This window comes from Rhinolophus sinicus, linkage group LG05, assembly GCF_036562045.2.
Source record: "Rhinolophus sinicus isolate RSC01 linkage group LG05, ASM3656204v1, whole genome shotgun sequence".
Lineage (NCBI taxonomy): Eukaryota > Metazoa > Chordata > Mammalia > Chiroptera > Rhinolophidae > Rhinolophus > Rhinolophus sinicus.
Window position 1 is genome coordinate 43344197 of NC_133755.1, and position 1065804 is coordinate 44410000.

At 38.1% G+C, this 1065804-nt stretch overlaps 7 protein-coding genes, 7 long non-coding RNA genes, 1 other non-coding gene and 8 pseudogenes across 45 annotated transcripts in view; 12 read left to right on the forward strand and 11 right to left on the reverse strand.

Annotated features, from left to right (window-relative positions):
* Nucleotides 1-15743: 15743 nt before the first annotated feature.
* XPO1 (exportin 1) lies at nt 15744-59459 on the reverse strand. Of its 4 annotated transcripts, none has more exons than XM_074332035.1 (25): nt 59440-59459; nt 55143-55274; nt 50675-50776; nt 47180-47252; nt 31444-31505; nt 31187-31231; nt 29619-29800; nt 28696-28744; nt 28498-28617; nt 27164-27292; nt 26221-26379; nt 25169-25366; nt 24542-24680; nt 24160-24341; nt 23923-24079; nt 23657-23820; nt 23235-23369; nt 22674-22857; nt 22245-22351; nt 20270-20464; nt 18915-19083; nt 17759-17893; nt 17517-17676; nt 17342-17438; nt 15744-16789 (listed from the first exon to the last, which is right to left on the reverse strand). In XM_074332035.1, the coding sequence occupies exons 2-25, from the start codon at nt 55266-55268 to the stop codon at nt 16643-16645; spliced, it is 3216 nt and encodes a 1071-aa protein (XP_074188136.1). In that variant the 5' UTR covers nt 55269-55274; nt 59440-59459; the 3' UTR covers nt 15744-16642. The 4 variants fall into 4 exon arrangements, with proteins under 4 accessions (XP_074188136.1, XP_019573132.1, XP_019573139.1 ...); XM_019717573.2 differs by lacking the exon at nt 59440-59459 and adding an exon at nt 58596-59374; XM_019717580.2 differs by lacking the exon at nt 59440-59459 and adding an exon at nt 57766-57787.
* A 9767-nt stretch (nt 59460-69226) lies between these two features.
* Nucleotides 69227-217931, reverse strand: LOC141571551 (uncharacterized). 2 transcript variants are annotated; one of them, XR_012496374.1, is made up of 4 exons: nt 217778-217931; nt 184997-185068; nt 136649-136740; nt 69227-71285 (listed from the first exon to the last, which is right to left on the reverse strand). It is a non-coding gene; the product is annotated as an uncharacterized LOC141571551 (long non-coding RNA). The 2 variants fall into 2 exon arrangements; XR_012496373.1 differs by lacking the exon at nt 69227-71285 and adding an exon at nt 80744-80856 and having other exon boundaries at nt 217778-217930.
* On the forward strand, nt 195931-214652 carry LOC109438026 (uncharacterized). Its single transcript, XR_012496372.1, has 4 exons — nt 195931-199793; nt 200528-200614; nt 207258-207403; nt 214141-214652. It is a non-coding gene; the product is annotated as an uncharacterized LOC109438026 (long non-coding RNA).
* A 188-nt stretch (nt 217932-218119) lies between the features above and the next one.
* Nucleotides 218120-238718, forward strand: LOC109438030 (uncharacterized). The gene is made up of 4 exons (XR_002136331.2): nt 218120-219062; nt 219923-220096; nt 232951-233093; nt 238275-238718. It is a non-coding gene; the product is annotated as an uncharacterized LOC109438030 (long non-coding RNA).
* On the forward strand, nt 223893-225377 carry LOC141571550 (large ribosomal subunit protein uL6 pseudogene; annotated as a pseudogene).
* On the reverse strand, nt 229842-249154 carry LOC141571552 (uncharacterized). Its single transcript, XR_012496375.1, has 3 exons — nt 246215-249154; nt 245439-245534; nt 229842-231405 (listed from the first exon to the last, which is right to left on the reverse strand). It is a non-coding gene; the product is annotated as an uncharacterized LOC141571552 (long non-coding RNA).
* A 5373-nt stretch (nt 249155-254527) lies between these two features.
* Nucleotides 254528-276719, reverse strand: FAM161A (FAM161 centrosomal protein A). 5 transcript variants are annotated; one of them, XM_019717614.2, is made up of 7 exons: nt 276174-276709; nt 269293-269531; nt 266871-268037; nt 266345-266512; nt 264566-264665; nt 256737-256891; nt 254528-256286 (listed from the first exon to the last, which is right to left on the reverse strand). In XM_019717614.2, the coding sequence occupies exons 1-7, from the start codon at nt 276225-276227 to the stop codon at nt 256151-256153; spliced, it is 2019 nt and encodes a 672-aa protein (XP_019573173.2). In that variant the 5' UTR covers nt 276228-276709; the 3' UTR covers nt 254528-256150. The 5 variants fall into 5 exon arrangements, 3 of the variants coding, with proteins under 3 accessions (XP_019573173.2, XP_019573165.2, XP_019573179.2); XM_019717606.2 differs by having other exon boundaries at nt 276042-276709; XR_012496370.1 differs by having other exon boundaries at nt 256150-256286; nt 256737-256908; nt 276042-276714.
* A 6606-nt stretch (nt 276720-283325) lies between these two features.
* Nucleotides 283326-296314, reverse strand: CCT4 (chaperonin containing TCP1 subunit 4). The gene is made up of 14 exons (XM_019717633.2): nt 296040-296314; nt 292838-292890; nt 291663-291752; nt 290671-290779; nt 289902-290044; nt 288710-288831; nt 288207-288339; nt 287068-287207; nt 285982-286078; nt 285785-285895; nt 285555-285685; nt 285193-285427; nt 283774-283887; nt 283326-283531 (listed from the first exon to the last, which is right to left on the reverse strand). The coding sequence occupies exons 1-14, from the start codon at nt 296164-296166 to the stop codon at nt 283517-283519; spliced, it is 1620 nt and encodes a 539-aa protein (XP_019573192.1). The 5' UTR covers nt 296167-296314; the 3' UTR covers nt 283326-283516.
* A 6239-nt stretch (nt 296315-302553) lies between these two features.
* Nucleotides 302554-488564, forward strand: COMMD1 (copper metabolism domain containing 1). 3 transcript variants are annotated; one of them, XM_019717681.2, is made up of 4 exons: nt 302554-302766; nt 344574-344855; nt 415264-415397; nt 487465-488564. In XM_019717681.2, the coding sequence occupies exons 1-3, from the start codon at nt 302590-302592 to the stop codon at nt 415369-415371; spliced, it is 567 nt and encodes a 188-aa protein (XP_019573240.1). In that variant the 5' UTR covers nt 302554-302589; the 3' UTR covers nt 415372-415397; nt 487465-488564. The 3 variants fall into 3 exon arrangements, with proteins under 3 accessions (XP_019573240.1, XP_019573235.1, XP_019573245.1); XM_019717686.2 differs by lacking the exon at nt 487465-488564 and adding an exon at nt 310198-310294 and having other exon boundaries at nt 302631-302766; nt 415264-415482; XM_019717676.2 differs by lacking the exon at nt 487465-488564 and having other exon boundaries at nt 302555-302766; nt 415264-415482.
* LOC109437533 (proteasome subunit alpha type-1) lies at nt 323786-341069 on the forward strand (annotated as a pseudogene).
* On the forward strand, nt 439557-439953 carry LOC109437577 (phosphatidylinositol N-acetylglucosaminyltransferase subunit P; annotated as a pseudogene).
* On the reverse strand, nt 462968-465378 carry LOC141571553 (uncharacterized). Its single transcript, XR_012496376.1, has 2 exons — nt 465298-465378; nt 462968-464077 (listed from the first exon to the last, which is right to left on the reverse strand). It is a non-coding gene; the product is annotated as an uncharacterized LOC141571553 (long non-coding RNA).
* B3GNT2 (UDP-GlcNAc:betaGal beta-1,3-N-acetylglucosaminyltransferase 2) lies at nt 487474-489950 on the forward strand. The gene has a single exon (XM_019717663.2). It carries the CDS (start codon nt 487474-487476, stop codon nt 488665-488667), a length of 1194 nt encoding a protein of 397 aa, XP_019573222.1. The 3' UTR covers nt 488668-489950.
* A 311-nt stretch (nt 489951-490261) lies between these two features.
* LOC141571833 (uncharacterized) lies at nt 490262-642624 on the forward strand. 2 transcript variants are annotated; one of them, XR_012496890.1, is made up of 3 exons: nt 490262-490833; nt 585408-585522; nt 642516-642624. It is a non-coding gene; the product is annotated as an uncharacterized LOC141571833 (long non-coding RNA). The 2 variants fall into 2 exon arrangements; XR_012496891.1 differs by lacking the exon at nt 490262-490833 and adding an exon at nt 550003-550417.
* On the forward strand, nt 547214-547686 carry LOC109437713 (small ribosomal subunit protein uS13; annotated as a pseudogene).
* On the reverse strand, nt 568458-569225 carry LOC109437706 (ATP synthase peripheral stalk subunit b, mitochondrial; annotated as a pseudogene).
* LOC141571935 (U6 spliceosomal RNA) lies at nt 579647-579753 on the forward strand. Its single transcript, XR_012496977.1, has one exon. It is a non-coding gene; the product is annotated as a U6 spliceosomal RNA (small nuclear RNA).
* A 68139-nt stretch (nt 642625-710763) lies between the features above and the next one.
* Nucleotides 710764-717032, reverse strand: TMEM17 (transmembrane protein 17). Of its 4 annotated transcripts, XM_074332043.1 has the most exons (6): nt 716897-717032; nt 715326-715479; nt 715162-715206; nt 713562-713665; nt 713279-713392; nt 710764-712345 (listed from the first exon to the last, which is right to left on the reverse strand). In XM_074332043.1, the coding sequence occupies exons 4-6, from the start codon at nt 713655-713657 to the stop codon at nt 712067-712069; spliced, it is 489 nt and encodes a 162-aa protein (XP_074188144.1). In that variant the 5' UTR covers nt 713658-713665; nt 715162-715206; nt 715326-715479; nt 716897-717032; the 3' UTR covers nt 710764-712066. The 4 variants fall into 4 exon arrangements, with proteins under 4 accessions (XP_074188144.1, XP_019573264.1, XP_019573259.1 ...); XM_019717705.2 differs by lacking the exon at nt 715162-715206; XM_019717700.2 differs by lacking the exons at nt 715162-715206; nt 715326-715479 and having other exon boundaries at nt 716897-717029.
* On the forward strand, nt 714211-812918 carry LOC109438107 (uncharacterized). Of its 8 annotated transcripts, XR_002136337.2 has the most exons (7): nt 717011-717147; nt 723296-723407; nt 723519-723742; nt 750009-750149; nt 752180-752257; nt 771836-771908; nt 787804-789532. It is a non-coding gene; the product is annotated as an uncharacterized LOC109438107 (long non-coding RNA). The 8 variants fall into 8 exon arrangements; XR_012496378.1 differs by lacking the exons at nt 752180-752257; nt 787804-789532 and adding an exon at nt 812876-812918; XR_012496377.1 differs by lacking the exon at nt 752180-752257.
* LOC109437582 (large ribosomal subunit protein eL6) lies at nt 761881-762406 on the reverse strand (annotated as a pseudogene).
* A 28975-nt stretch (nt 812919-841893) lies between the features above and the next one.
* EHBP1 (EH domain binding protein 1) overlaps nt 841894-1065804 on the forward strand; it is a 297963-nt gene continuing 74052 nt past the window's right edge. For 3 of the 10 annotated variants that reach the window (XM_019717757.2, XM_019717772.2, XM_074332042.1), the window contains exons 1-14: nt 841908-842280; nt 843120-843523; nt 881509-881566; nt 889426-889521; nt 894691-894744; nt 945520-945701; nt 948187-948326; nt 962468-962590; nt 966305-966545; nt 978388-978577; nt 1039104-1039282; nt 1039893-1039941; nt 1046840-1047742; nt 1054985-1055128. In XM_019717757.2, coding sequence (XP_019573316.2) covers nt 843420-843523; nt 881509-881566; nt 889426-889521; nt 894691-894744; nt 945520-945701; nt 948187-948326; nt 962468-962590; nt 966305-966545; nt 978388-978577; nt 1039104-1039282; nt 1039893-1039941; nt 1046840-1047742; nt 1054985-1055128 — 2463 coding nt within the window. In that variant the 5' untranslated portion in view covers nt 841908-842280; nt 843120-843419. Of the gene's footprint in view, nt 842281-842592; nt 842986-843119; nt 843524-881508; nt 881567-889425; nt 889522-894690; nt 894745-945519; nt 945702-948186; nt 948327-961692; nt 961798-962467; nt 962591-966304; nt 966546-978387; nt 978578-1039103; nt 1039283-1039892; nt 1039942-1046839; nt 1047743-1054984; nt 1055129-1065804 lie in introns of those variants that run through there. The other 7 variants (XM_019717767.2, XM_019717751.2, XM_074332040.1 and 4 more) reach the window with 5 other exon arrangements.
* On the reverse strand, nt 853913-854492 carry LOC109437538 (large ribosomal subunit protein eL27; annotated as a pseudogene).
* Nucleotides 875942-879508, reverse strand: LOC141571755 (small ribosomal subunit protein eS25-like; annotated as a pseudogene).

Consider the following 1065804-nt stretch of genomic DNA (forward strand, 5'->3'; position numbering starts at 1 on the left):
GGCGTTTACTGTACTCTCTGTTTATTTGTATCAGGGACATGCTGGACTGCAGGTTAAAAAAATTCTTTTTCAATTAATAAGTGCTTAAACAAATAGGGCTTATTTTTCTTTTGTAATAGACAGTAGACAGTCCAGGGCTGGTACAGTGGCTCAAGGATACTGACCCAAGTTGTTTTTTCCACTCCACCCTCCACATAGCTTGTCACGTCCCAGTTGTAAGTTAGCCTTAAAGCACCAACTATCTGCTTTAAAGACAAGAAGAAGGAAAGGTGATGATTGCATGTCTTGGTTTAGATTCTCCCCAAAGCAGGTCGTGAAACAAGGACACATATGGAAATAGTTTATGTGATCCCAAGAAACACTGGTAGGATAGTGGAGAGGTGAGACAAGAAATGGGAGGGGGGTAGGTAGCCAATAAAATATTCATTATGAAGCCCTTTACTCGAGGGTAACTGGAACCTAATCCCATTAGGAAACTAGAAACCTATTAAACGTGCCTTAAAATCATCCTACCTAAGGGTCAAGGAATCTAGGCATTTACATCTATTCTTGAGTCATTGAGTATTGCTGGGGGAGGAGTTATGCGTAGCAAAGCAGGCTTCTCAAGCAGCCAGAGAAAACCCTCAGGCATAGGGAAAAAAGAACGGGTGCTAGCAGTTGGAAGACTGGCCACTGCACGGAAGTGATAACTAGGGGCAGAGCATTGACTTATCTGGTACACTGCCCTTCCCTCTTCTATCTGCCTTGGATACAGACGTGATATCTGGAAAAGCAGTAGCCTGTCCTAAAATGATAAGCCTATAAGCAAAAGCCAAGGTGTTGAAGAAGGGAGAGAGAAAGGCTTAAGTCCCTGGTGGCATTGTTGAGCAGCTGGATCAATGCTAGCGGCCTACTGGTTGCTATATTAGACGTTTGGTTATCTAACAAAAGTAAAACCCTAGTCACTATTGGAGTTTTTATAGCCCAATGCAGTTATTTAAAACAGTGTGGTAGGCAGAGGATTATACCTCCTACTCCCAAAGATGTCCATGTTCTAATCCACAGAATCTGAATATGGTTATCTTACATGGCAAAAGGGACTTCACCGGTAAGGACCTTCAAATGAAGAGATTTTAGATTATTCATGTGGGCTCAACTAATTAAATGCAGCTTTAAAATAGAGAACCTTTCCCAATTTTGTACAGAGGGAGCTATGACTACACAAGAATGATCAGAGAGGTACAACAATCCTCGCTTTGGAGCCAAGAGCCAAGAAATGTAGGTGGCCTCCAGAAGCTGTAAAAGATAAGGAAACAAATTCTCCCCTTCAACCTCCAGAAAGGCAGCACTGCTGACACCTTGATTTAAGCCAGTCAGACCCATATTAAACTACTGATTTACAGAACTGTAAAATAATGTTTAAATTTAGTTTTAAGCCACTAAATTTGTGGTAATTTGTTACAGCAGCAATAGAAAACTAAGTAGCATGCAGATATAAGGGACAGCATATACAAAACTCCTGAGAGATAAATCTGCTTGGTTATTTCTAGGAACAGAAGTCTAACTAGAATGTGGTTTTGGGAGAAGGCCCATCTCAAACTTTGCAGAGCACTGCAAATCTTGCTAAGGTTTTGGCCTAGATCCTAAAAGCAATTGAAATGTGGAAGCAACACAGATTTTAAGATAGTCTTAGCTAATCTGTAGAGAATGGATTGGAGATAGAGACAACTGACGGTTATTAATATTAATCAAGAGAGATGATGATAGCTTGGACTAGGGTAATAGGAAAGAAAGGGAGAAAAGAGTCCATTCTAAATATTTCAGAGGTGAAAAGACATTGATTGATGGATGTGTTTAGAAGAGAAAATGGCATCAGGACTGTCTCCAGATTTGATTTGTACGACTGGTCAAATAGTGGTACCATTCACCAACACAGGTATCACTTAAAGGAGGACTAGAGGGAGACGGGGTCAATAATGACATACTATTTTAGAAGGGCTCATCTTGAGGTTCCTGAGAGATAACCAGAGTTGTTGAGCTGGCAATTGTTTGAATCTAAAGCTCAGAAGTAAGTTCTGGACTGGAAATGTAAATAATGAAAATAATCCTTAGTATGCTAGTTCTTTGCTTTGTGGGAGGAAAGATAATTGTGTTCAGCATTACAACAAGTTCCACACATGAAGAAAGAACCAATTCCCTCAGCTGTCCTCAGAATAGGAAAAACTTCCAGAAAGCCCTACAGCTAACTACTTTTGGCCTCATTACCCAGAACTCGGTCACATGGCCACTTTTAAGCCTCAAGGAAAGCTTGGAAATCCAGTATTTTGCTGTATAGCCTCTATGGCAGTGGGTATTGAGTTTACTCAAAGTATCAGCCACAAACGGTAAATGAAGCTATGAGATTATACAGGGAGAGGGAATACTGTACAGTAAAAAGAACCAAAAACAGACTCTTGAGGGACTCAACATATAAAACTGGGGAGGTGGAAGAGAAGATGCCCTAAGTTTAAAGATAAGGTAGGAGAGTGGGGAAGGATTTTTGGTACCATTTAAGCCAAGGAAAAAGAAGTCAAAAATGGATGAAAATGACAATTGTTGATTGCTGAAAAGGCAACTAAAATGAGGTGTACAAATTATTAGATTTAGCACCTGGAGGTCATGGGATATTGAATTCTGAACACTAAAACCTGATTACAGTAAGCTGAAGACCACTTATAGTAGGGGCAAGTTAAAGTTATTCAATTTGTGTCAGTGTCTGAAAATGTAAACTGGGGAAAATAACAGAATTCATGTCTTAGAGGATTTGTGAGAATTAAGTGAGATATTACATGTAAAAAAACATTTAGCATATTGAAAGTGCTCAATAAACGGTAGCTCTTCCAAGTAATCTCATATCTAAATTTGGCATGTTGTTATATTAATATAAAGGATTGTATTAATGAAAAACAGCACAATTTGGCATATTTTTCAAACTTTATATAAATGGTATACTATACATATTTTGCAATTTTTTTTTTTACTCAACTTTTTTTTTTTAAAAGATTTTATTGGGGAAGGGGAACAGGACTTTATTGAGGAACAATGTGTACTTCCGAGACTTTTTCAAGTCAAGTTGTTGTCCCTTCAATCTTAGTTGTGGAGGACGCAGCTCAGCTCCAGGTCCAGTTGCCTTTTTTTTTTTTTTTTTTAGTTGCAGGGGGCGGAGCCCACCATCTCTTGCAGGAGTCAAGGAGTCCAACCGGCAACCTTGTGGTTGAGCCCACTGGCCCATGTGGGAATCGAACCAGCAGCCTTCCGTGTTAGAAGCACAGAGCTCCAACCGCCTGGGCCACCGGGTCGGCCCACTAAACATATTTTTAAAATATATCCTTATTGATTGATGTAATTTAGTCCATTCATTTTAATTAATGCATGGTATCCCCATATACTACTATATCACAATTTGTCCATTCTCCTGTTGGACATTTAGTTTATTTCCAGGTTTTCCCACTAGAAACAGTGGTGCAACAAACATTCTTGTACAGTCTTCTTGGATATGTGTGTAAAAGAATCTCAGGAATATACCCCTAGAATTGGGATTGCTGAATTGAGGATATAATACCTCTTCAACTTTATTCTAGATCTTGCTAAACTTCTCTCCAAGGTGGATACACTAGTTTATACTCTCAGCAGCAAGCACGAGATTTCCTGTTTCTTCCCTTGATCTTATCAGACCTTTTTAGTGTTTGTGTGAAATGCAAGCTCACTGTTTTAAATTGTACTGCTACGGTTGAAGAATAGATCATTCTTACAAGCTTAATGCCATTACTTTCAGACAGAATTTTCCCTCTGACATAAAAGCACTATTATAAGCCTGTATTTGTATTCCTGCTAGATGTTCACACATCCCAGTCCTCCTCCATTAAACTGTATTATGCCTACCTAACAATGGTGGAAAGTATGCGTGGGGCAAAAATGCCTGGATTTGCATCCTACCTGCTCTGTCACTCCTTAATTCTGTCACCACAGGCAAATGAAAACCGGACCTGCCCAGATTCCGTCATCTGTAAAACAGGGATGACAGCATTTGACAGGGTTCTTGAGGATTAAATGTTATATCAGGTTATTACTCATCATTGCAACTGCAGCAACTAACAGGACCCAATACACAACAAGCAGACTATAAGCATTTGTAGAATTGACAACATTCACCCACCAAGCATTTTCCTGAACTTCACCTCCTCAGGAATCTCAGGGGTTCCTAATACTATCATAGTGGTCTGCTACAACTACAAGACCACCAACCCACATGTTACATTTTACATTTTCGGACACTGACACAAATTGAATAACTTGAACTTGCCCCAACTCACACAGATGGTATGTGGTTGAGCTATATGGAATTCCTATGGTATGCACCTGATTTTCACAATATTGACACAAATTTAAAATATATGTGCTGTAAAATACCATTTTAGAGTATAGTAGAGGGGAATTTCTAATGAATGCTTGGAAATTATATTCCTTTGAAATATTATAAGGACAATGCTGTATAAATTACCCCCAAAGCGCCCATCTCCCTTAATGTGGGTTTCAGAGAATGACAGCAACTTGCAGTCCATTAGAGAAATTTAGGAAATAACATGACACTATGAGCTCACTTTTGATGTGTGTACACTATTAGATATCAATAGATTAAAAAGGTCCCACCCAAATTGAAATAATAGCAAAGAAGCATATGAAAGATGAAAACACACTATTTAAAAAATGCTTTATTTGCAGCAGAGTCAAATGGATAAAGCACTCAATGAAAGTAAGGTAATCTATATTCTTTATTAGACTCACTTCTGTCCTTGAAAAATTCTCAAATCATTCCAGGCAACAAAAAGCCAACACTTTTAAAAAGAGAAACAGGCATTCCCATAAATTGCTTGTAAAGAAAAAAAAAGGAAAAAGATACAATCTTTATGGAAGTCAGGAATTATACTCAAAATTAATAAATAAAATATATTCCTTTTTATTCCCTAAATAAACTAAAAAAATAAACATTATAAACATTACTGGGGCCAGTCCGGTGGCTCAGACGGTTGAAGCTCCGTGCTCCTAACACCGAAGGCTGCTGGTTCGATTCCCACATGGGCCAGTGGGCTCTCAACTACAAGGCTGCCAGTTGGACTCCTCAACTCCCGCAAGGGATGGTGAGCTGTGCCCCCTGCAACTAGCAACGGCAACTGGACCTGGAGCTGAGCTGCGCCCTCCACAACTAAGATTGAAAGGACAACAACTTGATTTGGAAAAAGTCCTGGAAATACACACTGTTCGCCAATAAAGTCCTGTTTCCCTTCTCCAATAAAATCTTTAAAAAAAAAAAACCTTCTTTTTGGCCATTGTGTGCAACTCGATTCAGTCCAGTTCAAAATGCTGACAAACTTCAGGGCTGGTGCTTGAAACAGAAATTATGGTTCTTAAAGAAGCTTTTCACATAGATAAGGTGTATTTGAACATATGATGACTGATATATACAAAGGAGTTTTTGCTTTCTTTGTCCCTTTCATGGTGGTAGGAATAAATTTTGAGAAGGGGTCAAATATCTGCAAGAACATGTATCTTCCCCATAGAGAATTTCCATAGAATTCAATTCTATTATTTAAAGTTTTTCTACCATCCAGCCCTTGCCTGCAGCTTGAAAGAGTAACTAAACCAGCTGTTCTACAACTATCTTAAAAGACAACTTTGTCAACAGTGCTTTAATTTACAAAGGTGATTTAAAATTTTTTAATTGGGGAATATTGGGGAACAGTGTGTTTTTCTGGGGCCCATCAACTCCAAGTTGCTGTCCTTCAATCTAGTCGTTGGAGGGCACAGCTCAGCTCCAAATCCAGTCACTGTTTTCAATCTTTAGTTGCAGGGGGTATAGCCTACCAGCCCATGTGGGAATTGAACGGGCAACCTTGTTGCTGAGAGCTCACACTCTAACCGACTGAGCCATCCAGCAGCCCCTCCGGAAGCTCAGCGGCAGCTTGTTGTGTTCAATCTAGTTGTGGAGGGAGCAGCTCACTGGCCCATGTAGGAGTTGAACCGGCAACCCTGTTGTTCAGAGCTCTAACCAACTGAGCCATCCAGCCTCCCAGAGGCACAAGGGAATTTTGAGAAACTGTTCTTCATCTTGATTATGGTGGTGATTGTGCATTGGTCGAATATGGAGTGAGTTTTACTAATTTACATTTACTGAATGTAAATTATACTTCAATAAACCTGACTTTAAAAACTTTTTAAAAAAGAAAAATTTCTAACCTTTAAAATAATGAAATTTGTATATGTTGCATACTTCTATCAATTAAGTCATAAAGTCATTATTTGGAATCCCATAGTTAATTACTTGGCACAATATTATTAATTTTTGTTTATCTTCATTACACAAAACATCATAATTATAATCTGGCCCAGATTTAGGATTTAATGTTGAAAGAACTTGAAAGTCCTTTGTATTTTTCATTTCACTTTAAAGATCAAACAACAACCATACGTTCATATAATTTCTTGGATAGTTTTTCTCTTAAAATTGAATCTGTTTTATGTTATATTGCATATTTCATTTTTATATTTTCCACTTACATTTCATTGTTTCCTTTCTTTAGTTTTATATATTTAATCATTTTTATCAATTATTGGATTAATCTGTCAGCTTTAATAACTTGTATAGCCAAAAATTTTGACATCTGTTAGAATACTGTTTATGACAGCCAAATCTTAAGCAAATTTTTTTTCAAAGGTTTACTCCAATTTTATCATTTCTATGAAACTAAATATACAAAGCTTGATTCAATTTCCAACTACTTTTTCAGCTCTTGCACCACAGGCTGCCCATAAGGTCCAAATATTTTCCCAATTTTTATTATTTTTTATTCCCTGCTTTACAACTATCAAGGGTACCAAAAAAATGTCTACAAGTGGAAACTTTGGTCAGTGTTGCTCAAGCAGTAATTCACCGTAATCAGAAGTGTCTGGACGTTAATGGTGACCACTTTGAGCACCTCTTGTAATTGCAGAAGTCAAACGTGACTTGTAGTCATCTTTTGTTATCGGTATGGTATATGTTTAGTATTACAATTTTAATACAGTTTTTTACTTTCTTAAAATGTGTATACATTTTTTGGCACCCTTTGTATATATATATGGTATATGTAAAGTCAGAAGAAAAAGGGAAAATGTTTATAAATCGTATCTGAGATTAAGAACTAATTTTTGTAAAGAGCTCCTACAAATCAGTAAGAAAAAGATCAACAGCTCAGTAAAAAAAAAAAATAGTGAAAGATATATTCAACAGAAAAGTAAACACAAATTGCTTTGAAACATTTAAAACCATTATCAACCTCACGCATACTAAGAAATCACACTAAGATACCATTTTTCACCTATCATATTGACAAAGCTATAAGTTTGAGAATACACCTTATCAGAGTGTAGGGAAATAAGCACTCTCACACTGGAGTGTAAACTGGTTCAACATTTATGGAAAGCAATGTCAATATCAAGATTACAAATGCATATATTCTTTGATCCAGCAATTCTACTCCTAGGGATTTATCCAACAGAATCATTCCAACATGTGTGAAGTGACATGTATACACATTTATTGTGGCACAGTGCATAAAAGCAAAAGACTGGAGACAACCTACATGGTCATCATTGAGAAACTAAATTAGGACACATTTACACAGTCGGAAACTATACAGCTATTACTTCCAAATAAACAGGAACTTCTATATACTAACATGAAAACATCTCCAAGATATATTGTTCAGTGAGTAAGTTGCAAAACAGTATGTACCATATACCACCATTTATCAAATAAAAGGCAAAGGAAAACATATCTACATGTTTGTTGATATGTGCATAGAGAATCTGTGGTAGTATTTACAAATAGTATCACTGGTTTTCTCCAACGACAGGCAATATAGTAGAGGGATTGAGGTAGAGAGGAAAATTCCTTTCCACTATATCCTATCTGCCTTCTAAATTTTGTATCATGAATGTATTATCTATTCAGCACAATACAATTGATTTTTTTTTAATGTCAAGAATCTATACACTAATAATTCTCTGCATTCCCTCTCTTCTACTCTACTTCTTCACCTTTCCCCACCAACCTTCCACATTCCTGTGGGATAATTCCATTCTTGGCTTTACTTACCACCATTAAGGGTTTTCACTAGCCATCAGGACATGCCACTCTTATACTTTATTCTAGAAAATAACTGGAGACCCCTGAGATCCTCCTGGTGCAGGGGTTCTTAATTGTTTTTATGCCATGAACCTCTTTGGCATCCGCTGAAGCCTTTGGACTCCTGAGAAAATAAAGTATGTAAGATTATAAAAAAAAAAATCAAACATATTGAAACAAAGTTATAAAAAGATTTTTAAGATATTTGTGATATAATAGTAATACATTGTTTATTAATGCATTAAATAAAATCTATCACTGGAAAAGTTAATAAGGTAATTTTGAAATAGTAATAAACATGATGTCAAAAGATCTATAGCTGTATGTAATATGATAAATGATCTAAGAAAGTCCCTCCTAGATTGAGACAGACTGCCCTCTATACCTTGGTACTCAGCTGGTCATTTGGGGATTTCCCTTCACCATCATCCTGCGGGGAATACCTTTGTGCCACTGTCTGGTGTTTTCTATACCCTGTATCTCATTTATTCCCTTGTTTTGGTGGAGTATACCCTCCAGTTGTTTTTGAGAAAGTATGGGAGAAAAATTAGTTAGATCTTGAATATCTGAGTATGTCAGTATTCTGTTATGCATATTGGATCGAATGTTGAGTCAAGAATTCTAGTGGAAATCATTTTCTTTCCAAATTTTGAAGACTTTCCAGTGTTAATTATTGAGAAGTCCATTCTGATTTTGGATCCTTTTATGTGACTTGTTTTTCTCCCTGGAAGTGCAGTTTACTGTTTTGTCCCAGGGTTCTGAAATTGTACAACATACATTGTTGGGGTCTATTTTCATAGAATGGGATGAGTATTTGGTGGGCCCTTTCAATTGGAAAACAGATGTCCTTCCACTCTAGGAAGTTTTCTTGAATCCTTTGATTTCTTTTCCCCTTCCCTCCATGTTCTTTTGATGCTATTTGGAATTCATAAAACTTTTTAAGTGTTCCTCTAATTTTTCTTGTTTCCTTCCTACTTTCCATCCTTTTGTCTTTTTACTCTATTTGGGGGAGATTTCTTCAACTTATCCTTCATCTCTTAAGTTATTTATTTCTGCTATTCTTTAATTTGCAAAAGTTCTTTTTGGTTCTCTAAATTTACCTTGAATATAGTATTCTCTTATTTCTTGGTTGCAATAGCTTCTGAACTTCTCTGAGAGTATTGGTGGTGTTTTCTTGCCTGTGCATGGTGTTTTCTTCAAGTTGCTTTCTGTTTCTTTCTGTTTTATCTTTCATTTTGAGGCTGTCCTCAGAAGCCTGGTAATCCTTAGTTGGCTATTCATATTTAAAGTGCGAGAATGAAAAAAATTGACTGGAAGGCTGTGCCCATGAGTGGGGTTTGTCTACTGTGATCTTCACAGTGGACAGTAGTGTGGTCTGACCAATTTAGTTGAAGAATTTCTGCCAGTACTTTTAGTAGTTCCTTCCTCTTGAGCTAGTCAGATTCCCAAAGATTTTTGCAGTCTTCTGCCAGAAGCCTGAAGATCTAGCTTCTAGTTCTCCTAGGAACTAAGAGGGGAAAGTCAGGAGAATGACAGCACCTATAGAATGCACAGGTATATTTAATTTTCCTATTTTCGGTAGAGTAACCCCAATCCCAAAGTAACACTGGGACTACAGGAAAACAAGTAAATACAAAATGGTGCCAGTCGGGGTGGATCCACGTTCTGTGCTATCCAAAGCACAATTAGGGGTGACCATTTTAAGAAAAAAGAATACAAAATAGCAAATATAAAATTATGTACAAAAGTGAATACTTACTTAGAATGAGAAATCATAACAATCACAAATTTTAAATATTGACAGATACCATACATACTACCGTGTTTTCCTGAAAATAAGACCTAGATGGGCAATCAGCTCTGATGCATCTTTTGGAACAAAAATTAATCTAAGACCTGGTCTTATTTTACTATATCACACATAGCCAAATCCCTGAAGGACCTTGGAAAGAGCTTCATGAGCGTCATGTTAAATTCTCTAAGTGCAAGACAAACTTGAAAAGATAATAGGTGTGGCCTTAATCATGATGGATGTTGAAGACCGACAGTCTTCACATTGGGCTACTTGCCCCTTGTGGGTACACAAACTTTACAGTTAGAACTTACATTGCTAAGAGTTAAAAATGAAGTCCCTGGTTAAAAAAAAAAAAGTTTTTAAGAGAGCCCTTTTTTATTTACCTTGGCTGTCAGGAAGCACAAAGATTAACTTTAGGAGACAAAGCAGAGCTCAGTCCAGCACACCGAATGTAACTAGTTAGCTAAGGTTCTATGGGGTGTGCTCGCTTCGGCAGCACATATACTAAGGTTCTATGGGGTACAAAAATGTGTAAATATTATGAAGGGCAATTTACTACACAGCACCCCAATGAACAGATTATTGACTAAAAATGAGTATCCTGGAGGAGCAATCTAGCTACTAAAATCTATCAGGTTGTTTTTTTTTTGTAGCTAAGCATGGATGAATCTTAGTTGTTGTATGGTCTCTTCTATCATTAATGTTGTAGCCTTTTGACAGCTCACTCATGGACTGGTTGCACTATCAGAAAATTTTCTTCCTATAGGCTAATAACTGGCTAATTATTTCTGCTCTGAGTCTTTTTTAAAAATACAATTTGTGATGCTTAAGGCAACCTAAAGGGCAGGTAGGCCATCTTCAAAGCTCACGATGTTGGTTTCACTTGTTCAAGTGTCCTTGATGGAAATGAAGACCCAGACTTCAGGTGAACTCAAGATCCAAAGGATTTCTTGTGGGCCATTATAACAGTCTTGAAAACAAGATGGGAAAGTACACTTCTGTGTCTAAGAGCTGGATGAATCACAAATAAGGTGAAACATATTTAAGAAGTTTACTCTGAACTGATTGTACATATTGAATAAGTCTGACCTCATTTTGTATGTCTGCTCTCTTAGTATATTGAGACCAAAGTATGGGAGGCCGAGAGTTTCTTTTCCTGTTGTTGGGAAAGGATCTGGGTCAGGGATTTCAGTTAGGGTAGCAAGTACAGAGAATTATGTTCAGGCTGGATCTCCTACGTCCTACTGGAGTACAAAAACAAACAAACAAAACAGTATATCCCTGCTTGCATAAAACTTTGGTCTTGTTCTAAAAGGGTAACAGAAGAGAAACTTAACTAAGTGCATGCTGACTCATTATTAGGCTCCAAAGAAATACTGAGTGAGAAGACAAAAAAATCTTGAAAGTAGAGCAAATACTACTGTTAGGAAAAGAAAAAGCCTACTTTAGTAGCCAACTTTGGGGAAAAAGTATTTCCTTGGATGTCCTAACAGAGGTGAGAGCAGTGGTACTATTTGGGCATTAGGTCAATTAGAAGTGTCAACTTAAGGACTCTGGAAATTTCGACAACCACATTTTCCCAAGAACCACATTTCCACAATGAAAATAACTCTTCCATGTCAACTTTCCCCTTAGACGTGGCCTTTTCCCCTTAACCTCTAATTTGTCCTCTATTTAGGTTTTAAAGTTTCATTAGTGAAGTCTGGGTATTAATTTCAGTATTTCATTTACTAATCTTGAAAATAAAAAAGACAGCAATTAGTAACACAAAAAGTAAATGGTTTTACCTGCCACCTTGTATAGATGGATTTTTTTTTCCCAATTGTGGACATTGAATGACAAAAGGCAATTCAGAACTTGAATGCTTAGGGGAGACTTTCTACTTTTTCCATATAATCAACTGCCTTAGTCCTTATTTTCATTTTTGTTGCACTTGTAGTTAAGACCTCTAGTTTCAATTCACTCCCTCTTCCTCTAGTAGAGTGTTAATTTTATTCAGAGCAGAAGTGCATCGAGCCTTCAGATTTTCTCGTTGGATGGAGCAATGGAAATGTACTTAGAAGTCTTCTGAGTTTCTGAGACTTTCAAGTCTTACAAAAGGAAGCCTTTTTCCACCCTTTCTAGAATGCAGATGTACAGCTTAAATTCCTACAGCCTTATTAGACCTTGGGGGTATAACCCAGGTGTTAGGAATAGAAAAAATTCCTAAATTGCCAGAACCCAAGTGATATAAAGCTGCCCTTCACAAGTCCTATATCCATTAATGGAAGGTACTCTGGACCTTCAATGACATTCACATGAAATAAACTATATGTCACTGTTACGTATTTTGTTACATGAAGCCAAAGAAAACTTTGAGACATTTGTTTATAAAAATGTTAAAATTTTAACTACTTTTCAAGCTAGTAAGGATTTATTTCCTAGGGCCCCCCAGAATGAAAAATGGTATGTGGAATCTGAAGCCAATGTTACCAGTGGGGGAGAGGGGCTTTTGTCAATCTGAGTAACTGATGGAATACAAACTGTACATAAATAAATGTGAAAAATGAAGACACTATTTTAAAAAACATTTGAAAAGTAACCAAATATAAATTTCAAAAAGTAAAAAAATTATCACTGAAATTAAAAACTCAATGACTACAAATGCATAAAGTATGACTCTACGTTGGATTCCCCCTTGGAAAAACGTAAGCCATGACTCATCTTTGGGAACTGTTGGGGAAACCTCCAACATGGACTAGATACATTACATGACTGTTTTCTAAATTTACTCAGAATGTATCAGAGATGGAAAGCACAAAATAGTAAGAAACTTTACCATAGTTCTTAATTACCTACTTACAAATAACTAAACATTTCTATATAACTTTATAGCCCAATTTTCCACCTATGAGCTTCTAATCACAGCACCAAAATCAGTTCACTGACATATGTGACCATTTTTTATGAACTTTTTTCAGATTTGTCTTCACATTGTTACAGAATTCTGCCAGTAACTTTTGGAGTAAAATCCCTACATACACGACTAAATCAGATCAATTAGTTCTTCTCAACAACCTAATATTGTAATTTTTAAAACCTCTATCCTTTCCTATCTCTGTTCGCATCAAACCATGAAATGCCTGCTTCATACATAAGCCTACCCAATTAGACTCAAATGGATTAAGGACAACCTGTGAAGACTGAAATCACTTGGTTTACTAACTGCTTTATTTCAAATCTAAGATGATACCACTTGCAAGATGTATACCATTGTTTTATGTACCATCAAGAATGAGAACGCTGGGCTGGCCCAGTGGCTCAGGAGGTTGGAGCGCCATGCTCCCAAACACCCAGTTCGCCGGTTCGATTCCCACATGGGCCAGTGAGCTGCACACTCTACAGCTAAGATTGTGAACAGCTCTCCCTGGAGCAAGGCTGCAGTGAGCAGACAGTCAGTGTGAGCTGCTAAGTGCTGTCATGAGTGGCCCCAGTGGCCAGCAGCCAGCGAGAGCTGCCAACCGACTGCCTGCCTCAGCCTGGCAGAGCGCTAGGCTCATAACACCAGCATGGGGCAGGGAGCTGTGTCCTATACAATTAGACTGAGAAACATGGCTTGAAGGGCGGGAGGTGGAAAGGTGGGAAAATTTAAAAAAAAAAAAGAGAATGCTGCCAATTATGACAGTGTATTTGATAGTCCTATAAACTGCATGACTTGGTTACCACAGTCGTTTTGAAGAAATTTATGTTCCCATTTATCAATCTTCATGAATAAATTGCATTTAGTAGTTAGTTCTTCGCACATTATACCTTATAGGCATCTCCCTTACTCGGTCCAAAGAAAAACTTGGTTGCCACTTTTCAAGAAAACAGAATTGTGGTTATCGTTCTTCCAACAATGAGTATTTCTTCCTAATATTAAGTTTATGTCCTGCTGCTTCTGTGTGCCTTTCTGCATATACAGTAACATTTTGATGCTGAACCATTCTTGCAAGACAATTTTAAATGGCAATTATATAACTATCAAAAACACAACAGCTGTAACTGAGTTCACATGGACAGGTAAGGGCAGACGTCTGCGGTATTGCCTGGCCACAAGAAATCTTAAGATGCCGAGTTTAACATGGACCCCAATTCCAGAGAAGCTAAAATGTGAAAAAATGCATCGCAGAATTGGAGATACGGTATCAGGCAGTTTGGCAAAGGTTTTTTATGTAAATTCTGATAACCACCTGAGACTTAGCTGTGATCATTTTCATTCAAACAAATTCAAATAACTTGCAAAAGATTCCCCATCTGAGTGCCTAGACCAAGATTCATACCCACTTACAATGAAAGACAACTTCAGTTCTCCCTCACAATTTTTAACAATTGAGACACTGCCTTATTGTTAGAGCACTATGCCAAAAAGCTGAAATGGCCAGTTATGAGTATGCTTGGCTGTCAAATACCTTGACGGTGTCTCAAATATGATTAACTTTCAATGAAGAAATTTCTCATCCTAAATTTAAATGGTGTGACTACTGTTTTTTGTAGTTTCAAATATATTTGTTCAACACACCCACAAAATAATCTTCATGCAAGGAATTAAACTATGGAACAGAATAACTCGGATGAGATCTACTTGAAATAAAAAAAAAAAACACTTAAATCTGATGTTTCTAGTTCACTTTATGAATTTTCCTTGAATGTGTCAAGTTTATACAGTTTAAAACTTCAAGAAATGATTCTTTTTGCTTGTAGCTAAAATTACCCTTATTAATTTAAAGATGTAAATTTACTTTTGGCAGTGATTGAATCCCCAGTTGCCAATCATTTCTAATTCAAAGTGGACTATCCTGGTTCCCAAGCCAAAGCTTGGTTTCTTGCAACATCCAGAACATATCAAGAGTCCAATGGGGCTGTAGGAAGGTAAGAAAATTATACATGACCATTCTTGGAAATGGTGCTATTATAAATTAACAATATGGACTTTATACATAGCTAATTATAATAGAGCAAACAATCTGGACCTAAACTCTTAGCTGATCCAAGAAAGCCTCCTAAAACAGATTTTAAGGCAAATACCAGTAACTAATAAGACTGAATCAAAGATTTTAACAAAGCTAAAGTTTTAAAACAAAATCTTCCAATGTTCCGCTTTGAATACACTTAAATTTTTACCATTTGCTACCCTAGAAAAGTTAATTTTATGTAAGATATCCTACTGAACTTATGGCAGTTTTGCCAGACCTATTACGTTACTACAGCAATTAAACAAAATTGCTGATTCCTCACAAACATGAGGCACTTCAAATGCTTCAGCTTTAAACTAGTTTACAGCAGGCTAGATTTATCCTCTGGAAACAGGTTCACCCAAGCTGGTTTCCTTTCGTATTCCCTTAGTTTCAATGTTTTATAGGCCTTCTACACATTTCTCCCCTTCTTCCCACTTTTAAGGGGTAAGACTACCAAGTTACATTTTACAAGAACACAGTATCTGCAATAGTTTCTTGAAACTGGATTCTCATTCTAAGGCTAATTTTTGTTACACTTAGCTCCTAACTGGAGACATAAAGATACTCTTTAATAAAAGTAAATTGAGTCAAACAACACAGCTGTTTCTTGGGAACAGAAAAGTATCTAAGTAGCACGTTCATTTTACACAATTACTGCCTTTACTCCCAATAATTTCAGAGACAATATTTGTTAAATCAACAAATGTCAAACGTCATTTTAAAATGTTAATACTGAAACAAATAACCACTTCATTAATACAGGAATAATTTTGAGCCAACAGAGGGAAAATAAATGTAAACCAAGTTTATTTTGCCTTTTAAGTAGTGTTCTTAAAGCACTACAGCTTGGTAAACAATGTAAATTAGTATAAGTCATCTCAAAAGCCAGTTTTGTTTTGTTTGTTTTTTAATGAGTTGTTAAAAAGATGCAGCCTATTCTAACAGGATAAATATTTTTAACCATTTCACTTCGAGTTAATGAAGGCTCACAAATGAGCAACACTCCTCATTGAGGAAAACAAAAAGCTGTTGTCGACAAGCGACAGCACACACACACAAAAACAAAAGAACTGTGTAAAAATAACTGTTCCCATATTTTTTGAAGTCTTACAATGGGATGATATGCACATGATCTTGCTGCAAACTTGCCATACAGACTCGTAATACATGTAGTCTAGACAACGATTCAGTCCAAGAGGTGCTAACTTCAGACAATGCAGCACTATAATCCTTTCAACAATGCAATTTGTTTTACTCATTATCTTTTCTTCTAGACTGAAATATAGGCTAGAAAGAAAATACTCCCTAATTAAAAATTGGTATTGTTTACAGGAAAAATTGTATAATTTTGTATTAGAATTTACAAGTATATGTTCAAATCGAATTTGCCTCTCCTCCCCCCTTCCCAGCCACAAAATGGGCATGAAGTAGAATTTTTAAAAATGCCTTAATTTTCAACTTCATGCAAACTAAATAAAGATGACCAAAACAAAACTTAAACAATGGAAGGTATTTCACAGAAAATTTCTTATACAAAAAACACATAAGAAAAAGGGCCACTAGGTGACATTTTAATTTACAAATTGGCATCATTTTGGTCGACAAATATCCAGATGCTGTTTTCTTCTGCTAACAAGAGTTGCAGAGAAAGAGAGAGAGAGAAAAAAAATAACAGCATGACTTCTGATTTTAATCACACATTTCTTCTGGAATTTCATGTGGATTAAGGATGCCAGGGACAGACATCTGAAGTTTATGTTTCTCTTCCTGAGCCTGCCGAAGGGCTGTTTCTCTTTCTTCCAAAAACAGATCAGATGTATCTTCACCTGCAAACTCCTGTGAAAAGACAGTTGAAAGATCAACATAATACACTTCGATTTTGGAAAATGACCGACTTTAGGGAAGTACAGGTAAGCACACCCCTTTACACAAGGGATGTAACTTTTTCCATCATTTGGTTGGGTTTATAGTATATAGATACAATCTATGAGCTGAATTCAAAACCAAAGGTGTTTGGGGGTGGGTGGGAACGAGGTTACAAAAGATGTATAGTATGATGCTATATATAAAATATACTACATAAGGTATCAAGAAAGCTGTTTCTAAGGTTAATGATCATATTTAACTATAATCATTGTCTTCAAAGCTGTATTTCAGACAATTTTCATTCACTTTTGCCTTCTCCCTCTACTTTATGAAATCATGTTTTTATATTCAGCTAATTTTTTAAAACTACTTGTATCTGACGGGGAAAAAAACCCTGAATATCTTGTGACCGAATTCTTAGTTACTGATAAAATAATCCATCAACTAGTTATGAATTTTATGACACTTTGCAACACTTAAATCATAGTCTTAATATCTTTCAACTGTAAATAAAATACATACCTTTATTTGGACAAGGAAATCCCTAAGGTGTTCCTTGAAAGCAGGAATATCCTGATTTAAGCTGAAAAGCCCTGTTACAAAGAGCTTTACTTGAGCACTGCAAATCAAAACATAGTAATTAGTTACCTGTTTTTAATTGAAAATTTTAAGTTTATTAAAAAGTATATATATTTACTCTTGTAGATGAGGGAATGCAGATTTAAGGAGATTAGCCACATATTCCTGAATAAACATTTGGTTGTTAACTGGATTCCCAGGATTTAACGGTGTACTTATTTTTCCTTCTTCAACCAAATTAAACATATATGCGAGTATTGATGCATGCATTGTCAAACCTGTTGATAAAAAGAACATTATTAACTCTTAAGATGTAATAACAATGGAACACTTAACATTTTTATGGCTTTAAATTCTTACCAGCAGTATGTGAGGTGTCTGTCACAACAGAAAAGATATGTTGAAGAATATCACAAAAATAAGTTTGATAAAAACTCTGAGCTGCAGCTTCTTCTTGTGCAACATTTTGTAATAGTGTAAAAAGTATCTGTAAGCCTAAAATATACAGAACACCGAAAAATTACAGACTGGCAACATTCATGATAGTATTTCAGCTACTCAACTCAAAGCCCATTCTCCCTCTTTTTTGATAATGATTAGATTACTTGCCTAAATTACCTTGAATCAGAAATGGAGTTCAACTAGAATTAATGCCTGCTTACTTACAGACTATAAACCAAATAACAACCATTACCTCCTTCCCATTATGTCTGAAGGATTGGTTGATTCTCTGCACATCCACTCCAAAAACAGCACAACTAAGCAGATCTTTCTATTACATGAACCAATTATTATTAAAAAACACAACAGATAATGGGGCGGCCGGATGGCTCGGTTTGTTAGAGCACGAAGCTATGAACAACAGGCTTGCCGGTATGATTCCCACATGGGCCACTGGGCTGTGCCCTCCACAACTAGATTGAAAACAACAGCTTGAACTTCGAGCTGAGCCACTGGTGGGCGGCAAGTTGGCTCAGTGGTTAGAGTGCAGTGTTCATAACACTAGGGTCATTGGTTCCGTTCGAGTTGCACATGGGCTAGTGAGCTGAGCCCTCCACAACTAGATTGAAAAACAATGACTTGACATCCTGGAAAAACACTGTTCCCCAATTAAAACAAACAAACAAACAAACAAACAAACAACAAATAAAAAATCCTCCTGCTAGAAATGTAAAGTATTATCCTCAGTAGACCCTTAGTGTCACAGAAAAAAAAAGCATATGGGAAAAGGAAACACTGGTGAAAATATGGGTAAGTGATGTTCTCCCTACCTTGAATTTTACGCCCATTTCCCCATAACTCAATCCTGCCTATGGACTATGTCTGAAACAGATGATTAAACTGCTTTTAGGACTTAATACTTACTCAGCTCTATATATGCAAATGATGCAAACAAAACTGAGAACAAGTGAAGTAACACCTACCTCTCCACAAGTATACGTCTATCTACTAATGTCTGTATAGTTTGTGGATTGCTATACAAATGAATAAAAAGATATCGTTTCTATGCATTTACCTGTATCAGCAACATTCCTCATGGTATGTTTGAAAGCCCAAATAATGGAATCCAAAACAAGTTTAAACTGTGCAGGTGGAATAGCCAGGAATGCTGGGAAACAATGAGAATTGACAGCCTGAAGTAGTAAGAAAAAGTTTGTTCTGTGTTCAGGATATTCTTCAAAGTCCTAAAAAAAAAAAAAAAAAAAGGTGGGAAGGGAACAAAATAAAATTTAACTACCTTAATTATATGTTAAATGGGAGTGGAAAAGCAAGCCCTAATTCAGTATATTCAGAGTTTTTAGTGGAACCCATGACATAGATGTGTGGCCCCGAGAGGCAAACCCAAAGACAACATAATTCACCTCTCATGGAAGATGAAATTACCATTTATTACTGTGTTTCCCTGAAAATAATACCTAGCCAGACAACCAGCTCTAGCGCTAATGTATCTTTTGTAGCAAAAGACCCAGCATCATATATCATATCATATCACATATCAGACCTGGTCTTATAATAAAATAAGACCGGGTCTTATATTAATTTTTGCTCCAAGATGCATCACAGCTGATTGTCTGGCTAGGTCTTATTTTTGGGGAAACACGGTAAACAAATGAACTACTAAAATGAGGGAACACAAGGTCACCTTATTATGAAGAAACTCATCAAAATGCACATAAGGAACTCATTTTCTAACTCTTGAGATCATTACTATCACTACTGTGACTGCGATCATAATACAGATTAGAAAAATTGTTAGCTACTGTGTAAATTTGTATACTTACATAGAAATTTCTTGTTTAGTATTATTTCCAATTTCTCATAAGCACATACTATACTTTTATAACTGAAAGTATAAACCTGCTTTCATTTAAACAAATACAACTGATTTTTTTTTTTTTTTTAGTTTCAGGTGTACAAAACAATAGACACTGACACCCCTGACAACATGGTAACTCCCCTCCCCGAATCTACTAGCCCCCTGACATCATACATAGCAGTTACAATTCCATTGACTCTATTCCCTATGCTGTACTCCACATCCCATGACTATGTATGTATATTTTACTACAGTTGACATTCAATAGTATTCAGCTTCAGCTCAGGTGTACAGCGCAGTGGTCAGACAACAACTGATTTTTTAATGCCTAAAATGCAGCAAGTTGCTATTTGAAAGTTACAATCTATCAAACTTATTTTTTTCTGCTAAGATATTTTTGTAGTAAATTAAAACAAGTAGTTCCCTGATCTAGAAGTTCATTTAACACCAGAACAAAGATTAAGCCACATTCGTAGACATCATTTACGGTTTCAAGCGAAATAAGGATATCCTGCATAATTTCCCATTTTATAACTGAGATATAAATCACATACCTTATTTATCATATTCAATGTGCATTCAAAAACAGCATCAAATATCTGAGGTATTTCAGCTGTTATATGTCCTCCTAACTTGTTGACAATAATAGCCATAGTACTAAGCACTTCTGGTTCTCTAGCAGCTGGGACATTTCTCTGATAATCAATGAGAACTGCATCCAACAGAGGAGGAACAAAATTTTCAGCTACCTGTTAAAAATAAAAAGTACTTATAAGTTTTAATATGGGCACTTGGTCACTATTATCAAAAGCTAGGTCACTGATGTCTCCAAGGTTTAGGTTGATCATCTACTGAAAACTGGGAAATCCTGTGCTTTGATTAGGTTTTGTACACTAAAACATTTTACCAAAAGAAACCAAGAAATCACAACAGAAAAAAACATACATATATATAATCTGATCCCTGAAATAACCAAATTAGAGAAACAGGCAAAAAGGATGATGATGCTACACTGAGAATCCAATGAAAACAAAGAAATCACAATAGGCTGAGAAGTGCCATGAACATATAGTATAGTTCAAATCTATAATTACAAAAGAAACTGAGGCCTAAAACTAAGTGCCTGGCTCAAAGTTACTGTGGAAAGACTAGGATTTTAGGGATATTGTCTATACAGGATGAGTAAACCTAAAAGGAAAGAAGTCTTCCTAACCAAGATTGTATCTGTTTCTTCAATGGGTAATATCTATGGGGTAATATCTATGAACACCAAGGTACTCATATTTAACCAAAAGTACACTTTAATAAACAGAAATAATCCTGTCACTTATTCTCATAAAAAGAATTGGAACTGCGCCAGAAAAACTGTGGGTTTCCATAATTCTCAAGAAACAGTCATATTAGGGTGCAATGTCTATGTTTTAATAGGTTCTCACTTAAGGTGTGTACGATAAATACAACAGTGTTTTAACTGAAGATTACTAGTGTTAATAGTGTCCTATACACAAAACAGGTCTAGTAAGAGTTGAAGGATGAGCACAAAATTATTTTTCCAATTACCCATTTGATGTTTCAAACTAGAAATGGTTCTCATTTCTACTCTCAACACTGACTGAAATAATTATTTCCTACCAAACTGGATCTGAAGTGTTTCTGAGTATCTTTGAATTCACTGCCCGAAACCTCAACGTAAGTCTTTGTTGTAAAATATGACGCCATTTGTTGCTGTCACCACCGATACTCCTGAAATTTGCTCAAGCCACTGTAAATTATGAACTTTACAATTCCTTCAATTCATCCTACTTTCCACTTTCCAACTTTAAATAGTTCTGATCTCGTAATATGTTCAAAACCTTTCAATATTTAAATCTGACACCTTGAGAATTCCACAATTGTTTTTCTGAACAAATTTCCAGAAAAATATTTATCAATACGAACAATAATGAATTGAATTTTCAAAATTATAGAAGTAACACATTTGGAAACCACACAGCAGTGTTAACAGGGCAGGACTTTTTGTAATGTTCCAAGGACCACAAGAATGAAAAGGTATGACAATAACTGAAAATAATTTACATTTTTCCAAGTTGAGGCATATTTTTCCTTTCTGGAAATGATTTATTAAGACTAAGAGGAATAAGAGTAAGAGACTTTCAAATCTTCAACTGGGAAAGCACTTTACTTTCTTTCACTGAAGAGGAAAACTAATGAGAGCTTTGTAAATTGCTCTGAAAGTCATGAGGTACACAAACATTTCATGTGAACTACCCATGGAAAAATAAAAATGACCTATCTTTTTCAGCTGTTTTGTTACATATCACCACCATCCCCAACAGCAATTTCTTTGGAAGATGGCTTATAACTATTTAAAAGGACTCAAGGACTCCAAGAAATAGAATGCTATAAAATAACCCCAAATGTACACATCTAAATTATCTTTAAATTAGCCAAATGCATACAGAGATAAAGCATTATTTCAGAGAATGCAGCATCAACTTAAAAAACAAAAACTACATCTCACTCACTTACCATCTGTGGATCATTGGACCGGCTCACCCAACCAGATATTAACTTTAAAGTTTCCCTTTTTACTGTTCGCATACTTCTAATCAATGGCTGCTTTGTAACCATCTCACCTAAAAGATACAATCAAGTGGAATCCAACTTGACAACTAAAATTCTACATTGGTAATTACATATGCTTCAGATACTATTAGTTTCCAATTACCATTAAAAAAATCTAAAGACAAAAACACCTAAAGATCAATTTACTGGGAAAGTAAGACTTATTTTATCAGGAAAGAGGCATGCAACTGGTTAAAAAAAATGGTCTAGGGTAACCTGCAATATGAGAGGGGGACTAATTTAAATCTCTAAGAAACACTGAATGCTTACACTAAGGCAGTGAATGTAGAACTGATGTTATACAACATTCTGTAAGAATTCAAAATCACTTACCATTAGCTTGGATAGCTGCAGAAATATTTTCACTGAGGCACTTGTATACATTAAGCATATCTAAATAAATTCTCCCAAGTTGAATTACAAAGGGGTGTCCAACAGCTTTGCAGGCTCTCACATTTGTTTTCAATATGCTACCTAGCTGCTTGACTGTTTCAGGATCTTTAAGTATATCCACATTCTATGAAGGACAAAAAATAAATAAATCCATTTATCACAAATAAATTATCCTTGTAATTACCAAAGCAAAAAACACACACCTTATACCAAATTTATAGTCACATCTATAATCCCAAAAGGTAAAACAAACACAGAAGTCTTTATTACCTATATCTACAACTAAGAATAGAATGAAATATTCCCATTTTACAAAAAAACAAACAAACAAACCAAAAAAACCACCAATAAAAATACACCGTTATTTCTTTTTAATGTGTAAAAGCACGGACAAAAGCACTTATGGATCAGGCACACATGTGAAAGGTACCAAATTCACTGCTTTTGTAAATAACAGTCTTAAATTTCACTAGAACTTTTACAAAAACTAATACAACTTACTTTGGTTGCCTGCTGGATTATGCTATCCCAAACTTGATTAGGGAGTAGCATGTATTTTTCTATCAAATGTTCTTGTACTGTTTGATCTGTTTGTGCACCAATCATGTACCCCACAGCTTCATAAAATGTATGGACCTATGTTAAAATGCAGACATTTTATTTTTATGCATCATAAATAAGGAAAACAACATATACACAATTCACATATGTACTGAAATGAATTTTGTTAAAGTGACAAAAATAACTCATATTAGATAGGAAAACAGCTTAAAAACTTCTGGCTAAATTTCTGCCTCGCTGTGAAAATGTTACCAGAGATATGTGAACTGAAACCAATAACAGCATTCTTTCTATCTCCCATTAATGAATTCTGATTAAAACAGGAGTCACTTTCTAAGAGAAATATGCTAAGGCTCCCATACCTGTTGAGGTTGAAGATCACAAATTATAGTGTTAATGTTGTTCAAAATCTCATCAATAAACGGCATTACTTCTCCAACTTGAACCTGAACAAAATGCCTGCGGCATTTTTGAGCTATTTTAATGAAAGTATCACAAGCCATGTCCTGGACTCCATCATGGGTCTCTAACAAAACAAAAACATTTATCAAAAGTTTCCAGAAAAATTCTGTTTTTTTTTTTTCAACAAAAATGACTCAATGAAATATATTAAGTAAAGAGAATTTACCGTGCATGAATTCAAACAGCTTGTTAACCACAGTCTTCAAAAATTTCCAGTGAGCTCTTAAAAATCTTGGATATTGACCTACTATGTACATGATATTTGATGCAATGATAGCTTTATTATCTTTGCCTCTTTTCTGTTCACATAATCCTAATAAATCCTGTACAATAAGAGATATTTCAGTAATTTATAATAATAGACTTATCTAATGGTTCCAGTTCATACATATCACTTGCATACCTTTATAACAGTAACAAGAAATCGTTTTTCATCCTCTTCATGCATTGCTCCACTAATGGAGCCTATTGCCCAACACAATGTATTTAAATTTTTCCATGACCACTCTGTACCATTCACTTGATTGTGAAGCTTTTCAGTCATTATTCTTTCTGTATCTACATAATCCAGATGAGTAAGATAAACTACAAAGGAAGGAAAAAGGTTCCAGATGTTTCAAATGAAAAACTGAGCAAAACCCCTTTCAACAAGGGAACAGCAGCACATTAACAAAGATGACTATTAACAGATTCAAAAACTAAGCACACCACATTTCCAAAAATAGTTCCACCCCAGAACAGAATTACAAAGATAAAAATCAAATTAATAATATTTATTAACTTACCTAATGTTTCTCTCATATTCTTATACAAATTTATGGAATCTGTATCCTTCATGAATTCTCTTACAACTTCTCCCTGATCATTTTCTACAACCAATACTTCCTCTGGTTTAGCCATACGACTAACCATCAATAAACGGACCTTTTCAACAATAAGCCAGAAAAATGTGTTAGATCTCCGAAATCAGCCACATCAAATATAGCAAGAAAAAATTAAGAAATATGCACTTAACACCAATATAACAAAATTATTCCAACATAAAAGAATAAACATTTACAATGTTTTTCTACAACAGTGGTTCTCAAATTTCATCACGAACAAAAACTGTTAAGTTTCCAGTGTTTCATCCACAGACTGATTCAGTAATTAGGGGGTGGTCTCTTAATTTGCATTTCTAATAAGCTCACAGATGGTATTGGTGCTGCTCGTAAAACGACTACACTTTTGAAAACCACAGCTCTTACACGAATCCTTTTCATGTTCTAGTTTTCAACACGCATGGAGAAGTTGAATTCTTTTGGTAGCTGATTTATTTAGATAGATAAAAATAAAAGCCAGTACATGTATTTAGTCCTCAAAAATCATAGGAAGTAACAGGAAGAGCCCTCAACCACCCACTTTACTGTTACCTTGGATAACACAGGCAGATACAGCTGTCTCCTGGGAGGAACATCAAAATGCTGACTTCCAGATAGTAACGGAGAGGCAGATGTAGAGAATGGGCTCTCTCTATACAGTTCAGCTGCCAAATGATTCCAGTATTCGAGACAAATCTTAAAGATTTCAGTTTCCTCCACTTCTGACACCAACAACATATAATGAAGGGCCTACAAAGAAGACCAACACTATTAAAATCCTTAGACATTATTAACCAAACTGCTTTCCACAAGTTACATTAATTAGAAATAAAAATTCATCTTTTTATTTTGCACAACTCAGGTTTCATTATTCATACAATACTGTAGAAATTCTCTAAGAACAGATTCTGCATTCTTCTGACATGTCTTAAAACACTTCAAAACCGTATGTTAATGGTTGGTACCAACAGCAAAACGGAGGCAACAATCCAAATGCCCATCAACTAATGAATGCACATACAAAATGGGATATATTCAGCCATGAAAAAAGGAAGTGCTAGTATATGCTATAACGTGGATGAACCTTGAAAATGGTAAATGAAAGAAGCCAATTACAAAATATCAGGTATTATAACTCCATCTATAGGAAAACTTCAAAATAGGTAATTCTAGAGTCAGAGCAAATTAGTGGCTGCTAGGGGCTGGGGGAAAGAATGGAGGAGTGCCTGTTCTAATGGATACATCATCTTATGAGTGATGAAAATGTTTTAAAACATACAGATGATGGTTGACAATATACTGAATTGTATACTTTAAAATGGATAGTTTTATGTTAGGTGGATTACATTTCAAGACTTTTCATCCTAAAAATGACATGTTTGAATATCCTTTAACAATTTAATTTTGATTACAAATTATTGATCTGGCATTATGCAGAACATAAAATCAGTTAATTCTGCTTAACTGCATTTCAGAACTGACAGCATTTAAAATGCAGACAAGTAATAGGTAAGAAGGTATGTTGAAAGGTACATACATTTTAGAACAAAGGCACACTTTTTGCATTAAGAAGAATTTCAGAAGCCAGACTCCACAAAGCCTACCTCCATGAGGGTTTCCCTGAGATTTAGTCTTTTTTCTATAAGTTGACCATGTTCCTTAAGAAATGTGCAGAGAAACAAACTGAGATTTTGAATAAAGTTCTGTTCATCATCTTTTCCATTTGAATACGCAAGTCGAATATTGGTATTTAAAGGAAGCATCTGCAAGATTAAATATAGACTGTTAGCCTGCACTTTAAAACGAACCACAAAACACTACACTTAAGGCATAAGATTCCTTCACCCTTTTACTAACATTAAAACAAACAGTTAAACGGCTTATTTTTCACAAGAACTCCTTGGTCTGTTATACCTGTTTTGTACCTTTTTGTCCTAACTTTTGATGAATTTTTTTCCTTTAATGTTGCGAATAGTTAAGATTTCCTCAAAGACTATCCTTTGATACTTTGCCCGTATCAAACTTTTCCCTCCACAGTGTTATTAAAAACATAATATTAAATTCATTCAGATCACATGTACCGTAATGCAGTATTATGATTAACCTTCTAGATAATTTCATATATAACTAATCAAATAGGACTGGACAATACTTCATTTCAGAGACATAAGGTCAGAGGCAAGGCCGATATTAAACCCCAGATTTCCAATCTTCTAAATTCTGTAGAAATAATACTTTATTTCAAAGACTTTAAAAAATGTTAATAAAAACTTCTGGTTTACTCTTAATTTTATGTAATAAATATGCAATCACATTATAGCTGATTATGGAAAGTTGTGCTGAAATGGTTCAACCCATAATTTTCTAAGGCACTAAAATCCAGTTTCTGTGTGTTTTTTTAAATTGGGAAATATTGGGGAACAGTGTGTTTCTCCAGGGCCCATCATCCCATGCAGGAATTGAACCGGTAACCCTGTTGTCAGAACTTACGCTCTAACCAACTGAGCCATCCGGCCACCCCTAAAATTCAGTTAAGTGTTGTATTACCTGTTTTAGCTGCATCATTGTCAGTGTAAATAGCGTTACAAATTGTTCCTCATATTGGCTTACACTCACACCAGCAATCTCAGTGAGGCACTTCAGAGAGACATTTCGAAACATTGGAACATTCAGGAACTATTTTAATTAAAAAAAGGAAGCATAAAATTAAATAGCCTGAACCACCTTACTTAAAATTAACAATTAAAAAATAAAGGATTTAACGTTAGAAACAGAGAGAAAAAAATCAAATAAATAGGTGATACGTTTTGTTTTGCACATATATTTTGAGGAAATGTTAGTATACATCCAATATACAGTAAATGTTTTAGGAGCAAAGTGTGCTTTCTTTTGATGTGTCTTCAAACATCTAAAAAACAAAGTTTAGTAACTTACCCACGACCTATTATGTGACTTTTAGACATGTTTTCTGTGTAGTCTAAGAAAGGCTCAAGGTTTATAAATACTTGCAATTTTAGAATATGGGCAATACACCTAAGATTAACAAAGGTGTGGGAAAACTAGATGTTTCATATTCTATTGTTGAGAAGTTATAAAAATGGCATACTATTTATTTGTGGATGGTAATTTGGTAAGCATCAGAAGCCTTAGAATTGGGCCTACTGACCTGATACTTACATGTATAAAATTTTATATAAAATAAATATTTGGACAAGTGCATAATGTCCTATGCATAAGAATGTTACCTGTAGTACTGTTAAGGATAGCAAACAATTTTATATAAATTGTCTATCAATAAAATGATGGCTGCAATGTTGTAAATTCATATATCAGAATACAACATTACCTATCAAGCCCGGAACAACAAAGCCCCAAATGTAAAGTGTAATTGTCTGCTTTTATAGTCATGATTAAACACATTAATTTATTCATAGTATCAGCCAAGAAAACATCTGGAAAGATAATACAACCGTTAACTGGTTACCTCTGGATCAATAATTATAAGACGTTATATAGGCATTACATATTACTTTTAAGTTATCAAGAAAAAATAAGAGTTTCCATTTTGTACATTCTTTAACTTACCTCATTGTGACATATATATTGAACTAAAATCAAATCAAACCCATTAACAGTTCTTTGTTCACATGGAATTGGTGAAACTACATGGCATAAGTTGATCATAAGATTATGACACTATTTCAAAGAATTATTATACTAGCTGAAACTATGGAAAAGGTCTTCTGAGAACGTTCTTCATCTTAGGAACAAGGCTGGTTATGGCTATGAATGCAGAATATTTTTTATATGAAAGAGCATTATAAATCAAGAGACTATATGCAACTATTCAGTGATAAACAACTGAAATGTATTCACTGTACCTTATAAATTAATGTGCTGATTAACTTGGTCTCAAAAATATATCCCAGTGGAATCCAGTTAAGAAATCTGAGCAACGTTTCCAAAGTTGCATGTACAAGTGGAGCATTTTGGGAATTTTCCTACAATAAAAACACATCTATAAATACCTATCTTTCTATAATTGTTATTTTAAAACAAATAAAATAAAAAGCACTTACCATCACAAACTGGCACAGCTGAAAGATTTGTGAGAACTCATTGCACATGCTAAAAAAAAAGATGATCAGTTTAGAAGACAAATAGAAATACATACTATTTACATACTAACAACAAATAGTAAACATTTCAGCAATCTGGTCATTAAAAACTGGAGTTACTTCTATTTAACCACAAATACCAACAACTTCATCAAAAGCTACAAAGTTATTAAAATTACAGTGCAATATGACTCACCTATAAAGAAGTTATGTTTACAGAGCACATACTTTGTTTCTTGGAGGTTGGTTTTTTGGTCATCATTACTCTATTTTAATAATATAAATCAATCTAGTCTAAAATAAGAATCAATGTTAAATATATCCCAAACCCTAAAATGTGCTCATATACCAAATCAGAGGAAAAAACTGTAAATTCTGAAGCTAATTTGACACATAAAGGTAGGTATACTGGGAATATACTGTTTTGCCCTAATTAAAAAAAAAAAAATTGTATTACTAAGTGGGAAAAAAAATCTGGTATGTAACAATAGGGAACCGATACAATGCAGGACAAGAATTCAGTTGACATTTGGACACAACTCATTTTCTTTGGAACCTATAATTAAGTACTCACCATATAAAACAGAACCCCAAGAGTTTTTAGGGAACTCATAACCTATATAACTTTCACATGTGATGCATGGTTTTATTTTGCTATGACAACAGAAGTTTAACACCTAATCTTTAACACCACGTCCTTTTGAAACCTCCAGATTTAGAATATTAGACCCATTGTAGGACTACTTAAATTTGTAGTCAAAAACAATTAAAAGTAATTTAACATATTAACATTCACAGTGCCTTCCAAATTTAGTCTATCTCCAAATTTCTTGAAATTATTTCTGAGAAATTACTTATAATTCCAAAACAAAATAATTACTTGCCTGTCTTTTAAATGCTTAGCTTTCACTTGGGTTATCTGTCCACTAGAGAAATCAAATACTTCTTCACTCAAGAGTTTAAGAATCACCATATTATTCTGACAGAGGCTTTCACTGGTCCTACTTGCTCCAACAATGTCACTGATAAAAGTTGGCCAGTGTTTTGGCCATTCTTGTTTCAGTATCTAAAATAAGACAGGAAACGTTAATTTTATTCTACTTGTCAGTGGAAAAAAAAAAAAATGTCAAAGAAATTGTACCATACTAAAAGCAGGAACAAGTATTAACCACTTCCATGTTCTTCTCCTTGATTAAATTAGGAGATGTGCCGCGCTCTATAGAATACACTGGGTAGAAAGTATAACACAAAGTCCTCTGCCTCAAATGCCCTATGACTCCTCTCAATTACCCAATTGATCTAATCTGGCATTTATGTATATGCATATCAGTATATGCCCGATAGATATATGCAAATTATCCTAGAAAACTCGGTGATCTAACTCTAACCAGTACAACGGTGATGGGCAGGGAAACACATTTTCTTTGGCTGAAATCTGGCCCTTAAAATACATAGCAGGGTTTGGAAATACCAATTTGGAAGAAAGGAGGCATTACAATTGGGGATGAAATCATCTTTGACCTAATGGCCTAATGGACTATATTAGATTTTTAAGTCTGTACTGTGTATTTTGTACATTAGGGAGTTCCCAGCCTGATATTCTGTAATAGCACCTGTTAGTAAGATGTAATTTCTTTGTACTCCTTCCACACCCCATTCAGATAGTCTATCAACAAAAAGTCTTTAGTACAAAAGCCAATATAACCAAGTGAAAACCCCAATGTTTTGGAAAACTAAGTTTCCAAACCTTATTAAATAGAAAACTATTTTTCTCTCACACACCAATTCTTCTCGGGAAAATTTTTTGAGAAATAAAAATAGGTAAATAAAAAATTTGTAAAGTTAAAATATATAACCTTTGAAAAATCAACTAAGTACAGAGATCACGCAAAGGAATGCTAAATACAAAGGCAAAGATTTATGAATTAAGATTGACACAGATGACATGGAAAGGAAACTTGCACAGCACCAAGCAAATTAGAAAATTTTAAACAAGTTCAATCCATACTGCAGCCATAGAAGTGATGAGTTTATAGTATTTAATGTTTCCTAGCACAGCAAATTTAACAATTTCAAATGTTAGACAGTAGGTTAACTATAGTGGTACCTCAGTTTTTTAACGTAATCCGTTCCGGAAGACCGAGATCTGAAATGTTTGAAAACAGCCAACAGCTAGGCCTCAGGAGCTTACACTCAGTGGAAACCACGTGACATGTGCAACTTCCGAGGTGTGTTCAAAAACTGAAACATTTTCTTCCGGGTTTAATGTTCATCAATGGACATGTTCGAAAACCGAGGTACTACTGTATTATAGTTACTGTAAATACTACTAGCACTACTCTGGAAGATGTTGGTCTAGTTATTCCATAAAGAAGGTTCAAATATTTTGTTCAAGTAATCAGCCTAACTGGAACATTTAATTCTTCTGAGGACAACAGTGAATCAAGCTTACCTGAACAAGAATCATATTCAATTTCCCGATATACACCTTCTCCTTCTATGAAAAGAAAAAAGTTCAGATTAAATGAGGAACTAAAACAGACCTAAGAATGCAAGCATAGGCAACGCCCTAGAGAAAAATTATTGTAGATCTATTGAAAATGATTATGAGTATGTGTTTGTAAGTCTATGATAGAAGCAGGTGTAAGTTGAAGATTAAGTTTTTAAATGATTTTACATTCTCACAATCATCTCCAAAAAAGCTCTTACCTCTACACAAGTTGGGTCAGATGATGTCTTGATAATGAGGCCAACAACATACTTTTTTATTCCTATGAAAAAAAATTTGAACATTTTTATAGCATGCTAATAAATCTTCAGTAAGAAAGATTGGGGGAGGAAGAGAGCAAAGCACAGTCAGGTAATATACGTCAATCTCATCACCAATGTTGGCATTTTTTGGAAAATACCATTTTAATGTACTACTCCATTAAACTCTAGGTTTTTTGGTTAACCTTTACAAAGTACAGATTTAACAATTACAAATTATTATCTTCTAAGATATTCTTTAATTCTATACTAGTCAAGTACACCAAATCTTGTGATTTTTAAACAAAAAGTACCACAACGGACTAATGTGCTATTCATTTAAATAAACACGCACATCAACTTATTTATTTTTGTGGGTTAAAACTGCAAAAACCCTGAAGGTGTAATTTTGTGGGCATTATAAAGACGTTTATATAAAATGCTTAAGTCAAGGTCAGGTATTATCCTTCTTTATTTTAACTATAACATTAAACTAATCCTGGAAATATAATTTTAACTTGTTCCAAAGCATTAAGGAGAAAGTTTTGTTTGTAATATTTTTTACTTAAGGCCCCCTTAATAGTACAACCTATTCTTTAAACAGTTAAGACTTCATGCCTTTGATTTTCATTTGCATCATTTAGAATTTACAGAGCATCTACTATATGTCCTCTTAAAGTAATGGGAACACCTATATTAACACACCCTAAGGGTCTGAAGCAGGATCCCTAATTAAACATTTCCCATTACATAAAATAAAAACCAACCTCACATCTGTTTAAGACTTTGCCGCCAAAAGATTTATGAAGATTTTAAATTTTCAGAGCTATCTGAACTTTGGAAATACAGATCAGTTTGCGAAATTGTGTGTTCCAAGCCTCATCTAACAAATAGGAACACTGAACTCAAATTTTCAACAAGGGATTTGCAGAGAAATTTATCTGTAAGAATTAGCAGGAAATACAGCCAACTTGAAGGCAACAAAATACTTATTTGAGTGTAAAACTACCTTAATAACCTTCATAAGCTAAAGTACTAAATTCACCTTTTTACCTACGGCTCCCCTTCACTGGTACTTAAAAATAAGTTTTTTTTACAATGTGGTGAAACTGGCCATTTCCTTTAATGTTCCAAATAAAAACATTTAAAAAAGCACTACTTAGGAAAATAACATTCCTAATTGTGGAAAAAATTTATTAGTACAATAAAGCCAAATATGATGAACTATATCAATGGAAAATGTTAAATATTCATCGTGTAATAGATGTTTAAAAACACTTGACAGCCATTTTAAAATTTCTTAACTGATTGTTAACACACAGCACATACAATCTAATGAAAACTATGTCACTTAACATTTTAAAAGTTGTTTCTACATTAAGCAAAGACACAATACTAACTACTGTGTACAAGACCCACCAATGAATGTTAAAACAAAATGGCAAACCTTCAGGACAAATGGAATATCCGCATAGTCTTAAATTATTTCCCTGAGATTACTTACCATTTCCAAATGAAAAATAGTTAATTTTGTAAATAGAAAGCCAACAGGCACCACCATAACCAAATGATAAAGGTTAATATGTGAACAACTAAACATACTGACATTATGTACCCGCTGGTTTGATGGACAGAGGACAAAATATCACCTGTGTGTATTCTTGCTAAAAAAATGTGGAGCCTCAAATTTAATGAGAAAATAACAGACAATCCTAAAATGGAAATACACGATACAAAATAACTGACCAGAATTCAAGTGTCAAAGGTATACCAAGAGGGAATTAAGAACTGCCACAGATTAAGAGAATAAAAAGACGCACTAAATGAATTGTAGAACGGGAAAGGGACATTAGAGAGAAAACTTGTGAAATCTGAATTAAGTCCACAGTTCAATTAATAGTACGGAACTAGTGTTAATCTTCTTGTTTTGATAATTTTATTATGGTTGCATAATTTGTTAGTATTAGGATAAACTAAAAGGTGTGAGTGCCTTCTGTACCTTTTTGGGCAACGTTTGTATCGTATAAAATTATTTCAAAATATTAAGAGGCTTTGTGAACACACAAAATAAATGGGTCGAGTTTTAATAAGGTGGTTATAAATAATGGAACAATTAGGGGAACCAAATTTATTTTAAAATGAGAGCTAAATTATACCATTTCATGTAACCCACAACAACCTCATGTGTTCTTAATATCCATTAGATCTAAAGGAAACATAATTCTGGTATCACTGACCTTTCTGTTCTTTACACATAAGTTACTATCATTAAGGCCCTAAAAAAATAAAGGACAATTCTAAAATAAATAAAAGGCATCCCTCTGAACCTCTTAATACAAGCAACACAAATTTTAAAACAAAAATAAAAATACAACCTATTCTGATTAAATGACTGACAGTACCATGTAGTAGAGATTCAGTAGTTTTCTTCTAAATCTGTCATAAGGAACAGACAATGTCCAGATGCCTCTCTTTGGAATATGTATGATTTGGAGGCTTTCCTCAGCCTCAGGGAATACAAAACAGGATCAAACAGATCCTTCAACTTTTCTGTTACCAATGGACTCATTAATTATCTTCACCCTCCTTTCAGAGGCTTCTAAAATTCACTGTAGATGGAGCAAAGGGTAAAAGACGAAAAGAGGATAAAAGTAAAATAGTAAAAAAACTGGAAGGTACCTGCAAACCGTCTCAATTTAATGTCACTCTACCAAGATCAGTACTTCTATCTCTTCAAAAGATTTGAACTATATATAAACACCTTTTTGATAAACTGCTGTCCTTTGAATGTTTGTCTAAAATCTCCTACCAGAGCTTATCTGATCAAATACCCTAACTCCTTCCCCAAATTCCTTCCTGTGGTTTACCCAAAACTTAAAAAAAGCAATTAAGAATAGCTTTACAATTGTGAACTATATCTTAAAAAGAAAACAATACAGTGGTACCTCGGTTTTCGAAAGTAATCTGTTCCGGAAGACTGTTCAAGTTCTGAAACATTCGAAACCGAGACACAGTTTCCCCCATAGAAAGTAATACAAAATGGATTAATCCGTTCCAGACCTTTAAAATCAACCCTTAAAACTGCAAATTTAGCATGAATTTTACTATCTAATGATACCATAGATCCATAAAATTTACGGCGTTCATAAATGGAACTGTTCGTCAAAGGAGACGTTTGAAAACCAAGGTACTACTATAAAAGCAATGGTATCATGCATATCAAGGTAGAGAAGTCATGTTTACAAGTAGCAGAAAAGGCTTGGCTTCTGAGATTTAAAACAGATCTTCTGAGATTTGACAGAAAATGACCTATTCCCAGTATCTTATTCTTTGTGCCCAAGAAATCAGTGTCCATCAGTTGCATACGTGACATTTATGTAAAAGAAATTTCTTAAGGTACTTCTTTAATGACCCTTTAGTCAGTAAAACTAGTATTAATCTAAAATTATCTGCTTCCAATTATGTGTATGTGAAATGTAAAGTGAAAGTGTATGTGAAGAATCTGGGATATTCATTCCTATAGCTTTCTAAACTCCTTGGGAAACAGGATAATCTGATGTTTATTAAATAAAAATAATCAAGAACATTTTACTAACGAATTCTCATTAGTTTTGTCTTTGTGACCAGTGCAGTTTTTTTAAAACTTTTATTTAAATGTGTTTTTCCAGGACCCATCAGCTCCAAGTCAAGTAGTTGTTTCAATCTAGTCATGGAGGGGACAGGTCACAGTGGCCCACGTGGGGATCAAATCGGTAACCTTATTGTTAAGAGCACCATGGCCTAACCAACTGAGCTAACCGGCTGCCCCCCTGCAATTATGTTTTTATATGGTTACTACATCATCAAGTTTTTCAAAGGATTCATAAAACAATTTAGCGTATTTATATCCATAGGCCATTCTATTCTCTCAATATAAACAAAAAATTCACCCCCAAAGTTTTGAAACTAAGCCCTCAAATTACTTAATGAAAAGTGTTAATTTTTAAGAAAAGAACAGCCATGTATTTCTACAAAACAAGATACACTAGTATAAAAACGCCTGACTAATCAGAAGTCATTTTATGACATGTAAATTTTTCCAAACCCAAGAGTTTATGCATGCATGTTTTATAATACAACCCTATTTTCTCAATGTCAAGAAAATGTCATTGAGTCTCACTTTTAAAAACAGAGCAATGTCTAACACTGTGTTTCCCCGAAAATAAGATTTAGCCAGACAATCAGCTCTAATATGTCCTTTGGAGCAAAAATATAAGACAAGGTCTTATTTTACTATAAGACCCAGTTTTATATAATGTTAAGACCGTGTCTTACACTAATTTTTGCTCCAAAATACACATTAGAGCTGATTGTCCAGGTAGGTCTGATTTTTAGGGAAACACGGTAGTCAATATAAACTTAACAGTGGACAGTAATCAATTTCAGCTAGCTAAAACAGTGAGATTTAAGTAAATCCTACCCTGACCTAGAAGTTAACACATCATGTTGCAAGTTATTTACACAGCAATACTAATAATCTCACCCCAGCAACATCTTTCAAATATTGGATATTTAATAAGGTAAGACATGCATTACTGACCCCAATTTTCATAAAGAGAATTCATGAAAACCCTTTAAAATGAGAACTTACTAAGACTGACAACATACTAATGGTGACATATTCCCATGGAAGCAAAAGTCCTACTTTCAAAATTTAAACCGTAATAGTTGTACATTATCATTGTACCTAGTAATAGATTGCCGTGCAGTTAAGTTTTCAACCACATATAGGAGTATTCCTATTAAAAGAAAACTGCACTCCTGGTCAAGAAGTAGGAGTAGGTAAACACTGTGCTTGTCTCCTTTCACGACCACATCAAAATTACCACTAAACTACAGAATAACTAACCGCCACTGAGAACTGCCTTTAGTCTAGGTGAACAGAAGTCCTATAACTAAAGATATAAAAAAGGCACATTGAGACTGGTAGGAGGAGCAGAGACACTAAAAGGGCTGGTCCAACACTCGTTAACAATCTCAGCTGTGGAGGATCCCTTCATGTGCTCTCCCGAAGAGCAAGGGGCCCCAACTCCACACCAGGCTCCCCAGCCCAGGATTCCAGTGCTGGAGAGAAAAGTCCCCTTAACTTCTGGCTGTGAAAACCAGCAGAGATTGTGGCTGAGTGAGACAGAGGGATGCTGGAGTCCTAGACACTCCTCTTAAAGGACCCCAGCGCAGACTTACTGACTGACTCTCTGAGCTCCAGCGCTGGGGCAGCAGCTCAAACGGCACCAGAGACATACAGGGAGGAACCGAGTTATCTGGCTTCAGGGTGAGGGCTGGAAGATGCCACTGTTCCTTTGTTCAGCCCTCCTCATTCCCAGTGTGCACAGGCAGGCGGCCTCCCTGAGTCTCCATCAACCTGGCTAATACAGATTGCCTGCCTGGCCCTGGTGATTCCGAGACCCCACTCTCCCACCCAACCTGTGGACCCACCCAAGCTGTGCTTCCTTCCAGTGGCTTTTCCATACAAATGGCCTCTCTTGGCTCATGCTGTGGGCTTTCCTAAAATCTCTCAAAGGTTCACAAATTCAAACAAGCAGCATATGGGTCTCAGTTCACAGCTTATCCTCTCCCAGGCATCTCCAACCCCAGTATAGGTGAAATGTATCTGTGGAACGCTTTGTGGCTTATGACAAGTGGCCCCAGGCAGGGCACAGGCTGTAGCTGAACCTGGCCTGGGCAGGGCCCCTCCCAAACGACATGCCCAAAGGGGAAACTGGGCAGGCACCAGAGCCCTGACTAAAACAAATCCTCCTCTATGGGGTCAGCCCCTGCAAAACAGCTCCTCCACTGTAGGCACAGCCAGTCCAGTCTGAAGTTCAATCCCTCCCATTGATATGCAAACACCAACCAAGCCTCAACTACTTCAGGTGGGCATATGTAACCCACTCAAGGGACACACCTGGAGCACTAGGCTCAGGTAACCAGGAACATTGTGCCACTGGGCCCACAGGACACCTACTACATAAGGCCACTCAACTTATAACCGGAGACATAGCAGCCCCACCTAATACACAGAAAGAAACACAGGGAGGCAGCCAACATGGGGAGACAAAGAAACATGTGCCAAATGAAAGAACAGAACAAAGCTCCAGAAAAAGAACTAAACAAAACGGAGACAAGCAATCTAACAAACGCAGAATTCAAAACACTAGTTAGAAGGATGCTCAATGATCTCTGGGAGAACTTTAACAAACAGCTAGGAAACATAAAAATGGAGATAGAAAACAAAGAAAAACCAGTAGAAACGAATACAATAACTGAAATAATAAATACTACATTAGAGGGAATCAAAAGATTAGATTAAGCAGAGGAAAAATCCGCTATTTGGAAGATAAGGTAACAGAATGCACCCAATCAGAATCCAAAAAAACAACAAGGATTGTTTAAGAAGTCTCTGGGATAACATCAAGCAAACCAACATTCACTGTGGTACCAGAAGGAGAAGAAAGCAAGGTATTAAAAACCTATCTGAAGAAATAATGACAGAAAACTTCCCTAACCTGACAAAGGAAATAGATATACAGCCCAGGAAGTACAGAGTCCCAAACAAGATGAACCCAAAGAGGCCCACACCAAGATACATAATTAAAATGCCCAAGTTTGTTAAAGACAGACTCTTAAAAGCAGCAAGAGAAAAGCAGTTAGTTACCTACCAGGGTTCTCCCATAGACTGCCAGCACATTTCTCAACAAAAACTTTGCAAGCCTGAAAGGACTGGCAGGAAATATTCAAAGTACAAAAAGTAAGGACCTCCAACGAAGATTACTCTACCCAGCAAAGCTATCCTTTAGAATGGAAGGACAGATAAAGAGCTTCCCAGACAAGAACAAGCTAAAGGAGTTCATCACCACCAAACCAGTACTACAAGAAATGTTAAAGGAACAAAGATTAAAAACATGAGTAATAAAATGTCAGTAACTACGTATCTATCAACAATTACTTTAAATATAACTGTAAATGATCCAATCCAAAGACACAGAATGGCTGAGTGGATTAAGAAAACAAGGCCCTTAAATATGTTGCCTACAGGAGACTCTTCAGATTGAAAGACACATACAGACTGAAAGTAAAGGGATGGAAAAAGATATTCCATGAAAATGGAAAACAACAAAAAAAGCTGGAGTAGCAATACTTATACCAGACAAATAAGACTTTAAAATGAAGGCTATAACAAGAGACAAAGAACCCACTAATCCCACCTCTAGGTCTTTACCCCAAGAAACCCAAAACACTACTTCAAACGGACATGTGCATCCATATGCTCTTTGCATCATTATTTACAATAGTCAAGATGTAAAGGCAACCTGGGTGTCCATCAGTGGATGAATAAAGACGTGGTACATATATTCAATAGAACATTACGCAGCCATAAAAAAGAATGAAATCTTGTCATCTGCAACATAATGAATAGACCAAGAGGGTACTGTGATGAGTTGAGTAAGCCAGACAGAGAAAGACAAATCCCATTTAATTTCACTTATATGTGGAATCTAAATAACAAAATAAACAAAACAGAAACAAACTCATAAATACAGAGAACATTTTGATCGTTGCCAGATGGGAGGGGGGTGTTGCGGGGATGGGTGGAAAAGGTGAAGGGATTATGAAGTACAAATGGGTAGTTACAAAATAGTCATGGGGATAAAGTATCGCATGAGGAATATATAATCAATAATATTATAACTATGCATGGTATCAGATGGGTACTTAATTTATCAGGCTGATCACTTCGTTAAGTCACATGCATGTCTAATCACTATGTTGTACACCTGAAATATAATACTGAATGTCAACTCAAACTGAAAAATAAGTTATTAAAGAGAAAACTGTACTCGTAAACAAATATGTGAGTAAAACAGTTGCATATTTAGATTACTCTCGTTCACAGTGGCTAATTTTCATACACCTGAAAATGGGAAGCCTTAATACATTATTACAAAAGTAAAACTACAAACAGGCAAATTGAGTTCAATCCAGTTTCAACTATTGTGCAATATTTAAAATAGTCAATCAATTTCACTTTATATATTTATTAGCTGTAAAAATGCAAATTCGATACATCCCTCCATCAAAGCCATGTATAAATGAAAGTTAAGGCTCTTTTCCTGTGTCATACATACATTTATTACAAACGTGTGTCTATTTAAACCACCAACACTGATCACCAGAAAGACAGTCACCAAAATATAGTGCTCTATAATACCTGTCCTCTTTCCCTTATTGGCCAAAGAAATCCAGAATATTGTTCCTACTTATCACTCAATGAAATACTTGTGAGAACAAACAGCAAATAGCTAACACCAATTCAAAAGCAGGAGTGAGTTCTTAACCTAGGGCTCCGACAGATGGGCTAGAATCAGATTTTAACTTATTGCTTATATGTTTAGCAATTTCATGAGGAATGGACTATAAGAACCTTCATCATTTTTAAAAGGTTTTATGGCCTCAAAAAGATACTGAATAAGAACTCTAAAACACATGTATAAAATAAAATGTTATGTTTATAACATCTTTATAATAGCCAAAAGGTGAAAACAGCCCTAATGTCCACCCATAAGTGAATGGAAAAATAAAATGTAGTGTGTATGTGTATACATATATATAAAACATACACACATACACACACACACATATATAAAATGGAATATGTATCTAGCTTTTAAAAGGAATACAATTCTGACATGACAATATGGATGAACCTTGGAAACATATACTAAGTAAAATAAACAAGACACAAAAACAAATACGGCATGACTGCTCGTGTGTTACCTAGAATAGGCAAATTCAGACACACAGAACGAGTAATAGTGGTTAACAAGAACTGGGCAGAATGCGTGACAGAGCTAATGTTAAGTGGGTAGTTCCAATTTGAGGTGATGAAAAATTCTGGAGATGCATAGTGATGATAGTTACACAATGTTGTGAATGTACTTAACACTAAATTATATACTTCAAATGGTAAATATTGTTATGTATATTTTATCACAATTTTACTTTATTAAAGGTTTAATATTTCCTGTAACAAAACAACAAAAATCAATTTTATTAAAATCCACCCTCCTTTAATAAAAGTCTGTCTTAAAGTGGTTCCTGTCTCCCATTGCTATGTGGATGCAAGCAAATATTAGGCACTGTTAGGTCTCAAGTAAAGACCTCTTATGAAAGGTCGACATAATTGGGGAACTTTGGAGGCACCAAAGTGTTACCTATACCAGAAGTGGTAGGAAATTACTTTCTGTCAATTATGTATGATACTGAAATAGAACATTTGAAAACACTGCCTTGTTTTGCAAGATATAAAATATGTATTTAATCAGTATTAACTATTTTCCTTTTATTATCCCTTCATGGTGCAAAACTGGGAAAAATATACAAATAGGAGCGCCCACCGGTCAAATCTGAGATTAGACTGATGTTTCATACAGTACATTCTATGGGAGAAAAAAGGGACTTTCTCGTGAATTTGCTTTAGACACAAGGGCTTGAGAACCCAAAACCTTAAATTTTCTTTTCAAAATCACCAAAAAAGGAAACTACTACCATCTATGTTCAATAGTGAGTAACATTATCAACTTACAATAATATACAAATAGCTGATGCGAAACAATGCTCAACATCATTAGTCATTAGAGAAATGCAAATTAAAACCATAAGAAGCCAGAAGTAAACACATTGACCATTCCAAGTTTCAGTGAGGATGTAAAGCATATTCACATACTGGTAGTGAAAAAATTATACAACCATTTGGAAAACAGTTGGAGAGCAGTTAAACATACAACTACCATATGATGCAGCCATTCTACTCCTAGCTAATCAAGTGGGTGACAGGAAGTGGGGGGGGACAGGTAGGGGAGGAGAGGGTACTCACATAAATGAAAATCCTGATTATAGTGGTGGGTATATGCAGAGTCAAAACTTATCAAATTGTGCACGTCAACATATGCAGTTTATTATGTATGGCAAATATACCTCAATAAAACTTAAAAAAAAAAGCAAATGCCATTTCTAAAAGCCAATATTGCTTAAAGGCAACATACTGAACATGTGATCTTCAATACAATGGGAGATTTTAAGCATGGGAGTGACCTGATTATTTCTGTTTCTAAAATATGCTAAATCCTTTGTAGTGACTATAATACAAGGAATGCACAACAGTTGGGCATTTAAGGAGCCCAGTTAGGAAGCTATTGCAGAACGTTTTTCAAGATAATTTGAGACTAGTATATGGTTATTTGGTGAAGCTGAGATATTTTCGTGGGAGAAAAAACTGCAAACATATACGCTGTTTACTCATACTGAGCACCCAGAAGTACAGAGGGCTTTAGATACATTACACAGCTTATATCATATCTCAACAACCTTGCAAGACAGTCAAGATTCAAAGAGGTAAAGTAACTTATGCAAGATCATGTAATAAATGCACCGTTTGCCTCATTCCAAAGGAAAGCACTGTATAAAACCTTATGGGTAAAATCAGCTTTGGTCTTTCAACTTCCTAAATTGTAACACAGAACTGCACAATTCAGAAACTTTAATTGTCCAACTACCTTTAAGCAACCAAATTCCAAAATGTCCAATTATGACTTGATCACTTTGGACTATTTTATTAATTCATCATTCCTATTTCCAATGTCAGCAAATTCATTATCTCATGAAATCATCTATAAGCCATTTTATGTCCTCATAGAGTAAAACATGATCCTTTGGTTTGAATGTAAAAAAGATACCCTTATACAGATAATCTTGTTTTTCAGGGAGGAAAAAAGGAGTCTTTCAGTGTGTCTTCCTTCCTCCTTCTTTACAGTTTGAACTCTCTAAATCACATACAAAAGTTATTTTTACAAAGGGAGGGGGAATACTTGGATAATGAAAGTTAATGTGCAGCCAAGGTGTCAATTCAACACCATTGACAGTCGTTGTGTACCTCTAATTAAAGTGATTAGCAAACACTCCCTATCTGGAAACTATTCTATTTCACATATTAAAATATCTCCATCTTTCTTAAGTCAAAAATATTTAGCCTTTGACCTATAACTCACCTATGCAAATATTCACTTCAAAACTTAACCTCGGATATCAATTACATATACATAATTTACGAATGCAATATTGGCAAAGTCATTAGGCCCTTAAAGTAATGAAGTAAATTGGGGAACACTAACTCAATAATAAGCAATTCATTAATAATAATATATACTGACAAATATATACCAAGCTATAAGGATGCAATAAAGATATTCTCTGATCCCTGACACCATTAAACTAACATTTTGGAGGACAGGACAGTGAGAAAAACAATGACAGCCAAGTGTGATAAATGTTATAGTGGGGAGTGGGAAAAACTCCAAATAGAAATATTTTTCTGGCCTAAAGCAAAAATGATAAAAACCAGAGCAACGTAGTAAATTTTGTGTTTTATTATGAAGTTATATCTCCCTTGATCTTTTTTTTTTTTTTAAAGATTTTATTGGGGAAGGGGAACAGGACTTTATTGGGGAGCAATGTGTACTCCCAGGACTTTTTCCCAAGTCAAGTTGTTGTCCTTTCAATCTTAGTTGTGGAGGGTGCCGTTCAGCTTCAAGTTGTTGCCCTTTCTGCCTTAGTTGTGGAGGGCGCAGCTCAGCTCCAGGTCCAGTTGCCATTGCTAGTTGCAGGGGGCGCTGCCCACCATCCCTTGCGGGACTCGAGGAATCCAACTGCCAACCTTGTGGTTGAGAGCCCACGCTCCAACCAACTGAGCCATCCGGAAGGCAGCTCAGCTCAAGGTGCCCTGTTCAATCTTAGTTGCAGGGGGCGGAGCCCACCATCCCTTGCAGGACTTTGAACCGGCAACCTGTGGTTGAGAGCCCACTGACCCATATGGGAATCGAACCGGCAGCCTTCGGAGTTAGGAGCACTGGAGCTCCAACCGCCTGAGCCACCAGGCCGGCCCATCCCTTGATCATTTTTTAATTAAAATCTTTTACTCAAATGTTTTGAAAAATGTTCTTACATGGTTAATTATTCTCTGTGTCTTCTGCTCATTGAAATTGTATTCGTCGGTGATTCACTGGTACAGGAGATACTATGGGAACACAAAGCAAGAAGCGTCTAACCCAGTCTAGAACTGTCTAGAGGTTTTCCTGACAAAGTGCTAAAGAAAAATGCTATTACCCTAAAAGGACATGTGAAAATTAACTTATACTTATAGACAAGAACCTGACATCAGGTAATAGAATTGTTATATTGGGGAAAAAAATGTAGAGAACATAGTTTGGCTTGCTGTTTGTGCAGCCAAACCTATATTCCTTTAAAAATACAACAAGCATTGCAATTTGTGTAAATGAGCTTATCTAAAGCACCCAAACTGATGATCACGCCTTTCTTTTAGCACATGCAGCGCTCATTACATATATACCCAATTTAATGCTCACATATTATTTTTACATACATGGTTTATCTTCCTACCCATAGCACTTTGATGTAAGGATATATTTATATAGTCTTAATACCTAACAGTGCTTTGTATGAAGCATACACAGAATATATGCTCCAGATAAATAAATATATATGCTAAGGAAGTTGGACAAATAATAACAAATAAGTGGCAATGACGGCTTTAAAAGTCACGACAATTAGAGGCACAATATTTTGGGGATTATACTAATTCATTTCTAATACTAAAGTTACTTAAACAGGTAGGAAAATTAATATTCAGAAATGTTAATTTCTTGAAATACAAAATCTTGATTGGAGACTCTTCCCAGTATTGACAATGTTAAAAAGAATAAGATTAATATAGTATTGAATTTATTTTCCAATGTTTTACAAATGAGATCAATTACCTTAAAAACAGGAGTCATTAAATCCATCATGCAAAGTTGCTGTTGCATATCTAAATCTAGGGTTCACTAATATTCTCTGCGAGCCATTGTGCATGCTTTTCCAACAAGCTTCTAAAAGAGCCTAGAAGTTACACCACACACTTTTTCCTCTGTGCAAAGTCTTCACTGACAATGGCGACCATATGCGGGGTGATAGAGTAATTTCAGGTACTTTTAGAAAATTTACAGCCCACTTAATCCGCGTTTTGATTTTTCAAGGAGGGCGCAGCTCATGTGGGGATTGAACCAGCCAGCCACCTTGGTGTTTTTAGCACCATGCTCCAACCAACTGAACTAACCGGCCACCCCCTAAACCCCACTTAATCTTTAACACTTATGTTGAAGGGAAATGCAGGGAGAAAGGTGATTGTAGTAGATGTGTTTTTTTTAAAAATAAATACTACTTGCAGAGAAACAATGAAGTTATCTCATCAACACAGAATAAGAACACACGAATTAAACAGAATTCTCTTACATCAGGCAAAATAATCACTGCCCTTTCCCCTTCACATTTTCAAACAAGATGACAGACTTTCAAAAGTAAACAGTGTTCGGCCTGGTGGCTCAGGCGGTTGGAGCTCCATGCTCCTAACTCCGAAGGCTGCCAGTTCGATTCCCACATGGGCCAGTGGGCTCTCAACCACAAGGTTTCCAGTTCAATTCCTCAGGTCCCGCAAGGGATGCCCCCTGCAACTAAGACTGAACACGGCACCTTGAGCTGAGCTGCCACTAAACTCCCAGATGCCTCAGTTGGCTAGAGCGTGTCCTCTCAACCACAAGGTTGCCAGTTCGATTCCCGCAAGGGATGGTGGGCTGCGCCCCCTGCAACTAGCAACAGCAACTGGACCTGGAGCTGAGCTGTGCCCTCCACAACTAAGACTGAAAGGACAACAACTTGAAGCTGAACGGCACCCTCCACAACTAAGATTGAAAGGACAACAACTTGACTTGGAAAAAAATCCTGGAAGTACACACTATTCCCCAATAAAGTCCTGTTTCCCTGCCCCAATAAAATCTTAAAAAAAAAAAAAATGTAAACAGTCTTACATCCCCTGGAATATTGTATATTGGATACTTACATATTGATATATGGGAGCTCTTGTAACTATGACAAAAACCAAAACACACCACTCCCATTCATGTAGAAAGCTAAAAATGTCAAATCTTAAGGGAAATCTTTAGCCTCTAATTTTTTTCAGTAACAAATACAACCATGACTTTGATAAACTAGCATAATTTTAAATCACTTAATTTTAAAGCTGGAAAAGGTCATTTAAGATCATCTAGTACAATCCCTGTGTTACAAAGCTGAGGTCTAGGTATTTAGAAATAAAAGGACTTAAATTATGCTACAGTAAAATGGTGCTGAAGTATAAAAGTAAACAGCTTTTTTTTGGTATGGTAAGCCATGGCCAAAGTTAAATTTGCCACTCAAACCACATGTATAAAACAACAGAAATGAAGGAACAAAGACTGCACTGAAGGTCTGAGAAATGAAGTAGTATGAAGAAGGATTTATTTGGGCCACAAAGCCAAAACTTTACTTTTTAGTTTCTGAGGTCGCAGAACATCATCTAAATGGTTTCAACCCAAAATAAAACATTTTAAAAAATAGGAACCTCTTTAGGATGCATTATTTCCTCCTGCACTATCATTCTTAATCTTTGGTTTATAGTATATTAAGAATATTGTTGGGGCGGCTGGTTAGCTCAGTTGGTTAGATCGCGGTGCTCACAACAAACACCAAGACTGCCGGTTTGATCCCCCATGTGGGCCACTGTGAGCTGCCCCCTCCACAACTAGATTGAAATAACTACTTAACTTGGTGGGTCCTGGAAAAACGCTTAAAATAAATTTAAAAAAAATAAAGAATATTGTCATTAAAACTTATCTTATTTACCTCTAAACATGCTAGAAAGATGTAAATCCAGGTCATTATCCACCATAAAAATAACATGAGACAGCAGGTGAAAGACAACATCGTGAAGATCAAGAATCAAAGAAAGGGGACATATTTTAATAGAAGAAAATGCCACATTGTGCTCGCTTCGGCAGCACATATACAAAAATTCCACCAAAAATAGAATACCCTCCATTATAAAGCCTAGACTTTTATTTATGTATTTTTCAGAGACAAACAAGTGATATAAAGTAGGTAATAAAGGCAGAATGTGAAGAATGATAACTGCAAATAATTCTAAGAGACTAACCTTGACCCAGATTTCTTAAACTATGATATGACTACTTTTACTGGAATACTACAAAGGGGAAAGTTAAATATTAATACCAGGCATCACCACATATTCATTTGCTGATCTTTCCTTATTTTAGATGTCAACCTCTTATAAGGCACACCCATAATGTCAAAAGGTAAAGTCCTGTGACGTTTAAAACTTGTTTTTTCCTTTCCTCTTTTAAATTTGTGTCATTATTCCATGTGTTACAATATTCATTACTTGTCAGTTACTGTCTGGTGAACTTAAAACAATGTGCAAGAGCACATAGTCAAATTTCATTTTACTTCAGACATTGTCCAGAATAACTATGAATTGATACACATTTTTCACCACGGTATTTATTATAAAAAATTTGACCCATCTGGTCTCCTCTTTCCCCCAAAAGATAACCTTATAAACAACCTCCCTTGCCACATGATTAAATCAGTAATCTCCATCGGAACAAAATAAACTACTAGATTCAATACATCCACCATGCAAATACTTAACTATAATAAAAATGCCAGGAATAATAAAATTCTGAATTTACAATTCGTTAAAACATTTTCCTACCTTCACACTGGTTCCTTGGAAGAATCTTCCACCTTGTTTTTATCACATTTTCCAAAATTTGTAGTCCATAATACTGAAAATTGGAGAATAGAAGCATGTGAATATATTGTTATTAAGACTGACAACTTTCAGGATTCACAAATGGACAGACATTCACACATTTACATCTAAAGTTTCAAAAACATTATGCTACCAAGTTTAATTACATATATTAAACAAGGATCTATTCACCCATATACTGAGTTTTCATGCATTTTCCTCATTTTATTGTTTATTACTCTATTTAATGTCCTGCTGTTTATACATGCTCACACCAGGAGGAAGAACCAAATAAAAAGCCCTTTAGCAGCCAAATGGGCTTATCTGAAGAAGGAAAACTAGCAGCCAGATATGAATTCACAGCATAAATGACTGCTCATAGGCTCACGTACTTTAACACGACCAGGCTCCTAAGAATTTAGCAGCTTGGATGCTCTTAAGCTTCCTACCATCCTCTAGGAGTTGTAAGCTCTTGGCCAAGCATTAAAGTATTGTCACAGATACTTTCTATAGAAAGTGTTTACAAACATCACTGGTGTGTTACTTAAGGAGCAGCAAGACACCCAATGGGTTTAATTTTAAATTTTAACCCCACCCTTATAGTTGCTATTTCTACTAATTTAAAGATAAACTTTTGTGCACAGTCAAAATAATACACAAATGCATGTTGCAATCTGTTATCTACCTTTCAGGTATTCCTTCCTGAATATAAAAGTTGTAACTAAAAATGTAAGAAAGTTAATAAATACAGATACCACTTTCACGGCATTTTGTCCCTCCTGCTGATTACTCACTCTAAATAGTCAACAGTGTTGAAAATAATTTATAATGTTACTGGAGTTGAAACAGAAAATTACTACCATGACCAATTAGTGTGGATAGACAGGAGGAAAAAAAGGGACAAAATTTGTGGTATGTTTCAACTGGGTTGAATTAGGGAAGAATAAGCTACAATACCCGAAAGGTAAACTCATTCACATATAGACATACAACCTCAGATTGCAAGTTTTGGCTGAGAATAAGAGTTCATCTTTAAAATGGTTAGTCATCACACAATAAAATAGGAGCATTAGTATTTCAACCAAAGGGATCATATGAATGCTCATTTTATCCATAGCACAATATAGACTGTCCCAAACTACATTGTGCTCAAACAATAAATGTTTTTGCTGTTTTCTTTCATTTTAATATTTCATACTTGTGAGGAAAATTTCGCCATTTCAACTCAAATCCTATATTTGGCAGAACATTCTTTAAAAAGACTTCCAAAATAAAAACAAAGCCAAAGCAAAATTCTGAAAATACAAATTTGATGCCATTCAAGGGTTTCATAACCAGCAGTAAATAGTGAAGCTTTCTATCCTATTCATGTACACCTCTCTAGATCTAGGTCTCAGAAAAATGTAAATAAAAGCAAAAAAGAAACTTTCTGATTGACTGAAATTCTAAATTAACTTTAAAAAAGATACCACCCTAAAAGCTTTAATTTTATAGGCATGAAATCAGACTGTCGAGAGTTTTAAGGAAGTCAAAACAATGTACCTTGGAATATACCCTCTTGCTCATTCTCAACTAATCAAAATCCACAATATACCAGTAAGAATAGTCTTACTGATAGCATTACCATATTTAGCCAATTTTTTCAGCTTACACTTACTAACTGAATATTCTCCTTCCTTTGTTGTTATTTATTTACTTCATGTTTAACACTTTGTTACCTAAATTACCTATTTACTAACCTCTAGTCCTTTCTCCAACTGTAAAAAGGTAGCGTTAAGTTTGCAGAAGACACAATTCACATTTGCCTCTTTCTGCAAAGGAGGCTGAAGCAGTAAGCCCAATAAAAGCTTTTCGCAAGTTAGGTTAAAGTAATACACAGATCACCATCATAATATCCTAAAATCCAATCTCTCCTATACATTAAGACTTTACACATGAAGAGAAATCACATTTCTTTTAAAAAGAGTATTTTGATTCAAAACTCTGAAGCGAAAGCCAAATCTGAACGCCAATCATAAATGACTACTTATAAATAATCCAAACATCATTCTAAAGAATTACATTTCTGCTTTACATCTCAGAAGTTAAGAAATCCACTGCTGAGTTATGAAGATGAGGGACAGATAACAGCAAAGACTAAATGAAAAAATAAATGCATGAAATGATCCCTATGGTAGAAATTTCTACTGAGCCCTTAGAAATACTTATTTTATGCATTGAATTCCCCTTTCCCCTCCCACCGCCCATGAAACAAAAACAATTGATGAACAGAATTCAGTTAAAGGGAATCAAAAGGGTAGACCTTGTGGAGGCCTGCCGTCAAAGCCTAGCTGTGTCAGTTGCACAGGAAGACACCCCTTTTCTTCCTATTACAAGCAATCAACATAATGGAACATTATGATTAATATCAGGTAGTGTTAACATCTTTAAAGAAAAAAAAATGATTGCATAAAAGCCAAATGTCATAGTGCATAAATTTAGCACCAAATCATTTGTAATTTATGTAAATGGAAGAATTCTTTACCTGTTGCTTTCTTTCTGTTCCTCTAATCATCTCATTTTTCACAAGACAAATTTGAGTTTTTAAAAATACTGTTGATAAATCAACTTAAACATTAGTAATGTCTGTCAGTATAAAAAGCAAAATTTACCAGGCAAGCAAACAGGCAAACACTGTTATGTTACTTAAGGTTAGCACTTTGAGGAAGTTCTGTATTTTTGCCCTAAAATTTACAAGATGTCAAAACTAATTAATATTTTAAAACTGTTAATTAACACAGTCTGATTTCAGAAACACGTGAACATGGCTATTTTCTGTTTTAACACAATATACACCAAGTGGAAACCTTGTATGTATTAAACAGAATGCCATGCATGATATTTTATTACTTCAAGGCAGTTTAAAGAGAAGTGTGAATCATCAAGCCTAAAACAGTCAAAACACATTTTGATCAACCCTTCTGTTCAAACTTAAGAAAAAAGGACCCAAATTATAACATTTTCAATTGCAAATAAAAACTGAGTGCCGTCCCATTAAAAGCATCGGTACCAGAGTAGGGTTTTACGCTGCCCATATAACTTGATGTTGGAGGTGCCTAGCCTGTATTATATTGATTACTTGCCCAAAATAATTCCTTAGATGTTGTTTCATCTCTGAATAACATTCAGAATTTATGCTACTTAGATCTGTATACATATTCTAAAAACAAAAAACAAAAACAAAACCAAAACAAAAAAAAGCCTTGCATACTAGTCCCGATTACAAAACTTCATTCATAATTCTTAGGACTATTTGCAAGAATTAATTCTATGTTTAAGGCTAAATTTTGAAATAAGTTAACAATATTAAATGATTTGAGATAACAAATGCTAATACTAAAAATGAGATACCTTCCTCAAAGTTTATGTCTGGAAGAAAGGAAGAAATAATGGATTTTAAAACCACCACTTGCTTACTTTCGTGTTCATATTCTGTGAAAATTCCAAAATTGTGTCGACTCTTGTCCACGCATCAGGATGCTCCTTTAAATGTGTCAGTACTTCTTGAGCCATTCTTTGCTAAAATATTATACAAGAAGAATTTTAAGCTCACTTGTTCTTTTTAATCATTAAAATGGTATTGAGCAAGGCACAAATCCTAAAAGGAAGGTGATTTCTAACTTTTAGAAATACTCAAGAAATTATTAGTCTTTATAGAAATAAAAATGTTGTTGCTATCGCTCTTAAACTTCAATTAAAACCAGAAATATGTATTCCTTTGAAAACAAAAGGTTTTTTTGGTATTCTCAAAACTGAACTCAAATTCAATCAATGCTAACAAAATAACAATGATCTACTCTGACATAAACGAGTTCTCAGCACTTACAATCAACCAAAACCAACACAGAAAAACGCATCTATTTAGAGATAAACTATGTAATGGTATACTGCTTTTCAAGAGTCACCAAGATATCTCCAGCAAAATTTATCTATAAAAATGTATTTTATGGGAAGACAAATATAAACTAGGTCTAAGTAAGACTCAAATACCTATATATAGAGAGAACATTAAGGCCTTTGACCTTTTTAAAATGGTCTCTTAACATTTTTCTGTTCTCTGAACGTCCTAATTTCATAAATTAAATCTTAGCTTATTTTCACAATTTTCCTTTTTTGCTTCTAAAAATGCAAATCCAGAAATAATATTACTTATGTAGCTATCACCTAGAATTAACACATTAACATTGTGTTGTACTGGTGTCTTTCTTTTAAATATAAAAGATTTAAAACTTAAGTCACCTTTTATCCCTTTCTCCAGTGCCATTTCTTTCCTTTCTTCCTTCTTTAGAGATAATCACTTTCATGAATTTGTTCTTTTCCTGTCCATATTTTCAGAGCATGTGTATGAATTTCATAAACAATACAGTTGTCTAGTCACTGAATTTTATATAAACAGTATACTATAGAAACCCTTCTGCCATTTGCTCTTTTCCTTTGACAGTTTTCGCCCTCACCTTTACTCAGGTATGATTGAAAATGGAGTTTTAAAGATCTAGCCTGTTGACATTTATCTAGTTTTTTTAACCATTGGTTTTTCATATGACATAAACATATTTTAACAAAGCCTGTTAATTCTCTTGATGCATTTTTCAAGCAACAGCTTGATCTTTTTTTCACCTTCAAAAGCTATTTGTTGCTCAACTGGATCCTCCCTAATTATCTTTTACCGTTTTCGATCATGTGTTGTAAGCAAAAAGTTTGGTTTTAAATTACCCTTCTATTAGACAATTTACTTGATCAAGGATTTAATCCTACGGTTATAAATAAGAAACATCAAAAAGGGGGAAGAGAAGCATTCTTATTTCAACCATCTCTGACACAGATACCTCATAATCTTTAATTGGGCTTTTATTCCACTTTACAAAAAAAAATCATATTCCTACTTTGGCTTTGTTGAGGATTTTCCTTCGGGTAGTAGTTATATCACATTCATGATTTTTCCCATTAATCAACCATCAATATATACTGCTTATTGTTTTAAAGACAACATTTGAGAAATACACACCCACTAAGTTAGGTAGTGGTTCTGTACCTTGACAACACCACCAGAACCACCATGGAACTTGACAGAAAAATCAGCTGCCTTGGTTTCCCCTGAGGGTCTGTGGTTAGAGCTAGAGTGTAAGCTCATAAAATACAATTTGTGAGTGAGTGAGTGAGTGTGTGTGTGTGTGTGTGTGCGCGTGTGTGTGCGCGCATGAGATTTCATTTCATTAAGGGATTGACAGCTTAAGGGGCGATAATCATGTTACATAATAACTGACAAAAGGCAGAATAGTGTTGCAAGTTATTTAGGACCAAACCACATTTTAGCAGTGTTTTGATTCTCTCCTTGAGAATATCTAACTAGATATTCATTTCTAACTAGACACAGACTTGCACATAAAATAGTAACAAGTATCAAGATAAGGTGTATCAAAAATCCATGCCTAATAAAATTATTAGGCAAGATATTACTCAGATCTTTTGAAGTGATGAGGATTCTACACATAAGTGAGTACTTCCCACACTATCACCATTTGTTTCAATCTCTGCATAAATCATGTTCTTTCCTTTTAGTCGCCCTTATAGTTGTAATTTTACTCTCTAAAAGATACTTCTAGTATTTGCATTCTAGTGTCTTGATTTCTCCCTAATCCCACTATCCTTACATAATATTCTTTTAACTTAAAACTCCAGGAGAGATTTAAAAGACACAAAAGGAAACGAAAGAGGGAGAAAAATCTGGCATCTCCCTGTGTTACTAACTGAATGGTGGAAGTATTCTAGTTGCTAAGCAATAGATTAAAAGAGTTAAAGACACTTAACACAATACTGGAGAAAACACCCAACTCTTCCATATCTTTTTTCCCTGGCTGCCTACTTGGCTGGCTAAAAATAGAAAAAATGCTTATTAACAGAAGATAGTCCTAAAGTTTTAGTGCTAAACATCTTACTTTTACCACCTAGGTAAAAGTTCTGCCTGTAGATTTTTAAAGCCACCATTTTAATCATTTCATCCCCTCTAAAATTATGTAGTCCTTTTTCAAAAGTTAATCTACATCTGAGTTTAAAAATTTAATTAGCGTAATTTCTCATTGCCATTTTTTGCACATGTTTTATAAGATTAGGGGAAAAAAACATGTTTTAAAAGTTTTATCACAAATGCTAATTCTTCTTCATTATACTTCCAAAAGTACTGATTAAACAGAATCCTTCTAAGTATCAGGTACCATAACAGGTGCTTTACAAAATCCTCCAATCTCTTCTTGCAAGATGAGTAACACTTTTTAGATGAGACTCTAGAACAATGACTAGAAAACTTATTGGAATAAAATTAAGCCATCTAACACTAAAAACGTGTTTTCCACTGCAACTTTCTACTTCTCATTCAAAGTAAGACCCCGAAAGAGGTGGTTATGAAAAATAGACCAAACTAGAAGTATAAAGCCATGACTTTTAGAAAAGGGGTTCTAACCTGACTTTAAGCTCTAAGCCTGTTTTCTTATCTATACTATAACAAGTATCAGTTTACTGATTATCTTTAAGCAATTAATTTGTCACAAGAGATCTAGAAATAAAATCCTTACTTTTTTGGGAATGTAAATTTTGCCTTTATACTTTTCCATATCTACTTCTACAAAAAGTCAAATTTAAAACAAATCATTAAATCTCAATACTGTGACACATTACTTAAAGCAGTATTACTACAACATATTTTTCATTGTAAAAATTACTGCTACTTCTCAGTTATAAACCTAAAACAACACTGGTCTCTTCATTTATTTATAATACTCATTGATGTTGTGAACCAGTTAAAAAAAAGCATGATTAAACAGCAGTAACTAAATGATGTGAAAAAATTAAATGCCCATCTTCCTAATTGGCTAGATTTGTGCTTCTAATATACTCAAAGTTAAGCCCAACTTTATACTTCATGCATTTCAACCGTTCATACTTTCTTGCAAAGCTGCTGCTTTCCATACATCCATGTTAGAGTGAAAATGAAGCTTAAAACTTCAATGCTGCATGCATAACACAAGGAAACTACATGATATGTGTAATAAATACAGATGGAGTAACTTTTTCAGGAATGCCTTTGGAGACAATATTGATCAACTGCCTTTAGGACTATAAAACTGGACTAACAAGCTTATAAACATCACCACAGAGTGATTTTCTCCACTCATACAACTTTCATGGTCCCTTTTCATTTAAAATTCTCTTCATTAAAAAAGCTTTTTTATCCAACAGAAAAGAAACTTTTACTCACTTAAAATTATGTGATTAACTCACATGGTGAAGATTCAAGATCGCCCAGTTTCTTCTTGTAATATACATTTTTTAAATTTACAAACATTCCTGTCTCATCTATCTTTTAATTGGGTGTTAAAAAACTCAAAACCTTACAATGATGAAACATGGATCATGTGTAAGACAATTCCCTACACTATCAGCACCACTTTTACAAAGTGAGAAAATTCAAATGTAAAGACCTTTGGTATTGTTAGATTTCTAAAACAAGTTTATATCTGTGATGTACTTTTGTAATTTATGTAATTTAAATGTTTCGAAGACATAGAATTATATTAACTCCAAACATATTAACTATATATATGGTACATACAACCTTTAATATCTACAAAACAATACAATGGGCTCTTTTATTAAATGGGGTAAACGTTTCTTAAGAAAACAAGTATATGAATAATATTCTGAAATATCCCACTCTATGTCAAAATATAATGAAATTTCTTTCTCCAGACCATTTGTCACTAGTTAATATATAATTCCAATTTAATACAAACTATGGAATACTTTTTTAAAAGGTGATAATTTAAAATTGTATTCAAAACCCAACAACTCTGTTACACTGTAATGTTATGGTTTTGATCAGCTACTTTACCTGTGCTCCTTCTCCATGGTATAAGCAATTCACCACATTGTCTAAAAGGTTGATATCCAGTTTTTGGCTGAAATCGAGCAGCTGACGAGCTGCATGGTCTGCTAACATTGTCATAATTGCTGGCATAGATTACTGAAAATGAAGAAAAAAAATTTAAGGTATCTATGAAGTTTTGATATTATCAGTCAAAAACATTATTTACTTTACTTCCACCATATTCACACAAATATTTTAAAGATTATTTTAGAGACTTTACCTAAACACTGGGATAGTAAAATAAAAGCTGAAGTTACTGAGCTACTCTACAACCACATTACGGTAGTTATTAGGGTCCATTCAACTTTTCTAGGTCCCATAAAAATCATACTGTTTTATTAACATTTATATAAAGTTACCCCTAACCTGTTTTTCAAATGAATCTATTAGAAATTTATGGCCCAAAAAATTGACACAGTTCAGTCTTGATCTCAAATTTTTCACCACAGATAAAGTTCCAGTGGACATGTTTTTTTTTTTCTTCATAAGTAGGGTCTTCTAGTTCAGTTAAAAAAACGTCACTTCCCCTCCTTTCGTGTTACCTTAATTTTTAATATATGCTAAAACGCAGGAAGATGCTAAAAATTAAATACAGTACACAAGTATTGCTATTGTATATATCAATGATTAGCAGGAATCACAAATCTTAAATTTGGTACCCTTAACGTCTACAGAACTTAAGTTTCTACACTCGATTTAATTAAACTACCAAAAGGTAAATTTGATTCTTTCAAATCTCAATTTGGGGATTAAAATTACAAGCGTACAAATTCCTTGAATACATGGTCTAGAAGATATATGCTAATACCTCACACAAGATTTTTATTTTTTAATTTCCAGATATTCATTGGCAAGGTAAAAACTGTAAAAGCTTGCCAACTATTTTTCCAAATAAAAAATTCTATCACAACAGAAAAATGAGCCTTTTCACTTCAAATAATGTACTGGCTAAAACCTACTAGTTCATATGCAATGTTAGCCTTTTAAGAGGATTCCACTCCAAGATGCTGGCACACGTTCTCTTTTTTGTTGCCTAGCATTATAAAAAATTTCTTTTTGTCTTTTTCTTCAAATCCAGTGTCACTGAAGTCTGGCTAAATCAGTACTCTTTAACCCTTTTTCTGGTCAAGATGTCTTTAACGACTCACAATTTTGTATACAACTACAAAAGACTCAGGACACTCTGAAAGCCATGCGTGAAACCTCACGTTAAGAACCCTTGGTTTACTGTATTTAGACCCAACAAGGTCAGATGGTCATCGCCCGGTCTCCCCCTCTTAACAACCTTCCAAGATCAGGAAGTCGGTGTCTGATTTGATTCCATTATGTTTGGACAAACTAGCTTGGTAGGAAGGCGTTATTTCTTAGCTATTTTATAGCAGTTTAAAAATGTGAATAATGGCAGCAATTTCAATTTTAACCCACATGTTTCATTTAACGATGTCAGTTACAACAAATTATTAGTTGAAAAAAAGAGTCAGTTAAGTTAGCCATAAGTTAGACAATGTAAAAACACGAGAAATTAAGAGTTGAAGGATTTTTATTCCTAAGTCTTTTGATCCATTGACAGTAAAACTGATGATTTCAAAAACTTTTATAGCAGTTATAAAACGTTTTAATACACAATATTAGCACACACAACAAAAATCTTTGATCTAAATACTAACCATATAAAAAAGGAAACATATTCCAAATAAATGTGTCCTCCCTTCAAGTGCCAATTTTAAAAGAGCAGAACAGTCTTAAAAGTTTAAGTTGAACAGCAATGTCCACAAAGCACCAAAATCTACATATCAAGTTTTTTTTTTTTTGGTTAAAAACTGGACAAACTTTTCTCCCATTTAACCCTACCTATCATAATTTAGTAGCCAAAACAAAAAGTAACGTGCTCTAAAAGTTTCATTTTCGAGTACACTGTCCTCGGAGTTCTTCCAGCTAAATTCTTGCAAAAGAATCAGATGTAGAACAGAAGCTTGTGTTAAATACAGAAGAGTTTGCCATCCTTAGAACTAGCGGCTATCTTCGAAATGACCTACCTATTCTTGAACTGTACGTAGTACAGAAATGGCGGCTTTCTGTTCAATGCCAACCAAGCACACTTAGTCCCCCAAATCAGCTTCCCAACTATTTTTTCCACTAACTTCAGTATCCCACACGCTTAAGATACACAATCAGGCAGATAGCAAACAGCCCTAGCGGGAGAGGGAAAAACCACAAACGCTTTTCATTCTTTGCGACATTCAATCTAAAATCCTCTCACTGGATAGTATACGTTATCCAGCAACGTGGTGACTCTACAAGTGACTACCAAAATACCTTCACTGCCACTTCAAACAGAATAGGCAGACAGCTACACACTGCCAGCTCACATCCAAAAACAATAAAATCATAACCGTTGCTTAATGATAACTACATAGTAAGTCAAAAAAACAAGTCGCTACAAGGACAGAGACTGCTACTTAGGTGTGTGGGCAATTGCTTGCTTCATTCAGTAGAAACACACCTCACTAAGGCCCGCCCTCCCCTCGCTCCCACCCGAAGCGATTTGCAGCACTTCTAACTATAGCATACCCGAGCACGCACTCACCCCGCCCATACTCGGAGGAGGCAAACACCAGGCGCACGAAGTTCACCGCCCCATTCTCTATGCAGCATGGCCTCTGCGTGATCAGAGGAGGTCCGGGCTGGACAAATCTTTAATGCTTCCTCTACTACACCACTTCCTCCCACCCACGCCAAACTCAGAGACATCGGAATGAAGGAGAATCAGGGCATCGTCCACTCTACAATACCAGCAGTAAATGATTCGATCACAACACACTCAAGCCCCCGAAAACAAACTGGGACACGGAACCCATTTGCAGATCCCTGAAAAATCAACTAACCTTTCCTATTTTAAGCCTACCCTGCAAAAAACCAGAAAGATTTCTGAGTTTCCTTGCAGGAGGAGCAGGGACTCGGCAGCCCCTCCCTCCCTCGATCCCAAGCTCTCCACCGAGCGGCCACGTGATGCAGGCGGACGTTTCAATGCTGCTGCACTAAATATTTCTGGAAACTTCCACTCCTAATAATTTACAGAGATGTTCCTGAAATCACCCCAACTTCTCCCTATCCCCTTGGGCTGGGGAAGCCCTTCCACCCCCGCGTGGGGGCCCTGCTTCACTATCACGCTCTTCGCCTTCCTCCACCGCCACCCTCACACACGAATGACCCAGCAAGCGCTCCCCTCCCGCGGCCGCCTCCCCGCCTCCATCCCCCAGTGGCAGAAGCGGCTCCATTCAATCGCAGGCTCCGCTGTGGGCCCGCCGCCGCCTCCTGGGCTCGCCTCCCGCGGCCGCCGCCGCGCCCCACGCCGGCCTCCTCCCGCCCCGCCGTGCCGCCGCCCGACCCTCGGCCCCGAAGACACAGTCGACTTACCCAGAGATTGAACCAACTGCTTCTTCCTTCCTTGTCGGGGGATTAGGGCGAGGGAAGGCGGGGAGAGGGGAGAGGGGAGGAAATCAAGGTGGGTTTCACAGTTTTCCCACCTTAAAAAAGGAAATTAAAACAAAAAAGGATAAGGGCAAAAAAAGCTCAACAATATTTACTATTTCAGGGACACCTCCCCCCGAAACACACCCACCCGCCCCCCCAAAAAAGAAGGCGAATTAATCTGGGGAATAAATGCTCCCGCCTGGCCAGGGAGTAAGGAAAGGGGGAGGGGAACGGGGTCAAGTCCCAAAGATTCAGCCCCAGGGAGACCCTCCAGCCACAGGCGGCAGCAGAAGCGGCAGGAGTAGGGGGTGTAGAGTCCACACGGTCGGGGGACGCTCTGCTGCCAGTTGCAGTTCGACTCCCCCTACCAAAATACGGCTCCCTCTCTCACGCGGCTCCGGCGCTGGCCCCCCCCCACCCCGGCTCGCCTAAACTTTCCCCCCTTCTCCTGCTCCTCAGCGACTGGTGGTTCCCCCCCTCCCCCTCTGGGTGGTTGCACGGACTGCAGCAGCAAAGACTGGAACAGGCACCGCCGCCGGGGCTGTAGCTACTGTTGCTCTTGCTGATGCTGTAGCTCCCGCTGCTCCTGCCGCGGCCGCTGCAGCCGCTTCTCCCCCTCCTCCTAGTGCCTCAAACTCGGAACCGGTTGAAACCGGTTCAGACTGGGAGATTCCATCTCGGTTGAGTTTTCAGCCCATGGCGCCGCGGAGCGTTTGGAACCTGGGCCTCCGCCCCCAGCCCGACCGCCCATTGGCTGGTTCCAGCCAAAGCCGCGCCATCAGCCTACCTCTTACTGGCCAGATCGCCCGTCAATCCCACCTCAAGTCTCCACACGAGCCCGCCGCTTCGGCCCCCGCCTCTTTCCAGCAGCGATTTGCCCGCAGAGTGGGGGAGGGGAAGTGGGGCGGGTCGAAGAGGAGCAAAGAGAGGGGTGGAGGAGGAGGAGGTGGGACGAAGAGCTGAGCCCAGCAGAGAAGCGAGCAAAAAGAAGATGCGCGGAAGATTGGCTGGGGTGAGCCGCCAATCAAATGCAACCCGCCTTCGACTTCCCGTCCCCCTCCCGCTGCTTCCTCTCCCACACCCGCTGGCCCAGCCTTTCCGGCCCGCTCATTGGCTGGGCGCCTTTGGTGACGGAGAGGGTGAGGCGCAGCTCGTGAGCTGGTGGTGGCGCGAGTTTGAGCGCGGCGCGCAGTATCTTCGCTCGGCTTTCCCGGACCCGTGCCGTCCCGCCCCTGTCGGCTCCCGCCAACTTGCGGGGCCTGAGCCCGCCGGGATGAGGACCCGCCCCTTCGGATGGGGGCTGCGCTACGAAAAGGGAGGGCACACCCAATGTTTCTAATCGGGGAGAGGGGTGGAAAGAAAACGAACACATCCGAGGCCAAATGTAGGCCCCAGACCTCTAATCTATTTTAAAGCCCTGAGTTTGGGGCCTGGGCGTTGAGGGCAGGAACAACCGTAAAAGAGGTTGAGGTGAGGTGTAGTAGAGACGTTACTGCTTGGCTTCTTATGATCTCAGAGACCTGCAAAAGATACTTGAATAGTTGTTGGGCAAGTCTCCTTCAAATTTAATTCGGTGTCTCCCCAGGCTGGAATTTGGCTGCTTCAACAACCAACCCTTCCTAAAAACTAATCCCTGTAGTGGTTTAACATTGCATATATTCGCTGGGTAAGCTTGCATGCCAGTTGCCTCCCACTAGGTGCCCTTGATCTGCCCGTACCATCGGTTTTTCTTTGCAGCATAGCTGCCCTTCTTATGCTTCATCGGCACCAAATAGTATTTTCTATGGTAGTCACGCGCACGTGGCCTTTCACATGGTTGCTTCTCGATTGTCCCCAAGTGCCCTCAGCTTTACTGATTGTTCTTTGCTTTACTGATTGTTCTTTGCTTAAGAAAAGGCAAGCAGCGCACCAAAATTTTCTGGGCCCATTGTGCCACCAAGAGGTTGATAAATGGTTTATTAAATCAATTTTTTTCAGCAAGTCTTCACTCAGTGGTCAATGGCTAACACACCAAAGCACCACTTAAAAATAACTCCCTCATCCAATATATTGTGATGGAAAGAGAACAGTCTGGGTGGTAAGCACACAATGTGATACATAGATGATGTATTACAGAATTGTACACCTGCAATCTATGTAACTTTACTAGCAATTGACACACCAGTAAACTTTAATTAAAAAAATAAAATAACTCCCTCATCTCCAATAAAGGAAAATCCAACAACTTATCACCTAAATTTACCAAAATGATAATTGGATGACTTTCAAACCTAAGGTTTTTATTCATTGCCTATCTGAATAATACAAAGCCGTAATATATATGTGATATAAACTGATCATTTGGAACACTTAACATTCTATTACCAGAAAAACTGAGACTGTCCTATTTTCTTTTTAAGTTTTTTCCTCTACATATTCAGCTTTGACCAGTCACTGAATTTTTAGACGGCAGAACAATAGGAATAAAAACGGAGTTAAGACCTGGTTTTGCTCAGACTGTGACCTTGGGTGAGTCACTTCATCTTTTTGGGCCTCAATTTTTTTTTTCTGACACTTAATGAAACTGATACCATCTATGCCTGTCTAATACATGTAAGGATCAAGTGGATGTGAATGAGTACTGTGACCCATAAAGCACTTTGTGGATTTTAAAGTTCAAACAGTCTCAGTTTGCTATCCCCTTCTTTGACTCTTTTCATCCCTTCTTTATATCATACCCCCAGGAGTTCATACTGTGTGACCATAATGAATAAGATGTAAATACCGGGAATACCAAAAAAATGGATACACATGATTTGTATACATCTTTTGTTATTGGTATATACTGAGTATTACAATTCTAATACAGTTTTTCTCCTTTCTTAACATGTGTACATTTTTTTGGCACCCTCTGTATTTAGCTCATCATTTTTTTGCCTAGAGTTAGCCAAAATGGAGTATTCAATATAAGCTTCTTATTAACAACTGCAAAAGGAAGTGACAGGGCAGATAATTATGTTTGATCACTGTATTTTCAGGATCAAATTCAGAACACAGGTCTGACGTGTGTCTAATACTTTCTTCATTACCTTCATTTGTTGGACTCACAAATTTCAAACCTTGGTGGATATGGGTAAGGAAATGCAAATACCGTGTTTCCCCGAAAGTTAGACCTAGCCGGACAATCAGCTCTAATGCATCTTTTGGAGCAAAAATTAATATAAGACCCGGTCTTCTAGTATAGTATAGTATAGTATAGTATAGTATAGTATAGTATAGTATAGTATAGTATAGTATAGTATAAAATAATAACACTGGGTCTTATATTAATTTTTGCTCCAAAAAACGCATTAGAGCTGATTGTCCGGATAGGTCTCATTTTCAGGAAAACACGGTAAACTGTATTGAGTGCCTGCCTGCTGTCTAGCAGACTGTTAGAGACCTTTTTTGTACAATATTTCACTGAATTCTTACAGCAACCCTGTAAGATAGTTATTATTTTGCAGATCTCACTCTTGTTCCACCCCCCCATTCATATGCACATACACATACACACAGGTACACACCACCCCACAGTAGTTGAGTCCATAATTAGAACCCATGTTTGTGTTCTTCCTACTAGTTCACATTGTCTCACAAAACAATAACATTCATCAGAAATAAGAGAAACAAAAACTCATAAATTCCTTTCTACCAATTGTCATGTATTTCTATTTTTTAAATTATTTTTAATTTAAAAAGTAATGCATGATCACTTAAAATTCAAACAATAGAGAAAGAATTATCTACACTAAAAAAGTAAAAGTCCTCTTCCTATGCCCCCCCATTTCTTTTTCCTGTCCAGAGATAATCATCATTAAGGGTGTGATGGTTTGAGATATTTTCTATCTATTCACAAATATATTTGCTTTGTGTTTTGTTCAACATATATGATATACTATACATATTGTTCAGTGACTTGAGTTTTTACTTAGCATGTCAGAATGTATAAATCCACCTCATCCTTATTAACAGTCTCATAGCTTTCCCCATCTTCTCAGTACCAGAAATAATTCAACAATTCCCCCCACTGAGGACAATTAGGCTATTTCCAATTTTTCCTCTTACAAATGCTGCTGCAGTAAATACCCCAGTACATTTATGTTTGGACACATTTGTAAATATATCTCTAAGTTAACATCCTAAAAGTGGAATTACTATGTCAAACACCAAGTATATTTGTTATTATGATAGGTACTGGCAAGACTGTGTCAATTTATATACCCACCACAATATGTGAACAGTACCTGTTTATTCCTTATCAAAGCTATAGATATTAAGGTCACACCAGAGTTAAATAAGCAATCTTTGCATTTTAATTTGAACTTTTGGTTCTGGAAGACAATCTTCCCTGACTGTGAGCTCTTCAAGGAATATACAAATGATAAGATTAAATGCCCATATAATGTAGTAAAAAAAAATTTTTAAGTAAGGATATGCAATAAATCTATATTTTTAATAACAAAATTGTTATTTCAATCATTTTGAGAAAATTGATACCACTTTGCGCTCAGAGGTATAGCAACAGTGACTTTCCAAAATGCACATCTTCCTACCAGTCATAAAAATCAGACACTTGGACTGAACATACCATGAGTCTGATTCACTGGGTATATTCATGTATCGAGAACAAAGTCATAATCCCCTGGGCTTATTCTTCTAATGAATCTCTAGGGCACATTTGTGACTTTGTAAAGCCTGAAAGGAAGCACTGGGAGATGAATTTCTTTGCGAATATTTTATACAAAATCTTTTTTCTATTTGCTTTTTAAAATACTCTGCAAAATGCTACATCACATCACATGCTTAGATTTCAAAAACATTAACAAAGTAACTTAGACAGCAGTAAAATTGTGTATGATGCTGAAGCATGAAGATGGGAGAGAAGGATACTCTTTGCGAGAAAAAATTGACCTAAGAACGCATAGTTCAGGTTCACATTTATTCCTATCAACCCCAATCTAATGTTGAGAATGTTTATGGAAAATTAAAATATTCTATCTGTGAACCTATTCCTATGTGTCCAAGACCTCAGTGAATAATCTGTATGGAGTCTGTGAAACCTCAAATCACTCAGGATGAACAATTGTCTGAAAGTGAGTTGCTGCCTTTTTGAGGACACAGTAAAAAAAAGCATCTGACAGGGCTTCTAAGTCTAGGAGTAATAGTTTAACTATCTGAGAAATTTATACAGTTCTACGAAGTGACGTACCACAATGGGTCTCTTACTCATGGAGAAGTGAAAAATGAAGTATCATTTAACTAAGATCATTCACAAGCAGGACAGGAGAAGCCACAGAATGTTTTTACTGAAGTATTCCTGAAGTTTACTGAAGTATAAAAATAATGAGCTGGGCTTGGGGTCTGCATATATAAGAAGTAAAAAAAATAGTTTAGGGAAAGTAAAATTGGTATCTGCAGGTTGTAAAGGCATGCCTTTTCTTTCACACATAAAAATACCATTATCTGTTAGGCAATGAGAATCAGGAAAGGAAACAAAATAAAAGAAATGAAGAGGTGACACTAATCGATTCATTCAACAAATATTATATTGACAATGCACTATTTGCTGGTCACAGTTCTAAGTGCTGAGGATTCGAGAGGGAACAAATCCTACAAAAATCGCTGCTGTCATTAAGCTTTGAGTTTAACAGAAGTAAACAACAAATAAATCAGAGAAATGGTGTTTTGTATGGTGATAAATACTAAGGTTAAAAATGAATCACGGTATTAGAACAGGGAGTTGGAGGTGGTGCAATTTTAGAGAGAGTGTCTGGGGAAGTCACCTAGAAGGTAACACTAGAAAAGACGTAAAGGAGATGAGGGAGGAAGTCCTTGCAAGCATTCAGAAGAAGAGCTTTCCAGGCAGATGGAAAAATAAAGGCTCTGAGGCAGGAGCATGTTTGGTTGCGTTATTGACAGTGGTGTGCTGGAACCAGCTTGACTGACTCCTGAGAGCCAACTGTTAAATTTTCAGGAATTTTGCAAGCTAGTTGTTAAACAGGCGTTATAAAAAATTAAATTATATAAATTATATTAAAAACAAAGGTAATAAATATTCAAAATTCATCGCTTCCTGATCATGTTATTGTACTTTATTAATTAGCCTCTAGATATTATTTATTACATCAGTGGTGTTGGCATGATAGAAATACTATATAATGATGTACTACTGAATATCTCTTCTCAACTCCACGATTTGTGACATGAAATTGGCCATGGTGGGAGTACTTATATCATGGAAGTAAGCTAAAATTTGGGGCTTTTTCACCTGAGAGCGTGTTGTTAGATTTTTACCAGCACACTACTGTGTGTTAGGGATCTTTAAGGAGGCCAGAGTTGTGATCAGAGGTGCCTGAGCAAGAGGTAGAGGAAGTCATAGCAATAAAGGGGCCAGGTGGGGAGTGGGCAGTTGATGGAGGGCCTCACTGTAGGCAATGGTAAATGCTTTAGCTTGTTTTCTCAGTGAGATTGGGGCCATTCAAGTGTTTGAACAGAGACATGATGACTTGACCTGACTTCAAATTGTAACAGGATCACTCCAGATGCTGTGATGAGCATAGCCTGGGGAACAAGGGTAGAAACAGGGAGACCTATTAGAATACTCTGTATTAATTCAGGGAATTATAGTGGCTTGGACAGAGTGGTAGTCATGGAAGTATTCAAATTCTGAGTATATTTTGAAAGTAGAGTCAAAAGGACTTCCTACAGGATTGGTTGGGATGTGTGAGAAAGAGGACGCAAGGATGACTCCATGGATTTCAGTCTCAGTGATTGGAAGGGTAAGGTTACCATTTTCTGAAATGTGCTGCAGGAAGAACAGGTTGGGGGGAATGGGGCAGAATTAGGATCTTAATTTACCATCACCAATAAATTCCTTAAAGGCAGGGGCTTTATGACAAGTTCTTAGTTGTGCTTAATAAATACAAGTCTTTGTTGATTCATGAATTAATATTTTTTGGATTTTGTATTCAAATGAAGTCCTGGGAATTAATGTTGATGAAAAGAGGTTATGAGATGTGCAATTCTGTGACTCTATAACTGAACAAAAGAAGACAAGCTACTACATGCCACTCCAAACTAGGCCCATTTTACTTCTTTCCATTCTCACCACTTAGTAGGTCTCTTTGCCCTTCATCTTTCTGCCTGCCTGGTACTCTAGTTGTCTGATCACAAGAAGAGATTCAAGTCTTACCACCATTAACGGAAAGCTTAAAAGCAGATAAGAATAGCAATATATTATCAAATTTTAACAATATTTTATGAAATTTATGTTTCAAAGCCTTACTCTTGTATAATAAACTAGATAAAATAGATTCTAACTACAATAATAAATGCTCTATCACATGCTCTGACTTTAGCAGAAATGAAGAATCTAGCAAAATTAGTGGATCTATTTCAGTGATCCTCAACAAGGACAATTTTGCCCCCAAGAAGACATTTAGCAATCAAACATTGTCTAAAAAAACAACATTGTTAGCCAATACCAGAATCAAACAGAGCACATTATAAGCTCAGATAGATCAGAACGGGAAGGTAATAATAAAAGCAAATATAATCATGACTATGCAAATATAATAATGACACTGTTGTTTGTCACCACTGGTGCTACTAACATCTAGTGGGTAGGTAGCAGCCAGGGATGCTGCTAAACATCCTGCAGTGCATAGGACAAACCCCCACAACAAAGAATTATTCAGCCCAAAATATCAATAGTGCAGAGTTTGAGGAACTCTGATCTATTTATAAAATATTTGAAATTATCCTGGCCCATTAAGAAATAAAGCTGAACTTCAACTAGATCAGTGTTTCTCAAACTTAACTATATATATGGATCACCTGGGAAGCCTATTGAAATACAGATTATGGTTCAGTGGGTCTGGATAGGGGCCTGAAGTTCTGCATTTTTTAACAAACTCCCAGGATACGCTGATGCTGATAGTCCGTAGACAACATTTTGAGTAACAGACACTAGATTATGTCACTGTGGTGTCTGTTGGAGTGGGATAGGTATAGGGATTCCTGAAGAATTTGTACTAAGGGGGTGCCAGATGGCTCAGTTGGTTAGAGCGTGAGCTCTCAACAAGGTTGCCGGTTCGATTCCCACATGGGCCAGTGAGCTGCGCCCTCCACGACTAGATTGAAGGACAATGACTTGGAACTGATAGTCCCTGGAGAAACACACTGTTCCCCAAAATTCCCCCCCCCAAAAAAAGAATTTTACTGAGAAAGCCAAAATAAATAAATAAATAAATAAATAAATAAATAAATAAATGTTTGGGGCATGGTATGTGCAAGCTTGTACTGGGCACACAAAAAATATGTTACTCTTGGGTGCTCTGCATTTTGCAATTTTTTCCTCCTGGGAAAAGTTTGCAAATATATTTCTAGAGCAGAAGACATTCCTCTCTGAAGAGATTGGATTAGCATCATAAATACATTAGCCAAAAATTCTCAGTACCTCACCCCACCTTCAGGTGCTACTATGTTTAAACCTTTTAAAACTTACTGAGATACTGAGAATGCCAGAATCAAACAACAGATAGACCATAAACCCAGATAGGTCAAAATGCAAAGATAATAATAAAATCAGCAAGTATAATAATGGCTAACATTTATTGAGCACTTACTACGGTCTGTGCCAGGAACTTTTCTAAGCACTTTATGGTATTTATTCATTTAATTTTCACAATAACCCAATGGATACGAACTATTACTAGTGCCATTTTAAGATGGGGAAATGAACACATTTGAAAATATAGTAAAAAGTATACAAATATATCCCGATTAAAAAATGAATGAATGAATGAATGAATGAACGAAGTATTAAGTTTCCTAGAAAGAATAAATTCTTTTGGTTCTTATTCCTTTCCATTTGGATGTAATTTCCAAAACATTGGGAGAAAGAAAACAAAGAGAAATGCTATCACCTGGAAGGACTGGAACATGTAGATGTCATGGGGTCTTTTAAAAAGAGATTTATTCTAGTTTGACTAAATAAAGTTCTCTTAAAATGTATTTTAGAGCTATGGTCAAAAATACAAAGAAAAAGAGTTAGTATGAATCCTAGAAGTTATTTATTTATTTATCTATTTATTTATTAATTATTTATTTAACCATTTATTTATCCTGAGAAATGTAAAAGCAAAAGATTTATTTTAATAACAGGTACATTTGCTCAGACATTTTGAAAGTTGCCACAATTCATGGAATATTTTCTTAAGAATGGTCTAGCATGATTTACCAGTACAACTTTATCTGTAATGTAACTAGAATCTGAAGATTTTCAAATGAATAATATGTAAACCACTTCTCTCATGAAAAACAAAGTGAAAAATATTACATAACTATATGGGCCATTATAATCATAATTTCAGTAATTCTAATCCTTTATAAATGAGGCTGTATGCCATTTATCTAAGAATGTGAAAAACAATCTATAGGTGTGCATAAGCATGAGATCATAATATCCTTCTCTACAAGTTTCTTTTTCTTTTTTTTTAAATAATTTCTTCCTTCTTTCCTTCTTTCCTTCCTTCTTTCCTTCCTTCCTTTTTTCCTTCCTTCCTTCCTTCCTTCCTTCCTTCCTTCCTTCGCCCTCCCCTCTCCCCCCACTCCGGTTCAAGCCATTGTTTCTCAGTCTAGTTGTGTAGGACACAGCTCCCTGGCCCATGCTGGTGTTATGAGCCTTGTGTAGTCGGTCGCCGGTGGGCCACTCACAGCAGCTCATGCTGACTGCCGGCCACTCCCTGCAGCACACCGTAGCCCATGGCAGCACACAGCAATCCATGTCAGCTCACGCCAACCTCCAGCTGCTCATGGCAGCCCAACTCCAGGGAGAACTATTGTTCACAATCTTGGCTGTAGAAGGCGCAGCTCACTGGCCCATGTGGGAATCGAACCGGCGACCTCGGCATTAGGAGCACAGTGCTCCAACCATCTGAGCCACCAGGCCGGCCCCACAAGATTCTTTTATAGTAGTTGTTCGATTGCACAGAAGTATAAAAGAATTTTGTTTATACGTACATACATGCATTCATTTCTTCTCTCTTCACACTTTCAGAAAATACAGGGGGCTGCTTGTGGCATTGAAGATACTCAATGAAAATTCTCTTCTCACTGACACTTTAAAAAACAAAAACAAAAAACCTCTCTAATACATTTGGAGGTTGCAAAGGGGATTCTTTACAAGGCTCTGAATCTTGGACACGTGCTGCTTTTTCTAGTTGGATAAAGGAATCTGCTAGAAATCAAATAATAGTTGTTTATAAGAAAATTGCCTTGTAAATTTACCCTTTGTCAGTATCTACTATTTGCCAGATGTTTTATATATGTAGACAGCCATAAATATGTCAGAAACAGGCCAAAGCAAATTCAAATTTCTAAATTTTTAACTTTTAATACAATAAAAAAATCAAGATTTAAAAAATACGTAAATACAGTGAAATTTGGGTTGTGTCATAACACCATGAACACGAAACTGTATGACAGTATAAATTCAAACTCAAGTGATTTTTTTCCTGATTTATCCAGATAATTATTTCACAACACTTTTCTTTGCCAGTAGAGATTCAGACTATTGTACATACTCTGTAAAAAGTATTTTAATGTGTTTTAATATTTTAAAAAGTTTAACCTATTCTGAGGTCCATGAAAGCTGAAGTATTTGAAAATACTTCCTCAGTCTTTCCTACATAAGTCAAATTATACCAAAGGACACATTGAAAGTAGTTTGCCTGATAATTCAACTACAGGTTTCGTGTAGAACCTAAATATAATGTCTGTGCTCATCACTAATGCACTACACTTTTTTTTCAAGATCATGTTTAGACCATAATAAGCAACACTTCTTTCTTTACTGGGTAAAAATAGGATTCCCTAACAAGGGTTTTGCAGTGAATTTGAGAATAGAAGGAAGGAGAGCACAGGGTGAGCAAATGAAATGGGTAAGGGTGGGTGAAGCTGAGGCAGAGTGACAACTCAGCGACTGGGCCACTGCAGTGGCTGGCAGGGTGGCTAGGGGTGTGCCGTCATAGGCTGGGAAGTGCTAGCTTAGCAGGAACCATATGCTATCCAGGAGGCTGAGTCAAAACAAGCCCACAGACTGAGAAATTAGAAAACAATGCCAGGTTGGCCTTTGGAGGCGGTAAAGTAGGAGACAGTGAACATCACAGACTTAATTACCCAGGTGGTAATTTGCACTCTTCCAGGCCGCATCATCTTTATGATAAACCAATAGACTCAGCCCAAGGAAGCTATGGAGAAGGAAGAAGGCATTCTTATGAATGACACGAGTGTACACAGTTCCAGTTTCTTCCTACCTCACCAGGATACAAATCGCTGTATTTTGTGCAACGGTTTTAGTTTTCGGAAACAAAGGGGGCCAGGAGACCAAGAAATCCGTGCTACACACAGATTAGTTAAAGGTTTTGGAAAGCCCCCAAGGAAGGCCCTACATCTATTAGTACAGCATTTTCAAAATCCAAAATGGTCCAAAAGGACCTTAGTTTTCTGAGGAATTCATGCTTCCACTGCAACAGCTAGAAAAGACTGGAGGCAAGTTGATGGAGTTCATCACTCGGTTGTGTCAGTGGACTTTGTCCATTCTTGTTTTATAGTAGTGTCAGTTCTGATGCTAGAGAAAGATACTAAAACACAAAACCTAGTTCTCGAAGTAAGTAAGCCTAAGAAGCAATGGAGCAGTTGGAAGTTCACACATCTCCTGATCATCTTTCCATCAGGAGTTAACACCTATCCCCCACACCTCATTGAGAATGTAGACTACAGCCTGTTTAGATCTCAGCTTTCTATTATTCCTGTTACAGAGCTCAGCAGGGCCACCTAGTCCCTCTGACTGAACCCCCAAAACAGGAAATGTGAGTGACCTTCCATTATCTGGGACTAAGAAGAGAAGAGGGCTTCCCTTCCCTCTCCATTGAGGCCTCTCCAGAGGAAACGCAAAGGACTGGAGGCAGCCCTGAGACCATGGGGCACTCCTAGAACTATCTTCTAGTCTCTGCCTTTAGAAATGCAGAACTGGGGTAGGGGCAGGTGTTATTTCTCCCTTCCAGTTTTTCTCACAAATGAATGGTGTGGGGTGGGGAGAGTGGTGTCAGGCATTTAAGCTTTAGTGGGATTCACAAATCTGCAAGTATATTCTTATAAGTTCAGGGTGGTTAAGGGAAGAAATGAGGACCATTAAAGGGACCTAAAGGGACAGAAAGGGGACCAGTGAGGAAAGACAGAATAAATGGAGCTTCAAAGATAAACTTTGCCTGTCCTGGAATCTAGAGAGGAAAGTAGAATCACACGCAGATCTGAGAAGGCATGTGGCAGAATGTCATAATGGTTCTTGGTAGGAGGGCATGAGAGAATTTGCTTTTGTTGGCCCCAGTGAACATGAAATCCCCAAGGTCTTGTGTACAACATAAACTTCATTGGTTGTTGAAGACTGCAGCCAACAACTTATACTGTGGAAATAACTGGCAGACAGAAAGACATATAATGTTTACTTGAGGGACAAAAACACCTTCATTTATGAATTCCACATCTATATTCCAAATTCTGCTCCTACTGAAGAATTTGTAGGAACTCTGTAGTGGCTCTGTAGCAACTCTGCAAGGGAAAGAGATACATTTAAGCTGTACAAAAAAAGAGAGTTTCACAGGATCAAACAATATTTTTATAAACGTTGCCACATTTTTTTTTTTTTTTTTTTTTTTTTTTTTTAAATTGGAGTTGCAAAATGGGACAGTGAAAAATGCCTGGAATCAGAAGATCTGAATTCTCCTAGTTCTTCCCTTAACAGACAGGCAGAGCTCTTCACCATCCATGAAGTGATTGAACTGTTAAAAGGTTCCTAAGATCCTTTCTGGCTTAATGGCAACCCTTAACTTCTGTGTGCTCCTTTCTTCTTGAAGATTAGAGCAGATAAATAGAAGTATAGAATTTGTTTTTATTAGGGATTTTGTGAATGTTTTTGCCTTAAGGAAGCATTCTCTATATTATTCAGGTATCCATTCATTTAACTAATATTTTGAGTCCTACCATGTGACATGTACTGTGCTGGGGCTGGGGATACAATGATGAGAAAAACTTTTACTTCCCTAAACAGAAAAAGACCAAATGATAAAAATGTTTTCTTCAAACGTGATTTTTCCTATAATTGGATCTACAATAGCTTCTAAGTAATCACACAGTTTCATAAATTTGAACATGTTATCATTAACAAGAAGAGGGCACTTCAGTTGCATTGTTGGCTTTTTTTTCATACCAAGGAGTTATTTTCATTGAACGATGATGGAAGAGGTATCTGAAGACATTTCAGAGCCAGGTGGTCAAAAATATTTATTGATAATCTACTTCACGCTAAATTCTGTTGTAGGTAGTCAGGACTTGGTACTGTAGGGAGTAAGCCAGGCAGAGGTCCTGCCCTCAAAGACTCATACTTTTGGGTCTATAAAAATATGAGAAATTTCAACTAGCATGCATTCATGCAATTGAAACTTCATTAGCATGCCAGTCAATGGCCTCAGCTTCATAAAAAGGCCCTGCAATTTTTCAGGTGATTTTTTTTTTTCAATTCAGGACCTGTTTGCTTATTTAAGCAATTTATGATAAACTGCCACTTTTTCTAGCAATGCTGCTAGAGTGTCAATTTTAAAAAACAAACATGATCATGCCACATTTCCTTTGCCTCTCCAGCTCCCTGTCCCTCCCTTCCCCTTTAAAAATATCCTTCAGTGGCTCCCCATTACCTCACAGGAAAAGAAACCCCAACTCCCTAGCACATCAAGCAAGGCCCTTGGTGACTCCTCCAGCCTTGCTCACGTTCTGAGGCTTGCATACTGCCCACCAGGTCACACTGATTGCCGTTTCCCAGGATAACCAGCTCTCAGCTCTGGGCCTTTACACACGCTGCTTCCTCAATACAGACTGCTCATCCCCTTCCTCCCTCCAGCGACTTCACTGATTCCCAGGACTTGGGTTATCCATGACCCCCACAGTTCCTGTTCCTACATCTATCCTGGGATATGCCTACTGCAATATAATGGCCCGCTTACACACACATCCATGTCCTAACTACAATGAGAAATTTCAGGATGGTGTGCAGGGCTAGGTATGTAGACATCCTTAACAAAAGATGATCTGAGTGAATAAATGAATTAATGAGCACACATCTACAGATGACATTCCAAGTAGGGAGAACAACACAGGGAAGACAAGCATGGTAAATTAGGGACTCTGAAAGGAATTCAAAATAGCTAAAAACATAGTTGAAAAAAGTAAATGGCTAAAGATAGGACAAAAGAGAGAAGGGAGGCCAGATCCAGCCACTATGACAATTTACACTTTATCCTGAGGACAATAGTGAGTCATTACAGGATTTTAGGAAAGGGAGTAATTAGATTAGCATTTTAGAAAGAACATTGTGAAGAATAGATTTGTAGCAAGCAAGACTGGAGTCGAGGAGAAATGTTGGAGAAAACCAAGGGAGAGCTGGTAATGGCCTGAACTAATGTAGCAGCTTTGAGGATGGCAGCAAGTGCAAAGACTCAAGAAATGTTAAAGGGTAGAATTGTCAGAACTTGGTAGTTCATTGGCTGTACATCTTCCTTTCCCAACCACGTGATAAACTTCTAAAGAGCAGTAACTGCAGCATATGTCTTTATATTCCATTAAGTTACTGATGGTGCCTACCTGTAGATTAGGTGTTCAATAAATATTGGTTGATATTTAATAGATCAACATTTAATAGATGAATGAATGAATACAACTTTAAAGCTATACTCAAGGTAGAGCTGATAAATCCTTACTCTTAAAAACAAAACAAACATCAAATTCACACAATTTAGACTCACAAAAGTCTCAAAGTAATATTTATTAAGGTTATGTTATTAATACTTTAGGCCTGAAAGAGGAAAGAAAAGGCTATCTTGGTGGGGTGCGCCTGTTGTCAAAAAAGGCAAATACAATCAACTTCTAAAATTTCCCATTTACTCCTTGGAAGGATACTCTTTTTGTACATATATATATATATATATATATATATATATATATATATATATATATATATACCCTTCCAAGGATACTCATATATATATGAATATGTATATATATATAATAAAATATATAAATATTTTATTAGTTTCAGGCATACAAAATAGTGACTAGACATTTATAGACCTCCCAAAGTGATAACCCCAATAAGTCTATTACCCATCTGACACTGTACATAGTTATTACAATATTATTGACTATATTCCCTAGGAGACTCTTATTTTAAATCAAATGCTTAAAAGGATTTCATTTTATACAACCTGTACAAAGATAAAAGTCTGTACAACCAGCCACATAGAATCATATCACATAGAGAACTCTTGTCCAAAGCAATGTAAAAGGATAGTGTATGCTATTACATGCTACATCTATTTGGAAAAATCTTGTCACTTAGAATGTCAGAAATGTCAGAAACAATGTTCTGTGCTTTCCATAGAGAAAAACCCTGTATACTTTTCAGATTCCCTATGGAAATCTTCTTGTAACACATAAAATATTGAACTATGATTCATGAAGTTACAGGGCAAACCAACCCACAAAAACATGTGTTGGAGCCAGTGGAGGAGGTCATTATAGTTAATCAATAGCCCAATACTGGATATCAGCAATAATCTTAACACTTAACATAATAAACACATTTAGCCTATATAATGAAAGTTTTAATTCATTCTTCAACATTTAATTATTTGCACAAAGAAGTGATGACAAAAGTTTAAATTTCAAAGTTCAATATCCTATCAAAAACATTTTCAAACAAGGTTATAATTAATCATACACACAAATAAGAAACAAAGTCACAAAGGTTAATTCATCTTTTCCATTTGCATAACTCTTTGTGATAAACTGAGATGCATAGATTATTTTTTAAATCCTGGAAACAATCGACCACACAGTATCAAATGAAAAAGCACATTATAAAGCCTGATTCACAGATATGAAACTAACAATCAGTTTTCCATAAAGGGAAAATATCACAATATCATATTTTACCCGCAAATTTGAACCGAAAAATGTATCATTCCAACTTTACTTGCTTGAAAATATTGAAAAGCATGAAAAGGACCAAAGATGGGAATAGTTTGAACTATCGTGTTCAAATTTTTATTTTAACTGAAAAATAAACGCTTCATCATATGAGATCTCAAATTATTAATTTTGTGGTCTTAAATTTTTGTCTACTAATTCTAAGGGTTTTTTTCCTTCAACTTTTAGTTGGTCAAGTTTTAAATGATAGATAAAATTTAAATGGTCTTTCTCAAATTTCTTACAATTTAATTATTTGGTAAAGAGACCTTACGGACTAATCCCTTCAATGTTGTTACCTTTGATAAATAAAATATCAACCATATTTCAGGTTAGTGGGCTCAAAGACAGTAGTTCTATGAAACATTTACCTTTACTGTGATGCACTCTGATATTTTCTGTTCCATTCCATTCAATTTATTTTTTAGAAGACCCATTAAAGTGATGGGCTATGGCCTGCTGCTTGAAAACCTCAGATTTAGTCAGCCCATATTTAAGATTCTAGGTGCAGATGTCTAATTTCGAATCCTAGGTCCACTACCTCCTAGCTCTGTGATTTTGTGCAAGTTCCCCATCCTCTGTGACCCAGCTTCAACATCTTTAAAAAGAGGACAACAGGACATACTTCCTAGGGTCATTGTGAGAACTGGTAGTAATACATGTAATATTTGTAAAGCTTGTATCTATCAAAATAAGCTCTCCATACGAGTACCTATTATTATCATCATTATTATTATTGATCACTCACCACATGTTTTCTGAATGCCTGTGTACAGTTCATGGTACGAGGCATTCTCAGGCATTCCAAAGACACACTGCTCTCATGACTCACCTTTTATTTGATTGATAAATTATAACCATGACAAATTGGCTTTTATATATTAGTGAGATATAATGGTTGTCACTTCATCAAAATAGTGTTTCCCTAGGTTTAAAAACAAACAAAAAAAGTATTCAACTTCTAAATAATTACTAAATAGCTACTACTCAGAGTCAAAGAATAATTTTGTTACAGAGGGTGGTTATCAACCTCATCAAGTCATTCTGAAAGGAGATTCCAGCATTTGAGATTTATTTTCAGATGTTTACAGTCTCTCCCTCAGGTGAGGAAATGTGTTTGAATGAGACATTTAAAATCTTGATCGTTGTCTTTACAATTTTTACTCATTCAGATTCACACAGCTTGAAGCACTTCATTTGATATCTACAGCACTAATTATATTATCAAACAATGACTTTTTCCTCTTTTTTTAGAATGTCTCAGGAAGACAAAAAAAAAGATACTTCCCCCTAAAGTCAAAACCTTCTGAACAGACATTCAGAATTTTATTACTTAGCGTCTATATCAGCAATAATGTCAAATTCTTTATAAGACGAACAGAATAAAAGTAATTCCAGAATTTTAAGTTGTGTAAGTTGTGCATTAGTGTTGTTATTTTTATTTTGGTAAGACAAACAGAATCTGTTGTTACATCATTTGAATTCTATTATCTTTGGCCAAATATACTAACTAGATAGCTATTATTACAATAGAAACTCCCTAATGACATTACAATTCCAAGAGTACCACTATCTGAACTATCTGATTTCTAGATGATTAATGCAGCCAAAGAATACTGTAAAAATCACAGAAATTAATATAGAAACTGATATTTCTCAGTTTCCATATTTGATTTTGACCCTCTGCCAAAATTACACACTTGCTTATTTTTCTTGTAAAGTTCTTTGAGGCTTCTCCTAAGTAGACTATGTCATGTGGTAGCAGGTAGTGAGTGGTATTGGGAAGTTGGGTCAGGTAGAATGAAGACTGTGTGGCCCACCATGTGTGGGCAGATGGAGAGGTCTCTCCAGAGTTTCAAGATTTGTTTACCCTCTACTGCAAGGTTGTATCAACAGGTAATAGGACCTATTTGTAGAGGGAACCACCATAAAAATGGTTAATAATCTGTAGCTTGAAGAGATCTGTGAAGATCTAAAGTAAATATCTGTGAAGATCTAAAGTAAAGAGGATATGCTCTCAGCGAAACATAACAGAATGTGCAAACCAAGTACATTTATATTAGAGTCTATTTGAATATAATTAGTGATGAATTGTTGTTTGGGGTTATCTATTCATTCATTTAACACTCAGTCACAGATTATCCTCAACAATTATAATATCCTCCTAACTTTCAAGAGCAGCCAGAAAGATTTTAAGAAATGCAAATCTAATCAATTCTATCCCCGGCCTAAAATCCTCCAATGGAGACCCATTATTGTTTTTTAAAATAATTTTTTGTTTTTGAATTACAGTGGATATACAATATTATATTAGTTTCAGGTATATAACAGTGATTAGACACATGTATAATTTACCAAGTGATAAACCCGATAACTCTAGCACCCATCTGACACCATACAGTTATTACAATATTATTGACTGTATTCCCTATGCGATACTACTTTACATACCCGTGACTATTTTTATAACTGGCAATTTGCACATCTTAATCCCTTCACCTTTTTCACCACCCCCCTCACAAGTATCAACTACACAAGTGTTGAGTTTCATCAAGTCCACCTGCAGGGCTGCTGCAGAGGTTTCTCTATTCCTCACTTCCTAAGAGTCTGCAGGTTGGGGTGGCTAGTTAGCTCAGTTGGTTAGAGCGCGGTATTTTTAGTAAGATTGCTGGTTCCATCCCCACATGGGCCACTATGAGCTGCACCCTCCACAACTAGATTGAAACAACTACTTGACTTGGAGCTGATGGGTCCTGGAAAAACAAAGTAAAAAAAAAAAAAAAAAAAAAAAAAGTCTGCAGGCCATTTGGCTCCCAAGGGCAAAAACCCTTTCTTTCTGGAAGGTTCCTACTAGCTGCAACACTTTCCCGTAATCTTGGTAAAAGTAATTCAATTGATCTTCAGTTCTCTATTTAAAAGTCAGTTCCTAAGGGAGACTCCCAGATTAGCCCCTCCCTGCAAGATCTCATTATACTTTAGATAACATTCCTTCTTCACACTCAAACCACTGCAATCAAGTATCTTTATATGTCTGTCTCTTCTGCTCGGCTGTCAACAGGACATGTCTCTTCAATGCTCAGCAGCAAGCAGAGTACCTGGCCAAACAGTAGATCTTTGTTGAATGAAGGAGTACACATTTATTGTGTACCCACTACAGCCTACTGTATGCCAAGCAATGTGTTGGGCACTGTGGGGACACAGCTGAGTAAGACAGGGTGTCTGCTTTCAAGGGATCAGACTTGCAAAAAAACTGCTACCACAGAGTCTAGGAGCTTTGAAGGGAGGTGGGTACCAGATGCCTTGGGAGGAGGGAGGAATAAGTACTAACTGTCAGAAAACATGAAAACAAGCATTTTCACTTGGCACATGGCAGGTTCTGAACTAAAACCGGTACAATATTATCTCCCTTATTCAATCCTCATGACAACCGATGTGGTGGTTAAGGATCTTGCCTAAGGCCACAGTCAGTATTGCAATCCAGTTTATCTACCATAGGTCTTCTGGCTCCAAAGGAGAAAGCTACGGATACACAACAGCGGACACAATGAATCCCTGTGAATATGTCCAGCCACTTCACCATGCCCTGTTAGCAACTTAAAAGGGGCCCAAAATGGCCAAATTAAAAATTAATTTAAAAATTTTAAATGTTGAGTATGTAACTCATTTACATGTTTCTTCCCGTGGTTGCTCCCCCATTAGAAAATGCATTCTCATCGTTCAAACATTTAAAAAAATAAGCAGGTTCAGTTAAATTTTCCCATTCTTATCTCCCTTTGGCTCACAGCCAGACTATTAAAAGCAATTCCTGTTATAAGTACTTTGTGCATATTTCCAGAATTTCTTTATGAGTATGCAAATAAAAATATATGTTCTTATTTTGCCCCCTTTTTCCCCCACAAAAGGTAGCAGCATACCCATACCATACTCACTGTTCTGCACCTTGTTTTTTTCAGTTAATGATTTTGAAGATCTTTCTGTATCATTAGCTCATTATTCTTTTTTGACAGCATAGTATTCCATTTTATGGATATACATATTACAATTTATTTAACCAGCTCCTTATTGATTGACATTTGGATTGTTTCCAATTTTTTGCTATTACAAACAATGCTGCAATGAATAATCTTGTACATAGGTCAATCAACACATGTGCAAGTATATCCTAGGAAAATTCCTAGGAGTGGTATTGCTGAGTCAAAGGCTATATGCATTTGTAATTTTGATAAATATTGCCAAATTGTCCTCTATAAGGATAAATAAATTTACATTCCCATCAGCAGTGAATGAGAGTACCTGTTTTCCCACAGCCTCTCAACATATAGTGTTAACAAACTTCCAGTGATTTGCCAATCTAAGGGGTGAAAAACAGCACCACAGCATTTTTGTGATTATAACTGAGGCTGAGCAATTTTTTTTAATGTTTAACACTTTGTATTTCCTTCTCTCTGAACTATTTATTCACATTTTCTGTCCATTTTTCTCCTGTAGGTCTTTTTCTCTGCATTTGGTAGGAGCTTTTTCTATATGAGGAAGATTCACTTCTGCTTATAAGTTGCAGCCACTTTCCTATAATATTGTTAGAAGTTCTAGGCAATGCAACAAAATATTTATTAGATATGATATTAGGTTGGTGCAAAAGTAATTGCAGCTTAAAAGGTTAAAAATAATTGCAAAAACCGCAATTACTTTTGCACCAGCCTAATATAAAAATATTCAAACAGAGAAGGCAAATTATCATTATTTGAACATGGTTATATAGCTAGATAACTTTAAAAACTGACTGAAATTAATAAAGTTAATTGAATATCTCCAGACAAAGGAAATGGAAAACAGTGCTGGATCCAAGAAGAAGAGATGAGATTATATACGCACATTAAGACCATTTCTATTTATTAGGAATAAGAAAATATGATGAAAGAGAGTCTTTGTTCATAATAACTACAAAAAATATAAAGTACCTAGAAGTAATTTTGACATGGAAAGAGTGTGACTTACATGAAGAAAAATATAAAACTTTACTGAAGTCCTCTAAAGTTTTATATTTTTCTTCATATAGGTCTTTTAATAAAAGAGGACTTGAATAAATGGAAACACAGACCAGGTTACTGGATGAGGAAATTACATATTTGAAATAGGTCACTTATCAAATTATTTTATTAGCTTAATGCCATTAAAACAAGACAAAATAATTTTAAATTTGAGAAAGTATTAAATTTATGTATAAAAATTAAAAATCATGGATATACACATATACATAATTTAATTCTAAAAAGGAGAGTCATGAGGATAGATTTCACTCTGATGTTAACATATATTTTAAAGCAACAATTATTTAAAAAGTGTGTATACACGAGAAACTAATAAAAATTGTTTAAAAGTGTAGTATAAGTGCAAAATTAAACAGATGAATCAATAGCCCCATAAATAAGAAGATGATATATTATAACAAGAGGGAGCCAACATAACAGGGAAAAGAAATTATAATTCTAATAAGAACTAATGCTTATGTAATATATACTCTCTGCCTGGCACTCTTCTAAATTCCTCATGTATGTCAATTTAATTAATCCTTGTTTCAATCGTATGAGATAGATACTACTTAACCGATGAGGAAACTGAGGCACAAGGAGAGTAAGTAACTTGTTCAAGGTCATACATACAACTAGGAAGTAGCAAAGCGGGACTTAAACCCAGGCAACCTGGCTGCAGAATCTGTGATCTTAACAATTTGTAATTAGGATAACTAATTGCCAACTTGTAAAAAGCAAAAAAAGAATACAGGCAAAAAATACTGTAATAATGCATATTTGAAACTCCACTATGGAATGTCAGAAAGCCTCTCTCATGTAATTCATTTGCTTTACTTTCTATGTTTCTGCATTGTTTGGAGTCTTTTACAATTATAAATCCTTTTCTAATTTAAAGAACAAAATAAATGGGATATTTTGAATTTTTAATCATCTGTGGTTATGCATAAAATTATTTCTTACCTTGTTTATTCAGTTGAAATAATATATTATCTACTCTTTCTTCTCATTCCTATTTCAGGCATTGATGATCTATCTTCCTTAAAAATGCATTTATTAATCTCCTACTGTTCACCCTGAGTAAAAATGGACACGATAAGTCCTATAAATTAGGATATTTGGGACAGTGTAGAAGTAGATTCTCAGGCATGTGAAAGTTATTAAAAACAGCAGGCAGTTCAACCAATAGAATTGAATAAAAGTTGTCAAGAAAAGAAAAATAGAATAAGCTAGTAAATTTAAACTATTATGTAAACTATATATAAACTATCCAAGTAAACTTAAAATCAATTTATCAGCAACATTCATTTATTTTTAATTTCTACACATATTCCTCACACACCCATGCCACTCCTCTCTTCCCATCAGAATATGCAGGAAGTCATTTACAAAACTGAAATAGTAGCTCCAACCCATCACTAATATACTCATAGTTTTGTTAAGTACCTCAGGTGTGGGTTTGGACATGAGTTAAAATCAAAAATGAAAAAGATATCTGAGTATATTTATTCAGTTGTGGGATGGAAATTTTAATAAATGGGGAAATATTTAGGAACATCAAATTCATATTTTTAAGCCTGTAAAAACAGTATCTGACTACTAAAACATTCAATAACTCAGTAAATGATAAGAGACCCATTGAAAAGTAATGTCTTAACCTCCATCACATCAGAGAAACAGAATTCTCCAGCTGCTGAATCTGTTAGGTTTTGATCACAGTCCCTTTGAATAAAGCCTCACGGTGACAGTTTCATCTCTTTTATTTTTACTCATATCAGAAAGCTTACAGGTTGATTCTTAACTGTGGAATTTTTTAAAGCAAACTTTTATGAGAAAAAAAAGAACAGAATACTAAATTGTTCATCAGATTTATGCCTACTTTGAATGTTGTAATTCCTTACATTAAGAGGAGGCCGGCAGAAGTAGCAGACAGAGCACTGGAGGTAGAATCAGAGAAAACGTGGCCTAACTGTGTCGTTGGTCAGTGTTATGTCTTTTAAGAGGTCATGTCTGCGCCTTTAAGCCCCAGATTTCTTATCTATGAATTAAGGCTGTCCTACATCCCATCGCTTAGAAGGACAACTGAGCTGGTGTACGTGAAAGTGACTTTAAAAAGATAAAGTGCTCTACATTTGCCTCATATTATGTTTAAGGCCTTCTTGTCAATATTGCTGTTAAGATATATGACTGAAAAAGTTTTGTGACCACCCTCTCTCCTGCCATTACCCTACCCAGATTCTGCTCTCTCTATCCTGAGCTACTCACTGCTCCCTGAGTAATATTCTGGGCTTTCTCTCTCCTTATATTTGGGCACAATAAATAACTTCTTTATCTTAAACCATTTACCCACTAGATTTCTAGAACATCATTCATGCCTGGTTTTCCTCCTATTTTAGTTTCCTTTTCTGGATGTTTCTCTTTTTCCAGACCTCTAAATATTGGTATTTCCCAGCTCACTTCCAAGGCTTCTTTTCTAATTCTACATTCATTTCCTTGGTGATCTTCAAAGTCACAGGCTGATGAATGATAGGCTCTACACGATCTCCCCCTGTATCTCTCTGATTTAATCTCCTGCTGCATTGCTGGCTCACGCTCTCATTTTTAGCTCCAAAGGCCACCTCAGGGCCTTTGCACTTGTTGCTCTTCCTTCCACAGTTCCTCCCTTACTTCACTCAGGTCTCTGCTCAAATGTCATCTCCTTTGTGAGTCCTTTCCCTGACCATCTTATCTAAAATGGCACACACCACCTCCGATCCTCTCTCATTCCTTATCCTTCTTGTCATTTATACATTTATTTCTTTACTTCTTTGTTATCTCTCCCTACAGGACAGCACAGCCTTTTCTGTCTTCTTGACTACGTAGTACATTTCCAGAGCCTATTGACTGGCACACAGTAAGCACTGTACATGTTGGACGGAATGTATAAATGAATGAACGCTGCTTCCTATGATTGGAATGCCATTCATCTGCTGAATTCCAATTCATCCTTATAAGGCAACCTGAGTATTACCTCCCTTGAGTAGACTTTCCTGATTGACCAAGCTGGTTTAGTTTCTCCACCTCTTAGTGTTCATAATACCTTTTAGTTATGTTAAATCCATCAGAGAATTTTAGCTGTTTATTTGTCTGCTCTCCCACCTTACTGCTGTGTTGTTTGTTGTTCTAATTCAGGGACATAGAAAATATCTTTCTGGCTGGCCCGGTGGCTCAGGCGGTTAGAGCTCCGTGCTCCTAACTCCGAAGGCTGCCGGTTCGATTCCCACATGGGCCAGTGGGCTCCCAACCACAAGGTTGCCAGTTCAATTCCTCGAGTCCCGCAAGGGATGGTGGGCTCTGCCCCCTGCAACTAAGATTGAACACAGCACCTTGAGCTGAGCTGCCTCCCGGATGGCTCAGTTGTTGGTTGGAGCGCGGGCTCTCAACCACAAGGTTGCCAGTTCAATTCCTCGAGTCCCGCAAGGGATGGTGGGCTCTGCCCCCTGCAACTAAGATTGAACACAGCACCTTGAGCTGAGCTGCCTCCCGGATGGCTCAGTTGTTGGTTGGAGCGCGGGCTCTCAACCACAAGGTTGCCAGTTCAATTCCTCGAGTCCCGCAAGGGATGGTGGGCAGCGCCCCCTGCAACTAAAATTGAACATGGCACCTTGAGCTGAGCTGCCGCTGAGCTCCCAGATGGCTCTGTTGGTTGGAGTATGTCCTCTCAACCACAAGGTTGCCGGTTCGACTCCCGCAAGAGATGGTGGGCTGTGCCCCCTGCAACTAGCAACGGCAACTGGACCTGGAGCTGAGCTGCACCCTCCACAACTAAGACTGAAAGAACAACAACTTGAAGCTGAACAGAACCCTCCACAACTAAGAAAGGACAACAACTTGACTTGGAGAAAAGTCCTGAAAGTGCACACTGTTCCCCAATAAAGTCCTGTTCCCCTTCCCCAATAAAATCTTTAAAAAAAAAAAAAAAAAAAAAAAGAAAATATCTTTCTTGGAATAGAATTGTGCTCAATAAACATTTTGAGAAGGATGATGGAATTGTGCTCAATAAATGTTTTGAGAAGAGTGAGGACTGAATAAATGATGAATGAACAAACTTAGAACATCAATTACTATTTTTGTAAAGCACCAATTATCATGTAGGAATTCATAGTTTTCACTTCAGAACACATTTCTAAGTGAAATTCTGTTCAGCTCAGCTGGAGACACCTGAGTTAGATGTTCAACTGAATGAAAAATAGAGGTTGATATAAGAGTGCAAATAATTTCATATTTATTCATTCATTCAATTCACTCACTCAAGAAATATTTAATAAGTGACTTCTAATGCTAGGCAGTGTTCTAGGCACTGGAGACATAGTTAGGGATAAGTCAAACTCCCTGCCCTCATAGGATTTTGTTGCCATTGCCAAAATGCAACTATGTGTCTTAATGGCTTGTTTCATTCACAGCTTGATTCAATTTTTAATTTTTTGTTTGATACTGACACACTTAGATTTCAAGTGTAGAATGTTTTTATTTAAACATTTTTGACTCGTTCACATAAAAATATTTATTATATATGTATATATATGTATATATATATATATATATATATATATATATATATATATACAGAGAGAGACAGAAAGAGAAAGTAAATATAATAAGATGTCGACAATTGGTGACTCTAGGTGAAAGGTATATGTTTGTTCATTGTACTATTCTTTTTTTTAAATATCTTTTTTTATTATTTTATTAAATTTATTGGGGTGACAATTGTTAGTAAAATTTCAGATTTCAGGTGTACAATTCTGTATTACATCATCTATAAATCCCATTGTGTGTTCATCACCCAGAGCATTGTACTATTCTTGCAATGTTTCTGTACATTTGAAAATTTTTTAAGTAAAAAATAAAAAGATAAAGTGCATGTTTATTTGTATTTTAATTATTTTTTAAAATTCTATAGATATTACTAGATTATTGTTCAAAAAGGCTGTAGTAACACACACACACACACACACACACACACACACACACACACTATAAATTTATTTCTACAGTTTTCTTTCCAGCACAGGATGCTGTTTGATAGTTACTTTAATTTTTATTTTCCTGGTTACTATTTTCGTGTATTTGTTGGCTACTCGAATTCCTCTTCTGTGGATTGCCCATTCATATTCTTTGCCCCCCTTGCTCTCTTGGTTTGCTTGTCTTTTTCTTATCAGTTTGTAATGATATTAACTCTTCGTGTTGCAGATATTTTTAGCAGTCTTGATTTTGATTATGGTTTTTGTGCCTTGTCATTGTTTGTCTTTTGTGTAGACGTATATAACCATATTTTCCTTTTGGGGCTTCTGACTTTCCCAAGTTGCTTAGGCCTTTCTGACTGTAAGTTTATATAAATTTTTTTCTTACATTTTCTTCTAATTATATGTTGTAACTTTTTATATCTAACTCTTTAATCTATATGGAACATATTTTAGCATTTGGAATATAGGAGATAGATATCTAGCCTTACTTTCTAACAAACATTAAATAAGCAAACAAGACAGATAGAAAACTTAAGTTAGCCCTAAAAATACAAAAAATTAGCTCTATCTGCTTCTTTCCCACAGCTAGGGAGACCTGTTCTTGGGATTTCTCAAGTGTTAGCTCCTTGGGTGGGTCTTGATGCATTATTGAACTGAATCCAGAATCAACTGCATTTCTGACTCCAGTTAAAATACATTATAAATGTAATACATGTCCACCATGAAAAATACGGGAAATATAGAAATGTGCTCTGGAGATGATATCATGACTTTGACAGTAAATATGTGACACAGTATCTTGTCAAACAAGGCCAGAATTGTGTTCATTTGATATAAAATTTTTTTCATTCTCAAAACTTGGATAGTGGTGATATTTAAACTGTGTTCTGAGGATCCCAAGGAGATAATGAAAGCACCCCAGGGGTTTCCATGGGGGGGGGGGCGTAAAACTGGCAGAGGGTAGATGAGGCTCTAGCTCATCCATTCTAGATCCAAGCAGGTAGGTCTGTATAAAATTTAATTCAAAATTTTTGAACTTTATTTATAATAAAATAAAACCAATGCCACAAATAAAACCAATGCCCAAAATTGCAGTACATTTAATTTTGTTTCAAGTTGATACTGTTTCTTACACTTAAAATGATCATTTGGACACCCATTGTCTGACCAAATTTTCCATCCCATCCTGCCCTTTCCTCAGTTGCTCCGCAGACCCAGGTTCTTTGACCTCTTCTCTTTCTTTCTCCCTTTGCACTGAGCTCCTTCAGCCTTCATTCCCTCCTTCTCCAGCTTGTAATTCAGTTCTTGGACCTTTACTTTGACCCCATATTCCCTTGCCTTCTGTGGTTCCACTTGCAAAGGGGTCCTCAGGGATGTCAGGCGAAAGTTAATATTTCCTAGTATCCACAACAGCCTTTTTAAACCTCCACAATTCTCTGACCCTCCCACCTCACCCTCCAAGAATGACCTCACCTCCTTCTTTTGGGAAAACAGAAGGCTTTAAAAGGAACTCCTCCGACTTCCTGCCTTCAAAATAACACCCCTCCTTTCCACCTATTAAGGCTATTTTTTCCCCCTAAGCTGTAGATCACACACACCACCCCCATTTTCTTGGGTTTTGCACTACTGATCATCCTCTCCCTCTGAATTTTGAATCTCACTGGCTCACTAGTCTTTAACACAATCAGTTATAACAACAATTTGATCGAATCTGCATGAAGTCTCCTGTCTGTGTATTTATAGGCACTTTTGTGATGCTCCTGTGCCCATGGACCCAAACGTTCTTCTCATCCTGGCTCCTTTTGGCAAGAGCTTAAGTTTACTGAAGAAGCAGTGACAAATAGCTAGAAGAAACCTCTATGCATATACAGTTGACCCTTGAACAACACTGGTTTGAACTGCAAGGGTCCATTTATATACTGATTTTTTCCTTTTTTTTTTCCTCTCTTTTTAAACTTTTATTTATTTTAAGTGTGTTTTTCCAGAACCCATCAGCTCCAAATCAAGTAGTTGTTTCAATCTAGTTGTGAAGAGCGCAGCTCACAGTGCCCATGTGGGGATGGAACCAGCAATCTTATTAAAAGTACTGCGCTCTAACCAACTGAGCTAACCCGCTGCCTCTGCTGATTTTTTTCAATAAATAAAGTAAATCTATTTTCTCTTCCTTATGATTTTCTTAATAACATTTTCTATTCTCTAGTTTACGTGATTGTAAGGATACAGTACATAATACATAAACATACAAAATATGTTGTTAATAGACTGCTTATATTATCGATATGGCTTCTGGTCAACAGTAGGGCTATTAGTAGTTAAGTTTTTGGTGAGTCAAAAGTTATATATGGATTTTTGATTGCATAGGGGTCACCCACATGGTCCAAGGGTCAGCTGTAGTCCTTTTCAAGCTTTTTTATCACCATGGAGTTGGTGCTTTGGGTCATATTTGTGGAATGGAATTAAGAGAATGTTATTTTGAGAGTTTTTCACCTGATGTTTTTGGTTAAACAGAGAAAGGTAGGGAGGGAAAAGGTGGAAAGACTTAACCAAGTTACTGAAAATAGTATTGGAATAACTGTCATGTATTATACTAGCATAACAATGAACACGATGGCCCAACTGCTGGATCTGTCGATGAGTCAGATACATCTCTCTTGAAGCTAGTAGTTAGTAAGTCAGGTTGGCAGGAATTAACAATTTCCAGAGACCCAAGGATCCAAATAATCTACTAAATGACTGGGCTCAAGAACTAAACTTTCTGTTATCTATATCTCATAGACAAAGAAGAGATGACACATAACCCACAATAAGAGACTTGATGTCCTTCATGTTTTTGACAAGGCATTCAGGCTAGAAGTCATAAAAACAGACAGCACGGGCAGGGTACCCGGTAAATTTTTTTTTCCCTCTATTCCCAACTCCTCATCTAAAATTTAAAAGACAAATGAAAATATTTGGGGCCGGCCCGGTGGCTCAGGTGGTTAGAGCTCCGTGCTCCTAACTCCAAAGGCTGCCAGTTCGATTCCCATATGGGCCAGTGGGCTCTCAATCACAAGGTTGCCAGTTCAACTCCTCGAGTCCCACAAGGGATGGTGGGCTCCGCCCCCTGCAACTAAGGTTGAACACGGCACCTTGAGCTGAGCTGCAGCTGAGCTCCCCGATGGCTCAGTTGGTTGGAGCACATCCTCTCAATCACAAGGAAAAAAATATATATATTTGAGGGTTTTTTGGCTTTTATATTCCCTAGTTTTCATTCCCCAGATGGGTTTTCATTCCCCAGCAAACCATTCATACTTATTTGTTCAGCCCCTTCCATTTATTTTAAATGCATTTTCAATTTCTTTTTGTAACTATTCCTTGACACCCTTGTATTAAGTAGTGTCAGAAAGCAAGATACCTTGCTGATATTGAAATAGTTTCCTGCCAAGGGCCTTTGCCAAATCAAGATTTAATCTTATCCCGTTAGCTTCTACAGAAAGGTGATTGTAAGAAATGTCCTTTCAAAGAAATATTTCCTGTATCGTTTGCAAAGTCAAATCAAAGACAGCCATTTATTCATTCACTTAACAAATATTTATTGAATTCTGATTACATGCCAGGATACAAACACGAATGAAACCTAGTCCCTGCCCTGCAAGAGAACACAACCTAGGGAGATACAGACACATAAATAAATGATAATATAGTGTTAGAGTGTCTGTAATTAGAGGATGAATAAAGTTCTGTGGGAGAAAAAGGAGAGGGAGGGGGTAATTCAGCCTCAGGGTGAAGGAGGGTTTCTCAGAGGCACGTGAATAGAAAGCTGGATATTGAAGATTGAGGAGAGCTACCCTGACCTAGAGGGGAAAAGAGAAAGGCATTCCAGAACCAAGAGCCTGAATAAAAATGGGGAAGTATGAACTAGCTCCATAAATCCAGAGAATAGTCATTAGGGTAGAAAAAAAGGCACTAGGAACTATCCAGAGATAATCCAGAAATGTAGGTTAGGGGCCACTTTTAAAGACTTGAAGTATGATGGATCACATTTATAGGCCCTGGAATCAGACTGCCCTGTATAACTAATTTACTATTGACTGACTAGCTACGAAAGCTTAGGTGACTTAACATGCTAAGTCTTGTTTCCCCAACTGTAAAAGAGAAATACATTCATTCGACAGCCATTTATTGATCACCCACTATGGGCCAAACACATTATAATAAAAATGCCAGCCTAATAGGGTTGTTGTGAGGACAATTAACAAATGTAAAGCATTTTGAATGGGGCCTGACCCACAATAAGTGTTGGCTAAATGCTTGTTAAAAATATTAATTATTATAATGTTAAAATACCTTCTTCTACAAAGGGTGTGCTTTTTATCCTGAAAACAATAGGAAGCTGTTTAAGATTTCTAGGGTAGGAACTTGGGATTTCATTTTAAAAAAATTATTGGAACTTGGATTTCATTTTAAGAAGATTATTGGCTGCAGAAGAGGATAGAGGGGAAGAATTAGAGATGGGAAGAAAAATTAGAAGGTAATTCCAATGGCCCAAGATTTAGGACTTAACATATGCAGGGGGTGCATACACATTTTCAGAAATGTTATCTTAAAATGTGTATACCTTTTTTTGGCACCCTCTGTATTTTGGCGATGGGATTGGAAATGAAAGCAGAGATCTGAGAAATGTTTAGATGAGAGAACTTGATAATTGATATGGTAGTTGAGGTGGAGATGAGGAATCAAAGATGACCTTCACATTTCTGGTGTGGATGACAGGATGAATGGTGTCTTTGGGTGAGACAGGTAACGTAAGAAACTGATCTGATGTGGGTAGAGGCTGGAGTGAAAAATGATGATGAAGTGTCCAGCCTGGGACAATAGGAAAGGGATGTAGATTGGTAAGTGAGGATAATAACTTTAATTTTGTACATGTTGTCATTGTCAGTACATTTGAAATTCTTCATGGTTCCCAACCTCAGTCACATCCCCCTCCTTACCCCAATATAATCATTACCCTGATTTTTGTATTTATCATTGCCTTATTTTCCTTCATTTTTATGACACACATATATATGTTCTTAATTCATGTTTTATTTTTTATTTTTAAAGCTTTTTATCAAAATATAGCTAACATACAATATTAGTTTCAGGTGTAAAATAACTCGGGGTTTCATTGTGTTTTTCATATTATGTGTATTCTTCTCTGCCCTTTCTTTCCCCCAACGTTAAGTTTTTGAGATTCATCCATGATATGTTACTATAGTTCCTTCATTTTCACTGTTATATAATATTCCATCACATGGATATAAAACTACTTATCCATTCTATTATGCATAAGCATTTGGGTTGTTTTTCATTTTTTATTCTTATGAACAGTGATACCATGAGCTTCCTTGTGCATGTCTACTGATACATAGAACAAGAGTTGCTCTAGGATTTGCAGCTATGATTTGAATTCCTAGACAGTTGGATATTTATATTCGTCAGCTTTCTTGAGTAATGCCTAATTATTTTCCAAAGTTACTGTGCCAACTGAAATTCCACAAGCAGTATATAACTTATCCTCACCAGCATGTGCTATTATATGATTATTTTGTACTTTTTGCCTATCTGAAGGTTATAAAGTGGTGTCTCGCTGTGGTTTGAATTTAAGTTCTCTGATTACTAATGGTTGTGCATCTTTTCAAATGCTTATTGACCATTCATGGTTTCCCTTCTATGAAATGCCACTTCCTATCTATTGCCTTACTTGATTATACATCTTTTGGTTAGGTATTTTGTAAGTACTAGGCGTGACGCGAAGGGTTTTCACATAGGTTATCTCATTAATCCTCACAAGCTACTGCCTTGAGTCTTTTATTTTGGAACAAGGAATTTATATATGTTAATAAGTCTTTGCTGCTGTATAAGATATCTATTTATAGATTTAAAGAAAAAGGAACATACTCGTAAGTTTCCTAACCTTTTAGCAGTGTTATACATCCAGATCCAATATATTTATTTTAGGAATGACCTTAATTCTGGCTTTATTTCACAACTATTATCTGAAAACAGTATTAGTTTTATCAGTTTAATAGTTATTTTTCATCAAAAATAGCATGCATTTGAGAAAGAGGATTATGAAAGACGGGCAAGGGGCTCCTAGTTTAGCCCCTTGCTAGTTCAAGTATAGAACACAGACAAGCAGCAACAGCATCACCTGGGAGCTTATTAGAAATGCAGGTTCAGGGGCCGGCTGGGTGGCTCAGGTGGTTGGAGTGCCCTGCTCCCAACACGGAGGTCATTAGTTGGATTCCCACATGGGCCAGGGGGCTGCGCCCTCTACAGTTAAGATTGTGAACAACAGCTCTCCCTGGAGCTGGGCTACCATGAGCAGCTGGAGGTTGGTGGGTGCTGCCATGAGCATCGGGTGGCCATCGTGAGCAGCTGGCAGCCTGCGAGAGCTGCTGTGAGCAGATGACTCCGCTGGAGGGTAGCGCAAGGCTCATAATACCAGCATGGGCCAGGGAGCTGTGTCCTACACAACCAGACTAAGAAACAACTCTTGAACCAGGGTGGGGGGTGGGGGAAGGCGGAAGAAGGGAAAAAAAAAAAAGAAATGCAGATTCATGTGCCTCACCCCAGCCCTGCTGAATCAGGATCTACATTTTTAAAGGTCCCCAGGTGACTCATAAAGTTTGAGAAGGGCTGGTTAGTTAAACGGTGGTAGACACTGTGTGTGAGATCTGGTTAGCACGAGATTGAAAGAATATTTTTGTTTTTCCAGCACATATAGAGCAAAACTATGCCTGGCATTTTTAGGTGTAAGCATTTGAATCTCTGAGGGGCCCACCTAGGTGAAATGGAGCTGAGAACAAACGAGTTGCATTGATCCATCAGGTAGGATTCTGGTCTCATAGTCCCAGAAAAATAAAACAGAACAAACAATTTGGCCTGAAATAGATCTAACTGATGTCCAATTTATTATTTTTTTCCCTTAATTATCCATACAATTGATCCAACTCTCCACTTCATTTTGAGTGTATGATTCAGTCTGACAGTCTTACAGTAACTAGCCAAGTTCAACTAATAGATTTTTGAGCCATAAGACAACAGAAATCATTTGCACTAACAGTCTCATTTTACAAATGAGACAAATGAAGCACTGAGCAATTAAGTGAGAGATTACACAGTGGTTAGTAAGGACTGGAGTCCCAGGCCCATGCTTTTCCCATTAAATCAGAGGCCCAGACTAGGAATTTCCCAGCTTTCTAGATATATCTTCTGGCCTCAATGAGCTAAAATTCAGTAATATTTTTCCTTTTAATGATCAGGAGAATAAATTATTTGGGGGAAAATAGCCTGTTAATCTAAAAACGACACAAAAAGCAATTTTCTTAATGAAAAATGCTATAACATCCATGTATTGTTAATCCCTATAACAATTGTAAAGCAGCAAAATAACTTAAGTGGCACCGTGTTCAGTGTCCCTTTGTAACCCCAGTTACTAAGGAAGCAACTGACAGATTTTCCCACTCTTCTCACCATCTCCTATCTCAGAATTCAAAGTAATGACTTAAAATTTTAACTGGTGACTTTCTAATCCCTAAATTACATTGATTAGGTCAACTGCACATTTACTGCAGTGGCCCCACCTCCAGAAGAGCAGAGGTGGAGTGACCCTATTGTTCCCAGCTTCCTTTCTTTGTCCACTTCCAGCCTCTGGCCAGTCACCCTAAGCCTTCCTTCTCCTGCTTTCAGAGATCTAAAAAAGGCCTGGGGTTTTCCCTGCTGCTGGGTTAGTTTATGACAAATATGCCACTTCCCTATTTTAAAACTTCCCTTTCCCCATAAGGAGTATTTCTGTGGTCACTGGGAACTTTTACAACTAATAATAAACACAGAGATTCAAGCAGCTCAAAGGGGTTTGCATATACTTTTAAAAATCATAAAAGAAGGATACAAATAAAATGCCAACAGAGGTTATTTCCTGGGAGGGTGATGGGACTGGGTGTAAGGAGCTCAAGAGCACTTCTGTATCTGAATTGTTAGACTATTTTACAAAGGAAACACGTCCATTTATTACTTAATTAAAGTAAGTAATCATGGAAAAACCAGAAGAACTACATGCTAACATTAAAATTTTAATCTATAGACTGAAGGACATAAAAGTTCCCCATTCCTGATTCCCATTCCCCAGAAGAAATCCGTTAGCAAACTTTTTTATGTCCTTCCTTTAATGTTCTGGGCATATTTAAACATATCCATGTCTCTATGTTTCTTTTTTTTTTCCTACACAAAATAGGATCACAGAGCATAGCTGAACTTTCTTTCACCTAACACTATACATAGCTTGAATAAGACGGCTCTTAGCAGTACGCCACACTCAATTTATTTTCTTAATTGATAAACTTTATTTCCTAGAGCAGTTTCAGGTTCAGGTTCAGGTTCACAACAAAATTGAGCAGAAAGTACAGAGAGTTCTCATGTAGCCCCTGTTCCCATACGCACACAGCCTCTCCCACTATTAACATCTCATACCAGGGTAGTACATTTGTTACAAACAGTGAACTTGTATTGACACATTATTATTGCCCCCAAGTCCACAGTTTACATTAGGGCTCACTCTTGATGTACATTCTATAGGTTTTGGCAAATGTACAACACAATGTTTTCACAATTATAGTATCATATAGAACAGTTTCACTGCCCTAAAAATCCTCTGTGCTCTGCCCATTCATCCTTCCTTTCCCCCAACACCTGGCAGCCACAGATTTTTTTTTTTTTAAACAAGAGTTTATTTGAGCCAAGCAGAGGATACTCCTAGAAACAACATCTCAACAAACTGAGAAAAATACTTCCCACAGATCTTTTTTACTGTCTCCAGTTTTGCCTTTTCCAGAATGTCAGATAGTTGGAATCATTCAGTATAGAGCCTTTTCAGATTGGCTTCTTTCATTTAGCAATGTACATTTAAGGTTCCTCCATGTCTTTTCATGGGCTGATAGCTTGTTTCTTTTTATCACTCAAGAATATTCCACTGTCTGGATGGACCACAGTTTATTTATCCATTCACCCACTGAAGGGCATCTTGGTTGCTTCCAAGTTTTGGCAATTATGAGTAAAGCTGCTATAAACATCCACGTGCCAGTTTTTGTGAGGACATAAGTTTTCAACTCATTTGGGTAAATACCAACCAGTATAATTGCTAAATCATATGGTAAGAGAATGTTTAGTTTTGTAAGAAACTGCCAAACTGTCTTCCAAAGTGCCTGTACCTTTTTGCATTCCCATGAGCAATGAATGAGAGTTCCTTTTGCTCCACATTCTTGACAGCATTTAGTATTGTCAGTGTTTTTTATTTTGGCCATTCTAATAGGTGTGTAGCGGTATCTCATTGCTGTGGTGTCTCATTGTAGTGGTATCTCATTGTAACAACATATGATGTTGCACATCTTTTCATATGCTTACTTGCCATTTGTATATCTTCTTTGATGAGGTATCTGTTTAGGTCTTCGGCCCATTTTTAAAATTAGGTTGTTCATCACAGGGTTGCCAGTTCAACTCCTGCAAGGATGGTGGGTTGTGCCCCCTGCAACTAACAACGGCAACTGGACCTGGAGCTGAGCTGCACTCTCCGCAACGAAGATTGAAAGGACAACAACTTGACTTGGAAAAGTCCCGGAAGTACACACTGTTCCCCAATGAAGTCCTGTTCCCCTTCCCCAACAAAAATTTGAAAAAAATAAAAATTAGATTGTTCATTTTCTTATTGTTGAATTTTAAGAATTCTTTGCATATTTTGGGTAACAATCCTTTATCGGATGTGCCTTTTGCATATATTTTCTCCTAGTCTGTGGCTTTTCTTCTAATTTTCTTGATGTCACACTCTTTTTAATGGGTGCACAGCATTTCACTGAGTACCTTAAATTATTTAACCAGTTCTCTCTCTCATTTTCTTTTTTTAAAATTTTTATTGGGGAATATTCGGGAACAGTGTGTTTCTCCAGGGCCCATCAGCTCCAAGTTGCTGTCAATCTAGTTGTGGAGGGCACAGCACAGCTCCAAATCCAGTTGTCATTTTCAATCTTTAGTTGCAGGGGGCACAGCCCACCATCCCATGCGGGAATTGAACCGGCAACCTTGTTGTTGAGAGGTCAGGCTCTAACCAACTGAGCCATATGGACGTCCCTAACCAGTTCTCTCTTAATGGATGTATAGGTTGTTTTCAGTTTTTGCTATTAACTGTTATAATGAACACCATCCAACAATGATATTTGAGTATCTGTGTAAATGTACATATGGAATAACTTTCTAGCAGAGGAATTCCAATATCATCGGGCATGTGCATTTCATACTGTCATAGATACAGCCAACTTGCTTTCCAAACTAAAGTAACACGTTCAAATATAATTGATAATTTATTTGTAGTTTCTTGAGCCTCTCTGTGACGCAGATAAATAACACATTCCAGTTAAAATTTTCAAGATTAACAGGAGCAGGCTAAGCATCATTATATATATTATTTTACTAGCATAATCATTTTCAAAGTTTTGTTTAAAAATTACCTGGGACCCATAGTAAATCAATCAACAAATATTATTAACTGGTCAGTTATGGACCCAGCTTCCAAAATTGTTTATAATTTATATTTGGTAAAAAGTGGGCTACAAACTCCATATAACTATAATGATCATACAATTTATTATTCAAACACCTGGAAAACTGCCATAATAGGGACTGTCCCAAACAAAGCAGGATTTATGGTTACCCTACATATTAGTTGCTGTAACAACTTTATAAAGATATATTTTTTCGATCAAATATATGGTGATGGAAGGAGAACTGACTCTGGGTGGTGAACACACAATGGGATTTATAGATGATGTAATACAGAATTGTACACCTGAAATCTATGTAATTTTACTAACAATTTCTCACCCCAATAAATTTAAAAAATAAATTAAAAAAAAAAAAGATATATTTTTTTCTAATATATCGTGATGGAAAGAGAACTGACTCTGGGTGGTAAACACACAATGTGAGATATAGATAATGTATTACAGAATTGTACCCCTGAAATCTATGTAACTTTACTACCAATTGTCACCCCAATAAACTTTAATTAAAAAAAAGATATATTTTTAAGTTTAAAAGAAAAGCAAGGGACAGAACTGTTTATGGAATGGCATATTCTATGTAAAAATAAGGGAAATTTCATTTATGTATGTATAAAGAAACTCTGGAAGCATACTACAGAGAAACGGATAAGGTAGGATGGGAAAGCGATTTTTATCTGTACATTTTCTATATTGCTCATGTATTTTATATTTTTAATGAATATATTATATCAAGTGAAAAAATTAACATAAAACTCTACAAATACGGGGTTGGTAAAGGGGAATTAGGAAGTGACTGCTTAATGGATATAAGGTTTCCATTTGGGGTAATGGAAAATTCTGGGATTAGATAGTGATTATGGTTGCATAGCATTGTACTTAATGTCACTGATTTGTGCACTTTAAAATTGTTAAAGCAGTAAATTTTATGTTATGTATATTTTACCACAATTTTAAAAACTATAAAAATAAAATAAATGTGCAACACATGTACACACACATGTACACAAATAAAGGTTGGTTATCTTCAGACAGAACAATGCATCCCAACTTTCTTGTATAAATATTTCACTAATAGATGAGGACGTGTCCCCAAATCTCTTAAGAGAGCTGCCAGGTTAAACTAGTTAACATAAGATAAAATGCATTATTAGATACGTTCACGGATAAATGACAAATGTAAACAGAAGTTTCAGGGCTTATAAAGATCCTAAGAAAAACACCATGGGAGCCGGCCCGGTGGTTCAGGTGGTTGGAGCCCTATGCTCCTAACCAAGGTCGCCAGTTCGATTCCCACATGGGCTAGTGAGCTGCACCCTCTACAGCTAAGATTGTGAACAATGGCTCTCCCTGGAGCTGGGCTGCCGTGAGCTCGGCATGAGCTGCTGTGAGCTGCCCACCTGCAACCAACTGCCTCTGCTGGGGGGGTGGGGCGCAAGGCTCATAACACCAGCATGGGCCAGGGAGCTGTGTTCTACACAACTAGACTGAGAAACAGTGGTTTGAACCAGAGTTGGGAGGTGGGGGGCAGGAAGAGGGGGAAAAAAACACATGAAAAAGACCATGAAAGTGTTAGAATTTGCCAGTGTCTCTGCAAAACTTTTATAAAGAAGTTGAAAGGAAAGAAGTGATCTAAATAGAAATAGATTCTAGTAGGAAAAGATGAAATAGTAGGCTATATTTACGCAAAAGGATTGTTTTTCAAGACGTTAATTTATTAATTGTAGCAATGTGTGTTGCTCACTGCAACATTTCTCAGCCTCCCTCCACACAGAGCCACCCCACCCCACTCTTCACAGGTCCTTTGTGTCTAAGTCTTGTAATTCCTTTCCTGGGTATTTTTGCAAGAGGGAAAGCTAAAAGCAGTTTAAAGCCAAATGCTCTTCAGGGTTTTGTTAAAAATGTAAGGTCACTGAGGTGGAGGGGAAGAAAGAGAGGTGCCTGCCAGCGAGCGGAAGTAATGGAGTTGGGGTGGGGAAGAGAGCAGATTCTCCCAGACAGGAGAGGGCCCTGGAGTACAAGGAACTTCATTACTAATTTGGGGGCATAGGGAGGGGTCAAGACCTCAGAGTGGATTGAGGTATCCAGGATGCCTGGACCCCAAGGCGTCCTGCTTGGGCAGAAATGCCCATACCCCATGGAGCAGAGTGTCATGTACATTAGGAGGCCCCATGGCCTGAGATCAAGATTTTTGTGGCGTTATGGGTACCACATAAGGCGTCCTTCACAATGATTGTTAGTTCCCACCACCTTAGTCTGATGAGAGCCAAAATTTGAGAATAAAAGTAATATTTCCTTATTTTACATGTGTTAAAATTCATACCTAATATATTAGTTCCAAAAAAGTATTTTTTCGGAAATTTGATTGTGGTGGGCAGAATAAGGGCATCCTTATCTAGGATTCATGTCCTAATCCCTAGATAAGCAGATATGTTAGTTTACATGGCAAAGAAACTTTGCAGATGTGAGTAAAAAAACCTCAAAACTGAGGAGATTATCCTGAATCAGTTGGGTTCACCCAACGTAATCACAAGGGTTTTTAAAAGTGGGAGAGGGAAGTGAAAGGGGAAATCAACAACCTGAACTTGCTGGATTTTAAGATGGAGGAAGGGGGCCACGAGCCAAGAAATGTGGCTACCTTGAGAAGCTAGGAAAGGCAAAGAAATTGATTCTCCCCTAGATTCTCCCAAAAGGAATTGAGCCCTGCCAACATCTTGATTTTAGTTCAGTGAGACCTGTGTCAGACTTCTAACCTACAGAACTATAAGATAGTAAATTTGTGTTGCTGTTAGCCACTGAATTTGTGGTAATTTGTTACAGCAGCAATAAAAAACTAATACATGGTTATAGAGCCAATTTCCCCAACCCCCTTTTTCCCTTGTCTCTGCTGACTAGAAATTTTCTCATCTATAATTTAATTTTCATCAGAAAAAAAACAGCCTACACAAATGCCACTCCCACTGCAAAATAAGAAGTTGATATTCTGGCTTATAAACCATCCCTGAGAGCTTTTGATTAGCATGATTCAGTCTCCTAGAGCCCTTATTTCTGGAAATTGTAAGATGCCATTTGGGTTATAGGAGTGTACATAATTGAGTTTCTCTACTTGCCCAATGGTCCATCAAACCACCTTGTGAAGTCCAGTTTGCTGTTCTGTTCCACCTTCCATGATGACATTGTCTATTTGGGAAGACCGAATGAACACATATAAAGGATATTAACAATACAAACCAGAAAAATGGTGAGAGCTGAAGAAAGATGTAAAGGGTACATACTATTCAGAGAAATTTGGAGGAGAGATCCAAAACTCACTTACGGTAGGGAAGACCTGAGGAGTTTACAAAGAAAGTATGGCTCGAATTAGGCATGAATACAAGACCACAGGCAAATTCAATTACAGCAGAACAGATAAGTGAAAGATAAGATTGGAAGGGCAGATTCCAATCAGCTGCTGTAGGAGTCTGTACAGTTGAGGAATTTGGATTAGGCAATCTGGAGCCACCAAGAGCTTTAGGGAAGGATCGTGATGAAAACATAGTCTTAGGAGAGAGTCAGATGCATCTGTGAGATTATAGCTCTTGAACTAGGCTAACACTTAAGTACAGCCTCTTTTTAAACATAAAATGCAAAGAGACAACAGGGATTATCTGGTGGAATGAAAACACATTCTTTTGGTCTTTACTGGTCAAACCAACCAGGTCATGGCTAGATGGTCCCTTCAATTGGTGTTGAATAGATGCTGTTTCTATTACATGGGACTATGGGTATCATGAGAGCAAACAGTGCCCTCTGGAAAGGAAAATCTTTTAATCTGAGCCAATTTTAATAGGAGCTCAAACCCTGAGACCTGCCGATTTATTTATCCTGGTGCTTCCAGAGCTGGGGACCCTCTGGGTTCTCAGCTGTAAGAAAATATTTATTTTGACATTGAGCAAATCTATAGAAAAATCCCTTACTGGGTAGTAGTTTCTAAACTATTGACAACTCCAAATTCTCTGCTAGGCTTGATTGTGATCTGTACATATATTGTAGCATCATTGTAATAGGAATACAAATGAGTTAATGTTCTACCTTCTGAATTCACTTGGTTTTACATACACATATGCTTCTTACTATAAGTAGCTAGATAGTATCCTATGTAACTGAGGTGTCACAGTTTGCTTCGTATTCCTTGTTGTAGGCCGTTTTGTTTGTTGGTTCGTTCCTTCATTTATGCTGAAACTATCCAGGCCTTGTACTCCTCAGGAATACAAGTATGTCCTTCTATAGACATAAAAGTTATAGTTCCTGCTTTCAAGGAATGTATAGTCTATGTGAAACAGATATGGAAAACAAGTGTAATACTGTTTGCTCTAATGTGCAGGGTAAACCCCATTTTTACAGGAATATCTTCCATGCCTCAGTTCTTGCCTGAGGGATTATACATTCCCCACCTCACTGAAATGGCTGCAAGTCAAGGACGAGGTGAGAGGACTTAGGAGAAAGAAGTGCTGAGTCAGGCAGAAGCTGCTTTTGACACGTCCAGAGGTTAACAAAGGGTGTAGGTGTTAGGTCTCCTATGACCATGGATTTCCTAGTGTATTGACACTGCCACAACTGGAGGAGGTACAGCTGGAATTTGGCTAGAATGGTGGGCAGGCTCTGAGTTCAGAAGCTGAGGTTGTAGTAAGGCTCCAGTCAGCTACAAAGGCCAGACCCTGACAGGTTCCAACAGGGCTGTCAAGGGCAACAGGAGATGTGCTTTTATTGTCACACAGTTTTCCTTGGGAGGAGTCATGGGACTGGTATGCATGACAGGCATCTTCTGGCTGGGTGATTGGTTGGTTGTTGGCCAGGGATAAGGAATTAAGATGGTTCTGGTGTGTTTTCTTAGGATGAAATATAGCTGAGAATCTTCTCTAAGTAACGTTGCCCGAAACAGGACATTTGAATTTCAGATAATGCATAATTTTTTGTTTAGTATAAGTATATCACAAATATTGCAATCATATGAGGTTTCTCCTTTTGAAAGATAAGTCAGGGAAGAATGCAGGAAGCTGAAGGGATTCTCCTTTTCTCTGAAACCTGGTCAGCTGCTAAGAGTGAGTGAGAAGGGAGGTAAGAAACACGGTTTTGAGGAGAGAGCTAGAACTTGCGACTGCTGTTGAAGGTGATAGATGACGTGACCAGGGCTGCCTGGATACAGAGACTGGTAGTGAGGCATCCACTAGTGGTGAGGACTCAGACTTTGGAACCCCACTGCCCTGACCTGTGCCTCTTCCTAACGTTGTACTCTTGGACAATTTACTTCTCCTCTCTGCTCTTCAGTTTCCTCATCTCTAAAATGGTCTCCCTAATAGGACCTTTATGGGGTTGTTGTACAGGTGAGGTAAGGTAATGCAGGCAAAGCACTGACAACAGTACCTAGCAAAGAGTAAGTGCTCGCTCTTATTAAATTGCAGTGGCAGACATCTTCATGGCTATTTGTTTTTTTTCAAGCCATTTTCTGAAGGAGAGAAAGTAGATATCTGAATTGCTTTATTTGTGCTTCTAGTTGGAAAATTAATTTGATTTTTAGAAATATCAGGCAGTTGAAGTTTAATTAACACAAAATTGAAATAAGTCTTCTTTTTACAAATGTAATATTTGTTCATTGTAGAAATTTTTGAAAATATAGGTCAGCACAAAGAAAATTAAAACCATCTGTAATTTCATCTTCTAAGAGTAAACACTGTTAATATGTTAGTCATTTTCATATATATGCTGTGCTTATTTAGAAAAATATTTATTTAATGGCATTGCACAGAACTCATTGTTTTTTTACTTCACAATATATTCTGAACATTCTCTCGGTCATTCACTGTACTTCTATAACATATCTTAATGACTGCATATTATATTGGTATACTGAATTAAAAAATCAATCTCCTTTATGGAATAAGTTGGTTGGAGTTTTAAGACACTAATTAATCAGACAATACTTTTTGGTAATCCACATTTACTAAAATCCCATATGTTTTTCTTTTTGTTTTAGTTTTTAAATACAGGATAAAATTATTTTCTTGCCCTAATACACTAATTTTAGTTCATCCTCTGTCGATATAGTTCTGTACGTGTGTATGTATATTTAGGTTAGTTCTAGTTGTTGATACAGTTGAACTGTGTTACCTGGATACCTCTTGGAGAACCTGAGGTCATCTTGGCCTGAGGCATTAATATTTAACAGACCTGAGATGATGGATTGATGATAGCAAAATTAATTCAATCCACCTAGGTTTCTATCTGTTGATAGAACAGCAAGCCTCTTCTACAAGCTCTCAGAAAGCAAGGGCTTCTGGCAGAAGCAACTGAAAGCATCACAACTGCTTTAGTTGTGATCTCTAGAATCTGGAGTTGGGAATGGGCTCCTCCATTGGTTTTCTTTCACCTTTGTTCTCAAACAAATGTCTCCTGATTGGCTGCTGTAGGGTCGCCTCTATCCCTCTTTTTTAACTAAAATCATGAGCTCTCAGTAAATAAATAGAAAGACTGCAGAGAAAAACCTGTTTTAACTAGGCAATACTGTAGTTTGGAAACTCTAGTCTTAGATAAGGTGTTCAGCCTGCGTTGCAGAGAATTGATCTATCAGATATTTACATTGACTAAATGTTCCGCTAAATCAACTAAATCAATCTGTGCCATTCCCCAGTTAAAGGAGGGTATTCTGGCAGCCATCTCTCTGCCACAGATGGATGGGTTTATAATCTGCAGCTATCTTTTAGATATGAAAAGCATCAACTCTGGGATATGGGCCAACACCTTAATCAGCTGCATAGTTTTTTTGTTTTTGTGAAGATGGTTCAGAACACAGACATCTCTCTAATCACAGGGAGTAAATCATTAAGAAAAAAAAATTCCACAATCTGAAAAATAGCTGTAAAGACTTACAGGCAATCAAACTTACTTCCATCTGCTCAAGCCATACTTTTTGGCAGGCACTGTTCATGTATGTTACATTATTTAAACCTCAGAGAATAAGGCATTGCCGTGTTTCCCTGAAAATAAGACCTAGCTGGACAATCAGCTCTAATGCATCTTTGGAACAAAAACTAATATAAGACCTGGTCTTACTTTACTATAAGACTGGTCTAATATAATACAATATAATATAATACTGGGTCTTATATTAATTTTGGCTCCAAAAGACGCCTTAGAGCTGATTGTCTGGCTAGGTCTTATTTTCGGGAAACATGGTGTTATAATTGTCAGAAATTAATTCACTCAGTCACAGATCACTGGCCAGCCCTGCATAACCTCTTCTCTGGATGAACCTCTCCGCTTTCTGAACTCCTCTGCTCTACTCTCCTTTTCACTCCCCTTCAACCACATTCACTTCTTGCTGTCCCTCATCAAGGCCACTTACCAACTCAGAGCCTTTGCACTTGCTGCTTCTTTTATCCCAGAAATCCATATAACTCACTCCCTCACATCCTTAGGGTCTTGACTCTATTATCACCATTGAAGTGTGGCCTTGTCAAGAAAGATGTTCTTGACTCTATTTAAAATTGTACGCCCCATCCCCGTACTCCCTATGCTTCTTTCCTTCTTTGTTTTTCTCTATAGCACTTATCACCATTTAAGATGACATATATGTTATTCATCTCATTTATTGGTGGTCTCTCCCCACTAGAACACTAATTCCATGAAAGTAGAAACTTTGTTTTGCTCACTACATTATACATAGTGCTTAGGACAGTGCCTGGCAGAGAGTAGGCTCAACAAATTTTTTTTTTTTTAAGGAGGGCACAGCTCACAGTGGCCCATGAGGGGATCAAACCGGCAACCTTGGTGTTATTAGCACCGCGCTCTAACCAACTGAACTAACTGGCCACCCCAACAAATATTTTTTGAATGAATAAATGAATGAATATATGAAAGGCCACTCAGCCAGTAAACGGTGGAGATAGATATTCAAAAGTTGGGTCTCCTGGTTTGAAACCTGGTTCTATTTTTCTCAATTCCATGCCTCTTCTGGAAAAGAAAAAGATTTTCTTTCAAAAGCTAGCATAGGAAACTGTTAATGGAAGGGAATGTGAAAACCTGGTCAATAATCCTTCCACAATATCTAATGAAATATCATAATGAAATATCATGAGTCAATTGAAAATCTGCATTTAAAGAAAGATTGAGAGCGCAGAAAAGCCAGAATGATTAAATAGGTGCTAAACTGGTATTTGAGACAAGATTAAGAGTTGGGGCCTTTGAATTGGTAAAAGGGAAGCTAAGGGGTCGAAAATTACTTCAAGCATTTAGAAAGTTAAAATGAGATGCCCTAACCAATTGTTGGTAATTTCTACCAAGGATGCGACAAGATGAAATTGGCCCTTGTTAGACATAGAAAAGATGTTATTGACTCTAAAAATGTCGGAAACTTGTGAGGGTGTAAAGCCTACTTTATGGTGAAGTATAAAATGAAGTAGTTAACACCAGCTATCTGTTAACTCATTCATTCATTCACTTAACACACATTCTTAGAATGTTTTACTGTGTACCATCAAGGGTTCCAGAACTGCTGTTTTTGGGTAAGCAGTGACAGCAGTGAATAAATAAGACACACAGAGTCTCTGTTGTCATAAGCCTAGCAAATGCTTAAAATGCTGTCTTGGGGCCCATCTAGTGCCAGATTTCTTGAGATCTCCACTAGATCTCAATGCTCTGAATATATCTAAAAAAACCAGAATTTTAAATTTTATTTCATTTTTGAGTTCACAAAACTTCAAAATCCAAAAGGTATAAACATCTCCACCCCCTGTCCCCAGCCTCAGAAGCACCCAATGTTAAAAGTTTTTTGTGTTTCTTTTTAGAGATAATCTATCAATATATAAGCAAATATGTATATATATTTTTCTTCCCCTTCCCTCTTAGTCCCTAACCTCCTACTACCTGTTTTTTTTAAACAATTGATACCCTTTTTCACTTTATAATACCAGGTTTGACAATTAAGTTTGCAAACTTGTTGCAATAATGGTGCTAACCTTTTTTGATATCAGCGGGATTATTCATTATGAATTTGTACCAACTGGACAAACAGTTAATCAAGCTTACTGTTTCGAAGAGCTGAAAAGGCTGCATGAAAAAGTTAGACGACCTGAACTTTTCGCCAACAATTCATGGCTCTTGCATCACGACAATGCACTACCTCACACGGCACTGTCTGTGAGGGAGTTTTTAGCCAGTAAACAAATAACTGTGTTGGAACACCCTCCCTATTCACCTGATCTGGGCCCCAATGACTTCTTTCTTTACCTGAAGATAAAGGAAATATTGAAAGGAAGACATTTTGATGACATTCAGGACATCAAGGGAATATGACGACAGCTCTGATGGCCATTCCAGAAAAAGAGTCCCAAAATTGCTTTGAGGGGTGGACTAGGTGCTGGCGTGGGTGCATAGCTTCCCAAGGGGAGTACTTTGAAGGTGACTGTAGTGATATTCAGCAATGAGGTATGTAGCACTTTTTCTAGGATGAGTTTGCGAACTTAATTGTAACACCTTGCATGTTATGGCAATCTTTCCTTAGCAGTATAAACACCTTCCTGTTCCTTTTCAAAGGCTGCATGATATTCCATTGAATAGTGGACCATAATTTATTTCACTAGTCTCCTTCTGATGGACACATTGCATCTAATGCAATGAATATTCTTAAAAACATATCATTTTCTACATATGTATATGTCAATAGGATACATTTCTAGTTATATTATTGGGTTAAAAGGTATGTACGTATGTCATTTTTTAAAACTTTTTTATTGTGGTGAAAACCACATCTAAAATTTACCATGTTAACTATTTTTAACTGTATAATTCAGTAGTGGTAAGTATATTAATATTGCTGTGAGTATAATTATGTCATTTTTATAAATACTGTCAAATTGCCATCCATGATGATTGCATCTATTTATACTTTCATCAGTATTGTATGAAAGAGGACTCTTCATGAAAAGGGTACTTAAAAGCAGAGTGTTGTGATTAACTAGGAGATGGTGTAACAGAGGAGAAAGGGCACAGGTTCTGGAATTTAATCTTGGATCTGATGCTTACCAGCTATGTGCTCTTGGGCATTACTTAATTCCTTTGGATTTTGTTTCCTCAGATCTAATAGTCATCTCATAGTGGGGTAAGGATTCAAAGGGCCTGAATAAGGGCCAGGCATATAGTAAGTAGGCACTTAATAAATGATAGCCATTAGCTATTTTTATGATCTTGGTCCTTCACCAATCAGTCTGCAAGAACAAGTTAAGACCTCTGAGAGCTGATCTTCTCATGTGTAAGATGAGGGGACTTAAATAATAGAGGAGACTGGTTACGCAAATTGTCACCTATTAACGCACTGGAATACTATTTAGCTACTAAAATGATCAAGGTATTTTGAGAGGCAGCGTGGAGTAGTGGTTAAGCATATGGACTCTAAAGCCAGATTGCCTGGGTCAATTCTTGGTGCTGCTATTTACCAGCTGTGTAACCTTGTGCCGGATCCTTGACATCTGTCTTAATCAGTTCAGGCTGCTATAACACTATACTATGGGCTGGGTGGCTTATAAACAACAAAAATATATTTCTGGAGTCTGGAAGTGCGAGATCAGGGTGCCTGTATGGTTGGGTTCTGGAGAAAGCCCTCTTCCAGGTTTCAGACTCTCGACTATCCTCACATCATGGAAAGAGATCTAGCTATCTATCTGGCCTGAAGGTACTAATACCATTCATGAGGGCTCCACCTTTATGACCTAACTCCTCCCAAAGGCCCCACCTCCTGATATTATCACATTGGGATTAGGATTTCAACATATGAATTTTGGGAAGACACAACATTCAGCCCATAGCAATATCTGTGTTTCAGTTTATTCATCTGTAAAATGGGGATAATAATTCCTATTTCAGATACTAATTGAAGACAAAATGATATCATGAACATAAAGCTTTTAGAATAATGTATTTCCCTGAAAATAAGACCTAGCTGGACCATCAGCTCTAATGCGTCTTTTGGAGCAAAAATTAATATAATATAATATAATATAATATAATATAATATAATATAATATAATATAATATAATACCGGGTCTTACATAATTTTATATTATTTTATATTATGTTATATTATAGTAAGATAAGACCGGGTCTTATATTAATTTTTGCTCCAAAAGACGAATTAGAGCTGATGGTCCTGCTAGGTCTTATTTTCAGGGAAATACAGTATGTATGGTGTCCGATGAGTAGTTGACTTGTTGGGGTTATCACTTTGTGAGGTGTGTAAGTATCTAATCATTACGTTGTTTTGTAAACCTGAAACAAAAAACAAACAAACAAACAAAACCTGCACCTTTTACTTTTGGTCTCAGAAGCTCACTCCTGAACCAAGCCACAATGTCAGGAAGCAGTCCAAGCAGCCTGTGGAGAGGTCCACATGGAGAAGAACTAAGCCAGCTCATAGCCCCAGCTGACAGCCAGAATTAACTTGGCAACCTGAAGTGGACCCTCCTGCCCCCAAGTTGAGCTGGCCTAGTTGATGCTACATGATGCAGAAATGACCTTCCATGCTGATCTTTGTCCAAATTGCAGAGTTGTGAGCAAAATAAATGATTGTTGTTAAATCATGGAATTTTGGGGGTAGTTTGTTACACAGCAGTAAGTAACTCATACAAAGGGGGAAGTGAATGGAGGGAGAAGATTTCTTTATGCAGCTGCCTGCTTCTCTTTTTGATGGGAGAGACTTGAGAAAGTTTATTGAAAAGAAACTGCTGCACTCAGAGGATCTTGCCCCAAGGCCTCTATTTTCTAAGTGAAGTGGGTGGTCCTTCCCTTGGGGTGATAGAGTTGGGAGCTTGAAGGAGGACTGTTGACAGGTTAAAATAGTCGTCATGGGGGACTAGGAGTTGCTAACTAGTTTTTGGTTGGCATGGAGGTGGGGGACAGGAATGTATGTATAGTAAACAAGTCATCAGAGGAAAGGTCCTAGAGAAGCTGGCCTTTGAGCTGGACCTTGGAGGCTGAGTAGGATTTTGGCAGCAAGGGGGCAGTAAGGGGAAGAAGAGGTTGAACAAAAACAAAAAGGAGTGGAAATGGATGACCTGTTTGGGAATCTATGCATTTACTCTTTTACCATTTATTTATTGAACCTCTATTATGTGCTAGGTACAGTGCTAGAGGCCAGGTGTTTGGAGCTGAGGATACAGTGGTGACCAAGACCAAAAAGCCCCTGTCCATGTAAAGCTCCCAGTCTAGGGCAGATACAAAGAACAAATTGAAAGACTAACAGATACAATAATTAAGAATTGTGATCCCTGTGATGAAGGAAACAAAGGGTTGTGATATAGAAGCAAGAGGGGGATATCTCTTTTAGACATGGTGGTCAGGGAGAGCTTCCCAAGTAAGTGACATTTAAACTGAGCCATGAATAATAAGGTTTGTGTGTGTGTGTGTGTGTGTGTGTGTGTGTGTGTGTGTGTGTGTTCTAGGCAGGGGAAGGCATGTGCAAAGGTCTGGCAAGAGCTGGCAGGTGAAATTGAAGAGGTAGGAAGGGGCCAGGTCTTCCTGCTGGCTTTGCAAGTCTGCTTAGGTATTGATTTTATTCCCAGTGCAAAGACAAGCCACTGAAGATTTTATGCACAGGAGTCAGATCATCCAATTTGTATTTTAGGAAGACTCCCGCCTCTAGGGATGATAGTGGAAACTTATTTTTTTAAAAAAGGAAGTTTTCATAGATTTTACTTTGTTTTTAAATGTAGAGTTTTATTGTTGTTGTTTTTAAACTTTTAGACTTTAATGCCAGATCCTAAACATATCCTTGTGTGTGTGTGTGTGGGAGGGGGGGGGGTCTAAAAAATTAAAATCAATTAAAACTTATTTACTTTGACAGTTTCATAAGTTGAGACATCCTGGAATGCTTTGTCATTGATGTCACCTAGCTTCAGAGATATAACAGTTCATTTGAAATCCGACTATTGACCCAGATGTACAACTGTCCTAAATAGTCAATATTTAAGGGGAAAGAACATTATTTAAAATTGAATAGTTACAGGAGTTCTTGCGGATGCAGTGAAGAATCAAAGGTCAGCAAGCTGATTAGTATGCAAGCAGGGTTTATTAGTGATATGTTCTCAGGGAAGAGGAGCCTAGCCGGGGTGAGGGAGGGAAAAGGCCTAGGTCCCTCGTCCTGAGGTGGGGGGGAAGTGGTGCTGCTCTTTCACAGAAGGGTGTGATCTCCTAAGATGGGTGGAGGTCTGTTGACTCAGATCCTTATCTTGCTCCAGACCACCTCTCCTCATCTGTTGCAGTAAAAACAGATAAGTGGCTGGGGGCAGGTAATCAAAGCTATTTAAGGCCTTTTTCTGTAGGCACTACGGATCCCTCCCACTCCTCCTCCTTCTACATTTTCTAACTTCTCCCTAAGAGAACCAAGAAAAAAAAAAGAATGATAAAATTCCTAGGAATAAACTGAACAAGAAACGTATAGTACCCATTTGAAACACTCTTGAGAGAATCAAAAGGCTTTAGAAATGGATAGGCCTGCCATGTTCTTCATGTAAAAACATTAATTCTCACTAAATTAATCTAAAATACCCCAGGGGAGGGTGGAGGAGGATGGGTGGGAAATGGGAAGGGGATTAAGAGGTAAAAACTTAGTTACAAAATAACTCATGAGGATGTAACGTACAGCATAGAGAATAGAGTCAATAATAATGTAATAACTACGTGCAGTGACAGATGGTTACTAGACTTAATGTGATGATCACTTTGTAAGGTACACAAATGTTGAATCACTATGTTGTTCACCTGGAACTAGTATAATACTGTATGTCAACTATAATTAAAAATAAATTTAAAATAAATAAATATTTACCACAACCCTAATAAAAATATCAAGAGAATTATTTTGGGGGGAACATGACAAGCTGATTCTAAAGTTCATATGGAAAAATAAGCAAGTAAGAATAGCCAGGAAAATTCTGAACAGGAAGAATATCAGGGGAGAACTGTCTTGCTAGATATTAATCCATATTTTTGGACTTCAGTAATTAAATCTATAGCACTGATGCCTGTAAAGACATACAGATCAAAGGACAAAAAGAAAGTAGAGAAATAGGATCAAATACATATAAACATTTAGTATATGATAAAGTAATATTTTTAAGTTGGGAAAAATATGGATTGTTCAATAATGGTTTTAGGACTACTGGGTAGCTAGCCAGAAAAAAGTGAAATTGGGACCAATTTTAATATTAAATTGGGACCAAATTGGGACCAATTTAATATTAAAATAAGTTCTACTTGGATCAAAGATTTAAATATAAAAAAGAAAACCATGGAAATAGCAGGGCAAAGTATGTGAGATATTCTTGTATAAGCTCCTTGGGGGAAAGGCCTTTTTAATGAAGACATAAAACTCAGAATATCTTAAGAAGTTAATACATTTGACGATACGGCAATACAAATATGCAGCATGGAAAAAAAAATCATAAGTAAAGTCAGTGACCAACAACAAATGGAAAAAAGTGTGCAACATAAGCATGAAGGCTAATTTCTCTTATACGTAAAATTTTTCACAAATCCATCATCAAAAGACCAACAACCTACCATAAAAATGGTCAAAGGATATAAAAACAGTGCTCACAGAAAAGGAAATACACATCATTCTCATTCTTCAGAGAAATGGAAATTAAAACTGAAATAAATTACCATACTTGATTTAGAAGGTTGATAAAGATAAAAAAGTTTGATAAAAACTTCTATTGGCCAGAGGATGGGAAAACAAGGTCTCATACATTGCTGATAGGAACGTAAATTGGTGTAATCCATATAGAGGTCAATTTGACAATATCAGTCAAAATTACAGACACAGATACATGTTGACCCATATTTCTCTTCTGGGAAACCTATAAATACTAGCACATGCAGTAAATTACACAAGTACGAGGTTACTTACTACAGCATTACATTAGTCCCCCCTTATCTATGGTTTACCTTTCTGGGATTTCAGTTACCCGCAGTCAACTGTGGTCCAAAAATATTAAATGGAAAATTCCAGAAATAATTCATAAGACTTTTGTGGGGTTTTTTTTGGGGGGTGGGTTATAGAATAAGCATTTATTATCAGAGTACCGGTGGTCTGAGAAAGCAGCAGGTTATCACCTCCAAAAACTGCTTCATTCATAAGTTTTAAATTGTGTGCTGTACTAAATAGAGCGTTGAAATCTCATAATGGCCTGCTCATTGGGCCCGGGACTTGAATCATCCCTTTGTCCAGCGTATCCATGCTGAATAGGTGGGGAATTGGATGGCTGGGACCCAGAGTGGTAGGGAAACATTTTCCTCTGTACCTTTTTATGCCGTTTAAAATTAGCATGTGCATCATCTACATAATAACATGGAATAATTTACTTAAAACTGAAGTGAACATTTATATAGCCTTTCTGGTATAAACAGACCCTCTATGACTGGCAGGTGGCAGAAGGTGGGTGTGCGTGGTGACTGACCTTAATGAGAGTGTGGGATTTTTAAAACGCTATACATTGATCTCTTTATCCCTAAAGTCCTTTCCAACACCAAAATTCTTAATTCTTAGCTTGAATGTAAACTCTGACAGCATCAGAATTATGCTTTTCAGTCCCTTGCCACTCTCTCAATGGTGTGGTGCATATCTTTCTGCCAAGTTTGGTGCCCTATAAATGTATGCTGCCTGCCTGGGACACAAAATCAGAGGCTGACTTTGACAGAAAGTTTAAGTTCTAGCTCCATATTCCAGACTACTTAATGCCAGCTCAATTGGCTCAATTGATCAACAGCATTTGGCCAGGGTAGACACTCAGAGAGTAAAAACTGGTTTCTTAGGGCCGGCCCGGTGGCTCAGGCGGTTAGAGCTCCATGCTCCTAACTCTGAAGGCTGCTGGTTCGATTCCCACATGGGCCAGTGGGCTCTCAACCACAAGGTTGCCAGTTTGATTCCTCGAGTCCCGCAAGGGATGGTGGGCAGCGCCCCCTGCAACTAGCAACGGCAACTGGACCTGGAGCTGAGCTGCGCCCTCCACAACTAAGGCTGAAAGGACAACAACTTGACTTGGAAAAAAGTCCTGGAAGTACACAGTTCCCCAATAAAGTCCTGTTCCCCTTCCCCAATAAAAAAAAAAAAAATCTTTAAAAAACAAAAACAAAATACTGGCTGCTTAATATAATCAGTGGCTGAGACAGCTGGCATGAAACTAATGGCAGCAATCTTAGAATTTTCTATCATGACCCATTTTGGGACTCTGTTCAATTCTGTGCTTAGCACAGCACTGAGTAATTAGAGTGATCAAAGAAATTCTCTAGGAATCTCCTTGATGTTTTATTAGGATCGTATGCAAATACCTGTTGAATAACAAATATCTAGAAAGCTGGGAGAAATGTGAAAGCAGTTTAGGCAGAAAGCTTCTGAAGCAGGTTTAAACAGTAATCCCTTCAACTGTCAAATCAGCTTTGACTGATACTATTTCACAGGTAGGGATCCTTTTCATTCTGAAAGAATTAGCAAATTAACAGGGTTGGCTAACATTATGGCTTCATTGTCCCCAAACCTGGATATATAATGCTTTATAGTTTCCTTAAGGCAAAACCAGGCAGTAGATTTTTTTTCTTTTTTTTTTTAACTAGATGCTATGTAGTGTCTGCATTTTCCCTTTTGTTTTGAAGTCCTTTTGTTTGGGAAAATTGAGGCTTGAAATTTTTATGATTAAATATTTCTTTCTCCTAAGGCATATACACCTAGTAAAACACCACCCAAATAGTTAACAGATTAATTACTCTGTTATTTATAATTTTAATATTTTATTGTGTGGCTATGTTTTAGACAACAAAAAGGAGCTGGTAATTACTCTCCAATTGCATGATGGCTGCCATGTGCTTCCTTGGTGCACCATTTCCATATAATTAGAGTTCTGTGTGCCCTGCAAAACAAAGTGATGCCCATAATATCCATTTGGAAGCATGAAATCAGGAGGGTAACAATCTCAGTTTTGAGAAATTGATTCCTTCAAGCATTTCTTTGGGAAATCCAGAATCTCTCTTCCAAGATGTACAAATAACTTAGGTTACTGTTTATAGTTCAGCATGAATGAAGACTGTTCTGTTAAACTTGGAAAGCAAAGTTTTCTTCCTGAGAACTGTGCTGGAGCTACAGTTCTGAGGGTATCTAGGACGGGCCCTGCCCTGGGAAGGGACAACTTCTGAAGAGGGCCTGGAATTAGAGGGGTTAAGGTCTTTCAAAGGCCCAGGCAGAAATGAGTGGTCCAGGGAAGTTTTTTGATCCCAACTGAATTTTCTTGTTTCTTTCAGTCCTTTAGAAGCCCCCATAAATAGGCACTACTTGAAGTTTGATTTTACTCAGATAAACCTTAAAAAAACCCAAAAACTTTCTATTATTTTTTTTTATGTATGATCTTTTGGTTAAGTGTATAAATAGTCTGCTAGCTTTAGAGCACTTAACTTCATTTCAGATTTTGGCAACACATAATTTGGGAAAATATGTTTAATTAAACTAAAGTTTAGAGGAGACAATTTGGCTAGTCAGTTTAACTCAGGGTTTGCACCAAGAGTAACCAAGAGAGTATTTTCACCTTTGGTTTCAATTTTAAAAGTCAAAATCTGAGTGCTCTTTTCCTAAATCAGGGAGCATCCCAGGATTCCTATGAGGACTGTATATGTATTTCTTGATTCTACCAATCCCTAAATTCTCAGAATTTCCTAAGTTATCCAAACCCTGCATCCCTTACATCCCTTTATGACACAGTCTGCTGGGCTGGGGACCTCAGATTCCCAGCGGCCCCTCCTGTGCCTCTTACGCCCCACCTAGGAGCATCAATAGCATCTCTATTTGGGAAAAGGCATGAGAACGAGGAGGGACATTACTGTTTCGGTAAAGTCTTACCACTCATAATCTTACCACCTGTAGATCACCAGAGGTAACACTTTGAAGCCAGAAGACCTCTCTTTTTCACTGGCTTCTACCATTCCAGATATGAAAACGTAAAAAGAAAATCACATTAGCAAATTAACTGTAGAGACTTCATTCCAGGAAGGGCTGCATAAATAAAGTGAAGTTGAGGATACAAATTCTCTTTTCGTTTCTGATGTTAGCTAAGTCTTTCTGATTCTTCTTCTCCCCCCAGCCCATCCAGAGATCTGGAGGGTCATTCTGCTCCCAGGACTCCGAGGGGTTTATTCTCCTCCCACAAGAAAGTAAAGCGCCACCTTGTTACTGATTTGCTTGCCTCTGGTAGGCGGTTTGCTTGTACGCAGACTGTAGTTTTCTGGAGAGATGGGACAAACTGTCATTTATTTTTGACTATCCAAATCTTAACACTGCGCCTTACGCATATCAGGTGCTCAAAACATTTTCAGAGGTTGAAGATGGTGATTTGTTCAGGGGGCAAGACAGAACCAAAGATGTCAAGAGAAGAGACATAACATTTATTGAGTACCTATTAGTCAACTATGTTACAATGCGTGTGAATTAATCAACACAAATTGTGACCATTGCCTAAAAAAACCCTGAAAACATACGTTTTACTGAGGGCACAAGAGAAGCAGCCTCTTCTTATGAACTGTTGCAATTTTCTAACTGGTCTCCAGCTTCCTGTCTTAGTCCTCAATCCACCTCCCATCCATTGCTCACATCAGCCAAATTAAGCTATGATACTTTAAAAATAGAAATCTATTATGTCGCTGCCTTGGTAAAAATCACCTCAGTGGGGAAGCCGATAAGATCCTGCATGACCTTGCCTTTGCCTACTTCTCCAGCTCTATTCTGACCTCTTCCAAGCTCTTTCCACCCTCAGGCTTCTGCACTTGCAGGTCCCTCTGCCCACAGCTCATTGCATGGCTGGCTCCTTCCCAGGCTCTAGGTCTCAGGGAGGCCTTCCCTGACCACTTTATCTTAAGAAACCTTTCTTATTGTTCACTTCCCCTGCTTATTTTCTTCAAAGCATTGTTAGCAATGTGAAATTACCTTATCTATTTATTTACTTGTTGATTGTCTATCTCCCTGAACCCCAATATAGGTGCCACGAAGGCAAGGATCCCATTTTGTCTATCTTGATTACTCTTGTATCCCCAATATCTGACTCACAGTAGGCACTTAATCAATATTTACTAAATGACTGAATAAATATACATAGAAAAAGGAGTACTGTCAGTTAAGGAGGTATAAAATACTATGGGCAGAATAGTGGTCACAGATTATAGAGTAGAACATTTCTAAAAAGCTTTTAGTCCTATACAATTGGACTGAGAAACAACGGCTTGAACCAGAGTGGGGAGGTGGAAGATGGGCGGGGGGGGGGGGGAGTCTTTATAATTAAAAAAAGCTTCATACATTAATAACAGTTCCCCAGAAGCTTAGACTGTTATTTTTCCATATTCATGTATTTTCTTTTAAAAATATTCTATGGGGTGGAGGTGGGGGACAAACACAATGATATTTACTTTGGAAACACAGACATAAAAACTACTTTTATTTTACATGCTGAGAATAGAAATATGACCCCTATGCAATGCAAAACTTGCAATATAGCTGAAAATGGACAAGATATTAGCATTCCCATCTATTATAACTGGACCAGAACTTCAATCACCAGCTGAAAAAATAAACATGGGGTCAGCAGGCATTTGCCCGCACCCTGAGTGCATTCCAAAGTGAAAGCCATGTGCAAATGACCTAAGGATCTAACGCCTCCTGATTCCAAATTCATGCAAAGCCACACAATATAGGGTAGAAAGAGCACAGCAGGATGTACTGGAAATCAATGCCCATTGTAGGAGAATGGCCCAGGAGAAGGGCAATCATATCTGAGCCAAAAGAAACCGTGCAAAATTTCTTTTATTTTCCAGTGATCAAACGAGGGTCACAAACACAGAGCGTGTTTTGTGGGTGGTGGGATGGAATAGCCCCAATCCCAGGGTTTACAGCAGTTGCTGGGCATTAGCAAGGACAGAACGGAGACACGTGTGGCGGGCCAGCTGAGATATCTGCTGCGTTGTTGCTCAGGGTAGGGAGAGAGCCACTGCTCTGTAAGGAAGCTTGATGTAACGCGTACCTGGGTAGGGCCAGAGGCCTCTGTTTTTATCTCTGCAATAAATGGGAAAAACTGAAAACGTGTAATGTGCTCTGCTTGGTTTAGGGGTTATACAGAGGTATAAGCCACATCTCCATAATTTTCCCAAGCACGCCTCTCTCAAATGCTCTTGCCTTTTTACGCTTTATCTGAGTTTTGATTGCTTAGGTAGAAAACAACAGAAAGAATTGTTCCGTTAAGTACCCAGTAGTAGCCTACCTTTATCTGCCATACCACTTGTTTTGGTTCTTTGAATGTGTCATGCTTCCTATTCTGGTTTCTATTGCCATATATCAAACTACCCCTAATTTAGTGGTGTAAAACATTAACCATCTTATTATGCTCACAAACTCTGTGGGTTAGGGATGTGGGAAGGGCACAGCAGAGATGTCTTGTCTCTGCTCCATGGAGACTGGGCTTTCAATTGGGAAGACTCAAATGCAGGGGGTGACTTGAATGGTTGGGGGCTGTGATAATCTGAAATCTCCACCACTCATATCTGGTACCTGGGCTGGTCTGATGGAACGGCTGGCCTCAGTGGGACTGCCGATTGGAGCATCTGGTAATGGCTTCTCCATGATGCTTGGATTTCTCTTAGCATGGCGGCTTGCTTCCAAAAGGGAGCAGCTTGAGAGCAAGCATTGCAAGAGAACTACATGAAAGCTTCATGGCCTTTTTCGCCCAGACTCAGAAGTCAGGCAGTGTCACTCCTGCCACATTTTATTGGTTACAACAGAGATACAGGCCATCCCAGATTCAAGGGGCGGGGAATTAGGTTGCACCTCTTGATGGAGTGGTGGGAGAGTTACACTGCAGAAGTTCTTTCTCTATCTTGGACCCCTGTGTGCCTGCTGAAGACAATCCCCATGTTATTATTAGAAGCTTTGCTTTTAGCAGGGAGGGTCTACGAGGCACACCTTTGTGATCCTTACCAGGCCTTTATCTAGCTGAAAGATTCTATGAGGCACCACCTTAGACATTTCTGAGGTTTTAATGAGGGATCTTACAGGCCCACCCTGGCTTTGATCTTTGTCCTGAAATAATTTTTTTAAATTTGAGAATTTTTTTGCCCTCTGGAACAACTGGGAACAAGAGTTTTATTTTTCAAACTCGGCAAGTTCTGGCTCCTTTATACCATGTTTCCCCGAAAGTAAGACCTAGCCAGACAATCAGCTGTAATGCGTCTTTTGGAGCAAAAATTAATATAAAACCCGGTATTATGTTATATTATATTATATTACATTATATTACATTATAATATTCTATTACATTACATTATAATATAATATAATGTAATGTAATGCAATAGAATATTATAATGTAATATAATATAATATATAATATAATATAATATAATATAATATAATATAACACCCGGTCTTATAGTAAAATAAGACCGGGTCTTATATTAATTTTTGCTCCAAAAGACGCATTACAGCTGATTGTCCGGCTAGGTCTTATTTTTGGGGAAACACGATAGTTCTTCCAAATCTTGTACTTTTTTGAAGCTCATTTCTCTCTAAATCTTATCACTAAAGCTAAAAGAAACCAGTTGGCACTTTCAACACTCTGCCCAGAAATCTCCTTAACTACATCACTGAGTTTATTAAGTACAGCTCTTATTTTCCATGTTATGGCAGGCAATAGTGCTGCTAAACTTTCCACCACTGTGTAAAAAAACCTCCTTTTTCTTCCAGCTTCCAATAATTTTCTCATTTCCCTGTAAACCCTCACTGACAGTCTTGTGGAGCCCAATATCATGCTTCTGCTAGCAATCTCAAGGGCTCTTCCAGCTTCTGCTTGCCACCTGGTCCCAAATGTTTTAGGCTTTTCTTACGGCAGCATCCATTTCCAGGTAACAAGATCCATTCTGATTATAACTGCTGCATCACAAACCACCTCAAACTTAGTGGTATAAAACAATAACTCTTTTACTTGACTTATTATATGGATAGGGTACAACAGGGAAGGTTTGTCTCTGCTCCATAATGTCTGGGTACTCAGTGAGAAAGATGTGAACAACCAGGAGTGACACATTTGGTGGGAGGGCTGAAATCACCTAGACCTCTTCATTCACATACTTGATACATGGACCAGAACGTCTCAAAGGCTGGGCATACTGTGACTAGAGTATCTATGTATGGTTTGGGCTTCTCACGGCAAGGCAGCTGGATTCTGGGGGTTGGGGTGGGGGGTCTCCTGAAAGTAAGCATTCCAAAAGAACCTGGCAGAAGCTGCATGGCCTTTTCTGACCTAGGCTCAGAAGTCATGCAGCAGCACTTCACATCAGTAAAGTTTATTGGAATGACAATAGTACTGGCTCACTTCAAGATTAATTTATAGCTTGAGGTTTGTAGGACTCCCCAGGAATGTAAATTTGGGCTGCAAATCTACACTAAGAATGTTCTAGTTGTGGTTATGACTTTTGGGGACAGTCTTCTCCTCCCCCATCTGCTCAGCATCAAGGCAACTTTGCTTGTTGACCACTAGGGCCAGGGGAGAGGGTGGGTTTATTTCCTCTGGTCCAAACTTTGTGAGGGCAGGGTCTCCTATCAGCCCTCCATCTTGAAGAGGTCCTAACCTATGTGCTTCATGAAAATTGAAGTTCAAGTTTACCAAGTTTAGTAATTTTCTTCAAAGGTAGCTTCAATGTTCCACTTTCCTCTTCTAGTTCATGCCTTCACTTGTGTTTTAGCATGATATTTTCCTTACTATATTACAAGTTGCTGTTAAGAAGATGGTTTTGATATTTTAGTTGTTTTAGTTGTTTACAACAAGAGGGTCAATCTGAATACATAATGTTATATTATTGAAAATGGAAGCCCCTATCTCAATAAATTGTACCTTTATCCACTTGGTTGTTTATTTCAGAAGTTTAGAAGTCTATTAAAAAACATATTTATTGAAATATAATTAATATATCATACAATTAACTCACTTAAGTGCACAATTAAATGGCTTTTAATATATTCACAGAGCTGTGTACAAATCAACACAATCAATTTTAGAACATTTCGTTATCCCTAAAAGAAACCCTGCACCCATTAGCCACCAACTGCCAATCTACCCATCATTTCCCCAGCCCTAGACAATCATTCTTCTACTTTCTGTCTCTATACATTTGTCTATTCTGGATATTTCATATAAATGGAATCATACAATATGTGATGCTTTGTGACTGGCTTCTTGGCGTAATGTTTTCAATATTCATCTATGTTCATGTTCATTCCTGATACCTCCACTTCCCTTACGAAGTTGGTATACTTCAGCCTGGCTGGATATGCCAAGCTTTTTTCCTTGCAAATATTCTCCCCTCCCTTATAGTAGGTACTGTGAATTGGCTCAGTCACTACCCATTGCAACTTCCTTCCAGTGTGTCTTGCTATAGTGCAAAAGCTGGAATACTAAAAACTACATTTCCGAGTCCCTTTCAACTAGACACTGAGTGTAATTTATGTTCTGCCAAGCAGATGCTCCTACATAAGACTTGAATTCAGAATTAAATAAAATCAGGAGGGAATCATTTGCATTTTTGGTGTAGATGTGGCAAAGGAGGAAATGTGTTCCATGGTCAGCTTCCTCTGGTGGCAGCAGCAGTTTCCCCCCCACAGAAGCAGCAGTATAATTCTTGGGGTTGGTGGGTGTTCCTAGAAGCTCCACCTAGAACCTGATCCCATGACTTTGTATGCCTACTAATACCTGATAACAAGTGGATTCTGCTGTCCTTGGAAGGACCCTTAAGAGCCTCTATGGTGTGTTCTCTTCCCTGCCTCCAGGAAAACGAAACTCTTAAGTCATTCAAGATATGTAATTGGTTAGTTGCCTCATTCTTAAAGCTCTCGTGAGACTGAAATCTTTAAAATTCCCTTTCCAAATTACCCAATCTCCCTCATAGTCAAGTAGTTTTATTTCACATCTAAGTAAACACTTTAGGGCAGCACTGTCCAACAGAAACATAGTCCAGGCCATCTGTATAATTTCAAATTTTCTAATAGCCATATTAAAAATGTAAAAAAAAAGATTAATTTTAGTGATACGTTTTATTTAACCCAATATATCAAAAAAATTAGTGTCAATATGTAATCACTAAAAATATTATTAATACTAAATCATTGAAATCCAGTGTGTATTTTACTCTTACAGCCCATCTCAATTTGAATCAGCCACATTTCAAGTGTTCAATCGCCATATGTGGCTGGTGGCAACCTATATTAGACAGTGTAGCACTGGAGCCATTTAACGTGCTCCTGCTTTTTCCCTATGGAACGCAACAGATTAGATTCCTTATAGTAAACTTTAAGATACAAGACAAGACTTGAGTAAATGCCTCATCCTGAACCACTGTTGGTCTTGCTCACTACATTACACATGGTCTTCTTTCAATTCCCTGACTATGTCCAGCTCCTTGCTGTCCCAGGGCTTTGGCACCTGCTGTGCCTTCCAGCCAGAATGCTCTTCTCCAATGTTCTGCTAGTTAACTCAGCTTATCTTTCAGTTTTGGCTGAGATGTTGCTTCTTCAGAGCCCTTCCTGACCACTGTCCCACTCCCCATCACAATTTGATTCTCTTGTTACTCTTGCCCACTATAGTGTATACTTCTTTTGCCCAGTTTTCAGCACAATTTGTATTAAGTAATTACTTGTGTGATTATTTGTTTAATGTCCACCCACCCCACCCCCGGGTTGCAGCCAATTTTAAGGACTCAGTGAGGATAGCTGGGAGCAGGGCAAGAGCTTCTACTTCCACTTCAGAATGCAACAATTACAGATAAGAAAGTCAAAATTATGAGTTGTTGTTTTTTAAAGATTTTATTGGGGAAGGGGAACAGGACGTTATTGGGGAACAGTGTGTACTTCCAGGCCTTTTTTACAAGTCAAGTTGTTGTCCTTTCAGTCTTAGTTGTGGAGGGCACAGCTCAGCTCCAGGTCCAGTTGCCGTTGCTTGTTGCGGGGGGGCACGGCCCACCATCCCTTGCGGGAGTCAAACCGGCAACCTTGTGGTTGAGAGGACACACTCCAACCAACTGAACCATCCAGGAGCTCAGTGGCAGCTCAGCTCAAGGTGCTGTGTTCAATCTTAGTTGCAGGGGGCGCTGCCCACCATCCCTTGTGGGACTTGAGGAATCGAACTGGCAACCTTGTGGTTGAGAGCCCACTGGCCCATGTGGGAATCACACCGGCAGCCTTTGGAGTTAGGAGCATGGAGCTCTAACCGCCTGAGTCACCGGGCCGGCCCCAAAATTATGAGTTTTAATACTGCTGTTAACACTCAGAATAAGTCAAGGCATATCCATTCAGTGTACATAATTTTTATGTTAATAATACTATTTTAAAGAACATGGGAAAGGCAAAGATCGCTGAATGGAGATGGGCAGAAGGGCCAGCCTTCTCAGGAATTGATGAGGTGATATGACTTATCAGTTGCTAGGAAGGCCCCCTCCCACCTTCTCTCCACCCCCTGCCTCCCTCCCTGGGCCCAAACTGGTGATTTTACACTTTACATTCCTAGAATTCTACTTGGTCACATAGCCTGAAATTTCATTAGGGCTATCATTTTTAAAGGTCATGATAACATAATTTGTGTACCAAGCACTTTGAAACAAAAGCAGGCCCGAGTGGGACTCTAGCATCAGGGTCTTAGGGCAACAATAATGCACCAGGCACCATATGTGCTTAAGTTATGTATGTGTAATGGCCTATGGAGAAATTTCTCCTCCTTTATTATTATTGAGGGCCAACCCTGAGCCCGTTATAGCCTGAAGTAGCACCCAGGTTTCTTAAACCAGATACCCAAATATATTAAAGAGGTTTTTGGGGCCCTCCACAATCCTCTTTGCTAGACAGCTATGATCTGTTCTCCGGGACCCTGCACCCTTTCCTTCTGGGCCACAGCTGATTCACCAGGGTGGGCTGTCAATCTTCAGGCTAGTTGCCCTGTTGCCCAGTGCAATAGGTTGTGCCAGTTTGGAGGAAGGCAGGTACAACAACACAGATGTGGATTCACAACATATTAACAGAGGAGCATCAGCAGGAAAGCCCACAGGGTCTTGTAGCGGAGGGCCCCTGAGCAGCTTTGAGCCCAGAACCACCCACCACTCTGGCCACAGGAAGCCTGGTAATAACTCCTTTTGGATTAATGCTCATTATCACTCCTTACAATAAATCCCTTCATTTTAGCTAACTTTAGTGAACCTCAATTCCTTATGATCAAATGAGTCTAAACTAAAATGGCCTAAAGGTCTAAAACACCAAATATAATAGATACCTCTTATGTTTCCAGTCCACAACCTTCCTTCTCTGAGAACTGTACCAACAGGCTGGTGCCCTTATAGTAAGTCCCCTTAAGTTACTTTCAACAGGAAGATCTTTGTCTAAGCCACCAATCCAGGCATCTCCTGAGTTACCAACACCCAACTTGTAAGTGCCTACAGGTATCAACAGCTGCTAGTACTGGGAGCAGAGATGGTGCCTCCCTGGGCAGGTAGAGAGTGAGACTGAGTCTCAGTCTATACATTCCTCTTACTAAGAAGCACTATCAATATTCATTCATTCATTCAACAAATACATACTGAGTGCCTACTTCATTTATTAATGTATACCAAAATTTGAATGGTTTCAACGATATTATGTGTGAATCCAACTTCTGAAGGGTGGCCTTGAACTCCAACCATTATTTATAACATGGTTTTAAAGAAAACTGCATTCTACATCCCTCCACCCCAATTGCCTTCCAATTAGTATTTGACCTTGCTAGGATGCAAGCTAAGGATTACTTGCAAGAAACAGAGAGCAGCATAGTAGGTATCTTACTTGAGAAAAAGCTACAGACTTTCAGTCTTTCTTCTTGGCTAACATGGAGAAGGAACCAAGACCCTGAGAGGCAATGCTTCAAAATGCAGTTGTGTGTAAGGTGTCCACAGGAAAGCAAAAGTGCAGTAATAGGGGAGTGTGTTTATTGAAACAGGTAGTGGAAACAACTGGAAAGTCTCTGAAACAAGTCATTCATGATTTACATAATTGAATCCATTATCTGATTTAGACATTCTAAGTTAGGTGGGTTTTGACAAGCTTATATATATTGAGTAATATTTAACACTCAAAAATCAAATTATTCAAATAAAGACTGTGGAAGAAAAAATAATTAGGTTTTCACCTAGGGAAAAATTCTCTAGAAGAGTGATTCGTTACTTTTCAAATATGAGAATGCCAGAAAACCTTTCTTTTCTTTATGATTTTAAAAGCAACATGCTCATTTCAAAAAATTTAAACATTACGGAAAAGTATTCATTCATTCAACAAGTATTTATTTAGCACCTATTATGTATAAGACCCTAGCCTAGGCAGTCAAAAATATAATAGTGAACATGAAATAGACAATCACCTATAAATGCACCTTTTAGAGAAAGCATTAGTAATAGTTTGTTTTAGAGTTTATACATCTTGCTTATAACCCTTGCTGATAAGTCTGTGATCCCTGGCCTCCTCCTGAGGGTCCCAGGTCAGGAAGCACTACTCTAGGTCTTAGGTGACATGTTGGCTTCACAGGGCTCTGTACTACATTCTACTGATAGTCAAGAACCTGCAGGACTACCCTTGACAAAAGTCTCCTCTACCAGTGAAATTCAAGGTCCATCCCACCACACAGTCGACTCTTTCTTTGGCACATAGTACCTCGCTGATGGGAGCTATTTTCATGGGAGCAGGTACAAAAGCAAGCGAAGACAAACATTTCCTGTTGACCATTTCATCAGATGTTGTTGAATGGAGAAAATATTCTATTTCAGATCCAAGGCAGCAAACAGGTATCTGATAGGTTGGTGTCTTGGAGCCTTATTAGTACCTTAGTAAAGACTGAATGTTGAGACTAATATTCCAGTTACATTTGAAGGGAGGAGAGGCTTCATGTTGCTCCTGCAGAGGAATTTAATGGGGAAGATACACACCCACATAGCTTTTGAAGACATTATTTTCTTAAGTCTCTGATGTCAGCACACACTTCCCACTTCAGAGGGGCTGAGTATCCAGAGTAGATGCTTTCATTACATGCTGCTTTCTGTGTTTCAGTTTGATGATAGGCCTGGGCACACAGTTTATAATCTAGCTTTGGGCAGATATCTATGAGAGCCATCTCTCCCACAATTTTAATTTTTGTATTTATAACTAAGTTAAGGCTTCTTTAGTGAGGCTTTAATTGGGAATTTTAGTTTAAATAGTCAAGAGATTATTTTTTTCCATGGGGAAAAGGTCAGGGAAGTTATCTTTTACAATATATATCTTGGCAGTTTTTATTAAATAAATTATTTATGCCACCTGCTGGTCTTTTTAGGATTCATTCTTTCATTATTAAAATTTTTTACATTTAAATATTATTTATGCTATACACAAATGTGTCCAAAATAATCGTTCAATAAAATCCATAAAAGTTTTATAAGGAATGCACTAAGTCATAGAACTTGATTCTGACCTATATCTCCTATTTTTAAAATTTCTCCTTGCCAAGGCTAATTTTAAAAGATACTTATATATTATTTAGGGGAGAGCTATTATTTCTAGTCTAGACTAATATTCCTAAACAGCATATATTTTAGACTTTAAAACCTTTGTGAATATCAAAAAAGCATATGGTCCTGGTGAGTTGTGAAGTTTGTCATCACTACAAAAGTGAAATAGCTCATTTAGCTAGAAAATCATTAAGTTTCTGATGGAAGGAAAACTTGTAACAAAGGTAACAAAGCCATTTAAACTGCTTTATCCCCCTCTTACCATCTGCCACCCCCTCTTCTCTTCCCTTCTCCTTACAGTACATAATCAAATTGGAAGAATTTTCTACATAAACAAGGATTATTGTTTCTCATTTATAATTCATATACAAGGCCTGAGTGCTATGAGAGACTAATGAGGAGCAAACTGAAGTGCTCATAGAACCCCCAAATTGACTTTGGGTGGGAATAACATTTTTTTAATTATCAGAGAAAACCGTGTTAATTGTAGTAACTTTGGAAAATTCAGGCAAGTACAAACAAGGAAATAAAAGTAACCTATAATAAGCCCAATCCCCTCAAAAAGCAGTATTAATATATTAGAGAATATCTTTTTCAGGTACGGTATACACTTTCTTAAAAAACCAAATTGGGATAGTCTAAGGTTAAAATAACATATTATTTTGTAACTTGCTTTTTTCATTTATCACCATAATGTTGTCATTTCCCCCACTTCATTATTCTTCTAACCGTTGAAATTCCATTATCTAGATGAACTGTACTAGATTTAACTAGTCCTATATTATGGCTCTTTAGTTTGTGGCCACGTTTTTGGAAAAGAGAAATAAGCCTCAGTGAGTATTCTGGTACACACATTTTGATGTGTATCTCGGATGCTTTCCTTAGGATAACGTGGGAAATTCATAGCAGCAGGATTTGCAGGGTCAAAAGCTAAGACCATCTTTCAGGTTCTCAGCCCTTATTCAATAATTCATCATTGACACCTTCCAGCAGGACAACTATGGCGGTTAAACCTCAGGCAGGTTTTAGTGTTGCACCTCTCCCAATCTCCCCTTGGAGTTCTTCTGAAAAAGCTGCCTACTCATTTCCACTCTAAAGGAAATTCCTGAAAAGAGTGGGAAATCTTTTAAAACGATAGTAAAATCTCATTTTAAATTAATGGCTGGTAACAGAGATGCAAATAACAATCCAGACAGCTATCTATGAAATCCTAAGATATTTTAACTGAGATGGTTTCAGAGAATAGCTGTTCTGTCCAAACTACAGAATAAAGAGTAAGTATATTTTCTTAAACTTTTTTTTTTGAGTACATAAAACATACACAACAGGACTGATAAACAGTGCCCAGGCCACACACAGCACAACTTCAGGGATGCCATTTACACAGATCAGAGTTTGAATAGCACAACCTTGGTTTGTGCAATCTAGCAGTTCTTTGAATACAGTACACAACTCAAAGGTTCTAACAGGAATACATAAGAAGTTACTTCCCTGCCACCTTGTCCCCTAGCTGTCCTATCTAGAGCAGCAACTCAGTCTTTGGGTATCCTTCCCAAGATATTCTAGACATACCGTGTTTCCCAGAAAATAAGACCTAGCCCGACAATCAGCTCTAATGCATCTTTTGGAGCAAACATTAATATAAGACCAGGTCTTATATTAATGTTTGCTCCAAAAGATGCATTAGAGCTGATTGTCCGGCTAGGTCTTATTTTCGGGGAAACACGGTATATATTTACATACGTATTAGTCTTTTTGTTTCCCTAACACAAATATTAGTATATTGTAGACACTGTACTGCTCCTTGCTTTCTTCACTTAGCAATAGATCTTGGTGATTGTTCCATGTCAGTGTATCTTGGGCTACTTCCTTATCCTTTTAACAGCTGAATGGTATTCCACTATGTGAAAGTTTAGGGCTCTTCTTCATAAGTAAGAGATTTGTGATATTAGAAATAAGGAACAAAGTTTAGGAAGTATTAGGATCAATTATGATGTGGACATGCTGAGTCTAAAAACTGGAAATATGAAACAGGAGCTGTTTGTGAAAGGCGTCAACTGTTAACAGAAATTGATTTTGGAGCCATCCACTGTGTTAGGACACAGGCTGAGATGTTGTAACAAATATACCTCTAATTCAATGGCTTAAACAATACAGAAGTTTATTTCTATGTCACGTAACAGCCAGAGATAGTCAGTCTAGGGTTGATAGGGTGGCTGTATCATTCTCTACCTATGGCTTCCATCTCTGACTCCAGCTTCTGCCATTACCTTTGCATCCCAGCCAGTTGGAAGGAGCAGAGACAAGTGGAGGGCATGCCTTTTACTTTAAAAGCATGAGCAGGAAGTTGCCCACATCACTTCTCACATTCAACTAGCCAAACTTAGTCACATGTGTCACATCCCAAGGCCAGCTGCAAGAATGCTTGCAGTCTCAGGCTGAGTTCCAATAGTAAGGCAGACAGAGAGGACGAATATTGGTGGAAGCTAACAATCTTTACCATATTCATGGAGGTTAGGTTAGGTTCCCTAGGAAAAAAGACTGATGGAAATTCATGTGCAGGAATTTTTTTTATTTATTTAAGATTTTATTTATTTATTTTTTCCTTTATTTATTTATTTATTAGTTTCAGGTGCACAAGACAAAGTAATACTTAGACGTTTATCATTTATATCCCTCACACTGTGTGAACCCCCCTTCCCCCATCCACTATCCCTCTGACATCACACAGAGCCATTACATTTCCACTGTCTCTATTCCTAATGCTGTACTAGGCTTCTTGTAAATATATATATATATATATATATATATATATATATATATATATATATAAAATTATAGTTGGCATTCATTATTGTTCAGCTTCAGGTGTACAGTGCAGTGATCAGGCATCTACATCATCCCTGAGGTGGTCTCCCAAATGGGACACGTGTCCATTGGATACCCTACAAAATCTTTACAACATTATTGATTACGTCCCCAAATTTTCAAAACCCTGTGGCCATCTTGTGGGTTACCGACTGTTTTCTAATCCCCTCACCTTCCCCCTTATCCCCGCCCCTCTAGCAACCCTCAGTTTTTCCTCTATGTCTCCAAAACTGTTTCTGATTAGTTCATTCACTTATTCTTTTCTTTAGATTCCACATATAAGTGAGATCATATGGTATTTGTCTTTCTCTGTCTGACTTATTTCACTTAACATAATGTTCTCTAGGTCCATCCATGTTGTTGCAAATGGTAAGATTTCTTTCTTCTTTATGGCTGCATAATACTCCATTGTATAAATGTACCACAGTTTCTTAATCCAGTCATCTACCGATGGGCATTTCGGTTGTTTCCATGTCTTGGCTATTGTGTATAGTGCTGCAATAAACATAGGAGTGCATAAAGATTTTTGAATTGGAGTTTTGGATTTCTCCAGATAGATACCTAGGAGTGGAATTGCTGGATCATAAGGTAGTTCCATTTTCAGATTTTTGAGATACCTCCATACTGTTTTCCATAGTGGCTGCACCAATCTGCAATCCCACCAACAGTGCACAAGCGTTCCCTTTTCTCCACATCCACGCCAGCACTTGTTGTTTGTTGATTTATTGATGATAGCCATTTTGACTGGGGTGAGGTGGTATCTCATTGTGGTTTTTATTTGCATTTCTCTGATGGTTAGTGAGGTTGAGCATTTCTTCATATGTCTGTTTGCCATCTGTATGTCCTTTTTAGAAAAATGTCTCTTCATGTCCTCTGCCCATTTTTTAATTGGGTTGTTTGTTTTTTTGGAGTTGAGTGAGTTTTTTATAAATTTGTGACATTAATCCCTTATCAGATATATCATTGGCAAATATCTTTTCCCATTCAGTAGGATCTCTTTTTGTTTTATTGATGGTTTCCTTTGCTGTGAAAAAACTTTTTAGTTTGATGTAATCCCACATGTTTATTTTTTCTCTTACTTCCCTCGCGCAAGGGGATATATCAGTAAAAATCTTAGTCTGGGTAATGTCTGTGAAGTTTCTTCCTATATTTTCTTCTAGGAATTTTATGGTTCCAGATCTTACATTTAAGTCTTTAAGCCATTTTGAATTTATTTTTGTATATGGTGTAAGGAGGTGGTCCAGCTTCATTTTTTTGCATGTGTCTGTCCAGGTTTCCCAGCACCATTTATTGAATAGACTGTCTTTACCCCACCGTACATTCTTGCTTCCATTGTCATAGATTAAATGGCCATATAGGCATGGATTTATTTCTGGACTCTCTATTCTGTTCCATTGATCTATGTGTCTGTTTTTATGCCAGTACCATGCTGTTTTGATTACTGTAGCCTTGTAGTATAATTTGATGTCAGGTATTGTTATACCTCCCACTTTGTTCTTATTTCTCAAGATTGCTGAGGCTATCCGGGGTCTTTTATGGTCCCATATAAATTTTAGGATTATATGTTCTATTTCTGTGAAAAACGTCGTTGGCAGTTTGATAGGAATTGTGTTGAATATATATATTGCTTTAGGCAGTATGGACATTTTAACTATATTAATTCTTCCTATGCATGAACATAGTATGTGTTTCCATCTATTTGTGTCTTCTTTCATTTCTTTCTTCAGTGTCTTATAATTTTCTGAGTACAGATCTTTTACTTCTTTGGTTAAATTTATTCCCAGGTATTTTATAGTCTTTTGAGCAATTGTAAATGGGATTGTTTTTTAAATTTCTCCTTCTGATGTTTTATTATTGGTATATACAAATGCAACTGATTTCTGAATATTAATTTTGTATCCTGCTAATTTACTAAATTCATCTATCAGCTCTAATAGTTTCTTGGTGGAGTCTTTAGGGTTCTCTCTATATAGTATCACGTCATCTGCATATAATGACAATTTTACTTTCTCCTTACCGATTTGGATGCCTTTTATTTCTTTTTCTTAACTGACTGCTGTGGCTAGAACTTCCAGCACTATGTTGAACAGAAGTGGAGAAAGTGGGCAACTTTGCCTTGTTCCTGATCTTAAGGGGAATGGTTTTAGCTTTTCCCCATTAAGTATGATGTTAGCTGTGGGTTTATCATATATGGCCTTTATTATGTTGAGATGTAATCCCTCTATTCCCACTTTCTTAAAGGTTTTTATCATAAATGGCTGCTGGATTTTATCAAATGGTTTTTCTGCATCTATTGATATGATCGTATGATTTTAATTTTTCATTTTGTTAATGTGGCGTACCACATTAATTGATTTGCGGATGTTGAACCACCCTTGCATACCAGGGATGAATCCCACTTGATCATGGTGTATGACCTTTTTAATGTATTGCTGAATTCTGTTCGCTAATATTTTGTTGAGGATTTTTGCATATATGTTCATTAGCGATATTGGCCTCTAGTTTTCTTTTTTTGTGGTGTCTTTGTCTGATTTTGGGATCAGGATGATAGTGGCTTCATAAAAAGTGTTTGGGAGCCTTCCCTCCTTCTGGATTTTTTGGAAGAGCTTGAGGAGAATAGGTGATAATTCTTTTTTGAACGTTTTGTAAAATTCACCTGTAAAGCCATCTGGTCCAGGGCTTTTGTTTGTTGGGAGATTGTTGATTACTGATTCAATTTCCCTGGTGGTAATCAGTCTATTCAGGTTTTCTGTTTCTTCTTGAGTTAGCCTTGGAAGGTTGTACACCTCTAGAAAATTGTCCATTTCTTCCAGATTGTCAAATTTGTTGGCATATAGGTTGCTCATAGTAATTTCTTAAAAATTTTTGTATTTCTGTGGTGTCTGTTGTCACTTCTCCTCTTTTATTTCTGATTTTATTAATTTGGGTCCTCTCGCTCTTTTTTTAATGAGTCTGGCTAAAGGTTTGTCAATTTTGTTTATCTTCTCTAAGAACCAACTCTTGGATTCATTGATCTTTTGTATTGTTTTTCTGGTTTCTATTTCATTTATTTCCACTCTGATCTTTATTATCTCCTTCCTTGTACTCCCTTTGGGCTTATTTTGCTGTTCTTTTTCCAGATCCCTTAAGTGTGAAGATAAACTGTTGATTAGTGATGTTTCTTGTTTCTTTAGGTAGGCCTGCAATGCTATGAATTTCCCTCTTAGGACTGCTTTCGTGGCATCCCATAGATTTTGGGTCGTTGTGTCTTCATTTTCCTTTGTCTCGAGATATCTTTTGATTTCTTCCTTGATCTCCTGCTTGACCCATTCATTATTTAGTAACATGTTATTCAGCCTCCATGAATTTGTGTGTCTTCCAGTTTTTTTCCTGCAGTTCATTTCTAATTTCATAGCACTGTGGTCAGAGAAGACAATTGGTATGATTTCAATTTTCTTAAATTTATAAAGACTTGTTTTGTGGCCTAACATATGGTCTATCTTGGGAAATGTTCCATGTGTGCTTGAGAAGAACATGTATTTTGCAGCAGTGGGGTGAAATGCTCTGAAAATATCGATTAAATCCAAGTGGGCCAATGTGTCATTTAAGGCTGTTGTTTCTATATTGATTTTCTGTCTGGAAGACCTGTCCCTTGTCGTCAGAGGTGTGTTGAAGTCCCCTACTATGATAGTGTTACTGTTGATCTCTGTCTTTATGTCAGTCAATATCTGTTTTATATATTTAGGTGCTCCTATGTTGGGTGCATAGATGTTTACTAGGGTTATGTCCTCTTGTTGGATTGATCCCTTTATTATTATATAGTGCCCATCTTTGTCTTTTAATATGTTCTTCATTTTAAAGTCTATTTTGTCAGATATAAGTATTGCAACTCCAGCTTTTTTCTCATTTCCATTTGCATGAAATATCTTACTCCAACCCTTCACTTTCAGCCTGTGTGTGTCTTTTGATCTGAGGTGAGTCTCTTGTATACAGCATATACAAGGGTCTTGCTTTCTTATCCACTCAGCCACCCTATGTCTCTTGATTGGAGCATTTAATCCATTTACATTTAAAGTGATTATTGATAGGTACATAGTTATTGCCATTTTTAAATTTGTAGTTAGATTGTTTTCATCTTTCTTCTATTTACAGAAGTCCTTTTAGTATTTCTTGCAATGCTGGCTTGGTGGTAATAAATTCCTTTAGCTTATTCTTTTCTGGGAAGCTCTTTATCTCTCCATCAACTTTAAATGATAGCCTTGCTGGATAAAGCAATCTAGGTTGTAGGCCTTTGTTTTCCATCACTTTGAGTATCTCCTGCCACTCCCTCCTGGCCTTCAATGTTTCTGTAGAAAAGTCATTTGATAGTCTTATGGGAGTTTCCTTGTATGTAACCCTCTGTCTTTCTCTTGCTGCTTTTAGGATTCTCTCTTTGTCTTTAACCTTTGCCATTTTAACTATAATGTGTCTTGGTGTGGACCTGTTTGGGTTTATCCTGGTTGGAACTCTCTGCACTTCCTGGGCTTGTATGTTGGTTTCCTTCATCAGGTTAGGGAAGTTTTTGGACATTATTACTTCAAATATGTTCTCAATCCCTTGCTTCCTCTCTTCACCTTCTGGTATTCCTATGATGCACATGTTGTTGTGCTTGATGTTATCCCAGAGGTCTCTTAAACCATTTTCATTGTTTTTTATTCTTTTTTCTTTCTGTTGTTCTGTTTGGGTGATCTCTGCTAACTTGTCTTCTAAGTCACTGATTCGATCTTCTGCTTCATCTAACCTGCTCTTAATTCCTTCAAGTGAGTTCTTCATTTCTTTAATTGTGTTCTTTAGTTCTAACTGGTTGTTCGTTATGATTTCTACATCCTTCTTTATGTCGTCTATAAGCTCCTTAAACATTCTTTTTTTTCTTTCCTTAAACATTCTTATCATCAGTGTTCTGAACTCTGTCTCTGATAGGTTGGTTATCTCTGTTTCATTTGGTTCCACTTCTGGAGGGTTCTTCTGTTCTTTTATTTGGGACATGTTTCTTTGTTTCCCCATTCTGGCTGACTCTCTGTTTGCTTCGATGTATTAGGTAGATCCCCTAGAGTTCTTAGTTCTTGCTGGGTTATCTTATGTAGTATGTGTCCTTTATATTTGACTTGCACTACTTTGTTCTTCTCCTCTGTGTGTGCTCCAAAGGTGACTCTTGTGTTGTGTATATTGTCCTGTTAAAGAAGATCTTTAATTGCTTTTCGCTTGTGATTAGGTGGGGTTAACTCCTAGGCTGACTAGTTGTGAGACTTGGCTCTGCCCACTGCAGGGTGTTCTGCTGCGTGAGGGTTGACCGCTTAAATGTGGTTTGGCCTCTATGGGCTCTTGTGCCTGTAGAGAATTCCCTCTGGGTGTGTCACTTGTAGGTTAAACCCGGTAGTACTCTGGTTTGGTCTGGAGTTGGCCTCTGGGTATGTTGAATCTTGTGCCTCTTACGCTGGGCCCTGGTAGGGCAATTTCAGAACAAAGCAAATCACCAAGCACAACAACAACAACAACAACAAAGAAAAAAATCAAATACATCCACATGTAAAAACAACCGACAGCCCCCACTCAACACAGGCAAAGATATCAAAGATATAAAGACAAAACAAAACAAAAAGCAGTGCCAGTCTTGGCTTAAGCCCACCAAGTAATCTCCAGATTGTCCTCTGCTGTACCAAAGAGTCCCCTGCGTATTGTGCAGGCAGAGCTGGTCACCTGGTGCCCAGAGTGATGTTGTGACTGCAGATTTAGATGCATGGGGCTGAGGGGTCTGGATGGTAGTTTTTACAAAATCAGTGCAGTTTCTGCTCTTGCCTGCACATATGCACACTGAGAGTAGCACCACCAGCCCTGTGTCCAGTTCTCCTGAGTCTTAGGGCATTTCTTCCGTGTGTGTGTGTGTGTGTGTGTGTGTGTGTGTGTGTCAGGCGGGAGATTTCTGAGCTGCTGAAACCTGGGAGCTGCATCTGCCCCTTACTGCTGATCCCTGGGAGTGCCTCCGCCAATGTAATTGCCCCGCCCTAGGCAGGCCAGAAAGGGTGGGGGCTGGGGATGGAGGGGTCTTCTCTCTCCCAGCCCATCCGTGTCACACTCTTCCCGCAGGCCAGAAAAGGTGGTGGCTGGGGGTGGAGGAGTCTCTTTTCTCCTAGCCCAGCAAAAATCACACTCTTCCCAGCCTCTTCCCTGGGTCAGAGCTGCACACCAATCTTCCCAGAGCCTGAGCACTAGGCTCCTCTGTAATCTGACACTACTCCTCAGTTCAGGGCCAGTTTAAGTCTCTGGAAGGGTGGGGGTAAGATTGGAAGGGGGGGAGGGGCCCACGTATGGAGTTTGTGTCCTTTGTCTGGCCTAGGGCCCAACTGGAGGTATCAGCTGAGGTTATTGCCTCAAATGCTGGATATGCTGCCCCTCGGCTGGAGAGATCAGCTGTGGGATGCAGGGAAAGAGCCCACCTCCTGGCTTTTGTGTTCTCTGTTCCACTCTGGGATCCCCTGTGTCTCTGCAGCAGCGGATGCCAGCCACGTTTCCATAGCCACAGGTGCAGACCGCATTTCCACCGCTGCAGATGAGGACCGCATTTCCACCGCCACAGATGCAGACCGTGTCCCCACAGCTGCAGATGAGGGCCGCGTCTCCACTCTGCTCCCCTCCCGCTTCCCCTGCTCACCCAATTTGCCCACCTGCAAGTATTCCTTGCATGAGTCTCTTAGGTGTTCTGCGTGATGAGCAGAGAGTCCTTTGATGGGTTATATGTCCCATTTGTGATAAGATCCGGAGGAGAACTCAAAAAGTGCGCCCTACTGCCGCCATTCCTATGACGTCACTCGATTTAATTTTTTTAATTGGGGAAGGGGTACAGGACTTTATTGGGGAACAGTGTGTACTTCCAGGACTTTTTTTTTTCCAAGTCAGGTTGTTGTCCTTTCAGTCTTGGTTGTGGAGGGTGACGTTCAGCTTCAAGTTGTTGTCCTTTCAATCTTAGTTGTGGAGGGCGCAGCTCAGCTCCAGGTCCAGTTGCCATTGCTAGTTGCAGGGGGTGCTGCCCACCATCCCTTGCAGGACTCGAGGAATCGAACTGGCAACCTTGTGGTTGAGAGCCTGCGCTCCAACCAACTGAGCCATCCGGGAGGCAGCTCAGCTCAAGGTGCCCTGTTCAATCTTAGTTGCAGGGGGCGGAGCCCACCATCCCTTGAACTGTGGTTGAGAGCCCACTGGCCCATGTGGGAATCGAACTGGCAGCCTTCGGAGTTAGGAGCACGGAGCTCTAACCGCCTGAGCCAGTGGGCCAGCCCCTCATGTGCAGGAATTTTTGTGTGTGTGTGTGGTAAAGTAATATAAATTTGCCACTTTAACTATTTTTAATTGTACAGTTAAATGGAATTATATGCATTTACATTATTGGGCAAAAATCCTTCTTTGATTTCTTGTCTAGATTGAAAGGCCTCTGCATTATTTACGAGCAAGTGGGAGTACAGTTCTTTAACAGGAGCAGTGGGCCATTAACGCTGGCCCAGAGGGTTTAGAGGGATCTGCAGTTTGAAGGTTTTTGAGTGTATTAATCCAAATGACCCCATCCCAACTCTCAGGATTTCACTTCTTCCTAGTCAGAGTCTGACCTTGGCACAGCAAACTGGAGCATTCAAATTTCTTGGGAGTTTTTCTCCTCTTATAACTAAGTACAGGGTCTCATCTTAAGCTTTTTTTGCCTTCTGGCTGCAAGAGATGAGAACCTCTGTGTGTGCTTCCTAGGAGGCCCTTTGTTTTTCACACTTGGTCTTCAATTGGTGATTAATTACTCTTAGTTTTTTGATGTCTTTCTCCAGTGCATCAATAACACTCAGAAAAAGCCATTGATTCCATTGTCCTTATGGTTAGTACTTTCCCCAATATCTCAAAAGCTGGTGCATTCCCTTCCACTATTATTCCATCCAAGTTCACCATTAGGGAATGCTTTAACAGTTTTCCTGCAGGACAGGAGCTTGCAGTGCTCCCCCCACCACCAGTGATGGGGTCCTCATTGTCAGCTGGCAGATGGGTGGTCCAGTTCCCAAAATATAATTTTGGGAAGAGGGGCAAATTTTTTAAAATTCAATTTATTGGAGTAATATTGGTTAATCAGATTATATAATTTTCTAGATGTCACATTATAAGATGTCACATTATAATTTGACATCTGTATACTCTATTGTGTGCTTAGAACCCAAAGTCTAGTTCCCTCCGTTACCGTATATATGACCCCCTTTATCCACTTCACCCTCTTCCTACCCCATTTCCCCTCTGGAAAACAGTATGGAGTTTCCTCAAAATATTAAGCTCAGAACTACCACATGATCCAGCAATTCCTCTTCTGGGCATTTATAGAAAACACTTCTTTGTACATGCACCCCTATGTTCATTGCAGCAGTATTTACAATAGCCAAGGTATGGAAACAACCTAAGTGTCCATCAATAGACGAATGGATAAAGAAAATGTCACACACGCACACACACACACACAATGGAATATTACTCAGCCATAAAAAGATGAAATATTGCCATTTACAAAATTCCACTTTAGAGTCTCCTTCCTTGAACCACTTCTGCCACCAACTATCTTAGGTTGGGTTCTCTAGTAAATCTGAGATGAAGATTTTTGTGCAGGTGGTTTATGGAGGAGTGCTCTTAGGATCAGCACCTAAAGAACTGGAGGAGGAGTGAATCACAATGCAGTCACAGCAAAAACCAGAAGAATTCCTTGAAAAACTTGGAAGGTTTATCCCACCTTGGGGCAAGGGGCTGGTCCTTCTCATTCCAGCACTGAACAAACATTGGATGCAGGTTTTCCCCGGGGAAGAGATGTGACCTTGGGTGATGTGGTTCTCTTTGCATGAGGGCAATTCCTAGAGAGGAGCTCAGCTGAGAGCTGCCATCCTCCAACCTTCCCAGCAGTGAGGGAAAGGAAAGTCTCTGTGCAGAAGGGAGGGATCGAGTGATATACCAGTATCCAGCACAGAGATTATAACTAAAAAGACAAGAGAGGATTAGAGAAAAAAGGGAGTCAAGGACAGTTCACTGGAGAGACTCCTACATTTATGGGACAATAGGAAGAGGAATTATAAAAGTTGACACTAGAGGTATAGGAGAACATGGAGAGCAAACCATGGAAAACAAGGAAGCAGATGGGAGGAGTCCACAGGAAGCTTGGAGTTTATTAACCCAATCTCCTAATTTGAAAAATGAGGAACTCCAGAGCAAAAACACTAAGTGATTTTAATTTCAATTTACTCAACAAGTTAGTGACAAAGCCAGGATCAGCATTCAGGGTTTCTTATTCCCTACCCAATGTTCTTAACTCTATGTTTCCTCCTTGCATCATGTGTAGGTGACCTTTCTTAATCACCCTAGGATGAGAGCAGGGAAAAGTTAAATTAGCGAAACTGTGGAGTATTCTGTTTGTAGGGGCTTGGTTCCTAACTTCATTACCTTTCACAAAACATTTTCTTAAATTTTATATACATAGCTCTTCTTGAATTATATATATAATTCTTCCTTTGACATTGGGTAATGTTCACAAAGTGACATTATTCAATGCAAAGTGTGCTACTAACAACTCTATAGATTATGTATTTTTTTTTTAAAAAGCTATTGAGGAACTTCAGGAAAAATTCTTCCCCAGAGTAGATTGGCTGCCTACCTTGTTGTAGGCTTGTGGTACAGGCAAGAGATGTTTCTTTTATTTCTCTGTTTTAAATATAAGGCCAAGCTTAGTAATACTCTCTTTTCCTCTTTTTCATAAAATTTATCATTGTGTGCCAAGAATGTTTAGTTGAAAAACACTCACCAGATGAGAGTTATCACTGAGATGTTATAAATTGGAACAGTTAATATAGTCTTGTGCATCCAGACTTGTGGTTATTTTAGAACAAAAGTTTCCTGAAAAACAAGAAAAAAAACAACAGATGAGTGATTCCTGAGACCTGGTACTGTGACACTTAGTTTTCTATATAGCTTTAGAGTTGGCCATTGAAAGATCCCATGCCTAGTATGGGCCATGGGTGCCCTAAATATGAACATTAAGAAGACATTGAGGATGGCCGGTTTGCTCAGTGGTCAGAGCACGGTGCTCAGAACACCAAGGTCACTGGTTCAATTCCCACATGGGCCAGTGAGAGACAACTGGCTTGAGCTTGGAGCTGAGCCGCAGGTGGGAGGCCAGTTTGCTCAATGGTTAGAGCGCAATGCTCATACACCAAGGTCGCCGGTTCAAGTTCCACATGGAACAGTGAGCTGCGCCCTCCACAACTAGGTTGGAAAAAAACCCAAAAACGGCGACTTGACCTGGAGCTGAGCTGTACCCTCCACAACGAGATTGAAAGCAACGACTTGACTTGGAGCTGATGGGTCCTGGAAAAACACACTGTTCCCCAATATTCCCCAATTAAAAAAAAGAAGAAGAGGAGGGAGGGGGAGGGGAGGGGGAGGGGGAGGGGGAGACATTGAAAATTAGGGCTTAAAATTCCCAGATAACTTTGTGGGAGAAAAGTTTTCACAATGGCCTAATGGCTTAAGCAGATCTTGTTGTCCCTGTACTGTCTTTACCACATGCCATGTCCACTCACAGAAGGACAGAGGGCTTGGGGCACACTAAAGCGATTCAATATTGGTTGTGGGAAGAGCACAGGAAGGATGGGCTTTTGTTCCTCCAGCTGCTCCCCTCTGCTTTGTGGGGGGAGCAGAAGGTCACTTTGTTCATTTTTGTTCTGTTTTGCTTTGCTCTTTGATACTTGTGACAACTTCTTTTAATAGACTAATAATTTTTATTCAGATATTGCAATTACGATCCCTAGTAACATGTTCAAAAATATCCTGAGTCAATAATGTATTTGCACACCATCTAATGGCTCTAAAAATATGTAATTTCAATATATTCATGAACAGAATTTTGGGGCTGATTCCAAGGAGGCTCAGATTCTACACATTTACTGGCCACTTAAACTGTTAAGTTCAGTGATATCAGGCAATAGGAACCACATCCCTCTCAAAATACATTTGTATATAAATACGGTAAATTAATATTTGAGTTAATTTTTAATTCTCAGATGAGAAACAAAGTAATCCAAGAAAGGACAACTGATTCAGAGAACTAAGATCTTCATTCATGTTCTAAAGCTAAAACAAATATATGAATACTAACGTATGGATACTTGAAAATACCTAGAAGGCTGAAATGTTCAGTTTTCAATTAAGATCTTTGACCTTGTGTGTACAGAACATTACGTAGCAGCTTGATCAAATATATGGTGATAGAAGGAGAACTGACTCTGGGTGGTGAACACACAATGGGATTTATAGATGATGTAATACAGAATTGTACACCTGAAATCTATGTAATTTCACTAATAATTGTCACCCCAATAAAAAAAAAAAAAAGTAGCAGCTTGTTCTCTCCAGAGGGAACTCACATTTACTGAGCTCATCAAACTGATGTATAAAATCCAAATTCCAATGTACTGATCTATGATAAAAAAATGTTGTTGTCAGACCTCAGTCCTTGTATTAGCATAATAATGACTGCATTTTCTCCCAGTAGGTGAACCATATTTCTAACCATCTTCTGGGCCATAAAACAAATTTCAATAAATTTAAAAGAAATCAAGTCATACAAAATGTTTTCTTGGTCCAAAATAGAATTAAACAACCCATAAATGACAGAAAGATCTCTGGAAAATCCCTGATTACTTAGAAACAAAATAACATACTGTGTATAATTTGTGAGTCAAGAAAAGAAAGCAAAAGGGAAATTATAAAGTATTTTGAACTGAATGAAAATGAAAACAACAACATATCAACACTGCTGAATGCAACTAAGGTAGTATATAAAGGGAAATTTGTAGCACTAAAAACTATATCAGAAAGAAGAAAGTTCTCAAATCAATGGCCTTAGCTTCTACCTTCGGAAACTAGAAGCAGAAGAAAAATTAAAACTAAAGTACACAGGAGAAGAGAAATAATAAAAATAAAAGCAGAGACCAATGAAATAGAAAACAGAAAAATAATAGAGAAAATCATGAAACCAAAAGTTGGGTTCTTTGAAAGGATCAGTGAAATTGACAAACCTCTAGCCAAATTCATCAGAGAAAAAAAAAAGAGCGAGAGAGAGCAAAGACACAAATTGCCAATATCAAGAAAGAAAAAGAAAACATCTTTGTTGATCCTACAGACATTAAAAGGATCATGAGGTAGTATTATAAACAACTTTTTGCCAATAAATTTGACAACTTGGATGAAAGGGACATGTTCCTTGAAAGACACAAAGTACCAAAGTTCACTCAAGAGAAAATATGTGACTTACGTAGCCTTGTATCTACTAAAAAAAAAAAAAAAAAAAAAAAAAATTCATTGTTAAAAATCTTCCCACAAAGAAAATGCTAGGCCCAGAGGGCTTTGAAACATCTATCATGTATGTAAAGAAGAAATAACACCATTCCACATAAAATTTTCCAGAAAACGAAGGAAGATAAATACTTTCCAACACATTCTACGAAGTCAGCATTTCCCTGATACCAAATCATAAAGAAAACTACAGACTAATAAGCTTCATGAACATAGATGTAAAATTATTAATGAAATATTAGCAAATTGAATCCAATAATATATAAAATGGATAATGCATTATGAGTAAGTGGGGTTTATATCAGGAATGTAAGGTTAAATATTCAAAAAATCAAGTATGTAATTCACCACATTGATAGAATAAAGGAGAAAAACCATATGATCATTCCAATAGATGAAAATAAAAGCATTTGACAAATTCAACATCCATTTGGCTTCATACTCTCAACAAACTAGGAATAGAAGGGAACACCTCCAATCTGATAAAGAGTATCTATGATAAACCTACAACTAACATCATGCTTAATAGTGTAAGATTGAATGCTTTCCCCCTAAGATCAATAATGAGGCAAGAATGCCCACTCTATCCCTGTCTATTGAACATTGTGCTGGAGGTCCTAGATGGTTCAGTAAGGCAAAAAAAAAAAAAAAAAAAGACAGTAAGAAATTTAATTTCTTTCATTTTCTCTTCCATAGAGTGAAAGAGAAGAGGTAAAACTCTTTTTATTCACAGAAGATATCATTATATACATAACATCTTAAAGAATCTACAAAAAGCTACTAGAACTAGTAAGTGAGTTTAGCAAGTTCATAGGATAAAAGGTCAATAAACAAAAAGCCATTATTTTTCTATGTACTAGCAACAAACAATCAAAAATTAAAATAAAAAAGTGTCATTTACAATAGCATCAAAAACAAACTATTTGGTGATAAATTTAATATATAATGTGCAAGACGTGTACACTGAAAACTATGAAATATTGCCAAGAGAAATTAAAGAAGATATACATAAATAGAAAGACATCCTGCGTTCATGGATAGGAAATATTAAGATGGCAATATTACCCAAAGAACTCTACAGATTCAATGCAATACCTATCAAAATCCCAATGGCTTTGTTTTGCAGAACTGGAAGAGCTAATTTTAAAATTCATACATAATTGCAAGGAATCCTGAATAGCCAAAACAACTTTGAAAAAGAACAAAATAGGAGGACTCACATTTCCCAATTTTAAAACTTACTACAAAGCTACAGTAATCAAGACAGTGTGGTACTAGCATAAGGGTAGACATATAGGTCAATGGAATAGAACTGAGAGTCCAGAAATAAACCCAGACATCAATTAATTTTCAACAAGAGTGTTAATACCATTCAACAAGCAAAGAATAGTCTCTTCAACAAATGGTGCTGGGACAACTGGATATTCAAATGCAAAAGAATGAAGTTGGACCCTTACCTCAAACCATAGATAAAAATTAACTCAAAATAGATTAATGACCTAAATATAGGAGCTAAACTATAAAACTCTTATAAGGAAACATAGGGCTAAATCTTCATGACCCTGGATTTGATAATGGTTTCTTAGATGTGACACTAAAAGCACAAGTAACAAAAATAAAAATAGATAAACTGGGCTTCATCAAAATGAAAAACTTCCTTGCATTAAAGGGCACTATCAAGAGAATGGAAAAAAGCAAATTATAGAATGAAAGAAACTATTTTCAAATCATATATCTGATAAAGGTCCAGTAGCTAGAGTATACAAAGAACTCTTATGACTCAACAACAAAAAGACAAACAACCCAATAAAAAAATGGGCAAAGGACTTCACTAGATATTTCTCCAGAAAAGATAATACAAATGTCTAACGGAGTATGAAAAGATGTTCAATATCATTAGTCATTTGGTAAATGCAAATCAAAACTCCATTGAGATACCACTTCATATCCACTGGTGTGACAACAATTTTTTAAAAATAAAAGGAAATTCACAAGAGTTGACAAGGATGTGGAGAAAATGGAATCTTTGTATACTGCTTGTGGGAATGTAAAATGGTGCTGCCACCATGGAAAATAGTTTGGCAGTTCCTCAAAAAGTTGAACATAGAATTACCATATGACCCAGCAATTCCTCTCCTGGGTATATACCCAAAAGAACTGAAAACAAGTGTCCAAACAAAAACTTAGTTGTATACGTGGATGTTCAAAGCAGCACTATTCACAATAGCCAAAAGGTGGAAACGATCCAAATATCCATCATCTGATGAATGGATAAACAAAATGTGGTATATAGTGGAATATTATTCAGCCATAAAAGGAATGAAGTGCTGATACATGCTACAACATGGATGAACTTTAAAAACACTATGATAAGTGAAAGAGGCCAGACACAAAAGGCCACGTATTTCCATTTATATAAAATATCCAGAAGAGGCAAATTCATAGAGACAGAAAGCAGATTACTGGTTGCCAGAGGCAGGAGGGGGGAGGGGATGGAGAGTGTCTCTTTAATGGGTATAGCTTTGTGATAATGACAATGTTATGGAATTAAGATAGTGGTGATAGTTGATAGTGATAAATTTAACATAAAATATGCATGGCATGTACACCAAAAACTACAAAATATTGCTAAGAGAAATTAATAAAGACCTAAGTAAGTAGAGAGAAATACCAAGTTTGTGGATCAAGATTCCATAACTTTAAGATGTCATTTCTCCTAAAAGTGATCTATATTTCACACAAATTTTCTTAGCAGCTGAACTATTGACATTTTGGGCCAAATAATTCTTTGCTGTGAGAGACTGTGCTGTGCATTATAGGATGTTTAGCAGCATCCCTGTCCTCTGCCTACTAGATGCCAGTAGCACCTCCCAGCTGAGACAACCAAAAATGTCTTCAGACATTGACTAATATTCCATCAGACATAAAATTGTTTTCAGTTAAAAACCACTGTTTTGTCTAAAATAAAAAATAAAATAAAATGAACCACTTTAAAATGAAGCTGAAGCTGCGATGCCAGAGGAACTGCCTTGCATGTCTTATGCCTCAAACCTTTGGAGTATTAAAACCAGGCAAAGTAACCTTTGGAATGGGACTAAAGCAAACTTGGTGCCCCAAAAACTGCTTGCAAAGATAACAAGAAAGCAGATATTATGATGACCAGACTGATGACTACTGGACTGATAATTTAAAACATTGTTTATAATGAACATCACTACGTTATGTTATCTGTACCAATAGAAATGTCTTCCTTCTATTGATGTAATTGTTCCCCTTCCCTTTCTCATAAATACCTATTGCCTCGTCTCCTAATGGAAACACTATTTGGGCTTCTGTCTGAATCAGTGCATCCCTAATAGCTTGTTTTATTGATCTCAAATAAATGTTTGTTGCTTCTCTCTTTGAAAAGTCTTTTTATTTTTAGGTTAATATACCCAATGCAATTCCAATCAAAATCCCAATCGTAGAAATTGGCAAGCTGATTCTAAAATTTAGATGGAAATTAAAGACCTAGAAAAGCCAAAACAATTTTGAGAAAGAACATAGTTGGAGGAGTTACTGTTTTCAAAACTTAGAAAGCTATAGAAATCATGACATTTTGATATTGGTAGAAAGATAATGGAGCAGAATAAAGACTCCAGAAAAAGGCCCACAGAATTATGACTAGTTCATTTTTGACCAAGTTTCCTAGGTAATTCACTGGGAATGGATAAATCTTTTTCAACAATTGATGCTGTAATAATTGGATATTGACATGCAAAAAAATTACCCCCAATTCTTATTTCACAGCATATAAATTATTAATATAAAATGGATTGTAGACCTAAATGTAAGAGTTGTAACTATAAAACTGCTAGAGGAAAAAAAAAGAGAGAGAAATAATCTTAGTGACCTATATAAGGCAAAAATTTCTTAAATAGAACACAAAAAGGGAGAACTATAAAAGAAAAAAGTTGATAAATTGAACTGTAGCAGTTTTAAAGGCTGCCATAACAAGTTACCCCAAACCATGTGGCTTAAAACAACAGAAGTGTGTTTTCTCACAGTTCTGGAGTCCAAAATCAGAGTGTGGGAGGGCCACACTCTCCTTCAAGCAAGGCTCCAGGGGAGAATCCTTCTTTGCTTCTTCTAGCTTCCGGTGGCTCCTGGTGTTCCTTGACTTGTGGCAGCATGTGATATTGTGATTTATAATGAGAAAGTCACACACACACACACACACACACACACACACACACACAGGGGGTGCCAAAAAAAATGTATACACATTTAAGAAAGGAAAAAACTGTTATAATTACACTAATGGTAACCACTTTGAGCACCTCTTGTAATTGCAGAAGTCAAACGTGACTTGTATTCATCTTTTGTTATTGGTATATATTGAGTATTACAATTTTAATACAGTTTTTTCCTTTCTGAAAATGTGTATACATTGTTTTGGCACCGTGTGTGTGTGTGTGTGTGTGTGTGTGTGTGTGTGTGTGTGTATGGTCTTCATCCTTTTTCTGCCACAGAGCTTCTAAAACTCTTGGAATATCCTAAGTGATGATAGGGACAAAGGTGTTTTTGTTATGTTAATGAGGTGACTTTAGGATCCCAGTCTAAGATGGGGGCTGGTTGCCAGGAGAACCAACCTATGATCAGAAGGTTGGAACTTTCAGTCCCATCCCATCCCCACCTCTCCTGAGGAGAGGGGCTGGAGGTCAATCAATTGCCAATGGCCAATGATTTAAGCAACCATACCTACTTAATGAAGCCTCTGTAAAAACCCAAAAGGACAGGTTCAGAGAGCTTCTAGGTTGGATAACCAGAATGCTTCCTTGTGCCCTTGTGCCTGCCCCAAGCTCCATGAGGACAGAAGCTCCTTTGTTCAGAACCTTACCCTGTATATCTCTTCATCTGGCTATTGATTCATATGCTTTAATACCCTTTGCTCTCATGAGTAAATGCATTTCCTGAGTTCTGTGAGCTAATCTAACAAATTAATTGAACCCAAGGAGGGGATCATGGGAACCTCCAATTTATAGCTAGTTGGTCAGAAAGGAAACAACATGGACTTGCAATTGACTTTTGAAGTGAAGGGCAGTCTTGTGGGACTGAGCTCTTAACCTGTGTAATCTGATGCTATCTCTGGATAGATAGTGTCAGAATTTAGTTGAATTGTAGGACACTCAACTTGGTGGTGTGGGGAAAACCTTCATGTACTACTAGAATTGGTACCAGAACCTATTTACAGCACAATTGCATACCTGTATCAAAACTCATCTAATTATACACTTAAAATTGGTATATTTTATAATATGTAAATTATACATCAATAAAGCAAGACCCATCATCCTGAAACTATGGGGCTTCCGCAGAGGAAAAACAGGTAACATCTACAGGCTTGGGAATCAGGATAGCATCTGACTATTCAAGAGTAATATAGTGGAATCTAGAAGACAACTGAGAAAGGCCATCACAATTCTGAATAATGTTATAGCCAGCTAAACTATTAACCAAGTTTAAGGGTAGAATATAACTAGATGAACAAAAGGCTCCAGAAGGATGTCTCCAAGAAAAAAACAAAACATTACCTAAAGTATTTGACTACATTGGAAACCATTTTACAATGCTAGAGTTTGAGAATTAATTAGTAATAGGTATCTGGAAAACTGAATAATAGAGAAGATGAGGCAATTATTAATTACTTCCAGGGAAAACAATAGTTAGTTGCCCAACTTAAATAATTGTATACTGCATGACTCGGTAAAAAAATTTATATAGTCATAATAATGTGGATATTACATATTAATTTAATTAAAAACAGCAATACAGGGTAGGAGTCTTAGTACCTTCACTAAAATAGTTCGATTTTTCATCTTGAGTATTGCTTTATTATATAGCTCTTTTGTTTCTTCCTTGCTATTCGGTTGTTGATTATCAATTTTCACTAGTGTCAAAATGTTTGTCCCTAGTAGATGCTGCTCCATACTTCCAGTTTTCTTCAAATCTGCTATAAGCTTGGAAACCAGATGATCAAGCTTATTTTATTACGTAAAGTTGGAATATATAAAACATAACTTACTTAAATTTTAATACATGGTTATGGTGATTTTTTTTGCTTTTGTGACTATGGGTAAATTACCTAACCTTTCAGTGGGGGAACTAATTAAGATTTATTTCAAGGGTTGTTGTAAGGCTTAAAAGTGGTCAACTTAATTTAAAGTAGATTTACATAATTCACTTATCTATTTTTTAAATTAGTTTTTAAATTTAGAAAAACAAAGTAATAAATCAATGTGCTATTCTTCATTAACTAATTTGTAATAACATAATGTCATATATAGCCAAAATATAAGCTATTGATAAAGCAAGGAATTTAATACAAGCCCTGATATTTCTTTGGTCAAATGTATTTATACGCCTGTATAGAAACTCTGAGGTTCTACTTTTGACAGTAAATAAGTCTCAGGTATAAAGATCAGAAATGGCACCATTTTATTAGGTATTATAATAAAACTTTTCCCATAGATTTAATGAAATGGAAAGATATTGACTGCAAAAATTAACTGATCTGGCATGTAACATATAATTACATTTTTGTTCATGAGAAATAGACAATATTAAATTAAATAAATAAGATGAAATAAAGATGAAGATTGTATAAAGTTGGAATAAATGTTTTATCATATGATTTGATAAAAATAATTTGTAAATATCTTATTGAATAATACACTGAATTTGAAAGAGATCATATAAAAGCTTGGTTTGTTTTTAGCTAGTGTGTCATGAAAAATTTGGTGACCGTAGAAAATATTTTAGTTACACCTAAAATAACAAATTGGGGTGCCCGGCTAGCTCAGTCGGTAGAGCATGAAACTCTTAAAATAACAAACTGCTTTGGCCGTTCCAACATATTTCTTTCCTGCTAATGACATGACTTTGGGATGAGTATTGAGAATAGGTGAAAGTAATTGCATTAAAGTTTAGCATTTTTTAAAAAGATGCTCTCTGTGCTTTGTTTCCTTAAGATAAATGCTTTCTTTGATAATTCTTATGGGATGGAAGAAGCCTTATTTTTGCCACTCCATTGTACTGTATATTTTAAGACCCTAAGAATACGAGCCAAAATACCCCATTTCTAAAAACCAACTTTCACTCTTCAAAGAAATATCTAAAAGATAGTGAAAGACTTGTTCCTTGTTAATCATTGATATTATTCACCTCGTGGTACCATAAAATTAGATTTGGGATGAATAATAGGGTGATTTTCTTTTTGAAAAGTTGGAGAAAGGGTTGTGGTGAACACAGGTACTTTCCCAAACAGGTTAATTTTGAGAAAGAGGACACATAAAAGTTGAGGACTGGAAAATTGATTTCCTCAAAGCTATCCATAATTGAGCATGTTCTGAAAGCATTCTATACTCCCAGTGGTATTAGAACCTCCAGTAGGAAGACCACAAGGGTGGACTCAAATATGGCCTGACGTGACTTAAGAAAACATTGCCACCTAGTGGCAACTACTTCAAGTCATAGATACAAAGACCTAAAGGTTCCCTTGACCCTTTGAAGGACACCTCTGACGCAGCCCAAAGTAGCAAAATATCTTGCATTGATATTGTATGTTATAATTTATATTGTGCTTTCTACATATTTGTTATTTAACATTCCAAGCAAGCCCCTGAGGTGGTGATATTCTCTCTACTGATGAAGTACTTGAGGCTCAGAGAAGGTAACTTACCAAGATCATACTTTCAATTATTCATTCAAAATTCATTTGTCAAGCATGATTACATGACTAGCATTATCCCTGGCTTGGAGTAGGAGGATGGGTTATGGGTGATTAAAAAAATGACTAATACACAATGTCCTTAAATCATTCACAATCTAGTGGGGACACAGAATTATGAATTCGAGTCAGGATTTGCATCCAGGACTAATGTGTATGCTTGTTCCTGCCACTATATCATGGCATAGTAAATGTAAATGTCATAAGGGTGTTGGTGGCCGGCCCGGTGGCTCAGGCGGTTAGAGCTTCATGCTCCTAACTCCGAAGACTGCCGGTTGGATTCCCACGTGGGCCAGTGGGCTCTCAACCACAAGGTTGCCAGTTTGATTCCTCGAGTCCCGCAAGGGATGGTGGGCAGCGCCCCCTGCAACTAGCAACGGCAACTGGACCTGGAGCTGAGCTGCGCCCTCCACAACTAAGGCTGAAAGGACAACAACTCGACTTGGAAAAAAGTCCTGGAAGTACACACTGTTCCCCAATAAAGTCCTGTTCCTCTTCCCCAATAAAATCTTTAAAAAAAACAACATTAAATGCTCAGGGATAGATTTAAAAAAAAAGGGGGGGGGTGTTGGGATGAATCCTGGAGTCCTTGCAGTATAGGATGAGGTTAGTCATGGAGAAAGGTGGTTTCCAAGCAAAATGACTCACTGAATTAAAATGTCAACTGAACAGAGGGCGTCCCCTCCATCCCCACCCAATTTGCTTCTTGTAATCTGCTCTGGGCTTGGAAACCAGATAAGGAAATTTATTAAAAAGGTATTTAACATGAAAGTAAATGACCTGAGTGAAAATCCCAGAAGCTCCTCCCTGAGGAGTGTTGTGTGTGAGTTTTAGAGCATAGACTTTATTAAGTCTGTTTGGGCCACTCTTGGGACTTTCTTAAGATGTCCTCTCTCTGAGCTCAGGCAGGCATCTGTGTAGCCAGCAAGTTCTGAGTGGGCAGTGTTACAGTAGAATAGATAACTGCGCCATAATGAGTACCCTGAGTCAGGAAAAACCCACATCCCTTATCAGGGCATGCCTGCCTCCCCAGCCTCGTGTCTAAGATCTCACCCCAGGTTAGGATCTCTCCCCTGCAGAAACTGACCTTCTTTCTGTTTTTGAACATTCTAAGTTCTTGCCTAACTCAGGCCTTTGTAACATTTCTCCCTCTTCCTCACACTTCACAAGGCTGGCTCCTCATCTTTCAGGATTCAGCTTAAATGTCACCTTCTCAGAAAGCTCTTCACTGACCACTCTACCTAACATCTAACATAATAATTAATATCCACCTTATCTAGGCTGTCTACCAAAACCCATCTGTGTCCTAAAAATGTCCTATAGACATTTTACTATGCTAACTGGAGCGTTAGCACTTGCCACTTTCTAATATACACATATTTTGTCCGTTGTCATTATTGTCTATCTCCCCCCACTGGAATGTCAGCTTTGTGAGGACAAGTGTTTTGCCTACTTGGCTCATTTCTATATGCCTACCACCTAGAACAGGACTTGGCACATGGTGGGTGCTCAGTAAATAACTGTGAATGAATTGAATGAAATCTCTTTTCCTTTTTGTCTCATATGGCTATTCTCAATAAACACAGCCAGACTGGCCTGGTTTTCTTAAATAGATTCTGACAGTTTTACTTGGCAGCTCATGAAGCAGGACTGCTGTGTGCCTTTGTTCCAGGAAATGGACTTCAAGTCACCTTCCCAGGGCCCAAGCTTCTCTGGAACAGGAAATCAGGCATTAGACATTAGTTAGGTATGTTAAATCGCATTTCGTAGGTCTACACTGCCACATCATTTGTTAACTCTCTTGGGCAGGATACTGGGTACTGAGTTCAGGGTCTTGCTCAAATATCCGGCTAGCTTTCCTCCATTCCTAACCTCAAACTCCACCCCGTGATAAGCCGGCTCTCTGGCCTGTATGCAGCAGATTTCACTGTGGGAGAGAGGGCCTGGAGAGAGTGAAGGTTCTCACACTCATCTCATTCCTGGATAAACAATGCCAAGTTCATCCCCTGCTGAGATTAAGTCCAGTGTGGGGATGTCTTGTGAAAAGAGCAGTACATAACTGTGGAGGGCTGAAAAAAAGTCACTAACTTCCAATGAGAGCCATGGGAACTCGGAAGGAGTAAGGTCCCTCTGCCCAGTGATCTCAGGAAGCATTCATGAAGGTCTAGTTTGTAGACAGCATTACCCTGAACGTAGCAATGAAGAATCCCTATGTTGCCCTTTTAGAAGGAGCCAGGGTGGGGCTGAGTACTTCCCTTGCTAAGGAAATAGCTAGCACCCTAGCCCCACTTCCTGAGCCGCCAGTCTTCCTGACAGAGTTGCTTGCACTGCCGGTCTCTATTGTCTTACTTTCTATTCACTGCTTCTGGACTCATTACCTTTCCAGCTTCTCCCTTTCGTCCTCACTTACACAGGCTACCTCATGCATGTCTTTCAGTCCTTGAATGTGACAAGTATTTCCCACTCCCAGACCTTGGCACATGCTGTCCTACTACCATAAAAAAGACACTCATTATCTACCTGTCCTTTGCTTTTCAGTCTCTCACTACCTCCCGGCTTCTGTTTTCACCTATTAAGTGACCCAAACTACTTTTGCCAATGTAATCAAATTTGTATCTGTTTCCAAATGTATAGATTAATGTAGAGAGAATTGATATTTTATAATTGAGTCTTCTGTCTTTCTAGCCAAGAACCTGATTGACCTTTCCATGTGTTCAAGTTTTCTTCTGTTCAAGATCCTAAGGAACATTTTAAAGTTGTCATCATATAGATATTGTACATTTCTTGGTAAGTTTATTCCTGGGAATTTATCTTTGTTGTTGTTGTTGTTGTAACTAGTGCCTTTTCCCCACTACCTGATTGCTATTTGTATACATAAAAAACTATTGGTTTATAACATTAATTTAATTCTTGTTTTGTTTGTCATGAATTTTCCATTTGATTCACTTGGGGTTTCCAGATATATAACATATCATTTATAAACAGTGATACTTTATAACTCCTCCTTTCGAGTTTTGACATCACTAATTCCTTCTTCATGTGCAACTGCACTGATTAATAAAATTAGAATATAAAATAACCACGGTGATGGTGGACATCTTGTCTTGTTCCTGAGTTTAGTGAGAATACTCCCATTGTTTCCCCATTAAGCACAGGGCTGGCTTTTGGTTGTCCATAAGTCTCTTGAATCTGTCCACTTCTATTTTCACTGCTGTCATCTTAGTTGGAGACACTATGATTTTTCACCTGTAATAAACCTCAATGTTCATTTTTATTCTCGTCCCTAACAATTCATTCTCCACACAACACCTAGAGTGGGCCCGTAAAAATGGAAATCTGGGAGGGGCAGTTAGCTCCATGGTGAGAGCGCGGTGCTCATAACACCGAGGTCGCCGGTTTGATTCCCACATGGACCAGTGAGCTGTACCCTCCACAACTAGATTGAAAACAATGACTTGACATGAAGCTGATGGGTCCTGGAAAAAGACACTGTTCCCCAACACTTCCCAATATAAATATTAAAAAAAATCAGATTAACGAGTAATAATAATAAAAAAAAGGAAATCTGATCATGTTGTTTGTGTCTTAAAACACTCCTGTGGCTTCCTATCCCTTTTAGGATGAAGTCTAAATCCTTAGATGCGACCCTCAAGGCCCTGCATCTGACCTCTGTATGCATTCCCAGCTTGATGGCAAACCTTTTTCTTCTCACCACAGGCCAGCTCATGCAGGCCTTTTACTTCCTTGAATATGATTAAGTATTTTCCACCTCTAGACTTTGCACATGCTGTTCAGCCTCTACCCTTTGCTTTGCTAACATCATTCTACTTACCTTTGGCATTCAGCTTCTCACAGACTTCCTCAGGAAAACCTTCCTGCACTGCAGGCCAGGTGTTGTATGTTCTCATTGCACCCTCTCTTTTAGTTTAATAGTCTTTTTCACCATGGCACACTTACATATAACTATTTATATAATTTTTTATTATTTGTCTTTCCTGCTGAATTTAGAATAGTACTAGTGCCTGATACATTGTCAATTCTCAGTGACTATTTGTAAAATAAATAAATGAAAATAAATTATTCAAAATGTATTGAAGATACAAAGGATGGCATCACTCTGTTTTTATATAAGAAACGTCTCTGGTTCTGAGACTGTACAATCAGTGACTGGTGTATTTACAGGAGAATATGGGATGATAGCAAAGCAAACAGATTAGACAATGGGTACATATTTTTATAACAGATAGTAAAGAAATTACCAAAGACAACTGAGGTCATATCAAAAGGACTCCAGAACCAATTTGAAGATGCTCCCAATAGCCAAAGATGGAACAATTTGTGTAAGAAAAACAACTACAATAGATTGAAACACATCAAATATATTTATCTCTTATAATCATATTAAGATAATAAAAACTCACAGTTACTCTTCTGGAGGATGAGAAAGGAATTGGCTCTTTTGAAAACTGGTAATAAAGAGAAGAAATCAAGCATTTATTCTGTCTTTCCCATGTTAACTTTACTTCTGGATAACTCTATAATTAATGAGAGGCAGTGTCTTTTTGTATGGATATATTCCAGCTAGTAAATGAAGGAAATGATAAGATCAGAATGTTACACTTTTGCAGCCTAAATTGAATTAGCAAGGACTGATCACATCGTATATATGTTTAAGAAGTCAAACCTGAATCTAATGAAGCTTCTAGGTCCAACTACCCATTTACAGATGAACATGTTAAATTATACCATGGGGATGCAATGAACAAAGTCAGGCTCTGGAAAACTTTGCAGGACAGAACACCTGATTTCCTCTCCAAAAAGTTATAAAGAATAAAAAGAGAGATGAAAGACTTCTTAAAGATTTAAAGACTTAAAAGATACATCAACCATTGGCATTGTATGGACCTTGTTTAGATGACTGGATATTTGAAGGTACTAAAGAATTATTAGGTCTTTTTTTAAGGCATAATAATGGCATTGTGGTTAACATTATTTTTTAAAAGCATTCCTATCTTTTAGAGATACATAGGGAAATATTTAAGGATGAAATGATAGGGTGCGTGGAATTTGCTTTAAGTTAATCCTGGGTGGGGAGAGTGGGTGGGTATGTAAATGAAACAAGATAGGTACTAATTTGGTAACTATTAAGACTGCTTGATGGGTATTCGGGAATTCATTAAATGAATCTGCTACTTTTGTATATTTCAAAGTTTGAATAATATAACAGGTCAAAAAAATTAAGAGAAAAGAGGGACAACATTTCTTCTGGGTTTCAATATATCAGACTCAGAGCTAATGCCTAGATTCTAGGAGGCATTTTAAAAAGAGCACAAATCTGGTTGTCAGATGTCTAAATCTTGACAGTTTGAAGCTTGAATTCGTGTCTCATGGCTGTGGGAGCAGGAATAGTGCACATTTCAGAAGCCCAGGCCTTTTGTCCTGGTTACCCAGATGATCCACATGGCAGGAACAGGATGAAATGACAGCAAATATTTATTCCGTTTTAGTATTATTCTGTCCTACTTGGATTTCCAAAAAGAAACTTGGATACAGGGAAATCCTTTTCGCCAAAGCCTTTTAAAGTTTTGGCTTCGGTTTCAGCCCTCTCACAGTAATGAGCAGCAGAATTCATGACAGTAAATTAGATTTTTACTGAATGGAGGTAAAACAACAATAACAAACAGCTATTCAATGTAGACCAGTGATGTTCAATAGAACTTTCTGCAATGATGGAAAAGTTTTTTATCTCTATCATTTAATGTGGTAGCCAATAGCCACATATGGTTACTGAGCACTTGAAACGTGTCTACTGCGATTGCAAAAATGAATTTTAAATTTTATTTAATTTTAATTAAATAGCCTCTTGTGGCTATCAGCTACTGTATTGGACAGCACAGTTTGATTCTATACAATATCTATAGCAACTGCTTCCTGAAAGCTTTCTACTATTAATTCAATAAAAAAAAAGAGGTTTTATTTTTTTCTAGCCAAACAGGCCAGTCAATATTAATTTTAGTAGACATTCTTCTCCTATTCCTATTCCTTGCCCAAGTTCATGGTCCCTCCTATAGTGATAGCCTACATCCAGTCTAATGGGCATCTAAAGTAGGCTCATTTGCTGACATTTGTGACAACTCTGAAAGAACATTTTAAGTCCAGAGCTTCCCATGGGATCAGCAGAGGCCTGCCTTTGTTGCAATCATATCACAGTTCAGTATTTTTCCTCTGCCTAACCCAAGCCCCCACAGTTGTTCCCAAATCTCCATTTCAGACAGACTTGGTTCCTGCCCTCATAGAGATGACACTATTCTGGCAGAGATGAAGAAACTGAAATCCAGAGAGGTTTAAGGATGTGGATGAAAAGGGGTGCTCTGTAATAAAACTGAAAAGTCCAATAATGGAAAGTGATCTGATCATAAATTCTTAGTTGGACAGGGCATGGTTGGTAGTAACAACAGAGGCGTATAACTTTTTTTAGTAAAATGTTTATCTTTGCTTTAAGACAGCCCTGTCCATTGTTCTTGTGCATCTAGGTTAACATATCTTTGAAATGTAATCCTCTTTTCCAGATTCCTCAAAGGCATAACCACCCTCAAGAGAGCACAGAATCTTGTCATCTATCCTGTAATCCAATCCCTGCTGTACTTTCTCCCATCTTCATGTAATCTTCCTTAAATTCCCTCCCTAATTCCAAATACATGAAAGAAAGTGCAAACTCATTCTCTGGAGCATTTGAGATCTTGCTTCCCAGCATATGTTGTCAGTTTGGTTCAAATAATGTCTTACAAAAATTTTCTACAGGTTTGGACATTTCTTATGTTGACAAGGAAGGGCTAGCCCAAGGACACACAGCTGATTTATGGTAGAGCCACAAGAATCCATTTTCTTGGCATTCACTGTAGTAATTGTTCCACTGTATCATGTGACCTTATAATGAAGCATGCTGCATCAGGAAATCACAGTCTGCTACTGGGAGTACCACTAGAAGAATAAGATATCTTTCTAACATGTTAAATTAAGAATTGGCAAATTAATTTCCACTGGGAGGAGTACTTCCCTTTTTTTAGGAAAATGCTTCCCTCTTCCTCTAGACACTGGATCTTAATGGAAGTTACTGTCTTAAATGACCCAGATTTTTCAACCACATGGTTGGTTGAGAGGTGGGCACCCACCATGGTAGCCTGGTCATTGTTGGCCTATGAACAAACACATGACTGAAGCCAGGCCAATCACAACCCTTCCCCAGAATTGTTCTTAAACTGGAGCTGAGCAAGCACTTTCATCCTAGTGAGAAGATATAAGATCTTCTAAACTCATCTTGGGAAGATGAAGATACCTTCATTTTGGAAAGAAGCTGGGTTGAGAGAAAAGAGACTTCCCTGCAAAGAAGTGAAGAAAGGGATATAAAGTCCTTGTGGCAATTTGTGTCTCTATTTTAAGATATTGCTAACGTCACTACCATGCCTGCTCTACCTAAGGCTTGATTATTTAAGCCAATGAATGTTTTCCTTTTTGCTTAAGCCAGTTCATAGTGGGCTTCCATTATGTTGTCTTATCACCCTAGAAATTGATTCCACTTATCTTGTCATCTGTGTTTTGCATACCCATTTTTATATAGCTTGTATTCCTTAGCATACAATTTTGTATACTGACTTTTCATTTGCCATTGCTGTATATTTTCCCACAGTTGACATAATGGCCATAAATTAATAATTCTAACAAGTTAATATACCAAAATCTAACAGTTTTCTCAAATGTAGAATACTTAGATTGTTTGCTTTTTTCCTCCTTGTTATACTTATCATCACAATGACCAACTTGGGGTATTTAGCTTTAGTTTTCTCTTTTTTTTTTTTTTTTTTTTAAGGAGGGCACAGCTCACAGTGGCCCACGCAGGGATCGAGTCAGCAACCTTGGTGTTATTAACATCACGCTCTAACCAACTGAGCTAACCGGTCACCCTGTTTAATTAATTCTTAAGTTAAATTCCTGGGAATAGGATTGCTAAATCAAAGGGTACGAACGATTGCACGGTTTTTGACACAAAAGTGAATATTGTTTACATTTCAAAAAAAGTTTGCTTTGATGTCAAGTTTAAAGGAAATGTCAATCTTTAATGGTGAGTGCCTTGAATCACTCCCTCCTGACTAAATTTCGTACTTGGCCCTGCTTTCAGAGCCAATTGATCTAGAACACCTCAGGGGTGGGAAGAATGTGCTGAGTTTTTGCTCCACCCAGGAATGGAGCTCCAGGGTGTGGTGCAGTGTTCTCCCAAAGAAAGGGAAGGTTGTGGAAGGGACTGGAAGCATCAGGAGGGACTTTCAAAATACCAAGTTCTCCCTACCCACAGCCAGATTCAGAATCTCATTAAGGTGAACAACCCTCCACAAGATCCTGGTAACAAGTCCAGAGTAAATCCTCTTACTACATCCTCCCATAGTCCGTTGGGTTTTTCCTTCAAACCATTTATTATTATTGCAAATTCTTAGTTATGCAATTCATTGTCCCATTTCTGGGAATTCAACTTAAGAATGAATGCTTTTTTCTTTTTTATTACATTTATTGAGGGTGACATTGGTTAATAAAATCATATAGGCTTCAAGTGTTCTATAAAACATCATCTATTTATTGCATTGTATGTTCACCACCCAGAGTCAAATCTCCTTCCATTACCATACATTTGACTCCTTTTACCCTCTTTTACCTCCCCCATCCCCATTTACCCGCTGATAACCTGTATTGTCTGTGTCTATGAGTTTTTGTTTGTTTGCCTTGTTTGTTTGTTGCTTTCAGTTTTATATCCCACATAGGAATGAAATGGTTCTCGACTTTTCCTGACTTATTTTGCTTAGCATGATAATCTCAACCATCCATGTTGTCGCAAATGGCAGTATTTCATCTTTTGTTATGGCTGAGTAATATTCCATTGTATATATGTACCACATTTTCTTTATCCAGTCATTTACCGAAGGACACTTCGCTTGTTTCCATGTCTTGGCCACTGTGAATAAAACTGCAATGAACCTGGGGGTACATATATCTTTACGGATGTTTTCAGATTTTGGGGGTACTTACCCAGAAGAGGGAGTGCTGGGTCATATGGTAATTCTAAAGAATGAATTCTTAAGAGGGTATTAACTTAAGAATTAATTCAACAGAAAGAAAAAGCTACATATATTGTCTATAAGTTCCATGAGAGCAGAGATGGGTCCTTTCTGTTCACCTCTGTGTCCTAAGCACCTAAAATAATGCCTGACACACAGTGGGCACTGAACAAATATTTGTTGATTGACTAATCAATTAGCATAATAAAATAAACTAGGTTTTCTATTTTTCTTAAATTAACTTGATCACGGAACCATTTTTTCAGTTGCAAGTTAACATTCTAGGGGACACATTTGAGAAATGTTAGTCCATGTTTAGGGGAAAGCATTAAGAGGAGAACTTGTGTGTTCCATAGGAATTCTGTATCCTTCAGAACTTGCCTATTGAATTGCTGCAACCACTTGGAACACAACAGGGAGGAACCCCACTACTCCCACTTGGGGACCTAAAGTGATTTGATTACTTGATGGGAATTGTATTGAAGCAAGTTGATCAATAGCATTTTGATAATCAGGTGGAAATTTAATAGTCCTAGTTAATGTTCGCTTGAAAATTCATAATTTGTGGATCACTGAGCATTTTTACAGGCCAGTCCCATCAAATTGTTTTAGAAGACATCTCTAAGATGCTTCTTAGAGAAGTTTATTTGTGAGCATTTTCCCGATGCTGACATATATTGAAGTTAAATGAGTCTTCTGAATCTTTTAAAATAAAAAGATCAATTAATTCACTGAGCCTTTCTGACTCTATAAGTGAGAAATTATTCTGGGGTTTAGTCAGTGCAAGTATAAAGAGCTCTAGATTATGAGTCTAGATTACTGGAGATACCTGGTTCTAATTCCAGCTCTGTTCCGAAAGAACCGGCTTCATCTTTAGGAGCCTTTCTGAGCCTCAGGGACTCCTTCTATAAAGTGACAGGATTGAATTAAAAAGATGAATTAAAAAGACTGTAATATTCCTTCCAGTTCTGATAGACAATGGTGCTTATCTGAAAGCACATTTAGTCTCTATGAATGGCGTAAGTAGCTGTGAACATGAAGAGCTGGATAATACATTCATTGCTGTGGCTTAGTACACTCTCTAGGACCATTACAGGGCAGTGGATGCTAAAATACAAAGTTCAAATTTCACAACTTAAATCATGATTGCTCTTTGTCTGAGCAATTCAAAAGACTCTCACAGAACAGGTTTGAGTAAGGCCCACTTATATTTAATGCTGGCTGAGAAGAAAAGTGAAATGTGATGAAAGATACACTGAAATGAACCCAAAGCAGACCCTTTGCTATTTGCGGGTCTATACTAGGACTACTTTACTTACCAGCTTTGTCCTGTGACCTTATAAGTGTCTCTTGAGCTCCCAGCACTCGATTTTCTCCTCAGATACATTTCCCCTGTACTGCTTATCTTGTAAAATTAACTACTGTGTTACAGATGTATGAGCCAAAGCTAATTTTATAAGAAACTTGAGTGAGAGGAAATCAATCTTTCAAGGTCCCTGAAATCCTGAGATCATAAAGAAAGGGCTAAAGAAATAGTTTCTGGCTTTTTGCTTGTGATTTTCTTCTTAGTTTTAGTTTTCATTTTTCTGAAACTCTCTCCCCAGAACTTCCATGGTATATATAGATGCTCATAAACAAAACAATGACGAATACTAGGCTGTTGGAAAGGTCACGGTCCACACAGCCAACAGATGCTACCAGGCTGGCTTGTTAGTGGAAATTTACAAATGATAATGGAGCTGTCGCTTTTGCTTTAAGAACTACTCCCACTTGGGGACCTAAAACTGTGTAGTCACCCAAACGGCAAGAAGTGGTTAATTCTTTGATTTACTGAAAGGAGTAAATTAAAGTTCATTTAAGGTTATTAGTTCAAGTTCAAGGTTATTAGTTTATTCTATACATTATCACAGGTTGGCAACCATACACATTTCAGCACTTACAATTTAATTATTGTAATTTAATTATTTTATTGTCAGATTTAATTATTGTTGAATTACAAAATCATGAGCTATGCCCACTACTGGGAGCCCAATATTAATGCATGTGCAAGCTTAAAATTCTAAGAATTATTTTCAGTTTCTCTCCTGGTTATGTGATTTTGTGTGTGTTTTGTTATGTAAAACTCAAGTCTAATTAATGACTGTTTTGAAAAAAAATCTAGGCAAAGGGTCATGACAACAATTCAGCTATTTAGTACAACTCTCTGTAAACAAATCACCAGAGAAAGGCTTAAAGTGAGGTAATAATTCCGGCTCATTGTGAGTGAATAAACACCAGGCATCTATAGACATGTTTAATTAATTCCTGCACTCTCTTCAAATACAAATTAACACAAAATAGCATTTAGTGACTTGAAGGTAATTGCCCACATGGCTGAGCTACGAATCTCTGAGAGCTGTATAATTTAAGTGTGGATTTATGCATGGAACATACAAGACTGAATACATATTTTGAAATGAACATTTATTTCACAGAAAAGGCAAATAGAATGGAGAATAAATGATAGTAAGGGAGACACCAGACACAAGTAACAACAGTACAAGCCAAACGGTTGTGCTAGAGGTATAAACAAACTATCCCCTGAGCACCAAGGAGGGGCAATTTAAACCCGATGAGAGGACAAGCTTCAGGAAGAAAGGGAATGACTTCTGAGTTGTTCTGGGAAGATTAGTAGAGTACAATTTTAATTAATAGAGGAAGTGGGGAAGGCATTCCAGTTAGAGGAAAATCAGAGGCAGAGAGGATTGAAAAGCACTACCTGGGGATAGTCCTGGGTGAGGAGATATGCACAGGAATGGTGGAAGGTGGAGCTGGATTTGGGCTAGGGACTCGTTTTGAATGTTGACCTAAAAGTGTGACTCCATCAAAGATAGATAATTTTTCCCCACTTTTTTGTGTCTCTGTTTTTTCAAATTAAAAAAAATATACATACGTTATAAAGATATAGAAAGTTAGTCTTTTATGATTCCACAATCCCAGAGATAACCACTGTTAGGGCAAATCGGTATTATTAAAATTTCAACAAGTATTGCTAAATTACCCTCCAAAATGTTTGTATCAGTACTTCCACCACTAGTGGACGAGGTTGCTTGTTTTCCCTCTTGTATGTCAACATTGGGTATTTTCATGTCCTTTAATCTTTGCCAATTTCATAGGAGAAAAATAACACTTCATTCTTGAGCATCTTTTCATTTTATTGTGGCCATTTGATTTCTTCATCTCTAATTTGAAATGTCCCCTTTATCATAACTCAGCAGTGCATCCCCAGCACTAACCTAGCACGTATGAGGCACTCAATAAATGAAGAAATATAATAGAAATTGACTATTGCTGCTCTTTGGAAGAGGAAAATGGTATAATCATATATGTGTTTTGAGACTATAGTTCTCATGGCAGTATGGAGAAAGGACTATGAGCAGAAAGTTACTAAATTCAGAGTCTAGTCAGAAAAATCATTAAAATATTCCAGGCAACAAAATGACAAATGCCTTACCGTAGAGTAGTGCCAGTGGGGATGAAAAACGGAATGACGTGGAGCATTACAGGGGTGGAACTGAGAAATGTGGTACCTATTTAAGCGGCAAGAAGATGAAAGACAAGGAGGTGTTAAAGAAGACTAGAGGTTCTAGCTTGGATGCTTAAGTGAATTTTCATGCCTTTAATAGGAAGGACTATGGAACCCATAATGAGGAATAATTTTTTTGCAGAGTTCTACACAAGTCCATTTTATTTAAGGGAGACCTGCCTCCTATTATTCTTCTATTTGTGACCTTGTTCTCATTTTCTCTTGCTTCAATTACGATAGTGTCCCATCAATTTTCCCTACGTTGCATATAATTTCCACTTTTCCACTGAAGTCCTCCATCTAAAAGCATGTTCAAGTTGCTCCTTTCCTCAACTACACTGTTATTCTAGTCTCTCCTTTATTACCCCCACTGCCTCTACTTTTTTTGTAATCCATGCATTAATTCATTCACATGTTTAATTAATATTTATGGAGAGCTTTCAATATACTAGGCATGGGTTCTACATGACGGGGAACATCAGTAAATAAAAGAGACAAAATTCCCTCCTTTCTTGGAGCTCACATACTTACTCTACTTACTCATTATTTCCTTCTTATCTGCTTCTACCATTGTCCTGGAATTGTTCTTCTGAAAATTGACACCAACTTCAAGATTGTTAAATCTAAGAGCCATTTCTTGGTCTTTTGACCTCTTTGCAGCACTTGTCATTGTTGGCAGCTCTCTATTCCCTTAGCTTAATTCTTTTATCTCCACTTCTGTTTTAATATTTCCTGGAATGCTTGCTTCATTTATGTTTCCTTCTCTGCCTTTTCTTCATTCTTTTCTCCAGTCCTTCCTACTCATCTTTTAAGGACTCACTCGTAGTTATGACATTCTAACTTGTACTGTAATTACTTGGGGGTATGTTTTAGCTGCACCACTGTATCCTGAGTTGTGTTCCATAGAACAGGAGTTCTTTGGGTTTTTAGCAGATGTTATGAAAAAGGAAGTTCTTTTGGATAAACACTGGGCTTCTTTATGGCAGAACTTCTTAGAGCAATTAACATGACAATGAGACACAGAAGGAATGGTATACAGTATTTCCCTAATATCTTTGATCAGAGAACCTTATTTTTGAGTTGCATCTTGTAGGGCTTCTGAAGAACACACTTCAGGAAATATTATACTAGACCATAGCTCTTTGAAAGCCAAGACCTTATCTTATTTATCTGTTCATGTATTCACTAGAGAACTCTGAAGAATGTTTTGGTCCCAGTAGGTATTAAATACATTTGAATAGGTAGAGATTAAGTTGAGGGCATTCCAAGAGCAAAAATGAAAGGACAGGAAAGCATGGGTCACATTCAGCAGTATTTAGTTCAGTTTAGCAATAAGTGATTAAGGAGAAATACTATGAACAATTGTATGCCCACAAATTAGATGACTTAGATGAAATAGACAAATTCCTAAAAAGACAAACTACCAAAACTAACTCAAAATAGACAATTTGAATAGATCTATAAAAAGTGAATAGATTGAATTAGTAATCAAAACAACTACCCACAAAGAAAAGCTTAGGCCCAGATGGCTTCACTACTGAATGTACCAAACATAGGTACAACAGGTACAATCAAACCTGATGTTGGTGGAGTTCATGCTTTACCCTATCAGTAATGAACTGCTAAAGGTTAGAAGAATTGGATAATATGATATGGGCAAGGTCAAATTTCTCTTTCCAAATAGAGATGCTGTTGAACCACCTGGGTCATATACATTCCTAAACTGGATAAAGCCAGGTTGGCTGTGGATCTAATGGGCACAGGTTCTATGACATTTCCTACTTGGTTGGATATTGAATATTAAGGTATGGGAAGTAGTCATAAATAACCTAAATCCAAGAATCACCAGCAACAGGGCCTTAATACCATCCACCTGTCTAGAAATTAGTCTGAAAGTAGGTTACACTGGTATGAAGTAGGTGGCTTACTGCTGCCTCAGGAAATTGCTGTCACTTTGGTTAAATCAGGTCAAACTTGCTTTCACAATCTTTTAGGAAGGAATAAAAGCTATTCAGAAAAATGTGACCAAAGTTCATGTCAAACCATGGCCATAATCATCACCTAAAATTGTCTTCCATATTATAGACCCCCAAATGAACATAACGTTATCCCTGAGGTGGAGCAGAATTTGCCACCGAAAAATACGCCTTTTTTTGTTATTTTTTTGCATATTGATTATTTTAAGCTGGTTACTTTTAAGAAAGAAAAGATTCAGGAAAAACCTTTGACCTACCTAAAACAATTTAGATAGATAGAGAACCCACTCCAGAAGGGGAGATATGGATGCAAAATCCTCAACAAAACACAAGCAAACCAAATTCAGCAACATATAGGAAGAAGTATACATTATCACCCAATGGAATTTATCCCAGAAATGCAATGTTGGTTCAACATCTGGAAATCAATCAATGTATCATTTCATTACAATAAAAAACAAAAATCACATGATCATTTTTGCTATGGACTGAATTAAGTCCCTCCTCTCCAAATTCATATGCTGAAGGTCTAACCCACAATGTCATAGTATTTGGAGACGGGGCCTTTAGGAGGTAATCTGGTTTAGATGAGGTCATGAGGAAGAGACTCTCATGATGTGATTAGTGCCCTTATAAGAAGAGACAAGAGAATTTTGTCATTCTCTCAATCCCCCATGTGAGGCTACAGTGAGAAAGCGGCCATCGGCAAGGCAGGAAGAAAGTTCTCACCAGAGCCTACCCATGCTGGCACCCTGATCTCAGACTTCAACCTCTAGAACTATGACAAAATAAATTACTGTTGTTAATGTCACTCAGTCTATGGTATTTTGTTATGGCAGCCCAAGCGACTAAGGCAATCTCCACTGACACAGAAAAAGCATTTGACAGAACCCAACACCCTTTAATGATAAAACATTCGACAAACTAGGAATAGAAAAGAACTTTCTCAACTTGATAAACGGCATCTAAAAATCCCACAGCTAATATACTTAATGGTAAAAGCATGTATGCTTTTCCTCTATGATTGGGAATATGACAAGGATGTCCACTCTTCACCACTTGTATTCAACATTGTACTAGAGATTCTGGCCAGCACAATTAGTCAAGAGAAAGAAATAAAAGGCAACCAGGTTGGAAAGGAAGAAATAAAACTATATTCACAGATGACATGATCTTTTATGCAGAAAATTAGAAGGAATCCATTAAAAAACTATTAGAAGGGGCCGGCCTGGTGGCTCAGGCAGTTAGAGCTCCATGCTCCTAATTCCGAAGGCTGCCGGTTCGATTCCCACATGGGCCAATGGGCTCTCAACCACAAGGTTGCCAGTTCAATTCCTCGAGTCCCACAAGGGATGGTGGGCTCCGCCCCCTGCAACTAAGATTGAACACGGCACCTTGAGCTGAGCTGCCGCTGAGCTCCCGGATGGCTCAGTTGGTTGGAGCGCATCCTCTCAACCACAAGGTTGCCAGTTCGATTCCTCGACTCCCGCAACTAGCAATGGCAACTGGACCTGGAGCTGAGTTGCGCCCTCCACAACTAAGACTGAAAGGACAACAATTTGAAGCTGAACGGCACCCTCCACAACTAAGATCGAAAAGACAACAACTTGACTTGGAAAAAAAAGAAAGTCCTGGAAGTACACACTGTTCCCCAATAAAGTCCTGTTCCCCTTCACCAATTAAAAACAAAAACAAAAAACTATTAGAACTAGAAAACAATTTCACAAGGTTATAGGACACAAGACTGATATACAAAAATCAATTGAGTTATATACACTTGAAATGAACAGTCCAAAAATGAAATTAAGGAAATAATTCCATTAATAATAGCATCAAAATGAATAAAATACTTAGGAATAAATTTAACAAAAGAAGATCAAAACTTCTACTCTGAAAGCTATCAAACATTGTTGAAAGAAATTAAAGGAGATCTAAGAAAATGGAAAAATCCATGTTGTTGGATAAGGAGACTTAACATTATTAGATGCAATACTCTCAAAACTTACCTATAGATTCAGCTCAATCCCTATAAGAATCCCCGTTGTCTTTTTTTAATAGAAATTTACAAACTGATTCTGAAATTTATATGTTATTGCAAGGGACCCAGAATAACTAAATTAATCCTGAAAAAGTAAAACAAAGTTGGAGGACTCACAGTTCCTGATTTCAAAACTTACTACAAAGCAACAGTAATCAAGACAGTGTGGTACTGGCATAAGGACAGACATATAGATCAATAGAATAGAACTGAGAGTCCAGAAATTAACTCCTACATCCATGGTCAACTGATTTTTGACAAGGGTGCCAACACCATTCAATGGGAAAGATATTCTTTTCAACAAATGCTGGGACAACTGGATAGCAACAGGCAAAAGAATGAAATTGGATACTTATCTTACACCATATAAAAAATTAGTTCAAAATAAATCAAAGACCTAAATGTAAGAGCTAAAACTATAAGGCTCTTATAAAAAACATAGGGGTAAATATTCATGATCTTGAATTTGGCAAAGGATTCTTAGAGATGAATGAACCAAAAGCATGAACAACAAAATAAAAAATAGAAAAATTGGACTTCACCAAAATTAAGAACTTTTGTGCTTCAAAGACTATATGATTTTAAACCTTCAGTTTTAGCTGGTTTCCTCTGACACTGCTCTAGCAGGAGAAGGGGTTGGGGAGTGGCCACCTCATTATTACTAGTAGGGGGTAGAAGACCAGTTAAGTACTGGACTCTTTCAGTCTCTACCCAGCCGCTGTTAGCACCTTTGCATCACTTACGGGTAGAGATGGGAGTTCCAATTCTTCACAGGCCTCCACTGATACCTGCCTGGTAGGGAGGGGAAGGAGGGCCTCAATTCTACTCCCCATGTGGACACCACTGACACCTCAGTGGTGGGGTGAATGGCCTCTGGTCTCTTTACTACCAGGAGGTTGGTGGTTGTGACAGTCCTGACTCTCCATGAGGCTTCCTCTGACACCACATTGGTGGTGGCAGAGATTAGGGAAAGGGTTGGGGCACTTCATTACAGCCTGGCAAAAGTGGAAGTCTGAGATTTCCATTTGTCCTGTACTTGTGTGTGGGGGGCTGGGGCTAGTTTTTTTTCTGTCATGTTTGGCTGGAGTCTAGCACCTATTGCCTAAAGGTTTTACTGTCTTGCTAAGCTGCCCTTTTCTAAGTCCTTTGGCTAAATAAAGTAGGTTTTATTTGTGCTAGTTGCCAGGTTCTTCAGCTCCAAGTCTAGGACATCTGAGGCAGAAAGACAACTAGAGGATTCACCCTTGGGTCCTGAGGACCCTAAGTAGTCTACCTTCTTTTCACCTTTTAGCATCTGCCTATGTTTGTTTTCAGATCATAGACTTTTAAAACCTGAAGAAATCTTAGAGAGAGATGATCCTTTAACCCCAAGGTTATAAGCTATTCAGCTGCAATGTTGGGAGTGGATGCCAGTGTTCAGAGTGCTTTTTAGTGCATCATATTGCCTGTCAGACGGTTTTGTTTCATTTTGTTAGATGTGTACTCAAATGAACTGACACTAAAAAAAAAAACTTCTAGATCCTTAAATTTAGGGAAAAAGCTTAGCACCATATATTTTGTCAGGTGAGTAACGAAACTTAGTTTGTAAATTAAACTTAGGAATCATTTTCTATTGCCTAAGTTTGAGTCAAAATAAATTTTATAAGACAATATTGAACATCTACTTTACATAAAATATTGTGCTAATATACTTTGTAAAATAAATCTTGTTACCAACCTACTGGTAATGTTCCATCTCAAAAGTATCTGACATGCAAAACCTCTGACATGCAAAAATGTCCCAGGTGTTTTTATTTAAAAACCAGTTATTAATTTGATGCAGTTCTTTTAGGAAACTTGTCTGCTTCCACGTGGGATTTTGTTTAATTTTCTATTGAAGTACCTCTCTTGTTTTAACTCTTTCATCAGTGTATACATCACCACTGATACAACTGCCAATGCAAGGTGTGTATATAATCTTTTTCAATAGCTGTTACACAACTTCTTCCAAGAGGATTTCCTAAATTGCTTCATAGGTAAGTTCAAAGGACTTACTTTTCCCCCTCAAGTATTAGGCAGATACCAAATATAAAGTTGTATTATTTAGTCTGTTAAAAACTCAAAACTGTGAATAATTGGTAATTTGTTTTCCTAATTGCAATTTAGGAAGGTCTTAAAGAGACTAATTCTGACAGCTCTGGGTAGCATCTTTTTGTTGTTGTTGTTTTGTTAAAATGATGTTAAAATGTCATTTCCTTTTTACGAAAGGCTATGTCTGCACATTATAGAACAATTTGAAAATATTGACAAAAATGTCCTGAAGACATTTATAATTCTATCAACTCAGAGACTTAATACCTTGATATCAAAGTATAGCCTTCCAGACCTTTTCCTAGGACATGTTTAAATATATATGAATACATGTATGAGTGTGTTAGTAGAAAAAACCCTCAGTTATGGAACTTGTATGGTATTTAGCACAGGGTCTGGGGCTCTTAGGCTTTTTGGAAAGAAGGAAACATGTCATTATACATAACATTTATTTAGGGGCTTGTGCTATTAATTTTTTTATTATGTTTGTAAGTATACATGTAAGCTTTTAGACTTAATTCATTTTATACTATCCTACTTTGGTAGAGCTAGGCTTTGAACCATAGGAAACATTTTAAACAACTAGTTGAGGATAAGAATGAAAGAATGGACGAAGAAGAGTGAGACTGGTTGATTTCTAAAGCACTAATTGTTTGGGGTTATTTCTGGGCTATTTACCATGCATACGCACTAATAACTCATTCTAATAATTACAAATCAAGAAATCAAGTGTTTATTAAGACTTCTAAGAATGTTTTCTTTCTAAAAAGTAGCATTTATTATTTTCCTGACTGTAAAAAAACAATGTCCATTATAGAAAATATGAAAAAAAGTAAAGTATAAGGAAAATTCAAATGGTCTATAAACCTACTATTCAGCAATATCCACAATTAGCATTTTTATGTAGTTGCTTGTGGTCTTTTTTTCTATGCATGTACATGTATTTTTATAAAGTTAGGGTGATAGTCTATATGACCAAATGAAGTTGAAACACATATTGAAATTTCCATAAATTTTAAATGACCACATTTTAAAACAATCATAAATTGATATATCATTTTATGTGAAGATTTTACTATTGTTGATTTAGATTAGCTTTTCCAATCTTTGTCATTATAAATGACACTGTAGTGAACATCTTTTAAATATAAATCTTTGTTTGAACTTCAATTTTCTTTGGATTTCTAAGAGGGCAATTATTGGATCACAGGTCATAAACTTTTTAAAGGTTCTTAGTGTGTAACACCAAAAAAGTATGTTAAGAATTTGAAATATACTTTTGAAATTGTATCTCAATTTTCATTATGCAAATAGAGGAATTCAAGGTGATATACTACTGTACAGGAAAAGGATGTGCATTTATTATGGATAACACATCCATGTATTAAAGTTTCACTCAAGATATGTCACTGACTTCATGATTGCCACTGAAGAAAATATCCTCTTGGAAAACTTAATTTTGTGGGCCGGCCCAGTGGATCAGGCGGTTGGAGCTCTGTACTCCTAACTCCGAAGGCTGCTGGTTCGATTCCCACATGGGCCAGTGGGCTCTCAACCACAAGGTTGCTGATTCAACTCCTTGAGTCCTGCAAGGGATGGTGGTCACCGCCCCCTGAAACTAAGATTGAACATGGCACCTTGAGCTGAGGGGCCTCCCAGATGGCTCAGTTGGTTGGAACACGGGCTCTCAACCACAAGGTTGCCAGTTCAATTCCTGGAGTCCCACAAGGGATGGTGGGCTGTGCCCCCTGCAACTAGAAAACGTCAACTGGACCTGGAGCTGAGCTGCGCCCTCCACAACTAAGATTGAAAGGACAACAACTTGACTTGGAAAAAAGTCCTGGAAGTACACACTGTTCCCCAATAAAATCCTGTTCCCCTTCCCCAATAAAATCTTTAAAAAAACAAACAAAACTTAATTTTGTGCAGAATTCCTAACAGTGAATTCTCATTGGTTATATCCTATTCTGAGGCTTTGTGGAGGTTGTTATTATTGGGGCTGTTAAAATGACCAATACAGACATGTCTGTATCAGAAGGGCACAGCAACTATCAGTTTAAACATCCCGAGAAAGCCAATTTTGGCACTTAATGCAAAGAACTGAACTTTTTAATGTTATTTCTACATATGTATGGGCAACTATGATTGTTCAGAATACACAATTCACAAAATATTTGCTTTATAAATTTTAATTAAAGCTTTAAATTCAAAATGTTCTGAAACTGGTGAAACTTCAAAAGGTAACATAAAATGAAAAAGGAGTCAATATATTCTCTTTAAAACAGCCAAACACATCCTTCAAACACAAAAGCATTAACAATTGGTGTCCTGCTTGTTCAAATAAATTTCAATTGAAAATAAAAACATGTAGTTCTGCTGCACGGCTTATAATCACAAAGCTTAGTGAAATACACACTATATTATACACACAAAATGTGACTTTAACGCATACCGCTAGCAAAAGTATCTAACTTTTTAATGCCCTGTACTTGGAACATATTTTTGTTAGGTCTGATGTTACATTTCAGGTGTCTTTTCCAATTTTATGTTCGCTTGGTTGATTTCCCTAACAAACTTGCATGGCCCTTACCTGTGGTAGCATACTGGTTGATATTTCTATACATCTGTAAGTGAAGTTTGGGAAAGTCACCTGAATAACACTTGACTGTGCTGTTAACAATCTTTCAGTGTGTATGTTAATAACATATTTATATCATCTCCATCCGTTTTCCCTCAGAAATTATCATGTGTCAAATCATCATACTGCTGTTTCTTTGATGAGTTTTATCATAAAAACATCACATTCTGCATGATTTTTTAAAAGTTAACTTTACTGGGATACAATTTAGATAAAATGCACCCATTTAAACAGTACATCGCGATGCACTTAAATTTATACACCTGCATTCTGCATGGTTTGTAATTTGGAAATGCGTGACCTGAATTTAATCTTAAATTGGTCACTCACTAACCATGTGACCTTGGGCAAGCTACCTACCTTGCCTCTCAAAGCCTAGATTCTTGTCTCTGTAAAATGAGGATGGTGATCTCTGAGTGTGTTCATTATTTCAGCGAAATAATGAACAGCAAGTGTCCAGCATACAGCCTGTTCTCAATTCATCTTTTATTACCAGGTGGGATGAAAAATAAACTTCACTTTTCTAAATTTCTGGGGCTTCTCAAATAGAAACCTATGAAGTCATCATTTCTTCCTTTGATGATTTCATACTTTGATGGTGAGATTCTAGCCATTTAAATGACAGTGAATTCGCCTCAAAGATTTTTAGCACTTTCACGTGCTTGCTCCCTGATTTTTCTTGGCTAGGCACTGCGTAATTCAGCTGCATTCTTCTCCTTCCAGCAGTCTATTTACCTACGTCCCTTCCTATCACTTCCACTTGGGTGGGGCTGGTGAGCCAGGAGGAAGAAATGCCCAAAAGGTCTTCAGGATGCAGCCTCCACGTCAGATTTTCACCACAGAGATGCGCCGGGAAGAAGGAGACTCAACCCCAAGGCCCCCGCCGCAGCCGGATTCCCAGGCCTGTACAGGGCCCTAAGTAGAAAGCACCCTGGGTTCGCCTGGGCCCAGTCTCTGCCAAGTTTCGGATTCAGTGACTCTCGGCAGCGCTGAGAAGGAACAAGAAGAGGGAGGGGGGAAGGGGAAGAGAAAGTGCCCTCCTTGAGGCTCCACCCTGCGCTGGCCGAACCTAGGGGATCCTGAAGGGCTCGGAGACCCCCCCCAAAAGTGTGGCCTTAGGGGCGGAAGCGGAAGGCGGGGCGGAGACGCAGGAACTGGGCGGGGCAGCAGGAGCTCCCCAAAGTGGGCGGAGGGACTGTACTAATCTGCGCGTGGTAGGAAAGGAGAACCCCCCATCCCAGAGGAGAAGGCGAAATTTTAAGAGGGTCACCAGTCCGCAAAATCGCGGTTCTTCCCATCCTCTTACAAAGCCTAAGTGACCAGTGCGAGTCGCCAGCCCGAGTGTGTAATCAGGGTAGCTTCTGTTTTCATTTTCACTTTCCTGCCCTGGCCGCAGACTTGGAGGGGTGCCAGCCCCAATGTCACCAACTCTGCGCCCAGGCCGGCCCCCTAACCGCGGCAGGCGAGGGCACAGGGGTTAGGTGGTCTGGAGGGCTGCACCATCCAAAGCACTCTACCCTACCCCGAGATTTCCACCGTTGAAAACAGTACAGCATAAAATGCAAATATACTGGGGTCATGCTAAGTAACTGGAGTATGCCCCCGCCCGAAACTATCTAAAACTATTCTTCTGATTACTGCCTTTTTATTTTTTAAGTAGAAAACTGGATCTTTAGAAATACATACAGATGTGGTGGCCAGGCTAGACAGAGACCGAACATGGAGCAAGACAATATTCTCCCCAACTCCCAATTGTTAATATGTGACATAGTTACACTCTGAACTCCTTGCAAATGATTAGTGTTTTCAGAGAACTCCGTTTTTCTAGTTTTCTGACAGCTTCTTAACTGAATTTCTCCACTTTCAGTTCAACCTAAGTCTCGAATATATCATCTATCCCAATGCTACACAAAGTTAAAGGGCCAAATGACAGCATTTTAAGGGAAAAAAAAGGAACTATTTAATTGCCTATGCAAAACATACTTCAGCTTCCATAACTGCAAAATGTTTGTTTTAACCAACCAAATTCTGTGCCAGACCCTGGGAAAAGACATATACAGTACAATAAGAGGGAAGACGGACAAATAGAAACCCAACTATAATTCAGTGTTATACATTTAATACCATGTTTCCCCAAAAATAAGACTTAGCTGGACCATCAGCTCTAATGCATCTTTTGGAGCAAAAATTAATATAAGACCTGGTCTTATTTTAATATAAGACCAGGTATAATGTATATAATATAATATAATATAATATAATATAATATAATATAATATAATATAATATAATACCGGGTATACTATAATATAATACCAGGTCTTATATTAATTTTTGCTCCGAAAGACACATTAGAGCTGATGGTCCAGCTAGGTCTTATTTTCGGGGAAACACGGTAATAAAAGCACGTGCTAGGTACAAAAGCATAACTGAAGGAGTAACTAATTCTATGGGGTATATGGCGATGTGGGCATTAAGAAAAGGTTTCACCCAGGAATGATACCCTTCTGAGAGGTATTTGAAGTATGAGCAGGAATGTGAAAAAATAAAAAGCTCATGAGGTAGAGATTAAGAAATGACTACAAAATGCTGACTGATAGCACAAAGAAAGTAAAATATCTTTATATTTTATATTATGCAGGATTCTATTTATTTTCAGTCGTCAGCAAAGAGATTAGTTGAAAAATGGGGTGAAGAGGTAGAGAATGCCTTTTACTCAAATATTACAGAAATAAAATAACAGACTTCCTTAATTTCCACTCCAGGAAAGACCAGTGTTGTTACAAGGTGTGATCAAACAATACGGTGAATGTTTAAATAAAAAAATTTATTACAGTAAAAGACACATTGCCATAATCCCCTCAAAATACTGCCCCTCACTTCAAACACATTTATTCCATTGTTCTTGCCACTTTCTGAAGCAGTTCTGGAAGTCCTCTTTTGTGAGTGTCTTTAGTTGGGCTGTCATGGCTGCCTCGATGTCCTGAATCATTTTGACTTTGGGGAAGAGCCACAAGTTGCCCGGTGCCAGATCCAGTGAATAAGGTGGATGAGGATACACCGTAATGTTTTAATTTGACAGAAATGCCATATACCAGAAGCAGTGTGTGACATGGAGCGTTGTCATGATGGATGATTTATGGCACACTTTGAACCACACCTTCTCTCAACCATAGATCACACCCGACTGACTGCACCAAACAAGTTGAAACTTGTCTCACACTGATACTAAGATTCCACATCCCACTTCATATATTGAAGATCCCTGCCTTTCCATTGGATGGCACTTGGCAGCAGCATTCACTTTCTATTTAGTATTTTGTGATCTAAATAGAAAGGCTCCATGTCACACATCTTTTTTTGTACTGCAATTCTGTCAAATAAAAACATTATGGTATGTCCTCATCTACCTTATTTACTGGATCTGGCACCATGAGACTTCTGGCTCTTCCCCAAAGTCAAAATGACCATGAAAGGTAAACATTTTGAATTGACTCAGGACATTGAGGCAGCCATGATAGCACAACTAAAGACACTCACGAAAGAGGACTTCCAGAACTGCTTCAGAAAGTGGCAAGAATGATGGGATAAGTGTGTTTGAAGCGAGGTGAAGTATTTTGAGGGGGATTAATGTCAATGTGTCTTTTACTGTAATATATTTTTTTAAATTTAAACATTCACCGTATTTTTTTTATCACTCCTCGTACATTGGTGTATGTTCCTCCAGGTTATGTATTCATAACTGACATTGTTTTCTATAGAAATGAATCTCCATATACTGGAGGCGGTATAGGAAAATGATTTAGTGAGCTGGCTTTGGCAGTCTGGTGTTGCGTGGGCTGGAATGGAGGAACCATCATTTCCTAGTTCTATCACCTTGGGAAGTTATTTCTCTTTACCTCAGTTTTCCCCTCTGCAAAAAAGGGCTATAGCTATCAATTGTTAGTTGAGATTTTACATGTCAGACGCAACTTTTTGTGCATGGGAAGGAACTCATCAAGCTGTTTGTGTTTTAATTGATACTTAATTAGGGTTGTAAAATTCAAGCCTAGTTGTTATTAAGTAAACACAAATCTTAAATTCATTTATAAATCTATCAGTTTTATGTTAAAAATAAAATACTTTTCATTTGTTCTTTAATGCTCAGTGAGCTTATTAATTCAACATATTAAACTTTCCATTTAAACACTATCTATAAATGTGATAGAATTCTCTTAAGCATTACATATTACATAGTCACAAAAGCATACAAATCTAACAAATCAAGTTCTCTTACATATATACACTCTGTTTATAAACTTCATTTATTAAATATCTTTAAATATGTTAAATTCACACATTGCTGTATCTGATTGTCAGGTACTTCTAGCCCCTAACAAGGCATATTTACACTCTGTGTATCATTTTGGCCCATTCTCTGCCCAGTCCCGAGCCCTTACAGAGTATTCCTGTAAGAATCTTTCTGAGCACTGAATGGGAATTGGTTAGAAGCATGGGCTCCCAGCCAGACTGCTCTGCTACTAACTGGCTGTGTGACCTTGGTGAAGTCATGTAATTTTTTGTGCCTCTGTTTAATCATCTGAAAGTGAGGGTAGCAATAGTACTCAACAAACAGAGTTGTGAGCCTGACTTGAGTTGGTGCATGCAAAGCACTTAAAGCAGTGCCTGGCAAGTAGTAGGCCCTCAACAAATCTTATGGTGTTAGTGTAAATTTGGTAGATTAAATTCTCTTAGGCATCTGTGCAGTATAGAAATCAAACCCACACATTAAATCAAATTCACTTAAGCATTTATTCACCACATTCTTAATTGGTCCAATCCGAAGTATTTCAATTAAAAATCAGTCTAATGTCAGATTTTTTCCCCAAACTGTGAGAGTCTCTAATAATTTAAAATACCTTAAATATGGAGCATACATATACAAGCAACACAGTGACTTAAAAGTTTGTTACTAGACAATATAAAGATAAGGTGGCATTAAAATATTAATTTCTCTAATTTTTTCCAAATAAAAGCTAATAAAGGTATCTATAAAAATGACATTAATTTCTTCATCATGTGTTTGTTATTTGAGGTTGCAGTCATTATCCAATAACATCCAATGGAGGGGAACAGATTTATTTTGGTTAATCTGATGCTATGTGTTCAGGGTTGTCAGTCAAAGACTTGAGATTGGGGTATGGTTTCAGGGTTATTGGTCAAAGATTCCAGATGAAGGTAGGGAGGATGCAGGAGGAAGGAGTACACCTTCTGGGGGTTCTACCTGGACTGACAGTTAATAGGCTACCTGGACTGACAGTAATAGGCTCAGCCCCTTGTAACAGCTGGGAGCTGTCTGCCATGTAGTGGAAACTCAAAGCATTTTAGATGGGATTTATTTTCACAACTTAGGGTATTGCCTATCCTTTAGGCATCTTACAAGTTTTACTCTGATTTTTATGGTAACTTTTTCAGCTTGATTTGAGAGGATGGAATTCTGCACTTTCCCACTGGAAAGTTCAGCTAATAATCTCTTTGCTTATTAAAGCTAATAAATTCTTCACATCCTTTATGTTTATTTTCTTACCATGTTTCCCCGAAAATAAGACCTAGCTGGACAATCAGCTCTAATGCATCTTTTGGAGCAAAAATTAATATAAGACCCGGTCTTATTATACTATAAGACCGGGTATAATATAATATAATATAATATAATATAATATAATAATCTCAGGTCTTACATTAATGTTTGCTCCAAAAGACACCTTAGAGCTGATTGTCTGGCTAGTTCTTATTTTGGGGGAAACACAGTATCTGTCTAATAAACAGATTAAGGCCATAGTCCTACATTATAGGATTGTTGTAAGCCTTAAATGTAATTTTCTAAATCACAATGTCTGGCATATGGTAGGTGCTCACTAAATGTTAACTTTTATTATTATTGTTATTATTATGTGGTTACTTTTTCAGTTTTTTTCTTTAAACTTTTCACATTCTTTAATATTTGATTAAAATGCAAAAGAACAGTTGTCCTTTAATCAAAACTCATACTTGCACTGCTTTAATTTCCTATTGCTGCTATAACAAATTACCACAAACCTAGTGACTTATAAAAACTACAAATTTATTATCTTACAGTTCTGGAGCTCAGAAATCTAAAATGGTCTCACTGAGATCAAGGTTTCAGCAGTGGGTTACATTCCTTTCTGGAGGCTCTCAGGAGAATCCGTTTCCTTGCCTTTTCCAGCTTCTAAATACCACCTGTATTCCTTGGCTCCTGGTCTCTTCCTTCAGTAATAGTATTACTCTGACGTCTGCTTCTGTCGACATATCTCATTCTCTGACTGAGCCTCCTGCATCCTCTTTCACTTTTAAGGATCCTAGTAATTATACTGGGCTCACTTGGATGATCCAGGATAATCTCCTCATCTCAAGAGCCTTAACTTAATCACATCTGCAAAGTCCCTTTTGCCATGTAAGATAAAATATTCACAGGTTTCAGGAATTAGGATGTGGACATCTTTGGGCAGCCATTATTCTGCCTGCCACAGATACTATTCCTAAAATTACTGATGATGAAACCAAAGTTGGCATTATACATCAGCAAAGGGATGGAAAGGTTTCTTATTTCACTGTCCTTTAAATAGATCTTGGCCAAATGCTGACAGCATTGACTATTTGTTTGACCCTTTGACTATTTGTTTCCTTGGAAATAGGCAAATTTTTAAATCTAAAGAGCTCTGAATACCTTCCAAGTATTCAACAATTTTATATATATATTACATATATATAATGGCAACATTATATATAGAACATGGCAACATGTTCCTAAACTGCTAAAGCTTAGGAAGTGCACGCGCGTGCACACACACAGACACACACACACGCTGTCCTGAGTAGCCAAAATAGCTGACAAAAAGGTATTAAGGCTCTTGTGTTTCACACATATGAAAACTTTAGATTCACACTTAGATCCTATCACTTAACATATAATTCTAATAAGCTTTGTTATCTAATTTCCAATCCTTGGCTGACTTGAAGTAGAAAGTTAGAAGGGCAAGACGGAAAGCTCTAGGCAGGTAAGTTGACAGAATTAAGAAAACTCGAGGAAACTTAGTCAGTAATGTGTCTTGTTTATATGATATAGTCAAATGAAATAAAATGATACTAAATCTGTGCATTCAAGTCAAGAAAGGAAGGTAGAAAATAAGAGGTGTTTTAAGTAGAATCTAATAATTTTCAAACCTTTGGGCCAATCACTACCTCTCTGGGCTTTCAATTCTTCATATAAAAAAACGAGACACTTAAGACTATTTGATGTCTTGACATCTATCTACTCTAGAATTCTATGATTTCAAGTGACACCAAGGAGACAATCAGAAGTGCTATATATTGTGGTATGCATCATTATTTTTTATTATATTTACTACTACAACAACTACTATTATGAACCTATCATTTTGCCAGCATTTAAATACTTCAATTGTCTGGAACAATTAAGAGTGAGGCAGGCAGCGCAATGTGCTCCAACAATGTCAAGGGCATCACTTTTTCATGGCCAGAACAGTAACTAATATTTATGATGCCTTAATCTAACCAGCAATTAATGAATAGCTACTATGCGCCAGGCACGAGTGTTAGGTGCTAAGTCACCATAAGAAATTAATTATTTTCATATGTTTCAGGAGACAGCTAGTGAGCAATAACTAAATCAAAACTTTAAAAATATATAAATGCTTTGATCCAGAAATTCTTCCCAGGAGCTGCCCAACAGAAATTTTCATGCAAGTGTTCAAAGATATCTGTTCAAAGATGCTTACTTATGCATTGTTTGTAATAGTAAAACACTGGAAATGACTTAAATGTCCACCAATAGAATGAGAGAGACCTATATATACACCGACAGGAAAAGATGTCCAAGATATAGTGATAGATGACAAAAGAAGATTATAAGTCAGTATTTTTTGTTGACATATATAGATATAAGTATATGCATAAAACTATCTCAAGGCTATACAGCAAAGTATTAATAAGTGACAAGACTATGGAGATTTTTTTCTGCATTTTAAAAATAATGTTCAGTTAAAAACAATAAACACATCACACAGGGAAAAACAACAAAGGTAAAGCAAATAGAATAACATAAAATAGAAGGAAATACATTAAATGTTTTAGCAATATTTTCATGTGGAAGTATCAAAACTTTATTTAAAACAACATGTTTTCCAAGAATTGGAATAGATAAGTTGTTTCACCTGCAGTTTTCTGAGTAGCTAGAGGCTGTGAACTTTCACTCAGTTACCCCTCTCTTCATCCTGGTTTTGAGCTTTCAATAAAGCTTTTCACCTGAGCTTGCCCTTTAAGAGACCTGGATTCAGAACATATAATAGCGAGCGAACACATGCCAATTTGTTTACCGCGAGTCTCTGAGAGGAAATCATGTGCATCTGTCTGTTTACTTTTCCTTGGAACCTAGAAGGTCACCTCTAAAAATAATCTTGCTCAGTGTCAGAGCTTCCGTGACACCAAGGTACATGCCTCACATGCTCTCTGCAGTTAGTGCCCTATGCCCAGGCTATCCAGTTCCCCAGAGGACTCAGATCAGAGAAGGAGGGGAAAGCAGCTGCCAGCTAAATTGTCCAGTTACTGATTCATTAATACTGGATACAAAGGAAGCCCCTTTAAAAAAACTGTGCACACCTTTTCTCATGGCTACCACTCTAGACTAGTGATGTTGGACTGTTAAATGTTTATTGGCTGTTTGTGTTTTTTCTTTTGTGAATTTCTAAAGGAAATATTAAGAGAATTTGACTTCGCAATAGACACCTTTGGAGTGCCTAATCAGCTTCTACCTCTTCTGGAAGGGCCCTGAAGCCGTTGTTGAATGAGAGGGCCTGAGGAACTATGCTTGTACCTGGGAAACACGCTCCATTTGCCCGTCCTCCACCCCATTCCAGCCTGCTTGAACCTTCCATTACCCCATGCTGGGCTGGGGCCACACTGTGAAAGGTCTTGAAAGCCAGACTATGGATTCTGAACAAGTTGGCTCTGCTTTAAGAAGATCAACCTGGCATCAGTGTGAGTGGGGAAAGTGAGGAGAAAGGGAGATCAATTAAAAGTCTATTGTCCACAGCAGAGATAACGAAAGCCATAGGCAGAAGAGAAAAGAATAGAAAGATGGTAACTGAAGAGGTGAAATCTACGTAATTTTATAACTGATTGGACCCAGGGTGCAAAGGGGTTCCACATGTTCCAGAAGTTTCTAAGACTTTTGCTGGGAACTTGGTGGCGCCACTAAGGAGGAGATGTCCCCAACTGGGCTCTGAGCTCATGCTTTTCTGCCTCTCCAGGGACCTCATGCCAGCAACTGTTTTGTCATTTATCTTCAATTATTTATTTTCATTGATTCCTTTCCATTTAAGCCTAATCAAGAATCTCCCACATTTAAAAACAAAACAAAAACAAACCTTCCCCTTGAAAGGTGGACTAACATCCTCATCTTATATGCAGGCAGTCAAGAGATGCTATCTATGATTAATGGAATGAAAAATGGAGCTTACATAGGTTTTGAAGGTGGCCAGTGGAGAAATTGAGAATAGTGATACAACCACTTTGGATGAGTGACAGGAAAGAGAGAGGTATAAGTAAACTAAATTCTCACTTTACATATCAGGAAGTTAATAATGTCTAAAGCGGATAAATCACAATATAGTCATATTAGAAGATTAATTAGTGGTCTGGAGGTTACCACAACACAGAAGCATTTCAAAATGGTTGTCGCTGGGCTGGGAATGGGTGGATTAGAGTACTGTTGCTTTTTTGAACCATTTGCAAGTATTTGATGAAGTTTTTCTTCTTTTTTTTCAGTATGGTAAGAAGAGAGGCCTTAAAAAATAATTCTCCCTCAACTCACATCTCCTTATGGCTACCACAGTATTTCTTCTTACTTAAAATATATTCCTTCCTATATAATAGCAGTAGCAGTAGTGGTCGTTAACCTTTATTGAATTATTGTTATGCGCCATGCAGTGTGCTAATCACTTTCACCATCTCATTTCATCTTCATAGTGAAGTTATTGCAACTAGACATCTTGTAGGAGTTGTCTATGCTCACATCCACATTTGCTTACAAACCAATCTCTCCTCAACCAACCCACTGCAGACTGTTTTTTGCCACCCAAATTCAACTTATACTGCTCTCAGTGAGGGAACCCATAATTTCCACATTGTTGAAACTGGTGATACTTTCCGCATCTTTAACTCTACTCCTCCCCTCCCTTTGCTTCCACTTTTTGGTTTATCTCCTGCTTCTCTGGCTTCTTCTTCTCAGTCTCCTTTAATGTCTTTCTTCTACTCACCTCCTAAAGTTGGTATGCCTCAGAGTTCCTTCTTAAGTCTGTTTTTCCTCTCTATATCCGTTTGGACTATTCATATACTCCTAATGCTTACCATTGATGAGACTCAAACCTCTGTCTCTATCCCAACACAACAGGTCTTTCTCCTGAGCTACAAATCCATAGATCACTGTCTATCTGATATCCTGATCTGGGTGTCCCACTGGCATCTCAACTCAAGAAATCCCAAGTGAAATACATCAATATTCCCAATACTTGCCCCTTCTGTGTCTCTCTCTTGGTGACAACCACCATTCACACAGTTGCCCACTTCCAAATGTGAACATTGTCCTTGATTCCTTGGCTGCCCTCCACATCTAATAACATATAATTAGCCACTGGTACACTCTCCATTCTGGATTTCTCTCTCCTCCTCCTCCTCATCTAGGGGGCTACTACCTTAATGTGCACCGTAGTCATCCCTTATCTGGATTATGACAGCCTCAAGACAATTGGTCTCCGGGCCCTCTTTGGGCCCATCTCGAGTCCATTCTCTGCATAGCAGCCAGAATGATTCCTTTTCATATGCATATCTGATCCTGCTTCTCCTCTGCTAAAAGCATTTAATGGTTTCCTGCACCCTCAACCTAGTAGCTTCTAGCTGGCCTCTGCTCACCTCTACCTCAGGCTCCTGCTCTGGCTCCTGCCACACAGAACTCCCTACAGGCTCCTAATTCTCTCTCCGTTTTCAGGCATTTGCACTCACTGTTCCCTCTGCCTGGGATATCCTTTCTATCCTATTCTCTTCCTTTCCAATTCCTACCAGTCTCTCTTGATTCAGTATACCATGCTTCCCCGAAAATAAGACTGAGTCTTATATTAAGGTTTACTCCAAAAGACGCATTAGGGCTTATGTTCAGGGGATGTCATCCTGAAAAATCATGCTAGGGCTTCTTTTCCGGTTAGGTCTTATTTTCGGGGAAACATGGTAGATGTTTTTCTCTACGGTTGCTTTTTGCCCCCAAAGGCTGAGTTAGGTGCCCCTTCTGTGCGTTCCCATAGGACCCCATCATAGCAGTTGCCACACCACTGTATTTACCTGTATCTTCTCTGTCTCTTTTACTAAACTGCAAAGGCCTAGTGGGTAGATGGCATATTAGTTATCCCAGCAGACAGTGTCAATCCATTGAGTGAATTATGAGAGGTGGTCCTAAGGATTGGAAAGAACATCAAGTCTGGATTCAGATAGACCTACATTTTGATTTCTTTCTCTTCTGAGTCTTGTTTTTTTCAGCTGTAAAATGCAGATCGCAGTTCCTTCCTCATAGAGTCATTTGTGAGGATTAAATGAGGTACTTAGCACAGCATGTGGCACACAGGAGCTTGGGGTGAGTGTGTGTTCCCTTCTCCCACTGACAACAACCAGAGACCCTGGGTTCCCTGGAACCTGGTTTGAGGGAAAAAGGATGAATTCAGAGGTGGGTCATGCAAGAGGACAGGCCAGCAGGGAGCAGTGAGTTGGGCCTGAAGTGGGAGCTGGAGATATAGGTTTGGAAGTCCTCAGTTTAGGGGCACCAAGCTGGGGCCTCGGAATAAATGAGACTGTACCTTGGGGAAGTCTCAGGCCTAGGTAGCAGTAAAGAGATTTGCTTTTGCAAAAGGAGGAGGAGGACTGGTCTGCAGGATGGTAGAGGAGAACCAGCATGAGGAAGGAGAAGCAACCAGGTCATACATTGCAGAGACTGAGGAGAACGTGCTTGTGGGTTTGGACTTAATGAGGTCATAGATGTCCTTGGAAAGAATGTTGATGGCTGTAGTTAATCATTTGTTCTAGTTCAGAGTAGAAAGAGGGGGATATGTGGGACTTGGAGTTCCAGAGCAAAAGCCATCTGAACTGATAAGCAGGGAAGGAAGGGCTGAAGATAACAGTAGTGGCAAAAACTATTCATAAATTAACCTTAGGGCGGAGTTGTGATCAAATGCCAGGGACCTTCCTCACTTCTCACCCCCCACCCCACTAACTCCTGCCCTGCTTAAGAATACCAAGGAATAACCAGGCACGGATGGCAGGAAGCTGTGGAAGCGTATACAAAAGCGTACACAGAGAGGATTTTTTTTTTACTAACTACTATTAATTCTTTTCTGTGTGGCAGGCACCGTGCTGAATGTTTGTGCATATTACATCACTTACTCTTCACAACAATCCTTTAAAATATTATCGTGAATTAACTATTGAGAAGACTAAGGCTTAGAGAAGTTAATTACCCTGTTGGAATTCAACTGGTAAGTGATGAGTTGAAATTAAAACCGGGCGTTCTGACTCCAGAGACTTTGCTCTTCACTGGCCCGCTAGGTGGGGTGGGCAGCATGGGAGAAGGGACCTGGAGAAGTCTTAGTCTGCGAGTCAAGGGAGGGACATCCCAAGGCTGCTGAAAGGATAAGAAGCCTGTTCTGTGTACATGTCCCCTTTTCCCTGACTCTGTGCAGCCAAGTAGTGAATGAAGTTTACTGGACACCAAAGACTAGAACCATCTAGAGCTGCATAGTCCCATAACACTTTCTGCACTGAGGGAATGTTCTCTATCTGTGTTGTCTAATACAGTAGCCACTTACTAGCCATACATGGCTACTGAGCACTTGAAATTTGGCTACTGTGACTGAGGAACTGAATTTTTTATTTAATTTAATTCTAATTAATTTAAATTTAAAAACTGACACTTGGTTCAGTTATAGGAAAATTTAAAAAAATATATATATATTTCTTTTTTTTAATTAAAAAAGTAAGTTTATTTTAGGCTGGGTTTTTAAGGTACACTTTTTGAAAGATGTGGATTTTAACTGGATGTTGAAAATAAGGTAGGATTTGAATTGGTTGAAGTAGGGGTAGATATTCAAGATATAGAATAAGATAATAAAAATCAAGGAGAAATTTTTGTGCAAATAAGTTTGGAGGGGCAATGAACAAATCAATTTGAGCAAAGCAGAAAAAGATTTATAATAGTTCAAAGCAAGTCTGGATAATAGGATTGAACTAGATTGTGGAAGATCTTTAACATCTGGATAAATATTTTGATTTTATAAGGTTAATAATATGTATATTTGAAATAATATATATTGTGTTGACACAATAAAGTAGTATTCTAAGAAGATTAATCTTGTAAACATGTTTGAAGGTAAAATGAACTCTTTCCTGGAAGTCCAAATAAGAAGGTCCAGAAATAGTTTCATGTGTGTTACTAAGATCAAGAATGTTAGGAAGAAAGTAGAAATGGCCATTCTAGCTATGGAGAGAACTCTCGTCTTTCAATGAGACAAATGTAAATCCCGAGGATTTTCTTTTGTTTTGTAAATAAAAATTAAAAGGCAGAAATAATCAATTTGAACTGCTCATCTGCATGACCAAGGATTTGCTTAATTATTATTTTTTTGATACTCAATATTATTTTATATTAGTTTCAGGTGTATAGCACAGTGGTTAGACATTTATGTAATTTACAAAGTGATCCCCACGATAAGTGTAGTACCCACCTGGCACCATACATAGTTATAACCATATTATTGACTATATTCCCTATGCTGTACTTTACATCCCTGTGACTATTTTGTAACTACCAGTTTGTAATTCTTAATCCCTTCACCTTTTCCACGCAGCCCCCAACACCCTTAAAGTATATTTTGAACAACTTAATATATGAAACTACTTTTTCAATTTAAATTTTTGTGAAATCTGAATATAGTTAGCATTTGAATTGATATTTGCTGTACTTATAATGTGCACTAGATTGCAAAGATTTATACGAAAGAAATGAATGCAAAATAGCTTATTAATTTTTAACTGGCTACATGTTGAAATAATACTTTTAATATGCTGGTTTAAATAAATATATTATTAATCCTTCTTATACCTCTCACCCTTGAGGTAGGGAAGGCATTAGGTACCTCTCCAGAGTATTTAATTTTAAAAGCTAGCAGGGGTCATGTGGTTGCTTTACATGAAGGAGCGACTTGTCATTGGATTTCAGGCCTCAGGGAGGTATTTGGTCTTCTAGAAGTCTCTATTGAGAGGTGCTGTGGCACCCTTCCAGGATTGTCCCAATTTACACATTCTGACCATGTAAGCACTCACATTTGGCAAACCTTGAATCCCAGTTTAAGGTCCCAAAATGTACTATATATGAAATTATCACTACGTCTATGTATTTTGCTACTCTACCTATTCCTAAAAATGGGCCTTTCGAGGAGTTTAAAGGACACCTGCAGTCACAAACCTGTCTTGCTCAAGCTACAAATCTGATCAGGTTTCACTATGTGAGAGACTCAAATGCTAAAGATTGTACATCTCCAAAGTCTGTTCTCTAGAGCCCCTATTAAAAGGACATGTGGTAGTAGCCTTGGTTTCTTTATATGTAAATTGGGGAAAACAATAGACAGATGGCATTTGGGTGGACTCATGAGGGCTGAGAGGACAAAATGAATTTATATGGTGACGGAAGGAGAACTGACTCTGGGTGATGAACACACAATGGGATTTATAGATGATGTAATACAGAATTGTACACCTGAAATCTATGTAATTTTACTAACAATTGTCACCCCAATAAATTTAATAAAATAAAAATTAAAAAAAGAAAAAAAGAAAAATGCTTAGACCAGTGTCTGTAATATAATAAAACTTTAACTCAATCAGTGTTAACTATTAATATAAAATAGGTGTAGGCTACTTCTAAGTGTGCCATAATTTATGTGGTCACATGTGATAGACATCTGAATTCCAATTAGCATATTTATTGGAAACATACTAGACTGTCTTACTGAATAGAAGGAAAAGGTTGGAACAATCAAACCCCAGGAGAGCTGGGTACAGCTGGACCTCAAGAGCTGGAATGCTGCAGGTAATTTCTATCTCTCGTCTCTCGGCCTCTGTGTTAACTTCATTCTCACTGACTGCAGAAGGGCTTCCTCACATGGCCAGAAACCAACAACTCCTAAGTCTACTTCTTGCAACTTCCTCCACTGGAGAGAGTCTCTTCTCAGTTATATTACAGTTTAAAAAAAAAAAAAAAAATCCAAGGGAAGGACCTAGCTTGGGTCAGGCACCCATTCTTAGACCAGTCAACCTTGGCCAAGGCAGCCAGGACATATAAGAGCATGATTGCTCGTGTTGGAACCCCATAGTTGGGGTTTGGGTAGAGAAGTTTCCAAATGTAAGTGAGGTTGTTGGGCAGAACCTTGCCAGGCTCAGTCATTGGCTGGGGACCGCTGTGGAAAGGCAAGACCTCAGTTCAAATACTGCAGCAGATCCCAACAGCGCTGCAACTTGAAGCTGTTAGCTAATGCTCCCTTCACAGCTGATCACTAAGTTCTTGAAGGGACATTTGAACAGCACACCTATCCATGGTTGCCATGGTCCACCCTTGTGCTGCACAGATCTACCTCTCCACACAGGCTCATGGAACAGTTCCTTCATGCTCCTCCATTCCGACGGGCCAGAGCTTTTGTTAACCATACCCTTCTCAGGTTGGGACGGCTGCACTTGTCCATTCAAGGTCACAGTTTAACAACAGAGTGCCAGAGGCACTCATGAGGGTCACCTGAGTTCCACACATATCACTCCCTGCCTCCATCATGTAGTAGGAGCCCTCCCTCAATTTCCTGATCAGGGACAATGACCTCTGTGCCAAGATGGTGACTCTTCTTCTTGCCTGCTGTGCCCAGGCAGCAGCCATAGTTTGTAGTTCACTTTGTCCACTGCAAGAGTGTACTCCCTAACCAGTCCTTCCAACCCTGGAGAGCCCAGAATTGGAGGGATGGGAAACAAAATCCTCCAGAAGGTCATTACGAGTGACAGACAGTAAATGGAGCCACTCCTGCTTCCACTTCTTGGTTCCTAGGCACATATTTTCTTCCTACTGGGGACAGAGCACCATATGGAGGCCCCTGATTCAGTGCCTATACTGCATCCTGGAGGAGTACCCAGTCCTTAGGAGTGTTACTTCCAAGATGAAATTTTATAATCAACAACCAGATTATAAGGTCCTTTAGGGTTGGGAATCAAAGCTTATTCATCTATGTAAATCTAGAATCTTTCAGGTCACCTGGAATATGATATCAAAGTTCCATAGGTATTAGTCAACCAAAGGAAGGAATAAATTAATGAATAATAAATTAATTTTAAAACTGAATGCTGGATGAGTACAAGGCATTTAGGACTAGGGAGTAGTACAGGATGGCTACAGAATTGGCAATGTCATTCATAATCATGTTTCAGATACAATTTATAAGGTGATGACTCCTGAATCCTCAATCCCTCCCTCCCCCCCTTACCTGTTTCATGAGTTTCAGATGAACAGCTACAACAGCAAACTTGATATTAATGCCTGGATGTTCCAAAAGCATCTGCAACAAAACATGTTCAGAATTGAACTCATCTTTCCACTAAGCCCGTTCCTCCTTCTCCTCTGCTAATGCCACCCTGACCAGAGTCTTAAAAGTCACCCTAGACTTCGTCCTCTTTCCTCAGTCTTCACATTCAATTTGTTACTAAAATCTTGTTATTTCTATTTCTTCAATAGCTTTGGAATTTGATTTTTCCTCCATTCTGGTTTCCTTCCCTCCAGCCACTCTTCCTTACTATCTATCTCCCTTGCCATTGTCAAACTGATTTTTCTAAAGTGAAAATTTAATCATGCTTCTTTCTTAAGATTGTCTAATAGCTCCTCACTGCTGTAGGAGAAAACCCATACTTCTTGGTTAGTCTAACTTAAAATGTCTTCTTCTCTTACCATCCTTTAAGGCTGGAAGCTTGTGGTGGTGGGGATTATATTTTCATCGTCATCTTCCCAGTGCCTAACACAGTTTTTGGAACCCAATACAGTTTTCTTAAATGAATGAATGAAGAGATTAAGACCTGAAATAGGCTTTGAAGATTGGCTGGGTAGATAAAATACAGATGGGAGATCTAATCCTTATCCTTCAAACAATTATTGGGCTACTAGGTTGAGTTTATTGATGAAAGAGATTCCTTGCTGTTCATTTTTTTGTATCTCCATGACCAGCCAAATGTTTGGCACAGAGTACGTATGTATTCAATAAATATTGGATTAATTAATAAATAAATTGATGAATGGTATTGTGTATTCAGCCAAGTGAGAATTTATTTATTTTGGGAACTGCAATGTCACTTAAATTATAGAGCAACTTATTTGGGGAAGAGATGAAAACTCCATTAATTCTTTGTGAAGAGGCTGCTATGCTGGCCACATACCTGAGCAAACAGACCAGGCCTCGAGACAATTTAATCAAGCACAGTTTTTATTGACCAGAATATGGACCTGCTGTTGGAGAGGACACCTGTCTTCCTGAGGTCAGTGCCTCCAGCCTTAGATTTATTAACTGTAACCAGACCTGGCTACAGATGCTGCCAAAACGAGGATATCCCAAAGTGTTGTTACTGGATGCTAATTTGGGATAAATACCTCCTAGAGGTTTTAAATCTTTCCAAATGAAGATTGTATGCACTAATAAATCATGAATATTGGATAAGTCATAAATATTATTGGAGTTTTCTTTCAGGTGAATAATTAAACTCATTTTTTTTGTAGTTGGGACACGTAATGGATATGCTGGCATTTTAATACTTATACTGAGTTTAGAAGTCAAATATTTTACAAGATCCCAGGAACTTGTTTTCAAAGTAGTGTGTTATGAAAAGTGACCCTGGTTGCAATATGATCACTCCCTTCGGAGAACTTACAAGTAAGCTTAGTTAAAGCTTCTGCCAGCATGATTCCAGCCCAAAGAATAATAAGAATATCTCCAGTTGCCAGTTGCTCTTCTCTACTGCGTCTCCTAATGCCTCATTTGGAGAAATTCCATTTTGCTGCAGGTTCAAGTCTTTGGATTATTTTACCACTGGACTGTTTTCCAACTGTTTGATTCTCTAGAGATTTCAGGGAAAATCAGTGGTCTATGATATAGTAGTATCTTTCATTCAAAATGCAAAAGGGTAAGCTGGTTAAAATATTATGGTCAAGACTTTGTAAAACCTTTTTTTTCTCTTGACAGGAAGGGTATTAATCAACCTATTTATTAAATGAGGAGATTAAAACTTAGTAACCTTGGCTAATTTTCCATCATTAACCTGGAATGTGGCTAAATGTTTTCTATTTTCATGCCAACATGAAATGGCTTTTCTTGCCTCCAGTTTAACTAGCTAGAAACTTCAACAAATAAAGCTTCAATCTTAAAATGAGGTGGTTTTCTTTTGACCCTCTGGGGCAGAGAATGGAGAAGTGAAAAGGAAGGAGGCCAACTTATTCATCTTGGTCACCAAGAGGCTTGAAGCTCTAGGGAAAAATTTCCCCAGAGATGATAGAATGTCATTTACAGTGCTCTAAAAAATTAATAAGGCAATTTGATTTTTAATGCTTCTGCAATCTTAGGGTAGTACCTTTTTATAGCACTGAGCTGTGTGTTTAAATGCACATCAAAATTTCAAAGGGGGCCTCTAGACATCACCCTTCTCGCTGTTTCCAAAATGGTTTCTTTCTTAATTATTTGCAGACTTACACCTTCACTTGAGAACCATTTGAAATGCCCCTAATTAGTTGTGAGCAAAGCTGGTCACCTGGTGCTTTCAAAGTTAGGAGAAAATGCAGCCTGGTTGGAATTGGTACCTAGGAATACTCATGGGGGGCAGCGTTGCCAAGTGATTAAGAGCACCAGCTCTGGAATCTGGTATGCTGGGTTTGAGTCCTGGGTCCACTGCTCACTATTTTTGAGACTTGTGCAAGTTACTTAAACTCTCATCGGTGAAAAGGAAACAATAATAGTACCCACTGAGCATACCACAGTGTCTGGCAGAATAACAAGTGATTGGTAAATCTTATTAGCAAAAAAGAAAATAAGCATCATCATGAGAAAAATATTATACCTGTAACAGGGTGAAATGCTTCTCTCCCTGACTCTATCTTAATTCCAGCCTGCATTTGTATAGATATGCTAATTGACTGAAGGAGTACTGCCTGAGACTTGAGTAACTTCTGGTGTGACCAACTGGGAACAAAGATTTGGAGATTTCCCCTCCTTCTGGGATCTCTCTCACTTCTTCCCCTGCCTTTTCTCCCTTCCCGTGTTTCCCCGAAAATAAGACCTAGCCAGACAATCAGCTCTAATGCATCTTTTGGAGCAAAAATTAATATAAGACCAGGTATTATATTATATTATATTATATTATATTATATTACATTATATTATAAAACCCAGTCTTATAGTAAAATAAGACCTGGTATTATACAATATTATATTATATTATAGACCTGGTCTTACACTATATTAAAATAAGACTGGGTCTTATATTAATTTTTGCTCCAAAAGACGCATTAGAGCTGATGGTCCAGCTAGGTCTTATTTTCGGGGCAATGCAGTACATAATAAGTCGATGTGGCATACTTCTGAGTGGGCGAGGAGTCAGGGAAGGTTTGTCAAGAGCAGTATCTAGATAAGCTGACCACAAGGCCAGGGGCATGCTCAGGGCTGCCACAATTGCAAAAATGACTCCTCTTGTCAATCTCATTGAGCATCTCAGGTACCTCAATGGCTAAGAATTCATGGAGTAAGGAGGTAGAGGGGCTCAAAAGGTCATTGGCTATTTTATTATTTTAACTGAAAGTTTTCAGTTCGGTCACTTGAAAGATTTGTTGCTAGCTTAGAAATACTTATATTCCTTAAGTAAATGAAATACTTTACCAAATGTAGTACAGAAATAATCCTCTGCCACAACAAAAATACAAAAATTACTTATGCATCCATCTGTGCTTAGCTTTCTTTGGAGATAGCATAACAGATATGATCCTTGGCCCTGAGATACAATCAAAACTCTGAACCACCCAAGTTTCTATACAGTTTAATAAATCATTCTTAAGGTGTGTGATCCATTTAGTCCAGGGGAAATATGATAACGAGTTTGGCTAGGGTAGTGGCAATGAAGAGGAGGAGAAGTATATAGATTCATCTTTATACACAGCCTATTTTAGATATGAAATATTGTTAAGGACAACAAGCTAGTAAGTAATATTTTCCAAAAGACTCTTCTCTAGAGACAATAAAGGAATTTGGTTCTCTATTATAACAGAAACTTTATCAAAAGATATTTTAAAAAATATCCCAAACATTGACATGCTAGGGGTAAAACTATTGGAATGTCTTTCTTGGAACACTACTCATTCATTTATTCTTCTATTCGTTTAAAAATTAATTAATTGTTTCCTACTTTATGCCATGAAGTATATATTAGATACTGCATATACATTAGTGAACAAAACAGATATGTTTCCTTCTCCCATGGAACTGGAGGAAGACAGACAATAAATGGGTAAGCAAATAAATCACTATATAATTACACATTCAGCCATTTACTTATTCAAGAACTAATATTGACCACATATTATGAGTTGGGGAATATTTTGGGTTCTGGAGATTCAATGATGAGCAAAAATAGACTAGTTTCTGTCTTCATGGAACCTACATTCTGAGGGGAGAGGCAACTTACTCCAAGAGTCACACTAAAAAGATAAAGTTGTAACTATGAGAGAGGTATCAAGGAATAGTCATAAGGAAATTTAACCTCATAAGGAGGTCAAGGAAGGCTTCCCTGAGGAAGTGAAGAATAGATGGAGAACTGAAAGACACTGAAGAGTTAACTGGCAAAAGGAGGGACAAGGGAGCACTCCAGACAGAGAGAAAAGCACATGGCTAAGTCCATGGTATGTCTTAGAGGCTGAAAGAAAGTAGCCAGAAGAGGAAGATGAACCCACAAAAGAGACAGAGAGGGAGCAGCTGGAGGTGAAGAAGCAAACCCAGAGAGTACTGGTCATGGAAGCCATGGGAAGAGAGTGTTTCAAAAAGGAGGCCTTGGACAACAGAGTCAAATGCTACTGAGACGTTTAGTAATACAAGACCTGAAACTGTCCCCTGGATTTCACAAAATCCAGGTCATTGGTGAGCCCCGTGGAAGGAATGATGGGCCAGAAGCAAGAATGGAGTGTTTGAGAGTGAGTGTAAGGCGCAGAAATATAGGAAACAAGAGTATAGATTAGGAGTTGCATTTGTTCACATGTAATGGAACCTGATGACAGCAGTTTAACTAAATAGGGTTGCTATTTTTCTCACATAACAAGAATGACAAAGGGTGACAGTTCACACTGGCGCAGTGGCTCCATGATGTAATCAATGTTCTAGAATCCTTTCTGTTCTGTCATTCTGTTTGTGGCTGTTTTTTGCATCATATGAATGCAAGATGGCTGCTCACTCTCAAGTCAGTGTTTCAGATAGGAACAAGAAGGAAAGATCAAGGGAAAAGGCCTGGTGCCTATCCCCGGAAAGCAGAAATTTTCTGTAACTCTCCAGCTGACTTCAGCTTACATGCACTGGCCAGAACTATGTCAGATGGCCACTCGTAGCTGCAAGGGAGCCTGGAAAATGTAGCTCTTCAGCTTGAGCCTTTGCTGCTCCTAACAGAATCAGATGGATACCATGTTTCCCCGAAAATAAGACCTAGCCAGACCATCAGCTCTAATGCATCTTTTGGAGCAAAAATTAATATAAGACCTGGTCTTATTTTAATATAAGACCGGGTATAATATATAATATAATATAATAAATATAATATAATATAATATAAAAGATAATACTGGGTATAATAGAATAGAATATTGGGTCTTATGTTAATTTTTGCTCCAAAACACGCATTAGAGCTGACTGTCTGGCTAGGTCTTATTTTCAGGGAAACACGGTATTGAGACCATAGCAGCTACACAGCACATACAAATCACACATTCAAAAAATGTGTTCATAAAGGGAAGAAGAGAAATAATAAGATGATAGTTGGAGGGCAATGTGGGATTGACTTTTTAAAAAATTGGGAATGATTTCAGTGTATTTGAAACTTGACAAAAAAGGTCTAATCATGAGAGAGAGATTGAGAGTTCAAATATACAAGAACAAAAAAAGATAATTAATATTTCTTAGAAAGAGGGAGGGAATGGAATCTAAATCAGGAGAAGAGAGATTAACATTAAAGAGAATAAGGATAGGCTCTCTACTGCAACAACAGGAAGAAGGAAAAGTAGGCTTATATGTTTTATATTGAGAAAATGAAGCTTGTGTTTCCTCTATAATGTAGGAGGTGAGGTTTGCTATTGCCAATGAGAGAGTAGAAGGGAGTGATCAGAGCTTTGAGAAGTTTGAGACATTGAAGTTTGAAACAGCTGTTGTAGAGCAAAACTGATCACGTATAAAGGGAACAAACAAACAGCTATCAGGGAATGTTGTTCTCATTGCTTTTCCTGAGGAAAACATTAGAGAATGAACTTCAGACAATCAAAATGACTAGAAAGACATTAACATAAGGCCTGGTGTTGAACATTAAATATACAATTACTTATAGAACTACCCACACCCATGTCCATTCCAGCTGAATATCCTGCCATCCTCATCATTAACACAAATATCATTTATTCAACGAATATTTAGTGAATATCCTCTACATGCTAGATACTTAATGCATGTCATGTGGCATGCTAGGATGGGTTGGAGGTGGGTGGGAAATAGAGCCTGGGAGAAGGATGCAGTGGGAAAGTAATTTTTAGAAACGGTAGACACTCTCTTAGCTGGGAGATGCATAGAATTCTTAACATTCAGGCCCAGGGAGAGTGGATAAACTCCACCCAGGCAATGGCATGCAAGGGCTGGTCTGATCTGAGTGGTAAGATAGGGGTGGTAGCATCCGACTTTGGGAGCTCTGGGCAATTGTCATGGCACCAGGGGCAGACCTGGAGTCAGATCAATCGGAAGTAAGGGCTCCTGGAAGAGCAGTCTAGCTGTGGAGATGTCAGTTGCAAAGTTAGAGGGCAGAACAGGTTTCAGCAGGCCTGCTTCCTACTTCACCGATTCCTCAAAATGCCAGCCTCCAGAGGCTGCAGGAGCCTAGATGTTAGATCCCCCAAAGTAAAGGAGGTTGATTGGCTAACTCAAAGAAATTGCATCTGAATAATGGTGCTCATGTCAAGAGCTAGGTTATCCTGCAAATGTGTCTTTATTTGGATGCCTAGTGCAATAGAAAAGATTTCTATATTCTATTTACCACTATGAATATTTTTATATTCTACTTACCACTATAAAGAGAATACATCATCCTCAATGGGGCAGACAGCAATAATAACTACCACCATTTACTGCACTTGCTACATGTCAGACAAATGTTCTAGATACTTAATGAGCTATACCTCATTTGATCCTTACAATCACCCTCTGCGTTAGCTATTATTGCTCCCATTTACAGAAGAGGAAACTGAGCCTCATCCAGTAAGTTTTGCCCATAGGCCAATAAACTTACTGGCCAAGCAAGGATTCTAGTGCATGTGTGACTCCACACCTACCATTATGCCATAACTGTTATATCACACTGTTCCAGTGCAGTGTTGAATCCTAATGCACATCACTGAAATAATAACTGGTGTGCTGCTTTGGTAAAACTGGGATCACAGCCCATATCTTAGGATTTGTTGCTAAAATGACAAGACCATACTGCCCTCTATCAGCTTCGGTGACACTGGCCACTGGTAATTTTCAGAATGAATAAGAATAGCTGACATTTATATTGTGATGTATACTTCCAAAAACATTTTACTCAAGCATACCACATATATCGTGAGCATTGAAGCCAACACATATACACACAAAAATCAATGCAAAATTTTTAATGAATATGAATTCCATTTGTGGTAAAGACTAGTTATAGTCATTGCAGTATTATTCAATTTTTCTATAACCCGCCATTTAAAACTTTACTTTTACTTTTAGAGAAGTAAAAGAAGTGATTTAGGTTTTTCCACACTTGTTTGCTTATCACTTTTTAAAAAATTAATATTTTTTACTGAGGTATATGCGTATCACTGTTCAAAGATACACAAAAGTAGAGAGACTAGAAGCTCTAAGTATCACTCGGCTTAAACAATGATCATTTGTCTAGTAAGTTTGATGGCATGATTTCTGATAGAGCTATCTCTTAAATCCTTTCTGATCTAATTACTACTTCATTCAGGTAATATCTTGGTGTTTCCACAATTACTGCCTTACATAATTAATCACTATTAAATGCTATTGTCGAAGTTAGTTCACTATACTCCACAATGTATCTGTTTTACCTGGGAACATGGGTTTCTTTTTTTTTTTTAGTTTTAAGTTTTGGTTTAGCTTCGGTTTGAAAATGTATTTGTTTGGTATCTGTTGGCCCCACTGAATTGGTCCACATTTACCACATTGACAATCCAATCTTAACCTTTTTTCTGTTAACACAGAAACAGAGAAGAAATTCATCTGCATAGATAATCTATTTGCAGTAGGTCCATTCAGAGAGCTATGTGATGCCCATAATCCTATAGGTTTGATGCCAGTGTAGGACAATTGATTTTCCTGGTTCTGATCCTCACTCAGCCTTCTTCAAGACATGACGAAGTGGATAGGAAAGAGAGCATGAATATTTCAATCAAAATCTATCCTGCTATTGGATAAAGCAAATAAAAACAACAACAAAAGTATACTTATCCATTCTTGAGAGTGGAGCATAATATTGCACTTCTCTATAAATATAATAACCATAGTTCAAGGTGTGTGTTTTTTTATTTTTAGGAATTTTCAGATCGAGATTTTTTTTCCCTCATAGCTAGAAGATAATACCTTGTTAAGATGTAGATTTCTTAGAGAACTTTTCTTACATAAAAATTTCAAGTTAAATTCTGACCCTTTTCCAAGGCCTCAAATGACGTTTTCTTTCTTTCTTTTTTTTTTTTTAAATTAAAGTTTATTGGGGTGACAATGGTTAGTAAAGTTACACAGGTTTCGGGTGTAACATTCTGTAATACATCATCTGTATATTACATTACGTGTTCACCACCCAGGGTCAGTTCTCCTTCCATCGCCATATATTTGATCCCTTTTACCCTCATCTACCACCCCTTCTCCCCTTACCCTCTGGTAATGACTTTTAAAATAGTTACATCACATATCTTTTTATCATTTTTCTCTCAGTTATAGTTGATGGATATCAAATCCCTAATAGTCTGGAATTGGTTTAATATGATTTGATAGTACTGTCTGCTCCCATTCCTCCTTTTTTTATGTGTGTGTAGTCATTCACTTTAAAGTAATTATAATTTTATAGATTCAGATTTACTGAGTTGTATTTCAAGCTACTTGGTGAATTACTTATTTTAAGCCATCTAGTTATATAATTAACATCTTTTTAGTATTTTCTTATAATTGCTTCTTTAAGATTTTTGAACTTTGACAATTATTCATCTTCCTAATCAAAACACCATTTAACATTTTGACATAATTTTAATTAAATAAAAATAACTATTTACAAAAGACACACTTAAAACAGCATATCAAAGAAACGTTAAAAATAAAGGAATGGAAAAAGAGTCACTAGGAAAATGTTAATGAAAATGTAGATATAGCACTTTTATATTTATTATTGTACTTGGATATTATTCAGTATAGCACTGCAGTATTGTAAATGTATAACTGTTTTATGGACTAAGCAGTCTGAAGAAAAACAGGTAATATGTAGCAATGACTTCCTAAACGCATTGTATCATCCTTACCTACCCCCAACCCATTGCCTGTAGAGTTCCCCCCAACCCAGTAGCTACCAGTTCCAGTTTCCCTAGGGTTTTTCTACTCACTGTCAATGGACTCTAGATGTATCCCCCTCAAAATCTAGCACTGAATAAAACCAACTACACTTGTAACTGGAGCTCAATGAACTTTAAAGTCAAAACCCTTGCTCTTCCCCCAAGCCCAGTGATATCTCTGCCCCAACTTGGCCCCATGGAAGCCTTCCACATCAGCTCCAGTTGGATTCCATCACAGGCCCAAGATCCGGCCGACTCTCCATCCTATCATAGGCTTCCCAGGGTCCTGAGTCTTCAACCTATTCTGTAGTGACCTTCAGGCCTCGACCTCCAGTTGTACCACATGGGCTCTGAGCTTTTCCTCCCCTGTGCCACATTTAAGAGCAGGCCCAACTGTGGTAGTCCTCCCTTCTTTTTCCTCAACCATAAACAATTACATGTATGCCCCCAGGCTAATTCTTCCTAAATACATATTATGTGCTTAATGTTATACTCTTATTCTCTTCTAGGCACTTGCTCGCCAACACTAGTTATTTTTCTTTTCTTCTTTTTTTTTAATTTGACCATGATCCACAGTAAAAAAAGACATTTTATATTGTGTCAAGGTACGTTTAAATAATACTTAGTCCTTTTCCACATGACAACACAATCTGATATTTTCCTTTTTAATTTACTTAAAACATTCAGCCACTAAATTGATTTCACTAACCACTAATGGGTCAAGACCTTCAGTTTGGAAGCCCTTGTTCTAAAGCCCTTGTCCCCAATACTCTTTTGGCATCTTGTTTATCAGAGCCAGGTTAGATAACACAATGGCATGTCTAAAACAATCACTGCCTTATTTCCTGGAGTTTCTAAGGAGGAATCATTGACGGTAAAAGGACAACAGTCCCTAATATATAAAAAAGGTACTTTGATATGTTGGAAATGGTGGAGATTTATTTAAAGTCTTCTAGAAAATATCCACAATCTGAAATTTTATTAAAAAGCATAGGATTGAAAGTCAGGCAACCAGAGTCCTTGCCTCACCCTGCCACTCACTGAGTGTTCGCAGGTTGATTACTCAGCCTCTCTGAACCAAGGGGTCTTGATCTAGAGAATGATATGTAAATCCATGATAATAAACCCTATTGATTCATTCACTCATTCATTTGCTCATTCATTCGACAAATGCTTCATTAAGTGTATGCCAGACAGGCCTCTCACTCCTCATCTGACAATTCAAGTTGGGAGGGCCAATGTTATACATCACATGTGATCATATGCCAGGGTTCTTTCTCATCAATTCATGTTCATCAGGCACCATAGGGGAATGAGCTGCTTCATGTAAGCATATTACCCAGAAAAATGATGCTCATTTATATAAACCACTTAATAAAAATTTCCCTAAAGTGTATTAGAGATTATACTGTACCTAATTTCATTAATGGTTTAGTTAACTGTAATAGTAAGGAGCTCAATTTTAAGATTTATGAATTCTTATACAATTTTAATTTAAAATGTCAAAAATGGAATTTTTGCTCTAATTCCTTCCAATTTATTTTTCCCATACCACTTTTTAACTTCCTATTTCTTTTTTTCTCTCTTTCTTTCTTTATTCTTTCTTTCTTTTCTCTCTCTCTCTCTCTCTCTCTCTCTCTCTCTCTCTCTCTCTCTCTTCTACTTTTTAACTCTGAGTTTGTCACACCAGGTGAATTGGCACAATCAGTGCTAAGAGTATTACTAAAAGCCATTCCTACACCAATTTAGATAGCAACTGCTTAACTCTACACTAAAGTGATTGTGAACTACATAAAATAGCACACAAAACCAAATTAAATGTATCCCCAAGTCCCCAGTTCTGCATAATCCCCAAAATGTCTGGAGCCATTCCAATGCCCAGCGATGTGAGGGAAAATGTGGAGGAGGAGGAGTTGAATTGAAGAGACAGCAGTCTTAACTGTATGTTAATTTTACAAAGACATGTGACCAAGTGAACACATTATTAGGGACCCGCATTCCTAAGGCTTTGGAAGGGACTTATACAAATGAAGGGACCTGAAACTTAAGGTTCATGGTAAATCCGCTTCTACAAATATCCATTATTGAATGAAGGAGTGAATATGGTGAGCCAGTTATGAGCATGACTACGAGGTCAAATGTATCTGTGTTTGATTTTTAAATTCACCATTTACTAGTTTGTGAATGAGCAAATTCACTTCTCTGTGCCCCTTTCTTTTCTTTCTTTTTAAAAAGTTATTTTTTTTTCAGTTACAGTTAACATTTAATATTATTTTATATTAGTTTCAAGTGTACAGCATAGTGGTTAGACATTTATATAATTTATGCAGTGATTTCCTTTGATTAGTCTAGTACCCAGCTGGCACTATACATAGTTGTTACAACATTATTGACGATATTCCCTGTGCTGTGTTTTACATCCTCATGACTATTTCGTAACTACCAATTTGTATTTCTTAATCCCTTCACCTTTTTCACCCAGCTCCACAACTCCCCTCCACTCTGGCAACCATCAGTTTGTTTTCTGTATCTATGAATCTGTTTCTGTTTGTGCCTCTGTTTTCTAACCTGTGAAAAGGGGATAATAATATCTAACACATAAATAGGGATGTTCTGAGTTATTGAAAGAGGTAATGTATAAAGCATGTAGTTTGGTGTCTGGAAGATGGTTAATGCTAATAAATAAGAGCAATACTTTTAACGTTATATCATGATGATGATGATGATGATGATGATGACAGAACTATATTGAATATGATAAGGTTGGCAGAGGATGTTGAGGGGTATAATGCTTTTTGTTCCTATAATAAATGTTCCCCAAACAACTGTGATTAAAAACATTTTTTCAATTTAAGTATATATAATTGGTACAACTGTGATTTTTAAAATTCCTTTGATTGACTTGGTTTTGGTTTTCAGTTTTTTAAGATTCTGCAATAAAATCTGGTGGGAAACGGCTTAAAGAATTTTCTAACTTGAGCAGAGAAATAGCTTGGAAAATGCTCTGTCATCCATGGTGATTGCTTTACCCTGGCCATATGGAGCCAGACCATACTATCCAGAATATATAAAGAACTCTCAAAACTCAATAATAAGTAAATAATACAAAATTTAAAAAAAAAAATAGGCTAAAGATTTGAAAAGACACTTCATAGAGAAGAAAGAGAGATGGCAAATAAGCACATGAAAAGATACTCTATATCCTTAGCTTAGGTAAATGTAAATTAAAATTACAGTGAGGGCCGGCCTGGTGGCTCAGGGGGTTAGAGCTCCATGCTCCTAATTCCAAAGGCTGCAGGTTCCATTCCCACATAGGCCAGTGGGCTCTCAACCACAAGGTTGCCAGTTCCATTCTTCGAGTCCCGCAAGGGATTGTGGGGAGTGCTCCCTGCAACTAAGATTAAACATGGCACCTTGAGCTGAGCTGCCGCTGAGCTCCCTGATGGCTCAGTTGGTTGGAGCGTGTCCTCTCAACCACAAGGTTGCTGGTTCAACTCCCGCAAGGGATGGTGGGCTGTGCCCCCTGCAACTAGAAACGGCAACTGGACCTGGAGCTGAGCTGCGCCCTCCACAACTAAGACTGAAAGGACAACAACTTGAAGCTGAACGGCACCCTCCACAACTAAGACTGAAAAGACAACAACTTGAAGCTGAACAACACCCTCCACAACTAAGATTGAAAGGACAACAATTTGACTTGGAAAAAAATCCTGGACGTACACACTGTTCCCCAATAAAGTCCTGTTCTCCTTCCCCAATAAAATCTTTAAAAAAAAATCACAGTGAGATTCTCATTAGAATGACTAAAACTAGAATGACCAATTAAAGGAGAAACACAGGGAGACCATACTAAGATTGATCATACTAAGCATTAGCAAGGATATGGATCAACTGGAACTTTCATACATTGCTAGTGGGAATACAAAATGATACATCTGACCCAGCCATCCTACTCCCAGGATTTATCCAAGAGAAACAAAAGCATATAAATCCACAAAGACTTATACACCAATGTTCATAGCACCTTTGTTTGTAATAGTCCCAAACTGAAAGCAATCCAAATCTCTCTCAACAGTTAACTAGACAAGGAAATTACAACACATCCATAAAATGGAAAACTATTTAGCAATAAAAAGGAATGAGTTATTGATATACAACAACATGGATGAATTCCAGAATAACTGTTTATTTAAAAAAGCCACACAAAAAGGAGTACATACTGTACGATTCCATTTATAGAAAATTATAGAAAATGTAAACAATACTGACAGAAAGCAGCTCAGTGGTTGCCTGGGGTTGGGGTGAAGGCCGGAGGGAGGAATTACAAAGAGGCATGAGGAAACCTTTGAGCGTGATAGGTCTTGAGTATCTTGATCTGGTGATGGTTTTTCAGTCTATAGACAAGTCAAAACTTATCAAATTGTATACTTTAAATATGTGCCCTTTATTATCAATAATATATGTCAAAAATACCTGATATTAAAGCTGCTAAAAATAGCATATTTCCAACTTAACTTCCTCTTTTAAAAAATTTTTGAGGTACAACATACGCAGTATTTACCTTCCTCTTAACTAGATCTTAAAAAGGGACCACAGCCACTCCAACACCACCTTCGAGAGGGATAGTGTAAAGAAGTGGGAATAGTAGTAGAAAGAGACAGAGGTCTTCAATGATTGCGATGAAAAATTTTACAAATACCGCTAGGGCTTCTCCCAGGGCCTTGGAGGAGGCCTGTGCACGTCAGGGAATGAGGGAGATGACAGGGAATTCCTAAGCACTCCTTGGATTTGGGGGAGGTGGGGAGGAGCGTGTGGATTCAGCAGAGGAACGGACTTTCAGCTCCATGGGCTCAGAGCTGTGGTTTAGATATTAAGCTACGTGGCCTTGTTCTGAGGTCACAAGCTAGTAAGGCCTGAGGACATATCAGTTACACAAGGAATGGGGCAAGTTTTGAAAGGTCAGTGGCACCATCCTCTGGAATTTATGCGTGATCACCCAGCAGAGACCTGCCTAATCACTCAGGAGGTATAGCATGCTGCAGCACTAGAGTGTAAGACAAGACGCGTGGATTCTGTTACTGTGCTGCTGCTGCGACTATTTGCTGATCTGGGACTGGAGGCAGGTCATGTATCTCGGGGTGTTGGTTTCGATATAGTAAAATAGAATGACAAGAATTACCTATTGGTGGTGTATACTGAAGTCTTCCCATGGAAATAATTTTATTCTATCTGAAATCTAGCTGATCTCTTCCATTATCTAAAGTTCCTTTTGCAGTTGGAAAAAAGAAAAATAGGGAAGTGAAAGAATTAGATCGCATAGGCAGGTGACTCCAGGTGAGGCAACCCTCCAGCCCTGGGCTGGGGCTGCTGACATCCTCCCCTAATGCCAAGAATACCTCACTGAGTCTTGGAAAGAGCCTGTGCAGGTAAGGGGTCCTGTAACTTACGCCTCATTTGCTTCAAGTTAAATCTACCTCTTTCTAGAAGCATTCCATTACTTTTTCCCCCAGTTTTTTAAAGTTACGATTTATTACCAGTTACTGGCACCTACTTTGTGCCAGCCACATATATACTTGTCAATTTTTCTCAACCTTGGCAATACATCAGAATCACCTGGGGAGCTTTTAAAATACACCAACCTGGAACTGACTGAAACCAAATCTCTAGGGTTGGGGCTCAAGTATCGTTATTAAAAGCCTCCTGGATTATTCTAATGTACAACTAGGATTGAAACCCTTGGCACACTATGCTACTTTACATATGTTAACTTCTTAAATCCTTACTCAAACCTGAGAGATAGGTCTTGTTATCCTTATATATGAATAAACTGAGAGGGTCAGACAGGTAAAATATCTTACTCAAGATCAAATCACAGAGACATAACTCAAATCCAGATTGGTCTTATTTCACAGAACACTTTGCTATACCAGTTCTCATCCTTAAATGCCTCTGTGGGAAAGAACCACCTTTTAATTCCAACTTTTGCAATTGGCAACATGCAGTGATGAATAAAATACCATGTAATTATTTTTGTAGCAAATGTGACCTCCTTAACTCTAATCCTGTAAGAAGCAGTAGGGGAAAGCCATATTCCAAAGTTTAGTTCTGAGTTGGAAGAGTCCTTTGTATCCAACAAAATTTCTGATTATCTTTACTGAAGAGAAGCTTGCTGGTGATGAAAATCCTAAGTACCATCTACGATTGGAATGGGTACTACTTGGTGTGGACTTGGAGGTCCTGATACAAGGTAATTGGTAGTAACCCTACCCAGTTTCTCCTTCACATTATTTCCTAAGTCCTACATTTTCCTTTCTCATGGATTCATTGTTCACTTTGCTGTAGAGTACATCCCCAAATCATTATTTCAGTAAAGATCTGAAGGGGGTAAAATTTCTGAATCTTTGGATATACAAAAGTAACTGTATTAGGTTGGTGCAAAAGTAATTGCAGTTTTTGCAAGTTTTTTTAACCTTTTAAACCTCAATTACTTTTGCACCAACCTAATATGTTGTTCTCTCATTTGAAAGCTAGTTTTTCTCATTATCATTTTCCCTAAGATCTTCTGTTGTCTTTAGCAATGTTACCAATGAGAAAACATGCCACACTGATTCTCATTCCTGTAAGCTTAACCTGTTTATCCTTATGGAAGCTTTTAGGATTTTATCTTTATCCCTAGTGTTCTAAAATTCCACCATGACATGTCTAGGTGTTAGTTCTATTTTGTTCATCTTGGTTTTTGATTTGAAGACCAGTGTCTTAAACTCTGAGAAATCTTTTATCATTATTTTCTCCTTTCAGATTTCTAGTGCCTCTATCACATGGATATTAAAACTTCTAGTCTATTTACTTTCTTTGTCTTTTGAAATGTACGAAGGGAGAATTCACTAGCCTTTATATTTTGCTCACTAATTTACTCTGTAGCTACTTCTCTTCTACTAAAAGAGCATCTATTGATTTTTTCAAAACTAAAAAATATAATTTCCAAGTTGGCTCTTTAATGTGATTGCGGTATCCTTTCACATCACGCTGAAAATATTAAATTTGCTTATTCACCCAAAGAACCCCTATGTTTGCTATATTAATTCTCTTTCCTTGACTGTTTAGTTCTGCTTGTTGAATTCAGTGCTTTTCTTACATGGGGGTTGGGTTTTCCACAAAATTTTTATGATTCTTGTGTTGTTCATCTCTGCATCTGTTAATTCTTAGTTTCTTGTTCAATAACTTCAGTGTATGTTACTACAGCTTGCCTTTTGTAACTAGAGAGAAGAGATATGCTGCTGGGGAGAATTTGTCAATGATTTCTTTTCTGAGGTGGGGTTTCCTGTCCCTCCTGGTGGTCAGAGCTAGCTGAGGCAGCAAAGCCCTCTCTCTCTGGCTTCAGTGTCCCATTTCCTACTTTAGTCTATGAACAAGCATTGCCGCTGCTTGCTATTAATATTTCGTAGAGTGGAAGGCAGGCTGGTGGTCAACCAACCTAGTTACTTCTTATATAGCCCCTCAATTAATCAACTTGATGAATGTCCAGGGCTTGTCCCTCTCACTTGTTTTATCCACCGATTCTGGAGTTGGTATGATACTGAATTCCTATCTTTCTAGCCCTCCTCTCCTGCAAGATTTTGGACTATACTTTAAGTTTAGTTTCTAGGTATATCTGATCCTGATATCTCTCAGGAATTTCTGAACATTTCTGATAAGGGTCTTCCTTGTTTTTCTAAGCTGTTATAAGTGTGTGTGCATGTGTGTGTGTAGCATGTAGAAATGTAAAACCAGGCAAATAGTAAGTATCCAATAAATACTGTATATTTTGAACTCATGAAAGAACAAACACATGTATGTGTTTTGTGTTACACACACACACCTTCCTGGATTTTGGGTGAGAGGTGATGCAGATGCATATTCTCAGCCCATCATCTGTTCTTGTGAATTACTTTTAGATTTGGGGAGTGTGGAAAAGAAGTAAGCTATGTTTTGTTTGTGTTTAAAAGAAGAGGTAGAATTTCCTATTCAGAAGATAATAATGCCTTAGTTTGCAAAGATAAATATTCTATTCCAATTAGAGTTATATTTTATTTATTAAACATTTGTTTCATAATTAACTTTTGAGTACTTATGAGTAAGACACGGAGTTGGTACTGTGGACAGATACAATTACATTTTTCTCAGTGTCTTTTTCTTCTCCTCTAGCCTACCTTGCCTCCTACATACATACTGGCCAGAATAAGGCCATTGCAGTCAGAAAGATCTGTATTAAAATCCTTTCTCTGTCACTTATTAGTTATTGGGCACCCTGAAGGACATTTGGTCCTGTCTAAAACACCCATGGAGACATTTGGTCCATGCCAAAGGTCCTTGATATTTTGTCCTGTCAAAAACGTTCATGCTTAGAAAACATCACTGGGTTCAAAGAGCCCATAATGTTTACACTTTTGGTTTACAGGATTAATACATTAAAAATACTATTATGTTTTATTGGTCTGATAATTGTGGACAGTCAACAATCTAGAAAGGTTTAGAGGCAACATAATCTAGTGGCAGAAATATAGACTCTTGAGCCAGACTGCTTGGATATGAATCCCAGCATTAGTAATTAGTAACTGTGTGACTTTGGGTAAGTTATTTAAACTTCTCATCTGTAAAAATGGAGATGTGATAGTAACTACCTGTTAAATGAAGATCATATGAGTTAATATTTATAAAGAAACCAAAACATAGTACTACCATGTTTCCCCGAAAAGAAGACCTAACCAGAAAATAAGACCTAGCACGATTTTTCAGGATGTCATTCCCTGAACATAAGCCCTAGTGCGTCTTTTGAGCAAAAATTAATATAAGACTTGGTCTTATTTTCGGGGAAACACAGTATGAAAGTACTTGAAAAGTAAAATAAATACTAAATGGAGATAAAGACCTAGAATTTAGTATCCACCTTAAACAGCAGCTTAAGTTATTTCAGGGAGACTGAACAGCTGTCTAATACACAAAGTTGTTTAGAACTTATTTCAATTACCTGCTTACATTTCTAATTGACTGGCTGGCTTCTAAGTTTCTAGAGGGCAGAGACATTATTCATCTTTAATGTCTGGGACTTTGTAAGCACAAAGAGACAAAAAGAGCCTTGTTCATGGAATCCAAAGATTTGTATCTGAAGCTTCACTCCGCTACCTACTATTTGTCTTGAAACGATTTATTTAACTTTCCAAACCCTCAGTTCCTGTAACAGTTAAATGAGGATAATACTTCTTTCAACTATTGTGAAGATTAAAGGATATAATAATTTAGGGAAATGTCTGGAATGTAATATGTGTTCAATCAACATGGTTTCCTTCCAATGCTAAACTTTATAGATATGTAAATATTTTCAATATTATTATTATTATTTTTAAAGATTTTATTGGGGAAGGGGAACAGGACTTTATTAGGGAACAGTGTGCACTTTCAGGGCTTTTTCTACAAGTCAAGTTGTTGCCCTTTCAATCTTAGTCGTGGAGGGTTCTGTTCAGCTTCAAGTTATTGTTCTTTCAGTCTTAGTTGTGGAGGGCGCAGCTCAGCTCCAGGTCCAGTTGCTAGTTGCAGGGGGCGCTGCCCACCATCCCTTGTGGGAGTCGAGGAATCGAACTGGCAACCTTGTGGTTGAGAGCCCACTGGCCCATATGGGAATGGAACCGGCAGCCTTCGGAGTTAGGAGCACGGAGCTCTAACCTCCTGAGCCACCAGGCCGGCCCTTCAATATTATTTAAATAAAAGAGAATCTATTAATCTAAGTATTCTACAACAATGTAGTTTTCAGAGTTTATAAGATCAATGAGCATATGTGACAGAAATTGTTTAAGAAAATGCATAGAAAATAAGTGTATGGGCTTATCAAAGGAAATGATTTCACTTGCTGGCTCCTTGGCCAGGACTTTTAACTTTGAGATAGAAACAGGTAAGATAAAAAAAAAAAAAAATACTGATTGATAGATGATTACAAACATCCCACACGGGACGTATGGCAATAAATTCAAATTCATTCATTTATACATTCAAAAACTATTTTGATTGAGCATTTATTATGAACTAGACACTTTGCTACAGATTAACTAGTCATTTTCTATGTAGAATTTGCACTAAACATAAATTACCTCTTATTTAGCTTTAGTTCTTAACAGAAGACAAGGTAAAATTTCTTCAGATCCTGATCATTCATTCATTCAATATCTATTGAGACCTATTATATCCCAGGCATGTGCTAGATACAGGAGATAAACAGCAAACAGATAAGGCTTTTTTTCTTTTTCTTTTTTTTTCCTGTTTCAACATTTATAAGGAGGACAGCCTAGTAAAGTCAACAGTGGTAATGGATATCAAATATAAATTACAGAGAAAGGAACAGATCTACTCTATGACAGTTGGTGGCAAGCAGGCGAGATGCAAACAGATTTTCACATACTCTTTGGACACATTACTTGCCAAATTATTTAAGCAGCCCTTATGGCATTGACCATAAGGAGAATGAGTTGGTAGTATAGGCTACTGGGATGCCGGGTGCTCTGCGGGGACAGAAGTGGCAATTCTACCTTGGAAGAGGGGTAGAACTAAACATGGTAATGTGAGCTTACATTTCAGTTGGGGGAGGGGACAGATAAACAAAGAAGTAACATAACTACAAACTGTGATAAGTACTGAAAAGGGACAAAAACAAGGATGGAAGGTGGACAGTAACAAGGGAGAGGGCAAGGAAGCTCTTCATCAGGGTGATTAGGGTAGATCTCTGAGGGCAGGGACCTTTGGTTCACTGCTCTGTCTTAAGCATCTAGAATATGCCTGGAATGCAGTAAAGCACTCATAAATGAATAGAAGATAGTACATAAACCGAAATCCAAAGGATGCTAACCATTCAAAGAGAAGGGCATTCCAGTCAGAGGAAACAGCATGAACAAAGGCTCTGAAGTGGGAAAGAACTTGAATTGTTTGAAGACCTGAAAGACACCAGTGTGGCTGGAGCAAAGTGATCAAGGAGGGGAAAATAGTGGGTAAGATGAATTTGAAAAAATAGTCAAGGACCAGCCAGATCATGCTGGGATTCAGAAACAGGGGTAACGAGTTTGTCGTTCATATGATTTTTTAAAAATTGAACAGGAATAACCCTAGAAATACTACAGTGAAGTACATCCACCAGGTAGGACACTCCGATAACTGAAGTTGACAAGAGAAAGAGATCATGAAGCTGTATTTAATGAAACCCCAGGCATGTTAGCAGAGCTCTTAGATTTTAAAATGGAAATAAAACTCAAGGCTTTATCTTGAAGCCTCTTTGTTAAATTGTACCAGCACTAGAAAAATAAACAATGTTCTGCACAGATTTAAACAACTTTCACAAATCAAAAAGGAAGATAAGGTCCTTAGGGTTTGGATTTTGGAAATAAAGTAATTGATTCTCTGTCTTTAGTTGCTTTTAGGGGCTCTGTGTAGAGCCACCCACTTGAATAACCTTCAGTGAATATGCTAAAATTGCATTCCCTACCTTGGCTTATGTATAAGCCCCTGAAGTAGGAAGAACTAACTGCACAGGTTGAGTACACATTATTTTCTTCTCTCCTATCTACCTTCTTTGTATTTCTTCCACTATCATAGGCAACAAGGGAATAAATTAAGGCTCTTACAGGACAGGTAAAACTATTATCCCAGAATGATTTGGGTCCATCAATGTGGGATAAAAGCAGGCTGAATCACTCAAAGACTGCAGGGTGACAAGCAACCTCATCCCACCCTTCATCTTTTTCCATCCTCCAACCTCCAACCTAAAACACTAACTACGATAAAACAGGAATGCAATTTGGAATTACTGTGATAATTGTTATGGGGTGAACATTATTATTAAAATTTTCCTATGTGTAACAATAGTTTAATAGGAGATAAAAGGAAACATTAGATGTGAACTAGTTAGTTCAAAAGGAATTAATAGTTTTTGTTTTTAAAAAATTCAAATCATATATACCTTTTGTCACCGCTCTGTAATAAATACTTAATATACATTACTTCATTTAATCCTCACAAAAACCTTTGATGTCAATTTTAATATTTCCATTTTATAGATTAGAGATGTTGTTACTTACCTAAAGTCGCACAGATAACATTATTAGGATAATAATGGCAAAGTCAGATTCAAACCCAAGTCTGACAATTTTTCATCACTTTGTCTATATGTGTATGTATGTATATATATATATATATGTGTGTGTGTATATGTGTGTGTGTGTGTGTGTATATATATATATATATATATAATATTTAGTAATTATTTTACATTGGCATTATTTGAAAATAGGTTAGCAAGGATACTAAATAGTTTGTTTAACAGCAACCATCTTGATTTGAAAACAACCCCTGTATATTTTTGTAGCATTTGTTATGAAGTGTTTTCATTGGATCTTTACCACATCCTTTAAGTAGGCAGGCAGATATTATAGAAAAGGAAACTGAGGCACTGCACGTGGTCTCCCTGTTGTGGCCCCTCCCTGGGGTCCTGGCTCTGTCCTCTGTGACCTGGAAGGCTAGCCCAGTGCCAGCAACCCTTAAAAATTTTAAACAGCTTTATTGAGGTATAAATGACTTACAATAAACTACGCATATTTAAGGTGCACAATTTGTTAAGTTTTGACATATGTATACATTTGTGAAACCAACACCACAATCAAGACATTAATCATACAGAACATACCCGTCACTCCCAAAAGTTTCCATGAATGTTTATGAATGAACAAAAACCAAATCTTCAGACTGCTAGGCTGGTGCTGCTTTTCTTACACTCAAAGAAAAGTCTGTGCGTTTGTATGTTATTTTAACCTGTTGTATGCTGTTGTAAATTTACGGAAAAGAACATAATTGAAGGTAAAACATCTTAATTGTAGAGACACAGACATATGCTGCATGAATCATGTATGGAGTCTGCCACTTGGGAATGAGAACATCCTGCCTGCTTTCTGATGAATCACCAATTCACAGTCCCTCAGAGACCTTGGCCTGGCCCTGATCTTGGATTCCCAAAGGCAACCAGGTTTATTGTGTCTTTATACTATGATTCCCCGAAAATAAGACCTAGCCGGACATTTAGCTCTAATGCGTCTTTTGGAGCAAAAATTAATATAAGACCCGGTCTTATTTTACTATAAGACTGGGTATAATATAATATAATTTAATATAATTATAATATAATTATAATGTAATGTAATATAATATCATATAATATAATACCGGGACTTACATTAATTTTTGCTCCAAAAGACGCATTAGAGCTAACTATCCGGCTAGGTCTTATTTTTGGGGAAACAGAGTTTGCTTTCTGCTTAAGCAACTTTCAGCAGTACTTTTGCCATCTGTTGTCTCAATTTCTTTCTGTTTATCTGCTGAGGGTGGTGGTGAAGCTCCTGGGCTTCTGAGCCAGACTACTGGGTTCAAATCCCAACTCTACCACTTACAAGCTGGAGGGATTTGGGCAGGTTGGCTCTCTGCACAGAGCCTGGTAGTTTGATAATAATTTTTGGTAAATGTTACACATAACTATTTTATCTGACAACTGGCTTGTATACTATTCAGCCCACGTGGCAGAAGTGTCCAAAACTCCTGCTTCACAGGATGTCTTCTCCCCCATCTCTAATTTTTATATTTGTACCTTTTAAGAGACTAGTCCATTAAAAAGCAGAATTCCAGCCAAGAATATAATGGTCTAACTTGGAAAACAATTACTAAAACTAGTTTCACTTCTGTATTTCTTTCTGGAACCAATTAATCTACATTAAAGGGTTTGTTTTGTTTTGTTTTGACATATATATGTATAGATATACAGACACACACATATATATGTATACATATAGGCACACACACAAAGGTATAGAACAAATCTATTACTTAAAGCAATCAAAATCTGATATCCAATATTCTTTAAATAGTGTGTTAGTCATTTTCAATGACATTGTTTCATAGCACATAAAATTAAGATGTTAGTTAACATAATCACTCTTTCTGACATATAATAGCTAATAAAGACACATTAATAAAGAAGTCATATCAAGTATTTTACACTGTCCTTGAAAGGGTAGCCACCAAGAGTTCTTCATTGATTTCCAATTGTTCTTAGGATAAAGCTATTGCCTCTTCTCTTTGCACCTCCTTCCCCGTGATCAAAATTCTTCCAAAGAATTATTTATACTTAAGTTTCCACTGACTGGCCTTTCTCTCTTGAGCCCACTCCACTCAGGTCTTCCTCCCACTGTTACCAAAACTACACTTACAAAAATCACCAATGACCTCCACACAGTCAAATCTAAAGGACAAATCTCAGTTTTTATCTTATTCCGCCTATCAGTATCAAATGACTTACTTGGTTGGTCTCTTCTTTCTGAAACACTTTCCATATTTGGTCTTCAAGACACCCGCCTCCCTGGTTCTCATCCTACATTAATGGCCATTCCATCTCTGCATTCTTTGTTGAGTTTGCCTTTATCTTCCCAACCACTAAAAACTGGAGTGCCCAGGTCTCATTCCAGAGACCTCTTCTCTTCCCTATCTACATACACTCACCCGGAGTTCTCATCCAGTCCGTGACTTTAAATATCATCTATATGCTATTGCATCCCAAATTCATGTATCTAACCCAGCTCCTACCCAAACTCCAGACATGGATACATATCCAACGGGCTATTTGATATCTCCCTGTGGATATCTACAGGCACTTCAACAAGCCCAAAACTAAACTGCTAATCTTCTGCCCTATGTTGCTCTTCTTTCATCATCTCTATTTCATAAAAGTAGTTAACATCATTCTTCCACTTGCTCAGGCCCAAATCTTGGAATCGTTCTTGACTCCTCTCCTCTCACAGCCCACAGCCAATCCATTAGAACATCCAATTAGTTGTACCTACAAAGCTTATTCATAATCACACTACTTCGCACTACCCCCTCCTCTGCCACCTTAGACCAAACCACCATCATCTCATGCCCACCTCACTCAGTCACTTTTTTACCCTATGAAGTAATAGTTTTTAAATGTAAGTTAAATTGTTACATTTCTGCTTAAAACTCTCCTATAGCTTCCCATTTTACTCAGAATGAAAAATCCTTAATCATAACCTGTAAGTCTCTATATGACCTCTCTACCACCACCATCTCCACCAACTCTCTCACTTCCTCTTGCTCTCCCTCTTGCTCACTCCACTCTATCCACAATGGTATCCTTACTATTCCTCAAACATACCAAGCACACTCTATCTCAGGGCCTTCGTATTTCTAATATTCTCCAGATATTCATATGTAATGCCCTAACTTCCTTTATCAACTCTAGTTATCCCATACAACATAAATCCCCTCTTCTTTCTTGATACCCTATCCTGATCTACTATTCATTGCACTAAAAAAAAAAACACACACAAAAACAAACAAACCTTTAAAAAAATAATTGTAGATTTATATGCAGTTGTAAGAAATAATATAGAGACCTGTATACCCTTTACTCAGTTTCCCCCAATGGTCACATTTTACACAATCTATAATATAGTATAACATCACTACTAGGATATTAACATTGATATTGATACAGTAAAGATACAGAATATTTCCACAGTTCCATCACCACAGGGATTCATGTTGCCCTTTATAGCCATGCCCACTTCCCTCCAACCTTCAACCCTTCCTTAACCCCTGGCAACCACTAATCTGTTCTCCATTTCTACAGTTTTATTATTTCAAGAATGTTATTTAAATGCAATCATACAGTGTTACCCTTGGGAATGGCTTTTTTTCAGTCAACATTAATTCCCTGTAGATTTATCCACGTTGTGTCATACATACCTTTTTTTAACACCTGACATATATTGGGGGTGCCAAAAAACGTATACAAGTGGACACTTTGGTAAACATTGCTCATGCAGTAGTTTGCTTTAATCAAAAGTGTCTGGACGCTGATGGTAACCACTTTGAGCACCTGTTGTAATTGCAGAAGTCAAATGTGATTTGTACTCATCTTTTGTATATATTTTATATATATTGTATATATGTATACTATATATGTATGTATATATTGTATATGTAGTATATATTATCTATATTTTGTATATATTGAGTATTACAATTCTAATAGTTTTTTTCCTTTCTTAAAATGTGTATACATTTTTTTGGCACCGTCTGTATATTTTCTTATTAGGCTAAGCTACATGAGAGCAGGAAATCTATTTTGTACATGGTACTTATAATGTAGACATGTAATATATATTTGTTGAGTAAATGAAGTTCAGACATGACTATAAGACCCTAAATGAAGCATGCTTACCTTTCCAACCTCATCTTTCACTTCCACGACATCCCCCCAACCCTGCTACCCAACTCCCATCCAAACACACTAAATAGTGAAGTGCCACTCAGATACATTAAAAATCTTGCCATTTATGGCTCTGATTTTTTTCACCATTGCTGTTCAGAACAGTGGTTCTCAAACTTTAGCATACACTGGAATCACCTGGATGGTGAATCTTATTAAAAGACAGATTGCTAGGCTCCCACCCAGAGTTGTTGATTCATTAAGTCTGGGGGATAGGGCTTAAGAATCTGCCTTTCTGACAAGTTCCCAGGTGATGTTGATGTTACTGGTCCATGAACCACACTTTGAAAAACACTTTTTATTTCCCTCCCCACTTCACCTGCCTAATTTCTTACTTAACCTTCAGTCCTTCCCTCACCTCCGAACATGGCGTTCTATGGTAACTGTAGTTACCCTAGCACATAACTTATCATATATTGTAATGTTCTATTTATGTGTGCTTTCTGCTTCTCTCCCACCAGACTATTATCCTCAGCACCTAGCACAATCTGATAAGCAGCACTATGTATGACTACATGATGACTGAACAGGTTCCTTAATTTTGATACTTGAAAAGACTACTGAGACAATATCTTTATAGTCACAGGATAATTAAAAGGAAGTGCTTCTTCTATGTGCTAGACATAAAAGATGAAAACATCAAGGATTCCTTTATTGATAGGTTTAAGAAAAATATGGCAATTTTTCAATGTTAAGGTTTTCTAGGAAGAGTTTATTACCAAATTCTTTTCAACCAAAACACCACACATTGAAATAATGACTGACAGCCAAGGTCAAGAATGCAAGTTAAGATACTTTACCCATTACTTTTTCAATAATTACTTCAAAGTCTGTATTTTGTTCTTCTAAAAGTGTACCCATTTCCATTCAGACTAAACACCCTAAACCAAAGACTGACATAGGGGCCGGCCCTGTGGCTCAGGCGGTTGAAGCTCCGTGCTCCTAACCCCAAAGGCTGCCGGTTCGATTCTCACATGGGCCAGTGGGCGCTCAACCATAAGGTTGCAGGTTCAACTCCTCGAGTCCCGCAAGGGATGGTGGGCAGTGCCCCCTGCAACTAGCAACGGCAACTAGCAACGGCAACTGGACCTGGAGCTGAGCTTGCGCCCTCCACAACTAAGATCGAAAGGACAACAACTTGACTTGGAAAAAAGGCCTGGAAGTACACACTGTTCCCCAATAAAGTCCTGTTCCCCTTCCCCAATAAAAAAATCTTTAAAAAAAAAAAAAAATTGAAAAAAAAAAAAAAAAAGACTAACATAGCCAGGCCTTCAATTAACTCTTCAACTGAACCCCAGAGCTGGCTAGATGTTGAAATCGGAACATATTTGCTTTCACAGGTCTATAAACCATTATCTAAAATTCCAAAATAAAAAATAAAGCTCTAGAAACAAAGTTTTTCAGAAATTTAAGGCAAACTTATTAGGCAGCAAAATTTGACATGAACAGATATGTGACTATTACATAGGTTATATAGCCTCTATTTATCCTAGTTAGGGTTAATATTAATGCATTTTTGTTGCATGAATATCAATAGTTTTGATTACAAGATGCTGCTCCAGACCTCACTAATGTGTTACAGAAAATATGGTATATGTATTATATTCCTGTGTAAAATCCCAACAATTCTGAATTCTGAAACACATCTGGCCCAAAGGGTTTAAATAAAGGATTATGTGCCGATATTAAGAGTGAGATATCAATTTCTGTTAATATCTATTTTTTGCCTACTGTATTGAAAATATTTATCCAAATAATGCTCTCTATTGCTTTGTATCTGAAAAATTGGTCTTATTGAAAATAGCTTTCCTCATTTCATGCTTTAATATTAGCTAAATATTGTTGGAAACTCAATGTTTCTATTCATATATGAGACTTTCTTTTTACATCAGGTTACAGGAAATTCTATACTTTGTGATCCTTGTGGCTCATTTCCATCAGATGAATCATTGTCATCCTCACATGAATCACCACCAGAACAACTGAAGTTTAGAACTAAAAAATATATGTAGTGGGAAACATATTATTTTGAAATGCATTTGAAAGACTGATGTCAATTACAGGCCATTGACATTTAGTAGTCTCAACAGATGTAAACAGACTTTTTGTAGATTAAGAAGATGTAAAGAGGACAATGTAAACAAATGTTATCATTGTAAAGAGCAAAAACACCTAAAATATATTTAGGAATGAACTGAACAAGAAATGTGCAGGATCGGGCCGGCCCGGTGGCTCAAGCGGTTAGAGCTCCATGCTCCTAACTCCGAAGGCTGCTGGTTCGATTCCCACATGGGCCAGTGGGCTCTCAACCACAAGGTTGCCAGTTCAACTCCTCGACTCCTGCAAGGGATGGTGGGCACCGCCCCCTGCAACTAAGATTGAACATAGCACCTTGAGCTGAGCTGCTGCTGAGCTCCTGGATGGCTCAGTTGGTTGGAATGCATCCTCTCAACCATAAGGTTGCTGGTTGGACTCCCGCAAGGGATGGTGGGCTGTGCCCCCTGCAACTAGAAAACGTCAACTGGACCTGGAGCTGAGCTGTGCCCTCCACAACTAAGATTGAAAGGACAACAACTTGACTTGGAAAAAAGGCCTGGACGTACACACTGTTCCCCAATAAAGTCCTGTTAAAAAAAAAAAAAGTTGATTGATAAGCTACGATATTTTCAAAAAAAAAAAAGAAAAGAAATGTACAGGATCTATGTGAAGAAAATGCAACTGAGAAACTAAAAGAAAACTTGGGTAAATAAAGGGCCACGTTTTTAGATGGCATATTTGGTTTCAATGAGAAGTCATTTAAGTGAGCTTAAACTAAAAGAGAAGTTTACTTGAAGGGAGATAACTTGTGTAGATCCCTGAAAGGAGAAAGGGCAGTAGGCCCTTCGTAAGGACAAAGCAGGACCTGGAAAACCTCAGAACCCCAGGTAGCTACCCCACCACCCTCTGCTGGGGCCACAGAGCTTCTTAGCTCTGCTTCTCCCTGTGTATCTTCCTCTCTTTGCAGGCCTGCTTTCTCTGCACTCTAACATATGAGTCAAACATCTCTCTCTCTGCTTTACATTTGTCACCATTTTTTAGGTAGAGACCAGGTAAGACTAATTGCAAATGTCTGGGGGAGATAATCTGATTGGACCAGATTGAATCAGTTTTCCATCTACCCCTAGTCCAATCAGCTATATCAGGGAGGGGAGAGTCAAGAAGGTATCTTCTCATTAACAAGGGATAAAGATACAGATTGAGACTTGTGGGAGTGGTACAGGCAAATTGAATAGCATATCCATTATAGATGAGCAGATTCCATATTGTGGAAAGGCAATATAATACAGATGTTAAGAGCAGAGTCTCTGGGGGCCAAACTGCCTGAATTTGACTTTTTTTTTGTTTTTTCCTTCTTCCGCCTGCCCCCCCTTTTCCTGGTTCAGGTGACCTCAGCGTTAGGAGCAGGGTGCTCCAACCACCTGAGCCATCGGGCCGGCCCGAGTTTGACTTTTGACTTTGCCACTTAGTTGCTTGACCTTCAACAAATTATTCAATCTCTTTATGGCTTCAGTTTCCTCATTTGTAAAATGAGGGTGATAATAAGAGTTGTTGTGGGGCCGGTGGCTCAGGCGGTTAGAGCTCCATGCTCCTAACTCCGAAGGCTGCTGGTTCGATTCCCACATGGGCCAGTGGGCTCTCAACCACAAGGCTGCCAGTTCGATTCCTCGACTCCCGCAAGGGATGGTGGGCTGTGCCCCCTGCAACTAGAAACGGCAACTGGACCTGGAGCTGAGCTGCGCCCTCCACAACTAAGGCTGAAAGGACAACAACTTGAAGCTGAACGGCACCCTCCACAACTAAGATTGAAAGGACAACAACTTGACTTGGAAAAAAGGCCTGGAAGTACACACTGTTCCCCAATAAAGTCCTGTTCCCCTTCCCCAATAAAATCTTAAAAAAGAAAAAAAAGAAAAAAGAGTTGTTGTGTGGATTAAATGAATTAACACAAACAAAAACTACATAAGTGTTTATTATTTTTATAAAGCTTCCCATTTTCCCTAAATTAATCTATAAAATTAATGCAATACCCATCAAAATCACAACACTTTTTTAACTTGACAAAATGAATTTAAAGTTACTACCATGTTTCCCTGAAAATAAGGCCTAGCCAGACAATCAGCTCTAATGTGTCTTTTGGAGCAAAAATTAATATAAGACCCGGTCTTATTTTACTATACTATAAGACCAGGTCATATAATATAATAATATAATAACGGGTCTTATATTAATTTTTGCTCCAAAAAACGCATTAGAGCTGATTGTTCGGCTAGGTCTTATTTTCGGGGAAACAGGGTAATACCAGCATAGGCCAGAGAGCTGTGTCCTACTCAACTAGACTGAGAAACAATGGCTTGAACCAGAGTGGCGGGGTGGGGGTGGGGGTAGAAGAAGGGGGAAAAAAAAAAAGACCTGGTCTTATTTTATTATAAGACCGGATTTTATATAAGACATGGTCTATAATATAATATAATATAATATAATATAATATAATATATATATATAATTAATGTAATATAAAATATAATAAAAATAATATAATGTAATATAATAATTACTAGGTCTTATATTAATTTTTGTTCCAAAAGATGCATTAGAGCTGATTGTCCAGCTAGGTCTTATTTTCGGGGAAACAGTATGGAAAAAATAATACATATATATATATGTATATAGACACATATGGAGAGGATGGCCGGGGTAGAATGGGACGAAAACATAGACTGATGCAAGTTATTGTAATGTTCTAAATCTTATGTTGGCATTTGTTTCATATTATGTTTTGAAACTTACATATATTATAAAACTTTATTTTGCATATGTCAAATATATTTTTAAAAGACAATTCTTAAAGAAATACTCTGAAAAAGATTATTACCCTGCAAAAAATTTTAAAATAATGAAAAAATATATTAAAACAATATTACTGTCCAGTAACAAAGAAATCAATGGAATAGAAAATAAAGTACATATGAAATTTACTACTGTATGAAAGTACCATTTTAAGTTTGTAGGTAAGATTGAATATTCAATTAATGGTATTTGGCAACCAGCAAGTCATTTAGGAAAAAAAAAAAAATCAAGCTAGATTTTTTCCTTCCTCCTCATAAATAAACTTCAGATACTTTAAATATAGAAATATTTCTTAAAAGATGTCTAAAAATATTAGGAGAAAATACACACAGGTAAGCATCACATTAAAGTTGGAAACATAAAGGAAAAACTATAGACATGCCTACATAATAATGAAATACTTCACAATGACAACCTCATCACCTTAAACGTCTCCTCATGTGCACTCATTTATGGGTTCTGACTCTGATTAATTCTATGTAAACAGAGTTTTTACATAGCACAAAATTGTACATATATAATTTTATGATATACATTTTCTATAACCTTATCATATACTTTTTCTTGTACTCCTTATTCTTTCTATTTAGCCTACACATCCTCAAGATAGTCCATTCTCCTACACTCTGCTTCCCTCTCCTCTTTCTAAATAACTTTCTTTGAAAGTTATGACCATTTACTCCTTCTCAAGTGAATTTTAGTATCATTTTTTTAGATCTATAAGTATCATTCTTTTTGTATTTTAATCGAATCATAATATACAAATAACAGAGGTGAATTGTATGTTTTCTATTTTAGTCCATCTCACATTATATGTTCTTCCTTTTTGCTAGACTTCCTTTTTTGTCCTCTAATAAAAGTTTTATTGAGTGGAAGCCATAAAAAAGAAAAGGAAAAAACTTCCTTCAGCAAATAAACACCACAGACCATATTAAAAGACAAATTTAAAAAACAGAAAAAATATTTCTAATTATATTTCAAAGGTTAATATTTGTAATATAGAAAAAGCATGTGCAATTTTTAAAATGTAAATATTTCAATTTTAAAATAGGCAGATACCATGACCTAGTAATTCACAAAAATAGTCAATATATGAAAGATGTTGTTTTACACGTAGTTAACAAAATGCAAATTGAAACATGGTAAAAGATTTTTAAAAGGTGATAAAGATCATGAAGATTGACAATACTCAAGATTAACAAGGAAAGGAAGACACAGCTGTCATTCATATAGTCTGTTGGTGGAAAAGTAGTCCTCCCTTATCCATGGGGAATACGTTCCAAGACCCCCCAAAGTATGCCTGAAACTATGGATATTAACAAACACTAAATATACTATGTTTTTCCCTAAACATACGTACATTCCTGTGATAAAGTTTAATTTATAAATTAGGCACAGTAAACAATTAACAGCAATAACTAATAATAAAATAGAACGACTATAACCACATACTATAGTAATAAAAATTATGTGAATGTGGTGTCTCCCTCAAAATGTCTTATTGTACTACATGCACAGCATGGATACGTTGGACAAGGCATGATGATTCACGGCAAGGGCAGGACACAGCCAGACATTGCACGATTTCATCACGCTACTCAGAACAACACACAATGTAAAAGTCATGAATTTCTGGAATTTTCCATTTAGTATTTTTGGGCCACAGAAGTAACTGAAACCAGAAAATAAAACTATGGATAGGGAGAGAACTGTAAATACGTTTCGAAAGGAGAGTGGTAACATTATCTAGAATCTTATAGATGTGCATTTCCCTTGATCCAGTAATTCTACTACGAATTTATTGTAAGGAAATAATCAGATATATGTATACATTTATATATAATAGCCATCTAATATTGTTTGTACAAGTGAAAAACAAGTAAATACCCTAAAAGGCCAACAATTTTGGTTTTGGTGAATTTTAACCCGCTATTAAATGCTATTACATCCATCCAGTCATTAAAAATGATTATGTAATCTCTTTTATCTGGAAAGATGTGAGACATTATTGGGAGAATATAACATGCTCACATTTTTCCATTAAAAAAACACACAAAACTTCACGTGTATATATAAGTCTCGAAGTTTATATAACACTATGTCAATACTGTTATTTCTGGATGGCGAGATTGTGGGTGTTTTACTTAGTTTTACATACATTTATGTACTTACTATTGTACAGTTTTGCAAGGAGCAGGCATTTTTTAAAAAGCAGTACTCTTCTTAAAATCAGAAAATACAAGGAAACTTAATTTGCGGAAGAAAACGGGTACCGGGTGAGGATGCTGACAGGACTGAGGTAAAGCAACGGTGCTCAACGACCGGAAACACGCCACCCGGCTCCTCGGGAATTCTGGGTAATGCGCGGATGCCGCATTACGTCACGAGGAAGAAACATAGCCTTCACTAGAAAAACTAATACCTGTTTCCTTTAACACATCTATTAACTTGAGAGCAGTGTAGGGATGTTTTCATCCTGAAGAGAGTGCGGGAGAAGTAGGGAGTGTGAAGGGTTTTTTCTTTGAAAATGAGCTCTTCGCTCCTCCGCCACCCTTCCCCTCACTCAGGCGGAGCTTCGAGTCCCCCACCCGCTCCGGGAAGGCCGTTTCTATGGGTGACAACTTGTGGGAACGCGAAGAGGGAACATAAGCGAGCTGGCTATTGTGTTCAGGGTCCAAATGCCACCCTGAAACAAGGACTCCAGTGCGGCGGAGCTGGGGTCATACAGGACAGGCACGCTCTGGTTGGCCTGAGGCTTCTCAGGCCCGGCGCTCGATGGTCAGGCGGGGCGGAGCCGCGCCCATGCGCAGAGGCGTCCCTGCGTCGCGGCCGGTCACCCCCACGCGCTAGTGGATGCTCCAGTTGCGGGACTGGGCACTGCGAGGGCCGTGGTTAATGCCTGTCCTTCGTGAAGAAAGCAGCGGGTTAAAAGTCCTCGCACTCGAAACTAGCAGGGCGCGGGACTCAAGCAAGGCTTTCCTCCAAGGCCGGGCCTACGGCGGGCGTGGGACTACACAGGAGGAGGAGGGAGAGGCGAGGCCCAAGCAGAAAGATTGGGTCAGCCGCTGGGGGCTGGGGACGCCTGTGCTGGAAAGCGGGAAAGGAGGGACCGACTACCCTTAACAACCCTAGCTGTGGACCTCAATGGACATCGAAACTGATACAATAATCTTTTAGGAGGTGAAGAGATGAACAGGCGCACACCCTCTTGTTACTCGCGAGGGTCACCGTCCTGGTTATTGGGAATGGATGGACCTAAGTTTGCTTAAGCTTGTGTTTGGAGTGGTGGTTGACAACCAATTTTTGAATGACATTCAAGATAAGTGGACATTGGGTTTGAGATATCCATTGGACATTTGGATGGAAATGTATACGTGAGGTTTTTTTAAGGCAATCTTTGTGAAGTACCTAGCATATGGGTCCCTGATTTGTTACTTTAGGGTATTAAAAACAATAGGTAAGCAGTGTTGTAAAATTAATTCTGTTGTTTGGCTAGTTATCTAACTTTATGATTAATTTGTAGCTTTGCTGGAAAAGTCTAACATTTTGGAGAATCACATGATGAATGATGTTCAAAGGAAAATTTAAGAGTATGCTCATCTATGAAACTTCAGACTTACGTATATCTTAAACACAAATTACATAATTAAGTGATGGAAACTTTATGGTAGATTATATTGACCCATTGCTATTACTAATTAAAATTCTCTTAATTTGTGGATATCTGAGAGCCTTCTATTTTATTCTTGGAATATTATTTTAAATGACATGAAAATTTTTTATTTTAAAAAATGCAAAAAGGAGAATTTGAATATACACATTTTAAAGAAGAGTCACTTAAAGTTTAACATTACAAGTTTTTTTAAAATGAAAAATGTGCAAAATATAAGTGATGTTTATTTAGGCACATTAGAAAAATACAGATAAAAAGAAGGGAGGAATATATTAATCCCACTATACAGAGTTAACTGCTGTTAAAATTTTAATGTTATTTTTCTGTTTTTTCCTATCATATATCTTATAAATATGGAATCACTAAACAGTGTATTCGATAGAGACCATCTAAGCCTTAGGACTATGAGAGACTTCCCCTTTGTTAGATATTTCTGTATCATTTGGATTAATATAATGAGCAAGTATACTTTTCTAATCATAAAAAAACAGATTGAAATTAATATATTATGAATATTTTGTTCATATACTTAAGTATTTTATAACTATGTTATTGATTTTAAAAGAATTCATAATTTTGAGAATAAATATTCTACAAAGTAACTTTTGATGTAATAAGAGAGAGTAAACGTGTTTATCTTATAGTTTTCCTATGAAACTCTACTGAAATGCAAAAATGTGAAAAACCCACAAGTACTAAGCGTGAGAAAGAAACGAGAGAATGAGAAATGTTGGCATGTTCTTACTGGAAGAAGGAAAGGGGATGAAGAAACTACTGGAGCTAAGAATGCTGACTTCAGAGGGGAATGCCAATTAGAGGTAAAGTAATTCATATTTCAGAACTCCAGAAAGGGTCTGTAAAGGAAAATTTGATTTTTCTTTTCTACTCTCAATACTCTGACACCAGATGTGTGAGGGTTTATCCCACACCAACCAATTCTCCAATTCTCAGCAGACACTGACTGGTATCCTACAAATTTAACTCAATTCTGACACTATCGACGTGGAGATAGCATCAGATACTTGAGGTTAAGGACTGTGATGGTTCATTTTATGTATCAACTTGACTGGGCTTAATGGATGCCCAGAGAATAGGTAAAACATTTCTGGATATGTCTGTGAGGGTGTTTCTGGAAGAGACTAGCATTTGATTCAGTAGATTGAGAAGAGATCTGCCCTCACTAAAGTAGCGGGCATCATCCAATCCCTTGCATTCCCCAAAAGGTGAAGGAAGGGCAAATTTTCTCTTTTGGAGCTGGGATGTCCTTCTACTCTTAGACATTGGTGCTCCTGGTTCTTCGACCTTTGGATTCCAGGAGTGACACCATCAGCTCCCCTGGTTCTCAGGCCTTCTGAATCAAACTGAATTATACCACTGACTTTCCTGTTTCTCCAGCTTGTAGACAGCATAGTGTGGGACTTCTTAGCCTCTATAACCGTGTCAGCCAAATCTTTCTACCTATCTACCTACCTATCTATCTATTATGTTTTCTATTGATTCTGTTTCTCTGGAGAATTCTGTCTCAGCCCTCAAGACTACTCCCACTTTAAATGCCAATTGCAAGTCCAGGTTGTCACCTGTACCTCTGACTGACCAGCTATAAATTGGGGTTCCCAAGACTCCCTTCTCAGCTCCAATAATTTGCTAGAATGGCTGACAACTCAGGGAAATATTTACTTATGTTTATTGATTTATTATAAAAGGATACAACTCAGTAACACCCACATGGAAGAGATTCACATGGCAAGGTAGGGGGCAGGGGCACAGAGCTTTCATGCCCTCTCTCTTTGTGCACCACCCTCCCAGTAGCTCCACACGTTCACCAACCCAGAAATTCACCAACTCTCCTTGTTCAAGAGTTTTTATAGAGTTTAATCTCTAGTCCCCCTCTCCCTTTGATGGAGTTCTGTGGGTGGGGCTGAAAGTTCCAACTGTCTAATTACTTGGTCTTTCTGGTGACCATCCCCATCCTGACACTTTCTAGGGACCCTCCCATAAATCACCTCATTAGCATAAACTTAGGTATGCCCAAAAGGTGCACATTCTGAATAACAAGTATTTGAAAATTAAATCCAGTAACATTAAAAAAGAAGAACACATCATGACCAAGTGGGGTTTAAGCAAGCCTGGTTCAATATTAGAAAATTTATGTCATCTACCAGCTTAACCACCTAAAGAAGAAAAACCACATGACTACCCTGTTTCCCCGAAAATAAGAACCTAGCCGGACAATCAGCCCTAATGCGTCTTTTGAAGCAAAAATTAATACAAAACCCGGTATTATATACTATATTATACCTGGTATAATAGCTCCAAAACCTGAAATACTTAAGTATAAATGTATCAAAACATCTCATTGCAATAAAGTTAATTAAGAAATTAAACTATTTTAATTTCTCTGGAGATCCCCTATGTAAATAGTTTTAGGGTCATTGAATATTTATGTTTTTATTTATATTGCATTTACATTTTTCATATTTTTTATATTGATAGAGTCATCATATTTATTATTTTAGGGGTTGCCCAATATTCTATCATATTGATATAATATAGACAACAGAATGTGAACTTTTTAAACAATTTAAACTCTAGTTCCCAAAAAACTGGCAGTGTGGCTAGAGGCCATTAACCTTACACAGCCTTAGTCATCAATAAAATACCAAATAATCAGGGTTGTTAGAGTTAAATAAAGTGATACAAGTAAAATAACTGGTGTATGGTAGGTGCCTAACAAAGTAGCTGTTATTAAAACCATAATTTTAACCTTTCTCTTCCTTTTGGACATTAAATACTGTTTCTTGTCAGTCTATATACTGTAGTCCTAGAATTGTTAGGTTCTTGATTTTAGGACCTAAAATTATTAACAATTTTAGAATCTTGATCTTGAGGCTTTTAAATTCTTATTTTGAAGTTCATCTACAGTGATTGAACCTTAGAGAAATGACTTACAAGGGCTGATGACTTATAAATCAAAATGACAATTATTTAATAAACTAAGCAATACTTGTATTGGTTGCTTAGAATGCATTGTCCTTAGTATTTTGCTGAAAGCACACTTACTGATTTTTGCTTTCTGTCTATTTTGAACACTATTGTTCATTACCCTTCAGTTTGCATTGATAATGAGTGATATGACCTTGGCCATGAAGTATTCCAGAACCCCACTGGCAGTAATCCATGTAGGAGGCATGGGAACTGGGGGATAAATTCATCCAACAGACATAGCCTCCAAGGAGGGACTAACGGTCTAAAAAAATTCCAGGAGAATTGGTGAATATAATTCCAATCTGAGGGACTAGGGGTAGTGTAACAGAAGGGATTTGGAGACAGTTTTTAGGTTCAAGAACAGGGCAAAGACAGTGACTAGAAGGTCCATTTTGGTGACATAGGAAGCAGCCAGTGACTGAAAGACAATGGAAAAAAAGCAAATCTGTAGAGAAAGTACTGGCAAGATTTACAAGGCTAGGGTTCAAGGTCAGGCTCCAGTCCCAGCGAGGAGCTGAATATGAACACCAATAACTAGGATTCAAGTTTACTCAGACAGACTAGCCACAACTTGAGGGAAAGCTACAGACAGACTCATTGTTCATAAATATGCCCAAGGTCTCAGTTCATTGCCAGAATGGAAGGAAGAACTGTTCTCAATCCCTCTGACTTGTACAGAGAGAGAAAGCAGCTTTCTTAAAGAATCGGCTCAGGGGCTTGGGGAGGTTTTAGTCATAAAATAGGCTGTGAACAAGGAAATGCCTCCATAATATGAATGTTATTTGTAGTCAAATTGCAGTGTAAAAATATGTTTCTGAGGTTTCTTGTTGAAAATCAATACTGTCTGTATCAGTCAGGATCCAGGAAACAGATGGCACCATTAAACTGGGTAATTAAGAATAGTTTAATAAAGGGGTTATTTATAAAGGCAAAGTTTAGAAAAAATAAGGAGGAATGTTGTAGTACCCTCATGGCTGCTAACAGTGGAGAGCTAGTTCCACCCTTACTCTAGAAAGGGCAAGGAATGGTGGCTGAACCCTTGAGGGAAAAATATGAGGGCCACCTGACAGGAGCAGTAATTTTAGCAGAGGGAAACAGCCAATCCATGGCTATGTGGCAGGGAGGGAGCAAGGGAAATAAACACCCCTTCCTCACTCTCTTACCAATTTTCTATCAGTACTAGACCCCCTCCACATTCTCTGAACCCAACTAGAGGACTCTGTCATCACATCTTGGATCTTAGGCTTAGGCTTACCTTTCTTTGGGGCATATGGCCCTCGGTCCACTAAACACACCCCCTGTGGAAGAGTCAAAGTGTAATCACTTCTGAGCCTCTGAGCTGCCATTTATTTATTTTCCCCCTTCTTCCGCCTTTCTCCCCACCCCCTGCCCCCAGGTTAAAGCCGTTGTTTCTCAGTCTAGTTGTGTAGGACACAGCTCCCTGGCCCATGCTGGTATTATGAGCCTTGCGCTCCCCCCCAGCTGACGCAGGCAGTTGTCGGTGGGCTGCTCACACTGGCTGCTGCCTACTCACACTGGCCACCGCTGCTCATGACTGCACATGGTGGTAGCCCAGGGTAGCCCACGGCAGCACACAGCATGCAGCCCAGCTCCAGGGAGAGCTGTTGTTCAGAGCTGATGTTCACAATCTTAGCTATAGAGGGCACAGCTCACTGGCCCATGTGGGAATCGAAGCGGTGACCTCGGCGGCGTTAGTAGCATGGCACTCCATCCACCTGAACCACCGGGCCAGCCCTCATGTTTATTTCAAAGCCACAGCTGCCCTCTCTCTTTGCTGTACTTACTGCGAGGATGAAGACCATTCTCAGCAATCAGACGGTGGACGTCCCAGAAAACGTGGACATCACTCTGAAGAGACGCACCGTTATTGGGAAGGGCCCCAGAGGCACCCTGCGGAGGGATTGCAATCACATCCATGTAGAACTCAGTCTCCTTGGAAAGAAAAGAAGAGGCTCCGGGTTGACCAATGGTGGGGAAATAGAAAGGAACTGGCTCCTGTTCGCACTCTCTGTCGTCCCGTACAGAACATGATCAAGGGTGTCACATTGGGCTTCCGTTACAAGATGAGGTCGGTGTGTGCTCACTTCCCCATCAATGTCATTATTCAGGAGAATGGTTCTCTTGTTGAAATCCGAAATTTCTTGGGTGAAAATACATCCGCGGGGTTTGGATGAAGTCAGGTGCGTCTTGTTCAGTATCTCAAGCCCAGAAAGGTGAGTTAATTCTTGAAGGAAATGACATTGAACTTGTATCAAATTTACCTGCTTTGATTCTATTATACAAGCCACAACAGTTAAAAACAGAAAAATTGGGATGGTATCTATGTTTCTGAAAAAGGAACAGTTCAGAAGGCTGATGAAGAAGATTTACGTAAGCTACAAAAATGGATGATTCCTCAGACTTCTTTGTGATAGTTTAAAGATGCAGTAAAAGCGGTGTATTGATTTTTTTTTTGGGGGGGGGGGAAAGCCAAAGCTGCTCCAGAAAAGGAAATTTGGTTTCTATAAGTGAGACAAAGCATGTAACTGGAGGTCCTACTCCTTTAATCATGGTTACAGTAATTTAATTGAAGTTACAGGCAGTCTTACAAAGGCCTGTGAGGAAACAGAATCATAGCTCTAGAAGGCAACTACACCAACTGAAGAAAGTCACTGAACATGTAGCAAACCTATCTGAGGGGGTGATTATCACTCAACCGTATTCTGCCAAAATAAGTAGAGGCTTCCTTCAAATTTCCACTGGAGCATAATTACCGGAGAATATTTAAAACCAGCCAAATGGAAGGGATACTCCTCATTGGCAGATTTCTGCTGCTTTTCTGACATTTACCTTTTTGCTTTCTTAGTTTTTTGCCCAGCAGAATAAAAGCTACGATCCTTTTTTGCAGGATAAATTTTGGTGTAGAGTTGGTATATAAAGAACAAGCTAAGTGTGTTACTGATAATTTAAATTGCCTCCTACCAATGCATTCTTTCATTAACATTAAAACCCAACAGTTGCTATGTTAGTGGAACAAGTGATATGTGATTTAATTGTATAGCAGATGTGAACATTTTCAGTGAATAGGATGTTCAGCTTTTGTAATTATTTTCCTTTTTTCTGTGTCATGTTTGTTCTGTTACTTTTGTTGAAATGTAAAAATCAAAATCAACAGTTGATGTTGAATTAGAATTTTAAGAAAATCCTGAGGTATATCTGATACCTCTGAATGTTGAGTTATTTGTATAGATTTCTAAGAATTTTGATGTATGAAGGTAGATATATATTCCAAAGACAGATTAGAAAAAGAAAATCTTCAAGATACATTATTTCCAGTGATTTTAAGTTCCCAAGTAGGTTTTCACAGTGCTTAAGAAAAGAATACATTTCTCAAATCATACAGGTTTACAGTACTAGTTAGTGAGTGAAAATATTTTCATATTTTAGTTTCTGTACATTTATTTTAAACAAACTGTCCCTATTTGATTAGTCATATTTGGAATCAAAATTGTTAGATAGCTCATTGCTAGAAAACAAATTTAGACTAGAATCTGAATGATACTCAGAAGAAATTATTTTATCGATAGACCAGAAACAGCAACGCCACTCTTCCCATGTTGAGCATTTAATTTTTTTCCTTTTGCTGATATTAATGTATGATTCAAGAAATAGTCAAACTTATTTTTATATTATTTCCACATCTTAATAAAAATCTTTAAAACTAATAGATACCATTTTTTAAAATCATTAAATACTATGTCTTTATTTAGGTGATGTTATATTTTTCCTGTGCACTCAAATATTTAGCACTAACAGCTCCATGGAGATGAGAAAATGCAGTTCAAACACAATTCAGTACCTTTCTTCTCCAGTATGTGTGATCTGTTTCCATGGAAATTTCATGTTGACCGGGGATTGTAAAAATACTATATGGAAACATATCTGAGAAGCAGACCTTTTTGAAGAATAATCATGATTTAATTTGTCACTCCATTAAAATTGTTCAAATAATGGAAAAGAAGACTGTATTCTTCTTTAGTAGATGCCATTCTGCAATTTCCCTTAGTTTAATATATTACCCTTAATAGAGTTACAGATTATAGGGGCTTTAATTTACCTTTTGATGAGTGTAAAATTAAATCTTAATGATTTAGGTAAATTTATTCATTCAAAAAAGATTAAGGACTTAATATGAGCAAGGTATTGTTGGAGTGATGAAAAGAATACACAGATGTGTTACCAATACAATAATGTAAAATGAAATGACTACAGTAAATTTGACAACGTGCTCTGGGAGTGTAGAGTAGGCAAGGGATGTTTCTGGTCAGGAAGATCAAAGAGATCTTGTTGGATGAAATGGCAATTGAACTGGGTCTTGAACAATGAGAAAGTGAGGAGAAGGTCTTCCTGGTAAGGGAAATCATCTGAGGAAAGGCACAGGGGTGGGAAGCAGAAGGTGTGTTTGGGAAATGATGAGAGAAGTCTGCCTGGCTGAGGTGTAAGGAAAAGGGGGAGATAAAACGATAAGGTCAGCAGTGGTTAGGTTTTGTAGCGCCTTGAATGCCATGCTAATTTAGATGTTATGCTCAACAGCAGTAGTGATCAGTTAGGCAGTAATCATCTGGACAGTTGACAGTTGAATATGGGTGATGAGTAAGTAAGGGAAGTGAATAGATCACTATTTAGAGAAGAGGATCACTGAAAGGAGTAAGAAAGCCACAACGTAGTTTGAAGAACTAGGAGGCTTGAAAACTAGTATATTTGAGAGATGTGGTGAGTTTAAAATAGAGCTACAGATTTTTGAAATTCTTTAAGAGGTGGAAACTAATTCTGCTCCTTTGAGTGTAGGCTAGATTTAGTGACTCACTTCTAGCGAAAAAAAAAATTAGGCAGAAGTGATGGTACTCCACTTCTGAGACTAGTTCATAGAAGACATTGAGACTTCCTTCTTTGTTTTCAGAAAAGACATTGGGCTTCCAGATCCCTTGCTCTGGGGGCGGGGGTGGGGGGGTGGAGCCTGCTGCCCCGTTGTGAGGAAACAACCTTGGAAGTGGATTCTGTAGTTGCAAGTCAAGGACTTGCGACATCTTGAGTGCAACCTCATGAGAAACCTAGAGCCAGAGGGACCACCAAATAAACTGATGTTATATTTCTGACCTACAGAAACTGTGAGGTAAGTGTGTGTTGTTTTAATCTGTTCAATTCTGAGGTAATTTGTTATGCAGTGCAGGATGTGTAGTGTGGGAATTGGACAATCATAAGCATGTTTTGGAATTGAGAAGGAGCCAACGGATACTGAGACAGTGCAGATCCCACAGGAGAGGGGAAATCATGGTTAGGTCAAATTGGAAGTTTGTAGGGGAGAAGATCATCAGGAAAGGGGAGAGAAGTTATTTTTGAAGAGAAAGAATGATGATCAGGAAAAATTTCTGATTGGAAGGATAGAAGGTGAACTCAAGCCTGATGCCCTTGATTCCTGCTGCAAAGGAGGTCAGGTCACTTGCTTTCTGGGATCAGGAGCTCCAAAGAGTAGGAAAAATTAGAAGAGCTGTGAGATATCACATAGAGAATCACGTAAAGCAAAGAACATAATTCTCTTCAACTATGCTTAGCACCCTGGAAAAGTAAGCTGAGAAAGCAGACCGCAGAGTTTACCCGGGACTGGGGATTGATAAGGCGGATAGGAAAGATCAAGTGGTCAAAGGATGCTGAGATGTTGAATTAATTAAAGTGGCTGGGCATGAAGTCTAGGCACACAAAACTAAAAGGGGTTTAATGAACTGAGAATATGAAAGGGTAGGTCTTCTATGGCAACTATTATCTGTACCACACATTTCACCTTTTGTTCTAAACAAGTTAGTAAGGTAATATTGTCACGTAATTTTCTGGTGTGTGTGCCTAGTTGCCCTAGTGAGATCATAAACTCAGGATAGTGACCATGATTTATGCCTTTTGTACTCCCTTAGCAACTAGCACATTGCTTGATAGGGGCTCGTGTATTTGTTCAATCAATGGATAAAATCTTTCTACTATTCTGTGTTTTCTACTGAGTATTTTCTTCCTTCACAATAAGCATCTGATTGAGGCTAAAGATCTGCTGCTTTTAAATAGTTGAATGTGTTCTATCCTTGTCTCTTAAGAGCCAGGATTTCTGGATGCTTTTAAGAAGCATTATATAATTATGAAAAGGGGGACTATACCTGGTCGGCTAAAAATAATAAGCTTAATTATGCCTATGTGAAACAACCTTAAAATAAATCTTGGATGATTTTTCTTTAACCTGACACAAATCAGAGTGAAAGTGAAAAGGTTTAGAGAAAAAAGAGACTAGCATTCTCCTGGAAAATCAGGGGGAGCAGAGGCCTCTATTGAGAGGAATCTCCCAGAAGCTTACATCTATCTGGAGTGAGAGCTCTGAGAGAAGTACCTATTTTTCCAAGATTACCAGTACAAATGACTCTCTAGCTTAAGCGGGCATTTATGTATTCTTTACCTATTGCTTTCTTCTTTCATTGTTTTCCTGAGAACAACAGGCTTGTTAAAGTCTGATAAAACTATTAAGGAAAAATTGAAAATAGGCTTTAAACCACTGAAGAGAGTCACTGATTGCAATGATGCATAGGTGGTTCTTCAAATTTTTACCACCTGCCCTTCTATGTATTTACAGTCACATCCCAACCCACTTTCCTTCAGTTCAGGTTTTTATATATCAGTTAATGAATTGATATTTGGAAATATTATATGGTGATACTGCCAAGAGTTTCAGTTCAGTTTTGTTAGTCAGTACCTTTATTGATGAGTTTGTTTATGTAATTATTTGAATATTTTATTACATTTAGCCCTTCTCATTAAAATGAAGGGAAACAAAAATGAAAGTGCTGATTTCAATGATAGCAAGTTTAGGTTTTGTACCCTTAGTACAATTAAGACAACTATAGAAGTCATTTGACCATTTAAAAGGAACAGAACTTAAGCCATAATCAGATGCTCATTGTAAAGGAAAGGAAACCAGAGAAAGAACCCATGTAAAGTGCTCGGACTAAATTACTGAAAATTGTGTCTGAAATTGAGGTATAATTAGGGATTTTATAATAAGTTTCAGGTCTTATGTTAGTTTCACTTTCAGCCAGTCAAACATATCTGAGGACACATTATGTTAAAAAGAGAGAAACTGCCTATATTGTGTTGTGCTCCAGGAGGCCACATGGAAGTGCCACAGAAGCTATGGTCAGGGCCCGTGGCTGGAGCTGCAGGCCTCCCACCTCTGTGTCAGCTTCCACCAAAACGAAGCTCCTTTTCTGCTTTACATTCTGGATTCTGCAAAAGGTTTCTTTCAAAGAAAGAGTTCCCATGTAACAAAAGGCTGAAAAATCATTGCCTTTCCCTGATAGTGTTTATGCAAGAGTATACAGCCTTTTGAGGGGATTATTTGCCAATATCTGTTAAAATATAAATATTTGTGCTGTTTGACTCAGCAATTTTACCTCTAGCAATTAATCTTATATAAATAATTATTCAAGGACACCAAGATATATGTATAGGATATTTATTGCATCATTGTTCATAAGAGTAGACGATTGAAAACAATGCAAATACTTACAAATATGGAATTGGTTAGCATAATGATATTCATGTATTGGGATACTATACAGTCTTTTAAAAGAATGAGATGGAAAGATGTCTAAGTATATTGTTAAGTGAAAAAGCAAGTTATAAAAAAGTATGATTCCATTTGTAGGTCAAATAATAAGTCAGTAAATTAAAGCAAACCATTGCCTTTGATGTATGCAAATAGATAACTGTTCTTAAAATTATTACTAAAAGTAATAGGGTTAATTGTTTTAGTTTATTAGATGGCATGATCTTTTTTTATTTAAAGTAGACTATTTTTATTCAACTTTGAACTATGTTGGGGTTTTTCATAATTGCTCTATCTGATAATCTAATTTATTGTTCTAAAAAGCAATCAATTCAACTTACAGTATGATGGGTTTTAGAAGGTGAAAAAAAAATTTGCAAAGATTTTGTGTAATTTTACACATTAAGATAATGAGCAGCAACTTAGACTTAAGGAATTTAGTCACAAGGTGTGACAAAAGAATGAGTTGCGCTGTCAAGCTCTCACAGCCACAGTATCTTTATCACATTTGAGAGAATAATCATTTCTGCATGTTGGTGCACTAGGAATTTTTGTAATTTAAACTTAGAGAGCTATTCTCTCTCCATTTTTCAGTTACTAGGTAGGCCAAAGACAAGATTTTGCTTATAACAAACATATCACAAGGAGCTGTGAAATCATGACACTTTCTTACTGTTGTATGATTGGTAAAGATTTTTAAACTTTGATTTTGAAGCATGAAAGACTAAAAGCAAATGTCACAGTGGAGGACTTCCTCTCCCCCAGTTGATCACAGCCTCAGTATCTCCATCAAATCTACAGGAAAAGGGGTGCTCAGCAATCTGAATATTTCTGTAGACAATGTGGGGCAGAAAATGTGAGTGTAAATTTTACAAGTCAATTTAACCGATAGTGCCAGAGATAAGAACAGAGAAATGAAAATTATAGATTTCTTAAATCTCATACCCAGTCCTAACAGTGATTTTTAAGCACTTTAAAGACATTCCACTAGAAAACACCATGGTTTTACTTGCCTTTTTCTAATTAGAAAGATTGCTGTCTCCCTCTATATATTGTTGATCCCCTAGAGAGATTACAATGGTGAGATCAGGCAAAGCACAAGGAGTGCTCATATGGAAAGCAGCTTAAAGCATATGTTGTCGTGCAGGAGAGCTCGGGCAAACTCACAATGTCACGGATGAAAGAACAGGCCTTATAAGCCAGGAGTCTGCAAGAGAAGGCACGGGATACACTAGGGCCAGCGTGCTCTGTGGGACATGTCATAAATGAACATTCCGGTGAAGGGACATCCTTTCCCCTTTTGCTCTCTCTTCTTCAAGACTGAAGTGAATATCCTTGTCAGTCGTGTCCATGTAGACTGCTTGGTATCAGGATATCTGGGTTTAGATGTCAACTGTTAGGAGTTATCTGAGAGATCCAGCTGCCTGTATCTGGACTCTTTGGTTGTCCATGCGAAGTTGCAGCCCCTCCTACTGGGAGAAAGCCACCAGTGCCATGGGAAGCCTAATTTGGAAGAAATAGGGAGGGTGTTGGTCATAGCTGGTTCATTGTCCAGGCAACCCCAGAGTAATAATCTGGGGTCGTCTGCAGACTGTCCTGTCTGTTTCACCACTGGCACCAGTCAGTAGCATCATCTTTTTCATATTAAAAAGCCATAACATTTAGGGTTCTGTGTTAATTAAACTTTTAAGATGCCTGCTTCTGACATAATTGCTTGCAATTCTTAGGATCTTTTGTAGGCCTTCCATTTTATGTCAATTTAAACAAAATTTAAATATTTTAAAAATTGGCTTTTTATTAAGAATTTTAAAAATCAGTGCCCTTCTGGGAATAGGTTTGGAGTTTCATCCTTTACTCATTGCCATCTGCTGGAGAAGAGAAGAAGTGCAGTTGAACAGTTTCTTTTCAAGTAGTAAGACATGTTACCTCTTCTCCTCAGCTGTGGAAATCATACCACCTCCTCAAAGGAGGTGTTCCTTATTGCCCCAGAGTCTTTAAGAAGCTTGGGAGCCACTCGGGGGCTGGCCATGCCTGTTCTTTTAAATCTTCCCTTGTCACTCTCAGTTCTTGCCATGTTAAACCACCTTCATGTCTAAAGCATAATCCTTTCTCTCACTTCTGGGACTACACACACACACACACACACACACACACACACACACACACACACACACTCTTCAGTCTCTAAGCAACTGACTTGACTTTTACCGGTTCTTCAGGCCTCAGCTTCCTTTCACAAGGGGTGCCTGTGTCCCAAAGGCTGGTGGGGCTCTGCTCCAACTTCATGCCCTCTGCCATCCCCAGCAGAGCGCCATCACACTATCTGTGAGAAGCCATGTCCTTGTCACCATACCCTTTACATGGCAGGCTTCCTGAAGGCAGGAACCGGGTCTTGTTTACTTTTGTATCCCCGCAGTGCCTAGTACTGTACCTGGCATATAATAGGTGTTCAATATGTGGCATTAATAAATTAAATAGCATATTCGAAGCATTTTTAATTTGCAAGAAAAAATTTGCTGTCTATTTTATGGACTAAATCAGAATCAAAGTCTCTCTTTCTTTAAAACTAGGTTTTCTGATAAAAGAGAAATTCACTATTTACTCTCACTGTCTTATTTTTAAAAATACTAATGCAAGAAATAAAATTAAAATGTTCCTCTGAATCTATTATAAATGAAGTAAGATTGATGAGAATCATTCACATCATTCTTTTCTTAGACCTGACTTTCTCAATAGAATATATTACTGAAAAATGAAATTTTTTTACAAGAATAGCATACTATTATAAAAATAAGTGTGATTTTACACACTTGATTAAATTTTACCATATTTAAATAAATCCCACTAAATAAATAAGAATATTCTTTTGTACTACAGAAGCTATGAAAATAACTAATTTGAATAAAATCATAGAATACTTTTTTCTTTTTAAGAGGGCAAAAAGCAGGGCAAGTTTAAATTCTGGGCCCCTAAGCCAAATTTCAGAAAGGTGTAATAGTGTTAAAATGACCTTACTGTTAACAATGTCTGTTCCTCCTTTTATTGTAGGGGCTCTGAAACATACCAAAGGCTGTAGAGCTCCAGCTCTACCTGTGAAGCTCCACACTACTCTGCTCATTGGCATTTGGCAAGGACCTGGAGATCACAGCCTAGTGTGGTGATTTGGAGATAATGATTCTAAGTGATGAATGGTAAGGATTTTATATTCTGTCTGCAAGTCATGATGGGAGCTCATGGTACAAGATACAAAACGATCTGTTCTTACATATTGCTTTGCCACCTCCACTGATCATTAACTTAATTTTGTGGGAGTTTCTTGATGGAAGACTATGAAATACTTTTATGAATGAGTCACAAATATTATTACACTGGTTCTTTGCAAATTTTAATTCTGTTGTTATATATGATAATAAAGAGTCATCAATCTTTCTTAGTTTTCCAGAAATAAGCATGTTTCCAAGGAAGGGAAAGGATAAAATCAGAAGAAACAAAAAAAAGATAACTGCTGATATCATCCTGGCAGAATTTCCCTCCAGCTACAAGACCATTAGTAGCTGAATGATGGTCCCCAAAGATATGGTCCAATCCCTGGAACCTGTAAATGTTTCCTTATTTGGAAAAAGCGTCTTTGCAGATGTGATTTTTTTTTCCAGATTTCTTTTAAAATGTAGAGATTATCCTGGATTATCCACTGGGCCCTACAGTGCCATCACATACATCTTTATAAGAGCGTGGCAGACAGAGATTTGATACAGACGTAGAAGTAGAAGGTGATGTGAAGACAGAGTCAGGGACTGAAGTCATGTCACCACAAACAAGGAATGCTAGCAGCCGCCAGTAGCTGGAAGAGACAAGGAATGGATTCTCCCCTAGAGCCTCCGAAGGGAGAAGGCCCTGCTGGTCCACTGGATTTGGGCCCAGTGATACTGATTTTGTGGTTCTGGCCTCCAGAACTGTGAAAGAATCAATTTTTACTGTTTTAAGCCATCCAGTTTGTGGTAATTTGTTGTACAGTCACAGGAAACTAATATAACTAGGGTTTTGTTAATATCCATTATAATGAGTTTATTGGGGCACAATGTTTATTTTAGTGGATTTTTATTATAATCCGAGATTCATTCAACAAATATTAATATTTATCAAACATGTCAGTAGAATATCAGCTCCATTGGGCAGAGATTTTTCTATTTTGTTCACAACTATATACTTGGCATCTAAGACAGTGCCTGGCACACAGCAGATACTCAGTAAATATTTTTGAATGATATGTGCTAGCTACTCTTCCAGACCCCAGAATAGGGCAGTGAACATAGTGACATCTGTGGAGCTTACATTCTTATGGAAGAGAGACAATAAGTAAATGTATTACATAATGCCTAGTAATGATAAATGCTATGTGGGAAAAGCAGAGTAAGGGGGTAGAGAGAGACTGGAAGTGCGAGGTAGTGCCATTTTAGATATGGGAGTTAGGAAAGGCTTCTCTAAGGAGGTGACATTGGAACTGAGGCCTGAATGAGATAAGAGAGCAAGTCTGGTGACTATTTGGGGAAAGAGTGTTTTAGGCAGATGGAACAGCATGTGCAGAGGCCCTGTACTGGAAAAGGGCTGGGTGTATTGGAGGCCCAGAAGGAATAGCGAAAAGGCCAGTGTAGCTTTGGAGTGGAATGTGAAACAGTGGATCTATGGGAAATTAGATCAGAGAGGTGGGCCGGGCAGGAACCAGATCATAAGGGACCCTTTTGATTAGGACTTGGCTGAAATAGGAGGGGAGAAACTTACATCTAGTTCTCTACAAAGAATTAATAAGTGATCAGAAATTTTCTGCACTTTATCTAGTTAAAAGAAAAAGGGAGGTTTCACATATCTGCCTTTCCCCTCACCCTTTTCTTCTTCTGGGCTCAAATTTTTTAGCGTGTTATTTGGTTGGATGGATGGATGGATGGATGGATGGATGGATGGATGGACGGACGGATGGACGGATGGTGAGTTTAGGTTGTCTCTTCTAGTGGGAGTGGAGATTGGACTTACAAAGGCTGTTACTAGTTGAGTTGTCTTTAAATGTGTAGTATCGTTCATCATGACTCATTGAAGATGAATGAGAGATTCTGCTCAGCCCACACTTGGTTGCTTTGTTTAGAGACTATTTAGGGAGACAAAAACTGTCTCTGTGGGGTAATTTGTTTCCAGAAATCATTGTAAATAGAACATGTGATTTCTTGCAAAGGTGCAAAAATGACCTCCTTTATATAGAATACACTACTACTATGCACAAGACTTTTCTCTGTGGCTAGGCCATTCATGTCATAGCATTATTTCCATTACACAGCACACTTTTTAAAAGTTCTGAGCAAAATTTTTTTAATCTACCCAGACTATTAATGACAAGGATTAGTATCTGTTTCTAAGAATGAAACACTTATGGGGCGGCCGGTTAGTTCAGTTGGTTAGATCACGACACTTGTACCACTGAGGTTGCTGGTTCGATCCCCACATGGGTCAGTGTGAGCTGCGCCCTCCACAACTAGATTGAAAAAGCTACTTGACTTGAAGCTGATGGGTCCAGGAAAAACAAACTTAAAATAAATTTTTTAAAAAGTTGAAAAAAAAAGTGAAACATTTTTGCCTTAGTGGATATATGCATTCCCTTTTTGAAAAATTGAATTTTATAAAATTGTGCTCTAAAATCAACTGGAGTTAGGGGGGAAATGGGCCTGATGCAAACTGCTTAAATTCTATGCAGTGTTACAACCAGAACACTAACAAAAACAATAATAATTCTGATAAAAATATTAGCACATTCAGTCTGCACTGCATCTTCACCCACCTTCATAGCCTGTCAGTTTTGCAGCACCAATCCCTACAGCTCATACAGCCTTCTTTGAGGTGTAGATACATGACAGAATTAGAGATTATCTTCATTGGAGGAAAAGAGTCTCCTGGAATTAAATGAATCATATGTATGCCCAGCTTCTTCAGCTGCTTTTCAGTCAACTTTTGCCAGATAGCTTAACATTGGGGAAAGATTGGTGGTTCCTGAAGCCACTAAATTGCTACTACTTGCACTGTTATGTGGGCTTCTTATTGGAGGTTTAAAGAATGCAAAAAATGGAAATGCTGAGTGTGTCCATCAGGCATTGCATCTGGATGTATGTAAACAGAAACTCAACTACAATGGCTTTATCGAAGAGGGATTTGTTTTTCACATAGGAAGAGTTAAAAGGTGGGCAGTCCACTCTGCTATAACTGCTGAAGGAAATCATCAAGGACCCAAGTTCTTCCTAGTTACCTGGTCCTCCCTCCTTAGGATGTTTCTTTTATCTTCATGGTGGCAAGATAGCTCCTGTATTGTCAAGCCTCATGTCCATGAGTCAGGCAGGAAGAAGAGGGGAAAGACAAAGGGCATATACCAAGAAATCCCAACAAGCCACTGTTTATAGAATTGAGAATTGGCCAGAACCATGTTAGATGGTACCTATAACCAACAGAGAGGCTGAGAATTCAATATTTTAACTGGGCACTCTGTGTCCAGAATAGAATTGGATTCTGTAACTAAAGACAATAGGGAAAATAGTTATTGGGCATACCACTTGCAGTGTCTGCCACACTGGCATTACATGTATCTTAAGGATGCTAATTATAAACTTGATATTTATTGAACTCTAGAATTTCTTAGGAGGACTTAGGATAGAAAGCTCCCTGGAAACATTAATTCTTCTCTGTGGCGAAATATTAAAGAACACTAATTCAAAAATTACTGGAATACATTCTGCAGACTCTTAAATAATGTTAATAAGACACTTAGAATACTACTAGAAGGACTCAGGGAGTGTAATACAACTTTACATTAAGAAACAAAACAACAAACAGAAACTTGTATAATTTGCATTCTCCCCACAGCTCTTTATTTGTGAACTGTATTAAACTGTATCAAAATACATAAGATGCATACATCTAATTTAAGTGTCAACCAGAATAAAACTGCTGATATATTCTCTGGGTAAAATTTGTTAATCCCTAAAAACTTGCCGTAAAATGAACTATTTATTACAGCACGTTCCCTTAAAACAAAAGCACTACATTTGATTTCAGGAGAGCTAGGTTTGAGTGCCAGTTCTTCCAGCTATTAGTTGGTGACTGGGAGACACAGTACCGACTCAGGATGCACTCCCACATTCCTTCTTCCCAGTAGCACATCAGTCCCGCGCAGGCACCCACATGCCCCATGCAGTCCCAGGACTTCAGGAGCAGCTGACTCCATCCCCAGCACCATGAGTAATCCCCTCCTCTTTCCCAGTCATTTGGTCAGGAATGGGCATTAGTCAGTATACTTAGGATTTACATTATTAGTGGCCCAAAATATTCTAACTAATAACACTAATGGTAGACAAATTACTCTCCCGCATCCCAGTGTTCTAATGTGTGAAATGGGGGTGATATTTTCTTCCTTATCTGTACAATACAATCACTGTAAAAGTGCTATTTTGTTTTGCAAAATGGGCTATATCCAGAAGGCGGTATTATGTCAAAAGAAATAAAATTAAGTTGAGTAGTTTGGGGCATTTCCCATAAACTATCAGATTAGCAATGCAAGAATACCAGTCTTTATTTTACTGCTAGGCTTTTATTGCTAAATCAATACTATTAGTTTGATCACCTATCTTATTGACTGGACTTGTTATCAAATTACTTTTGTCAGTTTTTTTAAAAAGTCAACCTGTTCTCAAAGAAGAAATATTTGGCACGATTGAGATAGTCAAAAGAATACACTCCAAGCACAGAAATCAATTTCAATCCAGAAGGATGGTTCTAAGTATGTGTTGATCCACGGTCGCTCAAAATATATTGAGAACCATTCTTTTGAAGGAGCCATCACTACCTAAATTGGTACATGTTGAAGTTCTATTTAAAAACACATTATTTTTCAGTCCTAGTTTAAGAATCTAGCATTCCTTTACAACAAACAGGCTTCAGATGTGACAGTGACTGCAGCTGTTCCCTATTATTCCATCACTGTCATTGTGAAATGTTCATTTTAAACACCTGGAGAACAGGAAAATTAGCCACGCCTTAAAATCAGATAAAAGACTAACGGTCTTGACATTTTAATACTAATTCTCAGATTTTTAGAAGTAAATCTAGGGAAAACAATTTATAAGAAATTGGTATGAAAAAGTTTAAATCACATGTATGTGTTTTTCACATGAAAGCATATTGCCTTCCACATGTTTTTATTTGAAAGAATTGAATTGCACATTTGTCAGATTAAATTGCTGCCTAAATTATCTAAGATGATTTTCACATTCTTTTGTGGAAGTGAAACTTGTAAAGTTGTAGATTTAATTTAGGACTGACAGTAGTGTTCTTTCTTCCAGGAGAGCTTGCTAATTGAAGTTGAAGCATTAACCATTCTCCTGAAAGCACTCAGCTAATGAGATAACAAAAGCCCAGAGGACAAAAATTAAGCAAAGCAAGTTAGTTCTTGAAATGAAACTCTTGAAACTCCAACTTCAGAAAATAAAGAAGTGGGGAAAAAATAGAAAAAGAGAAAAATGCCAGACTATGAGGTATTTATGAAAGTATTTTTTGTTTACATATTTAGCTTTTCAGTTACATGTGTTGCATAGATTGTACTGTGGTTTTGAAATTGTAAAATATGTCTGTTGTGTCTCTTCCCTCACAGCTTGAAAATGTAAAAAAGAATCAAGAACTCCCCTGGTCTGTAGTTTACATGTGCAGAATTGCAAACTCAGATGTATACTTAGCCAATCCCAGAGGGCTTGAAAGGGTCACCTGCCTTTGGACTCTACTGTTTGTTGCCAAGCTGTCGTGCGGGGAGGCCTGCAGGGTCTCTGTTCTCGCTCCCCACACAAGAACGCAGGATATGGTGAGGCCAAAAAGGAACACCCATGGAGCCATAGGTAGGGGAGTCATACCACTGTATTCTTTCTGGCGGCACTATACTCTCACTGGAGGCTGGATCCACACTGTCCGCAAACCGCCATCCACGCTTGCCAGCCCAGCCACCATCTTCTTGCTAGCCCCCATCCTTCTCTCTCTTAAACCGCCATCTTTCTTCTCTCTCCTCCTTCTCCTAGCATAGCCACAGCAGTTATATTAGTGGCCAATGGCTCACTGGTTACAGCTGACGGCCAACTAGCCACAGCTGATGGCCATGCAATCACAGTTGGCCATTTACTACCTGAGCCAGCACCTGTCTATGTGAGGCCGAGAGCCTGGAAACTACTCTCTGGGGCTCCGCCCCCACACAAGCGATGTATGGAGAAGCGCTGCTAGGACATTCCAGACATTGAGAAAAACACTGTCTTGGTTTGGACTCCCCCCAAAGCAGACCGTGAGACAAGGATTTGGGTGCAAGTGTTTATTTGAGAGGTGATTCCAGAGAGCTTGGTGAAGGAGTGGGGGTGAAGGAGTGGGGTGGCAATGCGTCTGCTGTGTCCGCTGCCATTTGGCAGCTATTGAAGGGAGGGAGAGGAGAAGTTGCCTTGTCTCTTCTTTTTTAAAATTTTTTAAAAAATATTTTATTTTTATTGGGGAATAGTGTGTTTCTCCAGGGCCCATCAGCTCCAAGATGTTGTCGTTCAATCTAGTTGTGGAGGTTGCAACTCAGCTCCAAGTCTAGTTGCCGTTTTCAATCTTTAGTTGCAGGGGGCACAGCCCACCATCCCATATGAATTGAACCGGCAGCCTTGCTGTTAAGAGCTTGCGCTCTAACCAACTGCCATCCGGCCGCCCCTCCGGAAGCTCAACAGCAGCTCGTTGTCTTCAATCCAGTTGTGGAGGGCGCAGCTCACTGGCCCATGTGGGAATTGAACTGGCAACCCTGTTGTTCAGAGCTTGCACTCTAACCACCTGAGCCATCTGGCCGCCCCTTGACTTGTCTTTTCAAAAGAAGTATTTTGAGATTTCGGTTATTAATAGTAAACTTATTTAATGCTTCTTAGTAATTGTTTACAGAGAATGGAAATTTTTTTCTAATTATATTCTGAACCTGGAATTTAAAGTAGGCTCTTTTTCTTTTAGGTGTAGAGTGTACTATTCAGGAAATTATAGTAGCATTATAGCATGTGGAATGCATGACAAGAATTAGTTCAGGAAAACTTGGAGGAGGGAAGATAAACTGTTACTCCTGGGAGAGAGGAGGGAACCAAACCATTCAAACGAGCTGCAAATAGATCAGCAGAGTAGATTTTGGGGTGGGGGGGCGTGGATAATACCTGATCATGAGCTAATTGTAAACAAACAATATAATGTTGACCTCCTTTTAAATATGAATTTTGAAATAGCTTGGTCGTCTAGTTCTTTTGTAAGGCCCATGGTAACTCCCGTATCCAGAACTAAACTGTATTAAAATTGTGAAAAGCTTCCCAGGGCTGCAGACTAGTTAAACTTGTTACTGTGCTGAACGTGTGGGCTATTGCCTTTCCTTGGCTTCCTTCTGAACTCCATGTTTACAGACCTTTTCCCGAAGGTAAATGTTCTACTTACCTCTGCCTTTGAGTTGTAAAATAATTCTAGAAGTGAATTAATGAGACTATAATGAAGATGGATATAAAATGCTGACACATAGGAAACAAAAACCAGAAGTCACTTTATCAGAGAGTATATGGAATGCTCTTCCCTATCACTGTTTATTACTCTTCTTGAAAACAATTTCCTTGGCTTCCAGGACACCACTGTCACTCCAGGACCTCACTGGCTGCTGCTTCTCGGTGTCTTTTGTTGGCCCCTTATCCTCTGCCTCTCAACACTGGAGTGCCCCACGACTCAGTCTTCTGACCTCTTCTCTCTACACACATTCCCATATGTCCATCAGTTTAAATACTGTGTTTCCCCGAAAATAAGACCTAGCCGGCCCATCAGCTCTAATGCGTCTTTTGGAACAAAAATTAATATAAGATCCGGTCTTATATTATATAAGACCTGGTATTATATTATATTACATTATAAAGACCCAGTATTGTATTATATTATATTATACCCGGCATTATATTATATTATACCCGGTCTTATATTAAAATAAGATCGGGTCTTATATTAATTTTTGCTCCAAAAGACGCATTAAAGCTGATGGTCCGGCTAGGTCTTAATTTCGGGGAATTGGTACTTATATATACATCAAAAACTCCCAAATTGAGTTATCTCTAGCCCAGACCTCTGTTCTGAATTCTAAATATAAATATTCAACTGCCAATTCCAAATCTCTCCTTGGATTTCTCCAATAATCATCTCAAACTTTACATGTCCAATTCCCACCCACCCCGATCTTAGTTTGGATTTCCCAAGAGCAAACTCTGAGTCGAGGACCTAGAGCAGTAGTTAACCTGGGGAGTGAGGAAGATGGATAGATTGTTTGCAAAGATGGCCTGAACTTTCTTCCCTTCCTATATGCCTGCTCCATTCAAAAGTGAGTTTGAGGGCCGGCCCAGTGGCTCAGGCGGTTGGAGCTCCATGTTCCTAACTCCAAAGGCTGCCGGTTCAAGTTGCCGGTTTGACTCCTGCAAGGGGCTGTGCCCCCTGCAACTAGCAACGGCAACGGCAACTGGACCTGGAGCTGAGCTGCGCCCTCCACAACTAAGACTGAAAGGACAACAACTTGACTTGGAAAAAAGTCCTGGAAATATATACCATTCCCCAATTAAAAAAAAAAAAAAGTGAGTTTGACATTCCTCCCATCAAGAAGTGGGATTTATCTCTTCACCCTTTGAATCTGTTCTGGCATTATGACTTGCTTTGATCAAAAGAATGCAGCAGAGGTGACACTGTGGGACTTATCTCCTGATACTTCGTGGCTGCCTTGAGACTGCCGTGTGAAAAGTCCCTGTCTAGCCTAGTGGAGGATGAGAGAGCATGGAGAGCATATGAGCCACCCCATCTGAAGCCTCTTAAGTCAACCAGCTGACAGCTGGTATTTACTATCATCAGCAGAGGTTATCTTGACTGGGGCATCCAGCCCCAGTCAAGCTGCAAGATGATTGTAGCCACTAAATGACCCCAGGCCAGGCCAGGCCAGCCGAAGAGTCACCCAGCTGAATCCAGGCCAAATTGCTGACCCCCAGAATCATGAGCAAAAATAATAGTTGTTTTAAGCCACTAAATTTTGGAGCAGTTTGTTATGCAGTAAAAACTAATGCAGGAGATTACCCCAAGAAGTACAAGAGAAGAAATAGGGGACATAAGAAAAAGAAGGGAGGAAATTTAATAAAGAGTGTTTTAAGAAGCAGGTTACAACTGTGGGCAATTGAAGCTCAATCCTGCGGTACCGGTACTCTGAGGAATCTTGTAGAAAGCATCTCAGAATTGTCCTACCAGGAAGAGAGAAGCTGGGTTATTTATCCAGTACCTCCCTCCTCATTCCTCACTGGCAATGGAGGCAGCCCCGAGGCCCAGAAGTAGAGGGATGAGGGTGGAACTGCCACCAAGCTGCAAATAAACTCAGAAAGAGGCCCGGGGAGATGGCACAGGGCATTCACAGCATTTGCTAACTCTTAGCCCTTATCTTCCCGAATCTTCCCCAATTCAGTAAGTGGCAACTCCATCCTGCTGTTGCTCAAGTTAGAAACTGCATCCTTGGATTCATCAATTTCTTTCACACTTCACACTAAAATCCTTTTAATGTTACTTTTAAAATATAGCCAGAATCTGAGTATTTCTCATTGTCTCCTTCACTACAACTGTGGTCCAACCGCCTTCTCCCTGGCTTCCTCTGTAACAGCCAGAGTGACCATATAAAATAGAAGTCCCTCTTCAGTTCTCAGCCCTCCCATTGAGAATAAAATACAAAGCCTTTGCTATGACCTAGAAGGCTCCATGGGATCTTGCCCTTGCTATTTGTTCGACTTCACACCTTACAACTCTCCCCGTCTCTCATTGCTCTGGCCTCACTTGTTTCCCTGTAGTTCTCCGAAATCCCAGGCTCACTCCCACCTCAGGACCGTTGTACTTGCTGTTCCTCTATCTGAGATGCCCTTCCCCGTTATCCACATGCCTACAGCCCTAATTTTCTCTACGTCTTTGCTCAAGTGTCCCCTTACCAGGAAGGCCTTCCCTGACCCTAACTAAGCAAACTCTCCCTAATCACCCTGTTACCTTGTTTTATTTTTTATTAATCAGCTGACATATAATTTTTATACTGCTCATCTCCCCCACTAGAATGTAAGTTCCATGAGAATAGGGACTCTTTTTGTTTGCTTATGTATGCTTAATACCTAGATAAAATTCTGATTAGTATGTATTGTGGGGCATTCTGATTATTTTGTATGGATTATTTATAGACTGGCTCTCTGGTTAAAATAAAAGTTAAACATTCCATCTTTAAAGAAAGATGTTTAAATTATAAAGTTGGCAGGGAATACTCTTGTGTTATGTTCATATAAAGATTAAAGTAACAACATTAGAAAAAAGTTATTCTTAGAGACATACTATTGAGATGTTTACTGAAACATACTGTGCTTGATTATTATAGAACTGTTCATTATTCAGTCACTAAAAAATACAGATTGAGCCCTTCCTGTGTGCTGGGCTCAGGGCCAGATCCGGGCGTAGAAAGTGGAAAGAAAAGTCCTGCCTTCAAAAATACAACATCCCAGTCAATTACAACAGAACAATGACAGGTTCTGAGTTGGTGGGTGTGTATGATGCTTGACAGTCAGGGCTGCCACCTATTAAAATAAGGTCAAAGGTTCCAGAAAGACCCCTGGAGAGAGTGACAGGAAGGAAGATGCACAGACCTCTGGACTCAGGCAGAGGGAGAAAGGGGAGCTCCAGACACAGAGACAAGGGGTGCAAAGTTTGCACAGGACATGCAGTAGCTCAAGACAGCTGGGGTGTCACCTGCCAGGGAGAAAATTATTGCTGTAGAAATGTGTTGAGATATGGACAACTGAATTGAAACTGTTGGGCTTAAGTCTAAACAAACAATTTTCTCTGAGTTTCTAGGTTCTTGACAGTTTACACTTAGAACTCTTTTGCCCCTTATCTCAGTTGTGTTAGATCTTGACTGCTTTCTGCTCACCCCTGAACTACAGAATACCTTGATCAAAGGGAGTATTTTACTTCCATATTCTTGTCTTCTTCCTTTCTGTTTTCTCCTCACTTACCATCTCTCACTCATCTTTGTAAGACTTGGATCCTCCTAGTCAGTTATGATATCCGTTCCAATTGGGCAGTTAAGACCATCTTCTATTTTAATGAATACTTTTTTGTGTGATTGAAATGTTTGCTGTAACATGAGTTGAAATGTCGTGGTCACAATACCGTAATACAATTATACTTGGACAATTGTTATCGCAGTTATAGGCTATACCTCTGCTGCTTTTCTCTTCCTCCATGTCCCACTTAGCATTAAGAACCTTACGAGAAATCTCGGCCATCTCATGCTCTTATGTTACCCAGCAGGTTCTTCCCTCTTCTAAATTTGCAAACTTGTCCCTTCGCCCACTCTGAGGAATATCAGCTCCCTGTTTGTCCAATCCGGTCACCATCTGTGAGTGTACAGCCATTCCTTGATGCTCAGGAGTCCACAAGCAAGATGTTGTGCCTGTCAGATGACTGCGAGGCAAGAGGGGCCATCCTGGATCAGTTCTCTCACATGGGCCTAAAGTCCCTATGCCTTCCATACAATCAACACTTCTCCTCCCTTTAGGGATACAAATGGGATTAGCACATTATGGCTATAAATGATTGTTCTCTAGTAAGTCACACCAGGATCTAGGAGGACCTTTTTCAGAGAGATTCTATACAATTACAAAATTATGTAGAAAACAACTGTCTAAAAACCATGCCAGCACGCTGCTTCATGATGCACCAGGAGAGCAGAAAGGAACCTGCCCATTGAATCAGCCTCAGTGAGGGGACAAGTTATGACTCATGTCCTGATGTCCAATTGTTCTGCTCCAGGAGAGCGTACACAAAGGGTCAGAAGGCTCTCCTCTCTGAAGGCAAGTGTTTGCCATGTCCACTCTCTGAAAGGTGTATATATATGAGGGTAAGGAGCTACATCTACTCAGACGTGTGAAGACAAAAAGATCTTATTACAGAGGGTGGAAACCAAATAGTAATATCTGAACATTATGTAATATGTTTAGTGTAAAGAAGGCAGAACAACTGAACCATCCTTTGGTCTCTAGGTCTTACGCTGTCCTGAAAATTCTACCATATTATTGAAAAAAAGAAAAATAACTAAAGTAGGCTTAATTGAGGAATTTTAGCAAGTGTCTATAGATTACCTCCTTACTGAAAACACACACACTCACACATAGACACACAGAGCCCTTGAAGAGATTTAAAAGTCTTTTTTTAGCAAAGGGGAGCAAAGAGTGGAAAATCCGACCCTAGGCCCTGCTCTCTTGGATACACAAAGGCAAGGATGTAAAAGTTGGTTCTCCTTCAACTCTTTTCTGTCTTATTTCCCAAAGTCCCCTCTGTAACCTCTCCCTATTTTCTGTCCCTCCGTCCCCACTACACCCCCTTTATCCAGGACAAACCAATCCTCCCAACAAAAATAATGAAACCCCTACCTGCTTCTTTCTTGTGTCTTGTCAATTTTGCGTCCTTGGGCTTCTACTGAAGATCAGCAGTCTTCTCCTGAGCTCTTAACCCCATTTCTGTTGACTCTGCAAGGAGGAAAGGTAAACTTGGGACTTGCTTATTTTTCCCACCCTGAACCTCTTGAGGAGAGGTAAGCTCTGGACCCCAGGATGCCTGTGAGACTTCCGTTCCACACTGGCTTTCTCCCGGACCATAAAATCAAATACCTCCACACCTAAAGATGTATGTTCTTCTGAAGCCCCACATCTGATCTACACAAAGTCTTATTCCTATTTACATATTTTCTCACCTTAGTATCTTATATTCACCCTCCCCCCTGCCTGGGTCACATTATAAAACACTCTGACCTTGACTGACAGCAAAGGCATCCCTTCATTTCTTGCCCAAATCTCCAAGTATCACCTGGACACGGGTGGACTGGACACAGGAGTGGGCCAGGGAGTTCTGGTTTACCCTGCCTGTACCCTGCCACACTGTAAACTCCGTTTATCAGCAAGTTTGATGATATGTATGCACTCATTCTCTACCCTCCTTGCCTCAGCAACCACATTCTTATACTTACTCTTCACTTTAGCCATACTGACAGCCTGAGCAAGAGAGGAAAGTGGGGCAGGGGCGGGGCCAGACCAGTCATTTCCGAAGTGGGATGCACTCACCAGGTGGGAGAGGTTCAAGATGTCCCATTTGGTGCAGAAACTAGAACTAGAAAATTTCTTTTTTTGTCTAAGAAAGAAATCAAGCTTACCAAAATTTAATGTGCATTGTCACTGGCTGCTCACATGGTCCAGTCCTCAGACAGCCGAGTGGTACCCTGGGACAGCACCACCTTTCCCTTCTGTTCGCGTGGAACTTGTTGCCTTGTGTCTCAGGTTGTGGGTGCCCTGTTAGGTAGCTTCACAGATTATATCAGCAGCTTTCTAAAGCCAGTCTTCACAAAATGGACAAGTGGCTTTAAAAGAAAATCCTGCAAAGAGACCTCTAACTGAGGATAATTACTCTTTTTTTAAAAGATTTTGTTTTTATTAAAATACAGCTAACATACAATATTATATTAGTTTCAGGGACTTATCCTGTTGAGGATAGTACTCTTAACTCCAGCACAAGGGGAACAAAATACCAGAGTGTGTCTCCTGCGCTTGGTACAAGCTTCTCATCAGCTGCATAAAGAGGGAAAAACAGTGGTGACCTAATCAGTCTTACTTGGAGTAAGCCCCCCAAATTCAAAATTATCAAAAAGACTATTGAAATAAGGGTTTATGTCAACTATAATTAACAACAGACCTCACCATAGGTGAATATTGGATACTGAACATTGAGCCTCCAGGGGAGTCTTTCTCAGCATGACAATCATTCAAGCCGCGCACTGGATACACTCAACTTAGAACCATCTTTCAAATTGCTTTATCACAAAGTGTCAAACCAACATTTCCAAAAATAAAGAACCGTATTCAATCACCTTCCTCTCATGAAACAAGTTTTTATATGATTATTACATTTAAAAAATTACTTTTAAGATAATGTTATAGTCTAATTTTATCCTTTTAAATATTTTTGTATATATTTTGTAATGTATATGTTAGCATAGTAGCATACATACATAATAAACATATAAAAAATAAATGCATAAAATGTACAAATACTTATAAAATATTAAATATTAAAATATAAACATAAAAATAAAAATATGATGGAGATATATCTCAAATTTCTCTTTCTCATAGCGTAGACACTTATAAAAGGCTGTATTCCATTGATGTAGGTGAGCAGTGACAGTGGTTTGGACTAGAGTGGGAGAGGTAGAAATGGAAAAAAGAGGTCTGATCTTAGATATACTATGGAGAGATTTCCAAACAGACTTGCCAAGGGCTTGGATATAGGAGGGGAGAGAGAATCAGGAACCAAGGATGAAAACTCCCAGTTTTCTGACTTGAGCAACTGGGAAGATGGCAGTGCTGTTTAATGGGAAACAGAAAAATCAAAGATTTGTTTTGGACATGTTGCATTTGAGATATAGTTGAGTCATTAAATGTAAAGCTTGGAGGAGGGGTCTGAAATTGAGATATTAATTTGAGAGTTTTCAACTGTAGACGCTATTGGGAAATGATGGCATCACCTATAGTAACAAAAGAAGGGGATCAGGAATGGAGCCCTGAGGAGCCCTAGAGGACAAATGAAATAGAAGCCACTGGCAAAGACAGCTAAATACCAGGAAATTACCCAGGAGAAGATAAAATATTACAAAAAGAATGCTCTAACAATTTGTTTCCTCCTGAAACATTACCAAAATGGTAATAAAGGAATCAAACAAGTATAAACCCACAAGAACAAAGAAAGCACGAGAAGAAACAAGAGTGAATGGCTCTAGAGCTTTACATCTTTAGAAAGATGTAAGCAAGAAAAGAGAAATAGCAACTAAGGTAGAAGTCAACAGCAGTTGTAGTCACAGAGTGTGGTGTTGGAAGGAATGTTTTGGGAGTATCTGGATGAGGTGGAAAAGGAGTCCCTGGGGATGAGGAAATCAAAGGTCTAAAGTCTAAGGTCTGGTAAAAGAGAGGTTGTCTGTGAAAAGGTGACACCTTTGAGAGTGAGGCAGGTGGTAGCAAGTATACATGAAATCTGTGATGCCATTCATGGGATATAGACATATAGATCCTGTGTGGTACAGAATTTACACACACATACACAGTTGAACTATTTAAGTTCGTGAACTTTCCACCATGTGTTTACAACTTAATTGTCCTACTTTCGTTTGTTCATGTGTGTATGTATAAAATAGAATATTTACACACATGTAACATTTCTAGAAAAATACACCCAAAACTGTTTTTAAAAATTTAGACACTTCTATATTATTAAGGGTGTTTACCATGAATGCAAGATACTTTTAAAATAAGAGAAGTTTTTCATTAATTCCTCCTGATAGTTTTCATATCAGACTGTAACATCTTTCTTAGTTACACCTTACATTATGTTTAAGTTTCTACGTAGATTCTGAAGCTTTTAAACACAAAAGTTCCTGTACACCTTGTGATCTATTCTAAGGATCAAAAACTGTTGCTTTCCTGGAACAAAACTATTGTTTTGCTTGTTTCTGAGTCATCTTAGAGCTTGAACTGATCCTGTCAACTGCTTTGAAGGTAACATTCTTTAGAGTGTGTGGGAGGCAGTTGAACAGCAGAGGATTGTGGTCCAGGTTTTGTCATTAACTAGTTGCATGATATTGCCTAGATTATTTAATGTCCTCCTCTGCAAAATGGAAAGGATACTCTACCTACCTCACAAGTTGGATGTGAGACTGCAATGATATGTGGAAATACTTTAAAAACTACAGTTATACAAACAAAAGATTCTTATTTATACTTGCTACTTTTAAACTCTCCTCCTTTCCTCTTTTCTTAAAATTCATACTTTTCTAATGGTTCCAGAAGAAGTGATGGTAGGCCCCACAGAGCCTTCTGAACTAGTCCAACTCTCCCAGTTAGTCTGAGGTCAGAAACTGCAGAGGTTGGAGAGCAGAACTAACAGCACAGGAAATATTGGTTCAGAGCCACCTTGTGAGAGAAGAAAAGCTGAGGCAAAATACAATCTCTCTACTCCCCTGAGAGTAAAACAAATTTACAAAAATCTCATTAAAACTATGGAAAAAAGAGTTCTGAAAATTTCTTGATGAGCAAGGAATAACAAAGAAAATTAATTGTACGGCACTCATTGTTAATTACGTATGTATTTTTCCGTAATGTCATTGCTATTACCTTTGTTTAGTGGGCTGTTTTATATTAGTAAACATTTAACAAAATGTTTACTTTGGTTTCCTCCTGCCCTGTTTTGGTTCTTCTGTCTCCTTGTTTCTCACCAAGTGTTTCAGTTCTTCAGCACACGTTCTCTTGGCACAGTTTTTCAGGAACATAACTTTTAAGTTTGGCACAAAAATACTGTAGCTTATCAATCCATCTGAGCATTATTATGGTGCCACTAGATAGCTTATTTTCATAATAAAATACACAATGCTTTTTATTCATAATGCAAGATTAACAGAAATATTGTTATTTGAGAAGGGCTCGATTGTTGGTTTTATTTAGAATGTTAATTTCTGGTTTTGCATTTCTTTTTTCATATATAAATGCAGGGAATATTTTTCTTCTTGGAAAAAGTGAGCATTCTTCAAAGACAAGTAAAAGATAGACCTCAGGGTACATGTTTAATATCACAGGCACATGTAGCTTGTGAAAATTCAGAAATGTCATTGCTTCCAAAGTATGTTAAATAATAGGTTGGATATATGTCTTGAATTAGGAACTGTGTTCTGCTACATTTAATAGAAAACCCAAATAGCAGATTTAAACAACGTAACACCTAGTCTAGAGGTTGGCAGTTGTTAATATTGATTCTGTGGCTAAAAGTTTCTCAGATTTCCCTTGGCCTTTCCCTCATAATTATAAGATGGCTGCTCTGGTTCTAACCATCACATTCAAGTTCCAGGAAGGAAGAAAAGAGGAAAGGCAAAGAGCAAAAGTCCAAGCCAGCCAAGTCTTCCCTTTATAAAGGCCTTTCCTTGAAAACCCCACTTACTTCTCTCTGGCCAGGATGGTATTACATGACCACCTAGCTGCAAGGAAGGTTGGAAAACATAGTTGTTATTTCAGTTGGGCATATTGCCACCTTCAGCAAAAATGCGGGGGGACTGATAATAAGGAAGAAAGGGAAAATAATTTTAGTCCAACAATTGGCAGTCTCTACCACATCGTTTTCTTAGAAAAATATCACTTTACTTCAAAATCATTTCTGCAACCCAATGGTTATTTTCTAGTTATAAGAACAAAGAAAAACCTTCACAAAACGGCCCCACCACTGCTTTCAGTCTAGTGGATTGAATTGTAAGTGCTGATTTGAATTTCTCAATGCTATTACTAAAGCAAGTCAGTTTCCCTTCTATTGGGGAGTAGTTTCTCATGGAAATATAAAAGAATTTCAAATATTATATGTCACGTCCAGCACGACAAGAGTTGTGGGGAGTGAGGAGGGCAGCACAGGGTTAAGAAATACAGAAACCAAGAAAAGTGTGCACGTGGGGCCAAGGGACTCCAGCCTCAAGGGCTGAGCCCCAAATCGGGCCAACACATAGCTTTTATTAGGTGTGAGGAAGTAAAGGAGATAAAGGCTTGTCAATCTCAAGATCTATGAATCGCATACATTATAATAGGAAACTGATTCAAACCAATCACCCTTGCCTGCAGGAAGCAGAACCATAAATCTCAGGATGTATGTATTTCCCCAAGGGACAAAACCTTTATGAATATGAATAGATGGAGGGCACATCATTGAGTCACTTCCCCTGCAGGTTTGTGGGAAGGAATGCAACCACAGAGGCAGAGGCTCTCCTTAGCCAGGGGAAGGTGGGGGGCTGTGCCCACCTCTATCGACCCCGCGAGTTCCCCAGATGGTCCCTATGCGGCTGTGTCTGGCTTGGGTTGTCCCCCTCTCCCCATAGGGAATCTTACCCGTCATTGACTAGCCAGACATTTTTCTGGGGCCAAACAGGGAGACATAAGGTGTAAGCACAAAGGTGAAGCAAAGTCCCTGAAAGGATCCGTTTCACAGACTCTCCTTTCTTTAGGGGCAGGTACAAGGAGACAAGACGGGCAGACTGCTGTGTGGTCACAATTATATACTCAGAACTGTAGTGAGTGGGTCTTAAGAGAATTTTGCTTTTTCTTTTAAAAGGATGTTTTCATGGCTTATTTGTAATATACCATGTTTCCCTGAAAATAAGACCTAACTAGAAAACAAGCCCTAGCATGATTTTTCAGGATGACATCCCTTGAACATAAGCCCTGATGCATCTTTTGGAGCAAAAATTAATATAAGACCTGGTCTTATTTTTGGGGAAACACAGTAGTAATTAGGAGGAAAAAAATAGCCATACATGAAAAGTATAATCACCCTTATGACCACTTTAGTACTTAAGGTATAGTTGAAAGAAAACTGGCTTTGAAATTAGGCACACCTGACTTGCAATATAGGCTATTTTAAAAGCCTCTTAATTGACCATCCTCCTTTTGCCATTGTCACTTACACGCCATTCTCACTCAGCCATGCCAAGCACATTCCCCCTCAGAGCTCAGCACTGGCTGTTCTCTGCTCAAAGCACTTTACCATCAGATATCCAAAGGGCCCACCAGGGCTTTGTTTGAAGGTTGAAGGTCACTATCTCTAACCACTTGATTTAAATTTGAAGCAGGAGCTCCCCATCATCTCCCTTTTCTGCTTAATTTTTTTCTATAGCACTTGCATTTATCACCACCATCTTTTCAGTTCATTTCAGGGGTAGAAGGGACCTAAATCTTTTACTCCTAGTCTAATATTTTCTTTTAATTATTTTTTCTAAGTAATACAGTAAAAAAATGTCCAGGGCCAGCCCAGTGGCTCAGGTAGTTGGAGCTCCGTGCTCCTAACGCTGAAGGCGACCAGTTCGATTCTCACATGGGCCAGTGGGCTCTCAACCACAGGTTGCTGGTTCGATTCCTTGGCCCCGCAAGGGATGGTGCGCTCCGTCCCCTGCAACTAAAATTGAACACGGCACCTTGAGTTGAGCTGCCACTGAGATTCCGGATGGCTCAGTTGGTTGGAGCACGTCCTCTTAACCACAAGGTTGCTGGTTTGACTCCCACAAGGGATGGTGGGCTGTGCCCCCTGCAACTAACAATGGCAACTGGACCTGGAGCTGAACGGCACCCTCCACAACTAAGATTGAAAGGACTTGGAAAAAGTCCTGGAAGTACACACTGTTCCCCAATAAAGTCATGTTCCCCTTCCCCAATAAAATCTTTAAGAAAAAAAAAAATCCAAACAGTTCAAAAAGTACACAGGAAGACTAAGTCTTGAGAGTTTTCTGGGAAGGTGGTAGTGATGACAGTCTAGTGTTTGAATCTTCCCGTACCCCCTCCCACCCCCATATAAAAGGACAATGCAAAATCAAAAACCCTCAGCTAACATCTACAATAAAATTAGGTGATAAGATAGAGCCACAGATTCCAAAAGGGAAAAACAAGACCCTCACAGTGTCAGGAAGAATGTGAAAGGAATTAGAGAAGTTGAAGAACAACTTTTTGGTTTGTAAGGTTTCTTGGCTATAAAAGCAGATATACTAATATTTAGAATATCTATTTACTCTAGTTGTTTTTGTTTTCTTTAGATTTTTTTTCAGTTTTGAGACAAAATTGACATACAGCACGGTATAAGTTTAAGAGGTATATCATATACTGACTTGACTTACATATATTGTGAAATGATTACCACAATAAGTTAACACCCATCATCTCATTTAAAAAATGTTTTGTTTTGTTTTCTTTGTGCTGGGAACTTTTAGGATCTACTCTCATCAGCTTCCAACTATGCCATTCAGCTGTGTTAACTATAGTCATGCTGTACATTACATCCTAGTACTTATAGCTGGAAGTTTGTACCTTTTGACCACCTTCATTCAATTCCCCATCCCCCGCTTTTTTCCTTTTTGTAACATCTAAGACTTTGTGGTCTTTGGTAAGTTCTAAAATGAGGGATGAAACATTGGCATGAGGAATTGTAGCAATGCTCATCACTGAATAACATCACAAAAGGAAAAATCATTACACACTGTGTTTTCCCAAAAATAAGACCTAGCCGGACAATCAGCTCTATTGCATCTTTTGGAGCAAAAATTAATATGTCTCGGTCTTGTTTTACTGTAAGATGGGTCTTTAATATAATATAAAATATAATATAACCGGGTGTTATATTAATTTTTGCTCCAAAAGACGCATTAGACCTGATTGTCCTGCTAAGTCCTATTTTCGGGGAAACATGTAATTCCCTGATGTAATCATGTAATTCCCTGATTGAAATACACACCATGAAGTATTCTTACCAAAAATATCAAATATGAATCTGGTCGAGCCTAGATCTAACTATTAATTTATAGAAAACATGAGAACATAGGAACACATTAAATGACAAAATTCTGAATGGGATACTCTATTGGACAAAAGACCAGGTCCCTTCAACAACAATATTGCAAGAAAAAGTGTGACGTATTAAAAAGAGACTTAAGAAACTTATTAACCAAGTGCAATGTTTGGATCTTGATTCAAATAAACTATAAAATGTATAAGTATTGTTTTGTTTTGTTTTTAAGTATCAAGAAAAGCTGTATTTTTCTCTTTTCTTGCTATCAGAATACTATAAATCAATGACTAGAAAGTAGCTCCCAATAAGCCTAAAGCCTCATTTATATTTTTCTTTAATATATATGTTGAAAGGGAAAAAATAAAACAAAAATCTAAGTCTTTCACTGCTTATTCCCAGGCTCTGTTCTAGAAGTAAATTCTATTATCATTTTTTTATTATCATTTTATCAGAGTTGGATATAAGCATGCCTATCATTCCTTGACTTTCGACAGTGATATACCAGATTTTTTTTTTCTTTCAATTTTTTAAAATCTCTTCTTATTTTATAACGTCACACACTAAAGAAATCTTTCAACTTTCAATTTGGTGGCTTTCTAAAAAAACAAAATAATGATTTTACATAGAATTATTTGAAACTACCAGTATCTTCTAAGTTTGGCTCTGTTTTTACCAGATCACTGTCTTTAAAAAAGTGGTTCACACATTATTTCTAACAAAATAATATTTAAATCACATATCTCATTTTAACAAAAGTGTTTAAAGTTAAAAATTTCTTCAGGAGTATTCTGTTCTCTGATAGTATCACTTGAATAGCCTAGTTTGCAAAGAGCTTTTCCATACATCATTTCATCTAATCCACTCTTCAGCCACCCAAGATTGGTACTATTCCCATGTTTAAAGAAAACTGAAGATTAGTCCTGAAACCAAGTCTTACACTCTCCTCATAAAACTGAGAAGGGACAGAATGAGGAGCAAATTGTTGAAAGCAAGTCACATTTAAAATATTACAATTTATGGATTGTGTTTCACAGGTTCTCAATAAATTGGAAGGGAAATATTTTAAATCATATGTGTACTTATTTTGAAGTAATTACAAATACAATTTAAAAACGTATTCATCTATTTACTCAACCAAGCCTTTATTAAGTACCTACCATATGTACAATCCTGTGCAAAATATTAAAGGAATACAAAGAAGAATTTTAAAATGGTGCCAACTCTCAAGGAGTTTACAATCTAATAATAGTGACAAATAATTTAACACAAATTGTAGGAAAGGAATTACAAGTAAACATTTGCCCCTGATGATGAAAAATCACCTGATTTCTTCATTTAAAGCATAAACTGCCAGTTGGGAAACACCACTCTTATATACACCTTCATTTGTTCATCCTCTTTAAAGGAGGTTGATTATTTTCAGAAAAGAAAATGGGGCTGGCCTGGTGGCTCAGGTGGTTGGAGCGCCATGTTCCTAACACCAAGGTCGCTGGTTTGATTCCCACATGGCCCAGTGAGCTGTGCCCTCTACAGCTAAAATTGTGAACAGTGGTTCTCCCTGGAGCTGGGCTGCTGAGAGCTGCTGTGAGCTGCCACAGGCTGCGATGGGCTGCTGTGCCGTGTGAGTGGCCATGGCAGCCATCATGATTTGAATTTTTAAAATCTCTCAAAGAGAAAAAAATGATAGATCCATAAAATCAAATTAACATCATGCACAGAAAGACAAAGTGTTTTCTAATATGTGAAAAGTTGGGCACAACTGGGTCTAGTATTAAAGAGTTAAATCTGAATTATTTTGGAGACTTGCCTTGGACAAGTTATTATGCACAAATTTCATCATGTATAAAATAGGGTTGATATTTATTAAGATTATAACTCAGATGCTATAATTATTTCCATCTGTCAATATGCAAGGTTAAAAAAGAGTATACAAACTTTTCTAATAGTTTATATATCAAAAATAATTTGGAATAAAACTAGAGATAAAAAGAAAAACTGATGATAATGTGGATAATTTAACAGTAAACTCTCAGTGCAGAAATGAATGTAAATTATTTTTTCTATATTTAATTACTTTTTTTAAATGGCTCAAATAAGAAACTTAAATTAACTAGAACAATTTGGAGGATTCATTTTGTGAGATATATTGCAGCGAAAAAGAATGGACAAATAGTATGGTTTTAAAATATGGTTTAAAAAATTCAGAAAATTTTTTTCAAACAAATCCCCGAAGGCCAATACTTCTCTCTGCTCTCAATGCTAAGCATTTTTCCCCACCAAAAACAATGAAGTAATGTATGCTTTTTATGACTAATCAGTTTGTGATGGTTGTGATTCTCAAACTTTTTTTTTTTTTTTTTTTTTTTTTTTTAAGGAGGGCACAGCTCACAGTGGCCCATGTGGGGATCAAACAGGCAACCTTGGTGCTATTAGCACCATGCTTTAACCAACTGAGCTAACTGGATACCCCCTCAAACACTTTTTAAAAATACAAATTAAGATCAAAGTTGCAAACAGACCATATGTAGCAATTAAAAATCCTGATAGGCAAAACCTTACTTTAACTGACCAAATGACCAATCAGCTGGATTCAGCCTTTTCAACTACAGATGACTTTGCTCAAGAGCCCTGCACACATCAAAGGGGTTTCCATCCATGTTCTTAACACAACAAGCACAGCTGCTAACACTAGATGCTGCAAACAGCGCAGGCACAGAGAGGAGGCCCTGCTGATTCTGTTTTATTCTTCCTCAGATTTCTCTTCTCCACTCTCTTTATCAGCTTCATCTTTTTCCTTGCAAGACTCTTGGCTGTTGGTATCAGTGAAACAATTTTCTTCCCCATTCTCTCTTTCTTCTATTTTTTCTTCATTAAAGCTAGAGGAAGAAATTTATCAGTCTTTCAAAGGAAAAATGATTTGGTTTAAAGGTAAACAAACCCTTTACAATGTATGTCATTATGTAGTCAGTCTTCCTCAAGTGAATGAGCTCCAATTTATCAAGAAAACTCTACGAAGTACCAATTGGGAAAATAAATATTATTTCAAAACTTGGTTGATTTTTTCAACTTCATTTGAAAGCATGTTATTATTTTCATTATTTATGCCAGTCAGAAATTTAAATTATTCTGCCTTTAAGACAAGACACTTCATCACCATGTTAATGTTTTGTATGTGTCAAACATGTTAAAATATCAATGTTTTACAATAGTTCACACGTATTCCACTAGGCAAAAGACCTTTTTAAAATATAGAACAGAATTTTATGCTTTCCTGCAGATAAGCATTTTTTCAGAGGTATATCATTCAGATATCTTATATACATTACCTTTCTTTATCTTCATTGAAACTTTTCATCTCTTGATTGCTGAAGGACTCAAATATTTTTCCACTTTGGCCTTTCTTTAAAACGAACTCATCAGATATTCCTAGTGCTTTTAGGGTGTTAGAATAATGCTTTTCTGCTGCCATTCTTGCATTTTTCTATAGGGAAGACAAACCTTTTTAGATGAGAACAAAATATTTTAAATTTTTATTAAGAATGTATGGGTTAAAAGCTCCAGTGAAAATTCAATTCAGTAATCACAGTTAGTTAAAAATATGCATACCCTCTGACCAGCAATTCCACTCCTAGGTATATACCCAGAGAAACTCCTACGTACCCTGTTTCCCCGAAAATAAGACTTAGGACAAGCAGCTCTAATGCGTCTTTTGGAGCAAAAATTAATATAAGACCCGGTATATTATATTATATTATATTATATTATATTATATTATATTATATTATATTATATTATATTATGTAAGACCCGGTCTTATTTTACTATATAAAATTTTTCTTATATAAATTTTTGCTCCAAAAGACGCATTAGAGTTGATTGTCTGGCTAGGTCTTATTTTCAGGGGAAACATGGTATGTGCCTCAGGAGACATGCATAAAAATGCTCAGGATAGTACTGTTTGTAACAACCCAAAACTGTAAACAACCACAAATATCTATCAATAGGATGGATAAATAAATTATGGTCTGTTCATACAACAGAGTAAAATAAAGCAATGAAAATGACTGAACTCTAGCTATACACCACAGCATGGAAGATCTCACAAACATAATACTGTGCAAAAGAAGCAAAAACACAATAGAGTACATATAATGATTCATTTACAAAAAGCTCCCAAACAGGCAAAACTATTGTTTAGGGATAGATACACAGGTGATAAAACTGCAAAGAAAAACAAAGAAATGCTTAAGCTAGAATGGTGGTTACCTCTGGGGGAGAGGAAGTGGCACACAGTTTCTGGGGTGATGGCAGTGCTCTGTTAACCTGGGTGGTAGCCACACAAGTTTTAATCTATAATTATTCCTTATGCTGTACCTGTTTTACACATTTTTATGACTGCTCAAGGATATCTGGAAAAATCAGTAAGAAAATTGTTCGTAGGATAGTTGTCAGAGGGTTTTTATTTTATGTACTGACTATAATTTTTACTTTTTAGAAGCCATTATCTCTATTTCATCAAAGATAATAAAATAACCAGTGTTATCTTTGTGGAGGAAACAATGGATACAGCAATAAAAACATGAATTCAGAATTAGGTTCAAATCTCCAGAATGTTACTTTCCGGCTTTGGGGCATATGGGCGTTGTGATGACCCTCTCACAAGTCAGAAGTCATCACAGTTACTGAGACCACAGGCTTTACAGAGCCACAAGATAACTGGGGTTCATACTAGTGCCTTGGCTTTAGTCCACTTTTAGCTCCTTTGAGTGGCTATGAACTAGTAGAGGGCCAAGAATTATCATCGACCTCTAACTAAAGCACGGTGACTATGAATGGCTCAGTTCCAATGCACCAGTGGCATACTATACTGGAAAGGGTGTGGGACAGCACCCAGGTGCCACCCCAAATTTAACAAACATGGAAACCAAGATTCTCCCTCTACCCCACCCCTATTTAAATGGTTTGCTTAAGGCCACAGGAATGGTAAGTGGTAGAAACAAGTCTCTTGACCCTTTCCTCCATCTTTTCCACTCCATCATGCTGCTTTCCGTAAGTGGTAGTGGTCATCCTGGAATTTGAAGGTAATCTGAAGCCTGACTTCAATGCAGTTGTCAGATAATTACCCAATGCAGGTACTCCAGCATAATAAGGGACCACGGAATCTAGCGTTCCATGGAAGAAATCAAAATAGCAGAGACTGATTACAATGGATAAAACTATCACCAGTGCATTTTCTGACTCTGGAAAACTGAAAAAGCAGCACTCAAACTGCTAAGATGCACCCACTGTGATAACAATTTTTGTCAAAGAAAGTAAACACGGTCCAGAGGCTATGAATACCAACAGACCAGCTTAGGGAAACTGAAAGGCATGGCAAAGTGAGAAGATGAGAACTATGCCCTAAAGACTGTAAATCAGAATAAAGAAACCCCAAACCTAAATCTGAATGCATTAAGAAAAATATATTCTTTTGGAACTACAAAAGACCCCGAATAGCCAAAGCAACCTTAAGGAAAAAGAACAATAACGGAGGTATCACACTTCCTGACTTTGGCTTGTACTACAGGGCTACAATAATCAAAACAGCATGGTATTGGCAGAAAAACAGACACATAGACCAATGGAATAGAATTGAGAACCCAGAAATAAAACCACATAAACTGGACAGATAATTTTCGACAAAGAAGCTAAAAACATACAATGGAGGAAAGACAGCCTCTTCAATAAATGGTGCTGGGAGAATTGGATAGCCACGTGCAAAAGAATGAAACTGGACTGCTATTTGTCACCATGTACCAAAGTTAATTCAAAATGGATCAAAGACTTAAGCATAAGATCTGACACAATAAACTGCATAGAAGAAAACATAGGTACTAAACTTATGGACCTTGGGTTCAAAGAGCATTTTATGAATTTGACTCCAAAGGCAATGGAAGTAAAAGCTAAAATAAACGAATGGGACTATATGAAACTTAAAAGCTTCTGCACAGCAAAAGAAACCATCGACAAAATAAAGAGGCCACCAACTGAATGGGAGAAGATTTTTGCAAATAGTGCCTCCGATAAGGGCTAATATCCAGAATATACAAGGAACTCATGCAACTCAACAACAAAAAAACAAACAACCCAATTGAAAAATGGGCAGAGGACTTGAAGAGACATTTCTCCAAAGAGGACATACAAATGGCAAATAGACATATGAAAAAATGCTCAACATCACTAATCATCAGAGAAATGCAAATCAAAACCACAATGAGGTATCACCTCACCCCAGTCAGAATGGCTATCATCACCAAGACAAATAGTAACAAGTGTTGGAGAGGCTGTGGAGAAAAAGGAACCCTCATACACTGTTGGTGGGAATGCAGACTGGTACAGCCGTTATGGAAGGCAGTGTGGAAGTTCCTCAAAAAATTACGAATAGAATTGCCATATGACCTAGCAATCCCTCTCCTGGGTATCTACCCAAAAAATCTGAAAACATTTATAAAGACACATGTGCTCCAATGTTCATTGCAGCTTTGTTTACGGTGGCCAAGACATGGAAACAACCAAAATGTCCTTCGATAGATGAATGGATAAAGAAGTTGTGGTATATATACACAATGGAATACTATTTGGCGGTAAGAAAAGATGATATAGGAACATTTGTGACAACATGGATGGATCTTGAGAGTGTAATGCTGAGCGAAATAAGTCAGACAGAAAAAGCAGAGAACCATGTGATTTCACTGATATGTGGTATATAAACCAAAAACAACAAGACAAACAAATGAGAAACAGAAACTCATAGACACAGACAATAGTTTAGTGGTTACCAGAGGGTAAGGGGGGTGGGCGGTGGGAGATGAGGGTAAGGGGGATCAAATATATGGTGATGGAAGGAGAACTGACTCTGGGTGGTGAACACACAATGGGATTTATAGATGATGCAATACAGAATTGTACACCTGAAATCTATGTAATTTTACTAACAATTGTCACCCCAATAAATTTAAAAAACAAATTAAAAAAAAATAAACTTATGTGTACTGAAAAAAAAGAAAAACATATTCTGATTGAAGCAAATATAAAAGACATTAAAATACTAATCAAAATTATTGCTCATAAGCCTTCATCTGAATTTGTTTTAAAGTTCAATTTAATATCTATTCAGTTAATAAACCCTGTAATTTCCAAGAAACAGGACAACATGGTCTGTTCTGTATTGGATCATAGGCTTACTCTGTTAGGGGATAACTCAACAGCAGCAAGACACCAATTAATAATTACAAATGAGTAATGCATACAGTTGTGAGTGAATTTATTACATAACAGCTGTCAATTAGCACTAATAGTCACAGCAAAATGGACTGCAAGAAAAAAATGTACTAATTTATGTTAAAACCAAAGCAATGGTGAGTCACTGCCAGTCACTCTATTTATAGAATTAATTACCTTTTAATATTTTATATCAAGGTGAATAGTATTTAATTGTTCCTAATTGAAACATTTCCCCCTTGCATTTCACCATGAAAAAGAATGATAGACTATGAGATAAAAGGAACAATTAAAATATCTGTATGGTTACTTATTTTACTATCAAACACTCTAAAATAAAAAAAGGGCTTCATTTCTTCAGGAAACCAAAATAACAAGTGATGAAACTTTGTCTATCAGCACCCTAGACTGAAGGGAAAAAATACTTATTTTTACAACTGTAAGTTTAGTTTATAGTAATCCTTTCATTTCTTTAATAATTTACTGCTTACTTATTTTGTGACAAGCCCTCATGGGAGATAGGGGTTATATATAGAGAGAAAAGTGTTTTGGGAAAAGGAAACAGCATGTGAGGGCCAAAAATAGAAGAAGAAATATCAGGTATGAAACTAACCTGTGTTTTCAACATTTAAAATTTCTTTGTAAGTTTAATTTCATACACACTGCTTATTTTGCCACATTTTCTCTGGTGCTTAGAAACAGTGGGAATTCACAGCATGGGAAAATGGTTTATTAATGCTGCGACTTTTCACTAATACATCAAGGTATAGTTCTCAGCATGGGCTAATACCAAAAAGAAAATGACAGACAGGTCATTTGATCATAATAGCTAAGTTTTGGTTCAACAGATGTTTATTTTATTAGCATCACCTCTGTGCCAGATTTTGTCCTATGTGTTAGGTGCTGGGAATACAAAGATTTGACTATCATCTTTAAAAGCAACTAGTTGGAAGGAAGAGAGATCAGTAGATGATTCCCACACAATATGTTAGAGGCAAAGAGAGAAGTATGCAAAGGAAAAGAACAGAGGAAAGGGCACCTAATCCAACCAGGGGAAACAATGCAAGAAGTGCTTTTACCGTAAGACATAGAAGGAAAGATAGGAAGAGGCTCTAAGGGTATTCAGAAACAGCTGGAGAGTAAAGGGTGTACATCATGGGGGTTGGGAGGAGTGCAGTGGTAGATGAATTAAAGAGGTTAACAGGGATCAGATCATAGAGGATTCTGTATACCATGCTAAGACTCATGGATTCATCTTCTGAGAGGAAGCAAGACAGCTTAGCGTTAAGTGTTTGGAAGCAGACTGCTTGGGTTCTGATCCTAGTTCCATTATTTAGTAACTATAAATCTTATGAATTACTTACCTTCTTTGAACTTCAGTTCCTTCCTCTATAATGTAGGAAGAACCACCTTGTGGCACTGTTTGGAGAAATCAGTGACAAGACCCCTTGATACCATTCATTGAAAATGAGAAGGAATGGAATCAGTGAACGCATAATTGCCACTGTTATCAGGGGTGATTAATTACCTACCCAGGGTTAACATTTTCACAAGGGAATGGGAATGGCAAAGCAAAGATATAATGGGTGGCTTTGCAAAGAACAAGGTAGGAAAGCCAGTCAAACCATTATATTAACTCAAATAGGAAATAATAGAGGTTTCACCTAGCATTTCACCATCAGGAACGGAGAAAGGCAGATCCAAAAATTACTTAGGAAGAAATCCTTTCAGTTCTCTCAGTGACCGTTGAATGGGGAGGAAAGGTGGTTCCCATTCATCTAAATAGTGGCCCAACCAGAATGGGAAATCAAAGAAGAGGATCTAGTTTGGGGCAAGATGAATGTAAGATGCCTGTGGGAAATCTGGGTCAACATATTCGTATGCACCAGACAAGGGGACATAAAAACCTGCAGTTGGGAGCTGGAGATAACTGCTTTGAGCCAAAGTCAATCACTTTATGCTGAGTAATGTCCAACAGCTTATGATGATTTTGCCCCTTAAGTTGAAACTGAGAGGACAAAAGAAACTCACCACTTAAAATGGCAAGCACTACATATGAGTAAAATTACATCCAAATCAATAAGTAAAGGGTTTCCATAACTTTGAGAGATGGTAATATGTAGATTTACCACAATACATGTCTCTAGTCCTCAATGAGTCATTGACAAGGACCGTCCTGTAATGACACTCATCTGTCCCAGGCATGTGCTGGCAGAAAGCTCCAAATGTAACAGCTTTAAATTCATAATACAACCCCTGTAACCTTCATGACTCTGTCTATTGTTAAGCCATGTCACCCTTAGGGACCTCTCCCTTATGGGTACTAAAGAGAAGATGATCTGAAGTTGACAAATCTCTCTTAAGAGAAAGATTGTAAAACTGAGTGTAAATTTAGTAAAATCAGGATTCACTGTCCAAATTATCTTTCCAATAAAAAGACAAGCCTTTACTCAGTTAAAAAAAACCTGATCAACAAAATGAAAAGTCAACCTACTGAATGGAGGGAATATCTGCAAACCATATATCTGATAAGGGGTTAATATCCAAAATATATAAAGAACTCATCCAAGTCAACAGCAAAAAAACAAATAATCCAATTTAAAAGTAGGCAAAGGACTAGACATTTTCCCAAAGATATTCAAATAGCCAACAGGTACATGAAAAGGTACTCAAAATCACTAATCATTAGTGAAATACAAATCAAAAGTAAATGAGATAAAACTTCACACTTGTTATAATGGCTATTATCAAAAAGACAAGAGAGAAATGCTGGTGAGGATGTGGAGAAAAGGGAACCCTTGTGCACTGTTAGTGGGAATGTAATTAGTGCAGCCACTATGGGAAATAGTATAGTTCCTCAAAAAATTAAAAATAGAACTATCACAAGATCCAGCAATTCCACTTCTGGGTATATATCTGAAGGAAACAAAATCACTATCTTGAAGAGCTAGCTGTATCCCATTCATCGAAGCATTATTTACAATTGCCACGACATGGAAACAAACTAAGAGTCCACTGAAAGATGAATAGATAAAGAAAATGTGGTTTAGTTGCACTGTCAAATAAAAATATTACAGTGGGTCCTCATCCACTTTATTCACCGGATCTGGCACCGTGTGACTTCTGGCTCTTCCCCAAAGTCAAAATGACTGTGAAAGGTAAATATTTTGAATTGATTCAGGACACAGAGGCAGCCACAACAGTGCAACTAAAGACACTCACGAAAGAGGATTTCCAGAACGGTGTCAGAAAGTGGCAAGAATGATGGGGTAAGTATGTTAGAAGCGTGGGGGAGTATTTTGAGGGGGATTAATGGCAATGTGTCTTTTACTGTAATAATTTTTTTAAATTTAAACATTCACCGTATTGTTTGATCACACCTCATATATGAAGTGATGGATGTTAACTAAACTTACTATGGTAATCATTTCATGCAATTTATGTACATCAAATCATCATGCTTAAACTTATACAGTGCTGTAGTCAGTTATATTTCAATTTAAAAAGCTAGCAGAAATAAATCTGATTCAATTATCCATTTTGTTTTTTAATTCTTCAGAAATCTCCAAATCATATCATAAAGCCTCACCTTAATATTCGGCCAAGTTGGTACTAAAAAAGACCACCCATTAAAAACAGCTTGTGAAACTATTATTTTGAAAACGACTGGATTAGCAGTATAATCTTTATCAAGTTTATGTGCCTCATCAACAAGATTAAATGCTCAGATTTAGGCAAAAGTACTTACTCGACTGACTTGATGAAGCTGTCACAGAAATAATATATGTCAATACATTATATAACACATAAGAAAAATGGGCTGTAAATTAATAGCTGGAAATGTTTAAAAAAAAAAAAAAGCTGACAATAACTCTTAAATTCCAACAAACACAACCTGAGTAACTCTTTCAAATAGTAGTGGCCTGTTCTTTAATTTTTCTTCTCTTTCTTCCAGTTCTTGTCGATACTCTCTCATCCTTTCCTTTTCACTCTTTCTAAAAATCAAATAAAAGGGATGGAATTTTATAAAGATGTAAGAACTTGCATATGTAACATTTAGCTTAGATGACAAATCAGAAATTAAATTATGAGCACAGTTTACAGTTTACCACCATTCCTTTTCTAGACTGGTAAATTTTTATGGAATACAGAATAAAAATCCTAGGTGCTGAAAACACACATTTTACATCCTGGGAGCAGGCTGGGTACTTTGAATGTTCTGAAATCTTCAAGATATAATATATTAAGGGGCTTCAAACTGGCCTGAAGAGATGAATATACTTATCTCATTTATAAGTATATAAAACCAAGAAAAATTGGTCCAAATCAGATATCGTTTCTTTAAGGAATTTCTTCTGAAAACAAGTCCTTGCTTTTCTTCATTTCCCTAAATGAGGACTCTTATAGGTTGGTGGCAAAGTTAATTAAAATTGGAACAGGTCAGGGGAGAAATGGGGAGTATGGGACTATAATATATAGAGGAACAGGAACCAAAATACATAAATTCACAGGAAGTGTACTTATCATTTGGGCAAGATCCTATAATGAATTAAACTATTCTATTTTCTCTACATAAAATATACCAACTCTACCAAGATAATAAGATTTCATGGATAAAAGAAACTAATACTATAAAATGATAATTATGCTTAATCATATACAAGTTGGTATGAAAAATCCAGTTTATTTTCTAAAGATGAATAGTGTATTTCTAAGAAAGTTTTTGCTTAAGTTCATCAGATTAAGGTCCCTCTATGTAAATTACATTGATATACATTATAAGGAAAATAAACATAATATACATTATAAAGGAATATTATTATTATATATAATGTACATTTAAAAAAGAAGTACTTAAAAGCAAGTATAGATTTTGGCAGTATTTATAGATCAGATTAAAATTGAATAAATCATATTACTTACCTGGCTTTAGGGATTATTTTTCTACTTAAACATGAACACTTTTATGTTTATGTGCAACATAAAAATGTTCCTCTGGAACACTGGTTTTCAAACTTGGAAGAATTCCAGTGTTCTATGAAGGGGTTCTGTGAATATTTTCCTTTATCTATATTAAAACTAACAAAATGCAACACATACCACTAAATATTAACACACATGTGTTAATCAAAATATTACATAATTGATGTTAATTAACACCAGTGTGTTAATTTGTGTCATCAGATTTCATGGAAACCTTAGAACAAAGCTCTTTGACATATCTGTTTATTGAAGAATATTCTGAGGTTACATGGCAAACTGTTAAAGAGCTTTATCTGTGTGAATCAAGATTTTTCTCAATATTATACTGTGCAATCAATAGTAATATAAAGAAAAAGATTAGATGCTGATATGAGATTATATTAACTATGGCCACAATATAAAACGTTTCTGTTCATCAACATGGCTTCATGGTCCTCACCATCAGAGGTATGAGTATACATGTTGGTCCTCACCGTGCGGTGAGTGAGTGAAGTGAATATGAGTGTGTGTGTGTGTGTGTGTGTGTGTGTGAGCATGTGTGTGTGTTGAGTATAAGTAACTGACAGTAACTTGAATCCAGAAACTAAAATACTAATAGTATTCTTCATCTTTTCATATATTGGTATCTACTGATTAAAAAAAGAAAGTTTGAAAACCAATGATCTGGAGGTTCAGGATTCTTTCATGATACCTGAGAGATTTTATTCTGGATTTAGACATTTGAGCTAAACTTTGATGGGAGTCATAAGCCTTAGACCGGGTTGTCAGGAGTTTCTGCAATCCTTTCATTCTTTGCTTCTGCTTAGTTAGGATCCGATTTCTCTCTTCTTCCAACATTTTCTTTTCCTCCAGTGATCTCCTGAGGGCAACAAACTAAGGCTTAATTCACTTTAAGCCAATAAGAATGTTGCTTAGCAAAAGTTTAACACAGGATAATTCAAAGGTTGAAAAGAGGCAACTTTTTTCAGAAGGATCTGACTTTGTGAAATTGGAAATCAATAGGCAGACTATAACCTTTTCTATCCCCAAAGGTTCATAAAATGGAAAACACATTTCTTAGAATACCCTCTGGCAAAATATTCTATATTATATAGTAAAATATATTACCAGCTATAATAAGTTTTTCATATTTCAAATTCACCAACATAAAATCAATCGTGCTGCATATACTATTATAGCAAACATAAGTCAGTCAGTACCATAAACTAGTTCTTTACCTTGTGGCTTGTTCTCTGCCTCTGGAAGACACTGTAGGCATCGGAGGGTTGCAGTTACAACGCACACGCTTTGCACTTGCTCTTCTTACGGGTGACTTGTGCCTTGGAGACAGATAAGGCCAATGTGTTTCTTTTAAATTTTCTTCAACTGCTTCAATGTCTGCCAAAATGTTGTCTCTTTTAGTGTCTGCATGTGAGGCTGCATGGAAATCAGGTGGTTTACAGACTGTGAGGAGTTTTGGACACTTCTGTTCAGAGGGGTGTTTCTGATATTTCCCAGGAAGGTCTCCAAAATCAGCAGTCTGGCACTTGGCCTTCTGTATATAGTCCAACTTTTCAGCCTGTTCAGGACACTTGGGCTTCCTTGCAGCACAACCTCTGGCAGTTGGTCTACAAGGCAGAGATGAATCTGTTAAAAGCTCCTGGGCTCTCAGCTGTGCCCCAGTGTTTCTACAGAGATCTTCTTCTTTTGACCTGTCACTGGTAGTTGAACCATAAGTAGATCGAGGTATAGGTCTGGCTTTAAATCGATTTGTTTTCTTTTTAGACTTAAAAAAGTCTCTCAGCTGCTTTTCTCGGATTGCTTGTTTCTGTTCCTCCCTTGCAATAAACTTAAATGGTTTTTGTGAGGCCAAAAGAGCTTCTTTGCTTTTCTCCTTCATAGTCCTCCTCCGTTCTTCATTTCGCTTGACTATGTCATAATAAAGAGGGAGAAAGACGAATGCTGGAACCGGATTGGCTCGGAATTTTTTCTTACACTCTGAATCTTCTTCTTGTTTTTTGAGTAGTTTGTGTACCATTTCAATATCTGATTTAGATTTCATGTTCTCTTCTTTTTTCTTCTGTTCTCTAATCATCATTTGGAAAGGCTCAGGTACTGTAATCTTTGGCACCCATTCTTTTGGTTTCTTCTTTGTTTTTTCAAACACTGGGAAGTCACCATCTTCACACTGAAGATAATCTCTAACAGAAAAATTTGTCCACATGTTGTTGATGAGCTCCTCAGCATAGGTCACCATTCTGTTTTTCTCAGGATATTCCTTTTCTAAGTTGGGCATCTCATCTTCAGAGGAACTCAGTATCAAGGAGGAAGAATGACCCAAATCAGGCTCTGAAAGCGATGTCATTAAGGAGACACGGTGACAGGAGTTCTTTTCTGATACAGACCTAAGTGAGAAGAATAATTAGGACACGCTCTCAGTTGTATGTGACCAAATATAAAAATTAAGAATTACACATTTTCTTAGATCAAGGTATAATCAGAAGATAGGAGCTGAATAGGGCTTGTAAAAATTACGTATTACTTTTATTTTGGAATAGAACTGGAAGATGCCTATAAATTATCTAATTCGACACCCTCAACTTTACAGGCGAGGAACCTGAGACAGCTGAGGTTCCTTGTGTCTCTAACCTCTATTGAATTCTCCACACGATTTCCAGAGTCATCATCTTAAAACATACATCTGATCACATCACTCCTCTTCTTGAAACTTTTCCATGATTTGTCATTGTTATGAAGTCAAGTATAGATTGTAAAGCACTTCAAGATTAGCCCCTGCCCACCTTTCCCGTTGCACCTCTCGCCTGTCCCTATTCCCTCGTCAACATTCTTAAGTCATATCCAATCACACACACCATGATTTCTCAAGCTGCCATGCCTTTGCACATGTGGTTGCTGCTGCCTAGAAGGCCACTCCTTGCTTCCTGCATCTGTTTCAGCCATTCCTCCTTCAAGACTGAACTCAGATATGACACTTCAGTAAAAAATTCCTGCTTGTATCCCTCCACTAACATCTTGACACGATCAACTGCTTCTTCCTCTGTCTCCATAGCACTGTTACATCATGTTTATTACCATTTTGGTTCTCAGCTAGTCTCTGAGTTCCTTGAGGGCATCTTGATTTTGACTCCTCAGCGTCCAGGCGAGGTCTGGCACACAGGAGGTGCTCAATCAGTGCTAACCAACTGGATGAGTTAAGGGACTTGCCTCAAGTTTCAAAATAAGCGACTTTATAGCAGAAATGGGTCTTGAAATTATAGACTATTTTGAAAACTTGAATCAGATTTATGTCTCAGTCCTTAACTCTTTGTACCATATCTTTAATGAGCCAGTGTTAATCCACATATTATAAAGGACTTTTAAAATTAAATTTTAATATTCATCATTTAAATGGCCCAGACTAAATATTCTGATAATGTCTACAGTTCTATGAATGCTAGGTCAGAGAGAAAAGACCAAATGGCCACCAAATGACCCTCAAAACAAGACGTCATTAAACATTTTAAATAAAATCCCACTTCCATATATCATTAAAAGTACAAAAGGATACTTGAGAGAAAATAGTTTGAAATAACTTTGTTCTGTACTTTTAAGTATACATTTTATCTTACAGTCCACAAATAACATTATGTACAAACTTACGTGGAAGAGACACTAGAAGTTTCTTCCCTGATGATCAGTGGTCGAACTTCCTTTAAATTTAATTTATTCTGGTACATTTTCTCTAACTTTGCCATAGTTTCCATGTGGGCAGCCTTCAGCTCCTCTAGTTTCCTGAAATATTCTTCATTAGAGTAATAAATATCAGAAAAGTCCATGAGGTCCTCACAGCTGATATGTGTTTGTTCCTCCACCCCAGAAACAATGGTGTTAAAATCAGCCTAATAGAAGGAAAAAACCTGTTATATGGTATCTGGAATTGAAAGACAAATGAAGTTAACACTGAACCCCAATGCTGCTTCTTACCTGTAGGCTGCATACATATACTAATGGATTATAAATTACTTGTGGGCTGAAGTACATTTTCCCCTAATGACATTGTATTAAAATGAGAGACAGAGAGACCAAGTTGCCAGAAAATAAATGCTATTTAATCCTTTTATGAAGGATGGTTAGATTCCCAAACCACAGTACATTGTAATAGGATAGAACCAAATCCTTTATAAAGAGCCTCTTTCTGAGTTGTAAGTTTTAACTGAGATGAAGAACACTGTTCCTCCTGCTACAAACCAAGCAACCACAATCCAACACCCTCCCCCAGCTGGGCTCCTGCAGTGTACACCAAGGGTGTGCCAGTGGAGAGAAGATAAGGGAATGGGGGAATGAGGGCAGGAGAATGGAGGGAACAAAGTTCTCAGTGGCTCATCAAGAAGCCAGAGAGAAAGCCCTCCTGGATGTCCAGGGGAGAGCTCAGGAGGGAGTACGACGGTGTGGAAGGAGGTGGGAGGGACTTTCAGAACAGCCATTCCTGTAACAAGAACAGCAGCTGCCCTGGGTGACAGGGCCTTTGATAGTGAAAAGAGAACAAGAGTAGTATAGTGTAGTTATAATGTGTAGTTATTCTATATAGAGATCAGGTCTGGAAGGGTCTGACCGATCTTTTTCCCTCACTCCTTTCATATTCCTTTCATAGTTCTTTTAATTGAAGCAACTATAGAGGTAAAATCCCATTCTCTCCATAAATATAGAAATTTTAATATTCTCTCAGCTGAGAGCCAGTTGAAGTTATTTATGGTACTATGCATATGATACTATGCGTGGCCAGGCTGCTGACCATGGTCTTAAATTTAGCCTACTGCCCAAAATAAACTCAAAATGAAAACAGCATATTTGCCATAGAAAATTAATAGACCCAATCTGATAAGACACTAGGAAATAAATCTGAGGAGCTTTTCCCAACAGGAAAACTCAGAAAAGTCAATTGTATATAATAGTTATAGAAATGGTGTTTTAAAAATGGGCTAAAAACAGTATACAAGAGGCCAGTGTTGTACCACTTGGGGTAACTTTGAGAAAACAAATGAAGGAAAACAAGTTTTCTTCAGTAGAACTGATGTGCAGAAACTATGACTCAGAGAATTGCTTTATTGTCATATAACTCAATTAAGAGAATTTTCTCTTAGAAATAGATATCTTCTATTTCTATATATGCTCCTCACCATTACCTGATCTGTGGGGATGAATACTTTGTTAACTTCCTCATTCATTAAATATTTAGGGACACCCAGCATTTAGCTAGCTGCTGAAAGATACAAATCAGATAAAAACTCCACCTTTGAGAAGTTTCCAACTAGTTTAGGAGAGGACGTGTACATAAATAATTGACAGAGCTCCTCATTCCATGAGCTGCTCCCCGCTGAGCAGGGAGACAAATGAGTAACCATGTATGTCGCAATGTCAGCCTCCATGAAAGCTCAGAAAAGGAATGCCTAATACTGATGGGGGAGACAGACTTTGCAGAGGTGAGGCAGACTGGAAATATAAAGTTGGATAATGACAAAGTTTGTAAGATTAGGGAAGCAATGAAAAACAAAGAAATCCAGGGCACAGTGCTAGAACATTCATCATATATTACCTCATGATGATGCAACTGGCATACTCTGTTCTGATGAGGAAACTGAGGCTCGGAAGATTTAGGTGACCTGCCTTCACTCACAGAGCTAATAAGTAGCAGAGCTGGGATTTAACCCAAATCCCAAGTGTAGGCTCTAAAGACACACAGCACTCCTCCGAAGGGCAGGAAGGGTTTTTAAGAAACAACAGTAGGACTAGGCATGACGTGCTCAGAGACGTAAAAAGTCTGAGTAGGGGTGGGAAATGGTGTATATGGAGCACAAATGTACAGCTAAAAAAAATACTAAGTTTCCAAGAGAAGAGGACAGGTATTTCCTCACAAAGGACTTAATCATTCAGAGAAATACTAGCTGTCCTAAAGAAGTATGTTCTAAGTATTAAGGAAAGGGCTTATTCTCCAAAAACTATAAAACAGGGAGGATATGCTTTTGTTTTTAGGCAAAAGCATCCATGTGCTCTCCATTCATTCTTTTAGAACATCCCTTAAAAGAAGGTCTTATAACAATCATTTTCACAAAAAGGATAAAATTTATTTGGACCTAGAAAACTGTTTGAAAAAGATATAGAAGGATGAGTAGTAGCTTCTGAAGAGATGTGGCAGGTCTGAGAAATTATACTTATGCACTGACTTCTGACAGTATCCATTCCGTTTCTGCTTAATACTGTTAACACTAGCCTGAACTGTTCAGATAAACTGATCCCACAGTGTTTTACCTAAAACAGATGACTGTTTTAGATGATAAGCGACTTCCAACTCTAATTGCATCTTTAATTGTCTCCACACAGAAGAAAACATTTTAGTAGATCAAATAACCTAGACCAAGCAGACTATTTTCCAAGAGCCTAAAATAGCACCCTTTCCCTTTAAAAGCCGTTTGGCTTTTTGTGGAATGTTTTACTTGCAGCCACTAGATTAGCGGATAATCTTCCCTAGATTGGCTTGACCCATTTAGATGATGACTCCTTCCAGCACATATGCTTCATTAGTGATCAGCAGTCATAATTATTTGTGGTGTAGGGTATCTAGTATCATCTACAATTCTGGAATTTTTATTAAAATTTTTTTTTCATTGAAAGGATTTGTAAGGAATGAGGCAGATCTACATGTGCTAACATGGGTAAGCCCTCAATAAATGATAAGAAAAAAAAGCGAGCTGCAAAACAATATGTATATATAAAATGCCACCATATGTTAAATTATTATGTACACAGGAGACAGGAAAAAGCCCAGAAGAATATATCAGTTTCAAAACAGTGGCTACCGATAGGGGGGAGGAGGGACCCAGACTTTCTTTTTTGGGGGGAGACGTGTTAAAAGGGCCTAAGCCTTATTTGTAACATTTGAAATTTTAAAAGGAGAATGTGTTCAGTATTACTTCCATAATTAAAATATATAACTTTAAAAAAAAGAAAAACACTGTTTTGTGAATATTAGTACTAAATTAAAACTGAACAATCTCTAATAACTATTTGGTCTGCCTTGCACCTCCAGTATTACTTCTGGAAGGTGGCTCTCACCCCGCAGCAATACTGCGGTACCTTTTCCTTGCTCTTCAACCTGCTCCTGCCCCACCCCCCAACTGCACACGATAACTCTTTTAAGAAAACAGAAACCATCAGAGAGGGAAGTTCCCTCATCTTCCCATCCATAAAACTGCCTGCTTTTGTGCCCCTTTTCTCCTTCCCTCCTGCTTCAGGGATGAAATGTCCCTTCTCTTAACAGCATTTGACCCTTTCTGTCATCATGAAAACCAATGAATGGGGGATTTCCGCACTCCTGTGATAATCCTTCCACTACTGTAGCTGGTCCTTAATCTCTCTTGTCTCCTTTTTCTCTACCTGACTGTTCATGTTGAGGTTTTTTAAAGAGTTCAATGCAAGGCCCCTTCTCTTCTTTCTCTGCACTCTCCCTAAGTGATTTATCCATTCTCATTGTTTCAAAAATGCTAAAACCTCCCAGATAGAAATCTCCAATTCAGACCCCACAGGACTACGGTTTCCCAACTACTACTTACACATTTCTACTTGGTAGTTTCATAGGCATCTCAAAGTTACCATGTTCAAAACTGAAAACCTTGATTCCCACTCAGCCTCCAACTCATTCCTCCCAAGTTATCCCCACTTCAGTAAATGGCCATTACCTTCCATACAGCTGGTCAAACCAGAAACCTGGGAATGAGCATTCTTCATTTTTTCGTCTTCCTTCGCTTTCACGTCCAATCTTTAACAGTAATTCCTATTCATTCTAGAGAAATCTGTCCACTTTTTGCCATCTTCCCTAGACTCTAGGTTCACGCCACTGTCTATAACACCTGAATTACTGCAACAGCCTCCTAACCATCTCCTTACTTCTGCTTTGTCAAACCCACCAATCATTCTCCACAAAGCCACAGACTCATATTTTAAAAATATAACTAGGAATATGTCAGATCTCTTAAAAGTCTTCCAGGACCACCCACCTACAATAAACACTCAACTCCTTACTTGGTCAATAAGGCCCTGGACGAGCAGGCCCTGCTTACCTCGCCAACCTACTCTTTCCCCTCTCCCTTTCTTCCCCTCACTCTTTCCCAGTCTTGTTGGTTTTCTTTCAGATCCTTAATCATACAAAGCTTTTCCTATCTCACGGCCTCTGCATATGCTGTTCCCTCTGCCTGGAATGCTTTTCCCACCCCTACTCTTCAAATGGCTACTTTTTTTTCATTTATCAGACATTGACCTAAATGTTAACTCATTTAAATAGGTTCCCTCCTACTTCTTTTAAAAATCATAGTAACCTGTTAACTTCTTTTCCAACATTTCCCATCTTATGTTTATTGTTCATTTTTTTATTATGTAGCCTCCCCACCAGACTGGAAGCTCTGCAATGATGTGAGCTATGTTTGCTTAATTCACCACTGAAGAGTCAGTGACTAGCTCAATATTTAATTTTAATAAATGCTCAATATTTGATTTTAAAAAAGAGAGAGAGAGATCCCATTAGGAAAGTCAGTGAAATTTTAACTGTGGAAATTTTAACTGCTATACCCGTGTCATCATCAACCATGTAACAAGACCTATGAACTGATATCTCCAACTGAGGCTAGGTTCAAGGAACATGCCTCAGTGCCCAGTATGGGCAGTCTTGCAAGGGGTAAGGGGGGCTTTGGCAAATGAAAGAGGCCTACTATGACAGTTGGTTCTCTAATCAATTTTGTGTGATGGCTACGGTATCTGAGTTTATTACATTTTATAGATGACAAAGTTGAGCCAAATTAACCTTTAAAAATCAAGGTGCAGACCCAAGCCAGCTTGGCTCCCGCACTTTCTTTCCTGCCTTTTCAGTGCTTTTTTCCCCACCCCAGTGTCCTCTGGTTATCAGGCAATAAGTAGCAGATTGTCCAGGTTTGCTTTTGGGTCCTTCAAGTGTAGTGGTCACAGACCAGTGTCAAATTGATAAGACTTAACTTCCTTTTTTGGGGGGAGGGAGGTGTATGATTCTGTCCCTTTGAAACTAATCTCTCCGAAAGTAATTAAGTTTCTAATACAAATTTGCAGTTTAAGGCATTATGGAAGTATACTGCAACTATAGAAATGACTGACTCCTCCACCACAGCAATCCAAAATAGAATTTAATCTTTGGGCAGGTTGTTCAAATGACAGTCTCACTGGCAGTAGTTATTATTATTACTAATTTATACAAACTGTTAATTTAGATACGACACACATTCTCTCATTTGGTTCTCATAATATCCCAGTCAGGCAAGAGAGACACAATTATTATAAAGATACAGAAACTGATACAGAAACTGAGATTGAAGGAAATTACATCTTAATATCATCTAGCAAATAGCAGAAAATGGGTCATAATCAGGACTCCAAATACTCCATTCAAATCTTTTTCCTCCATCACTTTGTCTCCTTTCTTGGCTACTAAACTTGTGTTGAGGGAAAGCTTTATCATGAATGAAACTGGCCCTTAGACTCACTCTGGTTCATGTTCAGGGTCTGAATCTCCCTTACTCTGGATAACCTCTAATGATTTACATCTGTTGGTGAAATGCTGACCATAAAAGGTGTTGCTACAGATTTTCTGATTAATAGTTTTAGTATAGTTTAAAGAGATTAGAATTCCCAAATATCTACTGGTTTCTATTAGCCCTGTAGACCATAATGTTTTGTATCTGAGAGGCTTGGGCAAATAGTATTAAGAATCTTTAACTGGAGCTTTATAGCTGCAGGTAGATAGTTAAAATTCAATGTTTCTATACTTTAAGGGAATAGCACAGATGGCAGTCTTGGCCCTCTACCTAGTGGACAGGTGTTCACAACACATATGACACTGAAAAGTGATCAGTGAAAAGGCTATCTCACCCCACCCTGAAGAGCCATTTAGGAAATATTGGGTCTTCAGTAATTTGCTTCTCTGGATGCTTAACTACTATATCTGTGTCTGAGCTATCCACTGAACACTTGATGGTTTTAAATATCGCCTCTTATGTATCGTGTTAAAGGGAATATCTACTTCTGACAGATGCTGGAGAATAAGGACTAAGGTTCTGTACTTTGCACTCTAGTCTAAATAGAGTGAAGTAAACGCTCTCCAAGAAATTTTTACAAGTCTCTTTGGTGAAAATTAGAAGACTTTTCAACGCCTCGCCGCGGTTTTAAGGGGTTTTCATGGGGCCAGAAAGAAGGTGCTGGGCCAGGATTTCCGGATAGGGAAGATCTGGGCAGGGCGCCGCGTTTCCCAGCACGTCGCTCAGCCCAGCGGGGAGGCCGACCGGCCTGCACCCAGCCAGCGCCCAACCCCAGCCCACGTCCCGCCCCTACATTACCAGCGCCCGCGCCGGCCGCACCGCCTCCTCCCGCTCTCCCTGTTTCTCCTCCTCCAAAGCCGCTGCCGCCAGAGCCTCTAAGGGGTCTTCGCGTTGGTACTGGGCGACCCGCGCCCAGGTGTTGGGATTTACCGGGGTTTGGAGACTGGAGGACTCCAGCTCCGCCGCGGGGTACGAGGCGGCCATCAGCTCGCCGCCGAGGCCTGAGCGCCCGCGCCGAGCCCGGGCTGGGAAGCTGGCGCGGTCTCAAGCTACCCGGCGACTCCCTGCTTGGAGTGGGCGGTTACTAGGGGCACAGTAACTAGGGACGCTACAAGGGCCGCGAGGGGCCAAAAGTTACTGAAAATCCCCGCACGCTGCAGGAGAATCAAGGCGGGCGCTTCCTGGATGATGGGAGTCAGAACTGAGTCTCTGCTGGTTTATTAGAGGGTTGGCAGGCAGAACAGGGCATCGCTTCCCCAGCTTCGCGCCTCACCGCCTAAACGCAGACTTCTCACATTATACTAATAAAACAACTCGTTTTGTGAATAAAGAAAACAGCGCCTTTTCATTCATCGAACACGTTAAAAGAAGACGGCAGCGTTAGAGGAAAGCAGGGGATATTATTGTGTGGTGGTCTCAGAACAGTGGCAAGGTTTGCATCCTGCTACCTAACATGGCTTCCCCCGGAGTCAAAGAATGGAAAGGAGTGCGGTATTTTACTTTGATTGACTTGAGAGCTACCAGAAATCGACCAATCCAGAAAAGGCTGCGAGGTACGCGATTTTTCTTAGTCTGACCAATAAAAGCCCAGAGTTGGGTGGGGCCTAGCCCACCCACCAGTGAGTGACAGTGCAGGTGTTTGCTGCTTGGTTTAAATAATTTTATAGTGGTGGTGTTGGAGGTCGCGAGCTCCCAACAGTAAGGAGAGACACACCTCATCTCCACCTCACCCCATCAACATTTCCCACTGGAGATTTGGGCGCTTCAAACGGCACCTCCCTTCTAAGCCACGTGGCTGTTAAGAGAGGCCTAGCCTGAAAATAGCAGACATGGTGCAGTCTCAGCCACCTGCTACCTAAGTCCCCACTTCCTGAGGCTGAGGCTGTTGTAACTTTCCCTCTCTGTCCTCCAGCCTCCTCCTGCCTGGAGCTGGAGCTCCACAACCGGCCATGGACCATCACCACCATAAAGTTAGTGTGCAGCATGTGCTGTCTAGAACCCAACTCTGAGATCTGAGCCCTTCTTACCAAGCCTTTCTTGTTCGCAGGTCTGGTGTGTCAGCACCTGCAAAATCCCCCCCACTCCCCCACCTCCTTAAGCTGCCCTTGGTTTGAGCTGAAATGTGCTTCTCACAATGAACAAATACTGGCTCAATTCGGAGCAGAAGCCAGAGTTGAAAGCCCATGAGGTATGGACGCCCCAAGTCACCACAGTGGGGACTTCCAGTCATTCACATGCAGCTGGTTCTGTGGCTGCATGTGCCTGTCTTGGGATTTGGGGTAAGCCCAACCCCAAAACAGCAAGACGTGTCTACATGTTGAAGCACTACGAAAGACTAGGCAAGGATAGGCAAGAATAGGATAAGATTGGAATGGAATGAAATGGAATGGAATGGAATGGGAATAGGAATAGGAATAGAACAGAACATGTTGTGTATGTATGTAGAAGAGCTGATAAGTTTCCATTCATCAGCAATATTCTAAATTTGTAGATACCTAATAACTTCAAAGCATATAAAGCAGAAGTGGACATGTCATGCAGGGTGGCATGTGGGGTCCCTGGTACTGCTCCCCACATAACGCAGGATATGGTGAGGCCAAAAAGGAACATCAACGGAGCCATAGATAGGGGAGTCATACCACTATTGTCTCGCTGGCGGCTGGGTTGGAGACACAGGAAACAGGATCCACACGATCTGCAACCTTCCATCCACTTCTCTGCTAACCAACTAACCCCACTTGCTAACTGCAATCAATGCTTGCTAGCTCACCCACCGTCTTCTTGCTATCCCCTATTTGCTGTTAGTGTAGTCACAGCAGTTATATTAGTGGCCAATGGCTCACTGGGTACAGCTGACGGCCAACTAGCCACAGCTAATGGCCATCCGATCACAGTTGATGGCCATTTACTACCTGAGCCAGCACCTTTCCACGTAAGGCCGAGAGCCTGGGAATTGCACTCCTAGTTCTGTCCCTACAGGACAGAACTACAAGAAGAAAATGACATCTTAAATCATAAGAATTGTTTTTGCAATTTTTTGTTTTCATTTTTATTGGGGAATATTGGGGAACAATGTGTTTTTCCAGGACTTATCAGCTGCAAGTCAAGTTGCTGTTTTCAATCTAGTTGTGGAGGGCGCAGCTCACTGGCCCATGTGGGAATTGAAGCCAACCTTGGTGTTATGAGCACTGTGCTCTAACCAACTTGTTTGCACTTTTGTATTGAGATGTAACACAGTGAAATGAATACGAGTAGACCTTAAATGTACAGTTGGATAAAATTTGACAAATGCATACACTCATGAAATCATACCCTTATTAAAATACAAACATTTCTATTATCCCAGAAAGATCCCTTGTGCCCTTTTGCCATCTATTCCCCATTCCATCCCCTTGACTGTTCTAGAACTTCATATAAATGGAACCATATAATATGTACTCTTTTTGCTCCCAGCTTCTTTTGCTCAGCATACTGTTTTTTTTTTAATAAGATTCATCCATGTTGAATATATCCATGAGTAGTCTGTTCCTTTTTAATTGCTGAGTAATATTCTTTGCTGAAAGAGAGAATAGTTTTCCAACACTGGAAAAATTTTCCTTTTTTTTTTTTTTTTTTTGGTGCTGCTCATAATGTGATAGTTACAGACAGGCATACTTGTAATATCCAGTATTTACATTGTTTTTATCATTTTCTTAAGTTTATCTATTCACCAGTTGATGGTCCTTTGGGTTGTTGAAGGAGAAGTGTAAGAGATTTATTGGGGGAAATTTCTGTGAAAGAAAAAGGGAGTAGGAAAGTCTTCAGGCCAAGATATAGTCAGATATGTTAGAAAGTGAAGAGGTGAGGGGAGAATAATCCAACTTAATAAGGAAAGAGAGAGAGAAAGAGGAAGTACAGACATACTCAAAGAAAGTAGAAGGAAATAAGCACAGAAATTAGATAAATGGAAGAAATTAAAGAAATGTGCAATAAAGATTTGAGTCCTTCTTCCCAAGCCTTTGTTTGCTCGTTTGGAGTGTGAACAGTGGGGAAGCATCTCCCCCACTCCTCCAATAGAGCAAAATTAAGCTAAAATTCATTCTTTGAAAAGACTAATATAAGCAGAAAAATCATAGAATTATCTCAATACAGAAAATGTATTTGATAAAAATTGACATACATTAAAGCAAAAACTTAACTAGGAATAAAAGGAAATTTCCTTAACCTGATAAAAGACACCTAACAATAAACAAAAATAAAATTTAAACAAAATAGCAAACATCATAATGGTAAAAAAAAAAAAAGGGCAAAACGAAGATGCCCACTATATTAGTTATCTACTGCTATGTAATGTACTACCCTAAAACAATACACATTGTTACTCCACATAGTTTCTGAGCGTCAGAAATTTAGGGGAGTTTAGTTGAATTGTTCAGGATCAGGGTATCTCACAAGATTGAGTCACGCCATTGGTTAGGGCTATGATCTTCTCAAGGCTCAACTGAGAATGGAGAATCCACTTCCAAGCTAATGAGCTTCGTTAGTCAACATGTGGTTGTTGACAGACCTCACTCAGTTCCTAGCTATTGGCCAAAGTCCTCTCCATAGATCTTCTCACACCATAGCAGCTTGTTCCTCTTAGAGCAAATGATTCAGGAGAAAGGGAAAGCCAAAGTGTCCAAGACAGAAGGCAGTGTTTTATAATTTAATCTTTAAAGTCACATACTGTCTCTTCTGCTTTATGCTATCGATCATATGCTGTCACCAAATCCTGGTACAATGTGGGACAGGGACTACACAAGAGTGTGATACAAGAAGGCAGGAATTATTAGGTGCTACCTGGGAGGCTGACCACCACACTCACTGATCATTTCTATTCTGCATTGTACTCTAGGTCAGAGCCAGAAAGAAAGGAAGGGCAGAGGGGAAGGTATAAGGATTGGAGAGGGAGAAAAGAACTCTCAATGTTTACAGATTGCTTGTGCAGATCTCCCCCAAAAATAGAGGGAAATTATTAGAGTAATCGAGTTTAACAATGTTGTTGGATACAAAATCAATCCCATTTCTTTTTGTGCTTTATTTTGGATAGTTTCTAAGGTCCTCTCTTCAAGTTTGCTGTCTTTTTCTTTGGTAATGTCTAATCTGATTTGAATCCTACTCAGAGTACTTTTCTAAAAGATAATGAAGTTTTCATTTTTAGATATTTCATTTGGGTCTTTTATATCTTCCACTTCTCTCATCATGTTCATATTTTCTTTTACATCGTTGAGCACTTATGGAAGATTTATAAAAGCTGTTTTAAGGTCTGATAATTCAGTTGTCATTTTTAGGTTTGTTTCTCTTGGTTTTCTCTATTATTGGTCATAGTTTCCAGCTTCTTTGCATGACCAATAACTTTTTTCTAATTTGTTTCTATTGTGATAAAGTACACATAAAATCTCTTAACCATTTTTAAACATACAGTTCAGTGGTATCAAATATTCATTGTTGTGCAACCACCACCACTATCCATCTCCAGAACTTCTCATCTTGTAAAACTGAAATTCCATACCCGTTAAACAATAACTCTCCATCCTCCCCTTCTTCCAGCCCGTGCAACCATCATTCTATTTCTATGACTTTTGACTTTCTCATGTAAGTGGAATCATACAGTATGTCTTTTTGTGACTGGCTTATTTCATTCAGCATAATGTCCTCAAGGTTCATCCGTGTTGTAGCATGTCAAAAACTCCTTCCTTTTTAAGGCTGAATATTCAAATGTATGTATATACATTTTGCTTATCCATTCATCCATCAGTGGACACTTTGGTTGCTTCCATGTTTTAGCTATTATAACCAGAGCTACTACAAACATGGGTGTACAGTATCTCTGAGACCCTGCTTTCAATTCTTTTGGGTATATACCCAGAAGTGGAATTACTGGATTTGGTCATTTTAATTTTTTGAGGAACTGCCATACTGTTTTCAACGGCAACTGTACCATTTTACATTCCCGACAGTCTACAAGGGTTCCAGTTTCTTTATATTCTTGACACTTTTTTTTTAATACAGTGGCCATCCTAATGGGTGAGGTGGCATTTCATTGTAGTTTTGGTTTGTGTTTCCCTTTTAGCGATGTCAAGCATCTTTTCATGTGCTTATTAGTCGTATTTCTGCTTTGGAGAAATGTCTATTCAAGTACTTTGCCCATTTTTGAATTGGGTTTTAGTCCTTTATATATTCTGGATTTTAACCTCTTATGAGATATGGGACTTGGAAATGTTTCCTCTTTCTGTGGGTTGCTTTTTACTGTTATCTTTTGATGCACAACACTTGAAACATCTCATGAAGTCCAATTTGTCTTATATTTCCTTTTGTTACTAGTGGCATATCCAAGAAATTACTGCCAAATTAAATGTTATTAAGATTTCAGGTGTTTTTCGTTTTTGTTTTTTTTTGTCTTACATTTAGGTTTCTAATTTTTGTAGTGTTAGGTAGGTTGTCCAACCTTATTCTTTTGCATGTGGATATCCAGTTTTCCCAGCACTACTTGAGAATTCCCAGGCCATTCCCCATTGACTAGTCATGGCTCCTTTGTCAAAAATCATTCAATCATATTACGTGAGGGTTTATTTCCAGACTCTCTTTTGTATTCCATCGGTATAAATGTCTGCCTTTATGCTGATACCAGTGATTGATTACTGTACCTTTCTAAAGTTTGTAAACCAGAAGTGTGAATCCTCTGGTTTTGTTCTTTTTCAAGATGTTTGGATATTCAGGTTCCCTTCAGATTCCATATGAATGAATTTAGAATAGGTTTTTCTATTTCTGCAAAAATGTCATTGGGATTTTGATAATGGATTGCACTGACTCTGTAGAATCGCTCTGGATAGTATTGTCTTCCAATCCATTAACATGATTGGAATCCATTTGTTTTAATTTTTCAGCAATGTTTTTAAATTTCATTGTGTAAGCCTTTCACCTCCTTGGTTACTATTTTTTTCTTTTTGATACTATTGCAAATGGAATTGTTTTTATAATTTCCTTTTCAAATTGTATAGAAATACAACTGATTTTTGTGTTGACTTTGCTCTACTAGTCCTGACAGCTTTTTTTGAAGAATCTTTAGGGCTTTCTATGTATAACAGAACTTTGTGCTGAATAACTGATAAAAGTTCCAATGTAAATAATTTGGATTACAGAAGTATTTTTAGGATGTACCTCATTAAGTTTTTTGACAGCTAGAAAAAGCTTCTTTTACAGTGAGCTCCTAATACCCATTAAAAGGGGGAGAGTAAACTGAATTAATAAATTGGCGACAATCCAGAAACAGATATCTGAACATATTAAGAGTTACCATTTATCAAATTAACTATCCAAGTTTTCAGATACAAAGAAGCTCCAGACTAGTTGGCTGATATTCTCCACAAATGCGATGAAGAACCCTAGCTGCTTTTAGAACACTCTTTGTGAAATACAATAGGAGTTATGGTCCACCTCAAAGGCCTGGCCTTCACCCAAAGGCAAATCAGAAGCCATGAGAACTTTCATAACATAGAGTGCTGGACAAGTTTTTCAAACTCACTAGCTACAGTGTGTGCAGAACTGAAGGACAGAGGCTAAAGTGAGGGCAGAGATGAGATCTTAACACTACTCATGGTGAGATGATGCTTCATCAGGGTAGAGGACATGAAGATGCTAAAAACCACTGAAACAAGACATATTAGTTAAGAATACCTTTTGTACAAGATTTGCTACATATATGCATATTTTATTTATGGAAGAAATCCCAATGAACACAAATATGGTTATTCTTGGAAAAAAGGATTAGGATTATAGGACAGTGGGAGCCTTTCATTTTTCACTTTGTATCCTTCTGTACTGTTAACTTTACAAATACATTACTTTGAGATTTTTATGTAAATGGGTATTTATCAGTGTGATGAGCACATTAGGCCATTTTTCATTCTTGTTTAAAAGAAAAAAGAAAATAGAAACACTTAAAAGTACCCAGGATTAATATCCTAAGGAAGTCAACAGATAAATGTGAATCCATTTTTCCCTTCTTATATAGGTTTTTTAAGAGTATCTGAATGTAGGGAAGGGGGAATAAAATAATCCAGCTTTTGAAACCAAATTTTTAATATTTTCATTAAATTGTGTCAATACAATTTCAAGCAAATGCCAACTGGAAGACCAGGCCCAGGAAGTCATAGAGGAAACAATTTTCCAAACAGGAACACCAGTGAGTGATCTTCCACTCCAGCCGCACTATTAATGGCCATAATGGTGCCAGTCAGCCAGTGTTATCCAGATTACCGAGTGTTTACCTAACAAGAGAAAAACTTGAGCTTCAAAACCTTATAATGATAGAATTTTAAGGGTGGAAGACACTTAAGGCAAAAATCCAAATCACCTCTATTTTTACAAGCAAGAAAAGACTGTAAGATCAGCCTTGTTATCGCCTCGATGAGTAGCTAACATTTACCACCCACTGCCCAAAAAAACCCTCCTAAAAAAAGAAAATCCCTTTCTGACCCTGTTGGAAAATTCTCAATCTACACATACTTACCACATCATCAATTTTCAGAATACTCCGGACAGTTTCAGTTGCTAGGGTCAGTGCACTAACTGAAACCAACAGAGGCTGGACAACCAATTCCTCCAAAATGTTGGAAATACCACCCTGCAAATTAGCACAAATTACTTTTAGTATTTGTAATTACACACATTACCAACTATACTATTACCAGTATGACTCAAGGACTTTTCAAATGAAGTTTTTCCCCTTAGTCTAGTCAAGAGTAAGATACTCTTTACTAAGTAAGCTTTTCTCTACATTGTAGGTTGAATTTCAACTAGAATTTGGAAAAAATGAATTAATGCTGGATTCCCCCAATCCTAACTCCAAAGTATCTCTAATTTAAAAATATCCTGGCAAAAATTAGGTAGAGGATCACAGTGATGAAAAATTATTAGATCTTTAATGCTCAAATCCTCTCTGAATCCTAATTCTGAATTTGGCTAAGTCTGGTCTGCTCTACCTTTACATCTCTCAAATCTCACTTTTAAATTCTTATTGCTAGTATTCTAGTCCCCCTTCTTCCAAGGATTACTGCTGATGGCCATAAGAAGCAATCCTATCTTCCTGTCTTCCCTCCTTGAAATACTTTTATCATTTTAGCATCTTGGTTAAAAAAACTCCAATGGCTCCCAACTACTGGAAAAAACCTGTTCCTGCCCCAATATTCAAGGGCCTCCAAAATTTAGCTTTGATCTGAACTTTCTAACCTAAAGTCCACTACGTCACCAACTTACAACTTCTGCTGTAGAAAAAATTAGTAACTTATTGGTCCTTCTCACCTGTAAACCATTTGCTTCCCCATCTGAATTTCCTCATCCCCTACTAACCAACGTTGCATCTTCATAAAGCTTTCACTAACCAGGTACTGCCCTCTTTTGGAGTTCTGTACCATTCAAAAAGTATCACCTTGGATTGTCAGATTTTCCCCATTAAGTATTATTTGTTTCCTCAATAAAAAAAGACATTAACAGAACTAACTCAAAAGGGGAAATTACTGTTCTATGTGGTTACCCGAGATGACTAATATAGGCTGGTAGTTATACCAGCAGCAATGATTGATATTTAGTGTTTACACTATGCCAGGCATCTTTGTATGAACTTTGTTAGTAATATATCTGACCTCACAATAAGCCTATGAGGGAACTATTAATTGTCTGTTTTTACAACTGAGACTAAAGTACAAACTATGTAACTTGCTGAAAATCACAGGGTCAGTAATTGGTAGTTATGAACAAATACTTTTCACTTAAGGCATCATCTTCTTTCTCACTCAATGAACCTGTAGGTCTCATATTTAAATCCAAGATTACTTTTAATTACAAAGCTTTTCATTCAATAGATAATTACGAAGCTTTAAAAATTTTAATAATCAACATTTTCCATAGTAATCCAAGATTAAATTATTACCTTTCGGACATTAATGCCTGTAGTTTTTTCTCCTTGGGCATGTCGGTTTCTTAGTTCTGTTACTGTAGAAATGGGATTCAGGCCAGCATTTTCAGCTAGTGTAGATGGAATGACTTCCATAGCATCTGCAAAAGCACGAACACAGTAGGATTCCATACCACTCAATGTTCGTGAATATTCAGTTAACCGTAGGGCCAACTCTATTTCTGGAGCACCACCTCCTGCAATAAGAGCTCTGAAATTCACAAACATATTTTTATCTTATTTTAGCCAAGAGAAAGCCACTTTAAATAATTTACTTTTAAGAGTAGTCAAAATGTCGAAGTTTAATGTTCTAAATGTTACTTAGTAATTTATATTACCTCTTCTTCACTAAACAGCGAATGACACATAGGGCATCATGAATGGAGCGCTCAGCTTCTTCAATCACCAGTTTGTTAGACCCACGAACGACAATTGTAACTGTTTTTCCAGGACTTGCACAGCCTGTAATCTTTAGTAAACAAATTCCAAATTAGGTATTTGGTGTGAGGATTAAAAAATTAAGAAACAAAAAACCCAGGCAAATAAAGCTTAATTCTAATACCGTTACCTTGAGCAGTTTCCCAGAACCACTTAAATTAACCTCCTCAGCTAACTCAGCTGATCCCAGCATGTCAGCAGTGAATTGGTCAATATGAGCAACTGGTTTGGTTCCAATTGTCTGGGAAAAATAGTCAAATCCACAAATTAAGATAACATTTGATTATTGGTCATTGTCACACATGCAAATATTAGGTGTATTTTTACCTTACAAATGAATTCAATGTCTTCTCTTTCAACATCCTTAACCACCATAATCTTCATTTTGTTCAGGAAATGTAATGCAAGATCACTAAGAGCATCTCTAAAATACAAAATCAGTGATTATGCCAGTGTTAGGATTAAAAAAAACACATTTTGCTGTTCAACGCTTTTTAAAAAAGATTTTCGTTATTTTACTGTTGTTTAAATGACCAATGACTTTGTGAAGGAGATGCTTTACATCTCAGCTTACCGGGTTTATGAGCTCAAAATTCTGAAATAAATTTCCAATGGATAATATTAAAACATACCCCAATAACACTTTTATAAAACACAATAATTGTCATTTTTCTTAATACTAAATGAGTATATCGCTGATAAAACTTTATTGGTATTTTCTGAATTTAGACTGAAGTATGATTAATTCAAGACCACAAATTTATACTTTCCCACACATTATCTGAAATGATCTTGACAACCCTGTAATACCAGAAGGGTGAATATTACTACCCTTGTTTTACATATAAGCTTTATGAATTTTGAGAACAATTTACTCAAGGTTAATAGCTGTTATATGACTTGGGAGAGAACCAGGTATTCTAACTCCAACAGGGTTTCTATATAAAACGAGCATAACATTAATAGAGTACATGGGACTGTGTTTACCTATTTAGAATAAAAAAAAAAAGGGATTAATCCAAACTTTGGATAATTGTTTCAATCCATGGGCTATCCACTATTTCCCCCAAAAGAGCTTCTATTTAAATTTCAAAGTAAACAACTGCATGAACCCTTCAATAAACGACTTTTAGCTAGTTTATTAATTTTAGACCAAACTTAGGTTTAAAAAAATACAAAGCATTCCATTTAATTGCTACTTAGGGTCTTGGTCTAGAAAGATTATATATCCTATACTTAAATTATTACAATGGGAAGATAAATCACTTTAGAGGATTTATCTAAATAAATGTCTCAAAATGTAGACATTAAATATCTAGTGGTTTACCCACCTTAAAAGTTCCTTTAAAAATTGCTAGAGGGGATCCAAAATCAATTATTACTAAGAGGCGAACAAAATAAATAGCCCCAGACCTTAGAATAGACTTCTGTATGAGAAGAACATTACATCCGGTTTTCTTAATTTGCTTCACCAAATTTAGAATATAGGCTCTCTCCTCTCGCAGCACTCGGTCCATCTGGACATAGTCAGAAACTACTATTTGATTATCCATCTGTTTAAAAAAATAATAATTTTCATTGTAGGAGTTTTAAAGTGAAAAAGACTTTTTAATGAAAATATTGTTGTATAAATTCAATCAAAATCATACCAAGTAAGAAATTATATACAGACATGCATACAAAAAGTCTGGAAAGATGAATATACACCAACCTTAACTTAGGGAGTTTACTATGATTTATACACCTTGCTGTGTGTATTTTTGCAAGTACGTTTTTGATAATCAAAAAATGGAAAATGATTATCCTATTTTCTGAACATGCCAATTCTCTTCATACAAATATATTACTGAAATAATTTCACTTGCATCCTTCTTACTCTATGGCTTGTTATGTAAATTGGTATGCTGAAAGAATGTACCAAGGACGTATCTGGCTTATATCAAAGACCTATAAAACAACATTAATTTTTGGATGGGCTAAACTTTTGGGAAACATTTAAAATGACTAAACAGGAAACCTGTATGCTAACACAATGTGAAATGAGAGCAAATCTGAGAGAGATAATAAGACCAACCACCCCCTTTAGGAAATGGCACGTAGGCCTGATAGATATGGGACTATCTTAAATAAAAACAATTTCTTCACAGCATGGATATTATACTGGCTTAAAGTTTCCTTTGTGCAAATGTAGGACAAAAGATCTGCCTGCTACTGTGGGATGGGTTAAGGTTTCTCAGAAAGCAAGAATCTAGAAATTCCACTTACACTGTAACTTTTCATAACCTGTTTTTATTATTTCATACATTTCCTTGTTTGTCTTCATCTATAAAGTAAATCAATGATCAATTTCAATGAATAGCTAATTGAGGCTGTAGATTTGTCATGTCTAGCATCCAACAATTTCTACCGTTGTCTCAATTTTATTAATTCCTTTGAGATACATGTTTTTTATCACTAGCATCAGTATATTCTATTTTTATAATAATGAGTAACTGAGGTATTAGAAGTTAAAACACATAAACAAGGAACCAATTTAATTAGGTTCTACTTACATCTGTTTTGGGAGCAGATAAGCAAAATTGAATAAGCCCAATCTTAGCCTTTTCAACTCTGGTTATGCCAGAATTTGCCACCTTTTGAGTGAGAACCAGCCCTTCCACCATTTCACAGTCATCAATTGTCCCACTAAAAAGAAAACAAGGAGGGAATAGTCAACGGGACAAGGAGGGAATAGTCAACGGGGTAGAAATCTGTGAGTTTAATAGACTGTTAACAGATTAAAAACCACCAGTCCAATAAAACGTTTCAGCCTCACTCACACTTGTGCCTCATTCCTGAACCTCTGTGATCACACTACTGCCTTGCCATCATAAGGAAATATAAATTCTTCAGAGTCCCACATTAATACAAGTTCTCATGAAAACAAAACCAAAAAGAAAGCTTTGTGACTTCATCTAGGTATCTTTCATTTAAGCTTTTTTTATTTTGGGCAATACCTTAAGTTTATTTCCAAAATTAATTTTTATTAATAGAAGTTACAATTAGAAATGCTTACCCAAGTTTCTTAACTATTTTAATATCTCTAAGATCTACGCTGGTAGCTGTGGCGGGGTCAATCACTCTCATCACTGCATTTACACTCATTGGAGAAAGCAGACTTGAATATTGAGAGACAACCTAGAATTAAAAAAAAAAGTCAGCTACACAATAGAAAATGTCCTACTTGTTTACTAACAAAGATATTCAAGAAGTAATCTTAATCACTTTTTTTGGTGGTAGGCAGTGTGAGGGAAGGTGAGAATGAAAAAATATTACATGCAAACTGTCTTTTCAACTCAGATTGCCAGTCACCAAGGGCACAAATAAAAATATGTATGCTTGCTTTCCTCTTTCATTAATATAGTAGATGGACTGTCAAGATTACTAACAATTCTACAGGAAATCCAAAAAAGCAAATTAATGTGTAGGTTTCCTAGCTAACATGAATTTGTGATCAGAAGCTATGTATGTGTACACCTAATACTGAGGAGCTGATAAAAATAGCTAACGTTTATTGAGCACTTATGTGCCAAGCAGTGGTCTTAGCACTTTACATTCATATATTCCTTCAACCTTCAGATGAAGAAATCGAAAGTCAAACAGTTTATAGTTAAATGATTGAACCCAAGCAGTCTAGAATCTATGACCAATGTTGTAACTTAATTATGCTATTCTGCATTAGTTCTGGGGATACCAATATTATCTAGCTCTCACATTTAACATCTGAAGAAAATGAATGTATGAATATAATACTGATGAAAAAGAAAAAGAATGGGTGTTTGTATGACATAGGATACGACAGAAAACAGGTGACATGAGTTCCCAAGAAATTTAAAAGAACACCACTGCTTTAAATTTCAGAACTACGCAGCAGCACAGATATTAGTCAAGAGATGGGACTATGGATGGGCAACCCTGTTCTGGTTTCAAACCTCAGCTCTACCCCTTATTAGTGGGTTTTGGATGAGTTATTTAACTTCACTGGACCTATTTTCCCATCTGTAAAATGGGGATACAATCTATCTGAAAGCCTTGAAAGAGTACATTATACTTGAATTCAGCTATACAAATGACCTTAGTTACCTAGTCACTCTTGAGATTTAACATTTATGAACTGTACAGCATCAAACAAAAATCACAGCCTAAGAGTTGCAGTTCTTAACGAAACAAACTGTAATTTTACAATGATCCCTTAGTGCTTGTCTCACCTTTGAGTTCAATGAAGTGGTTGCACTATTTAACAAAGTTTCTCTGTCACTCAGTTCCACAGGTCGAGACATGTCAGTTAAGATTTCAATACCCTTTTCCAAAGCCTTCTGGAATGACTCGGAAATGATGGTTGGATGAATCCCTATCATTTGTGAAAATCTAGTTATTTAATTATAACAGATATGCTACATATTTGACACACTTAAAAGTTTTCCATTCATTAAAATGTCAAAGCAGTCATAAATTTTAAATTATTACCTAGATTAATTTATGATTCAGTGATAAATAACAATGATTTGAATAACCTTAACTGTTAATCATGGCTAATAATTTATTTTCATTTAATTTGGAACAGACCAATTATATCACATGTGATATTTAAAACTGAAACCAAATTTTATACTTTTCAAAACATCACAAATCTAGTAAGTAGAATAAGTGAGTGGAGACTCACTACTATGATTAGGAACTATTTACTAGAGCAAGAACCCATGCTTTCTCTCTCAAATCACCATTCTCATCCATACCTAAGATTAGTAACACCACCACCACTTATTTTTCAAAAGCAAAATTCTATCATGCTCCATTTAAAATGAAGCTTGGCAAAAAAGAGAAAAGAAAAAACCTTCTAATTCATATAATAAAGTGCTAAATTTAATCTAAAAATTCCTAGCAAAAAGGTTATTCCAAATTAAAGCTGAAATCTCACATTACCTAGTAACTTTTGGCCTTTACTCAGTAATAAATCATGTTCTATGTTCTACCTACCTTTCTGAAGAAGCTTGGTACAGGAATCTAAGAGAGAGCCAGCAATGATGACCACTGATGTGGTGCCATCTCCTGCTTCTATATCTTGTGCCTTAGACAGCTCCACCAGCTAATTGAACAGAACACACTAAGTTATTCAATGAGAAATGTGAGAATCCAAATAACATCAAATTCAAATATGAAACAAATGGCCTTCACATCAGTGTCACAATTTGATCACCAACACTGTTAAGAGTCAATAGAATTCTTAACTTTTGATTTGTTGCCTACCTTGGGTTTCATTTTAAAATAACTGACATACTTGTAGCACACAAAATTCGTCTTATATACTCTTTATTATGATGTCTGGTTCAGACTGCGGGTTGTAAGTTTTTGCTTCCTGTTAGAAAGCATAAATGATGTTGTACCATGGGTACCTTGTAGACTTAGAAGCCATGAAGTGGGGCATTCCAGAGGAGAGCAGTGTCAGTTTGGAGTCCTCTCCCAAGTTTATCTGAACTGACCCCGTATGAACAATATTTGATTCACTTAAAAAGTCATCTTCACATAATTCAAAGGGATTTTTTAATAGGCAGGATTTTCTTTTTGTCTCACTTCGACACTGGAATCATATTGATATATGACTTTTAGCTGAATTGGTAATTGTTTTTTAATAAACATCACTGTAAGTACAGACACATGATTTTGCACACAAATTACTTTTCTCTCTTCCAGCTACCACCCACTGAACTAATAATTTGTACCATTTCATGTTTTTATCTCTTCCTTTCTCAACTGTATGGCACATTCCCGTGGGCAAGGACAGGGACCTTCCACTGAGGACCCCAATGCTAGACACACAGTGTATCCTAAAAACATGCCTGTTTAGCCTAACGAGAAAAAATTTCACAATCCATAAATGGTATCATGTAATCAAATAAAACAAATGTAACTGTTTACCAAATGTCAAACCATACACTTAAAAAACCCACCTCATCTAAAATTATACTTACCATTCTTGCTGCTGGATGTAACACTTGCATTTGTTTCAGAATGGTGGCACCATCATTTGTAATGGTCACATCGCCTTTTCCATCTTGAATCTGGAAAGTTTTTTTTTTTTTTTTAAAGTTGTGCTTTCAAAATGTTGTTTTCTCTACCCAGCATTAATGACACCCTAAAAGCTCTAATTTTACTACTTCTTGGTAGAGAAGTTAATCTGTTTGCATAGCTTACAACTGTGCTTAATTTCAAACTTTCTTCCCTTACATTAGTATGATTAAGAACATGCATAGTAGTCTAACTTTACAAGTGAAACTGCTGGCTTTGTTACAGCTATTTTTTCTTTGTGTAAAAGAGAAGGAATCTAGACACTAAAAAGGACAGGAAAAATACTATAAAGAATCACTATCATTCCTGGGTTCATATCAATAATAACAATACTATGGATCCTCAAAAAGAACACCATGAATGATGAACAAAATTCGTTTTTTTCCCTTGAATATTAGCTATCACTTTCTCAAATAAATTTTTATTTTTCAATTATCATCAACATGTGTTAGTTTCAGGTATACAACATAGTGATTAGACATTTATATAACTTACAAAGTAGTGAACACAATTCTCATACTCAATTATTTCTTAGTATCCTCAGTAAAAGGCAGAAAGCACTACTAGCAAGGACAAATGTTAAGATATCCAGAATGAATAATGATCTGTGTATTATCCAGAAAATGCTCTATCTTGTTTCCTTACCTCTCATTTCAGAAGTTAACTAGCACTGAATTTGAGGGTGTATTACTTAAAAAGCCATTGGAATGCATCTGTTTTATGCTGCCAGTCTACAAAACTAGAAATACAGAGTTGAAATCCCACAGACCTGTCAGGTCACAGAGTTACATCAATAAGGAGTACTGAACTTAAACCCTTATACCTACCTTTACTGTACTTTCTATCTAACTACACAACAGATAACTATTTTTGTGTACATACTTTCATTGTCTAAAAAGCATTAAACAAACAAAATAGGAATTATAGTTAAGTCCTGTTCACCCACCAGTAATCCATCACTCTTCTGAACTCTCAAAGTGCCTTCCCAACAATATTTTTTAAACAGCATATCTTAACCCTCTATCGAGATCCTGCAGTGTGGACAGTTGCATTTAATAAATAATGAATTAGTTTTTACCATTTTATCCATTCCTTTTGGTCCAAGGCTTGTTCTAATAGCATCAGCAACAGCTGCAAAAGAAAAGAAAAAGAAATCAAGATTCTTTAAAGCACAAAGTATTTCTCTTCTCAAATGATCATTTTGTCCTTACTAAGAGAGGGTGTAGAACCATTCACTGTGTACACTAAAGAAAATTCATTGTTTAATAACAATCTACTGGAAACAGAATAATTTACTCCTTTAATTGTATGACACATATTTCACGTTTTGGTTCAAGTCACAATACATAGTATTCATGCTCTGCCTCTGGCAGAATAAACTCTTGAAGATTTATCTAATTTTCCTTTAAATATCAAAATGATAGTCTAGCTTTGATTGTGGACTGTATTCTTTTCTCCATTCTTTAAAATAAGACAAGCAACAATAGGACAGGCTAGCCCTCTTACTCTATAATTAACTTGTTTACTCTGTCTCCCCTAACTAAAGAGTGTAATTTCTTAGGGCAGACTTTTGTTCACTAATGTGAAGCCGATATACAGATGGCCCACAGTAAGAAACAACCTTTGATCCTCACCTCCAAAAAATAAAAAACCCAAATGTTAACAAAAAAATCAAAACTAAAATCATAGCTTTCAGTCATGATCAGTATGTTATGAAACATCTCTGGATATAGTCTACCATTCCAAAGTTACTTATTATCTCACCATAAAAATGTTTCTACTTCATTTTCATTAGTCCATTGACTACTTTTTGTTAGCCCACTTACTACTAAATGTTTCATTAGTCCACTTACTACTTTTTAAGAGAAACTGGAATTGATGAACAATACTTGACCCCTTTTCTTTGACAAGTCCAGGACAAATAATTAAATCTTCCTCTTTCTCACATACCATCTCATTCCATATACACAGGGCTGAGATTGTGCCCTAATCGTTTTTGTGTGCTCCACAAACTAGCATAATGATTTTCCCCATCTTGTGTGGTCGATGATATATAATCTTACAGAGCTAAAGAGAAAATATTTGGTATAACTTAAAAATTGTTTCCTACTTATTTCATAGTTAGGGGCTGTTCCTAATTACCCAGTCAATATTATTACCCTTTCAGGCAATTTCAGTGGACCCCCATGGCCATGATTCTACAAGCACACTAATACACTTTAAAAACGCCCTTATATTCATCTACATGAAAACTCTCGATACACCATCCAAAACAAAAGATTTTAGACTGCTTACATCTCTGAAAGTGGCACATAGTACTGTCTCTTGAACGACTCATACTGAACAGTACTAGAACTACTACTATTTTGTGTGTGTGGTTTTTCACATTATCAATTAATGGTACTATTAACTTTTCTGGTAACATCAAAATAAAAAACTGGTTCCCCAAATTAAACTAACTATGCACATGGCAGCAGTTTTTCTCCATCAGTTTGTAGGGTTTTGTCTAACTGGGAAAGACTAGTTGTGTCCCTTTGCTCTATGAGCTCTGCTTACTTAAAAAGGTCAGGATTATAGGTAATTTAGGTGGCCTCTTCTTCCTACATGCATACCTCCCTTGTTCCAGTTTCAATTCTCTGTTCACTGCTGTTTCAAAGGTTACCAAAATAAACCTTCCATTCTGTACCTTCCTTGTTTGTTGAAAATCTACCATATTATATAGCTATTTTGGCCCTCCAGATGGCCCCAGAATTTATCTAACATTTTGTTTCTAACGTAATACATCTAAGCTTCCACTATGCTCCCTAGATAACCATCTACCAAATCTTTACTTCCGGGTATGTTCTCTCCTGAACTTGCAAATGACTCCTAAATCTACCCATCTGGTCATTCTGATCTCTCCAACTCATTAGGCCCAAATTAGAAACTATTCTCTTTTATTCCACCGTCATTTCTCCAGTGTACAGTAAGTCCTGACTTAATGTCATTGATAGGCTCCTGGAACTCTGGCCAAGAGACATAAAACCAATTTTAACACAGGCTAATTGAGAAAAACAAGTGTTAAGTTCCTAGGGCATCTTATCAACAATATAAAGAAACCACGTTGAACCAAGACATTATTTGAGGACCTGCTGTATATGTATTTCTTTGGCATCATCATACCCTCAGTCACTTGGGCTGATGATCTCAAACGTTTGTAAGTAAGGCTGTATTTTATATATGCAGCTTTTCATATGCTTTCTTATTTAATCATCACAGAAACCCTATAAATTAGCTAGTACCTCATTCTACTGAAGAATGATCTGTAGCTGTGAGAGTTATGCCAAATCCTTTCCTGGACACCAGACCCTACAAGATTGGACCCACCCTACCCTTCCAATCTCATCTGTCACTTCTTCATGCACCTTACTCTCTAACACAAGTGAAATACTCTCTGTTCTCAATACACATCAGAGACAAGATCTCGAAGCCTTTGTTCTCACTTTTCCTTCCAGACTCTAACTCAACTCGATTTATCTTAATCCTCACAACGCTTAAAAAAACCAAACAAACGTTTTCTTCCTCCATTTATATTACAGGTAAGGACACCTTGGCTAGAAGTTAATGGTCACAGACCAGTAAGCAATGGTATCAGAGAATGAAACTCGGGGTCTTGATTTCCACCAATGCCAAAGTGTTCTACAAAACAACCGAAACAGCAAATTGTCCATGTTTCTTGATTTGCTTGTGTTTGGTTGCACATGCAGAGGGCATAAAAGAACAATGTATTGTCCCACCATTACTCTTAAACAAGACGGGTCTGTTCCCCACAGCCTAATACAGAGGGATCCTCCCCAACTTAAGCATGAAGAGTACACCCAATTTGTTTCAATAGTTGTGCCGTGCTTAGCTTATTTAAGTGATATTTTTATAAGAACAAGAAAACAAAGTATCGTGCAAACGTTTTAACAGTGGAACCAGTAAGATAAGCGACAGCTCTAAACTATCAGAACCCAAGGGACCGCGGCATGCGGGCCTTGGCTGCTGAAGTGTGACGAGTGAGCCAGGATGAAAAATTCTGAGCGTCTAAGACCCGGAGTAAGTCCATAGGCCTCCATACTCGGGGCCAGGAATTATCGGCAGAAAACAATAAGGTTCCCTCCACAGAGATGCTTCTACTGAAGAGCAGACAAGAGACGATCATCTGACGGAATAAAACATGAGCCACGCCAACCCAGTAACAGGGTGAGAGCGCAGAGCTCGACCCCTCAGGGTCGCGGGTCAGACCCGGGGAGCGATACCTTTGGCGGCAGAGATGTTGCTGAAGCGGATCTGGGCCGGCTTGTCGCGGTCCTGATAGGCGCTTCTGCTGCGGCCGCCAGCAGCCCCGGTGGGCGCCCCGCCGCGAGGTGCCACGTTCTCGGGCATGGCAAGCTGGGCTGGGTCTGCGTGGGCTCCGGGACGACGGATGGATGCGGATTCCGCCTGGCTTCGGAGTAACGGTTCGGGACCAACGATTTCACGAACCTTCCAGAAAGCAGCGCCGGCTCCGAGCGGAGGAGGCGGAGAAGGGGTCCTGCCTCGCGGCGCGGTGCCGGAATGACGTAGCAGGCTGCCCGCCGCGCGCCGGGTAAGGGGACTGAGCCGGGGAACTCGGGGTTCGCAAGGGATTGTGGCTCCGGGCGCTCGGGGTCCAGCGTCGGCACCGGGGTGGGGCGGACTCTTCCGAGGCAGATCGGACAACCCGCTATTTTAAAGGCGGGTGTCGGGACACCCACATCTCCCACTTCCTGGTCCTCGGCTGTGAGGTCCCTTGCGTTAACTGGAACTAAACTTGATTGCGGGGTGTGGTTCGCTGCCTGTTCCTCCTGATCGCGTGGGGCTGAACCTCTGGCTGTTTCCCGGCCTCATGTACCTGTATCATACTCAGTTTTATTCATTTTGCAAGGGAGTCGGGAGAGAGATTTGGGATGGGTGGTTTCTTTGCCTTAAGTGTTGGAGTTGTTTCCTGTTCATTGATACCGAGTGGTAAAGATTTAAATACTAGAGAATTTTAAAAGGTTTAGAGCTATGATTGCCTGCCGAATCAGGACTGCCTCACTAGTTAGTACAATGCCCTCGCTTTAACACTATTTTATTCTAAATAACGTAGTCATTGGCTTTTAGAGAGCCTAAGCATTTTAATAATGATCATTCAGTTCAGCGCAGTGCTAAACCCTTGACACGTTTTAGCTCGTTTAATCCTCACAAAAATATGAAATAGGTGCCCTTACCTTTTTCATAGTAGAGAAGACAACTGAAGGTCTTTGATTCATTTTGTTCTTCCCTCATCCAAAGCCTTTTTTTAAAATTTATTGGGGTGATAATTGTTAGTAAAATTACATAGATTTCAGGTGTACAATTCAGTATTACATCATCTATAAATCCCATTGTGTGTTCACCACCCAGTCAGTTCTTCCATCACCATGTATTTGTCATCCAAAGCCTTCTAATTTTACCTCCTTTATATCAAGAATCTGTCTCATATTCTCTGTCCTTTAGATACCATAGCCTTAGATCAGACCCACGTCATTTGATTACTGTGACAGTCTAACTTTGGCCTCCCCTGCTCCTCCAGTTCCTTTGGCACACTGCTACCACAAAGGCATCTTAAAAACTCAAATCTGATGTTCTTACTCCCCTGCTTAAAATCCTTCAGTAACTCCTCAACGACCAAGTATGAAAATTTGCATTATGTGTAAACTCTCCCTCTCTGGTATGACCCAAGCCCTGTTAATCTTTTCAGGTTTATAACCCTAGGCTCCTATTTCCATTCTTGCTACTGCAGGGCAGGAAAATATCTTTTTCCTTTTATCCTTCTAGGTTCTTTGCTGGGGTTCTGTAACAAAAGACATTAAACAAGAAGAAAGCATACTGATTTGTTTAATAGAAGTTCTATGTGACATTTGAACCTTAATAAGGAAATGAACACCTGAAAAAGTGATTAAATTTGAATTTTTTTTTACTGTATTTGATGAAGAGTGGAAAGTTGTGGGAAAATGTGGACAAAAGGCTATGAGCTAAGGGTAATAAGCAGCAAGGCTTGTTCAGTTTAGATTCCTCTTGGCCTCCCACCGTCTTTGAAGATAGGAATGCTCTGGGTATAGGGAGGACACTTCACATGAGGGTCTTAAGACCTGCTTCAGGTGAAAAGGGGGGTGTCAGTGTTCTTGTACCTATGGTTTCTCAAGTTCTGTTTCTCATATTTCTTCAAATATTCAATATGTCACAGGGTAGTGTGTCCTGAACCCCGTCATTATACTATGGGTCTCACCACTTCTGTTTTATGCCTTTATATGTAGGGACATGCTGTTTCCCCTGCAACATGTCCGGCTGTTTGTTGGTTTGCAATCTGAGGAGCTTCCTGGGTGAAATCTGAAACCAGCACCACACCCCTCTTCCTACAATAAGAGCAGAGAGAGACTGAAGAAAGAGGCAAACCACTCCAGATAGGTAGGTGGCAGTTTTAGTAAGGAAGGAAACTTATTTTTGAGCTTGTCTTGGGTCGTCACAAGATGAGTAGATTTTTGCACCTGCCCACCAGAATCTTAAAGTTTATATAGAAGCCTTAACTGGGCTCAGTCATGTATATCACCCAGGTGTTCTCAACATCTTAATTTCATGGCTATGTCCTTGGATCTGCTCCTACTGTGGGAATGGTGGGCAGAACATACTTGCCAAGGACAGGGGAAGTGGGTGAGGAGCCTCTGATTGCCTGGGTCCAGCTTGCAGGGTAACCAGTGGTCATGTCCTCTCAAATTACCTCTTCCAACATGTCACCATTAGGCTTCTCCTTGACCTACTGAAGCTGAGTTAATGTTTTTCTTCCACCACCAAATCTGATACTAGTTATTTCTAAGTACTAAGTAGTAACAACCTTAGTTCATTGTATTTTAATCATTTGTTTATGTAGAGGAGGAAAAAAGAATTTTCCCTCTAACCTTTTGAGTTCTTGTCTGGGACCCCCCTATAATAAAAGACTGATTAATGAGAAAAACAAATTTATTAACATGTATACCCCATATATACATGTGAGATACCCAGGGAAAAAGGAGTAACTCAAAACACAGTGATTTAGAACTCCAATTTATGTACCATCTTCAGCCAAGGATGGAAGATAGGTGTCAGAAAGGCTAGTTATGGGGAGATAACCAGAAAAAGCAAGGTAAACAAGAGTAAGGTTTGTTATGCAGTTTTAAATTGGTATCTTTTTCATTAATAAGGGTTTAATGTTGTCTCCTGGGATTAACTTTTTTCCGTGGTAGACAGAGGGAGAGGGACACATTTTGAAAATTTATGTCCTGCTTTTAGGGCAAGCAGGGCCTTTCTTGTATTTGTTTCTTCTCAGTTGCCTTCAGCTCAAAATAATCCTTATGCCAAATTGGCACATTTTAGGGTGGCATATTCTGCTACCCTTCATTTGCATATAATTTTCCCTTACCAGAATGTAAGATTTTAGGGCACACTGTCATATTCATTTCTGTATCCCCTGGAGCCTAGCAGAATGGCCCAAAACTCCCAACTAATATCTGCTAAGGAGCTGCTTGAGTGGAGAGTGAATGGTACTTAAAGTAGAATTGGAAAAGGTGGAGTAGAGATAGGGAACAGGGAGAATTTATTGCAAAACTTTGGGGCTCCTGTGTTTGCAAATTATTTCGGTACACATTTTAAATTTTAATGTTTTCAGAGATGGGGAATCTTATAAAAATACCTATTGCTGGCCTGGGACCAAATAGCCTGTGAGCCATGAAAGGGTAGTTGAATCGGGGAAGGTACCAGTTGTTTAAAGGAACTTGAGAATGGAAACCTATTTAGCAAGAATGAAAAGGAAACCTGTTTACCGGGAGGGCTGCTGTTGGGTGCTTGTAGCTTGTCCTTGAGCCAAGGCTTCAGGATGTTTTCTTTGCTTAAGCAATCCTTTTAATAGGCCTAGGCCCAGGTTTGTTGTCTGTGAAACAGGTTGTGTTTTGAGATTTAATAAAGTAAAGCTTTGTGCTTTGAGCCTCTTGTTTCAAAGGCATTCTAAAAATGTGGCTGGTACCAACCTTGAACAGTTGCATTGGCAGTAGCAGCCCCTGGTGGCACAGGATGATTTTCTTTCATGGAACACCTCCGTGTTTTGGAACTTGCTATAGGTTCAGGCAGGCAGTGATATGTACATGTATTACATACATTGGAATAGGAGTCAAACAGTGGTAGTGATGTACAGATTGCTCTCCTGCTTTTAAAAGAGTAATCTATTTCTGTTGAGTATTAATTAGAGCTGCTCGAATGCTGAAAGGGAGTTCTTAGGCAAATGGAAAACTAGGAGGTTTATAGAAAGACTTCAGAAGGGTAAATTCATGCCTAGATATTGCAGAGTACATTTGGTGTATATTTGCGTTTTGAGGGGAAAGTAACTGAGGCTTCTATCAGATTCTGAAAACTTCTATCAGATTCTGAAAATGTTATCAAAACGTTTAGGAAACACTATGTAAGGTGCCTATCTTTTTTCAGTCATATAGAACACATATGTTCCTTTAAAGCTTTTCATTAAAAGAAGTTTGATTTTAGGATAACTATCTTATCTTTTTATTACCTAACTTTTTATTACAGTAGTATTACATGTACACTGTAGATATTTAGAAAAATCAGGTAAGCAGAAAGAAGAAAATATAAACCATCCTCAATTACTCAGAGACATACTCTATAACCGTGTTGGTGAATAACCTTTCAGACTTTTTCTATGCAGGTTAATAGATTCAACTATATAAACCCAAGGAAAATATTGCAATATAGGTGACAAACAATATTCCAAATGTATAAAGAGCTCTTAGAAATCACTGAAGTGACGGAAAGCCCTGTAGAAAATTGTCAAGAAAATAGGTAAGAAATACAAGCAGTCAATAAATATATATATATAAAAGGATTCACTCTTAAAATGTAAGAAATACAAATTAAAACAATAAGATAATGTTTCTCATGTATCAGATGGCAAAGATTATAAAGAATAATACTGGTCAGTGTTAGTAAGATTTCATGGAAATAAATGAATACAGCCTTTCTGGTGGGTAATTTGGAAGTCATGTGCTTAATAGTGCTGTTTCCACTTATAACCCTTTTATTTTTCCATTACATCGACCATTCTCTGCAACTACTATGGGCACACTGAACACAATGCATAGTTTATCTCAGATTCGCTTTTGGAGCCATAAAAGTATCTCTGAATTTGCCTTTTAGAAAATTAATTCCTTTAGGGAAAGAAGTGTGTTACATCTTTTCTATGATAAAGAATGCCTCTTGACTTCAGGCAAACACTGGATAAACATTAACTAAAGCAGTCTAGAGCACTGATTCTTTACAGTGCAACAAAGCGGCACTCCTTTGAAAGGGGTATTTCAGTTCTCACAATAATGGGGAAGAATGACCCAAGCTAGACAGGCCAGGGATTTAAGACATTCTGCCATGCAGGGGACATTCATGTAGGTGCAACATCTACCTGTTTGTTATTGTCTGAGCCTGAACTCTAACTCCATTGTACATATAAACACAGTGTATTTTTAGAATGACTTTAAAATACAAAGAACTTACTGGCTTGCAATTACTAGGAAAAATGAGGGAAAAATGTTTTTTGTTCTGAACTTTACCAACCATTGTTCACATTTCACAAGATCATGTTACCAATAGTTCTCTCTCTCTCTCTTTCTCTCCAGCAATACAGCACACCTGTATTTGTAGAAGTCACAGGTGGTTCTACATAAAGATGCAGGCATTGGGCTACTTAATGTCTCCTAGTCACAGCGTAGTTGTGTCCAAACATTTAAATACATATATTATAAGTGACATTCCTTTTATTTTTTATCCTAAGTTATAATTGGGTCATTATATTGATTTTTAAATTGAGATATAATTCACATATTGTGAAATTCATCCTTTAACGTGTACAGTTCAGTGGGTTATAGTATATTCACAAAGTTGTACAATCATAACCACTATCTAATTCTAAAACATTTTCATCACTTCCCCAAAAGAAATCTGGTACCCATTAACCCCATTCCCTCTTCCTCCAGCGTCTGGCAACCATTAATCTACTTTCTGTCTATAGATTTGCCTATTCTGTAAGTTTACATAAATGGCATCATATAATAGCTTACCTTTTGTGTCTGCCTTTTATTTAGCATGTTTTTAAGGTTCATTTATGATATAGCATGTGTAAGTACCTCATTCTTTTTTATGGGTGAATAATATATTGATTTTTTGAAATTACATGGGTACACAGTTTATTATCTATGCATTTAATTTCAGGATAGTAAAGAAGGTGTTGACAAAATATTTGTTATGGAAAGGAGCATTGGATCAGAGCCACTTGATCTAGCTAGAAAAATAAGTCACATGTATATAAAAAGGCAAGTAACAATCCGAGCAAACACATTGTGTTAGCAGGGCATAGTTAAATTTTCTTGGACGAAAGGTGGATTAGGCAGTGATTAGATCTGAGTGATAGATCCTTGGCAAGGCCTGGAATGAGATGCAGCCATCCAAAAGTTAAACTGTCACGTTTATAGGATGCTGCCCCATCTCAAGTGATCTCCAAGTGTTTTCCTTTGAGTGGACCCTGGAGTGATGAAGGAAATCAGCGGAAGCAAAGTGATCCTTTTGCAACTGAATGAAGAGCTCAGTGGTGGCAACTTAGGGGGACGGGTTTTGCAGCGCCAAACTGGGGGAACTTTGCTCCCGCTTTCCCCGCGCGCCTCTGCGCAGGCCATTTAGGCCCCATCCAGGCTTCCGTCGCGGCCTGCGCTCAGCTGTTGAGGGGCGGGGCCGCCGCTGACAATGGCGGGCGAGCTTGAGAGTTGCAAGTCTTTGAGCGGGCTGCTGAATGGCCTGGCCCAGGAAGCTTTCCACGGGCACCCAGGCATCACCGAGGAGCTGCTGCGGAGCCAGCTCTATCCGGAGGTGCCACCCGAGGAGTTTCGTCCCTTTCTGGCGAAGATGAAGGGGATTCTTAAGGTATCGCTCCTCGCTGCAGCCTCTGCCGCAGAGCCCAGCCCCTTACCCGCCTGGCTCAGACTCGTCCCGCTTCCTCCGACCTCTGTTTCTTGGGCTCCACATTATAGTCCTTCAGAATCCGGGCGCTAGCTCCGTCGTCCCTTCTCACTTTCTTAAGGGTCACCCTTTTCTGATCCAACCCCCAGCACCCCCAGCAGTGCGGACCGACACCCACAGGACAGGACTCGGGGTTTTTTCCCAAGATACTTCTCTGTTGTTGTTTAAGTAACAATTGCGAGTTGCCTCGGCGGATCTGTGCTCTCCGTACTTTTAAAAATTAAGAGCAATTAAGTCGTCAGTTTTCCCGTGTCGCGGAATTGGGCAGTGTTAAAATGAGCTGGGGTAAGGGGCGGATTGGCCGGATTGAACCCCTGTCAAGTATTTCACTGTGTGGTTAGGAGAGCATATTTACCAGCTTGTATAAGTCAGCCTGTCCAGTAGAACTATAATGAGAGTTAGAGATATAATTTAAAATTTTCTAGTAGCCACATTAAAAACGGAAAAAAAAGAAATAGGTGAAGTTAATTTTAATATATTTTATTTAACCCAAGATAAAGCATTATCTCTTTACATATAATCGATATACAATATTAAGATATTTTATATTCACTAAGTCTTCGAAACATGGTGTGTATTTTACACTTAAAACACATATCAGTTGGGGTTAGCCACACATTTGAAATGCTCAGTAATTGCTAAGTAATATGGCTAATGGCCACTGTACTGGACAACACTGGTTTAGACTGAGAACTAACTAGTCATAGGAATTAATCTAGTGCTAAAGTGTACCCTTCAAGAGAGACTGTAAAAATGTTTTTTGATTTTTGGTGGCTCTCCTATGTGTTAGGAACTGTACTAGATGTTTTACATTTGATTTAATTTATTTCTTGCAAAAACCTTATATGGTGGACACCCATATTAAAGATTAGGAAACAGGCTCAGCGAGTTTAAGCAGTTAGCCTAAAATCACACTTTGAGTCAAGTCAATGTGGCAATTTCATCTGCTACATTTTTGCACTTGCTATTTGTTTCAAAACTGCTTACACTTTTAAAAAGGCAGTTCTGTTTTTCTTTTTTCAACTGCTTTTGCTTATAAGGATTTGAATCCAGGAAAAAAAAGCGATTATTTCGCAGAAAATAAATGGGCAGTCTCATGGAATTGTGAGGGGTAATATCAGCTGTGAGCCTAGAAATTCTAATTAATTTTAGTTGATATCATAAATCACTGGTGAATGCTTTCTGTTTCTATCAAATCTTACTCTTTGGTCACAAAAGGTTTCCTAGAGAATTTGACATCTTGCTTGGGTGTTTGAGGCGTTTGGTAGGCCTCGGGGGAGGTGAGGATAAGGAACTGCATGCAGACCAAGAAGTAAGAATAGCGGGTGTAGGCGTTGACTTACGCTCCCCAAACATTGGGGGCTATTTCTCTCCAGGTGCACCATATTTTGATTCTTTTGTTTTTTTAGGAGATAAAAATTGCAGGATACCTAGAGAAGAGCTTGTGGGGAAACTCTCCCTTATTTACTTTTAAATACATTGCTGAGTAATATCCAGGTATTGCTCTCACTGCTTTCAGTCCTCTGCCTGAGGATTGAATATTTCAGTTTTCTGAGTGATTTGTGTTTGAAGAGCTGACATGGCTCTCGGTGCTGGGAGTAGAATAGAAGATTTTCCTGTGCTTGGCAGCACAGCCTTTGCTTATTGGTCTGAGGTACCAAGGGAGAAAGCCTTTGATTGTTTGATTTAGGGCTGAAACTATAGGCTCTAGATGACATCTAATTCCAATCCTCATTTACCCTATAAGCAACACTGAGAGGTAAGTGTCTCTCTAATTCTTACGGAAACTGAAAAAGCAAACATGATTTTTTAGCAAAAAGGTTTTGAACAGAGATAGAATGTCCATCTGCAATAAAAGAAAACATACACTAAAAAGTATGATTCAAGGATGCTGTAATATTTGGAAATAGAGGAAATCTGAGTAAGCTGTTGTGGACAAAGGAGAGGTATTAGTTCTTTTTGGCAGGTTTCTTGGAGATGCCATTTTTGCTGCTCTTGAAGAAAGTGTAGAATATTTTAAACTGAAATGAGAGGGAGCCATATAGGGCAGCGTAGGTTAGGAAAACAGCTTACTCAGATTTCCTCTATTTCCAAATATTACAGCATCCTATTAGGGCCGGAGAATGTAGAGCAGGTTCAGGAAATGGTGAACAGTCCAATTTGACCATAGCATGGTTGGGCCCAATATGGAGTATTGGTGGAGGTGGCAAGAAGTAAAATAACCTTTTATTCCCACTAACCTTTATTCCTGATCTTAAAGCAGGCTATATATTTTTTTTATTTTTCAATTTTTAAAAATTGTGGTAAAATACACATAACTTAAAATTCATCATAATCATTTTAAAGTGTACAGGTTAGTGGTATTCAATATGTTCATAATGTGCATCCATTACCACCATCCACATCTATAACTCTTTTTGTCTCACAAAACTGAAATTCTATATCCATTAAACAATAACTCTCATAACTACTCCCAACCATAGCCGCTGGCAACCACCATTCTACTTTCTGTCTCTATGATTTTTGACTACTCTAAATATCTCATATAAGTGGAATCATACAGCATTTATTTATTTATTTTTTGGTGACTGACTTTCACTCAGCATAATGTCTTCAAGGTTCATCCATGTTGTAGCATGTGTCAGAAATTCCTGTTAAAGGCTGAAAATATTCCATTGTATGGCTATACCACATTTTGCTTATCCATTAATCTTTCGTTGAACACTTGGGTTGCTCCCATGTTTTAGCTATTGTGAATAATGCTATGAACACAGGAGTGCAGATATCGCCTTAAGACCCTGCTTTCAATTCTTTTGGAAATATAGCCACATGTGGAATCGCTGGGTCATATGGTAATTCTATTTTTTAATTTTTTGAGGAACTGCCATACTATGTTCTACAATGGCTGTACCATTTTATATTCCACAAGGGTTCTAATTTCTTCACATCCTCCCCAACACTTGATATTTTTTGGACTTTTTTTTTTTAAATGGTAGCCATCCTAGTGAGTATGAGGTAGGCAGAGTATATTTTTACATATAGATGAAAGCAGAGGTCAAATCATCTTTTTCTTTTGTCGTGTGGAGTCTCAGTAATCCTGAATTCAACATGCAGGCTAGAAGAAAAGCAGTGAGGAAAATATTAAAGAAAAAATGCAGCAGTCTAAGCAAAGGGAAATGAACTGATGATAAAAAGGCAGTAATAGTACCTCAGTCGTCATTTAGTGGCTGGTCATACATTCAATCACCTATGGAAAATCAAGTTCTGTGAAGAAAGTGAAAACGACAGACAACCAGAGTAGGAGGAAAGGAAGGAAGGAATGTGTAACTCTCAGCAGGGAATATGCAGTGGATACCCATGTTAGCAGGCTCCCTATTGCCAGCTGCCTGCATTCATTCATAGGTATGTTCAGGTTCCGGTGCTCCCTGAGCTTCAGCCTTTCCCTCTGACCTTTCACATTATGTGACCAAGTGTGTGATGTGCTGGCATTTGTACTAGTCCCTGTTTTCCACTTGTAATGGAGTTCTCCTACCCCAGTGGGCTGGGACATTGACCCTCTCTAGCTTTGCCTATCAATCACAAAATGGCAAACTTTTCATCTTCTTACAGACGAATGAAGCTGGCCACTCACTTGGTCTAGTTTTATTTTTTGTTAGCGCCTTAAGAATGGTGTGTTTAGTTAGGGAGATAACATCCTATCTAAATCATCCTATATAAATACTCTGCCATTTGCATCTAATTTTTTTGGGCTCACATTTATAATTGAAACTTCTTGTAGATATGTGTTTGCATACTACCTATTTCTTGATGCTGTGTTAACCATGTGGGTGTGGGTATGCTCCTTAATTCCAGTTTACTAGAATTCTAGTAGTAGAGCAGTATCTTCTTAACTGTGAAGCTAGATCACCTTCTGTACACTCCAGTTCTGTATTCATTACTGCCATACTCTGTTGTTGATGATTTTGTTTCCTCACAGAAGTTTCATATTAAACAAAAATATTTAATGAAAGTTCTATTATATTTTGTTTTGTCTGTTGTTGATTTACTCCTAGACTCAGTTATGTCAATCAAAGTTAATTTGTCCATCACTCTTTTCCTCTATAATTTGAATTAAAAATATGTTTAGATCTTATTTTAGATATCTAGAAATACATGCAGCAACTTACGGATTGGTCTTCCTGTTCCACTGCTGCCCCTGCCCTCAGCACAGCTACCAGTGATCCTTTCCCGCCAGGTTTATTGAGATATAATTGACAAATAAACCAGTGATCCTTTCAAAACCTACATCATATCTCCTTACTCTCCTGCATTCAACCATTCCATATTCATCTCTTCACATGAAAGTTAAAATAAAATCTAGTCCTTTTACCATAGCCTACAAGGTGTTATACGATCTCCCCCCTTACCCAGTTCTCTGATCTCATTTTCTCATTTCCAGCCACACTAATCTTCTTGTCTTTATTTGAGCATCTTAAGTGCTTTCTTAATCTCTTCAGGGGCTTTGCAGTTGCTCTTCTATATGCTTGTAATGCTCTTCCCCCAGATATCATATGAATTGTTCATTTACTTCATTCGTTCTCTAAAGTGATTTCCTCTTGGGTCTTCCCTAACCTATCCAAAAAGCTTCGTCTTTCCTCCCCACTCTTTTTACTCTGCTTTACTTTTCTTCGTACTTAGCACTACCTGAAATTATATACTTATTAGCTTGTTTATTTGTTGACTTTCCTATTGGAATGTAAGCATCAAGAGGACAGAACTTTATTGTTTTTTTTTCTTCTTTATCCCTAACACCTAATTCTGGCATGAGGTAGGCAGTTAGTAAAAATCTGTAGAATAAGTGAATGAGTGAATAGTGCTGAAATGTGGAGATTGCCATTAAAAAAGTAATAAGCATGAGAGAAAACCTACACTACTTTTATATGGGCAGAGCTGGAAGGTATAATACTCTAAACCAGGTGTCAGCAAACTATGGCCCACAGAACCAATCTGGCCTGCTGCTCATTTTTATAAATAAAGCTTTATCAGAACATGGCCACACGCTTACTCATTTACATCTCTATAGCAGCTTCCACCACTGTAGTAACAGAGTTGAGTGGTTGTGACAGAGATCCTTTGGCCTCCAAAGCCTAAAATATTTACTACCTGAACCTTTATAGAAAAAAAAAAATTGCTGATATCTGCCTTAAACATCTGCTCTTAAACTCATAATATTTAATATTTGGAAACTATAATACATAAATTATGTTTAGAAGTTGGTTACTTGATAAAAATCCCAAAGCTGAAAGTAGGGATTATTTGCTGTTACGTCCGGATTTCATTAACTTGTTCTTTAGGCTCACGAGATCTGTGGTAAATAAAAAAATGAGCTTTAACATTTCTGTAGTACTAAGAGTGTGTTCTTAGTAAGAATGGATAAAATTTGACTTTGGAATTTTTTTCACTTTCAGAGGATATTAAATTTATATGTTAATTAATATAAAGTAATATAAAATTTAGTGTTGTTAACCTGAGAATCAAGTGAAAACTATCAACATATGAAAACTGGTTTAAACTTATATAAAAAAATAACTTATCAGTAACATAATATTAAGACTTAAAAATACTTGTATTTTACACACCTGGTTCTGTCTCTTCTCGTGAAGTCATGAAAATTTGTAATTTGTTTGAGAATTAGATTGACTAGAAAGGAAAGACCTGTGGCAATACAGTTTTTGTATATCTTGTAATTGGGGTATATCATCTGAAGGATGCTGGGTTTAATTAAAAATTTTGTTCTGCAAACATTCAGCTTCCTATATGCTTTCCTTTATTAATTTTTATTATAAACATTGTTTAACTTCATTAAAGAAAGTATAGAATTTTGAGACATGTAAAAACACACATAATACCGTCAGCTGACATAACCATTATTAATTTTTTTGTGCTTTTACTTATTCTACAAGTGTTTATTAAGCATCTTAATATATATTAAGCATCTTAATATATGCCATGCACTGCTTGGGATACAGCAGTAAACATCACAGCTATAGTTCTTGCCCTTATAGTTCCTGGAGAATATAGACATTATGCCAACTGTTACATGTATTTTGAAAAGGCAATTACAGAGTACTTTGGGCCAACTTGAGTAAATTATAGGCCGTTTAGAGTAGTTCCTAGCCCACTCTACAACATGAACAAAGAAAGAGGAAAAGGGGGGCAGGGGAGATGCCTACTTATTAGGTATAAGGAATGAAAAGGAAAACAGAAACAGCATTGTACTGATTTTCCTTTCCCTAGTTTTCTATCCCAGGTTTAAGGCAAGGGTTTCTCATAGATATGGTTGACTAAAGTCATGATAATATCTTTCCTGGTTGAGGATTTGGCTGCTCTGGGACTTCATTTTAAGTTTCTTGACTTGATCTTTGGGGCCAAATTGGCTGTTGAAGTATCACCTTAACAGACCAAGATGTGCATTGTGTAGTTCCATCTTCTCATTGGGGCTCTCCTCAGATCCTGAAGCATATTCTCAAGTAGCTCCTTAAGAAAGAGGTAATTATTTTCTTTTTAAGTCTTAAAATGTCTATTCTAGTCTCAAGCTAATTGCTAGTTTGGCTAAGAATATATTTCTAGATTGTGAAACAATTGACTCACAGTTTTGAAGACATTGTTTCATTTAATGTGATATCTTTTTTTCCTCTGGAAACTTTTAGGATTTTTTTCTTTGTCCTTTATTTTCATGAATATCCTTGATGTGTGGTTTTCTTTCATTTCATTATTTGGGCCACTCTGGACTTTTCAATCTTCAGACCCATGCATGACCTTTAGTTCTGGGAAAAGTTGTATTACTGCTTAGATTCTTTTCTTTCTTTTTTTTTTAAGGAGGGCGCAGCTCACAGTGGGCCATGTGGGGATGGCACCAGCAACTTTGGTGTTACTAGCACCACGCTCTAACCCACTGCGCTAACTGGCCACCCCTTAGATTATTTTCTTAATCTCTTTTTTCTCTATTCTCTTTCTCGCACGCTGATTTTTCAAATGTTAGGCCTAAGACTGAATCCTCAAATTTTATTTTTCCTATTTTCTGTTTCTTTGTATTTTCCCCCCTACTTTTTGATAGATTTCCTTAACATTCTCTCCTAGCCTTTTAATTGAATTTTTCACTTGATCATGTTTTAAATTTCCAAGAGTTTTCTTTTGACACAGACAGTATACTATGTTTATTTTAGTCACTGTTGTGGAAGAAGAGGTTTTTCCTTGACTCTCTTAGTGTCCCTGGCCAGGTCTGAAAATGAAACTGACAAAGACAAATAAACAGGAGAAAAGCACACTCATTTATTTAAGTTTTATGTGACACAGGAGCCTTCATAAAAGAAATGAAGCCTTGAGTGTTTTACACTACATTTGATGAAGAGTGGACAGTCCTGGAGGAATAGGAGCGGTTAAGGAGTATGAGGTAATTGTACTAAACTGGGGGAAACAGCGAGGCCTGTTTGTAGGGTGCGTCTTGGTGAGTCTGTCTTTGGAGGTAAGGCTGCTCCTTTCCTCTGCTTATTAGGAGGGGCACATCTCAGATGAGGATTTTATGACTTGTATCAGGAAAAGGGCTGGTGCGGGGGGTGTGTGTATTTATTTCAGAGTGACCTTCCTGCTCTGCCTTTTCTTAAATTCCTTAAGCTTAAAATATTTAATATGCCAAGGTGCTATATTTTGGGGTAGAATACCCTGAATCCCATCACCAACAGTTTCTTCTCTCTTTTTTGAAACAGCAGGGGGAGCACACAATACATAATTTTCTGTATCTGGCTTTTAAAAATTTTATCCATCCTGACTCTGATTTTATGTTATTCTTCAGTATTAGGAGTTTAGTACATTTGTACTAAGCACTGGTAAAAGCTTTTTTCAGAGGCTTTTGACAAACATATTGCTAAGATGTTTCTGGGTATGATGTAAATGTCTAAGAGGTTAAATCTCTCCTGTGAAGGGATACCCCACTTAATCTTTTTAATATTTCAATAGTTGAATGTTTTGTATAGTGTATATTTTTATTTTGTTATTGGTATATCTTATTTTAAAAGCACAATTTGATCCTAGTTTCCAAATAACCTGGAAATTTTTTTGGAAAGTTTTTAAAGTAAAATGGTGGAAAGTTTTTAGAGTAAAAGCAGAGGCTTAAAAGTGCATTTTTTAAAATCACGTTTACAAAGTGACAAGTTGATTGCCCATTAATGGCGATTTTTTTGATTAGTGAGTGGTATTAATCAAAGAATGGTTATTATCAGTTTCTATTTGGGGATTTATCGTGTGGAATGTATCTAGTACCTCATTGCGAAAAGGGCAGGTGTGAAAAAGCCAGAATGCTTTTTAATGTAGAGCTTTCTTGTCTTTGCACTAGTTTTTGCATGTATTATATAATGTAGAAAGATTTTACCGTGTAAGATACTTTTTAATCTATTATTGGTCTTTCGCTACAAATGAAGAACAATGTGTATAGCAGTCTTTTTGATATTGTCAGTTTAAGAATGAACTTCACCCTTATACATTTTGGATAGCAAATATTAAGTAACAAGAAACTAACTTGAGTATTAAAAATGGATGCAAAATATCTGGTTGTAAAATGTTTAGATTAGGAGACATGAATAGAAGAGACTGAAAACATTTGACCTAATTCTGTCATACTTTCAGAGTTCATTTGTCTTCTGTCTATACCATTCTTAACTATAAGCAGCAATTCTGTTTTTCTACTTTAGGTGGCAGTAGAATATCGGCTTGCTAATACACTGATAAAATATGCTGGAAGCAACATAATGTTTAAAATGTTCTTTCACTTGAATGTTCTAGTTCAGAAAACAAAGTTGGCTAGTCAGTGATAAGAATTTCTTACCCAAAAGAAGTCTAAATATTTGGCTTTATAATTTCAATTTGGAAATACCATTTTTTGGCTTTGTAAACACCATTTTTTGGCTTTGTAAACAGATTTCTTTGCTATAGTTCTCTAGTTTTGTTAATTTCATTGCTAATTTTGCTAATTTCATTGAACTAAATTTCACTGAAGTAAATTTTGCTAATTTCATCGAACATTTTCGAGAATTTATATAACTCATGAAATGCATTCCTACTTCTCTGAAGGATCGGCAAGCAACTGTTTGATAAGATGTTACTTTTTAATGTCATTGAACATCACATGATCAAGCATCAATTATAGAGTACCAGCTGGAGTTTGCAGAGTATTTTAATAGCCTCAAATGACCTGTAATGATGTGTCCTCTAAGGTGTTTTTTTTTTTCTTAGTTTAGGGCAAAACCCATATTAATTGAAGATCTATTTTTGGTTCTCCTTTTCTCAAAGCAGGTATTCTGGGTCTGGAAATTTGACTTGGGTTGAAGGAGTTCCTAGGTAGGAAGAATTTAAAGAAAATTTCTATCTTTGATTTATTTCTGAGCCTGTAATGTGCCATATACCAGGCTCTGTACACAAAGGTGGGTGTTATAGTCCCTGTCTTAAAGAATCCTATATCGTATGGTAAATACCATAAGAAACGTATAAATGATGCATTCTGGTGGAATGGATCCTTATTTTAAACTACAGAAATATGAAAAAAATCAAGTGTTTTTGTTTTGTTTTGTTTTGTTTTTGGGTCCTAATAAAACACTCACATTTTTTGGCATTGTCTTAACTTAGAATGTAATTTTTATAAATTTTGACTTTTATTATGGTTTATCTTTAATAAAATTTTATTTCAACTAATTACTTTTTTTAAAAAAATGATATGCTAAATTTATACATATTATGCTAGGTATGGGTTGTGTTTTGTGTGCTTTATATACTCTTATGATTTTTATGTCTAGCTCATATGGGATTGTTGTGGACATTATTCTTTGTCATGACATCTGATTGTGGAATAGCTCTCTTCCACAATTTTCTACAGACCTATTTCTAAACAAAGAAGCTACCATTTATGAAATTCTTACATTTCCATTATGTTTATTCTGAGCATGTGTTACTTAAGAAATAATCAAATCATTTACAAATCACTTATCATTACTTACAACGTGTTCATTTATTCAAATGAACATCTATTGAGTACCTGCTATGTGTCAGGTCGTCCTGGCACTGGAAACATCAATGGACCAAACAGATAATTTTCCTGCCTCCTGGACTTGACATTTAAGGAAGGCAGGGGTATCCTAACAGTAAATAAGAATATGTGCATACAGGAATGATGGCTGAATATGTATTCATTTTTTACATACTTCTCCTAATAATCGTTTTTGGTCCCTTAAAATCAATGACAGACATACTTAACTGGGATAATGAATCTTAAATTGTTAGGTTTCTTACAAGAAAATAGTAGATTTTAATTACAGTCAAGGTGATAAATGTTAAATAATTTTTTTTAAAATTAAATTTATTGGGGTGACAATTGTTAGTAAAATTACATAGATTTCAGGTGTACAATTCTGTATTACATCATCTATAAATCCCATTGTGTGTTCATCACCCGGAGTCAGTTCTCCATGTTAAATAATTTTATATAAATTTGATGTTTAGAACAGAATTTCCTGGCATATTATTTTATTATCCAGATTTGTTTAGTATGTGACAAATTCCTTGATACAGAGCTACAAAGCAAATTAATTTTTCTATTGAGAATTCTATCCTGAGGGTTCCACTCCTACACATGTACTGGTACATCTACTTTTCTTTAGGTTATATTTAATTACTTGTCCTTAAAGTCATTAAGTCTTTATCATTTCTGGTTTTTCAGCTATTCCTATAGAAAGGGAATTTTACTTTTATTTTTAAAAACTTGTTATTGGATGTAACATACACACAGAAAAGTATACAGATCACACATATGCAGCTTAATGAATTTTCACAAAGTGGAACATACCCATACAACCAGAACCCAGATCAAGAAACCAAACCCTACCAGCACCCCAGAGCCCTCTGTATTTCACATTTATTTTAATCAAATGGAAGTTTCAGTTAATCAAAATGAATAATCTCTAGAGATCTGCTATACAACATTGTACCTACACATTTATATACATACTCACCTCTCTTCCAGTCACAATCCCCTCCCCCACCAACTTGCCTAACTTCTAATACCATAGTGTCGTTTTTCCTGTTTGTGAACTTTATGTAAATGGAATCTTACAGTACATACTCTTTTGTGTCTGGCTTCTTTCACTCAACATTCTGTTTATGAGATTCAACATTATTGCGTATTGTTGTAGATCATTCATTCTTATTGCTGTAGAGCAGGGATCATCAGCACACTGACCCACAGGCTAACTCTGGCTCCTGTCTGTTTTTGTATGACCAGTGACCTAAGAATAGTTTGTACATTTTTAAATGGTTAAAAAAGATTTTTGTGACCCATGAAAATTACATGAAATTCAAATTCAAGTCCGTAATAAAGTACATGGTTGCATTTGCTCTATGAGGGCAGAGTTAAGTACGAAGTTGCAACACAGACTGGATGGCTGGCAAAGCCATTAACATATTCATTGTCTGGCTCTTGACAGAAAAAATTTGCCATTCCCTGCTGAGCCACACCAGTGTTTGAATGTATCACAATGTGCTTATCCATTCTACTGTTGATGGGGGATTTGAGAAATTCCCTGTTTTTTGCTTTATTATGAAGAGAATACTACTTTTTATCCTCAAATTTAGCTATTATTTTCTCATTAGGTCTCTTCCACTGAGTAGAGATATAAAGCAACTTAAGTTTTCTATTGAATTCTACACTGAGGATTCCACTCCCAAACATACATCTAATCTACTTTTCTTTAGATTATATATAATTACCTGTCGCTGTAGTCATTAGGTCTTTATATCCTTTCTGGTTTTTCATGTATTTCTATAGAAAGGAAAATTTACAAGCTTGTTATTGGATGTAGCATACACACGGAAAACTATGTAGATCACACGTGTGCAGCTTAATGAATTTTCAAAAAGTGCGCACACCCATGTGACCATCACCAAGATTTTTGTTTATCTCAAATTTTATTGTGGTAAGAAAACTTCACAGAATTTTAAGTATACAATATAGTATTGCTTACTATAGGTACAGTTATACAGCAGATCTCTAGAGCTTATTCATTTTGCTTAACTGAAACTTGAATCTGATAAAATAAACAAATGTGGAGTCATTCCAGAGATACTATTAATTATAATTACTTTAAAAGACCCTTTATAGACATCTGGCCAAAAATTGTATGTAATGTAGGAGAAGGTTAAGCTGGGAATAGTGATCTGTTTGGAGGTAAACAAATAAGATTCAAATTCATAGAATCACCATTGACTTTGCTTTGCACGATTTCTGGATTCGCATGTAAATTTGTTCTGAGTGACTAAAATTGTAGATCTCTTTGTTGAATAACAGTGTAATTTAATATAATCCTAATGTAATGTTCTATAATTAGACTTGGGTAATATGGAAAGCTGCAAATTACTTTCAAGATATCTAGCCTCAAGAGGTTTTGCTGAATCAGATACTAGGCAGTTCTTTCAGGCATTTAGAATATTAAGATTTGAAACCTGGGTTGATTAGTGGACTTAAAAACAGAAAACACCACTTTTTATAGACTATATGTCAAGATTTTTTCATTAATAAGTTCTAAACCCCTTTCGCACTCCATCATGTTAAGCATAGTCATTTTTCTTCTATCTAGGTAGGTAAACTAAATGATAATTGATACGGAATTGGAGTGTTTATTTTAATTAGGTAATGAAACAAATATGCAGTCTTTCATTCATTCCTATATTCGTTAAACTATGTGCAAAGTATTATGCTAAGCATTGGGGGGAATATAAAATGAGTACGACGTGTGACAATTAAGTTCGCAAACTTGTAACAGTTGCTAACCTTTTTTGATATCAGATGGATTATTCATTATGAATTTGTACCAACTGGACAAGCAGTTAACCACGTTTACTATTTGGAAGTACTGAAAAGGCTGCGTGAAAAAAGTTAGACGACCTGAACTTTTCACCAACAATTCATGGTTCTTGCATCACGAGAATGCACCAGCTCACACGGCACTGTCTGTGAGGGAGTTTTCAGTCAGTGAACAAATAACTGTATTGGAACACCCTCCCTACTCACCTGATCTGGCCCCCAATGACTTCTTTCTTTACCCGAAGATAAAGGAAATATTGAAAGGAAGACATTTTGATGACATTCAGGACATCAAGGGTAATATGACGACAGCTCTGATGTCCCTTCCAGAAAAAGAGTTCCAAAATTGCTTTGAAGGGTGGACAAGGTACTGGCATTAGTGCATAGCTTCCCAAGGGGAGTACTTCAAAGGTGACCATAGTGATATTCAGCAGTGAGGTATGTAGCACTATTTCTAGGATGAGTTGGAGACTTTAATTGTCAGACCTTGTAAGTCACTGTACTTCACAAGGAGCCTGTAGTTTACTGGGGTGGATGAACATGTATGTAAATGATTAGAATTGAAAACAAAATATAAAGCCTAATCAATGAGTTGTAATTCATTTAAGTTATTAGAATATAACAACATTTAAGTTGGGTCAAGAAGATAAGATTTTCACAAGTTGAATAAGGCAAATAGAGAACAGCATTAAGACATGTAAATATGGAAACGTGGATTGAGTTCAAGGACTGGCAGGGTCACTTTCAAACATGAGCTACAAGACGATAAAGGGGACCTGATTGTCCAGAATGCTCCACTAATACACTTGGACTTTATTCTCTAGATAGCAAAGGACCAGTGAATGGTCTTGATTGGACAAGTGACATAAAATCAGATTTATATTTAGAAAGAGAACTTCTTGAATAGTTTGAAGCATGAACTATTTCAGTGTAGTTATCAAACCATGTAGCTAATCTGCAGTGTTTTAGGTGGATTTACTTACTTGTGAGGAGACCACATGACCTACCCGCCCTTACGCATTATAATAAGATTAGATTGAATTCCTGATTTACTTAGCCAGTGATATAAATCTCTAAGAGGAAGCCGTCACTAGTGCAGGAGAAAGTACAAACATACGTCAGTGTCACCTCTTTTGGCCCCCACTGTTTCTCTGCCTACAAAACTTAATTTTTGCTGCACATCTGCCCTTTTAAAGTGACTCACAGCACCATTACAGATTTAAAAACGTTGAAAACACCTTACTTGAGTCGGATAAAGCTTCATTTTAATCATTAAGGTTGCTTAGATGGATCAAAATTGATCAGTTTGAATTTCACCACATCCTGTTGCTACTTACTCAACTCAGATTTTCAGTCAACAACAAAATGGTCACATGAGTAAGTACAGCAGAAGGAAGCAAAACAGCTGAAATGATCCACAAGATGGGAGATTGTTCCTGAATTATAAAATTGCTTTTTCCACAGTACAAAAGACTGGATTTTAATTATCATAGTATATTACCTTTTACTTTTGTTTCTTATCCATTGAAGAGCAAATTCACTTAAAAAAGTTAAGGGGTATAAATCTGGAAGTCATGGGCCTGATGAATTAATCGTTTGGATCAGGCTCTCATTAGAGCAAGCCAGTAGAATTGTTTTTAGTTTCCATTACATCTTAGTCTGGTTGGGCTGCCATTACAAAATGCAATTGGCTGGGAGGCTTAAACAACAGAAACTTATTTCTCACAGTTCTAGAGGCTGGGAAGTCTCAGATTAAGGTGCCAGCAAGGTAGGTTTCATTCTGAGTCTTCTTGTCTTGGCTTCCCGGCAACAGTCATCTCACTGTACTGACGTAACCTCTTCGTGCATGCATGTGGGGAGAGAAAGGACAAACTATGGCGTTTCTTCTTATAAAGGCACTAATACCATCATATTGGAGATTAGGGCTTTAACATGAATTTTGGGGGGGACACAAACATTCAATCCATAACACATTGCAAATTTTTTGCATTCATGATAATAAATTGTACTACCACATGTTTGAAGAGGAAGTTAATCTTTATGCTTACTGTTTAGTTTGTATATAAATTTCTTCTTAAGAAATGAATAGCCATCAGAATCTTTTAGATGATGAGTTTGACATTTTTCAGATCCACATAGTCAAAACCTGTGTAATGCTCTCATTCTGAAGTCTACCAAATTCAAATTGTTTTTTTGCAGAGAGCGCAAGCAATAAACAAAACAGGAACAGGCTGTGGCACTGGCTGTGGCACTGGCTGGTTCCTGTGTTTTGAAGTTCTGAAGAAGTAGGTAACAATGTCAGCTCCTGGAACACAACTCTCTTCTGTTCCCTTTAAAAAAATAAATGACTGAAAATTATCTTTTGACCATGTATGTCTTCTGACCTAAAAACATGCAGTTAATTTTCTTCATAGTAACTAAGATCATTAAAACATATTACAGTTACTTTTAAAAAATATAAATGGACTTAATTGTTTTGAGTAGTTTTAAGTTCACAGCAAAATTGAGCAGAAAAGTGCAGAATTCTTGTATACTCCCTGCTCCCACATTCGCCCAGCCTCCCCTACTTTCGACATCCTGGTCCTAGAGCGGTACATTTATTATAATAGATGAACCTTTATCAACACACATCATTATCACCCAGAGACCTTAGGTAATATTAGGGCTCACTCTTTGTGTTGTACAAACTATGGGTTTTGAAAAATGTATAATGACATGTATCCAGCATTATAGTATAATACAGAATGGTTTTACTCCCTAAAAATCCTCTGTGTTTCATCTATTCATCTCTTCCTCCCCCTTCTCCCTTGGCAACTACTGTTTTTTTATTATCTGTATGTTTTTCCTTTTCCAGAATGTTGTATAATTGGAACCATAGAATATGTAGCCTTTTCAGATCAGCTTCTTTCACTTAACAATATGCATTTAAGGTTCCTCCATGCCTTTTCATGGCTTGAGAGCTCATTTCTTTTTAGTGCTGAATAATATTCGTTGTCTGGATGGACCACAGTTTATCCATTCACCTACTGAAAGACTTCTTGGTTCCTTCCAGGTTCTGGCCATTATGAATAAAGCTGCTGTAAACATCTGTGTGCAGGTTTTTGTGTGGGCATAAGTTTTCAGCTCACTTGGGTAAATACCAAGGAGCGCATTTGCTGGATTGTATGGGAAGATTATGTTTAGTTTTGTAAGAAACTGTCAAACTGTCTTCCAAAGAGGCTGTGATATTTTGCATTCCTACCATCAATGAATGAGAGTTCATGTTGTTCCACATCCTTGGCAGATTTGGTGTCAGTGTTCTGAGTTTTGTCCATTCTAATAGGTGCATTGCTGTTACTTTTTGATTCAGTGATTTATTTCTGAAAGTCTTAGGGATGGCTTGATTATGTGAAAGTGTTATTAATATCTTTCATGACATAGACAATATATTTACCCAGAATAAAATCTAATTTCAATTGCCAAATAGTCTGGAGTTGTGTCTAAATTTAGTTTATATTGCTTTAGAGGATATCTATGCTGTGATTACAACTATGATTATATCACATGCCTATAGACTAGAGCTAGAAAGGAACTTAAATGATGTGTTAGCCTACCTTTTGTTTTCATCAGAGTTATGTTTGTGATCAAGGAAAGTTTAAATAGTTTACCTTTTAGGATGTGTTTTAAATATTTAATATTTGAGTTGATTTTAGTTATAATCCAGGCCATTTGTGAAGTCTTTGTGACATTTGTTTTTGTTAGATACACATTTACAAAATCTTAAACTTGGTCATTTTTTACTCTGTGTTCGATTACATTACAGAAATACGGCAACTTGAGAAAAAATAAAATGTGGGCTACCATGGATTTTAATGACTTTATATATTTAAGGTATTAATGATACCTAAAATAACATACCCATGGGTCTGTAATTCAGGTTGTTCTATGATTTATAAACTTTTAAATTCCATTCTTACATGTATTCTTTTAGGTTCCTTTGAAATTTAACAAATGTTCTCCTGGATTGTGTTTTTCCTCAAACAAAGCAAGAATAAGACCTGAAAACAAATTGTATCAGCAGTGTACTAAGTCATGTAAAAGAAAAAGACCACAGATTCAGAATTTAAAAATAAAGATTTTTTTTATTGTTAAGAACTGATTGCAGGAAGGAAGGAGGGGAGTGCTTACCAGTTAGAGGGTGAGGATTACCACCCCATTTCCTTATTTGTACATAAAAATTGTATTTTTCTTTTTTTTTATAGAAAACCTGTGTGTGTGTGTGTGTGTGTGTGTGTGTGTGTGTGTGTGAAGGGAAGTGGATTGACTTATTATCAGCAGGGAGGAGGGTTCTCATGACCATCAGGTAGGAAAGAGGAGACTTAAATCTTAGGAAGAGGGCATGAAGTCTCAAGATACTCAGCCTTGGAGGAGGGACAGAGATGGAGTCAGTAGCCTTATGTTAGCAAACTTCAAAAAGACTGATAGGCAGACCGATAACAGTTATCAGTTAAATTGCCATCTTGAGTAAAACCCTGTATTTTCTGTATAAGGACAAGATTTGTAATCTTTTTTTTCAGACTGGTTTTCTGCTTTTGCCAAGGATTCTTACCTCAGTTTTTGGATCGACTGCTTTGCTGGCTGAACTGATGTCTCCATAAACTAATGCTGTCTGAAAAATCTTGGTCTTAAAATAAAAGCAAACCAACAAAAAGAAACAGGAAGGAAAACGACATCCCAGTTGTCAACATTTTACAGAGTTTCTTTGACATTAAAAACCCCAAACTTCCTATTGTTTCTATTTTAGGGTTTTGAATTTATTGTTAAACCCATTCTCTCACAAACCCACATGACTATGGTCTTTTCTTCAGTTCTTATTAAGAGTTTTAAGTAAAGATTTCTAAACAATTATCTGCCCTTACAAAGAATATACAAAAAAGACAGTGCTCATGAAATAACCCTAAATGAGGGAAGAAAGAAAAAAAAAAAGTTTCTTGAATGTCTACCACGTGCTGGATATTATTGCATGCTTTCATACATTATCTCATTTAACTCTTGTCACTGTCATTTGAGATTAGTATTACTAATGCCATTTGAAAATGGAAAAATTATTAGAGTCTCAGGGGTTTTTGGTAACTCTTCTAGGATTTTGCATCTAGTAAGAAGGAGATCTTTCTAATCCTAAAACCTATGTACTCATTGTCGGATATTCTTAGTCTCAATCTTTCAAATTGAGATAAAATATTTCGTAATAATTAAAGAGGAAAACAAGCACAAAATGCACATCTAACCCTGTTGTCTGTATTGTGCTTCCAAGTGCTTTATTTGAAAAATTTGAACAAACAAATGCAGGCCAGTAGTTGCACCCTAAAGTAGTTTCCTTAGTAGATGCAGCTTTTCTGGCCACTTTGCATGTTAGTGTTGTTACTACAGTGAAACTAAGAGGACATGTAAAACCTAAACCTTTTCCCTCCCTCATGGCTTATGCTTGTATGAAACACTCATTTCTATTCTGATTTTTTTTTAGAAGGCTTTTGGAACAATGAAGGTACCTTGCTTTTTTTTTTCCACAGAAAAGTCACACAAATATGTGTGCATGCACACAGACACACACACAGACTAACAACTATTAAAAGATAAATTGAGACGTAGTAAACATTTTAAGAGTTTAATTGAACAAAAATAGATTCTAATCTGGTAATACTGAAGAAAGTAGTTAGGACTACTCCACTGAGAGGAGTAGACTTTTATAAAGAGATGGATGCAAAGGAAGGAAATTATTTGATTGACTATAGCTTAAGCAATTACCTTATTTGGGAAAGCCTGATGAGCTATTTGTGATTTGTTGTCCTTAGGTTTTCATTGCTTTACCTTCAGGCATTTCAGGCTTACATTTTGGTTTGTTTATGTGGACTTCTGAGGCAGTCATACAATCTCAGTCTCATACCTTCTTGTTTAATTTAAAAGTTCCTCCCTTTTGATCATATTTATACATGAGAGATTGACTAGGAATTTGGTATTAGTGCTAGTCTTGGTCACCATCAAGGTTAAGTTTTTCTAGTCATGAAAGTCATAGATTACAGTGTCAGATTGTGGGAAAATTATACTTGCTATTTGTCTCATGGTTCATCCTGTGCTTGTTTCTCCAAGTGCAGTGAAGACATACTTAAGACCCTTGAGAGAACGCAGTCCACCAGGGAGACTATACAACGATGGCTATCTGGAGGGTGATACCAGGAGACTGAAGTATGCTCCTCAGTCATGGCCCCATGAACGAAACCAGATGGTATCAAATACATGAAAGTATGTACCAAGTGAATTGTTTGTTAATTTCTTATATTTGCTACAGTATCAGAGGTGTTGATCCAGGTATAGCGGGAGGTAACTGCTATAGCACAGACTTCTTGTTCAGCCAGAAATCAAGCAATTTTGTTACCTAAAACCATGTTATCTGGAAAGCCTAAATAAGGACTTGTTGTGCAGCTATGGCCTTCATGGTAGATTCAGCAACAGTTGTCAGTTAAGGAGCATTATCTTCCCATGCATTAACTGAGATAAAGCAAGTAGCAAAAAGGCAAAAGGAATAAAGATTTCAGACTGGAGATGAAAATCTTGATCCATGATCTTGGAAGAGCTGTTTACTTTAAGGTGTTGTCTGCTGCTGGGGAGGAACCTCTCTAGTTGATTTTGATTTTAGATCTCCAGCTAGTATACAGTCCCAAGAATCTGGAGGAGCCCTTTTTGATTGGGAGATGTGGACCCAAGCAAGGTTCAAGGTCCTAAAGTTTGGCTGTTATCTGGGTAGTGACTTGGTGTGGCCCTTCACTAAAAGGTTCAAGGGCAATCTTTGTTCTTAGTGATTCTAAGTCGTAAGGGTAGGAGAAAATTGGAAATATTAGTTTGGAGAGTCGTAGCCAGATGCTACAGGAAACTAGAAGAACTCAGGATCCAGTCCAGTTTATAGGTAGATAATAAAACCTCAAAGACAATGAATAGGACTAGAATTTAGTTTTCCATTGAAACAATGTTTTTTCTCTACAGTTACTCTCTATCAGAGGTAATCAAAAGTAAGACTCATTTGTTTGCAAAATAAGTCGAGTCTCATTAAACTTGGTCTGATTGTTTACATAAGTGTAGCAAGAATAATAATTGGCCATACAGGCTATTTTAAAGTCAGCTTTGCTGTAACTTTTCATAAGGAATCTCATATTGGACTTTCAAAAGACCTCCCAAGGCTAGGAAGGCAAGCCAAGGATTCGTCTTCAGGTTTTGCCTGTAACACCTGTAGATTTGAGTGAGTTTCTCTCTTCCTGAGGTCCGTCCCCCCAAAATCCTGATGTTACTAGGGATGCCATGAAATGACCTTTCTCTCTAACCTTGCAGCCCAAGCCCTAAGGCTTGGAACCCTGCAAGGAAGATACCAGATGGTTTTTCCAGGAGCTTTGATTGGTTCCATAAGTCAACCTTAGTTCCTTAAAATTGTCTGGTCATATCTGATTTTATGCACATCATTCTCTAAGAGGACATTCCTGTCAAAGCCTTCATAAATAGCCAATGTTTTCAATTATGTCCTGGTTTAAGGAGAACAGATTTTTCTTGAATTCACGCACATAACTATATTTTAAATAAAATAAGAATACCCAATAAGTTTCTGAATTCTGGAGTGATAGGATAGGGTGGAAAAGTAAATGTTTCAGTTCTTTTTACAAAGGTATACTTTACCAAATTGTTGTAAGTTGTAGACAGCTGACAGATGGAACAGGAGTAAGTTAAGGTTATCTGCTCAGATGGCTTAAGTTTTTTACTAATATTTGTAGAGAAGGCTTTTACCATGATTTTTCCTTCACCTGGTTTCCAAACACCGTTTTATTGTCCTTTTGATAAGAATTATCTCCCTGAAGTTTACATTTCAAAGAGATGGCTCTTGATTCTTAGGGACAGGTAGAACATTTCCATCTCAAAAGCACAGAGAAAGGATGTAAGTTTTCACCAAGGAATTTTGCTTTCAATGTCTTGATCTTTCATAATATCCGCAAGCATTTTAAGATGAATATGATAACAAGGATGGGTGAGTTTTGAATTGCTTCTAGAGCCTCATTTCTGTTGTAAAGACTTGATTTATAAGGCAAGGACAGTTGTTTTTAATTCCTCAAAGAATTGGATGGTAACCTGAATGATTTCACGGGGCTGACCCACGCATCCAACTACATTATCTTCAATGTGCTTCTTTTCTTTAAATCAGGGAGATTTCCAACTAATATGGAAGTCAGAAGATTCCAGTGTTCATTTTATCTTAAGGGACAAGGCCTGAAAGGAAAGGTCCTATCTGGCTCTAAATATCAACTTCCACTTTGGCCAACTTCTGTCCGTAGACCTCATTAAAAAATTATTTCTAATATCTTATCAGGCCAGGACAAATAGTAAATATTCCTGGCAGTAATGAACACTTTTTTAAGTTATTATTTCCCCCCTTTTAAACCAAAAGCATACATACCTATCATGTGACTCAAAACGAAAACCAATAAGCCTTTTTATATGAATAGCTTAACCATGGACACGAGGCATCCCCCAAAAAGGTGCATAAGATGCAGCCCTCCCAATATTCAGAACCACTCTCAAAGATAACCAAAAGAAAGGCAGACAGACAATTCCCGTGAGAGCTGACAACAGGTGGTAGGATACTAGTCACAAATGGGTTGCAACCCACTTTTCCTTCTGGCCGTATTTTTTGGGGCCTCCAATCCTATGCTTGAACTGCCGGCACACACAAGAATTGACAACCTGTGTGCCCAGACAGGTGGAAATCTAAGCCACGTTCTCAGTACACAAAATGAGACAAACCACAAAGCGATAGTTGTCCCTGAGAGGAAAAGGATCGATAAATAAGAATACCCACAAACCAAATTCACAAGTCTTAACTTGGAAGAGAAAGGGACAAGGTGAAATCTTACCTTTTTCTCTTGACTAGATACTACAGATAGAGATATGGGAGAGCTGACTTGGGTAAGAATTCTCACTTTTCTCTGAGTTCTGCCAGTTTTCCCAGGATCTCAACTGTAGTTCCCAGAGTTAGTGGGGTGTCTCAATAGGTCCCATCCTAGTCATCATAACCTGTAGAGGAGGAAAAATAATTATCTCTCTACCCTGGCTGAGACCCGTTTTTCTCTAGGACACCTCATAAATGGGTAAATTTATCTAGGTTAAAAGTTTCCCATATATGGTGATGGAAAGAGAACTGACTCTGGGTGAACACACAATGTGATATATAGATAATGTATTATAGAATTGTATACCTGAAATCTATGTAACTTCACTAACAATTGTCACCCCAATAAACTTTAATTTAAAAAAAAAGTTTCCCACTGTGGCCGCTGTAATTCAAGATTATCTTTACTAAGGTTAACCCACTTGTTCAGAAAAACACAGGTTTGGGCTCAGAATTTTTATATATGTAGTTAGCTGGAGTCCCAGATGGAAGAATCCTAGGCTCTTTGGTCTCAGAGGAACCCATTTTCTCTCTCTTCCCTTTTTCTCCTTAAAACAAAATTTTATTTACCTGACTCTTCACACTGGACCCAGTCCAACTCTGGACCTACTCTGGATGAGGAAGTTCTTGTTTGTTCTTTAATGTTCCTTTTAAAAAAATGAGTGCTATGTGGACAATCTCTTATTTATTTCTGATAATGTTAATTATAGGTCATATTTTGAATTTTAAAAAATTTCCTCAATTTTCTATTCCTTTGAATTTCTTTTTTTGTCTGTTTATTTTGGTCTCTGTCTCTCATATTGGAGGCTTTGCTCAAATATTTGGTGCTTCTTTGCTGTCATTTACATTTAGGAGTGACACATTAAAAGGTTGATTGGAAGCCTTTTGAGTATGAGCAGGGTTTAAAGCCTACTGACCTTAGACTTCCAGGGTGATCACGTGTGTGCCCTGCAGTCAGTGTCCATAAGTCCATTCCCTTGGCGAGGTTGTTCCCCAGAGGGAAATCTTCTAACACTCCTGCCTGGAGGTCCATCTGCCATTGTTCTTGGAGCCTCTTGTGTAATGAAGTATTTGGTTGGTCTTTGCTCTCAGTCCTTGGGAGGGAGGCTGTAAATCCTTGAAGTTTCTGGAGTGATAGGAGTATCTTTGTTATTTACAGTAGGCCCCTCAGACCACACTTAATACGTAGTTTTTGCCAACAAGGTGATTCATGGTGAGTCCTTAGATAGTTTATGATAATGAGATGGCTTAAGATTGGGGCTTGAAACTTCAGAAAGACCAATTGTGTGATTAGAGGATTGGGGCTTTGAGTCACGTATTATCAGACCATCCTCCAGGGAGAAGAGAAGCTGGACATTTAATCAATCATGCCTATATAATGAAACCCCAGTAAAGACTGGACTTTTTATCCCTGGATGAGTTTTCCTGGTGAATAATACTGTGTGTGTATTGCTATGCGTCATTGTAGCAGGAGAGTGATGTTTCCCGACTCTATGGGGAGAGGACATTTGGGACCCTCGCACACCTTGCCCTGTGCATCTCTTAGTTTGGCCGGTCCTGATATGTGTTATTTTTTGCTATAACAAAACTGTGATTGTAAGTACAGTGTGTTTCTGAGTTCTGTGACTCGTTCTGTCAAATTATTGAACCTAAGGGGATAGTAGGAACCTCTGAATTTATAGACAGTTACTCAGAAGTACTGATGGCTTAAACACCCCTTACCCCCTCCCTCTAGCGCTGTGGCTGATGTCTGAAATGTGTTGTCCTCGTAAAGGATTGTGCCCTTAACCTGTGCAAGGTAGTTTGTGTCACAATTGCATTGCAGAATAGATGGGGGAGAGGGATCGGACACCCCATCATTCAGTATGTAGAATTACACTTCATCTCCCAGTTTTCAGAATGAGTCCCTTGCCCTGAGCTGTGCCTGGAGCCCTTGAGTCCAGAGCCCTCTGGTTCATCTCCTAGACTGGAAACACACTCTTCCACCTGGGGCATTGATGGGGTGGCAGCTGGGTTCAGTAAGCAGATTTTCAACCAGTTCTCCAGTTTCCAATTCCACTTTCACTCAGAAGTACCTACTGCTTCCCATTCCTTTGGCTCTCTGGAGTTCTACAGTCTAATTGCTTTCTTCTTAGCTATACCAGAGAAATTCTTCTACCCAGAACTCCTAATACTCCTTTCTTACCATTTTCTATTCTTTCTCCTATCTTCTTTGTTATATTTTTTCATTCTTATGTTTGTGATGATAAAGAATTGAGTAGTTTTACCCATTACCACCTGAGTTTTATGTTTTCAGGTAGTTGACTTTAGAGTGAGATCTAAATAAGTGTTCTGTTAATACTCAGAATAGCAGATGGCTAGGTGTATTGATTTTGCTTCATTTTGCTATAGATGACTGTAATGAAAACTTCTGAAATTACTGTGGTCATGTTTTTATTAATGTGGAAGCATAAACATGGAAATAAAATTTCATGTAAAAATGTTCTGAAATATTTTTTCTTTAATTTCTGTAGTTTCAAGCTGACAATATCTGACAAATTAAGTCTCTTTTTTAATGGAGATTATTTGGATTAGCATTGTGATTTGTGTACTAGAGTTGGCTACCAAGTGGAACTGTTTCAGAAACCAGAGCTGAAAGTACTTCAGCACAGAAAATCATAGATAATGATCTGTAGGCCTCCCACTAGACTGTATCTCAACATGGTGTTGAGGTTTCTTGACGCAGTCAATATTTGGTGATCAGTTGACCAGCTCTGACTAAAGTGTATGAAATCTTTTTTCCCCCAAATTTATTTGTTTGTTTGTTTGTTTGTTTTTTAATGGGAATATTGGGGAACAGTATGTTTTTCCAGGACCCATCAACTCCATATCAAGTCTGTCATTTTCAAGCTAGTCGTGGAGGGCACAGCTCACACTGGTCCATGTGGGGATTGAACTGGCAACCTTGTTGTTAAGAGCACCGCGCTCTAAACAACTGAGCTAACCGGTCACCCCCGCAAAAACTTTTTAGTTTGATGTAGTCCCATTCATTTACTTTTTCTTTTGTTTCCCTTACCCAAGGCGACATATTAGAAAAAAATTACTAAGAGCAAATCAGAGAGTTTACTGCCTATGTTTTCTTCTAGTAATTTTATGGTTTTGGGTCTTACATTTAAGTCTAATCCATTTTTAGTTTATTCTTGTATGTGGTATACGAAGGTGGTCCAGTTTCATTTTTGTGTGTGTGTATATCTGTTCAGTTTTCCCAACATAGTTTGTTGAATGTCTTTACCCCAGCGTATAGTCTTGCCTTCTTTGTCGTAAATTAATTGACCATATAGGCATGGGTTTGTTTCGGGGCTCTCCATTCTGTTCCATTCATCTATGTGTCTGTTTTTATGTAGTATCATGCTGTTTTGATTACTATAGCCTCGTAGTATAGTTTGGCATCAGGTATCATGATACCTCCAACTTTGTTCTTCTTTCTGAAGATTGCTGTAGCTATTCAGATTGTATTGTGGTTCCATATAAATTTTAGGATTATTTATTTTAGTTCTGTGAAAAATGCCATTGATATTTTGATAGGGATTGCATTGAATCAATAGATTGCTTTAGGTAGTATGGACATTTTAACAATGTTAATTCTTCCTCTCTGTGAGCATCTTATATGCTTCCATTTATTTGTATCATCTTTCATTTCTTTCTTCAATGTCTTATAATTTTCCTAGTACAGGTCTTTTACCTCTTTGGTTAAATTTATTTGTAGGTGTTTTTCTTTCTGTTCTTTTTTTTTTTTTGATGCAGCTGTAAATAGAATTGCATTCTTGATTTCTCTTTCTGATAGTTTGTTATTGTATAAAAATGCAACTGATTTCTGAGTATTAATTTTGTGTCTCGCAATTTACTGAATTTATCAGTTTTAATAGTTTTTTGGTAGAATCTTTAGGGTTCTCTCTATGCAGTATCATGTCATCTGTTAAAGTATATGAACTTTTGTATATGACCAAGAAACATGTTAAAAAGCCAAATGCATCTGACTTAGGGATAGACATTAAAAATCTACCAGGGTGCCGGCCCGGTGGCTTAGGTGGTTAGAGCTCCATGCTCCTAACTCCGAAGGCTGCCGGTTCGATTCCTACATGGGCAGTGGGCTCTCAACCACAAGGTTGCCAGTTCAATCCCTCAAGTCCCGCAAGGGATGGTGGGCTCTGCCCCCTGCAACTAAGATTGAACACGGCACCTTGAGCTGAGTTGCTGCTGAGCTCCCGGATGGCTCAGTTGGCTGGAGCTTGTCCTCTCAACCACAAGGTTGCCGGTTCGACTCCCACAAGGGATGGTGGGCTGTGCCCCCTGCAACTAGAAAACGGCAACTGGACCTGGAGCTGAGCTGTACCCTCCACAACTAAGACTGAAAGGACAACAACTTGAAGCTGAACGGCACCCCGCACAACTAAGATTGAAAGGACAACAACTTGACTTGGAAAAAAAGAGGCCTGGAAGTACACACTGTTCCCCAATAAAGTTATGTTCCCCTTCCCCAATAAAATCTTAAAAAAAAAAAAAAAAATCTACCAGAGTTGTTACTAAACATGCAAGAATGGCTGCTGCAAAGGGTTGAGTTTTTGGCTTTTTTCCCCCCTTCTTCCACTTACTCCTGCACTCTGGTTCAAGCTGTGTTTCTCAGTCTAGTTGTGTAGGACACAGCTTCCTGGCCTATGCTAGTGTTATGAGCCTTGCGCTACCCCCCTGCTGAGGCATTCGGCAGCTTACGCTGGCTGTGGGCCACTCACGGTAGCACACGGTAGCCTATGGTAGCCCATGGCAGCCCACGGCACAACACAGCAGACCACAGCAGCCCGTGCTGACCTCCCCAGTGCTCACGGCAGCCCAGCTCCAGGGAGAGCTGTTGTTCACAATCTTAGCTATAGATGGCGTAACTCACTGGCCCACGAACCAGTGACCTGGGTGTTAGGAGCACGGCATGGCGCTCCAACCACCTGAGCCACTGGCCAGCCCAGGCTGAGTTATTTTTAAGGGCAATGTAAATCTCAAGGGTAGGAGTTGGAGCCTTAAAGTTCAACTACCCTTCCTACATGGAGACTCCATTGCCTTTTTTCCCCTCAGTATTTTGTTAATTTTTTCCTTAAAATAACTTCACTAAGAATTTTCAGACATACGAAAAGGTAAATAAGTTATTGATGTTGAGGTATCAAGGTTTAATTTCATTAAGGAAACCAGTTCCCTAAGGCTGCCCTGAAAATGCTAGGAAGTTGGCAAAGTTTACTAACTAACTAAGCATACCTCCTAGAACATACAAATGATTAAAATTTGTATCTGAGCACAGTGACCAATTGCTGTGTATCAAAGACCTTCCCAATTGCTTGAGATAGTTTTGAAATTGTAGATGGTTAGTCTTCAGTTTTGTCACGGGTGTTCTATTACGTGCTATGGGTGTGTGTGTATGTGTACATATATATATATATATATATATATATATATATATATAAAACCATATTCCACACTTACTGTAATACAGCATATACTTCATTTTTTCTCATTCCCATCTAGCTCTCTGTCACCAGATTTGAGGCTTGGTTAATTGTTCAAGTGTCTGCCCTTCATTGGACATTAGAGCAGCCAGTAAACTGGAAATTTTCTTGCACCGTGACTGTTACATTGTAGTTGCACAAATCATTGAGCTTTGGAATGTATTACGAGGTGCTGTAGGTGAGTCTGTCATTGGCCAAATCTTTGTCTTATGAAACCAAATTAGGTTCTCTATTTTTAATATGTAGATTTGTTAAATTAACATGCAGAATATGGCAGTAATACCCAACAGAAGCACCAGCCAATTGTATATGAAATCTAGTAATGGGAAATATGAATTTGCCTTTGAAATATGATTTGATTTGACTTCTGTTTTTAGCTGTGCCAAAGGAAACAAGGTTGGATTTTGTGTACAAAGGTTCCAGTAATTTCGCAGAGCTCGGAGACATCAGATAAACAGAGACTTTATTATTTTATCACAGATGGCATGAAAGAGAACTATTATAATTACACAAATTTGTGAGGAATGGATTTGCCGTAGCTCTTCTTTATACTGCAGTTCCCTTTTCAATTTGTGAATTGTATAAGTTAAGAAATTCTAAATGATTATAGCTAAATTTTTTTCCTGTAGGCAAAGCCAAGCGTAGACAATAGTACTTTATAAAATTTGCTGTCAATTTGGAATATTTTCCTTTCTCTCCAATGAAGAGTAACGGCATTTCTCTTTTCTTAGTTTTAGTTTTGACTTTAATATTTCCAACTTGTCCATAGCTAGCACCTTATTTTCTTCTTGGTGTCCAGTTTCCCTTTCTTCAAGTGTAACCAGGATTTTTATTATAGTGAAAATGGGGCCAATTAGCTCTTAGTTGAGATAATAGAACCGTCCAATATATACGTCTACCCTCAGTAGCAGTGCTTCTTAAATGATACCTGTTGAGGACCTGTTTTATGGTGTGTGTGTGGGGGGAGGAGGGTGTTTTTTTTAAATTTTCAATTCATCATCAAAAATACATAAAAATATAAGCTCCAATTATTTTACTATTGAATTAATCACTATAAAAAACCATCACATTGCCACAAAAGTTTCCAAATGTTTCATCTCAGTTTCTGTATTCACCTTGAAGTGGAGGTACGGAAGTTTATGGACTGGCATTGGTCTGCAGATGGAAGTTTGTGGACTGGCACTGGTCTGCAGACTGCACTTGGAGTAGCACTGCTCCAGGTTTTCTGGCAGACAGGGAAAGCCAACGGTGCCATAGTGTGCTTTCAGTTACACACCAGATTGAATGCTCTTCAAAGGCAAGTTTGTATCTTACTCATTTTACTTGAGACCTTAGAACAGGGTCTGTAATAGACAGGTGATAAAAACTCAGTGATATGGATTATACAGTGATAACAAGTGGAGTCATAAAACTGAATGGGCTAGCACAAATTCTGCAAATATTCAAAACTGAATTGTGAAATAGTAGCTAAGGAGGTTTTCTGTATCAGATTATCATCTTTTTCTTCAGGGATAAAATGGGCCTTAAAAAATTTCTAATAAGGGGGCCGGCTTGGTGGCTCCGGTGGTTGGAACTCCGTGTTCCTAACCCCGAAGGCTGCCGGTTCGATTCCCACAAGGGATGGTGGGTTGCGCCCCCTGAAAGGACAACAACTTGACTTGGAAAAAAAGTCCTGGAAATGCACATTGTTCTCCAAGAAAGTCCTGTACCCCTTCCCCAATAAAATCTTTAAAAAAATTTTTTTTTCTAATGAAGTACATTCAATTTTGAATGGCAGTTGAGAGCCAGCTCTCATTCCTAGCTTTTAAACATTTTGCTCTACTTTAAGAATACAAAAGCTTAGTGATGCTGAAGATAGTTTATAGGAGGGAATAAAAATTTAGGAGATTTAGTAAGTTTGAACCTTTTGGAATTACCATTTTTTTAAAGTCAAAACCAGTTGAATACTGGCAATTTTATGAGGCTCAACCTGTAGCTATGACAACATGGAATATTAATACGTGGGGGAACATAAAGATAATTTAGCACATTCCCTTCATTTAATTTTAGGGAAACTGGAGCCCAGGCTAAGAAGTTTGAAAAAGCAAAACCGTTTTCTAACTATAAGTACAATAAATTAGATTCCACTAATTTACTGACAAAATAAATAAAAGACAAAAGTGAGTTGCCATTTTTTAGACTGTTGCTCCTTAAGTTTTGGACAATGTTATAGTTAAAATAATAGCACAAACAATTTTAAGGGAAGTATTTAGTTTTTTTAAAGAAAATTTTCAAGAGCTTTAGAAAATACTGATTTACCTAAACCATTGTTTTGGACAGTTTCACTTGCTTTATAGCTCATTATATAATTTTTATTCAAGAAGGCTACAGAAATGCAATTAAGTTCTTTTGGTCTTTAATTGTGTAAGTATATATTTCTGACAAATATTTCTGATGAAATAAATCAGGAGAAAAAAACATTTTCTTTAAGACTCTTGACTAACAAGCTGATATTAATAATTCGTAGAGGCAAGTTGCTTTTACTTTCTTAAGGTCTTCATTTCTTTGTGCTAACAAGTGGTAGCATTCTATAATTTATAGGCTTAACTAAAGGACATTTCTACACATTATGACACCAAATTCTTGGAACCTTGACAGAACTGTTGACAAGTAAAGGTTTGTTTTTGGTTACCATGAGTAGTTTCTATGGGGGTTGAACTATTGTTAGTTCTTGGCAGCCTTCGATGCTTATCGGTCTGTTTTCTTCAGAAGTGATGATGAATTTAAATCTGCATGATGTGTTCCAACTCACTTAATGGAAATCAGGGGCATGCATAACTTCCTGAAATTCTTAATTACTGTTTCCATTAAGTGGTTGGAGAAGCAAATATTTATATCTCGTGTATTATCTTGCTTAATTCCTCATCATTCATTCTTCCTTCTTGGACATAACTTAGTCACTAAATAACTGTCTATCATTCAAACAACTGCCTTGGCATATTCCAGTAATATTTTTGTCCTTGCAATATTAAAAACCCCATGTGTAATATAACAGGAAAAAGACTCAGTTCCAAGCAGAATGAAAATAATGATAAATATATTATTTATGGATAAGGATTTTTTGCTTGTTTTCTTTTAAAAAGTATATATATATGAGTTATTAGCAATACTGACCATGATAAAGAATGTTTCCTACAATTAAACTTTTTTTCTTTCTTGGAAAAATAGAATTAACCTAAATTCAAGATCATCTTATATTTGGACCAATAAGATACTTATCCTAGAATTTTTAAATCTTTGACAGTATTTTATCTCATTCATTAAAAAGAGCCACAAATTACTAAGTTGCATTGATTTAGTGCTTATGTTTGATGCACTTTTAAGAAATAGTGCCTTCGGGTCATTGAATTCGTGTCCCCAATATTTGTTGTTTTTGGTCATAAGAACTGAGATTTTTCACATTAATCTAGATTTATTATATTAGACTAGCAAGTTTGCTTTCCCCTTTTGATATGGAGTAAAACTGGAGGATTAACAGTTCTTAGATTGCAATGACTATAGGCATGGTTAAAATAAAACAAATCTCATCTAAGTAGAAAATGCTCATTAAAGAAAATTTGGGAAATGCAGAAAAATGAAAAACCCTATAATTTTGATAGTGATAACTATTTTGATCATTTCTTTCCCTGTGTGTATGTGAAAGGGGAGAGGCTTCTGATCTTTTTTGTGTATTTTAAAACATAGACACAGAAGAATTCCATATAATTTATGAAGATGCTTTGCCTCTAAGGAGGTGGAGCGTAACTTTCTTTTTCCTAAGTGTGGGCTACTCATAGTGACTTCCTTTCAAAGAGTAAAATATAGAAAGGGGGCAAAAGATTTGTTTTACAGTGGAGAAACCTGACAAATACTACCTCAGCCAGGTATCGGTAACAGTGATAAACTATGTTAATAGCATGTACCCTTGATATGGTGTGATGAGAATGGCAATTTACCTTTATGGTTTTTCTCCCAAAAAACCATAAATCCAGTCTAGCCATGAGAAAAACATCAGACAGATCCAAGGTGAGGGACATTTTATAAAATACCTGACCAATATTCCTCAAAACTGTCAAGGTTATCAAAAACAAAGTAAGTTTGAGAAACTGTTACAGCCAAAAGGAACTTAAGGAGACATGATGACTGAATGTAATGTAACTTGGATGGGATCCTGGAAAATAAAAAGGACATTAGGTAAAAACTAAGGAAATATGAATAAAGTGTAGACTGTAGTTAATAATAATATATCAATATTGGTTCATTAATAATCACCAGTATACCATATTAATGTACGATGTTAATAAACTGGGAAATTGAGTGTGTGTGTGGTATATTGAAACTCTGTACTATCTTTACAACTTTTCTGTAAATCTATTCTAAAATTAAAGTTCTATTTAAAATGTAAAAAAGAAAATTGAAGATACTACTAGAGTCCTCTACATGCCTCTCAGATTTCATTCTTCCTGTCCTCTTAAGGAACCAGTATTCTGCATTAAGTATTTATGAATCTCATGCATAATTTTACACTTTCACTAGTAATACACATATTTTAAATTTATAGTATTTTTCATCTTATGCAATTTCATATAACTAGTATCATTCTTTATGTATTTGTCTGCAGTTGCTTTTTAAAAATTATTCAACATTTGTTCTTTATCTATATTGATAGATATAATTCTAATTTGTTTACTGTATACTAGTTTGATGTCACTATACATTTTTTGTTCTGGACATTTGGGTTGAATCTTACTTGTTACTGTTGCTAACATTGTTGGAATAATCCATTTTGTACAGGCCTCCTAGTACCTAGATTCCTGTAAGGTTTTTACATTGCAGAGGAGTTGCTGAGTTCTAGAATAAGTAATTCTTAAATTTTGGTAGATAATTACTCTACAATTTTTATATTCCCAGTAACAGTATATGAAAGTTGGTGGTGAGGAAGTGAAGAAACAATATTTACTATTGTGAACATTTTACTTTTTGCCAGTATAATGGAAGAGAAATGGTATTAGTGTATATTTTTTTGATTTCTAGTTAGGTTGAAATCACATTTTCATTTATTGACTAAATATTTAGGTTTCTTTTTATATAAATTGTTCATATTTTTGGTCAGGTTTTCAGGTCTTTGATTTGACGGAATTCTTTATATAATATACATACTACTATTTTGTCAGTTATATGTTTTACAAAATCTCAGTATTTAGTTTGAATTTGTAACTTTAAAATATAGTATCTTTTTTATAAGAAGTTATTTTTTGCTTTTAAAAAATTGAGAGCTCCTTGATCTGCAGCTTTGTGGGAGGCTGCAGCCAGGCCTCCAGGAACCACGTTTCGCAACCGGTGTGACAATGATGTCACTGTTTGGAGCCCTTAGGGCAGGATTCATCAGATTGAATATGCAATGGAAGCTGTCAAACAAGGTTCAGTCACAATTGGTCTGAAATCATAACCCCATGCAGTGTTGGTTGCATTGAAGAGAGCACAGTCAGAACTTGGAGCTCCTCAGAAAAAAATTCTCCATTTTGACAACCACATTGTTATCTCAATTGCGGACTTCCTGCTGATGCTAGACTGTTATGTAACTTGATGCACCAGAAGTGTTTGGATTCCACATTTGTATTTGACAGACCTCTTCCTGTGTCTAGTCTTGTATCTCTAATTTGAAGCATGACCCAGAAACCAATGCAAAGATATGGATGAGACCATATGGTGTTGGGCAGCTTATTGCTGGTTATGATGATATGGGCCCTCATATTTTTCAAACCTGTCCATCTGCTAACTATTTTGACTGTAGAGCTATGTCCATTGGAGCCTGTTCTCAATCAGTACTTACTTGGAGAGACATATGAGGACTGACAATTAAGTTCAAGAACTCATCCTAGAAAAAGTGCTGCATACCTACCTCATTGCTGAATATCACTACGGTCACCTTCGAAGTACTCCCCTTGGGAAGCTATGCACCAATGCCATCACCTCACCCACCCTTCAAAGCAATTGGGATTGTTTTTCTGGAATGGCCATCAGAGCTGTCGTATTACCTTTGATGTCCTGAATGTCATCAAAATGTCTTCCTTTCAATATTTCCTTTATCTTCGGGTAAAGAAAGAAGTCATTGGGGGCCAGATCAGGTGATTAGGGAGGGTGTTCCAATACAGTTATTTGTTCACTGACTAAAAACTCCCTCAAAGACAGTGCTTTGTGAGCTGGTGCATTGTCGTGATGCAAGAGCCATGAATTGTTGGCGAAAAGTTCAGGTCGTCTAACTTTCACGCAGCCTTTTCAGCACTTCCAAATAGTAAACTTGGTTAACTGTTTGTCCAGTTGGTACAAATTCATAATGAATAATCTCTCTGATATCAAAAAAAGGTTAGCAAAAAAAAGTTTCTTTTGCTCTGCATCCTCATCAGCATTTGGTGGTGCTTTTTCTGTGTCTATTAATATGAACATGATTTTTCTTCTTTAGCCTGTTGAGGTGATTGATGGGCTATTATTAGTTAATTTTTGAATGTTGAACCAGCCTTGCATGTCTGAAATAAATCCCAGTTGGTTGTAGTGTATAAATCTTTTTATACATTATTGGATTTGATTTGCTAATATTTTGTTGAGGATTTTTACATTTATGTTCCTGGGACTTACTGGTTTGTAGTTTTTCTTTCTTGTAATGTCTTTCTGGTTTTGGTCTTAGAATAATGCCAGTCTCATAGAATGAGTTCGAAAATTCTCCTCCTGCTTCTGTTTTCTGGAAGAGATTGTAGAGAATTGGTGTAATTTCTTCCTTAAATATTTGGTAGAAATCACCAGTGAACCAATCTGGACCTGGTGCTTTCTGTCTTGGAAAGTTGTTAATTATTGATTCCATTTTTACTCAAGTGGATACAGGCCTATTCAAATTATATTGATTGTTTCTGTGTAAATTTTGATAGATTGTGAATTTCTAGGATGTGGTCCATTTCTTTTAGGTTATCAAATTTGTGGGCACACAATTGTTCATAATACTCCTTTATTCTTTTAATGTCCATGGGATCAGTAGTGATGGCCCCTCTTTCTTTTCTGAGAGTAGTAATTTGTTTTTTCTCTTTTTTTGTTAACCTGGCTAGAAGTTTATCAACTTATTTGATTTTTTTCGAGGAACCAGCTTTTGGCTTAATTGATTTTCTCAATTGATTTCCTATTATCAATTTCAGTGATTTCTGCTCTGATTTTTATTATTTCTTTCCTTCTGATTACTTTGGATTTAAATGCTCGTTCTTGAGCTTTCTAATGTGGAAGTTCAGATTATTGATTTTAGATCTTTCTTTTCTAATATATGTATTTAATGCTATATATTTCTCTGTAAGAAGTGCTTCTGCTGCATAACAAATTTAGATTAGATTGTATTTTCATTTTAATTTTGTTCAAAATATTTTTATGTTTGAGATTTCTTCTTTAACCTATGAGTTATTTAGAAGTGTGTTATTTAATTTCCAAGTAGTAGAGGGTTTTTCAGCTATTTTTCTGTCATTGATTTTATGTTTAATTCCATTGTGATCTGAGAGCAGACAGTGTATGATTTATATATTTTTTAAATGTGTTGATGTGTGTGTTATGGCTCAGAATGTAGTCTGTCTTGCTCAGGGTTCCATTTGAGCTCGAGAAGAATGTGTTGTTGGATGAAGTACTCTATATGTCAGTTAGATCCAGTTGACTGATAGTGGTGTTCATTTCCACTGTGTTCTTGCCTACTGGATATGACGATTATCAACACAGAGATGTTGAATTCTCCAATTATAATAATGGATTCATCTATTTTTCTTGGCACTTCTGTCAGTTTTTATACCTATAAAAAGTCAGAGGCTATTAGAATGGATCAAGAAAAACCCCAAGAGCCAACTATATATTGTCTATAAGAAACACATTTTAAATGTAATGACATTGATTAAAAGTAAAAATATGGGTAAAGATATACTATGCTAACACTAATCAAATGAAAACTGGAGTAGCTATATTAATTTCAGACAAAGCAGAGTTCAGAGCAAGGAAAATCATCAGGGATAAAGAGGAGCATTCTATAATGACAAAGGAGTCAGTTCTCCAAGAAGACATAACAGTCCTTAACATATTTGCACTTAACAACAGAGTGTCAAAATACATGAGGCAAAAGCTGATAGAACTGGAAGGAGAAATAGATAAATCTGCTATTGTTGTTGGAGACTTCAACATCCCTCTCTATCAGTAGTGGACAAATCCAGCTTGCAAAAAGTCATTGAGGACACAGCTAAACCAAACAGGCCAATCAATCAACTGGATCTAATTGACATTTAAAGAGTACTTTGGTGGGGGACGGAGGTAGAGATGTTGAGATGGAACACAAGGGACTTTTAGGGCAGTGAAATTATTCTGTGTGATACTATAATAGTGGATACATGTTGTTATACATTTGTCAAAACTTATAATGTTAAGAGTGAGCCCTAATGTAAATTACAGACTTTGGTTGATAATGTGTCAGTATTGGTTTATCCTTTGTAACAAATGTATCACACTGATGAGGATGTTGATGGTGGGGGAAACTGTGTGTGTAGAGGTGGACGTGGGTGGATGAGAGTATGTGGGAACTCTGCACTTTCCACTTAATTTTCCTGTGAACCTAAAACTGCCCTAAAAATTAAAATCTATTCATTAAAAACTTTAAAAATAAATGCATTTAGAACCCAGTGGTTTCCCAAGGTGTTCTGTACTTTTTATAGAGGTATTTTCATTTTTATTGGAAAACTAGTGGCAGAAGTATGTGTCATTGATGCATTCATACTGGGTGATAATATGTAATCTTTGCTCTGATATGTGAAGTTTACATTGTATGAAAGTATTTTCTCACTAAATGCCATTTATCCATATTTGTTTGTTTGAATCACTGAACCTTTGTTTTGAAATACCACTCTAATAAACTAGAAGCTTAATGGAAAAGCTTTATCTACCAAAGAGTAATAGGAACTGACTTTCTGTTATATATTTGTAGTGCCACCTTTAAATACTGTTGCTTTCAACAACAAACAAGCAAGAAGAAATTAATGATTATAAATATTAAATTATAGGAGACTGATTTAGGACTAAAATGCTGTGGGGTTGAGTAATATCAAAGATTCCCATTTTCAAATATTAGTCTCTCAGTTACTTAAATAACTAATTTACTTGATACTTAACGGGCAATTTACTAAAAAAGAGTTATCTTGAGTTCAGTTCTATTTATTTATTTATTATTTTAAAAGCATAACAATCATAGTTATTTTATTTAGCTCATGAATGTGAACTTTAGGCAGAGCTCAAAAGGAAAGGCTCTGTCCTTAGGGTGTCCCTCAATTGGAGGCAGGAGGATCCACTTTCAAAGTGCCTCATTAACTGGCCGTTTGGGGGCCTAGTTACAGCCTGAGGGCTGGAGTCCTTTGGAGGACCCCTCTCTATAAGCTGCTTACAGCGTGATGGATGGGTTCTAAGAGCATGCCTCTCAAGAGAGACCAAATGGAAGTTGCCGGTTTCCTAAAACCGAGCCAAAAAATTGGCACAGCATCACTCTGCCATGATCTTTCTTTTAATTCACTTAAAAAAACAACAACACTAGTTTTTAGAGGAGTTTTAGGTTCATAGTGAAATTGAGTGGAAAGTATAGAGTTCCTATATGCCCCCTGTCCCCACATACATACCCACAGTCTCCCCTACAATCATCTTGCATATTTATTGCAGTGGATGAACCAACATCACCCAAAGTCTGTAGTTTACATTAGTGTTCACTCTTGGTATTGTCCATTTTATAGATTTTAGCAAATGTATAATGATACAAGTATGTATCCATTGTTATACTATCATATGGAATAGTTTCACTGCCTTCAAAATCCTCTGTCTCCTTCCCCTCCCGCCCCCCCCCCAACTTTTTACTGTCTCCATAGTTTTGCCTTTTACAGAATGTCATATAGTTTGAATTGCCATGATTTTCTGGTCAAGCAATTATACAGCTCATATTCTACGCATGGGATATAGACTCTTAACTCTCAGTGGGAGAAGGGTCAAAGAATTTTGGAGTCAAGCTTTAAAATTGCCATGTTCCGTATTATGTCTCCGTACTATAAATTAAGAAATTGAGGTACAACAAGATTAAAAGACTTTCTCAAAGTTGAGTAGTCAGGACCAGGTTTATTGGATTCTGGATTCCATGCTCATCCAGCTATTCACTCATTCAACATGACATTTATTTATTGGTCACGTACTATGTGCCAGTCACTGTGCTAAGCCCCAAAGATTAAAGTTTAAACAAGGTGCAAGGTCTCTGCCCTGTTAAAGCATTTAAATTTTACAATGAGATATAGGCCTGGCAGTTAACCTACATTGTGATAAATATCACTAGTTTACTATGCAGCCTAGAAAGAGACCCCTGTTCCAGATTTTACACTGTGACTGGTTAAGGTGATTCTAAATTGGTGAATGGCCACCTCTGGTTCCACCGGTGTCTTTCTGGTGTCTTTTAAAGCCACAGCTACAACATAGCTTCCTGACCGACTTGTTCCTGAGTGAGAGTGAACAGTAGTGAGTCAGGGGCAGGAGACATGGACTGGAGTTCCCCTGCAGCTGCGACCTCGCCTTCCTCAAAGAGCCACCCCCTCTTCCTTAACTCCTGGCAACCACTAATCTGTTTCCCATTTTTATAATTTTGTCATTTCAAGAATGTCATGTAAATGGAGTAATGCAACGTATAACCTTTTCTGATTGGCTTTTTTCACTCAGCATAATTCTCTGGGAATTCATGCAGGTTGTAGTATCAATGGTCCAGCGCCTTTTGATTGTAGAGTAGTATTTCATGGTATGGATGTACTATGGTTTATTTAACCATTCACCCATTGAAGAACATCTGGTTTGTTTCTAATTTTTGGTTATTACAAGTAAATCTGCTAGAGACATTTGTGTATAAGTTTTTTTCTGTGGACGTAAGTCTTCCTTTCCTGGGATAAATGCCAAGGAATGCTATTGCGGGGTCACGTGGTAGTTGATGTTTTAGTTTTTTAATAAATTGCTAAACTGTTTTTATTGTGGATATACTATTTTTACGTTCCCGCCAGCAATGTATCAGTAATCCAGTTTCTCTGTATCCCTGGTAGCAGTTGATCTTAACAATTTTTTAATTTTAGACATTCTGATAAGTGTGTAGTGGCATCTCATTGTGGCTTTAATTTGCATTTTTCTAATGGCTGATGATGTTGAACATTTTTCATGTACTTTTTACCATCTGTATATCCACTCTGGTGAAATTTCTCTCATCTTTTGTCCAGTTTCTGTTGAGATTGTTTGTTTTTTAATGTTGAATTTTAAAAGTTCTTTATATATTCTAGATACTAGTTCTTTATTGTATATGTGATTTGAAATATTTTCCAGTTTGTGGCTTGTCTTTTCATCCTCTTTGTGGGATTTTTTGGCACAGGGCAAAGTTAATTTTGATAGGGTCCAATTTAACAGTTTTCCTTTTTATGGAAAAACTGATTTGGTGTCAAGTAAGAACTCTTTGCCTAGTCCTAGATCCCAAATATTTTCTTCTATTAAAAATATTACAGTTTTATATTATATCTAAGCCCGTTATCCATTTTGAGTTAATTTTTATATGAGTTATGAGACTTAGGTTGAGGTTCTTTTTTTTTTTTTTTAAGCTATTGATACCTACTTGCTCGAGCCCCTTTTGTTAAAAAGGCTATCTTTCCGCCACTGAGTTGCTTTTGCACCGTTGTGAAAAATCAGCTGTCCATATTTGTGTGGGTCTCTTTCTGTGTTATTTATTCTGTCCCATTCGTCTCTGTATCTGTCCCTCTGTAAATACCACAGAGTCATGATTATTGTAGATATATGTTAAGTCTTGTAATAGGGAAGACTGATCCCACCGACTTTGTTCTTCTTAAAAATGATTATAGCTATTCTACTTCCTTTGCCTTTCCATGTCAATTTTAGAATAACTGTTTTTATATACAAAAATTTTTGCTAGGATTTTGATAGAATTGCATTTGTATCAATCTGTTTCTTTTCTCTGAAGTAGCCAGGAACAATTTGGCATGCTTTTAATTCTCTTTTCTTCTACTACCTAACTTTTTGTGTTCATTTGAAATTTCAGTTTCGGACTGCTTAATTATTAATTTTTAACATTTAAAAATTATTGGAGCATCATATTTCAGTCAAGTATATCTTTAGTATAATGCTGATCTCTGTTGAGTAGAAGACTGGTGGTTTCTCCAAGCTGCCCACCATCAGCCATACCATATGTGTGTTGCTCTATGATTATATTCTAGCAGCAACAATGTTGTCAAATATATTATGATGGTTTACATTTTTATCTTAAACATTCAAATTCTTCCGTTCCCCCGATTTACTAGCCTAAATTTTCTTTGGCTCTGAGCTCCTTGCTAATTTGCAAGGCTATGATTAGGCCAATAGAAATCAGCACCCTGGATTCTTTTCTACCTTTGTATAGGAGTTTATGGTTTGTGATATACATGGGAGGATTTTGTGAAGCAAGAAGTTGGTAACGTTACATACCAGTAGATGGAGGTGGCATGCCTTGAACAGTGTCACTCCCATAGTAGCTATTCAAATATTTCTTGAATTAGATGAAAATTGATGACGTTGAACTCAAAGTGATTCCTCATTTAATTTTTTGATTATTCTAAATTTAGATAAATGGACCCCAGTTCAAAATATTGACTGGAACCCAACCAAAATAACTTCTGTCACAAGTGAAGTTATATCAAATGGGTATCTTGGTATGATTTGAGGAAAAGAATGATACAGATTACCTGAACTGTGATGAATTTTGTGAAGCAAAGTGCCAGTGAAAATAGTTTGACTTAATTATAGTATATTATATAAATTAATGTTTCTATTGAGTGGCAGAGCCAGAGATTTTGGGTCCTCATCTCATGATTAGAACCCACTCTCATCATGCTTGTCTTCATTCATTTTTATTGCAATCAGGCCTAACTAGGCAGGTATTCAGTAAATGTTTATTGAATTGCAATGTGAAATAACTTTAATCTACCAAATTTTATCACAAAATTTATGCATATTAATGGAGGAATAAAAGGTAGCATGTTTGTTTTTAAACCTTATTCCCACTTCCTCTACCTGTACTCTACCTGTACACTGTCTACCTTTACATTCCTCTGCTCTTAATGCTACTGCCCAAGTTTAGTCAAGACTCTTGGTCTTGACCAAATAATAGGAATACAGTTTATACCAACTTGAATAGTAAATGGAATTTTGGGGGTGCCAATAGGTGGAAAGGATGCTGAGATAACATACAGAATTGAAGGAAGTCTGTGGGAACCAGGGCCTTGGGGATTATAGAACAGGAATATCACTCCATTAGAACCCACTCTCATCATGCTTGTCTTCATTCGTTTTTATTGCAATCAGGCCTTTGTCAAAAGATCAAAATGGCTATCTACAACCCCAGTCTCATATTCTTCTGATACTGTGACCCAAGAGGCAAGATCATTTATCCTCCTATTCTAAATTGGGAGATTCATATGGATCAATCATTATGCCCAGAGAAAAGCGGGTACTATGATTTGTCTGGTTTGGAGCTCATGCCAATCCCAGTGGACAGGAGAGGATAAGAACATACCAAAGAAGATGCAGGGGAAAGCTTGTCCTAAGATCAAATCATTAACCATCCCTGTCCTTGCCAAGGCTCCATTGCCCCAGCCCTCTGATGACTTCCCACTTCAATTTAACTGCTTACTGTTCTCATAACAGCAATGGCAATTAAGGTTTGATGTAAAAGCATAAAGTAGTGTATAATTTCAGAGCAGTATTATTGTGAATGAGCTATTTGGCTGAAGTTAGACTACAAAGCTAAAATAATGCATTCATTTAACAGAATTTACTTAGTGCTTCTTATGGATAAGGTGTCATACAATTATAGTTTGTTAAACTAAGCATGGATATAAGGCACTGTGAAATTGTCAGATTTCATCAGAGAGCAAATTAATTTTATTCTCTTATAATTTTATTTTTAATTTGTATTATTTTATTTCCCTACCATAGTGCTAGATATTTAAAAATTAAATTATAGTTATTGGCATAAAATTTGAATGGCATGGAATTTTTAACAGTAGCTTTTCTGATATTTGATATTTACAAAGGGAAATATTTTTGTGTTTATGAAGAGCTTATTCTCATTACTGTCATTTGATGACCCTTTTTTGAAAACTTATTCGGTGATTATGAATCACTCAAAATACGGTCTATAGTTAAGAAGCTACCTTTTTCTAGTTATCTACCAAAATCAAATTTATTACTTTTTGTGTCATTATAGTCTATTGCATCTGCTGACATGGATTTCAACCAGCTGGAGGCATTCTTGACTGCTCAAACCAAAAAGCAAGGAGGGATCACATCTGATCAAGCTGCTGTCATTTCTAAATTCTGGAAGAGTCATAAGACGAAAATCCGAGAGAGTCTCATGAACCAGAGCCGCTGGGACAGCGGGCTTCGGGGCCTGAGCTGGAGAATTGACAGCAAATCACAATCAAGGCACTCAGCTCAAATACACACCCCTGTTGCCATCATGGAGCTGGAAATAGGGAAAAGTGGACAGGTGAGTTTAACTTCACTCAATTTCCCTCTGTAAACTATATTTTCCATTTCATATATACCATATATTCACATTGATTTTATGTACCGTGTTCCCCGAAAATAAGCCCCAGTTAAGATCATCAGCCAGACGGACGCATTTAGTACGTTATGACGATGTTACAGAAGAAGATGACATGACTGTATTTGAATAAATGTAGAGTGTTGTATATGAGAAAAATAAGACATCCCCTGAAAATACGCCCTAATGTGTCTTTTGTAGCAAAAATTAATATAAGACCCGGTCTTATTTTCGGGGAAATACAGTAACAGTCTTCTTTGCAGAGATAATAATAATAGGAAAAGACCTTGTTTCCTAGAATCCCTTTTTAGAGATGGAATCATCTGAAAATCTGGGGACTCCTAATTGTGCATAGAGCCTGGAAACTAGCCTCAGGGTCCTGCAGTTATCACAGAAGTACAAAATGGATCAATAGAATTGTACAGTAGTTGGCCACTACTCCACTTTGGTTAGATCTCAGAATTCTTGGTATTTCATCAGAATCTCCAAGGCAATGATAGAGATGCTAAATAAAGACCAGAAATTGAGATTAAAGAACACAGAATAAAACTATCTCACCCAGTCATCTTTATAGACAGTCAGGTATAGGAGGCATTAAGTACAGTAATATATTGTTCCTAAAGCTCCTAAGTGCTTCATCTCTGTCCTTGAGCCCACAAATGATTTTTAATTCGATCTTGATTATTTACAAAACATGGCTGCTTTCCCTTGCAGTTTCCACAATCACTATAGTAGATCATTTTAGCATCTACATGGTTTTTCTTGAAGTCATTTGGTTTGTGCTCCAGATGACTGCCAGATCAAGACGTTTAATGACTTGGTGTATGTCTTTTGGGGGAAAAAAGCAGCAACTTGTAATCAGGAAGAGAAAACCCAGATCACTGAATTAGCTAACCAGATTTTTTTTTCAGATAAATAATGAAATAAGTGCTTCTGTTACATCCTATAATAGGAATATATTATTTCCTTCTAATGAAGAGAGCCTGCTTAGGTGGCCAGTTTCCTCATGTATTTCCTTCTTAAGTTTCTTAGAATTTTTCAGTGTAATTTTTCAAATTTTTCATAATGACTTTAATTTCAATTTAAAAGATAATCCTTTAAAAAAATTCTTCAAAATACGTTTGGAGGATCTTTTGTTCAGTTATTGTAAAATAGTGTTAATGGCCTTTATTGTCTTTGGTTTGTTTGACCCGAAAGTCTATTCTCTTACCCATTGTGTTACACCACCTCCCTCCTATTGTTCCTGGACCAAAAATATGACAGAATAGCAAGATGTGATAAGTACACTTAGATATTTTACCAACAATTTATGTAGGCTATTCATTTTTTAATCTAGCAATAGTGATTATTTCATTTTGTTTTTAAGTATTCGTCATTTGGGCAGGAATATGAAAACATACATATCTACTTCAAGACCTTTCTAGAAAGCTATTTTAGTATTACCTAATTTTTTTTTTAACTGGGGTTTATAATAAAATGTGCCTAAGAAGGCAGGCTGATCTGGGAGTGCAAAATACAGGCAGAGGGAAGAGCAAAGGCAAGAAGTTGGCCTTGGGAAGAAATTTGGATTTTTATTCTAAGTATAATAGGAAACCATTGGAGGGTTTCAAATAGGAATGATGCAATGTGATTTATGTTCATATAGGATCATTTGATTCACGTGTGAAGGATGGATTATAATATAATCAAGAGAGAAGCCATGGTACTGAAATCCCAGGAAAAAAATCACTAAGATTGGAATTGTTTTTTTGCACATTAAGAGCAACTCTCTTTTATTTCTAAATCTCTGTGCGATGGTAGTTAAATAAAATGGATCTCAAGATTAAAAACAAAAAACTTCACCTTTCATTCTGTTAGCAAGGTTAGGTATCCAAAATGAGCAGAACCAAAATTAATACTCCACTTCAAAATGGGATTATGTTCAAAATGGGACTTTGGACAACCTCCATTCCACATTTCCACCTCTGTTCCACAATTATGAGAAGTCCCTCCTTTTAAAATTTTATTATAGCTTGTTTCAAAATCTGTTTGTCAAGCCTAGGTATAACTAATAAAACTCAGTATTGTGCCAAAAGAAGAAAAAGTAAAACCAGGAGAGCATTTAGAGGGAGCTATAGCTATTGTAGTGGTCCTGGGGAAACAATATGAGCAAGGAAGATGGAGATAATTTTAGTAGTCAAGTTGGACAGAAGTGAGCAGATTGAAGAAATGTGAATGGCACATGTTGATGAGTTGCTTTGAGATGAATTTGAAGAAATGTGCAAAATGAAAGAAAGGGAGGAATTTGATATATAACTTGGGGGTTTTTGCATATGAATATGATATTAGGTTGGTGCAAAAGTAATTGCGGTTTAAAAGGTTAAAAACTGCAGTTACTTTTGCACCAACCCAATAGTATAAATTGGTAATCCTAATCTTGACAGTTTTGTTGCTAAGTTGACCATCTACTATACAATTTGAGTTTTTTTGATAGCTATAGTTAGCCCTTCCACTTGGGGAAAAATAAAAGAAATTATTTGACATCTGGCAGGTAAGAAAATGCTGTTTGTGCTGAAATAATTTTATTTTTCAACTCCCAATTTATAAAGAGATGCATTTGAGATTATGGAGCTTAAATTTTTCCTAATTGGTTTTAAAAAAATCTTTCTTATGATGTGCCCTATTCTGTATGTGTATTATACTTCATAAAAAAGAGTTAAAGAGGGAGAGAAAGATATGAGTGTCTTGCAAACTTGTTGACCCTGAGAACAGGGCTTTGGCACTGCTATAGTCCTCAGCTTTTGACTAGTACTTGCCAACACACAGCTCCTGCTGTTGGACTTCTTTCAGATTGTTGCTGTTCTGGCTCTCTGGTTCTAGTCTTGTGGACAGATGGGGTGCTTGAGAGGCAGCCAGGAAACCAAGCCTTGAGAGGACTTGGAAACCATTTTTGGATGTAAGTCCTTTGTGTTAAACTCAGGGCAGCAGTGTATCCTGCCCAGCAATGTTGAAACTGCTTGTGTTTGTCTAGTATTTGTGTACTGGCCTGTTGACTGTGGGCTTCATTCCACGTTTGCCACAGCTCTACTGCCAAGATGAATGTGGAAGGCCTCTGGTCCAAGCCCATTCTTAGCATTTGTTTTGTGTGTGTGTGTGTGGAAAGTGTACATAACACAAAATTTACCATTTAACCATTTTTCAAATGTACGATTCACTTGTAGTAAGTACATTCATAATGTTGTGTAAGCATCACCACTCTCTATTTCTAGAACTTTCTCATCATACCAAACAGGAACCCTATACCCATTAAGCAGTAACTCCCCATTCCCACCTCTCTCTGGTGCCTGGTAACTTGTATCTACTTTCTGTGTCTGTGAATTGGCCTATTCTAGATACCTCATGTAAGTGGAATCATACAATATTTACCCTATTGTGTCTGGTTTATTTTGCTTAGCATAATGTCTTAAGGTTCATCCATGTAATAGCATGTATCAGAATTTCATTCATTTTTAAGGCTAATATTCCATTGTATATGTGTGTGTGTGTGTGTGTGTGTGTACACATACATATATATCACATTTTATGTATCCATTAATATGTTGATGGACATTTGAGTTGTTGGCACCTCTTGACTATTGTGAATAATGTTACTGTGCACAGTTATATACAATTATCTGTTTGAGTCCCTGCTTTTAATTCTTTTGCGTGTGTACTTAGGAGTGGAATTGCTGGATCATATGGTAATTGTATATTTAGCTTTTTGAGAAACTGCCAAACTTTTCCACAATGTCTATGCCATTTTACATTCTTTCTGACAGTGCACAAGGGTTCCAATTTCCGCCCATTCTCATCAACATTTGTTATTTTCTGGTGTGTGTGTGTGTGTGTGTGTGTGTGTGTGTGTGTGTAAGTAAATTGCCATCCTACCATGTTTCTCTGAAAATAAGACCTAGCAGGACAATCAGCTCTAATGCGTCTTTTGGAGCAAAAATTAATATAAGACGCGGTGTTGTGTTGTGTTGTGTTGTGTTATACCCGGTCTTATATTATCGTAGAATAAGACCAGGTCTTACATTAATTTTTACTCCAAAAGACGCATTGGAGCTGATTGTCTGGCTAGGTCTTATTTTTGGGGAAACATGGTAATGGGTGTGAAGTGGTTTTGAGTTCAGTTTCTAATGATTAGTGATGTTGAGCATCTTTTCATATGCTTAACGGCCTTTTGTAAACCTTCTTTGAAGAAATGTCTATTCAAGTCCTTTGCCCATTTAAAAAATCTGGTTGTTGTTTTTGTTGTTATTGTTGAGTTGTAGAAGTTCTTTATATATTCTGGGTATCAATCTTTTATGAGATATATGATTTGCAGATATTCTCTTGCATTCCGTAGATTTTCTTTTCACTCTCTAGATAATAATTTAATGCACAAAAATCTTAATTTTGATGTGGTCCAATTCCTCTATTTCATTTGTTTCCTGTGCCATTGGTGTCATATCCAAGATATCATTGCCAAATCCAATGTTATGAAACTTCCTCCCTATGTTTTCCTCTAAGCATTTTCTAGTTTTAGCTCTTACATTTAGGTCTTTGATCCACTTTAATTTTTGTATATTGTGTAAGGCCAGTCTCACTTTTGTATGAATTTTTAAAAATGATTTTTCAATTTGGGAAACAAAGTAGGACTATTGAACTTGGAAGCTAAGTTTCAGGTATGTCATGTTTCTGAACTTTCTAAATAGCTGTGTGTGTAATTAATTAAGTAGGGCTCAGCAGTATCACTCAAGATGCAGGTGTCAATAATGATGAGTGGTAAGCACTAGGAACTAGCTCAGATAACTGACAAATAAGCTCAATTTCCTTTGTATTGCCAGGGTTATTAACCTAAGTAGATTAGAGGAAGTCAATAGCAGGGGAAGTATATGTGAATTTTAACAACTCACCTGTGGCTTTAATAAGTCTTGTGGATATGTGGAGAAGCATGAACAAAATTATGATAAAGCTAGTAAGTACGTAGCTAATTTAATGGTGACATCCAAACAGTATTGATCACAAAATGAGTTTAGCCTGTCATCCCATGATAACTCCTCCTCACACACTCTCTTAATCTAGGGAAAATAGCCTAGTCTTCTTCGAATATAATTTAAGGCTTCTATGCTCTATCATCTATTTATATTGTACAGTCCAACCAAGTGGGACTGTATTTTTCATACATTAATATCCTTTCCTGTTGCTACTTGAAATGTTCTTTATCTATCCCCATTTTCACTTGGTAAAATCCTCTCTCTTCTTCAAAGTCCATATTACTCAATACCTCTGTCATGAACTTTTCCTGGGTTATCTCAACTGATAATCTGAATTCTCAGGATATTTTGAACTTTTCTGTAGCGTTTGATACAACTTAGATTTAAAATGAAAAACACTTGAAAACACAAACTACCACAGTTCACCCATTATGAAACATAATTTAAATAGTCCTGTAGCTATTAAGGAAATCAAATTTCATAATTTTAAAACTCCCAAAAAGGTATCTCCAGGTTTAGATGGTTGCACTAGAGAATTTTACCAAAAATTTAAAGAATAATCAGCACCAATTTTATATAATCACTTACAGAAAATAGGAGAGACTTCTCCCAGTTTATATGTAAAGCTGTACAACCCTGATTCCAAAACTAGACAGACAGAAGACACTTATGCACACACACACACACACACACACACACACACACCAAAGCAAAGCAAAAAACCCTTCAGATGAATATTTTTCATAAATATAACTGCAAAAATTCTTAAAGTATTAGCAAATAGAATTCAGCAATATGTAAAAATAGCTATACACCATGACCAAGTGAACTTGATTCCAGGTATACAAGGCTGATTCAACATTTGAAAATCAATCAGTATAATCCACCATATCAATAGGCTAAACAAGAAAATCATATGATTATGTCAATTGATACAGAAAAAATATTTGATAAAATTCAACACTCATTCATATAAAAAATCTCCAAAAAATAGAAATAGAGGGGAATTTTCTCAACTTGGAAAAAGGTACGAATAAACACCTACTGGTAACAATATACTTAAGGTGAAAGACTGAATGCTGTCTCCAGATTGGGGACCAAGGCAAGGATGTCCATTCTCACCACTCTTATTCAACATGATGTGGAAGCTGAAGCCAGTGTTTAGAAAATAAAAGGTATACATATAGAATTGGAAAGAAGAAATAAAACTGTCCCTATATGAAGATGACATAATTAATCTATGTGGAAAGTCCCAAGAACTAATAAGTGAATTCAGCAAGATTACAGGATGTAAGCTAAACATAAAAAATCAATTGCATTTCTATATCTCAATGAGCACATGGACATAGGCATCAACATTAAAAATACAATACTGTTTACAATCACTCAAAAAAATGAAATACTTAAGTGTAAATTAAACGTATACAGGACTTGTATAAAGAAAATTACACAATGGTGGATGAAAAATCAGAAGTTATAAGTAAATGGAGAAATATACTATGTTCATGGATTAAAGATTCAACAGTAAAGATATCAGTTCTCAAATTGATACACAGGTTTAATATAATTCTATCAAAATCTAATAAATTATTTTTTCGACATAGAGATCATTCTAAACTTTATATGGAAAGGCACTAGAATGTCTAAAACAATTCTAAAAATTAGGATAAAGCAGAAGGACTCAGTCTACCTTATTTCAAGATTTATTATAATTCTGTCGCAATCAAGACTATGGTGTCAGCAGAGGGATGGACACATAGATCAATGGAACAGAATATAGACACCAAGTGGTATTGGAGCAATTAGACATTCATGCAGGGGATGGGGGGCGGGCGAAGAATATCAACCTAAGTCTCACACTTTATACAAAAATTAATTCTAAACGATTCATGGAATAAATATAATTGTAAAATTCTGAAACTTTTAGAAAAGAAACATGGAAAATCCTCAAGATCTAATGCTAGGCAAAGAGTTCTTAGACTTGACATCAAAAGCACGATCCATAAAAAGACAACTTGATAAATTGGACTTCATCAAAAATAAAACTTTGCTCTGTAAAAGACCCTGGTAAGAGGATAAAAAGACAAGCTACAGAGTGAGAAAATATTTGCAAACCATACATCTGACAAAGAGTTATAATCTAGCATATGAGTATAGAGAGAACTCTCAAAATAGAAAAAGAAAGCAATTAGAACATGGGCAAAATTAGTGAAAAGACATTTTATGGAAGACGATATGCATTTGGTAAATAACTTAAAAAATGTTCAACATCATTAACCATTAGGTAAAATACAAATTAAAATCACAATGAGATGTTACTAGACACCTATCAGAATAACTAAAATAAAAAATAGTGACACTACTCAATGCTAGAAAGGATGTAAAGAAACTGGACCATTCTTAGATGGTAATTGTAAAAAATGGTATAGTCATTCTCTGAAAAATAGTTTGTCAGTTTCTTTTAAAAGTAAACATGCAAACACCACTTAGCAATTACACTCTTGGACATTTCCAGAGAAATTAAGGCTTAAATTGACACAAAAACCCTTGCATGAATGTTTGTAGCAGATTTATTCATAATTGCATAAAACTGGAAACAACCCAGACGTCCTTTCAAGAGGTGAAAGGACAGTTAAACAAATAGTTAAACTGTAGCGTATCCACACCAGAGAATACCATCCAACAATAAAAAGGAAGCAACTGTTGATACATACGACAACCTGGATGAATTCCAGAGAATTATACTGAGTGAGAAAAGCCAATCTCAAAAGGTTACATACTATATGATTCCATTTATATAGCATTCTTGACATGAAAAAGTTACATAAATGGAGAACAAATTAATGGTTGCCAGGGGTTAAGGAGGGAATAGGGGCACGAGGGAAGTAGGTGTGGCTATAAAAATGGATATGAGGGATTCTTGTGGTGATGGAAATGTTTATCTCTTGACTGTATCAATGTCAATATCCTGGTTGTGATCTTGTACTATCGTTTTGCAAGATGTTACCATTGAGGGAAACTGGGTAAAGGGTATATGAGGTTTCTGTATTTCTTAAAATTGCATGTAAATCTATAATCTTAAAATAGTTTAATTTTAAAAAAAATTTAAGAATTAAAAAAAAGCACTTGTATTAGTGTTTAACTTAATTAATCATAAAAGGAGATTAGTGGGTTATGTACGTAGGAAGCCCAAATGTGGTTCCTGGTGTCAGGTATCTCTTGGCTCTCTCTGGCTCTGTTCATGTCATGCTGTAAACAAGCGTACTCCCTGTGGAGGTAAGAAAATGGCTATCAGGTCCACACCAGTAGAAAGAGGTGCTCGTCTCTTCCCAATTCATGTATATTGATTAAAAACTGATTTTTATTTTCCCTGCTTAGGTCACATGGAAAAGTCATGGTTTACAGGAATTAGGATAATTTAAGCTTGTATTATTTATCCAGCCCTTTGACCAGGGGCAAGGTCAGGTGTAGTTTGACAGCTGATACCACAGGGAATAGGTGCGGAGTGATTGTTCAAAGGAATTAGGTATGTTGGACAAACAAAACCAATACGTGTCCACTACAGTGGCTTGTTGGTTTATGCGTTCAAGAAGCCTACAGTTTGTCATTAATACTTGTATCCCTTAAAGCCTCAAAATATTAAAGTAGGTGTTTGATAAATTTTGAATGACTTAATAAGGGAGAGAATCCATACGTTAGTTATCTACTGCTACATAACAAATTTCCCCTCCAAATTAGGGGTTTAAAACAACAAACACTTATTATCTCATGTAGGATTGGGATATGAATTTGGGAGCAGCTTAGTTAAGTGATTGTAGCTCAGGGTTCCCTCAAGTTGCACCAGATGTTGGCCAGGGCTGCAGCCATCCCGAGGCTGGACTGGAGCTGGAGGTCCTGTCTCCACGCTCACTCATGTGGCTGTTGGAAGAGGCCTCAGTTCCCTTCTGGTTGTTGGCCATAGAGTAACATAGCAACTGGTTACTTCCATAATGAGTGATCCAAGAGAGAAACAGCAAGCAGGAAGCCACCATGCAGTATGTGGCTTAGTCTCTGACTTGTACTCCATTACTTCTGCTTTAAAAAAATAAATATATATCAGTTTATTTTTGGTGAGAAATAATGAGGAATAGAGCAATATAACAAGTATGGAATTAATGAAGCTAGCTTTTGTTGGTTTGTCATATGTTTTAGTTTTTAATCCATTTAGTGAATATCAACTAGTGTTTAACATAAGAATAATTAATAGCTATTATTTATTTTATCCTTACCATGTTCCAGGCATTTTTCTAAATGTATTTTATGCATTGACTCATTCAGTCCTCTTATCAGCCCTCAGAAATAGGTATGATTTTTTTGGGGGGGTCTATAGATTAACTTTATTTTTGAGTAATTTTGGATTTATACAGAAGTTGCAAAGGTAGTACGAGTTCCCTTACACTCCTTATCCAGTTTTCCCTGTTAACATCTTACATTACTATGATATATTTGTAAAAATAAGTAGCTAACATTGGTATAGTGTTACTAACTAAACTACAGATTTTATTTGTATTTCACCAGTTTTTTTTCATTAATGTTCCCTTTCTGTTCCAGGATCCAATCCAGGATACCACTAAATTGCTAACTGAACTAACTAAATTACATTTAGTTATCTATCACCCCAATCTCATCTGGTCTGTGACAGTCTCTTGTCTTTCCTTATTTTTCATGACCATAAGTCTTGAGGAGTACTGGGCCGATATCCTGTACTTGAAGAGTACTGAGCCGATATGCCCCCCAATCTGGGCTTATGTTGCATTTCTCACGGTTAGGCTGGGGTTAGGGGTTTTGAGAAAGAATGCAATAGAGGTGACGTGCCTTTCTTGTCACACCATGTTACGGGATAGATACAATCCAAATGACAGACTGTTGATGTTACCTTTCATCACTTGTTAAAGTAGCATTTATCAGGTTTCTCTGTTGTAAAGTTACTGTTTTTCCCTTTGCCTATTCTAGTCTTTGGAAGTTACTCTTTTGTTATTGTTCAAAACAAGTCAATAAGTCCAGCCCACACATAAGGGGAGGGATATTAGGCTCTCCTCCTTGAAGGAAGTGTCAAAGAATTTGTGAACATATTTTAAATTGGTATAGTACACTGTCTAGCCAAAATTATTGACATTATTCTCATATGCAAAATATATTCTCCTTCTCCCAATATTCTGCAAAAGTCTCTCCTTTATAACATCAGCTTATAGCCTAGCATGTCATCATCTAAATTAAGTCTAGGTTTGGATGAGGCTCCTTAGGTGTAGTTTCTTAATTTCAGCTCCTTGAGTGCATTACTTCTTTATCTGAAGACCTGTGAAACTAAAGAGGCAATTTATCTGCTCCTCACACCCAGAACACAATGGTTGGGCAGGAATAAGATTACTACTATTGAACTCTTGTTCAGAGAGGGGGGAAATGTTGGCACAAAGGTGTCATTACTTCATACCACTTCTGAAATTCAACTGGGCGCACAGGTTTATAGTTCCTTGATTAGAATTCAAAGTCTGGGAATAATTCTCCATGACTCTTAGCTCTGTCTCCCGGGTGTTTGGTTTTATACTCTTGAGTTACCTTTCCTTTTCTATGAAAGGTAGTCTGTATTTGCAGTTATGTAGTTTCCTCTACCCACTTCCTGCCTGTAAATGTTTGAAAGTCCAAAGAACTCTTCATTTTGTACTGTTTCTGTTCCTTTCAGTCCAAATGGGCAGTGTTTCTGTCTATGTAATTCTCTTAAAAACTTTATGGATCTCCTATAAATCCTATTTGGGCTCAGTTCATTAGCTAAAAGCCACACTTAAAAGATCTCTGTGAGATAAGACATTTTCTGTCTTGGGATTCTGCTAAGGGACAATGGCTTTTAGCTTGTTAGACTGCTAGTGTTTGATTAAAAGATTCTCTAAGTCATACTTTTAAAATCTTTAGAAGGCCCTTTGTCTAACTAAATAGTACTCAGAGGCATCACCTTAGAGCTTTCTGAGGTTCTAACAAAGAATTTTACAGCTATGCTCTCAACCTTATCTTTTAGACCTTGTCTTCCTGGCCAGTGGCTTGGATTTGAACTTTGCTTAGAATTCATTTCCCACTTTAATATTTGCATCTGGAGAAACTGAGAATCTTCAAAACCAGTGAGTTCTGGCTCCTTTTTGTTGAATTGTTCTTGAGATGTTTATTAGGAATTTGGAAATTTGGGTCTGGGTTTCAGTGGTGTAAATTTGGCAAGAAGAGAAGTCTGAAAGTCATGAGCATTTGTTCAGTGGCCATTGAGTCAAGAGATTATTGAGGAGCAGAAGGAAGACCAAGAGTGGAAGTTTGAGAAATGTGGACTTTTAGTGGGCAAGTGAATAAAGACTCTGTGAGGGAGGCAAGGTTGGAGGGGGTCAGCAATGGATTAGAGAAATGAAGAGTATAGGATCAAAGAAGTACTGACAGTGGCACTGCCTCACTTACTTTACTTGCTGGGTTCAGTGGACAGTTTTCCAGTTTCCCTGTCATTTAAACTCTTTGAGTTGATATTAATACCTTTTATGTCATAAAACTTATGACATTAGGCTTTGTATTCAGCTGAAGGATGAAAACACTACAGAAGCAAAGTTGAAGAACATACCTATATAGCTTGCCCTCTGGCCATAAAGGGAAAGTGCAGAAATAATTCCTATAGTATATCTGAATTTTATATGCTTAATGTCATGCGTACTTTTTAAAAAAGTGGGTTGTCTTTTTTGTTCTTGAGTTTTAAGAGTTCTTTATGTATTCTTTGTAGTAAGCCCTTATCAGATATATGATTCACAATGTATTCTCCCATTCTATAGGATGTCTTTTTACTTTCTTGGTACTGTCCTTTGATATACAAAAGTCTTAAGTTTTTATGAAGCCCAGTTTATCTAGTTTTTTCTTTTGTTCCTCAATTTTTTATTTTATTTTATTTTATTGCTTTTATTATCAAATCTAAGACTCCACTGCCAAATTTGAGTCACAAAAAATTTACCCCTATGTAGTTCTTATATTTAGGTCATAGATTCACTTTGAGTTGATTTTTATATATGGGACGAGGTCGGGGTTGAATGAATTTTTCTACGTGATCTAACTTTCCTTTGTAGTCTTCTGATGCTTCACTTTGTATAACACAGTTTAACACTTAATTATATGTCCCTTTATAATTTGCAAGTTCTTCCACCATATAATTTTTTATTTCCCTGTCAAGTTTTTAAATTTTTGAGTATAGGAATTGTCTGGTATATATCTTACACTGAACACGTAGAAAATCCTCAGAATATGCTTGTGATTGATTGGCAGATAACTAAACACTGCCTAGAATGTGTGGATTTTGTGAATTTCTTCTTACGAAGAACTACTTCAAATTTGACTGTGCTAGAAACCATTGCTCATAGAAGTAAAAGTCATATATCCACCTTTCAAAGCCCTAAGTGTATTCTTTGAAATTGAGAATTGTTTGCTTTAGTGGAACCTAATATACTCCATAAACTTCCCTTGCTGCTCTTTTTCTATAGGTTTAGCCTCTTTAAAACAGGGCAGAAACAAAAGTATAATACTTAAATCTTACTTTTAAATTCCTGGGCCTTTTATGAGTTGTCTGTATTTAGTTAATTATTTTTCACTAACTTGAAGGAAAAAAGACATCAATATTACAGGACCTGAGTTACTTCCCTCTCTCTTTGGAAATAAGAATATCTGGTATAAGGAGTAATGTACTAGAGGTGAGTGAGAAAACCATAGTTCTTAGATGATTTCTGATGATAGGGTAGGCCTTAGTTATGCTTCTACTTACCTTTCTCCTCAGTTAATGAGCAAAGGTAAGTGTGGCATAGTTTTTGGAGTGAAAATGTTGAATTAGGAGAGCTTGGGAGAGGGAAGAACAGAAAAATATCTTCTTTAAAAGTTACTTCTTAAGAAGTGTTTTGCTTAGTAAGAATTCAAATATTTGCTTTTTTAAATTTTCCTGCTCTCAAGTTAATATATTCAGTTGCTAAATTTGAATTGTAAGTAGTCAGTTAGTAGATACAGTAGATATCACATAATAGGAAAGATACCCATAAAAGGTGTGAACACTCACCTCAGCAGTTTATGATGGAAACTGAAGTTAGAAAAATGTATCAAAAGAGATTATGAATTTAGAAGTTCAGCCTGTAGGGTTGGAAATATCATGTAGAAGATTGTGATTAAGTTTGGTCCCTTTGGTTTTCATTAATAGTCACACTCAAATTATGTCAAAGAATGGAGGATTTATTATAGGGGTGCGTGTGGACTGGCACAGAGCCTAGTTATCCCCAGGATTGCTCCAGGTCTCAGTCTCTCTTTGACCTTTTGTATCTCTCCTTTCCTCTGCTTTCTGCATCATCACTCTCAGACTCTGCCTGCACTGCACGCTCAGTCCATTCTCCTCTCTCTTTGGACTGGCTCTTCTTGCTTGCTCCATTATAGCTGCCAGATGTGTAATCCTCATGCCTTTTCTAGCCCTTTTCTCCATCACAACCTTTTAGTTTAACCTCTCACTGGTAACTGACAAACTCTCCTTCAATATTTAGTAAATATTTCCATATGTTCAGGGCTCAGCTCATCATTTTACATAATTGGGCCATATCTACCTCTACCAGAAAGTTGTTATAATATAAAACGCATAGCAGTTGCCATATAATGGCCATTCACCACATATTCATGTATGTTTCATGGATCACTGGTAAAGTTTCCTCAATGTATGTAACACCGGAAGTGTCTTTGCCTAAGGGGAAGCAGTAAAAACAAAAACAGTCTTATCATATGTTTTTGAATGCTAGACTGTTAGATTTTCCTTTTTTCTTAAATAAGAAAACCAAGTGATAGTCTATGTAGTTTGTACATGAGACCCACATCATATCCTTTATCATCATCACCTTTGTTCTCAAAACAGCCAAAAACTGTCATTGAGTGCCCGTTCTCTGTAAGGCATTATTTTACATGTTTCATTCTTTCAGTCTTTGCAGCAAGTAGGAAGCTTGGAACAAGATTTCAGCATTTGGTTTAGATTAAAATTTGTGTTAAGCTGCTTCCAGCTCCACGCCACACAGCACAACCCTCTGCAGCACAGGGACTTCCACGGAGTGCCATTCACTACATGTTTAAATGCATCCCATTGTTTCGTACACTAATGCATTTCCTTTAAAAAAGATGGCACCTCTCCCAAAGTTTCCACACTATATCTCCCCACTCTTATTTAAATACATGATTTATTATTAGAATTCAAAGCTCAACTGAAGCTCAGGCAATTGAAATAAGTTTTCTTTTCTTTCTTTTTTTTTGACAAGTGACCGCTAAAGATTCTCAGTTCTGTATCTGTGATGTTGAGAGAGAACCAGAGCTTGTGTAGAATCAGGCTATTAAGATAGGATTGTTTCTCAGCATAAAAGCATAGGGATTTTTCTTCTTGAGTCAATAGTGGAAAATTAATACATAATCTTTTCAAGTTTAGTTAACAAAAATAAATCTATTTGCTATACCTGGTTGTTAAAATGGGTATCTTTCACAGTGTACAAGTTACATGATGCTTAGTATTTTAGGTCGTGCTTTGATGTCTATTATTTTATCAGATAATTACAACAATATTGTGAGATATGTAGTGTAGCTATTAGAATCCCTTTTTAACACATGAGAAGGCCTGGAGACAAAAAATTATTTGCTTAGGTTACATGGGTAATTTGTATCAGAGGCAAGATGAAAACAAAGTTAGATTCCAGTTTGCTATTCTTTTTGGAAGACCACTAGTCTTCAAATTATTTTGTTTTACAACCTCAGGATATACTCGTATGTATTTTGGGGCATAACTGCTACCGTGTTTCCCCGAAAATAAGACCGGGTCTTATATTAGTTTTTGCTCCAAAAGACACATTAGGGCTTATTTTCAGGGGATGTCATCCTGAAAAATCATGCTAGGTCCTATTTTCGGGGATACACAGTAGTTTACTGGATGTAATGCATTTGATAGTGAGGAAAGGAGTGGAGCTGATAATGGCTTCTTTGGAGCTGATGCAAGGGTTGTTCTTCTTTTGTTTTGGTTTTTTCCTGACCTCATATGATTTAAACTTTAACGTCCGCTTTCTGTAGATGCATTCTCTTATTCTTTGGTGGTTTTCTATATAAACTATCAATCATTTCCACTTTGGTTTTCTTCCAAGTTTAAGGTTTATTTTCAAAGGTAAATTAAGTTTGAGGTTTGCTTTCTCTTTGGCACTTGGGATTAATAAACTTGACCTGCCAGTTGATTATTGCTCAAACCCTGGAAAGTTTGTGCTGCTATTTTAAAAAATAATACTTCATTGTTTTATGAGCCTTGTGTGTACCTATGGCAATAGTCCTTTGTCAGAAGCACATAGACTATTATAATGATTTACTCAGGTGGGTGTGAACAGGCAGTTTATGCTGTACTTTGCTCACGTACATTTATTTATGCCTGTAAATCAAGTGTTGTTGTCTCTGCTTCTGCTTCAGATGTCAGACCATCAAACAGCATAGGCTGTTCACCGTTTACATTTCAGAAACTGCTCAGAAACTTTGAAATAATCCTTTACTTTTGCTAGCTTTTCCTCTATTTTAGTGTTCCTAGAGCCTTTGGCTGCTTTGGAGAAGTTTGGCTGACTTTTCTCGGCATTGCTCCCCACCCCGCCCTATTTACCTAGAATAGCTCATAACACACGAGTAAGATACCATCCATATAAGATTTTATTTAAATTTTATTTGAAGAAAGGAATCTATATTTAACTTTGGAAACACGACATAGCTAGTATTTTTATGTCAGACATGTAAATGAAGTGATAGTACTGCCAAATAAATGAAATACTCCTTCCCCTTCCTACAGTATCACACAATGCATGGGAGTAATTCAGTAATTAGTAAACCCTTTGTGGCTAAGCCCTTTGGAATGGTACATATGGGGTGTAACTTTACTTCCATCGGTATGTATTTGTGCCTATTGAAGGGGTTCAGAACAGGCCTCTCCAAGATGTCACTTTGGCATATGAATTATTTTGAGCTGAAGGCAGTTGAGACCCTGTGGGCTCATGAGAAACTTTTACTTCTCCCTTAGCTAATTTAAATTAGGGTCCTTGTCCATAAGAGTTACCACCAGGAATAATGTTTTATGAACTATGTATAGGGTAGGGCAAACTTCTAATTACTGAATATTTGCTCTTATTGTCCTGAGAATGACCTTCCTTCCCTCTAAAGCCCCAGGATACCTCATCTCATCCTTATTTCAGAGTGTCAGTGTCATATGTTCCTCACTTTCTCTTTTTGAACCTCTCACATATGAGGCGTCTGAGACTCTCTCATGTATGTGGGGTTCCCCTATGTACTTATATAATTAAATTTTGTTATTTTCTCGTTTGCCTAATCTCATGTAGGTTTAATTATTAGCCTAGCCGAAAGAACCTAGTCGGGTAGGGGAAAGTTTCTTTCTCCCCCACACTATAAAAATCTAAGATGTGGTAGCTGTGAGAGATACTATTTTATTAGTTACTACTTTTACTCATATTTGGATTAAAATTTAACATTATGGTTTTCCCATAAGGAGATGACCTTTGCTGGTGGTGTTTTACACTGTGTTCTTTGGAGTCATGATAATCCCTAGAAGCGCCTCAAAGTTTATCCTGGGGGAGGAAAGACGGAGCTTAGGTATACAGGACTCGGGCTTCAATATCTGCTTCAGTCAGAGCAGCTTCTATGTTACCTATTGAATTAGTGGAGTCCACAAAAGATTTAGTTTGAAAGAGGATTATGGGGCTAACATTGAAACCACCAGATAGTAGAAAGACCTAGAAGTTCTGGCTATCCCATCAACTAGTGTTAGGCAAGTCACTTAACATATCTTTCTCAGTTTTTCATATATAAGGTAGAACTAATTCTGTCTACCTCGTAGAGTCGTTTTCAGATAGTGGTTTTAAGAAGTAATGAATCAAAAAGCATAATAAAGATACTGCTAATAATTGTAGCAATGCTAAATAACAGAAATTCAAAATGGTTTTGAATTTTGTTGTAGACTTTATTATAATAAAGTCTTTTCCAATTTTTTTGTGATTTAGGGCATTGTTATTTCTTCTTTGTTTTTTTAAAAGTAAGATTTGTTGTCAGACTTCCTTAAAACTTGATTTCTCATGGAAGAAAATGACTATAAACATACCCATATTTACACATATACATATACAAATATATGTATTTGCATGTGTACATATCTTAAAAAATTTATATTGATTTCTTTCACAGTTTCTAAGAACATAAGTAGATAAATGAAGCTTAGCTTGGAGCAAACTTTAACTTTCCTGTATTTCCAAGAGAAAAGGTCCAGGATGTTTGTATTTATTTTCAGCCTTTGAAAGGTCAGAAAATTATGCCTGAAATTGGGTTGGCACATTTCTGAATCTGATGTTGTTCAGTTACTCTGCTTAGTTGTGTTGATGCCATTTCATTTCTTCTTTCCTTCAAGCAGAGAATACTGTTTCATGCTTTCTTTAGGAAGCCATCCCTAGCCTGTAAATTTATTTAAATTCTATAGCTTGTGAAATCACAGGTATAAGCATAAAGAATAGATCTCATTCAGAAAAGCCTCAATAATTGTGTTCTAGCATTAAAGAGAAAAGGCCTGTGCTCTTCTCTTTTACCTGATCGAGTATTAAAATAGCCTGTCTTTAAATGAATTATTAGGTTGGTGCAAAAGTAATTGTGGTTTTTGCAATGGTTTTTAACCTTTTAAACTGCAGTTACTTTTGCACCAACCTAATAATTAGCCAATTTGATGAAGAGAGAGGAAATGAGAATAGCACTAGAGGGTTAGGTGGTGCTGGTTTGTTATCCAGCTTTTGCACAGCATGTGCATTTGAAATATTAGGGGAATTAAGGTGCTGCTTGTATCATACCACCAAAGTTGGTCTGCCCAAGGTACAATTTTGAGCATCGCCAGCCGGTTCTAATAGGTAATTGTGGACATACAGGAAAGCACAGTCCAGTCTGACAAATAATATACCTGCCTATGGAGTATTAAGTGTGAGATATGCCAGAAAGGTAGTATTTCCTATCTTCTGGAAGTTAACAAAATTAAATATCTAAAAAGAGATCTTCTTTTTCCTTATTTAAAACTATTTCTGCTATACAAAAAAGTCTTTAGAACCAGGAATTCCATAAGAATGAGGAACTTTTGACTGTTAGGTATTTTCTGGCACAGTAACATGTTTTATTGACCTAAAAGCCCTCTTGGGAAAAATTTTTAAATTCCACAGTAGTTATAATAACCATTTGTTGAGTACCTCTTATGTGCCAGTTCTTAAAATAATATTTTAAGGAACATAAATAAGGAAAAAGGTTCAGAGATGTTAAACAGTGTACTCAAGGTCGTACAACTCAAGTAGGAGGGTTAGAGGGTTGAGCACAATTTTCCCTGGCTGTAAAACTCATTCCCTCCCACCCCCAACCATGTTCTCTCAGTGAGGAATCATTAATGAAATATATCTCTTACTTTTCAGAGTATAATTTTCTTTTAAAACAACTTATGTCAAGTGGATCCTACTTTACTTTTATTTTTCATGTTGAAATTAGACATAATATACCTAAAAATTAAAATCCAAAAGACTAAATTAAAGTATTTCAGGAAGATAGTTAAGGTTGGAATCTTTGGAATTATATATCACTAGCACTGGTTTGCCTTGGGAAGGGTTTTAGTACACTCCTGTCAGCTTGGTTTTTGTTTGTTTTATGTTCTTTAGTACAGGATTTTTCCTTCACCATTGATCACCATTTTCCTCTTCACACTGCTGTACTCTCTACACCTAGGAGATTATGGGGAATCTTTTCGGTCCACCGCACCAGAAACTTTGTTCGTCCTCCAGCTATCCATGACTAATGTAGGGATGCAGTATTACATTTAGTCAGTAGGTGCCATCATCAAACATATGATGTGCTTCAACCTGAACCTTCTTTAATTCATGGCTTTATTTTATTTTTTATTATTTTTTAAGATTTTTATTTAAAAATATAGCTAACATACAACATTATCAGTTTCCGGTGTACAGCATAGTTGTTGAACATTTATGTACCTAAACAAGCGATCACCATAAGTCCAGCAAACAGCTGACACCAAATCACGCTATCACAGTATTATTGACAATATTCTTTGTACTGTACATTACATCCCCATGACTTATGTGTTTTGTACCTGGAAATTTGAACCTCTTATTACCCTTTACTGCTTTAATTTTATTTTAAATGAATCCATTTTTAATCTCAATAAAAAATTTAGGATCCCTGATTTGTTTATAATGAAAAATACTTCTAATTTTCTTTGATAAATTGCATTTGTAAAGTTAATTTGTGTTTTCTTCTGCCTGTTTTATTAATAAAAGAAGTTGGATAATAACTGAGCTGTTTTTATTTATTTTATGTGCTGGCGCTGTGTGGTGCCACTGGTACAAACAACCCTTTGATGAAGAGGAGCTATCAAGCCAGTTAATGTTTTTACCTGCCAAGGTATTTACGAGAAATTGAAATACCTCATCTTATTTTTAAGGCCAAACAATACTTCAAACCTATTTTTCTGTGAAGATTTAGACACTTGAGAAGATTATTAAGTATCCCCTAACTTTGCACTAAGGAACACTGAGTGTACAGTCTTTCACCCACTAAACACACATTGTTTCATTCAAAGAGGCTAAGCCCTGTCACCGTCTTGAGATTTGTGTGAGTCAGAGCCTTTGGAAATACCAGCTAAGCCAGTGACACCGGTATACCTTTAGGCAAAGGGAATAGCTTGTATCTTGGCCAATTGGAGATTAATACAGTTCACTGAAGACGCCTTTGCTTAATAACGGCTGGGTGGTCTAAGGGTGTCTCTTTAAATCCTTAGACTTGAGTTCACTGCCTTATTTCATATTTCTTTGTTAGCTGCCCTCTCTTCAGTTCTTTATATTTTTACTGTCTTAAAACCAAATCTCCTTGGAATTATTATTATTATTTTTTTTAAAGATTTTATTGGGGAAGGGGAACAGGACTTTACTGGGGAACAGTGTACACTTTCAGGACTTTTCTCCAAGTCAAGTTGTTGTCCTTTCAATCTTAGTTGTGGAGGGTTCTGTTCAGCTTCAAGTTGTTGTTCTGTCTTAGTTGTGGAGGGCACAGCTCAGCTCCAGGTCCAGTTGCTGTGGCTAGTTGCAGGGGGCACAGCCCACCATCCCTTGCGGGAGTCGAACCGGCAACCTTGTGGTTGAGAGGATGCACTCCAACCAACTGAGCCATCCGGGAGCTCAGCGGCATCCGGGAGGCAGCTCAGCTCAAGGTGCCATGTTCAATCTTACTTGCAGGTGGCGCTGTCCACCATCCCTTGCGGGACTCGAGGAATTGAACTGGCAACCTTGTGGTTGGGAGCCCACTGGCCCATGTGGGAATCGAACCTTCAGCCTTCAGAGTTAGGAGCACGGAGCTCTAACCACCTGAGCCACTGGGCTGGCCCCTGGAATTATTTTTTAATCTCACAAGAAAAAGTTTTTAGATATTTTTTGTTGTTTCTAGACAATTTTAGTAGTATCCCATATGCAGATATTATGTCCCTGTTTGCTCTGTCCTTACCTCTAAATTTGAGTTGACTTGAACTTCTGGGAGTTAGGTCCAACTCAGTCTACCTACCAATGATTGGAAACAGTGGCAGAATAGACTTTTCTGTAGTGTTCTCCATCCTGCGGAATACAAGCTGTTCAGGATATCCTAAGGTCTGAAATACAATGAACCTGAAACAAAGATGGCAAACTGATATAAGAGAGAATGTGAAGGAGTACTGTGTATTCTTCTTCTTATGAATAGCAAGGAGGAAGCTTAGGTACTTACCCTGAGAAACTTAACCCAACCAGTTCCTTTTCATCCTTTATGTCTCCAGTGTCCCTTGATTATGGAGATTTTTCCTTGACTTCCCTGTCAGGGTTAGTTCCCCCTATTATACTATCTTCCATATATACTCCTTCCTTTCCCATTTTATCATGCCTATCCCATTTATAGTTGTTTGTCTAGCTTGTCTCCTGTCTGTCTCACCAGACTTCATGGACCTCGAACAGTAGGAATTATGCTCTTCTTATTTGTTGCTGAATCACAGGTGCTTTTGACAGTGTCAGGTATAATGATGCCAAATGCAAACTTGTGTTCATGAGCAGATGAATGGTCAGATTAATGAGAGGCTAGTAATTTTGGGTGAGGACTTGCCTGACTTATTCTCCCCAAAATTTAATTCCCTAAATTAAGAACTCTCCCCTAAAATCTTTGAACTACTTTGTCTAAGTAGATATTGAGAGAAGAACATTAAAGATGAATATGGAATAAGCTGTTCTAAGGAAGGTCCTTTAAAATTGTACAAGGTGGGTGGTACCCTATTTTTTAATAACCCCAGGCAGGTTGAGCTGTTTGTTTCAAAATTTATTGTGCTGGGTTTTGGGAAGATGTGTATTTTATTTTTCTACTTTCTGGTTAGACGCTACATCATTTCTTTTTCTAATTTTTTATTGGAGAATATTGGGGAACAGTGTGTTCCTCCAGGACCCATCAGCTCCAAGTCAAGTCGCTGTTTTCAGTCTAGTTGTGGAGGGCGCAGCTCAGCTCCAAGTCCAGTTGTTGTTGTTTTCTTCAACCTAGTCATGGAGGGCGCAGCTCACTGGCCCATGTGGGAATTGAACCTGTGACTTTGCTGCCATGAGCACTGCGCTCCAACCAACTGAGCCAACTGGCCGCCCCTACATCATTTTTTTCTTGGATACTCATGTCAGCTTATGATTTTTGTCTGTGCATTCATTGGTTTGATCTATAAAAGGGATTACAGATTTACAGGTTTTCACCATAGTGGCTAGCAGTGTGTGTACCTTGGTGTGGGTAGAGACTGAAAGATGGGAAAGAAGATAATTATTTGAATGACCCTTTAAACCATGCCTTAAATAATAAGTGTTGTTGTTTATAATAGTCCTCTATCACTCAACTGTGGCATTTAGGAATATGTGCTATATCATTTGTAGAATATTTTTGTTTTTCTAGGGAGGAGGGGGCATCAAAACATTTCCACAGAAAAAGCATGCTCCTCAAATAGTCAAGTTTTGTTTTTTGCTGTTTTTATGGCCTTCCTGCTACTAACCTCTGGGTGTTCATTTTCCCTTTTGGCTTTCCTCTTGTTTGTATTAAGTATACCAATAATTAAATCCCACAACCTTTGCAAATTTTGGCAGCAAATGTATAATCCATTTGTTTATCCTTTTCCTTCATTGTGATTAACCAATGCTAGATTTTAATTTATAGACTTACTTAAATTTGTGGTTTGTGTAACAGACCTTTCATTTTGTCCAATTAGTCTTTGTTACATTAGGTAGAGGAGAGAGGTTATTTTAAAGGGAGCGGGCTTTATTGTATTTCTGATAGCCTTCTAATCTACTGCCTGGTTGATCTCTTCTTTTGCTTTTTGTTGATTTCAGTTTTCTGTTTTGATCCTTTTTACTGATTTCTATGTTGGCTTCACTTTTTAAAACTACCATTTAAATTGGATATTAGGCACAGAATTTAGAATTGTGAAAGTAACTCTTTAATATACGAGTAATATGTTGTTTGTATTAGTGCCTTTCCTCCAAAGTGCTTCCTGATTTTATAAGTGTCTTATTCGAGTTCTTGGCATCTTTGCAAAATAGATTTAAAAGGACTGAAATTACTGTTTCTTTTTTTTAATATTCTTTTTATCAAAGGTTAAACCAAGCATTGTAGACTAGCAGCCAGGTCAAAGAAAAGTAAAAAGAAGGACATAACAGGACTTCAGGAACCAGAGTTCCATTACTTTTCCTATCACCTACCAAAGAAACAGTTTGGTGAGTGGGCTTCTGTTCTTTTATATGTAGGATTTCCAAGGAACAAGCCCTTGGCCATGAAAAGAATGACCTATTTTTTTCTTGTATAAACTATTACAGGCCTTCTGTCACCATGTTCATATTAATTAAATCTGTGATACAGACATTGGGGAACTGGGATTATTAGTATTGTTTATAGAGAAGAAATTGAGTCCTGGGTAAGTCATACAGTTTCATTCTATTTCAGCTATCCTTTAGCTAGTGCTAGATGTTTTTAATTGTGTTCTACGTAGACATGCTACACAGAACTTGGTCTGGATAAGAAGACAAGACAGGCACTTATGTATGTGTGACAATTAAGTTCACGAACTCTTCCTAGAAGTAGTGCTACATACCTCATTGTTGAATATCACTATGGTCACCTTCGAAGTACTCCCGTTGGGAAGCTATGCACTGACGCCAGCGCCTAGTCCACCCTTCAAAGCAATTTTGGGACTTTTTCTGGAATGGCCATCAGAGCTATCATAGTATTACCTTGATGTCCTGAATGTCATCAAAATGTCTTCCTTTCAGTATTTCCGTTATCTTCAGGTAAAGAAAGAAGTCATTGGTGGCCGGATCAGGTGAGTAGGAAGGGTGTTCCAATACAGTTATTTATTTACTGGTTAAAAACTCCCTCACAGACAGTGCCATGTGAGCTGTGCTTTGTTGGGATGTGAGAGCCATGAATTGTTGGCAAAAAGTTCAGGTTGTCTAACTTTTTTCACGCAGCCTTTTCAGCACTTCCAAATAGTAAACTTGGTTAACTGCTTGTCCAGGTGGTACAAATTCATAATGAATAATCCCTCTGATATCAAAAAAGGTTAGCAACATTGTTTCAACAAGTTCACAAACTTAATTGTCAGACCTCATCTGCAGTGCATTCTGACCAATAAAGTTTATGATAATGTGACCTGAAGAACTGGCAAAATGCTAGAATGCTAGACAACTCAAAGCTAAGAGAATGAGGCTAGTGTAAAAAAAAAAAAAAAAGTTCATGAAATGGTGATTTGGGTTGGACTTAAAAAGAAGGTAGGATTTATCCAGAGCCCCTCAGCTTTTAACAGACTTGGGTTTGTTGTTCATGTGGTATTCATTATATGCTACCATTTTATACCTGAAAATTAAAATTAGTGTAGAACTCACCATGAAACATTCATTGAAGAAGTTAAGCAAATAGAAGAGCTTATGAATCCTTATGCCTATTATCTCTTGGCTTGATCCTCCAAACACACTTCATTTTCTTTGCATTGAATCTTGGCAACATGATTCAAAGAATTTAGCAAATGTCAGTTTTGAGGAAAGAAATTTGATAGATTTCTTTTTTTTCTCTCTCTCCAATTCATGATTTACAAAGCCTTCACATTGTTGAGATGTTCAGCTCTACAGTAGCTACAGTACTGGACTAGGTGAGTAGGTGAACTAATACATGGCTTATGAAGATGGGACTAGGCAAGTATAGTTCTTATGAAGCAAATAAAGTGTTTGGTTTCTCTGTGTTATCTTTGGATGAGCTTAGAGGTGGTTATTCCTACCACCACCCTCAACTGTGGAAATAAGCCAGAGTTCCTTGCTTGAGATAGACATTAAGAAACATTCATTTAGTTTTACTGGACACGAAAAAGTATTCAGCAGAGTTGGAATTTACAGTCCCTACTTCCATGTTGTCTATAATCTTGTTGAGGAGACAGAAATAAAGAACATAACTTAAGTCTGTGTACTGTTAGTACTTTACAGTTTATAAGTACTTTTTTCACATAGTCTATTTTATGAGATTCTCAGAATTACCATGCCAACTGCCCAGTTGACAGTCTAGAAGCTACTGATTTTTAAGTTGATTTGGATGAGGAACTAAATTTCACCACTTACTTGAATTGCTAAATTGTATGGTATGGAGAATACATATTAATGATCATGTAGGAATGAGAGAAACCATTGTCTCTTGATAGACTAGAAGGTGCACAGACTCTTTGAAATGATATGGTAAAGTTTATATGTAAATGCATTTTTCTAGGAAGAGGGTTCATAGTTTTCATCAGATTTTTTTTCCTTTTTTAAAAAATTGATGCCATTTATTTCATCAAATTTTGAAAATGAATCTATGGCTCCAAAAAAAGCTTAAAAACCGCTTGTCTAGAGTACTTGGAGAACACTTAGGGGATGAGTTCTGAACAAAAAGTCAAGAGAAGAGAGAGTAATGTGGACACAAGGTGATAGTACCTAAAATTTCTTCTATCTTCTCCAAACAGTAGTGCCCAGAGCTGTTAAATCTTCAGCACAGATTCCTGATGGGGGTTATTTTCTTTCTCATGTGAATTTTCCATGTCAGTGTTCCCACTTCCTTCACATTGTTATCCCTTGTGTTCTGAGAGTTATAATTGGCTTGGATATAGTGGATACTGGTTACATCATAGGTCTTAGTAATTAATTTTTAGATAGGATTTAACTAGTAGATTTTTTTCTAGTTAAAGTAGGTAAGAGAAATACATTTAAGAAATGACAACACACATAGTAGAAATCATAGTAGTTTTTAACCTGGAAAATTGAATGCTAAGGGTATAGTATTTATATAGGTTATATATAAGTTAGCTCATTTAACAAACATTGCCGAACACTTATCATGGACCAGAAACTGCTGAGAATACAATAGCCAGGAGAAAACAACAACAACCAGCACTAGCTCCTGCTCTCATGGAGCTTTCAAAACAAATTTCACAAATGTGTCTGTCTATAACTTACAACTCACTTATACTCTTAGATATTTCTTGTTGGGAACAGTTACACTCTTAGATGTTTCTTTTTGGGAAAATCCCAAATAAGATTATTGACTTACATTAACAGGACCCCTTTCTGATGGCTGTTCTCTTCCTAGATCAGTGGTTCTCATCAGGGCTTGCAGGGGATGGGTTGTCCCCAGAGGACATTTGGCAATGTCAGGAAACATTAGTGGTGTGTTTCAGCTGGGGAGATGCTACTGACATCTAGCAGGTAACGGCCAGGGATGCTGCTAAGCCTCCTGTGAGGCACAGGATAGACTATAACAAAGAAGTATCCAGCCCAAACTGTCAGTAGTGCCAAATTGAGACGCCCTGCCCTAGATGGACATCTGAGAGTAACTAAACAAAGTTGTTAAACAGGCCTTAAGATAGAGGTGGGGCTTACTCAAGCATTCCAGTAGTACAGTATTATACCACTTTATGGTTCTAGTATTTCCTCATTAGTGTGTTTCCAACTTTATTAAAAGAAAAGATGCTCTGGTGTACTCACGTCCTGCTTTTGATTCATTTTAATGGATGTGATTAATGTAATAGGGGATGGTGGCTTGGGTTTCAAGTTTGGAACTATTTTATAAATATTACCCAAAATGTAGTGGTATTATTAATATATTCTTATCATTATTACCTCTTATTGTCAGTATTTACTGAATTGCGTGAATACATCTAACAGATAAAGCCAAAAACATGATGATTATAGCCTAACATATAGGAAGGGCTGAGAAATAAATCAATATAGGTGTTTATTCCTAGATGAATACTGTAGAAGAGTGCTTCACTAGCTTAATGTGCGTGTGAAACACCTGGAAATACTGTTAAAATTTAGGCTCAGTACATCTGAGGTGAGGACTGAGTTGCCATCCAACTTCTGGTGGCAAGGCTAGGTGAAGTATTAGATAACACAAAATAAGTATGCTTTAAATATCACTATTCTCCAACCAAAGAGAAGATTAATTTTTAAAAGGCTTTTCCTGCTTTTTAATTTTGTAATTTAAATTTTTAGATATTAAAGTGATAAAAATTAATGTTGGAGAAAATTTGAAAAAATAGAAAAAGGGGAAATCTCTAGTACTAATCTCTAGCACCCCAATGAATTTGATAGTATTGTGTATATTTTCTTTCAGTTATTTTATCCTAAGTGCCTTTAAAAATATATCTATAAACAAGTTTTATGAAAAAAGGAAGAAAAAAATTCCCTTTAATTTTTTTCTCACTTTCATTGTCTTCTCTACTACTGTATTTTGTTGTTCAGCTTTGAATAATTCAGTTGGGGTGGGGCAGATTTATCACTTAGCAAGAGGCCTGAGGAGACGAATAAAGGATCACATGCCTTGCTGTAGAGACTTATGTCTGTGACGGTTAAAAATATATTTCTCATAACTGAGAAAACTGAAGCTGAGAAAAGTCTGTCCCTTAGATTTTTCTTTTTCCTTGGAGATACGTAACAGATATTCTGGAACTTGATCTCGTCAAGGAACATGCCATTGCTATTTGAAATTGAACTTCTTTTTCTTAAGGAAATAATCCTTCTTTTTTATCATTGGTAGCTCCGTGACAAATGTGAGATTAAAGTACAAATGCACCTTCATGTATTCAGTTACTGAAAAATTTGTGGATGAGTTGAATATTTCCAATAGTGAATCGTTTTTTGTTTTTTTTTCATTTTATTGGGGGAGGGGAACAGGACTTTATTGGGGAACAGTGTGTACTTCCAGGCCTTTTTTCCAAGTCAAGTTGTTGTCCTTTCAATCTTAGTTGTGGAGGGTGCTGTTCAGCTTCAAGTTGTTGTCCTTTCAGTCTTAGTTGTGGAGGGCACAGCTCAGCTCCAGGTCCAGTTACTGTTGCTAGTTGCAGGGGGCACAGCCCACCGTCCTTTGAGGGAGTTGAACCGGAGGACGCACTCCAACCAACTGAACCATCTGGGAGCTCAGCGGCAGCTCAGCTCAAGGTGCCATGTTCAATCTTAGTTGCAGGGGGCGGAGCCCACCATCCCTTGCGGGACTCAAGGAAACGAACTGGCAACTTTGTGGTTGAGAGCCCACTGGCCCATGTGGGAATCGAACCGGCAGCCTTCGGAGTTAGGAGCATGGAGCGCTAACCGCCTGAGCCACCGGGCCGGCCCTGTGATAGTGAATCTTATATGTACACTTCTTTGATCTCAACTCACAATTTGTAGAAAGCATCAATTTTTAAAAATTATAGAGTAATTTTTATAGAGTTTTAAGGAATTTTACTGCTATGCTTATTGTGTCTTAATTATCAGTATAAGTCAATCGTCTGTGACATTGAAATCTTTCAAGACTCGATACTTACTTTAAATTGACAAATTTCTGAGAGTGATTATATATAGTGTATCCCATTGGTTGTTTAGGCATTATGCTGTTGAGAGCGATTCTTTTACAAATTTCCTTAGGTGTGGCTCTTTAAGAAATGAATTTTTAAGTCTCCTATGTATCATGGTATCATAAAAGGTACCATTTGGGCCTTCTGGAATTGATTGAGAGCCACGTTGTAAGTAGTCCAAAGGTTTTTTAAAGCCATATGTACATAAAGCATATTAAATGTTCATAAGGCATATTAATGGTTTCGTAAGTTCATGTACTCTTTCAAGTCATCAATGTGAGTAGGCTTCATAGTAACTATCAGCATTCTATGAATATGCCCAAGACAGTTCATTCACTCAGTTGACTTCACTTCTTAATTATCTTATTTAAAAGACTCTTATTTATGCTATGCAAACAACCCTCAGACCTGCCTCATTTTATTGGAGGAATAGTAATTAAAAGTTCCTTATCTCTTTTGTTAGAGAATGTATCATCCTCTCTTTCAGTTTGTTTTGGTGGGATGACTCCACACTCACTCAAAAGGAATCTTTTTACCATCCTATTTTTCTTATTTTATTAGTTAGGATTAAGTTCAGCTGCCAGTCACAGAGATCCAAATTAGCAAAAGTTTTAAAAAGATCATTTATTTCTCTTTTATATGAAAGTCCAGACATAGGCTGTGTTCCTCACAGCCGTTGGAGTCCCAGACTTTTCCATCAGATTACTCCATTGTCCCTTGGATGTGAGCCTTGCCCTTATGGCCCAAGATGAGGCTATTATATCCACATCTCAGACAACAGGATGCAGGAAAGTGTCAAAGAAGCAAGGAGCAAAAGGTACATATCTCCTGTCCTTGAAGGAAGATTCTTTGAAGCTGCCACAGAGTTTTTTCACTTATTCCCCATTGGTTAGAACTTAGTTACTTGGCCATATTTAGCTGCAAGAGAGGGAGCAACATGTTTTTATTCTGGAACATGTTTTTATTCCTTTTATTCAGAATAAAAGGAAGAAGTGATGACGTATATTGAGGAATTGATGGCAATCTGTCACATCATGATTTCTGTTTCATCCACTGTCACTGAGTAGAATAAATTTCAACAGTTTTATCCCAATTTTATCATAGTGTCTTTGGGATATTATTGATAAGAACTTTGGTGAGGGTAGACTAAGATTGGGGAAAAAAAAACAACTGACAGGATCTATGGGTCAGTATATTCACATAGCACTCATGTGTTTTGAATTTCCATGTATCAGTTCAGAGTTTATTTTCTTACTAGTCACTGCAGTTTCTGTACCATTTGGGTCAATGGGACACCTAACTGTAGGTCATGTTTACAGAAGATCCTTCCAGTTTTCAAAGAGTCCACGGCATGAAACCTAGACTGATGGAAAAGTATCATTCTCAATATGTTTTATAAGTCTGATGCCTTCCTAACCACCTTAGAAAGGTGTGTGCTCCTGAAGGCGTCAGCATATTAAAATGAGTCACAAAATAAAGAGAGGAAGATGAATGTGGGAGCAGTTACAGGAAAAAAATGACACAAATGGTGTTAATAGAAAAGTTCCCCTAGTAATGCAGGGCATGTAAGGCAGGATACTATCCATAGAAACAGAACATAGAACCATGAGAAGTTGGGATCCCTGGAAAAGAAATGAACACTAAGACCATTTATGGATAACAATTTGAACACATATTTGAGCGGTAGCTACTTATCTTGATTTTATTTTTTTAAGATTTTATTGTGGAAGGGGAACAGGACTTTATTGGGGAACAGTGTGTACTTCTAGGACTTTTTCCAAGTCAAGTTGTTGTCTTTTCAATCTTAGTTGTGGAGGGTGCAGATGAGCTCCAGGTCCATTTGCTGTTGTTAGTTGCAGGGGGCGCAGCCCACCATCCCTTGAGGGAGTCAAAACGGCAACCTTTGTGCTTAAGAGGTCGTTCTCCAACCAACTGAGCCATCAGGGAGCTCAGTGGCAGCTCAGCTCAAGGTGTCGTGTTCAATCTTAGTTGCAGGGAGCGGAGCCCACCATCCCTTGTGGGAGTTGAGGAGTCAAACCGGCAACCTTGTGGTTGAGAGCCCACTGGCCCATGTGGGAATCGAACTGGCAGCCTTTGGCGTTAGGAGCATGGAACTCCAACCGCTTGAGCCACCAGGCTGGCCCTTGGTTGTTTTTTTTTTTTTTTAAGATTTTATTGGGGAAAGGGAACAGGACTTTATTGGGGAACAGTGTGCACTTTCAGGACTTTTCTCCAAGTCAAGTTGTTGTCCTTTCAGTCTTAGTTGTGGAGGGCGCAGATGAGCTCCAGGTCCATTTGCTGTTGTTAGTTGCAGGGGGCGCAGCCCATCATCCCTTGCGGGAGTCGAACAGGCAACCTTGTGGTTGAGAGGACATGCTCCAACCAACTGAGCCATCCGGGAGCTCAGCGGCAGCTCAGCTCAAGGTGCCATGTTCAATTTTAGTTGCAGGGGGCGCTGCCCACCATCCCTTGCAGGAGTCAAGGAATTGAACTGGCAACCTTGTGGTTGAGAGCCCGCGCTCCAACCAAGAACTGAGCCATCCAGGAGGCAGCTCAGCTCAAGGTGGCAGCTCAGCTCAAGGTGCCATGTTCAATCTTAGTTGCAGGGGGCAGAGCCCACCATCCCTTGCGGGACTCGAGGAATTGAACTGGCAACCTTGTGGTTGAGAGCCCACTGGCCCATGTGGGAATCGAACCTTCAGCCTTCAGAGTTAGGAGCACGGAGCTCTAACTGCCTGAGCCACCAGGCCGGCCCCCTTGGTTTGTTTTAAGTGTCAAATTTTTATTAATAGAATTTTGCACAATGAAAAGAAATGAGGTGATGCTTTCCCAGTGGGTGGAGAAACAATATTCTGAACTTTTAATGATCTGAATGCATTTTTGAGGCTAATGAACTGAGTCTAAAGTTGGGACTTTAAGAAAAATAGAATAAAGAGGGCCAGTTCCTTCTTTTCAGTTCTCCAAATGAGCTCAATGAGTTCCTGTGGGATAGATTGATCTCAGCATTTGAATTTCAGGGATGAATGAAATGGTTGGCTTGGCCATAATGCAGTCCAGCAGGACATCTGGAAACACATTTGACCCAATTTCAAGGAACAGTGGGCATGTCCATGGACATCACGTCACACCCTTTACCCTAGAGAAGAGGGCTTTTTGTGAATTAGGTACTACGTTTGGCATATTTTTTTAATGTACATAGAGTATATACTGCTGAATATTTCATTTCTGTTTTTGTCCACTTAAAATGAGGCCTGGAAAACCAAGAATTTAGTGTTCTCTATTGGATGTTTTAGAAATAATTCTTTATTTCAGATATTTTAGAAATTATTGCGGATGTTTAGAAATAATTCTAAAGCAAGCTGAAAGATGTATTTCCAACTCATGGAGCACTTTTCAAATACCTCACAGTAGTTTAAAAATAACTTGTGTGCAGAAGTTTAAAAGAATTTAAGTAACTTTCCCAAGAAAATGCAGAATTTTTTATACTGAAGAATAAATGAAAGAAAACATTATAAATCTAAAATACAAGAAATTAATGGACATGCTAGTCAAATTCTAAGAAATGTAACTCTATGTGTCACAGTGGGGTAAAAGAATGTAAACCTGTTTTTAGGTCTCCATACCACACAGTGTCTACTCTACGTGGCTACTCTAAGTGTCTGCTCTACTCTTGGCTGCCCATCTGCCTTGATTTTTTTTTAAGTAATTTCCCCATGATATTTTATTACAAAAAGTTTCAAACATAGAAAAGTTGGAAGAATTATACTGGCAACATTTGTATACCCACTATGTATATTCTGCGATTAACGTTTTGCTGTTTTTGCTTTATCACTATTTCTCCGTCCACCAGCCTATTTTTTAGAATATATTTCAAAAGAAAGTTTCAGGCATCAGCACACACCTCCCCTAAATTCTTCTACATGCATTTCATTAGCTAGATTTGTTTATGATTTTAGGTAAAATTTGCATACACTGAAGTGCTCAATATTAAGTGTTTCATGAGTTCTAAAAAATGAATACACTTGCGTAATCAAATCCTTGTCAAGATATAGAACATTTCATCACCCCAGAAAGTTCCTTCTGGCCTCTTCCTAGTCAGTCCCAGCCCCCAGAAGCAACCACTATTGTGATTTTTTTAAAAATTACAGATTAGTTTATCTAGTGTAATCTTAATTTAAATGGAATCACAGTATGCATTATGTGAAAGTTTCTCTCACTCAGCATTTTTGAGATTTATCCATATTGTTGCATATATCAATAGTTCATTCCTTTTTTTTTGTTCAGCAATATTCTGTTGTATAAATACACCATAGCTTATTTATCCATTCTTCTATTGATGGCCACCTAGATTATTTGCAGTTTTTGGCTATGAGACATATAATAGCAGCCACTATAATATAATATACATACACATGTATATGTACTATATGTGTGTGATCTTACAATGTTAAACTACATGGTATTCCTGGGATAAACCCATTAGCTCAAGATTTATTATATTTTTAATATATTATTGGGTTTGATTTTCTAATGTTCCATTAAATTTTTTGTGTTAATATTTATGAAGAATTTTGTTTAAAGCTATTAATTTCTCTTTGAGCCCTATTTTAAAATTTAACGTTTTGTATAAAATACTAGACTCTTTCAACCATAGAATTCTGTTTATGTCCCATCTTTTATGTAATTGTTGCCATAGCTTTATACCTTCATGTGCGAAAAACCCCATATTTCAATATTATAACAATTTAAATAATTGTATGTATTTCTAAGAAATTCATGAGAATATGTCACAGCTCTATATATTTAACCATATTTTACTACTTCTGCTTTTTGTTTAAAGATCTGTTTCTCCATCTGGTTTTGTTTATCAGTTTGAAGAATTTCCTTTAGCATTTCTTGTTGTGCAGGTATGTTGGCGTTGAGTTTGCTTATTTTTTGTTTATCTGAAAATATCTTTGTTTCATCTTTAATCTTGATGAATATTTTTGCTGAATATGAAATTCTGTGTTTTTCTTTCAGAACTTTACATATATTATTCTACTGTTTTTAGGTCTCCATTGTTTCCAATGTAATGTCAGTTGTCACGTACACTCTACTATAATGTGCCAATTTTCATTGGCTGTTTTCAAAATTTTCTGTTTGCCGTTCAGCAATTTGAATATGATATGTATAGGTATGGATTTCTTCGTATTTATCCTTTGGGATTTATTTGGGTTTTTTTGAATTTGTACATTAATATCTTCTACCAAATTTGAGAAACTTTTGGCTATTATTTTTTCAGGCACTTTTTCTGCCTCCTTTCCCTTCCAATCTGCTGTTTTGCCCGTTTATTGAACTTTTTATTGTTTTTTTTTTTCAGTTTTAGAATTTCAGTGTGGTAATTGTATAGTTTCTATTTCTCTGCTGAGATACCCCTATCTGTGCATTGTTTGAAACATTTTTTTCTTTACATCTTTAAACATATAGGTATCATTGTAGCTATATCTGCTAATTCCAGTAAGTGTGTCCTTTCAGGTTTAGTCTCTCTCCATTGTCCTTTCTTTTGAGTGTGTGTTACATTTTCCTGTTTCTTCATATGTCTAATAATTTTATATTGTGTAATGGACATTATGAATAATGCATTATAGATACTAAAGATTCTATTATGATCCTCTGAGGAATGTTGATTTTTGTTTTCAGGTAATTGTCTGAATCCAACACCAAACTCTCTCCTCTGCAGTGGGTAGCAGCTGAAACGTCTGTTCACATCTTTTAACCTTATCTTGGCTGCTTAGAATCTGTCCTGTGTGTGCGGAATTTACTCGTCAGTCAGAAATTTCAGTAGAGTTTTTATGCAGAATGTAGGTTTTCTTACTTGTCCTTTTTTTTTTTTAAATGGATTTTCCCCTCAATTTTTTAATGTTATGGTAGCCTCAAATTCTGTCCTTTTGGTTCTTCAATCCAGAAAATGCAGGTTTTGGATTTTAGCTGCCACCCAGCACTCACTGGAGCTTGCTCTCTGTAAAAAGCTGTTTCAAATTTTAAAAGAGGGCAGAGGGGTAGTGAACTCTCTTAGCCAGCACCATTCCTAGATGTTGACTTCCCAGCAATTTCTGTCTGCTACTGTTTTCATTGCTTTCAGAGAGTTTTTTTTTCATTTTGTTTTGTCCAGTTTTTTTTTTTTTTTAATTTATTGGGGTGACAATTGTTAGTAAAATTACATAGATTTCAGGTGTACAATTCTGTATTACATCATCTATAAATCCCATTGTGTGTTCACCACCCAGAGTCAGTTCTCCTTCCATCACCATATATTTGATCCCCCTTACCCTCATCTCCCACCCCTCACCCCCCTTACCCTCTGTTGTCCAGTTTTTATCATTCTCACCTATGGGATGATAGGTTAAATACAAGCTACTCCACCATTAGTGGAAGTAGAAAATTTTCGTTTGGTTTAAAGAAAAGTAAAAGCTACCTAAAGCTGTTTTTGGAAAAGAGCGTGGGCAAAGTGGCCTCCTAGCAGTGACTTTTAGGGTTCTTCTCCTTGGCCATTCTAGACACCAGGGACATAGTCTTAATTGATATTCTATATCCATTATTAAAAATTGGAAATAAGAAAACAGCATGACGGGAAAAACCTGAGTGTGAGTGAGGCGTCAAGAGACCTGAGCTATAGTAGTAGCTCTTGCATTTACCAGTTGTTTTTCTGATTCCATTTATGATTAATTTAATTTTTTATTTCCTTCAAGACTTGAGAAACAAATGTCTCTGTTCAATTATATTTTAAGTTTTATCAGTATCCTCATATGGCTTTACCTAGACCTCCTAGTATTATGGGATGTGTTTTTTAAATGTTATATGTAACATGTTAGTATTCGAAACATCTTTTTGAGTGTATATAATTTGAGTTGTGAGAATAGAAAAATAACATAGCTCAATGGAAAAAAAAAAGGTAGTACTCAATGGAAAATGGAGACTACTCCTTGAATAAGGAAGAAAGTAGAATAGTGCATGCTAGGTGCTTATAGTCTCAGCATTTCAGACGCACACTGGGACACTCTATTAATATTGGGAAAATATCTATATATATTTAACTCAATTTCTAGACTTAAACTACTTGATTCTCATTAAAGGTCAACAGAAAAAGTTATTGCAGTTCATTTTTCTGGCCCTGTGGAGCCTATTTATGAGACTTATTAAGGTCTTCAATTTTTATACTAAGAGGGCACTGCTGATAACACATCTGCTATTGTACTATTATGTTATCATCACCTAGTAGTAAAAGAATATATTGCCCACCTACTGTACTCAATTTACAAGTACAGAGCAACAAGCAACAAAGGCATACCTGTTCAACCAGCTATTGTTGAGTAAAGATAAATTTATTAAACACATCACACCTGGACCATCCCTGGATAATAAAGTTACTCTAATTGAGATCTGTACTTTGAGTTGTTTTTCCAATAGCAAGCATGTACTTATATAGATCTCTTCTACATCTTGCGTCTGGTGGCATGTGTTTGTGAGCAAAAATGCCTAGCTAATAAAATGTTTTAGAAACCTGACAGATTTCAAATTTACATGGTTCTTTATATTCTGCTTTTCATCGTGCTGGGTTTTTTTTTTCTTCTAATTTTAAAACTGAAATTCTCTGGACTCAAAAATTGTTTGAAATACTAACATTGGTTCCACCTAACATTATAAAAACATTTCTTTCAAAAGATTGAAGGAAGCAAGGGATGAGGAATTTAAATCCTAAATATTTTTTATTTGTGATGAAATAATAAGTGTGGGGTTGGCCCTACTCAAGAGTTCTGATAGGTTCATAATGTTGAGTTGGAAGGCCACTGAAGACCACTTTAGAGCAGAATACAGACATTTGAATAAATTGTTTACTGTGACAACATTGGGTTGCTATGGAGATAATGGTCTCTAAATAATGTGTCCCCATTTACTTAGAGTGCCGTGCTAACTAAAGGATAACGATGAATTGCTCTGGTTTTTGTCTTTCAAGAACGTGAAGAGTCTGAGATTTTACCCTACTTCCAAGCTAACAAATTAGTCTGCCACAGTTTTATGAATGCTGGCCGAATCCTGGGTCAGAGACAACGGGCTTTATTCCTCATGTTGTAGTAGTAGTATTCAGAGTATCAGCATTTGCACCATTCGCCCAAGCCCCAGTTCTATCAGAGGTCCAGGCGACGCCACCAAATGCACTGGGTACGTTAAAGGAGAAGAGCCCTGGACAGAGACATAATCCTTATTATACTAAACTGTGAACAAACCCGTCCTTTGCTCCGAATTGTGACAGTCTATCTTCCAAAGCTGCTTGCTATACTAACATTTTTTGAAAAAGATAGTCTGAAATAAAGGCAGTCAGTGCTTTGGCTCATAAAATATCTGGAAATGTGAGAGACCTATGGGAAATTGTCTCCTAATGTTTTCTTTTAAATTTTTTCTTTTAAGCAATATTAGATGGATCAACATATGCATCACAAATCCCATGAATAAGCATTTTTTCTTTACCTTTCAAAACATCATTCGACCAATGCCTTGTGTCTATATACCACATTTAAAGCCTATTCACATCTGTTTCTATGTTCTCTTCACAATCTCTCTATGAAGTTAGTAGAGCAAGTGAAGCCAGCCAGCATTTAACAGATGAGAAATTGAGCCCCAACTTATTAGCTGCAAAAATATCCTGACTGCTAATCATAGATTCTTTACTAAACCTAGTAATGAAAGTCTCCACAATCGTGGCATGTTTCTTGGTCATTTAGTCTATTTGAAGTTTGGCATAAAAATCAAATTTTTGTAGAAACAAACCAAATATCTCTCATTTTTATACTGAGAGATGTTAAATCCTCCTAGCACATAGGAGGTGCTCAATAAATATTTCTTAAATGATTGAATGAGCAAGACAGATTTTCTTATAGTGAAGTCAAATTATCAAGTTCTGGAGCACAGGACTTAAAGCAATGTTGCCACATTAGTTACTCAATTTTTTAGGGCCAAGAATTTCGTCTGCATGCTTGCTAGAATTTTCTACACACAAATCAAGAATCTCTTTTGTATAAATTTTGACATCAGTGTGGGCATTTTTAGCATTTTTCTTTGAAATTAGAACAGCCATTTGAATTTAGTGATTATATATTAATTCCTAGAAATTCTATTTTACTCTTTTTCAAACTTGTCTGGTCATTTAAAATAATATATTGTTCTTCATTCTGTTTCTTATGATTCCATTATGTGAAGTTCTTGAAGGTCTAAATTCTGCAGTTTGTTTCTGCTTACTCTCACTCATGGTAGCTGTATTAGGGTCCTCCAGAGAAACAGAACCAATAAGCTTATATATAGATTTATAGGTAAGAGGAAATTTATTGTAGGAATTCACTCTTGCACTTATGGAAGCCTATAAATCCTATGATCTGCCATCTGCAAGCTGGAGAACCAGGAAATCCGGTGTTAGAATTCAGTCCAAGTCAGAAGGCCCAAGAATCAGATGAGCCAATGGTATAATTTCCAATCCAGGGCCAAAGGCTTGAAGAGCCAGGAGCTCAAGTGCGGAAGATGGATGATCCAACTCAAGAAGAGAGAGAATTCACCCTTCCTCCTCCTCTTTGTACTATTTGGACCTCAGTGGATTGGATGATGCCTGCCCACACTGTTGAAAGCAAATCTTTACTTAGTCAACTGATCCAAATGCTAATCTTTCTGAAACACCTTCACAGACACACCCAGAAATAATGTTTTACCAGCTATCTGGGCATCCCTTAGCCCAGTCAAGTTGACACATAAAATTAACCATCACAGTGGCTTTTCCCCCGTGTTTTATAAATTCGGATTGAGATCTCTTGTGATCTCTTTGTTTCCTTTTCTTATGGAAAGTGGATTTTTGCCTTGTTTACCCTTTTGCTGAGGAGAAAGAGCTCTAAAGATTGCAGCTTTATTCAGGAATCTCGATTCCCTCCCTGCCTTGTATGGACCTAAGTATTGTGTGATCATTTAAATCCACTGATTTTCAGCTCTCTGTTTTTGGCCCCCTAGCTTTTTGTGAGCTTAGCTATTTATTTAAAAGTCTGTGTTTTATATTTGTCCAACATTTCTAAATGTCTGTTAAAGGAGATTTTAGGTCATTAAGGGACATTGTCCACTATGTTCTCAGAAACTCAAGTCTCCAGTTACTTTAACTCATATGGTATTATTAAAGTTATTCTCTACTGGATGGATGCAAATATATAATTCAAAGGAACACAATCAGCCGTATTATATCAGTATTTGTCATTGTTAAAATATATGCTGTTTTTACATGGCAAGTGAGTAATGAAGCTTGAAATACTATCAGTGGGATGCAGAGATTCAGAATATATTAATCAAAACTAATTACAACTCCAGGCCACCATGACCCAGAAAATTACAGTAGTGATATTTTGTATGCACTGACTTTAAAAACAACCTGAAATTTAATTGTTATTTTCATTTCAAGTGCTCTTTCAAGAATAGTATCATTCAGTTAATGAAGATGTGGTGCTTATTATACTTGTTAATTTGTTTTTAATAAAAGTCCTCTGAGTAAAACTTTTGATAGATTTTAGCTCAAGGCAAAAATTAACCTAGATGTTTCTGTATAATTCAGAAGAGGAGGAACCATTTAACTGGAAAAACACTGTGATGATTTGAATTTTGTATGCAGCTTAATTATTAAATTAGAATTAGAAGCGCTGTGAAAGAAAATTAAAGAAAAAGAGAGAAATAACAATGGGAAGTAGCTAGTCACCATGGAAGGAGTATGTGTCAGACCCTGTGGGTTCGTGTGGTGGTTGGGCCTTTTCCATTTACCACTTTAGAAGAACATTGAAATTAACAGTGATAGCACATGACCAATTTACTTCAACGGAGATACAAATGTCCTTCATGGAGAAAAGGTAGTTTTTTTCAAGCAATGGGAGCTAAGAAACATTTGGAACTGAAAGTGACTCCCAGAAGTTACTGCAAAGATACTGGTTACCTCTAAGGGGCAGATTAGAGAATGCATTTGGGAAGAGGGTTGCAGGGGCTTCATCAGCTGGGTGATTGGGCACTGAGTGTTTTATTATTCTTTAAGCCCTACATATATGTTGCATATATTCCTAAATATATGACTAAACTATTAAGAAATACAAATAAAAGTTAACTTCGAAAAGATACTAAATACTTTTTTTTTCTTTTTGAATATGCGAGTACCACTGTCAAAATGAGTCAGTCCAACTTTATTAAATTTTTTTTTGGCTAGAGCTATATATTTGGGATTTAAGAAAACTTGGCTTTGTGTAACAAAGGGCAGATATTTTATATTCTGGCTTTATTTTTTACTTGTTTGGTGTTGACATCAAGTTTTAACATGATATTAACCCTTTGTGTTTTAGGACTCTGCAGGAAAAGGACAGATGCAGATAATGGAGATTTAAAGGTTTTCATTGAGATTGCCAAAGTAATTTAACAATCTGATAGTAAGTGGTATGAGAAGAGAGCCCTCAATGATTAAGGCCAGGCAGTTTATTTGACTTGAAGAAATAATTAGAGGTCAGGTAGTGGCAGGAGTAGAAACTCAGGTGGGAGGCCTGCCATATAAAAGGGGAAGGGGATGCTAGGAGTTTTCGGAAGGGCAAAGACTTAAAATTGAATGAAAATAAGTAATAATACATGTTGTCGGTGCTTGAAGGACAAACCCTCACTGGTTGGATTTCTGGCAGACTTGTGACAAGAAGTTTTTAAGGGATAATAAATGTTAGTTTTCTGTTTTGCTTTAAGAAAGGGATAATTTCCAGTTTGACTTTGTCTTTTCAGTGTTACATTTCTCACCTCTTTTGCTAAGATTCTCACACTTGTGGCTGAAACACAAGCTGGTGAGTTCAGAATATAAGGATATATTGGCCCCTGATTACTCCTGAGATTAGAATTCTCTCTGGCACCAACAATAAGATTTATCAAAATGTGTTAATGGTGTTAAATCTTACACGTAAAGGATATGCTCTTGCAATACTGCAATATTTAATTCTGATGCTAACCACCAAGAGTTCTCACAGACCTCACAGTTAAAGGCTTAGTCCCCAACAGACTACCCTCACTTCAGATTCTGGTTGCAAGTTCTGGGGTCCCAGAACACTCACACTTCTGATCAACTGGATACAAATATGGGGGTTCTTAAAACCACCCCTCAGGTTTGATAATTAGCTAGAACAATTCACAGAACTCAGGAAAGCACTGTACTTATGATTACAGTTTAATTATAAAGGATACAAATCAGGACCAGCCAAATGAAAAAAACACATAGGTTGAAGTCTTAGGAGGGTTTCAAACACAGAGCTTCTCCCCGTGGAGTCAGGATGCATCACCCTTCTAGCACACTGATGTGTTCATTAAACAGGAAGCTCCACTGAGCTACTGTGTCCTGAGTTTTTATTGGGGTTGCATTACCTAACCATAATTGATTATATCATTGATCACATGATTAACTCAGTCTCCAGCTCTCCTTCCCTTGCCAGAGGTTGGGCTAATGTTAAGTGGCTCAAAGCCAACCCTCTGATCTCGTGGTCGGGCTTTCCTGCTTGCCCTGCCCCCATCCTGAATCATCTCTAGCATAAGCTATCTATGGGTCCACAATGAGTCACCCCATTAGCACAAACTATCAGGGTCCACCATGAAAAACAAAGACATTCCTATCACTGAGGAAATCCCAAAGATTTAGATGCTTTTTCCCTGGAACCAGATACTAAGACCAGTCAAATTCTGTATTATCCAACACTCTGGACCCAGAGAGTTAAACAGTATTCAAGGCCTTTGCTTTTTATGTCTGGCATTTTCTCTGAACAGCAGTATCTAACTTACCTTTCCTATTTTGTCCATTATAATTTTCTTAGCACAGGGAAATCTAAGAACCAACTGGTGAAACCACAAGCATTGCCTTCCGCTCACCAAGTCTTTGACGCTTCTAACTAGGGAATATGTTTATGTTTGCGCTTCTTCCTTCCCTCAAGCCATTAAGGCATAGATTGTAAATTGATGACTTACAGGTTTTAGTTGGCAGATGTTTTATTTGGTGCATACTTTTAAAAGAAATTTAAATTACATGCCAATGTTTTAAGAAACTGGAGAGTTTATGTTAATGTGAATTTTCTGGCTTGTCTTAAAATCAGAACATCACTGGGCCTGTGTTCCTATTTAGCAATACTTGGCTGAAGTAAAATAATGGCCATCCCCTTTAACAGGCAATTTATAAATCTCTACAGTTTTTCACAATCTTTACCACCCATCCTCCTATCCGCATCCCACAACTTGATCTTTAAGGACTCGCTTGAGTTAAAAAGAAAGAAAAAGCCCATTTATAATATATCAGCCTCTGGCTAGGCCCCTTTATTTATGCCATCTCAATTAATTCTGGATGTAATCAGGTAAGGTAAGCATTGTAACTTCATTTTGTAGTTGAACAAAATGAAACTGGCTAAATGAATTTCCCAAGGCTTCGTAATATATGGAAAAATAAGAATTCAGATTCCATTCTTTATTGGTTATAGTTCTGCTCACCTGGCCCCATACCTCTGCCTCCCAGCCCCTTCTTAAAGGCAGGTTACTCTTCTGTATATCCCCATACACATTAGCCCAATGCCTAGCAACCGTAGGTGGTCCACAAATGTTCATTGATTTCAATTGGATTAATTTGGGCAGGATTGAAATATTTGACAACTAAGTGGATATTAGCCACAAGGAAAACGAAGATGTTAAAGGGGGCCATGGGGTCTAAGGTTGGTGACTGGAAGGACTGTGATGCTCTTTGGAGAAATAGCGAACACAGGGGGAAGAGCAAATTTGAGAGAGAAGACAGCTAATGTATTTTCAGTAATTTCTGTGTGTCCAGCACTGTGCTCAGGTCTTTACATGCATTATTTTATTTAGGTTTCACAGTGATCCTTTGCTGAAAGAACTACTCTTCTCTGCATTTTATAGGCTCAGAGAATTTAAATAATTTAGCCATTGTCTCATAGCTAGTAAATGGTGGAACTCGCATTTCAACCCAAGATTATGTGACATCAGAGTTCATTTTGGGGGGACATACTAGGTTAAAGGTACTAGCCATATGGCTTTGTGGCGATGTCTAGCATATAGCTGGAAATACAGAAACTGTGCTCAGTAGATATGTCAGGGCAGAAATGATTAATCTGAAAGTAATCTGCAGAGAGTTGATTGTCAGAGTGATGAGTTGGTTCACATTTACTCAGGGAGGGAGTAAGAAACATAAGAGATTTAAAGCCAGAAAATTGAAGAACATTTGTTTATTGAGAGGAAGAAGTAAAGATTCTTTTTACCTTTGAAGAATAAAAATAATTTTGTGTGTTTTATTTGTTAATAATTCTTATGAGACAAGTTCATTTTTCTGTTGTTTAAACACTAGCTGGTGGTACATACTTAATTTGTTTAGGGTAGGGAAAAATACTACTCATTGTCCCAATTTTGTAATAAAATTACAAAATTAATTTGATTTTGTCAAGTATACTTGGTAGAGTTAATCTTATAAAAGGAACAAGTAATGAATTTTAAACAGAGAGATGACTTCAGGATTAACCAAATTAATCTCCTCTTTTTTATTTTGAGAAGTGATTGATAGAGGGTATAAACCTCAATTGAAGATACTTTTCTCTCAAATAGGGATTTTCTGATATTTTTATTGACAAACTGGTGTTGAACTACCAAACAGAGTTGACATGTCACGGGTAATTTGCATAGCCTCCTACACATATCCTTATTATTTTGCTTTACCTTTTGAATAGGATCTGTTTGTTTATGTGTCTGTGTCATCTAGGAGATTGCAAGTTTTTTATACTGGTGCTTTTGTTTTTATAAGAGAGTCCTAAAAGTAGAGATTCTGTTTCAAAGGATACGTGTATTTTAACTTTTAATAGCTATTGCTGGATCGCTTTTCAAAAGGTTATAGTAATTCACATTTCTGCCAGCAACACATAAGATTGCTCCTTTGCCATACATGCTTATCATACCTTAATGTTATCACTCTTTAATTTTTCTTAACTTGGATTTTAAAAAATTATACCCCGTTGTTGCTTTACTCTTCATTTCCTTGTCCACGAGTGAGGTTGAGTCTGTTATCAACGTGTCCATTAGCCATTTATCTGGATTTCCTCTTATTAACTGCCTATGCACAGCCTGTGCCTGTTTTTTCTATTGGGTTGCTTATGATTTCTTTATCAACTGATAAAAGCTTTTTATATTATAGGTATTTTAAATCTAGTATGTATTATAGTTTATTGCTGTTTTACTTTGTTAATGATGTTTTTTTTTCAGAAAGATTTTAAATTTCTGTATATTCAGGTTATGTCAGTCTCTTTATGCTTTTAGGTGTCCTGATTTTTATTAAATCTCCTTTAGAAATATTCTCCTGTTTCGGATTTTTCTGTTTATTGACATTATCATTAAATCTGTAATCCATTTGGTATCTTTTTATATATAGTGTAGGTTGGGGGTCTAATTTCCCTTTTCTCAAGTATCATTTAAATATTTTACACTTATCATTGGACCTCAAAATCATCCTTGTATCCAGTAGTTTAATACAATTTATCACTGCAGAGAAGATTAAGAATTGGATATAGGACTCCTTCCCCCTCCCCCGCAAAGTGACCAAATTCCAAAAATTTGTTCCATATATTTTTGATTTGTGATGCTGAATTTTTTATTTCTCTGTGATGCTAAACAACAGAACAAAGACTTTTTTTTCAGTTCTGAATGCACATATACTTTGCAATTGCCTGAACCAAGTTAAATGAATGTTCTCATATTGCATTGTTTTGTGTCCCTTTAATCTAGAGCAGGGCTGGCCATTTCTTTCTGTAAAGATCTGAAAGTAAACACTGTAGGCTTTGTGGACTATATGGTCTCTGTCACAACCACTCAGTTCTGCTGTGGTAGTATGAAAGCAGCCATAGACAACACGAAAAATAATGAGCCTGGCTCTTTTCCAATAAAACTTTAATTAGAAAAACAAGAACAAAAACAGGCAAGCCACATTTGGCCTATGGGCTGAAGTTTGCCAATTTCTCATCTAGAGCGGTGTATTACCGCCTTTCCTTTTGTCTTCTTTTCTTTTCTTTGAAGAATCTAAGCCAGTGTTCTTGTAGAATGTCTCACTTTCTGGATAGATAACTACTGTTTCATGTGTCATTTGACTTGCTCTTTTTGTTCCTGTAAAATCAAAGTTAAGTCTAGAGATTTGATTCGATCCAGATTAATCATTTTGGCAAGTTCATATGTGAATTTTTAAACAGAAGTTTTGCTCAAGAGGAGGAAGGAGAGACAATTTTAAGGATATGAGCTTTGTGGATGACACCCAGGCTCATAAGGGATCCAGCATCAGAGAAAGGTACGGCCAGAACAGAGAGTGGCAGAAAACACTCCCAGGAACTGGAAACACAGCGGCCTTTGGTTTTCATGAAGCCATTCCGATGTATCGACCATTTATTAATGGACACACCGCACTCAAAGTATTCAGTCTAACTGGATACTGAAATTATGGCTTTTAAAAAATTAAATACCTCTTTATTTTTTCCTAAATCAGTTAAACCTTTGAATGGTGTCTGGATTTATTTTGTTTTTTCTTTATAGAATCAGCTCTAAACACAACTCCTATGGTCACAAGTCAGGAGAGCACATGGCTTATTATTCAGTGACTTCCTAATTCATTATTAAAATATTCAATTTTATGACATCTCAAAAAGGCTTATTTGATCTTTTTTGTAATTAGATGAAAATATGCCACCATCGGTTGTTTTCTAAATGGTCTTCTGTTCTTTAGATGGCAACCATTCTTTTTATGCACATCTTATCAGTATTCTTTTAATGATCTATATAGGGTCTATGGCTGTTGTAACTGGCCTACATCTAGATTAGACAAGTGAACATTTTGATCTAAAGTATTTCTTTTACTTTGTAGACTCTTCTAAGCACAAACTTTAGGTAAACCTGAGGTAGGAAACCTGACATCAGAATAATTCCACTGATCATTGATAATTAAAGCCTTTCATCTTTGCAGTTCAGAGAGATACAGGAAAATTATTTCATAGTTCTCAAATGACTCTGAAGTGGGCAGGCAAACACTATTACCCTAATTTACAGATGTAGTTTGTGGTCTTTAAAAGGCAAGAGAGCTGCTTCACATAAGTTAAAAGCAAAAGTAGAGATGAATTTCAAAAACTGTTTCTTAATCTTTCTAGATCATCGTAAGTCCACAATTGCTCTTTTTAGAACTACATGGATTATTATAATGCAGTTTGAAATTCTTCTAGTCAAAAGATAAAAACATGAAACGAAAATTTCAATCTGTTTTGTTTAGTGAATTTTATGATCAACTAAACATTTCTATTGGGTGCTTAATTTATAGTTAATGATGATGACCCTTCTTATCCAAACGCTTTACTAGTTTACACAGAACAATGGATACAATATTGTTTATCACCTAAATGTCCTTGGTGTGAATAACAGTTTGTTCTTAAAGGTTCTCCAGGACTAGACAGTATACCTAGCGTTCAACACCAGTTTGAGGTACAGACTATTAATATTAACTTTTGGATAGAGACATTTCACACATGAATGCGTATTCTTCTTACTTAAAACATATTTGTTCCTCTCATTTCCTTCAGTTAATGGCATTTTATAAACCAGGCTGGAAATATCAGGATCTTCATTACTTTTCTCTCCCTCACCTCTGATCTATTTGGTTATCTACTGTGTATGTCTGCAGTATTTTGTGTACCCATCCATCTATCCATTCGTTCCCATGGCTATTGCCATAGATCAAGTCCTCTTTTCCTGGGCTCTGATCTTTTGCCTTTCTAGTCCTTCACACTGCTGCTTCCTGAAATAAATACTTGACCATTTAGCTCCTCTCAAATGGCTTCCATCACTTGAAGTCCTAATGCCTTGTTATGAAATCTCACCTTGACTGTGTTCCACCTTGACTCTCCTTCCATCAAACTAAAGTTTTAAATTTTATACAATCTTTGTACTATTTTTGTACTTTTGCTGTTACCTCTGCTCTGACATAGCCCTTCCTCTATTTCTTCCTGTAAAAAATCCTAGTACAGATGCCATTTCCTTCATGAAATTCTTTAATTCCTCCAGGCAGACTTACTATCCCCCATGTATATACATTCATAATACCTGGACTAAACCTTTTCTACTACACGTTTGACATTTTGTTTCAAATTGTAGCTTATTGTGTATATACATCTCATCTGTACTACCATGAGCTTTTTTCTGGGTGGAAACTATATAGAACACAGTCACACTGGAATAACTTTGCATATAGTAGTCTTTGCTTTCAACTTTTACATGAATTCGATAATTCATTGAGTAGATCAATTGAGCAATTTCAGTAATTGATTAATCTTCATACTACCCCTAAAAATTACTAGAAAGAATAATTTTGTTTCACAGATGGTAAAAGCTCAGGAAAAAGTTGCTATCTATGTACCTGTTTCCTGAAATCAGCAATATATAATACGAGTACATAGAAAGCTTTGTATCATCTATAGTAAACCATTCTAAACAATGAAAAGTTTAAAGTTGTACCTATTCTATTATACCTGTATTCTTTTCTCTGAAATTGTTTTAGGACATTAATACAGGCCAACAGGATTCTAAACATCCCTAGTTTGTTCTATTCTTATATCCTTCCCACCAGCCACTCATTCATCATTTAGAAGTACCTGCTATGTGCCAGGCACGATTCTAGGTGCTAGAGATACAACTGTAAACAATTAAAGTCTGTCTTCTAGGTGCAAGAAACAGCAATGTAAAGAAAGCAAATATATGCAGTATAGTACTAGATTAAGAATTGTACAAAGTGCTAACAAAACAAAATCTATTTCTATATAATTGTTAGGATCTGGGCTAAATTTCTTGCTTTGACTTTAAATTTCTATTTAAATCCTGGCTTGTCTATTACATTCCTTGCCTATTCTAATTTTGTTTCGGGGTTTGAATTTTGAGTTTCAGTTTACATAGTGATACATAAATATTAAATCTAAATAGAATTTATTCAACTTAAATATAATTTTTGAAGTGAATGTGTTATTCATGCTAAATAATATGTAAGTTCTTAGAAAAATCATATGAGCATCAAATTATTTTAAATTTTAATAACTTTCACATTAGGAGATTATGTTTTTAAAAACTAATGAAAAACTTTAGAAAACTTCAGAAAACAATCATTTTTCACTTGTGTGAAACTAAGCCTTTGTACATGGTAGTTTGCTTCCATCAAGGTGCACACATGTGCACTCATACTCACGCATCATTTTAGTCAAATGAACAATTTGTTTCCAGTTAATCTTACGTGTTTGCTTATCTTAAACAGCCATCAGGTCTAGACTTGGCTTTAAAAGTTCTCTGTGCTCTACCTAGGGTAGAAGAGCTTATTCTGCTCTTCCTGAGCTATAGCAAGAGGACATACAAATGGCCAACAGACATGAAAAGATGCTCAACATCAGTGTGGGGACAGAGCCCCAAAGAGCAATTTCCAGGCTCTCGGCCTCATATGGAGGGGTGCTGGCTCAGGTGGTAGATGGCCGTCAACTGTGGCTGGTTGGCCGTCCGCTGTAACCATTGAGCCATTGGCCACTAATATAACTGCTGCGGCTACGGAGGAGAGTTGAGGAGAGTAGAGGAGCAGAGTCGAGGAGAGTGGAGGAGAGTCGTCGGTCAGTTGGCAGAAAAGTGGACAGCAGGTCGCACGTCCTGTGAACCCAGCCTCCAGTGAGACCATAGTGGTATGACTTCCCTACCTATGGCTCCGTGGGTGTTCCTTTTGGGCCTGGCCACATCCTGCATTCTTATATGGGGAGTGGGACCAGAGACCCCGCAGGCCGCCCCGCACGACACCTGTGTTCTTGTGCAGGGAGCGGGAGCTGAGACCCCGTCTGTCACCCTGCACGACATCATCAGGGAAATGCAAATCAAAACCACAATCAAATATCACCTCACTCCTGTCAAAATGGCTGTCATGAGTAAATCGACAAATAGCAGGTGTTGGTGAGGATGTAGACAAAAGAGAACTCTTGTGCAGTGTTGGTGGGACTGTAAATTGGTGTGGTCACTGTGGAAAACAGTATGGAGGTGCCTCAAAAAATTAAAATTAGAACTACCATATAACTCAGCAATTTCACTTCTGGCATTTATCTGAAAAAATCCAAAAACACTGATTTGAAAAAATACATGTACCCCATGTTCATTGCAGCATTATTTACAATAGCTAAGATATGGAAGCAACCTAAGTGTCCAATAGGCAAATGGATAATGAAGTGGTGTATATGCAATGGAATATTACTCATCCATAAAAAAGAGGGAAATCTTACCGTTTGCAACAACATAGATGGACCTAGAGGTGCTAAATGAAATAAGTCAGACAGCAAAAGACAAATACCATATGATTTCGCTTATATGTGGAATCTAAAAAAACAAACGAACAAACAAAACAGAAGCAGACTCCTAGATACAGAAAATAAACTGATTGTTGTCAGATTGGAAGGGGTTGGGGAGGTAGGTGAAAAAGGTGAAAGATTTAAGTACAAATCGCCAGTTATAAAAATAGTCACGGGGATGTAAAGTACAACATAGGGAATATAAGTCAACAATATTGTAATAACTGTGTATGGTGTCAGATGGGTGCTAGACTTATCAGGGGGATCACTTCATAAGTTATATAAATGCCTAGTCACTATATTGTACACATGAAACTAATATAGTATGGTATGTCAATTGTAATTGAAAAATAAATTTAAAAAAGAGTCTGTCATTGCCTACCCTGCCCTGCCAATTGACCTAAGAGAAGCTATTTTCCCTACTGGTCTCAGCTAATTAGATCAAAGGGAAGCCCATCCATAGGCTAAACAGGTGTTTGTGACATGATTTGGTGTGACAGTCTCTGCTGAGACAGAGATAATTGTTTTGGGGTAAAATAGATTCTTCTCAGTATTTTCATTTCGTTGATGTAGGAAGGCAGCCAGTTGGTGATAAGCCCTGTGAGAGATCACATGGGGCTTGTGTTAGGGTAGTACTTATTGGCCGTCTGTTTACTGCAGAAGTTTTCTAGAAAGGAGAATAGAGCTGATAAGCAGAAGTAGAGACACTGTGGGATGTGTGCATGCATGTGCAAAACAGGTTGTACACGTGTAAGAAAGATACGTACTTGAGAGAATATTAACAATTCCTGATGGTTTCCTAGGCGCTGGGGAGCTCAGACTGGCTTCCTCACCATCCTACAGACCTACCATGGTCATCCCCAACTCATTTGCTTAAGTTGTTCTCCCTACTTTTGACCTTTCTCTCCTCTTCAGGTCATCCTGAATATTACTACCAGGTTAGTGTTCCTTAAAATCTGCTCTGATCATGTCATTTATCTGGCCAAAAATCATTAATGATTCCCTCACTGCCTTTGTAAAAAAGCTTAAGTTCTTTAGCAATGTGTGTATGGCCTTTTTCAACTCTACCTTGTAGGATATTTTCTCTAAAAGAACAAAAGTCCATTTAATTTGGTATTTTAGTATCATAGGTTGTGATGAAAGTCACTAGCTCTATTTTCTTGGCTGTGTGTTCCCAGGAATTTTACTGAGTATCAACTAGACTGGAAGCCCAGAATCATTTGTTGCAGAATAAAACAGAAATGGTTCTGAAAGTTGAAACATGAGCTGCTGGAGGCTTGTCTATACCTGGTGAACGTGGACTGGTGTGTGTTCTGGGGTCCAGCCTCCCTCCATCCAGTTTCTTGCCGGCTGACAGGCAGTCTGATGGTGAACCTGACAATGTGCCAAACTGTCCAGTAACCTTTTCTTTGGGTTTTAAATCCTAAATGTTTTTATTGATCAGAAAGAAACAGCCCTTTGGAGATCATTTAATTTTTGCTTTGAAAGCCTTGACCACCAGTGCCAACAGTTTTGACTCACAGTGTGGTTGGTTAAACTGACATCCATTTGGGAATTTTTCAGAACTTTAAGTTTCATGGGTCAGCATTGAGCCTTAGCCTCTATTTTGGAAAAAATGGGAAGAACCGCAACATATAATTCTTGTCAAGGTATGAAATACAATTATCTCCCTCATAATGACTCTCCATTGTCTATATACTATCTTTTAAAGGTTATAAAAATTGTAACCTTTACTGTAGAATTCAATGTTTTTCATACTTTTCTCCCATCTGTGTCCGATTCCTTTTCTAAAGGAATTCTCTTTTTCAGCCAAACTGGTCTATTCATTCTCCTCCCTCCCCATAACATGCCAGGCATATTTCTACCTCATTGTCTTCTCACATAATGTTTGCCCAGCCAGAAATGTCCTCTTTCCTATCTCTAGCTTGCAAGGCCCAGCTTAATATTTACTTCCCCATATTAGAATAATGATAAATTATATATTAGCATCAAGGAATACTTTTAAAATAAATGACTCACCTTTTCACTGGCAGAAGAAATCTGCACTATAAATTGATAGTAGCCCCAGGTAACTGCGGGCATTTTGCAAATAAAATAAAATTTCAGAGGTGTCATACAAAAAAATGTGGTTTCTGGACTCTTGAAATAATAAAGATCAGTCAAAACTGAGTCCACTTTTCTACAAACAATAGGCTGGAGCTGAGAAACGAATATTCCTCTGGAGGATTTGTGTACTTACTGCTTCTGTCCCACCACTCCTCACGTTCTCTCCAGGCTGCTTTGGCTCTCTATTGGGCCCTCCTGCTCCACGGGCATTTGAACTTAAGCTGGTGGCGATAGAGATAGCCACGGAAAGTGAAAGGACAGTCTTTCAAGGAGAAAAGAGAGATTATCACATCAAGGTCCTTGGTAATATATGTCTCAATAGCTAAGAAAGGGGACTTTATACTTACTTGTACCTCCTAATTGATAATAATCAGCGAGAATAACTTATAAAGAACATTTAATCATAGGTTAGGATTCCAAGAAATGAAATACCTTTCAGGAAGTAATTTTCTGACCTTGGCTCAGAGTGGGAGTAATCACTAAGATAGTCTGTTTTGAGTGTTGACATCACTTTTTAGGATCCACTTTTCTCCAAAGAGTGAGCCCTTTGGGACAATACAATGGAAGCAAAGGTTTCAAAACAGCTAATATACAGGAGCAGGGATTCATTTTGATCTTAAATATAGTTATTCCTGTTTCTTCCTACAAACATTTTGATTAGGCATTAATGGTTGGTATTTGTCCAATGTTGTAAATATTTTCAGGTTCCTTTATTATATTGCCTCATTTAAGGGTTTCCTAAAATAAAAAACACACTACAAAGTGGGATAGAATAGATGAAGAAAGTCAGGCTCTGGGAGTTTAAGTAAATTACCCAAATGCATGTGAATATTAAGTGATAGAATTGGAAGTGGATCCCAGATCTTCAGATTTCTGGTCTTGTGCTCTGTAATTTTATACTGTCTAGGTCTTTATTATCTTCCTGCAAATGATCTCATCCTGCTTTTGTATGTGTTACCAAAGGAGAGAGGCAATGACGCTAAGTCCATAGCAAGGACACAATAATGTGAGAATTGAATTTTGGAACTGGGTCAGCTTCTGTCTACAATTTATTCAGTCTTCTTCCCCTCTTTGAATAAACTCCTGGGAGGTGGCTAACAGTTTTCTCATGATGTCAAAATTTTGATCTACTGAAATTGCCTTTTAAATTGTTTTAATAAATTCTCTCTCTTTTTTCCCCCCATTAGAATGTGAGCTCCGTAAGGGCAGAGACTATCTTGTTTACAGCTTAATCCTCAGTGTCTAGAACTGTACCTGTCAGATATAAGATACTCCTAGGTCTTTGATGCCTAATTCACTGACTTAGTGTTTTATGGTCCTCACATTGAAAACAAGCTGCCCCAAAATCAAATGTTGGTTGCTTTTCTGACGTCCACTTTCTCCTTTAGATCTGACTGGGTGGTTAGCCCTGTAAAGGAGTGTTGACATTGACTCAGAGCTGCTTGGAGTTGAAACAATTATGTTTACGTGGTGCAAGTCTCTGAGTCAGATGGCAGCTAAGTGTGTCTTTGTTTACCTTTTTTCTCAATGCTGCTTGTAGTCATCAATATTTTCAAGTCTCTTTAGTTCAGAGGTGCCATATGTCAAGGTCTGTCTGTATCATGAAGTGGGAAAGGTCGTGAAGCATTGCTTTAGTAGCATGTAGTCAGAGTCTGAGATTCTGGACTTCACTAAGAAGTCTTCTACAGGATAAGAGTTCTGTGATAATGTAGGTGAGGGAAATACATAGACATGTTTGAACCAGTGTATCAGCAAGTCTATTATTTCCAAGAACAGAAAGCATAAAAATCCAGATGCTAAAAGATTAATGAAAGTTTATTGCTTAGTCCTGAGACATTTCCAGTTTCTTCACGATTGAACCTGGCCTTTTCTGATTCCTAATATTTGAATCCATTGTGCGGTCTTGTTGAAATAAAGACCTCTATTAAGAAGGGGAAAGAGGGCAAGTAGTGTGCCGGATCCTTGCAGGGAGAAAAAGACTGTTGAAAGAACACAAAGCTCTCAAGCTGTTAAGTAATACTATAAAAACATGCAGGAATTGATTTACTGTTTCGGGCTTGTCATAGCCTGAAGCAGCTGGTGCTGTTCCCCAATGTGAGAACTTTTTTGTTTCTCCTGGACAGTGTCAGTCTCCATGAGTCTTTCACATGACTATTTGTCACTTAGAAGAGCCAAGTGCCTGTATTGAAGAAAACATAACTGGTAGTTAAAGTGTTTAGCAGAGCTTCTTATGAAGTGTCATATGTAACAGGGTAGAAAGACTGACTAACATTTATTAAATCTGTTTTGCACTAGACATGGTGTAGGGTGCTTGGCATTATTTTTCCATTCTCTAGATTTAGAAACCAAGACTCATTGAATGACTTTCCCAAGGTCACACAGTTAATAATAGTGTAGCCAGATCTAAATCCAAATTGTCTAACTCTCAAAACAATGATTTTTTTCACTCCTGCTCTGGTTGCCACGGGAAGTGATGGATTGGGCTCACTTCTTGATCTTCCTATAAAGGGAAACTGACTATAAAATGGCAGAATTTGCATACCCCTTTCAAACCCTAACCTTCAAAATTGAACTTTTAAGCATAATACTGAGATTTTATAAGTGCTTCAGTGGAGTGAGCTGAGAAGTGTTTTTTCTCCCCATATTAAAGATGTTTGCAAAAGTATATGCAGTAATTCTTCCATATCCACATTTTGCTTTCCACAGTTTCAGTTACCCAAAGTCAACCGCAGTCCTAAAATATTAAATTTCCTCAACCATCGACATCATCTGCTCCTGACATCCAACTGTCGACATCGTCATAGCCCGAGCTTGATGATCCAAGGTCACCCGAAGCAGATGATTCTCCTTCTGACATATCATCAGAAGGTCAATAGTAGCTTAACACTAGGTCACAATGCCTACGTCATTCACCTCACTTCCTCTCATCACATAGGTATTTTATCACCTCTCATCGTCACAAAAAGAAGGGTGAGTACAGTACAGTAAGATATTTTGAGAGAGAGAGACCACAGTCACATTAACTTCCATTCAAGTGAAGAGGTTCAGAACAGGCCTCCCCAGATACGCTGCTTTGGCATGTGGATCATTTTGAGCTAAAGGCAATTGAGACCCTGTGGGCCCAAGAGAAACTTTTACTTCTCCTGTAAAGTATTTAAATTGGGGGCCTTGCCCATAATAAAAGTTATTGCCAGAAAAAACTTTTTATGACCTACGGGGCAGGCAAACTTCTAATTACTGAGCATCTGCTGTTATCATCCTGTAAATGACTTCCCCTCTGAAGCTCCAAGGTGCCTTTCCTAAACCTTAGCTCCGACTCTCATATAGACCTCATTTTCTCTTTCTGTCTCAAACCTTTCCTGTATGTGGAGTCTCTGACTCTCGTGTATGTAGTTAAATTTGTTTATTTTCTCTTGTTAATCTAATCTGTCTCATGTAGATTTAATTAGACTAGCCCGAAGAACCTAGAAGGGGTAGAGGAAAGTTTTGTTCCTACTCCACAACAGTATATTGTTACAATTGGTCTGTTTTATTATTAGTTATTGTTGTTAATCTCTTACTGTGCTTAATTTATAAATTAAACTTTATCGTAGGATGCTATGTGTAGAAAACATAATATATGTAGGGTTCGGTACTACCGGTATCTGCGGTTTTAGGCACCCACTGGGGGGTCTTGGACATATCCCCCACACAGATAAAGGAGGACTATTGTATGACTTTCTGGAAATTTCCAATTCAGCCATTATGTCCTAAGGAACAGAGGCAAATAGTGACCTTCAGGGTATAGCATCTTCATTGTCATCTATTTAGATTTAACCTCCAGTTGATAATTCCCATTTCTAAAACAGTTCATTTTAATCTAAGTATTTCTTGGAGGCAGACTCAGACATAGGGTCTTTACCCTGTAAATGACAAAATTAATGGATAGTCTGTCTTAATGTTCATGTTATAGTATTTTTACTCTTCATTGATGAAGATGAAATAAAGGCTTTGCATTAGAATTTTCTATTCAGACTACAGATGTGAACCTTCCTTTCAGCATAGTGATGAAAACATAATTATCCATTTACTTTGCTGGAGGCCCCTCCTCACAGTTTGAAATTCTGGACACAGGCATTTTCTTGGTTTTTTGTTTTTTACTTCTAGGGATTGTTTGACTTTCATTTGAAGTTCTAATTGACAATGGGGAAAACAGAAAAATAGTGGACTATTTGAGTTACTACCATAGGAAAACCCAAATTAAGTTAGATTCCAAATCTCAAAAATAGGTTTGTGCTTCTGTACTTAGAAGAATTGTTACAGCTACTATAATCCTTTTTTGTTTTGTTTTCATCTAACATAGAGGATTGATTTAACATAAACAGAATAATTTTATTGGTATTTTCTAAGAGAAGATAGGGAACATTAAAAAGCAAAATTCAGCCAAGTAAATTTGAAGATCTAATTGACTTTAATTAAGCAATTCATGAATCAGACAGCATCCCATCTACCAACTAGAAGAGCGCCCTGAGGATTGTACAAAACAGAAGACTTTTATAGGAAGAAGGGTGGGGTAAGAGAGTTGTTGACAAAAGGAAAGAAAGGATTATTTTCTGCCTGGACATCTTTTCTTTGGGGGAAGAGAATGGGAAGTATTTTTTTTATTATGCAGATTGTCTGTTCTTTCTATTGGTGGAGGGGTAGAGAGGGTCCATGTGACAGATTACCCCTTAGTGCTTGACCCAAAAATTCCATACTGGTTGATTAAGATTGTTTCTGGGAGAGGTTGAAGCTGCAATTAGATCAGGTATTAAATCTAGGTTTGATATCATGGGCTTTTAGCAGGAGTGACAACATTTTGGTCCTGTGGTTTTTTTTCTTTAACAGGAGGATAAGAGTATCATATTAGGGTGGCCAGGTGTCTCAGGTGGTTGGAGCACTGTGCTCATAACACCAAGGTTGCCGGTTCGATTCCCACATGGATCATGAGCTGTGTCCTCTAAAACTAGACTGAGAACAGCGGCTTGATTTGGAGTTGGGGTGGAGAGGGAGGAGAGGGGAAAAAACACACAAAAAAAGTATACTAAAACAATAGATTGGAAATGCTGTGCATACCAGCTCCTTTGCCCTCTTATGGGTAAGGCAATTATGCAAATGAAGTATGAACACAACTTAAACTATGGACTTCCTGATTTTTCAGTGTTGTTGAATATTTTATTTCTCAATTTGACTATAAGAAAATTTTCTGATTTGGGTATTTTCCTCTTCTTTCTTAGGATTGACAGTGATGGGTTGACAGTAAGGATAGAGTTTGCACCTGAGCCCCTGACTCTGCTTTCAGAGTACTGATTAGCAGTCCCCTAAACAGGTTCACAGTTTTGGCAGCTCTAGCCCGGAGTCTTCTTTGCGTTTGGTGCTTTTGGCATACTCTTCAAATCCACTGCACTGGCCAGTGTCACAGTGAGAGCTCAGCAGGAAAGAACAAGCTCACTGTAGCGCCTCTGGTATTTTTCTGCTAGCCAATATGTGTGTACTTCTTGGGCTAGTAAGGCAGCAGCAGGACATCTGGAGGCAGCCATTAGGAGACATCCAGGAAGTGAGATGCTGCTGCCAGTTTCAGGCTGGCAGTGATGTCACGTTTGCCAGACTAGATTGTTAGAGGCAGTGCGTGGTGTCAGAGTTAGGTACTTCTTTTTCCCTTTGGGAAAGTAAATAGAGATGCTGCTTAACCAACCACTATTATTTTAATGTTGCTGGGTATGAAATGCTGTGGTTAAATCAGAGGGGTGTAAAATACAATTTTAGCCACTCCCAAAAAACTGTGTTAAATTGCTTTAGATGCATTATCTCATTAAATCTTCACAGCAACTTTACCAGTTAAATCTTTTAAAATGACTACTCCACAGATTAGGAAACTGAAACCTAGCCAGCCACACAGCTAGGAAGTGGTGGGGTTTTGATTTAGATTTGAGTTTAAGTTTATATGACTTCAAAGCCCTTGTACACTAATTACCAGAGACAGTAACTTGTAAATAGATAGGCATGTGCACACACATAGAACCTAATCATGAGGAAACCTCAGATAAACCCACATTATCGTTCTATAAAATAACTAGCTTATATTCTTTAAAAATGTCGAAATCAAGAAACACAAGAAAGGCTGACAGAAATTATTCCAGATTAAAGGAGACGAAAGGTACTTTACATCTAAATGCAATCAGTGTGTGATTGTGGATTTGATTTGGGAGCAGGAAAAATTTTTTATAAAGAACATTATTGGGTCATTTGGTAAAATTTAAATGGAGAGACTGGATTAGACACTAATGTTTATCAATATTACATAACCATGACTATGTAAGATAATATCCTTGTCTTTAGAAAATGCACACTAAAGTTTTTAAGGATAAAAGGGAATGACATCCCCTATTTACTCTCAAGTGGTTGTTTAAGAGAGAAAGAGAATGACAAGGCAAATGTGGCAAAATGTAAACAACTGAACAACGTGAATGTGGGGAAAGAATATAGGAATCAGATTTTTGCCTTCATGTGTGTTTGTGTGTGTGTACTTGAAACTATGTAACAAAAAATTTTAAATGCCTTATATTCTACAAATGTGGCTAAAATTCTTCAAAAACCAGCAAAACCCAACTGAAGCACCTCAGCGGGCAGTTAAGGACCATATTCTATTCATGCTTCCTCCATTAGCAAAGAATTGGCCAAACCAAGTTGAGGAGATAAACATAGACTGCAGTTTCACAGAGGAAATATATGTCATTCTGTCAAGATGATTTTTTTATACCTCTAAGGGGACATACCTCACTTTTCTTCAAAATGGTTGTTTTCACTGATATTTTTGTCCTTTTTTTTTTAAGCCTCAGTTCACATTTCTGGTTTATTGACATAATCTTGGATAGAGTGATAAATGTGTTGTTTTTCAAAAAAGGATAAACTACGAAGTAGAGGAAGCTTTATTTTTACTAATTATTTGTTTGCTTGTTTTATTTATAACAGTGTACATGCTGCCTGCACTCTCTTTAGATTTTCAGTCAGGCCTTAATTATGTGTGACTGAACTATTCTATTTTGGGCACGAGTATCAAGAGCTCTCTTTCCCTTCACTCCATCTAGTCCTGTTTACCCAGGACTTGGCTAGAGAATGGATGTGGGCCAAATATAAAGGACATTACAGGTTTAAACCCACAGTTTAATATCTTTATCTTTTTATATTCCAAAGGTTCATATAAATTATAAATGCAGATGTGATTTTTCTCAAGTTGAACAATTTGATGTTCTTGGGTTAGACACCAAGGCAGCATTGGGAATTCCTTCTGATTATAGATGGCGAGAATCCCAGGTCTCAGCAAGTATTTTGGTTCTGCTGACTGGGATTTGGAGTAAAAGGAGGAGTCTCATTCAAGGAGCTCCACACATTAGTCCATAGAACAACAAAGGTAAACCTTGCCTCCAACTCTCCTGGTGATGGAGACAAGTAGCTTATACATATAAAAATGAATCTTCCCTGCTTCTCCCTCCCCACCCTACTCCCCAAATACACAGAAAGAGAGAGGGAATAAAAGGCCATTTTGCCTCAGAATAAGAACTTTATAATAACGTTTCTCTGCCTGGGTCACTTGCACATATTAACTTAGCTGTGCTGTTGCCTCATTACACTTAAAAGAAAGCTAGAAATCTTTCACGTGCCACCAGGATATATTCATTCCCTATCCAGATGTTGTTATGGCCCACTTTAGGTGGACTAGGTTATCATACTGTCAACACTCAGCTTTCCTTTGAGTCTTATGTTAACTGAATCATAGGATAACTTTCACCTGTAGGTACTTTGCAGCTATTACTGATGCTGTTGAAGTTACATATGAATGTGAGTCAGGATTGTGAAATGGTTGAATGCTCAGACTGCAGCCAGACAGACCTGGGTTTAAAACTGCCTCTGCGACTTATCCCATGTGGCCTTACACAAGCTGGTCATCATTCCTCACTTTCCTCACACGTAAAATGGGATAAAATTATCCTCACCAATGTAAATTGATGCATATAAAGCACTAGTGTACTGCCTGGCATTTTGTTTGTGTCAGTAAATGTTATCATTGCTATTGTCATTATTGTAATTTCTGTATCCCCTTGAATTTGCTTATGTCTTCAGTTTTGTCACACTTCTCCGACAATTTCTCCTACTCCTATCTTCCAGATTCACTTATTTTTAATTGTGGCATTTTATTTTTTGGCACTTCATTTTACCCCAGAGTCCAGAGATGATCCGTTCATCCCCCTCAAACTTTCATATTCCCTCCTCTGCATTCAAAGTCCACTGAAAGAGTGGTGACCAAATAAGAAAGCCTATTTCTTCTCCAGTTAGCACCTGACTACCTGCTCTGTCGCTTGCAAAGGAGTGAACTTTTAACTTCTCATTTCTAGATTTGTGGGCAATTATAAGTAAATGAGGCCTTCCTTTCTTTTCCTACATAAATTGGATTAGAAGTGTATCAAAACCCATACAATCCATTGCATTATCTGACAAAGTCTTCCTGCCAGATATAGCTGAAAAGATCTGTTTTGCATCAGATGAACAAGGTCTGTCACTTCTACAGAGTTCAAAGAAGCTTAACGCTGTCTTGGAACAGGACTGTTACTGAGTTTTCTGGAGATTTTGTGAGGACAACTGACAACAGGAATTAAGTGCTTTAAAAAAGTTAAAAAGCCTCCACTCCCACAAATTCTAATTATATTAAAAAATAAATTATGGGAAATGAAATTTTAATCAGTTAACTAGAAACTCAAGGGAGAAGAAAGACATTCGTTATCTAGGAAGTTTCAGACCTACCACGGATGATAAGTTACTGCTAAACAAAGCTAAGGCAACTAACTTCAACTTTACAAGTAGGACATACATGTTTTACATAAAGTGGCAAAAAGAAACAATTTTTCCCCCTTCTTCTGCCTCCCCACCCACCACTCTGGTTCAAGCCGTTGTTTCTCAGTCTAGTTGTGTAGGACACAGCTCCCTGGCCCATGCTGGTATTATGAGCCTTGCACTCCCCCCGGCTGAGGCAGTCAGTTGCCAGTTGGCTGCTCAGAACAGCTCATGGCAGCTCTCCCTGGCTGTCGGCCACTCAGAGCACATGGTAGCCCGCAGCAGCCCAGCTCCAGGGAGAGCTGTTGTTCACAAGCTGTAGAGGGCGCAGCTTACTGGCCCATGTGGGAATTAAACCAGCGATGTCGGTGCACAGCGCTCCAACCGCCTGAGCCACCGGGCCAGCCCAGAATTTTAAAATAAAATAACATCAGATCTTAATTATTCAGTGTCCTATTATCTGTGTTTCTGTTGCTTCACTTCCTGATCCTTTTTGGGTCCATCTTTTAAATAGTTCCACAAAATAGAAAAAGAAAGTGAAGTTTAAACTGGTTAATCTGACTAAATCATAGCAACTCTGCAAGAAGTTTTACAGAAAAGGAGATTTCTAGTTAGCAGGGCTGTTCCAAGGATCAGATGAGGTCATGCATGTGAAAGTGCTTTCTAAACTGTAAAGCACCACATTGATGTGAGGTATGGTTATTGCATATAAACAAAGGCCCAACACCTTAAATGATGTCAGAATTCAACCCTATATATAATAATAAAGATACAGTCTCCTCTCTTCTGCCACCTCCAGAAGTTTGCAACAAGTTATTTGAGCTAGAGAGACTGGTGGCTACAAATCCTTTCTCCTCCCGTCATCCCCTCCCCATATTCTCTGGTAGAATGGTGTGCCAGACCCTGAGTCAGTCACCCGAGCTAGACTTTGGGACATAGTTGGCAAGCAAAGTACTTAATAGGCTCTGATAGGCTCTGAGAGTGAGGATTAGGAGATTCCCCCCCCCCTCCCCCCCCCCGTTTCCAATCCCTTTCCTGGCAGCTGTTATCTGGCAGCCTCCATAGATTAAATGACATTTCAACATCAAGTTCAGTGAGGATAAGGCCAGCTATAGCTTCTGCCAAACTGGGCTGGCAGACCTGAGCAGTTACCAGATAGCTTTCATATATGTGTGTTTTTCTTGTTTCTGGACTATTAGAAATTCTTTTCTGTATGCTTCGAACAGCAAGCCTAGAATCATGTGTGAGATCATCATCAACCAACCGTAAACACTTATCAGATGCTTGATAAACACAGGACCCTCCAAGCATTGGGAATTGTATGCACTGAATTGTGTTCCTTGCAAATTCATATGTTAAAGTCCCAACCCATAGTACCTCAGAGTGTAGCTGTATTTGGAGTTTATTGGAAGCCCAATGCAATTAGTCCCTTTTCCTCATAACCTCAGCAAAAAGAAAAAAAAGTATTTAAAATTTTTTCTCCCCAAATTATCATTTTCTGAATTTGAAAGTCCTATCCTTGGTCATTTCCACCTTTGCCCTCTTTACATATTTGCTTCCTCAAGAGAAGGGCTAAGGGAAATGCTGCTTTGTCACTGTGCCTATTTCCGCTTAGCTGTGCTATCATTGACTTAAACCACGTTGAGAAAGCTGGGAATAGAGAGAGTGGTACTATTGGCAGATCAAGTTGGTGATCCCTCTAGTTGGAGAAAATCTGCAGTTCCAGAATTGGTTTGATTAGTAGTGCTTGTCTTCCTCCCCTGGCAAAGACTTTGTCTCATTGTGGAACTCCTTTTTACTGGATGTATTAAGATGTTTCCCAGAAACTCATAGACACAGACAAATAGTTTAGTGGTTACCAGAGGGTAAGGGGGGTGGGGGGTGGGAGATGAGGGTAAGGGGGATCAAATATATGGTGATGGAAGGAGAACTGACTCTGGGTGGTGAACACACAATGGGATTTATAGATGATATAATACAGAATTGTACACCTGAAATCTATGTAATTTTACTAACAATTGTCACCCCAATAAATTAAAAAAAAAAAAAAAAAGATGTTTCCCCCATCTTAATCTGTAGATTATCAAGAACCCTTAGAAAGTGAGTGCCATTGCATACTTTGTTCCTGCCTGACCAGTGGTCAGGATGAGATTTTTGTTTTTAATCTTCTCGGTTCCTGTCATGTAAATATATTGTAGTTTGTTTGTCAAAGTTGTTTGCAAATGAGTTTGCTCTGGAATGTACCTCATCAGGAATGACAGGAGCCCCAACTTGAACTTCAAACTAAAATTAGCAACACGCTCAAGTGCTAAAGAGTTTTATCATTTAGTTTCTCTAAGATTAAAGTGAAATTTCTCCCTCCTTCAATGTGATTTGCCTTTTCAGCTGTTCAGCAGTTGTCCCTCTGGTTCTTTGTCCATTTTCTCATGAGAACTACTTCTCTTAGCCAGAAGCTGGTATGATTTCCTATGGATCAAACCAGAACATCTAAAAATAGTTTTCTACCCAAATAATTTTTCAGCCAAAGTTTTTCAAAATACAGGAAATCTTAACAGCTAAAACTGAAATCCTGCTGAAAATGAGAAGTCGTAAAATGAACTGGAGCACAGTTTTGTACAACATAGAACTCAACCAGTGATCTAATTGTATTGAGCTTTTAATGTTTCTATAACTTGGCTCCATTTTATTTTCTTTTGTTAGGTGTTTCTAAAATAGCTTTGTAAATGTCCTGGTGTTTATGTAAATCAGTATAAAATCAGGTATTTTAAATTAGTTCCCATTCTACTCTGTTACATGTACTACATTAATTGGGTTTGAAAGTGTCCAAACTCAGAGTGAGATGTGTCAGCGGGCAATGGTTTGAATCAAAGAACTGGGAATTCTGGTCTTCACATAGCTGGTTCTAGTGTTATTTTTTTCTGGTGGTAAAATAAAAATTGATGGTACATCTACCCTTTGCTATCCACAGACTGGTAATTGGGAGCAGAATATATGTCAGGCTGCTTTGAAATCTCTGGGGGAGAAAGAATAGTGCTAGTCTTGGTTTAGCAGTACATCATTCAGCCAGTGGAAGAACCACTCACTCTTGCAAGGTCATAACTATTTCCTTCCTTTCAGAAACAAGTCAGGGTTGCCTGTGCCAAAATTCATGTTCCTTTGACTACACATTGGCCAGACAGGCATGTCTAGTTTTTTTCTACATGATGGCTCTAACTCTTTTTCTAGTTAAGAAATCTTAAACCAAAAGAATCTCAGGGTCTTGTTCTTGGCATTCTCCCACTTTCTCTTTTAGAAATTCAAACTTTGAATGGACAGTGTTCTTGGAATCTCGTTGCCTTGTTGGCTCACAGGCCCTGAGCCTGCAGATAAAAGTGAAAACACAGCAGCAGAAGGATATATGAGGTGTGATCAAAAACGAGAGTGAATGTTTAAATAAAAAAATTATTACAGTGAAAGGCACAATGCCATTAATCCCCCTCAAAATATTCCCCCTTGCTTCAAACACACTTATCCCATCATTCTTGCCACTTTCTGAAGCAGTTCTGGAAGTCCTCGTTCGTGAGTGTCTTTAGTTGCACTGTCATGGCTGCCTTGATGTCCTGAATCGATTCAAAATGTTTACCTTTCATGGTCATTTTGACTTTGGGGAAGAACCAGAAGTCACACAGTGCCAGATACAGTGAATAAAGTGGATGAGGACACACCGTAATGTATTTATTTGACAGAAATTGTCGTACCAAAAGCAATGTGTGACATGGAGCCTTTCCCCATTGAGATCACAAAATATGGTGAATGCCACTGCCGCGTGCCATCCAACAGAAAGTCGGATTTTCAATACAGGAAGTGGTGCATCGAACCTTAGTAACAGTGTGTGACAAGTTTCAACTTGTTTGGTGCAGTCAGTCAGGTGTGAGCTATGGTTGAGAGAAGGTGTGTTTTTAAGTGTGTTATAAATCATCCTCCATCATGACAACGTTCCATGTCACACATCACTTTTGGTATACAGCAATTTCTGTCAAATAAAAACATTACGGTGTGTCCTTATCCACCTTATTCACCCTATCTGACACCGTATGACTCCTGGCTCTTCCCCAAAGTCAAAATGATCCAGGACCTTGAGGCAGCCATGACAGCGCAACTAAAGACACTCACAAACGAGGACTTACAGAACTGCTTCAGAACGTGCAAGAACAATGGGATAAGTACGTTCCAAGCGAGGGGGAGTATTTTGAGGGAAATTAATGGCAATGTGTCTTTTATTGTAATACATTTTGTTTTTTAGTTAAACATTCACCATATGTATTGTTTGATCACACCTTGTATTGGTGTTTGTGTAAATTCAACCTTTGGTTTTCAGTGAGATTATCTTGCTAATGCTCCCTTAGTAAGATTATGTAGGTTTTCCTGGTGCCTAGCAACTTCAGTGATCCAGGTGATTAGAAAGGCATGGAGAGTATGGATCTGGGATCTGAGTAGCTTAAGGTCTTCACCTATGGATCTGTGCATCTGGTATGGATTATGGGTAAGGAGAAGGATTTGCCTTTGGTACTTTCCTAGTTCTTGTATAGTTTCTGTCCTATCTATACCTCATAGTGTAGTGGTAGATATCCTGTGTTTTAAGGCAGGTTTCTTGGGTTCATTCTTCCTGAAAGAAAATAAATCTCCTGATTCAAGTAATAAAAAGGTGTTGATGACTTTTTGTGTTACCTCTCCTGGGAGTATTTATCTTTTAAAAGATATCTAGGCTGAGAACAGTAGACCTGGTTACTAAAGGAAGGGAAATATTTGGAATAAGAAGATCTTTTTTATTTAAATTGCACCATATGGTATGACTTTCAAAAGTAGTTATGTGAAGTCACGATTAAAGTTTTTTCCCGATAGCTGTAATCTACTTTTCTGTAAAACTTCTTGCAGAGTTGCTATGATTTAGTCAGATTAACCAGTTTAAATTTCATTTTCTTTTTCCATTTTGTGGAACTGTTTAAAAGATGGACCCAAAAAGGAAGAGGAAATGAAGCAACAGAGACACAGATAATAGGACTCTGAATAATTAAGATCTGACGTTATTTTATTTTAAAATTTTGCCACTTTATGTAAAACATGTATGTGCTACTTGTAAAGTTGAAGTTAGTTGTCTTAGCTTTGTTTAGCAGTAACTTACCATCAGTGGTAGGTCTGAAGCTTCCTAGATAACCAATGTCTCTCTCCCCCCTTGAGTTTCTAGTTAACTGATTAAAAGTTAATTTCATCATATTTTTTAATATGATTAGAATTTGTGGGAGGCTTTTTAACGTTTTTAAAGCACTTAATTCCTGTTATCAGGTTGTCTTCACAAAATCTCCAGAAAACTCAGTAGTTGTTGTTCAGTAATGGTTAATGCTTTTATCCTGCACTGGTAGTGCCCTGTACTTTTCTAGGAGATTTTGGGAATATGGATAAACCCTTCCTCTAGAAGCTGCTCTGGCTCTGAAAGCAACTAGTATTTGCTGAGCCGTTGCTTTTTCATTTATTAGAGTGAATCCGTCTAGTTTTTGGAGACTCTGTCACAGTCCCACATAGCTCTTAGCACATAACGGAGACCAGTTCAATTTTGGGGTCATTTTAATTTACTTGTTTGGTCATTAAGTTGCAATCTTAGAGCTCCAAAAGCATCTGATTTCAGTCTTTTTCATCCTCATAGGATAATTTGCTTTGTGATTTACAGTATAATATTTTTTCCCTTTTAGAAAATTGGGTTAGCATGTTCTTTACACAGTAAATGCAGGACTTGTCGGCTATTATATTTGAAATGAGAATTTCCTCACAATAAAAAGGTGACGTGAGTATCATTGGTTGTAATATGTTGCTAAATTTTTTTGCTGAAAGATTTTGAAAAGATTATAAATCACAAGTTTTCTTTTTTAAAGTATTGTTTAAACTACAGCATAAGCTATCCATTGCTTTAGATATAGCACATAAGAACAGGTTACAGATAGAGATAAGGCCACGTTTCTGGAATCAAGACATTTGATGCAAATTCTTAATGAAATCTCATCTTCCACAGTTGTTACTACTGTTCTTTTTCTTCTTTAGTACAAAGTACTACTATACAAGATTTTGGTATCAAATGATAAAAGAAAAAAACAAATATTGTTTCTGGTTCATCCTGTTATTTACACTTGGGGGGCAGCCTTCTTGTCAACTTAAGCATGATGAAAATCCTTGCTCTGCTCATCTTTGGAGTTGGATTGGGTGATTATATACTTTGGCAGTCTGAAGAGACTCATCTTTATGTTTATACTGAAGTAGTAATTGAGGCCAGAGAGTAAAGTGAGAAATGAAGAAATAATACCCCCACATAGAAAATATTGGACATGGCAGAGGAGGAGTTGGGAGTTAGGGAATAAATATCTTGACCTCTCTCTCCTCTTTCCTGAACCCAACTGTAAGCCAGAAAACAATGGAGTGACACAATCTTAGAGAACATCTTCACAAGGTGTGGAACAAGCCAGAGAAGGTTAGAAAATAGATATGAAAGGACAAGTGGAAAATAATCAGCACAGTTTTCAGGGAACTATAAAATTTTAATTTGGGGTTAATGGTTCCTTAGGAAGCAACTTGGAAGATCCGTTGCCACAGAGAAGCTATTTTGAGGTCTCCTAAAGGAGTTCGGGAACATTATCAATGATAATTCTGAGAAACCCACAGGAAGTATGGGAATGAGTAGTGAACACAGGTTTACTTATGAAGATGTTTTGAACTTCCCCAGTGGGTAGGGTTCAAAGCTATTGGGTATCTTATTTATTATATAATCACTCTTCAAGAAGCCATTGCCAGTTTTGACCTTTGCCATGTGTTCTTGTTTTCTCTCCTGTTGTTAAATACAGAAGAATGGCAGAGCTGTAGGTCAGGGTTAATGTAAGTTTATGAAAGGACAGCCCAAACAGAGGGATAAGTATGGCTAAAGTTTTTGTTCAGTCAAGAGTACCTTTGTGTCAATAAATAAAACCAAATAAAAATTTGGGGAATAAGCCTTGTGAAATGTGGCCAGCTGTATATGACCTTCTTGAATCACTATCAATTAGTGGGATCGGATCCTAAGGCACCTTTTCCCACTCTTACTCTTCATTCCCCAACTTCAGCATTTTTTAAAGAAACCACAACATGTTAGAACTTGCCAAAGTTGTAACGCTCAATCTGTCCAATAAATTGAGGATAAAGCTTTGTGGAAATTTTGCATGGAAAATAATAATAATAATAATAATAATAATAATATAGGAAATAGGTTATGAGATTTCTTTTTTGTTTTATGTTGAATTTATTCTAAATGGTTCCACTTAGGTATTTAATAGGTCATAGTCCTTTTTTATATTCTGTTTTAAGCTTTTTGTCCCTGTGGTATTGTTACGCCAAAGAATTGTTCAGGGTATGCTTATGGGTGTAGATAAGGCAGTTATTTAAATGGGCATCCTATAGAAAGAGGTTACTTAGTATAAAGACAGAGAAAACTAAACACTTGTTTGATAACAGCCTTCAATTACTATATAAACTAATAATCAGTTATGCTCTCTGTACCTGCTAGGAAATGAGTTTAAACTAAAGCATTAAAGATTTAGGCTTGACAAGTTAAGAATTTCTTGAAGAATGTTTGAGTGGTTACCTGGGGAAAGGTCCTTAACAACCTGTGAGATGTTCTTCTCTGGAAGTCATTAAAGCTAGCGTGGTTTTTTGTTGTTGTTGGTTTGGAGAGGGTGGCCTCTCAAGGATCTCTTCTTAGGATTTTATGACTTTTTAGCTTTTGCACTTGGAGGGAATATTTGAATCTTTTGCCAGTGCTTTCTTTTCTAGTTTAAAATAGTTATTTAAATCCTTGAGCTTAAGACACTGCTGTACTCCCCATGATCACAAAGCACATACATACTCTCAGTGATGTGCTCGCTTATTCATCTGCTAACCACTTTCTGACTCTACCCTATGCTGTATCTACGCTCTACTGAAGAGAAGCAGGTTCTAATTCTTTTTTTTTTTTTAAAGATTTTATTGGGGAGAAGTATGTACTTCCAGGACTTTTTTCCAAGTCAAGTTGTTGTCCTTTCAGTCTTAGTTGTGGAGGGCGCAGCTCAGCTCCAGGTCCAGTTGCTGTTGCTAGTTGCAGGGGGCACAGCCCACCATCCCTTGCGGGAGTTGAACCGGCAACCTTGTGGTTGAGAGGGCATGCTCCAACCAACTGAGCCATCTGGGAGCTCAGCAGCAGCTCAACTCAAGGTGCCGTGCTCAATTTCAGTTGCAGGGGGCGCAGCCCACCATCCCTTGCGGGACTCGAGGAACTGAACTGGCAACCTTGTGGTTGAGAGGATGCGCTCCAACCAACTGAGCCATTGGGGAGGCAGCTCAGCTCAAGGTGCCATGTTCAATCTTAGTTGCAGGGGGCGCTGCCCACCATCCCTTGCTGGACTCAAGGAATCGAACTGGCAACCTTGTGGTTGAGAGCCCACTGGCCCATGTGGGAATCGAACCTTCAGCCTTCAGAGTTAGGAGCACGGAGCTCGAACCGCCTGAGCCACCAGGCTGGCCCAGGTTCTAATTCTTGACTTAGATACTTAAATACAGGAATTTGGTCTTATTGTCTCTCATTATTATGATCAGTTAGGCCCAGATCAAGGTGGATGACTTTGAAAAACAAAATGAGATGTTTCAGATTGTACTTTCTGTGCCTGGCTAAATAAGCATGACCTGCATTTCTAAAGATATTTTCAAGTGCATTAGATGCACTTTATAGGGTACTCCAACCAAATGTGAAATCTGAAAAAAAAAAAAAAAAAAGCCCCAGTGTAAAGACTCTTAAATTCCTGATAAAATATTGATCGCATAACTAGATGAAGCTAGGCATTGATAATACAGTTTCATGTAGACAGTTTTTTCAAGAGTTAGATGTGGTTATACTCATATGTGTCTTTCTAAGACTGTTAGTGTGCATTGTTTCAAGGGATGAGAGATGAAGGTTGGGAGTGGATAGAAAATATTTGTTTAACTTTTGACTCTCTTTATCTAGCCTGCAATTTCTCTTTAGTATTTGATTTCCTTTAAAAATAAACCGAGCTTCATTAATACTTACGAGGTCCAATCAAAGATAATGTGAGTACTAAAACCTACAACAAACTAACGACCCCTACTCAGAAAAGATCCTGGGTATTTATTAATAAACTCTGCTCAAGTATTCTTATTTCTATGAGCGTTGTGTTTGATAATCTCTTCCCATATACGTGCAAAACCAGGTGATTATCTTTGTAACAGACTTTCTTTCACTGAGGTGAGTGGTGGATTGCATCATCTTTTTCTTCCAGTTTCCTGAATATATATGTTAGACTCTGGTAATTACTAGTTTCTAGACCATTTATTCAAAGGCTGAATGTTGAAAAATGCTTTAAAGTTAAGCTAAAGAGCTCGATAAGACTGATTGAAGAATAAGAAGCTTTCAAATCTGAGACCTGTTCTTAATTTAGCCAACTGCACTGCCTAATTTGCCATAAATTTGCTCTTCTTTCTAAAAGGAGATAACCTCTCTTGTAGCTCAAACACAGGAAGCTTCTTTCTTGTTTTAAATTGGTTTTTGCTTTTGACTAAATGAAAACCTGGCAGTTTCTAAGCACACATGTAAGACTATACCCCTCATCTATCCAAATACATGTTCGAGGAGAAAGGTCCCTGTAGTCAGGGAAAGCTGCTTCCCTCCCTTTGGGAGACTCTCATCTGAGAGGCCCCTTCTTTCTCTCTGCACTTGTTTTTCCGGGGGGATAGTCGGTGCCATCCGGACAGACTCAGCACAGCAGCTTAGCAACAGCAAAGGTACCTTTTCAAAGTCACCTCCTGAAGGTTCTTCTAGCTGATGACAGAGTGACTCCCTCCCTCTGAAGAGGCTTGTGGTGGTCTTTTACCTGCCACTTTGCGGATGGGAGTGGGAAATGCCGTAGTATTTATAGAGAGGAAAATATAAAGAAAAAAAGCATTGATCTGGTGGCTCTGCCATCAACAGAGGGACAACAGGTATGTCATTTAACATGCCTGGTCCCTCCGTTTCTCTATCTAAAAAACAAGGCAGTTGGATTATATGATTTCTAATAATTCATACTGCTCTAAAAATGACATGATTGTGGTCCTTAAGGATCTTGAATATAGTCACTCTTGGATATATAATTTGCCCTTGTCTCTTAAGACAGTGTGCACCTAGGATTTGTTTAGTGCACATGAAATTTCGGTAGCCATTCTTGAAAAGCCTCCTTCTTAGCTCAATCAATCAATCCTAGATTGATTGATTGATCATCCTAACAATGATTGTAGGGAATATGTTTGAGGGAAATCTTGGGAGAGCTGGCTTGCAGCAAGTGGAAAGGCCCAAGAAATGTTTAAGGCTGTTTCAAGATCTGGTTATCTTTCAGTTATCTGGTTGTTGTTTCCTAAGTCACTTGGTCACAGCTTGTAACAATCTCTAGTATAACTGGTAAATCCAAGTTAGCCCAATTCCCAGGCTGACACAGAGCCAATCCAAACCCTCCTTCCATTGTCATCCTCCAGTGTGCTGTGGAGATAGTATGGACTTTGGAGTCAACCAGAGCTGGGAGTTCACAGTGTGACTGCCATTTTCTGATTTTGTATTACAGGTTAACCTCTCTGTTCCCCAGGGCCACCGTCTGTAAAACAACAATACTTAAGTATTTACCTTAAAGATTATTATGGGATCAAAGGTGTTGACAGACGAGATCCTCGAATACCTCTTTAACATTTATGAAACACCTCATAGAAGTTGTTTCATTTAGGCTATTGTGTTGGATTTGCTTTGCTAGGTCAACTATCATTTAGGTGTAGAGGCTTGAGTCAGGCCTGCTGGGTCTTTGGGGCTGGGTCACACCAGATCCAGAGCGTTGGCTATCTTGAGGGTCTCTTCTAAAACATCCTTTTATGTTTTCCAGGAATCTGAATTTCTGTGTTTGGAATTTGATGAGGCCCAGGTCAACCAAGTCCTGAAGAAGCTCTCGGAGGTAGAAGAAAGTATCAGTGCACTGATGCAGCCGACCTAACTGAAGATGGAGTTGTCGAAGCAAAGGTGTTCAGATCCCTCACCACTGACTTGTTTTTTCTTTTTTAAATATTATGAACCCATTAGTATTAAATCCTCAAATTCAAATCTTGCCTGCCTCTGCTTGCTGGGATTTATTTCTTCCTTTCACTCTTACAGTTGTTCTGCTGCAGAGGTTCTTATACTTCAGCAGGCAGAGGCACTTGTAAAAGCATTTTTTTAAAAGGAGGCTTCCAGGACCCTATCCCAAGAGACTTGGATTCAGTAGGACTGGGCCGGGGTTAACTTCAGAAACCCTTGCTGTGGTGGTTTGTTCCTGGGTGGGATTTTAGGAATTTATACATGATAAATTATGCAAGAATTAGAAAAGAGGGAAGAAAACATTTTGCTTGTGCAAATAAATACAAGGCTGACTAAATGTCTGCCTAAATAACATAGGAGAGATTTACTGATCCTACTTAGTCAATAAAACCAGAGATGCTTCTGGAACTGATTCAGGTATTTGGCTTAGTTCTGCCCAAAGGGGGAGGGGGGGTTGGGGAACGGGGCGGGGAGAATGGTGGTCTGATTTGATCTGAGCTACTGAGAAACATGGGCTTTTCTGGAACCTAGAACTAAACTGGCCTCATCATAAAGTGATTCTCTTTGCTTACCTCAGGTCAGGATTGTGGAAAGAGAAAAATGTCCACTGAAGTGATATGAGGTTTTTTACCTCAGAAAATTTTACTTGAGTCATCAAATAAAACCCTCTTCAAGAAAATTTCTTCAAAAAAACTAGTATAAAAACTAGATCCTAGTAGAGAAGTTATATAAAATGCCAAAATTATTCTTAGAGGAGGAAGCTGTCAACCAGTATATTGAGGCTATGGTCTTTGTCAAACAGGTTTTATTATCTGATATTGATAATATTTAGAAACCTCATTTGCCTTCGGGATGTAATATGTTCAAAAAATTGTAGTTCTTTTAGTCTGTGGTTACATCATATGTCAGTTCTAATGAGTTTATTCCAGGGCAGGAATAAGTCCTCTTCTGTTAAGCATTTTCTCCTAAAACAGTTTGGAGACATTTTAGGAGCTCCTCCAACACCCAAGCTGGCTCCTCCCTGATTAAATCCCTCCTAGCAGTTAGCAAACAATGACCAGAAGGTTTTAAATGGAGTCCCAGTGGACCCTTCAGAAAACATCTTGAAATAGTAGTACAGTAGTGTATTTTGGCCAGAGAACTATTAAAACTTGCATTCTGTTCCCAGGGCTACTGTCATATGATCCAAAGAATTTAGATAATGTCTCCTGCTGTAAAATGGAGGTAAAGAATATCTCATCAGATAGTGAGATTCCAGATGCATTGGAAGGAAGAACTGTAGCTACCACGTTAGGATTAACTCACATATCCAGTGAAAGTTTGTGGAAGCCTAAAGGAACAGTCCGTGGGCCCTCAGGGAGAGGAAATCATTGTCATGGTTTGAAGTTCTGTTTAGGTTATTCTATGAAAATAATGGCCACAAAAGTGGACATGGGCTTTTTTATTATATTCCCAAACTCGAGGTTGTTGGAAAAACTGTTAACATATACTGAGTTTTTTATCATCATTATCATCATCATAAAAGAAACTGGTTGCCAAAGGTTAACATTAAGCACTTTTAAATGCAAGTGGTTTTGGACAGGATTTGTTTGTGTGTGTTTTGTATTTACTGGTGATTTTTAAAATTTCTGATTACCAAAGGAGTATATGTTTATTGTATCTATTATGAAAATGCAGAACACACTAAGAACGGTTAAATGACCCATCAACCTAATATGTAGAGATAACAGAAAGAAGACTAGAACTGGAAGAAGAGTTGACTTTCCGTGAATAAATTCCTGGAAGTGGAGTACACTGTTTTTAAGACTTTCCTAAATGCTGCCAAATTGCCCTCCAGAAAGGTTATTGTCAGTGTATATTCCCTCTAAGAAAGTATGAGAATAAATCACTCCACTTCTTGCCTAATTGGATATTATCTGTTTTGTATTTACTGGGGACTAACTTTGTTTTGTAAATGTTTGCAAGAGACACTTACTTAAACCAGGACATCTCCCTGGGGAAAGGACCAGGGAAGAAGAAAACTGGCATAAGGGTTCCAGCAGACCCCACTAGGTTTCTTACCTCTGTAATCCTAGGTTAAAACCACTTTATTTTGGGGCAAAATAAAAATAATCCACAGCCTGAATTGGGCCTTATAGAAAGTGTACCTTCTTGAGCAATAAGCACTTGTCTATTTAGAAACAGCGCAGGCAAGCCAAAAGGTGCTTTCGGAATAAAGTCAGAAAGAAAACATCAGTAGTTTCGTGTTGATAAGGAGCAAAGGACTCGGCCTTTTCCTCAAGACTGGCTTTTCTTGGAAGCCCTGGTTCTTAGCAGCTTCATCAACGAAGGCTTCATTTCTACCATTACAGCCTCCCCTTTCCTTTATATAACCTCTCTTTCCCCCAGTCTTATTTTAATGATGATTCAAAAAGAATAACAGCATTTTAAAATGTAGTTTAACTTATTCTCCCCCAAGTGCAAGAAGGCAGTGAAAAGCAAAAGATGACAGGCACCTAGTATCTGAACTTTTAAATAGCTGACATTGTGTCAAGCTATTAGTTACTGGAATGCTTTTTTTAGAACTGAGTGAAAATTTGGAAAACAGAATATAAATAGAAATTAAAGGAAAATAAATGTTAAACAGAATGTTAGAAAATATTTTTTTTGAAGTACACAATAAATATCAAGGCTAGTGAATGGACAAGGATATAGAAGGAAGCCTTCTAGAGTCAGCTCAGAAATAAGTGGATTATTTTCCTAAAAGAACAGGATGTTGGAAGGGATGGGCCTTTATGGGACCATTGCCACCTTTTAATTATTAGCTATCCAATTTTCCAACCAATGTTTTGACATACTTTAAATGGTGATTTAGCCAGCAGAAGAAAAATCCCAAATAGAACATAATTAGTTTGAGCTTAGTTCTGGTTACAAAGTATATAGTTTTTAACCTCGAAATTTGAGAAATAGCAATTTTTATCTAAATGCAGTCAATTCTCCTTTATCTGGGGTTGGCCATAATTGTTTCTCATAGCATCACAACTGTATGCAGCACTGAGCTAGGCTTTGTTACAAAGGAATCTGCCTGTGCCTGCTTCCTGTCAGATAATGGTGCCAACTCACATAACTTGCAAGTTCACAACATATATTATCAGAGTAAAATACTAAACCTATACATGAGCAGCTAGCAAAATATGGCTATTTACATCACTTACTCACCAAGGACTGTAGTTAGATCTGCTCTTGGCTAGTTTTCTATTTCCTGCTGGTGTTAGGGTTTCAAGTTCTGTTGATTCTCAGGATGCAGAGGTGGGGGGAAATGGAAATGGGAATAATATGGATTTGATAGCACAAGTAAAGTAAGAGATTAATTAAACTATTAGTTTAAAAGAAATTTAGGCTGAAAGATGAAAGTAGTTAAAATCCTTAATGCTGTTGTTATACTGTTTTATATTAAAGAAATAAAGTTGGCGGTTTTATGTGATTCATATTCTGGCTGTTTTTAGAACCATGGCAGAGATTTGGCACCTGACCTCAGAATGACTGATTTGGAGGCTTTTGGTAGAAGCTATTTTATCATTTTGTCAAAACGGGGAACTAGCTGGCCAGACAGGGCAGAGGACTTGTCCATTGCCATGGTCAGAAAGAAACCTCAGGATACTGTCTTTCAGTTCTGTATTCTACTTGCCAGACCCTCCAGAAGAATAATATGTGCTTGTAAAAAAAAAAAAAATCTCTGTCCTTGCTCGTGTTTAGATGATGACAATTCCTATAGTGATGACTTTGTATGCAGATGTGACCTTGGAAGGCGTGGGGTCCATTTTCACTTGTAAGCTGCATCCACAGTAGACCTGTTTGCGGAGGCTGCTGATACTCTCTGAGCCCAGTGCTGCTTCTGAGGGCCTTGGTCTCACTCTCCACTCAGTGCCGCCTATCTCTGGGTACCAAGTGCAAGGTAAGTCTGCTGCCGCAGGGAGCTTCCTGGCTGTCCACAGGACCCAGGTAGGCAGCAGTTTATCGTTATCCTAGCTGGACAACCATGACCCAAGCTTGCTAAATACTGGCCACTGATTCATTGTTCACAATGCCTGTAGTAAACTCCGGAGCCGCTGCTTCCTCACTAGTATGGTTTTCTCAGCATGGTCTACCCACAGTGCTATAGAACAGAGATCAGATTGTTGTTGTTTTTTACATTTTAATTATGAAAGTAATACATGCTCATTGAAAATTATTAATAATTATTTAATTTTTAAATCATTACAGAATTATGTGGAGCAAAAATGAGTCTCCCATGCCTTCTGCTTTTAAAACTATCTCTCTTCAGAAGTAGTTGCTGTTAACAGTTTGGTGTGTTTCCTGCCTGACACTTTCTGTTACACAAAAATAAGGGTGTGTGTGTGTGTGTGTGTGTGTGTGTGTGTGTGTGTATTTATATAGTTACATATAGTTACAGATAGTTACATGTTCAGGTATACTTTCAAAACATCATTTTAGTGGTTTTTAAACTTTGGATGACACTTTTTGTCTTAAAGCATCCAGTAAAAGCTATGGATCCTCTTTCCCAGAAAAAAACAAAACAAACATATTCTCCCAGAAGGCAATCCGTGACCACCTCTACCCACTCCTTATGGAACCAGGAGCAACCTAGGAAATACCAACACTTTATAATGGATTTGGAGGGTATTATTGTTCATAGCAGAAACCTAATGAACCACAATACTCAGGGTACTCTTAGCTGAATTTTCTGGTCAGCAGAGTCTATCACAAAATCTTTTTTATCACAACATCTTGGATTAAAAACTTTATAGAAAATCTAAGTTCACTTCCTTATGTGACAATCCAAGGATCCCTGAAACTCCAACCTCATCTCTTTGTGCCTGTTGAACTTTCACAACTGCCATCGCAGCATTTTAGTACACCTCCATGTCTGCGCATCTATCTCCCCCAGGGCTGTGAACTTATTAAGCAGTAGGGATTTTATCTCAGCATCTTTGTATCCTTTCTCCTCCCCCTGCCTGCAAAGGTCAGGGCTGTAAAAGAGATGAGCATCAGGTATGATGATTGCGTTGAATATTAATTAAATCCAAGGTTTCCATTTAGTGAGAAAAAAGAAAACATTAGATCTATCTGGATTTGAATCACAACTGTCCCCAGGGTCTGACTATGTGACCTCAGGCATGTTTAACCTTCTCATCTGAAAATGGGGATGATAAATTTAATTCACAGGATTAGGTACTATGGCGTAAACAGGATTTAGCAGATAGTCTAAAAGGCATCTGTTAGAGACCCCAAGGGCTCTTCAACCTAGATCAAAGCCTAATTCTTACTAGTTTTGCAACCTTGGGCAATTTATTTAACATCTCTGTGCCTTAGTTTCTTCAGTTGTAAAAAGAAAAATAAGGTGATAATATATAGTACATACCTCACTAGGGATATTAGGGGAATAAAATGAGTTAACCTGTGAAAGTAGTATATGCACAGAGTCAGCCATGTAACAATTCTTGTCATTATCATCATTATTACTATTGTTAGAAACAGTCTCCTTAGGAAGCTGAAACCAGTAACCATGAAGCAGTTTGCAAGCAATACAAGTCAGTAACCAAACTGAGTGCTACATTGAATGGTGCAAACTGGAAATGCTGTGAAAGTTTCAACAAAGAGAAAGGGCAGAGCAGGCAGGAGTCATCAGGAAAGGTTTTAAGTCAAAGCTTTCTTTTTCTTTTCTTTCAGTTTTTTTTAAAATAATTTATTTTCCAATTACAGTTGATATGCAATATTGTATTAATTTGCACAACATACACTAGCACAACATAGTGATTAGACAATTATATACCTTACAAAGTGATCACCCCAATAAATAAGTCTAGTACCCATCTGACACCATACATAGTTGTTACAGTATTTTAAGCCAAAGCTTTTAAAATCAGATGAACTTGTGAAGGATAGAGGGTTATGTCTTTGGATCTGGACTGGAAAGGGAACACATTTCCAATAATGGCTGGGGTCACACCTCTTCATGGAAGGGCCCTCTCTTTTCTCTTTGCATATTTACAAACCCAGATCATATCCGGCTCATCCTCTGGGACTCAGGTCCTTGGTGATGAGTTGTTATAAATGGAGAGCTGAGAAAAGTTGTGTTCCCATGGAAGACAAACAAAGCTAAACATAGCCGGAGGAAGAGAACCTATGACTGCTGACAGACGTGGAACTGCGCAACTGAACAAACCCCAAGGCTCCCTCCCTCCCTGGGGAGTTGAGGCCAGAAGCAGTTCATGTAGCATCCCTGACAGAGCTGTGGGCTTGATTGGGAAGGAAGATATGGTTTACTGTTCTGTCAAGGATAGCTTATCTATCTCCTGGAGAGAAGAATCTCTAGGAGCTAGAGTATGGAAAGGAAAGGGACAGTGAGGAGAATATTTGAAACGAACTTTTGTCTTGTTAGCCCATGACACTCATGGTCACACCCTCCAAACAGTTTGCCGAAAGGAATAAGGACTCTTAAGGAAAACAAAAAAATCCCCTCCTATTTTTTTCCTCAAAGCAGAGTTCAGGTGTGGAAGACTTAAAGGGAATGAAGGTTGTTACTCTATGTACAACTAAACTTTGCCAAAGGGTTTCTATTTGCTATCAACCAATATCAGCCAAAGAATGGCACAAAAAGGCAGGCGGGCCATGAAACATTGAGTCTTCCCTGAAGCCCGAGTCTGACCTGGATTAGCTGGCCAGGGTGGGAGCTAGAAGTAAGGTGCCAAATCCTCTGGGCACAGAGGGACCACCTGGCTTTGGATCTCGTAGACCAAGGCGATGCCTTTCCTCAGATCCCCTCTGAGCTCAAAGAAAGCAACTCCCTTCATAAGTTACTGTATGATCCATTAAACCATAAGTTGTAGCCATTTGTTGAATAGTATACCACCATTTCAAATATGGCTTGTAGAAAATTTAGAGAATAATCTTTTTCCCCCGCTGTCAGGAAGTAAATTCAGTAAAAAATAATAAGTAAATAATAACTAGGTCAATCATTTGGGTCCAGGAGCATCTAGTGGGAGACTAACTTATCAAACCCACACCCATTTCCCTTGGTGAGACAGGTAGAAAAGCTGATCCTTCTCTTCATCAATGTGTATGCTTGTGATTTTAATTAATGGAGAATGCAAAAGTTTAACAAACAGTTCCCTTCCCTCTCCCTATACACAGTTATTAAAAAGTTAAGGGAGTTTGATTCTGAAGGTCCCCAAAGAGCTGGAGAAATCTCACTAGGGACCTGACCCTGAGAGAATCAGCGTGCAGCCCCTGTGGGCAAGCAGCCCGGGCACCATTGCTGAAGGGGCAAGACCCAGCAAGTCCCTGTTGCCTTGCATTAGCCCCCAGGAGACACGTGGTTGCTGAGTAACCACAGTGGAGCCCTTCTTTGTAGATCAAACGGCACACCTAGTTTTGCACCTGGAAGTTTAGCCAATTAACTATGTGCATGGTTTGCTAAGGAGCTGGTTTGGGGAGACAAGTAGTGATTAAATTCTTGTCCTTCTATTCTTTTATCTTCTCCTTGTTTTGGAGGACTGAGGATTGCTGATGATGTTCCATTTTGCATCCTTATATCGCCAGGTGCTAAATCACCCAGTTAGTCAGAATTAAGCACGTGCTTCCAGCTAAGCCCAAGCTTTTTGAGAGATTTAAAATTTTTCAAATATCAAAAGCATCACCATAGTCATAGGAAATTACCATATTGTTTTATGTATTTCTGTAACATACATGCAATCACGCTATATGTATTGTCCTGCAAATTGCTTTTTCCGTTAATATGTCTTAAGACTTTTCCAAATTAGTACGGCAGAGACCAACCACCCACCAAATTGGTACAGAGAATACTTCGAAGTGGGAACATCTGAGCTATAGAAGATACTGAAAGAAATCTCATCTGAACTTCCTTTATCTGATCATAAAAAGCTTTACTAGAGCCAGTGGCTAGCACTCTCCCCCCTCACTCCCTCATGTCTCAGTCAGGGAAGCACTGATCTTAGGCACTGGGACATTCCAAAAAAATTGTGGAAACAAGACTCACCAGAACCTTCCATCCTATGAATCCCCAAACTCCTCTCTCCCTTATTAACCTGGTATATAAACCTCTAGCTATTTCAGGAGCTTTCTAGGGTACTATAGGGAGTACTGTATAGGACGGTCCTGTGTGCATATTATTTTTTTCTCCTGTTAATCTGTGTATTGTCAGTTCCCCCTCCCCCTAGTCGGACCTAAGTTGGTAAAGAAGTTTTTCCTTCCAATAGTTTATAGAAAAAAAAGTACTTCATTTCAACTGCTGCATAGTATTCCATGGACACCTAATTTTGGTGTTTGTTTGTTTGTTTTAATTTCTATCAGTGGATTCTTAGGTTGTTTCCAATTGTTCCCCTTTGCTGACAATGCTGCAGTGAACATCCTTACACATGCCTCCCTGTAAAAATGTACAAATACATATTAGGAAACAGGAATTGCTCTATCATGGGTTACATGCTTTTTAGATTCTAGTCTCTGGCAGATAGACTGTGGAGTGCAATAAATGTTTAACAACCAGTCTTCCAAAATTGGGCGGGGGCTGATCTGTTGCATTTGCCCGTGTTCTTTGTGTGAGTTCTCCCACCGTGGCTGATTTCAAACTACTAATGTGACCTTGAATTTGGAGTTGAAGAGATACACACAACTGTCTCTTGCAAGCTGAGATGAACTAGCTCCAGCACAGTTCCTCGAATCCCTTTAACTCAGGACGCAAATAGATATTGGCAAATAGTCCTCTAAGATAGCCCAACCAACTTAAACTTTCACAAGCAGTGTATAAAAGGATCTATATGAAAGTATCTTGATACTATCAAACTTTTTGCCAATATAATGAGTCAAAAATGGTATCTCCTTTTGTCCTGCATTTTTCCAATCATCAGTGAGGTTGCACATGTTTTTGTTTTTATTTCCTCTTCTGTGAAATGGTCCGTAGCCTTTGCCTGTTTTTATTTTGAGTTGTTTGTCTTTTTTCTTATTGATCTTTAGAAGCCCTTGATGTAGTCTGGAAACATTGTCCACCAAGGAATTTTCAATGAGAATGACATTAGAGGACTAGTCCCAAATTTTACTGAGCACCTCCTATATGAACATACCCATTAAGGACTGGGTCTAAAAGAGAAAAGTATACCTGTGTACATCAAACTGTGTGTACTTATTAACATTGTGGTAGGGTCAGTTGAACACACACATGCATATCAGTAACATTAATAAAAAGTATTGTGGAAAAATAAATAAGTTGTATTTTGGCTCAGTCAGCCTATTTGTCTTTTTTTCCCCACAAGCATCTTACCATCTTCACTTCTGTTGGGGTCGCTTAGGGCACTGGACCTTCGTCTTTTTTTTTTTTTTTTTAAGGGAATACATACACCAGCACTTCCTGTTCTCACTGAAGCCACTTGTGAGTCTTTCTCTGAGCCTTATACCTCATCTACTTTTCACTTTTGGCCCTAATCTTTAGGAAGAGTGCTTTTCTCTCTAAAAACGACTGGCTGCTACCAGCTTGCTGTCCTCTGGATGAATTAGGAATTCACTGTTTTTCTCTGGGGTGGACTGTTCCTAGAATCCCTCAAATGCAGATGGCCTGTTCCTACAAAGGCAGGGCTGTGTACGAAGAAACATAATAGAGATGTCTTAGATGGGAGTGGTTATCTGCAAAATGCAATTTTAACTGCTTTTAATTTGCTGCTCAGATTTCATATCTGAACCAGACTGATTCTCTGGTGGACATACAATGTGATATATAGATGATGTATTACAGAATTGTACACTTGAAACCTATGTAATTGTATTAATCATTGTCACCCCAATAAATTTTAATTAAAAAAAAGAAAGAAAAAGATGCTGAAACAGCACCAGGTAGTAATACAGATGTTTGGGAGGGTAACTACTGAATCCCCCAGTTCCCTGGCATTCTTGCCTTTCCTCTTTACGCCCACTACCAGGCCTCAGTGAATTCTGAAAGAATATTTGGCTTTAGTGAATTCTGAAAGAATATCTTGATTTTCTGAATTACCTCAAGCTGAAAACAGTAGCTTCAGCAATGTGTTAGAGCAGCAAGTAGTTCTTAAACAGGGATGGATATCAGAGTGCTCTGGGAAGTGTCTCTTAAACATGACAAGCCTGCTGCATGTCTGGGAGGAGGGCAGGTGGTGTATTTCACAAAAGTTCCAGAATGATTCTGGTGTGCCCTCATGATGAGGCAGTACTACTCTAGTGCCATTCCATGACAAGATTGGTAGAGAAATGCAGAGTAAATGTTTAGAAACATTTACAGCAACTTCACAGAGTATGTCTGTTGAATGTAATAATAAGTTTGGCCTTGTATTGTGCGTCTTTTTATTTTGCATTTTACAAAATTATGTTTCTTACTGGGGTGGCCAGATGGCTCAGTTGGTTAGAGCACGAGCTCTTAACAATAAGGTTGCCGGTTCGATTCCCACATGGGATAGTGGTCTGCGCCCCCTGCAACTAAGATTGAAAATGGCTACCGGACTTGGAGCTGAGCTGCACTCTCCACAATTAGATTGAAGGACGAATTGACTTGGAGCTGATGGGCCCTGGAGAAACACACTGTTCCCCAATATTAACCCAATAAAAAGCTTAACAATTTATGTACCTTACAAAATTATCAGGCTGTGATGGATTGGAAATCTAAAAAATTAGTCCTTTGTCAGTTTTAGAAGCACTGTCCTAGGATAGGTTAGCTGTGTTCAAGTCAGACAGGCACAACTAAAAATTCTCTGGTTTGGTAGCTTTGTGATCATAGATAAGTCTCAAATGACCTCTCCAGCTGGGTCCTTAAGAGGATTAGAGATAATGTATCTAAGGCACCTAGCACAGTGCCTGATATTAATGTAAGCCCATCAGGAACTTTCTTCCAATTAGTTGTTGAATACATGGAACAGAATCATGGAACTTGGTGAGTGAATTTTTTTATTCAGGCTCATGCATGATATTCTAACCAACTGAGAGTGTACAACATGACAGATTTGAGTGGCTTCTATAAGCTGTTCCACCATGAGTAAGAGCACTTAGTGGCCGTGGCACTTCCAGGCCAGCCTCTGGTTAGCAGACCTCCCCTCAACCTCTGCTTCCTGCCTCCTCTTTCATATTCCCCTTCCCCAGAGAACAGTCCTATTCTCTGTTACTTCCCCCAGAGATCCCAACTGGCTTTTTATTTCTTAAAAGCAGTTATTTTCTGTTCCTGATGGAGGGTAAGAAGGGTGGGGGATGGAAATTTCTGTCCTGTGATCTGTCCTATTCAAGCATTAAAAATAACCAGACCATTCATACTGAGCCAATTAACTAACCTCCTGCTTGCATCACTTCTGTGTCTTTATTTGCGCTGAAGGAGTATCTGTCCCTTCCTTTGACTTACGTTACAAAAAGCCCCTTTCTCTTACCTACTTTGGTAAGTACCATCACCATTATTACTGGACGCAGTGCTGTGTGATAGGTAAATGCAGTTGCTTTGGACTGAATTATGGCTCTGCTACTTGTTAGTTGTGTGGCTTAGGGAAAATGTAACTTAAAAAAAATGATCATAATTACTATTAGAAGCAATATTAGCAGGGGTGTTTATTCTAGTGGATAATGGATTCAAGCTCTTTGGCCTGAATATTCAGAAAAGTGAAATGGAGTAAAAGGCTATATAACATGTCATCTTTTCTTCCAGGATCCACAGTTCTTTTGGATGACAAAACAGACCACTGGTTTGGTCTGACTATTCTGAACTTCTCTGGTTAGGGTTTTTAAATTTAAGACAATGTGATTTGAAATTCCTCTGTCCCCAATGTTTCCTGTAAATCAGAAGTTAGGTCTAGCATCTTGATTAATTAAGATTAAAATTTTTGGCGGGAACACTTCATAGTTTTCTTGAACCTAAATTCCTACACAGATTTAATTCTAGTAACTATCATGTTTCCCTGAAAATAAGACTCAGCAGGACAATCAGCTCTAGTACATCTTTTGGAGCAAAAATTAATATAAAACCTGGTCTTATTTTACTATAACATAAGACCAGGTTATTATATAATATAACATAATATAATATAATATAATATAACTAATATAATTAATAATAATATAATATAATGTAATATAATATATAAATACCAGGTCTTATAAATTTTTGCTCCAAAAAACACATTAGAGCTGATTGTCTGGCTAGGTCTTATTTTCGGGGACACACGGTAGTTAGCTGTTGGCGTCCCCAGCTTTCCTCTGTTTATCTCCACTGACTTGGTCTCCTTTTGGGCCTCAGCTTAGGCATCACTGCCGCTGACCCTCCACATCTAGCACGTGGGCCTTCTCAGAGCTTCACCAGAGGACTGAAACTACCTTTTTGTGTATCTGGAACCCCTACCAATCCGTAAGCTTCCTGTAGCCCACCTCTCCGTGCCCCATCTTCACCCCCTGACCCCGCCTTTCCCCTTCTTGATATCTGCCCGTCCTCCAGTCCTCAGCTCAAATGGTAGACCCTCTACATCAGCTTTCCCCATTATACAGACCCATATTCTCTGTATGTGCTTTTATTTCATAGCACATTTATCACAAGTTATTTCTGGATTTTCTTTTTCATGAATGTCTGTCTCATTTATTAGACTATAATCTCCTTGGAGGTAAGGACCACATTTGCATAATGCAGTATCCCCAACACATAGCGGGGGACTTGGCTCCTTGTAGCAGTTACTAAATATTTAATGGATGATAAAGGGTGCTATTTTAGTCATTCATCTCCTTTAGGACAGGAACTGTCCTCTTGATGTTTGTGGCCTCAGTACCTACCTGGTTCCAGGTCTTCCACAAGATTTTGTGCATAGGTAGGTACACAAGTCTTCCATGGTATGAGAGAGAAAGGCAGGAAAATAGGTCTGCAAGGAGGTCAACAAGATGGAAAAATAGGTCTCTATCACTTGTGAACTATTCTTGCCCAAACTGTTTAACTTGAACTTAAGCCCCTAGACCTACTTTCTAGTTCACAGGAAATAGAAGAATATTTCATAACACCATGAGGAAGCAATTAAAGACAGAAACTGCAAAACATTCTGTAGGATAACTGACCTAAACCAAAGGTCATGAGAAGAGAAAGAAGATTATTCAAGATTAAGAGATAGAAGAAACATAACATCCAAATGTGTGTATGATCCTTGATTAGATCCTGGTAGAAAAAATCAATTACCAAAGACATTTTGAGTATTATTGGAGAAGTTAGAATATGAACTATGTATTAGATGATACTTTGGAATTATTGTTACTTTTCTTAGATACGTAGAAAATGTCTTTATTCCTAGAAGATGTATAAAAAATTTAGGGATGAAGTATCATGATGTCTGCAACTTATTTTTGACTGATTTAACAAAAATAAAATACATAGATAAATTAAATATGGTCAAATATTAACAACCATTGAATCTGTACAAGGTGTACAGATGGTCTTATACAAGGTTTTTTGTTCATGGTTTTTGGATGGGGGGGCTCAGGTTTATTGAGATATAATTTACATAGAGTAAAATTCAAAGTTTTTAACACATAGTGTAATATATAATTAACCAACACATGCAGTTATGTTCCTCTCATCACAGTCAAGATCTAGAATGTTTCTATCACCCTCAAGATTCTTCCTTGTCTCTTTGTAGTCAGCCCCTCGTCCTACCCCTACCCTCTGGCACCACTGATCTGTTCTCCATCCCTATAATTTTGCCTTTTCCAGAATGCGTTTTGAGTTTGGCTTCTTTAACTTAGTGCAATAGTTTCTTAGGATTGCCGTGACAAAGTACCACAACTTAGTGGCTTAAACAACAGAAATTTATTATCTCATATTTCTGGATACTAGAAGTCCAAAATCAAGTTGTCAGAAGGGCCATGCTCTCTGGGCAGCTCTAGGGGAGAATCTGTTCATGCCCTTCTCTCAGCTTCTGGTGTCACCAACAATCCTTGGTGTTCCATATTTTGCAGCTGCATAACTCCTATCTCTGCCTCTGTCTTTGCAGGGGTTCTCCCTGTATGTCTCTTATAAGGACACCAGTCATGTTGGAGTAAGGGCCCACCCTATTCCAGGATGACCTCATTTTAACTAAGTACCTCTGTAATGATCCTATTTCTAAATAAGGTCACATTTTAAGGTGTTGGGTTAAGACTTCATTTTGGGGGGAGGAGGCATAATTGAACACATGACACATACGTTAATGCATTTGAGATTCATCCATGTTTTTGCATGTTCCTTTTTATTGCTGTGTGGTACGCCATTGTATGGAGGTACCGCATTGCGTTTGTCCATTTAGTGGAAAGACTTTTGGCTTGTTTACAATGTTAGGTGATTATGAATAAAGCCACTATAAACATTTGCATATGGATTTTTGTGTGAACACAAATTTTCACTTCTCTTGGGTAAGTACTGAGGAGGGAGGTATTTAACCACAAGAAACTGCCATACTTTTCCAAAGTAGTGATGCCATTTTCCATTCCCATCAGCAGTATATGAGGGCTCCAGGCCTCCACATTTTCACCAACACTTGATATTGTTAGTTTTTCTGATAATAGCCATTTTAATGCCTGTGTAGTGGTATCTCATTGTGATTTTAATTTGCATCTCCCTAATGACTTATGATGTCCAGCATCTTTCCACATGCTTATTTGCCATTTGTATTATCTGTAGATTATTTGTTTTGTTTTCTTATTATTGAGTTTTGTGAGTTCTTTGTATATTCTGGATACAAATCCTTTACAGATAATGTGTTTTTAAAACATTTCCTCTCAGTATGTGGCTTATCTTTTCTTTTTCTTAATATCTTTCAAGGAGCTGGAGCTTATAATTTTGGTGAAGTCTAGTTTATTTTTATGGATTAGCTTCCAGAATGGCAGAGTAAGGAGCTCAGCAGACCTCAGCAAACAATTTGGAGAAAATTATTTTTAAAAAGTCTCTGGGAATTGTCCTAAGGGCATATTGCAAATGAAGGGACATTCACTCAAGAAAATCTACTAAATCACAAGAAGACAGGGCCCCTCCCCAGAACTCCCAATGTGGATCACAGTTTAACCCCAGGAGGGGCAGGCTGCCAGTGTTCTCACCCCTTTTTGCAAAAGCTCTATAGCAGAGAGGACTGGGTCTCCCGTCCTCCACTCAGCCTTCACACATCGAAACTGGATCACACATCCATTGCTGGAGGGAATGTAAAATGGTACAGTCACTTGAAATCAGTTTGGCAGTTTCTTAAAAACCTAAACATAGAATTACCACACTACCCAGCAATTGCAATTCTGGGCATTTATCCCAGAGAAGTGAAGACATATGTTTAAACCAAAACCTGAACACATATGTTTATAGCAGCTTTATTTGTAATAGCTCAAAATTGGAAACAATCCAAATGTCCTTCAGTAGGTGAATGGTGAAACCAACTGGTACAGCCATATGATGGAATACTCCTCAGCAATAAAAGGAAACAAACTATCGATCATGCCAACAACCTGGATGACTCTCCAGAGAATTATGCTGAGTGGAAACAACCCATCCCCAAAGGTTATGTACTGTATTATTTCATTTATGGAACATTCTTGACATGACAAAATGGTAGAAATGAACAGATGAGTGGTAGCAGGGATAACGTGGGGTGGGGCAGGAGGGAAGTGGGTGTGGGTATAAAAGGGCAACTGGAGGGCTCTTTGTGGTGATGGAAATGTTCTACATCTTGACGATCAATGTCAGTATCCTGGTTGTCATTATTATGCTATAGTTTCACAAGATGTTACCATGGGGAAAACTGAGTAAAGGGTACATAGGAATTCTCTATATTATTTCTCACAGCTGTATGTAAATCTACAATTACCTCACAATAAAAAGCTTAATTAAAAAAAAATTGGAAAGGATTTGAATAGACATTTGTCCAAAGTACAGATGGCTAATAAACACATGAAAAGATGTTTAACATTATGAGTCATTAGGGAAATGCAGATCAAAACCACAATGAGCAAGGATACCTATAACGAAAAGCCAGACCATGACAAGTGCTGGGGTGGATGCAGAGAAAATGGAACCCTTAGCCATTGCTGGTGGGAATGTGAAATGGTGCAGTAGCTTTTGAAAACAGTTTGGCAGTTCTTCAAAATCATAAAGCATTACCATATGACCTAGTAATTCTATTCCTAGGTATATACCCAAGAGAAATGAAAATATACGTTCACCAAAAACTATTTTTCAGCAATGAAAAGGAATTACTAATACATACCACAACGTGGATGAACCGTGAAAACATTCTAAGTGAAAGAAGCCAGTCACAAAAGACCACATATTACATTTACAATTATATTTGTATGAAATGTACAGAATAGGCAAATCGCAAGAAAAAGCAGGTTGGTGGTTGCCTAGGGGCAACCTGTGTGACTGCTAATGGGTATAGGATTTCTTTCAGAGAGAATGAAAATGTCTAAAATTGTGGTGATGGTTGCACAACCTATGAACTTACTAAAGAACATTGACTTTTACCCTTTATGTGATAAGTAGTATGGTATGTGAATTATATCTCAATAAGGGTAAAACAAACAAACAAACAAAAGAATCAAGCTTGAATCCAAGCTATCTCCTTGTTTTGTACTCTTTTTTAAAAAACTTTATTTGGAAAAATTTTCAAGGTTACGGAAAGTTGCAGGATTTATAAATTACTGACATTTTGCCTGTTTTTAAGGTTAAATTACATCAGCTTCGAACCGGGCATAAAGTGCCACAGCATCTAACCAGCTCTATAATGTAATGGGCACTTAAGTATTTGGAAAAGAGGATAGGCAGCAGCTGGGAAGTCAGGTGGCAGCATTAACACAGCCCAGGGGGACAGTAAAGCCTGTGGCCTTGGGAGCTCTGGTCCCACTTTGAAGCAGCCTTGTCATGGCACTGGGATAAACCACAACCACAGAACTTAAAAGATCTAAGGGGTGATTTCACACATGACTTCTTCACTACTGTGCTTCCCTCCGTAGCAATGAAATGGTGGCACTATGGCCATTCCCAGAGGCTAGGTGGTTGAGGGGGTTACTACATGCTAGGATATCTCTACATGCAGCTGGCGGCTTTTTAGTAGATATGCCCCTCCTGGTTTCATATGCTGGGCCTGTGCAGGGTTCTGTGGCCTCCAGAGAAGAAGATCACAAAGGGAATCATGGCTCTTCTGAAAGGCCTTTATATAGGAAATTGAAGCTTTCACCAACCATTAGCTATATGTGCCATGATAGACCTTGGGTGGGTGTGGGTGTGGGGTGCTGGTCATGAAGTCCTGAATCCTTTATTTCTGTGTATTCCCAGAATGTCTGAGAAGAGTATCCTGCTCAAAGAGAGCACTCAGTAATTTCAATAAATATTGGAATCGCTATTATGTCCCAGGCAATACATGAAGCACATTAGTGAATGAGAGACAAGGTCCCTAACAAGGTAAGCATATATCACCAGGAGGACCTCACTGTACATGTGTTCATCACTTGACTTTTCTCTCTGAGAAACTGGATTTGTCACATCTTTGCTAGTTATCAGAAAGTTTTCGAGAACAATAATGCTTGTCATTGGGAGCTACAGAGGGGCCAACTGTTGAATTTTCTAGAAGGATTAATAGCTATCAGCTGGAGTCTTAGACTACTGGAAAATCTTTCTTAAGATGTTTAAGTTATAAAGTTGTTAGTGGATAAGCCACTAAAAGTAATTGAAGAAAAAAATAATGAAATAGAAAAAAATATATAAATTGAACATAAAACTTTGAAGACATCACCTGAGAAATTCAAATGATGGCTTTCTTAAAAGAGTGTTGTTGCATTTAAGTATTAGAAGCTAAGAACATTTTTTGAAGCAAACTGTAATCATTGTGGATGATAAATACTAATTTGGCCACATCTATTTTTCTGCTCATTTTAACTAATTTTGGTTCTGTCTTCTTTTGGTTTGTTCTGTTTTATATCGGAAAATATTTTAATTTTTAAATTTATTCAAAGCTTTTTTGGGGTAGGGTGGAGTATAATAAATAGTGGTGTTTTGTTTTGTTTTGTTTTCTTAAATCAGGCCAAAAAAAAGAAAAAGAAAAATCATACCAGACTATAGACAATAGGTGTCCCCTGGAGTGAAGGTCAGGAAGGACAGGGGTGGAGAAAGTATGCCAGGAAGGACAGAATGTCCCCTGATAGCCTTATGTCTCTGTGAAGTCCTGAATACAGTGTTCTGTGTCATTGCAGACAAAACGGACTTTTGTCTAAAGAGTTGTTTTTTTTTAAAGCCAAATATTTTTGATCCATCAATGCCCCCCACCACCACCACTCCAGATAACTGAGATCCAGTCAAACCGTACAGTAATGTGGTTTTATCCATATTCACAACTGTCAGTGAATGGGACTTAATGCCCAAGGCTTGAGACAATAGAAGTTGAGGAAAATGAGCGACTTGAGCTTGCATCATAATCTAGGAATCTCCTTTAATAGAATCCACTAGAAAGGGATAGGGTACTCTCTCAGGTTAAAAATCAGTCCCATTTTGCCACAGGCGGGCCTTTGTTAGCTTTGTCCTATTTCTTTGCAAAACACAGACAGAATCTGTACCCCTTTTTGGAGACTCGGAGAGTACCATTCCTTTTACCTGGAGTTTCAAGCAGCCAACTGGATCCTCTGCTGGATCCAGACAGTGATTTCCTTCCCTAATCCTTCCACAGAGTTGTTGGCTTTTTTACCCTCTAAGCACCACAGAGATTTCCCTGACACTGGTTCCTGTTAGGGGCTCAGGGTTTATCATCCAGGACGCATCATTGCTGGTCAACCCTCGGGCGTGTGGCGATGACTTTGTGCTGTAGTCTTTCCTCTCCAGTCTCTAGCATGCAGGAACTGGGTCTCCTTCACATTCAAAGAGCCTAACTTGCAGCCAGGTGTACAAGATGTTTATAGCTTTCCCAAAGAAAGTATGTCCACATCTATCAGAATAGCTAAAACAAAATTAGTGATAACGCCAAGTGCTGGTAAGCATGCAAAAAAATTGAATCACTCGTACGTTGCTGGTGAGAATGTAAACTGATATTCTGGAAGACAGTTTGGCAGCTTACAAACCTAAACGCAAACTTTTCATATGACCCAGCAATTGTACTCATTGGATATTTAACCTAGAGTAATGAAAACCTGTAGTCACAGAAAAACCTGTAAATGAATATTTATAGCAGTTGTATTCATAATAGCCAAAAAGCAGAAATAATCCTTCAACAGGTGAATGATTAAACAAACTTTAGTACTTCTATACCATAGAATACTATGCAGCGATAGAAATGAATGAACTATTGATACACAGAACAACTAGGATGGAACTCAAGGAAATTATGCTGAGTCAGAAAAAAAAAAGCCCATCCAAAAAGATACACACTGTACTATTCAATTTATATAATAATCTTAAAATAACAAAATTGGAGAAATGGAGGACAGATTAGTGGCTGCTGGGGATTAAGGATATAAGGAGAAGGAATTGTTTGGAAATGGGCATAGTTATAAAAGGCAGCAAAAGAGAGCCTTGTGCTCATGTACCATGTTTCCCTGAAAATAAGACCTAGCCGGACCTTTAATGCATCAGCTTTAATCTGTCTTTTGGAGCAAAAATTAATATAAGACATGGTCTTATTTTACTATAAGCCCGGGTATAATATAATATAATACCGGGTCTTATATTAATTTTTGCTCCAAAAGGCGCATTAGAGCTGATCATCCGGCTAGGTCTTATTTTCAGGGAAACAGGGTAATTGTTCTATATCTTGACTGCAGTGGTGGATATACAAACCAAATCATGTGATTAAATTGTATAAACACACACAAATGAGTGCAAGTTAAACTAATGAAATCTGAATAAGATTGGTGGATTGTATTAATGTCAATGTTCTGATTGTAATATTGTTTTGTAAGCTGTTAGTATTGGGGAAAACTGGGTAAACAGTACATGGATCTCTGTACAACTGCATGTGACTCTACAATTAATTAAAATTTCAACAACCATTCATGATAAAAACTCAGCAAATTGGGAATAGAGAGGAATTTTCTTAATTTGACCAACAGCACCTCCAGAAGACCTATAGCTAACATCATACTTCATAGTGAGAAACTGGATACTTTCTCTCTATGATTAAGAACAAGGCAAGGATGTCTCTCTCACTACTCCTATTCAACATTGTACTGAAATTCCTACCCAGCGCAGTAAGACAAGAAAAGGAAATAAAAGGTATTATAGATTAGAAAGGAAGAAATACAACTCTATTCACGGATGACATGAAAATCCCAAAGAACCAACAAAAAAATTTCCTGGAATTAATAAATGAGTATAGCAAAGTCACAGGATACAAAGTTAATATACGAAAGTCAATTGTTTTCCTATATACCAGCAATGAACTATTGGAAATTGAAATTTCAAAAAGTAATTCCATTTATAATAGCATCCAATAAATGAAATACTTAAGTATAAGGCTAACAAAATATGTGTAGGACCTATGTGGGGAAAATTAGAAAACACTGATGAAAAGAAATCAAAGATCTAAATAAATGGAGATACATTCCATATTCATGGATTGGAAGACTCAAAATTTGCAAAATGTCAATTCTTCCCAACTTAATCTATAGACTCAATGTAATCAAAATAAAACTCTCAGCAAGCTATTTTATAGATAACAACAAACTGATCCTAAAGTTTACATATAAAGGCAAAGGACCTAGAATAGCCAACACAGCACTGAAGAAAACAAGACAACATGGTATTGATTGAACAATAGACTCATAGATCAATGAAATAGAGTCCAGAAATCAACCCACACAAATATAACCAACTGATCTTTGGCAAAGGGGCAATGGAAAAAAGATAGTTTGATTCAATGGAAAAATGCTAGTCTTTTCAATAAATGCTGATTGAACAAAGGGTGATGGATGTCCACATGCAAAGAAATGAACCTAGACAGACTCTACACCTTATATTAAAAGTAATTAAAGCTCAATCATAGATACAAGGTTAAAATGCAAAACTATGAAACTTCTTGAAGATAACAGGAGAAAATCTGCATGACCTTGGGTGTGGTAATGAGTTTTTAAATACAATGCCAATCACATGATCCAGGAAGAGAATTTAATAACTTTGACTTTATTAAAATTAAAAATGTCTTCTTTGCAAAAGGCACTGTTAAAACAATGAAAGGACAAGCCAAAGACTTAGAGAAAGTATTTGCAAAACACATATCTGATATAGGACTTGTATATAAAATATGTGAAGAACTATTATAGAACTCAACAATAGGAAAACAAACAACCCAATTAAAAAATGAACAAAAGATCTGAACAGATACCTCACCAAAGAAGATATGCAAGTGGTAAATAAGCACATGAAAAGATGCTCAATATCATTTATTATTGGAATTGCAAATTACAACAATAATGTGATACCACTACATACCTCTTAGAATGGCTTAATAAACTCAACTAAATACCAACTTCTAGGGATGATAAGGAGCAACAGGAACTCTCATTCATTGTTGTTGGAAATACAAAGTGGTAGAGCCACGTTGGGAAACAGTTTAGCAGTTTCTTATAAAATTAAACATAGTCTTTACCATATATGATCCAGCAATTATGCTCCTGATTTTAAAACTGATGGCCCAACTGATTAAAGAACTATGGACGCACAAAAATCTTCATGTGAATGTTTATAATAAGTTGATTCATAATCTCCAAAAACTGGAAGCCACTCAGATGTCCTTCAACAGGTGAATGACTAAACAACCTGGTATAGCCACACAGTAGAATATTATACAGCAATGAAAAAGAAACAAGCTGTTCAAGAGATGGATGAATCTTAAGTGCATACTGCTAAGTGAAAGAAGCCAACCTAAAAAAAAAAAAAACCCAACATATAGTAAGAGTCCAATTATTATGTCATATTGGAAAAGGCAAAATTATAGAAATGGTAAACAGATCAGTGGCTGCCAGAGGTTCAGGGTGGGGAAACTTGAAAAGGTGAAACAGATTTCTTTAGGGCAGTGAAACTATTCTGTATGATACTGTAATGTTGGATACAAGACATTAAGCATTTTTCGAAACTCATAGAGCTTTGCATCATGAAGAGTAAATCTTGATGTATGCAAATTTTAAAAAATCATTTAGGCGTTCAGAGATCCCAGTATAGAATACAGAATGTGACCAGAGAATATAAGTATATTCCAAGTGTGTGAAACCACCTCACTGAACGGGGTAGGAAAACAAGGTGCTGACCTAAGTGACTTTGGAAATGAGTGTATAAGACTAAAAGCAAAAGGAATTGTATATGGGTATCATTTCCCATGCGGGTATGGGTTAGCAATTCTGAAACTGCTATATATTTATGATACTGGAATCAAAGAATTAAGTAAATGAATGATGGGTGATGGGAGCCAGGCTGTTGCTGGAGTGGGAGTTCACAGATAAGTAAGGGGAAGACGCTAAAATAATTCATGTTGTAATGGTTAAGAGTTGGAAATCTCAGTATGAACTCGTGTGTAGCTTAATATAGGTACAAGTGCTTACAGATAGAAATATATATACCCTGTTTTCCCGAAAATAAGACCTATCTGGACAATCAGCTCTAATGTGTCTTTTATATAAGACCTGGTCTTACAGTAAAATAAGATCGGGTCTTATATTAATTTTTGCTCCAAAAGGTGCATTAGAGCTGATTGTCTGGGTAGGTCTTATTTTGGGGGAAACATGGTATGTGGGTTACTATACATACTTATATTTATTTGCTCTGTCAACTGGGAGGGCCTGAAAGAAACGACATCCCAGTAGCAATAAATCACACCTTGAGCCCAGCTCTTGGTTTCTGATACCATTCTCCAATAAAAGGAAGCAGGTCTTCTTGGAGAAAAGCCTGATTCTAGGAATGGGACAGGAAAGATACAGTTTGAGCCCAGAGCATCTTCTAGTGCCAAGAAGTTAAAAAATGCTCAAAAGAAACAAAAACAAAATTCAAAAAACCCTGCAATGATGGTCATAGGCTATAGGGATATAGGAACCAACTGAAAGAGCTCCTAATGGCCAAAGATGGAAGAACTTGGACAACAAAATGAATAAAGTAGTATTGTATTGTTACCCTAAGTATAAAATAAATATTCATGAGTCCATACTGATATAAATAAATGATTGACTAAATAAATAATTGGGGAAATTAGATATATCTGCACTGCAGAAAAGTTGCAAATAATTGATAGAGATATTCTGCCTGTAAGAGGGTGGAACATAATTCCCCACTCCTTAAATGTGAGCTGTGCATGGTGACTTTCTTCCAAATAGTACAGTATGGAAAGGGAGGGGGAAAAAGAGTAAGTTTACAGTAGAGAAATCTGATCAACACTGTCTCAGCGAGGTAATCAAGGGTAACATCAGCAGTGAGAAGTCATTTTGATGGTATGTTCCCTTGATACGATATGATGAGGATGGCACTTTACCTCTCTGGTCTTCCTTCCCAAACACATCACCTCAGTATAACCATGAGGGAAACATCAAATAGCAGTTGGAAGACATTCTACAAAATACCGGACCAGGACTCCTCAAAACATTCAAGCGTCATCAAAAAAACAAGGAACATCTGAGAAACAGCCACAGCTAAGAGGAGCCTAAGGAGACATAACTGCTAAACATTATATGTATCCTGGATGGAATCCTGATACAGAAAAGGGACAATAGGGGAAAACTGAGGGAATCTCAAGTATGGACTTTAGTTAATAAGACTGTATCAAGATCGGTCCATTAATTGTGTCAAAAGCACCATACTAATGTGAAATGCTAATGATAGGGAAACAGGATGTGGTATATATGAGCATTCTCTGTACTATTGTCCCAATAATTCTGTAAATTGAAAACTGTTCTAAAAATAAAATTTTATTTTAAAATAAAGGGAATGTGTGTGGTCCCTTCACAGCCATGGAGAAGGTCCCAGTGCACATGCACCCAGAATGGGGACACCATGGTGCCTTGGCCTTTCCCTCAATTTTTCTCTCTAACCCCATGCCCACCCCGCCCCGCAGCACTTGTGCAGAGGACTCAGTGCTGAGATTGTCTAAAACTGGGAAAATGGTGGAATATTCACCTTCATGATTGCCAGAAAGAGTGATTTATGGCTTTGTTCTTAAACTCCCAGTTTGGCTTCTCACTGTTATCTCCTGTGGGCTTTTATTCCTGAATCTTGACTAAATTCTTTAGGCCTAACCTTTTGGCCTCAAAAATATTGGGCAGTTGCATTACCTGTCTACCTCCTTATTTCTATAGTATTGGTTACAGTAAGCAGCTAGGTACTCTTATGTGGAGTTAACATGAGTACCGTTCTACTCAACTCCATTCATACAGTCATGGGTAACTATGCTAAAAACCAATATCGAGAGAGGCCATCCCAGCATTAACACGTATTCCTATTAGCGAAGTAAACCAAATGTTCTTTCTTGTATCCAAAGAACTTTATACCAAAATCTGACTTACATGCAGACATACTGACACCAAGCATTTATTTATAAGTTTTTTGAAATAGTAATTTTGACCATAATTATTTTGACTATCTCTCTTATTAATACCCAGTATTGGGATATAAAAGAAAAGTAAGTTGAACTTAGATTAAGTTCTATTTATATTGTAAATGTTCTTAAACATTAGTTATTAATGAACAGAATAAATAAAGTACTGCATTACCAAAAAATAAACAAGTGAAAGGAATGAACTATTGGAACATACAATAACTCAGATGGATCTCAAGGGAATTATACTGAGTGAAAAAAGCCAAACTCAAAAGGTTACATTTATATAACATATAACAATTTACATTAAAGTTTTGAAATAAAATGATAGCGAGGGAGAACAGATTAGTGGTTGCTAAGGTTTAGGGATGAAGGGAGAAGGGAGGACACAAGTGCAAACAGGTAGCAGGAAAGATCTGTGTGATGATGAAACAGTTCTGTATCTTGACTGCAGTGATGGTTACACAAATGTACACGTGTTAAAATTGCATAGAACTACATGCATACACACACACACACGAGTGCACGTAAAACTGGTGAAATTGGAATAAGCTTTGTGGATTGTACTAATGTCATTTTCCTGGTTGTCATATGGTACTATAGTTATGCAAGATGTTACCATTGGGAGAAATGAGTAAAGGGTAAATGGAATCTCTCATTACATTTTTAAAGGCATTAGCTTTTGCTTTTATTCACTTTTTCTTATTGACGTATACTTCATATACCCTAAAATTCACCCTTGAAAGCATACAATTCAGTGGTTTTTAGTGTAGTCACAGTTATGCAACTATCACCACCAATTTCAGAACACTTTCACCACCCCCTCCAAAGAAACACCATATGCGTTAGTAATCACTCCCCATTCTCCCTTCCCCTGTACTCTGTAAACTACTAACCTACTTTCTGTCTCTCTGGATTTGCCCATTCTGGATATTTCAAATAAGCAGAATCATACAATATGTGGTCTTTTGTGACTGGCTTCTTTCACTTCGCATGATTTCAAGATTCATCCATATTGTAGCGTGTAGCAGTACTTCATTCCTTCCTGTGGTTGAGTAATATTCCATTACGTAGATATGCCACATTTTGTTTACTCATTCATTAATTGATGGACAGATATCTAGATTGTTTCCACATTTTGACTATTATGAATAATGCTGCTATGAACATTTATGTACAAGGTTTTTTTGAACATATGCTTTCAATTTTCTTCAATATATATACTTATGAGTGGAATTGTTGGGTCATTTGGTAACACTATGTTTAACTTTTTGAAGGATTGACACAATTTTCCAGGGTACTGTACCATTTTACATCCCCACCATCAGTGCACAAAAGTTGTGATTTTCCTCACTAACGCATTTTATTGTCTGTCTTTTTTATTAAGAGCCATCCAAGTGGGTGTGAGGTGATATCTCATTGTGGGTTTGACTCATTTTCAATAGCTTTTGTCTTTCTAGGATTTTTTTTCTATTTCATCTGTGTCATCTAATTTGTTGGAATACAATTGTTCATCGTTTTCCCTTATAGTCTTTTTTATTTTTGTGAGGGTGATAGTAATTTAAGTAGTCTTTTCTCCTTTTATCTTCATTAGTCTAGCTAAAAGCTTGTCAATTTTGTTGATCTTTTCAAAGAATCTACTTTTGGTTTTATTGATTGTCTCTGTTCTCTATTTCATGTATCTCCTCTCTAATCTCCCCTCTCCCTTCCTTCCTTCCATTTCCTTTGGATTTAGTTTGCTCTTTTTCTAGTTACTTCAGGTAAAAAGGTTATTGGTTTAAGGTTTTTCTTCTTTTAAAATATAAGCATTTGTAGCTTCTCTATTTTGTTTGTTTGTTTTTGCAACTTCACGTGAATCTATAATTATTTCAAAACAAACTTTAAAAGAAAGTACGTGCCAGGGGAGCTGTGTGTGTCTGTGACTCAGCCATTGTACCTACCCACAAGGAGCTTAGTGTACTGGAGAAAGATACAAATAGAGTGATTAGGGAGATAAGGAGGTGGCTGCCTGCTGCCAAGATGAGAGAAAACACTGAAGGATGTCCAAGAAAACCATGAAGGCACAACTGAGGGCTTGTATGAATGGAAGAGTGGTGCTTTCATTATGGGAGCTCCATACTCAGAGAGGCCAATCCCTGAGGATGCTGCCCCTTATTTCTCAGATCTTTAAGGACCACAGCTGAAGCAAGCCATTTGGGACACGGATGGAACCACACTCTGACTAAGGCTAATGTTCCTCGCTGAGAGCTTTTCTCTGCCACTCAAAATGCTCAAAGATATGCCCCCATCTCCTACCAAGTCACTCAAAATATTTAAAATGTGCACATTGACTTCCTTCATAAAAGATAGCAAGAATGATGCCATACAGGAAGGAAACGCTAAAAAAATTTGTTGGGTTTGCTAATACTGAAAACATTACTTTTTTAAAAAAAACACATTTTATTGGGGAAGGGGAACAGGACTTTATTGGGGAACAGTGTGTACTTCCAGGCCTTTTTTCCAAGTCAAGTTGTTGTCCTTTCATTCTTAGTTGTGGAGGGTGCTGTTCAGCTTCAAGTTGTTGTTCTTTCAGTCTTAGTTGTGTCGGGCGCAGCTCAGCTCCAGGTCCAGTTGTGGTTGCTAGTTGCAAGGGGCGCAGACCACCATCCCTTGTGGGAGTCGAACCGGCAACCTTGTGGTTGAGAGGACACACTCCAACCAACTGAGCCATATGGGAGCTCAGAGGCAGCTCAGCTCAAGGTGCCGTGTTCAATCTTAGTTGCAGGGGGCACTGCCCACCATCCCTTGCGGGACTCAAGGAAACGAACTGGCAACCTTGTGGTTGAGAGCTCACTGGCCCATGTGGGAATCGAACCGGCAGCCTTCGGAGTTAGGAGCATGGAGCTCTAACCGCCTGAGCCACCGGGCTGGCCCCTGAAAACATTACTCTTAACTTTAATTTTTAAATAATTTCAAACTCACCAAAAAAATTACAAGAACAGTATAATGAATTCCCATATACCCTTTACCCAACTTTCTCAACACTGCCAAACATTAACAACTTGCATTGGGTTTCCAACACTTGTTTAATGTTTTTTTTAAAATTTTTAAATTTTTCAATTACAGTTAACATCAAATATTATATTAGTTTCAAGTAACAGCACAGTGGTTAGACATTTATATAACTTACAAAGTGATCCCCTCGGTTAAGTCTAGTACCCACCTGGAACCATACATAATTATTAAAATATTATTGACTGTGCTGTACTTTACATCCCCATGATTATTTTATAACTGCTAATCTGTACTTCTTAATTGATTCAGCTGTTCTACCCAGTCCCCTAACCCCTCTCCCATCTGGCAGCCATCAGTTTGTTCTCTGTATCTTTGCATTTGTTTCTGTTTTGATTGTTCCTTCATTTTGTTTTGTAGATTCCATATGCAAGTGAAATCATATAGTATTTGTCTTTCTCTGTCTGTCTTATTTCGCTTAGCATAATACCATCCAGATCCACATATGCTGTTGCAAATGGTAAGATTTCATTGTTTTTTTTTATGGCCGACTAATATTCCTTTTCATATATGTACCACATCTTCTTTATTGAATCATCTATTGATGGACATTTAGGTTGCTTCCATGTCTTGGCTATTGTATATGAAATGTCCTACTTTGTCTCGTTATAGCCTTTGTTTTAAAGTCTATTTTGTCTGATATAAGTATTGCTGCCCCAACTTTTTTTTCATTTCCATTTGCATGAATTGTCTTTTTCCACTCCTTTACTTTCAATCTGTGTGTGTCTTTCGATCTGAAGTGGGTCTCTTGTAGGCAGCATATGTATGGATCTTGTTTTCTTACCCATTCAACCACCCTATGTCTTTTGATTGGAGCATTTAATCCATTTACATTTAAAGTAATTATTGATAGGCATGTAATTATTGCCATTTTATTATTCATATTTTTTAATCTTTTTTTTCCTTTTTTTCTTTTTGTCTTCTTAAAGAAGTGCCTTTAATATTTCTTACAATACTGCTTTGGTGGTAATGTACTCCTTTAACTTTTTTCTTGTCTGGGAAGATCTTTATCTCTCCTTCAATTCTAAATGATAGCCTTCCTGGGTAGAATAATCTATGTTGTAGGTCCTTGCTTTTCATCACTTTGCCTAGTTTGTGCCAGTCCCTTCTGGCCTACAAAGTTTCTGTTGAGAAATTAGCTGACAGTCTTACAGAAGGTCCCTTGTACATAACTAACTGCTTTTCTCTTGCTACTTTTAAGATTCTCTCTTTGTCTTTAACCTCTGGCATTTTAATTATGATGTATCTTGGTGTGAGCCTCTTTGGGTTCATATTGTTTGAGACTTTCTGTGCTTCCTCTGCTTGTATGTCTATTTCCTTCATCAGATGAGGGAAGTTGTGTGTCATTATTTCTTCAAATAGGTTTTCAATCCCTTGCTCTCTTCTCCTTCTGGTACCCCTATGATATGAATGTTGTTACACTTGATGTTGATCCAGAGGCCCCTTAAACTATTCCCATTTTTAAAAATTCTTTTGTTCTTTTTGTTGTTCTGAGTGGGTGTTTTTGTTTGTTTGTTTGTTTGTTTGTTTTGTAAAGATTTTATTGGGGGAGGAGAACAGGACTTTATTGGGGAACAGTGTGTACTTCCAGGACTTTTTTTTCCAAGTCAAGTTGTCGTCCTTCAATCTTAGTTGTGCCGTTCAGCTTCAAGTTGTTGTCCTTTAAGTCTTAGTTGTGGAGGGCGCAGCTCAGCTCCAGGTCCAGTTGTCATTGCTAGTTGCAGGGGGCACAGACCACCATCCCTTGTAGGAGTCGAACCAGCAACCTTGTGGTTGAGAGGACACCCTCCATCCAACTGAGCCATCTGGGAGGCAGCTCAGCTCAAGGTGCCGTGTTCAATCTTAGTTGCAGGGGGCAGAGCCCACCATCCCTTGCGGGACTCGAGGAATTGAACTGGCAACCTTGTGGTTGAGAGCCCACTGGCCCATGTGGGAATCAAACCGGCAGCCTTCGGAGTTAGGAGCATGGAGCTCTAACCGCCTGAGCCACCGGGCCGGCCCATGAGTGGGTGTTTTTAACTACCTTGTATTCCAAATCGCTGATTCAATTCTCTACTTCATCTAATCTGCTTTTGATTTCATCTAATACATTCTTTATTTCCATGTATTCTTCATTTCTGGTTCCTTTTTATGGTTTCTGTCTTTTTGTGTAAGTTTTCACTGAGTTTATCTATTCTCCCCCTAAGTTAATTGACATCCTTATAACCAGTGTTTTGAATTTTGTATGTGGTAGATTGCTTGTCTCCATTTTGTTTAGTTCTTTTTCTGGAGTTTTGTCCTTCTCTTTCATTTGGGACATGTTTCTTTGTTTCCTCATTTTGGCTGCCTCCCTGTGTTTGTTTCTTTGTATTAGGTAAGTGTGGGGACAGAGCCAGGAGTGCAGTTTCCAAACTCTTGGCCTCATGTGGAAAGGTGCTCAGTCGGGTAGTAAGTGGTCATCAACTGTGATTGGATGGCCATCAGCTGTGGCTAGTTGGCCATCAGCTGTAACCAGTGAGCCACTGGCTACTAATATACCTGCTGTGGCTATACTAGTAGCAAATGGGGGCTAGCAAGATGGTGGCTGAGCTAGCAAGAGCAGATTGCAGTTAGCACGGTGGAGTGTGGATTGCGGATCATTTGGCTCCTGTTTCTTGTGTCTCCAACCCAGCCGCCAGCGAGACTATAGTGGTGTGCCTCCCCTATCTATGGCTCCGTGGGTGTTCCTTTTTGGCCTCACCATGTCCTGCGTTCTTATGTGGGGAGCGGGACCAGAGACCCTGCATGACACCCTGCATGACAGTAAGGCTGTTATGTCTCCCAGTCTTCATAGGGTGTCCTTATTTAGTAGGTGTCCTGGGGGGCCCAGTGGTGCAAACTCCCTTGTCACCTAAGCCAGGTGCTCTAGGCGTGTCCCTTGTGTGGGTTGTGTGTGCCCTCCTTTTGTAGTTGAGCCTTGATTGCTGTTGGCACATCAGTGGGAAGGATTGACCCTCAGGCTGACTGGCAGCGAGGCCTAGTCATGACTACAGCAGATGAGCTGTTGTGTGGGGGCTGACCCCATGGTATCAGATTCACTTTAGCATGGCTCTGGTGCCTGCCAAGTCCACCCTTTGGGTTTGTTGTATGTGGAGCTAATTGGCTGGTGCTCTGGTGTGGTCTGAAGCTGGCTACTGGGTGTGTTGGTTCTAGGGCCTCTTGTCAGGGGCTGTGGTATAGACCAAGGTCAGCTACTGCCTGTGTCTGGCCTGGGGCCACCTGGTAGGGCCACAAAGTGATATGCAATTGGTAGCTGCCTGTGCTGGACTTGTAGGCACCTGGGAATGGTTATGCTGTGAACCGAGGCCAGCTGCCTCTAGTTTGGGGGCTGCTTGGCAAGAAGTACAAGACACACTGAGGCCAGCTCCTGAGTGTTTGGGGATTGTGGACCTTTGAGATATTTCGGGAAAGTCCACATCATAAGCCAAGGCAAGCAGCTTGTGAGGAACAGCTGCTGAAAGAGGTTAAGACTGGTGTGTGGGTTGGGTATGGTAGGGTCTCAGGGAATCACCAGGGTGGGGCAAGTAGTGTTAGCCAAGTTGATGGAGACTGAGATATTCCACCCACCTGTGCCTGCTGGCTGTGTTGGGGGAGGGATCAACAAAAGAAAAATGGTGCCTGCCAGTCCTTTAGTTCCTGAGAGAGGTGCCCTCTAGCACTTGCCCCGAAGCCAAACAATTCAGTTCCTCTCCATATATCCCTAGAGATTTTTGAGCTGCTGTCCCTTTACCAGAGCTTAGGGCCAGTGTTTGTGAATGAGTGAGTCTTTACACGGGCCCTTTAGGAGGACACCTTAGGTCTACAGCAGCCCTCTGTCTCACCTGGACAGAATCCCTGCTGATTTTCACAGCCAGATGTTTAGGGACTCCTCTTCTCACCACTGGTGTTCTGGGCTGGGGAGTCTGGTATGAGGCTTGCTTCTCAGGGGAGACTTCTGTAGCCGAGATATCCTTCCTGATTCATAACCATCACATGTGGGAGTGGAACCAGCCCATTTTGTGTCTTGATGTGGCTTCTTCTTTACATCCTTAGTTATAGGAGCTCTGTTTAGCTAGTCTTCAGGTAGTTCTCAAAGGTGGTCATATAATTTAGTTGTAGTTTTGATGTGGTCATGGGAGCACAGCATTCACCTACTCTGCCATTTTGACCAGAAGTCTAATTTTTTTTTAAAATTATTTTAACTAGGTAACACATTCCTTTAGTTTATAAAGCAAAATAATATAAAGAGGTACACAGGTGAAAAAATCTGTCCTCACCTTTGCCCTGTCTACTCCATCACTCTCACCCTTCACCAACACTCACAGGTGGCCATCTGCATTTTTCTTTATGCAAACACAAACAAAATATCTTCATCCCTTCCCTCTTCTCCTCCCCCCTCACCAGTCGAAAGCTAGCATCCTATGCATACTGTTCTGGACCTTGCATGTATCATTTAGCAATATAGCTTTGAAAGATTTCTAAATCACAACATAGTTATGTTTAAAAAAAAAAAAAAGACACCAAGTATTTACCCCATCTCAGCCCCACCACGCTCTGGCATCACCTCAGTCATTGTTCATGCTTTCACTCTTTCCTGTCTAACCTCAATTGTTCGAATCTCAAATTTCCCAAACATAGCTCATTCTCTGTGCTGAGAAGCTCAGGGGTTATATAGACCCCAGACACTATGACTAGACAAAGCCACCAACCCCCTGTGCTATCAGGACCACAGGGACACATTCAGAAGCAACAGCAACAGTGTAACGATTGCCTTAGCATGAGAGATACACCAAAGCGATCACTTGGGCCAAGGAGAAGAGATGATCTGGAACAAGGCCTTGTTGCCAAGCAACCTCAGAGGGGATGAAATTAACGCAGTCTGTTTTTCATGTAACTGCATCTCAAATGAAAGCTGAGGCCGGTGTTGATCCCATGCAAAATTAATAATTACCACATGATTCTTTCTTTTAGATGCCTGTTGCCCAAAGACTGGGAGCTAAAGACACCAGTATATCCTTTTTAAATAGGATGAGGGAGGTGGAGGGAAAAGAGAACAAATAAATACCGATTCTGTGTTTTTCCATTTGAGTTTTAGGTAGGAAATGAGGCATTTCTATCTTAGACTGCTGTTGAATCTGCCCAGTGGGAGGCCTGCTTTAAAAGCAGATCCCAAGTAGACAAGATAATATGCACCAAAGAGCTAAGGGAGGATATTTTTCTGAGACGTAAGAAACAGCTTTTAAGACCCTTTTAGTCTCCTTTTTAGAAAATTTAAAAGGTGCTTTTCACCATTAGTGTGTTCAGAGAGGGTAAATTGTCATAAAAATGAAAATAGCCCTACTGCTTCCACCCACTCTTGCTAACTTTATACTAAAGGCTGAAAGAGGAGCACAGCTTGATATGCTCAGTAACCCCTATTTTTTGAGAGCTTATCAATATTTAAAAGACAAAAATGACATAGAAAAAAAGATTCCACTCTGCTTCTGCTGTGTTAATTTGGGTAAGTTAACTGTGTGATTAGAACAAAGCAATGGCCTGCTCACCAAGGGAACCTTTTTGATTATTATTTTGTGTGGTTGTGCAATAAAATGTAACTCAAAACAAAGCATTTTTAGCCAGAGAAACTAATTTTATCTGAGAAAGAAAACTTTCTTGCCTAATGAAAGGTTGGACCTAGACTTCATTCTGGGGAAGGTAGCTACCAAGTAGCCTTCCTCACTTAGCGTGTATGCAGTGTATTTACTGGCATTGAGGTGGGACACTCCGTTGCTCTCCTTCTGCCACCCCACCTCACACTAGGTTAGTTTGAGCAAATGTCCTCCTGGCCAACTTGCCTCTGGGAAGCAATGAGTGTTTGCTGATAGAGCTGAGCAGAATGTACCAGTAAGAGTGAAAACCAGACATCAAAGAGTGCACACTTGAGTTTTGGAGCCTCTATCAGTCAGGGTCTCAGCAGGAAGCAGATGGTACATTCACAAAGGGTGCTCTGAGGAGGGTTTAATAAAGGGATTATTTACAAAGGTTGATGGGGAAAGTCCAAAGGGTGTTGCCTTGGGCTGGTAACATTGGGTTGGGATTTATTATCATGTCTAAGACTGAAGAAGTGAGAGAATCAGGAGGCAGAGGGATGATATGCAGAGGGCTGCCTTAGGAGAATGTAGTCTTCAGTGGAGGTGAGAATAGTTCGATATCACTTGCCTCCTTCCCTCTGATCTCTGGCTAGGGTTCCCCATTTCACTGAACCCCCTGGAAGTCAGAGGACAAGAAGACCCTTGAATATAGTAACTATAAGTCAGCCTCCCAGGGCATGTAGCAGCAGGTGAGAGATTGTGACACAGGAAAGATAGCCAATGCTACACCTCAGTGAATCTTCCTGGTTCCCAGTCCATTCAGTCGTTCATTCAACCAACACTTATCAACCACCAACTTGGTGCAGACACTGAGCTAGGAAATACAGTAGGAAACACCCTCCTGGAGATGACAATCCCTGTGGCCATGTCAGGCCTGGGCAAGCTGCAAACTACATCCAGACTGAAACCCTCCAACTCGTACCATGGCTATCATATGACTTCTCTTATTCCTCTTGTCTCTTGGGTAGGAATAGAGATTCTCTTACTACCATAAGTGGTAGTGACGGGTGTGTGTATGTATAGGTGTGTGTGTTAAGGCAAGGGTACTAAAAGGGTACAGAGAAACCCAGAAAAAGGAAAACAGCTGGGCCTCAGAAAAGGCAGGAGAGTGGTAAAGCCTGATCATAGGAGCTTCTCTCCATGGTGTGGCCTTTTAAGGACCCAGCTCCTACCCACGCATCTGCCCTCTGCCTCCTCCACATGCATGCAGCTTGTAGCTCCCATTCTCATAGGTTTGGCTCAGCTCATCTTTCCATGCCAGCCCACTCGAGGCCACTGCCTAGCTTATGGGGGGTGACTCTTGGACTAGCTCCTTGGTCCTGACCCAATCAGTGGCCATTCCTAGACACGGAGCAGCTTGGGGCTCTCTGTCTGAGCAGGGAGCTCTAGGTGGGGCAAGTTCCCTCTTTATAGGAGACATTGTTGTGGCAGAGCCCATGGCTGACATGCCCAGGGCCCCTGACTACTAGATGATAAGCTCCTGGAGTATAAGAACCGGGGTCATCGCTTTTCCAATAGCACATACCCGTGTTTCTTTTAAGTCAGCCACTCAGTTGATATTTCCTGAATTAGAGTGGGCAAAATAACCCCTAAGTTACAATTAGATACCTCAACCACATCCATTCTTGGGGATCTTTTAAAGCACCAAGACGTTTGACATTTGTGGAGAAGGACATTGTTGATCCACAGGCAGAGAAGCCAACCTGTGTTGGGCTGATGAGGAGACATGCTGGCAAAGCGTGCATCCTGTTGGGGACAATGGCTCCCTTTTTCCTGAAATGCCTGCCAGCTGTGTGTGACTAAGCCAGGGCTAGGCTCAGTTCCCTGCACTTAGGAATCTCTCACAGTAGCAGGAGAGCAAGCGAGGCACTGCCTTTCTGCTAAGGTACCCCTCTTTTTCCATTTCAGTGATAGGAGCTTATTGACAGCGTACAGAGACCAACACCATCGATTCTTTCCAGGGCAAAGCTGGCCTTTCTGATGGTGAGCATAGGATTCCATGCTGTGTATCCCAGAGATGTTTTCTTCCTGGGTGACTATGAGGGATAGAATTCCTTTGGTTGAAAACTTGGGGTATGAGCCATAGTAAAAGCTGCTAGCAGAAATGTTGGTGGGCTCTCCTACATCTTTTACCTAAACCTCTGAGGCAGAAAACAACTGTTTCCCCTGCAGGGACAGCTGGCACTTTCAACACAGTACAGCTTTCCAGACCAAATTCTCAAATCCTTGGGAGACTCATTCATCCAGGACTCAGCTGGACAACAACTTACAGGTTATTCATGAACAGCAGGGTTTAACCTGTAGGGCAAGGGAAGGTTTCAATTAATTTCATCTGAGAAGTTTCCAAGGACTTTCCAGCTGTTTTGGAATGTTGTGTTCCAAGCTGTAGGGGTTAAAACTTCCCCTTCCTGGAGAAAATGGTTCCGCCAAAGTCACATGGCTTCACCCATTCTGCAGTGTCCATTTTCTCTCCATTTCCTTCCTTTAACTGATCTCCCATCTCACCGAGTCAAGAAAAATGCATTTGTCTTCCTCACGCACATTGCTGCCTTGCATAGAAGTCTGCCTATAAACCAAACCTGCAACTTACAAACCAAACCAAAAGAGAACAAGAATGAAGGGGAAGTAGGTTAGCCTCCCTTGAGTCCTCTCTGATTTTTATCTGGCACAATCTGATTCTAAGTGGTTGCTGGTCACATTGGCAAAAAGCCTGATTCACTTTAACTCAGCCTCCCCAACTGCCCACTCTCTTACTTAAAAAAAAGAAAAGAAAAAAAAATAATGTTTTTCTGATTATAAAAATAATAAATACTATTTGGAAAAGAGAACGCACTCTTTCCACCCCCGATACATTTTAAAAATTATTTTCCAGGGTAAATTTCCGAAGCCATGCTTGGCTCTTCCCTCGCAGGGGTTTGCAGAAGAGGTAGATGAGTAAACCCCTCCATCTGTGACCCCTGAGTCCATCGTGGTACCTGTTGTCCACGGAGAGTGCTTTGGGCCCAGGGGCTGTGATTTCATGCAGATGATCACAGCTGCCTAGATGTTCATTTTAACTAGATTCTACTGATAAAAGTGGAGAGGGACAGCTAGGAAATGGGGCAAGGGACCCAGCAGTGAGATTTTCTGTTTATAATAGAATAGCGTTGGACTGAGGCCTGCGCCCTCAGTTTGAGACCAGGCTTTGTCAGTAATTAGCTGTTACCTTACAAGAGTCTCTCAGCCTCCCTGAGCGTTCATCGTTTGTGAAATATTATTTGATTTGATTATATCTAAGTTTCTATAACTTGCCCCAAGCCATCGTTTAAGAACAAAATGTTTACTTCCTCTCTCCACCATGGCTCTTACCCTTTTTACCTCAATGACCTACCCATTTTACTGTTTCTCATCACCCAGCCCTATGGCTCTTCCACGTAGTAAGGAGTGAAATGTTCCCCTTTACAACTGTTCATGCTGGTGAGCAAACTCGGCTCACTTCGTAGACATTTTCTTTCTCTGCTCTCTTTCTGTTGCCTTTTCAGTCTTTTATCCCAAATGAGAGCCTCACAAAAGTAGTTTTGCTTCTCTGATCAATCACTTTAACTGACATATTCAATTAATTAACAAGTTTTCATTGGGTACCTATAATGAACAAAGTGCAGCTCAGCACTGGTAAAAAGATAAAGTAGGTTTAAGACATGTTCTCAGCCTTTTAGGAGATCCAGACCTCAGAGGCTGCAAATCCTCGTTGCCTTCAAGTCCACCGCTGACCTCCATGCAGTTAACACCAATAACTACGCCTCTGTGCTAAAACGTTCTCCTCTCTGGGCTGCTGCATCTCCACACCTTGTTTTCCTCCTTCCTCTCTCACTTCTTCCCGGCTTCCTTTCGCTGGTTCCTCCCTTGGGTCCAGTCACTAAATTTGGTCCTCAGGGGCTACATTCTAGGCCCTCGTCTGCTCTCATTCTCTTTTCATTCCCTGGATCATTTCAATCATTCCCATGACTTCAGTTACCATCTATATGCTGATACTTCCCCCAAATCTATATCTTCATTCAGATATATTAATGTGTCTGGAGCAACACACACGATCACATTAAAATACTTGTAGTGAAACATGAGATACATAAAAACTGTAACTACCCTCTCATAAGTTCCGGTCAGATTTTGCTGCCACGTTAGTTTCAGTGCCTCCTTATGAAAATGCTTTGATTTTTTCAGAGCTTTATGGACTACAGAATTGCAGAGCAGATTAGGGACCTGTATAAGGAGGGGTGGCCTTCGTTAGTCCAGAGAGGGGAAAAAGGATAAAGAAAACTGTTCAGTATTTCCCTTTTTGCAAAATGACAGATATCCACAACACTTGAGGCCTCTACTGCTAGAATGAGGAGTGACCAAACTCTTGTAAACAGTTTTTCTTGTTTAAAAATAAGAATAATGTAATAAAGTTCTACCACTGGCTCCCCATTATGATAGTGGCAATATCAGATTCAGGCATCTCATTCTGCCTAGAATTTCTCACTTAGCTGAAATGCTTGGGGTTTCTGTAACTTCCTGAATATACACACAACCATTCATATGTATGACTTTAATTCTTGGGTATTTAACTAGATATATAACAATGAACAAAGTAAACTCCCCAGCTCCTTTCAATGATGACTAGTTTCATATCCTAGCATAACACTTCCTATGAGTTGACTATGCAGCAAAATTAGTAACAGCACCAGAGAATGTTCAAGGGGTTAGGGGTCGGGGGACAAGGCAGCATGGAGAGGCTGGATAAAATGTTGTTTTAGTATTTTCAGTGAGACAGAGAAAAAAATTCATGCAAATATCTCTACTCCCCCCCACCCCCCTTTTGTTTTATAGAAGCCTTTCTTTGTGTCCAAATCTCAATTTTGGGTTAGACCCTTGTTGACTATGTCTGTTTAAATCCTGGATAAAAGCTTATTTGTTTGACCTGTCGTATCCATAATTGCTTTAACTGCTCGTTTTGATTTCCTATTATATAGACTGTGCTAGGAAGCTTGGCAGGAAGCACACTATGGAAACGTGGAACCGAACAGCTTAATGTGTGTAATTTGAGAAGTTCAGCAGATGCCAGGGCTTAGCAGGCTCCCGGTTTGGTCAAGAATAATCCTGTGGATTTTCATTCTTGTGGGCATCGTGCCCCGTAAGTCTGAGGGCTTGGGTTCCACCCAAACTCAGTCCACACAGCCATCTCTTGGTTGTCCCACTCTTAAAAACCAGGATAGCAGCTGACACTTGGAGGCTTCCCGTCAATTCTTCCTAAGGAAGTAGAAGGGTAGTGAGATTATTGGGTTCCAGAGATGGTGTGTGTTGGTAAAGGCTGACATATGTTTTCTTTGGACAGGAGTGTGGACTCCAAGTTGGTTTCTAGGAGACCTGAATTGACCTAGGGATTGCCCACGCAGTATCTATCACCCCTGTAGTGGATGACATGTCATGCTACCCAAAGCCCCCTCTGAGAATGAAGTACTCATTTGCACATCTACTTTGTTGACAGCAGCAACTGTCAGCTGAGTCCCTCTTTGAGATTTCTCTGCTGAAAAGAGCCACCTTGCCGATGGTCATGCTCCCTTCCCAAGGGCAGCCCACGTCTAAGGCCTTGTTGATGCAGGAGTAAAAAGGCTCGGCTCTCACACAATTTAGGACGACTCTGAGCCATCTTAGCACCAGAGCTGAGCTTCCTGGAAGATCAGCTAAGGCACTGCAGTTCAACTTCTCTCCTTCCGTTCCTGCTTATTTCACTTCCCCTGGGTGTTGATGTTGTGTATACTCCCCCAATAAAATTCCTACATGCAAACCTCTGTCTCAGAGCTGGGGAAGCCCTACCTGCAACACTCCCTTTGTTCTGGTTGGTACTGCACTGTTTGTGAGTGCAGACACATCACTTCTTCATGTGATGACTCAGGAGCAAACCATAATTGCCTGGGCTAGTCAGGTGGTCCCATTTATTTAGCCAATGATTGGTTTAGGAAGAAGGATCATGTGATTCCATCCCAGCCAATGAGATGGGAAGGGAAATCTGGTAGGGAACTGTTGGAAAGATTACATGAATCATAAAAAGAGACAAGGGGGAAAAAAAGAGTCCTTTTTCTCTTGATGTTGGCACCGAATGAGATGCCTAAAATAGCTGTGGAAAGGAACAGAGGTGGGAAGAAGATGGAACCAAGAGAATAGCAGAGAAATCAAACTGAAGCAGAGCCTAACCTGCCTATGATCTTTTTATCATCTATAATAAGTTTCCTTTGACAGCACAGAAGGGATTTGTCACACAAGTATTTAATGATGGAGTCAGGTCTACAATCTGATTTTTGTTTCAGTGCCAACTTCCCATTTCATTTTCCCATCCTTTGGGGGTCTGTGCTTTTGGAAATGTTTACTAGAATTCTTTTTTCTTGAAAGTTTCCTGGTGATCCAAACTCTCTCTTTTTTTGACTTTTGATGATCATTAATTTGACTTTGGTTGATCAATTAAACTGCTTTCATCTTCTGTGACATGGGCGTGAAGTTTATAGAGTTAATATTATGCAATAATGTGTATATGCAGCTGGGGGTGGAGGGAGCTTCACTCCGAAAGGATGCTGACTCCGGAAAACTATGTTCTGGGATGGCTTTAGATGAGAAAAGAAGGAAATGGTCATGAAAAGGCTTTCAAATTGTAGAGGAACAAAGGCTTGAACCTAATGTTTGGCCGAGAATAGGATATTCATTTTTAGAAAAATGCATCCTCTCCTATCTGTAGTTTATTTTGAAATGTCAGTTCATAGCTGCCCCAGAGTTTGGTACTGGAGAAACTGCCTGGCGTGGTAGTGGGACTAATTGTAGGAATCCTTCTTCTTTCTTCCACCCGCCAGTATTCCCCTCTGTCTAAATATTGTTCCTTCGTGGGTTTTGTTTGTTTTGTTTTGTTTTTGGCTAGTTGAGATTAATTTATAAACAATAAAATGCACAAATCCAAAGTCTACAGTGTGGTAAGTTTTGACATTGCATTGCTCTAATGTAGCTATCATTCCAGTCAACAGATGGAATATTTCTCTCATCTCAGAAAGCTCCCTCATGCCTCTTTCTAGTTAATTCTCTCCTTATCCTCAAGGCAACTAACGTTCTGATCTATCACCAAAGACTAGTTTTTACCTGTTCTTGAATTTTGTGTATATTCTTTTGTGTCTGACTTCTTTCACTGAACATGTTTTGAGATTCATCCATGTTGTTACGGGTATCCTGCTTCCCTTTGAAGACTATCATGGGATCCGTTGCTCTCTATTTTCGCTGACTGTCATGTTTAATGAGGAGGCCCTGCTCCTCCTGGTGATGGTTTTACTGTGCGATAACTTGCTGTCATGCAGGGTGTCAGGCGGGGTCTCTGCTCCCGCTCCCCACATAAGAATGCAGGACATGGTGAGGCCAAAAAGGAACACCCACGGAGCCATAGATAGGGGAGTCACACCACTGCAGTCTCGCTGGTGGCTGGGTTGGAGACACAGGAAGCAGGAGCCACACCATCCGCAACCTGCTGTCCACTTCTCTGCAATCTGCAACCCGCATTCCGCCGTGCTAACTGCAGTCCACGTTTGCCAGCCACCATCTTCTTGCTAGCCCCCATTTTCTGTTAGCGTAGCCACAGCAGTTATATTAGTGGCCAATGGCTCCCTGGTTACAGCTGACGGCCAACTAGCCACAGCTGATGGCCATCCAATCACAGTTGATGGCCATTTACTACCCGAGTGAGCACCTTTCCACGTGAGGGTGAGAGCCTGGAAACTGCACTCCTGGCTCTGTCCCACACTTGCCAAGTAAGTGTCCTGAGTCACTGGGTTCTAAAGACCAAGCAGGTGGTTCTGAACTCCCAGGGACAATTGATCTTTCTGTTTTACATGGTAATGATGATGATGATATCTGAACTCTATGAAATGAGGATAGAATAGCAATTCCTCCCATGGGCACCCTGAACAAATGCTAATAATTCCCAGGATTCTATGCCAAGATATCACCTGTACTTATCCTAGTGAGGACTTTGTCCCACTGCCAAGGCCAAAAGAGAAACAAACATTTATTAAGCACCAAGTGTCTCCAGACACTTGGTCATAAATGACCTCATATCACCTTCTTAGGAACTCTTTGAGATAGGAGGTACTATACCTGTGAGGACACATAGGACTTGTTCCCAGAATGGGATTCCAACTTGGGTTTGTAGACTTTCATACCATTACTTTTCACCAGCAGCAGCCAAGACCTAGGCCCCTGTGTCTACCTGAGATGGTGCATGCATATCTCCAGGTGACTGTTAGACCTCAGTTATAGCCGTGACTGGATTCCTGCAGGGCTAGAGAAGACTCAGAGCTAGAGAGGACTCAGAACTAGAGGTACTTCCTTTGTCAGTAAGATCCAAATAAAGTCGGCAAATAAATCTTCATTTTTCAGAAATGTTCTGTTCTCCTTAGCCAGGCAGCTTTGACCTTTGGTAAAGACCAGCAGATCTTTATAATGCCCCTTGGAAATCACTGTTTTGTAACAGTTGTGTTACAAAAAAACCAACTGAGATGGTTTCCAGACCCAGGGAAGCTTTGCAAAGGATGATGCCAGCAAAGAGGCATTAGGTTCTCTAATAGGCTTACGCCCTGATAACCATATTAATGGCACTGTCTCATGCTTTATGCTGTAATTATGGGCCTCTCCCCTTGAATGTGATTTTGCAGTTTGATAATAATTATGAGTATGATTTTGTATTTCTTCTTAATGAAAGTTCCATTCCCAAAACAATATGATGGCCCTAATAGAGATGACTATTCATGTCCCTTCAAATTGCTGACCTTATATACCATCACAATGTCGTATGCAGGCTGGACTTTACTAACTTGGGAATTCTGAGTTCTTCCAGCATCAGGACTCTGTGGGATATAGAGCAGATCCCCTGGGAATCATGACATTGGTTTCTAGTATCATCATCTGTTAATAAGGTTTTATGTTTTTCTGCTATTGCAAAGTCAGAATAATCTTGAAAGAGTTGGCTCTAGTTAATTTTTAACCTGTAACTTAATTGTCCAACATTCAAGATATTATCTCTAGTATCAGGTGTTTGGTCTGCAGAAAGCTGCTTTTGGTTGGGGCCTTCTTTTTCTCATTTGCAAGTTCCAAGGAATTTAGACTGGAATTCTAAGAATTCCAGGGCCAAGGTTCCACACTTACCATTAGTAATTAATATTTTAGCCATTGACAGAGGTGGCTGTTGTTTTCCTGGCCCCACCTGGGACTGATTAACAGATTAGCAAAACACTGCTATCCTTCTGGAACAACGTAAGTCCATGGCATATATGAGATTTGGGGATTTGTGCTGCTGGTGCTACCCATGTGCACTTGGCCCCGCGGCATGCTGGGAACTTTTCCAAGCCTATGGTGAAGGAAGGACGGAGGTGCAGGGCTGGAGGCACCAACGAGGCTATGGGGCTAGCCACTGAGGAAGAATGCCTTCATTCTGAACCATGTCCAAAGAGCTGCAGGAGTTGGCTCCGACACAACCAAGGAGGTGGACGCCAGCTCTGGGCTTGCAGATCTTGGGCTGTGGTGTGACAGCTCCATGGGACCTGTATCTGAATGGTGGGTTGGTGACTGCGCCTGGCAAAGGAGGTAGGTATGGGAGCTGGCTCAGGGCTTTGGCTCTGTGGACCCGCAGGTGCCCTAGGCTGGCCAGGTGCAGTGAGGCAAACAGCAGAAGGAGGAGCATCCAGGACTGCTTACTCAAAAGCCTGCAGGCTGGGTGGGCAAAAATACCAGGTGTGTGCTGGCACCAAAGAAGGCACAGGAAACTTGCTAAAGATCAACCTCTGTATCTTCACTAGGAAAACAGGTAACAAAGAAAGACCCAAGCATGAGAGGTACAGGGCAAAGCACACAGGATTCATTCTGTAGTGCAGGCTGCCCAACCACTGGGGGATGGGAGTGGTGGTGGTGGTGGGGTGGGGTTGAGATGGGCAGGGCTATAGGAATCACAACAGTCTGGGAAGCCGGGGTGCCAAAAGAAAACTCGGTGACCTAGAAACCTTCTGTAGACCCATGTCAGACCGCTGGATCGACAGTGTTTGTAGCCACAAAGGAATGGGCATATTTTCAAATACTCTGCTTAGGATAAGTGAGCAGTCTGGGCACCTTCCACTCCACCTTTTCCAGGAAGCCTCCCAGACTTTTCCAACTCAGGCTAATTGTTCCCTTTTCTGATCTCAGAGCTCTTATTTTCTGCACCTTACAATTTAGCACTTAATCAGACACAGCTGTGCATTCCTCTCTAATTGTTTCGGGTGTGTTTGTCCTGTCTCTGGGGCAAGATTACAGCTTTCTCTGGAGCAGGGACTCTGAATTGTGGGGGGTGGGGGGGGGAGAGATGTGGGTGTATGAGTCTCATTCCTATAGCACTTCACAGTTTAGGAAGTGCTTTTACTTATCTCCTGTGCTCCTCATAATTGCCGAGAGGTGTGTGTGTTTTAGCATCCTCATTTTAAAGACAATGAAACAGACAGGAGAGGTCAACAGCCTGTCTGAGGAAGAAAAATGGTGAATAGCACGGCGAGAGAAGACTGGGGTTCCTGATTCACCACGAGGGTCCCATCAGGGCTCATTTGGTGACAACAGAGTCCTAAGTGGAGAAGAAGGGGATAGGTGGGGAGGCTTCCACATGGCTTTCCCTGATGGAAATTTTGGGAAGAAGAAGGATGTGAGGAGGGCGTGGCCCTGGTTTGCAGAGCTCCTTATGGTCAGGCTTCATAAGGAGACACCTGGGGCAAAATAAACTGTGCCACTCATTTCTATTTCCACTGTCATTCCCTAACAGATCCTCTATCGTGCTATTGTCCCTCAGTGCTCTGCTCTTCCTGGCACCTGCACCTGATTTCCCCCTCTCTTCTTACGCCTCCCTTCCAAATCTTTTTCCAAGGGCCCCTAGGACTGTAGACGTCAATAAGCAAATGAAATCAAAGGGCAATTCATCGATCCATGCATTTCTGTCCATCCATCCTTAAGGTATGCTTGGAATGCAATTCCCACCTTATTTGCTTTCCCTGCAGCAGTGGGAGAGGAGGCTGCTCAGTCTTTCACCTCCGTGTACCCCCAGGCCCCGAGGTGGAATAAGTCCTCTCTCCCTGATCATTTCTACCTCTTGCAAACACCCTGTTCCTTTGAGGAGGCTGCCACTTAGCCATATTCCTTCTCCCCTTCCTGGTGGTTCTCATCTTCTCACCTCCTGGTCACTTCGTCTTCCTTACTGTGGGGACAGAGCCAGGAGTGCAGTTTCCAGGCTCTCAGCCTCACATGGAAAGGTGCTGGCTCAGGTAGTAAATGGCCATCAACTGTGCTTGGATGGCCATCAGCTGTGGCTAGTTGGCCATTAGCTGTAACTAGGGAGCCATTGGCCATTAATATAACTGCTGTGGTTATGCTAGCAGGGAATGGGGGCTAGCAAGAAGATGGTGGCTGAACTGCAAGAGCGGATTGCAGTTAGCAAGTGGGATTAGTTGGTTGATAAGAGAAGCGGACAGCAGGTTGCAGATCGTGTGGCTCCTGCTTCCTGTGTCTCCAACCCAGCGTCCAGCGAGACTATAGTGGTATGACTCCCCTATCTATGGTTCTGTGGGTGTTCCTTTTTGGCCTCACCATATCCTGTGTTCTTAATGTGGGGAGTAGGAGCTGAGACCCTGCATGCCACCCGGCATGACACTTACTCTTATGACTTTAGCTCCCAGCTCTGTGGCCATCACACCATGACACCAATTCCTGCCCACATCCTGTATAGCTTCACTGTCCATACAGATGACTCATCCAGTACTTTGCCTCTCAATCCCTTGAACTCATATCCTTCGAACTTTCTCAAATTCCTTGAACTTTCTCCTCTGCCCTTTCCCATCACATCCTGGCTTTGCTGTGGCCCTAAACTTCTCTACCTCCTGAACCGCTAACTTAAGCATCCAGATCTCTGACCTAAGTCCCTGTCCTTCCAGTGTGACTGAGCCTTCACCCCACTGATCCCTCCAGTCCAATGATTTCTGTCCTTTGTCCCTAATCATGCATCATGTCAATCTCACTTTTGCCATGGTTCCCAATTTTCTCCTCTGCCCTAACAATTCTCTCACTGGAGCCTGCACCAGAGGAGACAGCTGAACTGAAGGAAACTGCATAGGAGGGCCAACAGGCAACTTACAAGTTCAAATCACCAACTTCAAGTGGATTGCCACGTTGCCTTGCCATCCAGCATGTCCTCTGGTCATCTCAACCCTCCTATCTCTTGCAGTGGCTGTGTTAAATCTCCATTCTCTTCAAATCTCTCATTTCTCCTTGCCCCACCCCCAGCCTCTTTATGTCACAGAGTAATAGAAAGCCATCAGGTGGAAGGATTAAACTTTCCACACCAAACCTGCCTGGCTCAGTCTCCTCCAGCCTCCTCGCTGCTATTATAATAGAGGAGGCAGTCTCCCGCATTAAGTTAGTCTTTCCACTCATACTCTCGTTCTGTTTCCTCCCATAGTCGTCATAAGCACCTTTATTGTCCATTGTCCTCTTTCTGTGGTAACTTCATCCTTCTCTTCTCTATAGGATCCTCCCCATCTGCATTTAAAGACACCCAAGTCATTCTAGTCTAAAAAAATACAATTATATAAACTAAAATAAACCCCCTGCTGACATATCCTCTCCAGATATTTCTCTTTGGCCTCCACAGTCAAACCTCTTAAGAATTGCTTGTAGTCAGTGCCTTTCTTCATTTCTTCACTTCTCACTCACCTCTCCAGTTTATCTCCCACTTCTTCACTCTGCCAGTCACTATTCTGTAAAAATCCCAATGACACCAAAGTCCCTCAATCCAGTGTTGGAGGTTATGGAGTCGTTTCCTTGTGCCCGTCAGCCATTTTGAATGTTGCTGACTACTCCATCTTATAACACGTTCTCTCGCTGGGCTCTGTGACGCCACCTTCCCAAGCTCCTAGTTCTCTTCCTGCCTCTCTGGCTGTCCCTCCACCCTTTAAAGTTTCCTCAAGGTTCAGTCCTAGGCCCCCTTCTGGTGGAACTCTCTACTCGCCTAGGAGACCACCTGGTTTCATAACCTCCACTCCAGCCCCAGCCTCTCCTAAGAGCACTAGACCCTACAACCAACCAACCACCTAGTGAGCATTTTCGCTTGGACATCTCACAGGCACCTCAAACCCACCTTGCCCAAATGTGAATCTTGGGAAGGTTTTCTCAACCCTCCTCCCTGAGGGTTCCCCAATTCAGAAAATTGCACCACCATCCTTCTAGTTGAAGAAGCAGAAACCTGGGAGTTTTTCTTGATTCTTCCCTATCTAAGCAGTCACTAAGTCATGTTGGTGTCTTCTCTCCATTTGCTCTACTGCTTAAACAACCCCTTTCACTTATAGTAGCAGCCTCCTAAGTATCCCTCCACCTCGCTCCCCACCCTTATTCCTTCTTCACATTGCAGTCAGAGTGATTTTACTGAAGATGATATTCTAGGTTCTGCATGATCTAGCCCCCGCCTCTCTCTTCAACTTCCCCCTCAACCACATCCCCCTTTGTAGGCTGAACCAAGCAGGAACTCTGTTCTACTTTTCTCTTTGCCTGAATAAATCCTGCTCACCCTTCAGAGCTCAACTCAAATGTCACCTCTTCTTGGACTCCCCATACAAATGATCCTGCCATCTTGTACTCCCTTTGGCCCATATCACAATTGTAATTATATGATTGATAGTGCATTAAATTGTTAAGCCCCTTCTCTGTCCAGTTAAACTGTGAGCTCCAAGAGAGAATGTGTCTGCCATATTCACCACTCCAGTGCCTAGCCCTGTGCTGTGCACCTAGTAGGTGGTCAACAAATATTTTTTGTTAAATATATGAAGAATACATCTTTACCTAATGATGATGGATCCAGGCCCTTACCCAAGAGTAGAGACTACAGCCAAGTGGGTGTGGAATTTAGCCCTCAAAGATAGTGTAACTCTTCCAGATACATTCCCAGCTGCATTAATTAATAGCATGGGAGAGAATGCCTATATTATTATTTTTTTTAATTTCAGGGCCTGGGAATCTTTTGGCAGCTGCAAAGGACACAAGGTTAATTTCTTTATTGGTTGCCAGCTAACATTGTAGCAGTTCCTTGACTAAAAACTCCTTGTCTGGTAGTCTCTGAAAGCATGTCTGTGGCTAATGGGAGTGCATTTAAAAGGAAGACACATATGCATAGAAACAATATATACCAATCTGATGGCACAGAAAAATCTTCTATATCAATCTTGACCTATCACAGCAATTAAAGAACAGCCGCATAAAGATATTTTTATTTAAGGAACAGAGACTCAGGATTAATTATTTTGACACAAAATGAAAGATGTGACTTCATTTGTTTATTCATTTATACTTTCTGTAGCATTCTTAAATATTTTCTAATTTCTACACTTAAAAAAATGTTTTATTAGCTTTCTAAATTATGTAAGTTAATATAACTGGAAAAGTACAAAATTCAAAGTCAGTTAAGGGTATAAAATTCATCTCCGCTCCTTCTGACACCCCTGTCCCACACCTGGGATAACCGTGGTTAATAGACAGTGTGCATCCTTCCAGATGTTTTTCTATGAATATACAAAAATTTAATTTGTTTCTTGGACTTGATGTCACAGCCTTAGGAGAATCATGTGATCAACAAAAAAGCAAAAAGGTGTGAAGACTGCAAATAAAAACTTTCCCAGATCTGACAGAGTTCCCCTTCCTAGTGTATTGCACCCACTTGTCCCAGTGCATCTAGCAGCAAAGGGCTCTTCTTTCGTGCTGAGTTCAAGACTAAGGGCTGGGCTCAAAGGTGCCTGAAATTCCTATAGTAGCGATTCTTTCCCTTTAGGCTAATTCTGCCTCAGAGAGCCTTCAGGAAAATGCAAATAGTTGAGGGTGGGGTGTCCTTAATTCCTCAGTCTGATTATCTAAAAGGGAAACGCCGCATTCTTCCCGGAGAGATAAAGGCCAATGGAGTGTTTTCAGGGGCGACTCGGGCCAGGCTTGCCTCCCCGCGGGGCGCACCCGTGACAAGCTGGCTGCACGGGACCTTTCAAACCAGGGCAACCTCTCCATCCAGTTGCTCCAGGCTTACCTGGGGCCCCCAAAGTTGTGTCAAAGCGGGTCCGACTCACCTTAGAATGCAATGCTCTGGTGCGCCGGCGGGGGGCGCTGGGCTAGGAGCTTGCGTCTGTGGTCTCCAGAGTTCTGGCTGGTGGGTGTCGTTGGCGCCAAGTCCCCATCCACCCCCTGGGAACCGGTTGTGTGTGTGTGTGTCCGAGTTCAGCCATTTAGGTTGCACCTACGGATTGATTTCGAGGCCCAGGGTCTGGGCACCCTTCGTTTCCGGCTTCCCCAGACACCCGTGGAACCTCGAGGAAACTCGCTGCAAAACACCGAAGGAGAACTAAAAGTTTCCCCTCACCCTGTCCTGGACGGCTTCATAAGTCTGAAGATCGGGTGGCAGTGGCAATAGGGCACCACCCCAGGCCTTGGGTTTTAGGGCATCATTGGGGGCACCTAAGAGGTGGGCAGAGAGCATTGGTCAAGTCCCGCTTTGGCCCTGGTTCCCCCACCTTCTAGGGTGGAACCTCGGGTTTTACTGGGGTGCACCCGCCCACGCACTTGGGGGGCGGCCGGTGTCAGTCTAGGCCCTGTCATATACTGGCTCCAGCCAGAGAAGGTCATTAGAGTTTTCAACAGGCCATGTCCTTAGTCCTCCAACATCAGACATACATACTACTAGAGGGGCGACCTGCAGCTGGACGGACTTAGGTTAGATCAGGATGGAATATAGTTCTTTTGAACTTCGAGCTGCCCTGTTTTTCCGAAGGATCTACTTCTTGGGGTCCCTTCTCCCCAGTTTTCGAGATGTGTTGCTTTCCAGATGTGGGCCTGGGGGCTGGAAGGGTCCTCAGAAGCCAGAAGGAGCGCGGGGCTGGGCGGGTACTGGGCGCGGGCTGGCTGACAGGCGGGAGAAGGGCCTTAACCAAACTTGGGGCGCTGGGCCCGGCTGGGCGGTGACGTGAGGGGCGGTGTCAGGCCTGATTGGCTCTTCCCGCGGGGGCAGGGGCGGAGCCGAGCCGGGCTCCCGAGGCGGCGGCGTCGCCCGGAGCTGGAGACGGGAGTGAGGCGCGGCGACAGTGGTGGCAACAAGTGCGGGACTGAGCCGACTCGGATCCATTCCTGCTGCCGACACTGCCGGGCCGCCAGTCGCGGGCGCAACGCATGGAGCGTGAGCGGCGGCGGTCGCCGGGCTGAGCCGCGCGGAGCGGCCGGGACGTGGATGCGGCCGCGATATCCCGCCCCCGCCCCGCAGAGCAGGAGCTGCTCCCGGACAAGGTAGCGCCCGGCGGGTGTGCTCCCCGCCGCCTCCCTCCCCCCCGCTTTCTCCTCCCCCACCACTTCTCCAGGCGAGCTCTGCTCCCTCCCTCCCTAATTGCTCTCGGTCCACCAACCCCCCGCTGGCGTTCGTCTTTTCCCCCCGCCCTACCCAGTTCCTGGCCGGTTCCGGCTTCGTACCGGTGTCCCGGCGGAGGAAACCGTCTCCAGGTGGCTCCTGCCGCATTTAGCGCCCTCCCCCCCGCTCCCTGCCACCGTCCTTACCTTAGAGGAAGAGGATAACGAAACCCGCGGCGGCGTGTCTTTGGAACCTCTTGCCCCATTCCACACCCACCCCACTCCCGGGGCCTGAGGACGTCGGTCCTCTCGCTGCACCCCAACTTCCGGGGGAGTCCGCGCGGGGTTGATGCGGGCAATTGTGAGGGGCGTGTGGGGACAGGCGTCCTCTTCTGGGTTGCGCGGGCGTTTTGGGGAGGGGGCCGTGCGTGATTTCGCATTCCCACCCCCACATCCCACGTTCGCACTGCGCTGGTCTCGGGTGCCGCAAGGGGAGATCAGGTGTTTGTGAGCCAAGGAGCCGCCACAGCCTCTCCCCCACCCCCAACCGCCTGCCACTGCTACCTCCTTGTCCCCAAAGGCTGGTTTCAGCGAAATTTAGGGAGAACTTTTCACTTTGACCTAAAAAATATATTCCACGCTTCTCGCGTTGAATGATTAACCAGGCTGCTTGCCCGAGACCTGGGAAGGGGGAAGGGTCGGTGTTGCAGGGAGCGCGTCCAGCCGGCGTCTGCAAAACGCCTCGCTGGAAGGGTGGGCTTGCGGGCGTTCGGTGGGCACTCCGCGGGGGCTGCGGGTGCAGGTCCCGGCTGCTGCCCCGGGACGGCAGGAGGACCCTTCTGGAAGCAATAAAACCGAGGCGCCTTAATTTCCAGGTGCTTTACACTCAGGGCGGGGAGCCCCAGAACCCACGGTCTCCATCAACTGGGGAGGAGCAGCTGAGAGACTCCTCACAAGTGTCACAACGTGAAAGTTCATCTCTGAAAAAATATATACATTTTAAGCCTGGCTTATAGAGGAGGCGCTCTCTCCTGCTTGAAACGTGGGGGTGGTATGTTTGTCCTTGCTCCCCTCCCTACCTGAGGGCCTCCTGAACATCCCCCAACTTCGTAGAACGATAGTTTAGAACAATGATACCATATATCTTAACCAGGTGGCGAAGTTGGCCAGGACTGGGACTAGAGGGCGGGGACCCTAGGTGAATCCAGTCCACGCTGACGGTCTGGTGGTCGCACCCATGCAGGTCTAACAGCTGACTCCAAGGGCTGGGTGGTCACTTCTTCCCAATATCCCACTAATATTTCTTTTTAATAGAAGTTGTTAAGCCTCGTGAAATTTGGAAGAGTGTTACAGAGTCTCTGTGCTCTTAAATTAGATTAGATTTTAAGACCAGGGAAGTGCAGGAGCCCTATAGAGTTCTACTTTCGTAAACCTTTGCCTATGCTTTACAAATGTCTTTATCTTTAGATCTTCTGTTTGAAATTACTTTTTCAGTTTCAAATACTGCTTTTTCCCTTGGGAATTCCCCTACAGCAGGGGCTTAGTGCTCTTCATTTAGTTTTTGTGCAGTTGGCATGTACATGATGAAAAGCCTAATTCTCCAAAAAAGTTCCAACCCTTACCGTTCACTGGTCTTGAATCTGCCAGGTACTGTTCCGTGACCTTGGGCAAGTTTATCATCCCAGCCTCGTTTTACATATCTGGTTTTGGGGATGGCAGTGTCTGCTCTACCAGATTGTGGTTTTTTTTTTGAGGACAAATAGGATCATGTTTGCCAAACTCTTAGCTTGGCCATCAAGGCAGTTAAAAAGTGGTGGTGGTTGTGTAATCAGTATACAAGTTGCTCCAGACATCAACTTCCCTATTAAAAAACAGTAACCAGTGTGGGAACCGTTTAGATCTGTCTGTGACTGAAACCAGCCAAACTTGGCAGATGCATAACAAGTTTTTCAAGTCCAAGGAATGAGGTGGTCCTTTGAGGAAAATGAATATAATATGCTTGTAAAAATTATGAATTGATTTTTCTGCATTTCTGCTGGAAAGCTAAGTGTATAGATGGCTTATAGTTTTGAAGATTTCCTTGTTTTTTTAAAAACCCACCATTTAGATTTCTCTAAAATACTAAAGTTGCTAACAATAGGAAAGTGAAACTGATAATTCACGGTTATTTATTTTTTACTGAACAATTTGTTCAAATGTGTGTCTTTTTTAAAAAAAGAATTACATCAGGAAATGAATGAGAATCCAAAACAATTATTAATGATTTTGCTTTACAATGATGCATGTTGGTATAAAGCTAAAATGTTCATGATAGAAATGTGTGAAGCTTTTTCATCTGATGCAGGGATAAGAGAAAATGTGAATCCTTTGTTTCTCAAAGAAACTTTGAAAATTCAAATTTTAGTGTTTTCTAGTAATGAAGGTTTAAAAAACAAAAACCACCATAATTTAGCAATGCTGACCCAGGGCTGTGAAAGTGCCTGAAGCACACTCTGTTCTTAACATACTGGGTCAGTGCTTTTAATTCTTTCTAAGTTGCTTAATAGCCACAATATTTGACTCTACTTAGGTGTGTGTTTTTTGTTTTTGTTTTTGACAGTTGTATTGGACAATTTGTTAAAGACTTTAACAATTAATAAATGCAAATAGCTATTTTTATAAACATTGAAATTCTTGCATCTGGAATAATATTTAGTTATGTAATCCATTGCAGCACACCAATGGGGGTGCATAAATTACCCATACTGAAAAATTCTCTTAAAAGGCCTTTTGGTTTTACATATGCAGATGCCTAGGGGAAGCTAAAATCATTTCAATCAATTGCCTGGCATTTCTGCTGTGTACGGAAAGTTAAAACATGAATTAAACTAGACTGACAATTTGAAAGTTAGGTTTCCTGGCTTGTATAATTGAAAGCACCCAGTAAAGACCACAGCACATATACCCAACAGGTGTGGAATGCACCCGCTTCCGCCTTACCCCCAAGGTGGGATAACTGTTTCTCAGTGCTTGCCAGATATGTCTCCACATTGTAGGATGAATAAATTCCTCTCTCTGGAGATGCAATTACCATTTGATTAAGAGGTGTGTGTATGCAAGGGGGGATAGGGCTTTGAGAAAATTTATGTAATGATTTCATCATCACAGGCTGCTGATGAGGCTTTGCTAGTCTGTACAAAGCCTGGGTGAGAAGAACTTGTTACTTGATGGAGAATTTATTAAGGCATATGTGCCACAATTACTTTATTGCTGGAAAAAGTTATTTGTATGAGTTTTCTATTTGTTACAACTCTGAGTTGAGATTTTGTACTTGTGTTGCCCCTACTGTGAGATTTATGCACTTTGCCCATTTATGCTCTTGCTGTGTCCTAATTTTTGTAACCAAACTCAAACTTCTTTTGAGAGTTAGCATTGTTGATAAAGTTATAACATATGTCTTGAAATATTTGGTCTAATTTTAGCTTCAGGTTATTTCCGAAGATAACTCTAAAAAATTTGTTGCAAATTATTTTATGCTCATCTATGAACATTCCCTCAGAGCAGGGTTTTAAATTGTTTTTATTCTGATGTGACTACGGAAGGGAAATTCCCAGTAGCCAGGAAATTGATACTTTTGACATCATTCTGTGGCATTTAAAAATAGTTTTATTGTTCCAATTTCTTCACTCTGGTGTGGTTAGGAGGTATGTTGCTTACCATAATGTTTTTAGTAACTCATTATCTAAGAGAATCAATTCTAGATTGTGGCCCTGTCCTGTCAGAGTGGCTGTGTGGTGATTTAGTGGTTAAGAGCATGAATTTGGCCTCATTCAAATACGGATGTTTTTCTTTTAACTTGAGGTATCGCATACAGTAAAGTTTGTAAAGTGCATTAATATCAAGTGTGCAGCTCATAAATGTGTTCAAGAGATCAAGAAGTGAACGTTAAAAAGAAAAAAGAAAAGAAGTGAGCGTTTTCAGTAGCCCAGAAGGTGCCTGTGCCTCTTTCTGGTCAGTATTCCCTCCAGAAGGAATCGTTATTCTGACTTATATCGTCTTAGATATGATTCATATTACCATCAATTGGCTTTGTCTGTTCTTGAACTTCATAGAAGTGTAATTACAGAATCATACAGTGTGTAGTCAGTCTTCTGTGAAACAGACCTGGATTTGAATTCCATTTTTGTCAGTTACTGTGGTTGCTGTGTGACTAAGTTACTTAACCTCTCTCAGCCTCAGTTCTCTCATTTGAGAAATGGAGACGATAAAGCCCTATCTCAGATTTGCTAAGAAAATTAATGTGATGAAATCTCTAAAACACTTATCACTGTGCCTGACATGCAGTTTCTTTGTCCCCCTTTTATTTCTTTAAAATCGTGATAACTAAAGCAACTACTATTTATATCCTGTGATTTGATGCACTATTTCATTACAAAGTTACGTAGATCTTTTATTGAAACTTAACAGGCCAAATCTTGATGCAACACTTTGTTGATGTAGCATTTAGCTTAAATAAGACGTTATTTGTTGATAGTTGATCCCCTATTATTTTTAATTGACATTTCCTCTAAGTTATGAAATGACAATCATTGAAATGTCCCATTTAAAGCTGATTGGTTACTTGTGTGATATGAGCTAGTCTGCTGAAGGGTGCAGTGATGACGGCTAGTTTACACTCTATTATAAGGCTGTGGAGTTCCATAAGAGGCATCAGTAAGTGCCCCGATGCCCAGAGCAGCATTTACTGCTTTATGTTTTGTGAATATTTCAGAAGTGAAAGCACAGGGCCAATTGTTAATTGCATGCTTCAAACAAGCCATTTAAAATGTTTTCAACTTTTATAATCTTACTCTGTAAGTGGTATTATATATTTAATGGTCTTGTGTCCCCAGCATTTTGGTAGTTTTATTAGATGCTTTTTTGGGGAGCCATTCTTTAATGGTATAATATGGTTGGTAATTTGGCACTTTCTAAAAGACTTGTTTCTTATGATGTTTATTTAGGGGGGGGAAATCAACAAAGTGAAATAAAATTAATTTCACCATCTCTTAACACTATAGCAACGGTTGGCTTGGTTTGGATCCCTCTAGATGCTTTTCTCTGCATCTGTGTGCTTCCAGAATGGGCTTAAAACAAACAAACAAAAAAAACACACACACATTGTCAATGCTTTACGCATATGTAAAAAGATTGTGTAGATCTGCCTAGAGATACCAGGCAGAGAGGGGAGGAAGATTTGAAGGCCTAGGGTTGAGTCCATGCTCAACTCTGGCCCCTGCTTGTGGCTAATGTGAGGAGTACTGGGCATGCGTCCCCAGAGGCTCCATCACAGGGGCTCCTAGCCTCCAGATAACAGTGGCCCAGAGGGATCACCTGTCCTTGAAAGCCCCCCTCCCCTGCCCACGTACCATAGGACCTCAGCATGTCTAATGGAATGGGTAAGTTCTTCACTTAGCTGGTGTGCATTGATTGAGCACTTAGTGTATGCCTAGCACTGTGCTTGGCCCTCTGTGTATTCCTAGGTGGGTCAGGCCCAGTTCCTGCCCTCAAGGAGTTAGCAGTCTGGTGGAAACTAACCAGGAACTAACTGATGAAAGAGCTGTAGGACAGGTGTACGCAGAGTGCAGTGTTGGGGGCAGCCAAGAAAGGCGTCCTGAGGACGTGGTGTTTGGGCTTAGCCTTCATAGGTGAACAAATAACTCTTTAGGGGCAGAAAACGGGTGGTGGGGCAGTCAGGGATGGTAGACTTGTGGCAGGCAATGTGTATGGGGAAAGAGCAGGTCATCCGTGGGTTTGGAGGGCGCGGTTTTTAGGAAGGGGTAACAGGACACTGCACCCTTGATGACCATGCAAAAAAGTGGCACTTGATAGTTATGGAGGTTGTGGGGAGCCCTGGAAAGTTCTGTGGAGAGGATTTGGAGACATGTCCTGGTCAAGCTTGTGTTTTAGAAGATGAGCTGGGGCTAGGGAGGTGGGTGAGAAGCAGGTTTGATCATGAGTCTCGGTCATTTTCCGGCCTCCTGATGGGGCTCCCTGCTTCCTATTTGGCCCAAAACAGTATATTCTCAGGCAGAAGCTGGAGGAATCTTTAAAAACTAAAATTACTTTACGCACTTCTCTACTCAGCATCCTCCAGCAGTTCCTCATCTCCCTCACTAAAGCCCAACTTCTACCAACCCCTTGGCTCAATTCACAGCAGCCACACTGGCCTTGGAGCCAGCCTGCCATTGGCCTTTGCACTGGCTGTTCCTACTTCCTGGGATTGTCCCGCACCCTTCCCCCCACCTCCTCTATGAGAAGAGAAACTTTCTGTCATTGTCTCCATCCCCTGTACTCTAATTTATATTTCATCTAACACTTAACCTTAACGAACATTGACCACATAATTGTATCTTTCATTGTCTCTTTTAAACACTGCTCTGTTTAAGTAGGTATTTGATAATCATTGAGTTAAGTCACTTTATCAGTCGTGCTGGGGGAAAAACTGAGGGCCCAAACCAGGCCAGAGATAATATAGGATGTGTGTGTGTATGTGAGAGTGATGTATTTGAAAGGGAGTGAGGCATAAAGAGACTTTCATGGTGAGTGGGATGGGATTTGGAAGCCAATTCAGGGAGGTGTGGAGGAGGCGAGCTCCAGTTATAGGTATATTGGGGCGTTATTTAACATTCAGAACACTGGAGGTTGTAGTGATGTCTAAAGGGGTCCAAGGGATAGGAGTGTGGGGTGAGGGAAGACCAAGAAATAGGCTTGAGCCCAGAACTGTGGAGAGCACCCATTTTGGGGGATGGGACAAGGAGCAAAGGCTTACAAGATGCAAGAGAACCAGGAAGATATCAGGGTTAGGGGGTGGTCTTGAACTTGGGGTGGGGGTAGAGGTGGTGACTAGCCCTGTTAGGTGCCCTGGGAAGACAGGATTGTGAAGATTCTAGAGGGTGAAGGGGATTAGGATGGTCATGGCATGACAAAGGGGCACGACCTATTCAGGAAGTTGGCAAAGAAGGAAAGAGCAGCTTAAGGACTCTGGAGCCACTGGAGAAGGGAGACCTTTGAGGTGGAGGAGAAAGTGGAAATGGCCACTGATATAGGACCCCAGGGGAGCAGCAAGGACTGTTACAGGGGACTGTGACTCACTGAAAAGGGATGGCTGGTCCATGTGGAGAACTTGAAGTAGATTTAGGTCCCAGAGCTGACATGGAATAGCTTTGTAACCATGGAAACCACTTTGCTTCCCTCTACCCTACCCTTCCTGCAAAATACTAGGGAAAAACTTGCACAGCTAATCTCACATATAGTTTGAATCCAATGCAGTGATGAATATGAAAGTATTAGCAGTCGGAAGGTTGTCTGTATGGACCATAAACTTGCCACCATGGCTTATAATTTGTGCTTCAGAATTCTGTTGTTGTTTATTTTCTTTGAAAAACACTTCACATCCACCTGCTTCTTTGCAGTGCTTCTTTTTTGAGTCCTGATCAGGGAGTGACACAATTGTGTTTAAAAACACACACAAAACTCTTCAAGTCTGGCTCTAGATTATTCAGTGGGAAGCCTGGTGACATTTTCAGGATCAAATATATTTGTCTAGCATGGAAAGGGTCAAAGTGGGTTTGTTATACATACCATCATTTCTAAATAGCTAACATTTGCAACAAATGAGATATATTTTACATGTATTATTTTACGGCTGAATTTGACACTTGTTTATAAGGAATTTATGAGTATGTAGCTTTTGTTATTTAAATAAGATGCAGCCATTCAATTTTTCTTCTTCCTTCACCAATGTAAGGAATTATTTTCTTCAAATGAACTTAAAATACCTCTCATACACCTATTTTTAATTGAATGTTTCTCTTTTGAATTTTTCCCTCAAGGTTCTGATGGATCCTCTTTTTTAAAAATCTCTTTATAGTGAAAATTTTCAAACAAGTACAGACACAGAGTGTAATACAATGACTCCTTCGGTGGCCATCACTGGTTTCAGCATGATGGCCTCTCTTTTTTTGCCCCTACCCCACCCATGACTAGGAGGTTGTGTAGACACCACGCAGAGTGGGAGGGTACGTCCATGCTGGACTCAGATGTGGGAATCATCAGTGTAGAGATAGTAGAAGCTGTGGGAGTGATTGAACCCCCAGTGGGAAGAAGTGGGCAGAGGGTGGAAACAATATAGGGACACACAGGGATTGCTACCCCTACGATATGTGAAGGTGACATTCACAGACATATTTAAAATTAGGTGACTTAAACTGCTTGCTAAAAGAGGCCTAATTTCAAGCTGCTTGGTAGTGTGTCCATATATTGAGCAAACAACACATTCTCTTTTATTTTGGCAACACTCATTCTTTTCGGCAGGTGGCCAGAGAAAACCATGTTACTATTTCATCTCTCCTTTAAATATGCAGACATAAGTCTTGGTTGACTAGCCTCCACCTTTAATAGGACACTTGGATAAAAGGCCAGAATGTCGCTATTTTGAGGATATGTATTTTAAATCCCTATGATTTATTTTGATATTTTTAAAACAATTTAAAAACAATAGTCAACAAGCACCTATCAGTAACTTGTTGAAACCTAACAACATTTGAGAAAGGGAAAAGGGGCAGGAAATGAATCTGGGAGCTGGGGGAGAAGAGGGCACCATTTTGTTCGTTTGCTACCCCATTCTGAGGTTGCCGCTTCAGAGTCACTTGTCACTAGAAGATTATCTTCTGGGAGGAGGATGTTTCCTCACTGGAGCCGAGGTGGCTTCCAGGGGAGCCCAATTTAATTGGATACTCAGTGTGTGTAGGGAGTAGTAGTGCCTGGCGCTCAGTGTGGTTGGGGTGCTTTCAGCTCATGTGGGGTGGGGGTGCCTGCCTCCCTCAGGGTTGGGGAGGGCGGATTTTGGCTCACCTAGAACCATTGGGGCTGGGTAGTATTGCTGGGGTGGGGTAGATTCTAGGTAACCAGCTTTGGTATTTCTTTTGGAAGACTCCAGTTTGGGGGCAATCCCGGGGGCCAGAAGGGAGGATTAAATACAATGACTGAGGGAACTGAGGAGGAGGCAATAGGATTTGAACCTGGGCCTTCAAGGATAGTGGTAGAATTGAGAAACAAGAAAATGGACATTTCAGGCTAGGAGAAGCCATCTGAGCAAAGGTGGGTAGGTGGGGAAGACAGCAGTTGTTCTTAAGGGGTACTGGTGCCCAAGAAGAGGGCTCTGGGAGGGAATTTTGAAAGAGGTGTACCTGGATCCAGAGTCAGGTCTTTGTGATTGCGCTCAATGAGGACGCGGATGCCTCCCTCCCCTGCACTCAAGGCCATGCCAACCATGCGGTCCATGCCTGTCTTCAAGTTGGGCAGCAGCTGGGATGGACTTAACAGTCGGGGAGCAGCCCATCTGAGTTCCCAATTCCTGTCCCCTCCCTCCATCTGTCTTAGGAACATCGGACACGTCTTTGGAAGTAGTTCACTTATCTATAAAATGAGGATACCCCAGTAACCACTTCACAGGACTGTGAATCCAGTTGAGTTCCTGGCATGCTTTCTGGCACATGGACAAGCCCCCGGTGAGCAGGTGGGGGCTGGTGTGCGGTTGTTAAGTTGTCTTGTTATAAAAAGCGCCCCGGATCGCTCCATCCCATTCTTTCATTTCTTGTCTTTCTTCTCCTTCCCCAACGTATTAGACCTGTTGATTAATTTTAATACATACATTATTTAAATCTCTGGACATGCCAATTGTGCACAACTTTCTGTGATTTTCATGCATGTTTTTAGAGAGTGAATCATGCAGTTATCTCAAGGCAGCTCTTCTAGGGAACTCCAAATGATCCATCAGGAGTCCTGGAGCCCTAGGCGCTGTGCCGCACACTCCTTGTATCCCCACCAAGCATGGGCAAGTGCTCTGTAAGAAAACATGTCACTGGAAACCTTCATCCTAATATCCAAGAAATTGAGATTCCCAAGGTAATTTGTTAAATTATGTAAAATAAACACAATGTCATTGGTATTAATTTAAATATTTATTGAAGTTATAAAAGAGGGCTGATTTTTAACATGCTATGTGTAGTCCCAACTTGTAGCATGTTCAAACAATGTTTTCTTGATTTGGGGAGGTTATATTTTTATTTTGGAAGGAAGACAAATATAAACTTATTTTGCAGGAAATTGATGGTGATGCTTTCAAACTCTACATTTCATGGGGTCACGAATTGCCAAATACAATTTAATAGAATTCGGAAGGACAGTGGTTGATTTAAGAGAGTTTGTAGAGTACCTGTTGGAAATGACGTAGATGAATCTCTATGCCAGGGGAAATGACAGATTGTGTTTGGCTGCCCAAGGGCTAAACATTAAGTGATTGTTTTAACATCTAAAATTTCTACTTCTGTTTGTGATCAGTTATCACAACCCATGGAATTAAGTGGTGGTGAATGATGTAATTTTGGAAGTCAATCTTAAAACTGAGGAGAGTCAACTTTTAATGTAGTTCAGTTAGGCTTTAATTGAATTTTTCATTCATTTTACTATGTAAAATGACAGTAATTTCTTTTCCAATATCTATATGCAAATATTCTTAATTGATTTCACCAGCTTTTCTGTATATGTGTCGTAGACACGAGTAGCCCACATAGCAGGTACCAGATTACTTCCTCCCCCTTCTGTATAGCAAGATTGCCAAGCCGTGGCTGATGGCCTACTTAACTTCCAAAAGCATTTATACAAGGTCAGTTGGATAACTTGGTTTATATAATGGGACTCTGTTTCTAGTGCAGTACCATAATTTATGCTCATGCATTTTTATTATTTTTAATTGCCTTCTTCCTCCCCTTGCCCATCCTTTGGACTATGTTTGTTTACAAATTTATTTAATTGTATGAGACTGTTTCCTGAGATGTTTTTAGGTGCTGTACTGTATTGAGACGACTCCAGGTAATGCTGCCCTGATGGGTGAGGCGTGAAGCGTTGAAGAGAAAGCTCAGAAATTGGAAAAGGCTGATGACCCTTATGAGGAGGAGTCACCTGACTGACAACTAGGCAGCCATGAGTCAGCGAGTGTACTCTGGGGCGGCCTGGAAATGTAGGGCCTGTGTGTAAGATTGTTTAACAATGACTCAAGCAATAAAAATTTTCCCTTAGTTCGTCCTGTTCCTTTACTGCCCCTCCTTTTATGTCCTTATCCTCAGATTTATTGGCTGATACATTGAGTGGCAGACACCAGAGACACTCAAATGAATGTGGCCTGTCCCCGCCCCGCCCTTGTGGCCCACACAGCTTATATTTCAGACTTGCTGACAGGGTGAATGTGAGTGTACGGTGTGACAGCCTGGGGAAGTAATGAAAACACACCTTCCCAGTGAGAGTGGGGAGGAAGGAAGGTGCCATAGGCGGTGGTGTGAGGGCAATTGATTTGCCTTTTTGGTCTTTTAGTGTTTTATGTTAATGGCCTAGAATTGAAGCTGTAGACTATCAGAAGAAGACTTTGTCACTAATAATAATTCTCACTGCCGGATACACTGACCTGGTTCTCCTCCCTGTGGGGGACCTCGGGCCAGGCGCTGCGCCTTCCTTTGCCATGGTTTCCTCTTCTGTAAATGAGGTGGTTGCAGTAGATGAGCTGGAAGATGAGCTGGAAGGTGCTGGTAAAGAAATTCTTGTGGCTTCTTTCTCATAATAAAATTGGGATATGGTCTGTGTGTGGAATGCGTGTGCATGTTATAGAGGAAACAAAGGGATGAGATGTTCAGTTTGTGGCCATCACTTGCTCTTTCGTCACCTTATCTGACACAGGCTGGTAACTCTTCCTCTCACCTCTCGGAGTCGTGACATCTGGGCCCTAGGTCACCTCTGCACTAACCGGTAGCAGGTCGTAGGACTGTCCTGGGTTCCCTTCAGTTCAGGCTGTGGTGCCGGAAGGGGAAGGGAGAGGAGTGAAAAGGCAGCATTTTCTCTGCAGCATTTTCTCTGTGCAAAGAGCTCTGACAAAATGGTTTACCGATGACGTGTTTGTGATTCGGCCAGTCTAAGCCCCTGCCAGTGTGGATAAACACCTAACACCTGCAGGGACCCCACCTACGTTAGGAAGATGCCCAAGTTACCAGATCCAGGGCCTCTTGGCACCTTAGACCAGTGAACAATTCCCCACCTGCGATTTTATCTACATTACTGTTTTCATTCTGGTTTTAAAAAACCCATCTCTATCTCCTGGCTTTCCTTAGAGTTGTTTACATTCTCTGGGTATTCACAAATACAGTGATTGTAGTTCCCAAATTATTTTGAAAGTACAATTTTATCTGGGGATTCTTGAAATCCTCTTTGAGTGACAATGTTGTGTGGTAAAAAGAGTAATCACTTAGATTTGGGGTCAGGGTCCAGGGTCCAAGTGCTGGCTCCACTGGCTCTGTGACCTCAGCCTAATTGCTTCCTGTTGTTGAGCTTGTGAAGATTACATGAGATAAGAATGGGCAAGAGGTGTGAGGAGGAGGAAAATCAGGAGGAAGGATATGAAAAGGGAGGTGTCCTTTGTTTGTAAAGATTAAAAAGAAGGGCAGTGTCCACAGTTGGTGTGGATGGCTTCTTGCTCTGGAGTGTACAGAGAGGATAAGTCAGTCTGGCCTTTCTTTTTGGTGGAGGGGATGAAAAGGAGGGGAGAGGGATAATTTGATTATATTTTAAATGACTAAAAATTTGTGTTCTCTTTGTAATTTTTGCAAAGGAAATATAAAACCATGGAAAATGATATACATATGAAGTTGTTCATCAGTTTTTGTTTTGTTTTTCAATGATAGGGAAAATCAGAAACAACTCATGACTGGTAATGATTGGTATCGATTGGTAAATTAGACCAAATACCTGTATTCTGTCCGAGGTACATTAGAGATCTGATGATAGAAGACAAACTACTCAGATCGTGCTCTTTTCTACCTGTGAACTGAATCCGCTTTCCAGAAATTAAATCCCAGTGGACATAACATGGACATCCAATTTGGAGTTCTTAATTTTTCCCGTATTTCATATTCCTGTGTGATTTGATCTTTCTTTTGTTTTTTAAAATAGCAGGGCTGTGAAAGAAAACACATTCCTACAATTTCTCCAGCAGCAGCATTTGTTAAGTTAGACATTGGTTCATCCTCTTGCTAGTGGAGAGACGCTAGGCCCACCAGCGCCGGCCGACTCTTTCCAGTGTGGCATCAGAACCCACCTGCTCACAAGCTAGCTGTGTGGGTCTCTACCTGCAGACCCCCTGTGCCCCGACCCCATCTCTTGCCTGTACTGCTTCTCCCCACATTTCTGAAATCTACCTTGTTTCAAGCTCTACTCGTGTCTTGGCCTCGTCCCCTGCTGTCGACTAACAGACTATCATGTACGAGTATTTATCGCCCATCTGCCAATTCAGTGTACGTAACTCACATGTTAGACCCTTTTCTTCTACGGTAACTCCAGAGTCCTGACAATGGTGTAGGTGGCAATGACTGCGCTGGTGATACAGAGGTCTGCAGCTTGTGGCAGTTTCTGATTTCTGCCTCTCACTTCCACGCCCATCCTTCTTGCCTGATCTGTGAAAGTGGACCGGGGCCCTTCAAGTAGTTTTCCTTTGCTTTCTGTATATTTAGGGCTCTGGAGAGGACGCTGCAGGAAGAAGAGATTTTCCTCCCAGGTTCCCAGTGTACTGAGTGTGTTCCCAGGCTCCTACAGTGCCTCCTCCTTTCCCTGCGCTACTGGGTGCCGGCGGGGCACAGCTTTGTCCAGCGTTTGGCTGATCTGTGCTTGCTCCCACTCAGGCAGCAGTGGTGGAGTGAGGAGCCTTCGCCCAGCCCTGCACCCATTTCCTCAGCCCCTACACAGATGCACATTGTTCGCCTCACGGTCCTGACCCAATATTTGTCCTGAGCAGTGGCCCTGAGCTGCTCCATACATTGACGTGCTGAGCGCCCGCAGAGGGAGGCTTCTCCAGTCCAAGTTCCAGCCACACCCTGACCTCCTGCCGTGCATGACTCTTTCTGCGCCCTTATTCCCTCTGCAAGCCCACCCAGCAGTCTTGGCTCACCTGCGTCCCCGAGATTTATTTCCTGTAGTGCTCCTGAAGGGGACTCTGTTTCAGGCTCTGCACCTACACCCCAGAGGGTTGTCCCTGCTTTGCTGGCAAGTGGGCCGTGGCTGGCTTGTGCCTACTTCAGTAAGCTCTGAGTGCCCCTTCTGCATCTGTCCTTTTATGTGCTTTTTGTCTGCTGCTGGGCACCCTTTAGAGGTCTAGTCCACCTTTGCAGTTACTCAGTTCTCATATTCTTTATACTAAACTTCCCCTGCTTAAATTATTGTGTGGTTTTTGCCTCCTGGTTGGACTCAGGCTGAAATACATCCCATGTAACCCAACATAACAAACAGAAGGATGAATCAGAGAAAAATCTTCCAGGGGTTTATCTGAGGGCTCGTTCAGAGTCAGGCAGACTACACTTGTGTGTACATAGGTCCTGGAGCTTGGAATGGAAACATTTCTCAAGCCATAGCCACATACAGGCGCTTAAGGGCTTCCAAAACACAGTAAACCCCCTGGAAGTGACTACCTGCTTTGCAGCATCTTTTTAAAAATGATTTCCCACCTTAGGTAAGTAGATGACTCCAAGTTTTCTGTCTGTACCAGGGACCTGCCTTCCTTTAGGCACGTTCACCCTGTCTGTGTACTGTTGTGGTCTTGGTGGGGGTAACAGTTGCTGGAGGTCCTCCCCCACCAGGAAGGAGGCATGGGGGCCCCCCTAGTTTGGGTAGGGTGGAGCAGTAGTTGGCTTGGGTCTGCTGCAGGAGCACAGAGGGAGCCTTCACCTGGAAACACTGCTGAACACCATGCACCTGCGTTCCCACGCATGTCGTGCGCAATCAAAATCCACCCCCATGTGTGTTGCCTTTGGTGGGTCGTGCTGACTGTGGGAAATGAGTGGCTGGGCTGGGCTCCCCACCCCAGTTTAGCTCTTCAAATCTGGCACCCATCCTCTTAGTTTAATATGGACTCACGACTTCTGAAACTCTTATCTCCCTAACTCTGGAAAATTCTTCAAATTTTTTTATTGTACTTCAGCACTTTAAAAAGTGAGATAAATTTTTATAAATATATATGTGTATCATTTACCAGCACACATATAAGGGATTTTTCCAGTGTCATCTCTTTAGAGAAAGGTGTGTGCATTTAATTAATATAATTTCTGCTGAATACCTCACTATATCAATGAACTTGGCCATTTGACCAAAATGTCTCTTCAGCAGATGCTGAATGAGTCTCAGATGCTGTGTGCTGGGGTGATGGTGGTGCAGTGTAATGACCTTGATTGTGGAAGATGATGCCCAGGTATAAGCCAATATGACCAAGGCATGGATGCCCTAACTCCTGGGAGGTGGGTCCTTCATCCAGGAGGTGACACAGCTAATTTGGAAAGAGTAGCAGTTCTCCAGGAAGGCTTAGAAGAAGGAGGATGCTCTGCAGGTGGAAAATCCGAGAACAGCTGGAATTTTCTGGGACAGAAAATTGTTTGCTCTGGTTAGAGGCTAAAGTGTAGATGTGGTGTGGGGATGGGGCGGTTGGCAGGAGGTGGTGTGAAGAGAAACACAAAGGGCCCTGGCTGGGACCAGAAGGGCAGATGAGTGAGAAGATTGGAGAAATGAGGCTGGTCTTCAGGCTGGGGTGTATCCCTGGGCAGGAGATCTCTTAGAAGAGGGGAAGAGGGGTGAGGCCCTGAGCTTGAGATCTGGCAATGGAGGAGAGAGGAGTTCTAGAAGACAACACAGTTATAGTTAGGCTTTGGGGGAGCAATAGCACATTGTGGTGGTCTGACCAAACTGGGGGAGCAGCCTTAGCAGGGACTGTACATACAGGGGATTGAAGACTGAGCGGTTGGGGAATAAGGCCTATTTGGAAGCATGGTAGGAAACGAGATGTTAGGCTACTGCAGTAGCCAGTAAGAGTGTGAATGAAATAGAGGACAGGTGAGTGACCTTATGGAGGTGGGAACACAAGGCTCGGTTCCTGGCTGGATATGGGGAGCAGGGAGAAGAAGCAAATCAAGGTCATGCTGAGGTATGCACCCAGGTGCCTGGGAAGGTGATTCATTGGAAATGGGGGCCAGGGAAGAGGGACTCTGCAAAGCATTTAGAAGCTAACATCTGGAATTAGCTGGACCAACTCGTGATCCTCCTTTTTGAGGTGATGTTTAAGGCAGTGGATAGATGGGTTTCTGCAAAGTAAATTTATAAAAGGCAATGAAGGACCGACAAAACGTGAAGAACGTGCTTTCATTTTGTATTTGGTGGAGGAGTCAAACTTCTGAAGGAGAACTATTGAATGCCCCTTTCATGGTAGACGACACACTCGTGTGGTAGGTTATGTCATCCCATTTTACAAAGGAAGAAACTGAGGCTGAGAGAGGTCAAGCAAGTTGCCTCAGGTCACACAACTGGTCGGCCGCCTAACCAGAATTGGACTTTAGGGTATCTAACTCCAGATGCCAGGTCGACTTTCCAAAGTGAAGATGGGGATCTGGGACATCTATCAGCCCTGCTTTATAATTACATAGTCTTCACACTGAAGACCTAAAAGTTGTGTCAGTTTTACTAAAGGCACAGGCAACATGGACTCTAATAGGGTTGATTCCCTGGTGTTTGTTAAATTTTCTTCTTCCTCTTCTTTTGGAAGTTCTGTATGTATTTATTTGAAGAATGAGCTTAGCGATTGATTTTATTTTAAATGATAAATATCAATTGAGGAAATCAGCCATGCTGGACTTTGGGAGAATTTAATCAGTAGAGACCAAAACATGTCCTGCCAGGCCCTTTGCTGTAGAATGTCACCTGTAGGGATGTGTGGTAAATAGATTCATTCTATGTACTTTTCCCTTTTAATTCTGAACATGAAGAGTCCTACTAAGGACTACGAACCAGACTCCTTGTATTTAGCTGGTTCCAAGACTTACAGACCAGAAAGCAGAGTCAGACACATGTTCTCGCTTCCTGCCAGCTTCTAGGAGAGGTTGCAGGGGCAGTCTTGCGACTCCCTTGCCCCGCCCTGGCAAGAACCCAGACCAGGCTTCTTGTTGCTATTAAGAGACAAGCTCTAGGCATGGCCCAGTTCTTCTGGTCCAACTGAGTTGCTTCGCTCACACCCGTATCTCACCGTCTGCCTTGAGTGCTAGAAGCTGATCTCTCCCCCAGAACCACTTAGCTGCAAACTGTCCCTGTCTCTCTTCATCTGAGCAGAACCTGGAAAGGGTTGGCAAGGGCCAGGCAGCAGATGGGAGCAGCCTGGGAGGCAGGGATGAGGAAAGCCACTTTCGCCAGGCTCCGGAAGATGGGGGAAAGCAGGGAGCGTGCAGAATGATGTGTACCTTCTGACAGAGTAAACCTGTTTCTCTCGCCCCCTTGATATGGCAGTGGGCTTGGCCTCTTGCTCTCTCGGAGGATTTGTTTGTCCGGTTTGGGCAGAAGAGTGAGCAGGAAGCAGAACCCCATGGACACAGGCTGCTAACTCAGTCTTCTGTGGATGAATCAGGAGCTTGGGTTTTCAGCCTCCTTGCCTCAGCCTGACTGGACCAGGTGGCGGGTCATTTTATTTCATGATTGTAAGAAGGTCCTGCCTTTTATCCTTAGCCTTGGGACTTGCGGGAGAGGTTTTGGATTGAGCCTGGGTGTGGTTGCTGGCTCTGCCCCTCACTAGCTGTTGGTAGCCACCCACCTAACTGGAGCCCCTTGGGGGAGTGGATGTCAATCCCTGATTCAGAGTAGGGTGAGCATGAATCCTCGTGGCGGTCAATGGCCACATTAGAATGGCTCCTGGCCGGCGCTGCTTCAGTACTTACAGGGCTTTCAGAACTGGAGGGAATTTTGGAGGATCATCCTCTCCAGTGCTTCCCAGTCTAGTGTCCAAGAATGAAACATTGGGATTGTTTGAACTGCATATGGGGAAATGAAATATGTGAGGTATTTTGCCCAGAGCTTGGCATATAGAGTAATCATTCAGTAAATGTTACTTATGATACCACCTTGCCTCCCATATCTAATTTTGACGCATGGTAGTTTTTGTGGGTTCAAATGTATAACGCTTTAAAACATTTAATATTTTTAAAGTAGATTAACCATGGAAAATAAGACTTGAGTCACTTTAGTTCCTTTAAGTTATAAAATCTTGTGCGACAACATTCACTTGCATCGCAGTTTAAAACTTGGACTCTGGGGCAGCCAGTTAGCTCAGTTGGTTAGAGCGCGATGCTCTTAACAACAGGTTGCTGGTTCGATTCCCACATGGGCCACTGTGAGCTGTGCCCTCCACAACTAGATTGAAACAACGACTTGACTTGGAGCTGATGGGTCCTGGAAAAACACACTTAAAATAAATAAAGTTTAAAAAAAAAAGGACTCAACAAGTTTAAAAAAAACAACCTACTCTGGAGCCACACGCTTGGGTTTAAATCCTGGCTCTGCCATTCACCAGCTGTGTGGCCTTGGGCAAGTTAAATCACCGCTCTGTATCTGCCTCATAGGATTGCTGGTGCCTGGCAGGTACCTAAGTATTTATTAAGATAAAGCAGATATTGTTCACATTTTTGACTTATTTTTAGGAATCCTTTCTAATAGATTGCTTCAGGCAAATGGCACAGATGCAAGGAAAAGTGTGCAGGCCATCTAGGGATGCATGTGACAGACTCTGCTGAACACTGCAGGGTCCAGTGATGGAGTGTCTGTGGTACTGTGAGGCCATGACACTGGCTGGTGACGGGTGCTGCAAAAATGGGAACCCAGCATCAGGGATTCTGTGTGATATGCTCCCACCCCCATCCCAGGCCTGCTAGATGTGTGTGGTACAGGCTGTTCAAGTAGAGATGGTGTGGCAGCATGAAAGAATGTTAAAATAACCTATAATCCTAGCACCCTGATTAAACCAGTTTTGTTTTTGTGTGGTATTTTATCTGGATTTTTACATGGTTGAAGCATAGCAGCAACTGTACTATTTTGTAATCCATTTTCAGCTAACCAGTATGTTTTTCTGTCTCTACGTTATATTTCTAAATATTTTAATTGCAGAATAACAGAGGAAATTGTTTTTCATTAAACAAAACGAACTGAAGTGATTTAGATATTTCAAAAAGGTTCAGTCATTTTTGGGGAGACTTTACTCCCAAGCATAAAAGCTAAGGGTGTTCTTTGTTTACACATGACATTTCCTCCTATTGTGTTACAGTAAAACTTCTGTGTTTCACAGTGAGGGTTGTATAACATCTTCCCCAGTATCGGGATAAGTTTTCTTACTCAAATTCTTTTTAAGCAATGTAACTTCCTGCTCAAAAAAGGGCACAGAAGTGGTTTTATGTCTGCAATGAGAATATTTAGTGAGCTATTCAGGGAGCTTTTTTCCCACAGATATTTTTATGGGGGGGTCACTGTTTTATCCTCCTCTCCATGAACTTTGGTTTGTTGTAGGAGTCTGCCAAAAGCAGAGTTCTCATGGAGGGACTGTGCCCAGTTCACAAGTGAAAGATGACATTTAAACTGGATGGAAAGTATACTTGAGAATCTCGGTTTTTCTCACTCTTCCTTCTCAGGTTGGTTGGGAAGAAATGCCTTTTAGCAAGTGGTGGTAAGAGTTAGCCCCAGCTGCACATTTGGGAATTTGGACAAGGAAGGCTGGCCCATTCTCAGAAGAGCCGCTAGGAGCTATTAGGCCTTCCCATTCCCTTTGCTTTGGAGAGTTTTGGGAAGATCAAATGTACCATGACTCTTGGGCCTTGGGTCTTTTCAGCCTTGAGGCAGCACTTGAGGGACGTCACTGTTGACCTGGATGTGCTTTGTAGAAAAAGGAGGAGATCCAAGAGCCCCGGATCAGGAGCCAGAGGCTGTGCCATCTCAGCCTCGTCACGTAACTCAGGCAGCTCAATCAACCCCCTCTGACCCTCCATTTTTCCTCACTGGTAAAGTGCTATCCTCTCACCTTCCCTTTACTGGGCGCAAATGAGAAATGGGCAGAAAAATGCTCTGCAGACTGGAATCCTTGCGCAAACATAAGGTGTGAGGATGCTGTTCTTTGAGAGCTGCAAAGTCCTATCTTGGCTGAGGTGATGGGAGGCCCTGGCTGGGTCTTGGTTGTGGAAATAAAAGCCTAAATTGCAGTGGAGGAAGTTGGAAATCTTAGCCAGGATTGGCAAGCTCAATGTATTCCTTAAAATAATCCCAAAAGAAGGATTGACGCTTTCCGTGATAGAAACTTCAAACCATCTCTTCACATGTTTCTGACTGGATCCAGATATCCATGGCCCTGCCCCGTAACCTGGACGCGTAACTGGCTCATTTATCTGGAATCATCTTGCATATTATTCACCCTGAATCTTTTTTTCCTAGGAAAATTAACTTAGAGGTTCACAGTAAGTACTATGCTTCCCTTTTTTTTTTCTCCCTGAAGATGTCCTCTTTTACTCTAGAAATTTCAGGAATAGTCTACTGATATTCATATTTTCTGAGTTGAAAATGACTGCCAAGTAGTTAGCTATTCATAATGTGCTGTTTTTCCCTGAGGACTCTTCCAAATCTTTATCCTCATTGTTGGTCTTCCTCTGTTTACCCTCATACCTTATTGCCCTTCTTTCAGCCAGTTCACATAAAGAGCCCAAAACCTACAGATTAGGGATACTGGGTCAAGTGATACTTTAACTTTAGGCGAGTTATCACAATTTAGAGAGAATTGTTTGTTTTTGAAAAGTGTTTTGTCTCAAATCTGGAAGGCAAAAATTTTAAAAAGCTTAAAACTATGATTTATGTCCTAAAACGATAACTAATTCTTTTTAACTGTATGAAATCCCCATGCAAATACATTAAGTATCCATTCGAGTTCTCTTGATCTTGCAAGTAAGGCCCATAGCAAAGGTTTAGGTTACCAAAGGTGTACTGCACTCAGACCTTTAGTTCGCTCATAAGTTTTGCCGGAAAACTCCTTTGAAAGCAGCTGACCTAAGAAGGGTGTAGGCCCCAGACTTAGGCAAGGACACTTTGAGTTACTCATGTTATATGTGACTTGGATCCATTTAAAACTGTAATTAGGGAGTTAAGAAATGTCTTGTGGTATTTTACGACTTTCTTTGGAGGACGTGTCAGAAGGCCCTTTCTTGGTAGCTCAGTGGTGGGATCTTGAGGGGTGGAGGTGGGTAGTGGTGAGAAGTGAGGGGAGAAATGGGGTAGTGGTAGGAGACTGTACTTAGGTGAGCTGAGGACACCCACGTGACTATCATCTGCCATGTTCCCTAGATGTGCAAAGGCTTTGAGGGAGTAGGGGCCTCGTTTTAAAACACCTTTTACTTAAATGTTCATAACCGAAGCTGTTTAGCAGTGGTTAAGTATAGGCAACTAGATTAGGACATACATAGTACATTTCTATACCCTAGAAAGTTCCCTCTTGCCCCTCTCCAATCAAAACCTCTACCCGTATCACCTTTGGATTTCTAGGGCCTAGATTAATTTTGCCTTCTTGAACCTAACATAAATGGAATTTGAGGTCTGTCTTTCACTCATAATATACTCTTGTTGCTAATAGCAATAGTTTCCTTTTTATTGATGGGGATTATTCCACCGTATGAATATACCACAATTTGATAATCTGTTCTTCTGTTGATGGTATTTGGGTTGATCTCAGTTTTTTAGCTATTAGAATAAAGCTGGTACAAATCTTTTCATTTTAGTTCTCTGAACACTCAGAGTGATTGGGCTACTCCACCTCCTACCCCTGCAATCCTGAGCAAGCGTCTTAATCTCTGCCTTGGTTTTCTAATCTGTGAAGTGGTGGGTTGGGAAACAGTTCAGGGTTGGGACCACCATTTAAAAAAAAAAAAGAAATAGAATAAAATTTTAAAATTGGAGTGAATTACATGGAACTGTACACATTGCAATACATAAAAATATAGTTGTATGTATGTGCACATGTATAATATGTACTGCATCACAATATAAAATGTATTAACTGTGGGCAAATCATTTTCCAACACACTGATTTGTATGTGTCCTTGTAAGAAGGAAGTGGCACACCTGTGAGGTTATTTTGTGAATGTATATCTGCCCTCAGGTGTCTAAAACAGCCAGTGTTAGCAGCCACTTAAATACTGCTTGCTTATGACCAGCCACTGTTTTAACATATAAAATCATAAGCCCTCACACCCATTCTGTGAAGTGGGTGATTATCTCCATTTTATAGATGGAGAAGCTGAGACATTAGTTATACAACTTACCAGGGGTCAAAGAGCTAGAATGAATGGTAGGTAGAGCCATTCAAGTCCAGAACCTGATCTCAACCACTATTCCAGGGGAGATAAAGATGAAGAGGCAGGTGAAATGTGAGCAAATACAGATTAATAATTATCCAATTAATACAAAGCCTCCTTTCTTTTATTCCAGATATGAGAAATGAGTGTTGGACGCCGAAGAATAAAGTTGTTGGGTATCCTGATGATGGTAAATGTCTTCATTTATTTGATTGTGGAAGTCTCTAAAAGCAGTAACCAAGGAAAAAATGGAAAGGGGGAAGTAATAATACCCAAGGAAAAGTTCTGGAAGACATCTGACCCTCCAGCGGCATATTGGAACCGAGAACAAGAAAAGTTGAACAGGCGGTACAATCCCATTTTGAACATGTTGGCTAACCAGACAGGGGAAGTGTACGGCTTTTCCAATATAAGCCATCTGAATTATTGTGAACCTGACCTGAGGGTCACATCAGTAGTTTCAGGTTTCAACAATTTGCCAGACAGGTTTAAAGACTTTCTGCTATATTTAAGATGTCGAAATTATTCATTGCTTGTAGATCAACCGGGTAAGTGTGCGAAGAAACCCTTCTTATTGCTGGCGATTAAGTCTCTCACTCCACATTTTGCTAGAAGGCAAGCAATTCGGGAATCTTGGGGCAGAGAAACCAATGTGGGGAACCAAACAGTGGTGCGTGTCTTCTTACTGGGGCAGACCCCCCCAGAGGACAACCATCCCGACCTTTCAGATATGCTGAAGTTTGAGAGTGAGAAGCACCATGACATTCTTATGTGGAACTACAGAGACACTTTCTTCAACTTGTCTCTGAAAGAAGTGCTCTTTCTCAGGTGGGTGAGTATTTCCTGCCCAAATGCTGAGTTCGTTTTCAAGGGCGATGACGATGTTTTTGTGAACACTCATCATATCCTGAATTACTTGAATAGTTTATCCAAGAACAAAGCCAAAGACTTGTTTATAGGCGATGTGATTCACAATGCTGGACCTCATCGGGATAAGAAACTGAAGTACTACATCCCAGAAGTTGTTTACACTGGCGTCTACCCACCTTATGCGGGGGGAGGTGGATTCCTCTACTCCGGCCACCTGGCTCTGAGGCTGTACAATATAACTGACCATGTCCTTCTCTACCCCATTGATGACGTTTATACTGGAATGTGCCTTCAGAAACTCGGCCTCGTTCCAGAGAAACACAAAGGCTTCAAGACATTTGATATAGAAGAGAAAAAAAGAAATAACATTTGTTCCTATCTAGATTTGATGTTAGTACATAGTAGAAAACCTCAAGAGATGATTGATATTTGGTCTAGGTTAAAAAATGCTCATTTAAATTGCTAAAATGTATACAAACTAAATTTTGCATAGAAAGATGTATCTTGAATAGTTTTCATGTGCTCTCTCATTAGGGGTAATTTCTATGTTAAACCATCAAAATTGCCTTCATAAATATAGTATCCATTTGGGAGCCTCTAAGCCTTTCAATGTGGTACTTTCTGGAGAGGGAAAGCAGAAGAAGATCATGATTTTTTAAGCAGGATATGGCAGGACGAGTGGTTCTGATTGTTATTACTGGCTAGTGGTCATTATTTTCTGATTTGCCCCCCATCTCATCTGAAATAATAAGTTTCTGGAATTTGACCATTTTAAGTTATTTTTGTGCTGCCCGCATATAATAATATCCCTACTTTTCCATTATAATGAGTGAATTGTCTGCAATTTAGGTGTTTATAAACCTATTTGCTATGAAGAATTTGTTACACATTATTCAGTACTTTTGTGAAATGGACTTAAATTTATTTTCATAAAATTTCTTACCACCCCAACAGTATTTTTCTTGCATTCATCTAATTAGTTAATTTTGTAAAATGATGATCACTGTGTGATATGTATCCAGTTTATCTTGTTATTGGTCTCCTGGTCGTAATAAGGAGATTATGATACAAGAACATAATAACTGTTGTTATGTTTGATTTGCTGGTTGGTATCGTAATAGTTCTCTAGTATTTGAAAATAATGAGTATGATTCCATAATGGCCAGCTGAAGATTGAATTGACCTTGGCAATCATATTGTGTTTGTGATTTTTTAATGAGGACCAGGAAAGCATCTGTAACTTTTGAACTTGAAGCTAAAAGATTGACGTTGCGGACCTTTTCAGGAGTGGTTTGTCAGTTTAAAACTCCAGGATTCTATTCTTGCCATATTTTCCCACGTTGCTTATACAAAATTATTCCGAGTAGTGACTGCTTCCCTGTCAGTGTAGAAGTGCCTGTGTTTTTATTTATTCAGATCAATGACCAAAACATTTTCTTAAATATATTTTGTGTAATATTTTATTTGTATACAGTGTTGTTGATAAAATATTTAACTAGAGCATGGTATTTTAAGTGTTAAGGTATAACATGTTAAATAAAGCAGTTATTTTTGAATTTTGAAATCATTTGGGGGGGGGGGGTCTGTGAACTGCTAGAGTTGACAAAATTCTGCCAAACTGTTGCTATGTATACCATCTTATAATAACATGCTTTCTCAAAATTTATTTTGTGTTGATAGAGGTAAGGATTTTTACCAGCTGTGATACTGGAGACTGTAAGAAGATGGAAATAAAGTAACTATTTTTAATTGTCCTGTGTAATGTGTGATAATCTGTGATCTCGTTTTGTTTTCTATATTTGATTACATTTTCCCCAAAAGAGGCCATTCCCCGCCCCCCCCAAACTATTATGGTAATAGCAAACTACAACTTTTCCTCTGTCTCAATGGGTCATCTATCTTTGCATTTAAAATTCTTGAAAGTGTTTTCCCACTTAGAGCCTTTAAAAGAGGAGTGTGCATGTTTACTTATGCTGCCGTTTTCAGTGAGTATAACGAATTCATTAGGAAACGGAGCTGCACCTTAAAGACTGTGTTGTCCTCAGCCAGATGTCCATTCTGGGGGTTGTATCCACAGTGATGAACTACAGAGGCAGTCGTGACCACTTAAGTTTATTACTTAGTCTCATGTTGAGAAGAAAGTACAAATGGTCAAGTAAAAACAAGTAGACATTTGATGAAGCTCAAAAAAACTAAAGAATCAGTGTTGTGAGAACACTTAGCAGACTGTCCTCTCCTAGTGGTAAGATTGAGGCCTTGTATGAGCAAGTATGAGGACACAGATACTTACATTAATATGAGTGTGAAGAGTGTTGTAAGCTTGGTCTTTTAAAGATTTCATGCACCTCCACCTGACCGCTCTACTCCAGTGGTAAGCACATCTGGAGAGCCGCATTGCCACATTTGGTTTAGAAAAGAATAGTGAAGATTTAAGACCATTCACTGTTGATTGGTTCACAATTAGCATGTGTCTGTATGACTTGACCATGCATTTTCAAGTAATAGATGTTTCCTCTGAGTGCAATTTAATTTTTTCTTCTAGGGAGTTCTCCACTGACATTTCAAATCTGCAGAGGAAGAAGAGATGTTATAGCAGGTTTTCAAATACATTTGGAGGACCACTGGGCCTTTTGTGAGTCTCCATTGTTTGAACCTAAGTCCTTGGTATTGGTTATGTTTGGTGGGTGAGATGGTCTGTGGCCTACCTTTATTGGGCAAGAGTTCTTATGTAGTGGTTACCTGATACCCACAACACTGGTCATCGACTGCATGGGCTTTTCAGCAAAGCTCTACTAGGTTTTAGAGCTTTACATATGCTTGGGCTCAGTCGTAGTACTGAGTGATCCTTAAATCCATGAAGCCCTCTCTTGGCATCCATGAGATAGATTCTTCCCTGAGCCTCCATCTCATGAATGTAAAACTCAGTTAATTCATTCTTTTAGAACTGTTCAGTAGTCGAGACCTCAGTGAAAGCTGGCATATGGCCTTTTTGTGGCTGCTCCCAAGACATGTTGATTTGGAGTTTGAAGGTCAAAAAGGCTGAGTAAGGATTGGCAGGCTTTGGATTTTTCATAAACCCAGCCAGGCCTTAAGAGGAAAAGGATGAAAGGCCAGAATGGCTCATTTCCATCCCTGACCCTGGTTATACCCATCTCCATTATTGGGCTGGATGAGGGAGAATGAAAAAGAAGGTCAGGAAGCTGGGAGAATGCTTTGAGTTGTACTTGGAAATTGAATCTAGAATTAAAGGCACTCAAAGTGTGACCATCTCCAACTTTCCTTTTTCTGATTGATAATGGTCTAGAATGTTCTGGGTCATCTTGACCCCCTCATGCAGAAAGAGAACACGCGTTTATTAAGGCAAAGAATGACTTATTTTCATTTCCAGGAAAGCCGAAATGAATGAAACCTTTACTTGGGTGAAAAGTTAACTTCCCTGTGATTTGCTTTCTTATGAACAATTTCAGATGAAGTAAAAATTCTTGTTTGGAACAGGAAAACAAATACTATTTATATGCTGGGCTATTGAGATTGGATAAATTTAGTTTTTCCTTAATGTTAATTCTGTATTGATTTTATTTTATAAATGCTAGGAACATCTGCCAAATAATTTTGAAGCTGAACTTTGCCTCATTAGAGTTAACAATAAATCTGAAAAATTAAACATATCCTGATTCATTCAGATCTCAGAGTAATAAACCACAGAGAAATTGCTCTTTGCCCTTAGTATCATATCTTGAAAGATAGAGGCCAAGAATGAGGCACTTTTATCTTTAAAGAGCTCAAAAATCATGTCACATTGCATATTAATTACCATATTTATTAATTTTAAGATACAATACTTTTTATATACCACTAAAAGAATTGCTAATTCAATATGATTTATATCAATTGAAATGATGTACCTCGATTACACAGCAGTTAAATTGATAGAAGACATCTTAGAATAATTGAAATATAGCATTATTAAATATTCTAAGGTCTGATAATTAAGTTCAAGAACTTATTGCAATGATGTTGTTAACCTTTTTTGATATCAGAGGGATTATTCATTATGAATTCTGGACAAACAGTTAACCAAGTTTACTATTTGGAAGCTGAAAAGGCTGTGTGAAAAAGTTAGATGAAAACGACCTGAATTTTCGCCAACGATTCATAGCTCTTGCATCATGACAGTGCACCAGCTCACACAACACTGTCTGTGAGGGAGTTTTTGCCAGTAAACAAATAACTGTATTAGAACACCCTCCCTATTTACCGGATCTGGCCCCCAATGACTTCTTTCTTTACCAGAAAATAAATATTGAAAGGAAGACATTTTGATGACATTCAGGACATCAAGGGTAATATAACAAGAGTTCTGATGGCCATTCTAGAAAAAGAGTCCCAAAATCGCTTTGAAGGGTGGACTAGGCGCTGGCATGGGTGCATATCTTCCCAAGGGGAGTACTTCGAAGGTGACCCTAGTGATATTCAGCAATGGGGTATGTAGCACTTTTTCTAGTATAAGTTCATGAATTGACCTCGTGTATACATAATAATACACTATATATATATATATATATATATATCCCTTAAATTGAAAGATGGAGTCTTGTTTAGGTATGTTTCCTACTTACTTTTTTTCTCACTTCCTGTATTTAGGAATTTTCACCCAAGCAACAATGGTGGCTTTTCAGCTTTGGCAGTTGCTTTCTTCCTGTCTTCCGCATTGTAAAAAGGGGTAAATTGATTGCACTGAAGTAGCAAAGTAGAGTTTTTAATTTGATTGTATTCCAAGGGCTTCTTTCTAAGTCGGGGCCTGATGGTGGAAGAAGGTGCTTGCAGCTTCCCTACCCTGGCTCACATCGGGAGTGTACTTACACCTCCTCCATCAGTAAGCTACAAGAACTTGCATCCTACGTGTTAGCCAGGGTTTACTCATTGCCCTGGAAACCTACCTTCCTGTGACTTGCCCTTTCCTAGCCTGTCTTCAACTATGATTCTCTTCCTACTTACCACCTAAGCCCTGTCGTCCACGCTGCCCCTGTGCAGAGCTCAGTAGCCAGGGAGGTGGCCTTGGGAAGGGGTTCTGAGGCTCATTCACAGACACCTAACCCTGCCCAGGCATCACCCTTTCAGCTACCCAAAAGTTCCTAGGGGATGAGAAGTGGCCAGGCCCTCCCATCCTCAGTCTGGCCCTCCCTAAGATCTCCCCTTAACATTAGAGAAAAGCCCACCTCTCACCTTTGAATCAATGGCCTGGGCTCTACCTCCTCTCGTTCAAGAGTTCAAGGCATTGGGCGCAGAATGCCTTTTTCCACTTGTCCCACCTCACTGGAAAATGTGCACAGACATGAAGTGTTAACTAATCATTGGACAATTTGTTTTCCAGTCTGGGGGGTGGAGAGAAAAGAATGAAAACATAGAACTCTGTTGGAACAGAACACGGATAGCCAAGGGGCAGGCTTACAGGAGCCTAGCCGGAAACCTAACTGTGCAGAGACCCAGGAGTCAGACGCCAGGTGCCAAGGTCCAACACCATAACAAGGCACAAGGCCTGCCTGTTTTGACCATTGGAGCCTTTGAGGACAAACAGCCCCTCCTGGTGCTGCAGTAAACCAGGAGGCCAGAGCTGCAGATTCTGCAGCCTCTCATCTGCGGTTATCCTGACCGGTGAGATGGAGGAAACCCAGAGGAGCACAAAGAGAGAAAAACAAAATAAACGTGGGCAATAGAGCAATAATCTCACATATTTCCTCTCGTGGGATTTAACAAATGACTGGTGGACATTGAGGGATAAAGTTGTTGGGCTTCAAGTTGGTAGGAAATGCTTTTATTTGATTACAAAAGCCTTCAAAAGTGAGTCACCATGGAAGGAATGCAGGAGGGGTTGCGAAGCATTGTCAAGAAAGCTAGAGAACTTGCTCCCTCACCAAGTCCTGCTGGACTGAAGAACAACACAGAAGATGCAGAACAACCCCCCTGAGAGTGCTGCCCCTTGAGGAGCAGTTCACAGTAGGGGGCAGCCTGTCTAGCCAGTCACACCTCCAGAAATTGCAGAGGTATGTATTGAAATGAGTGCAAGCACCTTCCCTGCAACTCAGTACCTGCTCAACATATAGGGACAATGATTGCATACAAACCCCAGCTATGGCAGACTTTTGGCAGTATGGCAGACAATTAAAAATATTTTCTGCTTTATCCAAAAAGTCTGAGCATTTTTCATCGCTGATAGACCAACCCAGTAAGTTACTCTTCTGAGATGGGATTGAAAACTTTTTAAAATTAAGAGTTTTAAATTTGAATTAATTTTTAACTTACAGAAAATTTACAGGACAGAGAGCACCTGTATACCTCCACCAACTTTCCCTAACATTAACATCTTACCTAACCGTGTTACAATCTTCAAATTCAACATTGGACCCACAAACAACAGGAAATCCATGCTGCTGTCATTTTATTACCTACACTACAGATCTTACTTGAATTCTGCCAGTTTTTTTCACTAATGTCCATTTTCTGTTCCAGAGTCCTGTTCAAGTTCCTACACAGCATTTAGTTATTTTCCCTTGGTCTCCTCCAGTCTGTTGCAGGTTTTCAATCTGTGCTTGCCTTTCCTGACTTTAGTACTTTTGAAAGAGAATTGGCCCTTGTAGAATGTCCTTCAGGTTGGGCTTGTCTGGTCTTGTGTCCTTTACAATGTGTCGGGTCAGGGTTCATGATGTCAATATGTCCTATCCCTGGCAATTTTAATCTTGTTCACTGGGTTTCTCCTCTGTAAGGTACTGCTTTCTCTTTGTAGCTAAGAAATGTTTTAAAAAAAAAAATGTTGTGAAGGACATTTGTACACTTAAAAGTTTGTACATTTAAAATGTACAATAATTCAATGAGTTAATGTATGAAAATGCTTGTATCCTCTCGGGTGTAGTAAGTGCTCGATGAATGGTAGCTGTGGCCTTTTGCGGCACCATTATTATTGCTGTCTCAGTTTGTCCCTGGTTTTCCTTCTCCCGTGTTTGCTACTTTTACTGTTCCTTCGTTATCTTCTTCATTCCATGCGGATTCATCCCTAACTGGTCACTTCCTCACATTGGGGTTGGCTCTCTCATATAAATTATCTGTAACCTTAAGGGCATAAAAGAGCTAAATTCTTAGCATGTGGGGGTCAGGGTGGGGCAAGAGCCTATTGTTATCTCAGGGTAAGGGCTTCACGGTGCTAACAGGTGGAAGGGTTCCTCTGTCTATAGGATGTGTTTACTTCGGAGGTGAACTTGGGAGATGGGGGCCACCTGGCCCATGTACCCCATGGTGGAACCCTGGGCCAGAGCCCAGCCCCACAGTCGCTCTCCTCTTGGACCTGGAGCGACAGGATGAAGAGAAGAGCCCACCTGGCTGAGGCCTTGAAACAGGACTGAGCCAGAGATGGAGGGGGTGGGTTGCTGCATGAGCGACTGGGGTTCACAGCAGAGGAGAGCCAGGTCAGGGGTGGAGGGAGCATGAAGGTCCGATGTGGGAGAGCCCCCTCTTCTCGCTCTGGGCATCAATGCCCAAGTTAAAGCAATCTTGGTTCCCTTTAGATGAGAGCAGAGATGCCAGGATGCGCAAGGACAGCCTGCTATGAATTGCTTTCCAGGAGATTCCTTGTCCTACTCTAGCACAGAGCTTTATTTGCAGAACGGCTGTTCTTGGCAGCTTTCTTGGCCTCCCAGACTCTTCCCCTATTTTAAAGCATTTGGACTCTATTTTTATTCAGATGAGAAGTTTCCCATGTTTGAAAATAGCTGCCATGTAGAAGACTGTTGAAGTTACTATTTTTGCCTTCCCAGAATGCGCTCCTCTATCCTCCCCCTTCTGGAGACACACTGAGCCCTAGGACTGTAGGATTGAGTGTATGACCAAGCAGGGCCTATGGAGTCCTCCCTCGGCTGGGAGAGGGGTGTTCTTCTTTGGGTTGCTAAGTGCAGGCCGATGGACTTACCCAGCCAGCTCCCTGACTGTCTCCAGGAAGCTTCCCACCAGCAGAATAAGTGCAACACATGTGGAAGCAGGAAGAGGGGTTGGAGAGAGTGATGGTGACACATGGGATCCTTTGAACCCTGGATCCACCCCCACCCCTAGCCTCCCAGCTATACATTCCCCTTTTTACTCAAACTCCCTGGAGTTGGATTTCTTGGTCCTGGCTGATACCATGAAAGTCCAGTTCCTTCCCTGAATTCTAGATGAGTCCCAGCAGTGAGCACCTCCAGATTCCTACCCCGAGAAACCCAATTTCACGTCATTTGCTCCAAATAGGCAGCTGGGGATGGGAGTTGATGTACTCATCTTAGGTGAAAGAATCAGAGTAGAAAAACTTAGGGAGCAGGGAGTAGTCCTTTCTCCGAAGGTGTGTTCAGTGTTGGTCTGGAAATCCCTGGGTGAGATAGTTTACAGCTTCTCTTTCAGGGTCATGTTTACAGGCTCAGTTTATGTGTTTGCTCTGGTGACATGAAGATCCAAAAAAAAGAGGTAGGTGTGTGGGTGTGTGTGTAAAATCCACCGCCTTGGGAGAAGATGGTGGTGGGTTGGGAAAAGATGGGGCCGGGGCAGGTGCTCAGCTGCCTACACAGCCTGAGTGTGGGGTGAGTCCACTGTGGGGTCTCATGGTCAGGAGACGGAAAGCCTGGGTCCAGACCCTGGCAGCTCCACAGTGGGTTAATGAACAGCCTGGCCCAGCTGTGAAGGGAAAGGAGGATGTATGCTCATGAGCAAGTTCTGTGACTCTGGGCCGGAGCAAGCTAGGGCCTGGCAGCGCACAGCTGCTGAGGTCGGAAGAGCTGACAGTCTCCTGCTTTCGTAATCGATGTGATCATTCCTGAAAACATGCTTAGTGTTGGCAGACATGGGGAGGCGGGACCTGTGTGTCTCACAAGGAGGAATGTCAGGGGTATGAGGTTGATGAAAACAGTCTAACATTTATCATGGCGATGGTTACACAACTCTGAATATACTATTAGATCGGTGCAAAAGTAATCGCGTTTTTTTGCAATTATTTTTAACTTTTTAAACCGCCATGACTTTTGCACCAACCTAATAAAAACCATTGAATTACAGTTTAAATAGGTGAATTGTGTGATAGGTGAGTTATAACTCAATGAAGTTATTTTAAAAATAAAATTTCACTGAATCTAAGGGAAAAAAAGCAAGGCAGGGACTCAATTCCAAGTCTTGTACAAAACAGACCAAATCAATCAATTCAGATTGTTCCCCTAATACCAGACAGGGCCTTTGCATTAGGATTTACTAGGTTTATTGCCCACTAGAAGTGTCCTTTTAACACTTTTCCCCCAGGATGGGGTTTTCCCTGAGTTGTCCATGCCCTCCTTTCCAGTTCTGGAGACAAAGACCTATGGCCTCTTCTGATGCTGAATTTCTGTAATTCTGATTCCACGATGCCATGAGACCCTTGCCTGTTTTGTGTGCTGGTTGCTTGGAATGAGGGGTGCAGTCTAGGTGAAGGGCTGTTAGTCACTGGGCCCAGTCACTTTGTTTCCCTCTCATCTGTCACCCCATTACACTAGGTGTCCACTAGGGTAGAGGCCAGTTCCTTCTTATTCGTCCCTGAGTCTCTAGTGCATGTTGCACTCCGGCTGTGTAGGCAGCTGAGCACCTACCCTGACCGCATCTTTTCCCAACCCACCAGCATCTTCTCCCAAGGCAGTGGATGTTACACACACACCCACACACCTACCTCTTTTTTTTGGTTCTTCATGTCACCAGAGCAAACACATAAACTGAGCCTATAAACATCACCCTGAAAGAGAAGCTATAAACTATCTCACCCAGGTCCCTCCACTTTATATGGTGTTGAAATAATTTGTTTCTTTGTTTACATATTGTCCGCCACCCACTAAAATGAAAGTTCCGCAGGGCAAAGGCGTGTCTGTCCCATGCAGCTTTGTACCTGCCCATGATAGGCGCTCATGAAGAAGCTGTTGAGTGAATGACTGGATGAATGTAGTAATATCTGCTGAAGGGAGACGTATGTGAATGAATAGATAATGGTTTCAGATTTCCAAAGTGTTTTTCCTAAGATTTTTGTACTAACTAGATTGACTAATCATTAATTTGAATTTAATGTTTGTTCTTTTCCACTCAGTTTTCACATGAAAGTAGGTGAGAAATTCCATAAGGGCAGGTATGTGTTGTGTTCATCTCTTTATCTTGCCCGTGATAGGAACCCAGTAGAGAGTTGAGTGAATGAATAGATGAACATAGTAACATCTGCTGAAGGAGGAAAAGTTAGAGTGACACTCCCACTCCAGTGGGGGGAGGAAGATAGAGCAGGGAAGTGTTTGTTCCCCATAGTTTCTAATTCATTATTATGTCCTTTCTGTCTGTCCTGTGCTGGCCCCTTACATGGACCCAGTCTGCCTATGCAAAGCTAACTTGAGGCTAGGTAAACAGGTGTCAGTCACTTACCTCAAGGGTTACCTGAATCACTTCTTGTCTAGTCCTCCATCTCCTCCATTTGCCTCTGCTCTTAGCTTTGATATCTGTCCCAGTCCTATATTTGATGACTCATTTTGAGACCTGAATCTCAGCACAAGCTGTTGGACTGATGTCTGGCATTGGATCTCCAGCCCTGCCAATGGCCACGGTGGGTAAGATAACTCCTACTTCCTGTCCCAACCTGTGGGCCAACCAGCCAGGTTGTGTCTTGCCCAGTGTTTCTGCCAGTGGAACAAGACTGAAAATTGTTCTAGACACCAGCTTACTTCTTACAGCCTCCAAATGTCTAAACTGAACCGGTCTTGCTTCTCACCAGTAGAATAAGCAAAGATAATGAGGTATCACTTCCATGATTAGGTGATAAATGATTGTTACTTCTGTCTCCTTAGCAAACTTGCTAATTTTGATGAAGCAAGCTACCACATTGGAGAAGCTATGTGGCAAAGGAACTGAAGGTAGTTTCTGTCCATCCGCCAACTAAATAAAGCCTTTAGTCTAACAGTCCTCAAGGAAATGAATCCTGCCAATAATCATATGAATGAGCTTAGAAGCCAACTGCTCTTCCCCTGCTGAGCCTTCAGTTAGCGGATGTAGGCAGCGGGCCCACCTAAGCTGTGCCTGCATCCCTGACCTTCAGAACTGAGATGATTAAGGTAGGTGGTTCGAAAGCAGTTTTGATAGAATTCGTTACTCAACAGGAGCTAATTAATACATCGTATGTGTGTTTTGTTTTATGCTCTCCACCCAGAGAGCAATTTACTATGAAGCTAGTGAAACGTAAGTACCTCTGCTCCTCACTTGCATAAGCCCCTTGCCTGGCCCTGAAAGAGTCCCTAGCAATGTGTTCACATGGTCATGTTTTTGCAAAATTTACACACAATTTTTTAACTGCAGTCCGTTAAGGCTGGTTCCTCTTATACTTCAGCTTCCCCTCTCTCATACTCTTCTCGAGCCTGGTGGTGTGGGAATGGCTGGGGTGTTTTGAGGATTTGACTAAGGGGAAGTTGATATGTAGATACATTTACTTGGATTTAGGGGGTATACATTCATGTGTCACTTTGCAGTCCCTTCTGTGTAGTCATGTTGTTGCTAGCAATGCTTCATAGGCTGGTACTTGGCAGAGTTAGGATTCAAGCCAAGGTTCATCTCATGGATTTAACACTAGACGAGGTTGGCTTTCATATTCTCAGGGATCCATCGACAGCTTTGATTCCTTAACGTAAAGGCATGAGAATCTATCCTCAAATCTCTGCTATGTTTGACTTTGTTTTCCACTTTCCTGCCGGTTTAACTCCTTCATAAGTCACTGCCACCATCTCTGTACCTACCCTTTGCGTCATCCATGGAACGCATCTTTGCCGCGCCTACCTGTGCGCACACTTCTCCCTCAGCCCAAAGAGGCTTTGCCTAAGCACAGCTATATAAATTCTTACTAAGTTTTTTGCTGTCTTCATAGGAAATACTGACATGACATAAAACTCATAATAAGCCACTGTGAGGATATTGGTTGCAAACTGGATGATGAATGTAGTCAATTCAGAGAAGACGATGAGTCACTGAACAAGCGAATCTGAAAGTTCCCAAAATTATATGTAGCTCCTATGTGAAAGGAACTAGAGAGTTTTATGCAAATTTGGGAAAAATCCTAACAAGATACATGACATTACAAATAACCCATTGTGAAGCTGGACGAGGCTTTTCTGAACTGTCGATGAAAAGCAAGTTTTGATTGAACGTGCTAGAGGAGAGACTAAATTATCCTTCTGCACTCTAAAAAATTATTTCACAAAGTCTTTTTATGAAGTAGCGATCAGAGTGTGCAGACCAAAAATGTAGGGAAAAAGTATTATAGTGGTATGTCAGGCAGTTTATGAAAATATATAATTGTTCTGGGTTTTATGATTCTTGTATTTCTAAGCTTTATACAATTTTTAATTTGTTGTGATTTTCTTCCTTATTTTAAGAAAAATAATTTTTGTGTGTATTTAGAGTTTTATGTTCTTTCTCTTAAGAGGGCCACAAAATTGCATAAGCTTCAGGGTCCAGAGCCTGGATCTACTCCAGTTTCCATCAAGTAGGAGAGAAAATTCTTTGATTGAGATTCCTTTTTTCTACTTTTCTACCCCTGAGTCCAGCTGTATCTTACATATTTTTTGGAAGTTTCAATAATGAGTATTTTTAAAAATTTAATTCAACTGAAAATGCTTCGGTTTTGAGGAGAGAATGCAAAAGGAACACATTTTCTGTCTGAAAGATGTGTGGGTGGAGGGGAGTAAGGAAGTCCTGTGTAAAGTGAGAAGATGGCAGAATCAGAACCTCAGGTAGAAAGTGTATTCAGAGACATTTCAGTTCTTTGAGAGAAACACCTTTCTAATAGTTGACCATCTATCGAGGACCCTCCCTAGGCCGTCAGGTGGATTCCATGACATCTGAAGTCTCTTCTTTCAACACCTGGATGCTTCAGGTGACAATTCAGGCCTGAGTAGAGGAGCTGGTACCTGGGGATTGGACTTGGCATTGGGGCATAGCAGAGCCTGGGGGGCAGACGCTAGTGTAAGTCTAGCCTCACAGACAGACCTTGGGTCCAAGGGTGTCAGGCAGACCTTGTTAGAAGTTGTAGGGGGGTATTTGGAGCTTTGGAACAGGAATCTGGTGTGGGAAATGTGGGAAGGGCTGAGTAGTAGCTCAGTGTGACAGATCTGGGGCCCCAGGCAAAACAGTGGCCAGCCAGCGGGAGGGGATGGTGCTGAAGGTAGCAAAGTCAAATGCCAGACTCTGGGGAAACCAGATGAAATCCCCCTGTTTCAAGACCAGCTTACAGGCCTCACTTGTGGTCTTGTTGGTAATACAAGTTCTGTCCCCGCTTACGTAGGAGGCTTTCCACTATTTGCCTCTGGTCAGCTATATAAGTGAGTAGCCACAGCCAAATATCTTATAAAATCTCATTTAAACATAGCTCAAAATTTCAAAATCTCAGTTTACTGGGTGCTTTGCTCAGCAATTCTCTTCCATAACTTAAGGGCTGGCACTTGAGGCCATCAGAAACAATAGGCTTAAAAGGAAGGAAGTGTCCTTAAGATAATCTTTGTCATTATGATGGTTGTCGTGCTTCTTATGCTGGCTAAGAAATATTACTAGAATGTTCTAGAAAAACGTTTGGGGCCTCAGTTATTTCCTGACTCTCATTCCCAATTTAGATTTCAGATCACAGGCTGAGAAAGCCTCTCTTAGCAGGGCTAAGAATACAGGGCTGTATTTGTTAACATCTTGAAAGACAATTGGCTGTTTAAACAAAAACAATTACAATGTATTGTTGGTTTTATAATATATGTAAAAGTAAAATGCGTGAAAACAATAGCTTAAAGATGGGGAGAAGAGAAATGGAAGTATATTATTGTAAAGTTCTTAGATGATATGTGAAATGGTATGATATCATGTGAAAGGAGATTGTGATAAGTTAAAAATATATACCATCTACCCTAAAGCAACCATTAAAGTGAAGAAACAGAGTTATAACAAGTAAGCCAATAAAGGTAATAAAATAGAATCATAAAACATGTTTAAATAATCTACAAGTAGGCAGAAAAAGAAAAAAAAGGAAATAAAGGACATGTGAGACCAATAGAAAACAAATAGCAAGATGATAGACTTAAAACTTAATTATGCCAATAATCTCATTAAATGACAATGGTCAAAACATTCCCAACCAAGAGATAAAGAATGTCAGATTGGTTATCAAACTGCCTACATGAAACACTTAAATATAAAGATACATAGGGTAAAAAGTAAAAGGATGGAAAAAGATATACATGCAAACACTAGAAAAAAGAAAGTGGGGGTGGCTGTATTAACATCCAAGTTGATTTCATAGAGATAAAGTCATTTTATAATGAAAAAGGGTTAATTCATTAGGAAGATATAAAAATCCTAAATGTTAGCAGATCTTCAAAACACATGAAGCAAAAACTTATAGAACAGTAAGGAGAAATAAACCCCCAATTATGGTTGGAGATTTCAGTTCCCTTCCTTTAATAATTGATAGGACATGAAGACAGAATATCATTAAGGAAATAGAAGATTTGAACAACATTAACAGCCAACTTGACCTAAAACACTCCACCCAACAGGAGCAAACAATATATTTTCAAGTGCACATGGAAGATTTACCAAGATAGACCATATTTTGGGCCATAAAACAAGTCTTAATCTTATCAGATTAAGCTCATACTAAGTATCTTCTCTGGACATAATGGAATTAAGTTAGAAATCAGTAACAGACCTCTGGAAAAGTCTCCAAATACTTATAAACTAAATAACACACTTATAAATAAGCCATGGATAATAGAAATAAAAAGAAAAATTAGAAAGTCTTCTTTGAACCGAATGAAAATGAAAACACAACATAGAATTTGTGGGATGTTGTGAAAACAACACTTAGGGGGAAATCTGTAGCACTAAATGCCCATATTAGAATAAAATACAGGTCTCCAGTGATTTCAACTTTTACCTCAAGACACTAGAAAAGAAGATGATATTAAACTAAAGTATGCAAAAGAAGGGAAATAATGAAGATCAAAGCAGACACCAATGCAACAGGAAACAGAAAACAATAGAGAAAATCAGTGAAACCAAACAGTGGTCATTTGAGAAGATCAATAAAATTGATAAACCTTCTGCCAGACCATAAGAAAAATAAGAGAAGACACAAATTACCAATCAGGAATGAAAGAGGTGACATCACTACAGATTTGACAGATGTTAGCAGGAACATAGGGAACATTATGAAAAACTTTATGCCAACAAGTTTAACAACTCAGATGAAAAAGACAGATTCTTTAAAAGACACAAACTACCAAAGTTCTCTCTCAAGAAAATATAGATTATCCTAATAGCTCTATTTCTATTTAAAAAGTGAATTTGTAGTTAAAGATCTTCCCACAAAGAAAGATCCAGGTTCAGATGGCTTTAGTGGTGAATTATTCTAAACATTTATGGCAGACATAGTATCAGTTCTATACAAACTCTTCAAGAAAATTGAAGAGGAGGACACATTTCCCAACTCATTTTATGAGACCAGCATTACTCTAATACCAAAACTGGGCAAAGACATTACAAGAAAACTATAGACCAATATTCATCATGGTCATACTAGGTATAAAAATTCTAAACAAAATTTTAACAAATTGAGTCTAACAGTGTCTAAAAAGGATAATCATGACCAAGTAGAGTTTATCCCAAGATTGTAAGATTGGTTCAACATTCAAAAGTGAATCAGTGTAAGTCACTATATTAGCAAATTAAAACAGAAGATGATGTGATTGTTTTAATAGATAATCTCTCAAGGCAAAAACATTTAATTAACAAAGAAAAATGACAAGAGAGACAAGACTTTGAGGTCTTGGGCCCTGTGCTATAACCACACTTGCCTTCACACAACCAGTCCCAGCATTGCCCAGGGTGAATCCTCAGAGTACATTGTCTGTCCCTGGGGACTTGGAAGGGGCTTATGGTTGGTTTGAGATAAATAGAGATTGGTGGATTGTTCCCCCAAATTTATTGCTAAGAGGTTTAACATATTTAAGAATTCTAGGAATCAAGAAACTTTTGGATATTGTGTTCATCTCAGTGGAGAGAGCCACTCTAATGTGACCAAATTCTGACCCATTAATAACGTATCAAGGTCAGCAGATGACAGAACTGCTACTTACCTAACACTGATCCATTTTTAATGACATTGAATAGACAGCTACCTTCCAGGCCTGGCTAAAGAAGACAGTCTTTGTTTAAAATGTGAAAGGATCTGTTACCAATATGTGCCCTCTTGTCTCTCAAAGCTGCCAGTGATGGGGTGGAGTGGGGCGCTCTTTCTATGCCTTTTGCTCTGTGCACACTACTTCCTATGTCCACATTGCTTTCTCAGAGCAGAAGTTTTATGTATGCGTATTGGTGTAAGAGCATTTTGTAGGCTACATCAAACTGTTACCACAATGAGATGACATTTTACTTTCATAGCCAGATAAGATTACTTTAAACTACCCCTCAGATGTTCCCTAGGTATTTTGTGGGATGCCCAGGGTCCAATCTCAGATTATTAGGAGCCAGTCTGTTCACAGTCTTCATTCAGCTTGAATGAGCCTCCGTGGATGGTGCCCTCGTGGTGACAGCATACAGACCAGTACAGAACATCTCTTGGGGAATCCCCTTCTACTAATCTCCAACAGAACTAGCAAAGGTGTTCATGTGCAGAGAATATTCAAACCATGTTTACACACACACACACACACACACACACACACACACACACACACACCATTTCACACCTTTTTCCAAAGGGAACAAACTGAAGAGATTTGACTCTGTGAAAGTATAGACAGCTGCTTACATTATAAGAAGCAATTTAGCTCAAACATTTCCTGTTTAACATTTGCATAACATTAATGAAGTAGGAAGGTGGTTTTCCAAGAACAAAGGGAGATCCCTGAGTTTTCATTTGTTGCAAACAGAAAACTGTCCCTAGCTTTGAAATGACAGCATTTAAAATTTTGGTTTTTCTGCCTTCTACCATAGCCTCCCCCAGCAGTCTCTGAAAGAAGGCAGCTCCTCCAAGCACTTAGCTTGGGTCCTGGAACTCTGCCTGAGGCATTGACAGAGGGAGTTTTGTTACCCCTCAGCACCTGCTTCAGGGGTCCCTACTGCCCTCAGCACTACAGGGTCTCCATTATTCCAGAATAATCCATTAACAGAGGTGCCTTGGTGAGACCTTGGTGCTTGTGCTAAATTCTAGTTTACAGAGCCAAGGTAGAACTCATCTGTATATTGGGTGTGGCCTGTGCTAGGAACTGAAAACTACAGAAACAAACAAGACAGAACAAGGTGTCATTTCACAAGTTATTTGTTCAGTGCAAAGGGAAACATCCTCTGGTCATCACTTTAACCATGCAAACCAACCTTGTGACCAAGAGTGAGATACCTGACGTGTATTCTGATGGGATGTCATATGAAATATAAAGCATCACCTCTGAAACAATTTTACCAAAAAGGTTTAACCTGAATCACTCAACCTCTATTTAATTGGAAATGCAGGTGACAAAGGAACAAGTTAATCTGCGTGTCTCTTTCTCTCTCTTTCTCTCTCCCTCTCTCTCACACATTCAATAGGACATTCTGTAAGACATATGGCCAGATTTTTCAAAAAGTCAGTGTCATAACTAATAAAAATGGTTGGGGATTGGGCTGGCCCGGTGGTTCAGGTGGTTAGAGCTCTGTGCTCCTAACTCCGAAGGCTACCGGTTCGATTCCCACATGGGCCAGTGGGTTCTCAACCACAAGGTTGCCAGTTCAATTCCTCGAGCTCCACCCCCTGCAACTAAGATTGAACACAGCCCTTTGAGCTGAGCTGCCACTGAGCTCCCGGATGGCTCAGTGGTTGGAGCATGTCCTCTCAACCACAAGGTTGCCGTTTCAACTCCTGCAAGGGATGGTGGGCTGTGCCCCCTGCAACTAGCAACGGCAACTGGACCTGGAGCTGAGCTGTGCCCTCCACAACTAGGACTGAAAGGACAACAACTTGACTTGGAAAAAAGTCCTGGAAGTACACACTGTTCCCCAATAAAGTCCTGTTCCCCCGCCCCAATAAAAAAATCTTTAAAAAAAATGGTTGGGGATTTTTCTACATTAAAAGAAGCTAAAGAGAAATAACCAAATGTAAACCTCGCTGTAAAAGACATTTTGGGGACAGTTGACAGAAATTTGAATTTGAACTGGATATTAGATAATGTTGGGAAATTATTATAACTATTAAAAATATTATTATGGTTATGTAGGTGAATGTCCTTATTTTTAGGAGATGCATGCTACAATAATTAGTAGTGAAGTGTCTTGATGTACAATTTATTTTTCAAAATTTTCAACAAGAAACAAAAGCAAAAATGTTAACAACTGATGAATATAAATGAAGTTTATTCTATTATCCATTTCAAATTTTTTTTAATTGGGGTGACAATTGTTAGTAAAATTACATGGATTTCAGGTGTACACCATTTCAAATTTTTGATTCAACAGTTTGAAAATTTCCATAATAAACTTGGAAGGAAAAAAAGAAATGGAACATTACCCCCTCAAAGTTTCCTTTCATTCCTTTGCATTAAGTTTTTTAGGTTTTTTAATGTGTTTGTTTGTTGTTTTTGTTATTGCTATCAAGAATAGCTATTGGAGAACCCAAAGGGATAGGAGCAGGAGCCAGGGTTCCATGGAAGACTGGGGTTACAGTTCTTAGCTCCATCTGGTTCTACAATTAACTAGGTGGCATACGGGAGAGAAAACATTCTTTTCCTCATACTCTTCTAGATTCTTGGCTTGGGTGTCTGTTATAAATGACAGATTAACAAAGGGAAAACAAACAGTAGTTTATTAATATGTGTATCTCATATATGTGGGAGAAACTCAGAGAAGAGTCAACTTAAAGAAGTGGCTAGAACTTGAACTTAAATGCCATCTTTAGCTAAAACAAAGGAAGAAAAGTGTGAGAGAGGCAAGTTATGGGAAAGTAACCAGGAAAAATACCATCAACAAGGATAAGCTTTGTCATGCAGCTCTAAGTCAGTGCCTTCTTCATTAATGTGTCTCTTTTGACCTAGAGTCAGCCTTCTTTTCTTGGTATATAGAGAGAAACCCTTATGAATGGATGTTTCCTTTATAAATGTAAATTTCCCTTACAAAAGGGTAACTTCTAGTTTGTTTTCAAAGCTTCTCCTGTGCATGCTATTTCTAAAAATAACGAGCTCAAAATAATTCTTAAACTAAAGAGGCTTATTTGGGGTGGCATATTCCACTCACAGTGGTTTTTGCTCTGGAGCAGCTCCCCTGTTACACACCAGTCATTGAGCTCAAACTTTACACACGTGATTTCATCAAAAATATGCCAACAAACAAGCAAACAGTGCCTCAGGTTTGCTTTCAGAGAGCCGGTAATCTAGTTGAGAGACAAATCTTTCATTAACTTCCTATAAAACAATGAGGAAGAAAATTGGAATCGTGACAGGAGATTCCAGAAAAAGCCATTAATTCTGTCAGAGCATTATGGAGGATTCCCAGAAAAGGCAGCTGCGATTCCACCTTGCAGGATTTTGATAAGCAAGGTGCAGGCATTCTTGGATGGAGGATCGGTGTGAGCCAAGATCCAGGTTGTTAAAAGTGCCAATTCATATTGGAAAAACCATGTTTTCAGTTGCGTGTCAGCACCGTTGAACCGGGGAGTCCAGGATCTTTGTAACTCTTAGTGGGGTTGAATAGTTTTTCCCATGTTCGTAGTCTGTTCATTCATTTACATTTTATGTATTTGGTCTTGGTCTTAGAACTTGTCCTTAAAGATTGGTCTTAGAGCTTGATGTTCTTGTATATCTGTGAATCACAAAAAGCCTTCTCTTTGTTGAATCAGAAAGAAATTCTTGCTTAGTAGAGATGTAGAATCTGCTTTGACTTTAGATGGTTATTCAGGCATTTGACCATCCTGCCCTATTTGATTAATATAATTTGAAAAGAAAAGAAGGGCATTCTTGAACCACAAAGCCCAAATCATGGTGTCCCACAATTTCCTCCGGATGGGGCAGGAGGTTCTGAATCACAACTTGTAAGAGGTGTTAAATCAAGTTGTTATTTTTTTAATTCAAAAGTTATTTTTGCTACTAACTACAGATTTAATAACTGGCCAACTATTGACGGTGTCATGATTAAAAGGTGGAGTACTGGTTTGGGAATTAAACTGACTTGGGTTGGAGTCTTGGCTCTCCGTTTATTAGCTGTGAGTCCAGGTATAAGTAACTTAGCTTCTCTGAGGCTCAATTTTCTCATCTGTAAAAATGGGTGTAACTAAATATAACCAAGCTTTCCTGGGCAATTCAGATCTGGCCTCACCAAATAATGAGACACTAACAAAAAGAAGAAAAACCATATAAGCTGACTGCAAAAGGATTAAAGAATAAAATGTGTTTCTTTGAAATCAAGATATGGTTTCAACTGATGGGGACTTGTATAGTCATGCATTCTTAATGACAGGGATATGTTCTCAGAAATGCTCTGTTAGGCAATTTTGTCATTATGTAAATGTCATAGAATGTACTATACACCTAGGCTAAATGGTACAAGTATCCACCACCGTATATGTGGTCCATCGTATAGGTGAAATGTTATTATGTGGCACGTGACTAATTCCTCTTTCTTTCTTTCTTTCTTTCTTTCTTTCTTTCTTTCTTTCTTTCTTTCTTTCTTTCTTTCTTTCTGGCACATAAAAATGATCTATCTTGCAATGGTAATATCTTACAGTAAGTCATGTCTTCGATTAGATGAAATATGGCAGATTCTGTACTGAGGTTTTCCTGGCGCTATGGAAGAAGGAGTAAGTTATACTTCACCTACCAGAACTTTGACAGACCTCTCCAAATATCCCACTCTTTCTCCTTCCCTCTGTAGTGACCGTGACACATTCCTCTTTTTCTCTCTAGTGTCCTTTTGCAGCCTGCCAGCCCTGGTGAGTCTCCTCCAAGCCTGTCATCTCCGCCCTCACTTTCTCCTTACTCTCTCCTTCTATCCTTTAATCTGTCCGGCTCTCTCCAGCCTCTCAGGGTCTCCATCCCTTTATTCCAATTTAGCCCTCTGTCTAGGCTTCTCCATTTCCTATCCCAACAGCACCCAACAAGGAAAATAGAGTCCTCCAAGGAATAGAGTCCTTCACTTAGAAAGTGAAGAGTAGGGAGGCAATTATACATACTTACCATTTAGTTTTGTGTGGTTTCATGGATAATAATAATATCTCTTTAGGCTTTTGTGGAGATTAAAAGAGACAGGGAAATGTAAACACTTGGCAAATTGCTGGCACAGGTTAAGAATTCAGTTAGCTAAGAGATTATACAATCAACATTGTAACAACACAGGAGGAAAAAAAAGACCAAAGAAAAAAGGATCACCCACTATCTTAACACTACATATTTTTCTAGTACCGTGTTTTCCCAAAAGTAAGACCTAGCCGGACAATCAGCTCTAATGCATCTTTTGGAGCAAAAATTAATATAAGACCCGATATTATATTATATTATTATATTATATTATATTATATTATATTATATTATATTATATTATATTATATGAAACCCGGTCTTATATTATAGTAAAATAAAACCTGGTCTTATATTAATTTTTGCTCCAAAAGACACATTAGAGCTGATTGTCCAGCTAGGTCTTATTTTTGGGGAAACACGGTAGTAATCATAAATATGCCGTGGTGAAATTTGATTTGTATGTTTTCCCAGTGACAGAGCATTCTTATGAATCAAAGTCCATAAAGAGAGATATAAAAGGGTGAAAATTCATTGGCATTTTTAATGTGTTTTAACTGGTAGCATTCTGTGATATTTTTAGATCACCACAGAGAGAACTTTCTATCATCTTCTTCCTGTATCTAGCATGAATTTCTTCTTTTTCTCCAGAGAAAGGCCATTTGGCAGAATCTTTTTGAAATTCAAAGGAATACTACTACATACTAATGAATACTTCATTCTAATGAAGTATCTGAAGAGGACTGTAAGAAACCTTTGAAAACTAGGGCAATACTTTTTAAATGCTTTACTATTTCTAGTCATGGAAGATAAGAGGGAAACTTTGCAGAGTTTAAAATGTAGCCTGTGGTCTTGGTTGTCATTTCACATCCCCTAATTGGGAACTGAAGAGACTGCCCCAAAGGCTGAGACCCTGCTATGGACTGAAGTGTATTCTCCCCAAATTCACAGGTTGAAGACCTAGCTCCCAGTGTGCTGACGGTATTTGGAGACGGGGCCTTTAGGAGGTTAGATTAGGTTTAAATGCGGTTATGAGGAAGGGGCCCTCATGGTGGAATTAGTCACCTCACAAGAATAGACACTAAAGAGCTCTCAGTCTCTGTGTCCGTGGGCACACATGCATGGGCACACACGTACACATAAAGTGAGAGCACACAGCTGCCTATGAACCAAGAGAAGGAGCCTCAGAATGAAACCTACCTTGCCAGCACCTTGATCTTGGACTTCCCAGTGTCCAGAACTAGGAGAAACAACTTTCTGTTGTTTAAGCCACCCAGTCTATGGTATTCTGTTATGGCAGCAGAGAAGACTAAGAAAGTCTGGTAGCCTGCCATATTCAGTCAACAAGAAGGTTAACACTGAGCTTTCTTAGGCCTGTTCCCTAAAAGTGTGTGAAAGTTGAGACACTCTAAATAAAGAACAAAGGCATAGTACTGAAATACCAAATGAGGTCTCGGGGAAACTCAAAATTAGGAAGTTTTATTTTTAAGAAATTACACCATGCGACTTAACTGTTCCTTGATTTCTTTGCTGGCTAAAGTGTGGAGACTGAGTTAATCACCAGTGCAGGACTATTTTGCTTTCTCAGGGTTTCATGCTGCCGTGTTCGTATTGACTCTTCTAGTAGCTGCTGAGAGCTAAGGGCCTGTCATTTGTAGTAAGCTAAGTGCCCTTAGACTACATGCCTGAGGCAGACACACATGATCTGTGCTCCAAATATTTTCTTTGTTTGAAGGAAAACTGTGTTCTTCCCTAAAAGGAAATTTCTTAATCCAGCTCTTTTTTGAGCTCTGAGAGAACAGAAATACGTTAAATTTAGAAACAGTTTCCCTGGGAGCCACGTGACAGAAAAACATGTGCTCTTCCTTACCTCCATTTTGCTATACATTTATATTATCCTTTCCCATGTATGGTGGGAGAAGAAAATTTTGCTGTTTAAAACAAGAACCAACTGTTGCAACTTCTCATTCTAGAGAAATCTTGTTTTGTAAGAGAGGGAATGGCTCTTAGTTTAGGAGAATACCTTTGTGGGGGAGGAAGAAACTTTCCTCTACCCTCCTAGGTTCTTTTCGGCTAGTCTAATAATTACATCTACATGAAACAGATTAAAGTAACAAGGGAAAATACCAAATTTAAATATATATGCACCTATGGGAACCCACATACATGAGAGAGTAAGAAGCCCCACATACTTGAGAAGTTCAGAGACAAAAAGGGGAAATGAGATATATATGACATTCTGATCTAAGGATGAAATCACCTTGGGGCTTCAGAGGGGAGGACGGTCATTCACAGGATGATAAAAAGAGCAGATGTTCAGTAATTAGAAGTTTGCCCTGCCCTGTAGATAGGTCATAAAAAGTGATTTCTTGTGATAACTCTTATTATGGGCAATGACCAAAATTTAAATTCTTTAAGGGAGAGATAAAAGTTTCTCTTGGGTCCACAGGATATCAGTTGCCTTGAGCTCAAAATAATTCACGTGCCACAGTGGCACATCTTGGGGAGGCCTGTTCTGAACCCCTTCACCTGCTGACCTTGGTGTTAAAGGTGAACACTCTCTCAGATCCAGGGCCAAATGGGCTGGGGCTACACTTTCCCCAGGAAGGTGGTAAGAATTTTGAATTCCTAGAGACAGTCCTAGAAAGAGGAGGTGAGGGGCAGGAAAGAGAAGGGAGGGAATACGAAGAGGTTTAGAAAAAGGAGAATGGAAGGACTTAATGTCCAGATAAAGGAGAATGGAAGGACTTAATGTCCAGATAGCACTGCATAAGGCCTGAGGAGGGAAAGCCAACAAACCACTCGAAAAGGCAGGAATGCTTGAGGGTTCTAATAGTAAATATGAAAATGGTGTCTGTGCAGTGCTGCAAGGTGTCCTGTCTCCAAATCCTTGTAGGATCTGCTGTACACAACTGCTTTGGGCAAGTGATGGCTCTGAGAAATCAGGAGGGAGTTGGGTTCCAGGGTTGGGACCAAAAGAGGGAAACAGCCACAGTACATGACCCAGGCATGCAGTGGGAATAGGCCATTGGAATGGGGTGGCCTGGAGGGAAGGGAAACCCTGGGAATGCACATAGCTGGAGCCACTTAGATGCAAAGGCGAAGGGACAGTGGCTCCCTGAGGCTGAGGACTTCCTAGGCCACATCTAAGTCACATCTAAGAAAGGGTGCCATTATACTGTTAGGTGCTGGAAGAGACCAAGTCCCATCCCACTGGTGGTGGGAGAGGGGAGTCCAGAGGAGGGAGGACACAGCCATGACCAGTCTCTGTAGTTTTGCTCACCATCTGGGGAAAAGTCAGGCCCCAAATCACAAAAGAGGGTCCAAACCCGAGTGGTGGGTTTTGCCGCTTTCATGGTCTAACAGCAGGTGCCAGAGGGCCTGAGGTGGTAACTGGTCAGACGGCACTGTCTGTGTGCTAGGAAGGACCCTCAGGAGAGTCACTGTGACTTTCTGCAGCAGCCACTTGTTAACTTTGGGGACAAGGTGTGAAGTGGGTGGGAAGCCAGACTGTTTCTATGCTTCTTAAATTCCTTCCGTTTATTCTTTTCCTTTCATAGCTGGCAAAGTCATTTTGAAAGCCTGCTGGAGCTGAGCTAAGAGTGTCAAAGAATAATTTTCAAAAAGTTAAAAACCTAACTCTCATCCAAACATACAGTGAGCCCTTGTCATTTATTTAGTTCACCAAGGAGTGAACCAGCATAATGACAAAGTTAGTTCAAAGAGAATAGACTGAACTATATATAGTCAGTGAAAAGAAGAACCTTAAAATAAGATGGCCAAGTTAGAGACAAAACAGGCTGATGTCCTTGCAGAGCAATCAATCTGTAACCTTTGGGCTTATCTTTGCTACAAGTCAGAAATCATTTATCTCTCTCCTGGAAAAAAAGTCATTTGCAAAATGTATCACTGTTTTACACATTAAATGTAGCTTTACAGAGCCTGGTCTAATCAATTGTCAGTAGGTCAAATAGAGTTACATCCCTTAGAAAAATCAGATGACTTGTCTGCGGGTTGTTACACAGATTCAGTCATGTGGCTTTGAAAAGGCATGCAGTCATCTTTTTGCTGAATTTCCAGTTTGGGGATACTTTTTCTTAATAAGGGGAAACAAGGGACTCAGCCATTTCCTCACTTAGGTCACAGAACTAGAGGAGCAGCGGTCTTGGAGCCACCAAAATGGGGTTGAAAGTGATACAGAGGTGATACAAACTGCAAGCAGACAAAGGAATGCCTGCTCAGCCCTCCCTTCCTGCGGATTCTTCTCTTACTTCTAAAACCAGATCTTTCTGCTATTGATCTTATAAAGGTACTGCTGGTCTTACATCCACCAAGGTCTGTGCCATCCCTGTGGACCCTTATCTAGCACAGGGCTCAAAACACCACGAGGAGCCCAAGCACTGCCCTATGCATTAGGGGTGGGAGAGTGAAATGCCAAAGCCTCTCTGAGGACAATTTGGCAATATCTATCAACATTTTTTTATTATGGTAAAATATACATAACATAAAATTTACCATTTTAACCATTTTTAAGCCTGCAGTTCAGTGGTATTGAGTTCATGAACATTGTTGCACAACCATTACCTATATCCATCTCCAGAACTCTTAATCTTCCCAAACTGAAATTTCAAAAATAATGTCTCCCTCTCCATCCCCCCAACCCCTGGTAACCACCAGTCTACTTTCCGTCTCTGTAATTTGACTACTCTAGGTACCTCATGTAAATAAAATCGTGCAGTATTTGTTCTGTTGTGTCTGGCTTATTTCACTTAGCAAAATGTCTTCAAGGTCTGTCAACATTGTACCATGTGTCAGAATTTTATTCCTTTTTAAGGATGAATACTATCCTAATTTATGTATATACCATATTTTGTTTATCCATTCATCTATTGATGTCTCTCAACATTTTAAATGAACACACTTTTTTGACCCAGCAAATCTGCAAGGATTTTGTTTTATGAATATACTTGCATACATATATGCAAATGGACATACAAGAGTGGTAGTGGAAGACCCTCTTGCTTGCTAACCAATATGCATTTCACCCTTTCTTCTTGCCAACAGGACCTTGAGTTATTCACGTATCAGGAAGCACGGTGCTCTGCGAAAGCATGTCCTTCCCCAGCCCTGGTATAAGCCAGTAATAGTAATTCTATTCCCATTTGCCTGTGATTGTTTATGGATGAGCATGTTCTAGCCAATAAACTGTTAGGGGAAGTCTGCAGCAGGGCTTCTGGGAAAAGTTTTCTTCCTGTAGAAAAGGAGGTGTGTAAGGAGAAATTGATTTCTTCGCTTTGAACATACCGTGTTTCCCCGAAAATAAGACCTAGACGGACAATCAGCTCTAATGCGTCTTGTGGAGCAAACATTAATATAACACCTGGTATTATGTTATACTATATTATGTTATGTTACATTGTATTATGTTATGTTATGTTATATTATATTATACCCGGTTTTACATTATAGTAAAATAAGAGCAGGTCTTATATTAATTTTTGCTCCAAAAGACGCATTAGAGCTGATTGTCCATCTAGGTCTTATTTTTGGGGAAACACGATACTTGGATGATGATAGGATGTCTGGAACTGTGGCAACCATCTTACTTCCAAACCCAAGGCCCAAAATTCAATGCTCTGAGGAGGATGGTAAGAGAAATAGGGAAGTACTTGGTCCCTTAATGATATTGTTGGGCCTCTGAATTAACCCACTCTGGTACCATCTTGCTTAGATCTCTTGTTATGTAAGATAATAAATCCTTACAGTTTAGACTACTTTTAGTTGGGTGTTCTGTGATTTTACTCCTAAGATACTTTAATTGGTAGTATTTATTATAACATTGTAATAGCAAGTGACCTAAATGTTAATCAACAGAGGTTTTATTACGTAAATTATGAAACAGCCATACAATGGAATGCTATGCAGTTGTAAAAAACAAAGAACTAGATTTACACGCAGATATGGAACAAGCTCTAAAAAACTGGGGGTAACAAAGTGCATACATATGTATATATACATATGTTCATGTAATTTATGCAAATATATGCAAAATTGTTAATGTACCTCTAAGGGTGCCAGGATGGAAGGAGACTCACTTTTTAGTGCTATTTTTATCTTTGTGAACTTGGCATTTTTATACTAAGATCATGTATTACTGTTTCAATGAAAAAAAGCCCTAAACCAATGGTTCAAAACGACCACCACCACCACGTTAATAGCAGTTTAGTATATAAGTAGACAACTTCCAGGCACTATCTCTGGAGTTGAACCAGCCACTGACCCACTTTAATCTGATAGAAGGCTTGGCTTCAGAAGGTAGAGCCAGGACTTTCAAAAGAGGCACATTATGGGCAGAATTTGGACCAAGAAAATTAATCCCCGAGCATAGGTTTAATTGAGTCCCCTGATTTGCCTTTTGTAACTATCCTGGTGCTGATATTCAGTTGTGACACTTGGCATGGGCATAGCTATTATTTACGGCGAGTGTCCATTCTGACTGGGCCAGAGGTCTTTCCAATTGTTTTGTGTCCATGAGGAACCAGTTGTTAAATATTTTGAATATCATCTCTGACCTGTCCCACTCAGTATGTCTTTTCCCCAGCACTTCCAGTGGCTTCAATAATCTGAATATATCCTCAACTCCTGGTTTCTAACCTTATCTCCTGATAGTGAATATTATTTAGGATGTACTTGGCAGCAAATACCAACTAAAGTAACCTCAACAATACAGACTTAATTGTTTTATATACCAAGTCTGGTAGTGGGCAGTTTCAGGGTGAATTTGGTAGCACAATGATGTCATTGAACACCTGAAGTCTTCTCTTTTCTTTCTGCTCTTTGAGCATGTTGGTAGTGTCTCCCTCTTGATCCCATATGGCCGCTGTAGCCACATTGAAGACCAAGTATTGTCTTCATGTGACAGCATGCTAACATGAAGGTTAAGAAGGAATAGGGGGCTTTTTCCTCTTGCGATTCTTTCTATTTTTTAGCCAAAGAGTAAAACCTTCCCTAAAGTCACCAGTGGACTCCACTTACGTTGTTCGTGGCCAAAACTGGGTCATGTACCCATCCTTAGACCAATTACTGACAAAGAGGAAGAGCTTGGGACCAATTATAATTAATCCTTTTCAGTTGGGCATACTGACCTTAAATCAGGTTTCTGTTCCCAAGAGGAAATGGCACCGAGTAAGCAATCAGCTGTAACTTCCACTCAGCGCTTCAGTTGGTGTTCTTTTTACATTGGAGTTCTGTCAATAAATAGTCTTCTTTCTTTTTCTTGTTTGAAAATAATGTCTATGTGTTTCTCATTAAAGAAGTAATGTATGCTGATTGCTCAATAGGGAAAATGTTGAATACATAGAAGAAAATAAAAATCAATACATATGTGTATGTACATATATATAAGTGTATTACACAAAATTGGGACTGTATTATATGTAGTTTAGTTTAGTATCCCATTTTCATTTAACATTTTATAATGAACTTGCTGTTCCCCTCTTAGTCCCAGCTCCTCTCCACACATGTCCAAAGAAAAGGAAAAGAAGCACAGAACACATCATGGGTCTCCATGAAGTGATTAGTGAGATAAAACTCACTTTTGATTTGGGAAGGTCTTGACTTCATAGCTCTTAATTGGTTTCTACCTGGGGCGTACCATCTTCTTTATCACTCTCCCCTGAAGAGCTCCCTCTCAGACTCCCTGGACTTCAGGACACCTAGGTTGGGAGAGAGGGAGGTGGGGTGGGGGGGAGAGAAAGAGAGCGAGAGCGAGAGAGAAAGAATATGAATGAATAGTTCTTCTCCAGACTGACTAGGTCTTGACACTTGGAGTGACCTCACCCACTGGGAGAGTCCTGGCCTTGCCCTTGCAGGCCTCCACAGGACACCTATATCTCCATATAACTGAATAGCACCAACTCTTGTGCAAGGAGTACCTGGTGTTGGTGAGAGGGGATAATCTCCGCACAGAGCATTGTTTATACCTTCATTGTGTTGGGCATAGAGAGCCGTGCACAAGAGAATCTCTGCTGCTGAGCTGGACCTTTGGGGGCTCCAGATGGGGAGCCATTTGTCCTTAACAAAAGTTCCCTGATTACTCATGTATCCACAATGCATTGTCACCTCAGGCAGCCTTACTTTAGCAAAAACACTGTCTACAATGGTGCTGTGGAATATCTGTTATCATTATTTGTAACTTTGGTTATGGTGTAGGCAGAGAAGAATGCCCGTGTCAACAGGGCTTGTATAGCTATTATCTGAGAACAGTTGGCCACAAAGCTCAAAGTGAAAGGGAAAGCAGATAAGAGAAGGTCCTTTCTCCCAGTTCTATCCATCCAGGCCACGAAACTTAAATGAGAACCCATCTGGCAGCATTTGGCAGATCGTGTTTTCCAAAGATGTCCACAGTATCTCCCATCTCACATGCTCTCTGCAATGTCCCCTTGCCACTCTGTCATCAATAAGTGGGTCTAATTCTCCTCCCCTGGAATCTGGCTGGCTTTAGTGAGTCCCATATAAGGTTGCCAGGTTTAGCAAATAAAAATGCGGGATGCCTGGTTAAATTTGAATTTAAGATAAGCAATGAATGATTTTTTATATAAGTATGTTCCATGCAATATTTGTATTTTATCTGGCAATCCTATTCTCATGTATCCAACAGAATGTGACAGAAGGGATGCATGTGACTGCCAAGTCTGGGTTAGAGGAAGCCTTGCAGCTTCTGCCTTGGCCTCTTAGAACACTAGCCCTGCTGTTGCTGCCTCTCAGGATGCAACCCTCGTGGAAACCAGGAGCCATGCTGTGAGAAGCCCAAGGCTCATGAATAGGTGCTCCACTCAGGGATCCCAGCCCAGGCGCCACGCATGTGACTGAAGAGGCCTCCAGGGCAGGCTTCCCCACAGAGCTTTCTATGATGATGAAAATGTTCTCTGTGTTGTCCATTATGGTAGCCACTTGCCACATATGGCTATTGAGCCTTAAAATGTGGCTAGTACCACTGAGTAACTGAATTTTAAATTGTGTTTAATTTTAATGAATTTAAATGAACATTTAAATAGCCACATGTGGCTATTGTATTGGACGATACAATTCTAGAGATTTCAGTACCCAGCCCTTGGAGTCAACTCACCTGTTCGAGTCTTCCTAGCTGAGGCCCCAGGTATCATGGTGCAGAGAAAAGACACCCTAGCAGTGCCCTGTCCAAATCTAACCCATAGAATCCAGAAGCATAATGAAGGTTGTTTTCTGTTGATACATTTGGGGTGGTTTGTTGTGTAGCAACAGGTAATAAGGACCAAAGTGAAATGTGCCCAAAAAAGACTACCTAGAAGAGGGTTCCAAACCCAAAGGCCCCAGGGCCAGGAAGTAAGTCAATGAAGAGAACAGCCCCAGGGGACTAGCCAAGGCCCAGGAAAAGGGCGGGGTCCGCAGTCACTAGTTAGACAGTTTCCTCCAGTTCCTGGTGTCCCAGAAAGGACTCAGGCCTGGCAGATGACGATCTACTGCTGGTCAGGCTCTACCATTTACCAACAGTGACATCTCAAGTCACTTTTAACTTTGAGCCTCAATTTCTTAATCTATAAAGTGGGACTAAAATGATCTCCCCAGGTTGGCTTAGCATGTTGTTGGAGTTTCAGATGAACTTGTGGAATGAGGGCACAGTGTTTGCTCCTCACACCGGGATCCATTCCTTTGTATGTGCTCAGTCATCGTCTCTGAAAACCGGCTGCAGCATCTCTCGTTTCACTTCCAGGAACTCTGTAGTCTTAGGAGCCAGATTCTTATTAAACACACATTGGTTTCGAAATGAGTAACTCTGGAAAGTTGCCAACTGCATCAGAAAAAATCAACATTTGGGGTCACACCTTAGATGAAACCTCAATGTTTTTCTAGGTATCCTGTTTCTCTGGGGGCCTTTAGTTTTGAGTTGCACACATTGCTGAAGCTGGTTTCCGTGTTGATCATCCAGATGGACTTGGGGTATAAGGCCCCACCTGCCTAGTTGGACTCGCTTCAGGTCTGGGCATTCAAGAGAGGGTTCTCGATGTTCTCTCAGATGTAGGGGACATCAAGATAATTATTGCTTGTCAGTGAATTCTGGCCAACAAGAAGCAGTAAGCTTATGCATGATATCTAGGGAAGAGCATGTGACATGTGTATAGTCACTATACCCTAGACCTTAGGAAGGGAGATTTCAAAAAAGTTCAGGGGAGGGATGGACCTGATCCATGTTTTGATTGTATAGTGGAGACTTTAGAGTGAGACAGCCATGGGTTTGAATTTTGGCTCTGCCACTTACAGGGTCAATGATCTCTGAGACTCAGTTATGTTATCTGTGAAAGGGGTGTAATACGTACCTCCCAGGGTGTTGTGAAGAGTAAACTAGGACACAACAAAACAGACATTTAATCAATATTAAAATGAATATCAAAATATTCAATAAATAATAAAATGAATTAAATAGGGTTAGGGGGCTCTAGAAAATGAAATGTGAGAACTTGGCAGCAAGTTTTCTTGGTGCAAAAGGAAAGAGCAGGCAGCAAAAGAGGTGAGAAATCAAGCAGGAGTATGGTACCACTTTTCCACCTACAAATACGCAAAGATGAAAATGAGCAGAAGTGCCTAGTATTGAAGAAGATTTGAGGGCCTGGATTCCCGCACTGTCTGGATGGGCAGGTAAATCATACAATCTTCTCGGTGCCAAGTTAATAAGTTCTCAATATCTTAAGAATCCAGTAGTCCTCCTTCTTGAAATTTATCTTAAGGGAATAAAAATGTAAATTAAGAGGTATATTCAAGGGAGCTGTTAGTAAATAGTAAAATACTGGCAACAGCCTAAAAATAAGAGATTGGCTAAATAATTGTTGCAACCATACGACAGCATATATGCAGCCATAACAGTAGAAAATGTAGATCTATATTTATTGACGCAGACAGATATTTTTAAAATGTGACAAATGCAGATTAACAATTAATGTAAATATTATTGTCTCTTTTTAAAAAGTACATATATATGTAATATAGATCCAGAATGCTTGTGGTTGGTTGATGGGATGTGCTTTTGATTGAGATATAATTCACATACCATAAACTTTACTATTCACTTTAAAACTTCATCATTTTAAAGTATACAATTCAGTGGTTTTTAGTATATTCACAGAGCTGTGCAAAAATCACCATTATTTAATTCCAGAACATTGTCATTATCTGAAAAAGAAACCTGGTATACATGAGCAGTCACTTCTCTCCTCAGCCCTTGCAACCACTAATTTTTTTTTATCATTATGGATTTGCTTATTCTGGACATTTCATATAAATGGAATCATATAATATGTGACCGTTTATGTCTGGTTTCTTTTAGCATAATGTCTTCAAGTTTCAGCCACATTGTAGCTTGTGTCTGTGCTTCATTCCATGTTTGTTGCTGAATAACATTACATTGTGTGGATATACCACGTTTTGTTTATCCATTCATCAGTTAATGGACATTTGGATTGTTTTCACTTTTTGGCTATCATGAATAATGATGCTATAAATATTCTAGTACAATTTTTTTAAATTTATTGGAGTGATAATTGTTAGTAAAATTACATAGATTTCATGTGTACAATTCTGTATTACATCATCTATAATAGTACAATTTTTATGTGAACACATATTTTCAATTCTTTTGGGTATATTCTTAGGAGTGCAATTGCTGGATCATATGGCAATTCTGTATTTAACTTTTTGAGTAACTGCCAAACTTTCTTCCTGTTTTCCACAGCGGTTGTACCATTTTATATTGCCACCAGCAATGCATGAGATTTCCAGTTTCTCCACATCCTTGCCAACACTTGTTGTTTTCTGAGGGTTTTTTTGTTAATAATCATCCTAATGGGTGGGAAGTGTTATATTACTCTGGCTTTGAATTGCATTTCCCTAATGACTAATGATGTTGAGCATCTTTCCATGTGCTTATTGGTTATTTATATATATCCTCTTTGGAGAAATGTCTGTTCAAATCCTTTGCCAGTTGGTGGGATTTTGATTGTCTCCATTTTTCCACATTTCTGATTTGTATGCAATGACAGGAGTTACTTGTGTAATAATGAAAGAATCAGGATAAAGGCTGGATGTGGCTACACAGTGGCCTCTTCAGGAGCCCCTTGAAGGTAGAGCCACTAACCTGGGCCTCGGCCCCCAGGCAGGATTCATCCCACTTGGCCAGGTGTGACTCTCCTGGCCCCAGCTGAGGGGCACATTACAGAAAGAAAGGATAATAATCAGATATGGGTCCTGATTATAGAGAGAAAATTCAGAGTCTGGCTGAGAGTTCTGATGGCAGGTGGAACAGGGTCAGGTCTAGCAGTGTCTTAGTACCTGGGTGGGGCATAGCCATGGAGGAAAGATTGTTCAAGGTACAGGGTCCCTGTCCCAACTGTGCAGAGGTCCGGCCTAACGTGGGCCTGAAGTGCCACACTCTGCAAAACAGGGAAGGCCTCCTTCCTTATTAGAATTCACATTTTGAAGACACCCCACAATAACTCTATTTTGCCTGGCACAGTTCCCCTCCTTTTCCTGCAGATATGAACAGACCGAGGCTGATTTGGCCATTAGCAACTCTCAGGTTTTTTTGGTTAGTTTGGGATCCTTTAAAAGTCACATGAACTTTTACCCAATGTTTGTGCCACTGAAAGCAAGCCTGAGACCAAAGTCTACCGAACATATGTCTGCTTTCCAGCAAACGGTCACAAAAACAGTGATACAACCTATTTGAGAAGTCTTGCTGTCCGCCCTGAGAAACCACCTGGCCCCTTCGCTGAAAGGTCCTCTCTGAGGTGATGTCACACTCTCTGGGTTCCAGTGTCCACCAGCCTTGTAGTTGAAGCAGACAACAGCCCCCTCAGTGAAGTAAGGGGACACAGGACCACTGGGGCCTCAGCCCCGATGCTTGGGTGTTAGACCACAGAGGCCTGCCTGTTAGATGCTTGTAACTCCTTACTGCAGCCTGTGTCACCTCAGTCCACTGCCACGTCCTGACTATGACTCTGATATGACTTGATGTGACTCTGATATCATGCATGTCATGAAAATGCATTTCTAACTTCCCTTCAGCCAATTAACAAACCCTCTGGTGTAAAGTTTTATAGCATTTTGAACTGCTAAATAATCACCTCTGGCGTGTTACTCATAATTAGCGTGTTTCAAATGTTAACCAATCACCTCTGAGGTGTGTTAAAGTTAAAAGTAACTAATCAAACTTATAGAAGAAAATGTAGAATAAATTCATAAACTTGTGGTGTGTGAAACTTAACAGGACACACAAAAAATCACTGTCATAAAAGAAAATAGACAAATTGAAATTAATTAAAATAAAAAATATCCAAAAAAAGCATCTGCTCTTTGGAAAACACCATTAAGAAAATGAAAAGCTGGAGAGGCCGGTTAGCTCAGTTGGTTAGAGTGCAAGTTCTCAACAACAAGTTGCTGGTTCAATTCCCACATGGGTCAGTGAGCTGTGCCCTCTACAACTAGATTGAAGGACAACGATTTGACTTGGAGTCCTGGAAAAAATACACGGTTACCCAATAAAAAAAAGAAAAAAAAGAAAAAAAAAGAAAAAAAAGAAAAGCAAACCAAAGACTGGAAGAAAATGGACTCTTACAATACAGTAATAAGAAAAACAACCCAATTTTAAAAAATGACCAAAAAGGTGAAAGGTATATTGGAACTCTATTTCCTTTACAACTTTTCTGTAAATCTGAAGTTATTCCAAAATAAAATTTATTTTAAAAATATGAACAAAATATTTGGCCAGACACATCACAAAAGAAGGTATACAAATGTCCAATAAGTATATCAAAAGATGCTCAATATCATTAGTCATCACAGATATGAACATTAAAATCACAATACAATACCACTATGTACCCACTAGAATGACTAAAATGAAAAGATTGACAAAACCAAGTGTTGACAAGATGTGGGACAACTGGAATTCTCATACATTGCTGGTATAATTATAAATGGCAAAACCACTTGGAAAAATAGTTTGGCAGTTTCTTAAAAAGTTAAATATACACTTATCATAGGATGTTACAATTCTGCTCCTAGATATTTACCCAAGAGGAATGAAACCATATGACCACAAAAAGACGTATACATGAATGTTCATAGGAGCTTTATTTATTATGGCCACAAATTGAAAACAATCTAAATGTCCATCAACAGATGAATGAATAAACAAATTGTGATCTAGTCATACAAGGGGTTACTACTTAGCAATAAGAATGAATGAAGTGCCCATACATGCAAAAACATGAATGCTTCTCCAAAACATCGTGCTAAGTAAATGAAGCCAGATACAAAAAGGTGACATGCTGTGTTATTCTGCTGATATACAAGTGCCAGTGGTTGGGCATGGGGGAAGGCATTGACTGCAAAGGGGCACAAGAGAACTTTTGGGAATGATGAAAATGTTCCATAACTTGATTGTGATGGGAATTATGCAACTAAATGAGTCTATAAAAAATGAATGGAACTGTATGCAAAAAAGGGTTCATTCCACTGTCTATAAACTATACCTGAAAAAGTTACTTTAAAAAGAAGTGGAAGAAGAGGAATAGGAAGAAAAAGGAGAAAAGAAAGAGGGCAGAAGAAGGGGAAGGGAAAGAGGAGGCAGACAAGGAAGAGAAGGAGGAGGAGAAGGAGAAAGAAAATTAGCACATAGAAATGATTGTACTTCCAGTCAATCCACCACATACCTTGTGCCTGTCCCTGATAAGGTCTGGGGCAGGAATATAAAAGTAAAAGACCTGTTGCCCGTCTCTAGGAGTTTACAATACATTGTATTGGAGAGGTGAAATTTTCTTCAAGATCCCCACTGTGTGAGGAATGACAAATCAAATCTCATCTGGGCCTCGCCCACTAGGGTAGGTAGGAAAGACAGTTTGTCATTTATGAGGGTTCCCTCCTTCCTCTCCCACCGCATCCCTCCCCGCACAAGTCCCCACCCAGCCGTGGGAGTGCACGGGAAGCCCAGGCTTGCACAGGCTTAGGAAGACTCCCCACCTTCAGTCCAGCATTGGCTGCTTCTCCTAGCACTCTTTGTCCACTGTCCTCGTGATCTCTTCCAGGCTCATGGCTCCTCCTCTTTCGAGCTCAGCTAGGACACAGCTTTGTGGAGGTTCTCAGGCTACCACCCCTGGTGTCACTGTCTCTCACCTTCTAGGTACCACCACTCCTGAGTGCATATCCCTGTGAATCACGGCATCTGTGAGGGTGGATGATGCATTCCACCTCCTTTCCTGCACTTCAGGAGGCTTTCCTTCCAAGCTCTCCCACCAGGAGGGAGAGAGAAGGTGCTGGATATCTGGTGGGAGTGAGATAGCCCCAGAGGGTGGGCTGTGCATGTCAGTTGACTGTGATGACCTCATAAGGGTGGGGCCCATGGCAGGCTGCCATGAGCTCCAGAAACAACACCTCCATGTCCTGGCACTGTGCCCAGCCTGTCTGAAACCAGCATCTTGCCCGCTGAAATGTGTGTGGTTACAGGATAAAAGGAACTAGGTTGGGTGACAAAAATCAGTGGTTTTGGGAAGTGTGAGGCCAAAGAAATCCTGGCTTGGGGCATTAGAAGGAGGTGGCAGTAGCAGAGAATTGGAAAGTCAGCCCATAATTCAGAATCAGATGTGGGAAATCACCAAACTCCACTTAGCCTCTGGCCACCAGCTGAGCGTGCAAGAGAAGCAGGTCTGTTTCTTGTTCAGTGTAGTCTGTCCGCCCCCCAGGATTTCTAAGAAATGCTTGGCCTGCATTTCTTGGTTCTCCTGGGAGCCAGATGTGTAATAATTGGGGTACATTTTTAACTTGAAAATATAAAAACATCCTTCCAGCTGCATCCTTCTTTTCCTCCCAGGGCCAGAATAATGTAGGGGGAGAGCTTGGTTCTGAAGTCAAATAGAAAGCACTTTTGTTTCTGGAAATTAGAAAAAAGTTTGTCAAAGAGCCAAGGCTTCATATCTAAAAAGAAAATGTGAAAGGGCTGTGAGCCCTGCTTAATAATTCAGGGACCAAACTGAGCCAACAAGAAGCTAGAGAAAATTATCAGATATACCTACACCCTTCTCTTTTTATCGGCTTGCAAATGTCCTGTTTGGCACTTGGTTGGAGAGAAGCAGTCATCGACAAATGCAGCTAAACCTCTCATTCATTCGTTCACTCATTCAATAAACTTTTCACGATAGCTTCCCATGGACCAGGCAGACGTGGCCAGGAGCCGAGGATCCACACCAGAGCAAGAGCCTCTGCCCCTGGATCGTGGAGTCTATGCCACGGCTCTCAGACTTTAATGTATATCAGACTCCCCTGGACGGTTTGTTAAAACACAGACTGTTGGGCCCCATCCCCAGAGTTTCCAATTCAGTTGGTCGAGGTGGCCAGAGAAATTGCATTCCTAACAAGTTCCCATGTGATGCTTATACTGCTGGTCCTGGGACCACCCTTTGAGAACCACTAGGCTAAGCAACTTTCACCCAACTGTTTTTACCCCTTGGCACAGCATGACTTGCTCCGGTAAACTTGGAGGAAATTTGGAGCCCTGGACCAGGTTGCTAACACCCTGAGCTTACCTGCCTGAGAGCTGTGGCTGTCCCAGGCCCTACCCAGTGAAGGGAATCAGTATCTTAAGGCACACTGACCTCTGGGGAGACCATCCAAAGTCCTTGGCACCAACCCTGAGATAGGAAGGAGTGCAACTGTGAGAGATCTGTTGCTGACTTCTCTTTGGAAATGAAGACCTCATTTTACCACCAGCCTAGTGTAAACCTATAGCTGCGGGTGCTGGAGTCTGGGGTGGGGTGTAAGGTAGCCTTCCACAGTTCTGTCCTCCCACCACCTGGAGCCTCTGCTGGTCTCTTCCTGTCATGTTCCTGACAACCCAAATAGCTCATTACCTTCCACCCTCACTGGCAGAGCAGGCAGGTAGGATGCCAGTTGGGCCCTTGTACCTTTTCCACCTGAATGGACACAGAAGCATCAGATGGAGCTGTGTGGGGCCCTGCTGCAGCTGGGGCTAGTGTGAACTGCTACGAATAAGGGCCAGGAGGAGAGGGTGAGGGTGGGTGACAACAACTCTTTGCACCAGAAGCTTTTAAAATGCATTTGAGAAGGGCATGCTGGTCAGAGGGATAGCTGGCCTGAGGCTGCATGCAGAGCCCATGTGCCAAATGATGGATTATCGTGTAAATCGAAGTCTGTCCAAATTATTTTTTCTAGCAGTATTATTGAGATATAACTCACATACCATACAATTGATCCATCTAAAGTGTACAATTCAGTGGTTTTTAGTATATTCTCAGAGTTGTGCAACCATCTTCACAATCAATTTTAGAGCATTTTCATCATTCCAAAAGAAACATTATACTTTTTAGGCTCCCACCCCACCCCGAACCCTCCCGCAGCCCTAGGCGACTATCAGTCTGCTTTCTAGATTTGCTTATTCTGAATATTTCATATGAATGAAATCATGCTGTATGTGGTCTTTTGTGACAGGCTTCAAAATTACTTTTAACAGGGAAATGTGACAACCTACATTTGGGTCCAAAACATGATTGGCAGAAATGCAAGGTGGAGACCATTAATTTTTAGAAACAGTGGCTTAATCTTGGAGCCTCCATTACCTCAGAGGGTTAACTGCCACCTCACAAGGCTATGGTGAGGATGTGAAGAGCCAACCCAGGCCTGGCACTCAGCTGCTCAGGGCAGGCAAACTTCTGTAGTGAGAAGGAAGCCTTGTAATAAGACCAACTGTAGAGCAGCCTCAGATCAAAGTAATGTTATCACGAATCAGTGGCATGCTGTAGCTTTCAAAAAGTTCAACTGTGAACCAAGGTTATGTAAGAGGTATTTTCCTTGTCTCTCATCTGGGAGGTTCTGTCTGGGTGCCAAAGTCAGCAAAGCAGAGCTCTGGGCGCCTCCTCACCAAAGAGGTACAAAAACTTTCAGCTGCATTAAAATGGCTCCTGCTGTCCAAGAGAAAGGAGACTTTCTGAGGTCCTCTAAGGTCTGCTGTCTCCTCTATATTCCCGGATACCTCCTCTTCTGGTTTCTGTGAAGGCCCTGAACTGCTGCCTGCCAGGACTTCTGTTGGCAACTACATGTGGCAAGGCAGAGGCTTCTTACCTGTTCTACGTGAGCTGGTTGTTTTCGTTGCTGCTATAGCAATAGCCCCATTTCAGCTCCCTGTGAAAAGTTCCACCACCAGAAATCCTCTCCTCCTGCTGTGTTCAGACCCGTGCTTGTCCCCAGGACGGTTCCCTGTGGGAGGCCCAGAACCCAGGTCAGCAGCTGACTCTCTGCCTGTGTTTGGGGTGGAGGCTCTTTCTATGGCCACTTTTCCTAACTCAGGCTAATGACAAGAAGGCCAGGAATTCACCCCCCTCTTTGTTCCCCCCATTCCTGTGGGATCCTTCTCGGCCTGGCCCACACACTCAGGCCATAGAACCATCATTCCCCACCCCCACCATCACGTCGGTGGCCTGGGGGCTTTCTTGACAGTTGCAGAACAGAATCTGGGGTATTGAGGGAGGAGTTGGGCTGGAGTCGTGCCATCTGCCATGCAGGTCCCCCCACGTAGCCGTGAGTTCAGGTCTGAGAATGGAGGCAGCTGGGATTGAGGCTAGGACAGGGGGCTGAGGAGAAGGGCAGAGAGGAGGGAGGGTAATGAGAATTTCTCTTCCTTGAACTGTGTCCAGTGAGGTGTGAATCTAGCATCCCAAGGGAGAGGTTGAGTGGCTGCCAGAGAACAGTAACCAGAGCTGTGGGACAGACCCCCCACTTCCCTTGGGGCGGACAGCAGTCTGATGCAAAGCTGAAAGTCGGTCAGGACTACCGGGGCTGGTGGATGGGGCTGAGTGCTGGCCTGAAACCTACTTCCACCACCCTGTAAGCTCCGAGTATGGGGAGGCACCCGGGGAAACAGAAACCGAGACTCAGCTGGCAGCCCAGGTGCAGGCCCGGGGCCCACTGGGTTGAGAGTCCTGAATTATTAAGCCCTGGGAGAGAGGCCGCTGGCACCAGTGCCAAGAGGAAACCAATCGCCCGTCTCGTGCTCTCTTCACAGTCACCCAAGAGGTGAAGAATTCAGCTGCTTCAAGTTCTGACTGCCCCAATGTGACAAGACTGTAAACAGGCATCTGACTGGCCTTGGAAGGACCCCAGGCTTAGGCTGTCCCTGCCCCCCAACCCCAGATTTCTCAGGGCCTTTGTTTACAGGCTCCTGCTCACGCCATCTCCCGCCTCCTAGCTCCCCTGTCAGACACATTTTCTGCATTCCTCTTCCTGCAAAGCAGCTTTGCTTCTTCCCTTCCCCACAAAGGAAGACATGGCAGCTGCCCAGGGGCCAAGGTTTCAAGAGCCTCAGGTTTAGGGTTTCGTGGGGTGTGTCACAGGGGTCTGCCTGTACTCAGATGTCAGTCTGGGGCTGGCTGGCACGACCTCCCCTCCCATTCAGCTGGAAGTGTCCAGAGGAGGTCACATCCACCCCAGGTCTCCTTGAGGCTTACTCTGGGGTTCCCCTCTGTGCAGATAGGGTTAATGCACCCCCCACCCCTTAAGTGTCCCGTTTCCAGTGCCTGGAATAGAAAGGTGAAAGAACCCACTTGAAGTCATGGAGGTCAGAATCGTGCCTCTGAAACCTGGAAGGAGAGATGCCAGGCCACATGCCGGTGCCACCCTGCCATGAGTCTGCAGTCCTGGGGCAGGAATAAGCCTGGTGGGCCTGAGGATGATTCCTGGTTTTCTTTCCTGAGGTCCTTTCTCTAAACGCCTGTATTTCTGAAAACTCCTGATATCCTACTCAGATGAGGACCAGCTAGCTTTCAGGGCAATAGGCATCCTGGGGCTCTTGCTTCTGTGACAGCACCGCTCACTGTTTCCTCCCTGGCACGGTTCTGGGCTTCACATCCTCCTGCTTCCCTTCATCTGGACAGTTAGGAAAAGTGTCCAAGTCTTGGAAATGGGACAGTGGAATTCCTGCAAGCCCTTGAGTCATGCTGGGTCGGGGCATTGTCCAGCTGGCCTGCATGGGGTGGATTAACTGATTTTCTAGGAGAGTGTATCTTTGTCTAACTTGTGGTTCACTATGGATTAGGGTATTTTACAACTTTATAAGGGATGAGTAGAAAACTGATAACAATGCAGGATTGATATATGATGATGAAAATGAAAATATTCTAGTCAAAAGGCTAAGGTTTTATTTTTATGACATAATTTAGCAATCGTTTCAATGTTATTTCTTTTGGTATTATAAATTCTTAAGTATCTCCTGTATTTCTTTGAACTAGCATTATCATCCTGCTGGTTTTCTAATTAATTAATTAAATACATTTTTGATACATGTGCAGTGTACATTTGTATGAAAGCCATGTTTTTAAAATTTTAATTAAAAAATTAACACAAAGCAAAATGGACTTTTTTCACGTACAGTTCTATGAATTTTAACCCATATAATATAGAGTTGTGTAACCACTGCCACAATAAGGATAAATAACAGTTTCATCACCCCTAAATACTCCCTTGTGTCATACCTGAAGAATCATGTTTTTGACTGTGTGTGTGTGAAAAAAACACACGTTATAAAATTTACCATCTTAACCATTTTTAAGTGTACAGTTCAGTCATGTTAAAACTATTTGCATTGTTGTAAAACAGATCTCCAGAACTTTTTCATCTTACGGAACTAAAACTCTATACCCGTTAAACAACAGCTCCCCTTTGCCCCCTTGCCCCAGCGCTGCTAACCACCATGCTACTTTCTGTCTCTATGAGATTGACTATTTTAAATACATCACATAAGTGGAATCATACGGTATTTGTCTTTCTGTGACTGGCTTATTTCACTTAGCATAATGTCTTCAAGGTTCATCCATGCTGTGCCATGTTTTTGACCTTTTGAAAAGTATTCTTTGCGGGATACAGACGGACGCCAATGACGAGGAGTGTTGCTGGTGTGTAGTTCCCCAGCCGGGGGGCGGGGGGGACAGAGGGGCGTGGGGTGGGAATCTGTCCCCTTCTGTCAAGCCCATGGAGAGAGGCTTGGGGTATCAGAATTAATCAGTGGGGTGCTTTGGGGACATCTCAGAGTGTGGGTAGTGAGGTTAACCACATGAAGGGTAAATAATTGAGCTGCACATGGGCAACCAAGCCAAATGTCCCATTAGCTCCTTACTTCAGACAAAGGCAGGGAGTGAAAGAGCCTTGACCTTTTGCCTTTGGACAAGGCTATCTTCAACAATGAGAACTGGGAACATGGCGTGTAGGAGTTGCTCAGCCAAACTGGGGAGTGAGCCAGTGCATAGAAACAGCAGGGCCAGCCACAGGCGGTGGGGCTTCCCAGACAAAACCCCTAAATAATTTACTTGGGCCTCTAAAATGCAGTCAGGTAGACATATTCTCTCTCTCTCTCTCTCTCTCTCTCTCTCTCTCACATACACACACACACACACACACACACACACACACACACACACACAAACACACACACATATTTACTCTAAGCTATTTTTCACTCTGCATTCAGAAACTGTGGTATGTGTAAATGCCAAGTACTCTTCATACCTTTAAATTCCATAACTGTGTGCTGTCTCTCCCTCTCTGGAAGCCTCCTTTTCCCTGCTGGGATTGGTGTGTGAATGGGACTGGTAAGGAAAAGAGCCTCAGATACTGGTTCCAGCCATCCTCAACAGGCCTCATGGTCCTAGGAAACCACTTAAACACCTGGATGCTCAGTTTCCCCTCTAAGAAACTTTGCGATAGTTCTTTACCCAAAACTTGATAGTGTGTTCCACCCTGGATTTCTAAGTTCTCTTTTCATGTGCCTTATCTCTACGGTGACTGTATAACTTTTAGCCTCCAAACCATAACATTTTTAAGAGTGAAAGGGGGTGCAAATACTAATTACACTGGGACAATATGTGTAAAATGGGACTGTGGCAAGCACACAACAAATATTGTGACTCTTCTTATCTTCCAAACTACACCGGACGTTTCTTCCATGAAGTAGCTTCTATCCATCCTAGCGTCCCCCTCTGTATCTATCCTAGAACTTTGTTCATGGAGATGTTCAATGAAAACTGACTGATGCCTGCTTCTTTAAGAGGCTCTTTCTTCAAGAAATCTAACTCAGTGCAAATTTAGAAGGATAGGCTTCTTGGTTAGTTCAAACACCTTATTGTAGGTTGGATTGGCTTTGGTTGTTAAATAACATGCATTGTGAATAAACATTAAGAGACCACAGGTGACCCATGTTGGGAAGTGGACCCTTTCAGAGCAGGCCAGGATTGGGCTGCCAAAGGTAGGGTATATCTGACAAGTTCACAATCACGTGGCAGAGGCTCCTGAGACCACAGTTATATGCAAAGGAATGGATATCTGTTGGCACACCCTAAGGGGATTTCAGGTCTGCTTTGCATGAGAACCTGCTGGGACTGCTGGAAGAAATGACAAGTTTAAAGATTAACTGCTAGACCCTAGGAGAGCAGGCTTACAGCTCTAGGGAAAAAAAAAAAGACAAAAATGACCTTGACCCCTGTAGAGTATGCCTGGGTGGGCAAAAAGTTTACTTCAGTGTAGAGGCTGTGGTTTGAAATGATGGGGAGGAGTCTCTTCAGTGTTCCCCTGCGTGGTTGATGGTGGTTGATGGTTGATGATTCTGACCCAGCCCCTGGCTGGAGGAGCCAGCAGGCCATAACGAAATGGAAAGAGTTGGGATGTTCTTTTTGGAGCCTTATGAACAAGCTGTGGGTACTGGTTAAGGGGACATCTCTCCCAAGGGTGGTCAGACGGCTGTGCAGGCTGTGCTCTACTATATCCAAGGAAGCATATTAACTGACCCTAGAGACAAATCTTTCCAGCAAATGGCAGCCAAGTGTTGCATCCTAATAAAATCAGAATATCATGACATTCTCTAATAGAGGAAATTCAGTGTCTTGAGGAAGGGCACTCTTTGGTCTGTCGGCACAAGGGCACGCTATGGGCTAATGGCAGCCTTGGTCAGAATACAGTGATGTCTTCACTTAGCAGTGATGGCGACTACAGAAACCTGGGAGCTGTGCTGCTCATGGCCAACACCAGCAGTGATGTATGGCGTCAACAGCATTGGTCTTGGTTACAGCCAGGTTGGCCCTCATGGCAAAAACTACTGCTGGTCCCATTGAAGCAAAGAGGAGAATGCCACCAAGGAAAAGTACAGAAAGATTGAAGTGGTATTGATGAGATACCGGAGTCCTGCCAGGGGAAGGAGGGGACCATGTGCAGGGGCCTGGTGTGGAAGATCTTTCTGTCACTGCAGTTGTGACCCATTCCCTAAGGATGTTGTGCCCGGGGAGAACATATTACATTGGGGTTGGAAAAATTTGTTTAGACCATGGTCTTTAAATCATTTTAATTTACTACTAGTGGCCTTACCTGGTGTGTTGCTCAGGAGAATCATTAACCATGATTAAATAAATAACCTCTGTTTTTCCTTACCCGGAAGACACCTGACAGTTTCCCATGTGAGAAGCAGGTTTAAGCCCCAGTCAGTGCTTGGGATGCCAAGCACCTGCCCTTGTGAGTTTTGATATGTGGCTCATATTCAAAACTACTACTTGTTTTCTCTGTTCACAGGGCCTGATTATATAGGGCACATCTCCCTTCTCTGCAATTTCACTGGCCTTTCATTGGCCCTCACTTGCAGTCACTCTGGAAGATGCCTGCCCCTCTCTCTTTGAAGTGAATTATTTTGGGCATGACATTTAATCTCTACAAACTCAGATAATGCTCTAAACTCTAAATATTTGCTCAACATTTATTCAACTATTTTCATGTGATGATAAAATTTTATTAATTTCTTACAGTTTAATTCATGATTATTTTACACATAGCAACACGGGCCGAGCCAGAAGCCCTGCCAACTCCCTATCCTTTCAAAATTAAAATGTGTCTCTTATTGATGAAAACATTACATATTCACCTTTTTTAAAAATTGTTTTTATTTTCCTCACCAACATTTTTTTTTTTTTAAGATTTTTTTTATTGGGGAAGGGGTACAGGACTTCACTGGGGGAACAGTGTGTACTTCCAGGACTTTTTTCCAAGTCAAGTTGTTGTCCTTTCAGTCTCAGTTGTGGAGGGCGCAGCTAAGCTCCAGGTCCAGTTGCCGTTGCTAGTTGCAGGGGGCGCTGCCCACCATCCTTTGTGGGAGTTGAAACTGGCAACCTTGTGGTTGAGAGGATGTGCTCCAACCAACTGAGCCATTTGGGAGTCAGCTCAGCTCAAGGTGCCGTGTTCAAGCTTAGTTGCAGGGGGCGGAGCCCACCATCCCTTACGGGACTGGAGGAATTGAACTGGTTGAGAGCCCACTGGCCCATATTCACCTTTTTAAAAAGTTAGAAGATACAGATAAGTAAAAAGAAGAAAAATTTTAAAAAATACACCAGTCCCATTCTCGCACTTAACCACTATTCACAACTTGATGTATATTCTTCCAAATCTTCTTTGTATGTACACATGAATGTGTATAAAAAGCACTCGCATTCCTATAAAACACAGGTAAAGCTATGTCCAGTTATCTCAATACCTGCATTATTCGTTTCTAATATTTCTACTTGGTAAAACATTTGCCAGTTTTTATTTCATAACCCCCTATTCTTATTTATGATGTCTATTCATTCATTTAGTTCTCTGAAGTTTTATAAATACATTTTTATTTAAAATCGCCTTAAGATTGCCTACTATCTCTAATTCCTTACATGCACATTTTCTGGTTTGGAGGGCCTAAACACTGCCTTTAGATTTTGTAATTCCTTATAGATTTTGTAATTCTTGTCTATGAGCTCATCTTCCATGGAGTCATCTTTCTTGGGACTCCTTCCCCGTAGGCTAGTGGACCAGGACTGTTGATTTTATTTCCACCCATAGCTGGGCAGATGGCTTGAGTTCAGCCACCACTGTTGGGCAACATGGTCCTGCCTCCTGGCCTGTGGCTCCCTACTGCATGTGAGGCTCATGACTTAATTGAAACCCCAACCGCAAGTCATACAGACTGAGTCCCTTGTGGATCTTGACGCTTCAGCTCCCATTTACATCTTTGTTCTGATTCTTTCCCTAGAGATTTCCCTTTCTTGTTTGGAGCTTGAAGATGTCATTTTAAAATATGTTTGTATATTTCATCAAGCTTTTCTATGTACTTGCAATAAGATGTGAGGGCAGTAGGGAAGTTTCACCTGTGCTCATCATTTTCACCTGAAATTCAACACCAATTACCCTTATGTTGGATGATTTGTGTTTGTCCCCCATTACCAATATCTTCTTCATTGCTTTGTCATTTGCCCTCATGTTCACTGTAATTATCTCAACTTTTTCCTGTGAGCCAGAAAATTTGTTACTTTACTCGATGTTTCAAACTTATTTTTTTTTATATAGGATTGCTGTGTTTTATTATTAATATTATTATTATTGGGGAAGGGGAACAGGACTTTATTGGGGAACAGTGTGTACTTCCAGGCCTTTTTTTTTTTTTTTCCAAGTCAAGTTGTTGTCCTTTCAGTCTTAGTTGTGGAGGGCGCAGCTCAGTTCCAGGTCCTGTTGCTGTTTTCTACTTGTAGGAGGCACAGCGCACCATCCCTTGCGGGAGTCGAGCCAGCAACCTTGTGGTTGAGAGGACGCATTCCAACCAACTGAGCCATCCGAGAGCTCAGCAGCCACTCAGCTCAAGGTGCCGTGTTCAATCCTAGTTGCAGGGGGCAGAGCCCACCATCCCTTGCGGGACTCTAGGAGTTGAACCGGCAACCTTGTGGTTGAGAGCCCATGTGGGAATCGAACTGTCAGCCTTCAGAGTTAGGAGCATGGAGCTCTAACCACCTGAGCCACTGGGCCAGCCCTCAAATTTATCTAATAGTTCTGTAAATCTCTTGTTTTTATCCTTAATTTTTTCTCTTTACTCTGGATTTCCTTTTTGGTTTATTTAGTTGATTTCTCAACTCATCCTTGGGTTCTTTTATTAAATTTTATAAACGTATTAAATATGTTTAAATTAACTATATACTGAATAGATACAATGTATTATATTTTATTTATTTGTTTATTTAATGATTTTTTAATTAGTTTCAGGTGTACAAAGCAACGTAATAAACATTCAAACCCCTCATAAAGTGGTAACCCACCCTCCAAGCTACTACCCCTCTGACATCACATACAGCTGTTACAATACCATCGACAATTCCCCTTATGTTGTACTCCACATCCTGTGACTATATATACCTATATATTTACTTATAGTTGACATTCAATATTATTCTACTTCAGCTTCAGGTGTATAGTGCATTGGTCAGGCATCTACACAGTCTATGACGTGATCCCACTGGTAAGTATATTTTAAATTAATATAATTAACTATTAAATTGATGTAATTAATTAAATCTTAAATATTCTTATTGGTTCTTTTTTTTCCTTATTGGTTCTATATTGTGAGGGACTCTTAGGAGTTTTCTTCTGTACTTGGGGCAGTGATTTCTTCCAGAATGGTTTTATCTTTTTCATGTGTTTCTTGCTTATTTTCCTTCTCTTCTTCCCCCTCCTCTGCCTTCTCTTTCTTGATCTTCTTTTTAAAATCTAATATGTTGGCTTAGCGTCCCTCCCATTTCTTTTAATTTTGCCTGGGTAACTCTGGCCAGACCATCCAATGCTCTGAAAGTGTGAGGGCAAGTTCTTCTTGACACCCTTTCTACCTACCTTTCATTCCCTTAATAACTAGAGTTTGGGGGTGGGTGTACTGCCTGCGTCACAGAGGACTGACTGTCACAGGATCAGGTGAAGGATAGATCTGGGCTCTGCTCTCTCTCCTGAAATCAATTAGACACCCCGCCCCAGGATCCTCTCCACCCAACAGGGGTGTGGCCTTCTCCTTTGGCTTTGACTTATTCCCCAAAGGCAGCACGGAGACCTACAAAAGCAAGTCCAGCTGCTCCTCCAGCCCCAGCCGGCCTCCTTGAGGGGGGCCCCGGGACTCCTCCCCATGATTTCTCCTTAATTTACCCAGGCTGCTTATTCAGCCTCTCAGCCCTCTCTGTGTCAAATTATGAGGTACTGGTGACACTGGTTGGGACCTTCTCTCATTCAGCTCCACGTGTGTGTGTGGAGGGGAGAGACAACTAACATTCCATTCTCGGCTCCTCTGTTTCTTTCCTCTTGACACATTTTCAGTATTATGTTCTAAGATTGTACTATTTTCCATATTGGTTGTCTCTGGTTAACTTTTGGCGATTTAAAAAACAAACAACACTATTTTTTGATCACTTTAAGGTGTGTGGGATAGAAGGAAGCTGTATGATCTGGCCTCACTTATACCACCTTTACCTGAAGTCTAAGCAGATGCAACTGTCAAGAATTTCTCACAAGATCCCAGGGACTCCTGGGTTATTGCTACTGTCAGAGGCTAATGAGGGTGGTACATGCTCCTCAGATAGCAGACCCTCTCACAGTCTCTCTCTCTCTCTCTCTCTCTCTCTCTCTCTCTCTCTCTCTCTCTCTTCCTCTTTCCCTCCCACTCTCCCACCCTTGATTTCTTCATCTGTGAAATGAGTGTGCTGTATATGGCAGTAACCTATGTTGAAACTTCACAATTTCCAAAATGAAATTACACTTCCTTCCTACACCCAAACACAGAGCTCCACTCTCCAGGATTTCTGAGAGTTTCCGGAGCACAGCCTGCCATGAGCTCCAGTCTCTCCCACTTCAGCTTTCTCACCTTGCTGCCATGATTCTGCCTCTATAGCTCATGAGACTGGTGACTTGTAGACTCTGCCAGCCCATGCATGGGAAGAGGACACTGCCCTGCTCCAGCCCCCTCAGTCCATCTGAAGACAGGGTCCACTTAGCCAGGGGTAAAGAAAGCAGACTATAGAGGGTAATTTCCATGTGCTTCGGAAGAGAAGTGTCTGGTACCTGCAGGCCTCCATGTGACAGGGGCACCTGAACCCCTACCACCAGCAATCTTTAGACCCACTTACTCCCCAGAGAGAAGAGGAAAGCCTTTCCTCCCCCAGCCTAAGGCACTCTTCCTTGCCTGCCACAGGGTGACTGACAGTGAGAACCCCCTTCCTGTTAGGGACAACAGTCTCCCCGTCCTTATCCTTCTACCAAAAGGCGTGGCCTGACCCCTGGACTCAGACAAGATATAACAGTCTCCAGTCTTATTTTTTTTGTCTCAGAGCCACAGGCCAGTCTAACCAGCACTTTTCTATGCCCAGTGCATTGTCATAGCCTTTCCCCCAACCTGGGGTCAGAAGAGTGTCAGGTCTGCCATCATCTGGTCACCCCCATCTCTCATGAACAAATATTGGACAACCCAATATCCACATCTCCCAGGAACCAAAAATTATTTTCAGCCACAAGGAAGCCTCAAACCAAATGTCAGAAAAGGGAACCCCTAAAACATGTGTCTAACTTGTTTGGGGACAGTTCTGCCTGTATACCCAATTAATGTTCTCAAACAGGACCCATCACTTCTTGAATCAGAAGCATCATATCTGGGCTTCTTCAAGAAAGATGCTGGCTGCGTCTCTCATACATATCTGATTGACTGCAAGTGCTGCTCAACATGGATTAAACTTGACAACACCGTGAGTGAACCCTAGTGTAAACTACAGACTTTTGGTAATTATGGTGAGTCTATGCAGGTTTGTCAATTATAACAAATATACCATTCTCGTGGGAGATATTGATAATTGGGGAGGCTGTACATAACTCGGGGCAGGAGGTGTATGGAAATTCTCTGTACTTTTTCATTTTTCTGTGAATCTAAAACTGCTCTAAAAAATTTGTCTTAGATGAGGGTAAGGGGGATCGAATATATGGTGATGGAAGGAGAACTGACTCTGGGTGATGAACACACAATGGGATTTATAGATGATGTAATACAGAATTGTACACCTGAAATCTATGTAATTTTACTAACAATTATCACCCCAATAAATTTAATAAAATTAAATTTAAAATAAATAAATAAATAAATAAATAAATAAATAAATAAGAAAAAAAAATTGTCTTAATTTAAAGGAAAAAAAAATTTTGTTTGAGTGTCCTGGTGCCTGGTTTGACAGGAAAGGGTTTCATAGAATATGGCCAAGATAAGGCTGAGTTCTGGAGGCCTCTCTGCAGATAGGCACGAATCCCACCCAGCCTCACCCCTCCACTGGATAATAGGACTCAAGCTCCAGCACTCCCCTTCCCATCTTTTGTGAGCTGTGTCTGACTGGACGGCCACTTTTCTCACCTACCTGAAGTCTATGTCTGCAGAATATTCTAACCACTCAAGAAAGGCGGGAACAATGGGTGATTCAAGGCCAACTAAAGTTTCAACCCAGCTTCCTACCACCTTACCTGTTACCATATCTATAATTATCACCTGCTGGGACAGAGGTGGGCGGAAGGGGCTTGGCTAGGAGGATTATTTCCTGTTACTGCCTCAGAGAGGCTGCTATGGCTGTTGCTGACCGCTTTGCTTTGGGCAGAGAAGAAAGCCAAATATACCTGAGCCATGTATTAGTGAAATGACCCGGTGAGGATCTTCAGGCCACCTCGGGGCCCTGAGTTTGGAAACAAGAGGTACGCTTTGTGGAGTGAGGATTGGAAATTTCTTCATAGCCAGAAAAATTGCCACTCTAAAGGAAGACTGGAAATCACCTTTGGGCCTGAACCTCTCTTTGTTCCTGCCTTTCTTGAGGGGATGGAATGTTCTGCAGCACCGACCTCAGGTAGGTGAGAAAAGCGGCCATCTAGTCAGACACAGAGCTTGTGAAAGCCAGACAAGAAGGGGAGAACTGAAGCTCCTGAGTCTTATTATCCACCGAGGGATGGAGTGGGATTTGTGTCTACCTGCAGATTGTCCCTCCAAAAGTCAGCCTTATCTTAAGCATAGTCTCTGAAAACCCTTTCTGTGAACCAGACACCAGTGCACTCAACTTTCAACAAACATCATCACCTTTGCTTAATAAAGGCCCAGGGGAAAGCCAGGGCAAGTGTTCCCACTTTGAAGTACTTCATAAACGACGTGGCATGTTCCATACATGAGGGTGACATGAATAGCCCACTGTCACCTGAGTCATTTTTTCCAGGTGTGGTAAGGGGGAAAGCAGCCAGTTGGTGTCATGGAAAAAGCCCTGGATTTGAGTCTCGGTCAGGAGCTGGCTAACCACACCAACTGCCGCTGCTGGCAGCCCAACCTCCATGCATCACCGTTTCTCACCTGTGATGTGGGAGGAGAGGGGAGTGATCTATGCCTGGTATTTCTCACCCAGAATGCATGCACTCATAGATGTGAAAGCACTTGAAAAAACCACATGCGATTGATTTGACAGGAAGGCTGTATAGGAGTATATACACTGGACTTAGTGTTTAATAACTGAGGTTGGATCTGAGCTACTTCTTGGTCATGTAAATTTAGGCAAGTTACTTAATGTCTTAAGGCCTCAGTTTCCTCACCTGTGAAAATGGGTATGATCACTTGGACCTAACTACTCAAGAGGTGGATTAAATAAGATGGAAGTGCTGTTATTTGATACTGTCCAGAGTAAGGGCCTCTTATTTGGATTGATGGGTCAGGACACATCTTGGCCTCCATAAGCCCATCCTCTCTCAAGGCAAGAGAGCATCTGCTGGTTGCCCTGGAACTGGATCAACAGCTCACTTCCTACAGGGGCTTTTCTGCTTGTGAACAGTTTCAGTTTCCCCTCTCAAACTCACCCCAAGGCTGGAAGTGTGGGGGGAGTGCACAGCTTTCTCAAACAGGAGCCCTCTGGCATTGTTTGCCATACCTCTTCTTGTTTTGTGAAATAGAAAAGAGAGCCTGGTTACACAGCTCACTGATTTTTCTGCTTCCTTTCTATGACTCATTTTTGTGAGTATTTCAGTTGCCTGGGCTGTCTTCAGCCAGGACCTGAGGGGGTCTGGGCATCTCTGTAACAGTGGAATTCATTCACTGGGTGTCCTTCATGAAGAGTGGAGACCATCTGTCTCCCCTCTGCCTTTCCTTACAGGTAACTGGCACTGGCTGAAATTTCTCCACGGGTGATCTATGCCTCTGTATCTGGGTCCCATTTTCAATGCAAAAGACCTGGTTGTTGCCACAGTCTTCAGAAATAAAGTCAGGGACCAGCCTGGGAGGACTTTGTAACTTCCCAAGGATTGCTATTTTTACCATCCCATGTTTTCTGTAATCATTAACTATGAGACTCATAAAATAAAAATGGCCTGTGTATTTATCTATAGGGCAACCAAAACGGAGAAGGTCTTGAACCCAATTCTCTCTATACATGCAGGTTTCCTTGAGAGATTGGTGGGGCAGCTAGTTGCCTGATGAGAAGGAGGTAGGCCTAGTCCTTGGGCGGCAAGGAAGCAGGAAGGCCTGGAGTCCTGATAGGGGACCAGGAGGGCCTCTAAGACTGACCAGTAGGGAAATATGTGGGTGAGTCCCTCACCTCTGCCAGTTAGGGACTTACAAAGAATAGGGAGCAACTACCATGCTTATGTAATTCTTGTAGGATTGGTCCCTAAGATTAGTTTGAGAGATTCTTTAGTGATCATAGAGCTATCAAAACTGATGCCTCACATTAAGTCTGGGAGGTGGTGCTGTTACATCATCCCTATTTGACAGGTAGGGAAACCAAGGATCAAGAACTTAGGTTAGGAATCTCAGATTCAGGTAACTTTTTTCTTTAATTGAAATGTAGTTGACATACAATATTATAAAACTTGCTGCATGCCAGGTGCCCTGCTAGGTGCTTTCCCAAGGACTGTCTCCTATAATTCTCACAAGATCTTGGTGGGGTAGGTTCTAGTATCTCCATTTCACAGATGAGGCTCATGAGGTCCTGTGATACTGTGATTTAGAATAAGAAATATGTATTTGATCTTAGTGTGGGTTTCTGGCACAGAGCTCCTAAATCCCTTGCAGTTTCCTGTGAACAGACCCATGCAGGTGTCTCTTGTTATGTTAAAAGGTGACTTTTGGACTGCCCTGAGGATGGGGGCTTGTTGCTATGAGAACCAAACAGGTGATTAGAGGGTTGGAAATTTCAGTCCCCTCCACCCCCCCAAACACAAACACACTTCTAGAAAAGGAAGAGGGGCTGGAGGTTGAATCAGTTGCCAAAATGGCCAATGATTTAATCAATTGTGCCTATGTAATGAAGCCATTTAAAAAAAAATTATGGGGTTCAGAGAGCTTCTGGGTTGGTGAACATGTGGAGCTTTGGGGAGAGTGGCATGTTTGGAGGGGCTCTCTGTGCCCTCTCTGTCCCCATACTTTGCCCTATGCATCTCTTCCATCTGGCTGTTCCTGAGTTATATTAGTATATAATAAACTGATGAACTAGTAAGTGAAATGTTTTTCAGAGTTCTGTGAGCCACTCTAGCAAATTAAACCCAATCTGGTGGGGGAGGGGAAGGGGAGTGATGTTGGAACCTCTAATCTATAGCCTGTTGGTGAGAAGCACAGGTTACAACCTGGATTTGCAGCTGGCATCTGAAGTGGGGGAAGGGTAAGTCTTGTGGGACCACCTGTGGGATACGACGCTATCTCCAGGTTGCTAATGTCAGAATTGAGTTGAATTGTAGGACATGGAGAATTGATGTTGATGTGGGGAAATCCCCCTCCTACGCACACTGGACTTGATGACCAGAATCATTTAGTTCCCTAGTGCCAGCCCAGGGGGTATGTGGCTAGTCTCAGCTGAAATGACATGCTTTCCTACCACTTCCTCTGGGAACTGCCAAGATCTTAGTGAAAAATAAACAGCATGGTGTAAGAACACTGGACAGGGAGTCAGAAGTCTTACTCCTCTCCCCCAACCCACAAAAAAAAGAAAAAAGAAAATAAAGATGTCTTTGAGTTCTGCCACTAAGCCTGTCACCTGAGATGAATCACTGAGCCACTCCAAGCCTCAGTTTCCTCACCTGTAAAATAAAGGTAAGAATCACGACCATCACACAGGGTTTTTTCAAGAGACCCAATGTGGTAATGTAATACAGAGCATTTTGTAAACTGTAAAGAATCATCATCATTCATTAAGCAAATTAGGCCTGGGAGTGGAATGAGGTGGTGGAAAATAGGACCCTATAGTCACTTGCAAATCTAATGTTTGGAGGCAAAATTTAGAGATAATAACAGTATCTCTCTGTTCTCCTGTCTCTTAACCACTCTGCTCCCCGCCCCCCCCAACCGTGGAACCTCAGTGTGTGGTATGGCTGCAGATGAAGGCTGCCCCTGTAGGCACAATACTCAGGGAGTCTCCTTCCTGATACCTTCTACCCTGGCTCAGTGGGCATGTGTGTTACAGGAAAGCCTTACTTATGTAAGATCAAATGGAAATGATTAAATACCTGGCAATTGTTTCTCTGCTGGCCCATCACTAATCCTTTAATTGAAAAGGAGGGGGTCCTTAATGAAATGGCTGTAATATCTTCTCAGTCTCTGCCATTGTGCTCAATGTAGATACTTCTTAGCTGATCTCTCTGGAAGAAGGGGGAGCTCCTCCCTCAAACAGGAGATGTGCTCCAGTCCTCAGGCCAAAGAAACACACCTTCCCTCTGCAGCTCCTCACCCCTATGGGGACTCCTAGATGGCAGGGCCCAAGGACTAAGGGATGTATAGCCAGGTTATCCCATGGAAGCTGTCTAGGGAAGCACTGGATCATGGATAGTTGGCACTACTGGCTGGTGAGTGATAGAGCACGTTTAAAATTGTGCTTACCTTTGATTAACTTCTTTTTGTGTCACTTGACCACTGATACATTTTTGTAACATGGCTTTCTCTTATCACAATTTATTAATTCATTGCAAAATTATATACATAAGAACATCTGTGAAAATATCTCTCAACCCGAGATATAAAATATTAATAACTTACATTTACCTATGTTTTTCCCCACCCCTTTACTTTCATTTTGTATTTACAATTTTCTTTCATTTTAAAATTAGTTTAATGCTATGCAGAATTACTGTTTAATTAATGTTAAATTATATTTAATGAATGTAATGTTTAATTAATATTTTAGCTGTTTTTAAACTTTATAAGAAAGGTACTAATTATATGTCTTTTATATCATTCAGCACATATAATAGAATTGTATTGTAGGAACTATGCTGCATGCAGTTGTAGTTCCTAGTTTTCATTACTGTGTAATCCCACTGTGTGAATATACCAGTTTATTTATCCATTTACTTGTCAGTGGGCATTTTGGATATTTTTTAATTTTTTAAAATCTATTTTTGTTATTATGTATGAAACTGCTAAGAATATTCTTCTATGTGTATCCTGATATACATGTCATATTATGAGAATGTGAACATATAATTTTATAATATAGTTAATATGGTCAAATTTATCAATCTTTCTTTCCTCTTTTTGGTTGGTGCTTCTTTGCACTGTAATAAAAAAACATTTTATTAAGGAAAAACCTTTCTCTAGTGCAAGAGAGATAGTCACCTTTCTTTTCTACCAAATTAAACATAAGAGGACATGCTTTGATACTGTCCTTAATCCACTTAGAGTTGATTCATGTGTGTGGTGTTAGATCGGGATTCTGTTTCATTTTTACCCATATGTATGTTTTTCTAGCTCAGTTATTGAAAAGTTCCTCTTTTCCCCACTAATATAACATAGTTATTAATATTGTATTTCATGTTGTTTCAAAGGAGAAAAAAAATTTTCATTGTTTCAAAGGAGAAAAAAAATTTTCACTCATAGTATTAATAAAGCATTATGTTGACATATTACTGTTAAAACATTATGTCAGCATACTACCTTTAAAAAAAACTGTTGAAAAGTTGTCACTTCTGGAAAATCGATTCCCTACTGGCTAGGCTTCCAATCCTATTCCTTCTCTGCTTCCCGCACAGCATTAGGCAAGCATCTGATTGGTCCATCAGAGGCTGGAGCCAGAGGGAGGTTCTGCTATTGGTCAGCAGGGGACTCACAGGTTCATCTAGACTAAAGTCAGAGATAACTTCAAGGGCCTGAGGGAACCAGGTCTGAGGATGCTAGTCTGGGGATGGGCTAGCTTAGAATCAATCTCAGCAAAAGGACACTGTTATGGGTTGAGTTGAATTGTGTTCCCCTAGCCTCTTAATCTGTGTATATGATCTTATTTGGAAATAGGGTCTTTGCAGATATAATCAAGTTAAGATGAGGTCATATTGGATTAAGGTGGGCCTTAATTCAATGTCTGATGTCCTTATAAGAAGAGGGAAATTTGAGCAAACACATAGGGGAGAAGGCCATGTGAAGATGAAGTTAGAGATTGGAGTGATGCATCTATATAAGAACTGCCAAAGATTGCTAGCAACCATGAAAATCTGGGAAGAGGTAAGAAAGGATCCTCCCCTAGAAGGTATGGCCCTGCTTCCTCCGTGATTTCTGACTTTTAGCCTCCAGAACTATGAGATAATACACTTCCGTTGTTATCATCATATAAAAACCTTATGCAACTAGAGAAGGACAGCAAACATTTTCAACCCCCAGAGCCCCTGGGGGAGGTAGAGAAACAGAATCTGGCTGCCTTTGGGGAACAAGGAGGAAACTTTTTTTCCCACTGCTGGAAATAAGCAAAGATCCATTGGTTCTGGGGTAGGAGTCAAAGTAAAATCCATCTTCCCCTGGGGAGGCAGGAGTAGGGGAACCTCTTGGACTGAGGATCCTGCACCAATATACGGCAGAAGCCTGCTAAGCCTGAGAGAGGGGCTCTTTTATATCCAAATCTGTGTGGGGGAAGAAACTTTACCCCTCAAGTTTCCCTCAGCTGGTCTAATAATTAAATCTACATGAAACAGATTAATAAGAGAAAATAACCAAATTTGATTGCATATGTACATGTGAGAACCGCACATGTTAGCAAACTCAGGTTCAGTGCCACTTGCCACCTGAAGAGTCCAAAACATGAGAGTGACAAAGGTTGGTGAGGAGAAAAGGCATCTTTTATTCTCGATGGGATGCCAGCAGCTAGGGAAGATGGCAGACTCTGTCTAAAAACCCACCTTCCCCGAGCCAAAATGATTAAGGGGTTTTATAGGTAGGTAAATGGGAAAGAACAAAGGACAGCAGCAGGCCTCAGGGCTGACAGCTGAGAAGTCGTCCCCTGGTGTCTTCTGAGGCCTCAGGTCTGTCTTAATGTTATGTTAAATCTTTCTGTCTACAGCCAGTAAGAGATCAGGACAAACTGCTGGGGAGTTGAGATCACAAGTCCTGATACCTGGGCGCCTGAAGATTAGGATGTTAATTATTAAGGTATGAGTAGCCTTGAGAAAGGGAACAAACGGAGTTAATCAGTGAGGGGAGAAACAAAGAGAAAACAGCTGAATATCAGGATAAATCACACTGTAAACAAGCTAAGTTTAATTACATTGATCTACCGAGTTTCACCCTTACACATATACATGAGAAAGTCAGAGACATGAGTGGTTCAGAGACAGAAGGTTAAAACGAGGTATATGTGGCATTCTGAGCTAACGATGAGGTAAGTTACCTTAAGGCTTCAGATGGGATGGAAAGGCATTCACAGGACACTGAGAAGTGTAGATGTTCAGTAATTAGAAGTTTGGCCTGCCCTGTAGATAGGTCATAGAAAGTTACTTCTGGTGATAACTCTTATTATGGGCAAGGACCCTAATTTTTTTTTTATATAGTTTTATTTATTTATTTATTTATTTTTTAAGATTTTATTGTGGAAGGGTAACAGGACTTTATTGGGGAACAGTGTGTACTTCTAAGACTTTTTTCCAAGTCAAGTTGTTGTCCTTTCAGTCTTAGTTGTGAAGGGCGCAGCTCAGCTCCAGGTCCAGTTGCCATTACTAGTTGCAGGGGGCACAGCCCACCATCCCACTATCCCTTGCGGGAGTTGAACCGGCAACCTTGTGGTTGAGAGGACGCGCTCAACCAACTGAGCCATCCGGGAGCTCAGTGGCATCTCAGCTCAAGGTGCCATGTTCAGTTTTAGTTGCAGGGGGCGCTGCCCACCATCCCTTGTGGGACTCGAGGAATTGAACCGGCAACCTTGTGGTTGAGAGCCCACTGGCCCATGTGGGAATCGAACCAGCAGCTTTCGGAGTTAGGAGCATGGAGCTCTAACTGCCTGAGCCACTGAGCCGGCCCCCTAATTTAAATTCTTTAAGAAAGATGTAAAAGTTTCTTGTGAGCTCACAGGGTCTTGATTGCCTGTAGCTCAGGATAATTCACATACAAAACAGCACATCTTTGGGAGGCCTAGACTCCTTCACCTGCGCAGATAAAAGGCAGAGTTTGGCTGCCATGGGATGGGGGAAAGGAAGAAACTCTGAGAAGGCCTCACTCCCAAGGCTCAGGCTCACAGGTTCTGACTAAGACTGAGGCTGGACCAGAGGAACCAAGAATGCCCTCAGACTCTACCATGAGCCTAACATTGAGTAACAGAACAACAGCAGTTTACATCGGGGCAAAAGGCAAGAGCATGGAGAGAGACCCCCTCTATCAAGCAGGTGTTCAAAGCTTAGGAACACTGAGAAAGCATTTTAACACCTCCAGCACCTCAGCTCCCACACTAAGCACAAAATAATAGCAGCTTACCACTGAACGAATCAAAACCTGTGGCGCACTGAAGAAATAATAGCAATAGCAAGCTCTTTTCCATTGGAGGCCTACACTCCAGCCCTGGGGCTGCTGCCATGTCTGTAGTGATTCCTGAGAAGTTCCAGAACATTTTGTGAGTATTCAACACCAATATTGATGGGCGGCAGAAAATAGCCTTTGTCATCACTGCAATTAAGGGTGTGGGGAAAAGATATGCTCATGTGGTGTTGAGGAAAGCAGACATCACCCTCACCAAGAGGGCAGGAAAGCAGACATCGCCCTCACCAAGTGAACAAGAGGTGGAGCGTGTGATCACCATTACGCAGAATCCACGCCAGCACAAGATCCCAGACTGGTTCTTGAGCAGACAGAAAGACGTGAAGGGTGGAAAATATAACCACGTCCTGGTCAGTGGTCTGGACAACAAACTCCATGAAGACCTGGAGCAACTGAAGAAAAGTCGGGCCCACAGAGGGATGTGCCTTTTCTGGGGACTTTGTGTTGGGGCCAGCACACCAAGACCACCAACCACCAAGGCTGCAATGTGGGTATGTCCAAGGAGAAATAAATCTGTAGGTCTTGTCTGTTCATAATTAGTTTATACACCTTAAAAAATAAAAAATAAAAAAGAACGAATAGCAACAGCAAAACCTCAACTCAGAACACTCTGACCAGATTGATTTTTACCTCCCTTCTGGTCTCCCCCCAATAATGGCTTGACAGAAGAAAAGATGTACCTATTTCTGGGATTAAGTTATACTTACTATTGTTCTACACATGGTCTTCTGCATTCAATCAAAACTTAGAAGACATTAAAAAAAAAAAAGACGAAAGAAAAGGAGATCCATTGTCAAGAGATAATCAACAGAACAAAACTCAGTTATGGCCTAGATATTGGAACTGTCAGTACCTACAGTAAAATAAATTAAGATTAATATTTTCAAAGATCTAGTGGAAAGGTGGGCAACATATATAAACATGAGGCTTTTAGCAACGAAATGGAAAATATCAAAAAGAATCAAAAAGAAATGCTACAAATAAAACAGTATCAGAGATAATGAATTCCTTTGACAGGTTTATCAGTAGACCGGAGGCATCTGAGGACAAAATAGTGATCTTGAAGATAGATTAAATTATCCGCAATGAAACACAAAGAGAATAAAGAGTGAAAAAAACAGCATCATAGAGTTGCAGGACCATATCAAGCAGTTTAGTATATGCAAATTATTGGAATCCAGAGGAAAACAGATCATGGTTCCAGACTTTGTGAGTGGTTCTGGGAGACCTACTGTCCTCAGTCCTCAGGAGGTTTAATGGGAGAGCTGATTTCTTCTTACCTGTGAGGCTAGGAGAACACTAGCCTTTGTATTTGAAAAGAACAGGGATATAAAATCTATTTCTTAGTGCCCGCACCTGGTGCCTGGACGGAGGACACAACTTGCTGATGGGTATATTACTAAGCTTATGGGGAAGAGACTGTGGGTCTGTCACCACCTAAAGAAATTTAGCCAGCTGGACCTAAGGCCTAAAGGTGACTAGAGCCATGTAAACAAATGAAAGTATGACACATAGAGAGACCCAGCAATCAGGCAGAATGAAAACTAGAAGAACACTCTGAGTGAAGCATAACTGCTGGAGAATACATGTAATAATTTGAACAAAAAATTAATATTAGCTATATTAGTAGGCTTTTGCTGTAATAACAACAATCCCAGAATTTCAATGGCTTATGAAAACAAAGGTTTATGCTTCAATCATATTAGGTCTCCTTCATGAGTTGGCTTTGGCTCTGCTCCATGCCTTTTCCATTTTGAACTCAAGCTAAAAGAACAGCCCCCTATTTGGAATGTTTCAGCTCATGGAAGGGAAAAAAAAAAAGACAGAACCACATGAAGACTCTTAAAACGACTTTTCAGAAGTGACCTATGTGGCTTCTACTCACATTTCACTGGCTAAAGCAAGTCACCTTCCAAGCACGATGTCAGTGGGGTAGAAATGTACAAGCATTCTGCAGAGAGGAGCAGTTAATAATTGGGAACAGTGATACAGTCTACCCCAAGAGCATTTAAGAAGACTTAACTTCATCATTAAAATGTTCTTTCTGGAACTAAACACATAATTTTCTAATTAAAAGCTCAGTAGATTAATTCAAAGAGTGCATGGGCAAAATGAAAAAATGAATTAACAGCTTGGAAGATCACGTTAAAGAAACTCTCAAACCTTGGCATAGTACTACAAAGAGATGAGGGAAAACAAAAACTGTGTTTCTATCAAAGTTTACATATATTAACATACTTAATTCTTACTAAAACCTGTATGTTAGCTACTATTATTTTCTAACTCATATTGCAGCTGAAGAAACTGAGGCCCAGGAAGGTTAAGGAAATATTCCAAGGTCACACAGCTATGGCAGAGCTGATATTCAGTCCCAGGTTGTCTGGTTTCAGTGGCTGTGCTGTTAAGTACTGTTTTTAACCACATTTTCTGCTTCTTAATGGACATGCTATTCTGCCACAATAAAAGATCCAGGACACCTAACCTGAAAAATAGGAATTCAAGAAGGAGAAAAGAAATTGTTGGAGGAGATGTAGGAATTAAATAAATGATAAAAGAAAATGCCTCTGAGTTTAAGAAAGACTTGCAATTTAAAAGAGCTCACTGAGGGAGATGGCTGGTAAGCTCAGTTGGTTAGAGCATGGTGCTAATAACACCAAGATTGCCAGTTCGATCCCCACCTGGGCCACTGTGAAAAAATATATAAACAAATAAAAGGGCTCACTGAATTTCAGGTTGGGATTGAGAAAAAAAGCACACTAGATTGTAATATCCTGTAAAATCCTTTAATTCCCAGGACAAAGAGAAATTTCTACAAGCTTCCAGACAAAAAGAACAAATAACTTATAAAGGCTGTCATCAGGCTTTTCATGTGCAGCACTGGAAGCTAGAAGACTGTGAATAACATCTAATGACAACTGAAGAAAAGGACCTTGACCTAAGAATTTTACAGCCCTGCCTGACAAGTCTTACCCATCATGTTACCCACATACTGTGTTTTCCCGAAAATAAGACCTAACTGGGAAATAAACCCTAGCATGATTTTTCAGGATGACATCCCCTGAACATAAGCCCTAATGCATCTTTTGGAGCAAAACTTAATATAAGACCCGGTCTTATTTTCAGGAAACATGGTACTCTATTTGAGGAATTTATTCAGGAGAAGAGCCTCTTCCCAAGCAACAAATGAATCAAAGCAAAAATCTCAGGACAGGGGAAGACGGAGAATGGCGGAAAGAGTAATGGTAAGAAATAAGCCTAGTATACATTTATTTACCTAAATCTAATTGAATAATGATAGAGCAACTAAGAATTTATCCTGTAAGTTTGGATTTACAATTACGGTGGGAGATTCAAAAACACTCCTTTATAATCAGACAGATCTAGCAGGGGAAAAAAAAAGTAAACTTCTAGAGGAATGGACTATTTCATTAACAAACTCAATTACAGTAATGTAATTGGGTACCCTATGAATAAAGAAAGTGAATGAGAATAGGACCAGTTCTTTGTGGGTAGAATGGGACCCCCACCATTTCAGGGACACCAAATGCCTCTGTCTGAAAACATTCTTCTCCTGTCTGCTCATTGACCTTTAAATCAAGATGAGAAACATCCTATGCAATATATCAAAGTTGAATTATGGTACCAGATAAAATTATAGATGGAAATGAAGCTTGTGTATCATTCATTATCATGTGTAATCAACAAATGATTTAATATCCTCTTGCAAAAAAAAAAAAAGCTAAGAAATTAGTCCTTTGTTTTGAAGCTTTGTTCTCTGCTCAAAGATCTCTTAGGTCTTAAAAACGTCTTTATTTTAAACCATGGCAATCACTTCTCCTCAGCAGAAGGTTGCTTATTAGATTCTATCATGAGAAGAGCTTTGATAAGGAATACATAGGGCAGAGCATGAATTCAAGGAAAGGGTGCAGGAGGGGTAAGAGATGTGGGAAAAGACCCAGAAGATATTCAGGGGTTATTTTTCACCTCAAGCCTGTCTGGTCTGCTTCACAGGGTGGGGTACCAACTTGCAGCCTTCTCTCCCCCTCCTCTTTTCCTGTTCTTTCCCCTCATCTCTCTACACCTACATTTAAATTATAGTATCATGGATGATGGGACAAAGCATTCGTTTTTTTTTTTCAGCCTAATTCCTGAGACAAGCAGCTACTACTCATGGAATTTCTCAAGCTCAGAGCATAGTGAAGTGGGACTTTTAGTCCTGAAAAAAAATCTGAGTTTTAATTGAGGAGCTCCCCCGGCAAGCAATCTCCTTGACTTTTGAAAATATGACCCTTATCTGGAGCAGCTCTTGGGAGACCTTGTTGAACTTGAGTCATTTCAGAACCCACTGTAGGGTTATTTCTCATTTCTGTTTTTCAATTACACAGCAGAAGATTAATTTAGAATATAAGAGCTTTTATCCATTAGAGAACGCATTCGTTAAATGTAAGTGGCTATATTTTACAGAGAAAACCAAATATGGCATTGGTTTTCTTATGTTAGTTTCCTCTTGTTATTATTGATATGCAAGGAACATAAGCCTGAGGCCTCAGAGTTCTCTCAGGTGTCTCAAACCTCTGGCTCCAAATTTATCTTGTCCCATGGCTCCTCTGCTCTGCCGTAACATTAAATAGCTTCAGTTTTCAGGCAGCTATACCTATTTCTAGCTTCTTCCCCTACCACATTTGTATGTATTACAAGAATGACCTCACTATGGGTGTCAGAATTTTTCCATTATAAAAATTGCTCAATTTGGGTATGTCTACACACATACCTTTTTTTTCCAGATATCTACTATAAAATATAAAACCATTTTGTTAGGCATTTTGTATGCATTTTCTCTAGTCTTACATAACCATGTACAAATGAACTCAAAAAGAGTCTGAAGGCTTTGTCTAAAAATAAATGATAAATATTTGTTCAAGAATCTTAGGGTTTTCAAGCCAGAAACACAACTAGGCAATACTCAGAGTGTTCTGAAGAAGAGAAGCTAAGTAAAAAGATGTTCTTAAGAAGAATCAGTCCTATATTCTTAGTCCTAGGATTGGTCCAGGACGGTTATCAGTCAGATGTCAGGTGGTCTGGAGGATGCGAGCAAGGAGGCCTGGTCACACCCAGTGGCCTGGATAATGGATGTCAGGTGGATTTTAGATAGTCTGGGTATGTGAGTCCTTCAGGGATAATTAGAGGGTTATCTAGAGGGCTGGTATTCGTCTGGGTATTGATGCATAATGAACTGGGGTATATCTAGGCATTCACGCAGGACCGGAAAGTTAAAAAATTTAAGTTCCTAGTTAGAACAAGAATAGAATGATTTCCTCATGCCTCAACCTTCATAATGTTAATAATTTTAGTAGCTTGTTAAAGTGACTCCATTTTATATTTTCTCTATTTTCACTCTTTCCTCACACAGTATAAGCTTGGTTTTATTATTCCCATTTCTCAGATGACATTCTGGTTAGCTATAAAAATCACCCCACAAACTTTGGTGGATTAAAACAACTATTTATAATTATACGCTTAGACTTCTGTTGATTTGCTGGGTTCAGCTGGGTGGTTCTCCCTTGGACTCTCACACATGGTTGTGATCAGATGGCAACTAGGGCTGGAGTTATCAAGACTAGACCTCTAAGGTGGCTTCTTTATTCACCTATCTCATCAGATATCTCGGCTGAGGTGATAGGAACAGCTGGAGGCTGGCTGAACATCTCTATCTCCGCACAGTCTCTCCCAGTTGGGTTTCCTTCTGGCATCATAGTATCAGGGTTGTTGGAATACTTGGACTTCTTACATGACTACTGGCTTCCCCAGAGCTAGTGTTCCAAGAGACCAAAGCTGCTTATGACCCAGCATCACTTCTGCTTCATCCTGTTGGTCATTATACTCAGCTCAGTTCAATGTGGGAGGGAACTACAGAAAAATGTGAACACTGTGAGACAAGGTTCATTGTGGGGTAAAGGGCATCTCTGCAGACGAGCTACTGTAGGTGAAGAAATTGAGGCTCTGATGGGTTATGTAATATGTCCAAGATTATACTGCCAGTAAGTGGCTAAATTTGAAACTAAATTAGATTTGAAACTAAGAGGTCTGTCTGATCCCAAAACCTTTCTTCTGTATCATTCTCTTTCTTGTGATTGGTTATTTTGGTTCTCTAGTATAGCATCTCAAATACTGTCTCTAGGATGGCCTCTTTTAACTTTTACCAGATTGCTGACTGCATCAAGGGTGTTTTAGCTGAGTTTACAGGGAAGAAATCAGGTAAGATGAATAGTGCAACTACCCAAACTCCTTTTGGGGCTGTATTTGTAGGATGAAACCACCTATGTTCTTCAAAGCAAAGGATGTTTCATTAATAGCTGGTCAATTCTGCTGCCATCCCCAGAGGAGTCCAAAATGTCTCCTTTTTAGGAGTTACACCCTGGAGACTATGGCAGACAGCCTCTTGACCATTCCTACAGCCGAGCATTAGGACATTGAGGAGCAATCATCCATTTCCAGGGGTGTCCAAACTGCGGCCTGCGGGCCAACTGCGGCCCACAATCCATTTTTTATTGGCCTGCAGCAAATTCCAAAAATATATTTAGTTTACTTAAATAAACCAGGTGAGGCAATACGTACTTCACCTCGAGTGAGTGGCCCGGCTGTTTGTGTGTTTTACCTCATATGGCCCTTGGTGAAAAACGTTGGAAAAAGTTTGGACACCCCTGATTTAGACGAATATACATTGTCCCAATGTGAAGATTTTGGCAGCGTCAGGAAAAGCTGCAGAGGGAGTACAAATAGTTATCACAATGATCCCTTATATTTATAAGTGTCCTATAGTTTTTAAAGCATATCCATGTATTTTATCAGCCAGAAGAGAGATTGGGTTATGCTGCAAAAAAGAAAAACGACTCCCAGTACCTAAAAACAACAAAGGTTCATTTCTCACTCATAGTACATGTTCCTTACAGAGGCAGTAAGTACTCTGTTCCCATGCCTTTGCTTGCTCACTGTGAGACCCAGGAGACTATTCAGAACATTGCTGGTGACCATGGCAATATCTTGGTAGGTCCCACTCAGAAATTAAGCATTTGGCCCCAAAATGACATGTATCACTTCTCAAAATTCATTAGCCAAAGAAAATCATTGGCTGAAACTGATCACATGGCTCTACCCAACCCCAAGGACACCAAGTATAATCCTAACATGTGCCTAGAAAGGGATAAAACTGAAATGATTATATGGCAAAAGCAGTAATGATTACCACATATAAATTATTTTCTAGGTTTTCTTAGCAATCCCATGATGAGGAGTTGTGGAATTATTTTCATTTTCCGTAAGTACAAAAGAGGCAGCAATAGCAGAAGGGTTTGTTATATAGTATGAATTATGTCTCTGTATAGCTGTTATAAAAAATAAAGATGGATGAAAGATGGGGGGTATATGACTATAGGGAAAACAAGCCCTCTCTTTCACAAGGCTCATTAATATATAGGCAGCCTAGGGTTCCTACCTCATTTATAGCCCTGCACTTGAGAGAGGCACAGTATAATGCAGGAGCTCTTAATTTGGGCTCCACAGAGTAGGATGGTTCAAAACTCACTCCAAAATTGTAAGCAGAATAATTGTGTGTCGATGTTCATTCTAGGAGAAGGAGGATCCATAGTTTGTATTAGCTTCCCAAGGAAGTCTATGACCCCTAAAGGTTAATGGACAGGATAATGGACCAGGAGTCAAGAAACCGAGTTCTAACTCAGCTCTAATTAGCTGAGTAAATGTGGACAAGACACTTTTCTTCATTTATAAAATGAGCAGCAGGACTCATTGATCTCCAAGCTCCCTTGCTGCTAGGTGTACAAGATGCACGATACTTCATGGCCGGACAGAACTGAGTTTACGTCCTGGTTCTACCTCTTACTAATGGCATGACTTATGCAGGTTCTAGAACCTGTGCACACCTCTGTGAATGGTGAATATCAATGCAGTGTTCTTGGGAAGGTTAGTAACCATGAGTGGAGAATACCTGGAGGCTGTTATTATCAAATGGTGATTCCTATGAGTCTACGTCTGATTTCAGTTCTGCTTAGCATTAAATATCTTCAGTGAATGGGCATGGTCTGCTGGGAACTCAAGGGGAGTTGTGTCAAATCCAGATGTCAGCAAGGCTTTGCCCTCGAGCAATTCCTACTCTAGAAAGGAAGTCTGGATGGAAGCCTTGGCAAGTCTCATCTGGGTACACAACCGTGCCTGACTCATACCCTGCCTGGGCTCCCCAGCAGAGCCAGCTCCTGTCACCGCTTGCTCCGCCGGCAGCCCTGGGGCTTGCTGAGTCATGATGAGCTGATGGCCTCCTCAAGAGGCTGAACCCACTAAAAGCACCAGTACTGATAGAATCACAAAACCATTCCCTCAGCCTCCCCAGCTTTCTTCACTGGCAGTTTCCCGGGTTATGGTTGCTACAGCAGTCATATTGGCTCACTGCTTCCTGCTATAGCTAGGGCAGGAATGATTGCTCCTCCTTGAGTCTCAAGGTGTCTGAAGCCCAGAAGTATCAGGTAACCTAACGTGGAGATACAGTGAGCTGGTGGCAACATTGAGTTGTGCCTCCTCTCCTGGTCCCTTGTCACTTCCTTGCACAATGTCATTGTATTAGTTTTCTATTGCTGCTATAACAAATTACCATAAATTTAATGGCTTTAAACAACACAAATTAATTAAAACAACAAGTTAAACAATGAGATACCACTACAAACCTATGAGAATGGCCAAAATCCGGCACACTGACAATACCAAATGCTGACAAGGATATGGAGCATTCATTGCTTGTGGAAATGCAAAATGTTATAGCCACTTTGGGAGATAGTTTGGCAGTTTCTTACAAGACTAAATGTACTCTTACCATTCAAACCAGTAATTGTGCTCCTTGGTACTTACCCAAAGGAGTTGAAAACTCATGTCCACACAAAAACTTGCACACAACCTTGGAAGCCCAACCTTGGAAGCAACCAAGATGCCCTTCAATAGATGAATGGATAAGTAAGCTGCGGTACATCTAGTCAATGGAATGTTATTCAGCACTAAAAAGAAATGAGCTTTCAAGCCATGAAAATTAACAAATGGACCTTAAATACATATTGCTAAGTGAAAAGAAGCCAATCAGAAAAGGTTCCATACTGTATGATTCCAGCTATATGATATTCTGAAAAAGGCAAAACTACGGAGACAGTAAAAAGATCAGTGGTTGCCAGGGGCTTGGGTGGGGGTGAATAAAAGGAGCACAGAGGATTTTTTTTTTTTTTTAAAGATTTTATTGGGGAAGGGGAACAGGACTTTATTGGGGAACAGTGTGCACTTTCAGGACTTTTCTCCAAGTCAAGTTGTCCTTTCAATCTTAGTTGTGGAGGGTTCTATTCAGCTTCAAGTTGTTGTTCTTTCAGTCTTAGTTGTGGAGGGCGCAGCTCAGCTCCAGGTCCAGTTGCCGTTGCTAGTTGTAGGGGGCACAGCCCATCATCCCTTGCGGGAGTCGAACTGGCAACCTTGTGGTTGAGAGGACATGCTCCAACCAACTGAGCCATCTGGGAGCTCAGTGGCAGCTCAGCTCAAGGTGCCGTGTTCAATTTTAGTTGCAGGGGGCGCTGCCCACCATCCCTTGCGGGAGTCGAGGAATTGAACTGGCAACCTTGTGATTGAGAGCCCGCGCTCCAACCAATAACTGAGCCATCCGGGAGGCAGCTCAGCTCAAGGTGCCGTGTTCAATCTTAGTTGCAGGTGTCAGAGCCCACCATCCCTTGCGGGACTCAAGGAATTGAACTGGCAACCTTGTGGTTGAGAGCCCACTGGCCCATGTGGGAATCGAACCGGCAGCCTTCGGAGTTAGGAGCATGGAGCTCTAACCACCTGAGCCACCAGGCCGGCCCCACAGAGGATTTTTAAGGCAGTGAAAGTACTCTGTATGATACTATAATGATGGACACAGGTCATGTTGTGTATTGGTTTGTTACAATTTCAAATCCACTTGTTTATGACTTAGGTGAAGTTCTGTGTTTCCCCGAAAATAAGACCTGGTTGGACCATCAGCTCTAATGCGTCTTTTGGAGCAAAAATTAGTATAAGACCCGGTCTTTTTTTACTATAATACAAGACCAGGTCTTATATAATATAAGATCAGTCTTATTTTACTATAAGACCGGGTCTTATATAATATATGATATAATATGATATAATAATACCAGATATAATATAATATAATATAATAATATAATATAATATAATATAATATAATATAATATAATATAATACTGGATATAATATAATATAACATAAGACCAGGTCTTATATTAATTTTTGCTCCAAAAGACACATTAGAGCTGATGGTCCAACCAGGTCTTATTTTCTGGGAAACATGTTTGTTCTGGTCTAAGGGTGAATTTGTTTACATTGAGGGAGTAGTGCCAGGATGTTATCATCCACACTTGTTGTCAGTAAGCATTCAGTAGCTCAGCTGTTGACGGGCACTGTTGGGGACTTATTGATAAAAACACATAGAAAAGTGACTATGACATAATGGACATTTAACTTTAAGTACCAAGAGCCAGTGAGGATTTCCCGCGAGTGTTTGGTCTGGGGAAGGCAACGTTTTGCTGATCTAAATACGCTCGTAGCTCTCGGAAGACCTTGAGATGCTTGTTCCTGCCTGGGGCAGGCCACTCTTGGTTAGCAGTGGCGTTATACCGTGCAGCAGTCTCAGGAAGAGAAGGGACATCTGTTCCTGCCTTGACAAGGCTACTCCTCATAGGCAGTGATAAGCCGTGTGATGGACCCTGCAATAATAATCTTTAGATCCAGCCACCTTGCCCGCTAGCTACACGCCCCGGCAGCAAAGGACCTACGCTGGCAGCTGATACCCAGCTTTTAAGTGGAAGGATTGACTCCACCGAGAACCAACTTGTAGAAATATACAGCTCAACTAAATCTGGACTTGATTTCATCTCCCCTTTGCCTGGAACAATAGTGTAATTAATCTATCATTGGTTTTAAGTATGTTATTTCTTTATTGGCTTAAGAGACACTATTCTGTATGCTACTGTCTTGTGAAATATTGTGATTATAAATTATAATTATTGGCAAAGACAATCTCAGTCTCTAAGCATAATTTTGCCATGAGTGAAACATGTCATTATACATTTGTCCAAACGCATTGAAGCTTCAACACCAAGAGTGAACCCTAATGTAAACTGTGGACTTTGGGTGATTATGATGTTGTCAGTATAGGTTCATCAGTTGTAACAAATGTACCACTCTGATGGGAGTTGTTGATTATGAGGGAGACTATTTCTGTGTGAGAGCAGAGGGTGTATGGGAAATGTTTGTACCTTCCTGTGAGTTTTGCTGTGAACCTAAAACTGCTCTAAAAAAAGAAAAGTCTTAAAAAAACAAAACGAATTTATTATCTAACAGTTCCGGAGGTCAGAACCTCACTGGACTAAAATCAAAGTGTCAGCAGGGAGGCATTCCTTTCTGGAAGCTCCAGGGAAACTACATTCTCTTGCCTTTTACAGCTTCTAGTGGCTGCCTGCATTCTTTGGCTCATGGCCACCTTCTGTCTTCAGAGTTAGCAATGCCTGGTTGAGTTTTTTTCATATCACATCACTTTGAGACTCACTCTTCTGCCACTCTCTTCCACGTTTAAAGACTCTTGTGATTGCTTGGGTTTAGCTGGATAATCCAGGATAATCTCCCTATTTTAAGATCATCAGATAAGCAGCCCCCCTCCCCCTTTTTTAAGGCATACACCACCCTAAACATAACCCAGCCCCAGCTGGGCCCACTTATCCCAGTGGCCCCAGCTCCACAGAAAGGAAGACAGTCCGTTGTTTTCTTTAGAGAGAACAGCTTGAACTGGCCTTCTGCCCACACTCTCCCTTCATTCTCCCACTCCCTGGCATCCTCTCCTCCCTCCATTTTGCGTGCTTCTTCCCTGGATAATGCTTGCTCTTCCATTCACCACGAGCCTGGTTGTTTTTGTTTTTGTTTTCAATTGGAAAAATGAGTGCTTTTTCTTGATCTTAAGGAAAACAATTTTCCCAGCATTGTATGTTTTTTTTAAATCTCTCTCTATATATATTTCTATTCCCATCCCTCCAAATCCTCACTTTTGGCAACCATCAGCTTATTCTTTATATCTATGGGTCTGTTTCTGTTTTGTTTTGTTTAATTATTTGTTTATTTGTTTATTTGTTTATTTATTTATTTATTTATTTATTTATTTAGATTCCACATATAAGTGAGATCGTAGTGTTTGTCTTTCTCTGTCTGACTTATTTCATTAAGCATTATACCCTCTGGGTCCATTCATGTTGTTGCAAATGGCAAAATTTCATTCTTTTTTTTATTGCTGAATAATATTTCATTGCCTATGTATACCACGTCTTTATCCATTCATCTACTGATGGATATCTAACTTACTTCATATCATGGCTATTACTAGTAATGCTACAATGAACATAGGGGCGCATATATCTTTTCAAATTACTGTTTCTGTTTTCTTTGGATAAATACCCAGAAGTGGAATTGCTGGATTGTATGACAGCTCTTTTTTCAATTTTTTGAGGTATCTCCATATTGTTTCCCATGGTGACTGTGCCAATTTACAATCCTACCAAAAGTGTATGAGGGTTCCCTTTTTTCTCATCTTCACTAACACTTGTTTGTTGATTCATTGATGATGGCCATTCTGACAGGTGTGCGGTGATATCTCATTGTGGTTTTAATTTGCATTTCTCTGATGATTAGTGATATTGAACATCTTTTTATGTCTGTTGATCATCTCTATGTTCTCTTGGGAGAAATGTCTGTTCAGGTCCTCTACCCATGTTTTAAATTGGATTACTTCCTCTTTTTTGGTGTTAAATTGTGCGAGTTCTTTATATATATGGATATTAACCCCTTAGCAGATATATGTGAATATCTCCTCCCATTCAGTAGGCTCTTTTCATTTTCTTGATGGTTTCCTTCACTACATAAAAACTTTTTAGTTTGATGTATTCCCGTTTATTTTTTCTTTTCTTTTCCTTGCTTGAGGAGATACATCCAAAAATATATTGCTAAGAATGATGTCAAAGAGTATACTGCCTGTGTTTTCTTCTAGTTTTATAGTTTTGTTACCAGAGAGCAGACCTTCTCAGCCTGGTGTCCAGGCTCTTGGCATCTCCAGCATAGAATTGAACAAGACACAGAAATATACTGGTGAATGAGCAGTTTATTAGAAGGGAAAGTACACGTCAAAGAGATAGGAGCAGGCCTGAACAACAGAGTGGCTCAAAAGGCACTGATTGGCGAGGACTTGGAGTTTTTATTTCCTTCTCTTCTAGAATGGGCTACTCCTCTCTAATTGTGGGGCTGCTTGATTGATACCTGTGATTAATCATGCCTAATGGTTATGGTAAACAAGGGCAAGTTCGGGCGGAGAGGGGAGGTCTTTTGGGTGGTTATTTCCTGTAGAATGTGTGGGACGTGCAGGAATGTTACCTGATGTATCCAGGCCTCTCGGAAACCCAATTCCTGTCTCTAACTGCCTGCCTTATGTCCCCCTTGAGAGACGTGACCCCCATGAATCTCTATGAGGGACAGGAGATCTCTTCTTCTGTATCTGCTTCCTGCTGAATGTGGCCATTGTCCCTACCTATTGGGGATTCATGGGACTCTCGTCCTATTTGATCTTAGATGAGGGGACGGGGTCTCGAGATCCGCCGGAGGGACCATGTTGACCTCTGTGGTCGGGATGTACTGGAAGTCTTGTTGGGGTATCACATGTATCCCCACAGCCCCTAGATGAGGAGAGATAGATTTTAGTTAATAAAGTTAAAAGTTTTGGCCCAAGAAGCAGGATTCAAAGCGACTGACACAGGGTGACTGTGTGATGAAAAATTATTCAGCTTCATGGAGCCTGGTCTTTCTTCTGGTTTAACCGGTCATTCAGTTATTGTTCACCTGGGACCTAGGCCTGGAAAGAACTCGGTGCTACCATGACTATAATCAACAAGCATAAATCACAAGCTTTAGGGTAATTATCTAAAGCAGGGGGTAGGAGAATTCTATGATTAAGCTTAAAAAAAATCTATTATTTATGATTAGAAAACTGATTTGAAACATGATTATAACCAGGGGCTACAGAGCCAAAACACTAGGGAAAAGAAAACTTAGATTTTCTATAGTGAGAAGCCCTTTTGTTTGGCCTGTATCAGTTTCAAGTCTAAAATTTAAGTCTTTAATCCATTTTGCGTTTATTTTTGTATATTGTAGGAAAGTAGTCCAATGTCATTTTTTGCATGTGTTTGTCCAGTTTTGCCAATACCATTTATTAAAAAGACGGTTTTTTACTCCATTGCATATCGTTGCCTTCTTTGTCATAGATTAATTGACCATTAATTGAGGATTTATTTCTGGTGGGCTCTCTATTCTATTACATTGGCCTATGTATCTGTTTTTATGTCAGAATTGAAGCAGGGTCCAGTTGGGACCCCTGTAATAGAGGTCTTGCAATGTCCTAGTCTCACCTTTCCTTGACCTATACCTTAGGATAGATCATCCATCCCCCTGCGGCTTGAGCTCATAAGGTCCCCTGTCCCATCCAGTTCCCTGTTTTAGAAAATTACCGTGAAACTTATGATTAATACCCTTAGGCTTAATGATCACAATCTCAATGGTCTAGCATTCCTTCCAGGCTACTCCCATCATTGTTCCTGGGTTGCTGACTCCACCAGAGAATCACATTGCCAGAGGGAGGGCTCCATGCAGACCTCTGAACCATCACATAGACTCTAGAGAAATGCCCAGATTTTCCCTTAAGTACCCCAAGCCAGTCTGAGAATGTTAAGGCAGTTTTTTGGCAATGTTAATGTGCTGCCTTCTCAGTCCACTGGTGCTCTGATAATATACGCTTGTTCTATAGCCCAAGTCCTGTGTCGGTCTATTGGCTGAGCGGCGCAGGCAGCACTGTTGCAGAAAAATGGCAAGGACCGGAAAACTCTAGTGGCACGCAGAGATCAGGGAGAACACAGCTTTATTACGCTGGCGGGATCAGTGGGATCCTTCCCAAAAGACTGAGCCCCCAGCAAGGTTTTGAGCAGGTTTTTATGGGTTGGGGACTTCCTTGAGTCGGGGAAGGGGTAGGTGTCATCTGGTGATTGGCTCAAGGTGTGGCTTGGAGGGGGTTATGCAGAAGTGGGCTGGGGCCTTTTCTCTCTGCTGGGAACACCATTTTAGCTCAGTTCCACATGGCAGGGAACCATTTTAAGGTCAGTCCCCCCAACAGGACGAGTCTCACTTGGCCTCCGGTTTCAGTACCATGCTGTTGTGATTGTTGTAGATTTGTAGTATCATTTGATATCAGGGAGCGTGATACCTCGCACTTTGTTCTTTCTCTAGATTTCTTTAGCTACTGGGGTCTTTTGTGGTTCCACATAAATTTTAGGATCAGTTGTTCTAATTATTAGCAATTCTACCTGCAACCTTAATTTCCCCTTGCTGTATACCTTAACATATTTACAGGTTCTGGAGATTAGGATGCAGACATTTTTGAGGGACCATTATTCTGCCTACCAGCAGTCTGAGACTGCCCTGTGTTAGGAGATGGTGGTAATAACCATAATAATAGGAGTGGTGATGATCACAGTAAAGCTGAGCTTTGCTTGAGGCTACAGGTCAGTACCTTTCTAATTTTCAACTGTGTTTGAGCCTCATCAGATGTTAATATGGTTGGCATTCCTATATTTCCCAGCCTTCCAGAAATCCCCTTTACTTAAATATTCAAAGTAAATAATTCATGCTCTGAGGACAGAGGAATTCCAATCCCCTTCCAAATATTGCGCAGGATTCCCTGATGTGTGTCCACTCGTGTGGTCTGTCTTCTTTCACTCCATACTGCTCCTGACTTCTTCTGGATCCTTCCAGCACCCCCATAACAGGCTTTACACACCACCTGTTCCCTCTGAGGCACTTTGCTCCCAAACAAGGACTTGCCCATCATTCCTGAGGCAGAACTTGTCTGGAGAGAACCAGGTTAGGATGCTTAATCAATTCCACTGAAGGCTTGAAGACCATGTGCGAGCTTAATGATGCAGGTGAGGAGAACTTCACCCAATACTTAGTACAGAGAGCCTCTGAATTCTCTGGTCACACTGTGCCGAGAGGCCTTTACTTAGGGTCTCCCTGGGCCCCAACACAAACCCTCTTCTCTGAGAGGTCAGGCCCCAAACTGCTTCTTGTAGGACTACCAAAGAAAAAAGAAACCCTTGAATATTGACTTTACAATGCAGAGCAGTTTAGCCATAGTTCCTTCAACCTGGCCTCAGGGCTCTACCTTTGCATAACCAAACCTCCTGTTAAAGTGTTTCCCCAAACAAAAGATAAATTCTTTCCCAAGATGAATTCTTCTCCCACATTTGGAATGTGGAAATACTGCAGTTAAAAAGCATAACAAAGCACAAACAGCTCCCTTTATTTCTAGTTATATTATTTGCCACAGGAATAAAAAGTATTAGTATGTGTGCTGTGATGTAAAAGATATAGATTTTTTTTTTACTAATACACAGCACATACTATTTAAATAAAAGAAACAATACCTAGTCTTATCACTTGAGATGCAGGTTGATATTTTCTACCTATTCAATCTTAAGATAAGTACTCTATTTGTGTAATACTTTAATGCTCACAAAGCAGGTTTTAAAGCATGAATTATCCCATTTAATTCTCACATAACCCGAAAATAGGAATAATAGCTCCCTTTTTACAGAGGGGAAACTGAGGTCTAAACCGTTAAAGCAGCTTGCCCAAAGTTGTACAGCCAGAAAGAGAAGAGTTTGGATGTCTATCTCTGAATCTAAACCCAGTGATATTTTTACGAATACCAGACTCTTAGTCCCACTTTAAGTAACACCCTCAAGTCTTATGATATAGTTTAGGTTAAACTAAACAATGTAAGCTCTTTTTTGCATTTACTGGTGTGGACCTTAAACAAATAGCCAGCTATTTCTCAAGTAAATGTGTTTATTTGGGAACAACAAAGAATTGCACTTCAGGATATGAGGTTTAATGGCAAACCAGTTTAATGGAAAACCTCAAGCAAGTCCAGAAAAATGAGAGGAACTCTTTTATGGACATGGGAGGGCCGTTGTAAACTAGGAGTCTATTGGAGGAAAGTGCAAGTTAAAAGTATAGTGACTTTTCATTGGCTGAATATCCCATTGGCTGAGCTGTAACTGGACAAGAACAAATCTTCCTCCTGCTGAGGAAATAAAGTAGTATGACTTCATGCCAGAGGTGCAAGGTATGTCTCTTCCTGTTGGGGTTCCTGCCCTGGTGTAGGCTGATGCACCAGGCTATGGGTACCTGACCCAAGGTCCTTTTGCCCATAAGCCAGCCAACACCTAGGATTAAGGCCTAATCAGGAAGATAAAGAAATTTGGACTTGGAAATCTGAAGAACTGAGGATGTGCTCTAAGTACAGGGGGCCTGACCTGGCTATTCATGTTCTCTTGGGTTCATGTGCATTGAAATAATTTTAATAAACTCTCCCTTTTATTTATTTACTTTTGGGGGAGGCAAAGGAGTTAACTTTAGTACATCACTGGCTCTTCTAGCTAAAAGGCCCCTGACTGAGGTAGGGAGAGTGACCTAAAAGGTGTTTTAGAGGCTGCGTTGATGGGGAAACTGACCTTAAAATGGTTCCCTGCCACGTGGAACTGAGCTAAAATGGTGACCCCAGCGGAGAGAAAAGCCCCCAGCCTAAGCCCCAGCCCACTTCCGCATAACCCCCTCCAAGCCACACCTTGAGCCAATCACCAGATGACACCTACCCCTTCCCCGACTCAAGGAAGTCCCCAACCCATAAAAACCTGCTCAAAACCTTGCTGGGGGCTCAGTCTTTTGGGAAGGATCCCGCTGATCCCGCCAGCGTAATAAAGCTATGTTCTCCCTGATCTCTGCGTGCCGCTTGAGTTTCTCGGTCCTTGCTATTTTTCTGCAACAGCGTGACTGTCCTAGGTACTGCTGATGTAGGATCTGCTGGTAATTTCTGGGTTTGGGCCGGGATCGTGTCTCGTGAAGCCGAAGAATGGACATACGGACCAGGGAGGGGCAAGGAGTTGGTAAAGGAAGATAGTTTATTAAAAGCAGTTCCCAAGCGGGAGGGGGTACCAGTGACTGAGGCAAAAGCTCCTACTTTTATACCTTCCCCTGCCTGCTTGGGGAAGGGAACTGGAACCTTCTAATGGAATTTGTCTATCAGGTTTGTCCTGTTTGTCCATTTTGAAGGGATTAACGAAATAACCCATTCCTATCTATCAGATCTGCTCCTTTGTCCAGCCAAAGGGATTTGAGATAATTTATTAACCTTAAGGCGTGTTCTCATATCTTTGTCCTGGAGTGAAGGAGACATTCCAGAACGTGGAGTTTCAGGATATGGCTGCTTTTTGTTTATTCCACTAGGGACCTCCCCTGTGACTAGCAACATGCTAACTAACCTGTCTCACTGCCAAGAGGGGACCAGCAACACTTACTAGCAAGTCTGTGTGCTCAGGGGACAAGTGCTCCTCAGGCTCAGATTCATAAATGAAACAGAAGTAACATGAGTTCCATCCAATGTAATTAGCAGGATGACATGAATTATTCCTTAAACAATGGCCAAGAGAATAGCTTAGCAATTTCTGTTTTGTGTACTAAATAACTACTTAAAGTTGTGTTTGTTTCCAAGCTCCTTTCATGTTTTCTTCTTTCTCCTCCCCTTCTCCAATGTCAGGAAACTTTTTGAGGGAGGAATTATGTTCTCTTTCTCATGTTTGCCCCTCACAGGGCCCAGCATAGGTGCTCATTCTCCTGTAAGCACAAGGACGGGGCGTAGTTCTTTGTGTGCTGCTAACACTGAGCACAGTCATGGCACCTAGTGAATGACTGCTGAACTGAGATGAGTGTAGACTCAACAATAAATACCTGAGGTATGGAGGGAGTTCATCATCTATTCACTGAATGCTTAATGAACTCCTATTATATGGCACGCACCACACTAGGCCTTGAGTATTTAGTGATGAATTAGATAGGTACTGTCCCTGCCTCCACACAGCTTACATTCCAATAGAAGTTCAGACAAAAACCTAGTAAGCAAACAAATAAATAAAGTTGTAATTAGTTATGATAAATGCTATGGGAAACAAAAAGGAGGAAGAGGCCAAACTGAGATAGAATGGTTAGGGAAAACCCCTCCGAGATGGTGACAGCCATCAACAAAGGAAACCATCAACAAAATGAAAAGGCAACCCACCTTTTGATGGGTTGAATGAGAGATGTTTTCAAATGATATATCCAATAAGGGGTTAATATCCAAAATATATAAAGAATTCATACAACTCAGGATCAGCGCCAATCTGGAGAACAAGTGAGCTTGTGCTCCTAAATACCTAGCTCCTCGATGGCTTCCAGACAAGAGGCTTTATAGAACAAAGATTATAAGTCATCATGAGTAAGGGGTTGGGAGTCTTGGGTGTTGTTGATTAGTTAAGAGTGAGATAAAGACAATAAATCATGATTTCAGGTCTTCAGGGCAGCTTCAGTTTTCCTCAGTCTGGTTTAATGGGGCCATAGCCAAGGGGTCATTCTGCTTTAGGGCTCAGGAGCTGAAACGAAATTTAGGAAAAAAAAAAAAAAAAGAAACTTAGGCCATGATGTTATCTTTAGCTTAATAGAGCCCGTACCTTGTGACCATTAGTCAGTGCCTGGCTATCATTTCTTGCTGTCTCAGGGAGTTAATAATTGTAAGGGAAAGAGCTGAGCAAGGCTTATGGGGCATGCTGTGAAGAAAACGAATTGAGTGCTGGGACTACATGTTAAATAAAAATCGTACATTAAATCAGGACCCTCAGTTTCAATATATACACCTTATGTTCATTGTAACATTATTTACAGTAACCAAGAAGTGAAACAACCTAACTGTCCATCAATAGATGAATGGATAAAGAAAATGTGGTATATGTATATGTAAAATAAATATAATATATATTATATGAGGTCGGACAATTATGTTTGCCAACTCATCCTAGAAAAAGTGCTACATACCTCATTACTGAATATCACTACAGTCACCTTCGAAGTACTCCCCTTGGGAAGCTATACACTAACACCAGCTCCTAGTCCACCCTTCAAAGCAATTTTGGAACTCTTTTTCTGGAATGGCCATCAGAGCTGTCATCGTATTACACTTGATGTCCTGAATGTCATCAAAATGTCTTCCTTTCAATATTTCCTTTATCTTTGGGTTAAGAAAGAAGTCACTGGGGGACCAGATCCAGTGAGTAGGGAGGGTGTTCCAATATAGTTATTTGTTTACTGGCTGAAAACTCCCTCACAGACAGTGCTGTGTGAGCTGGTGCTTTGTCATGATGCAAGAGCCATGAATTGTTGGTGAAAAGTTCAGGTGGTTTTCATCTAACTTTTTCACACAGCCTTTTCAGCCCTTCCAAATAGTAAACTTGGCTAACTGTTTGTCCAGTTGGTACAAAGTCATAATAAACAATCCCTCTGATATCAAAAGAAGGTTAGCAACATGTTGCAACAAGATCACAAACTTAATTACCAGACCTCGTATATATATTTTATATATATATATATAAAATATTACTCAGCCATAAAAAGTGAAGTCTTGCAATATGGGACAACATGGACAGACCTAGAGGGTATTATGCTAAGTGAAATAAGTGAGACAGAGAAAAACAAAGGCCATCGAATTTCACTTATATGTGGAATCTAAAAAAAACAAAACAAAACAAATGAAGAAAAAACAAAACAGAAACAAACTCATAGATACAGAGAACAAACATGGTTGCCAGAGGGGAGGGTGTTAGGGGGATGGGTGAAAAAGGTGAAGGGAATTAAGAGGTCCAAACTTATAGTTATAAAATAAGTGACAGGGATGTAATGTACAAGACAAGGAATATAGTCAATAATATCGTAATAACTTTTTACAGTGACAGATAATTACTGGTACTGGATTTATAGTGATCACTTTGTAAGGTATACAAATGTTATATCACTGTTGTACAATTGAGACTAATATTGTATGTCAATTATACCTTTTTTTTTTTACTGGTCAATAGATTGTTTTAATTCTCTCACTATATGAAACTCAAGCATTTCATTTTTCGGTAGGGTAAACTGTAACCTCAGTAGACTGCAATACAAAAGATTTTGTCACATAGACTAGTTTCCATTTAGTCAGTCAACTGTTTCCAGCTGTCTCAATTGGGATAGATGCATTTACAGAACTGGCTGTGCTTGGGCCTCCTTTGCAAGCAGCATTAGGTCTACAATGTACTTGACAATTGTCTCCTTTTCCTGCTGTACAAAAATGCTCTGTGCCACGTGCTTCTCCCCCATTTATCATGTGCCCTTGTTCCTTCCAACGCATCATATTCTGCACAGAGATATGATAATCCAGGTGATACTTTATCTCCTTGTATACTCTATGCAGCCGTTCTCGGTAAGTAACCTCCAAGGCCATAGCAATGTTATTTCTCTGGACATCAAAAATGTAATGGCACTTTGAATCAGTGTCTGCTGTGACTTTTCCAGATCAGTTGCATTCTGGACGTATTTGATGGAAGCTTGTTTCACCTATACTAGATTGGCAATTATTTGCTCATTGAGTTTATCAGCAAATTCCCCAATAGAGGCTCCATAATTTTCAATTATGTAGGCAATCAACCTTATTGTTGACATGACAGAAATGGTCTCTGGAGAAATCACATGTATTTCCTTGGATAGGAAATATAAGATAAGCCCAGTTCCGAGCACATAGGCTCCTATTGTACTGGTTTTAGGATAAAGGAACCAGAAGAATTCCTCAAGGATCAGCCCACAATGAACTTTTCCTCCATATTCAGGAAGAAGTGGTACAGGGGCAAGACTTGGCTGTCCAGTGTGAAAAATCCTTGTTGCCTGCAATACCCCTGGACTAAGGAAGGCCGCATTCTTCAGAGAGGGGGCTGCTGTGATGGCAGCAGAAAGAACCACCAGGGACAACATGTTCAGTGAGGGCCCACCTGGCTGTCTGGGAGTCCCAGTGACCTGGATGGGATAGTCTGTCAAAGGCAGTGTTGCAGAAAAGCAGTGAGGACCGAGAAACTCAAGCGACTCCCAGAGGGCAAGGAGAACACAGCTTTATTACACTAGTGGGCCCAATGGGATTGTTCCCAAAGAATTGAGCACTGACCGGGGTCAGACGCTTTGTTTTATATGTTTAGGCCTCTGGGTTGGGGGAGAAATCTGGCCGGGGTGCCAGGGAGATCCATCCCTAGCAGCTGTGATCCCTCAACTTTGTTTTGACAGGGAGGCCTCTAACTATGGTGCCTGCGGGAGACAGCTCCAATAAGGAGGGAGGAGGAGGGGGATTGAGCTCTTAGGGGGGGCCTGCAGGAAAAACCATCCCAACAACAGGAGCAAGATGGTCGCTCTACGTGTCAAATATAATTTAAGTTAAAAAGCTAGCAAGAGAAAAGACAGAATTTTATTCACATATGTGTGTAGTTCACAGAAAAATGGGACTTGAAGAGGCTGTTAGAATTTGGGAATTAGATACCATCTTACTAGGGGACGGAGAGGGGAGAAAGGCACTTACTAGAAAACAAAAGACTTTTAGGAGAGATAAATGGACCCCTAGGAGAATAGATGGGACAGGTGATAGTTTTGTGAAATGTGTGTTTAGGTGACTTCTTATCCCCTTGAGACTTCTCTGGAAACCAATCTTCTTCCCTAGTTGTAAAAGTCTCAGGGAGGACATTTATGAACTTTGAATTCTTTTGGGAGGCTCTGCTTTTAGTCAGATAAGGGGAGTTCTAGAAAACCAATTCACAATGATATATTCTGGATCTCTTCCCTAGAAAGGTGGTACCTTAAACGCTGAGGAGGAGCTAGCCACACACTCCCAAGAGTAAGAAGGTGTTCCAGTCAGAGGGACTGCATGAGCAGAGTCCCTGGAGTGGGAAGGGCTTTCTTACTGGAATGTAAGGAAAGGAAGAGAAGAGAAACAGGAAGAGAAGGCAGGGCTAGACCATGAGCTCTGTTTCGGATGTGGAGGAAAAAGTGTTCTTTGGAAAGTAACCTCCCAGGGTGATCTGATCCTAAATTCCTAACTGGGCAGGTCCTGGTGGGTAGTTATGCCCCAGGCATCTAACTTCTTTAGTAAAAGGCTTATCTTTGCCTTAAGCAAGCCCTGTTCATTGTATCTGTACATCTAAGTTAACACACCTTTGAAATGCCAGAATACTCCTCAAAGGCATGACCATCCTCAAGAGAGCAGTAATCTTAACCTGTAATCTAATCCCCACCTTGCTTTCTCCCATGCCATGTAATCTCCTTTACTACCCTCCTTAATCTCAAATGCATAAAAGAAACCACAAAACTGTTATTGTCAAGAGCATTTGGGATCTTGCTCCCCAGCACATGTCCTCAGTTTGGCTCAAATAAACTCTTATAAGAATTCTCTACAGATTTGGACATTCTTATGTCCACAGGGGGATCCTGGCAGGGATTTGTGATCTCTGGTATTTGTGACGAGGTTTCTAGAAACCTTGAGGCTCAGGGCTTCTCCATGGCCTCTACTCCCAGATGAGGAAGCCCAAGGCAGCTTCTCTGTGGGATCACAAATCTTTACAGCTGAAAGGAATCCAAGCCTTGAAAGGCTCCATCTTTATTTCACAGCTGTGCCACCAAGGCCCAAGAGGTGACTGGTCGAAGATCACTGAGTGTGTGGATGGGGCTCAGCCTCTGCCTGTGGGCTCTCCAATTGTGAGCGTCCTCCACAAATGCATACTTGGACACGGAAGCAAAGGCCAGCACCAACCTTCACCCATCGAGCGGAGTGTCTAGACTGTCAGACTGTGTTGGGCATAAACAGCATGTATCTGGTGAATTCATGAGCAGTCCCAGGGTGCCTTGACTCCAGGAATGAACTGTTAGAGATACCAATACCTCGTGTTTACCCAGGGGTCTGTGCTTCTCAGGTGATTTCATACAAATTAAATCATGTGGGTAATGAGGTAAAAGAGCTTAGGCCTTGGGGTGGGGAGAGCATCTCCACTCTTCCTGAGCAGCGTGATCTTGAATGATGTTACCTCTCTTCTCTGATCCATAGTTTTGTTCAGTTGTAGAAGGAATCCTGGTCTCTGTAAGGCTTGGAGAACGTGTGTGGAGAATACCATGTAAGGTATCCGGCACATGGCAGGTTCTGTTATAAGATGACATTATTCTTCCTGTTGATGGAGTGGGTCAGCAGGGCAGGTCCCATTTGACAAAGAAACAGGTAAATTGTCTACGTTCTTTCACTGACTGTTCACCACACCTCAATGAGGTAGCGATTCCTATCTCCACTAAAAATCAGCTGAGGTTGAGCAAAGTCAGGCAGCTTGCCCAGGGTCACTGAGGGCACAAGTGGCAGAGCTGGGATTCAGAACCATGACTGATTGTCTGGGTGCTGAGTTGCGGCAAGCGCAACCATTCCTAGCAAGGAAGGGTCTAGAGAAGTGAAAGATACACGTTCTCTCCTTTCTAAATGGGCAAAGAAAATTACTAGACTCACTTGACAGGACCAAAGAGGGTTGGGTGGGGAGTGCAGAAGGTGCCAGCTGGAGTCATTGCTATCGCCCAGCTCTGAATCTCCTAAGGGGAAGGGTGGCAGGATTACCTAATACTTCCACTGACTTCACTGGCTGGATCACTAAGGCTTCCTTCCAGTCACTTCCATCTCAGACACTCCCCCAGGTTGCCTGCCAGGCCTGGGGTAGGGGTCCTCCCATGGACATCCCACATTTGATTTAAGGAGGGCAATAGTACCCGCTTACTTTCTTCTTGGCTCCTTTAACCCCCTCAGCACATGCTGAACTTGCCTGAGCATCCCTGCTTCTCCAGCGAAGGCATGAGCGAATCAGGGGGCCAGGAGCAGGAGCTCAGAGCCAGAGGCTGGTGGTGGCCTGATAAATATGTGTAGGAATGAATTCTGAGCCAAGGTGGCTTTTTTTCTCTCTTAAAATCTTTCTATGTTATATGTCTCTCAAGAAAGTTTTTAATTGACATGTACTCACTGCAACCAATGAAACCATTCAAAGGAAAAAATAATAATAAACACCCTCACCTGGCCCACAGTCCCTCAGGTGACCAATGCTAACTGTGGGTCACCTTCCATAACTTTCTCTATACTCATTATTACAGACTGAATTGTGTCCTCCCCAAATTCAGATGTTGAAATCCTAACTCCCAGTGTGATTGTAATTTGGAGATAATGAAGGTTACGTGATGTCATAAGGATGGGGCCTTACAGAAAAGAGGCCATGTGAGGACAGAGCGAGAAGACAGTGGTCTACAAACCAAGTAGAGAAGCTCGCCAGAAACAACCCTGTCAGCATCTTCATCTTAGACGTCTGGCCTCTGGCCTCCAGAATTGTGAGAAAATACATTTCTGTTGTTTAAGCCACCAGTCTGTAGTATTTTGTTATGGCAACCCTAGGAGCTGCCATATAACCCCTATACAAAGATCCATGCACAAGGAGGAGAGAGTGTTTTATTTGTTATTTGAACAAAAATGGGATCGTGCTAAGCTCATATTACTCTGAAAGTAGCTGCTCTCATTAACATTACTTAATGGTCACCTGGCTTCTTGCTCACACCCCACCTCTAGGACATCCTGTAGGCCCTCCCCTCAAAACTTATGTGGAATCGCACCACTTCTCCCCACCTTGGTGTTAGCTCCATATTCTCTCTGTCTCTCTGTCTCTCTGTCTCTGTCTCTGTCTCTCTCTCTCTCCAGCAGACTCTTCACTCTTCTCTGCTTCCACCCTGTGCTCTGTCAGTCTGTTCTCCTCACAGCAGGCGGAGGGTTCCTAAACCTAAGTCAGGTCATATTGTTCCTCAGCCCAAAACCCTCCAGTGGCTTCCCATCCTACACAGAGTAAAACCCAAAATCCTCACCAGCGGCTACAAGGTCTTACATGATCTGCAACACACACACACACACACACACACACACACACACACACACACCAACTCTACTGCTCTCCTCTCTGACTTCACCTCCTACCTTTATTCCCCTGCCACCCTGGCCTCCTTGATGTTTTCTAGATCCTACCAAGCATACTCCCAAGTCAGGACCTTTGTACTGTTTCTTCAGTCTAGACTGCCCTTCTTCCTGGTAGCCACAAATTTCCTTCCCTGACTTCCTTCCAGACTGTTATCTCCTCACTCTCCTCACCCACATTCATTACTCTTAATAGCACCTACTTACCACCATCTGACATACTCCGTATTTATTTTTTTATGGTCTGTCTTTCTTCATTAAGATGTAAATTCCATGAACATCAAACTTTGTCTTGCTGCTGTATTCTTAGTACTGAGAACAGTGCTGGATTCATAGCTGATGCTTGGAAATGTTTAATGAATGAAAGAATGAATAAATCTCTCCAAGTCAATAGATATAACAACCTTTTCAACAGTTGCCATAGCATTAGCTAATGTGAATGAACCATGATTCATTTAACCACCTCCCTATTAATGATGTTTAAGTTGCTTCTACTTTTTCCTACTTCAAACAATGTTTGTGAAAAACATTTTTGCACAGCTACTCTAATATATTGGTCCTTTTATTTCTATAGGCTAGTTTCCCTAAAGCTGGATTGATATGTCAAGAGATTGGCATATTTAAATTTTTAATAGCCATTACCAACTTTCCTTAGTCACAGTTCACAGGCAAATCCTGAAAAAGGGCCTTAACTATTTTCCCAAACTGGGGCCAAGGTAATATTGCCCTTTAATCAAATAATGGACTTCTGTCCTGGGCCCCCACACTTTAGAGGGCCTTGCATGTCACAAACACAAAAAAATAAATTTATTTATTTATTTATTTATTTATTTATTTATTTATTTATTTTAAATTAAAGTTTATTGAGGTGACAATTGTTAGTAAAGTTACACAGATTTCAGGTGTACAATTCTGTAATACATCATTTGTATATCACATTGTGTTCACCACCCAGAGTCAGTTCTCTTTCCATCACCATATATTGGAAAAAATAAATTTGTTAATGGCCGCATGGAAGCTTTTCTCCCCTGGGATCTTGCATTCAGCGCTGGGCTGGTACAGTATGACCTGCAACCTTAAATGTGAATGCTCGTGATTAATACTCCACATTTTCTCTTATATTCTCAAAACAAAAGACTGCTGAGTACCAATGCTGTGAAGGTTTGTGGGTTGTTCCCTGCTGACCTTGGAGAGAGTGACTGCTTTAGAGGGAAAAAGAATTTAATTGGCTGATTTGTGTAGATAACAGAAAAGAAAAATGAATTTGTCATGTCTCTCTTCTCAGAGAGCATGAATTCAATAGGTTCTGGCATAACCAAATATTGTTTCTCAGTAGTGCCAAGGGTCCATTCTCTTCTTCCTTTCTCTCCCTCTCTCCCCCTCACTCCCTCTCTCCCTCTCTCCCTCCCTCCCTCCCTCCCTCCCTCCCTCCCTCCCTCCCTCCCTCCCTCCCTCCCTCCCTTTCTTCCTTTCTTTTTTGTTCTAATTTGTGATTCTGGAGGCATTCATGAATTAGCTCAGTATTCACAACAGTTGCACACAGTATCTATTGCTATATAACAAACCATACTGAAACTTGGTGGCTTAAAACAATTTATTTGCTCACAATTCTGGGCTGGGCACAGCTACAGCAGGGTGATTTTTCTGCCAATCTCTCTTGGGGTCACTTATGGGGCTGCAATCAGCCAGCAGCTCAACTGGGACTGGATGGTCCAGGATGGCTTCATTCACATATTTGGCAGTGACGCTGGCTGTTGGCTGGGCTGCCTCAGGTCTCCTCCAAACAGCCTTTCATCTTCTAGGCTAAAATGGGCTTTTTGACATAAGGGCAGAAATGTCCCCAGAGGTCAAAAGCAAAAGCTACAAGGCTTTTTAAGGCCTGGCCTTGGTAGTTGCTCAGTGTTACTTCTGTCTTATTCTATTGACCAGTGAAGCCTTAAGGGACCCAGATGCAAGGGGTGGGGGAGGTAGGGGGAGAGGGATAGACTCTATCTCTTGATGGGAGGCATGGCAAAAATCATATTGCAAAGGAGCTAGGCACAGGGAGGTGTGATGTGTTGGGGACCATTTTTAATGATATACTGCAGTGTCCGAGGAACATTTTGCCATATTAAAGAATTCATATTTTTCATGCATTTGCATATATGTAATTGTAAGGTATGTGAAGTATAATACAGATTCTTTGCTTATTTCTTTTTACTTTCCCCCAGTCTTTATTGAGATATAATTGAGATATAACATTGTGTGAGTTTTAAGGGTACAGTGTGTTGATTTGATACACTTATATATTGTAAAGTGATCACCACTGTAAAGTTAGCTATTACCTCCATCACCTCACATAATTACCATTTCTCTTTTGTGGTGAAAACATTTAAGATCTACTCCCAGCATCTTTCAAGTATATAATATAGCATTATTAACTATAATTACCATGTGAACATTAGATCCCCAGAACTTATGCATCTATAACTGGAAGTTTGTATCCTTTGACCAACATCTCCCCATTTCCCCCATGTTCCTGCCCCTGGTATCCACCACGCTACTCTACATGAGTTCAGTTTCTTTAGATTCCACATATATAAGTGATATCATACAGTATTTGTCTTTCTGTCTGATTTATTTCACTTAGTGTGATGCCCTCAAGGGCCATTCTAAAGGTTCATCTCTGTTGTAGCATCTGTCAGAATCTCCTTTTTTAAGGCTGATTAACACTCCATTGTATGGATGAACCATTTTTATGTATCCATTTAGCCATAGATGGACACTTGGGTTGCTTCCATCTCTTAGCTATTGTGAATAATGCTGCTGTGAACCTGGGTGTACAAAGATCTCTTTGGGATCCTGCTTTCAATCCTCTTGGATATATACACAGGGAGGCTGCCTCTCGGCTGTTCCACCACCATCACTGCCTTATTATTTAACTCAGAAGAAATGTCCTGGACATTTTGTTTGTTTGTTTGTTTTTGAGCATAGGGCCATTTGCAGTAATGGATTTACACATCTCCTCCTTCTGGGGTGGTTCCAGGGCCAGTTTTGGATCTGGGCACAAAGCTCCTCCTCGCACTGCAGGTGGTTCCTCACCTGTTCCAGGATCATGTTTCACCCTGTCAACATGTTGTTGGATTCCACTGGGTGGGGACTGACCTGTTCTCCTGCATTGTCTTCCTTCAATTATGTTGAGGACTCATGGGGGTTTCTTAGGTGCCAGTAACTGTACGCAGTAAAGGTCTCCTATCTCCTCTGCGTAGGCAAACACTCACTGTTGTCCTCATACAAGTCAATATGAATTGTAAGCCCAGGGATCCCTTTCTTTTCCTGAGCGGGAAGTGTCAGTCCCAAAGTTGGGCACTCACATGGTTTGAGTTTTGGAGCAAATGTCCTGGTGGCCATTTCTAGGTTTCCTGGGTCCTACAACTCCCATGACCAGTGCCAATCTCAGCACGACAGACCCTGCGGCAGATTCACCAGGGACCCTGAAGACAGGTGACACATGATCCTCATTCCCCCTAGAGTCTCTTTGCTTATTAAGTGCACATTAAAACCCCAGAATTGTGAAGTTTTATTTTTATAATAATATTTAAATATTTCATTAAAAAGTCTAAAAATTTAAACTAAAAATTTACCTTTATTTAAACAAATTTAGTTTTTTTGTATTTATTAATTTTTTTTGTATTTTGCTTAGTAATATTACTAATTTTGAATGTTTTAGAAAAACTTTATTTTGTGAACTATTTGCTCATCGAGTATGAGTATAAGTCTAGTTGGGATAGATTTAGAAAATATGGCAGTGGAGCTCAGAGAAAGAAAATAGCCAAAAAAAGAAAAGGTATTCAAAAAGATGATCTGCTTAAATTTTTAAAAGAACTTCACAAATTCTTTATTCAATGAACTTTTAATTGCTAATAAAAACTGTGAAAAAGAACAAGAAAATGATTCTCATCCAATTCATGACTTGAATAGGTTGAATGAAATCTCTGCAAATTCATATTTTTACTAAATAAAGATTTAATTACAGGCCCAAAGAATAAGAATGTATGTGGCCTCCATTTGCTCTTGTGAGGGTTAGGGGCTGTGGAAATGTGTTTACAGCCTCTTTCTCCTAGAGTATGTTTTCAGAGTAGGGAGGAGAACAGGACAGAGTCATTTTTGGGAAACTGGTGCCTTGTGAGATTCTTCAGAAGTGATGGGCCTCCTGGGACACTCTGGACCCTTGGCAGGACTGGAGAAAGAGCCAAACAGAGTGCTCAGTCATGACCGTCTCTCTGAGTCCTGCCAGAGTGACCCCATGGGTCCACAATTAGAATATAGTGAAAAGCTTCCCTGCCACTTTGCCTCCCTAGATCACCTTCCTGCAGGCAACCAGCATGACCTATTTCTTCTGTAAACTTTTAAAGATATTTTATGCACACAGAAGCATTTACATGTGTAGTTAAAAAAAAAACACAAACATAAGTAGAAGCGTATTAAAAATCACTGTCCAGCATCTTGCTTTTTTAACTTATTATGTTCATTTATTCAGTAAATATTTACTGAGCACCTACTATGAGCCAAGCATTTTTTTAGGCACTTGGAATTTGGTGGTAAACAAAACAGATACATTCCTTGCCCTCATGGAGCTTACATTTTTATGGGAAATAAACAAGTAAAAATATAGTGATAAGTGGCAAATGCCTGGAGAAAAGCAGGATAAGGGGATAAGAAGCGTATGTTGGTGTGTGTGGGTGGGGCTTGTTGCTATTTTATATAAGATGGTCAGCAAAAGCCTTGCTGATTAAGTGATATTTGAGCCAAGGCCTGAATAAAGTGAGGGAGTGAGCCATGCAAATATCTGGAGTTGAACATTCAAAGCAGAGAAAACATCCCACGCTAACGCCCCGAGGGAGGAGAGTACTCCATGTAAGAAGCAACAAGGCGGCTATTGTAGCTGGAATTGAGTGAAAGTATCTCAGAGATATTCTGTATCATGAGAATGTTCTTTTTTTTTCACATCTGCATCTTGTTCTATAATATGTGTGTACCTTAGTTTAAGCAGTCTCTGACTGTTGGAAATTTAAGAGACTTTTGGTCTCTTATGGTTGCAATGAATAACTTTTATCAGGTGGCCTTTTGCATATAACTTGCCTCCCCAAAAGCCCCAAATCCCTATTCCTTTATTTAGCTTAAGATGGTATATAAACCTCAAATCAAATGACTGCCTCCTTGAGTCTTATATCTTTGTGAAACTCCAATGTATTGAATCCAGGAGGGTAAAGGGAAAAGATTTTTTTCTCCCCTATAATTACATTACTTTTGGAATTTATTGAAGTTTCTTTGTGACCTAATTATATGAGAGTTAATTAATATTGAAAATGTTCCGTAAATACAGGATAACAAAATTTTAGTTATAAATTATAAGTTCGATATATAAATATAAATATTGATATATATACATATAATATAAATATTGATATATAAATATAAAAACTGTGTTATTTAGGTTTTACCTTATGACTATGGCCTAAAAGGAATGTAAATTAATCTCCCTTATACTGATGTTTCTATTTCTCCTTGTATTTTCCCTAGCTTTTTCTTTATTAGTGTAAGTTATTTATTACATAGATATTAATAAGAGTTATATCTTTTTGTGAATGTCACAACCTTATGATAACCTTATCACATTTAATGATTTTTGGCAAGAATTCACCCATGTCTAGTATTAAGATCATGATCTCTGCTAAACTATTATACTTGCTTGGTAAAAACACATTTTCCCATCCTTTTGTTTTCAGTTTTTCTTAATCATTTTGTTTTTATCATTACTTTGTGGTCTATTATGAGAGTGTCTTAACAGGTGAATTTGGCCTAGTAACACATTGATATGACAATTACATTTGAGTCTATTGTCTTTATGATTGTGTCTGTGGTTTTAGTGATAAGTTAGAAGGTTTGTATTTTTGTTCTAGTAGTTACCTTTGTAGTGTTAGAGAACAAAATTCAATTGAGTAAGTTTGAAGGTTTAATTGGCTTTATTAAGTGATTCATGAATCGGGCAGCATCCCATCTAGCAAGGAGAAAGGCACTCCTAGGGGTTGTACAAAATGGAAGGTTTTTACACGAAGAAAGAGGGTGGGACTAAGAAGTTAAAGAGTGGATTATTTCAGGCAAGGATATCTAACCTTCCCTTAGCGGAGGCTAGGGATCTTATCTGGCAAATTACCTCACTAATACTGATCAGGAAATTCCAGAGTGATTGGTTTAAAATTTCACTCCTAGGAAAGACTGAAACTGCAATTAGGTTAGTAATTAAGTTTTGGTTTGGTGACATGGCTTAGCAAAAGGGACTTTGACCTGTGGTTTGTTTCTTTTTTTCAACAGCAGCCTTATTAAAAAATAATTTTCAGTACTTGCTTCAGCAGCACATATACTAGAACTGGACCAATACAAAGAAGATGATCATGGCCCCTGCGGAAGGATGACACACAAATTAGTGAAACTTTTTTTTTTTTCCAGAGAAAAGTAAAATCATGACTATCACTAGAACAGATACAAGAATGAACATGTGTTAAAGATTTTATTTTATTCCTTACTTAGCGAGGTGACTAGACAGGTGTTATAACCGGTTCAGAGGAAAAGTCAAAGAAACACAAATTTAAATGGAATAAAGGGATTGAATTACAAATGGGGGCAAAACTGGCAAAAATGGGGAAGTCAAAGTCTAACAAACAATACAGATTTGCATATCTGTCATTCACCTACAAAGAGGTGCAAAATAGGTTAAAGACAACAAACAGGGCTAGAATTGGGCAGCTTGGAGGGTGTGCTATAGATGATGCATAGTTTTTAATTGAAGTATGAAATTTCTTTCTATAAGTCTTAATATTATGTGGTACCCTTTTACTCCTCTATTTCTTTAGACATATCTACCAATTTTCTTTATAGGGTGAGCATTCATCCTGGCTTCAGCACTGAAAGTCCCATGTCCTAGAAAACCCCTCAGTCCCTAGAAAACCAGAACAGTAGGTCACCCTAACTTTCTGTTATAAGCATTGATGGACTTATTATTAAATTTCCTTTTCCTTCTACTTCTTTTCTGAGGAAGCTCTTTATATACCGGTGCTCTGCAACCTTGGCTATACCTTATGAAGCTTTAAAAAATCCTGATGCCCAGACCCCACCCCATGGATTTTAATTTAATTGGTCTGGGGTGTGGCTTGGGCATCTGGGATTTTAATAAAATTGTGCATATAATTCTAATGTTCAGCTAAAGTTGAGAACCATTGGTACGTAAAGATATGGAACTATCTCCAAGATATATTGACTGAAGAACAGTGTATATAATACATACAGTGTGTAGCTATATCATTATATACATATAATGTCACCACTATGTAGAAAATGGAAAAGAAAAAAGTATGTATTTGCACATATATGTGTATACATATATATGTATACACACACACACGATGCCAAAAAAATTTATATACATTTTAAGAAAGGAAAACTGTATTAAAATTGTAATACTCAATATATACTGACAACAAAAGATTAATACAAGTGGTTACCATCAGTGTCCATACACTTCTGATTATGGCGAACTACTGGACGAGCAACATTGACCAAATTGTCCCCTTGTATAAATTATTTTTGGCACCCCCGGTATATACACATACATACATATACATAAACTATCTTTGGAAGGACATAGAAGGAACTGTTAACATTGTTTATGGCCAGGGATGTAAACCGGGGAGTGGGAGAGAGACTTTTCACTGTGTACTTTTTTGACCTTGCGAATCTATTATCAATTTTTAAAAGTTATTTTTAAATTCTACATCTTTAAACTAGAAAAAAAGCGTTTTGCATACTGAAAAAGGAGATATAGAATTGAACAGACAGTATGATCTTTTATTTTTTAAAATGTCCCCAGACTAAAAAATTAAAAAAAACAAAACTATGCGTAGAAAACATTTTCTGAGGAAGAAAATTGAAACACGCACACACATACACACACACACACATACACACAACAAAGGGAGTTTCAGTGGTGGGACTATTACTCTTTCCTTTTTTATTTTTATTGTTTAAAATAAACCTATTTATTATTTTTATACTAGAACAAAATGAAAAATAGAACAAAACCTAATAATCATATTTTTATCTAAAGGCAGAGCTTTTGCTCTACTGGAAGGAGTCAGCTTTCCCTTGCTGATGCGGGGGGCTTTTGCTCTTCTCATTTCCTTGCCATGTGAGATCCTCTCTACCTGCTCAAGAGGAAGCCCAACCACTGAGGATTCAAAATCAGCCGAGTTGCCTCATGGCTGAGGCTGAGGGAGGGCCACCACTGGAGCTGGGCAGCTGCTGGACGATTTACTTTACTAACTACCCAGGCAAACTTTACTAACTACCTCTCATATGATAGACACTGTGCTAGGTTGTACCAGGGGCAAAAGTTCAGCAGACAAGACTCTGCCCACAGGCCCTGCCTGTCTGAGGTGGCAGCCACCACACATGCACAGAAGCAGGCCTGTCCTAACATTTATGGGGCCCGGATGAGAGTATCAGTAGAGGCCACATGCCATATATCTAAATATTTAAAAGCTGTAACTCAAGCTAACACATCATTGACTGAAATATTATCTATTCTTCTCCCTTAGTAATTACAACTTCAAATGGCCTGAGAAGGCCAGGTTTGAATGTAGAACTTGGAGTTCTGTGCTTGGATGTAGCTGTCGCAGTTGGCTTCTAAGATGGCCCCCAGTGATCCCCACCCGTTGACATTTACACGTTTGTATAATCTCTTCAGTGTGGGTGAGACCCATGACTTGCTTCAACCAACAGAATATGTTAAATGGGATGGGATGTCACTTCCATAGTTGGTTACATAAGATAGTGACTTCTCTTTTGCTCACAGACTCTCTCCCTTCCTGGCTTTGATGAAGCAAGTTGCCATGTTGCAGAGGCCTACATGACAAGTAAAGGAGGGTGACCTCTGGCCAACAGCCAGCAAGGAACTGAGGCCTTCCATCCAATGATCTTTGAGGAGCAGCTTCTTTCCCACTCAAGCCTTCAGATGAGACTCTAGCCTTGGGCAATACCTTGTGAGTGACCCTGACACAGCAGACCCAGCTAAGCCCTACCGAGATGCCTAATCCACAGAAACCGTGAGATAGTAAATATATGCGGTTTTAAGTCACTAAGTTTCCAGTAATTTGTTACATAACTTCCAGCATTACTGTAAGTGTTGGCTTTCATCCCTGGCCCTCAGTTAGTGGCTAGTCATCTCTTCCCACCCTCTCTTCATCTTGAATCTTGAGGGGCTTGTGTTCATCTCTATAGATACCCCAGCTTTCATGTCAGTTCTGCCACTTCCACTCCCTGCTCCGACACATCCCTGAGTCCTGACAGGTACACGTATCCAGCTTGTGCTACCCATGGGAGCAATGTTGTCCATGGGAGGACAGGCCTGAGGACAATTCCAAGCAATCCCTGGGAATAGTTCAGGGTCATCTATGAAGGGAATTCCAAGGTCCTGGGTACTGAGGACATTCTAGAAGAGGGGCTTCTGGTCCTTGACTCCTACCCCCCGCCCCCAACTTTCCACTGCATTGGAAAGGACATGGCTAGAGAAGCGGCAGAGCAAGGCCCTCTAAAGCATAGGGCCAAGGTCAGGGGTCCCTCCTGCTCACTCTAAGGCTAGCGCTGCACTCATGAGAAGCATTGGCTGAGGGCCACGTGGCTTAGATCAGACCTGGAGAGCTGCCTGAGGAGCATAAAGGAGCAGAGCTGCCGTACTTCTGAGGGGAATCTTCAAAGGGAGTTGTGGGTTGAGTTGGACCATAAAAGCAGGAGGGCTTAGAGAGTAGTGGAACGGGAAGGACTCCAGCAAGGCAGCCAGAACTGAGTCAGTGTTTCCCAGTGATACAGTTTCCTGAGGGCAGAGTGGTGAGGAGTTTGGGCTATGCAGTCGGAGTGTGTCTGTTCAAATCCTGCCTCTGCACTCTTGTTGTGTGACTTCAGTGAAATTACCTAAACTCTCTGTGTATCAGTTTCCTCATCTGTAAAATGGGGATAATAATAGTATCTACTCCATAGGTTCATGGAGAGGATCAATGCATGTAAAATGCCTGGTACGTATCATTAATGAAACTGAGGTAAAAAGTGATCTTTTGGCTCCCATGTGCTACTTGCCTTGCCTTATAGGTCAAGAGGGAAAATGAGGACAGGTTTATTCAGTTGCCAGAATACTCAATTGCTCAACAAGCATTAATGGGAACTTTCAGAGTATGGTCCTAACTCATACCCTCCTTCCTCAGACTCTGTGAGAACCATAAAATGGGGCAATGGAATGGTGCTGTTGGAGTGCGGAGATCTGGTAGTCTCTGTTGCCTCTTCTGTGAAGAGAAGAGGTTACCAGTGTCTCCACAAGTGCAGACCACAGACCTATGTAGCCTTGGGAGCACCTAGATCATTTTAGAAGTGCAAAATCTCAAGCCCCACCTCAGAGTCAGAATTTTTGGGGCTACCCCTGAGAATCTGCATGTCTAACACAGGCTCTAGGTGATCTGTTGCTCACTAAAGTTTGAGGATCACTGGGCTGGACTGTTAGAGGTCTTCACACACCTGGTGCCACAGACCCCCTCAAGCACTGATGCGAAAAGCCTGTGGGCTGGGCTTCCTGGGTCCCCACCCTGGACCAATGCTGGCCCCACCAGAGCAGTTCCACTTTTATAGGCACCTGTGGGGTTCTGAGGAAACAGATGTTCCCTTCTACCCATTAGATTTTAGAAACTGCTATGGTCTGAATGTTTGTGTCTCCCCACATTCGTGTTGAAATCCTAAACCCCAAAGATGATGGTATTAGAAGATTGGGCTTTTGGGAGGTGCTTAAGTCTTGAGGGTGGAGCCCTCTTGAATGGGACTTGTGCTCTTGTAAAAGAAGCTCCAGAGAGCTCCCTACCCCCTTCTCCCTGAGAGGATACAATGAGAAGTCTGTGGGCTGCAAGAGGGCCCTCACTTGACCATGAGCGCACCCTGATCTTTGAAACCTAGCCTCCAAAACTATGAGATATAAACTTCTTAAGCCACCCAGTATGTGCTATTTTGTTATAGCAGCCGACACGGACTAAGATACAGCTGAGCTGTGGGGCCCAGTGCAAAAAAATGCTGGACCCCTTGTTCAAAAGTAGGAGAAAAGATTTTTTCTTTCTTCTGTGGGCTCCGTCTTGACTCATTATGTGTTTTAAAATTTGCTATTTAATGTCATGCTCTCTCAGGTATGGTGACACTTGCAGGGTGAATACAGATGTCACTCTCCCTGTGTTTGCACCAGGCTCCTGCTGAGGGCGCTGCAGCTTACCTGGCGACCTCCGAGCTCTAGTTGGAGCAAAAGTGATTGCAGCTGGAAGAAAGTGCTGCCAGCAGCAACCTGGTACTTAGGATGATTAATGAATGTATTTGGAAATTTCCTCCTGCATTGGCCTCAGCTAGCACCTGAACTGTGGTCGATACAGCAGTACATTTCTGTATAATCTCTGTTGACAGCTGGGATGAGGGCAAACCCAAAAGACTAACCCAATTACAGTAAAGGAGAGATCTGGCTGCTCCCTGTTGACAAGGTGAACACAAGGGCATCCCAATTCGGGGATACTGCTTTAGGATCGGCAAGCTGCCGGCACAGAAAGTTCTTTCCTGTGCAGCTCCTTGGCATATTTTTACTTCGTGAAAAATGGTGGATGTCACTCCTGGGCTATGTCAAGTAGGGTGATGTGAAGGGAGCCAAAGTGATTGGGCTCCATGTACCCCCATGGCCAGGCCTGTGATAGGTTTGCCCAGCAGGAGATGTAAGATGCCTGATCAGGGACTCGGAAAAGCTGGGGTCTCCTCTGATTCTCTCTCTCATGGGGTGGCCTTGGGTAGATATTCAACCTCCCTGAGCCCCATTATTGTCATCTGTAACATAAAGATATTAAATTATTCACCCGCTCCACTTCTCCTTTATTTCATATGGTTAAGGATTTAAAAGAGATGTGTCAGCCTGTGCAGTTAGTTTTATAGGAGGAGCATTAAGAACCCAGGGCAGAGTGGGATATAAACCAGAAGGTGGGTTGGAGTTACACCATGAACGGCTACAATGTCATTAGAGTTTTATGCTTCTTTCATAGGCAATGGGGAGCCATTGAAAGCATCCAAAGAGGAAAGGGCTGTGTTCAGAGCTGAGCCTGTGAAAAATGTAGTGGGATGCCAAGTTTCAGAAGAATTGAGGATGAAAGAATCCAGGTAAGGGGCTATGCATACATACATGTCTTCACCTTTACCAGATAGCACCAAACTGCCTTCCTAAGGCTGTCCCAATCCACGCTCCCCCCAGCAGGCTACGAGAGTTCTCATTTCTTTATGTTCTCACTATCACTTGGCATTATCAGACCTCTACATTTTGGCCAACCAGATGGGTGTGAATTGGCATTTCATTGTAATTTTAACTTGCATTTCCCTGGCGAGTACTGCATTTGAACATCTTTTGTATATTTATTGGATATTTATGTTTCCTCTTCTGTGAGTTTCCTGTTCAGTCTTTTGTCTGTTTTTCTTTGTTATTTTAAAAGTCCCCCCCCCCCATAGAATCTATACACTAATATTTTGTCAGTTATACGCAATGCAGCTGTTTTTCCTCCATTTGTACTTGGTCATTTAACTATGTTTATGGTGACTTTAGAAAAGCAATCAGATAATTTTAACAGTTGAATTTATCAACATTGAAATTTATGGTTTGTTCTTTGGTGTCTTTTTGAGAAATCCTTCTCTACCCTCAAATCATAAAGCTATTTTTTATTTCTCCTATATTTGAAGAAGTTTTAATATTTTTCTTTCATATGTAGGCCTTTGCACATTATGTTTATTGTTGTATATGGTGTAGGGTAAGATAAAGTGGGAATCCGAGGCTATCTTTTCCCACATGGTACCCAGTTGTCCCAGTATCACATATTGAATGGTTCATGGCTTGGCTCTGCTGCCAGGGCCAGGAAGAGGGTGAGACAAGTGAGGTGCCCACTCTCAGGGTCTTGAGGGTCTGCATATGAAAGTGAGGGCCTTTTTCAATTTTGTACCCTCAGTGCCTTTCTGTCACTCTTCCCTTCCAGGGGAAGGCAGGAAGTCTTGTCCTGACACTAACACACACAAGACTTTGGGTCTCCTGCCCAGGAATGTTGGTTCCTGAGACAGAAGTGTCTTTGTGAAAAAGGAGCCCTGGAATCTCCTGTTGGCTCTAGGCTGAGGAAGGAGGGAGCCTGGGACTGGAGGGGAGGGCAGGATCCGGTTTGGTACCTCTGAGGTGTGTGAGAGACTTTATAATTTTCTGAGGCTTCTGGGGCAAGGGATTGGTGCATTCAGGGCCTTTCCCCTCCATGCTATCTTAAGGGGACCCTGCAAGATCTACTCTCTTCTCCATAGGATGTGGGAGGTGCTTGAAGGTACCCCAGAAAGTTTAGGCTCCTGCATAGATGTGGAAAGGATAGATTTTTCTTTTAATTCTCTTTCAGTCCTTCTAGCTGTATCTGGGAGAAAGTCTCCCTTTGATCTAACCTGTCAAGCCTCTCTAATTCCCTTTTTTTCAAACTCCTGGAAACTGGGACTCAGGGTTTGGAGCTTTGGGAGCTATAATATCTGACTATATATTTAATTACATTATTTTGTTTGCATTGTATTTGTTTGCTGGGGGTTGTCTTTTATTCTGACAAGTGATGGCAGTGTGCTATTAGTGATGCTAATGGGAAGTTTCCTTTTTAATGCATGAATTTGAGCAAAGAAGTTTGCTTTATGTATGTAAAATCACATTTGTGTGTACATTTTGACAAAGATATGTAGGAAAGGAGGGTCAGCAAAATGATGATGTTTATCTCGGTGATTTTTGTCTTCCTTATATGTTTTTTGTATTTGCATTTTTTACAATGAGCATACATTATTTACATAATCAGAAAACACCTATTTTTGTTATGGAGAAAGGTATATATGTTTAAAGGAACGTATTAAGTACATAACAATACTAGGAATATATGGCTTTGGCAACATGGTTGACTTAGCTTGCTTGAGTTCATGCTGGGAGACTGAGGGACGGGGCCCGGGCAAAGAGCAAGGGCAGTCTTCCTGTCATGGGACATTCAGACACCTACTGTAGAGGGCTGAGCTTTATCTTTCCAGCACTGTTCAAAGGATTTCATTTCAGAGTCTCAGTTTCAATTTTTGAATCAGGAAATCATTGATCACTTGGAGAAATGGGGCCAAGTTTCTGCAATGTGTTAGACCTTTGCCTCACTGGCATTTAGACGCTCCAGGTTGGGGTAGACAAAGGTGATCTGGCCAGAGTCTAGATGAGTCTTATTGAAAATGCTGTCCTGTGACTAGTCTGTTGTACCAGAGCTGATCAGTGACAGCCTTCTCCCTGCTGCGCTGTTCCCTGTCTGCAGGGTGACCACTATCTGGCTCTCTTCCCAAAGATTGTTGGCAGCTGGTGCCAGTTTATGGTGCTGGCTGTTACCCAAACGTAGGGCATCATTTAACAGGAGCCCCTGGGGTGGATGATTCCTGCTGTGCAGCCGTAGGAATCCTTGGTTCACTGCCCTCAGGAGAAGGCCTTTTCAGATCACACCCTGAGTTACTGTTCAATCTTTAATTGAGCCAACACAGTCCAGACACAACAAGGAGCAGACAGTGAATCCCAGCTCTTCCTTGGGGATTTACCTGGCTTCATGGTCTGAGTTCTGGGCGTCTGATTATGGGAAAGATGGGATCTGCCATCATGAGCTAAAACAGATCATGTAGTCTCTACTCAGTAAGCACTGTAATCAGTAGGACAAGACTGTCACATGTCACAGGCTCTGCCCTCCTGGGGGTGGCAGTCTGATGGAGAAGGCAGACAAATAATGGCAGGTGTGAAGCGGGTTTGCAGGAGAGGGGAGGTGCTACTGCAGCACAGAGCAGTGATCTCTGAAAGGGGAGCCAGGAAGTGTGTCTGAGCGGAGACATTTAGACTAAGACACTATAGGAGAGGAGAAATTTTCCCCTCTTTTCCTTCTTAGTTATTCTGGCTGCTCTAATAATCAAATTGACATGAGACTGATTAACAGAATTTAATTATATATGTGCATACGGGGTTTTGTAAGAATATGGGACTAAAGACAAATCAGGCAGTTGAGGCTTAGTGCCATCTTGAGCTAAGGAGAAAGGAGGGGGTAGTGGTTTATACTTCAAAGGAAGGTGGGCAATTCACAGGTAGATGAGAAGGAACACATATTTGCCAGGCCACCCAGAAATTATGGGACAGAGAGGGGAGTCTAAGAAAGAGATTTTCTAGGTTCCTCCTTGTCTACCATACTTAGTTTATATTAAAATATAGTTTTCTATGGTGATAGCTCCCTTCCTGGAGCAGGTTCTCTGTCTAAATTATTTTAGGCAGTTTTGGGGAAGATCAAATGTTTTTCCTGAGTCTTAAAAATGATCAGCTTAAAATAATCACCCCCAAAAGGCGTATTTTGGGGTGGCAAAACTCTGCTCCCCTTCAACACAAAGAAAGAATTTGCCAGATGAGAAAATGTCAGGAGGAGTGATCCAGGAAGAGGGAACAGTGTATGCAGAGATCCAGAGGCCTGAAGGGACCCTACTGTGTTTAGCTGGGAGATGCTCTTTAGGTAGTTAAAGAAGAGAGAACAGAGTGGGGAGATGGGCGGGTCCTTTAGGACCTCCTAGGACAGGAGTTATCAACTGAGGGCGATTTTGTCCCTCAGGGACATTCGGCTAGATGGTCACAACTTGGTTGTCACAAATGTATGTATGGGGGGGTGTGAGGGTGCTACTGGCATCTAGTAGGTAGAGGCCCTTCGTGGATGCTGCTAAACATCCTGCAATGCACAGGATAGTCCCTGGAAACAAAGAATCACCTGGCCAAACATGTGAATAGTGCTGCTGTTGAGAAACTGGGACCATTTTAAGGACTTGGTTCCTCATTCTAAAGCCAAGGGGAAGCTCTAACCAGGTTTAACACAGGAAAGGGACATGATCAGATTTATGTTTTAAAGTGATCAGTCCAGCTGCTCTGAGGAAATTTTGAGATCTAACCATTCTAGTTTAGGGCCACTCTTTTAGTAGTTCTGGACCCTTTTCTGCAGCTTGGGAATTTCCAGCTTCTGTGATTTTTTTTCCCTACTGGGGCTTACCTTTGACTGCTTTGTGGCCATCTAGGTTTCTAGAAAAACCCATCCAGGTCAGGGAAACCAATTCAGATACTCAGTAAGAGCTAAATAGAACAGGGGTTTTCCACTTGGGCATTATAGGCACAGCACTAGGGCCTACAAAATGTTTAAGGCCCACATGGCAGGCAGAGAATGGCCTGCAAAAGATGTCCATGTCCTAATCCCCAAAACCTGTGACTATGTTACCATACATTGCAAAGGGATTTTGCAGATGTGACTAAGTTATGGAACTTGAAATGGGAAAATTATCCTGGATTATCTAAATGGGCCAATGTAAGCACAAGAGTCCTTATAAGAGAGACAGAAGGGTCAAATTCAGAGGAGATGTGGTAATAGAAACAGGAGAGAAAGAGATTTGAAGATGCTATGTTGCTGGCTTTTGAAAATGAGCTTGGGGCCAATACCATAAGATAATAAATATGTGTGCCACTAAATCTCTGGCAATTTGCTAAAATAGTAACAGGAAACTAATACAGCCTGGACAATATTTTAATCAACTCTGAAGTAAAAAAGGAAAACTGCAAAATAGAAATTAATAAATGTCATTTATTTTTAATTGTTTTATAATATTTAACATATATGCAAAAGATATAAAGACTAATATGAGGTGTGATAAAAAATATGGTGAATGTTTAAATAAAAAAAATTTATTACAGTAAAAGACACATTGCCATTGATCCCCCTCATAATACTCCTCCTGTTTTCGAACACACTTATCCCATCGTTCTTGCCACTTTCTGAAGCAGTTCTAGAAGTCCTCTTTCATGAGCATCTTTAGTTGCACTGTCATGGCTGCCTCTATATCCAGAATAGATTCAAAACGTTTATCTTTTGTGGTCATTTTGACTTTGGGGAAGAGCCAGAAGTCTCACCATGCCCAATTCAGTAAATAAAGTGGATGAGGACTAACCATGTTTTAATTTGACAGATATTGCCATATACCAGAAGTGATGTGTGACATGGAGCGTTGTCACGATGGAGGATGAAACCATTTGCCCATTTCATGTTAATGCATTGTTTGTGCTCCATTATATATGGCACACTTTAAAACACAACTCCTCTCAACCATAGCTTACACCCGACTGACTGCACTGAACCAGTTGAAACTTGTTACTAAGATTCAATGTGCCACTTCCTGTATTAAAGATCCCTGACTTTCCGTTGGATGGCACTCGGCAGCAGCATTCACTGTATTTTGTGATCACAACAGAAAGGCTCTGTGTCACACATTGTTTCTGGTACAGCAATTTCTGTCAAATAAAAACATCACAGTGTGTCCTCACCCATCTTATTTACCAGATCAGGCACCGTGCAACTTCTGACTCTTCCCCAAAGTCAAAATGATTCAGGACATTGAGGCAACTAGGACAGCGCAACTAAAGACACTCATGAAAGAGGAATTCTAGAACTGCTTCAGAAAGTGGCAAGAATGATGGGATAAGTAAGTGTGTTCGAAGCGAGAGGGAGTATTTTGAGGGAGATTAATGCCAATGTATCTTTTACTGTAATAATTTATTTTATTTTATTTATACACTCACCATATTGTTGGATCACACTTTGTACAACACATATTCAGGTAATACCCAGCCAACTCAAGAAACAAAGCAGTTCTATTGTAGTGAAGCCCCTTACAGACCCATCCTCTATCTCATTTACATACATATGTTATACTTGTATTCCTGAACAATAGTAGTCGTGCTTTGCCTGCTGTTTTATGTACATGACATATGTGTTTTCTTAAGCAACTTGCTTTTTGTATCTAGCATGTTTTGAGAATCATTCTTGTTGGTTGATATAGTGACTGCATGTTACTCTTTTGTAAGAATATGTCATATTTAATTTATTTATTTTGCTGATAAACATTTACATTATTATCAGTTTGGACTATTACAAATAAAGGGATTCAGAACAGGCCTCTCCAAGACGTGCCATTTTGGCATGTGGATCATGTTTGAGCTGAAGGCAATCAAGACTCCGTGAGTTCATGAGAAACTTTTACCGCTCCCTTAAAGAAATTTTTTTTAAATAAATTTTATTGGGGAATATTGGGGAACAGTATGTTTCTCCAGGGCCCAAGTTGGTCCAAGTCATTGTCCTTCAGTCTAGTTGTGGAGGGCGCAGCTCAGCTCCAAGTCCAGTTGCCGTATTCAATCTTTAATTGCAGGGGGAGCAGTCCACCATCCCATGCAGGAATTGAACTGGCAACCTTGTTGTTGAGAGCTCACACTCTAACCAACTGAACCATCCAGCCACCCCTCTGGCAGCTCAGCGGCAGCTCATTGTCTTCAATCTAGTTGTGGAGGGCGCAGCTCACTGGCCCATGTGGGAATCAAACCAGCAACCCTGTTGTTCAGAGCTCATGCTCTAACCAACTGAGCCATCCGGCCACCTTCCCTTAAATAATTTAAAGTAGGGGCCTTGCCCATGATGAGAGTTATCATTGTAAATAACTCTTTATGACCTATATACAGGACAGAGCAAGCTTCTAATTAGTGAACACTTGCTTTTCTTATCATTCCGCAAATGACCATCGTCCCCTCTGAAGCCTTAAGGTACCTTACCTCATCCTTAGCTCAGAATGTCACATATGCCTGAGCTATTTAACTGCATACATACACATGGGGACCCCACATACATGAGAGATAAACAGACATATTCCCTTTCTGTCTGTTTACCTCTCATGTATGTGGGGTCCCCATGTGTATGTATGCAGTTAAATTTGGTTATTTTCTCTTGTTAATCTAATCTATCTCATGTCAATTTAATTATTAGACTGGCCGAAAGAACCTAGCAGGATAGAGGAAAGTTTCTTCCTCTTCTACACAATGGGGCCACAAACATTTTTGTTCCTATGTCCTGGTGCAGCTCTGCAAGAGTTTGATTCTCTAGGGTTGATTCCTTGGATAAACAGCTTTTCCGGAGAGTTCTAAACTGCCCTTCAAAGAGTTTAGGCCAATCTACATTCAACCAGCAATGCATAGACCTGGTTGGTGATATTGTTAGACTGTAACATTTTTGCTGATATGATGGGTATGGAAGGATATTTTATTGTGGTCTTAACTTTCATTTTCTGGATTACTATGGAATTGAACATCTTTTCCCATATTTGTAGGTCATCGCTATTTCTTCCTCTGGAAACTGCTTGTTTATTTCTTTGTCCATTTTTTTCTATACAGCTGGTTGTCTTTTTCTTATTAGTTTGTAGAAATTCTTTACATTATTTTGGATACTAATCCCCTGCAGCTCTATGTGTTGCAAATATCTTCTCCCATTTTATGGTTTGTCTTTTCATGAAGACATGCTGTCTGTTGAGGCAGAGATATCATCTTATTCCAAGGGAACATTTGGTCAGAAATAGTTTCACTATCCACCCAAGATTCTGGTCTGTTAACTTAGTGTCAAGGCCGGGCTGGTGCAGATTGTTAAGGGGTGTCCATAAAATGATCTTTGAAGGTGAGGAATATCTTCTGGACATGCTCAGTTTTGTTAATAATTCCTTATGAAATGACATCCAAATATTTATTTAAATCAGAGATCACAAACTCAGTGTCTACTGGGGGCCAGGTGGGTAACATACAAGACTAAAGTGGGTTGGGTGGGACATGCACTTGTTTGAAGCTGCCCTAAGTGTTTTAATCCTACATCAACCCTATGAAGTAAAATACCAGTATTACTCTCATCTTACAGATAAGGAAACTTAGGCTTAGAAAGGTTAAACAACTTGCCCAAAGTCACATAACAAGAAAGTAAAAACAAAAAACAGGATTCAAAACCAGGCTGTCTGCCTCTAGGGCCCACATTCCTAACTATGATGCAAAAATAATGCTGCAGGCACAAGAAATAGTTCATTTCTCTTAACTGTACTACAAGAAATACGGCAGTCCAGGTGCGATTATAAATGGCACCATTGGGCCTGAGTGTCGGGAATTATTAGGGCACCGTGAGAACTGTGCAAACTGGAGAGGAAATGCCTGTTACATGTGTCCTTGATTCCAGCTGCCTGATGTCAGCAGGCAATGCAGACCTAGTGTTGCCAGAACTGATTTTTTTCAAAAGAAGCTAGCAATCCAGATTTTTATGAGAATGGCAGCTGATTTTTAAGTAATAGCAATCAAATTCAATAATTTTACAATATTGCTCAGGCCGAATAAAAGATTTCTGTGGACTGTTACTTTATGACCTTTGATTTTTGCCCAGAATGAATTATTTGTTTACAGTCTGAACTACCCGTGGGGGTAACCAGGTCCATAAGAACCAGGAAATAATATTTCCTTCTACTTGTGCTACAATAACCTCTTTTCAAGTAACAAGTATCTCCCTGTATTATAATGCTTAGGAATTTGGAGTCCTCAACACAATCTCACAGACTTTAATCATATCTCACATTATTAGGTTGGAGCAAAAGTAATCGAGGTTTAAAAGATTAAAAAATAATTGCACGGCCAGCCCGGTGGCTCAGGCAGTTCGAGCTCCATTCTCCTAACTCCGAAGACTGCCGGTTCGATTCCCACATGGGCCAGTGGGCTCTCAACCACAAGGTTGCCAGCTCGATTCCTCATCTCCCACAAGGAATGGTGGGCTGCGCCCCCTGCAATTAGCAATGGCAACTGGACCTGGAGCTGAGCTGCGCCCTCTACAACTAAGACTGAAAGGACAACAACTTGAAGCTGAATGGCACCCTCCACAACTAAGATTGAAAGGACAACAACTTGACTTGGACAAAAGTCCTGGAAGTACACACTATTCCCCAATAAAGTCCTGTTCCCCTTCCCCAATAAAATCTTTAAAAAAAAAGAATTGCAAAAACCTCAATTACTTTTGCACCAAGTTAATATCTTTCTAGACAGAAGTTGCGACTGATGAAATAGTCACAGAACCTAGGACTGATGTTGCTGACATCAACTAGCTTTCCACTGAACCTTGTGAAAATGATTGTTTTTTCTCTCAGGCCAAAGCAAGTATCTTGATAGCTGTACTCTACTTGAAAATACTGCAGCATTGATATGAAATGCTGTGTCCTTGCTAGTTAGATTAGGCTTCAATTCCAGGGGCAATCTGCATCCAAAGGTGTCAGCCAGCATTTTATCAGAAAGACCACCTGCCAAGGTGGCCCCTACAAGTGCCTGAGTAATCTACATTTTGATCCACAGCAGATACTACTGATCAGCACAATGATTCTATTACCCCAGGCAGAAAGAACAGGGCTGCTGGGAGAGAGGGGGAGGAAGGAAAGGAGGAGGTAAGGGGAGACAAAAAAGGGAGGAGATGAGATTATCCTTAAGAAAAAGTGCAGCTACTAGACTGGCCAGAACTAGCTTTTGGTGACTGAGAGCAGATCCGGGCGCCATCTTTCCCCTCAAGGTGAACTTTTGCTAATTATAATTGATTATAATATTATTAGCCTTGAGTTAGGGAAAATCTGCACCTTCTGTGTTGCTATGACAGTTCTGACCAAGCCAAATAAGGACAAAAATCCCTCCTCCCGACAGGAAACAGTGGTCATTGAGGGCCGCCTGTAACAGTAACACCACCCCTAAATCTTGATTATTTCTTCCCCCCCCTTCTTTTTCATTCCCCCCCTTCAAGCCATGGTTTCTCAGTCTAGTTGTGTAGGACACAGCTCCCTGGCCCATGGTGGTGTTATGAGTCTTGTGCTCTCTCTCCGCTACCCCCATTTTTAGTGAAATAAATTCCAAAGTCTCATTGTTCTTCAGGGCAGCTGCTCTTCTCCTGGCTTGCCCACTCTCACCTTGAGAGTGTACTGTTCTTTAATAAATCCACCACTTGCTTGGTTTATTCTGTGCGTCCTTGAATTCTTTCCTGTGGCATATACCAAGAACCCATTTTCTGACAATATCATAAATTGATTTGATTTGATGAAATTAGTGGCTTGGTAATTAGCATGAGGAATGATAGAAAAGGGCTCTTCCTAATGAAATTAGATAGTCAAGGTATGTGAATAAGCTAAAATATTTTAGAGGCACTCCTTATGTTTGCCCGAATAGGATTTAGCAAGGCCTTTAGCATGAACCTGTAAGAATGGTGTCAGGCACTTGATCCTGAACTACTCCTGTCTCCACACATAGCTTTAGGAGGGTTTCTGGTTGCCGATGCTGACCACAAAGATAATGAAATGCCTCTGAAATGTCTGCCTCCAGTGGACCATTCATGCCAGCATGTAGTTGGAGCACTTAAAAGGACAAGAACGGGGAAGCTACAAAGCACACACACTGCATGAAATGTTCTGTGCCTAATTGCTCTTGAATATTTGTTTAACAAATGTACGTATAAAGGGGTAATTTCTGGTCTGAGATTTACTTTCATTATAACTTAATAACAAGGTTATGAGTGAGCATTTGACTTTCACCCACTTCAAAATATCTTGGGCTACCTATAGACTAAAATTAACTTATGCTAGTTCCCCCAAAATAAGAAAATGGAGCGCCAGACCTCAGAGATGAGAGGTGGTAACTGAAGGTCCCAGGAGTATCTGATCATCTTTGTTTCCTGTGCCTTCCATGCTGCAAATGGGCCATTGGAACCAGACTGGAGCCACTTCTCTTCCTTCCTCCAGCCTTGCGAGGCCTGTGAGGTCCGTTGAGAATCTGAGTCTGTATGAGCCCTATAGAATCAAACAGCTCCTGGAAATCTGGCTCCTTCCACAATACGAAGAAAGCAGAAAAGCTGGGCTGCAGGGAACCAGCTCTATAGAATGCTCACCAGTAAACATTTTAATCTGAAGTCGAGATTAGAGAAGTGGTTTCTCAGTATGCATTTTTTTTTTTTTTTAAAAGCAATATCCTCCATAGCTCACTGTTAGATCACGAAAGCTTGTAGACAGCTTCCTTGCTCTTGAAAGGTTAACAGAATATTTTTGTTTTAATAAATAGATTGAGAAATATGTTAAATCTCCTTCAGGGATTGCCACAGCACAAATGCGTTCTTCTGTCAGAGAAACTCCTGTTTTTAAGTTCATTACTTTCTCTGTGAAATCTTGACTTTGTAAATCCTTCTCTTTCCTCTATTTTCCCTGCTATGGTCCCTGAAAAGATTTCTGTGGTCCCCCTTCAAACTTCAGCATTCATTTTCCCTTAAGTTTCATTTATGCTTTTTGGTGTGAATCTTAACCTTTAAAATTATACTCACTGCAGGTACTCTCCCTATTCTCGAGTGTCACAAGATTTTCAGAGCATTTCTCTGTTTCATGTATAGAATATCTTTTCTCCCCAACTACATTTTAGACCTATCAAGGACAGGGTCTGTTTTTAACTTCTTTTGTTTCTCACTGCCCTGTAGCACCTGTGTTACAAATAAATTCTCTGTAATCACTTCTCACCCCATCTAGAAGATTTACAATCCATAAATATTTAATGGAAGTGGAAAATTCCATATTGAGGGTGGGGTCACTATTTTATACCTAACATTTTTTAACATTTATTAATCCAGTGTTTCACTTAACCTTCATAAAATAATCCTATGACGTAGGTATTTTTATTATCCTCAGTAACCAATGAAGAAAATTGAGAAACAAAGAAGTTTAATAATTTGTCTAATGTCATGAGGATTCCCTACCCTGGAGGAGTTTCAAACACTGAAATGAGCTGGTAGAAGAAGAGGGGAGTTGCACAGGAGAGAGAAATTTGCTTCTCAGCAAGACTATAAAGTATGGCCTCTTTACTAGATTGGCAGTTTCAACAGGCATCCACAAATCTTTGATGGTTCTCCCTTCAAAATGTGGAGCTTAATTACCTGCTCTTGAGTATGAGCTGTCTTGCTTTGAATAGCATGTGGCAGGAATGACAATGTATGGCTCCCGAGATTATGTTATAAAAGGCATTGTGGCTTCCTTCTTGCTCTTTCTCTTGGTCACTCATTCAGCAGTTGACATTCATTCAGAGGACACTGAAGCAGCCCAATAGAGAGGTCCATGTGGCAAGGAATGGAGGCCTCTTGCCAATAGCCAGTAAGGAACTGAGGCTTTCTGCCGGCAGCTACTTGAGCAGATTCTCTAGCCCCAGTCAAGCCTTAGGGCAGCGACCCTAACTGACTTTGTGACTGCAACATCACAAGAGACCCTGAGTCACCCAGCTACACCACACCTCAATTTCTGACCCAACAACCTGTGAGATAATAAATGCTAGTTTTAGTACACTGCTAAGTTTTGGGGTGATTTATTATATAGCAAAGATAACCAATACAACTAAATTAACCTATAAGTGAGTAGTTCTTACCCTTTGGGATGTTAAGGACCCCTTTGAGAATCTATAAAAGCTATGGACTCTTTCCTCAGAAAAATGCAGATACAAAAACACAGAGCTCATGGTTTCTAGAGGATCATATATTCTGATAGAGCCCATTCATAGTTATCAGGTTAAAAACTCCTTCTCTAAATACTAGAATAGTCCAAGTGTGAACTCTTTTCCTGCAACATCCTTTTCCTGTGGATGTCGATTTAAACCTTTTTATTCAATCCTTTCCTTCAGTTTACTTTTCCTTGAGATAGAAGAACCAGTTGAAGTGGGACTCCCCCAATCCTTACCACGTTCTCCTAGGCTTTTTCCACCAGTGCATTTCAGAGAGCAAAGAGGTCAAATTAATTTTTCTCTTGGTTTTATTTTTGTGACTCAATTTTTTTTGGAAGAGACAGGGTGACTGGTAGGATTTCCAAAAATGCCAGAATCAGTAATTCCTAGAATTACAGGAAGCAAGTATGTTTTTCAAAGATTAAAACTCCATGGTTCTGAGCTAAATGAGTTGGCTTGGTTTGTATTCTCAGGACACGTTAGAGCATTTGGGAGAATTCTACTGAGCTCTCTCTTCCTCCACTTGAGCCCCTCCGTTCTTGTTTTCAAAACATATACCCATCTCTAGGCTGACATCACTATTACAGGGAGAAGCATAGTTATTCCTCCCCATCTTCTACCTGGGAAGATAAGTACCTCTAAGGGGGCGTAGATACAAGAGAAAGAGGATTGAATTTCCTCTCTGAGGTTAGTATGTGCTAAATCCCTCGAGGCCATGATTTCTGATCAAACCAAGGATACTAATTGCAACTCTCAGAGTTACTTCCACTTTGGGGACTCCAGAACGGTTCTCATTTCTATTCATGAGCACATTTCCCTGGACTGCAGAAATGTAATGTAATGCAGACAATGTAACCCAGGAAGAGAGACAGGGTTTGGGGGCATGATGGTGTGTTACCTGGGTCAAATTAAGACATCTTAACAGGAGCTGGATATATGAGACTGGAACTCTGAGGAGGTCTTGGTTTGGACATATTTGGTGGCTAAAACATAAAGATAAAAGAGCCTGTTCACTGAGAGTGAACCCTTCAAAACTTCTGGGCAAAGGAGGAAGAGCAGCTCATTGAAGAGTAAGAAGAATGATTAGAGAGCTTGCAAGAACTGGGAGAGCAAGATGGAAGAGAAATCAGTGGAAAAGGGAGTTTAAGGATGGAGGGAATATTAAATAGTTTTACATATGAACAGAGAGTTTAGGCAAATGAGAGTTGAAACATATTTTTTTTGACAAATGAGAGTCAATCATATTTAGCATGAGTCGGGGCTCACGGGTAGTCTCGGAAAGAGCTTGTCAGTGGCGTAGAGGAGGCAGAAGCCTATTTGTAGCAGGCTAAGGAATGAATGAGCTGAAGCAGCACACATAAAAATGGCTAAACACAGCCACCCAAGATTCGAAGTTGCATAAGGCAGAGATTTCTGTCAGCCCCTATTGTGGACAGTAGTCCAAGAGGAAGCTGGAAGGCTGTGGTGAAAGAACCATATTTATGTTGCTGTTTGCTCATAGTCTACTTTCACTGAATGAGTAAAATTATATAATAATGTAAAAATTATAATAAACAGAGGTAGCTCTCTAGAGATGTAAACTCTGGTGTGGAAAAGATGCAACTAAGTGAACATACATAAGTAGATCAAAATCCATTTTCTCAAACTAGGAAAAAAAGCCTTGCCAGGCACAATGACACATAAGAAGCTGATCATGAATCAAAGAACTGAAAGATAAAGGGTTATGAGGGGAGACACAGGTAATTCAAAAGTCAGGGTTGGGGGGTGATGAGATGACTCTGCTGCCTTGTCTAAATGGGTATAACCTGAGACATTCAGCCTCTGAATAATTAGCACCAGTCTTAAATGTAGCTAGAGAGCAAAGAGGAGATGGACAAATTGTGACAGATAATTCTATGACTTAGATTCAAAACACAGAGAGCATAAGACTTGCATTATTTTATTTGAAATAAATTGATTTCCTACACATTTTAACATAATTTTTTGTGTGCTTAATAACAAACTTTCTGATTAAAAAGAAAAACGAGTATAGACAACATTTTCCAAGAAGCTTTCCCAGGCTGCTGGCAGGTTCTGCCTTCGTGTCTCCTGCTGTGTTTGTGCTCAACCTTCACTGAAGGCCTACCACCTGCCTCTAGGACTATGGTTACTATGACAACCTCTCTAGCGATTCTGTCCCTTGGAGACACTGGTTACATGTAATCCCCAGCCCTTTGGCAGAGCTCAATATGTGGGTCATATGGGCCACACTTCCTTAGGCCTGCGTTTAGGTTTAGATAACATCTCAGGCCTCATAGAAAGTGCTTTCCCAGGCCCGGACCCTATTCCCAATGCAAACTTCCCTGCCCCCCTGCTTGTCCCCACACCCGTTGCTGCTGAGCTGGTGTGTCCTGTTGGGACACCTGTTATGTTACGTAGGCTAGAAAGGCTGAATGAGAGGGCCAGCACCAGCTTTTAGGAAGCAAGGCGGAAAGGCCACAACTCTTTGTGATGTGCTTAGCCTCACAAAACCCCAGCTGCCTGCATGCTGTATCCACAGAAACCACCACCATTTCTATTACAACACAGGAAGCAAAGTAATAAAAGATAAATTTCCTGCTAAACATTTGGTGACAACCAGATAGAAGAAGAGGAACAGGAAAATATGGATATGATGATGACCGTTATGCACCCAGATGCCTTTCCTGTTGAAAAAGTCTGGTTTGGAGGGTGGGGTGGGGAACTTGGTTGGTCACACAGCTGTGAGCTCAGGACAGTCACACAGGCAGCTTTCTTGCTTGGGGGTTGAAAAGATCAGAGCCAGCCTCCAGGTTGGTTTCTGGGAGCACGGACTTCTTTGATGTCACCATAAAGCAAATGTTGGACACTTTGAAAAGTTAGAAGGCAGTTCTGACTCATTTTGCTGAACTTAGAGGCCATGTGGCTTCTTTGGGGGCTGGTTCTGACTGTGGAAAGTACTTAGTACATGTGGTGGCATTTACAGTTGACTTTTCTGCCATAGCAGCTGTGAAACAGGACCCCCAGTTGTGATAATCCACTGACCTTGTGTCAGCTGCCACAGCACTCAGATCCCACCTTCTGCCTCCTGGACCCATCTCTTCCTAGGACCTGAAGTTGAGTCCTACCTCCAACGCCTACAAAGAAAGCTTTTGGGAAAATGTGAAATAATGACTTTATTTTTATTGTTTCAAATTAACTTCATTATAAAAATTGAAGTAATATAGAAAAGCACCAAAAAAAAGTTTAAAAAAAATCCTTACTATGAATCCTACCGTCTAGAGACAACCATTCCCAACATCTATAGAACATTAGTAGAGACTCTATAGGTATGTGGATAAACAGATGGAATGACCAATAACATTTTATAAAAATAGGCTCATACTCTGCATACTATTTTAGATGAAAAAATTTTAATATTTTACTTGAATTGAATGGTAGAAAAATTGAAGCAAAACTTAGAAATGACTAAATTGCTTGTTTCTTTACCACAAGTTCTTAAAAGATTAATTCTTTTAGAATTAAAAAAAAATGAGAATACTGAATTTGCTATGCTTTTAAAAAAAAGACAAGTTTCAATTTTAAGTAGTATTTATTGACTTCCTGCTATGAATGAAGAGGAATTACTTTCATCCCGCTGAAGGCAGTTCATACTTGAATCTGTCTCTTGATTTTTATTATATTCCATTGTCAATGTTTACCTCATTTCATCTTGTTCTCTAACCATTCTTCTTGCTGTCACTTAGTTTTAGCGCCATATTTGATAGACTCAGTGCTCACCCCTCATGTTACCCCAGTGTTACAGGTTCAATCGTATGTTCCCCCTAAAAGGTATGTAGAAGTCCTAACTCTCAGTACCTCAGAATGTGACATTATTTGGAAGTAGACTATTTACAGGGGTAATCGAGTTAAAATGAGGTCATTAGAGTGGACCCTAATCCAATATGACTTGTGTCCTTATAAAAAGGGAAATTTGGACACAGACATGCACAGAGGGAAGACTATATAAAGGGACACAGGGAACATACCACGTTCACTACAAGGCAATGAACCTCCAGGGCTACAAGACACTGGAAGAGGTAAGGAAGGATCCTTCCCTTGTTCTTTCAGCGGTGCTCCTGCTGACACCTTGATTTCAGACTTCTAGACTGCAGAACTGTGAGACAATAAATTTCTATTTTTCTAAGTCATCCAGTTTGTGGTACTTTGTTATGGCAACCCTAGGAATCTAATTCACCTAGATTCTCTATTCTGGAATTTATTTCAACTCATTCTTTGGTTGGATGGATTTCATTCAAAAGTTGTTTTTCAAGAAGGGTTCCTGAGTGCTTTATTCTCTAAGGTTCCGCATGCCTGAGAATGCCTGCCTATTGTCTTTATACTTGAAGGATAACTTGGTATACAAGTATACACATCGTTGAATCACGTTTTCTTTTCTTTAGACCTTTTTAAATGTTGGACCTCTGTCTTTTGGCATTGTGAAGAAGCCCAAAGAAACTTAATTTTTCTTTCTGTACATGGTTTACTAACTACATAGCCATCCATGTGAGATTTTCTTTATCCTTGGTGTTTCATAACTTCAGTGGGATATATCTTGATGTTGAACAGTCTGTGTCCATTTTTCTTGGAATATACATGCTCTTTTGATTTGTAGATTCAAATCGTCCTTATTTCAAGAAAGTTCTCTTGAATTTTATTTTTGAAAATGATTTATATTTAATTCCTTTTATTCTCCTCCTTTGGAAATGCCTATTCTTCTTGAAAAATGCCAGGGATCCCTATTATTGATCTTTCTTTGATAACACAAGAAATTTGCTCTAGAATAATGAACAAATCTTGGGCTTTGTTGTTGTTCATTTCATGTGCTATCCCAAAATCTTTCTACTATGGTTCAAACTATAAAGTCAATTGTTTGTATCTTATTTTCTGTTGCTTCTAATGTAGATTCCATGTCTATCATGGTTTACTTTTTCATTTTTATCCTGAATCTATTAGCTTGTCTTTTATCTTCTTTTACTTTTTTAAATTGCTTCTTTGAATTCTTATGTCTTTCCTCTGAGGTCTTTTTCTGGAAGGATAGTGTTGTCTGAAATTTCTTTGAGAATATAGACAATTTATCTGAACATCTTTTCTGTTTCCTTGGGTAATTTCTCTTTTGGTATTTATTATTATTTTTTTATCAGCCTTTTGTGTGTATTCCCTTCCTCTACAACTTCTATGCATAAATCCCATTATGGTTTCTATTTGATTATTACTTATCATTGAATGGGGTCCACTACTGGCTAAATAACAGTATGACAAGTGGAGAAGTTGGGATTGAAGAGCATCTAGGATCCTTCAACTTTAATAAGTTTTGTTGTCTCAAACACCCTTTCAGTTATTTCTTTTTTCTTGGGGGAGAATCTCCTCTCAGATTTTGGTATTCTGGAAATCTATGTGGCTTAGACTCATGGGCTCCCTGCAGTTCAATCTAGTGGTATTGCCACTTCCTCTTTTGCCTCCATCCCACGAGTCATCCTTGCATGTCTCCCTTTCTGGAGGTGAGGTCAGCAACGTAGTTCCTGTAGCTCTACCTCTATGTATCCCACTCTCTACAGGACAATCCCCAGTCTCTGGAGGCAGCCCGTGCTACCACTTCTCGTAGATGGATTAAACCTTCCACAATGGACCTTTTGAAAGATCTGGGTCCTACTGTGGGTTCAAGGAGGTACCTGGCATCTCTTTCCTGTTCTGGTTCTGATCCCACAGTAACTAGCAGGTTTGCTTCATGGTTTCTGGTTTGGTGCTTCCTTGTCTCATTAAAAATGGAGGCTTCCTTCCTTATTTTTTAATTTTAATTTTAATTTTTTTTGCTATGTTCAGTGGGTTATATAAAAGGAGAGTATAATAAATATAAACAGGAAGTTTCTTATTTTGAAATGCTAATTGATATAATAAATCTATTTATAGCTTGGGAAGATTTATCTTTATTATATTTATGTGTGAATATACTATAAATTCTAAAGAGGAACATGATTTATTTTTACATTTGTCTATATTCTATCTTAATTTTAAAAATGTCCTTGTTTATATCATAAATAGCACTCATTTCATTCTGTTTGTTTCTTTTCAAAATGAAGATACCTTTTTTCCTTTTTATTATAAAAACAGCACATGCTCACTATAAAACATCAAACAATTCTAAAAAGAGAAATCACAATGAAAAATCATCTAAAATCCCATCATGTATACATAACCGCTATTAAGTTTGTGTGATCATTTTTTAAGACATTTTCTAAATATACATAAATGTATCTATCTGTAACTTGACAAAATGGGGTCAGATATGCTGTTTTATAAAGTTTTAAAAATTGTATAAGTTTCATGGCTCTCTCCTAACAAGTAATTTGCTGGCAATCTCTGGCATTCCTTGGCTTGTAGATCTTTGCCTTCATCTATATGTGACATTCTTCCTTTTTGCATATCTGTGTCCAAATTTCTGCTTGTTAGAAGGACAATAGTCATATTGGATTAGAGGCCCACCCTACTCCAGTGTGACCTCATCTTAACTAATTACCTCTGCAATGACCCTATTTCCAAGGAACCTCATATTCTTAGGTACTGGGAGTTAGGACTCCAACATATGAATTTCTGGAGGCCACAACTCAACTCATTACAGGTTTCCTATCAGTAGCTCATAGGATCAGCAGTAGGATCAGGGTACTGGGCTTGAGTGGGAGCCAAGGATAAAAGACCCAGCCAGAATGATACTTCAGGAGCAGACAGCCTAGGACTCGGGCTCACCAACAGGGCACATCTGCCATGACTACTGCTGGTACCACCGCAGCTGGTCATTATGGCTGCCCTGCTGGGACTGGTCCCCAGGATCTCTCCTGCTGGGGCCTGACCCCTACAGCCACTCACAATGCATCCATGTTGTATTGTGTGTCCATATTTTATTCCTTTTTTATAGATGAGTAGTGTTCCATTATGTGTACATACACAATTTGCTTATCTATTAACCTGTTTATGGACATATGGATTGTTTCCAATTTGGGACTAGTTAAATAAAACTGTTAGGAACACTCATGTGCAAGTCTTTGTATGGATATATGCTGTCATTGCACTTGGGTAAATACTTAGAAGTGGAATGATCGGATAATATGGTGTAGTTTGTCTTAAAAAAAAAACCACACAAAAAACTACCGTGTGGCCGGTGGCTCAGTTGGTTAGAGTACAAGCTCTCAACAACAAGGTTGCCAGTTCAATTCCTACTTGGGATAGTTCATGTTCCCACTGGTCAGTACATGAGCTTCTAGTTCCTTCACATCCTTGTCAACACTTGGTAAGGTCAGTCTTTTAAAATCTTAGCCATTCTGGAAGTGTGTAGTGGTACTTCATTGTGGTTTTACTTGCATTTCCCTAATTCCTAATGATGTTGACCATCTTCATGTGCTTATTTGCCATCTGTATATCTTCCTTGGTGAAGTATGCATTCAAATCTTTTGCCCATTTTTTATTGGTTTGCTTATCTTATTGTTGTTATAAGAATTCTTCATATATTCCAGATGCAAGTCTTTTGTCAAGTATATATTTTCTAATATTTTCTCCCAGTCGTGGTTTACATTTTAATTTTTGTAAGTGTCTTTTGAAGAACGAACATCTCAAATTTTGATAAAGTCTAATTTATTGATTTTTTTCTTTTATACTTTTTGTCTTTTGTGTCATATTTAAGAAATCTTGCTAAACCAAACCTACTACTATTGTATACTAAATTTTCTTCTAGAAGTTTTAACTCTTAAATTTGTCTACGATCCATTTAAAGGTAATTTTTAAGAAACTTTTTATTTTGAAAAGCTACAAAATGATGTATACACATTTTAAGAAAACAAAACTGTATTAAAATTGTAATACTCAATATATACCAATAACAAAAGATGAATACAAGTCACATTTGATTTCTGCAAGTACAAGAGGTGCTCAAAGTGGTTACCATCAGTGTCCAGACACTTCCGATTATGGTGAACTACTGCTTGAGTAGAGATAACAGCTCCTAAAATGTGTATACAATTTTTGGATATATATATATATATACACACACACATATATATATACATTTTTTGGATATATATATATATATATATATATATATATATATTCCCCTAATGTTAATAACTTACATAACCATTGTGTAATTATCAAATGAGAGAAATGATCATTTATTAACTAAGACTTTATTTAAATTTCACTTGTTTTTTTCCTTACTATACTTTTTATGGTCCAACATCCAATCCAGAATCTCATATTACATTTAGTTATTGTGTCTCCTCCAGTCTATGACAGATGCTCAGGTTTTCATGTTAATTTTTGTGTATGATATGAGGTAAAGGTCAAGGTTCTTTCTTTTTTTTTTAAATCTTCAGTTGCTCTAGCACCATTTCTTAACAGGATTATTCTTTTCCTCATTGCCTTGATAATTTTGTCAAAAATCAATTGACCACATATGTGTGACTACTTCTGGACTCTGTTCTATTCCATTGAAATGTCTATTTGCTTGTCTTTACACCAATAAAACATTGTCTTGGTTTTTGTAGTTCTATAGTGAGTCTGAAATCAGGTGGTATTAGTCTTCCAACGTTGTTATTCTTTCTCAAAGTTGTTTTGACTATTCCAAGTCCTTTGAATTTCCAGATAAATTTTAGAATCAGTTTTTTATCTTCTACAAAGAGCCTTCTGGGACTTTGATTGGGATTACACTGAATCTACAGATCAATTTGGGGAGAATTGACATCTTAATACTGAGTCTTCTGATCCATGATTTTAGAATTTCTGTACTTATTTAGGCCTTCTTTAACTTCTTTCAGCAATGTTTTAGAGTTTTCAGATTTTGTAGTGTACAGATCTTGCACATCTTTTGTTAAATTTATCCCTAATAAGCCTTCCAAGTGAATCTGATGTACAATAAAGTTTTAGAATAATTTATCTTTATCAGCACTGTTACTTAAATATGGTGCTGGAAAAGTAAATATTAGAACAGAATGCAAAAATATTATTATTACAAACATAACTGGGAACTTTAAAAATCCAAAAGCATGGATTATATTTCATATAGAAACATGATCTATTTTTCCATTTGTTTATATTCTTCTTCTATCTTAGTTTTTAAAATGTCCTTGTTTATATCATGAATAGTGCTCATTTGATTGTTGTTTCTTTTCAAAATGAAGATATCTTTATTTCTTTTTATTATTAAAATAACACATACTTATTATAAAACACTAAACAATGCTAAAAAGAAAAATCACAGAAAAATCATCTGAAATTCCACTATCTGTACATAACCACTATTGAGTTTGTGCGATCATGTTTTAAGACGTTTTCTAATATACATAAATGTGTCTGTAATTTGACAAAATGGGGTCGTATATGCTATTTTATAAAGTTTTAAAAATTATGTAAGTTCTTTGTTAATACATTGTCATTGGAAGAAATTCAAAGGAAGCAGAAAAGCTCCCTCTCACCTTCTCTCCAGCTTCTTCCTCTTTCTTGGGAAAAATACTTCTCTTAGACTTCCAGGCCTTTTTCTATTCATTTGCATGCATATATAAACACATAGAAACATACAGATTTTTGAAAATATAGATTAGATGATACTGAAAATGATTATAATTCTTATTCAGTATTTTATTTTTTGTTACTATTGTGAATAAGGTCTAATTTTTAATTAAAATTTCTAATCAATTCAAAGGAACTATGTTGTATTTTGAATATGCACTATATTTTATACTCATCCACTTTTCTCACTATTTTATTAATTCATATCAAGCCTCATGGCCGCAGTGACTGGACAGTCATTTTATGTGGCTGAAGTGAAGGTGGGCCAGGCAGGGCCTCCTGGTTGTTCCTATTTTAAATAATAGTTCTGCTTTGCATTGAATATAAAGCCAGATCTGTTTTAAATAGCTCTGTATTTTGCTATTGTAATATTTTTCTATTTCTCGTTCTCTCTTTTTTAATGAGAATTGGTGATTGAATTTTATCAAGTGCTGTTTCAGCATGGATTGAAATGATTAGGGGCCGGCTCGGTGGCTCAGGTGGTTGGAGCGCCATGCTCCCAACACCGAGGTCACCGGTTGGATTCCCACATGGGTCAGTGAGCTGTGTCCTCTACAGCTAAGATTGAGAACAACAGCTCTCCCTGGAGCTGGCTTGACGTGAGTAGCCGGAGGTTGGCGAGAGCTGCTGTGGGCTGCCGTGGGCTGCTGAGTGCTGCCGGGGGGCTGCTGTGTGCTACTGCAGGCTACTGTGTGCTGCCATGAGCGGCCGGTGGCCAGTGTGAGTGGCTGGCAGCCAGCGTGAGTGGCCAGCAGCTGGCAAGAGCTGCCATGAGCTGCTGTGAGCGGCCAACCGATGACTGGCAACCAACTGCTGGAGGGAGCGCAAGGCTCATAATACCAGCATGGGCCAGGGATCTGTGTCCTACACAACTAGACTGAGAAACAACGGCTTGAACCAGAGTGTGTGTGTGTGTGTGTGTGTGTGTGTGTGTGTGTGTGTGTGTGAGAGAGAGAGGCAGAAGAAAGGGGGGAAAAAAAAGAAATGATTATATTTGTTCATTATTTACCCCAGTGATATGGGTGGTACGTTATTGTTATTATTAATAAAAGTTGCCTTTGTGTCAAACCCTTCAGTCATTCTTGGGATAAAAACCTCTTTGGCTATGGTGTAATTTTTTCCATAATATATTAATTAAATCTATTTTATGTATATATTAATGTGAGATTTGTGGGCGATTCATATCTGTAGATGAAGATTCCCTAGAGCAGTGCTTCTGAACCTCTTTCTCATTACTGCCCCCCAAGGAGACATTTTTAGACATTTTTTCTTAATTGTTCCTCATGTCATTTTAATTCCACAGATATACTATATATCTATATATGTACTATATGCATAAGTGCACTTTGTACATAAAAAGGAATAAGATTTTTTTACCACCCCCAAGAACCAAATTGCTCCATTGGAATACATGGAGATATCGCCCCACTGAGACTATATGACCTATAATAGTCTTTATTTATGCATTGTCTTTATGAGAGTTCATGATTAAGCCTTATGTAGTTTTACATCTTGGAATGAACTATGCAGTAGACTACACTTTTCAAGGATCAGAAACAAGGTATGGAATAGCAGAGATGCTTTAAGACCAGTACATTTTAGTGAAGACCAAATCTGTCCATTAGCTCCTCTCTGACCATCCAATAAAAACAGTCAAAGAAATACATTTGTCCTATGCCATCACTAACAAAATCAACCCCAGAGCCTTCCAATTCCAGTTCAGTCCATCCCAAGAGAGCTTTCATCAACCAAGACTTAGTACATTGTAGTTCACAGCCCCTTTCTTTACAGCATCAATCACAGATAGGCCCTTCAGCATACGGATCACAATATTTGCAACATCTGGTGGATCAGGCAGGCTATAGGTCAGGAGAGGAGACCAAGAGGTAAGGGCCTCAAATATCACTAGATTCCTAAAGCTGTATGCATTGCACATATGGCCTTAGCGAGAGAACATGACAGCCACGGAGAGCAAGACTCCACTGGGGGCAGCTGCTTGTCAAACCAAAAAATAAAGCCAAGAATTGACAGTACAGTACCTGGATTTGAAGTCAGGGAGAAGTGGAGGGCAGAGTTTGGACTCACAAGCTGAGCTATAGATTGGGATGTAGCAATGGGTATTAAAGTACATAAAGGTGAGGGCCTGAGACTCTGTTCTCAAAGCCTTATTTTGCATGTTGCACATGCCTTTTTTGGAGCTTCAGTCTTAATTTCAAGGGATAGGACTCCTTGATTGCCATTTTTTAAAGTAAGGTAATTAGCCATGGAAAGTTTGGGAGGATTTAGCATTCACCCATATTGTGGTAGACAATAATATGTGGTGGCCATCTAAGGCAACCTCCAATGAGTAACACTTCTGTATAATCAATCCCCTTCTATTAAATGGAAGTGGAACCTGTGACTTGCTTCTAACTAATATACTATGGCAAAGGTAAAAGGATGCTAATTCCTTGATTACTATGTTTCCCCAAAAATAAGACCTAGCTGGACAATCAGTTCTAATGTGTCTTTTGGAGCAAACATTAATATAAGACCGAGATTATTATATTATATTATATTATATTATATTATATTATATTATATTATATTATATTATATTATATTATATTATATTATATTATATACCTGGTCTTATAGTAAAATAAGACCAAGTCTTATATTAATGTTTACTCCAAAACATGCATTAGAGCTGATTCTCTGGCCAGGTCTTATGTTCAGGGAAACACAGTAGATATGTCATACGGCTACGGTGATAAACTGTTACTCCTTAATTATGTTTGTTATATGACTGTCTAAGTAGATTGGAGAGAGAGAGATTTTCTTATTGGTCTTGAAAAGCAAACTGCCATATTGTGAACTGCCTATGGAGAGGGCCACATAGCAATGAACTAAAGGTGCCCTGAGGGTAGCTAACAGCCAACTGTCAGTAAGAAGCTGGGCCCTCAGTCCTACAGCCACAAGCAAATTAGTTCTGCCAACAACCAATGAGCTTAGAAGCAGATTTTTCCCCATTTAAGCCACCAGATAAGAACACGATGTAGCCAACATCTTGATTGCTATCTGTGGTCTGAGCCCAGGACCCAGCTAAGCTGTATCCAGACTCCTGAGCCAGGGAAACTATAAAATAATATGTATGTGTTGTTTTAAGCCACTGAGTTTGTGGTAATTTGTTACGTAGCAACAGAAAAACTAATACGTAGATACATACCTGGACACTTTTAGTTGAATAACTTTCTACATTTCTTCCCCCTTCTCAAGTTATTAGTTTAATATTATTAGGTGAAGTTTGGATTTTCATATTGTAAAAAAAATTGCTCTTTTCATTCGTATGTTCAAATCTTATTAGCATATGCTTTTGTGTTCTATTTTCTTATAAATTTTTGCAATTGGCTGGTATCTCCTTTCTCAGTTAAATTTTATTGAATTGTGGCTTTACTTTTCAAATACTTCATGTTTGATTATATTTATTGGGCCCAGTGAAATTATTTTTCATTTTCAAAATTATCTCCTGCTCTTATCGTCATATTTTGTTCTTCCTCTTTGGCCTGGCTTATCTTCTCATTCCTTTTCTAATATCTTCAAGTGGAATTCTTTCTAAAATGTTCTCTTTTTATCAACCACCAAAAAAAGAGAGGAAATTTAGAATCATAAAATTTCCTAAATGTACTGCTTTGAATACATTCCACAGAGATTACTGTGGCATGTTTTAACGATCATTGTTTTCTGAATAAACTCCTTTTGTGTTCTTGATTTCCTTTCCAATTCAATTGCTGACTCAATAAGAATTTTTAAATTTCCAAGTGGTTGGTTTATTTTTGTTACTTTATATATCATTCTATTTTGGCCAGAGAACATAGCATGTATCATTTCTGTTCTTTTTGAAATACTTGAGATTATGTTTGTGGCCTAGACTATGATGTATGAGTCCATAGAGGAAATTACCATGGATAGTTGGAAATTATACATAGTACAAGAGATCCATTAATTCTATCTCTAAGATACTTTTCCTTAGGGGCTGAAGTAGAAGTATCTATGAGTGTAGTTAGTAGGGGGACCCTGGTTCGTGGCTGAGCTGGGAAGGGCACCACTCCAACAACCAATGAGTGTGTTGCTGAAATAGAGAGAGGGATTAGTTAAGAGAACAGCTGGTGTTGACAGGCCAGAGAGATTGGGAAATAGTGTGTTACTCTGCATGGGGAGGCAGGGGTCCAACAGTAAGCAAGCAGAGCAGTCCAAGAGGGGATAAACAAAGGTGTGGATCTTGCTGAAAATCCATGTGTTATATAGTATTTGGGTTGTCTGCACATGGTTGATTCCCCTGGTGCTATCTCCAGACTAATTAGGGTTTAGAGTTCTCTCAAGTGATTAACTTCAGTCTTTCCTGATAGAGAGGGGGGAGGGGATACATTTACAAATTTGTGTCCTGCTTTTAGGCAAATAGTAGGAGGGCAGATAACTTTTCTTGTATTTACTTCTTCTCAATTGCCTTTAGCTCAAAATAATCCTATACCAAAATGGCATATTTTGGGGTGGCATATTCAGCTACCCTTCAAGGTCAAGAACAGCACACTGTAGAAGTTAGGAGGAACCTAAATATTGATAACTTCCACAACTTCTGCACTGGCCCTGGAGGCCTGCCAGACTTCTTATTACTTGGGGAAAATACTCCATTTGATTAAGTTGCCATATTTGCGCCTCTATTTTTATGCAGCTGAGTTCAAGCCTAATTGAGGATAGGCCAGTAAAATCTCTTACTATAATTTTTTTCTAAAATGAACTTTCCTTGTGTTTATACTCATTTATGCTTTATATGTTTTGTAATTATTTTGGGATCATCTGTATTCAATGTTCTTAACATTTTATTATTCTAAACATGTCTTTTCCATTGTACGATGGCCTTTTTCATTCTTTTGAATACTTTTTGCCTTTATTTGGTAGGCAGTGAAAAACAAAATTGTTTTGTTTCTCATAGAAGAGAGGTAAAAGTTCTGATTGTTAGGACCAAATATGGAAAAGAAAATGTTTATTGTTTATTTTAAGTTAATTGGCCATTACTGCTCAAAAAAATGTGACTTACCACATATACTTACTTATAAAATACAAATAACTTATGTATAAGTTACTAATGGAGGGGCGGGCCCGGTGGCTTGGGTGGTTGGAGTGCCATGCTCCTAACGCCCAGGTTGCCATTTTGATTTGCACATGGGCCAGTGAGCTGTGCCCTCTACAGCTAAGATTGTGAACAATGGCTCACCCTGGAGCTGGGCTGCCCCGGGCTGCCGAGGGTGCTGCCACGGGCTAGTTGGCCAGCAGCCATCGTGATTGGCCGGCAGCCAGTGAAAGCTGCTGTGAGCGGCCGACTGATCGGCGACTGTCTCAGCAAGGTGGAGCGCAAGGCTCATAATACCAGCATAGGCCAGGGAGCTGTGTCCTACACAACTAGACTGAGAAATAATGGCATGAACTGGAGTGGGGCGGGGGGAGGCGGAAAGAGGGGGAAAAATGATACTAATGGAAAAGAGATGAGGAAATATAAAAGTTAAAATAAAATATGAACCCAGGAAATGACTAAACATAATAGTAAATGAATGTAGTCAAAATTCTTCTACTAAAAACAAAGAGCCTCAGTTCAGATTGAAAAACAAAATCCATTAGTAAATTAATTATGAAGCATACTCAAATCTTTTTTAAAAAAACAAAACCCAGAAAGTTAGATAAATATTTCTATCAAAATTAAACAGAAAGAAGGGAAATGAGGATTTCCAGAATCGTTAGTGACCTCTGAGGGTCTCCCTCATCTATTCAATCCAGTTCTCTCATGGGGAGGGAGCCACTGCCCTCAAATGCCTGTGCTCTGAACTGTGCTGCAAAGGAGTTTTTAGGGGTCCCTAGAGGCTCCCATTGGAGTGGGTACAGACCTCAGTCCACAACTTAATTGAGGAAGAAACATAAACTCTTTTGTTTTCCTGAATGCAATTGAACTTCTAGTACAGTCCCCCATCCCATCAAGGTGTCCTGATCTTCATCCCAGCTATGTAGGGTCTGCCCCCTTTTCCTCTGGTTGTCTAGTTCTGGAGGACTTCCTACGACATGGAGGTGTGGCAGGGCAGATGTTCTTCGGTTGCTATGGAGACACAGGGTCCATCAGGACTGGGCATATAGTAGCTCTCTGCTTTTGTACTGCCCTTGAGTGCCTGTGAATCACCCTGCCAGGCCATACCAGGCTGTGTCTGCCTCCACACTCTGTATACCTTTCTCCCTTCTCTGGGGACTCACCACCTCTCTGTGGGATTCTGTCTGGAAAGTGAGCCTCAGAGCCTCCTGCTCTCAGATCCTACACGTTCATTTGGGATTTTGTTCTCTCTCTGGGGCTCAGCCCAGGACAGAGGGCCCCAAATCCTTTTGTCCATGATCCACCAACATCTAAGCCAGAGGTAGCAAATTAGTAGCATGCAGGTCATATCCAGTCCTGGGGATATTTTGTCTGGCTCAGATAATATTTAAAGATTCTTTTGAAAAGGTTATGAATATTTTTTATGACAGCTTTAGCTTTTAGATCCATCTACCAATTTACAGGAAATGCAGAAGACAGAGGAGCATGTTAAATGACACCAGCAAAATCCAGACTGTGGGAAACTACGCGACCAAAGGCCTGGATTCTTTAACAAATACGTTGCAAGGACAAAAAGATGGGCAGCAAACCTATAGGTTCAAGGAGACTTAAAAACATCAATCACTTGCAATGTGTGGACTTTGTTTGGATCCTGTTTCAAACAAACTGTAAAATATGAACTAATATAAACAGTTATGACCTTCATGAGAAAACTGTAAATGTTAACACTGACAGGCTATTTAATGTAAAATTATTGGGGTTTATTTAGTTATGACATTGTATTATGGTTAGAAACACAAGTCCTTATCTTTACGAAGAAAGTGGTGAGTCTGGGATTTACTTTAAAATAATTCAGGATAAGGGGAAGTGGGTCGGGTTATAGATGAAACAAAATTGGCTGAATTGATAGTTGCTAAAACTTGTTGATAAGTACAGGTAGGTTCATTATACTATTTTGCTGATTTTTAAATCTGTTGGAAGTTTTCCATAGTCACATTTTTAAAAAAAATGAGAGCTCCTATATAAAAATTCTGATTTTGGATTCTCTTGAAAAAATGGAAAGATCTGGTAACACTAGGCCAGACATCCACACTGCAACACCCAGCTGTAGTTGAGAAATGTTACAGGAAGACACCCACCATCTAGCAAACCACAGTCTCTGCCACTCCCTGCTGCCCTTAAACCTGGCCCACTTCCTCTGTCTATGCTGCCTGCCTCAGCCTGTCAGGATTCTGGTTTGCAATCCATCGGAACTTTTCTTCCTTCCTCCTAACACTCTCCTTCACCAGCTCAGCCATCATTGTTCAAGTGGGGCTGAGCCAAAGGGCATGCTTGGTCTTTCTTTTTCATGATGTTTTTCTCTCAAGTGGTTTTTCTGTGCCACGCATTCTGTGCCGCATAATCCTGTAGTCCAGGATTTTGAAACTCAAAAGCCAGAAGGAGACACTTCTCCCTCCCCCACACCCCTCCTGCTTTCAGCTATCACATCCCTTCCTGAGCGAGTCAGAACAGAACAACCTGAGACTTAGAATAGGAAAACAGATAGGGATGGGAAGGAAACATCATGGAAAATTTTGTTAAGATGTTGATATAGGTCTTATACTTATCAGGTTGGTAAATATTAAGAAGTTGGAGGATATCAAATGCTGCCAAAAGTGAAGGAAAACAAACTCTCATGGGCACGTGAATCAGTGTAACCTTTTTCGGCAGCAGTTTGGAAGTTAAGTGAAACTGAATACGGATAGATCCTGCGACCCGACCTAGCACTCCTAGAAACCAAACCCAGGGAAACTCTTGCCCAGGCTCCCAAAGAAACATGTGTGAATATGTTCTTGTAGAATTGTTTGTAATAAGAAAGATTTGGAAGCACCCAAAAGTTTGTTAATAGTAAAGTGGATAAAATATCTTCTATGCAAATGATGAATACTATTCAGCAGAAAAAGGGAATGCTGTGTTCCATATTTACTTATATCAACTTGGAGCCATCTCAAGATCTCATAATCCTGACTGGAAAAATGTGAAAAGAGAATGATATGTATAGCAAAAGACCACCAATATGCGCAAAATAATACCAATATTGGGCCTGGATACAAATAGGAATATAGATTAGCAGGACACACAGAATCACAGAAACAGTAAGAGGAGAAAAATGAGATGGGGGATGGGGTGAAGGGGTCAAAAAAATAAAGTAAAATAAAGTGAGCCCTGCCCATACTAACAGAGATGGTGTGCCTTGAACCAAGGAGGATGGCTAATTCATTCTGAGCACATGAGATTTCAGCAAACAGAAAACTAAACCAAAACAAAACAATAGTTAATATTTAAAATATTAACCTGCCGCATGTGGAAAGAGAACTCCTGTAAGTGGCTGTGAATAACCAGAGGTCTAATGTGTGCCCAGAGGTGGCTGATAGGGCTATCACTTGGGCCTCCAGGCAGAGTGGGGCCAGAGGGTGGCCTCAGGCAGCTCAAGGGCAAGTCAAGTGCCCCAGACCTCCAGTCCCCTAGGATTCTCTCCAATGGCTGATCTCATTCTGGGGTCACCCCTTGTGATGGCCTTGAGTCTCTTTAAACACAGATATTCAGCCTCTTTCCAGCACTGCTGATTGTTCTCAGGGAACCTGCTCGGTCACGAGATTTTCCCACAGAGATTGTCACCATGGGGTGGTTTCAACCTGTTATTAGTCCCAAGCTCCTCTAGCAAAGTCAAGATATCCTGGGAACAAATACCCCTCCGATCCCTCTTTTTTAACTTGCCTTCAGTACCAAAAGCTGTTTCTCAGACAACACGTTATGTGATCGAAACTAGAACTGTCCAGGTTATTTTTCTTGGGATATGGAGAGGCAGGGGAGAGTGGTTCTGGCCAATAGCTCTGATTTAGCTGGAAGCCCCACTCATGGGGAATGAAGGGGAGAAAGACGATGAGTTGTTTGCTGTGTCCTGAGCCCGTCCTTCTCTCCTGTCCTCTTCCTCTCCCTCCTTTCCTTTTACAAACATATATTCAGTGGTGATTTGCACCAGGCACTGTACTAGGCACCATAAGATTTGAATGTGACATTGTTGCCTGCCCTCAAGGAGGTTCAAGCATGTAGTGAGTGTGGTCACGCATAATACAGATTTGTGAGGGGTGAGGGTGCTTTGAGACCTCAGAGATGAACAGCTACATCAGATGTGAAGGTATCAGGGATGGCTTCTTGGAGGCAGTGCTCCTTGAGCTAATGCTGAAAGGAAAAATAGAGTTAACAAGAAGGGGAATGATGGGGGAAAGTTATTCCTGCTGGAAGGAAGAACGTGTGCAATGGCGGGGAGGCACAAAACAGCAGGAAGCAATGGGAAGTTGTCAATCGTTCATCATATCTGAATGTGGGGCTCAGGAAGGGCCTTGGATGCTAAGACTTAACTCATGTCCTAGCTCCTCTCTGAAGCCTGCAGAATTGCCCCAGCCCTATCATATCTCCCTCCTCTGAAAGCTTGGGCCACCCTTTTACAATCATGTTTCCCTACTGTTACCTTTTTTTTTTTTGGTGTGAAGGCTTCATTTCTGAGTCTTTATTCAGAGAGGAGCCTAGTGCATACAGCCTTTGCTCTTGCTCATAGATGGGCATGACTCACGCAATTCTGAGTGGGTATGCTGTTCAGTGAGGAGGCCGACCGAGACAGTGGGCAGCAGCACCGATCTCACCCCAGGGTCTTGGGCTTTCAGCCTGAGAGGCTTCTGCCCGAGTGTGCCTGAACGGGGCTGACATCTGGGCACGTGTCCAGGAGAACATGCTTCTGAGAGGGAGAACTGAAAATCTGTGGTAGCCAGCCTCCATGATGGTGCTCAGTGACCTGTACCTCCTGGTTGCCATGCCCTTATAGAGTCTCCTTCCTCATTGTAGAAGGGTTGGTCTGTAGGACCAACAGAATATAGCAGCAGGGATGGTATGTGCTTTTGAGGCTAGCTGAACAGACATTATACCTCTGCCTTAATTTCTGTCTTGGACTGCTCATTCTGGAAGAAGCTAGCTGCCATGTTGTAAGGATACTCAAACAGACCTATCCGAGATCCATGTGGTGAGGAACTAAGGCCTTCTGCCACCTGCCATGTGAGGAGTCATCTTGGACATATGTACACCCTCCAGCTGTAGGCAAGCTTCTAGATGATAGCAGCCCTGTTCAACATCTTGACCACAGCTTCATGAGAGACCCTGAGCGTCCCAGGACCACCCAGCTTAGCTGCTTCTTAGGGATGATAAATGTTTGTTTTTAAAGCCGGGACGTTTTAGGGTGATTTGTTACATAGTGATAGATAAGTCACACGAAGCATTTGACAACTCTGAGTGGCTTTTCCTGTTGCATGTTTGGTGAGGCTTCGTGGCTGGATTTCTGCCTCCTCTGACAGGTAGAAATATCAGGGCTCCCCAAAGGTCAGAGCTACTCATCCCCATTCCTTCACTCACTCCTTCTTCTTTCCCAGGTATTTCTCTTGAAGGGACTAATAACCCAACAGACCAGGAAAAAACCTCATCTGAACTCCCCTTACTTGACTACATGCCACAACCCCACCCGCACTCCAGGGAGGTCTCCAGTCTGGGAGGCACTGACCTTGAGCACCAGGACATTCCCAAAGAAATTATACAAACAAGCCTCACCAGAACCTTCCATCCTAACCCTAACAAAAGCCCTAACCCCCAGTTTTGTTAAGTTGGTATATAAACCTTCACCTGTAGTTGTTCAGTGAGTTACTCATTACTCCTTGTGCCCACATATTGAGTGTGTACAATTTTTTTCTCCTGTTAATCTGTCTAATGTTAGTTAATTCACATGCTCCCACCCTCACCGCTCAAACTCAAATTGGTAGAGGAAAAATTTTTGCTCCCAACACTCAAATCAAAGGAATCTCCAGGGGCTGTCAGGTGAGAAGTTTTGGAGCCCTCTGCACTGAGTTTTCTGTCTGGTCAAAGGAGCTTTCCCTAAGAACACCCACCTCCGTAGGGGAGCTGCCTCAGGGATTTATAGCTCCCTCACCCCACAGAAATACAACTGTTGGACCTTAGGGCATAGCAGGGACAACTACTGTTTTATAGAGGGCTGCATTTCCTGGTCTGTAGCAATTACTGTTGGGTTTTGGCTTATTTAACAAGCACCTAGTACTCGTTATGTGCCAGGCTGTGTTCTAAGCACTTTACAAATATTAAGTTATTTAATCCTCATAACAGACCTCATGAAGTAAATGCTACTATTGTCTTTATTTTACAGATAAGCATCTTAAGGCACAGAGAGGTCAAGCAATTTGCCCAAGGTCACACAGTGAGTGAGTAGCAGAGCAGGGATTCATTCACACCCAGATAGCATGACTCCATGCTCTGCCCTAAGATCAGACTGATGCAAAGTCCATTCAGTGAGCATTCTCTGCCGCTGGGCACTGTCTTGGCCAGGGCTCCTGGGGCTGGATAGGGTTATATATTTTGATTCGGGCTATGAGAATCCCAGAGGTTGACATCCAAGCAGTGCACTGCTTTCTGAGGAAGGAAGCCAGGCCACATGCTTACTAGGGGAAACCGTGGGGTTGGGGCTGAGGGTTAAGGGTGGGGGTGGGGGATGTTTATCTTCCAAGACCAACCTCTGTACTTAACCCTGAGGGTCTGCGTGAGCCCTGCCTGGGCAGGAGTGTCTCCTCTCTGATCACACTCTTTCTTGCCTCCTCAGCTTAGCTCAGCGTGGTACCTTGGGGGATGCCCCCATACTTCCCCATCTGCCTAGACCAGTGGTTCTCAACCAAGGGCAATTTTCCCCCCCAAGCAAGGATCATGTGGTGGTGTGCAGAGATATTTATTTATTTTTATCATCACGACTAGAAGGCTGTTACTGGCACCTAGTGAGTGGAGGTCAGAGATGCTACCAAACATTCTACAATTCACAGGATGACCCCTCACAACAAAAAATTATCTGGTCCAAAATGCCAATAGTGCCAAGGTTGAGAAAATGACCTGAGTCCATCTCACAGCCTCCTTAAGGCCGAGGAGCCCCTCCCCCACATGATCTGATTCCAGTTACAGTGGTGGTCTGGGGTACTGATGGGGCCACACAGCATCCTCACTTCAGCACCTCTTAGAGGCCACAAAAGAACATGAACAACTCAGTTTACACTCCAGCTACAAGTTCTTGGGAATAAAATAAGGGTTTTGAGGTACTGAGAAATGTAGCTGACATTATTTTGTATCGGGCTCTGTACTAAGCATTTTACATATTTTATCTTATTCTCATAAACTCACCTTAGGTGCTATCATTACCCCTATTGAACATATTCAGAAACTGAGGCTTATAAAGTTTAAGTAACACAGCTCCCAACACAGCTAACAAGTGACACGGCCAGGTGTGTAGCCGACCCAGGAAGTCTGACTCCGGTGCTGACATACATACCTAGGCAAAGTAAAGATGGTAAGTACCCAAGGAGAGACTGTCTGAGGTCAGGGACCTCGTGTCCTCCTCCAGGACAGAGGGATCAGCACCACTCCCTCCATAGCACAGCTGCAGCCAAGACTCTGAGCTGGGCAGACAGCGGCTTGACCTGACCTGGTTCTTAAAAAAGGAAGAGGAATAATAGAGGGAAGGGTTTGTGTTAAGTACAGGGACAGTCACGACCGAGAGGACCGGACAGGGAAGAGATGGGCGAGGGAGGCCAGCAGCTTTTTATTTTTCATTATAGCAGGCTAAAGAATGGGAGGCTTGTTTCTATGCCATAAATACCCTCCTTTGACCCCTGTGCCTATCAGAGATAAAGGAGTCACTTAGGTCTCAAAAGTGAATTCGTAATTCTTACCACGCCCTCCTCCAAAGTACAGTGGTATCTCGCTTTTCAAACTACAAAAGTTCCGAAACGTTCAAAACCAGCCCTCAGGATCTTGCACTCAGCGGAAGCCGTGTGACATGTTCCACTTTGAGTCGTGTTCGAAAACCGAAGCATTTACTTCCCGGTTTGCGGCATTCATAAACCAAAATGTTCATCAATGGAGATGTTTGAAAACCGAGGTACCACTGTACCTGTGTCAGAATTTGACCAGGTTTGGGGAGGAGGCGGGACAGAAGTGGGGTGAGTTCCTGCAGTGATCAGATTCAGTTTGCAGAGATGAAGTCGGCCTCAGTTCTTAAGCTAGAAAACAGTGCCAGACCCCAGCTTCTGGGCTCTGCCCTCCTGTCTTGGCCTTCAGAGCCCTGTTGGGCCTTGACTCCACTGAGAGCAGACGGTCCTGCGTGCTTTCGGAGCTGCGGAGCCATCTGAAAGCACTTTTGAAAAGAGGGCTTTTGAGACAAAGTTAACATCCGACCCTTCCGCAGGCCCCTTCCAATTCAGATTCGCGGAAGAGCTTTGAAGTTTCCTTTGTGTGCATGTTTTCATAGCCCTGTTCCTGCTGTACTGGAATTAGCCTGCAGCTCTGCCCCATCCCTGGAGATTTATTCCCAAACTATAAAATTTTAGAAAAATGCTGCAAGCTCCACCCACCATCCCCAAGCTACTGCCTGCCTTTTCCTTAGGCTAAAATACAAAGGAGACTTCAGAACCCCCACCAGGAGACATTCTCTACGTGTTTACAGTTTCTCCAGAGATTTTCTGATCACTCTTAGAACCGGATCTGAGGGCTGGAGCTTCCAAGATGTGTGTCTGGGGGACGGGGAGGACATGGTTAGGGCAAGGATGAGCAGAACCAGATCGTCCCTGCCGGCCTCCCAAGCCGAGGGCTAGGTCTAGGGCGGTAACAGCAGGGACCCGACAGAAGAAAAAGCAGGTGGACCCAGCCTTTCCCGTCATGCCCAATGAGCCAGCCACTGTGCCATGTGTAACCAAAGATCATCTCAGGAATCTTTATCGCTCTGAGTTTCCCAAAACAGCTTCTGCTATTGCATTGCTCAAGACCACCAGAAAGTCACTATTAAAGAAGAGGGAGGAGGAGAGGGAAGAGGAAGGGAAGGAGGAGGAGAACAAAAACGCAATACAGAAAGACAGATTGGGAGGGAAGAAATAAGGAAGGGAGGAAGTGGGGGTGGTAGGGAGGGAGCGAGGGAGGGGAGCAGAGAATCCTAAACCAGCCGGCTGAGAGCTTTTATTTTTCAGCCTGCTTTGCCTTTCAGAGTTAAGACTCTGAGCAATGGTGCCATCTTGTGGTTGTGAAAAGGAATTACAGCCAGATATCTCCTACCCTGTTTTCCCGAAAATAAGACTTAACGGAGAATAAACCCTAGCATGATTTTTCAGGATGACATCCCCTGAACATAAGCCCTAATGCGTCTTTTGGAGCAAAAATTAATATAAGACCCGGTCTTATTTTTGAGGAAACGCGGTACCCTTCTCCACTTTTCTTCTATATTGGAGTACGATTTCTTTGTACAAGTTTCTAGAATGTCACTGTCCAAAAACAATACCCACTAGCCACATGTGACTATTTATACTTAAATGTAAATTAATTAAAATAAAATAAAATGTAAAATTCACTTCCTCAGATACACTAGCCAAATGCTCAATAGCGCCATGTGACTAGTGGCTCCTGCGTTGGACAGCACAGAAATGAGTGCCGTTGTCACAGGAAGTTCTATTGAACAGAGCTGTTGTAGAAAGCTCAGAGTTGTCATTTGGTGGAGCAGTACAAAAATTCAAGAGAAAAGCAGTTTAGAGCCTGCTTTCTACCTTTAGAGTTCCCCCAAGGTTAAAGATTTTAAAGAGCAATTTCCCCCAAGAGATTCCCTCCCTCTATTAGAGAGGGCCTCAGCAATTGCTGGGGGCAGTGTTGTATTTTGGAAACAGAGTAATAGAATGGGAGTCAGATAGATCTGGGTTTGAACTCAAGCTCTGCCATTTAAGCCTCTCTGGGTCTCAGTTTCCTTATCAGTCAAATTATTCTTCTAGACTTTTTCAGTTTTACCAGGCTGTGATCTGCCAGGGTTTGATCAGAGCTGATGTCAAACCAGGAAGAAGGCATGGAAGGAACAGTCCTTGGGCTGTGTCCACCTATGGTGTCTGCAACTGCAGGGGTACAAGCCATGGATCTTATCATTCCCCACCCCCAGCAACCTGTCCACGAAAGCACTTCAAACTCTGCACCTCTTCCATGTATCTCTCGGATTTGTCCATATTTGCCCCATGAAATACCTGCTGTTTGGTGTTTGACTCAACCCTAACTTTAAGATTCATTCACTCTTCAACAAATATTTATTGTGCTCTTTTTATAGGCCAGGCACTCTCCTAAAACCTGGGGACCTGGTTGAAAATAAAACCATCTCCATTCATACACCTTACATTTTAACTGGGGAGACAGATAATAGGCACATGCATATCTAATATAATGGGAAGTGGTAAAAAGTGCAATGAAGGGAAATCAAGCAGCGGAATTATAAGGCTTTTTCAGATAGGGTACTTGGTCAGGCACAACTTTTATTAGCAGGTAACATTTGTGTGGAGGCCAAGTGGAGATCTGAGGGAAGAAGGAATTGCAAATGTAAAGAAACAAAGGCTCAGGTTGTCACTGTCCGCTGTCCTGTTGTGTGGGTCTTGGGGCTGCGGCTTCAGGATAAGCAGCTATAAGAGATGATACATGAGGTGATCTAGGGGCGTAGGGCCTGTGAATAGATCCAACATGTATCCCTTCTCTAGCTAGCCCTGTCTTTAGCATCCAAAGACATCTTTAAAGAAATCTACCTGCCAAGGGCATGTGGGGAGGCCATGCTCTAAGTCCAGATTCAGAACGTTCTGGCTCCCATCTTTCTGAATACAGAAGCTGACTTTGGATCTGAGAAATCCAACATACTTCACTGGCTGGGTCAGTTTTCATTCTCCAAATTGTCGGGCTCCCTTCTGTGACCCATGGTGATTGTGGGGACAGAGTCCCAGAGAGCAGTTTCCAGGCTCTCGGCCTCATGTGGAGGGGTGCTGGTTCGGGTAGTAGATGGCTGTCAGCTGTAACCAGTTAGCCAATTAGCCACTGATATAACTGCCCCGACTGCGCTGGAGAGTCGAGAGTCGCTGGAGAGTCGAGAGTCGAGTCGGTCGGTTGGCAGGCAGAGAAGCGGACAGCAGGTCGTGTGTCGTGTGACTCCAGCCTCCAGTGAGACTACAGTGGCATGACTCCCCTACCTATGGCTCCGGGGGTGTTCCTTTTTGGCCTAGCCATATCCTGTGTTCTTATGTGGGGAGCGGGAGCAGAGACCCCGCAGGCCGTCTCACACGACAGTGATCCCACAACTGTGCCTTTGCTTATGTCCAACAGCCCAGATCTCCAACTGAAATGTCTCCACTGACATCAGAGTTGAAATAATAAACAAAAGAGCAATTCCTTTAGAGAAAATGTTCACGCTTTAGAGAGCTGGTTATTAGCTAGTTTGTGTTTCAGGCTGGCCTGCTCTGTCCTTTGCTTACTTAATAAACAGAGCAAAGTTCCCAGGTGTGTTTTGCTCATTTTCCATGTTAATAAACAGAGCAGAGTTTGCAGGTGTACTTACAAAAAAAAATATTAAAAAAAGAGCAATTCTTTTAGAGAGAGTGTTCAAGCTTTAGAGAGCTGTTAGCCAGTTTGGGTTTGAGTCTGGCCTACTTTGTCCTTTGCTCACTTAATAAACAGTGCAAAGTTCCCAGGTGTGTTTTACTCATTTTCCATGTTAACAAACAGAGTTTGCAGGTATGCTTACAAAATATCACCTGGAACATTATTTGAGGGCAGGGGGTAGAGTACTAAGCTTCTTTATTTCTGAAGGCTTATATTCTTTATGGTGAGGGAGCCTGTTGTTTACAGGTAAAACTTTCCAAACTACACTGCTATTAGGGCCCTTGTGGATTTGCTTTTCCAGAATAAGTCAACAAGAATGAGTCTAATGTTTCCTGAGTGGCCTCTGGGTAGACAAGGTGACTGGTTTCATCAGGTTAGTTGACTCAGCAGGTTAGAAATGCCTGCAGCTGGAGGAGGGGGGCTATCACTTTGTGAGGGGTGAAATGTCTAACTATTACATTGTTTTGTACACCTGAAACTAATAAAAAAATTTCAAAAAAAAGAAAAAGAAATGCTTGCAGCAGGACATCTGAGTACTTGATGCTTTTTTTCAGGGTTTGCACTCAGAATGCCCACCCATTTTATGTCTCCAGAAGCCCCGGGAGGCAGCTGCATGGGCCTGGGATCTTTTACCAGAGGGCATTTTGTAGCCTTGGTAGCCAGATGCAAATGACCTCTACCAAAATATAAAACAAAACAAATTTTAAAATCCCCATTTGAATGTTAGAATCTTCACAATGACTTTAGTGCTTGTAGTTTTTGTGGTTTCAGCAACTGTTTTGTTTGGATGTGTTCTTGACAGTTGGTGGTTTCAGAGGCTGCTATCCAAGAGGAAGTCCTCTGGTGAAAAAGTGTGACTCATTGCTTGTAACATTCTGAGGGTTAGGAAATTTGGACTGACTGCAGCTCAGAGCTCTTGCCCTTGGCTATTCAGGGTCAGTGTCTCTTGCTCAGATAAGTTTGCTCAGGTAATAGTATGTGGTTACAGGGCTCTGCGGGGAAACCTGCCTGGGTCTGGTTGGGAAGGTTCCTCCTCTGGCTGAGCCTGTACCCGGGCCTGTGTGTAGGGAAGGCAGGTCAGTCATAACTTTCTTGATGCTAATCCAGCCTGTACCTGGATCAGAAGCCACAATAGTCTCACCTAAAGTAAAATCATTGCAACCAGGGCAAAGAATGACTTAGGTGTCCTCTCCCTGCCACGAGAAAAAGGCCTTCCACTGTCATCTCTCCAGCAAAAGTGAGAATGGCATTTGATTTGACTCTGTGTGGTTTTCAATTTTAGGAAGACGGAGGCTGGGGGCAGTGGGCGCGGTGGAGGCAGTGTTGGCCAGGGCACAGAGCAAGGATACTTGGGAGCTGCCTGTGGGAATGTAAATCGTTGCAGCATTTAGGAGACAAGCTGGCAAAATGTATCCTGCCCAGGCCAGTCCTGGTGTAATGCAGGGTCTCAGCTCCCGCTCCCTGCACAAGAACGCAGGATATGGTGAGGCCAGAAAGGAACAACAATAGAGCCATAGATAAGGGAGTCACACCACACCACTATATTCTTTTTTTTTTTTTTCAGACACAAGACATTTATTATTATAAGCTATATTGTTAACCATGTGGAAACATTAAACTAGTAAGTCTTTTATTTGGTGTGATTATTGTCCAGTGACATAAAATATTAAAGAACCTTAGTAGAGAAGCCAGTGGCTAATGGTTAGCCATTAGCCATTGATATAACTGCTGTGGCTACGCTAGCGGGATGGTTGGTTGGCAGAGAAGCGGATGGCAGATTGTGGCTAGCAAGTGTGGTTAACAAGTGAATTACATTGTGGATCGTGTGGATCCTACTTCCTGTGTTTTGCCTGGCTGCCAGTGAGACTGCTGTGCAGGAAGACCCCGTTGGGGTACTGGCAGATGTTTGCTTTTGTGTCTCAACCAGCCGCCATCAAGAATATAGTGGTATGCAATGAATTCAATTTTGTGTATTTATTCTGCCCCTCCCCCCCGCCCACCCCTTGTGGACATAAACTAAATACAGCATAGGGATTAGGTGATTCTTTCAAATAAGCAAAATATATCACGTTGTTCTTCTATCATATTTCAAGATCAAGGAGAAAACAAGAAAATCCACATGCCTACTGTCCCAATCTGTTATCTCAGTGCTAGTGCCTCCCTCCTCTACAAAAACAAAGCTCATAAATTTAAATGTGCAGAGATGCTAGACGAAGGACTGACAACATGAAAGTTAGTTGGAAAGTTACCATGCTAGCTAAATATAAATGATTACATAAAATTCTGCACGTTAAATATTTATATTCACTATCTCCACTTGATCATTCAAATTGTGGCTTAAAAGATTAGCAGAAAAATGAAAAAACTCATGTCTTTAATGTCATGTCTTTATACTCATGTGAACACCCTAACAGAGACCCTGAAATTAAAAACACAGAAATGCTGCCATGAGAGTTTCCCTTTACTTTTGGAATTCTAAACCTGCTTAGAAATTAATAACATCTCAAGATGCTACTAAATTTAAAATAAAACTTGTGAAGAAAAGCTATCTTTTATACATATATTTGTTTTGTTTCATTTATGACAGCTGAGTTTCCATGAGTAATACAAGAATGCAAACTCGAGTGAATTCTTTCCAAATAGTTTTTTTGTTTGTTTGTTTTTGTTTTTTTATTGGGGAAGGGGAACAGGACTTTACTGGGATACAGTGTGTACTTCCAGGACTTTTTTTTTTTTCAAGTCAAGTTGTTGTCCTTACAATCTTAGTTGTGGAGGATGCTGTTCAGCTTCAAGTTGTCCTTTTAGTCTTAGTTGTGGAGGGCGCAGCTCAACTCCAGGTCCAGTTGCCATTGCTAGTTGCAGGGGGCGCAGCCCACCATCCCTTGAGGGAGTCGAACCGGCAACTTGTGGTTGAGAGGATGCGCTCCAACCAACTGAGCCATCTGGGAGCTCAGCAGCAGCTCAGCTCAAGGTGCCATGTTCAATCTTAGTTGCAGGGGGCGCTGCCCACCATCCCTTGCTGGAGTCGAGGCATCGAACTGGCAACCTTGTGGTTGAAAGCTGGCGCTCCAACTAACTGAGCCATCTGGGAGGCAGCTCAGCTCAAGGTGCCATGTTCAATCTTAGTTGCAGGGGGCCAAGCCCACCGTCCCTTGTGGGATTCGAGAAATTGAACCGGCAACCTTGTGGTTGAGAGCCCACTGGCCCATGTGGGAATTAAACCGGCAGCCTTCAGAGTTAGGAGCATGGAACTCCAACCGCCTGAGCCACCAGGCCGGCCCCCCCAAATAGTTTTGTTTTAAAACATCAATGTTGCCTAGAATTACTAAGTACAATTTTTTCACTTCTGTTTTTATGATGGAATAAAAATCATTCAAAGTTATTACTTTTTATAAATACAATTCTACCTAAGTATAAATGGGTTTTTCATGACTTTAATAGCAAAAGGTAACTACCACAATTATTTCATTTTAGATAAATGGATATTTTAACATATTGTGTTAAATTATCATTTTTATTTGTTATATATAACTTTCTCTACTAAGTCCCGGAGAGCAGTTTCCAGGCTCTCGGCCTCACGTGGAAAGGTGCTGGCTCGGTTGTTAGGTGGCCATCAGCTATAATCAGATGGCCATCTGCTGTGGCTGGCTGGCCATCAGCTGTTACTGGTTAGCCATTAGCCACTGATATAATGACCATGGCTATGCTAGTGGGGTGGTTGGTTGGCAGAGAAGCGGATGGCAGGTTGCTGCTAGCAAGTGTGGTTAACAAGTGAATTACATTGCGGCTCGTGTGGATCCTGCTTCCTGTGTCTAGCCCAGCTGCCAGCGAGACTGGGGTGCAGGAAGACCCCTTGTTGTGGTACTAGCCGATGTTTGCTTTTGTGTCTTGACCAGCTGCCATCGAGAATATAGTGGTATGACTCCCCTATCTATGACTCCATTGGTGTTCCTTTTGGTCTCACCATATCCTGAGTTCTTGTGCGGGGAGCGGGAGCTGAGTCCCTGCATGACAGGGTGACAATGGTTTCAAGTGTACAATTCTGTAATACACCATCTATGTACCACATTGTGTGTTCACCACCCAGTGTCAGTTCTCCTTCCTTCACCATACATTTGACCCCCTTTACCCTCATCTATCACCCCTTTCCCCTTTTACCTTCTAGTAACTACTAAACTATCGTCTATGTCTATGAGTTTTTGTTTCTTTATTTGTTTGTCTTGTTCCTTTGTTGCTTTCAGTTTTATAAGCCACATATCAGTGAAATCATATGGTTCTCGACTTTTTCTGTGTGACTTATTTCGCTTAGCATAATAATCTCAAGATCCATCTATTTTGTCGTAAATGGCACTATTTCATCTTTTCTTATGGCTGAGTAGCATTCCATTGTGTTTATATACCACTTTTTCTTTATTCAATCATCTATTGCTATCAAAGGACACTTTGGTTGTTTCCATGTCTTGGCCATCGTAAACAAAGCTGCAATGAACATCAGAGCACATATATCTTTTTTATTTTAGTTTTTTATTAGATTCGGGTGTACAAAACAATGTAATAGTTAGACATTTATACCCTTCACAAAGTGATAACCCCCCTTCCTCAATCTATTACCCCTCTGACATCATATATAACTGTTACAATTCCATTGACTATTCCCTATGCTGTACTCCATATCCTGTGACTATAATATATATATGTATATAATTTAATATATACATATTAAATTATAGTTCACGTTCAATATTATTCAGTTTTAGCTTCAGGTGTACAGTGCAGTGGTCAGGCCTCTACACCATCCATGAAGTGGTCTCTGTAATAAGACAGGTGCTCATCTGACACGCTACAAAATCTTTACAACATTATTGATTATATTCCCCAGACTGTCTTTCATATCCCCGTGGCAATATTGTGACTACCAATTTGTGCTTTCTAATGCCCTCACCTTATCCCTCATCCCCACCCCCCTCCCAACTAGCAACCATCAGTTTTTCCTCTGTATCTCTGAGCACATATATCTTTATGGGTAAATCTTTTCAGATTTTTTTGGTATATACTCAAGAGGGGGTTTGCTGGGTCATATGGTAATTCTAGTCTTAATTTTTAAAGGAACCTCCACACTGCCTTCCTTAGCAGCTGCACCAATCTGCATTCCCACTACCAGTGTATGAGGGTTCCTTTTTCTCCACAGCCTCTGCAACAGTTGTCATTATTTATCTTGTTAATGATAGCCATTCTAACTAGTGTGAGATAATATCTCATTGTGGTTTTTATTTGCATTTCTCTGATGACTAGTGATGTTGAGCACGTTGGGATATGTCTGTTGGCCATTTGTACGTCCTCTTTGGAGAAGAGGACCTATTCAGGTTTTCTGCCCATTTTTTGATTGAATCGATTATTTTTTTGTTGTTGAAGTTTACGGTTTTTCATTCTCAAAAATGTGCTGCTTTGGAGGACAAATAACGTGGTCGCCCAATCTTTGGGGTACCTTTAGGGAATGTGCACAAAGATGTAGCTTCAGTGATGTTTCCTATACTAGGCATAAAGAAAAGTTAGAGATAAATTGTGTGGATTAATAGAGGATTAACTAAATTAGCTAAATAAATTATAGTACATCCACATAATACAATGCTAGATAGTCATTTAAAAATGATATGCAGCAAAATATTTATTAGCATGGAAATATCTGTATATTATTAAGGAAAATTACTAAATATTATATATATATAGTATTATTCAAACTTAGTTTACAAAAAAAATAACATGCACTGAATGAAGGACTGGACAAATATATATTTAAACTGTTGGTTCTCTCTGGGAAGTGGGATTGGAAGTGGCTTATATGTTCTCTTTTATGCTTTTTCTGTATTTCTACATTTTCTACACTGAACATATATGTTGAGGGCAGAACAATGACGTCCTGAAGTTGTATTCCTCATAGTCTGTGAATATGTTGGGTTAGATGGCTAAAGGGAATTGATGTTACCAGTCAGCTGACCTGGAGAAAGGAAGATTATCCTGGATAATCCAGGTGGGCCCAAGGCAATCACAGGGGTCTTTACATGTGGAAAAGGGAGGCAGAAGAAGGATGCCCTTTGAGAAAGGCTCCACCAGCCATTGCTGGCTTTGAAGATGGAAGGGGGTCACGAGTCCAGAAATGCCAGCAACCCCTAGAAGCTGGAAAAGGCAAATAAATGGGTTCTCCCCTAGAGCTTCCAGAAAAGGAATGAAGTCTTACACCTTGATGTTAGCCCAGTGAGACACATATTGGACTTCTGACCTCTAGAACTATAAGATAATAAATTTGTGTTCTTTTAAGCCACTAAATTGGTGGTAATTTGTTACAGCAACAATAAGAAACTAATACAATGAATTTTTTTTAAGTCAGAAATAAAAGAGATGATGATAATAAAAGTCATTTCAAAAAAGGATTAGAAATCATTCCTTATAATTTAACCCAACAAGCCATTCAAGGAGGAGGTGCTAAGAGGAGGCCTGGCACAGTCTTCTTGCGACAAAAAATCTACATGAGGAGCTCATAGGAATGGCTGGCTGTTGTTTTGTTATTAGTAGCGAATAATAATGCAAGGGATAAGTAAGTAACCCGACCATCAGCACCTGAGAATTGTCTTACAGCAGTGCACAAAATGTACAATTATTGCACAAAATGGGTTTGGGGCTATCTGTACTATGGGTCCAGAAGAGGGGAGCTGCTGCTTTTGAGAATTCCAGGAGTAGGAGAGGAAACCGAACTTGAAAGGAAACCCTTTCCAAGTGACTGGAAATGAAATGCCAGGTTGTTCTGCTGTCTTGTGCTGGCAAATCCCATTCCACCACCAACAAATAGAAAAGGGGTGATGGGCACAGCCCATGGGGAGCTTTTCCAACCCCACCCAGGGGCAGGGAGCTGAGCATGTTTGCAGTCTTGCCCCTCTGGACTATTCATTGAAGCAACACCCTCTGGCTAGAGAATTGCAGAGGAATCTCTTAAAATCCTTTCTGTTTGTTTTAAAGGAACTCTTAGGGAAATGCCAGACCCTTAGCAAAGGCTGCAGTGAGTAAGGTTTTCAATAGTATTTTCTTTTTCTTTGCTAGTGGGTCTAAAACCACTTTCTCTTTGATTTAATCTGTTGTAAAGATGCCCTTCTGTAGCAGATAGGGCTGTCTGGAAGCAGGTGCTGAGCTGGAGTCTGGTGAGCAGGACATTTATCAGGGATAAACAGTTATGAAGGGCAGGGAGGGGAAGTGGGGTAGGGCAGAGGGAGTGGCCACACAGTGAAGCAGGCTTGACAAAGCCGACCCCACATATATGGCTCCTCAGAGTTCTTGGGGTGGGCTGCAGTGGCCAGTGTTTGACACCCTTCCTGTGATCAGTTGTTGGATGTGGTCATGGTCTTGGGGAGGCAGCTCTTGACCAACCCCAAAGGAGCTGGAGGCTGACTGCTGACCGCATCAAGTTCATCTTTGAGGGGCAGTCAGGTTGGCACATCTCTGTCCACCACACTACGCCCTGGTGGACCTGGTTCTGCTTACTTGCTTGGACCGACTGTCCTGCTAACTTGGCAAATAAAAGAAGGACTGGGCTCACTTTGCACAGCTCCTGAGAGCAGAGGTGACACCATAAGGGAAATGTGTCATAGTTCAGGACAAAGGACTTGGTAAGGAAGTATGTCTTTCTACAATGAGACAGGACCCCTGGAGAGGTCCTGAGCCACTGGAATCCTCAAACAGAAGTTAGGGACCTGTGACAGGATGGATGGAGAAGAGATTTCTACATTGAACCACAGAGTGGACAGGTTCCTTCTAGGACTCTATCTGTCTCTGACGGTGTGTGGTTAATGGGACCACCTCAGATTCTGCCCCTGGGGGGAGCTGCTCTTGGCCATCGGGGCTCTGTCTGGTAGTGTCACCTCTGGAGGTGATGTCCACTTCATGTCAGTCTATTGGTTGCCATAGACCAGGACCCCCTTTGTCCCAATCAGGACCCAAATCCATCTCAGAATTCTTACCTGAAGGCTTGTGCCTTCAGATACTCCTGCCCCCTCTGTTTGCCCCCCCCCCCCCTTGCTTGGCTCCCAATCTTAGTTCCCTCTTCCCATTTTGCCCCTTTTGGATTTGCTGATCCTGGCATGGGCGCACACCCCCCACAGGATTCTGTCTCTGCGACATGGCTCTCGGCCCATGCTCTGCAGCCCTGGGCACGAGACACTGTACTTCCTCCCCCAGTTGGATCCCCAAGACTTCACCTGCCCATCCCTGACCTGGAGGCAAGTTCAGTCAGTAACTGAATATTCACAACTCCCTTGGTAAATGGGACTCCCTTTTATTTGCTCAAGCCGTTCCCACTACAAATTCAAGAAGGTGTGGCCTTTTCCTAGTATTTCAGAAATTGATGAACAACTCATGTTTATTTTGTTCATGCTGCTCATTATTTCATATCATGCATGCAAAATGCTATCTATTATGTACATGTGACTACGCCTGAGTGCCCACCATCTGTTTAAGAAATAGAAACTTATCGGTACCTTTGAAGACCCCTGTGGTTCCCCCTCTCCAAAACTTCTCCTTCTCTCTCCCCAGAGGTAGCTCAGGGGACCTCCGTCTTGAATTTCAGTGCATCATTCCTTTGTTTCCCTTTACAGTGTTACCATCTATGTGTGCATTCCTATACAATCTGCTATTTGCTTTTGCTTATTTAAAAAATTCATGGAAATGGAATCCACTGTATTATTCTTCTGTGATGCTTCCTTTTCATTCAATATGTTTTTGAGATCCAGCCCTGCTGGGGTTTGTGATTTTATATTTCAGTCAATCTTCATCTTTCCTGTAACCCTACAGGAAAGCACTTTCGGTTTGTCTTTGTGCAACAGTCTCACTGGAGACCCCCTTTCTTTCTCATTATCCTCTCATCTCCTCTTTCATATCCTTCATTATAACCTCCTTCAAGTCAAAGACCACTCCCCACTACATCACCCACACATGTGTACCCACCTTGCACAGCGCTTCTGGAGACAAATACAAAACCATGGTGCTCACATGCAGGTGGTTTAATGACTGCGATTCTTCCACTTTGCTGAAATCTGGACGTGGGACAGAAATGAATTTTCTCTTGCTGCTTTAGGAAAGTGAAGCATGTTGATTTTATTGCTATTGGACTGGGCAGGCAATGCATTGCAAACTTCAGTGAGCACAAGAATTACCTGGGGGTGGAGGTGGGGGCTTGTTAATTAGGCAGATTTCTAGACCCCATTCCCCAGAGGTTCAGAACTAGACGGTCTGGGGTGGGGCCCAGGAACCTGCATGTGAGCAAACACGCCCCTCTCCCCCCAGCAATTCTAATGCAGACTGTCTATGGCCCATCTTTTGGCAAACATTGGACACTTGACCTGAAATGCTGTCAATCTTCAAGCATTTCTCTTAGTTGGACATTACACGAAGGCCTGTTCCCTGAGCTTTCAACAGTGGGCCTGAGTAGAAATAAATCTTCACTGAGGCTTAAAGTTCTGGCAAGCATTTGCCCCCCTGCGTCCCCTGAGAGAAACATTAGGCAGGCTCCAGATCTGGTTCTCTGCAACTTCCCCCTTCTGTCCAATGTTGGGTTTCACAGAGATTGCTGCATTTTCACACAGAAAGCGGGAAGAAAAAGCTGATGCTTGCTGCAGAGGCACGACGTGGCTCGGCCACCAGCCTGACACCAGCTGTCCACAAGCCTGGATCATGATGGGGATAGCAATAACAATAGCAGCAGGAAAAACTGCAGGGCACAGAGTCTGGCCCGTATGCCACCGCTGAACCAGCCGGTGTGGGCAGACCAGTGCTGCTGTGGGCCTCACTCAGGCTTTTTGCACACTCTCCAACTTTGTCCAGGCTGAGGGGAGGCAATGAGAGCTGGACACCTGTGGCAGCGTCTGCTGGTCATAGGCACCCGTCTGCATGTCCCATGTAGAACAGAGATCTTGGCCAGTGGCCATATTGGTCACCAGTCACTCTGATTGGGTTAGAAGGTATCTAGGCACTGGTGCATGTGGCAGGGATCCTCCAGAAGCAGCTAAACTGTTCTTTTTCAACCTAATGAAATGAAAAACAAACGCTTTGAGTCCAGGGCAGTAGAGAGGTCCTGGGTGGTGCAGTGGGAGGCAAGGACATCCATCGGTCTTTGATTAATGGAGTTGGGGGAGAGAAGGGGGGTATCATTCAGTTAATATGCCTGGCTCTGCATGGTGCTGGGGCCTCCCTCGGTGGTGAACAAAAGACACAGGGGTCCCTGGCCTCGCGGAGCTCTGTCTATGTAAGTAAATAATTGTACGACAAATATGTGCAAGCTGAAGTATTTGCTAGGTCAGTGGGGATGTAAAGGGGTGGGAGGAAAGGATTTGACTTTAATAGTCAAGGAATGCTTCACAGAGGAGGAGACGCACTGGGTTTTAAAGGATGAATGGGAATCAAAGTCAGGAGAGGGCACTGCAGGCAAAGGAAACTGTCAAGGCAGAGGCCTGAGATGAGTCCAGCAGGCTTCAGATGTTGCTTTGACTCTGCGATAATGCACAGAAGGTGCTTGGCCCAGAGCATGGCATGGAGCTGGCCCTTGGGAGAGCTGCAGGGAGTTCTGTAGGGCTTGGGCCCCGCGGGAGCGGCCTGAGGTGGACCTGGGGAAAGGAAGGCAAGCATCTGTGAACCAGGTCTTGAACCAGTGCAGCCATGTCCTTGGGCAGTGGCAGGCCAGAGAGGGTTTAGCAGGGTGTGTCCTGGTCTATATCTTGGGAAGATCATCTAGGAACTGCATGGAGGGGACAGTCCTGGAATCATGGCACCAGTGAGGAATTTGTCAGAAGAATAACCCTGAAGTTGTGACTGAGAAGTCAGATGAAGCTGAGGGAGACACCAGGGTTCAATGGAGGCAGCATTTTAATATCTATGAGGGTGTGTGGTCATGAGAGCCTGGAGAAATGTAAGAATGACGTTCAAAGTTCTTTAGAGATAGAAGGAAAAGACATTTACATTATTTAAAGAGCCTGAGCAATGCAAAGTCCACTGGCTGTACTCTGACTTGAAATCTTAAGCAGCGATGTGACACACCTCTAAGGAAGGTGGGCCACCTCCCTTAATTTACAGTGATCCTGCAGTGGAGGATAAGTGTTGAGGCGTCCTTTTAGAATTACCCACAAAATTCTAGTCGGAGCCTTACCAAAACCTGGTCCATAGATGTCTAAGAAGCAATTTTTCCCCTAAGGAAAGTGTTTCCCGATTTCTGTGGTAAGCTAGACGTGTGGCTTTCATTGTCATACGGATCAACTGGTCTTTTCCCTGGAAATGCAGATTCAGTGGATCTTGGTGAGGACCTGGGAATCTGTATATTTCACAAATGCCCAGGTTGGTTCTTATTTTCTGGGAAATCTGGAAGCTCCCACTCTCTGGGGAATTTCATTAGACCTAGTGAGATTTAAAACTAAGCATAGAAATGATTTTAAAATAAACCTACAGTGTTGATTCTTTTGTTCTAAGAATACCCTATGCATATTTGGCATTTTAACTACTTGTAGTGTTGAAGAGAATTTTATCTATTAGAGGAAAAGCGAGACATAATTCGAATTTAAAAGTGTAATTGAGTAACTGAGTTACACTTGTGATTTTAAGTTGAAAGTATTATAAATTTATGTATGATGTTGGAAGAGTTAGGAGAACTTAGTGTTACTATATATTTTCAGCTTATTAAATTTATGTTTTTCTTTAAGTTCTTGGTAAGATTTTGTTTAAGTCAGACAGTTGAGGTCTTTAAAAAAGAAATTGCATGTTACAAATTTATAAATGTAGTTTTAAAAGTTTGAATATGTTTAATTAATTAAACCTATACATTGAGCCAAATATTAATCAAATAAATCTTAACCAAATATATCCTTGAAGATGTTTGCTATAATTTTGTCTGCTAAGGTTATAAATAGGGAAAGATATTTTAAGAACTTAAAAGCTAAAGGAAGATTTTCAGCAGATGAATGGATAAACAAAATGTGGTATATACATACAATGGAATATTATTTAGCCTTAAAAAGAAGGAAATTCTGACACATGCTACAACAAGGATGAACCTTGAGGACATTATGCTAAGTGAAATACGTTAGTCACAAAAGGAAAAATACTGCATGATTCTACTTATAGGAGATACATAGTCAAACTCAGAGACAGAAAATAGAAGGGTGGTTGCCAGGGGTTGAGGGAATTACTGTTTGATGGGCACAGAGTGTTAGTTTTGCAAGATGAACAAAGTTTTGTGGATGGATGGTGGTGATGGTTCCATCACATTATGAATGTACTTAATGCCACTGAATGAAAAATGTGCCACTTAAAAATGGATAAGATGGAATATATATGTATATGACACCTAAAAGTGTTCACCCCTTAACCTTTAAAACCTACCTGATGAAAATATTATTGCCCAATTTAGTATCCCAAAATGATAATTATTGGTGATATAGTCAATAAATTTATGCCTTGTTAATAATTCTTTATATTAAATTCTTTATGTTAAAAAAAGCTAAAGGGAGGTTTTTAAATTGGTAATGCCAAAGAGTTATATTCATTTTTAAAAACAAAAGATGTTTTTGAATAATCTTTTCTATGCAGAAAAATTGCCCACAAGGGTTCCCCAAAGTCACATTGAATATTGGATATTATAGGTTAGTGAGGTTCTATGGCTCTAACCAAAGCAATGGCAGAATGGATGGAGAAGATGGGGTGTATACAGCAGATGTCATCCAAGGTAGATTGGCTGTGGAAAGCCAAAGAGAGAGGTCCAGGAGGCCAGGACGGCTTCTGTCATTTTTAAGGTGCCTCATTAGTTAATCACCCCTTAGGCCAGGGCAGCCCAAAAGGAGGAGGCACCGGAGGCTTTGTCTGGCCTCAGACCCCTGCTGCTTGGAGAGGGAAGGCAGCCCCAGCTAGAAAGGGGCCCCTGATACCCATGTGGCCTTTCTTCCACTAGGTCTTGCTCTCTTGCCTGATGGCTGGAATTAAAGCTTCCTAGAGGCCAGGCCCAGGCCCAAGTCCACAATCAGGTCTCAAGTCCAGCCCCACATCTGGCCTGGCTCTCGGGTGGTGACTATGCAGGGGCTGTCCAGCTCCTGCTGCAGGGAGAGACTGTTGCCACCGGTTGCTCTCAGAGAGCCCTGGGTTGAGGGGGTCGACCAGGAGAGGGTGGTACGTGGCTGTGCCCATGTAGGGAATGGAGCTGGCCTCAGACATCCAAACTGCATATCAGTATCTTGTTCATAGCCCCTTTGGGTGCCCCAGGACAAGGGGGTGAGGCAGAGGGGTAGGTTCCTGGGCTATCTGCTAGATAAATATATGGAGGAGATGAGGAAATAGTGGGGGTGGGGGTGGTGACAAAAGACCTCTGTGAAAACAAGTGCTCCCTGTTCCTACCTGCTGGACTTTGGGCCTCTAGATAGTGGTGAATGACACTTGTGATATCTACCCCAAGTTCAACTCTGGCTGTATGTCACCCACTGTGCCCTTAATCATATTTAATTCTCAAAAGAGCCCTACAAGGGGGAAGAACACCCTCCATCTTCTCCAAACATTTCTGCCTATATTTTCTATCAACCCCTCACTGCTTTTGGAGACCCTGCATGGTTATGACCACGGGCCTTAAGTAAGTCTTAGCCACTGACCTCAGAACCCCTGTCATCAATGGGGAAGGCTAGGCCAACACCTCAGCCAGAGAAATGATAGTGACGCAGGTGGAAGAATTCTTGAAGAAGAGGTGGATGACACTGTAGGTACCCAGACAAGTCAGGCATGTTCACAGAATGGGTATAAAATCTATGCTGTCAGCAACACTTTGGGAATTTGACCTTTAAGGAAATGAGTGAAGAGGTAGTCATCAAATTATGACACCCCTAAGACCAGGACTAATTATTTTATTTGGGTGTCTTCTATTTTTACCCCCAAAACTCCAAGAAATCAATAGGAAGTAAGATCAGAGTTGGCCCTGGTACCAAGGCTGCTGCGGGCAGCTGAGGCTGGGTTTCTGTTCTGGAGGAGCTTCCACTGGCTTTCTATATAGTGTTGCCTCCAACAAGACTCTGGCATAAGGGTCAGGGCTGGATGCATGGCTCTTCCCTTTCTTAGGAAATCAAACCTGACAACACTATTCGATGCAGAGATAAAATATTTTATTTTTATTTTTATTTATTTTTTATTAGCTACAAGTGTACAAAACAATGCAATAGTTAGACATTTCACCCCTCACAAAGTGATAACCCCCCGCCCCCAATCTATTGCCTCTCTGACATCGTATATATCACAATTCCTTTGACTCTGTTCCCTATGCTATACTCCATATCCTGTGACTATACATATATTAAATTATAGTTGACATACAGTATTATTCAGCTTCAGCTTCAGGTGTACACTGCAGTGATCAAGCATCTACACTGTCCATGAAGTGGTCTCTCTTCTGACACCCTACAAAATCTTTACATTATTGGTTATATTCCCCAAACTGTCTTTCATATCCCCATGGCAATATTGTAGTTACAATTTATGCTGTCTAATCTCTTCCCCTCCTCCCTCATCTCCCCCCCCCATTCTAGCAACCATCAGTTTTTCCTCTGTATCTCTGATACTATTTCTGTTTACTCTTCTCGTTTATCAATTCTTTAGATTCCACATATAAGTGAGATCATATGGCATTTGTCTTTCTCCTACTGACTTATTTCACTTAGCATAATGTTCTCTAGGTCCTTCCATATCGGTGCAAATAGTAACATTTCATTCTTCTTAATAACCAAGTAATACTCTGTTGTATAAATATACCACAGTTTCTTAATTCAGTTGTCTACCAATTGGCAGAGAGAGAAAATCTTGAGTTTGGGCCTTGGGGGTGAAATCCCATCGGCCTGGTATTTGATCTCTAAGTGTTCCTTTGTATGGAGTTGTTTCTCAGAGCTGAGCAACATGGCACAGCCAAGCACCCGACCATCCTAAGGGCCCAAATGAATGAGCCAAGTAAAATGGAGAACTCTGCTATGTCTACACTGGCATTTCAGAGGCCCTAAAGTTAGGAGAGCATACAGCAGCTTTTCTCAGATTTGGCTGAACATGGGAATTACCTGGGGAGCTTTACAAATACCAAGGTCTGGGTATAACCTCTAGAAATTCTGACTTAATTGGTTTGGGGTGGGACCTGGGCATCTGGATGAGGCTTGGGCATCTGGATGTTTACAAGCTTCCTAGGTGATACTAATGTAAAACCAGTTCTGAGACCACCCAGGAACACCTACTTGGCCACTTGGCATCTCCAATGTGGGCCTGAACCCTATCTGCACAGCTTCTGATACACGCTCTGCCTTTGACATCTGTTGAGTTGTCCCTTAGAAGAAGGGACAAAGGAGAAGGCTGCTTGTGGTATGTGTCTGGGTGGTATATTTCTGGCAGGTCCAGATTTAGAAGCTTTGGGGATGAAGAATACATTTTCTACTGTCAGTTCCTTCTTCAGTCTCCAGTTCTATCTAGGGTCTTAATGACCAAGAATGAAGTCATGTTCTGGTGTTCCCTAGATACCCCTGAGGAACACCTAGTGAGTGGCGAGTTCCAGAAGCTGGGTATCATCTCCAGGTAATAGGGGCACATAGAAACAGGCTGTGTGGAATCTTGTTCCAGTCATGGTTCTGAGCCCTCATAGGACACATTCCTAACTTAAGCTTGCACTTCTGTTTTTGGTCTAAGATGAGGTGAGACAAGCATGTAGAATGATTAGGAAAATTAGTGATTAGAAAGATGATCTAGTGTCTAAACCATTAAAGCAGTTGCAGAGGTGAGAAGAAGAGTGGAGGGCATCATGGGCCAATGTAGTCATGGAAACCTCCACCGAATAGGTGAGACTTGAGTTCGGAAGAATTCAGCCAAGAGGATAATGGGGCCCTTCAGTGAGATGTTGAAAGGGGGGATGACATATTATGAGCAAAGATCAGCTATTAGGATCCATGCAGTATAAGGAGGAGCAGGGATGTTGACTTTCTTCAAGAAAGTCTCACCCTGGGCTTCTCTGGATGGAAATGAACCAAGGTGATTATGTAGTTCAACCTACACCAATGGTTGTCAAAGTGAGGTGCCCAAACCAGAATCACCAGCGTTACCTGGGAACTTGTCAGACATGCAAACGTTCAGGCCCCATCCCAGACCTACTGGAGGTAGAGTCTAGTAATTTCTTTTTCACCAGCCTTCCATGTGGTTCTGATGGTCACTCAAATTTGAAAGCCGCTGTCTTACTCTACATCCATGTCTGCTACATGGACTCTAGTTATTGTTGTCAGAAACAGGGACGTGTTTGTTCTTGGATGTATGTAACTTATATCAGGTTGAAACCTCTCCCAGCAGCTCCCCACACTGGTCTTATAGTCTTATGTTTACTGACCTTATGTCCTGTTCAAGTGACACAGTGTCAAATAGTTGACAGACTCTTATTTATGTATTCAGCCAATGTTCGTGGAGCAACTGCCATTTGCAAGGCACTATTCTAGGGCAAGGGAATTCTATTCTAAGGGAACACTATTCTAAGCCCTGGGAGTGCAGCAATGAACAAAATCAAAGAATGTTCTTCCATGAAGCTTATGTTCTAGTGGGGATAATGATCCACTCATTAAATGTAAAAATATCTAGAAGTTGTAAGTTCTCTGGGGAAAAAAAGCATAAGAAAGTGATAGGGAGGGGTCTATTTTTGGCTGTGGTTATAGAAGAGTTTTCTGAGGGATAATTGAGCAGAAGCCTGGTTGAAATGAGGGAGAAAGAAAGCCCCATGAAGAACCTGAGGGAGAGTACCCCAGGAAGGGGAAACAGAAATGCTGAGTTCCCGAGGAAGAATGAGCATCCCATGCTTTCAGAACCGGAAAAGAAGACACTATAGCTACAGAGGAATGAGCCACATGGATGGAGAGAGACATGAAGCTCAAGGAGGTAACTGCCAGGTCATGAAAGAAAGGCCTTGAAGATCCTGTTCAGTTGTCAGGATTTCGTTTTAAGGGCAGGCTACTGGAGGGTTTGCGGACTCTCATGATATATCTCTTTGAACAAAATCACTCTGAAGAATGGACCATTCCATAAGAAATAGGGAGATGAGTTAGGAGGCTACTAGAATAATCCAAGTCAGAGATGTGATACCGAGATGGGAGTGAAAAATTGTTGGGTTCTAGGTATTTTGAAGGAGGAGCCAACAGGACATGCTGTTGAATTAGTTTGGGGTGGAGAGGAATCAACAGTGACTTCTGGGTTTAGGCGACTGATCCCTTTTTCTCTAGTCTGAAGTCTTCTGTCCTCCCCACAGTTCCACAACCTAAACTCTGACTTGACCGTCATAAGCTGTCTTGTGTGCTTCTTTCCTTATAAATGTCATTATTTTGCTCACAACTGGACTGTGTTCTCAAGGGCCATATCATAAGCTTCTCTGAATCCCCCACCTTATCCACTCCCAATAGAATAAACGCTGTTGTGAGAAAATACCAAAAAGCATGGTATGAATTAAACTTTGGCTAAAACCCTTTGAAGTAGAAAGGGCAGTCTTAAAGATTAGGAAACTGAGATTCAGGGAGTAAAACTACTTGCCTGATAATAGCGACCCCTTAAGAGAGCTTCCTGTCCAATGTGTGTTTTCTGTCACCACTAAGAATGCCCTGTCCAGGCACAACTCTCACAGCACCTCCCCAGGTCCACTAGCCTGGAAGCTCTCAGAACCTGTCCTTTTGGGTTTTTATGGAGGCTTCGTTACATAGACATGACTGGTTAACTCATTGGCCATTGGTGCTTGAATTCAATCTCCAGTTCCTTTTTCCTCCCTGGAAGTTGGGGAGTGGGACTAAAAGTTCCAACCCTCCAATCACTTGGTTCCCCTTGCAACCACCCCTCATCCTTAGGTGACCTACAGGGACTTTCCAAAATTCACCTCATCAACACAACGAAAGATACTTTATCACTCTCATCACTTAGGAAATTTCAAGGGTTTTAGAAGCTCTGTGCCAGAAACAGGGAGGAAGACCAACTATGTAAATATATATTTCCTATTATAAATCATACTATCATAGGTGAAAAATGGCTGAGCTAAGTGCAGCATCTATAGCTTCTCCATTTGTCTTCCTGCTGAGCATCGCTGCCCCCCTGCGATCCATCTATTCTCCGTAGGTACCAGAGCTGCCTTTTCAATGTCTTCTATGAAGACGAACTTTCCTCTGTGAGTGACTTCAGGTCCTCTCTACCCCATCCCGCCCTCTGCTTTGAGGGACACAGTCCCAAATGCCAGCTCAAAGGAACACCATGTCCTACGAGTGGAATGTGATGTCTTTTTGCTCTTATTTTTTAAAACAGCTTTTCTCACAGCTTCCCCTCGGTAGCTTGAATGTATTTGTTTCCTGGGCCAGGTACAGGAAAGGTGTGCAAAAGGCAAAACTGTGAGCTTTGCTATTCTGAGATTCACTTGAACAGGTTTTCTTCCCAATGCTTCTACTTGTTTTTCTCCTGCAGGAATCAGGCCCTGTTGGACAGAAATCTATGTCCCCATGAAACGCTGTCATGTCATCCTGAAAGACAAGGTGGGTGAATTCTCCCACCAGGTCAGTTTCCTCAGAACATCTGGTGCAACTGGACCATCTTGGCTGGCCCAAAGTCACACTGTTGTCTGTGTCCATGGGTTTAGGGTCACGGGAAACAATGACTGTGGGGCAAATTCTGACAGATCGTGTTTCAAAGGGTGTCATCTGTAGTAGAAAGCAGCATGGTCTATGCCTGTTGGAAGAAGAGCGTGCACAGTTATGCCACCCAAGATCTGGTTCTGCATGTGGTCTTGCTATTTAAGAATTATACTCGAGGTGGGATGTAGAGGCTTTTCAGGGGAAGTATTATGTCTTCCAAGAGCAGATTCAAGGGAAAAGATCATGAAGCTTCAGGTTACAAAGTCTCCCATCTCATTTCAAAGAATTTCCTCCAAACCCACGGTTAGCAGTGCTGGGCCAAAGACCCAAGCAGAGAAAGAACTTGGGGTCTCTGGAATTTCTGTGCCCCATCTGGATCAGCTGAGCTCTCCCTCATATTACTCACCAAGCGCACAGCAGATGGCATCCTGGTCACCAAGCCTCTAGAAATAAGTGAGGAGGACTTTTGGAAAATGTCCTCTTCCCCAGCCCTAGTAGAAACAGCAGCCTTTGATACCAGGTGGGCAGAGACCTCAGAAAAAGAATATCCTTGCCTGGCCCTTAGCAAGCAGAGCAGCCCCTTCCAGCACTGTGATTCCTAGAACAAGCTTCATGATGGCCACTGACAGGGCATTTGGTTCTCACTTGTAGAATGGGGAAGGCTGGAGACTACTTCAGAGGATGGGCCAGCCACAAGGCCAATTCCTGAGGACTCGCTGGGATCAGTTAACCATGCAGGTTTGGGATTATGGGAAAGGACTACATATACTCTGGGAAGGAGCCACTTTCTCTCAGACCTTCTCAGGTTGGGGAGAGTATTCCTGGATGGAACAAGCAACTGCCTGTGCAAACAAGATTCTTGCCTGGTGAAACACCATACTTTCTATGGGACAAGTCTGAGCCCCAACTGTCCCCAAAGGGTAAGCTGTATCCTATTTCTGTCATCACATAGCTTTCTCATATCTCCAGGTCCTCTCTTCCTGTGTCTTAAGCTGAGAGTTCTCTGACTGACTTGCTTTGGGGAATTCTTGCTGCTCCTGTAGACACCCGAACTATTGCCATTGGGGCTTTTATGGCTAAGCACTGGGCTCATCTTCAGTGGAGCAGGAGTCAGTCACCTGGGTAGCTGCATCTCCAGGTGGTAAAGTGTTGACACCACTTACTATCTCCCATGGATTTCGAGTGGCTCCCTCTGAGGCAGTCATTTCTTATGCCTTGGATTGTCTTCTCCTCACCCCTGTTAGAGCCAGGACAGATAGACAGCCTGACCTACAGTGTGACCTCTGAGGGTTCTCCTTATGGTATCACGGCAATCTTACAGAAAGAGACCCAACACACACTTTCTAGAGTCCAAAACGGCTGGCCACTGGAGAACCTGGCCAAAGTGATGTTGACAATGGCTCCCCACCAAGTTCCTCCAGCCACAACTGCCACTGAGTATGTTCCCAAACCCACATTGGTATTCCCACCCTCAGCCTACCACAGAAGCCCTGGGACCCCAGAGGGGAGCATGGGGATGTTGACACCAGTTTTGTGGCTGGTGTCAGTTTGATAGTCGCCTTCAGATATCCTTTCTGAGACTGGAGGGGATGTGTACCCCTCCCTTGGCTCCCAAAGCCCAGCCATGCCCCAGGGCTTGTCCCATCAAGGAAAGAGCAGAGTGGCTACTGGTCTCTTTGCTGAGCTCCCTGGGAGCTGTGATCCAAGTTTTCTGCAGACTAACATCGAGTGCTTTCCGCAGAGCTCACTGGCTTTCCTGCCTTCCTCTCCAAATCTGGCTGGAGCAGAGCTAGCACCGACCAGTTTAGCGAGTACTTCCTGGCCTGAGCCAAAGGAAGCAATTCTTAGTGGGGCAGTGGCTGGTTCTCACTACTTAAGGTGGAGTGGGGACTTGCTTTCAACCACCTCCTATAGCAGGGAGCACAAAAGTAACAAGCCTGCTTGAAGGAAGAAGGCTGGACAGTGTTCTGCATCCTTTTGCTTCTGAGTTAGTTCCTGGATTATGGCTTTCACACTTTCTGGGTTTCTCCCCTGGAAGTGAAGCTCCCACAGAGCCAAAGGCTTATGTTACTGTGGCAGCTTCACTGGTCTCTGAGCTGCAAACCATTTGGGCAGTGACCTCCCTTGGGGAGACCATTGGAAAACATGCTGATATGGCCATTCAGCCCTCTAAAGGGCTCACTCTACAGGAAGCTAAGCCCTGGCAAGCCACCCATCCTCTGGGACAGGTGTGGAGAGACCTTACCTGCGATGTACCAGTGTTACCTCCTAGTTTTCTGGGGACCTCCTCTGGGAAATGGACCCAGGTTGTAGGGGCTCCTACTGTTATGTCCCCTCTGTGCCCCTGGCTTTTACACACACACACACACACACACACACACACACACACACACACAGTCAGACAATTACACAGTGGAAAGTTTCCACTTACACAGGGAAAGTTCGTGAACTTAATTGTCTGATCTCCTCGTGTTCTTCATTGTTTTACAATTTTATTATGTCTATGTGGATTCCTTTGTTATTTTTAATTCTGCTTGGGCATTCTCTGTTCTAGTTATTTATTGTTGCCTAACAAACTGCCCCAAACCTTAGTGGCTTAAAGACAAAGTAATTTTTTATCTCACTATCGTGGGTTAGAAATTTAGGCAGTTGTCAGCTGGGCAAGTCTTCCACTCCATGTGGAATTAACAGGAATTTTTGGTGGTATTTACTGAAATCTGGGCTGCTCTGGAGGGCCTACGATGGCTTCATATACCTTTATAACATGAATGTTGGTGAGGACAGCTAGAAGACTATGTGCAGATGTGTTCCTCTTTCTCTGTGTAGCTTTGAGACCTCTCTAGTCAGATTTCTTACAAGGCAGCTGGCTTTCCCCAGAACAAGTTTCCGAGAGACCAAGGTAGAAGTTGAAGGGCTGCTTCTGACTTAGCCTTAGAAAGGTGCCGTGTAGCATCCACTTCCACTTTGGCATATTGATTAAGTAAATACCTGAGGCCAGCCCAGCTTCAGGTGGAGGAGAATTAGGCTCCACCTTTCTATGGGTAGAGTAGCAGAGTTCTTACGACCATCTTTAATTACTACTTTATGCATCGTGGGTCTGTGGATGTATGTGTTTCATCCAAGGAAACTTGCAGTCATTTCTTCCTCAGATATGTCTTTGCCTCTATTCTCTATTTGTTTCTTCTGGAACTCCATTTAGATAGATAAGATTTCTTATTCAATCCTCCAAATCTCTTAACTTCTTTCATATTTTCATCTCCTATCTCTTTGTGCTGCATCATGGGAGATTTATTTGGTTCATTTATTATGACTTTGGAGTCTGGTGTTTGCCACATGAGCAATGGCTGTCCATGTGTGCTGCTTTCCACGAACTGATCTCCAGACCCACTAGCAGTGTGTTCTGAGGCCAGTACCATGTCTTTGCTGAGCCCAGGAGAGAATCCCCCATGAGCCCTGGTAGTGAACAGCCTCACTCTGTCTTGGTCCCAAAGAGGCAGCTAGAAACCATCCCAGACTCGAGTGTCACCCACGAGGGTCTGGGAAGCGGAAGGTCGAGGCTGAGGGGCCTGCTAGAATAAGGATGAGGAAGTCCTGGGAGCTGGAGGGTACCTGCATCCCTTCTCCTTTCTACCTGATGGGGAAGAGGATCCTTTGTTCATGGGTGAAAGCTTAATAGCCCCAACACTGCAGCTAAGCAAGACATGGGATGGATTTTTCTCTAACTCAGTCTTTTTCTCAGAAATAAAAATAAATCTTTCCTTATGGGAGAGGGTGTAAATGACATTTGAGACTCTACCATATAAAACACTGTGGCTCACAAATGTTCTGCTGCTAGAATCTTGAAATTTGCGGTAGGATCTCGATTTTACAGGTGAGGTAACTGAGGCTGAGAATGCAGGAAGTCAAGCATACATACAGTTTTACAAGGTGTTTTGATTTAAGTGTAGAGTCTGGAGCCAGACATTTTGGGTTTGGAACCCTGAGTCTGCAGCTTTTTAGATATGTGACCTTGGGTATGTCATTTAACCTCCCTGTTTTATATTCTGTAAAATTGAAATATTAATATCTCATAGGGTTGTCTTTACAAAAGTTATAATTAACTAACTTAATTATAGAGTGATTGAATATCAGTACCCTCTCATAGAATGTGAACTAAATATGTTTAATCTTTTATTAAAACCATTATCAAAGTCTGAACTAAGTTTGAAATACTATAGGAATTTGATTCGTATAAGTAGGAAAACAAAACTAATTTTTTTCACTTTCTCCTGTTACCCATGTAGCTGTAACAATATTTTCCTCACTTCCTAGAAATGGCTCTGTTCTACCATTTCAACATAATCCAGGAGGTAAGATTTCATAATTGGAGAGTCCTAGATACATTCCAAACCAATTAATCATGTTTAGAGACCTGAATCCTCTAAAGCTATCTTGTAAACTGATATCAGAAGAGAGGCTATGTATATTCAGGCCACAAAGTACCATGTTTCTACGAAAATAAGACCTAGCCGGACCATCAGTTCTAATGCATCTTTGGGAACAAAAATTAATATAAGACCTGGTATTATATTATATTGTACCTGGTATTGTATTATATTATACCTGGTATTATATTATATTATATGAACTGGTCTTATATTATATTAAAATAAGACCAGGTCTTATACTAATGTTTGCTCCAAAAGATGCATTAGAGCTGATGGTCCAGCTAGGGTTTATTTTCGGGGAAACACAATATTGTCTTCATTAGTCATGTCAGGAAACTGATCAGAAATGATCCTGTCTGATACAGATTTCAAACTACGTGCCTTCCCAACTTTACAAACACACAGATTCAGTACATTTTTAGTGTATTGTCTAAGGTTTTGCATTTATCAGGCTTAACCTGAATAGCAACATCACCCATGGGCCATTATCTCAGAATCCACTCCCAGTCTAGTGTAAACTCAAACAGAAATGTGAGCAGTAAGAACACGCTTTAGGTCACCTGGGGAGTGAAAGTCCCAGAGGCTTGTGACGCTGAAGCACTATTGCTATGCTTTGTTGATAAGATTTTCTTCTCCCCTCTCTCCAGTAGATAATATTAGTTAGTTAAAGTGATGGTTAAGTCAGAGTACCTGAAAGAGTCTTTGAGCGGGCACTCTTCTAAAGTGTTAGAATCTGTGGTGAGGAAAGTTAAGCAGGAGGTAAGCTAAGGATTGGACTCAGTAGCTGTGTGTCCATGGACACTACTTGTTCTAGTGACAAGATCAGCAGTCCCTGGTGGGAATCCCCACCCCTCACACATTCTCATTTTCTCTCTTTCCTTCTCCCCTCCCCTTCTTCTCCTTTCTTCTTTCTCTCTCTCTCTCGTACTCTCTTCCCCTCTCTCCTCTCCTGGCTTTTGGCTTTTGCCCAGGTGGGAAACTTTCCACTACACCCCGTCTTGCTGGTCTGCTTTGGGGACAGAGCCCCAGAAAGCAGTTTCCAGGCTCTCGGCCTCACATAGAAAGGTGCTGGCTCAGGTAGTAAATGGCCATCAACTGTGATTGCATGGCCATCAGCTGTGGCTAGTTGGCCGTCAGCTGTAACCAGTGAGCCATTGGCCACTAATATAACTGCCGTGGCTACGCTAGCAGAAAATGGGGCCTAGCAAGAAGATGGTGGCTGAGCTAGCAAGAGCGGATTGCAGAGGGGCAGATGCCACCAGCGAGAATATAGTGGTATGACTCCCCCATCTATGGCTCCGTGGGTGTTCCTTTTTGGCCTCACCATATCCTGTGTTCTCTTGTGGGGAGCGGGACCAGAGACCCAGCCGGACGCCTTGCACGACAAATGGCGCAGTGAGCAGGGTCTCCCGCACGACATCTGCCTTCTGGCTGGGATCAAAGAACACTGTCCCGGGGCAATGGGCATGCATCTCTAATAGGGTTTTGGACAAAGCCCCCATTCCAAGTCTGTTTTCTGAATTCTATAAAGTCTAGATGTGAGCTTAACAAAGGTCCTCATTGACTAGGAATACTACTGCCACCAGCCTCACTGCTAGATCTTTGACCTGGTTGCTGAGCTGTTTTCAGGAAGGACCATCCATCCCACCCTTCTTATCTCCTCAGAGTTCGGATTGATACAGTTTTTATGCTGTAACAGACATCAGTAATTGTGGCAACTCTGGTTCCCCTCAACATTCACCTTCAGTTGACAAAATGATTCTTCCTCAAACTAATATTTGTCCTGTAAAAAGGTCAGGCATAACTTCTGTGCCTCAGTTTTCTCTTCTATAAAATGAAAATAATAGTAGTACCTACCTCATAATATTGTTATGAAGATGGAATGAGTGAATGTGGAGAGCTTAGAACAGTGCATGGGACGTAATACAAGCTATAAAGTGTTAGTGGTTATAACACATTACTTACAGGGCTATAAATTGCCAGGCCCCTTCTGGACAACAGGGTAACAAACATATCAAGAACCTGAAACAAATGGCTCTCAGACCCACATATCCCACTTCTAGAAATCCCAGAAAGATAAACTCATATACCAATATAAATCACAGGATTATTATAATAAAAGTTAGAAAGATGAGTGTTGAACAAGATCAAATAAATCATGGTACCCACTACTGAACTGGCTCCTTTACAGCTGCTAAAAGACTATAGCAATATAAATCTTTAAAATTTAATCTACAAACCTGTGTGCATAGGATATAACTACAATGATGAAAGTTCCATATGAAAAATGGAGAGCACACACTGGAGTGTGTAAACTGTGGCATTGTGGGTTTTCCCTTTTCTTTCATGACTAAAAAGGAAGAGATCTGCAGCAGATACAAAAAATAGTCAAATAAAACCAAAATAGGCATAGAATACAATAGGTTTCTTTACTTTTTTTCTGGAAGACTTGCCTCTAATGATTGACAAATAAATTTCCCTTCCCAGTTCTTTCCTGGAATTTGTTGCCTTTAACTTTTGTTCTGGAACAAACTTTTGTTCAGAAAAGGATACTCCTATTAGAGATAATCAACAGCTATCTACCTAATGCTATGCTGCAGTGGGTCCCTTTTTGGGAATACTCCCTTGTGTTTTGGGGCTGAAGGCAGCCTCCATAATCATTGACCAGGAATGTGGTGAGTTTGACCAGCTGTAATAAAGTGCAAAGGTGGTTTCATACAATCTTTACTTTTGCTTACAGATCTTAGGGAAAAAGGACTACTACTCATTCCCAAATGAGGAAGGAGGCTGACTGGAATGGAAAAGTACATGGTTAGGAGGTTTAGTTGTTTTATTCAATGTGTGTTAATGTGTGGTTATTCCATTATTGGGGGGAAAAGCCTAATTCATTTCTGTTATAGTCCAAGTACCTGAAGTAAAGGAAAGAAAAATCCCACCAAGTGTTCAAACTAGAGTGTCAAACATGACCTTGATGTAGCTTTGCCTTCCCTTGTAGTAAATGGTAGAACGACCTGGTATAACACAATGAACTGTGGCCAGAGCCACAAACATCACTAATGTCCTAGGAAGAGTGTGATTAAAAACCACCTCCCTGGGCTAAATGTTCATGTGAGAGAGAAACATTTACAGACACAAACCCAGACTTATTACTTGATGGAAAAGACTTGAATTTAAACAAATTAAATTAATGACTTCAACAGTCTACACTATAATTTTGTAACTATATTGTCTAGTCTTAGACTTTTCAAAAACTAACTAACATTTATCTACCAAAAAGTTTTTAGATTGTGTTTTCTTTTCCATGCTTCTGAAACATTCCTAGAAAAGATGTGAATGTCACATCTGTTTTCTGGATACACTTAGGTCTCAAGTGGTGAGTATACCGGATTCTCTGTCTTACCAGCTAAGGACCCTCATCCGTGATGCTCTAGGAACCCATGAGGTGGAAAAGATGCCCCTTCCTTGAAGGTATGGATGCGACTCTTGGATGCTGGTGGCAGTCGATATTTACTATGCTTGGAAGATTAGGCATGCTTTTGCGAGGATCAAGTAACTAGTTTTCCTGGTTCCATGGGAGCTAGCGCATGTCACTCCCATGGAGAACTGGCCCCTTCTCAGTCTTTATCATGGAAAAGTTATACTTGTCCCCCAGCCCATGGAAGGGTTCAGTTATTAATTCATCCATTTATGCCACATTTTGTTGTACTCCCACTATGGATCAGGCATTGTCCTGGGTACTGGGGATTCAATAGTGAAACTACCATGTTTCCCCGAAAATAAGACCGGGTCTTATATTAATTTTTGCTCCAAAAGACGCATTAGGGTTTATGTTCAGGGGATGTCATCCTGAAAAATCATGCTAGGGCTTATTTTCAAGTTACGTCTTATTTTTGGGGAAACACAGCAGAAGACGAATGCTTTCCATTTTGTACTTTACAGATTAACCAGGAGACAAACAAGAAAACTATGGAGTATATTAGTTGATAAGTTGATATATCCTGTGGAGAATCAGGGAAAGGGGATGGAAGAGGGTGGTAATTATAGACTTTAAAAGGTGGTGAGGGAAGGCCTCATTGAGAAGACATGTGGGAGAGAGCCATGCGGCTAGCCATCCGGGGAAGAGGTTTCCAGATGGTTTTGAGGCCCTGAAGCAGGGTTGTGCTTGACGTGTACAAGGAACAGCATGAAGGCCAGCAAGGGGGGGGGAAAGGCAGTCGATGGGCCTTTGGAATAGCCTGGAAGATAGTACAACAGAAGCGACTAGATAGTGAGACTAACCAGAACAGTCTATTTCTTCTGTTTTTAGATGTGAACGAGGATGAACTTGGCCAGGAGCTCTGTGGTGATGGAACAGAATGTATCAATAGTTCTGCTGCCCAAAGGAGTATGAAGACCATGTCCCCTTGGAGGGCATGCTGTGTGTGTATGCTCCTCGTGCAGGTATTGGCTGCCCAGATGCTCTCCCACTTTGTATGCTTATGAGACCTGTAGGTCCTCAGGTCAGGGTTGAGCTCTCATTCTGATGCCTCTGGCTGCAATACGAAAGGAAACATTCTGTGGAGGATACAAAGTCAAGGAACTGTTCTAGAACTTGGAATGCAGTGTGAAATCATTTACCATGAGAATCTTCATTGTACTGATTTTTCTTTTGCAAACTTTAGCTTTGGAGTACTTCCATAAGGATGCTATTCCTGACTCTGATCAAAGTAAATGTGCTTAGGAATTAACGTGAACATCTGATTGTTTCCCCAAGGCTCTATCCATTGTGTCCTTGCTTTTAGAAGTTTTCTTATTAAAGATGACATTGGACAGGGACTTGCACTGGGAAATCTAGTGAGCTCCGGAGCAGTCCAGATAGAGCAGTTGGTAATGAGCTGGCCAAAGTCCTTCACCATTTTAAGGAACTACTGCTCGTGATGGCAATTCATTCAGTATAGTTACCTGGGAAATAATGTAAAGTACCTGGTGCTGCTGCCACAGATCAATAGACATGATTTCTATTTCCATCTTTCTAACTTGCCATGTGAGCTTGGTCCTTGGGTCTTGATATCCCTATGAAAGAAAGGGTTTCACTAGATGTTGAAGGTTTTGTCTAGCTCTTTGAATGTTAGATGCTGAAATTCTAGCAAAGATGCTATCTACCACAATCTTTTTCTGTTGGAAAATAAGGGCAGGTGGATGATCCTGCAGTGCTGTTTGCATAGTTCTTTGGGTATTTATGTGTGTATCTTGGTTTTTATATTTCAAGAGAGGATTAAGTTTGGCCCAAAATAGAGGCTCAATGCATATTAATTGAATTTCTTATGGCTAGAAACCTATGTGTGACCAACAATTTTTAATTGTTGGTTCAGAACATTGGGAATTCCCCTGGCGAAATTTGAAACTGGTCCCCATACACAGAGAAGGCAAGGAGAAACTGAAGAAAGAGGCAGGCCACTCTAGATTGGTAGGTGGCTGTTTTAAAAAGCAAGGCTTGTCTTGAGCAGCTGCAAGTAGAATGGATCTCTGTACCTACCTGCCAGAGTCTTAAAAATTTATATAGAGGCCTTAACTAGGTTCAGTCATGTATACTGTCCAGATGGTCTCAACAACATGTTGCTCTTTCAAGGCTGTGTCCTTGAAATGGCTCCTAGTGTGGGAATGGTGGGCAGAACATACAAGGACAGGGGTGGGGCTGAGGAGCCTCCAATTGCCCAGGTCCAGCTTGAAGGTCAACCAGCTGTCACATCCTTTCACTGACCTCTTCCAAAAATAATTTTTCCGTGTTGTTTCTCTTACCCTGTACTCCCATGTGTCCAGACAAGGCAGTGTCTTAGTCTGTTTGGGTTGCTTTAACAGACCACAGACTGGGTGGGTTATAAACAAAAATTTATTGCTCCCAGTTCTGGAGGCTGGGAAATCCAACATCAAGGTCCTGGCAGATTCAGCATCTGCTGAGAACCCGCTTCCTGGTTCTTAGAGAGCCAGCTTCTTTTTGTGTCCACACATGGAAGAAAGGGGTAAGGGATCTTTTTGGGGCCTCTTATTTATAGGGGCACTATGCCCATTCAGGAGGGCTCCTCCCTCATGACCTAATCACCTCCCAAAAGCCCCACCTCCTAAACCATCGTATATTGTGGGTTAGGATTTCAACATAAGAATTTGGAAGGGACATAAACATTCATTCCATTGCAGGCAGTGACAAGAGTTAAGGTGAAATAAGGTCTGTGAGCAGCATCTTAGAAGTTTTAGAAATCTGGCATCTGCTCTAAAAATAGTCTCTAGACGATATGCAAACTAGTTCTAGTTCTTTGACTCCATAGTAAGTTACACGATGATAGAATACATTCTGGCCTTCATGCTTCTCTGGATGCATGGTCTCAAACTTAGTTTCTGTCTTTCAAAAAATAGACAAAGAATTAATTTCTGATATACCTAAGATGGAAGACTTTTAGAGCTGTGCCCTCCACAACCAGATTGAAGGAAAATGACTTGACTTGGAGCTGATGGGCCCTGGAAAAACACACTGTTCCCCAATATTCCTCAATAAAATATTTAAAAACAAAACAAAACAAAACTGCAAACCTTAAGTTTGGCATGGAACCATTATTAAAAAACAAACAACAACAACAAAAAAAAACCTCACTGTGCCATCAAATCATGCAGACAGTCATGAATTTAGGAAGAACCAGCTGGATTCTGATCCTGTTTGTCACCCCTGTTCTCTATGGTTCCAACTTTGCAGTGGTTTGTCCCCTCCCTGGGGAGAAGGCCTGTGTGCTTTGGGCCCTGCATCAAGACTTGGCCTATAATCCCTGCACAGGGCTGAGAGAGACCTCTGGTGGCCCAGACACTTCAGGTGATGAGTATGGTCCACAGAGGTGCTCAGGGGAGCAAGAAGCACTGGGTACCAACTTACAAAGTTGAATGAGTTTAATGAAGGATAGGCTAAGTTGCTGTTCACCTGGTTTAGAAAACTCACTTGACCTCAGCATTTTTCTCCACTTTTAGGGGAGAGGAAACTTCTCGAAAAGTAAGGGACGAGAAACTCTTGCTCTTGATTCTTTTTCTTTCATCATTGGTTATATTTTATTGGATTACGAATTTGCATTTTGAGAGATTCTGTCTTCTTTTCTTATTCTGTTTCAGCCACTGTATATGCCAGATGTTAGAGCTCTACAGCCTGACCTTAAATAAAAGAAACCTTTTGTGTATTGAAACAACAATTACAATGACAACAACTCTGTGGATTGACTTCTTTAAATCTACCACTCATGTTTGGCTCTTTATCTTTTAAAATTCAGGAATTTACGATTCCTCTGCTCTTTGCCTCCACTTGGCATTTTGTGGAGGAGACATATTGGAGAGGATGCAAGAGGTCTTAAATATGGTTCCTGCCCTTGCTATGCTTGCTTTAGTTGTATTGAGCTAAATGAGTGGGAGAATTAAACACAATTAAGGAATAGGTACTTGTGTCCTATGAAGGCAATAGTGGGAGAAATTTGTAAATTAGACAGAGAAGGAAAACTTAGAGGCAGGAAGGCTGAGTCCTGAAAATCTAGAAGCAGGAGCACTCTATCCACAAATCTGGTCTGTGGAAGGAATTCCTCTACTTGAAGTAAAGCTACAAGATAAAGAGTGCATTGAAGCTGCTGGCCTTAGGCTCTTGGGAGATACAAGGCTAAATGGCAGCTCTGACCAAGCATTGGCAGCCTCCTGACCCAGCTCCCACATCCTACCCTCTCTCAAGAGCAGCTTTGTAAGCTGAATGGAGCTGGAGAAGAACTGAGGGGGGAGGAGTCACAGGGCCCTTCTGAGAGGAGGGAGGGGAATACAAGGAGGCCTCAAGTGCTCCAACTGGACTGAACCAGCTGTGAAGGTGGCATGGAGCTGATCCCATACCTGCCTCATGGAAAGTTGGAGCATCGGACCAGGGTGCTATTGCATGAATGTGGCTGCATGAGGCATGTACCATCTTCCCCAGGGGGTCCTGGCCGAGGTGGGAGGTGAACAGTGTGCAGCTCTGTTCCCATTGCTCTCCAGAGTGTAAAGAGGGTACTGGCATAGCTGGGTACCTGGTGGTAAGGCAGACTCTGCCTACCAGGATGACTCAAAGAAGTGCTGGACTGTGGTTCCCAAACCTAGTCTGTCACCTGGCCTTCCATCATACTCTAGGTTTTAAAATCGTTTTTAAGAGCCCCTCTTAAAATGCAAATACTCCTAGAAGGCTTAAGGCTTCATCTACCTATACTCGGGCTGCGCCTTCTTTTTTAGTAACCACTTTATTGAGGTATAACTTACCCTAAAATTCACCTGTTTTAACTGAGTTGTGAAACCATCACCACAATCCAATTTTAGAACACCGTGATCAGCTCAAAAAGATCCCTTCTGTCTATTTGAAGCTGTTCCCAATTCCCACCTCCAGTCCCAGCACCCACTAATCTTTCAGTGTTTATGGGTATACCTCTGGACATGTCATGTAAATGAAATCATACAATGTGTGGTCTCTTGTGTCTGGCTTCTTTCACTTAGTGTAATGTTTTTGAGGTCCATCCATGTTGTAGCATGCCAGTAATCTGTGCCTTTGTATTGCTGAATAATATTTCAGTGTATAGCCCACATTTTAATTCACTTGATGAACATTTGAGTTATTTCCAGGTTTTGGTTATTATGAATAATGCAGCTATGAAAATTCATGTACATGTCTTTGGATATAAGTGTTCATTTATCTAGGATAGATTTCTTGGAGTGGAACTGCTGGGTTATATGGTAATTTATGTTTAATTCTAAGAACCTGCCAAACTATTTTCCAAAGTGGTTGCACCATTTTACAATGCTACCAGAGATGTATGAGTATTCCAGGTTTTTCACATACTTGACAATGCTCTTTATTGCTGTCTCTTCTATTATGGCCATCCTAGTGTGTGAAATGGTATCTAAATTATGGTTTTAATGATTTTAATGGTCTTGAGCTTCTTTCATGTGCTTATGGGTCATTCATTTATCTTCTGCAGTGCTTTTTGGCTGTTGCTTTTTAAAATCCCAAGAGAGGGAAATTATGCATTTTTCTGGGGATGGAGTTGGGGACCTGTCTTATTCATTAACTGATTTTTCCCAAGTGCCTAGCACAAGAGTTTGAGTAGAAGGTCATATATGAGTTTCTGATGGCTGTTGTAAGCAATTACCACAAACCTCATGGCTTAAAACAATACACATTTATTCTCTTAGAGTTCTGGAGACCAGAAATCTGAAATCAGTTTCACTGGGCCAAAATCAAGGTATCAAGCAGAGCCTCCAGGGGAGAATCCATTTCCTTGTCTTTTCCAGTTTTTAGAGCTGCAGTTTTGAATTCTTTGGCCCATGGCCCCTTACCCATCTTTAAAGTGAGCACCATAGCATCTTACATTTCTCTTTCTCTGCTTCCTTTGTAAAATGGCTTTCTTTCTCTTCTGTAGTATGGTCTTCCTCTGCCTCCAACTTACAGGCATACTTCAAAGATATTGCAGGGTTGGTTCCAGACCACCTGTAATAAAGTGAGTATCGCAATAAAGTGACTCATAATCTTCTTGCTGGTGGAGGATCTTGACTTCCATTTGTAAAAAAACAGACAAACAAAATAAAAACCCACATAAAACGCAACACCTGTGAAGTGTAACAGAGCTAAGCAATAAAACAAGGCACGCCTATATATGCTTGTGTTTACATTAAGACCCACCTGAAAACTCGGGATCCTCTTCCCATCTCAAACAGCCTTAACTTAATCACATCTGTGAAGTCCCTCTTGCCATATAAGGTAATGTTCACAGGTTTCTGGGATTAGCACCTGGATATTTTTGGAAGCCGCTATCCAACCATCAGTCAGTAACCATCTGTTAGATGAACGCTGCTTCACTGGCTCAGGACTGGGAGTTGGCAGATTCTGAGGAAAACGCGGATGGAAGCCTTTTGGAGGCCCAGGTAGGCCCTGGAAGGATGTCAGTCATTTACACTATAGTTTTTCTTCTTTACACTTTTTCTTCTTATTCTTCTCTTAGAGCATGTAAGGAGGTGATAGCATTTGAGAGCTGGGAGGGGGAGGCAGTCTGCAACGTTACCGGAAGGTTGTGGGGGCAGAACTAGAACTCAGGGCCTCTGATGCCCGGGCCCTCCCGGTCCCTGCCTTTCTTCACCTCCCCTACAGTTCCTGCAGGTCCTGGGGCTGTTGTCGCACCACGAGCTCAGCCTTTCCCAGCGATTGTCGGTGACTACCAGGTCACTATCATGATCCCGCGGCAGCCACGCTGCATTCTCGCGCGCGGCCAGCAGGGGTCAGCATCCCCCGCGCAAACGGTCCCCCGGTTGCTGCCTACGGAGAGCTTGGACTCCACGGCTCTCCGCGTTTCTTCCAGCCACCTTTAGTTTTGTGTTGCTGCGTCACCGTGTTTGCCACACGGCCATTTGCGTCTTTGTTACCTCTCACCCTGGCACGCCTCTCCCTGGCCCTCTTTGCTTCTAACCCCAGAGAAGGCAGAGAACAGCCCTGTGGTGTGGCAGCAGTGGGTGGACTAAAGGGAGACTGGGCGGGAAGGGACTTCCCCATCACCTAGGCCTGGAGGACAAGCGGTCTCTTCGTGAGGACAAAAGGAGGGTGGGTGCCTGGGTACAGTAATGTTGGAGAGAAAGGGCAGAAGGGTTGGAGGCATCACTTTGTGCGCTGAAAGCTTGGAGAAGGACTTCCCTGTAGCAATGAACTATTAGGTTTGGAATGAGTTGCTCACCCAACACGTCAAATTCTCGGCCAGAATTTGATTCACAAGTTCTCATGGCTCCAAGTTCCAAGTCCAGAAGGTAGGGGTGGGGCTGGGGTGGGGCTGGGCTGCCTGAGTGCAGAGGGTTGAGCAGCCTAGTGGGAAATTCTTAGCCAAGGGGCTTCAGTAAGCTTTTGCTACTAGGCTCTGAGCCAAGCCTGTGATTAAGGTCCTAATCTAATTGGTTGCTCTCCCACTTGTTTGTGGCCTGACCTGAGAGGTTGTCCCCAGCAGCCTCTAGCCCCATTACTGCTTTGCCACTGAACCCAGAAATGGCTATTCTACTGCAAAGGAGCTAAGACCCTCATTTTGTGCACCAGCAACCCCCTCCCGACCCCCACTGCCTTTTTTCATCTAATCTCAGAGAAGATAGACATTAAAGCCCAGCGCTGGTGTCAGGAAAAAAACCTGTATCTTAGTTCTGACTTTGCCACTTACTAAGCTGTGAGACGATGGGCATCCTTCTTGCCTGTTAAATGGGGACGCTAACAGAACTTATTACATAGGGCTACTGTGAGGAATCACTCAGTTCTTGTAAAATGCTAAGATTAGAACTCAAGGCCTTCAACCCCATCTCTTGGCCTGAGCATCCCAGGAGAGCATCAAGGCCAGCTGATGGGTGAAGCCATTCTTGTGTGTGGAAGCCTGTTAGACACTGCAGGACAGGAAATACAGCCTGGCCAAGATGACAGAACAGTGTGCAGCAGTGTATGTCCTCGTGGGATGAGACCCTCATGCTCCCCTTTGGTGCAGCTCAGAGATCACTCCCAATAGTTCATTCCACCTATGACGGGGTAACCTCAGTTACTACAGGAGCCAGTTCATGTGGGTTCCACCCCAACCCAAGATTCACCAGCTGTGTGGCTTTGGGCAAGTTACTTCACCTCTATGGAGACTGGTTTTCTCATCTGCAAGATGCATATAACATGACATGGTGATGATCAAGAGGTAATATGTCTGATGCTGCTAAGCCAGGTACACAGCCCTCAGGCACTGAAGATCCAGATGATGAACACTTGGGTTTAACACCTAAAATAAGTTGGGCCTGCTGGAGAGGCTCTTGCAACTGCTGGTCAGTGTGTCCATATCTGCAGGAAACCCTGGGCTGGGAGAGTGCTTTAGGGTTCCAGGATATTTATGAGCATGCCAGCTTGCCTAGAGTCCCTCTCAGAGGCAGCTTCAGACACTCTGTCAATATGGAATCCTGCAGACAGTTCGAGGAGAAAATGCATTCTCGTTTTGAAGTAAACTTAGCCTCAGTCTTTAAAGAAGACTCACAATCTATTATGAATAAAGCTGCTAGGGAACCATTGTATACAACTTTGTACCACTTCCCTGCTCTCAGATGAATATCTACAAGTTTAATTTGGAGTCATGTGGTTTCTCTGCTTGTAGAATTTCTGATGGAAAATTGTGAGATCGTTGGAGAATTGCTTCCCTCATGGGAGAGATTTCAATCGGATGTGACAGTAGGGAGAATGCCACAGGTATTATGGAGAATCAGTGGGTTGCTTTTGTGAATAACAGGCAGCATATCTATGTGTGAGGGTGTTTGCCTTCCAGACTGACTCGGAGGCTAAGGCACAACAGGGCCTCTGCTGCAGCTACAGAGAGGCAGTGCCTTATTGTTCGTCTCTGAAATCTATCAGTTCGGGCTTATGGAGCTGTTTCGTTGGAAGTTCTTTATTGTCCGCATGGTTCAAGGGAAAGTCACTCAGAAATAAAAGGCCTTCTACCGCAGGCTGGCTTTGGGTCACAGACACGTGGCGTTCCTGCAGCACCCACGTTTCAGCTTCCTGATCGGTTTTCTTGACCAAGTCACTACGTAGAGCATCAACTTCTCATTTGGTTCGTTTTCCAGCCTGTCACAATGAGACTTCTGTATGGAATCAAACCAGGGCTAACACTTTCCATTTCCACAAAAAAATGCCAACACTGCCTTGCGCACTAGCTTAACAACACAGACTATGCTGCTTAATTGAATTTTCACGTGATCTACCTACACTCCTAAAAAGATGGGAAAAGAGGACATTCACAATCAGCCCAAATGTCATTATAACATAAAAATATCATCTTGCTATTAACATTTGTGAGTAGTAGATTTTTCTCAGGACCTCCCGATGAAATGGTTTTCCTTAAATACGCAAAGCAATGAGGACAAATCATAAAACCAAAATACTAAATACTGCAAATAGGGGGCAATGGAGCTCATGTCTCATTCAGTTACAGGAGTAAGTGCATAGCACCTCTGTCTTCTGCACTAGAATGCAGACTGTTACATATTATTTAGGCAGGTCAGGGTACTGTTTGCTCTGGCCTCAGGAAAAGCGTGTATCAGCCCTGCTGTGATCTTATTTAACACTCACAACAAATCTGTGGGTAGAAAGGATTGTTGTACACATCTTATAGGGGACAAAATTGAGGCTCCATGAAGTAGACTAGTTATTCTTCCTTCCTGTGCTGCAATTTCGTCATTGAGGTGAGCCAATCCTGGGGAGCTTTGGGGCAAAATGCCCTCTGGAGAGTGGCTGCACGTCTTTGTTTCAGTTATTGAGCTTCTAGGTTTCTTTTTGCCACAGTGTTCCTGCATTTTTGTCATAAATATCTCAGGCTATTGTTGACTCATCCACAAACTCCTCACCATCACCCCCTTAATGAAAGATTGCACCTTTACATCTCCTCTCTTGGAAGCCAGTTGTCAGGCTGGACATCCCACCTGAGTAGTGGACCACATATGTTCCTTCTTTTGTTCTCGTCTACTTTTCTCAGAAGAATTTGCTCTAACCCTATCAGATGGACCCAAGAATAAGCATTGTTGTCCTGAAGGGTGCATTTTTTCCCCCCAGTCATTATTTCCATAAACAGTGCTTTCTCTGAGGTAAAGTTATTTTAGTATGGGCTGCAGCTGCCCCCTCCTCAGCCTCCTTGGCTCCAGGCACTACTATTGTATCTCCAATATTTGGTATCCCTAAACCTCCCTCACCACCCAGGGCCACCTCAGACCCAGATGTGATATAGGTTTTGCCTTTCCACCAGGACTCCTACATCAAGGTTCCGCTTTGCTTTTTGTGGGATAAATATGAGTCTATAGCGTCAACAGGAACCCGCAATTCTTAGGTCATACTTCCTTCATAATTACTAGCTGTATATGCAATTCTTGTGGCATTGTGTGTCTTTCTGGGAGACATTCCTTCTTGTTTACCAAAATAAGAGTTCGTTTTTTGTTTTATAAGATAGAATACCATTCACTTTCAAAGCATCGTTTTGATAAAAATAGATGCTTAGTATTGTCAGCTGCCATTCCTACTTTGTGCAGTTCATCTTTGGGCTCTTTTCGATATCTCCAAATACTAAATTTGTGAATAGTTTATTATTGCTGGGAAATGTTGTAGCATATTATCTGCAAAATGGTTATTTTAATGAACTCTGGCAATCTATATCATTAAATCAATGATTATTCTAAAATAACAACAAACCGTACGATAATTTCTTCACCTTTTGAACTGGAAGACTAACCCTTGCTTCATCCAATTCTATTTTCAATGTGATGAACACCTGCTACATGCCAGGCTCCAAGGTGAACAAAAATGGGACAGCCCTGACTTCTAACTGGTGTAGATGATGGGCACTAAGATGGCAAACAAAGTAGTAGAAGAAAAAGCAGGTAAGTATGGTTGGGGGCATGAGAAGGAAGGAACCCTTGAAAGATGGAGCTTTTGATGGCCCATAAACTGTGGGACAAGTTAAGGTTCAGAGCTGTAAATTGTTGAATATGTGATTTCCCACAGAGGAACTGGGTCCTGGGGTCTCTGGTCAGTCCCTCAGACTCCTGTTAAGTCTCTTCAACTTGTCCGTCTCCTGACATTTGAGACAACACAAAGTACTTCCAGGTCTTAGGCCCTGAACTCTGCTCTTTGGTAACAGATATGTTCAGATGAGCTTTGGCTGGTTGGGATTTGAAGTGACCAGGCCAGGGGAGGGGAGATGGAGGAGAGCATGACCTCAGAGGTCTGAACAGACAGCATGGTTTGCCCTCATCGAAGGTTCTGCTGCTCCACTTCAGCAACCCCAGCCTTGACAGCCAGTGTAAGTTGTGCTGGTTCCTGCCTAGTCAGTGGGGCAGGCCCTTTTGCTGGCCAACCACATGCGAACAGGCAAGACATTTCATCTGTAAAATGGACTGGATGGTTCCTCCTTCTCCCTCTGCATTTTCTCTGATACTTTCTCCCACCCCCTCCCATCAGTTAACCTCTGGCTTACACATCCCTCCTGGTATCTGCTCTCCTGAGTCCCCTGCCCCTCAGGAGAGACCCTAATTACCACTGTCCCCTTGTCCATAACTTGGGTGTGTCTGTGGCCATAATATCTTTTGGGCTGAGAAAAAGGAATAAAGCTGGATATTCTCTTGGTTCCATCTCCTCCTCCTCTTGACACACATGACCTCTTCAATTCTCTCAGGACCAGAAGCATTTACTGAACTCCAGACTCTGCCCTGAGGAGTCTAGGGGAATTATAGGAGACACAATTCCCGCCCTCTGAAACTGTGCCTACGGGAGGAGACCATGCATGAAAGATCACGTGAGGGACAAGAGGTATCATGGGACAGCTCGTGGTTCGCTCCCCACTGAAGAGAATAAAGAGTATAGTGTGAGAAGCAGAGCTTGGTGCCTGAGTTCTGACTCTGCACTTAGTAACATTAGAACCTTGAGCAAGTTACGTTACAGATCTGAGTAGTGTCCTCATCTGTAAAGTGGGAAAAACAGGGACTCTTATGAAATATGAAGTCCTTAGGCCCATATAACAGTAATAACTGCTGCAAGTCTAAACCCAGTGGGCAGAAATTAGAGGAGAAACAGGATACTTCTATAGGCTCTGAGTATCTTTCCCAAGGGACGTGCCATTATGAAGAGAGAAAGAGTGACTTTACTATGGAGAAACATGGCAGACACCATGTTAATCAAGTGATCAAGTTAACATGACAAATTGACAGTAATAAGACAAATCCACATCATGTACCCCCTGGAGTGATGCACTGAGACGGACATAACATCACTTCTGTGATATTTTTGCCACAAGTGCATAACCTCAACCTCATTCTAATCATAAAAAAAACACACAGACAAAACGTGATTAAGAGACTTTCTACAAAATAATCAGCATGATCAAAAGAGTCAAAGTCTTGAAGGACAAGACTCAAGAACCGCTCAACAGATTGGAGGAGAACAAGGAGACATAACAACGAAATGAAATGTTGGATCCTTGACTGGACAAAGGACATTAGGGAGGAAAAAAACCGTAATGTACTATGGTTATGTAAGATGTCAATATTAGGGGAAGCTGAGTAAGGGGTGCACAGCGTTCTCTACTGTTTTTGCAACTTTAAGTCTAAAGTTATGTGTTTTTTAAAAGTGACTCAGGATTTGTGAGGACTAAATGAGATGATGCATGCTTAACACTGCTGGCACAGTAAGTGCTCAAGAAGTTTTAACCTCTATTATTATTTGCTTTGACAAATTCTAAGGACGGCAAGTAGAAAAAAAGGCAATTCAGTCTTCAAAGCAGGAGGATTAGCCTAAGCAGAGACCTGAAGGTACAAGGTATGTTGGTAAACATAAGCTGACCAGACAGAACAAAACAGAAGTCTTATTTGTTATTTTTTTTTTTAAATAGGGAAGTAATGGGAAATGAGACAGGAAAGGCCTCAAATGCCAAACTGGAAAACCAACTTCAGCTACAGAAAGGCGGTAGGAAGTACCTATGTGAAAAAGTGGTAACATAACCTATGAAGTTCCTGCATTTCAGAAAGGCCCAAGAAGGGGCTCCCTCTGCCCAGCCTAGCTGATTAGTCATTTACAGAGGACAAAAGAGTAGAATGGGGGAGAGAGGGAGAGAGAGAGAAAGGGAGAGAGAAGCTTCTGAGAAGTTTGCTGGGAGTTTAGAATGTAAAGATCTGCACCAGCTGGTAGGATAGCATCCCAGAGGAGGGGGGTGGGGAGCAGTGAAAGCAGGTGGAACATCTGAGGGGCCCCAGGAAGCTGAGCATCCTGAATGGAAATCCAAACTGAGCCTGTTTGCTGCTTCCTGGTCTCAGATGCTTAAATGCAACAGGGAAAAAAAGGATGCTGGGAAGCAGTCCAGGAACATTCAGTGTCTGCTGGGAAGTCAAACCAAATGCAACAGGAATGTGACTTGTTTTCAGAGAGGTGGGAGGCCCAACTGCTTGGCCACATGAGGAGACTGAAAATGAGGCTCAAATCCAAGCTAGCTGTATGGGTGAGAGGGATTCGTCCTGTCTGGAGCTTCGTGATGTACCTGGAGGGGCTGTCCCCCACCCTCCCTGAGCTGGCACAGGTGGACCTGGAGGCCTTGGGGAGCAGCAGATTTGAAGGTTCACTGTTCAGGACTGGGTGGGCTAACTAGAGGACCCAGGGTTAAGACCTGGCAGGGGCTCCCTGCTCTAAGAGCAACTGTGAGGCTTTGCCTCAGCCCCTCCCATCATCTCCTCTGTGAGAGGAAGGGCTCCAGCACAGGGAAGTTAAAGCAAAGTTGGGACTGAATGTGACTTGCTATGTTTAGTTGAAGGTGTGGGTGGCTCAGAGGCTCAGCTGCATGTGGGAACCATGGAGAGTGTCTAGCCCAGCGTTCTCCATCCTGGCTGCACATTAGAATCACCTGGGACTCCTTTTTAAAAACCCCAGTGCCAGGGCCCTAGCTCCAGTGTCCAGCTCCTGGACAGTCCAATTTAATATATCCAGGTGGGAGCCAGGAATATAGTTTTAGGGCATCAGTAGGTTTTTTTTGTTGTTGATTTTTTTAACTTTTTAACTGAAAAATAGTCCTGTATTTCCCTGAAAATAAGACCTAACTGGAAAGTAATCATCCTAGCATGATTTTTCAGGATGACACCCCCTGAACATAAGCCCTAATGCGTCTTTTGGAGCAAAACTTAATATAAGACCCAGTCTTATTTTTGGGGAAACACGGTAGCAAGAATGGAATAACATCTCTCTTCCCATTTGTGCATAATCCCACTTAAACAATTTTTAACTCTTGGTCACTCTTGTGGCAGCACTTCCTTCACTGACTCCCCCTGCACCTAGATTACTTTGAAGCAATCTCAGACATCACAAGCTCATGATTGGGGTATCCCCAGGTGGCTCCCATGTGCAGGCAAGGTTGAGACCAGCAGATCCAGTCCAACACCTTCAGTGTACAGATAGGCAAACTGTGGCCCACAGAGGAGAAAGGACTTGCAAAAACCCACAAAAGGTCAACTTTAACATTTTATGAACATGTGAACTTGGAAGCACCATAGAGACTTCTGGAGTATCTTTGTCAGAACACTTCTAGGATGCCTCACCCTGGTGCCCAGCCAAGGCCTCCCAGAGGCAGATTCCAACCGTAGGTTTCATTTCTTCTGATTCTTGGCAGATTTGTGTCCTGCTTTGTTTTGCTAAGTCTCATTGCAAGACTGCCCACTAATGGCTGTGTTTGAATGTCCCAAGCTCTCTGGCCCTTTGGTTGAAATTCAGTGGTTCTGTTTTCTGGCTGAAATACTTGGTGAGGCTGTGATGCTGGGAGAGCCTGGAGTTGCTGGCCCTTGGGACTCCTCCAAGCTCCAGACACACGGGAGGCCAAGTGTTCACAGAAGTTCTCACTCACTGAGAACCTGGCAGCAGGGCCTCAGGTGGTAGATAAGCTTTCCCACAGGGGCCTGCGGGCACCTACAGGTGGGCCTGCCTGCTGCTGGGCTTTCACAGGCGGTGTCTTTCTTTTCTAATCAGAGAGCAGATGCTAATTGTGAAACCAGGTGTTTGTTGACTCAGGCCTTCTTTCAGAGGAAGCGAATCCTCAGTGCCCTCAGCCTGGTGGACAGCTGGGTCTTGCTCAGAAGGCTTAGGGCTGCTAGTGATAACAGCAGCCCCAGAGCCGGGAGAGCCTGGGCTGTGGTGGCTTTGGTCAATATGCAGGGGCTGGAGTTGTTTCCTGCCTTTTGGAAAGTTTCCTACTGTTTCATCCTTGGCCAGGGTGGGCCCTAGTCCTGGCATTTTCCCATGTGATCCTGCAGACAGCCAGCACCCCTCTCCCCACTGCTCTCTTTTTTTTTTAAATTAAAGTTTATTGGGGTGACAATTGTTAGTAAAGTTATATAAATTTCAGGTATACAATTCTCTATTACATCCTCTACAAATCACATTGTGTGTTCACCACCCAGAGTCAGTTCTCCTTCCATCACCATATATTTGATCCCCTTTACCCTCATCTACCACCCTCCACCCCCCTTACCCTCTGGTAACCACTAAACTACTGTCTGTGTCTATGAGTTTTTGTTTCTCATTTGCTTGTCTTATACTTTTGTTGTTTTTGGTTTATATACCACATATCAGTGAAATCATATGGTTGTCTACTTTTTCTGTCTGACTTATTTCGCTTAGCATTATCTCAGGATCCATCCATGTTGTCACAAATGGTCCTGTTTCATCTTTTCTTACCGCCAAATAGTATTCCATTGTGTATATATACCACAACTTCTTTATCCATTCATCTATCAAAGGACATTTTGGTTTCCATGTCTTTGCCACCGCAAATAAAGCTGCAGTGAACATTGGAGCACACTTGTCTTTATGTATAAATGTTTTCAGATTTTTTGGGTAGATACGCAGGAGAGGGATTTCTATGTCGTATGGTAATTCTATTCGTAATTTTCTGAGGAAACTCCATACTAACTTCCATAGCGGCTGCACCAATCTGCATTCCCGCCAACAGTGTATGAGGGTTCCTTTTTCTCCACAGCCTCTCCAACACTTGTTACTATTTGTCTTGGTGATGATAGCCATTCTAACCAGGGTAAAGTGATATCTCATTGTGGTTTTTATTTGCATTTCTCTGATGATTAATGATGTTGAGCATTTTTTCATATGTCTATTTGCCAGTTGTATGTGTTCTTTTGAGAAATGTTTCTTCAGGTCCTCTGCCCATTTTTCAATTTGGTTGTTTGTTTTTGTTGTTGTTGAGTTGCATGAGTTCCTTGTATATTTTGGATATTAGCCCCTCATCAGAGGCACTGTTTGAAAAAAATCTCCCATTCAGTTGGTTGCCTCTTTATTTTGTCAATGGTTTCTTTTGCTGTGCAGAAGCTTTTAAGTTTGATATAGTCTCATTCATTTATTTTAGCTTTTACTTCCCTTGCCTTTGGAGTCAAATTCATGAAATGCTCTTTGAACCCAAGGTCCATAAGTATAGTACCTATGTTTTCTTCTATGCAGTTTATTGTTTCAGGTCTTATGCTTAAGTCTTTGATCCATTTTGAATTAATTTTGGTACGTGGTGACAGATAGCAGTCCAGTTTCATTCTTTTGCATGTGGCTTTCCAATTCTGCCAGCACCATTTAATGAAGAGGCTGTCTTTTCTCCATTGTATGTTTTTTGCTTCTTTGTCAAAAATTATCTGTCCATATTTACGTGGTTTTATTTCTGGGTTCTCAATTCTATTCCATTGGTCTCTGCCTCTGTTTTTCTGCCAATACCATGCTGTTTTGATTATTGTAGCCCTGTAGTACAAGCTAAAGTCAGGGAGTGTGATACCTCCAGCATTGTTCTTTTTTCTTAGGATTGCTTTGGCTATTTGGGGTCTTTTGTGGTTCCAAACAAATCTGATGCTTTTTTGTTCTATTTCTTTAAAAAATGCCATTGGGATTTTGATGGGGATTGCATTAAATCTGTATATTGCTTTGGGTAATACGGCCATTTTAACTATGTTGATTCTTTTAATTCATGAGCACAGAATGTCTTTCCATTTCTTTGTGTCTTCTTTAATTTATTTTAAAAATGTCTTATAGTTTTCAGCATATAGGTCTTTCACATCCTTGGTTAAGTTTATTCCTAGATATTTTATTCTTTTTGTTGCAATTGGAAAAGGAATTGTTTTTTTTATTTTTTATTTCTTTTCCTGAGATTTAATTGTTAGTATATAGGAATGCAATGGACTTTTGTACATTGATTTTGCAGCTGGCAACTTTAGTGTATTTGTTGATTGTTTCTAATAGCTTTTTGGTGGAATCTTTAGGGTTTTCTGTATATAGCATCATGTCATCTGCAAAGAGTGATAATTTAACTTCTTCATCCCCAATTTGGATGCCTTTTATTTCTTTCTCTTGCCTGATTGCTCTGGCAAGGATTTCCAACACTATGTTGAAAAGCAGAGGTGATAGGGGACAGCCCTGTCGTGTTCCTGAACGTGGAGCAAAGGGATTCAGTTTTTCACTGTTAATTATGAGATTAGCTGAGGGTTTGTCACATATGATCTTTATTATGCTAAGATATTTTCCTTCTATACCTATTTTATTAAGTGTTTTAATCATAAATGAATATTGTATCTTGTCAAATGCTTTTTCTGCATCAATTGATATAATCATATGATTTTTGTCCTTTATTTTGTTTATGTGATGTATCACATCGATGGATTGGTGGATGTTGAACCACCCTTGTGCCCTGGGGATGAACCCCACTTGGTCGTGATGAATAATCTTTTTAATGTTTTGTTGCATTTGATTTGCTAGAATTTTGGTTAGGATTTTTGCATCTGTATTCATCAGAGATATTGGTGAATAAGAAAGCCTCTTTAAGAAAAGAGGCTGTTGTTGGGGCCAGGAACATGCCTGGGGTGGAGAGGTGAGGGGTATGTCAGCACATGGCTACCCGGTCCACACTCTGTTAGGTTTTCAAAGATGAAAAAAGATCCCCCCCCTCCCCAAGTGAAAGAATCAGGGACTCCATGTTTTCATTTGACATTTGGCTTAAAGTCCAAGGGACACTCATATTTATCACCTTAAAAAATCAGTAGCATCCAGTGGAACTGGGGTCCTTCCTTCGGCTATTTCTATGTTTGTCACCTCCATGTTTAATCTCTAGATTGCTGGACAGAACTGGTGTGTATGTGGGTGCGTGTAGGTACTGGGAGAAGAAGGTTGTTAGAGTGGAGACTGAGTGCTCATCACAGACACACTCCTGAAACATGGGAAAAGTGGAGAGTTAGATTCCTCACTGCAAGTCCCTTACATTCCAGCTGATGAGGCAGAACAGGCAAGTACACATAGGAGAGACCGAAAGATGCTTATATTATTGTGCCAGCAAGTCTTACCTAAAGGGCTGGTGTTCACTGAGTATCTCTGTTAGACAACTGAGTAAAGGAGCCATCAGAGGTGGAAGGGGACTTGCTAGAGGCTGTGAGGAGAGTCTAACAGACCTAATTGCTGGCCTTTGGAAGGTAACCTAGAAGACCCACACCTCATCTCTGAACGTAAGCTATGGGGTCAGCTCTCTGCTATGTCATGTCAGGCCCAAGCATGGCAGATAGCCACCTCTTTTACCTTCTGTCAGGGCATCCCCAGAGGGCCAAGCCAAACAACACCTTTATTTTTTCCAGAAAGTGTACAAAATGCACTTTGTGTTATTTCAGGCACACATTTAATTATTTTGCATAAAATTTATATGATATATAGGCAACTCTTAGTCTGCAAGAATGCACTTCCCTAAATTGGCTAGTGGCATATTCCAGCCTCAGGTTAGGCCCAGTAAAAGTGGTTGGGCTTGTACAGACTGCTAAGCTCTTCTCTATTATAAATGAACCCAGGGTGTGGTAAGGCTGGGAAGTCACCTGGTCCTGTCACACATGTGATCTGGGGGAAAATGTGAACTTTGCCAAGACTTTTATCTTCATTTTCAAACTGCATGGGCTAATTTAGTTTCTTGCTAAGGTTGCTTTCAGCTAATTTCTTTCTTTTTTTTTTTTAAGTTAAAAATCTAGAGATTGAATTGCCCTGAAAAATGGAAACATTTGATGGTGTTGCCAAAGTAGGATTTCCTCTCCTTACTTTCAGAGCTCTTTCTAAGGATTTTTGAAAATAAAAATTAAAATAAAGGTGATAAATAGTCTGCCTGTTGCCTATTGCCAGGTGATGGGAGGCAAATACCATTCAGAGAATATCCAGCTATTCTGTTGATGAGTTGGTGAGGTCAGGGACACAGAAGACACGGGTGCTTTCCTGGCTCCTGAGAGTAGGAAAGTGCCCAAGGAAGCCCAGGTGGCTTTTCTGCTGAAGCTTTGTGGTCTTTGGGAAGAGACAATATCTGGTGACCTAGGAGCAGGCGGTCTCTTGCCTGGTAGCTGCCTGGTCAGCCTGGGTCCTGCTGACTGGCTGTGAGTTTGTCTTAAGTTGTCAAGTCTCTCTCCCTTCCCCTGCCTTTGAGAAAGTCCCTCCCCACCCCCTTCCTAGGACCTCCGCCTTTGTATTTTGATGTTCTCCTGGCCCTGAATATACTCTTCCAGAGTGTGTCCTCTCATTTCCCTGGCCTCTAAAGCAAGGTCACCTCTGAGTCCAGCCAGCTGCTCCTTCTTCCAGGTCTCTGAGCTCTAGGAAGATACCCCATTAGTTGGTTAGTTTCCCTTTGGCAGAATTAGATCTCTGTTAGTGAGCTTTTCCCACCACGCTGACCACCTGTGTGCGTGTTTGGTGGTGACAGTGGGGAACCTTTTCTCTCTATATTCTGAGCACTTCCCTTCCTGTTCCTCAACTCCCAGGATTTAATTCCAAGGCCAGGAGGCTTCTCTCCCAACTAACCAGATTCTGGGGCCAGCTCTGGAAAGAGGTTAAATGGACATTTAATTTGCCACAAAGGCAACAAACATATCTTCTATAAGGTTCTGACCTGAAACCTGAAATCTAAATGTTCTCATGCAGAGTCCTCACTTCCTGCTTCCTAAATTTCCCTGCCTGTTATGGCTGCCCTTAGAGGAACAAACACCCACAGGCAGACTTTGGCCCACAGCCTGCGGCACTTCGTTTGAGACTGTGTCCATGGATGCACATTTTCATGGGCATAGCAGCTTTTGGCTGCTTGTCACCCAGGTCTAAGCTTCTTGGCCAGAGGCCCAAGCACCAAGGGTCCTCTGTGACTTCACTGTGGTCAGCCCTCCCTTGGGGTCTGGGTCCACCTTGAATTCCCTGCACAGTTCCACTGTCCCCTTTCCCACGTTATTTTCTCCTGGCAAGGGCACAGCCCCTCACAAGGAGAAGCCTAAGAAATTTCCTCAGGAGGAAAATTGAGCTTCTTTATTATCTGCTATTCCCCACAAATAGCTCACTGGAAAAAAAGAGATCAGGGTTATCTGATTTTTCTCTGAGGAAGAAGACCTCAGCCAAGCCCCCTATTTGAGTAAAACTTCCATCCTAAGGGCTTCTCACCTGGGCCTGTCCTGAGGATAGTGCTTTTGGAGCAAGCAAAGGCTGTTTGCAAACAGCAAGATGCACGTCCCCTTCCAGAGGCGGAAAGCTGCTGCTTCTCAAAAGGAGGCTGCACTATGAGAACATGAATGAGGACAGCGCAATGGAGAAGAAACTCAGCCTTTCAAGATGCAGGCTCTGGACTGTGAGGTTGGACCTTGGGCCAGCCCAAGAGCAGTCAGCAAGTCATCAGCCTTTATTGGGCACTTACGGTGTGCAAAGGAGTTGACTAGAAGGCTATGGGTAAAGAAGCTAAAGTCTTGTCCACCTCCTGGGAACTTAGAGACCAGTGGGGGAAATGAGACCAACACAAAGAGCAGTTAGAACACTTAAGGGCTTCCACCTGACTCAGTGACCTTGGACAATTCTCTTAACCTCTTAGGGACTAATTCATCTCTAAGTTAGGGATACTGTTAATAAAAGCCAAGGCTGGACCAACCAGATGATGTTCAAAGGAGTTAAAAAAAAAAAGGAAGTGGGGTGCTTGTGGGCTGGAGTGGTTAGAGAAGGCTTCCTAGATTGGGAGCTCCTGTAGATAGCACCTGTGAGTTTCATCTTTGTATCCCCATCTCTAGTCTACTCCCTGAAATTTAGCAGCTGCTCAATTAATGCATTCTGAATGTACGGACAGAAGAGAGGGAGGAGCTAGCGCTGAGGCTGAAAGAGTAGGATTACCTGTCACTTAGGAGAAGGGAGGGCCTTTCAGGCAAGAAACAGGCTGAGCCTGGACACCCAAGCAGGAATATGGCGTACTGGTCTGCCTTCTTGTTTGCTGACAATTTCTTCACAGCCAAGAGTTTAATGTCTGGACTCTTTTTTTCCAAGGGATGCTGACTGCAGTGAGTCTATGGTGGATCAGCCCATCTGACAGGGGAATTTTGGCCCCATTAACATGCCTTGATCTATATATTGGAACAGAGCAAGAACTCAGACACAGAGTGGAAGACCCTGGCTGGAATGGGGGACCAGCACACAGCCGCTGGAGCAGTTGTATTGAAGCAAAACTTGGCAGGATTTCAGCCTCTACAGAAGGTAGCTGACGTGTGGGTGGGAATACAGATACTTTGTTCACAGAAGTTGGGGGAAATTTAGAGTTCTTTGTGGAAAACAGGATAGGTTAGCTCATTTATTACTCAGTCTTTTACAGGATAACACAGATTAATGCTAATCTAAAAACATTTTCCAACAAAGACCCTAAAATGCCAGAGGGACCCAAGAGATGCCATCAATAGCTTCCTTTCCAGTAAAAGAAGGGTGGCCATGGAGAAACATAGCAGAGCCTTAGAGCTTTCCCTGCAGCCTGGAATTACAGCCCCTTCAGGACCTGTGTCTGTTTTATTACTACAAACTCTAGGCTTATTACTGTGCACCCCCAAGGATATAAAACCAACGGAGAGAAAGGTGTCTGTTTATTGGCTCTGGCTGGCGTCTCCCCAGTCTGCCTCTCGAATAAAGCCATTTGGGCTTGCTCCAAATGTCAGGGAGTGGACAGAAGCCAGGGCTAGAAGTTCTGCTGGTTTTCACTCCACAATCCCAACTCCAAGGCAGGTGTATTTGCCAATTTGCCTGTTCCAGATCCAGATGCCTAAGGTCAAGGAGATCCCTTCAGCGTTATTTCTGGTCTCACAGATGTTAGGCAGCTGGGGCGGGAGGGGGGATCATTTGGGGGTTCTTCCAGGCCTAATGTGTCATCCCACCAGTGCCTACAACTATGTTAGGCATAGTTGGGAGATAAAGAAAATGCACAAGATGGAATTGCTTTCCTTAGGAATCTCAGTGGTTTGAGGAATCAAGACTAACACATTCAAAACAGTTAGAAATTGACTATGTCAGGGAGGCAATTAAAGACAGCCTGTTTAGAATGTGGACGGGCTGGCCTCTTTGGCAGGCACAGTACAACACAGAGGGAAACCCAGGAGTCAGTGGGGTTGGTTAGAAGTTGCTAGCGTGGCCAGAACTGCCTTTAACAATAAGAACCAAATCGAGAGATGGGAAAACTCACGGCATAGGACACTCACAAATCAGGTGGCTTCTCTCTCTTCCATTAAAATAATGTTAAATAATAATAACCAGCATTCATTATGTCTTGGGCACTGTTCTGATTGCTTTAACAAAAATAGGTCACTCAATTCTCCCAATAACCCAGTGAAGTAAGTACCATTATCATCCACATTTTATAGATGAGAAAACTAAGGTGTCAGGAGAATCTAACCACATAGCCAGAACCCAGGTACCTTACTCCAGAGTCAGGTTACTGATCATGTGGTCAGCTGCTTCCCGTTGGGCTGAGCTCAGGATCTGGCCAGGATTTGGGAGCCAAGAACATAGTGGAACTGCAGCAGAGATGGTAGACTGCCTGTGGTCCTGGAAGGGTGCCCACAACCCAGAACCAGGGAAGGTGACCACATCTGAGAAGTCACACCTAGGGTCTCATAGTGGCAGAGCTGACCCTATGCCTCCTACTGCCACCCTCCCAACTCCAGCTGCTGGGAGTAAAGGAAGCAGCCGAGGATCATAGCATCCCTGGGCCTTTTGCTGACTAAGTGTCTGTCCTAGGTGCTTTCCTACTGATACACATCATGCTGAGTAGATGGACAGACCACTGCCACCCAAGTTTTGACACAGTTTCAGGAATACCAAGACTGTGGTTGGACAGAGAATGTACCAGCAAAGGAAAGTAACTCTGTGGTTACTTCCAGAAGGGATCACAGAGGGATGCTGGGCATATGATATGGACTGTGCTTGCTATGGAAACTTTCCAAGGAGAGAGGGAGATAGGACTTCCTGGAGGAGCCTTAGGCTTGAGCTGACCATTGCAGAAGGAGAAGTAAGAGGGGCTGGGTAGGAGCCTTCCCAACAGGAGATGGGCAGGACCCTGGCAGGTCCCCAAGGCCGTGGGATGGGTGGCCATGCTGAGGATGGGAGGGGTCCAGTGTGTGGGATGAGGTGGTCTTCATTGTCACCTTTTGGAGGGCCTGTGTATCAGGCTTTGAGAGTCCTCAAAGAGCCATGACTAGTGTGCTGCAGTGCTCTCCACAAATCCATGCATCCTCATTTTACTTTCTCCATGTAAAACTGAAGCAAAGAGAGAGAGAAAAAAGTCCTGATTTTCCTTCTATAAGAGACAAAACTTCCGAAATAATGAATTTTTGCAATCCAGCCTGTTTCACAGGAATTGTGTGCGTAGGGATATTTAAACGAGCTCTATATCTGTAGTGAGAACAGCTCCATTTCTCTGCAGTGTTTGCAGCTACAGTATTCTGGGTCCACAGGTTTGCAAATGCTCTCCCAAAGTTCAGTCTACAACCTGCTCTCCCACCCACTCTGAAGCTTCTTCTCTCTCTAGAACAAATAACACTCTGTCTTCCTCCAGGCCATGAAAGCATGGTAACACTCCTACATAAAATATCAGCAGCTAGGGGTTGTTGTTGAATTAAACAGGAGACAGCAAATTCAGGAACTAAATAATGAACACCTCCTGCTGTATGGCAGACTCTGGGAAATACAAGTGTGAATAAGACACCCCTATCTTTTCTCTAAGAGGCAGCCTCTGGTGACCTGGGATCTAGTAGGATGATTGATCCAGTTTTGGCACCCAAGTCCCACATTCCAGCAACACTTACCCACACCCCTCATCTCAGTCCAATCAAGACTATTGGCCCCCCTACCCCAGGGCTGTGACGACTGGAGTCCACTTCCCTTCATCTCATTCCTTGCCTCCATCCCCACCCTACAAACAGCCCTTTTTTTTTAAAAAAAAGAAAATCTAATTTTTTATTTATTTAAGATTTTATTGGGGAAGGGGAACAGTGTGTACTTCCAGGCCTTTATTCCAAGTCAAGTTGTTGTCCTTTCAATCTTAGTTGTGGAGGGTGCCGTTCAGCTTCAAGTAACAAGTCTTAGCTGTGGAGGGCGCAGCTCAGCTCCAGGTCCAGTTGCCGTTGCTAGTTGCAGGGGGCACAGCCCACCATCCCTTGCGGGACTCGAGGAATTGAACCGGCAACCTTGTGGTTGAGAGCCCACTGGCCCATGTGGGAATTGAACCGGCAGCCTTCGGAGTTAGGAGCATGGAGTGCTAACCACCTGAGCCACCGGGCCGGCCCCTACAAACAGCCTTTTGAAATAAGCTAGCATTTAACCTGAAATAATAACTGATAGTGAAAACAACAATCTATCCTTTACAGTAGTTCTTGAAGGAGATCAGGATATGCCACCCCCAAATATGCCGTTTTGGATAAAGGTTATTTTGAGCTGAAGGCAATTGAGAAATAATAGATGCAGGAAGAGTTCTCTGCCCTTACCTTATCCACCTAAAAGTAGCATACATTTCCCTTTGTGAAGGTGGCATAGAGATTCCTTTCAAAGATGTACCTCTCTCCCATACCAGGAAGAGGAAAGCAACTCTTATCAGAGTCGGCACCAAGATGAGTCTGCATAACCAAATCTTACTAAAATTACCCTTATCTTCCATTAGTTTTCCCCATATATTGCCTAGTCACTTTCCCATAATTTATTGTCCCTTGAAGCCCAAACCCTCTTTCCTTTGTTAAGTGCATGTAAGTTACTGAGTCTAACTGCTTCTTTGAGTATCACTTCTTTTATGTAAGCTCTCATACACATAAAATAATAAATTTGTAGTCCTTTTCTCCTGTTAATCTGTCTTTTGACAACTACTCTGTTTCCCTGAAAATAAGACCTAGCCAGACAATCAGCTCTAATGCGTCTTTTGAAGCAAAAATTAATATAAGACCGGGTCTTATTTTACTATAAGACCAGGTATAATATAATATAATATAATATAATATAATATAATATAATATAATACTAGCTATATAATATAATGTAATACCCGGTATTATATTAATTTTTGCTCCAAAAGACGCATTACAGCTGAATGTCTGACTAGGTCTTATTTTCGGGGAAGCACAGTAAATTTGCAGTCCCTCAGTTGCTGAACCTAAGTGGGTAGAGGAAAAAAGTTTTTCCTCCCTGACATTCTCTATCCTGGCTAGCTCACTATAACCACTCGAGGAGCTTTTAAAACAGAGCAGCACCCAGGTCCCTCCCAGAACGATGAAATCAGACTCTCCCCAGGTGCTTTCAGTGTAAAGCCAGGGAGGAGAAATGCTGCCTAGGATATAGGATGCCAGGGGGAAGCAATAGGAACCGAGGCCATGAATCTTGGTGTATTTCCTGGAGTGATTTCAGCTTCAGAGCCAGATCAGAGTTGCTCATAGGTGTTGGGGACAAACTCTGCAGGTCCTAACACAGATGTTTACTGAGGAAGCTGCAATACACTTTCTGTTTTGGGACTCTTTGGCAGGAAGCAGACAGAACAGCAGGGGAGGCATGCCCACACAGTGGGGCTCAGTGTGCATTTTTTGGAGGGAGAGCTGAGTACAGATATTCTCTTCATTGGGCCTAGGAACCTGAGGTGGTCCCTCTGTCCCTCTTCTAGCCTCCTGCCTCGCTTCAAGAAGACCCTCAAAGGCTGTTTTCCAGGTAGCTACTCCGTGTTCCTGGTTTTCCCATTTGTCACCTTTGTGAGAGAAATTAACAATTTTGCCAGACCTCATATAAACAGGAAGGCAAGCTGTTAACAAGAGCGTACTGCCCGCTGCCAAGCCCAGGGCTCCCAGTTTCCTTCCTCAGAGCCTGTCGATTGTTGAGAGGAGAAAGGAGAAGAATGGGCTCTCTCTGGGCACTGTCTGGGCTCTTTTGCGGCCACTTGAATGCCAGTGTTGGGGCTTGCTGACAGCTGGGTCTGCAGCTGTTTTTTGTCTGCTTTTTGAAGGACAGCCAGGGACAGCCACTGATTAAACTGGGAACAAAGCAGGACTACAGTCGTGGCTGTGCACACCAATGCTGCTGAACAGCAGAGAACAATTAACTGCCATGTCGTGGAATGGGTGGATGGGGGCAGGAAGGCAGTTGGAATATGTAAGAATGTGCAGGAAAATGTCAAGCAAGCGCTTGTGTTCATTAGGAGCTGAGAGCCAGAGCCAGCTCTCCGTGTGTTCTCAGGACCCACCACAGTGTGGAGGGGCCTGGTTACTGCCTGTATGTCCCCCAGCCTTCCCAACTGGGGTGGTCTGACTCGTTGGTGTGCTGCACATGGGGGATACTGTGCCAAGCAAGACAGTGAGCCCCTTGGCTTTTGGGATGGCAGTTTTAGTCATTTACTTGAGTATATGATACAAAAAGGCCCATTTCTGTGTGTCATGGCAGGAAAAAGGTTTGCTGTGGGCTTCTGTCTAGGCACTATGCAAGCCAGCCTCTATGTTTATGCCCTGGAAACTTACAGTCTAACTTTTATCCAAGAAAAAAAATGGGGAGGGAGTAGGAGTCTCCATTCCACCACCATCACCGCAAAAGAAATTCCTGCTGGCTCTTCTGGGATACTGAATCAGGAGAACAGCTTCTGCAGAGAGATGGAGAGTGAGTGAGTGAGTGAGTGTGTGTGTGTGTGTGTGTGTGTGTGTGTGATGTGATTTAAGCCAGAGAAGCTAAATAGATTCATACATTAAAAAAGAAGGAAAAGAAGAGCCAGAATGGCATGCAAGGGAGTCCGTAGTAGCCGTGAGGTGATTTGGGGCCTGGACAAGGAGAATTTAGAAAGTGTTGCATCTTCTCTGATGTATCTTATTATAAATACAAAGATTGAAATTCATTTTCTTGATGCCATTATTGTTTGCTGGACTGTGTGTTGGACTTCCTGCCAAGGCTGAGCCTCGTGGGGCCTTGGGATTTATTGGGATTACACAAAAACATTATTTTTCCTATCGTGGGTTCCCCTGGGAAAGCTGAGCCTGAGATAAGAGATTGTGTGCGGGTAGTTTATTGGGGGAGGTGACCTCAGGGAGCAGGAGTAAGGAAAGGGAGGGAAAGAAGAAAAGCCAATACAGGTGTGTTATCAAGGTCATCACTCTGTAAGTGGAGCTTAATCCCAGCCAAGACCTTTTGGGGAGTGTGTAAAAAAGCCTCTCAGGATCATCCATCTGGTGATCAGCCAGAAGAGGCACTCATCCAGCAGCTTCCATTGTCCATTGTTTGAAGGTTCCATTGGAGGTGTTAACTTCCCCACATGTCAGGGCTGTGTGTGTGTGAGTACTAACTGGGCTCCCACAAGTGTCCGCAGCATCATAGAGACCCCAAAAGAGAAGAAACTAAAGATGTGGGCCTGCTCTTGAGATAAGAGGCTGCCCAGGTGAGGCCAGCACAAGCTGCAGTTAGAATCAGAGATGAGGTCAAGGATGAGAAGCAGGAAGCCAGAGGCATCTGACCTACGATCACAGATAACGTGGGCCAAGCCCCTGACTTGACCTATGAAACAACTGAGATACCAAGACAGGAAGGGTATATGGAGGAAAGTATGTGCCCTTAAGCTGTGGCAGAGGGAAGCTCAGGGCCTTTTTACATTCCTTTATGTGTGATCTCCTACCTTAAAGGGCCCCCTGATCTATAGCCCTGCACTCTACCAGAGCAATCCAAGGCTCTCATGATACGGTGGCTCCTGGAACTCCCATTTCATCACCCTCTCTCTTCAGGGCTCCCCTGCCCTACTGCCTGGGTCCTATATTCCCTCCTCCCCCAGCCCCGCAAAAAAAAGTCCCACCAACTACCATTAAACCTCTCACTCCTTGCTGGATCTCTATTTACTGTTACAAGGCAAAAAGATGATTGAACTATCCACAATAAATGACTCTAGTGGCAAATTTCAGGTGGCCATGTCCAAAGAAGAGAGATTTGCAGACAGAATTGGGAAGGAGGGTCAAGAAGCCAGTGACCTTCTGTGTCCTGAGGGATGCCTCGGTGGAATGAACGCACTTTTTTCTAAATCTACTTTAGTTCATGTGACAGGACGGGAATGCTTCCTTCCTTAGCCAATGTTGCTTGTTACGAGTTCCCTACAACGCAGAGAAGGGAGCAACATGTACTGCTTTGTTGCTTCCTGTATAGAGAGTGCAGGAATGAGGAAATCCCGAGAACACTGTCCTGGGCAGCTGCCACTGGGGACCCAGCCAAGTCTCCAAGTGCAGAAAGGCACATGGCAAGAAATTCCCATGTTGCATAAACATGAGCATGATGGACACTGGTCTTAAGCTTACATGTAACTAGACAGGAAAGAGTTCTAGCTTAGTTTAAGTAGTTGAATTCCTCCCCTTGGACCAAACATTTTGTTCCCTTTTGCAAGGGTTTCGCACTGACCTTGAGCAAGTATGAGCCAATTCCAGATCATTGAATCATAAAGGATGCTGGTCCCATTTATTTCATTTACTGTGCTTCTGAGGAGACGTTAGAATGTTGTTGGTGCTGGGGTATTTTTATTTTCTTGCTTTTAAAACAAAATTATTATTTTGAAGATTACTTTAACTGTTAGCTTTAGTTTTATCCTAATTTGTGCTTCCCTTGAAACAATTTCCAAGGAGTATTCTTTCCTTTAAGCCCCAAAGGGAAGCTGGGGCAAGTTTAGAAAAATTAGGTTCTGGTTTCATCACTCAAGATCCCATAAGAGAGGCAGAACTACTTAGAGGTGTGTGTGACAGGGATTTGACCTTATGCAATTATGGTTAAGAAATCTCTGTAAGGCTATTGTTTTTGTGTCTAATGCTCCAGTTTGATGTACCCAGGGAAGATAGTTGGAAAGGGAAGGAGGGTGTAAAGTAGAGGAGAACAAGGGCAAGTTGGAACCCGCAAGCATGAGATGGAAACTCTTGTCAGTTTTTCACTGCCTCTGACTTGATGGTGAGGGTGTCCTTCCAGAGAATATGGCACTCTCCATCACAGAATTAACACACACCTGGCCCAGGAGGTGGAGAAGCTAAAGAGGGTTCCAGGGGAAGGTGAAACAGATCTAGGCTTGACTGTTGCCCCACACCAACAGGGAGAGCCAGCAGATGACATATGTGAGGTACAAAATGGCTGCTGGTTCACTTCCACCTTCCAAATCTCACACAAGATCCTCTCTTGCAGCTCAGTCTAATTAGAAACATACAGGAAAGGGAATTCTGGGAAACTTACTTTTGCCTAGCCAAGTGGACACATTACACAGCCACCACATATCTTAAATAAAATAATAGTAAATTATTGTTTGGCAAAAATATTAGCTAACATCTTTTGAGTAGTGTTCCAGATGCTTTATGTAAGCTACTTCATTTAATCACATAATAGTCCTATGAGAAAATTATTCTATCCCCATTTTATAGATGAGGAAATTAAGGCTGAGAAGTTGTAGTAAGCATGTTATTACCGATCATATGGCACTCATGACTCCTCTTTTCTGTGAGGATTCAATCTGTAGAGTTTGGGCACATGGGATGAACATGTGACCCAGGCCTGACCAATCAGAACACTCCATCATCTTGGTCACAGCGACTGGTCCATAAAAGGGCATTGACCCAAACTGGGCCAGTCAGAAACTTTTCTGGGACTTTTTTTTACTAGGGAAGATATGCTCTTTGTCTCTTGGGAGCTTGTCAAGTTAAGTCTGGAACTTGGTTTCTGGTAGTCATCTTACATATAGAACATGCTTATTTAAGGGTGGAGAGAAAGATATCATTTGGGCCCCTAGATTCAACCATGTCTAAAGTTTGCTCTACTATTGAACCACCCAGGTTGCATGAACCTATAAATTCCTTATTTACAATAAGCTAGTTTGGGTTGGGGTTTTATTAGTTGCCACCAAAAGATACTAATAAATTGGTAACAAAAGAGGAGTATTGTAAGTGAGAGATCCTGAAATGCAGATTCCTTATATGTGGAGAGAAGACCCTTGGTTTCCCAGGTACAGAAACCAATACATTTTTTATTTTTCTTAAGAAAATGTTACTTGCAATCAAGAGAATAAGTCTTTTAATAAAAAGTTTAAATGACTGACCCAAATTTGCCCAGCCAGTTATTGGAAGTGCTAAAACTCAAATCTGGGGCTGTCTGATTCTAAAGCCTAGGCTCTTAGCCACTGGGCCATACTATTAAGCTAATAATTTAGTCAGTGCATCTGAGGTTACCAAGGACTCTGTCTCTATAGCTTCTCAAAGATGGAATGGGCTGCTCAAAGGAAACAGGAGGTGAGCTTTTCTAATTCCTTTTGGAAACAAAGGAGACTATGGGGTGAAGCAAAAGTGGCCAGTCTTTGAGGTCAAGATCTAAGGCTGTGATTTGGGATGACAGGCACCATATATATGAGGGACCAAAACAAAACAAAACAGAACAAAACCCTCAGTGATTATGTAGCATCACTGATTATGATTATTTGTGTCTATCATTTAAGTACTCTATGTACTGGACTTGACTGGTCAATGCAAATTGATGATTAAGACAAAGCTCATTCTAGTCAATCCCCCAATACAAAATCCAGGATGTCACGTTATGTCACCATGCAGCAGCTTAACCGTCTGTTTCCTTGAACCTGCCCCCAAAGAAAGGAGAGTCTGTAAGACAGATCCTTTCAGGGACTTTGCTAAACCTTTGTGTTTGCACCTTATGCCTCCCTGTTTGGTCCCAGAAAGATAACTGGATAGTCAATGACAAGGAAGATTCCTCACGGAAGGAACAACTCAAGGCAGACGCAGTCGCATGGGGACCAACAGGAGAACCCACGGGGTTCACAGAGCTGGGCACCCCACCCCCCCACCTTCCTCAGGCTAAGGAAAGCCTTGGCCTCTGTGGCTGCATTCCTTCCCAAAACCTGTAAGGGAAAATGAGGTGCTCTCCATCTATTCATATGCATATAGGTTTTTGTCCCTAGGGGAAGTTGAGACTTATGGTCCAGCTGCCTGCAGGCAAGGGTGATTGACTTAAATCAGTTTCCTATTATGGTGTATAGGATTCACAGATCTTGAGATTGACAAGCTTTATCTCCTTTACTTCCCCACGGAACTAATAAAAGCTGATGCAAGGCCCGATTCAGGGCTTCCAGTCCTTGAGATTGGGGGTCCCTTGGTCTGCTTAAACTCTATTCATGACTACTGTCTCTTCTTAACCCTGCGCCACCCCCCTTATTCCCCACAACTCTTGTCGCGCAGGACAAAACAAAGTTACTACCCTATTTTTAAATCTTTCCCAAATTTACAAATTTGATAGTGTTTCTTCCTATTCTTTTCCAGTGTCCAGTCACCTCACAATTCAAGGTTCTTTGTGAGAAACTTACAAGTTTCCTGCTTTGGCTCTTCAAACAAGTGGAAAACATCTGTTCTTGACTCAATAGTTACTATAGTCTTAAAGCCTAAAGTCTCTCCTCACCTTTTTCCTTTCAAAGCTTAAGAAATGTAATTTAGTCTTTATTTCCTCTTTCAAAGATTCTGTTTTCCAGTGATGTTGGTGGTACTTATCCATACTATTTCCAGGGCTCTTCTATTGCTATAGTAGCATCATCTAACAGAACTTTCTGCAGTGATGGAAATATTGACTATCTGTGCTGTACAATACTGTCGCCATTAGCCACATGTGGCTATTGAGCGCTCAAATTGTGGTTAGTGTGACTGAAGGACTGAATTCTAAATGTTGTTTATGTTTAATTAATTAATTTACATTTCAATAATCACATGTATCTAACCCACCCCCCCCATCACATATAGCACATACATGTTCTGGTCCTATTTCTGGCCTCCCACATGTTATCCTTGTTCTTTAAAAACCTGTTGACTTTTGCTCAATTTGTGGCCTACTAGGAACCTTTATTCATCGTAACCTCTTTATAGTTTCCAGCTTCTATTTGAATGCTTTGGAATTGTTTTCACGTCTCCAAGTCTGTATTTATCACTACTGAAATCCCATTTGTACCCATTTCTCATATTTTTTAGAATAGTTTGGCTTTGCCCATAAAGGATAGTCATACTGAAACTGGTATAACCGGTGGGGAATTACGTAAGAATTCCTCAGATGAACAGAATGAGGGGTAAAAAATGAGCAGTTATGACTTTCCTAACCAACTCATAATTTCTATCATATCAAGGGCTGCCTATTGCTGCAAAAATAGGAAAAAGATAATATTTATTTCCATGATTCCCTACTCATTTCCCCTGAAAACCTGCTTGACTGATCTTCCTGCTTTTTATATGTATTATTTTACTCTGGTGTTTGGAAATACTATGTCAAACTGGCCTTTCTGATTCTCAGAGGCAGGAGATTACAAAATTTCAAAAATATTCGTGAAATGGAAGTGTCTTGAAGGGTTTAATATTGAATATATTTGCTGTCACCACTTTCTCCTTTCCATTGCCGTTTTATTGACCTGTGCTTTTGACCTTGCATTGTACAAGAGAACAGTAGTACAAGGCTTTTACATAAAATATGTGTTCTAAGATCCGAGAAATCAGGGAGTAGATCTTTAATTTGATTAATCCAATATGTCCTTTTAACAATTCTGATGCTCCCAGTTAGTAAAATGCTAAAACCTGCTAAAAGTTGACTTTAGGAGATGCCAACAAAACATGACCGTCTAGTGTGCAGCATTAAAAAAAAAAAAAAAAAAAAAAAAGACTGTCTATTTGCTCTCGTTTTCTGGCATTGCTACATTATATTTGTCTCTGTGTTCAGCATCTGCCCCAATCAAATGATTCTCTTAGCAGCCCTGGCAATCTTGGTCTCTCACCCCTTTGTACAGAGCCAGTGCCTCTTTGTGCCACTTCAAGTAGACTTGCACAAAATTAACCTTACACAGTTAAAGTTTCATTTTAAAAGCTGCACTTTTTTTTTCTTTCTTTTTTTTTTTTTTTGTATTTCCATTTTGGTAGGCAGACCAGATGCTTTGCCAAATTTACCCTTAGCTAATTGTGGAGTTCAGTGTCCTGAAATGTGCCCTTGTTTGCTTAAAACCTGCTGATTTGCAAAAGAAATTGTTCCAGGAATGTGGGTCAGAGTGGACACTCCTGTAGAAGCTGAATTGACCAGGAAAAAGCTGTTCAGGCCTGGCTGGGGTTCTGGGTGTGTGTAAATCTGCAGAAAGAGAGGACGCTCCAGGGCAGGATTTTCATTTTAATGAAAAGGCTGCTGGAGGTGGGGGGAGAGCTGGGGCCTGGAGACATGGACAAAAAATCAGTTTGGCTCCGATCCATCTTTGGAACCCCCTCAAGCTTTTCATCTTGAGCAGGCTTTGGGGTAAGGTTGAAAAAAAATATGAATGCATAGCTGGAGGAAAATAATTTTAAAATCTGGCATGCACTGTCTCTGTCTCTGGAGGCCCTCTGATGAGATGTATGTGAAGTAGGAATGGCCTTCCAGCAAGAACAGCATAAGGATGAGCTTAAGCTGCTCAGTTACTCTGCCCCCATCTCTGAATCTGGAACCTGAGGGCCAGAGGCGGTCCTGGGGACTGGCCTCAGGGCAGATCACAGCGCTCTAGCAAGGCCAGCTCCAACTCCTGCTACCAGGGCAGTGAGCTGAGAACACCTGGAGGGGATTGAAAGAGTAAAGGGGAACCGAAAGACAAAGTGGATGCCGCTCCAGTGGAAGATCAACAAGGGAAGGAAGGGATCTGCTGCCCACGTTGGTAACAGCTGGGGTGGAGGGTGTTTCCACCTAACAGATGGGGTGCATATCAACCTCTTGTCATTTTTAGCACAGGCCCCTACTCAGTATCCTGGGGCAGCTCCAGACAGAGCTTCGCCACTCCCTGGTCAGCTGTGTGCTCCTGCCAACCCTTTCTTTCTCTTACTGGATATATTTTGCTGATCTACAAGGCAGACACTGGAGAAGCAACTCCCTGTACTATTTCATTCAGCTGTCACAATCCATCTAGAACTTGTTTCAGTCCTTGGAAACTCAGTCATAATTACATTAGTTTCGTATGGCTATGTAACAAATTACCACAAATTTAATGGTTTAAAACAACACAAATGGATCTCACTGGGCTGAAATCAAGATGTCAGCAGGGCTGTGTTCCTTTCTGGAGGCTCTAGGAGACAGTCTATTTCCTTACCTTTTGCATCTTCTAGAGGCTCATGCATTCTTTGGCTTCTGACCTCCTCTATCTTGAAAGCCAGCAAATATCTTTCTCACATCCCATCCCACTGACACACACGCTTCTGCTCCCCATTTAAGGACCCTTCTAATTACATTGGGCTCACCTGGATAATCCTTTATAATCGCCCTCTTTTAAAATCAGCTGACTAACAACTTTAATTCCCTCTGCAAATTTAATTCCCCTTTGCCATGTAATTTAACATATTCACAAGTTCTAGGGATTTAGATGTGGACATCTTTGAGGGACCATTTTTTCTGCCCACCATAATAATAAACCTCACCTTTCACCAAGCCTTTTCACAGACCTCATTTGACCCTAAAACTGCCTGTGATATAGGTGAGTGAGTGGGATTAATGATTTTTAATGGATAAGGAAGCTGAAGAAGAGTCAAAAAACCAAAGTAAACAAACAAAACTTGCACAGATCTCACCCTGAGATTACTTTGAAGTAGAGGATGGAACATAATTGAGATACAGTTTCATTTCCATTTCCAGGCCATAGATGACAATGCATATTAAGGAGGAGGAGTGTGAGGGAAAGCATAGCATTATATCACCATTCATTTTGTGCTTACAGGAACTTGATCTGGCTATGTCATTTTCTCTTCCTGAGTCTGGGATTCCCTGTTTTTAAAGCCACCCAAGTGGCTTTGAAATTGACCAAGATGATAGTTTTAACACAGATAGCTACTGTAAAAAGGTCTGACCCAAATTCAAAGCTATTTGTATTTATTAAAATGAATGCCATAGAAAGATGCTAAATGGAGAACAAAAACCATGGCCCTGCTACTGACCTTGTTGAATTTTCCATGAAGGAGGAATAGATTATTTCTAACAAGCAATCAGTAACTGGACAAACTTTTAAAAATTTTATAACGACTGAACTTTTTGAAAAAGAATTTGAAAACCTGTGATATCTAGGGCAATCCTAAAATCAACTGGCAACCCTAGGAACTCTGACCACTGTTCCATGATTGCCATCCAAATACATAGAACCCAGTTATACAGTTCTCCTGAAAGCTAAATTCCCTCTGCAGTTTGACTAGGGAGCCCAAGAATTGAATCCTGAATTAAGGGAAATCAAGGAAGAAAGAAACAGAAAGTCCCCAACCTACTAAGAGGCTGGATTTAAAAGGGTTACACAGAGCCCTTGCTGGCTGGCACTCCCTTTCTGTTTTATTCTGGTTTTTTGTTTGTTTGTTTATTTGTTTGTTTAAGTGGAATTAAAGACTTCCCCAACCTTAGCACAATTTCTCTGCTCATATTTAAAAACAACAAAACTGAGCACAGCACTACACATCCACACTCACACCCACCGACGCTCACCCCACCCCCCAACACACTGGAACACCTTCTTGGAGTGTTTGGCTATCTTGTTAGTCAATAATACAGCAGTATACTGTTAAGCCAGGAATAAAACTTGAAAACAATGTACTTTCCACAAATGGGTGCCTTTGCCAGGTGACTGAGTTTGGCAACGTACGTCACACATACTCTTTGAGCCTTGGAAATAGTAAATGTATCCTGTAATGGCCCTTCATCTCAGAAAGCAATTATGGCAAAACACTCCTATAGGGTGGTTTTGCACCAAGGTAAAGTGGTGATTTTGATTCATCTTCCAGCTCCAAACCATGGCTATCTCAAATAGTTAAAATGAAATGGGAAGGAATGTTTTCGTTGGAGAGTCCCAACACAGTTTCCAGCATATTTTCCATTTGCCTGACTTTGCTCTTGGCTCTGAATGGGGTAGAAGGTGGAGTTTTCTCTACTGAAATCATGAAATCTCTTTACTGGCATGTATGTGCATTCAGATCTGCTCTTGATACTGCTCATGTTGTTAACTGCAGCTGCATTTGCTGTGAGCAAATTGAATTGTTTTTGTCTTTGGTGAGGATCACATTGACTTGTGATTACCTGTACCCTATGATTGGAGTGGGCATTTTTTGTGAGGGGCTTGATTATTCTTGTATTTTTGTTATGTCTTTTTCACTCAATCCATGTGTTGATTTGGGCTTGTTTACAAAAGGAAGAAATATTTGGCTCATTCCATTTCATGAAGTAAAGTCAGCAGCTTATCAGGGGCTGTTTTTATAACTTAGAAGACTGAAGTTTTCAAAAGAAATTTGGCAAGTCTAGGTGTTTTAAGATTTTGTGTGAGATGGAGCAACAAGTAATACCCCAAGTGCTTATGTGCCTCACCCTTAACTCTATTTTTAAAAGAAGTTTAAAAATCAAAGCAAAACAAAAGCACTCCATCAAAATATTATTAGGTTAGCTTGTTACATTTCAGCTCCACAGTCTTTACATTTATGAAATCAGTGAGTTCCTTATAGTTTCTGTAGGAACAAAAATTGATTTCAGAAAATATTTAAATTCTGACAGTAAAAAAAACATTATAAATGCTGAGATGTAATTGCTGAGGAAGATCTGACCACTTCTCATATTTTAAAGATTGCAATTTAGAAACACTCTGAGTTATAGACTCATGGGATTCAAGAAAATATGCGGGTACCTTAACTGGAACAGACCCACCAAAGATTCAAATTGCCTCTCTCAGAATCCTTTTCTGACCATCCTATATGATCATTTTTCTCCTTGGCCAGAGTCTGTGTGAGCTCTGAGTTTATACTTCCTTAATTTGCATTTGCAGGAATTTTGCTTTGTAAAATGTAGCTCTTGGTTTTATTCTAAGGGAGGAGGAAGAAGGAAGCAAGTGTGTATGCTACACTGCTTTAAAAGTCCTGCTGCTTCCTGACTCCAACATGGCTCCTGCACTATACCCATTGGCTGTTTGAAATGGGACAAACTTGGCTTCTGGTCAAGCTGTCAGAGTAGGTAAATGCTGTGCTTGCCTCCTCTCATGACCACATCAAAATTACAACTAAACTACAGAATAACCATAATTAAGAATCTCCTGTAGTCTACTGAAGAGAAGTCTTATAACTAAGGAAGTACACAAGAAGCCACATCGAGATAGGTAGGAGGAGCAGAGACACGGAATGGGCTAGTCCCACACCCCTGTGTAGCAGTTTAAAACAAGGAGGGATATCTCAGCTGCAGAGATTCCCCCTGATGAGCAAGGGGTCCTAGCCCCATACCAGACTCCACAGCCCAATGTTCCAGTGCCAGGAAAAGAAGTCCCTACAACTTCTGGCTGTGAAAACCAGCAAAGATTGTGGCTGAGTGAGATGGAGAGCTACTGGAGTCACAGGAGTTCCTCTTAAAAGGCCCATGCATGCACTTATTTGCTGACAGATTCACTTGCTCTGAGCTCCAGTGCTAAGGCAGTAGCTTGAAAGGCACCAGGGACATATGGGCAGGAACTGCATTTGGCTGCAGGGAAACGGCTGGAGGGGAAGCTTTCTACCAGACAGAAGTGCTGGCAGAAGCCATTGTTCTTTTATTGAGTCCTCCCCTACCCAGCTTGCACATACAGACACAGGCAGCTGCCATATCTAGGTCTTCATCAACCTGACTAACACTGTTTTCCTCATCCTGGTGATTCCATGATACCCTGCCCCACCCAACTTGTGGGTCCACCCAAGCCACTTCTAGTGGCCTTTCCATACAAATGGCTTGTCTTCACTCATGCTATGGACTTTCCTAAAATCTCTCAACGGTTCACAAACCCCAAATAAGTGGCAGCTGGCCTCAGCATGCCACTAACCTCTTGCTAAACAGCCCCAAGCCTGACACTAGCAGCAGCCAGCCTTGGTCCACAGCTTACCCTTTCCCAGGAATCTTCAAGCCCAGCACAAGTGGCAACCATTTGCAGATGACTTTGTACCTTATACCAAGTGGCCCTGGGTAGGGCACAGGCAGTGGCTGATTTTGGCCTGCAACAGAGCTCCTCCCCAGAGGCCACAGAACCAAAAGACCCAGTGGACAGCTTCAGACCACACCAGAGTACCACTTAACCACTTCCACAAATGAAACATGCAAAGGGAATACTGGGCAGGCACCAGGGCCCTGCCTGCTCTGTAGGGTCAGCTCCTGCACAACAGCTCCTCCATTGTAGTCATGGCCAGTCCTCACAACCAATCAGCCCAAGGGTCAATCCCTCCTAGTGACATGCAAACAGTAACCAAGGCTCAACTATAACAGGAGGATACCTATAACCCCCCATAAGGGATACACCTGCAGTACGCAGATGAGGTGACCAGGGAGATTGTATCACTGGGCTCCACAGGACACCTACTACATTACTCCACTCTACCAAGACCGGAAGATGTAGCAGCTCTACCTAATACATAAACACACACACACACACACACAACAGAAGGAGGCAGCCAAAATGGGGACACAAAGAAACATGTCCCAAGTAAAAGAACAGAACAAAGCTTCACAAAAGGAACTAAATAAGATGGACACAAGCAATCTACCAGATGCAGAGTGATCTCAGTGCTCAATGCTCAATGCTCTCAGTGAGAACTTCAACAAAGAGATAAGAAACATAAAAATAGAGACAGAAAATATCAAAAAAGAACCAGTGAGAAATGAAGAATACAATAACTGAAATAAAGACTACACTAGAGGGAATCAACAGTAGATTAGATGAAGGAGAGGATTGAATCAGCATACTAGAGCACACCCAATCAGAACAGGAAAAAAGAAAAAGGAATTTAAAAAGATGAGGATAGTTTAAGGGGCCTCTGGGACAACATCAAGCACACCAACATTCACATTATAGGGGTAACAGAAAGAGAAGAGAGAGAGCAAGGAATTGGAAACCTATATGAAGAACTAGTGATAGGAAACTTCCCTGACCTGGTGAAGGAGATAGATATACAAGCCCAAGAAGTACAGAGTCCCAAACAAGATGATTCCAAAGAGGCCCACACCAAGACACACCATAATTAAAATGCTAAAGCTTAAAGACAAATAGAGAATCTTAAAAGCAGCAAGAGAAAAGCAGTTTGTTACCTACAAAGGAGTTCCCATAAGACTGTCAACTGATTTCTCAACAGAAACTGCAGGCCAGAAGGGAATGGCATGAAATACTCAAAGTGATGAAAAGCAAGGACCTACAACCAAGAATACTCTACCTAGGAAAGCTATCATTTAGAATTGAAGAAGAAATAAAAAGCTTCCGAGACAAGAAAAAGCTAACGGAGTTCATCACCACAAAACCACTATTACAAGAAATGTTAAAGGGACTTTTTTTTCCCTTTTAAAGATTTTTTTATTAAAATACAGCTGACATACAATATTATATTAGTTTCAAGTGTACATCATAGTTATTCAACAGCACCTTCATATGCAGTGTTATTACCACATTATTGATTTTATTACCTATGCTAAAGTAGTGATCACCTTGATAAGTCCAGCAACCATCTGACACTGTACCACACTATGATACTATTATTGATCTTTTCCCCACTTTTTAAATTTTCCAATTAGAGTTGATATTCAGTATTATTTTATATTAGTTTCAAGTGTATAGCATAGTGGTTAGATATTTACATAATTTAGGAAGTGATCCCCCTGGCTAGTACCACCTGGCACTATAAATAGTTATTACCATGTTATTGATTATATTCTTTATACTTTACGTCCCCATGACTGTTTTGTAACTACCAATTTGTATTTCTTAATACCGTCACCTTTTTCACCATGCCCCCAACCCCATTCCCATCTATCACCCTGATAGATCTAGTACCTCTCTGGCACCATACATAGTTATTGCAATATTATTGACTATATTCCTTATGCTATACTCAACATCCCCATGACTACTGTGTAACAACCAATTTGTACTTAATCCCTTCCCCTTTTCACCTACCCTTAACCCCCTCCCATCTTAAAGAAGTCCCTCTAAGATTCCTTGTAATACTGATTTAGTGGTGATGAACTCCTTCAGCTTTTTCTTGTCTGGGAAGCTCGGTATCTGTCCTTCAATTCTAAATGACAGCCTTGCTAGGTAGAGCAATCTTGGTTGTATATTGTTGCTTTTTATCACTTGGGGTATTTCCTGTCACTCCCTTCTTGCCTGCAAAGTTTCTGTTGAGAAATCAGCTGACAGTCTATGGGAGCTCCCTTGTAGGTAACTTACTGCTTTTCTCTTGCTACTTTTAAGGTTCTCTCTTTGTCTTTAACCTTTGGAATTTTAATTATGATGTATCTTGGTATTGGCATCTTTGGGTTCATGTTGTTTGGGACTCTCTGCACTTTCTGGGCTTGTATATCTACTTCCTTCACCAGGTTAGGGAAGTTTTCTGTCATTATTTCTTCAAATAGGTTTTCAATTCCTTGCTCTCTCTCTTCTTGCATCACTGTAATGTGAATATTGGTATGCTTGATGTTGTCCCAGAGGCCCCTTAAATTCTCCTCAATTTTTTGGATTCTTTTTGTTTTGCTGCTCTGGTGGGGTGTTTTCTGCTCCCTTATTTTCTACATCACTGGTTCAATCCTGTGCTTCATCTAATCTGTTGATTCCCTGTAATATAGTCTTCATTTCTGTTCTTGTATTCTTTATTTCTTACTGGTTCTTTATCATGTTTTCTATCTCCATTTATGTGTTTCCTATCTCTTTGTTGAAATTCTCACTGAGATTGTTGAACATCCTTATAACCAGTGTTTGGAACTCTGCATCTGGTAGATTACTTGTCTTTACTTTGTTTAGTTCTTTTACTGGAGCTTTGTTCTGTTCTTTCACTTGGGACATGTTTCTTTGTCTCCCCATTTTTGTCTGCCTCCCTGTGTTTGTTTTTATGTATTAGGTAGAGCTGCTATGTCTTCTGGTCTTAGTAGAGTGGCCTTATGTAGTACGTGTGCTGTGGGGTTCAGTGGCAGAGTCTTTCTGGTCATCTGACCCCTGCACTCCAGGTGTGTCCTTGTGTGGGTGCATGTGCCCTCCTCTTGTAGTTGAGCCTTGGTTGATAATTGTACATCAATGGGAGGGACTGACCCTCAGGCTCACTTGTTGTGAGGACTGGTCTAGACTACAGTGGAAGAGTTGTTGTACAGGAGCTGACCCTATAGAGCAGGATCTGCCTCAGCAGGACGCTGGTGCCTGCCCAATCCACCCCTTGGGTGTGCTGTTCTTGGAGGCAGCTGAGTGATGCTCCAGCTCGTTTTAAAGCTGGGTACTTGGGGCTCCAACCTCAGGACCACCTTGGGTGGAGGATTCGCTGTAGGTCAAGTTCTGCCATAGCCCATGCCCCACCCAGGGCTACCCAGCAGGAGCCACAAAGAAATCCACAGATGGTTGCCACCCTTGCCATGCTTGAAAGCACCTTGAGAGGCAAAGCCACAAGCCAAGGCTGGCTGCTGCTAGTGCCATGCTTAGGGCTGCTCAGCCAGAGGTACAGGACACACTCAAGCCAGATGCTGCTTGTGTGGGTTCTGTGAACCTTTGAGAGACTCTAGGAAAGTCTGCAGCATGAGCTAAGGCAGGCAGTTTGTATGAAAAAGCCACTGGCAGTGGCTGGATGTGTCTGAAAGTTGGGCAGGGCAGGTTCTGGAATCACCAGGTTGTGGCAGGCAAACAGTGAAGACTCAGCAATGGCGACTGCCTGCGTCTGCATGCCAGGAATGGGGAGGTCTCAGTAAAGAGACAATGGCCTCCATCAGCTCCTCTGTCCAGGAGAAAGCTGCCTCTCCAGTCCCCATCCCAAGCCAGCAAACTCAGTTCTCTACTTTATGTCCCTGCCAACTTTCCAGCTGCTGCCCCAGAGCTGGAGCTCAGAGCGAGGGATTCCATTGGTCGGTCAGTCTGCCAAAAGTCCCATTAAGAGGAGCACCTGGGAATGCAGCTGCCCTCCATTTCACTCAGTCACAGTCTCCACTGGTTTTCACAACCAGAAATTATGGGACTTTTCTCCCCAGTACTGGAACCCTGGGCTGGGGTGGGGCTGGGACCTCTTGCTCCTCTGGGGAGTTGGGGGAGGAACTCCACAGCTGAAATATCCCTCCTGATCTTTAATGTCACACGCAGGTGTGGAACCAGCCCATTCTGCATCTCTGTCCCTTTTACCAGTCTTGAGGTGGCTTCTTTTTCACGTCTTTAGTTGTAGGGCTTTGGTTCAGCAAGATTTTAGGTGATTCTCAATGATGGTTGTTTTGTACTTTATTTTTAATTTTGATGTGGTTGTGAGAGAAGGTAAGCGCAGTGTTTACCTATTGCATCATCTTGATATTCTCCAGAACTGTATAACTTCATTAAAGGGATCTCTTTTTTTTTTTTTGAATTAAAGCTTATTGGGGTGACAATTGTTAGTAAAGTTACATAGATTTCAGGTGTACAATTCTGTATTACATCATCTATAAATCACATTGTGTGTTCACCACCCAGAGTCAGTTCTCCTTTCATCACCATATATTTGGGGACTTCTTTAAGAAGAAGAAAAAAAGATTAAAAATATGAATAATGAAATGGTAATAAACTATCAACAATTACTTTAAATGTAAATGGATTAGGAGTGTAAATATCTAACTATTACATTGTTTTGCACATCTGAAACTAATAAAAAATGTAAATGGATTAAATACCCCAATCAAATGACCTAGAGTGGTTGAATGATTAAGAAAACAAGACCCTTACATATGCTGCCTACAAGCAACTCACTTCAGATTGAAAAGACACACACAGACTGAAAGTAAAGGGATGGAAAAATATATTTTATGGAAAAAAAAAGCTGGTGTTGCAATACTTATATCATACAAAATTGACTTTAAAACAAAGGCTATATAACAAGAGACAAAGAGGACCCAGTAATCCCAGTTCTGGGTATTTATCTGAAGAAATCAAAACACTACTTCAGAGGGACATGTGCATCCGTATGTTCATTGCAGCATTATTTACAATAGCCAAGATATGGAGGCAATCTTGGTGTCCATCAATGGGTGAATAGATAAAGAAGAGGTGGTACATGTATACAATGGAACATTACTTAGCCATAAAAAATGAAATCTTGCCATTACCAACAACATGGATGGACCTAGAGGATATTGTACTGAGTGGAGCAAGGTAGCCAGAGAAAGACAAATGCCTTATGATTTCACAGAACCTAAAGAACAAAACAAACAAAACAGAAACAAATTCATATACAGAGAACTTTTGAGGGTTGCCAGATGGGAGAGGTGTTGGGGGGATGGGAAAAAAGGGAAGGGATTAAGAAGTACAAATTACTAGTTATAAAATAGTCATGGGGATGTAAAGTATAGCATAAGGAATATAGTCAGTGATATTGTAATAACTATGTATGGTGTCAGATGGGTCCTAGATTTATCAGAGTGACCATCTTGTAAGTTATATAAATGCCTAATCACTATGTTGTACACCTGAAACTAATATAATATTGTAGTCAACTGTAATTAAAAATAAAAATTTATTTTAAGGAAAGTAAAATAAAAGAAATAGGCCATACTTCCATTCAGTGGGGCCCAGAGTTCTTGCCACAAAGCACCCCTTTATTACCTTCCCCTACACCCCAAGTTTTCAAAGGTACTACTAGACTGTCTCTTGAACAGTATCTTACTCATCCCAGCATCCCCCGTGCCTGCCCAACAATAGGACCTCAAATAACCTCTGGAACCGAATGGTGTTGTGATAAAGCTTTGGAATCAGACATACCTCAATTTGAATCCCAGTTCTGCCAATTACAGGTTATGTGATCTTGGTTAACTTATTAGACCTCTCTGATACTCAGTTTTTCTCATTTGCAAATGGAAAATGGTATGATTATGATTATTACATTAATATAACAGAATAATACAATTATAATTTATTCTTTGGAGGAGTAAATAAGATAGCGCATGAAAAGTACTTAGGTCTTCACAAGGACCTACCTCAGAAAATGGCAATCTTTTAAATTAGTCTACAAACGGGTTTCTCCATTAAAAAAATAATCAAATACATATATCTTTATCTGGTCAAATTTGATCAACCTGAAATAACTGAGGTCAGTGCTCTGAGTTAATGTTATTCCAACCAAAAGCAAAACCACAGATTTTTAGTTTGCCTACTCAGCCTTTTCACAGGTAAACATATTATTCCATTTAAAAAAATGACAATAGCTTGTGGACCGTTTTTGTTTTTTTTAATTACTTTCCTTGACACCTAGAGGTCTGGGGGTCCAAGTTTAAGAAATAGCGTCATTGTTCCTGCTTTGGCTTCTAGATTGGACAGATATAAATCAACCCATATACATCTTTGGAGCATGTGTTTTAGGAGAGGAAGCAGGGCATAGTGAAAAGTGTGGTCTTTATAACCCAACAGGCTTAGGTTTAAATTTGTATTCTGTTTGCCTGAGGTGTGACACTGGACACGTTCCTTAAATTCTCCCAAGTCCCAGCTTTACCTTCTGTAAAATAGGAGTAATTCCTGCCTCCCGAGACGCAAGTGAGATATTGATAAAGCCCCAGCACAGACTCTGTTTACATAGCAGGAACTCAATTAAATGGTGGCTGTTACTTGTATTTGTTTTGATTGTCCAGCCAAATTTGAAAGTTTACTCTTAGTGGCTATTGGTTTTAAAATTAGGATTATTTTTCATGTTGCAAAGATTTAGCGATGAATAAATGTGACATTTCCACTTTTAAGGGCTTAACTATTAAAGAAACTACTGTATATTAACAAGAGGCAGGAGCTCTGAGTTCTAACATGGCTTGCTTATTCATTCATCTGTGTTATCATTAAATGCCTGCGATGTGCCAAGCATGACCACAGACACTGAGGATGCAGTGAATAAGACCTGGTCTCTGTCCTCAAGATGCTCATTGACTGTAAGGGAGAAAGATATTAGAACTTACCTTTGACTTCATCAAGACCTGTGCCTCACCCTTTTCTGCTCATTGTCCTTCACAGTATCACTTACCCTTCTACCTAGTAGAGATCCCATGATTTAGTCCATCTGCCATTGTCTTGACAACACCTAAAAATCTCTGTACTGTAGTTTTACCACTGCATTTCCCCCATATACTCCTAACTTTGAATCAACTTAACCATCTATCTTCTGTCCAAGAGTACCCAGATAGCTATAGAAAATGGCCCGATTGCTAGGTTGGAATAGCTGCACATATCCATGGTCTCCATTCCCAGCTAAGCCCTCAATACCACTTAGTAATTCTGTGTGTGGCCCCGGTCCCTCCTTCTACCATTCTCCACGTCCCACAATCTGGTCTTATCAACCTCTTTAGTTTCATCTGTCTGCTTTCTTCCTCTCAGTTTACCCTTGAACATTACACATACTACTTGGGATTCCCTATACACACCATGAAGCTTCTGATTCTCTGGCTTTGCTCATGGCATCTCCTCAGTTCTGGGGAGAGGGAGCCCTGATCAGCAAAAATACAAGTAGTCAGTTCGTTGGCAGACACATTTCTAGAGTAGAGACGAGAGCCTCAAGTTATCATAGGTAGATGACATGAACATCTTTTTTTTTGATCCCATGATTACCAAGCACTTAAATGATTATAATTTGACCTTCAAAGTAAATTTTCTACAGCAAGAAAATATACTGGCAGTTGTATTTTGCATTAAAAATTAATAAATTTGTACTCTGTTTTGTATATCAGTCTGTCATGAGTTTGGTTACCAAGGTCACTCCTTTTGAATCTGTTTGTTATGGATATACTAACAAAATTGAGTGTATGGAAAAGCCAAGGACCAAACTGCTAAACCCACATAGAACACCACCAAAGTAATTAGCTATCCTCCTGAGACAATGCATCTAGCTCACTTCCTTACAACAACAGTGACTTCTAAAGACCTTTACAACACTAAGATCATCACTGCCTTAAGAGAAAGGGGTGGGGGTGGGGGGAACTTAGATGTAAACTATCTAGTGGAAATGTCGTGTGTATGTTGTGTGTGTATGTTAAAAACATCCTTGTAACAATATCCAAGTTTCTTCTTTTGAAGTTTTGCTTTCCAAGCAACCCTTGTAGTTATAACTTGATCTCCAAAATGCATCTGGCCCCTCAGGAAGGGCAAGCCTATGCCTGTTTCCAGTGTGCAGGCTACTCAGACCAGATATAGCTTCTATAATACATTATCAGTAAGTCTCTTATCCGTTTAGATGGAGGTAATCAAAATACCTGCCTAATCAAGCCTGAGAATCAAATTTCTGGGCCCATAAAGCAACAAGATGTTTAAAGACTTAGGAGGAATTATATTGCCCAGGAATTTCAGAATGTAGCATTATAATAAGAATACTTGCCATTTGTAAATGTTTATTTTGCTATGATTATTTCAGTTAATTCTTGCAAAATCCCCATTAGTACCCATTTTAAAGATGAAGAAATTAAGGATTAGGTAAATGAAATAACGTGAGCAAGCTGATAAATGGAGCAAGTGTTTGAGCATAGGTCTATCTGCTCTAAAGCCCATGCTTTTAATCACTGTGCTACACTAACTCCCCTTAAGTCCACTCATTCATTTCTTTCATCAAATACTTATGAATACTTACACTATGTTAAGCATTGGAAATAAAAGGATGAATAAGATACTTGTCATAGAGACCTTACAATCAAGTAGCCGGAGTCTAATATACAAAAATACATATAATGAACTGTTTTAGACGCAGTCAGAGCAGCAGAGATACAAAGAAAAGTATGTGTTACCTGGAAGCAGGTAGAGGACCATGGGAAATTCCCAGAGAGGATATGACAGTTTAGCCAGGTATTCAAAGGTAGGTAGACTTTCACCCTGTGAATAAGATTACTTCTGGCAGAGAGAGCAGCATGGAGGGAAAAGATCTGTAGGCAAAACCAAGAAAAGTGCACTAGAGGAACTATGGTTGTAGGATTGAAGGGGTGGCAAAATGAGGCCTGAGAGGTGGGAAGAGGCCCTGTGTGCCACACTAAAGAGTTGGGGTGTTATGCTGCAAGAAATGGAAAGTCTTGTGGAATTTGAAGGAGAGATTAGATTAGATTTTTAGTTATCTCAGTAAATACAGTTATAGGGAAGGTACTATAAAGCTGAGTACAGCAAGGAAGAGTACAGTGAGATTGCTACTCTCCATGACCTGGTCATTATACACCTATTAACCACCCAGGTATTTTTCCTTGAAAAATAGCACACAATGAGTTCCTTAATTATGTACTAGTAAACTGAGTTTTTAGAAAATGTATGTTGGAGGATGTGAGTGTGTGAAATGTATTTGTGCATAGTATTTCAGCCTGTTATGAGATTCTTTTGAAATGTGATTGTATTATTTATCAAATTAGTGCTCTCTCTTAGCTTTCTATCCTTTTCAAATATGGCAACAGTGTCTTCTAATTCTTTTAAAAAATAGATATATCATTCATTGGTATATCTCTTTATACCTTTATATATATATTTTACATATATAACTTTTATATATAAAAGGTCAAACTCTTTATCATATTATATAAAAAACATAACATCCTGACATCAGTCTTTCCAGCTCATCTCAAGCCCTTCTCTACACGCCTTATACTTGATCATACCAAACTACTTTTGGTTCTGTTCAGGCCTTATATTTTCAAATGTCTATACCTTTGCTCATGCTGTACAAGTTGTATAAAAGACTGTCCTGCCCCTAGACAGGAGTCCTAACTTACCTTCATATTTTATATAGGTCTACTACAATATTACAAACCATTATGGTTGACCTTGGCTGGACGGGCAGTGACTCAATCCTATTTATCTTTTTGTCCTGGAGCATCAAAGCATAGTGGATGGTATATTATTGGAGCTAACAAAATCAAGTTTATTTTGCAGAACAAAAATCATAGCATACTACAAACATAAAGCATGAACATATCCTTTGCTGCTCTGCTTTGTAAATGACTAAAAAATCAACAGTTAATGCTTTCCTGCCTTCCTTAGCAAGGGTTTATTGACCATAGGGAGCTCTAGTTTTTAGAACAGCAAAGAATTGACTCTTACTAGCTCTCTCTCTCTCTTTTTTTTTTTTAAGGAAGCTACTGAAGCAAAGTCCTAAACTTCTACTCTCTCTAGTGATCATTTTAGTACTTCTAGGCACTAATGAATTAAACATTTATAAAACAAACATTAAATGTACATATCAAACTTTTTAATTTGAATTTTGAATGAATTTAAATATCAAACACTTTTCTCTTTTGAGCTCTAATATTGAGTAGTGTCTCCAATGAGTTTTTGATTGCAATATAAATAACTCAAGATCAGGAACTAAAAACCTTTAAAGACAAATCGATAATACCACTTTCCTATCAGCTGATTACAGTGCTATTAAGAGTTCTGAAAAATTAAAAGACAACACTATTCTTAGTTGATTATTGTTTTTAAAAGTCTACATTTTTAATGTAGCCAAGTGCTAAACACTTAGGTCTGTAGAACAATGAAGGACAAATAGCTGTGATGTATACATGGTGATTGTAATATATCTCAACAGGTTAAAGAACTCTTTCTAGAGAGAACATGTTTAGATTGAGCATATTGATAGGATAAATTTCCAAGTATCTTTGATTTTTCATAGAATATATGTTTCATCTGTCCTCTGGTATCTTGTTTTTAAGAGCTCTATCCTTTCTTGACTTTGGTTAAAATGATTACACACCAATGCCTAGACTCATTTTCAGAAAGATATAACTCTGTGTAAGCACTAGGATAAATTTAAATGTTGTGGTTAAATCTGTATTTACACACATTTTTCTATGGCCTAAATGTTTTCAAATACTTATATACTGATGGTGTGGGAAGACTTTTAGAATGATTCTTACAACTAACTGTTTAATTTTATTTTTTATTGACTTAAAACCCCTAAATTAAGTCTTTTACAACTAGAATAAAGATACACATACCCATAACAAATTACTGTTAACTGCACTTATAAAATACAGCATTTAAGTCTTTTGATAAACCTTTTCTAGAACCAAAATCTAACATTTTACACTGTAACAAATATACAGGGTAAACTATACGGCTTGCCTCATTGTTTTCTGCCTCCATACCTATTTTGCTATGCAAAAGCTTTATGTCAATTTACTTTTTGAGCTGTTTAGGACCAAACCAAATTATTCCTTCAGCATATTTTAAACAATCCCTTAAAGACCTTTTTTCTTGGCTATGTTTTCAATCTTGGCTTATCACTATAATATTTCATGCTCCATGCTTCTGAAAAAATTCAATATTCAAGAACAAAGTAATCCAGAGCTTTACTTCATTTCAGTCTTTTTATGTCCTAGGGCTGTCCCAACTCAATGACCCAGTTTTTATTGTGTCACATCTCCCTGTCTGTTGCTGACTGTGACCAGCTTACCTAATCCTTTTCCTGTCTCTTATCAGTTTTCCCTTAATTCAAAAATCTTTTTCTTTTTCTCATTCTTTGCATTTCTCCTTTTGCAGCTTTTAGACTTTTTTTCCTCCTTGGGAGACTCAGTGTTCCTGTGGTGGCTACTCAGAAACACAAAATGAATGGGTAACTAAGGTCCGTAAGTCTGTCTGTGTCAAATTTTCATTATTCCATCTTTAGAATTGTGGGTGGCGAATGGCAGTAAGTGGGTGTTATAATTTGGCAATATGCATGAAGAGTCCTTAAAAATGTTCATACCCTATGATGCAGCAATTTTACGAGCTTATTATTTAAAAAGAATCATCTAAGATATGGAAAAAGCCATATGCATGAGATAGTCATTACAATGTTATGTATAAAAGCAAAAGAAGAAAACAATACAAATATTCAGCAATAGGAGAGAAGTTAAATTACTGTCTATCTACTTGATGAAATATTGCACAATCATTTAAGATGATGGTTATGTGACTTTTTAGAAAGATGGGTAATTATCTGTAATGTTCTCAGAAAAGCAGGGTACAAAATTGTAAGTGTTGATGATCACAACTATGTTTTTAAAAAAGCATTTACAAAGGGCAAACTTCAAGGAAGCATGACATTTCCTAATCGTTGTTATTTTAGGGTGGTGGAATTATAGATGATGTTTCTTTCCTTTACTCTCAAAATCTTAATTCAATTTCTTTTAAAATTTATGTTTGTAAAAACTATCATCTTAACTGATGCAAATTAAGACGAATTAGGTAGGTTATGTCAAATACAATTTACAAAAGACTATTTCAGATAGACTATTTAAGCCTAGTAATCTAACAACTTGGGGGTGTGCAATAAGACAATTCGTATGTGATTTTATTTACTATTGGGTGTAATCCCCAAAAGAATGAATTAGGAAAAAACTTTCAAAACCTATTTTAAAACATAAAATAGAATTAATTTTTAAACCTTTAATAGGTTTTACTCAAGTTTACTTTACTGCCACTGACTATCCAGGCCAAGCTTGTTCTCTCTAAAGTTACTCCATTAAGTTCTTCCTCTATTCCAACCCTTTTAATCCATTTTCCACACAATCTTCGGAGAGATCTTTCTGAAATCTAAATCTATTTGTGATATTTCATTGTTTAAACAATACAGGGATTCAGAATATTAAAATCTTTAGCTTAGCTTACTAACTCCTCCCAAGATCCTCTGCCTTACTTGTGCCCTTCCTTATGATGCACCCTACCCACCAGCTTTACCAAACTACAGGTAATACCTGAAAATAGTACTCACAGTCACTATTATTTCTGTGTCTTAGTACTGAAATTAACACCTGATACCCACTCATTCTTCAAATCTCAATGTTACTTTGTTTAGGAAGGTTTCCCAGATTCCTCATCTTTTATATGTCCTCTGTAACCCTACAGTGCCCCCATCACACTATGCTGTCAATGATTTGCTTATCTGCCTTTTCCACCAGACAGTATAGTAACCTTTTTGCACAGGCAAGTTCTGATGTAGGAATATTTCTCTGTGAGTCCTCACGAGACATGATCCCGGCCTACAACCAGAAATTGCCGGCAGATCCTATATCAGTTCCAGTTAGTGTGTATGTGTTTATCCCCTCTCCCTCCCTGAGCTCAGACAATGAGAGGAATAGTGAATGCTAACTGATATTGATGAAGGGCCAGTGTGTTAATCTGGACACTTCAGTGCTAGGAACAAAAAGGGGAGATATGCTGGAAGCCAAGACTGTTATCTGTGAGATACTTATCAGGGAAACTCACTCAATGCACCTCCCTGATGAAGGCAGACTTTTTACTTTGTCTTAAGATTCTCTTGTGAATATTTTTCTTTCTACATCATACCCCTGAGAACTGGGAGTACATCTTATTTGTCTATAAACCCTCCACTATTCCTTGTACATACTAGGTATTCAAACATCGATTAAAATTCAATATTTAAAAATCATTCTGGGGGCGGCCGGATGGCTCAGTTGGTTAGAGGACGCGCTCTCAACAACAAGGTTGCTGGTTCAATTCCCCCGTGGGATGGTGTGCTGCACCCCCTGCAACTAAAGATTGAAAATGGCAAATGAACTTGGAGCTAAGCTGCGCCCTCCACAACTAGATTGAAGGACAATGACTTGGAGCTGATGGGCCCTGGATATTGGGCCCTGTTCCTCTATATTCCCCCCTTCAACCTCCCAAAAAAAACTTTAAAAATATCATTCTGATGTACATCTATCTTGTCTGTGATGTGAAAGACTCTGGAAGAAAAAAAATATTTTTGAAACACAAAACATTTGTGAAGCTCAACATCTTAACTAGAAAATTTCAGAACAGTGTTGTGAACCCTTGGAGAGAAAGATATAATAGGAATTGATGGACAAGCTTAAATAAAATAAAATACAAATAAGAACTGCCTAAACTCCAAATGTGCTGACATGTAAATATCTTCTCTATCTCAGTTTTCATGCTTCATTTGGGAACCAGGTGTATTCCAATTGGAAATATTAGTTCAGCCTACCACAAAATCATGGTTTTACTGTTTAGATGAAAAACAAACAAATGACTTTGCCATTTTCTCAACTGACTTTTTACATTTCTTTTTTTTCCACTCTTACATCAGCATTTTAAGCAATATAGTTATTACAGCCAAAAAAATTTTTTTTGGACAATTTTTTTTAACTTTTATCAGTTTTTATTCAATGACAGATAATTCAGTTCATCCATATTTTGACATTACAAAATATTGAAGCTTAAAATAAAACTCTTGACTGTCCAGTACTTATGGTCAAGAACATTTAGTAAATAAATGAACTAGTGGAAAAAGGAATATTCAGCAAATGTATATCTAATGGAAAGCAGTTTTCATGTCTTTTATACCTTTATTAAGTAAATGCTCAACTAGTACTTTTTTTTATTATTAGTTTCAGGTGTACAAAGCAATGTAATAGTTAGACATTTAAACCCCTCATAAAGTGATAACCCACCCTCCGAGCTACTACCCCTCTGACATCACATATAGCTGTTATAATACCATCGACTATCTTCCCTATGTTGTACTCCACATCCTGCGACTATATATACCTATATATTTAGTTATAGTTGACATTCAATATTATTCTACTTCAGCTTCAGGTATATAGTGCATTGGTCAGGCATCTACACAGTCTATGACGTGAGCCTCCTGATAAGTCCAGTGCCCATCTGGCATCTAACATGATCTTTACACCATTGTTGATTATATTCCCCATACTGTATTAACTACCAATTTGTATTTCTTAATGCCTTCACCTTTTTCACCCTGACCCCAACCCCATTCCTATCTATCACCCTGGTAGATCTAGTACCTATCCGGCACCATACCTAGTTATTACAATATTTTTGACTATATTCCTTATGCTATAAACCTACATCCCCATGACTACTGTATAACACCGAATTTGTTCTTCTTAATCCATTCCCCTTTCACCCATCCTTAACCCCCATCCCACCTTAAAGAAGTCCTTCAGTGAGTCCTTGTAATACTGGTTTGGTCGTGATGAACTTCAGCTTTTTCTTGTCTGGGAAGTTCCTATGTGTCCTTCAATTCTAAATGACAGCCTTGCTGGGTAGAGCAATCTTGGTTGTATGTTGTTGCTTTTCATCACTTGGAATATTTCCTGCCACTCCCTTCTTGCCTGCAAAGTTTCTGTTGAGAAATCAGCTGACAGTGTTATGGGGGCTCCCTTGTAGGTAACTAACTGCTTTTCTCTTGCTGCTCTTAAGATTCTCTCTTTGCATTTAACCTTTGGCATTTTAATTATGATGTGTCTTGGTGTGTGCCTTTTTGAATTTATCTTATTTGGGACTCTCTGTGCTTCCTGTACTTGTATGTCCATTTCCTGCACCAGGTTAGGGAAGTTTTCTGTCATTATTTCTTCAAATAAGTTTTCAGTTCCTTGTTCTCTCTCTTCTCCTTCTGACCCATATAATTGAATGTTGGTATGCTTGATATTTTCCCAGAGGCTCCTTAAACGCTCCTCAATTTTTTGGATTCTTTTTTCATTTTGATGTTCTGGTGGGGTGTTTTCTGCTACCTTATCTTCTACATCGCTGGTTGGATCCTCTGCTTCATCTAATCTACTGTTGATTCCCTGTAATATATTCTTTGTTTCCATTATTGTATCCTTTATTTCTGACTGGTTCTTTTTCATGGCTTCCATCTCCATTTTTGTGAGATCATTGAACATTTTTATAACCAGTGTTTGGAACTCTGCATCTGGTAGATTGCTTGTCTTCACTTTGTTTAGCTATTGTACTGTAGCTTTGTTCTGTTCTTTCATTTGGAACATGTTTCTTTGTCTCCCCATTTTGGCTGCCTCCCTGTGTTTGTTTCTATGTGTTAAGTAGGGCAGCTATGTCTTCTAGCCTTAATAGAATGGCCTTATATAGTAGGTGTGCTGTGGGGTTCAGTGGCGCAGTCTTTCTGGTCACCTCAGTCACACGCTTCAGGTGTGTCCCTTGTGTGGGTTGTGTGTGCCCTCCTCTTGTAGTTGAGCCTTGGTTGATAATTGTACATCAATGTGAGGGACTGACTCTTAGGCTCACTGATTGTAAGGACTGGCCTTGACTACAATAGAAGTGTTGTTGTGCAGGGGCTGATCCTATAGAGTAGGATCTGCCTCAGCAGGACTCTGGTGCCTGCCCAATCTGCCCCTTGGGTGTGTCGTACTAGGAGATGGCTAGGTGATGATCCAGCTTGTTTTGAAGCTGGCTACTGGGGGACACCAGCCCCAGAACCACCTTGGAGGGGATCTGCTGTAGATCTACTTCAGCCACAGCCTGTGCCCTACCCGGAGTGATCTAGCAGTAGCCAAAAAGAAATCCACAGATGTCTGCTGCCCGTGTGCTCGGAAGTGCCTTTGAGAGGCCAAGCCATGAACTAAAGCCGGGTACCACTAGTGCTGGCTTAGGACTGCTCAGCCAGAGGTATAGGACACACTCAAGTCAGATACTGTTTGGGTTCTGCAAACCTTTGAGAGATCCTAGGAAAGTACAGCTTGAGCCAAGGCAGGCAGTCTGCATGAGAAAGACACTGAAAGCAGCCTGGGTGTGCCTGAAAGTTGGGTGGGGCCAGGTCTCAAATCTCCAGGGTGTGGCAAACGAATGGCAGAGACTCAGAAATGGTGGTCACCTGTGTTTGCACACTGGGAAGGGGGAGGTCTCAAGAAAGAAACAATGGCCTCTGATGCCCCTCTGTCCAGGAGAAAGTCGCCTCTCCAGGCCCCGTCCCAAGCCAGACAACTCAATTCCCCACCATATGTCCCTGCCGCCTTTCCAGCTGCTGCCCCAGAGCTGGAGCTCAGAGTAAGTGATTCCATTGGTGGGTAAGTCTGCATGCAGTCCCTTTAAGAAGAGTGCCTGTGAGTGCAGCCGCACTGTCTCACTCAGTCACAACGCTGTTTTTCACAACCAAAAATCATGGGGACTTCTCTCCCTAGCACTGGAACCCTGGGCTGGGGTGAGGCTGGTATCTCTTGCTCCTTTAGGAGGTCGGGGGACCCCCACAGCCAAAATAGCCTTCCCGATCTTTAATGGTCACACATGGGTGTGAGATCAGCCTGTTCTATGTCTCTGACCTTCTTACCAGTGTGAATATGGCTCCTTCTGCACGTCCTTAGTTGAAAGGCTTCAGTTCAGCTTGATTTTAGGTGATTCTCAATAATGGTTGTTTTGTAGATTAGTTGTAATTTTGATGTGGTTGTGAGAGAAGGTAAATGCAGCCTTTACCTACTGCGCCATCTGGTTATCTCTCAACTCTGGAGAATTTTAAATCAAATTTATTTCCCCCAAATTTTTAGTCTTTAAATTTTTAAATCATAACTCCAATATTTTAGCTATTAATCTCACTTTTAAAAAACAGTTTATTTATTTTGACATTCAATATTATTTTATATTGTGTTACTATTTATATTGTATTATTATTTGTATTGTTTATATTGTATTATTTTATATTTTATATGCATGCAACATACTGTTTGGACATTTATATAATATAAAGAGTGATCCCCCTGACTATCCTACTAGATACCTGGCACTATGCATAGTTATTACCATATTATTGACTATATTCTCTGTGCTTTATATCCCCATGACTATTTTGTAACTACTGATTTCTACTTCTTAATCCCTTCACCTTTTTCACCCTGTCCCCCAACCTCCCTCCCAGCTATCACCCCAATAAATCTAGTACCCATCTGATACCATACATGGTTATTACAATATTATTGATTATATCCTTACAATATTATTGACTATACCCTACATCCCCATGACTACTTTGTAACAATCAATTTGTATCTCTTAATCCCTTCCCATTTTTCACTCACTCCCACCCCCCACCCCCAATATGGCAACTATCAAAATGTTCTCTATCTATGAGTTTGTTTTTGTTTTGTTTATTTTATTTTTTAGATGCCACATGTAAGCAAAAATCTCATTGCATCTATCTTTTTTTTGTCTATTATTTTCTACTTAGCACACTACTCTTTAGGTTCATTCATGCCACTGCAGATGTCAATCACTTCCGTGGCTGAGCAATATTCAATTGTATATATGTACTGCCTCCTCTTTATCTATTCATCCATTGATGGACACCCAGGCTGCTTCCACATCTTGCCCATTATAAACAATGCTTCAGTGAACATATGGATACATTTGTCTCCTTGAAGTAGCATTTTGGGTTTCTTCGGATCAATACCCTGAAGTGGGATTACTAGGTCCTTCTTTGTCCCTTGTTATAGCCTTCGTTTTAAGATCTATTTTGTCTGGTACAAGTATTGCTACCTTAGCTTTTTTTTTTTTTTCCATTTTCTTGAAATATCTTTTTCTATTTCTTTACTTTCAGTCTGTGTGTGTCTTTTGATCTCAAGCGAGTCTCATGTAGGCAGCATATGTAAGGGTCTTGTTTTCTTATCCATTTAGACACCCTATCTTTTTATTGGAGCATTAATCCATTTACATTTAAAATACTATTAATAGATAGTAGTTATTGCCATTGTATTCTTCATGTTTTTGATTTTTTTTTTTTTTTTTCGTTTTAAAGAAGTCCCTCTAATATTCTTTGTAATACTGGTTTAGTGGTGATGAATTCCTTTAGCTTTTTCTTGTCTGGGAAGCTCTTTATCTTTCCTTCAATTCTAAATGATAGCTTTGCTGGGTAGGGTAATCTTGGTTGTAGTTCCTTATATCTCATCACTTTGACTATTTCCTGCCAATCTCTCTGGGCTGTAAAGTTTCTGTTGAGAAATCAGATGCCAGTCTTACGGGAGCTCTCTTGTAGGTAACTTACTGCTTTTCTCTTGCTGCTTTTAAGATTTTCTCTTTGTCTTTAACCTTTGGCATTTTGATTATGATGTGTCTTGGTGTTGGCCTCTTTGGGTTCTTCTTGATTGGGACTCTGCACTTCCTGGGCTTGTATATCTCTTTCCTTCACCAGGTTAGGTAAGTTTTCTGTCATTATTTCTTCAAATAGGTTTTCAATTCCTTGTTCTCTTTCTTCTCCTTCTGGTACCCCTATGATACAAATGTTGGTAAGCTTAATGTTGACCCAGAGGCTCCTTAAACTATCCTCATTTTGGGAGATCTTTTCTTTTTGCTGTTCTGATTGGGTGTTTTCTGCTACGTTATCTTCAAAATTGATTTGATCCTCTACTTCACCTAATCTACTGTTGATTCCCTCTAATCTTCATTTCAGTTATTGTATTCTTTATTTCTGACTGGTTCTTTTTAATGTTTTCTATCTCCACTTTTATGTTTTCTGTCTCTTTGTTGAAGCTATCCCTGAGATCATTGAGCATCCTTATAACCAATGTTTGGAATTCTGCATCTGGCAGATTGCTTGTCTCCATTTTGTTTAGTTCTTTTACTGGAGCTTTGTTCTGTTCTTTTATTTGGGACATGTTCCCCATTTTGGCTGCCTTCCTGTGTTTGTTTCTATGTAGGGCTGCTATGACTCCCAGTATTAGTATAGTAGCCTTATTTAGTAGGTATCCTGTGGGACTCAGTGGTGCAGTCTCCTTGGTCACCAGAGCTGGGTGCTTTAGGTATGTCCCTTGTGGGGGGTTGTGTGTGCCCTCCTATTGTAGTTGAGCCTTGGTTGCTCTTTGTACATCAGTGGGAGGGATTGACCCTCAGGCTGATTGGTGCTGAATACTGGCTGTGACCACAGTGGAGGAGCTGTAGCGCAAGGGCTCACTCACCTTACAGAGCAGGGTTTGCTTCAGTGGGGCTCTGGTGCATTCCCAGTCTGCCCTTTGGGTATTTTGTCCTTGGAGGTAGCCGGGTGATTCTCAGGCTTGGTCCATAGTTGGCCACCAAGCGTGCCAGCCCTGGAGCCTCCTGGGAGGGGCCCCATCACAGGCCAAGTTTAGCAGCAGCCTGTGCCCTTCCCGTGACCATCTGGTATGAGCTGCAAAGCAATCTGCAGATGGTTGCTGCCTGCACTGGGCTTGGAGGTGCCTTGAAAAGCCAGTCTGCAAACCATGGCCAACCATTGCTCGTGCCAGGCTTAGGGCTGCTCAGCTAGAGGTATGGGACATGCTGAAGCCAGCTGCTGCCTTTTGGGGTTTTGTGAACCTTTGAGAGATTTTATGAAAGTCTGCAGCATAAGCTAAAACAGGTTGTTTATGGAGAAAAACCAGTGAAAGCGGCTTGGGTGTGTCTGAAAATTGGGTGGGGTGTGGTCTCAGGGAATCACTACGGCAGGGGTGCACAAAGGGTAATAGCCCATTTGATGGAAATTCAGGTATGGTGTCTGCCTGGGTCTGCTCGCAGGGAGCGGGAGGGCTGAACAAAGATATAATGGCTTTAACCAGCTCCTCCCTTTGGGAGAAAGCCACCCCTCCAGTTATCACCCTGAAGTTAGACAATTCCGTTCCTTCTCATATGTCCCTGGTGCTTTTTTCAAGCTGCTGCCCCAACATTGGAGCTCAGAGCAGGTGAGTCTCTCAGTGAGTAAGTCTGTGTGCAGGTTCTTTAAGAGGAGTGCCTAGGACTGCAGCTACCTTCTGGTTTACTCAGCCACAATGTCTGCTGGGTTTCACAGCCAGAAGTTATGGGGAATTCTCTCTTCTGCACTGCCAGGACTGGGGAGCCTGGTGTGGGTTTGGGATCCCTTGCTCCTCTGGGGGTGGGGGGGAACCTCCACAGTCAAGTTATCCCTCCTGATTTTTAATGGTCACACATGGGTGTGGAACCAGCCCATTCCACATCTCTGCCCCTCCTGCCAGGCTCAACGCTTCTTCTCTATGTCCGTAGTTGTGGCACTTTGGTTCAGCTGGACTTCAGGTTATTCTCAATGATGGTTGTTCTGTAGTTTAGTTGTAATTGATGCGAGCCTGAGAGGAGTGAGCACAGCATTTACCTACTCTGCCACCTTGACCAGAAATCTCTACCAAGCTATTAATCTCTTAATTCTAAATTAAAGTTTAAATGTATTAGAGTCTCTGCTTTTTAAAATAAAACTCTGGAAACAATTGTTAAATAGAAAAGACTTTCTTGGTCATCCTCTTATTTTATCTGCTATGTAGATTTAGTGTTCTTATTTTGCATTTTCTTATATAATCACCCATCTATTCCTATCTGGAAACAAATGCAAAGAAATGTAAGTTTTAGAATACTTTCCACACAGAATTCTATTTTGAATTTCAAGTTATTGGAGCATACCTAGTGACTACTTTTGTATGAGGGAAAGGTTAATTAGCCAATGCATTAGGGGAAAATTTTTGACTGAACTTTGTAATAATAAATAGCAGAAATAAAATTAGCATAAATAGTTTGGTCAGGTGTAATTAAGAGTGGGAAGTGAAAACATTTTCAAAAACTAAGCAATGTAAATAAGGCAAAACATAGAAATCTTAAGATGAGCATGAATCAGAGAGAATAAAATTGGAAGAAAACAAATTTTAATGTAGCTACAACTGTTTCTCAGTAAAATACATTACTTATAAAGCCACATTTCCCTATAGAAAAGAAATATTACATTTGTCCCCCCTTCCCTGCAGTTCTGCTTTCCACAGTTTCAATTACCCATAGTCAATTACAGTCCTAAAATATTGTCCTAAAATATTAAATGGAAAATTCCATAAATAAGCAAGTAATGTTTTAAATTGTGCGAATGCTGAGTAGTGTGATGAAATCTTGAGCTGTCCAGCTCAGTCCTGCCTAGGATATGAATCATCCCTTTAACATCTCCACACAGTAGATAGACTACCCACCCATTAGTTAGTTATCAGGTTGACAGTCAACAGTGCTTGTGCTCAAGTAACCCTTATTTTACTTAATAATGGCCCCAGAGTGCAAGAGTAGTGATGCTGACAATTCGGATATGCCAAAGAGAAGCTATAAAATGCTTCCCTTAAGTGAAAAATTGCATACAATATTTTGAGATTCCACAGTCACAGAACTTTTATTACAGTATATTGTTATACTTGTTCTATTCTATTATTATTGTTAATCTCTTACTGTGCCTAATTTATACATTAAACTTTATCATAGTTATATATGTGTAAGAAAAAAGCATAGAATATATAGTGTTGGGTACTATCCGAGGTTTCAGGCATCCACTGGTGATCCTGGAACGTATAACCCAGATAAGGGGGAACTACTGTATATTCCTTAAAACAATCCAATAATCACTTAAAAATAAAATGTTCAGTACACCGAAGTAATTTTATTCCTAACAGAATTTGCTTAAACAGGTTTTTCCTATTAGCAAGGGAACATGCTCATTTAAGACCATGAGTATAGTCCCTTTGGCCATGTTAGCTCTTACCGTATACTAATAGGCACCCATAGGCTTGGTTTTCAAATCAAGCCTCATGTGAATTTATTGGGTATAAGGCAGTTCTTCAGTGAATAATGATTTTAGTAGACGAGATCACAAGGATTAATGTGCTTAGTACAGTGCCGACTACATAGAAGGCTTTCCAATATATATTTTTCCTCCTTCCTTCCCTTGTAACTCTGTAATAAAAATAACAAACTCATGACTCAAAAGAACTGTACAAGACAAGAATGATTTGTTGCAGCTACTTTAACATAAATATTTTATAATTTATAGGAAAGACATTTTGCACACCACCATCACCATAAATACTGAACATGGTTTTACAAAAGTTACAATTTTATGATAAAAATATTTCCTAAATACCATGATAATCCACCTGTTTTCTTCGCAACCTCAGTATAATAGCTAAGACTAGGGTTAAAATGTAACCATAGCAGACATGAACATTTGGTGTCTTTGTTTACAAATGTAGTCTAATACACCAGAATATTGACAAGCATTTCCATGTGCTTCAGATATACTGCCAGCATATGGATAGCCAACAAGTTTAAAAGAAATATATACATTTCTAGTTACAGGTGTTAACTAGCAATATTACAGTAAAGCTGGTAAACTGTGGCCACCACCACAGCATTTTACACATCTGAGAAAGTTGACAATAAACTAAAAATTAAGTTATTTGGCATCAGGTGAACAACGTCTAAGCTTTAGGGTGACTTACTGCTTTTGTGTACTGTACAGTCTTATCATTGACCCCAAATTTGGAATTTCAGAATCAGAGAGTATATAATTCCAAAACTTGCTTTGTCCTTTATCTCATGCTAGAGCTCTGATTTTTCTTAACTTTTGCAGTCTTCTGGAATGATCTTTAAGATTTTCACTCAACAGCACTGGGTCAAATCTCTTCTATACAGGATCTCATTGTTCTCATGCCTCCTCTATTTGCAGAAAGACGGTCAAAGTCTTGGAGGTGGAAACGAGTTGCCAACTGATTTACCATTTTCCTCAAGGTAAGAAATGCTGAAACAACTTGGAAAGTAAGGAACACAGTGAAGATGATGTGTACCGCTTTTTCCAAGGGCAGATTTGTTAGGCCTTCATTAAAGAGCAAGAAAAGAATTAAAGGCAACTGCAATAGAAGGCTCAAAAGCCAAAAGCCAGCCAACTCAGGCACCTGCAATGACATATATTAAGAGTAATCAGATCAGTGAAGTACACTCTTTTGTTTACATAGTTAAGTAAGTACTAACATTACTGTGAACCTACATTATGAGTTCTGTAATTCAAAAGGAGTATAACATGGTCCTTGTCCTCAGAGAATTTACAGTTTAGATTAGAAGAGAAAACTAATGTATATGACAATCCTAGACTACTACGCCTTAGTGAATAATTAAATGCACCACTTAGTGGTACAGACTAAATGCTACAAGAAATAAGAGAGTGATTAGGGTAAGTGAAAGAAAGAAATCAGGATGGAGGCTTTTAAAGTTGAGTAGAAGGAGGAAGAGGCAAGAAAGTAAGTAAGCAAAGATACGGGATGAGCATGATTGGGAATCAACATGTCAGCCTGGAATGGATGCTTGGTTTAGGAAATAGCAATCAATATAGTAAGATAGACTGGGTGGGGCCTAATTATAAAGGGCCTAGAAAACTTTAGAAATATTTACCCCTAAGCACTGGTAACTATAAATGCTTAGGCAGCATGATGATTCAGAAAACATGTGCCCTGCAAAGGAAAAGAGTTCATGACTTCCCCCCATTTTCTTATTCAGGATCCAAATAGACATGTTTAATTGACCAAGTATTTTCAAGACTGGTGAGAAGAGGGAAAATTACCAATTCTTAAATGCTTACTATGTTCACGTACATTACATAAATTATTTCATTTAATCCCAACAAACCTCTGAAGTAAATATTTTCCCATTTTATATATGAAGAAACCAAGTCTCAACAGATTAAGCAAACAGTCCATGGTGACCGAAGTGGTAAAGTTGGAGCCAGGCTTTAACTACAGGCCTTTGCTCCTTCTACCACATCTCACTGCCTTTTCCTTACTGTAAAAACCTTACTGCATTTGTGTGTAGCATAGTGAGGAAGAAGAGCTTACCTTTTCCTGTAGGTTACCCATGTAGCCCAGATACAACCTGATAGCTTCAATTAAGGTTATTAGGATGATAACAGTGACCACAATGAATTTGTAGTAATCAGGCAAGATTGAGTACTAAAAAAAACAAAAATAAACATGTTTGTAAAATCTCACATATAGTAAAATTGATCTGAGATGGAAAAAAATATTTAGAACTTTTACTTTTATTGACAATATAACAATGCCAGTTATGGGTTATAATGCCAGAAGAGACCTCACCAGACGTATTAAAACACAGGCTTACCTTCATCTGAAGCATCACCATGCTGCTCACCCACCAAAGTGGGAAAAAGTAAGTGTTAAAATAAAGTGACATCTGCAATGCCAAACTGGAAACCATTTCATTATCTACAGGAGAGAGAGAGAGAGAAAAGTAACAAATTCTTAATCCCGGTCTATGTCCTGTAGTACCTTAGAAATTTGTAGTTCCTCAACAAAACTACAAATTTCAGGCTTATTTATAATCATTGACAGTGAAAGGAAATATTCATCATCATGCTATTTAGTTTGTATAGTGGATACTTGGGTACATTTCATGTTTTTCAATTACTTTATCATTTTGCCCTTACTGCTGACTTTTCTTGCACACTATAGATTAAACGTAGAATATCAATATGAATCCTCTTGAAACACAATAATCATCATTATACCTTCTTTGTAGAGTTCTATGTAAAGGACCTATAAAATAAACTCATAAAATACATAAAAACTACCTTCTCACATATAAACTAGCCCTGTACAAAAACTAATCTCTCCGAATTATAATTAGACACACACCTCTTTAAATATACCACAATCCCACCCATTCATTAATACTCAGTTCAATACCACTTTTTCCCATAAATCCTTTCTTGCTCAGATCCCATCTAGGTACTTCTTTCTCCTCTAGGTACCTATAACTCTAACCTGTATATAAGAAGTGCTAGAAAAGAACCACACTCCACTCACTCAAGACACAGTCCGGTATACTAAAGAGATCACATGCTTTGGAGTCCAAGTAAACCTGGAGCTCCCCAAACTTTCCTGTAACTCTGGATGCCACGCTTGAAGTAAGTTATTTAACCTCTTTGAGCCTCAATTTGTTGATCTATAAAGTGGTAACATTAAAATAACCTCACAGATTGTTTGTGAGGATTAGAGATAATATAAATTATTTCACCTTAACCATGCCTGGCACCTAAAAGGCTCTCAATAATATTAGTCTACTTTCCTTTTCTTTCACTTATATACAGCTTCAGTGTAAGAACAGACCACATTCTACCCAAATTTGAGACCCTCATAGACTCTAGCATATTACTTTACCATGGTAAATACCAAATATGCATTAACAGAAAGCATGAACTAATGAAAACGGATTGTCATAAGGACATTATCAGTGTAAACCTTCGTGATACATGAGTTTCATTTATTTAAGACTTATTATAGAATATGTTTTGGTTTTATGTAAGGGAGAAGGGTCCTAAAATACGAACTTTATTTTTTAAATTGAGTCCTATGCATACTAAAGTTTAGTAAATTCTAACAATTTAGGAGCAGATATATATTTTGAAATCAATTGCTCTAAATGTAAGAATTTACAAAGGCTCTAAAATAAATTTTTAAAAAACAGATTTCTTCTTTTTCTCTACAACTTAGTATTTTATGTGTCATTTAATAATTTTAAAATATAAGAAATAATCATGGTCTCACAGCAATAAGGTTTCCTTTAGCTCCAAGAATATGTCTGATTATTATGATTTACTTTTAAATATTGTTATGATCTACTTTTGGTTGTAACTGTTTATTAAATTACCATTGATAAAAGAATGAATTCTTAACATCTGTTAAATCTGAAGGCAACTTACCATCCTAGGATTTTTTTTCATAACAACAGTACAACTCTTGGTCAGCTGTGGATATGGTAATGATAAACATAATTATAGTACAAATAATCAAACCCACTTCAGATCCACTAAGCAGAAAATGTAGAAAAATAATGATAAATTCGTTAAGCTGAAAATGTTAATACCTTTGGAGCGGAAACTGTAGTCCACTTTCGCAAGGAAGTTTTTTTTCTTTTTAACTTTTGAACATGAGCATCTTAAGAGTTATGCTATGTGTATATTTCAGCAGATGAAATTTATAATCATGCAGTTGAAAATCAAGTTAATATGTAAATGAACCTTGAAAGCACAAGAAATGAATTTACTAAATTTTGCAAAAGTACATGTTAAGTTCTGTAAATGGAATTTAAATTAAAACATTATATAATATAATCAGGGGTAAGTAAACTACCAGCCAGCTGCCTGATTTTATATAGCAAGTGAGCTAAAAATGGTTTTTCACATTTTTAAATGGTTGGGGGAAAAATAAGCGAATAATGTTTTGTGACACTGAAAATCATATGAAATTCAAATTTCACTGTCTTTATTTATAAATAAAGTTTTATTGGAAAACTGCCGTGTCTTTTCAATTACCATTATCTATACTGTAGCTGCCACAGAGACCTGTGGCCTGCAAAATCTTAAATATTTACTATTTGGCCCGTTACAGAAAATGTCTGCTGACCCATGGTACCTTGCATTATCAGATTTTAGAGCCTGTTAAGCTTTAGCTTTAGAATCAGAGATGTAAAAACCTAATTTTTCACATTACGTTTTTCTCTGTACATACTAAATCATGAAGAAGCCTCAATTTGGGGGACCTGCAAGTAATCAAGTTGAAAAAAATGCAGCTATGGGAATTAACTTTACTTTTCTCTGATCCTTTTGAAAATACCTAAACCAAGCAAAAGGGAATGATTTCTATTTCCAGCAGAATTAAGTGATAAAAACTGGGTTTGGTTGACAGTATGAGGTCTATATCGTCATAATTTAAAAAGGGAAAACTGTTTTGGAGGAAATTGTGTTATCACTTGTCTCATGTTAAATGTATTTTGTTACCAGATTTAGGGAAAGAGTTTATAAAGGGGAACGAAAGGAGAAGGTGGGGAAGTGGGGAGAGTTTTGTTGAAGGCGATGCTAGTGTGACCATTGTCACTATGGAGTGGACAGTGGTTTAAAATGACTCATTTAAAAAAAATCTTTCCATCTCTTCTGCCAGAAAACCCCCTTGTGGTGGAACGTACTTGTTCTGCTAGGAAAACAGAAAAGGAAAAGTATATTTTACTGGGGTTGGGACGTGAGGAGTGGGAAAGGGTGATTCCCTCTATCCAAGTCAGAAAACCAAGGGCTGACGTCGCAAAGGAAAAGCAACGCTGGCCTTCAAAGAGGGTGAGGGACTTGATGTGTGCTGTGAAGGCGGCTTTCATATTTTTATTTTTTGACGAAGATCAGCTCCACCTCAGCTGCCCAGCTTGCAATTACCTGGCCAGGCCGCGGCACGATCAGCCCCGGACTGTCCGGGTATCAGGGCTGAGATACGTCCCAGTCCCAGCCCCAGCTCTTGGCCCGGCCTCTCCTCGAAGGTGCTTCACCCACTGCGGAGAACCAGCTGAAGGCGAAACCGCCATTTTAGGTCTGGGCAAAATCTGGCTGCTCCAAAACCCCGCACCAGTTTCTCGGTGAGCCACACACACTGCTCTGGGCCTCAGCCACTCACCCGGACTTTCGTTGTACTCCGGCCCAGTCCGGTTGGAGTCGCTGAACACGGTCCGGCTGAAGTTTCCCAGCCGCAGACGGACCGAATCCGGCAGCTCCATGCCCGGGCTTCGGTACCGCGCACAGCTGGGTGTGCGGGCGCAGCCCAGTGCTGCGGTTCCCACAGCAACCGGGTGGTGCTGGAGCCCAGGGCGCACGCGCAGCAGCACAGCGCGGGTCGAGGTACCGGTCTCGATCCCGCACGCCTGGAAGGTAGGTGTTTGTGGAAAGCCGGTTCCTGCCAGGCACCTTAGCCAGGTGCGAAACGACAGATTCCTTAGTCCTGTTTTAATCCCCAATGTCTAAAAACAAATAGAAATAATCATAAATGACCTGAGGTTGGATTGTGATACATGGACCCCTCATACCTTGTTGGTGGGGTGCAACCTTTCTGGAAGGAAATACAGAGTGAATGAAGGGCTTAAAGAATATTCATGACCCAATAGCTCCTATTCTAGGGATATATATGTATAATATATAATATTCCTAATAATATATAATATACTTAGAAGAGTGTACATATGTATATTCACTATATATGTGTGTATATGTATATATACATACATTTGATTGAATACATTGCAACAGCTTAAAAAATGCTTGCATCGAATATTTGATAAGGATTAACTTTAAGTAAAATTAAAAAAACAAGTAAAACTAAATAGAAATGTACCTAACTTAGCAAAATGTGTGCATGTAAATATGTGGAGAGCTGAGAGGAGGAGGTAGCACAAGCACTGGTTTCAAAAAAAGACTAGAAGGAAATAATTAAAAATGTTGGTAGTTATTTCTGGATAGTGGATTTTGGCTGATTTAAGTTTTTAAAAACATTTCTGTGTTTTTCAGCTTTCTCTCAAATAAGATGTATTATTTTTTTAAAAGCCACTGAAATATAATATGCTTTTCAATCTATGGTTGGAAATCTATGTATGAGAAGGGCCTATAAGTTATACACAGGTTTTTGACTGGCAGGTCACTATCACTAACCCTCGTGTTGTTCAAGGGTCAACTGTACAGAAAAGGGCACCAACTGAATTTATGCTTGTAACCAGCACCCAGATCAAGAAACAGCCTTACCAGCATACCGAGAAGCTCCCCCCTTCCTATTCCCTAAAAGTCACTAAACCCCCACTTCTAACTGACCTTTCCTGTTTTCTACAACATAGTATAGTCTTGCCTATTTTTATGATTTATATAAAAGTAATCATATAGTAAGTGCTATTTTTAAAAATCTGGCTTTTTAATAATCAAAATTATTTTAATGAAACTCTGTCATATTGTTGAGTGTAGATTCTTTTTCCTTGCTGTGTGTGACCATAACACAATAAGTTTATTAATTCTGTTGATGAGCATAGGTATTTTCTAGTTTGGATCTATTATGAATAGTGCTGCATTTGGTGAAAATATGCTTCTCGGTGAACACTTGCATGTACTTGTGCTGAGTTTATTTCTAGGAGTGGAATTGCTGGCTTATGAGGTGTGACCCAGCTTTAATACATGCTGCCAGCAGTTTTCTAAAGTGATTGTACTAGTTTCTGCTGCCTCCAGCAGGGTATGAGCATTCCTGTTGCTCTAAATCTGTCACCAACACTTCCTATTTTCCTTCCTTTCCTTTTAGCCATTCTGATGGGTATGTGGTGAACAGTATTATTTTTACAATTAAAAGAAAAACCTCAGGTATTTATATGAGTATAAATGTCAAGAGGAAGTTATGGGAAGGAATAGCTACATGGTTAGAATTTCAAAATAATTCAGCAAATGTTGATTTCGTTTGTACTACTTTTTGGGACACTGTACTAGGCTAAATAGGGATATAGTCCCTCCCCATCAAGAACTTCAGCCCAGTGAGAGAGTGAGAGACATGGCAACAAATAAGTACAATACACATTCGGAAAGGAACACAGATGAAGAAGCAGTTAATTCTAGTTGGGGATGTTAGGGAAAAGCTGGCTGACTTTTGCTTCTTTTTAAGATGGATCTCAGGCCTCAACATCCTCAGAAAGGCTTCCAGGACTTTCCTGAAGTAGGGCTTAAGTGCCCTCCTCTGTGTTTCTCTCAACATCTTCCTCTGTGTTACTTTGGTCCCAGTGCTAGTCACACTATGCTATTAATATAATTGTCTATTTGTGTCTGTTTTTTTTGCTAGTTCTCAAGCTCTTTGAGTTCATAATGGGCTTTCATCTTTATATCCTGAACACTAGAGTACAGTTCCTGACCTAGAGTGGGAACTGGATAACTACTGAATGAATAAAGGGAATGAAAGTTCTAAAGATCACTCCCATATCTTCCCATTTCTAGTTCAGAAACTTAGCCAGCCCTTATATAAGTTTCACTCTATAGAATGGAGAATTTATATGTTAAAACACAATGAATTATAGCCATCAAAAAAAATTTTAATTTAGCAACAAAAAAATCAGTTTTCATCTATTAAATTAACCAAGATTTTTATAAAGGGCACAGTGAAGCAGGAAGCTTCATGCTCTGCTGATTGAATTATAATTTGAACAATCTCACGGAGGTAAGCAAATCAGCAATATTTATGAATTGCCTTGAAAATATTCCTGCCTTTAATGCAATAATCCAAATTTTAAGGCTCTATTTTAGGGAAATAATCATAAACACAAAGTTTTATACATCAAGATATTGCTTCCAACATTATTGATATTAGTTAAAAAAGTAAAAGGTGGGGGAGCATTTGAAGTGCCTACTAAAGAGGGGAGTTAAGCAGATTATGATATTCATGATGAAGTGCTGAGCTGTAGTGGAAAGGATGCCCTTGGAATCAGAGAGAGCAGGGTTCAAATCCCCTAACATTCTCATTTTACCATCTAAGAGCTGTGTGATTAATTTCAGACATTTGTTTTGTAAAGTGAGAATAATGATAATTTATGTTATGGTTGATGTGCAAATTATATGATTAAATAGGGCTTTCTATAAGTGATAGCTATCATTGACATTTCTATTTAAATAATATTTACCACAGTGGAGTAAAATCATGCCAGTATCTAATTTTTTGAATTCAACTGTACCTATGAGGCAACACCTCTATTACTTTTCTAGTAAAGCCAGAGGATGTGATTAACCATGTTAACTAAATTTAAATCAAGGCCTGAGTGAATCTTTTAAAGATTTTTTTTCTCTCTAGCATTGAAAAAAGAGGTGAAACACCTTGTTCAGATTGCAATTATTACATCAAAATCCTTGGGGGAAAAGTTGACCAATTATGGGTATTTTTTTCTTTTTATTTATCATTCAAGTTTCCTGTAATAAACATGCCTTTCATAGTTCAAAACAAATCTTATTAAAAATAAATTGAGAGGAAGGGGCAATGGTAGTACAAAAATATATTATTAGAGAGGATTTTTTTTTTTTTAAGATTTTACTGGGGAAGGGGAACAGGACTTTATTGGGGAACAGTGTGTACTTCCAGGACTTTTTTCCAAATTGTCGTCCTTTCAATCTTAGCTGTGGAGGGCACAGCTCATCTCCAGGTCCAGTTCCCGTTTCTAGTTGCAGGGGGCACAGCCCACCATCCCTTGCAAGACTCGAACCGGCAACCTTGTGGTTCAGAGGATGCACTCCAACCAACTGAGCCATCCCAGAGCTCAGCAGCAGCTCAGCTCAAGGTGCCATGTTCAATCTTAGTTGCAGGGGGCGGAGCCCACCATCCCTTGCAGGACTCGAGGCAACCCTGTGGTTGAGAGCCCACTGGCCCATGTGGGAATCGAACTGGCAGTCTTCGAAGTTAGGAGCATGGAGCTCTAGCCGCCTGAGCCACCGGGCCGGCCCCTTAGAGAGGATTTTTGAGAGGAAAGGTATTGTGATTCGGAAAGAATCCTGCCATTATTGATGTCACAAATGGTCCAAGGGGCTAAAACAACTTTCAAATATTATTTTGTTAGTTGATGCTCACCAGGGGTGCCAAAAAATGTATACACATTTTAAGAAAGGAAAACAGCATTAGAATTGTAATACTCAATATATACCAATAAAAAAAGATGAATACAAGTCATGTTTGACTTCCAAGAGGTGCTCAAAGTGGTTACCAGCAGCGTCCAGACACTTCTGATTATGGTGAACCATTGTTTGAGCAACGTTGACCAAAGAGTCCACTTGTATTCACTTTTTTAGCACCCCTGGTATATAGGCAATCACATAGTGAGAACATGGATTCAAGAGCCTAATATAATTTAGGTTTCCTCTATTTTAGACCTATCACTCAGAATATAAAGAGAGGAGTATAGAGTCTCTGTTCTTAAAATCATGGGAAGATTAGTAAATAATCCCAGCAAGATTAGTAAATAATCCTATAAATTGTTTACTTCCTATGCCAATGTTGATGGTCAGAGTAACAGCTGCTTCCCCAATAATTGTTTAATGTATTTCATTGGGGTTTACTTACATTTATAGTTTACTTTCCTAAATATTTTCACAAAAATTTTGAGCTTAGTATATTGGTTTGTTTCTCTTTGACAAGAGGCAAAGTTGTCTGGCAGTAATATATTATACTATGTGACAAGAAACTAATTGGGGGAGTCATTTAAATTACTCCTTGGCATAATAAAGATATAAATTCTCTCTACTTGATACTAATAAAGAGTTTAGAAACAATATTTTTTAAGGGAACATGTTCAATTTATTGCCTTAAAATAATATGTGAAACATTTGTAAGAATTTAGACAAGTTTAAAAGATAAGTTGTATATTTGGATAGAATATCTTCAGATATGATTCCACATCAGCATTTAAGAAATCTTTAAATAACCTGAAATATAATCTTATAATCCTCAAATTGTTAATGGCTAATCAAAACCTTTTTGAATCCCTAGTACAATATATTCTATTCACAGCACTTTTCAAAGGTTTATAAGAAAGAACCAGGCTATGAATTACATAAAAAGTCAAGTCTCATGAAAGGAATTTTTCTTACTATATTAAGTGATATTTCAAGGCTGACTTTAGTATTTTGTATTCAAAGACATCCCTATTGAGCATTTTTATTAGAAAATTCTTTCCCTTTTCAAATGCTGTTTATAATAAGTTTTTGGTTCTGTGGCATTTCTTTGTGTTAGCCTACCACAGTGCTCCTCTGTTATAGTAAGCTGCTGCTCCATGTGTCAAACTATGTGGGAGATGGGAATGACAAGCCCAGGAAGATCAGTAAAGTAAAACCTGCTTAAGGAAACCTCAGATCTCTCAAGTGAATTGTGATACTGATTAGAAGCAAGTGGCCATTTTATTGAATAAGTAATCAGTTCCAATTTTAGTAATGATAGCATTACTGTACTAATAACATTTTTACATTACACTGTTGTAAAATGTAAATTATGTTCTCCTTTCTGGAAGAAAATTAATCTTTACTTTTTATTAACTATAATGAAATATTGTCCCTCCCCCTACTAAATATTGATAAATCATACTCTCTTGTTTGTTTTAGATTATGGTTCTGTGCTTTTAACAAATATATACCCCCCCACACACACACACACAAGGTCTGACAAGTTCAAGAACTCATCCTAGAAAAAGTGCTACATACCTCATTGCTGAATATCACTACAGTCACCTTCGAAGTACTCCCCTTGGGAAGCTATGCACTGATGCCAGCACCTAGTCCACCCTTCAAAGCAATTTTGGAACTCTTTTTCTGGAATGGCCATCACAGCTGTCGTCATATTACTCTAGATGTCCTGAATGTCATCAAAATGTCTTCCTTCCAATATTTGCTTTATCTCCAGGTAAAGAAAGAAGTCATGGGGGGCCAGATCAGGTGAGTAGGGAGGGTGTTCCCATACAGTTTTTTACTGGCTAAAAACTCCCTCACAGACAGTGCCATGTGAGGTAGTGCATTGTCGTGATGCAAGAGCCATGAATTGTTGGCGAAAAGTTCAGGTTGTCTAACTTTTTCATGCAGCCTTTTCAGCACTTCCAAATAGTAAACTTAATTGTTTGTCCAGTTGGTACCAATTCATAATGAATAATCTCTCTGATATCAAAAAAGGTTAGCAACATTGTTGTAACAAGTTCATGAACTTAATTGTCAGACCTGGTATACTGTACAGATTATCTCCAGTACGGTACATTGCTCAATCATATTCAATTTTGATACACAATCACATCAAAGTTGTAAGAGTAGAAATCTTATAAATGGACAATTTGGTATTAAAATGAAAGGTATACACAGGAAAGTTTCAAATACATTTGAATTACTATATTTATGTAGATGAATAATACAACTCTACAGATTTTCTTGAAGGTAAATTTACTTTGCCTTCAAATAGAAAATCATTGCAATTATTCCTGTATCCCATTTCTTTCCCATTGTATTTTTAGTTAATACAGAATTCTGTTTTTATTTTTTCCAGCATATACTGTGAAGATTAATAGAAACTCCAGGTGGTTGGAGACAAGTGCAATAGGAGAAGAACAGTGATGTCCTGGACCCTGACTAAGGTTCAAAGCTGTGCACAAAAGGGGGTGAGTTCACGTGTTCTAAGTTCAGGAACCACCTATAGTTAGGTCAGCCTGTGATGAAATGTCAATATAGTAGTCCCCCACTCCCCTTATCTGTGGTTTCGTTTTTTGCAGTTTAAGTTACCCAAAGTCAATCTTGGTCCAAAAATAATATCTGCATCTCTCACCATCGACATCGTCATGGCCCAGTGATCCAGGTTCACCCAAAGCAGATGATCCTCCTGATGTATCCTCAGAATGTTAACAGTAGCCTACTGTTGCGTCACAATGCCTATGTCACTCACCTTACTTCACCTCATCACGTAGGCATTGTATCATCTCACATCATCAAAAGAAGGGTGAGTACAGTAGAGGAAAATATTTTGAGGGAGAGACCACACTTATGTAACTTTTTTTTACAGTATATTGTTATAATTGTTCTGTCTTATTAGTTGTCATTAATCTTTTTTTGATAATTTTTTTTAGTTTTTAATTTCAGTTGATATATAATAGTATATTAGTTTTAGGTATACAATATAGTGATTAGACATTTATATAACTTACAAAACGATCACCCCAATAAATCTAGTACCCATCTGACACCCATGCTGAGCTTGGAGGTGCTTAGGAGAGGCTAAGCTGCGAGCTGAAGCCGACTGTTGCTAGTGCCAAGTTTGGGGCTGCTTAGCAAGGGGTTTGGGACACACTGAGGCCAGTTGCTGCTTATTTGTGGTTTGTGAAACTTTGAGAAATTTTGGGACAGTCCACAGCATGAGCCAAGACAGGCCACTTGTATGGAAAAGCCACTGGAAGTGGCTTGGGCCTGCAAGCTGGGTGGGGCAGGGGTGTCAGGGAATCACCATGGCAGGGTGAACCGTGTTAGCCAGGTTGATGGAGGCTCAGATATGGCAGCTACCTGTGTCTGCAGGCTGGGAGGGGGAGGGCTCAACAAAGAAACAATGGCTTTCGCCAGCTTCTCCATCTGGGGGAAAGCTGCCTCTCCAGCCCTTGACCTGAAGTCATACATCTCAATTACTCCCTGTATGTCCTTGGTATCTTTTGAGCTGCTGCCTCGGTGCTGGAGCCCAGAGCTAGTGAATCTGTCAGTGAGTAAGTGCATGCATGGGCCCTTTAAGAATAACACCTGGGACTCTAGCAGCCCCCTGTTTCCCTCAGCCACAATCTCCACTGGTTTTCACAGCCAAAAGCCATGGAGACTTCTCTTCCTGGCACTGGAAATATTACTTTGTCTTTGGTTTTCAGTGTTTGATTATGATATGTCTAGATTTGATTTTTTAAGTTTCTAAAGTTCATGTCTCTTGAGGTTTACAGCACTTCTTGTGGCTTATATATTTTGGATTTTTAGAGAATTCTTGGATATTATTTATTCAAATATTGCTTCTTCCCATTTTCTCTTTCTCCCTTCCATAACTGGAACTCTAAACTTTAAATCTAAAGTTTGACTTTTTCACTGCTTTCTGTACATCTCTTTGCTTTTAAAATATATTTTCTTTTGTTCTCTCCCCATGCTTTAGTCTATGAATATATTTAAAAGCAAAATTTGTGATTGTTAGGCAGAGTGTGTTTACTATGAACAAACCATGTCATTCTAACATCGCTTTCTTCTTTACCAGAATTAGCAAATTAGAAGTATCAGACACATCAGTCACAATGTCTACCTTACCCGGTGTTTCTCCCTAGATAAAAATGACTCACCCACAGCCTCTTCCATGGAGAAGTAGAGTTGGGCTATTCTTTGCACAGTGGTGGCTAATCAGATTAGCCCTCTCCATGATTTGGAGTGGGACAATATAGAAGGGACCAGTTAGTTAGTTTCAGAAGGAGAGCAAAGCAAATCCTGAAACAAAAGCAGTACTGAAATGAGGCACCATGTAAGTAATAAAAGGGAAATAGAGCATGTTTTCTCTAGAACTGTCTTGGTTCCTGGGATGTGTTCTAGGTACTGGATGTGTAATCTTACAAGAAATCTCATTTCTTAGGGTGACCTCAATGAGTTTGTCTTCCTTGCGATCAAGAGACTAATGTATCAAGGAATTGTGGCTGAATGTGTATATGAGCTTCAGCAAAATATTTCATTAAGACATGTTATACCTGATAGACAAGACTGGAAAATTTTTATTAAATGTGAGTCTAAGTCAATGAATTAGAAACTTATTGAGCATACTCAAAGTATATTAATTAATGAATTGCTTTAGCCTGGAGGGAGGTTGTTCTTTGTTCTTATTTTTATTTTTGCCTTTGTTTTTAATATAAAGTTTTCCCTTTGCCTTTTTCTATTCAATATTTTTACCACCTTTGTTGAAGACATGCTTATCAAATTCACTGAGGAAAAACATTGTTTAGCAAGATCCTACAAGCTAGAACAATGACTGAGTCTAACAAAATAACATTAAAACACATTTTTATTACAAAAATAATATGTGCTCATTGTCAAATATTTAGAAAATTACTCATTCTCTTTTATACAGTCTATATTTTTTGAAAAATATATTTAGGATAATAATTTAATACTGTTTTGTAAACATTTCATCACTTAGAAATCACAGACATTTCCAAATCATTAAATATTATTTTATAATGTTGTTTTAATATACCATAATTTATTTAATCAATGTCCTATCAGGATAATGCCATAAATACTGGTTTGAAACATTTTTTGTTTAAAAATCATAAACATTTTTCCAAATCATTATATATTATTCTTTCAATTGCATGACTGCACCATTATTTATTTAGCCAATTTGTTATATTTAGGCAATTAGAATGCTTCCCGCAATCCCCCTTTTTTTTGGTCTTTTAAGATGATCACAAATATTCTTATGGCATTATTTTTGGAAAATTTTTATAGTAAATTTTTCTGAGAAACTCCTAGCAATGTATGAGAATCTTGGCCCTTTCCCTGTTGCTTCACCATTGGATATTATAGTTCTCAAAATTCCTGTCCATTTTATAAGTACAAATTAGAGTCTTGCTTCATTGTGCTTTTCTTTGAATACCAGTGAAGGTGAACATTTTTTAATATGTATATTGACCATTTGTATTTCTTATTTTGGAGCGTCTATGTTTATGTCTTTTGTTCATTTTTTAACTAGACTGTATATCTTAATGTTTCTTAATGGCTTTTATATATTAAGCACATTAACCCTTTTTTGAAATACATATTGCAAAAACTTCTTCCAAGTTTATTGTCTGTCTTTTGTTTATGAACATTATTTTTTGACAGATTTTCATTTTTATGGAGTTAAACTTATCAATCACTTTGTTTTTTCCTTTTATGTCCTACTCAGAAAAATACCCTCAAATTATATAACTATTTATCTATGTGTTCTATCATATAATATTGAATATGAATAGACTAGAGACCAGCTTTTGGATTCATAGTACCAATTATATAACCCCTGGGTAGAGAAGTTTTGACGTCGCCAGCATCAGTGTGCTTTGGATGCTAAAAGACTACCGGGGTCTTGGGTCTTATTTTAAAAGTTTAGGGTCCAGAACTAGGAAAGTTGTGGTCCTACAACATTGTCAAAGGAATCAAGCTTCAGAGTATGTTTAATTTATATGTGCTTGAGATTGTTTATTTTATTGGCTAATATTTCAACAATTGTTGGGGAGTCTGTATAATCAAAAGTTCTTCTTCATCCTCAAGATAAGGCAGACAATTTCATAGTAAAACAAGGTATAAAAAGTAAAGCTTCAACAGTTCATTTTCTTGGAGGTCGTCTGATATAAACATCACAGGCATTAAACATTTCTCAGAAAACCTCTATGCTTCCTGTAACTGCACGTCCATTTCCAATAGAACTAGCACAAGTTTTGCTAAAATTTCCTTGACATAATGCAACTTGCTGATACAAGCATTCCTTTTAAAATCAAGAAGACAAGGATACCTACTACAGCTCTCTACAGAGGGCTATAGAGGGCCCAAGGAAGTATAATCAGGGTCACTAAGAGGCAAGAGCAAGAGAGATTTAAGCTCTGGCAGAACTTTTAACAGAGTGATTCAAAATTGTGCAAGGGATGCCTTAAGAGGTGGAAAGTTCTTTGTCACTGGAGGTGTTTAACCAAAAGCTCAGTGACCATGTGGTGGAATGCTGTAGGTTTCCTAATGGTAGGAACTTAAAAGCTCACATTTCTTGAGCACTTACTGTGTTGCAAGAACTAAGCCAGTCACTATCTCATATAATTATGGCAACCCAATGAGTGACGGCATATTGTAGCCTCATTTAACAAATAAAGCAGAAGCTTAGTCTAAAGGTTTGCCTGGTATTAATCACATAGATGGTTAAATATGAAAACCTGACTTCAGGCCCAGGCACTCTGTTTCCAGAGCTCCAAATCTTAATCAATACACTGAATTGTCTGGAAAGAGTGGTTGGCTTCAATAACCTTCAAGATTTTGTCAAATTCTGAGACTGATATGGGGAAAAATGTCATGCCTAAAGGGATTTATGTTAAAGATTAATTTTGTTGGCAGTGATGTTAGGTGGCTCCTGTTTTAGTATCTAATTTTTAAGTTATGAATAAAATAAAAGTTACTAAAAAATCCACCCATCATTTCTAAATTAGAAAGTTGTTGGATATTCACATACTTGTATCTACCAAGGTACAAATAAGTTGGTAGACAATGGCTGGGATCCCAGACAGATGCTCTTGGGGCTCTGGCAATAAGACTAAGCCTATAAATATCATATGTATGTCTTACAACACTGAATATCAGCAGTTTTGGAGCATTGTGGTGATTTTTTTTTTTCCCCTAAGCCGATCCAGCAGTTCCCATTGGTCTACTTTTATAGCGTCTCAAATAAAATTGTTTTATTTGGCGTTTTTGAGTATGACATCACTCAGTTATAGGTTATACCATACCAGTCACAAAATTTGTGACTGTTTAAAATTTGCAACTAGGCATATATATATATATATATATATATATATATATATATATATATATATGAAATATACATAGATGTAATGAGTGTGCAAGAGATAAGTACAGAGATTGGCCATTTGCCATTGTTATTAGGAAGAAATGCATGAACACAGAGTTTTAACAAATTACAAATGCCAGGAAGAAAATAATATGGCTGTGTTTGAAAAGATCATGCTATTTACTTGATAGGCTCTGCCAGGGCAAAGTTACAGCTGTGGCCCTGCTTTACAGATCATTTAAACAGGCTTTTCTTTATGTCACTGACACTTTAGTCACATCCAAAGAGCTTTGCCATCAGTAAATAGTAATTATCATGTGTGAGAAGGTAGCCTATGAGAAGCTCCAGTGTTAATAACACCATAAATAAATCAATAGAAGCACACATTAGTTAAATGTGTTTTTTCAACTTATTAATACCATCAGACCTGTTAGAAAAAAAATAGATTATAATTAAAAAAATTATAAACACTGATCTGTGTATGTAAAAATCAGGATTATCTTTTTAATGTGTTTTTCTCATCCTCTTACTTTCTTATCTTTCTATATTCTTTGTAGTTGAACATTGCTCTTATTATCATTCCTTAATGTCCTATTATCTTTGTATTCATCTAGCTAAGGAGAAACATGGGGTGGTGAAAAGAGTCAATCAGACTGGTTTTGAGCATCACTACTGCCTACGTGGGTCAGTTGAATTCTCTAAGATTTAATTTGTTCATCTATAATAATACCCACTTACCCAACAGTCATTTTTGTGCAGATGAAAGGAAATCATGAACACAAAGGTGTTCTGTAAACTGTGAAATATCATACCAAATTCAGGTCCAAAGTTCTATGTGTATTTCTTCCAGATTGGTGTTTGATGGAGACGCAAAAGACCTATAAACAATCTTTCAAATAACTCACAATGGAAATAACTCATGGTAGAACTTAGGGGAAACATATTTTATGAAACTCTTTTCTATTTTTCCTTATTTTAGCTTTCATGGAGAATTATGAGGGATATTGATCATGTTTATTCTACCGTCTTTCCCCGAAAATAAGGCCTAGCCAGACAATCAGCTCTAATGCGTCTTTTGGAACAAATTAATATAAGACCCAGTCTTATTTTACTATAAAATATGACCAGGTTTTATATAATAATATATAATATAATATAATAATATAATATATAATAAATATCGGGTCTTATATTAATTTTTTCTCCAAAAGACGCATTAGAACTAATTGTCTGGCTAGGTCTTATTTTCAGGGAAACGGGTAGTGAAAATTCCTGTGGTTGTTATTGTAGTTGTTATTCTAATGATGTAAGACATGCTAGAAGCAAATCATGAGCAGCTAAGAGAAGGGGAGAGCATATGTCGGTATACTTGGAATTTAATAAACATTATTAAATTAATACATATGAATGTACCCAATATCCCCATCTTATGTTAATCTTTGGAAATTTCAGAGAGAAATGGCTTGGCAATTGCTTTGAGGCTTTGTTTATCTGCTGTGATTTGGCACTGCAGGAGTAGGTAGGACAGCAAGATTGAATTTCTGAAGCATTCTACTGCCTGAAACCTTCCCAAAAGTCACACAAGGCACTAATAGGGGGGACCTGTGGAAAAATGATCTCTTGACTTTTTTCAGAATGTGACTAGAATTTCAAATTGCTTTGTTTATAACAAGTTAGTTGGCATTTTCTTCCTTTATCCTTAAAAGGAATGCTTGATCCTTTGAAAGCTTTTGGGAGGGGCAAACTTTTTTATTTAACATTCTGTCACTGAGGTAGAAGACTGGTTCAGATTTGAATGGTACAGTGCTGTTTTGTGCTTTCATAGGTGTTTCTCAGAGTTTTCAAGTCTGAAAACTGCAAGAAATGTCATTCCAGAGAGGCAGGTTGTGAGTCCTGCAAAAGGCCAGGGAGACAGACAGTGGGCAATGTATAGCTAGAGAAGAGAGAAGGGAAGAGGCTGGAGAGATCATGGCTCCTTGCCCGTTCATAAGTGGATTGTTCACTTGGTGTCCCTCTTCTATGGTGACCCAAATGCTTCTTTAACTCAGCAAGACGAAGTCTGTGATTTTTAGGAAAAAGCAATGCTTCAAATTCTAACGACACAGATCTATATGAGCAGCGTATTAGTGCTGTTTGGTTTGTGTGTTTTCGTGTGTGTTATACAGGTTTGGATTACAATAATTCCTCTTATTTGTATAAGGTTTTGTAGGTTTTAAAGCACTTTATGCTCTTAATCCTCACAATAAACATGGATAGAAGGGTACAGCTGGCTCCTGACTCACAATAGCTTCATTTTAGACTGCTGCTTTTGTGACCTTTATTATTGTAAATATGACTCTCTCAGTATTGGCCAAATCTTGCCATTGTGACGCCTAGGACTCTCATCATAGGTGACAGGAAAACTGAAGCTGCTGTTATGTTGATTGGTGCTAGCAGCAAAGTAGAAAACCTTTTGATTTTATGGATGCAGGAGGTATAGATGAAGCAAATCAGAATCAGCAACACTCTTGCAAAAGCATTGTCTATTTATACTGAAAAATAGCTACTCCAAGACATCAAGGGAAGACATTTTTATTGCAAGCAAAAGCTAGATGGATCACTTTTGGAATATAGTTGGCAAAACATTAACTGTTCAGGGAAGAAGCTACAAGAGCCAGGAGAGTAACGTCAAATAATTTGCCCACAAAATCTGCCAAAGATGAAAACTACTGTGTGTTACAGGTATTTAATGATGATAAAATCAGCAGCAGAGATGGGAAGAGGATGAGGAGATGCAGGAGGAGGAGAAAAGGAACACAGCAATAAGAAAAACTTTAACATTCAAAGAAATTTATATCCACTGAATCTGCAATGATAGTGTTTAGGCAGATGGCCTTAATTTAGATCACAGTTTGAAGGTCTTAGAGCCTTGAAGCATTTAATTGCTTCAGGGAGATGTATCAGAAAAATTAAATATCTTTAGTTAGAACTTCTTTGCACTGGTATTTTAAGAAGCCTCAGCCAGTCAATAAGAGGATCATTTAAAATATTGATGTTTTCTTTATAAACTTAGAAAATCACTGTAAAAACATGTAGTTGTCTTGATTGATTTTGGTATTTTATAATACAGAATGAGTCTTCAGGAATACTATTGTCATTTACAATCTTATAGATAATATAGGTTTAACTTATGGAAACTCAACTTGTAACCAATATCCAGGAATAAATTATATCATAAATACTTAACATGTTAGGACCAGTTTATAAACGAAAAACAGACTACCAGCAGTAAATGACTTGCTGACTTCCCTTTAAAAAAGGTGGATGAGGTCACGTAATGCCAGATTGCTAGACTGAGATTTAAAGATGCTTCCCTTTCTCTCCTTTACCTGAGAAACACATGTTTTTCAAAGACCATCAAGCAAATACGCATGTAACATCTGAAGGACTCCAATCTTAATATCATGGCAGCATCAAGTAAATTAGCTGATGGGCATATTATATTTGTTATGAAGTATCAATGGTTAAATTCAATTAAATTTATCATATAAAGACTAATGCAAAAGAAGTAGGCAGCCATGCTTTGGAATAATTCACCTATGTCATCTTTGAAATAGGCGAGTAACCATGTTATTGTTTCAATCTGAACGTCCTCCTTCAGACTGAATCTAATCTGTCTACCTGGAATTCAACCTTTCCTTTCTTCTTCAGAAACTCGTTATCTTCATTGTTCCTCACTCTCCCCTTCCTACCTTCAACCTCTTTCTCTGCCTAACTTCTTCTTATGAACCTAAATAGTCTGAACAGGCTCAGGTCTCTCCCATCCTAACACACACACACACACACACACACACACACACACACACAGCCCTCACTGAACCAGTTATATCCTCATCTTTCTCCTTCCCCTTAAAGCCAAAATTCCTAGAAGAGTTTCCCATCTTCACTCTCTTCATATTCTCACTTCCTCCCAAACACTCAACTCTTTGTAATCTAGCTTCAGCCTCATCATGCTTTTAGAGTTGTTTTCTCACCAAGTCACAAATGACCTCTATTTGCTAAATCTGATACCTAGTTCTCTATATCATTTTTTGACTTTTCAGTAGCATTTAATACTACTGCCCACTCCCATTTTCTTGAATCTTCCTCGCCCTGGGCTTCCATGTCTGCAAACTCTCTTGCTTTTTCTCCTATTCTTTTTCTCAGTTTCCTTGTCTCTTCTTCTGCCTGTGCCTGAAATGTTACTATTCCTCAAGTTTCCCTTGTCAGCCCTTTTCTCTTTGCACTGGATGATTTCATCTACTTCTATGTTTTTAGCCTTCATTAGGAAGAAAACACAATTTATGCTTTTACCCCAAATCTCTTCTCCTGAAGGTCTAACTTGTATCTTCACTTTGAAGTCCTACAGACACTTATCTCAATTTGGACCCCCCTCCCTCAAATAAAGCCTAAGATAAGGGCTTAGGTGCATGAATTTTGTTTTAGAAAGATAATTCCACAAAGCAGGAGTGAGGGAGCAGGAACAGTAAGATAAAGAAGGAGGAAAAGCCAGTGAAGGATACATTACTGAGCTGGTAATCATTGCGGACATAGACTGGTAATCACTGTCTATGTGACATGGCGTTGTCTCTCTGAAGGAAGGGAGATGGGGGCATTATCCACCAGTTCCCAGTATCCATTGATTGAAGATTGACACCAGGAAATGGTAAGTTGAGGCATTTCTGGGCTCTACCTTTCCTAGGTTTAAAGGACTTTCCCAGCTCTGGAGAGAACTGTGAGGCAGAAAAAGCAGGATACTGTTATAGTACAGGGACCAGTTCCCCTCAGCTACATAGAAATGACAGGTGAATCATTGGGGTAGAAAGCAGGGCACAAAAAGCATTGCTCCACAACATTCTAAAACTGAAGTGACTCCCCAGTGGCCGACTTTCTTTCTGTATCCCTTTCTCAGTGACTGAGTCTACCATCTTCTCAGCAGCCCAAACCAGTCACCTGAGCAGCATCTTGGACTCTCTCTTCATAATGTCCTATGTATTTTTTGCCTTCCGACAGCAACCTCCTAATTTATACTTTGCCCCATTTACATCTGTTACCTTTGCTGTAATCAGAATGATATTTTAAAACATTCACTGGATTATGTTACTTGCATGTTCAAAACGCCTCAGTAGCTAGCTCTCTCCTTTACTCTTAGAATAAAGGCCCAAATTCTGAATATGGCCTTTGGGTCCCTCCATTATCTGACTCTTGCTCATACCCCCCTCCTTGTTTCTCAATACTCCCCACTCCACTGTTGACATTCCAGCCTTGTTGACCTTTCTTCAGTTCTGTGGATGCACTATATTTTCTTTTATATTTAGGTTTTTATACATGCTATGTCTTAGTCCATTTGGGCTACTATACCAAAATACCACAGACTGGGCCTTCATAGTCTGCAGTTCCATTTTATATTGAACTCCGGCAGAAGGTATAGAATGTATAAAGGCCCTGAGACAGGAATAACATGGCTTGTTTAGGAAACGGTACATTTTGGGCAGCTTCAAGCACATGGTACTTGGTAGGACATGGCAGCAATGAGGCTGGTCTCACACATTGTGGCCAGATTGCAAAGGGCCTTGAATGATTTTGGATTTTAGTGAGTAGACAAAGGTAGAACCATTGAGGAGATTTTACCAGGAGGGTAACATAGTCTTAGGTCACAATTATTGTAGATAATAAGTTCTGCAAAGTAGTGGCAGTTGTGATAAAGAAAAGGACTGGATTTGAGAGACCTCTTAGTTGACAAAGTATTTTTTAATCTTTTAAAATGCATTTTATTGCTGGTAGCAAAAGTAAGGAAAACTTAGAGGCCAAGAACTAAATGCAAGTGGGAACCCAGGAAATATGCAAAAACCTGGAGAGCTTTTGCTTTGAAGGCATTTCTCAAATGAGTGAATGCAATGGTCAAGTTGTGTCCAAAGTGAGAAGTGTAATTATGGATCCCTCCACCTCTGCTTAAAGCTGGGTTTCCAAAAGACTACCCCTTTTGTGTAAGGATGAACTACAAATAAACCTACTGTCTTTCTTCCACCCTCAGAAAACTGCAAGGAAAATTGCCTGCCTTAAGAATTGACTCTAAATGGAGGGAGAGAAAAAATATCCCTTGAGAATTTATAACATAGCCGGAAGTCACACAGGCTTGCAGCCCCAATTCATGCTATACCTGCAAATCCGAAAAAACTCAAGTCAACAATTCAGTTTAAAGTAAACTTCCATGTGTAGCTCCCAGGCACCTAGCAGAAATAAATGCACATCTGTCCTGGAGGTATCCATCTTAAACACAGGCCTCAAAGAATTCCCATCAAAGAAATGTGAATTCCATAAAGAAATATGAATGCATGGCCCAAATCACAAAATACAAAAGGAAATAATATACCATGAGCAATGGCCGGCAGAAACAACTGACTCAGAATGCAAAGTGTGTTAAATATATTTAAATAAATAATAGAATAGACAATATACGTAAAACATGACCTGACAGATTTGAAAAGACTCAAAAAACCACTAGAAGTTTAAAATATAATATTTGAAATTAAAAACATGATGGGTTTGATAGCAGAATAACCACAGCTAGAGAATGGATCATGAAAGATAGATCAAGAAAATTTTACATAATGTAGCCCAAAGAGATGGAAAATATGAAAGACAGGTTATAATTCATGGAAATATTGTAAGAAATACAACAATCATCTCATTGGAATTCTAGGCAGACAATAGAGGAAGGAAGTGGTAAAAGCAATAATTAAAGGAATAATGGCTGAGAATTTCCAAGAAATGACAAACCTCAGATTCAAAAAGCCCAATAATCCCAATAAGGATAAATAAAAGGGAATTTACACTCAGATACATTCTAGTAGAACTATTTGCACACTGAGTTATAATGCAAATATCAAATAATACCATAAACAAAAAGAAAAAAATTTAATAGCAGCCAGAGAAAGAAAAGACAGCAGGTTAACTTTCAGCAGGTTAACAGTTGGACTTCTTAACAACTATAGAAGTCAGAGAAAGTCTGAAATCTTCAGTGTGTGGAAAGAAAATTGCTGTCAACCTAAGTTTGTATATTATCTCTTAAGAACAATGGAAAAATCAAGCATCTTCAAACAAGCAAACAAAACCTGAGAGTTTGTCACCAAGAAACCCTCAGTAAAGGAAATTCTAAAGGCTGCTCTCTAGACAAGAAGAAAGTTATCAGAGTTGAATAAAAGAATGAGGAGCAAGAAAAGTGCTAAATATGTGGTTAATTGTAAATAAATATGGGCTAAAAACAACAACAATAATAATCTCTTAAGAGGTTAAAAAAAACTAGCTAAAAATGAAATATACAACCATCTATAGCATATAAGTTGAGAGGGGAATGATCAGAGTTAAAGTGTTCTACTGTCCTTTTTATTGTTTGGTGGAATGATAAAAATATTAAGTATTTAAGTTAAAATTTCTAACATAACCATCAAATGAGCATATAACTTCTTAACTGAAATGTTGAAAAAAGAGGAAAAAGAAAAAATAATCAATACAGAAGTAGATGAGAACAGAGAAAAAAATAAATATTGAAGCTTTAAGACACATAAAAAGCACAAAATAAGGTGGTGGAATTAAATTCAAATATATCAGGAATTAAAATAAGCAAAAACAGACTAAGTGCCCAACTTGTAAAGCAAAAATTTACAGATGATGTATGTGTGTATACATACACGTATACATACGTATATTGTTTTAAAGAATTCAGCTATATTCTAAGTCACATTTAGAACAAAAAGATTCAGAAAAAATGAGAAGAAGAGTGTGAAAAAAAATTACACCATCCAGACACTAACCAAAAGAAAGTTGGTATTGCTGTATTAGTATCAGACAAAATAGTCCTTAAGACAGAAAGCTTTAAAGAGAATCATTTCATAAGGATAAAAGATTTGGTTCCCCAAGAAGATGTAAGAGTTCTCTAAACTTATAAGTACTTAGATCAAACTGACAAAAATCAGTAAAAAGATAGAAGATTAGAACAACACAATTAATAAGCTGAATCTAATTGAGTAAGTGTATAGAACACTGCACCTAACTACAGAATACACATTCTTTTCAACCAACATGGAGTATTTTTAAAAATTGACTACATGCTGAGCTATAAAGCAAACATCAATAATTTTCAAAAGACTGAAATTATACAAACCACAGTTTGTGATCATAATGCAATTAAGTGAGAAGTCAATAATAAAAGGATAACTAGTAAAGGCCCATATGTAGAAAATTAAGATATCCTCTTCTAAATAACTTGTGGATCAAAGAAAAAAATATGATGGAAATTAGAAAATACTTAGAATGTGTGATAAAAAAATACTACAAATCAAGAAGTATTCAATGCAGGTAAAGTAAGATCTAGTGAGAAATTACATCCTTAAATGCTTTCATTAGGAAAGACGGAAGGCTGGCAATTAATGAACTAAAAAGTTAGAAAGACAATAATGAAATAAAAGAGTGGAAATGATCAACATAACAGCAGAAATCAATGAAATAGAAAAAAAATACAAAAGAGAGAATTAAAAAGGCCTACAGTTCTTTCTTTGAAAAGCATTTAGTAGATAAATAATAGAATAAAAGAGATATTATAACTATAGTTGATGCAGACAATTAAATGATTAATAAGGATTACAAACAACTTCAAGACTGTGAACTGGAAAATTTAGAGACATGGATGAATTCTTACAAAAATATAACTTAAAAAACTTCTTTAAGAGGAAAAAGAAAATAATAGTCCAAAAAATTAAAGAAAATAATCAATTGTTTAAAATTATCTCACAAGTTAAAAACCAAGACCAGACCTTTTTATGTTTTGGTTGTTTTCCTTTAAAAAGTTTTTTATTGTAATAGTTTTCAATCATGCAAAAACATAGAGAATCATAAAATGAGGTGAGTTCCACTCAGCTTCAATGATTGTCAGCATTTGCCTTTTCATTTGACCTCCTTCCACCTTCACTTAAAAAAAGCCTTTATTTTGCAATAACTTTAGAGTTACTGAAAATTTCCAAAAACGGTGCCAAGAGTTCCCATATATATTTCATACTATTCTATTGTTAACATACTTCTATTGTTAACATTGTAGATAACCATAATACAAGTAATCAAAACTAAGTAGTAAACGATGATACAATAGTATTAACTAATCTTCAGACTATATTTGAATTTCACATGTTTTCCCATTAATCTCCTTTTTCTCATCCAGGATCCAACCAGGAATGTCCTCCAACCTGCAATACTTCCTCAAGACCAAACAGTTGTACTGTTGAGTTCTAACAAATATTCATGGGACATATTATAATTCCAGTCTTTCACAAACTATTCCAAAGACAAAAAAGAGGAAACACTCCCCAGCTCGTTTTATGAAGTTAGCATAATTTTAATACTTGAGGCCAATCTCACTTATGAACAAGGATGCAAAAAATCTAGACAAATTGTTAGCAAATCAAACTCTGAAGTGTATGGAAAAATGAATAAATCATGACCAGAGTGGATTTACTTAAGGAATGAAAAGTTGGATGAACATTAGAAAATCAATTAATGAAATAAATTAATGTATTAAAGGCAAAAAATCATATGATCATCTCAATAGGTGCAAAAAATGATAAAATTGAGCATTTCCTGATAATTCTTAAACTAAGAATAGAAGGAAACATTCTTAATCTGTTAAAGGATACCTACCACAATATATAATAAACATCATACTTGATGAAACATTGAATATGTTCCCTGTAAGATTAGGAAAAAGACAAGGGTTTCTATTACTACTATTTAGCATTGTACTAGAGAACATAGCCAGAATAGCAAGAATAAAAAATAGCAAGAATAAAAAGAAATGAAAGTATATATACATGGCTAGAAATGAACAAAACTCTCACAGATGATATATGACCATTATTCACAGATGATATATGACCATCCATGTATAAAACCCTGCGAATATACAAATTATGAAAATTAATGAGAAACTTTAGCCAGATTGCTGATTACAACATCAATAGACAAAAATCAATTGCATTTTTATCCATAAGCAACAATGTAATCTGAAAATGTAAAATTGGAAATATACCACTTAAACTAGCATAAAAACAGACACATAGATCAATGAAACAGAATGGAGAGCCCAGAAATAAATCCATGCCACTTAATGTATGACAATGGAAGCAAGAATTTACATTGGGGTAAAGGCAGTCTGTTCAATAAATGGTGCTGGGAAACCTGGACAGACACATGCAAAACAATGAAGCTGGACCACCTCCTTACACCAGGTATAAGAATAAATTAAAAATGAATTAAAGACTTAAATGTAAGGTCTGAAACCATAAAACTCCTAGAAGAAAATATGGGAAGTAACTTAGCAGATATTACCTTTAGTAATATTTTTACTGCTGTTTCTCCTCGGGCAATGGAAGTAAGAGAAAAAATTAAACGTGGGATTACATCAAACTAAAAAGTTTTTTCACAGCAAAGGAAACCATCAATAAAACAAAAAGGGATCCTACTGAATGGGAGAAGATACTTGCCAATGATATATCTGATAAGGGGTTAATATTCCAAATTTATAAAAAACTCATTCAACTCCAAAAAAACAAACAACCCAATTAAAAAAATAGAGGACATGAAGAGACATTTTTCTAATAAGGACATACAGATGGCAAACAGACATATGAAGAAATGCTCAACCTCACTAATCATTAGAGAAATGCAAATAAAAACCACAATGAGATACCACCTCACTCCAGTCAGAATGGCTGTCATCAGTAAATCAACAAACAAGTGCTGACGAGGATGTGGAGAAAAGGGATCCTTGCGCACTGCTGGTGGGATTGCAGATTGGTGCAGACACTACAGAAATCAGTATAGAGGTATCTCAAAAAACTGGAAATGGAATTACCTTATGAGTTAGAAATTCCACTCTTAGGTATTTATCCAAAGAAATCCAATACACTAATTCGAAAAAATTTATGCACCCCTATGTTTATTGCAGCGCTATTCACAATAGCCAGGACATGGAAACAACCAAAATGACCATCAGTAGATGACTGGATTAAGAAACTGTAGTACACTTATACAATGGAGTATTACTCGGCCATAAAGAAGAATGAAATCTTACCATTTGCAATGATATGGATGGACCTAGAGAACATTATGCTGAATGAAATAAGTCAGATGGAGAAAAACAAATACCATATGATCTCACTTATATGTGGAATCTAAAGAATAGAATAAATGAACAAAGTAATCAGAAACAGTCTCAGAGATATAGAGGAAAAACTGAGGGTTGATAGATGGGAGGTGGGTGGGGATGAGGGAGAAGGTGAGGGGATTAGAAAGTATAGTCAGTAACCATAACATTGCCACGGGGATATGAAAGACAGTTTGGGGAATATAATCAATAATGTTGTAAAGATTTTTATAGGGTATCCTATGTACACTTGTCTTATTATGGAGACTACCTCAGGGATGAAGTAGATGCCTGACCACTGCACTGTACACCTGAAGCTGAAGCTGAATAATAATGAATGTCAACTATAATTTTATATATATATAGTCACGGGATGTGGAGTACAGCATAGGTAATAGAGTCAGTGGAACTGTAATAGCTATATATGATGTCATAGGGGTAGTAGATTGGGGGAGGGGGTTATCACTTGGTAACGTCTAACTAGTACATTGTTTTGTACACTTGAAACTAATAAAAAAAAATACCACCTAAACAACATTAACAATATCAAGTACCTAGGAATAAATGTAGCAAAATAAGTATAAAACCTTTATGGGGAAAAGTGTCAAGTTTTATTAAAGAAACATTAGAGAAGATTTAAATGAAGAGATAAACCACTTTCATGGATTGGAAGGCACTATTATAAGGATTTTGATTTTCCCCTAAGTGAGCCATGAATTCAAGGAAGAAGCAAGAATATATACAAGTTTTTTCTATTTATATGAATTTCAAAAACAAAACAAACCAAACAAAATGTTTTTTAAAATAATACAAATATATATGGTAAAACCATAAAGAAAAAAAGGAAAATTTTAGGATGCTGTTCATCTCTGTGGTGGGAGAGAGGTAGGTAGTGTCAGAGAAGGGCTTACGTAAAATTACATATATATTATGTTTCTTTTCTTAAACTGGGTCGTGGGTATATGCTGTACTCCTTTAGGTTGGACGTTCTGGGCCTCTGCCGTGGGCCGTGTTCTGTAGTGCCTTCCGTGGAACTTGTCCCTCTCTGGTGCTTGAGCCTGACTGGGATGTGTGGTGCCTTTCTGCACCTGAATCCAGACCTGATTCCGCACAGGTCCCGGTAGACAGAAGTGCCTTCCTCAGAAGTTTGTAAGTTGTCCTCTAGTGACTATGACTATTGAAGCTGGCATTACTGTCAGGGCGAGTTACCCAGGCCCAGACCAGAACCCACGTGATACCAAGTATCCATTTCTCCCAGGGGTGCATTTCTTCTCTGGGGTACTCTCTGACTCTCTACCCCCAGGCTGACTTAGACTCCGGGAGGTGCTCTGTTACTTGTGCCTGTGAAGTGAAACGTGGGGCCTGGTGCGAGGGCCTTTTGGCAGGAGGGTGACCTGGTGAGCAGATAACTCCCACTGCTAGCAAGGTATTTCTTTTGCAGGATGTCAGGGACACCCAAATGGTACAGACACGCTGGTTTGGGGAGATTCTCACTCGAGTTGGATTAAAGACAAGGTTGGGGTTTTGGGGTACCCATGGTCTCCATTGACTTGGGCTTAAGCTGTTTTTATCAGCCCTGCTCTGACTCTCTCCCACCTGTGTTCCCACTGTGGTGGCACTCCCAGTGTACAGAATCCAAGGGCAGCGTGGGTAGTGGTGGAAGTCCTGTACCCTGTGGCATACTCTCCTCCCCTCATCACTGTCACCCCATCTCTACCACAGGCTCCAGACCACTTTTCAGAGAGTCTCCTATGTGGCCTTGCCTGTCTCCTCGAGGGATTTTTAGAGGCCTGTTGCTCTGCAATGCTAATGGGCCTTTCTGACCCATTTGTCTCCCGGGTGGGTCTTAAGCTTTTCAGGGACAAGGGACTGCTTGAATGAGACTGACCTGGCTCCACTCGGTCCCTGGGCCATGTCCCTCACTTATCCTCCCTGCTGGCTAATGGTGTTTGGAAGGCAGGGGTGCCTTCTCTTGAAAAAGATCATGTTCTAGGAATGCGGTGATTATGGTCTAATGAGTTTAAGAGAAGAAAAGAGCAGATGTTTTCCTATTCTTCGCTATGAAATTCCTATTAGTAAATTTAGCATGACTAGAAAACAAATTACTTTTCACTTTTTTCTGCATATTCTGGACTCATATTTGTGGTCATCATCAACAAAGCACAGAAGCAACTTTTGAGTGAGTGATTGGCAGCCACTATTCACAGGTAGCATGATAGATGATGCAACCTCATGGTATAACAAACATTAAATATAGTAAGTGGTATTATATTAGGGAACTGCAGGGGTAAGAAATCTATGTTGTTTAATTACAAGCAGGTTCCAAAGAGCCATAGCATTGTGCATAATAACAGACTTTTTTCCTGCTTGTGAGACATGTAGTTAGTTGGGAAGAACTCATTTGTCAGTAAAGAATATGAATAGGTGGTTCCTGGATCTGAACAGGAAGAGATGGTGTCTGGACTCTATGAGTAATCTTCATCTGCAGTGATTGGACAATAAATACCTTGTCTTTTTCATCAGTTACTTTAAATCTTTGTTGACAAACCACTGTTACTCAGATTGGGCCATAAATTTTGTAACACAATTTTTTTTTAAAGATTTTATTGGGAAAGGGGAACAGGACTTTATTGTGGAACAGTGTGTACTTCCAGGACTTTTTTTTTTTTGTTCCCAAGGCAAGTTGTCCTTTCAGTCTTAGTTGTGGAGGGAGCAGCTCATCTCCAGGTCCAGTTGCCGTTGCTAGTTGCACGGGGTGCAACCCACCATCCCTTGCGGGACTCGAGGAATCGAACTGGCAACCTGGTGGTTGAGAGCCCACTGGCCCATGTGGGAATCGAACCGGCAGTCTTTGGAGTTAGGAGCACAGAGCTCCAACCACCTGAGCCACCGGGCCGGCCCCCTTGTAATACAATTTTAAAATCATATTGTGAATATTGACAGGGACCTAGAAAAAAAAAATCTGATTATGGCTCCACACATGCTGGGGAAACCTGGGTAACATTGCCTCTTTTATGGTTAATTATTAAACAGTCTGTTTATAGACATACTCACGGAATGCCTGTAATTTTTTTCCCTATACTATTTTGCCTCTTCAGTAGATTACAAACCCACTCATCTCTCTCTTTTTTTTTTTTTTTTTTTTTAAAAAAAGCAAAATAAAAAGGCTTAAATGTGATCTTCCCATCACTTAATCCTTGTTACTAGTTCAGGATTTGTTTTCAAGCTTTACCAAGGGTGGTTTCCACTATGAAGTTGTGGTCTCCTACATCAAATGGACCTTCAATACCATAGTAATCTGTTTGCTGAGTACTCTTCCCCTCTCCTGATCTTCACTGGCTCTCCCAAACTTCAAGCTGTCTTCCCCATCTTTTGGCTAAAAGTAAAATGCTCCCCCCCACCCCTTACCCACAGTAAATGAATTTTTCTCCCACTACACACACACACACACACACACACACACACATTCACAGAATCCACGTGGTGAATAAGGTCTCCTAGGACTGACCGTTACACATCCTGAACAATTACGTGTAGTGGACCTCTTCAAATTGTCTCCTTCCCTTTATAGTCACTCTTCCTGGGGAAAAAAAAAAAGCTATATTTACTGTTTCTTCTTCCTTGTCTTCTACTCCTTAACTGTCTACAATCTGGCTTCTGCCCCCACTACCTCTCTGTAACCTCTTGTGCTAAGGCCAACAGTTTCTTACCGCCAAATCTACTGGACATTTTTCTGCCTTTATCTTACCTAATAGGAATTTGAAATTATAGACCATGCCTTTCTTTAACTCCTCCTTTAAGTTCCATCCTTTTCTGATTTTCCATCCTCTTACCTTGCTGGCCAGTTGCCTTCAAGAACTTAATATAACTTACCCTTAGAAATCCTTTAAATAGTCCATGAACATAGTGTAACACATAAATCCATATAGTCAGTTTTTCCTCCAGTTGTTGGAAGAGATTATTGAACTTTAGCTGAGCACCAGGTTATATGTAGTTGATTTGGGTTTAGGACTATAAATGTAAAAAAAAAAAAATAGGCAGTATCTTAAAATACAAGATGAACATTCAGCTGGGGAAGTGTTCAGCCCAGGGAACCTGAAATCTGCTGAGTACTGCCTCTCTTCCCATGTTCATCTTGGGACATACGCTGTGTGAGAGGAATGGCAGGAAAAAATCGTTGTTATTGATTTTTCTCTATCCCTATTGATTTTCCTTTGTTTTACCAAAGGTATGTGGTTGGATTTGCATAAGTGAAATGTGCATGTGCACTACTATACTGTGTGTATGCAAGTAACTCTTCTGTCTCCATCGCCAGCCTGGTGTGCTGAGGCCACGCCCATGTGCTGGAGGTCCCCTTTATAGGCTGATTATTCCTTCATATTAACATTCCCTAGACTTAGCTCATCATTTCTCCCCCATTCATGCACCCCACCCCTACCCCGGCTACTACACTTCTCCAGTCCTGTCTAGAAGAATGATACCTTTGTTCAGTCACCTAAGCCAAATGCCTGAGTATTATCCTTGGATCTTTTCTTCCCCTCAGCATCCACGTTTCATCAATAGCCATGCCATAGGCATTCTACTCTCGTAAAGTTGCTCGAATCCATCCCTTTCTCTAGCTCTCTATCCCACTGCTATTGCCATAGTCCATTCTCTTGCTTTCTTCCATCTTTCCCTAGAATTATTACATTGGCTTTTAACAGTTTTTTTTTATTTGTTTTTTTTTTTTTTTCAGTTTCTGTCTTACACCTCTTCCATCCACTGTTAAGAAAAAGTATGCAATTCTTGGAAATAAGGCCAAGATCGTGCAGTAGATCCTTTCAATGTGATGGTTAAGTGTTATTAAACAGGTCTGCCCAGTAATTATTTCATTGGGGAATGTACCACCATTGGAGTTTATTATTATTATTATTATTTGAATTTGTAAATTAGGGACTCACCCCCTGTGTGAATGCAATGTTAACTTATACCTTTTTATCTGGTAGGGATGCAAACAGATCACAGAAGAGGTAATCCCAAGATTTTATTGCTTTAACCAAATCTGTCTCTGATGTAAAATAATAGAAAGCTCATTTTGATTCGTCTCGTGATAGCCTATGTAAAACCCCCATTCCTAAAGTCTCTTGGAACCAGATTAACTAAATTACTGGTTCCCTCATTATTTAATGAGTTAAACAAAATCATTGATCAGTGTTCATTCTATATTAATATGAGACACATTTTTAACTTTTTGAAAATTATGCTTAGACACTGTGCTGCTACTAATAAATTATTTCCAAATTGTTTGTCTAGTCATGTTATTTCTCTGCTTACTTCTCTTAATGGTTCCTTGTAACCTTAAGGGTTGATGTTCACACTCCTTAGCTTGATACTTTCATGTTTTTTATGGCCTTGGTCCTGCCTACTTTTCTACTCAAATCTCTTGCCATCCCCCCCAAACACTTTATATTCTAACCATATAACACTGCTAAATAAGCAATACTTTTTTCTCTTTGTACATACAGCTTTCTTCATCTAGAGCTCCTCCCCCATCCCATTCCCACTAACGTTTTCTCTTTTCCCTCCTTTCATTTATTTTTTTCAAGACTCAGCCCAAGTATCAACTCCTCTAGAAGCCTCCTCTGAGCCCTTGCTGGGCTAATTGTTCCTCTCCTGTGCTCTCCTTGTGCTTACTGCTATTGTAACACCCACCACAGCCTCTACAATTCTTCAATTACTTGCCTGTTTCTGGGACTAAAGCTAGATTGTAAACGCTTGAGCTAGGAACTGAATTGAACATCTCTTAATTGCTTGTGTTTTGACTGTACTATTAAGAAAATGACCGATTTGGGGGGGCGGCCGGTTAGCTCAGTTGGTTAGAGTGCTCTTGTGGCTCTTAACAAGGTTGGCGGTTCGATCCCCATGTGGGCCACTGTGAGCTGCGCCCTCCACAACTAGATTGAAACAACTACTTGACTTGGAGCTGATCTGTTCTGGAAAAACACAAATAAATAAAAGTTAAAAAAAAAATGACCTATTTGCTTCATGTGTCTCCACAAAGAATAAAATTTTATGGTACAATTGTATTAAGTTTACTGACTATCAACAATGTACTAAGTATAAGCAAGTTGTAGCCTCTTTCCAATGGCCAGAGATCCTCAATTTAACCAATATTACACAGATTTTTTTCTTGATTCCTTCTTAATGATATAGTCAATGAAAGAAAATACATTTTTAGCATACTTTTTGTCTAATAGAGGTCGTTCCATGTTTCTCCATCATATAGTCATTAAGCTACTCAGAATTTTATTCATACTTCAAGTTTTGCACAAAGTAAGCAGTATTTATAAATGTGAAAATGTTCCCATTTCTCCCCGAGAAATCTAGAGGAAATTATTTCTCTTTTGCTGGTTTTAATGCTAAGACTTTCCCTGGTATATTAGGTGTTCATGGTCCTCTGATAACAGTGTGTACCACAACTTCATCCAGTGTATTATGTGGGCCTTGAAAGATTTTCCTCTTAATCACCTCAAATTATGGCTCATCTGCCAAAGAGTCATTTCATTGTGTGATTTCCCATTGACAGCTGTCTTTCTTGTGCTTTTCTCGATGCTGTTTTGTCTGGAGCAAGTTGGTTTCCTTTGGCAGAAAACACTATTCATGAGAAAAATTTCCTAATGAAAAGAATCCTAGACTTCAGTGCTGAATCTCAGCAACGTAAGGAAAAACACAACTTCATGAGGATTAGAAATTTACACGTGTGATTAACTTTAGGCTCCAACCAAAGCAAAGATGGCATCAGGGTAAATCCTCTTAAGCCACCCCTCAGATGTCAAGGTTCATGGTAAAATGTGTTCAATATATGCCCTGAAGTACTTTGAGCCTCTAAATCTTTGAAAGAGTGTTTTGCTCTTTCATTCCAAGTTAGACAAGCATCATCAGGAAAGCTGAAATAGGGTTACTAGATGGTCTAATGTTAGATTCCTTATTTTTTTTTTAGATAAGCACCTCTTCCTATTAGTGGGAATTTCTTAGAAGATTTTAAAAATAAAGGTCTCAGATGATAGGAATGTTTCAGCCTAGTTGCAGTAGGATTGGTTGGATCAGTTTTCAAACTAAGTTCTGAGTGCCCTAATGGGTTACTTGGAAATCCCTCAGGATCAAGAGGATGAGTAGATGGGGATCCTGTTCTCAGTTTTAATATGAGCACCTCTATTTTTGTCCATTTTATGTATATTGGGTTCTAACATGTATTCATTTGAAAACAGGGTTTCACTACTTAAAGATTAATTTTAAAAAGGAAACAACTAGGTTACTTTTTTTTATTTTTTTTATTTAGTAGGCTTAGGACACTGATATTGCTTCTAGTTCATAGCAGTGGCACATTGTTTTTTTCATTTATACTACAAATATCTATTGAACTTCTCCTATATGTTAGGCACTGTAGGTGCCAGGATATACCTGTAAAAATAGGCATGGTACCTGCCCTCATGGACTGTATACTCTAGTGGAAACACAGGAAGTTAAATAGATAATTATCATGCATTGTGATAACTAAGTGTGTGTAATGGAGTCAGAGAGTCAAGACTTCTGAGTGTTGAAGTAGGAATGTTCAGGAAACAGGACTTGTATATATAAGTCTGTGGGTGAGATAGACCATGCCTCTCTTGAAAAACTGGAAAAAAAAGTATTAAATCTGGAATGTGTAGTGCAAGTTCAAGGAGCCTTCTAGCTATCTTAAGGAGTGTGAACTTTAACTTAATAGCCGTAGGAAGCAGCAGTGTAAAGTGATCAAATTTCTGTTTTTAAAAACTCATTCTGGCTGTAGGACGGAGAATGGAATAAAGAAGAACAGAGTGGGGAAACAGAGGAGAAGGCTATTAGAGTGTTCCAAGTGAGAGTTCCCCTGGGTTAAGGGAGCAGAAATGCAGGGAGAGATGTGGCTAGACTCCAGAGATAATGCAGGATTAGATTCCATTATACGGTGATTGGTGGGATGGGTATTGGGTGTGGAAGAAAGAGTGTCAAGGATGCTATTCAGTTTTCTGGCTCAGGCAACTGAGTGAATAGTGGAGCCATTCATGGAGACAGGGAACTCAGGGGAGAGGGTCAGGTTGAGAGGGAAGGTGATAAGATTCATTTTGGACATGTTGAGTCATAGATCCCTGTGGGCCGTCTGTGGGTAAATGTTGAGTAAGCATTTGGATGTTTGGGTCTAGAGGTTAGGACATAGTCTGGGATAGAGATATAGTTGTGGGACTTATCAGGGTAGAGATGGTGATCAATGTCGAGAGTAGAATGAATGACAGTTCCTGGAGAGACTGAGTGGGCCATGAAAAGAAATAGAGAACAAAGAGAAGGAAAATAAGAGAATATGGTATCATAGAAGCCAATAAGGGAGATCAGTTCAAGGATATGGAGAAATAGTGTTAAATGTTGCAGAGGTCACAGTCTGAAAAGTGTCTTGAAAATGCAGGTCTACATTTTGTCAGTGATGATATTTGCCAGCTGTCTGTGCTTATCTTTGGTCTGGTTGGAAAGCTCTCTTTACTAGTCCAAAAATTAATTACCTCATGTGTAACTGTACAAAAATAACCAGGGAATAGGGCACCTTTACCAGTAGACTGCTACATCACCTGGAGTTTCTGTAAATATCTGAAGAGGTTTAAAAGCCAAACAGCTAATGATTGAAAAATCCCTCCCCGCATACATGTGGGCAAGCAGCTAAAAGCTCTCTCTGATGTGATTTCCCCGAACACCTAAAAACCAGAAGCAGGGGAGTTCCACATGGTCTACTCTTTAATGCAGTGTGATGTTAGTATTATGTAAAATATAATAAATATAACTTGTAGATAAGCAACTAGTGTGAGAGCCACACACACCCTAACAAACTTTGCAAAGTCATGTTATCCCACACTTTTCCCTCAGACTTACTTTCACCTTCCTCCCAGCTCCACTTAACTTCTGTCCTTTCCCTCCCTTTCCATCTGTAATTCTGGGTTAACTTTAAGGGAGCTGTGATTGCTGATAAATATGTTGAGTTTGGGATTCTTCACAGAACGATGGGGAAGTGTTTTCCATAAGGTAAGTGGTTCTTTGCAGATGTTCACCACATGGCTGGAAGGAATCCCTGGCAATTATCTACCCTAACTTCTTCCTTTTATAGTCAAAGAAATTAGGGTAGGAAGAAATGAAGTAACTTGAGCAATGGCCCTTCAGGCACTAAGTGGGGAGCTGAATAGGTCCACATACAACCTACCTGTATGTATAACAGTAATGCATCTTGGAGATGACAGAGAAAATTAAAATATGTTTTATCCTATTTTATACTACAAGACTAAATCTGTTCATGTCAAGTTGCTAAACCATTCAGATATAAAATAAAGAAAAATATTTACTTGTGTATGTTCTAGAGACATTGTGAGAACCAGTCCACAAATATGAATTTTCTTGTATTTCCTGTTTTCACTGCACTTTATACAAATATTTGTTTCCAAAGAGATGCAAGATGGAGAGATATACACTCATGTATTTTGTGGTAGTCTGTGTACCCTGAACACAGACTATTAAGCCATAATAGTGTCCAGGGTCCTTTCTACTACAGCTCTCAAGTTCATTTGCTATCCCTTTCCCAATACTTTGATTCCTATGAGATGTCAGGGATTCGTGTGGCTGCTGGCACAGGAATGGCAACGGGGCAGGGCGAGACTGAGCTAGGAGAGGCTGTTAAATCCAGCTGTCCCTGGGCCAGGGTAGTATAAGAGGCTTTCTATGGATAGATCCAATTCTGAACTGCCAAAGAACTTGATGGGATGATAGAGATCGTAGCTCTCTAAAGATTGGAAATCCCAAACACATGGAAAGTGAGGGAGCATAAGGAAAGACCTCAGACTTTGGAGTCAATGGACTTGGCTTAGAATCCCAGCTATGCTTCTTAGTCGCAATGACATTTTTCAAATTCATTTCAAATTCTCTAAGCCCTCAGTTTCATTATCTGTAAAATGTGACTGTGAAGATGCAATGAAATAATGTATGTAAAAAAAAAAATCAGTAGATATTGGGGGGATCACTTCATAGATTATATAAATGCCTAACCACTGTGGTGTACATCTGAAACTCATATAAAATATAATTGAATGTCAACTATAATTTTATATATATATATATATATATAGAGAGAGAGAGAGAGAGAGAGAGAGAGAGATAGAGATAGATATGGTCATGGGATGTAAATTATAGCATGGGGAATATAGTCAATGGTATTGTAATAGCTACATGGTCAGACAATTAAGTTGGTGAACTTTCCACCATGTAAGTGCTCCATGTCAGAGCGGTAGTAGACTTGGGGTTATCACTTTGTGAGGGGTGTAAATGTCTAATCATTATGTTGTTTTGTATACCTGAAACTAATAAAATTAATAAATAAATAAAGTCAGTAAACTATATAAATTTTAGTTTTCCTTTTCTTCACCTTAAATTCCTTAGGTTCCTTCCATCTCAGGCCCTCTGTCTTCGTATCCCCACCAAATAGCTCTGCTAAAGAAAGACTCAAGCTTTTGCTCAACTACCCTTGAAGAAAACCTCCTTGGAATTTGGGTCTATAGTTTCAGGAGAGAAGTTGGCATGGTAAGCCAATACTATTGTGTGTGTTTTTCCAGTTTTATTAAGACATAATTGACATAAAATTGTGTAAGTTTGAAGTCTACAACATAATGATTTGATATATGTATATATTGTAAAATGATTTTTACAATAAGATTAGTTAACATCCATCACCTCATATAGTTAGACTTTTTTCCCTCATAATGAGAACTTTTAAGATCCACTCTCAGCAACTTTCAAATATATAATATACAAAGTATTGTTAACTATAGTCATTAAGTTATACATTACATGTCCAGAAGTTATTTATGTTATAGCTAGAAGTTTGTACCTTTTGACTACTTTCACCTAATTCCCCCAATCCCCACACCCTTACTTCTGGCAACCACAACTCTGATATCTGTTTCTATGCATTTGGTTTTTAAAAATTCTACATATAAGTGAAATCACACGGTATTTGTCTTTCTCTGTCTGACTTATTTTACTTAGCGTACTATCCTTAAGTCCATCCATGTTGTTGCAAATGGCGAGATTTCCTTCTTTATTATGGCTTAATAGTATTCTATTCCATATATATGGAATATAGAATATATGCATATTTATATATGTATATATAAATAGAACATACATATATATGAGGCACAATTTCTTTAACCATTCATCTGTCAATGGACACTTAAGTTGTTTCCATGTCTTGGCAATTGTAAGCATACAGGTACACATATCTCTTTGGGACAGTGATTTTGTTTCCTTCGAATATATACCCAGAAGTAGAATTGCTGGATCATGTGGTAGCTTTATTTTTAATTTTTTGAGGACCCTCCGTACTGTTTTCCAGAATGACTATACCAATTTACGTTTCTACCAATAGTGCACAAAGGTTCCTTTTTCTCCAGCATTTGTTATTTCTTGTCTTCTTGATGATAGCCTTTCTTATAGGTGTGAGGTGATATCTCACTGAGATTTTGATTTGCATTTCTCTAATTATTAATGATGGTTCAACACTATGGTGACAAGGGAAAAATTATTTGTGACAGAGAAAAATGACTTGCAATTTATAATTACTAACTGATTCCAAAGGAAGTTCTTTGCTGAACAGAGTGATGGGTTTGAGGATGCGAGGTTAAGAGAGTTTACTAAATTGTTCTGCATTAGAAAATTTTTATTTTTTTGCAGGAGGTAGAGGGGGATGGCAGAGCTAAGGGACAATGCAGTGAGATCCAGACCTAGGGCAAACTTAGAACCTACGTGTGGACAAAATTAAAGGGTAAAGGGGTAACCGAAGGGAAATTTCTGAGGAGACTCGAGGTGTTTAATAGGAGTTTCTATTAAAGTGTGCCATGTGGTGCTTGATACAACTCTGTCATGCATTGCTCCATAAAATCTACAATAAAAGCTATGTTTCTTGTTAATTTCTTAGGGAAGTTGAATTTGTTATTGTTCAGAAGAGTATACTTCCTGGTGTCTACTATGAAGTCCTACTTCATGGTGTCTATGAGCTCAGAACAGGTCTGCCTATGAGGCCCAGGAATATCTGGGTCTCATTACTTAGATATCAGCATCCTCGGAAAGATACACATTATTTTTTAAAAACAGAATGAAGAAATAAACACTTGGAAATCATCATAATTGGGCCCAGAACAACATAGCTTAGTTCTGAAGGATGAAAGTAGAGTTTCATCTGGCAAAAGTACACAACAAATTCTTAGCTTAACCCAGAACTTCCATATGTACCTCACAAAACTGATCTAGAGCTCCCAGTCCAAATATTTCCCAACTGAACAATGTCACTTGTTCACAACATTTACTTGATGCCGCAAAAGTTGTGTGAAAAGTCAAAGAATAAAACAGTATTCAGGAAATCCTAAGGCAGCGACTTTCAATTGACTGAGAACTCATATTCCATGCCCAGAAAATCAACAGGAGCAGCCTTCGGAGCTCATCTGTGAGGTAAAGGGATAGTGGGTTAGATTTTCAGAGCTTTCCAGCAGAGCTTGTGGTCACATTTAACTCCATAGCTCTACTGCCCCACAATTCTCTTTGCTTTTTCACAGTGGAACAGTACCTATTAGGAAGCAAGAAGTGGCTTTTAAGAAAGAAGATCACAGAAAAACACATACCTTGAAAAACAGGTAAGAGTGGATATTTGGATATGGAGAAAAATGACAAGAGTCCAGGAGAGAATCCAGGAAGCTTTTAACATTTGAGAGTAGTGCATAGTGTACTGCTTGGAAATAATGGCTACTCAGATGAATTAAAGCTGCAGGAATTTGTTGTGGGAGCTTACTTGCTTCAAGCCTTTGGAGCCAATTTCAGAACAGCTACCTTTTTAATTGGAAAACTGATTTCTACAGAATAACTAACAGGTAGAACAAGTGGATGATGCTCTACTGCAAGGATAACATAAAGATATCTCTGAATGTGCTACAATGAGCCATCATGTAAGTCAGCTCTAAGAATTGAGCATCATAATTTAGAGGAATGCACAAGATTTAGAATCAGATGGCCTAAATGAAAACCCAAGCTCTGATACTTGCTGTCTGTCAAGTAGTAGGTCACCCAGTTCTGAGACTCAATATCCTTTTCTATAAAACAAGGTGTATGTCACATGACTATTATAAGGCTCAATGGATATAAAATGCAGATGGAGGCACTTAAAATTTTTTAATTAATTACAAAAGCAAGACATGGTCAATGCAAGATACTTGGAGAACAGAAAAAGACAAAGGAAAACACTAAAGAAATACTCATAATTTTACCAACCAAGAACAAATAGTATTTCAATTTTTTATAAGTATGCACACATGTGCACACACAGAGCACACACTTTCTTTTATTTATTTTTAATTTTTATTTTTTTAAATTTATTGGGGTGACAATTGTTAGTAAAATTACATAGATTTCAGGTGTACCATAGTAGCATTTTAACTGTGCATACATTTTGTAGCTTACATTTCCATTTAGCAATATATTGCAAAATATTTCCAATGTCAATAATCTTCTACATATTTAGGAAAGCATTTTTAAAACTGTAAAGGGCCATTCGAAAATCAGCAGTTATTATTAAAACATGAATGAATGAATATACTCATCTCTTCCTCAATATACACAAAACCCCAAGCACCCAAAGAGTCATCCTGCATGATTCTATTGGCAATTCTGTAAAGTATATCTTAATGGCAAATGGGGTCATTTTTGTCTGTCTTTTCTTATTTCTTGCCTTCTTTTTCATAACTAGGTAGACAAATGTTACAAAATGACATTTTATGTCAGTATTTTTTACTTTAAATTCCTTCGATGTATTCTCTTCAAATTTGCTTTGGCAATGGTGCATGGATTCTGTTGAGACATGCTACCTGTGTGCCATGGTGCTTTCCATGAACATAATTTAAAAACGAATTATCTAGAAATCTGGACCCACTGCCCCTTTGTTTTCCATGTTCAAGGTCTTTTACTCTTGTGAAGAATATATATGCTTTCTCTATGCACACAACTAAAAATAAATTGCAACTCTAATTTCGAAATGATTTAAAATTGATGAATGGGCAAGTTAATTTGCTGTGAGGATGTTTTGCCCATTTTTCCCTACGTCATTTGGCCTGGATTGAAATTTAGGTGATGAGGATCCTGACTTTGTTACTATTTGTGCATGTGGGCAAGTTCACCCACCCCTTCCTCAACCTTGGTTTTCTCATCTGTAAACTGTCAGGAGTAGAATAGATAATAATCTCTGAACTTGTAAGATTTTCAGGCCACATTTGGAAACCTAGGTGAGCATTCTGACGGCAAACCAGAGATAATGTAGACAAATATGCCCTGGATCAGCTCTAACCAGTTGCTAAAATATTAAAATCTTCTGTATCACTTATTAGTAACACCCTTGCTGGAGCTTCCAAGTGCCCTTATTCCTTATTACCTACCAATTTAACGTCCCTGGCCTGCCTTCCTGGACTCACACTCTTCCAGATTCCAGCAGCTAAGAAGCCTTTTAGTTTGATGAAGTCCCATTGTTGCTTTTTGGTTTTGTTGCTTGTGCTTTTGGTGTCAGATCCAAAAACATCATTGCCAAGACAAATGTGAAGAAATTTTCCCCCTATATTTTCTTCTAGGAGTTTTATGGTATCAGGTCTTATGATTAAGTCTTTATTCCAGTTGAGTTAGACTTTGTGAATGGTGTAAGATAGGAATCCAATTTCATTTTTCCACATGTAGTTATTCAGTTTTCACAACAGCATTTGTTGAAGGGACTATCCTTTCTCCATTGAGTATTCATGGCCCTCTTGTCAAATATTAGTTGACTGTTTATGTGAAGTTTATTTCTGGGCTCTCAATTCTGTTCCTTTGGTCTATATGTTTATTTTTATGCCAGTACCATACTGTTTTAATTACTACTGCAACTATTGTAAATAGTGTATAGATACTATAGTATAGTTTGAAATCAGGAAATGTGATGCCTCTGCTTTATTCTTCTTTCTCATAAGTGCTTTGACTATTTGGAGTCTTTTGTGGTTTCATACAAATTTTAGAATTGTTTTTTCCATTTCTGTGAACAATATCATTGGAATTTTGATAGGAATTGCATTGACTTCACAGATGGCTTGGGTGATCTGCACGTTTTAACAATATTAATTCTTCTGACCCATGAATGTGAGTTATCTTTCCATTTGTGTCTTCTTCAATATCTTTCATCAAAGTCATAATAGTTTTTATTGTTCAGATTGTTTACTTCCTTGGTTACATTTATTCCTAAATATTTTATTGTTTTTGATGCTATTGTGAATGGGATAGTTAAAAAAAATTTTTTTTACAGATATTTTAATGATTTCTTTGTGCCATTGGTTGTTCAGGAATGTGTTGTTAGTTTCCACATACTTGTAAAATTTCCAGTTTCCTCTTGTTGATTTCTAGTTTCATACCATTGTGGTCAGAAAAGATATTTGGTATGACTTCAATCTTACTAACTTTGCTAAGACTTGTTTTGTGGTTTATCACATGATCTACCCTAGAGAATGTTCCATGTACACCCGAGAAGAATATATATTCTGCTCCTGTTGGATGGATTAGTCTATAAATACCTGTTAGGTCTATAGGGTCTAATGTATGGTTCAAGTCCAACATTTCTTTGTTGATTTTCTGTCTGGATGATCTGTCCATTGCTGAAAGTGGAATATTGAAGTCCCCTATTGTTATCATATTGTTATTTATTTCTCCCTTCAGATCTGTTGGTATTTGTTTAGTATGTTTAGGTGTTCCAGTGTTGGGTGTGTATTTATTTGAGGTTATTATATCTTCTTGATGAATTGACCCCTTTACCATTACATAATGACCTTCTTTTTTTCTTGTTACTGTTTTGACTTAACTATTTTGTCTGATGTAAGTATAGCTAATCCTGATTTCTTTGGTTTTTACTTGCATAGGATGTCTTTTTCCATCTTCTATCTCTTCACTTTGAGCTTGCATGTGTCCTTAAATCTGAAGGAGCTAGGTTTCACATGATGAATCTCAAAGAGAGAACCTGGGGAAATAGAAGACAGAAGAGGGCAGGGGAACCTAAGGCTCAGAGGAAATCACGGAGATCTTAGAGGATCATGGGCCATGGAATTTTACCCAGGTTAGGAGAAAGAAAGCCCTAGCTGACACCAAGTTTGCACAAATAAAAAGGGACATAAAACACACAAGTGGTGCATGTATGTGTGTGTGTGTGTTTTATGAGGGGGTGGGTAATTAGAGAAGGGGAATTTTAATCCAAATTTTGGAAGAAATGGTATTTTGGGGAGAAATAGTATTTTAGTGTTGGTTAAAGGATAACAATTGGGCATTATATGGTGAAGCCTAGCATGAACAAGGCTGTTAGCAGACAAACACACACAATGTATAAATGAGAATATTCTGGCTACAACTGTAGAGTCACTATTTTAACATCCCTTCTTCTTTGCCTGGAAGGAATACATTTTCTTTTTTCTTTTTTTTAACTTTTATTTGTTTTAAGTGTGTTTTTCCAGGACCCATCAGCTCCAAGTCAAGTAGTTGTTTCAATCTAGTTGTGGAGGGCACAGCTCACACTGGCCCATGCAGGGATCGAACCGGCAAATCTGGTGTTAAAGCATCATGCTCTGACCAACTGAGCTAACTGGCTGCCACTATGGAATACATTTTCAATTCCTCTTCACGTTGCTCATGGTTCAGTAAGAAACAAGGCTCAGTCAGGCCCATGGTTTGCAAATTTATTTTAACAACAGAATTTTATCTTCAAGTAAATCTTATCTGAAAGTGCATCATGTGAAACAGACAAAAAAATCAGTTGCCTGGTTAAGCAGGTAGAGGTCCTGTCCATTTGTGCTCCCCCACATCCATCCCTTAGAATTCCTGGGGCTCTGTAGAGCACAGCCTGAAACCCACTGCCCTAGAATAGAACAAGAGAAATAAGACTGTCACATTGGTCTCCTTTCTTGATTAAAATATACTGACCTTGCCAGGAGAAATTCCATTTAGAAATTTGTGCCAGAAAATGAAAAAAGTCAATAATATCTAATGTTGGCAGGGAAATGGGGAAATGGGTACTCTAGAATACTGTTGGTGAGAGTATAAATTGATGCAGTCTTTTTGAAGACAGTTCATCAAAATTTTAAATATATAAGCCATGTGATCTTGTAGTTTCACTTCAAGAAATCTACCCTATAGAAATAAACACATATATTTATAAAAGTGTATATACAAGCATGCTCATTATTTATAAGACTGTAAAATCAGAAATGGGAATGGTTAAATAAATTATGCTATCTCCATATAATGGAATATTATAGTCAGTAAAATAAAAGAGGTAGATCTATATATATTATATAGAAGAGTGTCTATATATTATATATAGAGTGAAAATGCAAGTTACAAAAGAACATAGTTAGTCTGATAAAATTTTTAAAGCAAATGAAACCCACATTCTATGAAAGCTGTGTAAGTACTTCTAATTGAAAAAAAACCAAACCTCTAGAAATAAATGGTTCATCTCAGGGGTTCATCTCTAGGATTTACTTCTGGAGAAGGGAAATGGAAGTATACCGTGTTTCCCTGATAATAAGACCTAGTTGGACTATTAGCTCTATTGCATCTTTTGGAGCAAAAGTTAATATAAGACCCGGTCTTATATGTTGTATTATATAAGACCGGGTCTTATAGTACAATAAGATCTTTTTCTTGGGGAAACACGGTATGTAAGGTGGGCATATATGTTTGTGTTATTTGAATTTTTCACCGAAAAAAATGCATTAATTTCACAATTAAAAAAGCAATGAAAAGAAAGGTAAAATATTTTGCCTGTTTTCAAGAACTGGTGAGTTTCTTCTTTCAAATAATATATGCTGCTTCCCTTTTTGCCCTGGCTGCCAGGGAATCCAGACTCAACTTTGAAGCATTACCTAGCTATGAGATTGACCTTTAGACCTGAAATATTTACTTTTTCCTTTTCCTTTGGTCCTGCTTTTCTATTTCTAATTAACTAACTTCCCCCCCACCCCAACCCCAAAAGCTTCTTTGCTCATTTTTCAAAAGAGATAGGAATGAGTTATAAATAAACAAACAAACTGGGCGGCCGGATGGCTCAGTTGGTTAGAGTGCGAGCTCTCAACAACAAGGTTGCCAGTTCAATTCCCGCATGGGATGGTGGGCGGCGCCCCCTGCAACTAAAGATTGAAAATGGCAACTGGACTTGGAGCTGAGCTGCGCCCTCCACCACTAGATTGAAAGACAACGACTTGGAGCTGATGGGCCCTGGAGAAACATGCTGTTCCCCAATATTCCTCAATTAAAAAAATTATGAAAAAGAAAAAGAAACTATGAGCACCTCACTCGAAGCAGCCCGCATTTGTCTGTGTGCACCACACCATTATGGTCAAGTGTAGGCTGAAGGGTGAAGGAATTAATTTACTGTTTACATTTTGTACTCTGATTATTCTCACATGGGACCCCAGGACAAGAATTGGTACTCCTGCAGCTATCTTAAGACACTTGTTGCTACTTTGGGGCTTCACTTTGTCTCTACTCCAAATTTAAAGAGCTGCAAGGACAGGCAGGGGCCTCCTGTGACAAGCCTTGTCTTCATCCTGTAGATAGTGGAAAACCAATGAGTGTTTTTAAGCAACGAAGTCATAACTGGATCTTAATCAAGTTTGAAAAAAATACCTGGCAAAGGAGAAAGTAGATTGGCGTGGTGAAAGGCAGAGATAGTCATTAAATACCTGTGGAGCAGTTGGCTAATTGATGGTTAAATGGCCAAGGTTGTTCTAAAGTCTGCATTTATTGGGAGGGTGTGTGCACCGTTTGTCAGTAATGCCTGGTTGGATCACTTGGTCTGAACATGGGCTAGTTAGGACCATATCGTAGGTCCAGTTAGATTTTTTAAAAAATCGATTTTAACAGGCTGCAATCTTAAATCCAGCAGGCCATTTCATAAGAGAAGTGAGTAAACAGCTCAAGGCAAAGACATCCTTGTGGTCAGAAAGGATAGAAAGGCAATAGTTTTCCCAGGTACCTCAGCAGCCGGCATCTTTATTTATATATAGAGGGTCTTGTTCTCTTTGCTAATGGTGATGAAGATACATCTGCCTCACCTCAGAGAAGGGAATGCAGCGCCCACAAGGACACTGGCTTGGGGTCAGACCTAGTTTAGATCTTTATTCTGTCACTTATTAACTGCGACCTTAAGCAACCCCTCAGAGCCAGTTTCTTAATTTGTAAAAACACTCACTTTTGTTGGTGAGAGGGTAGAATAACAGAAGGCAAACTAATCCTAAGGACCAAGTGTGGCTTTTATTTATTTTTTATCTTGTTTTTAAATATTCCTCTTTGTACCCCCAAAAAGACTTAGGATGCAGTTGTTGTCATATTACTGCAAATAGGCTGGGGTGTCTGTTTTAGGCCTTTGTACATTGAACAGTTACAGAATTAATAGATGGTTGATGTTCTCCCTTTAGAACTGTGGGTGAGTGTCAACTGTTGGAGGGATAATAGCTACCTGCCCTGCGACCCCAACTTCTCAGGGAATGGGGCAGACCCCTCCCCCTCGAGGAGCTCAGCCTAGCTCCAGACTCCCAGAGGAGAGTGGACCTCAAACTTATCCACAGAGGCTTGGGAACTGCTAGCCTGGGCTTCCAAATTCACCCTGCTTGCCCAGCACATGCGCAGTCGTGGCTCAAGAAGGCCTTAGGGTTAATTGCAGTGCACTAGATCCAGTCCCACCCACGCGGGCTCTCTGGTCCTGCCCACCATGGGGCAGGGTGTCAAAGGAGTCAGTGACTCAAAGAATGTTACTAAATTAATATTGGTATTATGTGTGGGTTCTGTTTCAAATGCATTGGAATCAGAGACTTCCTTCTTTAAAATAAAGTCCATGTTAAACCTCCCTCCATCATGCCTGACCTGTAAGGGGGTTCTCAACTACTTTTCCGTTCTTGCCCAGCCCTAGACTCCCCTCGACTAGGCCTGGCAGATGCATCTCAGGGAAGAGGGAGAAAATCATCTAGATTCTAGTGAAAAATCTTGTCCCTGCAACTGGGAGATACAGTAGCTGTCCTCCAGCAGTTCTTCTAAAGGGCAGGGTTCTTCCTTCAGTTCTTCCTTCAGCTCATCCTGCTCCCTCTCCTCTCCTCTCTTCTCCTCATCTGCAGGAATGCAGGGAAGTGGGAGCCTCCACAAGCTCCCAGAGTGCCACCCGCTATGTGTCAGGATGTCCCCCAGTGGGTGTGTCCTGGGCTTCTGCTGCATGACTCAACTCACCCGAGCTTGCCACTCACTCCCCGGGCTTTGGGAACAGCAGGAGGGGACTAGCAAGGGCGTACTGCCCTGACACCTCCACTCCTCCCCAGTGCCAACTCCATCCCCAGGCGGCCTGCTAAAATCCAGCCTTCTCAGAGCCAGGTGGTGCTTGCCAGTCTCTTTACTTATGGGCAGGTGGTGTGGGGGTGCAGAGGATGAGAAGGACTGCAGTGAAATCAAAGTACTTGTGTAGGTCAGGGTTTATTAATGTGATGTCCTTGGCTCCAAAGGATGGGCAAACTCCTGCAAAGTGTAGCTGTGGGAGTACACATATGTTTTTTTGGGAAAAGTGTCAAAGGGATCAGTGACTCAAAAATTGTTACCAATCAAAAGTTATATTATATGGGATCAGGGGCTTCATGGTTGAAATAAACAAGGAGAAAAAAAGTTAAATGGTGTTAAACCTCCCCCCACCCTGCCTGACAGATATAGTGGTTCTCAGTTACCTTTCCCTTTTCAAATAAAATTCTGTAAGGAGTACCCTTCTCAAAGATTCCCCCAGGCTGCTGGTAGATCAGTTTTGCCTTTGCTGATAAGTCCTCCTTTAACACTCGTGGGACTATTTGCTGTGCAGAATAAGCTATACTATCTCAGTGCTGTTGCTAACAGATGAGGAAAATAGGGGAAGAAGGCACATTTATAGGGCTTAACCATATGCAAAGGACCTTTTTTAAAAAAAAATTTTTTTTAATCCCTGTGCCTTTAATTCCCATTTCACATGTGAAGAAAAGAGATCAAATAACTTGCCCAAAGTTACAGTATTTGAATATAGATCTCAAATCTCTTTGGATCTAAAGTCCATACCTTTTCTTCTCCACCAAGAGGTTCCTGAGGGAAAATTTTTAAGTACCAGTAAAATCTGCATTTTAATACTAAGACACTTTAAAATCCCTCTCCCTTTAAAAAAAAAAGTGTGCTTATTCCCTAAATCATAGCTCCTAAGGTGGCCAACCTGGGAGGCAGCTGGAGGAGAGGAGAGAGTGCTGAACAGATAATCCCATAGATATTTCCCACATCAGGCCACTAGCTGAAGCCCATGGCTGGGATGTGACGGTTAGCTGTCATTGCCGTGCCAGTGCACCCACAACATAATCACTACATTTGGTTAAGTAAAAACAAGGTACAGCAAATTCCAAAAAGACTGTTTAAAGGAAGCCAGTGGGGTTCTGAGTTTTGATGGTGGATTGAATACATGTATCTAATTTTACTTCCTCCTGAAGCACCCTAAAACTGCACTAAAGAGATTTTTACAAAAGACATAATCACGTAAGTGTAGGAGAAATAGGAGAGAGAGTAAGAGCAATAAAATTTAGGAAGCTGGAAAGCAGATGGACAAGTGGTAACTGCCTTAACAGAACCAAGAAAGCTTAATCCCCAGCTTCAAACCACAGAATCCTCAAAAGTCTCAGGAGTTGGCAGCGTCAAGTATGCCTAGGACTGGAGTAAAGGAGAGATTTCAAATAAGGAAGAAAACGTTACTTGAGGAGCAGATGGATTCCTAGCTTCCTTTTTCCTCTTCATGGCACCAGGTGACTGTCTCCCCCCCATCCTCACAGAAATCTGGAGGTTTTTGTCTCTGTAGAGAGTAAAATAGATGGTCCTGGACTGAAAGATGCCAGGCACTGCTGAGTGCAGGGCTTCCTCCTGGAGACGGAGCGAGGCAGGGGGTGGGACAGAATTAGCTATATATTCACTCTCCAGACTTCTTCCCTCACTTATTTCTCAGCCATACTCTCATCCACCAAGCAGGAGATTAGAAAATTCTTCTTTGGGAATTTGACCAGAACAAGAAGAAAATGTAAAAACATTAACTTCAGAGGTCCCCCAAGAAACAGCCCATCCAGATCACTTCAGAGTAAAGTTTAAAGTTGGCAAGCCCTGCTCACTGGCTCAGGAATTTTTTTTTTTTTAACAGTTCAGGCATTTAATTAGGTTCTTCATAATTAATTTAGAACACCAGTTTGTGAGGATAAACCCCATCGGTGAGAGCAAACACAGAGCGGAGGTAGCCCTGGAGCTGAGGAACAGCTTTCATTTTTGGCAGAATTTGCGAGTCCACGGCTTTCTGATCAATTTTACGCTGCTCTGTAATCTGTATTTCTCTTTCTCTGTGTTGAAGATCTCCCCCTCCTGGTGTCTGGGCTTACGCAGCTTCTTCTTGAAGTAAGCATCAGTGAGATGTTTGGGGATCTTCACACCACTGATATCAATTTTGGTGGAAGTACCGATGACAGATTTCTGGTGTGTTCTATGAAGAGGAACTCGATGGAGGGACAGAGGTCCAGTCACAAGTTGCCACTGCTCAGCTGCTTAAGGAAAACCACCCTCTTGCCTCTATGGCGCCCAGTGAGGATGATCAGAATGGTTCCAGGAGTGATGCTGGCCTCAAGTTTTCTCACGTGCTGACTGAAAGGCTTCTTGCTGTGGCTCAACAGCTTTCGAGGCACATCTTCAGTAGGATAGTCTCTAGGCATTTTGCGAAGTTTAACTACTTGGATGCCACCATTCTTGTTGCCACCAGCTGGTTTTGTGACAGTAGCAAGAACCTTCTCCTTTTTCTTTTCAATCCTGGATTTAGCTGCTGAATACTTCCTCTTGTGCATGGCCTTTCGAGAATACATAGCTGATTGGGAACATCTGCCAATTCCTCTGACCAGGACAGGGTTTCAGCTACTGTGGGGCTCCCCCTTCTTAGGCTTTGGCCTTGAGGTTAGCCTTCTTAACCTTGCCACCAGCATCAACTTCTTGGCTTCAGGTTTCTTCTCCTTATTGTCCGGTTTCTCAGCTTTTTCACCCGTCGTCTTGCAAGTTGGGAAAGAGCTTGCTCAATACTTTTGATCAGTTTTTAATTTTCCACGATTAATCAAGAGCAAAAAAACCCAAGGATTACCAGATATCTGAGGATAGTCCCCAATGAAAAAGATAGAGACACAAATAAATATAAAAGGCAACATAGAGCAACAGCGACTATACAGAGAGGAGAAAAGAAAGAAAGGAAGAAAGAAAGAAAGACAAACAAACAAGAATTCCTCTATCAGATAATAGACAACACTGCATACTTGAAACAAGAACAGGATGCTATAAAAAAGGTTCATTTAGAGGATGAAAAAGCTCTTAGAAATTAAAAATAATAATGAAATAAAAATGTAGAAGGGCTAGAATGTGAGCTAAAGGATTTTCTCAGAAAGTAGAACAAAGAGTAGACACAGAGGAAACAGTAAGAAAGTGAGAGGTATGTTCTAGAAGGTTCACTATCCAAATAATAAGAGTTCCAGAAAGAGAGAAACATATAAGTAGAGCAGAGAAAAGCACCAATGAAATAATTCAAGAGAATTTCTCAGAACTGAAGAACATGAGTTGTCAGATCAACACGAGTCCTAAGCACAATAGATGAAAATAGACCCTCACAAAGGCACATTTAACATTTTTGGTACTCTGCAGCAAAGAGAATTTATATAAGCTTCTAGAAAGGAATAAACACACATATAGAGAATTAAGAATCCAAATAACTTCAGATCTCTCCACAGACACCATAAACAAGAAGACAGTGCAGCAATACCTATATAGTTCTGAAAGAAAATTATTTCCATCCTAGGATTTTATATCCAGCCAAACCATCAATCAAGCAGGACTATTGTATTCCACAACTCCAGGGAGCAACATTTAGAATACAGTGTTGTTCAGTAAAGTGGCTTACATTCAAGTATGAGGGTAGAACCAAGACATTTTCAAACATTCGAGTCTCAAAATCTTATTTCCCATGTACCCTTTCTTAAAGCACTACTGGGGAATGTGCTCCACTAAAACAAGAGAGTAAACTAGGAAAGAGGAAGACATGAGATACAGGCAGAGGTGGCTTTGAGGGCATCAACCCATATAGTTACACAGGGTCTCACATGTAGAAGGGCCTCATACTTGGTTTAATGCTCAGTTGTTGCCATTTTGAAATTATTAATAGTTTTTAAACAAGGAACTCTGCATTTTCATTTGTTCACTGGGCTCACAAATTGTGCATTCCAGTCCTGGATATAAGAAACAGGTGTTCCAACTCAGGACAAAGGCAAAGGGAATCCCCATGAGGACAGTGAAGGGAGATTCCAGTATAGTTATCAACAGACAGAGGACAACTATCCCAGAGAGGAGCCTGACACTCAAGTGACAGACATGTTGGTGACTGTTTTTTTACTCTCTATTTCCACTGTTTTTTTACTCTCTATTTCAACCTGAGGACAGAATGCTTAAATAAGCCCTGCCATGATTCTTACCTGTGTTATGATCATTTGTTGACAAATTTTCTGTTCTCTTTCCCATGCCCTGATGCCTAGATCAGAAGAGGACACCATTGTAAATCACCAAACTTTCTGCTTAAACTTACATCTGAGAGCTGGAAGTAAGGTAGAAAATAGAGAGCATCCCGTACTCTCTGACCATATTTCTGCCTGACTCCAGTACGAGGCTCACCTGGCAACCTTGCCAGATGCCCTGAGTGTGCAGAGCACTGTGTTTGCTAAAGTCTAGCTTACAACCTTGCCCGCTGACTTCCCCAGAAAGGGCTCTTGTAAACTCTCAGGGAAGCTGACAGCAAGAGATTCTGTTGTGTTCTTCCCTGAGTTTTCAATTAATAGTGTAACTTTAATCTTTCTTTATGCAGCTACCAAAATTTCTAAACTAAATAATGTGTTGTTTGGGTATATAAATATAGGTGGTAAAACCATAAAGAAAGTAGGGAATGATTTAACACAAAAGTGTGAACTAGTGGTAACCTCTGGGTGGCTATGGATGGAGAATGAGCAGAGGAAAACCCAACTGGGGCAGGCGCAGGAACTTACAAGTTACTGTTAATATTTTATTCTTCAACTAGGCTACGTGGTGAATACCTGGGTATTGGTTTTCTATTCTTTAAACTGTACCTATATTTAATAAACTTCTGAATGTATGATGTGAAATAATGAATGTCAATATCATTATCATAGGATAAAATTTCATCAAAGCTCACGTTTGGCCCTTGAGCTACATGAGTACAAATAGTCCTTTCATCATGGAATTTCAAATAAAAGACCTTAGGCCATCCAGTCTAACCTCCTTTTTATTTGTAATCATTATTATTTTAACTGGCTTTGGGATATCATTATATAAGTTGCAATGTAAACCTATAAGTTCATGTTGTTTCAGAGCTTGGTAGGTTGTTAGACTCTCCTTGTTTCCTACCGGTGTTTCTGCCCTTATCTTTTGAAGGGTACACTTAAGGTTTTCTTCATTGGCATTGATAATTTCATTTTGCTCAGATGATGGGGTGAGATGGTGCATGGGGAAACCAGAAGAGAAAAATTTCTTTTTCTTGTTTTACTATTAAAGCTTTACTGCCTTACTTCTCCCCCAGAGTATATCCATTTAGTGTTTACCCATTTCAATGCAAAGAACTTGGGGACCTGGGATCTTTTTGCCAAACTGAATATGAGCTGACTCACTGACATATATCTCAAGTGGTCCATTGGACCAATGAGTAACATCCTGGAAGAAACATGAGTTATTGTTAGTCATAATTATTCCCTCACCTTTCCTGGAATGTCTTTGAAGGCACTAGGCATCAGCAATATCTGTCATCAAAAGCTCTTTTGTCTGCAGTTTCTGTGATTGCATTCAGCTTGTTCACAGCACAGAAAGAGTTTTTCATCCTAAGATGATGGCTTTCTTTCTATAAAAGGTATCCACTATTTATCCCGCCTGTAGAAAGGAAGTTGGCACAGATTCTGAAGAGCCAATCAATTCCTTAGCTGTTCTTCTTAACAAGCAACTCTTTCTTGATAGCTCTAGAATTTTGATATAATTGTAGAAGTTGAGTAACTTGTCAGTTGGTCATTTGTAACCAATAAAACTGAAAAGATTATCTACCTTTATTTAAATTTTGGATAGAGAAGATCTGTAATTCTAGAATTGTGTCTTAGGAGTTGATTCTACTATGAAACTCCATCTGAACAAAATTTTGCTGTAGATCTTGGCATTCCTAGCATGAAGGAATTAGAAATCCAAGTTAGAATCCAAGTATTAGTTTGTTAGTTGTTTTCATGGTATAATGAATTATAGAATGAGATAGGGGTATTATATAACTTTTTTTTGGTTGCAAAGGACAAAAACTCTTTGATACAAGCTTACGAAAAACAAGAAATTTACTATAATAAGGATACAAGAAAATCACAGAAACCAAGAACAGAAATGTGATTTACCTTCCAGAAGGGATTGGAACCAGGAATTGGAAGGACCCAGGGCCTCTTTTTCTCATCTCTGCTCCTCTATGCACATGTACATCATTTTTCTCCCTTTTTGCAGATCAGCTTTTCTTTGCTTCTTGGCAGAATGAGGCCACTCTTGTGTTGGTGCTGTGTTAGGATAGTCTAGGTTATATTGAAGCAAGAAATACGTCCTAAACCATAAAGATTTCTTTCTTCATTCATGTCACAATTTTTTGTGGGATGAGAAGCCCTTCTAAGATGGAGAAGCCCATAGCTATGCTATGCTATCTGGAACATGTGGCCTCCAAGGTCACTATTGTGGGGAAACAGAAAGTGGAATGATATCAGGGATATTTTCAACAGTCAAGCCTAAAAGTGTTTGGAATCACTTCTTTTCATCTCCCATTGGCCAGGACTTAATCATATGGCTCCAATCTACCTGCAAGGGAAACGGACACAGGAGGAGCATATGGATATGGATAGTTAGTGAGCACTAACTGTCTCAGTTACATCTCCAATTAAGAGACAACTCAGACCAATTAGTCAAATTCCTTGTTTCCCGGAAATTTTTCTGTTATTCCTAGGGAAGAGACCCTGGCCCAGCTTGGGTCCACTGTGATCCAACCTGCTTTATCTTGGAGAGAGGGCCATGTTGAACAGAATGGCTTCCAGGTTCCCACCAGTTTTAATATGTGACTCAAATGTGGAAGGGAAGGACAATAGAAAGAGTAGTCCCTTCAGACAGTTAGTGTCTACTACCTAGAGTTATGTTTCATTTCTGAAGCCTCTGAGAATCAGTCTCTTTTATATGTTACTTCTCAATAATGGTATGTGTGTTTTATGTAATTCTTTATTTTAAAGATGAAAATATAGTAAACCTGCTTGGAAGAGTTAAGACTTACTGCTTTTCTCTCTAGATAATTGTCCACAAGACCTATCTCTGGAAATAAGGTGCCTGAGTCGTGAGGGTAGTTACCAGACATGTGAATGTGGCCATCTTTTTTCCTGATCTCTGTTGAGAGCTTGTGGGGACAGAGTCCCAGAGAGCAGTTTCCAGGCTCTTGGCCTCACATGGAAAGGTGCTGCCTCTGGTACTAGATGGCCATCAGCTGTGACTAGTTGGCCATCGGCTGTTACCGGTTAGCCATTAGCCACTGATATAACTGCCGTTGCTGAGCTAGCAAGCGCCGATTGCAGTCAGCAAGGGGTTGGTTGGTTGGTAGAGAAGCGGCCGGCAGGTTGCGGATCGTGCACCTCCTGCCTCCTGTGTCTCCAACCCAGCCGCCAGCTAGAATATAGGGTTATGACTCCCCTATCTATGGCTCCGTGGGTGTTCCTTTTTGGCCTCACCATATCCTGCGTTCTTATACTGGGAGTGGGACCAGAGACTCTTCATGACAGAGCTACTGGAACACAAAGGTGGCACTGGAGTCCTTCCACATGGACCCCTAGTTGTAGTTATTGGAGTCGTTCCAAATACTGCCATTCTCTCTTCCTTCCGGATATGTGGTACGATTGCATTTCCCTGCCTCCTTTGTAATTAGGTGTGGACATATGACTTGCTTTGGCTAATAAAATGGAAACAACTGACATGAGTCACTTGCAAACAGAGGCTTTAATAGCCAGTGTGTGATTCACTATTTTCTTCTTCCAGTGGAGGTAATTGTAAAAGCATATGCTGAGATGGACTAGCTCAGCCTAAATCTCCCCGCCCATCCATGCTGGACATTTAGCATGAGTAAACCATCAATTTTCATTATGTTGAGCCACTGAGACTTTGGGGCTGTTGTTTGTTGCTATAGACAGCCTAGTCCATTCTGTCTACTATACCCTCATTCATAGCTCTCCATACCACAAGGGACCCCTACCAATATGCATTATCAGGTGGCAATACTGCTCAAAGCAGAGTGCCCTTCCTCCTCTGTGCCATCTCTAGGAGGGCCAGCTGTGTGGTTTATATTAGGTTGGTAGTGATTGTGACACTTGAGTCCATTTGCATGGCCTCTTATTGCAAAAGCCATATGAATTATTCAGCCACAGGTATTTTACACTGGAAAAATCTTTGGATGCAGAGGACCACAGAATAGATTATATTTGAAATAAATATTTAGACACTCTATACTGCTGCCACCTTCCAGAAGGATAGGCTGATTCACTATGCTTACCACAGACTGCCTGCACAGACTATGCTTTGTTAAACATGAGATAAAGATGAAGTGCTAAATGGAGAGCAAGGATGAGCATGGGACACTGCTGTGGCTCAGTCCAGACAAAGCCTGCTTGTCTTGCTGCAGCAGCTGTAACATCCTTCACAGGCTCCAGGCGAATGAGCCACACGTTCACTGACTTTCTAACAAGTTTTGCTTAAAGATATCCTCAGGTTAAATCAAGGATCAAGCAAATCTGATTACTTGTTAAAGGACCAAATGTCACTTTAGTCATTAAAGATGAGAGAATTAAAGATGTATATGGCGATAAAGAGGAAATTCTAAGAGCTCTTTCAATACAGGCAGGACCCAGCATCTGACCAAACTGAATTTCTGAAAATCTTAGGTAAAGTATGAATGGCACAAGCTAAAGAGAATCTTGAAGACACCAGAGGTGAAGGTAATATAATGAAAACCACCTGAGGCAGCACGAAAGGAGCCTGTCAGCTGAAGTCACAGTTCTGAACCTAAACATTTGATTGTGCATCTCCTCCTCACTGTTCCCCCAATGCTTGTTTCTCCCACTTGGCCTTAATACCCCCAAATTATGGTTTTGGAACTTCTCCAAAAAGCCTTCGCATTTTTTTTGCTAGCTCTTCCCCACCCTGGTGATAAGTCCCTAGGCCTGTCTTAGGCTCAGGGCCGCAGCTAGCCCATAGCCTGTGTCCAAATGGGAAAAGATGTCTCATCTTACTTGCAGATACTGTTATAAGCCAAGGTGTTCTACCTGGCTTAGCACAGATCAGACTTCAGAATCCACTCACCCTTCTGGTCTGACCCTGGAGTACAGGGCCCAGCCTGCAGTCTGTATCCAGCAGCCCTGCCCATTTATTTACCCACTATCCTTAAATTCCTTCGTGGTCCAGCCTGGGAGCTGCAGTGTACAAAAGTTGGCACAAAATTCTCCAAAAAAGCTTTGATGATGATAATAATTAGGAAGAAGAAGAAGAGGAAAAGAATGGTAATAATAATATTATATTATTATTATATGATAATTATAATTATGTGACAATAATGATTATTAATTGTTAGTCACTAGTAATATGATTATTACTTATTATGGCACTTAGGTATAGCATACTCCCCAGAAAAGCCAATTTAATGAATAATGCTGCTAAATTCTCATAATAATCATTTTGGTTTAAATTCTTGTTCCTGGGAGCAAGGGTTAAGCAAAGCTCAAATCTCAAATGGGAGGAGAAAGGAAAGCATGAGGAGAAGGAGATGAAAGAGGAGGAAGAGCGGGCAGAGTATTAACTCCTTTCTTAGGCCACATGTTGAAATTCATGATGTTTCCTTTGGGCATTTTTCACCCTCTTTCTACACCTCTCCTAGGGTGTCCTGTGCCCTCATTTTGTACACACACACACACACACACACACACACACACACACACACAGCCTGCCCCACTTCCAGAAGGGCACTATGCTTTAGAATTGTCTACTTTTCTTTCCCCCTTGTGGAAGAGGAAGAAATTTTCCTCTACCCTCAAGGTTATTTTAGCTGATTTAATAATCAAATAGACATGAAACAGATTCGAAGAGAAAACCAAATTTAATACATACATATATGGGAACCCCATATGCATGAGAGAATCAGAGATCCCACATGCATGAGTGGTTCAAAATCAGAAAGGGAAAATGTGGTATATATGACATTCTGAGCTAAGGATAAAATAAGGTGCCTTGGGCGCTTCAAAATGTCATTGAAGGATGATAAGAACGGTGGATATTTAGTAATTAGAAGTTTGCCCTGACCTATAGATAGGTTAAAAAAAAAAAAAAAAAAGTTATTTCTGAGAATCTCTTATTATGGGCACAGCCTCTAATTCAAATTCTTCTAGGTAGTTAAATGACGGCAGAAGTTTCTCTTGAGCCCACAGGGTCTTGGTTACCTCTAGCTCAAAACAATCCACGTACTACAGAGGCACATCTTGGAGTGACTCGTTCTAAATCCCCACACCAGCAAACGAAATTCCATCTTCTTGGTGCAGCTGGTTTGTGAGAAGGGGAGCATCTGGCTGACATAGACCATATTAAAATAAAAATAACTGATGATCACAGTGCTTTCCTAGAAGGTTTTCCCCTCTCTTTTCATATTTATATTTATTTGTTTTCAAGGAGATGTTAGCCAAAAAGAAGGCTCATCCCTGGCTGGATATGTGCTCCTGGAAATAGTTCCCTTGAGCTGTTCCTGCTTCCTATAATTTCTTCCCTTTTTTCCCTTAGGTACCTCTGATTTTCTAGAGGCTCTAATATTTTTTTTTTTCTACAATGATTCCTCACAAGAAAAGCAGGGTCCCTGATGGCGGGGCCATCTTATGGAGTGGGCAATAGAAGTTGTGTCCATTTTTCAGTTGGTGACGGCACATATTAGGTACAAGACAGATTCTGGGGCAGGCGTGGGCCCTTAGGTGGATAGTATACATCTATACCTGGTAACAGTACACACCAAAAAACTATCTGCAGAAAAAGAGTGTTTTCTGTAGTGAGAGATTCCTGATTAGATCTGAGTTAGACATGAGTCAATGCAGAAAATGAGAGCAGTACAGTGTGTATAATATTACTGTCAGTATATCCTTCAACGAATGTTGAGTTGCCTGAAACTTGACATTATGGGAAATTATATTTTTAATTAAATGACTTCATAATGAATAGCATTGTTCTATAGTGAATACTAATCATGCTTCCCTTTAAAACAGTATGATGTGGGAAGAGAAAGTTGCCTTTTAATGGATCCCCAATTATACCTGAGTCACTATTACTGGAGGTTAATAAAGACAGACTCATTCTTAGAATATCGATCCTATAGTCTGTAGAAAGTACCAAAAATACAATCTCGGCATCTGAAGCAAAGTAAATATATTCTTTTAATTCATTTTTCAGGACTTCAGTAGGGAATCACTCCAGTTACATATCAAAAGGTTTTTGCTAGAGTTTCCCCAGCTTCTTGCCTCTGCTTCACTTGCACAAACATAAAAGGAATGTGCTGATCTTTTTATTTTTATTTTAAAATCAGAAATTGGAACAACTTGTTGAGAATATTTGATACAACTAAGCTGAAGAACAAACAGTCAGAGGAATTGTCTCCCTGGAATCAAGTTTGGGTTGAGGAAGGGCTTACTCAGCAGCGTTCTGCCACCCTTGGTACTCAGTGTCTCCAGAGAGACCAATATCCAAGGGTTGCTCAGTGGGAGGGGTGACCAGCGTCATTAGTCCTGGGGTTTAAACAAAGGGGGCCTACAATGGCTATTTTGTTTTCTGCTCTGCAGAAGGACAAAGCTAAAGAGTGTGCTACTCATGATTAATTCTGGAGAAAAAAATTCCATGCAACTAGAATTTTTTCCAAGATTTAAAACAAAACAAACAATATTTCCAACCCATATCCAAACCCACTTAGGACAACTGACATTGTGCAGTGTGGAAAGTGCTAAGGATAATGTGCTATTTGTTCTCATCCTTTTCAGAGCCTCGCCCTCCTGGCAAATTTCAAGGCCAACAAAAGACAAAGGCAGAAGCAAGTCTGCCCCTGGATCAATGGTGAGTGGGCAGCATTGGGTGGAGCACAGAGGGAACTGAGGGGTGGGGAGTGAGGGGCAGCTCACCATTCGTAAGCTGTGGGACCCTGAATCAGTCACTTAACCTCATAGACATCAGTCTCTGCATCTGTAAAATGGGAGACTGGAATAGGTCAGGGGTTACAGCCTTCTCTATGAGGCCTTCCCTAATTACTCAGGTTGTATTTCTACTTCCTTTTCAGTACACTATTTACCACTCCCTAACCACAGCATTCTCAAGCACAATTCTTATTCAATTTTCTTATTCATAATTCTTATTTATTCTTATTAGCAACTGCAGAATTTCAGCTCTGGTATATGTAAATTGTAGGTCACTCCCTCCATGGGTAGCTGGAAAAAGAGAGAAATGGAGGCTGAACATAGAAAAGGGATTATAACAGAGCCAAAGTGGAAATTTTTGAAATGAGAATTTGGGCAGGACCGAGGAAGACAAGCAGTAATAATCCTGGGCTTTTGGAAGTACCTCCTGTGGTATCCATGGGGAAGGAAAGGAGAGATATACATGTACCAGGCACAAAGTTACCATGGGCAGATCCAGGGCTGCAAAACTCTGGGTATTGGGTTTGGGGGCAGGTCAATTCTGGAAGGCTTGTCCATCTCAAGCCTCTAACATTTCTATGGGATCCAGATATTTAGGAGGCAGACCAAGACTGGAGTCAAACTTCATCTTAGGCTTGATTCTCCCCAAAGCAGACTTAAAACAAGGTTGTTTAATGCGAGGAGTTTGTTTAGATGCGATCCTAGGAAATCAGCACAAAGTGTTAATGAACACATTAAGGTTGTGGTCAGCTGGAGACCTCTGGGACACGGTGTAGGCCCCACCTGAGGCTTCCTACCCAAAGGGCTTCCTACCCAACTGGTGAGAGCTGGTGCATTTTACCTCCAACTCTCTTTTGCTCCTGGAGGCATTAAGTACCCAGCACTTCCAGCCTGCCCCCTGACCCCTCAGTCTGCCCCTGCAGCTAAAAAAAGCCTTTAGGCAGAGTCACAGATACATGTTGTAGGAAGTTCCTGGTATGTAAGAAATATGGACAGGAAAATAATGTGTCTGATAGAAATCACCAAATCACAAATTAAGAAAGAACTTGAACATTCAGAGGAGGACCAACCCTAGGGAGAGTTCTTCTCACTATGATCATTTTTAGCAATCATATGAAATGATTTATAAACATTGTATTGAAACTCAAAAAAAAAAAAAATCCTAACAAGTGTTTTGCTAGTGAGTATAAAATGGTAAAGGGTTAAATATTCCTGTAGTAGTTACGATTATTAAGATATATAAAAGTCATTTATTTCAGTACAAGAAAACATAATTCTCATGGCTTTCAAAGGTTTACTCCAAACATCATTTCCTCTAGGATGATTTCCACCATAGGGATTTAAGTTCGTGAACCGCAGGTCCTTCTGCCTCAGAGTTTTTTTTGGTTTTTTGTTTTTTGTTTCAGGTGTACAAAACAATGTAATAGTTAGACATTTACACCCCTCACAGTGATAACCCCCCTCCCCCAATCTACTGTCCCTCTGACATCGTATATAGCTGTTACAATTCCGTTGACTATATCCCCTATGCTGTACACCACATCCTGTGACGTGTGTGTGTGTGTGTGTGTGTGTGTGTGTGTGTGTGTATATATATATATATATTATAGTTGACGTTAAATATTATTCAGCTTCAGCTTCAGGTACACAGCACAGTGGTCAGACATCTACACAGTCCATGAAGTGGTCTCCCTAACAAGACAAGTGCCCATCTAACCCACTACAAAATCTTTGCAACATTATTTATTATGTTCTCCAAATTGTATTTCATATCCCCATGGCTATATTGTGACTACTAATTTGTACTTCCTAATCCCTTTACCTTCTCCCCTGTCTCCATCCCCCTCCCATCAAGCAGCTCTCAGATTTTTTGTTTGTTTCTTTCCCTATATCTCTGCCTCAGAGTTCTTAAGAACACGGTCTCCATAGTTGAGGAGCCACTATTGTATAGCCTTTTGCTATTTCATTTTGTATTGATGTTGTTCAACCCCACTAGAAACTGAATCCTCTATAGTGATGCAGCTCTCTGAACTTGTCATGACACCAAGAACAACTCCTTGAACATAGTCGTTCTTCAGTAATCTTGTTGATGCCTCCTAAATTTTCTCAATGGTTGCACAATTGTATTTCCAAACCTATTAGGGAAATGATATAAATTTATAAGGGAAAAATATATCTTGATGACAAATGGTCAAAGATATGAGTAGTTCCCACAAGGGGAGGAGGTTCATACAAGAACAGTAAACATATATGAAACAGGTATGTCAGGCTCCTCTAGTAACTTGATTTGATCGACTCTATGGTTTGGTCTGACCAGAGCCCTTCCATTTGGCCCCGTCTTCCTTCCACTTCAGACAATTGGCTCTGACAGGGAATGCCTATTATAGTGCCCAATTCTCTGGCCACAGCTGATTGGTTTAGGAGTGAGCAACTGACCCAAGCCAGGCCAATAAGACTCTTTCCCTGGGAAGGCAGAGTTGGTAGAGTTCAGTCAGCATCAACATGAAGCATGGGAGCTCCTGGTGGCCGAGTTTTCTACTATGTGGAGGAAGCCAGGTTGAGAAAATGAAACCAATGCACAGAGAAAAGCAGAGACCAGAGACAGAGGGAGGAAACAAGCACCCAGTTAGCTGTTCTTCTACCTTTCCTTCCTGTAAAAGGTTGAGATTTTTTTACTTGAAACCAAGGGCTCCATCTATTACAATGGAAAAATTCAAATGTAAATAAATGTGATGTAGGATCCAATAAAATAAGAACAACAATACACAAAGATGAGTTTAGAGGCACCTGATGATTCTGGAGTAATGGTCTTTTTCTGGAAAGCATCTTGGACACACGTGACATTAATCAGAGACTATACCTTTAAAAGTCTTCACAACCCTGAGCTTATAATTCCATGATTAATAGAAATGCTCAAACACTTTGTCCAAGTTATAATTTGGGTGGATGAAAAGAAGGAAATTAGCATTTATTGAGTTTTAGAATGCAACAAATAGTATGCTAAGAATCACATACACTAATAACGAACATTATTTAATACTCACAATACGTTAAGCATAGTTCTAATGGTGTACATAGTTCTAATAATGTATATATTATCTCATATAGTTCTCAAACTAATCATATGAGGTAGATACCATTATTATTCCTATTTTTTAGATGAGGAAACTGTGCCTCAGAGAGGTTAATTTGCCCAAGTTCACACAAAGGGGAAGGGGAAAAGCCAGGATTCAAACACAGCTAGTCTGCAAGTGCTCACACCCTTAACTATAAATTGTATGTTACCTTATTTAACTTTGGAAAATGTAGCATATACTAGGACATAATTCAAAGGAAAGAAAAGGCATATGGATATGTATACAAACACTGATTAATATATATAAAAACTAGAAAAAGCCCACATATATACCTGTAGGGAAATAAGACAGCAAATATGATACATTGATACAATAAAATAGTATATTTCTGGTAGGAATGATAAGTATGAAAAACATAAAATGGGTAAAGGACTATAGAAAATAATAGCAGATGAGAAAAAGTATAATTCAGAATGATAAATACTGGTTTTTAACAATTACGCACAATTATTTGTATGCAAGCAGTAGAATGAAAAAGGTCTTCAGGGTTTATGAAAACATGGAAATTTGAGGAGTTTTTTTGTAAGTTGATGTTGCTATTGGGACTTAGGTATTGCTGTTTAACTTTCATTGTAAAGTTGATTAACTGCCCAATTAAAAGCAAACTTATTACACATTTAAAGTAATATTAATGGAAGACAATAAAGGGAGAGGTTTATGAGTTTAAAACAGATTTATTAGGAAAACCTCATTTGAGGAATATAAATAAAAATGGGAAGTACTGTATAACATACTCAGAAGAGAAAATGGTAAATAAAAAATGTAAACTCACATCATCTCACCTGTCCCCGATCTGTTGCTGCCCTACCTATCCCTTAAAGTCTTTCTCCAGTGCCACCATCCTAAGGTTCCCAACCATAAGCTTTCTCTAAGCAAACATGGTACTTCATTTGTCTCTTTCATGGGCTTGCATCTTTCTACCTCGTTTTATAGCTGTGGACTTGGTCCGCTTCTCAACCATAAGCTCTACAAAGGTAGCAACCATGTATCTGCACCATCTTGGTAGGCCCAGTTGTCCCACATAATGTCACATGGTGGGTGCCCAACATGTGTTTGTTAGATGAATAAGTGTTCTTGTCAGAGTAAATTTAGAGACAAAAAGACTTGAAAGGCACAGTTTTGAACAATAAGCAACTGTGATTAGGGATATCAGAATGGTTGTCCTTAAGTTATTTCTGCTGCCAGATTGAGGAGGTGAGTGGTGTAGCTCTGATGAGCTCCAGAAGTGTAGCAGAAGCATAAGGTGATTTGGATTTGATGAGCGCTGAGGCTAATATATCTGGAGATGATGAAAACAGTCTTAAAACCTGATTTATGATTACAGTTGGCAAAGAGCATTGAAAAGATAAAAGTTGAAGAAAGAGTAAGTGGGAATAGAAATTTAGGAAATTTCAGAAGTGTTATTCCAAAGAAGTCTTATAGTCTTTCCCTCATAAAGCTCAAGGTCCTTCTTTCTTATGGCTGTTAAAAACAGACAAACAAACCAACAAAAAAGCCAGGTTTTTTGTTTCTACCTCCTTTAATCATAGTGTGTTCGTTGGAATGAGCGAAGTAGATTGGATATTCTCTCTCTCTCTCTTTCTCCCTTTCTCCACATGCATTCTCTGTCATGCCAATGACTACATTGGATTTTTACCAAATAGTCACAGACACACAGTGTCAAAAACTTCCTATTACTATTTGAATTGTAAAGGCCTAAGGATTCTTAACCTTCTTCACCCTGATTATAACCGGGAAGGTGATGTACTTCTGATTCAGATGGCATACAAAATATCTGATGGTTCTTCTTTTACCTCTTTGCCTGTGTGAGGTACAAGAACATCTTGCAAGTGGGAATTGTAAACTCCTTGAGTTCAGGAACTAGGTCATAAATTGTATATAGTTTCTGAGCAGTGCCAAGCTTAAATATTTACTAACATGATTTTATTGACTACCAGTCACAAAGACATAAATCCTCCCAATACCTACTCTTCTGTAATCAGATAATTCCTCTACCTTGCTCATTAAATACAAAGAGTCCTCTTTAAAGGAATTTTTCCTTCGGGTAATTTTTGGCTCAGAGTCTATCTTCCCTCACTAGAATGTAAGTTTCATGAGAGCAAAAGTATTGTCTGTTTTGTTTAACTATGGTATCTCCAGAGCCCACAACAGTGCTAGGTGCTCAGTACATACCGTGCTGAATAAGTGAATGAATAAATGATTGAACAAATTGTTCTTTCTGGTTTTGGCTTTAAAGTCTTTTGTAAATATTAACCTGAATATTTTACATGAACACACACGTGGCTCTTCAGTGACTTTCCCTCCTCTAATACCTTTCCCCACCAACACATCAGATAAACTAAGTAATCGTTGGCTGTGCATAGGATCCGTCTGTCTTTCACCGAATAGAAAATGAAAATGCTTTTTTCAAACAACTATTTATAAATATGAAAAAAGTCTTGAATCAGAAATACAAAAACGAAGAACAGAATGGAGAGGGTAAGGAAAAAATGGAATACAAGTTGATTGAACTGAAAAAGAAATAGAAGAAGAAAAGACAAAATCATATCAGAAATGAAAACTAAATCACAAGGTACTCAAGATTAGATTTGAGAGAAAATTTAAAAAGAGAAAGGTAATTTCCAGTATTTTGTAATTATAAATAATGCTACAATAAATATATGTTCTGTACATATAGAAAAAATGAAAATGCTTTGCTTTTACAAAAACTTAAGTGGGGAACTTGCTCTCAAAAATGTTTGTAATATGAAAATGTATTTTTTTTTATTAAATCCAGATTGTTGGGTGGAGTCCCTTAGCTAAAATCACTCACAAGCAAAATGAATTGCTTGTTATTCTCACAAAGAATTTACAGGAAGCAATTTGTAAAGGTTGCCATCAGACTGAAGTCATTGTTGGCACTAGGAATCAGTGTTTCATCAACCTCAAAGCAATCATTTAACCTGGGTCTGCTCAGAGAAATCTCCGTAATACAAGAAAAATTGAATTCTACTGCCTCAGATTACACTCACTTTTGATATTATTCCAGTTTGATTTTGGAGTTTAAAATATTTGACATATCAGTTTCTCTCATCCTCCCCTGATGCAGAAATATCTGTTTTATATGTGCTTAACACCAAACCTGTCATTACCAGCATTTTCACAAAGAGTTTTTTTAAAAAAAAATCTGTTCTCCTTTCTTCGCTGTACTCAGGAAATTTCTATAGGAATAGCTGTGAAATGAATGTTTTGTCAACTTATTCTGGCTAATTCCATCTAGTAGCCTGCCTGCTGTTCAAGTAATAATACCCCCAAAATTTCTACTCATCTTGAAGGAACTATCCTCCAATCTAGGTGACAGATGGGACAATTGTTCTAGGTAAGCCTATGCAGGCATCATTATAGCAGAGAAACATTGGATCCCAGTGAGGATGGATAGTTTTGTGCTCCCAATTTCTCCTAATGTGTTTATTTTTATCTCTCTGGGAAAACAGGGTTAAAAAAGATGGAAACATATAGATTCATACCATTAGCAAAAATTAGATCAATTCGCTATGTTTCCAACACTAAATAGGAAAACAAGGTCTTGACAAAACCAAAATGATCCTTTTTTTATTCTGGAATATAAAGCTTTTTAATTCAAGTATAGTTCACATACAAATTATGTTAGTTTCAGGTGTACAACATAGTGATTTGACATTTATATACCTTACAAAATGATCACCACGAGAAATCTAGTAACCATCTGTCATTGCATGAATTTATTGTGATATTGACTGTATTCCCTATACTGTATATCTCCATGATTTATTTATAAGTTTGTACCTTTTAATCCCCCTCACAACCCAACCCTCTGACAACTACCAGTTTTTTCTCTGCCTCTATGGGTCTGTTTTGTTTGTTCATTTGTTTAGTTTTTTAGATTGCACATATAAATGAAATGATGCAGTATTTGCCTTTCTCTGACTTATTTCACTTAGCATAATAATACCCTTTAGGTCCATTCATGTTGTTGTAAATAGCAAGATTTCATTCTTTTTTATGGCTGAATAATATTCCATTGTATAATACACCACATCTTTATCCATCGATGGACATCTAGGTTGCTTCCAAATCATGGCTATTGTAAATAATGCTGTAATGAACATAGGGGTTCCTATATCTTTTCAAACTAGTTTTTTCATTTTCTTAGGATAAATACCCAGAGCTGGAATTGCTGAATTGCATGCTAGTTCTATTTTTAATTTTTTGAGGAATCTCCCTATTGTTTTCCATAGTGACTGTGCCAATTTACAATCCCACCAACAGTGCACAAGGGTTCCCTTTTCTCTACATCCTCACCAACATTTGTTATTTCTTGTCTTTTCTGATGATAGCCATTCTGACAGGTGTGAGGTGAGGTATTATTGTGTTTTTTACCTACATATCCCTGATGATTAGTGAAGTTGAGCATCGTTTCATGTGTCTGTTCACCATCTGCATGTCTTCTTTGGAGAAATGTCTATTCAGGTCTTCTGACCATTTTTGAATTGGATTATTTGTTTTTATGATGTTGAGTTGTATAAGCTCTTTATATATTTTGGACATTAATCCCTTATCAGATATAGCATTTGAAAATTTCATCCTTCATTGAGTAAGTTGTTTTTTCGTTTTTTTGATGGTTTCCTTCACTGTGCAAAACCTTTTTTGGTCTAATGTAGTCCCATTTGTTTATTTTTTATTTTTTTGCCCATGCCCAAGGAGACAAATCCAAAAATATATTTCTAAGACCGATATCAAAGAGTTTACTGCCTATGTTTTCTTCTAGGAGTTCTATGCTTTCAGATTTTACACTTAAGTCTTTAATCCACAATGAGTTTATTTTTACATATGGTATAAGAAAGTGATCCAGTTTTATTTTTGCATGCAGTTGTCCAGTTTTTCCAACACCATTTACTGAAGACTTTTTCCCATTGTATATTCTGGACTCCTTTGTTGTAAATTCAATTGATTACCTAAGCATGGATTTATTTCTGGGCTCTCAATTCTGTTCCATTGATCTATGCGTGTTTTTGTGCTAGTACCATACTATTTTGATTACTATAGGTTTGTAGTATAGTTTGAAATAAGGGAGAGGGCAGTCTCCAACTTCAATTTCATTTACTTCTGCTCTGTTTTTTCTTATTTCCTTCTTTCTACTAACTTTGGGCTTTGTTTGGTCTTCTTTTTCTAGTTCCTTTAGGTGTAAGGTTAGATTATTTGAGATTTTTCTGATTTATTGAGGTAGGCCTGTAAATGTCTATAAATTTGCTATAAATTTCCTCCTAGAACCACTTTAGCTATGGCCCATAGATTTTGTAACATTGTTTCCATTTTCATTTGTCTCAGGTATTTTTTTGATTTCCTCTTTGATTTCTTCATTGACCCAGTGGATGTTTAGTAGCATGTTGTTCAGCCTCCTCATGTGTTTTTTCCAGCTTTCCTCCTATAATTGATTTCTAGTTTCATACTGTTGTAGTTGGAAAAGATGCCTGATATGATTTCAGTCTTCTTAGATTTACTGAGATTTGTTTTGTGGCCTAACATGTTGGATAATTTTCACATGCACTTGAAAAGAATGTGTATTCTACTGTTTTTGTATGGAATTTTGTGTACATATCTATTAAACCCATCTAGTCTAATATGTCACCTAGGTCAACGTTTCCTTATTGATTTTGTCTGGATAATCTATCCATTGACAAAAATAATCATTTTTCAGCTCAATTTACATACTGATTCAGCAAAAATGTATTGAATACTATAAGCCATGAGCACAAAGTACTCTAAAAATAATGCAGAGACATCTCACTGCATAGACTCCTCAACTACTAAATGATTTTGAATGAATGTTTTCCTTACTATCCATTGAGAACAATCATATACTGATGTTTAAAAAGCCCCTCTGACTGTGTCAGATAGAAGATGCAGCAACCATCAGGTCTAAGTGCTTAAGGATGCTTCACTCTATTGAGTTATTATCCTAGAAAAAGACTGACAATTATGTGGTCTTCTCTCTCTCCTTTCCAAACACAATCACGTCCTTTGTTTAGCAGCTGAGATTGCTGTTTATAAGCCCTGTCTTTCAGCACCCTGGTCTCTGGGCCTCCCAAGTTGAACAAGATTTCTTGATTGAGTGTAGCCATATATTTGTCGATTGCTCTGGACCAGTGTGGCCTGTTGGCTGCTATCACTCTTCAACAGCTGATGCTTACAGTGTGACATGATTTGTCCTGATAGCACTTCTACAGCCCACCTATTGTTCCCATCACTTGTTTATTCCACAGCTGATTAGGCAACCTCCTGTTAGTGGTTCTTGTGCATCTGGGCCAAAGAAATTAATTTGCACTCATCATTTTTAGTTGCAGCTGGCTAATTGGACTCTAGGGTCATTTTTTGTCTTATATAATTAATCAAAGTCTACTTAGTTAATGATTACAATATTTGTTCAACAGGTATCTATTAAACATTTACAATGTGCCTGGCACTGTGTAAGGTGCAGAGGATACAACAGGCCATGCAAATTCCAGTAGCCTAAAAAAATTAAGTTTCTACCTAGTTTTCTATTTTTCTATTGAATAAGTGTTTTTTAAAAATCAATATGAAACCATGATCCCTTCCTTTGTAATTTTTTCTATTCTTTCAAACTCAAAAAAATTATCATCACTCTAGAGATCTGATTAACATTTATTTGCTCACTCATATTGGCTTATTTATGAGTTTAAAAATATTTAGTTACCTAAAGAACTTCTAGAATATATTTTGGGAGGTGATATATTTTATCTTCAATAATTTAATTCAAATTTCTAATGAGTGATTTACACAAATCCATATATTTTAAACCTTCTCTATTGTTTTGTATTGATTGCATTTGGTCATTTTTTTATGCTTACATATATATATATGCCTATTTGTGAGGTTTCTCTTTGTTTCACTGACTTATATTTCTATTTTGTTTGCTCATTGTCCTTTCTCTTTTTTAGAATATTTTTGTTACCCTCATCACTGTACTTTTTAAAATGAATATTGTAACATTCTTTTTAAATTCTGAAGAGAATTACAGTTTTACTTTGATTGGGATTGCATTACATTTAAAATCATGTTAAGAACTGACATCTTTATAATTTTTTGTTCTTCCTAGATGTTATTGTTCCATAAATTTTATTATTCTGTTTATATAGCCAAATACTTCTTATTAACTCTATTACTCTTTATGTATATTTTACTGCTATGGTAAATTGGATCCCTTTTTTATATTAGGTTTTTCTAGTTTGTAATTGCTGGTATTCAGGAATCTTCATGGCTTTTTTATATTTCGTATTTTATCTAGTAATTTATTCTATTAAGTTTAAAAATTTTAGTTGATTCTTTGGGCATTTTGTTAGATGCATAATCAATTGTCTTCAAATAGTGATGTTTTTGTTTCTTCCATTATTTATACCTCTTGGGTTTGTTTCATCTCTCTTCTTACATTGGCCTGAACTCTCAAACCAATATTAAATCAAAATGATGATAGAGGACACATCTCTAGTAATATAATTTTAAATACTTCCCCTCATGTCTTAAGCTAATCAGCAACCGAGTGCAAAGAAGAGGAATGGCAGAACGTTTGAAATCAAATATTGCTTTATGGAAAAATTGGCCTTTCATAAATTTAATAACTGTGATTAACTTATGCTTCTTAGTCTTTTGGCCAAGATCTAGTAATTATGACATTGAGATGCTATTGGTAAAATTGAATTACAAACTGGAAGTAGGATTTTTGTCATAAGTTGAAACTTTATTCTAATACCTTGGGTTGACATTGCTATAATTATCACAAAATTATGTTGACTGTCAGGTTCCTTCCAAAAATAGTACTCATGCTGATTTAAAAGGCTATGTAACTACTAAGGAATAAATTATGATTTTGAATAACACTAACAAGCATGTTCATTCTTCCAGTGTGCTATACTCCTAGAAAAGCTACTAGAAATCAAAATTATGTAAGAGAAGCCAAGTTTTTCCATAAAAATAATGTTTTAATAAATTCAGAATAAAATTCATGATTAAGTGTCAAATATCCAAATTTTCCTAGCAATTACTACAGGCATCATACTAACTAAAATGTAAATGCTCTATAATATAAAGCTTTGTTCATCTTACCTATAAACTAACTTATTAATCTATCGACTAGGGCAACACAATTATCCTTCCTATGTCTTTATATTTCCTAGAGCATCATCACGTTCTATAAGCCTTTCTCATTTTCATTGTCATTTCTTCCTATTTTAAATGAAGTAAATTAAAAGTTGAAGAAACACAATTTTCAAATTCATAAATTGCAGAAGTGCTTCTTCGGAGTGTTGGGTTAGAGCAAGGATTTGGAGCAGATGTTTTGGAGTAAGGCATTCTTGGGCACAAAGCCTAGTTCTGACTATTATTCATTTAACAATATTTAGTGAGTTCTAGATGCTAGGGATACAACAACAGTGGGCACAACAGACAACATCCTCACTCAAATAGAGTTTACCTGTTAGTACCACTTTCTAGCCATGATGTAAGAAAGTTTTGTTGTTCTTGTTGTTGTTTTAACAATTCTGGGCTTCAACTTCCTCATTCATTATGTAAGAATAGCCAGCAACTAGCTCATAGGGTTCTTTTTAAAATTAAATTAGGTATGTCTATAAAACACCTGGCACATGTAAGAACTCAATAACTAGTAACTGGTTTTTGTATTTTGAATATCTGCTTTTGAAAAAAAAATTGCAAGAAATAAACACTCATTGTAGAAAAGAAGAACATTTAACTCAAACGTAATCTTATCATCTAGAGACAACTATTAATGCTATTTTAATGTATACTTCCAGATTTTATATATGTATATGTGTGTGTATATATATATATATGTGTGTGTGTATATATATATATATATATATATATATATATATATATATTTTAAAGATAATCTGTGGCACATACGTTTTTAGACTTTCTGAGATCCATTTTATCCAATTGTCCTTCAAAAAGGCTGGACCAGTGTATATTCTCACCAGTCATATGTGGGTGTGCTTGTCTCTTTTTGGGGAGATTTATTGTCAATTGAAAACTTTTTGAAAGAATAGTGCCCTGATTAGATCATGCAAATTTTGCTCTCACTATTGACTATGACTTCCAAATTAAAATAATAATAATAATAATAATAATAATAGGCCGCCTGGTAGCTTAGGTGGTTGGAGCACCATGCTCCTAACGCTGAGGTCACTGGTTCAATTCCTATGTGGGCCTTTGAGCTGCGTCCTCTATAGCTAAGATTGTGAACAACAGCTCTCCCTGGAGATGGGCTGCTGAGCACACAGAGGTTGGCATAAGCTGTGGTGAGCTGCCGTGCGCTGCTGAGTGCTGCAGCAGCCTAGCATGAGCGGCCTGCAGCCCCTGTGAGTGAGTGGGCGGCAGCCAGTGTGAGGGGCCGGCAGCCGGTGAGAGCTGCCTTGAGCTGCCGTGAACTGCCGACCGATGACCGATGACAAACTGCCTCAGCCGGGGGAGCGCAAGGCTCATAATACTAGCATGGTCCAGGGAGCTGTGTCCTACACAACTAGACTGAGAAACAACGGCTTGAACTGGAGTGGGGTGGGGAGGTGGAAGAAGGGGGGAATAAATGAGATCACCAAGCCCAACAGAGATCTTCTGGCTGCAAGGAACCCACTTAAATCACTTCAGAAAAAGAATGACTTCTAATGCTGTGTGGGAATTGGAACCAGAACCAGAGTCAGAAAGGCCTCAGGGTCCCAAATAGTTACTTCTTCTGCCTCCCTCTCAGAAACCTCATCAACAAACTCTTGGTATCTCTGCTTCTCGCCGTGCATCTGCTGACACCATCCTCCAGAAGCTGGCTTCCAGTTTGTTCTTGGCCCTTTGTGGCCACCTCATGACCTTTCAGTCCAGCTCTTATGGTTATTTAACCTCACCTAGGTTTTCAATTCCAAGTTCCTGAAAGATAAATCTAATTAACCCAGCTTATCTTCTTTTCAACCAGTACATCCAAAGCAGAGGTCACTGAGCTGCCTGTGGATGGGTGCTTTGGGTCAGGTGTCCCTCCTTAGTTGATCATTTGTGGCCAGGGGACAGGATGATGTAATATAGATGACCATTAGAGCATAAGGTTGGCATATCTGGAATATTATAACCAAGGATCTTTGCCAGATGTAAGGGGTTGTATAGTAGATGTAATTTTGGTGGTCTGATATTTGGAAGATATTTTAATGGATTATGGGGACAATGGTTTGGAATATTTGAAATGTGAATGGTCCTCCCAAGTTTAGAGTGTATGGTCACCATTTCTAAAGGAAGGTACACTAGAAAAAAACACCATACGATCTGAAATCAGATGATTTTATAGTACTTTATAGCAAGTATTCAATAAATACTACCTATAAATAATACAAGGTTTAAAGATCAGGTTGCCTGTCATTCCACTGCTTTGAAAATAGATTTTATACTTTCTTGAACTACCCATTGCATCAGGAGTAAGAGTTTTCCCGTGCAATCTGATGTTACGCAGAGTACATCTGCCTATAAAATGTATGAACTAATACTGACCGGTGGTAAATTGTCATCTTTTGATCCTACTTAGCATACTGGGACATCAGTGCACCAAGAAGCATCAAATTTTGTGCTTAAATAATGTCTGAAGTCACAAGCATACAGACTTGAATGTAATCCTATATCTTAAAAGTCAGATGTCTTTTATTTTATAATAATGAAATGACAGGAGAAAATATGCAAACACATAACTGACAAAATCCTTATATTTAGAATATAAATATATATTCAACAGTAAAATAAACCAAATAATCCAATTATAAAAATGGGTGAAAGACATAATGAGATTTCACAGAATCTCTTCACAGAAAAGAATGTAAGGATGGCAAATAATCACATGAAAAGATGTTCAACATCATTAGCCATTAGGGAAGTGCAAGTTAAAACCACAATGAGATATCATTTCACACCTATCAGAATGACTAAAATAAAATAAAATAATTATGATAATACCACGTGCTGAATACCTAAGTCAAGAAAACTTTTTTATTCTTTTTTTTCCTTTTGTCAAGGAAACATTTGATTTTATTTTTTTTTACTTGACATTTTCTTGGCTTTTGGGAATTAAATGCCTCTATGAGACACAACTCGAGAATCCCCATCATGACTCACAAGACTGTATTTTCTTAATGATGTTGCCAGAAGGTGAGGAAATAGAATGACGCTGGGGAAGGGAAAAACAAATATATCACTTATTTGTTCAAGGAAATATAGGTATTGAGACTCAAACTGACCATGTGGGTTTTTCAGATATTTCCTTAAGTGTTCATGTATTTCCCATTGAAGAGCTGCCCTTGGCTCAGTGGAATCACAGGTTTTGAAATATTATATGACAATTCAGTAGAAGTAAAGTCATAATTTCAAAAGGAATTCAGAAATTTTGATGAGTATGACTCTTGCTTTAAGTTTCTTCAATTACCCTTAGATTACAAACTCTGAATTAAGAAATTTTCTCTAGCAAGTTGCTCAATTTTAAGAAAAGCTCATCGAACTGGAAACAAGGCCAAATCTCTGAAATTTTAGAGTCAAGTGTATGAATCCTGGTATTATACTAAATTTTATGACCATGTAGTCAATTTTGACTGTTTCCATCTACTTATTTGTGAAAAAGCACATCCTCTTTGAAAGAAATTACTGAAATAAAAGCAAAAAGCCACCATATTTGATGTTAACCTGGAGTCCAAAATTGATACCAAATATATTTGCCATTTTAGACCACATCTATAGACCTGTGTGCTTTGGAATAAGTGATATTCAGCTTTAGAACTGTATTTGTGTTACAGGTCAGAACTCTTCTCCTTCCTCCTCCTCTTTCCCCTCCCTCCTCCTCTTCCCCTCCCCCATTTCTTCCTCCTCCCCTTCCTCCTCCCCCTCACTTTCCCCCTCCCCACCCTTCCTCTCCCCCACCTCTCTGAGAAAACAGAGTGAGGAATAGCTTTCCTGGAATGAAAAGGTAGATGATAATCTGGATGAACTCCAGAGGCAAGGCACCAATGTCTGTTATGGTGTCCCTTTGTGCGGGTGGGCCCAGATCCAAAACAGAATGCATGAATATTTAAATGTTCCACTATGGTTTTGTTCCAGAAAATATATAGGTTTGGTTCTAGAGCCAAATAAACCCCTAAATGTTGTCAATCCCTACATTTTTGGAATTCACACAAATGCATTAAAAAATGAAGTCGGGATTCAATTCCTTCTTGTTTAGGATTTTGGGGAGTCATAATTTATCCCCATTCTACTCAGCTTTAAAATGTAAATTTCTATGAAATATATTTTGTATAATTGACCTCATCTGTTATATCCTTTTGTATATGTTCATTTTATTTTTTTTATTTTTATTGCAAAAGTAAATCAATATAATTATTTATGGAATATATATTTAAATAATTTGTAAAGTAGAAAGTGAAAATCTCCAACTGCTAATATATACCCCGACCCATTTCCACACCCATTCTTAAGTAGTAGATACAGTCATATTTTTTATATCCTTCCAGATTTATTTGAAGAACATTCACACATATGCATTGTTTTCATAAAACTGAAATAATATTTTACATATCATTACATAACTTTTTCTTTTTTTTTTCTTTTCTTTTTTTTAAGGAGGGCGCAGCTCGCAGTGGCCCATACATGGATGGAACCGGCAACCTTGGTGTTATTAGCACCACGCTCTAACCAACTGAGCTAACCGGCCACCCTCATTACATAACTTTTAACTTAAGTATTCATCAGACTTACCTCTAATCTTTAAACGACTGCAGAGGTTTCCATTTTATGACTATTTCAGCATCTATTCAACCACTATCTCATTGCTGACATTTTGGTTGTCTCATATTTTTTAGCTGTTACAAATAATGTTCCTTATACATATATCTTTCCACACTTGTACAAGTAGTACTACACATTGTGATGCTAGTCATTTGTTACTTGACAGTTATTTGTCACTCCAAATAGGTTGTTAAAATTTACCCTGCACCAGAAATATATGAGTTTTTTTCCCCAGGCCCCAGGCAACTCTAGATGTTATCAACATGTTTAACTTTGGGTAATTTGATGGGTTAAAATGGGATATCATTTTTAATTTGCATTTACCTAATTGCTACTGAAGCTGAACATGTTTTCATATGTTTATTAGGTATTAACATTTTATTATTTTGTGGACTACTTATTCATATTTCTTGCCCCTTTCCTTATTGGGTGTTTGCTATTTTTTTTAAAATGAATGAATTAATATATTTTTATTAGGGATAGTCATACTTTCTCTGTCATGAATGTCTTTTACAGAAGTTTTATATTTTTATATAGTCATCAGTCCACCTTTTCCTTTGTGGCTTCTGAGTTTTGTGTCTTACTTAGAAAGACCTTTCCATCTTAAGATTATAAAAATATTTTCTGTATTTTATTCTAGACTTTTGTAATTTTGCCTTTTTACATTTAGCTATTTAATCCCTTTGGTATTTAGTTTTTTAAATATGTGGTATGAAGAGAACTCTTTTTTTTTTTCCTCTCCTAAATGGACATCCAGTTCACCCCAAGCTCTTTTTATTAGTCCATTCTTTTTACAATGGTTTGAAATGACACATTTTTCATATACTAAATTTCGATTTATATGGATCCGTTTCTGGACACTATTTATTCATTGATCTATTTCTGTATCAATATTATACTACTTTAGTCACTATCTTTTTATGGTAAGCTTTGTTACTTAAAGGATTGAGTTCCTTCTCATTATTTTTATTCTTATAACTTGCTTTATAATTGTTCCTAATTTACTCATCCAGATGAACTTAGAATTACTTTGCCAGAAGTTACCTATACCCTGAGGGTTTGAGAAAATTTACTCACCAAATCACCTGGACTTGGAACTTTTGGGGGAAGAATATATTTGGCTAATTTAAGAATATTTTAAGGATATAAGCTTATATTTTACCTTTTCTTGTACTGTGTATAGTTTGGCAAATTTATATTTTCCTAGAAATTCTTCCATGTTATTAGTTTCTCAATGTATTATTAAGAAGTTGCCTATACTATTTTAATATCTTTAACATATCCTGTGTTTATGGTTATACCCTTGTTTTATCATTGGTGTTATAATAGTGTGTTTTTTTTCTTTTTTATTTGAGTTCGTAGAGATTTGTTCATTAAATTGTTCTTTTACTTAAAGAATCAGTTCTCAGGTTGCAGGTTTTATTTCCATCAGATTTTTGTTTTATCTTTATTATTTCTTTCCTTCTATTTTTTTCTGTTTTTGTTTTTTTTCCAGTTTCTTGTGTTGAATGTTTTGTTCATTTATTTTCAGTCTTTTTCATACCAATAAATGCATCTAAAAAGACTATCGACTCCTTTGAGTAATATTTTGGCCATACTTCATAGCTTTCTTCTTCTTCATATATATTTTATTAAGGTGTAATTTATATACCATAAAACTCACTCATCTTAAGTGCAGAATTCAAGATTGCTAGTAAAGTTATAGAGTAGTACAATCATCATCACAATCTAATTTTAGAACATTTGCATCACCCTAAAAAGAAACCTATCCTTTTGCAGTCACTCCTCATTTACCACCAATATCCCGAGACACTTGGTCATTTTTTAAAACAAAAATGTCCACATCCCACTGCAAGGCTACATTCCTCTCTGGAGGCTCTAGGAGAGATTAGTTTCCGTCTCCTTCAGACTGATAGAGAATTCAGTTCCTTGCATTTGTAGGACTGAGGTCTCTCTTTGCTGCTTAGCTATAAGCTGAGGATTGTTCCAAGCTTCCAGAGGCCACTGCACTTCTTGGCTCATGACTTACTTGCTCTATCTTCAAAGCCACAATCGCAGCTTTTCACATCACATTTGTCTGACTCCCATAGCTTTTAATATGTAAAGTTACCATAGTCACTCATTTCGAAATGTTCTATAATCTCATCATTTTCTTCCTTCTTAATCCATGTTTGGATTTGGGGCCTGTGTGTGTGTGTGTTATAATAATGGTAGAGAATATAGCTTGTATGGTTTTCACTTTGGGAATTTTATTGGAATTATTTTTGTGGCCTGATATTGATCAGTTTTTGTGGAAGTTCCATAGGCATTTGAAAGAGATATGTATTTTCTACTTATTCGGTATAAAGTTTTATATGACTGTGAGATTTACTGTGTAACTATGTAAATCAGATTACCTATATCCTCATTTATTTTCGTTGGCTTGATCTGTCATTTCTGTTTAGAGAGATATACTAAAAGTGTGCGTTTTATTTTAATTGTTAATTATTGTTTGATTTTCTTGGCAGGAAAAAGTACTATATAGACATAAATCATGTTATATATAGCCAATGTTCCATAATAGAAATGTAAGTAATTAAAACTGGAGAGATCTGTTTATGTAGTGTCACAAAAGGATCACAACAGGTTTTTGCTATTTCTCCTTCTTGTGGTTAATGCCCTCCTAACCCCACTGGTATGGAACCACTCATTGTTTCTTCTTTATTCCTTATCAGTTTTTCTGAACATGGAGTATTTGTTGCTTCCCAGAGTCTACAGACTAGAAACTTTGAAAGAATAAGGCAATTCAAGAATCTAGTGAAGCATTCTGAGAGGAATATGGGGTTTTATAAACAATTTAGTCCCCAAATCTCAAAGGAGGAAAGTTGAGAGACAGGGCAGCGTCCAGGACTCAGGTCTCTGCTTGCAGTCTTTAGTATGGAATAGACTTTCTTTTATTATTATTACTTTTAAGATTTTTATCAAAATATAGCTAACATACAATATTATATTAGTTTCAGGTGTGCATCTAGTTATTCAACGGTACCCACATGGCACTATGATAAGTCCAGTAATCATCTGACACCATACCACACTACCACAGTATCATTGACTGTATTTCTTACGTTGTGTATTACATCCCCAAGACTTATTTGTTTTATACCTGCAACTTCGAACCTCTTATTCCACATTATCTATTCCTCCACTTTTAAAATTTTCAATTACAGTTGACATTCAATATTATTTTATATTAATTTCAGGTGTATAGCATAGTGCTTAGACATATGATTCAAGAAGGGATTCCCCCTGACCAGTCTAGTACCCATCTGGCACTATATATAGTTATTACCATATTATTGATTATATTCCCTATGCTTTACATTACTGTGACTATTTTACAACTATAAATTTGTATTTCTTAATCCCTTCACCTTTTTTTCCTGCTCCCAACCCCCCTCCCATCTATCATCCCAACAAATCTAGTACCCATCTGACACCATACACAGTTATTGCAACGTTATTGACTATATTCCTTATGCTATACCCTACTTCCACGTGACTACTGTGTAACAGCCAATTCTTAATCTCTTCCCCTATTTCACCCATCCCCAAACCTCCTGGCAACCATCAAAATGTTTTTTGTATCTATGAGTTTGATTCTGTTTCGTTCATTTGTATATTTTTTTTCTTTAGGTTCCACTTATAAGTGAAATCATACGACATTTGTCTTTTGTTATCTGACTTACTACACTCAGCACAATACCCTCTAGGACCATCCATGTTGTCATAGATGGCCAGATCTCATTCTTTTTTATGGCTGAGTAATATTCCATTGTAGAAATGTACCACTTCTTTTTTATCCATTTATCCATTCAGGGACACTTAGATAGCCTTCATATCTTGGCTATTGTAAGTAATGCTGCAGCAAACATATGAATGAGCATGTCCCCTCGAAGTAGCATTTTGGGTTTCTTTAGATGAATACCCAAAATGGAATAACTAGGTCATTCTTTGTCTCTTGTGATATAGCCTTTGTTTTAAAATCTATTTTGGCTGGTATAACTATTGCTACTTCAGATTTTCTTGTCTGTTTCCATTTTCATGAAATATCTTTTCCCATCCCTTTACTTTCAGTTGGTGTGAATCTTTCAAACTGAAGTGAGTCTCTTTTAGACAGCATATATAAGAGTCTTATTTTCTTATCCCTTCAGCCCTCCCTCCATCTTTTGATTGGAGCATTTAATCCATTTACATTTAAAGTAATTGTAGATAAATATGTAGTTATTGTCATTTTATTCATTTATTTATTTATTGTCTTAAAGGAGTCCCTTTAAGTTTCCTTGTAATACTGGTTTGGTGGTGGTAAACTCCTTTAGCTTTTTCTTGTCTGGGAAACGCTTTATCTGTCCTTCAATTCTAAATGATAGCTTGGCTGGGTAGAGTAATCTTGGTTGTAGGTCCTTGCTTTCATCACTTTGAATATTTCCTGCCAATCCCTTCTGTCCTGCAACAAAGTTTCTGTTGAGAAAGCTGACAGTCTTATGGGAGCTCTGTTGTAAGTAACTAACTCTTTTTCTCTTGCTGCTTTTAAGACTCTCTATTTGTCTTTAATCTTTGGCATTTTAATTATGATGTGTCTTGGTGTGGCCCTCCTTGGGTTCATCTTGTTTGGGACTCTCTATGCTTCCTGGGCTTGTATATCTATTTCCTTTGCCAGGTTAGGGAAGTTTTTAGTCATTATTTCTTCAAATAGGTTTTCAATTCCTTGTTCTCTGTCTTTTCCTTCTGCTACCCCTATGATACAAATGTTGGTATGCTTGATGCTGTCCTAGAGGCTCCTTAAACTATCCTCATTTTTTTGGATTTTCTTTTCTTTTTGCTCTTCTGAATGAGCATTTTCTGCTATGTTATCTTCTAAATTGCTGATTCGATCCTCTGCTTCATCTAATTTACTGATTCCCTCTAATATATTTTTCATTTTCAGTTATTGTATTCTTTATTTCTGACTGGTTCTTTCTTATGTTTCCTATCTCCATTTTAATGTTACCTATCTCTGTTGAAGTTCTCTCTGAGATCATTGAGCCTACATACAACCAGTGTTTGGAACTCTGTCTGGTAGATACTTGTCTCCATTTTGTTTTGTTCTTTCTCTGGAGGTTTGTCCTGTTCTTTTATTTGGAACATGTTTTTTTGTCTTCCCAATTTAGCTGCCTCCCCGTGTTTATTTCTATATATTAGGTAGGGCTGCCATGTCTCCTGGTTTTAGTAGAGTGGCCTCATGTAGTAGGTGTGCTGTGGTGCTCAGTGGCACAGTCTTCCTGGTCACCTGAGTCGTGCACTTCAGGTGTGTCCCTTGTGTGGGTTGTGTGTGCCCTCCTGTTGTAGTTGAGCCTTGGTTACTGTTTCCACATCAGTAGGAAGGATTGGCCCTTGGGCTCATTGGTTGTGAAGACTGGCCCTGACTACAGGGGAGGAATTGTGGTACAGGGGCTGACTCTACAGAGCAGGATCTGCCTCAGCAGGGCTCTGGTGCCTGCCCAACCCACTCCGTGGGTGTGTCTTCCTTAGAGGCATCTGGGTGATGCTCCAGCTCATTTTGAAGCTAGCCACTGGTCCCATCAGCCCCAGGGCCACCTGGCATGGGACCCACTGCAGGTCAAGTTCAGCCACAGCCCATGCCTCACCAGGGGCCACCCAGCAGGAGCCACAAAGCAATCTGCAGGTGGCTGCCACCCATGCTGTGCTTGGAAGTGCATCCAGAGGCCAAGCTGTGAACCAAGGCTGGATGCTGCTAGTGCCCGGCTAGTGCTCAGCCAGAGGTATGGGACACACTCAAGCCAGATACTGCTTGTCTGGGTTCCGCAAACCTTTGAGAGACCCTGGGAAAGTCTGTAGCATGAGCCAAGGCATGTGGTTTGTACAAAAAAGCTACTGGCAGCAGCTTGGGTGTGTCCAAAAGTTGGGTGGGGCAGGTCTCAGAATCACCAGGGTGTGGGGAACAAATGGTGTTAACCAGCTTGATGGAGACTCAGATATAATGGCTGCCTGTGTCTACACGCTGGGAAGGAGGAGGACTCAACAAAGAAACAATGACTTCCATCAGTTCTTCCATCTGGAAGAAAGTTGCCCCTCCAGCCCTCGTCCTGAAGCCATACAACTCAGTTCCCCTCATATGTCTCTATGACCTCTCTAGCTGCTTCCCCAGCACTGGAGCTCAGAGCCAGTGATTCCATCAGTGAGTAAGTCCATGTGCAGTCCCTTGAAGAGGAGCACCTGGGATTGCAGCCACCCTCTGTCTCACTCAGCCACAATCTCTGCTGGTTTTCACAACCAGAAATTATGGGGACTTCTCTTCCTGGCACTGGGGATCCTGGTGTGGTGCTAGGAACCTTTGCTCCTTCAGGGTGGACTTCCACAGCCAAGATATCCTTCCCAATTTTTAATGGTCACATGCGGGTGTGGGACCAGCAGGTTCCGTGTCTCTACCCCTCTACCAGTCTGGAGGTGGCTTGTTCTGTATGTGCTTAGTTGTAGGGCTTTGGTTCAGCAAGATTTCATGCAATTCTTAATAATGGTTGTTTTGTAGTTTAGTGTTAACTTTGATGTGGTCATGAGAGGAGGTAAGCACAGCGTTTACCTGTTGTGCCATCTTGACTGGAACTCTCGCATAGACTTTCTATTGACTTGCATTTTATAAAATTAAAGTTTGGACAGTAGTTCAGTACTGACCTGGTGAATTAATTTTGTGTGTGTGTTGGTTGATTTTGTTTTTATTTTAAATCTTTTAGCTTAATCTAGTGATCACCACTATACAAAAAATATGGCATATAACTTTCCTATTATAAATTAACATCCCAAGTGCTGCCTTAAAAGAAATTGAAAACATTTTTTTAAATCACATAATCCCTGTCCTTAAATGTAGAGCGCTCTACATTCCTATGTGAAGACCTAACAAGTGTATACCCAGAAAGAATTGCTTCCATTTTATTTTTCAAGATTAATGGGTTTCCATTGTAAAAGCGTTTTTTTTCATAAGTTAATCTTAAGGACCTTAAGTGTCCTGTCATTAAATATGCTTAGTTGGGAGAGTTAAGAAAATGTAAAACCTATTTTAAGAATCACACTCTGTTAACTTACTTTTTAGGAAAACAAATTAAAGAGGGTTCTATGTGATAATGGGCCAGTGAAGATTTACTGTCTCAGTCATTTGAAGGGCTGAACCTCTTGGTTTTCTCTGCCTTACTAAACTAGTTACTTTGCTGAACTTTGAATTAACAGAATAAAAACCATAAGCAGCATAAAAAGAAAGCTGCTGCAATATCCTCTTATCAGAAAAAAGAGACAAGGCGTAAAATCTTTGGCTTTACGAACAAATAGTAAATCATTTATGCAAGAGAGATTTGGGAGAGGAAATGTGGCTTCCAGACAAATAAATAAAATACTGACCGTGCAGTATTAAAATGAATTTAGCTAGCATTTAGCCAAAGAGTGAAAATCGCCTGGTTTTAGCTTCATGCTGGTTGAAGAGCACAAACTTCTTAGACTGCGTATGCTGACCTGTAGACAGAATTTTCTTGTCAATTCACATTTCACAGACTTCCCCGAGAAAAACATTGTCAAATTTTAGATGCACCAAAATCATGTTTTAAGATCATGGGAATACACATGTCTTCACAAGAAGCTATATAAAAGGTACAAAGTTCAGTGTAAAAGGTAAGATTTATGTGTCCATGTCCTTTCATGTCAGCTACTTTAAAATGCCCTCTCTTCCTTTTCTCTTGTCTCAAGTAGAACCCTAGAGACTCCACAAGAGCTCAAGTCTAAACCTTCAACTTTCCCTAATAAGCTTGGCAGGTCCCCTCCCCACCCATCCCTTGACCTTGCCAACTCAAAGTAATCTTTCTCTCCTGCTTTTGAATTTTTGTACCATTTAGTACACGTTCATTTACTATGTGCTAACTTGTGCATTTTTCTTTATTATTTTAAAAACAATTACTTCCTCCTTGTTACTGAACATTCAACATTTATATTTAATCTTTTACATTAGTTTGTAATTTCCTTGAAGTCAGGGTCCATATATTCAGGTATTATTCTTATTTGAATTAGAGTGGAAGGAAGAGGGTAGAACAAGTAGTAACCTCTACCTGCATTTGGACTCTCACCTATCACAAAGCCATGAAACCAAAGAAATATACCCATTTTTTTTTATGACAATGTACAGAACTCAGCTAGGCTGTATGATATAGTATGGCTATTATTACCATTACTATTGTCTTGGAGTAACCACTAGTAGCAGTCACATCTTGTCAAATATACCTTACTGGGGAAGCTGAGGGAGAGTGAATAAAAATGAGTAAGAAAAAGAAGGTCAGTAAGGTAGAGTAGAAGAACCCTAAGAGGAATAGGGCCTGAAGCAGACTCAGGGGATGGAATACAGGCTTTGGAAATAGCTGGTGCAGGGAACAAACAGGAAAGAGGTCTAGGCGAGCATCAAAAATAAGAATGGGGACAGAGTCTGCTCTCTACAGTGATGAAGCCAGAACCAACTTAGATTAAAGAACTAGAGACAAAGCATACATATCTGAGCCTTAGTATGGTTAAGGCTTCAAACAAGCTGTCTCTCCACATCTACAGATCTTTTATGCTTTATTCTCTTTTATGAGAATAAAATCTGTTCTAGAACATAAGGATCTCTCAGTTCAGGTACCATTTAGGCTACTAGGAAAATTCCCTTTTGCTTTATTTATTTTGTCTATACTTCTTGGCATCCTTGCACTTTCTTAGGGCCCTGGAATGGTTCTATCTCATTCCCATCAACTCTACTTTCCATACCATGTCTTTCATTTGTATGCTCAGCCTTATCTGAATGCTCCTTCCTGTCTCCTCTGTATTCAGGCTGCCAACATGAATTCCCTACTGCAGTGAACCACATTCTCAGGCATGAGTTACACTGTGATGTTCCCGGTTTCTGGCTGTCTTAGCATGTGTTTGCAATATCAGTGCCTGGAGTGGCAATAAAGCCCTATTCACAGAAGATGCTATGTCAGACTCCTATACTGACTTCTATTATTACAATCCTTTGGGCTATTCTAAAGAGCTTTATCTGGTCCTCCCACTTTCCCCAGCATTAACTGTGTGCCCATTTCTCCTGGCTATTTGTTTAAGTAGAGAGTACCTGTTTGGTCTGTTTGAACAGGAATTAGGAAGTCCTGTTGATAGTAGCTTACAGGGTTACTTGGGGTCTGGGCAGACTTGCTATTTCTCAGATTATTTATACAATTTATTTGTCTACATTCTCTTACCTCTGTATCTCGAAAATCCATCTTAATGCAATACAGCCCTTAGTGCCAAACCAATTTTTTTTCTAATACATGTTTTCCCTAAAGCCCCAATACCTTCATTCCTTTGTTCTGATTTATTGCTGCTGCCTAACCACAGCTACGAGGCAGAAAAAATAATAATAATAAAAGTTTTAAAACCTTAGTAACAAGCACATCAGGATTAACATATTGGTCTGTGTTAAACCACCCAACAACGAACTAACTCATCTTTAATTTATTAGCTTGATTCTGATATAAATTCTGAGTGAAAAGTAAAAGGTTATGTAGATTAATAATATTAAAGTTGCAAAACAAACCCCTGAAAAATAGGAAATGTTAAGCAAAGGGGGCTATGCCATCTTTAATTCATTGCTCTGTTCCTAGGCAATTCCATGCATCCAGGATGCAGTTTCATAGCTGCATTTTAAAAAAGACCACGCTGTACCAAAACCATCAGGCAAGGTATAAATATCACAGCATATTACTCCAAACTTTAGGGCCTAACTCACATGTATTCTGTGTGACATTGGCATGAAACACATTTCATTAAATATCACCTGCCTCTGTAAGTTCTACAAAGATAGGTCTATCATTCTAGAGGCAAAAATTGCAGGTCAAGTACTAGATAAATCCCCAAGTGGCCTAACGAAGGTATTAAAAGTCTTTCATAGTATTCAACTTGCAGCCAGGGATTAAGCACTGGGGGGTGCGGTGGGGGGGAGGGTGAGGAATCTAATAAATCAATAATCTGTAGGGGAGGAAGAAATTTTTCTCCCCCCTTCTAGGTTCTTTTGGCTGGTCTAATAAATGTGCATGAGATAGAATAACAAGAGAAAATTACCAAATTTAATTACATACGAATGTGTGGGAACCCACATCCATGAGAGGTTCACAGAACAAAGGGTAAATGAGGTATATGTGACATTCTGAGCTAAGGATGAGGTAAGGTACTGTGCGGCTTCAGAGGGATAAAAGTCATAAGAAGAGCAGATGTTCAATAATTACAAGTTTGCCCCGCCCTACAGATAGGTCACAAAAAGTTATTTCTGGTGATAACTTTTATTATGGGCAAGGCCCCTAATTTAAATTCTTTAAAGGAGAGGTAAAATTTTCTCTTGAGCCCACGGGGTCTCAGTTGCCTTGAGCTCAAAAATAATTTACATGCCAAAGTGGCACATACTGGGGATGCCTGTTCTGAACCCCTTCAAATATCAGAAGGAAAAGAGCATCAGTTTCAAGTGACTTGGGTTTTCTCAAAACTTTTAATATTCAGTAAAATCTTATTTATCTAACCTGATTGGGAAGGACAACCTGAATCTGTAAGATAGACACAAGACAAACAACTTCTAGGTCATGGAAATGATTTTTTGCTTTCTAGCATAGATGGTTACTTCAGTTCAAGCTCTCGGCACTACCAAATTATGGTTTCTGTCCCTCCTGCTGGAACTGACAAAAGAGAGTAAAATTGGCATGTTAATTTTACAAACATTAGAAAAAAAAAATTTATAAACAGCTTAGTTAATATTTAGCTTAAACCTTCTCCCTTCAATATTTAATTTACATCAGCAGGTCTCAACAGGACACACTGATGTGTTGCAAGCAACCTAATACCAATTGTAGTAAAAGTATCAAAGTTTGCAAATGCTTGACTTTTAAAAATAAACCAAAGAAAATTTCAGATTATAGTAATATGGCCATGAGTTTGCATCTCAAAATGCTTTCTTGAGAGGAAAAACAGAGGTGGGTTGCAGAGATGAAGGCAGGAACTGCACATGGGACTGTTTTGTGAATGCCAACACAATTCTTCTAAGTCACAGAAAAAACAGAGGAGAGAACTATTGCTCTACATTACAATTTTCTTAAACCCTTTTATCATACAGAGGTAGAACTAAGCCTGGCTCGCTTACTTTTATAATTAAGAGTCAATGGTTAGAATTAATTAGGTTTTACTTACTGTCTATACCTACATGTAGCAAAGAATGTGGACTTTGGAGATTTACCCACCACTAGTGTTTCCAGGTGGGAATTCCCACCCATTCTTGGGAATTTTTTCGCTTTCCCTTTCCCGAATCCCGAGATATAAACTGTTTTCTGTTCTCCACAATGAATCATTTCCACAAAGTGACGGCCGATAGTACCAACCACCTGGGTTCAAGGAGCCGATTTTCCCAATTTCCTGACCAACTTTCCTCGGGATTTGGGAATAGAAAAGCGAAAAAATTCCTGAGAACTGGTGGAAATTCCTGCCTGGAAACCCTACCAACCACTAGTGTATTATTGAGTATTGTAGAGAATTGAGGCGTAGTAGGAAAGAAGAGTATAATCTGGAGGAACAGTGGAATCTCTGCTAAGCCTTGAAGGGTGGCATCATCTTGGTGAGGTCACCTCAGGCCTGCCTTAGTCTTGAAGTTGAGAAACTCAACTTTGTTAGGGCTCTGTCATTCATCGGACTGAAGCAACTGATTTGGGCTGTCCAAACTGTCAAGAGACTGCTGTATATAATGTTATTCACGTACAGATGTTACACACTTCCTTCCTGATCTCATAATACTTTTTGAATTGAATTTGTGATTATGAGAGGTTGGCTGGAAAGCAAGGAATCAGAAAAGAGTGGAGGATGGTCTTTGGAATATCCTCCAGGCCATGATGAGGTCTGAAGAATTATCCTTGACCCACAGTAGAGAATACTTTCTAGTCACCAGCCTGGGTAAGTTCTCAGAGAAGGCACACCCTCCCCTAAAAAGTACTGGACAAACACTACCAATATCTTACTCTTTGGGTTTCTTTTCTCTGTGCTCTAAGCTTCCTGAGTCCCTTCCACTCAGGCAATTGGTTCAGTTTCAGTATTTTTCTGCACTGTTAGGGTTCTGCGGCTTTATGGAATAGAAATGAACTTTTGTTAATTTGAGCACAAAAGTGGAATTTATTGGAAGGAGCTGAGAACTGTTACACAATTGTATGAAAAGCTGAAGTTCTGAGTCTCTGAAAGGACACATGAAGCTGTCCTTAGAATGCTTACCTCTTCATATGAGGAAACAGACATTTAAATAAAGAGAAGCAATAAAGTGGGTAACTTTACTATAGCTATACACTCAAATTAATAGGTACTACCAAAGAGAGAATGGCCAATTGTCTCTGGCAGAGGAAGGGATAAGGTTCAAGGTGAGGAAAGTCTTCATAGGGGAGGTGATATTTGAGTTGACTCTTAAAAGATGCGTAGTAGATGTTTGCCTGGTGATCAGATTAAAAAGGGGCACTCAAAGCACAGAGACATGGGAGGTGTGAAAGAGGATGGCGTATTTAAGGAAATGAATGTCTTTGCACAACCTTCAGCATGGAACAAGGGTTGATAAAGTGGAGTTTGTGAGAAAAAAAAATGGAGAGGAAGAAGACTGACCATGAAAAATTATGTTGCAATAAACTGATCTTAGAACACTGGCATCAAATTCAAAAATAAGTTTTATGTATAAAACTTTTACAAACCAGAAAAATTTTAAAAAGTACTCATGGGGATTATTTTTCAAAGTTCAATAGATTTCTTCCTTATTTTCTCAGGGGCTACTGAGTCCCTCCTCACCAACACCTCACCATCAACAGTTCCCTACACACACACACACACACACACACACACACACACACACACACCTCCAATCAAAACTGCTTTTCTCCTAATATGTAGCAGAGTTGTATGTAGAAAGATTTCCTTAAAGGCTTTCCGCATGCTCAGCTAAGAGCAGTGTTTTTTGTCTTGCTACACTAGTGTGCTGGTTCATTTTATCATTCAGACCATCTGTGATGAAGTCTATTTTGTTAACTCAGAAAAACCTCAATTTCTGTAAGACTTTAGGATGAGGTATTAACATACTTTTATGGATTGTGCTACCATTGTGGTTTTGGAGACTTCTCATTTGTGTTATTAAAAAGAAAAACCCTGCCATCTAAGCTTCTCATAATAAACTATTTTTACATTTATAATCTTTAAAGATGCTTATGGAAAGAAGTGCTTTGAACTCCTTCAGTAAGATCTACCTCAGCCTAAAGCTTAACAATAATGTAATTTGAGTGAGGGCGTCTGATCCTACCTGTCAGAGATACCACAGAAAGATACATAAATCACAGCCAGAATCTCATCTGAAACCGGCTTAAAAATTCATGTGACTAAGAGTCATTCCTGTGTGATCTGGTTTCTTAATACCATAGTGTACCCTGAATATTGGGAATTCTGAGCTGGAATGTACTTTTAAACTCATATTATCAAACCCTTTGTGCTACAGATGAATAAACTGAGGCCACACATGCTACCTGGAAAGCATCCCTCCTTTCCACTATCCTCTTGCTAGTCAAAGTGTGCTTCCTAGAGCCAGCAGCATCACCTGGGAGTTGTTAGAAAATCAGGATCTCAAGCATTGCATCAGACCAATCACATCAGAATCTCAATTTTTACAATGTCTCCAAATGATTCACAAGCACATTAAAGTTTGAGAAGCACTGCTACATACCACATTGCTTCCCAAGAGGCTTTGGAATCAGATTTATCAAGATACAAAATCCAGATTTTTCACTAACCAACAAAGTAGTCTTGAGCAAATTACTTAACATCTTTGGTCCTCAGTTTCCTCGATGGTTAAATGAGAGTACTAATACCTACACTGGAAGACCACCATGCAGTTTAAATGAAATGTTCGTATAGTTTCCAGTCAAGTACCTGACAGTAGACCCCCGATAAATGGAAACTGTGCTGCTACTACTGCTGCTGCTACTACTACTATTACTGTTGCTGCTGCTGTTACTACAACAATTGTTGCTGTTGCTACTACTGCTGGTCTTGCTGCTTCTACCACTGCTGCTCCTGCCGCTATTACTACAGCTGCTGCTGCTACTTCTACTACTGCTTCCACCACCACCATGGGTATTAATATCTCACAGAGGGAAAATAACCTCATACATTGACAAGTGACCAAAGTGAAACTGGAGCCCAGGTTTCCTGACTGTTATTTCAGTGCAGTTTTCCTGTACCTCATAATTTCCCTTCTCTTTTAAGTACACCTAAATGCTAGAGTGAACATTCTCATATAAGACCGCTTAAATTCTTGGAGTAGGAAGTAAAAAAGGAGACAGCTTTTTTAAGGTTTCCATTTAAACCTCCTGGAATAATAAGGTCAATTTGCTCAACCCTGTGTCTTCTCAAACTGTCATAGCTTCAGCTTGGTCTTAGTTCCTCTTAGGTGGCAGCTTCTGTTTCCTTCAACTGTGGAATACTCCATTCTCTAATTTTGCTTCTGGCCTCCAAAAAATTTTCCACAGAAAGCTTTATTGGATCTGATAGTATATTTGTTTTCTTAGAAAACAGGATATGTGTTAAATTACAGGTTGACCTTGATATTTTAAAAGATGAATTTTATGTATTTCAGTCTTAGTCCTTTCAGCATTCAAGTGTACCCACCACTCCAGATATGTAATTGCACTTTGAATTATTGTAAAGGGAGGAAAAACATCTCACTGTAGAAAAACAGGATTTTGCCATTTTGAAAACTGAAATAGATGTTGATTTCTTTCTTTGAGTGCTAGAATGACTTTTTGTCCCTGTTTCATAGAACTGAATGCATGTGACTTAATTTGAGAACCCTGACTAGAATGCTAACCTTTTCTTAGCCTGAGGTAGACTGGATTACAAACTGGTATAAACCCTCTGGGTGGTAGAAGAGCATATTTATGTGGACAGTATCCAAATATCCCAGTAAAATCTGTAAAAGCACTTTGCAACCACTGATACCTAACAGATATTCCTCTCTCACTTAACTAAGGAAGTGTAAACAGAAGAACAAGCATATACAGTAAAGTCAGTTTCAGGCTGGCCCCACTGTAGAAAGTAATGCAACTTCAGGCTTTATAAGAAATTACATGTCCTAAGGTGGATGGACACCATGAAAGTTGTGCATCTGAGCCCAGGAGTGGGCTCTTTATATCAGTGGAAGAGTTCTGGGATGAAACAGAAGCCCTTGAACAAGCCCTAGTAGAAATGATGCATATCATTAATATCCAAAATATATAAGGAACTCAGTAGCAAATAATAATAATTCTTAAATGGGCAAAGGACTTGAATAGACATTTTTCAAAAGGAGATATTCAAATGGCCAACAGGTATATGAAAAGATGCTCAACATCACTAATCATCAGGGAAATGCAAATCAAAACCACAATGAGATATCACCTCACACCTGTTAGAATTGCTGCTATCAAAAAGTCAAGAGATGACAAGTGTTGGCAAGGATGTGAAGGGAACCCTTGTGTACTGTTCCCACTGTTGGTGGGAATACAGATTGGTGCGACCACTATGGAAAACAGTATGGAGGTTCCTTAAAAAATGAAAGATAGAACTACCATATCACCCAGCAATCTCATTTCTGGGTATGTATCAAAAGGAAATGAAAACAGGATCGCAAAGAGATAGCTGCACTCCTATGTTCACTGCAGCATTATTCACAAACAGCCAAGATATGGAAACAACCTAAGCGTCTGTTGACAGATGAATGGATAAAGAAGATGTGGAGTATAATATATATATGTATATATTTTTAAAAGTTTATATATTTATATATATGTATATATAGTATATACACACGTACATGCACACAATGGAATATTATTCAGCCTTAAAAAAGAAGGAAATCATGTCATTTGTGACAACATGGATAAATCTGGAGGACATTATGATAAGTGAAATAAGTCAGACACAGAAAGACAATTATCACATGATCTTATATGGGGAATCTAAAAAAAACAGGTTGAACTTATGGTAACAGTAGAATGATGGTTACTAGAGGCTAGGGGGTGGGGGAAAGGGGATATTGATCAAAGGCACAAACTCAATTACAAGATGAATGAGTTCTAATGTACAGTATGGTGACTATGGTTAATGTATACTTGAAAATTGCTGAGAGACATCGCAAGTGTTCTCACCACACACACATACACACACACACACACACACACACTCTATGGGAGGTAATGGATATGTTAATTACTTTGATTGTGGTAATCATTATATATACACATATATAAACATCACATTGTATACCTTAAATATATATATTTTTTGTAAAAAAAATAGATAAAAATAAAAAAGAACAAAAAAAAAAAAAAGGAAAGAAATTATGAACCTCATCTTACTATGGAGGTGAAAGAGCACTGGGTTTTCCATCCCCAGGAGCCTGAGACTCTTTGGCTGCTGCTACAGAAGCGGGTACAGTGATGGTTTCCCAGCCTGAGGGCTGCATCTTACAGTTGATCAGTTTAGCAAGCACTGTGTCGTATACTTTTAACAAAAACGTAAGCATTTGTAGGGATCCAAATGAATCAGAAGATCCAGTATATATATTTTAAAGCACATCCTCAGCACACACACACACAAATTGGCTAATTTCACTTTTAGCTGCTTTACCAGGGTCAAGGAGCCCTAAGCCTGGCTTCAAATGAGTTACAAGCCATAGATTTAAATAAGTCTAACATTTCCTGAGTGGAGATATAGGTACATAAATATACTATACTATTTCAAAGGCAGTGTTTCCTAGAATCTTGAAAAAGAGATCATTTAAAATTTTATTGATCAATTGATTTTCTAATCACTTATACAGTAACCAAACACAGTTCTAAGCACTTTACAAATATTAACCAACTTAATACTGTAACAGTCTGTACCTGGCAGGTACTAATTTTATACTCATTTTACAGATGAGGAAATAGTTACAGAAATTTTAAGTAACTTGCCCAAGATTACACAGGAATAAATCTCAGGATTGGAACTCAGGCACTTTGACCCTAAATCTATGCTATTGTTTACTATGCTACCCCATAAGGTTATTATGTTAACAATTTTCTTTGTACTTAACTGGTAGATAAATTTGTTAGCTTATAGTACCAAAATGGTGAGTTCAGTACTTAAATGTACCAATTATTGAGGCTCTGCATATATAATATATAAGTTATAGGCTATATTTTTTATTTTAATGTCTTCAATTAATTATTAGCTAATTTTTTTAACCCGCAAGACTATGACAGGTTTTCCTTTGAGGGTTATGTGTTATTATAAACTACAAATATAAAAAGCAAGCTAAGCATTATTTCAAAAACATTCTAAAGTTGCTATACAAGGAACCAGGTACAAATATCCAGAGCTTACTAGAGGTTTTGTAAGAGAGAATTTAAAAGAGACTATTAATAAGTTATTTGCCTATTGAACAACATCTTGATGCTTTCCTTCCATGCTGCTTTTTGTATGAAAATCTGTCCCTTAGGTCAGGATTTATTATAGGTTAGAAAAGTTTCCAACAGCCAACCACAAACCCAGGAATCAAAATCTCCCAATATACATAAAACAAAACAAAACAAGAAAACCCACCCTAATCTGTAGCCAGAGCGCTTCTGGGCCCTGGAATGTCCCCATTGTGCCTGGCCACTCCAGCACAGACGCAGGAGTGTTGCCATGGCGGCAGTAACCCAACTGTGTGGGCTGGTTTCAATAACCAGCAGCTGCTCACTTCAGAAAAAGCAGGATGACAGCTCAGTTCTGAATGAGCATTTTTTCTCTGAGTTTCGACCTGACCTGAATATTGTTTTCTCATTGAATTTCCTTTTATTTATTTATTTTTAGATATTAACTTTCCTTGAACTTTCCTTCTCATTCCTGTTGCAGTTGGCAGGACTGCTGACTTCTCTTTCCTTCAGTAGAAAATGTGTTTTTTTCTTTAACAGTTCCTGAGGTTCTTTTTCTTTTTTTTTGGTGCCTTCCTTATCTACCCCTCCCCCGACACACATTTTACACACACACACACACACACACACACACACACCTCTTTGCCTTATTATATAAAGACCCAGAACATATCCACTGAGTTTATTTACTCCAAGAAGTGTGAAGGACCAGATAGCACCTCCCACCCTCCCACCCCCAAACCCTTCGTGATTCATCCATCCCAGGCACATTTCATTTGCCCTGTGAAAATCTGGAGCTGGAATAGGAAATATGACTCTTTACTCACATTTTTTCTAGCATAATCAGAGAATCTATGTTTAATACTAAACATATTCTCAATTCACAGTTGATTCACAACCTGTTTTTTTCTCTTTGTTTACATGTTGGCAAAATGCAAAGAATATAAAAACTCTAATACGATTTCTGACCCCCTGCTCACAGGGATTGCAGAAAAACTACTCTTGATGCAAGACAAAATATGTACTACATTTGATATGAATTTTGTCCCCTCCAGCTCTTAAGGAGTTTAGAATAATTTGGAAAGGAGGCTTGTGCTGCTGTTGAACTTTTCTTTCTTTTTTTAAAAATAAACTTGAAACAATTTGTTTACAAGTTGTTACTAAAGACTGTCAGAGAAAAATGTTTGTGGACATGGTATCCAAAAGGCTGACAGAATCCAGAACTTGCTTGGTATTCAAAGGAGAGCTCATCCAACATTATCTGTGCAGTGTATAATTACTTGGATGTTGGGAGCCAAAAAAGGGAATGCAATCCTGTGAGTGTGTGTTTATACCCCAGCATCTGGGAATAATTAATTTGCTTGCTATGGTTTATAGCATGAAGTTGATAAAGTTGTCTGCAGCTCTGCATTGAAACCATTTGCCTTACTTAACACTTTCAGCTTTAAGAGTTTAACATTGTGGCTAATTTTAGTAAATCTTTTTATTTTTAATCCGAAAATGCTATGATAAGGAAGAACCTTCTGCTTATGGTTTCTTCATCATTTTCTTTTCAGTCTTATTCCCAGTGTGTTCAGGAAGTTGTCACTTGCACACCTCCTGCTCCTTCTTCTCTTGTAGTGTAAATGCTGCAGGGCCAAAGAGCTCTCAGAATTGAGGCCCTGGAAGTGTAGGATTTTTATATGTTGTTTTCAGTAAATACATATTTGAGCTCTGAAGAGTTCCTCTGGAATATAGAATGTCTTTTTGTTCCATCTTGCAAACCTTAGGCCAGGACATTGGAGATTGTCATGTGAGACTCTCAATCTATTACGTATGGAAAGTATGGTGATAAGTTCTGATGATTTATGTCAGGTGCTACATTCCCTTAACTGTGACTTTCAGGAAGAAAGCACCATATATACATACAACGTCCTCTCCATCCAATTTAACAATTCAGCATGTTACAGGAAGCTTATCAGTCCCTGGGGCTTCTCCTCCAATTTCTCCCAAAGACGTACTGGAATGAAACAGAACTGTTACGCTGACCTTAGTTTGTTTAATTCGGGATTTCAGAATAAGAACAAGTGTCTTATTTTTCTTGGCTGAGTGTTTAACCATGTTAAAAGTTTTCTATAGCACTTTTGAAAGCTCATATTTCACAACATCCAGCTATTTGCTTTTGAATCCTGGTGAGAAACAAACTGAGGAACTCCCTAAATATAGCCAGGTTTTCATCCCTCTTCTTTCTTTTCCCAGGGCTTATCTCCACACTTTGACAACTGTTTCAAATCCCTTGTGCCCTAATATTTCATGTTTCTTTGGATTAAATATGTATTGTTGTCCTTCGCGGTCAAAAATGATAACTTCTAGAAGGATTTCTGTTTATATGGGGGTTGTACTCACAAAGAGTAACCAGCCTGAGGTCCAATCCTCAAGCTGGCATACTCACTGCCCCAGAGCCAGAAGCTCACTCAGAGGAGCTGCTTTTGTTCTTCTGCCTTTACACTCGCAGTCTTTGTACAGTGTGACACCTTCCTGTCCTTCAGGGATTAGAAGCAGAGACTGGAATCTAGATCAGTGACTAAGCACTCTGCTGCCATAGCTCTCAAAAGCCAGTGCGTGGTCGGATTGGTAATGGTTCGTTATGAGTTTTCCTAGATCTATTTTCTGATACCAAAAAACAAACAAACAAAAAAAACCAAGTACGCTCCATTTTCCCTGTCATGGGTACTACTGTACCTCATCACATAAAAACATTCCAGGTGCATATCACTTAATAAATATTTGGCCAATGAATGGATAAAAAGATAAGTGGTTGTGTGAGTGATGTGACTTTTACCTGAAGCTGAATTATTCATTTTCAGAACAAAACCTTCTGACATTATGTCCTTCTTACCTTTTTGCCTTTACAATGTGTTTATTTTACTTAAAAATATTATAGAAAGTAAATGTGTTATTAGGGAGATTTTAGGCAAAAGGGAAATATTAAGCAACCTGATGTCAGTTCCCAAAATTCTTATACTAGCACATACAATTAAAAATTTGGAAATCACTGCCCCAAAGCATATTCTTTCTTGCTGTTCCTTTGTCTCTTGCTGATCCATTTCTTCACAAAATGTGCCTCACAAGGGGTCATAAAAGGTTAATTCATAATGGACCAAAGTGAAAAACAATTCAGATTCAGAATTACCAACATTGATGTGCATCCACCTTGAACCAGGCCCTGTGCTGTGCACAGTCACGTTATCCTGCTTAAGTCTTGAGAGGTGTGCATTACTACTGCCCTTTTACAGAGGAGGTGACAATGAGCTAGATTTCGGGGGGTCCGTATCCTCCCACAAAAAAGGACCGATGAGGTTCAGGAGAGGTTAAGGGAAGATGTGGGACTGAACTGAGCCTTGCTGGTCAAGGGTGATTGGTTAGGAAGAGAATGACATCGTGATAAGGGTCATGATGAGGAGGAAGAATGAACACCATGTAGTTTGGAACAGAGTCCAGATGGATCTGAAGGGAACACAAGCAGCAGGTAGGAAGATTGGGGGTGAACAGATGACTGGACAAGGTCAAAATTTTGTAAGTCTGATGCTTCAGAACTTGGTATGTTCTGGAGTTTGTTAATTTCTCAGGCTCCTACTTAGTCAATGCCCTGAAAGACATATTTGTCCTTTTGAATTTGTTTACTTGATTGTTTTTGGCTTCACCTGATGTTCTTTGGGAAGATGACAGTGCTGTTAACTGCTGGGCACAGTTATAAGAAAGATTCTCTTCAGACCTTAGAACACAATCTTGTGGGTCTTTAAGCATAATCAGTTAATAGCGATGCATTCTTAGTTTTCTATAAGAGCCCAGACTATTGAGTTAGAAGTTTCAAGAGGAGGAGAAGCCCAGGCTATGACAAATTTCCAGCCCCATTAATGCATCCTTAAGCTTGGTGTAAAAATCGTATGACATTAAACTTATAAAGTCCTACTTTTTCCAATGATGATAGCCTATGGATCTAAGGCTATGTCCATCATTGTTAACTCTGAGTTACCTCGTTGGAACAGTGAAAAGTTGATGAACTTTTTTATGGCACACATATGGAAATATGAATATATGTAAAGCACCTAGTTCAATGCCACGTGGTAGGTGTTCAGTAAAGTGTGGATTCTTATTATTTGTGGATTCTATGTTTGCAAATACACCTACTCCCTAAATTTTACTTGTAACCCTCAAATGAATAATCGTGGCACTTTCATGATCATCCGTGGACATGGGCAGAACAGTGAAAAATTTGAGTCACCTGACATGCACATTCCCAGCTGAGGGGTGTTCTGCCTTCTTGCTTCAGCTCTCACACTATAAACAAGTGTCCTTTGTGTGGTCTGTTTAGTACCACATTTTTCACATTTTTGTGCTATTTGTTGGTGATTTCACTGTTAAATGTGACTCCGGAGTATAGTCTGAAGCACTTTCCAATCTTCCTAAGGGCAAAAAGCACCATATAGAGAAAATATGTGTATTAGATAAGCTTTGCTCAGGCATAAGTTACAGTGTTGTTGGCCATGAGTTCAATACTAATGAATCCCTAATGTATATTAAGGAAGGAAATAAGGTGTCTTTAAATATAATTACGTGTAAAACAAGGTTATGTATTGATTGGTTGATGAAAATGTGCCTACAGGCTCTCAGGAACCTAACCCTACATTTTCTCTAGGAGCAATGGTTCTGTATTTGATAATTAGTGTTCCTAGCAACTTTCTAGAACATAACCACCACAAATAGCAAAAATCTGCATTTATCATTATGGTCATTCAAGAAAGCCAAACGGTGTGGTTGCTGCCTAAGCCCAATCTATTAAGAGTGTCAATGATTTGGTTGTATCAGATCTCACCTTCTTTCCTCTGCTTCTACCTTACCAAAACTTTCAAAGTGGTCAATGCAACATCCTTTCAGTTCTTGAGCCAATCTTGGCTAGGGCAGAAAGTTAATAAATCACTGCCTCAGGCCCACCAATTTGTTAAGGTTGGCATGAAGTCATATAACCCCCTACTCTGCCAGACCTGGATGCCCACTGAAGGGCCCATCATCCTAGAATCTTGAGACCAAGGAAGAGCTCTGAGTCTCCACATTACGACCAAATCTCATTACTTCAGTGTTTCCTATAACTGAGCATCTTCCATGTGACATGTATCCACCCAGTCAAGTTTTTACTCTCATAGGAGAGGAAGCCCCATAAAGAGATGGACTATTATGTAGTTAGTGATGTGTAGATGATGATGCTGTGGCAATATGGGGGAGAGGAGTTACATCCAGCAGGAAGCTTTCCCTTGCCGCAGGTCCAAACTCTCATCCAGGACAGTGCTTCCAATTCCCATCCTGAGTCTCTTACATAGGTCATTGCCTAGCCCTTGCTCACTAGCCTCCCTGCCAACTAAGAGAACTGTGGTCCCAGCTTGCCTCGGGCCATGCCCTTAGGAATTCAAGAAAGTCAATATAAGCAATGATCTTGCGTGTTTTTCCCTGAAAAGATTTACTACAAATACAGAATGAAATTTCTCTGAGATTCATGGAAAATTGGATAGCATTATACATGAACCAGCCTGGAAGCATTAAGGTGATCAGTGGGAAGGTCAGTTTGCTCCCAGCTAGACGTGGGACTCCATGTCCAGAGTACCTATATTTTAGGGGACCAAACCGGGGGAAGAAAAAATGGTCAGGAAGCTCACAGAGACTTCAGGGAATAGGTCAAAACTGCCATCCTCATGCTCACTGTGCAAAGGGGGGACTAAAAATCCAAGATGAAGTCTGTAGCAGATCCAATGTCACCATCAGAATCAAGATTTGGGGTCAAGAGAAGTGGAACAGTGCCATGGATTCAGGAATGCCAAGAGTCAGGGTCAGGCTGCAGAACCAAGTTGTTCCAAGAGTGCTGGTCTGAACAAGGCAAGGGCTAAGAAGGGCAGACTCTAATTTCTGAAAGACTCTAACCTCTCCCACTCTGAGCCTGGACGGCTGGCAGAAGCGAATGTTGACGTAAGAAACATCCAAACCTGTAAAGAATTTTTATAAGAGTTTATTTGAGCCAAACTGATGACATAATGCCAGTGAGCAAAGCCTCAGATGCTTGGAGAATAACAGTTTTGCAGCTTCTTGTATGCATTTGAAATTAAGGAGACTACAAGGAAGATTACACAGACAATATTATGTGCTCTCTTGAGAGTGGTTACTGCTTATTTCAAAGGTGTGTTAACCTAGAGGCACAGAAACAATGGACAGGGCTTGCTTAAGTCAAAGATAGCCTTTTTTTAAAAAAAATTAAAGTTTATTGGGGTGACAATGGTTAGTAAAGTTACATAGGTTTCACGTGTACAATTCTGTAATACATCATCTATACATCCCATTGTGTGTTCACCACCCAGAGTCAGTTCTCCTTCCATCACCATATATTTGATCCTGTTTACTAAAGAATGTATATGCCTGGGGCATGACTACCCACCATGACTACCCACCATGACCTGCCCAGTAGGAATTTAAGATCAGGTCACCCTGTGAGGTTACTTTTCATAGAACCATCCCTTTCTCCCCCCACCCCCCCTCCCACCCCACTCCATCCACATAAAGCAGCAGGCAAGGAGAGCCCTGCTAGGGTCCTGGGGCAGAGCCGGCCTTCTCCACTGCAAGTTACACTTTTGAGACCCAGGCATAAGGGAAGCAGGTAGGCCATCTGGCTGCCTCAGGAGTCCTTTCAAGGCAGGATTACCTGACAGAATTCCTGAGGCATTTGAGCCTCTCTTTGGCCTTTGATAATAGCTTCTTCCAAGCTCCCATTGGAACCTGGGTGAGAGTAGCAACTCTGGTTCAATACAGTCAGTGTGCTGGGGTGACAGGGTGGGGGGTAGCCTGCCTGTGACTGAAAGCTCACAGAAAAAGTGGGTAAGGGATAGGGTATGGACAAGAGGTCAGATGAAGCCCTGTGATAGCTGCCAAAGCTGGCATTCTGTTACTTGCTCTAAAAGATGAATATATCTATAAATCATCCCTAGGGTGCTCAAGTTCACACTACGGCTTACTGCAATTTTTAGAAGGTAACAAATATGAAAACACATTGTATGCTGTAATACTGAAAAGTGCAGAGTATTGAGACTGCTTAAAATCTAGTCATGTAAAATAGTTTTACAGCCCCAAGTGATGGAGAGGTGCTATGCTAAGTGTTTTACATATGCTATTTCATTCAACCCCTCCCCACAACCATAAGAGCTAGGTACTATTATTATTTGCAATTTACAGATGAGGGAAGCCAAACTCACTGCGCATTTAACCCGGGTCGCACAGCTAACATATAAGTGGCAGAGCTCATGGTCAAGCTCGTGTCTGTTGATTCCAAAGACAGTGCTTCCCCCAAAGTCTGAACACACTGCTGTGTCTTATTTCAGATGTCTAGCTGAACTGTCTCCACTCATTGTTTGCCAGAGGTAAGTCCTGCAGCTCCAGTTCTCGTCTCTTCTGTCAGCCAGAGAGAGCAGCCTCTGGGGTCTTGAGACGGCCTGGGTCTGGGAAAGGTTCCCTCCCGAGCAAGAAGCCCACAATTGCCAAGCTCTGGGCCTTATCTGGCAGCCCGTACATTCCTGCTAAGTGCCCCAAGCAGGACACATTCCAGACTGGGTGGAGGGAAGAATTCCTAGCATTCTTCAGCTGCTGTCCTCCCAGGAGCTCCTAATCTCGAGTGGGATGGAGAGAAAAAAAACCTTCATTTCTAATGTCTGGAATTACTCTGAATTAAGTCCTCCTCTCCAAGCCATAAGTAGTGGGGAAAAGGAAGGGAGGATGATTCAGGGCCAGTGAGACCTGTACTTCTTAGAACATGCTTCAGGATTATGGAATCAGAAACTCACACCTTCTCAATAGTCTCTCAGGCCTGTAAGGTCCTTGCATTTGACCTTCATTGTTGACAGCCGGTCTGTATTGTTTGTCACTCTTATGCATCATAGCGTCCTAATATCAGTTATACTTTGTAAATAGAACAGTCCTTTGTAAATAGACGTAATGCATGAATATTCCCTCTCTACAACAACATATACTACTTTGATAAGTGAATTTATATTTTACCATGCTTTGTCACTTACATTATCTCATTTGATCCTCACAAGAAATCTATGAGGTTGGTATTATTATTTCCGTTTCATGGAGGAGAAATCCAAGCTGAGAAGCGGAGTAACTTGACTGTTGTCAAACAGCTGCCAAAGCAGAGGTGGCCTGTGTGCAGGTCTTCTGACGTCCCTCCACCATGTTTCACTCAAGGCCTCCCATTATGCCATCACAGGTGCTGCAAGGTGGGAGCTGGGAGTCTGCCCAGTTAGAGGGTAACATCTGATTCTCCTTCCTGGAGAGGGACTCCTGTGAGAGACTGGGGATTTGGAGGTCCAGGCTGGGGAGCACTGAGGAGCTGGCTAGGGTATAAGGTCCCTATAGCAGCAAACTGTGGAACAGGAAAAATGATCCAGCATCTTGAGAAGCTGAGTCAAAAAGTCAAGCCAACCACCTAAGCAGTGATTTTCAAGGTATGGACTGCAGCCAGATGGTAGGCCACAAGCATCCTCCTGATGTCCCACAAACTGATCCCCAAATACATGTCTCTTTATTGGCTCTTGGTATCACATGTCCCTTGATGACCTATAATTTCTCTCTCTCTCTCTCTCTCAAGGCTACTATTAACTGCTAAGTTGTTAAAAGTATTTGGTGTTCATAAATAAAAATTTAGCACATAACTAGAGTTTACTGAGGTCTTAACTAAATATTTCCCTGGCTTCTAGACAACACGGCAATATTTGCAAAGCTCCCTTATATTCAGAACAAGCCACCCCCAGATGTGCCTTAGCGGTATGTGGATTGTTTTGAGCTGAAGGCAACTTTAGCTGAGAGCTCAAGAAAAACGTCTGCCTCTCCCCTCTACCTCAACTACCTAAAAGAACTTGAATTAAGGGCCTTGCCCATAATAAGAGATTATCAGATAACCTTTTTTTTAAAAAAAAAAAAACTATCTGTAGGGCAGGGAAAACTTCTATTTACTAAACATCTATACTTCTTATTTTCCTGCAATAATTCTTTGAATCCCCCAAGGCACCTTACCTCAATCCTAGCTCAGGATGTCTTTATACCCATGTTCCCTTTCTGTCTCAGAACCACACGGAGGGGTCTCTGACTCTCTCATGTATGCAAGGTTCCCATTTTAAATTTGGTTACTTGCTCTTGCTAATCTGTCTCATATCTACTTGATTATTAGACCAGCCAAAAGAACCTTGAGGGTAAGGGAAAATTTCTTCCTTCCCAACACATGCACGGGCAGATTGTTGAAGTGTACTCAATTTTCGGGAAGATTGTTTTGTTGTCGGTATCAGTGCTATATTGAGTTGGTTGTTTTTTCAATGGTTACTATTCCTGTTTTTTAATTATAAATTATCCTTCATTTACCTCCATCATCATCTATTTTGTTAAAGGTGGATTGTTTGATTACAGTAGGATAGTGATGTCTGTATAGGTCAACACAATTATGACCTATAAATTTGTCAACATAAGAATGTCCAAACCAAAAAAAAAGTTCAAACTGATAGAGAATTTTTATAAAAATTTGAGCCAAACAGAGGATACACCTGGAAGCAAGCTCTCAACAGACTGGGCTAAATGCCTTGGAGAATAATAGTTTGCAGTTCTTTTTTTTGAGATTTGAGATTAAGGAGGGAATGTAAGGACGATTACATGAAGGTGGGAGGAAGCAATGTGGGGATCGGATTATGGGATAGTTAAGGGCATGTGCTCTCTTGAGGGTGATTAAGGCTTCTTTCTTTTTTTTAAATTAAAATTTATTGGGGTGATGATTGTTAGTAAAGTTACATAGGTTTCAAGTGTACAATTCTGTAATACATCATCTATATATCACATTGTGTGTTCACCACCTAGAGTCAGTTCTCCTTCCATCACCATACATTTGATCCCATTTACTTTCATCTACCACCCCCTGGTAACCACTAAACTATTGTGTATGTCTATGAGTTTTTGTTTCTTTGTTTGTCTTGTTCCTTTGTTGCTTTCAGTTTTATATTCCACATATCAGTGAAATCATATGGTTCTTGACTTTTTCTGTCTGACTTACTTTGCTTAGCATAATAATCTCAAGATCCATCCATGTTGTTGCAAATGGCACTATTTCATCTTTTCTTATGGCAGAATAATATTCCATTGTGTATATGTACCATCTTCTTTATCCAAACATTTATCGAAGGACACTTTGGTTGTTTCTAGGTCTTGGCCACCATAAATAAAGCTGCAATGAACACTGAAGCACGTATATCTTTATCGTATATACCTCAAAATTCTGATTAAGGCTTATTTGAAATGTGTGTTTACCTAGATGGACAAAAACAATGGACAGGACTTGCTTAAGGCAAAGATAAACCTTTTACTAAAAAGTTATATGCCTGGGGTGTGACTACCCACCATGACCCTCCTAGTTACGAATTTATGATAAGATTATCCTGTGAGGTTACTTTCTATAGAACCCCCTTTTTTTGTCCATAAGTTTTTATAACAAAATATTAAACAAATGTGGATTGTCATACACATAGGAACCATCCATACCAATATTGTTAAAGTGGATAGTCACATAATCCGCACAAAATATGTTCCACAGCAACAGTTAATGGCCATCAGGGACTACTTTGAAAAGTAAGAAGGGCTAGGTTATGAGTCTTGGAGCCTTTTGCCCCACTTAGGTGGGAGTCAGTCAAAAAAGTTTGAGAATCAATGGGCAGAGGGAGAACGTCGGTTCCTTTTAGTGGGATGGAAAGAACTACAGAGACCAGAAGAGAGTGAACATCTGAAGGAATCCTGAGAGGCAGAAATTGGAGAGATTTCTGGTGCTGAAAAAAAAAAAAAGGCTTTTCAGATGCCTGTAACATCAGGCATTGGATGGGGAAGGAGTAGTTAAAAGTGAACATGTCCCTAAGTGCCCTATAGGGTAGTCTGGTTTATACACTGTGCAAAGGTGCTCTGCCAGGGCAGATAGGGGCTGAATTCCAGCATTCCTTCACTGACCATGAACCCTAGTGCCGTGGAAGAGGAACCTTTCTGTAATTTGTCTGCCCCTACAGAATGCCTTTTAGTGAATGATTTAAAAGGCCCAAATGTACAAGTTATGGCCCGTAAAGTACATGAAGTCCTGGGATACTGCTTTTTCATACATATACTGATATACTCCCAGCCAGAGAAGATGGCTGAGTATCCTAAGGATATAGAAAAAAGCACTGAAATAGTACTGAAACTTAGAGAACAGTCCAATAAAGTGCTTATATTTTGGCAAAGTCAGAACATGAGAAAAAAAGAGTCTAGGTACAAAATAAGATCTTTCTCCTGTTTCTTGAAATGCCACCAAGAAAAACCTTCCAATACTGCAAAAAGGCCATCTAGAAGGAAGAACCCATGGAGAAATGTCTTTTTATCATGAGAATCTTTGGGTTTGAATTCAGACAAGAGGAAATCATCTGATTATTATTAAGAATTGAAATCTCCTTAAATGAAGCAGGCCAAAACAGAGCTACCTTCTTCAAAAAGCAGTTCTAAATCTATCCTGGAATATAATTTCATAAATACTTTATTATAAGCTTTACACCATTATTAATCATTGTATATGTCCATTTCATGAAGTGATAATTGTCTTTCAGCAAACCTTAGTGAATAGTCAGGTTTAGATATCATTGAAGATACAGAAATAAAATAATAGTTTGGCACTTAAGAGTTATTTATTTTGGTTTCTTGCCTAGTAACTATTGAGAGAGATGAGTTGACATTGTGCTATTTTACAAATACATTTTTGCTGAGTTGCCATATTCCTTTCAGAATTCACATTTCAAAAACGGCAATGGTAGTGTCAGTGGTTACCTTTATTTGACTTACTCTGGTGACTGAATGACTGTTTATTTGGTATGAATAAAGCTGAGGATTAGCCCATTCTCTGGCACACCAGCCATGATCCTATGGGATTGTATAGTTGGGAAATGTCCATGAGGGAGTTGTTGAATTGTATGAGATCCATTATTTCTTTGTTTTCTAGTGTTTTATCAACCCAGAAAAGCCCAAGCAACTGTACTGCTGGAAGAGCAGGCAGAAACCACATTGCTTTTAAAAATTAAAAAGCTGAAAAACAAAAAAATCATGGGCTCCCACATGTAGTCAGTGGAATTTAAATTCCCAAGGGGTCTGTCTGGTTCCATAACCTGCTCCCTTAAATTATGAAGGGGCAAGCCTACAACAACATTGTTTTTCTCAGTTCTCAACATGATTGTAAGGGACTAGAGACCTCAAATAAAGAAGCCTTGGAGAGTGAAGCCACAGTAGCAGGTGAATGCAGCTTTTCAAAGATCCAGATGAAGTAAGGAGAGGGACATATAATATGAGCAATATTCACTCCCATTTTTTCCCCAACACAGAATAGGGTGAGTTATTTTGTTTCTCCTTTTGATTCGTAACCTGGTCCAGCCTTAGAAAATCATAAAAATAGTAACTAGCACTTTAGAGGTCATAAATTATGTTCATATATGTTAGCTTATTTCAGTTCCAAAATAGCCATTATTATTAGACTCATTTTAATGCAGAGAAGCCCCATCTTCTGATCCCAAAGCCGATGCTTTGCATTTTATCACATAATCTAAAAAGAATGGTGTCCCTTTTGTATTTGACCTCCCACAACAATTCAAACTGGTTTAATTGCTCCCCAAATAATGGAACATTGACTTAATTATAACATCAATATCACACCCATCAATCAATTCAGGAACCCAGACTGGTTCTGCTGCTTTTATAACCCAAGTAAGTATGAAGCTTCACAATACCATCACCTCCCCAAGACAGCCAAGGTGACGTCAACCTGAAATCAGGTCAGGAGGTTTTCCTTATATCCTGCAAATTTTATAGCTCTGGTAGCTGTACCTAATAAATTTTAGGCTTTTGTCATTCCTTTAATAATCAGTTTAATTACTCTAGCATTTCACATTTTTCCTTTGGATTATTTTTGTTGTCCATCTATTTTATGTATTCCTCCACTAGTGGAGCTGCCCTAAGTGAGCCTTAGTCAGCCTCTCTAAGGCTGCGTGATCTCTGTATTAAAACAAGTCTAATAATAATGGCTATTTTGGAACCGAAATAAGCTAACATATATGAATGCAGTTTATGAGCTCTAAAGTGTTAGTTACTATTTTTATTTCTTTTTCCCCATCCATTTTATGTATTCCTCTACCCCCACCCCCACCCCCATCGGCTCTCTTTTAACATTCCAGTTCTTATAATAAGTTCCTAGTAGGTAGTTAGCCCCTAAGCAGGGGTCTTAGAAAACCTCATGATTCTTTACTGTTGAAAATATTTTTTAAATGTTGTTTTTTAAAACAAGTATCTCAACAGTAATAGAAGACCGAAGACAAAGAATCTTAGTACAAAGTCTAACAGTCATATAGCCAAAATTACGTGTTTAAAAAATAGAATAGTATTAGTTACTAGTATTCACAGGGATTTGGATTGTTAAATTATATAACAACTTGATTTCAAGGTTAAATCCCAAACTATCACCAACAAAGTGTGCTGTGCCAAATGTCTAGAGGTCTGGAGCTGAAACCACAGCTAAGCGGTGTCCTGGGCTATATTTTAGTCTTGGCTGACCCAAGAGGTCAGAGGACAAGGCATACTTCATCTGAGTATTTGTTCAGAGCACACGGAGCATATCAATCTGCATCCACAGGTTACCCTCTTCTACTGCCCCCATCCAAATTCAGGTAAAAGAACTTGAGAAAATTTCCTCCGCAAATATTGAGAGATTTGTCCTTCTTTATGGTTTCTTTTTATCAACCAAAGAAGTATCTTAAAATAGCTTCCAGCCTGTATCTTCTTCTTTATGAACTCTTTCGTTGGGTTAAGGAGAGATGGAGAAGTTCTGTTCCTAGTGGGAGATTTACTGCTATAAAAACTGCCCCATGTAATGTGCTGCCCATAAGCATGCAGAATTCCTCCTTCTCATTTTTAATGCCTTCTGGCTTCCCCCACATCCCTCACCCTGCTCCACACTCCTTCTTTCTGAAGATAAGCAAATTATTGAATCTGAAGTTAAGCAAATTATATCAAGGCAAAGGAGAAAGGGAGAGTGGGGGTAAGCCTCAGGTTTTACATAGAGAATCCTCCAGATTAAGAGTTTCATTTTCCTTCTCCATCATTACTCACTATTAGTTTCTTACTTAAAATAAATCTTGCCCTTTCTTGCAACATTTGGCACATTGAACCTCTGATTCCCTTCAGTGGATTGAGAGCGGGGGTAAAGAAGGGGAGGTGGGCACTTAAAATTATGATTGCTTCCAACATTGCTGTTATGTTTCCTGAATTCAGAACTGGTTGTGCCTAAATCAGGAGGGATGGGAGTGAAGCCTTGGGGTTTAATGAGAGATCACTGGATCCTAGTAGTCAGAGGGTCTGGTTTCTTTCAGGTGTGGACCACTGGGCAGCAGCTGACAGGTGAAAGGTCATAAACCTGTACCCTTTCAGCTGAGCTGCTCATGCAGTATTGCTATCTAGAGGCTATTTGGTGACAAAGGATAATGACTCTAGAGAAAGTAAACGGTAGTCTGAAAGTCAGGAGTCGGGACTGGAGCTGTACCTCTACCATTAACTATAAGCGAACTAGCAGTGCGTCATCTGCAAAGTGGGGAGAAGAACACGTTGCTCAGCTTTCTTTCCAGGGTGGTAATGAGTATCAAATATGATAATGTGTATGAAAATACTTCAAAAAGTATTTAAAAACCTGAATACATGCAAGATAGCATGACTGAAATGAGACAAAGATCCAAGTAACTGCTATCGTGCCTTCCAACAGCACAATTCTATGCTATTCACAGTCTTGACCTGAAGCCTGACAAGTTTATCTGTAGAAAATCTGGCTCTGCCAGAAACGTTGACAGGACATTAATAACCAATCTTATTATGCTTAAGAGGGTAGAACTATTATGGAGAACTACACAAAATAGTAGCGCTACATAAATACATAAAATAGCTAGAATGATAGAAAATACCGGAAACTGTTTTTATGTTTTGTTTTGTTTTTCCCATTAGTTTTGCACCTGGAAGAAAATACCTTGCCTCCGAATGCATTGTAGTAGGATGTTGGGAAGACTATCATATCACAAGAGAGGATTAGAGGTCAGGAAACTAGAGTAGCAGCTCAGAGAACTTTGACCAGGATAAGGAAGGGGTGGAGCACCTGAACATATTTGTCCCAGAGGGAAAAAATGTAATGGGGAGAACACAAATGCTATCATAAAATATTGAAAGAGCCATTACAGAGGAGCTGATTAGATACTCTGTTTCAGAAGGCAGATCACTGGGCACAAAATGAATTTGTTGGACTGAATGATCTCTGAGTGCCCTTAAATAAAATTCTGATGTTCCAAAGTTGCAGGGAGGGAGCCTGTGTCTGAGCACAAGGAAATACTTCCCATAAGTAAGAGTTCTCTTTCGATGAGCAGAGACACCCCACCCTGGCGATATTCTGACATTCATAAGGAGACTGGATTTAGGAAGGATATGAAGGGCATGCCTACATTCTGACGGAAATCAAACTCAGCATGGCCTCACCAATTCTAAGCTATTTTGATTTGTTAGTAGGATGTGTACTAAATAAGGTGTCTGTGTATTTTTCACTGTCAGCTGGGGTAGATACTGCCTAGGTGGTGATTGTTTTCATTTTCCCCTTTGCCCTTGCTTGGAAATTGCTAAGAAGCAGCTTTTCCAGTGCATTTGGATGAATAGCCTTATTTTCTACTTTGCTTGGGGTATTTTAGTTGTTGTTCATTGAAACCATCTGTAAACAGTTATTTTTGTAGCTGCTACAAAACCAAAGGCACATAAAAGCTTGCACCAAGAAAATCCTATACTCATCCGGGAATGAGGATTGTCACTGGATTCTGTTTTGCAAATGGCATGTGATAAACTGACTGACAAAGCCTAGAAATACATCAAGATCATCCTGATGTTTAGGAATCTTGACAGACAGATGGTACCAGTACAGTTTTAAGCTCTTAACTAAACCATAGGACTATAATAAGTTACGATGTTTTCTGATCTTCTAGGCAGCTATACTGCCCGAGTGACTCTAGGAGAAAACATTGCCGCATCTGGGGGAACGATTTCATCATCAACTAACTATAAATTCTCCAAGGGGAAGAATAAGATTACCAATAGCATATTTACCAAACACCCTATTAACATTGAAGTGAAGCTTGTCCTAACACAGTTATGAGGGGCTAACTAAACATGTAAACTTAATGAACAAGAACAAAAATAATTTTGTGCACTAAGCAAGAAGTAGAAGACAGAAGAAAAGCCAAAAGAAACAATGGATATATTAGAATGCTTTCAGCTGCAAATGCCAGAAAAATCCATCTCAAAATGGCCTAAGCAAAGGGAGTTTATTGGCTTACATAAGAAAAGTTCAGGCTTGGCTGGCCCCAAGGATGCAGATGATGTCAAGATAACATTCCCACTCATTCTTCCCCCTGATCTCTCTCTTATCTTGGTTTTATTCCCTGGGGAGTCCCTTCACCTGGTGGCCCCTAGAAATTGCAGGCCTATATTCTTTCAACTCCAAGTCAAATAAAGACAGCACCTCTTTCCCAACAATTTCAACACAAGGCCCCTAATTGAGTTTCATTGGCTTGGCTTGGGGCATACATACTTCTTTTCATAATGGTGGAGGCCTAGAGATGGATAAATAAGGTCAGCACCTAAATATCAAGAACAGAAAGTGGGAAAACTAGGGAAGGAGGAGGAATGAATGTCGGGCAGGCAAAAATGACAGATATCCACTTGCCTAGAATAGCTTCAATTCGGTGACATGACAGAGGGCTGGGAAACAACGTCAGGGTATAGATATAGGCAGCTCCAAGGCCAGAGTTTGCCATTTTATGAACAGAAGTGTCAGGCTCATCGTGGAGGAGAATGCAGCAGCTCTAAGAATGCCAGACAATTCTGGGGTATCTATGGTCTTTAGTACAAGAACTGGTGTCAGGCATACTTGGCACAAGAAAATCCCATGTTTTCAGAGTGGCCTTATCAGACACAAGTGAACATACATTGGAACTTATTATCTAGTAGTGTCATCTTAGGAAACAAAGAACAACCCTGTGAGGGTATGTGGTTTTCTATATGAGTAGATGTTCAGATGTGTCAGTGGTCTTGATGCTGTATCATGGATAGGGAAGCCCTCAGAAGAGCATCATTTGACCATCGATAGCCAAATAATGGTGTTGGAAACTCATCTTTCATTTGGCAGTTGGTAGAAAAGGGAGGGGACAGTCTCGGCTAGATTGTAACTCTCTGGATAGAGGTGGGTGTCAGGCAGGAGTACCTTGGGAAGGAAGTAAAAGTAGCAGCACATAGCTTCTGCTCCATTTTGCAGGTGGTGAATAGGTCTGTACAAAGTAAAGTTTTTTAGCAAGTTGGAAAAGGGTTCTTTAGTCAAGGAAGGGAAAAGCCACAGAAGGGAAAGCCTGGAATTCTCTGAGGGCCTGAAATGAGCCATTGAGTTTTTGGAGCCATTGATTTGATTTTGAGCACTGACATGTGTGTCCCTTGAGGCAGCCCCTTTTGCCCACTGTTACCAAACTTTAGTTACAATCAAGTATAGATATGCCTTTTAACAAGTATTTATGTTTCTTAATGCTACAGAAAGCATTAAAGTCTATTAAAAGGAAAATCGTGTTCCTATCCTTTGGCCTCCTTTTCCATAAAGTCCACCAGAAAAAGAAAGGAAGAAAGGAAAAAAAGGAAGAAAGGAAGGAAAGATGGAAGGAAAGAAGGAAGGAAGGAAGGAAGGAAGGAAGGAAGGAAGGAAGGAAGGAAGGAAGGAATAAAGGAAGGGAAGGAGGGAGGGAAGGAGGAAGGGAGGGAGAAATGGAGGAAGAAGAGGGAGAGGAGAGAGAGAAAAGAAAGAAAAGGAAGGAAAGAAAGGGAAAGAAAGAAGTTAATTCATATATTAGTTTGCTGGGGCTGCCACGACAAAATACCACACACAATAGAAATTTATTATGTCATAGTTCTGGAGGCTAGAAGTCCAAGATTGTGGTGTAGACAATGTTGGTTCTTGCCTCTTCCCTCGCTTCTGGTGGTTTGCTGGCAATCTTTGGTGTTCCCTTGGCTTGTAGATGCATTACCCAGATATGTGCCTTCATCTTCACGTGGTGCTCTCCCTGAGTGTGTTACTGTGTCCAAATTTTCCCTTTTTATAAGGACGCCGGTAATATTGGATTAGGGCCCACCCTGATGACCTCATCATATCTTAAATACCTCTGCAATGACCCTAATTCTGAATAAGGTCACATTTTGAGGTACTGGGGATTAGAACTTCAACATATGGATTTGGGGTGGTAGGATTACAATTCAACCCATAGCAGTTCATAATCATTCTTAATATTCCAGAAGTTATAAATGACCGCACATTTTGCTCCAGTGTTTGAATTCCAGAGCTAAATATGTGCTTAACACAAGGGTGGGGGAGGTGTAAGCTTCTGAATTCCCTCTTTCCCATCACTGCGATCATCATGATGACTAAAGGATAAAAGACCAGATTCTTCCAGCTTGAAAGAGTTATATATCTTTTGAAGCAAAAAATTGGAGGAAAATCAAAATTCCTTTTGTATAAAGGGACTGATTCTTTGACTTTCCAGTCGGAGAGGGATACCCTTTGTTACTTTACTCTCAGTAGGGACAAGAGAATACAGTACTTTTCTCTCCACTCCCCCTCTCTGAAGAAGAGGCCCAGGAAGGGGTTGGTTAATTCCCAATTTGACTTTTGAGAGCAACTTCTCCTATTGCTGATACAACCCAAGTGATCACATGTCGCAGCAAATGCCCACTTGCTCAGTGTGAGAGAGGCTTTGTGCTGAACAAAAGGAAAACAGCCCTACATTTAACCGCAGTCAAGTCCTTTGTGGGACAGACAGGGATAACATGCATGATTGCAAGCCACAAATAATACACCTAATGTCATCTGCGTTTTGCCTACTCTTTAGGACAGAGGCCGGCATTCCTGGCCAAGTCAGCGTTAATCGTGGACTCCTAACTCCAGAGCCAACTCTTGCAGGGAGTGGCTTTTCCCTTCACCTCTTTCTCTCCTTATGTTTTCAGTCCAGCCAAGCATAAATAAGTGGGCAATTTCTCCCCTGATCACTGAAGCTGTAAAGATAGGGCGCTGAACTCACTAAATGAATACACGCCATATGGAGCCAACGGCAAGTTCAGATGTAAATGATCTCCGTATTGCTCTCTGCATTGCAGATAAAAAAGTCCCTTGTGTCATCTCTTTGTACTGAGCTGTGTGTATCTGAAAACAGCAAAAAATCACTGAGAAAAGTGGAACAATTAACTTCATCTAAAAAGGACAGGGTATGGCCTGTGTTAATGATTAGTAAATGTTTTTAAAACATTATTTGAGGTTGCGCACAATTTATTTAATTTGGAATCTCATATGTTTCGCACACATTTGAATCCCCTTGGCCTGCTATGTTAATAGTGCAGTGCTATGTACAAGAGTTGGAGTCAGAAGATCCTGGTTTGGGTTCCTGAGCTAGCAATAACCTTTGCCAAGCACTTACTGAGTGCCAGCAACTGTGGTAGGCACTTAAGTTATTTCATTTACTCTTCATAACAACTCTAGAAAACAGGTCCTGTTACTCCGGCTTTATCTATGAGGAAACCATTTAAATAGTTACTAGAAGAGCTGGATTCAAATTCACGCTGTCAACCACAAAGACTATGGTATGCTCTTTCCACTATTCCATGGAACCTCTTTCCTTCCAGCTGTTTTGACCCAAAGCAGACACAAATCATTTTTGGTCTCTTATTCTTTATTTGTAAAGAAGGGGGTTGAATTAAATATGACCTCAGATCTTTTTCAGTTCTAAACACTGTCTTTCTGTGATCACTCTAGCTCTACTTTTGAAAATGTAAGTAAACCTTTTATTTAAATACTGCCTTCTTCCAATCCTAAACCAGGGGTGTCCAAACTGCGGCCCGTGGGCCAACTGCAGCCCGCAATCCATTTTTTATTGGCCTGCAGCATATTCCAAAAATATATTTAGTTTACTTAAATAAACCAGGTGAGGCAATACATACTTCACCTAGAGTGAGTGGCCTGGCTGTTTGTGTATTTTACCACATATGGCCCTTAGTGAAAAACGTTGAAAAAAGTTTGGACACCCCTGCCCTAAACAATCCTATTGATGGGGGGTGGGGGTGAGGGTCTTTTTGTTTCAAGGGTTGGAAATAATACAGTTCAGAAAATAACTGTTTTTCCTTGGGCGCAGCTCCCTGTTGACCTATATGCTATCTTCTAGCAGTGCAAAAAGGGTGTAGGAAAATCCCAGTTGTATTAGCAAAGGTCCTGAGGTTCTCAGGCAATGTATGGGTGGGCTGTGTAGAAGTATAAACTATTTAGGAATTCCAAGTCACCACTTATTACTTGCCTAGTTTTCTGGGTATTCCTACCTAGATTCAAAAAATATATATATTTGTGATATGGCATATTAATTTCTCATTGAACTCCCCCTATTTTTCTTTTTTTATGGATTGATGTGCCAACCTAAATACAAGAGGCCGGCTATTTTTCCATGAAACTGTTTGGAAGCATTCCAATATAAAGGAAAAAAGATATTCCTTTACAGACACGCCTAAAAGTCTCCAGAATCTACACAGGAGGGTTGTGGAAAGGTTAAGGAGACATGAGTTGAGAATGTCCTTATAAAATTGGGGGTTGAGGAGGAAAGAGGAGCAAGAGTGCTCAGTCTCAAAGTAGTTACTCCTGAAGCTTTCAAATGGAATGAACTGACAGATGACTTCTTTACCAGAGTGAATAAACATGTAGAATTTTAGACGTGCCTACTTTTGAAAAAAGAGAGGAACTCTCGTAGAAAAGTAGACTCTGGAAAAGATTCCTCAGCTTTCTTTCTCATTGGAACTTGACCTTTACAAAAGCAGGTTTTTATAAAATGAATGATCAATTTCAGGCTCTGATTTCTAGCTTGAGAGATAATTGCTGAAGAAAGTCATTTTTTATTGGATGCGTAAGTTGGATACTTCAGATAGAGTGATCAACATCGTCTCCTCCTTTGCACTTTGTGGATTTAATTAACAAAATTGTATGCTATATGTTCCCCTCAGAAGAGACAGAAAGGAAAGAGTCAGCATTTATTGAGTACTTTCTGTATGTCACACACATTATTTTATTTTCTTCATCACTTCCCCTTTTCCTACCACCAAGCCTTAATCAGAGAGAAGAGTAAGAAACCACTTTTGAAATGGACACATCAAAATAGGATCACTTTTTTCACCTTCTCAACAACCTGAAAATTGTGCATTAATACGTATTTTTTGTAGAGGAGTGATACAGGACTGGATGCAAGTTTCAAAATGACTATTTTGGCTTTGATTCACGGAGGACACTGTGAGTATTGAGAAGGCTGTTTTCATGCAACCCCAAGTAAGTAAGAATGGGTACATCCCATTTCATCCATCCACACTCAGGAGTTCCAGAACGAAGCCTGTTGTTTTGTAATAGTCACTAATATTTAAAAAATTAAAAAGATTTTTCAAGGTCTGTAGTCATTTTTGTCAAAAAAAAGGACCCTTAAATATAATAAAACTCAGTCTTACTGTTTAAAACACAGAAGTCTCAATGCCTTATCAGTGAGCTGTGGAAATAAGAAATATCAGTAAGTGGAACTGCAATAGAGAAAAAGTCAAGTATGATAGAAGTAAAAAACAAAAGTAGGCTAGTTCAGAATCTATTTTGATATATCCTCCTAAAACAAAATATCAGTTAATATTGAAATAATTTTTTTAAATTATAAGTGTCTATTTTCAGTAACAAGAGTTGAAAATTTCTGGCTATATTATGATTGCATTAATACTAAATCCTGACTTTCTCCCTAGTGAAACCACTTTATTGCATATGTATCTGCCCTTGTGTTTAAAGTGAGTTTTAGCCTTTATGCATGAATGATAAGCACAGAAAACATTTATAGTTATTTTTTAAAAGGCAGTAGATTTTGTAACTTTAGGAAGTGAAAACAGAGTTATTTGTCATGATTCTTTAATATTTACTATTTCTTCTTATGGCAAAATTTGCATGGATGTTGTTTTAAGTTTCTGGACTTACAACACATTGTGATACATCTGCTTTTGTCTATAATTGTCTACAATAGTTGAAATTTTAGGGAGATCTGCCAGGACTAGATGGACTGTGATCACTTTTAACAATCTAGGCAATTGTGAAAGTAGTCTGGTTAAAAGAGTCACCTACATCATAGCACTTAATGAACAGAGCCTCTGGTTCTCTCCTTTGCAGTAATTTAAAAAGCTCACCTAGTTCCTTCCTTCTTTTTTTTCTTCTTCCCTCCCTCCCTCCCTTCCTTTCTACCTCTTCCCTTCTTCCATCTGCCCTTCCTTTCTCCCTCCCTTAAAAAAAAAAAATCCCACTTAGAAATGATGGATTGCTTGTGTTTCTTAAAATCATGTTTTTTAATTGAGTAATTCTAAGTCATTATTGAATAAATTTTGAACAAATACTAATCAGTTGCAAAGCCATGAAAGGCTCTAGTAGTCAAGAAGGCATGGTTTTAAAACTGTCACCTACCAGCAGCTGTTCTTATGCTCCTCAAGCAGATGCTTAACTAACCATATAGATTTAGTCAAGGTTAGGAAAGTGGAGTAGACTGAAAGAGAAATTAGAATACCACTAGAAACCTATTTCAAAGGAATAAGATCCTGCCCTCTCCTTAAAAACTAATCACATTTGAAACCCGCAGTGCTTGGAATTTTCTGGCTGATCTCAGCTGATATGAAAATGCCAGGGAGAGGAGGAGGCAGGTGCAACGATGACAAACAGATTTGTACAGTTCTAGGTATTTTTATCATTGTTGGCAACCTTTTGGAAAATCAAATCAAGACCCTTTGCATTCTCTCAGATTAATTTAGCAAGTTGTTCCATCCAGAAAGAAAGCTTTAACTTGTTTGTTAAAGAGTAAACTGTCCTCCAAATCAATCTAACGGGCCTTTTCCTCTTTACTCTTCACATACCCAGTGTATTAGGATTATGTACTTTATATGTGACAGAAAACCCCTCCCAAAAAAACCCCAAAACCAAAATAACTATGGCTTATGTGATTATTTATTTCATATAAAACAAGTCTGATGGTAGGATGGGGTTTCATATAAAATGATTCTGTTTCATATAAAACAAGTCTGATGAAGGTAAGTGTAATGATTCTATAAATTTGTGAGAGACCCAGGCTCCATCAAGCTTGGCACTTTACCATTCCTCATCCTCATAGTCCAAGATAAATGCTGAAGCCCTAGCCAACCCACCTGTATTTCAGCAATAGGATGCAGGGAGGACAAAAGATATATTTCCTTCCTTTGAAGAGACTTCTTGGAAGTTACACACAAGACTTAGCTATACTTAGGCACATAGCCACATCTAGCTGCAAAGGAGGCTGACAGGTCTTCAGCAGAGTGGAAATGGCTCAACTAAAATCTGGGGTTCTTATTACTAGAGAAGAAAAAGAGAATGGGTATCTAGAGGGAACTAACAATCATTGCTGCCAAACTTGGGTTGGGGTCCAGGAAAAATTAACATGCACATCTCCTAATTCCAAGTGTGGGGACTTTCATATTTTAAATTTCTGTGTTAGAATATTATATTTTGCTGAGTTCTCCAGCATATTCAGTTGTCTTCTGACTTTTGGTTAAATGTGGCTGCAGAATAATATAATTGGCAAGTGCCTTTGGTCATTGGTCTGTTTTTGTATTCTTTTATTTTTTTAAATATCTCTTTGTGAGGTATAAATCACATACCATAAATGTCACCCTTCATGTAACCAATTTAAAGTATATGATTCAGTGGTTTTTTTATTTTATTTTATTTTTTTATTTTTAGTATATTGACAGAGTTGTATAACCATCACCTCTATCTAATTTTAGAGCATTTTCATCACCCCAAAAAGAAGCCCATACCCATTAGCAATCACTCCCCCATTTTCCTCTTCCTCAAGCCCCTGGCAACCACTAATCTACTTTCTATCTATATGGATTTGCCTATTATGGACATTTCATATAAATGGAATCATGCAATATGTGATCTTTTGTGACTGACCTCTTTCACTTAGCAGGTTTTCAAGATTCATCCGTGTTGTAGCACATGTCAGTACTTCATTCCTTTTTATGGCTGAATAGTAATCTATTGTGCATATACCACAATTTGTTTATCCATTCATCAGCTGATGGAATTTGGGTTGTTTCCACTTTATGGCTATTATGAATAATGCTGCTACGAACACTCATGTACAAGTTTTTGTGTGGACATGTATTTTCATTTCTATTGGGTATATACATAAGAGTGAAATTGTTGAGTCATGTGGTAACTCTATGTTTAACATTTTGAAGAACTGCCAGACTGTTTTTCAAAGTGACTGTTTTTACAATCCCACCATCAATGTGTAAGGGCCTCAATTTTGCTACATCCACATCAGCACTTGTTATTATTATCTGTCTTTGATTTTAAGCCATCATATGGGGTGTGATGTGGTATCAGTTTATGGTTTTGATTTCCATTTCCCTGATGGTAAATGTTGAACATCTTTTCATGTGCTTGTTAGTCACTTATATATCTTCTTTGAAGAAACATCTGTTTAAATCCCTTGCCACTTTTAAAATTGGATTGTCTATTGCTGAGTTGTAATAGTTCTTTATGTATTCTAGATAACAAGTCCCTTATCAGATATGTGATTTGCAAATATTTTCTCCAATCTGTTGGCTGTCTTTCACTTTCTTGATGGTGTCTTTGAAGTACAAAAGCTTTTAATTTTGATAAAGTACAATTTATCTGTTTTTTTCTTTGTTGTTCATGCTTTTATTGTCATATCTAAAAACCATTGCCAAGCCCAAGGTCACAGAGATTTACTCTTCTTTTCTGCTAAGAATGTTTTAGTTTTAGTTGTGAATATGTAGGTTCATGATCCATTTTGTGTTAATTTTTGTTTGTGATTGTTTTTGTACTCTTAGTCTTCCCAGCACATTCAAGAAATCACTGAGAATCATGGGTGTCTCTCTGAGAAGAGGGTTCAAACAACCTCAGCAATTCATACTGGAAAAGATTGAACTCTTTGGGCTGATTGCCATTGAAGTTATGAACAACATACTCTAGAAAGAGTAATACATTCTATTAATGCTTATTTTGTATATAATTTATCATAGGTAATTTACAAAAATGACCAAAATTGACTTATGATTTCTTTCCCTTTAGAACTGGGTATAAGCAAATGAATTAGGAATTGGTACATTTAGGAACAATATTTTCCATGTTTCTAATAGATACTGTTCTGCCTTCATGTTCACTGTGGGAATTGTGACTATAAACTGCATTTTTGATCAATCAGAAAATTAAAGTTAGACAAAAATCATCAAAAATAGCCCCAACTGGAAAAAAAAACTACAACTTTCTAAAGATAGCAAAAACTAGATTATCATAATGAAAATAACTGACAGGAAATTCTAATTCCAATGCCTCTTTTTGATTTCACACACATGTATCCACTTATTAAAGGCAGGAATTTTTAAAACCACAGAATTAGAGCTGGAAGGGGTCTTAAGAGTTTATCTTTTCTAGCCTTTACCTCCAGATAGCGGAGTAAAATTTCCCCATATTCCATTTTACAGACGAGGCAAATGTAACAACTCTTTCTCTGTTCCATTTCTTGGCTTCCTCAGTTTGGCTTCTTTCTCAGGTGGACTTGATTAATGGAGGTCACTGGCAGCAGAATCCTGATCCTTACAGCCAAAAATCCAAGAGGAAATTGCTTCTCTTTCTTAATTGTTCTACTTCTACCAATTGTCCCCAAAATTGTATCTGCTTGGCTTGACTTGGAGATATGTATACAGGTGATTGTCGAACAACATGAAGGTTAGGGGCACCCCCACACACACAATCTGTGTATTACTTTTGACTCCCCAAAAAGTTAACTACTAATAGCCTACTATTTTTTTGTTGCCATTATTTATTTCTTTTTCTATTAAATTTATTGGAGTAACAGTGGTTAATAACATTATGTACATTTCAGGCGTGCAACTTTATAATACAACATCTATATACTCCATGTATGCTCACCACCTGAATCTAGTCTCCTTCCATCGCCATATATTTGACCCCTTTTACCTTCTTCATCCACCCCCTTCCCCTCTGGTAACCACAATTCTGTTGTCTGTATCTATGAGTTTGTTTGTTTGTTGCTTTTTGTTTTATATTCCACATATGAGTGAAATCATATGGTTCTTGTCCTTTTCCATCTGACTTCACTTAGCATGATGATACTTTCAAGATCCATCCATGTTGTCGCAAATGGCAATATTTCATCTTTTTTATGCCTGAGTAGTATTTCATTGTATATATGTACCACATATATACAATAAACATACAACCACATAAAGAAGTTTATACAATCATCTGTCAAAAGACACTTAGATTGTTTCCAGGTCTTGGTTATTATGAATAATGCTGCAAGGAACCAAGGGTTACATATCTATTTGCATATATAAGTGTTTTCAAATTTTTTTGGTAGATAACCAGAAGAAGGATTGGCTAACAGATGACTGGAAGCCTAACCGATAACATAAACAGTCAATTAACACATATTTCATATGTTATATGTGTTATATACTGTATTCTTACAATAAAGTAAACTAGAAAAGAGAAAATGCTATTAAGAAAATCATAAGGAAGAGAAAATGTATTTATAGTACTGTACGTATTTATTGAAAAAAGTCCACCTGTAAGTGGACCCGCACAGTTCAAATCCATGTTTTTTAATCCATTATGAATATAAGACAATGCTATTGTAACTACAAAAATGCAAAATTATCACATGCCAAAACTGAAATTTCATTGTCTGAGAGAGATGATCTGAAATTTGTTAAATGTGAACCAAAACAATCAATCAATGTATTCCTTGGAGCTCACATGCAATTTTTAAGAATAAAATGGTTACAAGGATGTGATAGGATTTTAAGAAATACACACCCATCCTACTTGATTTCCCTTTGACTCCTTAAAATAATTTTCAAAATATAAAATAATAAAAGCTTACTTTCACTGCCCTTTACTCAGAAACATTTAACTTCTCTTCCTAGATATTCTTAGAGGTAAATAATTAAAAGTTGGCTTTCATCTTGTATGCATTCCATGATTTAAAAAATTTAAAAGTACATATGTAGGAGAATAAAGACTCAAAGAGAATACACAAATAACTTCATGTTAGGGTTTAGAACTTATGAGTAATATTTTCTTTTTCAAATTCTCCTCTAATGTTTACATATATTTTTGCAACAAAGTGATTTAAACTGCATAATTGTAGTCTTAGATTGAAGATATTGTATGTCATTACATACTCTTTAAAATGTTCTCTCACTAGCTAAAAGCTTTCCATCTATAGTTTCTATTTATAAATCATATCTAATTGATAAAAATGAAAACTGTCCTCAGAATAAATCCATTTCTAGCACATCTAATGTGTTTTGATTCTGGATCTATTTTGCCCATGGACCCACACAGCTCAAATCCATGTTTTTCAACGGTCAACCATATATACAGAGGGTGCAAAAAAAAAATGTATACACATTTTAAGCAAGGAAAAAACTATTAAAATTGTAATAATATATACTGATAGCAAAAGATGAATACAAGTCACATTTGACTTTTGCAATTACAAGAGGTGCTCAAAGTGGTTACCATCAGCATCCTGATACTTTTGATTATGGTGAACTACTGCTTGATCAACGTTGATCAAAGTGCCCACTTGTATACCTTTTTTTTGGCACCCCTGGTGCTTTTCCCCCTCTATCCAAAGAAGTTGTGTAAGTTCCTAAGATGACACAATTACTAAATGATGGACCTGCAACAGTAACTCAGTTCTCTCAATTTAGCCTTATCCTATGCTCTTTGTGCTTCACCATAATTGGCTATCTTTTCAGACTACAGGACAATAATGGATTTTTATATCTGTTAATTTTCTCTTAGTCTGTTACTTGAATATTTTATAGTCTATTACATTTGTTATAGTTTACACTTTTATTATCTGTACATTTTTTTCTTTGAAATAACTTTAAATTCCTTGAGGTCTTCAGCTGTGACCTATACATTTTTTAAATGTATAATTTTTGTATGTTTTTATAATATGTAGTGTTTTTTTAAGTTAACACTTTCTTGCACATAGTCAGCACTCAGTAAATATCTGCTTATTTGAGCCACCTGATTTGACATTGAAGCAGAGAACAGAATCTTCCACGTAGAATATGCAAATAAGCAGAGAGTCAAACATGAGCCTAAAATTGGAGGATGATGGAGGAAATACCCAGCAGGACCATGGAATTCATGGTCCTAAGTCTGAGTAAAGCAGATCAAGCTCATAAAAATGCCAATGAAAACTCATCCTTCTTTTTATGATACAAAATGTAGAAAACAATGCCAGGAATAGATTGTTCTGTGAAAGAAGAGTCTTCATTCACTTCCCCAAACTGAAGTGTGTCCATGGGCAAAATAGACCCAGAATCAAAACACATTAGATGTGCTAGAAATGGATTTATTCTGAGGACAGTTTTCATTTTTATCAATTAGATATGATTTATAAATAGAAACTATAGATGGAAAGCTTTTAGCCAGTGAGAGAACATTTTAAAGAGTATGTAATGACTTATACAATACCTTCAATCTAAGACTACAATTATGCAGTTTAAATCACTTTGTTGCAAAAATATATGTAAACATTAGAGGAGAATTTGAAAAAGAAAATGATATTACTCATAAGTTCTAAACCCTAACATGAAGTTATTTGTGTATTCTCTTTGAGTCTTTATTCTACATATCTACTTTTAAATTTTTTAAATCATGGAATGCATACAAGATGAAAGCCAACTTTTAATTATTTACCTCTAAGAATATCTAGGAAGAGAAGTTAAATGTTTCTGAGTAAAGGGCAGTGAAAGTAAGCTTTTGTTATTTTATATTTTGAAAATTATTTTAAGGAATCAAAAGGGAAATCAAGTAAGATGGGTGTGTATTTCTTAAAATCCTATCACATCCTTGTAACCATTTTAATCTTAAAAATTGCATGTGAGCTCCAAGGAATACATTGATTGATTGTTTTAGTTAACATTTAACAGATTGCAGATCATCTCTCTCAGACAATGAAATTTCAGTTTTGGCATGTGATAATTTTGCATTTTTGTAGTTACAATAGCATTGTCTTATATTCATAATTTTTCTTAAAAAATTGATCAATTTCTCTAATGTGGTTCAATGAACATACAAATAATAAAATAGTAATATAAATACAATTCAAATAAAGAAATAAACATAAATTTTAAACGGGGCTCCAGTGCAAATTATAAATCTGTATGAGTTGTGACAAGTCTGTAAGCGACTTTGCACAAACAGCCACAAATTAGAAGTACAGCAATAAATATCTGAAAATTGAATTTCATTGAGTGTGCTATCTGTTAATGTTAGTTTCAGTTCTGTCTTTTATAACACTTTTCTCATTTAGCTTTTGTGTTATTGTTAAACAAAGCAGTCACCTCTCATCAATTGAGATTTTCTAAAGCAAACACTAAATGGTTTGTAATTGATGAGGTTTGTGAGCTCTATAAGGCAGGGATTTTTTTCTCTTTTGATGTGCTGTATTCCCAATTCTTAGCACAATGCTTTTTGCCTAGTAGATTCACTTAGTAGTATGCATTAGATCATTGTTAATAAATGAATGGGTTTTTCACTCAAAATATCACCAAAGAAAACCAAAATCATAAAACTATCATTCAACATTGTACTCCTTGTAGCAAAAGTAGGTACAAGTTACATTGTTGCCTTAAAGCATGCAAAATCAGCTGAAAAGTAATAAGATTTTAGTAAGATGAAGCAGAATGAACTATTGGCAAATTATTTTATCAAATAAAGTTTCTGGGCATTGCAAATATTCATAACATTCAGTGTTGAAGAGCAATTAATATCATGCATGCAGTGCAGCGGTTTCACTTTCCAGCATGACATGTATGAAGGAGTACTCAACAAGTTACTGTTTATCACTCATAATGGCAGGATTTTGGTAATTATTATTTTGTAAACTGTGACATAAGCTGGAGAAGAGGCATGCATAAAGTAGCTTTGTGAGTAGCTAGGGAGTGTATTATTACAAGAATGAAAGAAGTTGAACAGTCAACAGTTTAAGCCTCCTTTTGTTTGCTTCAGTTGTTCAAGGAAAGAGTGAATTTTTAAAATGTAATCAAGTTTCGACCTCTAAACACACATCTTTTTAACATGTGTTGTGTAAAGACAGATGCACAAGTACAATACTCCTTTTCTACACTGAAGTATGCTGGTTATCGGGGTGCTTGCATAAGTTTTTGAACTATGGCACAAAAACTTAACTCTTGCTCAACAGTTGATTTTCTTTCCTTGGAGAAAGATATCTATGATTCATTATTGGGAATATTTAAAAATAGCATCCGAAATTGTTACAAAATATGAAGAAATATCCAGCAGCTCTCATGAAGTCCGCTTTACTTCTCAGGCTATGTTCTCTTCTCCGAAAGCCCAGTCACTAATTGAGTGACTTGTAAAAAGAGAGGCTCTGCAATGATATTGCAGCTCACTTTGATTTCCATGGGATTGCCCTTACCTTGGAATTGTTCTCCACCTCTCCCTGCCCAGCAGATTGCCCAAACTGTGCATGCGTTAGTCCTGCCCTCTGAGAGTTGTGTTTATTTTCTAACTCTACTCATCTGGGACAGGCTTCTGCCCAGGGCTGCCTTCCCCTGGCCCATGCCCATGCCCTGGTAAGTGGGGTTCTGCCTGATTTCAGCTTGCTGCTGTTTCTTTGCACTGTTTGAGCTGGAAATGCTTTTGTTTGACACTAAATTGAGGCAGGGGGGTGTATTCAATGCACTCCAAGACTGTGAATTCCTACTGATTTTTCTTTGCCTTTCCTGTCTAGCTGTATTATTTCAGAATATGTTAATTATATTATCTTGTTCATACTAAATATAGTCATCCAGGAATTATTCAGAAGAAAACACTGGCTGGATGCTGTATCTGGATACCTGGAATTTAGTCCAATTATTGAAAACACAGAATAAAAGAAGCAGACGTCAGTCTACTCTTTATAATTCATCAAAGGCTCTTACCATTTTATGGGAAATGACCAATAAACCTTGGTCAAGAGTCCCTTTTGATTTTATAGGAGATAAATTTATTGAATTTAGCAAAGACTTTCTCAGAAAGGGCTCCTAATTCTAACTCAAACCTTTGTTGCCAAAATCACAGTAATGGTCTACTTACTTGCAATGCGTAAATTATCTCCAATAACTGCATTTACCTTGGCATACACAGCATTTGTGTACTATGACTTTACCATCATGAACTTATCTTGAGTAATTTGAAGAGTCAGATTGAAAGGATGGTACAGAAGAGCAAGAGTATTCTAGAGTCAGAGCTGATAATTAGCTGGTGCACAATTAGAATAGCTGGGCCAATGGTTTATGGCTGTCATCCAGTCTGTATCCTCCCTCAGTAGCAGCCAGCCCCACAGATTGCTGCTGGGGCCATCTTGGTCTGTCAGCAAGGCCCCTTTAGGTCTAATGGCTTCCATTGCTCTACACCCTTTTGGGTATTTGGGAATCATTGGGTTGGGCTTCCAGAACTTCCATGGTACCAGGTTAGGTTTCATTGTCATTATGGTAGCTACCAGCCATATACATTTAAATTAATTAAAATCAAATAATAGTAAAACTCCAGTTCCACAGTTACACTAGCCACATTTTAAGTGCTCAATAGCCCCAAGTGGCTGAAGGCTACAGCCAGGTACAGAACATAGCTTTCATCGCAGAAAATTCTGTTGAACTGTGCTGCTCTAAAGGTTTGGCTGGAAGACATACTCGACCCAGCTTTTTCTTCTCTTAAAGGTCTTGAAACATCCGCAGGGCTCTGACAAGGAAAAAGAATGTAAGTTATCCCTCTCTCAGCTCTCAGATCTGATAGACAGGTCTTGCCATTTCAGTTGCCCCTCTCCAAGGCCTGTGCCAGAATAGAGTGAGAACAGGGCAATAAGTCCTGCCATAGGGATCTACCAGCATCTAGCCTCTGATTACTTTACTTCCAACTTTTCCTTACTTCTACTCTAGGAAATCCATTTTTCCTCTCCGTGAAAGGAAATTTTACTATTGTCTATGTCAGTACTGTCCCATAGGAATATAATGCAAGCGACATATATAATTTAAATTTTTTCCATTAGCCACATTAAAAAAAGTAAAGGAACAGGTGAAATTAATTTTGTGTTTTTCATTTAATCCAATATATCCAAAATATTATTTCAACAGCTAGTCAATATAAAAATTATTAATTTTTAATAAATTATTAATACAAATATATTCCATTCTTTTTTAATATACTCTTTGAAATTGGTGTATATTTTATACTTGCAGCACATCTCATTTTGAATTGGCCACCTTTCAGGTGTTCGGTATTCTCATGTGGCCAGGGGTTATTATATTGAACAGTATAGGTCTCCAACTGGATCCATTTCATTACTCCCTAAAGGACTAGGATTTTGAAACTCAAAAGCCAAGGAAAAATTCTGTTTCTCGGCATTGTTATACTCCTTTCCTGAAACAATGAGCAAAGACCAGCCTAAGTGAGGGTGAGTGTGATGCTGAGGGGTGGTGTAACAGGAGAAAGGCCATAGGATAAAAATAAATACCTGGAAAAACTACTGTAAAAACCAGTGGTTAACATTTCAAAGGATTAGCATGCTGCAGTGAATTTTTTAAGTACATAAAAATTGCTGTAGAATAAAAATTGTTTGCTATGGGTTTAAAAGAAATAATTTCACTAGCAGTTAAAAATTGCAGTAATATTGTTGTATATAGTATAACTGCTATGATAACTGGAAAATACAATGCAAAAACCTGCAGTGTTATTATTGGCAGTAAATCTTATTACAATGACTAAGGCACAGCTAAATTCTATTAGTAGTTAAATCCTGCAATAATACCTCTGACAATTTTTACCTCAAAAACTATAAAATCCAAAGATAAGAATTTTATCACCAGGAACGATAATAATTCAAGGCTATGGATGCATTTCATAGACTAGAATCTCCATTTTGGGGGTTTCTGAAACAGTCACTAGGAAAGCTGCTTCACTGAAAATAATTTCTATCATTTCAAAACTGTCGTGATAGAGAAGATTTAAAGTTTTTGGATGGCATTTTCCACTTATTTCTTCATATTCTATCTTCACTATAAGCTTGATGATATTTGAAGGCAAAATTGAAATTATTTTAAATGTTGAAGCTTCTGTTAAGTAAAACATCTATAAAATGTTGTGGTCAACACCTGGGTCAAATGGACAGGACAATTAAAATAACTTGCATCCACAGGTGTATTATATATATATGCAGATTAAGCCTGGGATGGAAAGATGATAAATGAAGACCTGAGTAAAGGGGCAGAACCACAGTGGGGAATTCTGCCTTGGAAGAGGGAGGACAGTAGAATGTACATGCTAATAGGTAGGAGGAATGGGGGACCTTAAGAAAAAGGTAACTTCTAGCATGCCAACAAATCTCTCAGCTACTATATGGCACAAAAAGTGGTCGTGAGGATTGAGGGTAAGTGAATTCTTAGTAATTATTATAAAATCCTGAGTCCACAGAAATTATTGGTGTTCCATTCTTGGTAAATACTGAGTTAATGTAAATGCACTGTTTCTTTTGAGATCCGTTAGTCCTTGAGGTAGTGATGTTTGGTAACAACTAAGTATTGTTTGAAGGTCTGTTTGTTTTTTTTCTTGATTGTTGACATTTGTCACCAAGCACAATAGTATACATTACCAATTACCATTTATTGACTGTTTACTATGTGCCAGGTACTTTACATTTATATCTTCCATCTTCTCAACATCCTAGAAAGATAGGCATGATTACTCATTTGACAGAATTAAGAGGCCAGTATTAGGGAGGTTAAATAATTCATGTTACTTTCTTGCATGAATACAGAACATCTGTTTTTGAAAACTCTCTGAGAACAGGGACTCTCTTTTATATTAGTAGTGTTTAACATGATCAATACTCAGTGATATTCAATAATTAGTTTGTGGACAAAAATACCTTAAAATATTCTATATTGAAGTTTTTTCAATAAATTTAGTTAGCAGACAGGTTGTTTAAAAAGAAAGCATTATGAAGGAAAAAGTAGCTGCACTGTGGGGCCTTTAGGAGCCAGTCTGTGAACTTGAGCTCAGCAGTAAAACAATGTCAAGGTCTGCTCTTAATTCCTTGGTCTCTTCTTAGCTATCTTTGCAGCATGAATGAAAAAGAAGAGTTTACATCCAAGAAAAATACTTCCTCTAAAAAGAAGAACTGTCTTTGAGAAATACTTTGTTGGTCTCTCAAAGTTTTCTACAACTTGAGAAAGATTCCCTGGAGGTCAGGCACACTGCTTTTCTTTTTATTAAAGAAAGATACTTGTTTAAAGCTAATTGCTTTTAAGATAATTTATTTATAATAAAGTCTCCCCTCCACCTTTTTTTTGAGGACACACTGTTAAAAGAAACCAATATGACGACAAGAGAAGGTTTGAGAACTTCGGAAGAACAATAATAAATAGGATGCAAAACCCTCCTGATTATCATGTGGGTTTTTACTGTGGGTTGTTCCTAAGGGCAACTTAGATTAAAATAGTTTGACCATTTCTATAAATTAGCCATTAAAAAATACCCATTCACTTAAAGTCTGTTAATGATGCAGGATATATCACTGTATGAGATCATAATGGCTGAAGGTTGTAGGGTTGTAGTGACTTAGTAAACCACTCAGGAAAGATACCCAAGAACTCGTAGATGTACACAGAATAAGAATCAATGTAATTATTACAGCTATCTTACTATTTTAAAATTAAGACTATATAGCAGAATAAGTGATATCTATGTCCTCTTCTGTAACGTTTTCTGTAAACTTTATTGAAATGGAAATAGAATTAAATACTGGATTCAAGCCTTCTGTCTCCCCATCTCTCTTGATTCGTCAGTGTCTGTCTTTCTCCCTTCTCTTTCCCGCTATGTCTACAGATGTGCTTAATTCTCACCCATCTCAGCCCTTCTGCCACCTCTCTCAAATAATCTTTCCCTAGACCCTCACACCTTTCAAGCCACTTTGTCCATGTATCCTGCTATCCATCATTAGTTAAGATTAAGCATGATCCTTAATTGTTTCCAGGACCCATCCTGCTTTATTTTTACATGTTAGCTTTTTTCCAGACTATTTGCCAATTGCTTGTAGGGTGCTCCTTTTGCTTGTTGGATTCTCCCCAAATGTCATTCTTTGTTCTCTTTCTCTACACCAGAGGTCTGTGAAACACCTAAAATTGAAAGCAAATTTGTGATAGGACACGTTTTCCTCCTTGGGAAAGTGTGTATAGCTTTCATCAGATTCTCAAAAGGGTCCTTGGATCTTTTAACAAGGTTAAGTACCCCTGCCCTTACGCTTTCGTTAGGTTATTTTATCCTCTCTTTTGCCTATTAACCACCCTTTTTATATGCCAGCCACTCCCAAATCCATGTACAGTTCCTACCAGGGGAAAAAGACTGACAGCGAAGAGACGAAACCCAGATTGAAAGAAATGTTGAAGAATCAGGACAAGAAGAAATTGCACCGTAAACATTTTGTGTCTATCTTGTGTCACTGAATCCTGTTGAGGACTGAATGTTAGGCAGGGACCGGCAGGGTCATTACTTCAGTTATCAGGGGAAAAACCCCAGGAGAAATCGAGTGAAAACAAGGCAGTGTGCACAAACACCCTAGTTGCCTAGTGGCAGGGGAGAGGGTGCACTCAGCTCCTAGGCTGGGGATAGGAGAGAACAGGAGGGAAAACCACAGCAGCCACAGTGCCCACAGCTGCAGCGAATGAAGCCCCGGGTTCTGCTAGCACAGACTCAAGCCAGAAACCCCTCCCGGCACCCGGCGCGCGGTTGACAGGCATTCACCTTCAGCAACCATCTTCCAGTTCACCATAAACACTCCTTACTCCTCCCGCCTATCGCTTCCCTCTCCAACCCAATCAGAGGAATGGGCGGGATTGTCCTTAGTGGGTTCCAATTTTTTTTTTTTTTAAAGAAGGGTAGACTGTGGTGCGCCGCGTTCCGGGGGAAAAACACCTCCAGAGCTAGGGAGTGGAGTCCCTGTGATGGGCACCCGGCTTGGCCAATGAGACGCCTCCGCCGCTCAAAGGCTCGGCAGCCGAGGTAGGCGGGGCATGTGCGGCGCCTGGCCAATGGTGGAGGGGCGGACGGAGGTTGAGCGGCCGTGTGTAGGGTTAGTGTGAGAGGTGCGGCGGGGGAGGTAATGATGATGGTGGCGGAGGAGGAAGGCGGGGGAGGGGATACTGGGCGCTGAGCCGCGGCTCCGGCTGGGTTTTGTAGGGTGGGGGACAGACGCGGGGCGACTCCGTCCGGGAGGGGGCGGGCGTGAGGCGCGCCGTCCGCCTGAGGGGCTGCAGACCCCGGCTCCCGCGAGCGCCGCGGCTGGCTCGGCTGTTCCATGTGGCTCCGGCGGGGATGGAGGACTCGTTGGCGGCGGCGGCGGCTGCTGCTGCTGCGGCGGCGACGGAGGAGCGGCGCTGAGGAGGGAACGGGGCCAGACTGAACCCGACAGCGGGATTAGAGGTGTGAGGAGGGGGCGAGAGTGGAAATGCGGCGGGCCCGGGGCTCGGGGACCAGGCTGGGGTCTTCTGGCATCGCCTGGTGACAGGGACCGCGGGCGAGCCACCGCCTGCCTCCACTGGGGGGCAGGGGTCTGGGCTCTGTGCGTGAGGAGAGGAGGCTCCGGCGAACTGTTCCCTGAGGATGGGGGGAGGGAGGCACCGCACCCCGCACGGTGCACTTGCCCTGCTGGTCATTGCTTCACGCCCAGGCAGGAGTTTCCATTTCTCTCCGGTTGGCATTGAAGGTGAAGGGGAGCCCAAGTGGCCTGGAGCCGGGACGTTGTCCTCCCTATGCCTTGAGGTTTCCCTCCACTCCTCTTTCCCCATCCATTTCCCCCTCCGACTCAACAACAGCATTCCTCTCCTCTCCTTAATTTGTTGCAAGCACATATTCTAGGACTCGAGGCTATCAATTATCGGCTGAAAAACAAAGTTTATTTAAAAATACTCCACTCCTCCCTCTTACTGTACGTGGACATTAAACAGCATCCCTAGACTTTCCCGCTCTGCTTGCCCTTCTGTGATGCTAGGAGGGGGAGGTAGGGCCCCGACTTGCCTTTCTGGATTGTTGTTGATGCTGATTACCAGATGTGTTGCTCCACGTCTTCGGTGTGAATTGTCATTTTTTCCTTGGTGTCTTGCATCCTTGATGTTACTGGCTTTTGAGGTTGGTGTTTTGTTTCATTGTTTGAAAAACATGCGGAGAACTGGGGTTGTCTGTTGCAGTGTTATCTAACATGGGTGGTTAGTCACTTGTCATGCTACTCTCCTCATATATTCTCTCTTTGTTTTGCTTTTCAGTCCTCCAGAATACACATCATATAGCTCCTGAAGTGGAATGGTGATGTCTCCATGAGGGAACCGCCTCTCACTCATCCTGTCATGTATATCATACTGGTTTTGACTGGGCCATTCATCTAAGATGGGATTTACCCTGTGAAACAGGGAGAAGACTTATGGACCCCAAACATCATTTCAAGCCGTAGTTGAGTTTTTAAAAGTACAGACATACATGCAAAGCTTTTTTGCTTTGGTCTCTCTGCTTTGTTAAAGCTGCTGTGTTCCTAACCCAGAACTGCTCCAGTGTATTGACTGATTATCATGGCTTCAGTTTGGAAGAGACTGCAGCGTGTAGGAAAACATGCATCCAAGTTCCAGTTTGTGGCCTCCTACCAGGAGCTGATGGTTGAGTGTACAAAGAAATGGTAAGACGTGCGTGGGGTTTGCATTGCTGGGCCCTAAACTCTCTGTGGCCTAAACTCTGCTTCTTCTGAGAGCAGATTTACCTTTCTGTAGTGCACAAGTGTGTAGAAGCTGGGCGGGGTGCAGATTATACTAACAAGTAATGGGGTGTGCACCGTTGCTGTTGGTACCTTCCCTGTGGGTTTTAATTACTGCACTTCAGTATGGCTCAGAAGACTGGAACTGAGAGCACACTAAGTACAGTAGACTTGGTCTTGAGGTCATTCGTGTTAGCGTAACTTTGATTTTTATAATTTTAAACAAAGACTGGCTATTGAAATATTATAAGCATATATGCATATGTTTTAATGTAACATGTATATGTTTCAATCTAGAAATCTGTATTCTTGCGGGGTGGTAATCTATTTTGTCTTGTTCTTGGTTTTTTCTTTTTCTTTGCTTAAGATAAAGAATTTTTCATTATTTGAATAATGGAATGCCAGTCCACACAACCTTAGAAATTTTTTTGTTATATGCTTTGTCAGGCAACTGTGTTTTATTTTAATTGTCTAATGGGATACATTTCTTGGCCAGACTTAGGAAGCAATCAGTAGTGCCTGGTCTGTGATTTGCGTTTTCCCACTTGAGCAAAGTAAATTTAGGGCTTTCTTTTCACTGCCCTGAATGATAAGCAAGAAGAATTCTTCTTTAGTGAGAGAAAAAAGTTAACCTTGAGTAAATGGTCCTTTGGGTTTTGATTTATTGCAGTGATTAAGCGGTATTACTACGAAAATAAGTCCACTTCATTGTCCACAAGGACTGTAGTCTCATGCCTGTATTAACCTCTGTGTGACATCCTTTTTATTAGATGGAAAAAATAGCTTGCTCTATTCTAAAACTCTTAAAGCATATTTGAATATTTATTTGGAAACTAGTTTCTGAGTGCTTTTCTCTTGAACTTGTTAAAAATGTTAATTTATTTGCAACTCAAGAAATCCATGTACTGATTACTTTATACCGGGCACTGTGGCTTTAGAATTGAATGTGACATAATCCCACCCTCAAGGAGCTCACAGTTTAGAGCAGTGGCAGTCATGTAGATACATTTACTGTGATAGATGCAATAATATAAATATATATGATGTAGGGATTTTAATCTGTCTCTGTCACTTAACAGTTGGGTATCCTTGAGGACAGGTTATTGAATTCTCTGTGGTTTAGTTTCCATACCCACAAAGGTAGTAATGGTACCACTTCTTAGGAAGGGTTATTGTGAATGTTAAATGAGTTAATACATGTAAAATGCTTGGAACAGTGTCAGGAACGTAGTAAATGCCCAGTAAATGCCATTATTACTTACAAAGTTGGCAGAGGAAGAAATATTTAACTCTTAGGGGTAGGGGATAAGGTCTTGGGATGGCTTCCTGGGAGATCAGCTGGGTTTTGAAAGATTCCTAGTAGTTGGCCAGGAAGCCAAAGGGGAAGAAATGAAGGATATTCTCGACTGAAGCAACAGCCTATGCAAAAGAAGAGGCATTAAGTAGCATGAGGTGTGCGGGAAATTTAAGCAGTGTAATTTGACAGTGATGGGGCTTAAAGTGCAGGAGGCAAGTACAATGGGATATGATGTTTGAGAGGCAGGCAGGATTCAAATCATGGAAAGTTATGTGCTGTTATACATGGTGTGGACTTTATTGTGTGGGTGATGGGTACATAGTGAAATATTTTGAGTGGGAGACAGGTTTGCATTTTGGAAAATCACTTGGATGACAGCATGGAGTAAGGATCATAGTGGAAAGGGGGCCTGGAGGGTAGCTGTTGCAATAGGTAAGGCGAGGGAAATGGCAGATGCAATGGAGAGAAGAGACGGGAGGAACACTTAGGACACAGATGGATAGGACTTGGTTATTTCACTCAGAGGTCTGAAAAGGAAGGGGATGAGGGAGAGGGAAAGGTCTAAGATGCTACTCAAGTTTCTGGCTTGGAAGACTGGGTGTGCTGCTAGCCAAGCTAGGGAATACATGAGGAAGATGCTGATTACAGGTATTTCTTGATAGTGTATTGGGAGCATCAACTTTAAGATGGTTAAATTCAAATCTCTTTTCTTAAGAGAAACAGAACGTATCAAGTGCTCACAAAATCAGTTTCTTCCTCACAATTTGCAGCATCCCTGAATTTTTTCCCTTGAGAAGTATGTAAGTTATTGTTAATGTAGCTCAAGATGAAAGCAAGAATGAAAATTTAACTTGATTACAGTTAGTTGAATAGTTTGATTATTTTTAGGGATGACCATTATGGTATACCTATTAAATTAGATCTTTATGATAGGATCTGGCCTTAGCACTAGAAACATTAGAATATTCTAGAATATTCAGAATATAGTTGTAAATATTTTGCTTTTTTTTTGTTTTTTTTTTTTTTAAACAATTTAGTTTAAAGCTAACAAGATGACAGGCCCAAAGAATAACGTTTGTTGGATGTACTGGAATTTTATTTATAAGTGGATCCTTAATTAGAGCTTTAAAATCTTTTCAATATATAAACATTTGTTGTAATGACTTTTAGTTAGTACTCCTTTTGCCTTACTTTGCGTAGGGTCCTGTGATAGATACAGATTGGGCCCAATTTCTACACTGTTATCTTAGTTTTCCTTCCCTTCCTTCCTTCCTTCTTTCCTTCCCTCCTTTTTTCCCTCCCTCCCTCTCTTTTTCCATGTTTTCAGCCTTACCAAGTATCCATTCATGACTCCAGGATAAAGTATATTCAACATACACTGACTTCGGCATGCATCTGAAACTCAAGGGATTCAGAAAAGGCATAGTATGTTGATGAAGGAGGGTAGTGGGAATCAGGATATATTTTCCAAGGGAGAGTGTTATTTTTGTGATTATGGACAGGAGAAACTTCTCCCATGTTCTCTTGCCATGGCCATAGTTCATGAGGCTGGACATGACATGTGACAGGGTGAAGTTAAGGGTTTAAAGAGGCCACCTTTTTAGATCTAGGCCATGAGCAAACTCACAGTACTTTGCCCTTGATCAAAGGATGGATTCTATAGATTAGAGGGTTTGGGATTTCTGCTTTCTCTTTGTTGCTGTTTATAGTATTTTGCCTTTGCCCTGGCTGATGCAGCATGAATTTCCTTAGTTCAATAGGGTCCACTGACTGATTCTTTCATGGTGTAGAGATTCTAGAACTTTGGTTAGGAATGGAAACCAGAATGACTTATTCATCTGAGAGAAGCACCCTTTCCTGCAAGGTCCTGTTCCTCATCACTCCTTGATTGCCAGGTAGAGGCTCTAGCAAATTTCGAGATAAGTGTTTATATCCCCTACTCTTATTGTTGTCCCCAATTAATTAATAATTTAGTTATTAATCTCTCTTAACTGATGTAGTTGTTGGCAAGTGGTGAGACTGGCTACTGGAGATGAATTGGAGAGAAAGAGACTGTGCTCTCTTTTTTCTCTTCGCTTATTTCTTATCCTGTTCTTTTATCACCTGCAGGCCTTTACATTTCTGAGAGACATCTTCACTCTATGAGCCCTCAGTGGGTATTCAGGTGTTTAAGGAAACTGCTTGAAAGTTGGCAAGTTGTGGTAATGATAATTTAGGTTGCAGAATTCAATTCTGCAGGACCTCCCTAATACATGATGCGAACCATTATGTATGAGCATGTATTTTATTTTTCTCTGTGTCTGCTTCATCTAAATATATGAACATATTTTATCAATGTTTTTATATTTCTTATGTCTAATTCTTAGTTGTGGCATTCAAAAAGTATTTAAAATACTACAAATTTTTCTTAAAAAGGCATAAATATATTTGTTTCTCATTTTTCTATGTCATGTAAGAATTCCTTTTCCTTGTGTTTATAGTTTTAATTACTTGTATAATTTATTTTTGAAATAGGTAATACAATCATATGGTTCAAAATTCTAGAGGTACAAAAAGTTGTGTATATATCCCTGAAAGCAACTCCTCATTTTCCCCATTATTCCACATCTTTTTGCAAACCTGTGACCTCAGGATTTGAAAAATAAAAAAAGTAGCTCTTCCCAGTGCTTAAGTTCGTGGCGTTGGCCTGTTAGATAAAATATAAACTCCTTCATCTGATGTTCCAGGCTCTCTGTAACTGATCCCAACTTAGTTTTCCAATTGGATATCAGAATGCTACATGCACTTTAAGTATTAACTTGAGTTTATGAAGGTCAAATTACATTAGTAAATACTCATTCAGATCCACTTCTTTGGTTGGATTGAACAAGCATTTCTCAGTTGACAATTGAATGGAGTGAGACAGAGGCACATCAGCCTTGAGGTAAAGAACCTACTTTTGAAAAACATTTTTTAAAAAAGACATAATAATTAATTGGAAACAAGGTTAGTGTGTTTTAGGAGTATCCGGAGGGCCAATGTGTTTGGCACACAGTAGAACAAGGGATAAAATGATAAGAGGTGAGGTCTGAGAGGTAGGTAGGGGTTATATCACATATAGCCTTGAGGTCATGGTGTAGGGGCTTTTGGATTTTAAGTGTGATAGGAAGCCATTGGATAATTTTGGAAGTGACGTAGTATGATTGTCGTGCGGGGTGACAGGCGGGGTCTCTGGTCCCGCTCCCCATATAAGAACACAGGATGTGGCTAGGCCAAACAGGAACACCCACAGAACCATAGGTAGGGGAGTCATAGCACTATAGTCTCACTGGAGGCTGGATTCACACGACGTGCGACCTGCTGTCCGCTTTTCTGCCAACTGACCGACTCCCCTCGCTAGTTGCAATCCGCCGTGCTAACTGCAATCCGCGCTTGCTAGCTGAGCCCCTATCTTCTTGCTAGCCCCCATTTTTCTGCTAGTGTAGCCACGGCAGTTATATCAGTGGCCAATGAGTCAATGGTTACAGCTGACGGCCATCTACTACCCGAGCCAGCACCTTTCCACGTGAGGCTGAGAGCCTGGAAACTGCTCTCTGGGGCTCTGTCCCCACAATGATTTACATGTAAAAGACATTATTCTGGATACTTTGTGGAATGTGAACTGTTGTGAGTAAAAATGGAAGCAGGGATACCAGTTTGGAGGCTGCAATAGTTCAAGTAGCAAGGAGTGGAGTGGTGGAGGTGGTGAGAAGTGGCAGATGTGTGTAGGTAACACACGCTACCACTGCACTTTACTGAGGTATAACACACTTTTACACACAACAAAATGCATCCATTTTAAGTGTACAATTCAGTGAGTTTTGACAAATGTATACACTTGTGTAACTGGAAGTACATTTTTTGAAGGTATATTTGATAGGACTTACTGATGGATTAGATATAATATTAATATAAAGTGCGAGACATCAATAATGACTAGATTTTTGGCCTGAGCAACAAGGTGAATGTAATAATTACAGGGATGGGGAACACTTGGGGAGGAGAAGGTTTGGCATGAACGAGAAATCAAGAATTGACTTCGCTTTTCTTAAAGTTTGGGACATCCAGATGGAGATCTTAATTAAGTAGTTAATTATAAGAGTCTCTAGCTCAGGGGAGAGAAGAGGCTGGAGTCACTTAGTACAGTCATGCGTTGCTTAACCATGGGGATACCTTCTGAGAAATGCATCGTTAGGCGACTTCGTTGTTGTGTGAACGTCATAGCGTACACTTACACGAACACAGCTGATACAGCCTCCAACACTCACCGAGGCTGTGTGGTATAGCCTACTGCTCCTCAGCTACCGACCTGTCCAGCGCATTACTGTACTGAATGTGATAGGCAGTCTTAACAATGGTATCTGTGTATCGAAACATAGGAAACATGCAGCACAAATATAGTCTAAAAGATAAAAATGGTGCGCTTCTATAGGGCACTTACCATGAAGGGAGCTGGCAGGACTGGAAGTTGCCCGGGGTGAGTCAGTGAGTGAGCGAGTGAGTCAGGTACGTGACTGTGAAGGCCGAAGACATGACACTACTGTAGACTTTATAAATGTTCTCCCCAAGCCCTTCCCCTGCTTCCTTCTGACAGGGTCAGAGACAGAACATTGAAGCTGTCAGTGCTGCTTCATGAACAGGGATGTGGGCTGGTTGATTGGGAATATCGAAGATAAATTGGCTGGATAAGGTGTAGATCACCATAATAGTGACTGTCAGGAGGGAGTGAAAGATGGCCTGAGGATCAATAGAAATAAGAAATTTAGATGGAAAGATAAAGAAGCATAGGGGATTGTCGTGACGATTGAGTTTTAGCTGTTGCATGTTGGAGAACTGTTCAAATTAAGGACCCTTGTGGTATTCATTTAGAAAAAAGGGCGTTTAACATGGAGAGGGTGTAGAACTGAGGACTCAATATTTTGGCTTTGGAAATTGGTTTTTGCTTCCATTGATCCTGTCTGGTACAAAGGGCTCTCTCTGGCATTGAAATAATGGAAGAAACACAATGTATTGATACTTTGCATTATTACAACCTGAAAATATTTCCAAAGTACATGGACAGACTAGCTCCATGCTAGCACAGAGAGCTTTTACTGAAGTGAAAGTGACACTTACTTCTTGTTAAGGGAGCTCCTGTGGACCTGTGTCCTTGTACAGGATCTTAGGTCCTCAACAAAAGACTTATGGCCATGTGCTCTGAAGAGCATCAGGCTAGACCTGGGAGGGCTGTAGCACCCTCTGAGTCCTCATATGAAGCCCCTGGGGGACAGGCTCCTCTGCTGAAACAGGTCAGTGGCTGACTGACTGGGATGTAATCTGTGCACTCAAAATCGAGGTGCTGTGAGTGAGAGGGAAAGTATTCCAAGCCCCACAGATACTGCTCCCTTCAGAGGGAAAAAAATCCTTCTGAACTACAAATCCTTCCATGTCTCTTACAGGAAATACAACTGCATTATAATCTAATGGGACCACTGTTGTGTATGTGGTCCGTCATGGTTATGCGCTGCATGACTATATATCGGTAGAATTTGTAACCGTGGGGCAATAGGGAATTTGCAACACGCACTGAGGGTATGTGGTATAGCCTCCTGCTCCTAGGCTACAAAGTACGGTGTAAATGCAGAGTAAGAGGACCGAAGACTGAGCCTCAGGACACTTCAACATACAAGGGTGGGGAAGAGGGAGAGCAACCCACAAAGGCGGCTGAAAACAAGCGGTGATGAGGTGGGAGGAAAACGAGGAGAGTGTGCTTTCCAAGGGACCAAATGCAAAATGTCTCAGGAAACGGGTATTTAGCTGTGTCAGAAGCAACTTCTGAGAGATTGACAAGATGACCATCGGATTTGGCAAGGTGGAAGGAGCTAGTGGGTGACCCTGAGGAGTGGTTTCAGTGGAGAGGTGGGGGTGAAAGCATGATTAGATTGGGTGGGAGGAAAGGAAGTGGATACCGTGAGTAAAGATCTTACAGCTTCTGCTGCAAAGCCGAGAACTATAGAGTACGAACTAGAGAGGTACAGGGGTCAAGGTCTGTCTTTCGTGTGGAAGGTATTGCAGCAACTTTGAGTGCTGATAAATGTTGATAAAGAAGGAAAAACTGAAGATGTGCTGGGAGAAGAGGGAACTTCAGGGGAAGAGTCCTTGAGGGAGAGAGACGGAACAGGATCCAGGACAATAGTGGAAAAGTCGAACTTATGGAGAAGCAGGAACATGTCATTGTTCAAGGAGGGAAGGCGGAGTACAGGAGCGGAGAAGCAGTTAGGTTATTAGGTTTGGTGAGGGAGGGTGTGATGTCCTCTTCTGTTGGCTTCCGTTTTCTCAGAGAAATAATATTAGAGGTCATCAGCTGAGAGGGAGGTGGCAGAGTCATTGAGGAGTGACAGTGTGAAACTGTCAAAACAAGAATGAATTGATTAGGGACACATACAAGGATTGCTGGGTAGTGCCAATGACCTTAACTTTGTGGTCATAAATTTAAAGTGAACGCAAGAAGCAAGTTTGCATATTTTAATTTGCTGTGTTCAGTGCTTGGGTGCAGGCGTGGAGTAGGCAGAGTTGGATTTAACCAGGGATGGATTTTGTCAGGAATGTTTAACTGCAGGAAAGAACGGCGAGGAAACAGTGAATACACATGAGTGGTTGTAGTGAGGAACCATGGCATATAAGATGGAAAAGAAGGAAAATAAGGACATGAACGGTAGGATGGTCGATGCAAATATGAAGAGGACAAGGACTTTGAGATCTTAAAGAGGTTGAATAGTTGTTGGGGTTGGGATACCAGAGTGAGTGAGCTGGAATCGTGGGATGCAGGAGTCAAAGTGAGGTGCTTGCATTTGGATGATGTAGTCAACAGTAATGACAAGATACAGGGGGTGGTCTCCTTTGGATCACATTTGCTTATCAGTTTAAAAAAATAAGCATACATCCTCAATATGTTATTTGTTTGTTTTTTAAACTTATGTTTATTTTAAGTGTGTTTTTCCAGACCCATCAGCTCCAAGTCAAGTAGTTGTTTCAATCTAGTTGTGGAGGGCGAGCTCACACTGGCCCATGAGGGGATCGAACTGGGAACCTTACTGTTAAGAGCACCGCGCTCTAACCAACTGAGCCAACCAGCCGCCCCAATATGTTTTTAATTAACATGCTATATACTTTAAATAGAGAATACCTTAATTTCTTTTTTAAAAATATATTGAAGTAGAATTTCTTCCTGTATTTGTTTGGATCATCTTTTGTACCTCCAGATGCCTGTAGTCCTCTTTAGAGACTAAGCTGTTAGGATCTGACCATGGCAGTGGGTGGTTGAGATGAAATGAAGGAAAATATGTTTTGGAAGTGAAGAGGGTGGTCAAGGAATTTACACAGAGGTTAAGGTGGGACAAAATATCTGTGTGGCTCTTGAAGTTGCCAAGAATAACTGGTTAAGACAGGGAGTCAAGGGCGAAAATCTTAATGAATGAGGGGAGAGATGGGGCAGAAAGTTTTACTTTGCAAAACTTTCTGTTTTAAGTCCTGTGACTCTTGAGCATCTTATTCCTTGAAACATAATAGCGCAGTCGTCTTTTCCAGGTGGTGAATTGTCAAGAGTGGATATGATTTTAGTAGATCATAAATTAATATGTTACTTTGTTAGTAATTTTATGTTAGTGTTTTACAAACTGATTTTTGTTAAAAACTGGAATTGTTACTTGTATTTTATCCAGATTTTAAGTATTTATTCCATGAGAAGTTCAGCTATACAAAATTCAAGTGTGGTGGGTTATTTAAGGAAAATAGTGGAGACTCTTTATGCGTCATTGAATATTGCAGTGGTTGTATCACGTTTGCCTCCACAGGAGACTCAGTATGCCTCTCGATCATTGGCAAACTTTGGCCTGATCCAAGGTGCCTCTTTTGTAAAAATAGTTTTATTGGAATATGGCCATGTCCACTTGTTTATATACTGTCTATGGTTGCTGTCACACTAAAATGGCAGTTGAATAGTTGCTACATAGACTGGATGGCTGCAGAGTTTAAAATATTTACTATTGGGTCCTTTAAGAAAAAGTTCACATACCTCTGCTCTAAATCATTGGAATTACTTGCAGCTAGTGTTTGTGGCATCCAGAGTATAGTACCTTTTGGTCTGTGTGGCCAACCTCCAAAGTATTAGGTTAATCTTATTGTCGTCTTCACTTCATATACAATAGAGGGGAGTCTGTTGGGCCTGTTTTCCAGCCCTATAGAAAAAAACTTTAGAATAGCTTTGAGGAGCATTCAGGTCTGTGCATGTACAACAATATATATTACCTGCCGTAACACAAGGTTACCTGTGTGACCTTGGACAAATTACTTAAACTCTTAGTACCTCATGTGTAAATGGTGATGATAACAGTGCTTCCGGGATAGAGTTATTTTGATGATTAAATTAGATAATACATGTAAAGTGGAAAGAAAAGTGCCTGATATGCACTAAATGTTACCCTTCGTTATTATTAATGTTATCTTTATCATATTATTTAAGCAATAAGTAATGAAGAGAGCTATCTAGAGAAAAGGGGTAGAGTAAGTGAGAAGACTGAAAAGTACCACCTGAACAGTTAAGAGTGTTAGAGAACAGTGAGCTAGCTCGGAAGGATGGAAGTGACACAGAGGTCCGAGTAAACAGGGCGGGTGCTAGCAGAAGCTGTCTGCTGAGATGAACGAAGTTTTGACAGTACTTTGGCTTTGGAAGAAAGGAAGTACATATTTTTACTTCCGGAGCAAAATCAGTTCATACTGTTTTATAACTTTATTTCTTTTTAAATTGTCACGTGTGTGTGTGCGTGATGACTATAATATATAAGATATATTTCTTTATGACTGTTTTTCTTTAAAAATTTTCCCCCCATCATGAGTTTTTTAACTGAACCCATTGAGTAAATTGTATCGTTTGGTAATACGTAATTCCCTTACCTTATTTTGGTGTCCAGTGTTTACATATTTTATTTTTTTAAAAATTTAATGACTGAAACAAAAAAGATCTAAAACCACAGCTTCTGGAAGAACCATTTTGTTCTTGCTGGTTTTGTACCTCTCTTTGAACTTGACCTTGTCCTCCCGTCAAGCATTGCATTTCAGAGCAGGGTTTCCGAAGACATCCTCATTGAGGACAGTTTTGTCCAAGGGGATAACCACAGAGTAGCTTGTGGTCATGAGGTGACTGTAGTTATAAACTTTCACACGACTTGATCTTTGACCTCTTAGTAATTTTCTTCCTGCCCATGGCAGCTGTCACTTTTCCGGGATAGTGGTCAATTCCAGCCAGCAGAGAGCATGGCTGTCGGGGTGGTCTGAGAAGCCAGCGTCAATGTTCCTGATGACCGACCGCTTTGCCTGGAGTAGCATGCGGCCAGGAGCAGCTCCACCTTCCTGCGTTTCATAAGCTTGCCCATTCCGACAGCAGTCACTTGGGCCGAGAGCAGAAAGGCTTGGTTATTGTATTTTTAAGTCAATTTTTAAAATGAAATTTTAAGGGATTATGTGAAGAAGTTGTACTCTTACGATTTAGTGTTAGTTTCACATTAGTTTTGCAATTAGATGCTCAGAGAACTCAAAATTAGGCTTTTCTAGAAATGTGCTATTGATGCATCAAATGTGTTCTAATTTTGTGGAAAATTTCAACTAAAGAGTCACTGAAGTAGTTTACTGCATGATATAAAAATAGGCCAGTGTGCTGAAGGAAAAATTGTACAAGCGTTTTGAACTGAATTGCTCAATAGGGATATTCATGTCCATCAGAGCTTTTGCATATTTTTAAAAGGGAGTGGGACTGAGTTTGTGAAACGGGGGCAGTAAAATTACTGCAGGATGTTGGTGTGTGTGTGTCTCATTTTTCACTGTTACAGTGATATTTTTAGGCAGCTTTGCTAATAGGCATCTAAAAATTTTCTTTGGTGAATTTGATCTATTAAAAAATTTCCTGGTGTTTTTAATCCTGGTGCCGTTATTTTTAAATACTTCTTAAAAACACTTTAAAATGACTTTAATAACTCAATAGCAATTAAAAAGATTGACTTTGATGCAACGGAGTTATCATTTTAAAAGTTAATGCACTGCCCTTGTCCAAAAGAGTTTGTCAGCTTAAGAATTTAAAGTAACACGATATTGACTGATTTAGGATATAAATAGAGCAGAGATAGTCTTAGAAGAGCAGAGAGTGCATGTTACCAGGCACTTAAGAGGAGTTACCATCGGACACTAGACTTGGTTCTGAGTTTACTGGCAGCTGAGGCAAACGGAAGCACTCGGGCTCACATAATATTCCTTCTGGCTAAAGAAAATATCCAGATTTATTGGCAGAGACTTTTCTTAGAACTTAACTCAAAGAGGATTTTTATTATTGAAAAAAAGTATGGCATTGGATAAAGTCTCGTACTAGAAAAGACTCAGATCTGATTTTTGTCTTCTGAAGTGTGCTGTAATTTTCACTCCAATTTTTCTGTTGCCACTGCCTTTGTGACATCCTTTGTCATCTTTTGCCAAGGTCCATGGTTCACTTTGGAATCCAGAAGGCACTGCAGAGAACTCACTTGTGTTCCAATAAAGGCTTACCATTTTTGAGGGCAACACAGCAACATCTGTGGAGAACCATACAAACCACTAGTTTGGGACAGTTCATTTTCAAAATTAGATTGCTACGTTCCTTTCAATGATACCGATGATACAAAGCAGAGTTTTTGGTAGTTGCAATGACAAAAAGCAAGTACCATGAGAAAATCTATATGGAGCGTGAAAAGAGGAGGGCAATGTCCCACCTGATTCTAAGGTTTGTGAAGTTGTGCGGTGCCCAACCCGGGTGCTAAATTGTTAGGACACACATCCTTCTGAAGTTGTTTGGATCTGACTACTTAATACTCAGAATGGTTAGGTACTATGTCTTTTGGCCTGTGAAAAAATTACTGACTTATCAGGGGCCTTGTAAACCCAGAAAGATTGGGAACCTGTGGTGGAGGCTTTTGTGATGGCCCCTAACACTTTCCTCGCCCCTTCTGGTCCTTTGTCTGTGGTATTGCCATAGCTGTCCTTCTAAAATGAACCTTCTAGGTTTCCCCTTGGTTTATAGGATGCTGTTAGTATGGTAATTTTAATCATTTAAATCGAACTTTATTCCATTTTACTAGTCTTTTTTTAAAAATCAAAAATTTTTTTTCAATTACAGTTGACATACAGTTGACAAACTATATTCGTTTGAGGTGTACACCATAGTGATTAGGCATTTATGTAACTTACGAAGTGATCACCCCATAAGTGTTACTTACTAGTCTTCTTCTAACCATTCCTCATAAGCTTCCAAAATCTTGTTTACCATATGCAAATAGTTTCCCTCAAACATTATCTTTCATTGTTCTGGATCACTTTCCAAGAATCATTAAGTGCAAAGAGTGTGTAGTAATACTCTATCTCAAAGTAACTTAATTGAAACTGTTTATTGGTGCAGTAAGTAGGTTTAGAAATTGAGTTTAATGGTTTGACTTTAATTTGAAGAGTACACTAATTTACAAAATAATCTTTTAAACATTGGTTCCTTTATTGTTTAAACTTTTTATTGAAATTATTTTAGGTTTACAGAAGAGTTGCAAAGATAGTATAGAACTGCTGGGTCATGTGGTATCTTTGTTTAACTTTTTGACCAGCTGCCAGACCCTTTTCCAAAGTGGCGACATCATTTTATATTCCCACTAGTACTATATGAGAGTTCCAATTTCTTCACATCTTCACCAACACACCTTATTGTCTGTTTTATTTTAGTCATCCTAGTGGGTGTAATGTAGTATATCACTGTAGTTTTGATTTGCATTTCTCCAATTGCTGGATGGTGTTTAGCCACAATCTTTTCATGTGTTTGTTGGCCGTGTGTGTGTGTGTGTGTGTGTGTGTGTGTGTTTTATTTGTGTGTGAAAAATGTGTATTCTGATCTTATGCCCATTTTAATTGGCTTATTTTTGTTTTTAGCATTGCATTATAAGAGTTCTTATATGTGATTTGCAAATATTTTCTCTTAGTGAGTTCTCTTTTCACTTTCTTGATGGTGTCTTTTCATGCATAAAAGGTTTTACATTTCATGAAATCTAATTTATCTATGCTTTTATTTTGTTACCTGTGCTTTAGTGTTGTATCTAAGACTATTTTGAGTTAATTTTTATGTATGGTATAAGGAAGAGGTCCACCTTCATTCTTTTGCATGTGAATAGCGAGTTGTTCTAGCACCATTTGTTGAGTCTGGGCATATTTTTCCTGTTTCTTTTTGCACAAACGAGCAGATATATGTAATTTTTTCCTTATTTCTTCTTTTTTACACAAAAGGGGTGGGAAAATAATATTGGTACTCTTTCCCATTGCTTTTCACTTAACAATATATCCTGGAAATCATTCCATATCATTTCATAGAGCTCAATCCTCATCAATATTGGTATGTTATTATTACCTAACATCCATAGTTGATGGTTCATTCTTTGCATTGTGCACCTATGGATTTTACCAAATGTATAATGGCGTGATTCCATAATAGTATCATACAGAATAGTTCCCCTGCCCTAAAAATCCTCTGTACTCTACCCATGCATCTTCTCTCCTTTTTTCCTGAATCCCTGGCAACCACTGATCTTTTTATTGTCTCCATAGTTGCCTTTGCCAAAATGGCATATAGTAGTTGGAGTTACACATTATGTAGGCTTTTGAACGTGGGTTCTTTCACTTAGCACTATGCATTGAAAGTTCCTCCGTATCTTTTTGTGGCTTGATAACTTTCTAGTGCTGAGTTATATTCCAGAGTATGGATGGACCACAGTTTGTTTATCCATTCATCTACTGAAGGACATCTTGGTTTTGGTGTTGTGAAAGGTGTAAAGTCTGTGTCTAGATTCATTCCAGGACAGTTTGTTCAAAAGACTATCCTTTCTTAATGGGGAGACCACTTCATGGATATGTACATGCCTGACCACTGCAGTGTCCACCTGAAGCTGAAGCTGAATAATAATGTCAACTATAATTTTATATATATATATAGTCACAGGATGTGGAGTACAGCATAGGGAATAGAGTCAGTGGAACTGTAACAGCTGTATACGATGTCAGAGGGGTAGTAGATTGGGGGAGGAGGTCATCACTTTGTGAGGGTATAAGTGTGTAACTATTACATTGTTTTGTACACCTGAAACAAATAAAAAGACTATCTTTTCTCTATTGAATTACCTTTGTTCCTCTGTCAAAGATAAGTCGACTGTATTTGTGTGGATCTATTTCTAGGCTCTTTATTCTTTTCCATTGATCTACGTTTGTGTATTCTTGCGCCAGTACTACACTGTCTTGATTACGGTTTCCTTTGCAATAAGTCCTGACGTTGGGTGGTGTCAGTCTTCTGACGTGGTCCTCCCTCCATATTGTGTTAGCTATTTTGGGTCCTTCGCCTCTCCGTATAAACTTTAGAATTAGTTTGTCGATATCTCAAAATAACTTGCTTGGATTTTGATTGGGATTACATTGCACCTGTAGATCAAGTTGTGAAGAACTGATATCTTGGCAATATTGAATCTCCTTATCCATGTACAGAGAGTTGTTCCATTTATTTAGATCTTCTTTGATTTCTTTTCATAAGAGTTTTGTAATATTCCTCATCTAGATCTTGTATGTATATATATTTTGTTAGATTTATACCTAAGTATATACTTTTTTATTTCTAATGTAAATGGTATTATTTCAAATTCTAATTGTTCATTGCTGGTATATAACAAAGCCATTGACTTTTGTGTGTTAACTTTGTATCCTGCATCCTTGCTATGATTGCTTATTTGTTTCAGGATTTTTTTGTTGATTCTTTGGGATTTTTTACATAGATGGTCATGTCATGTGTAAAGAAAGACCTTTTATTTCTTCCTTCCCAGCCTGTATATCTTTTATTTCCCTTTCTTACCTTACTGTACTAGTGAGGGCTTCCAGTATGATTAGAACAGGTGTGATGAGAATAGACATCCTTGCCTTGTCCCCTATCTTAGTGGGAAAGCACTAGTTCCTTACCATTAAGAATGATGTGGGCTGTAGGTTTTTTGTAGATGATCTTTACCACGTTGAGGAAGTCTCCTCTATTCCTAGTTGGCTGAAAGTTTTTGTCACGGATGAGAGTTGGATTTTGTTAGATGCCTTTTCTACATCTAATGATATGATCATACAATTTTTCTTTTTTAGCCTATTGATGTGATGGGTTACATTAATTGATTTTCTAATGTTGAACCAGCCTTGTGTGCCTGGAATAAATCCCACTTGGTTGCAGTGTATAGTTTTTTTGTTTGTTTGTTTTTACTCCATTGCTAGATTTGATTTACTAATACTTTCTTGAGGAACTTTGAATCTATATTCATTAGAGGTGTTGGTCTGTACTTTTCCTTTCTTACAGTGTCTTTGTCTGGTTTGGGTATCGGGGTAATGTTGACCTCATAGAATGAGTTATGCAGCATTGTCTCTGCTTCAGTTTTTTGGAAGAGATTGTCTAGAGAATTAGTATAATTTCTTCCTTAAATGTTTGGTAAAATTTACCAATGAACCCATCGGGGCCCAAAGCTTTGTTTTAAAAGGATATTAATTATTAATTCAATTTCTTTAATAGATGTAGGACTATTCAGATGATCTATTTCTCATTATACGAGTTTTGTCTTTTAAGGTAGATGATATCTTTTAAGGAATTGGTCCATTTCATCTAGGCTATCAAATTTGTCGGCATAGAGTTGTTCACAATAATTCCTTTATTATCTTTTTAATGTCCACAGACTCAGTAGTGATGGGCCCCACTTTCATTTCTGATAATTAGTAATTTGTGTTTTCTCTTTTTTTCTTGTTAACCTGGCTAGAAATTCATCAATTTGATTGATCTCTTTAAAGAACCCATTTTTGCTTCTGGTTTGCTTCCTATTTTTAATTTCATTGATTTCTGCTCTAATTTTTATTTCTTTCCTTCTGCTTACTTTGGATTTAATTTACTCTTTTCTGGTTTCCTAAATTGGAAGCTTAGGTTATTGATTTTAGATCATTTTTCTTTTGTAGTATATGCATTCAATGCTATAAATTTTTCTTTTAAGCACTGCTTTTGCTGAATTCCACAACTTTTGATAAGTTGTATTTTCATTTGTTCAAATATTTTAAAATTTCTCTTGAGACTCCTTTGACCCATGTGTTGTTGAGAAGCATGTTGTTTAATGACCTAGTATTTTGGGGTTTTCTAGCTATCTATTATTGATTTCCAGTTTAATTCTGTACTTTGTATAATTTCAGTTTTTGAAATTTACTAAGATATGTTTTATGTCCCTACTGTGGTCTGTGATAGTGAATGTTATATGTGAGCCTGGGAAGAACGTGTAATCTGTTGGTGCTGGATGACGTATTCTGTAAATCAAGTTGACTGATGGTGCTGTTCATTTCAGCTGTGTCCTGACTGAGTTTTTGCCAGCTGGGTCTGCCAACTGCTGGTAGAGGTTTGGTAGTCTCTAGCTATTTAGTGAATTTACCCATTTCTTCATGCAATTCAATCAGTTTTTGCCTCAAATATTTTGATACTCTGTTGTTAGGCTCATACACATTAGAGAATGTTACGTCTTTAGAGAATTGACCCCTTTATCATTATGTAATGCCCCTCTTTATCTGTGACAATGTTCCTTGCTGTAAAGTCTGCTTTGTCTGAAATTACTATATACATTCTGGCTTTTTTTGGTTAGTGTTTGCATGCCATATCTTTTCCATCGCTTCTCTTTTAATCTGTTTACCTTAGAAGTTGATTTATTGTAGACAACATTTAGTTAGTAGACCCAAGTTTAATTGGGTCTTGGTTTTTTAATTCATTCTGATAATGTCTCTTTTAAGTAGTTTATTTAGACCATTGATGTTTGAGTGATTAGTGATATAGTTGGATTAATATCTACCATATTTGTTTCTGTTTTCTATTCTTTGCCCTTATTTTTTGTTTCTTCTTTTGTCTTCCACTCTTTTTCTGCCTTTTCTGTTTGTTTTCTTCCTTCAGAGGTTTTAATGGAGCATTTTATATGATTCTATTTTTCGTCTTCTAGCATATCAGCTTTACTTCTTTAAATTTTATTTTATTTATTTTTTTAGTGTTTGCCCTTGAGGGTGCAATATACATTTACAACTAATCCAAACCCTCCTTCAAATAACGTACTACTTACTTCACAGATAATGCAAATACCTTATAGTATTCCCAGTTCCTCCCTCCTGTCCTTTATAACACTGCTGTCATTCATTTCACTTATCTATAAGCTCTAGTCATTAACTATATTGTTGTTGTTATTATTTTGAGCAAATGGTTATCTGTTAGATCAGTTAAGAATAAGAAAAATAAAAAAATTTACTTTGCCTTCTTTTATTCCTTCTCTAACACTCTTCCTTTCTTTATGTAGATATGAGTTTCTGATCTATATCATTTTCCTTCTTTCTGAAGTTTTTTTTTGTTTTTTTAGCATCTCTTGCAAGGGAGGTCTACTGATGACAAATTGCTTAAACTTTTGTTTGTCTCAGAAAGTCTTTATATCTCCTGTACTTTTGAAGGATAATTTAATTGGATACAGAATTGTAGGTTGGTGCTTTCCCCCCCGACCCCCCACACCATTTCAAATATTTCTCTCCACACTCTTGTTGCTTGCATGATTTCTGAAAAGAAGTCCAATGTAATTCTTATCCTTGTCCCTCTGTAGAAAGGTGTTTTCTCTTCTGGCTTTAAGTTATTTTGTGTTTGTTTGTTTGTTTGTTTGTTTTGGTCTTTGATTTTCTGCAGTGTGAATATAATATGCCTAGGTATAAATTTTTAGCTATCTTGCTTGGTGATCTCTGAGCTTCTGGAATCTGAGGCTTGATGTCTATCATGAATTTTGGGAAATTCTCAGTCATTGCTTCAATATTTCTTCTGTTCCTTTCTCTTTTTCTTTTCCTTCTGGTATTCCCCTTGTGTATATGTTACACTTTTGTAATTGTTCCACAATTCTTGGATATTCTGTTCTTTTTTCATTCTCTTTTCTATTTCTGTTTCAATTTTGGAAGTTTATACTGATAGTCAAGTTCACTGATTCTTTCCTCAGTTATGTCCAGTCTACTGATGAGCCCATCAAAGGCATTTTTTATTTCCATTACAGTATTTTTTATTTCTAGCTTTTCCTTTTGATTACTTCTTAAAGTTTCTATCTCTCTGCTTATATTACCCATCTATTCTTGCATGTTGTTCACTTTTTCCATTAGAGACCTTAGCATGTTCACCATAGTTGTTTTAAATTCCTGGTCTCATAAATCCAACATCTCTGCCATATGTGAAACTGGTTGTACTGTTTCCTCTGTCTCTTTAAACTGTGCTTTGTGTATTAGTATGCTTTGTAATTTTTGTTTGAAGCTGGATATGATGTATTGAGTAAATGGAACTGAGGTAAATAGGCCTTTAAATGTAAGGTTTTATGTTTATCTGGATAGGAATAAATTGTGTTTATTGTTTGCTGTACCTATACGTGTCAGAGGCTAAAATTTCTTCTGTGTACCTTTTTTTTTCTTTTATCTCCTTTGTTGTCTTAGAGTTACGCTAGAGACTTTAAGTACTTGAACATTATGTATTATAGAAACACATAATGATGGTTATGTTAATGGTAATTTCTATGCATCCAGTAACTACTCTGTGCTGGATTAGATACTGTAATGTATGTTTTATATGCATTATGTGATTTATTCCCAACAACGACCTCCTGAGGGAAGGTGCTATTACTGTCCCCATTTTACAGGGGAAGAAACTTAGGCATAGATAGGAAGCTTAAATAACTTTCTCAACATACACAGCTTATTAATATGGTTTGGAACTGAGATTTAAATCCAGAAGCCTCAGACCCATAAAACGGCCTGACTTCAGAGCCTGCTTTTTAGTCTATATGTGTAGAATGAGCTTACACTGAAATATTTTTCCCTTATAATAAAAGTAGCTTCTTTATAGTTATATAAATAATGCATACTCATTTAAAAAATTCAAACATTATGTAATAGTATAAGGAGAAATTTAAAATCACTCGAAGATACCCACCATTGACCCAGTGGTGATCATTCCTGCACTTAGCTCATTATACATATGCACCTGTGCAGTTTAATTGAATGTCCTATGTGCTTTAAAATACATATAATATATACCTTATAATAATTGTTCTTCTGTAGGAATAGGTGTTTAAATTTAGCTTGCGACCTCAATTACTTACTTATCTGTAAGTGTGAATTTGTATTTTTTTCCCCCCTTGATCGATGGGACTTACAAGGACTTAACTTGGGGATTCTGTCCTCCAAAGATTTGTTCTGCAATCTGACACTTGTACTGACTTGGGACCACTTTAGCCGTCTTCGTCTTCGAGAGAGCCAGGCTCAATGCGGAAGCATCAGTTTGAGCTCAACCACCTTGCTTCTGGCCTCAACCATAGTATCTCAGTTGCAGGGCTAGCATTGATATTTGCCCTGAAGGCATGATTTTTCTCCAGTTCATGGATAGATCAGAGCTCCCAGCTTTCATATCAAGTAGACTCATGATTTCTACCCTTTACCCTTGCCTTTTTCTTAAGTGGTCCTTAGAGAATTCCCCTACTCTCAGAATCCCAGCAATATGTTTAAAACACACTGTACATTTTCCAGAACCTATCTATTTTGCATTGGAAGGGCTCTTTGGGGTATCTTGACTGCCATAATGTAAGTGGCATCCTTAAGACCGTGATATGCCTTTCCATTTGTCTAGTTGTTTTATGTGCTTCAGTAAGATTTTACAATTTTCTTCACATTTATAAAAGATTGAAAATACTTACTATTGGCTGTAGTGTGGGATAATTTGGATTCTTTCTGCTTGTAGGAATATGTTAGTGTGACCTTTTGAATGGAAATTTGGCAGTATGTCTTTTTAAAAGCCTTAAAATGTGCTTTGACCCTGCAATTCTATATCTAGAAATTTATCCTAGAAGTATGCACGTGAGCTTGTGTAAATATTCATCTGTAAGGAAGTTTATTTTGTGTTATTTATAATAGCACAAAGCTTGAATGATAATAATGTCTACAGTTGGGGGACTGGTTCAACTGTGCTGCCATCCACATGAAGGGAGACTTTGCGGCCATTGAAGTGTGGAATAATACTTACTCGGTTAAAAAAGTTAACGAAATGTTCCATGAACAAAAGATAGTTGCAAAATAGTGCTACAATATGGTCTTATTTTTCTTAAAGTATATTTTCACATTACATAAATTACCAAATCATTTACTATTTTAATAAGAAAAAGAGCAAATTGTTAGTTTTTACATTGGTCTATGTAGGTAGTGAAACATAGGAGCATCTGATGAACTATGTAAATCACTAGAGCAAGAATTAGACCTACTGTGAATAACACTGGGTGATAGACGGAAAAGGAGCAGATGACTTCAAAGTTATAAGGGACAATGATTTTGAATTTTGAATTCTCTAACCATCTAAGCTTTAAAATTAAGTACTATGGTAATTCTGTAACATTCTCTCAGCTCCAAATACACCTTTGTATGTTCTGCTTTGATTCTGGAGCTGGGACTATACAAATTCTGTTTCTCAGGCTATGTTAGGTGGCTTGCTATTAGTTTCTACCATTAGGAGACAGGCAAGAAGAGGGGAGAAAAGGGGCTTCCTTCCTATTTTACATCATATAAGTGGAATTATACACTCCTTTTGTGTCTGGCTCCTTTCACTTAATGTAATGTCTTTAAGATTCATCCATGTTGTAGCATGTGTCAGAATTTCATTCCTTTTTAAGGCTGAATAATATTCTGTTTTATGGCTATACTACATTTATCCATTTCAGGATAAGTATCACCTTTTAGGTAAGTAAGATTTGTCCATTCATCCATTGGTGGACACTTGGTTTGTTTCCATCTTTAGGCTATTATGAATAATGCTGCTCTTAACATGGTGTTTAACTTTTTCGGTAACCACCAAACTGTTTTCCTCAGTGCCTGCACCATTTTACTTTCCCACCAGCAATGCACAAGGGTTCCAATTTCTCCTTGTCTTTGCTAACACTTGTTATTTTTTTTTTCTTTATTTTTTTTTAATGATAGCCACTCTTATGGATGTGAAGTGGTATATCTCATTTTGGTTTGGATTTTCATTTCCCTGATAGTTAGTGATGTTGGGCATCTTTTCATATGCTCATTGGCTATTTGTATGTATATCTTTGGAGAAATGTCTATTCGAGTCCATTGCCCAGTTTTGAATTGGTTGGGTTTTTGTTATTGAGTTGTAGTTCTTTATATACTCTGGATAGTGATCCCTTTTCAGATAGATGATTTGCAAGTATTTTCTCTCATTCTGTGGGTTGCGTTTTTACTCTATTAATAGTGTTTTTGAATAAAAAGTTTTAAATTTTTAATGAAGTCCAATTTATCTACTTTTCCTTTTGTTGCTGTGGTTTTGTCATACCCAAGAAATCATTGCCAAATCCAATGTCATGAAACTTTTGCCTATGTTTTCTTCTAGGAGTTTCCTAGTTTTAGCTCTTACGTTTAGGTTTTCTGAATTTTGATATCCATGTTGAGTTAATTTTTATATATGGTGTAAGGTAAGAAGAGTAGGGCCAATTATTGAGGACTTTCTAATACTTAGCCAGGTAGAGGAGGATGAGTCTGCAAAGGGGAAGAAATGGACAAGTGTCAGTGTTGTTAAGAAGTCAGATAAGACGGGACCCTCAAATGTTTATTACATTTGTAACATGGAGAACACAGGAAGAAAAGCACAGATCATCTGCTTGGAACAATTGGTCTAATTTATATGCAGCATACAATATAGAAAATTAGATTAAACGGTTAGTAGAGGTCAAATTGAGGCGGGCTTTATGTGAGTTTGAGTTTTATTCTCTAGGCAGCAGTAAGGCATAAAAAGGATAATGAAATAATAATTCTTTCATGGGGGAGTATAATATGTGGCAGAGAGTCTGTTATCTCATTTGTATTTGAAAAATTAAGTGAAATATAATGTAGGTCGTTAGTTAGTTTCAGGTGAACTAGTTTTTCCTGGTTGGTGCTAATCTTTGGCCCTAGAAGTAAATACTATATGTTTTTTGACTATTGAATATAGTATATAATATACTTAGCTTCTTGCTGGGGCTACAGCTGAAAATAGCTCAACCCTGTTTCTCTTTGGCCATGACTAGACTGATTAAACTGGGTTATTTTAAGCTAAGGGCCAGAATGCTGATTGACAGATGTTATATATGTGCCTGAAAGTCATCAAGAACTGCTATTTTTTTGTTACTGTGCAGAAATTAGTTCCGGGTGTTTTCTTCAGCCTTGAGGGTGTTTATCTGGAAGCTGGCTTTGTATGCCTCAGTATAATGTGATCCTAAGCATAAGGTTATTCTCCATCACCAGCATTTTCCCAATTAGGTCCATTTAAAAAAAGGTTTTTTTACTAATAGGGATGGAGGTGAAATAGTCAAATGTCTACTTATATTTGATGTGATAATTTAAAGTCACAGTGTATAAAATAAAATTAAATATATAAAAATATAATAAATTCCATCAAATTTCTTAGAACAATTTTCTCAAGACATTTTTTATTTGGTTTTTATAATATCAGATATATAAAAGTTGCAAAAGTAATGCAAATAATTTCCATATACTCTTCCCCTGTGTGTGTTGTATCAGTGTCTCTGTGTGTGTTAATATATGTGTATATACATACATTTTATTTTGACTCATTTGAGAGTAAATTGCAGATATGATGATACTTTATCCCTAAATTCTTTAATATATATTTCCTGCAAACAGACAGTCTCTTAAATAAACACAACACAATCATCAAAATCAGGAAATTAACATTGCTGCAATGCTGTTATTTAATCTATAGACCTTATTCAGATTTCACCAATTTTCCCAATAATGTCCTTTATATCAAAAGAAAAAAAATTCTTTTTCTAGTGCAAGATTTTAATTAGGAACACATGTTACATTCACTTGTCATGTTTCTCTTAAAGCAGTTTGTTTGTTCAAACTCTGCTTGTGTTTGACATCAGTATCTTCATCCTGTGAGCTACTTTTTGAGACATATAGTCTAATTTTCCAGAGCTTATCATTTCATTTCTGCCACTTTCTTTGAGATACAGCACTCTTTGATTCTGATTAATCATTGTAATGTCATTGGAAACATCGCAGGCTAAAAAGAAATGTCATTAAATAATAGAACTTTAAAATGCTTATTTTTCTCAATCATCACATATGTATATATTTGAATTTATACATAGTAACTTAGATTGTGTTTTTATATTTTTTTAATAAAAAGCTTGCTTATAGTAACATTCTTCCTACAACTGAGAAATCATACTTCTAGGAACAATTAATTATTCTTTAATCTATTTAAACCTTTTTCTATTGGTGGACCAATGTAAGCATTTAAAATTAATATGGTTGGGTTTATTTCAGGCAGATGTGGCTTTTCTAAACAGTACTTTGTTCATATAATAAAATAATTAGTAAAAGTTGTAAGGATATGAATAGGCAATTGATTCCTTTTTTTAAAAAGCATCTTATTTAAACTTTAAAAAACATTTTCTAATGACGTTTGTGAATAATCAGTTCTTTAAATGCATAAAGATGCAATTAAGAGTCAAAGATAGAGATTATTACTTTAAAAACATGTGTTTTCCTGTTTGATCTCACGTTCTTTTCTAACCCAATAGATGTAAATTTTTACCTTTACTCCAGATTTTCACATTCCTTTTTACCCATGGAAAATTTTTCCCTTGACTGCCAGCAACCTTTAAAAAATTTAATTCTTCAAATACTTGCACAGTTTTCTTCTTTTTTAAAAAAATGTGTTGACATGTAACATTGTGTTAGTTTATGGTGTTCAGTGTAATGATTTGATATTTGTATATATTGGAAAATGATCACCACATTAAATTTAGTTAACATCCATCACCTCACATAATTAAATTTTTTTCTTGTGATGAGAAATCTTAACAATCTTCTCTCCTAGCAATTTTCAAATATGCAATATAATATTGTTAACTATGGTCACCATGCTGTACATTACATCCCCAGAATTTATTTATCTTATAACTAGAAGATATAAATGTAACTTTGACCTCCTTCACCCATCCCTACCCACCCACCCCCATCCCCTGTTCCCCTTCTGACAGCCACCAATCTGTTCTCTGTATCTATGAAGGGTTTTTGTTGTTGTTTTTTAAATCCACATTTACGTGAAATCATATAGTATTTGTCTTTCTCTGTCTGGCTTATTTCATTTAGCATAATGCCCTCAACATCCATCCCTGTTTTCACAAATGTCAGGATTTACTTCTTTTATGGATGAATTATGTACTGTTGTATAAATATACCACATTTTCTTTCAGTGATGGGCACTTAAGTTGTTTCCATGTCTTGACTATTGTAAATAATGCTGCAATGAACATGGGGGGCGGGGTGCAGATGTCTTTTCAAGATAGTAATTTCCTTTCCTTTGGATATGTACCCAGAAGTGGATTCTGGATTATGTGGTAGTTCTATTTTTTAATTTTTTGAGGAACTTCCATAGTGGGTGTACCAGTTTACATTACCAACAACATTGCATGAGGGTTTCCTTTTCTCCTCTTCCTTGCCAACACTTAATCTTTTTTTTTTTTTTATATAATAGCCATTCTACCAAGTGTGAGGTGGTATCTTATTGTGGTTTTGAATTGCAGTTCCCTGACGATTAGTGACGTTGAGCATCTTTTCATGTTCCTGTTGGTCATTTGGATATCTTCTTTGGAAAAATGTCTGTTCAGTTTATTTGCTCCTTTTTAATTGGATTGTTTGTTATTTTGGTATTAACTTGTATGAGTTTTTCCTATATTATGGATATTAACCCCTTATATGATTGGAAAATATTTCCTCCCATTTTGTTGCTTTTTCATTTTGTTGATAGTATCCTTTGCTATATAGAAGCCTTTTAGTTTAATGTAGTCCCACTTGTTTATTTTTACTTTTGTTACCTTTGCTTTTGATGTCAAATCTAAAAATCATTGGCAAGACCGATGTGAAGGAGATTACCCCCAGTGTTCTTCTAGGAGTTTTATGATTTCATGTCTTATGTTCAAGTCTTTAGTCCATTTGAGTTAACTTTTGGTATAAGTTAGGGGTCCAATTTCATTCTTTTGCATGTGGCTGTCCAGTTTTCCCAAAACTGTTTACTGAAGAGACTGTCCTTTTCCTAGTGTATATTCTTGGCTACTTTGTCATAAATTAATTGATGATATATCTGTGGGTTTATTTATGGGCCCAAATTTCTGTTTTGTAATTAAGATGATTGGATGAAGAAGATGGGGTACATGTATGCATTAGAAAATTACTCAGCTGTAAGAAAAGATGAAATACTGCCATTGCGACAATATGGATCTTGAGGTTATCATGCTAAGCTAAGTAAGTCAGATAGAAAAAGTCAAGAACCATGTGACCTCAGTTGTATGTGGCATAAGATTCACAATTTAAAGTTTTTTTTTTAATTAAAGTTTATTGGGGTGACAATTATTAGCAAAGTTACATACATTTAAGGTGTACAATTCCGTAATACATCATCTATATATCACATTGTGTGTTCACCATAGTCAGTTCTCTTTCCATCACCATATATTGGATCCCCTTTACCCTCATCTATCACCCCACTCCCCCTTACCCTCTGGTAACCACTAAACTATTGTCTGTGTCTATGAGTTTTTGTTTCTTCATTTGTTTTTCTTGTTCCTTTGTTTTCAGTTTTATATACCACATATCAGTGAAATCATATGGTCTCTATTTTTTCTGACTTATTTCGCTTAGCATTATAATCTCAAGATCCATCCATGTTGTCACAAATTGTACTATTTCAGCTTTTCCTATGGCAGAATAGTATTCCATTGTGTATATATACCACACTTCTTTATCCAATCATCTATCGAAGGACACTTTGGTTGTTTCCATGTCTTGGCCACTGTAAATAAAGCTGCAGTGAACATTGGAGCACATATACCTTTACAGATAAATGTTTTAAGATTTTTTGGGTAGATGCCCAGGAGATGGATTACAAACAATCCAATTAAAAAATGGGCAGAGGACCTGAAGAGACATTTCTCCAAAGAGGACATACATATGGCCAGTAGACATATGAAAAATGCTCAACATCACTAATCATCAGAGAAATGCAAATAAAAACCACAATGAGATATCACCTCACCCCAGTCAGAATGGCTGTCATCAACAAGACAAATAATAACAACTGTTGGAGAGGCTGTGGAGAAAAAGGAACCCTCATACACCACTGTTGGTGGGAATGCAGATTGGTGCAGCCGCTATGGAAGGTAGTGTGGAGGTTCCTCAAAAAATTACGAATGGAATTACCATGTGACCCACCATTTAAAATTTTAAATTTACATTTTACAAAACAGTACATATAAATAGTTTAAGAAGAGTACTGCAGAGCTTATAGCAGAACACAGCAGTTCCTTGCCCCCCCTTTCCCACCTTGGTTCTCATTCCCTACAGAAAACCATTTTCAGTTCTTTTAGCCCTTCTGGTGGTGTACTCTATATTCTTCAGTATCATACTTTTGTTTTCTTTATTTTTATAGAGTTATAATTCATGCACCATAAAATTTATAATTCAGTAGTTTTCAATATAATCACAAAGTTGTGCAACTATCATTATTATCTGATTCATAATATTTTTATCACCCAAACAAGAAATCCTGTTCCTATTAGTAGTCATTTTCCATCTTTGCCCTCCCTCCCCCACCCCCTGCAAGCCCCTGGCAACCAGGAATCTACTTGTTTCTATGGGTTTGCCTATTATGGACATTTCATATAAGTGAGATGATACAATAAGTGGTCTTTTGTGTCTGGTTTCTTTCACTTTACATAGTAAAGTTTTCTAGGTTTATCCATGTTGTAACATGTATCAGTACCTCATTTCTTTCTATGGCTGAATAATATTCCATTATATGGATATACCACATTTTGTTTATGCGTTCATCAGTTGATGGACATTTGAGATGTTTCCGTTCTTTGGCTGTTATGGATAATGCTGCTATAAACATTCATGTACAAATTTCTGGGTATATACCTAGGAGTGAAATTACTAGATCATAATGTAACTCTGATTAATTTCAGGAACTGCCAAACTTGTTTTCCACAGCAGCTATACCATTTTATAATCCCACCAGTATTATGTGAGGGTTCCAATATCATATTTTTTGCCAGTACATATTATGTGTGAATGGTGTTTCAGTGTCCAGTAAAATACTTTCACCTGTTTTTTGTTTTGTTTTTTAATTCTTTTGATTTTGGACTTTATCTACTGTCTTCTTGATACAGTAGGTGAGGATTTAGCTGTTGTTTACACCTCCTCTGAAGCACACTTACCCCTTCCTTCCCTTTCCCCATCCTTCCCATTCCCCAGTCAGCTCTACCAGGATTCATCATTATGACTTGGTATTGTTTTCAGCTGAGCCCTCTGGTATTATGATCATATTTCCTTTCTTTTGATTTTTCTTGTATGTGTGTTAAAAATTACTGTTTTTTCCTTTTCTCTTCATATACCTATCATTCTTAATTTTTTTTTGTTAGCCTCTCATAATCCCTCTCAAAAATGTTAAACATAAGTGATTCATCAGTTCCTATTTCCCCTGGAGCCCTCAGGGTCCTGCTCCACTTTGAAATGGTTTCTTCTGGGCTTGCAGTATAGGTGACATCTTGAGACCTTTTTTTTTTTTTAAACTGTTACCCTGTTGGTTAAGTCAGATATTTAACCTCTGGATTGATCTAAATTTCTTGTCTTTTCTCTCTTTCACTTTTAATATCTCTGTTACCTTTTTCTAGACCTGGAAGATTTCCTCACCTTTATCTTCCAACTCTTCAATTTTTGCTTTCCTAAATGAAAAACGATATAATTTTCAGGATGCTTTCTTGTCCTTTAAATATTCCTTTTATATTTTTTCATGGGTACAATATCTTTTATATTTCTAAGGATATTAGTAATAATATCTTTGGCCTTTCGAGTTCCTTTTTTCTCTTTTTCAACCACTTGCCTTTTATATCAGAAGCTTTCCTGAGACGATCCTTTGTTGTCTATTCACATTTAAGAGGGAGACTGTACAAAGCTCTGTGCATATAGAAGGGATGGTTGCTTAACATTGAGAATTTGCTGAAAGACAGGCAATGAGCTAAGCACTTTACTTGCATTATCTTAACTGATTTTTACATTATGAGGTTCTAATTTCACAGATGAGGAACCTCTTGAGGCTTAAATCATACAAGCAGGAAAAGGGGAACCAGATTCAAACCCAGATTTGTCTGCCTTCATATGATGCTTTTATCCATCATATTCTGTTTCCTCCCAATAAATGCTTTGTGAATTCTGGGAAATCTCTTGAGAATCTTAAAATAAGAGAGAAAAAAGACAGACAAATGTAATCATCCAAGCACACAATTGAAGGATTACAGAAGTGTGTTGAGATGAAATGGTGAATATAATTATTTAGGAGGGTTGGGGAATGGTCTGAGTGATGTATTGTTTCTTTTCTACTACAGTTCCAGGGAGCTAAGTACATAACTTGGAAATACTAGTATTAATGTGAATGACAGTTGAGACTTGTTCCAACAGAACTAGAAAACAAAAAGTAGTAAATAATATACTGAATTAAAGGAAACATTATGGGTGATTTTATATATAACAATGAGGAAAGTGGAAAATATTATTTGGAAGACTATTGCACGCCTGATACATCAGTGATTGAGTACAATTGCTGTTTATCTCTGAAATATCTTTATATTAAAAAATTATAAGCCCTTTATACTATTGAATAGTGTAGCAAAATATATATGTGTATATATTTACATATATACAGAGGGTGCTAAAAAATGTAAACACATTTTTAGAAAGGAAAACAGCATTAAATTGTAATACTCAATATATACCGATAACAAAAGATGAATAAAAGTCATGTTTGACGTCTGCAGTTATAAGAGGTGCTCAAAGTGGTCACCAGTGTCCAGACACTTCCGATTACAGTGAACTACTGCTTGAGCAATGTTGACCAAAGTGTTAACATCTCTTAAAACGTGTATACATTTTTTTGGCACCCTGTATGTGTTTTCTGATGGCTGTCAGAAAGTACACTCAGCTCAAGTATGCCAAACTGCACTTCTCAGTTTGACTGGTGCTGTCCCTGAACACTGATATATAGGTATTAGGAATATCTGTCAGCAAAAATCCACCTGCGTCACCAGTTAAATATTTTTAAGCAAAAGCAATCACTGTGAATATATTTTAAAGATGGTAAGTTGCAAAATATTATTTAATACAAGTGTTTTTATTTAAGTGACAAAGATTTACATCTCTTATTATAATATTAAAACTGTCCTTTCATTTTTACAGAAAAGAAACATCCTGCCTATGTGTACTGTCTTGCATGATTTTTTTTCTTATGGAATTAATTATTACAGCTTGCTAAATAACTCTTGTGAAGTAAGCAGAAAGGAGTATAATTAACTGGAGCTACAGCTGTGATAGTACAATAGGAGGCAGATGTACCTACTGAAGGATAAAAATAATTACTTGAGAAATAGTAAAGTTAGAGTATTTCTGTGATAAAACAATTTCCCCCCCTTTTGTTTCAATAGTCACAGCACCCCACCATGAAATGTTCAGTTATGGCTAAGAGCCCGTTCCCCTAAAAAGAAGAACCTTGTTATTAAGTGAAGTGCCTTCACATTCACTTCAGGGTTAATATTTTGAGCTTTTTTTTTTTTTTCCATTGTAAGCATGTAGCATGTCCTGGATTCTGTGGTGAGAGGAATGCCCGTTGTACTTTTTGTGTTCTAAGGACTTATGGTTCCTTATTTTTAATTTAGGAAGAGCTCAGAGGCTTAAGTGTTAATTACTAAATTTGGAGGTACGTATAGCTGTCTTTTATCTTTCAGATAAATGACAACCAATAGGACATAAAAAGGTTAAATTTGATTCCCTCACCTTGTAGTGTAAGCTTCTACAAGGCAGCAACGGTTTTATCTACATACGTGTGTGTGTTTAATTTACTGAGTTTTCTAGAATGTTGAGTAGTTACTGCCGCAGACACATAAGGGGCTTAACGTAATCAATGTTTATTTCTTCTTCACTTCTCAGTCTAGGGAGGGTATTCCAGGTTGACTAGCTTTCCGTGTGCTCATTCAGGGGCCCACACACCTTTTATCTTATGAGCCTGCCTCTGCATTCTAGAACCCTCTCCATTCAACTGGTGTGGAGAAGGCATACTTGTTTTGTTACCGGAACGACGATTTTCCTCAGTTCTTGTCTTCTTGAGAGAAAGAATTCAGTCGAGAGCCTAGAGTGAAGCAAGCAGTAGCCAGTAAAGTGTATTTGTACAGGAAGTACAGTCCGAGCATGGGCGGGCTGACCCAAGGGTGGGCAGCAGCCCAGCATCCCTGGGACCCTGGCCTTTTGTCCTACAGGAGGATTATCTGCCTCCTCCCCTTTTTCTGGTTTTCTCCTCGTTCTGCATGCCCCCTTCATCCTAGTGTGTCTGTACTAGCCCACGTCTTTGTTCTGACTACTGGCTTCAGTGGGTCTATAACAGGATGTTCATGACGCCACTGGGTTACCTGTGGGGGCCTCCTGGTTCCTCCCCCTCCTGTTCGTGTCCACCTTCCTACCTACTCTGCCAGTTTATTATCCATTTTACTCCAGAAGTGGCACCAGTCACTTCTCACAGTACACTGGTGAGAAGTGTCACATGGCTCCATCTCACTGCATATACCTCGTGGTTGGGCGGGGTGGGGACGGGGCCTTCTTGCCCCACCTGGCAGGACTAACACTGTGCTTTGCACAGGGAGCATGAGTTTTAGGTGGTCAGGTTAGTGCTGCACTAAAAAATATTACCTCCCCTTTCATAATATTGTCCCCAGTTGGTAATATTAGCCACCTGTAGATTGTCTGAAGACAGGAGGCAAGTGTCTTCCTGCCACAAATTCTTTACCCTATTCCTGAATTTCTCATTTCATCTTAAACCAGCAAATATTTGACCCATTGGAGTCCTTTAATCTTACAATCACTGGACCATAGTATTTTAAAACTAGCTGAGGTTTCAGTGCAGTCTCTTCATTTGATAAATTAGGAGTAGGCTCAGATAAATGGAGAGACTTTCCTAAAGTCACCTAGTGCCAGAACTAGGAAAAACACGTTTCCTAACTTCCAGTCTAGCATTCTCTCCTTCATGCATTCTGTGTATCTTAGAAGGGTCTTTAACAAATTCCTATCTCCTAAATGAATGCAGGTTGTTTTCCCTGGCTTCTTTCCTTGTAAGATACCTACCCTGGGGAAAGGGGACTTTCAGTTGATGCAGAAAACAATAAGTGATCTGAAGAGCATCTGTCACACTGCTACTGTGTGGGCTGTCACGAGCCCCATGTTGACTTTGCTTATGGAGGAAGAATGGCCCGGGAGGTGGGGGTTGGGGGGCTTCAAATGAAAGAGGGGAGGATGCCAGAGTCAAGTGGGGCCTAGTTCAAACTTTTGCCTCAGGCCAGCTGACTATGGGGAACATTTATGTTAACTTTAAACAAAGAACACACCCTCTCTACTTCCATTGTCTTAGAAAACAAATTAGTTCAGCTCCCCGAGAGCTCTTTAAATTCAGTGAAATTTTAAAAATGCATTTAATTGTTTAACTGTGTTTATACTTAATTCCAAACTTAAAAGTGTTTTATTTTAAATAACCTCTACAACACATTTAAAAAACCCTCCAACATAATATAAGTTTATTGCAGAAAATACGGAAATGTTTATTCTTGAAATGACATGTAATTTTAATTCCTAATCGTAACCACAGTTAGCATTTTGAGGTATTTCCTCCTGGTGTCTTCTTACACAGTATAGAAAAAAAAATCTGTCTGAAATAAACTTAATATGGTAGCCAAGCCTTCTTCCATGCTTGTAAATGTTCTTAGAAAACATTTTTTTTAAATTTAATAAAGTTTTAGTTTTCAACATGTACAGTTGGTGGGACCTGTTGTTCCTGCATCTTCCCCAGCAGCTGGGGCAGCCCCACCGTTGGTGTTTCTGGTGTAGATGGCTGAAGCTCTGTGCTTTGACACTGATCCATCCTTTCCTAAGGAGCTCCTGAAGGGCTGCCCTGGCCCAGGAACTGCGGGTCTTCAGTCTCTCCGAGACAACAGCTGGGCTTCTAAGCTTATAGTTGGGAACGTCCTTACAGTTTGTCATATGTCGCTTTGTCACACACGACTAGGTTATTGAGCCTGTCCCGAACCTTGCCTTTGGACGACTTCATTTTGGCCTTGCCTCCAGATTTGTTTACTGGGTCTTTGTCTTTCTCAGCCAACTTTCCAGCATCTTCTTCTTGTCGTCTGTGGGCAGCATGGCGAAGCACAGACAGCAGCGGCTACAACTGCAGCCTCGCTCAGATGTCCTTAGAAAACATTTTTAATGGCTCTATAATTTTCTATTAGACAGATGTACTGTAATTGGTCACTCATCTTTTGTTGGACTTCATATTTAACGTGTTGTAAATTATAGTTTTTTTTATAATTCTAAATCAAGTTATCTCAGTGGTTGGGCAGGTTGTTTTGGTCAGTGTGCATATTTCCTGAGATATTTGTAAATAGATGCTTCTCTGTATAAGATCTTTTTGTCTTCGTGTTCCCCAAGGTTGTGCCTGGACTGGGGTAGTTGATTTAATAGTTTGTCTCCCCACTAGATTGTAAACTTTCAGAGAATCAAGGCTTGTCTTCTTTCATCTTTGTCTCTTCGTTACTGAGCACAGTGCCAGGAACATAACAGACATTCAGTAAAATATTTGAATGCTTATTATGATTCTGGAAAGTAATGAGACTGGTTTTCACCTGACAGTTTTGGATTTTTTTCTCACTTTTTTTTTGTTCTCACCTCACACACGTGACACACATGAGAGTAGAAAAGAGTAATGAAGTCTAAATTCATACCAGAAATGTTTTGTTTTTTCTTTTAAACTTACCTTGATACATAGTAGCTCACTGGTGGCAAAGAGGAAGGCACAAGATTTAGCTGCAGAGCAAAGAAAGATACAGTTTATTGCTTTATAATCTGATTCATTGTAGCTCATGTATCTTTTCCCTTTTCCACTCCCCTTTCCTTCCCTCTTTCCTACTCTCTAGAATTCAATATTAGGGTCATAATTTGAGAGAAGTCTTACCACCTTCAGATTATTTATTTTTATGGACTTTGAGGGTAGGATAGAAGGTGTTACATTTTTATTTTTAAATGTGAAGTTTCCTTCCCTGAATAAGCCCACCAAAAGGCTTCTGTTTTTCCAGTGGAACCCTTTAGATAGATTTCACAGAAAGTATGTCTGAGTGTACATTTTTCTGTGTGTATGTAAATATAATGTTTATATATGTAAATATCTATATAAACATACATGTGTAGATCTGTTTGTATGTCTGTTTTGTATTACATGTAGGGTTACCTGGTTACTTCACTTAGGTAATGGGTTAGAAATGTTGAATGTGTGATTGTTGAATTCTCTCTGAAACCTGAGCTCTCTCAGGTTGTCTTGACTTTGTTTGATAGAAAGTTGTATAGTTATAGGTTCTTTGGTAGTTGGACAAAACTCTCACAATTGCTCTGTCCCTGGCCTCTTGGGAGCTCATAAGTAAATATTTAATGGTTCTTTTCTAGTACATCACAGATGTTTAAAATATTAATTGTGGTCAGCAAATTGTGTGATTATTGGTACTCTTCTATTGAAAGCAGTAACTCACAGTGCAGTTCTTTGCTTTAGAATGTTCTGCCATGTCCCTGAAATGTAAAGATGGATTGATTTCTATTGAAGACATTTAAAAGCAGGACATAAAGAATCACAAAAAGTTCAGCTGTCTCTGGGGGTGTTCCCGAATCAGTGATTTCCATTCTGTTTCCATTCTTGGAACTTCAGGGACATAGGAGACTCACCTTCCTGACTTTTTATAGTAGAAGGCTTCCCTATTCTGAAGCACTGAGGTCAGAATGAGTGGAGGGGAAGGAGGTCTGTGGCGCTGAGTGAGAAGGAGGCAGCAGTGCAAGTGGCACTGGAATGGGGTGGTGGAGGGGAGACGCCCTCACTGCCATCACAACTAAAGCCTCACTAGTGTTTCAAGTCAGGAGGTGCGGGGATTGCTCATCACTTCCTATAAAACAGTGCTTCTCAACTTTGGCTGCACCTTAGAATAACCGGTAGGAATTTTTAAAACTCTGCACAGCAGACCAATTAAATCAGATTCTCTGGAGGCAGAACCTAAGCATCAGTATGTTTTAAAGCTTCCCAGGAGGTTCTGAGGTAAGGATCTCTGCAAAGCTCAAACGAGCTGCCGAGAGGATGTGTCATATAGCTACTCTGTACTGGCTTTGGTTGGACCTCTTTAATTGTAATTAACCAGTTTGGAATCCCTGGGTGGAACTTAAGGTTCATTCAGTAGCAAATGGTCATTAAACCTCAACCTTGTACCAGGTTCTTCTTACTAGTTGCTGGGAATACAATGATTAAGAGATGGTTGATAAAGGAGCACAGTCTAGTGGAGGAGATAGAAATAATCACAAATAATGTAATACAGGGCATACAGAATATGAAAATACAGGTGTGTCTCAGGTATTCCTAGAAACACAGTAGAAGGAGCAGTTAACTGCCTGAGGTTTGGGCTGTGGAAAGGGGTAGGAATGAAATGAGAAGTGGCCAAGGTTTTATGGAGAAAGTGAGGAATTAAGAGTTTACTAGGTAGAAAAATGGAGAAAAGAGGGAGTTTAAAAAAGGTTATAACATACGAAGATGTAAAAAAAATTGAATAAATGTTCAGGAATTGCTTGGAAGGCAAGAAGTCTGTTAGATATTTGTAGGTTATACAGCTAGAAAGGTAGATCAAAGTTAGGTGGCGAAGTGCCTTATGAAGCATGTTTAGGAATCTGGGTGTTACCTTCCATGCCGGAGTGTCAGAGGGTCACATGCATGCGGGGCCTATCGAGACGGGTCATCTTAAAGAATGAAGCTGGTCGGGTATAAAGCAGTTGGCAGTGTTGGCTCTACTAATCCAAACAGCATGGACCTTGTTTCAAGGATTTATGTAAGAAACGTTTTATAAAGTTTAAATGCAAACTGAAATAAAACGAAATACTATTTAGGTCAAATAAATCTGTGAAATTCAAACTGCGAGTGCCATGGTGTAGTACCTTCAGTATAAGAGCCTAGTATAGGATAATACACAAGGAAAAGCTGTAAGAGTTTTAAACATTTCTGAAGAAGTACCATCGAAATACAGTGAAGGGGTGAGATCAGGCTGGAGATGAGAACACAGTGAAAAGGTTAGTGTGGTAAAAGGTTATGTAGGTAAAGTGTCCCAGCAAGTCAGTCACCGGTGCTTTCAAACAAGGTGGCTGATACCCGTTGGCTGCTCCGTTCTTCTCCTGGTGGCTGCCCGCGTCGATGACGCCCTTCCCAGCTCCATCCACCACGTGGCCTTACTGCTCCCCAGCTTCACTGTCATTTGTTCCGCTTCTCTGTGCATGAACAAGGTTTTGGTTTTCATTTTCAGGTTTTATTGGTTTGTTTCTCCATTGGCACAGATTCTTAGATTAACACTGTGATGTTTCATAGAAGCTTTCTTCTATTTCACCTGTAATTTAGCACTTCTGCCTCTGGCTGCTGCTCCCAAGATCTCCCTCTGGGAAGACTCACCAAAGCAAGCTACTGGTTTTAGTTTACAGTTGTCCTTCAAGCCTGATAATGGTCACGAACTAAGCTTAGTCTTGGATGGAGAACCACCATTTTTCTATTTATACCGTTTTGGTTACCGTAGCCGTCAGAAACATTGTGCATTTGTTTAGATGGTTCCTTCACTAAGTAATTTCATTATTGGAACCTTCCTCTTGGTTTTTGTCTGGCTTCTCTAGGTTCTACCACCTAAAATGAACAAACATTATCATTTACCATAGTTATGTTGATTCTTGCATCCTTCTCCGTCCCTTGTTTAGCTGGGATCTATACATTGTAAACAATTAGTCTTTATTTGTCTAAAACCATTCCTTCAATGTAGTTTAGCCAGATGAAAACTAAAGGGTGGCCGCTGCATTCCCTGAGCAACTCGAAGATCATTAGCTTCATTGTTTTTTGGGCTCTGTTATTGCTCGCGAGAAGTTGCTGTCAGTATAATTATTCCTTTATTGGTAACTTTTCCTCCATGATTTTTCTTTTTATTCTTGCTGTTTATTTGTTAATATACATTATCTATATAAGGACTCATACCTTTCTTCAAGTCTGGAGTGTTCTTTGCCTTTTCAAAACTTCGGTATTTCTTCTGCCTCCCACTGTTCTAAACTCCTGGAATATCTATTAGGTGTATGTACTCTTCAATCTATTTTGTATGCCTTTTATTTTCTTTTTAAGTATTTTTTATCACTTTATTTCTCTGTGGTACATTCTAGGTCAGTTTCTCTGTAATATTTTTCATTGGACAGGTGTATAGGTGAATCACTGGGTAAGGAGTTTATGACCGGTGGCCTTTTATGTATGTATGTGTGTGTGTATGTGTGTGTGTGTATGTATGTATGTATGTATGTATGTATGTATATGTATGTATGTATTCAACTAAATGCAATAGGAGGACAGGCCATCTGCTCATAGTAGGGGATTCTGAGGCAAAATGAAGGAGATATAGAAAGTGGTGAAGGTCACCAAATGAGTCTATCATTCATTGCTTGGTTAAAAAGCTTTTATCTAAGATGTTTAAAATAGAAATGTAAGGAAAAGAACTGATAATCATTCTTGATATTTTCCATAAGTACCAAACAGAACTTAGTTGTATTATCTGAAAGTGTAAGGGGTTTTTTTTGTTCTGTTTTGTTTTTTTACTTTATGTGGGCATAAGGTCAAGAAAAGAAGAGAGATCTGAGAATTAGAAGACCTGTATTTCAGTCTTGGTTCTGCCAGAGCTTTTGATTGGTTACCTTTGCCAGTTTTTTAAGCTTGTAAAAATAGGAATAATAGTATGTACCTTGCCTGTTTTTCAGAACTGTATTGTTTTTATGAAGATAGTTGAGATGATCGATTATAAAAATGTTGAAAACCATAACCATTGTTTATAAGATATAGAGATGCAAAAATAGTGTAACTCATAGATTTATATTATTTTGGAAGTGCCATTTTTATGCTTATTTTTTCCAAATTGAACTGGATAATATATTAGAAGTATAGTATTAATTTTTGGAGAACATATATGTGTGCCTTTTTTTCTTTTAAATAGTTACCAGTTGTAACTATTTTATTTTACATGGTTTATTCCAATGAATTAACTTGCTAAAGTATTTTTAGAAAAATATGTGGATGAAATATTAGTCACTTAAATTATATCATATCTGTATTCAACATCTACTGTATTTGAATAATCTATAGAGGTTTGTTGTAGGAGTAACTGCTTTATGTAATCCAAAGCATAAGGCATTTTTGTCCTTTTAAATGTACTAGAACCAAACTTTATTAATTTGATTTAAGGTAACTTAAATTATATTTAATCTTTTTCCTGTTTGGCAGGCAACCAGATAAACTGGTGGTAGTTTGGACAAGAAGAAGCCGAAGGAAGTCTTCTAAGGTTAGTCTGTTTTCCAAATTTCTTACTGAATTCAACTTTTAGTCAAATTGTTTAGCTTCTCTGGTCCCAATGTAGAGTACTTTAAAATATTACTTGATATTTTGGCTTATTTCTGATTATCTAATCTACTAAAATGATTGGTCAGGCACTGTAATCTTGTTACTGCAATTCTTAAAGTGGAAGCCAGATACCTGAGTTTTGATCTTGGATTTGGTAGCCTTGAGTATAGTAGTTATTTAACTTCCCAGTACTAAGGTATCCTGATTTAATAATTAAATAGGAGCTACTTATTAAGTTGTACATAGGATTAATTTATTCAGATTCCAAGAGGATGAAGTTAGGGGACACTAAGAAATGTTGACATCTGAGTCCCTTGCTGGGTTGCAGAAGAGAAGGAGTTGGATTTTTCAAACACTTTAATTTTTCCGTACTGATAGCTTTCTGGAAAGTAGAATAGAATTTTAAAATGTTCAGTAACAATTGTACAGATATTTTAAAGCACAAGCAATAACTACAGGTATGTTTATTGGGTATTGATTCTTCCACAAGTTAGACCTATGTAAAGAAAATTTAATTCAGTTAAATTTCAGAATTTTATACTTTTTATTAAGGGCATATTTTCAAATTTTATTTGTATTGAGGTAAAATTTATGTACAGTGTAATTGCACAGATGTTAATTATACAAGTTATTGAGTTTTGATCAATATATACTTGTGTAATTACCATTCCTATCACAAGATAGACTATTTTCATCACCTTTTTCTCTTGTATCCTCTTCCATTTAATTCCCAACCCTCGGAGGCAACCACTAATCTGATTTTCTGTCACCATAGACTAGTTTTGCCTGTTCTTGAATCTCATGTAAATGGAATGAAACAGTAGTACTATTTCATACCTGGCTTCTTTTGCTCAGTATGTTTTTGAGGTTTATCCATGCTGTTGTGTATATTGGTAGTTTTTTTTTATTGCTGAGTAATACTCCATCATGTGAGTGTACTACAGTTTAATTATCGATACTGCTGTTGATGAGCATTTGTTTTGTTTCCAGTGAATATTGTGAATATTCACTATTGTGAATAAAGCTGCTATAACCATTACTGTACAAGTATTTTGGGGGACAAATTCTTTCATTTCTTTTGGGCCGATACCTAGGAATGGAATCACTGGGTAATAGGGTAGGTATATTTTAAAATGTAATTTTAAGTGTAATCCCGCCAGCAACATAAGAGGTTCAGTTGCTTCATAGTACAAATGGCATCTTTTTCAAAGCATACATTTATAGTTTGGGGGCATTACATTTTGGACCTGGAATATTTTCTTATCTACTTATATATGAAAAAGAGGTTCTGAAAATAGACTTAGCAGCTTCTGTCAGTTTTGCTAATTGGGTCTTAAACTTTGTGGAAAGGGACAATATTAGATCATCCACAAAGTATGATAAATGAAAATGACTACAACTATAAACATTAGAAATAGTCCTTAAATGTCAACAGAAAGTGAAACCCCCTTTATAATAATTAGGTACCAATTATTTTTTAAGAAAATTATGAAACCTAATAAAATACTTTAGATTATAGATCAATTCAGAATTTGAGGTTAACTACACTTTTTTATTTAGTTGCAGTATTTTAAAAGTCAAGTAATTTTTCTTTTAGGTCCAGGATCTTTTTCATATTGTGTCAAATATTAATTGAATCTAGATGTTGAAATACAAACCTGAAATGCAAAAATGAGGCTACAGGTTTATTTTTCTCAGTATGCAGTATTTTCTAGAAAGAATTATTTCTTATTGGACTAATTTTCCAGTTGTGATTATTTTAAATACCTTATGTGTATTTTAAATCCCTTCTGTATATTTTAGAATCATTGTGTTTTCTCTTGAAATATTATAGATGTACTTCTTTTGAAAGTTTGTGAGAACTCACAGTGTGTTAAGCTTCTTTCAGCATATGCATAGCTTGTTTATGTATCTATAAATGCTGTTTTATAAATTGTATGCAACAGCTAAATAAGGACATAAAAATTACTTCCAGAAACTGTGGAGGGAAATGGTTAGGATATTATTGTAAAAGTTAAGCAAATAACTTTTTAATCATGAGAAACTCAAGATCCGTGACATTTTGGAATTATTATAAAGAAAAACAAAAATTTGTCCCCATCTATGTTTTTTAAAATTAGCTATCATTATATTAAATTTAGAGACTAGAATCATTGTTTTCTTCTGAAGACTTCTGTTTTCTAACATTTTTCCTTAAAATATGGATTATTTGCTGCTAAGTACTATTGAAATCACTAAGGGGGAAAACAGATTGCTGCAACCATTGGCCAGAAAATATTCTACTTTTTAATTTAAAATATGTTTTTGGAAAGAGTTTGAGCTACACAAGTACCAGTTTTAAAAAATCATGTGTATAGCTTACTATTTGTCTTTTCTGATTCTGAGTATACCTACTTTTTTTTATACTGGTCCATTAAAATTTATAACTGACACCCAGACAACTGTCAGATTAGACAGTAAAATAATAAGGCACATTGTATTATTCAATTTAAAGCTTAGCTCTCAGTTTATTGCTCACTCTCTTTGGGTACATGTCTATTTTTATAACTAAATATATAAAGAGTTCATTGCTGAGTCATATTTTATTGAGAAAATAATTACCATGGCTAATTAACACAATACACAGCTTCACTTTTCTTAAGTCATGGCATTTATAACAGATTTTGTCAGGCTGCAGTTGATTTGTATGTACTTAAATCAATTATTTTTCAGTACAACGGGTGATAATAGGAAGCAGGGCAACTATGTTAGACTAGAAAAATTATGGAGAGTAATCTATGCCTTAAGTTCAGTTTTGGAACTAGAAATTCAAGCTTACAGAGAGCTGGGAGAATTCCAAAGGGAAACCAGAGCTTTAAAATGCTCACTAGCTTTTTGATGGTATTGCCACCTTTACTTCCTTGCTCTCTAATTGTGTTAATGTTTAAAATGTGCTATGATATAGAGCGGAGGGTACATTTGCAGAGCTTTGTCTGATGGTGGTGATATTGGCAACTCTAAGATAACGTTATATATGACATCTGAAACCTTTGGGTATATGTAGTTTTATAAATTGAAAATTATCAATTTAACAGTATGACACTTACAAATTTTCAGTGAAATATTTTGAGTTTGTTGGAATCAGAAATAACAAGTGATTATTTCTCTGTTTAGTTCCACACTAGGTACAAAATATAAAATAAAATATTATAAAAATATTTTATAAAGTCAGTACCCCAAATTGAGAAGTGTCACCCTTTTCCTAGGTCTGCCTTTGGCGGATGCCAAAGCATCTGTGATGTGATTAAAAAATGAGAAAAATAGTGTAAGGGGAACAAGATAATGTGGCCTACTCCTTTCTACCATTATCTGTACTACGATGCTGGCAAATGATGAAATAACCTGCCTTTCATTACTCTGCTAAGGAACTAAATGGCTATACCTGGGTTTCTGTGCCTATGTATTTTATAGGGAAATCCTTTCTGTTACCCTGAACGAAAACTGATCATGGTTCTTGTAGTGCTGATGTTTGCCAATACAATGTGGTTTTTCTATATCAAGTTCTTAAGAACCTAAATTACTGTCTCTGTGGATTTGTACAATTAGATGTTTATTACCATAGCTATTTTTAGTTACCTGTATTGGACTTTTCATTCATTTTCTAGCTTCAGATTCTTGAATTCTATTTGAGGTAGAAGTTGTAGTAAGCTCTTTGAAAATAGGAATGCCTTTTATTTATTTATTTTTTCCCATGTTTGCCACTATGTACATCCTGTTTCCTCTCTAGTAAAATTCACTGTTCCTGTTTTTCTGCCTAATTTACAATAATTAGTTAACATTTTAAAGCTGGTATTGCCAGCTACTCAGTTGGATTAATTGATATTGTTACAATATCTTAACTTAGGTAGGTTGTACAGTCCCTGAAAGGAATATCAGAAAGCCAGAGTTCTGTTAGTTGGACCTTTTTTTCATTGGGGAGAGTGATACTGGATAGAATGGTGAGAAAATGGCAGCATACTAGTAATTTGGGAACCAGCACCCTTCCATCTCCTTTTTTTTTTTTTTTTAAGATAGTTTGTTAAGCAGATTGTATTTTTGTTTGTTCAGCAATCTAATTACCTTCCCTGATTCAAGACTGGGGATTGAAAGAGATCAATTAGAGGACCCGCATTAGGGTACCTGAGGAAATGATCTGAAACCACTGTCTACCTGCTTTTCCCACTTTTGATCTCTGTGTCATACACATAAATGTTAAGACCTTAAGGATAGAAGACTATTTTCTTGACTATTGTGTGAATCAGGGCTAGAGCTGGGCATGATGTTGGTTGGATGGAGAACTCTGAACTTGGAAATTATGGAGTCTGGTTCTTCTGCTGATTACTGGGATGGGTTCAAGCAAGCCAGTTACTCTTTTGATTGTTTCAGTTTCCTTATCTCCACCTGGATTATATCTCCTAAAGATATCTTCAGGTCTAAAGTTCTTCTATGGTCATTTTTTTCTCATTAAGAATTTTACTAGGACTCTATGTTTTCTGCTGTGGCTAATTAGAAAAGTTGTTATTCTACTCTTATGTTTCTGTTGTATGAGGAGGCTATGAAAATATGATAACGGGAAGTTTGAGTAGACCAGAGAAATAGCCTGATCTGCCATCACAATTCATGAGAATTAGAATTGTCATAAGTCTTCAGAATTAAGTATGTAGAGTATGTAGAGTGGAGTTTTGATTAAGGATTATTTAAGGTGGGCAGACATTTACTTTTCAAAGTGGAGATTGTTTACTCTGTGGAGTTTTTGTTCCAGGACTGTCAGTAGACATTGAAATAGGTGGGGGAATAGAGGAATTTCTAGAGATGTTTTTTAATCAACAAAACTAGTTCTTTACCTTTGGCTACGGTGTGCTAAGTCTCTCGTGGTGAGTGTCTACTTCCCTTTCCTTACCTGAGGTTTTGTTATTGGGGTGGGGTGGGGAGGCAGTGGAGAGAGAACAGAGTGAAAGTTATTGACAATTTATGAGTTGGAGTGGGAGGATGCTGCTAAACCTGTATCTTCTGCTGGTTTTTTAACTAACAAGATCCAATAAGATTTGCATGGACGTACGTTGTTGCCACGGTTTTGGTTCCTTCTCAGTTCCATTTCCTGGGCTCAGATCCAACTTCTTCCACTTACTTACTGTTTGATCTTGGGCAAATTTGTGCCTCAGTTTCCTCATCTGTTAAATATGCTCCCTCACATGCATCTGCACTCATATACTCTAACTTCTTTCCTGTTATGGAAGAATGGTCTGTGTTCCCGGCAAAGGCCAGTCTGTCTCCTTTTGCACTGTTAAGGACATGGATCTAGCAGTTCTTTCTCTTCTGCATCATTACATTTTCCTTCTTAAATGGCTATTTCCCATCAGCATAAAAACATTCTTCACTTTTTTAAAAAATTCCCCCGACACAGTTTCTTCCACCAGCACCAACCTATTATTTTTCTCTTCTCTTTCAGCAAGACACCTTAGAGGAGTTGAGTGTATTTGCTATCTTCAATTTCTTTCTTCCTATTCTTTCTTGAACCCATTCCAATCCAGTTAGGAATTTGCCCTCATCACTCTACTGAAATTGCTCTTGTGAAATCAGTACAAGCTTCTGCTTTGTTAAATCCAGTGGTCATTTTCAGGCCCCATCCTGTTTGACCTATCACCAGCATTTGGCACAGGTAATTGTTCCTTTTTCTTTGAAACATTTTGTTCACTAGAGTTTCCGGATATCACACACCTCTGGTTTTCCTTCTCCTTTACTGACCCTCCTTTGCTCGTTCCTCCTCATTTCCTTGACCTGTTAATGTTGTGCTCCAAGGTTCAATGCCTGAGCCTTTATGTTCTCTATCTCTACTCATTCCCTTGGTATCACATCCACTCTTAAGCTTTAAGTATCAACTGTATGATGGTGATTCCCAAATTTATAACTTCAGGCACATATATCCTGCCTATTTGAACCTCTGTACTTGAATATCTAATGGGCACCTCAGATTTAATGTGTGTAAAACTGACTTCCCAATCTTAACTTCCCAAACCCGAGCCTCCTGCTGTCTTACCTGTCTGTTAATAGCCGTTCCTTTCTTGTAGTTGCTCAAGGGCAAAAGCCTTAGAATCAGCTTTGGATACTTTCCCTCATATAATCAGACAGCAAATCTTGTTGACTCTGTTTTGAAAATATAAAAATATTATCAGAATTAGCTATTTTGTACCATTTCTCTACTACCCTAAGCCAAATCACTGTCAGCTCTCCCTGGGTTTATTGCAGTAGCTTCACTCTTGGTCTTCCCGTTTCCTCTCTTACATCTGGGTGCTCATCTTGATACATTAGTTGGAGTTAATCTGCTAACACATACTTTAGATCATCATTCCTCTGCCAGAGTCTTTGCTGCGACCTCCCAGGTCCTTATATAACTAGGCCCGCCATTGTTGGTCTGGCCTTACCTCCTACTGCTCTGTGTGATGACTCTGCTCCAGCCACATCAGCCACGTTGTTACCTTACTGCCTCAGCAACTTTCTAGTTGCTGATCCATCTCCCTGGAAAGCTCTTCTCATTTATTTACGTATCTGAATCTTAAGGCCTTCTCTTAAGTGTTACCTTCTCAATGATACTTTCTCTGACTACCTTATTGAAAATTGTTATTAGGTTGGTGCAAAAGTAATTGCAGTTTAAAAGGTCAAAAAGAATTGCAAAAACCGAAGTTGCTATGCACCAACCTAATACTTTCTCTTGCTCCCCTCCAGTCTCCTTCCCTACTTCCATTTTTCTCCAGAGCACTTAACCTCTACCTAACATACTATATATATTTTTTCTTTTTTTTGTTTTGTTTTTTGTTTTTGTTTTTTGTCTACCTGTTTCTTCCTTACTGTGAAGGCAGATTGCTGTTTTACAACTCCAGTGCCTAGACAGTGCTTGGCAGATAGTATCAATTGAGTGAGGGAATCAGTGGATGAAGGAAGGAAGGAAGGAAGGAATGGTAGCTGTAGATACCTCACAGGGATTTTAGGCAAATTAAATGAGTTAAATATAAGTAAATTTCAAACCTGGACTGACGTACAGAATGTCCTCCGTAAGTGTTAGCTTTTATTATCACCTTCATGGCATGACCATGGACAGCCCTGTAGGGATGAAATGCCTTAGCTGAGGTATCTTGGATACCTCATCTTTCATCACCTTTGGCTAGAAATGCCACCACGAAGGAAGAACTATAGTGGTAACCCACAAAAAAAACTTTTTTGGGGGGAGAGGGTTGGTTCCTTAGGGAGCCTTGATAATCAAGATTTACAAGGAAAAAAATCTCTAAAATTGTAAGTACTAGAAATATTAACTGCAAAAACCGCTTTCTTTACTTGTTCCAAATAAACATTAACAGTCTAATGAGAAATGAACTTAAATGCGAAGTATACAATTTGTTTTTCCTTCTAATGAATGAATTTGCCTTTAAGTTCCTAGATCACAAAACTAATTTTTTAAATGTCTCCTAATAAAGTTTTTATCGAGTCACAAATAGTAGCTTTTGAAAATGTGGCACAGTTCATTTTTGCATCTTCTTTTGTGTGTGTGTGGGGAGGGAGGAAGTGGAGAGGGCAAAGGTTTGTTTACAGATAGTCATCTACAAATAGCTATCATGTGATACAACTGTCCTGGCCCATGTTTAATGCTTGAAAAGTTTTTGACTAATTTTTTTTCTTTCAGAGAGACTACATATCCTTTGGATAGTTAAATAGGGTCCATATATGTTTTGTAAATTATTAATGTTGCATTTCCTGTACTTTATATTGAAGCCATTATTTTTATTCTAGGCTCATAGCTGGCAACCTGGAATAAAAAATCCATACCGTGGTGTTGTAGTGTGGCCTGTTCCTGAAAACATTGAAATCACTGTGACACTTTTTAAGGTAAGTTCCATTTTTATAAGTTAAAGAATTTATTATTATATAAATAGGGTTCCAAATGACAGAATATTCCAGTATTCATTATTCTATACATTTGGGTCCAACCCGGTACCTTGGTGTGCATTATTTTTAGGGATATAGCAATTTCAAACAATGCAAGGGCATCAGGGTATTTCATGGTCTATAAAGTCAGAATAATTTGGGAGTCCTTTTGAACTTGTTACAGTTAGGATCAGTTGGAATACTTCTTTTATGACTTCCTACATTCTACCCATAAGAAACTTTTAAGAAACCCATAAGTGCTTTTCCTGTGGAGAGCTGAGGTTTGTGGAATTCTTAGTTCTGAGCCTCACTTTGTCTTTTTTGACTAATAATAAGATATGTTTTAAAATTAATGTTTGATAAATATTTTAGTGATGTTAGTATAAGAAGGTAAGTTTTAAATTGACATTTGGTAAATATTTTATTGATGTTAATATTTTATAAATACTGTAGCTTAAAAGCAAAATTCCAGTTGTAAATTCAAAGTCCAAATCCAAAAACATAGCTGTGCATATGCCTACCTGCTTATTTTATAAGTATGTTTTTTTTCTTGAAAGTCTCCCATATTTCTTGAAACATTATAAAGTATTTCTTGTACATACAGTGATTAAGCACTAGAATATTTACTTTCCTAACCAACTTCTTACCTACTCCAAAAAGAAAAAAAAGAAAATGGTGGGGTCAAGTATGTCCCCGTTTTCGCCTCTTTGAAAGTGGTGAAATTAGAAAACAAATGCTTCATTTCTTCTTTGAATCATTCCAATTGTATTGAAGTTACCTTTGCAGAACAGGAGGAAGAAGGCATCTCATTAAACATAATTTAGTAACATGAAGTTTGTGAAAATCCACTAAGTATTTCAGGACATGAAATTTAAGTAGAGCAATGTTATATAGCTCAGAGTATGAAATCACTGTGTATAAAATTTGCTTTTGATTTTGTGATCCATTATGTTAATTCATTTATTCAGAAACGACTGCAGAGATCAATAGAACAAAGCAATGTGATGAATGTTAATATACTAACGCATGAATGGAATACTACTTTTAAATGCTCTGTGTTTCATTTATTCTATTTTACAAAATGTTCTTAACACTTTGTGTACATTTTAATTTTGACATTACTGTTACTGACATTATAACATTACTTGATTATGGTTGTCATATATACACAATACTTGATTTGCCCAGGGAGAAATAAGGGGTGAGGCAGTAGCTGCTCTTATTTTTTTCAGAGGATCAGAACCATCCTATTGCCCTTCATCCATCTGTCCTAAAAACTTGTTAAGAAACCCCCCTAATCCATGTTTTTCCTACTGGAATTAAGTAAGCTTGAAAGTTAACTGTGAGACCTTTGGAGTATTTGATTTAATTCTCACAGCAACCCTAAAGTTCTATAATTATTTTCATTGTACTGATAAGAAAACTGAGACTGAAGTAGAAGCTAACTGGCCCAGTCACACTGTGATTTAGCCTTCTTCTTTCTTCTACACCGCGCTCCCTATTCTGTAATAAAAACGTCTATGAACATAGACTACAACAGCGAGGCCTGTGACATTCTTGAGGAAGACTTTTAAGTAATGTCTTGAGTGTTTTTATTTAGTCTGTTGTTTATATTAGTAAAACAAATGAACATGCATGGTTATATAACTTAAAAAAAAAAGGATAATAGAGAACAAGGGGTTAGAATAGAGGTGATAAATAGCTGACAGCCATGTCTTTGGGGAAAGGATATGTACTGAGTGATTCTGAGTTAAAAGTGGCTGTTGAAATGTGTTACTCGGAGGATTAGGAGATAAGTGTAGTTTTCAAGTACTGATGAGAATGTACAGCATATCTGTATCACTGTACTTTTATGCTTTGAGTGTTAGTCTGTAGAAAAAACTCCAAATACCTCCTTCCTCCCCAGTTTGCTGTATTAAACATTTCTGTTCAGTTGTGCTCTTGAGGCAACCTTGTGATTTTTAAAAATATTTAAAGAATATTTTCACCCCACACCTTGATTTTCCTAACTCCCCCAACCCCCCCACCCCCCGAATTCTAATAGGAAAGCAGAAAATTAACACAGACAAAATAACTTTTCATTCCTTCATGGTAATTTTTGGATCTTGGTTTTGAACAGTGTTTAAAATATTCAAGTGGAAATTTTTTTTCATATTTTACCCTTTCTTTTACTTATAATAAAGACTCACAATTCACTTACTCTTGAAATTTGCAAGTAGGAAAGAACTACTTTAAACTTTTTGTCTGAAGTATTCACAGAGGTGTGCGTACAAAGTACGTTTTAAAGCAGTTATCAGTATGTTCCATTTTTCTGTGATTTAACCAGAAATTAATTGTTTTAGCCTACGTGCTTGTTTTTAAAATTTGAATTAGATTGAAATAGCTGTTTCTAGTAAATGAAAAAAAAAGTCTCTTAGGGTTTTGAGAAGAAAAATGGCTCTCTTTAAGCCATTTTCAATTTTTCTCTTTACTTCAGTGGTAAGAAAGGAGACTAGAGCAGGGGTGTCCAAACTGCGGCCCGCAATTCCAAAAATATATTTAGGTAATTGTCCCGCAGCAAATTCCAAAAATATATTTAGTTTACTTAAATAAACCAGGTGAGGCAATACGTACTTCACCTCGAGTGAGTGGCCCGGCTGTTTGTGTATTTTACTGCATATGGCCCTTGGTAAAAAACGTTGAAAAAGTTTGGACACTCCTGCTCTAGAGGGTAGAGAGTGGGATACAAAGAAGACTTAATTGATTCAAGCTGGAAGCAATCTTCATTGCAAATGTTTTTGTCTGGTCAATAATACAGTTAATCGTGTAGCTATGCCGTTTTAAAGTGTTTTGAAAATGAACATTAACTGTTGCTCTTGTACATCGTTTTATTGACTTTGCCCTACAGATGTGTCCCTTGGTCCCATTGAAAATATTCTTTTAGGGATACTACATCATCAGTGTTTTAAAAAAAATGTTCGCTCTGCTTTGAGAATTAATGGATGTAATATGTAAGGCATTGTTCAATACTTGTTAATTTATGACATATTTATTCATTCATTCATCAAATATTGTTGAGTGCCCCCTGTGTGGCCGGTACTTTTCTAGGTCCTGGGGACACACTGGTAAAACTGAACGAACAATGTAGCTAAAAATAAAACAGACCTGGAAGTGTAACAGAGTTTTAATACTTATTAGTTATTCACTGGGGGACAATACATCTTTAGATCTGTTTGCTGTTCTGTTAAATAGGAATAAAAATAGTACCCATTTCATAAGTTGCTGTGATGATTAAAACACTTAGCACAGTAGCCGGAACAGAGTGTGTGCTCAGTAAATATTTTGTATTATTATTATTATTATTATTATTATTAATTGTACTAGCTGTGCTGTAGCTATGCTGCATTCCTCCCAGAATGAGGGGGTAGGACAGGCAGGGAGGGTGGTAAGATGTCTTTTTCCTCCACAGTGTGTCACACTTTATTACTTGGTCTCTAAAATAGCACTGTTTGTGCTCTAAGTTCTTCATGGAAAAGCTCCTTCAACCTTTATTGACAGTATTCTCTCTCCATAAGCCTACCTCATGGGCAGGCTGGGGAAACAAATATCAAGTGGAGCTCTCTCTCTTTCTCTTCTACCTTTTGCTACCTCCTCCTGCCCATTATCACCAAGGAAACGCCTGTTTGACAGGTTTTTATTTGTGTGATTTTACTCATAGAATTAGGTGCCTCAGTACAGCTCAGAGTCAGCCAACCACTCTGCTATGATAGTTAAAAGAAGAAAAAAAAAGGGAAAAAAAAGTAAACAGATAAAGAAGTAAATACAGATGTTTGAATTTATCCCATAGGTTGTAGGGAGTCATTAAAGAAATCTGAGTTGGTTAACATAGTCAGAACTGTCTTTGGGAGAACTGATCCATGTACAAGACTGATTGGAGGGCAGAGAGACTGAGAATGTTGTTGTCGCTTTTATCTAGGCACAAAGTAAGGGCCTGAACTGTGGTAATAGAAACAGAAGATTAATAATAAACTGAAATGGAATCAGTCATGAAGTAGATGCTTCCCTAGGAGAAGCATGTGAGACCTGAGATCCAGTAGGGGAACTGCAGAGCTTTCCCCCCCTCTGTGTGCTCGCTCACTCTTAGAGTAGAATGTTGAGCCTAAAGTTTCCTTCATTCCTCCACCACCTCTAACACATGGAATTGGACTTGAATAACTTCACAGCATTGTGATGAGACCTCCCCACTGCTTTCCTTGTTTTAGGTCTTATATTCTGTTGCCTATCGTCTTTACTTATTCTAATGCCTGTAGAATCCTATACCATCCCACCTAGCCCAGATGCTTCCTCTCTCATAAAGCTTTTCCTGTTCATTCCTATAAGAAGTGATGCGTTGTTTTCTAATATGATAAAACCGTGTATTTCCTTCATCATATATTTATTTAGATTCATTTTTTGTCTTCAAAGGCAAAGACAACTATGTTTGAATCCATACAACACCTCTACACTCCCTTATACAATAAGTACCTAGTAAATGTCAAGTAAATACTTGCAAAAGTATGTCTCATCTATTTTTTTTTTTTTTTTCTTGATGCATTTACTTGTAGGATCCATTACCCTTTCTCAGGTTTCTGAGGCACTTCCAGGATTAATGGGAGTGGTAGGGGATGAGAGTATCCACAGCCATGCCAATCTGCCATTATGTGTAGATTGTGAAGTCCTTTGAAGCGCTTTGAAATTCCAGATAGTTACAAAATCTCTGCACCAAAGAAAACCGTTCCTCAAATGGTACTTTTAGTTTAAAATACAGGTATAAAAATGAGGGTAGGGCTCTATAGAAGCATCCAGTATCTTAATAAATGCTTCTTAGTAGTTCACTCAGTAAGTTATCTGTCTGATCGGGTTTCATTTTATCTTGTCATCTATGCAGTGATGGAAGGTAGTGATATGCATCAATATAAGTAAAATAGAGAATTTCTCAAGATTAAATAATGCTTTAAATTAAGAGAAATTTTGAGGTACCTTAAGAGTAGGCCATTCTGCCTCTCCCTTTTTAAAAGTTGGTAAGGCTAAAAGCAAGGCTGCCTGTATTTTATTAATTGGATTGATTGGATTAAAGAAATGTATTTCAACTTAATTTTGCTTTTGTTACAGGATCCTCATGCAGAGGAATTTGAAGACAAAGAGTGGACATTTGTCATAGAAAATGTAAGCTAATGACAAATTTTGTCACCTTTCACATTTTTAACTATAGCATTTTGGTAGTAGGAGAAATGTAGCCTTTTGAAAATTAAATACTGATTTGTTACTTTTAGAATCTTTTTAACGAAATGACAGCCAATAGAATTATTTGTAAGAAATACTGTTTAAGCCATAAAAGTAAAATTACTCTTCACTACTGAATTATGTATATACTCTATGTATTCTTTTGGGGACTTAAGGGAAAGACCATGTCCTATTCATCTTTTTATCTGTTCAGCTTCTAGCATGGTGCTTTTCACATAGAAAATTTCATTTAAACATTTGTTGAATGAGATGATGAGTGACTTTTGAAATATTTTAAAAATAAAGTACATGTTTTAATTCTTTGTTTCGGTTGAAGGATTCTTCTAGATTGGTGCTTTAATAATCATCTTTAATTAATTTACACATTGTGGAATCCCAAGTGGCTAGCAGGCATATAGTATGTGTTCAGTAAATGTTTTTAAATGGGGATTAAGGAAGATAGGCAATGAAAATAGAGTAAATTAAGAGTGTGGGTTCTGGAGTCACATAGATCAGATTTTCAGCCCTAGCTTTTTCACTTACAACCTCTGATCATGTTAAGTTTCTTAGCTTCTGAGCCATACATTTATAGGATTGTTGTGAGGGTTAAATAATTTCAACGAATAGCAGCTTTTCCAAACACTGCCGTCATCATTGTTGTCATGATCACTGTTAAAGTTCTAAAATATATTTATAACAGATTTATAACATGCTTTGTAGCATAGCCTTCCTTCCAAACGGAGCACAGAGCCTGACTTTGTTTTGTATCTCAGTGATAAAAGGGATCTTTACTTTTCCAGCAGTAACTGGGCCATTTTTAGTCGGGAAGAGCTGCGAAGCTTGGGAGTGAGATCAGGTCCAAGCACTGTAGGTGGAGTTCTGATGGCTGCCATCCAGCCAGTGTCATTGTGTTCAAGGTTCACACATGTTAACAATTCTGGCTTTTCTGTATTGATAGATTTGAACTTTATACTCGGAGTAGCCACTGACGTTTTAAAAGCAAATAAACTTGGTCTTCTTGAAATTGGTTACAGCTTCAAAAGCTAGCTTTCATTCTGATATCAGAAGCTTCTCCACCTGGATGTTCTTTTAGTTTTCAGTATTCCTGGCTTTATTATATGTCTGAAGTCTCTTTGTCAACTTGATGTATTAAAAAATTGTCCAATTATATTTGGATTGTAATTAGTGATAAAAGTATGTAAAAATTAACTTTATATTTGTTTAGAAAGGTGTTCCTACTACACAATTAATTACTCTTAGGATAGAAGTACACCAGTTCCAAATTTCTGAAGAATAGGTTATGAATTAACTAACCCTGCTGAAAGGTGAAAGTGAAAAAAAATAAAAAAGCTATCAGATATACATTAGGTTTCAATGCAACAGCATTCAAATGTATTGGATTTTAGGAAAAATCCTTTTATTAAATTCTGTTATATATTTTATAAAGGTATTTTAAAGGTTAATAGAGAAATATTAACATTTAAAATAAAACAGATTTTAAATGGGTCATTAGATAAAGAGGTAGGTGTGTTTTGGATTATCCTTTTCATTTTGAGGGGTTTCTCAAGTCAAAAAGTATGTTTTTTATCCTTTTAATGAAAAACAATATTTATTTTAGCTCAAAAGCTTATTTTGCTCATTTGCCTGCTTTTTACTCAAATGCTTGAAGTTGCTAGAAATCTGTCGGGTAAGGGAATGGCCATAAGAAGAAAATGGGAAAAAAATACATTAGAATTCCTTCTCTCCAAATGTTTATTAATAAATTAGATTTATAAAAATCCAATAAATATAGATGGCTTTTAACTATTATTCATATTGTTTATAAAACTATAAAACCAACATTTTAATTCAACTTTTACTAGAGATTAAATTTTACTATGCTATCCAATGATTTTGAAGACCTTATTCTGAATTATGTAGTGGAAAAACACTGGACTTGTGGAAATTCTCAGCCATCATGCTTTTTAATAGCTGAAAGATTTTCTACTTCCATGTCTCTTTGCCTTCTCATATTCTTATTTGAAAAAAATGCATTTTTCTTTCTCCCATCTCATAGTAGAGAGAAAATATGAATTTTTGATTGAATTAGAATTGAGTATAAATCCTGATTTTGTGTCTTTAAATGTGGTGACTTTGAGATTATATTTTAGGACTCAGTTTCATCATCTGTAAAATGAAGAGTTTTTTTCTAAGTGACCTCAGAGGGCTTTTCTAGGTTTGTGACTTTGTTTTAGTTGATAGAAATATTTTTATAAACTTTTGAAGATAACCTTTTTGTAGATTAAATTTTTTATTTTCTAGTTCATGGAGAATGCAATATTTAAAATAATTATCCGCTGTAGCATTTTGGAATAAATTAATATCTCCCTAATTTGTATCTTTCTTTAAAACTCCATATCAATGTATGTGTTTTCTATATACTTTTATTTCTGAAATGGAACATGAGTATTGTTACAAGTTTTCTCTTCTGAACTTTTTAGCACAACAGTTCTTTCTACTTTTCATTTCTATCATAGTTATTTCCTAAGCCAGATTTAAAAAACATTAAGTTGTGTGGGCAAAAAAGGTGAAGGGGAATAAGAAGTGCAAACTTCAGTTTTAAAACAAATAAGTCATATACCTGTAGTATACGGCATAGGGAATATAGTCAATAGTATTTTAATAACTTTGTGTGGTGACAGGTGGTTACTAGATTTTTTTGCAGTGTTCACTTTGTAAGGTATATAAATCTTGAATAACTATATTATACACCTGAAACTCATATAATATTGTATGTCAACTATAGTTTAATTTTTTAAAGAAAGAAAAATTGAATTGTATTAACTCGCTTTTCATATAAAGGAAGATATTACCCTTTGTAGCAGAAACCTAATTATTCAGCCATGGGTGTAAAAAAAATTATACCTGTCTTTTAGGAGAGAGCCAAAACTTCAGGGAATCTAGGTAGTGAAGAGCTAATTTGAAGAAAATTAAAATTAATCAGAAAGTGGGAGGAAGGCAGTTTTCTAGTCATTAATAATGATGACAATTAATAATGCTTGTGAGGAGCCCAGTACAAGAAAATAACATTTATTAGATGAATTTCTTATGATTTTATTATTGTTGGCTTATGCCTGTTTTTACAGCAGGTTTTTTTTTTTTTTTTTAAGAGACAGTTAGACATATTTTACTAGCATCATGTTTATTTTTTAAAGAGGTTAAAGAGAGAAAAGTAAATGTTAAATTCATCCATTATACTTACTTACATTGTATATAGTTACCAGACTTTAGAAGTATTGTGAAATTGTTATATTCTTAATGCACAGGAAAGAGGATGAATGCATATGTTTTAACTAAAGCATTTAAAATATATTAACTTAAAACAGAATGTATTAATTTACATACTTTAAATTAGGATAACTATCATAAGCTATGATCTATCTAATGTGAAAGGATGAGTTCATAGAATTAAACCTCTAAAACAAAACAAAAAAGGAAAGTAATGTACTCTTACCTGAAAATAGACGAGAATTGGGAAGGAACTTAATTTCTTTCTGCTGGGACCAACTCCTATATAGTGAAAAGAATAAATGAATTTTGAGATTAGTTTTTTCTTTCCTATCCAGGTGATAATTCCTTTTTACCTGCTTTGGAAAAGAAAACCTAGATCAATTTTCTGAGATGCCTAACAAGACCCCTGCTTGGATAAGTAAATTTAACAGGGGGAAAAGTTCTGTTCCATTTAATCTCTTTATATACTACATTTTTTACATAATGCCTTTTTGTGTAATAGGCACTCAATATGTATTTGTTGAAAGAGTGAGTGAATGATTATAGTTAAGCTCAATTAACTGTTAGAAATCCTATAAGAATTACTATTTTTAAGACAGGAATTACATAAGTATCCATTAACTATATTGAAAAAAAATTCAACAAGTAGACTGTAGTGGCAGTGAGATGATAGTATGTGAAAGATCCTGTAGAAGCTCTTCTGATCAACCTCTACGTAATTTACATAGATTACCCCATGCTTTCCATTCTGTCTGTAAAGCATCCTACTTTTAAGTCCTCCCTGGTCAACATGGTTACTGTGTTTCCCCAAAAATAAGACCTAAATGGAAAATAAGCCCTAGCATGATTTTTCAGGATGACATCCCCTGAACATAAGCCCTAATGCGTCTTTTGGAGCAAAAATTAATAAAAGACGCGGTCTTATTTTCAGGGAAACACAGAGTAGGTCACTCTCTGACACACTCCTACATATTTTGCTTTTCCAAGTTAAGTTGTAAGTTGGATTTGTCCCTTACAGAACCTCTTATAAGGCTGCTGACCTGTTATTATAATTATATAATTAAATTAGGTATTTCGTAGGCCAACCAATTTGAAGAATTATTTCATAAAAACTGTTAAACGCTTTAGAAAGAGTTGAAAAAAGTGAGTTGTTAAAAACTGCTGTAAAATCTTTTGTGGACATAAACAACTGTAAAAAATTGGGACAAATTTATAAAAATCTGGAAGTTTTTATTCATATTGTTTCTCAATTGTCCTGAAGTATTCATTTCATTAAAAAAAATTTGAAATGCACTAATGATACATTATGAGTGCTGATTATAGGGGAAAAAAATCAGCAATCAACAAAGTTATACTCAGAGAAGAGACATGAAACTGGTGAATGAAACACATTAATATGTACTCAACAAAATCAAAATGTGTATCAGTATTCATAATTCTCTGTTTAATTGACCAACTCTCTGTGCCATTCAAATCATTTAAGAGGAATTCCACTATAAATGTATATTAAACAAGCCATTCTCATGAGATCTGCCCATTTACTCATGTACAGGATTAAATAACTGCTTTTAAACATTTTCTTTTAAACCAAAATTCATTATAAGTAGACACTACATGTTTCAGGTAGTAGCAGTTGGCTTTATAGTATCCTTCCTTATCCACAGCGGATACATTCCAAGACTCCCAGTGGATGCTTGAAACCACAGACGGTATGGACCATATACATACATACATACATACATACATACATACATACATACATACATGTTTATAAATTAAAATTTATAAACATTAATATACATACATACATACCCATGATAAATTTTAATTTATAAATTAGGCAATTTCATGGATGGAAGATTCATTCTTCCTGTAGATCTTAGCATTCTCAGCATACAATGTTTTTTCTTTCCTTATTAAGTCAAGAACTTTCACCTTTTCACTTAAAGGGAGCACTTTAGGGCTTCTCTTTGTCATATTCTAATTGCCAGCAAGCATCTCTAATGAGCTTGTGGGGCCATTATTAAGCAAAATAGGGGTTACTTGAACAGGAGCACTGCTGTACCTCCACAGTCTCAGGCTACTCAGTGACTAGTGGGCAGGTAGTCTATACTCAGGACAAAAGGGATGATTCAGTTCCCTGTGGGACAGAATGTGACAGCACCAGACTTCATCACGATACTCAGAAGGGTGTGCAGTTTAAAATTTATGAATTGTTTATTTCTGGAATTTTCTATTTAATATTTTTGGACTTCGGTTGACCGTGGGTAACTGGAACCTTGGAAAGTGAACCATGGACAAGGGGGGACTACTGTACTTGACATCGTCTAATGTATTTTTAACCTTTTAAATAAGTGAACATGTATTCGTTCGTTCACTGACTCAGTAGCATTTAATTTTCTGCATGTATTTTGTGCTGGGCACTCACTGTTCGAGGTACTAAAAATAGAGTGGTGTATAAAACATTAAAAAAAACTTTTTTATGGAGCTTACATTCGTTTGTGTGTGAGAATAAAATTAATGTGTGTGACATATATACTATGTTAGATGATATATGTATATTAAATATGTGATAGTATGTTAGATAAGTGCTGTGGAGAAAAAGCAGGAAAAAGGGGATTGGGATTTTATGATTATGTGAATATAACGAACCTTCTTATTCCTTACAAGGTCTCCAGAAGAGAATTCAGCCATACTTATCATATTAATTTAAAATGTAGTTTAGTAAGAATTTGTTAAACAAATGTGAGGCACGAGAAAGTTTAAAAATAACCTTGGGATTCTATATAAACTTTTTTTAGGTTACAGCTCCCCTCAGTGGTGAATGGTGAAATTGACTCTTGTCTGGAGAATAGTCATATTATTGCAGCAATAACCGTTTTACAATGTTGTGCTCTGCCTTACCTTTAAAATGTGCTTCCACAGTGTGTACAGAAGAGCTAGTAAATTTAAAAAGATTAAGTCTGTATTCTCTTGTAAAATCTAGGTTTTGTTTTAGTCTGTTGGTAAATTGTTCTGACGCTGGAAAGCGTTCTGACACTTTGAATGGAATTTTAATACCTTTCTTTTCCTTGCACTTTGTCTTACAGCCCCATAGTCAATAAAAAAAACTAAAGTTTTTGTTTAATATAAAATATCCCAATAAAACAGAGAAGTCACCAAAATATATTACCCTAACAAATTTATTGGGTACTTGCTGTATACCGGATACTGTGTGGAATGCTTTATACACATTATCTCATTTACCCATTACATTAACTGTGAGTCAGATATTAATAACCTTATCTATAGCTAAAGAAAGTGAGACTTAGGTTAACTAATTTGCTCAAGGTTATATAGCTAAGAAGTCGGGATTTCATCCAGTCTTGTCTTTTCACGGCCTTTGCTGTTAACTCCTTTGCAATAACTACCTTAGTTTAGTGACAAAGATGGAAATAATCTGAAATTATAGAATCGTAGAGAAATTTTTAATCTGCCTTCTGTACTGGTAAACCTGTAAAGTATGTATGTATTAGATTAGTAAAGGTAGTCTTTAGTTACTGTACATTTTCAGGCTAAAAGTTACTGGGATTAATTACTTGACTGCTGTTAGACATTACAAAATGGAATCCCAGAATTTATCAGTGCCTAGAATTCTGAATATTTTTTTCTCAAAGCAACCTTCTTGCCTCTTTGTGTAAATTGAGATAATGCTGTCTTCATTTTTATGGTTCTTTTGTTTCTGGTCACAGGGAAGATTTCCCAATTTTTTTCTGAGCTTTTTGCTTTGGACCAGAAAGCTACTTATACATGTCAAAATTCTGAGGTGATGTTGCTACTGCTAGCTTTGTGCCCTCGCACAAGTTATTTAATCTTTTATAGCCTCAGTATATTCAGGTATAAAATTATGGTTATTAATATCTACTTCATAGATTATTGAATATTAGAAATGTGTGTAAAACATTTAGCTCAGAAATGGTAGCTACTTTTATATTGTTCTTACTAGACGATATAGAAAAATATAAAGGAAAGGAAGCTATATTTTCACATTTATTGTTGCAGTATTTTAGTTTTTCCACTCCTTTCTACTACTTATGCTCTCAAAATATCTAGAATTGATCATTATCTCAAATGAATAACAAAGCACCTTGTAAACATCTTGCTTAGATTAAACTTAAAAATATTTTCATCTTTCTAAAGGTTTTTCAGCTTTTGATTTAGGGCATCTTCTACTTAATCTAAGATTAAGGACTAGTTTGTTTTCTATAATTAAACAAGTGTTGGTAATATATTAACATCTACCTCTGGCCTGACTGTCTATGTTTTTATCTAGTCATAATATGAATATACTTCAAAAACAAATATAAGTGACTTTAAAGTTATCCTTTATTTTAGATTATCATCTATATCCCTGTTATTAGTGCAGATTATCAAGAATGGATACTAGAGAAAAACATGTTTCTCTTTTATTTTCCGTAATATAATGTTTGTTCACCTAAGCAGTTGACATTGTGAGTTTTATTTTAATGTGAAGCCATAACAGTTATATTTAGAAAATTAAAAAAAAAATTTCCTGGTACTTTAGGTTATTCAACTAAAATCAGAAACAGTGTATTTGTAAATTATATCCATAGGTCTTAATTTTTTAAATCTAAAAATTTTTATTCTTAGATACTTTTGGTTTTGAATGAATCCAAAAATGCATGTTGATGAGAAGTACCAATCTAGGTTGAATTCATTCATTCAACCATTTTGTAAACGTTTAATGTGCATTTTCTATATGCCCAGACATTTTGTTAATATTAAAGACACAAAGTTAGTTAAGACATGCAGAATTTCGATACTGAGATGCGTATTTCCCCTTCCCCCATTTTAATTTCTCTGAAATTGGGCTTATCTTACATTTTTGGTGTCCAAAATTAATAACTGGTAGTGTTTTTTTTCTTTCTTAGCGCTATATAAAATAATGGCACATCATTTAAAACCAAATGGAGATTTATATTTGAGGGCATAAAGTAGCCTGTCCTCCTGATTTGTATAAACTAGTGAAGGTGTCATATAAGTAAAGAAAGATATACAAGAAAAAATATATCCTTAGGATACTGGAAAGGAGGGTGGAGTCGAGGGAAGACTTTCTGGAGGAAGTGGCTGCAGAGCTTTAGTTTTAAAGAAAAAGTAGAATTGTGCAAAAAGGCATTCTAAGCAGTGGAAAGAAAACTCAGGTAAGGGCAACTGAGACAGTGGTGAATTTAGAGTAGTAACCGTTCTTGATGAGGTGATAAGAGGAAGAGAGGAAAAAAAAAAAAAAAAAACCTAAACCAACCAAAACAAAACATGAGCTCCCTACAAAAGATCAATAGACCTCTATTTTTCAAACTGTTAACCCACTAAATTTAATAATAGACATGTTATTAACTTGAGGTGCTTTGTCCTCCTAGAGGTCAATGAGGTATCAAAATGTGTTAGACATTTTTCCAAAGAAGGTATCTAGGTGGCCAAAAGCTACATGAAAAGATGCTGAACATCACTAATCATCAGGGAAATGCAAATCAGAACCACAATGACATATCACCTCACACGTGCTATTAGAATGGCTATTATCAAAAAGACAACAAATAAGTGTTGGTGAGGATGTGGAGAAAAGGGAACCATCGTACACTGTTGGTGGGAATGTAAATGGATACAGCTAGTACTGTGGAAAACAGTATGGAGGTTCCTCAGAAGATTAAAAATACAACTATGTGATCCAGCAATTCCACATCTGGGTGTTTACTCAAAGAAAATGAAAACACTAATTCAAAAAGATATATGCATCCCTGTGTTCATTGCAACATTATTTACAATAGGTAAGATATGGAAACAACCTAAGTGTCCATTGGTAGATGTATGGATAAAGCAGATGTGCTATATATCTACAATGGAATATTACTCATCCATAAAAAAAAATGAAATCTTGTCTTTTGTGACAACATGGATGGACCTAGAAGGTTTTATGCTAAGTGAAATAAGTCAGACAGAGAAAGGCGAATACCACATGATTTTACTTATATGTGAAATCTAAAAAACAAATGACCAAACAATGCAAAACAGAAACAGACTCATAGATACATAGAACAAACATAATTGCCAGAAAAGGGTCTGGGGAGTCTCGTGAATACCACTTTTCTAAAGGTCCAAAGGGTGAATAATACATACAAGAATACCACAACCCATGTTACAAAAATTAGAAATATTCCTTCCCCATGTAACCAATACAACAGTTTATAATTTAAGTACCGATCAGAGATGACCTAGTTTTTTTAGGGTAGGACATTTGCCCTAGTGTAGCTCTAGTTATAGCATACCTATTAATGTTCCACCTGCCAGAAATCTGACCCAGTTCACTGTCTTGAACCTGATCAATCCCTGCTGATATTCCTTCTATGTGAGAGTGACACTCAGTGGTGGAGAGGAGGTTCAGACTTCCATTAAGAATATACCCCACTTTTTATTCTTCTGTTCACCCAATAACTAAAGAGTGGTTTGATCACTAGTGCCCATGTAGCTGTATTGGTTGGTGTTATATACTACTATATCATATACTATATATATGAATATATGATAGTTTTTTTTCCTCTATAGTTCATTCAACTTTGTATTTAGGAAGCCAGTCCTTTCCCCACCCTGTTCCTTGTAGTCGGTTAAGAAGGAAGTGAGGAAATGGAATTCTCTCACTGCTGTAGGGTGGCAAGAAAATTCAATGTGCTTAGCCATGGTGATTCCTCGCTGAGAGAGTTAAGTGTTATCCTACACAGCACTAACCAGTTCACATTCGAAGAAGAATGATACATGGAAGATCCTGTATTATTTGGTCTCTTTTAGGCCATTCGTTTGCTATATGCTTCTCAAACATGTTCTTTTCTTATGGTCCAAGAGTCTTAAACCCTTTTGGATTTGTAAGTCAGGAATTTGGAAGCAGGATATAGAGGATCTCTGCTAATCTTTTCCTTCATGCAAATTTAGCAGTTTGGATAAATCTATAATCAAGACCAAATTTTTAAAAATCTCAACTTAAAAATTTAAGATTATTTCAAACATGTACAAAAGTAGAAGGAATAATGTAATAAACCTCTATGTATCCATCGCCTGGCTTTGACATCTTCAATATTTTGTCAAACTTATTTCATCAATCCTCCCATTTTTCTTTTTCTTTTTTATCAGATTATTTAAAGTGATCTCAGGATGATATCATTTCTTCTGTAAATAGTGAAGGTTACTTTTGAACACCATCAACCTAGGAACTTGCTAAGAGGTACTGGCATGTCAGAAAAGGTGATCCACTACAAAGGAATTTTTTTAAAAAATACATAAATAAATCCCTTTTAGATGATCTTTCTGACCTGGTAGGCCTAAGGTTCAAAATTAGCCATTTTGTTTTTTGAAAAGTGATATTATTTGTTCCTGGTTCCACTTAGAAAAAAATTAACTTAATGTTAGAAGCAACAAAGCTTTCCCCCTAACCCCCTCAGAACTAAACTCCTGCATTTAGAGTAGGAAGCTTATAGTTCAGACTGGCTTTTCTGGTTTTTTAATTATCCTGTCAACTTTCTGTTGTATATGATTATATGAATGGTGACTGGCTGTCTGTGTAAATTAGGTAGGGTTTCTTGATATGGGGAGTAGTTAAGTGAGGCTTTGTCAGCCAGTTGACTTTCATTTTAGTTAAATTTCAGAGAAAGTCCATATGTATACATTTTTTCCCCTCAGTTTTCTTTATGTTAAATATTTAGTGTGTTCTGATTCAGAAATCTTTTAGATGAGCTTCTGGAGGAAAACCCATTTCCTTTATTCTCAAGATACTCTTTGGCTTTAAAGAAAATGATGAAGAAACTGTTTTTGCACTTAAAAGAAAAAAGAAAGGTATACCCAAGAATGAGCATATGTGCTTTGAGGCAGCTAGAATCCACACAATCCGAAGATTCTTGTATAACTACCTATTTGCTTAAATACTTACTTAGTTTTTCATTTTCATCTTGCATAATGTCTGTCACCTTTTTGTTAATTATGTGTCAATTTTATTAGAATATATTAATTAGAAGAAAGAAGTTTCTGTCTTCAGATTCTGCATTTTAAAATTCCTGACTCAGAAAGGGACCTACCATGTTTCCTCAAAAATAAGAGCTAGCCAGACCACCATCAGCTCTAACACATCTTTTGGAGCAAAAATTAGAATAAGACTTAGTCTTATTTTAATATAATGTAAGACTGGGTATAATATAATATAATATAATATAATATAATATAATATAATACCGGGTCTTATATAAGACCGGGTCTTACATTAATTTTTGCTCCAGTAGATGCATTAGAGCTGATGGTCCGGCTAGGTCTTATTTTCGGGGAAACCCGGTAACTGTGCTGTATTTATCGATATATATAATGCAAAAAATCTCTGTGTTAAAATAGTAAATAAACTACTGCATGTTAATTTATTTCATGTAGTAGTTTACTTTGTAAAATGTCCTAGCTAACAAATTTAAGGAAAAGTTTTATTTTGCAGCAACAAAGCACTCTTTTCATACTATTACAATATGTATGCTACTAGGTAGTCTTTTTTATTGGATTTTCTGATTTTTGTCCCAGTTCATTATGTGGAGATTCATCTTTATTGATGTTAATTGTACCTTATAGATCAAGCAAGTACAGTAGTATTATAAAACTTCACTAAATTAAAGTCTTAGTGCCATGATTGCTTATTCATTCACTATTAAATGGATGCCATGTGGTGGCAGATATTTGCTAATTATTGAGAGTGTAATAGTGAAAAAGAAGTGGCCCCTAACTACAGATATCCTATAGTCTGTTGGGAGATAAACAGGCAACCACTAAGACAGGAGTAAGTATAGGAGTTAAATATGTACGTGCATATAAAGAGTACCTAACCCAGTCTTGGTTGGGGAAGCTTTCCAGTGAAAGTGATATATAAGTTGAAACCTAAAAGAAAAAAATCTTTACAATCCTTTATTTGTAACCTCAAAATCCAAAATCTCTACTACCCAGAGACTTTTTTAAATGTTTATTTTTTGGAAATTTGGTTCAAACTCATTTGGTGGCAAAACCTGTCCTGACCTGAAGTGAGGCTGTTGGTAGTATTTACTTGACTTAGTGTGAATGGTTTTACTTAGTGTGACTCGTTATACTGCAGAAATATTACTAGGTTTGGTTATGGGGTGCTGCCGCGGACCTTGTTGGGAGTGTGCTGTAATCTAGCCACTGTGATATAGGCAAAGGCGCCGTATTGCCTTTCTGAACTCCAAGTAAGAGACTTCAGATAAGAGATTAAGTATTTGGCAAGTGCTTTACGTGGCTCGGATTCACTTGAGCAGAGGGTAAGAGAGATCATGGATGCTTTGTGGAACAACATACCATACAGTTCAGTAGATTACGTTCTTAAATATTTCATTGTAAAAAGCGTGGTTCTTTTTTTTTTTTTAGGTTGTAGTAATTTACAACCATTTAGTTGAATTATAATTAAGGAATTAAAAAATTCCCTGTATAGTTGCTGTGAATCTACAGAGTTACATGGTTCACCTGGTGGGTAACAAAGGAAAAAACTGTTGGTGTTGTTAGTTTTAGGTCAGTGTTCACTTAAAATCATCCATGTCCCGTTTTAACAACACAGCTACCTGGGCCCCAACATGTACCTACTGAATTAGAATTCTGATGAGAAGGGAGGTGGCTTTGAGAACATTGGGGTCACCTGCTTATGTATTTTTGGCAAAGATTTAGAAAATGGGCTGGATGAGTGTATAAAACCGTATTTTATATGTTATGAAATGTATTCCATTATGAAAATAATTTTGTGCCCTGACACAGATTAATTAAACAGATGGTATACTTTACTAGAACTTATTACGGTTTACTGTTCTTTCTCAATTTACTTAGGTAGGCTGATGTGATATAGTAACTTTAAGATCTTGCTTCCCTTGCCTTTTAAAATAAAATTAAACTACATCAACTGGTCAATAACATCATAAATCTTAAATAATATTTGATAAGTTTTGTTAAAGAACACAAAATATTTTCACATAAAATACCTCATTTAGTTCTTTAGAAACCTCTCTAAAGTGGACAATATTATATTTTCTTTGATTCAGTGAGGTTATGTGATTAGCCCAAGAACACACAGAAAACAACTTGACCTGGTCTCAAACGCAAGTCTTCAGACTTTGAAGCCCCATGCATTTTACTGTTTATTCCCTCATCAAACATGTATTGTCCTAGGCACTGTGTTTAGAGCCTACCTGTACTAACTAATTACTGCGGGGGATACACGCGAACATCTCTACTCAGATACTAAAAATCTGGTTTGAGAGACTCACACATGAAACAAGAATAAAGTGATATGTACTATGATAAATATATAATGATAGCTGAAAAGTATAATAGAAATTAGAGGTAGATGAGTTAATATTAATTGACATTATCAAGATTGTTTAAGAAGCAGCTTTTTAAACGTGCCTAGGTTTATCCCTAGAGGTGTGTGTCAGTTTCTATCTTCCTGTATTATTAATTTTCTTCTGTAGTATGTACTTTAAAGTGTTTTTATGATGAAATCTCCATGGAATCATTTCGGGAAAAGAGGCAAAAGTAATATGAATTTTAAAGATGAAACATGAGTTCAGAGAAATGTCATGTCTTGATTGAGCTGCTTCTGGTTGTGCTTCCCAGGTCCTCAGAGGTATTCATCCTGTTCCTTTACTGTTAAGGGTAATTGAGAGGAAACGTTGGAGAAGTATTAGACAGGGAGAAAAACAAGGCTTTGGGCCCAGACCTGGACTTGAATCCCACTTACTAGCAGTGTAAATTTGGACTTTATACTTATCCTTTCAGAGCCTCTGTTTTCTCATCTATAAAACAGAGGTATTTTACAAAGTGGTAGCTGGGATCAGTGATGTTAAAGGCATAAGAAGCATCTAGCATAGTGCTTGGTATATAGTAAGAATTCAGTACATGCTAATAATAAATGTCAGAGAGAGACTTTACAAATGAGGAGAAATAATAAATGTGGAACGAAAACTTGAAGAGAGGATAAGGAAATCACTTAATTGATTAGGTTAAAAAAGGACCAGGTCATGGAAACTCTTTAAGACCAGATTTGGAATTGAATATGCTTGACCAAAGAAAGGGTCTTTATAAGCAAAAGGTTTTTAAAAGGATGTATGTTGAAGTGTGGAGTCACTTATCCAACCATTTGGATCTCTGAAATTGTCTTTCCCTCAATAGGCAGGCAGCACTGGTGACAGATGCCACAGCCAGCTTGCTGTCACACCAAGCAAAGGCTGTTACCCTTCAATCTTGGGACCCTTAGGGATTCTTGCCTGGATATACTTTAGAGGATTGAGATCTCTTTAAAATGTAGGTAAAAGTTTGTGTACGAAGGTCGTCTTTTTAAAAAAAATCATATTTTCAATGAAATTGTTGCCTCAAATACTTTAAGGATCACTGGGTGTTTTTACAGTTTTTGAAAAATAGTTGCGTGGCATGATACAAGCAGGAAAACCACTTTTCATGTAGCTAACCCATTGTTTTACTTTGTAATTTTAGGTAGTAGTCATCCTTTAATCTTACTTTCTTAATCTACTTTGCCTTTTGTAGACAGCAAATGGAAGGCACTAGCATATAGCCTCAATTAACATTTTTGAGTAATATTTAAAAGCTTACATTTATTAGAGGTTTAAATTAATGTATACATTTCATCAAAAAGACTGTAAAACTAAAGGAAACAGAGCCCTAGCATAATATTTGTACATCGTAATAGATATTTCTATTTAAAATTGGTAATAGAAGAGAAAGTATTTTAGTAAATTATCACTATATCTCCAACAATTATACATCCTTCAAGATGAGTGTAAGTTGACTAAAAGGAGACTTGTGGGAATTAAGGAAAATACCACAGCCTTATACATTCTAGTTTCTATAAACTGAAAAATAGTCTAAACTTGTACTGTATGCTGAATTAATTTGACGGCATGTAATTTGTGCAGGTGTTATTGAGTCACAGTAGTACACTGCAGTCTGTTTTCTAAATTGCTAGAGCCATTTAGATTATTCTTCTTACTTCCTGCTAGCTACCTTCAAAAGTGTTTCATATAAATGAGTGAGAAAAAAAGATAACCAAAGTTGCTTTCGATTCTATTTTTTGCCAACTGGAGGGAGGAAGCTGATAAACAAGACAGCTATCAAAACAAATCTCTAATACTACACTAGAGATACTTAAAACCAGCAGTGTATTTGAGCAATTTTTTTACGTGTTAATTCATAGAAATTCAGCATTAAAAGATACTAGTGCACACAAGATGTTATACGTGTGCATTGAGGCCTTTTTTATCCCTGACGACAAACATTAGAACAAAGATTTGGTAATTGTTTTACAGTAGGGTTCTAATAACACTCCAGACTTTTAATAGAAAAGTGTTTGTTTTAAGATTTTTCAATTAGCTACTTTTACTTTTCTCTCTTCTCTGTTCTCTTAGTAATATGTAGATAAAGCTTCTTTAGTCTTCCAATGGAATGGATTTTAGGCATTCTAGTTTTCTGCCACACCAACCCCCTTGAAAAGACCAGTTAATATGTTGAAGGCTCCTATATAGTTCTTTGCTCAAAGACAACCATGAAGTAAATTACAAAAACAAACAAAACTCTTAAGAAATCTATGTTAAATTATTTCTTTGTATAGAATTGGAACTTTGCATTATGTAATTGGATATAGGTGCATTTGTACTGACAGAAAAGCAAATGGAATGTTTTCATGAATTATATCCTATTAAAATGGAATTGTTGACATTATAAGAGATGTGTAACTGATTGGAGAAACTAAATTTACCTGTGCGCTTCAGATCCATTGTGGAAAGTTATCAACTCAAGGGTACAAAACTGTCTTAGTACTTTAACACCTTTAAGCTCTCCAGGAAGTAAGATTTTTCACAATTCTGTGAATAATCTGTTATCCTACCCATTTTTAAAGTTTTAATATCTCGTTTCTCTCTATAAATTTTGTTTTGTGATTGTTTTTTTCTTTATAATATAGTCATTAGTTATTCTGTATCATGAATTAAATGAGGCATTTTTGTCTAGTATGTCTGTGGTCTTACATAAATTGGGTAGAACTGTTGATTTTTATCAGCATTGTGACAACTAGAAATTGATGAAATATAGTGTCTTGTAATAACAGTCTTAAGCTCAGTGACAGGACAAAAGCGTTCTGATAAATATGGTACGTTAGTTTAAAATAATGTAATGCTTGAAGAATATTCTTCTTTGCCTTAACACAGACTTGTTTTTAAATAAAAATTATTTTGGAGAAACTGAGCAATACACAGATACTTTGTAACTCTCTTCCTATCTTGCCTTTGAAATTTGGTTGACAGTAGTTGATATTTCATTACAGAGGTAAAGAAAAGATATTTCTTAAATTGTGTAATAGTAGCAGAACCAACGGTAGAAACTCCTTGTCTCCTAAATTTTAGGGAGCCTAACTATATTGCCATGTTATTGAGATCATTAGGATCATAGAAAACAATAATGAAGACATATTTGTGTTTTATTATCTCTCCAAGTTGCTCTTGTGAACTTTAAACAAAAGAGCTAGTAGTTATATATAGTATGTACTCAATTTGTAGCTAGTAGCCACAGCAGAGGAGGAACAATTTCTCATTATTTTCGTGAATAACTTTTTTCCTGAAGTTATTTACTTTTCAGATTCTGGCAATCTGAATTGTCCTGTGGTACTTATTAATTATTTCAACCAAATCATTTGAATAAACTAGACTGGTCAGAACATTTGAGAACGTGCTGAAAGAAAAAGTATGTGTTGAACTTGTTAAATATGTTTGTTGAATGGCTTAATAGGAAAACAATTCTCTTTTTCTCTCTCTCTCCATATACCTAAATATAGACCTTGCCTGCTAACAAGCAAAGAGGTGTTCTCTTGGGGTGGGGATGGGGTGGAGGTAAGGGCATGTGGGGAATGTACTCTATTGCAACTTTCTACAGGCAAAATTTCTCGATACAACTTTCCTTTTGCTTTTTCTTTCATTTCCTGTTTCGGTCCTGAATTAATGGCTTTGATTTTATAAAACCTGAATTGTTGCATTCTTTTGAAAATAGAATCAATTTAGAAATAAATCAATCAGTAAAATAAATTTGAAGAATTTTTCCTTTCTCATTAAATTTAAGGAAAAGTTTAGAAGTGGTCAAATGACATAAAATAGGTACAAAATTTTAATTATGTCACTGGAAAGCATAGGATATATTTACATTATATTTATACGTATTAAATCTCTAGCCAAAGCAATCAAAGTGTATGCCTTCATACCTCTTTAACTATAGATATTTTCCAAAATTACTTTTCTGCTGGCTTTTTTTCTCATTTAAAATCATGTACAGTCACCATGTTGTATATTTGAAAAGTGGTATACTGTGTTGTATATTGGAAAGTTGCTAAGAGAATCGATCATAAAAGTTCTCATCACAAGAAAAAATGTGTAGCTATGTGTGGTGATGGATGTTAACTAAACTTACTGTGGTAATCATTTTGCAATAATGCATAAAACATCATGTTGTATACCTAAAACTAATACGATGTTATATGTCAATTATATCTCATTTAAAAAAAAAACAACCAAAGAAGAGTAAGATTAAACTTTTGTAAAAGAGACCATTATTGTTCTACTTAATTGGGACATACAATGATTGTTTTTTGGACTTCATTATACTGCGTACTGTAAAATTGGTTATGCATTTACTTCCTAGCCTTTGACGATATAAATAAGACAAAATTTTGGTCCTCAGATAGTTCCCAATTGAGTCAGGGAGACAGATCTGTGAACAAATGGTGGGACTACAGTGATGATGCTAGAAAAGAGGCAGGTGAGGTCCATTGAAGGTGTCGAGGAGTGGTTGCATCTATCAGAAGCGTGGTTTGAAAGACTTTCAAAAGTTCACCCACCAGATAGAGCTGTGTGAGAAGCATGGGGTCTGGGGCAAGGACAGAGGGAACAGGCTTGGTAAAGGTACAGAGATCAAATTGCTTCAGCTTCGTTCCCAACGTGAGGAAAGCAGAAGGAGTTGAAACTAACAAGATGAGCAAGAGTCAGATTGTATTGGGCCTCGTGTGCTATATGGAAGAACTTGAACTTTTTCCTAGAGGTCTGTGGCTCCCAAACCTAGCTGCCCATCAGAATTATCTATAGATCTAATAAAACATATAGATTTGCCTAGACCCTGCATGATTCTGATTCACGATTCTAGTGAGCTATCAGGAACCATGGGAAAATTTTAAACATAGAGAGGTGAAATGATCAGACTTATATTTTGAAAGATCAGTTTTTAGCTTTCAAATTCTTTGACTGTGCCTATCACTAAGAAATGCGTTTTACGTTGTGATCCAGTGCACACATATAAGCACACATATAACTAAACAAAAGATTCATGAAATACATCTTATTCTTACTAGTATTGTGGGATGTACTTTAGTATTTCTTGTTCCAGCCTAATGTTTTACAGTGCTGGTTGCAAACCACTAAACCGATTTTGCAGTTCATTAAATTGATCCACTAAAGGGTCATAGCCTACAGTTTGAAATAATATTGCTATAGAGAATGAATTGAGATGTGTAAAACTGAAGGGCTGAAGATGAGGCAATTAATTCAGTTATCTGGGTAGTGAGTGGATGATGTGGGCCTGAACTAGGACAGTGACATTAGCAGGTGCAGACAGGGAAGAGGGCAGAACGATGCAAGAGGTATTTTAAAAGATAGTGAAATCAGTTCTTAGTGACTGATTAGTTCTGAGGGTTGAGGGAGGTCAGGGGGGTCTAGAATGATTTCCAGATTTCTAGTTTGAATATTTCGATGCTTGTGTTTTTCTTAAGCAATATAGAAAACACAGGGGAAGAACTGGTGAAAGCAGGTTATGGGGAAAAGTTGGACGTATTAATGATTTTTTTCCACGTCAGATTCCTTTAAGTAAATGCTTTTTTCTTCTTTTTCTTACTAAAGTATATATTTTGAGGCTCTGTTCTTTCTTTACCTTTGTGATACAGCCTACATTTTCTTAAATTAGTTTCTAGTATTTTTATGTGGGTTGCCCTAAAATATGTTAAAACTTTCCCTCTATGCTATAAAGTCCTGTAACACCAATTAAGTCTTTTCCAGGACATCAGACACCTTGACCAAAATCAAACATGAGAATTAAACTTTTTCTTTCTTTCCAAACAACATCATCCTTTCCTCATCTGTCAGAGGTGGCAATCTCAATTTTTCTGACCCTTTTGCTTGTCGTTACCATTATGTATTTCACAACTTCTTGGGTATTAGTTGTGCCTATTACGTTCCCATATGTAACCAACTAATGAAAAATTGCAAGGCTATGAAATAGAGTCAGCATTATTTTTGATCTGTTTCATGCTGCCACGTCTAAGGTCTAACAAGAAACCTAGCAATTGGTGTGAGAATGTATTTTCAGACACTTAAAAAACTTTCAACAGTCTTTTAATGAGTTTGTTGTTAATAAGCAATGCAGGTTGAAGTCTGGTGACTGTCCTCCAGAACTTAATGATCATTTTCTGCCCCTTGTGATCCAGTTTGATAGATCAGATTGTAGTCACTGTCCAAGTTATTTATAGTTTCTGTGTCAGGAATTCAGGAAGGGCTCAGCCTGGCAGTTCTGGCTTGGAGTTTGGAGCTAGATCATGAAGGGGCAAAGGGCTGGAGCAAGGAGGGGTCTTTTTCACTTTATGTAGTCTCTCTGAGTGGGTTAGTTTGGATTCTTTTAGGGTAGTCAAACTGCTTTTGTGGCAGCTGAAAACTTCAGGAGTGACTATTTCAGCTCCTCAGGTGGAAGTTGTGTGACCTTTTCTGACCTAGCCTTGCTAGTTCCTTCCCCACACTCTTAGCCTCAAGCCAATCACAAACCTGCACAGATTCAAGGGGAGGGGAGAGTTAGACTCGAACCACTTGATGGGATTCTGGCAAGGCTCTGGAAGAAAATGTGGGATGAAAATATTTTTGCAGACAATTTGCAGCAACTATGTAGAAAATAATTAATGCTATCATATAGAGCTTTAGTTTTGCCTGGAGGTTTCTATCATATTGGTAACGCTCCTTAAATCTTCTAAAGATCAAGTTAGCTTTTATGATTTAATATCTTATATCTTGTTTCATCTTTGAACTTGAATAATTTGCTTTCTCTGCAGCAGAATTAAGTATAGAGTTACGAAGATGCTTTAAGCCTGTTTGAGATTTCTCTGGTGCAGGATGGCTCACAGCAGCAGCAGGTTAGCCTGCTCTACAGAGTGGGTCATTTGAATTGCATGTTATCTTGTGTGTGTTTTCTAAGAGCAGTTCAAGATTCCTATCTTCAAAACTCTAAATGACCCTTGTAGCCTGTTAAATACACTGTTGAAAGTTTTCTAAGTGTCTGAAAATACATTCTCACACCAAACTAGGTTTCATGTTAGACATGGTTGCATGAAATAGATCAAGTAATACTGGGCTCTATTTCATAGCCTTGCGATTTTTCATTAGTAATAGGACACAGATCTGACAACATACCATCTTTCTTTTTGTATGTGCACTGTTATTGCTTATTTCCAGAAATAATCTCCTATCAATCTAGTCATGAATTTTGATTGATAAATTTGTTTAGCTCCCAGTAGTTCCTAGTAGTGCTGTCATGCTTGAATTATGCCTAACAAGTATCATTTGGTAATCTGTTGACATAAATATTAATCTTAACTGTGGCTCAAAAAATTGTGCTTTATAAATACAATGTGCAGAAAAGCAATCCCTGAAGGATACAAAATAAAGAAAAAAATGAATATGGATAGTTCTCCACTCCTTGCCCCCATTGATGTGTTTTTTCATAGAGCAGTGGCACAGTGTGTCTGCACTGAAGAAAGTCTGTCTGGAATAGTCATTTAATGTAATGCTCTTTAGAGTATTATAACCACTTGATGGCACCCTTTGATTTGGTACGAACCTCATTAGCCATACTATACTGCAGTATAGTATTGGTAATGGAATAACACATAAGAACTAAAGACTGCAAGGTATCTGGTTAATGTAGAGATGAAATGAATGCAACAGCAAGGCTAAGCTTTCCTGACCCTTCATGAGAGAATAGATGAAAAAGGAAGAATAAGCTATTGTGCCAAAGGGAGATGATGAAATTCAAGATCCACACGCATAATCTCTAGCTCAGCCTCTGAAATGTTAATCCCTGGGTAGAATTATTTGAGCTATAGATTGCAATTTATCATCAAAATGGCACTGTGTCAAACAATACTTTTTATATGTGTGATGTTTAGAACTATCCAATTTTAATATAAAATGGTTCACAGAGCACTGGCTAATATTTAAGTAGCAAGGTTGTGGTTTTGGGGATAGAGTAGGGTGGTTTCTTTACTTCAAAATACTAATTGTATTTTAAATTGAGGGCTTTTGGGGAATTTTTTCTGCCTTTCTTTTAGTGACAGTTTAGATTTAGTGTCAGGAAAAAGGATTTTTAAAGAATACCTCTTGTTAAATTAAGTAGTTTAGAATTGTTTTCTTTCACATGCTAAGGATATTTTTATAATTCTAGGATAATTCCGTAGTCTCATATTGCTCAAAAGTAGTCTATCTGATGAAATAGTATATTTTTAGGGTTTATATGGACTTTTCTATTCCAATATTCTATCAAATATTTGTAGATTTTCTCTTAAATTACCCAACTTTTGCCCACTTGGGAATACTGTCATAATTAATATGTGTTTGTGATATTTCCTTCTTAAAAATCAAATTGTCTCAATTTATAAAATTAAATTTTAATAGTGTAGGTAGGGGAGGAATATTGCATATGTCTCCTAATCTGTCATTCTGAGTAACAGTCATGTTATAGGCTTGTCCTATGCCAAAAAATAAATCTAATTTTTGTTTTTCAAAAGTTCAGGACATTTAAAAGAACTCTGTTTCTAGAAGCTAGAAACTTGAAAATCCTGTTTAACTATATACTTTTTTTCCAACTTTATCATAAGGCTTTAAGAGGCTTCCTTTGCCTTCCTTTAATTAGGAAAATTAATTATATTTTCTATTTTATTACTAAAAAATTATTTTACTTAACTTCGTATTCAGATTCTTTTTACCTGTTTCTGAAGGTTCACCAACAGGGTGATCTCAAACAAAAACCTGTATTTAATCTACACCCAATAGATCATAGGATTCAGTGCCTAAATGTTGTGAAGACGTGCTGTGATCCTGTATTAGGTGCTGCAGTCAGATCTGCAAAGCACCACTCATTGTGCATGGATAATTCTGTCTTGCCCTGTTTTAGATCTGATGGGAAAGAATATTTGATTTAGTAGCAGTGGGAAGGAAGGTGGGAAGGGTCACTGTGAAAAGAATTATGCCCCGTAGAAATGGTTTGACTTTGACAACTGTCTTCTTTGAGCGGTCATGAAGAGTTAAGGGTGAGCTCCAGAATCATGCCTATCAAGACCAGCAGTTGTGCATGTTTGAGGTGCTGCACCTCCTTTATAAATTCAGTCAAGAACAGATAGCATAGAGTAGTACTTAGGCTGCTGCCATCAATAAAAGGGTTCTATGAGACTGAGTAGTTGTCACAAATTGCTTTTGGAAGCAGAGGTTTCAGAACATACATTGGAAAGACATAGACATGTATGGTAGACAAAGAACTCGGTGCTCTTAACCAGTGATATTCATAGTTGCTTCATCCGTTTATTATATCGGCTGACGTTTTCATTTAAATGTCACCCTGAAAGTTGAGAGTTAGCTGAGTATTTTAAAATGTGACTCTGGATGGTGAACACACAATGCAGTATACAGATGATGTAGTATAGAATTGTACACTTGAAGCCTATATGATTTTATTAACCAGTGTCACCCCAATAAATTTAATAAAAATTAAAAAAATAAAGGCTGAACTCCCCTCCTAAAAAAATGACACTTTCTCAATTATGTAACCTCTCTCAGCTTCCCCTTCCCCACCAAAGGACTACTCCGTGCTTTCTGTTTCTGGGGACCAAATGTTATAAAGGACAGACAGTGCTTCAAACCTGCACAATTTCTGATATTCATAAGTGTGACTCTGGATCCCGCTTTTAACTCTTCATGATCCCTTAAAGAAGACAGCTGCCAAAGTCAAGACTGCAGTAACCTTTTACATAAGCCTACTGGTTCCACACGGAGTGCCAATGCATACATCTTCCAACCCACTGCACTGGCAATCTCATACCCAGTTGCTGAGTATGGTGTTCCAGCCTGTTGCTTTTCAGCTTACACAAAACTGGTCAATGTCCAACTTTATCCAACCACCCACACTAAATCCGAAACCTCGTGATGCTGTCATAGATGCCTGCAGGGTAGCACTCCTGCAAATTTTTGAAAAGATGAGATTGTAAAAGCTACTAGGGAAAAAAAAAAACCCTTTGTGATGCCAACTACCTAAAGTTTGTTTTCTAAGTACCTTCTTTAATTTGCTATAGGATGTTGGCAAACAAAGTTTGGTGGGAGAAGGGTATTTTATACTTCTTGGTTTTCCCACATCCTCCTAGTTTTATAGCTCTTATTAAATAGGTTTCAATGGGCCAGTGTTTGAAACAGGGCCCAGATGAACATTTGTATTTCAACTGTAGCAACAGAGTGCATTATTGATGATTGACCTTTACCCTGACATAGTGTAGTCTTGTGACATTGAATGAAATAAATGAAGAAACTGCTCCTTGGCTTGATTTGTATTGGCGGAAGAAAGCAAACAGAGTGGTTTGTCAGGTTGCTAAAAATGTCAAAATATAGTCCTGGGACAATTTCTAGCACAAAGGTGTGTTTTTTGTTGGCTTTTTTTTCCCCAATTTTTCTTTTGTTTTGTTTTTTAAATAATGTGTGGGTGGTTGGATGTTCTTTGAAAAAACAAACCTTTGAAAGAAAATTGAATTCCAGTAATACCTGTATCAAATTAATAATAGGAAGTAAAGTGTTTGCTTTTATTTAAAGTTGTATTTTAGTAGGTGCTTGTTGGTGACATGTTTGAACATTAATCCTTTAGAGAATTTCACAATTATACAGAAAATAGTGTTAATTCATATAAGTATTATATTATTTGGCTGGTAATTTATTATTAAAAGATACAAGGTCTGTCCCTATACACACTTTTGTTATGTTATAGTTTTAGTGATTATTCATTTTAACTATTTTCAGTTTCTACATGTAAGTTACACAGAGTATAACAGAACTCCATTTCAAAAGTAAGATGTAAAATATTTCGGTATAATTCTCTTGTTATTTTTCGATAGTTTCTGGCTTGTCATGTAAATTAAATATTTCTGCAAGTGGTACCCATAAATGAAATATCCTGTTTAGTAGATGTCATTGTTTATACCATTGTTAAATAAACATAGGTATATACAATTGTTCCTGCTTTTGTTTACCTTGAAAACATTGCTTTTTGATAGTTAATATATTTCAAATTAGTGTTGTAAGATTTTTGTTGTTTAAGTTGTAACCCATCATTATGTTATTCTATAACTTTAGAACCTAGTTTCCTAATGTAGATGTGTTTCTTAATTTAAATAATCAAATCATAGAAATTGAGATCTGGAAGGAGGCTTAGAAATCATGAAATTCTCCTCTCTCATTTTACAGATAAGGAAACTAAGGTATCACAATCTAGTAACTACTAGGAAATTACATCCATTCATTTTCTTCACTCCCACTCTGCCGTTCTACCTACGAATATAAAGTATTTGCACATATGTGATAAAATGTTTTTGAATGTTTGCTTTTTGTAGCTCTTCAACTAGACCATAATTTAGCTGTTTTAGAAAAATGGAATTTGATTTATTTTAAGAAAAATATTTGTGATCAAAGGTTTATTAGGTAAAGATCAATTTTACTGACGTAGATTATTTGAGAGTAATTGCACAAAACAAAACAAGACCAAAATATCCAGCAGCCACACCTGGATTATTCATTTAAATCCAGTGTACAAGATCACCTGTTTCACATCATGTATATATATACTAGCTACATACTCAAGTTTAAAATCCCACTCAATTGTGAGCTTTGCTGTTATTTTTAACAAATGGATTTATTGACTAATATAAACTATGAAATGCTTTTATTTTCGTTTTAAAAGATGGTCAATATAAAAATGTAAACTTTATAATTATATGAACCTAAGTGTAAAATATTTTAAAATAAATTACGATGTCAAGTTTGTTAGGTAAAAAGTTTGTAATTAGTTGTAATTAATCTTTGTAAGAGATGGATTTTTAATTACATTTTTAATACATATAGAAATGGCAATTTTAAGTTTTCTTTATTGAATGATTAAAACATATAGTTTTGTATTTACAAATTATTAAAATAGAGAAGTATGGAAACATTATTTGGTCAAGAAGAGTACCTAGATATTTTAAAATAATATTTATGATAGTTTAGGTATCTAAAGTAGAGATTGCTTTAAAACAGAGTTGTTTTTAATGTTAGTGTGTAAATATCTGTCTTGGCATTCAAAAAATAATAGCAATGCTTGTTCTGTGCATATTGCTAACTAGATAGAACTTTTTTGATGAAGCATTTTTTGTTTCAGCGTTTCTGAATGCAGTTGTAGTATACCCAACCTTCTCCTTATAATCTAGATACATTATTAGATACTTTGTTATATAATATATAGGTTAAACTTGGATTAATATTGGCTTACAAGTACTACTTATAGCTCGTTAGTTCAGATCTCTGCTTTTAAGGTATGTCAATTGCTACAGTTAATTAAAGTGCTACATATGCTGCCGTCTAAGCCAGTTTAAAGAATGGGGCATGTATTTCCAGTTATGTGAGCTGCAGAATGATTGTACCTTAACATGAGATCTGTACCTGTAAGCCAGTAATGTCCTATGATTCAGGTAGAGTAGTGGTTAATATTCATTTCTCCTTCCCCAAACGTCCCATCATTTTGCTTGTTTTTGGAGTGACAGAAATCTGAGTGTATATAAACAATTTCCACACCTAGAATAATGTTATACAAATAGTAGACTTTCAATTAGTGTTTGAAAAATGAGTTTGTCACTTATTCATATACTAAACTTCTGGGTTTTCTTTTCCTTTTATCTTAATTTCTTATTTAACTTTTCATGTGATAGTCTTGTCTCTCCCTGCTGATTTTAGACAGCTACCAAAGGGTAGGAGAGTTTTTTGTGTGTTTTTTGTAGGCAGACAATACTCAGCAAGATTCTATGCATTTGTACATGTCCAATAAATGGGTAAATGGGTGATGAGTTCATTTCATTTTTAATAACCTTGGAGTGAGACATTTAAGCCCAGCTACCTGAAGAATTCTTAGTGCCATGCCTGAAGAAGACATCTGTTATAAATTCTATGAATAAAATGTGCTGGGAATAGTGTGCCAATATAATTAATATATATAACTTTTTCTTTAGGCTTATTTTTTATTAGAACTTAGTGGATCTTTTAAATATTTTATATTTAATACACACCCGACAATACCAGAAATATAAAAAAGGAAAAGTTATCCATAATCCCATCAGTTTTAGTAAATCGATTTTCTTTTAACATTGTTCTTTTTTGTTTTGAACATAGGCATATGTATATTTTTAGATTGTTATTCCTTGTTTGCATTTAGAGCAGATTAAATTCATAATTAGTGTTATTACATTTATTATTTTAAAATGTGCATTATACCTATGTCATTTTCAGTCTTTTATAGAAATGCTTTTAGAGCTGACACTTTGACATAAGTGAAAAAAAGCAGATCTACTCACAGAACTTCTTCCCACGTGTGATTCTCACTACAGTGATGACTCTCGCTTTGGAATTCACTCCGACAATAGCTTTACCTAATGAAAATCTGTAGGGCTTCATATTTATGATGCAAAACCCATCATTCACTCAGGCTTTTGGAATGGTCTTGTTGATTCAAAGGCAGTTTTGGCGACTAGATTCAGAGTTCAGTTTAGAAGTAGATTTCAATGGAGACATGTCAACAAGAAGATCATATAAAATGAAAGTGATGACTAGGGGGCGCGTGTGGTAAAAATGAATTAAAATTGAGCAGAGCTACCTGAGATTGCTCAATTAAATTTGGTAGAAAGGTCTTATTACCGTTCAGGAGATTGAAAATAAGTCTAAACTGGTAGTGACGTTTTGTAAATAATGACTCTATGCTACATATGATCTAAAGAAAGAAGAGAGACATAGAAAAGACTAAATTTCTTTATTCTCCAACTTAAAAAAATATACAAGAGTACATAGTTGCTAAATATGTATGTTAAGAAGCAAGGAAAATGAGAGGAAAAGGAATCTGTACTTATGTCAGAGGAACTGTCTGCGAAGTTAAGCCCTAGATCTGAAGTCTTCCTTATTCTAAATTTCTATCTACATTATCATCAAATGGTCCTAGAATGTCCAAATCCTATGCCACCAGTATTTCTTATCCTTAATCTCACTCCTAATTTCCATCCCTTGTCTTTTTCTTTCTTTATAAGTTTGTTATTATTAACAATTTATTAATAAAGTGGAGATCTGAGAACTGACTTCAAATCTATCCTTTCTTAAACTCTTTTCTTTAGTGGCCAGTTTTTAAATAACCCACCGCATTTTCCCCTGTATACCTTGATTTTTTTGTACCCCGCCCTATTTTGGTGGACTCAATTAGTGAAAATCTTAAAAGTCAGTCACAGCATGGTTTAAATAATGTTACTGGTTTTGACTGTCTTCTCTTTAAATTAAACAGGTGTTGTCAGAAACTAAATTGCTATAACTAATACTTCTTATTAACTGGATAAAATAGTTTTTTTGGTGTTTTTTTTTAGAAAAATGATTTGATAAAAATTACTAAAAGACAAGATAGATTTACATCTCTCACTGACTTTTCATATGTGTTCATATAATAAGAAAACTTTCTTCCAGGTGAATATTATCTTTTAAATATTGTACATCTGAAAAGTAAAAACGCTTTAAATGACTCTTTGTTAGGCTAAATACCCTAAACTTGAGGAACTCTGATTTTGCAATATTTCTGCTTTTTACTCTGAGTTAGGAAAGAAACTCCAGTTGGGCTAATAGCAGGGCAAACACATATTGAACACCAAGTGCCATTGCGTCCTGGTAAACATTTAACTTGTTAGTTCTTACAACACCACAGTGAATTAGGAACCAGGATTCTTCCCATCCGTAGATTAAAAAAACTTGGGGATCAGAAAGGAGAAGTACTTATCCAGGATCACCTAACTAATATGTATTGAAAACAGTGTTTTGACAGCAGATATTTCCTGCTAACCTTACACTTCTTTATACTCTCAGGAGAGAGCACAGAATTAGCTAAGATCTCAGTACTAATTTTTATTGGTGGTTATGACACATTTCAGTGGTATATTAAGAATGTTGGCTACTCCAAATCTTCCCAATCCTGCACTTATACAATTGTGTAGTTTTAAATCAAAATAAAGGATTTTGCATTAAAAATAAAAGTAAAAAAGTTTCTGCATATTTAAAAATTAGAATAATCATGATTGCTTCTGTCATATTTGATGTCAAACTTTCTTTACATAAGCTTTTTACCGTTTTACCAAAATTAAAATACTAAGTGGGTAAGTTCACAAAACCTATTTTGGATAAAGAGAGAAAAGGCTACATAGCATTTTTCCTAGTTTCTAGATTGGATAAACTCTGCGCTTCCACCTACTTAAATGCATTTATTGTTTGTGAGCCTAAAACATGTATAAACCTTTTTTCTTTTACCATATGTATCTTTAAATAAGCAACACTTCATATCTTCTCCCTATGAAGTGAAATATTTCCTTAACACTAACACAATACAAGTCAGTTCTCAGCCAAAGCAAATAGAAGAATGAATGCTTTGTTAATCATCCTTAACTAATGTGTGTATACACAGGAAAAAAAAAATCAGATCTTTTTTTGACAAGAACCTTTTGATGGAATTAGCAGGAAAAAAAGAAGAAGAAGAAGCTTTTAACACAAGTCAGGTCCTTTCTAATTTATTTAAAAGTTTATGTTTTTATTTTTTTCAGTGCAGGCACTTGGTAACAAATCAAACAGTATGGAAACACTTTTAATGAAAAGCAACCTTCTCCTGCCCTTCCCTTTCTACCTCCAACCCCCTCCCTTGAGGCAGCCTCTTTCAACTGCTCTAGATTCTAGTTTTTCTGCTGGTTTCGAGGGAACCTCCAAGGTTCTAGTTCTGTATGATATGGTTGTACTCTGTTTCATGATTGATCAACTTCAGACATTTATTGGCTCTCCAATTCAAATTGCATGTGCCTGGCTAGCAGCCTTTCAGAATGCAAATAGTTATTCCCTGATGATTTCTTCAGTCCACTTCTTCCTCCATAAAGATCCTCAAGAGAGTAATACAGTTCTATTATCATTCTGCTCACCATTGTTCCCACCACTTCCAAAACTGGCCTTATCCTCAAGCCCATCTTTACCTGCTCTTGGATTCCTTTCCAGCTTTTGTCCTTGTTAGAGTCTATTCTGTACCCGTTTGGGGTACTAAAGTTTAAATAAACCATAGGTTCAGATTAGGGAAATTATATATTTTTTCTTTTAAAATATGTACAGTTCATTTAAAAAATATCTGTATAACCCTAAGTAATTGTCTTTTTAAATTTTTTTCCCTGTGGATCACGGGCCCTTCTAAAAAGTAGGTTTCCTAGCCTTCCATAGTAGATAGTAGTTGAGGATAAGGATTTTGATCTTAAAAAACAAAAGGAGCAGGCATGAATTTGACTTGATGGATTTTATGCTTTTAGAGTTTAGCATTCTTCTCAAGGACTCTTAACACAATGTAAAGAGAAATAATTAATTCTGAAATGTTAGTCTTTTTCACCATTCTACCTCTTCTTTGGCTCAGCTGGTCCTTTCTACTATTTTCCCATCAAACCTCTTCAACATGATTCATCTCCACTCTCCATCTTTTCCTAGGAGATAATTCCAATTTACTCGTAAAGTGATAATCAGGATAAAAATGGATCTTGATATTTAATTTCAGGACTTGACTTTAGTAGAATGTATCAATTAACTTCTAGAGATTTTACTACTAACTTTAGTCAATTTTAAACAGTTTGGACCTCTACTTAGGAATATGCATGAAACTATGTAACCCTGACTAAATGTTCGTTCTCAGCATCATATGAATTACCTTTGTTAATTTCTGTTGCTATAAAAAATTCAATTGTAGCTCTATAGTTAAGTCAGGATTCCTGCTTTCAAAATAGGGGTATTAGGTTGTGGATCAAGACTACTAAGTTATCATTGAATTGGTTTTTTGATTGTCATAAAAGCTGTAGATAGACATTGTAGGATGTGAAATGCTTTGCTTTTAGAGGTAGCCTAACTGTACTCGGAGGATCTGATATCTTTCTTAGTTTATATAGTCAGTAGGATTTACTGTTCTTCGCCTAATCATGTATCAAAGAATAAACATGGTTCTATGTTTATTTCCTGATTCAACCCCTGTATTGAGTTTTTCCCTTTATAGAATATATAATACAATGTATTGATCACTTTCTTTTTTACTTTATCAAGTAATATTTATAAAATGTTTTTCATGGCATTGTACTTTTTTCTAAGGAATCAGTATAATTCCTGATTTTAAATGAAGAAATAAAATTTTTGTTTTTTGTTTCCACGTCTTTAGATTATCATTATATTATTAACATTTTAAACAAGAAAGAGCTAATCAAACCTATAAAAATATTGGCGTTTGCTATTAAAATGTCATGATCATAGAAGATTTTCTTTCCCTACAGTTTTATGTATAGGAAATGTTTTTTCGTTTTAAAATAGGACAACTGAACTACTTCAAAAGCAGCAAAAAAGTAAATATATATAATATATAAATACATATGTATATATAGATATTTTTTTTCAAGAAGTTTTAAGACTGCACCTACTTTATCTCTCACAAATTTTAATTTAAAAAAATCAGAAGGCATGCAAATTAATAGTCATGCAAATTAAACATGAAATTTGAATTCTGACACTGAAGCTACCAATGCCATTACTATGAACTGAAAAGCTATATCCAGTTCTAAGTGGAGGATGGTGGGGTTTGGGGAAACAGAAAAATAAACAAATGTTAAATCTCTGTTTCATTTTTTAAAAATGTAATGTCTTAAATAACATCATTTTTTCAAAAAGTTTTATCTTTCTTGAACATCATGACTTTTGACTTTTTTCTAATTTCTAAGAACAGGCAGAGGCAGAGCTTTCCCTTTGTCTTATAAGACCTGTACCCCCACTACCCCGTCTTGGTCCCCCTCTCCAAAACACACACATACACTTTAAAAAACAAACAAAAAAAACCTAACGAGTAGAAGTGCACTGGTTTTATTTTTCCTCGCTCCTGTGAAACTTTTGAGCCTTGTGAAAAGACCCTATTCTCTTTTTAAAAAAAGACAAACATTTAGGAAAACCTAACTAAATAATCATTCCTTTTCTGTCCTATGCAAGAACATATTCTGACTGCTAAAGTATGACCATGTAAACATCATATACAAATTTCTGTGTGTTTTTAAAAGAAGTGTTCAAATACTGCTTCCAGTTCTCCTGACTCTTAGCTATGCATGGCTTTTGTGTCAGCTCGCTTTGCGTGCAGTAACCTGGTGGTAGTTGTTTTTGCTTGTGTTACAATTTGAACACCAATAGCGTGCTGGGCACCACACCAGACACATCCCAGCCCTACAGGCAAGATTTGATTGGCAGAAAGCTATTACCATAGAATAGTAATAATTGCATAAAAGCAAAAGGAGCTGAATTGAAATTTTTATCAATAGTTAACCTGAAATAACCCTTGCTAGATAATGTTCTCCAAATAAAACTCTAAGAGTTTAATTTCAAAGATACTACCTTTTGGGGTACTTAACTTTTGTTAATATGTTAATGAATAAACAAAAGTATGCCAGCCAGGTGTGCTGCTGTAGTATACTAAGGGCCAAGTAAGTTAATTTCACTTAATTTCAGCGTAACTCCTTTCGTTTCACAGGCAAACTTCTTTTGCCTTTTTAATAGTGGTTGAAGGATGCCTACACATGAACTCTTTTTTGTCCTACATCTACCTGGAAAAAAAAAAAAAAGCACTGCAAATGAAAACAATGGTAGAACTGATGATAGATTTAAGCTCTTAAAGATATATCTTGATAAACTTATAGCAAGTTTAAACTTTCTGGGCCTAAGTTTCCTTCACCATCTCTAAACAATGGTAATAGCACCAGCCTTACCTATTTAACAAGATGTTCATCAAGATCAAATAAATACTGATCTCAAAGTGGGTCACTAAATAAATGATAAAAACGGTCATTAAATTTTAAGTGCTGTTAGATCAAATGGTGTATATAAACATCAATATTTTTTCTATTTTCTGTTTGGCATCTATGGAAATAGAGAAGGAGATATAAGTGAATTTGAAAGTAATTTTTGTTTCATAGAAAAATATCTGAAATCTCAACTCTTCCCTTTCTGCAAACTGCCAAGTGCAGCCAGTTGTCTGCCTCTTCAGGGGCATTTTGGTATAGTGGTTGTAGCCGTCAAGAGTGCAGGCTTTGTGCTTCCTGTGAAAAGAAACACGGACTGCTTAGCTGCCAACGATGCTAAAACAGCGAAGGTAGTTGTGCTCCTGCCTGTGACAGGTCTCCCTGCTTAGCTCCATCAGTTCTGCTACCTCCTTGAGGAACCATCTTCAGTGAGCAGAGCAGGTATAGACAGAGTAACTTGGATGGTGGGAAATCTTAGAGAGAGATAGAGAGAGAGAGAGAGAGAGAGAGAGAGAGGGCTTTGGACATTCCTAGCTGTATGGATGGTCCTGGGAAAGTTGATGAACCTTTTGCACCTCGATTTACTTATCTTTAAAATGAGAATAATAATATGCTCATCTCATAGGAGTGTTGTGCACTAACACATGTGCTCAGAACAGTACTCAACACATGGTAAGTTGTCATTATAGTTAGTTTTGTTGTTCTTGAACTGACTTAAGCAGCAGCTAGAATTATAGAAATCTGTGATGTAAGAAATGTTTAACGATTTCCACTGCAGGGAAAGGTTCCGAGCAATACATTATCACACGGTCTTCCTAGTCTCTTCTATATATATGAGAAATGGTCTTCAAGCTTTCATAGTTAATACTCTAAAGAAAAGAATTCTACATGTGATTAGGATTGGTGAGGTTATACAACTCTTACATAGAGATGGGCAGTAAATATGCCATACAAAGCATGTGTTATTTATAATTTCTTATCAAAAAAGTTCCATAAAACCAGATATTTATTTGAAATGCTAATAATTTGAGGTGTTGAATCTTGTATTTTAACAATATTTGTTGATTTTTAGCTGAAAACATTAATTGATCTTTATAGTCCCCATTTTTGCACTATATTTTAGAGAATTATGCCATGACTGTATGTGATTATTCAGCTTTAATATTAATGGTTAATTATGACTTTTCAACTTCAGAAAGTTTAAGATATTTTTATAACCCTGGAGCTAAAAAGCACTTTAAGAAATCACCTGTCTACCTTCCCGCTCTTAGGCAAGGCTGTACCTAAAACATCACTGGAAGCGATGGGAATTATCTATATGATTTTTTTCTAAAGAAAGAACATCCTATAACTTGCCCTAAAGCAAGCTCAACACTGCAAAAATATTTAAGTATTTAATTATACTGGAAGCTATGAAGTTGAGGCATCGATATGAGGACCTAGCTACCTCTTTACCCTCACTTTTCATACTCTTTTAGTCACCTGTAGGGGGAAAATAACTTTAAAAACACACACACACACACACACAAAAAAAAACAAAAAACAAAAAAAAACACTTAACCCACTTGGTCCAAAAGCAAGGAAATGTTTTTGAAAACTGTGTTCTGTGACACTAGAACCTGGAAATGCAAGGAAAGAAGTATGCATTCATTCTAACAATGGTATTTTACACATACCCTTCAGTTAGGTTTGAAGCTCATATAAGCAAGTAAAATAACTCCCTAAAGAAGGAGATGAAGCATTCTGTTTGCTGCCATGTTTCCTTTAAACACCACCACAGTTAGATTCAGGAATTATACCCACCTCTTAAAAGTTCTTATGTGGTAGAATGAAAGGTGCTGTTTCATCACATAAAGGTGAAAACATGCTTTCTGTAACTTAGAAAACGCAAGTATTCAATAGTTTTTATGCCAGTCATGTGCATCCTATAATTGGACCTTTCATCTGTTCTTTGCTTCTTTGCACAAACTGAATGTCTCTTGTCCTTTTTGTAGTGATGACAGTCATAATTGAATTTTGAAGCCATATAAGTGATACTTTAACCCTAGATTGTCCTCATTTATTCTTGTGCCCCTGAAAAATCTACCTCATGTTTTAAAAATGGTATAGTATGTCTCTGATGGTAAATAATCCAACTTTCCTGTCTTTTTTTTAAAATGTTACTTGTAACACCAAATCTACTGTGACTCTTTAAAGAATGTTAATATCGTTACCAGAGGGTAAGGGGGGTGGGGGGTGGGAGATGAGGGTAAGGGGGATCAAATATATGGTGATGGAAGAAGAACTGACTCTGGGTGGTGAACACACAATGGGATTTATAGATGATGTAATACAGAATTGTACACCTGAAATCTATATAATTTTACTAACAATTGTCATCCCAATAAATTTAAAAAATAAATAAATAAAAAAGAATGTTAATATCAGAATTTTTTTTTTAATTGTGTGAGGATGGTGATCTTTAGCTGCATAGTATATAAAAATCCAGGACGTTTTCTATGATTTGCTGGTTAAGAAAGTTTAAAGACCATTGGATTGTGTCTTATATTTGATAATTGTCCAGAGGCTATATAAAATGACTGTATCACTGAAAAAAAAATCTAGATATAGTTGTGAAGTGACCTAAACCAGCTTGATCATTTGTAAATCTTAGGGGTAGTGTTTTTGTTGTTTTTGGTAGATAATGGTGGCCACTGAAACAGGTAAAGGTGTTTCTTTCCAACCTTACTACCAGGTTATAAAGAAATGACCACATTCTGGCACATATAGATATTTTTTAAACAAACATTCATATGTGTGCAGAACCAAAACAATGTATAACAACTTGTTCTGTCAAGTCCATGAAGGAAGTTTTGAGCTCATTTAGGCATTCCAACCATCACATTACATGAAACGTAAAACTACATATTCAGCATTCACCAAACAAGATTTGGTTACCTTTCTAGTCAGTATCAGGCAACCAGACGTGCTCCCAAACCAGTGGCTACATACAGGGCTGTTAAAGGATCAACTCGGCACCATCTCTAAAGATAAAGGCTGTAGGCTTTGCTGGATTTTTATACCCTATTTACTCAAGGGTGGAAAATAACTATGAAATATTTAATCTAATTCACAAATCCTCAATATTTAATTTTAGTAATAAAAGCCCATTTCTAACTTTCATCCTGTTAATCAGCAAGCTATTCATTTTAACAATAAACCCCATTTCTGATATTCACTGTGCTAATTAGCGATGGCATAAGCGTTGATCAGGTTATGGAGAAAAGTGTTTGTGGTCACTACCTCTGGAGTGTAGCTGTCTGATCAGTGCTTCCTCTAGTATGTGGTTTCTTAGTTAGGACAATTGACTACCCCTGAAGTTGAAGTTTAACTAATTGATGTGTTCATATCGATCACACTATCTGTACTGAAATGTAAGTGTATTACAGACATCATAACAGGAGTGTTGTTAAATATTTAAAATGGAGGAGATATTATAATACTTACCATTTTTCAGTGTGCTTTAAAAATTTTTAAAGAATGTTTCAAATGTTCAAAAAAGAATGTTAAGTGTGTTTTAAACACTTAAAAATGTGTTTCAAGATACATTTGGTCAACTTAATTAAAAATACATGCGATCAGTTTACTTATTCACTGATAGTCTTCATTAGAGATTTGAGATCTGGCTTTTAATTTTTTTCATACAGCTCTTAGTAACTTTATTACTAATATTAAGAATCATGTTTAGCTATCTGTTATTAAATGGCATAATTTACTTAAACTCAATTTCATCACTTATAGCCCTTTGTATTTCACAGTTAGATTTGTTAGTTTTATATTTCTAACTGGAGACCAATAGCATTCATTATCTTTATAGAATAAAATCCATGCATTCATTTAACAATTACTAAGCACTTGTTATATGCAGGGAATTGTACTACAACTCTAATAGAATTTTCAAACTGTAGTATGCTTTAGAATCTTCTGGGAGCTTGTTAAATCTCAAATGAGATCCAGGACTCTGCATTTTAACAAATATCCCAGGAGCTGCTGATGAAAGTGTTCCCAATCCACGCTCTGGGGAACACAGCCTAGAAGATAACCAATTAGCCAGACTAACCACCTGCATTGAAGAGGCTCACAGCCTGCTGGGGACAAACAAGGAAACAACTAATAACTGATCCCATATGGGGTCAGGCGCAGGGAATTCTAAGTCTAGCTGAGAACTAGAGAAGGCTTCTCAGGATATTCGATTTCTTAATTCAGTGGTTCTGTGTGGTGGTGGGTGAATATGGGACGTTTTTGCCCCCTAGAGAACATGTGGCAATATCTGGAGACATTTTTGATTGTCATGATTTGGTGGGGGAGGGTCAAGGTGTGCTACTGGTATCTCATAAATATAGGCCAGGGATGTAGCTAGCCAGTTACCCTGTAATTCCTAGAAAAGTCCCCTCAAAGATTTGGTCTGAACTGTTAATAGTTCTGTGCTTGAGAAACCCTGCCTTAGCTTAATTATTTGTTCCCGTCTCCTTAATGTCTGTTGCTCCTCTCCCCGGATACACACATAGATTAGTTACACAAGTGTTAACTGAAAATAGATGAAATTAAATATGAATAGATGATTATTGTAAAAGATGCAAACAATAAACAACTGTGTAAAATAAAAAGGAAAGTTCTCTCATCCATCATTCCTCTAGACTTTTTTTTCATGAAATTGCATGAACATACATATATTTTAAGGTTGTTAGCTTTATGCTTTCTTCTTAAATGGAATCATGACTTTACATATTATTTTGTGACCTGCTTTTCTTATTTTACTGTGTGCAGTTGCTGCACAGTTTTCCATAGTACACATGGATGTACCATAATGATTTAACTCTTATTCTGCTGATGAATATTGAGGTGGTTTCCAGTTTACTTGATGGTGTTTTAAATAGCACTGCACTGAGATTTATGCACTCTAGTGCATATTAGATTCCCAGGTTCTGGGATAGATTCCCAGAAATGGAATTGTTCAGTCAAAGGGGACATTTATTTTGACAGTTTAAATGCTACAGGAATACCCTCATAATAGACTGTATTTATATTCCCACCAACAGTGATTGAAATGCCTGTTTTCCATACTCTCACCAACATTGGTTATTACTAGACTTTTTAATTTTTGTCACTCCGATGAGTAAACATGCTATCTCATTATCATTTTAGTTTTCATTCCCCTGATAATTAGTGAAGTTGAACATCTTGCTATTTATTGGCCACTTAACGTTTTTCTGCGGATTGCCCAAGGATACTCATTGCCAATTTTCAATTGAAATGATTTCATTTTTCTTACTTATTTGTAGATCTTTATTCTATACATTGGTTTTTCTTTATGTTACAGATATTTTCTCCCTACCTGTCACTTTTTAAAAATTATTGTTGCAAATGGTGTCTTTCACCACATAGTAAGCCTTTCGTATTTATATGTTCGAATTTGTGTCTTTTTTTTTTTTTTTTTTAATGCAGTACAGTGTAGTGGTTTCCTGTCTTTAAAATGGGGTAGTAATAATGTCTACCTTACAGGATTGTTGTGAAAAACAAATGAGATATCACAGTAAAGCATTTAGAATAATGCCTGGCACAAAGTACGTACTCAATAAAAAGTAACTGTTATTTCTTCTGGTCTTGTACCTTATTTAAGAAGGTCTTCTGTGCCTTAAAATTATAAAGATATGTCACCACAGAAAAATTAACAGCATAGGCAACTGGCAGAGTATTGTCAGAGCATGGAGTGTAGTTGAGGGAGGGACGGTTGGTTTTTCCTTCATATGGACGCACAGGCAGTATCCCAGAGAGCTTTGCTATGTTCAAGAGTTCTAACTTTATCCTGGAAGCAGAGAAAAATCCTTGACAAATTATAAGCATGAACTAGTTGTATAAAGATTCCCACACTTCTCAAATTATTATGGAAGGAGAAGATTGTATAGTGAATAGTAGGGTACTACTTGGGAGGAGGAAAATATTACCTCCTCACCTCACTACAAAGGGAATTCCAAATGGCTTAAAAAGTTAATTGAAGACAATAAAATAACCAAAACTAAAAGAGATTAGAAGTGTGAATTTATTAAATCATTGGATAAAGAAGAACTTTCTAAGCTTCTAAGCAGTGAGGAAGAAATCATAGAGGAAAATATATATAAATTTGTCTACATAAAAATCAAAACTAATACATAAATCTTAAAAATCATATTAAGACTCACTGTTGGTGAAGGTCCACCTGTTGATGGGAGTATGAATTAGTACAACTTCTAGAGGCCAAATGGCAGTCATATAAAAAGTTTTTCAAATGTGCATGTCTTTCATCTAGTTATTCAACCAACAGTAATTTATCTTAGTGAAATACTTAAGTATGAATGTAAAGAATTAACTAAGGATTTTCACCCGATTTGCTTATAATATGAAAAATTAGAAAAAGCCTCAGTGTCCAACAATATAGGATAGTTAAATTATGCCCATACAATAGAATATGTATAGCCATTTTAAATGGCATCATGATAAAATGTGTATTAATGCAGAAGTAATATTTTCATATTTTAATGAAAAACTAGTTTACAAAAGAATATGTGCAATGTATGGTCCAATTTTTCTTAAAAATGTATGTAAAGTAGAAACACAAAGTAGAGAAATAAAGAAAAAAAGAATAAAGAAAGAAAATGTAAAAATGCTTAGCTCTAGTGGTATGATTATGTGTTATTTTTAATTCTCTGAATTTCCTATTATTTTTTTTACAATGAACCTGCATTATTTGTGTAATAAGGGAAATACAAGGTTTTTAAATCATGACATTTAAAGACAAAACAAGAGAATGTTAATTATATTAGCAACAAAAGTATCAGACAAAAGGCTAATATTTCCACTATTTAAAGAGTTCTAGAAATCTTTTTTTTAAAAGACTAAGATCCAAATAGATAAATGAACAAAGAGCACAACTAGTTTTCAAAAGAGAAAATATAGATGGATGATAAATATAGAAATATATTCAAGTTCTGGCCTTGAATGACATAAAGCTCAGGTACTATGTCTTTAACAGATGGTCCTATTTCCTTTAGAACACCTACTGGAAGCTAATTAAAAATTCTGGTAGTATAGTTCCTGTTTAAGGTTAGAAAACTACATGTGATAGTATGAGTATACTTATAGTGGCTTTCTTTAGAAACAGAGGAAAAGGGGTGATAATAACTGCCCTTTAGTACCTTTGTAGTACACATGACTTGGGGGGCACTTTAATAATACATTTTTTTAACTTGTACAACGTACAACTCATTTAGACCTTTGTCATGAATACGTTAACTTGTATTTTTGTATATAGCTAGAATTTCCCTCTATTTGAGAAGATTGAGGGTATTTTTATTTGGATTTTTTAAGGGGGATGTTAGATTGTATTCTAAAATCAATATAGTCTTATAAACCTTTTTGAGTACATACCTAAACAGATTTTTAATACTGATTCTTGTAATTTGCATTTGTGCTACCGAACTCTTCCATCCGATCATCTAAGTTGGTTATTTTAGCTGATATGGTTTCTAATTAAGTCTGTGTGGTTGAGAGAGCTCCCTGTGGCATGTCTGCTTCAGCATTTAATTGCTCCATGGACTCCAAATTAAATTCTGTAGTATTTCATTTTGGTCTGCTGATGAAGCAAAGATCTTTTCAGCATGACCCGAGAAATGTGGTGCTTGTGATAGCTCAAAGGACCAGCATCACAATTTTAGTTAGGATGGTTTGACTTCTAGATTGACTTTTTTATCTTTTGAAAATAAAGTTTAAACTGTTATCACAGAGTTAAATGAGAGACTGGCAGACACATAATAGGCTCTCAATAAGTGTTTTAGAATAAATAAAACAAAATTGCTGGCATTGACATTGTATTGCACCAAGTTATTTTGTTTTAGAAATAACAAATTCTTGGGAGTTTTTAGGTTGACTTTGAATGAAAAGTACCAGGAAACAAATATGATAATGGGCTGTTAGGGATGCTGTTTGTGCATTGGGGTCACAGGTAGGATTAAGAAACTTCTAAGATCCCTTCTAACTCTATGTTACCTCATTTGACCATTTTGGTTCTTGAGTCAGTAGAGAAAATGGGTATTTTCACAAATACTTGGATATGTTAGTTCTTTACTGCGAAATAATCCACATAGTCATAAGACAGAGGGCAAGATCTAATAATGAAGAATTTTAAGCACTAGTCTGGTCACATGTCTTTCCAATGCTGTTCAGAATTCTATCTGCCTATCACTTCATTTCTTGGTGCCCTGATTTAGTTGTACAGAATCAGAATTTAGAGTTCTAATGGACAAGAATGAACAGAGTCAGGCATTAGACTGTGAGACTCAAGAAGGGAATGTATGGCAAGCACTGATTTATCATTAGGTACTGACTACTTGCTTACGGTGATGTTGAGACATAACATCAAAACAGATAAAACAAGAGAATGGTATAGATGTATTGTTCATCACAGGTTCACACCTAGAAAATTCCAATAAAATAAATTCTCAAACAGTCCTAATAAGTCACTAAGAATTACTAAATTGAAGACAAGTGAGTCAGTGTGAGACAAGTGAACTTTGTTGTCATGGCCATTTCTTTTCAAAATTCTTAGTTATGTTCTTGTAAAATTCAAATGAAGAATTCCGCTTCTGGCAAGACTAGATAGCATGAATTCAAAATGGATTAAAGACTTAAATGTAAGATCTGAAACCATAGAATTCCTAGAAGAAAATATAGGAAGAAACTTTACAGACATTACCTGGAGTAAGATTTTTACTGATACATCCCCTCAGGCAAGGGAAGTAAGAGAAAAAATAAACATGTGGGATTACATCAAGCTAAAAAGCTTTTTCATAGCAAAGGAGAAACCATCAATAAAACAAAAAGGGATCTTACTGAATGGGAGAAGATATTTGCCAATGATATATCCAATAAGGGGTTAATATCCAAAATTTATTAAAAAAACTCACTCAACTCCAAAAAACAACCCAATTAAAAAATGGGCAGAGGACATGAAGAGACATTTTTCTAAGAAGGACATACAGATGGCAAATAGACATATGAAAAAATGCTCAATCTCACTAACCATCAGAGAAATGCAAATAAAAACCACAATGAGATATCACCTCACCCCAGTCAGAATGGCTATCATCAATAAATCAACAAACAACAAGTGCTGGCGAGGCTGTGGATAAAAGGGAACCCTTGTGCACTGTTGGTGGGATTGAAGATTGGTGCAGCCACTATGGAAAACAGTAGGGAGGTATCTCAAAGATCTGAAAATGGGGGGCCGGCCCGGTGGCTCAGGCGGTTGGAGCTCCTGTGCTCCTAACTCCGAAGTCTGCCAGTTCGATTCCCACATGGGCCAGTGGGCTCTCAACCACAGGTTGCTGGTTCAATTCCTCGAGTCCTGCAAGTGATGGTGGGCTGCGCCCCCTGCAACTAGCAACAGCAACTGAACCTGGAACTGAGCTGCGCCCTCCACAACTAAGGTTGAAAGGACAACAAATTGACTTGGAAAATTCCTGTTCCCCTTCCCCAATAATAAAAAAAAAAAAATCTGAAAATGGAACTACCTTATGACCCAGCAATTCCACTCCTAGGTATCTATCTGGAGAAATCCAAAACTCTAATTCAAAATGATTTATGCACCCATATGTTTATTGCAGCACTATACACAATAGCCAAGACATGGAAACAACAGAAATGCCCATCAGTAGACGACTGGATTAAGAAACTGTGGTACATTTATACAGTGGAGTATTACTCAGCCATAAAGAAGAATGAAATCTTACCATTTGCAACAATATGGATGGACCTAGAGAACATTATGTTAAGTGAAATAAGTCTGACAGAGAAAGACAAATACTGTGTGATCTCACTTGTCTGTGGAATCTAAAAAAAAATAATAAATGAATGAACTAATCAGAAACAGTCGCAGAGACCTAGAGGGAAAACAGGGTTGCTAGATGGGAGGAGGGGTGGGGATAAGGGGGAAGGTGAGGGGATTAGAAAGTATAGTCGGTAACCACAAGATTGCCATGGGGACACAAAAGTCAATTTGGGGAATGTAATCAATAATGTTATAAAGATTTTGTAGGGTATCTGATAGATACTTGTCTCATTAGGGAGACCACCTCGGGGATGATGTAGATGCCTAATCACTGCACTGTACACCTGAAGCTGAAGCTGAACAATAATGAATGTCAACTACAAGTTTATATATATATATATATGTGTATATATATATATATATATATGTATATATATATTTACAAGAAGCAGAGTACAGTTTTAGGAATAGAGACAGTGGAAATGTAATCGCTGTGTGTGATTTCAGAGGGGTAGTGGATGGGAGGAGGAGGGTTGTCACTGTGTGAGGGATATAAATGATAAATGTCTAACTATTACATTGCTTTGTGCACCTGAAACTAATAAAAAAAAGTTAAAAAAAAAAAAAGAAAAAAAGACTCGATAGCATGAGTAACTCTCCAATTGGAAAAGAGCTAAAAGCTTGGGTAAAATATGACCAAATGATCTTTATAAATCACTCCTGAAATGACACAGATAGAAAGAATCCAAAGAAGTTTTTTTTAAAAATTGAAAGCAGGAAGTCTAGAAGATAAGCATTCATCATAGCATTCCCACTGAGGCTATCTACTGAACTGTGATTTACTGCTGTTACTGCTGCGTGGAGATGCAGAAAAAGTCTAGCATCTCCCATTTCCCCAAGATGGAAGGTCTAATAAGATCCCTTTGTTGCACAAAGCAGGCATCCCAGAGCTGTACTATCAGCATAAGGATGAAGAAGAAATAAACTCACTGCACAAAAGAAGGCAATGAGGAAAATCGCCTCTTCTAGTCTCAGCATTAATGGGTAAAAGCGATTCTCACCCTTGAAAATTTATAACCAGGAGCTAGCCCTCACATGGGGTTCGTCTAACTATGTTCTTGATGTCGTAATACAAATTTTAATTTCATTAAATTTCGACCCCTGAGCATTAGTCTTTCTAATATTCTCTGTGCCAAAATGGGAAGTATGCATAAAGCACTTACAAAGCGTTGCAAAGAACAAAATTATTCAAGAAAAAACACTCGTGATTATTTCACTTGTAATCACTTCCCTCCCCCCAGCACCATTTTTACTTAAAGAAATGAGTAACAGTGAAACTGATGTAACTTTACTACTAACAGTTGTCACCCCAATAAACTTTAATTTAAAAAAAATAACAAGAAAACTGGTTATTCACACTTCGGTATTTATTTGACAAACATTTTCTTGAAACTAAAGAAAGTAAGCCTACTACTTAAAAGTAAGTGACTGAAATTATTTGTTGCTAATGATAAAATTAAAACTTTTAAGAGAAAATTAGAATTTTGAAAAACGTGTACTCACTACCTTAAGCATGCCTTTACCCAGTGCTTTGAGGAATACCTGGAGAAGGCAGTGCGTTAGACTGCAGAAGGATCTTGTTCTGCAGGGATAAACAGTGTGTGAGTAGGGCTGCGAGCGGCTGCCCTTCTAATGGCCTTGTCTGTCATCCTTCCTGCCTCCTCTCTGGGGAGGTGTTCACAGCACCCTCCACCATCTCCTTCAGCCCTCTGCCTCACCAGTTCTGTCCTGCCCTGACCCTAGGAAGAACCCAGCTGCCCCAAGGGTACAGCACTGGAAGTGATCATAGCTCATTCTGGCAAAGCCCAGCCAAGTCAGGGCCCATCCTAGTTTCTGACTCTAGGTGGGCTGCAGAAGGGGCCTGGGTGAATAGGGACCTTTTTTTGATTTTTATTTCTGTTAATTTTAATGGGAAAGTTTATGATACATTTCTTTCCAACCTGTGATACCTAAATTTTCACATTGCTAACTGCAAAATGAAGTTATATATAAGCAATAGACAACAATACTTGAAAATGTGAGTATGGTTTATACATCGAAATATAATAAAGATTTATTAAGCAGGAGTTTTCTGATGGAATAGGTAGTGATATAAACAAATGTGGTTATTTTGGTATTGTACAATGAAATGTGACAACATTTAGAATATCTGTATAATTCGAAGAATCAGTATTTTCCAAATAACTAAAGTATGTGATGTTACAAGATTGTACGTACATTAGTAAAAAATTCATTCAACATGCATGATAAGCAATGGAGTTTAACAGTATTTGAAAAGTTTATTGATACGATTTCAGATTCCACATTACTCTTAACCTTTAAGAAACTACCACTTGTGGACTTTTGGTATATTATCAAAGAAGACCCAAAATTACCTGAAAAGATCATTAAAATACTTTTATCTTTTCCAGCTGCATATTTATATGAAGCTGGATTTTCTTCATATACTTCATCCAAAACAACATATCACAGAGATTGAATATGGGAGTAGATATGATAATCCAGCTGTCTGTTAAACCAGACATTAAAGAGATTTTAGAGAGACATAAAGACGTTAAAGAGATTTGTAAAACAGTAACACTTTTCTCATTAAAGTATTTTGTAGGGCTTGCCTGGTGGCTCAGGCGGTTAGAGCTCCAGGCTCCTAACTCCGAAGGCTGCCGGTTTGATTCCCACATGGGCCAGTTCAATTCCTCGAGTCCCACAAGGGATGGTGGGCTACCCCCCCCCCCCCGCCCCACAACTAAGATTGAACATGGCACCTTGAGCTGAGCTACCTCCCGGATGGCTCAGTTGTTGGTTGGAGTGCCAGCTCTCAACCACAAGGTTGCCAGTTCGATTCCTCGAGTCCCACAAGGGATGGTGGGCAACACTCCCTGCAGCTAAGATTGAACATGTCACCTCAAGCTGAGCTACCTCCCGGATGGCTCAGTTGTTGGTTGGAGTGCCAGCTCTCAACCACAAGGTTGCCAGTTCGATTCCTCGAGTCCCACAAGGGATGGTGGGCAACACTCCCTGCAGCTAAGATTGAACATGTCACCTCAAGCTGAGCTGCCGCTGAGCTCCTGGATGGCTCAGTTGGTTGGAGCGCATCCTCTCAACAACAAGGTTGCCTGTTTCGACTCCCGCAAGGGATGGTGGGCTGCGCCCCCTGCAACTAGCAACGGCACCTTGAGCTGAGCTGAGCTGCGCCCTCCACAACTAAGACTGAAAGGACAACAACTTGACTTGGAAAAAGAAGTCCTGGAAGTACACACTGTTCCCCAATGAAGTTCTGTTCCCCTTCCCCAATAAAAAATAAATAAAAAAATATTTTGTAGAGAGAGTATACAGAAAGCAATAGGCCCAAATGGGTTCACAGATAAATTCTACCAAACATTTAAAGAAGAAATTATACCAGTTCTCTACAATCTCTTTCAGAGGATAGAAGCAGAGGGAATACTTCCTAATTCATTCTATGAAGCCAGCATTAACCTATATGAAAACCAAACAACAACATTATAAGGAAACTACAGACCAATACCTCTCATAATATAGATGCAAAACTTCTCAACAGATTAGCAAATTGAATCCAAAAAATATGAAAAGAATTACATACTAAAATAAAATGGGATTTATCCCAGGGATGCAAGGCTGGTTCAGTATTTGAAGATCAGTATAATAACATCACATGAACAGACTGGGGGAAAAAAAAAAAATCACATGATTATATCAATAGATGCAGATAAAGCATTTGACAAAATCCAACACCCATTAATGATAAAACAAAAAAACCCAACAAACCTCTCATCCAGTTAGGAATACAGGGGAAGTGCCTCAACTTGATAAGAATATCTGCAAAACCCCCATAGTTAACATCCTACTTAATGGTGAGAAATTCAAAACTTTCCCACTAAGATCAGGTACCAGACGAGGAGGTCCGTCCTCACTACTCCTTTTCAGCATTGTACTAAAAGTCCTTGCTGATGTAATAAAGACAAGAAAAGGAGATGAAAAGTATACAGATTGGGAAGGAATGCATGAAAAATTGCCTTTGTTTACAGAATACGTGATCATTTATGTAGAAAATTCAAAAGAATTAATGTGAAACTTCTGGAATTAATAAATTATTATAAGGCAGGTTTGCAGGATACAAGGTTTCCATAGAGAAGTCAATTGCTTTCCTATACACCATCAATGAGCAAGTGGAATTTGAAATTAAAAACACAATTCCATTTATATTAGCACACCCAAAAAAGAAAATACTTAGGTATAAATCTAACAAACTATGTATAAGATCTGTATGAAGAATACTATAAAACTCTGATAATGAAGTCAAAGAACTAAATGGAGAGATATTCCATGTTCATGGCTATGAAGATTCAATATTGTCAGGATGTCAGTTCATCCCAACTTGATCTATAGATTCCATGCGATCCCAACAAAAATCTCAGCAAGTGATTTAATGGATATTGACAAATTGATTCTAAAGTTTATATGGAAAGGCAAAAGACCCAGAATAACCAACACAATACTGAAGAATAAGAACAATGGTTAGGGTCCGGCCTGGTGGCTCAGGCGGTTGGAGCTCCATGCTCCTAACTCCGAAGGCTGACGGTTCGATTCCCACATGGGCCAGTGGGCTCTCAACCACAAGGTTGATGGTTCAACTCCTCGAGTCCCACAAGGGATGGTGGGCTCCGCCCCCTGCAACTAAGATTGAACATGGCACCTGGACCTGGAGCTGAGCTGTGCCCTCCACAACTAAGATTGAAAGGGTAACAACTTGACTTGGGAAAAAAGAAAGTCCTGGAAGTACACACTGTTCCCCAATAAAGTCCTGTTAAAAACAAAAAAGAAGAACAATGGTTGGACGACTGATACCACCTGACATCAAACTAACTTAAAGCTACAGTCCAATACAGTATGGTATTTATGAAAGGACAATGAGATCAATGGAACAGAATAGAGAGCCCAGCAATAGACCCCAATAAATATAGGCAACTTACCTTTGACAAAGGAGCAAAGGCAATACAATTGGTCAAAGATAATTTCTTCAATAAATGGTGCTGGACCAACTGGACATCCTCAAAAAAAATGAATCGAGAAATATACCTTACACTCTTGACAAAAATTAAAATGAATAATAGCCCTAAATGTAAAATGCAAAACTATAAATCTCCTAGAAGACAACACAGGAGAAAACCTAGATGACCTTTGGTGTGGTCATGCCTTTTTAGCTACACCACCAAAGGCATGATCCATAATAGAAATAGTGGATAAGCTGGATTTCATTAAAATTAAAAACTGCTGTGCAAAAAACAATTTTAAGAGAATGAGAAGAAATTTATAAAAGATACATCTGATAATTCCTGAATATACAAAGAACTCTTAAAGCTCAACGGCAAGAAAACAAATTGATTTAAAAAATGGGACAAAAATCCTTAAGAGCTACCTCATCCAAGAAGATATACAAATGGCAGTATTTGGGGAATTACTTCAAAATCCCTAAAGCAGAAGTTCTTAAACTTCGGTGTTTATTACACAACAAAAATAAAACTAGGGAGCTTAGATGCTATATCCCACCCCTAGAGATCCTAAATTAGTAAAACTAGAGATAGGCCCTGTATTTCTAAAAATATTAAGTACTTCCCATCCCCATTACCTGGCTGACCGTTACCCATTTAAAGAGGACTATAGGACACAAATGATATGCTCATATAGCAATGCAATCAGTTATTTCATTCTTCTTTTTAGAACTGTTGATAGCAATGACATCCAACTTGGGTGGGTAAAGATTTAGACTCAATGGTTATAAAAAGTGAAGAATCATGGCGCTGGGGTTAGAGTTGTGAAAGATCCTCATATTTTTCTCATTACTATTCTTTTTCAGGTATACTTTTATGAAATAGCTAATTTTAAGGAGGAAAACAGTGTCTTTAGCTGGGTGAAGGGCTAGTAAAAACATCATTCAGACCCCTTTTCCCAAGGACACAGATATTAGTGAGATTCTGTGTTAATATTAGCTATGGATATTGTAGACTCAAAAGAGCTCTCTGTTCTGCTCACCTGCCCAGACCTTATAAAGGGCTGTTTTCATTATTGCTGAGCAAGGTACTGCTTTTAATTAAGTAGTATAGCTAATTGTGTTTAGAATTTAGTGGCTTTATTTCCTGTTGTTTCAGAGACACCAGTTTACCAAATACTTAAAAATTCCCTTAGTTAAGCAGAAAACCTTTTTAATTTTTTTATCTGAAAAATAAAATTGACAAAATATTCATCAGAACTCTAGATTTTGCAGGACTCATCCTTAAACTGGGCTTTCAAAATTATGCTCATTCCATATTTTTTTAATTTTTTATAGTTTGATTATTTGGTTATAAAATTAAATAATTACTATTAAGGGATCAATGTCATACTTAGTAAAACAGATTTATTTAACAAAGTCTGAAAATAATATGTGGCACTTTGTCATGCTTTCAAAACAGAGGCTTTAAGTCCTATATTATATGTAGAAGTTGTTAGCTATTCTAAAGGTATAATATGAGATTACTGTTCATATCGGTGTAATAAATTGATACTTCCTGATGTAGTTTTCATTTTGCACATTGTGAGAACCTTGGACCTTAATCTTATTCTTTGATTGACAGCGACCAGGGAAAGAACACTTGTATTGTTTGGGATAGTCACATCTGTTCAACTTGATTCAATTGTGGGTATTTGCATATTCTTAAGTATTTCTTCTGAGAGGGCTTAAATCCTTCTCAAGTGCTTGATGCATTTTTGAAATTCATTCATAAGGTATCTACACGCACTAATAATTGCATATAATATTGCTGTGCATGATCTGACAGATAAAACTACATTTTAAAACAAGATATTCTTTCTTTAGGGGTGCCTACATATTTTTACTTGTTCTGCTGGTAGAAATGTCAAAATTTTTTAAAAGGCTGTTTTAGTGTTTTTTTGATTAAGTTAGTATGTCCTAACTTTAGACAAGTTTGTCAATCATAGGACAAATAAAGATTTATTAAACAATAATTCAAAGGTTAATGGTAGTTTCTCCTGCCTTGGTTGGAAAACCAAGTAATTTTATAGAAAACTATTGTAGAGCTTGAATGGATTTGTTTAGGCTTATTTTATAGAAAAGGTTACTGAGGCTCAAGTTTACTGACTTACTCGAGGTCATGTAGCTTGGAAGTTAGGCCTTGTTTTAGGTCTGGACTCTCAGACCAGTAAACCTTAAGGAATGCTGGTATATGCCTTCTGGTTTATATTAATGATGGTATATGACCTCTGATTTACATTATTTATAAATTACCCTACATCTAAAATTTCCCCTTGCCGTTAGAACACATAGTCAGGGATTGTGTCTTTTTCATCATTATATCTCTCCAGAATTGACACCGTATCTTATACATAGGTAATGCCCAATCATTAGTTTGCTGTCCTTTTATTCTTCTTCTAGTCTATTATTCTGTAAAGGATAATTTTGAAACCAAGTAGCTTATTAATGGAATGTTAAACGTCTTCGATAGCAGATAGGATTCATTTTGTGTTCCATTTCTGATGAATTGGCAATGGCTGTGTGGAGAAGAATTTTGAGATCTGCTGGGGTTGGTTAGCAGTGTCTGCCATAGGATCTGAGAAACCAGCTGTTTCTTCCTTGATATATGTGATCTTAGGGAAGAAAGAAAACTATAGACTGGAATAATCAGAAGTGGCCCTGGGAAGAAATAAGGCTCAAATTATAAGATAGATAGAATTCAAATACTTCAGGGAAAAACGAGGTAGAATGCCCCCAAGGCTGGAGGAGTTCTATAAAAAGTTGTTGGTAGTCAGAAAGGTTTAATGTAACTTAATACAATATTTGCATTATAATATAAATAGGTTACATTAAATATAATCAAAGGAAGGAAAATGATTATTCAGAGCTTTGGTACCTAGCCATATACTTTCTCCAGGAACCCTGGAGACTTTCTGTCCTAGTTTGCATTCCTTGCTTTTCCTTTCCTGAGTTATGTAGGGTTGTTCAAGTCTTCCCCATTTCTGCCTGGGCCAGCTCTCGCCAATTTTATATCTGCCTTACCTAATTATATAAAAGGTGTGATATAACCTCATCACAATTTCTTTTCATTATGTGTTACAGGAATTCATTGGAGAAGGAAGTCTCAATTGTTATTTAATCATCTTATTAAAATAGTATTTTAAAATATTTGGCTATAAAGAACATCAAATTACATAATAATTTTTTATCTTCCAGGAATCCCCTTCTGGTCGAAGAAAAGCTCTTGCTACTAGCAGCATCAACATGAAACAGTATGCAAGCCCTATGCCAACTCAGACTGATGTCAAGTTAAAATTCAAGCCATTGTCTAAAAAAGTTGTGTCTGCCACTCTCCAGTTTTCATTATCTTGCATTTTCCTTCGGGAAGGAAAAGCCACGTAAGTTTCTTTGGTAAAATAAGTTGCTTCAGAGTGTGTTTTAAAACACTGTAGGTAAATAGTTTGTGACTCAGTAGACTGGCAGCGGTTGAGAACATCCTACCACATACCAATCATTCTTGCCAGTCTTTTTACAGAGGCTGAATTAAATGAACTCCTTGTTATTTATAACCTCTTTGACTCTAGAGAATGAACTCTATAAAAGTGATCACAGCAAATTTGAAATTTAAAATTGTATATTATAAGATATCATACAGGTTTGTTTTACGTTTCAGTGTCTTCAGTGTAAAGTGGTTGTACTCTGAAATACAGACGATTCAATTTGTTAGAGCTGCTTGATGCAGCTGAGGCATTAGAGGAACCCAAAATGAAAAGTTTAGGATAAGAGGGATGAAAGAACTAAAAGAACTTTTGCCAATTCATGTTCTTTGGTTCAGCCTTCCAAAAATTGTATAGCAAAGTACAGTTAGATACACTTTGTTATAATCACTACCCTTTTCATAAATCACTGAATAGGCATTGCAGAAAGATAATTTCTACACCTAGTTCTGGTCTCCTAAAAGAGTACAATTATAACGGGATAAAATGAGATGTGGACATACCTAGAACAGGTGAAAAAGGAAAGCTAACATTGACCCTGGTTGTAGCATACAGTCAAGTCAAGGGTAAGTGCATGTTTTGAGTATATATATAGTGAAAGCGTTAGTACCTATGTGGAGTGGAAGATTCAAAGAGAGGAGAAATGCAAATTCTATGCTATGGTGAGGGGAAGAAGGCAGCTATGAACATTTCAATCCAATTTGAGTCACAGTTCTGAATGTATTTGACCTAATGGAATGTGCTTACTATAATTGGCCATGTGTACTTGACTGATTAGAGTGGATTCTGTGCGTCAGTCAAAACGAGATGTTTGGCACTCATCTACAGGGCAGCAATGATTTGGAAGATACCGTAACAGTAAGCCTCTTCTCTGGAAAGTTGGCTTCTAAGTGAGTGTGATAGGAGACCGTGCAGAATGGAAGTAATTAGTCTTTCATCTCAGGACCTTAAGTTGTAGACTTTAAATATTGAGAAATTAAAAATAAAGACCTTACCCTGAAGTTCAAGCCAAAAAGAAAAGAAAGGAAACAGAGGAAGAAGAGAGAAAACAAAATCAGAGAAGATCCTTTGAAGGTGGACTCTTTTCCATGGGGTAGAAGCAGTAAGAACCATTCACAGGAATATGAGGGAGAGGAAATTCAGTCAAACCAAATATTTCAATTTGAGTGAAGAATTCTCTCAGAACACCTCAAACTTTCTTTCTACCTCCTTGTTCCTTGCCTTTTTACCTTTTCTCAAGAAAAATTTTCAGGGTTAAAATATGAGGAAATTAAAGAGGTAAAATTAAGCAAGTTAACGTTTTAAGAATAATGTTATATCTTGAAATTATCCCCCATTGACAGGTGAGCAATTTGTAAGGTATTCATATATGGTAACACAACTTTTTTTGTTCATGTAGACTTTGTGTCACTAACTTATTTTAAAAAGAGGAAATGATTTTAACTCTAAGCTTATATGAGATAAAATGCAAAAAATTTCAAAACCAGTTTAGTCTGCAAAGTCATACCATGTTTAAAAGATAAGTGAACATTAACAAGCTTTACTTTACAAAAGAAGCAGTGTTTTGTTTTGTTTTTTATTGTGCTAAGAACATGAAAAACAGTGTTTTAACTTGACTTTCTGTGTTTTGGGGTAGTATACCAGATTGAAATTTAGTTTGCAAATAACATGTTAGAAATAGGTTTCATTCACTGTAGTTTGTTTGAAATTTAAAGTGTAAATGATAGATCAAGAAAACTTTAATTATTTGATGTTTAGAGTATTTAATGTAAACTTTATTAATTTATATTTAAAATACTTCAAGATAAAAACATCTTTACATTTTATCAAATATATGGCATTTAACTTATAATCAACCCAGGCCATTTTTCATCTTGTAATTCTTAAAAAGGCTATTTATTTATTTTAAGATGCTTCTTCTATTATAATACTTCTTATCCTGTTATCCACAAAAACCAAAAGGATTCATGGACTTCAGATTAAGAATTTCTGTTCCAATTCCTTATAAAAGTTTGAATATTTTAAACTCTAGATCTCACCTGATTTGCAAACCGTTTCAGTTTTAAGAAACAAAATTTTGTTTCTGGACTTCATGATTAAGAAACCATACTTTAATCCAATGAAGAAAATTTTAGTCTTCCATAGGTCTGCAGCAAAGTTATAGTAACTCCCGACCAGTTAGTTTTTAATCCTGTTTGCTTTTTATTAATTAAACATAACATTTAAAAATTAAGAAATATGAGTATTTAGATTTGTCAGTAGTATTGTAGAAGTGTTTAAAAAGACAACATATAGAAAGAAGGACTATATTAATATTTATTTTTAAGAAGCAATCCTTTTTCAAGCAATGTAATTTAATGAACTGTGTTGTAAATCATCGATGTAGGGATGAAGACATGCAAAGTTTGGCTAGTTTGATGAGTATGAAGCAGGCTGACATTGGCAATTTAGATGACTTTGAAGAAGATAATGAAGAAGATGATGAGAACCGAGTGAACCAAGAGGAAAAGGCAGCAAAAATCACAGGTTGGTTTTATTAGCATTAACTTAAAAGATTTTCTGTTTTTCTAAAGTTGAAAAACTCATTCTTGTTTCCAGGAAAAAACAATTCCACTAACAAGGTATTTTTTCTTCCTTAAGCCTTTCTAATGTAATATGCTATTTAGCCCTCTGAAAAGTTTGTTATCTAATGTGCAATAACAGATTTTAGCAACTTAAGATCAAGTCCAAGGTTAATCAAGAAAACATAAAACTTTACTGGAACTACTGATTATAGTATAAAGTAGCCTAAGTTTGTTCATGCATATTTTGTCAACGTATGAATGAATCCTCTATAAGGAAAGATCTGCCTTAAGGGTGAAATGAGAAGCGTTAATTCGCTACCTTCTCCTAGCTCATGGACATTTTATCTTATATATAAAAGCTCCCATGCAATTATTCCTTATGGCTGGTTTGATCATAATACTAAAATGTGTAGTGGTAGAACCTCTTTGTAGTAATTGGTCAATAAATAATTATTGACAATCTGGCTATACTTAAGAAATTGATGTTATACTTTTATTATCAAAGTGAAAATCAAGCACAAAAAATATATATTCCTTTCAGCTTATTGCTCTAAATATGGATTGATATTCCTTGACTTCTATCATCTATTTACCTCTTACTGGTTTTCCAAATTTCTTGGGCACTTTGGCATGCGTCTCTTGACTCTACTTCAACTCTTACTAACATATGGGGATTTCAATTGATTATTTGAATGACCCATTTAACTCCCTAGCCAAAAACTTCCCTGACTTGCTCAACTTCAGTGACCTTCACCTCCACTCTACTTCAAGAAATCTGTTATAGAGGATTGATCAAACTTGTGTGTAAAGATAGATGTTTTGTCCTGTGTGAATTTTATAAACTATTATTTTCTAATTTATATTTGCCATTTTGATTTCTTATTTAACCCAAGGGTATTTAGGAGAGTTTTATTGTAGGTTCTGTTTATTTACTTCTAGTTTAATTTCAACCATATAAGATTCTGAAGCCTGTCAGATTTCAATTTTTTTAAAAAAATATGCTTGAGGGTTTTGTGTGTGTGTGTGTGTGTGTGTGTGTGTGTGTGTGTGTGTGTGTGTGTGTTTTGTAGTCTGGATATATATGATCTATTTTTGTAAATTTTCCATAAATATCTTTTTTACATGTATATTCTGTTTGTTAGATTCAGCATATAGCTATTAGACTAAACTTCAAATTTATATTATTTATTTAGATTCTTGTTCTTTTTGTATAGTTTATAAAAAACAGAGAACTTCAATGTTAAATTATTTAGTTCATAAGATTTTATTCTCTTATAGCTTCATTGTGGATTGTAATTTGATCACTTTGCCCCACTTAATGCCTCTTGCCTTGAAATTTTGCCTGATGTGGATATTTGTAACCCATGCTTTATTTTATTTTATTTTCTTGGTGTATTTATCACTTTATTTTTGACCTATCTGTATTAAGCACTTTACTTATGATTAATATTTGGTTGATCAACCTTATAGTCTTTGCCCTTTAATAGTTATATTTCTTGATAACTGACATACTTAATTTCACTTACATTACTTTATTTACATTTTATTTTGGAAATTTTCTTTTTTTTCTTTTACACCCACACCTTACATTTTGCCATTTTCCAATGTTCTTTAAGTATTTTTTAATAGAGTAATTTGAAAGTTAAACATACTATTTTCATTTTAGAATAGCATCCTCTAAAATAAGCCAGATGGATCAATGAATAAACCTGTATTTCTCTACTAACATTAAAAATAAAACATAATGGTGTTGACTCACCTCATGTAAGATATGAGAGATTCTGTATGATTCTCTCTTTATTTGAACCCCTCCTTCTAACCCCTCTTGGCTATTATTTTTATTTCAATTACATTTTGTTTTGTTTTTTCCAATAATAAATGCTGACATTTGCATTACGTTTATAATGATGTCAGCAACAATTATACAATACTTTTTTAAATGCCATGTTCTTCCTGTCCTTGAGTTTTTAGTTTTATTTGGCTAGCTGAAGTACTTCAAGAAGGTAAGTCAGTGTTCTTCCCCTACGAATGACCTTCTACCTGTCCTTCAAATTTTAATTCTGTTGCCACCTACTCTGAGAAGCCTTTCATGCCTACTCCCTCTTAAATTGACCACTCCATTCTTTATGCTACTACTATACCATTTACAAATGCAGGCATTTTCTTACAGCATGAGTTTTTATATTCCAGTGGGATTTAATTTGATCTTTTAGTTAGAGGATACAGTTTCTTCTTTGTAGATGGCTTTTAGTTAAAACTAAATCTCAATTAGACACTAGTACCATAAGTAGGAAAAAAAAAAAAGTTACATTTTCATAGCTGTTTTGAGCAATGTTGTACTGTTTTGATCACTGCAATGGGAAAAAAGGTAATAACATGTCACAAGTTCTGTGCTAGTATTGAAAGGAAAAGAAAGGACATTATTTTTTAGTAAAATACAGATTTAATGAAGGCATTCAATAATAATTAGATTTTATAGCTAAACCATTCTCTTGGGCTGCTATAACAAAATATAATAGATTGGGTAGCTGATAAACAACAGAAATTTATTTCTCTCAGTTCTGGAGGCTGGAAGTCTGGGATCAGGGCGCCAGCATGACCAGGTGAGGCCGCACTGGGTCATAGGCTTCTCATTGTATTCCTCATGTGGTGGAAGGGGCAAGGGGGCAAGGGGGCAAGGGAGCTCTTTTGGACCTTTTCTATAAGGATATTAATCCCATTCATGAGGGTTCCACTCATGGTCTAATCATCTCCTAAGGGCCCCATCTCCTAATCTGTCACATTAGGAATTAGGATTTCAACATATAAATTTTGAGGATACACAAATATTCATACTATAGCAACTGTTACTGCTTAAAGACACACACATATACCTTATTTTCTAAAATTTCTGCCAGAGAGTAACTTTCTTTTAGATAGCCTAAAATACTTCTACCCTAATTGAAGAAATTGTTTTAATGCAACTTGTGATGATCCCAAGTTTCTTTAGAATGCTACTATTATTTATATACATACTATTTATATATAATATACATATTATATATGTATACATATACATATATATGTATGTATATATGTGTATGTATATATGTATGTATGCATGTATTTTCCCCATTTTATGAAATTCCTTCACAGTAGAGATAGAGACTATGTATGTTCTAATCATTTTTTCATCCCTAGCTTCTAGCACATTATCTGGAACATATTGAGAATTTAGTGTATGTTAACTGAAAGGCCATGAATGAATAGAGCTTCTCTCTCCTATTGCAGCCCATATTGATCACTCTGGCTTATTATCTTATTGAATTCATTTTGACAATTAATCATGTACTACCTTATATAGGGTAGGTGGTCCCATTTTATGGAAGGAATATGATCTGGAGGAGACACGTAATTCAAACTGTAAATAATTCAAGACTAGTTTTCCAAAAGTAATGAATGTAAAATATGTGTGCTGAGGGAGCAGAGGTAGGTGGGGACCACGGGTAATGATTAGATACATGTCTAAGTCAATAAATCTACAATCGTTATAACATATTTTTGCTTTGATGGATTTTTTTCTTAGCATTTTCTATTACATATGCAGAGTACAGTCACTTAAATTAATAGCACAGCATGTTATGGCAGTTGTTTGGCTTCCTTAGTTGCATTTTTTTAGCACATGTAAATTCCATTCCAAAGTTATTAACTTTCAGGAATTTTTTAGCAGCAGCACTACCACTCTAAAAATGTTTGGGTAAAGTAGTTTTAAGATAATAAAATATATTAAAATTTAATAGCAGTAATGTTAAAATAGTAGTTTAAGAGTAAGTAAAATGAATATTTTATAAGCATGGTATGAATAAAGTATGGTGGGTATTTTTCTTTACCAGCTAAAGTGGCAATAACTTAAGCACAGCTTATGTTCACTCTTCCTTGCAGCTTTGAAATTGTTGACATGAATTTCATAGATGAATCATTTAAAATTTTGCCTATATTATATCTGTGTATTGTAATATAAATGAATAAAATGTAATAACATTATTCTATAAAATTATATGGGTATATTATTCCCAAACTAAGCTGCAAACTTCTTGAAGGAACAATCTGTTAAAATTGTTTTGTGCGTATCTTAAATTGATACCTAGAGGCTATTCATTTAGTCAGTGCTTTCTTATAGAATATTGCTGTAAATCAATAGTAATTAACAAAATATATCTTCTGAAATTACAGTCTTTCTAGAAGATAAAAGTAAATTAATGGTGTCTATGCTTGGACTGATAAAAAATCCCTACCCTTTTCTGTCTGAGACAGAATTCACTGCTCACGGGAAACATATTTTGGGAGTGGCTCATAGGCAGGAACCTTTTATTTATTGATGCTACATGTATAGATGCATTCTACAGAGGTGCAGCACCAGTGAATGTGGAGGGGAATTTTGAATTGCAGTTGGAAAAATCATTGAAATGTAATGGGAGTGATAGACCTTAAAGTTGGAGAAACAAAGCCATTTAATGAAAAGTGTTTACTGCAGCCGGTATTTGAAATTATATATGGTTTCAAAACAATCAGTTCCTCCATTTATATGGCAACCTCACAGTCCAGTGCTTGAACCAATATTTATTTGGTAATATGACCGTCTTTGGTATTCATGTTGTATTTTTGAATACATACCAGCAGGAAGGAAAAAAGAAAGACTCCTGCATAAATGATAAAGTCTTATTGAATACAGCTCAGAAAATCAGATTTAACTGAAGCAGTTTATAGCAAAACATTATTGGGAAACCAGACATTATTAGACACCTGAATGGCCCTTGGTATACGTACAGTTGTTGCAAAGATTGCAAAGAATTCTTCTTAGGGTTAACCAGACATTCAGACTCACATGACCTGAATAGGCCAAACTTAGCATTAGATTCACTTAGAAGGACATTGGCCAGGAACCAGCATGTCAGGAGAGCATTCGTCTTTCACTGGAGTCCTTATAGTATCCAGGTGCTATTCTTTGACTTCTACCCCCAAATTACCACTTAGATACAAGGGGACAAGATCCACATAGTTGATAGCAGGGATTACTTTAGAATCTTTATGCTGCAGAAGAGCTGTTATCTTTTGTAAAAGTTTGGTAGATATAATTTCCTGTAAGGGACAAGCCCAGTTATAAGAGTCTCAACAATCAGAGAATCTCGAGCTATGGTCTCCCATCAAGTATATAGTCCACTCACAGCCCTCTCATTTAGATGCAATTTATAAGTCAGGATTCATTTTTACCATAAGCAATGTTGCCTTGTGTTTGTTAATCCTTTTCCTATAGCTGGTAAAGTTAATTTTGGAAGAGGAAGAGAGAGTGACATATTGGCTACCTCCAAGGAACATAATTTTACAGTACAGGTGGTAGTAGAGGAGATAACAGTTCATATTTGAGGAGCGAGAGTTGATTATGGTGTTACTCAGCCCTCTGAGATTAAATGTCATACTTGCCAAGGCTGTGAATGGGGATAAGTAGGTCTCCCTCCTTTGATTAGAAGGTTCCTTAAAATAAACTTGGGAGTCTGGTCAGAGTTTTGCTTCTGGTTTTTACTAGGGCATCAAGGACACAGGACACAAGATCAATATAGAAACATCTGTATTTTATATATGAGCAGCTACATTTGGAAAATGAAATTAGCATAATTCCATTTATAATAGAGGCTAAAAATAGCATAGACTACTTAGAAATAAATTTAACAAAAGATGTGGAAAAAGCTCTACACTGAAAACTATAGTACGTTACTGAAGGTAATTAAAGATCTTAATAAATGGAGAGAAAATGTTTGTTCAGAGATTAGAAGACTCCATATTGTTAAGATGTCACTTCTCCCCCAAATCAGTCTATAGATTCAACACAATGCCATTCATAATCCTACCTGGCTTTTTTAAAAAATAGAAATTGAAAAGCTGATTCTAAAATGTATTTGGAATTGTGAAGGACCTGAATAACTGAAACAAGCTTGAAAAAGAACAGAATTGTTATATTAAAGTAATAGTATCTTACATCAGGATTTACTGTAAAGCTATAATAATCACAATAGTGTGTATTGGCATATGACAGAGCAATGAAACAAAACAGAGGGTCCTGAAAAACCCAAACTTACTTGGTTAATTAATTTTTAATAAAGGTGTAGCATAATTCAGTGAAGAAAGAAAACTCTTTTCAACATATGATGCTGAAACACCCAGATGGCCATAAGGAAAAAATGAGCCTCGATTCCTACCTTTCAGCATACACATACATTAACTCAAGGTAGATTATAATCCTAAATATAAAAGCTAAAATTGAAAAAATGAAAAAAGAGTATGTGACCTGAGAGTAGGCAAAGGGTTCTCACATTACACAAGATACAGGAAGTAATAACCAGAAAGCAAAATTTGATAAATTAAGTTTCATCAAAATTAACAACTTATGCACATCAAAATAGACCATTAAGAAATTGTTTGGGTACGTCACAGACTAGAAGAAAATATTCACAAAGCATATATTTGATATAGGTCTTGTATATAGAATAGAATTTTAAAAATGTCCTATAACTCAGTAATAAAAATGAACTATTGATATGTTCAACAACATGGATGTATCTCAAAACCATTATGCTGAATGAAAGAGGCCTTACCTAAGAGAGTATATATGACGAGGTGTGATAAAAAAATATAGTGAATGTTTAAAAAAAAATTGATTATACTAAAAGACACATTGCCATTAATCCCCCTCAAAATACTCCCCCTCGCTTCGAACACACGCATCCCATCATTCTTGCCACTTTCTGAAGCAGTTCTGGAAGTCCTCTTTCATGAGTTCTTTAGTTGCGCTGTCATGGCTGCCTCAATGTCCTGCATTGATTCCAAATGTTTACCTTTCATAGTTGTTTTGACTTTGGGGAGGAGCTAGAGGTCACATGGTGCCAGATCTGGTGAATAAGGTGGATGAGGACACACCGTAATGTTTTCATTGGACAGAAATTGCCATGCCAGAAGTGATGTGTGACATGGAGCCTTTCCTTTGTGATCACAAAATACAGTGAATGCTGCTGCCGATTGCCATCCAACGGAAAGGCAAGGATCTTCAGCACAGGAAGCGGTGTATCAAACCTTAGTAACAGTGTGTGACAAGTTTCAACTTGTCTGGTGCAGTCAGTTAGGTGTGAGCTATGGTTGAGAGTAGATGTGTTTTAAACTGTGCTGTAAATCATTGATCATGAACAATGCTTTAACATGCATAGGGCAAGCTGTTTCATCCTCCATCATGGTATGTTCCATGTCACACATCACTTCTGGTATACAACAATTTCTGTCAAATAAAAACATTACGGTATATCCTCATCTACCTTATTCACCAGATCTGGCACCATGCGATTTCTGGCTCTTCTACCAAGGTCAAAATGATTCAGGATATCGAGGCAGCAACAATAGCACAACTAAAGACACTCATGAAAGAGGACTTCCAGAACTGCTTCAGAAATTGGCAAGAAAAATGGGATAAGTGTGTTCGAAGTGAGAGGGAGTATTTTGAGAGGGATTAATGGCAAATGTGTCTTTTACTGTATTAGATTGGTGGAAAAGTAATTGAAGATTTTGCAATTATTTTGAACCTTTTGAACCGCAATTACTTTTGCACCAACCTAATAGTAAGTTTTTAAAAATTTAAACATTAACCATATGGTTTGATCATACCTTGTACTGTATGACTCCATTTATGTGATGATTGGAAGAGGCAAAACTAATCCTATGTGAAAAACATTAGAATAGTGATAGCCTGTGGGTTTGAGGATTTACTGAAAAGAGGCATGAAAGAACTTGTGGGGGTGATGCCGAGGACATGTCACATGGGTGTATACATTTGTCAAAGTTAATTGAATTGTACAATTTAAGATCTGTGCCTTTCACATATGTGCATAAGTAAAATACTGGAAGTTAACATAAATTTTATAGTTAATAGGTTAGTAAGAAAAAGAATGAGTTCAACTTTCTGATTTATTGATCTAATGCGTGGTAGCTAGTCTCCAAAGATTGTCCTCCAGTGAACCATGCCTCCCAATATTCATGCCCTTTGGTAGTCCCCTCCCTTTCATCTGGGTGGCCCTAAAAATCACTTTCAACAAGTAGAATGCAGTGGAAACAACACTTTGTAGTCTAAAGCTAAGTCATAAAATGCCTTATAGTTTCTACCTGGGTGTATTGAAATGCATACTCTAGAGGAAGCTAGCTGCCATGTAAAAAGTCCAACTACCCTGAGACCCTGAGATTGCTATGCTGAGAGGAACTCCAAACTACCCATATGGGCAGGCCACTTGGGGGGGGGGGAGAGAGAGAAAGAGAGAGGGAGGGAGGGAGGGAAGGAGGGAGGGAGGGAGAGAGAGAGAGAGAGAGAGAGAGAGAGAGAGAGAGAGAGAGAGATGCTTGGCCAGCCCCAAGTTGTTCCAGCCTTCTCAGCTGAAACACCAAATATACAAGTGAAGAAGCCAGTTTGGATGTCTAGCCCAGTTCAAGCTTTCCGATGACTTTAGTCCCAGCCACTGTCTAACTGCAGTGAACCACCCACCCACTGAGTCCAGTCAGCCCACAGAACTGTTAGAGATGATAATTTGTTATTAAGCCACCAAATTTTGAGGTGGTGGTTTATATATGTATATAAACATGTAACTATGCATGTGTGTATATATTTGTATATGTATATACATATATATATACACATGCATAGATACATAGACATATACATGGACAAACCAGGAGGTAGTAGTGTCCTGGAAAGGGCAGAAAGAATTTTAAGGAGAGAATGGTTAATTATGATTATCATACAGAAGTCAAATATGATAAGAGTTAAAAGACATCTAGTGTATTTGCCAATTAGAATATACAGTGGTGACCTTAGTGAGAGCAATTTCGGTAAGGGGGATGGATAAAAGGGGGGATAAAAGCAGATTGCAGTGAAGTGAAAAATAAATGGTAGGTGAGAAATTATAGACGACTAAATTTTTAAGATGTTTTCTTTTTAAGAGAGACTGGCTAAACTAGAAGGGGCTAATGGTTGAGAGACTTTTTAAAATGTGGGATCAACTTAATCATATTCATATGTCATTAAGGCTTATTAATTAATTCAGAAGGAGGAGTTGAAGATCCAGAGAGACACACTACTTGATGTCTGCTTTTCTGCCTAAAGTAGCCCTCCCTTCCCCATTACTATCCACTATGGGATTGAAAATTACATTATTAAACCCATTGCTTATATCCATAAATCAAGTATTTATGGGCTCAAGCCTGTGAGAAAAATGACATCTTTTGGACCTTGATTTCTGCCTGAAAGTTGAAATGCTACTATCTTAATATGAAATAGACCTGTATTGAATCTTGCTATACTTTGGAGAGAAGAAGGAGGATCCTGCAACATTTGCAGGTATGTTATGTTACAGTTCTAGGCAGTTTTTTTTTCTTCTTTTAACTCAACTACAGACTTTCTTAAAAGGAAGAAGCCACCCACTCTTCGTGCCACCGCCCTCATCCCCCTTTTTTTATTCAGTGTGATAATCTCTGGTGGTCAATTTCTATCTTCTTTTGCCTTTCTAACAGTAAAGAAGAGTCTCAAATAACTTTGACCCTTTGCTTCGATTGCCTGCCCCTAATTTAGTTTTCCTTACTATTCTCACCAATGTGAAGCAAATCCAGACTGACACACTGTTACGATGGATTTATTGCTCAATTTGGGTAGCACTAGGGTAAAAATTTGTGCTATTACATAGCATTGTTAGTATTTTCCAAATGTGTACAGTTTTGGTGAAACAAGGCTTTAAGTAATAAAGTATTACATAAATATATTGACCCAGGGAATTTTTTTTTGGTCAGGGTAGAATATTACTGGGAAAGCTTACCACTTTAAAAAAAAAAAAAAATTATGGGAATAAATTTTTTTGTAAATCTTTTAATTTTTTAACTTTTTTCTTGATAATATATGTAAAATACATTGACTGTAGGAAGTTTGGAAGAAACAGAAAAGTACTTTTTAAGTGGAGAAATACATAATAAAATTATGTATTTTAGGGTCCACACCCACATATGCAACTGACAATTGAATTATTTCCATGAGAAGTTTCGCAGGCACCTGTTGCTTGGTTTGCCCAATCTGAGTAGCCCCTGTCACTATGCTAGAACTACTATGCACACATCACCCAAGACAAAAACCTGGCACTTATCCTAGATTCCTTTCGCCATACCCTGGTCTCAAAATTAACCATCAAATCTTTCTTCATTTATTCTTTAATTAATAAATATTTTTTTGTGTGCCTCTCCTCATGGAGTGGTGATGATGAACTACTTATCTTTTTGCTTACTGTGCTGTTTTTTTCCTATGCTGCCACCATTGCTCCTGGAATGATGTGTCTAAAATATACTTTTGATATTTCAGTGGATTCCCACAGATGTCAAAGTTCCCATTCTTTAGTTTTCTTACAAGAACCTTCATGTTAGAACATTCGCCAGCCTCATCTCATTCCATTCCCATCCCTGGCACCTTAAACCCCAAACAACTTGCAGTTCCTCAGATATGTCATGTTCTCATTTGAATGCCCTCTATTTTCCCTCTTATTTTAATAATAATAATAATAATAATGTCTATTTGTCTGGTTTTAGCTCAGATTTGAGTAAATCCAGGAGGCCTTCCTGACCTCAAAGCCCCTCTGCCAGTTTTATAGTCTATGATGTATATTTCAATCATAACTTATATAATACTTATCATACACTGTACATTGCTTTACTTGTCTACCTGTCCCACAGAAGTATAAAGCCATGAGGGCAGGTACCATCACAGGTATAGAATAGGTACTTGATAAATATGTTTATTAGATAGATAAATGGAGGATAAAAGCAATTGCTGGTTGCTTTTATGATTTGGATTCATTTTTATTTGCATACCAAATAAAGGGAACATTGGAATAGATAATTAAAATTACCTTTTCACTCTATTAATATGAATGAAGGTTTTAGAGGCAGAAGTTATAGGAGTTAAGTAAGGATTTATTTAAGCTATGAATAAGTAGGGAAAACTAGGATAGGAAGGACAACTTCTCATCTGTGAAGTAAATGAAAAGAAGTAATTACTTTGGGTTAGTTAATGAGGAAATGGTCATCAGTGGTTTTAGATATCACCAAAAGGATGATGAGAGGGAGCAAATACTCTAAATTAGTTTGTAATTCAGAAAAAATTACAATGTAAATAATTTATTCATGTGATAGAATCATTTTGATAGTATTTAAATAAATTCCCACATTGTACATAAAACTGTGGAACAATATTAATATTTTAAAGGTAAGGACCAAGTCTAGTATTTCCTCAGCATTGCCTACAGTGCTCATTATATATAATATGTTTAAATAAGTGATTTGATTTCTACTTTCATTGAGATTATATCTAAGAATATAAAACAATTAAAATGTGTAAAGAGAACTGCAAATCTTTGAGTATTATTTAAAAATGTTTTAACCTAGTAATTGCACATCTGGGAATACAGTGTGAATAAATGATACTAACATACATGATAAAATGTGGATATTAATAATAATACCTCAGGATATTTATGAGAATTAACTCTGATAACATATGTAAAGCCCTTTCCAGGGCTCTAAATATTAGCTACTGTTAATTTTTTTTTTATATTTTCAAAGTTAAAAATAAACCATTTGTAAATGTTTAAAAATACACAACTTGTAATGAATGAAGAAAATCCATCATGTACTGCTGATCACTTAACATTGATCTTCCACTCCACTATGTTTCCCTAAAAATTACAAAGTTAAAATGACTAGTAGTGGGAGGTAAAGGATGTAACTTATCAATGAATTCTACCTACTGAGAAATTTACTAGGTGAGTTTGAGTCTTAGTGGCATTTAAAACTATTGGCAGAATAAAATGTCTTTATACTTTATAAAGACACTTCAGCTCTTATTTTTCACATTCAGATGAAAAGTTCAATTCATATTAATTGTGTTTACTGCTTATTTTCTATGGTTTTTGCCTACCTCAGGCAATTTTATTCATGCAAAATGCATTTTCTCATTTGGACAAGGGAAATGAATAACTTTATCAGCTTTTTATATGTATTTAGCTCAAAGATCTAAACTATAACATATTTCTGACCACCTAATATTGTAGTGGTCATTTATTATCTGTTTATATATTAATTTCAATTTTTATAGAAGCTAAGTTCTATGAGGGCAATACCATGTTTTGTTTTGTTTTTTCATCCTTGTGTGTCAAGCATAGTAGTTGGCACAGATAAATAACTATTTGTTGAACAACAAATGAATAGATGAAGGCAACCTTACTACAACTGTATTCTATGATTTGGTTCAAATAAAATTTATGTGTATGCATTTGGATTTATAATGTTAAAGAACAACATTTTTAATGCTGAATTTACAACTTTTTTCTAACCTTTTTCTTTTGTTCCCACTGAATGATCTGGATCTGTTTTGTTTTTCCTAATACCTATACCTAAATTATTCCCAGGTTTTAATTTTGGAAACAGCAAGAATTAACTAGAATAGTGTAGGGGGCTCTCATTTTTTTTTCCAAGCTAATTTTCACTCAGTGAATCATAATTTCACATATTCAGAGTTGTCCAAAATATATATCTCATGTAAAAAAAATTCTATTTATGTACAAAATGAATTATTATTTTAAGGTTTTTCTGTCTATCCCTGTCTTTTTTGTTCTGTTTCTTACTGGATAAATGATAAGGTATCCTAAAGCAAATACTCAAGAGTTCCCTTAAAAGAACAAATTCCTTAGAAAACAGCAGTAGAAAATAGTAGCTATGGCCTGCTTTTCTCATTTTGTGCTGATTTTTAAAATCGTAGAACATGAACAAGTGCTTATTATGTTCATGATTCATGTAGATATATTATTTAAACATTTGTTTACAGTTAGAATTTTGTAAACAAATAATACATATTTTCTGTGGTATCAGAATTTTTAAATTCTGTTTTTAACACATGCATTTAAAGCACTGTTTTACAAATGCAAAGTGTGGTTGTTGAAAGCCAATGTCAGTCTCTTTGGTTGTTATCTTTGTTTTGTGTTTAACATAGTTACTGTATTACTAATATAAGTTTTAACAATAAAATGTTTTCTATCTTAAAATAGTACAGCATAACTTTCAGTTAAATACTCTGTTACAGTTCATCAAAATAATATCCTCTGACTGTATTTTCTTGATTAACCAAACATCCCCTCTCTTTGTCTTTTTGAGTAACAGCATGCTTCTACGGCTCTTTAATTAAATGACCTTACCTTACATTTGTCTCGACTGGCTTCTGTTTACAGAAATTGTAAACCAATTGAATGCTCTGAGCAGCTTAGATGAAGATCAAGATGACTGCATAAAGCAAGCAAATATGCCTTCAGCTAAATCAGCCAGTTCCTCTGAAGGTCTAAGAGCTTTCTTCCTTTCTTTCTGCCTCTCATTGCCTGTATTTACTGTGACCTGCTACCTCTTGACTTCTGTCTGTATTTAGCTGTCGGTTTTGTCTTTGTGCTTTTCCTTGAATGTTTTCTTTGGTAATTTGTAGTGCACCAACAGGCAACAACATAACAGAACTTAACCATCTTTAGCAAAGCCTTATATCGGGATGCTTGTTATGCAGTGATTTTATAAACGTAAGATAATAATTGGTCATATAACATGGTCATGTAACATGACAATATTTCTTCAGTTAGCTTATATATTGTAACTATTGTTTTTAAAATATTTGCTTAGGTTAAACCCATTAGAATTATTTATACTTAGTAGTGAAGGATGTTTTGCTAAAAATCTATGTCAGTACTTTTTTATTGCATCAAATTAAATTCAGAAGAAAGTTTCTCTAGTTCATTATCTGATATGATTTTCAAATTAATATGCATATGTTTGTTTTGTTTCATATGAAAATGTTGGTATGCTACAAAATACTTGAATGGCATTCTGTCATTGGTAAAATGCTGTATCTTATTATTTGCAGGTACTATTAGTGTGAATTTTTACAATTTGAAATATTTCATGAATGATCAAAATTATGCTTTGCTATAAACATAGTGAACTAACACATATGTTTATTTTCAGAGCTTATCAACAAACTTAACTTTTTGGATGAAGCAGAAAAGGACTTGGCCACTGTGAATTTAAATCCGTTTGGTGATCCTGATGTAGCGGAATTAAATCCATTTGGTGATCCTGACTCAGAAGGTAGCAAGTTTTTTTCTGTACTCTTAAAGTCATTATATAGTCAGGTTCTCTTGAACTATAAGAGCAGGAAGAAAAAAAATTTTTATTCCCCTTCTTCCGCCTTCCCCGCCCCCCCACTCCGGTTCAAGTTGTTGTTTCTCAGTCTAGTTGTGTAGGACACAGTTCTCTGGCCCTTGCTGGTATTATGAGTTTTGCTGCCCCCCATCCCCCCCTGCCCCAGCAGTCAGTCACTGGTTGTCGGTCGGCCACTCACGCTGGCCACTGACCATTCCTGGCAGCACTCAGCCGCCCACGGCAACCCATGGCAGCTCACGCCAACCTCCAGCTGCTCATGGCAGCCCAGCTCCAGGGAGAGCCGTTGTTCACAATCTTAGCTGTAGAGGGTGCAGCTCACTGGCTCATGTGGGAATCGAACTGGCAACCCTCGGCGTTAGGGGCACTGTGCTCCAACCACCTAAGCCACTGGGCCAGCCCAGAAATTTTTTTAAAAGCTCATAGAGTAATTTTTGTCACTGGTGATAATATTGTGTTCAAAAACACTTGCAGTTGATCAGCAGTTCAGAGTAGTTTCCACTGAATTGTTTTTAAAGAAGAAAGAAAGCCTTACATAGACATTTATGTGGGGTTTATTTTAAAATTCTATGTTAGTTTGGTCAAGTAGTAGACCTCGCCTGTTAGAGATAACAGTATTTTGCCTAGCTGGCAAAATCTCAAGAGTTTGGCTTACCAAGTAGGACAGCTTGTGGGACCTACCGAAATTGGTGCAGTGAGGTAGCTTCTCCCTCTAGATAACACCTCTGCCCTCACCCTCAGAGTGTTTGTGAGCCCTTCAATCCCCCACTCCATGTCTCTGGCTGAGAATTATAGTCAGTAGTGACAGCCAGTTGTGTATGTGAATAGCACCGAGCAGAAACACGACTGGGAACCACTGTTACATATACAACATAATTGGAAGGAATCAACACAGGTCCCCCCCGTCATTTTTCTTATCAAGTAGATAAGAGGTGTTGAAAAAGTGAAAAGAATGATTAACCACTGTTTACATCTTTTAGACTGCTCTTATGAAATCTTCATGAGCTTTAAAGAATTTTGCTGCTACCTGTCATGGTGAAAATGAGGTTTTTGACTTCATGATTCACTGTTAGAGCAATATCATTTCATAATCTACTCCTCTTTCTCTTCCTTTACTTTCTCCCTTCTTGTCAGATTCTAAATTAGTAAGTTTAAATTAATATGTATTTATTTTGTTTGTGAGCTACTTATATTAACATAATATAAATCTTAATGGTTGTTATAAACCTTAGAGGTAATCTAGTTCAGCTGCCTCTTTTCATAGATTAGGTAGCTGAGGCCTCGAGGAGTTAAATGATTTGAACAAGAATTTTAGGTAAATGGAGGTGGAGTTGAAGCTAAAGATTCCTAATCAAGTGTCTACTTTTGACCACACAGCTTTTTGATTGTGCAGTACATGTATCTGAGTATATTGTTTTAAAAATATTACCAAGATGTTTTGAGACATCAGTATTTGAGCTTTCCACTTCAAAATCAAATAAGTAATTTTTTCTAAATATATGTAGGTCTGTTTTCTAGTGTATAGAAAGGAGTAGCAGATTCCACGTAATACCATATTTCTATATAGGAGAGTTTAGCCAATCTGATTCAAAATCTTTACTCATGCCTATAGAGTTAAGAAAAAAAAAATGTGACAACCAGTATTCTCTTTAAATATATATCTCTTAGACTCTTTGGAATAAGTATTTTCTATCAGAGGAATACTTATTTTTCTAGAAATAATTTATTAATTTTTATTGATTAAAAAGTTGGCATTCTCAAGTAACAAAAGCATTTGGGGAAGAAAAAAATGTGTTGTGGTTTACAGGGTTCTTTTTTTTTTCTTTTACAGCTTCAATTCTCCTCTTATATTCATGACATTCTGTGCTTCAGTGACCCTCTTAGAAAGTTATTAAGTGTATTTGTTAGCTTTTATATGAAATAATCTTATCTTAAACCCTCCTTTGTTGCTAGTTCTGTCATCTTCAAATCTTGCTCTGTAGTTTGAATACTTTCTTACTTTTGGTTTTGTAACTGATGAATTTACTTGGATCAGTTTTTACAATCCTCTTCCTAAGACTAAAAATTATAATCCTATTTCCATTGATCAGTTTTGTCAGTTTCTTAAACATTTGAGACTTGATATTTATTAATAAAAGATTGAGTAGGCAAAATCTTTGCAGCCTCTCTTCCTCTACAGAGAAAACAATTGTTTCATTTACATTATTATAAAGATTCTAGTGGATGTTAAGTTTAAATGTTAACCTGTGTTACAAAAGATACATAGTTACTGAGTATCTTTTCTAGCACAGGCTGTATTTAAATTTATTTTATTATTGATTTGTTATGGTTTTATGAACTCTCTCTCATACTTTATAATTGCTTCCTCATAGTGTATGGAATTTCAACTCAGTTTTTATGTTTTTTTTCAATAAAAAGAAATAAGTTTTCTGGGCTTATTTAGTAAAAGTAGTCTAATTAGTAAAAGTAGCTTGACTTTAAAATACAAAAATCAAATATGTCAATCATGAGATTGTAAGAATCAATTAAATTGTTTGAAATGTCACTTATGAAACATGTTTTTTTGAAAATTTCAATAAAATTTTCAGTTTTCTGTCTCCTAGAATATTTTGTCAGAGTTGCATGGCGTAATTAAAATTACTTTTAAACTATACTCTGATTATTGGCTCTTTGAAACTTTTCTTCAATTTGGGAAAATATTTATTTTTATCAGCAAAATCCATGATCAAATTTTAGACATTTTATTAGAAATTCTAGTTTTATTTTAAAATGTTGATAAATATAGGAGAAGAAAAGGCTGGTATTAAATACTTCACAAATATTGTTGGAGGACATGGTACTGTTGTAGTGCTTTTTGTGCTGTGAATCAGTTTTATTTTTAAGGGTACCTTTGTTTTCAAATTCAAATTTGAAATAATGAAATGTAGAAGAATTTGGTGTAACACATCTATCACTGTATCTGTGCTTTCAGTAATCTGTGCTTTCAACCTGAAAATTCTTATGTTATTCTTTTGCATTATTAAATAGAGTATTGATTGGATCCAAGTTATACTGAAAAAAATCAAACATCTTTTTAAATGCTCTAAAGATTTAAGGTCTATAGCATACCGAAACCTGCTCTTTGAAGATTTTGCGAAAACAAATTCAGTGATATGGGGGTGTATTTTTGTTACAGTTCAGAATGAATTTTCAGATCCCTAAGTGGTCTTTGCTTGTGTAACTATCAGAGAGCATTTCAAAATTTAATCCATTTTATGTTCTTTTAAAAACAGAAATTTATTACATGTCAGTTTGAGATGGCAAGCTAAGTATAGTGAAATAAAATAGGCAATAATAGAAAATTATACCTCTGAGAAGGTTAAAATTTCCAAAATTGGCATACCATAATGCTAATATTATTAGATACTCCAAGGACATTCCAAAGATGCCATTTTGAGGAGCCCCATTCCTGGAAAAGTAGACAAATATCTTCGATATTTCATCTTCTGAATTTAGCCCTTCTAAAACATTATTGCTTTGACTCTTTCAGCTACATAGAATTTATTAATTCAAGATTGAGTATTTTTTGAAAACACTAAAAAGATAAGAAAATATCAGATAATGTTAATTTGATTTAATTCATCTGTTGCTATTGTTTTATAGAACCAACCACTGAAGCAGCTTCACCTAAAAAACCAGAAGAATCTTTTTATAATAACAGCTATAATCCCTTCAAAGAGGTACAGACTCCCCAGTATTTAAACCCATTTGATGAGCCAGAAACCTTTGTAACTATAAAGGATTCTCCTCCCCAGTCTACAAAAAGAAAAAATATAAGACCTGTGGACATGAGCAAGTACCTCTATGCTGATAGTTCTAAAACTGAAGAAGAAGAGTTGGATGAGTAAGTACATTTTGCTATCATCATAGGTTAGTCTTTATATTAACTACAGGGATCCTTCTGTAATATACGTTTAGATGGGTAAAATGAGGTCTGTTGTAATGTTAATATACAGTTTACAAGTTAGTGTCTGTCTCATTCCCCATTGGAATTTTTATAATCTTGACCTTATTCTTCTGCTCTCTTCCTTGTGTATGTGCAATCTAAACAGCAAATGAGGGGAGTATGTTGCTGGAATCTCTGGTTAGAATTTCAGTAGTGTCTTCCCATAGGACCTATGTTATATATGACACTTAGGTGTTCTTAATTGATTACTATAGGCATTACATTTCAATTATGTTATGGGTCTATTGTGGGAACCAAATATTTATGATATTGATTTGATGAGAAGACTTCTTCAAATGCCAAACAATTCATAACATTTATAAAGTATGAATTATCTGCATTTGAGTTATTATTCTTATCCAAATGAGAGGTTTGTTGACTATAAGCTCAATATAAATAGTATGATTAGGGCTACCATTTTACTCAAAACTAGGGTGAAGAGAGAAGGAGGGTATGTTCAAATTGTGTTTTGAAGTTGTGCAGTGTACTACCTGTGTGGCTGCAGACTGTAGCCCTGAGTATTCAACAAAAATTCCACTTCTGTCCATGATGAAGTAACATTCGACATAGCTTCTTGTCTTAAACAACTAAAAAACTGAATAGTATATGAAATAACAGTTTTGGCCTTGGACACACATAGCACAAGACAATGATCCCTGAGAGAACGAAAAAAAAGAAGGTGAGCCCTACAATTGTGCAAACTTTATTTATGGAAAAGAGTTTCCAACTGCAGTTTAGGGAGAGAGATCCCAAATACCCTAGTATAGGCATACCGTGGAGATACTGTGGGTTCAATTCCAGACCACTGCAATAAAGCAAATGTCACAATAGAGCAAGTCACATAAATTTTTTGGTTTCCCAGTGCATATGAAAGTTGTGTTTACACTACACTGTAGTCTATTAAGTATGCAAAACATTATGGGTAAAAATAAAGCAATGTACATACCTTAATTTAAAAAATACTTTATTACTAAGAAATGCAATAAATCATCTAGGGCTTCAGTGAGTCAGTCTCTTTGGCACTGATAAATTTGCTCAATGCAGGGTTGCCACAAACCTTAAATTTGTAAAAAAAAAAAAAAACCGCAATATCTGCGAGGTGCTATAAAGCAAAGCACAATAAAGCTCAGTATGCCTGTAATCTTCCTGAGTTGAGGAGACAGTTTGGACTTTGGAAGTATGGAGGAGGCTAGAATTTGTGAACAAAGTATCAGAGAGGAGAAGCTACTCATAGAGAGAGTTTCAGAGATCTATAGAAAGTTCCTTTTGAGTCTTGAGCTGAGTATTTATCAGAGCATGCATATGAGTAAATTACTGAGGACAAAGAATCTGACAAAACAATCCTGGAGTTCACCCACAACTAAGAATAATTTGTGTTTTCACCAGCTGAAGAGGAAAGACTTCCTAATACTTGGGACATCAAGTAGAGTCTTCAGAAGGGTATTGTCTCAGTGGTGGGGCCAGATTAGCCCTAGGATGAAGCTTATTCTGGGCCTGCCTAATAAAGCTTAAAAGCAAGGCTCAAAAAAATCAGAATTATTCCAGGTAATTTAACTGCATTGCACACAAAATACTTAAGGGAATACCAAAAAATCCAGCAACCAAAACATAAAATTCACAGGGTCTGACAGCCAATCAAAAATTTATCAGGCATATAAAGAAGCAGAAAATTCTTACCCAGAATGAGGAAGAAAAATCAATTTAGATATGGATTCAGAAATGGCAGAGATGATGGAATTAACAGTGTGGTAAAATAATTATTATGAATATATTCCAGATATTCAAGAAGGTGGAAGAAAACATGAACATGTAATACATAAAAATAAATCCAAATTCAACTTATAGAGATGAAAAATACAAAATCTGAGATGAAAAATACACTGGATGGAATTAACCCCATGTTAAATATTACAGAAGAAAGTATTAGCAAACTTAAAGACATAGCAAAAGAAACCATCCAAATTGCAGCATAAGGGGGAAAATGAAAAAAATTGAACAGAGGGTCAGTGAGACAAATTTAAGTGGCCTAATGTGTAATTGGAATTCCAAAAGGAGAGGAAAGAGGATGAGGGAGACAGAAAAAAAATATTTGAAGAAATAATGGCCAAAAGTTTTGGAAATTAAAAAAGAAAAATAAACCTACTAGTTTAAGAAGCCAAATGAATCCCAAGCACAAGAAACATGAAGAAAACCAGCAAGCCTTCTCAACAAAAACAGTTGAAGTCAGAAGATAGGATGATATTTTTACAGTACTGAAAGAAAAAACAAAACCAAAAAACCTATCAACACAAATTTCTGCCCCACCCCCCCATACAAAAGGATATTTTAAGATATCCAAAATGTGAGATAGTCCATCACCATCAGACTTGCTTTGCAAAAAATATTAAAAAGAAGCTCTTCATATAGTAGGAAAGTGACATTACTTGGAGATTTGGATCTACACAAAGAAATGAAGAGCACAGGAAATAATATATTAGTTGGTGCAAAAGTAATTGCGGTTTTTTGCAATTATTTTTAACCTCTTAAACTGCAATTACTTTTTTTTTTAAATTTATTTTTTAAATTTATTGGGGTGACAATTGTTAGTAAAATTACATAGATTTCAGGTGCACAATTCTGTATTACATCATCTATAAATCCCATTGTGTGTTCACCACCCAGAGTCAGTTCTCCTTCCATCACCATATATTTGATCCCCCTTACCCTCATCTCCCACCCCCCACCCCCCTTAACCTCTGGTAACCACTAAACTATTGTCTGTGTCTATGACTTTCTGTTTCTCATTTTTCTTGTTCTTTTGTTGTTTTTGGTTTATATACCACATATCAGTGAAATCACATGGTTCTCTGCTTTTTCTGTCTGACTTATTTCGCTCAGCATTACACTCTCAAGATCCATCCATGTTGTCACAAATATTCCTATATCATCTTTTCTTACCGCCGAATAGTATTCCATTGTGTTTATATACCACAACTTCTTTATCCATTCATCTATCGAAGAACATTTTGGTTGTTTCCATGTCTTGGCCACCGTAAACAAAGCTGCAATGAACATTGGAGCACACGTGTCTTTCTCTCTAAATGTTTTCAGATTTTTTGGGTAGATACCCAGGAGAGGGATTGCTGGGTCATATGGCAATTCTATTCGTAATTTTTTGAGGAACCTCCACACTGCCTTCCATAAAAGCTGCACCAGTCTGCATTCCCACCAACAGTGTATGAGGGTTCCTTTTTCTCCACAGCCTCTCCAACACTTGTTACTATTTGTCTTGTTGATGATAGCCATTCTGACTGGGGTGAGGTGATATCTCATTGTGGTTTTTGTTTGCATTTCTCTGATGATTAGTGATGTTGAGCATTTTTTCATATGTCTATTTGCCATTTGTATGTCCTCTTTGGAGAAATGTCTCTTCAAGTCCTCTGCCCATTTTTCAATTGGGTTGTTTGTTTTTTTGTTGTTGAGAAACTGCAATTACTTTTACACCAACCTAATATATTTATCTTTTTAAAATATAATTGACTTTAAAGTTTAAATAATAATATATTCTATGTTTATAACATGTAGAAGTAAAATGACAATCTTAAAAAGTGACGATTATGACAATTTAGCATAAAGGCTTAAACTGGGGAAATTGAAGAGTACTGTTTAAGCTTCTTATACATAATGTTACTTGAAGATACACTATGTTTTTCACAGGTGACATAGTTGTTTATATAGAAAATCATAATGAATCTCCAGAAAGCTTACCAGAACTAAAAAGTAAATTTAGCAATGTTACCAGATACAAGACCAATATAAAAATTCAGCTGTATTTCTCTATAGTGACAATGGAAATCAGAAATAGAAAATTTAAAACATATGCACCAAAAAGCACCCTTTAGGGATAAATTTGAACAAAGATATGCAATAACTATATTCTGAAAGCAGCAAAACATTGCCACGAGCAATCAAAGAGGGAAATCAAATGGAGAGAACTACTATGGCCATAGATTCAAATTGATCCATACATTCAGTGCTATCACAATGAAAATTTATATGTAATAATTGAAAACCTAATTCTAAAACGTGTATGGAAATGTAAGAGACCTAGAATAGCCAAAACAATTTTGAAAAAGAACAAAGTTGGACGTACACTACCTTGATTTCAAGACTCAACCAAGACATTGTGGTATTATTGTCTTAAAGGTAGACATATAGGTGAATTGAAGAGAATAACAAAGTCTAGAAATAGATCCACACATATATTGCCAATTGATTTTTGATAAAACTAGCAAAGGAAGTCTGTTAGGAAAGCATAATTTTTACAAACAAGTGGTGCGAGAGCAAGTAGATGTCCATATCCACCCCCAGCACACACAAAAGAACTACAAACCTTACCTCACAACATACAAAATATAAAGGTGGATTATACACCTAAGAGTAAGAACTAAAACATTGGAACTTCTAGAAGAAGAAAATCTTAATGACCTGGGGTTAGACAAAAATTTTTAAATAAGGTGCAAAACGCACAAAGAGTCAAAGGAAAAAAATTGTTCATTTGGACTTCATCAAAATTTAAAACTTATTCTCTTTAAAAAAACATTTAGGAAAATGAGAAGGCGTGCTACCATTTGGCAAAAATTCTTTGTAAAACACATATCTGGCAAAAGATTTCTGTCGAATATGTAAAGAACTCTTTTTATCCAATAATAAGACAAATTAATTTTTCTAAAGGGAAAAGATTTGAACAGACATTTCACAAAAGAAAATAGAAAAATGGCCAATATGTACACAAAAAGATGCTGAACATTTTAGTCATCAAGGAAATGCAAATTTAAACCAAATAAGATACCATTACACACCCACTTGAATTGCTAAAATTTGAAAGACTGACTATACCAAATACTGTCAAGAATAGGAAGCCACTGGAACTCTCATAGAAATCTCAGTATTCGAAATGCTATAACCATTTTAGAAAACAATTTGGCAGTTTCTTTAAAAAATATACCTATCATTTGACTCAGCCATTCCATTCCTAGCTACTATTCACCCGAGAAATGAAAGTATATGTCCACAAAAAGATTGGTACATGAATATTTTAACAGCTTTATTTATCATAATAGCAAAATATGCGACTAACTCAAATGTCCATCAATAGGCAAATTGATAAACAATTTGTGGTATATTCATATAGTGTAATACTACTCAATAATACTTAAAAAGAAACAAACTATTGATACATGTAAATACATGGATGAATAAAGTCATGCTAGGTGAAAGAAGCCAGACCAAAAAGAGCACACAGTGTGACACCATTTATTTAAAACTCTAGAAAATACAGTCTATAGTGAGAGAAAGCAGATCAGTAGTTGCCTATGATTAGAGGTGGATGGAGGGATAGATGAAAAGCGATACAGGAAACATTTTGGAGGAATGGAAATGTCTTACTTTGATTTGTGCTGATGGTTTCACATTTGATCACGTATGTAAAAAAGCTCACCAAATTATACTTTTTAAGTATGAGCCATTTGTTATATGTCAATTATACCTAAATCTGTTTTTTTTTTAAGAAAAAACTAGCAATGTTTAATTTATTAACAGAATATTGTGTTACATGAGTGATTAACAGCCTAGAGTTCTTGGGCCCCCAGGTCTCTTTGGTGAAACTAATTGGTGTGGGATAGGGGAGATCTATAAAATATTTAACATTTTCAAAAACCTGAATAATAATTACATGTTTGCTTACAGTGAGGCTATGTGGGTCTTTGCTTTCCTTGGAAATACCTGAATTTTAGTGTGTTAGCATTATTTGGATCTTGGGGAAAATAGTTATTTCTTTAAAAATACAGTTTAGTAGGAAAATCTTTTAAAATGTGGGATATGTAGATTGAGAGGGTAATCATAAAAAGGCTCCTCTGATACATGAAATTTGGGAGCAATTGCTTTGTGTGAAGGGAGAAATGTCATCTCTTTCCTGAGCATTGGTAAGCTCCTATTTTGAGCAGTGTTTTACTTCTAGGTGCTGTACTTTACAGGGGTCATTGATGATTCAGAGCATTGACAGAGTAGAGCAAGTCATTAAAATGTCCAGAAACCACATCAAATGAACAGTGATTGAGGGCATAGGGCCTGTTTCACTTAGAAAAGAGATGATTTGAGAGAACGATTATAACCAAACTCAAGTACTGTATTTGAAAAACTTATTTGAAAGAATGAGGCAGTTAACTTGTTTTTCTATTGCTCTGGAACTGCATTTTCAACCTTATCCCATTTTACAACAGGTGTTACATGCTTTTTCACACGTGTTACATGCTTTCATGGGCACAACTAGGTTTTGACAAAACCTAAACTTCTAACCTCCTATAAGTATGCAGACTTATATTGTAATCATCTGATTCCAAAACCAGGTTGATACCTCAATACTAATTAATAACTATGCAGTAGTTGAAAAAATTGGCTTAACTTTTGCTAAAGTTATTTGGTGTGTTTTTTTTGAAATACCTAATGTGTGATCATAATAAAATTTCTCATGGGTGGTGTAGGTGCTGAGTAATAGCCACACACCTAGAGTATTTGAATGTAAATGCAAACTTTTAAGTACAAGCATTCAATCATTCCAAGATGCCTGGGTATTACACAACGTGCACACACCCAGCTCTTTCCTATTAACAAATTAAAGAGACATCTAATGTTTGCTTAAACTTTTAAAATGCCTTTGTAAAAAACTAAAATCAGAATAACTGGGTGTTTCCTTTCGACAATTTTTTTTCCCCATGAAAGTCACAGTCTTTACAAGTTTCCCATGAATAAAGAACATTCTGAATTGCTCAATCAACTGAGGTTACCAGAGAGAGCCAATAAACACTCCAGCTTCTTTTGTAGGAATATACACACAAATTGTAAAGATTGCTCATCAGCTAACGTGAGTCCAGGAAGACTCTATTACATTTCTTATTTGGTATTTCTCATCTTTGTTTCTCCAAAAGTTTGTAGTTCCAAGCTCAGTAGAAGCAATCTTCCAAAATTTGTTTACTACAACAATGAACCTAAGTATGACCTTTCATCAATGAAAAGCCTGTATGACTCATCTTTCTTTACCAAACTCTTCCTGTATCCTCCAACATACAACTATCACAAAAAATAGTGCTGAGTCCTTTGATGTGTAAAAAAACCTTCAGAAACTCATCATATCCATCAGCACCAGGAGAAAATATATGCCCTTCAGTACTTTTAGCACGTGTTCTTTATACTTAACAACCATGTTGATTTCTCAGTTTTCTCATGTTTTGGGGTTAGTTCAGCCATTCCAGTTTATGTAGCAAAAATGAAAACTGATAAAGCTATAATATTTTCAAAACATTTATGAAGTGCCTATTGAGGTTCAGCATAAAATCATTTCTGATATTGTTGTTTCTCAGTTTCTCAAGGAAAATTGTCATTGAATTTTATTCAGAGAAGCTACCCACTCATTTTAATAAATTTAGATTGTTTTTCCAAAGAAACATAAAATTTCAAAGAGAAAGGAAAAGACTACGGATTTTGCCATACCTTGCTTTGTATTTTTTTTTCCAGTATGTTTATTAATCGTATTTCTAATCAACTTACAGTTTTTCTTTCTATAATTCTTTTTCCTGGGTGAAACCATGAATAATGTCATTTAAAACTATTCTGTCCAAGTTTCCACTTAATATAACTAATTCACAATGAGTTAATGATATAACTAATCTATTATACAGTGCATGGATAAAAATTATTTTTTATTCATGATATAGGAAGAACTGATATAGATTATTCGTGATATAGGAAGAACTGAAATAGATTATTCAAATAATAGATGATCAATGGAATGTAAAAATTATGCTAATTCCTTAATTTTTCCTTCTAAAAATATTATTTTTTAAAAAACTCATTGGTCAGCAATTATATAACTTGTCATTATAGAAAAGGTTCATAATCATACATACATATATTTAGAGCAGGTTCTATCTATAGAGTAGGTTCATAATCTCATATATATGCATATATTTATTTATTATTCACTTTTTTGTAGCACGTTTTATTGAGGTATACTTCACATAACCTAAAATTCCACATTTTAAAGTTTATACTGCAGTAGATTTTAGTTTATTCACTGTGTTATACTACAAACATCACTACTAATTCCAGAACATTTTCATCACCCCAAAAAATGAATCCCATACCTATTAGTAGTTAATCTCAATTTCTCTTTTCCCCCATCTCCTGAAAAATCACTAATGTCTTTTCTGTCTATATGGATTTGACTATTCTGGGCACTTCATATAAATGGAAACATATCCTGTTCATTCTAAAAAGAGTAGGAAATTCAGTTTTAATTAGGAATCTCTGATCTAAAAGGAGGATCACTCAGAGCCCTTAGAAATAAAAGCTTCTTGTCCTTTTCCTGATTTTGTACCTAATCGATGGTAGTGCCTAATGCACTGTTGTCTCACAGGTGGATTGCAGGTATGCAGCAATACTGTTTCCCTTGGTCATCTGGTGTTTATTCCTAGTCCTGGGCAGCCTGAATCCTTAGTACCTCATGTTCCAGCAGCTTCCTCATACCATACAAATTTTATTTTTCACTACATGTCATAGTGTAAAACAGCTTGAGATATACATCTCCAATTGTTTCAAGAACATGTCCAGTTTGATTATGTTTCTAGTAACATGAACCTCAGGAACCAACTTTGGAAATCAGTTGATCTGAGCTTCTTTTATATTTGTATTTACCTTCTCTGTACAAAGAATAGCAATATTCAAGAGGTTAGAGGGCGACCCAAGTGATTAGAAGCAGGCAGAGAGACATGGAGAAAAAGGACAATATCTAGATACCTTTGTATACATACTAGCTGTTTTATAAAGGTGGCATGGAACTGAGTATTGTAAATTCAGTTATATAAAGTGCACTGAAGAATTGCCTATTTTAAGGAATTCTTTCAATTTTTTCTAATAACGAGCCATATTTATATAACAAATTAATGATAATTATTGTGGCAGCTACCACCTTACAAACTACTATGGAAATTTGTTATAGAGAAATTTAACCAGGAATTAATTTTTAAAATATCACCCAAATAATTCATATAACTTAATTAATTCTGTTAGATTGAAGTGTGTTTGTTGAGTCCTGAAACATTTAACATCAGTTGGCAAGTAGTGAGTTTTGGGTGGAAAAAGATTTATTTCTTTCCTGAGTTAAAAAAATTTTTTTTTTGTTTTTATTCTTTCTCTTTATACTTAATTCTCTTTGAACTACTTTTAGAGTTTGAAAGACAGCTATATGAGGCTATTGATAAAATTGGCAAGATAAACAAGATTGTTGTAAGGATTAAATGGATTAATACATGTAAAACATTTAAAACAGTGCCTAGCACAGCATAAGCAGTTTATAAAGGTTAGTAATGTTATTGCTAAGCCCTCCATTCTAGGCTGAATGTGATCCCTTTCCTACCTCTCTTCGGAGAGAATGCTCAATTTTTTTCTGAATACCTAGTTATTTTAACATGGTTCCTTGCTTTGATTTCCCCAAGTTCTTCAGAAGGTGGTAAGCATGGGATAGAAACACTTCAAGCATATCTTGGTCATTAGGCAAGAATATTTTGATCTGAAAAGCTAATTTTCAAATATATATATATATATATATATATATATATATATGTATATATTTCCTGTTCTTTTTTTCTTGAATGCTCAGACATAACAAGAAAAGGAAATAGGTTTATATGTAGTCCCACTCAATTAAAAGCAACTACCCTAAGCAAAGTTGATCTTCTAAAGCTTATACCAGCTCAATGGGACCTTCCCATATGATTCTAATTGTTGCCATGAGTACAGAGTAAAAATGATATCACAAGTATCATGTATTTCCCATCTCTGATCTATATATACTTGGTAACCAGAGTCTCATGTGACCGGACTATATATGTAAATCCTTAGACAAAGGTGTTATTGGTTCTAAGTGAGTCTGGTACTATTGTAGTTCAAAGAACATGCACAGTTGAAACAGAGGGCTATCACCAGTTCAGGCCTTATGTTACTTAGGTGGAATTCCCTTGGTATAATCACTATTTTTGGTGACCTGGTCCTTAGCTTTATAGACTCAGAAATTCTGTTGTTACTACGCACACAGGATATTGGACTCCGGGAACTAACTAGTGTTGAAAAATGCAACAAACTTAAAAAATAAAAAACAGAATAATAGTTCATTATTGTGTAAAAGGAATAATATTCATCATATACACCACAAACTTGTGTGTATAAATAACTAATGAGAAAAAAAATCCATCTACTCATAAAGAGAGTTAACAAGGAAGATTTTCTGCCTGGGCCTAGACTCTAGGTAGAGGAAAAAAAAAAAGAAGAAGTTATAAGCACAGGTCACCCTCATATGGATTTGACATTATAGTGACAGGATTGTCTGGGAACCTCCAAGCCAAGAAAGTAACATATAAGTGCCTTCTAAAGTACTTGGCAAATGCAAGTACACCAATTCATAAGACATTCTGAAGAGAGGCACTCCCAGCTCCGATTACAAAGAGTTTCCTCAGATTAAGCACTAAACTCACAATCTAGAATTACAAAACACACAAGGAAACAGTTTACTAAGAGAAAGAGTCAGAGACAAAAGAAACACCAGGATTATGTATGCAAGAACTTCTTCAAATAATAAATTTATCAGATAGGGACTGTAAAACAAATATGTTTAAATGATTAATGACTCAAATCTCTGTACCTGAGGTATTATACATACAGCAATATACAAAAATAGTTTACTGACATTAAAAATTCCTTATATTAGACACAGATGAAGAGAGAAAAAGTTAACTGGACTATAGATGTGAGGGAATTGCCCAGAATATAGTACAGGAGGAATATAAATTTGTAAAAATATGAAGGAGATAGTTCGACATATATCTAGTAAGATTTTCTAAAGAAGAGAATAGAGAAAATAAAGAAGAGGCTATCAAAGAGATAATGGCTGACAATTTTTCATAAGTAAGGAAACACATGAATCTTCAGACTCAGGAAATATAGCCTCAAACAGGATAAATTCAAAGAAATTCACACCTAGACATATCATAGTAAAATTGCTCAAAACAGAAATAAAGAGCAACCAGAGATAAAAAAAATGATGAAAGAGCAACAATAGGCTGATACCTTCAAAATGCTGAGATGAATTAACTGATAACTAGAATTCTCTACCCAGCTAAACTATCATTTAAGTGTTAGGCTGAAATAAAGACATTTTCAACTCCTGAGAGAATTTATTATTAATAGAACCTCACTGAATGAACTTCTAAAAGATGTTCCCTAATGAGAAGAAAATTTAACACAGAGGAAGGGATGAAATTCAAGGAAAAAGATGTTTGGTGTGAGGAGCATAAAAAACCAATATTGCTACATCTAATTTCTTTTTCCTTGGGTATGAATATATAGTATTTACTATTATTAAAAATATTTTTCTAAGGGTCTGTATAAATAAGAGCTGAGTTAATCTTGTGTTAAAAACATTTAAAAAATACTTTTTCAAAGGAAAAAATTTTACTGTTAACGTTGAACAAAACACAAGATTAACAGTGATTGTTTCCAAATTGTAGATTATCACTGGTTTGGGTATTTCCTTATTTTCAGTATTTTCTAGTTTTATAAATGAACATATTTTATTATTTTAGTTAGAAATAAAATATTTTTAAGAGAATTTAATTTTTAAGAGATATTTAATAATTCTTCTTTCATTTAGATCAAATCCTTTTTATGAGCCTAAACCAACTCCTCCTCCAAATAATTTGGTAAATCCAATTCAAGAACTGGAAACTGAAAAGAGAGTGAAAAGAAAAGCCCCAGCCCCACCAGCCATCTCACTAAAGACAGGAGGAGTAAATGAAAACACAGTTGTTTCTGCAGGAAGAGATCTCTCCACTTCTCCTAAGGTAGGAGTTTATTCTTAGTAAAACATGTATTAACATTTGCACTTCCCCCACCCCATGCAATTTAATTAAAATTAAGGAAAGTTATTGTTAGCTATTTTTGATGATTTAAAAATACAATACAAGTAAATCCATTATACTGCATCATTGTATATATATTTGGCAGGATAAGTTTATAGCACAGTATGAGTTAGATAGTTTGGGTTAAGATTTGTTTTTAAAATGATATTTTGAAATCAGAGGAATAAAGGCATTACAAGTGTATTGTTGGTGCTTTAAACAAAGAATAATCTAAAGCAGCTAAGGGTGAAGGACAACTTACACTGATATAGAGGAAGGAGAAGAAATCATCCTTTGAGAAATGTACTGGAGAGATTAAAGCTCAGTGCAGAGAAATGGTTTGTTGAAGAATTTGAATATTGTCACTTTGATTTATGTTGTTACAATTTTGGCCTTATTTTCACTTTTTTAAAACAAATTTTTATGCATAATAAATATGGAAAGGTAAAACAGTGTTGGAACAAAAGCCTGAAACTTTTAAATGGTTTGGTTTACTTGCAAATAGTATATCTTCCATATGTAAGGTAGAAATGTCGGATTTAGTAAGTATTTTTTAGGTAAATAACTTTCGCTCACCTACTTATGGGTGTTTTGTTGTTGTTACCATATTACATTATGTGATTTTCAGAGGTAGTTAAGGGGAAAAATCAGATGAACTTGAACTCAGAGGGATAAAGTAAAGTCATAGGTTTCCTAGCCTGTACAGACAGGATTGGAACTGGCATTTTCATTAATTGTATGATATTTGGACCATACTCTACCTCAGGTGCCTGGCTTGCAGTTTTTCTCAAGGGCATTCAGGTTCAATAGTTTTTCTTGGATTTTTCACTTCATTCTGTGACTTTCATTAAATGCCAGAGTTCTGAAATAGTTTGTTTGCCTGTATTTTCATTGTTTTAAAAGGAGATTGAGTTCACTGAGGTCTTCACGTTGCTATTCCAGAAGTCAGTCTCTAGGTGTTTGTTTTTATATCAGGTATTTTTTATCGCTATAACTTTAGGGGAAGAAACTAGGACTAAATTCTGTCTTGCAATTGGCTAGGCAAAGGTGGATGGGGGGCTCTAAATGAAAGCAGCAAATGGTGTAAATATAAAGCAAAAGAGATGGCCAATTATGGTACTCATGAGGGGTGTAAAAAAAGACAGTAACAGGGACGGATAGGTGGCTCAGTTGGTTGAAGCGTGGGCTCTCAACCACAAGGTTGCAGGTTCGACTCCTCAACTCCCGCAAGGGATGGTGGGCAGCGTCCCCCGCAACTAATATTGAACATGGCACCTTGAGCTGAGCTGCTGCTGAGCTCCCGGATGGCTCGGTTGACTTGAGCGTGGGCTCTGGCGACTGGACCTGGACCTGAGCTGCGCCTCCATGGCTGGAATTGACTTGACTTGGGAAAAGTCCCATAAGTACACACTGTTCCCCAATAAATTCCTGTTCCCCTTCCCCCCTTAAAAAAAAAAGTAACAGGGCACTAGTCAGAATCAAGAAGCTATTTAGGTCCTTTATCCATTCTCACCATCAAGAATAATTGAATCTAGCCCCTGTCTCCCGAATCTCTAGTCCATTGCCTGTTCCCTGCCCCAACCTCTTTTATAGTCCATCAGGAGTTTGAACCTCATCAAGAAATACTAATCTCTTTGTTGGGGAATGGAAAGGAACTTAACAATGCCTATTGTGTGCTAGGCAGTGTTCTAGTATGTCATTTGATCCATAGAAAAACCTGAGAAATATATACCATTACCTCCATTTTACATATGAGAAACTGAATCTTAGTTAAGTAACTTGCTCAAAGTTATAAAACTAGTAGTGATAGTACCAGGATTAAAGTCCAGGTCTTTTTGATCTAAAACTAATAATTTTCTCACTGTGCTATGTTACCTCTAGAGAGGTATTTCCATTTCCATGTTGGAGCCGTAAATATGTTTTTTCGTAGAAACATTTTTACAGATGGTGATTAAGTTCTGTTGTAGTGAAGTATTACATGGCTATTTTTAACATTATTTTGCGGATACTGTTCCATTGTAGATAAGTTGTGGAATTAATGATGTTTGTAGGAAAGACTGAACATTTTACCACACTGCTTCTCTTGGAAATTGCCTTATAATGTTCAGACACAGACAGTAGAAACATAATCAGTCATATCTACAGTAACCTTCGGCTGATCTGGCAGTTAGTTTGGATAACGACTATGTGATATGCAACTGTGAAAAATTAATTTTAGAAAAGATTACTGATATATTATTAAGTGAAAAATACAAAGTGGATAACAGAGTATATAGTATGATATCTGTCTGTATAAAGTTTTATTTAAAAAGCATTATTTACTATATATGTTTACTGTGTACACACATACAAATGCACACACACACATACATATACACATACATTATGGAAGGAGTTACAAGTAACTTAATAGTGATTACCTTTGAGGAAAAGGGTCTTAGGATAGAGTGTATACACAGCTTGAGGAAGGCCTTGCTTTTTCTTTTTTAACCTTTCTATATTTGAATTTTCAAACCTTACACGTTTTGTTTCTGTTTTTGTTTGTTATACTAAAAGAGGTTACAGAGTACTGAGATCATGAATTTTTTGTTGTTATTGCCTTCTGTACACGATACAAGATAACATTTCCTTAAAAATAAATTATCCTTCAAGAGAGGAAGTCACTCCTAGGTTAGATCAAGGGTATTAAACTTTATGGAGGTGGCCTGGGGTTTCATCAGATGCCTTGGTGTTCAGCACACGAGACGAGGTATGGAGGCTTAGGAATAGGGCACTGTACCCTCTATTCTACTTCCACAGCACAAATCCACGTTTATTTTATATGTTAGAATTTGTGTAAGATTTCATTTGGGAAACAAATGGACCATTGCCAAATCAAAAAAAGAAAACACTAGCTACACAATAATGTATGAGATAAAGAAGAAGATTAGAATCAATGGCATACTGACAATAATTTAAAAAATGATAAATGGCAGGTGTGAAAGCACAGGAGTATGGGGTTTACTCATCATAGGAATATATGTGTTCACAGTAGACTGCATACATTCCTGGAGTTTTTGCAGTATTAAAGTAGAGTATAATAATTGACCATTTTGGCAACCTTGAGTCAACATGAAAGAGTCTTACTATATTTTGTATAGAGTATTCTATTTAGGAAAGTGTTTTACATCCAAACATTTTCATTAAAATTATTGAACAGCTTTAATACTTAAAAAAGTATGCTTTCTGGCCAATTATTTTCCTTATGTGTAAATTGAAAAGGAGACAATAGTTCAAATAAAGCTTTTGAAAAAACCAGGCTTAAATTTTAGTCAAATAATAAAAGGATATTACACCACAATTGTTTTGTGTAGCAAAATGCCAAACTGCACTGAATGGCAACTGACTGCAGAGGCTGAAGAGCATTCATTGTCATAGAATGACAAGTGCTCAGATGACTAATTTCCCTACCTGTCACCTGAAGCTACTTATTTTTAAGGAAATTTATGAAAAAGAATTCAGACCAGAATTTAAACAAAGTGATAACAAACATGTTCTTATATTGCAAATAAAATTCAGATTACCCCCAAAGGCAGCTAAGGACCCAAGGAATCTTCAGTATCATGAATCTACATAAACTCCATTGTTCAGAGCATTGATTTCTGCATTTGTGAAATGATAAAAACTATACTTTTTAAAAAGACAATTTAGAAGCCTGCATAGGAGCCTCTTCCAAGAGACACCAGAAACAACACACCTGGAGACTGGCTTCAGACAACACCAAAGCACTACCTGGTTAGCCTTATAGGTGGCACACCCAAAGGGTACTTAATAGGCTCAAGAGCCCACAGGGGCAAACCACACTCAGAAGGGTCAGTCCCCACACAGCCCCTCATATACTGTGGCAAAGCCAGCTCTCACAGTTAGTCAGCCTGGGAGTCAATCCCACCCACTGATACGCCAAAAGTAATCTAGGCTCAACTATAACAGGAGAATACACACAACACACACAAGGGACACTTCTGGGACACACGCACAGGAGTTCAGGAAGATTGTGCCATTGGGCCACACAGGACACATACTGCATAAGGCCACCCAGCAAAGACTGAGAGTTATAGGAGATCTACCTGATACATACAAGCAAACACAAAGAGGCAGCCAGAATGCAGAAACAAAGAAGCATGTCCCAAATAAAAGAACAGGAGGAACCTCCAGAAATAGAGCTAAATGAAATGGAGGCAACCAACCTACAAGAGACAGAGTTTAAAACACTAGTTATAAGAATACTTAAGGAACTTAGGGAGAATTTCAACAAAGAGATAGTAAGCATAAAGAAGGACATAGAAACCATAAAAAAGAGCCAGTCAGAAATGAAGAATACAATAACCGAAGAATACACTATTAGGAATCAACAGCAGATTAGATGAAGCAGAGGATCCAACCAGCAATTTAGAAGATAGGGTAGCAGAAAACACCCAATCAGAACAACAAAAAGGAAAAAAGAATAAAGAAAAATGAAGATAGTTTAAGGGACCTTTGGGACAATATCAAGTGTAATAACAGTTGCATCATAGGCGTACCAGAAGGAGAAGAGAGGGAGCAAGGGATCGAGAACCTATTTGAAGAAATAATGACTGAAAACTTCCCTAACCTGGTAAACAAAATAAACAGAAAGCCTAGGAAATGCAGAGAGTCCCAAACAAGATGAACCCAAACAGGCCTACAGCAAGACACATCATAATTACAATGGCAAAAGTTAAAGACAGAGAATCCTAAGAGCAGTAAGAGAAAGACAATTTGTTAACTTACAAGGGAGCTCCCATAAGACTATCAGATGATTTCTCAACAAAAACTTTGCAGGTTAGAAGGGAATAGCAGGAAATATTCAAAGGGATGAAAAACAATAGCCTACAACCAAGCGTGCTCTACCCAACATGGCTATTATTTAAAATTAAAGGAGAAATAAAGAGATTCCCAGTCAAGAAATGGCTAAAGAAATCATTACCACCAAGCCAGTATTACAAGAAATATTAAAAAGACTCCTTTAAGCAGAAGAAAGGAGAAAACAAACAAGCGGAGATCAAAAATATGAATATTAAAATTGCATTGACTGTACCTATCAATAATCACTTTAAATGTAAATGGATTAAATGATCCAATCAAAAGACACAAGGTAGTTGAATGGATAAGAAAACAAGACCCATGCTTATGCTGTCTACAAAGGACCCACCTCAGCTCAAAAGACACACACAGACTGAAAGTAAATGGGTGGAAAAAGATATTTCATGCAATGGAAGTGAGAAAAAAGCTGGGGTAGCAATACTTGTACTGGAAAAAAATATTCTTTAAAATGAAGGCTATAATAAGAGACAAAGAGGACATTACATAATAATAAAGGGATGAATCTAACAAAAGGGCACCACCGTAGTAAACATTTATGCACCCAGCATAGGAGCACCTAAATATATACATAGATATAAAAAATATTGACCATCATAAAGGCAGAGATCAACAGTAACGCAATCATAGTAGGGGGCTTTAACACCCCACTGACACCAATGGATAGATCTTCCAGACAGAAAACCAACACGGAAACAGCAACCTTAAATGACACACTAGACCAGATGGATTTAATTGATATTTTTATAGCATTACACCCCAAAGTAGCAGAATATACACTTTTTTGTTAAGTGTACATGAAACATTTTCCAAGATAGACTACATGTTAGGCCACAAAACGAGTCTCAGTAAGTTTAAGAATATCGAAATCATATCAAGTGTCTTGATGGAACTAGAAATCAACTACAAGAAAAAAACTGAAAAACACACAAACACACATAGGCTAAATAACATGGTACTAAATAATGAATGGCTCAGCAATGAGATCAAGAAAGAAATCAATTTGTTTGTCTTGTTCTTTTGTTGTTTACAGTTTTATATACCACATATAAGTGAAACCATATGGTTCTCTACTTTTTCTGTCCAACTTATTTCACTTAGCATTATAATCCCAAGATACATCCATGTTGTCACAAATGGTACTATTTCATCCATTGTGTATATATACCACAATTTCTTTACCCATTCATCTATCGAAGGACACTTTGGTTGTTTCCATGTCTTGGCCACCAAAAATAAAGCTGCAGTGAACATTGGAGCACATATGTCTTTATGGATAAATGTTTTCAGATTTTTTGGGTAGATACCCAGGAGAGGGATTGCTGGGTCATATGGTAATTTTATTCTTAATTTTTTGAGGAACCTCCACACTGCCTTCTATAGCAGCTGCACCTATCTCCATTCCCACCAGCAGTGTATGAGGGTTCCTTTTTCTCAACAGCCTCTCCAACACTTGTTACTATTTGTCTTGTTGATGATACCCATTCTAACTGGGGTGAGGTGATATCTCATTGTGGTTTTTATTTGCACTTCTCTAATGATTACTGATGTTGAGAATTTTTTCATATGTCCATTGGCTATTTGTCCTCTTTGGAGAATGGTCTCTTCAGGTCCTCTGCCCATTTTTTAATTGGATTGAAATGAAGAAACAAAAACTCATAGACATATACAATAGTTTAGTGGTTACCAAAGGGTAAGAGGGGAGCAGGGTTCTAGAAGAGGGTAATGGGGTCAAATATATGGTGATGGAAGGAGAACTGACTCTGGGTGGTGAACACATAATGTGAAATATTGATGATGTATTATAGAATTGTACACCTGAAATCTATGTAACTTGACAAATATTGTCACTGAAACAAACTAAAAAGAAAGAAAAATAAGGACAACAGTAACAACAACAAAAATCTTCTAAAACTATTCCAAAAAATCAAAGAGGATGGAAGCCTCCCAAGGTCATTTTATGAGGCCACCATTACCCTGATTGTAAAAACAGACAGAAATTACAGAAAAAGAAAACTATATGCCAATATCCCTGATGAACATAGATGCATAAATCCTCAACAAAATCTTAGCAAACTGAATTCAGTAATACATTAAAATGATCATACCCCACAATTGAGTGGGATTCATTCCTGATATGCAAGGTTGGTTCAATATCCACAAATCAATTAACGTGATACACCACATAAACAAAATGAAAAATAAAAATCATGTGGTCATATCAATAGATGCAGAAAAGGCATTTGACAAAATCTAGCATCCATTTATGATGAAAACTCTCAGTAAAGGGGGAATAGAGGGAACATATCTCAGTGTAATAAAGGCCTTATATGTCAAGCCTATAGCTAATGTACTCAATGGGGAAAAGCTAAAAGCAGTCCCCTAAGATCAGGAACAAGACAAGGATGCCCACTTTCACCACTTTTATTCAGCATAGTTCTGGAAGTCCTAGCCACAGCAATCAGAGAAGAAAAGAAATACAAAAGGCATCCAAAAGGGAAAGGAAGAAGTAAAAGTGTTATTTGCAGAAGATGTGACACTTTATATAGAGAACCCAAAAGATTCCACCAAAAACTATTAGAACTGATAAATTTATTTAGTAAATTAACAGGATACAAAATTAATATTTGCAAATTGGTTGCATTTTTATACCCCAACAATGAAGTATAACAAAGGGAAATTAAGTAAACAATCCCATTTACAATCGCATCAAAAAAATAAATAAAATACTTAGAAATAAATTTAACCAAAGAAGTAAAAGACCTGTACTCAGAAAAAGTATAAGATTTTGAAGAGAGAAATTAAAGATAAAAATCTAAATATGTACCATGCTCATGGATAGGAAGAATTAATATAGTTAAAATGTCCATGCTAACCCAAAGCAATCTATAGATTCAGTGCAATCCCTATCAAAATACCAGTGACATTTTTCACAGAACTAGAACTAAAAATACTAAAATTTACTTGGAACCATAAAAGACCTTATATAGCCATGGCAGTTTTGAGAAAGAAGAACAAAGCTGGAAGTATTACACCACCTGATATCAAATTATACTAAGCCAAGTAATCAAAACAGCATGGTATTGGCATAAAAACAGACACATAGATCAACGGAACAGAATAGGGAGCCCAGAAATAAACTCATCCTTTATGGTCATTTAAGCTATGACAAAAGAAGCAAGATTTACATTGGGGTAAAGACAGTCCTTTCAATAAATGGTGCTGGAAAAACTGGACAGATACATGCAAAAAAATGGAGCTGGATTCCCTCCGTACTCCATATACAAGAATAAACTCTATATGGATTAAAGACTTAAATGTTTAAGAAGAAAATGTAGGAGGTAAACTCTCAGACATTACCCTTAGTAATATTTTTACTGACATCTCCTTGGGCAAGGGAAACAAAAGAAAGAATAGAGAAATGGGACTACATCAAACTGAAAAGTTTTTTCACCGTAAAGGAAACCATCAACAAAGCAAAAAGACACCCTACTGAATGAGAGAAGATATTTGCCAATGATATATCTGATAAGGAGTTAATATCCACCATTTATTATTTAAAAAAAACTCAGAAATCAGCACCACAAAAACAACCCAATTAAAAAATTGGCAGAGGACCTGAACAGACATTTCTCCAAAGAGGACATACAGATGGCCAATAGACATATGAAAAGATTCTCAACGTCGCTAATCATTAGAGAAATGCAAATAAAAACCACAATGATATACCTACCTCACTCCTGTCAGAATGGCTATCATCTATAAAGCAACAGACAACCAGCATTGGTGAGAATGTGGACAGTAGGGAACCTTTATGTACTGTTGGTGGGATTACAAATTGGTGCAGCCACTTGAGAAAACTGTATGGAAGTTCCTCAAAAAATTAAAAAATAGAACTACCTTATGACTCAGCAATTCCACTCCTGGGTATTTATCCAAATAAAATCCAAAACACTAATTTGAAAAACTGTATACACCCTTGTGTCTATTGCAGCACTATTCACAATAGCCAAGATATGGAAACAACTGAAATGCCCTTCAATAGATGATTGGATAAAGAAATTGTGGTACATTTGTACAATGGAGTATTACTGTGCCATAAAGAAGAATGAAATCTTACCATTTTCAACAACATGGATCCACCTAGAAGATTTTATGCTAAATGGGTCAGACTGAGAAAGGTCAAACACCATATGATCTCACTTATATGTGGAATCCAAAGAACAGAATAAGTGAACAAACAAAACAGAAAGAGATACAGAGATACAGAGAACAAACTGATGGTCGCTAGATGGGAGGGGCTTGGGGGGATGGGTGAGAAAGGTGAAGAGATTAGGCGATCTAAATGGGCAGTCACAAAATAGTCATGGGGGTGTGAAATACAGTATGGGGAACATAGTATTGTAAAAACTATGTATGGTGTCAGATGGGTACTAGACTTATTGGGGAATCATATAAATTATATAAATGCCTAACTGCTGTGCTACTTAGTATAAAATGGAATCCAAATTACAAGAAAGAGCTTGGGAACATAAATGACATTATTGCCAGATATATCTGCTAAAGTATTTTATTAAACACTGTAATGTATGCAATTCCATAAAAATCACATTATGAACAGCCAACTATTAATAACATAAATGATTCAAACAAATTAAACTTACACTTTTGTGATAGCATAGAAAAGAGCCCCACTGCACATTTGATGATGAAATGAGCCTGGTCAAGTGGGGAAGGTCTCCCTCAAAGATCCTGATTGGTAGAGCTCCAGTGGTTGACCGTGATACTACTTTCCACTTGCTCCATCTCTAAAAATGAAAACGCCATATCTCAAGTCCTAGCTAAATACTTGTAACTGAAGACTTCACTCATATTGTTAATGCTTTCTAGAAAGTTCTGACAGAGACCTCATTTTGCACATGGATGTTTTTGAACTTGATTACAGATTGCAGTAACTGTGGGAAGCCCAGGCTAAACCAAACTCAAAGTTACACACAGCAGTCTTTGATTGGTCCCAGCAGCAAATTCAAACCACAGGGCAAACACCGCTTTCAGCCTTGCACATAAAGACCTCCTTCTAGAAAGTTCTTTACCCATTTCTGTCTATGTACAACTATGCAGAATGGTACCTACAGGCCATTTATGCTGAAAGACAATAACCACACAATCAGACTATTAATTTCCTCAAATGTAAGTTGAAAATGTCTCAAACCTTCCAAGGAAAATCATAAATAGAATGAAGATCAAATTTAATTGAATATAATAAATACACAGTTATTTTGTAAAATAAAATGCCAAGCTGCATTCAGCGACAGCTGTGGGAAAAAGGTAAACTGAAGTTACCTATAAATTATTTACTTACTGGAATACCTTACTTATCAGAATACCCTGTTCCTCAATAATACTGAATAAATGGGGCACTCCTGTATGTATCAGCTGTTCTTGGTTAGTACTCTTTGGGATAACTAATAGAAACAAGCCATTTGGTTGATTTTTTTTTCTTAAGCAAAATGGATAACATATTATAAAGACCCAAGGAAATTTTGTATTGTAGAACCCTAGGCAGAGGATATAGGCCTCAGGACTCAACCTCTGTTGTACCTGCTTCTGTCTCTGGAATGCCTTCGATCTGCCTTTACTTTTTTAATGATAATTTAGTTAAGCTTGCTTTTTCCCTGCAAAATAGTTTATGCTGTGGAACTTAGTTTCTCCCCCAACAAAGCTACCCTTCTTTTACTGTGGCTGACTTTACCTAAAGGTTAAGAACAAATTACATTAAATCAACTGCTTTTTTTTTTCTTTTTTAAATTTTATTGAGGAATATTGAGGAACAGTGTGTTTCTCCAGGACCCATCAGCTCCAAGTTGTTATCCTTCAGTCTAGTTGTGGAGGGCTCAACTCAGCTCCAAGTCCAGTTGCCATTTTCAATCTTAGTTGCAGGGGGCACAGTCCACCATCCCATGTGGGAATTGAACCAGCAACCTTCTTGTTGAGCGCTCACACTCTAACCAACTTGAGCCATCCGGCCGCCCCTCTGGAAGCTCAGCAGCAGCTCGTTGTCTTCAATCTAGTTGTGGATGGTGCAGCTTACTGGCCCATGTGGGAATCAAACCGGCAACCCTGTTGTTCAGAGCTCACATCCTAACCAACTGAAACATCTGGCCACCCCCTCAACTGCTTTTTCTTAATATGTATGTGGAGCCTTCCAGAATTATTTTTTAAGATCTTATTAATCACATGAGTCTCTAGTTAATGGAATTCGAGTTGGAATTAGGATTACCTGTGGGCTACAGAAGCCCCAAATGACAGTTTAAATAAAAGAAAAAAAAATTGTATCTCTGTTTAAAAATGTTAATAGCCCAGTGCTGATACAGTAGCCTCACAGAGTCATCAGGGACCCAGTCTCCTATTTTGGTGCCCTACCATCCTCAGCATAGACATCTTCTACTTTGTGGCTCAAGATGCCCAATTCCAGTCAACAAGAAGAAAGGACAAAAAACAGCCACACCTACCTCTAGCAAGAGATACTAGAAAATGAATCTTTATTCTGGGTAGTTGTATTACCCATATAAAAATCAAGGGATCTATTATTAAGAAAGAAAAGTAGAATGGATATTAGGGAACAGTTAGCAGATTCTGCCATAAATGTTAGAGTGTGAGTTCTTTGAGCAGTGCAAATGAGCCTAAATCTTGGTTTTTCTTCTATGAGAAAAGCTGAATAATAACTGTCGTTTCAAAACCAATCATGTAAACTTTAAAGGAAAATCAACAGAATATTTTATAATTGAGTGTAAAGAAGTCTAGGAACAATATAATAGAATGCAACAACAAAAAACCCATGCATACACGAACAAAACAACCCAAGCTATCAAAAGTTGAATAGTATTTTCTTTAAAATCAGCTCACTACATTTATACCAGGGGTGCCAAAAAATATATACAAGTGGACACTTTGGTCAACGTTGTTCAAGCAGTAGTTCGCCATAATCAGAAGTGTCTGGATATTGATGGTAACCACTTTGAGCACCTCTTATAATTGCAGAAGTCAAACGTGACTTGTATTCATCTTTTATTATTGGTATATATTGAGTATTACAGTTTTCCTTTCTTAAAGTGTGTACACATTTTTTTGGCACCCTCTGTATAATGATGTCTGAAAAAATTATTGGTGAGGATATTGAGAAACATTCCTTTTTCTCGTCACCTGCAATATCAATTCTAAAATATATTTGGACATGTACTGCAGGGCCTGGACTACATTGAGGCAAGAGAAGTTCCTGAGGCACAAAATTTAAAGGGGTACTTCCTCTTAGGTTGATGCAAGTGCAGATGCTACCTCTGCACTGCCCTAAGAATGAATGCCTCCTTCAGTCTTATGCTCTAGGCACTGCTTGGCCTCACTCTAGTCCCAGCCCTAGTACACAGATGGGGCAGTTATGACAGACAAATGTACAGTAGCAGTGACCCACATACAGGTCTTTACCAACTGAAAGAGTCAGCAACCAAAGCGTTGAGAATATCATTAAGAACTTGCGTCTTGATTTTTATGATTGTATTCAATGGGAGAAATAAAAATGCTAAAGTCCTGTTTGAAAAATAAACAGTGATTAGAATGCTTGTCTTTGAAACACATTTTGTAAAATAATTAAATGTACTTTTGAAACGTTGCTTTTTTATATCTATGCAAACTTGGCACTTGTTAAACTCAAGAGTTAGTGTGCCCTTAAGTTTGACTATAGGTACCTCGTTCTTAAGAAGACACTCTCAGTGTCATGCATGAACCTGAAAATGAGTGCCTCCTAAAATTTTTGCACAAAAGAATTGGTCAATGAAAGAGGACCGATCCTAGCCATCAGAGCAAATGACCTTTTGTAAAACAAACTTACCACAAAAACAAAATACATTTTTTAAAAGCTTCTAATTAACATTTTAGTGTGTTTTGACTAGACATTCCATTAATAAATGAAACACAAGAAATAAGTCAGACAGAGAAAGACAAATACCTATGATTTCACTTATATGTAGAATCTAAAAAACAAAACAAATGAACAATACAGGAACAAGTTCATAGATACAGAGAATAAATTGATGGTTGCTAGATGGTGGTGGGTATGAGGGGTGAGTGAAAAAGGTGAAGAGGTTAAGAAGAACAAATTGCCAGTTATAAAAATAGTCACAGGGTTGTAAAGTACAGCATAGGAAATACAGCCAGTGATATAGTAGTAACTATGTGAAGTATCACATGGGTACTAGACCTAATCAGGGTGATCACTTCGTAAGTTATATAAATGTCTAATCATCGTGTGATTGTATACCTGAAACTGTTATAACATTGTATGTCAATTGGAATTGAAAATAAATTTTTAAAAAAGATAAATAAATAAAATAAATGAAACAAGAGCAAGTAGTCACCAAAAATAATGATCTGAGTCAAAATGTTAATCATGGGTGAATCTAGATAAAGAATACATAGGTTTTTATTGTACTATATTTGCAACTTTTCTGTAGGTTTAAAATGTTCCCCAAAGGATGGTAAAAAGTAATCGTTTGAGAATAGGAAAGAGCTCTTACATATGAAAAAATACAATTTTAAATTTTAAAAGTTATAAGCACTTAGTAGAACTTTGCAGATCATCAAATTAATCAATTAGAAGACAAACATGAAAATTTCTGTTTAGAATTCAATGTGAACATGAAGAGATTAAAATAATGGGAGGAAAAATAAGAATAAAGGATAAAGTTAGGAAATTCACTATATTTATAATGGGGGTTGTAGAGATGAGAGGACATGAGGAAAATAATTATCAGTGAAAGAGAAGAGAATTTATGTGAGCTGAAGAAAGACTTGAGTCTTTAGATTAAAAGGACTCACGAGTACCAGGCAAGACAAGTAGAATGAGATCCAAACCTAGACATATCCAGTACTTTTGATTTTTCAAAGGTACATTACCTAAAAGGAAAGATTTTTATCATCAGATGCTTTTGTAACATTAAATGCTGGCGACAATGGAGTGTATTTATATAATAAAAAAAAATGTCTGCAAAAGGATTGAAAAATATCAAATATATAAAAATTCATGAATTTGTAGTGATAATACCCAAATAGTTGACTTTGGAAGTTGCTAGGGTACCAACTCATTATTGTATAAATTGATAAATAAAGTAAAAGAGTCAAGTATTTATCCTGACTTTCCTTAATGAAGTATATTCAAAGATAATTAAATAGCAGTGAGGGGAAGTTCTTCCCCATAGAATTATAGCTATGAAATGCAGAAGGAATGATATTAAAAAACTCACAATTTTATAATCTCTAATGAAATAATGGATCTAGCAACAATCAACATGGCTGTTAAAACCATTAGAGGGAAGGTTTTATAATAGATGAATGGATCGGGCTGACAATACTCAACTGTAGTGATCAATTTAATATCATTAAGAGTAAGACAGAGACGTCATCAAAATGGCGGCATGCGGTGAGCCTCTGTAAAGCTCTCCTGGAATTTACAACTAATCGAACAACAACTCCACAAAGGACTCCCTGCACAGCAGACAGGCAAGACGAAGAGGCCCACTACTGAATTCACCTAAAGGTGGACGAATCGCACGATTGGGGGGGGCAGGGGGTGAAGAGGAAAGGGAGAAGTGCGGAGAGGAGACTGAGCCGCGTGGGCGCAAGACGCAGACCTAGCTCAGTGCTCCGAGCTCGCTGCATCCCAGAACTACCACAGCTGTGGGAGAGGGAAGAACTCGGACTGCTAGGGCTCCCCTTATGGCCCACAGGGCTGAGGGGACAGCATATAACACGGCTGAACCCAAGGCTCACGGCAGAGACCTCAGAGAAAAGACTGAGGGAAGAAGGCTGAAAACGGTGGTTTAAGCCTTCACTGCCAAGCAGAGAACAGAAGCCTTAGGCACTGAGACTTGCCGTCCCCTCCCTACCCTCCCAGAGCCTGTCCCGCCCCCACCTGCCTGGTGCTAGAAGCGGAACAGTAGCAGTATCAGATCAAAAGAACAGAATATTTGCTGTTCTGAGAACTGTGGACCGCAGACACAGATTTGCAGCCCAACTAGTTCTGGCAAAGAGGTGGGAGCTGTAGAAGCAGGACCGGATGTGGTGGTGGTCACCGCCATTGCTCTGGGCCACCTCTCGCAACTCACCCCGCCCCTGGCCCCAGCTATCTGGGCAGATCCCTGCAGGAGTAAACAGAACTACTGAAACACACAAGCTCTGAATCTGGTGCAGGAAGAGCTTTGGAATTTCAAAAGCTCTCCGCATACCCACACGGACACTGCGCTCTGTGACCCAGGCAGACTATTAACAGAGGAGAAGCCCGTCTCCCAGGGAATCCCCCCATTGTGCGAGAAGCTGAAATAGTGCAGAGAAAACATAGCACTACCGTGTGAGAGAGAAAAAAACACTGCAGTCGGAGAGAAAATAAAACATTCTCCCAACAAGTACTGGAAAACAAAAGAAAGACCTCTTCCTATCAACCTGTTGCAGAAGCCACTCCTGTAGATGTCTAGGAAGATAAATAATAAGTCAGTAATTGCCATGACTAACCAAGGCAACAAGACAGCTCAGAAAGAAAGTAAAAAGTCTCCAGAAAAGGAACTTAAAGATGTGGAAATATGTGACTTAAATGACAGAGAATTCAAGATTGCAGTTCTGAAAAAACTCAACGAGATGCAAGAAAACACAGTAAGGCAGTTTAATGAACTCAGAAACACAAAGAACAACATAGCATTTTACGAAAGAGGTTGAAATTTTAATAAAGAACCAAATAGAATTTCTAGAGATTAAGAACTCAATAGAAGAAATTAAGAATGAAATAACCAGTTTAGGTAATAGAGCTGACTAGATGGAGGGAAGAATCAGTGACAGTGAAGATAGAAATCTGGAAATTACACAGATGGAAGAAGAAAGAGACTTGAGACTTAAAAGAAATGAAAGAACTCTACAAGAACTTTCTGACTCCATCAGAAAGAGCAATATAAGAATAATGGGCATACCAGAAGGAGAAGAAAGAGAGAAGAGAACAGAGAATATATTCAAACAAATTGCTGATGAGAACTTCCCAAACTTGTGGACAGAACTGGATCCTCAAATCCAAGAAACAAATAGAACACCTAATTACCTCAATCCCAACAGGCCTTCTCCAAGGCACATTGTATTGAAGCTGTCAAAAATCAACAACAAAGAAAGAATCCTCAAGGCAGCCAGGGAAAAGAAGACGGTAACCTACAAAGGACAGCCCATTAGATTATCATCAGATTTTTCAGCAGAAACTCTACAAGCCAGGAGGGAGTGGAACCAAATATTCAAACTATTGAAAGAGAGAAATCATGAGCCAAGAATAATATATTCTGCAAAGATATCCTTTAGATATGAAGGAGGAATAAAGACCTTTCCAGACTTACAGAAGCTGAGGGAATTTTCTAATACATGACTTGTACTACAAGAAATACTAAAGGAGGCTACTCGACCACCATCAACAGGGGCAATTTGTGGCAACCAAAACATAAAAAGGGGGAGAGTAAAGGCCTGACCGGAATATGAGAATGGAGAAAGTAAGTGTGCTGAGAAAATGGAATACTCTAAATATAAAACTTTCTTTTACATAAACTTAAGGGTAACCACTCAAAAAACATCCAGAACTGAAATATATACTGTAATAAAAGAAGAAACAGAGGGAAACGTCATAGAATACCACCAAACAGAAATAACAGACAACAACAAAAAGGCAAAGAAACAATGGAGACACAGCCTTACCAGAAAACTAAAGATAGAATGACAGGAAATCCTCACATATCAATAATCACCCTAAATGTAAATGGACTGAACTCACCAATAAAAAGGCACAGAGTAGCAGATTGGATCAAAAAACTAAACCCAACCATATGCTGTCTCCAAGAGACACATCTCAGCTACAAGGACAAGCATAGACTCAAAGTGAAAGGGTGGAAATTGACACTCCAAGCAAATGGTATCCAGAGAAAATCAGGTGTACCCATATTGATGTCAGATGAAACAGACTTCTGGTGAAAAAGGTAAGAAGAGACAAAGATGGGCATTTCGTAATGGTAAAGTGGACTATACAATAAGAAGACATAACAATCATCAATATTTATGCCCCCAATCAGGGAGCACCGAAATATACCAAGCAACTACTAACAGAACTAAAGGGAGAAATTGACCAAAACACAATTATACTAGGGGACTTAAATACATCATTGACAGCTATGGATAGATCATCCAAACAGAAAATAAATAACGAAATAGCAGCCCTAAATGACACATTAGATGAAATGGACATAATTGACATTTATAGAGCACTTCATCCTAAAACATCAGACTATACATTCTTTTCTAGTGTACATGGAACATTCTCAAGGATAGACCATATATTGGGACATAAAATCAGTCTCGACAAATTTAAGAAGACTGAAATCATACCAAGTATATTCTCTGATCACAAGGCTTTGAAACTGGATATCAACTGCAAAAGAAAGCAGGAAAAAACACAAATACATGGAGATTAAACAACACGCTTTTAAAGAACGACTGGGTCAAAGAAAAAGTTAGAGGAGACATCAAAAGATACATAGAAACAAATGACAATGAAAATACATCCTACCAAAATTTTGGGATGCAGCGAAAGCAGTTTTAAGAGGAAATTTATATCATTACAGGCCTATCTCAAGAAACAAGAAAATCCCAAATAAATAACCTCATGTTACACCTTAAAGAACTAGAAAAAGAAGAACAAGTGAAACCCAAGGTCAGCAGAAGAAAGGAAATAACAAAAATCAGAGCAGAACTAAATGAAATAGAGAACAAAAAGACAATAGAAAAAATTAATGTGACAAAGAGCTGGTTCTTTGAAAAGATTAACAAAATTGACAAACCCTTGGCTAGACTCACTAAGATAAGAGAGAAGACACTAATTAACAAAATCAGAAATGAAAAAGGGGAAGTTATCATGGACACCACAGAAATACAAAGGATCATCCAAGAATACTATGAAGGACTATATGCCACCAAATTCAGTAACCTGGAAGAAATGGACAAGTTCTTAGAAACATATAGCCTTCCAAGGCTGAACCATGAAGAACTGGAAAATCTAAACAGACCGATCACCAGTAACGAAATTGAATCAGTCATCCAAAACCTTTCCAAAAGCAGAAGTCCGGGACTAGATGGCTTAACTAGTGAATTCTACCAAACCTTCAAAGAGGATCTGATACCAGTCCTGCTCAAACTCTTCCAAAAAATTGAAGAAGAGACAGTACTCCCTAACTCATTTTATGAGGCCAACATTACCCTGATACCAAAACCTGGTAAGGACAACACAAAAAAAGAAAACTACAGACCAATATCTCTGATGAAAGCAATGCAAAAATCCTAAACAAAATTCTAGCAAATCGAATACAACAATGCATTAAAAAGATTATTCATCACGACCAAGTGGGGTTCATCCCCGGGGCACAAGGATGGTTCAACATCCACAAATCCATCAATGTGATATATCACATAAACAAAATAAAGGACAAAAATCATATGATTATATCAATTGATGCAGAAAAAGCATTTGACAAGATACAACATCCATTTATGATTAAAACACTTAATAAAATAGATACAGAAGGTAAATACCTTAACATAATAAAGGCCATATATGACAAACCCTCAGCTAATCTCATAATTAATGGTGAAAAACTGAAGCCCTTTGCTCTACGTTCAGGAACACGACAGGGCTGTCCCCTATCACCTCTGCTTTTCAACATAGTGTTGGAAGTCCTTGCCAGAGCAATCAGGCAAGAGAAAGAAATAAAAGGCATCCAAATTGGGAATGAAGAAGTTAAATTATCACTCTTTGCAGATGATATGATGCTATATATAGAAAACCCTAAAGACTCCACCAAAAAGCTGTTAGAAACAATCAACGAATACAGTAAAGTTGCTGGCTACAAAATCAACGTACAAAAGTCCATTGCATTCCTATATACTAACATGAAATCTCAGAAAAAGAAATACAAAAAACAATTCCTTTTGCAATTGCAGCGAAAAGAATAAAATACCTAGGAATAAACTTAACCAAGGATGTGAAGGACCTATATGCTGAAAACTATAAGACATTTTTGAAAGAAATTGAAGAAGATACAAAAAAATGGGAAGGCATTCCATGCTCATGGATTGGAAGAATCAACATAGTTAAAATGGCCATATTGCCCAAAGCAATATACAGATTTAATGCAATCCCCATCAAAATCCCAATGGCATTTTTTAAAGAAATAGAACAAAAAATCATCAGATTTGTTTGGAATCACTAAAGACCCCAAATAGCCAAAGTAATCTTAAGAAAAAAGAACAATAATGGAGGTATCACACTCCCTGACTTTAGCTTGTACTACAGGGCTACAATAATCAAAACAGCATGGTATTGGCAGAAAAACAGACACATAGACCAATGGAGTAGAATTGAGAACCCAGAAATAAAACCAGGTAAATACAGACAGATAATTTTTGGCAAAGAAGCTAGAAACAAACAAGGGAGGAAAGACAGCCTCTTCAATAAATGGTGCTGGCAGAATTGGATAGCCACGTGCAAAAGAATGAAACTGGACTGCTATCTGTCATCATGTACCAAAATTAATTCAAAATGGATCAAAGACTTAAGCATAAGACCTGACACAATAAACTGCATAGAAGAAAACATAGGTACTAAACTTATGGACCTTGGGTTCAAAGAGCATTTTATGAATTTGACTCCAAAGGCAATGGAAGTAAAAGCTAAAATAAACAAATGGGACTATATGAAACTTAAAAGCTTCTGCACAGCAAAAGAAACCATTGACAAAATAAAGAGGCAACCAGCTGAATGGGAGAAGGTTTTTGCAAAGAGTGCCTCCGATAAGGGGCTAATATCCAAAATATACAAGGAACTCATGAAACTCAACAACAAAAAACAAACAAACAACCCAATTGAAAAATGGGCAGAGGACCTGAAGAGGCATTTCTCCAAAGAGGACATACAAATGGCAAATAGACATAAGAAAAAATACTCAACATCACTAATCATCAGAGAAATGCAAATCAAAACCACAATGCGATATCACCTCACCCCAGTCAGAATAGCGATCATCAACAAGACAAATAGTAACAAGTGTTGGAGAGGCTGTTGAGAAAAAGGAACCCTCATACACTGTTGGTGGGAATGCAGACTGGTGCAGCCGTTATGGAAGACAGTGTGGAGATTCCTCAAAAAATTACAAATAGAATTACCATACAACCCAGCAATCCCTCTCTTGGGTATTTACCCAAAAAAATCTGAAAACATTTATACATAAAGACAAGTGTGCTCCAATGTTCATTGCAGCTTTGTTTACGGTGGCCAAGACATGGAAACAACCAAAATGTCCTTCGATAGATGAATGGATAAAGAAGTTGTGGTATATATACACAATGGAATACTACTCGGCGGTAAGAAAAGATGATATAGGAACATTTGTGACAACATGAATGGGTCTTGAGAGTATGATGCTAAGCTAAATACGTCAGACAGAAAAAGCAGAGAACCATGTGATTTCACTGATATGTGGTATATAAACCAAAAACAACAAAAGAACAAGACAAACAAATGAGAAACAAAGTCATAGATACAGACAATAGTTTAGTGGTTACCAGAGGTTAAGGGGGATGGGGGGTGGGAGATGAGGGTAAGGGGGATCAAATATATGGTGATGGAAGGAGAACTGACTCTGGGCGATGAACACACAATGGGATTTATAGATGATGTAATACAGAATTGTACACCTGAAATCTGTGTAATTTTACTAACAATCGTCACCCCAATAAATTAAAAAAAACAACAACAGTAAGACAACCAGTCATTTTGTGCCTTTTGATATATTGCAATAGGAAGTATGTGGAATTACCTATAAAGTATTCTTGCCAAAGAATTAAACTGAGATCTAGTCAAGCCTCTGGTTGTAATAACTACCACTTTACAATAAATACTTGGGGAGGAATATGTGAAATGACACCATGAAGATCCAATCAAACAAAACAGAATGTGGGAAGTCCTCCAGGACAAATGATACTGGCAAAAGAGTAGGAGAGGAGAAATTACAGATTTTAAATATATTTATCTTTTCAAGATATATATTGGATTATTTACTGTTGAAATACTTGGATTCTTGGATGTGTTTTAATAAATGTGTGTGGGAGATGATATTTGGAGGGAATGATGAAACAACTTGGAAAAAATGTTGGTAACTTTTGAAGCTGAGAGGTGGTTACATAGGGTTCATTATAATATTTTACTGTTGAAATTTTCCATTATAAAAATTAAGAAATACAAGACCTGAAGGATTGAGTAAAATGTAATATAATTTTAGTAAGACTCTGAGAGGGAAAAGAAAGCATAGAGCAGAGATTATATTTGAAGAGATAATGTCTGAGAACTTTTTAAAACTGATGAAAGCTGTAGTCTGCTGATTCAAGAAGCCTGGTAAATCTCAATAAGGATAAAAAACTCCAAACTCAGAGACCTCATAGTGAAACTTCGGAAGATGATTGATCAGTTGATAGACAGGCAGGTGGATGGATGGATGGATGGACGGACGGACGGACGGACGGACGGACGGACGGACAGACAGACAGACAGGAAGATTTTTGATAAGCCCAAGGGTGGGAAAAAGCCAAAATACCTTCAAAAGAACACGGATGATTTCTCAAAAGCATCAATAGAAGTCAAAGACAGTTTGATGTTATCTTCCCTATCATGAAAGAAAATAGAAAATAACTGCCAACCGAGAATTGTATGTCCAGTGAAAATATCTTTCAAAAATGAGGACGAAAATAAAGATGTTTTTAGACAACTAAGTTTGTTGCCAATAGACCCTTGCTAAAGGGAATTCTAAAACATGTAACTTAGGCAGAAGGAAAATATTCATGAGAAAGTCAAGAAGTCAAGAAAGAAGATCACACAGTGGCAAATATGTGGATAAATTTAAGCACAAATTGACAATGTAAAACAGTAAAAGAGAATTAAAATACATAACAATAATAATATATAACCTGGGAGTGAGGATAAATACACTAATGCATTCTAAGATCCTTATATTATTGAGAAAGGTAACGATATTTATTGATTGCTGTTTAGATATTGATTAGTTAAGTAAGCATATTGTACTTTTTATGGCAACTATTAAAAGAATACAAAGAATAGTGAAAGTATAACTTTCACTCACAAGAAGAGAGAATAGAGGAAAGATTTTCAGAAATAATTCAACAAAAGGAGAGAAAAACATGAAGTAGCTGGAGCAAATAGCTTGAAATAATTTGGTGGATTTAATTTCAAGTTACTAGTAATTATATTAAGTCAAAATGGGCTAAATGCTACAATAATAAAAACAAAGATTATTAATCTAGATTTTTTAAAAATTCAACTATACACATCTAAAAATAGATATATGAAATATTGAAATTAAAAGACTGAAAAAAGATTTATTGTGAAAACAACCAAAAGAAAAATCAATGTAGTTTTATTAAGATCAAATATGATAGGTTTCAAGGTTAAATGCATTACTAGATATAAAGCTGATCATCTCATCATGATGGAAGATTCAGTTCCCCAGAAAGATAACAACTTTTGAATTTACATCCACCTAATGACATATTCTCAAAATATACGCAGCTAACTTGGAAAGAACCACAAAGAGAAACAAATAACCCATATTATAGTGAGCAATTATAGCACGTCTCTCTGTATAATTGATGAACTACACAAAGTGAAAAAAAATCAGTAAGATTTAAATACTCAATTACAGTTTTGACCTCATAAATACTACACTATGCAATGGCAGAGTCCATTTCTTTACAATGAGTGACAATATCTTAGACTCTAAAGTAAGTTTTCAACCAATTTCAGGGGGTTACAATTATATTTTCTGCCCGTACAATTAATTTAGGTATCAGTAACAAAACAATAACTAGAACCAACCCATATTATTGAAAATTAATATATATACTTTCAAGTAACCTACAGGTCAAAGGAAATATTATAAACAGAAAATAAACTATAAATCCAATGGAGAAAACCTTTTTTACTACTGTGTTGTTGAGGAAGATATTTACAATCAAATAGAACTCCTGTAATCATGTCTCTGAAGGTTTTATTTGTTTCCTTAAACTTCTTGCTTGGCACTCTTTTTTTAATATAAGTCCCAACTTGAAAGGCTTGAGGAATAAGCCTGGCATGTTTGAACTTGGAGAAGAGCCGCAAAAATAATCACAGTACTGTTGAGTTAATAGAGCAACTAGATATCATAAAATGGCTTAATACTCCTTTTACTGTCTGTTTCCAGGTCATTAAAATAGGAGGTTAGGGCATATTTTTTTTTCTTTTAAAGATTGTTGTGCAGATTTTATTTATTTTTAAATTTTTATTGAATTTATTGGGGTGATATTGGTTAGTAAAATTATATAGGTTTCAAGTGTACATTTCTATGATACATCATCTATCTATTGCATTGTGTGTTCACCACCCAGAGTCAGTTCTCCTTCCATCACCATATATTTGATACCCTTGACCATTTTCTGTCACCCCCCACTTACTCTTTGGTAACCACTAAACTGTTGTCTGTGTCTATGAGTTTTTGTTTCTTTGTTTGTCTTGTTCGTTTGTTGCTTTCAGTTTTATATCCCACATATGAGTGAAATCATGTGGTTCTCGACTTTTTCTGTCTGACTTATTTTGCTTAGCATGATAATCTTGAGATCGATCCATGTTGCTTATTTTCAATAGTAACAGGTATTCTTTAACTGGTTTATGAAGGCCAAACTACTGTGGGACATGAAAACTCTTTAATACCTGGATTAAGAGTTGTTATCTAAGGATTAATATATACACTATATATTGGCACTATTAGTGCCATTATTATTAAGGGCGTGTGAGCATTTTCTTTGCAAACCTGCGTGTAGTTACATCATTTCATTAAGTCTTAAGATTATTACTCAAATTATTTTGTCCTTTAAAATAATACTTTAATAGTTGAGCATTCAGCATAGTGCTGTGAAAGAAGACTTTTAAAGCTAGATTAAACACCTCAAATAATGATCTGATTGAGAAGCAAAGCCAATAATTGAAAATACGTTGTGAATAAATGAATAATTTGGAGGGAATGCAAACTTTGTAGTATTACTTTACAGTAAAATATATTTATGTTCTAGAACTAAATTCTGAAGTTTGGGACTTTTTTCATACCCAGAATGTCTTGTGAAGCTCAAGGATAATTGTTGATGTACAGTACATCATAATTTCTAATTCTATGATATAATAATTTGAATAAAAATCCTGAAGCTATTTCTTTACCACCATCACCACCACCAGATCTATTGTAGTGAAAACTTTTCAGTAGTTCTCTCTTAATTGCCTTTGGAAAACTTGGGTTTTAACATAGCTAGACTTTATTTTCCCCCCCAAGGATCATCTACATTTAACTTCTTATGGTAAAACCTAAGTTTGTAGAACAGAAAAGGCTCATCTAATTGAGTGACTAATATATGTAACAGAGTTTATTTTTATTTTTAATGGAAAAATAGTTTGTTCTTTTATACTCACCATAATTTGAATTATTAAGTAGAGGCCCTCATTTGGTCCTCATTTAATGAATTAAATATATAAATAATGTGCACTTAAGATTTTCACATGATGTAAAAAAGTTTAATTATATATTGTTCCCCTTATATATATATTTCTTTAAAATTTGTCAGTTTTTAATTTACATAACAAAATTTATACAGCAGATGTTATACTCGTTTTAGCCCATACTATTCTCATAAATTTAGAATTGACTAAAACAAAACGTTTTTAATAGAGACATTATTTTGCTTGTTTGCTTTTTCTCCCCTTGAAAAAGTGTTTCCTATTGAGTACCTCTAATTTTTTTTGAAGAGAAAAATTACTTCAAAGTATTTACTTAATACAAATTAACATACATATCCAAAATATTACCAATTCTATATTAATAATATGTGAAGGAGGTGGCTTTAGAGTATATATAACCAAGGATATTATTAGTATGTTCCTTAATTTTGAAAATATTAACTCAGACATGTGTAATTTATAATTTCCATGACCATCAACTGTAATTTTAATAAACATTAGCAATAAAAAGACATTCATAGACATTTCTAAAAGCGATTTTTCAATAAAAGTATCACTTTTTTCTGATTCTGAAGTCGAGCTTCTATTCATTCTGAGCGAAGCATCGAAAATAGTCTTATCCTAATTCTTAGCTTCCTAATACCTCAAAAAGATGGAAAGCTAAATGAACAGTATATGGTTTGCCGATTTCTTTTTAATTGAGTATTCATGGTATATAGTTCAAAATAAAAATTTCTTTGACTACCATGATTAAATCCTCTTTATCATATAAAACATCATTAGTAACCTGAGTATTTTCATTATAAGAAATGCTCACAGAGTGCTCACAGTCTGAACATGAAGTAAAAATAAATTAATTATCCTACTAAAATGACATTACTTACCTTAAAATTTGCCAAGATGGGGGTGGGGGGTAGTGTATTTCCAATAAATTTTTGTTAATGGTAACGTTAGTTGATTTTGCTTAGGTGAGAATCAAAAATGGATGAAAGAGAAAAAAATGCATGATTACATTCTTTTTCTAAAAAAAATAAGTGTTCTATGGGAGTGGCTTTCAAAGCGTTTTGGAGGAGGAGAGGGGGCTTGGAGGGAGGCAGTGTCCACTGAATATTTAAGATATCTTAAAGGACATCTGAGGACATGCCTAGCCTCATGTGCTATTTCATGCATTCATTAGTTATGTAGCCCTTACTCTGCAAGTAACTGTGCTAGGAGCTAGGAGGAAAAACATGACTAAGACAGAGTTTGTCTTCAACAATCTCACAACCTACCCAGTAAAGCAGGCACATAAATAAAAAGGCTGATCAGTGTAATTAGGGCTATAATAGAGATAGGCTAGAGTATTATGAGGATATTATTATACTTTGTTATATGTTCTCCAAATACTCCTCATTAGAGATTAGGAACAGGGAAAATGTGTGTGTGTGTGTGTGTGTGTGTGTGTGTGTGTGTGTGTGTAGGGGGTATAGTGTAGTGTAGTGTTGGTGAGGGGGCAGCAAAGGTCACAATTGATCTGAGCGAATGAAGGACAATTAGAGTTCACTAAGTGAGCAAAGCAGAGAAGGGTATTTCAAAAGGAACAAATGGGCAGAAGCATTGTAGTATGAACATGCTACTACTAGTGCGATTGTAAGTGGAATAGGTGAGTGGGGAACCTGGACATAAAAATTGGAATAAGGTTGTAAATATTTCAGTGTATGATTGCTAGAAATTTTGACTTTATTGTGTAGACAGTAGGACTCAGTTACAATCTGTTGAAACGAGGTATTGAATGCCACTACTAAAAGGCTGCAGTAGCTTATGCACCCAACTATATAGATGAATCTCAAATGCATTATACTAAGTGAAAGAAGCCAGACTCAAAAAGCTACATTCTATATGGTTTCACTTATGTGGCATTTTGCAAAGGAAAAACTATAGAAACAGAAGAAATACACCAGTGGTTGTAGCGGGTGAGGAGATACATAGGAATTTTGATGCGGGTAATGGAATGGTGCTGTATCTAATTGTGGTGGAGGTTACACAACTGTGTTTGTCAGACTTACAGAGCTGCACATTAACATGGTGAGTTTACTGTATGTAAATTCTATCTTAGCAATAACCATGATAAAAATAATAATAATAATTGTAATGGCTACAGAAGCAGAGTGGGCTCTGAGCATGAGAGCCCCCCATAACAGAATTAATAGCATTTCCAGAACAGTTTCTCTTACCATTCCATGTTCATTGCCTTATGCCCACTGCCTTCCCTGTGTTCAGCTTCTGCTGTTCACTTTTACTTTTGGCATTTTTTCCTGAGGCTCCAGTGACTTCCCTTGATCGCTCTAGGCTCCAAGATTATAAAACAGAACCACTGCTCACACCATTGATTTCCAGGTTCAACCTTGCATGCCCTTGATTTCTATTTGGCAAAGGAAACTTTCACATGATCAGGTTTCAGTAAAATGAAAAGTTTGAAGACAGTGTGTGAAGGATAGAGAGTGAACAACCTAAAGACAGGGATATAGATAGGAATCTTTTACAATAGTCCAGGTCAGATATCATTGAGCAATGCAGTGAAGATGGAACGAATGGGTGAATAAACCTGTACAGTAAGAATAGTCAAGGCTAAGAATGGGGTCTGAGAAAGAAAAAGGAAGAATAAGAATAAGGATGATTCAATAGTTTCTACCTTGGGCAACTGGTTAGATTGCTCATTTCACTCATTCAAAAACCATTTATTGACTACTGAACTATACACTTAAAAATGGTTAAGCTGGAAATTTAATGTTGTGTGTTTTTTTCTTAACCACAATTTAAAAAATACATTTATTGAACACCCACAATGTACTAAGTATTATGTTAGATACCGGGTATAACAGACACGGTTTCTGACTTCCTAAGATGAACCCACAAATAGATACATAAAAATAATGGCAAATGCTTTGGAGGAAAAGAAAGGGGTACTATAAGAGAGAATGATGCTAGACCTGTTAAGAGACAAACAATGAGAAGAGTAAGGGAGAATTCCAGGCAGCGTGTATGAAGGCCCCAAAGCAAGAAATAACTTGTCATGTTTAAAGAACTAATAACCCTAATGTAACTGGAATGTAGTAAGCAAGGAAAGTAATATTACACTGGTTTGGAACGGAAGGTCCTGCCTAGGTCATAGAGGATCTTATAGACCATGGTAACGATTTTAACATTAAACCCATGTACAGTGGAAAGCCATTGAAGTTAGAGTGTGTGCATGTGTATATGTGAGAGAAGGGCAACATGCTTTCTAACCTCACGTTCTGCAATACAGTGTGTTTTAGCCAATGAACTGTCCCTGCTTTTACCCAAGGACCACCCATCAACATGTGTATTAGACCCATCCCCCTGATCTACCTCAAGGGCTTTGATCCTGATTTTACCCCTCTGCCTCCTGTATTCAGTTTCTGTACCTGACCCCTTTAATTAACTACCAATATACTATAACATAACCCATCTTAAAAAGAAACAAAATGTTTTTTTAGATTCCACATGACCCTTCAGCTACTTCCTAATTTCTCTGCCTTCTGTTGAAAAGTAGTCTATACTCATCATCTCTAGTCTTTCCATCTGCTCTCAACAGGCTTTTTTTCCTACTTATATCTTTTGAAACCTCCCTGGTTAAGGTCACCTCCCATCTTTCCAAATCCAGTGGTCAGTTTTAGTCCTTACCTTATGGGTCCCTTCAGAAGCAGCATTTAATGTAACTAATTACTTTTTCCTTTTAACAGATGTTAGTAAAATTGTTTTAGCCAGATAGTATATTAACATGGTTCAAAAATCAAAATAATATAGTAAAATACATATTGGGAGGTCTTGCTATCACGTGAGCCCCTGTTCACCATATTCCACGCCTTTCCACTCCAGCTTCCTAAAGATAACCGCTTTTAATAGCTTTTTGTATGTTCTCCCAATGGTTTTTACACAGATACAAGCAAATTAAAATATTTATTCTTATTCTTTCCTTTCTTGCCCCACAGGTGCATCCTATAAACACTTAATTTTACTCTTTTCACCTAACAGTATATCATGAAAACCTTCCATTTTAGTATGTGAAGAGCTTTCTCATTCTATTTTACATCTCTGTTCAAGTGTGTGAATGTACCATAACTTACGTGTATTTAGCCAGTTGTCCATATGTGGTTTGTTTCCAGTTTTTTGTTAGTATGAACAATGTTGCAATGAATGACCTTATACACAGATTATTTCATATATGTTTTATTATTTCATAAATTTTTTCATAAATTTCATAAATTTCCTTAAGTAAGTCGAAGGGTAAATGCCTTTGTAATTTTGGTAGTCATTGTCAAAAAGACCTTCCAAAGGGGATTCACCATTTTACAATAAAATATAATCCTGTGATTTAAAATACTATATATACCAGTAATGTATTCCAGATTTGTATCTCTAGCTCCAACGTTTCCCTGATCTGTGCCTACTCAACAGTTCTCTGTGCAAAATTGAACTCTTCATTTTTCCTTCCAAACTTGCTATTCTCCTGATTTTCCTCATCGCTCAGTAAATGGCGCTGCCATTCACCCAGTTGCTCAGGCAGAAAACTTAGGAGCTATCTTTTCTCCTTCATTTCCTACACACTACTTATCAAGTAGAACTTTATGTGGTGATGGAAATGTTCTATATCTGCGCTGATATGGTAGCCCCTAACCGCATGTGTACTTAAAATGTGGCTCCTGTGACGAAACTGAGTTATTTAATTTTAATTAATTTTAATAGCCTTAGGTGACTAGTGACTACTGTATTGGATAGTGCAGACTCTTCAGTCCATCAGTAGTAAGTCCTAGAAGTTTTCCTCTTCAAAATATATTCTAAGTCTGATCACTTCTCACCATCTCCCCCACTCCACTGTGGATAATCCACCATCAACTCTCACCTGTATTACTTCAGTAGCTTCCTAACTTACCTCCCTGCTTCTGCTTATGTAATTCATCCAAAATCTTATTTTCTACATAGTAGAAATCTTTTTAAAAATTGTTGTTATTTGATATTTGATTTATGCAAAATAATATAGGAAATATGTTGTAGATCATAACAATATGAACACCATCTGATGTTAATAACTAAAAACATTACTAATAATGTCAAATATACCTGTAATGCTTCTGCCCTATCCCTCTGCTTAGCCCCAACCACATAGCTGCTAAGCATTTTCTTGTATGTATTAACCTCTGAATAATGTTTATTTCAAGCTATACAAAAATGGCATATCCTAGCACCACACAATATGTTGTTTAATTTTCCTTGTTATTGACCTTTACACAAATGCATTATTCTTTAGATAGACCTCTCTATTTACTCAACATTATGTTTCTTAGAATTACCCATGTTGTTGCACGTAGCTGTAGTTTATTCATTTTCACTGCTGTATAATATTCCATTGTATGGAGTCTACCACACTTTATCTGTTCACCTGTTCATAGAGATAAGACATCCCCCCCAACATTTTGCTATTGGAAATAACACTGCTGTGAATATTCTTTGTATCTCTTGATGTATATATGTATGGGTTTTCTTAGGGTAATGGTTCTCAACTGTAGCTGGGAAGCTTTAAAAAATATCAGTGCTTGGACCGTACCCCAAACCAGTAAATTAGAATCTCCAGCAGTGGAGTTGGACATCAGTTTGTTTTGTTTCTTTAATTGTCCAGATGATTTTAATGTTTAGCCAGTATTGAAAAACCACTGTACTAAAAAATACTCCTAGGAAGAGTTTCTTGATTGTAAGGATGTGCCCATTTTAAAATTGTTTATTTATTTGCTTACTTACTCACTTATAGTAAAAGATACACACAGAGAGAGAGAGAGAGAGAGAGAGAGAGAGAGAGAGAGAGAGACAGACAGACAGACTCAAAGCAAAAACATTTTTCTGCTCTTGCAAAATCCTTGTCTTTACACTCCTTGCCATCTCTCGGGTTTTCCTTTACATTAAAAAGAAAACATTGGGCCCAGCATTTCAATAAAAATTTATATTTTATGCAGGATCTGATTGTTTTGCAGTGTTAAGATCTCCAGAATATCTTTTGGGACTGGAAATCTCAGTGAAATGACCTTTTAAAATCATTAATCAGATTATGTTACTACCTTATTCAAAACTCACAATGGCCTCCCATTGCAAAATTAAACTACCATGGTCTTCAAGGCCCTATGTGATCTGGTCCTTGCCTTTTTCTCCAACCTTATCTCCTCCTACCTACTGCTTTTTTTATTCTGTTAGAGCCATGCTGGTCTTCTGGTCCTCAAGCATGCCCAGTTGTTCTAACTTCAGGACCTTTACATTTATTTTTCACTCCATCTGCAACATTATTTTCCAGATTTTGTCCTGGCTTATTCCCTTATTTTATTCAGATCTCTTTTCAATGTCTCCTCTTCAAAGAGGCCGTCTCTCACTACCCTGTACAAACCATTCCCTCTTTCCCAATCACTGTCTTCTACCTATATACTTTATTATCTCCCCCCGACCTCCCACTATATGAGCTCCATGAGAGCAGGGATTTCATTTTTATGTGCTTAGATCCTAGCATGGGTGAATAGCATGTAATAGGTGCTCTATAAATAGCATGGAAGGATGGATAGATGGACAGAGAGAAAGAAAAAAGGAAGTAAGGAGGGAAGGAAGGAGGGAGGGAAGAAAAAAAGAAGGAAAAAAGGAAGGAGGGAAGGAAGGAAGAAAATGTAGGAAAGCAGAAAGGAAGGCCATCCTGACCCTGCCTTTAATAGAGAGTGCAGGAAGAATAAGTTTATTTAAGAAAATGAATTTGGTTTCGACCATTCAGCTGCTCCTTTCATTCTTTGTACTCCCCTTCTTCAGTCTGAAACATGCACCTACACGTGGATGTCTTGCCTTGGTGAATCAACGGTGAAATTAGTCTTGCCTCTTCAAGGGATTATAGCAAAGTGATAAATTTTGTAAATATGACAATTAAAATCTATGTAAGAAATAGAAATACAGACTGAGAGAATGACTCTTAAACCTCCTTCATGAATGTCTGAGCTCAGGGTGATAGGAGGTGCTGGCCTGTTGAGGCTTCCCAGGGGAAAACACATTAATGGTGAACTTCACAGTTGGTAATTCAGTCATAAACTCAGGAGCTGAGGAGTCTCCCGTACTTCAGGACAACATAGAGAACACAGGCATGTGCGACTGAGGTTTAGGTTGGGATAGGATGTTGTTAAGTCCCATGGGGAGAAAATAAAGCTGGCTCCGTGTCTTTAGATATGTGATGTATCGTAATAGAAAAAATAGGCAGCATAAACATTTTGTAATTTTCTGGTATCTCCTCTCTGCCTGTCCCTTTATTGAGAATAAGGAAAATTTCCATCCAGATTCATTGTGTGTAGTCTCTCACTCAGGCAAGAGATGAAACACTAGAATTTTGGGGGTGTGGATTTGGAGACTTGGTCTGAATCAGATGACAGCAGGTAACAATAGCATTGGGGAAGAACACCTGCCACTTGTTCTGTCACAAATATTTTATAATCATATATACTAGAGTTCCATGCTGAGACCATCTGGAAGAGTCTCAGAAACGATGGTAGTCCCCAACTGCTAGGATCATAAAAATTCTTAAGAAAATCATGGCATAGAACATTTTACCTTGGTTTATTTGAGTCTGTTTCCATATAAACTGAACATTGCTTCAAGGAATTATAACTGCTGACCAGAACTTCCCTTTGTATGATGACAATTCCCTATATTTATAAAATGCTTTGTAGTCTCCAGAACATTTAAATATGCATAATTTATTTTATTCTCATGATTTATACAAAACCATGAAGTAGGTAGGGTGGGTGCTGTATTCCCCATTTTAAAAATAAGGAAACTGGGGCAAAAGTTAGGCCATTCATGCATCACACACTTTCTAATATAAATTTGCCACATTTCAGGCAAATACAAATTTGTAAACTGATTTACGTGCTAAAAATAATTTTATTTATAGAATAGATTTTGGAAAGCCTTCTTTACATAGTTAACTTTGCTAGTACATTTAAGTGTTCTACAGTGCAATTAATTACTGTGCTGAAAAGCTTGGGAAACAGCGAAATCATGGTCCGATAAGCGACTACCAATATAAGAAAAATAAAACATGAAAGCTAAATATTTAGTCTAAAATTGCATCATTGAGAAAATATAATTCAACAAGGAAAATTAAGTTACACACAGGCCTTTTTAAAAATGGGGGTATATCTTACTTAAAAATGGGGAAGTTTTGTCTCCTATTTTTGCGTCCTTTGAATTTTATCTAGCGTTTTGTCTAACATAATTTGAGAAATTATAATAAAATGTATTGATGAGCTTAATGACATATGATGTTACCTATTTGTTTATTTTTAAACTCATATTTTGCTGTCACCACAAAACTATGCATTAAAATATCTTCTTGGAAAATACATGTTCCATATTAGATTACTTTATATTATGAAACATTGACAAGGTGTCTTTAAGAGCTGTTTGAGTTCATATGGTTAAGTAGCTAAGTAATTTTTTAAAAATCTTGTACTCATTTTTGCCTTATCCTAAAAATCTCATTTAAGGTCAACAACACAGTGTATTATGGACAAGATTTATTTAACTTATTAACCCATAGGAATGACAGTGGCCTCTTCATTGATTGCTTGAAACTAATTGAGCTTGGTTCTCCTTAAGTTGGCAGGCATCTTTTTTAACTTGGACATAAGCATGTATGAGTAAGTTTTGTCATATTTTAGTCATGGTGAGTTATGAGCATATTAAAAATAATTATCTTCACCTCATAAATCTTCCTTTAGTCAAGTTTATTTTAGTGCTTACTTTAATCTTCCTATTAATGTCTCCTAGTTTTGGTCAGATATATATGGATGCAATAAATTATAGATTTGAGCTATATTTAGCACAGAGAAAAAGGCCAATGGCATGATGTGTTATAGCTGCAGTTCATAATCAGTGTCTGTTAAAAAGAGTTTTGAGCCACAACCAAACCCATCTATTTTGCTACTTATTGTAATTGGGAACTCATTTTTTTACGTTGAATATAATACTTTAGTTTCATTGGCGTATTTTGAGAATTAAAAGAATTACAGGTGTCATTTTATGGAGGAACAAAAACAACAACACAAAGGCTACGTTTGCCAAACACTAACGGTGATAATCGTTTAGAGTAGATCCTATGAGTTAATTCATGTTTATGAAGGTAGGCACGATTAGTAATGTGAACATTCAACACTTGATTTAGGAAAAAAAGAAATAACAATGCACTACTAAGAATTGAGATCGTTATTATAATTATTATGATGTTTACTAAATATGGTAAAAATACATATAACACACTTCAAAATCGGAGGCTTCAAGATTGGAGGCCTACTTAATATATATCAAGTATTTCTGAGACAGTGCGAGCACGTTATATGTTCCACAACAGCATTTTCTCAGCCATGTTCAACAGTGTACTTTGCCATCACTCCTCCATTTGTTGAATTCAGGATGACCTTTTCATGAATAAAGTCAAATAGGATTAAGGCAGGAATTTTCAACAATGGAAAAGAGCAACAGATGTAGCCGACTTTGAACGTGGGAGGATTTTTGATGCACTGTTGCTTAAAGGGAGTGTCCATAATGAGGGAAAAAAGGAAAAGGAAAGGGCAAGGAGAAAATAAGTTTACAAAATATCAAAAATGTAGAAGAGGAATAAAAATAGTCCAAAATACCTTTATAAGTTTTTTTGTAATTGTGACGAAATTATCTTGCAATTTTAAAATCACTGTCCTTTAAACTTTCTTTTTTCCTTTTGTATCACAAAGATGTAGTTTAAAATATATATAACATACACTTTCAAAAATATGGATAGAAAATGATATGGTTAGGATATCAGAATTACTACTAATGATATTTGTGAAGCCTCCTTCTTTCTACCATCTTGTTTGTTTTATTTTGAGCTATAAACTGTGGATATCGCACACAAACTCTATTACATTCTAAATATAAAGTAACAAAAGATACGACTCCAAATTAATCATATGCATAGTGACACCATAGATAATTTCTGACTGGAGTATGTGAAACATTTTTAAACAGTTATTGCATATAAATCACTTTATTTCATGTTATTTTTGCTTTTTACACAAAAATAGTATGCTGTATAGATTGTCTTTGCAGAGGATTTAATTTAAAATAAATCTAGTCTTTGGTGTCTATTGTATACTAAATGTACATCCTTGGCATCGATGTCCTCTGGTTCCTGATAATATTAGTCCCTGCGTGAGCTATTGTAGTTTGTGGTAATGAGTAATCTTTGAGCTATAAAAAAGAACCAAAATGAATAAAGAAGCATTTAAAATAAAGAGATAATTTAAGACTTCAACTATTAATAACTGGAAGTTCTTTAGAGGTCTTAGTGGGAAAATTTATGAGGAAAAATAAACAATGAAATGGTTATATTTATTTGGTTTATTAAAATTACATGCTAAACCTTCAAGGGATTTTGTATATGAAATATTTAAACTGCTGAAACTTAATGTGACATTCTTAAATTTCTACCAGTATGAATCTATAGTATAGTTAACTTTCATAATGCCTATAGTGCTAGTTTAAAAATATATGAAGGAATGAATGCACGGAAGAGGATAGTAATAGAGATATTAATAAGTGATTAACTATAAGTGATTAAAAATTTAGGATAAGGAAGAAAAATCTAAACATATTGAGTCAAAAGGTCTACTCCTTCAAAGGAGAAAACTTTATCCATAATTTCTTCATCTAATACAAGGTTTTTAAATAGGTTTCTACCCCCAAACTGTGACTTAGCAGTGATCATTTAAAAATTGATAACACATACCTTCATTCTACCACCACCAACCACCACCAAATCTAAAAAATAATCACTTATCATTCTTATTTATTTATTTATTTATATTTTGCTGTTTGTTCTACAAGCAATATAAAGGCTTGCAGTGGAAATAATAATACATGCACAGTAATCAAATAACAATAAAATAGGATAGAGAGGAAATATTCAACTCATCTAGTTGTATACATTAGATATGTAGAGCTTTTTGTATGTCAATATACCTCAATAAAGTGGTTTTTAAAAAGATAATTTTCATAAAAGTTAAAATTGTGACCTATAAATACAGAGGGTGCCAAAAAAAATGTATACACGTTTTAAGACAGGAAAAAGATATTAAAATGGTAATACTCAATATATACCTATAATAAAAGATCAATACAAGTCACGTTTGACTTCTGCAATTAGAACAGGTGCTCAAAGTGGTTACCATCAGCATCCAGACACTTTTGATTATGGTGAGCTACTGTTTGAGCAACGTTGACCAAAGTGTCCACTTGTAAACATTTTTTTGGCACCCCAGGCATAATATGAATGTGTGTCAAAGACTTTTTAAACTCATTTTTAAATGAGTGACCAGAAAGATGTTACAATCTTGTCAAATGAGAATTCTAAGAACAGACACATTTATAGATCAGGAATATTGAAATGATGGATGCATACTGACCTTTTGGTTAGAAGGGTTGTTCCTTCACCAGATTCAGTTTATTTACATGTGTATAGATAAGAATTGTTTGCATTGCTTTCCTACAAGTTAACTTTAATCTCTATAGCAGTAGTACTCAACTGTGGATGGCTTTGTCCCCCAGAAAACATTTGGCAATGTCTGTAGATTGTTTTTAGTTATCACACTGGGAGGGTAGTATTACTGGCATCTAATGTATAGAGGCCAAGGTTGCTCCTACATATCCTATAATGTCCCCCACAACAAAGAATTAACCAATCCAAAATGTCAAAAGTGCCAAAGTTGGGAAACCTTGTTGTTTGTTGTAAAATAACTTGGTTAAAGGCAAAGGCACATATGCGTATAGGTTCAGATAATTGTTGGAGGCTCTAGCATCACATTGAAAGGACATCAATAATGCCTTTTGTTTATTGTGAAGTGATAGAATTTTCTTTACACTTGTTAAACCTACCACGCATTCCTGGGATAAACCTCACTTGGTCAAGGTGAATTATCATTTTAATGTATAGTTGGATTTGATTTACTAAAATTTTGTTAAGAATTTTTATATCCATTTGCATGAGGGATATTGGGCTGCAGTTTTCTTTACCTGCAATGTCTTCATGTGGTTTTGGAACTGGGGTAATGCTGGGCTCCTAGAATAAATTGAGAAATATTACCTCCTTTTTAGTTTCCTGGAAGAGTTTGTATAGAATTGAGATTATTTCTACCTTAACTGTTTGGGAGAATTAACCAATAAAGCCATATGGATCTGGGGTTTTCTTTGGGGTAAAATTTTAAGCTACAAGTTAAATATCTTTAATAAATATAGTTATTCAGGTAACCTATTTCTTCATGAGAGATGTGGCAGTTTGTATCCTTCAAGGAATTTGTCAATTTCAGCTCAGTTACCAAATTTATTAGCATAAAGTTGTTCATAATTTTCTTTTATCTTGTCAATACCTGAAGAATCTGTAGTTGTATTACCACTCTCGTTTCTGATATTGGTAATTTTTGTCATCACTTTTATTTCCCGCTGATCAATCTGCCTAAAGGTTTGTCAAAGTTACTATCTTCTCAAAGACTCAGCTGTTCCTTTCATTGATTTTTCTCTGTTGTTTCTCTGTTTTCTATTTCATTGACTTCTACTCTGATTGTTAATATTTCCTTCTTAGTTTCTTAAGGTGGAAGCTTAGGTAATTGATTTGTGACCTTCATTCTTTTCTAATATAGGTGTTGAGTGCTATATATTTCTCTGTAAGAGTTGCTTAGCAACATCCCACAAATTTTGACATGTCTTTTCATTTTAATTCAAAATACTTTCTAATTTTTTTTTAACCATGAGCTATTTAGGAAGTGTTATTTAGTTCCAAATACTTGGCATTTTTCTAAATATCTTTTTTTTTTTATTTTTAACTTTATTCCACTGTGGTTGGAGAATGCACTTCATATGATTTAAATGCTTTTAAAATTATTGAAACTTGTTTTATGGCCCAGAATATGATTCTCTTGGTAAATATTCCATACGCACTTGAAAAAAATGTGTATTCTGCCTGGGCAGGAATTTCTTCATTTTATTCACTTGATATATCCTGAGTGCCTAGAACAATGCCTGGCATTTTTTGTTGACTGCATAAACATATGTGCTCAATTAAATATTTAACACAAAAGAGTCGAACCCAGAGCTGGGGGCCCAGATCAGAGGACTTATTCAGTAAATTCTTATAAGCAAAATCTTTATGGAACCCAAGCCAGGTCAGAGTTTGCTGGTAGTCTAGTTTAGTACTGGAAACTGAGGAGAAATTCTAAGGTCTATACCAAAGCAGAATTGCTTCTCTGAGTACTAAAAGAAAAATATGTTTGGGATCAGAAGGTAGAATTGTAAACTGGCAACAATGAACTGTGACCCAGTTGCCCAGCAGCATCAGAATTACCCACCACTGCTCAAGGGTGAGTTTGATTTAAAGAACCTTCTCTCAAAAGTAGCTTTAGAAAGTTGGACAAAGCTTCTATGGAAATGTGGCTAAGAAAAAACATTTTAAGGATGTTTTTGTGACTTAAACTTCATCAGGTCATATTTTAAATAAAGCCTTTAACCATTTATTAAGTTATTCCTTTATGGCAAGTGTGCACGCCATAAGAAAAGGATTTGGTTTGTCTGTCATTACATTGCCAATCCTAACATTGCCAATCCTAACATGTAATGGATGTTTAGTAAATTTCTGCTGAATGAAAAAAATGTACTACATTGTTGCTTGTGGCAAGTTTCAGCATAATTAGACAGAAAAGCTGAGGGGTTTTGCTAGTTTTACCTTAAATTTCCTTATGGGACAAGTCATTAAACTTTTTTGGCTCGGTTTCATCTCTTTCATCCTTAAAAGGTATGCCAGGTTTTAAAGTGCAAGCTAAAATAGCTGCAGGGTCCTCTTGTGAGATACTAACTGGGAATATAGACTTTACATGGGTTAAAAAAGATTCTCAGTAATATGTATTGCCTCGTACTTAATGGGTGCTTAGTGCATTTTAACTGAATAAGTGAATCTTCATTCATTCCTCTTTTATTTGTTTTGCAAATGATAAAACCAAAAACCAGAATAGATGTTAAGATTACTATCACACAGCTCTTTAAACTGCAGCACCAGAACTAGAATTAGTGCCGTGTTCTTTCTAGGTAGTCTTTCAATCTGAGTCAGCTATAGAGAGAATAATTTTTGTGGGTGCTGAGTCTTCCCTAAGATCCTTAACACCCTGAGATCATACCACAAAGTTGTAATTTTGCCTGGAATCACACTGCCAAAACCACAGAGTATGCCTTTTAATAACTAGAGCAAGTTATTTAACCTCTCCGTCTCATAGTGTTCTCATCCATAAAATAGGGATAATAGTGTTTATCTCATAGAACTGTTGTGAGGATTAAATGTATTAATATATGTAAAGTATGCAGAATAGTGCCTTGTACATAGTACGTCCTGGCTGCTCCTATTATTGTGGTTCTTGTTACTAATATATTTGTCTAGATTCAACTCAGAAGGCATTAGGCCATTTTCTTGAAGTGTATTTTTAAACCTTTCCTTCCTTCTTTAGCAACTTTTAAATCCTTGGGGTTGGAAGTGTGGAGAGTTAGTGAGGACTGAAAAAGAAGAAAAACTCATGATTCTTATCATTGACAGATTTGTCTTTGTTTCCAGCATACTCTTGAACTAAGTATCTAGCATGTGTATGTACTGGGGAAGAGAAGTAACAATTGCAAAAACTTAGGATGACTTTTGAACAAAAGTTTTTTTTGTTTTTTTTTACTTTTAAAAAACTGTATCATAAATGAAACATATATAAATGTACTTTCTGGAAAAAGGTATCAGGATTTTAAAAATTGTTTTATTTTACAAGGTACTTAGGTTCTTTAATAATATACTTGAAGAGAGAGAAGTTGTAAATGGTTGAAAACCACTTGTATAGGCTGTGTATGTTAAAGGAGTTGGAGGACAAGGAAACCATCTCTACCTCGTGCGTTATATGATGTTACATTAACTTTTGCAGGATCCCATTAAATGCTGTGTTTTGTTTTCCTCCTTGTCTGGGCAGAGCAGTTATGTTTTGCTGAGGAAGCTGGCCACAAATTACACATGAATGGAATAATTAACAGTTACAGGGAGTACTCATTCTCTGCAGTATCTACCCATAGTGTTCCTGAAGGAAGGGAGGTTGTCAGGTAGTACTGGGAGCTTCTTAAGCATGGTAGGCAAAGCACACTGTACTCCCAAGCCTGTTTGCTTGTTGATTTGTAAATAATAAAATAGGAAAAGACCCAGCAATGCATGTCATTTTTCAGTACTATTCACCATCTATTAATTGGCTACACCTTATCTACTTGCTGCACTGTTCACTAGTTCCTTGCAAGCTTTTTAAGATTTAACTTCAATACAGAAAAAGTTATTAAAAATAATCAGTAGACATTAAATTGCTATTGATTTGTGGTAGTATTTATTATGTAATAATGTAAAACCACAACTATCTGGATTTCTAGTTCGTATATGTAAAAAGTATGAATTGTGGGTAATTCCCACTCTTAATTTATATTAGTTTCAGCCCTGGTTCCACCTCTGCTGGAGGGCATGGAGCATTTCATCACTAAGATGAACCCAGTTTCTAGTCCAGTGCCTTTAGAAAAATAAATACCATAGTGGAATAAAGGAATACACGTCTGCTTTGATGCTGAGCCTCTTCGCTAGCTGTTCTCAAAGTGTGGTCTGTGGAGGTCCATGAGACAGTTTGATGGCTTTGGGAAGTAAACCCATCATAGTAATCAAGACATTATTTGCAAGGGGCTGGATGGATGACTCAGTTGGTTAGAGAGCGAGCTCTGAACAACAGTCACCGGTTCGATTCCCAATTGGGCCAGTGAGCTGCGCCCTCCACAACCAGATTGAAGGACAACAACTTGGAGCTGATTGGCCCTGGAGAAACTCACTGTTCCCCAATAAAAAAAATTAAAAAAAAAAAAAGACATTATTTGCTTTTTTCAGTGTTGACATTTGCACAGATTGGGCAAAAGCACTGGTGGGTAAAACCACAGGTACCAACATATGAATCCAGGCAGTGACATGAAGCTGTTAGTAGTAGTCATTGTATTCTTGATGGCCAGGCACTTTCAGGTTTTTTTTAAAAAGCCATTTCACTTAAAAATGCCTTTATAAGTCAGTATAAAAAGTATTAATTTTATTAAATCTTGAGTTTTGGAGTGCCCGTTCTGCTAATATTCTATGTGACAAAATGGCAAGTATGCATAAAACACTTTTGTTGCATATCAAAGTACTACCATTATCTCCAGAGAAAGCACTTTCGCCATTATTTGAATTATAACCTTGGTTAGGCACCTATATCAAGGAACACCATTTTTACTTGAAAGAATGACTACACACTGTGGTTAGTTAGACTTAGTTATTTGGTAAATATTTTCTGGAAAAGGAATAGACTGAATCTGTCACTTCAAGGGAAACAACTGACAGTATTTTGTTGCCAATGATAAAATTAGAGTTTTCAGGCAAAAGTTAGAATGTCGGAAAACATATCTGCCACTTTGAGCTTGAGATCTTTCCAATACTTAAAAAACTTTTCTGAAGAGATTGGTGATGATATTAAGAAATGTTATTTTTTAATATTGTGTTATGCAATGTTTCAACATTTGGAAGATATGTATAGTTCAGAGAATCAATATTTTCCAAATGAGCAATGGATGATGTTTCAAAATTATGTATAGATAAAAATTCCTTTCAGTGTGCAAGATAGATCAATGGATTTTAATATAACAGTTTGAAAAGTTCATCAATATAGTTTCATATTCTACGTAGCAACTAAACATTAAGAAAAGAACACTAGTGAGTTTTGGTGTAGTATCAAAAAAAGGATATCCACCATTGTCTGACATGCTTTTATTAATTTTTTTCCCCCAAATGGGGTCACTTTTACTAAACCACATCTAAACCAAAGCTTAAAAACCTGAAATGCTTCTAAAATTCCCTTTCCAACTATATATCTGTGTGCTGGATTTTCTTCATTTACTTCAACCAAAACATCAGAACTCAACAGATTAAAAACAGGAGCAGGTATGAGAATCTAGCTGCCTTCTATTAAGTCAAAGATTAAAGAGATTTGTAAAAAATGTGAAACAGCATCATTCTTCTATTTTTCTTTGTGAAATATAGTTTTCAGAGAGCTACGTTAACATGTAAAGTTTACTGTTGTTTTTAAAAGAATAAATATTTTAAATTTTGTTTTAATTTCTAATATAGTAAATATCAGTAGAAATAACCACCTAAACAAAAGCTTTTTGGGAATCCTCAATAATTTTTAAAAGCGTAGAGGAGCCCTGAAATCCAGAACTTCAAGAATTGCTGTTCTCTGTCATCTCTGTATCTCTCCTTCACCTCTGATGTTAGTCGGAAGCCTGAGACTTTTAGGAGCTAGACCTGTCTTTGTTTCTGGGTTTGCCTTGGAAATGATCCAGATTAAGCCAGACATCCATTTGGATGGACATGAGAAGTTTCAGATTTTCTGTGTTTCAGGACTTTGGTGAAGATTCTTCAGAGGTCTAGCTCAAATGACATTTGTAAAGCATTTGTTGACATCACTTTCTACCCTGTGATCTGTAACACTGTGTAGGAACTTATAACTTTCATCAAATTATGTTACAGTAGTTGTTTATACCTCCCTTCTCAATTGTGAATTCTTCAGTGCAAAGGACCTTTTCTTACCTTTGCATCCTTGGTACCTTTCATTGGAGGACTGCAATGAATTTTGTAAAGATTTGTTGATGACTTACCTATTAGAATCTGTGTTAAGGGACAGTTTTGTTGATTTTTTTTAAAAAAAGTATTACAGTAGGAATTAAAGTAGGCCTTTCTGAGATTGCTGCATATCAAGTTCATTATAATGAAGCACAGCATATAAACATGTAGCATTGTTAACTCATGGAAGTTTTCATATCAAAATGCGGCTATTTAATTATTTTTTCTTTTAAAAAATTGACATATTCTTGGTGTTAATTGTGTGTTTAATGCAGCTTGGCAAAATGGAATAAAAACACTTTTGTTTCATAAAAATAGTCTCCAGTCTTGAAATTTACGACTACAAAAATCATCTATAGTCAAACCATTCATGCATTGTTTGTTTTTTGGCAGGCCCCTTATCGGAAGCTGGTCTCTAAAAATATGGATTATAATAAGTCACAGGATTGTTGCGAGTATTTTTATTAGACATAACTAGCCTTTTGTGTTATTTAAAACAGTAGCTTCCAGAGTGAGATGTGTGACCCCAAGGAATACCCAGGACAATCCATTGGGTGTGGGAAGAATATATTCAAACTTATATCTACATGTTTTAATCTAAAATTAAGAAAGAAATTAAGCTTTACTAATATTTAAAATGCAACTTAACGTGTGTACCTTCACTCAGCCAGCATATCTATATACTAGAGGGTCATGTCTCAGGTAGACTATGGAAAGTATCTTGTTGAAAGGGGAGTACAGATACGAGAGGAAGCTTCACATCCATACTTTTGTCAGGAAATTATGGTTTCCACTTAAATGCATTGGCCGTTCATATTTCTGTAAACTTCCACTCACATTCATTACATTGGCCTGACTATCCCATCGCTGGCTATCCTTCGCTATATGGTAAGTTAGGAAAAGTGAGTACCAGAATTTTCCTGATTCCTTACAAGAAGCAGGCATAAGAATGGATGTTGATTAGCAGTCAGTCTATAGTGTCTGCTACAGAAATATTTTCATACTATTTTATTGCTAAAAACAACACCTGTGTCACCTATGTAAGCTCATATCAATATAACTCAAGAACCTTGAAACAGAATTTTCTAACCTGTTTTAAAATTCAAATAAAAATTATTAATGGAGTTTTAACTGCAACTGACATCAGAGAATAGAAGCTAGGTGAATATCAATAAAAATCTTTTGCATAATTGGTAGATGGGATTGAAAAGTGAGTATCCTGATTTAGTAAACACAGCCAATGATGTACTTTTTGCATTTAGATTTATGTATCTTTGTGATGTATCTTTTTCAGCTATGACAGCCATTCATTCATGTTTCAACATGTACACTTTAGAATTAGACTTTCAAATTTTTAAACCAACATCTTCAAAAATAAGTAAGCCATTTTTTATCACATTGTTTATTTTTATGAGAAAAATTGGTTTTTATACTGTGAATAAGTTAAAATATTTTGCTAATTTCATCTTTATATTTTTAATTTTTACTTGTGGTATGTGTTTTATAATATACAGCAGTACATGTGAATACTATCTAAATAAATGTATTCCTATGAGAATGTGTTTCTACTTTTTTTTTCTGATGCTGGCATGTGATAAAAGTTGGAGACACTAGCCTACATATTACTGGAATGTACACTTATTTCTTCCATAAACGTTTTATCCAAGTATTCAGTATAGAAAATTGTTTTTAAAAATATGTATTTCTTACTATCAACAGCTACTCTGTTGATCCATTCAGCTACTCTGACCACGTGGCAGTAATCAGCATTTCCCGTTCTATTCAAACATTCCTTCTAGTTGTAATTATAATGGTTTAGTGATTATAGTTCTTCTGAGAACGATATAAAACCTCAAATTTATTTCATTCTTTTAAATGTTTTTCTTATTAACTCATATTATGATCCAATTGGAATCCATGTATTAAATAACTATACTTAAATACTTGGTAGCAGTGTGACTTACTACTTTGTGATTTTTCTGTGTGTGATTTTCAATGGAAGTTTTCAGTCATATAAAAAAGTAAAAGGATCCTTTACAATTATTACTTGTGTGCCCATCTTTCAGCTTAAGATAAAAGAAGTATAATTGAAGCTTCCTGTATAACCACAGTTACATTTTAAAGTGTATTTTAAGTTAAATAACATAATTCCATTTTAAATTTGAAACAGTGTTCTGAGTATGTTATTCCTCTGCTTTTTGAACACTCCCCTGATTGATAACCTCTCAAGAAAAATATAGAGTTAGGGAACTCAGAAAAACAAAGTTTATATATTCTGTGGTAAATTCTGCTTTCTATTTCTGTCCTCACCTGATAGTAGGGATAGTGGATGGACAGTGATACCTGATGGAAACAGTATTCCACCTGTGCTTATGGTCAGTAGTAATTAACCCGATTCTTTTCTATTGGTATGAGATACCAAATTTATATGATCACAAAGCCTCAAAGTGTATACCACTCTTTGCTACACTTCCTGGTGAAGAGGGAGGAATGGCTGGATGCTGTCCTACTTCAAATGGCAAACGATGTCTGCATTTTCCCCTCTGGAAACTCACCAGCTGTACTTCCATATTGACATTTCTCCATAATCACACCTTCCATTTATTTTTGGCTACATCTATTGTGATAGGATGACAGAAAACACTTCTGTCTTAAGATCACTTAATACATTTTCAAAGATAAGGAACCAAATAATCAATATATTCTATTGTAATGGTAAGAGATGTGCCAGATGATCTTTTTAAAAGGCCCTTCTTACTAGAGAATCTACGAAAATGATCAGTTATTATATCTCATATTGATGTTTTGCTGATTTTTCACTAAAGACAACAAAAGTCTTTGGAGTTATTCAGTTTTAAATGTACAAATTAGAAAACACACACACACACACACACACACACACACACACACAGTGCTGCTTAATGTTTTGTATCCCCCAAGATGTAGTTACCGCCCACTCGGGGCATGCTTAGACTTGGTTGGTAATTACAATTGAGCTGTAAAATATTTTGACAGTTTCCAACTGTTGTGTACTTGTTAGTCATTTGGTGGCAAATGCAATTTGGTGAGGTTTTTTGGTGGGGCACATTTAATTAAGAATCTTTCAGTTAAGTAGTATGCCACACTAAGCATTAATACAAAGATTTGCAGCTATGAGCTACTTTTACTTTTTACCCAAGGCAGTAAATATGTTTTGTTAAGAACACTACAGTGTAGTGAAGCTTGCTATGCTTTTATGCCTCTACTTTTCTTTACAAGCTTTTACTTGTCGTATAGTAAAGCCCAGAACTTAATTTGTAGCCTGAACATTGTGTATGATTTTCCTAGGTAAATGAATTCATAGTAAATAAATCAAATTGCTCATGATAATTATAGGACTAAAAAAGAGAGGTGGGATAGATTTTTGTTGCATGTTTTTATCCTCTTTTTATAACAGCAAAGCTCCTAATAATAAGCTAATTTGGGCAATATGACAATTCCTAGAAAGAAAGTGTCAAACCTTTGAAGTCAAGGAAGGTTGCCTGTTTAGATTGAAGAGTATAGCTGAAGCATTTTTTAATCTCTCTGTTAAACCTACAGCTATTAGGTAAGTCATTTCCAAAATTATAGAGCCAAATATAATAGAAAAAGTTTAAACCTCAGTCAGTATATCCAACAGTAAAACAGTAAAAAAAAGCTCATACTCAAATCACTTGAAAAACCTATTATTTAAAGATTGTAATTGCCTCTGTGGAAATCTCCAGACATTTTATTCTTTCTATTTTGTTGATAATGAGTTTTGATCATGAAACCAGCAATATGACAGGATTCTTAGGAAAAAACAGGTATTCTGTGAATCCAGTTCATTAGTTCTTTAATCTTTCTATGTTTTCCTACAAAAATATGTTAATGTGATCTGTAAAAATAAAACCAAATGTTACATTGAATTAATTTTTCCTCCATCAATTTAGGCTTTTATTTTGAAATGTATAATCTCCCCAAATTATCAATGTTGGGAAATGCATTACATAAATCATCTTTATTTGCATTTGTAATATATCTATTCAGTGAGCAAAAGGGCTGAAATGGAGTCAGGAAAGGGTGAGGATAAGTTGCTAATTACTTGCTCAAATTAGAGAAGTGAGTAAGGTAATTAAAAATATTGCGTTGGTTCCATGGCTGTACGAATTTGTAAAATTCATGAAACTGTACACTTCAAGAGGGTGAATTTTGTTGTATGTAAATTATACTTCTATAAATCTGCCTTTTAAAAATAGGAAAAGAAAATAAGTTGAGAAAGCCCAAGTCAGCATCCTACTATCATAAAAGTATTAATTATACTGCTAACTTAGTGAAGAATTACATCTATGATTGAATATTATTTACCCTTGTCCAAGGAAAGCCAAAATTTGCAGAAAGTCTGGATAAACAGTATAAGTATTTCCTTAGATATTATATTAATTCATTCTATTTATATATTCTATTGAGTTATTAATATATAAATTAAATAGGTGTCTGTTGGAAATATCTAGAAAATAGGAGGTTCTTTTCCAGTGGTTAACATGCCTAGGTAAGGATTTCTCTTCTATTTATGTTTTACGTGGTCTATATGTGGATTTAAAAAAGAATTATATTGATATTACCATATAAAAGTGTTTCTTTTATAAGATGTTTATTGCAGAAATTTAGGTTATATGCATATTTTAAATATGTACCAGAAGAAGAATCTTATAATTAGATTATTTCATTAAAATGATCTATTTAAATTACTAAAACTATTTAATTTTACTAATTTATATATTGGTAACATATCTAACTCTTAAATTAAAATATGTTCAGTAACATTTAGAGCTACAGGAAAATAGGTTTGCTCTGAATATTAAAATAAATGCATGACATTTAGATGGATTTTAGATTTTTGTTTTATTTTTCACTCTTTCTAATATTATTTAAGAAAAAATAAAACAAAAAGTACTGAATAAGATAACACACTGGCTGAGCCATTGGCACTTTATCTATCTCATTTTACTTAAATGTTAATATTAAATATTCTGAAGGTATCCATTTTACCTAGCTAATTATTAGAATTTATGTAACCATAATCACTTGAAAAACCTATTATTTAAAGATTGTAATTGTCTCTGTGGAAATGCAAACAGGATGGTTTCTTGGAGTGGTATTAAAATGATTCAAAATTTATTTAGAAAACAGAATGTTTAAGGATAATGTTTTTTAAACAGTCAGAGGAAGAGGTGATGGTTAATGAGGTTTGATTATCCCTATAGGATATTAAAGTTCATTATAAAATAGCAGTGTGCTGCTAAAAAGCGAAAGTGGGTCACTGAAGCAAAATGTCCAGCCCAGAGATGAACGTGATCTTATTCAGACATACATATGTACTTAAACACAATTTAATATGTAATAAAGGAAGCATCACAGAACAATGAAATACTATTCAGGAAATGATGTTAGAATTATAATTCAGAACCTTAATTCAGCCATTCACTGAAATATATTCTAGATAGAGGAAAGCATTAAAACAGTAAATAAAAAATGAAATTATTTTTAAAAGAAAACGAAGAAAACATATTATTTACCAAATCTCTGGAGGGAAAATAACTTTCTAGAAGCAAAAGACAACACAAAAGAAAAAGCAAGTTGACAAGTTGGACTATATAAAAATGAAAATGAAAATGACTGACATTAAAAATGAAACATGATAGGTAAGGAAATTTTCCATGGACTAGAAAAAGAGCTAAAGTATTATTAATATATCATTAAAGAATACATTAAGTGACAGAGTTAGGATTTAAACTGACTGACTCCAATGTCCAGTATGCTCTTAACCTCAATACTGTGGTCTTTTCTTATGCTGCATATCCTTGTGAGCATAACTTCTCCCTCACAGCAGTCTGTATATGGTTTAGTTATACTAAATTTACAGGAGAATTGGACTTCTTTTCATTTTTTATAGAAAAAAACTTTCATAAAAAATTACAGGAATAAAATATACATGATTTTAAGTTAGTATCCCTTAGAAAATGCATTTACCAGCAGCTCCTCTTTACTGTGGATCAATACTTGTTAGGTTACATAAGATACAGGCAGTGTCACTGAAAAGCCACATGAATATCCTGAAAAATAAAAATATTTCTGGCAAAATTGTACAGCAGAACAAATGACTAAAATAGAAATGGATGGAACTCTTCCTAATAAGCTAGGGTTTTGCCTGCTTTACGTATTATTGCAAATGGTTTGGATGTTGATGAAAAAAGAGTGGTTTGGAGCTTCCTGGTAAAACAAATGGATATATGTAGATAACTCAAATTTAGAATATGAGAATACTATTTCTTAAAATTCATTTGTTCTTGAGTTTCTAACTTTTTCTGTTTTTTCTTTGTTCTGTGGTCTCACACTCCGACTTGCCCATCTACTGCTGTTGTTATTTTAAAGATACCATAGTTGCTATATTTTACCCTAGTAATTTGAAATGTTTGTGTGTTTTTTTGTTTGTGGTAATTCTAAAAATTCTTACATACTCCTTTAGAAATCCACTGACCCCAAAAAAATGTTACAAAAGAGTCATTACAAAATTATATAATGTTAGGATTCACAGTCTTTCATCTAATTCTTAAACAAGAAAATCCATTAAAGAAATACTTTGCAAGTTAAAGACAGTCAAATTTTTCATAATTCTTTTATTCCTATTTAACTGACTTGAGAGAATGTATGACTATTTTATGAATTGAATCTGTATTTTTAGGATTCACACGTGTTTTGTGTGATTTGCATGTGTTATAGTAAATAAGCTTTCAGATAAACAAAAAAATGCATCAGGTGTGGGATTTTATTCTATTTGTAAGGTAATCAAATAGCCTGTTAATGTTTCGTGGATCTCTGGATGAAGACATAAAACTCCTGAGTCAGAGACAAAGGACGTTATTACTCACAGCATGAGCAGTGGCATATTTATGTCAGTTCCTTTGCAACCAAGTCCCATAGGAATGACATGAATGGTCGTATGGTTGCTGCATACACAGCGGGTTTATATCACAGCTAAAGAACATTGCACTTGGGAAATCCACTACTTTTATAGCAATCATGAAACAAGCCTGCTCTGTGTCCCAGAAGGAGATACTACCTCATGTTTAAAGGCTGCTTGCTTTTCTGTGAAGAATGACCTGATAAAGAGCAGTCAGGACTTCTCATTTTTGGATAACCCAGGAAGATGTGTAGAAGCATGAGAGATGTGCAGAGGAATGTCTCCCAGAGGGAGACACCTGATGGTGTCCCACAGGTCCCTTTAGGCTCTGTTCACTTTTTTTTTTCCTTTCTGTTCCTTAGATGCTGTAATTTAAATTGTTCTGTGTTCAAGTTCACTGATTGTTCTGCTTGCTCAAACCTACCTTTGATTCCCTCTAGTGAATTTTTCATTTTGGTTATTGTACTTTCATCTCTTGAATTTGTTTTTGGTTTCTTTTTAGGTTTTCTCTTTATTGATATTTCCATTTTGTTCACATATTATTTACCAAATCTCTGGAGGGAAAATAACTTTCTAGAGAGATTATTTGAAGAAATAATGGCTGAAAACTTCCCAAGTTTGATGAAAGATATAAACACCAAGATCAATTATCCAAATAGGAAGAACTCAAAGAGATACACACCAAGACACAATCTAAGCAAAATGTTGAAAGACAAAGACAAAAAGAATTTCGAAATCAGCAAGAGAGAAGTGACTTGTCATATGCACGGAATCCTCAAAAAGATTATTAGCAGGTTTCTAATCAGAAACTTTGGAATACACAATGCAGTGAGCCACTAGTATTCAAAATACTAAAAGAAAAGTACTGTCAATTAAAAGTTCTATATCTGGCAAAATTGTTTTTCAAAAGTGAGAAAATCACCATGTATGGCCAGAGAAAGGCACAGGCTCAACAAAGACTTGTAAAGACCCTAAGTTTATACCTCAGGCTGATCCATGGCATGGAGACAGCCTTAAACAATTTTTAAAAAAGAAAAAGAAAAAAACCTAAAGAAGGGGTCATTCCCCATTAAATGGACTTGACACCCTTGTTGAAAATCATTTGACCAACTATGCACATTATTACACTCAAATATCCAGTTTTGAACAAAAAAAAAATCACAAGGAATACAAAGCAATGGGAAAGTATGGCCTATTCATCTGAAAAATTAAGGCGTAATATGTTTTCTTTTTCTTTTAAAAATAATTTCATATTTTATTTACTGTTTTAATGCTTTCCTCTATCTACAATATATTTCAGTGACTGGCTGAATTAAGATTCTGAATTATTATTCTAACATCATTTCCTGAATAGTATTTCATTGTTCTGCGATGCTTCATTTTCTTGACTTTTTTCACATCTTCTTTTTCATCTTTGAGTATCTGTAAGACATTTGTTTTCAAGTATTGGTCTAGTAAGTGTATCATGTGTTCCTTCTCAGGGATAGTTTCTATTGGTTATTTTTTCCCTTTATTGCATATTAAATTTTATTTAAGTGTATATGTATGTCTGAATAAGATCATGTTCATGTCTGGGCTGGACATTTTGTTTCAGTGACACACTTGTGCTTAAAAAGAAAGACTTAAATCACTAAAATCAGAAGGGAAAGTGTGGAGATTACTACCAATTCTAGAGAAATAAAAAGGATCATAAGATAGTACTTTGAATGCCAAAAAACTGGATAACCTAGATGAAATGGAAAAGTTCCTAGAAACGCAAAACCTACCAAGGCTGAATCATAAAGAAACACAAAACCTGAACAGACCTATAGTTCATAAGGACATTAAACCAATCATCAAAAATGACCCAACAAAGAAAAGCCCTGGGCCTGATGGCTTCACTGTGGAGCTCTACCAAACATTTAAAGAAGAAAAACATATTCTCCGAGTTTTCCCAAAAATTGAAGAGGAGGGAACACTCTCTAATTCATTCTAAAGGCCAGCATTGCCCTGATACCAAAGACAGAGATACTACAAGAAAAGGAAACTACAAAGCAATGTCCCTCATAAACACTGATGTACGAATTATCCACAACATACCAGCAAACTGAATTCAGAAGCATATTAAAAGAATTATACATCATGACCAAGTAGGATTTATTCCTGGAATGCAAGGATGGTTTGACATATGAAAATTGATCAATACTACATTAATACAATGGAAGATAAAAATCACATAATTATCTCTAGATATAGAAAAAGCATTTGACAAAATTCAACATGCTTTCATGGTAAAAAAACAAACAAAAAAACAAAACAATCAATTAGGAATAGACAAACTACCCCAAGGTAATAAAAGCCATATATGAAAAACCCATGGTGAATATTATACCCAACAGTGAATGACTGAAAAGTTTTCCTCTAAAGGCAGGAGTAAAGCAAGGATGCCCACTCTTGCCACTTCTATTCAACATAGTACTGGAAGTCTTAGCTAGAGCAGTTAGGCAAGAAAAAGAAATAAAAGGCATCCAAATTGGTGTAAAAGAATTAAGATTTCTCTGTGCACAAGTGATATGATCATATATATAGAAAACCCTAAGGAATCCACCAAAAATCTGTTAGAGCTAGTGAGTTCAGCAAAGCATACAAAGTCAACACAAAAATCACTTGCATTTCTATCACTAACCGTGTCCAATCTAAAAAGGAAGTTAAGAAAACAGTTTCATTTAGAATCATATCAAAAAGAATAAAATACTTAGGAATTAACTAATATGTTAGCATTACAGCATCAGGAATGCAGCACCATATCTATGCCCTCCCCCTTGTCCTCATGAGCTATTCAGTTATAAGGTGACAAGACCAGGCTGGTAAGTGTAGACCACACTGGTTTATAAAATACAGGAGCTTGTAACAGCCCATACTTACAACTATTGTATCCCTCCAGGGACACATTTCACTGCAAGAATCACACTATGCACAGGGAAGCTGTGGCCTTTGTTTTTCAGTAGGCATTTATAGTTTATTGACAGGCTTCCAAGTTTACATGCAGTTCACCAAGCTGGGATCATTTCAACAATAAATAGTGTTGCCTGGTAACATCTGACATTTCACATTATTCTTAATTCAATATATTTCCCTGGAAATGTTTTTAACTCGAGGTCATTTCCTCATGAAGAAAGGGTTTAGATCTGTTGATTAAACCTTTCCCTGGGGGGTGGGGAGGAGAAATTGGTATCTTTACAATACTCAGTCTTCTAATCCATGAATATGGTATATGTCTCCATCTTTTTAGGGTTCTTTTATTTTCTCACAATAAAATGTGATAGTTGTTTTTTTCTTAATAGCAGTCATGTACGTTATTTGTAGGTTTATTCCTTAGTACTTGATATCTCTAGGCCTCTACTATGAGTGGTCTTAAAATTTTTAATTTTTGACTGCTTTAGTTGGTGTACAGGAATGCAGTTGGTTTTGTACATTGTGTTGTGTATCTAGCAGCCTCATTAAATGCTCTTGTTAATTTTAATTATCTGTAGATTCTTTTGCATTTTCTATATACTTATATTATTTGAAAATACTGGCAGTTTTACAATTTTGTTTCTTTTCCAGTATTTATACCCATATATCCTTTTCTGGCCCTAATGTAATAGCTAGGACCTCCAATATAATATTGAATACAAGTGGTGATAGAATCTCAATCTCAAAGAGGAAACTAAATGTTTCACAATTGTAGTATCTGCTGTAGGCTTTTTTCAAGTTAACGAATTGTCTATTACTACTAGTTTGCTAAGATTATAGAATATAAATGGATCTTAAATTTTACTAAATGCTTTTCAGCACTGATTTAGGTGATCTGCGTATTTAAAACTTTTTTCCTGTAATCTCTTAATATAGCAAGTTACTTCAATAGATTTGCTAATGTTAAGTCAAATGTGTATTACTGGGATAAATCCAGTTTGTTCAGTTTATAAATTGCCAGATTCAGTATGTTAGTATTTTCGTTAAGACTTTTGTCTCTATATTCAGGACAGATTTTCCTATAATTTTGCTTTACACTATTGAGTTTTTGTATAAAGATTTGCTAGGATCATTAGATGAGTTGGGGAATAAACCTATTTTTCTCTTCTCTGGAAGAATTTATATAATGTTGGAAACATTTCTTCCTTGAATGTTTGGTGGAAATTATCAGTGAAGTCAATTAGAATTTTGTTTATACGAAAGTTTTTGATTACTAATTGAGTTTCTTTAAAGTTATAGAACTATCCAAGTTTTCTATTTCCTCTAGGTATACTTTTCTAGGAAATTTACTTCCCTCTATTTATCTTGATCAGTCACAACTAGAGGCTTAATTGATTTTGCCCTTTCAACGTTTGACTTTGTTTATCCTTTTTGTTGTATGCTTATTTTCTATCTCATTTTTTTTGGTTCTCATTTTTGTTGTATTTTTTCTACTTTTGAGGGTGGAGGGGCTCATATTGCTTTTTGGGAGCCTACCAAAGTGCAGCTCTACCTCTCAACTCACTATTCCAGATCACCCATTACAGAAGCAGCACTGAGAGCTTTGTTCACTCTCTAGTTTTCTACTCTCTTCAGGTCTTGGCTTGAGGATAGTTGTTTGATGTTTTCTAAAAAATATTTTGTTTAGCTTTTTAGAAGTTATGTTCAAGTGGTAGTCCTACTTTATGTAAACAGAAGTTCTTCCCAATATTTTTAAAATTACAATGTGATCTTACTGATTGTCTAATAGTCAAATAAGAAATCTGGTACAGATGTAAGTGATCTTGTTCTCACTTTTACTGTTGTGTGGGGCTTACCAAATGTTAAGATTTATCCAAAATTCCCTCAACCATTTGCAATAATTTGCGATAATTGGGCAAAGGCTCTGAAGAGCAGCAATAGGGAGACCAAAATGTTCTACAGCTTTGGCAGTGGTAGTAGTGTATGTATATCTTATCACTCTGGATGTAATTAATTTTAGTTCCAATTCTAACCAGTAATCTAAAATCCAACAGAATGGGCAAAGTTTTTTATTAACATTATACTTCTAGGGTTTAAATTGTTTGGATCAGTTGCCTGTTTTGAATTTATTAATTTGCATACATGGAGCAGTGATCTAAGCTCTGAGAAAGTTAGGAAGTTGAGACAATTCCTAGTTTTAAGAGTTTCTGCTAAAGTCCTAAATACGAATTAATTATCTTGAAACATGAAATGTATGTGTTTAAGAGCACAGACTCTGGAGTGCGAACACCTAGGTATAGATTCTAAGTTTTTTTGTAGAGGGATGAACTGAACATATTATAGTAAAAATACTATAAGAGAGACACAAAGTCAAAAGAACATTGAAGGGCCGGCCCGGTGGGTCAGGCGGTTGGAGCTCCATGCTCCTAACTCCAAAGGCTGCTGGTTCAATTCCCACATGGGCCAGTGAGCTCTCAACCACAAGGTTGCCAGTTCAACTCCTCGAATCATGCAAGGGATGATGGGCTCCCCCCCCCCCTGCAATTAAGATTGAACATGGCACCTTGAGCTGAGCTGCCGCTGAGCTCTCAGATGGCTCAGTTGGTAGGAGCGCGTCTTCTCAACCACAAGGTTGCTGGTTCGACTCCCGCAAGGGATGGTGGGCTGCACCCCCTGCAACTGGACCTGGAGCTGAGCTGTGCCCTCCACAACTAAGACTAAAAGGACAACAACTTGATTTGGGGAAAAAGTCCTGGAAGTACACACTGTACCCCAATAAAATCCTGTTCCCCTTCCCCAATAAAATGAAAAAAAAAAAAAAAGGAACATTGAAAAGGGCTCTGACTGCCTGGGAGTTGGGAAGAACTTTCATGTGGGAGATGGCAATTGAACTTAATCTTGATAGTGGGGTGGAATTGTAGCAGTTGTACTTGGGACAGAAGATATTCCAAGTGGGGTGACAATCTGTATGATCAAAGCTTGAAAGTAGGAGAACTAGGGGCTAGGTAGGAAAGCAAAGAGAGTGGTGAATCATCCTAGAGAGTAGATATGTTGAAAAAGATTTGTCAGTTCTCAGAAGTATTTTGACATTTTGTATGTTCTTGAAAGCCATTAGGGTCTTTGACCTGTGTTTTTAGAAGATTGTTGCAATGACAGTGGTTCAGATAAAGGGAGAATTTGGAAGAAGGAAGACCTATTAGGAAGATTTTGCAATAGCCTTGGCAAAGAAGCCTTTTGCAAAGAAGTTAGATTGCAAAAACATTCCAACAGCAGGATCAAAATTGCCCATGAATTAGATAGTAAGGGTGAAGGAGTTCAAAACTGATTCTGAGATTAAATGTCTAGACAATTGGTACAATAGCAGTATCATTTGCAAATATAATGAAAATGAAGCAGGTCATTAAAAAAGATTATAATTGTGGTTTTGAACATAAATTGAGTTTGAATTTTATATGGCAGGAAGGACAGCCAATGGGAAATGTCAACTTGAGATAGTTTGAACTATAAATGTGTATTTGGGAATCATCTGCATGGAAGTGAAAGTTGGAATCCTGGGAGTGAATCAGCTCAAAGTGTGGAGAGAGAACTATTTAGAGCAATACCTAGAAGAATATGTGCTTGTCTCAGTGGAAAAAGGGAGACAGCAAAAGAGAAAGTAACTCTAGTTAAAAGGGTAGAGCAGGAAAAAAATTGAATTGAAATTTCTTGAAGCTATTAAAATTTAGCAAATTTTGTAGCAAGTTATTTGACTAGGTTTTCTGAAAAAAAGATCATGATGCCACTGTTAACAAGAATACCTAGGTGGCCTGGGCGGCCAGATGGCTCAGTTAGTTAGAATGCGAGCTCTGAACGACAGGGTTGCTGGTTCGATTCCCAGATGGGCCAGTGAGCTGCGCCCTCCACAACTAGATTGAAGACACCGAGCTGCCGCTGAGCTTCCGGAGGGGTGGCCGGATGGCTCAGTTGGTTAGAGAGCAAGCTCTGAACAACAAGGTTGCTGGTTCAATTACCGCATGGGATGGCGAGCTGTGCCCCCTGCAACTAAAGATCGAAAACAGCAACTGGACTTGGAGCTGAGTTTTGCCCTCCACAGATAAATTGAAGGACAATGACTTGCAGCTGATGGGCCCTGGAGAAACACACTGTCCCCCAATATTCCCCAATAAAATTTATGAAAAACAAGAATACCTAGGTGACCTTACTATCTTTAATATGTAATATGCTATATTAACAGAAATAATATATTAAAATTATCTATATTGGAACATAGAACTATTAAGTAAAACAGTGGTCTCAAGTCCTATTTCTTCTCTACTGCCACCACTTCAAACTGGCTGTATAATCATGATGGTTGACACTTAACTGTCATTCTCAAGCTGTGATCAGTGCAGTTTCGTTCACATAGTGGCTGATTTAGAGAGAACTGGTAGGATCACCTAGCCGAGCAGACTGATCATTCTAATCATAAAGTTTTAATTAGAATGGCTTTTATAAATTTCCTTTCTGAGGGCATAAAAAGGACAACTGTAATATCCGTGCTTTACTTTCCCAGCATATTAAGTAGAGGTGCCTTCTATACATCTGATCATTGCAGAAATACAAGAAAGAATTTGTAAAGTGTTATTCCAACTTTTGAAAGTTTGTTTTTATGCTTAATGGCCAGATTTTGGTGTCTTCCTTTCTTTGGAAAGCAATCAATTACAGTCATTCCAAGCTTCTTTTTTCACCAAACCCATAAATAGATACATTGCCAAGAATTCCAAGTACCCCATTTTGCACATAGAGTATCAAGATTATCTTCTTAAAGCCTTGTATGCAAAATAAATTTTTCAGTATCTTGAAGAAATTGATGGCCTTTGAAGTTTTCAAAACTGTGTGCCATACATTGTGCTAAGTGTTTTGCATGAATTCATTCATTACGCAGTATTTACTGGGTGCCTACTATATGCCAGAAATTGTTTTGAACAGTTGGGATAGGGTAATAAACAAAACGAAAATCCCTGCCCACATAACCCTTTTGTTTAGTGAGGATGGACAGGTAATAGTCATATTTTGGTAATAACCAAAATAAAATGTATGGACCATAAAAAGATGATAAGTACTGTGGTAAAAAACAGCAAGGTGAGTCAGGAGTACCGAGCTCCTGACTTTGGTGATGAAGATTGATTGCATTATTAAATAAAGTGGTCAGAATAGGCCTACTGGAGACGATTGCATTGGAGTTAACCATGCAGGTATCTGTGAGGATAGCATCCAGGCAACTGAAACAATCTGTGCAGAGACACTAACGTGGGACCGATGTCTGGAGTATGGAAGGAATAGCAAAGAGGTCAATATGGTTCCAAGTGATTGAAGGAGAGGGTGGTAATGAGCATAATGGGCAGGAGGAGAGGGAGGCAGATCTCGTTACTACAGCAACACTCTAAGTACCATTACAATCCCCATTTTATAGACGAGGAAACTGAGACAGAAAGGAAAGGTGGCAACCTGCCACATTTACTACAAAATCAGGAGTTGGCAATAGCAAGAAACAAGCAGTTTCATCCATTTATATACTGAAGGTTTCAAAATGATTTAACTGCTTATTTCTTTATGACCCTCTTCAAAATATTAGATAAAAGGTCAACTTTCTGAAGTGGATGATTCATTGAACAATGGCTGTACTTCAATTTTTTTCTTTCTCTGTAATCAACATGACCATTTATTGGGCTTGTAATTTCATCAATGTTTCTTCAATATGTATGACTTCTTTTTTCTTGGCAGTGCAGTAAGTATCCCTGTAAAATGTTTTAGTACAAGGGTTTTGTGTTAAGGGAAATCCAAAGTTTAGTTCTTCTAGCCTTTTCATATTGAGCCTCCTTAGAAATAATCATAATGATGTGTTTTCCTTAACTTTCAAGTACAGAAAGCCACTGTAGATTGTAACATAGTGGTGATGACATTTGTACATTACCTATGTATGTTCTGATGATTAGAATGAATCAATGTAATGGTAGTTTCAGATCATCTGGCCCATGTATATGCTACTCATGCTGGAATGAATCAATGCTTTAATAATATAATTTGATACAGAAAATATTTCTTTTAGTTTTTTAAAATTAAATTTTTTGAGGTAACATTGGTTCATAACATTATATGAATTTCAGGTGTACAACATTATAATTTGATATCTGTATACTCTATTGCATGCTCACCACCCGAAGTCTAGTTTCTTTCCAATACCATATATTTGACCTCCTTTACCCAGTTTGCCTTCCCTCCACCCCCTTTCCTCTGGTAACTACCATTCAGTTGTTTCTATCTATGAGTTTATTTTTGTTTGTTTTGTTAGTTTGTCTGTTACTTTTTGTTTTCTATTTTACATCATACAGTTTTTGTCCTTTTCCATTTGATTTATTTCACTTAGCATAATACTTTCAAGATCCATCCATGCTGTCACAAATGGCAACATTTCGTCTTTTTCATAGCTGAGTAGTATTCGTGTGTGTGTGTGTGTGTGTGTGTGTGTGTGTGTGTGTGTACCACGTCTTTATCTAATCTGTTGATGAACACTTAGGTTTCCATGTCTTGGCTATTGTAAATAATCCTGCAATGAACATAGATGTTCATACATCCTTATGATTAGTGTATTCAGATTTTTTTGGTATGTCCCAGAAGAGGAATTGCTGTATCAGAAAAATATTTCAATAAAGACAATCATTTAAATAATAGAAAAATTTAAGAAAAAAAATTTTTTCGTGCCCAGTTCATTGATCCCCTAGCTCATCCATAGACCATTCTCACTCCACTTCCACGTTAAGTGACTAGAGGGATTTGAAAGTCACCATTAGGTGAAAAGGTATTTAGTAGTTCATTTTTATAGATGTTAGGTTAATATTTAAGAAAGCTGTTATTTATTCTAGAGTAAATATTTTACTATATTGGGAATTCCATTTTTACCTACATATTCATACTAAATAGATTTGATCCAAATTTGTTGACTTTTGTAACCTGTGAATTTTTCAGCGTTGACTTTGTATAGGTGATGATTTAAAGAAAAACACTTTGCTGTATTCATGGTTGTTTATATAACTTTTTAATCTGACAGTTAATAAAAAATAAATTACGTGTTTCTTAGTGGCTTCTCTGAGGAGCAGTGAATGCATAAATCATATTATGTGGGGTTGATTTAATTGTTTAGCACTAACATGCTTTTGTCAAGTGGGGGCATCATTGGTCTTTCTTAAGTAAGCTGTGTGGCAAGAATGGTTTGCTTATTAACCTTAAATGATATTAAGGTAAATAATTATTCTCCTTTCACCTTATTTTAGAGGGTCTCTTTAATGTCAATAGCCAGCACTCTTAATTGATAGCAAGATTTGAAGTCCAGAAATATTTAGTAGTTTTCTTTTTAAGTTTTCAGTTGTATCAGCCTCTAAAGTTAACATCACAAAATGTGGTTGTTTTTCAGTAAAAGGAAATGTCATGATTTTAAGAATAAATGTTTTAAGATAAAAATTTTATTACGTAGTCTAGTTTTGTTGTCGTCGTTGTTGTAAGTATATGATCAAGTATATGCTTAATATTTAACACACACACACACCCCAACTGACCTAATATTCTAAAGCTGCTATTAGTGATAATAAGAAAATATTTTGAGCAAATCCAATTTACATACTGTTGTGTGCTGTTGCTAATAACATCTGCCTGTTGGTGATAACTCTAAATTTGTTCTGCCATTATTAAATTTATATAAGAAGTGTGTTTGATTATGATTATCATTGTGCTATCTAAAATGTATGTGATAACTGTATTTAAAAAACTTACTATAATTTTGATCTTTCCATTACTAACAACTTGTACTAGAGTTAGACTTCCAAATATATTATTCTTTAGTCAAAAAGGAACTATATTTATACCTGATTGCATTTGGGGAAAATTTTTTAGGGTGTAACGTGTTTAAATACTTTAATATAATGTTGCCATCAGTACAGCTCTTGGCCTGTTCTTATGTATAAGTTTAAAATCTTTCATATCTATATCTTTGTCAGGCAAATGCCATAGGCTAAAACTGAAGATAATAGCTTAAGATTCATCTCTCTTTCTTGGAGGTTACAATTGTCTTGAATTGACTGTTTTGAAGGACCTATGCTGACATCAAAGAGTTCCAAATGCTCTAGTAAGGTCAATTAATGTTAATTTTCATCTTCCATTAGATTATTTTAATGGTTTCTTCTTTTTTGTTTTTTTCTAGCCAAGTCCTATACCAAGTCCTGTTCTGGGGCGAAAGCCAAATGCTAGTCAGTCGTTGCTTGTATGGTGCAAAGAAGTTACAAAAAACTACAGGGGAGTGAAAATCACCAATTTTACTACATCGTGGAGAAATGGCTTATCTTTTTGTGCAATATTACACCACTTTAGACCAGATTTAATGTAAGTAGAAAATTTTCCATTCCCTATAAATACTTTGTAAATAATAGACAGCTTTTGAAAAAATAAAATAATTTCTTAACACATGTCCTGAAATACTTGACTTTCTATTTCTTCTTATTACCCACACCTCCTCTTTTTAAGAGAAGTGTATGCCAGAAAGAAAAGTTCTTCCTTCTTGATACCTAAAAAGTCTTTACTGTTTTGTTAAAAATTATTTTTCTCCTTAATCTCATACAAAGAACTGACTTCAAATTATTGTGAAAATTGGGTGTGTTAAATGAAATGAGACAAGTAAGTCTGTAGCTCTTTGTATAGTGACAACAAGGGATTGATTACCTCATAGTAGATTTGGTTGTCAAGGCTAGTCTCTGGGCCCCTGCCTTAACTTCTCTTTTAGATGGAAGGCTTCAGGCAGTGAAACATGTAGTCACTGTGTTTATTTATTCATTTCCTTAATTTTCCACACTATTTGTTTTGTTGATTGAATTGCTGTGAAATTGCTAGTTACTGTTTGGTATTATTGAGTGTCAAATTTTTAGATTCAGTTTGTTTTTAAAACAGGTGTTTTATCAAATACTGTATATACCTACTGTGCCATTTTCTCCCTCAGTGACTACAAGTCTCTGAATCCTCAAGATATTAAAGAGAATAACAAAAAGGTAAGAATTGCCAAGAAAAAAATACGTACTTTCAATTTTTGCTTCTCCGCAGGCTTCTATTAATTTGGGGAAGTGAGGTTGTTTTGTGAGGTCATAACTGCCGCTCACAGAACACAGTCTGCTTCCTGCAGTTAAAATAGGATGCATGGTTTATTCTAGTTTGTCACGGCCTTTCAAGATCACAAGTGCCAGACTGGCATCAGATTTTATTATGTGTATGAACTTCATTAAATTAAATATTTGTTAAAGCATATTGCTTTTATTCAGGATTTACTTTTAATGGCACCCAAAGCTGTTTGTTGTGCCATACACTATTATCAGTTTAGAAAAATCGGTTGGGAGGGGATGAGGGCAAGAGCCTAAAGCCAAGAAAGAATGCGTATGTTCCTAGAAGCAAAAATATATGAACATTTGTTCCTTTTTTCATTATTTTTCATTTCCTGATAAACTGTACAGTTTTCTCCACATAATTAATTAATTAATATACTGAGGTCAGAGCTTCCCAATTGGTGTGTGGAGACTATTGATCCATTCAGCCTTCAAGGTAGCTGTGCAAACGGCTGAATTGCTAGAGCCCCAAGGGCCAGCTGACTGTGGCAACAAGCTGACTTAACTATTTACCCCAGTATGTAGTATAGTAGTACAATTTTCTGTGTGCATCATGGCATGAAAAAGGAGGGAAGCACCTAACTCAACACACAGTAGGTACTCAATTAATGTTTTGTTGTTGTTGTTTTTGCACTGAATTGAATCATTCACCTGAAAAGTTAAATGACATATATCATGGTAGAACAAGAGTTCTTAACCTGGGAGCTGTGGACAGAGTTCAGAGGGTCCTTGAACATGGCTAGGGTAAAAATATGTTTTATTTTCTTAAATTGTTAACTGAAATTATCATTTCCTTCAATTATGAATTTAGGCAATAAACCACTATAGTATGAACCATACCTGACACTTTGTCACCTTTAAAATCTCAGAAATTATCATATTGCTTTACAGTTGTAAATATCTAAAAATAACCTTTTAAGCTCATCACTTCTTCAAATTTACTGCAGTTAATTTTACAGTATTCATAATTCTCCAAATTTACAGTATTCATAAAAAGAACATATGTTATTACTTCTCAAATTGAGTTTTGCTAATATTTTCAGTTTTATTTTTCAATACAATTTTTTTCTTTTGTAATTCTGTGTATTTTATACATGTAAAACATTATTCTGAGAAGGAGTTCAGTGCCAAAAGGATTCATGGGACAAAGTGATTAATAACATCTGGTCTAAATAACATCGAGTCTAAAGTTTTAATCTACTTTAAATTAGATATTTAAATCTAAATCTATTAGATAATTTAATCTACCTTAATTAGCTAAGTAAAACCACCAGTGATAAAAAGGAAAGCTTGATAGAAGACGTTCAATTAACGGGTGAGAATGTAAATGAAAATAATTTTTTACTTTTATTGATCTTTAAAACCAAAAATTTGTATTGCCATTAAAAATGTTTTATTTATTTGCACATACATGATGCTCACCTTAGGGGCATACATTTTAAAACTGTCAATTTTTTTATTGAAACATGCCACCAAAAAAGGTAATCTTAAAAAACTCAGTATAATTTTCTTTATAGAAATCACCTTTATGGTGAGCATGCTACAAAATAAGTCATTCTTTTGAATTACTTCTTGTATAATTTTGGAGAGGTTGTATCTAAGTGAAATGCCTTGTTTTTTCATCAATTAAATTATACCGTTAGATATGAAAGTTTTCTATCTGTATTTTTTTGCATTTGAATAAAATGCTAAGCTAATTTAAATGTAGATAAAAATATTATAAAATAAATCATTTTTGTAAAGTGAAACTTTCAAGTTACTGTTTGCAATTTTGAAAAGAAAACATTTTTTATTTTACCGAGCTATATATTTTTAAAGAGTATGGGGAACTTCCTTAAGGCATAAGTTACACTTCTTTACATTATTTTTTCAGGAATTTAATAATGAGCGTACCTTGGATTTACATATTACTACATAGAGATAGAGGAGAACATCCTACTCTATTAAACTTTTTTCTTAGATCTTCCAGGTCAGATAATCATGGATTTTTGGAAGGATTTTAATTTAGATGATCCTATTCTTTGAACAATTCAATTAATAATTGTTTTTATATAGTTTTCTCTTTTCATCACTTTGCAACTTCTTACCTGGTATCTACCTTGAGTATCAGTTGCTACCTGCAGATTTATTTCCGGCTTCACACAATTCTTCCTGATAACCCCATCTGCCCTTGATTGGACTTAAAGCAGCACAAGAAACAATGCCTATGTCTTAAGTTCCATGCAGATGCAGAACATAACTGAAGGGTGACTCCCCCTTACCAATTAACATCTAGGAATGAATAAGATAATTGTCTTTGAAAGACCTCTTTTTTCACCACACACTAACAGCTAAAAACACAGTAGGTGATTGACCATAGCAGAAGAGGTTAACCTATGGGAAAATTCCTTTATAAAGTCTTGACCTCACTTACAAGAAACCTGGTTTGTTTTTAAATGTTTTTTTAGTGTAATTAGTGTGCATAAAATGAATTGATACATGAAGCAGAACACCAGCAGGAGATTCCCCACAAGGAAGCGAATCATTTTCCCAGGTCTGTAAAAAGTGCTGAATAAAAAAGGTATTTACCTGTGACATCTGATCTTAGCCAATATGTCAGTGTTTTAGATAATTGGGAAATGTTTAGAATACTGCCTGTGGTGCTTTTCCTGATGGTCTGCAATTGATGTCTGTCAATCAAGTTGTCAAGACACAAGAAGAGGAAAATGACTTTAATTTTCCTAAAAGATGTAAAATAACAAACAGGCCTAAACATGCACACCAACTGAGCCATTCTCTCAAGTAAATATTTTGAGGTCCCTATATTATGAAATATAGTGCTGTGAAAATTGAAGAGGTTTTAATATTGCAATTTATGTTTCATTTTCTTTCTAACTTATTCCACAACATTTATTCAACTACAGAAAGGATACAAGACAAGGATTAAATTCAAAGGTAGAAATACACATTTTAACATGTAAGTGCAAAAGACTGATTGCTTCTGAATTGTAATATGATTTCCTCACATTTCTTTTAAGAAAAGCTTTGAGTTATGAGCCTACATCTAGGTTGTTACAAAGACTAGACATTTCATATCCCAAAGTGAGAATATAACTAGATGGTCTTTACTTTTTCCAAGAGTATATCTAAACCTTTAGCCATATTTTTAATGCTTCCTAGCAACACAAAGCTGTTTTCAAGGGTTAGATCAGGATACTAATAATTAATTGTAAATTGAGAAACAGCTTTGATTCTTCAAAACTAGAAAAACCTGATATGCCACAGTCATTTAAAGGCTAACAAAAGTAATACAATGCAGCCTCACATTTTCAACTAGGTTGTACTCCTCAAAACATTTCATTCTTTCCAAAATGGATGAAGTGAAAATGAATTCACTCGTCTAATTATGAAAATCAGTCTTAATTGGGCATTTAAAAATGTTTCCATGTTTCTAGGCTTAAATAGCACTTTCTTGTATTTTATACCAGCTAATCAAGTTCTTTAGGGATATTTATCTGTATTTTTTCTTTGCAAATCATTGCAATTACATGACCATGGAAAAGAGGGTTGATAGGAATGATAAAGCACCCCGATGAATTATTTTCTTTATACCATACATCCTTATCTTAAAAATCAATGCTAAGGTTTTTTGTTTACCTCTCATTTTTGCTTATTTTCTGTATTGAAAAAGAACATTTCCATTGTTATTAAGAACATTTTTTTTCTCTTGTATCTACCCCACTTTTACAAGTATCTGACTTGGAATTTTGTTTTGCTTATGTGGCATAATGTCAGTAATGTAATGTACACTCCTACAGCAACAACAAAAATCCATTAAAATTTTGCTATTTTTTTTATGGTAACTTAATCTTATTTATTTTTTAACTTTCTATAGTTTTTAAAAATGATTGTTATTAAAATATAGCTAACATACAATATTACGAGGTGTGATAAAAATATGGTGAATGTTTAAAAAAATTATTACAGTAAAAGATACATTGCCATTAATCTCCCTCAGAATACTCCCCCTCATTTCGAACACACTTATCCCATCGTTTTTGCACTTTCTGAAGCAGTTCTGGAAGTCCTTTTTCATGAGTGTCTTTAGTTGCATTGTCGTGACTGTCTCGATGTCCTGAATCATTTTGACTTTGGGGAAGAGCCAGAAGTCACACGGTGCCAGATCCGGTGAATAAGGTGGATGAGGACACACCGTAATGTTTTTATTTGACAGAAATTGCCATATACCAGAAGCAATGTGACACGGAGCGTTGTCATGATGGAGGATGATTTACAGCACACTTTAAAAACACACCTTCTCTCAACCGTAGCTCATACCCGACTGACTGCACCGAACAAGTTGAAACTTGTCACACACTGTTACTAAGGTTCGATGTGTTGTTTCCCATATTGAAGATCCCTGCCTTTCGTTGGATGGCACTCGGCAGCCTCATTCACCATGTTTTGTGATCACACCTGGTATATTAGTTTCAGGTGTACACCATAGTTATTCAACATTTATATACCTATCGTGTTTCCCCGAAAATAAAACTGAGTCTTATATTAATTTTTGCTCCAAAAGATGCATGAAGGCTTATGTTCAGGGGTTGTCATCCTGAAAACTCATGTTAGGGCTTATTTTCCGGTTAGGTCTTATTTTCAGGGAAACACGGTAAGAAGTGATCACCATGATAAGTTCAGCAACAATCTAACACTGTACCATGCTATCACAATATTACTGACTATATTGCCTATACTGTACATTACATCCCCATTGCTTATTTGTTTTATACCTGGAAATTTGAACCCCTTATTCCCCTTCACCTCCCCGCCATTTTAAATTTTCAATTACAGTTGACAGTATTATTTTATATTAGTTTCAGGTGCACAGCATAGTGGTTAGACGTTTATATGATTTATGAAGTAATTCCCCTGACAAGTACCCACCTGGAACCATACATAGTCATTACCACATTATTGACTATATTCCCTGTGCTTTACTTTACATCTCATGACTATTTCATAACTACCAATTTGTACTTCTTAATTCCTTCCCTTTTTTCACCCCGTCCCCCCAAGCCTCCGCCCATCTGGCAACCATCATTTGTTCCCTGCATCTATGAGTCTGTTTCAGCTTTGTTTGTTTGTTATTTCGTTCTTTATATTTTACATTTAAGTGAGATCATATGGTATTTGTCTTTCTCTGTCTGGCTTATTTTACTTAGTATAATACCATCTAGGTCCATCCATGTTGTCACAAGTGGTAAGATTTCATTCTTTTATGGCCGAGAAATATTCCATTGTATATATGTACCACATCTTTATCCCATTGTCTATTGATGGGCACTTATGTTGCTTCCATATCTTGACAATTATAAATAATGCTGCAGTGAACATAGGGGTGCATATATCTTTTTGAATTAGTGTTTGGATTTTTTCAGATAAATACCCAGAAGTGGAATTGCTGTGTCATAAGGTTGTTCTATTTTTAATTTTTTGAGGAACTTCCATAGTGGCTGTGCCAACTTGCAGTCCCACCAGCAGTGCATGAGGGTTGCCTTTTTCCCACATCCTCACCAGCACTTGTTGTTTGTTGATGTATTAATGATGGCCATTATGACTGTTGTGAGGTGATATCTCATTGTGTTTTTAATTTGCATCTTTATGATAATTAGTGATGTTGAGCATTTTTTCATATGCCTATTGGCTATCTGTATGTCGTCTTTGGAGAAATGTCTGTTCAGGTCCTCTGCCCATTTTTTAATTGCATTGTTAGATTTTTTTTTTTTTTTTGGTGTTGAGTTGTGTGAGTTCTTTATAATTTTGGTTTTTTTGGGGGGGAAGGGGAACAGGACTTTATTGGGGAACAGTGTGTACTTCCAGGACTTTTTTCCGAGTCAAGTTGTTGTCCTTTCAATCTTAGTTGTGGAGGGTGCCGTTCAGCTTCAAGTTGTCCTTTCAGTCTTAGTTGTGGAGGACGCAGCTCAGCTGTAGGTCCAGTTGTCGTTGCTAGTTGCAGGGGGCACAGCCCACTATCCCTTGTGGGAGTCAAAACCGGCAACCTTTTGGTTGAGAGGATGAGCTCCAACCAACTGAGCCATCCAGGAGCTCAGTGGCAGCTCAGCTCAAGGTGCCGTGTTCAATTTTAGTTGCAGGGGGTGCTGCCCACCATCCCTTGCGGGACTCGAGGAATCGAACTGGCAACCTTGTGGTTGAGAGCCCATGCTCCAACCAACTGAGCCATCTGGGAGGCAGCTCAGCTCAAGGTGCCGTTTTCAATCTTAGTTGCAGGGGGCGCTGCCCACCATCCCTTGCGGGACTTGAGGAATTGAACTGGCAACCTTGTGGTTGAGAGCTCACTGGCCCATGTGGGAATCGAACCGTCAGCCTTCAGAGTTAGGAGCATGGAGTTCTAACCATCTGAGCCACCGGGCCGGCCCTCTTTATAAATTTTGGATTTTAACCCCTTATTGGATGTGTCATTAGCGAATATCTTCTCCCATTCAGTAGGTTGTCTATCCGTTTTGTTGATGGTTTCCTTTGCTGTGCAAAACTGTTTAGTTTGATGCCCCATTTATTTTTATTTTTTTGCTTTCCCTTGCCTGAGGCAACATATTAGAACTTTTTTTTTGAGGTTTAATTGATATACAACATTATGTTAGTTTTGGATATACAACATAATGATTTGATATTTGCATACATTATAAAATGACTACATTAAATCTAGTTAACATTCATTATTTTAATGTTTTTAAAATGTATGGATTGTCTGAACTATTCAATATATCATTTGTTTTTCCTTCTTTTTAAGGCATATGATGGATTTGCCAGCATAGGAATTTCCCGGTTATTGGAACCTTCTGATATGGTTTTACTAGCAATTCCTGACAAACTGACTGTTATGACTTATCTCTATCAAATAAGGGCACATTTCAGTGGCCAAGAACTAAATGTTGTCCAGATAGAGGAAAACAGCAGTAAAAGCACATACAAAGTTGGAAACTATGAAACAGATACAAACAGTTCTGTCGATCAGGAAAAATTCTATGCAGAGCTTAGTGATCTGAAACAGGAGCCTGAACTGCAACAGCCTACCAGTGGAGCGGTAGACTTCTTATCACAGGATGACTCTGTATTTGTAAATGATAGTGGGGTTGGAGAGTCAGAAAGTGAACATCAGACTCCTGATGATCATCTTAGTCCAAGCACAGCCTCCCCTTACTGTCGCAGGACTAAAAGTGACACAGAACCCCAAAAGTCCCAGCAGAGCTCTGGAAGGACTTCAGGATCCGATGACCCTGGAATATGTTACAATACAGATTCAATTCATGCGCAAGTTTTGTTAAGCAAGAAGAAACTATTGAAAGCTGAGACTTTAGAATTGAGTGATTTAGATGTTAGTGATAAGAAGAAGGATGTGTCTCCACCATTTATTTGTGAGGAGACAGAAGAGCAAAAACTTCAGACTCTAGACATCAGTGGTAATTTGGAGCAAGAAAAATTAGAGAATTCTAGATCCATAGAATGCAGACCAGATCCTGAATCACCTATCAAAAAAACAAGTTTATCTCCCACTTCTAAGCTTGGATATTCATACAGTAGAGATGCAGATCTTGCGAAGAAAAAACGTACTTCCCTGAGGCAGACAGAGTCTGTTCCAGATGCTGATAGAACCACTTTAAATCATGCAGATCATTCTTCAAAAACAGTCCAGGTAAGTGAGTTAGAATGATGTATACATATAGTTAATAAATAGTTATTCTGTTTTCTTTGTTTCTTTTTGTGTTCACAGAACACTTTAAAATGTTATAAATGATTAAAGGTGAAATATAATCCTCATTTTAGAAAAACATGATCTTCACTTAAAGTTCATCATATAATATTTAAGTATATAAGTAAATTCTAATTTCAAGATTGAAGGACAGAGAATGTCAACTTTTCAAATCAAAATATTATTAATCTATAAAAACAAAATATTTTACTGTAAGAATAAGTCAAAGATATTTCACTATTTAGTAAGAAGATCATTCTGAAAATATATAATGCCAAGTTAAATATTTCCCATTTGAAACATTTTCTTCAAATATTTAGATTGAGTTGTAATTGGTATTTTCAGTCCCATTATTATTTGTGGTTAAAAATCCAAGTAACATTCAAACTTCTCTTCGTGAGGGGAATATGGCACAGATTTGACCTTATGACATTTACTGTTTTTAATTGAAACTACAGTACCATCCATTATAATATACACTGTTATTTTATGTACCACAAAGAAAGAAAAACACTGCCAATAAACTATGATACATGGTTGTCTTATCACATAGCATTTTTATTTTATGCCTGTTGAAAAAGTGCCTTTAGACTTATTCAGGCATGGGTTTTTTAATCATATAACACTCTTATGTATATATAGGAAAGAAAATTTTACACAAAATAAATTAAGGTTAATTAATTTATAATTAGAATTTAGCATCCAACTCTTCTGAATCACTGTTTGATTTAGAGTTGTTGGTATTCCTGTTTTTCCACACAGTGTTGTTCTCTGTGTCATCAAAAGTATTAGTTACAGCAGTGGTTCTCTGAGGATGATCTGGTGACTACTGAGACCCTCCAAGACTCTTTCAGAGAGTCATCAAAGTTGAAACTATTTTCACAATAATACTAGAACATTACTTACCTTTTTCACTTTCATTCTCTCACAGGTGTATAGTAGCCTTTTGTGATATCGCAACAGATCAAATATAGAAGTACATGTGAGAATCCTGCTGCTTTCTATTAAGCCACATATTAAAGAGATTTCCAAACAAATATAAAATAATGTCATTCTTCTCACTTATTTTTTGAAATAGTTTTTATTAGAATATCTCAACATCTAATGGGTTTATTATAGCTATTTCTAAAGAAATGAACAAATGAATATTTTAAAAATTTCTCAGTTTTAATTTTTAAAATAATAAACATCAATATGCAAAAGCTTTTGGGTATCCTTTATAACTAACTTCTAGGCACATAAAGGGATTCTGAAACCAAAAGTTTAAAAATCTCTGATTTATAGCATTTCTCAACAACTGTCTCTGGGATTTTCTTCTCAGTAATACTTTTTGATAATAACATTTTCTTGACTTTACTGGAAGGTCCCAACAAAAGAGTTTCAGACAATAACGTGAAGTTAAGTTCCATTCTTAAGTAGTACTGAAGTGGTTGATAACTGAAACATCAAGGAATTGCAGTCATGCCACCAAAAATATCAAGCATATGCATATGAGGCATTGACAACTATATCTTAGCTATCACCTGTATAATGGAGAGTATAAGAGGCCATCAATTTTAAGTTTTCAGAGGTGTTAAGAAAAAATGTGCATGATAGAATCAAAGAAATATAGTAGCTAACAAAACAAGCCCCTGTTCTCCTAGTCAAAAACCTCAAATCAAAGGTTTAGGACAAAAACGCTTTCAGGACATAGTAGTGTCTATACATAGCAGAGAAACAAGGAACATCTAGTGATTGACAGTTGCAGAATTTGGTGAGCCTAAGTTCTAATATCTAATGCAGATTTTTCTTATAATCCTTATTTTTAAGGTAAATGTGTTTAGTTAAATCTAGAAATTGATTAAGGTTTAAAAACTTAAAATACTCTGGACTGGAAATCAGTAAACCTAGGGTCTCATCTTGGCTTTGCCAGTGATTACCAGTGTGACATGTTAACTTGCCATTTAAATTCTTTAAATATTAATTTTCCACACACGTTAAATGAAACCATCTCTGAGAGTTCTTTTGGCTTTAAACTCTATCATGTGATTTTATTCAGATGATATAAATGGTGTACAGTAGTAAATCCATAAGGCGATAAAAGCAGCATCTATTTACAACTCTCTATGTGTGTGTTTATTGGCCATATGTTTATTGGTCAGAATTTTGCTTAGGGTAAATTAAAATTTTTTTTTGGCGAAAGTGTTGCCTGACACTAAAAGTTGTAATAGGGTATACATATTACTTCATAGGGCTTTTTAATTGTACATAGCAGTTAAATTTTAGACAATTAAAACTCAGTTTTTCTTTTTTGTACTGTATTCCATCACTTCTAAGATATACATCCTTTTACATTTAAACTTTTCTGAAATTAAGATGTTACTTACGATAGATAGTATGTTAAGAGTTTAATTGACAGTGTTCTTTCCTAGTTCTTTCCCAATAAAATAATAGTGATTCTAATAAGTGCATTAGATTAGAGGAAATTTGATAATTTAGTATGGCTGTATAGATTTAACATAGTCATAATGTTGCCCAGTTGAGTAGCTAATACATGCGATTACCATTATATATTTTACACATCTTTCTTAAACTTTACAACTCATGAGGAAAGTGGTTGAATCCTATTTTATATGTGGAAAACGGGTTTACAGAGTTGCCTAAGATCACATAATAAATGTTAAAGTTCGAATTCAAAACCAAACTTAACTGACTCCAAAGTCTATGCTCATAAACTGTAGGCTCATAGTATCTCTTTGTTTTTGACCTTAATAACACTACAACTAATCATAACTCAGATGTAAAGCAGTAAGCTTTATTGAAAGACAGTTTAGCAATGTACCTTAAGTCCCTTAAAAATGTTTATCTTGTAGATTGTAACACCAGGAATTTTTACTAAGGAGATAATCAGAAATGTATATAAGAGTTTACATAAAAGATGTTCATAACATTGTTTATGGTAATGAAAAATTATAAACAACCTAAATATGCAATAGTGTAAGACAAGTTAAAGTCTGATACATCTGTATTAACAGAATGCTAGGTAGACAATTTATCTATTTAATTTTTTTTAATTAAAGTTTATTAGGGTGACAATTGTTAGTAAAGTTACATAGATTTCAGGTGAACAATTCTATAACACATCATCTATAAATCCCATTGTGTGTTCACCACCCAGAGTCAGTTCTCCTTGCATCACCATGTATTTGATCCCCTTTACCCTCATCTACCACCCCTCTTCCCCCTTCCCCTCTGGTAACCACTAAACTATTGTTTGTGTAGGTAGACAATTTAAAATCATCTTTTCAAAAAAATATTTAAGGACATGAAAAAATACAATAGAATACCAAATGGAAAAAAGCATGATTTTGCAGTGATTATCTCTGGCACCAGGATGGTTAATTTTATTTTTTAAATTTTTATTTTTTTATTGTGGCATAATTGACATATAATATATTTCTGTCAGTTATACAACATAATGATTCTGTATTTGTATACACTGAGAAATGATCACCCCAATAAGCCTAGTTAACATTTGTCACCATACATAGTTACAAAAAATATTTTTCTGGTGATGAGAATTTTAAGATTTTTCTTAGAACTTTCAAATATGCAATACAGTATCATTAACTGTGTTGTACATTACATCCCGATGACTTATTTATTTTATAGCTGGAAGTTTGTACTTTTTTATGACCCCGTTCACCCATTTTACCTACCTCTCACCACCAGCCTCTGGCTACTACCAATGTGTTCTCTGTATCTGTGAGCTTGTTTTTTTGTGTGTGTGTTTTTGTTGCGGGAGGGGGAGTTGGTGGGTTTTTTTCTTTGTTTTTAGATTCCACATATAAGTGAGGTCATATTGTATTTACACTCTGTGTCTGACACTTAGCATAATTCCCTCAAGATCCATTCATGTTGTCACAAATGGCACAATTTTACTATTTTTTTGTGGCTGAATAATACTCCATTGTGTATGTATACCACATTTTCTTTCTTTATTAATCGATGGATACTTAGTTTGTTTCATATCTTGATTATTGTAAATGATGCTGCAGTGAACATGGGGTTCCATATGCAGTCAGTCCTGTTTATCAGCAGGTTCTGCATCCAAAGATTCGACAAACCGTGGGTCAAAAATATTGGGGAAAAAATGTTGCATTGTATCTGGCGTGTACTAAGTAGTTAGGCCTACAGTGGTTGCATCTGTACTGAACATGTACAAACATTTTTTTCCCTGTCATATTCCCTAAACAATACAACAACTATTTACATAGCATTGACATTGTATTAGGTTATAAGTAATCTAGAGATGATTTGAAGTAAGTTATATGCCAATACTATGCCATTTTATATAACGGACTTGAGCATTTGAGGATTTTGGCATCCACAGGAATCCTACAGATACCAAGGGGCAACTGTATCTTTTTGAGTTAGTGTTTTTGTTTTCTTCAGCTAAATACCCAGAAATGGAATTGCTGGATCATATGGTATTTCTATTTTTGATATTTTTAGGAACCTCCAGACTTTTTATAGTGGGTACACCATTTACATTCCCACCAAAAATAAATGAGTGTTCCCTTTAGTCCACATCCTTGCCAATACTTATTTCTTGTCTTATTGATAATAGCCATTCTAATGTGTAATATCTGATTGTGGTTTTGATTTTCATTTCCCTGATAATTGATGATGTTGAGCATCTTTCCATGTACCTGTGGCATTGTGTATGTCTTCTTAGTAAAAGTGTCTATTTAGATCTGTCCATTTTTTATTTAGATTGTTTTTTTGCTATCAAGTCGTAATGAGTTCTTTATATATATTGGATCCTAACCCCTTATCAGATATGTTTATGATTTGCAAATGTTTTTTCCCATGCAGTAGGTTGCCTTTACATTTTGTTAATGGTTTCCTTTGGTGTGCAGAAGCTTTTTAGTTTGATGTAGTCCCGTTTTTAAATTTTTGCTTTTGTTGCCTTTGCTTTTGGTGTGAAATCAAAAAAAAAAATCATCAAGATCAATATCAAGGTGCTTACCGCCTTTGATTTCTTCTGGGAGTTTTATGGTTTCAGATCTTACATTTAAGACTTTGATCTGTTTTGAACTAATTTATGTGTATAGTAGAAGATAGCGTTTTAGTTTCATTGTTTTGCATGTGGCTGCCCAGTTTTCTCAAAATTATTTATTGAAGAGACAGTCCTTTCCCCATTGTATAGCCCATTAATTGACCATTTATTTCAGGGCTCTATTTTGTTCCATTGGTCTGTGTGTCTGTTGTTGTTTTTTAATTCTTGCTTTTTTTAAGATTACAGTTGATATTCAATATATCTATGTGTCTGTTCTTATAGTAGTACCGTACTATTTTGATTACTATAGCTTTGTAATATAGTTTGAAATCAGGGACCATTATGCCTCCAATTAGTTTTATTTTCCTTCTTTTTACTTTCATATATTTTCTAAAATTTCTGTAATTAATATGAATTGCATTTATAATCAGAAAAAAAAAGTGTTTATGTGCTTTGAAGACCAAAGCAGATTTTCACTGTTTCTGTAGCTGATTGAAATCCCTAAAGGACTGCAGAATCACAGAATTTAGAGCTAGAATTTAAAGATGATCTCCCCTCCTTTCAAGATGAGGAAATTGAGAGATTTAAAAATATATAATAATAGTCAACTTGTATCCAATGCTCAGTGCATTATTCTATTTCACTTAATCTTTACAGTATGCTTATGAGAGTTGGTTTGTTTTCCCATTTTATAAATGAGGAAACTGAGGGTTGGAGAGATTGAGTAACTTGCCCACAATTAATTGGTGGAATGAATATTTGAGCCCAGGTTTGTCTGACTCCGAAGTTCTTAGATATCATGTAATGGAAAACAGTATAGTATATAAGTGACCTGTTCATTACATTGCTTATTATTAATGGAAGAAGGATTAATAACCTGATGTTTTGACTGCAAAGTCAGTGTTCATTTTGTCTGTTTTTGAGAAAACATTAATTTTTAATCAGTTCAAATGCAATAACCAATTTTATTCTATTATGTCTTATTATCTACAAGAACTTAAAATCTATCGTTATCATTTATTAATGTATATTTCAGTTTTATCTATTAAGAATTTTTGTTTAATCCTCTTAAAACATTGGATGATGAAAATGTTCTGGTATTAGTGTTGATGGTTTACAACCTTGTGAATATACTAAAAAACACTGAATTATACACTTTAAAAAAATCCTTCCTTAAGATTACAGAAAAAGGTTCAAAATTGTTATATTAAAATATAAAGATTGCAAAGAGACTCAAAAATGACATATGTAATACATTTTTAATAAAGTTTTGTATTATACCAAATAAAGTAATAGGTTTACTGTTTATTACCTCTTCCTTGACCTTGAATGATACTTACGATTGAACCAAAACTATGCAATGAAAGGGGAATAAAAGAAATTAAATGTCAGAGCAATAGTAATAGCCCTCTAAAGCCAGAAGTTGGCCACTTTAGTGGAAAAAAGGAATTTGAACTATAAACTGTGGATATTTGTGCTTTGGGTTAATGTCACCATTTTGGAACTCATTTCCATTGGTGATTACTACCTATTCTTCTCCAAACATATAATGTAAAATTATAAGTTAATCCAGGAAAATACTCTTTCAAATCTAATACGATTAATTGTTGTAAGGAAAGTCAACAATAGAGAAAATCCATTTCACTTTTTTTTAAACAAAATATGATAGCTTTGAATTTTCTATAAATGTCAAGAATTTAAAGGATTATTACCACAGATACTTAATATCTTTCGACATAAAAATTTGGAAGATACCTTGTTATCAATTCTACAAGACTATAAAAATAAAACTGGTATCTTTTAAAAATGTGTTTGCCAGATTATACATCATGGATTAGCAAATACGAAGTACATATATAAAGTAGATCATGACCTTATACCTTATGAGAGTATGTTCTAATAAAAATGTAATTAAATTTGATCCAGTTTTTGACAGTAAAGATATAGTTCCTGTATGTCAAAACTTATGCATTCATTCCACAGTTTCTAGTCAACATTAATATTTTCTATAGTTTATCTCATAAAACTACAATCTTATCCCTGACCTCTATTATTTTGACACATTGTAGTTTACAAATGTATATTACATGTTCTTTTTTTTTTTCTTTTTTGGGGCTCCTAATTCTGTATCTTTTTCTTTTAAGCATCGAATGTTATCTCGACAAGAAGAACTTAAAGAAAGAGCAAGAGTTCTGCTTGAGCAAGCAAGAAGAGATGCAGCTGTAAAGGCAGGGAATAAGCAGAATACCAGTGCAGCCACAGCACTCTCCAACAGGCAGCTGAGTGATGTGAGAAACATTGGTTTAAAAAACAAACCATAAATTGTTCATTATAATCCTGGGGGCGAGGGGAGTAATTTATTTATATATTTGCTAAATTATGTTTCCATAGACCTTGTTTATTGTGGGTACTTGGTATACTTATAGATTTTATAAAGTCATACTTGAGGAACATGTAATTACTCCTACATAGTAGTGTTAGCCAAGAGGAGAAGTAAGATCCTGGAATATAATTTCTACATATACATGAATAATTATTTTTTGGTAATTTACATTTTGTAATTTAGTTATACTTTAAGATTGCATTTTGTCCATGAAAATTAATTTTGTTGGAAATATTAGAATATAATAATGATGCCTACCATTTGTTAAATACCTAATATATTCTAGGTATTATAATGAATGTTTATGTAATTTTTGTTTTAACCCCATGAAGTAGATATTCAGACTACTTTCCAGATAAGAATACTAAGGCTAATGGGTATGGGAATTTGTACAAGGTTGTAGATGAATCCAGGTAAAGGATGAATCCAGGATTTGAACCTGAATCTTACCAGACTTCAGTCAGTGCTCTTTCCTGTCATATGCTGCCATTCCTATGTTAAACCAGATTTTTATACATATTTTTGTGCAGTGCTTCACATATAATAATGGACATATAGTAATAAAAGCTCTTCGATTTAGGGGGACATGAACCTCTTCGTAAATCTGAAAACGTTGACAACCCTACCGTACCATCAAACTCACATATACATAAAACTGCATGCTTTTTTGTTTGTTTTTAATTAGGATTTTTTTTTGTTTTAGAACAGTTTTAGGTTCACAGCAGAATTGAGAGGAAGGTACAGAGGTTTCCCGTAAACCCACTGTACCCACAAATGCATATCCCTTAACGACATCCTCCCCCACAGTGCTATATTCGTTACAACTGATGAACCTACCTTGACACATTATAATCACCCAAAGTCCGTAGTTTACATTATGGTTCAATCTTGGTGGTGTACATTCTGAGTTTGGACAAATGTATAATGACATGTATCTATCATTATGGTACAATACAGAGTATTTTCACCACTCTAAAAATCCTCTGTGTTCCACCTATTTATCCCTCTCCCCATCCCTAACCCCTGGCAACCTGATAATTTTACTGTCTCTGTAATTTTGCCTTTTCCAGAATGTCACAATATGTAACCTTTTCTGATTGGCTTCTTTTACTTAGTAATATTTGTAAAAGAAGGTTTCTCTGTGTTTTTTCATGGCTTGATAGCTCATTTCTTTTTAGCGCTGAATAATATATCATTGTCTGGATGTACCGCAGTTTATCCATTCACCTTCTGAAGGACATCTTGGTTGCTTCCAAGTTTTGGCAATTATGAGTAAAGCTGCTATAATCATCTACATGCAGGTTTTTGTGTAAATACAAGTTTTCAGCTCCTTTGGATAAATACCAAGGAGCACAATTGCTGGATCGTATGGTAAGAGTATGTTTACTTTTGTAAGAAATCATCAAACTATCTTCCAAATGTCTGTACCATTTTTGCATTCCCACCAGCAATGAATGAGAGTCCTTGCCAGAATTTGGTGGTGTCAGTGCTCTGGATTTTGGCCATTCTGATAGATATTGATTTCTAGTAGTGGTTTCTCATTGTTTGTATTTGCATTTCCCTGATCACAAATGATGTGGATAATCTTTTGATACGCTTATTAGCAATCTGTAAATCTTTGAAGAGGTGTCTGTTAAGCTAATTGGCCTGCTTTTTTAATCTGGTTCTTTGTTTTCTTACTGTTGAGTTTTAACAATTTGTATATTTTGGATAACAGTCTAGAAGGAATTTAGTAGGTCAGAGGTTATTAAGACATTAATGTGTCCTTTGCAAATATTTTCTCCTTGTCTGTGCCTTGTCTTGTCATTCTCTCCACATTGTCTTTCGCAGACCAGACGTTTTTAATTTTAATGAGATTCAGCTTTTCTATTATTCCTTTCATAAATTGTGACTTTGGTGTTGTATCTACGAACACATTACCATACCCTAAATCATCTAGGTGTCTACGTTATCTTTGAGGGGTTTTATAGCTTTGTGTTTTTATTTAGGTCCTTGGTCCATTTTGAGTTAATTTTTTGTGATGGGAGTAAAGTCTCTGTGTAGATTTGTGTTTTTGTATGTGGATGTCCAGTTGTTTCAGACCCGTTGTTAAAAAGACTGTCTTTGCTCTATTGTGTTGCTTTCGCTGCTTTGTCAAAGACCAATTGACTGTATTTATGGGGGTTTATTTCTGGGCTCTATTCTGTTCCATTGATCAATTTGTCTCTTCCCTTGCCAGTACCAAACTATTTTGATTACTGTCACTTTATAAGTTTTGAAGTCAGGTAATGTTAGTCCTCCAACTTTATTCTTCTTCAGTATTATGTTGGCTATTCTAGGTTATTTGCCTTTCCATATAAACTTTAGAATCAATTTGCCTATATCCACAAAATAACTTGCTGGGATTTTCATTGGGATTGCATTGAACATATAGATCAAGTTGGAAGGACATCTTGACAATATTGAGTCTGTCCATGACATGGAATATCTCTCCATTTGTTTAGTTCTTCTTTGATTTCATTAACAAGATTTTGTAGTGCTCTTCATATAGAATATATACATATTTTGTTAGATTTATACCTAAGCAATTCATTCTGGGAGGTGCTAATATAAATGGTATTGTGTTCTTAATTTCAAATTCCACTTGTTCATTACTGGTATATGGGAAAGCAATTGTCTTGTATAACAACCTTGTATCCTCCAACCTTGCTATAATTGCTTATTAGTTCCTGGGGAGTTTTTTTTTATTATTACTCTTTTAGATTTCTGCATAGATGATTATATCTATGAACAAAGACAGTTTTATTTCTTCCTTCCCATGCATACTTTTAAAAATGCTTTTAAGATACCAATTGAATAACCTCTGACCGTAAGCATTGTTTTTCAGACTTCAAGTCTTTACACAATAATGTGATATAAAATCAGTTTAGTGGGCCACAATAATTATTTTATTTTTAATGAAAAGGAACACAATAGAATGGAACAGAAAGTATCAGAATTTATCACACATAGTAAGCATAGTATTTTTGTGTAAAACTTGTTTTAGTTCCGTGGATATGTGTGCTTACCAGATCTTGATATAAAATGTATTTTTAACTGTGGGTCATGATAAAAATTTTTGAAAAACACTAATTTAGAGGGGCTTTTTCTAAGGAAGAAAGTTTGTAGCCTATATGCCAACTTTTTCAGTGCCTAGCAATCTGTTACATCATCAATTTTTTTATTCATTCATTTGCCAGATACTATGTATCTGAACTAAGTATATTCAGAATGACAGAAAAGACTTACCTCATGGAGTTTACATTCTGAGGGGAAGAGACAGATAGTAATAAATAAATAACTACAGAATGTGAAAACTGCATGATCTGGTAGAGGATAATTTGAGTAGGTGGGGACTTGAGTGATTTAAACTAAGATTTGATGGGTAAGAAGGATCCAGTCAAGTGAAGAGCCACAGAAAGAATGTTCTTTTTAAAAAGAAAGTTGTTTTGTTGATATTTTGTTTGTAATGAACTTTGTTTCATAATTCTTTCAGGCTCCAAAAATTATGGAAAAGTTATAGCTTTATAATTTTCAAGTGTGTTGATTTTGAATTCAGAATACTTGAGATTTAAATAATGTCTGCCAAGTAAATTTTAAAAACCAGTTACTTTGCCTATGTACAAATCTTACATGTACTAATAATTATCATCTAATGTTTATTGGGCACTTACTGTGTGTCAAGCAGGATTCTAAGTGCTTTCACATGGATTTTTTTAGTTTCTACAATTATATTGTGTTAACTATTATCATCCCTGTTTTACAGTTGAGAAAACTGACACACAAATTAATGAATTGCCCATAGTCACACAGCTAATAAGAGAGTCAAGAATTAAACCTAAACAATTTGACTTCAGAGATTATATTTTTAAAGCATTATGTTATATTTCCTTCTTGTTTATTTCTCTGACATCCTTGTAAAGTAGGAGTAGATATTATTGTTTTATCTACAGTAGAGATTAAGAAAATGTGTTACAAAAGGGTGTTTAAATTTATCTAGGGCTGCAGACAGTGGCAAACTATGCTTAGAATTTAAATATCCTGACTTTTAATGCTGTTTATTCATTCATTCAACTTATTTATTTACTACTTCAAATTTCCAAAACAAAATTTATTGGTCATCTCTTCCGTTTAAGGAACCACTAATTTTACTTACAGTTTTTATTTTCCAATTAAAACTTAAACTTTTAGCTAAGTTATGTTAGTGTGACTTCAACATCAGAAGTTAATTACTAAAACAGCTCTTCTATGTCTATGACATCTTACAGTATCTGTAAAATATATATATCTTGGATTTTAAGAAACATGATGCTGGTTATGTTTTCTTGCATTAGATACTCTTTTACACTGCTGGTAATGGGCAACTTGCCACACCTTTCTGGAAAGCAATTAGGCATAAGCAAGAAATGCTCATATTCTTTCATCCAGTACTTTTACTAACAAAGGTCAATAGGCAGCTTTTCATTATAATGTAATTTGTAATAGCAAAAGTTACAAAATGGTAATTGCTCAAAATAGGAGAATGATCAAATAAATTATAACATATATATGTGTGTATACTTGTTATGCAGTTATTAAAATTCTCTATTCAATAATGTTTTGAAAAATATTGAAAGGACATATGAAAATGTTCACAATGCTCACAGTGTCATTTTGTACAAAAAGAAAGACGTAAAAAAATATCTGGCTTTTTGAAATAATAGAGACTGTGTTTTCATATATGGATTGAAAAAGGACAGGAAGGAAAAACCATCAAAATATTAACAATCTTTATCCCTAAGAGATAATATAACAAAATGAATATTAAAAGTGTTTTTCCCCTTTAATCTTTCTGTTCTGAAAATGTGACATGCTAAGATAAATACTTAAAATTCTAGAAATTTGGGGTGTCCAAAAATAGTTTTAGCAGCTTACTTTCTTAGTAGACCCAAACAAACTTGACCATTTAAACTAGTGTATGTTTCAGTATCTTTAAGGTACGTGTATCTGTTAGAGACCTAGAAAGGACTCTACTTTTACAGTTGATGTTGGTTTGTGCCTAGGTATAAAATAAATGGCAGATTGAGTAATAGCAATCCTGTTCACATTACTACATGAAATTCTCTGACTTTTGTTTGAGGTTGATGAGTAGTAATCATGGTTATCTCACAAAATATTTCATTGCTCCTTTGACTGTCACTGATGTACTTGGGTTGACTGTCATATATTCTTGTGTTGGTTGTTACAGTTGTTTTTTCCAGAGAGGAGCTCTGTGCTGCGTACCTAGCTAGCTATGTGCCAGGCTGGTCACTTGGTTGCATTTGTTTCCCACTTACCCGAAGTTGGACCTTTTTGCTTATGAAACTATGCTTTAAACAGTCTCATAGATGTTTTGCCTACCCTTGCTCTTTTAAGTTATCTTTTGCTGCATATAGAAAAACCACTGCAAACCTTGTTGGCATAAAACAACTATTATGTTCGTAGTTTCTGTGAGATAGGCATTAGGATAGGATACTAGGAATGGTTTATTTCTGTTCCCTGATGTCTGGGGCTGGTTTTCAGCCAGTACCTCTGCTGGACTGTCATTTGGGACACCTACATGTGACCTCTGCATGTGGTCTTCCCACTTGGGCTAATTGGGGCTTTCTCACAGCCTGGTGGGCTGGATTTAAGAGCAAGTGTCCCAAAAGAGTAAGGAGGATGTGCATGGATGACATCCGTATGATCTAGCTTTAGAAGTCATATAGCATCAGCTTTGTCTAGTGTTGGCCCAAGCAGACACAACGCTGCACCCAGGCTTATAAAGTGGAGACATGGACCGCACCCCTCAATGGGAGGAGTGTCAAAGTCACATTGTAAGAAGAGCAGATGGCATGCGAGATATTGTTGCAACCTCTTCTCAGTTACAGTTCAAGCTCAATTTAAAAACTCTTACTTGCACGTTCTACTATTGCTCCTTGTTCAGGTAGGTCAAGCCCTATATAGATGTGTTGTGGAGAACATCAATTTTATGAACTACATAGTACATTCTAGGACTGTTGCTGTAGTTTGGGCACTTCATACTCTGTGGGGCTTATAGCTAATATTGAAATAAGAAGGAGAATATAAAATGTCACGTAAGTCCAGTTTCACAAATACAGAGGAAGTTACACCTTGCCGTTGCTTTTCAGATTTTTAGTTTAGCATGTAACTTGATATTAGGTTGATATCTTTTCCAAGGACATAGTCATTTTCATAATTTGATCATTTTCTTTATCATTTCTAAGTAGCTCTTATACATACAGGTTGCAATTATTTAGTAGTATTGTCCATATTTGGAAAAGTAGTATGGCCAACTTGGCTGACAAAAGAAAAAGGGGGGAAAGCCTAATTTCATCTCTGGAGCAATTGAATGTGAGTTACATGATACTAAAACTGGAAATTACTTAATCTCTCTAAATCTGTTTTTCCATTTTAAAATGGATGCACGTTCTTTTTTTTCTTCCTGTGTGACATTCAAATTAATAGGTGTCCACAGTGAAGGGGGTAAGGGAACCATGACTAATACCATCCCCACTTCAGTGTCAGCATCCCTTTCACTCTGGAGAGATCAAAAGACTTCTGGTAAATAAAAAAGGAGGTCTAACTAAAAAAAAAAAAAAAAAAAAAAAGCTGGCATCTAATTTAGTGAACTGATTGCTACTATTTTCACTTGCTTATTTTCTTTAATCTCTGACTTAATTTATTGTGGTCTTAAATTTATCGTAAATTATCTTGCCCTTCATAAGTATGTTACGGTACTATTCTTAGTTTAACTGAGAATTCCCATGAGCTAAAAAAAAAGAAAATGTTGGTACCCAGGAGTGACCTCAGGCCTTGAGTAAATGAGACACTGACCTTAAATCTTCAAGAGTTTACTAAAGAGCTTACTGTTACTTACTCTTAAGAGATCACTGATTTAGGACTTTAGCAATTTCTATATTTTATTCTTCTGAACTTTGTTTCTATATAACTAACCTAGGACCTTCTGATGAATACCAAGAAGAATGAGTACAACTATTTTACTAATTGATGTTAGAGTACTTAAATGAAGCATATAGTGCATGAGACAATGTCCTTGAACTCGATATAGTTTACCTCCTTTTGAGACTTTTGTACCTGGTTCTGGGCTAAGAGAGCGTGAGAACTTACAGAGGATTCAGAGAAGTATTAAAGGATTGAAAGCAAAGATCTACTTGTAAGGAAAAAATAGGCTTACAAAATATAAAGAAGAGAAAACTGGAAAATAGTTTAAGTACTAATTTGAATAAGTTTAGGCTCAAAATCTTTCTGGTCGCTCCTGCTTACCCAGGAGGATAAACTTTGCAACTACTCAACATGGTCTCATACATGGTTATTGCAGATCCTGCCCCTTCCGTTTCTCGCCTCATCTCTCACCTCTCTCCCATGTTTCATTCTACAGTCCCACTCTACTCAGTTGCTTACAGAGTGGATGTGGCATACTCTTCTGTTCCTGTGTCAAGCATTTTCTGATGTTTCTCTGAAATGCTCTTTTTCCCTTGTTAGTTTCCACTGAAATATCGCTTATTCTATGCGTACCTCTGTCAGGGCTCCTAGCAATAAAGTTAATTCTCCTTCCTGTATCTTTTTCTAATATGTTATACATATCTGTATTGTCGCATTTATCCCATATGATAATCTAATTATACACCTCTTTCTCCCATTCAACCATGAGCTAAATATCAAGAAGTATCACCAGCACCAAATATTATGTAAATGTTTCTTCAATGGATAAATTAAGGGAATAATGACAGACTATTTTTCATATCTTCTGAATGTCAACTAATAAATGAGCTTAAACATGAAGTTTGGGTTGCTATAAGGAGTTTCTTGGTAGTAAATTTTTGTAAACAGGAAAAAAATACTGTTGTCTCTCTGAAGGTCTTGAAAGCAAAATTGATTTAGAAGTTAAAGTGTCCGTTCCCCCTTTCTTGAGTCAGTTACGGAGATGACATTTGTCACTTTGGGATATAAGATTCCCTGTATTATCCTTTTCTTCCTATTCTTGAATCCTACATTATGATACCTTTCTTTGTTATTGTAGTGTATGCATGCCAAATCCTTATACACACCTGCTCTTCCCATATTCTGGGACTTCTGATAAGAGTTCAGCTCCCAACTCTGCCTTGAATCAACACCATTTCTAACATCCCCTCTTACGTAAGTTAGGATAGCTTTAGGCTGGAAGGCTACGAAACAGTTTCCAAGACACAGAAAGCTATTCTTGTTAATTGTACCTCACGGGTCCTTATGTACAGACTCTAATCCTCAGGAAAGATTTGAGCTGTAATTTCTCATAAAAGGCAATTCACAAACATATACTGTAAACCTTTTTATTTTTCTTAATTTTTGTCAAGACTGACATTGCATGTTTTAATGAGAACTTGCTACAAGTCCATATTGCATTTAGATCTTTTTTAAGGAAAGTGGTTTACATGACTCATTTGTATCTCTGTGCCTTTAGGTGTTCATTTAACCTGTTTCAGGTGTTTCCTGGGATTATTTTTCTGTAAGAGAGATTTTATTGCTCTGAATCTCTGTGATTCATATTTTTTTGCTTCCTATTCCTATTGTTCTATGAAGATTTTCCTATGTTACATTTTACTAATGTAAATTTTAGATGTGATGTTGTTTTGTTCATTGTATTCCACATGTACTTAATTTTTTTTTTTTTTTTCGAAGTGCAACTCAAGAGTTTGGCAGGTTTAGCAATCTAGCCATTATGTAATCCCAAGAAGCCCCCTTGATTATATAATATATTTCAACACAAACTGAGAAAAATGTAATAGCTTTTTTTTAAGAAAATATTTCCTTTTTATTATTTTTCTTCATTACTCAATTTCCCCAAACACTTTTCCCCCAAGAAATGTCCAAGTAGAATTTAACAGGCTAGTCTATTTCGACTCTTTTGCTTATTACTTTGCATTAGAGTATAATTGCTTTTTTAAAAACACATGTAATAAATCCACCACTACATTTGATAATGCTCATGTAATGATATAAATAGCTGAAAGAGGTGTTTGCATTTGATGTGCTAAAGTTTATGATCAATACCCTCTAAGAATAAGGGATGCTAGCCCTGCTACCCAGTCCTTGAATTGTTAGGATATTTGTGAAGCACTTTGAACCTATCAGAACAATGATGCCATGTAAGTTTATTACTTGTATGTTTTTAAGAAAGAATAAAATCTATTTTATAAATAGAAAGTCTAAAAAGAAAATTGGGATGATTCTTCAATCTAATTAGTCTAATCATTTAATGATCAGTGAATTTATAAATCTGTTTTTAATTCTTTGCGCTGTAAATTATGTAGCATAAGAATATGGTTTGCAGATAGTTGTTAGATACCTGGAAGCTTTTTCAAAAGAAAGGTCAGAAAATAATTACAACGTTGTTATAAAACAGACTTGAAGTTTTTTCCCTAATACTTAATCTGCAAGCATAGTGAGTGACCTATTGTAATCGATTGTCATTAGCGCCCATTCTTTCTTAGCAGAATCGTACTGCAAGCTAGCCTCAAGTCCTAAAAGGTTTATAGTGTATCTCCAGAGATTTGCAGGAATATTTGAATCCTCTAAAGAAAACTGTATATATGAGAATTTTAGTTTCCTCAATCCTTAATTTAACTGCAAAGTTCAGGAATCGGAAAAGATAGTGACTTTTTTTCCCACTGGTCTTTGGTAATGAATCCAAATGGCTTGTTTGGTAAGCACCAGGAGAATGCAAACTGCTGTTTTGCAAATTAAACCTTGAACAGGTATTTTGTTGCTATAAAGGGGTGGTACATCAACCTTGTACTTTTGATGTTAATTGGAAATTATTGATTTAAATGGAACTAGTCTGTCAAGCTGATAATTGTAGCAGATTTAGATAAGATCACTAGATCTTTTCCGGATAATAAAAGAAGCAGTTACTATCAAATTGTTAAAAAAAACACTACATATCATTTTGGTAATCCCTGATAGAAACTCTTCCTGTAGTTTTCATAAATACATCTTATGTATGTATCATCATAAAAATGTGTATAAAATTATACTTTGTGTTTATGAATATTGACTATGTTACATTAAAATGGCTAGCTTCTAAGAATCAAACTTTAAAATTAAGATGAGGCTAAAATTTTTATTTTTCCTAAGTACACATATTTCCAGTTCTATTAGTAGGAAGAAGTGGCTTAACTTTGCATTTGTAATTTCAAAAGAACAACATCAGCTATTATAAAACGGAATCTAAAACCTTCAATAAGATACAGAGTGAGATTTTGTCTTATTTAGGGATTTTTATTCTCTATGAGTTGGAATATCTACACCCAGGGCACTGAGATGAAAATATATTCCTTATTTCTTACTCCAACACAATTGACAGAAGATTTAATGTACATAATCCTTTTCAGACCAGTATGACACTTTAAATGTATAGCTAATCTTTTTTATAGTTGCATTTTATAGAAGAATGCCTGTATACTTCTATGTTCGGCATAAATGCCTCTGCACAAGGCAGTAGTTTTTATTCATTATGATTTAAATAATAGTTTATCTGTTATG

Bases quoted from the DNA above. Each gene is read 5' to 3' on its own strand.
- COMMD1 (XM_019717681.2), top strand. From the start codon at position 302,590: ATGGCGGGCGAGCTTGAGAGTTGCAAGTCTTTGAGCGGGCTGCTGAAT. The intron at 302,767-344,573 runs GTATCGCTCCTC...GTGTCATTATAG, and splicing joins AGATGAAGGGGATTCTTAAG to TCTATTGCATCTGCTGACAT. The intron at 344,856-415,263 runs GTGAGTTTAACT...TATGTTTTCCAG, and splicing joins AAATAGGGAAAAGTGGACAG to GAATCTGAATTTCTGTGTTT.
- CCT4 (XM_019717633.2), bottom strand. From the start codon at position 296,166: ATGCCCGAGAACGTGGCACCTCGCGGCGGGGCGCCCACCGGGGCTGCT. The intron at 288,832-289,901 runs GTGAGACAAGCA...TTTTAATTCTAG, and splicing joins CCACTTCATTGAACTCAAAG to GTTGTCTCTCAATATTCAAG. The intron at 285,896-285,981 runs GTAAAAATACAC...TATTTTTCCCAG, and splicing joins ACATTGAATTCATTTGTAAG to ACAATTGGAACCAAACCAGT.
- FAM161A (XM_019717606.2), bottom strand. From the start codon at position 276,227: ATGGCCGCCTCGTACCCCGCGGCGGAGCTGGAGTCCTCCAGTCTCCAA. The intron at 268,038-269,292 runs GTAAGTTTGTAC...CTTCTCACTTAG, and splicing joins ACTTCTAGTGTCTCTTCCAC to GTCTGTATCAGAAAAGAACT. The intron at 264,666-266,344 runs GTATCATGAAAG...TTTGATTTTTAG, and splicing joins TCCAGAATAAAATCTCTCAG to AAAGAGTGAAAAGGAAAGGA.
- B3GNT2 (XM_019717663.2), top strand. From the start codon at position 487,474: ATGAGTGTTGGACGCCGAAGAATAAAGTTGTTGGGTATCCTGATGATG.
- TMEM17 (XM_019717700.2), bottom strand. From the start codon at position 716,996: ATGGAGCTGCCGGATTCGGTCCGTCTGCGGCTGGGAAACTTCAGCCGG. The intron at 713,393-713,561 runs GTAAGCCTGTGT...TGTTTTTTTTAG, and splicing joins TGGTGATGCTTCAGATGAAG to TACTCAATCTTGCCTGATTA. The intron at 712,346-713,278 runs GTAAGCTCTTCT...ATGTCATTGCAG, and splicing joins TGGGTAACCTACAGGAAAAG to GTGCCTGAGTTGGCTGGCTT.
- XPO1 (XM_074332035.1), bottom strand. From the start codon at position 55,268: ATGCCAGCAATTATGACAATGTTAGCAGACCATGCAGCTCGTCAGCTG. The intron at 47,253-50,674 runs GTAAGCAAGTGG...TCCAATTTTCAG, and splicing joins CACAGAATATGAACACGAAA to TATTATGGACTACAAATTTT. The intron at 19,084-20,269 runs GTATGTGATTTA...TTTTTTTTTTAG, and splicing joins CATTGAATATGATAAATAAG to GACTTTGAAGAATATCCTGA.